Source organism: Aphelocoma coerulescens, chromosome 5 (genome assembly GCF_041296385.1).
Source record: "Aphelocoma coerulescens isolate FSJ_1873_10779 chromosome 5, UR_Acoe_1.0, whole genome shotgun sequence".
Taxonomy (NCBI): Eukaryota; Metazoa; Chordata; class Aves; order Passeriformes; family Corvidae; genus Aphelocoma; species Aphelocoma coerulescens.
Window position 1 is genome coordinate 24,513,310 of NC_091019.1, and position 1,153,433 is coordinate 25,666,742.

The window sequence follows — 1,153,433 nt, forward strand, 5'->3', positions numbered from 1 at the left end:
ATCTCCTTTAAGGTCTTGCTTTGATATTCACTATACTGTTGGTAAAATGCTCCAACAGTAAGTCCTATACATATATATATATATATATATATATATATACATATACGTATACATATACGTATATGTATATAACAGAAAGTTCCTGAAATGGGAACTGCATCAAAAGCTACATGGATTTATAGAATTATTAACTGAGTTAATGAGACCAAAGTCTCAGGGAAAGTTGCTTGCTTTATAATGTTATAATGTTCAAGATTATTTGTTATAGTTTGGCTAGGTTGTGTGAGTTTAATACCAAAATTGGCTGATAACAGGTAAACTCAATGAAGTGCATTCAAGGAAAACACTTTTTGATGGTGATAGTTCCTGTGATTATGGGTTTATTGTTCCTTTGTTGTTTCAAGAATGAAATTGGTATTGTATTTCTGAAGAAAAAAAGGCTGAAACAAAACATAAATACCTACATTTGTCCTAAGCAGTGTCAAAAAGAACACTTTACAATTACTGAATGTCTAGTTAATTCTTTATAGATCAAACTTCCCCCCGCTCCCCACCCCCCTGGCCATGAAATATCTTTGTATTTCACATTTTACATCTTCCAGGAAGGAAGATACCACCATAATTTACTGCCCTTGTGCACAGTCACCCACCAACTACTTTGATCCCTGGAGTAAGCACATTCATTCTAATGGAATTAGACAAAGCATGAATTTGGCCTGCGTTATTTATTCATGCAGTAAATGCTGTGACTGTTCACCCATCAAATCAAACCCAATATTCATGTACCCTCCATTCTCAGTGCAAAGATTACTGAGCAGCTGGTGCAACAGGGGTGACTGAAGGCCAAGAACCTCTGATATAGCATAGTTGATATGCAGTCTCCTGTGACTTGTATAGATTAGCTAGAAAATCTTAGAAAGCAATAATCAGCTACTGAAGATGTTACAAGAATGGGTATCAGTACAGAGGAGAAATTAATGTCTTTTTTTTTCAATCTCTTGGCATATTTTGAATAAATAAAAGAAATCTGATATAATGCAAATGTGGATTGCATACAGCTAGTTGCATTGCTCTATTAGATTTCACAGTATAAGATTTATTGCTTGTATTTTACTATTAAAGATGTTTTGAAAAACTTAATGTCTGTACCACCTTATTTTAAATGGACTTTAATTCTAATAAAGCCCATTTTATGCTGGTAGCAAAGCATACCTTATAATTTACTGTTTGAAGTTAATCTACAATGATGTAAGAAAAAAATTAATCCAAATGAGAAATAGAGGTTTTTTAATTTAACTAAAGCTGTGGGTCACAGTAATGTAAGTTTCCAATGCTGTCTCTTCACTTAAGGTTCAGCATTTTTTTTTCATATCTAAAAAATTGTTGGGCTTTTTAAATAAGATTACATGATTATTAGTGTTGGTTTTAATTGGTATAGTCATCACTCAAAAGAATCTGAAATCAGTCTCATTCTAATGCTAATTTAATCTCTCATGAGTTTAAAATTGGCTGAGGATTTCAGATTTTGTCATCCAAAATTTAAATCTTCTCACAGGATTATATTCAGCAAATATACATTAATGATGCATCACTTTATCAAAACTGACTTACTGCTCATCAGTCTTGCATAAAACTTCAACTTATGTTCTCTGGGCCATCAACCAGCATAATCATTTTGATGCTGTTAGAGAATAAGTGCAATCTGTTGAACAGTTTTAGGGTTTAAATTATTTAATTATATTTTATTTCATTTAGGGATTTTTGTACATGAGTTGGACTGATGCACAGTAATTTTGCTTCCTTTGCATTAAAGCTTTTAGTGACTAAGCAGCGGTTCATTTCCTTGGTAACTTTGATCACATAATCATATACCTGTAAAAGCTCTAACGTAGTTTGCTGGAACTTAAAAAGACAAAAACCAGGCATAATTTTACACAATCCTTTTAAGACTAGATAAAAAAAAAAAAAAAAAGAAAAGAAAGAAATGATTGCTATTTTTTTTCTGCAGACGATCAGAATAGATGATAAAAGTGGCAACTTTCAGGAGCAAAGAGAGTTACATCAGAATTTAACAAAAATTCCCAGAAATGTATAGCAATAGTAAGGAAATTTAAGCTACGTTGCATATGTGTTTCCATTACAAGAGAACTAATTTTTGCAGTAGTACAGCACAGTGTGTTATGGTTATCAGCTGCTACATGTGCCTGGGGAAAGAAAGTTAAACTGTATTGGAACTTAATGGAAAATGTGTTTAAAGACTTGTAATATTGTAGAAAGAGCAACCCTTGGATGGGCTTTTTTTTTTTAAATGAGTCATAGGCAGCTTTTGTTTAAGAAATGTTTTGGATAAGCCATGGAAAATGTTGCTGGAGTTTATTCAATACCAGAGTGATTTAAATGGCTAAATCCAACACAGTGGTCCCTTGAAACCTCTGCTGATGAATGTTCTCTGGGTGGTGAGTCTCCCATGAATTTGCTTTGTGTTTCTTGCCAGCTACCAGAAGTTTTGCGTCTTTCATTAATGCATGGTTATCCAAATTTGTTTGGGTTTGAAACTCAGAGGGGCAATGAGGAATACATTTCTCTTTAATTCCAACAAGCAAACATTGCTCTTTGGGATTATATGATGATGGTCAAGTAGTTATTGAAATTTCAGCAGTGTTCAGTATTTTGAAGATTTTTTTTTTAATTTGTGTGGAGAAAGTTGGTTGTTTATTTTATTTCCATGTTTAGAAACAAAAATTAGTATCAACTGTACTGTTTGATTAGTGTTTGATCTAGTTCAGATTTACACCCATTTCATTCTGGAAAGGAGATCTGCTGAGTCAGAACATACCTGAAGAGATATGTCATTCCGGTTCAATCTATTTTGAAAATGAAGTAAGAGATTACACTCATTTAATAATAATCTAATTATACATTTGGCTTGATTTGTAAAATGCAAGAACAAAAATACATTGTAAATAAATTTACTAAACTTTTAAAATCCTTGAAAGGCTTCAATGTTTATTTCAACTTATTCTTCACACTCAGTTGACTCTGAAGCACTCCACTAACTTTCAGTCTTCTTTTAACTAAAATGCTTCCTAAATATAGAACTGCTGGCAGGAATCTCATGGTAAAATGTCCAGTATGTCTTTAAATATCATGGAGATATTCTTTGCTTAGCCCTGCCAAGTGGCTGATTGCTGGCAGCTGAAACAAGGGACAGATGGCCATCCAGCACTATCTGCACCCTATTGAGATGAATAAGTGACAATCTGCAAAACACTCAGAACTAATGTAAACTGGTTTAACCTCCAGAAACCCAAGGGCCTCTTAGGTTTCTTTGGTGATGTGCAGGCAGATTTTGTGCTTTTTGATGCGATGTTCTTTGACAAAGATCTCAGAGCTCCTCACACAAGTGCAGCCCACTATGGCCCAAGCACAAAGACAGCAAACTGCTATGAAAAACCTGCAAGGGCATTCGGTCAGTGCCATGCAAGTGATGCTGAGCACAGTGCAGTTTGAGAGTGCACCCATTCAAGGGCATTCACCAAACACATTGGTTTAAGATGGCATGGTACTGGTACCTTCTGAGGCCGTATGTGGAACCACTCCCTGAAAGTTTTCAGGCCATTGTCCTAGGCATCTCAGAAGAAGAGATGGAAGTGGAAGACCAAGGGATAACTGAAAGAAAACCCAGTAATATTAATGAGATTAGGTGTATCAAATTTGAACTCAGAATTATTTAACAAAATGCTTCTAACAATGGATTGGCATAATTCCATGCACAAATAAAGGCTGAGCCAATAATAGATTAATAGGAGCCCTGAAGACAAGGATTTGGAGTTTTGGTGGAGGACAAGCTTGACATGACCTGGGAATCTATGCTTAGAGTCCAAAAAGCCAACCACACCCTGGGCTGCATCGAAAAAAGCAGGACTAGCAAGCTGAGGGATGTGATTCTCCTTGTCTACTCCATGCTTGTGAGAACTGACCTGGAGTTTGGTATGATAGAGTGTATGTCCGTATTTATTTGTTTTATTACTCTTAAATCCTGCACCAGTCTGTACTCCTGAAAATGAGGCTTCTTTGCTGGTAAAGTAGGAGTATTAAATTCCTATTGACACTCTCTAAGTAATCCATACTTCTCGAAAGTATTTATCAAGAACTCCAATCCTTTACGTACTTCCAGTCTAATAGGATATTGATTTACCCTCACTGGCTTTACTAGCAGTTTGAGTTTCCTTTTAAGTGAAGTCACATTCTCTGCTTTACCTGGTTTCTTTGAAGCCCATAGCAGGGAATTACCATATTCAACACCGCATCAGGGATATCGTTCTCAGGTTCTTCCAAGGTCTGGCCCATTGGTCAGTAGATTTGAACCTTCCATTGGATTTCTTTTGGGATGTGTAGCTGTACAGAGTTTTCACAAGATATTTGAGAATATCACTTGCATAATAAATTCCATCTTAACAATGGAAGAGGGCATTCTGGCATATATAGAATGTAGAAACTCATAAATCAGTTTAATATCTCCAACGGTACATTCTATAGGTTGTAAGAATGGCTACAAAGTTCTTATTCCCATCCCTGCAAAAATTGGTATTGTGTGGTATTTACTTAGTGCACCCTTACAACTATTTATTACTGGCTCTGCTATCTATATAAAAAAATAAATCTATTGTTTCATTCCCCAGCTTTATTGGAATTAGAGGTTCGACTGGGGATGCCTTCATATTTTCCCTTCGTCAGTCATTGTCAGAATCCTCCAGCACCATAACATTAATTTCCTCTGGTTGATCCTTTCCTTCCCTACTACAGCATTAATTTTTTGAATGTCCTTGCTGCCTACAAAGACCACATTCCTTCAGGTCAAAAGGGTCTTTCAGAACCCAAAATCTCTGTCTATCTTTTCACCTTATCTAATACCATTATTTTTTCTTCTGTGGTAAAAAAGCATTCAATATAGCCTGCATTTCCCCTCAATTAGGGTTATGAGGCAGCATGATAGTTTCCAAAAGTTGATACTTTCCTCCAGGAGTCTCTCCATGTGAACCAACATGTCATTTCCAATTCAACAAGTCTGAAATAGTAAATGGAACATGTACAAAAAGTAGTCAACCCTCTGACCTCACTGCTTGGCTTAAAGGCCCCTGAATTTTTTCTGTATATATACATATATGTATGTATGTATGTATATATATACACTTTGTCTCACTTACACTCAGCTCCAAATTCATCAGCAAAGGTGCATGCTCCCTCAGGACTGAGCATCTAGGAAACAGGTCTTTCACCACTCAGTACACACTCTGCTCTGATGCCTCAACAAAGATACCTTTTCTCCAGATATCAAGCATCTACCTGCAAGAAAATATTTCCTTATACCACTTTTCCTTGTGCACACCATTGATTATTTCCCATGAAAGAAATGAAATATGATACTTACCAGTCAAGGAATTCACAGCTCTTGCTCATATCTCTGGAGCACTGCACTTTTGAGTCACTTACCACCTGGACACTGGAGAGAATGAGGTGGAGTACTGATAAACTGATTGGTGTGCACTGGAATCCTGTCTGGTCCGATTCTCCATTGCTTGGGGCAGCAAGATGATCTGGGCAAGACTTTACAGCTGTACAATCTGGGTCACCAAAACTGTTGTCCCTAAAGCAGGGTTCTTTCACATGATGTGCAAGAACCAGTCAGCACCCTGAGTCCCTGGCAGTCTTAGTCCAGCACGTTATAATATGATTTACACACACAAATTTCCTTTGGAGAATGTTTTTTAACATTATAATAATCTAAGGTAATCCAAGGTGGTATTTTCATCCTATCAGCCACCACCAAGTGATTATCTAACCTTATACTTTATTGGAGTTTCTGCTTGAATATTTTTGAAGAATTAATCGTCAACAAAATAAAAACTTTATGTTATTTTTTTTCTCCTGGGACCTCTTCACTGCTCCATTGCTCTGGCACCCTTTTATCATTACTTCAAGACCAACGATCATTGCTGTGAAACTTTTTAAGTTCTTCTGATATCAATGCCACAGGCAAAACCCACCATTAGCCATACAACTGACCAATTTATCTGTTTATACTTTGGTTTGTCAATAAAGCATTAGTACAGAAAAATCTACTTAATACATGTGGGTTGCACCATGAAAAGTTATTAGCATTGGGAATTTCAGTGAGTATAATTGAACATTTTATAAATATGGCCAAGTACAAGCCCAATTCATCATCATTGCAGAAAAAACACTTAGAATAATAATCGCTTAAAGTTTTCTGAATATATTTTGTCCTTGAACAAACTTGATCACTTGTTGCTGACAACCAACATTAGCACAAATAAAACCACAGGAAAATACACCTGAATGTGAGATAAAACATTTTTACTATAAGGGGGATTGAGCACTGGGAAAGGTCCACAAAGGTTTTAGAATTTACATCCATAGAGATATTCTAAACTTGACTGGACAGTCTTTGGCAACATGCTGTAAATGACCCTGCTTTAGCAGGGGTCTGGAAAAGATGAATTCAAGGCATCCCTTCCAACCTCAATCATTCTGTGTTTAGTAACAAATAATGGCCTTTTCATTGTTAGTTACACAAGCGAAAAGCTGTTTGGCAAAAGAAATCACATTGGTTGTGAACTTTGACTACCAGGCTTACTCCTTAGAACTCCTTGTGCATACGAAGGGAAAAACCAAATCAATCGTGAGTGTATTGCCCAGGATCCATTCATTTTTTTGTAGACACCTGAAATACATGGATAAGTACAAGCATTTCAGAAAGGATTCATGTTCCCAGAGCAGTAAAAGCTAAGGATCTTATATAATTTAGGTAATTAAGTCTCTCTAAAAGCAGTGGGGAATGCTTTTAAAGTGAAATTAATGCCAATATAGATGGGATTGGAAATAGGAATAAAGGTAAATAAGTCTCCAGGTTTTCTGATCTCTGCTTGCTGAGGAAAGAGAAAAGACCAGCATAAAATATATCATCTTTAATGCATTTAGATAACAGATGGTATGTCTAAATTTTCACCCTACTGACCCCCTCTAAAATTCCTAGATGTTGCTAGGGTTTTTTTGTTGTTTGGATTTTTACTGCCTTTTAACAATTAAAAAATCAGAGCAGTCCTGATGATATTCAGGCCCTGTATAAATATAAAATTTTTATCCTAACCCTATGAGTGTGTTTTCTCCTTTAAGACTTCTATTTGTCTTAAAGGGTTTCTCAATATGACAGTCTACTGTTTTTAATGTGTGGAATGCCTGGGAGTATATTCAGCCCAAACTCTTTGAATACACAAATAGCAGGGACAATATTTTTATAATCCTTCAGTACTGAAAACCACCTTTGGACTTTCTGGGAGAGTGAGCGTGCTAGAGTATAATATTAGGGACAGGACTTCTAATGCTGCTCAAAAAATGTTTTAGGTACACAAGTAGATATAAGTAGAAAAAGTATTTTTTGTTAAATAATTTTGATGAAGCAAGAATTCCCAAAATATTTCATGCATTCAGCTTGAATTTATCCAGTCATTAACATGGAAAACTACAATGAAATTATAAAAGCCTTAAGTTGTTCAAGTGTGTCATGTTAAATGGTTAGATTTTGACTAGTGTTCAAATTACTTAAGTATTGTTTTAAAGCTTTCAAGTTTAATTGACACACTTTCTAATTAGAAAGTGTTGGAATTGTAAGCGAAACCTTTGAGAGATTTTTTTTTTCTGTTACTATTGGTATAAACATGTATTTTAATGGTTTAAATAGAAATTTACCTGAAATATACTGTTTATGCAATCTCACCATCCACAACTTTACCGTAATTGTCAGCAAACCTGAAATAAATATTATTTTCATAGCTTTATTATTCTGGGTCTTTAAGAGTCCTCTGGAAAATGCTGTGATGAGTTAATTGATGATTTGCAAGGAAATGACTCATGTTAAGATTTCATTTCACTTATAACAAGAGCGTAAGCGATTACATTGGTATTGCTTCTAAACAATGGATAAATGCCGTGCCTAGCATTGTGTGCAAGCCTATTCAGAGTAATTAACAGGTGTGAATTGTTGTTTGCTGGGATAAGCCTCCCACTGTGCAGCACTTTTTTTGGCTGCAGGCTGCTTGCCTGCTGTATTACTGCTTCTAAACGAGTCAATCTCACTTTAATGTAAGATTTTACATATGTAAATTCTTTGTACACTTGTCTATTTTTATAGTAGTTGAGGCAATAACAGTGAATCTTTTCAAAAAGCCTGTATTTCTGCAAGCTTCTGTTTACTTTGCATATCTCCAACTTGTTTTGTCTCTCTCTTTTCGACAGGCTCTCATTCAATTAAAAGGAATTATTGTAGTTATTTGTAGGAATATCAGTGTGTCTCCTTAACTGTAAGACCAAAGCCTGTTCTGTGGTTTATAGAATCAAAATCTTCTGCACTGGATTCTTAACCATGAGTTATATAAGAAAATTACAGAGATTACATAAAAGCCTACAGACTTCTGTATCTATGGGCTCTCAAATGGAATTTTTAATTTTGGCTTTGAAATTCTCATACTTCTTTGCAGATTCTGATTGGGTTCATCTGTAAAGACATAAAAGTAGTCTTGAGTTGTAAAAAGTTTGATGGTTTAGAAATGGTCTCAACATTTTTGCAGCTTTGACATGAATTAATATTTCTCTATAAATAATCTGTATCTTAATTCTATCCACGATTTCTTTATTTAAAACTCAGATTAAAACTTGTCCATAATGATTTTCCACTGTTTGTGTTCTAAATTTAGTTGAGGAATGGCAGGTCCAGGCATAGAAATCACATGAACTAGTAACTTTCCCCCACGTAGCTCTTTCACACAATAATTGTCACAGAATTGTTTTAAATGGTTTTACATTTTATAATCCCATCAGAAGAAAAATTAAAGTGTCATACTAGTTGAATCTGTTTTTTTCATTTAATACAACCAAGGTGACAACTGATTTAAGTCATTGTAAAAATAACACTTTTACCATATTTTATATTTTTTGTCTTCTTGTTAATGTAGGTCTGAACACTTCTAGAGATTATAGTTCATATGTTTATAACCAAAGAAACAGTTAGACAATCTGATCTCTTTTATACCATCAACCTCAGAACTGGAAAGTCGGCCTAATTAGGAGAAGATGGGTGTAAACTTCTTTTAATGAGACCTTGGGACAACCCCTTTTCCTTGAACTTTGTGACTGGCTCGTTGTGCTGATGACTTTTTCTGCCACTTTGGAAAATACAGTTTGAAACTTAGAAGTACAGATAAGAGATATTATTTGGTTTTGGTTGTTTTTTCCTTCAAGCTAATCTAAGACCAGTAATTTATTGTGGCTGATGTTTTTGCTGATGTGTGGGCAGATCCCAGGGCATCTGTTTTCCACTAGCATCTCTGGAATCCAGGAAATACTGTTTTCATGATTTTAAACCGTATATGGTTTTTCTGTACTCTAGTGTAGTCAAAAGGCTTTTTTCTTTCCCCTTTCTCCACACAAGAACCTTTGTTATCTCTGCATTCTCTGAGAAATGTTGGAACAACTTAAATACATTGTCCATTCTCATATTTTATCTTAGATGTTATTATTTGCCAAGTTTTGGAAAACTAGAGCTGTTTTGTATAAGAAAGAGCAAATCTAAATTACTACTACCCTGAGATTCCTTTTTCTGGAGAGAAAAATATATTTATGACACATTATCTTTTTTCATTTTTAATGAAGTACCATTTATCAGTGGTCATCACACATTTTAGAGATACATTTGCTAGAAGACTTTAATCTGGACAAAACAGCCAAAGCTCCTTAGAACGACAGTTAAAGTGTTGATCTAAATGAGGCCAAAAATGTCCAATTAGGCTGTTTCACTTCACTTAAAAGCGAAAATTCTGCCTGCATAGTAAAAAGATTTTGTTTTCTTTTGTCAGATGAGTGCAATTGTATTGTTGGACTATTTAATAATTTGATAATATAGAAACTAATTTAAAAATGCATAAGATATCTGCTTCCCCATCACCTCCGTTCCAGAGTTCAGCTGAGTAACTAACATTACTCTTTAGTTTTTCCTAGCTACATCTCACAGTGATTTGTCTATTCTTACCTGAATTCTGTGGGCAGTTATTTCGTATATTGTGTTTCGGCATTAGAAAATTAACACAATGTCTCAACAATTTCACACTTGCACTGGTAGCATTGAGTTATGAAAAGAGCTGTTTTTTATTTTACAGGGTTGAGATCTGTAGCAATCCACTAAGTTTGGAAAAGGGAATGCAGCAAATCTCTCTGCAGAAGCTACCAAAACCTCTGCAGGTGTTGATGTTGTCCCATCTGTGGGCTCCAAGTGTGCAGCACCAAGTCACACACCAAGACGAGATATTTCTATTTGTAATTTCAGTTTGCACAAAGTGGGCAGCTGGGTGGGAAAATCCAAGCAGAAAACCTAAGTCAGTCTGCTACATTCTTACATTCAAGGCATCAACCAGCGCTGGAGGCAGAAACTGAAGGGCTAATCAGTTCAGGATTTTTGCTTTTTCTGGCTTCTGTGGTTTTTAATATGTCTGTCAGGTATCATGCTGATGAGTTCATTAAAGAGAGAAGGAGAGGATGAATTATGATCCTATCTACTAAAATCCCTTGACATTAGATGGAAATCTCTACTTTTCATCAAACAGCTTTACTAATATTTTTGGACAGTGAAATATAAAATCCTTATTTGTAACACCAGAAAGAGCTCAACACGTGACTGATGTTACACATGTACTCCTCACCTTTTCAAGTTGCCTGGTTACTTTTTCTAAATAAGAATACCCCATACAATGCAGTCACTGCTGCTGTGTGAATTCTGCATGTTAGTAATCATTTTTGGAGGAAAAAGTCCTCCTTGACACCCACTGAAACGCCTTCATTATAAATTGAGAACATACCTTATGCCTTTTTGGCATCTTTCTATATGGAGAAAGCAAACTTTCATGCATTTCTGTGTCTCTTTTAGCATACATGTACTCCGTAATGAGCTACCTGCATGTTCTTTAAGGCCAAATGTTTTGAACTCCTGAAGGGCTTTTATACTGAATAGATTTTATAATCCCTTGAAAAGTTCTATCTTTTGAAGAACATCGAACAAAGCTTTTGTAAATGTGCCTTTAGTCCACATAGAGATTTTGTATGTAGATTTATTATTATCCTTCATTTAGTGTTAATAACACTTCATATATTTTTTAGAAAATGTACATGTGCTGATAATTTATACAAGCTGGTCAGAAAAAAAATAGGAAAGAAAGTTATCAGAAGTTGTTTCTTCTCTTCTTTTTCACTTACCTTACTCTCTCAGCCCCTTACTTCACCTGTTTATAAATGTGAATATTACATGCCAATTATTGCAGAAGAGATTATCAATATTGGCTGATAGACATTAAAATTATTTAGTCTGTCTTGATCTGTATACTGGTTGGGATCACCATGAGGAAATATTTAGTTAAATTATTTCACTGTCTGAAATATTTTGGAACAAGTCATCTGTAGTCAAAGTCATACTGAATATTCCAAAATATTTAAGTGAACAATAATTCAATCATTAGACTTTTTTTTCCAATGTGCTCTCTCTCTCACTCGCTCTCATCGCAATTCCTTCTTGCTGATGTTAATTACCCAAGAGAAAAACAGAACAAATACCTTTGTTTAGAGAAGAATAGATTGCTTTTGCATTTATTTGTGTATTGATAAACGTTTTGGTGGTTTTGCAGGTTTTGAAAGGGAAAATGTGTGCATTGGGAAATGGATCCTCTTAGTTGTGTGTGCAAAAAATATATGTTGCATAGTAAAATACTGGCACTAAGCAAAAATATCCTGCATTTCATTGTTATCATATTGCATTATCAACATATACTATTTAATTTTAAATCTCATTCTCAATTTTTATTCTCATTTTCTCATCATGTTTTAATCCTACTGCACCCTGAAAGACAAGACAAAAGTTGCTGCCAAGTACAGTCATAAAAAGTGAGAAGGGATTGAGCAATTTTATCTTTCATTAAGAGTATTTTGCCAATACTTAATAATGTCCTTTATATCCATCATAATACATAGCTTCTAAGACTGGACACATCTATTGACAAATAGCTAATAGCTGGATTTAGAATATGATACGGAGGGGGAGTGGGAATAGGCTAGCTGGAACATATCTCTGTAAAGACTGAAAATCCTTTCAAGAATCTCAGTAAGTTACCAGCTTGTTGTCATATTTGTAAATAAACAGAATTATTTTTATAATAATTCAGCAGTGTGTGACATTTATTTTAGCTAGAGATCTGAAGAACAGCTTTAGGGCTGAGCAGTGACTATATAAATATAAACACTGAGACAAGCAGACAGATTTCCTCTCTATATCATAAGAGCACATGTTGTATCAATGCCAAACCAGCAAGCTTTATATACAAGAGAATGTCTTTAAAAAAAAAAAAAAAAAAAAAAAAAAAGCAGCACTGACCTTATGAGCTTCTGGCATTCTCTCTTCTATGATGAAGAGATGTTTCCTATCTGGACTGCACAGAAGAAGGTTTTATGAATAATTGCTTGGCACACCCATTCTTTAAATTTGCCATGTTGTGCTGGGATAATCAAGTGTCCCATTTCAACTTAGTTGGATTTATTGGGATAAGCAGAATTATTGACTGTAGGAAAAAAAAAGCTTATATTTTCCACTATTATGAATGTAAATAAATTTAATTTTAGAATGTGTTTTGAATGAAATTTTGGGTTGGGGGAGTTTTCTGTTTTCTGTATTATGGCAGGGATGTGTTCCCCAACAAATTTGATATTTCAGACCCTGAGACCCGTAATTATTACTCCTGAATACTGTGGAAAAACTCTGAACTCAGTCCTGTTTCTGGATCAGTGTATTGTTTGGGCACTGGCAGAGCTAAAATGAGCTTGAGCAAATCGTAAGGTGCTCGACCCATTTTTACTGTAAGATTGATTTTAATGATTATTGTTTATTAAAATATCAGTGTAAGTTTTAAGAAGCACTCTTGGCTTTTATAACCATGCATAGTCATACCAGTGAAAAGTGTGTATAGTACATTTGATGTAAGTGAGTGGTTATAAGAGTAAGGGGAAAGTCATCTAGGTGCCAAGCCCTTCATGAATAAACCTCAGAGTATACCTCAGACAGAGTGGAAGCACTTAGCAAGTTGTTGAAACTCCTAGTCTGGAACACCCCATATGTGTCTGTTATCTAGCTGTAGAACTGCTCCAGGCACATTCGTTTCCCAGGCTGACTGCTATGACTGCTACCTTGTCAAGGCATGTAGATACCTTTATAAATTATGTCACAAAATGCTACTCCTATAGGAGAACCCTGAGGGCAGCAAAGCTTGAAAATAAAATCAAAATGTAAAGGCAGCCCCAGCTTTGGAAGATCAAAATCAACATTAATGGATTTGTAGAGATCTGAACAGAATTGTTTTATAGCTTTTCTCAATCTGGTGGGGGTTTTTTTTGTTTGTTTGTTTTTGTTTTTTGTTTTTTTTTTTTGTTTTTTTTGGTCTCCCTGAATGTTCACTGGTGGATGTCTAATAAATACCTCTTGTACTCAGTCAAAAATGGGAAACAGTTTGTGACAGGATAGGCCACAATACAGCTTCTTTCTTAGGCAGGTTTATTGGTTTATTGACTCAGGACTTGCTTGATTTTTTTGCACAGGGGCAATTGATTGTTAGAAAGGCTGAAGATCTATGCTCCAGTCATATCTAGATATATTCTCTAACATAAAACCAATCAGATAGGAAAAAAAATATGTTCATCCTGGGCCTAGAGACAAACACTTCTAATCAGTATTCTGTAGCCAATATGCTCCACATAAATCGCAGGATGTCCTGGTTTCAGATGGGACAGACTTCATTTTATTCTTAGTAGCTTGTATAATGTGTTTTTTGGACTTAGTATGAAAGTAATGCTGATTACACACTGGTGTTTTGGTTGCTGCTAAATAGTGCCTATCCTAAGTCAAGGACTATTCAGTGTCTTGTGCTCTGACAGTGAGGAGTTGCACAAAAAGCTGGGAGGCAGCACAGACAGGACAGGCAACACAAACAGGGCAAAGGGATATTCCATAACATAGAATGTCATGCCCAGTATATAGATTGGGGGAGTTACCCAAAAAGGGGAAAATTGCTGCTAGGTGGTGGACTGAGTGTCAGTCAGGGGGTGATGGGCAATTGTATTGTGCATCACTAGTTTCTCTTGGGTTCTGCTACTGTCTCTCTCTTCAGCATTACAATTATTATTGTCATTATTGGTATGATCGTATTATTATTATTATTAATTATTATTATTATTCATGTTATTACATTTTGTTTCAATTATGAAATTGCTCTTCTCTCAAACCATGAGCTTTACCCTTTCTTTCCAATTCTCCTCCCCACCAGGGCAAGGGGAAGTGGAGTGAGTGAGCAGCTGCCTGGTACTTGGTTGCTGTGTGGGGTTAAAGCACGACATAAGGAAAACCCTAAGAGGAATGATTGAGTTGTGATACCAAATAGAAAGATTTAACACATGAGCAAATTTCTGTTCATACCATCTGCTGAAAAGGACCCAACAACCTCAGAATTTGCAGTAGACTCCGAACTGCTGTTCAGGAAACTGCTTTTCCATAGGACTAAGGGAGCTGAGCTAAGAACAGTGAAGCAGGATCTGTACAAAAAATTAATTACAGAGCAGTCTTGCTTTCTCTGCAGACTTATAATTCCTACATACTTATAGTAATAAAAAAAATTAACATAATGTTTCTGGTGCTTTATGATTTAAATTGGTACCTTTTTTTGGTGGGGGGAGGGAAGTATGGCACTGATCAAAAATGTAGTATTGCTACTGCAAGGCAATGAAACTACAGTTTTGCATTTACCATATCCAGGCAACATCTAGTGACACAAATTTTTTCACGACAAAATTATTATTGGCATTAAATCTTCATAATTTAGCTTAGTGACCAGAAAACCAAGTCCTTGCTCCTACCAGAAAATAGAATTTTGAGGAGTCAACTGAACTGATGTTGTACCTCAAAAACTTGGAGTTTTTATTTGCACTGTTTGACTTGCAGTGCAGCCAAGGAGACCTGTGGCATCTATCAATTGTAAGAGTTTCCACTAAGAAGGAAAAAATTACTATTAATGTGCTTTGAACCTAAATATAAGCATACTAAAGTAATTTTAACTAACAACTATATACAAGTACTTCATAAAACTGTCATAACATTACCAGACACAATGGATAAATGTTTTAAGTGAGCATATGAGCAGTGTAAACACCAGCAAGTGTGAATCATCAAGGACCGCACATCTGGTCATATAGCATTCTATACTCACAACTACTTCAGCATATAAATGTTTTCTAATGAATTAACTTGGTAAATTTTATTTTAAAGTATGATATTAATGTGATGTATAAGTCCTCTACACTTCCACCACAGTGATATCTAATTTCCTCATGCATACATTACCAAACATATTTGCTTGTCACCAGACATTTTGTTCCCTGCTTCCTGTTTAAGCTACTTAATACATGAATCAGTTTTCCTTATTTTCACACTGGGAGATTAATGTGAACAGAACTTAGAGTTGTGGCCTTTTGGCCTGGCCTTCCCATTTCTTTATGGCAAATGGATGTTTCCATCCCTTTCAGTAACACAGTTAACTAAAATAATAGGTTTTACCAAAGGCAGAGGAGTGAAGCAAAAATTGTAGTCTCTTATCTATCCTGCAGTGTGATGATAATAAGACAGAAAAAAATTGTTAATTAGTAACGCTTCAGTCACAGGTCATCTGGATCAGGATAGTGTTGCTGCCAGATTTCTTTTAGAAAGGGTACCTTCGAGTAAAGGAAGAGCTTTTATCCCTGCACGTGGTAAAGGAGATGACTGTTTTTTGCATGTCTGTGTTAGCAGCTAAGAATGATCACAGAGCATGAAGGCAAATGAATAGGAAAGTGACTATTTTGTAAACACTAGGGATGTGGAACACTCTCCCTCTAGTGCTGCAATTGTTTGAAAAATGTGTTTAATAAAGCCTCACACATTTTTAAACTGACTAGTATTTTAAGGAACAACTCAACAGCAAGGTCCAGATCACTGAGCTGTATGTTCAGCTTCTTAACTAAGACATCAGTTGCTTTAGAAAAGCTGTTGGAAGGCTGTCTAAAACAAGAATGTACTATTTTTGTGCCTCTTTGTCTTCCTCAAAATATGTGTATGCCTTTGTGTATCTCATTACCTTCTACTGAAGAGCACGGCCATCCTATCAATGGTATCATTTTACCACAGGCTTCCTTATAACCACAGTTTATTGACACTTTAAGCCTAGACTCTGTGGTTTAAGTTTGTTATTTTGCAATATGCAGTAATCCAGTAATCCATGTGTCATAGGTTAGCAAGCATAGTCCCGGAAGGGATATCCTTGCTAAGGGGTGCTTACAGCTTCCTCTGGGACCTGATAGAACCTATCAGCTGGCCAGTTTGAATATGGACAATTCTTTAAGCCACTTAAAGTTGTGACCGCCTCTGTGATACACACTTAAGAATAGACAAACTCCCACCCCAGCTCTCTCTCGTTTCCGGCGCTGGGACAGGTGGCTGCAGGCCCCGTGCAGGGGCCAGCAGGCCCGGCCAGGCCCTGCTTGGGCCAGGCCGGGCCAGGCCACGGCCAGCCTGGAGCCATGGGCCTGTTCCAGCCATGGAACCCCCCCCACTGCCTTGCCGTGGGCAGCCGGAGCGGCTCGGAACCCCCCCCCTCCACTGCGGCCGAGATTCAGCAAAGCGGCACCTCTGTCCGGCAGAGGCCAGGGGACCAACAGCGATAAGCCACATTCCAGCTGCAAGGCCGAGGTGAGATTAACCCTTTTATTGCTGTGAAGAGCTGAAAACCTGAGGGAAGAGAGAGAGGAGATGCTTAAAGCTGAAAGTCTGTTGTGAAGCTATGATATATCAGAGTATCCTGTTGTAATTTCATGAAGATATGGGGGGTGGAGTGTTCAACTCATAAGCAGAAGCACCTGCGCTGAGATAGGCAGATGCTGACGCAGCTGTAATTTCATGAGAAGTTTGGACAGAGAGAGATGAACCAGATGAACCAGATGAGGACTTTTTGCTCCAAAGAGGAAAGGAGAAAAACCTCAATTCCTAGAGATGCTTCCAGAGATAGTTTTAAAGATGAAGATGACCCTTTGCTCCCAGGGAAGGAGAAGGGCCTCTGTTTTTCTTTGTTTCTGAACAGCTCAACCTTAAAATTGTACCCCAGAAAACTTTCAAGAGTGGACCCTCGAAAGCAGTTGCGGGAAAAGCTGCAAGTCGGGGGGAAGGGACTCACATCGCAAGCAGAGAGACTCCTCTTCCTAAATGGACTGAACAATATTTGGAAGTGGGTGGCTGTCTCGGTGTGATACTGTTTTCATAGCATGAGCAAAAAGAGACTTCTCTTTCTAAATGGACTGAACCAGGTTATTATGGAAGTGGTAAACAGACTGAACATCTTAAGGGTTGTCTTTACATTGTCAGTGGGAGACGGGAGGAAGGTGGGGGGAGGAGGAGAGTTCTAAAGGTGGTATAATTTTTTTCTTTTCTTCTTTTAGGTCTGTTAATAAACTTCTTTATATTCATTCAAGTTGGTGCCTGCTTTGCATTTCTCCTAATTCTTATCTCACAGAAGATAAACAGTAATGAGTATTTTAGACCAAACCACTACACCATGTTTCAGAAATGTGGCTTTCCAAGTACCCAATGGTAAAAAAAAAGAAAAGAAAAAAAAAAAAAAAAAAAAAAAAAAGGAAGCGTTCGAGGAAATTTATTCTTTCTCTTGTGATTTTCCTTAGTTAGAAAGGCCTGACATTTTTATGCTATTTGCTCTCTGCTCCCAAAACATGGGTTCTCTTTTTCACCCCATACCACTTATCACTTTCAGTTTTTTCAGGTAGAAGTCCCACCAATTTTTAATTCATTGTCATTATCTTTTCTTTTGGCAACTTTTGTCACTTGCATGCCTTCTGTATACAAATACACCTGTCTGTCTTTGCCCATTTGTTGGTCACATGCTCACAGATAACTGTAACAAAATGCTAATAGATTCTGCATTGCTATGCCATCACAGTGTTGCAAAATATCTTTATAGACTTATTTGCAATCTATATTTATCTTTGTGTTCAAAGTTCAGTAATACCAATATCACCCTACCTAATGCACTTCAAATTTCTATGTGTCACAAGTCAGCTTTGGATGCACTCCTGAGGCCTTGTCACTTCAAAAGGTGTTAAGATGTCTAATATCTGCTGAGAGATGTATTTTAAACACATCTCCTGTACTCAGTTTTTCCAATATGACTTCTTTTTTTCAAGCACTAAATGATACTACATATTTAGGTAGTTATCCTAGGATTCCTCTGGCCTAACTTTAGCTTAGATTAGATGTCTTATTTTTAGATGAATATTCCCTTATGCTTTATCCATAGTCAAGAGAAAGAGTGGCACAACAAGAAGTGATTCATCTCTTCCTAAAATAGATGTTTCAAGTAGGTGGGCTTCATCACAAGCAACCAGCACTTCAGCTGTAAAAAATTAAATCTAAATTTGATTTAAAAAAAAAGACATGGATATCCATAAAAGGGAATTTGTAAGGTTTCTATCCCTTCCCATGCAAACCATAAAAACTATAAAATTAGACTTTGGTTATATCATTCTCAATCATTCAATGTATGCTAATGCTCAATTTTCATTTTTGCACTGAATAAATTAACTGCTATTGCAAGAAGCAGATGAATGATGCTGCTTTTTAGGGCATATAAAATGGATCCATAATTAACCCTTACAGAAGGTACAGACAACTTGCTAGGTAAAAAGGGAATTACTATTGAACTGGTTCAAATTTCACACTAATGCAGAGATTGAAGAAGTTTGATTCATTTGCTGTCTTGCCAGAACCACTGTTGCTACAGCTACTGGTATCTTTGATAATCTGAAATATTTAGAAAAGGTTTCACAGGACATCTTTTTCACTTAATGATTATAATGAAGTCTTGCTAGCATTGCATAGGGGTGACAAAAAAGGAATATATTAATTAATATCCAAAGTAGCTTAGGACAGATGATTCATGCTGTATCAGGATGAAAGTATTTATGCTATTACTGTCTTTTAAAACTTGAATAAGAAAAATTTGTAGGTTCTATTATCCCATCATGCAGTTTTGTAGTTCAGCTACTGCATTATAAAACCTGAATTCTGCACATTTCATATTGTATTCAGCTATCAGCATAACATATCAGAAAGAAAAGCAACTATCTAATTTTCATCTTTGGGGATAATGGCAAAACTTCAGTTATTCAGATTCCCTTTGCACTCCCTGACTACAGTCCTTTCAGATTACAACAGGAATGCTTTCCCACGTGAGAGCAAGTGAAGATTTTTTAGGTGGTAGTCTGAAAGTATTGCAAGCTGCCATTTCCACATTGTGCTTTCAAACAGGAGAGAATTCTTCAGTTCTTCACAACAGTTTGACATTTTTGAGTTTTTGTTCTGTTTTACTTTTTCTAATGACAAATCCTCAGTGCATGAGAGTCTCCATTGAATCTGTTTTGTGTATTGCACAGAACTTAGCAGGCATTTGATGATCAAGTGTGGTGACTTCCCTACCTGGTGATAAAACCCTCTTTGGGAGGTGTTTATTCTTGACTTTGATATGCATTTTATCCTTTTAGCTCATATTGGCATAGAGATTTGTAGTATAACCACTGGGGACAGTATGAACAGAGAACAAATTGGAATAGCAGGGCATAAAAGCACAAGGACAAATGCCAGAAGGCTTTGCTGGAACCCAGGCTAACAGTAGTAGGGGCACAGGATATGCACAGGCAGCTTCTGAGGACCCACAGATCTAAAGAACAGGAGGGAAACCCAAAACAAGGGACAGCCTTTACTGTGCATTTCGTTTCTTTCACCTAAGAGTCTTCTCTCTGAAAGCCTCGTAAAGATTTTGAGATTATTTTTATTTTTTTTATTTTTTTAAGGTGACATTTTTATTTTTCCTTCTGTATGAATTTTTTATAGTCAGATAAGGCTTGCACTAATCCCAGACAAGCAAATTTAAAATCACATTTAAATATGAAATAAAAATAATCTTCTTTTTCTATCAGTATTATTAGCTATATTGCCTATGACTTCTCAGGAATTAATAATGACCAAATTATATATCTTGGGTCTATATAATTACCCAAACTGCCTCAAATTCTGTGGCTTAAATATATGACCAAATTGAAAGTCCTGAAGGCAGTTTTAGAGTAATGTAACTGCATTACAGTTTTTCACAATTTCTTACTGCCATTGTAATTCATGTAGTAAAAGCTGCCTTTTTATCTCCACTGAAAAGAACCAGCAACATGAACACAATGCACACGGAGCTGACAAGTGCAGATTCAGCCTTGTCTTTTTGTTCAGGACAAAAGCATTTAGTAGAATGAATTTGGTGCTGGTTTGAAGTGTATAAACCCTGTTTCATTTTAATTCAGTGTCTGAAATGCCAAATTTCTAATGACCTATTTGATAGTCACAAGAATATTCATTGTATTTAGAAAACAAGGGTAGTGTCCATAGTATTAGGTAGCAGAAGTGGACAAGTCAAGTAGTTTAGTCTTATATAGGTTGTGCACCTCCTACTGTTATAGAACCTGTTGATTCCAATCCAGATTCCTGTTTTATCGAGGCTGCAGAAAATTTGGAACAGTGTATATGAAGAATTCTTGGAAGGCACTGCAAGAGTATAAATGGGTCAGCATGCTGCTAGATGGGTCTGAATAAAACTGGAGAGATCAGCTATCTCTCCCTGCCACCTACTTACCTTTTAGATGCTGAGAACACCTTCCTCAAAGCTCAGAAACTTAATGCAGAGTTTCTAGTCTCCTGTTTGAGTAGGAAGGTATTCCGTGGAAAAGGATAGCATGGAGGGATTGAGAAGAGGTTCACCTACAGGTAATAGAGTGGAGGGATAGACAAATTCACATTACAAAACAAGTTAAGTAGGTATGTGTCAAGTTTTTAAGCTGATGTGTGCACTCATCTTATGAAAGAAGTATGAGAAGCAGAAATGATAAAAAGCTTCTTTTTTCTGACCAGAACATGATCCATATGGTGGCTCTTCCTTTGTCTTTTCTTCCAATGTTTCAGATGACCGAGTATTTTCATCTTATTTTAAAACTTTGACATCTGAACAGTTCAAAACATAAAATAATTTTTAAAAATCACTATTTAGTATTTAAATAAATGTTCTTAAAAAACTTTATGAAAATATTACATCCAGTTACCACAGCAACAAGAGTTGCTCAAACCATAGGAGTTTCTGTTAGAATCTTAAAAATATATAATTTTTAACTCTGGCCAAGGATCATTACATATCAGTTTTGGTACAAAGAGATTATTCTCTCTCCAATATTACAAGAGTAATAAACTGAGATTTACCACTAATGTATACTGAAAAACTGAGCATACTATATAAACTTAAAGAAAAAAAAAAAAGGAAGAAAACAAGCTGCTGTGTCACAACCTCACATAAAGTGTTGGCTATCTTACCTAGTAAATGGTTTTAAATATCCCAGCAACTTTCTATAAAAATAAAAATTGGCATGCTACTAGACAGGTGTTGGAAATTTAGGCCTCATCCCCAAACCACTGACATATATTACATTTCTGAGTCATTGTTTCTAAGATCCATACAGTACTATAGCATAGCACTTAAAAAGTATATTCTAGTAAGCCTGATATTTCATTTGTTTTTGCCAAAACTTTTTCCAAGACTTAGCCAAATCCTATTTTTCAGTAATTCTCTCATAACAAATATCTTTCCTATCAGGCTGAGCAACTCTATTGTCACACAAATATTTTCAATCTAGGAAAATTTGATATCTTTCCACAGTTTATCTCATCCAGTTTGGGACATTGAGAAGAAGATTCTGATTTTGGTTCAGTTCTTACAACAAATATTTATGGTACAAATGAATTTCAGATATGCACACTAAATGCTAAGATTAGGAACATTCATAAAATGATAGGTATCACAGATGAGGATAGGAAGGAAGGAAGGAAGGAAGGAAGGAAGGAAGGAAGGAAGGAAGGAAGGAAGGAAGGAAGGAAGGAAGGAAGGAAGGAAGGAAGGAAGGAAGGAAGGAAGGAAGGAAGGAAGGAAGGAAGGAAGGAAGGAAGGAAGGAAGGAAGGAAGGAAGGAAGGAAGGAAGGAAGGAAGGAAGGAAGGAAGGAAAGAAAGAAAGAAAGAAAGAAAGAAAGAAAGAAAGAAAGAAAGAAAGAAAGAAAGAAAGAAAGAAAGAAAGAAAGAAAGAAAGAAAGAAAGAAAGAAAGAAAGAAAGAAAGAAAGAAAGAAAGAAAGAAAAAGAAAGAAAGTAAGAAAGAAAGAAAGAAAGAAAGAAATACTGCCTTGCAACATCAAAGCAGAGGTAATGTTGTCCTTCATATTTAGATTTCCTATCTGTCAAGTTTAGAGGTAAAAATATGAAGTGAGCTAGATGATCTACTAAAGTTTCTTCTAAACTTATTTTCTGTGATTGATCTGCTTTAAAATTTTCTTTCTGATCTGTTCATCTAACACCTCCCTGTAAGTGTTCTACATACCTTGTTTCTTATTCCCTTGGATGTTCCAAAGGAAAAAATATAGTCTATTCGAACAAGAAGAAAAGTTACCACCCATTCAATTAAAAGTGTGTTTGAATATAAGTTAGGCAACAGGTTTTGCCCTTCTTCAGCTGAGAACAAGACGGAGCTGAAAAGTTCATTACGAAATTGTCATATTAATGATGTCCTTGTTCCGCGTATATTTTAAAAGCTAGAAAGACAAAACCTCTGACAACATAATTCCATCAGAAAATAGCTTAAAAGAATTTTTATCCTCCACCCACACCTCTAAGAGAATGAATCTTTCTTTACCAAAAGGGCTTGTTCTACCCAGTAATATTATCTTTGTCCCCAGGGTAGTCTCTGACTTCAGAGCCTGACAGCTTCATCAAAGTTTTCAAACTGCATTTTTTTCTCTGTTTCAAAGCAGAAGATTTTTGCTAACCTCTAACCGAAATCAGGTCACCAGCAGTTCTCAGCCACTGGGCCCTGGTGCTGATGTAGTCTTTGTGCTAACCCTTCCACATCAGTATTTTGTATTGTCCTCATTTTTAAACCATATTCATTACAATAGATGTAGGTGTTTGAGTCAGAATGACTGTGTAGGCTTGGGTGGGCTAAAAATGAAAACCATGTGGTTAAATAATGGTATTTGGAGAATTCACTGTTGCATATAATGTGCTAGACACAGACAAAGATGCTACTGCTACTTTAAAGAGTATATGTAATAACTTCTGATTGTTTTGTGTCTGTGTGTGTATGGAAATCACACCAGTATGACTAAGCCTTTCAGTGAATTTTTGCTGCTTGTGTTCCACTGCATAGACAAAATATTAAAAGACGTAATTGGAAAAAACCTTCAGTTTTTCGAAGTCACAGAAATTAGACACGCTTGGACATTGTGGCTGTTTTTTCTTGCCCAGGTAACCTGAAAGAGATCTGGTGCAATTAAAGAAAAGTGTTGTGTTTTTCATGGCAAAAGTCATGTGGAACACCTGCAACAGAAATTAACTTGGGTCAGACCAGGATCCATAGTCCAGAACTTGGCTGCTCCTGGAACTTAACATTAGTGAAGTAAAATGGGGCAGGAGCAGAAACACCATGTCAGTCCACTTACAAGACTGTTCACACTTCCTGCCAATATCCATGACAGGTAATTTGTGCTAAACAAGCTACACATCATTAGAAAGGTTCAGAACAAACTATTACAGTACAAACCAGACAGTCTTTCATTCATGAAGAGTGTAGATATTCCTGTCTTTTTTTTTTTTCAAGCCCCGTCCTTTGCAAGTGTTGGAAAGCTATTGTTTTCTGTCACATCTGCAGGCACAGTTAAGAAACACTTTGAATGCACAAGTCGGAACATATGAACTTTTTCTGTATTGGGTATCATAATAATATGCATGTGAAAAATAATGAAAATTACTACACACATTTACAATAAAAAATCTGTATGCTCAAAGTAGGAGGCAAATATTTGAAAATAAAATTTCTTGGTATTTGTAATAATTTTCTTCTCCTATCAATCATTATCTATAAATTCATTCTTGTAATTCCTTTCTTAATTTCCTTCTTTGCCATCATATTAAAGTTCTCATTCTCACCTGCAAAGCTCTGCAGAATAATATGTAACCTTATATCTCAGATCTCAGTATATCCCTCTTCCTTTTGTTTGTGCTGCTGTTATTACTGATGCCAATACTCCTTATTTTCAAGCTTTCTACCATGTATTTCCATGTATAGAAAACAATCAATAAAATTCAGACTTTGCACAGAGACTCAAACTCTATTTCAAAGATGTAGAAACTCTGTTTCTACATGTAGATATTTTATAAGGAAAATGTAATTACTAATAAATCTCAGCTCTCAAATGTCTCAGTGTGTTCACATTTTTTTAATTTATATCTTTTAGGCTGAAATTTTTTTGTGTAAAACGTAATATGTACTTGAGAGCACATGTGTACCAATTGGAAGTTAAATTTCCATAGCTGAAAAATAAGGCCTTTTTACCAAAATGTTAAAGCCAAATTTTTGTGCATTTTAATAATACAGCAACTGGTGTGCTTGGCTTTTTAACACAGACAGAACAGTTCTTACACATTATTGACTTATTCTTGTGGTGACCAATGGTGAAATACAGTTTTAAAAGCAGAGAACATTATGTTGTATTTTAATGTGGGAAAATATGACCACAAGAGTCTGGATGGGTGGCATGTAGAATGGTCACCCTTAGGTCATCAGTTCTAATGTAAGGCAGCAGCTACCAGTGACTAAGGGTAGGTGTTACCAAATGACCACCACATGGACCACGTAAAACTACTTACATCTCAACCTAGATGTTAACTGACAGGTGTCCACTTCCCCCCCCAAAAAAACCCCAGAACTCTGCTGCTGAATTTTCCAATAATTTTCAATTGATATTCTCAGAAGATAGACCAAGGCTGAAAAGAGAAGCCCAGAAAGCATTGCAATTTTTTCATTAGCAGTGCAGTACTTCAGTCAGGACTGAAACACAGTTTGGCATTCCAGTGCCCCTTACACATGTATGTGATGCAGTGGGGTATTACCTTTGTCTCTGGACCTACAGGTTGCTTACCTTTGTCTCTGGACTTACAGGTTGCTCCTGATTGTATAACTGATCTTGATTTAGTGGTGTGGCTGTAGGTAAAAATCACATGCTGTGGAGTATTCTTGTGTTAAACCCAGATTAGGAGATTAATCTACATATGTAATTTCTGTCATGAGTAAAAGGGAGAGCTCAAATCCAGAGTAAATAAATAAGTTTCTGGAGGGATCTAACTTTCTCTTTGCTGCAGAGGGAACATATAGCATTACCAGGCTAAAATAGACTCACTAAGTAAGGAGTTTAATAATAAAACCTTCTAATTTTCCACCAGAATTGCTATTTTAATTAATAAAGTTAACAGCTAACATATTTTCATATTTCTTTTAAACCAGATCCCACAGAATACACAGACATTCCATTCTGATAACAGTGTGTCAAAAAGGCTTTACATTGCTAGATTTAGATTGTGAGTGGTAGCTTGTCTAAAATTAGTGCAACTGTTGCTTATAAATGTTCCAAGATTTTAGGGGAGTGGAAAAGTCAGGATGAAATTGGGTTAAGATTCAATAGGAAGTATCAATTATGTATGTCAATGGTGTCTTTTTATAAGCTGAATAAAGCTGAGTATTTATTTTAGTTCATTTGTGTGCTGCTTAGCTGGTCACAAGTCAGAAGTGGTAGAACAAGAACCACCATTCTTTACTGCAGAGACAGTAACCTCTACTTCTCCATTCTTGGAGAATGTGCATCATAATACAAAACACCAATAAATAGTAAAAGAAACTCTAAGTCACTTTCATTACTTATTCTTCATCCTTTCCAGAAGACCTCAAGTACCAATCCATCATCTGAATCACCAGGTGCCTTTTTCCTTTGTAGCACTAACTCAATAACTTGAAATGGTTCAGTGATCTGTAGCAGTACTTATACTATTCAGCTGCAAACACAAATTACCTCATTAGTAATGATGAAACCAAGACTAAACTGAAGTTTTGTGTGTATTCTGCTGCCAGTCCTTTATGGTATAGCAATTTGGTTGATTTCAGTCATTACAAGTAATGTAGAAGTTGACATACTTTGCCGAGCCGTTGATGTATGAGACTTAGTTGTACCTGACCAGTTTAGCATCAGACTAGAAAGCCTGGACTATCAGAGCACACCCAGAACACAGAGCACAATGCAGCCTGCTGATTCCTACTTCTAGAAGTCCAGTAGAAAGTGGAGGGCACAGGCATTAGAAGGAAATTATGAGGATTATATCTGCATGATGATAGGATCTGTTTCTGGCAATCAAACAGGAAAACACCTGGACCACTAGGTACAAACCCTATGGAAAACTGACAGTTTCTTACACACAGTCTTTCTGTAAGTCCCTGAAGTTATTCCCTGCAAAAAACCCCTACCACCCTAACCCTAAACATTAATGACAAATCTGGGTGCCCCGTGGCCACACTGGCTGCCCTACAACAATTCCAAGTGCCCCATAGCAGCATCCTCTATGCTATGACTATGTTGGATGCCCCACAACCATGCCAGGCAACCCACAGCAGCACTCTCTATCCCATAACCATGTCAGGTGCCCATGACCACAGCCACTCCAGGGATACACCTCTGTATAGGAAAGCAGTCTGGGGTGGGAAAAGAAACTAAACCCTTTCCACACAAATTTTCATGTTGAAATCGTATTTTGACTTCTTCATTCATTACGTGTTGCACCATTTCAGGGTTACCAGGGAAAAAAATACCACCACAGGGTTGTAGTATCTCCTTAATATCCAAAGGGCAATTACACATGGTATCTTTCATGTTTTTCTCACAGATGGCATCAATTGCTGTGGTGTTTTTAAAAAATCCCTGAGGTGAAAATGGGTGACAGCATCATCCTTTTAACCTGTCAGAAGGAGAAAATTCAACACATTTATGATAAGTGGATGAGAACTTTATTATTTGTTGAGCTGTTGAAATTTGGTTTATCTAATTTCAACCATACAGTCATCAGTGGGACCAACTCATGACATTATCTGCATTGTCCTCCTGTGCCCAAAGCTGAACCCAATTAGAGAGTTTTGATTTAAGGGGCTTTTTACAGGACATTTGATTGTAGTTTCTCAGTCTCCATGTTATCAAAAATTTATATTCAGATTAATCTGAAATTACCTCTATAGCTCTAATACTCTGGTCCCAAGAAATCTGGCAACTTTTTAAGTCAGAACTATGTATTTTAAGATTGCTAGCCTGCTACAATCATGAGTGTTGGTGAGATATTAGATTAGACTAGGTGGAATGATAGATTCACTGAATTCACATTAGGTTTATGTTGCAAAAATTTTACATGCCTGCAGTACGACCATCTCATATTTTTTAATTATAAATGGTGCAATCATTCAACTTATATATGTATTAAATTATTTGCTTTTCTTATTTTTTTCTCATTCCCCTCTGCATTCTGTTGAACAAAGATCTTATCAGTCAATTTGCTTTTCTTTCTTTTGTGATTACTGTTAGTGCTGATACTAAAAGACTCAGTTGTTATGACTGACATTGACTCCTTCCTATTGTTCTCAACCAGTTTGTACATAGCTCTACACAATAGGCCTAGAATTGATTGTGACCACTACTATTACTATGATGGGAATATTCAGCATATTTAAGATTTGTAGAGCTATAGAAAAAGTCAGTTTTGAGGGATTTTTTGTTTGGTCTTGTTGATGGTTTTGTGTGTTTGTTTGTTCGTTCGTTTGTTTCTGGATTGCTGACTGAACAAGCCAAACAAAAAAAGAGAAGGGGTGGAGGGGAAATGAGGGGTGTTTCAGGCAAAACAATGCAACCTGAGACTCAAATGCTTAGACTGAGCAACATGTGCTCCATGTACAATCACTGGAAACAGGTTTATTCAAAGGATGATTCATCCTACTTCTGTGAACAGCTATACAAAGATGAAAAATATTTAAGAATAAGTCTCTCACTTTTCAGTTGCTTCAGGGCTAGAAATAAAAAAGAAGTGCTCCCAGAGATGCAGACAGACTAGATATCTGAACATTATTATTTATTTGGCCAAAGCTAAATGCAGTAAATCCCATTTTAAATACCTGCCTTAAAGGGTATGGACATAATCTAAATTTCTAAACAAAATACTGTTTGAGTAGAAAACCATCTTTATTTTTTGGCCAAACTGATTTGATTAAAAAAACCCAAAACCAAAAACAAACCCTGAATTCATATTTTATGCGGATCAGAGGAAAATTTTATCCAACTCTACTGGTTATTATAATTGCTGTCTTATTGCAGGTGTTCAATTTGTTCTAGCTGATTGATTGATTCTTTCAAAATAGGATTCCATTTGCTCGTATATCATTATCCTCACGACATTTACATAATAGAGCCCAAGTATTTATATACGTGTGGCAGACTACTGAAGAAACAAAGGTGGTATGTGGAATGAACAAGGTGTATGTCTGGTATAGTGCTGAATTTTCAAGACAATTTTAACCAGCACTGCTCACAAGTGTGTGAGCTATGTGTTGTTGAAAATCTGGGCTCTTATACGCGTCTTCAAAAACATTTGGAGAAAAGTAGTGCTGGTGGCAGCAGTCCATATATGGCTATTTTGAGCTATCAGAAAGCTAAGTTCTTATTTGAAAGTCCATTTCTACCTATAACAGTAATTGGACTGGGGGAATTTATGCACAGATTGCTAGGGTGGCAATACTTTCAACATAAGGGCTTCCCAAGCTCCAAGTATAATACCCCACAGACCAGGTACAGTTTGCCCTAGATCTCAGATACAAAGTCTCCTGCAAGGCTGCTGATATACGGATGCCCAGGGAAAAAGGAAGAAAGTAAAATCAGCTTTCAACTATAAAGCCCTATTGTCTGCCTGCACAAGAATGATGGAGAGGGTTGACATTATTGCTTTTTCAATAGCATCTACCTCTGCCTTCAAAATAGCATTGCAAAGTCTGGAAGCGAAGCACAAAGGGATCAGCAACAATACAAATGATGGTGCACAGATGACCACATGGTATTTATGCAATTTTCTCTGTACTTTGTAGTTGTTTGAACTGATAGCAGCTACCAAAACTTGGTGTTCAGCTTGGACAATCATCCAGACCAGACACAGCAACTTCGAGGCCAACTTAGTGTTTTTGGTGTTGAAATACAGCAGAGGAATTAGATGATGTCTTGGGGTGACCTTATGGGATGTGTATCCCATATCGCTGCCCTATGCCCAGAAATTAATTCTTGTACCTTTCTGTGCCTTTAAACTGATGGTTTTCTTTAAAAGTATTCAACAAACTGCCTGAGCACTTCAAAGATCCCTTTTTTGTCAGAAAATATTACAGCAATAGAGAGGGAAAAATTGAAAGGGCTTAAGATAAACCTTTAGGATCTGGAAAAAGGCATTTTCCTGTGAGAATGTGCTTGCACATCTCACATTATTTTTCAAAGGAGAAAAAAAGCAACAATTAGATTACAGTGTTCTAGACTGGTCTCTCATGGACGCATCAGCATAGCTTCTGAGCTTTGGGCTCATCTTTCTAGAAAATTATGTCTATTTTAGTATTTAGGTAATTAGGACTATCGTGAGCACTGACTAAGCACTAAAGAACATAATATCTTATGGAAATTAACTTGTGACAGCTTCCTCCTCATTACATTTTTCATTCTGTGTTGTCAGAGCACAAGACAAACTGCACGAATACGTTTAATCACAATCCCTGCTCCTTGCAGTTACTGGTGACCAGGTGGCAATGAACATGAGGACTTTACCAAACAGTTATAAAGAAAGAGCAAACAAGAGTCTTGAGAAAATTCTATATTAAATTATTCATATTTCCTGGACAGTTGATTTACAAGATCCCAACAAAACCAGCACTCATGGTATTTTTATTTTCTTAAAGAGTCTGGGATATACCCTTAACAGTGGCACTATCAATAAAAGCCAGGGAAAGGCATTGACATAGGAGCCAACTTAAGTGGCTTTCTTAAAGGCAGCTCACTAAAGGAGGGTCTCTCATAAGGCCTGAATAACTCTGCCAGCACAATTGCTCTCAGCCATACCAGGGGTCATGATGCAAACCTAAACATTTATTTACTTTTTATTCTTGAAAAAAACTAAAATGGTATTTTTCTAAAGGGAGCAAAAAGCATCACAACATATCTAGCACCTAGTTTACAAGATAGAAATTATCATGTTGATAAAGTATAAAGAAGCTGGAAGAACAATATGATAGAAGTAATTGCATAAGTGTATATGCAGTACAGCAAAAGCATTAAGAGCACTGTTACTGATCACAATCCTGAATAACATGGCTATGAATTATGTAAGCCAGTCCAATGTCATTGCATTTGAACTCTGTCATTGCTCAAGTACCTGCTAGAGCAGAATAGAACAGGCACATTTATCTCACCAGGCCTCAAAAAAACAAAACAACTCACAGCTCTCAAAAGCAAATTTGAACAATTTGGTGATTTTTCTCTTTTTCTTACCAAGGATTTCTCCTTCCAATTTCTTTAGCTGCACAGCCAGATTCCGGAACGCACAATCCAACTTGGTTCCAAAGTAAAAGTTCTATTTTCAAAGAGGTGTATTCCATAGTCTTTAGAAGCTAGTTAAGGAACTGTTCACTCTTATTATATGTAATTTGTGCTAAGTCTTTAGAAGCTACTTAAGGAACTGTTCAGTCTTATTATATGTAATTTGTGCTAAGTAGCAAACTTAAAGCAGATTTCAGCTTTCTCTGAGTAGAGGTCAACATCCTACCTTGGTTAATTTGGTGTGATGCTGAAGACAATTAGAGTTAGGCTAGAGTTTACTTAAATTGGTGTTTCCAAGATAGAAATTTGATCCTAATATATTCTCTATATGAATTGCTTAAGCAGGAAGATTTCATAGTATAAATGAAAATTTCTACACAAAGGAGTCGATCATGTAAATAAGAGGTTTAAGATACAGTCCTCAAACTGTAATCACCTGGTCTCTCAGAAAGAAATACTTTGTAACTGATGACCTTCTAAATTTAGAGGACTTTTTTTATCTTTTAATAATCTCCTAAGCTTTAATGAGTAAAGTATAACAAATGACATTTTGGTTGCTATAGCGACATAATTTTTCTTATATGTTCCCAGGCTGAATGCCTTTTTCTTTTCCTTGTGCTTTGTTTTAGCAGGATAAAGGCTACAGCTATAATAAATTCAGCTTCATTATTCTCTATTACAAATAAATGAAAGAAAAAGGATATATGCTCTAATAATAGAATATGTTCATACTTAATTATTGGGTGCCATTATTTTGAAGGCGTAATGTTGCTGACAAACAGAGTGGCTCACTGCTCCACAGAGTAATTAATAGCGTTGTTTATTGTACTATAAGTTTTTCTCTTTTGTCAGACACAATTTGTTAAGTAAATTAGATACTGAAATTTATGTGGATTTAAAAGATAGTGAATAATAAAGTATTAGCAAGGATTTAATGATACTGAAATAGCTGGAGAGAAAAGTAGTAATCTGATGCAAACAGTTTCCATGGTAATGACTTAAATCTTTCAATACTGAAGGAAAAAAATATCGTCATTTAAAACCTGTGTGCTCATGTATACATTTTTTAAACAGGCATGTATCAAGCATGCATCAGCACTCTATTTCAGAAAAAATCTTTCATCTTAAGAATTACTGCAGTCCAAAGCATCAGTGGACAGACACTTCTGTCACAGAAGATCTGTCACCTCTGCAAGAGCCAACATGTTTTGCTCTTCAGCAGAACTGAGACTGCTTTACTAAAATCTTTTAAATATAAGAAAAAAAAATCCACTATAGGAATTTATTCTGTCTATATTAAGCCTAATTACATGTCACCACCTAGCTATAAACAGATGAATCTTTTCACAGTTTTTGCTGTCTAAATTTGTTAGCCCATCAAACCATAGCTATGAGTCATGTGAAATGCTTCTGCATCACTGACATTTTTTTTCCCTTGGAGTACTTCTCAATACACCAAACTGATAGAGAATAATTAATAATAAAAGAGACAAAAATTATAGACTTCAGCTTCCCAAATTAGGTCTTAAAATGTCTCTTCCAGTTATTAGAAAATCAGCACCTACATTTGTTACTGTTTTTGAGAATAAGTACACCCTTGACAAAATTTCTTTCCCATTTATGGCCGATTAATTTAAAAGTTTAAAAAAATATATAAGTTTTAGTTTATAAATGGTTCTTTCAGTTTGTGAGGACTGTAAACATACTGTTTACATCATTTCTGTTTACACCTTTTCTATCCTAGGTAAAGCTTTGATTTTCATGTCAAAAGAAGTTTGTTGTTTCAGTGTTTGTGTAAAAGGAAACACAACATGTTGATTTAGAAGATATTGATTATAAATACTTATGACCAGGAATATTCTGGCTGAAATTTTGTTTTCAAAGGCTATATGGAAAAGACATTTTTCTTTTGACTAGAGACAGAAAATTCCACCTAATGGCTTAAAAATGTATACATGGTCTCTTGACATTTTACAACTCCTTGTTTTCCTCACACAAAGGGCATGGCAACAATTTATTCCCTTACTTTGTGGCTTTTCTTTCAAGAACAAAGCCATCCAATTATTAAGTTTCTCTGGAAAACCTCTAATTATTCAGTTGAATAAGTGGCAATGCTCATTATACAAATAAGAGAAAGCACATAAAATCCTTAATTATCTATTTTCTTTGGTCAGCAAATGAATTTGTGATCCTTTCTATTAAAAAAAAAAAAAAATATATATATATATATATACATATATATATAAAGTTGTTCTAAGCCTGCCCCAAGATCAACTACCCACCACAGCAGAAACCTCATAATGGACTAGGAACACCAGAAATGAAAAATTTAAGTTGCTGCTAATAGACTAAGATTAGAACAAGGTTTACATTATGAGCTGACTCAAAATCAAAAGCCTGTGAGGTACTATAGACTGGATATCAAGGAAAATTAAATTTCTTTGTAATGTTATCTTTCAAATACTTTAAAATGCTAGAAACATGTAGAACTATGTGATTTTGAACAAATCAATTGTTCATTAATTTTAGTTAATGACAGTGATATCTGTTAGAAACACAACTACAAATACAGAAATGTAAACTGGGGGAGGGAGGCGTTCTAACTAATCTCCAAATCAAAAACAGAGTCAAGTTTGTATTGAAATTATACTTCAGGTAATTGAAGGTGAAGATCAGGAGTCAGAAAGAATTAGACTGAGCTCAGCCATTCTGTAATTAAATTTATCATTTATACAATTTACATTGCAATGCTCTTCAGTGTAAATTATCTAATACTTATATATTACAGAATTGTTATTTCCGTATGAAGAGTTGCTTTTGAAAAAATGAATTATTTCAGTCATGTATGACAGCATTAAAACATCTTCATTAAATAGATGTCTTTATAAAATAAATGAAATGAATAAAAGGGCTTTCTTTTACATACACTGATTTGTAAAAAGGGACTTCAGCATGCCGAGGTTGAAGATCAGAGAGAGATTATGTTATGGGAACCCTCCTTCTCTAGCCTCTACTGTTCAGTTTTACTCCTTTTCAAGCCCTACCTTAATGAACAAGGTTACATAACAGAAAGGGAGGGAAAACAGAGATCTATTGATTCTCTAGGATGGTTTCTACGCCTTGTTTGAAAGTATTTACTGCACGTGCTATATTGGCACAGTACTGAGAGGGTCTACTGCAGATCAGGTCTTTAACGTATCCTATAAGGAAGTCTCACCCACACAGAATTCAGTCATATAGCCAAATTTGTGCAGAAATAATGAAAATAATCAAATCTTGCAGATAAATGCTCTGACAGTTGGCAAGGACAAAAGGATCACAGCAGTTTTGATGCCTATTTGACTTGTGAAATATATGAAAGTATTGAATGTATGAATGTACACTCTTTTTAAAATTCATGCCCTTTTTAGACTTACAAGTTAGACTGGGGCTAGAGAGTTTGTTGGGGATTTAGCTGATTTCTGCCAGGAAATTCACAAGAGAAGATTTTAGCATCTAGATTATTAAAAGCAAACAGATTCTTTTCTTCTTTTACATATTCCTGTAATTCTGTTCATCCATACCACACACGTTTTTTTGCAACAATGAAATGTCTGCCCCTGAGAACTCATCAAATGTCAGATGCTGCATTGTACATCCTCATCTAGAAGCAGAGCAAGCCAATGTTCACATGTGCTGACTTTAGTCAACCACTGCAGCCACTGAGTTAAGTGTGTAAAGCTGGATTGTCTGAGTATTTCCCCGTGATGAGCCTTCAAGGCAGTTTAGTGTAATGACACCTACCAGAAGAAGATGACTCTGTCTTGGTTCATACAGAAAAAAGGCTTTCTCTTGAGGACAGGTTTCTAAATTTGCCTGCATGAAATGAGATGTACTTTTAGCAGAATAAGCCTTGGAAAAGAGAAGGAAATGGACCTGAAATTTTTGATAAATAAATAAAGATGTAAACTTCTTGATGCTATAAGTAGACAAGTTGTTCCGAATTTAGATAGCAAAAAACCAAATACCTTACATGCTTAAAGAATAGGTCTCATGTCTGATATTTATTTATGAGCTGGACCCTGCTGCTGGGTGAAAAGGGAATGAGCTGTTCTTCCCTCATTCAACCAGCATATAAACTTCTGCATTCTATGCACTTAAGTTCAGAAGGAAACATTAGATCTCTTAGTTTCACCATAAATGATCACTTAGTGTATATAATCCAATTTATTAAGTATAAAATTTTTAATCAAGCTAGGTTGTCACTAGACAAAATATGAAGTAAACACCTGGAACACCTGTGACATTATTACCTATATTTGGTTGGTGTTATGTTAAGAAACAAACATACTTATTACCAAAAGTCACACTGATAGCTTATTTCTTTCATTTACTACAATGTTGGTTATATTTCTTATGACTCAGAGGCTTGTGCTTTTGTATTCTTAGTAGGTTTTGAGGGAAAATCAGCAGAAAAAAAGCCTGAGGTGTTCTCAAGAGATGATATCGAAACAATCATAAAAAAATGTGCTATATATTTTACAGAAAGATTGGAAAGTGAAAGCAAAACCAGCATTAGAAATTTATTGGTCTAATCAAGAAGGAAGTTCCTGTCTGACTCTAAATTAAGTGAACAATATAATCCTGAGCATATAAGTAAGGCAAATGAATTGACACTCTAGAGAGATTTTCATATGATATCTAAAAACTCACCTACCGTAGTATCGTATTTCCTTCTCTGACTTACTGAGTAAAGAACTAGCTAATGCTTCACACCATGATACAACAATATAATCAATACAACTTCATTTATTTCATCCTAGTTGCTATCTCATAGCTCATAGCCACCACTCATCGCTCTCTGAGGAAAATCACTAATACAATACATATTTGCTTTGCTCATTCAGGTTTGGCTAAAAAAAAAGAAAAAGATTAAAAAAAATATGACTTTGAACAACAAAACTTTGTGGAGTTTTACTCTCTTTCTTTACTTCCATTCTATCTTTATAGTAAACCGAGACATGACCTATTAAGAAAAAAAAAAAAAAACACCCTGCCAAAGTTCCAGAAACAAACACCTTATTTGGTACTCTGATTTTAAACTCCACAGAAATGCCATTGCATGCCTTTACCCCTGTGGGACTGGGTTTTGATAAACATGACATTATGTCCTTCGCATACACCACACACACACAAACACAGATGTCTGTAGGGACTATACATAGGTCCATTGTGACCTGTATTGCGTGTACCTTACGTGAGTATAGGTTATATAATGGAAATAGCCAAAATAAATTTCATCTTCTTTTCTCAGTGCTCAAACTTAAAGGTCAATTTTTTTGACCCAAAAGCTATAAATTTTTAGGATTCAGATATTTATCTTCCTTAGGGCATATAAAACTGGCCAGAGACTATTTAAAATGCACTGAAAGGCAGACTTAAATCTTGGGTTAATATCCTTTGTTACTTACTGTTTTTTTAAACAATTTTTCATCTTCTCCCTTTTATTTCTTTAGTTTCTCCACTGTCTTCATTGCCTAAAAGAAACAGGAGGTAAAAGGTGCCTGATGTGAATAGAGATTTGTCAATCTAGTAATTTTTCTGTGACTAATCATTGTTTTAATAACATTTAAGTGATTGTTCTTTCTATAGCTACAATTATTTCTCCATTGTATTTAATGCACTGGTTTAATAAAACTGAGATGTCTCTAGGATGAATTTAACATTCTCACTGTTCTAATGATAAATGATGGTTCCTTTTGCTTCAACAGTTACTCATTATGTTGATTCATTCAACGGGAAAGGACAATTGTCAATGGATTCTTTGGTGACAAGCAGTGGTTAAATCACCTTTGATTAGAGATATTTGTTTTAAATATTTATTCCTGTTAAATAATGTATTTCAGGTCAATTATTCAAGCTATTCTTAATGAATAATTTCATGACTGTAACACCCCTGTTTTGATAAATAAATTGTTTTAAAAGCAGCCTTGTTTAGCACCTATTTCTTATATATTTGTATGTAGTCAATAAGTTGATTGAGAGTTGTTAATCAAAAGCTGTGAAATACTTTGCTGAATGCACATTAAGCAATGTAGCATTCAGCACTTCAGATGTGCTTGGTTACTTGGGTTATGCATCTTCATTTTGGATACTTGGAACAAACGAATACTGAATGATGAATCTCAAGTATTACATTACAGAGAGAAATTCTCAGATGAAAGGAGTCATCAAAAACTCAAAGCTCATCGTTTCATTGTATGTATTTTTCTAGACCTTAACCAAACACTTCTCAGTAACAAATTATTATTATAAAATGAAACCAAATATTACTTAATTTAGTAGTTTTCCTAAGAAATATTCACTCAGCAGTACTTTCCCTTCATTGCAACTCAGGATTTGTACCTCTAATGTCAAATTAAAAATGATTAGGTATAAAGTGTAGGTTTATCTCAAACTTGTCCATATTTAGTACTTCTGTCAAACTGAAGAGTTGAACTTTTCTATATTGGAACTCAGCTTCTTTTATGAACATAATATTTCAAATATTTTTCTCCACCTCATCATAAAGTGTATTATGTTCATACATTCTTTATACTGTGTTCATACATGTGCATACACATAAAGTGTGTGTTCATCTATTACGACTTCTGTATTTGAACCACCTGAAGATGCCATAAATCCAGATTACTTTGCTTCAAAGTAATTGTTTTCTCTTTCTTTGTTCAGAAAAAGTTTTAAATAACATTGGGGTCTGGCCAGGTTGCCTTTCTGGCTACTGTAAAAAGGAACTGACTGAAACTAGAACAGCTATGTATGTACCTTTAAGTTGCCTGAATTTCTATGTATTGGAGGAGCATGAAGGGACATTACGACTGTCTTGCAAATTGCACAATTCAGCAAGACAAAAAGTTCTCCATGGCAACTCAAGAAGAGAAAATTAAAAATGTTCAGGTGTGAGTTGTTAGTGCTGCAAAATGGGCATCTTGTTGATTGAAGTTGTATGTCAAACTTTTTGATGGCATCATGCAACAGAGGAAGTCACTTCTTTTAATCTTGGAAAGATTGCTAGGGACTAAATCAAGTAACTTAAAAGTTTCTATCTGTATTTGTCATACTACTACAGTTTTTCCATGACTCACTCTTGCCCTGATGGTGCTGGAGGGCAGATGTTGAAGTAGAACAGGTGTGGGTGGGAGATATGAACTTAGAATAAGTATAATTTACAATTTTATTGCTTCTTTTGCAGCCTTTACATGTTTAGTTCCTTGAAATATGAGTAGAGGCGATAAGAGATTAAAGTGATGCGTTGGAGAAACTAAACTCTGGACAAAAAAATACTCTTGTAATTCTTTCCTACGATATGAATAGCTTTATCTAGGAGGAGGGAGGGAGAGACGGAAGGAAGGAAGGAAGGAAGGAAGGAAGGAAGGAAGGAAGGAAGGAAGGAAGGAAGGAAGGAAGGAAGGAAGGAAGGAAGGAAGGAAGGAAGGAAGGAAGGAAGTTTGGTTATAGTAATTTATTTATATCAGAAATGAGGAGATGAAACAAGAAGAAAAAAAAAATCAAGTATAAACAGATGGTGGTAATGACAGGCAAAGTCAGTGGTTCAAAGCCTGTTTTCCTAGAACACAGTGATACATATATACAACCTCATTAAAGATGACGTAAGAATCAGATTATGGTTTTCAGTGCTGTTGGTAAGCCAATTATTGTTGAAAGAGCTAATAAGTTGCTTCTGTTCCCAGCTCTGACTTTCACTGAGAGCATTGGGAAAAATTACTATGCTGCTTCTTGTCCTGCTAAAAACTGGATCAGTCAGAATTAGATGATAAAGATTTTATTTGCATATTTAAAACAATTAATAGATACTGTGCAAGGTTTAGGCTGAACTAAAGACCCATATTTTAAATGCAAAAGTCATATATTTGTAGCCTGTGGTTGTGCCATGTAGATAGTAGAAAGTCCTCTTAGTTTCAGCTAGTGAACATAATAGCACTGCAGAATGTTTTTATTAAAATATAGATCAATCTTCTCAGTTTAATTTCTCTAGAACTCAGTTAAACTGATTTGACTCTCATCCTTCAGGAATTACCTTAATTGAGTTCGCATTTTCCAAGGAAAACATTTTGTCACACAACCCTTCTTGTCCAAATGTATAATCCAAAAACCCAAGGGTAGTGTACATTGCCAAAGATTCATTTTTTCTAACACCACTATCTTCTTGATTAATCAAGGTAAACAAATCCCCCAAAATATTTTATTCAGCTATCTGCTCTAAAATACTTTAGAGCTACAAAATAAACTGTAGTAAGGAAAAAACCTGACTGATTTTCTGACAGTAATATTAGCTGAAGTCCTATGTCAAGGAATATTTTTGCCTCTCACAGGCACAAAGATTTTTATATAATGAAATAAATATCATTGAAGTATATGCAAAGTTTAAATCACACATTTCTGAAATAGTGGTTGTTTGGTTGTTTTTTGTATGCACACTTAATACAGTCTAGTCTGCATCTCTGCCACTTCTGCTTCCTGTTAGCTCATAAGGCTGTCAGCCGCAGAGACTAAGAGCTAACATGATCTAGCAAAGTATTTTGTGTCATAAACATTGCTCTAAGATTCTTAAATGTCCTTGGTCCAAATCACCTAACCTTGTTGTCCACATTTTCCCTTGACCTTAATAGGACTAGTAATATTTGGGTACTTATGTGACGGAATGGATCACCTGGTTACAATTAGTGTACAATTGATCTGCTTGTCAGCCGCAGCATATGGGCTGGAGCAAAGCTGGCTTCCATGCTTCCTGAGTTAGCACTGCCTGCAGAGGATCCCTGGTTATCTGCAGAGTATACTCTGCACCTCCATAGCACACCACACCATGGATCCCATACGTACCCCTGAGCTACCTTCAACTGAACAGGCCTACCTCTATGGTCCAATACACGTTCAAACAGGAAGAGCTTTCTCCAACTCCATCAAAAAAGCATAGTCTTCATAAGAAGATTATTCCAGTGTGAGGCTACACTGTTGGTTCCAGGGTGAGTTTGCTTGAGGTACTCTGAATGGTGGTCTGCCAAGTAACACAATGCTGTCTTCTGCCAGCTGAAATTTCCTGTTATATTTTACTGTTTATGAGCCCTATGCAGCTCCTGAGAGGGAGAGAAAAATCTTAAATATGGATTTGGTAACATGTCACATAAGATCAAAGATCACAGCTGAATTCAGTGCAAGCTGTCTTTAATTGATAAGAAAAGGAGAGAGGATATGGCTTTGATATGAGGGTGGTGTCAACTAAAATACCTCCTCCTAGTGCACCTCTTCTCTCCTAAGGAATTTCAGATACATAATTAGTGGAAAACATCAATTGTTTAAATTGTTTGTTCCTTTAACACTTTTATTCCCCATGCCTATCTGCCAGATCTTTCCACACATAACAATAATAACAATATCGCATATTTAACACAGAGGACCAGTTGATGGGAATAAAAGTGTCTCTCAGAGGGGGTTGCTGCACCAAATCCCTGTTGACTATTAAATCTTCCAGTTCTCTGAAGCCCTTCAGAACAATAATCAAAGAAAAGCAAGCATGGAGAGGATATGGGGAGTGAGGATCATTTTTTGTTTGTCTTGTCTTGTTTTTCCTTTATAGTGAGAGATTACTGAGCCAGAGAAAGCTATTAGGACCCAAACAGGGAGGTTTCATGTCTCCTACTTACTTGGTGGGGCCATGACTGTATCTCATTCATATTCTAGTGGATTGGCCTTTTGTGGCCTGCTGAAAAGCCATAAAGGCAATGACAGCAAGAATGACTGCATTGCAAGTGCCCCCTTTCTCATTTCCATCTCTCCTCTCCTCTTAGACTGACATTATTAGAAAGTCAAATGCAATGGCTGCAGGTACTCCTGCTTCCTTTTTTCTTCCCTTATTTTCCTTTTAGATTTTACTTCTTTATTTCATGCCACAACCCAGGCTCACTACATTCCTGTTTACAGTCCAACCACTCCCCAGTGGGCACACACACATCAGTGAAGTTTGTCTCTCTTGGTTTTTTTTAAATTTACATATTCAAATCTCAGCTGCTTTTGTTGTATGGCATTTAATCTTGAGAGAGATACTTCTCTAATGATCTCATTCACAAAAATATACCCTCTACGTTTAAAAAAAATAGTTAAAGAAAAAAGTGGAAAAAAGAATCTATAACTATCCATACACTGAATTAACTCTGATGATGACTCTAAAAATGTATTTACACACTAATGCTTTCATTAGGACTGAGGCTTAATAGAATTATAAACTTATCAAAGGACACCACTTGACTCAGGAAGATTATTTAACACTAATTATAGCATGCAACTCAAGAGAGTAATGAGAATAAGTGGACAAAACATGCAAGAAAGATCTAACACTAACAGAAACATATGATTACATGAACAGCTCTCATTTGAAGATTTTGAGACCAATCTTATTTTGAACATGTATATGAAATATTATCCTAGCTCTTTAGGCACAAGACCAATGCTTCCTGACTTGTTTTCTATAATAGGTGTCACAGTAGAAATGGGGGAATAGAGGTAGTGGATAGGCTAGTTAGTGACCTTTGCTGACTGACTGGACACCTTTTATAAGAAAAGAGCTAAAAAGATCTAAAGCTGTATGTGAAAGAAATAGGTAAAAGAATGATCTGGACAATTGACATGCAAATGAAAAAGAAAGTATCTCTGCACTAGAATGGTGAATGAAGAACACTGTTGGAAAGATTGTTTCATGGTAAGCATTTAAACAGTATATAAGGAGCAAATAAATGGAATGCCATGGCATTTACTACGCATTGGTCTTTCTATGCTGCATGGACATTAAATAGCCTACGGCAATTTCACTGTCAGCAGAATTTGTCCCTGAGTCCTTGACCAAAATTTTTCTTTGTTTCTCTTGCTGGGCTGCATGCTGATTTTCCCCGATCTGTCTGTTTGCCAATACCTATTGCAGAGCTAAATTTATTTCAATGATGACTGTGGATACAGAGCTGTAGGACAAAATGTTATAGAGAAATTATGAATGAAAATGTTGTTATGATTATTGTTATTATTATGTTATAAACACAGAATTTGGAATTCCAGCTAGCATTACTTAAGCTTTTATATCCAGTGTCTGAGATTCAGTGTTCTTGTCCTGCTTCCTAAAGTTACCCTCTTAGTAAACAGAATCAAAGCTTTCCTACCTCCAGATGCATGGCCAACTTTCCATTGTGCAACAATTCTGATTTCTCTCCTCATTAGAAGGTAGAACATTAAAAAGAAAAAAAGTAATTTTTAATTATAGGTAATAGAACTGCATTGGACCAATGCTAATTACATAAACTTGTTTAGACAATATAACATAATGGGTAATACACCACCACTGAGCAAAATCTCACTTTGTGAAAGAAGTTCCTGGCACAAAAATTATTGACCTGCAACAAGTCATATCTTCTGTGATGGTCATTAACCATGATCTTTAATAAACACTTATCACCAGGCTTTCACTTCCCAACTCAGAAAGGTGTTTACCAGCAGGTAGTCAAAAGAATTCTTGTCAGTTTCCATGAGATTTGGTGAAACAGAGGACTTTTATTTCCTCTGTATATGTTTAGCTCCTTCCATCAAAAGCCTAAAGTGGGAAAGATTCTGTCTCTGTACACTTGACTTTCAAGGTACATCAGAGCAGAGCATTGGGTGTCTTTGGGGATTTGTAGATTGTTGCTGTAAGTAGTATGACTACTGCCTGGAGACGCTGCAAACCACATCATCCTCAGCAGGGACGTGCCTCTTCTCCCACTTTCAAAAAGAGGACACTCCTGCTTCTAGGGACTCATTATATGGTGCATTTTATGTCTTGAGCTGGTTGCTCCCTGCACAAATGAACCCTCATGCATTTAATCCCTCTGCCTAAGGTACAAAGGTTAAAAAAGCACTTGTCCTTGTCCTCAGCACCTGTCGTCATAAACTACCCACAGCCAAAAGAAATAGCAGCGTACACACAGTACTGCAGCCAAGGGTGTCTAACAGCTGTTGGCTCTTCAGACACAGGGAGAGCTGCTGGTGGGTGATGCTGTAGCATCCAAGCCCCAGGAGGGCTGGGTGAGTGGTTCCCTGGGCAAAGGAAGCATCCAAAATACCACAGTAGTAGCAGCAATATCCCAGAGCTGCTGTTACCGTGGAGACAGCCAGAGAGAGAGAGAGAGAGAGAGAGAGCATGCAAATGTGTGGTGGCGGGGGGGGGGGGGGGTGTGGATCAAGGAAGGAAAATTGGGAAGAACTACAGGAACAAGCATTTTCTGGCCTATTTTACATCTAGAGTAACCAGTTCATTCTTTACCCAGTCTTGCTGCAATTCCCCATCCTTCAAATGGGTAATGGCAACAGTTCCAGCAGTGGCTCTGTACAAAAGGTCATATTTTTACTATTTTTATTGTATTTGCCCCTTTCTAAACAGATCATCATGGGGAGGTTTTAGTGCTGTCTTGCAGAGGTACTAGAAAAAGTGTGATTCAAAAGACTCACTGATTGCAGCTTAATTAGCCATTATAATTTACCAAAAGTAACTTATGATGTATTATTGTTTCACATTATATATTTATGATATAAATATTTCTGAACATTTCTTTAGCAGCTGTATGAACTCTCAGTAAAACTAAGGACTCTGCAAAGGTCATTGTTACTGAAGGAGGCTGAGTAAAAATTCCTCTCTGCACTGTCCTTTCACAGTTCATTTCTGTTCTTTATGTGCTGTATTCTGTCCCTGTGATGTCTTTGCCATTATGTTAAATGGATGATCTTTGTATTCAGACCTTAGAAAAGGTTAATGGTTATTACTGCTATATGGTCCAGGAGGTAGAGTTCAGAATGATAATTCCAATTCATGCCCATGCCTATTTATGTAGACGTTTGTCTGAATAACAGCTGAGTCTCAACTGCCTCCCTTTATCAGCCCAGCTCAGCCCTGATTTTCCCCTGCTTGTTCATACACAGGGCTGTAATGCCACAAGACTTTTGTACCTGCTAAACCTTCCATGCTCTGGGCTTCACTGCTCTTGGTGGAAAGCAGCCAGTACATCTCCAAGGATGGACATTCTATCCCAAATACTTTCCATGTTATGGTTGTCTAATCTGTCAGATGAAATCAGGATTAGTATGAAAATGCCCAAATGAAAAAAAACACATCATTCCCACCCTGTGGTTGACATACTCATTTCCAAATATTCTAACTTTGAAAGAACTTAGATGCATTTTATATTAGAGAACTACATGTGAGACAGGTATACTAGCTGACTTAGAATGGCACGACTGGCCCTATCCAGTTAGAGTTGCTCAGGAATTTATTTAGCAAAAATCCTGTTTTCAGTTGTCAACACTATTGTTGATTTTAATATTTTGGGCTGAGAGTTTCTATTTAACATTCTGTTAACAGGCTAACTCATCTGGAACCTCATTTGAAATAAGATAATCTGGTGCTTTATGAGCATATATTTGTTTTGTTCAGATAAAACACTATTCCATCTTCCCCACTTTGAACTTGTAGTGTCTTGCTGCAGGCTTGAGAAAAACTTTCACTTTGGGGTTGGAAATTTTTTGGCTGTTTTTGCTGTAGTTATGGCTGGGATTTTGTTTTTGTTGCTGGTTTTGTTTTTTATTTCTCAATTAGAAAAGTCTTCTTATTTTTAGAAAAATTACAAAAACCTCTGGAAAAATATTCCTTAGTAAAGCATCAATTTCTCAGAAAAAGCAGTTCTGAAAAGACATATCAAACCATTTTTAGCAACTGTGTTTGTTAGCCAGGAGGGAAAAGGAAAGTGAAAGGGAGGGAGAAACAAAAAAACATAGTGAAGGGAATTCAGAAAGCTAAAATATTTCCCTCAGCTGAGAACACTGAACAACATCTTGAGATGGATTCTCCAGTACAGTCTGGATGTATCATCCAGGGATGCTTAAATAATGAATTTTTCTTATATGACCATCCAGTTTTAGACAGGAATATTTTCCTTTTTGCTGGCTACCTGTGACTGCAGTAATTTAAGAAGTTTTCCTTGATAGCACAGATGGATGGATCTCTTTTATCTACCACTAGATGTCATGCCCTGATACCTGTCCCAACAGCGTAGGCCAGGATTACAGACACAGACACAGAAATGTAGGAAAATCCTTCCCCTTAAGCCTTTTTCACTTTTTGTTGTAATTTAAAATATGAGAAACATGAAAACCCCTGATCAATTGATTGCAGATTTTTTGGTCATATTTTCTGCTTTTCTGATATTTGAAAATTGTCTGCCCAAGTATAAATTGACTATCTGAATTTTTATTATACAATGTCTACAAATGTTCATTGGTGGTTTTCATGCTTCTGTAAGCCAGACATAAATATTATGACAAATTTGCAAGTGAGTAGAGAGAATCTTAGAGATCAGTTGGACCATTAAAACTTTTCTTTCCCTTAGCATTCAACAGTAGCCCAACAGCATTCTAGTTTACATCTAGCATAATTTATCCCATCTCCCACCTGCCCACATTTCACTTTAGGCTGCCTGTTTTGGTAAGATATCTCAGACATTCAGTACCAGAACTGATAAAAAAATTTCCTTCAAAGCATCTTTTCCCTAGCAGAAAATGGTTTATCCAATACCTTTTTTTCCCTAGAAGTACCTTTTTACTGTGAAATAAGGATTTTTTTCAGTTTCAAGCCAACTTTTTGGCAGTAAAAGGCATTTTGATTTTGCTTTTACCAAACAAAGGAAAACCAACTATTTTCAAAGAACAATTTCTACAAGAAAAGAAAATAATTCACCATATACATGAAATCTGCATGAAGAAATAGTGTTTTGCTGGTGGCTCTGTAAAAGCCTTTTGAGATAAATTTTACTGTGCCATTTTTTAATGAAGTGGAGTGATTTGCCTCAGTTCATAGAATGCCTTGGTGACAGAAGCAAAAATCGACTCCTAGCATCCAGATTCCCAGTCTCTTAGCTGATTATTCCAGGTTAAACAGGTAGCAATATAATCTTAAGGCCCCAGCTCTCTCAGTTTCTGTTTGCGATTGCCTGATAATTCCTCCTCCTAAAGATATGTGTAACACCCGATTTAAAAACAGACTAGATGTGTGGAGAACAAGAGAAAACCATGGAAACAAGATGAGGTTAGTGGCATAAGTCCATGCACTATATATATTGAATGTTGCAGTTACTTCGCTAAGCAACAGCTTAATGCAGGGTATAAAAATAAATGTTAGAACATTTTAAAATTCTAGATTAAGCCAAAAATGACATATAAAAGCACAAAATCTTACTGGCAGTAACAGTACTACATTGATAAAAATCTTTGCTGCTGACAGAGTGGGACCTGATGCTGTTTGTTAGATTCTCAAGTGGCTTTAAAGGTCGTGAAAGCCTCTCTATATAACATGATTATGGCATAATAGAAAAAGGTAACAGACTCAATCCCCCAGTTACTGCTTGCTTTTATTGAATTTCTGTACTCATTTCTGCTTAATTAGAAACAAAATTAAATTTATTTCAATGCCAAGTTGTCACTGCTGTTTTTTCAAGCAACATTAAAAAACAAGACGAATATTTGCAGATAATATTTATATTTCTCTAGAAAATATGTCTGCCTGGGTTTTGCTGTCTGAGAAAATTCAATGATTGGGATTGATGTCCCAATCTACTCCTGGTGAGTAATGGTGAAAATTAAATGATGTACACTTAAACTGAACAGAGGTACGCTGTGAGTTAGAGCAGAATGCGATTTTAAATGCTGTGCTACCATCTCTCACTATAAAGGAACAAATTTCTTGCGAGTAAAAATTAAGCACATCATGACACTGAGTTGAGCCATATGTGTCAGAACTAGTAGGAGAGCTGCTGAGAGGTCAAATATGCCAAGAACAGGAAAGTTTGTCAGAACTTGACAGAAATTTTTCAGTTGAAAAATCATCTGTTGGAGAATGTAGATTCCTCAAAATCAAATATTTAACAAAACACATTTCAACATTACCAAAGTCCTGACAGAAAGTCAGGAAAGCTCTGAATAAATCCAGCTTGCCAAAAACCTGTCAATTCCTGGCTGCTATGCATTCACCCATTTCCTTGGGAGCTACTTTGGCCAGGGTGGATGGGGCTGAAGGCCTCTTTTAACCAAGCTTTAGGTTTAAAACCTGGTGCCAAAAGACTGCCTTTCTGTCTAACTTCTGCACTCAAGAGGATTGTGGTCCCTGGCTTCTCTTGCTGAAGTCTTCAGGTTCAGCAATCCTTCCAATCAGGATTTTTGCTGCTTTTGAGGTCCTGAGCTGGGGCTATGCTGTGCTCTGCTCTGCCATGCCATGCTACCCCCAAAATGCTACAGGAAGATGCTGTTTTCAAGTGCACAAGCTGGTGAACACCCGACTGGTTTGGCACAGGAAGCACTGCCAAAACACTGCTGCCTTTGCTCTGCTGCATTGAGCCCATGCACTCGCAATGCTCTGAAGATACACCTTGGTCTGTCAGAGACACTGAAGTGATTCACTCCTTGATGAGCTTGGCTAAGACAACACAGCTGTGACACATTATATGATATTTAACTTGTCAGTGTTGCCTTAAATGTGCTTAACCAGGCACTTTGTATGGAAAAGAGAGAAAGTCTTCCTGAGAAAGATAATTGAAGATCCTATAGCTATGTTCTTTTGAAACCTTTGAAGAGGTTTATACAAACTGAGTGATATCTAATAGATAGCTTGAAGCTGTTATCTGTAATTTAACATTCATCATCCCTGCACTTACCACAGTAGCTTCATTGCATATGTAGAATAAAATAAGCCTGTTTCTAAAAAGAGAGAAAATATTTTGGTCTTGGCCTCTGACTATCTTGAAACTCTTTATTATGCACCCCCCTCCTATCTCTGATCACCTTTCTATTAGACTCCATGAGGTCCTAAGTGTGTCCCCAAACAAGAACAGTCTCACAGGCAGAAAAACATCTGCTGTAGAGAGCAAGTAATAATTTAACATGAGATGACAGGGAAGATTTTTGGTTATGTTTCTGCAACAAATGTATTTCATTAAAGTTAATATTTATAGCTACACTTTTGTTGATAATGGTAAAAGGAAATAAAATGCTGTAGGCTAAGATTTATGCTTATGCAAAAGAGCAAGGCATGCCAGTAGGTTCTCAGCATGCTATGGAGAAACAGAACTGGAGCATCTTAGGCATAATAATATTCTGGCAAAGCCACAATTATCTCCTATTAGCATTTTTAAATTTTATTAATCCAAAAATAGTCTGTATATATTGAATTATGAGCATTATGAATGCTGAAAATTAGTTTTGATCTTAATCATTTTAGGTAGAAACAAGGAATGCTATCCCTCTTGCCTTTCATCAAATGAAACTGTTTATAAAGCCACTCTTTAAAAATTACTCTCAATCATTAGATGTTGTATGATACCAAGGAAAGTATTAAAAAGTTATGAGGTAGAGTGCTTAGGCCACTGGCACTTCTTGGTGAAAAGTATTTGGACAGCAAGCAAAAGTGAAAATGTCATGCTTTGAAAAATAACAGTTTCTATTTTTATTGTAAAGCATTCCATCAATCTCCTCAAGTGCTAAATATTACTGTGGAGAAAAGACATATTTACTGATTACTGTTTCTAGACGTCTCACATTGTTCTTCTGAACTTTGTGAAAATACACTGTTTTGTTATACCTTGGTGAAGATATTGGCTAAAAGCCAAAGGAATCACGTGAAATGGGTTAAGTGAGCATAGACAATTATGGGAATAGGATATTCCAGTAAGCACTGCAGCCCTACTTAACAGGTGCCAGAGTTAAGGAAACTGCATACAAAGGCTTCTTTATTGATTGAATGACATAATCTATAGGCATAGATAGTGCAATGGCCTCTGAACTGCAGAAGTACTGTCAACAAGCATGAGAAGCTTTCATGATGTTTTTAGAAGTCACAAAGAAGCAGTGAGTGGATTCCTACATCTCAAATTACACATGGATATGTACCTAATTACTTGTCTTATTCTGCCAGAAATTGCAGGTGTGCTAAATTATCCATGCCTTGTACGATTCAAGGAAGAGCCCTGACATCTACTTTCTTGCTATCGCCCCCTGGGTTTGTTGTTTTTTTCTTTTTACCTTTCTAAATTTCTCCCTTAAAGGGATTGACAGCTTTGAACTATCTTCCCAAAGATCTAAAGAATCCAAAGAACAGCGGTTTCTCTAATAAATAATGTCACAGATCCCTATTGGTTTAAAGCACTGCAGAAAGCAACCACAGAGGACTGGGGCAACTAGAATCAAAGTCACCCTGATAGCAAAGCTGTTTTTAACAGCATGAGAGCATATGGTCTTTGAAAACACATGAAGAGACAAAAGTTAATAGCTCTATCCATTTCTCTAACTTCCCTTCCTCCTAACAATTGCAGCAATGCATACTATAACTGGGCACTTTAACCTCAATTTTCAGATGTTATTGCTGTCCTTTACATTCAGCTCACATCAGGTGAAGTCACCTCTGGTCTCTGTGCTTCACAGTCTGGCTATGCTACCTGGACAACATCTTAAGATGGTGATTAACCTACATGCTCTCCAGAATGCAAGAGAATTCAAAAATTTCCCTCTCATGCTGAGTTCTGACTGTCAATCTCTTTCTCATAAGAACTGCTAGAGGAAACATTTTCCAGATGGAGTGAATGCACCAAAATCATCTTGAACTCTGTTTAGTCTCTGCTAGGAAACACCTCATGTGTAATGCTTATATTATTTTGGTTATTTGACTATAACCTTTAAAAAAAAAAGAGGCCAGATTATGAACAGAAATTATCATCATAGCTCTACAGAAAATACAGATTTCCACTACAACCTAAAAATAGTCATCTATGATGACAGTATGTTGCTTAGAAGTACAACTTACACTTTTTTTCAAGGATAAAAATCCCAACACCATTATCATGGTCTGGATACATACATTAGATGTGTTCTTTACTCATGTTGTGATGTGCTAGCTAAGTGACAAGACCTAAGAATTCAGCTCTATGTCCCTAAAAGGCCTTCTGTCTGTGACTTTTCCTCACAGCTGCTTTATCTGAGATTAGTCTCTATGCTTGAGTAATTCCCATTGGCACAGTTGCAGGCAAAGTGCTACTGTCTGCCAAGCTTCTGAACTAATCATTGGTGAGTGTAGTACCCCAGGAGTGAGAACCTGGAGGCTGAAAATTTACATGAATCAATTTTTACTTTTCGTAGCTCTGGCACTGAGCAAAGTGCATTAGAACATGATCTGTTGCATCAGCTTTGCTTTTTAAAAAAATGGAAAAAATAAAACATTTATTGTTTTCATTTCTTTCCTATAGTGTATGAGCATTTTGGTTTTTTTCCTTTTGTAGTTTAGTTGCTCCAATTGTTATTTTTCACCATTTTGTATGAAGTCTGCTATTTCATGTGAGCACTTTTGTCTGTCAATAGCTGTCTAAAAATAGATATCCCTAAATGAGTTCTGAAGTTCTCTCTCACTTCTATAGACAAACAGAACAACAGAAGAAAATGTTGCAGGTGAGTGCTGATGGTTTCGGTGAAAGACATGGAGACTGAGCAAAGCCAGATACGCCTTTCTTCACTTGATATAGTGACTATTAAGGCAGAAGTTTAATTTGTGTAAACCTTAGGTTTAAGAAATTGTTTATCTTACAAAAAGAATAAGCATCTTAGAATTGCTGATAGCCTGGGCTGGAGGGAGGGTTTAGGGCATCTGCCAGGGATGATTTGAAACACAGGCTGTGACTATTAGCTGAGTCAGGAAGAAGTGGGGTGAGGCAAAGGATAGCTTTAAATTCAATTGACTGCTATAATCACCAATCCATTCTGAAGCAGACCTGATTTCCAGCTCAGTTCTAGAAAATATTCCCATGAACACTTTGGTTCCTTTGCTGAACCTATTCTTTTCTTAGAAAAAATATTCTGAAGACAAATTTCCAGTGAGGTCTATCTAGTGTGCTTTTGCATTAGTCACTGAGTCTTAGAGAGATACCTGAGTAGTTTAGGGAAAGAAAACCCCACCTTTCATCCTTTTCATGGATGGAAAATAAATCGAATCTTGTAGCAGTATTAAGGAACAATGCTGAGGCATCTAGTGTCTTATATTTTTAATATGTAATTGGAATAAGAGGACTTGATCTGCATAGTAAGGCTATACAGCATCCAATATATAATGGATATTCTTAATTTCTGTCAGATGAAGACAGATAGATTTTATCTCTCCAGCTTCTCAGCACCTCAGATTCTGTTGACTTTACTGTATTTAATTTTGCCCCAGACCTGTCCAGCATCTTGCAGAAAATGAGCTTTATTTCTTCTTTGTGCTCCCTAGCACTTTCTCCACAAGGTGATTTTTTTCAATTATTGATTTATTCTAGTTAGCTTTTCTGGAATGCCTTCTATTTTATTGTCATTTATGTAAAGAGTGGACCATTATTTTTATGAGAATTACAATAATCTGTCTTATTAAAAATCATTCATGTACATATATTCAATTTCCTGTAAGTATCAATGAAGCTTTTGACTATCCCAGCCTTCATTGCTGAAAACAACATTTCATATTAAAAATGTTCCAAATTTCCCTCCTTATGTATTCCCAACCACTCTTCTTTATTCTGTCTAGTGGACTTCCTAAACAACTCTATTGAATATTAGCAGTACCTGTTAGAAAGATTTGATATACTTCTATCAAGTTGTGTACCTGGGAGTTTGTCATGTTGCATGGACTTCCTAATTACTTTCAAAGATGATTGATTACTTTCAAATTATTCTCCAATAATCTATGTTTAAAAGTTTCCACTTTCTAAAACATGTAAAACAGCATGCCAGTTGTTATAGCATGTAAAAAATATAACAAACTGAGCTGCTGAGGAGTTCCACTGAAATTGATATTGCATCTGTAGCTCAAAGTCCCAAATTTAAAAGCATGCACCTACATTGTAATATGTAAAATGTTTTGGTGTACTTTTTAAAATAAAATTATTGTATATGAGAAGAATGTCACATTTCTAAGAACAATATTGGCAGTATTAGTCAGAAATAACCTTTTGAAACGTGAAGCTTTTTCCTATGCTGTTATTCTTGATTGGAGCACTGATACCAAACTTTAACATGACTTATTTAAAAAACAAATCCTTGTATCACTGTAAGTATAGAGACAGACATATTGTGTGTGCAAATGGAAAAATTGCAAGATCTTTTTGTCCAAAGGCAGGTAGAAAACTGTCTTTTGACAAAATGTTTTTTAAAATCAGACAATAAGGTAGCAAATGAACCACAAGTAACATGCAGGGTATTTCAATAGCATGTTCTCACCTTTAAGCACGTCTTGCTTTTGATCTCTTTTGCCAGGTTTAGTTTATATTCTGCAGAAAGAAATGTTACCTTTGTTCCATTAGCACCTTGTACTTTCTTAATTGATCCTAGTGCTCTTTGACCTTCTTTTTGAGAATTTATTTTCAGTGAAAAGAACACTTGACCTTGAGATCATTGTTTCGAATTCTAGCTTCTGGTAAAGTTATCAAAACACTCAGAAGAGGAAAAGTTTTATGATAATATGCTAAGTACCATATTATTAGGCTAATTTTGTTACCATCTAATAGGGCTTAGTTGTTTATAAACCAATGGATTCATTTCAGTGGTAAGAAATAGGTAAAGTAACAAGAACTATCATGGCAGTCCTGATAGTGGTGTCAGCAGCTGAGCAAACATTGCACACTTGAGTGCAACTCTTGCTCTTTGGTGTTGATCTGGTATGGATTGCAGGCTACCTGGCAAAATTTCAGTGTGCACACACTCCGTTTCCCTTTTGAAGAGACACTGTAAAGAACACAGCTTACAGCTTTGAGATCTTAATCATTCCTACAAGAATGATATTGGCTGGAATTTTTGTGTATGGATGGAGTTTTGAGTTTTAAAAAAGCAAAAGGTAATGCTGAAGCTTTTTCAGCTTTGCCTTACATTGAAGAAAATCCATCAAAGCCTTGGCCATAAAAAAAAGGAAGTTATTAATAAGAAAAAAATGCAATTAGTATTTTAGATAGATACTATAAAGTCAGAGTCATGAGTTTGAAGTTTAATTGTCTAAAATCAATGAAAAACAAAATCCTTACCATTTGGTCCAACCCAAAGAAACATCTTTATGCAAAATACTAATATTTAATATTTTAAATATGATATTTTTGGTGGGGATGGATTTTAAGATCTTAATTCTTCACTCATAGAGGTTTACATAGGTGCTAAATTAAGCGAGATCTACATGTCTTTTTGTGCCTCAGTAAATCAAAGGAAACAATGCTTCTATTGTAACTCAGATGATCTGAGTATAAATCCACTGCTGATTATAAGAACTCAGACGCTAATATGATTAACACCTCTCATAAGCTGTTAAATACAGAAATTAATTTACAATTAATGAGTTGCCAGCTCACTCCCACAACAGTTATTGCTCCTCTTCCTTCAATTTCAGGCCCTGTCATGAAACTGTCTCAACTACCTATACAGCCTAAGGTTTAAACTTTAGATTTCTCATAAGTTCCAGTGACATTTGTTCTGTTATTGACATCCCTACCATCTCCTATTTATATTTATGTATGATTACCACCAGTAGACAAAGCAAACAGCAGTCAGGGCTATCTGTTAGGCTGACTGTGAGAGGCATTATTATGGTTGCTTAGCAGCCAAGAAGACAAGATAATACATAACTTTCCTACAGGGAATTAAAGAGAAAGCAAATTTAGGCAGTTAGAATATTAATAACCAGTTAAGGCCCTAGTATGAAAAGTCTGAATCATTAATTATCCTGAGAGATCAGAATCAAAACTTTGTTTCAGGTTAAAAATATCTATACACTCTGTATGAATTTTATTTCCTGCAACTATGGCTTAATTTCACAGAGGGCTTTAGCATCACGACACCATGCTTTTAAGCTCTGTCTTTCCCTGGCCTCCTAGGCTCCTTAATTTATCTGCAGATGCGTAAATCTGATATCTTTACCATGTAAATTGATATAATGCTTTCTAAAAATGAAATTGAGGAGCCACATGGATTAAAAATTATATATTGGTAAAGAATGGGCATGATTCATGTCACAAAAATCCAGTGAAATTCATTGAACAAGTTGATAATCATACTGGCAAGAGACATTTAGCTGGTGTAGTCTGCTTTGATTTTCAAATAACATTTTGCAAAGTCTTTCATCAAAGCCTCTTAAAGAAATTAGGCTGTCAGAATAAAAAGAAATGTTTCACATGGATAAAAATTCTGTAACATATAGGAAGTATGGTGAGAGTAGTCAGATTTTAAAGTAGAGGAACGTCTCACGTGCAGCTCTGCACTGGTATCTGTGATGTTTCACATAACCACAAATTAATCAGAAAAGGAGACGAAATGAGGGAGGTGGCCAAATTATGGTAACAAATAAATCACTAAAGGAAAGAAATATGACTGTCTGCAGCAAAGTAGGACTTCATAATACTGAGCAACTTCATAATAAAAGGGCAGAGAAAATTAAATATTAATAAATATTAAGCAATGCATAAAGAGAAAACCATATTCTTAGTTTACTTGTGTATAAGTGGGATCTAAACAAATTATTACTATTCATAATTGTGATATGGATTTATAATCATGAATTCCAGAAAGTATAAAGCTGTGAATAATTATTGAGAAAGCAAATAGAAAGCCAGGAACTATTTCAAAAGGAACAGAAATCAAAAGAGGAAGCCTTGGCATGCCATAGTTAAATCCATGGTACGTCTGAATCTTGGATACCTATTCAGCTCTATCCTTTCTATTTCAGAAGAATATGGTAAAATGGAAAAGATGCAGAGAAATCTGGAAGTGATGTCAAAGATATGGTATGGCTTTTGTACGATGAAAAAATAGATAATTTATAGCTTTCAGCCTGGATGAGAAGGATGAGCAGGAAACATGATGAAGGTGTGTAAAACTGGAGGTGGCATGGAAAAAATAAATAGGAGTCATCTCCTAAAGAAAAAAAAAGATCATCATAGAAGGTTCAAAATGAATGAATGGAAATACTCCTTGATACAACAGCTTTTTAATCTGTGCAATAGTTTAACAGTAATATTTTGAGTGCTGAAACTCTTCAAAGGCTTTTTTAAAAAGTCTGGAAGAAAAACATGTACATCAGGAGCTATTTAATACAAGACAAAATTAAATTCAGGAAGTCTCTGAACCTAAATTGCTGAAGAACTGGTGAGTGTTCCTGGAAAGTAGGTGGCAATGCCCACTTCTCTAAAGTGTAGAGGCTCTCCTAGGCAGTCATAGCTGAAGACAGACTGGGTGATCCCCACATAAGGCAGAAGAATTCTTTTCCTACCCAAGAAAATGCGCAAGCATGAATTCATCCTTAGATGGTTAGCATGGTACAGACTGAGTTACTCTTGGGAGCGTTCAGGAGCAGATTTTTAGGTTTTTAGGAACTTTACTAAAAGGAAAAGGGGATACTGTTGGAATATTGGAATACAGGCATTTGCCAGGGCCACATAGCAGCTAAACTGGGAACTGACCAATATCTCAGGTTTAGGAGCCTAAATCTTTTTGTGAGCATAGCTCAGAATATTTAATTGATATATTATTTTAAGACATTAAATGCCTTGAATACTGAAGGTATCCATATCAAAGCAAATATTTTAATCCACCTCAATTCAATTTAAATTCTAGCATAGTAGAATGTGCCTCTTCCCCCTCCCTCCTCTGCCACCTACCCCCAATCTGGTCATGTAAGAATTTCCAAAGCAAAGCAAGCATTAGGGAAAAAAAAGTATTTTTAATTTTAGTTGCTGAAATCCTTACTATGTTTATGCATTCCTTTTTGGTAAATATGCAGCAAAATATATAGTAGCACAACCCTTAACAGCTTCATTGCTCCTTAATACTTTAATAAATGTTCACCATAAATCTTAGCAGCAGACTATGCACTTGTCAAATACCTACTTATAGTGGTTGAGTAGATTTAAAGTCCAAAGATATTATGTTGATAGCATCACTTTGCTGGTTGTAAACAAATATAAAGAAAGGTGGGATCCATTATGAGTCTTTTCTTACTTTCCAAATCTCACCAAAAAACCCCTAAAAAAACCTCACCCCCCTACCCCCAAAAAACAAAACCAAAAAAACATTTATTTCTGATAAGACTTAACTGCAATCAGGATGTGACTAAAAGCTATTTCTCCTTTTTTTTTCTTTTTTATATTCATGGTCAGTTTGATCTGTTAGTCCACATCCATCCCCCCACCCCCATTTCTGGTATTATTTTTTGTGATTTCACAACAAAAAAATATAGGAATATACAGAAATATTAAATTACAGAGCTGTTTACTTCACAACACAAACATATTAACTTCCATAAAACCTGAATTTTTTTTGAACTACTATAGCTCTCAAGACACACTTTAGACCTTAAGGATTCACCCTTCTCGAGAAAGAATTCAGTAGATAGATAATACCATGAATACTATTAGAAGCAGATGAAAGACCCTAGAATTTAGAGGTTTAAGAGAGTTTTCCTCACTACAATTCAATGTTAAAATTTGAGTTGATTTTAAGGAGAGATGATTTTGCTCCAAACCTTCGAAGAAAAAAGTGCATTATTGTCACGTTTTACTAGTGATAGCCCTGACAAAGAAGCCATGCTATATATAAAACTGAAATTCAGCTTTCATTCTTCACATTAAGAGGCAACTTGAAAATAAAACGAAGTAATCTGGGAACTGGGCATTTGCGTACATGGTATGAAACTCCTGGAAAAGCATATTGTGAAAGTGTTGGTTTTAAGTCTATTGCAGAACTTGTTTCTTATGTAAATTTAAAAAAAAAAAAAATAGTTAGGACTTATATGGGGAAATATACCATTATAATTAGATTGGTATCATTATACCAGTGTAATTCCCTGCTAGGATTATTTTTAAACTTAATTCATTTGCATTTTTAATTGCACTAATACTGCATTAGTTATATATTACAGGGGTTAGGGGTTAGATTAAAACCTATTCCATGCATGTGAACCCTTAAACACAGCCAGAGCCTGTTTTTGATTTCTTTTACATCAGAAAACTGGTGTTCAACATCTGAGATTCTATCATGTGAAATGACAGATAAATGTGACAAAGTTGGACTCCAAGATCAGATAGCTATGTATCTCTCTGTAGCATGCAGCATCTGAAACAGAGGCCTTGCTGACATGCATAATTTGGGTCTGATACTTGCACTCTGATCCTGGAGTCCTGGCCCTACTTTGTTGGGATTAGGGCATGAATAGTGTCTTGAAGGAGAGGTGAAGGGCACTAAGATAGTCTCCCTGTGGGACACCTGGTCCTCTGTGTTCCAGAGCAATCAGCCAGATCAATGTAAATCACAGATGATTAGGTTAAAATTCTTGATTCCAAAGGGAAACAGAGCAGAATTTGTATGTGAACACTTTCCCACTTCTCTTTACCCATAGTTTAATCTGACCTGTTTGTCTTTATTCTGGAGCAGAAAGTGTTAATAAGGATGCACCAACACAGTATCACTTCATTCCTGCTTGAGACCAGGATTCTTATGCCTGCACCCACATCCCAGCCTTTCACTGACCCAAGCACTACAGAAGTCACAACAGTGAGACAGGATTAGCGCATTGGCTGTGCGAACAGGGAGTAAATTCAGGCACAAACCCAATCTCAACCCGGGTCTGAAAAAACACACTAGAAATATACAGATATCGTATGCCAATAAACACAATAAATACAATAAACACAACAAATACAATCAGTCCAAGTGAAAGCTACACAATTTTTTGGTTTCTGCTTTGCAGCACAGCAGTTTCAGATGAATTCTGATTGAGCTCTTGCTCTAAATAAAACCTGAAATTCAAGTTAGCAGTACAAAAAATGAGATTGAAACAAATAACCCCAACTCTACTTACGTGAATTATTTTGCCTGCTGAACTAATTTCTGCCATGAGTATCATCAGGAGTGTCTTCCATGCTGCCTAGTGGGAAAGATGCTTAAGAATCTCTTGGTGGCCATGTAAAACACTAACTTGGGAAAACAAAACCTCTACCATTAATGTCCATATGTCTCTTCTGGCACTGATGTCATCAGACCTCAATGTGCTTTTACATCATCACAGATGCATCTTATTATTAGTTTTAATTGAACAAATACTGTATCATGGCTCAGCAATTCAGTCTTCCAGAGCAATTAAAAAAAACGATTTGGGGTGCTGGTGCCAGAGGATGACATTTTTATTGGTTGTCCTCTGCCAGCTTCAGCAATGTGCCTGATGTTCCTTCATTCCACATCTAGGTTGTGCTTCCTTTCTTTATGCTCCTTTTCCCTTCCCTTATCCTAGGGGACACAAAGCTCTATCCAACAATGTTCTCTGACAATCCCTCTTTTGTCTAAGCCTTAGTACTTTCAAGGAGGGGAGGGGAGGGGAGGGGAGGGGAGGGGAGGGGAGGGGAGGGGAGGGGAGGGGAGGGGAGGGGAGGGGAGGGGAGGGGAGGGGAGGGGAGGGGAGGGGAGGGGAGGGGAGGGGAGGGGAGGGGAGGGGAGGGGAGGGGAGGGGAGGGGAGAGGAGAGGAGAGGAGAGGAGAGGAGAGGAGAGGAGAGGAGAGGAGAGGAGAGGAGAGGAGAGGAGAGGAGAGGAGAGGAGAGGAGAGGAGAGGAGAGGAGAGGAGAGGAGAGGAGAGGAGAGGAGAGGAGAGGAGAGGAGAGGAGAGGAGAGGAGAGGAGAGGAGAGGAGAGGAGAGGAGAGGAGAGGAGAGGAGAGGAGAGGAGAGGAGAGGAGAGGAGAGGAGAGGAGAGGAGAGGAGAGGAGAGGAGAGGAGAGGAGAGGAGAGGGGCACAAATCTCAGCAAAGTTTAAGGTATTTCCCTGACTTCTGAAATAGCATTTTTTTGTAATTTTATATTTGACTGAAGATATTCTGATGCAATGTAATAATTTGGCAGTTCTACTTTCCCATGGCTCTGTCTGGGAGAAAAACACTGCTATAAAAATACACATTCAAGAGTAACAATTTACTTATCAGTTCATTTATTCATTTTTAAGAGCCAAAAATTTTAGAACAGTTTGCATTTCAGAGATACTGAAAGTTCAAATCAAATCAAGTCTTTAATTTAAAAAAAATGTCATCAATCAACTCAAAAGGTATCTGTAGGTAGGGAAAATGAAATATTATAGGTTTGTATTTGCTTGTTTTGTTTGGTTGGTTTTGTTTTTGTTCTTTCCCTGAAAGTGACGCATTCAGTAACAATACACAAAATTTAATATTACAACTGGCAGCCTGTCACCTGATGGAACATGGGTGGAAAATAGTGAATTCCCTTCCAGCAACTTGCAAAAATGCTTCTGTATATTTATTCAAAACATTTCTGATAGCAAAGTCAGATTTACAAATTCCCAATAATCTCACCCCCAACTGTTCAATCCTATCCCAGTATCACTTTATTGCCTCTTCAGCTGTTTCAAGATAACAGTTTTAAGAGCCTTTACGTAAACCAGATGATTCAAATCATGATCAGAATTAAATAAACAAACACTTCTGGAGGCTTCTTTTAAACCTGGATCATTTTGTGAATCTGCTTTTCCACACAGTCCCACAAACAGTTATGCTGACACAAGTGTACAGGCTGCAAATTGTGCTGCAGAACCAGAAATAATCAACCAAGCATGAGAACTTCCGTTCCCAAAGCACTTTTTAAAAACAGGCAATTAAATTTCACGTGCTAAGACTCACAGAAAATAAGTTGGCCTCCCACTGGTAGATCTACCAATGAAGCTCTGGAGTCCAAAGTTCCACTTTCCTACCCAACTAAACAATACCTCTGAAAAGAAGTGCCTCAAAATATTTGCTAAAGGGTTTTGCATCAGTATGTAAAACTGAGCTCTCCTTTCCACCCTGAGGATCTAAATCTGAATTTAAGTACACCTTACAGTGATACTCTCTCTACTAAATAAAGTCTGTAATAAATCCTTGTCACAATAATTTCCCTTGCAGGGAATGCATCAAAAAAGAAAAATCCATATTTATATTTGTTTAAATATGTATCCCAAGCTCAGCAAAAACATTGCTCTTGGTTGCATAGTTGGTCCACATTACCATTGCGAGATCCAGCCTTCAAGCTCACAGAAAGTGTAAATGTGATCTCACCATTTGCATGTTCTGATTGGCATTAGCTACACTCAGCCTAAAATTTGGATTATTGTAGGGATGTTTGTTTCTATTTTCCATAGTGTCTTTCTCCTGATTTATTTTCACATTGGCCTAATTTTTAATATTTTTTTTCTCAATTGCTTCTAATTAAGTTGCTGCTACATCTTATGAGCTTTATTAAATTAAATTAATTAAGGAATTAATTTATATAAAAAAAGATAACCGACCTACCAAGCTTGCTTTCCCAAATGCCCACCGCTCTAATAGAAAGAAAATTAAAGGCACCTATTTTAAAATTAAATACCTGCAGGACCGTAGCATTGTGATAAAAGTATTAGAAATGCTTTACAGATTTTAGGGGGTTTTAACACTTTTTTGTCCCCTCAATGTTTAGAGTATGACTTTAGCAATGATGGTGTAATAGAAAGTCACCTGCTCTAAAATGAAAGGTCTTATACACAAAAGGTGGAGGAACTATTTTTCACCTTCTGGGTTCATAATGTGTGAGTGAGCATTTTTGTTAGAATTACCTAAGATTCATACAGGAAGAGAAATCACATAATAGTAAGGGGTGTAGAAATAATTTAATTTTCTAATATAATTAAGACAGTACTTAAATTACAGTGATGTAAACTCTGATCTCTGCGTGTTCTGTTCAGCGAAAGATTCTCAGTTTTAGCACTGTGCAGTATCCCAGTGTTGGCAAACATCAATTCTATGCCAAAACTGGAGAACTTTTATTTCACTGTACTTTCAAGTTCTATTTCTTTGCAGTCAGGAGATAATCAACTGGTTTGGAGACAAAAAGGCACTTCCTAAATATGCCTTTCTTGGTAACAGACAGGCAGATCTGTATAAATAATTTCCATCATAACTGCAAAAAGTTATTAAATGTTTGCCAGACAAGCAAGATTTAATTCTTCCAGCTGGATGCTGCCAACCTCTTTACAGCACATTGCTCTTGTCACAGTGGTTGGGCATAGTTTTAAAATACATTTACTTCAGGCTCAGGCTGGTGTGGAGCCCTTTTGCTTGTTTGCTTTTCTTTCACCTTTTTTCTCCCGATACAGTGAAAGGAAGACCTTGATAAGCCATGTAAAGCCAGCATGGTTTAAGGGTATTGATAATAATTTATTCATCTTTCTGATTTATTTTTGAGAAATAAGGTTGGGGTTTTTTTTGGAGGGGGGAAGGGTGGGTGGTGGGGTAGTGCAATAAGAGGTCATTGCCTGCACTTAGATCATTGCAGTGGACATGCACTGGGACATTAAATACCTCTGCAAACCAAACCTGGATTTCCATGCAACCCTCTCCCCAAAGCCTCTCTTAATCCCCTTCCAACAAAACTACTACCTGCCTCATAATGTCATGTGGACCAAATTGTAGTTACCTATTCTGGATCATAAATGTGTAGCAACACATAATGTTATTAGAGAATTATAAAATTATAAAATGTCCTGAGCTGGATAAGGATCACAAAATCCAACTCTGACAACGGTGGTAAATTTAAGACATTACATTAAAAATATTTATATGAAAAGGAAAGACAAGGGAGTTAAAGTAAAATTTCCAACAAGTGAATAACAGGAAGGCTATCTCAAAAATTATGCAATATAATAGTTTCTGATATATGTACCATAACAGTTCTAACAGTTCTGATATGTGATTCCCTGCCATAGGTACAATCTCATGGAAATCAGTAGCACTATTTTCAGAATAAGGGAACAAATAAGGATTTTTGGAATATTACATTGTGCTGCAATTAAAGGCAGAAGTAAACTGGTCAGAAAATCTATTAAGCTCAGAGACATGATAAGCAGCTGCAAGCATTCTCTCACTTCAGAGACTAATTAAAGACTGATCTATTCATTCTTCTTTTTCTGATCAAGTTCATCTGTACTTGTTTGTTTGCATTAAATATAATTTTAATCACAAATCATGGGCAACCTCATCTGTTCACTGTGCATTCAGCCATACACCCTGGGCAGTGTTTTCATGAGATATTAAAAATTAAGTCGGGTTGAACTAGGTCACCCCCTAGGTGTAATGAAACCCCAAATGAGAAAGAGACTGAATTATTTCTTCAGCCTACATGTCTGCTTGGAAAATAGCACTTACCTTCAGTAGAATATCTTGACATAAATAATGTAATAAAAATAAATACATAGAAAAGAAAACTTTAAAAAATCAATTACAATTTTTTATAATGACTCCATGCAACATGTACCTCAAGTTTCCTGGAAGTACACTAAAGTACACCATTTGGTTCAGATGTAAAATTGACTGTATGTATTTCTTTCCCCTAATAGATTACTTTTCTATATTTTTCATAAGTGAGCAAGTGATTTCTTTAACAACCAGATTAAAAAACAGATGGAGCATGCATAATTTGTCCCTGAGATTGTAGCTGTATACTCATTTCAAGAGTCTCTTTCCTATTTTTCCACTATGTAAAGCTGCAAAACTTTAGTCCCAAGTAACCACAAGCCTGTAAGTATGGGATTAGTAGTGTAAAAGTGAGAATATATCTGCAGTGACAAAAAAAACAGAGCCAGGCATTATTTCCCAAAGTCCAAGTGGCACAAGCTGTATCTGTCCATGACAGAAGTTATCCCTGGGTCTGCTGTGGCTTTATTTATTATTTATTGTTAGCCTTATTTTACTCTTTTAGTCTTGTAGGTGTAGTGATATAAGGACACTGCCATTGTGCATTAACATATTTTGGAACAGCATGAGCCTAAGGGTAAGTGCTGCTTGCCACTGGTTGTGGTGTGAAGGCTTACAGTGTTAGCTGGGGGAAAATTTCCAATAATATTGAATAAAATGTAAGCAAATTAATAACAAAGTAAAAAACTTGCAATAGTCCTGTTCATACTGCCTGTTCAGAATGCTTTGTCCTCTCAGCCATACAAAGATCCTGCTTTGAAGAGCACCACTTCACACACAGCAAAGCTAAATAGAGAAGGCACTAACAAACAGTAAATAGGCACTAATAAATACTAAAGAGCTTGCTAGTACTATGCCCTAGTCTCACTTATATTTCCCATTTATATAAAGTATGTCTATATTTATTTGAAATGAACTTTTTCCCATAAAGACCCTTTAAAATGTGACTACTCTGAAGAATTTCCAGAACAATTTGCGTGAAGTGTCATATGTCTTTTCTAAATATCTGGATTCAAACTACCAAATATTTTAATGAAGATATTGCTTATCTAGTTGTACATTTGGATTTATGACTACAATTTTTTTTCCATCAAATATCTCCTTAAAATAAATGCAAACAAGTATCTTTTACTGTCTTTACCAAATAATTTTCATGTAAATAATTGCTCAAGTGAATAACAGTTGTGGATATGGATAATAATTAACATGTCTCTAAAAAAATGAATGTGCCTTCAACTACATCATAGAGCAATGCTTCAATATAAAGCGGAGACAAAACCCAAAGAATTAAAACATTTTATAGAAATTAGCCAAAATTATACTTCTTATTTAATTATGGTGTTTTACTAATACAAGGACATAAATAATATTGGAATTTCTTCTCCGAATATACAAATGTTTTTACAAACATGTTTTGCCCACTTTGATAACAATTTGCTTACATTTTTATTCAATGTCTGTAACCCCTACCTGGTTTATTACCTGAAGGTGAGAGCCTTTGTTGCAGAATGCAGGGTTGCAGAGTTGCAGCACTCAGAGACAATTCAAGGCTCCTTTAACTGGCATCAGGGAATCAATAGATGTCACAGGATCACAATAGCGGGTGTGATGGCATCTCCTTCAAGATGGCATTTCAGATGGTTGTCAGATAAAAAGAAGACCCTGCATACTGATGATCCTAAAATCCCTTGGAATGATAAAAACTATGGCTGTACTATGGAAATTGTAGGGATTCAGATTGAAACTGAACTGAGGCTAGGTGGGAATCAGTAAAGCTTCAGAATGGGACTGCTTGAGGACGCTTAAAGCCAGTCAATGCAATTTTTTCATATCAAAGAACATTTTGGCTAAAGCCAAGAGTCTGAGCCTGTCAAAATCTCCCACCAGTAAAACAGGAATGGATGTTTATATGTCTGATCCTCTATATACAAAAGACAATAGCTCCTGTAAACACGTGTTGACGTACCAAATTAAAAATGTTCCATGTAAGTGTATTTTGAGAAAGACACCCTCTGATGATGCTTCAACAGCAATCACTAAACAGTCCTAGCACACTGGCACAAACAGTGCTGACCAAACCTCTGCAACAGCCATGGAAGGAAGAGACACAGAGATTATTCCAGCCTCTAGTCCTTAGGCTGTTAATCTAAGAGTTACAGAACAAATGCAAGACATTATTTTAAAAAAATCTCAAGTTTGGAAACTGCTATTATATCTCTCTGAGATTAAAACATCAAAAGCAATGATGACACTCACTTTCCTCATAAGATTGTTATAAAATATAACTCTGCTTCTAAAGACTACAAAAACATTAACACTTTAAACACTGTAACACCATTTTGACAGATGTCCTGTGTACATCCATCTGCCTGTAGCAGAAAAACCAATATGCAGGCTTTGCAGAATGATCTGAAATTTTATTACAGTAATACCCAAATTTATGTTCCTCTATTTTTATTTATGCATAAATGATGTTCTAGGACAATGCAAAAATTAGACACAAAGAAATGGATTCGCCAGTTCTCTCAATGACTTTTTTTCTTAAACATGATATGTATTTCACTGTCAGTATCTGCCTCAGGAATCAAACAAAGAAAAAAAAAAAAAACTTGGTGGCTAATACCAGGAAGGAAATCCAACAGCTCTGGAAAGAGTAAAATCTGATAGTAAATGGTCCCAAGATGCCCATTTGTGGTTATGCAACATGACTTTTTTATTACAAAGGTTCTCAGAGTCCATATTTTTGCCAGCTACTGCATATACTGCTACTTGGACTTAATAGCCAGGAAAGGTCATGCTGCCCTGACAAGACTTTGCACTTGTTATCCACCTGTGTAGATGGATGGAGAAGCACAGGCATCAGCTGCCATGCCAGGGTGTATTGCCTGCTGCAGCACAGCTCTGCTTCATCTGCAGGTTCCAAAGATTTTCAAATCTTACTTAAGCTACCAGTTCTTTAAACTCCCTAAAAGCCAAGGGTGTAGGTATTGCAGGATCCAGACCTTTGAGCATTTGAGCTTGAAAGTGAAAATGAATGAAACATCAACAAACCCAAAAGCTCAGTAAATCAGGCAGGGCACAAGGAGTCCCAGAAGCCCAAGACTGTTAACACAAAGATATCTACTGAGGAGGAACCCAGGCTTCACTCATATCCCAGGAAGGCTGCAGTAAATTAGGAATTAATGTTCTGAAGTTAATTAATTTAATTGATTTCAAGCTGAGTAAGGGAGTTAAGGCTGGCATTTAAACAGGGAGAGAGTATTTAAATGTAGCTGTCATTAGCAGGCACGTGCTGCATTCACCAAGTATCGGGAATTTTTGCTCTCATAGTATGCATTGATGCCACTTGAAGTCTTTTACACTTTTGTTTCCTTCAACAGAATGGATAATAGACTCATTATTTTCAGACAAGATAACAAACTGGTAACACAAGATGTGCAATTTTAGGAAATAGATGAGACTATTTGATTGCTCTCCATGGAAGCTTATGGTATTCGTTGGGGTCAGGGAGCTGAACCATGTTTTATGGAAGATCTCACTCTTTTCAAAACAGGTCCCAGTCCTGAAATTTTTTTTTCTGATACATAACTATCTTCTTTAGGAGATGCATTGCTTACTGGCAGCTATGTAGGTACGATTAAACTGAATAAGAAAAGCAAAATATTTTAAATGTATAAAACACAAACAAACAGAAATGAAAAGTCAGAAGAAAAGTCCTACGATAAGCAGGTGCTATTTCATATTCTTTCACTGAAACTATTTTAATGGTTGAAAGTGATTCTGTTTTTCATCTTAGACATAAAAGACTTGATAACCATATTGATTTTCTAATACAGTAATCAAACTCAAGGGCTTTTTTTCTCAACACCACTCGAAGTTTCCTACTACTGTCTTTAAATGAAAATGTCATGTGGCAGAATCTGTATCTAAAAAGCCTTCTTGATATTCTTTAACAACAAACAAAAAAGGAAATTAAATAAGATTGAAGCTCTACAGAAACATGCAACTATAGGAACTGTTAAAAATCAATGCAGTGACTAGGAAATCTCTCTTTCCAAAAGAGAGTTAATATTAATGCATTAATTTGCTTCACATTCTTCATTACATAAATTATGATTAAAAGTATAGTAAAGACAGATGTAATATTATTGATACTAGTAAAAACTTACATTTTATTGAAGAGAATTTAGGACTAACAGTTTACATCATTAGATTCCAGTCTTCATATGTTACAGGTTTTCCGTGAAAACTGTACCATTATAAAATAAGTAAGTGGAATCATTGAAATAACAGTTATTCTCAGCCTCAGACAGCTCCTTAGAGATTCAGTGCTTTTGTGTCTGTAGAGCATTTAAAGATGTATGAGAAAAATGTACTATGTAAACTCAGACCATTCTTCTTGATGCCCAAGCACCATGTGACAGGTATAAGACAGACAGATTTTCAAATATCAAACAGAAGTCCTAAAAATTTAAGGATCACAAAGATATTCTCTGAAATCTCCTTGCCTATTGTTTCTGTCTTTACTGACCTTTGAGTTCTTGTGTGAATGATGTTTCTTTAGTTAAACTTTTGGGAACAATTTTTCTCACTTCAGTCTGTAGCATTCAAATGCACATATCATGGTATACATGTGGCATCTGTTATTTCGTCAGGAAATGCCACAATTAATTTAAAAAATGTTCAACATGCAGTCATAGAGTAGAATTACATTTTAATCAGTCTGGTTATTTTATTGTGATTACTACTATTTTTTTTTTTTTTCATATTTCTAAAATGGAGTCTTGGATACAAGACCACAATAAGATCTAATTTCTCACATATAAACATATAATTAATGTTGTTCCCATTCCATGGGCCTTAAAATTAAAGCATAAATTCAAAGAGAGAAGATAAATACCAAGACCTAGATGAGAACTGAAGGGAAATATTATAGAACTACAGCTGAAGATACAGCTGTAGTGTAGTTTAGCTACAACTCTGTACAAGATTTTGTGGCACTATTCAGCAAGTGCTGCAAGGATAAGGATCATTCAAAAACCATGCTGAAGTCATAAGAGTAGTGCAACATAGTGAGGGCAGACCTGACTTAACCTTTACATATCTGTTCTGTCTGTAGAGCCCGTGGCTTCACAACTCTTACCATAAATCAGAATAGCTCAAATGCACTCAGACAGGTTTGCTGGCAGTTGAAAGCTTTCCAATAAGGAAAACTGCATATTTTATCCTACTTGAAGTTTTTGGTTCAGGATTCTATCTTTATTTGAACACCAAAAGGATTAACAGTTGCTACATATCCACTTTTGTTGCCGTATTTTTCTGCAAAATAGTTGGAATCTGCTTTACTTTTAGTTGCAAAACTAATGTTATATCAAAGAACTGATCTGAATATGTTGTATACTATGATAAATTTAGAGCTTGGAAACTTTGAAAGAAAAGCATTAAAAGTATCAGAGAAACACAGAAGTCACACCTCCAGTCAGGGTGCTAGAGGAAAGGAGAGGACCTTGTAATGTCTGATCAGTTTCACTGAAGTATTTACCAACCCCCAGTTTTTCACATCCATGAAATAAAGGAAGAAAAATAACCAAAGTTATCATTTCAGTATAGGTATACTGTACTGAGACAAAAGATACATTAACATCAGCCAAATGAAACCAGCAGGAGGGAAAGTACTGAATAAAAAAAAAATGTCAAACTCAACGGAATGAAAAGCAATGGAAATAGTGTCAAAGTTATAGATGAGGAATACGTATGATCCATATTCAAGTTGTCTCTTTTCAGTTTTATTGAAGGCATAAATCCTTAGAATAAGTGATAAATCAATATTAATTCCTTTGATGGAATCATGTGAAGGAGAAACAAATGTTTTTTGGAGCTTGTAGAACTGTCATGCATAATTCCATAAGCATTATATCCCATAGTATATACGGCATGGTCGGATGAGGCAAAAATCATAACTCACTTATCAACATCACTACTCTGATACCACAAGAGCAACTAAGCACGGTGTCTTTTTGTAAAATAAAGCTTTAATTTTCCACATTTAATATGCATTTCTGTTTGCTAGGGCTTCTGTACTGGTAGGGTGCACTTCATTTGATTTTTTAAATTAATGACTTGTAATAGCAATTGTAAATTGATATCCATAAACTAACTGTAATTTTATGTACCTTATTTTGAAAACAACCTGCAGGGATTTGTATCAAGCTAATAGATTATTTTTTTACCTAAACAATAGTGTTTCTAATATATTATTCCTAGTGCAGCCTTTCAAGGTTCTGTGTTAGGAAAAAGTTGATTCATAGTTTATGCCTAGCACAGATTTGTTAAGGCAGATTATACTGGATAAACCATGGCAATGTCTAAACATGGTCTTGGATATGGATGTTAAAATGGGAGATGAAGATTCTCATGGAATTGGGGTGTGTGTGTGGGGGGGGGAAGGTGTTACTGAAAACTCACCAGGATAACAGTTTTATCATATTTGATCCCTGGCCAGCACTATGTCAATATTTTCCTCTAGCAAGAAATTCTCCAACAGGAATGACAAAGGCACTTCATTCTCTGATTTGGTATTGTTTGGGGGATTTTACATCCATATAGATCATATGTAGGCCAGTTAAACACTGAAAAATTTTATCATGGGTATAAATAAAAACTTACAAGTCTTTTCCCATGTTTAATTAAAGAGAAACTTTACTTCTTGCATGGCATTAATAAAGCACAGTTTTGATTTTACATTAATTAGTAAAATCCTCAGTGAAGTTCTGCAATTATGGAATTGTGTACAAATATATTTGTGCCTAATGTGCTGGAAAGAATTACAATGACCCTCTCAGAATAATGGGATCTTGAATTTTCCCTCTGTCTTGAGTGCCTGGTGAAAGGGAATGAACTGATCACACCACCAGCATGCAAAAGGAAATAGACTGGAAACACCTTTCTAAAGGCACATTAAACATCTTAAAAGAGTCTTCTCAGTCCAGATGTTTCCAAATGAAACAAGTAGTAGTGGAACATGATATCTGATTTTCCTCTTCCACTTCCTGTTCTATTATCACTTTCAGCTCTCAGAAATCCATACTTATTTAATAATCTGTATTTGGTTTAGTTTCTGTTCTTCCTTTCACCATGGACTAGAGCACAAGTCAGGACTAAGCCTCCTTCCTCCCCATGTGACAGGACAGGGACGCTCAGCAGCATTAGTGTGCAGGGTGGGGATGCACTCCTGGAATGCAACTCCCCACTGTGTCTGCCTCCAGCCCTCCTGACAACAGTAACTCCTTGCCTTCTCTACTTGCCCCTTTGGTTAGTCTTCCTTGTTTTCCCAGCATTACTGATGGAAATGATATCTTTCTCTAGTGCTGGTCCATTCCTTACCTTTTGCTCAGGTAGGTTTAGTGCATTTGAGTGGGAACAGATCTGTACATAAATCCCTAATATCAATTTACACAATTTTATTCTGAATGAACTTTATTTTTATCACTGAAGTTCAGGGCAGTTAGTCACCATTTCATCATTCTTTCCATCCACATGCTTCTCTTAATGAAGGGGAAGGAAGACTAAAATTATTCATTTCTTTAATTATTTCATACATTTTAATTCTTTACTATTTTACCATTATTTTTTTGATTAGGAGACTGAGTAATTGGTTTGAAAAAAACTTTTTAGACTACTTGTATTTTCCTGGATACTTTCTGGGGAATTTCACATTTTTCCTATAGGAAACATGAGAGAAGAATTAATTTGTCTTATTTGCAATTAGATTGTTTTTCCCTCTAGATGTTTTGTGATTTTAATTTCTTTCTTTTTGAGCTCTCTCAGCTAGTAGCTCCAATAACATAGATAAAAATCCTACAGAACTGGAACTTAGCTGTAAAAGTTAGAAAGTGCCCTGGCAAAAATAAACCTGCAGCTACTTTAGGAAAATATAAAAAACTTTTAACAGACATTTCCTTGTTTTCAATGCATGGAACATCACTCATATTTGGAGTTGCTTTTATAGGGCACGAATGATCAGCATTTCAAGATACTCAAAACCCTCCAAGTATGTAAAGCTCCAGCTGGGAAAAAAAAAGGAAAAAAACTGAAAAGCTGGTGTGACGGGCTTGTGCTGCTGCTTATCCTGCTGTCATTGTTGTCTTAAGAATCTACTGACAGTCTTCCTTTACTTATTACTCCCCCTGTCAATGTTTCAGTAGCATCCTCCTGCTCATATTTCCCTTTACTGCATTTACTCCTATAGTCAGACAGAGGGACAGCACAATGGCTCTTTGCAGTATTTGTTTTCATGTATTCCTTCATTATGAAACTCATTTCAGCTGAACCTTTAAATAACTTCTAAGCCACAAGAAAGAGGCAGTACATCCATCACACAGTGAATACAAAGCATTTAATGCAGATCTCAAATCGATTCTTTTGTTCAAATGCTAATTTTTATTTATTTCCCTTCCCCAGGAGGCTTAGCAAGTAAAAATTATATTCGTGCCAGTGTGGATTTATAACACAAGGAGGGAGATGAAATAAGAAAGCTGAGCATACTGTATTAGCTATTATTCATGTACTATTTCTACTTGTCAGATGTTTGCTAGGAGGCTGAGAATGCAGTACTTCACCTCTCTCTCAGTTTGACCATAGCTGATAAGTTGCTTCAAGTTCACACATCACTACAACTCAGAATAAATTCCATGACTAAAGAGACTCGTTCCTGTTTCCTGGCATACTCTGTGCCTTCCTCCTAAACAAAGTTTAGTTAGTATTCTAATGGCAGAAACCCAGACAATGTCTTCATAAACATAGAAATTTTAAAAGGAAAAAAAATTACTCTCTTCTGGGATTTTGATCTTGATAGTCCTTTTTTGACATTGTTGCTATTGAGAATAAAGCAAAATGGGGCCTAGGGAGACTTCAATCTCAGTTTAGATTTCTCTGTTCCTTTTCTAAGTGAAGTCCTTTTATATTACCAAATTGATTTAATGTCAATATGCTGCCTAAAGTTAAAGTTGGGAAAAAGTGATGTCATATTTTAGAACATTCTAGGTATACTTTCATCTTTTCAAATAACAGACTTTCTCCACCACACCCTCTTTCTTATCTTCCTCCAAGCCCTCTATCCCCATAAAACCTCACCAAAAAATTTTGGCTCATGACAGTTTTCAGCTTTTGCCCACGAATAGACCTACACATGGTCCTATGTGTTATTTTTTGCAGACATAATTGTTTTAAAATATCAAGGCATCATAGCTTTTGGCAGTCTCATATGCTTTTTTCTTTCTGCTAGTCATTCTACATATTTAAGCATCTAAAATATATAGATGAAATTTACATATGACACAGTCTGAAGAAGGGAAAGAGTTTTAATTTGGTTTTAGAGTAATGGTAAAAAAATGTGGGTTTTTATTGACCATTTGATAATTATCAATCTGTGAATGTGTAAGAAGATAATATTTTGAGCTGAAAATTAGGGGAGATGTATTCCTATGTTTTCATTACTCCTCCATGGGGGTTATTGGCATTTCCAGTAAGTATTCATACCAGCTGAATCTTGAAAATATCTATGCAATAACATCCAGAGATGCTCTGATTTTTTTTTAAAAAGAAAAACCTTAACAGATGCCACAATTAAAATGAGATATCAGGAAATTTGCCAATGGTAAGAATCCCTTATGTCAGTGGTTTGGCTCGAAATGTTATAGAATGTCTTTAGTCAGTGGCAGCTGAGTATCAGCTAAGCAGGTTCCAAAATGCTAATCTGTGGATGTATTTTGACCCATTCATCTTCCACTTTCAGGATTTCCACAGAGTATAAGTGACCTGAGGACAACATATGATTTGGGGAAAAGTGTATGCCAGAAGTGTGTATTATTAACAATCAAAATCCAAAATATAGCTGTTTATATATTGCTGCTTATTGCTGTGTTTTTCTACATGTGCTTTGGAATACCTGACTTCAGCTTCGGGATTAAAAACACAGAGATTAATCTCTTTAACTGCTCTACTGTTTTTACCTAATAGTTGCAAGAGAATATTCTACAAACCACTCCAATACTCCTAATACTTCTGAGAGAAAAAAATAAGTGCAATTTTTTTATGTTTATAGATATAAGCAAGCTGGAAAAACCTGCTGGCGATTACAGGTGAATATCACTGGAAAACTGAAGGAGATCCTCCCAGCTTTTTATGGAAACTGGCCTGTTTGGGAAGGACAGTGGATAAAGTTGAGGATTAGGAAGCAAAACATACTTCTCACAAAATTGGCAGCCATGCTTCCGAAAGTGTCAGATTGAATTCCTCTTGTCACCCAAAAATCTGCTGGCAACTGACAGTCAGAAGTGGATTCAGCCATCATGGTTTGCCACTTAATGTTACTGTCCAGCTCCTGCAAGCCAGGATTTCATCAGGAAGATAACATCTCCACTGAAAATTTCTCAAAGTTGGATTTTCTTCCTTTCATTTTTTCTGTTTGTGTCAGGAGACTCAGGCATAAAACTTTGAGCACGTATTTTTACCAAAAAAACTGGCAACCCAGAAACCTGTCAGAGGTACTTTATTTGATGGCATGGTCTCAAAAGCCTCTGGGGATGTATGTCCTGGTTATTACTGTGTGTGTAACAGACCCCTCTAAGGGGTCAGTGTGCACCAGTTCTATTGCTTAACTCAGCCTTTTCCTTTTTTCTCTCCTGAATGTGTAGAGACTTACACTCACAGCAGGCTAATAGATATTCCCTTGGGACTGACCTGCTCAGAGAATAGCTCAGGTTTTGTGAGTGAGGGCTTCATTTACCTTTCTGAAATTCAGCACGGCTAATTGTTATTGCCACTTTGGCATCTAGTACTTGTTTGCTAGAGGCAAAAGCCTAAAGCCATTTATTTTGTTGGTTTAGGGTTTGTGGGTTTTTTGGGGTTTTGTTTCGGGTTTTTTGTTTGTTTGTTTTTTGGTTTGGTTTGGTTTTGGTGTTTAATTAATTAATCAGAAAGAAGAATAAGTGTTTTGAATTGAAATAGTTTACACTCTGTGAAAGAGCTTTTTCTCCAGGTCATGTTCTATGCAAAACAGAATCTATTCTGACTTTGTAGTGGGAAAATTTATTCCCTTGAGATGGAACAAGGACCCTACCTTTTATGAAGAGGCTATTTGCTGTACTCTCACATTGAAGGCTGGAGAGCTGTGGTTTGGGATGCTCGATGAAATAGGGCCAGTGGAACTTGTACAGTAGTTTCTGGCTGAACATTTTGGAAAAACAAAGAAACCAACAAACTCCACAATACCACTTGTTTCAAGCCTTTGTAAGTTCTCAAAGTTTCTCTTGCTTTCTGAATAGGTTACCTCACCATCATGAAGGTGGCTTGTTCTGTCTATTCTGCAAAATCATCCCTTCCCTGCGTGGCTGGCAATCTCCCAGCAAAAATCTCAAGCTGTTTTTTTCTTGGCACTGGATGAAGATTGAAAACATGTCTCTGTGATTGGTCCTATCACAGTAAGACAGGATCTATTAAGTGCTAGAAGGGATGAAATGCATATATCTACCATTTTGACATCTTTCATAATTCTCCCTTCCTAGATAAGAAAATGCTGCATTTTCATACCCACCAAAAAAGCACAGAAACAAACAAACAAAAACAAACAAAAAAACAAAACCAGCCAACGAAAAAAAAAACACATACCAAAAAACCAAAACCAAACAAACAAACGAAACAAAAACCCAAAACCAAAACAACGAGGCCCTGGGAAAAAGAAGCAACTTTCACTCTTCTTAAGCCTGTGTTTGTTTTCTCTCAGTTTAGAGCCAGACTACAAGGTGGGGTTAATCAACTATAAAACTTCACTATTCTTAATGATAATGATCACTTATCTTCCACTATCTAGAATCCACTACTTCTTTTTGACACAGACAATTTGGTTTGTTCCTTTTTTTTCCCCTTTCCAAAAAACTGCTGTCTCATCCTTATAAACAGAGATAAATTAATGAGGAGAAAAGTGGTAGATTTACCCCAAATGATGGAGCTTTGCCTCTGTGTTTCACGATTCATTAACACTCCTGCTTCCAAGACTGCTTGTAACACTTCACCCAGTGAATGCATCAGCTGACAAGAGGGTAGCTGTTGCAAGTTTGGAAGGAAATAATATTTTTTAAGATCAGAAATTATTTTATTATACAACCACTATTTGATAAAAAATAGTTCCCATTTGATGATCTGCCTCTGAAAACTAGCTTTAATTTTCATGCTTTCAGGCCTGGACTTCTAGGAAGCATGGGATTCTGCCATCTTTTAGGACAGTAACATTAAGAGGGTTACCAGGGACTAGATGATCTTTAACAGCTGCTTGAGCATGAACTAGTTCACAACAGGAGCCTTTTTACTTGGAGACAGACAAGAGAACATGCATTTTTTTGCATCTGTGTGTCTGACCAGGTGCTTTTGAAGGCTTGTGATGCTCCTGCTCCTCCAACTCAGGAAGACAGTCTCAAAGCTTCAAGAATTCCTTTCCCTCACAGAAATTCACTCAGCTTTCTAGGACTTCCCGATCTGGATTTCCAGAATTGTTACCTTATTTTGTTCTTCATTTTTATGGATATCCTAAAAGTATTCTGAAGACTTGTGCACCCCAGGAGGTTTGTGTAGCTCACTATAATGCAGCAAAAGATTAGAAATGATACCAGCTGTGATGGGGCTTATTTCTTATTGAAAAAAATCAAACATGAACAATATAGTTTTTTTCCTCTGCAACACTGTATCAGCTATGTTTGTAAAATAGGTGCCTATTGGTATTAGAGATGGTGGAGAGAAGAAATAGGAGAAAAATCCATATAACTGTATTCATCCATTCACATAATATGGATCCCCAGTACTGGAAACTGATCACAGTCTCTCAGTGCTCACATATGTTTTAAGTCCATTCTCTCCTTATCATGTAAAGAAGGGATAACAAAAAAAAAAAAAAGGAAAAATCAGCATGACTTCTCTAAAGTTAACTCAAATGTTTATGCAGAGTTTTACTCTATTCCCAGACTGGTAATTTCAATCACCATAGATGATTCGCTCATTTGAGAGGAGGGTTGCAATCAAGGGATGAAGTGAACTGAGGAGTTGAAGGTAAATGTGTGCATCTAAACAACAGCTCTGCTGAATACGTTGGAATGACACATTTTGAAAAGAAATTGGGGTTAATGGATGACCTTGTAAAAGCACTGGAAATATGGGACCACATAATCTGGCAGTGGTTGTACAACACCTAAATAGGTTATGCTCATCCAAGTAATATTTTTAGCTTGTTTTTCCTCTTATTCCAAATGTGCTTTTATGTATTTTTAGTCAAGCTCTCTGTCTCTTCATGCTGAAAAATTGCTGATGTTTTCACTCTGCAGAAATTGAGGACATTTCTGCTCTCTATGCCATATGAATCAGCAAATCTTCCTCTTAAAAAAATTGAACACTTTTGGAACAAAGGAGGAATAAATAGTGATCTTTCAATTATTTTTTTTCTTCTACTTTTGACTTAGCAAAAGAGAAGGGAAATTAATTCAAAAATTGTATCTATAACTTCTTTCCAGATATTTCCAAAATTTTCCTTCTAAAGCTTATTCTCCCTCAATTGTTTGCATTTTTGGATTTTGTCCTATTATTATTTTTGACTTGATTATTTATATAGGGGATCAGTACAGAAAACTAAATCTTAGCTTTTGAAGGAAAAAAGCAAGCATTTCAGATCCAAAGTTGTTCTGTTAGAAAAGCTTAGGAGTTTATTTTGAGCATACTTTTTCACATGCTTTCAGCATGATTTTTTTTCAGCTCACTTTTCTTCACAGCAAACACTTTGGTACTCTGCCTAGCTTGGTTTAGTGTGCCATACACATAAAAGCTCCTTTTCATTTCTTGGCGTTACTTGTAACTATATAGAATGAAAGCAATTAATATTTTCCAGTTTTTAGTATAACTTTTTTGCTAGTTTTAGTTGTTTTGTTAAGCCAGTAACTACCAAAAAATTGTTCAATTCTTGTTTTTTCACATATATATGTCACTATTTATTTGCCAGTAATTACATAAAGCACACCAATGTATAATCTGCAAGCGAACAGGGCACTAAGACAAGCAGGGAGCAACAACTTCAACAAGAAAAAAACCTATTTTTGTCATGCCTTCCTCAATATTTGGTAAAATGTCTAACAGCTCATGGACTTCTGGGGGGCTGCTGATGAGTATTTTTCTCAAATGGTCACTCAAAACATGAGTCAATAAAATTTCATTATTTCATTTGAAAGGAAGGAATCCTGAAATTTCAGTAGTATTCAAACACAATTAGATAAAAGTCTTGGAAACGACTAAATCCCAAACTTGTAGAAAACTGCTTTTCACCTTAGTGGAAAGTGGCATTTTGACTTTAAAACTTCAGTGACTTACAGAAGGGAAGGTGGCAGCTGGGTACTGAACAAGGAGTAAGGCTGTACAAGAGCATTATTTCATCCTGAAATTTACAAAGCTTTAACACAAAATTCGCATCTCCATTGTGAATTCTCTGCTCTTTTGACCCATCTTCTGCTTGCCCAAGCAGGAAGAAGTTAGTAAGTAGGATATGTTTATATTTTTACATACGTGAACTACTAATTGATGAACATCATAACACATTTCACAGAATAGGGAGGGGTTTTTTTGCTTTGTTTTTTGGTTTTTCTTTTTTTTTTTTTTTTTAAGGATGGCATGGTGATATCACTCTGTGATGGCCTGTGAGAGAAGGCCAGTAATTTCTGGGTACCACTTCTACTTTGTGTCCACCTCTGCTTCTGTTTCATAGAAGGAAATACTGTACAGGCCCTATAGTTTCCACTGCTATAAGGTCAAATCAGTAATTTGCTGAACATCCCTTGTACCTCCTAGAGTTTTAGTGCAGCCATTTCTATCAGAGGTACATCATTTTAAGGATCAGCAAAAGAACCAGGGCTTGTATTGTATCCAAACAGGCGAATGAAAACTACATCTCACTTGGAAAGTGAGATGCTAAATAGTCTGTGATCCTTCCTCCCTGTCAGTGGGTTGTGTTTCCTTCTATGCTCCTTGAGCACAAGACAGAACACAGCACTGATGATGCCTGAAAGCAAGTAAGATAACAGCTAGATAGCATCCTCACCAATAGCTCATCAGTCCCTAATTCTGGTAATTTCTCCTTATTAGATTCTTCCTTCATCTACACCATTTAAATCTGCAATTCAATTGGCAGTGGAACCATTACACTGCTGCTCTGTGTGGTAAAGGAATGAAGAATATGGCCTTTTGCAGCAACAAACTATAAAATGTGCCTCCAAGTCATTGACTAAAGTGTTGTCTCTTTTTTAGGCAACAACAATGATACAAGCTGTGGCTAAGGAAGTACAAATGCAAATATAGTCTTCTGCTTATAAAATACTACAAATAAAAATAGACATAAAAGGATGGATGTAACAGGAAAGCGAATATTTGAAATTCTTTTATGCTTCTTTGACATGCCTCTTTTTCTCTTCTGTCAAAACACCATGGGAGAGAAGATATTAGGACTGCATTTGCTGGAATTGAAGAAAAAGTGATCTCTGAAAGAATTTCAATAACAACTATAGAAACTGCATTTGAGAACTCACTAAATACATTCCAGACAAAGGGGAATAAGCAGTGAGGAGAGAGTGGGTAGAGGACAAGCAGCAGACAGCAGGAAGTATTCACAGGTGGCGTGATTAAGGCACATAAAAGGAACTTGTATATTTACAATGTTAGTTATACTAACAAATGTTTTCAAGAATTTGTGTTAGGGACACATGAACTCAAGGTGCTCATATCTTTAGTCTCACTCTGAACAGTTCACAGAATCACAGAATATCCTGAACTGGAAGGGATGCACAAGGATCACCAAGTCCAAATTCTGGCCCTGCACCAGACAACCCCAATAGTCACCCAATGTACCTGAGAGTATTATCTCAACATTTCTTGAACTCTGGCAGGCCTGGTGCTGTGACTACTTCCCTGGAGAGCTCTTTTCTGTGTCCAAAGCTTTGTAGTGGTGAGTGTCTGGCATAATTTATTTTCTACAGGAATATACTTGTAATATGTATTTGCAATGTATAAAACAGAAGAAGTCTCTGATTCAACTTATCACTCAGCACTCAGTTTTACTCAATTTTTGCATCAGACTGCTATTTTGTTTTTAGATTGTGCTGTTTAATCTACTCCCTTCTCCTTTTCAGTTTAAGCATTTCAGAGATTTATGATTTTTCCACCCATCTTTCTACTGTAGAAGAAAGTTTAAGCTCCTAAGATTGTTCTCATTTAACAGTCATCTTTGAGAAACAAAGAATAATTTCACACAAAACCTCTTTCACTGTAAGTCATCCTGCACACAACATTATCTTGCTCCTGCAAAGGGTCACTCATAGTGTTTTATCACATTATTGTCACAGAATATTCTGAGTTGGAAGAGACCCACAAGAATCATCGAGTACAACTCCTAAGTGAATGGCCCATACAGGGATCAAACCCACAACCTTGGCATTAGTAGCACTGTTCTCTAACCAACTGAACTAATCTCAGTGGCATATTTTCTCTTTGGCCTTTTTCTACTATTCACCAGAATTTAGAGTCTCTTTGTTTTTATCATTTGGTGTTTACATAGTCAGGTAGTCTTCTTTTAAAAGTCATGTCAAAAATATGCTAACCAGTGACAATCCCAAAGCCAATCAATTGCTACCTTTTTTTTGTAATGTGTGCGCCTTATTCACCAAATGGCTTTTTTTTTTTTTTTTGAGAGCATTAGAATGTGGTTACCCTGGGATTAGAGTTTTGTGTTTAGATTTCTACCTTTCTAAAAAAACATATAAATGCAAAAAATTGAATTATGATTGATTGTCTACCATTGTTATAGCTGTTTTTCCACAGTTCTTATATCTGAGACATATCCTGGAACTTAATTTTTTAATAGTGCTTCTTCTGTCTAGCGTGATAATAATACAGATCAAGCACACTTTTGGTTTTGCTTCACTAGCTACTCTAGTTATTTTAAAACTTACTGTTTCTTAGGCTTAAGTTCTTCATTATCATCTTTTTCTCAAAAAAGATTCATTATCTGATATGCCAACTTTAGCTGACATTCTTTACTTTCTAAAACAATAACAAACTTTTAAAATGTTATTTTACTTAAACACACAGTCTGGGTAATATAGTAAAAAATTATTTGCCCAATACATAATCTGTTCTCTTTTTTTATGTTCTATTTCTATTTTCTCCTCATTATTTTAACTCAGGTATTTATCATGCTGTCTCATGCCTGGTGTCCTGCTCATATGTCCCATTCAGTGAGGTCTGATTCCACTCAAACTGGCCCTTGAACAGTTTCTAGTAGTTACATATTCCCGAAAATATTTCCTCTTGCTCTTCTCTCGTGTACTCTTCTGCTGTTTTTTTTTCTTTCCTTTATATGTTGTAAAAGGTTTCTCTTTCTAAGAAGCACACCTGCTTTGTACAGAGGCAGAACGTTATTGTTTAGGGCTTCATGAAGAGACAAAAATCTTGTTTCACCATCTTCCATTGCTTCCCACACTTCTAGGAAGTTCAACCTGTATAACTGAGTACTGTATTCGCCTCTTACTCTTTTTCTTCCCATATTGAATTTCAAAGTGTACTTTCACCTCATCTTGTTAATTACAGTGTAAGTCCTTCTCTACAAAACAGCTGCCCAGTCTCTCACTGGAGTCAATGCTGACCTAATACAGTCAGTGTAATCTAAAAACAATTCACCCAGTCCTCAGGAAGACACCAGAACTTGACGTGATTAACCTCCCTCCAAGTTATATGACTGTTCTGTTTTTCTCATCTTTTGTAACATTTTAAAATTGCTAAGGGAATATCTTCATAAACAGGAACCGTTATTAATTTGTTAATATTGTTCAATTCTCCATCCAAAATGTTCCAGCAGCTTGGAAAAATTTAATTGTCATTTTAACTTTGAGACAGTAAATTCCATTAACTCTTATGGCAGTTTCAGACTTTCAATCATAATCTAGATTTAAATTAGGAATCCTCCAGATTAATGGTTTCAAAAAATTATGAAAAACATTTCCACAAGCCTTCTTCTTCCTTGTTACCTATGAAGATGGTATTTTAAAAAGGAGAATCTTTCTGGCAGCACAGTGTTTTCCAAACTTCTGTGTATCATTTTGATAACTGGCCTGTTCTTTCTCCTTGGCCATTAAAAATACTAGAGTTTTCATCACACAAATATTAAAAAAATGGAATGACACAGTTCATTTTTTTCAGAAGTTCACTTAATTTCACCAAGTGATAAAATTCTCATTATTTTGTTAATATCTTTGCTTTTTTTTAGCAATTTAAACCTTATTAGAGACCAACATACTTCATTCTGGAAGCTTTCTTTTTGTCTGACATGAAACCCTTCTGCCTTTTTGCATTTTTCCGACATATAAGCCTGTAGCTTTGGCTGAAACTTTTTTCCATACAGACAAGATGACATCAGGAAGAACACAAATGAGTACCCAAATCAACAGGTAGAACTGGAGTTTTCAGGACCAACCGATGAAAGCAAAGTAAGAGACAGCTTACTGTCAGGTTATATTGTAAGTTATACACAAATATATTTTCAGATCCAGACACTGAAGTGTAACTGTCTCAAGAGTCTTATTGACTTGGATCCATTCTTACAGCCAAAGATTCCTGCCACAGCTGTGACAGCTTACTGCTAAAGCACAGGCCAGTAGATAAATGTTTTCCTGCTTACCAGATTTCAGCTCGCAGCACAGGTAAAAGCCAGATTCATAAAATTGATATTGTTCTCTTCTCAAAATTGATGTGCTAGTCCAGTTTGTTACTTCTATGGAGATTTATACAAAAGTAACATAGAGGGAGTATTTTAAAAGTTTGAGAATGTCCCAGGAAAAAACTAAAGAGGACCACAGCTAGTAGTTTAGGCTATCTTTAGTTGGGTCTAAAAAATAAAAAAAATATTACCTTTGGAACTGCACAGCTATGGGATGCAGAAGGTTTTTCTATAATTCTTTCTCTTTTTAAACTCTCAATGTTCAAAAAACTGCAGCCATTAAAGATTGCAATTTCTCTGCTTCCTTGCAAACTGAACTTGGGGGCAAGGTTTCCATTTCATCTGTAGACCATAAAATCTCCCAACCATTTCTTCCTTTGCTAGCATAAAACTACTTCCAGCATTAAAGTGGAGTTATTTTAAACTTTAAACTATGACTTAAAAAAAGTCATAAAACCAAATCATACTTTCTGGCAAACTGCTGTAAGAATTTCTTTTGAAACTGCAGAGGAAGAAAAGCCAGAAACTGTTTTGATTTTAAGAGGTTTATTTTTAATCAAGCATTTTGCTGTTCATCACTGGTCTGAAATTCTCTTGAACCTAGAGCATTGTAAATATAAAACATTGAACACTGGAGAATCTTTAAATGCCCATAAACACAGTCATTGAAATTCTTTATAAAAAAACTCCACTCTCAAAAGTATAGACCTCCTTTCTATATACCAATAACCAGATGCTGGAATATCTCTTCTGTGGCAATAATAACTTTGCATGGTACTGAATTATTTGCATGTTCAGCAAATGAAAAAAAATAAATAGACTTTGGCAGATCATTGTTTTTTACCTTTCAATTTCTGTGCAGCAGGTTTTTGAGTGCTGCACTGCTGGTGCCAGTTTTGCAAACTTAAAAAATGGCAGGGGTGCATGTTCATCATGAAATGGAATGCATTCTGAAGATAGGAAGTCAAAGGTGTTTCTTATGTTGTACAGGTATGATGGACACAGGGTAGCCCTGCCAGAATTCTGATGTTGCTAGGATAGCACACTGAAGCCCACACATCCCAGGCACAGGTTCACAGATTATTCTGAGTTGGAAGGCACCCATGAGGATCATTGAGTCCAACTCTTAAGTAAATGGCCTGTATGGGGATTGAAGCCATAACATTGATGTTATTAGCACCATAACCAATTGAGCTAATTGCAGGGAAGAGTTAGGCCTTCTGTACGGAACATCTCTGCCAGTAGGTACTCTCAGGTGTTTCAGGGCAAAATTTGAAATTGCAGAATCACATGTTGACTATTGCTTGAAACTTTTACAATAACATAAAAAGTAAATTAGCCAGAATTGTAAAAAGAACTTCATTCTCATCAACTTTTATAAATTAAGTTATGCTAGGTAAGCACTTAGAAAGAATAGACAGGGGCTTGAGGAAAAAAACACCTGAAAAAGATTCAGTTCTCAGCATGACACAGTTTTTTGTGGGTTTTTTTTGTCTTTCTTTTTCTTTTTTTTTTTCTTTTTGTCCTTAGGCATAAAGAATTTTGAAAGGTAAAGGTAGATCCTGGTAGCTTTTTGAGAACTTCTCACTCCCTCCCACATTAGTCTCCAATTTCTCTGAAGTGGAGCACAGAAAGCTATGTTAGGCATGTACTTCTCCCTGCATTATGCAAAACATCTCATAACAAAATCAAAAGGCAATTGGATACTGAAAAGAGACATGTTTAGAACTAGCTGAGTAAAAACTGAGCCGTGACCACTTTGGAAAACAAAACCCACCTGACATTCCTCCCCAGACAATTGCCTTCTAAAGCTAAAAGCTTTCAAAGATATATGAAAATGATTCTTGATATTTTAAGCATACAGCATAGGCTGAGAGAAAAGCAGAGAGAAGACAATCAAGTCCTGATATCTAGAGCTCATTCCTAGACTTGATTCTGTATTTCACATCCATGTAAAACTGCTTTTATGCAAAACTTTGCTGAGTAGTTATTAAGAGCAAAATCTTCCCCAGTTTGAGATAAATTTGTCAGCCACAGGAATCCGACAACTTTATTTTGTGTATTGTTTGCCCAACACTGACACCACTTCAGCAAGAGAGGAGATATTTTCACTCTTTTAATAACAGCCTGCCATTGCTGAGCAGGGCTTGATTGAATGTTGCTTTGGTTCGGTTAGCACAACACAGAGTCTAGAGTGGCTAAACTAGAATTATTCTAAACTTCCACAAGGGAAGAATAGCAGCAAGCTAACACTGACTAACTTGGGAAAGATCTGTGGGATTAAGAGAACTGACCAAATCACTGTTGGCACAGGAAAGTCTTATTAATATGCCTCTTGTTCTACTTTAATAGAATATTCAGAAATCAAGCAAACAAAAAATCCAACAAAGAGAGCTACAGGCACAGACTACTTACTACAAGAATGTATTTCCTTAAATTCCTCATTGTAAGCTGGCCCCACACAGGTTTATCAGATGAATGAAGCTGTAACGCTAATGTAGCTAAGAAAGAATTATTTAAAGCCTATGCATTTAATTGCTGAGAAAAATCAACTAAATGCTGCAGATAATTTCTAAATGAGGAAGGAATAAGAAATGCCAGTGCTAAGCATATTGTCTTCATGACAGCATCTAATTGCTGACCCTATAATCCTATTGTGCCAAATGACAGTGGATCTTACTGATGAACTTCCTGACTCTGGAGAGAAGAAATTAAATTAAAACCTTGGATCAGACTGCACTTGGATCAGCGTGCTTACTGATCTTGATGGGCTTCATCCTGGAAGATACTGAGTGCTGCTATGAAGCACAAATTTAGTGCATCTTCCAGCAGAGGGCTGAGCATCTTTCCATAGACCCCCCAGGACCGTACTGAATGAAGCTTCCTATCCAGGACTTAGAAAATAGCCTTGGGACTAATTACTGTGTATTGTCTCCTTCCTCAGTACTTAGCATTGATGTCATCTGTCTATAAACAGATCAGATCCGTTTCAAACCAAGATCCTGACAAAAACAAGCTCTAAGTGATTGCTTTTGACTGCTGCCTGAAATCTTTCATGTATATAAGACCTGCATGTCATCTGTCTTATATGCAGTGTGATGCCAACGCACGTGTGGGTTAAATCAGCCTCTGCTCACCTGCTCATATCTGCTGCTTCTGAATGCACTGTGCAATGGCACTCAATCGTGGTAATATATATGAATTTATTAAAAACACAAAAACAATATCTACAGGGCCAGTAAGTCAACTCATTAATGTTAAATGTACCCGAACCTTAATTTTGCCAATGAAAATTAGAGATTCCCACATTCTTAGCCTAAAAATCATTAAAGGTATTAATTGGTGCGAGACAACGTCAGCTATAGTTTAGAACAGCAAGAAAAAACCAGAAAAGTGAATGTTGCTGTTGGGATTGCCTGCTTTTGCTTACTGTAGTGTGCTCCTGTGAATAGTCAGAAAAACAATGATATCTGTAAGTGAACTGAGATTTTACCATTTATACATTAGGCATACATTAGATTATGTAAATTCTCTTTTCTCCTGGCATTTTTTTTTAAGGACAAAATTTGGTATCTAATGCAACACAGTTCAGTGACTTTTTCATGTGCTTCAATTCCCTTTTGCATTTCTTTCCTTGATCTCAAATAGGAGACTGAACTGAAATTTTGCAAATATTTCAAAACTAAACACTTGATCAATTCACACCTTACCTATTTTTTTTATTATTATTATTGTTATTATGCTTTTTAGATGCTTCATTTGGCTTCACTTTTTTTCAATTATTAATTTTCATTCAAATGAAAAACTATTTCCAAGATATGTGAAACTCTTGTTGAAATATGCAGGCTTTGCCTGCTTCAGAACTCTGTCAGAATGTTTTCTAAATGGAAAATTTATCAAAACACATTCCTGGTTTTTGATGAATATGTGTGTTCCATGAAAAAGGTGATCAAAATATTGAGCAGCTCCACTGTGAAGCTTTATTAATGTTTGATCAGCACTTTGAGAGCTTAGCTATAGAAGTGCAAATCACTCTGAATATGATAATTACAATCTCATAGCAAAATAAGAAGACAGGAAAAGTTAAAAAAAAGCAGGAAGGTGAAAGTAAAGATGAGTAACTTAGAATAATTTCAGGAGTCTTGAAGAAGGTTTGTTCACAGGGTAGAATTTTGGCCTATCAGGCTCAGCAGGAGAGAAGGAAAATACGGTCAGAATTACTATAAATATAAAAATTAGATTTTAACTGTACTTCTACAAATAACTCTGGTTAACATATGTAATGCAATTTTAAAAAAATCAACCAGGTGTTATTAAATCCATTGTTCCCAATATCAAATAACCAAATGTCTGAAAGAACTGTTAATGGCACATGTGGATTTCCCATACGTGAAATATTAGTTCCAACTTAACTAGAACATGTCAGGAAATTTCATATAGACCAGTCATTTCTTACTCCACAGAAATTCATTGTGCTAGGTACTTGAGCTGAGTAAAGGATTCCTCATATCATAGGCACCTAACTAAGCCAGTACAGACAGAAAACATGATGCCAAAAACTACGAAGTGTTCCCTTATGCAATCAGGTTGCAGAGATGTTGCACTTAAAAACAGGTTTGGCTGAAATTGCTGCTTTACAGGTGTGCAAAACACCAGCAGCACAAGAAATCGAGCACAGGTTCCTTTTGTTCATTGAAGTGACCTGGTGGTAAGAGCTACCAGCATCTCCAGACTAGCAATTCAGTTCTCCAAGCACCAAAGGCAATTGGTCTTTCGTATTTGACACCAGTGAGAAAAGGCTCAAGTTTTGGTCCTAGCTACAAGTGTTTGCCATCTCAATGCCAACTTTAATCCACAGCAGAGAGACACTGTCTTCAAACAACCCCAGCTCCTCTAAGGATTAAACTGTGCAGTATCTAAATGAAGAGCAGGCAGTAATCTCAGCAATCTCAGACATGCAGCTTTTTCAGGAGCACTGTGGTGCCTATCCTAGCAGTAGCCATGCAAGCAGTGTTTTGCAGTATATCCCATTACAGAATACTGGCTGGGTGTATATGGATTGCCAGGGAGATACTGCAGACTGATTTACCTTTCTGCTTGTCCAAATATTTGGAAACTTTTTAATAACCAAAGCAGTCTTTTTTTTATCTACTATCTGTGTTTTTATCCAGCATTTTTTTTATACATACAGCAAACATCTTCCCTCTGAGCTCTGGTGTTCCACTAACAACACATTTAAAGCTAAATTGGAAACTCATCTCCTGAAAATAACTAGATTAAAGAATTCCCAGTTCAGTTCACTTTTTCTTCGTTTTCTACTTTGCCGAAAAAGAACCACAGCAGACAAAATGCTGGAGCATTTACTAGCTGACTTTCCAGTAAGAATGACACAGTTTGTCCAGAAATGGCAAGTGCCCCAGTTTGTACTGTAGCTGCAAACCCTCTTTAATATTCAGAGTCTAGTGTCTGCACAGTTATCAAAGGCAGACACTTGTTTCTGTTCACTCAGGCGAAGAAATATTCCAGCTAAAAGTACAGCCTCCTTCCCCTGAGTTTTTAGAAATTCTTCCAAATAAATACATGTTATTTAAGAAATAAATAAAGAAAAAAAAAAAATCCCTTAAAAGCTTTTCTCTCTTCTATCAGACAATGCTAGATAAACGGGATGCTTTATCTTTTTGACATGACCAAAAACATCGAAAGCCATCCTCTAACATTAATTTCTTTTTTGTGAAAAATAGAAATCTCCTCCTGATCAAACACCTGACACTTTGACTAGTGGAGGAAGAAATAAGTGAATATAGATGTCCACAAGAACAAGCAAAATAAATTTGTTATCATCCCCATGCACCAATAGGATTAAAATTGCCTTATTTTATTTAAATAATATGAAGGTCAAATTTGAAAAAAGGTCATTTCCTGACCAAAAGAAAGAAGAAAAATCTAAAAATCTGACCTCTGCTGAACACCGTATGTGATTCTTTAACTTCAGTTTCTACAGCATAAGAGGCAATGATTGTTACTGACCTCAGTGTTTCACCACATATTTATCCAGAGAATTATACTGTAGCTCCCCTGAAAATGTCTCCACGCAATAAGAATTCCTCAGTTGGTTCCCACTGCCTGTAATTTTATGCTAGCAGTGCATCATTGATTTTGATTGGACAGAAATGTGAATTTGAAAAATGCAGGTATTCCAGCACAGCCTTTGTACATCTATTTAAAAATGGGTAAAATTAAATTATTTAAAATCTGAATACAAAACACTACATTTGTTTCAGAGACAGCTGAGGTAAAAGAATGCATTTTTGTTAATTCATGAGATATTTGATGAGAAGGAATAACAAAAAAATCTTTTGAGATTCCACTAAGACAGTCAATTAGCTAGATGCTAAAATTCTATCCTGAGAACACTCTAAAATGTCCAGCTTTAAAGTTTTTACTGAATTGGAGGACAGTGCCTTACTGAATCAAACCCACCTGTGTTCTCTGGAACTCAAGGGGGTTCAATGCTCCAAGGACCCGTAAGACCCAGTACATTAATTAAAAATTCTGGAGCATAAATAAAGTCCATTCATACTTGAAGAAAATAAGAAAATGTGGTCCTGTACATTTTGTCTAAGCACTTCCATGATGCATTATGCTTCTTTCTAGAACTGCATGCATCCCTATCTTCATTTTGCTGTTCTTTTAGTGCCAGAAATTTGAAGAAAAACTAAGGCTAAAGAATGATCAGGTTCCAATACCTATAGTTAATCCTTTTTCCCTCTACTCACATTTCCCTGTGGGTTAACAGCTAGGATTTAAGTAAGCCTTACATATAGAAAAATGCTATTCCTTTTCAAGATACTAGATTCTAGCCTCAATAAAAAAGAGAATAATTGAAGATTTAGCCTATAAATATGATGCCTGTAAGCTTTCTCTTTGAGGAGTAAATTTATTTTTTCATTCATTAAAAACAAAAACAAAAACAAAAACAACCAAGTAGTTTTAAGTTAAGAAGAGAACCCCAAGGATTTTTAAATGGTTTTTGTACTACAATTCAAGCTGGAAGTTCCCAAATTTAGGAGAAACAGGTTTCTTGGGAAGTTTCTTCTAATTAAGAGATGAATTACTGAATCCTTTCGGTGTTTTTCAGAGGCATTCATGTAAAATGTTGGTTTTTTGCAAAACTGCAGAAAACTAGGGGTTGATTGGGCCTATTTCAACCCAAGCTGCAAATACCTGTAGCTGCCAGGAGGCATTTTCCCAACCCTTTCATATTTGGAAATTACAAAATCAACTCCTTGTGGGGATGTATTTATGCTTAAAAAGCACACAATAATCATATTTCTCTCCCTTTTGTACTCAAACCACAGGAATACACTCTGCCAGACAAAGCCAATCCAAGCAGAGGAATGTAAAACTGAGCAGAGCTGCATGGTGCACCACACAGCCATCACAAAAGCCATCAGACTTTCCTGTGTGGCATCTGAGCTGCATTACTGAATATTAATAACTACTTTTTTACTGTTTGATTTGAAATATGGTTTTTGTTTTCCAAAAAGTTGATCCTCTTTATGTTCTTTACATACAGCAAGAAAAAGTGGGTCTGACTCTGATACCAGCTACATGGAAATAAGGTAAGAAAGTAAGTTAAGCAATGTAAGCTTGTAAGTTAAGCAATTCTCTTCAGGCTTGCACAGATTTAAGTCATGTAAGTCCTTGCAAGTTTAACTTGATCTTCCATATCTACACAGATACCTTGCACAAATAAGTTTTCTGGTGGCAAACACTTGAAAAGTGTTTGTGTGAATACTTGAATACACTTGAAAAAATTGTGTGAATAAGAATTTGTATAAGGAATTTATTAAACTATTTGCCACTCAGCTAAGGACTAGACCTTCTTAAAGAAGACTTTTTTTAAGGGATGCTGTGTATTTTGTTTTGACTAACATCATGGCTCTAGCTTTGTATTATCTGGAAAAAATAACCTCTGAGCCTGAAACAAAAAACACAGAAAAACACAGAATCTGCCTCTTTTTCCGTAAAATTAAAACACCTTGGTGATACCCATTTCAGCTTCCCTCCTGCTCATCTTTAAAATTAAACAAAGAAAACAAAAATTATATATTATTAAAAAAAAAAAAAAAAATGGAGCGGATTTAGAGTTCTCTCAATGCATGAGTTTCAACTAACTATATAAAATACCTACACTGAACTGGTAACCTTTGAAAATGGAGGGAAAGTAAATACTAGTACTGTACTTGATTTTAGGAACTGTTCTTGATTTCATGTCATGAATACCTACTGCTCAGTAAAAATTCCCAAAGACTTCTGTTGCCATTAAGTTTATAAATTATTGGGGTTGGGCCTTATGGGGCAGTTTTAGAGTTTCATTCTGTTTTACATTGATACATGCCAGCCTGAAGAATTCCTAAACATTCAAGTTTAAATTTTCCCTCAATGGAAATAAAGGCTGATGTAAGGTGAAAAACAGTAATTCCTTTAATTGGGTTGAATCAATTTTAGGGGGAAAAAAATAAGTAAACAAAAGCAAGGAGAAACCCACAATAACCAACCAAAGATATAAAGTTTATCCATTTATAACACTGGGGCTAAATCTGTTACCTTTTAAAAATATACAAATAATTTTGGGGGACAATTCAGATGCTCGCAGCTTCAAAATTCTTTCACTAATGACCTTTAAAGTATAAGAAAAATCCTCCATAAAAATTATTAAGTCTTTAAAAAGCTTCCTTTGCTTTCAGACTCTCATTTCACTACTAAGTGGAAAAGCAAAGAAAAAAAAAACAGTCAAGGTGAAAAAAACCCCAAGATTGCTATTTCTTCTTCCAAAACATACTTAAATGGTCTTTTTCCTCTGCTTGTCAAGCCCTTTTGACACAAAGAGTGTAAGCTTTTATTGTTTTCTCTGCTGATTGTTTATGAAATCCTTAACATTAAGGGGAGATGCATGAGGTAGGGGTTGCGCTTTGTTCCTACAGCACAATAAACAGCAACACAAGTGGCTCAACTCCTTTTCTTTTTTTCCAAAGGGTCCAGTTGGTAGCATTTAGAGTAGAACACAAAGTCTGCAGACTTTTTTGCTTTATCTCAGGCTCTTATTCAACAAGCCCACGGACTAAATCATTGGCATTGCTTCCTGAAGTTTCTTGATTTTTTTGTGGGTGTTGCAGTCAAATGCCAACAAAGTCCAGACTTTAGTGTTCTGAGTGAATAGCCTTATGTAAATTGACTGATTATTCCGCCAGGAGAGATCTGCTTCTATAGCTGAAATTTTCAATTTTTTCCTAAGGATGACTATTGCAGAACTTTATTAGTTCTCTCTGCTATACTTGTTAGAGAAGAAAAAAAATATTTAAGGCCTCAAGAATTCTTGCTATTTATTCTGAGAGATTTTTTACTTTCTTCAGCCTCAGATAAAGACAGACATCTGTTTGTCTTGGTATACTGCAGTAGTATTCACCCTGAAAATGTTGATCTCCTTTTGCAAATTTATGATTGAGCTTTTGTTATTTCAGTGGTGGCTCAGCTATAATATTGAGCTGACTGGAATAAAAAGTTATAAAAATGATTTACTACAAAATACTTCTGTTGCAGGCAATGTCATCACTTTTCCTTTCTTTTCACCTACATTTACTAGACTAATTCAAAGCTTGTTTCAGTTTTAAGTCTTCTGAGCTAGTGATAAAAAAATATGTGAATCTGGAAATACTAACAGGATGAAGTGAAAAAGCTAACAATGCCAAAAGAAACTTTTCTTCCCAATGACAGAATAAAAAATTTAAAAAAAAAAAAGTAAGCAAAATGTCCTATTTTCAAAAAACAGAATCTGGTTTTAAGTAACACATTGTTGATGTGACCCTAAAAAATAACCTATGCCAATCAACAAAGCCAGATTATTTAATAAAACTTCACAGCTGTCCACGCGGGCGACAAAAGCCCACAGATATTTACAGTAGTTACAAACACCTACACTTCCTGAATATTGTACCACCTCCGTGAGGAGAAGGTATGAATAATAATGAGAAGGATGACTTAATATTTTCCTGAGATCTTGGCTATTTCCATTTGATAAATTAATCTAGATCTTGGTGACTAAATTTGATGGCATTTATGTTTAGTGAAGAATAGAAGGAGTTGCATCTTAGCCTCTAGTATTAAGATATCCACCTTACAAAAAAACCCACTTGGCTTTACCACTATTACTAAATCCTCTGCCACTGACTGATGGAATATTTGGCAAGAAATTTGTCTTTTCTGCATAATTTCTCCCTTTAAAATAAATAGGAATAATCCTTCTAAGAGAACAGCCGTGAAATGCCCAAACAGTTCCTTCAAGGAAATATTTTATTTTTGCCAACTCCACAGAAGGAATCCTGCTTTAATATCTAGGTGGTATTAATATCTTCCTTTACACAGTACAGCCATTCATTCATTCTCAGCACTAACATTTCTTAACTGATATTCTAGGATGATACAGAATAATTCTGGATCTGTTTTCTCATAACCTTTTCATGATTCCTCTTCTTGTCCAGAGGTAGCTCTTACAGGCCTTTCCAAATGCTTTAGTACTGTCTATGGCAGAAATATTTACCTGTTCAACATATATCAGGATTCAGTGGTGAAAAGAATTTATATTTAAGCTGTATAGCTTCTTTGGGTTGGAATTAAATTTTGGGATAAATATCTACTCTACATGTAGTGGTAAATTACTCATGTGCAGGCCTTTGATGAAAGGATGCAAAGAGCTTATCTGCTGCCCTGCCTAGGATTGAACTAAGCTTGACAGTGCCTGTGTCTTCATTTTGCATGATTGTAAAGTCAGTTTTGGGACCCTCCAGCCAGCAAGATAATGAAATAAATTTACTCTGCTCTTTCAGTGGTTTTTTTGTTCGCCCTCGGTCACCTGCGTGTGTTGATTCACACAGTACAATTTTATATTTTACAAGACTCATGAGTTCTTGAAAAGAGAAATCCAAGTTTCAGTGTAATTGCTTGCTCCTTTGTACCAATTGTTTGGGAATTTGCACCTCTTATCCAAGGGCTCTACTTGTTATAATAATAGATAAGCAATACATGCAGAGAGCACCTCCTTGAATACCAGCTATTTCAGATTTTCTTAAAACGTGTAACAACAGATGACTCTTGAAAGCTGGAAGTCCAAATTCTTTCAGAGAGAGAGCAGAATATGGGTTTCTTGGCCTCTGCATAAGTATTCCACCCACACAGCTTCTGCTTTCTTCCATAAAAGAAAGGAGGCAATCTCAATACAGAAGTTCGTTAGTGGAATTAGCAATTGACTTGCAAACCAAAATTAAATCCTATATCCCAGAGAAAGACAAATTTTTAGGAAACAAGATTCATTTTTGGTATTTCCTTATTTTAGTGTCTACTATTTTTTGTGATTCTTATGCTTAGATATGTCCCACAACACATGTGGCTTCATTATTATGAATGTGTACTGAAAAGTATGCTGTATAGAATTTAATGTTTTGAAACACTTCCATAGAATTAATTTTTGAGGTATCAGAAATTATTATTGTCTACAGAATTATCAGATATTTCTTGTCATTCTCACTGTTTGAACATCAAGATGTACAATGTACTGCATATATAACTCATAAAGAAAATCTGAACATTTATGGACTGACTATACATGATTTAGATCAGAATTGAGCAAAACATTAATAATAAATTGCAGCTGCTATCAAAGATGCCATGGAAGTGTTCTAATTCTCAATAATATGAATGAAATATATTATGCAACACATAATGCAATCACAAATGCCCCTTTACAATGGTTTTTATGTGGTCCCAACACATACACTCCTTATTTTCCAGAGAATCATCTATCTCAAAGTGAAATTCACATTTGTGTAGACAGGCAGCATAAGGCCTGTGAACTACTTATTTTAACTCAGTTACAAACCTAAATTAAAATATAATTGGAATGTAAGCATTGCATTGGTCTTGTGTTGTTTTAAAGAACAATAGTAAGTCTCGCACCTTTAACTCTTTAGTAAGTGTACAGAAAGATTTTTCATGTAATTTGGCTTAGACTTGTCCCCAGTTTCTGTCTTACTATCTGCTACATTTAGGGATCAACTGAAGAAGAAATCATGAGCTGTTGAAGACAGCAATTCAGAAGACAGAAATAAGTTTTTGTTTAGTATCCTGCCAATGCTGCCATTGTGAACACTAGCAATCAGGAATCATCAGTGCCAGAGTCTGCAGTGGATTCAGTCCAGGGCTCCAGATCCAAAATCAGTCTGTCATTGACTCTTTGTTAATATATAAATCATTTACTGAAGCATAGCCAGTCAAAACAGAATACCACTTGTGTGCACGTGAAGGTCTGGCTGTTCTTGCCAAGAGTGACTCATGTTTAAGGGGCACAAAGAAAATGAAGGCTCAAAATGCATATTTAAGGTCTGATTTTTTGTTGCTTGGAACTTGCACCAGCATTTCTACCTGTGCAAAATGCTGCTTGATTGTTCAGAAAATAAAACACTTACTTACATTGAGGTAGGAATAGTACAAATTGTTAAGAAATCCTCAAGTTCACAGATTATACCGTGCATGGATTAAAAAAAACCCAAAAAACAACCTTATTAAAATTATTAGGATATATGGATGAGGTAAAAATGAATTATTTTTCATTATATTTTCAGTATATCATTGCAGAAAAAACAGATTTTATAAATTGACTCATATACTCATTGTTTTTCCTAGATGCTGTACTAACAGAAATGGAACAGAGCAGAACAGAACTGCATTCTGTGATCACCACTTACACATTGGTAAATGCAACCCTTAGCTGTTTATTACATATAGTACTGTAATAGGCAAAAATACCTCTCAAGATCAGAGGTGTATTTGTTACAGCAGCTGTACATGCATAACAAAGACATGACCTCTCTCTGAAGGTTCATCAGCACTTTGGATGCCGATAGTTACAAACAATCTTCATTTATGTTTGTAAATCATTAGTATGGCTGCAGCACTGAGAATATTCTGGGTGCTGAAGATGATTGTAAGGTTTCTGTGAATACTCCAATAACATTAAAAAGTCACAAAGTAAAAGTGCACTCTTTTCAGCTATAACACTGCATAACAAAAAAAAAAAAAAAAAAAAAATCAGTTCTGGTGTTCTGGCAGCAAAGGAGTGGCTGTGCTCCACTGCAGCCTCAGTGGCATTTCGTTAGCACACAGCAGCACAGACGACAGACTAGAGATGCAGCAGAGAGCAGTCAGTAAAACCACCACTGTATGTCAAGATGCCACCAGTAAATGCCCTCAGGATGATTCTGTCTGGGCTGTGCTTTAGGTTAAGCCAGAGAAAATCTAGTTTGGAGTTGTAAAGAGCAAAATCAAATATAAAACCTTACATGACTCCCTACGTTACAGTGACATTAAGTCTTCCCCACCCCATCAAGTAACAGTACTGTGGCTGTTCAGGAAACCTGAAATATGAATGAGACCTGCTGGTCTTGTCAACAACTACAATGACTCAAACTGATGTTGAGTCTTAGTCTGTTCCAAGCACTAAGGAGGCAGGCAGAGCACTTTTGCAATTAGGTGGCTACAATATTTACAGTATAGTTTTTTTGTTTATCTTGAATCAAACCCTCTGTTAAATTTTAAAGTCAAAACTGGGAAGCTTTCCACAAACATTATCCTTCTTTTTGGGAAGAACAATTTATAAGATCAGTATTCTTTATCCACCTAACCTTGAGCAAATATTTTATCACACTTCAATAAAGTTCATGAGGTAAACATGGAGATACAAACACTGACAGAGAGGAATCTAAGAAAATTAATACACAATCAGTGAAAACTAGTAGTATTTTACTACAGTTTGGGCAGTGCAAGGAGGATAACCAGTAGAAACCAGTAAGATACAGTAAAAGAATTGAGTGAAAATTACTTCAAAATTTTGTGAAGTCAAATCAAAAGGTACAATCTATTAATTCACAGTCTTAATTTTGAGAATAAAAAGACTAACAAACAAAAAAGAGAAGATGATAATTTGCAAAGATGCCCCAAGAAAGGCAGACAACTGCTACTCTATTCAAGGTTCAGTTCTGATTCTATGCTCTGTCATTAGAATTAAGACTCCCTCTTTAATCCAGAAAGACCTAATGCAAAACAAGACATGGTTTACTTTAAGATTTGTGGTAGAGAAACACCTCTTGAAACCATATAATTATTTTTCTGTCAAGTATCCTCAAACACTCAAACAGAATTCAATTTAGTTTTTATGACTGATTATATATCAAGTCAATTGAAACATTTTAATAATTTTTTTTTTGTTTATCACTTAAGTGAACTTAATATGAAATTCAGGGAAGTGAAAAACTAAACGTGCAAATTTTCTATAATGTATCCATATCTGATTACATGCAAAAGAAAATATACATATTTGTAGTATTTCCATGGTTTTAGGGTAAAAAGTAATGCAATATATTCCATGAACTCTGAAAAACTGAAACAACCTGTATTGGACTATAAAACACTGGACCTTAACACAACACAGAACTTCCAAAGAATTATAGAATTGTAGAATGGTTTGAGTTGGAAGGGACTTTAAAGATCATTCAATTCCAACCCTCTTGCCATGGGCACAGACATCTTTCACTAGACCAGGTTGCTCAGAGCTCCACCCAACCTGGCCCTGAACACTTCCAGGAATTTACATATTGCATTAACTGATTAAACAGTTCTTTATGCAAATAACTCACATTATCCAATCTTTATCAAAATTTAATCTCTGAATAAAACAAAATGTTCCTGAAAAAATACTTTTTCTTTTTTCCTTTATTCCATAAAAAGAAGTGCATCATTCAATTCAGGCATTTAACACCAGAAAAGACTGGTTTGCTTTGTTCAGTGTTACTATCTTAAACATTAATTTAATAAGAAAGAATTTGCCATATCCTGCTTTTAAAAAGTAGCCTTCAATTAATGCATTTTATGCTCAAGCATATCATTAAGTGTAACTCATGCACAGCTGGGTTGGTTTAGTTAAAGGTATATTAAAAGACATTTTTTGGATATTGCGAAATAACTTTTAGACAGATGAAAATATTTGAGAATGTTAGCTAAGCAGCCATGAGAGTCATAATTATATGTACTATGCTTTATTGTGTTGTACTACTGGACATTTAGGTAGGTGAAAACATTCCTTTTCCTTCCTCCTTGCAATACAAAGGGTGTCATTGCTAAATTCAGAAATACCATTAACAGCTTCATATGGTGATTCACTGTCAATTTTCAAACATTTGACAGCAATTCATGTTTTTAATGCAGTTTCATTTCTGACTCAAAACTACATGAACAGACAATGGGTTATTTCTTTTTCATAACTTGTAAGAAGCAGCTATTGAAAATATTTTGCTATTTCTATGACTTGAAGGAGGAGTGCTTGGAGACAAAATACATTTCCTTATAGAATAAGAAACCATTTCAAAAATAAAAAAAAAAAAACAAAACAAAACCACACAACCCCTCCCCCAAGCAAACCATTAATGGTTTTCCTTACTAAAGGATATACTTATGTTATATGGGAAATTCACAGAATTGTTGGATTAACGACTAGTACCAAGATGCTAGAAAAATGGAAAACAAGAGATCTAAATGGATGAGGGCTGATGAAATTGGAATAAGTTTTTGCTGTTTTTTATTGGCCATCACATATTCTATATTTCTAAATTGTCTCATTTTTAATGATTAATATTTTTGAAGAATCCTATTCCTACAATCTACACCAGAATATTTTAAGATAATTGCATTTTCAGCCTTTAGGTAAATGACAACTTCTAAAACTTCTTTAACCTCTTCCCAGTTCTTTTACTAATTGTGCTTCTCCAGGATTGTGTCAGTGGCAATATCTGATTGCAATGCTACTCAGATTTTATAAGAACAATTTTAAAGTTTGTTTCTTTCTCCAAATTCCTCACCTAGGCAAGAAGAAACTCACAGCTTTTTCCAACTCCACCAGAAGTTCCAAGGCTGCACTCTGAACTCTCACTGACAGCTCAGAACAGATCAGCACTGCAATATAGCCAAGTCCCCTGCACAATGTCCTCACCATCAATAAAGATTTCCAGGTGCTCCTGGTAAGGTACTGAGTTCATATCAAAATGAACTGATTTGCATTATTTTTTTAAGGTATTCCCTGGTTTATTGATGTTTTTTTTTCCCCCAGCTGAAAATATTATTATCTCCATTTTGAAGGACATGATAATTACTTTTGGTTTTTAATGCTTTGGTTTTTAAGCATTTTCTCTGTTTTTTCCTTTTATATATATATATATGGAAATATAAAATTCTAAATTTCAGTATAATATTTTTAACAACTGAGTGCAGATTTAACTCTTTCAAAGCTCTAAGATTAACATTGTTTTAGTACTGTGTTTCTTTAACTTGACAGTGAAGCAAAACTTACCTCTTAGAGCTGTGCTATATTCTCAGCAGTTATGCTATTCCTCTGTAAAGATGTACTCAGTGCATTCAGTCTTCACTTTATTCACACAACAAATAAATTAAATGAGTAATGTATCTTAAATAAGGGGGAGGTTTTCAGCCTGTTTGGACCAGAGTGAGGGTAGCTGGTGCTCAATCACGACCTATGATGAATGCAATTTGACACACATGGGATAGTCCTCTTGTCCTTTGACTCTGCCTGCTGGTATGTTTCCTTTTCTCTGTGAGTTCCTTTCCTGAGGGGAGAACAACCAAAGAATAAAAAAGACCTAAACAAACCATGAAGCAGTCATTTCTAAAAAAAAAAAAAAAAAGCAGTGAGCCTAAATTTAGTCTGTTCTGCAGTTCAGAGCTTCTATCTAGGGTTTATTAGCATATCATAAGATCAGGAATTCTGTTTTCATCCTTGTTTTGTTTGAACCTTGACCTTATTTTCTGCATTGAACACTAACAGGATTGCATAAACATCTATGACCCTTTGGTCCAATTCCGTCCAATTAAATTTACATAGTGCTAAAAAATTCTTATTTAGATTTCAGTTGTCTATCTAAATTTAACAGCACACTTTACCATCTTTTATGATATAAACATGTATCTACTGCCTGCATGTTGGTAATACTTATTACAGCTGGAGATGAGGGTCAGCGGCTCTGACCCAGGAAGAGGTGACCGGTCCGGGGAGATGGTCCCAAAAGGAATCGCCTTCCCGAGGCCCAGTGTCTTCCCTCAGCTGCTGGCAGGAGGGGCCCTTGCAGAGGTTATCAGCTCTTTAGTGATGCAGCTCGTGATTTCAGCTCAGCTCTGCAGGGCAGCCTCCAGGCCAAGCCAGACCAGAGAGAGAGACAAGAGGCTCGTGTGGCTGGTTCCGCACAGAGGTAGCTTTATTGTTGGTCCCCTCTGGCAAAGGGGGGAGCCAGGGACGAGGACCCTCTCCCTGAGGGGCCCCAGAGAGCTCGCTTTTATAGGGATACAGGGGATCAGTAAGGGACCAATGGATTACAGAGGGTCTGGGATGGGAACAGACCAATGGGTTACAGAATGATCTGCATAGGGTCTCCCAAAGGATTGTGTGTCTGCCTTTCCTCGCCGTGACCAAAGTGGTTGCCTTTCCAGGGAGTCCTGCTGGGAGATTGCTCAATCTCCTTATCTCAGGAGACGTCCCTCCAGGGCAGTGGCTGGGCATACCCCACAAATACTAACATAGCAAACTCCACAATTATGTGATGCATTACCTTTTTAACATCTGCAGACATTTGTGCATATATTCCACGTGACTTTAAATATGTCTGCCATTTTTTAAAAGCACTTTAAAAACTCTTGTCTCTGTTGCCATGTATTAGGTTCCAAATGTCCATGGTTCCTTACAAACATTAAATACATAACCAGTGATACAGGTAATGTATTTATTTATTTATACATACATATACATATACATATACATATACATATACATATACATACACACATTGTTATGTATTGTCTAAAACATGAAAATTCAGTAGATTATGACTCATCAAGAGTTAAAACAGAAGGTCTATTGCAGTGGAAAACAAAAGCTCCTTCTCAAGGACAGAAAGAACAGGCACACAGTCTGTAAGCCAGTGAAGTATGCGGCACATTTTGTGATTCAAAGGTTTTAAAAGAGCCTTTAGAATATGAAAGATCATTATCATCATTCATGTTCACCTACAAGAAGGGCCAGAAGGAAGATCTGGGGAACTATAGGTCTGTCAGTCTGACTTTGGTGCTGAGAAGGCTCATGGAGCAGATCATCCTGAATGCCATCACGTGGCATGTGCAGGACAGCAAGGAGGGAGGCCCAGCCAGGATGGGCTTATGAAAGGCAGGTCCTGCTTGACCAACCTGATATCCTTCTATGACAAGGTGACCTGCTTAGTGGGTGAAGGAAAGGCTGTGGGTGTTTTGGAAGTTGTAGAGAGGTGGGTCTCTTTTCCCAAGTAACAAGTGATAGTACAAAAGGAAACATCCTCAAGCTGAGCCACAGAGAGTTTAAACTGGATATTAGGAAAGAATTCTTCACCAAAAGGATTGTTAAGCATTGGAATAGGTTTTCCAGGGAAGTGGTTGAGTCACCATCCCTGGAGGAACTTAAAAGACACGTAGACATGGTGCTTAAGGACACGGTTTATACTTGTTGGACTTGATGATCTTAAGGTTGTTTTCCAACCTAGATGATTCCATGTTTTTCTCCTTCATTCAGATAATCCATGCTGTAACTGTGTAGGACTTCAAGACCCAGAAACTAATGCTGTATTCACAGAGAGAGAGAGAAGCACCCTGAAAAGATCATTTTTTTACCATAGCTTTCGCTACGTTTTTGCCTGTAACAAGTGAAATATTGTAACAATGAAAGCCACAGCAAATGACAGTGTTGGGTTTCAAACCCTCCCCCACAACCCTAGAAAAACACAACCCCCTCACAAAACTACTCTCTTTGCATTCCTAGGTCATGCACCATCCATGTTTTAGTCCAATAGTAATTAATAATGGAAGTATATACCATCTAAATGTGTTCATACAAGTATTTATGTAATGTTTATGTCTCCCTTAATTTTTTCAGGATTAACATTTGGTAGATTGGAGTTTATTCTGAATAAATGCAAACCATATAATTTCTTATCTCTCAATGCACTTTAGGCACTTAATAGGAACATTTAACCATGGAAGAAAATTGCGCTGTTCCATATTGTAAGGGAAGTCAGGGGCAGGGGGCAACAGGGTGGGGAATGTAAACCTCTATTACATTTTCATGCTTTCAGCAGATTTAACTAAATTTTTGCAGATTTTAAGCTATATCTCTATGGCTGAGAAAATCTCTGGTAGAGATAAAATTCTACAAATGTATCTGTTTCTTAAGCAAGATATTTATCTAAACACTCAGTGCAAATATCTGTGAAATGCTAAGCTGTCTCAGGTCCCTTCCATGAAAATGAAGATACTCAGCACCTCAGAGAATGAGCCTCAAGCTAGTACAATTGATCACCCATTTCTGCTTACATTTCAATGCAATCCTTTAGATAAAATAGAAAGAAAATCTTTAAGAAAACGTTTAGTTGATGGTTTACTGCAAATATTTATATCAAGTTCTTCATTTATCCAAAGATATCTGTACCTCACCTGCTCTTATTTGAAAAGACTAGAGTTAATTAATGATACCTCATATAGATTTCCTAATTACATTCATGTTTATGAAAACAAGAATTACCTGGAAAAAGTGGGAAAGCTGAGCATCAAGCTTAAGCCTTTTCATATTCAATTATGTATTCATCCAAGAGTCAGATTTTCTAGTTTCATTATAAAAAACAAGCAAGGAAACCACAGAAACAAGTATAGGATATAATTATGCAGAAAAGAAGTCTTGACAGAAATTTCTAAATCAATAGCTCAAATCTAGGGAGAGCAGAGAGTAATATTTAAAATGAGCTCAAAGTAGTCACAGAATTATTGATTTGATTCCGCTACAGCACATTTCCCGCACTTCTATTCTCTGCGAGTCTTATGGGTATAATTATTCTGTCCTTCAGGAACTATACTGGTTCAAGCAAAAATGACAATACAGAATAAATTTTGTATTATTTTTTTTAGTACCATATTGCCCTTTAATACTGTGTAGGAAGGATTTTTTATCTGTCATTTTTGCATACTTAAGAAAGAAGGAATGATTGAAAGTGGGCAGCTCTTGACAATTTTCAGGTAGGCTTATTCTTTCATAAGCTCTGCATCCAATATTCTTACATAAACCTAGTATGCTTTCTGTTGTCAGGGCATCCCCAAAAATAAAGACAACAATGACTTCATTTTCTCTTGTCAGTTTCTCTACTTATAAGAGAGGATAAAAATTATATCTACTAGCTAACAAACCAACCACACAAGATGTATGGGAGGATGAACTTGTTGACAAGCTACGTTCTGGAAGCCTAGTAAAGATCAAACATCTATTTAAGTTTGCAATGCATGTGGATTTCTATAAAATTGTATACATGTCAGTCCTCAGTTATAATTTGGAATTAAATAGTTGCTCAAAGTTGAAATTTTCTGTCTTTGCTAAACACAAAACTAGAGGCTTGCATTTCAGAGCTATTGAACAGCTGTGAAAATCAGGACACCCTGGGAGTGTGCAAGTCTGCTGCTCTATGCATCACTAACACACATTCACAGGATGCACAGTAGCTGTCAGGACATTGCTGATTATACTGCTGATTGGGTGTGATGGAAATTACATTACTTTATGTGTGGTATACTCATCCAAGGATAGGAAGAATGGGTTTCATTCTTTCCTTAGGCCAAACAGCACCCAGCTCACAGATTTTGTTTGCAGATGCTCTAACCACGAAACTATGCAAGATGCTCTCCTCCTGCTTTAGTTAATACACTTTCGTATAGGGACATAAGATTTATCAGGCCAGTGACAGAAAATGGAAGACAGCTAATGACTATGTTTCCTCCTTAAGGCCAACACAGGAGCCCTTAAAAATGTTGCAGTGTTACTCCGTGTTTCTGAGGGAGCTGTGGATTCCCTTGAGCTACACCACATGTATAAGAAGCACAAAGCAGAAACATGAAGCAAATATACAGTACAACATCAGCAATTTTATACATTGGAAGTTCTCTGGGTTTTAATGGCTTATCCCTTGTTGTACCCCCTGGTGCTGCTTATGGAATTTTCTGCACTGTATGATGCACTGTATGCTGTAAGATTTAAAGTGCACAATACACCAGATTAAGGCAAAAAACTTGGATATGTCCTCTGAAATTTTCACCAGGACCTAAGTAAACTGAAATCTCTATGTGAACCGTCTTTAACAACCTAGTCAGGAATTTTATTCTTCTTGTCTGAATGAAATTTAAAAGGATTTTCAAAGCAATGTAGTGAAAGTGCAGCATTCATGCTCCTTAAAAATAAATTCTCCACCAAAGTAGATCAATAAGACATAAATACTCTGTAAGATTAACTTTCATAGAAAAATTTTCAGTAATTTTCTATGTATGTGCCAAAAAGACTTCATGCATCTTGATATGCCCATATTCATAAACACACAGACATATATATATATTACAATACCTAAAAATCTCACAAAGACTATATGAAACAGAATACCATCAGGCAGGGAGCTAAAAGAGAGACTGAGATACATCCAGTTACTATTTCATCCACATTTAAATATATTCCAGTTTCCAGATTGCATTGTTTCTTATCAGCATGCTATGATTTTGTATTCTGATTGGCTCAGTCTGTGCAATGTGTTAAATGCATTTTAGTTTCACATTTGTAATTATACATGTAAGTATATGATAATAAGACTGTTCAAGCTGGCTCTGCCAATTGAGATCGTTTATGCCAAACATCCCCACTATTCTAGTCCTCAATAATGAAAATGTTTGGCTTTGATTTGCTATTTATATTTTCTACCAATAAAAATCATTCATCTGTCTTGGGAAATACTGATATTTTAGATGTTCTCATTTGTTCAGAAGACAGCATTTTTTATTATAGTATCTTCATATTATCTCCACTGTCCAAACCCAATTCCTCCTTAACTAACTTCAAGGATAATTAATCGATATTTCAAATAGGTTTTATTGAGAGTCATCTACCAGCTGGAAAATCACAGTTTCTATATGTTGCAAATACCCACACATTTGCATCTCCTCATTAGGAAAGATCCCAATTCTGCTCTACCTCATAAGGACATATAAAATTATTCTTCTAGCAGCTCAAATCAGTTTTAATTTAATGATTCTAGAGACCTCGTTTTCTCCTGAACAGTTTAAACTACCATAGATCACAGGAATCACGTGCCCTTTCTCATTTATCCCACTAGATTACAAAGTTAGTAAATTATAGTAGCCTGAAATGAGAATTTGGCATGGCTTTATAAAGATGGTTGAAAAAGGGGGAAAATCCAATTCGTTTAGGCCCTAATGTAAGCTTTATGAATATACAGAGATCTTCAGAAGAAATAAAAATCTTACACTGCTCATAGTCAATCCTGTAATATTTATGTATTTTCAGATTTTGTTGAAGGTGTCCGTACTTGCATCTTAGATGTAAGGGTTCAAGATAAATGAGGGTTTCTTCTTTGAATTCAGCATGGAAAACAAACTTGTTTGTAGACATATCCTTTCAAAATTAATAAGAATATTATATTCCAAAAAATGTATTTGTATAATAGGTAAAGACTTGAAACCTAGTATTTTACATTCCTATTGGCAGTATTCCCTTAGCAAGGTGCTAAGAATCACAAAATTCTTTTATTAATAAATGCTCTAAAATTTAGTATGCGTATAAACTTTTAACAGAAATTACATATCGTTGTAAAGAAATTAAAGTCTTTATCCAACATCTCATGAAGCCAATACAGTATTTACATTCATAATGTGCTTGTGGTGGCTATTTGAATATTAAAGACTGAAGAAAACTCTCTTCCTAAATTGGTTTAGATTTTCTACAATTAAATAGACAGTAGCTAATGGAGATGATTTTGAAAGAGAATGTAATCAACATGTTTTATCAAACTTTGGCTCTTTTAGCAGTTAAAAAAGTTGGATAAACAGATTTTGTCTGAAGTCAGTAACAATGTATATGAGACAAAAAAAGAATAATGAAGGAAACTTTGAAGAAATTATAGTTCAGAACTGGAAAATTAAACATTAAGAATTTGGGGACTGCTTTCATTTTAAGAAAAAAAGTTCTTTTGTATGTTTATTCCAATATAAGCCTCTGAACTGGACATTAAGGGTCTATAGCCTCTTCTCAGGCTAGTAGGAAACAATAGCATACAAACATAGTTAAACTGACAGCATGTTTTAACCTTTGCCTCTGTGTGTGTCTCCATCTCTGTGCCTCTCCTTGTTTTTCTTATGTCTAGAACCAATAAAAACACCAGCGTAGTTATTCCTATACCTATGAGCACTATAATGGTTGAATACATCCTTTACAATTTCCACCTGTGTCAGTTTTGTCCTTTATTTACTAGCTTCTTTAATTGGACTCAAATAAAACTGTCTGCATAAAGCTTTCTAGTGAAACCTCTGCATACCACTGCAGTAGTCTTGACCTCCATTTAGTTCCCATTCTTTTTCCTTTCCTAATTCTGCCTGTTCCCTTCTCTTGACAGCTGCTGGATATTCTGCCCTGGCTGCTGTATACTCTTACCTTCTCTCTAATTCTGCTGGAAGGCATAAATGATCACCATCTCCTTCCTACCTGTGCAAAAGAGAGCATCATGCTGGGATGAAGTTATGAAATCCACTTTCTTCCTGGCAGCCTGTGTGGTTCTGTGACCTGCATTGATGGCTTGAACAGAGTTGATAACACACATGGTTGACAACACACCTCTGAGCAGTGCTGGCACAGCAGTGATGCCTCCTGTTTTGCTCTCCACCACTTCTGCCTCACCAAGGTGAGTACGGGGTGGGCAAGAAGTTGGGAGGGAAGAGTCAGCTCAGCTGACCCCTCCTGACCAAAGGGATATTCCACTCCATTTGATATTGTGCTCAGCAGTAATCACTGGGGGAAAGATGGAGAAAGGAAGGGATATTCATGGTTATGGAATTTGTCTTCCCAAGCAGTCATTAGATGTGCTGAGGCCCTCATTCCCAGAAAGCAGATGGAGATCTGCCTGCTGATGGCGAGTAGTGAATCAATTCCTTATTTTGCTTCACTTCCACACACAGTTTTTGCTTTCTTTATTAAAATGTCATTGTCTCAACCTACAATTCCTTTTTCCCTCCATTTTTTTTTTCTTTCCCATCTCCTGGGGTAGATGAGTGACCTAAAGGCAGGGTGGGAGTTTAGCTGTTGGCAAAGGTCAACTAGCTCCATGGTCTATTGTTTATCCAGTCTGGATTTGTGCCACTTATTGACACAAGTTTATCTTCTCTTTCTAGATGAGTTACCCCCCAGAGTTCAAGTCTTTTTTTCCCGTCCAGAAAAAATCTCCAGACTTTAGTCATAAGTTTTCCTCATGGATGTCTATTTGAATATAGCTGAGGTAAGTCTCTGACTCCTCCCTTCCATTAAACATTTCTTGTTCCCATCTTCCTTGAAAACTCCGAACACCTGAAATATCTGCCCTTCAGGTCCATAAAAAGAACATTGACTACAGTGCTTCATGAATAAGCTATGCCAAAATCCTGATCCTTTGCTGTCCATTATAACATCCACCTAAGTTGTTATTATTATGCTTCAGTTACCATCACATCCTTTCTTCAGACCAATTCTGTCTTGACCCAGTTGTATCCATGCTGATGCAAGGACGATTTTCCAAGAAAATTTAGTGTGCACTGTTTAAACACATATAGTCTAATCTACCCAAAATACGTAATTAGGCAGATTACCACAATTATAACAGACATGCATTTAAGCCTTCATTCAGCAAGGTACGTATCGTCAGAGAGATATTTAAGCATGTGCTTAGACAGACGGCAAGACGGCAATTAATGAACTACTGAACAATAAACAGCACAATGAGAGAATATTTGCCTGTTATTTCTTCAACTGCCTTGAATGCACACTTTCATAAATAATGAATCAGAGCTATTAACTGATTTTCTGAAGAGATTGCAATATTTTAAAAAATGTCTTGCATCTCCTTCATAGTTCATTTTGCTATGGGAGCACTAAGTACAAATCTAGAACCAGTAAGTTATGTGTTATGTGCAGTAAGATAAATGAAGCAGCATGTTCAGCATGAAGAGAACCTGAGAGTGCAGCAGATAACTCTGAACACTGGACTTGGAACACTGTAAAACATAGTGTATGGATGTTTATTTAATACTGATTTGCTGGCTCAACCATATGACTTCTTGTCAAGTCTTATTCATGCACATTTGTGGAGGGTAGTTTTAATTCTCATAAATTTTGAAGAAAGGTTGTCTAATATGTAGGGTCTTATGTTCACAGGTGACCAAAAGCATCTGTGGCACAAAAATTCTTCCCTTTATTAAAAATACTATTATTGTACAGTCAACAACCATAATATAACAATGATTTAGAAGATGTAGGAAAGAGCCCACAATCTTTAAATAGGATTTCTAGAGAAGAGCATATGTCACACATCTAGGTTCCAGATAACAGATGATCTCAATGTCCACCTACTTATAGTTTGAAAATACTTCTAGACATATAGAAGTTCCAGGAAACAGCTTACTATGGAAATAGCTTACACCTTAAATTTGTCTTCCTTTTTGTACAAGTGTAAATTGCTATATCAACAAAAATTAGTGAAGTATGTTCTCAAAGAAGGTTTTTAAAAAGAGCTCAAATCATGTTGAAAATTCACTATGACTATTTAGTTATCTCATGTCTACAATACAATATTCTGACCCATTTTCAGTATCAACCACTTTCTCTTGTCTGTTGCCAGTCCTTGATAGAAACACAACCCAAACATTAATGGAAAAAGAAAGCTCATATATAATATGACACACATAGTCAACACTAGGTATCTTTCCTGACACAAATGAATTTCCATTGCTTTTAAATACCATTCATACACAGTAAGTTGGAAGACACTTAACATTTTTATGAATCAAAGGAATGGAAAAAGGAAAGGAATGGACTACCTTTAAGAGACCTACTTAATTTTTTTACATTATCTCTGCTTTAGATATGTAAATGACTTATGATTTGAAAAATTGTTTAGAGTCAGCAGAAATTACATCTGTGCCTTGAGAGAAGAATAGACTCCTACTGTTTATAATTGATTCATTAACCATGTGCACAATACTGTGGCCAAATGTTTAATTGCATTAGGTTGTGATGAGAGCCTGTGTCACCATTCCTTACAGTGTTTACATTTTCTTCACCCTGTACAATTAACGATGTGCTTATGTGTGCATTATGCACTTGTGGAAGGACATTTCAGGTTCAGAAGGGATTCTCTCCTGTCACATCAAACTAGAATATCAACAGCTTTCACTTCCTATTTCTCACCTGCCACACTGCTGGGCTGTTCACACTTCCAAGGTCAACCCTCAGGATCCCCATATAATGCATGGAGTGACTTAACTAAAAAAACACAAACCAAACAAAACCAAACCAAACCAACAAACTTCCCTCCCTCCCCTCTACCCCCAAAAATGGATTTCTACAAGCCAGGAAGTCACAGGAATAGTTCCCTAGCACAAAATACCAAGAAAAATAACAGTTCTTTGCCTCCCTTTCTCAACCACCGAGACACTTTCTACCAGTTATTACTCATGGCCATGTCTTTACTGGAGTTAGACATCCAAGCTATACATAGCCTATAAAAAGACAGCAATACTGCTGCTTCCTAAATGCTCAACTAGGTCAGAACATTAGCAGTTATACACTTTTACTGAGAAGTGTCACTTCCATTGAAATTCTTCTACTTTCTAGAAAATATTTGAATATTCATTGAACCAAGGAGAATGGGGAAATGACTCTGTAGCCAATGAAGCAGCATACTTGGAAGACTTTCAGTCTGCTCCCTGCAAGTGAGTATCTACCTCACTATAACATAATCCCTGTGCTCTTTGCAAATTGTTTTTTTCACAGCTGAACTTTTATTAGAATTAGGCAACTTTCTTTTTCTCATTTACAACCTAAATGGACCATCCCAGGCCTTTTCCAATCATTTCTGGTAAGCACAAAACTCAGCAGGATTGCTTGTGCTACTCAGCAGCTTTCCAGGATAATAAACACAGAACAAGGTGTTTCTAAGACAAAAGTAAATTTTTCAGCTTTTTTTTCAGAATAATTTTCCAAATGTTAAGAAGGCCACAATCCTATACTAAACTCCTACTGAAGAACATTCAAAGGTCCATCTCAGTCCCAAATCAGATATGTATCATTAATATACATTTGTTTTCTAAATTGCACCCCATCTATTTTCTAAATTGTGTCACATGCAGCTACCATGGACCTGAAGGAAGAGTACACAGAGATACAAAATGTCCACATTTTAATTTCAGAAACTCAGTCGAGCTAGCAACTAGAAATAAATCCTTGGAAAATCTTTTACACAATTCTTCCTTACTATGAACACCCATTTTACCAAATAAATGGTTTTATGTGACCAAAAAGGAGAAAAGACAGGAATCTGGCTACATGTTTTCACCTACTGTATAAAACCCAGAAATATTACCAAATAAAAATATATGGGAGAATGTTACCTCTGTGTGGTCACACACCATTTTGGTGTCTGAGACAAGTAAGTAACCTGTACTTTCCGAAATCTAGTGAATCAATCTTCTAAATTCATTCAGGAATGCATTTTCTTGTACAAATACAGAATTAAAACACGTCACTAAAATTTGAGGCTGAGAGACACTTTTTTTTCTGGAAAACAATAAAAGTAAAATGCAATGTGTAACCAAGTGATTTGGTGTAACAATGGTTTGATCTCAGTGGTTTTTATCTAAGAAGTATGTAATATTGTGGTTTGTATCTGTTAATCTCCTATCATATATTTTAATTTTGGGGATTGATATTCCTTGTCTCTTTTATTATCTTTTTCTTTCTCAAAACTTTTCATATGTCTATAAAATCAAATACTTGTGTTTGTCATTTCACATATCCATCAACACCTGAAAGAAGCAGAAACTTTTGTGCATCTTGTGCAGACATATATCATAAAGGAGGAAAAGAGGAACGGTCCTGACAATTCAGTGCCTTCAAAATTCAATGTTTGTCCTCTCTGAAGAAACTCATGATTCTTTGACTTCCTGTGAGATGTTTTTGGGGACTGAAACAGCAGTAATACAGATTGCTACACTCTGGGCTTCAGACCCAAGAGGATTATTGTTAGCTGAGACCTGAAGATGTTCTTCTCTGCAAAATACTCCAAAAGGGATCACTGTTGGCAAAGATAAACCTGGAGATGCTCTCTACAAAAGACTTCACCAACATGACTTGACAAATGTCTTGAGGTTTCAGATACTAATAGTCTAGAAATATTTAAAAGAATTATTACTGAAGCAAGAAATTTAATTATTTGTGTCATTGACAGGTTTTTGTGACATCTGAGTCACTCAAGAGCATTGATTTTACAGAAAAAAATCTGATAACAGGAATATAAAATAATAGTCCTGCTGAGAAAGTATAAAATAGCCTTGACAGGAAGATGCATTCAATTGAACAGTGTGTATGACTGATGTTATTTCTTAACATGCACACAGTTTCTGAAACACAAATTCCTGGTAGAATATACATACACAAAAAAATAAAATAAATAAATTTTTAAAAAATTGAACTGCTTCTCTGCTTCTGAAGAATAAATATTCTGTAAAATAATATTAAAGTTGTCAGATTTAAAGGTCTTTAATTGTTTTGAGTGTTTTAAAGAAGAGATAAAAAGATTGTGTATAATGTCTAGTCCACTTGCAGCAGTCAATCCCAAAAGATATCATTCAGGCCAAAATTCAGGCTTTAAACAAAAATTAAAAATTGAAGGCTTATATAGTTGGTAATACAAATTTTAAAAGGATGGGGGGAGGGTGAAAGTGTGAGAGATTGATTTTCAAGGGAATATATAGAAGTTAAGTGTTTAATTCTCCCTAAAATCTGAGCTCCAGGTTTATATATATTTTATACAGATAGAGTTTAAAACTATGAAAACCCTTACAAAATTGGAAATTAAACACTCTAGAAATTAAGTGACATTTTGGAATGGTGTACTATGCATAGATAATCTACAGTGTAAAGACCACTTCAAGCATGAGTGAAAAAAGAATTAATCTGAATCAGAGTTGTCACCTCTGAAAAACCAAGAAAACCAAGTAGGGTGAAATGATTTCCATTATTTTTTCCTTATTTCTTATCATCTCTATTCCCAAATAATAATTTTAAATGATCTAGAGGATAGATTAATCTATTTTTATGTTTGTGTATAAGATTTACAAAGATTCATAAGAAAAAAATTCCTTTGAGGAGGCAGGAAAAAATGGAGCTAAGTTTTTTGCTAAACTGATCATATTTGTGAATAGTAAACAGCTCACATTAAACCTTTGAGGTGTAAATATGTACTCATAATTACATTTTTAATAATTCATTAACATTCAGATCTGAAACATTGGTATACGATAAAAAGGGAGGGCAGGATGGAGGAGACGGAGTGGAAAGTCTGGGAATCATAGCTGTATGGCTGCTTTTTGACTGTGGGGAAGGTGAATACTAATGTGCAGCAAATTTTTGTGTCCTAGGACCTTTAGTTAACAAGTCACTCCAACATCAGTTTGTAGAACAGGTACATTACCTGCTTTGTGGTTTTCTTGCAGTGAAGTTACCATCCATGACTTGGAATCAAATAGGCAAATCATGACTGACAAATCAAATTCTATCCTACTCCCCTTCTAAAACTTATTCTTTGTTTCAAAGAAACAAGTGGCATGATTAGAATTTTTCAGCTGTTTTCTAAGATCACAAAAAGAAGGTAAATTCATCCTAATATTGCTCAATATATTTGGTATATCTTGGGTAAGATTTGTGACCTCCATCTTGTATTCATAGCCACTGTGAATATCCAAAAACCCACCCACTGACCCAGTTAGATGGTTAGAGCCTATATGAGGATCATCCATGGCAATTTCCAGAGGCCTGAAGAAGAGGTGTTCAGTTCTAGTGACCATAAACTTCAGCTGAAAAATGATCAGTTTCAATGTCTTACACTGATCCAGTAACATCCCTCTTTCACTTGCTTCATGGTAGTTAAAAATGATATGTGTTTTCATGAAAACCACACTCTCTGTAGGCAAATCTTTTAGGTCTGCTTTCAGTATAAGATTTTTTTTTTTTTTTTTTGCATATACTCATTTCAATTTGTGAGAGATAATCACATTCTTATGACCCTGAAAAATACAAATAAAAAGGATGCAAAAGTTCAGGAAGGATCACCTCCAGTTACAGAGATTACCCCTTTGAACACTTTAAAATGAAGTGTAACTAGGTTTTAAATCATCCTGTCGTCCCTCTGGTATTAATACAGGTTTAGCTACTCAGGGTGCCTTTTTTATTAATGCTTTCCAATTTCTCTTTGATTTGAGGAGCAACACAAATATTTCCTCATTATTCACTATTTTTTCCATTCCTTAGATGTTGAAAAGTTTATTCTTGTCTTAAGTATCTTTGAAGACAGATTCTCTTGAACATCAGAAATGAAGCAGCCTAGAAGAGAGAGCAAGCATTGACAAATAAAGGAAATTTTCCTTTTTACTACCTATTTGATAAGTGTTTATTGCAACTTCCATGTGTTTCAGGTTTTTTTACCCTACCGTGTCAGCGTTACTCCCCCAGTTAAAAACAACATAATGCTCTTTTGGCTTACCACTCCTGTGTTACGTGTGGCTCGTACCATCATTCAAACACAAAAGGGAACAAAAACTGTGCCAGCTTGGGAAAGAATGCTCACTGCTCTTGTCATACATGAAATCCCTATTTGTGCTTGGTCTTTGCATATTAAGTGCTTTAATTAATTTTGAGCTTAACATTTTTAAATTGAATGTTAAAATTAACCCATCAGCCCCGGTACACTAATCAAGTTTTTATGGTCTTCCTGTGTTTACTGTATACTTTTACAAGTGTTTTAAGATGTGTTGGATGTATTTTTTTTATGTTTTACTTGTATCTTGGTTTCAAGGCAGATTTTAAAAAAAAACCCAGTTGCAACAAACAGCCCAGCCCCCGTAAGCACCTGACCCTTATCTCAACTAATATCACCCCTCTGACCAGGAGGAGCCATTGGTGGACGGAGATGGTCTGTCAGAGGGAGAGCACCAATCACCTTGAACCAAAGGGGTGGGCTGTGGGCAGACTGTGGGCGGAGCAAAAGCTATAAAAGGGAGAAAAACAGACACGCCTTCCTCAGTCTCCCTTCCTCTCCGGCTTGCTAAGGCAGTGCTGGAGAAACCTACCCCTTTCTAGGGGCTTTTAGAAATAGATTTCTTTTTGACCAGCCTAGACTGCAAGTTTTTTTTTTTTCTCTACCTGAGGTTCAGAGCTGCCTTAAGCCTAAAGTTCCTGAATCCCTGCGCTCCTGGGGCATACTTCCTGAGCCACTAGGATCCCAAATTTTTATATTTTGTTAGTTTTTGCAATTTTTCAATTTTTCTGTTTTAATAAATTGTTTTAATTTCTACAAAGAGTTGTCTCATTCCTCACAGCTCTTGAGCAGACTGAGAGCACTGTCTTGAAATGATAGATCTGAGCCTGAGGAAGAAAAAAGCAGTACACTGAAGCCTGGGTTTTACACATATGAGTAGTCTAAATGACTTGTGAGGTTCTGGTGGATTGGGTGACCCTTTTATTGCTTCTATGATCAGAGATCTACTGCCACAATGCATACCACAAAGTCAATGAGACTCAACCAATAATTCCTACGTGAGGCATGAAATACCAAGCCTTGAGTGAAGAATGCAATTTTGCATCCTTTACTGCAACAGTTAGAAAATACAGACCTCACTTCGAGTCTAAACTTAATGTTTAGACATCACTCTCCAGTGACTCCATTTCTTGGTAAATGAGAAAGCCATGAATTATTAGACAGTCCTTTCCATCACTTTGACTTTATTTTAGATGAAAAGATCTTCTTAACTCTTTCTAGAATTCAAAACTTTCTGTAACTACTCATGTGCACACCAAAACTGATGCTATGTTTTCATCACAGATAGAGCAGGTCATGACAAAATCACAGAAGTCCATAGAAATTAACATTTTAGCAAGTGCCTGAAGATTTTTAAGAAGTGTTGAACCAATTAATGAGGGCCATAATGTCTCAAGATGTGTTTTCCTTCACCATGAGAAATTGTAACGTGATCTGGCAAGTTTTATGAAAAATGAATCTGCACATGATTCAAATACAAATATAAACTGATATGTATACTTGTAGAATGATAAACTTGGCTTACAGAAATGACCATGAAATTAAAGAGAGGTTTGCAAAGTAAATTCATTCTTTAACTGAAAGTGAATATTCCCAAATACTACTCTGTTATATGTGTCCAGAACTACTCATTATTGCCCAATGTTGATTCAGCAGTAGATTGCATCTTGATGCGATGCTATCCTGTTCAACTCAAATTTTATCTAAGAAGTTTTGCTTTTCTGTTTTCTTGCAAAGAAGTTTTTGATTATGTCACATAAACTGGAGAAATTTGTTCTATTTTAAATATTGGAGAAGAAAGAACCTCTTCAATTACATTATTGCAGATGTCCTAGGTGCACTTGCGTTGTCTTTTGTTTTGCTCTCCACTTCTACCTTTTAGTTAACAATGCTTCATTTGGAAAAAGCTTCTCTCCTTTTTATTTGTGTCATTGCAGTGGAATGTGCCATCGAAACTAAATGTGTGAGGCTCGCTTTTGGGATTTACATCAAAGCAGCCTATATCAGGCTCACTTTGGGGATTCATTTCTATTTATCAAAGTATTTGTTATTTTAATATACAGTTTAGTATTTTAAGCATCAGTCATTTTTTTACATGTTCATAATAAAATAAAGACAGCTCAAAAATGCTAGCAGCACCAAGAGCAAAATTTAATTTTCCAACAAGCTGAAAATTTTGGGTTGTAAAATTTTGTGGTGAAGACAGAGTAGGAGGAGAGCTGAGAGAGGTGAGCAAAGTGTGAGGGAACAGGGGGAGGACATGGGGAAAACATATGGGAAGGGCTTTTCTCTCTTTTAACATATTTCTTGTCTCATTCTATCACCACAGTTCCTGACAAAGTAAAATCTGCTGTTGTCACTGTTGGAGGAAGAACAGTGGGCTAGATAGACCTTCAGTCCCGCCCAATACAGCATTTATCATGCTCTCACTTTTTTCTCACCAGAAATCTAGAAAAAGGAAAATTTTCTGGTAAACATGGTAAAACAGTGAGAAGTGCATACACTTAAACACACAGGTATTGCTTAGACAACTGTCATGCTCAAAGAAAAAGAGCAAATCACAATTAAGTAAAATTATCAATCAAAGCCAATGATTTATTCAAATGCCAACCTATTGCCACCATCATATTTTAACCACACAATCTATGTTCCCACAACTGTCTGTAGTCATCTCTGGTCTCCAGCACAGGACTGTCATGACTTAGGAAACAGACTAAGTAAGATATGAAGGAAGTCAAAAACAAATGCTAAACTGGAATTAGCATAACCCAGGGCATCAGTCTCTAACAGAACATTCTCTAACCAGCAAAACAGGTATGTTTGATTTGAACCTTTTCCAATTTTCATTATTGTTCCCAGCCAGAGCACAAGAATTGGATAAAGTATACCAATAGTCATCATGGCAGCAATATACATAAATATAAACTTCTTGTATGTGCTTTATCTAAACATACTGATATGCATTAGTCCTCCCAAGTGTAGTTTTGGAGGAAGGCCCGTGAGTCTCAGTTTAGGGTCCCCTGCCTAGAAAACACTGCTTACATTCCTGTTCTTTACAAACTCCTTTAGATTTGGTAACAATAAAATATTTCATTTAGTTATGCTAATAAAGAAAGGATCCAGATCGGTTTGTGCCTGGGACATGTCTTTCTTATTACTACTTCACAAACTTCTGTATAACTTTCAAACTTTGCCACCTATGATTTGGTGTGCCTCTTCCAAGCCATGGATATTAAATGCCACATAGGCAATGAGCAATTACTTTGTGTTCTCTCTGAAAATACAGCAACTCAGTTGGTGGTATATTTTTCAGACTTATTACCTTGCTCTTTGATGTGTGCTACATCAATTTTTTGTTATTTTTCCCTCTAAATTAAAAAGTAGTATTATACTATACTAGTACAACTGAGAAAATTCTTTACTCTTAACGAGTTTCTCAAAGATCTGTCATTGAGAGGGGATTTTTCCTTCCTTTAATGCATTTTCTGTGAAGCAGTTCTATTACATTAAATGCTGTAATTTTCCTTTTTTCTTGGTCATCCCTTTCCTTCCATTTCTACTCTTAACCAATATACAGTTTAAAAATTCTGAGTGTTGTCAACGTTTTTCTTTTATATAGTAAAATGGTCTTATCCCAGAGGCCTTTTGCATTTTCCTTTCTGGTACTTTTTCTCTATATTCTTTAGCTCACAGTTCTTTACCATAATGAAATCATACCTAATGAAAACTTTTCCTACACTTCGGACAACCTCTTTTGACTGATGAATACATAACCTATAATTTTTAGAAATTCTAGCAATACTAACTATTGGTAAATATCTTAGCAAGCCTCTCAGATTAAAGTGCCCTATGACAACAGAGGTGTGTCATTTTCTTTCTTTCTAAAATAACAAATATGTCCTTAGGGAGAGAGTCATCATCTTTCAGCCTCACACAGAAAGAGGCCTTTTGCATAAAATGTCTCCTGATTCTTTTCATCCACTAACGCAGCGCATCACCACTGATGCTGTCATTCTAATCATATGAATCACACCATCGAGCTTCATTAACGTCAGATTTCTCATCTCAGAGATGAGTAACTTCTCAGGTTTTGGATTACAGTCACCCCAAGAACTCCACCAGTGAATTACGGTTCCATTCCATATAATATCTGTGTCAAAATTTTGAACTAAACTTTTCATCCTTCACTTTTGCATTTTGTTTCAATGTCTTCTATCTCTACAAAGCACTTCAATATGAAACCACCGCTGGTAAAAAGAAGGCCCTGTGAAGCAGTACTGTGCCACTCCTTTTTAATGCTGTTTAAGCAATGTTTTGTAGTCTTCCTGTGTGATAATGGACTTCTCACTGGGCTTGCCCAGCACACTAAGTCCAGACTCCCCTTTCTCTCTGTTGCCCTGAACCCATGTGTCATTTCAAGATTGCCAGTTATATTAATCGTGTTTGGTTCCTATTGGAATTTTTTTTTTTTGCTAGGATGCCTACACAGAGCAATACTAAAAGTGTGAAAAGCATCAGAAACTGTGCTAATGTAAGTAGACTCTTAAAACCATATTTTCTTCAGTTCATTTTCTCCAAAAGTACCTTTCCTTGCTTTCATATTTGTTTTGAAGCTTAAAGTTTAACCTTTTCACACCATGGCCAAGTCAGTCTTTTTGCAGCCTATTTTTACCTTTGTGAATTTATCCAACCAAAAGGACACTTGCACTCTATCCTGTAAAGTTTATGCAATCAGAGTGACAGTTTCCAACCAAAGCAGAAGAGAATTCAATTAACCAATTATATCATCCTGATCATGGCTATTCATTTGATAAACTGTTCACTATGACGGTAAGGGGGAACAATGACCATTTTTATGTACCTGGCCAAACTACCTTATGATCTTAATGATAAAGCCTCTAATAATGACACAGTATGTCCTTTTCTTTTTATCTATCCATTTATATTTGGTGTAATAATTATCAATGTACTTCTATAAAAATTAAGTCAAATGCAAATTTGCCACTCTTATTAAATTTATAACTAGTGATATTCCCTAGGATGATGATAAAAACTCTGCTGATTGCCCCATTGCTCAGTGCTGGATTCAATCACCTCTTTTAGCTAAGTAATATTACACGGGATTTGTTCATGCTTAAGGCATGGAGAATACTGCTGGAGCAATATCACCATTTAAAATATCAAATGTCTTTGGTGATAATACAGTTCTAACATCTGTCCTCTGTAGCTACAAGGATACTTGAAAAGCATGATTTGATGTCATGACATACTGGGAAAAGTGGGATCTAGATTATTAAGTCAACAACTTTTTTTTTTTTTTTTACCAGAATTTTTCAATTTTTCAATCAATGTCCGCATTTAATAAAAAATTCTGGCTCTTAAAAGTTTTTACCAAATTAAGGAAACAGTTTGTGGAGGACAAAGAAAAAAGCCTCCAAATCTGGAAAGAAAGAAAATTTACTGAATAGTTATTAAAGTATAGACAAAATGTACATTGAAGTTTGACATTGCAATAATATAGATCAGTATAGAAAATGGTCTTCAGGATCATGGGAAGCTTCCAACCATCATTGTCAGAGAAGATATGTACATCTCCTGATGCCTGCAAAAAGAAACATAGATTTGCAATAACCCATAGTAAATTAATCACAAAACACAAAATGTAATTCACTGCTCTTCTTAGTGACAAGCATCGCACCAAACTTTAACAAGTCAGTCCTTGATCCAACAAGATCCTTTCAAATTTTGATTAAACACACCCAATGTTTAATGGGTATTATCTCTGACTACATTTTTTTAATGTTGGAGAACATGGTTGCGTGAACTTAATTGGATTTTTGTGGCTAAAAAGAAATTTCATGTAATGGTGAAAAATATTTACTTTTCATATCATTCTGTCAAATGCTTTTATTTGGAGATGTAAAAAGGTGAAATAGAACAAACTCATCCAATCAGTAAGTCAGGTTATGTGACGTCAGAGATCACACACTTCTTCATAATATAAAAATAGAGAATTGTCTGTCTTCATCAGACTAAAAGGAAATTCCTACTGTCCCATTCCTAACAGAATTGTACTTATTTTGCTAAGACAAGGGAATTTTAAGCACCCCTGGAGGAGAAATCAGAGAAGCTTTTTCTAAGTACCCATCATCAATATAAAACCATATTATCTTCACACTGTTTTCCCTCGCTCCTAAACAAAACCACAATGAATAGCTACCAAATTCCCAATCCTTCTAGACAGCTAGATTGCAGTAACTGAAGTTCACATCCAATCAATGTAAATGTTATTAGGTTGTGTGTTCCATTTTGCCTGTTCTAGCTGACTGGCTTGTTGAGTTAGTGCACAGAAGAGCAGTATAATTTGGTTTGCTTTCAAGGACCATGGATTTCCAAGTGACAGAGTCATTAAAACAATTCCTAAAGAGAAAAAAATACAATTGACACTAACATTAATCTTGGAAAAAAAACCCCATCAAATTAAGTTGTCCAGAGGCACTGACTACACGTATTTTTAAAAATCATTATGAATAGTTCTTGGACTATTTAAAAATCATCCAGGCAGCAGAGAAGCCAACAAGCAAAAGTATATGTATGAATGATGGAATGCAGAAGAACACATAGTGTATTTGGCAGAAGGTAAATCTACTGTGAAATAGTAATGCTATCCATATGGGGGCCAAACATAAAGGGAAGGGAAAGAGCAGAGATTTCAACTCTTGAGAGAGGAACAGAAGACATTTGATAGAACAAGATTACAGGATTGAAAAAGAGCCCCCAATTCTACTGTGTATGAAGGAAGGAAATACAGGACAGGTTTGTATCAGACTGTGCATGGTCCAGGCTTACTTTATACCAGAGTCCAGCACATGTGGGTTCAATGACCCATTTCAGATTTCAAGTCTATCATTTGCCCATCAGTTTTGTTTGATCCTGTGAAGTTCCATACAGTTTCCCTATGGGCCTTCCTGATGAGTTTACTGTAGTCCCTTATTTAAGACCATCACCACTAATAGTAGGTGCAGGGTCCAAAAAATAAAGAGACAATCCTTATATCAACCCCTATGGGATCCTGACAGTACAACCGTCACAACGAAATAGAAACAATTGCTATTTAAAATTAAAATGAGACTTGTGGACAGCTGCTAAAAAGAATATTTGTAAATGGTACTTCCTCTTCTAGTAACTTAATATCCAAGATCACACAGGGGATAATCCAAGATTTGAAGACAATTTTCTTTTGAATAAAAAGATAAGAATGAAATATAACATTTGACCAGATAGAAAAAATGTCCCTGAAACAAATTATCCACCAATAATCCAATTACATGTTGCTTGCAGAACTTCAATCTGTTAATTATCTCCATTCATTCTGAGCAACTTCTTCATTAATGAGATTCACTACAGGTCTATTCAGGTCCCTGAAATTATTTAACACCTTTTGTGTTCAAAAAAATAAAGCATCATCAAGCTTTCAAACCTCAAAGGTAGGGTTTTGTCCTTGGATAAATTTATGCATTTCCTATTAGAGTCAAATAAATTGGAACACAATAACTGTTCTGAGAGGGCTTTACTAGTTTTTCACAGTTTAAAAGATTCTTCATGCATTTTTATTATTTCTAATATCATCTGGAGATTAGAGACAGTTTGATGCCTGTCTACCTGAATACCTGAAAAAACCTCAAATCTAATATCCACATACAATCAGACCTTTTTGATTTCATTACATTGGCTCCTCAATGTGGTTCAGTACATATCCAGAACAGTTAAGTTTACACATAAGATTTTTTTTTTGAGAATGTGTATCCATGTAACTATGTAAAGATTCAGATTTGAGTGGAGGTATTCTAACAGACCCTCAGTATGAAAACTGCACTCAAAGACTACTATCACCATTAGAACTTAAACAAAATGCAAATTAGCCATTGAATGTCTAGAAGAGCAGTAGGATATTTCTTGCAACACAACAATTAGGAGCAACAATCAGGCATAAAATAAATAAAATATCTATTCCCACAAAATAGCAAACTGAACTTTTCAGGAAATATTAAGGTTTGGGAGATGCCCAGGTCTATCTTGTCAAAATCAATGAGAACCCACAACTGCGTCTAGAAGAAGATGCTGGCTTGGGATTCACAGGAACTGAAACAAATGTAATCATTTTGACTTTGATTAGAGAAGTGAAAACATATGGCCTTCATTTTTTATTATTTAACACAGTCATCAGGGATGAGGAAAATCAGGGTATTTATTTTGTAAAATGGCAAGTCAATGGTCTATGGGAAGCTGGATATGAGTCAGCAGTGCCCTGGCAGCCAGGAGTGCCAGCTGTGTCCTGGGGAGGATCAGGCACAGCATCACCAGCCAGGCAAGGGAGGGGATTGTCCTGCTCTACTTGTTCAGTCTGGAGAAGAGGATGCTAAGGGGAGACCTCACAGCAGCCTACAGCTTCCTCACTGGTGAGGTGACCAGCAACAGGACCTGAGGAAATGGCCTGAAGTTGTGTCAGGGCAGGTTTAGGTTGGATATTAGAAAAAAGTTCTGCACCCAGAGGGTGGCTGGGCGCTTGAATGGGGTCCCCAGGGCAGTGGTCACAGCACCAAGCCTTACAGAGCTCAAGAAGTGTTTGGACATCACTCTCAGACACATGGTGTGACTCTTGGGGTTTCCCTGTGCAGGGACAGGCATTGACCTTTGATGATCCTTCTGGGTCCTTCTAACTCAGAATATTCTATGATTCTATGATTTATGTGTATATTATATATGCATTTTGCTATCAAAGCACATCTTAATCCTTAATCCCTGTGTTTCTGGAGCACATGCAAATCAACATACCCTTCAAGGGTAGCTCTAGATAATAAATACTTTGAAATATGTGTGGAAATGTCACCAGTGGAAGCATATTAACTCAAAATTTTTCATCTTAAACAACTAAGCACTGAGAAGAACCCATCATCACCCAATTATTGGCATGGTTTTCTGAGAAGTCTAATGTTATAATCAAATTTGTCTCAGTACAAAAAAGACAGATCTGAAAGCCATTTGTTCATAACACAGATTTACTCTAACCGTGGGGATGGATGTTGCATGGAAAGGTAGATGCTGTCTCCTTCACCCACGTGTTGTAAGAACACTCTTCTTTTGAGAAAGTAGACTCAGTAAAATCCCTGTGGTATCTTAGGTTCTCACTAAAGCCAAAAAAACTTTATTCATAAAGCACTCTGCAATCATCAAAATATCTCTGTACATTTTAATAATTAACCTCTTCATACACTCTATCATCTATACATCTGGAATTGTTTAGGCAGTATAACGTACTCTCCAGTGAGATACTAACAACAATAGGGATACTGTTATTTTCTAACAAAGCAACTTGAAAAAAATTATGCATGCAAAACAGGCTTCTTTAGTACTATAATTCTCTTACCTCCCAGCTTTTAAAAGCACTGACCCTGCTATTCCATGTATGCCTGGATTTTTTTTTAGCTAACTTATTTCACCTATTCTAGGCCACTTTTGAAATAAAGAAAGCTGAATTGCAGTACTCTGTATCTTACTAACACCTATCACAGTGTGTTACAGGTTAAATGAAGCCAAAATGGCTAAGACAAGTTTTGCTTTTAGAAATGCACTGCAGAAAAGGGACATTTCTCTTTTTTACCAGTTTGTCTGCTTTATCTTAACTGACATCAGTTAAGTGGCTTTGCAATGCCCTCTGTGTATTTCAGTGCAAACCTTCTCTTACAGTCCTGTTCACAATCCTTTTTTGCCATGTGGTTTTTAAGAGGTTAATAGATGGGAAAATTCATCAAAACTTTCACTACATTTCAGGAGCTCAAAAGAGAAACATTTCTGTGGGAATTTTAACTTCATTAACAAAAAGACATTTTAGAAGGTTTCCAGCTATGCATTCAGTACTACATTGCCTGATTCTTCCAAGATCACAATTGAAGGTTTTAGAATTAGCACCTTAGATTTCTCAAACATTAATTCTACTAGAGAAATATTATTTTTCCCCTATTTTCATGTGAATTTAACTGTTGCGAAAAATATGTTTTTGCTGTTTAGAGATCAAAGCCTTTTTTTTTTCCAATATGCAAAAATAATTATATAAGTAATAGCCGCTGAAGCATATCTTCCTTAATACTCCTCATCAATATTACTGTAGTCTATAAGAGGACATTTTTGACTTCCCCCCACTTCCAGGAGAATAAGAAGATTTGTGTAGACATCATGGAAACAGAATTTGGCCACCTAATCTTTGTAATCAATGAGTGTGAAGCAAAACACCCAGTATGAGTAGCTGATCACAAATTACATTTGTAGACTTAAGACTCTTGAAAAAGAAACCCAACTATAATTACTCAAGAAATAAGCTAAAAAACCAGTAGATCCCATCTTCCCTAGATATTCTCCTAGCCTACAAATTGAAGACATTTGATCTGCAAGCTTTGGAACATATTAAAAAACCTTATATGACTTCCATAGCTGTTTTTATATTTTAGAATAATTACTCTCCCTTAGTGTGCAAAGCTACTGATTACTTCTGGCACTGATTTCCACAAGAACCTCAGAAAACATCCAACCCAATATGGACTCAGTCTTTCCTGCAATACTGTCACATAAAAAGCCAGAGAGTTATAAGAGAATTTAAGTGCACCAGAGATACATTCACGCTGCGTTGACAGCCACAAAGATGCCTTTCCAGGACTCTCTTGTTACAGTAGGTTAGGAGGCAGAGCTTACATTTTTCACTTACACTATGGTTTGACAGATATGATAATGGATCCTATTCCAGTGTTTATGAAAAACCTGCAACATGCCAAGGGTGTCTTACAGCTTTGGTTGCATAACAGGCAGCTATGAGCTATTAGTGTGAGCTATACAGAGTACCTTCCTGGAGTTAGATAGCTTACTTTAAGAATTATTTATGTGAAAGAAATACTTCTTTAAGATTGAGGAACTGCTAATATCAAGATAGAAAAATGTTTACTGGAGCAAATGCATTATATTGATATGAGAACAAGCTTCTAAACTTAGGTCCTTGAAAAGGATGTAATTTCCAATAGCTGATCAAATAAAATCTATTTCAAGATATATTAGTCAGCCTTCTTGGAAGTCTGTAATTACTGAATCATTAGCTGGGTTGTCATATGCAAAATCTGATGCTAAATAGTTTGTATTTCTTACATTTAATTTTTTTTTTCTAAGTCATGCTAGGGAACACAAAATGAAATAAAGCAGTGTATGTGAAATAAAAGACTCACTAAAGTTTCAGCCCATTATTTTCAGTGCCAAGAGACAGAAACACAGAGGGTGTAATTTCCAAATGGACATGTCTATATCTATTTAGGAAGAAGGTTATGAATTCACAGGGTGGCAGTGTCAGCCAATAAAACATAGGAAGAAAACCCTATTTATCATCTTCCAATTTTACCACAGTCCCAAATTCTTTAAGCCATCTACTTCAACGTGCACAACTGATAGCTGCAGCACAGAGATTTGATGTTTAAGTCACTGCGGGTTAAAAGGTGGTAATTAGTCTGAGGGGAACATAAAAAAGAGGGCAATGCAAGGTGTGTAAGGAGAGTTATTGTTGAAAAAGGGACAATGTGAATTTGTTTAAACTGTATAACCTCAGAGAATGTCAGTCTGAACTTTCTTCATTTGTATGGCTGCCTTTGATAAATCCAGAGAGGAAGCCTGACAGCCTCATACCAAGTTACTGGACTGAAGCTGTTCACTGAAGACAATGAAAAAGAGAAAGCAAATGAAAAGAGAAAGCAAAGTAATACATCCAAATAAAAAATGAATAATTTCTCAACTATGTGTTAAAAAAACATTTCTGGGAATCAATAAAAAGTTGAATGTTCAGTGCTAAATCCCTGCCAGAGCATGTTATCCTTGTCAATTTATTAACAGAAGAGCACCAAAGGCATGCACACGTCTACTAGTAAATATTACAAAATATTTAAGGACTTTGCTATTATAATTATAAATTCTAAGCTTAGGGGGAAATGGCATTGGCTGGGAATTTTATCAACTGTTAGGTCAGTATCAGTGAGAATCATTCATATAGGTGTTCCTAACCTTGTGTGTATCAGCAGCCTCTGGCTGTGCTCAGTTTCAAAGGTCCATTGTCCTTCAAGTTACACTTCTAAGCATGCAAAGAAAGGCTCCAGGCTCACAAGTTCCATAGCTGACACCTGAATCTAGCATGGTCACATCTACTTATCTGTTAGCAAATCCTCTCCCCGATTATTCCCAAGAAATGCTTGACCTTGCTGGCATAGATCAAACCCCGCTCAGAGAATGTGTTAAGAGCTGTTTCCAGTTGTCACTTTGCATAGCAGAAACGTCATTTTGGGAACAACAAGACAGTTTAGGAATGTAGACAAGAAAAGCCATGCCATTCGACTCAGAGCCAGCAAACCCTTTCTGGACTAAGTTCAAGAAACATCTTCAAATCTGGAGCCTAGTGATTAAGATTGTCTTCTAGGAGACAGATTTTAGCTCCATCAGCTAACCGAATTTTCATCTTGTTTAACAATTGTTACAATTACTGTTACAATAAGAAAGGTAAGAGAACATCAACTACAACTAGAAAGATTAGCTTGTATCTATGCATAAATGTTTCCTAGTGCCAGAAGCAGACTAGCATTTTCTTGCAAATTCCTGAGCTCTGGGGCACAAGGAAAAGGGGTGGTTGAATAAGATCATAGGGTTCTGAGCATCTTGCTTAAATTTGGGGTTTACTGTTAGTTTATACAGAAGCACTTAAATCTCTTCATGTACTGTGCTTCACTCTAAGCCTTGTCCTCTCATTGTGTTACCTCTGGTGCTACAATAAAATGGAAATGATACATAAGATCTACAAGATATATCGAATGTAAGGATTAACACAGTCTTCCTTAGACCAACTAGAAAAGCTAATTCCAGCATTAGGGACTCTAAAGCAGGACACTTACAAATTATGCATACTTTCTCAGGATTAACTCATAGATTCATTTTGTTAGCATTCAGTAAAGATACAAATAAATTATGCTTCAGTGAAATTGGGCTGGCAAAAGCAAAATATGTGCAAGAGCCAGAGCATACCTTGTTTTCCACTTGTAATTCAAGACTACAAGCCCTTAAACTTTGCAGTCTATGGAATATCTTTCTGCATTATCCATATCTCTGTACTACCTGTCTCTAGAGATGCTTATAAATGTGATATATGAGCTCATAAGGTGGCTGCTTCAGATCCTGTGCAGTTTAGGATCAGTCTAAATGTTGTATAAAGCAGACAGCAAGAATTTGGCGGTCACCTGCATGTGAATAATTTTTAAAATGAGGGTCAAAGGTGTAAAGTAGAAAAAAAGTTATTAGATCATAGTCCCCAACTTAGTGAGTTCTCTGTCCCTGTAACCTTCAGTCCTCAGATTGCTGAGCTGCATGAACAACAACAGCAAAACAAAATCTTCTAATTCAAATACAATATATGCAGGATATTTCAGCATAACTAAATTTAACATAACAGGGCATGTTGGCAAACACAGCACCAGCTGTCATCACCCAGAGCTGACATGGTTATTCTTTGTTCAGTTAATTATCTAGGTGGGTTCATTGCTGTATTGCAGCCTAATTAGAGTGGAAGCTATATGATCACTTCTTTCATGAATCCGCTGGCTGTTTGGGTCAAATCTTAGTTTCAGAAGAAAAATTCTCTCATTTGTATAAATTTTGAGCTCTAGGTTACATGGACAAGAACTGAGACTAATTTTCTCATTCTTGTTCATAATCGTAATGACAGAATTTTTTGGGTTTGACACTCTTTAAGACTACCACATCATTTAAGGTCAACAAAGATATATGTGGTAGAAGTGAAGATTACACCTTAGACTGCCTTCTAGAGATCCAAATGCTCTGAAATACTTAGGTCTCAGGAAAGGAGAGATCTTTTGCTTTTTTGAATGTAGGGTTTTGAATGTAGCTCTCGACAGCAATCACAGATGGGACAGCCTCAAACATTTCTTTAAGAGTTTGTTCACAACTGGAATAGTATGCAACAGGCTCTTGAAATTTGACAGGGATTGGAAAGTTTTGACTCAATAGGATTAAATGAGGTTTTGGGTTATCAAAATCCAGCCCAACCCACACAGCCCATTTTTCTCTTCCTACTGAGAAGCAGTGGAAATTTCACAAGAGACTCTACTAATGAAGCAGGATAATAGTGAATATTGTTTTGGAATTAAAACCAAGTTCTCATAAAAGCAAATTACATCCATACACTCTATATGAAGAATGCCATCATACATGTTGGTCATGTGGAACTATTACAGCAAAAGACGCAGATTTTTCTTAGATTTGGGCTGTAAGTAACCATTTCTCACCTTCAGATTTCTGTCATTTTGTATGGCTTTCAACACAGTACTGACTGTGTTATTTGGTCTGGAAAGCACTGGGAAGAAAAATGAATGTGATAGATGGTGAAACCACTTTTAAGAAAAGTATTTGCAAGGCACTTTCTAAAAAATATTATGAAAATTTGAATGTTCAACAGAAAGGTCATCACTTGCACCTAGTTTTGCACATGCAAAGAAATGTTACTGCGGCACCTTGGAAACTTGTGTTTGTCCTTAATGAACTAAGAAAAGGCTTTGCTACAGACACTTGTACTGAACTTCTCTCTAATGTGGCAATGCACCACACATCAAGTTGTTATCTCTTCAATTTATAATATAAAAGTCCATTTATAGCACAGAATAATGGGCATATTTTATTTCCAATTAAGATTACTCATCTGTTCACACCCACTAAGATTTCTACTGTGCTTTTAATTTATCATTGCTTACTTTAATGCACCCAGTTTAATCACACTAGCATCAGGAATCAGATCATTATAACCAGAGTTGTACTGAACTAATTTAATCTTCTTGGGGGTGAAAAAAGAGAGAATGAGAGAACATTTTGGATTCAAAGTACATGGACTTTTCTTTTTGTAACATTGCTTACCATCTCACTTCTTATTTCAAAATTGCTTAAAATGATGAGGCTGATATACCAGTTTGACAATGCTGACCCCAAAAAAGTGTAAGCTCTCCATCCAGAACCATACAACAGGAGGTAGATATTACAAAGAAAAAGAGTTGATTTGACCTAGCGCTCATCAGCAGCAGCAGTAACAAGAATGTAAAGACAGGAATAAAGTTTGTTAAAATTCCTTAGAATGTTCATGTTTTCTTTCACACTTTCACATATTTCAAAAGCACCACAGAATATTTTTCAATATCTATGCATTTCTGTGCAAGAGAGATCCAGATCAAGGCATTGTAGAAGATTGGGACTGAGGTGTTCTGACAAAGCTGCCTCAGGAGTATAAGAAAGTTACTTTAGGAACTTGCTCAAGCCAAGATCAAAATTATATGTTGAAAGAGTAGAGAGCTGCAGATAAGAATTACTGCTGTTTGTGACACACAGGAGAGGTGAAGGAGTATGAGTCCTGACATTGCAAACACATGAGGGGTTTAGGGCAGTGGTAAATCACAGTAACAGCTGAAGGATTCCCTCTCACAATTTTCTGCTACAAAGGCATTTCCAGGACTTAAGTGTCATGGTTGAAAGATACCATTTTAGAAGTAAACACAATTTAGGGTTAAAACTTTGCTGCTTGCTCATTTGACTCCACATCTTTCACTCAAGGAAACAGAGGACTCAGGCTTGTTTTCTTGGTAAGAGTTATTTTGCACTGTGCAGTAGGCATTTATTCACTATAGCAGTTAGTCAGCAAGAATTTCAATCAGCAGAGAAGAAAGAAAGGTTGTTTTCCAAGGTGAATGTTTTAGGCTGTGAATACCCCCTGGCCTAAGAGATGCACTGTTTATTGTAATGAAAAACCTCTTTGCCTCCAGTGTTTCAGGTAAGTCCCAGGCAAGGAGCTCAGAGCAAGGAAATATTAATATAGTTACACTTGCCTCTCTATCCACTTTGAACAGCAGGCAGCATAAGCACAGCCTTCAGGAGACTAACCTGTGTAAAAATAACCACTGAAGAACAGAAAAATTGTAAACTGGCATGCGATGATGTGCTGATCTCCATCAGCAGTGAAACTGTGAAACCTTAATACAAGTACCAGATTTACTTATATGCATCTCTGTTGAAAAGTCCTAGCAAAGAAAGAAAGAATGTGAAGAAGCCACATGCATCAGCAATGTGTCTCAAAGGCACAGAAACAAAATTTCAGAAAGTGTTTCGAGTCAACAACAAAATGTGGTGTTAGAAGTGGAGATCAATACAAAAAAACCCCAAACAATTAAGGCATGCCACAAAATGTAGAAATGCCTATTCTTAAATACTTTCAAGGGCCAGAGATAAAGCAATGTGCACAGCACTGCATCTCATGTCAGGAAATAAGGAAAAAGTACACATAAACAATTTTCATGAGTAGAAATTGTAGTCTGTTCTCACAGGCTTTGTGGCACTAGTTGCTTGCTATATATCAGCTTGTTGCTGTATGGGCAATGAAGCTTTTCCTGTCAAACCCCATCAGCCTTCATTACTTATGGTAATGAATGACATTGTTTTATCATTTGTCTCTTCTTAATTTCAAATGCTACCGTATAGGATGTGATATACCTCTTTCTGTAAAGCCCCTGTAATTTTCATGCCAGCTTGAAATACTTTTTCTTGTTCATCTGAAGCAGAGGAAACTAATCTTAATTTTTTCTTGCAGGTGATTTACAAATAGCATTTTCTTTATGGGTAAAAGGTTGTAGGAATATGGATACACATCTGTCACTCCTACAAACAGTTATCACTAGCAATAAGCAAAATATCCCTAAAAATCCTCAGATTATTTCTGTACAGTTTATGGAAGATTCCAATGAACCATACACCGGATATGCAAGTGAATGCACTTTCAAATATTTTCTAAAAATATGTCTACCTTCTTAGCAAATGCACATTAGGAGAGATTTTTTTAGTCTTCTTTCCTACAAAGAAGGTAGAGTCATCATGATCTTTTCTATGTTAAATACACTGCAAGCATTGAATAGTATCTTCCTGCACTCCAAACCCATCATTATTGTAACAAAAGAGTTGAGACTTGAAGTTTCCAGAGATATTGTGGAAAGGAAAATCCTATCCAAACACGACAGGAAAGGACTTTGGAAGACAGAGAAAAGAATTAGAAAATAAGAAGAATTTAAATAATGAAATTCAAGACAAATCAGCATTCTGCAATAATCTGATCCTTCTACATTAATTCTGCTTGAGGTTGGAGCACACTGGTAAGCATAAGGGAGATATGGGTACCAGGTGGGGGGTCAGTTCAGGGTTGAATAGTGCTATGAATAAAGAGACTTTGATTCTGCAGAATTGCCAATCTGGCCTTTTCACAGAACATGAAATTAATTAAATAACAAGACCAAAGTATTTCTCAGCCTCAATTACTCCATTTTCCCCTGAAAATGATATAATATAATTATGCTCACATATGTAAGAAGATCCTGTAAGAAGCAAAATCTATTAATCAGTTAATCAGGCTACTCTTCAATGGAAGATTTAATGCTGTGCATCCAGGGGTGCTTTACCAAAAGGCAAATTAGAAACTCAATTAATTATGAATTATTTTAATAAATTACATGAAAGCCTGGATTTAAAGGAAATATACATATGTTGATGCATCAAATTATCATGGGTATGGGAACCCCAAATCTAGCATGAGCTGCAGCTGGAAACATCATAAATAGAGGATGATAAGGATTGGTTTAATCTGAATCTAGAACAAATCTGAAAACTACTGAATTTTGAGGATCCCTATAGAAATCTAACCCTGAAAGTCAAAGAGGAGGAAGAAAGTATAACATAATAACCATGCAAACTTCCTAGTGATTACCAGCATGCCAGGTACTTTCAAAGTTCCAAAACTTAGAATAAAAGAAAAAAAATTGGGATTTAATGGCTATGAAAAAGAAAATCTTACTACAGGACTGTAGCTAAGTAGGTCACTTCATCTATGCTCTGATATGTACATGAGTGAACATCAAAAACCCCTGCATCCTCCTTTCCAGCTATGTAATAACTGTGGCACACGGGCATACCCAAAATGTGAAGCTGTTGCAGTACCACATTCCTGAGCAGGACTAATGCAGAGATTTGAATGGTGCCCACAGATTTAATATCAATTTGTTTTTATGTAAGCATACTGTGTTGTTGTCAATGAAATTTAAAAAACTTGGTTTAGACTTTCTATTGCTTGAATACTTATAATTTACTAGAAGCTTTGTTCATTTTACATGAGAAAAAAAAGAAAATTTCTAAACAGCAGTCTTCATAATTCCCTGAAGTACTCAAGAGAGCTATACAGTCAAGGCAATAAAATGTTGTACAATATCATTACTTATATGAGAAAGAAAATAATTTACTATCTGTGGTACTTGGATAATGTCTTTTGGTTAAATTGGCATCCTCAGCACCATACAGTCTCACTCCTCTCAGCCCTGCTTCTAGCCCTCAGTGTCCCTTAATGACTCTGACACTTTCCCAGTGCTCTACTTTGTCTGATAAGGTGGTGAAAGCAGCCCTAGGCTTGTGACCAGACTTTCAGAACATAGGAAAGGATGACTCAGGAGATGTAACACCATCTTTGATGGGAAAAAAATGTAGAATGGAGAACAGGAAGCTGAGCAAAATCTGTGACAGCTTCATATTTAGTTGGATGTCACAGAGCCATAGAGCCCTCTGTGAGTATTTCGCATCTGAAAGATTTTCAAGGGGAAAATTCTTACAGCAGCTTACATTAAAATATCAATCTGTCATCTCTGTAGACTGTAGACTCAAGTGAAAAATCATACATTGTCCCACAGTTGTTCCATTGTTTTTGGAAATTTTTTTTTCCCAAATGCTTTTTTTTTTTTTTTGTCTAGGTAGTTTCACAACATGATATACTACTGTGCTCAACTGAAAGATTTCAAATAATGACCAAAGTAATTGTTTTATCGTTGTAAGTCTGCTAGCCCTGGGTTGCACGTGAAACACATTTTCCTTTTCTACTTTCATTCATGTAATATGTTTTGGTTTTTACTAAGTACCTTACCAAAGGTACTTAAATTCCACTTTTCTCATTCTTTAGATTTTTATCACCGAAATTGCCCATACAAAGTGGAAAAGATGAGTGAATTTTGATCAAAAATCAGAAATAACTAGCAGGCTTTGTGAAAACAAACAGCAGTAGTCATGGTATATTGGTGCCAGCCCAGGAGAGAATTGTTACACTATTGGAACAATTCAAGGACTCAAGGGTAGGAGGAGGAAATGAAAACTGCTAGAGGGGTGTAGAAAGAAAACACTTTGGGCATATCAGAAAGCAAGTTAAGTTTGGAATTTATTATACCCAGCTAGGAAAGGCTAAAGAAGAACTTGTCTAAGTCCTGAAGATTTCCACAGCTTCATTTACAGGGCCATTAAAAGTTTAATTTACCTCAGGCAATGGTTTTTAAATTGCAAATTAGAACAAGACACTGATATTTCAAATTTGTCTCATTGCTTTGCACTCATCAAAGGTGGTGTTAAATCTCCTGAGTCCTTTGCATGGTACAAATACCACCATTTTCATAGAGTATTTTTCAGAAACTTACATGTACTTCTGGTTTGTACCTGACAACATGAAAGATATGAGGATGCATAACACAAAATGTAAACACAAACCTGGATTTCATGTAGATGTCAGTCTAGCCCCAAAATCTGAAGTAAGAGTGGTTATCCACTTGAGGCATTCATACCTGGAGATAAAACTTATAGTAAGAACCAGACTTAATAGCATATACATTATGTCAAAGCACAAAGACATTCAACAGTATGGCTTAAAATCAGCAGCTAGCCAAGCTTGCTCTTTCAAAGGCCATTTCTGCCAGTTCCAACACCTGATAATCTATGGTGAACAAAGCACCATGTTAATGGAGCATGTTAAAACACTCTGAATTCTCACCAATCTACTGTGAATTCTCTAATCTACTGTTCTTAGTCTGTTCTAGTTCATAAATGATGTAAATCAGCAGCTGCTAAACTGCAGTTCTAATAAGTCACTAGTGCTTGCAGCAAACTTTGTGCCAGGGTTTACATAATTTTGTGACATTTAGTAGTTTTATTATTTATCATTAATATTCATTTATTTGTAACTGTTTATTCTACCTTAACTATGGAGTCAGGAGATACTGTTTAAGTCAAAGACAATTATAGGAGAACAGTTACTAGTTTTATACAGCTCTGTCTACAAACAGATGCCTTTCCAGCTCTACGTTGATCTTGAAGGCCTAGAAGCACTCGCAATCCTTCAGCCTTCTAACCTCCCATCACTGAGGTCCCCAGACACTGTGGTTTGTGCTAGAAAGATCAACATACACAGGACACTGGAACCTGATCAGCTGGTAAAATGTTTTCTGAGAATGTTTTCTCAAGCACCTTTTAGCCTGACTAGCAGTCTCCCAAACAGCAAATTGTTGTCAAGTTCTTCTAGTCCCTGTAATGAATGGAGTGATGTACTTCACCCATAAGACAGAAACAACAATATAAACTTATTGATCCTTATTGATACCAAACAGTGTCAACAAAAATCAGTGGTAAAAGTGGCAGTGGTTTAAAAAGGTACACTTGAGTATTTACTGCACAGAGGACAGGGTCAGATAAAGGTGTCAGGGAGATCAGCCCATTGAGTCACAATGTTCAGAAAGGAATCCCTTGCTTTCTAACCTCCTTCTCGGAGAGGAGCCTGGGTACAGCTGGATCCAGTCTTAGCCGCAAACTTAGTTTATGTCTAAAGACTCATATATGCACAATCAATTCTTTGTATCACCTGGATATGATTTCAAAATCTAGTGTGCTACCAATCATGTACTGACCATGAGTTGCAGCAAGGAGTCTCTCAGTCTCAAGGAGTGACCTTGCAAGGTACTCCTGCTCAAGGGAGATGCTGGCATGCATCCTGCTGATGTTCAGGGGAGGTCAACAGGCCCTGGGCTGCCTGCTCCTTATAAAGTAAGATGATTCACTCGTATTTGCATAATGGCAAGGCATCTGGGTCACTCATCCAGACAGCCCCTGCCTACCGTGTTGCCATCCATCCTCCAAAGTCCAGAGAAAGCTGGATGCAGCAATCACCACCCCAACTAGTGGTTATGGCTTGAGCACAGTGGAAGGCAGGGAAGGCACACCATTACTGTCCCTCTTCCTGAAGCTGTTCCAAGGATGAATGGGGTAATTACAATTTCAATATCCCACAGAGACTCAGCAAATGAGAGATGATGAATGCGTGGGCCTACATCTGAGGAGCAAGGAACTCTCAAGAGAGTGGGAAGCTCTGAACTTCTTACTGTAATCAATATTTCTTATGAAACAGTTTGATAGCTGGAAATGGCAGGAATTTGTCTGCTGTTGAGACCAACACATTAATAGTCCAGGGAAAAAAGGCAGTACAGATTCACCATGCTGCCATGGTTTAGCCCCAGCTGGCAATGGAGCCCGACACAGGCGCTTCCCCATTCCTGTCCCACTCCAGTCCAGTGAAGGAGAGAATTGCAAGAGCAAAAGTGAGGAAACTCATGGATTTAGATAAAAAACAGTTTAATAGGTAAAGGCAAGCAAAGCAAAACAAGGAATTCACTCACCACTTCCTGTGGGCAGTCAGGTTTTCAGCCATTCCCAGGAAAGGGGGATCGCATGTAACAGTTCCTGGAATACAGAGTACTATTGCTCTCTGTTGATCCAAGTCCATGGACTCACGTCACAAAATTGACCACAGTATTAAAAAATGAGATTAGTTTCTTTGGTTTTGATATGGTTTATGTTTTTATCTTGTACTATGACTGTTAATATCATAAATACATTTTCTTCACACCAAAACTTGTAAATTAAAAAAAAAAAAAAGAAGCCATTTGAGAATTAGGAGGTAATGAAAAAGTTCAGAAATTATATACAGTGCAAATAATACTTCTAAATACAGGAACAAACAAGCAGCTCAGTTCTGAAATGCATTTCTACTAAATCCAGTAATCTGAAGGATCCCTTTGGCACCTATTGAAATCAGTATGCATTGGCAAAATTCACATAATGAAAGAAAGCTTAAGTAGTCTAAGATCATACTTGCTTTTACTTTACTATAGGATTAAACAGAATAATTTTATATAGTATGAATATTTACCCAAGCAAACTGGAAATGTTTTTTTTTTCTACCATTTACCTTAACTATCGTACAGTTTGGAAAATTGTCACATGTTCTTATCTCTGCAGAAAATGGGAAATCAAAGTTGAAAAACACCTTAAAAAACCCAATTTTTTTTTTCTTATTTCAATACCACAGGATTAAGCTGTGTTACTCACTGAAAATGGGAAACTTATATTCTGTTAAGAATATAAGACAGGCTGAATATTTTTTAAGAAGTCAATGTTATCCTGAACTGTAAGAATCAACTTCTAAAAATGTGGAAAGAAAATTATACTTCAAAATAATCTGTGATTTATGATGCATCCAAACCCTCAAAACAAAGACAAGAAAGGATGTAGAAGTCTTACTCTTTGTCTGAAACATTAGCTATAGGATGCTATTTTATTTTTTTGACATATTACACAAAAACACTCACACAAACAGGGCTTGGGTCTGGTTCAGCACAGAAAAAAAACCCTTGGTTTCTTTTTATTTAAAATGAAAAATGTTTTTTACATTCAGTTTTTATAGTAGTTGTAGAGAATTTGAGACTATATATAAGAAAAATAGGAATAGAATGAATAGGACTATTGTATAAAATGTATTTTTTAATTTTCTGTAGTTCTATTTTTCCTACACTTTGTGAGATACATATTCCTGCTACAAGCATGGGAATTTTAATTACTTATATTTAAAAAAATACATACTTAAAATAGCTTTTGGAAGGGAAAAAGCTATTAAAAAAGTAGATATGCAAGATTATTAAAGCAAAGTAAATGGATTCAGGCTTAACTCTTTTTAATTAATTTCTTTCTAATTGGGTGCAATCTACTTGTATTCTCTTCAGGACTGTGATTTAAGATGCATCATTACAGCCTTGCTTAAAAATAAGCACCTGTGTTACCTTCTGATGGACAGTACAACTTGTTTTTAAAATTTCAGCTTAACTGTATATAATGAGCAATGATCATTGATACGATGATTTCTGGATGCCCATCCATTTTGAAAGCACTTGGATTTCAGAGTTCTGAAATGTCTGTTTAGCTCTTCTCTAACTTCTGAAGCCAGAAACTGGAGAACACTATTTACTTTAGAAAACTGTCTGCCCTCAATAATGACTTCCACATCAGTGCTCCTCTGTAAAGCACAAAGATTTCTCATTGAAATTCATTACGTTAAAAATGCTGTTTAACATCAGGTAATAATAAAATAAATTCACAACCCACAACTTATGTAAAATGAAAAAGATATGATTGTTAGATACAGAAGCACAAGTGCAAAATTGAACACAAAACTTAAGATAATTTTCTCAGATTCCTTGTACTTTCTGTGAGTTTTTAAGCAGAGCAGTTTTAAATTCTTGACTGATATTAAGGTGTTAAAGATATCAAATAATTCACTAATGACTTAATATTCTTTATTGCTGTATTTCTGGAAAAAAAATGAATAGGTAGCAATGAATAGAAAATCATGCTTGAAGCCATCTACTGTGTGCTCATCAAAAGATCATTGTTCTAGGAAAATAATGGGAAAAAAAATTTTGCTCCCCATAGTGGCAAAATTAAAGCCTTTTTGATTTTTTTTTTTTAACTTCCAAGGCACTACTTATAAGCAAAGTAAAAAAAGATTAGTAGAACACAGTCAGTAGGTACTTGCTTACTCAGAAACAACAGATACCTTAAAGTGTACTGTGGCTACAATCATTGCTGTCATTTCCTTCATGTGTTTCAAGAATTTTATTTCCTCTCATTCAGCTGTGGAAATTGTTCATCTTGCCTATCAAGAAATTCAATGAGTTAAGTGCTTGGCCTTAAATGTGCTTGGAATTGCAAAGACAAACTGAAATTGTGTGTATACTCTAGCAGTTATACATGAAATACAGAATCACATTTCCTTCATTCTGCCTTGTCCACAATATGTTCAAAACAGATACCTTTCCCTAAAGGCAAAAATTAATACTTGCAAGGAACTGTGTCTATAATTCCATGAAAATAGTAATTCTTTTTTTATTCTACCCCCACTTTATGTGCGTGGAAAAAAAATTTTTTCAGAAGGGCATAACTAGTATAAAATCAATGAACTATAAAGCTGGATTTTTTTTGTAGTTTATTTTGTAGAATGTGAGAACACAGGTTCAGAGTCTATTTTTTATTTGGCAGACATAAAGTTCTTGACAATCAACAAGAAATTATTGGAAATTACTCAACTATTAAGAAATATATCAGTTTGTAAGACTAAACCAATTTCAATATTCACTAAACATGAAAGGCAAGTATTTGATTTTTTTAAAATTACTATTACCCACTAAATTTCTAATGGAAAATAATTCAATCCATACAAAACTCCCTTACCATTTCAGGGCAAACCATACCTAATCCTCTGGCTTACTAATATTTTTCTAATTTTCAACTAACTGGTCATTCCAACGTGTATTCTGCCCCACTATAACCAAAACAAGGAAATTTTCACAAGTAATCTTAATAGAGTGTTAAAAATGAAAGGACAAAGAAACCTGGAATGTACTTTAACTATCTTGGCAAAAAAGTGATGTAAGGGTGAGAAAGGATCTCTCCAACCATGGATATTAGATATCTTGTTTTTCAGAAGCTTAATCTTATAATGCAGAATTTCCAGGAGGAAAAAAAAAGAAAAACAAAAACCCCAAGCAACTGCATATGCACAAATACAAAAACAAACAAAAAAGGCATTTGACCATGAAAATTTATGAAAACTAGATCTTTCAAAAATCATTAGTAAAAAAATCATTTGAGTTGAACTCCCATCTAGGTCTGAGTAAATCTATATTAGTACAATCTTGATTACTTAATGTCATTTAATTCAATGAACTTTATGTAATTTTTTCACTGAACTAAGATGCAGGAACTTATGTAAATGACTCTGAAACACATATTGCTTTTGATTATACTGGTATAAATCAAGATCAGCTTCAGACAATTCAACACCAGGATCAACTTTAGAGAAGTCAGCATCAAATTTATGAAGCTGTTGTTAAGAGCAAATTCCTTTACATTTGTTGCCCTCATTCTCCATTTAATGTTTTGATGTCATTTACATGCAGAGCTGAGATGCAAGGAAGATGTTCATCACCCTCTTTTTATTATTATGTATTTAATTACCTTTGCTGACAGTTCCAGATGGATATCATAGTTGAATTAAATTTCTTTATAACGATATGGAAATGTTTAGGCCTCTAAAAAGTTTAATGTCATCTGTAATTTATTGTCAAAATACATGACACATATAAGTTCAATCATTTTGTTTTTCAGGTTATAGATAGATTTCAGAATCTGTCAAACCTCGATAAATCCTTTACTGCTCTATTAGGCCGTAAGCAACTTGGTACCAAATTTTATAGAAAAAAAAAAAGAAAACATATTTACAATGAAAATTCTGGAAAATTCTGTGAAGATCAATATTTTCCTTATCCTCTTAAGTATAAAGGATGTAAAATTGAAGGTCTCTGAGGGGTCATTTCACTTTGGCTCATCCTTTGAGTAGTGACATCCTTGTGGGTTCTCATTCATAAATAATTTAAGTTGAATCTTTAAATCACTTTTATAACAAGAGAAAGCCTCATTCCAACCTCCTTACGGGCTACGTTCACTCCTAGTCAGTTTATCTCCATTTATTCTAGTGCTTAAATTGTCCTTCAGCTTAAGCAGTTTTTTTTCATCTCCAATGTTTATCTTGTGAGACATTCATAGTGAACAATCATCTCGCCTCTCAGTCTTAGTTTTACTCGGTTAAACATCACATTATTCTAGTTCATAAAACAGGTTCTCTCGTCCCTTGATTATTTTATTTGCTCTTGTCTTACCTTCTCTTCTTTGAATCCAGTAGCCATGGACACGCTCTGGATGCATTCTTACTAGTGATCTGTATGGTGGTATCAATGCTTGTTTGCTGGTTCTGAAACTTTTGCCTGTTACAGTCTGAAACCGTATTTGATTTTTGAAGGCAGCTTGTTCTTGACAGATTTTAGTCTTTTCTAGCTGCATTCCCTCATGTTGGAATACACATTGTGGAACAATCTAATCTGACTATGATTAAAAAGTAATAAGTCTGAAACTGTATTAGCACGTGTTTAAATTTATGTAGTATATGAAGTTGCTAAACAGATTCTTTTAGCAGAAAAATAATGTACCCAAATTAAGGTGTTTAATATCACTGAGACAAAATTTTCTCAACAAACTTGGCACAGCATGTGTCCAGCCTCAGACAAAACTTTGAGTGGACCTGTTTTTTTATTTTTGAACAAATATTTTATGGCATTGCTCTTTCCCATAAGGTTTCAACACTTGTGTTAGCTGCAGTGCTTTGGATCAAAGTACTGCAACATTTTTTAATGATTAACTGCTAACTTTAAAGGAAGCTTGAGCAATCATGATGATTTTCATTGCCTCAAATATTGTTCATGTGTAGAACATTTTTATCCCTCTGCTTAAATCTATTTAAAACTGTATTAGTTCTCTACTCTGTGTGATCTCATCAGGGCTCTCTGGATAAGCTGGCAGAGCAAAACACTTGGTGCCAATGGGGTTAACTTTGGGCTGGAAACATGGCAGGATGGCTTGCACAACTGGAGTGCTGCAATGGGTGGCTATAAATAGGGTTGAGGGTTTACGGGTAAGAATTGGGGGAAAGGCCAGCAAGGCAGGAGTCCTGGGGGGAGTCTGTTATAGACTGCCCAACCAGGATGAAAAGACAGATGAAATACTCTATAGGAAACTGGGAAAAGTCTCACAAATCATTAGCTCTTGCTCTCATGGGGGACTTCAACTTACCAAATGTCTGCTGAAAGTACAAGACAGCAGAGAGAAAGCTGTCTAGGAGGCTCCTGGTGTGTGTGGCAGACAACTTCATGTCAGCTGTTGAGTGAACTAATTCGGGAAGGTGTCCCACTGGACCTGTTGTTTGTGAGCAGGGAAGGACTGCTGGGTGATGTGACAGCTGGAGGCCATCTTGGCCACAGTGTTCATTAAATTATAGACTTTTTCCAGACAGCAGACCTTGGCCTGTTTATCAGACTGGCTGAGACAGTCCTTTGGGAGGCAGTCTTGAAGGGCAAAGGAGTCCAGGAAGACTGGACATGCTTCAAGAAGGATATCTTAAAGGTAAGGAGCAGGCTGTCCACACATTCCAAAAGATGAGCCAGTGGGCAAGAAGACAAACCTGTCTGAACAAAACTTTGGCTAGAACTCAGGGGAAAAAAAAAGAAGGTTTATAACAGTTGGAAGAAGGGACAGGCAACTCAGGAAGAGTACAAGGATGTTGTGAGGTTGTGGTGGGCCAAAATCCATCTAGAATTTATTTTGGCGGATTCTGTAAAGGAAAACAATTTTTTTTTTTTTTTAATGAATACATCAGCAGCAAAAGGAAGTCTAGGGAGAACATCCATCCTTTATTGGATGAAGGGAAAAACATAGTGATGAAGGATGGGGAAAAGGCTGAGGTACTTAATGCCTTCTTTGCATCAGTTTTGAATAGCAAAACCTATTGTCTTCAGGTTCCCAGCCTCCTGAGCTGACAACAGGGAACAGAATGAAACCCCCATAGTCCAGGAGAAAGTGATCAGCAACCTGCTGCTCCACTTATACATGTACAAGTTTATGGGGTATTGAGGAAGCTGGGGCCAGAGCTCACCAAGCCACTTGCAATCATTTACCAGCAGTTCTGGCTCATCAGAGAGATCCCAATTGACTGGAAGTCAGCAAATGTGACACACATTTACGGGAGATGTTGGAAGGAGGATCCAGGGAACTACGAGCATGTCAGTCTGATTGTGGTGCCAGGGAAGGTCATGGAGCAGATCATCCTGAGCGCCATCACATGGCATGTGCAGGACAGCCAGGGGATCAGGCCCAGCCAGCGCAGGTTTGTGACACAGGCCCTACTTGAGCAGCCTGATCTCTTTCTTGTGAGAGGGTGACCCATTTAGTGGATGAGGGAAGGCTGTGGATGTTGTCTACTTGGATATTAGCAAAGCCTTTGACACCATTTCCTGGAGGAAATGGCCTCTAGTTATGCCAGGGGAAAGTTAGATCGGATATTATGAAAAAATTGCTTCACTGAAAGAGTGTCAAGGCAGTGGAACAGGCTGCCCAGGGAAGTGGTGGAATCACCATTCCTGGAAAGGTGTTTAAAAGACATGTAGATATGGCACTTAGGGACATGGTTTAGTGGTGAGTATGACAGTGCTTGGTTAATGGTTGGACTTGATGATATTAGAGGTCTTTTCTAAAATTAACTATTCTATCATTCTGTGACCTCAACGAGCTGTATAGGAAAACCTGCAGTTTCTTCTCCACAGCACAAGCCCCAGCAAAGTTTTGATGATCAATAGTGATTGATTTCAATAACTGTTAGTTAAAGCACCTACTCTGTGTGCTGCAGAAACACTTGCATGGCCTTCTTTGAATTGATTAAATATGCCACTGACTCAAACAGATCAGGATCCATATCCTTTTGCCTAAGAGTTGCAGAAGAAAATAGACCTTCCTAGGGAGCCACAAAGCAGGTGAGCCAGGAGACAGGCTTTCCCTTACAAAGCATTTACTTAATTTAAACCTGGGGTGAAAGTAAGGCTAATTATCACTATGCCAGCATTTTGTTTATGTGTACCTACACAAACAGATTGTGGTGTTTAATTGCACTGTACGTAATTTATTAAAAGCTTATATAATAGAGGAACCTGGAAGGTTTTTTTTTCAGAGAATGGTTCTTATCTCAGGAAATACTGTCTTATATAGAGATTTATGTATAGCTATGTGTATATACTTTTAGTATTTAGGTGTAATATATACTTTTGGTGAAGATATATATTTGCAGACACACACATCTGTATTGACCCTTGATGAACTTACCATAATCTTTTACCTTATTTCAGCTTAAACTAAGAACATGTGTAGTCTAAGTCACTGACTTACAGTTCTTTTCACCTCCCAAATCTCAGTTTGTCTGTCTCTAAAACTGCATTGCAGGTAGACATGGTCTTTTCATAATAACTTATGGGGCACTTGAGATCTATTTTAGAATCTGTGTATTACTACCTATAAAACTTAAAGGTACATACATTTGAAGACATGCTTTTGGGGGAGAAAAGATTTACAAAATTGGACTGATGCATCAACCATAATAAAAACTTAGCTGAGTAGTGAAATGGCAGATTGTTACAGCCTCCTAGTTTTAACACCTATTAAGAACAATCTCTGATGAATGACAGAAAATACAGTGCAAAATACTAAGCAGTCTCCTGCCACATGAAGCTTGAGTACAAGGACGCTGTTTATTAGTGGGGTCAAGCAGCAAAAGGCAAAGATTTTTTAATAGTGTTGGTAAAACCAAAGCACATTAAGCCACTGTGTTAACACAGAATGAGTTTGCAGACTCCAATTGCAGTGCAAATTATCACTGCTGGTACCCCTGTGACAACTGACTGAAAGATGCCGGCTAGAAAAGGAATTCCAGCACTTTTTCCAAGGCTTCATTCCCTCACAGATAGAAAGGGAAATTACTGTAAAACCTTAGAGCCCAATTAAGTTAACAGACTCTTGCTTGGAGTACGGGAAGCAGAATAAGGTGGCAGGGTTTGTTCAGGTTGCAGTATCTCCATAGGGTACCATCAGTGGTTGCCACTGCCACGTGGGTCCTTCTGTGCTACACTGTGCCACTGCCTCTATCACCACAGTGAAGCCTGAACATGAGAAAACGGGCTAGCTAATTAATCACAAATCTTACTAAAACATTAACAAGAAAGAAAAGTCCTGGTGCCACTTCTCAAAAGTATTAGGCTCTGCCCATTTTATTCTACTTTTTCCCATCAATTATGAAGCAGTCATTATATAAAGGTTTGGAATGAACTAACTCTCATTTACCTCTTCCTACTTCACATTTATCTCAGCGTGATGCATTTACTTTGGAAATGGTTGATTACAAATAGATAATCCTGAAACTATAAAATAAACTATTGTGGCTTTATTTTAAACACACATTTTACTTTTTCATGTTTCTAGGTACTTACTTCATAATAATTTCCTCCCTCCTTGTGTATGAATTTCCTTATGCAATTTAGAAGTCTGTTTGGTATAATAAACCCTATTAATCTAAGATAAGTTCAGATAATATCAAATCTATTGAAACAGTGAAATTGCAAGAGAAAAGAAAGAGACAGAGGATTTTTATCAGTCAAAGATGCTGAAGATTACAAGTCCACTCCCTACACAGTCAGATCTCTGAATTCACCCAAAGGAGCCTTTGGGCTTTACAGAAATCATTCATAATTAAAAGACAACCTATCACTTACAGAGGAGGCTGCAAGACTGAACTACTTTCTTGATCTAGTCTTTACCATTTTTCTATAGTAAAGGTATAAAGTTACCAATTCTGATCTCATTGTCAGCTCCAATTTACATTAACTCACCTCAGCTTCGGTGAGAATGTTGACTGTCGCTTAAGGTTTCAGCTTCTGACTGAAGGATGTCTGGCCAGTAAGACCAAGTTTGTTGATCCATCTTGTGCTTTACTGGGATGTGCATGGTCTTTCTTAGCTTTCAGCCAGGGCTGGAGGACAGTCATCCCACAGCGGTGATTTCAGCAGCTTTGGGCAGTCACAGCAGCAGTCTGAGGCCACAGTTTATGTTTCTTGGCATTTTATACTGCTTCACAATAACATTTGTGAAGTGAAAGAAGATAATAAGTCCCTGCCACAGACATTATTTAGGTGCTGTGATATGTCTGGTTCTATAATGATTACCACCAGAAGGATAGATAATTTGACACCAAGAAGCAGGCAACAGAGTTATTTTTGTTACAGGGTGAACTCAGTACTCTGGAGAATGGTGTCTAATGCAGAAGAACTTCAGAATTCTGACATGAGTGCTTTAAAAGCAGATAAAGGAGCAAATGCCTAATGCATTTTAATAGGTACTTACATGTTAAATAGTGGCAGTATATTATTCTGAGACATAGCTTTGAATTTATAAATTCTTTGGTTTTATATTTTTTTAAAGCTTTTTGATTCTACTTTTTAAAATTAAAGCAATGAAGCCCAAATGCATCTAATAGAAAGTGGGAGAACATGTCAACACACCTTTAGGAACATGATTGTGTGCTACTTTTTGAAGCTTTGTTTAGCCTCAGAAAATTAATGCTAACGCTGATAAGCAACACTCAAAAATTCAGGTTGGATAGTGCTGCTTTGTCTCATTTGGAGAAAAAAAAAATTTCAAAGACTTACTCAGCTGTGCTTAGGAGCTTGAATAACACCCAGGGCACTCAGACAATGGCCAACAGGGTTTCATCAATGAGCCATCAAATTAAGCTTTATTTTAATGCTAATCTACATGTGCACATGAAGTTGTGGTGAGAAATGAGTACAGTTTAATTTGACACTTTGGTATCTGTAAATAACAAATGGATTTGTTTCTTGATAGCAGGATTGGTGACTTTTTAAAAAATATATTTATCTTTAGAACTCACAGTGAAAAATGTATAAATCTCTTATTTGTTTTCAGGCCTATAAGGAGCAGAGCACATGTTTTAAGATAAATAAATTTTGAATCACGAATGAATCTGACTGGGTAAACTCCAGAGACTTCTAACAAGATACAGAGCATTTCACTCCTATGACACTGGTTTGAAATTAGCCCAGGTGAACAGAGAGCTGGAGTCATTTTCATCTAATGTCTGTTCAGCAGCCTACACAAAATGAGTTGCTGGGGTTTAATGTATGCATCTCCTTGGGGTCACACAGCTGCTTTTTAGAAACCAACATTAATCAGAAGTCAGCCTGAATTATGAATATGCACAGACAAACTAGCAGTAGTATGCAAAGTAATCCACATGGGAAAAGGACTACTCTAACTAAACATGCACAGCAGTAGACTCCAAAGGATCTGCTGCTATTCAAGAGAAAAATCTTGATATCAGCACTGGTAATTCTTTGAAATTATCAGCTCAAAGCATGAAGGTCAACAGCAATCAGAAAGGCAAACAGATGTTTAAAGTTACTTGGAAATACACAGAGAGAACAGGAAGGACCATTGTTCCAATGACTAACATCACCACGCCCAGAATATTACTTTCTTTTTTCATTGCCCCATCTCAAAAATACTGGAGATCTAGAAGGCTTCCTAAAAATATTCCAAGAAAATACAAGACAGCAATGATAATCTGAAGCTTGGCACTGACTGAAAATAGAGAAAGATTAATTAGACAATTCCACAGTTTGGAGGATCGTCAATGAACAGGATATATGTTAAAAAAAGTGGTATCATGGATGACATGAACAGAGAGAATAGGCATGTTTATTCATTTTTTCCACATAAGAGAAAAAAACAGGAGGCATTAAATGAAACCACTAGGCAGCAGGTATAAAATAAACCAATGCACTTTTTCATGCCATATGTAACTAAATTATGGAACACATTGCCACAGGGTGTTACAAAACCCAAATGTGTTTAGAAAGTGGCTAGAGAGGTTCATGGAAGCGAAGGTCATCAAGGATAATTAACACAATGCCATTGCAACCTCTTGTACTGGAATGCTCAAGCTGCTGATTACAAGTACCTTAAAATATAAGCTTGGGGAAGTGCATTTCTATGCTGCCATTTCGTTTTTGTGGTTTCCAACAAGATATTTCTCCCAGGTATCTACCATTAGCTCTGCCAAGAGAGGCTTCTAGGTTGAATGGTGTGGCTGTTTCTACAACAGTCTAAAAAGTACTACTTGCCTATTATTTTTGTAAATATACCCAAAGAAAACAACCAATTGTTTATTGTGGCAAATGTATTTAAAAACTGTCCAGCATCTGATAAAAATGAGCATAGGAAGCAAATTATTCTTCAAGAGCAAAATACCTCTTAGAGGGTTTTTTTATTGGTTGGGGTGTGGGTGCTAAATGCAGCTGTTTTTTTCATCATTAATTCAAAAGTGCTATGATAGTTGAATCTCTAAATATGCAAACTGAAAAATATTTGGTGAATTTACTAGAGCAATAACATTGAGTCCAGGGGAAAATCTGTTTAATAATTCAGGTAAAAAGGAAAATTATCTTCAGCATCTTTGTAGTTCATAGGAAAAATATTTGTTTCAAATCTAACTCTACTAATGCTGATATTTTATAGACTCCGAAAGAATGAAAGGACTCATTTCAGATTATCTCTTGTAGCATCCAGTATATTGTAATTTAGAGATGGCTATGAAGTTCTATTCACACTGAAATTATTATGTTCTTGATATAAATTGGAATTGTGTATTATAACATTTTTTTTTACACTGCATTTTCAAAATGAGAGTTGTAGTCAACACAATATTTGTTATAGATGAAGGTGCCATTTTCTGAATCTGTGGAACCAGCTATGTACATATATGATATATATTCCTTCTGTAGGTACTTTCCCTGGACTTTTTAGTTTCTCAGTATTAAAAAACCCAACAATTATTTTTATTTCTTTGTGTGCTCTTTTACATAAGTCTATCATATATAAAATGCAACCATCTAGCATTTTCTTCTTTTAGCTCAATAGGTTGTGTTTTAAAATAATTTTCAAGCATCTGGCATAAAAATGTCTGCATTTTGCTTCCACAAAAAGGACACTGCAGTAAGAGTTGCATAGGGGTCAAAACAATGGCTGGAGAAACAGGACCAGTTTTGTAATTCAATCCATTCTCCAGCACCCTTCTGCATGAGGGCTGCCAACATTCATATATATATTACATATATATATTACATATATATATTCATATATATATTACAGTTTTTCTCAAAATCTTAAAAAATGTAGAATAACAGCTCTTGTTGAACTCTCATATCCAGAGGAATATTTAACTTAGGAATGTTTAACTTTCTATAGCCAAAATTTTCAAAAGAAAAGAAGAAAAAACTATAGCAGTTTCACGCGTTGGTACTAGTTACATCAGGAGAACCTGACGTTGTTGCAGTAATCAAATTTGAATGTCTGGATCATTATCACACATAATGGATGGAAAATTTTTTTAAATGTTATTTCTTTCTATTTGATCTGAAGTACTGTTATGCCTCATGCGAAAGGGTTTTTGAACCTGAAATCTGAACTCATAAGTCACTGGGAGCTGCTTATCCAGGCCATTAAAATAATTTTTTTAAGTGCACGTCTGGTTAAATTCAAAGACAAAATGGAGATTTTAAATCTTCTAGCTGTCGAGAAACAAGGGAGCTTAACCATATTTATGAAAACCCCCCAAAAAATAGAGTCTCAGAACCAAACTGAAGGCTCTTCCTATAACAATGGGTAGTCATTGACAACTGACAAAACCAATATAAGGCTTCCACACCGGGTAATGAAGTCCTAGCTCAAGGGGAGGAATAGAGACCTTATGCTGACCCCAAATAGCTTAATGAGCAAATACCAACACGATAGAGAATATTTAAACAGCACTGTTCCTTCTAAAATTTAGAGAGAGTTTCAGTTATCTTCCCAAACTGCTTCCGAGATTAAATCGTTTTAGAAAATGATAAGATGTACTTGAAAATTTTGTGCAATCTTCAAGGAAAAAGATCCAGTCTGCTTGACTACAGTGTGAGAAATGCTTTTTAGAAGTCTGGTTACCAGAGTCTGCAGATCTTAAAAAAGAGAATGCAGATATTAATGATATTAAGATGACAGATAATTTTAACCAACAGATATTGAGTACTGAAACTATGAAGACTGTACAAGAAAAGACCCCAATAAAGCAAATTTCTGTGTGGAATGGTTTTTTACTAAACAATATTCTACAATCACTGCCTCTCCTTTGTGACCACGCTCTCTCCAGCAAATACACCTATATTTGAAAACAAATCCCACTCTGTAATTACTTGTGTTCAATTAAATTGTATTTTCACTTGTGATAGGATAAACTTTCCTGGGTCTTCTATTATGATCATATTTATCTAGCAGACTAGCTGAATAATTAATATAAATAATGCAGTTTATCTTCTGTCTTTGTCTTTTTAAAGACAGAAAATCTCACCTCATAAATTTCAAGAAATCATGAAGATAGCGAAATGAAATAAATAAAAACATCAGCGTTCCACTCAATATATCCCTCTTGCTGGGGTGCAGGGGCACTCAGTGGAGAGGGACATATAGTGACAGGACAAGGGGGAATGGCTTCAAACTGAAAGATTAGATGCTGGATTTAAATTAGAAGTGTCCAAGGCTAGGTTGGATGGGGCTTTGAGCAACCTGGTGTAGTGCAAGGTGTCTCTGTCAGTGGCAGGGGGGTTGGAACTGCGTGATCTTTAAGGTCCCTTCTAACCCAACCCATGCTCTGATTCTATGATGACTGTACAGCTCTGGTTTTGAGACCTGCTTCTGAAAATGAACAATGCAGCCCAACATCTGCATGTGTGACTGTGGAACAGGCTGCATCAGTATGCAAGTCTTTCTATATTTCCATATTTTTTTGCCTTCAGTTAATTAAGTTCTCCCTTGAATGTCTGACTACAGCAAGATAATCTCTACTTTGCAAAGATTAACCCCATTAATACCAATTAACACATAACAAAGAAGGCTTTTAATGTTTTACAGCAGCAGGATAAGGAGGATGGTTCTGAGGAGGATTAGAGGGGATCACTTGTATCTGCAGTTTATGACATCTCATTAAATAATTTATAATAACCGTCAAACATTTTATATCAAAGAAGTTGTAAATGTTTAAGCAGTAGGATCCATTACTGCAGTGAAGAAGAGGAATTTCTCTCATACAGATTAATATGTGGGAAAAGAGGAGAAAGACAGGTCCTAAAGATGGTATCATCAGCATGTGGAGATGCTGGTCACTCTCTTACTCCTGTGACAGACAGTAACAACAAGTCAGGACCATATTCAGACAGCAGCTGCATCACCTGGGACAGGCACCAACTGCATAAGCTGGGACAGGCACTGGCCTTGGCCATTTTCCCAAGGATTTTCCAGGAACTCTCATCTTCCGCTGATGACACGGGCACGTGATACCATGCCAGCTCCCTGCTGGTCACACTGCCCTATGCTAAAGATGCTTATAAAACAGTTACTCTTGAGAACTGGCGAAGAAGTCATTCTGATACAACTTTGTAGACATCAGATTACAAAATTTTAGAAATCCACACTTGTCATCACAGGTGTTCAGAATGAAATCTAGGTTTGTTTCCATGTTATAGAAAAAAAACCAACCCAACAACCCACAAAAAAACCACCCCCAGACAAACAGCCTGCACCCACTTTAATGTACTCCAAGTTCAATGACAATATTGGCTTTTTCCTGATTATGGATAATGACTAAACTGGCTCAGTTTCTTCTTTGCATTTAATCCTAAGAACATCTCTGACCATTGTCAGTGAATTTATACATCTTTCAGAATTAGAACATCAAGCACGTTGTATTTTTTCACTGAAAATCTTAAGAGTATATTTTTAAATACAAATAATTACATTCTTCCTAACACTCAATTCTTACAAATTTTACTTATTTGCCAATAGGATTCTTCTGTACTAGGGATCTCTACAACAATAATAAGGAAGAACCCCTGCTCAGAGGCCTTTACAAGGGACATACAAAAAGCAGATGTTAAAATGAGATCTTATCCTACGTTTACTGAATGGATTTGTGAACAGGAAAATTTCATATATTTTTTCCTCAAACTCTACTGTAATTGTTTCTCTCTTCACTTTCTCATCGATATGCTCAAACTCACATTGGTAAATAACGTGATTGGACATGCTAACATCAGAATTTATTTTATAAACACTAACTGAATCAGTAGTTTGTGGGGGGTTTTTTTTGTTGTTTTCTTCCCTTTCAGACACAGAAGTTAAAAATATTTCAATGGATGAATGCATGCTAAAATCCTCGGGAAATACTCTTGATATTTTTAGTGCAGACAGAAACTGTAAAAGGATTTTTTTTCCTCTGTACAAGACAGTACCTTTATAGACCATGAGAAAAATAGAACCTTGCATATTTGATAAGAGCCAATTAATCTTCAGTCTAATGCTCTGTTCTGTTCTGCTTTGCTACCCTCCTCTTGTACTGATATTTTATTCTTCTTCCAAAAATCTGAGAATATATTGGATACAGAAACTGCCACTGTGGCAGGTTCATGTGAGGAGATGCTACTGTCAGACCATGTCACACTCGCAGTTATTGCATTTCAATAACCATATTAATTTAACAGAGACACCTATATAAACACAGCAACCTATATAAAGTCTGCTTTGTTGAACCGACACTGATGCTGTCGTGTATCGCCTCAGAGCCCTCCTGCTCCCCCACATCCTTCCTGCTTGTTGCTAGGTAACCAGAAGGCTTTCCTAAGCCAGCCCAAAGTGGGTTTTTGGGTTTGGGCATCAACTTCAGTAATTTGCTAACTAGCAAATACAGAAATCAGAATTTGCCATCAGAACCTGCTGGCAAAATTGCATCTGGAGATTGTGTGTGTTCGTGTGCCCATTACTGGCCACCAAGGCAGCCTTTTTGTCAGAACAGAGCCATGGTGCCTTTTCCACATATTCCACAGGGATATCAAATGTAGCCATCTGCTAAAAAATTGCATTATCTCCTATCTGAACATGATGTACCTTCTCAGAATTTCAAGGGGCCATTATGAACAGTGTGCTATTCAATAACTGATATGTCAAACATGCTTTAAAACTTCAGATGTAGCAACAGAACTCTCAAGTAAGTGCATATGTTTGTGTATAGATCTTATTCATACTTTCATTTAAGCATATCTCAGATTATTGTGGAAATGCAGAAATCATGCATGTGAATGTAGCTTTTCACTTCTAGCAGGATTCAGAAGCATCTTTGAGAAAAGGAAAAAAGACGTACATGTGTACATCAACCTCCCACAACAAATCTGGTTACAGCATATTTTTGCCTTCATGGTATAGCCACAAAGAGTTATAATGGAAATGTCGGAGTTTATTAATCTCTCTGCCACTACAGACAGGGACAATTTGACTACTCAGTTGGACAAGGTATACTTGTATCATGTTCATTATCTTCTGCCTTTTCACAGAAGCACTCCCTTCAAAAGTAATTTCTGACTTTTCTTCTACAGTACTTGCCATTGAACTTTCTAATTGACAGCAGTTGAAAGCCTGGAGAGTTTTGTGACTGCTCCAGTCTTCCATGATCTACTTCAGGCATTTCCTTTAAAAGATAAATTTTCTAATAGACTAATATCCCAAGGTTACCCTCTTGCTCTTTCAGAGAGATATGTTAGAAAATCATATGATAGTGCAAATTAGACAGCTGCCTGCAAATCAAAGATTTTCTAAGAGGTGATAAAATAACACTGTTCACCCGGTCACCTGGCTTTTGCTACATCCAATCACTTTAACATCACATCTCTTTAAAAGAAATTGCCTTTGACTCCATTAGACCTCTTTCCTCTGTTCACTGAGAAGACTAGCAGTGACAGAATTCTTCCAAGACACAAACCAGCACTCAAAACATGACACAAAAAATCAGGAACTGGGAAAAAAAAAAATAATAAATGATGCTCCACCTCAGTCTTCCGCATTGTTTGTATCATATAAATAGTAATTATGCCAAACAATAAGCAAGTGCTCTGCAAGTCCTGTGCTCAGGATGACATGCTTGCTTCCTAGCTGTTGAAATTGCTATAAGTGGCTAAAAAAACCTTCCTGTACAACTGAAAACAGGAAATATTTTCAACCCCTAGACATCTGATCACCATGATTTAGCATGACAACTTACTATTCAACATACTGCATTTTAAATATCCCATGGCATGTATGATTTTATTGACCCTACCATCTTGAAGTCCTCAGTGTCTTTGAACTAAAATCAGGAACAGAATTCTCTGTTTACCTAAGAAAACAACCAACAAACAAAGAACAATTCCTCCCCACACACTATATTTTTTTGTCCTTGAATATCATTTGAATTCTCTGTGTTGCAGATATGACCCTGAGTAGTAAATGCTGGTCTGGGAATAATGTAAACTATGCACTGTCTAGATGACTGCAGTTGCCAAGGGGATTGTCATGCAGAGTTCTCTTACCCTGGAGGTGTATAATTGCAGGTACTCAGAATAGACATGAATGCCTATCCAGCTTTTGATGATGCTGCATGATCTGCTTTATTATTTCATAGAAGAATAGAGCAAAATTTAAAACAAAAATGTACAGTGGGGAGAGTGGCTAGTAATTTATCTGGCATCACACATGAGATATTTGGATTAGATCCTGAAGTGCAGCTCCTGCAAGGTAGGTAGACATACTGAAATCTGATTTTCTGAGAATCTGCACACAAAAATCTGGATCACCATCAAAATATCAGAGAGCAACAGCATAACATTTAGAAACTCCTTGTGCCAAGAACACAAGTACCCATTGCTTCATTGTGAGCAGACTTGGTCATCTTTTGGTATTGCCTGTCTCACTCAGCACAGACAAACCACCAAGCACCAAACACAGCACGTTATCCCCAGGGGAAGGTTTTGCTCAAATGACAACGTGAAGAGCAACACAAATATGGAAAGGATTATTCTTGTATGTAACAAAGTGCTCTCATGTTTGGGACTCACATCAGCACAGGTGTTTCTAACTCTAATGCAGAAACCACAGAAATCGGTCAAGAGAATATGAAAAGCACTGTGTCAACATGGTAATTTCATCATAACCTGAGTTTCCATTTAAAATCATTTAAAATTTTCTTTCAAACAAAGAAAACTTGATCTAAACAACATCACTGATTCTTTTTTCCAGAAAATCCACAAAGTAATGTGAATGATTGTACACCTCAGCCCAGGGTACTTCCAAAAGACATGATCAAAAAGACTCTGAATATTACATATTTGATCATCTGAAAAAAAACCTACATCTCTTTGGGCACAAATCCCAAGTTATCCCATAATTTTATCTTTAAAACACCACATCTGTATGCTATTTCCCATAGCAGATTTCTGAAGAAAAAGCACTAATAATTATATTTAAATCATACATCATGTGTGATGCATGAAAACTGCTATGTCCATGTACTTACATGTATATGTATACAGGAGGTGAAATTAATGACTAAATACTGGAACATATTTAAGGGATAAATTGCATATAAATTACTGAAAAAAGTAACTGCTTTTAAATTAATACATAGTTCTTAGATAATAGAATTAACCTTGAAGATTAAGATCATTAAATCAAAAGAGAGGAGCATTTTGTTTGCATGGTAAAGAACTGGAAAACCTATAAAATGGTCAAACCTTACTACAGTCAACAAAAGACTTCTAGCAAGTTCCACTAAAACACTTGATAGTACCTTTCATAGCTAGGAGTCAAATTTGATAAATACTGCATGCTCAAGTACATTTTCTGAAAATGCATTTATATGAGAGAAAATATTTTGCATTTCACATTAAGGGTTAAGCCCAAATAATAGGTTCCTTTAAACTGAAGCCATTGACTAGTAGAACTGTACAGAAGAAAATAATGGGATTTGATTTAACAACTCGTGATAGAAAAAGCTTGAAAACTGTTCAGTGGATTGTCCAAAGATGAATACTTATTTGTAGCTCAGTGAAAGTGACATTAAATAGTATCAGAATTTGCCATCGAAAGCAAATATTCTGGGAGACAATTTCATATGCCTCTGTTTACTTTTTTCTGGTGTTGGATCCACTGAACTGTAAGAAAAACCTGTAAGAAAAACTGCTTTCCATTGACAACAAAGAAATTAAACCAAAGCAAATTAAAAACAAATAAAGCAAGCATACCACTAAAAATTCCTGATAAGCTTTAAAAGAGTCAACATGGGATGAATTTTGCATGGGGCTTAATGTTTTCCTTTATGATGTATGAAAGGGTTAGCACATCCTTCAGCATGATTCAGCTCTCATCAGGCCATTAAGATATATAAATATTACATCTATTTCATTGCTTCTCTAAGGATATTTGAAGGTACTTGCTTTCTCCCAAGAGTATGTTTTCAAAAAAGAACAAATAAATAAGCCCAAGCTTTTTTTTTTTATTTATTTACACTTAAAAGTTTGAGCTCACTTAGTGATAAAGGACTACAGATTTTCCCCAAGAGCTTTATAAGCTTATTAAAAGAAAAATGTTGTTCAGTGCACATGCTGCATATGAGAGAGAAGAATGTTCATAAGACTGTTTTTGGTTTCGTTGAAGGCATTTATGAATGCAGTTTGTCACACACATGTATGTACACCCAGCCTCCTCCCAAAGAGACTCAATCATCAACTTCAAATCAAATAAACATATATTACAAGAAATGAAATCTGTGTGAATGCTCTTAATAGAAGTACTCTTCATTGAAATACTCTAAAATTAATAATTTTACTCAAACTGACAACTGAAATCAAACACTTTGAAAAGGTTTTTAAAGTCCAGTATTGTGAAAGGTAAATTTACGTTGGCAATGAAAATCATGCCATCATTTATCTTCATTATGAAGCCAAACTTCCTAATAACTTGTTAATCTTATGTTAAACCAAAAAGTAATGTTTTTAAATTACTTTTTTTACAACCCACTCTTCCAGTTTTAATCAGTTATGTAAAAGATACCTCACTCCTCTGGAGATTGTTGGCTTCCATGTCCCTTTTATGCATCTCCAAGTTTTGGTTACTTGCTTCCTGGAAGAAGTGGAACACCTGACATGATTTCATGCTGTTGGATCTCATCACCTTCTGTAGAATTCTATCTATCCTCTCCCATATTATTACTTCATACTGCAGAAAATGGAGTTAAATTGCATACCTTTAAGAATTTTTGCTCAAGTATATTTTTATCCCAGCTCCTTTTCAAAGTTAGGTTAACAATCTGTCCACATTAACCAGCTGAATGCAGCAGTCCTGGCAGGGCTTCTTTCAATTTGGCTGCTGTTTCCTGTTCTATTTAGTTGTTACTTCCCAATATTATGCTGTTGTTCTATTTAATACATCATATCCATATTTGTTCTCATGTGCATATGGAAACTGTGCTCTGCAGTCGACTTTCTAATTTGGGCAGCTCTAATCATAAACACTTCAAACTATTTTAGCTTCAGGAAACTAAATATGCACAAAGGCATGTATAAATGTACACGAATCCATCCATATATATATATATATATTCTTGTATATATACATATTCTTGTATATATATGTTCTTGTATGAATATGTAGTTAAACTGGAATTTGAGAGTGGGATGCATGGGAAACAAAACAACAGACACCCTAGCACCAGTAACTTAAGGAACCAGAATCTCTGTTGCACATCAAAGGTGTATGCTGTGTGGAACAACTTTCTTTCTCTTCTGTAATTCCTTATTTGCAGGGAGAACTTTAAAATCAACAAATCAAACTATTAGAGAACAAACTGTAACCTATTTTCTGAAAAGGGTGGCAATTTTCATATCTAGCTTTGAAAAGTCCACACTCCTCAATACAATTTATTATATGCCCGTAAAGATAATTTTTCTAAATTCTTTGTAGGTAACATTCCCATGCCAAGTTGAATACTGGTAACCTTCCTGTAGACTACACAGCACCTGTGGAATTTCAGAACAGCCTTCATCACAGACCTGGTCTGGCACTACTTTCCTTCAAATTTCAATTGCAAACTGCTCCCAGCACAAGGACGAAAAGTAAATTGAAGACTCAGAAAGATGAAGAAGAACCATTTCCAATATACAAGGCATGCATCTTGCTGTCTGAACTTGAAAGTCACCCTGGTTTTATTACTGGAAATTACTGTACAGCCATTATAAAAGAAAAGGTATAACACTCTTCTGTATTCAAATAAAGGTACAGATTTAATTTACAGGATTTCAATGAGAAGTGAAAGTGGCTCTTTGCTACACATTCAGGAACAGAATAATTCAGCTCTTTTTGGTTACAAACATTCTCTGATGGGTGAGTTACACTCTTTCTTCCACATTGCAGTGGAATTGATTCATTGGAAAATGAGTGCAATTTAATCGCTTCTAGTCTACGTGGCCTACAGCACAAAAGAGGGTTAACAATCTTAGAAGCTTGAACACATTTTAAATACTGTTTATTCAGAAGTGAGATTTCTAGTCTCTTGGGTATTTCCTCACAATTCCTGTCTGTATCCTCAAATAATTACTGTCCAAAATATACTTGAAACTAGCTCAGTCTATTTCTTTATCTACTCCTTTTGACAGCTATTGCATTGAGGGATGCAACATAATTGTGTTATTTCAGGCAATAAAACGGTCATCCCCCACAGACAAATAATCAAGCAATTTAAAATGTGGTCATGGTTGCCTGAGCAGCCAGATTCTGATTTCAAAAGGTCTAGCTACACAGCCCTGAGTACGTTGTGCTTTTTAAGGGAAAATACTTTCACAAAATAAATATTGCCTGGGGGCATGAGGGGGGGAGGTATACAGAATTTATTGTTTTTGCAAACATCATGTCTGCTCTCTGGATATAACAGCATGAGAAACTCCTTAAACTTCAGTGTTTTTCTTCTGTCACACACACAGAGTTTTCTGTCTGCTTTTCACATACCCACACACAGGTTTGGAGTATTCTGGGGCATTTTTTTGTTTTGTTTTAGTCTAAGACTTTGAGCTGTGGACATTTTGTTAATTTATAATGATACTGTGAAAACTATGCAAAGCAGTTAATAAATCCTACAGACAAGAAAGTCTTTGGAGAAGTCTGGAAGACAGATGATAGTTACAGTAAGAGGAACATGTTCTTTATAGCATAAAACTTATTTATTCAGCTTTTACAGCCATTCCTGAGGCACTGAATCCTAATGAAATTAACTGCTGTCATAGGTACCAGTCACCAAGTTAGAACCTGCAACTTAATCTACCAAGTATTTGAGGTTCTTTGGTTAAGACTTTGTCTTCTTGAAGAGTTTAAGCCAGAGCCAGTTGTAGCAGTTAACAGGTAATAACATTTTGATTTGGACTCTTTTAAATGAAGTATCAATATCGTATCAGGTAGCACAATTCTATTGAGTGTTTTAGAACATAAGACCCATAAGACAAAGGAAGAAGGGGCAGATCTCCTCCTACTCCTTTACTGTTTTCCTTTTGACCATCAAGTCTGATTTCTTGCAGGCCTTTTCTCTGTGGAGAGACATATTTTCCAGCTTTCTAAGATGTGCATCCCACTAGATTCCAGGACTTGCTCCTTGTGTCTTGCCCTTAGCCACCAGATCTGCCCTCTCAGTATTCACCCCAGCGTCATTTATGCCTCAGGATATGCAGACCTTCATTTGAAGGCAAAACCAGTGTGACCCAGTATCACAGGACTGGGCAACCACCAACAAAAGGGAAAAAAAGCAGGACCTCAGACATTCACTGAACAGCTTTGGTATTGTTACCTATCACGAACCTCAAACTGTGATTCTATTAAGGTATGAATACACTGTCCAGCACCAAGCAGTAAAAACCAGCATGAACAGCATGATTATATCAGACTGGTGCTTAATGACATCACCTATCCCAGTAGCCTACAGCCTGCAGCCCGTGACAGCTCTCTCCTCTGCATCAGACCAGCTGCACCACTTGCTCTCAAACCCTTTTATAACCTATTCTCTGCAGCTTGCTCCAAGCTAAGGCTTTCCCCTCATATTTTACAGTTGTAAGGAAGGCCCCTTTTCTCACAGTTCAGTAACCACAGACAACTGACAACTGCTCGGTCTTCTTCATGGACGGTTTTTCATTAAAATGTTTTTTTAATTAAAAAAATATATTACATCTGAATGCTCTTAAGTCAGCAAAATCCCCAGAAAATCATAACTATAATGAAAATAAGTCCACTCAGATATTCTGTAAAATCACATGAAACTTTTCATTTATCTTTAAAAAGAAAGTCCTATTCTTACCCACATTTGTCATTGACATTTCTCTTAACTCACACAGCCATAGACAACAACAAAACTGTACTTGCTTACACGTTATTTTTCTGGACAATCATTCATGGGGGCAAAAAATAGTATTTTTAACCATACATCATATTTTTCCTAAATTAAGAGGCAAAACACCAATGCAAATATTTTGTTAATGACTTTTGATCTGTTCCAAAATTATTTTTCTTCTATGACATTGCCCAGAAATTTTTATACTTTGCCTTGGGAAAATAACTTTAGAGCCAGAAAAACTTGTGGCACCTTGGAGAACATCATTATCCCCCAGATTTTTCTCTGGGTTAAACTTTTTGGTTTATTTTTGGGGTTTTTTTTGTTTGTTTTTTTTTTTTTTTTAGTGAAATAAGGAGCTACAGAATATAACTTCCCCTTCCCCTGCTCCTGGAAATGAACAATATTAGAAGACAATAAGTCAAATTTCCCCCTAATATCCATGTTAGATTTCTATCATGTGCTGGTCTGAGAGAATAAATCATTTATTGTTTTCATGCACAAGTTTGCCTCATTATATCTTCTTGATATTAGAACAATTTGCTAATAGTAGCAATGAGACAAGGTTAGTCACCAGGTAAAGAAATACACTGAAAATGTTTAATCTATGCTGGTTATGCAAGATTTACTCAGTGACTCTACTGTTGATAATTATTTCTTATTAAATTAGGCTTTAAAAATATTTTAAATACAAATACTGTTCATAATCATTCATACTCTTCAGTGTTTATACCGCGCTTTTATACTTAGCCATTCTATTTTGGAAAAAAAAGAAAATATAGAGTTTCTTTTTAGCTTTGCTCTTCAGGTTTCATAAACTGGAGGAATGGAGCAATGTTTGAGTTCCTGACATTGGAAAAAGAATTCACCTTTGCCTTTGAATGCTGGAGCTAGAAAATATTTGTTTTGCTTCTGAACTCTTTATAAATTGAAAGACAGCACTGAGTTTTAAAAATAATCATTCTACAGCCTTCTGCTGATATGCACTATGTTACTACTCATTGGCAAGGAAGCAGGCTGCTTAAATAAATTTATTATAGAAATGTATTCAAACCTGATTAAAGGAGTTGAACATCAGGCATTCAAAGAATTATGTTCAGCCTTGAAAAGTAAAATAGAATAATAAATAAACAATAAAAGCATCTTTTTGGTGACATAATTTATCAATGTTGAGAGCATGAAGATTTAGTGTCAAGAATAAAGACACAAGCTTGTCCTTCTAAGTATTGATCCTTCTAACTAGTTCTTAGAGAAAATGTTAATGTTAATGCAACAATAATCATACATTGTAGGACACTTATATCACATATACTACAGCCCAGAAGGAAGTACAGCATTCACACAGTGAGAGGGAAAAGAAGAAAGATAACTTTCTGCCTGTGACACACTGTGAGTTAACCTATCTCTGTCCCAGATTGCTCTAATATCTATTACAAAATATGTATCATGTTTCATGAACGGGAACCAGAGGCAGCCAGAAGAACATAACAAGGCCACTCCCCACACTGAGCTTAAAGATCTTAAAACATTATTTTAAATACAAAAGCCAGAGTATGTATTTAAAAATATTCATATAAACTAAAATAATTTGTTTTCTAAACAGATAAAAGGAAACAGAATTGGTAGTAGAATTATTTATAAATCAGTATTCTTCCCCTTGCTTACTGTGCCCTTCACTCAACTCACTGCTAGCTGCAAACTCTGCAACACCTCTGAACTCCTAGCAAATCTGGTTTTCCATCACAGAAGGGCACATCTCAGTGCAACATCCCTGCAGGGGCTCAGCAGGCTTGTTTCTCTTCCCATCCACGGGCTGCAAAACCCTTCCCTCACCAGGTGTACCCAAATATGTCCTGGGGAAAAGCCCTGGCAGAGGAACTCCTCCGCACCCCAGTCATTCAGTGCACTCACTTCACATTGGGAGGAAACAACACAGACTTTATCCAACTCCCTCTAACAGCTGAGGAGGAGGGAAATTGGGAATAAGTATTTGTAAACTGCATGAAAGACTCCTATGGAAAGGTTTAGTGAAGCAGTAAATGACAGCAATTCCTCCTTACCCTGTCAGCATGAATATCCACTCTGTTTACAACACAGAGTTAAGTTCTAGTTTAATGTGTTGTTTCCTTTCCATAAAGGCTTTCTGCCATTTAGTTGAATCAATCTTCCTGAAGATGGAACACTTCATAGTCCATATTTAAGATAAGATTGAAACAGATAAGGCTGAATGCACTCTTAAAGGGCAAAAGATACCCATGACAATCTGCAAAAGCTTACTTACTCAAGAGAAGCCTTATTCTGTGAGCAAGAGGGAAGATAATTCCTACAACTTTTCCCGAATCAAGTACATCCCCCCAGCTCTGTGTCTCTTCTCATTGTTTCATGCATCTGTGCCTGTACCTTTCTTTCATCCCTTCACTTCCTTCCTAGAGGATGGAATTGCTGATTGCTTTGCCCTTTCTCTCAAAGATAATGTTTGAGAGAGCTACAAGAGAAACAAGGGTGTTGAATTATTTGGTCACATGTCACTCCATATGAATGTACTGTCACTGCCTTTGGCAGTGCTGTCACAGGTGCACAACAGGCACAAATGATGCCATATCCGTTAAATAATACCAGAAAATTGTGTATTAGTTTTACTTGGAGACAGTGACTCATTGACTCTTCCATTTGAAATTCCCAGAGAGAAGCACTGAATGCTTGGGAAACACAAAAGAAAAGAAAAATAGCCCAACCTCAGCAAAAAGAGCAACAGCAGTAATGAACCAACATTCACACTGCTTTTTGTGTCTGTTTCCCAACACATTTTGCAAATGGGGAAACTGCTACAAAAAGTGAAATGAATAGTTTTTACACGTTGATTACAAAGACCAGTGGCAAAACTAGAATTACTACAGAAAGAGATATCCACTTCTCTCACTTTCAGATACATACACGTGAGTACCCTTTTCCACTGTTTACACATAAGGAACCATAGTGTCCTGCAATAGAGCAGATCCTACAGACTCACTGCTCTGTATCCATGGGGTCAACTCTTACCTCAGGGATAGAGGGGTCTGTCCACACCAGAACTTTTGCCTTTGGTGAAAGCCTCTTTGTCTCACTTTCCTCCTCTGCCACAGATGCCAGTGGGCAGCTTAACTACCCAAAGAGAAGTGCACTGCATCTCCACTTCATCTGCATTGCTTTCCAGAGCAGACCTTCTGGAAAGCATCAAAAGTGGACTCGTGCATATATATATGTGTGTGTGTGTGTCTACAATAGAGGAAAGAATGGATATTTGTTTCTAATCTTTTTTATCTTGACTGATTTATTTCTTGTAGTATTTTTTTTCATGGGCACTTTACTCAAACATTGTCCCTGCCATAGGCAGGGGGTTTGGAACTAGATGATCTATAGATCTAGATGATCTATAAGTTCCCTTCCAACCCAGGCCATTCTGGGATTCTGTGATTATCTGGATGCACATATGTTCTTGAAGTAAAATCACCAACTTCTTTCTTCTTGCCATTACTTGTGCTATTCCTTGGAAACACCCTGAGAAATGAAATGGAATAAAAATAATTAATCGTGTCAATTAGGATTGCGGAGAAACAAGATTATTGGAAGTTTCCATAAGGGATGGAGAGAGAGCAGCTTGTATCTGAACAACAGACATAGAGTGATGACACTTCTAATGTTTCATAACTTACCCTGCAAAGACAGGCTCTTAGCTATCAAACACTTTGCAGCTGCACTAAGATAGAGCACTTGATGGAAACTTAAATGAAGATATAGAAATTTAACCCAAGGCCAAACTCAGAAGCAAGAGGTATCAATATTTATTACCTCATGATGAACATACTGCAGTTTATTAGCAATGTGTCTGGTATATTTCTGATAGAGTTTATATCTCAGAGAAAATGTCCAGACAGAGAACTGCATTTGTCACAGAAGACTGGTTGGAAGAGATGAACACTTCTCATATGCTTCTGGTATACCCTTAAAATCAAAGCTTCAACACTGTCACAGCAAAGCAGTGTGAAAGACGTGGTTCTCAGCTCATCAATTCTCTTAGGACTTAATTAACATTTTAAAAGAACAAAATAATTTCCCCAACTGAACCAATATAGCAACACATGTCAGATCACAACTTTAAAATTAAACTAAAGCAACAGACCACTACCAGTGGGTTAAATGTGATGAATTTGCACAACTGTAAAATTCTGGCATCATTTCTAGCAATGTGCTTCCATAGTTGTGCTATCAGTATTTAAAAGGCATTTAAAAAAAGACCTATAATTGTCTGTGACCAGCACAAGGAAAAATCCATTTAGAAATAAGGTGATCCATTTCTTCCGTGTTGTCGACTAAATGACAAGTCTTGTGGCACCTCCACCAACCACACGTGAAATATGGTTTCAGAAATCTAAACTTCCAATAGCTTTCTGATATTTAAAATAAAAAAACACCAATAAAAAAAAAAAAAAAAACACAAACAAAAAAACAAACCAAAACAAAGAAAAACCAGCTTTTTTTTTCACTCAGGTTGTAAAACATACTTTAGGAGACAGAGTATTTTTTTTCCCTTCAGTTGGTAACATCTTCCTGTGTTAAGATATGCACAAGAGCTTGATTGCCTCACTCCAGTCAGGCTGTTCTGCTGACATTCTGCAGCCAAACCACAACTGCCACAGAAACCTGGAAACTTTGAATTTACCATGTTTTGCTGCTAAGCCCCGAAACAAGTGCTGGGCAGTCATACTGTTCTGCACTTCCATTTAGTATCAACACTTGGAGTTGTGTGGAGGAAAAATTCTTGGTGACTGTAGAGACTGACTCTAAATTAGAGACAAAGAGTGAAATAACCAAATAATGGTGTGAGAGTACTGAATGAGACCAGATACTACCAGGAAGTTTGGGATGAAACACAGTATCCTACAACCCTGCATCATGGAGAAAATATATAATTAAAAAGACTCAGTTTTTAATTAAAAAAAATATGTTGAGTGAAAACTGAAGGTACAGAAAACCACTGAAATTGTAAATAGAGACAAAGGAAAAGGCTCTTAATCTGAAACATAAAAAAATCCATTGAATATTCATTTGACTAGTGAAGGAAAACAGCATATTCAAAACCTAAAGAATCATGAAAAAAATTATAAGAAAGACTTATTTGGGCTTCCTACCCTTTTGTGCCAGCAAATTACAATGAAATTAAGAAAATCTTGCATGAAAATAATGAGGATATCTTGCACCTTCCCAAATTTCATCATAGAGATAATTTTTCTATCTTATAATTTCATCCTCTTATTTTGTAAATGCAAGAAAAAGCAATTTAAACAAAACAAAACCAAAAAAGCATGTTACAAAATTACCAGGTGTTTCACAACGCATCTTTCCTTTTAATCCCCAAAATTATAACACCATTTTTATTAGAGTCTAAAATGCTAAACCCCACTTGAGGAGATAAAGGGGAAAAAATCTACAAAAGGCTTCTTCTTAGTTCCTAATGAAAAATATTGTATCACTGAACATAACTTCAAAGGATAAAAATGGAAGGTTCTACTAAATGAATTATTTCATTACTGCCATCTTTGTCCATTCTATGCATTCTAGTGCTTCTTTCAGGTTGATTTTTAGAAATCCAATTTTAAAATCAGCAGAAGTTAATGTTAAAATGATACATGGAGAAATTGCCAGTTGGATTCTCCCAGAATGCAAATTTCTACTTTTTCTTTTGGGAAACAATTTTCTACTTTTAAAGTATGAACAGTTTATTTTTCAGAATTCCAGCTTAAATCTTTTGCTACAGTAATCTCTTAGTGTCCTAGCAGAACATCATAACAACCTAAATAGTTCCCTATGGCTTTTTTGACCCATACAAGTTTAAGGAATGTTGCTTTTATTACTTTTAAAATAATCCCTCAAAGAGTTTCCAGTGTGATTTATTTAAAATGAATTCATCAATGAGTTCGCCTATGGTCCAGCTATACCAGGAAACACAATGCACAAAATGAGAAGGAAATAATAGCTTCACAATTTTTTTTCAACTTCCTTCATCTTTTCAATATATTTTTTCTCCTCCTGTAATGTTTGTTTTCTCAGGACTCTTCCCTCACCATTACCACTGCATTTTATTCTTTGTTGCCTGGTTCAGCCCTTTATTATTTTATTGTTGAGTTAGGTGGACAAAAGCTTTTTTTACAGTACAGAATTGATTGCTTCCCCACAGGAGTGTCAGAAATCAGCAGAGAGGTGAAAAAATAAACAACCAGAGCCAGTGTTTCTCCAGATAGAAACAGGAGGGAACAATATTTCCAACAATAATTACTCATGTCTATCTTGATGGAAACACTGCTGACATAGGAAATAGAATTTATTTAAAAAATAAAAATAGGAGAACAGAACAATCTCTGTCAAGGAAGTTTTAGCAAAAGCCATGGAAGTTGTTAATTCCTCTGTTTTATTCAGTTTGTTAAGGTCATGATGACTGTTTGTTTAGGCATTTACTTTCTAGGAATTTTAGAGCATTGCTATTTACTCTCTTTTTTTTTTTTTTTTAAAAGCAGTTTTATACAATTTGTAATCCTTTTATAGTCTTAATATTCAAAGACCTTGATATTTTTCCCCAAGTCTTTATAATTTGATCAAATTCTTGATTTTGACCTTTCTTCATCACAAAGAAAGGTCTATTCCAAAAGGGAAAAGAAGAAATGAAAAGACCCTTTCAATGTGGAAGACAGTTAATTAACGCCTAGCATGTGATCAACAACCTCAATCTTATATACGATGTTCCAAACATATACATTATTCATGGCACTACTTTGCTTTATCAAATAGGAATGAGCTTAGGAGTTAGTGAACTTAAAACACCAAGTACTGCAGAGGCTCTGCTCGGAACACAACACTGACCTTTGTCTCACTGACCACTGGAATTCGCTGCCAGCACAGGCTGCACGGGTGGGTGCCCCAGGAAGGCAGTTTCAGAAAATGATAACTGGACAGCCAAACTGAAGTGGCAAGCCCAGGAGGACAAGGAAAAGGAAAACCTGATTTATATTTACCACATGGGTACTGCCAAAAACAGAACTCAGCTTTCCACCTCCTTTTTTAGACAACTAACTGTCCTTTTAGGAATTAAATGAGCAAATTGAATCAAATTGAATTACATCTTACGGAATTAAATTAGTTATAGGGATTGGATTAATTCTGTGGTCCACTAACTCCAGTTCTGTTTTAGTAGATTCTCTCTTGGCTCATTTATTCTCTCTTTTTTTTTCTTTTTTGTACATTTCTTCCTTTATTCCTTTAATCTCACCTGTAGAATCACTTTTAAAATAATACACATATACAGACCCATCTGCATGGAGATAATTTCAAGATAGTTTCTCTTTTTTAATTTTTTTTTTTTTTTTGTAATTTAGTTGCACTGAACTGAGCTACTGTGAAAGGAACAGAAGTACTTTTTCAATTCAACAGAGTTCAAAATTTTTTACTAAAATAAAATACAATTTCAGTTTATATTTTAAATTTGATGAAAATATAACCCATGCAAAGACTTCTCCAAACTAGGATGTTAATCACATATTGCTATAGCAGCAGAGAATAGAAGAAATTAAGGCATCTCTCACTGCACAAGTCATTTCAAGTAGATTGAAAAAAGCCTCAGAGAGTACCTGACATGCACCTCCAATAAGTGGAGTTTGGATGTCTTAAGAGAATCTCCTTGCATACTCTGTGTGGGCAATAGTTACAGACCTGAAAGCCCAGATTATATAATATACATGTACCACAAAATACAAGAAGAAAACAGAAAACTCTGGATAAGGCATTTAGAATCCTTGCAGAAGCTGCATGATACACAAAAAAAGTAACTATTTTTTGAGCAAATTGTGCTGTTAGAAAACATATAAAGATTATCTGGGATATGTAACTCCCACTTCTTGCTTTAAATGTTACATCTTACTGTTCCTTTGAAGTCCAATAATACTCTAATTTATTCTGGCTCAGTTTTTTTTTTTTCTGCTAAGAATTTCTATCTTAACGTAAGATTTACTTTTCAAAGTTCTCAAAAATAATATATTATTTGTCTTTTTTATCTTACAAAAGATGACCATAAAATAATCTGATGATGTAATCATTTCAGTGTCTCCCCCTCATTCTTAAATTTCATACCTCAGTGGAGTTACACTACATGAAATATTTGTCTCTTCTGAAAGTCAGTCAGAGTTCACTGATTTAGCCCTTTGGAGAGCAACTCTGATTAACAGACAATCTGGATGTACATTTTAAACATGAGAGCAAGGAGTAAAACCAAGACTAAATATAAAACTAAACTAAACTAAATATTTTGTTACATATTTCTCACCAAAGAAAATCATGGTTTATTCTTATTGAAATAAATAGCATGTAACTATTAAAGTACAGATGTTGTTTGTCTCAATAGAGTTAATACTGAAAAAACTATCCTAGAGTCAATCAAACCAGCATTCATATTTTTTTCAAAGCATGACTTTGCCATTTGTGTAAAACTTGTATCATAAATCTGTGATTTTTTTTTAGTCTTCAAGTTTTCCATTGTTTAGCATACATTAAGCCTTACAACCTACTTGTGATTAAATGTGATAAACAACAAAATTTCCTCATTTCTAATAGTATATTGCACATCTGGACCTGAGGTATTAGCTATTATGCTGATTATGCTAATTACTTCTGCATCTATGCTCTTAAGTGGGAAGCAGTCAATGAAGTCATTCCCAACCCAACACTCTTCTGCCCTGCTATGCTTTTCCAGACCCAGAGACACACCCACAGTGTTTTCATGGGGCACTACCATGAGTGAGGTTGCAGGGCCAACAGGAATAATAGATTTACCTGGTAGGTTTCCCAGAATCTCCCCAAGCCCATCCCCTGCTCCTGAACCTGTGCTGTGTCAGTAGGGGTGGCTTCATGTGTTCTTTATAATACTAATATATAACATCACCTCTGTAATAAAGTATCCACCACCACCTTCAGTGGTGTTAACTGTAGATCAAATTTTAGAAATGAGATTTTTCTTGGCAACACCTGCACAAATGAGAAAAAGATAAATTACATGGTTCTACTAAGAAAAATTAAATAGTTCTACTAAGAAAAACAGAAACCCAGGCACTAAAATCTAACAGCTTTTATTACATCTAGAAGATAAGGATAAATTATTTCTTCATTTACTTCTCTTGTTATGAAATTGCATGGTAGCTCCTAACATTTCTTAGACCTTCACCTCCTGGACTTAAAAAAAAAAAAAAAGTGAGAATTTCAAAAATTATGTACTTAGCTCAGGTAAAAAATGGAGTATAACCTTTAGAGAGGGGTGAAAAAATTGAAGAGATCGTCTGTGGTCCTTGTTGAAAAGATACACTAATGGTCATATCTAACATATAAAAGCTTGTAACAGCTGTTATGAAACATTTTCATAAGACTATGAAGCTGGTATAACAAGGTATAATATTAATTTACTTGTCTTTTCTTTAATTCTGGGATCAACCTGTGATCATTGGGGACAGGGAATCTTGCAATGATTAAATATAATTTTTAATGTGTTAGAATATTTTAGCAAAAAATACAATTAATCTATTACTTTTCATACATTTAGCCCTTTTGAAGGAAAATAAAATGTCCATCTTCTATGATGAATTGAATGGAACTCACTCGCTTTGCTTTTCACATGTTATTTCTGCATATGGCAAGATTCACAAGACTTGATGAAAATTCCAGAAAGAAAATGCTTTGCAGTTTCTATTTGTACAGGACAGCAGATAAACATCTTCAAACTCCATCAAATGAACTGAAGAATCATTCATCACTTCTCACGAGCCCACTAGAAAGCGATGGATCATAATCAAGAACACAATTTTTTTTGCACAATTTTTTTTACGTCACACACAATGTGGTCACCTGCAAGAGAAATTTCATTAGAACTTTCTGTCAGTCACGTTCTGTCATACAGGAGATACAAGTTTCTTTCTTAACACTGTTGTCTCTGGATCAGTAACAGGAGGCATTGGCATGTGATTTGAGCATCAAAACAAGAGAGAACAACACTCCTTCCACTTTACTACAGAGCTCAGTTCATAATTTAAACTGTGATCTTCTCCAACTCTAGTATTTAATTAACCTGCAAAAGTACTGAGTGCTTTGTAGAAGTAAGAATGAATCAGAAATAATATCTGTGGTTTCAAGAAGGATAGGGAACATGATGGGGAAATCATAACTAATATGGTTGACATGTAACACATATATACTTACCCAACCAAACACACCCAAATGCTTTTCCTTTATGCTTATTATGAGAAAGCAGGAATATCTGCTTTTTTGATCAGCCAATACAACTGGATTAACACTCAATAAGAATGAATATATTGTTTAAAACAGTCACTGATAATATTTTGTATTACTGTAAAGATCAAAGATTGTCAGTGATTCAGTGTTGCACTTGACAACTATACCTATTTTCTTATGGGCCTCCTCCTAACCTACTTTAGGGGTTAGTAAAAAACTGCATGTTTATAAAACCATGTTGACCATAATTGCTTTCACAAGTATTGGTTACAGTAGCCATAATTTGTTAACATAAACCCATTAATTACAGATGGCAAATAGTCCAGATTTAGGTTTCCTAAAAGGATTTTTTTTTTCAATTTTCAGACAAGCATTGGCCATGGACAGAATGTTACTAGCTAGATGGGCAAAGACCTCATAGGAATGTGTAACTGCAGTAGTTTTGTACAGAATCTATCACAATGCTTAAAAAAAATCCTTGATGAAACACTCTATTGCTCTTTGAAGAAATAGGCAAACCCAGGAGTCACAGCTGCAATATTTTACATTCAGGTCCATCTTTGCCCTCTATTAAAATTCCCTTTGAGTAGATATTATTTTTCATGTAGCACATCAAAGGATAATGCTTTGCCAAATGTTTCTTAGAGATTGCTATAGAACTTTGGGTTTCATTCTGTATTAGACTTATCAGACTCCTTGCAGGGTGTGATTCATTGTCACCTATCTCCACTGTGTCCTCTTTAAATCAGGCCTTCATACTACAATATTCACTTGCAACCTTGAAAACTGTGCATCCAACAGGAGATGTCTACCCCCTCAACCTATCGGAATTCCATCTTAAACTTACAGAATAGAAGTATATTTTTCACTGGGGTCTTCATCCTACATGCTGTTGCATACTAGAAAGCTCCAAAGAGATTTTGGTAAGAATATTATTCACCTGGCACAAGACCCTAAAAACTCTCAGTAAGTGTGGTTAAAAAGTAAAATAGGTGAAAAGACATTCAGGAATTATATATAAGATATTTTTTTCCCTAATTTAAATAATCTTAAAATGCTTTTTTTCAGCTGCCAATGCACAAAGAAGTTTAATTTGGCAGAACTTTTACTTGGAAGAACACAGTGTCCTGAAGCAGGTTTTCTTATGGAAAGCCTTCCTTTTAGCTTTCAGCATGCACAGTATACACCAGTCCTATACCAATAAGCTAAATCCAGAGAATGTATATTAACAGAAAGGCAAAGGGTCTGCATTTCCCATTGGTAAATGAGTCTGAGTTTAAATCAATGTAAACAGGGTACTCTACAGGGAATCTAATTGTCATGCAAATTACAGTAACTTATAATATCCTCTGATTTGTCTGACTTTGTTCTTTCTATTTTTTAAACCAAAATCCTCAGACTTCTTCCTTGATTTACTCCACGAACAGCATTTTGATTTGATTTTGCACATAGGGATACAGCTCTTATTACAAGTATTATAGACAGCTAAACTTCTTTCATATTTGTGCCTAGAAGTCCCAGGACTGAACTAGAAAGCACTAGCTTTGGTATAAAGGCAAATTTTCTTATTGACAATTATAAATAATAAAAAAAAACCAGAACAGAGTTTTCAGCTTTGTCTAATAAGTTCAGTGATAACAGAAGCGCCTTGCAAAAGTTTTCTGCCATTGTGAAAAGCATCTTGTGATATAACAGCGATAATTGCAAACACCATTAGAAGGAATGATCTCAATCCTGCATTAGAAATCAAACACCCTTGTTTGCCTGTACGTTGTTTTCATAAACTAAAATAAAAACTGTGCTATTCTTCCGGAATGATCCAAAATGGTTTAATTATTCTCTTTAAAGTGATTGTGTTTTGGACCATCAGAGCAGATTATCATAGGAATTTTAACAAACTTTTGATGTTTAAAGCCACACTAAGAATGAGCTATATCCAAGTACAGAAAAAAACCAATATTTTATTTATAATCTTAGTTTAGTGTTTGAACTACAAATTCTGGTTCTAGAATTGCTTAAAAGATCATGGGTTTTATAGGCTTTCACAAGTAAATTAATTTTTTGGCTGGTTTTTTTTTTACTTTTTTTTCCATTTTTTTCCACAGAATGGTGCTTTCGGTAAATACAGAGCAAATCATTACATGGAGAAAAAAAAGGTTTACTTGTTTGTTTTTCTCACTCGCAAAGTTACTGTTATTATTCCATTCTCTGTTGAATGATTTCAAAAAGGGCATGAGAAAACAAAAGAAAAAAGAGAAAATGACAAAATAGACCGAATCTCACCACTAGAATTCACCATAAAAATTCCCAAAGTGTAACAGAATTCTTACAAAATTTCCTAGATCAGTTCTTTTAGGGAATCAAGATCTCCTATGAAAAATATGGCAAATGGGAGTCAGGGTAGGTTGGGCAGGAAAACGGGAACGAGGAGGGTAAATAACTGCAGCAAAAACAGGTTCTGAGGAATACACATAATTTTGTCTGCTTTAGATCACAATAGAATTTTTAATAAATAAATTTCTTTTTCTTTGTAAAGACACTTTTGAAACAGTAGATTTAGCCCAGTCATTTGTGTCATTTGTTTTATAAACCATCTTTTGTTGTCCCCCCACCCCACCCCTTAATGTCATAAATGTTTTAGATTTGAGTCTCTTGAACATTGTCTTTCGAGTTCATTCGGATCAATAACGGTTCATGCACTGAACTGTGTATTGAATTTATTGTGTTAACTGTTGTTGTGTGGTTGAAAGGAGATTTATAAGAGTTATAGTGATTTAGGTGCTCATGCTCTATTGCTGGCATGGGCAAATGACTCTCTATGGGTGTGTCACCTGTAAGCTCATCATCCACATTAATGATCTCTACAGTCCGTGTTGGAGCATGATGGTTCTGCCGATGATGCTGTTTCCTCATTTTGTAGAAAATTACCAGCATCACAGCAGCCATGAGAGTGATAGCCACAAAACAACCAATTATGATTTTGGTAGTCTTCATAACCTCGTCTATTCCCGGGATCCCGTTGTTTGCGTCCGTCACAGGAATGGTGAACGTTTTTTCTGTGGATCTTGTGCTCTGTGGAGTGAGTGAGGTTGTCATGTTAATGGTTTCCCAGTTGGTAACTGGTGTGGGCCCAACCTGCTCTGTGGTCTGTGCCTCATCCTGAGAAGGTTCCACAGTCTCTACCGTGACGGTTGAAAAGTACGTGTAACCAGGGTTATCCAGGGCAGTCACATTCAGCGTGGCAGAAGCTGTGGTATTCCCAACAGAGTTACTCACCATGCATGTGTACAAACCCGTGTCTTGCACAGTTACCTTTGTAAAATTTAATGTGCCATCACTGAGCACAGCAATCCGAACTCTGTATGCCCCATGCGTCATTACAGATCCATTTGGAGTAATCCAAGATACAGAGGTCAGGGAGGTTGATGCCCGGCATTTCATCTCTGCAGCCATGCCTTCCGTGACGTTGAGGTCTGCTGGCGGCTCCACTATGACTGGAGCATAACATGTGAAGTAATTCAGGTCCAGCTCACCAATGTACCTTCCTTTTAAACTGGGAGGCGTGTGGCAACGGGCACAGCATGCAGTATTGGAGGGTGCCTTGTCTTTAATCCACCAGCTGAGCCAAAGGATATCACAGTTGCAGTTCCAAGGATTGTGATGCAAGTGGATCCTTTCTAGGCGGAGTGGTGTGAACAGGTCATGAGGCAGTAGTGTTAAATTGTTGTGTGCCAGGTTGATCTCTACAAGTGACTGAAGGTTATCAAAAGCATTCCTTTCTATCACTTGAATCTGGGACTGTATCATCCACAATTTCTGGAGATGCATTAACCCTTGGAAAGAACCTGGCCGGATAGCAGTCAGGTGATTCCCAGAAAGATCTAACTCATCCAGTTTTACAAGCGGAGTAAGGTTAGGAATCTCTCGAAGATTGCACATGGCAAGGTTCAAATACCTCAAGTTGGACAGACCTTCAAAGGCACCTTCTGAGATGTATGAAAGCCTTTTCAATTCCCCCAAATCCAACCTCCGGAGAGAAGGGATTCTGTTAAAAGCATAAGAAGGGATGCTCTCAATGGGGTTGTTTCTCAACCACAGTTCCTTCAGTTTTGACAGGTATACAAAAGCCCCATTTGGGATAGTGGTCAGACGATTGTCAAAGAGTTCCAAAGTGTTGAGATTGGCCAGACCATTGAAAGCCCCTATTTCAATTGTTCTGATGTGATTCCTACTGAGCTGCAGGATTTCTAGGTGCCTCAGATGCTTGAAGCTATTAACTTTAATGATTTGGATCTGGTTCTCATGGAGATTGAGTAGCCGGGTGTTGGTGGAGATGCCGTCTGGCACGTCTCTCAGATTTTTCCGTACACAAATCACTTTACTGAACTGGTTGCTGCAGGAGCAGACAGATGGGCAAGTTTGAGCCCTCACTAGACCAGCCACCACAAGAAGCTGAAGAGCCAACAGCACCACAAGCAGGGGGTCAAATAGGGCCCTGTTAAACCTAGGACCTATCATTATCTGCTGTGGATGTAAGGTCATCTTGTTCAACATTCATAATTTATTTGGTGTTGGTCCTTCTGGAGTTTGAATCGTCTGAAAGAAAGGAAGAAGGGAGAAGGAGAACATTAAATAAATCTCAAATAAAAGGCTTCTCAAAGCCTTTCAGTCAGCTCTACCAATTTCTTGAAATTCGATAGTGAGAATAGCTACAGGATTTCTAATATTATTTTTCTGTACAGATATGTATATCAGCTGCAACTGGCAGTGAGATAAGAAATAACAAGACATTAACTCTTCCTGAACATTCCAATGTAATGCACATAGGTGGATGGCAGATAAGAAGTTCAACCACAGTGAATACCTAAAAGAAATATTGTAACTCAAGGGAGAGGTAGAAGAAATGACAAGCATGTCAAAAGGCAAAAGTTAGTAACATAGGAATCTACTAAGATAGGATATCGGAGTATTCAAGGCATTAACCTTTTTTATACATTGCAAGACAAGACAACAGATAATATGAAAACGAGTGGAGACTCCTGTCTGGTGTGGGTAAAAATCTTTGTCTATACAAACAGGATTCCTGAATCAGCGTTAAACTAGAAGTAAGTCTCTAATACTGAATGTCATGCAGATGACAGTGCAAGATCTTGCCTATAAGAATTTAAAAAAAAAAAAAAAAAAAAAAAAAAGAAAAGCATGCAGAGCATCAACCAATTTAATGATATTTCCTCTTCAATTCTTTTGTTTGGCACCAGCATCAGAGAAATACTCATTAGCAAATGTGTATGAACACAGAAATAAGAATAGCCATTTAAGTGCTGAAAAATATCCCTGTAGCTTCAGGGTTGGCAGTTTCACCAGCATCTTGAAAAAAACCTCAAAAAATTCTTACTGCAAGGGGAAAAAAGACCTTTACACTACAAATGATCATTACCATTTTAAGAACTTCAGTACTGATTCATTTGTGGCAGTTTTTATAGTCCCAAGCCTTTGGTTCATTTTCAATTTGCTGCTCAGTTCAAGATTCCTCTGTTGCTGAGATTATTGAAATTTCTTATAAATCAGCCAAAAGTGAAATCTTAGAAATTACAGCAAGGTTTAAACACATTTATAACCTAGAGCACCCAGATGGATAGTACATATATATTCAGTAAAACAAAATACCGTAAGGCAACGGTTTTCCACTCCAGGTTCCAAATGGATTCATTATGTGTAGAAAAAGATCTTTCTTAAAAAAAATAAATAAATAAAAAACGAACCAGGAAAAATATATTAACTTTCATCTCACAACAATTCATTTAATGAAAGACTTTTTTTCTAATTATATATTCAGACAATGTGGTTTTGAGAATTCATTCCTGCATTTTTAAAAAACCTGCTATAAGGGTTCCGAGCTAGCAAGTGTTCTCATCTCACTTTTAATAATTTACTGCAGAGAAAGCCAATATAATGGTTAAAAAACTGTGAAGGGAACTAGAAAGTCTGGGCTGTATCTGTATGTTTGATCTCTCTGCATATTTATAAAACATCATTCTTGTTATGAAAGATTCATGAAACTAATATGTTTTGCAACCTTGAGCAAGTCACTCAGCTTCTCTCTCTGCAGCTTACATTTCTGTCCCCTGGCTCTGGAGAACCCTGTGGCTGTAGTGTTAGATGTTACTGTTCCCACCCCTCCATCCCTTCCCTCTGCCAAAAACTGTACTCCGGAATATCAGCTTCATGGATTTAGGATAATGTACTAGACGATGAAGGGTAGCTGCTCTCCACACCTTCCTTTTTACTGCAGGCTCACAAGGTCACTTATCTCTTCAGATGTGCTGAATAGAATGCATGGAGAAACACTCTAATCACTAACATTCAAGTTTGCTTGTATCAAAAATCCAACTGTAGTAAAACTATCTTCAAAAAGCAGGTGAAAAGGCCATAGCTCCCATCTTTCTTAAACAGTTATGAAGAAAAATCTGCCATTGTGGTCAAAAGAATTATATTAGAGCCTAATATCAATTTTAGGGTCCTTAGTAAAGATCTGTCACCCATTAATTTTGCTGTTGAATAGTAATTAACCATCATCTGTGATAGTTAATGTGATTGTCTTAGCATTTTTGTCACCTTTTTTTTTTTTTTTTTTATTTTGGTGCTGTAATTTGTTTTTCCTTTCTCACTTTAAAATTTCTTCTAAAACTTATCCCCTAAGGACTTGGACTGAATAATGAATTCCATTAACAAGTAATAAAACAGACACAGAAACACATCAAACCAATTATTTTACCACTGCACTGGTGCAATGTTTTTGTCTTCACTGGAACGGGGATGAGAACTCAGCTTGCTATGTCTGCCTTCAGAGCTGCCAGCTATCCTTGTACAAGGCTGGTGTGGCACAGGCAGCATGTGGGGCTTGCAGAGATGCAGGAATCTTCTTCTCAGACCCATTCACTATTAGAGGCCAGCTTTGGAGGATGTCATATTGTTTCTCTACCTTTCTTTTTGTGACTTTCTGCTCTCAGTCCTGTATCCTGGATACCCCGAAGGATCAGGAAAACGATGGCATTTGAAGGACAAAAAAGTGCAGAGAAATAAGAGAGGTCATGGGAGAGCAAGCACCCTCAACATCAGACAGTGTATGCACCAAGTCCCTTCAGCTACTCTTTTCTAGCCTCCATAAAGCTGATGATCCCAAGCCATGCTGCAAGCACTCCCAGGCACTTTCCTCCTGTTCCAAGTACTTGAACCTGATGGTATCTCCCACAATTTCCTTTACCTAGTTCTTTATGCAGCAAATCTTCCCTTTTTCATCACTACACATACACTCCATGGGGGAAAAAACTATAATTTTACTCGAATACAGTACATCATTATAACAAATAAATTATCCAGTTATGAGACTGATCAAATATTGTCTGATCCAGACCAAAATGTTTCCATTGTCTCAGTTGCAAAAAGATTTTTGAAAGAAATGCTTTTACCTTCTTAAAATAAATTCCCTATACCCTTCCTATTTTAGGTTATTGACTGAAACAATGAATCATTCACGTAGAACAGCTTTTTCCTTGTGCTGAAGGCCAAAATCGCCTGTGTCTGTTTCATTTACTGTTCTCCCTAGTCCTGAGCTAGGGATGTCTCAATCAAACATATGCCTCAGTACAACAACCTATCAACGACCTCCAGGGAAATCTGACACTGTCAGGTTTCTGTAAAATTCAAATCTGCACATTCTTCAAATATAAGTTTGGTTACTGACCAATTGATAGCTTCTCTGAGTCTGTAAGTTTGAAAACAGGATCACCATTTTGTGATATGTGAATACAAAGTCCTAGATATGTTTTCACATATATTGGTATGTTTGATCTTTCTGTGTCTAACCCATCTCTTGCTTAATATTTAAGTACAAAATATCTATATTGCCATCCCTCTGCAACATTTTCCAGGAGACAGTGAGAGAAAATCTTAGCTTCTGCAGCCACCATTTGATTTCAATTTTGATTTATTTATATTACTCAATTTTTTTCCCTCTTCTTTGGCAATGCAGGAAGAAAAATGCAGTTTTTAGGACAAGACCACAGTAACTGTACTTGGTGCTGCTAAAGTACAGGGGAGCTGATGATCTGAAAAAATGACCATGACCAGCAGAAAATATACTAGGCAATACCTTGTTAGTCCTCACTTCCAACCAATGAGCTTTGCATGAGGCTGACATATGGCAGTAAGATTCCTAGTGGAAGGAAGAATGTAGTAAAAAAGGTCCTCTCTATTATACTGGTGGTTTTTCAGAGCTCAGAGCTTAAATATTCAGGAAGTCTTAGTGCAGGTATTTCATATCAGGTTAATTTTAAATCATAAATATCTTGGAAACACCCTGGAAAAAAAACTAGCCAGCACAAAATCAAAGTGCAAAATTAATTCAAAGCCTCGAAGAATGTTATGGAAATATTTTAATGGGCTTTACATAAAGATCCATCTGGAGCTCTGTACTAGAGTAATTTGCTATTCAATACCTATTTATGCTAGACACACATGAAGGTTTAGCTTAACAAACCTGCACATGGAACACAGACCATCAACCAGCTTCTTTAGTCTTTGTTGACACCTCTTTGTCTTCTAAGCAATTTTTTTTTCATTTTTATAGTACCAAAATAGCAACTCTATGGTCAATTCAAAAACACTAGTGCCCTCTGCTGTATAGACTAAAAATTTAGTTTAAAATGCTAAGAATTTCCTTACTGCACAGTCAGTTCCCCAGACACAGTACAATTATCAAATGTGTTTCCAAACATGACCTTAAGTCTGTCTGTGGCACAGCTCTAATTACCAAAGCATATATCATCTGTTATTTTAGCACAGTAATGTATATTCTTTTTATGGCCATGGACACATTCCCAGACATATATGGAGAGTAGTTTGTTTTGTTTTCTATTTGCACAGAAATAAAAAATCTTTTTTTTTGAAGTTGACATTTGATACGCATGTTCTCCTCTCTATAGCTTATCTGACTCTTTGTTACTCCCGATGTACTACACATTTTCCTCTGAGCAAAAAAACATTGCCCTCTTAAGATCCAGTGCAGAAGATGAAGCAAGGAATGACAGAGCTAATCTACCTCTGCAGCTATGCACAGCACAGCTCTCCTTAGGGACAGCTTGAAGGATGCTGTAGTTACGCTACTGAAATGTAACTTTGCCAAATGTGTGTGCAGAGACGCCTTCCTTATGGGCATTCTAACAGTACCCCCAATTCCATTTTTTTTTCTTTTTTTTTGGTAATTAGGTCTTGGGCCTGATGTGCTTTGTTCTCCCTTTGCTATACTACCAGGAGAAAGTGACTATGTTCACTCTGATTGCTGAAGGATTTTTCTGTAATGGGGGGCTTGGATTACAAAAGAGAATTTCCACACCATCTCCAAAGATCTGCCTAATGAGATATGGCAGGTGGCAAAGATATTTCCCCAAGCTCCAATGACCCTTAGCTGGATCACTGGCAGTTTCGTTGCTGTTGGCAGCTCAGACTTTGCTTTCTGTCTTGTCTGTGGGTCTATGAATAACTGTCTCAGCAGCAGAGCTGTGCAGTGCAAAGGCCATGGCTTTGTCCCAATATATAATTTAAGATACCGTATGATCTAGCACACTTTGGTTCATGCTGTACAGCTGCCATGAAAAAAATTGGCATGTGGTGTTACATGTACTGCATTGAAAATAAAGACAGAATTTATCAAGTATTGGGTGTTTAAACCATCACAGTAAAATTAAATCATCACAAATGCATCACAGTTAAGTCTCAGCTGAAAAACACTTAAATCACCAAAACTCTCCCTCAGCCATGTCCCAGAAAATTTCAGGATGAGAAGCATTCAAATCACTTTTTATAATTTTTTCAAGTTGACAAATATGTGGATGCATTCAGAAAATGCATCTTTGCTTCACTCTATATAGCACAGTTATGTATGCTGTACCTCACACGCTTTTAAAGAGGTTTTTTGAGAGAAAAACCCCTTGCAATGATATCTGCATTTTTTCAGAAAACAAGCCACTCTGCAGTTGCAAATTAAATAGCAGATTTCCAAACATGTGAAGAGCAGCTAGGTGCATCAAGCAGCTAATTATGCTGGGAAGTCTCTTCTGGTAGCATCAGCACCGGAGAATTGAAAATAGTCTCTGTATGGAACAGAGCTTGGAGTACAGCAATAAAAATAGGTCCAAATCCCAGGATGACCTTATACAGAAGTGACTCTTTTGACTCTCTTTTCAGGAACTCTGAATGCTCCAAGGGCCTGAGACTGATCCCCTTTTGGCAGCAATGCCAGCAGAAGCAGCCAAGGGAATTTCAGTGTAAAGACAAGCACACAATATGCTTTAGCTCCACAAAGTACCGAAGCACACAAGGGTTAATCTTTGTCCCAGAGCAGAGACTGAACTGTGGGCAGGGAGTTCCACTGGGGTCAGAAATCCTCTACCAACATCTGCTCTGCAAATGCTCCAGCAGCCTCACATGTGTGTCCCCATATGGCTGTGCAGGGTTGGGCCGATGGAACCACATTGCCAGGGATTCACTCACCATAACCTCCTGCCCACCTCGCCTCCCCCCTTTTCTCTCCTGAAATACCTTTCCACCTGGCTGAACCCTCGAGGACTAGAGCTCTCAGTTCAAGAGCAGTGCAAACAGTTTGCGTGCTGTTCCTTGCCCCTGCACAGTACAATGACACTGTTCCCTTTCTCAACAGGATGCTTTTGTCAATAACAAAAGAACACATGCAATGGTCTTAACAGAGCACTACAATGCATCATCATGCAAAAACAGTGAAATGGTTTACAGTAGATCTCATATCTTCCTCTTCCTAATCTTATTTTGTATTTCTTCATGGACTGACTCCTGTCTGAGGTGTTTGGGTTTTTTAAAACAGGCTAGTTTACAATGAAACCCCATGACTGCGACTGTAGAACTGTGTAACTTTATCTACATTCTTAAAAATCAGTTTTCCCTTTTCATTGCTATAGGACTTTAAAAGTCTCAACAACAGTTAAGGGAGCCAATAATCTCTAAACACCTGGGTGGTTTCAAAGCCCAGCAGTTTTTATCCATTTTTTATTTTGTTTTTAGTTAAATACAATGGAGGCCAAATAGGGCTAGACAGACAGCCCTGCAATGCAAACTGACTACTCATGAGACCAGACAAATCAAAACACAATGCAAAATATTCTTGTCTTTGCATGTTTCACTGTTTTGCTCTGGGACATAGTTCTGTGGGCCCTTAAAGCATTTAAGTGTAGGAGGCAGAGTGTATATTGCTGTACCCCAGATACTTCCCAGTTCTCTCCTGCAAGCCTTTTAAGACTCAGCTGAATCACTAAGACACTGATCTGAAAGACCTAAATGTGATTGGACACATTCAATCCTCCTGAATCACCATTGATTTCAGGGGAGTTCAATCAAGGATGAGTTTGACCCAGTCTGCCTTTTTCTTCTTTTCTTTCATTTTGTTATACAGAAAACAGCTTTATTTCACACACCTCATTTTCCAGCATGATTTCATGTTTTCTCTCTCATTTCTTCCTAAGGTTTAAAATTTTCTCTTTAACATCAGATAACAGATATGAACATGAAATAGATGTCTTAAAAATGAGAATTTGAGTGTACATGGGTCCAAGCAAAAATATTTGCATTTTAGCTAGAACTTAAGATATTTTACAGTGTTTGAATCTCAATCAGTCTGGTATTTGTCTTTATTTTTAAACATTATTTTACTCTTAAGCATCATTCGCAGTTTGTATCCTCAGTAAAACTAATTTCACAGGAAAATCATAGAAAACACCAGATGATATGTAAAGAATATTTCTTTAGGACAAACTTAGTTTTCTTAAGAGGAATTTTATGACTTTGTTGTCCTCTCCCTAGATGTCATTGGGAGAGGGTCAAGGGTGATGAGGACAAGACAATCCTAACTTCCCTATTCAGACTGTTCACAGTGGTATGAATAGGAGCAATCTATGAACTATTCACAATGAACTAAAATTCTTTCATAAAAACCACCACAATACAGCTTGGTTCTAGTGCACCCAGAAACATTTTAGAATTTTAATTGGAATTAACTTTTAAGTGGGTTAATTCTATTGCATTAAATCTTAGTGTGGACATTCTTATTTAGAATTTAATTTAAGCTAAATTGAATCAAGGCCACTGTAACTTCAATTAAGAGTGTCCATAAAAGGATGTAATGTAGTTTAGCTAGTCCCTTTTCAAAGTTAATTTGAATTCATTTTCTCGAGACCCCATGTAGACATTAGGAACTTTTGTTCTGTATTGACTTTGGCTTGATTCAAACCAATTACATAAAGGTAAAAAGGTTTTTTACCTCATCACTGATCCCCCTGGGTTACTGGAGTTCCATTTTGCTTCACTAATTCAGTTGATAAAATACATTTTCTCTGACATTTTGTTGTTTGTTTCATCTTTTATCTCTTTCTGGACAGATATTTATGTAGGGGAAAAATGTGGAACAATAGAAATTTTGCAATAGCCTGATAATAAAATTCTCTTAATTACAGAAGTCTGTCATGGTATCTCATGTGCCATCCATGATATAAGGGGCTATATACATACATACATATATATATATATATACAAGCACCTTCAAGATTTCTCTCTCTTATGGCAAAAATACCTCAATGAGCAATAATTAAACTGCACTATTTCTATAACTATGCTTTCTTAATTCTTTTTTCATTTATTATCAAACTAAAATCACAGATCTATGTTAGGAAGGCATCTGAGAACCACAACAAAATTAGCATAAAAACAACCTTTAATAGAAAATTATATGCTGTTCTAAAATACTGGTCCAAAACATTGCAGCTTTTATTCCTGTCATTCTGGGGTCATTTTTTAAAATACTATAGTATTTTTTTTTTTGGGTTTAGCAGTGATTTAACAACATCTATTTAGACATAGTACAGTCTACTTTATTTCAAAAATACTAGTTTTGGTCCAGTAGAATATTATCAATTTTTACACATGGAAACATTAAATCATAAATTTACATCCTTTTCAAAAAATGTATTAGAACATTTCAAACTGGTAGGGAAAATTCTGCACTTTAAGTATATGTAAGATTAAAGTTGGTATCTGTTCAAAAGTGGAAAGGCAAAAATGTGCAAGGCTCATGGAATCCAAGATGTTAGCTCTGATTCCTTCCAGAGTTTTCTCACTACTCACAAACTATAAAAACAGATGTGGGAAATGTCAGGTCAGAACAGCCTAAGAATGCATATATGAACATAGCCAGTATAATGAAGAGAAACAAACAAACAAACAAAATAAATTAGAGTATACACCTGAACTTAAGAAAGTTTCATCCTAATCTTAGAAAATTGGAATCTCACTTTTAAAGCCCAGAACATCATTTCCTAAATTACAATATTTGCATTTGTCTACTGAATGTGCTAATGCTGAATATTCTTGTACCCATACACATCATCCTCCGAGCTCTTGACCTCAGTAGATGATATAAACTAGAAGACAAAATATTTTACTTTGATAAACATATAATGCAGTAGCAGTTTACTACACTTCTCTACAGTTTGGCAACAGACATGCTCTGGTGAAATCTGAAGTAACTTTGAAAGATTTTACGATTATTTTGATATTTGCAAATCTGAGAATTGTCCATTTCAGTGGCATGAAAAGATTGAGTTTGTACCATAACAAGTGCTGGTTTTCCAAATGCATTTTGTATTATGTAAAACAGAGGAGACTGAGGGATGAAAGGAAATTATATTAAAGCAGCCATGGTAAACCTGCATCAATGTTTTTTGGGGTATGATTTGAAATAGATATCTGCCTAAATACTTCTATGCCACAGTGATGCATCAAGAAGTATGTTTTCCTGTTTTCCTTTTTTAAGTGCTGAACTATTTGATGCTGAGTTGGAGAAGTGCTTGGTAGGTATTTCATAACCTTGATAACTATAGGCTATATTGTTAGTATGTATTATTTCAAAATACCTTCTGGGTAAAACAGACCCAGCTAACAACACACTAAAGCACCAGAGTCCATTTTGCATCATTGCATTTGTAGTGGCGAACTGAGTCCAAATTACTCCCTCATTCTGTTAATAAATAAAGCAACAAAGAGAAAGAGACATGAGTTAAAAAGTTAAGGCTGCAAATAGCCTCGAGTCTGGCAAATGATGGTTAAACTTCTTGTCCTTGTAACTATGGAAACCCCTTAAGGTAAGAGTGGAACACAGGCACTTTGTGGTCTGCAATTTACAAGCTGTTTAATTATGAAGGAATATGAAACTGTTAGGGGCAATGCAATTATCATACTGTGATAGTGTTTTGAAAGAAAAAATAGGTACAGAGAAATATAAGAAGTTAATTTTTTGGAAAATTACTTGTTTTAGGACTTCTATGAAACTGCAGCACATTGTTTTTTACTGAAATCTGTGATTTTTTTTTTCCCCAAAGAGAGTGAGGAGCCAAAATTAGTAATACGACATTTTTCCATAATATCCCTCAGTAGATTCATAGTAATTATGTCCATTCTATGCTTCATGAACAAAACCAAGGTCAGGGTGTATTTCAATTAAACTCTAGGTGTTACTAAAGTGCAGTACAGCCAGAATAGCAAGCACATTATTACGAGATCTATCACTGCTGGGCAATGAACAGGTCACAGGTGCTCTTGCGTACGGCATTTGTACACCTTTAAATATTACAAGTGGGAGAATGCTTCAATTCAATTTAGGAGGCAGGTAGTGAAATAAAATTAAGAGTGAAACTATGTGATGACTCAGGGGGACTATAACAACTACTTACAAGTATTTTCCTGGATCTGAACAACAAACTTGGACCTGATAGTTCTGTTATTGGGAATTGCATGAATGTAGTGACCCCAGGGCCCTTTGCATACAATGGGAGTTTTTGGCATCAATCGATCACTCATTGGATTGCCTTAATTAGATGTCAGATATAAACACACCCTCACAAGCCCTCTGGAAAAGAGACAGGTAATATTATTCTCGTTTACAGCTGAAGAAACTGAGGCAATAATGGATAAAATCAGTTGCCAAAATTTAGCATGTGTATGTAAGACACTTTACAAACACGATCTTCACACTCCACACTGGCCAGATGCAACGCATATATTATCAAGTATCTGCTGCAAGTTGGTGACACTATAGATGGCAAGTCTGAAGAAATACTTTGGGAGTTTGAAACTAAAATTTATAATGCTATTCCTACTTGAAACTCATTGGACATCTCTTCTACCCAGAGAACAGACCACAGACATCAGTGTGGATCACTCGAGACCCAGTCCAATCCTTCTAACAACGATAATGATAAAATTACTGCAACGATAAAAACTGAAAGAAAATTCCTTCCATAGGATTGTGTATCTGGCAAAATGTGACATTCATTATAATTTGGGGTCATCCAACTAAGGAGATGTAAAGCCCTTGAAAAAGAACAACAGCTCACCTTCAGGGAACTAGCCTCAGTAGCTGAAGAAGGAAAGGGAAAACCAGCTGGATTTAACTCCATACAGCACCACTCTCTGTGCCCAGCCATCCAGCCAGGTTTTTACCCAATGAAGTGTTCACCTGTCCACACCATGGGAAGGTAGTTTCTCCAGGAAAATGCTGTGGAAGACGGTGTCAAAGGCTTTACTAAAGTCCAGGAGGACAACACCCACAGCCTTTCCCTCACCCACTAAGCAGGTCACCTTGTCATAGGAGATCAGGTTGGTCAAGCAAGACCCGCCTTTCCTAAACCCATTCTGGCTGGGCCTGACCCCCTGGTTGTCCTGTACATGCTGTGTGATGACACTCAAGGTAATCTGCTCCATGACCTTCCCTGGCATGAGGTCAGACTGATCTAAACTCCACAAATCAGCATTACGTATATTCTCTTATGTGTCAATTCTTCTCCAACAAACATATGTTTCTGACCTGGTAAAGGACTGATGTTGTTTCATGTACCACAGTACTGTTCAAAGACAACATTTCAGAAACAGTTCCACTCTACCGTGATTAATTACTACTGTTTTAATTTCTAGATTCCAATAGTAAGTTCATTAACCCCCAAATATCTTTGTATAAGGCACAAATCATAGGGTCAAACATGCACATATAAGATGACATTCGGATTTTACCTTAACAGGGAATAAACATCCTTCCCCTTTAGCTAGCTTAGTCAGGCTCTGGAAGAAAAATTAAAGGTCCAGTTTTATAACTGTGTCAGCTACTTTAATGTGGCAAAATAAAATAATTATGTATTTTTATATATTGGAGCATTGTTTTTCTATGCATGCCAAAATATGACACGAGCAAAATCCCATATCATCCATCCCAATGTTTTTTCTTGAGGTATCCAAGACATAATGCATATCATTTCAAAATATGTCATCTAATTCAAGAATTGATAATATAGATCTGCCTAGAAAGTTATCATTAACAAAGAGAGCTCTGAATGCAGCTTACTGAAAATCCAAGGCTTTAAAAGAATTTGTGAGAAAATTTGGCAAATTATATGAGTTATTTCTGTCCAGACCACCTATAAATCCAAGAAACATAAAATATAAACATAGAATAGATGCTATCTCTCTGGAACTTTATGCTACAATAAGTCTTACAGAGAAAAATAATAGACATGGTTTTAAAATTGATGAATACACATTTATTTAATGGAATATCTTCTCCATGTAGGCTGCTTATATCCTGCTTGTCAAGATCACCAACCAAATTCAAAGTATTATTACACCAATGTGAAATTCATATCAGAGCCAGGAAATCTAGCTTATAATACTTTAGCAGAGGATAATTTACACCATAGTGCTGTATATCTGCTTCAAGTTACCAACAGGCTCTAATGCCTAGTATCAGCAGTGCTGCCTGCTTGTTCAGCTGTTCAGACTCTTAAATGCTGATACACTATTCTATATTCATCAGCTCACTACACACTTGCATTTTTACTTAGTTCCATGAGAGAAAATCATAGGTAAAAATTTACTCCTACAGAAACCAAAAGGAAATTTGCATTTGGTTTCAGTGGAGTCATGAGTCCATGATGTGTATCAATAAGAATTTGTTATATAATGCCAATTGCAGATTATTGCTGATGTAAGCACTAGGGCTTTGATGACATTCTTTTAGGACAGTTTTCAGGGAGATGGAAATGTAATTTTCATTTAATTAAAAGTGTCACAGAACATAAAAGGAAAAAATAGTAACTGAGACAGCTAAAAAAGAGTTCCTATATATAAAAGTGTGCTATAAAAAGCCAGTAATATAATATTTTATAACATCAATATATTAATGCAGCTGATTTAAAGCAGCTGTCATACCTTATGGTAACAAATAGCTTCCAGAAAAGGAGAACTTTCCTGATAAAGGCCCGAGTACTGAATTCAGGTTATTTTTTTCATTCTGTACACTGAAAGACACAGAGTTACTACAGGAAAAAATACTATCTGGTCAATAGTTAAAGATAGTAATAAAGCACAACACAGCTGGTGAAGCTTTCATTCAAATACATGCATTTCTACATGCATAGCTATATCTAATACACCTAAATATACCTCAACACTATTTTAAAAAAGCTACTTATTTGTTTCCTATCAAGAAAATACTTTCTGAATTTCTGAATTCTAACTGTTGCTCTAGTCTGAGCACATAAAAACTACAGCTGAAGAACAAAATTGCTAATGTGTCTAGCTCTCTGCTCAAAACTCTTTCCTGGATTCTTGTCTATACTTCCTCCTCCAGAAAGATGCATGAGGACAAGGACATGAAATATTTTCAAGGAGTCATTAGCAGGCACACATGTAAGCACTTATAGTGGACATGGATAGTGCAGTCATCCTGTGAAGTATCTGAAGAATTTTGGCATCATCAGGCACTCTCTTCCCAGAGTATTTCACACCAGTTCCATGGGGTTGTGAGCTACTAAAGAAGTGCTAATATTGCATTTAAATATCAATGATACGCAGCATGTATATCCCCAACACTGCGATGCCTTGCAGACCTGCATTATGTAGTGGACTTTTTAGGCTGGAAGATTACATAATTAATTGCAGAGTGGATTTTGCTATTTGCCTATAGGCAAATATAGTTATTTGCCTATTTCCAGATGTATCCACTTCTGCAAGAATGGCTAATGGCAGCTATTACCAAGTAACTGGCTGTCAATGTCTGCCTTTGATCTGCAAGAATGGTTTTAAAACTTGGGTTCAAGCATTTTCAGAAAAGCACCTTAATTTCTTTATTCATATTGCTGTTCATATGCTCAGTACTTAAGAAAGCTCAGAAAGTGACAAGATGTAATCACAGCAACTAGAACCAGCAAAGACTACAAGGAGTTCCGTCTCACATTATTCACATAGCAGCACAGAGATTTCCTTTATTAGACCTGATTTCTGAACTGGGACCTAAATCTCAGAAGAATTTCATGGAAGACAGGACAGCTGCTGTGTATCAGAGATAAGGAATATGCACAGATTTAAGAATTTCCTCTAACACTGAAGTCATAGATCTAAATCTAAGCTATCACTAGCTGGGGGTGGGGGATGGTGGAAAAAAAAATTTACAGGGAAAAGAAAGTGATATATATAACACTTTCCTGCGGCTGCTCTTTATAATTCTTTTCCCTTTCCAGTAGAGTGAAGGCAATATTTTTCTCTGTAATTCTAGGAAATTGTCTGAATTTAGTCCAATTTCCCAGATGGGATAAACTGGAGTTGTTTCATTCAAGTCACTGAAACCAGATGATTTTTATTCCAGTTGAAGTTTGTGATCCTTGGAACCCTCTAAACTAAACTTATCCATTCTTGAAAAATAAGGTCTCTTGGAAGACCTTACAGCACCCTTCCAATACTTAAAGGGGCATACAAGAAAGCTGAAGAGGGACTTTTTACAAGGGCATGCAGTAATAGAACTTGAGAAAATAGCTTTTAAATGAAAGAAGGCAGATATAGATTAGATATTAGGAAGAAATTCTTTACTGTGATGGTGTTGAGGCACTGGAAAAGGTTGCTCAGAGAAGCTGTGGATGCGCCATCTCTGGAGCTGTTCAAGGCCAGGCTGGATAGGGCTTTGAGCAACCTGGTCTAGTAGATGTCCCTGCCCATGGCAGAGGGGGCTGGACTGGATGATCTTTAAGGTCCCATCCAACCCAAACCATTCTATAATTTCATGGGTTTATGAATATCAAGAGGTTTAGACAGCCAACTGCTATGAAAATGGAGGTTTTATAAAATAGGCCTAAAATGGTAAAGATAAGACTAACAGTTTTAACTATGTAATAAAGAATTCTGATTGCTGAATGATGAAAGGATAGTAATCACACCTTAAGAGTGGATCTAGTTTTGGTTCTTAAGAAACAAACTTCCCTTTTTCTGAATAATGAGTTATTTCCTTTCTTTTTATCTTTTTAAATCCTTAGTGACATAAAGTATAGGGTTACAATGGTAGTTATGAAATAAAAACAGCAGACATAATCCACATTAAAGGAAGACAGGTCCTTATCACCTCCTTTATAATGTGCTGTGTCTGGTGTACATGGAATTTAAGAGGTTTTACATTGACTAATAGATGACAATAGCTTAGAGTTATATATTGAATTTCATTTAGGTGTTTCCTTGTGAGTTTTAAATCCTACATCAACAAACAACATACAAACATATATATATATATATATATATATATATATATATATATATATCACAGTTACTTTATTCTCCACTGAAATCTAAGCATTTCTGGAGAGAATCATAGCAGGTTTTTTATAGTTTAACATGTTATATCAAGAAATACTGAAGACTTCTATCTTCAACTGAAATCAAAGGCAAATTTTAGACATGTGGGCTATATATCTATGCTCAAATTTGACAAAAAACAATTAGGGTAAACTTCCCTAGTGTTTTGGAAAATACATATTTGGAAAAGGATTCAAATACAAGTAGAGTGGATTTCTCATTCATTTCTCTATCATGTTAGAGAACAGTTATTTCTGCCAGAATAGCACTAGAGCACTGCTGCAGAATTAGCTTGGGAGAACAATCTGCTTTTATGAATTTGATAAAATAGCTTCTTGCAACTTTCCACTTTGTTCAGCAGATGCAATGGATCATTTTTGGGAGAGACAGAAAGCTAGGTATCCAATGGGAAGAGACTGGTACCTTACATCCTTTAGATAACAGAAAACTAAGCATATTGATAATCTTTCTATCAGTATTTGCAGAAGCATGTGCCAGACTCTTTTCCCTCACATTTGGTCTGAGTGAGACAGGGCATGAGAGATTACTTGGGAAACAGACATGAATTACCTTACCTCTTCCTCAGATAGTAAACCATCATTTGGTGGGATCTATTAACATCCAGTATCTGCTGTCCAGACTGCCCTGAGCAACATTTCTCACTTAGAACAGTAACAAATTAATGTTCAGTGGCAAATACTGGGATTTAAAGTCCACTCTATAGGTAGCCACAAGAAGAGAGAAAAGCTGTATTACAATCTTTTCATAATACTTTACAACTGTTTAAAGAGGGAAAGTTTTCTGCAGCTCCACAAAGCAGCCCAGCAAGACTTCAGTATATCAAAGTCAGAAAAACAGCTTAATAGTCTCCCCTTAATGTATAAAAGTGGCATAGTAAGTCACCTTTCCGTTTAATTAAGGGTCTTATAAGAACTGAAAAAATTCATTTTTCCTTCTTAAAGAATACTAAATCCTTCTGTTAAAATTTCATTTACCTGCAGCCTGGTGTCCAAGTTGCCAGCAATTTCTTTTTTTCCTTAAGTGTAGTACAAATTGCTAAGTACGTTCAAAATTATATAGCAGCAAAAATAAAAGATTTTTTTTCTTTTAATGGTTTGGGGTGCTTTTATTCTCACCAGGATCCCTCACATTTATACTAAATAACAGATTCATTTTTCAAAATGAAATTTAACAAGCCGTACTTAAGAGTGGGAAATGCACTTACTAGACCATATTCAATTGCTCTTCGATGTTATTCTTTATCTCCCAATTTTTACTAAAAGGTAAAGTAAGAACATACTAGGGAATGAGAGGAATCATTTTATTAGTCACTGCTGAACAATACGAACAGACAATGCAGGAACAGCAGACAGTATACCTGGAAGCTGGTACAGAGCTACTGCTGTCTTTGTGAAATTCTGATTTTCAGACTGTTGGTCCAAGGATTCTGAACTGGGATTTGCTTCACCTTCCTTGCAGACTACAAGGAGTAATGATCAACTCCATTTTCCGTGCAATGATCCTTGGCCATGCCACTCTGCCCATTGTATGGTGGCACAATCATCAAAAACATGAATAAAATTCAAAGATCCATACTTCAGCTAAAATGACCTGACTTTATTCCCCTAAGAAAAAGGTTCTTTTTTTTCTGAACACATGCTGAATTTTGCTATTTTTGGAATATTCTCTCAATGGGAAATTTCAATATCAATTCAGTGCATAGCGATCACTTCACTCAACACCAAATTAGTTATGGATGCTGAGCCAGTGCTCTATGTCATGAAGAATGCCTGTAGAAAGCCCTGACTGTGCTGTAATAGTGGTTACTGTCAAAAATAAAATTCACAGGCCAGATCCACAGCTTGTATAAATCAGTGTAGCTTCACTGGCACAGGCTCTGTCTCACTGCATCCATTTAAATAGTTTCTCAAACTCCTGATCCAATATTTTAATCCAAGTGCTGGTTCAGATAACTGGGAGCCAATGTACATACACTTAAGGGAAACAACAACAGCAACAAAGGATACCATCTCTCTTTGTTCACTCTTAATGAGCAAGAATGAAGATTAGTCTTTTAATATTTGTCTGGTAATTAGTTAATTACATTCTTATGGAAATTATATTTAATGCAGTATTTCTCAAATATGTTTCAAACTTATCGAAAGCAGGGTCATAAATATCCTCTACAACAATTTGTGTCTCTGTCCTTTACAATGACAATTGGATTTCTGTCACAAGGAATAAACAAGGGGAAGCTCCTAGTAGATGGGGATGATGGCTAGGAGGAATTCAGTGTTTGATATGCATGAGTCTTTACTCTGGAATGAAGACATTAAAAGGTTTAGATTATAAGTACTTAAATACAAATTTAATTTTCACTCCTCTCCTGATCAATTATGCCTTGCCAAAGCCATGCCAAAATTAACAAACAAATTCAGAATCAAAAATCCCAAGTTCAAGCTTTCTTTTTTAGTCTAAACAATGTCATTTTCACAATAGTATCAAATCCACCTTAGATATACTTTCATCAACAGCTACTAAATAATCAGCTATTTTGAACTGCAGAAACTGAACTAACCACTTTATCTCCCCTATTTTCCCAGTCACCTCACTCAAGGGTAACTCCTGTGCCATTGACCAATCAAGTGATTAAGAGGACTTCAGAAGAGAAGTTGGAATGTTTCTATGACATTGCTGTTTCCCACTTGTCCCTTCAGGCAAACGTCATACCCCTTAATTGTATCACATTCTCTTATGCAATATGCAAAAATATCACCTTTCTATTTAAAGTTACAGATCTCTGTTAAATATGAGTTAACAATTGGACAAGATAACAGCCTTCCATTATTTTGAAAGTTTGATCTTAGTGAGGCCTCACAGCACTTCCGTTGAATTAGAAAAAAAATGCATAAAACTATCAGGACTGCATTAGACAAAAGTACCTATAATCTTTGATGCTGATTCCTTTCTTACAGGTATGAGCTACTATTTTTTTCCTGTTACTTAAAGCAGCTGGCTGCAAAATCTGGAAAATGCAAAAGGAGCTTGCCAAGAGAATGCACTTCAAAAATTGTTCTGTAGTTTAAGATCAGTAGTTTATTGTCCAAAATGCATCCAAAAGTGCACTTTTGATATACTTTACAGTATCACTCCACATGTTGGTATAGGAAAAAAAAAATTATTCATACTCACTTTGTAGGGTAGAACTCTAGGTTTGCTGGAAATGAAAGTAGCATTTGTCCAAACAAGTCAGGCTTTCAGGGATTTCCCCCCCTATACTGCCTAGCCTACATGTAGTATCAGATTCCTGATGTAGATCAGTCTTCACAAGTTAATCTTAAACCTGTTACAGAAAACCAGAATTAAAACTTGGCTTTTGTAAGCAGTTTAGGGTTTTTTTACCCTGTCCCCTGCTCACTCACAGTAAAGCTGAATGGTGTATCTCACATTTGTCATTAGTTGCAACTCTAAGTTGAAGAAAACTATGTCCTGTGCCACATATAATGGGGTAATTCCTGCAATACATGTAGCAGAACTTTTGTGTTGCAGTACTAAAGATTATAAATTTACACCCTGCTGCTAAAAGATGCTGTTGGGGTCACTACTCAGTCTGAGCTAAAGCTGATTTGATCTTGAAACTCAGCAGAGTAGCTTCCTGACTCAAGATCATAGAGTTACATAGTCTTTCTCAATAAAGGGTCAGATTAAAAAAAAAAATAAATGAAAAGAAATCACAGGGGGGGAAAAAAACAAGAAGCTCATTTCAGCTAATTACTACCACCATATCTGGCTCATTAGTGCCACTGACTCATGTGGTGTGAAAAACCAACTGAAAAGGTTGCACACCAGCAAACTAAACATGAAAAATACTCTTTTGTAATTATAAATGAAATAGAATAATTGATTTATGGTCAATTAGTCCTCTGACCATCTGATATAACTTAACTGATAAATAGGTAAATAATGCAAAAAAATAGGACTTTTGAGGAAAAAAATAATTAGAAAACATATCTTCTTAATAAGCTGATTTTTTTTTTTAATTTTTTACTTCATCTCCTCCCTCCATGCAAAACTACTGCCAACAGAACTTACTGAACAATAGCCTGTTATGCAATACCATGAAATGTACACAGTGGTTTTGATGATAATAAACTATTCAAAAGCCTAGAAATATTTTTTGCAGAGCCTGGGGATAAAAATCTAAAGAATTTAATTTCTACTGACTTTACAAGAGAGTTTTATCCATTCTACAAGATAACCCCCAACCACTATCTAAAAGAAATAATTTTAATTAGGTTCTGGGGAGGAAATGCTGGCCCCAGTAAAATAATTAGAAAAACACTTTCTTTCCACAAGAGGTTCATTACACTCCATATGTTTTTAGAAGAAAAGGAATGCAGTCCTGTTCAATTTTTAGAAGATCTCTATTCTTTTCATGCCTGTTAAATGCTACATCGAATCCTCTCTCACTCATATGTATTTTCTTGTGAGTCATTTAGAGATAAGCACAAATACATGGAGATTTAAAGGACTGAAGTCAGCATGCTTCATGATAATTAAATCATTAATTCCTAAAGTAGGAGTAAGGTATCTACTAATTTTGAGGCTCTGAGCCAGAGCTATTCTTTGCAGCTTGTTTTTGCATTGCTCATTGTAATTTTCCTGGAGTTTTAAAAGCCGCCTTCTCTTGGGTTCACTTGACTAATATATAGATCACCTAAGTTAGAAAGAGAGACATATTGTGATGTCCTCTATCCTTAATTTAGTGACATCCACCCCTTATTATGTTCTTACTAGTGCCTGCACTCCAGATAGAGATAAGAAAAAATGGATGGATCTGAGAAAGTGCAAAATTATAGTATGCAGTGGATGTTTATGCAGAGAATATGAAACCATTACCAGTCCTTTGAGACAGTCCTGAGAAACTAGGATTCAACAACCAGAATATTGTGCCATGCAAATGAAACTGAATTGCTTCTGGGGAGAGGTAATGAAATGGGAAGATGAGTGTCTTCGTTACCATTTTCTATTTCATAGAATAATCATGCCTTAAAGCTGCTAAGACCAGTTCCTCACATACTTGTTTGCAGTGTGGGGTTCCAGACAAATCACGACATTTACAAGTGCTGTTTCATCCTGCCCAGGATGTTAACCCAGCTGACTGTCTATTCTGTTGTTAGTTGAGAGGTGAATACATAAACATACAAAAACATATATATTTCATAGAGACGCATACGTAAAAAAGAGATAGGGACTGGAATTAAGGTCTCAAAAGAGGAAATTAACTCACTTGCCTACTGACTCACCCTAGCCTAGCCTTGTTTGAGGATAGTCACGTGATCCATTAATTTGAAATCTAATTATGGTCTACTACTAAGCACAAATGCAGGGAACTGCATGTACCCAAGGAGACATTTCAAAGAGCTTTCCTCTGTGGAATGTCTACAATACCTATTTTTAAATCAGGACCCAAGATTTTGCCTTCACTGAAATGAAGATAATCTCTGCACAGTGAACCAAAAGAGCATTCCCTTAATTAGTGGTGTCTGTATTGGGCCAGACACAAACATGAGAGAATTACATTCCAGTCCCCAGAATTACTCAAAATCTCCTTCAAATGTGTTTTGTTGAATTGGCAAATATATGTTCTTATGTGACTAAAAACCTCATTTTTAAAAAAAAAACGTTGATGGCTCAGTATTTTAATTACATTAAATTTTCATTTCTAGTTTAGCCTTTGGACTTGACGGCATAGGGAAGCAATTCTACCAACAGAGGAACAGATCTTTGTAGTCCATCTAAAATTCACCCCAACTTTTTCTAAGATGGATTCACTTGGGAAATCTTTCTTTGTTGAAGACCTGTTTCTTTTAAAAAACCAGTTCTTATGGTGCAATTGGTACCCTTATATCCTTATAAAATACTATAGGTGCTGGATTAGGTGTTTCATTTGAAAACACATGCAGCAGCATAACAGAGATATACAGCTTACTGCAGCTGGGATTCAGCACGCACTAAAATGACCTCCTAAAACTCTCCATCATCAAAGATTTCATCTAAACATTTGTCACCCAATGTTTTAGTCCTCCTGAAACCTTGAAAATCAAATGACATTAAACAGAACATTTTAGTTATATTATCACTGTCAGCACAAACAATTCAGTCAAAATTATCACAGCCAATAAAAATCAACAAAGATCACAGGTTTTAAAAATTATCTGATCACTAGAACAGGGAAATCACTATCAGTTTCTAAAAACAGCTGTGGATGGACTGTGCTTTTATAATCCATTAAAGGGATCTTAATTTGCACAGTTATCAGGGTTCCACTATTTCACATTGGTGCTTCAGAGGAGCTTTATCTGAACACAGTGTTCCATACCAGCAGCCCTGCAATCAGCAATAAAATATAATGAACCAGTGTTAACAGCACGGTGTGCTAGCCTTAGCAGTACGTCAGTCAATGGTTTTTTTAGTTTGGCCAGGAAAATTCCAACTTGCCTGTAAATTCAGATAGAAAATACCTTTTTCACGAAGTCTGTGCTGCAGGTGTCATCTCTGGCTCTCACTACGGTTTTTTTCCCAGACCAATTAAAGACAGCTTGCCATTACTATTAAAGTGTTCCTAAGTCCAGCTCCAGACACAGAAGGGACTCATGGCTTTATAGTTTATTATAGACGTAGCTGGGTTTTCATTCCATAGGCACCCAGAGCCAGTAAAATGAACTTTTCCCTTCTGCTGCACACAATTCTCCAGTTACATTGTTAGGTGCTTTCAGCTTCATTTGAAACATCAGGTACTGGTCATTGCTTAAAGCAAGATGCTGGATGCCGTGGTTGTGTGACCTGATCGAATATAGTCAAATCTCTCCCTGCAGGAAGCAGACATCTCTCTAGATAACTGCGGCTGCTGCCGTGGTGATCACGCTGCATGCAGTGCTGTGTCTGCAGGGGGAATTTATGGGCATACACTGCAGGCAAAGGAGGCTGGAAAGCTGGGGGCAGAGCAGCCAGGGTGCAGAAACATCGTGGATGGCCAGCAGTCCCCATCGGGCTGTACCGCAGCAGAAAATGAGAGTGCGAGGGAGCTGTTGACAGCCCACACACTGAATGATGGGTTTCTTTCTGAAATGAGGAAAGTAAAACAACACTCAGCAGTGATGAAAAGAAGTAAAAGAGCAGCCCTGAACTATCACTTCTTTCAGCGTTGCAGGGACTGGCTCTGTGCCCAAAGCAAAATTACATCTAGACTCTCACACGCAGCTGAGCAGCTGAGAGAGAAATGTTGGTGTGTGCAGGGACAATCTGAGTTAAGTTCCCATTTCTAATTGATCCTAAAAGAAGCTGAAGATTCCAACCTCAGGATTCAGCCTAAATGTTATGCATGTCTATTTTTTGCCGTCTTGTGCAGCCAAATGTAGTGTTGTTAAGTGATACTAGAGTGTCCCTATAGGACACATAAAAGTCCTTATTCAGGAAAGTTGCAGCTCACAGAAACACTTTCTCAGTGCTGTGCTCTCACATCTGCACTCCGCTAAAGCCAAGGAACCTCTACAAACACCAATATCCTCCCCAAAAAAGCAGCTGGTCTCTGCTATTCACTAAGAGGTACCACCGGGGTAGAGGTTTATCTAGATTTAAATGTGGGGTTGAGGGGTGTTTGTTGGTATTGCGAATATCTCAAGAGGATTTAAACCCACAACTTTACTGAACTGAATAAAAGAGCTACAAAGCACTGCAATTCAGAGCAGGTATTGATATATTTATTGAGATGAATTTAAAAGGAAACTTACACACAAGTTATTTTATAACTGCCATCTGTCAAGGAATTCTATATTTTCCACTAGAGCACTTGTACTGCTCACTCTCAGGGATGGGAAAAATGGATGAAAATAATCTCTAGGTTGAGCCAGTAAGGCAGTTCCTCAACTGTCTCCCTGCATATGAGGGGACATATGAGTGAAGCCACAGATGGGCCAGCTCCAAGACAGACGGCTATTTCATTTTTTAAATGACCAGCAACAGATAAAATTGCCAGCCATCTAAAGCCATGTTGTTAGCTGTTCTTTATGCTGAGTTAGGGTCACTGCCTGTGAAATCAGCTTGTCTGAGAATAATCAACATACTGTTCTCAACTATTTCCAGGGAAAACAGAGCTGGTTTTGTTTCCTGTCATTTCAAGTTTAATTTTCTCTTCTTAATCCGAGTTTTAAAGGATCTCACAGAAGCGTCAACTCTGTGTTGCTTGATGAGGGAATTTCATTAGTCTAAGGTGACATTTTAGGTTTTGTTTAAATCATTTCTAGTGTTATTGCTTCCTGCAGAGAAGGATTCTTTTGAATTACCAACACATTGCTGTGCACAGTAGAGACCTCCTTTGGCAGGATATGAAAGAAAAATCACGTACTGATAGCTTTTCATACTCTAAAAGTGGGCAGAGAGTAATAAGGAAAAAGGCAGTCAGAGAAACTCTGAGCATGGACAATTTTTACAAAAAGAATAATTAGAGGACAAGGCATGTTCCGAAGTTGTTGACGAAAAGCTTTTCACATAAAGATGCAATTAAAACTCCCGTGACCACAGCTCAGAAATAAATCTATGGCATTTCCTTCTGCACCAGACTTAAAACCAAGTATGTATATGCATAATGATAAAATGTGTGTGAATGCCTCTTCATTTGCATCAGCAATATCCTTTAAAAAGAATTAGAAATATTCAGCAAAATATGATATACAAAAATGCAGAAAACTATCATAAAATTCTTTAGACCACAGCTGTCAAAGTCTGTCTCTATATTTTCCAACTTACCTAGCATTTCTACAAATTTACACTTACCCCAGCCAGCTTGACTTCATTAAAATCAATACCCAGTTCCCAAATACTAAGCTATTAATTGTTCTAAAGTCGACTCTTAGAAACCAAACTCAAATACCTCAACATGCCCAAAATGTATTTTAAAGCTGTTTTATTGATGGTGGCTACAAATAAGATTTAAACATTCAAAAACGTAGCAAAGTATAGAAATTATTGACAAAATTATTTTTTTTATATCTGCTAGTTCCCTTTCTTCTGAGTGCAAAGACAAAGCATTTTTTAAAATTACTTGTATTCATAAATCTCTTTAACGCTTAAGATCTGTATAAAATATAGGGGTTTTCCCACAAACAAACAAAAATTAAATTTTGTTTATTAGAAAGTTCTTGAAGAGCAATGCCAATCTTAATAATGAGATTATCAAAGCCACTTGACACATATTTAAATGTGCATTTTTTAGTTATTTATCTTTTCCAGTAAAGAACGAACTATGACAGGAATGTACTGTCAACAGAAAATTTAATTTAAACACAAGGGATTATTTGCCTCTTTTTCACCTTTTTTTTCTTTGTATTTTAACATTTTCCTGCAGAGCTATGATCACAAATAACAGCATTATGTTGTCACATGAACTGCAGAAACAAAACTTTATTGGAGCTTATTCCTTGTCCAAGCTGAAGAAAGTGCAGAGTGCAAAGCGCACATGCATTAGCTGTAAAAATTATGTCAGCTTTAATAATTTAAGCTATTATTAGTAACACTGTGTGAGCAGGCATGTTTCCCAGGATTCTCTATACACAAGGCAGAGTTCAAAATTCATGTGTTTCCTGTGGTTAGGCTTTATTATTGCACAAAATGTAATGAATTTGCTTAGCACTTAAAAATATGAATGTTTCTATATAGACCTCCTCAAACTTAGCTGATGGTGTTTGTCCTTTCTCAGGATGCCTTAATCTTTTCTTTTTAATAGAGCCACTCCTACTTCTGTTCTATTTAGGTCATGATAATGAGTTACCTGCTTTGGTGAGTCCTGGTGCTGCTATTGACAATTCTTATGATTTATAATGAAGTATTATTTTTAAGAGTCAAATTATTTTACAATCCTGCAGTCAGGTATGATACTTTTTGCTCTTTAAAATCACTACCGGCCACATGTATATATACTGGAATTTGCTGCAGAAATTGCTACAGTCCATGTGTAAATATTCACTGTTTTTTTCTGTTTTTTAATAAAATAAAGACAGACTTCCCTGAGAGTTAATGGCCACCTCCAAGATTTGATTTTATGCTTAGTGGGCTGAATAATAAGACTGGTCAGGAATTTTACAAGACATTATTTTTTTCACAAAATCCTTGGCAATAAGACAAATTTGCCAGAGCTTCCAGTGGAGTGGCAAGTCCAGAAAGCATGTCAGCCCTGTTTAGAGACATTACCTAAGACCATCTCTCTCTGCCTGCTGCAGAGTGAGGGACCTAGTGGTCATGGAGCATGTTCCTTTGAAGTTCTGTAAGTCTGGCTAAAGCTGATTCTCCAAAATACTTGTTGCTCATCTTTGCACTTAAGCTTATGCAAGAAGGAATGCAGGTTTCCAGAGCAGCTCGGGAGTCTTAATGTTTTAGTTATTTTTCTCACTTTAGTTAGCTTGAAATAGTATCTTAGACTTCCTAGTGAACATGGAATTTGTGAAGTTTACTCTGCAATTCATTTCTTTTCTCTTATTATTTATTTTTGAGGCAATGACTTTCATCATCCAGACAGTTTTACTGCAGAAAGGGATAGGCACATGTAGGAAGAATGGGATGGTCAGCGGGATTGGCAAGGACAATTCAGATAAATGCATTCTGCAATGCAGGGAAACAGCTGTGCAGAGGAAGATTGTGACATAACAGTGGATAACTCTACAAAAACAATTTTATAGCAGTCAAAAAAGTGTATTAATATCAGGAATTATTAGGGAAAGAATGGAAAACAAAAGCTTTGCCATTCCCTCTTTAAATCCATTACTTCCACAAGGCTTTTGACACTGTGATATTTTCATAGGCAAGCTCAGGAAGTGTGAACTGGATGAGTGGATGGTGAGATGGTTTGAGAACTGACTGAATAGCAGATCTCAGAGGGCTGTGATCAGCAGCACAGGGTCGGGTTGGAGCCCTATCACTGGTGGTGTCCCTCAGGGTTTAATACTGGGCTCAGTGTTAACTTCATCACTGACTTGGATGAAGGGGAGACGCCTCCTCAGCGAGTTCCCTGCAGACACAAAGCCGGGAGGAGCGGCCCATACCCCAGAGGGCTGTGCAGCCCTTCGGCAGGCCTCAATGGCTGGAGAGATGGGCAGAGAGGGACCTTCTGAAATCCAGCCAAGGCAAGCGCAGGCTCCTGCTCCTGGCCACCAGGACAGGCTGGGGGCTGAGCTCTTGGAAAGCAGCTCTGTGGAGAAGGACCTAGGGGTCCTGGTGGAAAACAAGCTGTCCATGACCAGGAGTAGGCAAAAAGGCCAATAGTTTCCTGAGGCACATTAGGAATAGCACTGCCAGCACACTGGGAGAGGTGATCCTGCTCCTCTACTCTGCCCTGGTGAGGCCTCACTTGGAACACTGTGCCAAGGTTTTGCTTCATCTCTCTATATAAGCATTAGAAAATAAAAAGTGTATGCATCAAGACACAAAAAATGAATACTTTTTCAGAAAGCATGTAGTTATACAAATGGATGCTAGACAAGTGTTTGGAAGAGTAAACCAGTATGATTTATTAAATATAAATCTACTTCAGGCTCAGAAATGAATCTGAACTGAAAAGAGTCAGAGACTGACAAATACCTAGCCAGGGAGGATGCATAAACAGTTGACACGCTCTAAGACTCGGGTGTGTTCATATAATTCCTTATAGAAGAAAGAATACCTGAGCCAGTATCACCACCCTTATGTTGGGGCACTCATCATGATAAAAGGAGTTACCTGGATGACCTTGCATCAAAAACTGAGGACACAAGCTAGCAGAATGACAAACTATCAAGAGTATCATAAAAATAGCATCCCAACAAAGTTTTAAGTTGAAAATACTAGAGAGTAAAGAAATACATTAATAATAATAATAATCTTATGTTCTTTTCCTATAAACTTTCCTATATATCTGCTGTGTGCTACTACAGGAAAAATATACTGAAGTACATGGACCTTTGGTCTGACTTGGAAAGATCATTCTTTTGTTCCTGTTAGGTAGCTGGAGACCAGGAATATTAACAATATCATACATTATAAGAAATACGTTGACCAGAATTTCCAAAGGACTAATTGTCCTACTGGAATGAAAAGGGGGTAGCATATTGATAGGAGAAGAAAAATGGAAAGAACCAATACAGACCAGACTTTGTTAGACATGGGGATTTGCCATTTTGCTTTTCTGCAAGAATTTGGGACTTAAATATGAAAATAAGTGTGTGACTAAAGCACAAAAAAAAAATGGAGAACACATCCCACAAAGTGTGAGCAACGTTCAAGAACAAACCTCTTGAAGCCTCAATCATCCATTGATGGCAGTGGAGTCAAGAGAATACAGTTAATCTTGTTCTTATTGGATTGATAGCTGCATTGGAGTGGGATGTTTTAATGCTAATGGTACCAGCTAGTTACATTTATAATTTCCTTTAAGTCCAATATTTGAAAAAATAAGAACCACAAACTTCAAGAAATCTCTCTTAATTCAAGCAGTGTATAAATTTGTTGAGTCAGTGGAGGTGTTTTCCAATAAAAGAGCAAAATACTAAACAATTATACAGATTGTCTAGGAGTCTGAAAGAAAAATTCTATCAAGTATTTCCAGTGGAACTCTACCAGACAATACACCATGTTCTACCACAGTACAAGCAAAATACCTAAGTAATAACAGGATTCCTCACTATTCACCAGTAATGCAGACAGAAACACTTCATTTTTCTGGTTTTGAAGAGCTTACATACTGCCAATGCTACATGGTAAAATTAGATGAATAGAAAAGAGCGAATACCATTTCCTACTAAGCGTGCTTCAAAGTTAACATTCATGACAAGAAAACACAAGAAACAGAAATATTTGACACAAAAATGCTATAAACAAATCTATTCCAACATGTGCACACATTTGTATGCACACATACAAATTCTTGTTTGTCATTCCCACACCTTCTAGATTGTTTCCACCTCTTAAATAACTTTGAACAGCTGAAAAAAAAAAAAAAAATTGTCCTTTGTTCCTTGTTTATGTATTTGGCCAAAATTTTGGTGCCAGCACTGGAATTTGATCCATGCTTGAATCCTTGATATAGTCACTATGGCTCTTAAAAAATTGACATATTAATTGCCACTGCAACTTCTTTTGCATTAAATACTATTTCTCTACTTATAGCCCAAGATTCAATATAGTAGAACATCTTCCAGATGGAGAAGCTGAAGTTGCAAAGCAAAATTACAGAAGCAAAGCAAAACCTAGAGAGAGAAGCCAATCCCTGAAAAAACTCACCTTTTTCCCCCTAGCGTTTATTTTCATTACATGGCATAATGTGGCCTTCTCATAATCTCACAAGCCAAGATGAACCTTGATCCATTCTTATTCCAAATTCCACAAATTCAACAAAATTGAGGCAATTTCTGATTGTCTGAAGGGGAACTTCCATCTCTTTCCATCCCACTGTGTCAGAATTTTGCTAGTAAGGGTTTTCTAGTAACTAGTCATGGGTTTTTCAGTTTCGGTTGGGTTGTATTTTTTTCTCATTTTTGTTTTTTTACCTACTACTATTCATTGCAAACTCAGAAGGATTTTATGACAGTGCTACATAAGCACAAAACTACATAAAATTTTGACTCAGTATTAGCCTAAATCTGGCGTTAGAAAAATCAATGAAGTGGGAGCAAAGACACTTTCAAATATCTTTCTCTTATTCATCATAGACATAATCAAATGATAAGTCAATTGAAAACCCTGGAGTTTACATTCATTGAACTCAATGTCTTCTATGTTTTAGAGTTCAAAGTATTTTTAGTTTCGTGCTCCAGAGTCATATAGGTATTTGTGTTTGCTCACATCTTAATTACATTGGTTTCTCCTCTTTCCTTTCTCGAGGATCTGTCACTAAGATTAAAATTGTTGTTCAAAGCACATCTAAGCAAGAAGGTGACTTTAAGGTTCATTATCTAATTGATCAAACAACCTGCTAATTAAATGTATCTGGGCCTAATCAAAGTAGAGACATAATGCAACAACACAGTGAAATGTCAGCGAGGTGCGTGAGACTTGCACCATCAAGGCGAATGGAGCTCACTATGCTGCTTAATTACATTAAAGCTATGATTTTCCAAGGAGTCTAGCAGAGACTTGGCTGTGTATCTTAAGTTGCTCTGGGTATGTAAGACTGTAATTTGGAAGTGCTTGAGTCTTAGCAATAAGCTCTGCTTCACATGACTGCTCTCGCCAAGGTTGCTCAGCTCCTACAGTCTTGACTCAGCACATTTGAGGCTGGTGTAAAATCTGGGCTGAATGATCCAAATGAATGGCCGCCTTCATGGTTCCATAGTCAAAGCCAGACATATAGAGCTGGTATATCTCTAGTGTTCTATAAATCCCCCTTGTTTCTATTGTTTAACAGTAATGAGCTGCAAAGAGATTTACACAAACTGTCGTGTCTCTCCCTTAACTCTAAAGCCAGTAAAATTTTCTTTTTCATTAAGGCCTACCTCCCTTCTGAAAATACAAACAAATACATGACTAATCTCTATAACTCTGGTAATGACTCATCTAACAAGACAAGAAGATCAGGGAAAACTATTCTCCACAATTCTTACAGTTATAAGAAAAAACAGCAACTGTATCCATTGAGGAAAGATTTAACAGTCTAGATTGATAACATGGGTTGGAGACAGATGAAATATATTCTTAGATCTAGCTGAACAATAATACATAGGTCTTACTGACTGAAGACTAGTCTCTTCAATCAAGGCTAATGTATATTTTACACTCAATGTTTCTTATGCAATGGTTAACTATGATATTTTTCATCATAGGCACTGCATATATTGCAGTAATATCTGGAAGTCCAAATCATGGTGGTAATGATGAAAGAATCTTACCCCAAAATTGACCTTAAAAGTGAGGACAGAGGCAGGATGATTTGTTTAATCCCATTTAAAAAATCAGGAGCACATCCATGACCCAAGCTCTCCAGCATGTTTTCTGCTCTAACTTGTGGGCAAAACTCCAGTTGTTTAATGATGTGGATAAAAACTCTAAGGCATGGCTCTGCCTGGTGTCACTCCTAGTTAGTGACCAGTTATACACTGCTGCAGTATAGATTGCCCTGGAGTCAGCACAGTTTCCCCATTATTTTATAGAGTGGCATCTTCAAAATGGAAGAAATTAGCCACTAATTATGATCACACACTGCTGCCACATATCCCCTAATTGCTTGACTATTTTCAAACTTCTCACTACTGTGAAAGATACATAGCAATAACCTCCAACAGAGAGAAATATCTTCTGCCAAAGAGGACATTTGCAGCCATTTGCCTGGGTAGAGATCTCCAGTTATAATTCATATGGAAGTATTTCCATAAGTCCAAGTATAATGATTCTCACGCTGTGCCTCTAAAACCAAAACCAGAAACAGAAAATACGGTTTTAAAAACCTGAAATAAATAAAAGTAGGTTCTAAAATAAAGATCTAATGAAATTCACTTCAGTGTGAAGAGAATAGGAGGTAAGACCACAAGAAAAAAGAATAATTAAAAGCTTATATTTTTACACAGTCTTTGCAGCCAAGCCAGTCTTCAGGAGAGCTACCCATAATTATATTCTCAAACATCATAATTGTTCCTGGGAAGCATCAGCTGGTTTTGAACCATCTTTCATCTGAGATTAGTTCAATATGTTTACTACTAGCTCCTCAAACATGACTGACATACTCTGATTTGAATCTTAACCACTGTGGGTATATCTAGCCCCAGTATCTGAGTTTCCTGTCAAATACAGTGTCGTTGCATAAGGTCCAAAGGCTGTCACAGCAACAGAAATCACAACACAATCCTTTTAATTGAAAGCATTTTAGCAATCAACAAAAATTTTGATGGAAAGTTAGTGTGTATGTCAGGAAGAAAGCATGCACAAATAGTAATATATTTGAATACCTATATGAACTAAAATATGAAATTTCAGTTTTGTTATCAAAGAAATTTTATATCTGACTTGCAGTTTTCAGAGGCAGCAGGCCATTAATCATCAGTGCTACTCAATTCCCAGCAGTCCTTTCAGTTCTTTAGTTTTACTTTTGAGTTATTTGTACAAGGGGATGAACTGACGGGTATTGTCTAAATGCAAAAAAAAAAAAAAAAAAAAAAAAAACCCAAACCAACCACCCAAATCCAAAAACCATATCTTAATAAGTATATACAAAAAAACTTCCAAAAAAAAAAAAAGTTGCAGCTTTTCTCTAGATAATAGCCTAACAAAAAGAAGCATTAGTTCAGAGACAGAAGTTGCCTGCTGTTTCAGAAGTTTAGTACAACTAGAAATTTCATTATTGGATGGTGTCAAGGGCACAGATTTGGGGAAGGAGCTTCCTTGGGTAAACCTGTAAATTTTTAAAGCATTTAAACTGGCAGAAGCTGAGGGGCGTGATGCAGATTCAGCCAAAGGACCCTGTGAGAATTTTTCTTTACTTCGCAATTAGGGCAGTCAAGGAAAATTCAAGGAATTGGAAGGACACGTAAAATAGGCAATAGCACCACCATAAAGAGTCAAGCAACAGTCTTCATACCCTAAACCATGTGCTACTTCTTTAGCAAGAGCAATGGCTTAACTTTCCAACGTTTTGCTACATATTAGACAGAGGAAGCATCTCTCTTTTTCTGAATTCTCTAGTGTGCTTCTTTAGGCACTCAGCAACCTGTTCCAGGAACCCCTTCTGCAATGTTTAAAATCTCAGGAGTTCGTTAGAAAGAAGCCAAAGAGAAAAATACATTTACCTCATTTTGATTACAAAGGATTGCCATTTTGGGGTTTCTATCTCCCTACAGGCTTTTAGAATTGAATTTTATAACTTTCCTTCCAGAGATTATTTAAGAGAAAAAACATTTAAATCATCAAGTACTCCATAAATATGCTATTTATAATACTATCTTATATAGAGTGAGAAAGGTTTTTTTTTTTAAAAAAAAGAGTAAATATAGACCCATGGCTGAGAACTAGCAAAGATGAAGTCTGAGCAGTTTCACTGAAGCCAACAACCTACCAAAGTCATTGCCTAATAAAGACTTTTTATTTGACTTTGTCTAGACTTCCTATAACATACATGAAATCAAGAAGGCAAGAACAGGAGATTTGTCTCTTGCTCGTACCCTATGTCTTTGCCAAAACGTCACCTTCCTTCCTGTTATGACAAAAGATATCAAGCACTCAAATTCTGGCTTTATTATATTTTATAGCCTTCAAGTGAGCACAGGTATTTATTGCACTAACATGGCAAATGTCTAGCAGCCTGCAAGTACACAGAAAAAGTACATTTACAGGAGCACAGCAATCCTCTTCATGCCTTTCTACAGAAATGTGGGCACTGCAGCAGAACATTAATAGTCATATTTTAAAACATATTGGGGATGTTACAAAGGAAAATAACAATAGGAGCTCCTGGAGGTTGGAGGGAACACTTAAGTGATGGAAATAACACATTGTGACTTCAAAATTATTTACTTGGATATTCTTTTGAAAGGGGTCATTGCCTCTCCTTTTTCTAGCAAAAGCAGACCTCAAGCAGGGAAAGGTGGGATGCCTTGACATGGGCACATCAGTGGCAAAACAGGCAGAATTCAGATCTCTGACTGACAGCTCGATTTCTTTCCTCCACAGCAGATGCCTTATTTACTAAACGGGGAGTTGATTCATCCAGATCAGTGAGTACTTGGACTCATCTTATTTCAGCAACCTGCATTTTACATTTTTTCACAGTTTTAACAAACACAGTGCAAAATGCCCAGCCAAATGAGAACAGTTTTCTCTCCTTTCGAAGAGCAAATGATGCCTGCATGATTTACAGTTGCTGCATTAATTATGAAAAAATCTATTTACTTACGATTTTTCTAAGCTACTCCAAAAGTAAAACCATTTAAACGTTGATTCAGTTTCAGTGCCCAAGAGAACTGCCCCCAAGGAATCCCAGCCACTGAATCATTTGAAAATGCCCTTGTAAATTAGCAAGAATTGCACAAACACTGCTGGCAAATTCAATCATTTCTGTGTCATGCTGCACTGTTATCTCCTGCTCTTTTAGAGAGCTGAAGTTCATTCTGCCTTGATGCCATGTAGGCTAGTGAGATGATACGAATGATTTTGCTTAAGTAGCACTGACTCTATTAATATTTAAATACAGAGAATAATAAAACCAGAGCAGAAAGACTTAGAAATTAAACTACCAATTGCATGGTGTTTCCTCATGTTCTCTATTTTTTTAATATCTATCATCTCTTTAGCAGTATTTTTCCATTTTAAAAAATCCTTTGTATTTAATGTAGAGCTATTGTAAGAAAGAAATGCAAAAGATCAAGGTTCAAGCTACAGTATCTCTAATGTCTCTCAGTCCCTGAGGGCTTTCACAGAATTAACCAGGGTCAGAATTTTGAAAACAGAAGCTTTTTCCTAGGCCCAGCCATCAGCAGCCGTTAGAGATGTTACTATATAAGCACTTCCAGAAATCTGAGCCTTGATACAATAAAATCAATCTCTTGTTTATTCTTTGATTGATTGCTTCCTAATTTACAGAAAACTGAGAAAAGTATTCAAAACTTTCATATCACATATATTCCTCCAACAACAAATGCAACTGCGTGTGGAACTATCATATGAACCCCATGTCAAAAACAATTATATTCTTGCTATAAAACTGAATTACACCTGCAAGTAGCAATTTGTTAGTTGAGACTATATAGCTAAAGGATAAAAAGCTGAATTTTAGAATTTATTCTAATCTGTTATAAAACACTTCCTAAATTCTAGACTTCATAAATTCATACTTATTTAGATCATGCTATAAACTGATCTCAGTGTTTTACATGGTTACATAAGTAAATGTTTAAAACGCCTGAGGTATTACTGCAAATTAAATATAAATACAGAAAAAAAAAAGACTGTTCTGGTTTTTCTGGGTTTTTTTCCAAGACTAGGAGACAGTTTGAAGTTCTATTAAAAAAATACTGCTACACGACTTTTCATTTCATCAGGGTTAAAAATGTTAACTCTCAGTGGAGCAGTGAGGATATAATTAAAGTTTGCAGATGCTGTGTTTCCAATATTTGTAAAGGCATGTGAAAGACATGCAGAATAATTCTTACTATAGTATTACAAGTGTTATTCTCTGACAGTCTATTAATATTTTCCCCATTTTATTCCCTAAACTCAAGTAATGTTAATATTGTTCTCAGGCATATTAGGAAGGTTCTGCCTATTCTGTTCTTTTAGTTTCATAAGCACACATAAATTGGTGTCAACTATATTTGTATAGATAATTAAATATTATTTAATCCTTTCTTGACTGATAAATAGAAGTGATTAAGCAGTACTTGAGTAAAGAACTATAGCCTCAGTCGTCTGCCCCTCCTACAGCTAATATTTCAGCCTTAATGAAGTTAGTCATCTTACATTAGGTATAACAGTGCCAGGCAAATTGTCAGTGATGCCAATAACTTGGCAATTTTCTGCAAAGCCACTTCAGCTGTTAAATTGTCCTAGTTCTTCATTCTCATGAACTTGCTAATGGAATAATTTGAAATTAAAGCAAGCTAACAGTCTAAATAAGATATAAATAAAATGCAGTATTTTGCTCTAACACAGGATGAGGATGCCACTCTTGGGTCCTGATCTTAAAAGTACTGAGTACAGCCACATTTTTACTTATTTATGAGATGTACTTACATTGTGAGATAAGATTCTTGTCTCATACAAAACTGGAGTAGATTTTAATATAGAAAGGAAATTGAAATGGACAATTTGCTGCAGTACTGCGTCCATGTGAATCTCATGAAGTTTAACAAGGCCAAGTGGAAGCTCCTGCACTTGAGTCAGGGCAACCCCTGGTGTCAATACGTGCTGGGGGATGAAAGGATTGAGAGCAGCCCTGCTGAGAAGGGCTGGGGGCACTGGTGGATGAAAAGCTGAACAAGATCCAGCAATGTGCACGCACAGGCCAGAAAGCCAAACATATCCTGGGCTGCATCCAGAGCACTGTGCTCAGCAGGGCAAGGAAGGGGATTCTGCCCCTCTGCTCTGCTCTGGTGAGACCCCACCTGGAGTGCTGTATGGTAATATTTTATGGTTCCAAACAGTATTAATAACACTCCATGTGTTCAGGCCTCTTTAAGACTCTCAGTGCAGGAAGTATCCCTCACCTGTAAACAGCACATCTTCACTGCATGCTTCTAAACTGCAGACAAGGTTGAAAGGAAAATAGTCTACATTTTTCAAGAGGATTATTTTAGAAGGACTCCAGTGGTTCACATGGAATATGAATAACAAATCTTTAAAATTCTCTTTTGATACATCTATGAACAAGAAACAATCATTGCGTAGAGGTAGATCTGAGATGTGAAAGAACTTAGTTATGACCCACAAAAGGAAGCTCTATGTGCGGGGAGAGTAACACAAACTAGCATTCCCAAATCCATAAAATACTGGGTTGAAACCCAGGAAATAAAATAAATTTATTGCTATGACTATTGCACATTTATAAAGAACCTGATAAATTGTAACTTCAAAGGATTTTTCAAAGGATTAATTAATTAGATCACAATAATCCAGTGAACGAAGTATTATGGTACTCAAACACCATTAAACTTAGGCATGGGCAGCTTAAGTGACATACCCAAGAGTGCATATACAAAACAGTGGTAAAAGAAAAGGTTAGGCCTCTCAGTTCCCTTGAAGACTATGGACTGAGACTTCAACTTTCTTTTATGAATAAGACAATAAGAAAAAATATATGTTCTATCTATGAAAGAGGGATTTGACCATCACAGATTTAAAAGTAAGTGCAATAAAGGATCAAAACTCAGTAAGGAGCAATGAGCATACTGAGCCTGGAAAACATGGAAAATAAATAACAAGTTCTATCTCTGAAGTGTGATTTAGTTATCAACTGAGACAACAGCCTTATGTGAACTGGAGGTGCCATAGAATCATTACAGGAAATTACATGTATTATTTGGATTATTTTCATAGTAGACATTTGCTAGATAGCCACCTGATCACAAGAGGTAAAATGAGGTGGAGATGATAACTGTAATGTAAGACAGGCAGATAAAAAGATGATATAGGCTGCAATCAATGGGAGGCTACAACAGCTGCCCAGACAAATGCTGGAATCCATTAAATTGGATTAAAAAATGTCATCAGTGCAGCAGCCAGTCAGATTCAGTTTCTAGTAGTTTGGCAAAGAGAAGAGATCATGTTTCATTAGGATTATTCCTGTTTCCTTTTAACATCGTTCCCAGAATATCGTGGAAGAAGTGATATAGTGATACAGTTCCAATTTTCACAACTTGTCAGGTTTCTTCTGTGAACGCACCACTGTCATTTTAAACACTTATCTACAGCATATATTTTTGCTGCAGTTTTGCTTGCAGCAATGTAATTGCATCTCCCACACTGCATACATCATTTAAGAAAGCAGCTAAAATTTTAAAATTCCAAATCTCTAAAACCTGATTACCACAGAGCTCTTTAACAAACACTACAAATGCTCATCTTGCTTTCTTCTACTTGCCATCTTTCCCATTCTTTTCAGTTCTAGATATTCACCATTGATCACTTGCTGCTTACTGTCTGTGTAAGTCTGGTCACAGTTTCTCTTCAAAACACGTCACTTTTTGAAGACATGCATTAAAGGAAGCTACCGCTAAGACAGTGATATAAAATCAAAGTTTCCATATCAGTTTGTCTTGTGTCATCCAAAAGAAAAAAACAAGGTAAATCACAGTATTTTTAACACTACCTCTTATTTTTTTCATCATTCATCTTAGAGGCTCTAGATCCCCAACAGCCAGCTTTTTGCATGTGAGGGTCATAAGTAAAGCAGCACTACTGATTAACTTCTCAGTTATGTACATGTCCAGGTAGTTTCTGAGCTCAGAATGAAAGGGGCTCTATAACCAGAGAGAATAAAATGCATTTGGGTAGACTATTTAAGAATAATTTTCTACAATCTTAGTTCCAAAATGCAGCTAGTTTTTCTCGTACATTTATAATATGCCAAATATTTGAGCCTTCAGACATAAAAAGTTACAGCTTGCAACACTAACTTAGAGATCTGAATTTTGGAAAGCACTGATCACCCTAAAGCCTCACAACTTGAAACTGAACCTAACAGTACTTAGACCCTCACAGTATCAGTTATTCTTATTACTTGAAGTGGTACAACAAAACTTCTGTGAATGCTCTGGGGCTCATAAAAAACAGGTATTTAATGGAAAGGCACATGAAGTGTTGTCAAAAATGAGGGATGTGTTGGAGTGGTACAATGCCCTGCAGGAGCTGACTTTGGTCTAAGGTTTAATCTTTCTGTCTGATTTTCTTGAGGTTTACTCCTGTTCCCTCCAAGTTATATTGGAACACTTTTCACATCATATGGACTGTAGTAGCCGAAATTGTCAAATTCATTTGTTATGTGAACATATCATATGAATGAACATAATGACAGAAAATAAACCAGGAACTAAAATAGAAGAAAAATCCCTTGTTTTCTTTAAAACTGAGAAGGTAAATACTGTATGATTAAACTAATTTCAAATTATAGTCTTATCACCTAAGTATCAAATTTTCCCCTACTATAAACTTGAAAATAAATCAGTGAATATACCTCATTTTATTTCACAATACCAAGCCCACAGTCTGATATTGAGGGATGTCTCGCAGCACCTGAAAGAGCTTAAAACTTACTAACAATTTACTTTGATAAGCAATAGCAGTAAGAACATTTGAGATGAAGCCAGATTTGGATCAGCTCCAAAAAGATGCTGATAAAAAAATTAAGCATGCTTTTAAACCTATATCCCTCAGTGTGTAATTTGAGTAAAAACAAAGCAAAGCAAAGAGCTAACCAACAACAACAACAACAACAACAACAACAACAACAACAACAACAACAACAAGGAGAGAGAAACTGCAGTCTTCTTTGTCCACTGATGGGGAGGAGTGCCCATCCTTTGTAAGTAATACGATCACAAACTCTAGATTGGAAACCAAGCCTAACAGTTTTCAGCACCTTACATCATCCCCCCCAAATATAAAATTCCTGACAAGCCACAATCCTTACAGTGGAACAGGAGCCAGCTCCTCCTCCCACAGCAACACAGGTTTGGCACAATTTTATGAAACATGTAGCTCTGTCAGTAAAACCCACTGTAAAGACAGCTAAGAGCAAAAACTAGGTAAGAAGACACCGTCTTTATGTCATCACATGTCATTCCTTACCCTGAGGTTCTGTCCGATTGGATCTCACGTCCTTGGCTTCTGTCTACTTGTGCCTAGTTAACTTGAACTGCTTAACAAGGTCTGTGCATGCATGGCTTCACATTCCTGCCATAAACCTCCTAGTAATACCAATACTCCATGTTGCGTTTCTCCTGATGGTGTTCCAAAGGAACAGAGGCAGAAGAGCAGATGACACATTTTATTCACAGAAAGGTGACACCTGAGACCAAGTAGGGCACTAGATTAGTACTGTTTTCTCTGACTGGGAGTCATAATTCCTTGGAGGTCACAGCAAGGTTAAAAAAGAGAGCTATCAGTGAGCAACAGCTCAGTCCCTGCAGGGCTATGAAATAAGAAACACTATTATTACTTATTCCAATTTTTACACTTCCCAGAAAACTTAAATTACCTTTAATTGCTGGAAACAGTTCGTCTCCAAAATGAAGAAGTCAATAAGCACAGCTGTTTTTCACTCCCCTGTCCTGGGGGGACTTGTTAATACTGACTAGTGGAGATCACTCCAAAACAGATGAGCTGAGAAGGTCTTTAACTTTCAGAAAGTTAGCTAAATGTAATCATTAAAGTAAAAGATCTGAGGAGAGATGGCAAGGGAATAGACCATTGTTCCACAGCCATTTCTCTTGGCAACTGTGTCTTTCTCAGGATGATCCTTCCTCCTGTGTCCCCAGCCATGTCTCCATCCCCTGAACACACATTTGATTGTGCTGGTACGATTCCACTCACTGCAGAGATTTCTGGGAAAACGGGTTATAACTCTCAAGTTAATAACAAGCCTTCCTGTAAAGGCAATACTTTTAAAATAGATCTTTCTATTTCATCATGCAACCCCATAAAACGGCATAGGGGCAAACAACAGGGACAGAATAAACTTAAGCAAAATGTACTACTCTACCAGGATAGAGTGGATATAGAGCTAGAGGACGCAAGGACAAGGACTAATTAATAACTAGAACACCAGTCTGGAAGACAGAATGACAGAGGGCATATGGAAACCACTGTACACATCTGGAGTAGAGAAGGACAGGGTGAGTCAGTAACATAAGAAACAAAAAAAATCATGATTTTAATGAAGACAAAATCAATGACATGATGGCAGAATTGTTTCCAAGAAGAATTGTTTTAAGTGTTTTCCATGAGGTCTTTAAAAGAACTGAACATGATGAGGCTCTTGAAGATTGCAAGGATAAAACTACAAGACAAAATGAATAGAGAAATAGTGATTAAATGCAGACTAAGAGTACATCAAAGGAGACCAAAAACACCTCATCAGAGTTGCAGAAGGAAAAAAATTGTAAAAAGTTAATCAATTTTCCTTTTAGCTTATATAAACAATACCAAGTTAAACCAAATGTCATATTATAAATGCTTACCTCTTTGTTGTGGAGAGAAACTGACAGAGTGTAAAATATGCAAATAGCAGCACAAGTCAGGGCATCTGGAATATTTAGTCCTTGACATCCCTTCTTTTTTGTACTACCTACTGCCAGAGGAAGAAATCAGATCTAGGGAAGAACCCTCCTTTTTCAAATGCACTTCTGAGCTCAGCCCAATAGTCTGCTTCCCCTCTCTGTACAGATTGCCAGCTGTTTATACTGGGAGTTCTAAATATGCACTGGAAGAGTTTTAAATTCCTAATAATAGCAGGAAAAATTGTATTCTATCGAAAACAAAAGAAACGTGCTTTAAATTAAAAAAAAAAAAAAAAAAGTCTTTCTTTCAGTTGCAAGGATAAGAATTCAAAAAATATCCCAAAATGTCTTTGTCTGCAGTTTTCAAGTCATCCTCTGCAAAGAATGAGGCAAGGTCTGAATGGATGGTGAATGTAAGAGAAGGAATGACTAAAACATGACCACGCACTTGAGAATAATATAACAATATTTATATTGATGCATACAGTATAACCATTCTATCCCTCCCACATTTTACTAGAAATATAAAGGATTTTCTACCATAGCAATCCTTACATATGTACTACCTTCTTTTTGAAAAGGGGAATAAAAGAAGGTGAAGTATGGCAAATTTCTGGTTCAGTCTCATAAAATGAAGAAAGTTAAAAGTGGAGGTGTTAATGGATTGTGCATGCACACTTTTATTGCAATTGTCATAGGAGTAACACAGCAAAAATCATAAAAAATGATTAAAATTTGAATAAAATAATAAAGCTAAGAAGTTCCAAATTGACTTACCATTAATAAGTTTTACAGACCTCATAAATTTAGTTTCATTTTAATGCTCAAAATAATTAATAAAGATATATAGAGAGAAGTGTAAGGATCAGCATAGTTGTCTACATATCCAGTTCAATACAATTCCTTACCTGCACTAAATTCAGAGGCATGACTATGTTACACCCCGACATGACTAGGGAATACAGAGCCTTTTCAAGTGAAGAGCATAATGTATAACAATGAGACTGGATTTGTCCTTTTCATCTGCAGGGCACTGGAGATAATAACTGTGATGTCTTTGAAGAGACAGTGTGGCAGGTGTGGTTCTAAGCACCATATGTCAACAGCTCTGAAACTTCCCTCTGAACTGACGTAATTTAATAATTTTTTTCCAAATAAAACTTAACTATTCTAGCAAAACCCCATCTCTTCTGCATTCTAAATGAGTCCTTCCTATATTTCGTTTCACTTGTTTACAACTCTTCTGAAGTTTATGCTTTATCTGAAGGAATGTGGAAATCACCAAAATCCATGCATACAATTTAATCAACACTCAAGCTAGCATAAAAAAAAAAAAAACAAAACCAAAAACCAAAAATTCAAGTATATATATCTTCATATGCCTGAATGGACAGGAAACATATTATAAAGGCAAAGCTCCAACATTCCTCTTGAAAGTCAGAGAGTGTCTTTCCGTCAGAATTAAGAGGTTTCAGTTAAGGCTATATTTACTGAGGTCAATCGTTTTCTAAAAATATTCACTTTTTCCTATTCTCTTGTTTGTTCTGTGGTGACTTCAGAGATCAAAAGTAACAAATTCCTAGAAAACACACTGAAATCTGCTTATGAGACTACAAATGGAGGCTATATCCTTCATTATATTAATAAAAAATTCTCATCTGAGTGATCCCTAAAAAATTAGTTTTAACATGTTCCTTGATTATATTGATAGTTTGAAAATAGAGGGATGAATATCCTGTGAGAACCTACAATACTTTTTTTCAGGAAGTCAGTTCTAAGTTTGATGGAACAAAGTCTCCTTGGTATTCCATTCTGTAGACATCATAGCTTACAGTTTTAACTCTGAAATTCTCACCAAATTCTGCATTAGACTCTACTATAGAAAATTCTCTGTTCACGCTTCACTCAGGAAAATATAAAACTTTGGCAAGCAAGACAAGTAATGTCTAATATTCCATATCTATAAATGCAGGAAGCTGAAGAACACATTTAGCAAAGTGGAATGGAAGATGCATGCCAATCAGTTCAAGAAAAGCACTTCCAAATAGAAGATTAGGTTTACATTTCTCACACATCAGATTAAATCCCGTGAAAATCTGATTTCTCTTTTCATCTTCTAAAACCTTATTCGTATTGTGTTTTTTAATCAAGTAAAAATAGAAAATAAAAAGATAAAAAAAATATGCCTATTGTGAATGGCTGTACATCTGGTTTATTCACATTTTCTTATTAGCCTTCAGCTGTTGTTTGAATCTCATCAGCCTGTTATACTGGGACAGTGGAAAGGTCATTAGAAACACATTTCTGGTGGCATTTTGACTGAACAGAACCATTAGAAGGAAAAAAGCCTGGGAATGTCACAGAAGAAAATAGCAAGGAAGCCGAACTTCCCAAACATGGAGTTAAGAAAGGATGATGCCATCATTTGATCTTGATCTACTATCCAAGAGATTCATTAGCTACATTCACTGATCACCTGACTCTGACACAGCAGAGGTACAGCAATGGTGTCATTGCACAAATACATAAACCCAGTATATACTTTCTACTCTTTTGCTGCTAATCAGTTTCATAAGAATTTTGATGTAAGCAAGTGAATAACCATTGATTTCACTCTGCAACCATCCAGGATGCACAATGTTTATATGCAGTTTGAATTTGTTATTGCTAACACAGATCAATCCAATTCAGTGTGCGAGCCTCATTTCTCATTTTTTTGGACCATGAAATTTTTATTTTTTTGAAACTACATTTTTAAATGATCAGCAATTCAGTATCAAATGACAATTTCTACTTATAAAGCCCTTGTTCTTCATACTGGCAATTTTAAATTTAACTTTTAGCTGCAGTAAAGGAATAGATTATGGTGGCTCCCACATTTGTCACTAGTGGATATTTGCCAACATTAATCATTACTGTGGAACTCAGCAGCTAGTTGCAATGCTTAATGCATACTTCAAATATATACTTAATATATACTTAGAAGAGATCAGGACTGGAAAAATAGGAAGATCTCTTGCTTACAACTCAAAACATAGTGAACCGTGTGGTGCCAAAACTTTAGTATTCCTAGCAAAACTAAATAGGGATACTTATGCAATTGAACAGTATTTTCTAGTTTAGCTATTAATCCCTTGCTGTAAAAAGTGCTACTTTATTTTTAAAGCAGTGTATGGGACTGGAGATAGGACCATCCTTGCCTCTCTGCCCATGACTAAGCTTTTCTCTGTTTAGACATATTAAGGTAATTTTCAATTGTAGTATCTCAGATCTTCAAAGAGCTATAACAATATGCAATAATAAACTCAAATAGACTAAGTGGAGCTTTCTGGGGGGAAAATGGCCCAGGATTCCAGGTCAAAGACAGTAGGGAGAGGTTCTACCTCCCAATTTTCTTAATGTTGCATCTGTGTCTTCTTTGTAAAACTGGAAAAATGATCAAACAGAAGTTGCAAAGATAAACAAATTACCTGCTCTTTTTCACTTCTACTGCTTCTAAACGTGAAATTTTGCTATAGAATCACATTTTTGAATGCAATATTCAGAGAAGTTGAGCACGTCTGTGCAGGGATTACCCTCAAAATAATTTTAGGGTTTTTTTAAGTCAGTTCAAATATCTGCATGACTGAAATGAACAATGACTTAGTGGATTAAAGCAATCTTCAGACTATAGAGGCACAGAATACCCAGGTCTGCCTGGTGATGTGGGCTTCCTCTTTGCCATCTGCTTCTAAGCAGGAGGAACAGAGAACTGTTCTGCCAGAGGGAATTCCTTCCCAAAGGCTGATACTTGGCATCACAGTTTCCATAACGATGCTTAACAGAGCAGTAGGACGCACTCTCAGCACTTGTGTCTCAAGGTGCAGCTCCTTTTCCACATACATATTCTTCTGACCTTTTATCTCTAGCAATGCAGACAGCCCTACTGTCTCACTGGGATGCATCTTGCTCCCCAACACAAGGCAGGCTTACATAGAAAAAAGAGTTATACCCAGCAAAATTTGAGATTAAGACTTTAAGTAATGCAAGCAAACAGAGATTTGTGAGATAAAAATAAACCCCAAAACCCACCATAAAATGCCATTCTAATCAATGCTTACATTTCATTCACAACCCTCATGCACATTCCTTTCAATGTGCTCTGGCTCGAAGGCCATATAGACATGATTTCTGTCCCTTCCCCTTTCCCCTTCCCCTTCTGTCCCCCCCTATTCCACAAGAATAACTTCCATCTGCAGCTACTTTGGTATGGATTTAAATGCCCTGGGAAGTTCTGGCTGCAGTCAGACACCTTGTATACGTAAGGTGTATTCACTTTGCTTTGCTAATAATCATATTGCCTAATCCAGACTGTTCAATCATCAGTTCTTCAGTCTTTCAGATTTCAATAACTTCATGATAAATATTACAACAGACACTGGATATAAACTAAAGATGCTTTGCATTTGATTTCTGGTATGTTAACAATTACAGAGATCTCACCTTCTACAGAAGTTACAAATGTCACCTCAATAAAAAGTGATCTACTGGATGCATTTGAGAAAAAAATCTTTCCTTCCCCTTCACCCTGCTTTCATATGTTCTCTTTTGCAAGAAAAAGTTTAAAGTAGTTTGGAGCTGATTTTTTGTTATCTGTCAGTTTTATGATGCAAAATCAACAACTAATGTTTTCCAAATCCCCAATATGTCAAGGGAATAAGGAATTTTTTTTTTTTTCTATTTGGTATTCAGATCAACTCTTCCACACCCAGTTTTATGCTACTGTAGTCAAAGCAAAATTTCCACTAAAGTTGCAGGACATAATTCTTGAACAGTACAGGAACCAGAATAGTCAGAGGAAGGTGCCTGAACATCCAGTCTTACAAAGAGTAAATACCACAAACTGTTCTCCTTCAGTATCAGGTGACCAGTTTTCTGCCACCTATCACAACAGAACTTGAGAAATGAAATGGGAAATCATAATTTATCAAACTAAGAGGAGCATAATTGGAAAGAAATTAAACAACAACAGAGAAAAAATAATAGAAAAAAATGGCAGATGAACAAAGCCCAGCCCTACAGAGAGAAAGAAGTAAATTGAAAGACTGAATCATTGGCATTCTGACACACTAAGGGGATCAGCTTTTCAACCACTTTTTACTGAAAGAAGAATTTCATTTTTTTAAACAAAAAAAAAAAATGAAACATAAGAAATGTACTTTATACAGTGTTATCAGCTGTGGAGAGAGTAATTTAAATGGCATTCAGTAATGCAGGTGAAGGCTGTCTGGTAACTCATCGCTTTCATATTTGATTTCTCAGATAATTTCAGAGATCCAGTGGTCTCTCCTTGTCATGTCACAGTCTTTAATGTTTTTGAGAAAAACTGAAGGAATTGCTGCTGAGTTGTCCTGTCTCTATTTGAGTCTTAAGGGTTATTGACTTTGGTTTTTTCTAAGGGTTCTTTCTTCTAAGACAAAACCCTCGAGACCTCTTGTTGCCGTCTTGCCTGCTAGCAAGGGGCACTGCCAGTTTTGCATGCTCACACTTTGTGACTGTAGTCTTATTAATCTCCAGCTGTGTAGAGCTAGTTTTGCCCACACAGACATTCAAAAGACAAGCTTTGTTCTAAACATGGTTATGGGAATTGTTGTTAGGTGAAAAGAACTTCTGTTTTGATTTGAATGTCTCATTTCTTCTGTTCTGTTTCAAACTCTGGGACATGCCTCATTTTTTGAATGGAGATTTTCATTATGTTTAATTAATTCTGAAGCTGTATACACTTCAGTTAATTTGAAAGGCTTGGACTTTTCCATAAATCATGGAACACAACTGGTTTCTCAGCTGTTACAAAACAGGAAACAAAACCAAATCCTGCATTGACTACTATGACTTTACTATAAATACCCTTAAAGGGGCACAGCGATTAGAAAATCAGAACCATTCGTCTTAAAATGTACCAAAGGAAAATACTGATCAAACAGACCAGCAAAATGCAGCCACTTGCAAACTGACCAGCCAAAGAAACACACAGAAAAAAGCTCTATTTGCTAGGACAATGTGAAACATTTGTCATTCACACCAGAAGCAGAATCTGGTCAGAATTCAAGGATATATACTTAGTTCTGATATCAGATCAATATCTCTAGAGTCCAATGAAGATGAAAGCCTCTTACTGAAAATATAAATTACCTTTTACCATCAAGATTTCAAGTTCTATTAAAACAGCACTCTTATCTTCCCCTACCTTCAGTCAAAATGGCATTTCAAGAATAGTTCACATGAAACACAATTTAAGCAGGGAATCAGAGACTGAAACATCAATCCATTAGGCTTGCTATTTCTCAGGAAGTGTTAAGAGTGGAGAAGTTCAAACTTCACTTAATATGTTGCAGATGAAGATATCACAATGTCATCCCCTCTAATTTCAGGTTTTTTCCATATCTGTCTTGAGGGGTTGTAACTTCTTTTCCCAGTGTAAAGCCTGAAACCCAAATGATTCTCTGTGGCATTGAGGTTGGATTCTTAGAGCCACAGAATGTCTCAAGCTGGAAGGATCAAGTCCAACTCCCTGTTTTTCACAGGATGACCTAAAACTAAATCACATGACTAACAGCATCATCCAGATGCTCCGTGAACTCTCTCAGGCTTAGGGCCATGACCATTTCCCTGGGGAAGCCTGTGCCAGTGACCAACCCACCCACTGAGTGAGGAACCTCCAGTCTGAAGTTCCACTGGTGCAGCTTTATTCCATTTCCACGTGTCCTGTTGCTGGTCACTAGAGAGAGCAGATCAGCACCTTCCCCTTTACTTCCTTGAGGAAGTTGTAGACTGCAATGGGATCACCCCCAGCCTTCTCTTCTCCAAGCTGAGCAAACCAAGTGACCTTAGATGCTCCTCATAAGTCTTGCCCTCAAGACCTTTCACAACGTTCCCTGCCCTCCTGGGGACACAATATAATAGGTGGATGTACTTCTTTTGAGGGCCCCAAAACTGCACTCAGTACTGGAGGTGGGACTGCAGTGTAGAGCACGACTATAATCTCCCTCAACCAACCAGCCATGCTGTGCCTCATGCACTCCAGGACACAGTTGGCCCTTCTGGTTACCAGGGCACTGCATATTCAATTTGCCAGGGACCCAGTTCCCCAGATCTCATTCTGCAGGGCTGTTTTCCAGACTCTCGTCCTCTGATTTGAATGTACAACCATATTCACCCATCCCCGGTGGAGAATCCTGCACTTGCTCTTGTGACTGAAACTGCAGACTTTTGTGGAGAACTGTTGCCTGTGGGATGGACTCACAATGGAGAAGTTCATAGAGAACTGTCTCCCTTGGGAGGGACCCCGCACTGGAGCAAGGGAAGGACTCCTCTATCTGAGCAGTGGCAGAAACGACCCAGGATAAACTGATCATAACTCCCATTCCCTGCACTGCTGGTTGGGGGGAAGTAGAGCTGGGAACAAGGGAGGGATGGGGGAGGGCGTTTTTAAGATTTATTTTACCTCTCATTATCCTGCTCTGATTTTGTTAGTAATAAGTTAAGTTAATATCCCCAGTGTGAACCTGTTTTGCCTGTTTTGATGGTATTTGGGGAGTGATCTCTCCCAGTCCTTATCTCAACCAATGAAATGTTCTTTATATTTCCTCTCTCCTATCCAGTTGTGGAGGGGATTCACAGAGCCACTTTGCTGGGTGGCTGGCATCTGGCCAGGGTCAACCCCACTACACTGTTCATGCTGTGCATATTAGTATAAAGGCATTTCAAATGAGCTACGGTGTACTCAGCACATTGTTGAGCAGACTGAAGGGTCTGCTAGCACCCCATCCCACAAATATTGGCATGCTACCCCAGGCTTTTCTTTAGTTAGCCTAGCCTTATCCCTTTCCCCCTTCAAACCTAGTATAAAGTTCTTTCAATGACACCTGTTAAATGCTGGGCAAAGATCCTTTTCCCCCTTCAAGAAAAGATTATCACTAAAGTATCAGCAAAGGAATATTACAGAAGTTCCATGAGAGTCTGCCCACATAGCATGTAGAAGAATGCAGCCAAGAAGACACCTGAAACACAGTGAGGGATTGATGCTGGATCCTCTGGATCTCAGACCGGTTCCAACCATAAGCAAGCTATTCCTGTCTTTTGTTTACAGTAAAGTACCTAAGACAAATTGGTGCAATTTTTTTGTGAAGACTCCTGGCCCCTCACTAAAAAAAGCCTTGCAAACTCATTTCTACTAGATAATAGAAAACCAAATTAGGTCTGTAGCAGTTAGGTTGAATTGATTAGCAGCAAGTTTGAGTGGAAAATTGCTGAAAAGCAGACCATAAGCTGAAAACTATCACCACACATATAAATGCAGGAGGTACGGCCTCTCTTTGCTATATCAAACCTTTCTTCTCTCACAAATCTATTTATAACTTCTCCCAAGTAAAAAAGTATTTTCTGTTCTTTTCAGAGGGGAGGGCTGGAGGACTCTCCACCACAGCTACAGGTTACACAAAGATGTAACCTTCAGTAATGTCACAAGAATGCAGATTGGTCTGTCCCCTGGTAGCTGTCAAGCCTGGGGGAACCTGGTGAAGCATAGAAGAAATTTGTGAATTGCAGCAGTGGATTCTGTGAATGGTTTTAATGACTTAATGTCAGGGAGCTGGAGGGAGCTCACCAGCAACAAAAAGAAAGGTATTTCCCAGACACATTTGAAAGCCTAACCTAGTACTCAGCCAGCCAAAACATCTATACTGAGCAAAGAAAAAATGTTTCCCCATTAAATGTTCTATGTTTTTTCGGTGTCTCACGAGGTGTGGGAATAGATCCTTAAGAAAGCTTTTGCATCAAAAATCCATTTTAATTTTATACCAGTGTGATTTTCCATTGTTATTTTTCTTGCACTCTGCATACATTAAGGCACATTAATAAAGAAAGAAGCAAGTCAGCCTGTCAGATATTTCAAAATGTACCATGGAAAATGGTTTAGGATGAGTAAACAAAGCCTGTTTGTTCAGCAAACTTAATTTTAGCTGAGGACCAAGAAATGTGTGCATAGCATGGACATATGAGAAGTTAACTGAGCTCAAAAATACACCATATAGTTGGGCTTCTGGGACAGCAGAGAAACATAATGATTTGATGCTTCATAGCTCAACTCTACCTTTTAACATGAAGGAAGAAGCATTAGTTACTCTGAGGGATGGCAGATCTTTAGTTTGCACATTCCCTTGGACTTCTGAAATGCTAGGAACAAAAACATCCATAGTTAAGGCTTCAGGGTAGGGAGTCTCCACAAACACAGTAGCTAAGCCTGGAAGATGAGATTGAAAGAACCCAATAAAACAAGATTACATACTTTTAAAAATCCAACTATTAGCTCTCCATGTGAAACAACATTTTACTCTTCTAAATTGTTATATGGCTTATAAGCTGGCATTTTCAGGGTTTTAATTCCTATAAGGAATTTCTTGGAAAGTTACTGTGAGCTTGTGATTTGTATTCTCTAACAGATCCACAGGAAAACAAGAAAACCCCTGTAAGATACGGCATCCAAATTCTTTCTCACACAAGGATGGGAACTGAAACTCAGCACAGTTTAAGAAGCTCTGGAAAGATATTCATGAGACTCTGTTTGAACAGACAGACAACAAGAAAGGCTTGTGCTCCCCTTCCCTACCAGTTTTCTGCCATGCATTCCAGCATATCCACGGGACCTGAAAAGCTGACTTGCATAACAATATCCTAACAAGAATTACCATTACCTTTTCAGTAGGTTTACCGTCTTGGGAGGTGATGTTTCTCCTTGTTTCCCAAACTACCCCTGGACCTTCTCATCCTACTAGCCCATTGGAGACTGTTCCACAGAGCTGCCTGGACCCCCCCACAGCATCCACCCTGTGGAAGAAACAGATATTGAGAAACTGTGTTGCAGCAATTAAATCTTCTCAAGATATATATTGAAGACATTGAGAGAGAATAACTCTGGTAGACTAAAATATGATCTAGAGCTGTCATTACACAATCTGAGAAAGGAGGGGAATTGTAGGATTACAGTGCACCCTCAAAGCCCTCAATGTATGTAGATATGACAGAACTGCTGAAGGCACAGTTAATTTCAAGAAGACTTTTAAAGCACTAATATAAACATAGATTTCAAAGGCAGCAATTAGTCAATAATGTGATCACCTAATCCTGCAGATGACAAGCTTGCCTCACCTGTATTTTTGCACACTTAGCAGTATTAGGAAGGGGGTGGTTACTTCTATATTTCTGTAATGAGTAGCTTCATCATATACCATACAAGGCATGGGGGTAGAAATTAGGCGTTTTCGTGTCATTAGCAACAGTGACACGTGTCTGTGGACACCTCTTGAGGGCAAGGCATTCCTTCCAGCCTTGGAAACTTCCTTCTTCTAGAGTCTTACATGCATACCATAGTAAGCATTTAAATTGTAAAAAAGTTTAGAAAAAAATTAATTTGATAAATAATTTTCTATTTATAGCAACTATATACTTCATCAAATTTCTGTATAAGTCAATAAATAAGTAAAGATTAGAAATAATAATCATGCATACAATTTCATAGCTTCAAAATATGGATAGGAACAAGATATAAAACAGGCTTTTTTTTTCAAATATTTTAAAAACATTGTTCATTTATTAAAGAAAAATAAATTCTACTGTCTCTTGTTTATGACAAAAGACAATTGAGTAAATCATGACTTCAGATAACCCATAAGTCACAGATTCTGTTTTTCAAAGATCTGCCTGCTTCCTATTCCTTTGGCCTCGGCTGCCTAGCAACCTCCACAGAGCTTTCTTAGTCTATACTAATTCTGGAGAGTTTTCATTTATATATTTATTTATGAGAACGTCTATAAGGAGGATACAGAAACAAAGAGCTGTTTGTTCCTTCCTTCTAACACTTCCAACATGTCACCTCAGTGTCTCAGTGAAGGACACAGTCCTCGGTTTTGCAGAGAGGTACCTGACTCCTTGATTTTTCTTGGGAACTAAGCAAATCTCAGTTTTTATTAGAAAAAGCTTAGTCTCTTTAGGAAGCTAGTGATGTAATGGGCACTGATATTTCTTGCCCTCCCTGTTGATTTGATTCATTGATAAGTTTTTTCACCCCGAAATCCTAGGTGCTTATGTAAGGTTACTGTGCTCATGCAGCCTGCAGCTTTTACTTAACATGGAGACAGTTTGTGCTACTGTTCTGGGTCACCAACCCTCCAGTATCAACCAAGCTCTAGAGGGAAATGGAGATTAAAGCTGATCTGCTGTGTCTATGACTCAAAGCAGGACAATCTGGAAGGTTTGGATGGGACTGCTTGTTATGATAAGTACTTTGAAACAGGATATGGTCTTTCCCTGAGCCAGCCATCAGCATTGCATGGAAAAGCCTATTTCCTCAGGGGTTTTTTTGCTGGTTGGTTTTTTGTATTTTTTTTTTTTTTCCTTCATTATAAGTGCAAAATTGAGGATGTCACAGAAAATATCCCTATGCTACATCAAGAAAATGCTTATTCTCTTGCCAATTTTATTCGACCAGCACTTTGCAAATACTTTATGCCCTTATCAACACAGCAATCTCCTCCAATCACAAAGAAAGGGGGAAGAAAAAAAAAAAAAAAAAAAAAAAAAAAAGAGAAAGAAAGAGATGGTCAAATATGTGCCATGAAGAGCTTAACAGGCTTTTTCAAATGGTGTGGTAAAGACATGCCAGGTATTCATAGCCTGCAGTCACATGGTGGAGATGTGGGGTTTGTGTCTCACTATTTCCAACCCTGAACTCAGATGGAAGAGTTTGCATTTACTTCTGGATCAAACTGAAGCCGGAAACACAAAAAATCAATATATCTTAAGACATCTCAATATGCCTTAATCACTTCATTCCATTTTTTTCTGATTAAGTTGACCTTTAGCTATGTATTGTCCCTAAAGGACATGCAGGGAATCTGTGACAGAACATAAATCTGCAACCAGATCTTCTAACTTCCACTCAATTTCTTAGCAACAGAGCTATATACATAAAGATTAGGCTGTTGTAATCTTGCAGGATTATGGAAGCATTTTTAAATCTCTATGTTTACATATACTTAGGCATCAAAAACATTTACTCCAAATTCAACAGTAGGAAAAAAATATATTAAAAAAAACATTTCCAATATTGTAACAGGCAATAAAAGATATATGCCGGGTGGGATATCGGTGTCCAATGAAATAAAATAAAAGCAACAACATGAATGATAGAAATTATTTAAAAACAACCTGCTGGTTAAAAGAGTGATATTTTGTAGAGCTACTTAAAACCAGTGAAAATACGCATAGAAAATAAAATGTGCACAATGATTCAATAAACAGAAGGAAGAAATTTACTGGAAGTAAACAGAGATCTGGGATTTCTTTTTTATATTTGTGGGCTAACTATAAAAAATTTTCTTAGTTCTTTCCCTCTGTCATTCTACACAGTAACATAAATTTGTAGTTAGCAGCAAATGTCTTAAGTTTTATTCTTCTGAGTTATCGTAACACAAATAAATTCCAAATACAATCCAAAACTAAGTAGTTGCTTACTGAAAATGAATTTCCATACGTATGTTCATTTTTCACAGAGCATGATTACTATAGTAAAATTGGAGCATGTGGTGTTTCCTCTCCTTACAAAGTATAATCACAATTACATATGTTTTCAAATGTTAAGTCAAACTCTCTGAAAATAAACCTAATGAAGACTACCAGAAACATAGATTTACATGTCTGTTTTCTCACTTACTTTTGTGAGAAGTTTGTGTTTAAGAAGTTCGAGGGCATGTAAATAGACAATAGAGGAAAATACTTTTTAATGAATTTTTATAAAAAAATTATAATAGGGTTTTCTACAGAATGAATAAAATTCCAAAATGCCAAAGCAACTAGCAAAGGAAATTCAACCAGAGAAAATGAAGTTTCTCAAGGTATATGGAAAAATAAGTTGCAAGCAGTACTATCTGAAATTTCAGAGACTATAATTAGGTACTAAATCTACTACATTTATGCTGGAAAACCTCACCTGCCATGCACTTAGCTCACAAAAGAAGAGTATACCAAAAAGGTTTTTTTTTTCAAGAAGAAGAAGAAGGCAAAGAAGATGAAGAAGATACGATGAAGAAGAAAAAGATGAAAAGAAAAAGAAGAAAAAGAAGAAAAAGAAGAAAAAGAAGAAAAAGAAGAAAAAGAAGAAAAAGAAGAAAAAGAAGAAAAAGAAGAAAAAGAAGAAAAAGAAGAAAAAGAAGAAAAAGAAGAAGAAAAAGAAGAAAAAGAAGAAAAAGAAGAAAAAGAAGAAGAAAAAGGAGAAAAAGGAGAAAAAGGAGAAAAAGAAGAAAAAGAAGAAAAAGAAGAAAAAGAAGAAAAAGAAGAAAAAGAAGAAAAAGAAGAAAAAGAAGAAAAAGAAGAAAAAGAAGAAAAAGAAGAAAAAGAAGAAAAAGAAGAAAAAGAAGAAAAAGAAGAAAAAGAAGAAAAAGAAGAAAAGAAAAATGCCTTTGTTTTCTGGATAATGAAACATTAAGGAGGGTTTGGAAAAAGGTCATTACAAAGGAAATGAAGCTTTAGCAGGAAAAAGCAAGAAAATTCTCATCAATACAAAAGTATAATCTTTGGTTGACTAACTAATTCACCACAGAGAATTGAGGGAAACCTTTTGAAAACAATCAATAGTATTATTCCAACACTCAGCTCCTCATTTCAAGTGTACTGATTTTACTTCACGCTTATGCCAGTAACTGACCAAAATTTGGTCTAAAATATTTAAATGCTTTCTAACAATTTATTATGGCAATAAGTAAGAAAAACTCATTGAAGCTATAACCGGGCTTTAGTAACTGTTCTCAAAGCAGCTATATTTTTATAGATTGCAAAGGGATGAAATGAGCTGCAGTAAAAGGAAGATTTATTAAAGAAAGACTAAACATAGTAGCATATGCTACCATGATGACATAGTGAAGAACATAAATAAGCAGAAGAGAAAGAACAGTTACACAGTTCCTGCTATTTTAATAAATATCACTAACAGGGTAACTTTCAACTGCCAAAAGAAAGGAGGTTGTTATATTCTGTTACTACGTCTGGCCCTGAGTTGCCATTCCAGAAGAGCACAAGTTTCTTGTCGATTCAATGCCTTATCTGCCTGCTCCTGAAGTCTTGGATATCCTAGGATGTGTGAAATAGCATTAGATTCTGTTATTTATGAATCTGAATCACTTGCTAGCAGTTAGTAGAAACATGTATGAGCTCTGGGTACTTACATGTCAACTAACAAGAGTAAAATCAATAAAATAGAAAATCGTAGTGTACTATGACCACAAAAGACTTTCAACTGAGGGTACAAAGAGAAAATACTACTCCAAAAAGTTCCTTAAAGAAAGATATCTGTATACAAATTATTTACTAGCAGTAAATATTAAGAACTTAGGGTTAAATCTCACCTCTGACTGCTGACTCACTGTGCAGTAAAACAAGCTACTGGTGTTTTCTTGATGGTTCGAAAAGGTGTTCTTACCAGCTTTCATTCCCTTCACTTTTTGACATATTCTGCTGTTTCAGAGCTCTATTTTATTTTACATGCTTAAGAGAACAGAACTCTTTTTAGACTTCAGAATTGGCCAAACCTCCATAAACCTTGATTATTTATGGCCAAGGTCGTAATTGCATTTTTTCCTGATCTTTTAGCTTAGTTAAACCCTGAGTAAGGATTTTTCTCCTGCATAAAACCTGTAATTTCTGTATATACTGCACTTCTCCTTTTTCTTCTTTCAAGAATGCCAGATGGAAACAAACCAAAGAATAGTTGCATGACTTGTATGCTAATGTTTTTATACCTCTGCATTTGAGTTAAGCAGATGGGGAGTAGGTAATTCTGCATGGCTATCTCTCCAAAACAAGTTCAGATAAGGTATACATTCTAGATTCTAAAATAATTTTCTCAGATTTTCTATGTGATCTGCTGCAGCAAAGATATTCACTCATACACTATTGATTGGAAATATTTTTGTACATCTAATCAATAAATGAGTTAATATGTGTTAAACCAATCTTCTAGACTATTTGCCTTGCTCATCCTAACTAATACAAAGCTGTGAGTGATTCATTTCAGAGCAGCAGTACAGTGTGAAAACCAGACTGGTGTCTTTTTAATGTGAGTGTCTGTGTGTGCTTATAAACACAAAATGTCATTAAAAATATTTTCTCCTGACAATATTTCCCCCATTTTAAGATCAGTTCTATTGACTCGTAATAATGGTCTCCAGATACTCATCTGACAAATGGCTGTTTAATTCATTTTTTACTGTGAAAGATTTAACCTGGTTTGTTCATCTATAAATACACATTTTTTGTGCTGTAGACACAAATATGCATTTGTTTTAGCTTTCATCCCTGCTGTGTTTGTACAACACAGTGTGATATTCACAAACAGAAAGGAGACTGGAGAACATTTGATAGTGTTGTCTAGCATTTTAAATACAGCAAAAAATATAAATTAGTGCCCACTTCATCAAGTGCTAAATTCATTATGTCTGAAATGAAACAGAGAGTGGGCCACAGAGAAAAAAAAGTCTTCATCTTAGGTGGAAAAACGACTCATGTTGTCAACAAAGCAATAAGAGAGTGCTACTGAATTTTACTGAACTCATAATTTTAAACTTATGTTCACCCTCCCTACTAGGGTATCTGATGCAGCTCCAGCTTAGCAATAATTATAAGGAATTTTGCCCTACCATAATGTAATATTGTCAAAGGAGACTGCGAGTATTTTTATCTCTACAAAAAAGGAAGATTATAGTCCTATAAGAGCTAGAGCCCCAGAAAAATTCAGATAGCAGTTTTGAGTTCCAGAGCCCTATTTTAATCACAGTAAGACACAAATAATTGTTTTTGAAAAGCAGCTAAAACCATTATTTTTTCTTTCCAAAATGAAAGCTGTAATTCTCTGTTATTATTATTATTATTATCTTCATTATTAATGTGAATTATTCTATCTTCTATTCCTTTGCTGGTGTATATGTTGCTTATATCAAAATTTTAGGAACCTTTTACCTACTTAATAGCATTTTGTAGAGTTTTCAGTCTTTAATTAGAAGTGAATTTATGTAAACCAGCTTCAAAAACAAAGCATGGAAGACAAGCAGCTCTCACTAAATGACCCTTGACATCTGTTCTGATCCAAACAACTTTATAATTCTGTTACATGAAAGGAATTACAGGATGCTCCTACTCACTGCTTCATGCAGATACTTCCTAGTCAATTCATTTCCCATGTCAGAGAGTTTCCAAATACAGAAAATTTCAATTACATTAATAACATAAAAGAGATACCCCTTTATTTAATCTATTTTCTGCCCTTTGTACCCTCAAGGTATTGCAAAAGAAAGTAACATCATTTGCTCGTGTTGCACATGGGAAAAAACTTATTCCCTGAGTTATCAAAAAGAAAGATTTTGAAAGATTCCTGCTTTGTAACTGAAGAACTACTTTCAGAAGGATTTGAAAAATATGATTTGTCTAATACTAATGAAGAACATGATTTGTTTTAAAGTATATGTGCATAGTCACATGTCATTTTTACTCTCGAGGGAAATGTAAGGTGGACACTGACAAGCACAGCTATTATTCCCTGAAAGATACTGAGTAGAAATAGCTGAGGCTTGCATTGCTGGAAGGTGGTCTGCACTGTTGCCTGCAAAAGAGCAGGGAAAAATCCCCAAATTGTTACTGAAAACTGAAGAAACCCCATCAAACAATCATTGTAGAGCCATTAGAGCTTACAGATCAAAATATTTTCATTGAGTGCTATTTTAAGAGTATAGTCTACTAGTACAGAGCAAAGCAGTTAAAAATATCAGTTGTTTTCCTATCTGCATATTGTTCATTAATTAGTGAGGTATTTCCCTGATTATATTTTCAAAAATTAAAAAAAAAAAAAAAGCTAAAAGCAATTAAAACTTATAAATTAACAGACTGATTATGTGTGATTGGTCATATAATACAATGTTGGTGGTTCAGACTGGATGATCTAACTTTAACAGATGGAAACAGGCAAAAAAAATATTTGAGCATCTTTGGGAAAAGAAACAGAGGCTTTAAACATGAAAAGGATATAAAAATCATGTTCTCTCCTTTAAAAAGAAGATGTTTTGGAAATTACCTAACTAGTTCTCTTCCCTCTGAAGAGTGAAAAGGGAATAATCACCACATCTTTACCAGGAACATTTACTTCCTTCCTGTTACACAGATTACCAAGACGTGAAAAATACTATCAGTTCTAGCTCAATACTCCAGTTTTCCAAAACTGTCAAAACCATATTCATGCAAAAGTATCCACACAAGCATAATGAAACAAACTGATAGAAAATGGCACAAACATAACCACAGGCAGTGGTGCCCAGCTTATGAGTCCTCATTAAGACATACGAACTCAACTTGTAAGTTTTTCTCTCCGAAACATGCAGTGCCCATTTTCAGATTGCAAATTTTGAATCAAGTAAAGTTAGCATCTAGTAGGCCCTATAAAATCTCATAGCAGACATAGAATTTGCAAGCAGGTTATCTGGTTCAGTGTTTTAGAAATATTTGCAAGCAGAATTTTATCAGCTCGCATGTTAATTTATGTAGTCTGGGAATCCCAGCTGTACCTGCATTATCTATACATTAATGCCCCCTTTTTTGATTGCAAATAAAGGACTGTGAAATTTGCAGAAATATTTTTTTTCCCCTTTTTTTTTTTATTCTACACTTAAATTTAGTCTACTTTTTTCTAGATACAGAGCAATGCATGTTTAACATAAATTAAAATTCTGTTTAACATAATTAAAACTGTGGAGTACCCACAAATCCTAGGGAAAAAAAAAAAAAAAAAGGTTGGTTATTTAAAAGTCCAGGAGTGCAAACTTTCTTCTTTTGCATATAATCTAGTAGGTAAAGGACTTTCAAGGAAAGAGGGATACTCAGTTCAATTCCTGCTTCAGCTTGAACTGAAGGTCTTCCAGAAAAAAAGTCTATCTCAGCATTGCTAAGGTTGAAAACTACCTCTATGATCATCAAGTCTAACCATCAACAAGCACCACCAAAATGTTCACCATTAAACCATGGCCTTAGCTGCCATATCCACATGTTTTTTGAATACTTCCAGGGACAGTGACTTAACCACCTCCCTGGGCAGCCTTATCCAATGCTTGACAACCACTTCTTTGAATAATTTTTTCTTAATATCCAATCTAAACCTCCCCTGGAACAACTTGAGGCCATTTCTTCTCTTCCTGCCACTTGTTACCTGCAAGAAATGACAAACTCCCACCTCACTACAACCTCTTTCCAGGTAGTTGTTGAAGTGATAACGTAGACTTCATGCACCTGAAGCAGAGCCATGCCTGCTAGCCATGTAAATTTTCTGGGGACAGAGGGAAAAGAAGGAGCACACAAGGTGGCAGTCCAGACATGGAAAGATAGTATTGGGTTCTGATTCCTTTATTTGGGATTGTGACTATAGCAACCAGACCATATAAAACGTGCCATCAAGATCAGTAATCCAAAGATGGTCTGGAAATCAATTGTTGTCTTTGTAGTCTACCTTAGACATTGTTCACAAGAGTATTACAAAGACCTTAATCTATGGATATTAGATACAATATATTGATTAGTATCTTGGAATACACCCCAGAAAACAAGTTTGTTCTCCTTAACAGCATACTCAAAGCATGATTACCCTTTGAACTGAGCTCAAGAGATTTAAGCTCAATGAAATCAACAGTAGACAAAACTCCTGCATGTATTCTTGGTTGCCTAGTCCTATTTCAAGAAGGATGAAGAGAAGACCTCACTGAGCCCTACCATATGTTCAGCCTCCTGAAAAGACTGTTAAAAGTTTTACCTAAATGATTATAGGCTATAAACTTCGTCCCTTTTCAAATTTTTGTCTTGAACATTCATAACATTTTGTATGAAGAGTTATTTTTAACCAAGATTAGGGAAATTAAAAAAGGAAGAAAAAAATAATCACACCTTGTGTGCCTGCAGTTGTCCAGGGCTGGACTGCACATGAACTTGTGGTGCAGACTCTGCACAGAACAGGGAATTGTGCTGCAGAACTGCTCAACTTGTCAAGCAGCAGCACACATTGACCAGAGGACCAAGTTCAGGACACGAGGTTTAAAATAAAACCTGGACCATCATGTTTTACTCTTGTAGTCAGTAACATGAGGAAACACATAACAACTGTACTGAACTCCTGGGGGGGAGGGATGGAAAAAATAAAGAACACCAAAATGTAAAAGAACAGATCCAGAAACAAATAGTTGCAGAACTTTCCAAACATTTCAAAACACAAATTCAAATGACAATCTACATGCAGCAAAATTTCAGCAGATTTCAGCAGGTATCAAAAATGGAACCTAAGTTTTGCTAAAAGAACAAACTCTATAAATGTGAAATTAGATAACATATTTTCATTATTTTCCCCTTTTCTTCAAATACTCTTCTCAAATAAAATTTAAGCTTTGGTTGAGATCCAGTATAATGAATCCAACCTTCAACTTGAGAAGCAGATATTGTACCCAAGCAACAAAAAACCCCTAAGAAAACCCACAAACCCAGAAAATTATGCTGCTATCAAACTTCAGAAATTGGCACTCAGGGACCGTCATGTTTGTGACACATCTTTGTCTAAGACTGGTTTTAGTGGTTTAGAGAAATATTAAAATCTCTCATGAAGAATTTCAGACCTCCTTTTTACAGATCACTCTCCATATTTTCCCTGATTTCCCCCAGCCTGTGGCCCAAATCTCACAGCAGCTGAGTACAGCACCCAAGCTCCTGACACAATCACATGGAGGGAGTGATTCCAACATATCCAGCTCTCCATCTATTCTCTTGGCAGGGGTTACGTTATTGTCTCCAAAGTCTGCATTTTCTTAAATTCAAATCACACAATACAGTCATGAGGTGAAAACTCACATTATGTTGACATGTTAATTAAGAAAGGAGACGGAATACTTGAAACAAATATTTTTTTTTTTGTTCCTGTCAAGGACTTTAACACAATTTGTGAAAGCTTGGAAATGCTAGCTGTTGCATTTTTACTCATATTTATTCATTAGAAAAATCAAAATTAAGAAAAGAAAATTGGCATATAGTTCTGAAAGCCAGTTCTAGATTTAGATGGAAACTCACAATCCCCTTAATTTCTATGCTTAAAGAATAATCAGCGTAGAGAAAGAATACCTAATTTACAAACATTCATTCAATTCTTTGCTTATCAGCTAAGGTAGTCAACAGAAATGTCATTATACAAAACTGATGTTTGCTTCAGTAGCAGAGGGAATGAGAACAGAACATTTTATAAACACCTCCAAGGAATTGATAAGGGATGACTGCAGTTATTGGCATCAGAGACATAGACAAGAAGCTTCTCACCCGTTGCTAATGCCACAAACTACCAAATCACTCCATCTATAAAGATCTCCACAGGAAAATATCTTGGACCATACTCTTCCTACTTCCAAAAGATCCAGCACTGAGTATTTCTTCCTCTTAAATATATATTGTAAAAGAGTTTCTAAGGAACTATCAAATGAATTTATATACTCATAATTCAGCAGGTTCCTGACTGCTGACTTTTTCAATGGCTTAGAGTTGCTAGTACCTAGAAAATTTATTTTACTTCAGGTGAAAGAGTTCTCTGTCTATGTAAAAGGAGGATGCAAATTCTACTCTGTATCTTATTAAGTTCCAGATGGTCACAGACAACAGCACAGTGACAAACACAACCTTCCTGAGTAATCACAAAGATGCTAATAAGTACAGTATATACAGCATACCTGGATTGCTACCTTGACTGACTGTGTGTGAATTACTTCTTCAGAAATTAAATAATTGTTGAGCTAGCCCATGGGTTCATTGCTTTTCTGAATCACACATACAGCTAATGGTTCTGATTCCCATCCTAAGAAATATGCATAGCACAGGAAGATTTTGCTGTACTGCAGCCACGGCAGGGCTATTTAAGCAAATGAAAATGTCTCCTTAAGAGCTGGTTTCTTTCGGTGCTTGTTCGCAACAGAGAGAAATAGAGCTAATGCTACGCTCCTACGAGTGCTTTATGCATTCTGACAAACCAAACAAGGTTTTTCAGGAGAGGCTCTAGGCAGCATGGAACTGCTGCAATTTTACATCTCATTGATTACTGCAATGGGAATTGAAAATGGTTCTCTGCTTTCGACATGATATTAAAAATACTGCTGCAGACCTCAGAAAAATATGCAGGTCCTTCAGTGGAGGGAAAACTTTGTACAGCATTGTTTCCTCATGAATTTGAGTCAGGCCCATCTGACCTTTACGAAGGCTAATAATAAAGCAATAAGGTGGCACGCAGTAAAGCATGTCATTCTGTGAGTAGTTCTGCAAGAGGATACATGAAACAAAAGGGCAGCTCAATACCCCGAGGCTTTGGGGATCTGCTTGTTTTGTGGCATGTGCATCCTGTATACTGCTGGCATTACACAGAGTATGTGGGAACACACATGTCACAACAAACAATACTAAAAGAACAAGGCTTAAAAACAACTGTAAGAAAATTAAGATTTATTATTACTGTCACACTGCCTTTGTCATTGGCTGGTTTGATGTTCTGGAGAGGTTTTCTATTAAATTTTCAGAAGATTAATTATTTTTATTGCTATTTTTTAAAAATCTCAAATCTTTTCTGTTCGCATGTCTTCAGCTGTTTATTTTTGCTGGATCCAGCAGTCCCCATCCACAGAACGTTACCATTTTATGAGGGATAGACTCACATTCTAAGCACAGCAAAACAACCCTAAAAAGCACAGAGAATAATCTATAGTGACAGCAGTAGAAGTTTGTTCTACTCAGAGATTGCAAATGACATATGTAGTACCATGTGCTAAGCAAGCTGTGATAGTCACTAACCCTTGGAGGTGCCTAGCAACCCTCAGCAGCATTCAGTAGGAAAAGAAGATTTTCAGCACTCAACAGAATTAAATTCCTAATAAAACTGTTTACTCAGAATCAACCTTAGCAGCCCTCAATGGTCCCTAAAATCAGGCAGAGGAAAACACAACACCAAGTCATTAGTTACTGCAATTGCAGCATCAAAGCCAATTTAATTTAAAAAGGAAATCTCTGTATTTAAAAATAATGTCAGTTTTATAGAACTTCCAGTGGACTGGTGAAACAAACAAACTGGGAATCAGAAGATCAAAGCTCTGAATTTCATCATATCTTTCTGATATTTTAACTATATTGTATCTATGGACAAATACCTGTACCAATGCTTTACATGTACATCCAATTCAGATACACTTTTAGCACATCCACCATATAAACAACAATTAGTATAACAGGCAACCTAATCAAAGGAGTTTGAAAAGATACAAAAATTGAAAACCAAGTTTCAGTAAGTTAATGACATGTCTGGTATTTCCACCAGAAGTATCAAGTCATAGGAAGCTGGATGCAAAAATTAAACACAAGCATTTCCAGTGACTCGCATTAGAACATATTGGGATCCATGTATTGGCTAAAACTAAGTCTGCATGATAAAAAAACATGCCAATCAACAAAAAAAAAAAGAAGAAAAAAACTCAAATGGCACTCAACTGCTACCAAGTAACCAATAAGAACGAACCTATATGTGAGGACAACTGGTAGTTTGATCAGTAGCAGAACAGGAATAGAAGATCCCTCTCACAGACCAAAGGTAGGTTTTGAAAATTTACAAATATCTTGTCCCTGCCTTAGAAGGATACAATAAAGGCAACAGTCTGCCTAGAAATCCAGGAAGCAATCTCAGTCATCATCTTAAGGACATAAAAGAGTAAGAATAAATATGTGTAAAAAATACTGTCTTGGATTTCTTGGTCTTTTGATACAGAGCAAGATAAAGACAAATGAAATAAATCCCAGAGAAATTACACAGTGATGGGACAAGCCTCATGATTCCACTTGAAAAAGCTGATTTTTTCAGAACAGAAGTCATCCTGTAGCCAAACCCAGCAAACATTTAATTTTTCTGTGACAAGAAACTCTTTCATGAAAAACTTTGTGATGTGTACACTTGCATCTGTGACAGCTGTTCTCACCTACTGGTTGCTGGCCTGCTGGAAAGGCATTAATTTGAACTTTAACACAAATGGAATCATTACCATCCTTGGGTTACCAATCACGTACTACTTCATATGGTGATGGTGCTTCATAGAACAAAACCCACTACAAACCTTTTAGTATACTGAACACATGCTTTTCTATGTTGTTTGTTTGGGTTTTTTTTGTACATGCCATATATCTATATAAGCTAAACCTTATAATACCAACAGCAAATTAAACGTGAGACACAGAATATTTAAAATTTTAAAAAAACCCCAAACCAGAAATAAAGAAGTACTTTATAAATATCAATTAACTATGACAGATTCTAACACCAATAAAGAGTTTTAGATTGGCTATTCCTCAGTACAACCAGCTTCAGCTGTTCCAGAAGGTCATCAGCTGCTACAAAGGGCCTGATCTGATGGCCATAGTCAGTGAGAGTTCCATAAAGAAAACAGTGAAATAGGAATTTCATTAGTATAGCTCTTACACAGAACAGTGTACTGGAATACCATAGATTCACAGAATGGCTGAGGTTGGAAGGGACCTCTGTAAGTCATCTGGTACAAAACCCATGATCAAGCCAGCAGACTCAGTGGCCTCTGGCCCTGCATTAGTGCAAGGGGTTGTTCCTCCTCAGGTGCAGAACTTTGCATCACTGGGTATAGAATTTCACGAGGTTCCTGTTGGCCCATTTCTCCAGCCTTTGAAAATCCCTCTGGATGGCAGCACAACACTCCAAATATGCATATATAACACATTCTTGGGTCCCTTCTTTAATACACTGCTAATTTTGTGACTTCAGTTTTTTTTTTTTCTTTATTTCCTCCTGTGAAATATAAAAAATATTAACTTTCCCCTTCTTCTTTTGCAATTTACAGAATTGATAATATATGCATTATGTGATTTTTTTTAGCAGAGACTGAATTTTTTTCATACTTTCTGGGAAGTATCTATCACATTGAAAATGCTGCTACAAGAAAAAAAAACACTGCAGCTTGGGCCTATTAGCCTCACAATGAATGTTCTTCATCTGAATGCATTAAATCATGTTTTTTTTAAAAAAATGTGATATAATAAATGAAGCATTTGTAATCTTATCTTGGTGCTCTTTTGAAAGTCTAGGGGTCTAAAGGACTGAATTATACCAAAGGGATTTTATTGTTTGTTTTGGCTGGTAGGGATTATTTTGAAAAAGAAAAGAAATAAACTAAGGCACTAAAGTTCTGATTTCGGGTACTCAGTGCTAGAAACCTTATGGCCTGAACTTCAGGGTTACTGAAGTCCCAGTAAATTCAAAGTTAGGCATCATCAAATTTTTGTAAATTCAGAATGTGCAGGTATTTAAACTTGGTTAATTAGATACCAACACATCCACCACAGAATATTAAAACATGCATGGCAATCCACTTCTTTGAAAAAGGATTATGTAATTTAAACCACCTTTTAAGAAGTGGAATGATCATAATCAGTGAAAATCAATAAAATATTTCATAAATGGAATTCTACATAATGTCTAAGTTTTATTATGCTATTATTATTTAAATAAATGAAAATTAAATAAAGAAGGTATGAAGCTATGAATAACTTTGAAACTTTTAACTTTAAACTACATACGCATTCCTAATACAGATACACTGAATCTCATTTATGCTGCATTAGTGGCAGTCTCAGTGGAAAGAAAATCTCTAGAAGAATGTTTCGAAGTTAATTGACAAAAATACAAATTTTCTCTCGAATTTGCCTTCAGGGAAGAGGAAGATTAACTAACTGTCCTTTGCCCCAGCTCTCTTCCACTGACAAGGAATGATGGCATCTGAGGAGGAGATACTGCCAGTCACCACAGCCTTGATCATGTATATGGTTGGCACCTGAAGGAATATTGGATTCAAAGCATTATTGGATGACAAAGAAATTTCACCAGTATATTTCACATTATCTTAGTCCGTCATCTCCTTCATACACCTTACAGGAGTCTGATGAAATCATGGGTGTAAAGTCGCCCTAAGTCTAGGCAATCTCATAACCAAAATAATAATGACAAGCAGAATATTCAGAGATGAAAGAGTGACCAGAAAAGCTTATTTTAGAAGGACAGATTAGTCCAACATGACTAAATTAAAAAAAAAAAAAAAAAAAAAGTGATTTTATGAATATCTGAAGGTTACAGATCTTGAGGAAGAAAATTTAGCACGGTACAGCGAGAACGAAATGCCAATAAAACAACAATAGTATGAAACGGAGGTAATAAGCTGAATAGTAGCAAAACACTTCACGAGACTGAAATCTATCCAATAGAGACATAATTCTGTAAGGCAGGAACATTTGGAAATAGAGTAGACAAAGCATGAGACAGTATGAAACAATTGTGTACTGATGACACAGAAGGCTAAATAATCTATATTTGCCTTTTTGTCTTTGAGATTACTTCTTCTAGTCAATCATTCTGGAGCACCACTACATTTCAACACCTCTTTCTTTCATTTTCTTTCTCCCTTCCTCTTCCTTTTGAAAGCATCATCAAAATAGATGTGACCTCATTTCCCCTCTTTTTCCTCTGGCTTTAAAGGAACAATCTGTATAATCACTATGTTTACCCAAATGTTTTCACATTTGGTTCTTTATATCTGAAAACCTATTTTAAGTAACATCTGGACACCGTGTTCAACATTCCTCCCTTAAAATGTAGTTTTCTATAGTCACATGATTTTTATAAGGTCACCTAACACGAAGGTCAGTGACCTTATAAAAAAGTAGATGAATGAGTGAGGAAAGATTTGGGCTGGAGAAAATGTTAAGTATCATGACTGTTTACCACAAGTCTACATCCATATACAAAGTTCATTCACAAAGAACAGACTAAGGCTCCTCCAAAGAGAGCAAAAAGCCTAGAAGCCTGCAAGCATTTTAGAGAAAATATTTAATATTAATACAAGTCTAGAAGGTAGTATTCAAAAGTTCTTGATGACAGAAGAAAATAAATGCTTCTCTCTCCTTGTTTAAAAATAAAAAATCAAACCAGTTTTGGCTTCATTGGCAAACTATTTTAAATACAAGAATATCTGTACATGTTTGTTGAAATGCTCTATACTTTTAAAGGGGAAGAGTAATGAATTTCTAGGATGTTTTTAGTAATATTCAATTTTTTCCCAAGAATTTTTTTTCAAACACTTTTAAATGTCAAAGGCAAAAGAAGGAAAAACACAGTTAGTCACTAGTACCCTAATACCATATTTTTTGTCAGTAGCTGCTAATATTTTTCTTTTAAAGAAGTTGTGCCTCTTATGAAATGCTTATATTATCACTTTTTCAATACAAAAATCATTATCTACTTTAAGTCCCTTGTAACAAGTATCTGAAATATAAGATTTTTGTACCTCAATCCCCTCAACATTTTCACTATTACACTCAGTGTTAAGATAAGGAAATTTCATGTCATTCAATAAAATGGCAAAGTTTTTAGTTCCAATGAAAGAAATAAAAAATAAAAAAATATTAAAATTATTTTCACATTTTATTTAGTTTGATTAACTTCATTTTTATGTGTGGTCTGCAACTGGGCAATTATCTAAGAGCTTCTACTGCCTTTTGGTGGAGTACATTCAATAGAAAAATCTTTATCTACAGAGGTGTTTAACTAACTTGATGGTGTTTGGTGTGGAAGAGCAGGATCCTTTAAAGGAAGTAAATCTGTCCCCACTTGTTTCTTCACATACAATAAAAAATGAGGCATAATTTAAACTTTTTTATTTTTTTTTAAATTCTCAGCAGCTCTTATCATCCTTCTCATTTCAACTCAAGGGAAAATAATACTTTTTGCTTGATAGTCTGAAAGTATGATTTAAACTCATATTTCCACACTTTCTATTAAACTAGTCTTAAATGCTGGTGAAATTCACCAGTTGGCAGAGTGCACCGAAGACACACAAGGATGGAATAAAAGGGGTTCTGCATATCTGGGACTGTGTGGGAAAGACGATGTGGTAGAAAAGGTTTACTAAATAAAATATTAAAATGTAAATAAATAAGTAAATACATAAATAAATAATAATGAAGTAAGAATAGAGTAAGATTAAAATAAATAAATAATAACAAAGTAAAACATAAATAACCTGTGCTACTACAATCTCATGGCCCGCTGATACTTTGTATATCATAGGAACTTGAGGAATGCAGGAACTCTAGGCAGAAGAACATACAAAAAGTACTTGAAATAAAATTTACCTGTGTATCCCTGAAAAACTATATGTACTGAGTCAAGTTTGGTAAAAAAACATCACAAAGAATATTACTGAAGTATTGCTAGTTCCCACCAAACACTAATCTGGTTTAAATTCCAAGGAGATCTTAGAGTTTTTGTTCTCTTATTTGTAATACCATGAAAGGAAACTTTGAAATTAAAAGTCATTTCAAGAAGAAAAAAAAAAAAAAAAACAAAAAACCTATAACCCAACCACAATATTTGTATCCATTTCTGATGAACAGGAAAAAATGTTATGGCAGTCTATTGCAGTTAAGTAGAACCTGGTGGGTTACTTGCCTTGGTAATCCTTACCACGTCTTGGGATAGCTATTGTGAATAAGTGAATGATTGACTTGGAAGAACAAATGATTTAGCCTAACTGGACTCAAAGGCTCTGTCATTTGTAAAGGACAGTTCAATAAGAAATTATTCCCTCCATCCAAGCTCATTTTAGGGCAATTATAAGAAGCATAATACATAGTGATATGTTATGTCTACTGTGTATAAATAAGGAGGAGTTTTTCTGAACATTCCATATTTTATTATAGGAAAAGGTTTCTTTGTTATCTTTAAAGAACACTGAGAACAGCTAAAAAACCTGTTTTACAGCAGGTCCAAACCCAAAAGATTTTGGGGTTTTGTTGTTTTTTTGGTTTTTGGTTTTGTTTTGTTTTTTTGGATCAGGTTATTCTCAACATGTTCTGGAAACCAGGAGCCAGTCCTCTGAGCAAAATATGAGTGGCAAAACTGGAGTTATGATTGAAATCTAGCCTTGCCCTAATAGAGCTATGGAGCCAAATAACCACAGCAACACTTGGATCCTTTTGCTGCCATGTACTCAGTTCTGGCTGAAAATGGAAGTGTATCCACAGTATTTGCCTTCGATGCTTGTAGTATGATCAATCATATCAAAATACTGTATATTTATCATACATCTGAAAAACAGAGAAATTATGTGAGTCTACCAAGGAACACAGAGAAAAGAATATATTTTAAAAGACAGTTATTTTTTTTTCTTTAATAAAAAAGTGAAGTGACCTCTAATCTCTGGAATCTAGAAAGAAGCAATCTAAACCCAGAACCATGTTTTCAGATACCATTACAGAGTTAATTTCCTGAAAGGAGGGCATTTTGAGAAACTTAAGGACTGAGTCAACAGAAATATCTGAAAGATCAAGAAGTGCAAATGTCTGCAAGCAGCATGGCTCAATACAGGCATAGTGACTGTTCACGTAGAAACTCTGAGGGATAGAACTGGGAGGTCCTACTGGATGATGCCAGGTCGAGCACAAGCATTTCCACTGAGCACTTTGGGAGTACAAATGGTCATGATGATTTCTAATAGTCCTTTCCATACAATGATTTCCTGATTCTCTGTAATTATAAAAGTGGCAACACTTGCACAGATATATTCACAAATATTTTCTGTTAAATACACAATAAAATTAATTAACAACTTAAAAGATGCAAGAATTAAGTAAGTAGAAGTTTAACAATTTTATGTAGTTTGAAGGGTTATTTTAGGCACTTGAGTTTGAAAACAAGTCCAGAAATCTTAGAAAAAAGTAGAAAAAATAAGCTTTTTGTTATCTAAACTGCCAACTGACAGAAATAGACATAGGGGGAAAAAAACCAATCATGGTTTGTTTTTTGTTACATAATGGATATACTTATATAGGTGTCATAAATTAAATTTTATTAGAGATCAAATCCAATATTATGCACAATAATTAAAATTTTAGAAGAAATAACCACTATTCTGAAGGAACAGAATGCTTAGTTCTAAACCCACCTTCATTTGTTTCCCAAAGGATCTAAAAGGTGCTGAACAACCACAGCCTCTAATGAGTTTGTAATCCTATTTTGCACTTGGCTTATTACAGCAACTTGCATTTCTCTTCTATGGCTCAATCCTGCACGGTAGAGAGATCTAGTCCTGATCCAGTAAAGCATCCTGAGTGCTGCAAGTTGTATCCAGATCCCACAGTCTCCAGATATTTCCTTTTCAGTAAGGACGATAGATGAAGTAGAAGGGAGAGTCTTTGCCAATACAGAAAAAAGCTGAAAAAGGCTTATGTAAAGAAGGTAGTATTGCAATAAATTGTTTTCTTTATGAATCAAGGCATTGTCTGATTTGGAACTGTAACTAATCACAATTCCCTTCCTGGGATTCTTCTTGGATATTCCTTTCCCTACTGGAGGAGTTGAACAACTGTTCAGTCTGGCTTTTCATTTACTCTCATCTGTATTGTCATCTCATGCACTATAAAATAACTTGAATTTTCAAGCTGTGTTTTTCAGATAGGTGTGAGTCTTATGTTCATGAACTAATTATACTTTTTAATATACTTCTTTGCTTTTATATTTGAGTTACCATTATTTAAGTGTTAGGGTTTGCTTTTACTCCATTTGTTATTAATTAATATGTTGCCAACCAAACAATGATCTATAATATTTACATGTAACAGCTGCTAAATTTTGCTGCACTTACTCTGCCCTACACAAAAGCAAGCATAAAATAACTGCCTTTTAGGAAAAGAGCTCCATTTAATGTTAATACCTCTAGGTTACTGTATCTTGATCACTCTGGAATTCCTTCCATCCATTTTACCTCTACTACAACTCAGAACAGTGGTAGAAGCATGGAAAAAAGATTTACAGGAAATGACAATTTCTCTTAAGAATTAACGCTGTATTAAATGTCTTTGGATGAAGGAGGGATGAAAGGGGCAAATGATTCTTTTAATGATTGGGACACTTTATTTGGACTTAGATAGGATCTAATGTATCAATACAAACAATGAGAATAATTACTCAAAGACTTTTGATTTAATTTTCTTGGCCAGCTCTGGAACACTGCAACAGGAACCCAGCTGTGCCTTGATTGCACATTTGATATTAAATGGTGTTATATTTTCCTCAGTGCAATGCAGAGAGTTACTAACACAGTAAGTCAGTTACTATGCATGTTCTCTGTAATACTCTGGTCTTAGCAAAATGAAAATACATTTTATAAAAGAATCAGGTAAGGAATAAAGACAAAGCTCACCAAGGAAATGCCGTACATGTGACTGATATACATACAGCAGGACTGGACTTAGGGTGCCTGTGTTGTATATACGTAGAGACTGGATCTAGCAATAAATGCAATTGCACAGTTAAGCTAAACTACATTTATCAGCCCTATTAAATAAGTGTTTCCATAGCCTGTACCATAGCACTGTGATCATTCATCTTCCAGTCTATTCAAGTATACTGACATAATCTAACAACATAAGCTTTGAAAAGATAAACATAAAACCAAACTACACTAATTCTTTTTTATTTGAAAGACAGGTCTGATTAAAAACATGATTTACTTTATGTTAGAAGTCAACTGTTTTTAATAGTATCATAGGAGCTGAAATCCATGAGAACTGCAGCTTTTGAGGTTGACACGGCAAACTGTGTATGTAAAGTGTTAAGATATAGGTTGTTGTCTTACCCAAAGAACTGATGTTTGAGGGCTTCAGTTTATACCCTCTGCTATCACAGATAATGGTGGTAGCTAATTCCCATCCCTTCTGGAATAGCAGTGGTAAAGAAACTAGAAACACAAAGTATGTAAAATTTAAATTGAGGATTCTTTGTCCCAAGGCATTAGTATTGTGTATGCTTGTTGTTTGACAACAATTCATCCCAGACCATCGCTTCTTGCTTTTTAGTCATGGTGCATAACAACTGTCTCTCATTTACTCTAATCTCATTCACATTTATTCAAGAAGAATGAAACTAACTAGGAAGAGCTATTTACACTGTTTGGGTAAGTTTACTGGTAGCATGAGCCAAAATACAATGATCTTTAAGACGAATTTACATTTTAAAAAATAGGATTTTTTTTTTAATTTCAACTCTCAAAATATTGTAGATTAGTATTTTAAAAATATTTCTACCTTTGTACTTACTGCCTGAAGAATGAGAAATGCTCAGTTTATTTTCCAGCTGTTAAGAGGCATTTACTTCCTTCTAAAGATGACTGATGTGCTGATCACATTTCAATGCAAGAAAGTATCACCAAATAAGGCCAGAATTTTCCATTCGCTTCTGTTGTATTTAGGCAATACTTGTTCAGAAGAATGTTCTAGTTTTTCACCCATATTTAGAAAGCGTATTGTGTACCATGGTGAGATAGTCTGATTCTTGCCAGATTTGAACAAAAAGGCAACACAACGTTAGATAATTTTAGTCATAATGATACCATTCAGTGGAATCACAGTTATGCAATGCTATGTTTTCACAGCATTGTGGAGTTGTGTTAGGATACTAATTTCTTGGCATTGTAGCCCAATTATTTTCATTTATGAACTCAGAGGGTGGAGGGAAATATGCCATGCTAAAATTTGAAGCAGTCCTTTAACTTTCTACTGTGAGTCCATTGCTGCACATACACTATTACCATAACAGTGGAACAACTCTGCCGTTACAGAAGAGGCAAATCAGATGGATTTAAAAAGCAGAGGAACACTGTCAGTAATTTTTTGATGAACAGCAAAGGAGAGGAGTATAATATGTAGAAAAGTCAAATATGAAGCAGGTCTCCTTTGTGCAATGCAAACCAAAGCAAAATGCAAAAAAAAAGTGCCATCTTTTACTCTTCATCAACTGAAGTGTATGCAGACATCTCTTAACCTAACATCCACCATAAAAATAAAGAAAAATACAGTATGTTTGGGAGACAAAAGTGTCAATTATTTTCTTTAAATTCCTAGAAAGTCATGGCTCTGACTCATCCAATTTTCTCAGTTTAATAAAATACGACCCTGTGGGAGTAGCCTGTTGTAAAATTTACCATAACTATCTTCTGTCTCCAATGTGAGAAATGAATTCTGAACATGTGGACAATTTCTCCTTTATTTGGGTAGTTAACTGTTGACGTACCTCTGTGTAACTTCTACCCTGATCATTCTGGCAACATGGAATGTACACAATGCACAAAACTTCGACAAGGACCTCTGAATTAATGTAAACTTTTCCCAGAATTTTTAAAAGAGGATGAAGTTAAGAGGGGGAAAAAAAAGAATAAGACCCAGAAAAATTAGGAAATCAATAAACAATTCAGGAATTCACTAATGCTACTCCAAGTACTCCAGCACCAAAAGAAAAAGACTGTGTTAAACTCAATTCATAAAGGATACTTAATGTGCCAAGCAAAGGCAAGCATGCAGGTGATATCCATTTCAGTGTTTTAATTGTTGTTACCTCCACAGACAGTCATAGTCAAAAATAAAAACAAAACCAAAATTAAAAGTGAAAAAAAAAGGAAGGAACCTAACACTACATTTTTCCCTTTCCCAAAGTCTGTTAAAATTTTATTTTACTGAATTTGCAATTTATAAGCAGTGATTTATATATAGGCACAGTATACTGGAAACCTTACATTCAGCCAAACTTCTGATCTTGAAAACTCCCTCTCAAATGAACAGTTTTTTACTCATCAGAGTATTTCTAATTCAGTAGCAGACATGCCTTCCTGTGCAAACTCATGGCAACTGACAATGTGAGAAATCGAGACACGACCAAGCCCTTTGGCTGTGCTGGGAGTTTCCTGGGGGTAGGTTGGTCACAGTAAATTGTCCTTAGCTGTGAATTTCACTTTCCTCCCAAGACTCTAAATCTCTTGACCTCTGAGTCACATTTCAAAGTCCACGTACTCTCCATCTGTTTATTTGCAGAGAAGGGAGAGGATAAGTGTCTGCAGAACTAGAGAGTAGGTTGAAAGGAGATGATTTAGTATCAGAGATTACGCTACCATTTCAATAACAATGCACAACACCAGTTGCTGACTTTATACCTTTTCATGCATGTTTGCTATGAATCAATAAGCAAATGCTGTCATGACTAAATACCTCTGACAAAAAAAAAGGTTGTTTACATCAGGTCCTAGGCCTTACCACAGCCAAAACTTTTATAGGCTTTTGCAGATATATATTATACTTGGCAATTAGCTGCCTAGATCTTTGTCATTGATTTGGTCCTAACCTTCCAGTAAGACAAAGTAAAGAAATCAGTGTCCTGGGTTCAAGGAAAAAGGGACATCTCTATATTAATAGAGTACTACAGAAACTTGTCATCCATCAGTAGGAAGTGGTTCATCTACTAAATGCATAACAAGCTGACACATCATTTCAAATGGAAGCAACCAACCTTATGAATTATGACAAAAAGAACTTTATATCTTTAGTGCTTATGAAAATTGACAATTGGCAGAGTAGATAAAATTCCACAGTGTCCAGGGAAAAAAGAGTTTGTGTTTTTCAACCATTGTATTGTATGAACTGAAAATAAGTGAATAATAATTTTGGTGTAAAATATGTAGAAATCCAGATAAGGTTTTGCTTGAATACTCCTTATCTACTTATTTAGAGCTAGAATATCAAAGCTATATTTAAATAAGCTTATGTTTGCGATTATCTACTCTTAAGAGTAAGAATTGGTAGGCTTGTGATCTTGCTTAATTTCAGGGAAGGAATTTTTTTGTTTGTTTTTTGTGCAATTCAATTTATGCCCAGAGTACAGTAAGTCAGTAGGAAAAAGGTCACTAAGAGTCTGAATATAAAATAGGGCTGATCAGGAAAAACCTTTCTTAACAATCGAAATACAAGAAAAGAAATTGACCAGTGTCTCCAGAATTATTTAATGAATGGAATATTTATGATAAAAGATGCATATATTTTTTGGTTTAATCTCTTACTCTGCACTGAAACACTGGTTTATATATGGTGATACAGATTTCAATAAAAACTGTGCTTGCAAAATGCCTTTTACTCAAGTACCTTTCACGCAACTTAAATCTTACATTCACAAAATCTCTTCTTAAATCCCACTCCCACTTCTTAAATTATATTAAACTTGTTTTGATGTCTGAACTATTATAAATAGAGAGTGTTGGCTGCATACATTGTGGAAAAATCTGTCCTGCAATATGTGAATGCAATTTCTCTTAAGTTACAGAGAGGTAAAAAGGAGCACATAGAGTCTGTGTGGTTTGTTTCAAACAATGAGTAAGAGGCCACAGAAAGGTCAGAGTCAAGAAGTCTCTAGTGGTGCTCACTGCAGTACACAAGACTGACCATTCCACTATATTGAAATGTATCACCCAACTGCATTTTCCTTTCAAAAGGTATAATTTGAAATGATAGAGGGGAGAAAGATGTGAAACAAGATCTGTTTTCTTGCTTTTGGGAAGGGGGGGGGGGTGATAGTTTCATTACTTGTTTTCGGAAAAAACTCATTCTTAAACCTTTCTGAAAGCAGTTCTTTTTTTTACCTAACTGCCATGTAATCAGTGTTGGAAATCATCTAAGATCTACATGACTAATGTGTGCAGATTTATATCCCACTCCCACAAAAACAAAAATATATATGGAAGCGAGTGCTTTGCTAAAGTTATATAAAAAATACTATTTCCCTGCTACTTTTCTGCAATGCAACCAGAGTTGCAAAGAATCATCACTTTAATGTGTCATAAGGCCAAATACACTCCAAAAGTTTCAAAAGCAATCTATCCACTTAAACACACATACATACACTTACAGAAATATATAGCTTTAGCAGTGAAAGTAGTTCAGCTCATACCAGTGAAATTAAACTGACAGCTCCTCTAGTACATTTTTGCCTCAATATAGAATCTGTTTTAGTTTCAGTGAGGTTTCATTTTGGTCCATAGCTCCATCTGCATAGAAAAGCTGACAAGAACAGTGTTGTATCCTATCCTTGGAGCTTTTAAATTTTCATTAAAAAGAGCTACAGAAATGTTCAAATTCAGGCAACAGTTTGCTTTCCTCCAGTGCCTTTCCTCAGACACCTCTCCCCAGTGCCATGATCATTCAATGATAGTTCTAGTCTTCCAGAGACCTCTGGCAGCAAAGTACTCTTTGGAAGCACATCGTGAGAGAAAGATCTTCGGAACTCTGCTCCCACTGGGAGGAGATGAGCTGTTGACAGACAATATTCATAAGTAACTCTAGCAAGAACTGAGAAGCAGTCCTATCAAAGTTAGATTTCCTAGGAAGTAAACCAAGTCCATGTTGGTCTCTGCAACAATGAGGCTGGTCCCAAGCTAGGTCAATGGTTTGAGAAGCAGTTACAAGAACCTCTGACAAGAGAATTTGGAGAAGGGACTGGGAGGGAGGTAAGAGAAAAGGACCATCCCAAACAGGATTTCAGTAGTAAGGAAATTTACTGTTTCTGTTGTAAGGAAGCAGTAAAGGATATTTAGCTGCCTTCCTTGAAAATCCAGGACTACAATATATGGAACACACATATTGGAATAATGCATAAGGATTAAGATGAGGTATGAATTTTCAAAATGCTGATTACTACACTGGCTACCTAGACAGACATTCTCAGTCATTATTAACAGTGCTTTTGGATAATATAACCTACCATGCACTAGCTATGCCAGCAATCTTAGTGCAAGCTCAATGCAGTTTAGTGTTTTATACCCATGTGATGCACACTGTTTTCTCCTATAAACAAGCACATGAGACCACCTAATTATTGATAATTCCTGCAAAAGTAGTGTTATCTATCCAAAGGCAGGGTACAGTAAAGGGTGCGAAAAAGGAGAACAGTACAGAAAAGAGTATCATGGTTAGAAGTATAACTTTGTCTCTAACCTCACCCAGAGCTTCCTAATATTAGGAATTGCCCTTTGCTACCTCAGAGAATACGTTCCCACATTCCACTACCTTTTGGACTAGCTACGCTCAGCCATAACAATGAAATTGTACACTGCTCCAGGAAGGCTCATGAATGGAGGAAACCCAATTTATATGAAAAAATTGACTTGGACTATAGAATTCTAAACAGAGAATGTGAACACCTATCTCACCAGTAAGTATGAAATATGTATACTGATTTTAGATTTCCATCAGCAATTTTTTTCAGAAGTGTTTAGAACAGTGTCCAAGGAAGGTGAAGAGTAACTAGATATATGAGAAGATAGCCCATTGAGACTGCATGTAATTTCAACCTACACTACCAGAAGCTATTATGCAGAGAGGCAAGGGAAAGTTCACTTAATTCTTTCTTCCTCTCTGTCTTCCCAAACCTAAGACACATATTAGCAAAAGAAATAAGTAAAATCAAGTCCACAAATGGAATTATTTTATGAAGACAGAAAAGCACTTTTCTAGTCTGAAATGCTTAGCAGCTATTCACAGCTAGAAAAGGATGTGTTCAAAGCAATCTTTAGTGTCCTTAAGCAGAGAGCATGTTGAATATACCAGCTTTGACACCTCTATATTTAGTCCATTTCAGACTATTTCTACTGCAAAATAGATACTATCTGACCAACTATTGCAGAAGTTCATGTCTGGATTCATATCAGAAGCCTAAGCTGGATACAAGCTCAGAGACAATAATTTTGGTTGGTTTTGATTTAGATGTTGAACACCTGGTTCAGCCTAAACAAATGGACCTCTTCAGGCTGGAGGCTCAGACAGTGCTTTCAGAAGTACAACACCTAAATACTTGCAAACTTCTAAATTATGAAGAGAACCCTGAAGGAGGTAGAAGCTTGGTCACATAAGTTAGTGGATTGGGTACCAAGTGAACAAGTAAATACACACAGCATTTGTTCACCCTCAGCACAGCCTTCAAAATTCATCATTATGGAACACTTCAGATGTGACAAATTCACAGACTTCAAAGGACATTTTTCCAATCAAGCTAAAGTCTGAGGTACTGAGTCAGAGTACTGTCATAAAGCAGCAGATGACCCAAAACCTTCTTTGGTTTTCTGATAGCAATCTCAGCAGAGGGAATGATGGACTGCAGAGTGAAATCCTTTGGGGTGTTTTGCTCATAGCAAGCTACACATACTTGTAGATGACAGGATTGGAAACCTGGTTATAGATGCCCAGGTTCCTTTTACTGGCAGATCACAGGCTGAGGGTACAGGGACCTCAGAATCATCTACTCTGCCTTTCTGAATTATCAAAATATACAAAACACTATAAGGCATATTTCACTACAACTGTCTTCCACAAAGAACCCCAAGAGATAGAGAAAATAACTCTCTACTAATTTAAAAAATGGTAAATTATTTTCAACATTAAAATTATCCTGTAATTTCTAATATGAATTTATGAGACCTCAGCTTTCATCTATTGTTTCTTCTTAGAATTTTATTTGCTATATTACAAAATATTTAAACATGTATTTTTTTCCTTTTAAACTAATCACATCAGTTCTTGAGTTTCTTAATGAATAGATTAATGTTCAAGTACTAATTATTTTCCTTTTTATTCAGCACTGAATATTTTTGTGGGTCAATTATTTTCAACAAAATTTTCAAAATGGGGACAAATTCAAATGCAAACAGCATTCCAGTTTTCTCACTGACATTGTTAGAATCACTATTCTGTTTCTCTGGCATGTCATAATATTTTTTAACACTATCAGTGTAGGAGCTCATGTGGAAATTCTTGCCTGTTGTGATCTCAAATCCTTTTCAGAGTTCGTTTTACAGATGAGTGTCCCTCACTCAGAATTTGTCCTTCTTATATGTAACATTTTGCATCCAATATCACTCAGTATGTCTGTCTTATTTATCATGCTGCCTCACTTGGTCTCAAGGAAAAACTTCTCAATTCATGTGATTGAAATCACATCACTATAGTCAATGACATTTAATTAACTGGCACTCACTGCCAGCTCAGGATCAACAATACAACAAATAAACCACCATACTAGATACTTATAAAACAGCAATAAATACCAAAAAAAAAATTTAAAAACCTTCATATGATCAATCCCATAAAGCAACATCACTCAGATATCCTCACTGGCTATGCTGGTTATGAGCAGGCTCACTCTGTCTCTTGACACAGGGGTTTCCATCTCTGGGTGGTCCCATACTATCTGCCAAAACCCATGCCATATCCCAGTTCATGCCATCTCCCAGTTCATGCCTGCTCTTACAAGGTGCAGATCACCCTGTGCAGTCACTCCACCAGATGGATGTTGGCTCCTCACAGTGCCCAGAGCAGCTGGGTCAGACCAAACCAAAGGCTGCAATGAAAGGGGTCAATGTCTGGCAGCATCAAAAAAGGGGTTTTTTGCTCCGTTTCTCTAACCTGTCCAGCCATTCATGTTTTAAAAGCCTCATGCTTCTCTTAGACACTTATTCAAGCTTTGTTTTGTGTTTTTTTGTTCGGTTGGTAAGGTTTTTTTATTATTATTATTATTGGAGGGGTATTTGTGCTTTTTCCTACTTTACAGGTTTGGTTTTGTTTTCAATTCTCCTCTTTAGCATCATCAGTTTTGGGAAATGTCACCTCAGCTCAGGTAATCTTATTCACCCAGTTTACCTGACATACCCATCCTAATAGCCGTTCTTATCTAGGCCATCTTGCTAACTGTAGGCTCTACACTTACATTAAGTGATATTTTCTGTCAATGATTTGTCTAGAACATTGGTATAATTATTGTAAAAAGAATCACATCTTTATAATACATTAAAAAATATTTCCTCACAATACTTACTTTTAAACATCTGACAAGTGCTTGTAAGCTACTTAAGAATCGTATGCTTTTTAAAGTCTGAGTGTGCTTTATTTCCGTGGTAACTTTACCAGCCAGCCAGTATAAAAGGGTCAAATGGTTTGCTTGATAGAAAATACTTCCCATAATACCATACTATTGACACTAAACTTTTACCTGCCTTAAGTTTCTAGCAGTTGAATCCTGAATTGGATTTTTAGTTACTTTGCCTAAAATTTATGCCAGGGGAAATGGTAAATGGTTACCAAGTCTGTGCAAGTTTCACGTGTATCATTAGAATGTTTTCTAGATACATACTCGGGACAATTTTTTGAAAAAAGTAAAACAGAACTGTTGATTTAAGAATATTTGTCCCCTAATAAATATTCCTCAAAATCCTTTCATGATAAAATTTTTTAATAGTTTTTTTTTTTTCCAGATACAGAATAGAAATATTAATTGAATTATTCTGACAGTTATGCATCACTACTGCCAATAGCTCTTCACAGGATGTGGCCAACAAAAAAAACAGCAATATTCCCTTATTTCTGGTGTATTCTAAGACTACCACACAATCACAACAATTCTCTCCTATGACATCAATTGTACTCCTCTTATACCTTATTTTTTTATAGAGGTTGTTCTATGATTTCCTCTTTTTTCCCTACTATGTACTAGTTTATTTTGATATTGGTTTTGGTTTAATTATTAAATTTTTACTTCCTTTTCCTTGTATCAGATGGACTCAAAGTTATAATTTGGATTTTTTCTATGACAAAACAATAAATTCCTAGAAACTGACCAGTTTATATTCACAGCCTTCTGTTTAGATAGCCTTTCCAATCACTTTTTCTCATAATTTTCCCCAGGTTTAGAAGATAGGTATTTCTAAAGCAGCAACATTGACTGCTTTTCATCTTTGATTTGCCATAGGCAATCATCAGCTTCATCTTTCTTTGCCACAAAAAAATCTTATCTAGATGATACTTTAAATTAGATGCAATACCTTTTGTGATAGGAATTTATTATCTATACTTCTTTGCAACTTGTAATGACATTCTACTACTTGCTGCATGACATTTTCATATATATCCCCAAACCTGAAATTTCCCATTTAAAAATGCAATTATTTTTTCCACATGTTATGCAAAGTTACCTAAGGACTAAGCCATCCTCCACTATGGTTTGATTCAGTAGTCTTTAACAGATACCTCCAGGCCTTTACTTAATGTATGTAACTCAATCTTCAGGGCCAGACTACTCAGGAAAATGTACATTACAGAAAGAGGGGTATCAACATGAGCATTCATGGAAGGTGAGGCTTTCTGACCTCCTTCTGGTTCAAAGGAGAAATCCATTATGGTTTTAATTCCCTGCACCATATACAGTCAAAATTCACACGGGCGTTAAATGCAATAAAACTCTTATTGAAGTAGTAGACTGTGCACTGCATATGAGCAACCTGAAAGGTTAATGGGGTCACCATCCTTCCCCTCTAGTAGCTGTGTCATCAACAACCTTAGTAAAAAGGAACCTCAGTTCTTTAAAGGATATAACAAATGTAAAAGCTTTCCTCCGGAAAAATAATGTATAACCACTTGTAGAAGAACCTGCCTGTCCAATAAGGGCTCACAAACTGAGTAGGGACAAAGAAAATCCTTGTAAAACCAAACAGCTAAGTGAAGAACCCTTAACACAGCATATATGCCCTTTGGCAAAGAAGCTCATGGAATTCAATATATTTTTGCACACTTACTTTTTACTCCCTCAATGCATGCAAGTTTCAAATTATGATTCCTTAACCCTCTTCTTTCTGTCCATGTAAAGACTCTTCTAGATTTTAAAAGGAAAATGAGCATTTTTGTTAAACTGATTATAACGTGTCACAATATTCAGTTATTGACGTAAATAGTCAATACACAGAGATTACACCATCCTAAGGACTAAGAACTTAGACCTAAAATATGTAATTTTAAAAACAGCTGGTTTTGTTAACATAAGGTGAGGTTTTGCTGTGGCAGTGAGATTAATTCATCAATTATTACATTACACACTGATAAAAAAAATGCACTAACACCTGGAATGTCAGCAGGGGTGGCAAAGGAACATGGAACCTTTGGACATTTGGAAGTTTGCAGCATATTAACTTAAAATGGTATTCAGATCATCTTTTTATTTCTGTAAATATAAATACTTATTCTATTATTTATCTCTGGAAATAAAGAAAAAACAAAACCCCACAGAGCAAGATCAGTCCTGCTGAAGTAATTACTAAATATCCAATTGAGATCACTTGGAGCAAAACTGGGTTTATCTTCTCACCATGACAGAAGAAAAAGGAATGTAAAATGAATTAAACTGGTTGCATGGAAGAGCTGCTACAGAATCAGCTCATAACATTACAATGCTGAATTAAGACCAAAAAAATGAGCATTAGTGAATAAGAAACCTCAATCCTTTTAATTAATTCCTGCAAGATAGAAGTCTCACTTATTATCATCCTCTTGTCTTATATGAATGGTTCACTAATAGCTGCTTTTGGAGATCAACAAGAAACTAAAATGTTAGTATATAGGTGATGAAGATCCAATATGATGAAACTTTCATCTTCTACTCCCTGCCATAAGTTCCAATCAAGACAACAGAATCTGGTGATCTTCAGTAATTTGATGAGTGGGCACAGAGCATGAGAAGTGAGGTGAGTGCCCCCCATCCCAGTCACATATGGCCACCTTTTTCCCATTGCAAAGATTCTGGGGTAAATTCAAAGTACGTGAACAGAGTTAGTGCCTGCTTAAGGTCTTAAGAGAGTCTTTATCTTAAGACCATGTCTAAGGTGCAATGATAAGCAGTGTGAGGAAACCTGCACTGTTATGACTCATGCTGCTACCCCACATTGATAACCCGGCTCTTTATGTGCTTGGCTTTATTTCCCACATAACATGGCAAGCGAGGGAAGAGATTATTGCCATGAAAGTGAAGAAAGGCTTGTAAGCAAAATCAAAATGTGCTGCAGATCTGAAGACCACTAATACTTTCTGAAACTTACTACCACTGTTTTTCAGCATCAGGTCAGATCCTTTGGGCAATCATTCTTATATATGTATGGTGAAGTAAAAGCACCAACTCCTGGGCCTTCTAGAAGTGAGGTCATACAATACTGTCTATACAAATATGAAAGGAAATCACATCCATATTTCTGAGGATTATTTAATGCACAGGACTGTCTGAATCCCATAATCCCGTAGCTGTCAAATAACTGATTCCTCAAACACAAAGAGCATTAATGAATGCTCTGAATTGCTGCTGGTTTGCAGAGAAAACATCATTTATTTAACTTATTTTGCTGCAATACTTCTGAGTAAGCTTTACCTAGTTGCAAGTGAAATAATTGTTGATGGAATCTTTTGCTTTGTTTTGGGGTCGGTTCGTTTCCTTTTTAATTCTTCTGGTTCCTGGTTATATTGCTCCCCCACAGTCCTGACATAACAAGTACAAGCTTGGCAGCAAATCTATGGTAGATTTTATTCAGTGATCTGATGCTGCCTCTCTCCCTTTCACAAGCAGCAAAGGTAAATCTTGTTTTAGCACAGTGGAAACAGAATTTCAAGAATTACAGTGGTGTTACTATTTAAATTTACACAAGCTGTGGTATATACCTGAAATGCTTTTTAATATACCCAAGGAATAGATTCAGTCCCGGAAAATTCATTGTTGTTTCTAATTGTCAGCGACTGCTACACTTTGCTTGCCTGCAGCTATCCAATTAACATATCAACACTACAGAAAGTATTGTAATACGCTCAATGTCCTAACAACAAGTCTCACACTACACTTCTATCCAACAATTTCCTCCTAATTTGGTTTCTAACATATTAGAAAATATCAGTGAAGAGCATACAGACCGATATGCCATCAGATAATGCAGCCTGCAAACACCTTTTCCTATTGCTGTGCAAAGTTCTGCTGTGGAGGTATTCCTGGTAGTTTAGAATATTGAGATAGAGAGGGAGAGAAGGAAAGCTCAACTCCAGAAGTGGAAAACATGTAACTTGTGCCCTGAGATATCGCTATGGCAACATTTAAACAATGAACAGAAAGCCCTGCAGGATTCTGCTCTCGCTTCCTTGGATACCAAATGTAAATCCTGATCCTCTTTTATTGTGTGCATGCACAAGCGTCTGATTTTTGCCTTTTCCACTAACAGATAGCGAAGTATCCAGACCCCCTACCAGGAACTGCACATTAATTCATTTCCATGCATTGCAGCTTGTGAATATGCAACTAAAACACACCACTGGCATAATCATCTCTCCCCTCTTGTGTCCCCATTTCTACCCCCTAGGAGAAAAAAATGACCATGACAGTACAGCTAAATAACAGGTGCCCTTTTTTTCTGAATGGAATCATTAAATAAACCACTCTAAGGAGTCACAAGTCAATCCCCAATGTCTTCTGCCATGAGAGGAAGTAGAGCCAGGATCCTTTCCAAGGGCAGCTCCTTGTCCAAGCTGCTCGATTCAAGCATGCTGCAAGGCTGCCCTCCAGATCAGCATGGCTGCTGCTGTTCCTAAATCCTTCTCATCTGGGTTGTCCTGTGGGGGCTGAAGGAGGATTGCTTTTCATTATGATTTTCACAGAGCAGCTGGCAATGCTGAAAAGCCCCTGAGAATAGTAACCTGAAATCCAGTCAGCTTGACTACTCTAGAAAATACTTGGTAGGTGCCAATTGCATATCTGCAAAGTAATTTTCATCCCAGACTGAAAACAGTAATTCCAGCACCCTTCCCTCTCCCCTTGTTCCCTCACTAGCCATCAGAAACAAAGGCACATCTTCAAGCCAACACGAAGCCACTGTGGCAAGAGACCGAGATGGAGGCTCTCTCTCTCTTGCAGTGCTGCTGTGCACGGTGCACTCCTTCAGGGAATATACTGCAACTTGGATAGCCTGGCTTGTGATTTTTCACCAGCACCAAGCTCTCTCAAAATGTGCTAAAATCCTGTCCTGAGCCCCATCCAAAATATTCCTGCCTCATATTGCACCAGCAAGAATCTTCATGCCAAATGTGAGACAGCTTTTTAGGTCACAGGCAAATAATTTTAAAGCCTACGTATAGGAAGCCATAGCAACACCTCTGGAATCCCTTTCTTTTTCTCCAGTCCCACACAATTGCTTGTACTGGCTCACATCTACAGCATGTTTTCTTGGGTCTCACCTAATGTAAAAGCCTATTTTTCACTTGTCAGTGGTATCGGGGGGGAGAGATATAGTGACACAAAATTTGCCACTCTGGCAAACTGAACCTGCTTCAACTCTAGATCAGAGTAAATCATTCCTGACATGAGAAAAGATACAGATCAGCCACCCCTTTGCATTAATAACTTACACTTTGACTGAAGTTCGAGGTATGTGATCTCTGACCTTCTGGAAAACAATTAGAACAAACAGAGCAGGACCTTCCAATATAGCTTTATCTTTCCTCCCGTACAAGCATTTAGGGCTTAAATATACACATAATGGTTCCTTGTACAGTTCCAAAATCCCAGCTGCCTGGGGACACTACCAAAAATATCCATGGCTTGAAGAGGAGACAGCCCTCAGGACCAGCATATGCTACTGAATGACACACCTGTGCTCAGACACCTGCAAGGGAAGTAGCAGAGACAGCCAGCTCCAGCCTCTGGTTGAGCAGATATGTTGCTTCTCACTTAGCTGGATGCTTGGATGAACGGTTTTGGCCATGTATTTTATGCCCTTTGGGCTCTGGATAAGCCTCAGCACAAATGCTGAGAAATGCTATACTTATTCCCACTTTGATATTGAATGAGTTAAACTCTGGGCTGTTCCATGTGTCTTTTGGCTACTGTATTAAGTGAATGATTCACTGAAGTGTGAAACTGTTGCCTCTTTGGAAGCAGACACACATCCCTAGCTTTTTAATGTTGACAAGGTTTGCCTATTTCAGCCCAAACTGGTGACTAAATTTTCCCAGTGCTTCCTTATCACATCAAGAAAATACTCCTGCTAGTTATTGTACAAAATGAATGGGGAACCTATGACAGCTTTCTATTGTCGAAAGCTGGAGTTGCTCTATCAAATTTTCTGTTTATGTGTTCACTTGACAGCAATACAGGGAAAAGCTTGGAGATGCCTTTTCCTTAGCCAGCTTCTTTTTCCTTCAGTAATTACTGAGCAGCAGCTTAACATAAATTTAGCTTTTCTGTTACTGCAACTGCTGATGTAAGTGTAGCCCACAATAGGGCACAGACTTATCATGATACATGAAGGAATGAACAAGAGAGAGTTTTGCACTTATTTTCAGATGCTGACAAACTTATTACCCATTTAATGCCCCAGCAGGAAACATGGGCCCAGAGAAAAAAAGGAGGCTAAAGTACTTCATACTAAAACGATTTAGCTATACTGAGAAGGATGAGAGTAATTGGAGCTGGAAGGAACAATTTTTGCTGTGCCTGCTTCCTTCTTTTTCTGAACACAACTACACAAAGGGTCTGATTAGTTCGCGTGGCCAAACAAAAACTCCCAGAGATTTCCTTAGGAGCAGAATTGAACCCTAAATCTTAATCCTTTTCAAGTAGCCAATGTTTAAGAGGCATGACCTCCAAACAGAAGCACATGGGACACATTTGAGAGGGAAAAGTTCTCCTTTCCATTATGCCAAAATATTCAGGACATTTATATGAAGTAACAGTAATGATGTAAGTGAATGGAGAAAGGGGGGGAAAAGGACGAGGCTAATATTAATTTGTGTATTTATCCAGGGAAGTTACAGTTCTGTTTTGTGTTGTTTCATGCAGGCAGCTTGTGAAGTGAGAAATGCTGCTAGAAAATAAAAGAGCTAAAATCTGGATCTATCAACACTTCTTTCCTTTCTGACTGCTTTTCCCTTCTCCAGAGTATTTCTGCTAGAGAAAAGTAAACTGAGTGGCAAAGGTAGTTCTGCACCTTGCCTGCCAAAAAAATAGAAATACCCATTCCTATTCAATGGCTCATTGAATTAGTTGTTTCTCCCTCTCATTCTGCACCAGTTTTGGCCTAACACCTTCAGCTGGAGCCTTAACATGTGAAGGCCAAGGTTGAAGAGGGTAGAGGTGAGGGAGGACAGAAGGGGAAGAAAAAGAAAGAAAACTCCCAACGCACGAGCTATGCAGTCATGCCAGGAGAGGGGACGGAAGTAGCACTATTCCCCACAGGAAAACATGGACCTCTATTTTAAACATCATGTTATCCTCCCTTTATTCCACACTCCCACACGACATGTCTCCAGGAAGGGAGAGATATTTACTGGTCTGTCACACATCATCGCTAATTTGTGAACCCCACCATCTACAAGCCACTTTTTAATTATTTTCATTTATCAGCATAATTAAAAAAAAAAAAAAGTCTCCCAACACCTCAGTATCCTCTCACTGCTTGTCAGTCAAAGTAAATCTCTTTCAACTGCCATGAAAGTCTGAGGGGACTCTGGAGGATTCATCACAAAATCACAAAGAATTTCCGAGGAGACCTGGAGGGCATAGGTAGCTAGTACAGCAGTTTCCTAAACTCCCCTTCAACAGAAGAATGTCCTCTCACTGCCTGTTACTGTCCTTTCTTAGCAAAGGAGAGTAAAACATGCCATTTCTCTCAGAGCTGCATCCTTAAAATCCATTAAAAGCCCCTGCCCCAAACCCCCCCACTCCCACCAAAAGCCACCCTTCACCTCCCTGCTTGATTATAAAATGTTCTGTTAATACACCATATTGATCTGCAGTGTCAGACTGGATACCAGCATTCCAATTAGAGCCTTGAACTATTTTAAACACTTACTAAATAAATAAACCTCCTCTGTGCATCTAATTCTATGCAACTTGCATCTGTTTGTAGAGACTGGGCAATCAGGCAGCACCCCCCACTCACTGCAAAGGCTTTCTCAAAAGATTTCTTTGCTAGTGAACATTTACAAACGCTATAGAGACACACAGGCAGGTGTTTGCAACATCCTACCAAGGCTCGAGTTTTAGGAATTTGAGCTACTGTGAGAATTCAGTTCTATCCTCATTCCTTCTCTTCTCTCTTCCCAACCACCCCCCTCCAGCCATTATCAAAATATAGTCAGGTTCTTTATTCAGGTGGGGGGAAAGACTTAGGAAAGAGGAATAAGGATGAAAGAAGAGAGGCAATGGGGCACATTCCCTTTTCCAAAAAATAGTAAAATGGAAAGTGTACTCACTGTATCCTCAAAGACTATCCAGCTGGAAATCCGAGTGATTATGAAAAACCAGGGTGGGGGAGGGGTTAGAAAACTATTTCATTTCAGCAACCAAACCAAAATTAAAAACAAGAAAGGAAATTAAAAAAAAGGATATCCAATTGTAATTTCAGTCCATACAGGTGCCAATCCAACCCAACACTGCTGAACTCTCCCCCTCTGGCAATTTTGTTTTCTTCTTCTCTGTCCTTTATTTTCTCAGTGGCTTTCAACTTTTCTGCTTAAAATTTCTGTAGTGGTAATGTTGATGGTTGCCTTCACTGAAGGATGGTGGTTTAAAATAACAGGAAAAAAACAAAAATCCTTGCAGAGGATGAATGGTCCTTTTCCTTTCCGAAACTTTTCATTCCACTGTGGATCGTTTGCCTAGTTTCCTTTTTCTGAGGTTTTCTGCCTCTCTGGCTCTACTGCTCCCCATTGCTCTCTATTTGTTTTTTCTCTGGAGAGCAGAAATAACTGTATTTCCTTTTAAGCAATCCTCCATCTGTATTCTTTTAATGTAATTTTGTTGTGACACTTAAGATCCAGGTCTTGCCAGGCAATTTTCTTTTTCCCCCTTCTTTGCTGCACTATCAATTATCCAATCCATGTGTCTCCACATTAGAATGGGGAATCCCATTCTTCTTTTTCTCTATTCCCCCACACTCCTTTAGAAAAGAATCTCCTTTAGCATTTAATTTTTTATTCCTGTCTGTCAAAACAATAAACTTTTAGTCCTTCTCCCCCCTCTCGAAAGATCTGATTAGATTTCCAATCACAACCCAGTGCGCAATTGGATTTTTGATTTCGGCAAGAAGCCAGCAATCCACAGCATCAGCACCCTCTCCTTGTTTCAAACTCCACGTTATATCCTTTTGCCTTCTCTCCAACTCCTCTGCAATTTCATAATTTCACATTAAATGAAATGAAGGAGGGAGGGAGTAGAGAAAAATTCAAGGTTCCCACCAGCTGTCAAGAATAAATCCATCACCTCATTATTTTTTAAACACTTGGGATGGGTATTTTTAACGCCCACTCTCGCCCTTGCCCCCCCCCCCCACGTCTCAAAATCCTTCAGACATTAAAACTCCCCCGATGGGGCACAAAGAAACCCGGGACGATGTGATTTGTCCCCTTAGCTGTAAATTTCAGAAGCACCCTTTGCTTTTCATTTTAGCTTCCTCTCCATCTTTTGTCCAGCAGCTATATGAATCCAGAAGCACCGAGACCAATAAACTTCTATTTCTTTTTTGAAGAGAGAGAGGGAGAGACAGGAAGAAGGATAAAAGCTCTCCCGTCTCTGCCTCCCTTTTCCTCCCTTTCTGTGTTTCAATGCAGGTCTGATCTCATTTCCAAGCTGAGCCCGGTGTATTTCAGATGTACAAGTTGGATTTCCCTTCTGCACAGCAGTGAGTTAGTCTCCCATCTTCTTCCACATGCCAGTTATCTTCCCCCTTTTCTTCCTTCCTTCCTGCCTCCCTCCCTTCCAAGATGACACAGTCCCAGGAGCGCAGCCGCTTCTTTCAGCTTTTAGTTTCATCCCTGACATGCATAGCCCTTTGCACAGCCGAGACGCTTCCTTCCTCCTACGAGCTTCAGCTTGAATTCTCCCTGTGTGTGCATGTAGGGACGCATGGATGTGTATATCCAGCTCCTGACAGCTGCTGTTGTTGCTGGGAGTAGCTCCGCTTTTCAGTCGCTCTGGCTTTCTGTTACTCCCCACCTTTCAGTGGCACCCTAGGATTTGCAATTGTCCCAGGGCCAGTCTCTCTGGCTACACACCTCCTTCTCCCTTTCCGTTCTCTCCCCTCTTCATCTGTTGTCGTTGTTTTGGTTGTTGTTTTTCTTTGTTTTGTTTTTTGGTTTTTTTTCTCTCTTTTCTTTCCCCCCTCCCCTGTTCTTCTTTCCCCCCCTTCCCCTTTTCTCTGCTTGTGATCAGTAAAATACAATTACCCAATTACCTCCCATCATCTTAGCACTGATTGGTCAATTGCATTAACACTTGATGTCAGGGAAAGGGGCCGGGAGCTGCTCCGACGTGGCATTGCTGCCACCTGCTTGACAGACTGGGAACAAACTCAGGGTAACCTTAAGAAATCTCCAAGTCAGAAAGCAGTAATTGAAAAACAAGGGATCATCTAAAGGAAAGGAATGTCAAAACTCATTTTCTTAAAAGCCTGCCTGATTCTGACAGTTCAACCAGTATTCGTAGGTTCCAGTCTACCCGCTGAGGCAGAGTAAATGACAGCAAAATGAAATGAGGTATAAAGTCGTCTTTGCAAAAGGAGTACAGAGCAACCAGTATTCCCAGGTACCAGCTCCGGCCACAGATGCAAAGGCACGATAGTAATATGAAATAAGGTATAAATTTATCTTTTTAAAAACTGTAATAGTGAAAATAATTTGTTTTGAAAGACAATCTGTTTTCCTATTACAGAAATCAATGTTTGTTTGAAACTTGTATGCACATACAAACTACCTAAAATTCCATTTTGGCAGTTGTTCAAGGGCAAAAACCCTTTGAATGGCTTCAGGGTTTCAGTGAGTTTAAGTTCTGCCTTCAGTGAGCTGTGACAGCCACGCAACAGTGCAGTATCTAGGCTCACCTATCAAATCTGCCACAGTTTGATTAGAATGACTTCTGACATGAATTCTGGAGATTTCTGAACTGGCTCCCTAATTTGGGTTACTGAAGTAGTCACATGGATCTTATGCTCTTACCTGCCTACCCAGGTATGTTAAATGTAGTTATCTATGTTACCTAAAATGCTCAGAACTGGGCTTGTGCCGTGTTTCTCTCGAGGATCTAAGTTCAATGGAAATTTTACAGAATATTTTACATGTATAAGGTCGGATACTCTACTCACTTAATGGAAACAGAATACAGATGATGTATGTGCTGGCATTTATCTCTCTCAAAATCAGAAAGATATTATTTATAGATCTAACTCCTCCACACAACCCCCAAAAAAGAATTAGTCAGGTGCTTTAATGGTAATTATAGCAAACTTCAAATATTAAGCAGTAACTGAGTTATTCCATGCACATAATAATATACCTAGCTCTTTGCTCAGTCCTCTCTCAAATAGTCAAGACATGTTTGGCATCCTTACTCAGGCTTCAGCTTTCATGTGAAATTGACATACTTGAAAATAAAATAAACTAAGTTGTATGTCATATTAGAAGTTTTTCCAGAATTATAAAATCCATACGCTAGCTGATTCAGTCAAGTAACACTTACTGAATAATTAACATTGACTTTCAGATTTATTCTACTGACTCAACAGGCTTTCTGGTGAGAAAGTTCTACTAGATATAAGTTAAGCAACTGAAACCAGGTCCATATAGCATCTGATCTTACTATGCCTGAAATGTCAAACAAAAATTACCTGGAATGGGTGAACGGCTGAGTGTGTAGCAATAATAAATAACCCAAACCTAGAGGTCTTTCAAAAATGCTAACAAAGTCTCTGGGGTTTTTGGGGGAAGGTTATAAGTGTGGTAGGAGATGAAGTTGCTGACAAGTAACAATCTTTTTCTCAGTTGGTGAGCTTATTTTGTTCCTGTCTGATTCACTGATGCTGCTGGTATATTTTGGGTCTACAAACATCTTATAAGAGTCTTTTTCCTTTTACTACACAAAATCCAAAAAACCACAAGGTTGTTCATATTCCCAGAAGGATAAAAACATCACAGCCTAATATGTTTTCTCCACTGTCTTTTTAAAAAGTTCCTGAACAATTTCCTGCTACTATTAAAGAACCAGTGAGTGAAAGTGAAGGTTTCTATAACTGAATTAAACAAATCTATAAGCATCAGGTGCAGAAGATACACAACTTTTGGGCATCCAATCAGAATCTAAGACACAAACATCTGCTACAGCTACAGTACCTCTGTTGATACAAAGTCATACTTATGATAGAAATGTGCACATTTTCAAATTACATCAAAATACCCATTTCCAACAGATAACAGTACTTAAATAGATTACATATCTCTCTATATACAAAGATAGTATATTTGCTGGCATAGATGTGACTGGACAAAAAAAGTATCAAAACTGCAATACTCTCTAGGTTATGATATGATCTCTCAAAGTTTGTTATCTTTAATACATCAATTAGGCTTTATCACCTAATAAACATAGAAGATAGTGTGATTAGCTTCTTAGAACATAACTTTGAAGCAATCTAGTTTGCAATATTTATAAGATGACATTCCACACTGCATGAAAAAGTAAATATCCTTATAATAAACAAAATAAAAAAATATAATTGCATTATCTGTTTTACAGGAATGTATGTCACATATGCCATTTAAAACCTATTTAAACCTGTTTAAAACAAATATTTTGTACCATCACAATTACTCAAATTAATCAAATGTTAAAAGGCTATCATTAGCTCTGGAGAGAGTAGGTATGTTTTTCCTGCATCACATTACATCTTGTTGCTTTCAAACACTATTGGTTTATATTGCCTTTGATCTTGCCCAATCCTGAGTATGGGAGGATAACAAAATTCAGAGGTATGTACTGGCAAATCTTCACATAATAAACACGAACAACAGATTGTTATAAAACACCTTTTCCTTTCTGATGGACAAGGCAAGCTATAGAGCTGTAGTTCTATGCATGACTAACACTGGAAGAGAGCAATGGAAAAGACCAAATATTCACAGTGCTCAGTCATTTGGTAAAAGAGAAACATGGCTAAAGCCTAAGAGAAGAGGATTCTGACCCCAAATGAAGGAGAAGTATTATAATTGAATAAACGTAACCAAATTTTGAGAAGAAAACAGTAAAACCAGACCACTTTACAGACAAAGTGAAAAGCAATGGTAACATTTTCCTAAGTCAGTTGACAGCCCCACCTTCCTTTTAAATAAACATGAAGAAATCATAAAGAAAACTGTGGAACATAATATTCTTTCTATTTTATTTATCTTTGCTGACAGGAATCTGTTTGCATATGGAAAGAGTACTTGAATTCTCTTACAGTTTTCAAAAGTACTTTCAAAAGGAAATAAAAATTGCTGACAAGCATACTTTTGACTGCACAGATCTAGGATCAAGCTCACTCTTCAATTTATGAATTCAATGGAAATCCTAAAAATGTCAGATTATATAAAATATATCACATAATCTCACAGGAAGACTGTGAATTTTCTATTGTAATTGGAGCCCACAATACATAATTTCCCATCTATGTGATTTCACTGATTATTGTTCAATTCCTTTATTAAAACAAGCACTAAAATCACATTCATAACTGGCAGAATTAACAGCTGATGGATACTGCCTCATTTATTAATTTTCATAGGGCGGGGGGTTCTGCTCTTTACAGTTCTACTGAGAAATTTTGTTTTGCAGGTAATTTCTACTGGGTCATAGCAGCTTGGAAGAAATAAGAGAAAATATATCCTCCTTCCAGGAAAATCTTTGTAAAACCACAGCACATGATTTTGGCACAAGGATGTGAACATGACTGTTCAATAAACTCAGCTCTTCATAATATTATAACACCAATTGTTTCTGGTAAAGATGGAGCTGAATGGTGGGCTTTGTTGCTTGCATTTGAAGGGAACCATGTTTTCAAAACTTCTGTATGTTTATTGCATGTTCCTTGTGCAGCTGCGTTAATAGGACAAATTTAGAATTGTACATTTGTGCAAATTTTCATCTTCCATGCTAACCATCCATCAGTGAAAACAGCTTGCTGTTTAGAGAGGCTTTCTAGAATTTCTCCTTATGGAACTGAGTTGTAGATACAAAAATGCTGCTAGCAAGGATTTTCTTGCTATTTTCTAAGTCTGTGAGAGACTTTTCTCTCTCACAGAAGAGGTAGCAGAGTATGTAAACAACCAAACCACCTGCAACCTTGTTTATGGTACAGTAGAAAAATATTTTGACAATGGATGTTTTAGGATTTTAGCCAATCACCCCAAGGGGTGGCTGATCCTTTGTCCAATTAGACTATGAAGAAAAAGTCTATAAAAGTGTTTGTAAAATAATTAAATAAATCAATCTTGCTACACAATTCCTGCCTGCTGGATCTTCTCTCCTCCTCCCTATGGCTGCAGGACATGGTGATATACCCTAGGGCACAGGCCTGCGGTAATACTGAGTCACATATTGTCAAAGTAAGGCAGAAGCAAAACAAATTCCCCAAGCTGATCATGCAACATGCCCTTGCTGCAAAGAGGCCTAATGGTATCCTGGGCTGCACCAGGCAAAGCATTGCCAACAGGTTGATGGAGGTGATGCCTCTGCTCAGCCCCAGAGAGATTATACCTGCAGTCCTGTGTCCATTTTTGGGCTGCTTAGTACAGGAGAGAGGTGGACAGACTGGAGAGAATCCAACAAAGCAGCATGAACAGATCAGAGCGTCTTTCCAATGGGGAAAAGCTAAAAGAAATGAGGCTGCTTAGCCTGGAGAAGAGGAGGCTTGGAGGAATCTTATTAATGTCTACATGTACATGGAGGGAGGGTGCAAAGAGGAAGGAGCTGGTGGTGCCCAGCTGCAGAACCAGAGGCAGTGGGCACACACTGAAACACCACAGGTTCCCTCTGAATATCATGAAATGATTTCTTACTATGACAGCAAGAGCACTGGCACAGGTTTCCCAGGGATGTTGTGGAGTCTTCCCCCCTTGGAGACATTCAGAAGCCATCCAGACATGGTCCTATGCAATTTGCTCAAGGTGAACCTGCTTGAGTAGTGGGGTTGAACTAGGGGACCTTAGAAGGTCCCTTCCACCCTCAGGTGTTCTATGATTCTGCAATTCAACAGTCCGTAGAAGTATTTACATAAAAGGAAAATAGGAAACCTCATACTTAACTGGTAAAAATACTTTTTCTAAAGTGCTCTTAGTTTCTCTTATTCACTGTGGGCTTAGGAGAATTATGTGCTTAGCATTCAACGCAGCAATAGCAGACAGTCTTTCTTTTCTAAATGAATGATGTTTTGAGGAAAAGAAAAATGAGGGAAAAAACCTACTAACAGAAAAAGGCTAAAATTTTCCTAATTTTCCTTTTGAAATTGTTTTGCAATATATATATATGTATGCCCTAGTCAGAATTGCAACACAATATTTTTATTTATATATATATTTTAATATATAAAAATAGCTAATGTTAGAACTTCTATGACATTACGCCCCTACCAAGAGCTTACTCTTTAGGGTTGGTAATAACTTTTAAGTTTATTGCAGCATGACTTTAGGGTACCTAGCATTCAATAGAGTTAGGGTAATAATCCTTTTACACATATTTACAGAAGTAATCACATAGTAAAATAACAGCAAAAGTTTCCTTTGTACTCAGAATTTTGGTTCCACTGAGACCAATGACAAAATTTCTGCTGGTTTAAATAATACCACAATTTTGCAGAGTATCTTTTTCCATGTGACTTCAAACTTTGACTTCGATTCCAAAGTCTGTCTTAGACTTCAACATCTTGAAAACCATCATTAATCTTTACTCTAAGGTTTTTTTTGCTGTAGTTATTCCCAAAATATGGGAGGACAAATATTTTGAGTCCCAAAGCTCCTCACTACATGCAAGCACCAAATGTGTTTGTTCAAAAACAGCTAACTTACGTTCATTTTGTAAGAAATAGGTTGTAGACATGTTCCCTGAAATCAGAGCACATTGCATCTCTACTCTAATAGTAGCCATGTGGCTATTTTTTCACATTCCATTCCAAGTTTTTCTTAAACTAATTTCTCCAGATAAGGAAGAAGTGCATGAGCAACCCCTTATCCTATGACAAAATTTATTATTATTAGTAGTAGTAGTAGTAGTAGTAGTAGTATTAGTATTAGTAGTAGTATTAGTATTATTATTATTGAATAAGGAGAAGCAGCAGCAACAGAAGTATGGCTTTGTATTTTTCTCTTCCAATTTCCAGGTTTTGGAAATGGGCATATTTTTCAACTCCTTAAAAAATGTGAGTGCCTTTGACTGAAATGAACTACTATATTCAAAATTAAAAAATCTGAATCACAAAATGGCTTAGAACAAAATTTCAAGTGTTTTCACTCTACAACCTGACAATAGTATGCAAATCCTGTCATTTTCCTATGCCGCTAATTTCAGGCTTAGAATTCAGATCTAGATGAATTCTCTCCTTTCCAGGACTGAGCGCCATTGACATCAAGCTGTTGTGAATTCACTCCATAGGGAGGAATAACTCCTTTGATTTCAATGGAGCATCTCCAGATTAATGCAGGTGTAGAGCACAGCCCTTCATTTTATATTCATGCCCCATTTAATATGTATTTGGTTTTGTAAATCACAGAATTACAAATTCATTGGGGTTGGAAAATGTTAGTAGTGTGAAAAAGAAGGACTGTTTCTCCTAAACTGATTTTTTAAGAATGTAAAATTTAAGAATACAGACAACTAGACTTGGGCAGGAATGATGCATGAATTTGAAAATAATATCTTTATTGTGTGACAGCCTTTTTTTCCCCTAAATGAATATTAAATAGCAAAAATATGATACTTTGACACAGACATGAATGTATCAGACATCCTAATTTCTTCTCCTGTTGAGTTATTGTGACTGGAAAATACAATTTCCACACATTGAGAATTAAATCTTAACCACATGTGCTTCAAAACATTAATGAGAGACAACCTAACAGCCATATTTTCCTACCTCATCCTCATGTTTAGCATACATTTAAATTCTGATACAGGGAAAAGATTTACAATTTAACTTCTGATCAAAAGAAAAAGTAACATTCAAGACTTCTAAATTTTCATCACAAAAACCATAATGGTTCGTTTTAACCATGCAAAGAAAGTTACAGCTTTCAATAAATTGGGAAGGAAAAGAAATGTTGCATAGAGAGGACAAATTGTCAAAATGGAAAAAAGAAGAAAATTTCATGGCATAAATAACATTTTTCAAGAGGATAACTTTAATTGTCAAGATCTCTTTTCAGGTACATATAAAATAATTTACTTCAACTAAATATCTTCAGTATCTTCTATTTCTATGTCCAACATCATGGAATCACCTTACATAACAAACAAACTTTCAATTCATCCTCGTTTGTCAATATGAAAAGAAACCCTGTTTTTTCAAAGTGATTTTTTTCTACTCATTTCTTTTTAATTTTTTTTCCCTTGAATTGATGCCATGAAGATTTTTTGCCTTTTCTTTTATACCCATTACACCTTTTTACAACTTCTGTATTCCTAGTGCTTTTTCCCTGCATTCTTGGACTTGTCTGTCAAGCTGAAAGACTAAACATCTTAGAAGCTTCGTAGCTAGAGATCAGTGTGCCCCAGACCCCAAGGTCCTCTCCAGAACACATTCTGTAAGCCAAGATAGAACCATCCAGGGGAAGGTTCCTTGGGGAGAGGGGCTCACTTGAGCCTCTCATTGGGGAATCTTTGATAGATATGCTAATTAGTAAAACCTTATAGCTGATCTTTTGGGGCATATATTTGGCGGGGTGCATTTCAGTGCATATGACCTGGACGTGTGCACCTAAGGATCCTTAAAATAAATATAGAGGTAAAATCCCTTTTCCCCTTCTAACTGTGTATGACTCTTGATTTTAAGACCAGGAAAACGCATCAGAATCACTAATGGCTCATCCTTGGCCACCAGAAAAAAAACATAAACTTTTTTTTCAGATTTATCTAAATTCAAATGGATTTAATTTTATACTATAATGCATATAATGTATATAAGGACCTGATTTCTTACCTTTGGTGCTTGTAGGACTGCAGCGAGTGATATGGGCATCAAAAGTGTTATAGCCAGGACTCACTGGAATTGTATTTCCAGAGTCTTTGCATGATCTCAAGATGGACTATTTGATTCTCCGCACGCCTGCCACTCTACCTGTAAAATGGAAATAATACTTACAGCATGTGTTAAACAGGAAAGAGTCACTGTTATTGGGACCAGGAAGAGTAAAGCTTCCCAGTATTGCCAGTGCCTGATGTGACACCGTTATCACCACATGATGTGCACTACACCAGGCAAGGCAATTGGAACATATAAGGTAGCAAATAGGGTAAAAACCCACCCCTCTAAATAATTATAATTCTTTTCTGTACCCTAACAGTCAATATCTGGTATTAAATAATTTAAAATTCTTGAGCATGTTGTAATATAAATGTACGTTGACAGGTGTTGACTTAAACTAGATGGATGAAAAGTCAGGGAACAGTTTAGGACCTAGAAATGAACGAAGGCAAGAAGCACTGTATTTATACTCACAAATGTTCTGAATTATGATACAGGATACTTAAAAAATTACCCTTCAACCTTGATTTCTCTGCGTTTTCTCAACAAGTGCTCAGCTCTCCCTTCTATCTCCACAGACATTCAAACTCTACATAATTTCGAGAGCAGATGAAATACCTATCATCTTTCAGTATCATCTTAAAGAGATGGATGAAAAACTACAAGACAATGATGAGCCTCTTGAAACTCTTTTGGAATTTACTGGGTTACTGCCACTCCAGAACAGACCAATAGTCTGCCTAGTCCACTGTAGTGTCATTTCTAAAAAGAATACAAGATTATTCCATAGCAGGTCATTCCATAACTTCCACTTCAAAAAGCAGTGTAAGTGGGAGAACAGCCAAGACAAATTTTCATTGGATTTGCACTTAAGGCCTGGAAATGTTACAAGTGGAAAAGGTAACTCTATAATTTGGAGACAATGAGAGGACACGGGTTTAATATGAATAAACATCTTTGTTCCCATCAGGACAGGATCTTTTGAAAATTCTAAAAAAGAACTGTGGTTGATAACTTTTCTCATTTTTTACTAACCCCATGTTAGAAATCCTGATAAAAAGTTAAGAAATGCTGTCAGTCACAAGTGGTGAAAATGATGGCAAGAATAATGATTATTTAAGAGTTTTTTGGTTTTGTTTTTGTTGGTTTTTGGTTAGTTTTTTTTTTTAATTCAAAGATACTTTAGGCTAAGTTTTCCTACAAACTCTCTGAACTTTGTTCCCAGGTGGAATGGTGACATATTAAATCAAAACTCACCTTACTAAATCAGATCTGATTTTCAAGGTCTAGGGAAGAGCTTCTTGTTAAAGAGACTATTTCTGGTGATGAACAGGATAAAACACCTGTAAGGGATGAAACATTGTTTTAAGAAGCTGCACATCGTGATTATAATATTGTTTGAGTGCAGGAAAAAAAAACAAACCCAGAAGAGCTGATGCACAAAAGTCTGGATTTTATCCACAGTTGTACTGAATGTTTTTTGGTTTTTCAGATCTTCTATTTCTCTCTCCTTGCACTTTTCTCCTAGCATATATTGAGACTGCATATCTGTTAAATTGTATTTGCTTTACACTCCTTTGTGCATGTAGGTAGAAATATAAAAAATCTATAATTTAAGACATAAGGAGCACTATTGGCTTCAAAAATCACAGTATTGATAGTCTTTGAACAATAAGGGCTAATAAAAAGAAATTTAGAATTAGAGGCTGATGACAACTTTTCCAAAAGTTCTTCAAAACTTAATGGAAAATGTATTTTGTAAAAATCAGATCAAGGGATATGACAGTTCACTTAAATTGTTTCAAGTGGGCCTTATTTTCAAAAGTAGCACAGCAATATTTCCTAATCCAACTCCGTTTATAATGTGCTCTCCAAAGATGAGCCAACTACAATGAGTCATCACTTTTGGAAAACACATTTAATAACTCCATATATGAAGACACAGATCTGGAAGCAGGAATTAACCATCTGTAATCCTAAAGCATACACAGTACATTTTACTAGAATTTCTTTTCTGGAAGAGAAATTTAGAAGAAAATACTAGGTTCAAAGAAAATGTTTAATGTAATCTCCCAAAAATTTAAGGTTGTAAAGCTGTTTCAATTTAATATTAAAAAGTTTCTGCAGAAATATGATTATTAAAGACAAATTAGTTTGGTTTTTTTATTTAATGCTCCTGCCCTCAGTTTTCTTAGGAAAATAAATACAAAGAAAATAAAAATCTATCAATTGATATTTATTGATATTAAAAGAAACAATAAATAAATGGTTCCAAAATGATCTTTTTTACAGAATTATTTTCCCTTAGCATTTCTCTAAGAATTCATATAGATGTTGAAAATTTCAGAATTGTATGAAAATTGCTGTTTCTTTTCCTGCAAGAGTACTGCAGACAGAAGAATCAAAGAGATTGGTTTGTTTCTGCCTTTTATAGAGACAGATAATCTATGTGCATGCATGTTTATCACGACAAATGGTAATGTTTAAATGCAATTGGCATGGGGGTTTTATGGTCATAAATATTTAACAGATAGATATTTATATAAAAGAATATTTCAAAAATCTAGGAAATATTTAACAAAATTTAGATATATATTCTAAAATAAACTAGCTTTTAGATATTGGAAAATATATACTTTTATAGAGATAGAGGCAGATTGGTCCTTGAACTTGATAGTTTAGGATTTTCTACTTGCTTGTAGGCAGAGCAGCATTGGCATTGTTCACATTAAATTAATGTGTTTAAGATCAGATATTCTTATTGTTCACACAAGAATTTGTGCTTGCTGAATTTCTTCAATTTAAACTTTTCTTAACAATCTCAGAACATCACCTGACTTTATTCTACAAACAAAACCTCTAAGAGGGATTTTAAAAGGTGCTTAAACGAGGATTTGGAAAATTCTGTGATTTACAGATTTTATCTAACTGCATTAATCAGCTAACTCCCATATGTTTTCATGTTTAAAAGCCTTCCAGAAAAGAACACTATTTTTTTGCTTGCTATTATAACAGAAATTAAGAGGTGATAAATGTTTAAGGTCCATGTGTAACCTTGCAGGGGCAAGGAGGATGTCTTACAGGTAGTCAGCACCATCCATGTCAGTTTAATCATACTGATATTGATGACTATCCCATTTTTTGAAAGACTTAATTTCTATTCCTTATTTCTTTTGAACAGAAGAAAACGAGCAGCTTGTCACTATGGTATTAGGTGGGAGGCAGTGCATGGCAGGATATGAGTCAGTCATTAAGCCTGCTGGTCAGTTAAAAAAAAAAAAAAAAAAAAACTCAAAACAAACTACAACTTGTCGTAATGACTGGGGCTATTCTATGCAGAGGGAATATGCATTAGACAGTTTATTCACAGATATATTTCCAGAATATTTTAATACTAAGACAGGGAAAACATTTGAGACACCTCTTTCATACCTTGCTGCAGAAAACTTCGAACATCTGCATCGTATACAGTCCTACTTTAACAAACTCATTGATGTTTTCTCTGGGGTAGTTCTGTATTATACCCATGCCCATCTTTGGGATTTGATTTTCTGAGGTATTTAAGTGGATTACTTATAGGGCAACCATGCTGATGAAGACCTTGCATGCTAAGCTCTAGAACGACAAGACTTTCTGCTTTAGTTAAATGAGAGCAAGTATATATCTCAGCCCTTTGTCACAAAACTGTGTGGGAGAGGCACATTAGGCAAGGTGCTAGAAGTGAGGGAAGCTCTAACTACTTGCAGCTATGACACATTATTATTCATTGCATGGTGTGTCACTCAGACTGTCATAATGCACAGCAGAGAGCATGCACATTATCAGTGCTGAACAGCACCGAGAGGGACTGCAGAAGCACAGGTCATTTGGGGAAAACACCTCTGTAACAATCCAGGCAGAGTTTCCTGCTCTTTGTGAAATGGATCTGGCAGCACAAGCAAGAGGATCATCAGCTGGTTACTAACAACCAACAAAATTCATCCTTTACAAATGAAGACATACCTAAAAGGGCTTCCTGAGGTGGAGTCAGAATTCTGTATGTAAAATAGTCACTAAATATTATCCAATGAGATATATCGGTCTTGGAGAAAGTGATCTGAACAAAGAACAGGTCAAATGCTCAAAGAGTTGCATGGGTATGAGTGTCAGCACAGTGCTTTGCACTGAGGAAAAAAGGCCAGTCAAAAGAAGGTAGAATCTGCAGGGTCAGAGTAGGCACAAAGAGAAAAACCTAAAACCACCCAGGAAGACTGAAAATAAATAAGTCATCAAAATAAGGTAATCAGATACAAGCATCAGGTTCAAACATACACACACAAAACAATGTCTAATTTTTGTGAATTAGACAAAAAAGGCAGTCTGAATTTTTTGAATATGAAATTATCAAGTTATAGATATTAAAAAAAACAAACCTAGTTTTTATATATTTTAAAATTAGCTTATATGAACAAAAATGTACGGGTTTTCTCCCACAAAAATTTGCTTCCTTGAGTATTTGCAGACAATGAAATCACAATGGGAAAATTTATTTTCCACCCCCATCTTTAAAATGATTGCATGATTGCAATATTGAGATAACATCTTCAATTTTTCTGCTTCCCTCTGTTTTCTTTTCCCATATACAGCAGCACTCTCTGTTTAAAGTCAAGAGAAACCAAAATCACTTAAGTCAGGCTTTAGCAGAAATTCAGAGAAATTCTCCAACAGATTTATCATGTCAGAAAGCATTACACTAGCACCACTGCAACCAGCCCTGAGTGAGACCTTCAGGCAGCTGCTATCAGCACTTCCAAGCCTTATCTATACCTCACTCATGGTAATATATTTCTTTTGGAGTACACTGGATAATATGATAAAAATCTCACGATAATCCTCCTTGTTAGACCATGACTTTGAGCAGTCATGACTGAGGTGCAGAGCATTTCCTAGGAAACTACTAAGAGGAGCTAATTATCATACCCTATCAAGAATATAAATTTGCTAGTAACATAATATTTATCTATCTATCTGTAAAACCCTGTAAACTTATTACCTTTCAGTTAACAAAACACCCACACATTAAGTTGTGCTTATGCAGGTCTTTCCATCACGGTGTGTCTACAATCAGTGTATAGGAAACATCTTACAGACCCACAAAAAGTACCAGGCTCATAACTTCTGGTAGGTGATCTGCAATAGTGGCACACAGAATTTTCACATCAAGAGCAAGAATTGGGATTTGTGTTCAATTTCTTTTAAAATTTTAGTAGGCAGAAGGCAATAATGTCACTGTTATGTCATCATCATGTTCTATCATTATTCAAAAGACACTGATATCAAAGGACCTGAACAAAACTTTCTAACTTGATTGGGAATTTCATGGTCTAAGCAGTACAAAGCACATTCTTCATTGTGTGATCATTTCTTAACTCACTGAACGATTTGAGAACAACAGTAAGCAAGCAATTTAGAACATCGTGGCTGAGGGCAAAGGTCATATGGGAAGGTCAGGATGAACATAAAAGTGAAAGCTAGAAAGGATTTATATATTCATATCTTGATTGAAAAGTCAATTTCTTTCAATACATGCTGCACCGTGTATGATTAATTTTTCATAAGATTCAGAATTGTTATCTGTCGACTTCCAGCAAAATTTGTTATAAAACCCCCTCATCTTTACACATTTTTTATGGAACAATCAAGCAAGTTAAAGACAAATAAAGGAGAGAGGAAATATACTATTGCAGTATGTGATGCACTTTCTAGAACATTGTTTTGGGTTTTGACAGTGTTTTGTTTCTTTTTCCTTTTCATTAATATTTACAAGGGACAAATTAAATAACAGACTCATAACTTTGGAAGGGAAGGGGTCATCCAGTCCAGTCTCCTGCTCAAAACAGATCTGATCAGAGCAAGCATCTCAAGGCACATCCAGTAGAGACATACAACACCTGCAAGAGCCCACAGTCTCTCTGGCAAAACTTACCTGCTTTTTAACCACCCCAGAGTTTTGGGTTTTTCCCCTTTTATTGACATGAAAGCTGGGAGCTACAGTGAGAGAGGAATGCCTCAGGAATGCTGCCTTTGCTGTCCTGAGCACTGAATTCACCATTGCAATGCTGGCAATCAAAGTCTATTGAATAGGAAGCTACTACAAGATGTCAGAGGTATAAACAGCACCAGCTATGCTAATCTATGAACTAGAAATGTTTCACGAGGAACAAAATGTTATACTTTTAAATGTAGAATGAAAATACTGAAAAGGCAACTTCAAATCAGAAGAGTGGGATCGAGGAATTAAACATGAAGAGAGAACATCTTCATATCCAGTACCTCAACAAGTTTATTAGCTAAAGAAGTGATGGTCTTTACACAAAATTGTAAATTGGGCATTGTGGGATATCTGATTTCATTCTGAGTTTTATTGATATCCTGCTGTTCCTTGTGATTCTCTGGTGTCCTGGACACATTTACTACTGAAAATTAGGTTAGAAGGAATTATCCAACATAGAAATGTTCATCTCAAATCCCAGTCTTTCAAATACACAAAGTATAACTGGTACAGTATAACTATTACACAAATGTGTCAGAAACAGCTGTATTTTCCATTTCAAATTACACTGGATCATTCCAGATGAAACTGGTCTACTTTAGCCCTCATAGATTTATACTGTTATTACATATAGCATATGTTTCTGAATTATTAGAAGTCAGGTTAAAAAGGCATTCCATGAAAGATAAAATGCAGCAAGTTTTAAAATCTTGATAAAAAGTATGTGAGGTTTTTCTAATAAACTGATATGTAAGCTTAAAGTAAAATATTTAATCCAAATAAAATGATACCAAATACAAGACTTAGTCGTAGGTAATTTTAGGACATGAATATACTATGAAAGAATTACTGAGATTATAAAAAGATTCTGCTTTTGAATGGTACTTGAAAAAACTGAGAAAGATTTAGATAGTCTGTGGTCAAACATGGTGCATGTCCATTGAAATGGGAGGCCAAATGTGTACCAAGGATTTATTCTCAGATATTTCTAACTATTACCAGCCAGTTCCTACCGGACCTGTTGAAGCAAGTATACACAATGACTTTGTCAGAATTATCTTCATAAGAAAACTGGAATTGCAGGTCCAGAAGCTGACTTCAATGATCCCTGTGGGCCCCTTCAAACTCAGGATATTCTATGATTTCATATTATTTGTTCACCTATATAAAATGACTGTCAGCTATACTTGTTTTATACATACATATGTATGTGTGTATGCATACACTTTGTCTGCTCCATACAAGCAAAGAAAAAATAATTTTCTGGGCAAATATAGCTCTAAATATTAACCTGGAGAAAATGGAGATACTGATAAAAATTAACAGGTATCATATGAGGAAAGAGAAAACTAAAATATCAGAAGACATGAAAAATCAACTAGGGATCTGCATATAAATTTAGGTATTTCCTGACAACTGTCACTCTTATGCCAAAGTTCAGACAAACAATGGAGGTGTCTTACTCTGACAGTCTCTCTCTGCTGCCTGCCAGCACTATCAAAGCATCAAGGCCTCTAAAACAAACCCAGCAGGTTAAAAAGCTGGAGTGAAAGGAGAACAAATTGTTTCCTTTCTTATTACCCCATTACCTGTTTGCAAAAACAACTCTGTGTTGTGAAGGAGATTTATGTAACACTGTTTCATCAAGGAACTTACTCTGTACATGTTTCAAGAAAGGTGAGACTGATGCAGCAGAATACACTTCTGGCTACAGAAACCCTTTTATTCCATGTATATAAGACATGACCACAGACTTGTGAAAGACTAGCTGGGAGATTGCAGTGGTTTTTTTTTGACTTATGCCTACTGGGTTGCACATGAATGACACTAAATAGCCTATTTAAAGAGTTACGTTGTGTCGTCAATAAATCTTAAAGTATCTGTAAATAATACTAATTCATGTGAAGTCTTAAAAAAAAAAAAAAAAAGAGTGATTTCTAATTATGACCTCCCTCCCCTCAAATGATAATATTTAAAGGCAGTACCTCCTCCAGGACACAGCTGGTGAGAGAAAATAAGCAAGACTAACTTACGTGCTTATTATTATTATAAATCATTCTTGATACCTGCATGAGTTAGAGCAAAAATTCAGCTTAATTCCCAGCAACAGGAGAAAACTGGAGGAGTGGGGGAAAAAAACTTTCTAGCTTTAAGAATATGCAACCACAACCTTCTTCAAACTGCACAGTAACCTTGATTGTAATTATAGCTCCAAAATGTTCAAATCACCTAACAGAAATAACTTGTATGCCCCCCATTCCAGGTAAATTCAGCAATACAGGAGTCAACCATTGATTTTCTCCTTGCCCTCAATAACCACTCTAATGACACTCAAATTTTTGGTATGTAATGCTGCTTTACAGGAAAAAGTGGTTGCACACAGACTTCTCCAAACTTTTTGTATTTGTATGACCTTAAATTACAAAGCCCATGTTTTATGCCTGCATTTTCCAGCCTTATTTTAAACCCTGATACATGCAAATCAATTCATCCTTGAATAATTTTCAAGTTACTAGAAAAGAACAAGACAAAATGAAGAAATTCTAATGTCACTTGAATTTTCCACAAATAGCCACCTTGCCACTAGAATTGGAGAAAAACCTCTGATTTGCACACATCTACTTGTTGGACTTGCCATGTTTTAATGATGTGTATGAAGCAAGTACCAGGGGGAAAAAGAAATTCATTTTCCTTAGCAAATTCTCAGAATATTTATCTCAGAGTGATTTTGTCATATTCTTGCACTTGATTCTCATCGACCAGCTCCCATATAACCATAAACAGTTTGTTTTCCTCTTGAAAGACATCAACATTGCTTTAAGCCACCAGTTTAATTAATTTATTTTATTATAGTTTCTGTTTGAGAAAAACGACTCATTCCTGAAATCTGTGGGAAAATCACTGCTGCTTTATATTCTGAAAGTCTGAAGAGAGGCTGTAAATAGCAGAAATATATTATTAATATTTTCAAGTGAGAGAGGTGGTACAAACCAGTCTGTTCAGCATTTCAAAACTAAGAAGAGGTTTGTACTTTGAATGCCAATACAAAAGAAACACTAAAATTTAGAAATAAAGTAATTTTATGAGGTTTGAGTGTAAAAATAAACTTTACCTTGAATCTTGAAACCATCTATCCCATTTTATATTTAGAAAATTAGTACCTTTAAGCAGGTAATTTTTTCACTACTCTACCTCTCTCACAAGGTAGACTATCATACTTTTTGATAAGCACTCTACATTTTTCAGGAGGAATTTAGTAATATATATTCTACTACCTTATGGTCCAATATTTCAATGTCTATATTAGAATGTGATTTCCAATAACAACATGGAAAAATGTGCTACAGTATAAACCCATATCCTACATAAACCATATCCTATATTAACAAATATATCCTGCCCACACTCATCATGGACTGCCCTTGTTTCCAACAACTTTTCATGTGCTGAAAACTTTTATTGTTCCCCCTCTTCCATACCTCATTCTTCTCTTCTTTTCAATGCTACTTGTTTCAGTTCTTTCTGAAATGCCAGTTTTCTAAGACTTCTTTCTCCTCATTTCCAAGATATGTAAGAGTTCATTTTTGAAACTGAATTTCAAATTTCATTAAAACCCTCGGAAATCCAAAGCAAAATACAACACTGTGTACAAGATAAAAAAATGTGACTTTTGTTCTGAAATTACTTTTTAAAAATTGGTTTTAGTAGAAAGAAAACAAGAGAAAATTTTATTTTGACACCAGTATACTTTTTGATTTTGTATTTAAAAGGAATAGCTGGAAGAACATAACACATGCCAGCATTCATAATTTTTGTCTTTCAAAATGAAGACATTTTACACAAACTCAAAAGTTAAAATGCAAAGTCTTTCAATAAAATCCTCATTTTTAACAGATACACAATCTGCCCTTACGAAATAACTTATTCATAAAAAATTGTTTTGCCAAGATTGCCATGTACACATTTAAAAACTACTTATGAAAATGTCATTCAGTTTATATTCTGCATTGCTTTGTGAGATTCAGTGTTAAGTGACTCCCAAATCATTCTAGTAACACAGCTATTATTTTGTTATTCAGATGGTTCTGTCTGTACTTAACATTATGATTTTTCATCCAGCTTTTCTTTGTTTGTCTTCATTTTTCCCATTTGAAGCTTCTATATTAAACACAGTACTGTGTCTTACAAGGATGAAAGACCCCATACCACCACTGTAATCACACTTGCTTAAATTCACATCTGAGCAATGCATTCCAGATACCCATATTTCTAGATATTTGTAATTTAGATCAGGAATATAAGACAGAGATAAATAAACAATAAATATTATAGAAAAAAGTGAAGATGGAAAAATGTCACTGTATGTGACTCAGCGTGAGGATTTTCAACTGTTCGTTCTACATTTGAAATGAGACAACGTTGATGCATGACGAGGTACAAACAATCCTTGCATGCAACGATATCCCTGTCATTCCCACAAAAATGCCTGTGTGGGTTTTATTAGGAGAGAAAAACGACCTTCTGAAAATATCTTTAAGTATATTGCTGGGTTTAATAAGAGCATTAGTGCTGAGTATCATCCTACAGTGCTTTCTTAGCACTTACAATACATGGCTTTTTTAATCTTAAATAGAATGAAGACCACACACTCTCTATAACTGAATTTTAATGACTAAAATGTCTGTGGAGAAAAAGTAAAAAATAAAAATACTGTTACTCAACTCATCATATCATCATTGATCATAAAACAACTCAAAAGCCGGAGTTTATCATTTAGCCCATATTATCTGAATAGGCATGGATAAAAAAATTCTGTCCCATTCAACTGGCACCACACTTACACTCTAATATTATTAATTAAGGAAGCCAGATCTCTACTTATACAGGACTGAACTCTAAACTGTTTTCCATTTTTTAGATTTCTTTTAAGAATGAATTAATGAAAACAAGTGTACCCTTGTAAACTTAATTATTTTAGGCTGTTCTGGGAAGTTGCAAAAAGATTCTGACATGGGCACATGCTGAATGCTGAGACATAAGAAAGAAGTAAGGACTACTTCCTGAAAAAGCACAGAGGAAAAGAATTCTGAATATCTTATGTTCTTTGCAATTCTCAAACCCACTAGTTTTTAAACAGTAACTTTTGGTACCTATTATCCTAACCAATAAATTCACTGCAAAACAACTGAATTCATCTCAATGACTTTTTGAATAATATTTATAATCAGTAGTTAAAACTTTGTAAATGGCAGCTCATAAATCAAAGGTCAATCAGGGTACTGAGAGCTGTGATACCCAAAAATACCCCACAACTTTGCATCCAAGGCTTGTGCTTTGATACCCTTCAGTGTCCTACTAAATCCCAGATTTCTTGAACTGCTTGAATGAATCATTTAGCTTTGTAGGGGTTCAGTCCCTTCTCCTGTTGATGGACTTTCAACTGTAAATAAATTCTTCAAAGATTTCTGTTTCGTCAGTTAATGCAGTAATGTTAATATGACAGAATTTTTTAACTAAGAAGGAAAGTTTTTCTTCTGCTGTTAGAAACCTTATTCTAAGTTTTACGTTTTCTTGCATTTTATATACAATTAAACTATTTCACTGCAAAGTTTTAATGCCGTGTGAGTCATACCTAATTGCAAATGTACACTCACTTTTGGAAGATCCAGTCCAAATGCAATAAGACACTTACATTCAGAGCAGCTCTGTTTCATATTGAAGAAGATTTATACAGAAAATATTCACATTAGCTGCATTTCTGCACCAAAAATACCCCATGAAACACCAATAAACCCATCCACCCCTCTCCAAAAAAAAGAAAAACCAAAAAACTCAAAACAAAAAAGCCCAACCAACCAAAAAAAAACAAACCAAAAAGCCCCACAATCCTTAGGAGGATAATTAATAATATCAGTGAAAAGTACTTAGATTCTGAAGCTCTAAAATAATTTATATGAGAATTTGCTAATTCTCTAGTTTTAGCATAATCTGCTTTCTCTCTAATTTGAACACCAGAGTAATGAAGACAACTCTCTGCCAAGTGCTGAAGACAACTGTGTGCTGAACACAGTTTGTATTTCAGTAACCACACCATACTCCTACTATCAAAGATCCTCATTTATAGGGATAAATACAGTACAATATACAGCGGTGTAGAAACCCACCAGAAGGCCTAGCAACCAGGTACAAACCATTTATATTTTACTTGAGAATTGATATAGTCTATAGCTCATGTGAAACTTTGTACAGTGACTACTTCGTCTGCTAAGATAAAGCAGACTTCCTATTGATAAGTTAGCAGCAAGCTGTATGTGGAATAATTCCTGTATCCAAGTGTACATTGACTAATTATACTCTAATACTTATGACCACATCTAAAATATCTCACCAGGCAAGGGATGTTTATGTCTTTCACAATCACCTTTTTGAAGTTCCACATCAGCCAGACCTTCATCAGCTGACTCTCAGGACATTTTTCTGACCTTGCACGTGCATTGCTGTGTATCAGAAGCACTGTGTTTCAGCTTTGCTGGAGTGTGACAAGCATAGCCATGAAAAAACACCAACTAACTCTCACTATGGAACTGTAATCTCCACACAGCCTGCAACATTTCAACAAGTAAGTCAGAAAGCTAAATTTACTATCTTAACATGTAATAATGTCACTCTTCAGCCCCTTGAAAACCACCCCTAAGTAGACAAAATAAGCAGTGATAAGCTTGGGGCACAGAAAAATCAAGTTGTTAATAAAATTTTATTATTTTAACTTAATCCATTAACTGGGCAACTTGAGGCATTTTTATTTTCTTCTTTAATTAAGAAATACTATGTTCTATACAATGAAGAGATTAATATTTAAAGCAGTACTGCTTATGAAAATAATAGGAGAACTGAAATGGCATTGTTTTAAGAGTTTGAGTCAATTTATCTCAAAATTGCTGAAGTATTCCAGAGGCTTTAAATACTGAATTGAAGAATCCAGTTGCCTTCATGAACAGCTACCTGAAATATCTTATGTCCACTAACGTTTTCTTAAGTTAATTATGTTGACATGCTTTCTAAGTTACTAATTAGCTGATGGATAGCAGGGAAAACAGCAAATAGCAGAGGAAGAGAATCAAGAAATTTCTACATTTACAAAGGCAAAAAAAAAGGCATCAAGCTCTGGCAAAAGTTGTTATGAAATGTAGCATCAAGACAAAAATTAAAAGTAAAAGGTATTTTTTCTATTCAGTACTCAAAGAAAAAATGATTCAGCATTAAAACCCAATTCTTGTTGCTGCATCTGCATGCATAAGAGTGAATATTACTCACTCATCATTAAAGTACAGATAAACAGACCATCATGAAGTGATTTTGTTAAACTTTGTGAAATGTATCTCAGCAAACATTAATAATAACTACCAGGAATATTTACTGGGGATCATTGGGTCACACAGGGTATGATGAACATAGGGACACGTTCTTGGCACAACTGAGAAATGAGTTTTGGCCTGGTTGAGGTCTCCCATATGTGTCTTGTAAGCCCAGCTAATGAGGCAGGACAATCATTAAACTTGGACGAATTAATATGACATGAATAGGAGAATCCACAGATGCAGTGACAGAGATGAAAGTAGGTCACATTCTCACAATTTAAATAGAAACAGTCTAGACAGCATTAGCATGAGCCTTGTAAGAGCTGTGCTGAAACCCTCAGCACAAATCTGTACCATCTATTATGACTGACAATAAATATAAGAATAGAACAACTAAGAAAAAAATCATAGATATACATAAAATGAGAAAAAAAGAAAAACTGCTTTGGCTTTAGCTGGCATTCAGGGGATTAAAAATATTTACAGCATACCCAAAAAATAAGATGAAAAAACAACCAATATAACAGATAATTTTCTTCAAATACTGGTGATTGCAACAAAAAAATATACATCTCGCTGTTATTTTACATGAATATTGAAAAGGCTTGTTTTCTCTAAAGCTCTTGGCAGAACACAACTTAAAAAAAGAAAAAAAAGCCTCAAATAGCCCACCAAAAATGCTATTGTATAAAGGAATAAAGATGCAATGACATAATGAAGACAAACAACTGAATGCCTACTGTGAAAAACTGAGATAGGAAAAAGTGTTCTCAATTTAAATAAATGGAAAAAAAAATACACAAAAATAACAACAGATTATCATACAACACTTATATAATATGTGGTCTGACCAGTTCACAGGTGAGGCTTCTATTCAAAATTTTTTGGAACCACAGAAACTTTTTCTTGGTTGTGCAGATCCCTCTACCATGAAATAGAATGATACAACAACCAAATAATTTTCACAGTCATGGATATTTTGTAACGTGTTGTAATCAGAGGATATTTCTGCAGTAACAAGCAGGTTATCTTTTTAGTGCTTGCTTATCTGTGTCCCAGCAGTAGAAGTACTTACTAATAAAAAGGTGTTTTTCAAACTGTAGTACCTTCTACAAGAAAAGGTGTTAAGCTTCATTCTATGGTCATGTTGCCATTTTGGGTAGTTATATGCCACCAAAAACCTGTACTAGGCTACCCCAACTTTTTTTTTTTCTCCCTCCAACATTTTTTATAAAACAAATAAGATAGAGTGTAACGGTTAATATTTACATTTATTAGAATTTGTCCTTGATTTTTTCATCTTCAAGAAACATAAGTCTGTGTACCTTATGTATAGTAGGTGAGTACAGAAGTACCATAGGACTCAAATTTTTGGCATATAAGCAAAAGAATATATTTGGATCATGCAGCATTGTGTAATTTAATCCACACCCACACATATTTCAAATACATTTTAAGCAAACTCACATTATATATATATACACTTGCATGTGTGTGCATTTATATATAAGAAAAAGTATTCATTTACCCACCAATTAAGTTCTATAGTTGCTTTAAGCATCGAATAGATGAATTTTCCTTTCATTCCCGAACAAATAGTTATGCTCTTTTCAAAGAGGTAGAAGTCCCTTTGTAACACAATTAAGAAAACAAAAATTGTTCTAAAATGGCAAAGGGAAATATTTCAGTCTAGAAACAAGGTAAATGTTTCTGCTTTAATGTTTGTTTCTGTTTGTTTGTTTTTCTGAGAACTACCATTAGAAAGGTAACAGTAATACTAGATATTGCCTGGGGTTTTTTCCAATGTTCATATTGCTTCTTATTAGAAATATGTTCAGTGTATTTAGCCAAGTACATGTATATATACACCAGCTTTTTACTACTGCTTTTAACTATCCTTTCAAGACACATTCATAGTTTTGTTTTCCACAACAACAAGTGTTAAAGCAGCAAGACTCAAATGTGAAAAAAAATGATGCTATAAATCTTGTGTCTTGAAGATCTCAAGATGAAACACAGAAATAAGTAATGTCTTCAAACACTTCTTGGGCTCAGGAGAGCCCAAATTACTTGGAGAGTTCTGAGAAGTAGACTGACTTTATTATACACATCAATATCAAATGTTACGCAAGTTGAAAGGCATCTGCCTTGGACATATCTTTATATGATTCTTAGTCATGGATTTAAACCAAGATTCTCCCTGGGAGATTAAACAGCTTAACAGCCAGATGCTGCAGAGCAGTATTTGGCATATGTAGAGCTGATAAAGTTACCAACTCTGAAGTGAACAGAAGAGACTGCAAATGTTCCCAATCCTTACAATCAAAACAGCAGAATGTATAGGTAAAAACTTTTAGCTGAGTAGTGTGTGGCTTAAAGCAGAAGTAAATACCAACTGGTACATGGACATTTACACTATATGGGTTATCTTGATATCCAGCTACTCCACTTCCAATTACTCCAAGTTATACTAGAGTAGACAGAAAAGTAAACTTAAAAGTAAACTTCTGCATTTAGGAAGAGTTGTTACTTCCTGTTCTGAAAGTCCTGAGAGCTCTCTAGATGGGCCACTAATAAAGCTTTCCAATTTTACTGAAAAGTATTCTAAGTATATAGGAAGTTGATTCATCTAGACTCATAGACTGCCTTGATTCAAGAAGCACCATAAGGATGGCCCAAATTGTTACTGGTGTCAATAATTTTTTTTCAAAATTATAATATTGAATGTAAAATATTCTATTTTTATGAATTCTAATTAATATTCTATTCTGGTGAATAATAATGCCTCAGAGAGAAGGATCCTCCCAGATTTCCATGCTGCACAACATGAACAGAGAAATTATTTCTCAGACACTGCTACATTAACTTTGCAGATAACATAACATTGTTTTTGTTTTCATTGTAAACTAACTTTCTGGATGCATCTTTGCTATGGATAAGTGACATGAGTAATGTCCTGATTTCTTCATCAAAATACCTCATTTTGTACTCAACAGTGCAGCCTGTAAAAATGCATCCTTCTTCATTTTCAGGAGCAGAAAATTTCAGCAAAACAAGGCCAGCTATATTTCAAGTCTGCATTTGAAAAACCTCACCTCTAGTAGCTAGTAAATACTGCTGATTATTCTCAGCTCAGCAGTGCAGAATTTAATTAAAAACAAATCCAGAAAAATTATTCCTGGAACACTCCCACTACCTTTAACAAAATTTCAGGGAGCTGAAAGCTGCCTGCAGACAAAGACCTATATGTTATGCTATTATTTTCTTACAAGTCACCTGCAGCAAATAGGACAGCACTCACTTCCCCCCTCAGAATCACATCACTGGTACTTTTTTCCCAAACAAGTTACAGTAGGGACTGGCAGGCCAACAATTATGATTTCATAGATGAGGATATATTATATGCACTGCTGTAGTGACAACACTATAGAAAATCCTCTACTATTAAGCCAGTGGGAGGAAACACTCCATCTATCCCAGCCAGGAGACAGCATTCTTTATTGTCTATATGAAATAGATTAGCATGTTTATCTTACCTCTCAAGGAAAAGATGCCAATGTCATAGCCTACATCAAGTTTAGAGCACTGGCCAGCATTTTTTGCAGCAAGACACAGACTGTGACGCCCATAGAGAAAAAGGTTATGGTTCAACTCCTAGAAGCAATCCCTCTGGAGACCTCTTACAGGGTTTACTGAATGTCAGAAGGTTTTGCTGTTCCTGTCTGCTAGACTAGTGCTGCAGATAGACAGCAGGATTTCAGCATACAGTTTGCCTCTTTCCATCAGCTTCTAAATTCTATTAAAAGTGCCTATGGCACTCCTCTGCTAGGAAACATTTAGCACTGTCACAGACACTCATTCCGAGAAGTCATTTCAAGGCATCAGAGTGCTTTTTAAAACCTCTGCTGTGTGTGCATGAGCACCAGAGTCTACAAGTACCTGCACACAGACACTACCCGAAAAAAGTTACTAATGACCTCCATACACTAACCTAGAGGTGACAACAGAAATGAAACCATAGCCTCAGCTATTTTGGTTACAGTTCTATTATTCTGAGAGAGCACTCCTGGCCATGTTCACATTTTACACAAGACACTTTTTCTCCTAAGTTTGGTTTTTTCTCTATATATGCACTTGGGTCTTTACAAGAGAAGGGAGCAGTCATACATTCTACTCTGGTAGTAAGGTCTCCCATCAACATACAACTAAAACCTACCTGATAGCTATTTCAATTCCAAAGACTCATCTTGTCACTTCATCTACTGATATATAAGCAAATCCATGTTCATACCAAACCAAACAAAATCCATGGATTTTGTTATACAGTAAAGACCTTCAATCACTGGTGCATAACAGTGACATTCTGCTTGCCCCATATCCCCATTGTTTCCCCAGAAGAAAAACAGCATTTTAGGTCATCTAGAGATTCTCCAAACAAGTGAATTACAAGTTTCCTGAGTCAGGGCAAGGCAATGAGACTAAAGGTTTGAAATTTGTGTGAAGCTCAAATCTTTATACTGAGAATATATACATATATATATATATATATATGTGTGTGTGTGTGCATATATATATAAAACACACGAATAATAAGATTCCAATGGGAGAAAAATTATCTTTTGTTGAATATTGTTGTCATTACACCATATCATTTTTATATGAAAATAGTGGCTTCAATTTCTTTCCTAAATTGAATACAAACAATATCTTTCCAGTAGGTCCACTAAGTAGTTATTTGTCAGAGCTCCATGTTGAGATGATAGAAGTAAAATTGCAATTCTGATGTACATGTGGAAGATTTACAAGATTTATTCATATTCTACCTTTATTTCCACTCAGAAAAATTCATAGGGACTAAAGAGTCTTCATATTTTTCCCACTGAAATTATTATTTTAATTGGCAATAGAAGCTACAATTTAGCCTTTAATTAAAGGCAAAGAAATAACAAAAATCTACCATAAACATTTCATCCCTCAAAACTTAATCAAGTAAAGCCAGAGTGGGACTGAACAGTAGATGTGAAAAATATAAACATTCATTTAGTTAACCCATTTGAAGGTGTTTTCCTGGTTTCATTCATAACCACCAGTCAGGCTGGAAGTTAAATTACTACCTGCTGGTGACTGTTGAGTAATTTACATCAAAATAGGTGAAGATCTAGCCGTCATGATTTCCAAATTGTTTTGAGAAGTGTCTACTATTTAGACAATTCAGGAAAGAAGCCAGTGACAGGGATTCCTTCTGACTCAGTTATATCAGTAGAGAAGGAAGTTTTCTTTAGTTTGTAGTTTTCCACTCCAGTAGGTTTTAAAATATCTCCTATGATTCATATAAAGAAAGAGGATGTAGAGAAGAACAATAATGCAAGATGCAGAAATGGTTGAAACCACTGAGATTGTTGAAAGGGAAAACAGTAGTACATAATCCTCTTTTTATTTTTGTTTTTTCTTTCAAGAAGAATGTTCTTATGATTGGAGTGGAATTTAATAAGGTTAAAATAGAAAACTCTGACCAATAGCCATATTCAACTAGCATACTGAAAATCTTGCAGAATTACCCTGACAATCACACAAACATCCTCCAACTATTTTTCTGTAATGGTTATCTGCACAATTCATATTTAAATGTATGATTGAGAGGATTAAGAAGATAAATGCAGTTTCAGACTATGAGAGCATTCTAGTCAATAGATTAATTTTACTTGAAAGACAAATTTGTTCCCAGGTGAAAAATGTTTATATCTTCCAGTAGTTTTAAGTCAATTACATAATGTCTCTTAGAAAAAAACCCCACACTGGTAAAAAAGGAAGTTTATTAGGTAGAGACAAGTTTTTAAAGATAACCTTTTGCACTGTTTCTAATTAGTCTATCCTTCTTACATGATCTAAAAAGCAGGATGTTCAAGTAAATGAAAGCTACTGTATTTACAAGTTCAAGAGGAATCCCAGCACTCCTCCATCCTTTCATGTGTAATCACTGCTTGTGGAAGCAACTATTGAAGGCTGTGGCTATGCTGAAGGCACCTGGCTGCGTTCCTAAATGCACTCAGATGAAATGAGGCAGGGATGAGAATTACTGAAAGTGAAACCTCTACTATGTTCTTCCCGAGTGTTATTTTGCTTTCTCTCATAAATCAAAGCTAAAAAGCTTCTCTGATTTTTTGGTGGTTGCCAATAGAAACTATTAGCCATTCATACCAGGTGGGAGGCCAATATGTAATAGGATGTAACCAAGAATACTATTTTCCTAGAAATAACCTGACATCTAGAAGAGAAAAAATAATTTCTTCCTGTTCCAAACACTCTTTCTAATGTAACTTCATGAAAGAAGAATGGGGGCAAACTTTTAGACCCAGGGCCTGAGAAATGCAATATTCCCGTCCCACTACAATTATGCAGGACGCTCACATTAGCAGTGTGTAGTGACAGCACAGACGCTCACATGCCGGGAGAATGTGGGCCTAAAGAAAAGAGGAATCAGTTAACTCATTTAAATCAATCCCTTTGTGCTCCCCACTCAGCTCCTGAACGCTGCCAGCCGCAGAGCTGAGAGACGGTCTGCTGTTCAGGCTTCCACAACTGCCTGACCTTTCCTCTAAGCATATTAGCCTACAGCAGATCCAGCCTCAGCAGCCCTTTGGGGCCATGGACTTTGCTGAGTTTTATCCGACAATCAGTGTTCTGAGCCCCAGGCAAATCCTTCAGTGCTGCTCTTCTTATCACAAAGTAATTACCTGGCCTTTCTTATGGCCGGTTTGAATTCATGGGTTGAACTCACTGAAAAGGTTACAGAGTCAAAAAAATAAAATTAGAACTTCTTTTCAGTCAGTTTTCCTGACTTCACACCAGATGGAGTCAGCAACTTGAGAAGTCTGACAGGCAACTTGACTGAGTCTATCAGATGGTCAACTGATATCTTTCATGTTTGCCAAAACATTTAGGGATAAAAAACAGAAGCATATTCTATTGACATTCAAAGACATAGACTAGAGACAGATTTCTGAAATGACACAGTAAACCACTCTGGAGTGGGAGGATTTTTTGCATAAGAATTACAGACTTTCTCTCTACAGCAGAGTGACTGTTGTCTAGGAACATTGAACAGTTTCATGTGGAGTTTTAGTCAGGGCAAGTACTTTGTGAAACAAAAGAAGAAATTTCTCTGATGAGCTGATTTATTTGCTTTCCAAAAGACAGTATTTAATTAATTAGCTAGAGAAGCATGGACTAAGTCCTGGAATATCTGTATGCTATGCTTTGTCTTGTTCCAAGCATACTTTTGTTTATAGCAAGCTGGACTAACACTGAAATCTGTGACATTTGCAGATCATAATTGGATTAATTTCAAATAGGTTCATGTTCCTGGACTACCTGAATTTATCCATTTGAGATGCTCTCATACCCAATACAGATCCACTATGATCTTTCAGCAGCTTTTCATTGAGGGCCATCCTGCCCTCGCTTTTCCTCATACTAGACAAGAAACTTAGAAAGATATACTAAGCTAAATACTGCCAATAATCTTTCTGTTAAATATATTGCAACTCGCTAACATTTCCAGTTAATACAGTATGAAGCTACATAGTAAAGATGATAAATATTACTTTGGATGCATTGATATTTATCCCATTTCTCATTAAATGGATTTAAATTTAAAGATCAATGGCAACCCTCCCTGCCCATCTCTTATATATATCTCAAGTTCTAAGATGTAAAAGAAGATCAAAACTTAACCTTTTGTTCTTGGGAAAAAAAAAAACCCTTCATATTAATTGTGAAGGGTGTTTTCCGAAAATGTTAATTTAGTTAAAGTTATAGTAATTCCTATTAGTGGATGAAGAAAACATGTAAATAATTAAAGAAACACTGTGCATTTCATCTCCACCCATATAGTTTTTCTATCCAGAATTAGTCAGGAATATTACTTATAAAGTGTTATAATTTCCATTTTTCATAACGGGCTCTATGTTATCTTAATAGTCTGATTAAGGTTTAAAATTGTGTAACACTACATGTTATATTTACGACTGAGGGAAGCAGATTTACTTCTGAAAGCAAAAGCCCTCAAGAACAAACCATTTAAACATAGGCAGTTATTTTTTTTTAATTCCTCCATCATTACATGTAGCGCATATGTTGCAATTCACACACACAGTCTGTATGTACATATATATATTGACTATATATTGTGATGCTTGTAGTGTTGCCAGCATAATACATTTTCCATTTATACAAAAAGAAGCAGGTATGACCACTTATTTTAGCACACTAATATTAAAGTTTGCCGCTCAGATTTTCCCACTTAAACAATTTTTTTAATAAGCTAATTCAATATCATATTTTTATACATCAAGCCACAGTTTCCTTCCCCCTCCTCTGTAATATGTACTTTTTTGGATGAATTTATGAAGATTTAATACTGTATCTGTGCTATATAAGTAAATTTTAATTTGGCCATTTGCCCTGGAAAATGCTTCTGTATAATACATCTCCAAGGCCATACTCAGGCTCAGAGGCATGAGGGAGGATATCTAATGAAAGTTTATGAGGGCAGCAGATATTCATTTCTACTGTTTGACGTTGGTGAGATCTGGAACTTTACCACGAAGAAATCCAAGAATAGAAGAAGTCACAAGAGCAACATGCAAGCTCACTGAAAACACACTACTGACCAGATCAGTATTAAAACTGGAAGGAATTAATGCTCAGGCAGTTCCAGGAGTTTCTTTAGTAGTTTAGTCCTCTTTGGTATATTCCCTTCTCTTACTTGTGAACAGAACTCAGAACTCACCACCGGTCATGCCCATTTCAGAAAGCTGTGTAAGGCTTTGGAGGCTTTGAGGTCTCAATATAATCAGTCTTCTTACAATGAAGTATCTTCAACTAGAATACAGGAATTTATTTAACTGCTTATGCCTGTTGGACCTAAAATTTACTGTGTAGAATGGTTGTTTCATTCATAAAAAGTGTTTTTAAAAAAAAAAAAATTAAAATTACACATATATCTTTATCACAGATTCAATAAGTGATACCAGAAAATTTTGTGTCTGTTTTTCAGCAATGAAACAGCATAAAAATATTCAAGTGCTTAAATTATTTATAAGCATAAACTTTGCTTTCCATAGCATAAGTGACTCTCACAGACCTAAAACAAATTGGTTTTCAATGGGTTTCTGGTTTCTATTTGTGCAATTAATTAAAGACTGTGAGAATTAGGCTCCTAAGTCACCTAACAACTGTTAACAAATTTCTATTAATGAATAATTAATTTCAAAAATATTAAATGAACAATTACGTGACAGATACACCAAGGGATGAAAAATTATTAGCAAGGATTGCTTGTAGCTGTCTGTTGATACACTTCCATTCTGGTCTCTGAACCATTATTTTCATATGAAATATTCCCAGGTATTAACCTTTCTAGGAATAAATATGAACCTATCATATGAATATCATTTAAGACTATCTACTATCGACCCTATTGTTAGGGCTTTTTCTTTGCAGTGGAGAAAGAAGATACAGGTAGGGCAGTTTCAATGAAGGAAACTAGAGATTTAACTAAGACCCATATAGATCAAAATACACAGCAAGAACCCCTATCAATAGGTAAAATATTTTAGTCACTAGATTTTACCACATGCATAAAAAAGTATCATTGGTTTCCATTACACAAGTGACTGTAACCAGAAAGACAAATGGAAAAAAGACTTTCACACACTTCACTGGGATTTAGATTAAGTTTTTAGTGACCAACAGATCAGAGAAAGAACAGAATTCATTATGTTAAAAATTCAGGCTCCTGCAACAATTATCCAATGTGAAAATATATTCACACAGTATTCTCAAAACTTCCTTTTCCATAGGTCACTTCAAAGGACATGTACATATGTGCATTTTAAAAGGTTGCATTAGATAGGAAACACAGTTGAGAGAGAAAAATTTCCTAACTATATTTTTCAAAGCAAATATGGAGCTTCCTCCACAATCCAAAGCGTTCAGTTGGAGTATCATTCTATGCAAAGAGCAAATGAAACACACAGCAGAATAATGGCATTCCTAGAGGTGACAGTAATAATTACAGAAGTTAAAATTCCCTTCCTTTTACATATTCCCCCTTCTATGCATTTACATCTTATTTTCAAGATAATGTGGTTTCTAGTAAAATACTTCCAGTATTTTCAAGTTTTCATTTTTGTAGTGTTATGACTTATTATGGGCAATGCAGCAGTAAAACAAAGTGAAAAACCAACCTCCAGATAGATATGTGCAAAATCAACCTTATTTCCATGGAGTCTTTTTTTTTTTTTTTTTGTCTTAGAAATTTTCTACCTTATTTGAGCTGTTATGCTTCGTGTTTTGTACAGCATGATTGAATGGGCAAATCACTGCAGACCAGAAATGTTCTTTCCCATACCCAGATCCTAATTAGCCACTTTGAAATGCATTTATTTTTTAAAAAAACAAAAGAAAAAGACTGTGATACTATTAAAAGTAGAATCTCCCCAGAACATTATCTATTATAGTTCTTGTCTATCTGTTCCCTTTAACTTTATTCAGCAATGCATCTTCTGAAAACTGTTTTGCTGTGTTGTGTGAATTAAAAGGGGTACAGACACTGTTAACAAGTCATGCCTCTTAATTTTTCTTGATTAATTGTATTCTGATTCCCTGCCCTGACTTTATTAGAATCCAAATGGACAGAAACAGCCTTATTGCCATAATTAATATCACTGGCTAGATAAATGCAACATTGATAGTGAAAAACTAGCTAAACCAAAAAAATCACTCTTTTAATTCACACATTCAAGTCTTAGTCTTTCAATCTTCTAGAAAAATCCCCACAACTTGCTGGTAAAATCTCCAAATCAACCCATTTGAAATTTTATCTCAGAAATGCTATAATGCAACAGAATTACCTTTTGGCTAAACAGCTGCTAAACATCCCCTAAACAACGGCATCAAAATACCATCTTCCAGGAGAAACCATGTACCTGTGCTCTGGCATTTAGTGACTAAAAGTCAAATGAATACATGGATTAGATAAAACTATGTTAAGGATAAATTAAGTATTGATAAACTTGATAAAACATGATATTACTCTCGTGTGCCACAACACAGAATGACATATGGCAGAACCAAATGTCAATTTAAAATGCTGTAATGTGCTACAGACTTGAATCAGAGTTTTGATATGACAAGAATCTTAAATAACAAAAAAAAAAATTGTAATAGTGAAAACTTTGAGCTTTAATTCTAGTTTAGCCAAATATAAGACTACAGAAAAAAAAGCCCCCAAAACCCAAACCCCACTAAATGTGATTACTATCTTTTCAGTTAATCCTTATACCAATAAAAAGACTTCTATATTTAAATAGTTGAACATTTGCTAGGAATGGGGCTCAGGACAAATTTCAAAGGAAGACTAGTAACCAACATTAAAATTGTTAATTTCACAGTTAAGATCAGTGTCACTGGTTCACTCAGGAAGACCAGTCATTAAGAAATCTCATGTATGAATGTACATATAAACCATAAGGGAAGTTTTCTGCATTGGATACTATACAAGAATAAGAACATTCTACCAAGATTTTAAAATCCTGTACCCATAGTACTGTCTTAGTCCATTTACAAATCCTATTTCCTAATCCACTGGATGTTTGTATATTGACAATTACAACAGTCCTTTAGTCCTATAAAGGGTTTCATTCTACAAACAAACCATGATCCTTTCTTAAATATTTTTTTACCCTAAAAGTGGTAAAATTTAATCAAAATTAAATTCATACTTTTTGAATTATGTGTACAATTTCTCTGCTTCTAGCAGAAAAATAAGACACATCAAAAACATGGTAGAAGCAGATATGACGTATGGTTAACAGAGTAACATAACCATTTCAAAAATCATATGCTGTAGTTGTCATACACATTTTCACTTTCATGAGAACAGAGCTATGCCTTCTACCGTAATCTACAATCTTCACAAATTGTCAGGTTTTGACAAGGGACTCATCTAGGAAAGCATCAGAAAAAGAAAAAAAAATAATTATTTGTTCCATGTAAGCACTTGGAATCTGGATCTGAGTTGAAGCACTGAGAAATGAAGGCATCTGCACTACAGAGGTAGTATGAGTTTCCATTTCACACAGAGCAAAGAGCAAGTAGGTGAAAAAGGATATTTAAAAGAAATTAAAATAAAAAATAAAATAATTAATAAGCCTGACTTCTACAGAAACAAAAAGGTGGTGGTTAGTGTATGTAACGCTATCTCAACTGGCTGCCCTGGAGACTGATACAACTTTCTTTAGCCAGAATGCAGTGTCTCACAAGCTTTCCAGTGAACTAAAACATGTAAGAACCATTTAAAGAGATGACAGGACATTAATTAATTTAAAAGCTCCTGAAAAGCCTGTTAGGAAGAACACTATATGAACAGAATTTTTATTGGAGCTATAACAGATATATAACAGATTTTTCACATTAGTTCCTCTATTTTACACAGTTCTCCCAACAATAACTTACAACCACTTGCAAGCATTTCACTGCGTGACATCAGAGACTGCTCCAGGCTCTAAAATATAGAATGGGACACAAAAAATCAACCAACCAACAAGGTCCTTACTATCCTGATAGTGGGTAAAAATTCACTAACCTCAATCACTAACTAATGATTGCTATAGTCCTGATGCAATTGATCACAGATTTATAGCTATCACAAGCCATACTTTTTCCACACATTTTAGTCCAGCCATTTTTTTTTTAATGCAAAGAAAGGAAAATACACTATGTACTGTGTTCCTCCCACTTAAGACACCAGATTAAAAAGCATGTCTGCAGGGATATAATATTTATAATCTATGCTTAGGACCAAATAAACATAATGAAGACACTCTGAATAGACAACAATCACATCTTCTCAAAGATATCAGCAGATCAAACTTTTATCAACTTAATATGACCTTAGAAGACCAGAAGAAATTAAAAACTATGAAAAAGTTTGGACCAGAAAAAGGCCCAAGCATGTTTTTTTTGAAAAAGAGAATCAGGTTTTGTGAGATTTCATATGACCTACCTATCAGGCAAGGGATGCTGTGAAGTCTAGAAGACGGTTTTTAGAATGGGCTAGAGAAATATATGTCAGGAATTGGTTACTATCTTCATCTTATTTTTGAAGATGCAGGTAGTCTAGATGTCCTGATTAGGTCTCTTTCAATAGAGCCCCACTCATCCTAGAGTGTACCACTCAGAGTAGGTTTTCTTGCTATATAACACAGCAAAAACCTATTGAGAAAGAGTTATTATCTTTTAAAATGCTGATTCAAGAAAAAACTATGAAGTAGCTAAGGGAAGGCATTATTCTGAATCAGTGGAAATAAAGATCTTGGACAACCACTACTGAGTTTCATAACTTAGGTAAGATTAATATTATACTCAGGTTTGGCTACTAGATATGAAATGTAACTGTATTGGCCATTTCCTGGTATGTGCTTCTAGACATGCACTGTGATGGCACAGCAGAAAATAAAATGCTTCACATCCTATTTAACTAACAACTAATATGGAACCTATTTCCACAGCCTTGATGTCAATTTACACTACTGGCATTAGAGCTAATTGAATAAGATTCAGGGCAAAATAAGTGAACTTCTTCATCTTTTTGGAGTCACCTGAAGCTTGAGTTCCAGTAGTCATATGTTAACGTAAATATTAAATTAACGTTTCTACAGTAACAAAATAGCAAATCCTCTTAAACATATTTCCAAAATCTTTGATATTATAGTGAAAATAATTCACCTAGACAAGAAGCAGCATGAGAGACATTATTATTTCTAGCTGAACAAGAGACTGAGTTAGAGGCAAGCAACTGTAGAAAACCTACCAGCTATGCATCTCTTTTCTTTTAAATGGCAGTACAGAAGAATGGATGGGTTCAAAATAGATATTGGACAACTAGAATATAGAAAAACATGGAGATCTGCTACCAGCCATCTGGAATCAGTTTCTTCTTACTTGCCTGAGTATCATGTTTTAAGAATTCAAGCTGCAAACACATTGAAGTAACCCAAAAATCATTTAACAACTTGACATATAGAGAGAGAAAGAGCTGGGGCAGGAGCAATGTATGTGGTTCCCAGGAGTATAATCCACCTGAGTTATAACATTTCCAAATGTGCTGCATAATGTAAGTATTAATAGGACACAGGTGCCTTTGCTGTTGCATAGAAACAGGTGCACTGAGGCGAATCAAGTTATTTTTAATAAAGTAATTTCCATTTTAGACAACATAAGGTGGAGATCCTAGAAACAGCTTCCAAATTCTGAAATGCCTGTTGCTGCCCACTAACACACATGAATCTCCATGCTTTGCAAAAATACATTACCATGTTGGATTAAACATCAGAACTGGAGATAGGATAAAACCTTGGTGCCAAAAATTAATCCAGGAAACACTACCATTCAAGCATCTCTTCCAAGATAAAGGTCTAAAAAAAGCAAAGAAATATGCCACTGGAAGTTTAAGTGGCATGCAGATTAGCCAAACTAAATCAATGTCATAAACAGGAAGAGGGAAAAAAAAAGATAAATAGATATGCTATAGTATTATCCTCAGCTTGCACTGCAGCTTAAAACCTAAATAATTTTGTAAAAACAATATGCTACCTTTACTGCAGATTTCTGTAATAGTATTGTAATGCAGGCTCAGTCTGATTGTAAAACAATGGTAGAGCGGGATTATCTGTACTTGGATAGAAACATCACAAAACACATGGGGCATTTCTGAACACAGTGTCAGCAAGAACTAGCCAGGTTGGAATCCTTTTTGCAAAGAAGCAATCTAAGCCAGCATCAAGCTTGGCATGTAAAACCTCTGATGAGCACAACCCTCTCATCTCAGGTTCTTTACTAGCCCCATGGAGTTATTGAAATGGCACACCTTAGGAGAAAATCTGGCTACCATTGGTTCTAGAGTCTTCAGAACTAATCATAGTCTGAGGAGATTACCTGCATTTGCAGCAGGTTCTTCTCTGTTTCCTCACTTAAACTATTCTGAAACATTGTTCAGTGTTAAGAAACAGCTGTAGTATTCCAACATAGAAATAGTTCCTTTAACTGCTAAGAACATGATAAATAGTTGCAACTATTTACAGTCCAAAGGGGCAATGTTTTATGCTGATTAAGGTTTGGTACCTTAAAAGTCAGAAGTATTTGCCCTAATAGCATTTTGGCTGCAGAATATGGCCACCTTCTTGTACTAGATTTGTACCATACAATCCAATTCCTGGGATGTGCCTCCCTATTTCTTCAGGATCCAGCAGCATGCCCATTTCAGTATATCTCCAGTCCAAATGTATGCAAAGCTTTTTAGGAGACTCAGAAGGTAAAAGATTCCATAAAAGAAATCATAGCCACAGCCTATAAAACAGTATACCCTACAAACAAAGGAGAAATGGAGATGAAAATGAGGATGCAGATGGGTAATTAAATTTATTGTTTTTACATCTGTTATTACAAACCAAGACCTGCATTAACCCTGACCATAGGGAGAAAAAATATAACAATGCTGAAAAGTTTGAGAACCTTCCAGTATATAGTGAAATACTAGATGAAACCTACATCATGCAGTTAAATACTGAAAATGGCTTTCAGAACCAGTGTTAAGAAATAGAAGACTTAGGGGATGGCAAATTTCAGAGTCATTTCTCATTTTCTGATCGAAAAAAATCCATATTTGTGAAAAAAAAAAAAGAAATCAGCTAACATGGTTTTTCTTAGTTAGTAATTATTAAAATAATTTGAAAAGGTAGCTTTAAGAAAACAACAACAACCCTATCCTCAAGAAGGGAACCCTGATAATTATATGAGACCTTCATTTTTCTATGTATCAGCAACTTGTAAAGATTTCTGGAAAGTCTCTGCACAAGTTTCTTACTTCAGATAATGCATCTTTCTTAAAATGAATGGGCAATTTTATATTAAACAAACCAAGAGACTCATTTATGTTTCTAAGTCTGCTATTGACTTCCTGTGTAATTTTGAATTTAATTTCACTCTACATTTCCCCATCTGTTTTGAGGATTCTACAATACTACAATAATGACCACATAAGATACCAGGCATATGTATTGCGGCCTTCCTTAGCAATAGAAAACTCATGATGTTTTTCTCCTTGGGAAGATAATAACGGATGTGCAATCTTAACATCCTGAGAAGAGCTATTTTTATCAGGGACAGTGTATCTTGATTTAATGCATATCTTTAGTATAAAAGTAAATGTCAGGGCCATTAGGTGAGAGTTTGTAGCTTTCTTTAGTTCAAAACTCATAATCCAAAATTGTTAGAGTATTATATATTAAAAAAATTAAATATGCGTGTGTATAGAGAGACTGCACAAATAATTCTCATACATAGAAAAGACTTTTGTAAGAAGTATATTCTCAAATTACATCCATCATACTTTTGTGTACCATCTGCACCTAGCAATGTATGTCCCAATGGGATTAAATTCTTGAGATCACAGAGGTTAATTTGTTGATATTCTTGAAAAAAGACTGATAATGTTAAAACGTTTTGACCAAGATCAATCTAACTTCTTAATTCCATCAGTTTTTGCAATCTTTATCACTAGCCCTTTGCTTAATTCTATTCTGCACCCATCAGCAAGACCTCTAAAACTGCTTTCTCCAAAATTCCTTGAGACTTTTTTTTGCATTTCCTGTAAACACAATATGAAGGAAGGTATTTATACACTCCCTAAGGAAGGAATACAGAATGAAATTAAGAGACTCATAAAAGACAATTGACTGAATGTTGAAAAGTGCAAACTGAGTCAAAAGAAAATCTAAATATTCCCAGAGTTAACTACTTTTCCTTCTACTTCAGGAATTTACAGTGATCAGTTTCTTTACTTTGCTTTCTCAAAAACTGAATAATGAAAGCAGGACAATAAATGTATCCAATTATATATATAAAATATAGTTCTTCCAACAAAAAGACCAAGACCAGTATTTTGTATACTTTTCCATTTGCTTAACTCAACCTGAACTGAATGGCGCTTTCAGCATGTTGAATGGATGTTACTTTAAAGCACTAAGAGCACTTACATTCTCAGAGATCCCAGTGTTAGAAAAAGCAAGTTTAAAGAGGGCAGAGGTCATTCTCTTGGTCATTACCATTCTCAGATGCAAGCCTGTTGCTCAGTAGGATAGCATTCTTCGAAACTACACTCAGCAGTGTCAGCTCTTTGACAGATGGCTCCCTCTGTTCAAGAAGGGCAGGCTTTTTGAGAAAGACTTTTCTCCTCATTTCTTCTGCCTAAGACAGGAACAGATGAAGGTACCTCTCCAAACACAAGAAAGGACTTGAACCTTGGTCTTTGAAACAGTTTTATCCCCTGTATATGAGACTCTGAATGATTTTTTGGCACAGCAAGCAAGATAAACTATAGATTTATACTTTTCTTTAGGGTAGACCAAGGTATTTCAGGGGAAACAATTATATCCTTGTACTCAGCAGTTAATACAACATAATATCGTTACTAATGCTGGGCAAATATTAGTGCCTTAGGACTTTTCAGTGTTCACACCCCAACTTGTTTGTTTTTAACTCAGCTCATTTCAGTTGTTTGGTTTTTTTTCCTCTGGACGTAGTCTCATAAATAAGCTCATTACAAGAGATCTTTCTCAGAAATTACTGGTAGACTAAATATCTGCAGCAGAATATTTTCAATTCATCCTATGTATTTATTCAGAGCAGAAGCTGAAGTTGGAGACTTATAAAATAATTTCTTTCATATTTAAAGATCCAAAACCACACATTAAGTTGCTGCTTATTGAATTACAGAAGAATTATTACTGTAATTTAAACACCAAATATTGGCAAATAACCAATACATTGAAGAAGATACCAATCTGATTTCAGACAAGTGAAAATGTGTTGAAAATAAAGCATTACTTACCTCCTCAGAGTAATCACATTTTATCCCTCTATTATAAGTGTGCAGAGAAAATCACAGAAGCGAAACATAAATAAGTCCTGTATGAAGAGGTTTATTATTGCAGCTTGTGGAAAAAAATATTAGTGTTTATTTCAGCAGGTGAGTCTGGGTCTTCCAATCATGAATTAATTTGGAGGAGAATCTGAGTTACACAGTGAAATATAACCTGACTAATTCTTAATTTCCATAAATTTAAAATTCAACTCTTTTCTTCAAAAGATTAGTAAAAATTTAAGATGAAACTTCATCCAGTACAGTACAAGAAGAAATCATATTTTTAACTAGATGAATTCATTAACTTTTTCTACCTTTTATTTTCCTATGTGGGTCTCATACCCTGTCACTAACTACCTTTCAAAGTGAGCAAAAATACACAGACAGAAAGAAAATTTTTTCTAAGTCTTGTAAGTCACGATACATGATTTTTAAAGACTGTGAGAAAAAAATAAGTGAAGTCAAATGTTTATCTCTTGGCATTATCAGTAAAGGCATTTTAATTAATTTGCATTCTACTCTACTGTAAAACTGGTCCCAGTCAGACAAGGCATGTGAGCAGATGTGCAGTATCAGTACATACAAAAACACTGCTTGTGTTCTTCATGCTAAGCAAGCACCAGTGATTTTTTGGATTGAAGCCAATAGCACAAATATTCTTGTTAATACTTGAGACTAGAAATGCAGAAGGGCAGAAACTCGAGATATTCTACAAGTCATATGCACAAGCAATCACCTGGAATTCACAATCAATTCTTTCAAGCCCAATTACAATACTCAAACATTAGGAAAAAAAAAAATTATTTCAGTCTATTCATCCAAACAAATATTACAGACAAATAAAGTTGACTAATAATTATTTTTTAAAATCCTGAATAAAGAAGAATAATGAAAAATAAGTTTTTGCCATAGAAGTTTTGCAGTCTGTAAACAACTACTTTGTAAATAAACAGGAATTACTTATGTTCTTAGAGTATGTGGTCTTGCGGGAAATGAATATGCAAGGTGAATATAGAGTGATGCAAGTTTTATCATCAGCATCCCTAGACTTCAGAAATTTGGGAAGATAGTCTCCACCTTTCCAGGGAAAGCAGGAAAGAAGATTATGAGACAAGATTAGACATGGTCTTTCAAATAATGTCTTAAAACAGCTTCCTTTAACACCTACAATACTGAATAGCTTACACGCGTACAAGACTGTGATAGGATTACAACATGCATGCTCATGTGGTTCATGGAAGTTTTGTAAGACTTTTCAAACCCAAAATATTTCACAAAGGACAGGGAAAATAAAAACTTACATAAAAAAATAAATCTCTGTCTGAACAGTGATTTAAAAAACTTAGTAAAATCTAATTTTCCCTCCCATCTGGATAGGAGCCATCATTACTACCTAGAAGACAACTACATTGTATTAGTTAATCCAGATATTGTCCTAATGCTGGCAACATTGTGACATAAAATATTGCAAATTATAAATTTCAGACTCCTGCCTCTGGACAGATGAAGGGATCAATATCAGTTGTTTATTCCTTATTCCTGGAAAGGTGGAATTAAAGACACATGGAATTAAAGACACACTTAAGATGATGGATTTTGATAGTTTTATACTTTTGCCACTTCTTTGCAAATGGTCTTTTATCCCACCAATCATCTCAGATTATGACTTGATGCGTGTACAACTTTGATACAGCTACTTTCAAAACAGAAACATCTGCTATAGATAGAAAAACAGACATTGTCACAGAGTTTTCAGGTGCTGTGAAGATGCTGAGACCAACCATGCACTTAATCAAGAGTAAAAAACAACAAAACCAAACCACAATCACCACCTCATAATCCACAATGCACACAATTAGATAGAGTGATTGCTGAAAATGCTGCAACACAAGATAAACTTGGGGATTTTAGTGGTGGCAAACCCCCAGCCTATCGTATTGATTTTCCTGTTTGTCAGCATTTGGAAACAGCCCATATATTTTCATTTCAACTTTCCCTTGAGGTATTTAAATTCCTTTGTTTGATTGAGGTGTGCAGTATTTATTTCTTGATTTCTTAACGGCTAAACTAATTCTTCAGGAATGAACCATTTCAGCGTGTTAGATCTAAGGAAGCCACTACAACTCTTCAATTTAAGGAAAACTGGTCTTTCATTTTTATTAGACTTCTTCTCTTTCTACCAAAATAAATACGAGTAGTAGAGATTGACTGCAAAAAGTATTTCTGCACACTCTCACTAGTGTGGAGGGAAAAAGGAGAAAAAAACAGGTGGAGAGACAGAGGAGTGTAAGAAAATAATTCCAACTTGTTAACAACTAAAATTACATAGATTATTAATGATTATTTAAGATTATTTTTATTTTAAGAATAAAATTAAAACAGAACTGTTAGTAAACGCTACTTTTATAGCTTTACTTTAACACATGGGAACAATTCCATTGTGTAAACCCAATTATTACAGAGAATACAGTAATAAAAAAAGCCAATTAATTAGCCAGACAAAATAAAAATGATGGTTGTCTTACAATTCAACAGGGATTAAAAAGATTGGACTGTCAAATTAATGTTTAAAGAAGATACACCAAAGTTTATTCAGCTCTTGGAATTAAAAAGAAATTTCTTTAAAAATCATTTTCAAGCTAAGGTTCCAAAGGATTTCTTGAAATCAATGTTCTTTAAAAAAAATATATACTGTAAAACATGACATAAGTTTCTAGTCATTATTCAGTTAGGGAAGCCAAAGTTCAGATAAACACAAAGTACTTGAAGGTGGAAGAGGCCTCTGGAGATCATCTCATCTAAGCTCTCTGCTTAAAGTAGGGTCAACCAGAGCAATTTGCCCAGGATAATACTCCACAACCTCTCCAACCAATGTGTTTCACTGTGTAACTATCCTGACAGTGTTGTTGGTTTTTTTTTCTTTCGAATGTATAAATGATATTTTGCAGAGGTAAAAACATGCTGTAGGGCAAAAGAAGAAGAAAATGGGCCTTTATGGCTTTCAAGGGCTTCAGAAAATGTGAAGAAAGATGAAATGTTCAGCTCAAATAGTAGCCAAATTCAAGATGAAAAACTGACAGTTTTGGGGGATATTTAGGAAAACGGTGTTTGAATAGTTTTATAGCAGGTATGGAAAAGGCTTTGAACCCGAAAGTTGACATAAAACTTCTACACAAAAAATCTGGAATACTGAATTGAGATTTGGTCCTTGACTCAGTAATGCCCAGTTCTAAAGGATGTAATAAATAGTTCATCACAATTATGTTCCACTGTCAGGCTATTTGGCAGTGATACTTACCCACAATTTTCAGAGTTAAATTGTTCTGGTATTTGGGCCTGATTGTGCCTGCTTCATAATACAGAACAGCAGAAGAGTTGTCTATATTCAAGGAAGCCAGTGCAAGTAAATCAAAAAATTACTTGTTGTTCCCCATATCACCATTTGATACCAGGGTGAACAGACCTGCCTTCTTTTGCTAAAAGACAGGATAACTTTTTTTCTTTCTATACCCTGAGCTCTGAAAATCTCTGCACTGTCCACATTGAGTCTGTGACTGATTAGCCTGATTCAGCCACTGCAGTTTATATCCTTTATAGGTGGTTATCTTGCTCTCCCTTTGATGCTTCTTCCAAAATGCAATTCATTTCGCTAAACTATATACTACATATTGGGCTCAGTTAATCTTTACTTGTAAATTAATCCTTTGACCTCTAATCATTCTTGTAGCTCTTATCCACACCTTAAAAATGTTTATTCTTTGATCCTACCACCTCTGTGATTTTAAGGTCAGATACTGATAAAGTTCAACATGGGGAAGTATGTCACCAGTGTGAAAAAGAACACCAAAAAAATTGCATAAATGTAAGGGGAGATTGCCTCTCACCACTGCTACCATCTGCTTTGAGAATGACACCTAATCATAAGGACATAGAAGATCAAACAGAATAACAAGAAGGTAGAATTTAAAAAACCCCAACAAATTATCCCTTTTTGAATTCTCTAATTTGCAGTAGAAAATATGGATTGTCATTTAATTTTTATAGTTGCTATGAAGAAGCCACTTGATACATATCAATAAAATCCACATGAGATCTCCTTCCTCTGCAATCTGGTTTATACCTGCATTCCGTTTGCAATCTAGCTTGTATTTGTATCTCCTTCTGATTAGAAGTTGCAGAGTGTTGTGAGGAGAGACTAATTTAACCTTAACACATGACCTTTCGAGATGTTTTAAAAACCTTAGCAGATCTACGTCTATTAGATCTCACAAGAGTTGATATATTTAAATACATATCTTGTAGAATTATTGTTAGTAACACACTAGAAGCAAAAAATAATGATTAGCATACCTTGCCATTATCTACTTTTTAAAAATAGATAAGCTGAGTCACAAAGTGCCAAGTGTATTTTTACATTACCAAAGTAATTTGTAAGAACAGATTTGTTCCTATGTACCATGTGGGTACTTTACACTCAGATTCTACACAAATGAGATTTACCAAAGAGATGAAGAGGCATGAAGATATGATAGGCCCTACAAAAACTGTCCTCAATGTCATCTGGCTGAGTGCAGGCTGTAACTTTTACAAAATAAAGCAACATTGTAAAGATAAAAGAGCTGATTTTTCAAAATACGTGAGCTATTAAGAGGCAATCAAGCTTGCCTAATTTCAGTAGGCCCAATTCCATCACAGAGGCCATACAGTGTAGTTATTAAAGACAAACATGGTTAATTTAGACTAATACAGACAGAAAGTAAATATTTCAAGGAAATTTTGCAAGATATCATTTCCTGGAATAGCTCCTCCCTTCAAAATATGATGAAAGTAACTTTAAAGGTTTTGTTAGCTCTTTTAAGAAAGGTTAATAATTATAAAAGACTACAGGAATTTGCAAAATATCTGGTCTAGAAACTGAGAGCCTCTAGCCACAAGGAAGGATAAAGGAAGATTTGTTCACTTTCACCTGACGTTCCTTAGACAATTTCAGAATAAAATAAACTCAGCTTGAAGGAAAGAGATTGAAAAAGCTGCTCAGCTGCCAGTCATAACAGCAGCTGAAAATCTTTTTCATTGCCCATGAAAAACACTGAGTATGTAAATGTTGGGTTACTAGGAACAGTCACACAAAGGAACAGAAAAATTCTAAAAACAGAAAAACTGTTAAGGACACAAAGAAATTCTTCAGAAGTCAGGGAAGAGAATAACATGAACTCAATTGTCAACCATTTTGACTTGTAAAGAACTTAATGTAAAAGATTATGCTTTGATTTGATAGCAATTATTTTCCTGTAATAGGTGTGATGAACAAGGCATTTTTGGTGTGACTTTCAGAAAATGAGAACTTGGAATTCTTATTGTATTTGAAGAAACAAATTCAAAGGGTAAGGATGTTTTATGATACAGCATTTTGATACGATATTTTAAACATACTTCAGTTATTTTATTTTTTAATCTTTTTCCAAACTTCTTGCTGATGTCTTAAATCAATTTTTAACATACAGCCTTTTGCAAAATAAATTTATACATTTCCATAACAGCTTAAGAAAGTTGCTACAAAATATGTCGGGATTAATTTCAAAGAGAAAAAACCACAGCTTTTGTAATAAAAAATCCTGTTAAAATAACTTTTAATCTATCTGTTGCTTTAATTTCAGGAAAACTTCCTTCAAAGGCATAAAAAACTCATCCATTTTCTGTATTTTCTCCCTCAAACATGTTTTTTCCTGACAAAAGAACACAAGATTAGAAATTGTCTGTGTTCCGATTAGTTGTTTTTGTTTGTTTCTTCAATCTTGTACATACCTACCCATAGTAATGAAAGGGCTAAAACCCAGCACAGGCAGCAAATCCATTTTCATAGTGTACAGAGATAATAATAAATCATCTTAAGGTCCAATTTTATTAGAAATGACTGAAATACATTACAGGGCAGCAATAACTTCAATGGTTGGTTTGCCAACCAGTGGTGTGGAATTAAAAATGCATTAAAATTTATAGAAAGGAAAGTAAATAGCAGAGACTTTAGATTGGTTTTGACATAGTTAAATGAAGCATTATTTCTCTTTGTGTGGTTAATAAAATAAAACTCTACAGAATGCGAGAAACATTCTCTTTTCAAAGCCGAAAGGTGAAAAAAAATCCATTATTAATTAAATTTAATGCTTATTCCCTCCACTGCATGTCAATGGTGCATTTCAGAAGAGAAATGCAATGAAAGGTTCTTCTCTTCTCTCCCCTAGAAGCCACTTCTACAGATTTTAACAAATGTGTTCTGTTCAAACATTTTAGGTACAAGTGTAAACACACATATTTGCACAGGAAGACCTACTGTGCTACTACGAATAATAATAATATTTCACAACTATACAGTTAACCTGGCTCCTACAAGTTTCACAAAGCTTGCCAGACCATTGCCCAAACTTTTCCAGAGGTGCAGGAAACAATAAGAATGGAGACATAGGAAGTACACCTGCTTAAGATATCCTTCCTGTATAAGAAAAATTTTTAGGGAGCCCTGGGGATGGTACTTAATTTTCTAAGGGCTCAGTTGCCCCAGTGAAACAGAGACTGGCAGTGAGGCTGAACAGCTGTGCAGCTGTTGAGCACAACACAGGATTTTCAGAGCTCATAGAACCACACATTTTTTCAGTTTCTATAGGAACAGGTAAAAACACCACTGAAAGTCTGTTTTGTCCCATGCTAATGCTTTAGGAAGACACTAAACTCTTTCTATACAGTCTGGCCTACATCCTAGAGGTGACATAAGCCAACACAGCACGTGCCTAAGTTAAGTAAGAGGCACTGATGAGAACAAGCTATCAAAATGTACCCTTTTTTCAACTAAGGCTCCAAACATGGCAAAAGCATGTAAATCCCTTTAATTTTCAGGACAAGGTCACCTATTTCTGATTACAGCTATCTTCATTATCTTTTAAACTACAAAGATATTTCTATCAGATAGGGCAAAACAAGGGAAAAAATCTACTGGTCTAACTGGGAATCTTTTACACTGGCTTTGAGTTGACAAAGCAGACTGCTTGGAAGGAAAGAATGCAAAGGAAGAAAGGTCTCTCATTGTAACCAACAGAGAGAGAAGAATAAAATTTCAGGGGTGAAATATAATTAACCAAATTGTATTTGATTATCACAAAAAGGTTATCAACCTGACATTCATAGTGTCAGAGTTTTATTTCATAGCTTTAACACTGAGCATGGTCAAGACCTTCTCTATCTGTATGTCTAGAAGCGCTAAACAAAACATCCTGGAAACATTCCAGAAATATCCTCAGAAATATTCTGAGAAATATCCTTACAACTTTCCCACCCCACCTCGTTGTTGACACGTTTTTTTCACCTATTTTCCAGGTTCTTCCTGCTCAGCTTCATGTTCTCATTAGTCCATTCATACTATAGAAAAATGATTGTAGTTGACTCTGTAGAAGCCACACCAACAAAGATCAGCTTTTGCTATTCTATAGACTGGCTTCTATCCCAGCTTACTGTGGGAAAGTAAGATCTGTGTCTTTTTCTTCTTTTATTGCACAACGTGCAACTGAAATTCTTGGCAATATCTCTGATTTCAAGTGAGAGAACTTGTATAAATAATTAACTTTTTTACCAGTTCCAGTGCTTTCTTTTGGCAAGTAAGTCATTTGGAAAAAAATCCCTCATGGAACAAGTTCCTAACTCTACTCTTACTGAAATAAAGAAAATAACATTTACAGGTACAACAAATATGTGAACGCAGGACTGAAAGACAAGTGGTTTTTATCTAAATAAAAGAAAATAAAAGCCTTTTCTCAATTATAAAAGCACATATATCTATGAACAGACGTCAGATACATCAGATACATTATCATTAATATGTAATGAGAAATGCCCCATGCATCTTTAGAATAAATCCAGATATCGTCTACAAAAATATAAAAAGCATTATAAAACTATCATCATAGTTGCACCAAAATTTTACAGATTTGTTAAAGATTTGAAAATGTAAGGGTTTTTTTAAATTTTACTGCATACACTGCAGTAATAATACTCTAAGAGAGCTGGAAATACTTAAATATGCAACGTGTAGTCAACCTATGTGAGTTGGAGTACTGATCTCTCATGATTCAGGAATTCAAATTACTAATTTCTGCTTGTCATAAAGAAGACTCTTAGAACAGGAGTAGGTATTAGAAGTACACATCCTGCAGTGATAGATGCTGGATTGCTTGAATCTTATCTTCATCTGAAAAAAAAAAAAACCAAACCCAAACTCCCAAACCCCCCCCCACCCCCCAAAAAAAAACCAAAACACAAACCCCAAGAAAATGCCAAAACACTTTGGATTTTTAAGATGTGATGTTGGTCATTAGATTGGTGAGAAATCTAAGGATGAAGAAATCTAAGGATGGTTTAGATTATATCAGGTTATATCATCAATTTCCACCCAGGCAAATGTCATGATTTTTCTTTCATTTTTTCTTAATTGTTACAGTATTTCATAGATATATAGGAACTATGGATAGGCATCCATAGCACAATGTTATGTATAATGACCACAAACAAAGCAGGATGTATCTGTCCTCATTTTTTTAAAAGACAAGGTGAAATGTGAGACGTGCAGATTTACTGTACCAATATTCTAGTACGTCTAAGCAAGATCAGATTCTCACTTGCCTCTGTATTCCCTCAGTTTCTCAAGGTTTCCAAGAAAAATGAACATTTACCCTTTGATATTAAATACAAGGTCAGACAGAAAAAGTGGTTGCAAATGTCCATTACTTTCCTGTCATCTGCTCAATTAAGGTTTCCAGCTGTCAGTATCTAACGTTGCCGCACCATTAAAAATAAAGGGACATTCAGATGCATTGATCTGTATCAAAAGCACTTTAACAGGAAAGAAAAAAAAAAAAAAAAAAGCCAGAAATGATAATTTTCTTAAAGAGTCAAACTATTAGATGAAAATGTCAGAAGGAAGAAAGGAACAGAAAACTCCTTCAGAATTACCCAGATGTCAATTGGTGCAAATAAGTTAATTGTTGCTGCACTCACCATTACTCCTCACCTTTGACCAGGCACCTCTTATTTGTTCAGAAAGGTAGGAGATTTCAGAATACAGAAAGGGTGTGTATATATAGATTTTCCAGGAAAATATGTTTTCATTTTTATTTGACACTTCTGAAATAAAATTGACAAGGTGTGTATTGAGGAATAAAAATATGTCAAATATACCAGAACCAAGGGCCATAGCACAGAATCAAATATTGTGATGGTAAAATACTCTGGACATAATGGCATTTGATTAACATTTTATTCTCTTCTATTTTGGAAATTTTCCAATCAATTGCAAAAAAATTACTTTTTTATTTTCTTTGATCACATCTGAAAAGTCTATTATTTACCAGGTACTAATATAATCAGTCTTAAATAAAAATATTACCTCTTTGCAAACAACTTACTCTTTTCCATTTTCCTATATCACTTTTGATGGGTTTTTTTGTTCTGCTTCCTATTTTTTAGTCTTTTAAAGTCTTTTTACAATTTTATTTATAAATTACTAACTTTTTCTATATTAAGAAAATGTTTAATATAAGTCTGTCTTTGAGAAATAAATTGTGTTTGAAAGGCAATAGCCAACATAAAAATGTAAACCATAACTTCTTGTACCTGAAACATAGCTATAAAAGAGAGAATAATGAACAACAGATTCATATGTTAGACACCATTGTAAGTGCTAAGCCAATAGAAATTATATGTTCAATATATTTTTTGCAAACTCAATGTCGCTATAACTTCTTGTTTCCTTAAAGCTGTTTCCTTAAACTCATACTAGTTGAAGTTCATGGCAGGTTTATAGAAGATACAAAACAACTAACACCTCTAAGACCTTGATGAAAGAAATAAGATTGATTCTTGACTAATACTCTTTTCCTGGATGCCAAAAAATATGTGCATATCTTCTGTGTTGTTTTTAAAAACTGGAAACCTTTGGAAACTGAAATATTATTTCATTTGTCACCTCCAAAGAAGGAGCAGCTACACAAGAGGAGAGTCTGCTTGCATTATGTAGTGAGGTGTGTGCACCCTTCATGCCCAGTTCAGAGCAGAGGAATAATACCTGCAGTAAGTTATGCAAACCAAGAGAACAGCCTTTGGGTTTCTCGACTATTGAATCAGATATTCACCCTGATGACAAGCCCTAAATATTTGATTTTGCTCTTAAATGACAGATACAGTGGAAATCTGCTTTTATACAGTCACTGAAAGTTTCTGTTGGGATTTTTTTCAAGGTGAGATGAGGGTATTTGGGATAAAATCACTTTTAGATAATGGTTTAGAGACTTTTAAATCATGTTGAAAGTGTGTATATGTATACATATATATAAAATATTTATAAAGATACTTAAAGCAATATTGTATTCACTGTGATAATCACTACCTCCTGCATTAGGAGATTTTCTTTAAACATGTCTGGTTTTTAAACTGAATATAGTGTTTTCAAAAACACAAGTAAGACAATTTTGAGTACAAAAACATCTTGTGAGTAGGACATACCATTTATATATTTCATTTAGGCAACTCATCTAATACTGAACAACTCAGTTCTTCTTGCCAGATAATTAAAGGCTTGGAAACCATTCAGATGAAGCTGTAAGACATTATTAGTGATAGTAAAATGCATAAAGATAGTGAAATGCTACTGATAAAACCAAGAGTAGTAAAATGTTAAAGGAAGCTGCAGCGTTAACACCAAATTTTCTATTAGTCCCAAGTTTAGATGCATGACATCTAAGGAATGAAAGATTTCCTAGACACCTGAACTCCACTTTCTGCTTCTGTGGTGTGGTGGGGGCTTTTTTGTGACACAGTCTGGTGATATCCCTTCTGGTATGGGAGGTAGTCCTTATAGAAGGAACACAAAAAAAAAAGACTAATACTTGTTGATACAGTTCCAGAAAAAAATGTCAAACAAGACCTGTCTCAAACTAGAGACAGGAACTGAACCTCACTCTGTTGCAGAGACAGGAACTGAACTGAAGCCATCCAAGCCTCACAATGCTGCTGGTCCTGTCCTATGGTTCCAGACCTCAGGCAGCACCCTTAGCCACTGGATAGATATTTACATGGATCACCTTGGATCAATGGTGCTCCACGAATGCAAATTAGCATGAACATATAGCCCAGAAAGCACTCTGCTGTGTAATGAGTACACCTGGTATTGCTGCTGTTTGTCTTCTGTTCTCTATTCACTCAGAGGCAAAGCTGGCTCATTGTTCTCACCTAATGCACAACATGCTCAACCTGCCATTTCAGTTCTCTTGTTTTCCAAGGTGCAATGGAAACAACAGACAACTGTATTACTGTATTGTAGTGCATTGTTTTGTATTCCCTTCCCCTCTGCTGAAGACAAATGGATAGTTAGAACAGCTGACATGACACTGGCTGTCTCAGCAGCAGTATTTCCCCCAAGTTAATTCAAAGAATCAATTGCATGATGCAGATATCTCACTTTTAATCAATGTACTGACCATAAAGATTTCTCATTATTTAATGAAGATTTACTGTCCTGTGGGTAGTAGAAGGAGTAGTGCTACCTTTCCATTGGAGGCAAAAAATACTCTGATTTAAACACTACTTTAAAGGAGGCAGGAAAACGATGTTTCTAAGGTTATCTGTAAAGGTCATTTCAAAATAGCAATTTGGTGGCATAACAATTAAGTTTGATGTATATTGTACCCAGTACAAAATACATTCTGCTTTTACTATCTACAGGGAAATACATGGATACTCAGGAAGTCAGAAACTAAAGCCAGAATTAGCTCAGTACAGACACAAAGAGACAAGAAATACTTTTAATAGTTTAAACTTTGGTGTCTTTAGGGAGAAATTCACTCCTATTTGAGGGCAGGTATAGAAAAACTACCCTCTTAAATCCTGACTGATTTCTTAGTTGGTGCACTAATTTTGTACTAATGCTGTGTTTAAGAATGACTGTGGGCTTCTGTACCTCATTTTATCAACAAAGCAGGTACAACAATGGCTCTCAGGAGTACTATGAGATGTACTTTGCTAAGTGTTAATGATCTGGATATCCATATACAGTAATATCTGTCTAAATGTCAAGTATAATCCTTTAAAATGAAGGCTTTACTATTGGTGTCCCTCAAGCCTGGAGTCTGGATACGCTATCCCACTGGGAAAGGGGCTGAGAACTGGAATCACAAAAAACCCTCTTCCCTTTCCTCTTGGATTGGGAGCAAACGTCACTCCATCTGAACAGCAGAACCAACATTTTCAAAGCTCTATCCTAAAATATACAGCTGTGTGGTGAGGTAGCAAGGGGGTTTGTAGTGACTGATGGTGATTGTGCTCTCAGTACACAAATACTGATGGTGTAAATGGCAAAGCAGAGGAACAGATTAACTACATGAAGGGGGATGGCTGGGTACAGAATAAACAGAGTTGAACCACAAACTGTTGCTGATTTATTCATTGTTTTATTATTTTCAGTAAATACCCAACCTTCTATTATTGTGCAGAAACTGCATATTTTCTGCTTTGCAAAAGAAAACCCTACACACTGACAATAACCACTTTGAACCCCTTAAGGCTTGAAGCTAGCAGGAGAATCCATTCTCCTTATAATAGGCTGGTACTGGGTTATTAGTTCGTGTTATCACTGCTCAAGCAAGGGTCACTATATTTTAGCATCACTGTGGCCTTCTATGGCCTTTTTAAAATTGACAGTGAGATGAGCCTGAGTGCTCAGTGCAGCATTATGAGAGTCTGATTCTTTTCCCATTTTTATAAAAAGCAGAGGTAGATACTTGAAGCAGGAAGCTCTGTTTGTTGGCATGATGAGAAAGTTGATTAATTTAGTTGCTCATTCACTACAGTGATTTTCTACCAGACTTTTCTTTCCCCAGCATGGGCATGAATACTAAACTACAGAGCTCTGCAGTACTTTGGAAAAAATTCAGAGTTTAGAAGGGGCTGATCTGACATAGTCACCACAACCAGAAAGATAGTGCAGACAGATCACACAGGCAATTGAAAGAGCTAGAGTAATGGAATCTGGCTTCTAGCTATGCCTTATAGATACCGGCTTGAAACTGTAGCATCCATAAAAATAATCCATATTCTATTAAGGGGGCTAAGCATTGCTAGGCAGCCTAGTTTTGTCCCTGTCAGAGACTGAACCATTGGTCTTCCACATGACCATTAATTTAGAAGAAATGATCATTAAGAGTTTCTAATCAGCATACACTCCAGGCAGTAAGATAAACTTTAGTTATAGTCAATATATAAATTTCCAGCCATTCAAATAGCATTTTATAATTTAAGTAAATGGCTTTTGTCACGGTTGACTGCATACTTGACCCTGATGCTCCTACTGTCCCACATTTTTCCTGATTGCTGTACAGTGACCTCTCATGATTTTTACAGTTCTGCAAGGTGGTGAAGAAAAGATGAAAACTCATTTACACTGTCAAAGACAGAGCTTGTCAGGGTCATATGGCATATATCATCCTCGCTTCTCTGGGACCCTCACAACTTAAGTCTGCCCTCACAGACAGCTAGAAAAGTGAATATTTCAAAATGAGACAGTGCTATCATTCAACAATTATTCATGATAGAATACAAGCTAAATGAATCAGCGTAGATATAAAATACTATCAAATTGTATTATATTACTGTAGATCACATCCAGATTTTCTTTGTTAAAGTTTTCATTTCAACTTGCTTCAAATGACTTAATAAAGTACAGAACAAGACATCAAAGATTGTTGTATTGGTCATGAAATAAAGACAAAATTTTAGTACACAAAGAAACATTGCAAAGCAATTACAAGTCAAAAAAAAAAAAAAAGAAGAAACACTCTGATTTGAAAAAATATAGTGAAAAGTACTTAAAAATTAGAATACAGTTATAAGCTTCATTTGAATTTGAACAGAATTTACCATAATTTATAACAAAAAACACTACATAAATTTTGTGGAAATATCAATGAACACAAGTAACTCCTACTCCTTACAAAACCTTGGTTTTAAATTTCATCTAGAATTAATATAATACTTTCTATTAGTTTTAAAAGCAATCTCAGAAAAACACCAGACAGGTATTTTCTCAGTAATATGGTATATCAGGTATCAAAATAGTTTAACCCTACAGAAGACTATGAATCTTTCACAGCATCTCCTGCAGTAACCGGATGAATTGAATCAGAAATAGATTAACTGTCTCAACTTCCCAAAACAAAACCCAACCAAAAACAAAACATAAAAAATACCTGGAAATCCACAGCCATATGTTGTAAGAAAACATCCAGCCCCATCAATCACCACTGAGCTCTATTTACACACGATTTTAATGGGCAAATTCAGTGTAACCATGCAGCAGACTAGCAGCATATGCTACCCAACTGCTACCACCTTCATGCCATTATAGGAAGCAGCATGTGTACACACATGCAAGCTGTGCCTGATCTACAGATCAATATGGGCATCAAATGATCCTCTGATTAAAGCCACAGGATATCCCAAAGAACAAGCTCATCAGTTTTATGGAAACTGGATCTAAATACTTTTAACTACTTTTCACTACCTTCCAAAAAAAAAAAAAAAAAAAAAAAAAAAAAAGGAGAAAGGAACGAAAAAAATCCTCTTAATTTATGCTTTAACCCTCAATATATAAAGGAGTGTAGAAGATGCATTTTCATGAAAAGAAAGATCTATTCCTTTAATAGATTCAGTCTTTTGATATGAGAAAACACAGTACTTTGGAACCTGGTTTTATAGTCAACTTACATCATTATTAACGAACCTAAAATTTTCTGAACACTCTTATTTCTATAGAAATGTATTCTCCTGGCCAAATAATCTATTTTCTGCTTCTTTGGCACTGTGAAAATATCTGATTCAAGGACAACACAGAATCAATAACAAGTTCAGCAACAACTATATCTTACATGTCACCATATTAAAATGAAAAGATATGGGAAGTCTGCATTGTCCGATTTTGAAGCATAGATTTTCAGTGGAAATCTAAGTGAACAGAAACCTCCTGGCTAATCACCCATGCAAAAGGAAAAAAACGCAGGAGAGTCACATTGTTGCACCCCACATCCATTAAAGTGGATTAATCCAATCTTTAATTTACAGGAAATCTTTAGGTATGGAACAAGAATATTCTACGTGATGTCAAACAGGCTGTCTCAACTGCATTTTCCTATGCTCCTCCAGCAAGAAATGCCTTCACAGGTGAACAATATTTCCTTAAAACTTGCTGTATTGGAAAAATGAGATGGAGACATACGGTGTCCCTCAAGCAGAGCGATAGATAAAGTAAAACTGAAGCATTGCCTACAGTGTCCCACAAACCAAATTACAATCCTAGAAAAAAAGCAATTTAATTTAATTCTAAATAAAGCGATTTTCAGGTGTAGGAATGGAAGAGTGGAGCACCTTTCTAAAGAGCCACAAAATCTGAGGCTTTGAATTCAGGGTAACTACATTTCAGAAGGATCTTACTTCTTATATGATGTTCACAATGACTCCAAGACTTACCAAGTAGCTGGTGAGCTTTGGGAGCAGTTTATAAGCAGGATATATTAATGGTCCACCTATTTTATTACAAGATGTCATTGGGCTGAGAATGTATTGGAAGAGCACCAAGGGAATGTTCATCACTAGCATCCTCTGGCTGGTATCTTGGTTTTCTACCCTGTAGCTGAAATTGCTCAAAAGTTGTCTCTCTTGTGCATCCATAAACTCATTATCTCATGTAATAGAAGGCTTTAGTCTTCATGAGTTTTGCAGGAAATCTTTTGGTTCCAGTCTGATGGCACCGGCAAAAAGGAAAGTAAACTGTTGTCTAATCACTGTTCCCTACCATTCACTCCTCAGGCAATAAATGCTATGTTTAAAAATCCACCCAAAGTTTCCATTATCTGTATGTAGAACTTACTTTCAAAAGCTCTTCTTTGCACAATACCAGGGCCTTCTTCAAAATCTGTAATTGAAATATGAAGAGCACATCTGTACTTGTGGGGTGCTTTTGGTCTGTGCTGGAAAATTCATTTTATCTGCAAATTTAAAGCAATGAAGTGATAAATATTAATAGCACTGTTACTATGTAAAGGCAGCACTGATACTGATGGATGGCAAAAAGCACAGAAAAAAAAGAAGGGATATTCCCTCTCTTCAGCTGATACCATATCTCCACTCCCTGATTCCCTTGTCCCACTCTACCTCTAATAATGTGAGACTATTTTTATAAATTTCTGAAGAAGTAGGTACTTATTTATTCTTCATAAAAGTTTCCAGTAGTAGAGCCAATGTTTAAGCCCATTTTTTGTCTTCTTTCACAGGGCAGGTAGAACTTAAGGAGGAAGATGAGCAATTAAGATCATGTGTTGTATCCTGTAGCAGATGTCACAAATAACTGGAGTGGTGTGTTTCCCCACACCCTCAGGCTGCTCTAAAGTCTCAGGAATTCTCTTTACTCCTCAGCTTTGAGTAATGAGTTAGGCAGTGTCTCTTCCCTTGACCTGATCAGAAACTCATGGGATATCTAGTAAGTAATAGAGTGAACTTTGCCATCAAACTTTGTCCTGCTATTGCAAATTTGTATTAAACTGACTTTTGCTGATACCTTTGCTGCTGCTTCTTTGAGCAACCTGAACCAATCATTCATGACATTTATGTAAGAATCTACTATGAAGTAATGATTACAAAAATATAACACTGTATTATTTAAGGAATTTCCTAACAGGAAAGATTAAATGCATTTTGGTAAAAAGCACTTTTCCTTTAAAAGAAAATATGATCTATATCTATCCTCCAGACTGTCATTTCATATAATCACCAAAATTTCGGTAAATAAAAATGCATGATCACCTGCCATTCCCCATCTATCTGAGAAAATATACCATGTTTTGTTAAGTATGTTTCTATTAACTCTGCATTACAAGTTTTTCCTTTAGAAGCAGAGAAAAAGATAAACATGTCAAGTTCTTATAGTTCCAGACATTCCAGGATCTTCCTAATCCACATAAACCATAACGATGTGCTCTGGAATAATTTCAAGCAGATGCAGACGATAGCTTCATATTTCAATGTCTGCAAAGAATCACTAACTGAATCTGGTTTGTTATTAGTCATAAGGTAAATGATGAAAATGAATGTGAGAAATTAATAGCAAGCCCAGACAGATATCATCCTAAAACTGTCATAGCTATGACATACCAATATGACTTTTTCAGCTGCCATGTAACTTCTCTCCTGGGAAATGTGCAAATATATCTAAAATCTAACAGGCACAGAGCCTGGTGTCCTTTATCTGAATTGAATATCTTAAAATTGAATATCCATCAGTACCTTGAAAGGCCATGGCTGCATTACCTCCTCCCACAGCCATGTTTTGAAAAGGCAACAGCTGTAGCTGATCCAGATTGCAACCCCATCCTATAGATTCAGAAAGTTTCATTAACCTGGCTTTAACTTGAACAAGCTGGTTACAAGTTTCTTTTTACTGAGGCACAGGCAAAGCAAGTGTAACTGTCCTGAAACATACCTGAAATAAATATAAAAAGACCCAAAGACAACAGTGAACTTTTATGGTCATAAATGTCAACACTTTAAAGTTGGCAATCAAATCCATACCAATCATAAAAGATGCCCATAGTTTCTAATGACTAAGTCTTCCCAGGCACACATAATAAGGAAGGCAAAATTCCTCTTACAATGTCTTCAGTACGTTCAAAGTGATATCCAGAATCTGAATATTGGAAATGCCATGTGAACCCAGAAGTAGCTAGTCTATATTTATCTTTAAAAGAAAAAGCAACCAATAATTTGATCAAATTTTCTAGCCTGTAATTTAACATCTATTTTTATGGCAAACTAATTTCCCATCCAAAATTAAGATCTTTTTCAGATCTTAAAAGAGCTAGTTATGTCCCTTGGAAATTTATTTAGAATATATCTTGCTTTCATCAACACAAGTTTGCAGTAAAATTTACACAAATCCCTGTTGCCATTTCTGCCAGTCTTGTTCAATTTCCCACACTCTGTCAACATGTGCCAGGAAGAAAGCATTATGCCTTGTTAAATTACATTACAAATAGAACCTTCATCCCAAACTGAAAGGGAAATTAATTTTAAAATAGCACTGGCTAATAACTTCCTGTGGCTCTTCAAAATCCTGTCTGTTCTACAGAATCTAAAGTTCATTGCTTTTACAGGTACTCAGGGAGAGAGTAACTAAATTTCTGAATTCTCAGGCACAGGAATATGGTCTAAAAGGCTGTTGGTGTAAAAGAGACTCTGGATAGCACAACATCTCTGCTTATGTGTATCCTAATTAAAAATAGTCAGGATACTGTCAGATACAACAGTGGACTTGAGTGTTTGTTTTATAGTCATGCCTTAAGTGAACAAGGCTTTCAAGCAGCTGATAGCACACCAAGATACAACTTAAGGAGGAGAAATTCATTAAAAATACCTCAAAAAGCATATCGAGATTCCCATTACAAAACACACTGTATGTGATGATTTAAAAAAACAGCTGGGAATTAAACTCCAATTAAACTGCAGGTGCTGCTTTTATGGCTCATACACTCCAATGGGGAGTTGTGCTTTTAAGGGCATTATCTAAGTGCAAAAACTTTTGAGCAAGCTTTAAACAGCTGGTAAAATGGGATTTACTGGAGAATCCTAAGGACCTTCCCTACCTTAAGTCTCAAAGGTATATAGACTACTATCACGCTAATCAAGTAAGCAAAATCTCAGCTAGGGAGGTAAATTTAGGTGCAGATCCTCAGCCACACAGACACATCTACTTAGATTCTTGAACTGAGTATTAACCTAGTTTTGCCTGAGGCACATTCTTGCTCATTAAGGCTTTAGGAAAATGAACCTCTTTCCATTTTGTTGCCCATCTTGTATATATTGCCCTGTACGTTAAAAAGAAAACAAGCATATGGCATTAATCTCCTCTGAGAAGTATAGGGACAAAAGGTGAAAGCAATAAATACAGCACCTTTTAACTTTTTGTGTGTTAAGCAAATTAATATTTTAAACTGATTTCAGTTAGTATATCTGACAGAGAAGACTAGAGTGGAAATGTAACTCAAGCAGCTGAAAAAACTTCTTTAAAATGGTTATTTTAAAAGAAAGGAAGAAGTTGATTTGTCATCTCTCCAAGCTTTTTATTTTTTTCTTAGGTAAGAATAGTACTTTTTTTTGTTTGGGTTGGGTTTTTTTATTACCTCCCAGAGACAAATTCCTCTAGAGTTTGTGAAATTGCTTTGCATTTACATTTTTTCTACAACTGTTTTTGCCAGCATTTCTGTGGTTATACTTCTGTGTAACAGTTCAGAAAACAAACTGTAGATCTGAAATCATAAGCAAAGTTTTCTAAATAAATTTTGGATAGTCTTTATGCTTACTCTCCCATTAGGTGGAGCATCATTTACAACAATTTTTTTCTCTGAGGAGGCAGACATGGTTCTAATAGATTTGGGAAGTCACCTACCTTCTATGTCATATAAGGTTATTTTATTTCTGTGTAGAGCATTTCTTGCTTTTCTCCCACTAACTTACTTCACATCTATCTCATCTCCATTGTAGCTCTTTCAAGCTACAGCCCTGAAGGTGTCATGTTTAATTTACTTAATGAATATATGATAATTTATGTCTGTTCTGCTGCTTGATGGTGCATAAATGTTCAGCTAGATTCTTTATCTTCACTTTGCTTTCAAGGAAAAGGTATCCTAAACTTGCTCGGGTTGATGTAAATGACAGCACTTTGAAGAGCAAAGATCGTCCAAAGGGTGGAGACACACATCATCTGCTTTGTGACCTAATTCTCTAGTTTACTTGAACAAATAGCTTCATAAAAAGGAAATATTCTCTCTTCTAACTACTAAATTGTTTGTAGCATTTTAGTAGCATTTTGAAGAGTCGTTTTGTTTGTAGTATTTTACTGGACAATGATAAAAAAACCCTCAAATTTAACTCAAGACTGATTTTCTTAATTTTTCTGTTCTAAGAAATTCTGTAAATAGTAACAATTTAAAATTTCTGTTATTGGTTATAGAGAAGGGGAATCTATTATGGACATCATCCAGAGCTTGCTCTGGAGCTCAAAGTGTGAAAATAAATAATTTCTTTTTTTATTATTACTTTTTTTTTTTTTTTTTTTTTTTTTTTTTTTTTTTTTTTTTTAGGGCAAGCCCTGCTGTCATTTGCACTGATAAGAACCTTAAAGAACCTTAATATTTGGAACAAGTCTTTCTGTCTCCTTGGTGCCAAACATTCTATATCTTTTCCCTCACTCTCCATCTTTAACTAAAGAGTTAAAACAAGATTTTCACAATATCTCATAAAGGTATATTCTAGAAACATCCAAGCTGGTAGACTTCCTAAAGCAGAAAGTCACTGAAAGATGAGACATCACGTAGAGGACCATAAAACTCATCTTACTGGCAAAAAAATTTCCACAAAGGTGGTGTGAATTTATCTTGGACATAAAAATTATACTAATGGACCAGTGACAAAAATGGATATGTAACTACTGCTAATACTGTGGCTTGGTCTGTGAAGAAGCCAGGATCAGTAGTGCACAGCTGAAGGGTTTTCTGGCAACTCATCTGCAGAAAGTTCTGCTCTCTGAGCAGCTGTTACAGCCCTGACAATCAACATGCTCTGCTGAGGATGGCTGCTATGCAAATACTCACAACATACACATACACAATATACTCCACTGGCTGTTAAGTGGCAAACAAACCAGTTTGGGAATTCCTATGCAAAGAGTTGTCCTGCTAATACTGGAGAAAGCTGGTTCTAATCCCAGTTTTACAAGCCACACTTCATAATTAAAAATCAACACAAAGTGCTGTGGGGAAGATTTTAATTTTTTATATGGACTCATTTACTTGGCTCCAAATGTATAGTAAATGACAGAGAACTGCATAAGGTATAATCTTCTGTGCAAAGTCCTTTAAAGATCTCTACTCAGAGGAAAGTAATCAGAACTTACTGCATTAGCATATGGAAAAGCTGATAGCTTTGCAAACACATATCTCCAAAAAGATAAGCAAGTCAGGAAGCAAAAAGCAAAGTATGTTCCCAATGACAGTGGCAGGTCCCACAACAAATGGGCATGCTAGACACATAAAGATCAGAAACATGCATGAGTGATTCTTTGGGTTCAAGACATGTTCTCTTCCTGAAGCTATGGCAGATGGGCCATAATGAACAGATTCCTCAAGTGGGAAAAACAGAAGCTGGAGGTGGGCAAACGAAGTACAGAATAAAAGACTTGAATATTATTTGAATGTAAAGGTGGTAAAGGCCTAAACCTATATTTATACAGTTTTTTTCTACCTTCAAGAACCAAGAGGAACTTTATAATAAATGTACCCCAGTTATGTGTATAGAAAAGTAGTTTTATGGAAAGCCAAAGTATATATCTCTAAAAGAGAGAACAATTAAGATTTTGATGTTTTGGGGTTGTTTTGGGGTTTTTGGCAGAGGAGAGGGTGGTGGAAGAGTTAGGTGTTTTGTTGTGGTTTTTTGCCATTTTAGTGTAACAATAGAGAGGTGTCAGACATAGGATACAAAATACAATCATCAGTATTCAGAAGGAGGCTAAAATCTGAGGTTAATACTAGATTTCTTGAAAATCTGCTGGTCAAATCTATCAGGATTGTAAACAATCATTTTCCAGCTGCTAAATCCTCAAAATGATAAGCAACAGGTATTGAGTCTCAACTTCTTAAAGTATCTGAAATCAATGTTCCTTTTGAAATATCCTTAATGATAAAAAATAACTGTCCCTCTAATACGACAGGACACATTATAATACTGTTCTTACAAAAAGGATTTTTTTTTGTCAAGGATTTTTTTTTCAAGGATTTTTTTTTTCCAAGGATTTTTTTTAAGTACTAAGACCTAAACATCCAAATTATTATATTCAAAGTGAGCTCTCTTCTGCTTACGGGTTGATCGTATCAAATATCTCGTAGTTACAGTCAATGGTTGATGTCCAAGTGGAGATAAGTGATGGTCTCCAAATGTTCCTGAAGTGTTCCCCTGGGCTTGGCATTGGGACCAGCACTGTTTACCATTTTTGTTGGTGACATGGACAGTGGAACTGAGCACATCCTCAGCAGGTTTGACGATGACACCAAGCTGTGTGGTGCAGTTGACACCCTGGAGGGAAGGGATGCCATCCATAGGGACATTAACAGGCTTGAGAGGTGGGCCCATATGAACCTCAACAAGGCCAAGTGGGAGGTCCCACACCTAGATCAGGACAATCCCAATACAGGTACCAGAAGGGATTGAGAGCAGCCCTGAGGACTTGGAGTGTTGATGAATGAGAGGCTGGACATGACCCAGCAATGTGCACTCACAGCTCAAAAAGCCAAACGTATCCTGGGCTGCATCAAAAGCAGTGTGGCCAACAGATTAGAGGAGGTGAATCTCCCCTTCTACTCTGCTCTTGTGAGACCTCACCTGGAGTAACTCATCCAGTTCTGATGTTCCCAACATAAGAAGGACCTATTGGATGGAGTGTGTCCAGCAGACACACTGATGTTGACCAGAGGGATGGAGCACCTCTCCTACAAAGACAAGCAAAGAGAGTTGAGTTGTTTAGCCTGAAGAAGAGAAGGCTCTTGGGAGGCCTCAGTGTGGCCTTCCTGTAACTAAAGAGGGCCTAAAAGAAAGATGGAGGGAGACTTTTCATAAGGGTGTGTAGTGATAGGACAAGGAGGAATGGCTTTAAACTGAAAGAAAATAGGACTAGATGAGATAGTAGGAAGAAATTCTTTACTGTGAGGGTGGTGAGGCACTGGAACAGGTTGTCCAGAGAAGCTGTAGATGTCCCATTCCTGAAAGTGTTCAAAGTCAGGTTGGATGAGACTTTGAACAACCAGGGGTAGGGGAAACTGTCCCTGTCCATGGCAGGGGCATTTATAACTAGATGATTTTTAAGGTCCTTGTCAACCCAAACCATTTTATGATTATATGGTTCTATAATTTCTAAGTTAAAAAATGAAACATTATGATTCTTAAATGTTAGATTAAAAGAAAAATAATTTATCTTCAACTGTTCCATATAGTTTCTCATTAGAACAACACTAAGTTCAATATTAGGTACAAAGTATCTTGTGAGAGCACGGTGGTCATAGTTCAAACCTTCCATTCAGAAAGTTAATTTAAATAATGAGCTTCTGTAGAATGTCAGCAGTCTTAAGAACACCCACATAAATTCCCCAAGATTATGTGTTATTATATAGAATGTAAAAAAGTATTATCACACCTAATTAAATATTGCAAATACAAAGAGCTTTGTTTTGACCTTATGGCAGCCTTTGAGTTTTGAAGCTTATCTTCAAACTAGCTATTTATATCAATAAACAAATAAGGTCTGATTCTTCACCATAGAAATTTCAGACCTTTTTTTTCAAACTGTTGTAATCATCACAGACAGAAAGAACAAAATGTATGTGCAAGCTCAGCTACAAATGCAAGGTAGTAAAGAATTTGATTTTTGCAGTATTAAATACTCTATTTGCATTTGTTTTCCTTATATATACTGTAACACAATATTTAGGGGAAAGCAAATTTGGATCAAATGTGATCTAAATCCAGCTCCCAAAAATACCAAAACTTCCAGGTCCAGAAAATTTTTAAACATCAAAATTACTGAGCACATATACATTCTTTCTGTTCTGTTTTTATCATATCATTTAACTGGCATCCTAGACTTCTCAGTATGACCTGTGATTTGCTGTTTGCTAGTTTCACCCTTGCATTAGAGCCCAATACTACACTGAAACAATTATTTTTAATCAAAATAAGAGGCACAGACTCAAATACCTAAGGGGGACAAGTTTGGTGTTTTAGCCAGCTGTGTGCAATTGAATGATTTATGTCATTCACAGAGGAGGTGTTGTCTGTCACTGCCTACCTTGGTTTATATTCAAACCACCTGTAGCTATCTCACTGAATAGATACTTTTGTTAACTACTCATTTCAGAGCACTACATCTACTCTAGAAAGAATTTCTTCCAGACTCTTTCTGCCAGATCTTCATTTCTTGAGAACTTTCTAGTAATAAGCACCACAGGTATTCTGTAAACATGTGTTTCTAGGACAGCTATACACTGATATTTATATAATCTTACTAGATACACCAGATGGCTTAATTATAAAAACAAGATTTGCCAAATAAACATTACTGCTTGTTTTATACATGCATTTTCTTGTCAATAACTTGTCTTTCCAAGTAAAACACTTTTGTGTAAAAGCTTATTATATTCCCTGAGAAACAAGTAATCCTTTAACCCTGTGGCATTTGGGCCATCATTATTTATCAACCACATATACTAAAACAGACCAAATACCCTTCTGGAAAACCAAAAGAGAAAAATATACTTTTAAACTACAGAAAAGCAGATGTGGTATACACATTATTTGTTATTAATGAAGATCTTCCATTATTAAGTCACACAAAGTGACTGAAAGCAGTGAATGTTATGCATGACACAATTTAGGCTGTGAATTCTGCCCCCATGCAATTCATGGAAAAGGAGCAATTAATTTCTTATTATCTAGTGACCTCCCACAGTGTGTGGCTGCAGAATTTATTAATTTTAGCTTTGAATAGCCTTTTACTCCTTGATATGTTTTTCTAGGTATAACTTTTAATCTCCAGTGTATATACAGTACAAGATAAACTGGAAAAAATACTATTCAAAAGCATTAGAGAAGGCTTTTCACTATGAAAAAAAGGACCCTACCCTGAAATGTTTCCTGTCCACAAAACACAGATATATTGGTCACACAAAAAATGTACCATCTCATCTGTTTTACCTAAAGGACTAGAAGCTGGATCTGACCTGGGTGGGATTTCAGTCTACAGATATATTTGCATTGACTCTGCTGATATTCACATCTCTTTACACACATCTGACCTCTGACATCCACACAGTAAAGGGAAACTAGCTACCAGATTTACAATAATGAAACTGAACATTTACTTTTTTTTTTTTTCCTTCATATTATCCACAGTCTTTAAAATATGGAGCTTAAACAAAATACAAATCCATTACTACAGAAGAGACACGTGCTTTGCAAGTCACAAATTTAGTCCAGAGCTGGAGAAGGTGTCCAAAACTGGATTTAGTATCTTCATTCCCTTTAAGTACCTTCACACAGCCTTTAAGCCCACAGCATCACAACTTTTATCTATGTTTTTACATACCTACTCAGCTATTCCTTTTGTTTTTCCTTTTTACTTTCTTCTTAGGAAAAAGATAACCATTAATCAGAAAACACTAAATATATTTTTTCTGAATTTGGATAGTGAGATATGATGCAGCTAACTTCAAACACCTCATTGCTTAGAGGACTTTTATAGGCAAGAAACAAATAAATGGAGAAACAGTCAGCCCAGAAGAGATATGCATTCTCAAAATATTTGGGGGAACTTTGCTTTCTCAGACACTCTCCCTGTGCCATACATCTCATTGCATTCACTGGAGCATGGAAGCTGCCACAAAGGTGTTTTTATCTAGTAAAGCTGTTTTTAAACCACCCTCCCCTTCCTTTCAGTTTTTATCTGGCTATTACATGAACATAAGCCTTTCTGCATCACTTGCCTTAAACATATATTTCATCCTAGGTGCAAAGCAATCTTTAGAACTCCCCTACTGAGGCTTACTTAGGTTGTACCCAACAAATACCACAACCAAAGATACAGTCTTCATCAGAATCATGATGTGTCTTACTGTCTGAAGGCAGCAAAGGGTGTGAGTTAATCACAGCCAGCTGAATTACCTGGATGATACATACAGAGAAGTTTTGTTCTGCTTGTGGGGAAAAAAAAAATCAACACAAACAGCAAACCCTGTTAACATATTACTTCTCCCCACCTCCCTTCCCATCTTAACTACTTTTAAAAGAAATTTGTACCCTGCCTCATACATATAATTTTGATGGAATCTGGAACATGAATGAGAAAGGAATGGAATACAACCACACAAGGAACATAACAAAGACAATATGCAAATTTTGAATCAACAATTAAAATTCCTGAACTCCCAAACAACATTTTCACAGTGTTACAACACATCTAAATATAGTCTAATCATGATTTGGACTTTGGTAACAAGCTTGTGCCTGCTTCCCAGGAGGGCACACAGGTGTACTGCTACCAAGTCATTCAGGACAGGTGAGGTTTCACCTGGTAAACAGAATCAAAGAGTAATATGTTACTGTGTTCACCAGACCTCTCTTGCTCTCAGCATGCTCTACAGCAGAGCATTTCACTGTGCTCTGCTGCACAGAGTGCTGGCACTGCACTGTAGCTCTGACCCAGCATCATGCTTAAACATGTTCTTATTCTTAAGTAGCAGAGACATCACAGAATGCATGAATGGATTGTGAAGGGAGGCCCAGAGTGCAGCCTGAAGGGCAAAGCAGTCACCTGCCAGCATTGCTCACTCAAGAAAAATCTACAGGGCTGACCTGGCATATACATATTCGTATTTAAAGGAAGAAACAGTAGCTAGTCCAAATTCTCACCCCAAAGTACACAAACCAAATGCTGTGCACCCGCTAGCAAAGCTCTCTGCTTTTGCAGCAGTAAGTTCAGGACAAAAAACAGACCGTTTCTACTCATCAAAGGTCTTTCTTACACGGGTTTCTAAAAGAATTCTTAGGACCCCAAATACAATTAATGATCAGGTTTGAAGTAATATCATTTCAGTATGAGGCATAGGCTGCTTGAAAAGACAGATTTTGGTACTAAAAAGTGTCTGGAACACGGATTATGCAGTCATGTTGATTTTAGTAGTATTATTCCTGTATACATGGTACATATATCCTGTATATGTTCACAAATTGTATTGTATAATGTTTTTAAAGTCACGCTGCTGAGGTTCTGTAGGAAATATACTCCCCCACCCCCTCCCTGAACACACTGAACCAAGTGGAATCAGTGTCGTGGTTCTTAGTCGTGTAACAGTTTCATGTGTGCACTGGGAGCAAACATATTGTGGGAATGACATCAACACTGCAGAAAGGTTAACAAAATATTACCAAAGACAGACACTTCTTCAAAACCCTTAAAGATTCACACAGACTTCCAATGAATCTATTCATATCTTTGAAAAATTCACACATTGATAAAACATTCAGCCTACCCTAAATAATTCCTGCCATTTCATCTGCAGGTAGGATTCTTCTGCCTTTTCTCTGTATTCTTTGTAGTAATTTCTCACTAAATAACAGTTTCTGTCTCAGCCTCATATGGTCTTCAACATTTTTGCGCAGTTTTGCTTAAAAAACCAAAATTATTTCACCTGCATGTTTCTTAGCCAGTCTGTTTCCTTCCAAATAACCTCCTTCCAAACACAGATTTTGCAGAAAAAGAAGCCGTTCAAACCAGAGCAAAGAAACAAACAAAAAAAATCTCTAAATCATGAATTGAGACTCTTTCTCAATCCACACAATTACTTCACTAATTGATTTAGCTATCAACAAGGGGGTGGGGATGGGACAAGTCTTACTTGAGATCTTGTGAGCCCTTCCCTGACAAGACCTACCAACAAAGGTTAAACATGCAGATATGAAAGCACTGGCCACATGAGCAAAGACTTTATGAGGAGTTGTTAGTGTTATCATTATGTACCATGACATCTTAAGACAAAATATCTCACCCGGTGGTTTTGGGCTACAGTCCTATTTCAGCTCTAGTTTGTACTTTAACAGAATATTTTCATTTTAGAAGTTGTTGATAGTCACCACATCTGTAGGTACCTCTCAGTGTTGTTTACCACTTCAGATTAAAAAGATTGTCCAACCTCTACCTAGAGTACCTCTACCTAGAATATCTAAACACTCGGGTACCTACATGTGTGTAGTCTTGATTTCCAGAGCTGTTAAGCCTTTTTATTTAAGGAAACTATGACAGTTCAGTACCGAACACTTAAAATCTAAATCAAGACATCCAAAGATTCTTGATTTCACTACAAACCGTCAAGCAAATGTAAGTGGAAGCTTGTGAAGAAGTCATGGAATCTTAGATCATTCTGTTTAGTGACTCAGCTGGAGGCTGACAAGGTGGTAGGTAAGCATCTCAGACTATATTAAAACATGCTAGAAGAGTCAGGATTATTATCATTTTCCAGTGCGTTATGGTCAAAAAGTGTTGCCAAGTCTCACAATCACCATTTTAGGAAGAAGTGCAACTAGAGACTAAGGTTAAAAACCCATCAAATATGAATGATTCACAGACATAGCTGTGGGCAAAAGAGGTTTTTTCCTTTATATACTGAGAATATGAATTTGATTGATGAGCAGCACTCAATCATAACTCCTCCATCTCAAAAAACAAACCCAAAAATTGTTTTGAGTATGATCATATGAACTTACTAAATGACAAGACATTTCTTCTCTCCCTGAGGGAACTCTGGGGTAGGTTAGACGAGGTGTGCTGTCTGACCCAGAGTATCCTGCCTTCTTAGAGAGGCTACATCATCTGTGAGACATCAGACCCAAGAGCATAACACTGTTCACACTTCTTTCACTTCAACCCCCTTCCTCCCACTTACAGCCCTGTTCTAGGCATTGTTTTTCACACATGAATGTCAGAAGCATTATAAAACTCTTTCTAGAAACACCAACGATTATAAAAAAGTGTCTCATTCTTCCCACATAGGAGGTATGAAAATGGAATTAATGTGATACTCATTCTAAGACAGCAAGCCTTCCTGAGAGCCAACGTACACTGACAGCAGTTTGGGCTCAACATCACACTGAGTTCACTTGTTTCCAATTAGTACAAATACAACGAGCTTTCTTTTGTCAGCCTGCAATGTCACACATACTTATTTGATTTTAAGTGTTGCAATGGATTCTGAAACCAGAATTTTGTCACTGCCACTTTCTGTCAAAATTTCCAATGTATTTTAGGCTACTTTACCTTAGGTTCAAAGCAAGAATAACAGTAATTTTTTTCATTCTCAGTACTAATTCAATACTTCATGTCAGAGGGTACAATTATGATGACATTAACACTGACGTTCCCCTGGTATCGATCCATATATTAAAATTTCCAAGTAGAGATGAGATGAAATTGAGAAACACATCCAAAATAAAACTATTTACAAAAATATGCTATTTACAAAAACTATTTGCAAGAAAACTCCAGATTTCATGAATGTATTTGTTATTCAAATAATTATGGTTTTATTCCTGCTACATTAGCTCACTGCAAATTATTTTCACAGTGCTTGGTTATCATACAATTGATTATGCAATTGTGAAGTGTTTTCTTGGAGGGATTTTTTTTATCAGTTTGTGTTATTTACACACTCTGTTTCCTTCCATCACAAGATGGTTTTGTTTTCTGTCACCTACTGGGAAGTATGAAGTGTCAAAAAATGACTGTTAGCTAGAATATACATATTTTTTCATCATATAATAATAATAAATATTTTTATCATTGTTATCATGCTTTCACTTATCCACTCGTGTTTTCTCATATGGATTTTGAAACCATTAATATAGAATTCAAAGAATATTACAAAAAAAGGTTTTATTTTTTATCTCTCTCCAATTTAAACATAGTCAGAAGTGCAAAATATTTTCAACTGGGGAATACTTTTCTTTAAGCTCCTTCAGGCCTTTATACTTCAGTGAAACATGATGGTTATTAAGTGTTCTGCAAAAGGTATTGGCAACTACCTAAATCCTTTTTCCTCTTAATAACATAACTCTCAACCAGGATAAAAAGGTTCTTTTTTTTCTTGGGTTGTTTTTTTAGTTTTTTTTTTTATGTAGTTGTATTTAGTAGATGTTATTTTAGAAACTAACATACTTGGATTAACACTGTATTTTTGCTTTTTAAAAAACTTGCTAGTGCATCATATATTAGCAAACTCTTACTGTAGATGAAATGTAGGAATGTAAAAATCAAGATGATATAAAACTTTCAAAATACAAAAAAAACCTTATTTAAAAGTAAATAGTTTTATTTGCTGTGAAAACTGCTTGTTTATTGGATTCTCAGACTTAAAGAACAGAATCACTTCTTCATAATACAATGTGTTTGGTTGCTTAAGACTGGCATTAAGGATTGGCTTAAGAATATAAGTAAAATATTACCGAGTTTTAAAGTAGATCTTAATATAAAATTACTTCTTATCTTATGCAAGTCAGATATTATGGGTTTTTTTCTTCTGACATAATTTAAATGCTCTAAATCAACTTTTGGATACACTTAACTGACTCCAGGGACTACATTAGGACTTAAATTTTAATACTTTGAGTCACATTAGAGTCTATTAATTAGATGCCTGAGTAACCTAAAATTGATGGCAAGGATATACCCCTGAATATCAATTCGCCTCAATATGAAGAAATGAAAGCAACTTTTTTTTTTTTCTAAGTTTGCTGAATTAGGAAAAAAATGGAAAAAAAGTTCAAACTTGAGAATCTGAAAAATATTATCACACATTAAGGACAATTATCAGTGTATTACATAGGCATTAAGCAAAAATGCATATTCATGCAATGAGGACATTACACTAATAAAATGAAGCAATAACGTATTTAATCAAGCTTAAAACTAACTCTCTAGACCACAAATTTGAGTAATTCTGTAGGCAAAGGTATGCAGCATGTAGTGACAAAAAGCATGCCTACCTAGCTCCCATTATTCCACACTGAAGTTAATAGCATTGCCTCTCTACCTTACTGAGGCCAAAAACTCCCGAAAATCACTCAAACTACTCTTCAGCAAAGCCTTCTGATATCCAATACAAAGGCAATATCAGACAAAAACTCCTATGAGTAAATATAAATCTTAATGAAGTTCACGCTTAATTCATCTGCTATTGGAAGAATAACACTAGGGTGTCATTAACGTGAATAAGACAAGAATCATAATCATGGAATGACTTGGATTGTAAGGGACCTTAAAGTCCATCTTGTTCCAACCCCTTTCCTCCCGTGAGCAAGGCCACTTTTCACTAGACCAGATTTCTCAGAGCCCCATCCAGTTGGCCTTGAACAATTCCAGGAGTGGGGCATTCACAACTTCTTTGTGCAACCTGTTCCAGTGCCTCACCACCCTCAATAAAGAATTTCTTCCTAATACCTAATCTAAACCGACTCTCTTTCAGCTTAAAACCATTCCTCCTTGCCATCACTTCATGCTCTTGTAAATAGTTCCTCTCCACCTTTGCTGTATGTGAATATTTACCCTATTATGTTATTCTGCAAATTATTTCAAGGTCATCTTTACTATGAAGACTCCTCATTGTTAAAGTGACCTCTACTGAAGTGTTGTTGATAGTCTTCATTCCTGTATCACAAAGTGAAGAGCAGGATAACTTACAACATTCCAAGTGCCTGCAAGGGCTCTTTTCTGAGAGAACTTTCAGAAACTCCACTGATAGGAGGTCACTTGTAAACATACCATGACTGTGGTATGCATCTCATGCTTCTGTTTTATACATGTCTGTACAGGACTTAGAAGTAGAGGAAGACAGGGTCTTAGTGGGTGTTAGTTTTTCTACCCTCTCACCCTCAGTTTCCAGTGACCATGAGGGAATCACTCTTATCTTGGTACAATATGGTGCAGTCTTCTGTCCAGCTCTCAGGAAGTCTGAGAAACTTACAGAGAAGTGATGGTGCAGCATTGGAAACCCAAATGGTAACCAGGCTCCAGCAGGTTAGGTAGGGAGCAATAATCTTTCCCAAGATGAAGCCACATTTTTAGTTCTATGATCATTCTTCAGCTCTTTAGTCAATGATGTATTTACTACAGTGATCCAACTCAAATCAATTTAGATCAAATATATGAACTGTTATTAGCTAGGACTAAAATAGAACCACAACAGCTTCACATACAGCTGAATTTAAACTAGAACTGATTAATCTGCTTTGTTTGATTTCCTAAAAATGAGTTATTTCATAATCTACCTCTAATTTAGATCATGAAACTCACATGGAGAAATTTGGTAGCAAGCAGGTGCGAATAAAGGATGTAGAAAATTATCCATCATCTAGTCTCACAGTCTGGATGTCATCTCTACCTGAGCCTTTATAGCAGCAAACTGCTTTAATGCTTTTATAATGAATGCTAGGGCTTTTAAAACACTTCCACACAAATGGAGAAGGGAGGTTATCAAGATTTTGTGGTTTTCTTTTGAGAACACAGGCATGACATGTCAGAAAACTATGGTCAAGTCCAGCTCCACCTGAATTGGGGCATACACCACTCCAGATCACTTCAAATCAGGCAGGACAGCATCTTTATCTCATCCCCACTTTAAATCCCTAGGTTTTTTACTATATATTTTTGCCTTCTATATGAAAGTTTCATTAAAACCAATTTTGTTCCAATGCAGATTTTGGCTGCAGTGATATAGCACTTAGGCATAAATTCTATGGACAGAAACGTGCTGACCTGACAAAGCACTTCATCAGGAATCAGTCTACTTTTCCCTTTGCAGTTTACTGAAGATGTGGTCATTTGTGCCTGTACAGAGCAGTAAAGCTCTTATTGAAGCTCTTTTGTTTCATCTCTCTTGATCACTGAATTCTTCCATCCTGGTCCCTTGACCTTATGGAACTTAAATATGGACATTCTTTCAAATCTCACTCACACAGCCTTTTGTCATGCTTACCTTTCTATTTTACCTTCAATCCCATCATTACACAGAATTAAACAAACTTTTCTTTCTCACATTAGAGCACCTAATGATCTTTCAACATCTGAAGTTTTCTTTCTATATTCCCCTGATCTTTGCCCAGTGATGCTTTGTACATTCATGCTTCCCACAGATAACTTCCAGAGCATTTTAAAATTGTATCTATGCACACATATATTTAGTGCCATCTTATAAATTTAAAAACCATTTATAACCTCTCTTACCCATAGTCCTGAGAGGCCACTAACCTCTGGCATCAGTCAGGTGAGTAGTACCTGTTGCCACAGAGACCACTGCTACCAGTAATCATTAATTCCTCGTGTGCTACTAATGTAACCTCAACTTTTGCCTCTTTCCTATTTAGTCTCTTAAATTTTTTTATTTAAAGCTCTGACTGGGAGTTCTTTTGGGGAGAGAACACCTTTGTTCTCTATCTATCTACCCAGTACATAGTATAATGAAACCTTTTTTTGAATTGTAGTCTTCCACCAGTGAAATAGTAATAATGATGCTCCTAATTTCATGTTGCTGATAGATGACTGCCTCATTCCAAATCATACGCAGGCACTTGTGAAGGTGCCTGTTCACAAGGGCCCATAATATGGTCTCAGGTGTGATACAACAATTCTGCCTGACCACCAGCACCAGAGACTCAAAAATGACTATTCAAGACTGTTCTTTGAAGAAGCTTTAGAATGCACTCACACCTAACACATCCACTTATTTCCTGTTTCAGTAGGAACTGTAGAGAAACAGTGAATTATCTTGCTTTAGTTTTTCATAAAAGTAGCTGAGCATCAAACGTGGAACCATACTGAAGACCTTCCTTTAGGGCTAGTCTATAATTCTTGTTTACAGAAATGATTTTCTATTTCTATTGCAACATTTTTCCAAGTAAAATTCAAAGAATTTCTTGTGTTTGCCCAGGAGTTTTACATGTTCAATTTTGTAGCAGAAACTGCTGAGACTTCTGGACATCCTGGAAACATCAGCTGTAGTTATCTAATCCACAGTTCATTCATAAGGATTTCAATGTTAATTGGCAAATCAGATTATTAGGTTTCTTTCTGTCCTGGACCTATCCAAGAAAACAATATTTTTTTAAACAATCTGGAGTAGCTAAATCCCACAAGCCAATGAAAAAAAAGTACTATGTGTCAAATTACATGTTAGCACAGTGGTTGTGCTGTGTCCAGTGATACAGACTACAAATGAATTTTGCTGAAACAGACACAGAAAGAATCTTTGGATTGGAAACAACAGTTGTAAACCTACGCATTTCTGTTATAATAAGATATAGGCAAAGAGAAAGAAACTAAATTAAATCTTCACATAGAAAAGCACTGCTCAATAAAACAACATTGTAGATGCATTTTTCTCCATTCCTTTCATCAGTGTTTTGCCAAACTCCCACAGGTCTCCCAGTAGTTATTAGATAAAACATTCATCTGCCTTTTCAGCACTCTTACAGCCAGAGGCATCACCTTAAATAAGCTGGAATTGAACATGACGTTTAATGTCAAGCTCAGAGCTGCTAATGCGATCACGATTGTCTCTAGAACAACCTGTAGCGTGACCCCTTTCTGACATATGCAAGCGGTGTATCCTTCCTTCTGTCCTATTCAAAATTCCTCGCCCAGACTTTCTACACAGCTGATACTGAGTATCTTTTTTTGCTCCATTTCATCTCCGAAGTAAATTGTTAAGAGCCATTTCCTCAACACTACTATCTCTTCCTCCAGTACTTAACATACCCACACCTGCAATCTCACATGAGAACATAACAGCCAGTCAAAGGGTTTTTTTTTGTGGTCAATGAGTGGTGTTGTTTGGGTTTTTTTATTTTATGAGGGGAAATAAAGAAATTTTATGCCCTTCTGCATGAATGCTTAAGAAAGTATGACCACGCTTTGTCAGGCAATAGCAAAAAGGGTCCACATGGAAGATGAGTTACATCAAGGCAGGGAAAAGCAAGGAGAAGACAATCAATTGCAACAACTCTACAATTTCTGTTTCATCAGGACAAAAAAAAAAAAAAGCCTTTTTGAAAGGTTTATTGGCATAAGATGTATTTCTGTCAAATTATGAATTTATAACCTACTGCATTGCAGATGATAACAAAGGGACTGCACAGCACTCTGTTGAAAGCCTGTCACAGAAAATCTGCTTTTGGGTTACCTGGTTTAGTCATAGCTCACCATCCTTAAATACTGATGTCCTGGAAAAATTTTTTACTATTTATAGATCTGCAGTAATGATCAAGTTCAAAGAAACCCATTAGAGTTCATTAAAAATAACACTGATTTTGCAGAGAAGGAATAGAATTCTATTCCCATTTCCAAGAAACAAATGCAAGACAGAAAACAAAAAAGACAACTTGAAACTTTTTACAAACTGTGCACAGAAGGATAAGGTAGAGTCCAGGCAGGTAAGATACCTGTCAATAATGTTGCCTCATAGGTGGTGGAAATCTCTCTTGGGATAACAGTTTGGCTTGTTGTGACAAGGACAATATTCATCATGGGGACATGATCATAACAGTTGGGCTGTCTGGTTTTCATTTCTCCAGGTGAAGGGACACTTCAGATGGTTCTGTCAAAATAAGTATAAAAACTTCAAGAAATGTGGGTAGCCATTGTAAATAGTCCTTTGTGTGATTTGCTGTTTTCTAGGGATGAGTGTCTTGGTAAACATAGTTTAGAGACAGAAAACAAGTTGCTAAAAATATACAAATGCTTTGGCCAATAGCAAAATATACTCAGAAACCTGATGAAACAATTCTCACTTACAGATGACAGCAAACTAGTAGCCAGCACTTTCTACAATAACTTAGACCTTTACAGGGGGATTATTTCTTCACTCTATTTAAATATCATTTGGTGATTAACCTCTGATTTAGCACTTCACATGCCAGTGGAATTAAACAGATTTCACACTATTCGCTCATGTTCTGACGTCCCATGAAACAACATAAAGAAATTTGATTAATCAAGATAATGAATTAATTCCACCAAGGACAAAACCTTACTCTTATGCAACTATTTTGGTATTTTATATTGTCACCATTAACCACCAAGGTCTTTAAACAGAAAAATCAATACCTACAGCAAAATCCCAACATAGCTATAATGCTGTTTATCCTGCCATAGGTTAAAACTCAGTTTGAAGGGATAATGCAGTGAGGTTAAGACAGAAATGGTGGCTCATTTTTTTTTCTTTTTCTTGTCTTTATCAGCAGTGTTGGATGGATAACTTAGAATAGAAAGGACAAGAATTGGTTTTTTTCCAAAATATAATGGCAGACTGAATTTGTCTGGACTTCAGTGGAAGCCAAACCTCTGACTACAAACATCTCTTGCATAGTGGTTCACAGGGGCACCAAAGAGAAACCTAGAGGGCCAAATCTGGGCTTTGATGCAATGAATATTGATTACTCTTAGGAACAAAGGATACAATGGATATGACTTAGTAGAGTTTGTATCTTAACCTGGAGGGAGTGTCAAAACTTTTTAAAAGCCTAAAATAAAGCATAAAAGTTACCATAATTGATGACGTACCAAAGCTTTCATCTAAGCTTACCAAGGAATAAAATGGGAAGCTTGAATTTCAATACCTTCAGTTAAGGGGGACTCTGACTTTTGTGAAAGCTAGGGACAACAGTTTGTTTTCTTATTTGTGTTTTCTGTTTTTATCAGCATCTTACATGTTTCCTCAATTTAAGCCAACTGCTATTCTTCAAGAAACTCACTTCTCGTAAGCATTCTGTTTTGCCCTTAGTCACGACAAGTTATTGAATATATTTGTTGGATAATTTGGTCCAGTTCAGTGAACTACAGCATATTCCCAATGGCCACTGGTTTGAAGCAATTCTTTTCTTACTTTCCCCAATTCTTTATTTATTTTGTCTCATAAACTTTTCTTCAAGTCAGTCTGTTCTGTTTTTAAAACAACTGCCCTTTTTCCTACATCCCTTATCTACAATCCTTTTAACAACATTGCTAAATGTACCACCAGTAATTGCATTAATTACCAGATTGGGTTTTTTTTAACCTTAGCTTCCAGGTACTTTATAATATTATTTTATTTACAAGCTCTGGTGGGAGTAGCCTACAAGAAAGCTGGAGAGGGCCTATTCACAAGGGCATGTAGTTTTAAGACAAGAAGGAATGGCTTTAAAATGAAAGAGGGTAGGTTTAGATTAGACATGAGGAAGAAACACTTTACTGTGAGGGTGGTGAAGCACTGGACAGGTTGCCCAGAGAAGTTGTGGATGCTCCATCCCAAGAAATATTCAAGGACAGTTTGGATGAGGCTTTAAACAACCAGGTACAGTGGAAGGTATCCCCACCCATGGCAGGGAGGGTGGAACTAGATTCTTTAAAGGTCCCTTCCAACGGAAACCATTCTAAGATTCTACGACTCTAAGATCCTAAATCAAGCAGCAGTGCATAACTGTGATATATATGATTTCTGAATGCCAGCATATGAAGCATCCAGTATTAGATAAGTGGTCGCACTGGAACTTAGCAACAGCAAACTATGACACCTGCCAGAAAAGTTGGGCTGCAAAATGATCATTTCAGAAGCTATTTTTAAGCAGGCTCAACACTCAAGACAACACCACTTCCCCTCCACCCCCGAGAGATGGAGAAAATGAGATGTCAGCAATCAACAGAGTCAACACAGATTCAGTGCAGCATCTGACAACATTTATGTTAATAGCACTTTCTTATCCCATGGTCCAAAGAAACATGCTGTCAAAGTTCCACATGCAACTGGGACATCTCACTATGGTTGTCTCATCATCAGATGAGAATCTCCTGACAAAAATTTGAACATATAGTTAAGCTTCCTTGTTTACCAGTGACTTCAATGTTTGAGGAATCTATGATCCAAACTTAAGTCAGAGGAAAGAATAGTTTCCTTCAACTTTTTTGAGCCAGTTGGACATATGATGTTCTATTAAAATTTCCTAACAGCTGATCATGAGGCGTTTAAGGAGGTTTGATCCCATTCTGTTTCACTGAGCATTAAACATTATATTTCTAGCCTCCTCAAAAGAAGTTTGTATTTCATGAAAGATATTTTAAGCCAACATCAAAAGATGAACAGACAAAAAAAATATTTCCACTTACTTCAAAGTCTTTCACTAAAATGCCATAATTAGATGTCCAAATTATTGCAGAATTATTTCTGCTTACCTTGTACAATGGTATCAATTTTTTTAGCCAGGGAGCAAATTTCTGTGGAGTTAATCAACACACAAATGTTTCCATTATATTAAATATAGGAAGCATGGTGAGTTATGTTAAGCAATTCCTCTTCAATGTGTGACTTTATATATCACAGTACATTCTTTTTAAGAGAAGGAAAGAGAATGAGAAGATCTGTCATTTAATTATTTTTTTAATTGGACACTATATTAATTTGGGAGGAGAGAAAAGGTATATTCATGTGAAAGTCAGTTGCTAACTTTTATTTAAAAATATAAAAGAAATGCTTGGAAAACAGGTATTTTTCAGGTTCAGGTTACAAATAGTTCTTATTTTGAAATTATTTTCTATAGGAATTAGCCTACATTTAAGTACTAAAAAGACAAGAAACATCTGGAAAGCAAAGTGAAAAAAATCAAGGTATTTTTTATTCTGATTTTCAGTTTGTCAAGAAGGACAAAATCAGGAGTAATTCAGATTTGCAATTTTATTTAGATGCTATATGATAGAAAGTGCAGACCCTTTCACTGTCAGAATCTCCTACAAGAACGTTGTGTCAAGCACTTGAAACACCAAATCAGTGTTTACACTAACACTTGGAAGTTGTTTTAAATGTGTACTTCAGGATATCAGTATGCCTAAATTACATCATATAATTTTTATATAATCTATACCTAAATGAATGTATTAATGTTTGCCACCCCTGTAATAGGCAGCTGCTTCACTTTCCAGGTCTAGGGGGCCATTTTCTTCCCATGGATCTTAGTCCACCTCCTTCAACAGTACTGGATCACCTTGTTAAGGAGGAACTGCAAGAACTGAATGGGATTTTTTTTTTTTTCCCTACTAATATATTACTTTTCTTACTTCAAAAGAAATTTAAACACACAGTCAGGAACTTCTCAACAGGCTCAGCTGGGGACAGCTAAAATATTTCATTTTGCAACCTTGATCTTATTTTTTTTATTTTTTTGAGCTAAATTTGCCAGTTTTTCAAACTGAAAATCTGCTATTTAGAAAGAAAATAATTTTGAAACAAGACATTTCAACACTTTTAGAAATCTTCTCCTTTCCATTATTTATATTATTTTGTGTTGATTGGTCAATCAAAACTATTTCTGGTGTAAAGAATTTAGTTTCAGCAAAACAAAAAACAAAAACAATTTTGGCAAAGATGTAAAATGAGAGTAATTTTCTGCTTTTAAGAATAAACTTCTCACCTCTAAGAAAATTAATCATAAAACCTACTTGTCCATATGAAACAAGCAGTATCAGGGGCTGTTTCTACAGAAATTTCTATGTACCATGTGAAGTACCAAGATTAGCCTCTTACACTTATCCATATTGCAGATAGCCACAACCAATAACTGTTCTATAGTTTTAAGTGATTTTGAAACTTAGAATGGCTACACACAGGATTATGAGGGAGCATTTAACATTTGGGAATACAGACACCATGCTTAACAATAGAAGTAGTGCTGCATCTGCAAAATTGCTGCACACCATCTGCATTTTGAGAAGATCAGACCTTGGGTTTAGAAACTAAAGCATTTATTAAAGTCTTTATTTAATGCCCTTTTGCATCTTCCAGATGACATGGCCACCTGACATGGCCATGGCAACTGATGACAGACAATATCCACGATGTGTCTACTGGGCAAACAGACTGAGACAGCCTGCTAGAATATATACCATTAGTTATTCATCTAGAAAGGATTTATTCCAGTGACTAAAAAAAATAGCCACTTCTACAATTCCCCAAGACACCAGTCCCAATTATTATGCTATTCTGGAGCTGTCTCACAGTAGGATTCTAACTAAATAGAGTAGTATTCCTTGCCAGATCAATATTTTCAGGAGGAGTCAAACTGCTGGAAGCATGAAGGTTTTGTGTATGTCTGTCTTTCATCTGAGTTTTGCCTTAAAACATAAGAGGGCAGGAGGTAGGCTAAAGGATTTTCTCTCAGGTTTATGTAACTACATTAGCACACCTCACTCCATGCAAATTCCCAGTGACTGCTGAACCACTCACTAATGAATACAAGTAATTACATGACAAGTTGTTTGAGTCTAGACTGTCTGCTTCAGCACAGCCAGCGTGAACATTAACCACTGTTTTACTCTTCCATCCTAAGAGGAAAGGTCTTTCAAAAATGCCATGTCCTTTCACACTTTAATGACTTCTTACACTGCATATATTTACAAACTATGATAGCTTGTGATATAGCAAAAGAGCAGTAGAGATGTTGTGTGTAGTAGTGTGGAATCTGTTTCTCAAGTAAACAGTCTATATGTAATACTAAATAAAGTGGCAATAAGTTTATAAACACACCATATATGGTTGGAACAGGGAGTAAAAGATACTGTAAAATTATATATATTTGTTTCTTTTGTCTTTGCACCTTAGATTTAATAGGGTTTGGAGGGAAAAAGAGGAACAGATTGACTTCCTATACAAGAACACACAACCTTGGAAGTTATTTAAAAATAAGAAAGCTATTAGATTTTAAAATCATTAGCACACAGAATAAAAAATCTGTCTTTTACCAGAAGAGAGCAAAGCACGAAAATACTTGAAATGTTACTTCATTTCCAGTAAGCAAGATTTGCCAGTATCTGTGAGGTCTCACTGAGCTCTGATAGGAAGACAAGCAGAGAGAGAGGGAAGCCTGGAACTGAATTCTTTGGAAGGTTAGTCTAATATCCTTATACAAGTGGTCAGATACCTATAGGCAAATAAGGTATAAGAGTTCAAAATACACCTTTTTATAAATACTTTCACATTAAAAAAACATAGCTTTTCCATGGTGAAATTATTTTATTATAGACTATCACAGTCATAATTCAAGGGGGAGAAGAATTGCAAATAGAATAATCTAAGATGAAAAACACAACTACATTCTGTGAACAGTTTCCACCACACACACCACATATTATCAGAGTGCTGAACTTGAGACTTTACAGATGTAATGAAAATATCTATTCTAAGACTGCATACAGTTTATGAACTTAGCAACACCAGGAAAACTAAGTAAAACAATTCTGTATTATTCTATGAACTCATTCCATGGCTGCAGAACCCATGAATGAAATGAAGGCAAAAAATGCAAAGGTCTCAAAACTATAACTCACTCCCTTAAAGAATTTTCTTATTTTTCTCTTGCGTAAACTGCCCTTTGTTTTGGGTTTGGTTGTTCTGTTGGCTTTGAGCAGCCAATAGGACAGCTCATGTAAGACAATAAAAGAAGGAACCAAGCACATCTGTATTCATTTCCCTGGAGTAGATTAAAGCAGTTTAATTTCTGTTGGTTTTTTTTCCCTCAACTCAGTATATTTATAAGGCAACACAGAAATGGTCTCTGACAGTTTACCCTGCTTTTTCAGGGAGAATAAGATACAAGAGGCCACTGTCTCAGTAGAGCACTCAGATTTCATTAGTGAAAAGGACAGGCATGTACAAAGAGCTGCCCTTACATAAACTTCAGCCATTTGAAATTATGGTTTATGTTGGGAACAGTAACTTTCCAAACCCAGAGACTAGATTACAAGTGTACCAGCAGTGATCTGGGTTCAGTGGAGAGTGTTTACTGTTTACATTTCAGTTTCCCTGCACCAGAGGCACAAGACAGATACAGGGAAAAACAGCAGCTTTGCCATCCCACGTGTCTTTGCAATCAGCCTCATCATTGATTTACTTGTAATTTCCTTGTAAACTTCTTCAGAAATCATTTATTCATTTTGCAAGCATGCCTTCCAGTGTAACATATACAACCTGAATATCAAAGAGCATTTTAATTCTAAAACTATGGCAAGAATTTTCTACTTACCCTACTATTAATATAGATCAGAAACACATAGACCTTGAAGCCAGTACTGAGATTATACATTTTGCACAAAGCTTTAATGAAAGCATGAACCATAAATATATTGTTTAGGTAAGTTTGATGCCACAAAAGTGCATGATGACAGGTGTTTTATACTTTCTTTAGGTGACACAAGATTTATTTGCAAATTATTGTAATCTCAGTGCTGCACTGATCTTTACGTTGGGTTTAATTGAATATTTGGTAAATAAAGCTGGTCAGTAAAGATATTTTTGATAACAATTTGGAAAAACTCCAAGTGCATCAGACCACAGTATTTTTCTTTAGTACTGATTAAATCAATACCAGCTAAATCATTTGGATATGAAGGAAGATGTTGAGTGTGTAGCCTTGTATTGAAAAGTATCACACAGGATTAGCTATCTTAATTTCAACTAAGTCAAAAACAAAAGGGAGAGAAAAACATAAGAAAAATGCTTCAAAAAAACAATGAATAAAAAATTTAAATATTAGTTTTTCTTTGGACGAGTAAAAAAGTAACAGTTAAAAATTAAATTTCTTATTAGGATACTAATGATATCCTGTGAAATCTGGTTTTCTTCCTATAAACAAAAAACACTGAATCTTAAACAAAACCACTGAGTACTGCACACAAATAAGTCTCCCAGGATAGTCAGTACTTCAGATTGATTTGCTGATAATTTTTATGGAGTCCATCACAGTCATTAATATAGTTTTATCCCTCTATATTTTGAAAAGATTGCTACTGTTAATTTCCATGTGGTACTTCGGTTTTATCCAAGCTCTGCAGTGCACAGTCCTGTCTTCTAAGACTCAATTACTATGACAAAACAAAGCTTTAACTTGCTTGTTTTGCCCTTGCTTAAAAAAAAAAGTAAAAAATTGCTCTTACATGCTATTTATTCTTACCAATGAACATGACATTTAAAAAGAAAACCCAGACCCATAAAACTAAATGGATACCGACTACCTGTTATGCCCTATACTATGATAAAAATTTCTACTGTCTACTAAAAATTAGAGAACACAAGAAAAATAAGTAGAGCATAGTGTAAGAACACACATATACAGACCTCTTAGGAACTTATTTGCAGATAAAACAGTACCAACATCACATTCAGGGTCGCTCAGCCTCTGTAACTGAGTACTCAGCACCACAAAATTGGAATTCTAGAAACACCAATGGGGTTTCTAGAAACAGCCTGTCCCGGTGAGGTTCTCCAGTCAGTGTAAAATAGAAGAACTCGCTACTCTCATGAGAGTGGAAGGAGCTCCCAATGCTTAAGGAGAAGTCGAATAATATTTTGCATAGAAATGCAGCCTATTTTTGTATGAAGAGACTGTTGGATTCCCAGTAAAGAACTGAGTTTACAAAAAAAAATAGCCAAAAATTCCAGAATTATCAAACTATTACACCATCGTTTGACGCACTACACTCCAATGTGCTACCTACCTTCAGCAAATGTTCTCTCATTTTCAATTTGTTATTGCGAAGGACTCTGGAAACCTCCAGTAAAACACCCTTGTGTTTGACTCTATCTATATATACAGATATAGAAATACACATACACAAACACATGAAGGTTTACACATGCGTGTACATTATATATATATATATAAAGATTTCTACAGTTTCTAGTTGCGTACCTCAGAAAAAAATATCAGTTTTTACTTGGTTGTAGAGAGAAAGTTCTAACCATCCTTTTCTCTTAAGACAACACAAGGAAGGTTGAGGAAACAATCACATCACCTTTTTTCAGGAAAATCTCAGCAAGGCTGTGCAATTGTCCATTAACAGCTGAGCTATTTCAGAGTAATAGCTATATCTCTGAAATCTTTTCTCAGCTTCTCACCCACCTTTAAAAGGCATTACACTTGAAATCCATATCGCTCCACTCTGATTCAGAACAGCTCTGCAGCCAATAAAGTTATTTTTGTTTCAATATTTCTGCAGTGGAAATATGATACCTACTCTGTAACAGTTATTCAGCTTAGTTACTCATGGAATATTTGAATGGCAATTTAATGACAAACCATTATCCCTCACAAATAATTTGACTATTTCTTTGATTGCAAGTGCTTACTTAACATCCAGATTTCTTATAAGGAGATACTCTGCTATGTTTTAGTTTTCAAAGAAAGTGTAGAAACTGCTCTAGGATAAGCAGGTACAGCTACACATAACTACCAATCTTTATTCTTACTATCTTTCCTTCTTCTACCTTAGTTTAGGTTTTTCAGAACCTTACAGATACTTTTTCTTATATATGCAGGTTTTTCCCAGGATTTTGAGAAAACACTATGCAAGAGAAGAATAGCTGGCATTAAAACTACCTGAGACCCATGCCTGACCCATATGGATATAGATAATCTCTTTGTCATAAGTTATACACTGTAGCAGGTCCACCTTATAAAACCATTAAAATGTTCCCCAGGCAATATTAATTTTAATGCAAGTGTACTCACAAACACACACAGCTTCTTTTGCTGTCTTGGAGATGTCTGAACATCTTACACCCACAGCTTTGTCAGTATCCTGTATCACATCATCCATCACAGACACATAAAGCTACTGAGACAACTAACGAAAAAGGCACCAGGAGCATTGCTGGAGGCTGTGCATTTACTAGCTCAAGCTTTTTGGTTGTTCACTGAACTCATATACCTTTCATGGTTGATTTGTTCGGACAACTACCTATGGAAATTAAAAGAAAATGTAGGAAAAAAAAATGGGCTTTGTAGGAGATGAATAGATAAAACACCTACTGTGTCTCCAGCCACTCACTACACCTCAACAGTTTAAGGTTTACCCTCTTCTTCCTTTCCCTGCATTTCAATATACTCAGTTCCACTCTCAATAATATATCATCTATTAGGCAAGCTCCCCTGATACTCACACTTTTTGGAAGGTCTGTGCATCATCTAGGGTGCAATTTCTCATTTTCAGAGCAGAATCCAGTATATGGCTATACTGTTCTATTTTCTCTTTCTGAAATACTTATTTGACTATGGTATGATACAGTCTTTAAAAGACAGATTATTGCTCCTGCTATGATAATGGATCAATATTTTGCCTTAATTGTACTGATTCCAATGGAGTCCTGGGTGTTCTTGGTTGAGAAGTCAGACTGTTGAGACCTCATTAAATAAAATTGATACCTCAAAAAGGGCTTCAGTAGTGTCAGTCACTTCATTATTACCTCCATTTGCTCTAGCTCAGTTAGATTTAGATAACCTCAAAATTACAAGGTGTTAAGCTATGTATAAACTTAAAATGCAATAGAAGTCCTGACATGGAATAACTTAACACCACGGACAACAGACTAATGTTAAAACCTTTTTTTACAAGCATGGAGAATGGAAAGCACATAAATTAGATTACTTCTTCATGAGGAAAACCACAGATCTGTGGCAGAGATACACCATTACTTGGTTACTTGACAAGGGCACTAATCACCCTGTACACATCTTCTGTCAGTAAAGGATGTAACCCATTTTTCCCACTTATTACGCTTCATCTAGTAATCAAAAATTCACACACTGTAACATCCACTCTTTTGCTAATTAGACTCAGGTCCTGCTGATGGGAGCTGGAATTACCGTTTCCAAAATTAATTTCTATGCTACTGCATGATAAAGTCAAAGAAATACATTTTCTGAGCTTTCTGCCCCACAGCCCTAGGTTTCATCCAGAAAAAGTTCTGTCTGAGCTACATCGATTACTGATTTAGTCAATTCAGTGTTGACAACTTTAATTTTATATCTAACTGGAATAAGAAAACTTAGGCTATGGTACAGAAACCTCATACATGAAATCAACAGAAACACTCTTTTAATGTTGAATATCTTACAACGATTTCATATTTACAGCTGGCAGTGCTAATGTCATTCCCTGAGGAGAAAAGAGACATGGCACAAAGCCATGGGATAAAAGTTTTTTCCCCCGTCATCTTTCTTTTTTTTTCTTTTCACTTTATATGTACAACAGGTGCTTGTAGGAAAACCACTATTCTAACCTAATCATGCTCACTGAGATAAAATGCTAAGAGACAACTCTGGGGGGAGAATGACAAAACACATTTGCATAGTTTGCACTACAGATTTTATTTAATTTAGAAAGAATGGCCTGTGAGGCTTACTGCAGTGTCAAAAACTGTAAATAGAAAGTGCCTTCGGTATTTCCTAAAGTGCTAAGTAAAAGATCCTTTGGATTCAGAGTCTAAGTTGGACTGATGCAATCAGTCTTCATAGTCTTTTGAGCTGATCTTTGGAGGGTAAATATGGTATGGGTAAACTAAATTACCTTGAAAAGATTATGAGTACATTCATTAGAAGTAAATCTCTTTCAGCTCTGCACTTCCCAACTACAACCACAAAAGACTTGTTTGTAAATTCCAAAGTAAATACGCACACAAAATAATAATAATTTTTGCCCTTCAATGAAAAGTCCTAAGTGTTAACAAAAAGCACTAGATTACCACAAATGCCTTCTTCCAAATCTCTAATGTATTACAATGTATTACAGCCATATAACATACCTGTGAAATAGTTCATTCAGTGTTTTCTCATAGTGTTTGAGAAAACACCATGCAAGGAAGGAATTGTTGGCATTAAAACTACCTGAGACCCATGTCTTACCCATAGGAATATAGATAATCTCTTTGTCATAAGTAAAGTTAAACTCATGGTTGATCCCAGTATCTCACTTCAATATGTATTTAAAGAGCTTTCTAGAATATGCACATGATTTAATCATCAAATTATCTAAATGCTTTCTAGAACAAACAGATTAACATGGATACTATCCAGAGCTGACACGATTCCTAGACTCACTAAAAATAATTATTCATCAAAGAAGAAATGGAAAAAACCAGCTTCAGAAGGGAGGCTAAAAAGTGTGAAGGGTGTTTACCTCATATGGGAAAGGATGGATTACAGCCTCCTTTTCTTGTACATACTCCCAGAGTATACTTACACAAAGGCAGAGACGAAAAATGAAGTGAAACAAATTGTGCCTGCTAGCTCTCTACTAGCAACACAAAACATCTTCATCTGTGCAGCAAAGAAAAGCGCCCTTTGGTGAAACTGTCAGGTGGGTCTAGATCCTGTGTTAAAATATAAAATCTGTCTTGGAATATAGTCCTTCAGGAGCAAAAATGCTTATTTACGAGATGAAACTTCTTTTAGAGGCATTTCTGTATACAATAAGATTTTCAGCTACGCAATGAATAAACTTGACTTCATAAAATTTTCTTCTGTTTCAAATAGATTTCAAAAACCTAGTCTAGAGATTTATCCTTTGTTTTGGCAACTCAATTTAAGAGAAATTTCAATTTTACCAGAAATATTTTGTAAAGGACCCATTTCTTTATCTGCATACTTGAAGTAGTTTTTTGTGCTAACAGAAAATCCATTACTTTTTTTTTCATTTGAGACTTGGAGAGGTTTCATTTTGAATGTAATAGACAATGAAAAGCTGAAGTCTTTTTCTTTTTAAATCTGTGAGAAACAGACATAGATGCATGAACTATAAACCATGAAGATAAGTGGCTCTATAGCTCAGAAACTAGAGATCCAAGACCCAAAATGTGCTGCATCATTTTACAACTCATGTTCTAATCTCAATATTCTCATTTGTCTTCTTATGATATTTTCGAAGGGGATATTTCAGCTACTAGAAAATAAATGTAATAAACAGAAGTGTAAAAAACTGATAAAATTGTACCCTTGAGCTTTGGAATTTTTTGCCCTAAAAACATACAGTCAACACTTCCAGCTAATATGTTACGCAATATGATTTGATCAGCTTACTGTACCTGCTCTCTCAAACACAGTATAGGCATGATACCGTTCTGATGAGCAATGCTATACCTGAGTGATTAATGCACATGCATTCACAAGCTGCTTTTAGATGTCTTTACTTATTTAAATGTGTAGCTATCTAATGAAAACCAGTATCTACACTACTCAGTTGTTAATTTCCAACAGAATATTTTGCTGATTTCATTATTAAGCATTTTAACATGGTCTTATTTAGACATTGGCTGTATCAGAGGATCTTCAGAAGCATTTAGGACAAATTATTTGAAAGAGGAAAGGAAGGAATAAAAAACATTGTCCTTCTTCTTCTAAAGACATTTTAAAATCCAAACCATACTGAACTGACACAACATGAAATCTAAAAAAACACCATTACTGCCTCTTCTACAATATTTCAACTTCAGGACACATCATACCCTAGCTTTTGGTGATGGACAGCCTTCAATCTATGCTTCCAAACTTAGCATAGAACATAACAGAAAATACAACTATCTTAATTGTACCAAGTTAGAAAGGATTGTCAGTGATAATCTCACCAGTAAGAGTCTTATCGCTTTTGTAAAGGGAAAATAACTAAACACCAAAAACTTAGAATATGAAAATACTATAAATAGTTTTGAGACATACTTGTCTGACCAAGTGGATAAAGCAATTGTGTGCCAGCCAGAACAACTACTGGACAACTGAGAAATTTTATGGTCTTCTCTGATTTAGGAAGGTGTATATCTTTAACATATATTTTACCACAGATACTGTGCCATGAATATAGGTGACATGCATATTTTCAACCAAAGTCTGTTTTTCTAGAACCAGAGAATTGGTGGTTGACAGATACTGTGAGGTCAACGACTACAGTAGCCATTAGCAAGAGCAGTAAGGGAGAGCAAGATAAGTCCTGTCTGCAGAATACCCAAAAGGGCCTTGCCATGAGATCCACTCTGACAAGAGCAAGAAAATCCCAGCAAGTGCTTCCACCAACAAGTGACTACAATTTCAAGAACTCTTCTCCCCAAATTCATAATCATTCTACCAGACAGGTAAACAAAGTTTTAGAATTTCTTTTACCCACCGGATTCCCATTTTCCTATCTACATTCCAGAGCAGGACTTGGCACTAGCTAATACAGGTCTTATAAATAGTAGTGAGGATGATGGGATTCTTTCCAGTAACTAGATCCAGGAACTACTCCCGGTGACATTCTCCAAATCTGAATAAAACAATTGCCTAGCTGGCTTGGATACACTTGTGCAAGCCCAACAATTTGTGGAAATGGTATTTGGTACTGGCTGGTCTCATGTCTGGCGTGGTAAGCCAAAATTATCTCCATAGTAAAGCATTCCTGAGGATAGTCAGACTCAACACACAGAGAACAGATTCAACACAACAGCCAAGAGAATGACAGCAATTGATGATCTCCCTTTAGTCCATACTTGTCTCTTTTTCTAGTAACTGCAATTTGTCTCCTGGTGGTGACCGGGTGGTCACAAAAAAATACTATATGAAAATTTTGTTCCACAAGACAGGCCACTATTTATGGGTATTTTAAAAAACTATTTACAAGTCAGCTGCCAATTTGCAGCCCAGCTTCCAAAATTAGAATGTCTTCCAAGACCAGTTTTGTTTTCAATCAAATTCTAAGCATCCTAATACTGCCCCACTTAATTTCTGTGGCTACTTTCAGAACTGAACTTTTCTTTTCTGCTTATGTATTATGCCTGGCATGGTGGAGAGGACACCACTTAAACATAAAGGATGGTTTCCCAATATTCTAAGGAGGGTTCCAAAAGATGCCTGTATTTTAAACTCTTTGCTTTCTCACTCTGTATTTGACCATCATGTCACAAAGCATGATGAGCCAGCTTTCAGAGATAGTATTTCTCCTATCATTCCTCACCACAGATCTGAACCCAGAATGATCATCTAACAAGGATTAGCTGCTCCTTAAGAGATGAGAAGACAGAAGCCAAATGAGATAAAAAGGTTTGCAAGGCAGATCCCCCCACTGAGAAGTAGCAGAGATTATGGCGAGATTCAACCAAGAGTGCAAATCAGCAGCAGGGTTCATAGCCATTAGGCAGGACCCAGACCAAACCAGGAAAATAATCTGTAGGTCAGAAGCAATTAAGGGTAATCAGGGTGAGACATTATCCAGAGATCAGTGAGCAGGTTCAGAGGCACAGAACAGGTCAAGCTAGGAGGTCAGTCCACAGGCTAGGACCCAGGACAACAGGACTTGTGTCTAGGCACACAAATGGCTGAGTCAGCCAGCAACCAACACTGCCAGCACAGCTCAGACAGAGGCTGAAGACTCGAGAGTGAGCCAACACAGAGCTCTTTGACTTATGGGCAGAGATGTGGATGGAGTCCACGAGTGAGGCTGGTCTTGGCCACCAGAGCTATTAGAGCACTCAAGGCCCTGACATGGATGATCTTGGCCACCTGCTCATGATTTTGAAATAACCTAACAATCTGTGGCGATTACAGTTATATGGACAATGCAAAAGAGATACTCTTTTCCATACTCTGGCAACTCACACTGGGAGAATTTCCCTGGAGATTCTTATATTTACCACTCAAAGAAGAGGACAATACTCAATTTAAGCCAAAAGTAGGATATTTTTTTAGATTTTTTTTTTTTTTTAGTTTAAAACAAAGCACCTTTAATGTATAGTTTTAGCTGTGCTAAGATAGCACAGAAAATGAGATTAATAGAATTCAGATAAGCATTAGACTTAAGAGGCTTAATGAGAACATGTGAAATGGAATAATTTTAGAGAGAGAGAAACCCTCAAGCACCAAGGCATATTTCAACCAGGAAACGAGAGAAGGTAAAAAGTTCATTCCATTATGATTCACCTTTCAGAATAGGCATGATTGGAAACGAGCACTTGAAAAACAAAGAAAACAAACAGCCCTCTTCAGTTTGTAAAAGGAGCAACTTGTATGCAATACAAGCTGTTCTCACACTGGAGAGCTTTTATAGTTCCCCTCTCCTACTTACTGTTATAACTATGGATGCTTTTCAGATAGTGCAAATATGTAAACCCTACTGTGCAGATGCCTAATTTCATAGATAGTCCAAGAGTCAGGAACTTCTCTTTGTGGATCTAGCATTCAGCCTGTCTTATTTCCCCATTTGTGCAACAGCACTAATAACATCTTTCTAGTTCACAGTATAATGAATATTTTAACAATTGCAATAGATGAAGATATTAAAAAATTTAGGGTAGATGATAAATAAGGCTTGGATTAGGATTCACCAAAACACATGCAGACCACCAATGATCAACTTTTAACCATTATCTTACTCTCCCCTGTCCACCTACAAAACAGAAAATCTCATAATTTTCAACAAGGGTTTAAGATTGGGGAATCATGAAATATTCAACCTTAGGAAGATACAAGGGATGACACTAAGCTGAGTGGGAGCACTGATCTGCTGGAGGTGGGAAGATTCTGCAGAGGGATGTGGAAAGGCTGGATAAATGGGTCAAGACCAATTGTATGAGGTTCTACATGGTGAAGTTCTCTGTCCTGCACTTCAGTCACAACAATCCCAGGCACTGCTACAGGCTTGCAGAAGAGTGGCTGAAAAGATGCCTAGCAGAAACGGACCTGGGGGTGCTGATCAACAGCAGCTGAACAAGAGCTAGTAGTGCCCAGGTGGACAAGAAGGTCCATGGAATCCTGGCTTCTAGGAAGAATATTGTGGCCAGCAGGACCAGGCTGTACTGGGCACTGGTGATGCTGCACCTCAATTCCTGTGTTCAGTTTCAGGCCCCTCACTACAAGAAAGATACTGAGGTGCTGGCGTGTATTCAGAGAAGGGCAACTGAGTTGGGGAAGGGTTTGGAGCACAAGCCTCATGAGGAGCAGCTGAGGGAGCTGGGGTTGTTTAGCCTGGAGAAAAGGAGGCTCAGGGGAGACCTTATAACTCTCTACAGTCCCTGAAAGGAGCTTGTAGTCAGGTAGGGATTGGTCTCTTTTGCCAGGCAACTAATGACAGGAGAGAAGTCATAGCCTCGAGTTGCACCAGGGGGGGCTTAGGCTGGACATCAGGAATAATTTCTTCACAGAAGGGGTTAAACATTGGAATGGACAGGCCAGGGAGATGGGGGAGTCCCCATCACTGGAGGTGTTCAAGAAATGACTGGATATGGCACTTAGTGCTATTATCTAGTTAGCAAGGTGGTTGGACTGTTGATTCCAGAGATCTTTTTCATCATAAAAGATTCATGGGATTGATTTTGTGTGTGATTGGACTGCAAAATGCCTTAAGAAATTGGTCTTGATCCTGTGTTGACTTCATCAACATCCTACATGGATAGCCTTTTCATCAGTTCCTTGACTTATTTCATGATGCAAACTCCTGCAGGAATACATCTCACTCTTTCCTGGCACACTTCTTATAAGCTGTTGAAATAGATAGTTCCAATGATTAGATTCTATCTTGCATTAGATTTAATTTATGCTTCCATACTTGGAGGTATGCTTTCTTAAAACCAGCCTCTTAGCTGTAAGAAGCAAGAAGATTCTTTCATTGCAATGCATTTGCACAAAGCGCCCCTTAATGGCCTGACAGCCTCCACACTAAACTGATAGTCTTATTTGCATAAGGAGAGAAGCAGGAAGTGCATGGAGACAGATGGGTGAATATTAATTAATGCTTATAAGGCTGAGGAAAATAAGTAATTTGAAATTTGTAATACCCTCTTCCCAAATGACCTTGTCTTATTTACATTATAATATAATACTTGAAGACAGAATGTACTAAATGCATAAGGAGCTACAAGCTTTAAGTTAAGTATTTCTTGAAATATAAGGACAGGAAGATGCACAGCTAAGACTATTCCAGCTCAGCTCCTCCAGACACTGGCAGAGAGCAAAAGTAATTTCTTACATGCTAGAAATATCGTATAAACAGAAAACTATGTTATTTAAACTTGCTGTTAGGTGGAGATCCCAACCAAAATTCACCATATAATAGAATTGTAATACTGAAAATCAGATCTGATTGCTGATGAGATATCACAGATGGAGCTATGAATAGTAAAGCCCAGGATGTCAATATAAAGTCTTATTGTCCATGGCTTCCACATATACTATCTTTCTGGCAAACAGTTACCATTACAGTGAAGCTCTTTCTCACTGTCAAATTAAGCACAGTACAGCAGCTGTGATGCTGAACGTGTGCCATATGTTATCTCAGAACCGAGCTGATCAGGTACAACCAAACATCACGTCTACTTCAGCTCTGAAAACTGGGCCGTGTGTCCCCTGCACATAACCAGCACGTTATCGAATGCATCGTGCAAGGAATGTGGCTGCACTTCCCCTACAAAGCCAGTGCATATGCTGAAAGGCTACACTCATTCTGTCCATAAAGAGCATCTACTGTGCTAGTGTATGCACTAGGTACTCGCACACTAATGTTTTGCTGATATTACTGCATTCTTGTACAATTTTTTTGATAAGCCTTCATCAAATACCTATTCATCGTACTTCAGTATGAAAAGGGCAGCTTTTGCATGATTTGAAGATGATGGCAGTATAATAAGTTAGATGAAAGAACAGCCTTGAAATGAGAATAATTTTTTCATAATTTTGAGGCTTCATTTCTTTTTCGGCAGGAAGAACAGAATCTAAAACTGTATAACTGTATAAAAAAAGCTATATCACTAACATACAATAGGATGTTATTTTATTCACACTCAATAGCAACTCAATGGACCTGTTCACATGTAGATGAGTAAAGTCTAAAGTGCTATAAATTTTGCTGTGAATTAATTCACGATGTGCCTGCAATAAGTCTAAAAAGTTGAAAAATTGGAATTGTCCCTTCCAACTCAGCATATTCTATGATCCTCAGATTAAGTGTCCACACCATTTCTACTGCACAGACCTGCCATTGCTACTAAAAATGTAAAATTAAGCCTTAGAAAAGAAATGGAGGGGAAAAAAAAATAATAAGAGGGAAAAATAAGGAAAAAAGCTTAAATGGATTAAAAAAACCAAGACAGGGAAGAAGGAGAATAAAAGTTTGCATAATATTTTAGTCAGGTGGATCCTTAACCTCAAGGAAATCAAGATATTTCTATTGAATATTCAGCAACCATTTTAAAAATTGGAATTCTATCTGTATGTCATGTTTACTGCTCTTGACAAAATAATGACACACAATTTTTTTTAGAAATACATTATTTCTTTCCTTTTAATTGTGATCATTAGTTTTTTTCATTACACTAAAACTGTTGTTCCCCTTAAAAAGAATAAAGGATTGTTTTTTCTGGCAAGAATGTATAGAGACATAAAAAATTATATATTTGTGTGTGTGTGTGCCTGGTATAAGCAAACAACCTATAGGCTTATACTCAAGGTTCAATTAGAAATAAATCAAGAAAAAATATTTAGACAGGAAGCACAATAGATTACCTGACATCTCATGAAAGTCTTTGTCAAAGTGGAAAACTTTATCAAGCTTCATCCTCCACTTTAGTCAAGAAGCAGATGAGGTAGAGCTCCTAGAAAACTGCACAGCTTCCCATTCTACACAACAGTCTGTTCCCCACACTCCTGGGAAAATGAGGAGAACTGGTTACCCAGAACTATTCACCAAGGAAACAAGGCCCCTGAGAAATGGCACAAAAGTTGTTGGCTGTGATCTCTTGAAAGTTCATTGACCTGAAGGTGATTTCATGACACACTTTCAATTTCAATCTACAGAGGTTCCCAACAGAAAATGGTGACAGAAGATTGGATGGTGCAACAACAAATGCCACTAGTTTAAACACCCAGATTTTCCTGAGTTCTAGGTCCATGGGTGCTGGTTCACAGTATAAAATTTCAGATCAAAATGTTAGTTTGAGGAAAGACAAATAGATTTTTTGAAGATTTTCTAACACTAAGAATCTTTAAGCTTTAAAAGACATAGAGCTTTTACTTGACCAAATGAAATACTAACTTATGTATCATTTCTTGTCTTGGACTCCCTAGTGCCATTTAGCTATGTACAGTATTATGGTAGTCATCCTTACTTCATTCACACATTCTCAGGCTGAGAATTTGTAAAATTCTTTCTAAAATTCATAGGCTTAATTTTTAGCTGTATTTAATCCTTCTTTAAATACATCTCCTTCCCTCCCTTTTTTTATTTTTTTTTTTTTCCTCTGGCCTACCTCAGAAAACTTTCTCTATTGGACTTTTAGGGCCTTACATCAACAACTCATCTCTCCACTTTTTGAAAGACTCTTTTACTCCCTTAAAACAGTAATTCTCTGCACCTAGAAAATTAGTCTGAATAAAAAGAGGTGACATATAGCCATGTTATTTTTCAATTTAGACAACAGTCTTCCAAACTCCAGATCACATAACCTGTTTAATGTCTTCTGAATACAAGACATAAGGAGCAAAAATATGACAAAATAATAATACAGGATTGACATATAATCACAGCAATAATTCACAGACTGTTCACAGATTGACTCCCAAACCTATGCCTCAATATAGAAACAGAGTAATGCAGACAAAAACATTAGTATATTTTAGTATATTTTTGTACTTTTGCTTTATATGGAGAATAAATTAAAAAAAACAAGAAAATTTCAGACTGTTGAAAGCTGTTGTACTTATTGTAAAGGTTACATGCAAGACTCATTTAGACTTCATCCAACTTTACGACCCTCAGAAGATAACAGCTAAGCTATATACCCTCCTCAGAATAGCTGGTTAGTGTTAAAATGGACTCAAATAACAATCACCCAAAAAGTACTAGCAATCAGGTTTTTATGTGAACTGTTTCTAATACTATAGAAAAGACAGAGATTTTACATAGTGGGCAGAAAAACTAGAGACAAGAGTGGAGGTGGCAAAGGAAAAGCATAAGCGATAGGAATAAATTCCAAGTTGTTATGTAGTCACTGGAGGACAAATGCAGCTCACCTAATATCAGGAAGATTATCAGGCATTTATCTGTCTTAAATGTCATAAATTATACATAAAATAATGTTTTGATTTGCCTCGGAAGACGCTGCAGTCGAATGGATCCCCTAGCAGCTGTAGCTCATGTGAGTATAAACCACAAGATGCCCAGTAAAATTAGGATTTTAAATGAAGCTGGAACAGTTCAGAAAAGAAGTCGAGTCAGCTCTCAGCTGTTTTAATGTGCATGAGTAGCATGCAGGAAGAGGAGGGAGGAGGAATAAAAAAGATTTATCCAAACCACACAGAGAGGAGCTGCTTTTCCCTCTATATTCCTTGATAATAAGCTTAGAAGAAGATTTTGTTTAAAAGTACTGCTGTACCTTTATAACCATTGAATGTGGGTACCTATTTTAAGCCTTCATTCAGATTGCTCCCTGTATGATTAACAGAGAAGCTGGAGAATTTGAGCTCATCAGTTGACAAAATAGCTTGAAATGAGAACTACTGGATCATGTTTCAATATTTATCACAAGTGCTAGACAAACACATATATAAATTTCAAAAATTTGAGAGTGTTCAGACTTATACTACAGCCAGGTACATTTTAATGGTTTGATATCTCTAAGAGGCATCTGTTAAACAAACACAGGTAATGTTGAGAAAAAAGAACATGCACTGCTAACAGGGTTTTGAAGACAAGCTTATTAACATATAGAAAATATGAGAATGTCCTGAGATGAAAGCTGCAACAGGAAAACAGAAATTTATATTCTATAAAATTCCCCATTATATGCTGAGTCTGCAGATTCTGGTGCTGGCATAACTTGCACATGGCTTTAAGAACAGCTTGCACCATTTGCTTTCTCCAAAGAGAGGCAATCTAAAGAACTGTCATGCTGAAAGAGCAGAAAAATTTGAGTCTTTAAGCATTCCTCTTTGTTCCAGTCTAGAGCTGAATGCATATTTAAAGGTAAAATAATACATGTACACAACAGCCCTACAGTACCCCCGAGGAATAAAAGGTTGTATGTAAAAGTAAAGGATTGTTTTGCTTGTTTGAAATGAGCTAAGAAAGATAATGACTGGTCCCATTTAGACAATGAGATGAGAAACACTTGAGAGAGACTTTGGATCATGAGAGTTCTAATGCTTCTACTATTACATTCTGTTATTATTGAATCACTACTGTTTGATGAAGCATTTACTCCTAAATGATGCTGTTGAAGACACTAATGAAGCAGGAGACCTAGTGAGTTAAATTAGCATTTTTAACTTTACAAAGCTATCATCATTAATATTGACACAGAAACTATAATACCTAACACAAAACTATCTAGAATAGCACAAAATTTCATGGTTGTCCATTTAAATGACAGCGAGGCAAAGAAACACTGTGAAAAAATCTCTTTTTCTCTGCCCAGGCAATTTGCATGATAGCAAATTTTAGTCACTCATCCATTCCAAAATCAGCCGTCGCAGCTTGCTCAACCTGATTGAAAGGGTTGGTCCTGACAAAGCTCTTGTTTATGTAAAATTGTTAAAATGAAAGGTTTTTGAATCCTCTGTTCACACGCATACACAAATTGTTATTAAGTTTAACGATAAAAATAAACACAGGATTATATTAAAATCCAAAATTATTATGAACTCCTGATTAAATTCCTACACAGATAAGTTATAATTAACTTTCATTCTCCTAATGGCCACTTGTTTATTTCATGGATTAAATAGAAATTCATCTCCTTTTTTGCCAACACTTGCTTTTACATGTATCCTGTGTTGCATCTCATCCAAAGTACCTCTAAAGAATGAAAATGCATATGAATTTTTGAAAGAATTGACAGAAGTCATTGTCCTTGCATTCTAAATCCAATCTAGACAATTGTCATTTCAAAACTATGAATGAAAATATTCACTAATAATAAACAACTGAAATCAGTATTTATTTGTCCAACTACTTTAACACCTTATCCCATTTAATAAATGATACCACAAAACTACAAACACCTGGGAAATCATGCCTGTTACACAGCATTAGCAATTTGAGACCACAGTAGATCAGAATTGGAGGACAGGTTGCTACACTCATATTTGCTTATATAATTTTTACACTTCTATCACATGCTATGTGTTAAATACATAGGACAGAACTGTTGCCATTAATTATAAAAGTTTTGCATGCCTGGAAAATTAAAATAATCTGATATTCTAAGTCAGAGATTATAGTGAGTCAATGAAAATCTATTTTAATACAGAGATATCTTTGCTATATTTAAAAATGTTCTCACATTATACTTTGAAGATGTATAAACTAAAGACGGAATATATTATTTGATTGCTTCTAAATTTTGAAGAGGATCCCATACAGAGTTCAAGCTAAACCCAAAAAATTATTTTACCCGTAAAAGATTCTAGACCAGTTCGATATAATAAATGTCAGTCATACAAATGTGAGAAATTTTAGAAACTATCAGTATATTTGATTCATTGTGTCATGATAAGATTTTTTTTCTGCTTTTCTCTGAACTTTAGATTTCATTTGGCATACTCTGCCTATTCCATTCTACAGTCCTAATTATTAGATATTTTTAGCATATAGGAGACTTGAATTCACTCCCATGACTGTGATACTAAGGAAAATCAATAAATACCCCAAGATTTTCAAGATGAGAAATTTCACAAGATACAGTATGACCACCACAAAGCAAATCCTTATCCTGACCACACTAGATTTTCTGCAGCCTTATGTCCCTGAAGTAGTCAAAAGCAAGCAAAAGCACATACAAGGCCAAAAAACTGCTGTAAAGCTGATGCTGCCACACTGTCCCCAAACTTGCTGTGCCCCATACACTGATGTTATCCATTCACATTGCAGTACCTACACACACACTGCTCATGACATCCTTTACAAACCTAAACTTTTCTGCTTTAAATGGGGTGGAGATCAAGGCTCTCCAACTTTTAAGCGAGCAATGAAATTATAAATTGATGGTAAAATCCAAAAGCATTGCAGTCAAAATGATCACCATCCATGCCCAAAGGCCCTCACTCCCACTACATCTACTCATCTTGACAAATTGCTTTCTCTGCTTAAGTAAACCACAGATTTCATTTTTGTTGGAACATTCAGTTAACATTCAAATCCTTTATTCATCTCCCCATCCCCTCCTGATTACAAGATTACCATTTTTAGTTTCAAGACTACTCATTTGTGTGAGCATACTAAAATGTTAACTTCATGACCCCTTCAGGTTACTTCAACTCTATCAAAACTCCAGCACACCTTCCAGTTGGGGTACAGTACAAGGATCTCATACACAGCTTTTACCCCAGACCATTCTCACTCCTTTTACGTCCCTACCATTGCCTCTTGGAGACATTTCTAAGTCAAACCAACTGCTGCCTACCAGACTACAAAACCCTAAGTAATCCCCTTCCATTTGAGCAGGAAGAATTCTCAGGGAGAAGTGAAATTCAGTTCTGATACACAAATAATATTGAAAACCAAGAATATCTAGACTATGCAATTATAGAAGCACAAAACTTTGCACATACAAGCAGCTGTTACTCTTTGTATATACAGATTATAAAGAAGAGCTCCATAAAGTGTAGTATCCAAAAGAAGCCCATGAAAATTATGAGAGCCTATAGGGGAAGTCATAGGAAGAATGGCTGAGGTCCCCTGAGGCCACTCCTTCAGCCTAGAGGAGACTGACAGAAGACCTCATCACAGTCTACCATTTCCTCATGAGGGAATAGGAGGGACAGACACTGCTCTCTTTGTGGTGACTGGTTTTGATAAGAACCAAGGGAGTGGCACGAAGCTGTGTCATGGGGAGGTTTAAGTTGGGTACTAGGAAAAGCTTCTTCATCCAGACAGCAGTTGGGCACTGGAACAGGTTCCCCAAGGAAGTGCATCAGCATCAAATCTATCAGAATTTAAGAAGCATTTGGACAATGCACTCAAGCACATGGTGAAGTTCTTGGGGCTGTTGTGTGTAAGACTAGGAGTAGGACTTGATCCTTGTAGGTTCCTTGCGACTCAGGATATTCAAGCACAACCGTTATCTGCTTTGTCTACTGGCATGAGTTGGTCCTGAGAACCAACCAACCATGAAGAGCCACAGATATGCTGAAAGTGAAATAGTTTCTCTGAGCTTTACTCTTTTTCATCTTTCTTTGAGGTTCTTGAAAGAACATTTCTCACAGAGTTCTTCATTTCATGCTGGCCCTTCACATGGTCTCATACAACTGCCATTTTACTTTGTAGACAAAAGGGAGAGAACCTATTTTGTCTTCATCCAATTACATTTCTCCCAGTGAAGAATTAATACTGTAGAAAATTCCTCCAGCAGCTTTTAAATCCACATACACTAAAAAATCAATGCTATATTTTAAAAAAGGGGGCGGTTTTGTCAAAATTATTTCTCAGTGATTTCTGTAATTCTTTGCTAAGGTTGTTTGGCCATCCATGTGTAACACAGCAAGAGATCAAATTCCACAACTATAATGAGCCACAGAAAGAGAACAGAAGACATCAAAGACAATTGTAATAGCATATCCTATGATGAATGATAGCAAGGAATTCCTTTCATGCAATTTCCAGATCACCCCAGAAAATGGAACTATACATCCCTGGAAATGAGAAGAAAAGAAATCCTCAAAATACCATCACAATTTCAAAAAGGACGGAACAAAGAAAAGACAGCTATACCAACATACTACCCTGATAGCCATACTAACTTGAACAGATGAGACTAAATTTCATCCTGATCCTAAAAATGGAGAATAACTTAAACCTAAATATATTAGAAGGATACACCAACAAAAACGAGAATTCAACTCCATTGTAACTTGTTACCTTATCACCTCCCCTTGAGTTTTAGTTCTAGACATTTAAAAACGGAATTCTGTAGAAGAGAAAGAAGGAAAAAAACCCACCTTTTTGACCTCAATAAATGACCAGGAAAGCTTTGAAGTATAAAATTAACACAAATAAAAGTACAAATTAGAGGCTGCCAAGACTTCTTTCAACATCCTTTAGATAAAATAGAACATCCGATATCAATATGTTCCTACTTCTTATGGCAGGAATTTTTGGATGTATTTACATAACCCTTATTTCAAACCTCACCTTAAAACCATATATTTCTCTGACTCTACTCAGAAATCATTTTAGAACCTTGCTTCATGTCTTATTGCAGACTTTCTTCAATTTATGATTGGTTAATAATAATTTATACAGTTTAAATATTATCTTTTAACATAGTTATTCTCCCTCTCCAATATGCTTAGAGAAAAGAATCTTCTCTAAACTTCAGCTGGACTACACTGACCATGTTGTCTCATGGTTTCTAAACTGTAATATAACTCTCTCTCCTCTGAACATATTCGAAATCACATTATTTCTTCTTAGTATAAGCATCTGATATGTCACCCTACATATTGCTTATTAAAAAAATGACACTAGTGTTCCTCTAAGGCTGATAATACTTCCCTATGAATGCCTTCTAAAACCTGCTTTGTCATTCCCCTGTTACTTAACAGTGTCAGCAGATAGTCATTCTCTGACCAATATATTCAGACTCCGTCCTTCTCCCACCACCTCCAACTGGTAAATCCCCAGATTATACCTTAATTCCTAGCAGAGGTGTCCTCATGCCAGACTTTATTATTGGATTTCAATCTAGAGCAATTATTCAGAACAAGATCTCTCCCTGGTTTTCACTGTTGAATGATACCATCCATCTGTCTCTAATTACAGCTCTCACACTTTTGAATACAGCCTTGTCTACGAAATAATTTATTGTAATAAAAAAAGATATTCAGTCATATTTTTACCTTTACTTCTGAATCAGAAAAAAAAATGCAAGTTTTATGTTTATTGCTGTTATTTATCTGCCCTTTACTAACAAATAATGGTTCTTTCTTACTAGAACTACTTGCACATCCATATATATGTATTTGTCTATACTTCTATATATTTTGAAATATCCATCACATTAAAAAATACAGAGCTTACAACTTGAAAGCAGAACACAGGTGTTTAACACCTTCCTATAAAACTTTAAAAAAGTGTCTCCAAATGATATTTTAAAATCAAAATTACTGGAGAGGAACGCATGCTTTCTAGCATTAAAATGCATTAGAAATTTAAACAATGAAAAAATGCATAAAGTATTTTTAAGCAGTATAAAATATTATTTTCACCTTAATGTGTTTGTAATCAATGTCTTTTTTGTTCATTTAAGTATCTGGGGAATTATTAGGGAGTCATCAAAATTTTCTGTATCATTCGCCAAATACCAGATCAGCCTCAAGCTAGAAAATTCAATAAACATTTTCATAACATTTCCAATAAAAATTAATGCAAATAGTATATCTACGGAAAATGGTGAAACAAAAATAAAAGGCCAAAAGCAGCAGTTCTTTTCAAAAGTGTTATTTGGATTAATGACCTTTTTTCTATGAAAAAAAATCCTTTCAAAAGCAATCAGCTCTACAAACTATTTAACAGAAATGCATTTAGAATGACTGGGATCTAATCAATCAGTCTGAGCGCACAGAAAAATGACATGCTACATGATTTTGACAGAGATGACATCACTTTGTGAACAAAAACATTCAATGGGCTTAGTCCAGCCAATGAAATTGGGAGACTGGTTGCTTTTCTATCTGGCACATGTCCAAAGAAGGACTATATTCCTATGACATTTACTGAAGAGCCACTGCAAGTTCTTTATTCAGAAGTACACAGGAATAAAAACTAAATTTCCAGAACTGTTATATGCATGATCTGAAAATCCTATGGTTATTTTGTACCAGATTTCCTGTGCACTTCTCCTCTCCTAACAAATCAGGTTCATAATACATAATTTATTATTACTCTCAAGCGTCTTACCAAATAGGGTATGATGTTTGAATCAAAGTGGGGTGCTGAACATGTGCCAAGGAAGGCAGCAAAAGAACTACTTCATCATTTCAGCACTTCAGCCTTCTATTATGATTGCATTGGCACCTTTCCTAATGTATAAGTGAATTTAATCTGCAGCAATGCTATACGAAAGGTGTGCTGTACGAACCTTGAATTTTAATGTACAACATTCTGGATAATTTTCCACATACTATATGGAAATTAGTGAAGTTCACACACTTGGTTGCCTCTAAATCTGAAAATGTCACAGATCTGCACGAAGACTTGAGCAATTCTGAAAATTAATGACTGTCACATATGGCCATAAGATATTCCTAGTGAGTTACTGACTTCAGGTTAGTGATTTCAGCTATAGGAGATATTTAACTCTGCAGTAAACTTGCATTTTTTCTTTTCAATGTTACCTAACACCCAGTGCTCAATAGAAGAAATACAGCATAAATACAAATGCAAGATTATTCCACCTTCTCTTACTTAATCCACTGTTTTTCAACAAAATGACCAATGGAACATTAAGTCTTGAGGCCACTGGCTTAACTCTGACTTGCCTCTGTTAGACTCTGTATGACCTGTTTCAGCTTTGCCCTGCCTTCTTATGGAGACTAGGAGAGCCTCTAAGGGTAAGGGAAAATTAGCACTTCAAAAGATGTAATATAATTACATGGTTGTAATCACTCTCATTTTACAATTTCCATAATTTTCTTTCTAGACCTCTGCCCCCGTCACATTCCTCCTTATTTTCTCTGCTAGACTGTCTCACTCCTCTGTATCACAGTTAGGTTGTCATCTATGTTACAAGACACATGATAGCTCTATGAATAGAAAATATTTAAAAATACTTTAGATGACACTTAAAATGCATAGAGGTCCCAACTTTCTATCCCAGCACCCTAGCTCACATCATCCTAAAGCTAATAAGTGTTATTAACTGGTAAGTTGATGTAATAACAAATAAATAGAAAGCCATGTAAAACTAAATCTTGTAGGCTTCCGTAATTAAATGGTTTCACTACACCCCAGACCAACAACTTCACTGCTGTTTCAGTCTCCAGTTGCCCTGCCACCACAGCCCCTCTGCCCATGCCACATAGCTGAGCGATTCACATTCCTTTCAAACTGCCACACGACCAGTTTTGCAAGAGTTCATCACAATTTGCAGTGGGCTGCAGCACTTAGGAACCCTCTCCTGGCTGGAGGCTCAGCGGGTGTCTCAGACCACAGTTATATCTCCATGGAAGATCAGAGGAGTAGCTTGTTTAACAGTCTTAGTTCCCAAGGCAAATCTTTCACTAGCCACTCCCCAAAACAGAACAACATACACAGCAGAGGTACATCCCTCCGGTAATTCTTCTCACCCTAAACAAAATTCAGTCCTGATATGACTCAACTTGCATAGAAGAAAGCGAGTATAATGCTTGAGCTACCTTATGGCCTGTTAGGATCCAGCCTGATGGGTCAGCTGTATCATTTCACAAGCACATCATTAAATATTTCATCAGCAAAGGAAAAGAAAAATTAAAAATGGGAAGATTTTTGTTGTTTAGGTAGATCTCTTTTTTATTTTTCCCTACATTGAAGAACCAGTATTTTAACAAAAGAAGCCAGTACTGAAATGTGTGTATGTGTCTGTACATAAAGAAAGCAAATCATAGGTTATCAGCTTGGATATGCCACGCTTCATCTGATCATTGCTAGATGTGAGCAATGAAAACAGAGTTAATGTTCCATAGAGAAAGCAGAAGTGACAGTAATGCCCAGGAATGGACTTTTACACAAAGAACTCACTGGAAAAGCTCAAATGTCAAGTGCAACAGAAGTTTACATTACTTCAGGTTTTTGACTTATAGCCCATGCTTCCTCTTTTTCTATCCATACAAATGTACACAGTAACACAACTTAAAATCTGGTTTTAGCGTGGCACTTTGTTTTTAATCATTATCCACAGTGAATAATCAGGACTCCCAAAGTGTGTGAAAATTCCTTGGAGCAAATAACTCTCATTCTCCCACCTTCACAGGCAGAATGTGCCTCGAGGATGGACAGATCATAGCACAGGCAAAATTCAATTGGACCTGATATTGTTAATGCTACTTGCCTGAACTAGAAAGGGGATAAATTCCAAAGTAGTTTTCTAGCCTTTGCCTACTCCCTACTGGAAAAGAATTTGTATTTGAAGCTTCAGCAGATCCCTGCAGCAAAGCTGTACTCAGTTTCCCCAAACACTTCATACATATTACCCAGCCTGTCCCATCTGCCCTATTGCACCACTTCTTTATGAAATGCATTAATTAAAATACTGGGATCTGTCAACAACATGGTGGATCATAACACAGAAAATATATCTGGAAGCAAATATGTTTTCATAATTAAACTAGAATGAGAAAAGAGAAAAGAAAAACAAAAAAAACCCCAAACCACCAAAAAAATCACGAAAACCAAAACCAGGATTCTCCATAAGCTGAATTATATCTCTTTACCACACACAACTCTGTAACTATGGCTAAGGTGGAGGGCTCAAAGGCTGTAACATACAGCAGAATTGAATCCTTCTTTCATAAATTCCTATGACCTATTAGAAATCACAGGCCTGATTTTCAGAGATACTGAGCCTGTCTCTTTCATTTACTTTATCCTGAGATGTGTGTGCTCAGTCAACTCTCCTGGAAATCAAAATCCAGTAACTTTACATGATATTAATGGGCAGATTCTCGGCCTTCAAAGGAAGTACACTGATATATATTGGCTGAGGCTGTTTCTCATACTGTGTTTTTGGATATTACAGCCTCTCTGCTTACAGTAAAACAGTTAGAAGATAAACAAAAAATACAGAGATAAGATAGAAAAATAAGATAAATTAAAAAATATATTAAAATAGACATATTAGACTATCACAGGACTGCTCCCTCCCACAGACTCCTCTCCATCCTCTCCTGAAGCTCATGCTGCTGCCTTCTTCATTTGCCTTTGGCAAGCTGCCACTGCCAACTCCTTCTTTCTCCCTAGTTTCCAAATGCAGTCAGCCTGACTGGACACAAGCTGACTGCAGGACATTCAAAGCCTTTGCACTGAAATTCTCAGTTCCTTGATCTAGACACACATACACAGACTGGCAGTAAACAGAATCAGCTAAATCAGCTATACTGTATCACAAAATTTATTACTTGAGTTCATGATACTAAAACACCAGATTTTCGAAGGTCACTGTTCATGTAAATCTTCCTAATGTTCAGCCAATTTACACGAGAAGAATGTTTCCCTGTCTCACATGGTTTGAATATAAACAGCAATTTTTCCTTTTGGAGTTACACACCCTATTGGTACTTAGTAGTTTTACCTCTTGACCTATGAAAATTTTCCTCAAAACAATATAGCATGATGTGGAAACAATTAAGATTGTCCACTCAATATTTACAAAGGTTTTCTAGCATCTGATAATGAGCTGACATGATTGAATGATTGCAAGAGATATTAAGGACATGCAATTTTGATGCGATATACTTGAATCTGAGACTGAAAGTGTGAAAAATTCCCCACAGTACCAGAAAGGACACTATGCTGTACACGTGACCCCTTGCAAAACTCATTTCTCTATTTGTATGAACTTTATAAGTCAAGAAAATATAGCATTGAATTCTGGAAAGAAGTTTCAGTTGTGTAGGTAGGAATTCTTAATCCTAGTTCAACTGTATTGTATTGAAGTGAGATAGATGCAGACACAAACTCCTGCAAAGCTATGCCAGGAAAAGCAGTTTCTCCTGCAATTCAGGATATGAGTGTACTTGCGCACTAGTGTGAGATTTGTTTTTATTGGTCAGGCATTCACTTATTCCACTAGATTGGTTCTGCAAGGGCACAGAGGAGTTGTGTGTGGCACATGAAGCTCCTCTGTACAGAGAATGCTTTTAGACTGCATATCTATATTTCAATGAAGGAAAAAGAGAAGATGTAGTGTTTTCTGTTTTCCCTTACTTTACATTACTTGTCAAAAAAAAAAAAAAAATCTCACTTTATCAAGTCTGTAAACTGTTTTCCCTTCAACTGTAAAGAAGATACAGAATTAGAAGAGTTCCATGTCCAACAAACAAAGTCCAGATTCTGTGTCTCTTGTCTTCTTAGACTTATCTCTCTCATCCATGAAGAGGGAGAGTCCAGCTTTCAGACAGGTTCCTGCCTCAACTTGCTGACACACTCATATTGCCCAGCTCCTCTAGAAATGCCTGCTGGTTGTTACAGATTTTAGTTTCCAGTCACCACTTCCCACTTGAGCTGCTAAAATGATCTTCAAATAGTATTAGTAACCAGTAGCTGGACATCAGAACAGTTTTAATTTTTCACTGTGCAGATCTTATACCTGCTATCATCCACCTCCAGTATACCCACCTCGTTTATTTAACACCTAGCTTCTATCTATGTCCAATTTCTCTTCATTTTCTCATTTAACAGGATTTCACTCCCCTACACAATGAATGCTTTTATACATTAGGATTTAAATTGGCTGAATTAACTCAGGTAATTTCTGTTTGGTACCACCTATTTAATTTACCTCACACAGCTGTAAAATGAATTTATTCTGTATTTCAACTACATAAATAAGAACAAAGCAAAAAAAAAAAAAATTAAAACAGAATTTTGGTTTGGTTCCTTCAGTGATATATAAGCAGACAAGGTTATTACTTATATGCTATATGAAATTATAAAACTAATTGTTAATGGATTTAATGATTTTATTTCCATGTTAAAGACTTTAGCCCCAAATTCATCTCAAAAAATGACTTAACCCTTTTTTAGGTCGGCAGACCTAGAAATTTTAACAACTTGTATCTACAGACTTGAGAAGATATCTCTTTTCAGCATGGATATACTTATAGACATGTGAGTTTTAGCAGTTGGTCTTTAGTGCTGTTTCAGTTGATGATTCATTTATTCTGTAGGTAGAAATAAGTATAGCTAATGAGATCACAGAAACATTCTGACAGCTTTGATGTGAATACAATCCCTATATTAAGAGCAGTGTGTGGAGGAGTAAAGGGTGGGATGTTCTCACTTGTAATTTGAAATAAGTTTGGTGGATCTCAGCACAGTGCATAGCAGACTGATGTTCAGAAAAATCACCAGTCAAACTAAAATTGGCACCATTCTTAGCAACAGCAGCAAAAAATAATGATTAAAGGGGCACAGTAAGATCAAAACAGAGTTGCCGGGTATTTGATGAAGGGAAAGTGTCTTGGGAAATTTGATGCCAATCCCATCTGTACAATGAAACTATGGTCAAGCCAACATCCTTAAGAAGAAATCATTTTAGTTTTTAAAATATAAGTAATAAATGTTCAGATGGCTTAAATCTGTCCTTCTCCATTGACTTCAGGAAAGCTGTGCTATTTTCCAGAAAGTTTTGGAAAAATATTAGCAGCTACCTACCACCTTAATATTTTATTTCTTCCTGTATGGCTATGCTAATTGAATGGGTTTTTTTCCCCTCAGAGGAAAACCCCTAAGAAGCTGTTATGGTCCTCCACCACCTATTAACTCCTTTGCTAATGCCAGTTTTCTAAGGGATGCAGCTAAGGGATGTATCTCAAGGATACATCTTGCAGCTCTCAGACAGAGGAAGATTTTGGCACTGGTGGTACCAGGATCAGAAATTTTGTGATCCTTTTTATAGAATAAAATAAAACATACATTTTATGTAACCACTATCATCCACCATGACATAAGTGAGCAGCACAGTGGCTGTATGAAAGGTTCTTCTCATATCTGAAGGCAAGGGAGACTAAAGGTAGAAAAATGTATCACAGTTTTGCTCTCCACACTCTTCAAAAAACCCAGTAACAACATGAAAATTTTAATGTGATGCAAACATTTCATAAATTAATTAGTATTAAAGGCAATTTCCTTCTCTAATCTTATCATGCTTCCACCTTTCTACAGAGCAGCATTGGAGAGAGGAGAGATACTATATTTTCTTGTGTGCAGAATCTAGGGGCTTCTAAAATCATAGTTCATTTTTCTTTATCTGTACACAGGAACAATGAGTCTAAAATACTGTACATCTTCAGCACAAAGCTAGGAGGAAAACACCTTCTAAGCTCTCTCTGGAATGACAGAAATGGGAATAGGACTGAAGACACTTTGGGGAAATGAAACAAAGAAACTGATCAGCCCCAGAGAAGATGCAACTACCCTTGTCTCTCTCCTCCTTGCATTTGTATCCACTTTGCTAGTATGACATCTATAAGCCATTACCACAGTCCACACCATGACAAAACTTGCAGTTTTGTTATCTTCCTCTCATGCTTTGTCTTTTCCTGTAGAAAACCCTGTTTCCCTATTATTCTACATATAGGAACCTTTCAACTGCCACGAATTGCATAAAACTCCAGTGACACTGGTCTAAACTCACCCTGGATAGGAGATCTAACCTGCATTTGTGATCAAAAAAAAAAAAAAAAAAAAAAAAAAAAAAAAAAAAAAAAAAAAAAAAAAAAAAGAGATAAAAGGAAAAAGATAAAGCCTTCAGTTTTAGGGAAGTGTAATGAACCTAAATCATTGTAAAATCATTTAGGAAGCTGTTGGGGTTTCAGTTTAGTCCTAGTTTTTTTTCTGTTAAAGGAATTTTTTCCCATAGCATGTTGCTAGGAGATAAATAGCCATACTTAAGAAAGACAAAAGGGCCCGGCCAGGCTTTTGTTCTCACCTGGCGGGCAGTTCAGTTCGCTCTCAGCGTCTGGAGAGAGAAGCCGCGGAGAGAAGAGCTGCTGGTTCCCGTTTTCGGCGTCTTTCCTTTCTGCTGGGAACAACACCGGGGATCCCAAAGCTGTTTTTCCCTGCCCTGCTGGAGGCTGGGCTGTGGCCGCCCGCCCCGCTGCTGCTTCGAGCCTTCGCTACGCTGTAGCCGTGCTTACCCTGCCTGCCTGGAGCCCCGGGGGGTTCCCCTTTTGGATACATCTCGTCTGCCACCCGGGATTTGTGTTTGTGCCTGCCGCTCCAGCCTACCAGTCCAGCCTGCTGTTTCCGAGAACCCGGGACCAGCTGCCCACCGGTTTCTGAAGCTCCTTTGTTCCATCCTTCCCCGGGATCCCAGGGCATCAGAGCAGCCGCGTGCTTCCCGAGCTCGCTCCGGAGCGCCCCCTGCAGCCGCGGGGGAGCCATCGCACCTGCCCTGCTCACCGGGAGCCGCCAGCGATCCCTGTCGGCTGCGAGCGGAACTGCACCCGAGGGGAAACGGCCTGACAGCCGAAAAGGCCGGGACTGGGTTTGTGTTTGCTGTTACTGTCATAGTTGTTGTTGTTTTGTTTGACTAGTTATATATATATATATATATATATATATATATATAGTAAAGAACTGTTATTCCTATTTTCCCACATCTCTGCCTAAAGACCCTTGATTTCAAAATTATAATAACTCAGAGGGAAAGGGGTTACATCTGCCACTCTAAGGGAGGCTTCTGCCTTCCTTAGCAGACACCTGTCTTTCAAACCGAGACAGATCTTGGCGCCCAACGTGGGGCCTGAGGGCATTAAGAGAGAGAGGTGAAAAAGGAATAACAGTTCCTGAATAACTTAAGTTTGTGTGTTGGATATAGGAACCTTGGTAGGCAGCACTATGTGGTCTACTTTGCCCTGGTTCGGGTGGCATGTGGCCGTGGCTATATTCTTCCCCTTTGCAGCTCCCTACTTGAATATGGGTCCTCTCACTAAGGCTACCATTGCTGTTATCCAGCTTGTGCTATGGGTCGAGAAGGTGAGGAATTCATGGGTTTTTAACTTCCTCCGGAATGTGGGCACGTGGATAAACGGCTATCACACACTGAGCTCATGTTTTTGGGGTTATGTTAACAATGGTACCTTCTGTGAGGAAATGACACCAGGGGAAGTTTTCCCCCAACCCCTCAACCAGTTATTTGGACCCACCCCATCAATTTTTGAAGGGTTTAGATTCCCTCTGAATACTAACCACCTGCTGCTGGTAGGCCTACTCTATTTAGCATTCAAGGATAAGTTGAGATTGGCTTGGATAACTACCCAGACACCAGCCCCAGAGACTAGAGATCCTGCCCCGGAGCCTGACCCTGCCCCAGAACCTGACATGGCCCCAGAGAGTAGAGTTCCTACCCCAGAGCCTGATCCTGCCCCGGAACCTGACACAGCCCCAGACACTAGAGATCCTACCCCAGAGCCTGATTCAGCCCCAGAGCCTGACACAGCCCCAGACACTAGAGACCCTGCCCCACAGCCTGATACCGCCCAACAGCCCACCTCAGAAATGGACTACCCGAAATGGGTGGGGGTACTGGCGAAAGGGATGCAGGAGATGTGCCAGGAGATGGGCCAGGTGCGCAAGGAGATATGCCAGGAGATGGGCCAGGTGCGCCAGGAGATGGGCCAGGTGCACCAGGGGATATGCCAATTGCTAAGGGAATACACCTCCTCAGCTAGTGAAAAAACCTCTCCCTGCCCCAAAGAGGGTGAGTCCGATGGTGCAGCAGTGGAACCCACAGATGTTACAACCGCCCAGGTTTCAGCTGAACCCCAAGGACAAGTACAGCCAGCAGCAGTCGCCCCTGTGCAAAGGAGGAAGTGTAAGACCAAATCAGTACGACCAGTTAATGATGATGGGGAACCAGGGCCCTCACAACCAGCAGGGGAGCCAGAGCCAGAAATCATCATTGAGTCCCTCTCGTACGACAGTCTCCGTGGTATGCGAGACGACATTGTGCGAAGGGGGCGTGAGCCTTATACCACCTGGCTGCTTCGGGTTTGGGACCTTATGGGCACAAGTGTGCAACTGGATAGTGGTGAGGCAAGGTATCTGGGATCGTTGACCCAGGACCCAGGTGTGAACCAGGTATTTGTGAGGGAGGCAGGACCCCTTTCTCTCTGGGACCGGCTCTTAATGAGTGTGAGAGAAAGGTTCATTCACAAAGAGAGAATGCAGGAGTACCATCATAGAATGCAGTGGAAGACACTTGAGGAAGGGATCCAACAGCTAAGAGAGGTGGCAGTATTAGAGGTACTCTTTGGGAGGGATGGACAGCACGGTAATGACCCCGATAAGGTCAGGTGCACAGGACAGATGATGTGGAACCTGGCAAGACTAGGGCCATCGCAATACACCACCTTCATTGCAACCATTGATGCTGACAATAACCGAGAAACAGTGGGCTCTGTTGCCAACAAGCTCAGGAATTATGACAGTATGGTCAATGGTCCACTGAAAACTCATGTCTCTGCTGTGGTCCAGGACCTCAAAGAGGAGATAAAGGAGATAAGGGAGGAGATGAGGAAGGTCAGTGTGGCACCAGTGCGAGTCACAGGCCCCCAGGTCAGAGCCCGTCGTCCCCCTGCTAGAGAGAGAGGGTACACCCCACGAGCTGAGCTGTGGTTTTTCCTGTGTGAGCATGGGGAAGACATGAGAAGGTGGGATGGGAAACCTACCTCTGTCCTGGCAGCGCGGGTGCGTGAACTCAAGGAGGGAGGCACTAACCGAGGGGGTTCCGCTAAGGTGAAAGTAGCCTCAGCCTCCCGTGACCGAGCTGCCAGGTATTACAGACAGGAGGATGATATGTCAGATCCCCTCGAAGGTACCTCTAGTATGTATGCCCAGGGAAAGAATGATAACCAGGGCTAGAGGGGCCCTGCCTCTAGCCAGGAAGAGGCACGGGAGAACCGGGTTTTCTGGACAGTGTGGATCCGATGGCCTGGCACATCAGAGCCACAAAAATATGACGCATTGGTTGATACTGGGGCACAGTGTACTTTAATGCCATCGGGACATGTGGGGGCAGAACCTGTATCCATTGCTGGGGTGACCGGGGGATCACAGCAGTTGACCCTTTTGGAAGCTGAGGTGAGCCTGACTGGGAAGGAGTGGCAAAAGCATCCGATTGTGACCGGCCCAGAGGCCCCGTGTATTCTGGGCATAGACTTCCTCCGGAATGGCTATTACAAAGACCCAAAGGGACTCAGGTGGGCGTTTGGGATTGCTGCTGTGGAGGCAGAGGGCATTAGGCAGTTGAACACCCTGTCCGGACTGTCTGAGAATCCTTCTGCAGTTGGGCTCCTGAAAGTGGAAGAGCAACGAGTGCCAATTGCCACCTCGACAGTGCACCGCCGGCAGTATCGGACGAATCGAGATGCTGTGATTCCCATCCACAAGATGATTCGTGAGCTGGAGAGCCAAGGGGTGGTCAGCAAGACCCACTCACCCTTCAACAGCCCCATTTGGCCTGTGCGCAAGTCTGATGGGGAATGGAGATTGACTGTGGACTATCGTGGCTTGAATGAAGTGACTCCACCGCTGAGCGCTGCTGTGCCCGACATGTTGGAGCTCCAGTATGAGCTGGAGTCCAAAGCAGCAAAGTGGTATGCCACTATTGACATTGCCAATGCATTTTTCTCCATTCCTCTGGCAGCAGAGTGCAGGCCTCAGTTTGCTTTCACCTGGAGGGGTGTGCAGTACACCTGGAACCGACTGCCCCAGGGGTGGAAGCACAGTCCCACCATCTGCCATGGACTGATCCAGGCTGCACTGGAAAAGGGTGAGGCCCCAGAACATCTGCAGTACATTGATGACATCATTGTGTGGGGGAACACCGCAACAGAAGTGTTTGAGAAAGGAGAGAGAATAATCCAAATTCTCCTAAAAGCTGGTTTCGCCATCAAGAAGAGCAAAGTCAAGGGGCCTGCCCGAGAGATCCAGTTCCTGGGAGTGAAGTGGCAAGATGGACGGCGTCAGATTCCCACTGAGGTCATCAATAAGATCACTGCGATGTCTCCACCAACCAACAAGAAGGAAACACAAGCTTTCCTAGGCGCCATAGGTTTCTGGAGGATGCACATTCCCGAGTACAGCCAGATTGTGAGTCCTCTTTACCTGGTTACCCGCAAGAAGAACGATTTCCACTGGGGCCCTGAACAGCAGCAAGCCTTTGCCCAGATCAAGCAGGAAATCGCTCACGCCGTAGCCCTTGGCCCAGTCAGGACAGGACCAGAGGTGAAGAACGTGCTCTACTCTGCAGCCGGGAACAATGGTCTGTCCTGGAGCCTCTGGCAGAAGGTGCCTGGTGAGACTCGTGGCCGACCGCTGGGATTCTGGAGCCGAAGCTACAGAGGGTCCGAAGCCAACTACACTCCCACAGAGAAAGAAATCTTGGCAGCCTATGAAGGAGTCCAAGCTGCCTCAGAGGTAATTGGAACTGAGGCACAACTCCTCCTGGCACCCCGACTACCGGTGCTGGGGTGGATGTTCAAAGGAAAGGTTCCCTCCACGCATCACGCCACCGATGCTACTTGGAGCAAATGGATCGCCCTCATCACGCAGCGCGCCCGAATTGGAAACCCAAGTCGCCCTGGGATCTTGGAAATAATTACGAACTGGCCAGAAGGTGAGACTTTTGGGTTATCTTCTGAAGAAGAAGAGGAGCAGGTGACGCGTGCCGAAGAAGCCCCACCATACAACGAGCTACCAGAGAGTGAAAGACAATATGCCCTCTTCACTGATGGTTCCTGCCGAATTGTAGGCGCTAGCCGGAAATGGAAAGCCGCTGTATGGAGCCCCACACGACAAGTTGCACAGGCTACGGAAGGAGAAGGTGGATCGAGCCAATTTGCTGAACTCAAAGCCGTTCAATTAGCTCTGGACATTGCTGAAAGAGAGAAGTGGCCAAAGCTCTACCTTTACACTGATTCATGGATGGTAGCCAATGCTCTGTGGGGTTGGCTGGAAAGGTGGAATAAGGCAAAATGGCAGCGCAGAGGAAAACCAATCTGGGCTGCTGAGGAGTGGAAAGACATTGCCGCTCGAGTAGAGAAGCTATCTGTGAAGGTCCGTCATGTAGATGCTCACATTCCCAAGAGCCGGGCTAATGAAGAACATCGTAATAACAAGCAGGTAGATCAGGCTGCGAAAATAGAGGTGTCCCAGATAGACCTGGATTGGCAACATAAAGGAGAGTTGTTCTTAGCTCGATGGGCCCATGATGCCTCAGGCCATCAGGGCAGAGATGCCACCTATAAGTGGGCACGAGACCGAGGGGTGGATCTGACCATGGACAGTATCTCCCAGGTCATCCATGACTGTGAGACATGCGCTGCGATCAAGCAGGCCAAGCGGGTGAAGCCCCTGTGGTATGGTGGGCGGTGGTCCAAATACAAGTATGGGGAGGCCTGGCAGGTTGATTACATCACACTGCCTCAAACCCGCCAAGGCAAGCGCCATGTGCTCACAATGGTAGAAGCCACCACAGGATGGCTGGAGACCTACCCTGTGCCTCACGCTACTGCCCGGAACACCATCCTGGGCCTTGAAAAGCAAGTCCTTTGGAGGCATGGTACCCCTGAGAGGATTGAATCTGACAATGGGACTCACTTCAAGAACAGCCTTATAAACACCTGGGCTAGAGAACATGGCATTGAGTGGGTGTACCACATCCCTTACCATGCACCAGCAGCTGGGAAGGTTGAGCGGCGTAATGGACTGCTTAAAACCACCTTGAAGGCACTGGGTGGGGGGAGTTTCAAAAACTGGGAGGTGCATTTAGCAAAAGCCACCTGGTTAGTTAACACCCGAGGCTCCACCAGCCGAGCCGGCCCTGCCCAATCCGAACCCCTACAAACAACAGATGGGGATAAGGTTCCAGTGGTGCACATGAGAGGTATGCTTGGAAAAACTGTTTGGGTAAAGTCTGCCTTGAGCAAAGACAAACCCATCCGTGGGGTTGTTTTTGCTCAGGGACCAGGTTGTACCTGGTGGGTGATGCAAAGGGATGGAGAGACCCGATGCATACCTCAAGGGGACCTTGTTTTAGGGTGAACTACCCATGGCTCTGTACTTGTATCAGTATCAGCATGTACATATGTATATAATTTAGGTGATGCTTGTATTTATATGGTTAAAAAGTTAAGTTTCATGTAACATGTTAGTATGGAAAAAAATTCGGGGTGGATAATGTTGGGGTTTCAGTTTAGTCCTAGTTTTTTTTCTGTTAAAGGAATTTTTTCCCATAGCATGTTGCTAGGAGATAAATAGCCATACTTAAGAAAGACAAAAGGGCCCGGCCAGGCTTTTGTTCTCACCTGGCGGGCAGTTCAGTTCGCTCTCAGCGTCTGGAGAGAGAAGCCGCGGAGAGAAGAGCTGCTGGTTCCCGTTTTCGGCGTCTTTCCTTTCTGCTGGGAACAACACCGGGGATCCCAAAGCTGTTTTTCCCTGCCCTGCTGGAGGCTGGGCTGTGGCCGCCCGCCCCGCTGCTGCTTCGAGCCTTCGCTACGCTGTAGCCGTGCTTACCCTGCCTGCCTGGAGCCCCGGGGGGTTCCCCTTTTGGATACATCTCGTCTGCCACCCGGGATTTGTGTTTGTGCCTGCCGCTCCAGCCTACCAGTCCAGCCTGCTGTTTCCGAGAACCCGGGACCAGCTGCCCACCGGTTTCTGAAGCTCCTTTGTTCCATCCTTCCCCGGGATCCCAGGGCATCAGAGCAGCCGCGTGCTTCCCGAGCTCGCTCCGGAGCGCCCCCTGCAGCCGCGGGGGAGCCATCGCACCTGCCCTGCTCACCGGGAGCCGCCAGCGATCCCTGTCGGCTGCGAGCGGAACTGCACCCGAGGGGAAACGGCCTGACAGCCGAAAAGGCCGGGACTGGGTTTGTGTTTGCTGTTACTGTCATAGTTGTTGTTGTTTTGTTTGACTAGTTATATATATATATATATATATATATATATATATATATAGTAAAGAACTGTTATTCCTATTTTCCCACATCTCTGCCTAAAGACCCTTGATTTCAAAATTATAATAACTCAGAGGGAAAGGGGTTACATCTGCCACTCCAAGGGAGGCTTCTGCCTTCCTTAGCAGACACCTGTCTTTCAAACCGAGACAGAAGCAGAGGTTGTTTATTAAGCTAAGGTTCCATAAAGCCAATCCTTAATTTACATCTACAAAATATTTACATATCTAACACAGAAGAGCATGCAAATGCAAAAGCTGAACAAAAGCATTCATTTCTTCCCCGTGATCCCACCTGCTTGTTACTCTGAAAGGAGTTCTAATGTTAAAAAGCTGCACACAGCCTCCCAGTAATTAGACTCAGTTTCGCAGTCAGTCTTAATTTCCTTGTATCACTAGAGGCTAAAGGATTGAAGGTAGTCTAATTCAATGAGAGGGCAATTCCTCAAAGCACTAAAAAGATAATAATTAAAGACTACTGGCTTGAACTAAGTCCACACACTATCTTTATACGCCTCATACATCTGTTATGAAGGACAGACAGAGAGCAAGGAGCTGGTTGCCATATGATCAAATGTGAGTGAATACAGTGCTGCATTTGACAAAACCACAGTGAAACTACTTTCCTTCACTCTTCTCTCCCCTCTGCTATTTTAGATTTTTATTGTTTTGTTATATAAGGTATGCACTTTACTAGATCTATAGCTCTGTATAATTGCTGGAATAATCTCATGAGTGATTTTCCAAGTCATACTGGCAGTAATCCAGAAAAAGCACTACAGCAAACATTATGGTTTTAGCTTCCCTATTTATTTTTACAAACATTTTTACAAAAGCAAAGTTCTTATGGCCAAATCTGTAAGGCTACAAGAATCTGAGAATTTCCTGTTAATGCAATTGGTAGAGAAACATACTTATCTAATGCCATCAACTATTGCTAACATAGAATCCTAACCATACTGAGCAAGCTATTTGTCACAAAATAGGAGGAACCAGATTAATAATAATACTAAAATATAATAGAGTACTGTATTTTGATATTAGCATGAAATAAAATACCATATTCTAAGGATTTCTCAAGTAATCTGGTACAGATTGTTTAGACATAAAAAAGTGTAGTGGATTAAAACCTTATATCTGGAAACAGGACAAATATATTAGTAAAAAAAATAAAATATTTCTATAGAATTCAGTACTTTTACAGGCATACAGATGTCACTGAATTAATCAGTAATTTGTTATTTTTTAATTCAATTTGTTGTTGTTATCCATATGTCTAAAAAAAAAAAAAACCCTGGAATTTTCATGTATGAGTCCCATAGTGCAAAAATTCATCATAAAGCCTGATGGACAGGTGAGTTATAGTGGATAGTTAAACTGTTCAGTGAATTAAAATTAGTTAAACCATGTAGAGTTTTGAATGAAAGCATTGACAAACTTATCTATCATAAGTCATCAAATTTCCCAAATCAATGCAGTTCATATAAAAATTAGAAATACAAAAATCTCTACCAGCAGTGAACAATGAACAATGACACTAATTCTGGTGACAGCCATGGTAAGAAGTTGTTCCTGTAGTGCAGGTGCAGATAAGAGCTGCATCATGCTAACTTTTTACAAATACAGATGAAGTGGACAGTAAATGCTGAGGAACAAGAACACAGCAATATGGCAGACAAAGTACAGGAAGTTACCAATCTAAAGAACAATTGATCTCTATACACCAGCAGTTTGCACATGAAAGAAAACCATTCCATGTAACGTGAAAAGAAAAGCTGTAAAGAGACCTTTTGAAGAAGTCAGCTATAAAGACATTTGTGACAAATTCATTGAAAACATAAAGGTTGGTCTGGGAGGAAAATCTGTGTGGGACAAAAAAACCCCAAGAAGCAACTTCATGCTAACAAAAAAACCTTGTATTTTCAAATGCAGTCCACTGTGTTTGGTAAGGTAGGGGTAAATTTTTTCAAGAACAGACAAGCAGATGTCTGATAGAGATACACAATACAGACACAATAACTGAATTCCAAACAAAGGTTAGTATGGCAAATCAAATATTTTGCCAGCATTATTATTACATTCAGTCTTCAAACTGTTTTTTTCTGGAAATCTCTGCATACCACAAACATTCTCATATTTCTCTATACAGTTGCATGTGTTACACATCAATTAATACATGCTTCTGACGTCAATTACAACAGAGAGATAAGTTAGTGGGTCAATAACTGTTAGATTGGCAAAGACATAATTGAAAATCTGAATTCCTCCATGTGCAAAATAGTTAATAGTCACGCTAGCTCTACTATACTTTCTTCTGCTTACATGCCTTAACACATATCCAGTTGCATCCCTCTTTCTGAACATAGTCCTAAAAAGTTAAGTACATACCAGCTGCACTTATAGCTAACTTGTTGACAAAAATATCTTTTGCCATATGAATATCCATCATTCAGAAGCTGGAGTAATCACCACTACCTTTAAAAAAAATTATATATATATATATATATATATATATATATATATAATTATTTTTCATAATTCTTTATCTGACATGAACAGAATAATCTAGAAGGAAAAAAGTAAGCTTCTGGTTACTTCAATCATTCACTTCTTAATACAGAACTTTCTTAAATATATGTTAATTTGAAATATACTTTTATATAGTATGTGAAATATACAGAAATACATATTATTTATCCATAACACTATCCATATATAAAAATATAGGAACTGATGCCCTGAAACGCTTACTGCCTTAGCTTCTACTGACTGGATTTTCAGGAAATCAACAGAGCTGGAAGTCAGGTCAATGGCTCCAATGCATAACCTCCTAAAACTAATATATCCTCCTGGAAGAAACAGCCATTGGCTCAGGGTACGAAGGAGTATTTTCTCTACTTCACTCACAAGCCCTTATACTCCCTGATCCAAATTGAATTGGTTTTTTTTACAGTTAAAGAAATACATGAGCCTACTGAGGTTTTATTGACCCAGTAGGCTCTAAGAAAAAAATCCCTGATGCTTTCTTGGCACTTGCTATCACTTGTGACCTTTATTTTCTAAGAGGGATTATTATTACCTCCTTGCACTCTACATTTCCCTACAGGATATCACCAGCCATATGTCAGCCATGCTCAGGGGGTTCTCATATACAACTCAAACAATTTTACACGTTTTTTCTAGTGTTCACTAAAAATTATGCCCATTTCTTTCTGTATTAATTACTATTGTTTCAACTGAATGTGAACTTCTAACACAAAATAACTTATATAAAATACAGAGACCTGCTGGTATCAGTAATTTAAGAGTACTTAATTTTCATTAAATCACACACATGAAGCCAGATGTGTGAATCAAGACAGTAGAAGATATTTTTTTTAAAGAACCTTTCTAGCCTTGCAACTAATATTTTGATTATATACCATTTTGTGTGATATTCCTATGATTATGCACTTAACCATGTAGCTTTGATCTTCACTCATACCCTCCACTTTGCTCATTAATTCACCTTCACAGTCTATAATACTGTCTCATAAGCCATGACAGTGACTCATATTCTTTATATTTATTTCAGTAATCTTCAGTCCTATGGGAAATTTCCTGTGGGAAATTTTCACTCCTGAATCTCTAAGTTTTGGTATCCCATAATTTTGCAGCATTGGAAATATGAGGGTTTGTGGGGCAAAAAAGAGAGAAGAAATAAAAGAGATGTACATATGAAAGAGAAAGAAGTTATCCATTCAAATGTTTTGATATCATGGATCTCAAATTTCAAAACATCTATATGCAGACCAGAAAGAGAAACAATAGACATAAGATTATTCTGCTACTTATTTATGTTACACTCCAAGATGGTGCCTGTTATCATAACTAGGTGGATCACATGGCTATCTTTTTATTGGCTTGTTTTGGTTTGTTTTTTAAACTGTGGTGAGGGAGTTGTGAATTAAAGAAATGGGGTATTATTAAGAACTGTAAATGTTCTTAACTTATTTTAGTATATTCAAGAGCTTTAGCAGTACTGATCATTTTCCTAAGCAATGTTATTTTTTTCCTGGCAAATGCAAACTTGAGAGGAGTCTTCCATAATAACAGTGTTATGTCCTTCCACAAAGAATTTAGATAGTAGGAGATTCTAAGTGCAATGTTTGATCAGCAACATAATACGTAGCTTCACATAAAAACTACCTGGGATGACAACAGGAAGAGTGAAGAGGAACAGTCATTTGAGTCACAAAGTTATTGTCACAACTTAGGCAATGTAGTGCACAGTACAGTCCACACCTTGAATCAGAAGTAGAGCTGGCCACAAACTTCCTATGCCTTAGGGAAGGCACAATACCCACAGATTTATGCTAAATATTTTAGACACTGTGAGAAATGAGAAATGTGATTCTTGTGTATTTCAACTGGGATTGTTCTCAAATTTTCACTTGTGAAAATTTCCTCTTTGAGTACATTAAAAATACAATATAAAGAAAATAAGATGGATGAAAAATACTGATGCTTGCAATATTTCCATTGCACTAGTTTTCTTTCAAATTAATTAATTTTAGTACTTATATCTTTTAATCCAACATAATTTTATATATTGAGAAGCATTTCTGTCATCTTTTAAATACAACTATTACAGCCCCATTTTTAATTTAAAATGATATGAAGTTAAAAATTCAAATACCCTGGAACATTTCAGGATTCCTCTGCTTTCACATTTCATTACAATTCAAATACAGTCCAAGCTTTCTAGAGATTTTCAAACCATACTGAGAGACATGGATTCAGTGGCAAACGATATCTCTGAAAGGGAGATAAGTTTGTATGGCAAAAGTTTTAACCAGAAATAAGGAATGTTTTTGTGGACCAGAATGAAGTTTTACTGTTCTCAAGTATCACTAAGAAAGTGAGAGTTCAAGAGAACACAATCCCATCAGTGAAATGTGCCAGCAGAAGCAGTGAGCCACCCCCCAAGCAGAAAGCAGATTCACCTTTCTGCAGATGAACAGTAAGAAGCAGGTGTCATCAGCTACTGGCTGCAAGAATTTATATTATGTTCCAAAATACCTTTACCTGTTGATGGCAGGTCAGTTCCTTGAGGACTAACTGAGCATTTTCAGCCAGTTCTTCACATTCTGGAATAACTACTGGAATAATATTCCTCTTGAATGTCACATAAGGTGACACAAAAGTGTTTCACATATTTTAAAATATATTTGCTTTAGCTTTTTGCTTTTGACATTTGGACTTCTGTCCTTTGCTACTTTTTGCCCTCCTGCTTTGGTCACACAGCAATTAATTTCTTCCCACTTCTAAGTAAGAGAAGCTGAAGAGTAGCAGTAACCACTAAAACTGAAGTTTTTAACATTTCTCACCTAAGAATAGACTCTGTTGCTAAAATAGCTGTTGCTTTGAAATTTAGCCAGTCAGAAAACCTTATGCAGGAAGGACTCTTTCCCAAGAAGTTGAGAATATATGGATTTATGATTGCAAGGCTACCATTGCACAGATTTTTCAAGCATCAGTCTTTAAGCATAGTACATTCGTGGTCAATCTGATCCTTCTGGAGCACATAAAAGCCTAAATATTGACAATACTTTTCATTATTTTATAGCAGAGGATTTGAGGCCTATACAATCTGGATTACAAGGTCACAAAGTATTGAGCCATTATTTTGAATTGCTGTTTTGTACATAAAGCCTGCTGAAACTTCAAGCATAATATTGGTTCTCATCCTTTTCCTTGGGAAAACCTCCAAGGAAATTTTGCTGATGCAGATGACAAACTGTGAGAGGACAAAGGTACAGCAGGTCCAATTCACTACCCACTGTGAGTACGAAATTTTGAAAATAAATGCTATTGATACGTCATCTGTTGATGGTTTATGACAGCCATTATTTGGAATGTTTGCCTTCTTCCCCCAAAAAAGGTTAGTTGTCTAGACTTTGAGATGCAATGTAGAATTTGACCCATAACAGTAAAATTATTAAGGCACTTCTATTTATCTCCTTAAGTGATGGAAGGTATTGCTCAGCCTAAGGGCTTTCTGAAACGTATTTGAAAAGATCTGCTCCATTGTAAATAAATTTTACATGGGCCAAGTCATTCAGAAAGGAGATTAGTTTTACATAAGTCCATTGCTGTTCAAAAGATAGGAAAATTTTTCAACCTTGGGATTCCTCAAGTTACACCAGCTGAAGAAGATAAAGTTATTTTTTGCTGTTAAGACTTTTATAAAGGAATTGTTTCTAAAGCACAACATACCTGAAATTTTTTGCATTAAAATCTGTCATAAATTCCAATTTTTTGTGTCCATCACAACAAAATATGTTTAAACACTGACATTATTTAAAGTTAAGACACCCATGAAAAAAATGGCAATACCATAACAAGTGTATTTAGTGCACAGTACTTTAAATACTACAGGCTTGTGCAATTTATGTTCAGTATTAGGTAACAGGTTTTGTTGATCCGGAAAAGCCTACAAACCTACCATTTGAGATGGAGAGGGGAAAAAAAAAGATTACTGCTGTAATACAACCCTGCATTATCATGACAAGCTGTGGTGGGTTGGATACCAGCTGTCTCTGAAGCCTTTCTATCCCTCCTCAGCTGGACAGGTGGATCTGCTGCACCATGGGCCGCAGCAGCACAGCTGCCTCCACCACAGGCTGCACCATGGGCTGGAGGGAAATCTCTGCTCTGGGGCCTGAACACCTCCTCCTTCTCATTCTTTACTGACCTTGGTGTCTGCTGAGCTGTTTCCTTCACGTATTCTTTCTTGTCACTGTTGCTGCCTGCTGTGCAGGTGGGTTTTTTCATCCCTTTCTTAAAGATGTTATCTCAGAGGCACGACCACCATCACTGATGGGTCAGTGGCACGTCTGTCCTGGAGCCTGATGGCATCAGCTCCATCAGACACAGCGGGAGCTTCTGGCAGGTTCCCACAGAAGCTCCCCCTCTAGCCCTTCCGCTACCAAAACCTTACTGTGCAAACCCGAAACACAAGGCTGTGAATTTCTAAGTGTATTCAGAAGATAATAGGATGGGTAATTAACATATAAACACCATACATGCTATTTGTGCTTTCTTAAGCATAAAAACCAATACATTTCAAGTAGAGGTCTGTGGAATGTTAATTTTATTCTATACACAACAGTTCTCTTCTACAGTACAACAAAGCAATCCCAAAATGTATTTAAAAAATATTTCTATAAGACTGACAGTGGTACTTCCTATCCAGACATATGATTTGAGTAATTTTATATATTAACCAAAAAAGTTGCTGGTAGGACTGCTCAGCAAATAGTATTCAAAAAAAAAAAAAAAAAAAAACAAATACAAAAACAAAACAACAACAACAACAAAAAAACAAAAAAAACCCAAAAACAAAAAAAAAAACCAAAACACAAAAACAACAAGCAAAACCCAAAAAAAACCCTCCCCAAAAATAATCCAACCAACCTCAAAACAAAAAAACAAAACCCAACCAACAAATCAAAAATACCCACCAAACAACAAATATCTGAAGCTCTAAAACATATATAAATAAATAAGCAGAATTCCACCCTGCAGGTGGTAAACAGATTGGAGATAGGAATTCTCACAGACAAGTGGCAAAAATAGAACAAATATCTAGAGTGATACGATAGTTTTAACTCTTTTTTTTTTTCTACAGGGAAGAGAAAGAAGGACTAAATATCTATTCAGACAGGTCTACATCCATCATGCTTTCACATTTATTTTGAAAATTTAGAGTTTCTTTTTTTTTTTTCTAGTTTGCCCCTAAATGAATACCAACCAATGCAGATATATTCTAATTTAGGTCATCACCAGCATTACAATTTCTTCAATTATATTGCATCAACATATCCAAAACTTTCTCAAAACACTTCTCAGAAGTCTCCAAAACATGACAACTATCATTGCCCATTAATTTCTACTAATGTTATGACAAAATATAGTAACATTCTACTATAAGGCATACTAAAAACTGCTCTTAGGTGAAGTGATTTTCTACACATTTGAAAATACCAAAAAGAAAATAAGTTATTCTTTAGAAGAAAAGAGTGTTCTTTCTTGATTATACAGATTGTCTTTGGAGGGGGAAAAAAAAAAAATGAAAAAAATCCTGATATTTTTATAATATCATTATTTCTTATTTTGTTCGGTTTGGGGTTTTTTTAATCTTGAAAGCTTTTTTAAGACCTGGATGGTTATGGAACTCAAAACACAAAATAATTCTCACTTAATAGCATACTTGCTTGTAGGACAAAGTCTCAAAAAACTGCTAATACAAGAAAAAAAGAAAAATCAAAACTGATTCTTAACCTCCAAAAGGATTCACAATCTATTTAACTATATGAAAAACGAAAAGGTAAAATTCCCATTCCAGTGCTGGTAGCCATCAGAATTCCCTTTTCACAATAATGACTATACAAAAAAAGGCAACAAAGTGAAAAATCAGACTGAAAGGTCTTCTGTACCCTAGATTTTTCTCATGATTCAGTATTCCTCTGTACAAATACAAAATACAAGACTCTGCTCCCATCAACACACACTGATGTTCTAAAAAAAGGCTCCATGCTTATTGTAGCCCACATTCCTTAGACTGCACGCAGACTTTTCTGACTATTAAAGATTAATACTTAGCTTGCTTTATGCATTAAGCACAAACAAACTTGACTACAAGACTGACACAGATGAGTCACAGTAAATTCATTCCCTAAGATTTGTGTCTGCTATCAGTGAAGAGCCTAAAGTTACAAATGTAAAAGCCATTTTGAGTTCTGTCGTAAACATTGATCACCAATCACCCATTTATCCACTTTTTTCTTATAAAACCTTGTGTGAATATAAGAAAAGTTATAAATGAACAGGCAAGAACAAAGTTTGGAAAGAAGGTAATAGCAGGCCTTAGTAGACACATTATATTAATGAATGAAAGAATAGAAGGAAAGTAAATTTTAGTTTACCTGTCTTCAGTAATTCATGGCACTATTAATTGTCCTTCATGTCAGTCTAGTGTATTTATTTTATCAAAAGGTATACTGTGTCTTAGGATATGTCCATATTAACAATCTCCATTGCACATTCCTTTTTTCTGGCAACCTGTGTGCATTGAGGGGAAAAAAGAAAACATTTAATGGTGTGGTGTGTCTCATACTGACAGAGCATGAGATTATCATGTGCTTTAGAATAAACATAAAAATCTTGTAATTAATTATGAAACAGAAACAGCTCTAAAGTGCAAGCAGTTGAAATTTCTTAGGCAGACCACCTAAAACATACAATTTATAAACAAAGAAAATGAAAGACAATTCATCTGGTTTTGACTAGAGGTTATATTCTGTTCTGCTTCTCTTAAGTAACAATAATTTTAATAATAATGTGGAACTTGTTCTTGAGACACCACAAAGTGGATAGGCTATGCTACAGTCATCCCATTTACCAGACAAAATATTTGCCAATTCACACCAGAACGCAACAACAAAGAAAAATCATTATCCTTTTCTGAACTGCATTTATTGAAATTCAGCTAGTAATTTTATTGTGGATTGGGTTTTTCCAACGTTTGTAGCATTTTATAGCATTTGGCAGGAGCTGTACATTCAACAAGGCCAAGTGTACAATGCTGGGGAGCACCTGGGAACTTGGGTATTCTCTGTGCACAGACTGTCTCTGACAGTAGAGCCACTTCCTGACAGGAACTAAAGGCTGGGTATCATCACCATGACAGACACACATCTTCCCTACTAGCTGCAGATCTGAACAGTATTTATTTTTTTTATTCCCTAGGCCAAGCTTTTCATCATTCTGATTCCATTCCAATTTTATATATGTATGACAGTCATTAATGGTTACTTACATGTTTTATTAATCTGGAGCTACATTACGTTACTCTGCCGAGGAAAATTAAATTCTAAGGCAGGTGTGTATCATGCTTATTTTGCACAATGTAGCTATTAAAATACTTGGAAATGTAATTTCCCCTTTGAAGTAAAAAACATCTGGTAGTAAACAGGGTGATCCCTAATTAATCAACAGATCTCAGACATATGATATCTGACAAGTTCATGCCAAACATCAAATACTTCCACAGAAAAGATGTGAAATCACTTGAATTCCAGAAGACTGGAATTCTGTGTTCCAAGGCAATGTGTGAAGGAAAACTCAGGGGCAAAAATACAGTAACATTCCTTTATAACTAATACTTATTAGTTATTAAGCTTATACTAAGCCTAATTTGAGATATTGCAATATTGGCAGTTTCTGTTACGTACCATAATATCAGCTACATGTATAACACTTCGGAATTACTGAAAAGGAGGTATCTAGTTAATAGGTGGTGTGGAAATAAATGTTTTGAACATTTTCATCTTGTTTTCTCCTAAGAGTGATTTTCTATCCCAAAGACACATTATCACTTGTCTTTATTAGCTTATTTTGATCCAGTGGGTTTATTAATTAACTGTAATTAAATTACTCTATGGTCAGCTTCCTGTCTCGGCTGAATGCTTTCTATGTGCATAAGAAAAATTAGCTTCAGTATCTAGAAAAGCAAAATCATTATTTAAAATTTAACTGGAGGGGTCTAATAGTTTCTTATCATCTGAAAGAATTTCTATTTGGGCACAGATGTTAAAAATACATTCTTCCTCAAATTTATGAGATATAAAAATAGAAATAGAAGCATACTGAATCTTATACAAAAATATATTAATACAATATATAGGAAATAGAATGTAAAAGTTAAAAAGTGTTATTCTTTAAAGCATGAAAAAAATGTTTTATGCAAACACCTACACCACTGATATATTATTCATCTTCCATAATAAATGAGAATAATCAGGGGACAAAAATAGATACAAGAGAGAAAAACCCATCAGACACATTCACAGTCACAGATTAAACCATAGCTTAATTTACGATTATATAAGGGAAAACTAAAAAGATTACAACTGTTCTGAAACTTAATCACCAGGACCACTTGAAAACTTTCCTGCAGAAAGTGATTTTTCTTCTGTGCTGCATGAAGACCAGAATTTGGCCTAATTGTACCATTAAAACTATGAGAACCACTCTGCCAAAAAACAGGAGGTACATATATGTCATCTTACAAATTACTCTTACAAATTACTAGATTTTAAATTAACCTCAAATATTTTGCCTCCCATCAGAAGCTTATCCTTCCCAAGGATGACATGAACCACCTTTGGCAACAGTAGATCAGATGACATTCCAGTCTGAAAACTAAATCACTGACTTTTCTTTGTACAGAGACAGTGAATATTATTCTATAACTACAGAAGTAACGAACACTTCATAGTGAACTGTTAAGGTATTTTTCAATTTAAAAAATTTTCTTAATCTCTTTTGTCTTAATATATGACAGAATCAGTTAGCACCTAATATTAATCCAATTTTATCAGTAGTTGAGGTATTTTAACAAGCACTCAGAGTTCACACCCACGTATGCACTGTGTGTGCTGGTGACTATCATCAGTCAGCTCCTCTTCTGCTTTCAAACACAGTTCAGGGGAATGGATGTTGGAACAGGCACCTGGTGACAGAGGGACTCCGACTGCAGAGGTTCAGTTTCTAATTCCCATATGTTTAAAACAGGTCACCAAGGGTGGTAATAGGCATTATGCTTAGAAAAGCACTGAGTATAAGGATTTTATCTTTTGGCCTATGTTTCCAATCCGTAAAATGACAGTAGTAACTCACTGTATACTTTATATGTGTAAAAAATAGACAGAACTATTTATAAAATGCATGTAGCAATGATAGCAACCTCATACAGATGTTTTCATAGTAAAAGTAATAACAGCACTAATCAATAATCCTATTGTTAAACAAGTATTATATTATAACTGCCATTGAGGAACTGCCTGGAGTATAAATAAAATTACATATTATGATTAATTACAGAATTATTTTCATTCTGTGTTTGGGAATCACTGAGAATCTCTGAAGTTGGAAGGGATCTATGAAGACCATCTAATCCAAGGTTTCAAAGACATCTATGTTTTGAGGATTTGCTAAAATGAGCATTAGTTTGTTTATTTCTCATCCTGCCTGTAACATCACAGAATCCTATTTCCTGATCATGTTCCTACAATACAATGGCCACTGAAGAAAAGGCTGATTTTCATCCACTAGCAGCACAGTATTTTGTTGTTAAAATACTGTGCTGCTAGTGGATGAAAACTTCAGCAACCTGCTAGTGTCTCTAAATTCATTTTCAACCCTTTAATTTCAAATTCTGATTAGGTTTTGCTTTCTGGTAGTTTGACAGTGTACATGTCACTACATTCCATTTTCTCTTTTAAAAATACTATTTCTCAGTCAGACGTAAATTCTCTGTTTCCACAGCAAAGACTACATGGTTGCGGAAGGACAAATTCTCTCATCTGTCACCATATTGTATTTAAATAAAGCCTTACATTCACAGTCCTTCTTGCCCCCCACAGAAATTGCAAGGTCAAATTATTTCACATTAAAAACATGGAAATTAGAAAAATCCATGGTATTACTGTCCCCTGATGAGTGATGACTAAGACTGAATTATTTGGATTCTCTTTCCCATTGCATAATGCTATGAAACAAAATGCATTCTGCAGGCTCATACAATTACCCTGAGTTTCCTAAAGGATGTAAATTTTCAGTACCTCGTTCAGGGCAATTTCCTTGTTTTATGATGGTTCCATGTTGAAAAGAATCTCACTCCCAAATAGATTAAGTCAACATACCACATTTTAGGAGTCTTGGTTGGATTTATACTTGGGATTTTATGGAAGTGACTTAATTGCTCCTACTAAGCCAATAAATCCTACTATGCCTTGTTGGCATAGTCAGAACGTGACGTAAAATATGCACATCCATTTCCCTTACTTATCACCTAGGGAAAACAAATTAAAATGTTTTCTATACTCTAATTCTGAGAGAGACTTCTAGGACACTCAGTGAAGTAAGCTGACTGAGAACTCAACCGTAATGTTTTAAATGAAGATTATTGTTTTCTTTCTTAAAAAAAATTCATGTATCACACAGAAAAATTCCTTGTATGCATGAACCACCATGCAGATTTTGGAGATATAGTTTCCAGCCATGTAAAATGGATTAATTAAAGACAGGTTGATAAACCATTTCTTTACCACTGCATAGGAATAAGCCACACTTCAAGCACTTTTTATAAAGATGTTTTCTTATTCTGTCATTGCTTTAAACTGCCTGTTTTCTTTTGTCGGGGTATTTCCCCCTTCCCAATGATAATTTCATTTCCTTCCTCTGTAAAATCATCTCTACTTCTCCATTCCTAACAAAATAAAAAGTTCGATCAGCACAATGACAAATAACTGCTACTGCCATGAACCACCTTTTGAAACCCATTCCCTGGTGTCTGGCTCTGGATGGAGTCAGTAACACCTGTGCAGAATTAATACTACACAAGGCACATGGCAAGCAAATCAGAGTACAAAAGTTTTATCCCCATCTCACGCAGGTATGGAAGATTACATGTGCTGCAAAGCAGAGTGAAAATAGCTGTACTTAATTGTGGGGATATTCAATCACAGCCCAGGATGCATTTGCTTCCAAAATATAACAGGAGGAGAGCCTCCTCCTCATCCTTGCAAAGGAAGCTGCATGGTCCAAAAAAACCAGGAAGGAGCACCACCAGCTGATTCAGAGTGCCCTCTCCCAGGTACAAAAGGTTCCCTGAGAGGAAAGTCTTCTCACATCGTGTTCAAATGTGTCCCTTCAACTCCTAAATGCAACAGAAACAGCTTGAGGTGTGATAGATTTGAGATAGACTAGGAAATGGGACAGTGCAGTGGAAGTTTTTACTGGTTGTAAAGCTTTTAAATGATGTCTTATGTATACAGTTTGCATGAAATTTCAGTGTAAATACTACTGATATTTTAAGCCTCTGTGTAAACATTCCTAACTTTAACAATGCATTATATTGATTTAAGTCATTTTTAGCTGTCTTAAACTAAATCAAGACATGACACATTCTGGAACATGAATGTCAACACCGGGGCTTACACTGAAAGAACTGAAGCTATGAGTCATTACAGGGTTTCAGCACAAATAATATCTGGACTTAAGTCATCTTCATATACTCTGTGACAGATGCTATTCAGTTAGGAAAGTCAATATAGAATTTCCTCACCACAAAGAGGAAAAGAAACTTCTGGACACAGTGAATAGCCATATTTATGTAGGCAGATACTGAAACTATTTCCACACCATGATTGGCAAATTCCAACGATTTAATTTATCAAGATAGGACAATATTTAGCTTCAATCAGAAAAGTAAAGGTTGCTAAACCAGAAACACTTTATATTTATGTTGCTTTTTTAAAAAAACTTCATGTTTATTAATCAGCAATTGAAAAATTTAAATCATAGACTTTATTTGTATACACCTAGAATTCACAGATATCTAAACAGATATCCAAAAACCTTAGTCCATACCTAATTAATGTCAAAAAAGGGCTATCCTCATAAATACATGGATATAGACAATTGCTATATAAATAAGCAGCATCCTACAATCAGATTAGCATGAGTTTATGAAATTGGTATTACATTTTACAAATACCTTGGAAACAGAATTTGAGCCTCACAGTAGGATGATACTGTAAAAAGTATCTTATTATCCCTTCCTTACTGTGTGCTCAGAATTAAAGACAAGCTGATGCACATTCTGCAATTTATGAATGTAAGACAGTTTCTTATCCCTAAGAAAGTAAAAATAAACCATGCCATCATTTACTACTTAAATATGAATGAAATGAAAAATGAAACAAGCAGCAATCAAATAGAAAAATACCTGAAAACCTGTAACCTAAACTTTTACAGAAACATATATTTCTTATTGTCCTTTGCAGGTTAACAGATTTAGTTCTTGGTATTGTCTAGTGAAATTAATCCACATGTACTAGAAATAGCATAGATCAAGCAAACACCAGTCTAAATACTAATTTTCTCAAAAACCTTTGATCCAAACAGAGGTCTCTAACTGGATAGAGTCAATATATCATCTTCTCTATGATCCTTTTATGGGCAGCATTATATGGAGAGTTGCCATGTGGTTCTGTTTATGTTCAGTAAAGTTTGATTTATTTAATAATATGAAGTTCAGAATGTAATGTCATTTACATTCTTGCAAATACTTATTTAGGTCATTTCACCCTCCAGAGATTAATTTCAATTAAAAGACAATTTTCACACCATAAAATGATAGCAAACACTTTTGCTGAAAGACCCAAGTTGGGGTTTTGTTAGTAGTATTTATTTATTTCAGTATAAGGCATGCCTGGGGGCTACATACTAAGGTAAACTGAAGACAAAAGCTTGCTTTTTTTCCCCAAAAACTGGTAAACCTACTGATTTACTGTTTCTTCCATCTCTGCCCAGATCCATCTAGGAACAGAACCTGCCCTCTAAATGCATGAAAACACATACATGACCTACTTTAATAAATTAAAAAAGAAAACCAAACAAAAAACCAGACCAATAAAAATAAAACAAAAATTAGCATACAAACCATAACATCTATTACAATAGTTTCATAAGGGAGAGATGGAAGTTTTTACCACTCCTTTGTCCGTGATTTTCCCCATGTGTGAATTATTATTTCAACACTTGCAAGGTATTAATCATAAGTTATGACCTATTATTATGACACAGATGAAATGAAGTGTGCTGGTTTTCACTGGAATAGGGTTAATTTTTTTCACAGTGCCTCTATGGGGCTGGGTTTGGATTTGTGTGGGAATGTTTTGATAACACAGGGATGTTTTTGTTACTGCTGAGCAGTACTTACAGTCAAGGGCTTTTCTGCTCCTCATCCCACCTCACCAGTGAGGAGCTGGGTGTACACAAGAAGCTAGGAGGAGGCACAGCCAGGACAGCTGTCCCCAACTGATCAGAGGGACATTCCACACCATATGGCATGTGCTCAGTTTAAAAGGGTAGAAGAAGGAAGGGGGCTGGGTGGGGAACATGATCAGAGTGACAGTGTTTGTTTTCCCAAGTAAGGTTTATGCATGATAGAATCCCAGGAAGTGGTGAATGAATTCCTTACTTTGGTTTCCTTGAATGCATGGTTTTTGCTTTATCTATTAAACTGTCTATGTCAACCCAAAAGTCACTGTTGAGATTCTCTTCCCATCCCACTGCAGCCTGGTGGGTGAGGGAGTGTGTGAGCAGTGCCATGCTGCTTGACTGCTGGCTGGGGTTAAACCACTCTATGAGGATTACACATAACCACCCTTGGAAAAGTGAACCTGAGAAAAAGATCAGCACACACTGCATTGATCCCTGCAGCAATCAGCAGAAAATGAACACACATTGACCAATGAGTGGAATAATGACTTTGTTGACAACCTCAGTGAGGTTCAACTTCTGCAACTAAGTGGATAGAGAGATAAAAAGAAAGACTTGATAAAAAATATCTCTCTATCTTCCCTGTTTTCTGCTTTATATGATCATCCCACATCAGTCACACACATGTCCAGACGGCCACAGATCAAGGATCATATGTCACTTCTGATCACAGTAGTTTCTTTGCCCTTCTGTCCACAAATAATATAAAAATATTCCACTCATCAGAAAAATATTTCTAATTTTAAAATGTTAAAATAGCTTATTGCAATAATTAACATTATTCACCCTTCTTCACATCTTAATTAAATTCAGGAGAAGTCAGCAACTCCACAGTGGACTTATGGTCCCAATTTATACTTGCAAATATTGTAAGGTCCCATGAGTATTATATAACCGATGATACACCACTTGCACATGACTTCTCTAAATGCATACATTGCATAAGAAGGAAAACAAAAGAAGAATAAATCACTATCTGAGAAGGATGCAAAGATGCAAATCAAGAAAGTATTACATATCCATCCAGAGACTAGATGGAAAAAGAGAAAAACATTATTTTTTCCTGTTTAAGTAAAATTGAATTAACCATAAAGTTAGCCTTGGTAGGGCATTAGAAATTTTATGAACTGTATTAAAACATAGCAACTCTGAAAGAAAATAAAATCAGCCACTTTTATTCTTTTTAAAAATCTATAACAAACAATCAATAATGCAGCAAAATGATCTTTAAATCACTGTAGTATTGAAAAAATAAGTGTGAAGATGTGTTTACAACAGTGGAAAGCAAAATAGTCCCATAGAGGGATAAAAATTTTAACTATACATTGCTTCTTTGCATAGAGTCCATTAATCAGACATGTAGATGTTAGGGATATTTGGCATTGAAGTGGCTGGGCTGTGCAGCCTGGATATCCAGCATTATCATTTGATGCCAAGAAATAAGATTATTCTATTCTCTTCATTCAGAATTTTTAGGAATTTAAGTAGATTCAGGTGGAAAACAATAACTTTCTTTTGTGATAATTGCTATGATTTCTGATTTGAACATAGCAAAAGCCAAAGTCTCAGAAAAATAAAGAGGAAAAGATGAAAGATCAAAGATCTTTATACAATTTATTAGCAAAGATATATACACACATATGTGTATACACATTTACATATATATACATAGACACATAACACACATATATAAATATATATATGCACACATATATACATACTACGTATGTATGATTATATTTGATTATAGATGAATAAATATTAAAGTTACTCAAAAGCAGTGGGAGCAATGCTCCAAAGAACTGCAGATCTGGGAAATTTCAGAGAAAAATCATAAGATAAAAGTAATCCAAGCTTCAGCTGCATGTACAATGTAATGCAATGCAATGTAGTTTGACTGAAGGTACATTATCTATCTCTAACCTGACAAATATTTTTAACAAGAAAACACTTGTGTTTTTTTCATGCTTATAAAATCTGATTATTTTATCTGTCTTTAATCAAGCCTCTGAAAATGGAGAAATGAAATTGGATGACATTTACTGGTACATTCAAGGTCTCTCACTGAGTTAAAAGGATTTACATTAAACAGTGCAATCTTATAAACTGTATATGGAAGGACTAAGGTGAAAAGTTTAATGCTACTAGAAGTTACTGGACAACCAAGAGAACATGACCATGGTGAATCAGCTGGTATTGTTCCACTTTTAATGTAACTGTACAAAACCTAATCTGGACTTCAGTAGATCACAATGCATGTGCAAGGAGTATTAATTCAAGCTGTAGAAGATAACAGGATCATCATCAAAAGAACAGAATCCAATCTTATAAGAGGAATTGGAAAATGCTTAGCTCATTCACTCTAGAAAAATGAAGGTTAAGAGAAGATACGATTACAGTCTATAAATGTATTGGCTTGTTAAAATTAGAAAGACACAGGGAAATTTCAATGTAAAGGGCAGTGTCATAAAATCAAATGTGCATACCCTAATGCATTTCTTAATAAAAACAGAAGAACACTTCTGAACATTAAGATGGTGCATTTTCTGTAATAGTCTTACACTCCGAGAAGTGGGAACAATTATCCTTTCTAATCTACAGCCCACTAAATTCAGGGAATTTAATTTCTTAAGACAGGCTGAATTGATTTTAAGAAAGGAAATGCATGATCTGGTGGTCTTGTAGAAGAGAGACACAGTCTCAGTAAGGTGTATTACAACAACAAAATCAGTTTTAATTGGTTTTAGTCTCTGGTCAGCTGTATTCTCACACAGGAATTATCTTGACCATATTCACATACTTGGTGTCCATAAACAATTTCAAAAAATACACATTTCTTCAGTTTGAAAATCAGTCAGTGACATAAGCTACTTAGCATATTCTGATGCCCACATGATTACCCTTAAAATACAGTATTTGTTTTGGAAATCAAAAATCTTTATGACACCTACCTTTCAGAAGAAAAACAATGGTGGTACTTTAGGCATATTTAGGCACATATAAAATATAACAGGTCTCAAAACCAGCCAGAAATCCATGCAAAAATTGAGTTCTACAATTATTCCTACTTGTATGACTGTTTACTTCAGTAGCTCCTACCATTAATCATTCCTCATCACCCCGGCTTTACTGACGGATTTGTTATGGGTGGATGCAATGATATGCATGCACATTGAGTAGGTGTTGCAATATTCCAGACATTTTCTTTTACTGATTACATGGCAAACAGTGCAAGTTGAACACAGAAACAAATTCTTACTAGAATTTGTTTATTGAGGCTTTGTTTTCTCCTTTTTCTTATAAATGTTTCTAAATAGCGGTGCAGCTGAAATATATGAGCAATTCCAACAAAAAGTGAAAAGGACACCAATATTAGCATTCTCCAGAACAACAAATGGGTTGAGGGGAAAAACAAATGGGGTTTGGAAACCTAATCGGATCTGCAGTCAAACCTTGGTGAGCACTAGATATAGACAAGCTACAGTGTCAACATTCAAAGACGGTGTTTACTGATTTATCCAGCTAAATACTTCTGCTCAGATAAAATTGTAAAGGCTGTATTAGTAATTTCTCAGAGACAACGTACAAATAGAAATAAGAGTCCTATTCCCCTTCCTCCCATGGAAGTATTTTATATTCCATATCAGGACTTCATCTTATTGATTTTGCAAAAGTAAATACCTGCTCCTGTCTGAATCGAATACCCAAAGGAGAGAGAACTTTTGATTCATATAATTGGGAAGAGAATACAAAAACTTTGTTTTGGGAAAAGATACCCCAGGTTAAATGAAAATACATATATTCAACTAAATGAGGAATAACTCACTTTTAAGCATTAATGAGATTTGACACCGAAGCACAGCAACACTGTCAAATGCCTCTATTTCTTAAGCCTTGATTTCTTCAGCTGTATAGGGCCTGTATCTTGGTTAAATCCTACATTGGAAAGAGTTGTTTGGAGCAGATTACTCAAAAATACAGTATATTCACTTTCTGAATCTTTATATTGATTGCTGTTGACAAAAGAAGAGAGGTGATAAAGTGTCTCAAGACTCTTCATGTCATGGAAGACTACGTAAACAAGAATGTGAACTAGAATGGTAGGATGGCAGAGTCTGTAGACCTCTGAGGAATGAAACACGCTGAGGTGTCAAAAAGTCCTGCTGTGTCAAGGATAGCTGAATTAAAGTTTTGTCACTGCCCCAACAAATACTGAAACAACAGTCTCTGGAAACAGTTGCATTACAAGACCACAATTTCCAGTTATTTGACAACAAAAAGCCAACAGCAATAAGAAAAATCTCTCTTTGCCAGTACAGAAATAAAAGGTAAAAATAACCGAGATCAGATCTGTTGTTTATAATTTATAACCCTGTTTGGGGAAAACTAAAACAGCTTATAGATAACAATTCCAGAAATTCAAATGACAAAATATAATTGCATGTTTGTTTTTCCTCCTAAAGATAGCAAAACTGGGAAAAGAAAGTGTGTCAGCTTTTTTACCATGCGAGTTTCTCACCCATTTTTCTGAAATGCTATTGCAGGAAAGTATGGATATTATCATAAAGAAAGAGTATGCTATAAACACCTGTGTAACAGATAAACCATTCATTTGATCCATTTCCCTAGTACAGGTAGAAATATTCATTCCCATTAAATACTTCTACTAAGTTTCTGAAGTATACATTCATGAAACGATATTAACATCAGATACCTTTCTTTGACAGCTAATTCTTAGACCTCTTCACTAGCAGAAATATGCTCATTATTTTGATGGGCTTTTACTATGTTAACCTTAAATCAGAAGTCTGTCCTCTTGGTCTCAGAATTTCTGAAATGACCATGTACCCTGCCCTTAACAAGATTTATCTATGGAGTGAAGTGAAAGTCAAATCAATTTTATATTCAAAACTTACTCTGCCTACCAAGTCAGCTCAGAGATATGATAGGAACAGTTTGGAACATGAGTTTTGTGATATTGATGCCTGACACACACAGTGGGACAGGTCATGCCAACTCAATATGGTTTTTAATATTTAATTAATAACAAGTTGTTGTAGGTATATTATGATTTTTTGTTAAAAAGACAGAAATACACTATCAAGAGGAAGTTTAAATTATCATCAACATAGTAAAGAAAGATAAGTACTAAATGGATTAGTATGGTAAATGGATGTTACAATTCTTATTCAAAAATAACCTCCTAAATTTGTAGCGGAATCCAAATCTAAAATCTAAGTATGTCAGATTGTATATGCTCAGATTTTAATTCATCTGTAGGTATCATGTACTTCTGTATGCTGATGTACAATGGACAAAAAACTTTGAAACTTAAAAAAGATGTGTAGGACTTCTACAAGATTTCAAGACTTGCACGCAAAGAAGGTTTGTGAGATACAATTTTCTGATTTCAAGAAATACACACAATGTGCTAAACAGTAAGAGAGAAGCATCTAATATTGTTTATTCTCCCTTATTGCTTTCTAACATATTCCACTGGGGGAAAAAAAACCAAACAAACAACAAACAACTGATAACAAGCTTTTCCACATACTACTGAGTACACTCATCAGTGTTTAGCATTTTAAATTCTCAGCATCAATGCTGACAATATCACTGAGTCAAATATTATGGCTAGATATATAAATGCTGAATAACTGCATGACTAAATACATCTGTGTTCATTAAGGCTAAATCAATGATAATCAAAATTCTTGTTTGTGCAGCAAACAAACTGCTACTAGAATTATGGAGAATTTTAGATCTTCCCAAGTTCTTCTGTTTTCATACAGCATTATGTGTTAGTTCTGTTGCAGGACTTGTTTTGAGACATTAGATATGATGAGTGGAACTGACTCAGACTGAGACATGAATCTGTGTCTGAAATGGCAACCACACACTCTTGCTATATTTTCTTTGTGGGATTTTTTTTTTTTTTTTTTTAATATGAAGATAATGAACAGAATTTAAAGTCTAATTACCTAAACTTGAATCACTAATTTTACATATCTAGTAATATTGTTACAAAAAGACACAAAGACAAAAAAGCATAACAAGTGCATCTCCAGTGTCACACTGAAACACTTTGGCTAGATCTAACCTATTATCTATTTATTGCACATATCCTTATGTATCACAGAATGACTCACAGAGCTAAAATAATAATTTTAAAAATATCTGAATTTCATCCCGGATTGACAGCCCTGGAGACTTACATTTTCTCCTCATCCACAGTGTAGAAACAGTGTCAGTAACTGTACTACTAGCTCGTTCTCTAGCTCGTTCTCATCACCACCCACTTGGAAGAGACTATTGTTAAAGGTAAAAAGATTTCTTAACTTTACATGATAATGCCTACAGCTTTGAGTCATATATGTCCTCTTTTGAAGGGTTGATAAGCACCTGCATTTCAAACTGACTTTCAAAGAAATTAAGGGCAACTTGAATCTATGGAAAGCGGATAGACAAAGTGTACTGAAGTGATGCACCTCAGATTCTAAGATCCTAAATTAGCAGTCATCTTGCAAATAAAAATAAATCCCTTATTTCTTAAATAAGATCACAAAACAAATTCAGTCAAGTATTGCTATTAAATACATTATACTCCAAACTTGGAGGAAAATATTGTAAGATTTTTTAAAGTATATTTCAATAAGAAGAAACTGATTATATAAACTTTGTAATTATGTGAAAGGAGACTTAAATACTAGAATATATATTTTATCAGTTAGTTCAACTAATGAATCACCTAGATTGATTATTTAACGTGTGGGCAATTTCTTGCTCACTGTTAAGTGAATAGGACACTGTGGATCAAAACTTTACTGAGGATTTTAGTGAGACCAAGAGAAGCATAAGAAAATAATACAGTGAAAGCAAGTTGAAGCCCAACTTCAATCATCTAAAACAAAGACTCATAAGTTTTCTGTAATTTTAACCATACAGATTGAAGCTTCCTCTCTTTTGCAACTGTGCTAAAGTCAACACACCATTCAGTTAAGCAAATGATCTGGTAGCACTTAAAATTGTGGACAAAAAATAATTTGAAGAAAAATATCTTTCCTTTATCTCAAGAACAGGAATTGCATTGCTACTAAAATTTCCATAGAGAAAATACTGCAGTATTTATCAATTTTAAAATTAAACTTTGATTAATAGAAGTATTTCAAAAGTATACACATATATAAATGCAAAGATATATGGCATTATTGTTCTGTGACAAGGTCTTATTAAGATGGTAATTACTCCTGTGTAAATGTGAAATGATTTAATTATAATACAAATAATCTAAATTGAATAGTTTCTGTTTCAAAGACTCACTTGCATGGTGCTAAGAATTTCAGTAATTTCAATTAGAAATAATACACAGCTGTCATGTTCTTTTTCTGAAACACACTATTATAATGAAGTTCTTAGATTATTTTCCTGTAGGGCATTATTAGCATTATATATCATACAAAAGAAAAGCTTAGAACAGTCTTGAAGATCTACTTACCTTTTACCATGTTTTTAGACCTTTAGTCTCAAATAAAAGAATCATTAATGGAAGCATGATAATGCCTTAACTATATTCAAAACAAAAGAACTTATGATAAAAAAGAAGAAACAAGCAATAATTATTAAAAATCAAAAACTGTCAGCAGATACATAAATGCCAACAATCCAGAGGAATGTTCCTACAAAACAAAAATTGAATCTATAATGATTTTCTGGCAAGAGTTGACATTTTTATGATGACCACTGTACATAAACAGGATTCATTTAATGTCAAAGCACTTTAGCAGCCTAAATTCATTGTGCATTATTTATATAAGACTTTAAGCTAGACTCATGCCTCACAGAAAAAAAATTCAGTCTTCCTGTAACAATTATGTCTATATTAGCTCATTCACATGCCTACAGAAATGTGGGTTTGTGTATACAAGTTTGCATTACACTGACAGAGAAGTCTGTGAGATCTTGATCACCTCTAGTGGCTAAGCCTCTGAAGCAGAAGTGAAAAAGACATGAGAATGTTAACTCACCAAATATTGCCATATGTTTGTATTTAAAGTTGCACCTTGACTCAGAAAAACTCAAGTCAATTTTATGTGTTGATACACAGCTTAGTAAGGTCAAAGAAGATCTGACAACTCAATGGTACCTGTTTGGCACCTCTAAGTTGTAAGTTGGAAGTGCAAGATCATTCCTTTTAGACTCCAGATGCCAAGTGCAGCTGACTGGTTGCTTTGTGATAGCACCCAAAACAGTGCCAATAGGAACGCACAGAATTCCCATGAGCAGCTTTGCACAATCATCTTCTGAGGGGACAGAGGGGAAGGGAAATGGGGCAAGGGCAGGGATATTTGTTAGCAACAGAAGGGCTTATCATCCAGGGAAGAAAATAGAAAATATAAAAATTATGATAAAGAAACTTGCTAGGCAAATGAGACAGAAACACATCAACATAGTTACTTGAGTCAGAGATGTTCAGAACTGCTTTGGGGCACAGGACTAAGAGAATATTCAGGCCCTAGTCCATGCTAACACTTCAGGGGAAGGAGCAAGAGGCAGGGAAAGATATGCACACATAGGCAAAAGCAAACTTCATCTGCAACATGCTGTTAATCTTTATTGACATTATTGTTGTGACATGGTCTATTGAATAACCAAATAACCACAGCCATCTGGAGTCAAGGTGTATGAGGCATTGTTCTATCACAGCCTCAAAGTTTGATTCATAAATGATATGTAGAGGGAAGAGCACCACTTACTGAATCACGTGTTACTAGCAAATAAATTTTAGCTCTCTGTAAAGTTTCATCATCCAATGGGGTTCAGTTTTTTGCAAAAGCTACCAATACACAATTTATTTTGTTCCAAAACAGACATGAAATTTGATCTTGTTCAGGTCAGGCAACTGAATCCACTGCATTTTCTTTATAGTCCTTTCACTTCCTGTTTGTGTCCCTGTTGTTCCTGCATTCTGTTAACCATTTTTGCATGGAGGAAAATTCAGATACCATGGATGCTGGTATGACTTTTATTTCATTTTAAAAGTCGATACGATGATTCTATAAACTTCTCAGCAAAATTAATCTGACATGTAAGTCTAGGGAGTGGGCTTGTCCAGACATGAGTTTACAACAGAGCAGTAAAGCTCTGGATGTGCAAACAAACCTCTCAATATATTAAGAAGAAAGACAGGTGATACGGGAGATACCTACAACATATATTCCACTTTCACAACGGTTCAGTTGAACCAGCTGTGAAAATGAAGCATGAAACAAAGACTTTTTCTTTTGGCAGGAAGTAGAGCAATGTCACTCAAGTCCTGGTTTCCTCTCCTTACATCCTTGGATCAGTCCTCTGTGAAACTGTTGACCAAGCACTTTATTAATGCAATGTTTATGAGGAGGACATTTAGGGACTCATGGAGTCCTGCAGCTGTTTGTAACAAGCTTAGGGAAAAATATTTCTGGATGGATTCCAAAAGGGGGGGGGGGGGGGGGTGGTCCTTCCCCCCCCCCCCCCCCCCCCCCCCCATGCAGACACATTAGAGTCAACACATTAGAAGGAAGAGCTTTACACTGTGACAAAGCAGGTCATGGCTGGATGAGAGACTGAACAGTTTTGCATCCTCCTACAAACTCAGTGGTTAATCTCCCAATCCCCTCTCTTCAACCAATTCTTTCAGTTCCTGGTACTGGTTCAAAGTTGAGGGGGAAGGGTATGATAAGAAATTTTGAAAAAAACACTCAATGGATGAGATGTGTAGAGTTGAAAATGAAAGACAAGGAAAAGATTGATCTGTTTGGCAACCTTATCACTGCACAGGTTAAAGCACTCTGGAAATCAGAAGGGAAACATGCAAAACAGAAGTCTTACGTTTCATCCTGGTCAGCCCAACTGCAAACCTCTGTTTATAAATGTACCAACTCATTTCTACTATAACTTAAATTTATGCCCATGTTATTTTCCTCTGACTCCTCAAGAATCTAAAATGTTTGTGGAATCCTGCCTCTAAAAATTGGGTTAGCTTTTGGGAAAAAAGGTCACCTTTTTTCTTGGTTAAAAAAGTTACAAAATGTACATCTAAAAAAAAAATACCCACATCATCTTTGAACAAGCAGTGTTACATATTAAATATGTATCAAAATAAAACCACTATTATTAATTTAAAATGCAGTTAGGCAGAGTAATTGCTGAAAAGTCTCAGGATTGAGCATTTAGAGACTGAAGAGGAAACTTTACGCCTCCTTAATTCAACAGTAACACCAATATTGACTTAATAGAATCAAGACCACTTCAGGTTTGAGCTGCAGATCAGCCCCTGAAGTTAAAAAATAGATCTGTATTTCTCTCTGGAGGGGTCAATTTTTTCTGTAACTCCATACCAGTTTTGACTAGTGCATAACATTGGCTAAGATTTTTAAGAAACCCACTAGCTTACAGGATGGAGCTCTGACAAACTACAGAGCCTGTAGTCAAGTGAGACATGAAAGGTAAAACAGCAGATGTAAAACAGAGAAGAAAAGAACTGTGAGGCAGCTCAGGAATCAAGAGAAAAAACACAGACGTTACAAAATGTATGAATATCTAAAGGAGAAAACAGAGCTAGACCATGGCAATAGAGGAACATCACAGACCATCCCATTCCAAAGAGCAGCAGCAGCTGACCCTTCCCCATCCCTAAGTGCCTCATTGAGGGTGATGAAGCATGCTAGTGGTTAGCCTAAGCTCATTGCTAGTTCTAGTTACTTCTTTCATGTCTCAGTCAACAAATTATTGATTTTTACTTTTAAATGGAGCATATCCTGCTTGCCTTCTCTTTGTGTAGAGCAAAAACCATCCAGACTGGTCCAGAGAGCGAGAAACTATCTTCAATGGACCTTTACCTGTTCTTGTGTCACAAATTATAACAACCTCTCTATGACATGTCTCACATAGCAAACATTTTAATCACTCATCATTCCACCGTAACTCCATCATAATTCTGTCCCAATTTTTTACAGTAACTGTTCTATGAAAATTGTAGCATAATTTTTGCAGAATAATTAAGTTGTTGTAGGATAAATACCTAATGAAACTGATTTTCGTTATTTGAGCCAATACAAGCTCAGTGGTGCAACACTAAACTTACAAATATAAAAATGTAAAAATCTAAGACATTCATCTACAACTACATTGTTTATTTTCTTTTTGGCTTGAATTACTAAAGGAACACTTGGAAAGGAGTAACAAAGATGGATGTTTGCTTTTACTCCAAAACATAGAATTCAAAAATATTTTTTAAAGTTTGCGTCTCTACACTTTGCATGCTATTCTTCTTTTTCACTGAAGCTAACAAAAGACATTATGAAAACCCAAATATGAATCACTTATTTGGATAAAGCACATATTTAAATGGTCAGTAATTCTCTTCCACTGTCAGAAGACAAAGGTTTACAATTTTCTTCCGTGTAATACCTTTTGAATTGTGAGAATGTCATCATGCTCTTTAAAGGGCAGGAGAGAAAGGGCTGGGGAGAAGCACATAATTCCAGTGCTATATCACAGTACTAAAATGGATTGCTGACAACTGTAAACATACCTAATTCATGTCTTATTATAAGAGAAGATGAAGGCCAGTTGTTAGATACATTTATGGTACCACACAAATGTTGGCAGCATTTCATAATGCTGTCATATTCAGAAAAGTGGTAACAGAAAATATGACATTTAATACAATTGCTCCCCTTCCTATCTACAGAGAAATATCTCAATCACTTTTAACAGTAATTTTCTGATTCTGTGAACTTTGCATAGCAAATATCAGTACTGAAGAGTAAAGTCTGTTGTACTAAGCTTCCTCTCCTGAAATCATCCACACTATTGTCAACTAAGTTCTGAAAACAGTTCTGTGCAGAATAGTGGGATGGGGGCTCGCAGGGAGAAGTGAACATTAAGGAAACATGATCTGATAACTCCAACTGATGAAACATTAGTACTTCCACAATACATGGAACAGAAACAAGAATTAGACAATGATTCATGAGTTTGAACACTCATTTTAAACTTCAATCAAAATATATGAAAAAGTCTAATGGTATTTTGTAGAGATTCTAGCTAAGTATAAACAATCTCCTTTTTTTTTTTTTTTTTCTTTCCTCAACTTCAAATTATAACCTAAATTAACACTGCATAGGAATCTTCACAGGAGTTTGATCAATTCTACAAATGACAGAAACCCACCCAATTCATCTATGTAGCTCTTGGTCACCATTTAAGGCCAATACACAAAAAAACCTGTGCTGGTTTTGGCTGGGGCGGAGGTAATTTTCCTCCTGGTGGCTGGTATGGGGTTTTGGATCTGTACTGAACAGAGGGTTGGTAATACAGAGATGATTTTGTTATTGCTGAGCAGGGCCCACACAGTTTCAAGGCCTTTTCTTCTTCTCCCCAGCAAGAAGGCTGGGGCTGCATAAGAAGCTGGGAGGGGACAGAGCTGGAAGAGCTGATTCCAACTGATGACAGGGATATTCCAGATCATTTGGTGTCATGCTCAGCACATAAATCTGGGGAAAGAGGAAGGTAGTAGAAGGATGTTTGGAATGATGTTCCTTGTTTTCCCCAGTAGCCATTTCACGTAATGGGGCCCTGCTTTCCTGGGTACGGCTGAACACCTGCCTGCCCATGGGAAACAGTGAATTAATTCCTTGCTTTGCTTTGTTTGTGAGAACAGTTTCTGCTATATCTACTAAACTGTCTTTATCTCAACCCACAAGCTTATTCTTTTACTCTTCTAAATCTCTCCTACATCTCCTTGCGTAGGGCTTAGTTGCCAGCTGGACCTGAACAACCACCCAAACAAGCAAAAAACCCCAAATAACAACAACAATAAAAACCAAACCAAGAAAAAACAAACAAGCACTAATGAATTGCCATTGTCTGCTGTTAATAACCATTGGCCACAACTACTCACTTCTAAATGAATCTGCTATTCAAGGAATGCGTATTTTTTGTGCTGGAGCCTTCAGGTTTTATTAAATGCAACAACAGAAAAATCAGCAGCATCCCTGATAACGTCACTGAAATCACAAGTAAAATATGTATTATAAAGTACTTAGTACCTTCACAGACCAACACACTTCACGATGATCTGAAAAGTCCCTACTGACATTTTTACTGAAATCAGTGTTTCTTTTTTTCAGCCTATATAAATTGTTAATCATATTTTGGAAACTGCAAATATACTTCCTTTGTTCCAGGATCAAGTCATTTCCTCTAATTTTGCTCCAGGAACAATAATTATGTTATGATATCTATATATAATGTGTAGCCCGGACTGTATTCTAATGGACAACCTCTCTTTAATGGGAAAAAACAAAATACTGCATCAGTCAAAGGAAGAGATAGACTCTAACTTGCCTGTCCCATGTAATACTGGAAAAAATTTCTCCATAAGAAAAATTCTATACTCCATAGGGATTTATTTGGTTTTTTTTTTAATCTCGAGTGACTTAGAGGTCAATACTGTATAGAAAGGACATTCCACCAACAAAAAAACCTTAATCTTGACATGAACTTAGATTATGAAAATTCAATAAAATAATTTGGAATTTTTGGCAGATTGGCACTTTTCAGGATCAAATACTCTGCTAAAAAAGACTAGAAAATTATTCATCAATGTGAACAAATGCATTTCTTTGAATAATAACATGACTATGTTTTTATAAGAATAAGCAAAGTGATGATTTCCCTATAACACAATGATTTAATTAAACTAGGATTAATTTTAATTTAATGCTTTTAACCTGAGAGTTGCAGTACTTTCTGCTGGCCACATAAACACTTCAAGGAGATGAGATCCTACACAGATTTTCTTGTCTTTCTTCCAAGGTAAGAATGAATTCAGTTGCAATAAGCAAGACCATACCACATATGGTCAGAATTCTGCCATTTCTTTCTTAACTCATATTCTCAGAAATGTTGTGATGGTGGGCTACTCCCTTCACTGTGCAATGTGGAGTTTCATTTCAATGCAAACTTGCATCTCACATCAAATGTCTCATTAAGCATATATGATTCACAATTTTGCTTACCATTTTAATAAGCACCAGCTCTCTGTACAAATTAGTGTGCCAACAGCAGGATAAACCAGCAGTTAGCTATACTAAAAATTTTACTCACTATTTTGAAATCTGTTTCATCATCCTGCTTCTGACTCATCAGTTTATACCATCAGATGGTAATTCACTAACATTAACAGACATGAAGATCTTACAAGCTTCAATTTTTCATTTGGATCTTTCCATGTCCTTTCTGTGAAATAAGTTTGGATACATTGTATCCTCTCTTCCATTTATGTTCTCCTTTTTTTCTTCCATTCATACTTCCCAAATCTCTTTTTCAGTTTGAATAGAGTGATTTTTGCAGCTTTTTTCAGTAGAGCTCAAATATAGCCCCTTGAACTTGAGCACAAGTTCAATATCTTACAACTTTGGGAAGCTGGCAGTCTAACTCTGCACAAAGGTTATTGTGTTTATGAAAACTGCACTGCATCTCTTGCTTAATAACACCCCAACAAAAAACATCCCTAGGAAGACATAATAAAATATTGTACATCAAAATAATGTTTAGCAGCAGAAAAGTGACTTTTCCTTAATGGACAATGTGTAACTAAAATACATCATTTCATTATCTTTGAACGAAAGGGACTTTTTGACTTTTTCATTAGCACTGTTTTAGCAAATGCAACTCACTGCAAAGTACTTTCAGAAACCTGCTAATCTTGACAAGTCATCTTTTATATAATTTGCTTTAAAATCAATCAAATACCTTGCTGAAAAAAATCCTTTTTTTAATATAGGCAGGCAGGTAAAAGGGAAAGGAAAAAAAAAAAAAAGCAAGCCACACACATGATACATACAACTTAGCAATGAACAATATTCTTATTGGTGTGGCAATTAAAAATACTCATTTGGAAGCAAACACTGATAAAAGACTGCGGGACATAAACTGTGCCGAACTATTCATATATTGTATTTGACATGATAGTCACCAGTTTAACATATGATTGGCAATAGGAAGAAAAAAAAGGCAAGTGGAAAGAAGGAAAGGAACAACTAACACATTTTTATGAAGGTTGATTATTTTAATAAGAAGACACAAATTGATGATCAGAGAGGGATTTTAAAACTGTACCGGAAAAGCCAGTGGAGAAATGTGGTTACTAAAGGGTGTTTTCCATATTTGAAGAAAAAGCCAAACCACAAATTCAATGTCTGACTTAAAAAATATCTTTTTCACAGCTGACTTCAGTTTCCCAGTTTGAATAAAGTGCAAAGAAGTATTTAGATTTAAGAGATTGAACCCCGACTCCATTTCAGTCCAAGGCAGAGTTTCTACTGAGAATAATATTTCTGTCAAGTTTAAGTATTCTGAAAGACCTTAATCAAGCTTTCTTCTACTTCAGAGCATTTACAATATGGTTTGTTTTTTTTTTTTACACAGAGACTAAGAACTGTCTTCTAAAGTCTAGCTTGCAAAACATAAGACCATTAAAATGTTTCAATGTTTGTCTAAGTAGGTAAGAAGCATGTTCAGGATCAAAATTGTCAGTTGTTAAAAGTCTTATTTTGTGAGTAGACACTTTAACTTCCAGATTAAATACTCTGCATGACATGAATGTACTCTTTATCTCATTATGTACCTAAATTCATGAAAACATTAGGTTTGCTGGGGATGAATCACTTCTATTCAGCTGTGACATCAATTAAGTTAGGCTGAGTGGGGCAACAGCTTCTTTGCTTGAGGTTAAAATGGTTGCAAAACATCCATTCAAAATAAAACTGGCAACATTAATGCAATCAGAGACTCCTTTTATTTAGGGCTTCTTTTGTTTCAACATGTAAAACCAATAAATGCAAAAGAAGACACTGAAGTACTAATGAAAAACATATGGTATAGTATTTGTTTGTGGCAGAAGGGATGCTTATTAATCTCCTATTAGTCACTATCACCAGTATAACACATCTGTAAAATGACTTGGATTTTGATGAAAAAGCATACCCTTAGAAATGAAAGAGCATGATAATTAATCTAGATCAGAAAAAGTCACTGATCTAGTGAGATCAGTCTGCAAATATTCACCTCAGGACTCAATCTTCACAGTGCAAATAGTTTTAGAGATACCTAAAATTACAGATACAATTACCTAAACATGTCATGGTACTTAGGTGTGGACCTACTTTTTAATTTAAATCAGAAGAGGTTGAAATCTGGCTTCGGTCTAATAATTGCAAAAAGTCCTATGACTGTGTATCTTTCTGTTTTCTACCCTAACAACCTCCCTGCTAGAGCTTTTCACGTCACAACAGAAGTAACGTGTAGGTACTGCTCCTCCACTGTCAGTGCAAACTGCTGCATGGAAGCATATAGTGTTTTAACTCAAACCCACACAAACTACATTACACTGCTTCTGAGATTAATTGAATAATCTGTCCTGTGGCCCAAGAGATGAGAAGGCACAGAATGGTTAAAAATACAGTTTAAAGCAGGAGCACCTTAAGTCCCTGTCAGTTTCTGCAGCAATCACTAGGCCATCATCCACTTGTCTTTATGATCTAGTAATAACTTTGGTCAACCATTATACACCATATGATAACTACATACAGCAAAACGATTAAAAATGTATTAGATTTTACTATCAGATATATTCTTTACATATTCACTTACTATTTATGTTACCTAAATAACAATGTACAAAATAATATGATTTACATGAAAATGTTAAACAATCAATTATACAATTGATATTATTTATCACAATTAATATTAGTTGATAATATTTATAGAAAATTATTTACACATGATGGAGAGATCCATAGAAAAACCTGAGTCAAAAGGGACTCACAAGGATCATCAGGTCCAACTCCTGGCCCTGCACAGTACACCCCCCAAGAGTCACACCATGTGCCTGTGAGTATTACCCAAATGCTTCTTGAACTCTGTCAGGCTGGTGCTATGGCCACTTCCCTGGGGAGCCTCTTCCAGCACTCAAACACCCTCTGGGTGGAAAACCATTTCCTGGTATCCAAACTAAACCTCCCCTGGCACAGCCTATCGTGACATTTCCTCCCTCACCCTGGTCACCAGAGAGAACAGATCAGTGTCTGCCCCTCCGATTTCCCTTGTGAGGAAGATTCAGGCTACAATGAAGTCTCCCCTTAATCTCTTTTTCTCCAGGCTGAACAGACCAAGTGATCTCAACCTCCTCATATGTTTTGTCCTCCAGGCCCTTCTCCATCATTCAAGTTACCAGACACTAAAAATTATCTCTGATACGTAAGGCAAGGACATCAGTTAGTTGACACCACGTCACCTATTGTTAATACTACTTTGCATATCTTTTTCTCTTCAAATCTCTTTTGGCATTATGCAAAATGTTTGATTAATGGTTGAGGGATTCAGCCCTGCAAGCAAATATACTAGCAAGGTTTGTTGCATGACAAGTTCTCTAATTCAGATACAATAAAAGTAATATATTAGACATTGTGTGCAGTAAATAAGTTTCATTCTTCAAGGTGAGGCATTGTAGTTGTCCTAAGGTTTGATATGTAATAATGCAGTTACCAAATCAAGTGCACATTATAATTTTCATACGGGTACACTTCAACAAAGTGCTATAATGCCACATGACACAACGTTTTTAGTCCCACTTAAAAACAATGCATTAATTAATTACAATACATTTTAAAAACAGCAAAAAATATAACATCAGTCAAGAGTAAAATCACTACAGTCAATAAGCAAGAATTATTTCCACCAGCTTTAAAAAATATCTATTATCTCATGAAACACAGTGCATAGAGATACAAAATTCAATACAGTTATATACCAATGTGACATATATTTTCAGTATATAGAGGAAATTATAATGCACAAGAGAGGTAGCCAGGAGTGAGTTATAAGTCTCTTGATAAACAAAGATTAATGTCACAGAGCTAAGCTAACATGTAGTATAATGATATAAAAATAACAATAGTTCCTACTGCTATGCTGTCTTTTATCTGTGAAGCTCAGAGCACTTCACAAGCACTAATTGAAACAACATCCCTGCAAGGTGGGTACATTTTATTTTCTGGGTTCTACAAATTGGAAAATGAAGGCACAAATAATTAAAACAGCTTGCCCCAGGTCGCAGACAAGCCATCAGCTAAACCAGAAACACAACTTTTAAATTGAAGCTCCCAGTTTTAATTCTTCTTTAATCCTGTGTGCATAACAGTAATACAAATTAAAACTCCTAAAAAAGCACATATTCTGTCATTGAAATAAATAGCAATACTGCTGCTTTCATTGGTGGAAGTTCAACTGCATCAGCAAACAACACCAAAGCTATGCTAACATCTTAACACGTAAGATGGACAATCTCCAGATGACTCCTGAAAATCTCCTAAGAGGGAGACTCCATGACCTCCTTTTCCACTGCTTCAACTTATTCCAGTACTTCAACCTATCCCAGTGCTGTTTCTGGTGTTCTATGGGGACTTCCTGTGTTCCAGTTTGTGCCCCTTGACTCTGGTCCTCTTACTGGGCAATGCTGAAAAGAGAATGTCTTTGTCTCTTTTACAGTCTCCTTTAAGGTATTAATAGGCATTAATGAATTTCCCTCCCAAAGCTTGTGTTCTCCAGGCTAAACAGTCCCAACTCTTGCAGCCTTGGATCATTTTAACCATTTTTTTCCTGGGGAAATGGGTGCATGAATAATCTAAAACTCAAAATTGCAGAGGCAAAGGACTAGACCCTAAATCCAAGGATAAAGGAATTAGGCATATAATATATTCTAGAAATAATTAAATGTCCAAACAATTCCAATTATCTGAATGCAAACTATTTAGACAATATCAAAGTACCCCCACTATTTCCACCCATCATTAGATAATCCAGTCTAACTTCTTCCAAAATTTTACATGACAGCAGAGTAGCTGTCTACCACATACTAAGCAGAAGATTTATTCTCTTTGGAGTATGGAATGGATTATTACTATTTTACAGCCACTTTGAAAAAATGCTCATAGAAATATTTATTTCAAAGGCTTCTAGTGTTTTACTAACACAAGCTTGGTTTTGCCTTCTCACAACCATATTTTCTTCACATGTTCACTGCAAAAATGATAGAACGTCTAAGAATATTTTCAATAAAGTTAAAAAGGAAGCCTTGTGTAAATTTTGGCTGAGTCATCCTTTATTTATCCTGAGAAACAAAACTAATTATTCATACAACCCAGCTGCTGTCTTGAAGCACGTGTTAATTTACCAGTAAACATAGGGTACTTCGGATTTTTTTTCTAAATAAAATATTTTAGAAGTGGTTAAGAGGAAAAACTATCAGAAATGTTTTACAGAAAATGATCATTGTAGCATAAAGGAAATTAGGGGAACAGGGAAGACTAAGGCACCTCTGCCTACAGAATCTTTCCCTATGGTCTAATATTGAGCTATTTCATCCTGATTATTCCAATCACTTCTGATTATTTCAACTCCTACATGTCAAGCATCAGCAGTCCAGAGTATAACAGGAATAGCATACAGCTAAAAGCAAGAGACAGGACTGAAAAAACCACCGAGCTATTTCTTTGCTACAAGGAAAAGCATTTACTGTACTGGAAAACACAGAAGTGCCTGTGAACAGATATGCCCATTAAATCAGTTAGTCAGCAAGGTACCTTTCGAAAGAGCAACATGGAAAACATCTTCTCAGGTTTTACTTAACTTTCTGTTCAAAGGATGGATGTTGAGCCTCAGGGATCAGCTGGTGACATGAAAATCTATCTTCCAAATCACTCGGGTGTTTTTCAGTAATGAGTTCCCACTTCCCTATCCCTGAAAGGCATGGCAAATAGAGTCATAGATCAAAGCAGCACATAGCCGAGTGAGTACAGCTATGGAAGCTGAAATGGCAAGGGCTGCTGTGTGGTAATGAAAAAGGCCATCACTAAAGATTTACTCTAGAATTCAAAACTGTCACTTTCAATTTGAAACAAGGGATCCATTAGCTTAGTGCACTTTTTATTGTTATTGATTTGCAATCTTTTACTTTCTTTTAATTTCAAACTGTCATTGAATGCACAACTGTTTTTTACTTCACGGAATAAGCCTTGATGATTTTGCTTTCAAATTATTATTCTCAAACCACATTTTTTTCCTGCATCAGTTTCTTAATGAGTTTCATTAATATAGGTTTCCATTTACCTTAATTATATTTTTGGCAGATTTGCTTTTAGCCATGTCTCACCTTACCACGGTGGTGTCTTGTCAAATCCTCTGGTTAAGCCAGAGTGGCCCTGAACAATTACTTCTACTGAAGTGTGTGTGTGTGGGCAGGGGACTAAAGTGCATGGACACTTTTATTCATATCTGATTAAAAAAGCCAAATAACCTGCCATTCTCTCATCTAACTTAAGTAAGTTGCAAGGAAATCATCTACTTTCCCTCTTGGTAAAGAGAAGCCATTCAAAACAATACAACTAAAAACAGCAGAAGAATTCCAGAACTGCAAGCCCCAAATATCAAAACTATGACAATAATCTGAGCCAAATGTCATACTGAATTATATTTACACAGGACCCTACCAAACAGCAATAACACTGATATTTGATTGACACCTTTGCCCCGGTGCACTCAGCTCAGCAAAACAATACATATTTTTATCCCAATCCAGTGAAGGTCTCACATATACACCTACATTTCAATTAAAAACTAATATAAGAAGGTTATTCATATAAATTAAATACATCCTTACAGACTTCACTGGATCAGGATCATAGCTCCCTGCAAGACTGAAGCCAATGACACTAAACCTTAATCTGAGAAATCAACTCAGCATTGCTGGAGATAAAAATACAGATATCTTAAATGGATTATGACCATTCACTAGCATTAATAATAGTAGAATGATACTGATATAATCACAGAATCACAGAAGGTGTCAGATTGGAAGTGATTACAGTGGCTCATCTGGTCCAACCTCCCCGCTCAGGCAGGGCTATCCTAGAGCACATGGCACAGTATTGTGTCGAGATGGTTCTAGACTATCTTCATTGAGAGGGACTCCATACCCTCTCTGGGCAATCTGTTCCAGTGCTCAGTCACCCACACAGTAAAGACATTCTTCCTCATTTTCACTTGGAACTTCCTGTACATCAGTTTCTGCCCATTGTCTCTTGTCCTGTCGTTTGGCATCACCGAGAACGGCCTCATTCCACTCTCTTGACACCCTCCCTTCAGATACTGATAGACACTGATGAGGTCTGCTCTCAGTCTTTTCTTCTTGAGGCTGAATGGGCCCATTTCTCTCAGTCTTTCCTTGTAAGAGAGATGCTCCAGTCCCTTAATCATCTTTGTTGTCCTCCACTGGACCTGTTCCAGGAGCTCCATGTCTCTCTTGTCCTGAGGAGCCCAGAACTGGACACAGAACTCCAGATGTGCCTCACTCACCAGGGCTGGGTAGAGGGGCAGGATCACCTCCCATGACCTGCTAGCAATGCTCTTCCTAATGCAGCCCACTATCCCACTGGCCTTCTTGGCCACGGCTGGCACATGGACAGCTTGTTTTCCACCAGGACCCCCAGGTCCTTCTCTGCAGAGCTGCTTTCCAAGAGCTCAGCCCCCAGCCTGTGGTGGTGCCTGGGGTTATTCCCCACCAGGTGTAGGACCCTGCACTTGCCTTTGTTGAATTTCAGATGGTTCTTTGCCCATCTCTCCAGCCTGTAAAGGTCCTTCTGAAGGGCTGTAGAGCCCTCTGGGACATCAGTCACTCCTCCCAGCTCTGTGTCAGCAGGGAACTCTGCCCCTTCTTCCAAGTCAGTGATCAATTAGTTAAACAGTGGGCCCAGTATTGAACCCTGGGGGCCACCACCAGTGACAGGGCTCCCACCATACCCTGTGCTGTTGATTACATCCTTCTGGGATCTGCCACTCAGCCAGTTCTCAATCCATCTCATTGTCCACTCATGCAGTCCACACTTCCTGAGTTTGCCTACAAGGATGTTGTGAGAGACAGTGTCAATAGCCCTGCTGAAGCTGAGACCAACAATAACCACTGCTCTCCCCTCATCCATCCAGGTAGTTGTTTCATTGTAGAAGGCAATCAGATTGGTCAAGCATGATTTAGCTTTAATAAATCCATGCTGACTACTCTCGATCACCTTCTTGTCATCCATGTGGTTAGAGATGGCCTCTGGGATGAGCTGATCCATCATTTGGTCCAGGGATTGAAGTCAGACTGACTGGCCAGTAGTTCCCTGAGTCCTCCTTCTTGCCAGTTTTGAAGACTGGGGCAACATATGCTCATTTGCTTTCTTCCAGTCGTCAGACACCTCTCTTGATCACCATGATCTCTCAAAGATGACCGTAAGTGTCCTCATTACTGTTTTCTCTGCACTAATGGATGCCTCCCCACAAGGCCCATGGACTTGGGAATGACAAATTTGCCTAGGTGTCCTCTAACCCAATCCTCTTTTACCAAGGGAAAGTCTTCTAACATTCCTTTACCCTTCTAGGTCAGAAATTCCCGAGGGCTGATCTTGTCAATGAAGACCAATGCAAAGAAAGCATTCAGTAATTGTCCCTTCTCTGCATCCTTTGTCAGCAGTCCCCTCCTCCATTTAGCAATGGGTCCACATTATCCCTAGTTTTCCTTTTGTTATTGATGTATTTGAAGCAGCCCCTCTTACTGTCCTTGACATCCTTGGCCTGATTTAATTCCATATGGGCCTTGGCCTTATCTCATTTATGCCTTCTCTGAAAACCTTTCTATATTCATCCTAGTGGCCCCACCATGTTTCCAACTCCTGTGCACTTCCTGCTCCTACTTGAGGAGTGACAGAAGTTCTTTATTCATCCATGCAGGTCTCTTGCCCTTTGCCCAATTTCTTGCTTGTTAGGATGCATTGTTCTTGAGCCTGGAGGAAGTGATCCTTGAATGTCCACCAACTCTCTTGGACCCTCCACAACCTGTTTTCATGTGATTCTTCCAAGAAGATCCCTGAAGAGGCTAAAATTAGCTCTCCTGAAGTCCATGGTTGCAATCTTCCTTGTTGCCCTACTTCCTCCTCGCTCTATAGTGAAGTCCACAATGTCACGATCACTACAGCTGAAGCTCTTCCCAACCTTTTTAATATTAAATTCTGTTTACTTGACTTGTAAATACATTTTATGCTGTAGTGATGCATGAATCTTTTCCTTTTAAAGCTAAACTAACAAACCAAACCCAAAAGTGTTTTGCAATATTGTAGCTCTTTCTGTATCATCACAATATGCCTGCAGCACCAGTTAATTTGTCGTGGCCAAACATCCAAACAATTAAGCAGAACAGTTTGGTTTTGCTTCCTAAGTTCTCTTGTACTGGGTTTCCACAGCTGAAAGTACTTGGATACAGAAATTCCTGTCAAAAAATGCAAAATACTTTATCTGCAGATAACTTTGTTGTTCTGCAAATTCTGAAGTCCATGTACTTCCAATGCACAACTTTTATGTTGATAAGACAGATGCAACCTGAAACCTGTAAAATTACCTTAAACCTGGTGCTGATCACAAACAAAAGTTCTAGTTCAGACAGAATTTCTGGTTCCTGACCTTGAACAACCATAAAAGTTCCCATCCCTGGAATTGTTCAAGGTCAGGTTGGATGGGGATCTGAGCAACATGATCATGTTGAAGATAGTCCTGCTCGTTACAGCAAGGTTGGACCAGATGTTCTTAGAAGTCCCTTCAAACCCAAACCATTCTAGGATTCTATGAAACTCACTGACACCTTTAGACTTTAAATATTTCACTGTGTTCCTATCTTTTACCTTATTTAGACACTTAACTGAAACATGAATATTCAGGTTCACTTTATAATCCACAAAAGATAGATACTTCAGCAGATCTCAAAAAATGATTTTATAAAATTAATTCTCCCAAAGAAACATACTATTTAAATGTTCCCCTCAAAAAAAGGTAACAGTTATTTTTCTAAAGATTGTGATTCTGTAAGAAAAAAAAATAAACAAAATCCAAGAAAGTACTATAGAGGTACCTAGTTTTGTCAAATAAGTAACATTTCTCTGTTGTAATATAACTCTTATTCAATAGTATACTTTTTAATTTCGAGTTGTGACCAATTTTCCATTATATTTTCAACTCAGGATGACTGCATTATTTCTATTTCTCTAGCATGAGAGCTACCTCTGTAAAAACTCTAGCCAATTTTATGTCTTTGGACCATACCAAACTATCTTCTCCTTATGTTTACTTTTTTCATGCTCTCTCTCTCCCTTCACTGTAATCGGTATTTTTAGATGAGGAACTGTATTTGAGTACAGATATTGCAATGACAGCAGATCAAACACAATCAGCCACATAAGTTTTCTTTTTATTTGTTCTCTGGTAAACTAGAATAATTGAGGTAGACAATCTTTCATGAAAATATTCCAATTAGGAGTTAAATGAGGACTGCTGAATTTTTGCACAGAGTTTTCTCATATGATTCATTTGATAAATTATTTTTTCTGTCTTTCATTTTCAGCCCTTCCTTTAAACATATCTAAACCCAAACAAAAGGAATCCTAGATTAAAAACAATCATTAGGAATGCACATTTTATAAATAACTGAGCCAATGAGATGAAATGCATTATACAAATAATTACTTTACAAAAATATGCATATTACCCTCTGATTTACCAGAAACCATAAAAAGAGTAAAATAAAAAAATCCTGTCTCAAAGCATTTCTGTGTTTTCTTCAAAGCTGAAAATTGAATTCACTTATGTGAAAAATTACAGAAGTACAACAAAGCAAGCAAGATGCCTCAAATTCTTCCAAATTAACATTTTCTCTCTCAAGTATTAGTTTAAAACCCCAGACAGGAAATGTCTGGGATCATACTTTATCAGAAAATTGAAGATGAATCAGCTGACAAAGTTGGCAAAAATCTCAGGCCTTGATACTTCAGTTCTAATCCAACAAAGTCTAAAAAAAAAAAAAACCAAACCAAAACAAAAACCAAGTAAGTATTAACTGAGTAATTTATGCTTCTGCACCTAAGGATGTTCAGGTATCTTTTCTTTTGTATGCCAAAGATATTTTAATGCACACTCCAGAACATAAGACATAGTTTTAAGAGATTACCTATCTACGTAAAATGGTACAGTTCAAAAACTCATATGCATTCACTGCTTAGTAAATATAGCCCTCATGATTCTCTCCAGTGATTTCCAGTGCCCAAATGTTCTTCTGAATCTCCTCACACTTTCTGCCTTTAATTATCACAAATATATTTTCCAGACATACATCCTCTGCCAGTTAGTAAACAGTAGTCAGCAAGCTCCAACATACTCTAGTAAATTAAAAATATTCTTTCAAAACCCTCAGATACTTGGCTAGTCTTGGACTTACACAACATTAAATTTGGCATGGATTGGAGACATGGATCCTTCCCCCAAAATATGAGAGACTCATGTACCAGAACTTTTGATTCTACAGTCAGGGCAAACCTGTGAAACACCTTCAAAGACATAGAACAGGAACTAAAATTCATACAGACTCATTAGAGTAGCTTAATTTTATGGAACATTATAGTTTCTGCCCACTCAGGAACCCCTTTTTGTGCCCTAGGTTTTTCTCCTACACAGATAACCACATTTTCCTAGCAGATGGCCTAAAATGAAGTTAAACTTGGACTACTTGTTTTTGATTTGTATTTAAATTTCTTGCTTTTAATGGCCAGGATACTGTGCATTTCACTTCATTTACACTTGAACCTGTGAAGCAGTTGACACCAGGTGCTTCCATGCACAGAAAAGATTTTTAGAAAACATGTCAACAGTTGACAAGTCTGCTTTCTACAAACATTTTACAAATTTCTAAATGCCACCAGTACATAAACAGATTTTATAGTATAGCTATAGTCAACTGTACTGCATTCCTTTTTGGCAGATGATCTGTTTCATGTGCATAAGTGGGCCTTTGTCGACTGTATTTGACCATCATGAATCTGATTTCTAGAGCTGCAATTATTTGTCCTCCCAACTTACACTAAAATTCATCCATACAATCTTATCTGAATTCACTGGAATTCACAGCTCACAACAAATATTTTATGAAAGTTTGTTTGTGGGGGAAAAGCTCCTAAAACAAGAAATGACACCAAACTGACAAATACTCTTTTCATCATTCAAGAAATGTGCACTACAAGGACATTTTTTGTTGCACAGAGGAATAACAGAACGAATACAGACATACAAGATAACCATTTTGGCAACTGTTTATGTTTTCTAGTTCCTTATTAAATGAAGAATTTCTACATCAGCAATAAACCAAGAAGTTTACAGTTTCTTTGCCTTCCCTTTCTGGCAATAATTCCAGCACTGGAAGAGAAACTCTTCTTCATGACACTGTAACTCTTGTGCTGACAAACACAGAGAAGGCAAGCACTGGCTCAAAGTCATAGCTCCCAAGCCTGCTTTACAAAGATATAGTTAGGTCTGAACTTAGCATTCTAGGAAGGACAGTGCATGTTAGGTAAAAGAAATGCACTAGTTTCATAGGTTCATCTTATTTTCTCACAGGTCTTCTCAATTACCTCAGCTCTATACAATCTTACTCCTTAGGTACAGATCTGAGAGAGAAAAGAGTTCTTTTAAAAAGCAGCAATGCTAATGAGATGGACTCTTAGCAGCTATTACCACCTGCTCTTATGTGGTTTGCACATAAAAGAGGCTGGAATATATTTTAGGATCATAAAGCTCTACTGTATATCTAATTCCTGTTCCTACCTTGGTCTAGATTGTTCTTAAAAGTGTATTTTCTATTACTATATACAAAATGTTTTAACTAAACCTAGATATTAGGCTTTGTCTACTTTCTTTAATGCATATATGCTGAAAATTGATTTGTTTCAGTTTCAGGAAGCTGTTTAGAAGTCTCCTTAGTGTTTATAATATAAAATGTTAACATAATGTGTATGTGTTTCTCTCATTACAGGGCGTACAATTAAGGCATAAGCAAAATCACTAGACCTTAATATTTAACCAAGAGTCATGCTTTCACTTCATCCTCTGCAGTAGTTCTTTTAAATAAATATACTGGATATAGGAAGGTATATGAGCAGCAACTGGCTCTAGGTAAAGATATTAATATAAATCTTTGGTAGTGATAGCCAAAAGTTTCATTTAAAGGAAAATCTTGCTTAGAAGTATTTAGTGTTTAAATTATTGTTACAAAAAATACAAAAATAGCTAGTCATATACAACATATTACAACAAAACCAATTTTTTATCTTTGAATTGAAATTATTTTAAAGTCTATTTAGTAACAGTTAACTTTATTATTCAAAATTATTAATGTGTAAAACATATCTACAGCAGTTAAGTTTTAGAGTAACTTAACTATCCATCAACTTGGATAAGTACCATGTCCTGCAAGGCAAAGAGTGCTGTTTGCAGAAGAAGAATACCCATATAAAAACACTCCAAGAGATAGAAGGTTAAATCATAATTTCACCTGTCAGAGAGCTTTCTAAATATCATTTTATCATTTTCTGGGAGCATAATAGATGTGTCATTAGCACAACCATTACTTCTTGCTCTGTTTCAAGTTTTCATGCAATTTAGGAATTAATTTCAAAAACTCCCCTGATTTAAAAAAAAAAAAAAAAAAAAAAAAAAAAAAAAAAAAAAAAAACCTCTGAAATTAAGCATTTCTCATGCATCCATTAAAGCTGATATGACAAATGAAAAGTTTTTTTGTTGGAAAAACCCAAACCTATTTAATGTATGTTTAATTTCAGTTTGGCTACTGAACAAAGAATTAAATTATGTGAATAAATTATCTGCAAAGCTCAACATGTTATTGAGTCAAAATGTGAGCAAATGTAAAGCAATCCTCAATTGGGTGCAGTCAATCTGTGCAAACAGTTGAATACCATAACATAAAATACTATTGCATAAAAAATATTTTAGAGCTGAGGATCATTTCAACTGAGCTGAATAAACCAGTAGTTTATTTTTCAAGAGCAAGAAATAGCTACTTAATAATATATAATCAAATTTGTTAGTAACTAATCAAAATGAACAAACAAGATAGTTTGCTGCTTGGCAGCAAACAAAGCAGGTTTAAATTCTGTTAAGCTTTCCCTTTAGGATCTCACAAGCTTACAAGTGCTGTAAGTATTTGGAAGAAAAGTAAGTCCATTTCTAATTTTGACTGATAAACTAACAGATTAACAAGTTAAATGTTTGTTGCACTTGCTACCTTTTGAAAGTAATTCCATGAGAACAAGAACTGAAAAAGTAAAAAGTCATTTTTGGTTGATTCCAACCAAATGTATGAGTCTGTGAAGTACTGAGTCTGTAACTTAAGCATAAGAAGAAGTCAAGAAAATATTGCTGGACCTCATGATTTTGAAAACAATTTTTTATATGCAAACTTGAGATAAGGTCGCGCTGCAAAGAACAGCCTGAAAAGATGGCAAATATGCCTCAGAGAAAAGATGTTTATCCATTCATCTCAATGGAGCTGTTCACTTTAACAATCAGTTAGAGTCAGTTTTAGTAAGTTACTGGAGAAATATGATATGGAAGTCACAAGCCTATCTTCACAGTTCATTGATGGTAAGAATAAGAACCTTGCAGAATGCACAGAAGCTCGTTTGCACTTAAAGTATTGCATTATCTGCAACTTCAAATGGTGAGAGTTGTAAAGGCAGCTTAACTCGAGTAGAATAAATTTTGTGTAGGGAAGTCCTGAGGGAACATAACTTAGTGCAGCTCTATTTCAATAACTGCTTCAGAGAGCAGATTAACTATCTTCAGAAACTTGCCTAGTCTGGCTTACCAGAAAACACTACATCCACTCAGAATCTGGCATACTGTCTAAACATCTGTATTTTTCTGATGTCATAAGGGTATTGGTTGTTACTGAAATGTCAGCCCTTAAAATGTGATTTTCTCTTCATTGTTTTTAGCTACTCAGAGCCCCTAAAACATTGAATTCAATCACCAAAAAATGAAATATAAGCATCATGATAGCTTATAAACTTGCTATCAAACAAGGGCAATGCATGTATTTTAGTTCTTTTCATTTGAGCACATAAGTCTTCTTTATTAGTAGATGTTCAATATGTCAAATAAAAAAGTTTTATTTTTCTATGTGGAGTAATTATAGATTTATACATTTGACCATTAAGTAAAAAATATGACTAAGTCAATAGGAAACTTCAAAAGTATATAGAAGAATCTCAGTTGAGTTAACCAAGGCATGTGCAGTGGGGTTTTTTTTTTATGTGAATAGGACAGTGAAGAAGTAGTTGAGGAATACTTCAGAATATTCTGTCCTCCAAAGAACAGAAGTAGTAAGGAGTATCAGGTTCTTTATTTTTCATGTTTCTATGCTCTTCCCTCTTTATTTTGATTTCAATGTTAAATTAGTACATTTACAAAAGTGTATAAAATAATCAGGCATTGAAAGAAAACATAGGGGAAAAGCTCAGAAAAGTTTGGGGAAGTTTACCTTCTTCCAGCAAACCTGTTGGTTTCCTGCCAAACAATTAAAAGTCACTGTTCAGTTGTAAAGAAAACTTTTCAGAGTAGACAGGAAGTGATCATTCTCTAGGCTCTTTGCTAGTCAGAGGAAAACTCAGAAATATACAGCTTCATAGCTCACTGATCCTAACACTGAGGTTATCGTCTCTGAAAAACGATCAGCAAAAAGAGTAAAACATCACAATCTGGATATATAAATACAATCATATATCCTGTGCTTTCTTGAGGGGACGTACGTCTCTCTTGAAAAAGGAGGGGGTTTATCTCTGTGGACATCTGTGTTGTCAGCCAGAAGAAAAGTCAAGACATTCTGATATATTTTAAGTAGAACAGAAGAGCAGTCCGAAAGGAAGTATTCAGTTGTCTAAGGGAGGTCTGCAGTCTTGGAGCCCTAAGAACCTGGTTCATGCCATTCCTGATTGTGCTTTCACTCTGTACAAGTTTTATAAGAAAACTGCTTTGAGATGGCTTTCTCAGAATTCGTGCTAGCACAGAAAGACTCACAAATGCTATCTAATATATCATTTATCTTTCATTAAAATGAAAGTCAATTAGATATAATGACCAAATTCACCAATCATTTTGGAGAAGATAGATTGTTTGACAAGAGCTTTACATCATTAGTAATGCTACAAGTCCTGTTGTTCTAGCACATTTTGTTATGCTGGGTTTATCTTTAAAGCACTACTCCAATAATGAACCTATTTTGCAAAACCTTAATTTTCATGGTTTTTCTCAGGCACCAGATTTTAATGCTGCACATATAAAAAGGTGAAAGAAAACAAAAAACACCAATCCCCTACAAAGCATGCCCCCTATAAAAACAAAAAGTTAAACAACCAAAGCAACCATAAAACTTCTACTATCCAAATACTTAGAGATTCAGAAAACAAGGGAACAGAGGTTTAGTAACTGATTCAGGGTTATAAATGCTTTGAATTGTGAGAATGTTCAACTGTGCCAATTAAGTTGAGCACAGACTGTAACGTTCTGCATACTCAAATAACATCTAAAGAATGTTATCTTATGCCAGGAAGGAGTACTTGCAACAGTTTAATATATATTCTGACATGTTTAATTACTGAAATACTTTGCCACTGTATCTCTAGAATCAACAGTGGTTTTTTGCATAAATTATCACAAAGAACGTAGTTTATAATAGCTTATTTTTCAGCAGTGACTTAATTCCTATTACTCTAAGTAAGCTTCATTAAACTAATTGACTTAGCTGGAACCACTCACAGTAGTTAAGGTTTGCAGAATTGCAAGAATTAGCTGTACTGCAAAAGTTGAGAATAACACAAGTATTTCTGCCTACAGTGAATAAAACTCCTGAGTTATTTGAGTTATGATGTATCAAACAAATAAATTAGCTGAAAGACTCTAACTGGCATAGCTTTTATAATGACAGCTCATACAGAATAAGAATATCAAGATTTATATTTTCTGAGCTTTCTAAAGAAAAACTGATGAGGAGCTGCGTGGTAGCCTAAAAGGGGCCCAGAGATCCAGCCATGGTCCCGTCCATGCTACAGCAGTCACACATCCACAGGTAAAGGAGGCTGACGGAGCTGAGCTCCTCACCCGAGGGAGCTTCCCTCTAAGCTGGTCAAGTAAGCACACAGTAGCAGAGACAAAGAAGTAAAGAGAGGGGACTCTCCGTATGTGCTCCACACAGGTTTATTCTGGTGAAAAGGCAGGGATGAAGAGCCAAATGGGTAGGAGTATCCAGGGTTCTTATACTGGGTACAAGATAGGCAGGGAGAGGGATCACAACCAATGGGATAGGGACAGGTAGGCGGGGTTGACAGCAAGGGAACCAATGGGAACAACACATGGGGGGACTTAGGGAAGGATCCAATGGGGCGTCAAGGAACAAAGAACTTTCTAGAACTGATGCATATTAAAGAAGGGAAATGAATATACATAACCTCATACGTAAAACAGGGAGGGGAAAACATTAACCAGTTGGGAGAAAACATGCAAAAGGTAGAACAAGGGAATCATGGGTTCTCACCAGGGCTGCAAAGTGCTAAATTTGGGTTGCTGACCACCACAGCTGGTTGTCTGAGTTCTCCTCAGGAGACAGAGTGGCTGGAGCCACTTGCACCGCAACAAAAAAAAGCAGTAAGTGTATTTGTGACAATTCCATTTTCTTATCTAAAACCAGCAACAAAACAGGTATGTTTCTACCCAGGACCATTACCTGCAAGGAAGAGGGATGGTCTTGTGCTTGTGGTCCAGTCATAAAACTCTTCCACATCTGTATTTCAGACTACTCATGCAAACTTAGGCAAGTGTCTTCATTATATGAGGCCTCAGTTTCCTCAAATCCTCTCCATGTGAAAACGGGAACTTGCCTCTGCAAGAATTTCACTGGGTTTGTGTGGTTGAACATTATAGAGCAACATCAATACGGCACAGCTGCTCAATATATGTAGGCTAAATACACAGTTGGGTTTTCAAAAGGTCTGTGAAACTAGTAGTTGAAATATAATAAATTATCATAAATAATAAAATAAAAGAAATATACAGCCATTAAGGCCTGTCTACTCAAGTTTCATCTCAATTATTTCTGAGTAAACAGATGTAACAGTATTTTATTAAATCCTAACTTCATTTTGAGGATAAATTTACTAACTTTGAGTGACAGACTCCAGTACGAAGTAGGAAAGAAATCACAGAAATGTCAGCCCTTTCACTGATAAGACAGCTTCTCTGAATAGATTTTCTTTCAAGGTTTAATTTTAATTACCATTAAACCAAGCTTCAGATTTTCCATCAAAATTCACTACTTTGACATCATCATTTGCTCATGTAGTTGTAAACACAAAATGGATATCACAGTTATGGGATGAGACAAACCCTGAATGCGTTCAAAGTGGTCTGCCTTGCATGAGGATAAATAGGATGTCAACCAAAATTCAGAAAAGCCCATCTCTGATTCTTCATCGGAGGAGTATCCTTGACAATAATTAGGTTCTAAAGAAATGTCATCCAAACTTAGTGACAATGCCCCGCCATCTGCTACTTTCATTTTGAAGGACTTGTGAGTGCCATCAGCAGGAAATCACCTTTCTTTCTTTGCCAAAACTGCTTTATACCCTCTGTATGTCCCTTTAGGTCTCCTTTTTCTTGTATGACTAATTCATGATCTATCTCCTTCAGAGGCAGCTCCAGCCTCATTAAAACTGACTCCTGTTGCCTTGGCTGATTGTGGCTTCAATGGGGAAGCAACATCTGAGTACACTGGTTGACCTGAAACTTACTCTTTAACTCCAGCCCAATCAGCTGTCAGAATTTTATCAAAAATGAAACACGTTGTAAAAAGGGAAAGCTTTATCCACACTTAATTAGATATGTTTTAATAAAGACATGACCTACTGCGTCTCTTCCCACCTGCAAGCATTACAATTAAAGTTTCTCTAACAGAATGGCAAGCTATTTTTGTTCTCTTGCCATTTTTAAAAATTCAGTACAATTCTGCAGGAACGTGAGGAGTGAAAAATGAAAATATGTCAATCCTAGTACTATGATAAATCTCTATTTTTTTTGTGGATGCACTGTTAAATACTTAAAACAGTAAACAAACAAAGGTAGCAGGTATTCTAGAAATTCTGGTTGGCACCTTGGCCATTTCCTCTAGTTAGTAGGAACATTTATTGTGTAGAAGCACTGAAAATCAACACACATTTGTTTATTTACTACATACGGGTACTCAAGGTCCTTAGCATCAAAACCATCTGGACTTTTGCAAGGTGTAAACACCCAATGCCTCTTATTTATGTCAATGCATGTGTAAAAAAAAATAATCATACACATGATTCAGTGATGGTTTTAGGTATTAATTTGTGTGTATGGATCTGTTTGAACTGACAAAACAACTAACATGAAAAATCCCCAAACCTCTAAATGAATGTGAATTTTATTTAAATGGAGGCAAACCCAACTACCACATTTTGTAGTGTTTCTATTCCGGGAAATAACTACCAATGAATAACATTTAGAAAATTTAAAATGCTACAAAACTCATATTACAACTTTGGAAGTGATAGAAGAAATAAATTCTCAAAATTGATTTTGTTTACCAAATTCCACACAGCTTGATAAATCCTTAAAAAACGATGTTGGGAGAATAATCCATTCACAAACACAGACAAAACAAAATGAATGAGCAACCTTATTCTAAAACTGAGAATCTCTGCTGTTGTTTATAGTTGACATGAAAGGGACATGAATTATGTATATGAGAGTTCACAAGCATAAGTTAGTGAAATCCAAATGAGTATATATACAGGGATTACATTTCATGTTTCCTTTTCCACAGGCTTGCTGACAGAGTAAAACAAAAACTAATGTCTCTAGGAGGCTGATAAGTTTAATTCCAGACAGGCTTTAGTTTTAGTCTTCGTGTTATTTGAGAAGACTAAAAGTCAATGGGTTTCAAAGAATGAGTTTGAACTTCATATCCATTTACTGACACACTACATGAAAGACAATGATGAGATCAAGACAACCAAAAAAGACATGTTATGAAAAGCCACGGGCAGGTTGATACTCTCAGCACGTTCATGGAAAAACATCCGTAAGTCAGTGAGTGAAGGTGTTTCAAATGAAGTGCTGTAAGACAGTGTGTCTTAGCAGACTGCCTCAAAAGGCTCAGCACAAAGCCAGCATTCATAGCAGCAGCCAATGTGCCACTAAGTCAAACAGTTCCTGGTAACTGAAATACTTGATGGATAGTAAGCTTAAAATCTCACATGCAGAAGAACTGTTGAGACTTTCATCACACTTCTAAGTCTAAAACCTAACCTTATCCAGATGTACCAACAGATTTTAAAAAGTATTTCCTATAGTTAAATAATTGCAACTGAACTTACTGACCTGTAAAGATCACTGGAAAATGGAATATTGCAGGTCAGAAAGTGACCTCAACTCAGAATAAGCAGGCTTAATGAAAAAAGTAATTATGAAACCTTAAAGCATAGACCAGAAATTGTCTGTGAGACAAAGGAAATTGTATTTTTAGTCTACTCTGCCCTGGAAAAGGTTTCAAATCAAAATTATCTCCGTAATGGGAAGTCACACTTCTAGACAGCAAACATTGGTCTAGAATCTGTACTCTGTGAAAGCAAATGAAACAAATAGCTGTTATCCAGTTTAGAGAAGACATGACTGAGGGATGTAAAAGACCATAGCAAAGAGATTAAACTACTCTCCATTAAGCATTCTGGGTAGCTCAACAAGAAATATTATGTAATTACCACAAAGACAACGCATTTTAGGGTAATTTCTACAAGCAAGTGCTAGAACACATACCACACTCTGGATCACTAGTGTTTTAAAATTCAGCTAGATTATGCTTCAGGAAGTGCAGGTGTTGTCTTCTAGAGGAGGACGATAGAGAGATGCCCAAAGATGGGCTGGAGAACCTTCTGGTATTCTTCTGAACTTTTTTTGTACAACAGAGAGAACTTTCTGATGGTTAAAATCTTATTTAAATGGTAATTTTTTTGGACTATATATCACTTTCAGCAGTCTCAGACAGAAAGCAAAATTTGAAACAATCATCAGTGCAATTTTTTCCTCTGTCTCCTTTGTTACTCTACTATCTTATAAAAGGCCCCTCTTTTGATGAAATTATACTATTAATTCTGAAAAGTATACATTTCTTTTAATAAACTTGTCCCTTGAAAAAAAAAATTAGGGCTTTTAAGTAATGTTTTCACTTCTTCAATCTCTGAAAAATGTGTAAGAAATTCAGGCTTTCTTACTGCATTAAAGCTTTATTTCATCTTTAGATTTATTTAGTCCAACTATAACAACAAATGGGCAGAAGCATTAAGTGCAGAGCTTGTATATGAGATCTGTACAAGGTGTAGCTGCCTTTATCCTTCCCTTCTAACCTTGCTGTTCTCCATTTCTCAGGAAAGAGAAGCACTTGCATTAGTGCACTATTGCTATTGATTTATATTCAGTAATATCCCTTCTAAGTATTTGACAGCATTACAAGAGGAAAGAAGCACAGCTTCTCTTACAAGTAATGAAAACAGTGATACATCCCTAGTAATGAAGAGAAGTAACACTACCTTTCAAAAGTAGCCAGGGGAAGCCTATCCAAAGCAATGAACTATCCCTGCAAACGATTTTGTCCCATGAAACAGCTGGATACTCATATGCCTCTATCTCAGAATAATGCTTTACAATGGAAAAAATATAAGACAGAGCAAAACCAGCACCATTTCAAAGGGTTCTCCCATTCCAAGAGCAACATAACACTGGCCTCTCTACAGCGAAACGCACAATAGGAAAGGTCACAGTCAATCCCTCAAGGGGTAGCACAATTTACTATGTTAAACAGAGATACTAGTTCAGACTCTGAATGAGTGAATCAGTTTTAGAACAGGGAGGTAAAAAGTTATGTGAATTCATATTTATATATTGGATTATTTTAGACCTCCAGACATATCCAGAAGACAATAATCATATTGGCTGTAAAAATCGAAATCAAATCCAAATCCAATATCAACCTTCAGCAAAGCTAGTAATTGCTGTGTTACACAGCTAGTATAGTCATTTGTCTTGATAAAATGTTTGGTGTTGTCAGTATCACAGGTCAAAATAGGCATTCTTTTACTGAGCTGCCTCCTGTGCTTCCTGCTACAGCTGGTCCCTTGCAAAGCAAAAAACAGCAATCTTCCCAAATAACTGCAGTTAGAATTCTCGCCAAATGAAAATGTCAAATTTTTTCCTTGCAATTATCCACTTTTTCACTCAACGTCTTTCTTGAACATTAGGTTGTCAGCTACAGGTCCCTGAAATATTTCAATTGCTGTTTGAGTAGCAACTTGTGGAAACTCACATTTTGGTGTTTAGTCTAGCCTCCTAGCTATGATTTGTTGTGAGGGGCCATCCTTCATCACCAAGGTTTAGTTTCGTGTCATGAGTTAGGATGTATGAGTGAAATAACTACAAACCAGTAAGTCTTTAAAGCAACCTTGAGAATTCACACCTAAGTACCGTAATAGGAAGACATTGGCATCAAGGTGGTCTCATCTTCTTTACTATTTGTAAACTCTAAATGACAGTGGTGGGGTGACCCTGACTGCATGACAGGTGCCCAGCAGGCGGTTCTATCACTCCCCCCTCCTCATGGACAGGAGACAGTAAATGTAACAAAGGACTCATGATTCAAGCTAAGGACAGGGGGAGATCACTCATGGTTACCATCACAGGCAAGGCAGACTCAACTCTGAGAAGTAATTCAATTTATTCCCAATGAAATCAATGCAGGATAATGAGAAATAAAAACTAAACCTTCAAGCATCTTCCTCTCGCTCCCTCCTTGTTCATGGGCTCAGTCTCACTCCCACAATTTTCTCTACCTTCTCCCATGATGCCACAGAGGGACAGAGAATGGGGATTATAAAGGTTCAGCACACATCTCCCCTGATCCTTCCTCCTCACAGGGAGGACTCCTTACACTCTTCCCTTGCTTCAGCATGGGGTACCTCCCACAGGAGGTGCTCCTGTGGAGTCAAGTCCTGCAGGAGCCTGCTCCAATGTAGGTCTCCCACAGGTCCCCAGGTCCTGCCAGGAGACTGCACAAGTGTGGGCTTCCCACAGGGTCCCGGCCTCCTTTGGACATCCATGGGCTGAAAGTAGATATTTCCCCCACCATGGACCTCCACGGGCCGCAGGGGCACAGCTGCCTCACCATGGGCAGCATCACGGGCTGCCGGGGAATCTCCGCTCTGGCACCTGGAGCACCTCCTCCCTCTCCTTCTGCACTGACTGGTGCCTGCTCCTCTCACATATTCTCACTCTAGCTCCTCTTCTGCAACAAGGATTTCTCCCCTTATTTTTTAATAAGATATTACAGGGGTACTACCACTATTGCTGGTGGGCTCAGCTTTGGTCAGTGTCTCTAAAGGACATATGGGAAGGCTCCAGCAGCTTCTTACAGAAGCTACCCCTGTACTCTCCCGGGGTAATCTCAAAAACCTTGCCACTGTAACCCAATACAATGATTCTCATCATTAATTTCTATCAGATTATCCATTGAGACCATGAAGGAGGTAGCATTTATTTTCCCTAGTGTACACTATTGTTTAGCACATTCACTGAAAGACACAAGAACAGCAAATAGTTCAACTTGCGAGACCTTCAGGCAAAGCACGAGCTCTCTTTGTACCATGATTAGTTCTGATAACAGGCCATAGGCCTGGTACTGTATCATTGTTAATAGTGTTGAGCAACCTTTAAACATTACTACAAAGCAAACAGTTTCATCTAGAGGGCACAAAAGGTACTCTGTTGGTATCATTCTCTTATGATTTTGTATTTTCTAAGCAGATTCATTTGCTATTTAAAGTAATGGGTTGCTTTCATTTATGGGACACATTCAATAGGAAAGTATCAGCTTCTATCACAGAAAATGATATCTTCTATCCATGAAAATGTCTAACCATAGAGTATTTTCATTATACTTAGAAAACCCTCCTTCCTTAACACTCATATTGCCATAGAGAAACATTAGAACAACAGTGATGTGTCAGGGCATATTTTTCAGCACCACACCAAAACCACTGTCACTCCTAACTGAAAGCCAGCTATGGAAAAGAGGGCTTCCTTAGCCACCATGAAAATGTGTTGTGTCTTTATAATATACAGTCAGGTTCTTGCTGATGGGTTGTCCTATCCAGGTATTCTCAGGAGAGTAAAACTTGCTTTTCTTTCACTGTATTTGAATGAAGATACAATAACACTTATTTTTAGCATACAGCAAGAAGCAGCAACTTTTATCCACTACTATTATCCATGGTTTTGTCTTTGAAACTAAATACACTTGAAAATAGACAAGTTTCATAGAACAAGTTGAGCACATTGTACTACATTCCCATGCATTGTTTTTTTTAACCGTGCATATTTTACCCAGGTCTTTCGTTTTTAACTCTGAATAGTATTATTTACTAATTTTTGGTGAATAGCATATATATATCATGGCATCATTACTGATAACATCTTAATACATTTCGAAACATTGCAAAACTTCCTGCTGTCATACTTCTAAAGAAGAAAACTTTATAAGAATAGCAGCAAAACTGAAGATTTCCGTGTCTGAGCTAGACTCCACAGAGCACATAACATCCCTTTAAAAGACACAGTGAAAACTACCAGCATTTCTTGACAATTTTTGGTAAACACAAGAAAGACAAGATACTGCAGTGGACAGAGGAGTAGAAATTCTACTGCTAAGGATGACACACACTGTGATGAATGGGAGAGCAGAAATTATTACAAAAGACATGAAAAAATAAGCAATATCTAAAAAGGTATTACCAAAAACATTAGAAAAGTTTATTAGATTAGATTTTATTATAGCACAAAGACCTGTAATGCAACTAAAAATAGCAATTTCAGCACTATTAAAAAAATATATATGGGGATTGAATATTTATTGAAGGATTTTTTCAAAGGAAAGTGACAATTAGGAAATATAGCAATCTATATTTTATTTTTAATATATCATTTAGTAAACATAAAGGGGTTGAAGATAACAGCTCATAACTAGAGGATTCTCAACAGTTTAAAAACAGATCAATGGCATCTATGCTGTAATGTTTTATATATCTCAGACAGAAGGGACTTTTTAGTGCAAATTATCTTTTTCAAATACTCAAGGAGACAAAAAATAAAGATTTTCTGGTGATGTACTCATAAAAATTTCTGTATTTTTGCTTGAAATGGCTTAAAACCTGTCTCTAAAATCTCTTCTTTCTCCAAGTGGAACCACATCAATTTCTCCACAAATCTCTCCCACATCTAAATTCTGAGGCAGGATATGTCCTATCTGGGCTTCTGAACATAGTTTGGCAATTGAGAATATCAAGTATACAAAGTTATTATCTTCATAAATACATTTAGTCTGTGCTGACTAGCCAGCTTTTAACTTTCTGTTGAACTGTGTGTGACTCTACACAAACTGTAAATACATCATTTCTCACGTGCTTGTGTAAGTGAAACAACAGGCAGCCTCAGAAATTATCACTGGCAGTGATATGAAACGTATGAAAATTGACATCCTTAAGCAGTAAGATACATGGAAAAATAGAGGAAGTAGAAAGCTCAGTGATTTGGCCAAGGCCAGATATGATGCAGCAGTAAAGTGAGTTTGATTTATAGCCGTCAAAAAAAGCTTTGTCATGTATTTAAGCTGGATGTTCAATACCTTTATCTTTTTACTCATCTTTCATTGATTGGGTAAACTGGAGATAAGATTTTTTTTACAAATTACTCTATTACTATATGCCACATGCTATTATACTACCAAAAATCATCTCAAAATAAGCAATTAGACCAAGTAAAACCCTTGCCTTAAATTTTCTCATCACCATCTTTCTCTCACAGTCCCATCTTCAACAATTGTTTCAAATGTAAACAAAGTCCTAAAGTCAAGATGTACTTGAGTTGCTGTCTCGTTTTGCAGATTCAGTAAAGCTAAAGAGATCAGCAGGTATTCTGTCTCCGTAGGATTTATGTAACTAAACTCCAACCCTTTAGAGCTGTTTCAAGCTCTTTCTGCTCTTTTCCAGAGCAGAATAATCTCAAATGGTTTACCCAGGGTAAGTGAGGAGAAGTAGATTATTGAAGCCACTTAGAGACATTATCACCTTCATCCCAAACAGGGCAATTCAACAGGGGGATAGGCCTGTATTCCATTGCACCTCTAGTGTGTCCTTTGAGAAAGAAGAAGAGATTGCATTTTCTGTCAAATACACTTTATTGCAAGAGATAAGTGAGGGGAGCTGTTAGGACATTTGGAGGGTTCTGAAAGCAGTATAACACATTCAGTTAAAGAAAGAAAACTTGACCCTGCAATGACCCTAATACTTACTCTAGTCAGTGCAATAGTATTTGCAACAATTCACCTGCTAAATCATCAGGCAAAGTAATGAAAAGAACAGATTTTCTTAATGTCACTCAAGTGATTGGTCTATCTTTTAATTCCTTTCGACACTAAAACGAACCGATTAAACAGCAGGAAATGACACAGCAGCCAAATTCCAAACACCTGCTGCCCATTTCAGCTGGATTGCTGAACCCCTCCAGGATCACATCTGCAATATGTGCAATGTCCAAAGAATCCCTGGTTAAAATTTCTGTTTTACCTGATATGCTACTATGAGTTTGGGGCTTTTTTCCCTAAAGGAAAAACTAAATCTTTAGCAAAATAAAGAATCAGATACACACTCATGCAGGAATTTTAGGGCCAATGTGCAAACAGATCTCAGATCCCTTTTCTCTACAAAATTATCTCTAAGGAAAGTCCTCCCTAATTCTAGCAGTACAAGGCCTATAAGGTGCCGCCAAGCAGTGTCAATTTAGCTTGATAAATTTATGATATATATATACCATTTAACTCAAAAGGAAGCAGAAAGAAAACACTCATATTATTGTTGTTTTTTCCACAGTGGTTAACTTGTGGCTAAAACAAGAATTTAACTCTCTGTAAAGCTTTATTTATAAGTTTATTAGAAAAATAACTTTCAGATAATAAGCTAGAAGAGCTCCATTGGAAATGATAGTACTTGAGTATAAAGAAGGCAAACCAATCACCAAGTTATGATACACCTGCATATCTACTGGTGAAAAAAATAGATATGATTTTTACAAAGTTCTTTTACATGTATTTCAGGTTCTATAATTGAATTTTTTTTAAAAAAAACGATTATATCAAACACATAAGATAGAAAGATCTTTTTCAACAACAGATAGTCTATTTCTAGATATTCTTTGCACTATCTGCTAAGTTTAAAATGGAGTTTGCATCTCTAAGTCATATTCTATGATGCATTCACATTTAGCATGCCTCTTGGCAGGCTGGCCAGACTTCTCCTTGTACAGCACTTCCTATACTTCAGCTTGAAATCTCATGACCTATATTTTACACAATTCCAGTACACACTGCATGCTTTGAGTTTATACACAATGTACCATCTTCCCTGGTGTCTTAGATTTCCAGGCTGAATGATAGAAGAACAGTACTTATTAGAGGAGACTGCAAAAATCAGTGGAGATGATGTTCAGTGAAAGAAATACCAGAGTCACAGGTTTTTTACTGCTGAAACCTTTTAACTTTCCACTCCCTCCACACAACCCAAGGATTTCCGCTGAGCTTTGCTCACTACAGTTTCTGTCACTCCTAGCATCACACAGAAGATTGTTACTGAAATGTCAGAGAAGCTGGTAGTAAAAACAGTAGTGACAGCATAGGAGGCAGTAAGATTTTCACTGCTTCAAACTCATATTCTATGTCCTATAGTAAAATCATGAAGAAAACCTGAGGCAAAGGGATAGTTTGTGTGCAATTAAATAGAGGAAATGAAATTTAGAGGCAATAGGTATGCATTTTTCATAGAAAGCACAGGGTTTGAAATAAAGGCTATTTCTTATAATTTTTGTTTAAAAGCCATAGAAAATAGATTAAGGGAGAGGAAATTCTTGCATTTCTTAGTATTTTTAATCTGTCAAACTACCTGTTTGGAAGATTAACACTACCCTAGATTACACACAGGGAAGGCATAATAGTATTTTATCTTGGTGACTAAACTGCCCAAGTCTACCCATGTGCTCCTCTTCACCTTCTAAAGATCGTCCTTCCTAAATGACCTTTAAGGTCCCTTCCAACCCAAACCATTCCATGATGTTCATGAGGGTTTTTTGGTGGTTTTTTTGGGTTTTTTTGAGATGGATACAATGATATTTAGATTCCATAATTCAATTCACAGAGCACTTCTAGAGAATATGCTCACCAGGATAAAGAAAATGTCATCACCAAGTTTTATCATTCCTGATGGCTGATCTCACAGATCTTAAATCGCATTGAAGGAAGACTGTGAATCTTCAAACTTCTTTCCAGAAGCTCAGGGTGTGGTGGAGTAGGGCATGTCTTTCCTTTGACATTTTAAGACATAGCAACAGATTACTCTCCTCAAAACCCTATAAAAATTGATTTACTTAAGCAATTTATGACCACCAAACTCCACAAAGAAAGAAAACCCAAGGGCAACAAGCTTCCAAGTACATGTGAACATAACTATACATTTGAGTGGCACTATTAAAACCAGCAGTCCTAGAACTAAGTATAAAAGTGAAGGATGAGGGGACATTTGCAGTGCACAGAGTGAGAATTCATAAGGGTGTTCCTATACTTTCTGTATGTGGGTGTATATGGGGGAAGTGTGTTTTATTTAAATGCATACTGACAGTGAAAATGTAGCAAAAACATTTACATGTGCTTTTGGAAACATTTTATAATTTCTAATTATTTTCAAAGAAAGCAAATGCATAGGACCATATTAAATCCCAAGGGAGTAATGTAAGCATTACCTCCTGGTTATCCCTCACATGAAAAGCCAATTATGTGAGAGAGTATTTATCCCTGCATGAGGCAGGTAGTAGAAACAATCTAACACTTTACCAGAAATGTGTTGCTTGCAAATATTTGCTTTCCCAGGCTGAAAAGCTAAAATACAGATGTTCTAAGAAAACAGTTGGTGCCTAACATCAGGCTTAGTTTTAGAAATTAAGCTGTTCAGATTTTCAGTCACTGTTGGTTTATTTTAGTGCTAGGTATACAATCTCCTTTTTCAGCCTTATGTGTATATGCAACAAACAACAGTCTCAAATTGGGAAATTTCTACTTGATTTAATTTACTGCTAATTAATGCTTACTATTGATCACCAAGTGAGGCATGGGGCAGAAAAAGAATGCAATCAAGCAAACACTTGGACGTCAGGGTCATGTGCACAACATTTTCTCTCAAATGCTTTTTGCTTCTTCCTGCTTTACTCTCCCACACTTTGCTTCTTGCCCCTTTTCTCAGATGTCCTTTGCTCCTTAAGGTTTTCCTGCAGCTCTCTTTCTCAGCATCCTTGCTGCAGCCACAGCCCTTCAAGGCTGTTCCTGCTCAATGTGCTGCCTCCTTCCAAGATCATGTTTCCAGTCAGATGCTCCCACACCCTCAGCTGCCTCTTTCTTTCTTAAACATTTTTCTGCATGATGCCAGCACAACAGATAACACTGTGGTCACTTTTGTGTCACCAAAGCAACATTTATATGTTGTTATTTACTTAAAGGAGCAGGAGAAATCATGTATTCTGTTTTCTCTCTGGTGCATTGCAACTGTTGCTACCACTAGGAATGATGAGAGACTGCTGGAATGACCAGTCCACATTTCTTGTGATGCTTTGCACAGAAGAACCGCAAGAAAAGGGATCTCAACATATTGTTGTGGGATTTACTGAAATAAGTGCAAAATAGATTTCTACAAGTAAAGCCAGAGTGGTGACAGAAAGACACTTTTCAGAGCTATAGGGAACCTAAAGTCCATATGGCTTAGCAAGAAGATTGAGAGAATGGAATATGATCCCACTCTAGTTTTCACTCAGTAGGGTTATTGCCAACTTCAAGCAGAATTTAAGTCCAAATTTACAGGAAAAAAAATAACTTTCAGACATTCAAAACTATTCATTTGGTGCAAATTGTCAGTCTAAAAAGACACTGTGTACCTAGTCATTTCCAGACTGGGGGGAACAAAATCAATAAAAACGCCTATTGAATGCTGTAGGTGCATTTTGTAATCAAAAATGTGCATAGTTATGACAAACCAGTGATGACACTTGTGGGCTTTGTAGCTAGTGGTGCCTTTAGGGTTTTTTTTCATTAATCTCAGGATTCCAGCTAAACTGTGACCCATACTATACATGCTATTAAAATCTTTTCATAACCAGCAGTTCTCAGGATTTTAACTTGGAATCAGGGAAGAGGGGACCTATTCAAAATTCACACACACATGTTTTCCTTTATGTTTGTCAAGAGATTTTGAAATGGCTTTTTCTAACTGAAAGAACAGCTAGAAATATACTTGACATTTCACTTATTTTTGAGTATTTTTAACCTTGGTGCAAATGTTTCATCTCTTATCTTGTATACTGGGATGCAGTTCATGAAAAATTTATCTTCCATGTGGCATCCAATATTTGGAGATTATACCACCTGGAATCTATTTATTCAAACACACCTGGTGCTGTCTTCTCTTTTTAGACTGTATTACAACTTACCCTTGCCGCTACCATGAATCATAATTTCTGGGCTGTAAAGAAGCCTGTTTACTTCTTTCCCAATAAGTTACATACATTTTGGAAAATGGCTGAAAATTCATGAATTCCCAGTGCCATTCTACTGGAGTTTCTCTACCAGTTTGTTTTTACTTTGTAATTTTTTATGTTCATTTAATAAATGCCAACAATGGAGAAAAGGACTAGGCACTTTCAGTATCAGAAGCCAAACTTTTGTTACCCCTGAGCGTATTTATTGCTTTGTTTTCTGTTTAGCTTCACTGTTCTCCAAACAACTCCGCATCACTGCATTCCCTGAAGAAACCACAAGCCCGGAAATAAGAAGGATTTTTTTCTGCAATTACGTGACAGAAGGTACTCAAAACCCTGTGCACCTTAATGCAAGTCTTACTTTGGCAGTTCATAAAAATTCCCTCTGCTAGGGCCTGAACATCAAAAGAAATATTTCAAATTAGTTCACAGTAGATTCTTCACATGAATTAAATTATCTTTTGAAAGCCAAATACCATAAAAATTGCAAACCTCATAGAGCTAACTATAATGTAAATCATTAAAAGCAACATTAATCCATTTCATCTTTATCCTTCATTTTACAATGGAAAACAATCTGTGATTCTTTTCCAATATTCTGGCTTTGTAAAGATGACGCTACAATATTTTATCAGCCCACTTTTGCCTAGCCAATTTATTTTTCAGATCACTGGGTAAAGAAGCAAGTTTATTGCAAAACTGTCAGATATTTATATAAAATAAGAGGCCAAGGAATAAAAATACCCTCACTGCTACTGTCCAAAAATAAACCTTTTACACGCTATTTTTTAATCAATCTCTCTGTAACTTGCTTCTAATTGTTATGCTGTCTCTCTGCCTCTCTATTGGTTTGTCTTGAAAAGAAATTTAAAATCCTGAAAATGTTGTCCTTTTTTTGGTTCATGAAGAATTAAAAAAAAAAAAAAAAGTAATAGGTGTTTCTTGATCATCTGCCTTGAAGCAAGTACAGGATATTTTTGGCCTGGCATATTCCATTAATGGTTTGGGTGGGGGGTTTTCTTTCTCCCCTCTATATAAATAATGGGGTTCCAAAGCAATTTGTGGGAACATCTCAATGTTAGTTATTTGGGGCTAGCCTTCCCAAAATACCTCTGTTCTCATTTATCCTATATTTTTACATCTTTTGGTAAAACCAACAAAAAAGCCCAAAAAAAGTTTAGTAAATAAATAGTTAGTGACAATCAAGACTCTAGCAGAACACACACTACACCAATCTCCAGCACTCACCTAGAGTATCATCAAACTCCCTATGTAAAGTCTCAGTACCAACCTACAGTGTTTTAGCATCTGTTTTCTCAGTGTGTGTGACTGCCACACAATACAAGCATGGTGAGTTATCATAATTTAACACCCAGAATTCCATGGTTACTTCTCCCATCAGACTTTACAAGTCTGACCATTTCTTCCTTATTTGCCCTAGCAGGTCTACTGGATCATCTTCTTTGGTCAGCTTCCTTATGGCCTGGATCAAGAGCTGCCCTTGATGCTCACAAGAGACCTGGACTGTAAAGGTGTCTTTGCAGAAGATGTTCAAGTGCCTACTAAAGATTAATGCCTCTGATACTGACACTTTCCCTAGTTCTCCAGAAAGAGGCTTGATCTACTTTTTCTTCTTGACCAGGTTTTCTATAGCAAATGCCCACCAAAATGTCACACTTGCTGATCTGGTCCTTGCTCTTAAGTTCCCAAATGACTCCTCCTCTTTGGAGGAGGAGTTGGAGCTGCTCATTGGACAAAGCACATCTCCTCTTCTTTACTGTCCTGATCCTTTCAGCAGCATGTACCTATCCAAAGAAGCCTACTAATTATGTAACCTATCCTTACCACTCTGTGATTCCAATGAGATCATATCTCTGTGACTGCACGCTGACTTCTCATTCCTGCTTTGAGATTCCTGTGCTGCAGGCATTCATGCACAGCATAAATGAAGCTTAATAAATGAAAATGCAAACTCTTTGCATTTTTTTATTTACAATAAAACAACCTGTGCAACAGGACAGGCTAGGCTTTTTTTTTTGAAAGAAAGAAGCGTAACAGCAATATATCCTTGTGGTAAAGATGACTTAAACCATACTGGGCTATATGCAGTAATAGAGCTTGTGGTCAGCAAGTTAACACAAGGGATTATTGCCTGCTGTTCTGTATCTTTGGGACTGCATCTTCAATACTGTGCTTTAATTTTGAGATTCGAGTATAAGAAAGATAGGGCCATACCAGAATGGGCAACCATCTCTGTAAATTCAGCAAAATGTCTGGGGTACTGGAGAACCCAGTGTGCCAGAAGATGCTGAGATAACTGGTTTTGTTTAATCCGTCAAATAAAGAAATTTGATGTGGGATCTTATTGCCACAATGAGCTACTCAGTGATTAGGTAAAGACAGATCAGGAATTATCTTGGGGGTGCACAGTGCCAGGGTGAGAGGCAACAGACATAAGATGCTTGAAGGGAAATTCTTAGATATAAGGAAAAAACCCTTTTTGGAGTGAGAGTGATAAAATACTGAAACAGGTGCCCAGAGAAATGGAGGAATTTACATCCTTAGAGATGTTTAGAATTTAACTGAACAAGCTTTGAGAACAGCTTCATCTAGCTGAGCTGGTTCTGCTTCAAGTGTGCAGCCAGACAAAACAACCTCCAGAGGCCCCTTCCAACCTAAATTATTCTTGGATGATATCACTACTGAGGTCACTAAAACATGTCAGATAGAAAGACTATTTTTTTCTCATTTTTTGTTTTGCGAAAAGCGTTGAATTTATTTCCTGCAAAAGAGTGAAAAAGGCACCCAAATTTCCTGCAAGTTCCTATGCAAAGACATACAATGCTGCATTAATTCTTCATTTGCCTAAATATTAAAAGTAACAAAATTAGGAGCTGAAACCTAAAAAAAAAATTCAAGTGAATATATTTCCTTGCTATTGAAATACCTATTGTGTATTTCTAAAAAAAAGGTGACTGGATAATTCTCAGTGTAACACTTTCTCCTCAGGATTTCTGTTACCTGTAAAGCTAAAAAGTGGTAATAATGAAAATGGAAATGACAACATATAGTTTCATTTTATTTTTCCTTTTTTTAAGAGTGTAAAATGGTTGGGATATTTACCTATTTGGCAAGCAGTCACAAAATATTATACGTCCTGACAGACCTCAAAGCACTTCACAACTCTATAATAATAGACTAATTCCATTTACTACTGAAGTGCAGCCAACTATGAGACAGAACACAGCAGTGGTTTAACAGCACAGATGAACGCTGTCAGCCCTTTAGATTAGTAGGTAGATGTAAATATCTTATCCATTTAAAAACCATAGGGTGCTTTGAGACAGACAGAGTAGAATTAGCCAAACTTCTAAATAGCAAAGAGAAGTAATATCACTGTTCTTCTGTTTTTTGGAGGTGTATTACTTTTTTTTCTTTTTGTATTTCCATTCTGTTTTTCTTGTTTGGTAGTTTTGGTTTTTGGGGGGTTATGATGGGGTTTTTTTTGTTTGTTTGTTTTGTTTTTTAATGTACAATCATTAGAAAGCCTTATTTGGGATATGTAAAAAGCCTTACTCCAAATGAACACTGAATTTGACCTTAGTCTAGAAAAAAATAATTTCATCTATGGAAATCATACTGATGTCTCGTTTGATGGCCTGCAGTTAAATCCTGACTCACAAAGAACTAAACCACTGAATTTGTTCTGATCCCAGCTCAGAAATACTTTACTTTTCCACAGTGCTCCTTGAAGTCCCTCGGTAAAGCTTAATGACATATACTCTTGATATTTAAACATACAGGGCTCAATCTGTTGCTTAAATATAAATGTCTAATGCTATTTGTCATGCTCCAGAATTATGTGAGACATTGTCAGGAGTCTGGCAGATGTAACAGGATCTATGGGAGACTCATGCCCATCTGGAAAGGCAGCTGGAGGCTAGATTTAGGCAACTAAATCAAGACTCCATTGCAAATTTAAAAAGCAGCAAGCTGGTGCTACATACACCACTCTTTCTACAGTTTCTGCCTATTTTATCTGGTGATAGCAATTACTGTGGAAGTACCAGAATGAAAATTTCTTTTGTTTTTAGCAACCGTAATGGCATTCTACAAGTGTATCAGTTAAAAATTACAGATTTCACTGGCAAAGAAAGTGTGTCTGGTTCTGATTAGAAAGTGTGTCCTTAACAAATTAAATCGCCAGAATTTGAGGTTGCATTATTATTATTAGCAAGACAGAGTTCTATAATTAGTAGGAGTAGTTTAATATTGTACCTACATTTCTCATGTAACAGAGGTTACAAGCTTTAGTTGGTTAGCTAATCTGGCCAGTCTATTGGGAATTTGGAATTATTTGGAATTGAGTGCAACGAGACTGAAGACATGTTTGACTGTAGCCATAAGGACCAATATTTCAATGTTTCAACTTTTTCATTCTGCAAAGATAGCTGAAAATTAATTTTAACAAATAGAAGAAATACAATTAATATTCTCTTATTTCGGACAGTTTAACATGTTCAAGAGTTAAATGTTTCTAATCTGAAGACAATATGTACTGGAGAAGTATTAGCAGTCAGTTGTTCAGCCATATACCTATGTCCTTAGGTTAAATATGGTGCGAAGAAGGAAAGAAAAAGTAGTTTAAGTTTAATATTGCTTGCTATGAAAGATTTTTTTTTGCTTCCTTTTCATCATCTTAGAAGAGCCAATTTGTCTGAGTCATTCAGCCCTATTTCTCTCTGATTTCTTCCTTTCTATCTCTCCATATTTTCCCTAATTTCAGCAAGTATTTAATGAACCCTGACATATTGATAAGAAGGTCAAGAGGTCTGCCTCCAGCTCCTGTTTAAATATGTAAAAGAAAATACTGTTACAGAAAGTCCAAATGACACAATAAAAACTTCTTGCCATGAACTCTATCTATAAAAACTACTTTCAGTAAGTCAGACTTTAGATGTGACTTTTTTTTAATGGGGGTATAAAATAATTTCATACTTTTTTAATGTGCCATCTTTGAGGCAGTTTGACCTGAGAAAGTTACCTGAGATTTTGGGCTTGATTTTTACCTTACTCTTAGGCAGACATACAAACAAAAATCCCAAAGTATATTTTCATTCATATACATGAGTGTATCTGGTAATTTTATACAGGGTATTAGCAACCAAAGATGATATCCATTCTCTATGTAACTCTTATCAAGTACCTCAGCATCACAGCATCTCAACTGTGCTATTTGAAAATTAAAGGAACAATGATGTTAAACTACTTTATCAACTTTAGATATTATTTTAAGTGCAAAATGTTTCAAATTGACCACAAATGTAATGCAGCAACTATTCATGTTTCCTATCTTATTGTTCAATATCTCCTATTCTTGTTTCTAGTGAAAACATGTACAACCATGTTATCTGGGCTGCCTTTTGTAGAAGGCAACACATCACAAACACATTGCATTTTTAGGATGCAACACAGCACTAACTCAAAAACTCAGAGCAGATTTTTTCCATTTCAGACATGAATATTGTATCATGCTGTTTAATACTGAGCACAGAAACTTCGGCTAAATTTAATGTGGTGCAGACACTAAAACACCAGCTAAGCAAGTAAACCCAAACAACAACCTACCATCATAGAAAAATTTTCTGGTGTGGGTAAATTTTTAATTGGGAGAGATTCAGAGAGATCTCAGTGCTGGAGCTGGACACCAGCAGAGTGCACAATACGGAGCACTATAAAAATTTCCCAATAAACTGCAAATTTTTCAGTAAAGACCTGCTGTGGTAGAGCAGCAGGAGAGTTGATTCATCCATTCACTGATTCCCCTCAAAGCAGTGTGCACTGTTTAGTGGAGCCACAAAACCTCTTGTTCACTAAGAATTGCATCTGTGTTTCTGATTTTATCCTTCTGCACACAGACACACAGAGTAAATCTTCCTATAATCTGTCCCTGTTCTAGAAGGGTTAATTAGTTTCTAAATAAAACTTAGTGTTACTTTTTTAAATTGCTTGTTGCACCTTGTCTTCAGATAAACATAAAATCACTAAAAATATTTACCATTTAGAAACTTATTCTTCTCCAGAAATAGTGTATTGACTATTAGGTTATTTGCTCTACAAACTATTTATGCTGCGCTGCTTTTTCTTTTCGTAAAGGAATTGAATGTTGTGGTTTTATTAGTAATAATTTGTAAGGCCTTTCCCTCTTGCTACAGCATTAATGCAGAAAAGAAAGTGCTGCTTTGTGTATAAACTGTTTTCAAGGTCTAAAGTACATTTCAGAATTAGATGAAAAAATGTGATCTTTTCACTTTAAAACAAAAAAGCTGGCTAAAATATCTTTAAGCATAATTCTTTCTGCACTGGGCCATGACTGGCTTTTTAATCATTAACTTTTATAATTTTGTGAGCATTCAAAATAATGAAAACATTACTTGAAATGCAGCAGTCAGCCATTATGAGTGACGTTATAACACTGCTTTACCAGTGATATTTTGGTATCTGAATTTTCCTGTTTGAACTCAGATAACATAAGATATAAATTCAACTACAATGCAAACCAGTACAATAGATATATAAATGTTGTATACCAGCATGAGATGCATTTTTAATTTGAATCAGTTCCAGCATTTTGAATAGCTGGATATAGCACAAATTTACTAGGGTCAAGGATGTGTGTGCATGTGTGTACGTTGTTTAAACCAACAAAGTCCACAACAAAATCAGATTTGCTGAAAGGCCAAAAGCTAAAATTAGTTCAACCCTCAAAAGAACAGTGCAAATTGTCAAGAACAGTAAAGTAGTGTTAAAAGAATATAATCAATTCACTGAAGAGCTCTAGGCAGTCTATCAACTGTTTACCTCTTGGTTTCCTCATTTATATGGAACAAGCCAATGCAACCATATGGTGATGGCAGTGCTGCTTTAATAGAAGAATCAAAAGGATGAAGAATGTCTATAAACTCTTCAGTGAATAGCTTGTGGAAGCAGAGCTTCTCCAGTTTATAAACAAGGTTTCAATGGGTGAGGCTTGAGGTGCACTGACAGTTTCAAAATCTGCACTGCATTTGTATACTTTATACCTAATCTCCAGTAAAGGAGATCATAATCTTCAGGGCTGTCGATTGATACCCTTCACCACCACAGAAGTCATCATAAAAGAAAGGAAGGACAATTACAGAACTACTGAACCTAACAAAAGAGAGAAAACTGGAAAGAACACCCATCTGTGGCTGTGACTAAAGCATGAACAGAGGCCATGTTGTGATGTGTGTTGTGAGCATGAACAGAGGCCATCTCCTTCCTCTGCACCAAGCAGCGTTCTGCATGCTCCAGTATTTCAAGAGCCTAAACAGAGGATTTTCTTCTTTGGCAATCACAGAGAAACTACTATGGAAAGACCTTTGTTTGATATATGACATCTGTTTGGTGTATCTTTCTTTCTGCCTTCCCAAATTAGATAAAAACAGTAAAAATTTTCATTTTTGGGTACTGCTGAATTCAAACAATTTTTTAGCACATTTCAAATTAGCTGAATTTTGCTAAACATAAGCAAGGGAGAAGAGGAAATCTTCTCCATATAGAATCTGCTCTTACACTTCTAATATTCCAGCATTCCAAGGGAAATACCAACAAGGATAGCCATAATACACACCGCTGACACTCAAAATGTCCTTTTCCTCTTCAAAATTCCAACAATTCAATAGCTCTCAAAAGAGTTATCGACAAAGACTAAAATTAGCTGTAAAAGTTCATCCCATCACAGGCCTTTTCAAGTGTATTCTAAACGGAATTATAGCAGAATTTGAATGTCACCATTTGTAAAATAATTTGGCCCTGTGAACAATGGGGTTCTCTGAGGATTTCTTCAGTTTTTCTTATTAACCTCTGCCAGTAGAAGTAAAGAAAAAAATTATTGCATCATCTGAAAGTTTTTCCCTTTTATACACTTACTGCAGTGGTGACCATATGGTTACAATCCTGTCCTTTTAATCTCCTTTCACTCTCCAGTGTTTGTGTGTTATTGAACAGCTGCCATACTTCATCCCAGAGGAAGGCTTGTGTCTCAGTTTTGGATAATGGATTTGCTGTAGCATAATAGTTTTTTACAGTGATTTACCTTATCAGCAAAGCCCTTAAAGACTGACCTCTTCTGAAATTCAATACTTTTACATGGTATCAGCTTGTTACATCCATTTCTCTTCAATTTAATAGTTTCACTTAACGTAAGTTGAACATCAAGAATAAAAGAAAGCTATTAAAATGTGATACTCACTAGATAGTGCCTATATGGAATAGAGATCCAGTGTTCCACAAGCTTCACCATATTCCTTTTTCAAACCATTCCCTGTTGGCCAAACCCACAGAGGTCTTTACATAAAGACCTTTTACTTTTGCATACAGCCTGACTACCAAGACCTTCTCCTGGAATCAGGAGACACATTTTGAAGTTGGTCCCAACTGCTCTGCTATTTTCAATGGGACCACTCAGCAGAACAGCTGGTTTTACTCATGATTTTAATCTTTTGCAGTTTTCCTAGGCAAGACACACTGACTGAAAGAAATGAAAAAAAATCTTTTCTCTCAGAAAAGTATATAGATATCCAAAGACAGAAGAGAAGATTTTGCATACTGAGATGCCAGGGGTTGGAGGAAGGGATAAAAATTGACAACAAAAATACACCTGAGAATTCAGAGGTCACTGTATCCAACTTCTTGCTGCCAAGCAAACAGTCATAATTATCAGAAGCTGTCAAGCACTGTGATAAGAATTCTCCCTTTTCCCAGAAAGTTAGCTCTTTTCTAGCTAGACTACACAACTCCTTTTTAAAATACTCCACCAAAATGTATTCATGGCTAATTTCTCTATTTATCTCTCTGCTAGCAGTGGATTTTAATAGATTCTTTCTGCTCTGCCACTTACTTGTATCTTCATGCATTTAGAGAAAATAAACACAATCCTCTCTTATTTCTCATTTTTCTACACTAATTATGTCATCTTCTTCCAGGTCTCCCTCATAAAGGAAGCGACTATTCCTCTGAGTATTGTAGATGCTATTGTTTACTGTAATTTGAAATCATCACCTGAATATGGAACACATAAAAGAGACCTTTGCAGTATAAATTTACTACAGAATTTTTATTTTTTCTACCTCTACTGGAAATTCCTCCTTCACTGCCCAGAATATTTTAAGATTCAATTTTTCTCTGGTGATCTTGTAATTATTGAGTCCCACTCAAGGAAGTGACAATTTTCAAAGCTGCCACCCTATTATACATGCTGACATTAGCCATGAAAAAAGGGAGCAATAAAAAAAAACAAACAAAAAAAAGTAACAAATAAGACTGTAAGAAAACAGTAGAATTTCAAAACATTTATACCCTTATAAACCATAAATAGCCATACTCAAGTATATAACTTTAATGCTGATTCCTGGAAAAGTATGTCTGGACTTTTCTGTATATCAAGCAATGTATTCATACTTCAGATGGCAATGTAATCTCTGGCTACCTCTACAATAAGTGAAGAATAATCTGATAAATGAAAAAGAAATATTGGATAACAATTACCTGGCATAGCTAATATTCAAAAGATGACTCTTTCTAAGAATATTAAGAATATCCCTAAATGAGGAGTCTTTAAAATTGCATAATAAAAATTGTATTGTATTATGAAGTAGAAGTTCTATTCAGCAAAGAGAGGAAAGCCGGTCAGCTACTGTAACCTACAGCCAATATAAGTTGCAAAAGAAAAAGCACATGACTGAGGAATTAGGAAGAGAGATGTGAGTCACTAGACCACTGCTCTTTAGATCTATTTTGGCTAAAGGAAGATATTTTTATGCATTTTTAGCTGCTTTTGTGTAATGTCTTCTAGGGCAGCATGAACTTTCCTAATGGACAGATATTTGAGTAAGATGACCACCAAAAAGCGTATCACAAACAACAAAGGTTCAATTTCTTGTCTGTGCAGACATAACAAAAAGCAAAAACCAGAAATGCATTTATGTAAAATTTCTCCAATTACAAAACCTCCACCACAGTTAAGCACCTCTGACATAAAATGGTTGGGAAAGCATGAAGCCATGCTTTGCATGTCTCCAGGGCTCCTCCCCAAACAACCTTAAATGCAAACAAACAAAAGTAGCCCCTTGGAGGAAAAAGGAGGTACAATCTCAGGTAAGTAATGCAATCATGATGAAAGTAGAGAATATTTATGAGCTATCTCAGAAATTCCTTCCTCATTTTTTTTAATTGTGTAAGGTTTTTTGATTCCTGTACTTCATAAGTTCATAGTTTGTTGACAAAACGAAGCCAAATGTTACACAGAACCATGTGAGTAGCACCAACAGATGATACTGAAAGCAGATTCAAACCCAACCTGACAAGAATTTAAATAAAACTTAAATCTGATCATGCCATCATTCAAGTGTTCTTTGCACACCTCACAAGTGTTGCACCATGGACAAGGGCAGTCTCCCCTCTCTAGTCTGCATGGGAGACAGCAAGAAACAAGGTGCAGGAAGGCACTGGGAAGCTGCCAGATCTCTGCCTTTGTAGCAGCAGTTTTCCTTTGAATCAACATAAGGTTTTTGTATGTTCCAGTTTTTCTTGGAAAAGGGGAGATGGAATGAGTATTTCTCTGATCAAGTCTTTCAAGTGAAAGACAAAGTGGGTTGGTCAAAGATCTGAAAATGAAAGTAAGAGGAATATACTTCCGTAACCTGTAAATGGCATACAAATAACCCTTATATTGTTTTCTGGTTAAAACCAAAGGAACTGAACTATCAGTGGCTCCATTTTTTCTATCTTATGCATCCACATGGTTTTACAACTGTAGTTCTTGTTTTCAGAGCCACAAAAAACTATGTGAAACACAACAAAGATATTTCAAAGAACATACAATTAATATTATATGACTTCTCATTTTCCCTGCACTTTTTGTCCTCCTCCAGTAGAAAGAAGTATCAGCAAACCATATATTTACTAAAACTGCAACTCGTCATCAGATTCTATATCACTGATATGCTTCTTTGCCTAATGTTTGACAAATTAAGGAGTCCTGATTCCAGAAAGAAACCTTTTCTGAGAAATAATAGTCAGAAGAATGATCTGGAACTACATTACCAGCTTTGACAGAGAGCAATATACTCCGTGATATATTCCTGCTTGTTCAGAAGCAAAACCATGTCTCATTTAAATTCTGAAAGTAAGATATACTGCTTTTCCTTTTGTAAGTCATTTCCAGTTGTGTAATCAAGTACCTTCACAGCACTGAATAGTTTCAACATGGTCCACCAGGCACAGAGAAGTTTCTTTCCCTCAGGGAGCGGCAAATCTACATTGGAGTATTTTGCAGGCACATTTCCAGACTTCTTGCTATCCAAAGTCTGTTTTAGATCTCTCAAGTGCTAACAGTATTTCCTTCCTGACCTTGAAACTACTCAGTCACTCCTGAGAAGCACCCATGGTAAATTTTGTGTGACAGAGGGCCACCATTCCCCAGCAGTACTTGGCTGGTGCCTCAGATCATCTGGAGAGTGAAACACCAATACATTTACAGCCTCATCATCTTCCTGCTGCTGTTCTACAACTTTGCTTTGCCAGCTACTGACACAAAGCAAGATATTTCTTCAAAGCTGTTTAATGAGTGATGAAAGTTGATAATAGAAATAATTGTTATGTATACTGCTCCAAAACTGACAGAAGAAACACCTACGAGTATTATAATCCTATACTCTTTTCCAGAAAATAAAGAGATATAGAAGAAGGTTGTTTGACTGTGCACAACTATCATCTTCCTTTCAGCATAATAATGGTTGTGTCTCTATAATTAAAGATAATTATAGACCATAAAATTTGTACAGTGATTAACCAAAAACAAGATGATGCTCTGTGCTGCCAAGACAAAGACATCCATCATTTAAGTTTCTCCCTCTCATATTTGGAATTTCCCCCCATTCTATTTCTGCTCCCTTCAGCATTACAGTATATCTGTAACTTCAAAAAAAATCCCTGATTTTGAAAGTGCCATATTAAATCTGAATTGGTCCATTATTTTAACCTTAATAGAACAGTGAAATGAGACTTTTACAATTATACTTTAACCAAAGAAGCACATTTATCTCTAATACCTAGAATGTGTTCAATGTACATCCTGTAATAATAAATACTATAATCCTTACAGATATGCTCTTCACTAATGCCATTGCAGGTACTCTCATTATTAACTCTACATGCTTAATCCCTTTCTGAATACCTGATTTCTGTAATTTCTATAATTATATAGATTACTCAGGCTATCTATGCACCAAACATAATGGTATTTCCTTCTTTATGTTATTTCTCCATTCACTTTAACAACCATTACTAATATGGCACATTTATTTCTTCTGAGATTTTTGAGATTTTGGACATATTCCTTTGAAGAAAAGAACCCCAGACTTACTATCAAGGTTTTCCATGTAGTGACAAGGACATGTACAAATTAGCTTACTATTTAACAAGGAATAACTTGGAACCCTGAATATCTGCTCTGTGTTAAATACCTGTACCTATACATACTTTACATCTGTAAAGAGATAAAATATAAAGCCCAAGGTACCAAAAGAAAGATTTCAGAAAGCAACAAAAGATGCAAGCACATTTAAACTGTATTTCTACTCTAATTCCTATGCATTTTTGTTGAATGAAATTCAATGCAGTTTGTCTTTTTCTTTTTTTGATAAATAAAATGTGTCTTTCAAGTACACCTGGATGAAAAGTAAAAGCAGCATATCATGAAGTGAGGCTAGAAGATCAATAGTTCCCCTATCTTCTGTTTGTGTTGAGGGTTAAAATCCATGACCTACAATTGGTTTGCATGTAATCAAACAACAAACAACACTTCCACTGCATAACATAACCACAGATATGCAACTGTCTTCATGGGTTTCAGTTTGGAATCATATTTGTTTTTCTTTGGCAGGAAGCATTAGGAATTTCTCATTTTCTCTAGAGCTGTTTGGCCTAAATTCAAAGGATTTTTTGGATGCGCTGTCATCATGAAAGTGCTTTATTTATATTTAAATTTCCAGCCCCTCCATGGAGAATGCTACTGAACATTTCATTGCCTTTCATTCATTCCATTTTCACTGGAAAAGTGCACACTGCTTGTTTTTCTTCTCTATGACTGGAATAGAAAAAGGACACTTTTTAGTGATTTATCTGTTTTCTTTACAGATTTGTTGAACTTTTATCTAATGGGTCAGACAGCATTTTCTATTCTTGGTATTTTGTGGGTTCCTCCTTACGTACACATGACTGACTCCATAGGTCTTATGGCACTGCATCCTCATTGAAATAATAAGAGCAGAAAGAATTCTAATTTCAGCGCAGGAACTATTTATTAACATCCCGTGGCTACTTTGTTAAAACGAACTTTGTTTTGAATTTTTCAGCAGTACTTCTTTGAAGGGATCAGAAATACCAGTGAAACACATGAGCAAACTGCATGTGCAAGAATAAATACTTTTTGTGACATGGTTACCCATTTTGACTACCAGAAAAAAAATCAGTGGATTAAGTTACTCAAAACACTTTTAATGGAATAAAATTCCATTTACTTTCACTTTGTCTGAAAAAAGGAAGAGAAAATGTTAAGTTTATGCTGAAATGGAGCAACCTGGTCATTTTCATGGTTTTTTTCAAGATGAAGGATGAAAAGGGTCACTCATTTCACACTGCTATCTCTTGAACGTCTCAAAAATAAAACAAATGTGGCTGCAGTCCAAGAAGCTCAAGCAGTCATCCAAGAAACTGACAGTATCTTTCGAGAATGAAAAATGACTGTCAGCATGAGAGACAGTTCTTAGTTTGCCTGTCATTATTTACTTCTAAGGTCTGACTAGTTTGGGGAGATGTCAAGGGAGCAGCTGTCAGACTGAAGGCAACAGAACTGGGAAAACAACCTAAACTTATACTTGAATCATGATTGATCATAACCTGTACTATGCAATCAGATAAGTACAATAAGAAGAAAAAACAAAAAAGAAGTAGTTGCTCTCTCTCAGTTAAAATATTAGCAGTAGCATAAACTAATAGTTTAATTTATAGTTGCTTGGAAATATTCCACAGAAATGAAGTCTCACTGAAAAATAATAATTTGCTGAATTCCAGGTCTCTTAAAGCATATAACAAAAAAATAAAAAAAAAAAAACTTACTTATATTCATAACTGGTTTGGTTTTTTGCACTTTTTGCCAAAGAGAAACAAAGCTCAAGAATTACTTGAAACATACGTGTCAAATTTTCATTCTTCTCCACAATTCTTCATCTCAAAGCATCTAACAAATAATCATTTTTAAAGCTGAGGGAAGGAAGGGACTTGTGTAACAAATACCACAAACCCACTAACAAAATCCACAGGTGAGCTGAAAAAGTGTTAAGCTTTTCTAGCTCAGTCTAGGGGTGGACTATGCCTTTGTCCTGGGCTGACTGTATGACACTGTATTCCCTATCATCTACCCTATGCCCAGACCTGAATCCTGTGCCTTTCGGTCCCTTTAAGAGAGAGTGGGGAGAGCCAGTGGAATTCCTTTGGTGCTGTGTTCAAGAGCAGAGAGAAACTTGCTGGCTGCTTCTGCCCAGCTGCTCTGCTTCTGCAGCAGGGAAGAGTTACATTCGTTTTGCTTTTAGCTAGTTTCTCATTCATTAGCTGAGGAAACAGATTTTCCTGGGACTTTGGTTTCTTCTTCTTCTCTTCTGGACTGATCAACAACAGCAGAGAGCTTACACCTCGGCCAGGAGAGCTTACACCTCGTCCCACGCCAAACCCCAGCTCCAGAGAGGAGAAAGCCACACCCAAAAAGGACTCTGAAATCTCTCCACAGCAAGAGGTTTCATTATTTAGCATTATTCTTTTTTTCTCCCGTGCCTGTGTGCACTTTGCTTGTTAAATAAATAGGGGCATTTTTTTTTTCACTTTCCTCTGAGGAAAATTCTTTCCACACCTGGTGGTGAAGGGGTGGCTGTAACCTGCCTTCTATCAGAGAACATTCCTTTCCAACGTTCCTCCGAATTTGTCTCAAACCAGGACGGCCTTTTATTCAGGTTATTTGTGCCTGAGCTATCAGTTAATGATGTATCACTTCCTTCAGAGTGGAGCTGAATTCAGTATATCAACTTAGTTGATTTCTGCCATCTAAAGCTGATCAGTTTATTTATTTTTTTTTTTTAAAGGGATGGCTAATTCAAATAGTGCACAGATCAAGAATTTTGTATTCCTAAAATGTGTGGCATATTAAAAACTTGTTTTTTGAACATGCACAAAAGACATGTAGGCTTTTTAAAAGAGAAGATCTTTAGAGCCATGATACAACTGTTGAATGATGTTTTTCTTTTCAGCACTATAATCTTGAAGCATTTGTATTTGACAACTTTTTGCACCACTGAAGAAATTTAAGTAAAGTAGAATTATTCATTTGCAAACATCATGATTTCTTTTTTCATTGCCTTAGCAAAACATTTCATCTTTGAAATGTTCATGAAAATGTCTTCTGAAATTAAGTGTCAATATCTCAAAGCTTTGCAAAAAAATCTAAATTAAGAAACAAAAAAAAAAAAAAAAGGAAAGAAATTATAAAAATGCGCATCATGATTTACCTGTTCCTGTGTCTTATCACCTACCACTATTCTAACTGCTACTTTTTGCTGCAATAGGCCCCTCTCTCTGTCTCTAAAGGAGTATACACCCCTTTCTTTTTCTTGTTTCACAAGAATATATGCAGGCTACATTGCCAGAATGTCAGACAATTTTTCACCTTTATAAATGCTCAATGTAAGGGTGATGCAGCTTTATTGATACACTGCAAATGTTACTGAGTATGTACAAACAGGTTTACTAGTCACAAATTTTTTAACAAAATTGCTGTTATATATAGTAAGTTCTGCTGGTTTTGGCTGGGGTAGAGTCAATTTTTAGCAGCATGTTTGGATAATATGGGGCTGCTTTAGATTTCTACAAAAAAAGTACAGCTTGTTATTACCAGACCCAGCTCGTTATTGATAGAACTGTTCTGATCTTTCACCATTTCACTGCAATAAGCCAGTAGCCACCAGTTTTCAGTTCCTTCAGACATTATTTTTGAAATCACAAGGTATATATAAGCATTGAAAAGTTTATCCTATCAGTAGAAAAAGCAGTATTATTGTTTTCACTTAGTTTCTACAGCAGGTTTTGGTGTAATTTTGAAGGTTGTCTTACAATTGACCTATAACATTGTTGAAGATAACTTGTCTACAACTACCAAATAAGGAAAATAAATATTTAATATTCAAACAGTTTATCAATGAAACAACCAACAAACAGCAGCTTTCAGTATTGTTCTAACCATTAAATACTGTCATCTCTATCAGATTAGTCTTGATAGCATAATCAACATTAAGGCAAGTAATTCATCTAGCAAATGCATTAGGATAAATCACTTGGAACGTATCAGACATGAAAAATGATCTCAGAAAATCTAGCTGAATGTTCCCAGGGATTAAAATTTATTAGAAAACATCCTAAATCTTTGGTATTAACACTGATGTTATACTTCCTGTGTGTTTCAGGCTCCAGTTTAAAAGGAATCATTCCTATCACTGTAAGCTTTCAGCAATAACAAATGAGAAGTTACTTTAATATTTTTTTGCTTTAAAACCTTAGAGTGCAAAGCATTGCACATACAGAGTTCACCAGCAGGACTGGGAAGAATCTTTCTCCCCAGAATCTGCCAGCCACTCAAAAATCTATACTATGCTGAAGCTGTTCTCTTCTTTATTTATTTATTCTACTTAATTTTACAGTGAAACAACTCTGATTTGCCAATGGTACCTAGTTTTTACTTTTATTCTGTTCAGATTACTTTGCCTTAATCTCTATGATCTTTCAGTGAGGCTTTGACTGACATTACCCCTTTTCATTTTACTCTCCTTGACCTAAAAAGCAGCATTATTGAAGTTTACTAGAATGTCTGTATTCAGTAAAATAGTTGTTCTTATTTGATCAGAAGCTACACACAAGGCAGCACAGGAGAAAAGTTCTCAAGAGGGGAAAAATGAATTTTATGGATTTTTCCCTGCAGTAGCAAACAAGCCTTACACCTGTCCTGTGAAAAATCCGGCTCCCCTTCAATTGCCTCTGTCTGAGAAACAAAAGTTCTCCTAAGGGTAGGACTCTGGAGCTCAGCAAGTCTTATCAGGGAAGAAACACTACTGTCAGCTCTTCCTTCAATTTTTCATTTCAAAAGTCGTATTATCCCTCTCAGTAAAAACAAAACACAAGGAAAAACTGCAAAGCATTTGTCATACACTATTTCTTCAGAGCCAGATAACACGTTCTACAAAAAAATCTTTGTTACTATTTCCTTTCTTGTTGTATTCTTCAAGCTTTCATTTGACGTTTTATTTCTGCAATCTCCTGTAAGCATATTTCTGTAAGTTTATTTTTTGGTGAAGGTCCTCTGCATGCATCCAGATCCAAAAAATTCAAGAGATGAAATAGTCTAATCTGTTAGTACATATAATGATCTTTGTATTGCTGTAGTATTTAATCCATGAATTTGCCAATTTGTCAATATGTTGACAGATAGCAATTGTTGCCCTTAAATATATTTAATTGCTTCTATCATCCTGTTCATCAGAATTCTTTGAACCTTTCTGTTCATGTGGCAGACTTCTCTGAGTTTGCAGCCTCCTTCAACTTTGACTTTCTATATTCACTGCTTTTTTCTTTTTTTAATCTAGGAAAGAATGTCCATGTCTCAGTTCACTATGTTATCTTGATGCAGTATATTTAAGCAGGTATGAAGATTTCCTTTAATAAAGGAATATTGTACATATGATTGATGGTGCATCTCTTGCCCTATGTTGTATACAAGCAAATGCTTGAGGCAGTTTTCTGCCAGCAGAAGTCAAAACATTTGAGGAATGGAATTTTGACTGTGTTCTGGAGAACAGGAGTGATCCCTTTTCATGATCAGGTTCATGATGTGCAACAGCAGGAACATTTAAAGCTACTCTGCTGCTCTGATTCATCTCAAAAGTGTTTAGAGTGACAGTAGCTGTATTTTTCACATTGCCCAGTAGAGAATCAGGGTGTTCCGTCTGCAGTCCTTCTTTGCCTTAAACCACCACCTAACTCTAACAGAATTGCCAACTGTGAGCTGAACAATCATAGAATCATTTAGATTAGAAAAGTCCAACTGCAACAAGACCAACGAGCCACATTTACACTCAACAAGTACTAATTCTGATTATAGAGAAACACACGTCATCTATTTCATGTTCAAAAAGAACATCTGAATGCTTTTAAAGGTGTTTTTTGGGGTTTTATTCTATGTAAAGGAATCGCTTTCTGTGTTTTAGCAGCAATAGAATACACAGAACAAAACAGCAAAAGATAAATCCTGTAATGCCATCATGGCAAGAAGCAGAATGGTTCCTTTGGATAATATCAAGCATCTGATAATGTTTAACAAATAATTATCATCTGGGTAGTATTACACAAAACAGGAATAATTATCAGTAAAGATATGGAGCTAACACTCTATAAAGCGTGTCAATTTGTTCTACAAAGCTTAAATATTTTTCAGGAATGTGTTTTTGGGTTTTGTTTTCTAAAGAGAGCAAATATAGCACAGATCTAAACATCAGTTACTCCATTCAAACAGAAAAAAAGGTTACAAAGTTTACTTTCCATTAGTGAAAACACAACACATACTATGAACGGAGGTGACAATATATTTATCCAGAATGAAATCTGTTTATCTCCATATATATTGTGTATATATGTATAATACATCTCCATCATCACTGTAATAACAATTTTGTCTTTCTGAGTGGTCTACCACCACTTAGTGTCACTGGATAGACTTTTTCAGTCTATTTTATATGTCTGACGTGCCTTCTGGCTATACGTATCAGGAAGAGGGACTTTTGCACTTTGTTGGTCATTCAAACAGCTGCTTATGAAAATGAAAGAGAATTGAAAAAAGGAATGTTCAGAATACCATAAGAGAATTTCTATGAGATGGAGGAGGAGTTAATGACATTGAAATTGAGTCAGTATGGTACCAAAGCTGCTTTGTACTGTTCTTTAAAGTAGCTTTAGGGCCTAGGAGGACAATAACGTAAGGAAAATAGAAGGCATAACGGAAGAATTACAAAAACTATGACTCTGTCTCACCCTGAATGACATCCTTCTATATCTGTCCTCCTTTTGCTGCTGATTCATAACATGCACTGAGGAGTAACAAATATACATTTGCTTTGGCTTGGCAGAAAGGGCACAGAAAGTGCAGGAAGTCAGAGCTTGCTGCTCATATTTCAGATCTCGCTTCCATGTCTCTGGATAAATGCTTCCATGGAAGCTTGAAAAGTGGCTCAAAATCGACTAATACAGTGAAAGGGAAAAAAAAAAAGGTGTTTTCTTTCATATTTTCTATTTTTCATATAGGAAATATAAATTAAGTATTCACCATTTTTATGCCAGTATTTTTACCAATTGTTTTACTAAGGTAGTAGCACTAAAGGACATGTACAGTAATTGGAGCATGAAACACGGGCATTTTTCCAAGTTAACAGCATTTGAAATAGAAAATCCTCTAATTACTTTCTAATAGAGATGCGCTGGGAGTATGAATCTTGTGTAAAATCCCATCTTTTGGTAAGTTGTAGCTTTGTCTCATAGAACTCTGAAACAGAACTATTCCCTTAGGAAAAATCACAGCATCTTCAAATAGATTTCTTTGGCACCAATTTTTCTGAAGTTACTTAAAATTTTTGACCTTGTTTTTCTGAAATCAAACCACCCAAAACTCACAGAAACACAGTTGTCTCAAGTTGCAAAAAAACAAGGGAGGGATATAAGAATATCTAATACCTATCATCTAGGATTATACCTGCATTCAGATGTCTAGGTCCCATAATTCAGGTCAGGACAGTAGAACAGACTACTCTGTATCTCCAGAACTGTTAAAATAATAGTTTTGATCAGCTCTTCCACTTGATGCAGCTCTCCACACCCAAAAGGGTGTCCCTACCAACTATGTCCTAAGATGAAAATGTGTAGTCTGTCCTTGCATTATTACTGATTCACTCAAAGCTTACAGGCTGATTGAAAAGGGCTGCTGCAGACCCTTACAGCAAGTGCTACCAAGGTTTACTACTCTGGGCTCAGCCAAGGAGCTTTCCAAGAATTACACAGTCAGAGCCGTGAGACAGCTTGTGGAAGCACTCCTGTTCTGTTGGTGAGACATTTTGACTGCATTCTGGAGAACAAGAGTGATCCATTTTCAGGTTCATGATGTGCAACAGCAGGAACATTTAAAGCTATTCTGCTGGTCTGATTCATCTCAGATGTGTTTAGGGTGACAGTAGCTGTATTTTTCACACTGCCTGATAGCATTCATAGATTACTCTAGCCACAGGTCCCCCCATGACTTAAGACCTGCAACCCAGAGCTGGGGTGACTGTTTAATAAAATTTCTGCTTAATAAAAAAATTCATAGCACTTAATTCTTTTGTACTGATCACCTTGTGAAATTTCAGGTACTTCCTATTTTAATGAACCTTTGCCTTTCTCTCATAGTGTATTTACACTATGTATTTATGGAGATAAGTGCAAGAAGATAAGCTAGAGAAATATGTGCTTTATTTATCAATCATACTCATTATTCATACTCGTATTCATCTGCCAACTGTTGGTGATTTACTGTGTATTTTCAGTTTATTACCTAGTAAAGAAAATTTCTTCACCAGAACTTATTTTACTGTTTCAAGTGACATTAAGTAGCTGATATTTCTCATAACATGCATTTTCACTAGTTCTTATTTTCCTCTCCTACTATCCTCATTACAGTGGGAGCCAATGAAAGGAAACTGTGTGGCTTCTTTAGGTAGAAGTATGTGGTCATACCTATAGCATAATTAACAGCATTGTTTTCTCAAATCAAAAGGCATGTTGCCTTAAAAAAAATACAATATAGACATACACAGACCACCAGCATGAACGAGAATGAAAAGAACAAAATAGAAGTAGCAAACAGGAGTGAGTGACTATGTGTATGGTGGATAGGATATTGGTAAATTAATATTGCAGAACTTTGAATAGATTTGGAATTGAATTTAGTGAAGAAATTAGCTTAGTTTTATTTTAGCAAAACAGCATTATCCAAACTTAATTACTCTTTCACAATGCTTGAAGTATTTCCACTTACAGAAGTGACAATTCTCTAACAAAACTGGCAATGAATACCAGAACTGAAGTGATACATCTTCTCTATGACATCGATATTTAGATTATTTAGACAGACATATAGATAAATCACAGCTTGATATCTCATCTTTGAGGGAAGCAGACCTGTTAGAAAAACAAGTGTGCATAGCAAGTGTAAAACTACACTACCATATATTAGCCTTAATTTTATATGAGGTAAATATTAGGAATACATACTATAACACAAATGCATACAACTACAACATAAATGCATACAAAGAGTTGGAATTTATTCTCAGGTATAATGCAGTTCCCAGAGGAAAAAAAAAGAGTTTACATTCTTGGTATCCATTTTTCACACCATGGATACAGCTTTAACATATCAATTCTGCTACTTTTCTCAACAACAAATTCAGGATATACTTCATAAGGATCACTAGAGTATCTGGCTTTTCTTTTAATAAAGCAGTTTGGAGCATTTATCAAACAGAAGAATTGTACTTCAACAAAGACAAGGACTGTCAAGATGCCAGTAAAACAGCAGCAACAAAGAAGCACCCAACAGTGGTTTTGATTTCAATACCTCAAAACTAGGGAATTTCAAACACCACTTTTTAGTACTGGGGAGAAGTTCGACTCTTACATCTCTTTGGTGTACAAAGTTCAAAGTACTGTAAGACTTCTATCAAATTTTTCCTTCAAAACAAGATCATTTCATCACATATCTGGTCTTGGCACACACCTCGCTTCCAAACCCGACTGCAACCTTTCAGCTAGCACATGGTGCATGGACAGCTGCTCCCTCTGTTAGGGCCAAGCTGCCAGCTGTGTGACAGCAGCCCTGCACCTCTGCAGCAGCCAGAGCAAATAACTCTGGAAGCAAGGGAAAACTCTCTAGCAAAGCAGCATCCCTGAGTCTGCACCAAGGAAACTTCTCTCAGTTTAGCAGAAAAAGAATCCATAACAAGTATCTACAAAACCATAGTATTTTCCTATTATTCAGTCACCTATGAGAGCTTTCAATTCTTTGGCCTAAAAGATCACAGGGCCCTGTAACAAAAAGGGTTACGAGCTAAATAGTCCTTCAAGCCTTTCTGCAAAACCAAGAACACTCCTGTTTGGGAAAATTCAAATCTAGAATTGTTGTTCTGGCATTTAAAAGGACAGTCATGGAGAATAACAGCAGATAACATGTTTGTTTAATTTTTTTCATCTCGAAAGCTGTTTATATGTAACTATATCAAGGCTCTAAGGACACTAGGGGGAAAAAAACCAAACATTTGTTGACATTTAGGGTATAACTTAAGAAGCTTCAGCTAACTGATCAGTATCAACCATGCCACATTTACCAGAAATATTTTAAATGCCAAGACCATAAACTGGTGATGCACAGGACATAATCTTATTTCTATTCCAAAGGGACTTTCAAGTTGGTGACAAAAGAAATTTTGTAGTAATTTCACTGTCAGCCTGTAGCATGATGACTGAAACCCTTCAAGTGAGTCAGCAGAGCTTTCATTTTGGAGAATAAGGTTGTATTTAACATGTAATGTATGGTATAAATAACACTCACTGTACTAAGTTGCAAAGGATGACAGTATCTAAGAAATGCAAATATGTTTAATTAATAGAAATGAAGTAAATGTAATTTAAACACATAAACAACTGTGTTTAATATACATAAAAATTTATGAAAACTAGCTTGAACTGCATGTGGTCTTGATGTACTCTAATCAAAGCCTTCTTTTTATTCTTTCACTTTCTGCCCTGGGTGTGTGGAAGCGGCTCAGATACCTAATAATATTAGCTATACTTCCTTGCAGACATTAATGCTTGAAACGTTTCAAATCCATTTTTCATAAGCCCAGTACATTCACAGTCTGAAAGAGACTGAAAAAACAATGACTGTCTCAAAACAACTAAGGTGTGTGCGGGAGGGAGCCGACCATAGTCAGCAAAGGTGGAATGGTGCTCTGCCCCACAGCCCATCCCCTTTGCAGCCTCTAGTGCAGCTGTCAGTCACTGGCTCACTGGAAGCAATTTCCCACCCCTGCCCTGGAGACCCTGTACAGCCCCAGAGTGGCTATCAGAGCAGAAGCCCCACATGGGGGGGGGGGGGGGGGGGGGGGGGTGGGGCCACAGGAGGCCAGAGCAGATAAAAACCACTGCACAAAGACACACTTTGTCATGTCCTTTATTCTTGGGGCTTTGGAGGAAGAATTTTCCTGGTTTTTCCATCATAACCTGGCCTTTGTGTGATTTAACCAGAAAAAGAGCTTCTTGGGGCTGGACACTGGTCCATGTGGAGGCCCTAAAGCTGCTGGGTTTTGAGGGAGGAATATATCAAGCTCTTGGCCCCATTCATCCAGAGGACCCTTTGCAGGTTGAGTGGGGGGTTTGTGTCCATGGGCTGTCAATTCATGTGTAACAGCATGAACCAGAGGATCCCACTCATCCAATCCAATTTTACTCAAGCAGCTTTAAGGACGTAGAAAAGCAAGACACTGTATGGGAAAAGGGTTTGTTTGCAGTGAAATCAGCCCTACAAGAAGCAGCAAGATTTTAAGACGACAGACAATAACTGAGAGACCCCTTTAAGGTCCTTAAGATAAGAATTTTGGGTGCAACACTCCCTGTCAGGGTGGCACAAAGGGAGAGTGTCAGGAAGCAGTATGCACTGATAGAGCATTATAGCCACATTCACAGAGGGGAGTTGCTTACTCTCCCCTCCTCAAAAGGGTATTTTTAAAAGGGGATATTATGTAACTAAGAATTTCTAGACTAAAAGCAGCAGAAGAAACTAAGAAATGATACTAAATTAGCAGTAATTTCTCAACATCTTTGACAGTAAGTCTTTTGTTCTTCAAGCTGGCCCTAGAAACCAAAAAGATAACCACAGTCGCCAATCAAAAGCCTTCCTATACCAGTGTCTTTTTCTATATCACAAAAAATGTCTGCTGGAATGTAGCTGCATAAAGATGTACCATTGAGACTCTAATAGCAGCCTAACCTATATGAGAGTTCTGCTATGAAAAATGCACACAGAAACGTTTGCTTGGGTGCACACACTCTAAATTCCTCACCCTCAGACAGTAGTTGAAACTGATGAAACATCAAAGATTTATAACTCCTTCAAACATCACCTCTTTTGCCCCAAAGGAAAAAGTTAACCTCAGGCCTCCAACCCTCCAAATTAATAACCAGTACTTAGAACTTAAGGTCTTTATTAGGTCTTCAAATTTAGTCTTCTTACTGTAGCTCCTACAGTTCCCTCACAAATTTGCTTAAATATGAGTAATTCCTTAATCCCTAACAATAAATTTAGGCCAAAAATGAAAGAACAACATTGTGCACATTTGCAAGTATGCGTCAATACATTAGCAGCAAGGAAACATACTATTATTACAAAATGCATGCCTGAAATCACAAGGCTTCAAAAGCATTTTTATTTCAAATCAGTTTTTAAAGAGTATGATTTGTCTAAAGTGTTATTAGGACCTCTTCAGATGAAAGGAGAAAAATGGATTAATAACAAAGGGCATACTGATTGAAATCTAATTTCTATTATCACAGCTAAATGATGTTTTTGCATGCAAGCTGAAGCTGTGTATTTTGTGATACACAGTCCCCTAACACAATGCCACTCATTTCTCTGCTCTTAGAGCCATTTTCTGTTGAATTGAAAATAACAGCGCCTCATATAACTACACAGTATAAAATGCTTCCAGTTAGAAGCCAAGTCTCTAACCAGAAAAAAGAATTAAATCAATCATTCCCAAACAGTGTTTTCAGCTGAAGAATAATATCCACATAAAACCCTTTTAAAATAATGTGTACCTGGATTATTATCAACAGTACTCAGATGATTAATTTTTCACCCCCAAATCACACAGCAATAAAATTCCTAACAGAATTTCTATTCCATGAAATAATGATACTTTGTAAAAACACAGAACAAACTAAATCATGAAAAGCTCTAGTAAATGAAAGATATTAAAGACAGCACAGAAACAAAAGAAAGATATCATGAGATGCCCCAGATTCACAGATCCTCAGTGTACTGTCAAGTACTCAAAAATTCCATATACCTATCCAGAGGGTGGGGAGTTAATTTAACCCCAGAAGTGAAGCCCCCTAAGCCAGACAAGAGTTTTCAAAGCACAGAGAGCTCCAGCTCTAGCCCCAACCCCATCCTCCAGGGTTCCTAAGAGCTACTTCTAGCACCAAGACACCCCAGCTAGGAGCACAGCCCGACTTCTACCTTCCAGGCTTTGTGGCAGACTACTTCTGTAAGAGAACTATGTTTAATTAGCTTCTACTGGAACAGCACTGTTATTCCTGAACATTATCAGCTGGGATGAAAGACTGAGGACGCACATTTTAGTTTCCACTAATCTGCATTTTCTGATCTGAAAAAAAATTCTTGCAAAATGTAGATCAGTTCTCACCAGTACTGACACCACCCTGTGGCTGCTAGAATACTTTTGATTGCTGAATGTGCTGAAAATCAAACACCTGCAGCATGTGTGTTTAGTTGTCTTGTTAGCTGCTAGACTGAGGGATGTGTAAATAAATCAGTATTGTGTGCAGCGCATCTTTTGCTAACCTTTTACAACAGCAAGGACTAGGAGTCTCTTCCAAAGAGCAGGGAGAACAACTGGGCATCGTAAAATTGTAAGTGCTGTAATAGCAAAAAATGTAAATTATGGGATGTCATATATAGAAAGCTGAGGCTTCTGGATCAGCTACAGCCAATAGCTACATTCATTTTAGGCCAACTGCAACCTAACTTTTAGTCTAGATAATAAAATGGTACTAAGACATTTCACTTTTTGTTTCAAATTGATGGCTTCTATCAGAAAATCTAATGAGCATCTCAAAGAAAAGAATTCATCTTCACAATGCGAAAATGGAAAAACAATTTTCTTTCCCTAACAATGAAAAACTTGATCTTAAGCCCTCTGATCATGACACTGAAAATATTTATGAACCAGAAAAAAATAACTATCTAGATGTTTATAAAGGGATGCCCAGTGATTTTATTTTTCCATCAGTCTAATTCTGCAGGAAGCTACAAACATCTGTGCCAACTGTCCAGCTAAAACAATAATTTTGACACCACACCTCCAATCTTTTTGTCCATAGGACTCATTTTGCAGTTTCTTGTTGTCAGTCTTTCAGCAGAGAGCACAGACACGCTGCAGTTTCCACTTCATAACTTTTATTTCCCAGTTTGAGAATCCCCATCTACAGTTGAACAGATTCAAACTACTCTTTCCTTCAACTGATAATTTATTTGCAAAAATACGATTTCTTATCAGGTAATTTATGTTTTAGACTTGTTGGAAAATTCACCTGACCAAAGACAAGGTGACTGGCTGTGTGTCAAACCTCACATTTAAGTTCTGGCTAGTCACTATATACGGCACATCTCCTCAGCCAGTGACATCACTTCTACCCGTGGACTAGAGCTCTTCTAAAAACAGTGATAGAAATCATGCTGAAAACACTGAAAACCAGGATGCTCAAAATCCTCTTTCTGTGTGAGTGCATGACTGCTTGGATGACAGATATTCAGTCTTGGAACACTGGAGCCCATGAATTGTCCCAACAAATGTCTGTGCACAGACAAGACCGAAACAACACCATGAACAAAGATGAATCAATTAGCCTTTCAAAAGTCAAATGAATAACAGAGATCCAACCTCAAGAACTGTGTATTTTTCAAGCAGGAAATGCTCATGGCAATGAAATCAAACATCAACAGAAGAAAAGTTACTGTTGTTCCACTAGCAATACCAGAAACAATGCTGCTACTGAGCAGCAACAATGCTCTGCACACATTGCCATGGGAAAGAACAAATGGCCTTTTTAGCCTCCCTTTCTGTACTAGCACATTAAGTCAGAAAAGGTAATTAATATTATTGTCTCCTCCAAACTGAAAATTTTAATCAGAGTTTACACTTCTGTCGGGCACTGCATAGTTGTGTTTTTGCAGTTTCTACCATAAAAAAATACTGCTATTTTTGGGGGAAGTTAACTAATAAAGGCATTTATCAAGTGCCAGGTCATTTTCCTGACCAAGTAGGCTCCATATAAATTTTTTTTCTGAGCTTCGCTTATCAGTTAGGATTGATTTTAAGTTGTGCTGCTATGAACCTTCCTATCTGAAGCGTACGAATGCTTAGTAGAACCTGATGAATATTAATGTGAAAAGTAAAACAAGGGGATAAAAATATCTTCCAAAAAGTGTTACCTCAGACAATCTGCCACTGTACCTTATCTGCTGCTGTGGAAAAAAAAATAAATTAAGAAACATCTCTAACCAAAGGTTTCTTTGTTAAAATCAAATCATAATCACTACCTAAACAGAAGACAGGACAACTTACATGTTGTTCAGAACACCCAAGATAATATCAGTCCGTTTTCCTTCTGAATCAATAAATAACCATGATTTCTTGCAATAAAGGAATTCATTTCTGAAAGACAAAAGAAAAACCAAACAAAAAACCCCCATGAGGTTAAATTATACACAGATTTTTTTTTAGTACCTGCATTGTGATAACACATGAAAATACATAACCATAGCTGAGAAATTTACAGGAACCTGCTACAATTTCATTTAAAAACCTGCATAATTAAATCTTTACTTGTAAGTGTACACATACTATTAATATATTGTAATACTCAAAATATGTTTCATGTATAGGTTAACGTTACTTGAGCTGCAAGGAGTTTAATATTTCTGGTTTATTTTGTACCGCCAGGAACAAAGGTTTTATTTTCAGGAAGCAAGCATTCTCAATTTCAACCAAAAATGCCTTTCACAAAGAGTCTAACAGAAAACAGAATCTTGTCCAAAAAAACCCTAACATTGTTCTTATTTAAAAAAAAATCAGATTTTCCTTGCATATTAATGGTAAAAGATTTGAAGAAAATCCTGCTTATTATACCCCAGAGTACCTCCCTTTATCCCTTTTCAATATGTATTAATGAGAACCCATGAAGAAAAGAACAGGTAGGCTGAATAATAGACTCTTGTAGTGAAGTCAGTTTAAGAGGGGAATAGGCTGGCAAGAAAATGAAGACTACTCTATACATACACATGTATATATATGGTCTATATACAGTTTATTTCTACTGGTCTGACAGAAGTTTAATAGAGCATAACATTCCCTCTAGTAGGAAATTAAACTGATTTTAAAAATTTTGCCTCGTGCACCTGTAAACAAATCCTAGTTAGCAAGTCTTATCTCTTATCCTTAAAAAAAAAAAAAAAAAAAAAAAAAAAAAAAAAAAAAAAGGTAAAATTGCCATCAGTATTGTGGAATGTTCCTTGCTGTCAACAGGGAATTTCAAGCAGTTTTGATTAGTGACTGTATTTCTGCAAATGCCTGAATATTTTTTTTAAATTGTTAGCTAAATTATTCATTTTTTTCCTCACTGTTTGTGACCTCTGTGAACCAGTTTTCAGCCATCCTACAGACAGGGAAGCTAAGCACTGAGAAAAAAATTATTTAGAAGCTTTTAGTAATGTTTAACCTTTCAAGACTGAGGGAAAATATAACTGAGGGTGAGCTGCAGTGAGAGAATATGTTAGGTTATGCCTAATAAGTCCACTCATCTGAAGCTTCATCAAATTCTTACAAAGAAACAAGTGATGGCATGCAGGTGCTCACAGAATGAGTGCTGGTAGCATGATACACCTTTCCAGTTTTGTCAGCCTTTCATGGAACTGTGATTCTGACATCCTGCATTTATCTAGCCATAAAGAAATACAGACTGGATACCAGCAACTTGATTAAGTGGAAGGTGTCCCTGCCCAAAGCAGAGTGGTTGAACCAGATGACCTTTAAAAGGGTCCTTCCGACTCAACCTATTCTATGATTCTTTAATTCCCAATAACCTCTTGCCTGGTTCGATGCCTTCCAGTTGTTCAAAAGTTATATGGGTTCACAGAGATTAGAAAAATGCATAAAACATGGTAAAATGATCTTTACATTTCTAAGTTAAGTATCTGCAGCCTTTCCCTCACCAAACTATGTCTCTTACAAGAAAGATTTCCAAGGATTCATTCATATGCAGCTCACCTGCTCTGACTCTCACAGAAGTGTCTCCACAGGAGCAGTTAAAAGACAACTGATTCCTGCCTAAGAATGCAGCAGTTCAATGCAGCCTCTGTGCTTTGGATAACAGTGAAGTTTGTTTCACACCCACATACGTGGCCACATAATATTAAGACTGCCACCTAAGCATATAGGTGGGTTTAGGGCCTGCAGTGACTACATCGAAATATCTAGCCCCTGGTATCATCTGCTTATTGTGAATATACAGGGTATGGAAGCAAAGATCATTAGAGTAAAAATATTACAAATTTGAGTGAGAAAAAATAAAATGAAACCAGAGAAATATAAAATCTGGGGGAAAAGTCCATTTACTGACATTTAAGAAGTCATCCATATGGCACATCACAGAAACGAGTTCAGGGAAGAAGAGTATAATGGCTTTATGAAAAATTAGGACTATGAAGTCCTTCAAAATATTTTGTCTCACAGCCCATTATCACATAGTGACCAAAAGTGTCACTACTAAACATAAAGACCTGAAACCAATTATCTTCTCATGTACAAACATTTTATATTTTAATAAGCACTACTGAAAGTTTAGCATTATGAGTTTAAGGGAGGAAAAGTAATAAGAGAAGAAAGTAAATTAAGGTGAGATAATCTAAATATGAAAACACATTTAATCAGCATGATGCAATTTTGATGTAATTACAAAATTTTACACAAACATTAGTCAAGGCTGTTATAATTAGTGTCGTCTAGACCACAGAGGGTCCCGAGCTTGAAAAGCTGTAGCTAAGAGAATGATAATGATTACACATGGCAAGTTTAAAGACAGCAAAATGTGTAAGATGTTTTCAACATCCACTTCCCTAGAGTAGTGTCACTTACTTTTATTTAATATCCTCCAAATGCAGGACTTCAGAAGAATTCAACTAATCAGCTAGCACACACACTAATTTACAGAAATAGAATCAAGGATCTTCAGACAGACTTCTGCCTACTTGCCCTTTAGTTACTTCGAGAAACTATCAGCAAAAAACATCCATGACAGTATTTTTCCATTGTTCTGTTATTCTTAATATCATATTCCCTGTGTTTAAAACTAGGAAATAAAAAACACAACTCCTTGTCTCACCTGCAGTGAGAATGAAAACAACTGATCTCAGTCTTCAGTGTAAAAACCCATGCTACAAACCTTTGGGAATTTCACCAGCTTTTTTTTCCCTACTATCAGAATTTTTGAATTTATCAAAACTTCTCCAGATGCAAACAAAATGCCCCATCTACAGTTAAGTGAAGTGGAAATATCACTATGTCATACATACATTTCTATTGCATTTGTACTTTTGTTTATTTTAACTTGCCACTTCAGCAGCAGGATAATGTGATAAATGTAATTACTATATAGTCCTCTATAAGCCTCAGCTAGGGGCAATGCTGACCCTTTTCAAGCTGTCTGTCCTGCAAGTTCTCCCACATTAACAGTTTCCAGTTACTTAACTACTTCCAGGATATCAGGATAACAATAAATAAACAATTTATATTCATCTGTGTTAACTTGGTTGTTATATGCTCACCTACCCCAATAATATCATGCAACACCTTTAATATTTTCTTAAATCTAATGTTTTTTATAAAGCGTTCCCCTTATAAAGTCTTATAACCCCTTCTGTAGTTATAAGTCACATTTTGAACCAACCTTTCCAAATTTATCCTTATACAGACATTTCTTCTCCATGTAATTGCATCTGTGTTACTTTCCTACCATACATTTTGGTTTGGTTTGATTTTGGTTTTTGGGGGGTTTTTCCACAAAGGCAACCCATAGCACTACCATGAAAAGTAAATGAAGTTTTCTGGAAGATGGAAAGAACAGCAGAGTTGACGCAAGGCCAACCAATTAGCCCACAACAAAATGTATTCAGTGCTAGTCAGTCTCTTTAAATTAACTTAGAGGAACATAAAGTAATAGCGTAGAGGGGACTAAAACAGTGCTTATAATGAGCAAAATGGGGAGAAAATGTAACAACAGAACTTTTTTTTGGAAAAGAAAAAAAAAAAAGACTGAATTGTGCCTAATTTCAGTAGTGTTGGGTAAACAGAAGGGCCAATTAAGGACTTTGCTTCAGGTTCAATTTTCATCTTGAAAATGGGTTAGCACACCTAAAGTTTATATAACATTGCTCTTACATTTCAAATTATTTCTTTCCCTTAAAAATATTAGAATGCAAATGCAGTGGTGTCACAAACAACTACTCAATCAAAATCCCTCTGAGACTTCAGAACACAACTGTCTAAGAGCCAACACAAGTGCAGTACAAAACAATTCAAGTCAGCGCTGGTGTTAATAAAACAGAAGTTTCAGAAGTTATACAGCTACACAGAATTAACTGTAAGAGCTCAGGTTTTGGTCAACGTTTCTACTGCTCAAAAGCTAAGCAGCAGATAATATAACTACTACAGGAAAGCTTGGGTTTAGTTTTATACTTTGTCCATAAGGAAAGGTAATAGCTTCAAGCTATCTTTCTAAGGCACTGGTTCAATACAGAGCCATTAAGGTACAGTAGTGCCTACAATTCAACAAGTTTCTCTCCTTACTGCTTTGTTTGTTTGTTTTACAGCTGTGGCACAAGGAACAGTCAGTGAAGGCTGCTCATAGGAAGTGAATTATTTTGAGCTTCCAGGAGTGATACAGAGCTTGTCAGAAATTACTCAATTTATTGCAAGAAGTTCTGTGGCTGCAGGAACCTTCACAACATCAGGTGATGTTGCTTTGGGGTTTAACAGTTACCCTACATCTCACAACTAAATTACAAAGACTTTGAAATTTTTCTTTTGCAACACCACTAGAGAGACTTACTCTTTCCTAGTATAACATCCTGCCCTCTTTCCTTCCTAAAATAAATGCATTGAACAATGCCAAGTACTGCCCAGACGAGACATTATTGCAATCAACCTGTTTTCCCAATTTATTATTATGAAAAAATGCAGAATTTTTCAGAACCCAGAACAAGTTTATTGCCTCCCAGGAAGAAAGAAGAAAGAAGAAATATGCTGTAGGCATTAGATTAGCTAGTGTTTTCTCTGTTTTAGCTAAATGCTTTACAATTCTATTTTGAAAATTATTCCTCTATTTCCCATATAGTGCAGGATCAAATCTCTGGAGGAAGAAAGAATTCACAGAAAGCAAATTCTACTTCATTTCTGGCAGTCCGTGTGTTACTGGGGGGAAAACATCCACAAAGAATCAGGCATGGTATTTGTGAATCCTGGTCATTCACAGAACTGAGCCATTTGAAATCAATGGATTTTAAGGTGTCCTGATAAGGAGCACTCAAAATTTACAGGTTACTACATGCAAGACTCACTTCATTTTCCATATCTCCCTGGTGAACTTTGCCATATTACTTCATCTTCAAATGTAGTGAGGGGGAAGGAAAAGTTTCTTGAGATTACTAATGGAAATGAGGTAGACAGCTCAGAAAGAATAAGGTATGAGCATAAGTTTAAACAGGATTTACATGCTTTCAGGCCTGAACTTGAAGCTCTGCACGTAAAGAAGCTAAAGTCAGTCAGGTTGCTGTATTTTTACACGCTCAAAAGCAAGTAGAAAAGGGACCATATCTGTTAAAACAGAACTGAGAAAACAATTCATGTTACATTTGAATTCTGAGACTGTCTCATAATTAAAATGTAAGATGTACTTAACCTCCTTTATTGTGTTTATAAACATGTAACCCACTTATTGGCAATTTCTTAGCATTTTTTGAATGTGGCAAAGTGCCTCTTTTCCAACAGGTGTTCAAACATGGATTGCCTGCTTAAAATCAAAACTCTTCCATGAAGCCACAAACATCATCAAAACATTAGGCAACCTAAAAGCAGTCCAGACAATGCCATGGGAACCCAATGCCATTCATGTAAATTTGATGGGAGTATTTAGAAAAACAGAAACATAATGCAGGAACTGCAATAAAGTCATAATGAACTGTCAGTCATAATAAAAACAGAAATCATAAGAGAGACAGCAGGTCATGACACTGATTTCTTACCAGACCTCATGGGGTGGTGGCTCCCATGTGACTACTGTTAAACACATAGTTAAGAAAAATACAGAATATTTTCAAAAGTTCCTTCCAGTTGCTAACACAGATGCTTCTCAATATAATATCTAAAAGGCTATAACATTCATGAAAACAATTAGCAAACAGTGATTATGTTCTATTATACAATATTTACAACCATTTGACTTATTTATACTCATGTCCCTGCCTGTACATATGACAATTTTTTTCATAATGGAACATAAACATTTGCTAAAGTCAAAATTTATCCTAAGATATAAGGGAAATGTTGCTTATAATCACTGCTTTTAAACAGAATTAAAATCTTCATGTTCTGTTCAGAATATAAATGGTCTTATGATAAGGCATAAGAGCTTTCTGTATCAGTTATGTAAAAAGAACCAGAGGAAAAGCACATTGTTGTACTGAAACAGGAATCCTAGGTGGCTTCCCAAAGCAGAGAAGGGTTACATATGAGAATAAATGCTTTCTGAAGATTGTCATATTTATTTTCAGATGTTGATTTGCCTTCATTTAAATATTTCCTTAGTCTTTTTATTTAAATTGGTATGGGCCAAATTATACCTTATTTTTGAGGGGGTTTTAAATCAATATTATCAGGAAAGAAACTAGTCACTATGAATAAATCCAAAAGCAAATATTATAATATGTACTGACGTAAATTGAAAATCACATGAAAAATATAAAGAATTTAAGTGACATCAACACACCTCCAATAATACAAAGTTCAAAATCTTCAGTGGCATTGACTAGTTGTATAACCTTTCAGTAGAAAAATAAAACTACGGAGATAATTGAAACTAACCAACATTTAACAAGTGTTAGCTATAAGCTTGAAAGTAGTTGTGAATTGTCTATAGATGAACTGTTAAGAACATGAAATAAATTCATATTAATAATACTATCATTAGGAGATTATCAACTTAGCAATCAAAAATGAGTTCACTTTTTTTGACTTACATATTTAAATAGCTAATTATTCATCTGTAGTTTCAGAAAACTACACTGTTCATTACAAAACACTGCATAAAACCTTGTAGCACCATGTAAGCAGAATCCTGATTAATCCAGTCCAACAGCCAAACAAATAAAACAAATAAAATAACACTTATTATCATACTTTTGTCATGATCTTTTAATTTAGAGTTTAAACAAGAATCAGTTTATTGCTAACTGAAGTCGCAACAGCTGGAGAGCAACCCACACTGTAAGTCTCTGAAAAAGAGTCTGTAAGGAAAGCTTAGAAGATAAACAGAAGAAAGGAAACTTAATGCAAGATAGAGGTCATTCCAAGTGCTAAAAGAAGCAGGAGAGAAGGTATGGAGCTGAAAGTGAAAAAATGAAGGAAGGAAATTACGTGTAGGATTGAATGAATATTGCTTTTTTAACTCAGTAAGCAGCTAAACACAACTGCCTGCTTACTTTTCGCCCGGCTGTGTGAGAAAGAATTTCAATGCTAAAACTGTGAAAATTCATGTGTTGAAATAGTTTAATAAGACAAAAATAAAAAGATAGATGCCTTTTCTACCCCCTACAAAAAATAAATAAAACAAACTCAGGAACAAGTGATTAAAAAATCCAACAAAACTCATTGCTCACCACCAACTGATCAGTGTTCAGCCAGTCCCCAGGCAAGGGCAGTCCTGCAGATTTTCTCCCCTTCACAGTTTTCATTGCTGAGCATGACACATTATGATCTGTAATATCCCTTTGGATGGTTGGCCTCAGCTGTCCTGGCTGTGTCCCCTCCCAACTCCTTGTGCAGCCCCAGCCTATTCACTGGTGGGGCAGCAGGGGATGAAGAGCAAGTTTTAATTTTATGTAAGCACTGCTCAGCAATAACAAAAACATCCGTCGTCGTGTTACCAACACTGTTTTCTGCACAAATCCACACAAGCTACTCTGAAGAAAATTAATGCCATTCCATCCAAAATGGGTACAAAAGCTTCAGAGGGCAAGACCTAAAAGACCTCGGCATGGAAACAAAAAGGAAGTTAAGAACTGCAAAGGACTCTGAAGGTGAACTTCAGGTTGTACAATGCTAGATATCAGAGGGGATTGGAGACAGATGTGTGAGGTGAATTTAGTAAAACAATAAGGGAAGTGATTCCAGTATATACCCTGGAGAGATCTATTAGTTATGAAGGGAATTGGCTAGCAATACACTAGGAGAACATCAATTAGTATTATTATTTTTATAGAATGCAGTTAATATGTCAGGAAGACACCTTGCTTTTTGTTCTGATTTCTGTCCATAATTCTTGCACATCAAACAGTCTTTTTGCAAATCTCAGATTCACTTAGAAGTGCTCCCACCCTTCTCTCTTGCTCTGCTACTAAGGCATCATGGCCATTCTCTTTTTGTATTATCTTTTCTGAGTCATGATCCCATGCTGAATAACATAGTCCATTCCCCCTTCCACTTAAGATGATGTTAAAAGTAGTTTTAGGAATATATCTATGTGAAATTACAGAGAATTCTATATAAAATGACATTCTCTCAGGTTTGAAATCTCATTCTGTTTGAAGCAGGTTGCTCTTGTTGCAGAGAAGTGTAAGCCCTTAGAGCAAGATTTACTTAGAGAAATACTCAATTATTTTCTGCATTTACACTTTCTAAGAAGCAACTTATTGTGTCAAAGTAATTTAATGATCATGACTTCATATATTTGTTCTCCTTTGCTAATATTGACAAATACTGGCCACCTTTCTCTTTTCTGCTTAAACATTCTTATGAAAATATTTATTAACTCTGGTCTCACAACTGGGATTATGACTTTTCAGGCCAGCTTCCTTAGACAAAGAGAACACCTGAAGGTAAAGGTGAGAGATAAAAAGACTGTGTCATGAGTAAGGGAGCACCTTTCTCCTGGTTCTCAGTTCCCAGGCAACATCCATCTCAAGATGAGACCTTAAAAGTGATAGAAACACAGACCCAGAAAACTATTTCACATCAATACCTAAGACTCACTTACATTTTATTTTCCTCTGTCCTTTGAAGGAGCTGAGACAAGCTTTCAGACAAATAAGATACTTTTAAAATACATATAATAGGCATATTTTGAAAGGGGAAAGTGTGATATAGATTCCAGAATTATAATGATGATGATCATTAAATGAAGGAACAACTCAAATGAACGACTCAAATAATGCTGATCACTTAAGGCAGGAAAATAGAAATGAGCAAGTATTTTTTAAATAATTGGTTTAAAATTAAAGAAACACTTAAAAGTTTTTATGGTCATTAGTGTTGATTAATTTCTTATGGTGGGTGATAAGGGGAACCCTGAAAATTAAGTAATTTTGACATCCTGAAAATTAAAGGAAAAAACAAAGCCGTAAAACAGAGCTCCGATCTCCCCATACCCATAGCATTCTATACTGAACACCTGAAAGATGAGAGAGGCATTAAGAATACTTTTAGGAAATAATTGTATCTCCCCAACATATATCAATTTCTCTGCCCTATTTCTTTTCCTTCTTACTTCCTCAAGGGGATAGACTGGAGCAAAATGAGTGAAAATAATGGGAATTTCCAGCATATTTTGAGACTGTAAATTAGTGTCAGTTGTGTTTTCTCAGGAGTCAGACACTGAACCAATTCAGGTTTGCATATTACTTTCTTACAACCATGGTTGTTATGATGACAACAAATGTCAGGCCATGAATCTACTAACAGTGCAATAACTGTAGCATGAGGACTCAGACAAATGTTTTAAATTCTGCACAGCTTCAAGGTTATAGTATGTTGGTAATTCTCAGTGCCAGCACTGCAAGGGTAGGAATTGTCTATTCTTAGGAACGTTTTTACAGTGACTAACCTGTATTCCTAACAGTAGCAACCCACAAAGGAAAACTGTGATTTCCTAAGCCATACTCAGTCAAACTCCTTGAGTAGAAATAGTCAGCAAGAAGACCTTGATCAGGAGCATCCTAATTCAAAGTTCAGGTACCATGGCACGGCACAAAGGCTTTAAACACATTTGTGACTAAATTCCCATGCACACTAGAGCTCCAAATGTGCCATAAGCAGTTGGTATTACAACATGGTCAATCCCAACACTTTCCTTTCCTTTCCTCCCTCATCCTTGGAGCTAGTCTTTTAAAAGCTTACCCGGAAGATCAATGCTCTACTGTTGTCTCTCCCTGATCACTACAAAAGCACTCTCTCTTCCAGTATGAAGTCTGAGAGTTTTAGGTACTGAGAAGAGACAGCCAGATGTGCATGGCCGATAGGTGCTGTGTGGTCCCAAACACGACAGCTGCACACTTGCCCCATCAGGCTGTCATCAGCGCTGTTCTTACAAATTTGCTGGAGCATAGATGCAAACCCAGCCAAGATCAAGCCATCAGCTCCTGAGTCTCTGGTTTGGGAAGGCTAGTCTTTTGCTAAATTCTCCCTATTTATGTTTGATTCCAGCTTTGCATATGTTTTACTGCCATCTCATTCTGTTGGTTTCCTATATCCACATTTATATGTTTACTTTTTCTTTTTTTGTAGATTATAGACAGAATATACAAATCACACAGAGAAAATACATTGCATAACAACTACCTCAAGTTTCCAGTGTTTTTAATTTCTAAATTCTCATGTTACTCTAAATTTTAGGGCAGAAGACCATATTGGAGTCGTCTGGTCTGAGTACATCACAGGGTGCCTTCATAGTCAGACTTTTGCTAGGAATACTTTTTATCAGAATGTCTTTCTTTTGAAGGAAAATGAAAAAGTTCAGGATCTCATTTATTCCTGCAAAGACAGAAAATATAACTTTTATACCTGTGTACTAAGACCTGAAAACAGCAAAGTATGTAAAAAGCTCCTTCCTAAAAATATAGAATTTGCAACTTCAGGCAACCACACAGAACATTGATGAATGCTTAGTCAAACGACCAAAGACTACATTGAGCAGGCATTTAAATATAGCAGTGATTAGAGGAGCATAACTTCCTTTCCTCCTCATGCCTGACACATGACTTATTTCAGCAATTGAAAGCATAAAACATTGAGAAGAAAACGCTCTCCACAACAGCCAGTGGAAGATGGCCACTAGATGCTTTGGAAGCAAATAAGGGCCAAATAATGTGCCCACACTTTCAGTAGAAATGTGTTTATTTGCTTGCACTAAGAATCACGATATAAAGAGAGACCAGACATTTCTAAAAATAGATCTTTGTAAGGTTATAATAGAAGCTTGTGGCAAGTATCAAAGAATTTAATAAGAGACCGAAAGCTTCATGTTTCAAGACTGATCTAATATTTAATTTCTAAGGGCAAGGGAGACAGCTAAGATCTCTGGGAAAGAGCACATCATTAACAGCCTTTCTTGAATTCTAGTTTCAAGAACCTTTACCTGACCACTTTCAAACTTCTGATGGATTCTGTACCGAATAAATGACCAGGCAATATTCTGAAGAATCAATTTGGGGCATCATAAATATGCATTAGTCAAAATAAAAAGTTTCTGTGATTTGCTAGATAAATATTAAAAATAACTGCAATTTTATATCAAAATACCTCATTTACCAGGATTTCAATTTAAATCATCATAATAAACTCCTTAAGCAAAATCAAAACAAAAACACCTAAAAGCAAAAATATTCCACATTCTCTTTAGTCAACACAACTGGGAACAGAAGCAGGAAATGGAGATGTTTCATTTTGGGAGGGATTATTTACATGCTGCAGCACAGCTGGATGGCACAGTTGGGAGGTTATTACTCCAGCAAATTGACTGAACTTTTCCAGTATTCAGAGACCCCATATATAAGATGGCTTACAGTGCTGGCATGAGCAATGCAGCAACAGGCAATTCATTACAGAAGATTAGGACATAGATACACAAGGTCAACAGACTAATTCAACCTCTGTACTTCTACTTTATTTTTGGTCAATGTTGTCTCTAAGAATATATTTTCTTGTCTATTGACCAGTGCAGTGTTATGATAAATATGAAAGTTATGAGAAATTTCAATGTCCTGTAACCTAATAACTCTCACCATTGCTAAGATTGTTCTTGAGTCTACCTAAATTTATCATTTTTTAATTTATTTCTACAAAATACATCAACTGCATTTTTACTGGAAGCTAGCCTGTTTGAAGGTCAGGAAAAAAGATTCTTTCAGTTTAATTTTATATGTCCTAGAAGCAGTTTCTTAGCCAGCTACAATGCTGATGGAAATTGGCAATTTTCAGAAAGATGAATTTTCACTTCTGCAGCACTTTGTGAAACACCTTCTAATGTAAAGATTAATTGGAGCAGAAATAGCTCTGACTATACCGTTTTAGCTCCTGTCAAAACTATTTTGTCAGAGAATTTGAAAGAATCCCCCCAAAATGCATATGATTCAGAATTAATATAGTGGTATGGGAACAGGATATATTATTAAGAACATTTCTGAACATGCCACATCTCTAAGGGAATCCATAAAAAGGATTTTAAGAAGGGAAAAAAGATGAGGGCTTCTCTGAAAGTGAAAAGGGGGAAAAAAGGCATAGCATGAGAAGCAGGAGAGAAAATACTTCCAGGATGCTGGTAAATTTTGATGCTTTGAAGATGTCCTGAACAACAAAGACATGGTATGTGGCATACAGAGAGCCAGAGAGGGGAGTGTCTGGATGAGGGTCAGTTTGCTCTTGGGTCAGCAAAGAAGAGCAGACAGTCACTGCTGTAAACAAAATCTTAATACAAAAACAGAGGGAAAAAATCTAAGTAATCTGGAATGTGGAGTTTGTCAAAGACAATGCAAAAGAAGCTTAATCCAAGAAAGAGAGTAGCAGCTGCTGAAAGTTGTTTTATCTCTTATACACTGAAGAGTGATTATGTCACCTCCATGTTGTACACTAAATGCTAAATCTCTACTGTCGAAACCCGTGTTTTTCATTCCACAGCACAGGTCCAAACTATACAATTCAAGGCAATAAATATGCAGAGGAAAAGTTTCTACTTATTTTCCTATAATTAGCATAGATAAATAATTTTATTTTGTTTAAACCTTAGAAGTTAAGTAAAAATTGCTCATGAAATTACAGAGCAGAAGCTGTTGAAAATGTATGACAGTTTCTGAGTAGGGGAGAAAAAGCAGTTAAAGAAAGAAGTAGTGGAAGAAAACAGCACCCTGTGTATCCTGGGTCTGTGGAACACAGTAACACAGTCATTTTTCAACACAGAGGTACATTTATTTAAAAACTACAGTTGTGCCACTGAACTGCATTTTCACTCACTTGATATAAGCAGCTCAGCAGATCCACTCCATGTCTTTTCCACCTGCTAGGTAATTACAACAGTGCAGTTATAGGAAGAAAAAAAATTCCTTTATTAGACATTTTTCTGTGCAGCTTTAAGAAAGGCTGAGTTTTTTCACTAACATAAACATGGTTATATAACCCCAAGTCATACCCCAAGGTATGGAGGGGGGAAATAAACTCTAGCAGAGGTTGCCACTCAAGCACAGCCTATTTCCTTGAATGAGGGTAGAAAACTACAGTAAAGATTTGAGGTAGATATCACAATGTCAGCCTACTGAAAGTGGAACAGAAACAGTATTCAGAAGTATACCATTAGCAATTAAATACCAATACAGGAAAATGATCAGTAAATTCTGCTCTAAGACTGGATTTTTAAATACAGAAACTGTTTAAAGGTGAATACTGTGGCACATCACAATGCACAATAATTAAGATGCAAGTCTGATATTTCAAAATGCTTTATTCTTGGCTGTAGTATGTATTCACCATGCACAGTAATTCTCTGTCATCAAAAGTTAAAGAGAACACTAGAAAGATTTACCCTTTTTTTTTTTTTTTTAGCACTCAAGGGAATTAGGAACTTCAGTGGCTTTTAATGCAAAATATCCTGAAGTCATATAAGTACATTATTAAATTTAAAACAGAGAAAAAGAAAAATAAACAGAAACTTCATTTTGATGCTTCTAAAACTATTTTTCTAGAAAAAAATTAACAAAATTGACTCAATTTTATTTGAATGTCACTTTGTATTTCAAGAGAAAATTGCTCTGCCAAGGGAATGTACGGACAAAGAGAAAAGTTTGATTTGGGAAGGAAAAAAACAAAAACCAAAACAAACACCTTCTTTTGTGAGTTGTTCAATTTATATTGTCTCAGTTTGACTGACTATAAGGCACTTTGTATTACATGAATTACATGCAAGACAGGAATAAAATTAAATTCTTCTCCTGAAGACTCTATAAAGCAATGCAGCAGCCTGCTGAACTCAAAATACCTATTGCTAAGACTATCATCAGATGTGCTGGAAGTATTGAAGTAGGTGGCTGGATGTGAAATCTTTAAGGAGTGGGCAATCAAACTCTCTCCCTGAAGTCACAGCAGCTAAAAGAACTTTATCTAAAAGGATGCACCACTTTATCATTACCCACCCCACAGCATATTTCACAATATAGTGGAGCAAATTTGAAACAGATAGTACAAATCTGCAAAAAAAAAAATCAGCTATGAGGACAAAAGCATAAAAGACCAAATTCAAAAGCAGTACTGTCTGTAATAATGAGTTGGTCACTTTGACAACTGACATCTCTCAGTGGGAAGCTAAGTAACACCATACCAATGGTGACTTTAGCTCAGCTTTGGAAAAACTTGTCCATACTATGTTTTCTGGAACAGAACAGGGACAAAAAATACAGCAGACTACAATGCACAGTTCAGCTTTTCATCATGTTTTTATGTATAAAACATTGTTAATTAAATTCAATTATGAGAAACTTCCAGTAAAAACTAAGTAGAGTTTTGTGATATCCTTACATGAATACAATGATTTCTCAGGGGTAGAGGTCTCAGTTTAATAAACCAATGAACTTTTCAGTTCAATGTAGAATATCCCACAGATATTCTTAATTTCTTAACAGTTTAGGAGGAGAAGATAGAGAGACATTTATCATCAAAGCTGTTGGAGGAAGAGTTTTATTGTTGCTATGGTAATAAGTATGTATTTTTTACTTTATTTTGTCATACCATACAATTAACAGGCTTTAAGCATTCAGACTGGACAACCAAGCTTCCTCTTCTGTGCATCAACAACTTGCCATAAAGAAGGGGGGGAAAAAAGGGCTGTAATCACATAAAAATAAATTTGCATGAAACTAAGAAAGTTTTAAGCTTTCACAGGGCAAACCACAGTAGCTGATTAGATCACAGAAGGATGTGTTCCTGCAGTCTCGAGTAAATAAAAATTGTGATCCAAATAGTCTCTAAAGAAAAATTTCCTTACCCTAAGGAAAAAAAGTAGCACATAGTGGGATTTCCAGTGGAGAGAAGGGTGAAATTTTTCTGTGTTGCCCCTTTTTATATTCCATTCTGATATCTCCCATTAAATCTGACAAGAGGCAAACTGTCAAGTCTGGCAGGAAGCCTTATAACTCTACTGAGAAGCAGTGCATCCCCAAAGAATTGGGAGACAAAACTCAAAATATAGTTAAAAGAGGACTTTTACACAAAATTTGATTTTTAGCTTTTAATTACTGAAAAAAAACCACATTCTTTTCTTTATCAATGCAAAAAAAGACAATAAACAGAAGCAAGTCCAATGAAGGGCCACTGAAATGGCCAGGGTCATATTCACTTTTCCTGTGAGGAGAAAGTGAGGGAGCCAGAATTGTTCAGAACAAATAACTTGGGGGGCTGGGAGGTGGCAGGGACAGTTTCTACAGCAGGATATCTTCACAGTGGTGTAAGGGAGAAAGTCAAGAAAGAATGAACAAGTTGAAACGAGAGGTTCTGGCTCCTCTGTCATGAGAAAAATCAAGCTTCAAATGAGGCTGCCCACAGAAACTCCTGTCTTGGTGTCCCTGGAGGTTTTCAAGACTCCTCTGGGTAAGGTCATGACCAACCTTGTCTGCGCCCAAGCTGTCCTGGCTTTGAGCAGGAGGCTTGCCTAGCAGTGGTCCCTTTCAACTTCAACTACCCTATAATGCTTTATACATATGGAAAAATTCCATATTAAGTACATTATATTAATACATGAGTATTATAAGTTATAAAAATCCATTCCCTTAATGGTTTAGCTGAAGCAATCTGAGAGATTTCAATGTCCCCTTTCTGTGATTAGAAGTAGGCAGATTTTAAGCTAGGATGAAGGATTCTTTAGTTTTTGGAGACAGATTCACTACTTACAGGGTTTTTTTTCTTCTCTCTTAAAGAGTGGGTTCTGCTCTAAAACTTTATCCAGTAACAATTGCATTACCCATGCTTACTGTGTGTGAGATCACATTCTATTTCAGACTTGAAGACCTGTTAGTTTTCTCTAGGTGCAAGCACCCCACCTTCAACTTACAGCTACAAGCCAACGTGATTTTTTTTTCCTAGGAAATCTCTTTCACTTTCATATTAAAATAATATGAATAATCCTTTGTAGTAGATTCTACCAATTCTTTCAAGCCTAGCTTACTTCTGAGAAGCTGGAATCTTCCCAACTAGTAGCAATCCTACTTCAGTTGATTTAAAAAATTTCTGAAAACACTCTTTTTTTAAACTTTGTAGTTTGTGGTAATAATTAGAATATCCTGCATATTACACTGATGTCTTCTCTTAATGAGTTCTGCTATATTATCTCCTGAATACTTCTTAAACATTGTCTTAAATGAAAATTTAAGCTGCTGGCAAAGACTGAAATCTTGCTACTGAAGTACTCTTTCATCTGCATTGCAAATTAGCAGCTAAGAACATGTCTACCTGGAAGTTATGCAGCATAGGTATGGAAATCTTACAAGATCTAGGATGAGGTTATTCTTCCATAAAATCCATGAACCTGAGGCGTAAGCATAGCTCTAGTCCACAATAATATTCTCATTACTTTCATAGGCTTACTAAATATTATATGACATTAAAAGAATATATTTCAAGGCCTGAGTCTCATTCCATTTTTGAAACTGTGTCCATGGTGCTTTACAACTGCAAATTAAATAAGATTTCAGTGATAAAATGGGCCTAAGTATCAAGGGGCTATTAGAATTCACATGCAGAAATACGGGACCAAGCTCAGAAACCACCTTAGTTACATCACAGGTCATCTCTATTGTTTCTCTTTCTGGACAAAAAAACCCTGTAACAGCTTGTTTGAATCAGATTCAAATACCTATTTTTGAATTAAGAATACATTTTTAAAAATATGCTTAAAATTGACTATAACTGCTTTTGTTAAACACTATTTTCAAAAAAAAAAAAAAAATCAATAATATATTTAGACAAAAATTGGCCTCAACCAATTAAACAAACTACAAAAAAATTCTAGGAAGAAAATCTTTATTTCCCTACACTTAGTGCTAGCTTGACTAAATCAGTCACTAAACTGCCTAAACAAAGTTACTATTCTGTTCTAGCTACTGAAATTAGTTTGGCATTTGTGCTGCAGTTTCTGTTGTGTTGTGGTAATCAGTCTGGATGACAGCTCTGCCATTGGTAAGGTGGACAAGTAATGATGACAAATAACTATTTTTTCCACTACCATGTAGGATTCACAAAATACAACATGATCATGTCTTGTATTGGCTGCATGCACCATGCTTCTAAATGTCATCAAGCCAAACCAGCCACCCCCCTGGATATTTGCATTTTTCACCTTCTCACAGCAGTAATGGCTGAACAGAGCAGTAAGACTGCCAGCATATCCCCATCCAATTTTGAGGTTTTTATTTGTTAAAGAAGGCTGGAGCTTCAAATCTGACAAAACAAATTAGTTTGGTGGCTGCAATTCAGACCTCATTCACGTAGCAACAGAGTCAATAAAACCACCCAAATTCAGAAAGGTGGTGTTTTCCTTAGAAGACTGCATTAAGTAAACAGAAAAAGAAGGTCCTTGCTCTCCTGCAGCAGTTTCTTCACTTCACATCATTATAACACATCAATAAATCTGTCTGAGCACCTGCCTGTTGTTACTGGTTATAAATCCCACAGTATTACCAAACACTCCAATTTCATTTTAGCAAATGTCTGTTACTGATTTAATGTTCTATGTTTCAAAGAGTTGCATCTTCAGCTGAAGATGTATAGAAACAGTAAGGCTAACAAATCAGGTTCTGAAAAGGATTAGAGAGTTGTCATCTTGAAAGTGCTACTTTACATTCAGTAAGGTTATTGATAACCTCAAAACATAATAATTGTCCTAACTGGGAGACTGGAATCAGTGGGTCTTCCTCCCATGCAAAGTCTTGAGACTTAGTGAACAGCACTAGTAAAGAAAGATGTTCTACTGTGCTGTGTTATATTACATGTTTTTTTCAGTTTTTATTTCTAGCCTCATTTTGTTTCATGTATGAACAGTGAGGCCACATTTGCAACTTTGATAAAGAACAATCTATGTGCAATCTCTTCCTTAAGAACATAATTGAAAGCTATTACAAGATCATCTCTCAATCAACACTTTGATAAATTTAGCAGACTGAATTTCTCAAGTCTTTCAGCGGTAATGGTTCCTAGATTACAGGCCTTTCTTGAATCTCTTCTCTGAATTCATCTCAGTAATTTACATTTGCATAACAGGACAGCCAAATTGGACATTAATGTATGGAGCAGTTCCGTTGATGTACAGAAAAACAGTATCACCCTTTACAACCTTGCTTGATGTTTGCCTTCTAACTCAACATTATTTTTGGGATAGAGGATATTTAAATGCTCCTGAGAAACCAGCACAAGATCCCATGAAGTAAAACATGAGGCAAAATACTTTTAACTACTTATATATTTCTAGCTAAATTCAAGAGTTCAGACATTAACATGCTTTATATTTTCTGCTTCATCTAATGCTGGAACATACAAAACTCATTTAACTATTCACTGCAGCACTTTGTGACTGTTTCTACCAGGGATCTTCTAACTCTACTTATATTGTCAATTAACAAAAGTACTTGATGTACATTATCATCTTCACTATTATCTTTTTGTTTAAATTTGGCAGACTTAAAAATGTCGTGTCAGATTTTTGCTATTAGAGTAAAATTGTGATCAAGTACAATATTGTTGCCTGCCTTATTTCAATATATTAAATATGAAGAGTGGAAGACTGGCCATACACTAAGTGAAGATAGTCTCACAAATACTGTTATTAGGTGACTTGCATTAAATTCTAGTATTTCCTCAGCAATTACTGCATTCAATTGTACACAGGGTGTACATTTTATCTAAACAGAGTTTTATCTTGACCCTATTTTTCAAAGGTATGAGTCTTTCTTCTCTTCAATTATTTTTGCTCTTTGGGGTTTATATTTCACCTATGAGGTTCCACTTAAATGCCATTCACTTTACTGCTTTCCTCCACCTCCCCCCTGCATCTCTCTGGTAAATTTTTTTTAATTTCCTATGGAGTATCTGACACATGTAGTGTTAATTACCTCTACCTTCACAGAATGTACATTGATGTCTTGATTACAATTGGATGCTTCTGTTTCCTCCTTTAAGGCTTTTATCTGACAAGGTCCCTTATGTAAAACTGTATTCAATTAACAAATGTCTCTGCAATACAAATATCTACTGAATTTCAAGTCTGACTTAGCTTGACTTGCCACATTAATTGAATTAAAGTGGTTTCCTGGAAGGACATTGCTTATTGATGAGATGACCTAATCAAAATTATCTTGGCAGGTGTCCACAGTCAATATGGAGCCATATAGAATCTGGGGTGGAAAAGCAATCAGATTGAAATTTGCCTTCCAGTTTCTTTTGAAATTAGGGCATTTCAAGTCTTGAAGCATCCCTAATACAATTACATGAAGTTCTGGGAGATACTGTGTCATTTAGAAGCTGTATCTGAAAAATTTCCTCTAAAACTACTGACTTGTTTTGTGAATATAAAAAAAAAAAACAAACATGCAGATACTGTTATTGCCTGAGACTTCTCTAAGAAAACAAAATATGTCTATAAAGGACATATATATATATATATATATATATATATATATATATAAATAAAGTGGTTTAAGGGTTGACATAATCAGATTTTGGGTTTTCAGTACTTTCAGGCAAGTGTACACGGCTCAGGGAGAAAGCAGATGCAAAGACAATGTGTGCTTGGGCAGAGGAAGGTCCAGAAGGGCTCATCTTTTGACCACAGGATGTATTTCATGGCAACATAATACAGCCCCGAGAGATTAAAAAGTATTTTGCTTACTGAATTACAGGTCTCTTCATTATTGAGGGGAGACAGTAACAGAAACTCATAGAGGAGCAGAAAAATTATGGCTAACCCTAAAAATTTATGAAGTAGAAGAATCACAGCAAGGAACAAAAGAGGGTCTCTGAATATGCATGACAAGCATGTAAACTGACCACATGATAATCTAAGTATTGTAAAGGTGTACACATCTATAGCAGGACCTAGTCACATCATATAAATATGAAAATTAGGTAAACTGAAAGAATTTGTCATCATGATAATTAAGAAATTTAACTAAATAGCTGTCTATTGGGAAAAGAATATTGTATGATGTAGACTGCTCAGCAGCATATACAGTGTCCTATGACAATTTTCTGACACTTGGCATGTTATTTTATAACAGTATTTCTACACAGCACAGTGGTGGAACCAGAGGACAGAAACTTTCTACCCTTGGGAACAAAACACAGCTGACGAGTTTCGAGGGTTTTAACTAAATTTAAGTTCTCGGGAAAATAGTGGGAGGAAAAAAAATGCCATCAAAACAATCAAATGAGTAACCACTAATAATTTCTTCCTACAACAACATAAAAGTCTTTATGAAGGTTTCCTATACTAGCGCATGAATTCAAAGTTTTGACACTGCCCCATTTGATATAAACAGGAGGAAATAAACATAGAGGAAAACAGATTATCACAGAGGCAAAGTGGCTCAGAGAAAATTCTCAAAAAGTATTATCAATGCCATTTCGTCAAATGAAACAAATACATCTGTTGAAGAGTCCTCTTGATTCAGGCCCACTCAAAGTTTTCATTAATGATGAGGATACTGAAAGATAAAACATAACGTTAAATTCTAGGCTTCCAACTGGTTGTCATCTTGACAATGTGTAACTATGATTTAAAAAATTGAACCAAGCAAAATCATCCTTAAATATGGATAATATTTTGAATCTAGGGTCATCACCCTCCTACAAAAATATTGTGGAAGTGTGGAAAAATGGTTTCACAGAAAAGGATTTGGAGGTTTTTATGGTTCAGGAGCTAAACATAATTTTATGCTGTTGTAAAAGCAGTAAATTGTATTTGGGATGTACCTGCTAATACACAGCCTTGAAAATACTGGAAATTATCCTCTACCATACTTATCAAGGATAAAGACTTACACAGACTATCATGTCAAATTTCAGGCATTTCAATGAAGATTAGGGTCAACTGCAGATAGTCCAGAGGAAACAAGAAAAATTACAAAGAGATTAAGAGCTGTGAAAAAAGGAGGAGGAGAGAAAACTATAAAGGAGTAATAGAAGGTTATGATAAGTTCCCAAATACCTAAAGAGCTGCTGCAAAGAGGATAGCATAAATTCATTTTCCATGCCTAGGGATTACATGACCAAGAGGAACAGATTTAAACAGCATCAAAAGGAAGAACCAAGTTAGTCCTAAGGAAAAAAAACCAACCTATCCATGCGGAAGATAATACAATAAAACATAATATGGAAATTGTGATGCCTCTGTCCCTGCAAACAGTCCCTTCAGAGGCACTTTGGCCTTCCACAGACATGGGCTGACAGAGACCTAATGAAGTCTGACAAGGGCAACTGCAAAGTCCTGCCGCTGGGATGGAGTAACCCATGCCAGCTGCACACAGGGCTACATCAGCAAAGTGACAGCCAGCAGATTGAGGAAAATTATTATTTCCCTCTACAGCACTTGTGAGACTCAACTGCTGTCCATGGGTACTTCTTGTATAAAACACAGATTACAAGACATGTTGACATACTGAACTGCAGCCAGCATGAGTTAGAGCCTGGTGAACATGATGGATAAGGAGGACTGAAAAATGAGGCTGGTTAGTATTCAGAAGAGAAAGTTCATGGGCCATCTTACCGTAATGTCTAATGGGAAGCTGTCAAGAATAGAGAGTGAGCATAAGACCCTCCTCAACAGTGACAGTGACACATGAAAGGAGATTAACACAAAGTGCAACAAGGGTAATCTGCTTAAATGCAAATAAGAACAAAAATCACCATGAAGATTGTCAAATATTCAGCTGGCTTCTCAGAAAGATGTGTATGTCCATCTTTGGAAATACTAAAAACCTGGGTATGCAAAGTTCTCCACTACCTGATCTCATCTGGCCATACACTAAGTAGCAGCTGCACCAAATGATCTCCACAGCTACTGTCCATGAAATCAAATCCTCCTCAAAAAGAAGTATCAGGAATGACATAAGCATACTTGATGGTATCCTATGTGGCAAAGATGACTGCATCACCTTGAGCTATTCTGTCAGTTCTATAACCCTAGAATTTTCCATCTTGTGGGGGTATTTTGAGGACATGTCAGTTGACAACAGAGGATCTATCAGCAGACAATTTCACAGAATGACAGAATAGTTGAAGCTGGAAGGGACCTCTGAAGATCACCCAATTCCAATCTTTGTCTCAAAACCCAGTCAATTAAAGCAGTTGGCTCAGGACCAGGTGTATCTGGATAGAGGTAATATCAAGAAAAGAAGACTGCTGGTGACCAGTTTAGCTTCCTGTTTTGAAAGTTTGGGTCTCACACACTAAGTCAAGTTTGCATGGCACATATTCCTGTCAGACCCACAGACATTTGAAGATGCCATATAAAAGTGTCACTGGAAAAATGAACCCACCCGTAAATCAGAAAAATACTTGCAACAACCTTCATACATTTTTTTTGCCTTATTTTTACCATCATCAGCATCACTTACAAGAATAGTTCAGGGAATCTGCTATCTTTCCTCAACACAGCTGGAAAATTTAACTCAATTTTGCCTTACACCACCCCTTTCCCCTGTACTCTGCATGCAGTTATTTGTCATGAACAAATAAATTAGCCTTAACTGTTATGAGCAAGCAGAATGCTCTCAATTAGAGGTAGCACCTTCAGACTCTGTTCACTCAGCAGCAGGAGGACAGGAAAATGTTTCTGTTATTGAACTCCTTGGCACTGTCTTGCTCGAGGATATTTATTTTAATAAACACAAGGTCGTTATGCTGGCATGAGGACACCACAGGTTCTCCCTAAGTGTTACTCTCTGATTACATGCTATCTATCTTGCTGTTGTATCTATAGCTGAGTTCTGTCAGCTTCATCTGAGCAGCTCCTGTTAAAATTAGAAAAAACCTCAAGGGAGGGCAGTCTCATAAACAGGGGGCTCTACTTCTGGACAGTTAGCAGACAGCTCCATATGCAGGAACAGCTCCAGCTCCTTTGCGCTGCTTGCTCTATCGAGCACCTGTCACTTCACAGTATTGCATCTATCTCTGCATACTAAGGACAAGCTTGTTGATGTCTCATTCACCTGGTTTATTTTGTATACAGAATGGAATGTAGCAATGGAGGTGCTGATCATTAAGAAGCTTTTTTAAAAGTTAGAGATGTTAGACTATTATCCTGACCAGATCTAGAACAAGCAATTGCATACTCTGTTTGACACTTCTCTGTTGTAGACTAATTATACTGTCAGACCAGCTAATGCCACTAGTTTTATGGATGTTTTAGTCCACTTCTGCTGCCTCAAAGCACCAATTTGCCACAGTGCAGAACAGCAAAAACAGTGTGATGAAAACTCACTCATGGCCCTAAAAAATCTTTTAAAAAAGATCAGTGTGCCTCCAGTGAGAACAGTCTCATTGTTACTTCTTGTCTGTAACAAGGAATGGAGAAATAAATGCTCTTACAAAATATTTGAGAGATGTAGTACTGTTCTCTGTCAGTGGTGAAATGACCAAATAGCCTTATCTAATATTTGGAATGAAGAAGGAAAAGAATTAAAAGATCATTGAAGGAGGAGGGACCAAAAAACCCAAACTCTCAAGCATTCACTTCCAGTAACACATCACTTGTCAGAGATTGAGCTTTTCCTGAATCAAAATATAGAGACCACACTCTACCCTCTGTCATTCTATACTTTGAAAAATACAAGGAAACACCTTGTTGGGATTCTGTTGACCTAACAGATACAGCAGTGACTGGGGATTGTTTGAATGAGGGAGGGGGGCAGAGGGAATTTCTTTTTTTACTTATCCTAACCCAAGGAAAGTTTGGAAAAGAAATTATTTCAAGCAAAAAAAAAAAAAAATCATGCACCATAGGTCTCAATTGCAATAATAGAAAAGGATGCCTTTTTTAAGACTTCAGTTATTAATGGGAGTATTTTTTTCCAACATCAGAATGAAACTTCAAATGTTCATAGCAAACATAGAAAGTTGCATCTATGGCTTACTATTGCATTTGAAAATCATGTATACACTGTGTGTCCATTTTCTCAGGCTCAGAGAGTGGTAAAACCTTCTCAACAGTCATAGTAATGTATAAGAGAGGAAATACTTCTGTTCTTCCTTCAAAAATGGATAAAAATTTGGCAGCTGCTAAGAGCAATTAATCTTCCTGCTAACTCTGCCATTTATAACAAAATCTGTAATTTGAGAAGCATTTTTAATTATCTTACACTTTCAGGCTGTCAGCCACTATGGTGATACAATATATATTCTTTGTTAGCAATGATCTCCAGGATATCTGATTTCTTAAACACTTTCTAGCAGTTGAATTCTCTCAAGATAAATAACTTGCTCTGTATTTTGGTAAAGAGAAGCAACCAAGTTCCCATTTTCAAATCCCATCATTTTTCCTACACACACTCTTCAAAAAAAAACATAGTCTTTTACACTTGGAAGACAATGGACAATTCAGCCACAGAAAGAATTTCTCAGAGCTCTGTGTTCAAAAGATGCTTATAAAAAAGGTTCAGTGCATTTCTTTCAGTACTGAGCATGACCATTTAACTATGCTTGCCGGAATACTTTGCAGTGCCCAAAGCATCAGCCAGAGCAAATGCAATCTTGTGTCATGTTTGCCATCAACTATTACTTCCACCTGGTACATCGATTTAGCTCCCTTTCTAAACTTTAGGTACCCTAGGTACAAACTGTCTTCTCAGTAACCCTAACCACACAAATTGTTTTACAGTTTGCCTTTTTAAAATTTACTGTGTTGTGAATATTCTTCTTTCTGATATTATTCATTATTAAACATCTCTTCTGACTCACTGCACATGGTAAAGCACAATTGCCTTAGCTTTCTGTGTCTTTTTGTGCCTATTTTGCATGCACTCTATCTCTACTACATATTACTATGCACATCCAGATCCATTCAATCCATTATCGTCCTTGCAGTTCCCACAGGTGATTCAATGTTTGTAAAACAGATGCTAGAACCACATAATCATAACTGTTATTATTGTTATTATTGTTGCTGCTGTTATGATTATTATTACAGTAATAATGAAGGGAAGGAAGCATTGATGTAAAAGCTGAGTTTTTAGATGCAAACATATCTCTTCCTTGGTTTCTTGTAGGCTTTACTGTAAACCATTTGCTACACAGATGCTGAACCTGTCTGGAATCAAACATCCTTCTTGCAGACCTGCTGCTTGGCAGCTGAAATTTCCCCCAATGCATTTGTCCTTCAACAAGTAAGCATCCTGCTTTGAGTTCTGATTACTCTTTGTGGGGAGGGGAGTAGGGAATGGAAGATCTGAATAGTAACTCTTAACATACTGGTGTACTACACAAAGATAATAAGAAATATAATCAGGATTATGAATTAGAAGAAAGTGTTAAACTGTTCAATGTCTATTCAGGAAGACATTGTAAATTTTTTTCAACTCATTAATAACCTATAAGAAATTACTTAATATTTGCAAAAGAGATAAAAACTTCTTGTTTGATTTAAGACCACAAGATTCAAATGTGGGATTCAGACCTGACAATGCCATTGTTGAAGTGCATCTCTCTTTGCACTGAAATTCTCCTTCTCAAAATTAACTATTCTTCTTTTGTCCACCCTCCTATTGTACAGCATCGCTCAGTCTTAAATAATGTCCATGCTTAGTCACTGATATCACACCTTTGCTTTGAGCAGATTTGCCCCAGGGATTAATTTAACTGAATTTGGAGAATACTTTAGCATCCTCTAACACAAGATGTTGCATAAAGGGAGGAAGGGGGACACCTATTGTTTAATACAAGTTAGAGATTTAATAAAGAAATCCTCTGAGTAATCACGTATTCCTGAATACTGCTGTGCGTTTTCATTTAGTAGCTCCAAAACTAATTATTATGTAGCTACCTCAGTGTTTTGAAAAACATAACATGCAGTTATTTTGTGATTGCATGTTATTTTTTCATATCAACCTTGTCACTTCAAGAGGCCTTAAAACATAATTAAAATATCAGAGATCCTATGATTAAGCTGAAGAGAGGCTTGTGCTTTGAAAATTCATCATTCAGCTACACTGTTTAATGGCTCTTCAGGAAATTCTAGCCTAAAAGACGTTTAATAATATGTATTTAATCAAGCAGCAAAAAGAACAGTTCCCATTTCTTTTAGAAGGTATGTCATTACATTCAGCCATCAAGAACCACCTCTTTTTGGGCTGCTCTATAAGCTGCAGTAAAGGGTAATTCAATAAACATTAAAAAAAAAAAAAAAACCACAAAAAAAAAACCACCACCAACAAAATGAACCAAAAAAAGGCAAAAAAACCAAAACAAAACACCAAGCTGGACATTTCCTGCAAGCTGGGCAACCAAGTACCAACCCATTCACAAAAACAAGGAAGAGGACTCGAGCAAACTGTCTATTCCTCAGGCCATTCATTGTTCTCCCACAGAAAGGACTTGCAGACACAATGCATACAGCAAGAAGCAGCTCAAAATTAGGATTTCACCGAAAAGTCTAGATGATACATATATGCTCACATAAACATAAAAGAGATTTATTCTGTGATTCTAACCCATACACTTTTTCTTAGTTATATATTCCAATGTACAATGATAACAAAGTCCACATTAAAGTAGTAGAACAACTACACTAATTTTGAATTACACTGGCCAGGATAAGAAAATATTATGTCAAAATAAATGTGGCCTAGAGCTGGAATCCGCTTCTTTTTTTCCCAGACATACAAATCTCCAGTAAAATCCACCCTAAGCTTCTCTAATGTAATCCAATATCAAATCAGTAACCAAAAAATAAGGTGTTTTCAACCCAGAGTAGTATTTTTTCATTAATTATCAGCAGTGTTGAAAAGTAAGAATTTCAGGACTGAACTACAAGCCTTTGGAAAACACTAAATAAATTATTCATCTCAGCACTTCTCCATCAAGATGTTGTTGTCTAATATTCAAGTTCAGATGTTTATGGGAGCATCTTTTCAAGCTATTGAATTTTTATAACCTTAAAGCTCACTTGATAGGACAATAAGGAGGTCTTCAAGCTGCATGTCAATAAGGACATCCCTATCATCTAAGAACATGTAATCATAGAATATCCTCAGCTGGAAGGGACCCACAAGGGTCATCAAGTCCAACTCCTGGCTCGGCACAGGACAGCCCCAGAAAATCAAACCATGTGCCTGAGAACATTGTCCAAGCACTTCTTAAGGCTTCGTGCTGTGACCACTTCCCTGGGGAGCCTGTTCCAGTGCCCAAACACCTTCTGGGTGAAAAACCACTTCCTGATATCCAGCCTAAACCTTCCCTGATAGAGCTTTGTGCCACTGCCTCAGGTCCTGTCACTGGTTACCAGGGAGAAGAGATCAGTGTCTGCCCCTCCACTTTCCCTCATAAGGATGCTGTAGACTCCAAGGAGGTCTCCCCTCAGTAATAATTATGTGTGAATTATATTAGAGAATCCCACCAAAACAATCCAACACAAACATGGTCAGATTTCTAATATTTAGGGAGTCTTAATATCATATTATGCGTTGAAATCTAACATTCTCAACAAGAGAGAAGAAAGGCAACAATCCACTTTAAAGATCAAACAGTGAGAGAAAATGCACATCTAATGACCTGAAGTTTTACATTAATAACTTTAGTCTGTTTTACACCTATGAATAACCAGCATCTTCTATTCCAAAGTAATTTCCCTTCCTAGAATCACATTATAGACATTCTCACATATGATTTTAAATATTTGAACTTTTCAGTGGGATAGGATCATCCTAAGCAGTTAGAAACTCACAGCTGAATTGCGAAGATACTGCTAATTACCATAGAGAGAAAATATAATCTTGATGCTCAAGATTCAAGCTGCTTGTAGGTTTAAAAAATAATAAATACTGTAACAAAAAGAATGGATTATACAGCTTTAGATTTACTATGTTCTTACCACAGCTGCTGGCTGAAAACTGCCAAGAGTAAAACTTAGAAAGTGAGAATTTACTGGATACCAAGTAGCCTATAACTATGGACCCATTCAACTTGTGCTATTCAGCTTCTGAAGGTTAATTTTCTATCTATCTTTTTATTTTTTAGTTATCTGTAATGGAAAGGAAAACACACAGCAATTAGATCTTTTAAAATATCTCAGATTATGGAGGATATTGCAGAATCAGTACAGGAATGTAAAAAAAGACTGTAAAACAAACATATTCATTGGTCTCACTGGGAACTGTAGATTGTTTATTTCTCTTAAAAATCCAGCAGCTATATAAGACAACTAGCACATAGCATTCTCAGTCTGAAGACTTGTTTGTGATTGGAGACATGGAGAACTTCTGGTAAGCTTGCTCAAGACATTTTTTCAGATCTAATATTTGCTAAAATGAACACTAATTCATGAACCAAAACTCAAATAGCAACATCTTTAGGTGGCCAAAACAATAGCTGTCAGAGGAAGGGGAGAGTTGTTTCTTAAGATTTCTGCCAAATGCATGGAGACATGAGTGGGGATTTCCAACTGCATGCTACAGAATCCATGGATTTCAGAAATTGTTTTCATTATTTCCATATGCCCCATTTGATACACCATCATAACTTTTGTCTTCCTACACTCAAAGGCTAGGTCAGAATTTAGACCTGTTTTCCCTATCGATGAAAATATTTCTATTTCCTTGACTTGACTGAGTTTTACTTTCCTGACTGCTTCCACAAATGCCTAATTTAACTCAAATAGAGGAAAAAATATTACAAATTTGTCTAATTCAAGCATTTAGAAGTTAAGGGAGACCTTAAAATGACTTGAAATTAATTTGCTGAAGCAAAAGAAGAGTTAAGGTACAGGAACTCTTTGGTCAGTTTCACCTTCATTTTGTGAAACAAGAATTTCACACATCTGAAAACTGTATTGGTAGAAAATGTCAAATCTACCACCCAAACTGAACTGACGTTAATCAGAAGTGGGATGATAGTGCTCATAACCTTCTTATCAGCCTCCTCTAACAGGAAACAGATAATGAGCTTGAAGTTAGAATGCCATATAACAGTGGGAGAGGACAATTAACTGTGGATGCAAAATCCAGTGAATCAGTGTGGACATGTAAAATGCACAATATAAAATCAGAAAGATATTATTCATGGACAACCTTGAGCTGTAACTCTTGCTGTCAGAAACTGACCCTCACTATGTGAAATGTTACTGATGTTAACTAGCAAGGCTACAAAAGTCTTTATGCTGTAAAGAATCACCATTCTCACTTTAAACTTGTAAAACTGAGCAACAGCAGATTAGAATCTGGGTATAGCAATATCAGTATGTATGCACTACAGAAATCAAGTGAAAAATTAATACACGCTCTTAAAGTCAAGAGAGCTACTAAGGAGAGTTCTGGCTGTCTGCAGAAGAGAAAAGATCATACATTCAAAAGATGCCATGTAAAAAGTGACCTGTTTCATTTGACTTATTTACAAGGTCTGAGGTAAAGAGAAGAGCAGAGATCTTCTGTAGTGTGAGGTATGAATCACTGCAAGGACAAGAGAACACCTGTGGTGCTACAGACAACTTGAATGAAGGGAGCCCAGATGTCTTTGAAGTAAATACAAGTTCATTTCTGGCTACCCCAGCTTACTTATCAATAAGGCATAAAGGAGTGAGCAAGCCTACTGCACATCCATCATTAACATTTCTCCATTTCATTATAGACAGAAAATGCACTTGCAGCATGTCAAGCTGAAATAGCTCTTGGCATGAGTCAGAGAAGAAAAACCATAAAAGATCAGCCAGGAGGAAATGCAAAATTGTTTAAAAATGGTGAAGTGTTTGTTTCTCCCAGTGTCTGGAAAAGGAAACTGCTCTATTTTTCAGAAAACCTACTCAATAAAAAAGAACAATACAGAATTTCTTATTTCCTGATTATTGTTAAAAAATAATTTTTTCAATTCCATTCCTCCCTATTAGGTGTTCAAGAGAAGGACAGAAACACAGACAAAATAGCTATTTTCTAGAATATATCCTCTCCTTTTTCCTTCCATGCCTTTATTTTTTTTTCCAGGATTACCATGGTTTACTGACACCAAAGACATTAAGGATAAGACAGTATTTTAAAAATACCATTTAATAGTTTTACTGGGTTTAGTCATCCTTTACTATGTGTAGAGGCTGAGGCACGTAAAGGCTTTGCCTACACTGCCTACTAAAAGTGCTCTAATATCCTGAATTCTGCTCCCCTAGCTGTTTTGAGCACCAGTGAAGAATTCTAGTGCTCTTTTTCTGCCTACACACTACTACCTCCTTCTGATGGAAAATCAATGCACTAGTCTCCTTTCACAATCCAGATAGAGGCAAATTCAGTCACCTTCCCATTGCTGAAACCATGTTCTGTAGTCATCAGATGATAAAATGAACTTGAGAAATCTCAATGCAATAATTTTATTCTCTCTTTATCACTTCATCTCTGCTTTAATCAAAGGACTGTCAAATAATGTTATCAAGGACAAGCAAAGCATTCAGTAGTTAATAACCATGAGCATTTAATAGATAGCATAAATCAAAAGCCAGAAAAAAACACAGAATCAAGAAATTAACCATTTTGAGGGTAATGAGGGAATGTAAAAAAGTTGAAAAATAAAATTTTCTGTGCAATACAACTACAACATGGACAACAGCAGTTCATATTTTCTCTAATGTTGCTGCTCACAGTAAGTGCCTGTCTCACAGGCACCAACTCTAACTACTCACAAATACACTCACTGCTTTGGGTATCAGATCAAATGATCACAGAACTGATCCACTCTTAAAAGGTATATAAACAATATACATATAGTGCTACACATTATTATAATAACATATAAAGAAATAATAAATTGACACCCTACTGAACATGAGCCAGCAGTGGGCCCAAGTGACCAAGAAGGCCAGTGGCATCCTGGCCTACATCAGGAATAGTGTGACCAGCAGGACTTGAATCCTAAGGAAACCTGGTGTGACTGTGTGAGTGTTGGGTGTGCAGATATGAAAGCACCTTAGCCCCAGCTCAGGTGGGGCAAGTGTGACTGCCAGAGTGGCCCCTCGATGATCAGGCAGAGAAGTTTCCTTGACAGAGACCTTATCACTCTCTACAACTGCCTGAAAGGAGGTTGTTGCGAGGTGGAGCTTGGTCTCTTCTCCCAGGTGACAAGTAGCAGGACAAGAGGAAATAGCCTCAAGTTGTGCTAAAAGAGGCTTAGATTGGATATTAATAAAAAAATTCTTCACTGAAAGGGTTATTAAGCATTAAGACAGGCTTCCCAGGGAAGTGGTGGAACCACTGTCCTTGGAAGAGTGGAAAAATATGTAGATATGGTGCTTAGGGGCGTGGTTTAGTAGTAGAGCTGGCAGTGGCAGGTTAGAGGTTGGATGATGTGGTTAATGGCTGATGGATGATCGTAGAGGGATTTTTCAACCTTAGCGATTCTATGAAATTTAATTTAAAAAATATACCTGACTCAATAACAGTTTTGTTATCTATTTCATTCTATTGCCATATTTTATGCATACCATGTATAGTGTCCCACATGCTTTTTTTAGGTGTCATCCTTGGTTTTAAGACACATCAAATAATTCAAAGATCTCATCAGTACAAACATTTTTAATCCAATGAATTAAGCAACCACTACTCTAACAGTCAAATGCTGATTTCTACTACCTGTCAGGAGGGTACCTGCACCCAGCCCTTCCATATCCTTCCCATATAAAAAGGAAGGGAGAATAGGCAATAATCCAGTGACTAAAGTACTACTAAAAATATGAGTACAACATTGGTAGGCTTCTCTTAGGCTTTTTCCATGGAAAGGCCCATTACTCATTCGGTGTGTTAAAAATTAAAAAAAAAAAAATTAAAAATGTCCAAAGTAAGCCATGAAGTATGTAGCACCCTATGTCCACAAAATATTAGTTCAAAGTTCACAAGCTATGAAACATCCCAGCTCATAGGTGTATCCTGAATTCCACTTACATACAAAACCAGATAGATAAGCAACAACCCACAAAAATGTTTTTCATCTTTCTCTGTCTGAAGAAGTGTGTGCCAGGCAGGTGTCAGATGTTAGTCACTACTGCTTAAGGCACGTGTATATAGACTATGCAAATGAGGAGAGAATATTCCATCAGACTGAAAAAGTCAAGTTTCTGGATTGGTCAACATATCCCCAAACTCTCAAACTGAATTCAGATAAAATAAAACCTTAGGAAACAAACCAAAAAAAATTGTTTCTGCATGCTTTGGAATTTTACATTAAGGTTTTTTTTTTAGAAAGCTCATGGTCATACCCTTTCTCACAAGCAGAAGCTTGTACCCGTGGTGAATCAACATACAACTGTTGCATATATTGTAACACAGAATTATTAATCTTCTTCCTCCTTTCCTTACAGAAAAAAAAAATAATTTTTGTATTTTATCTTAATATTGATATTTTCATTTCTTAATACAATGTTTGTTACTGCTAAGCTCTTATAAGATTTTTCCTTCCTATTCCAGATGAGCGGACACAGGAAGACAATAGTAACACGATTGGAAAAAACCCCAGATATCTGTTATTTGGTTGTTTCTCACACACAGAATCAATCAAGTGAGAAAACTACATCTCTGAAGAATGCAAACCAAAGGAAGAAACAGCATGATTTACATGCAGAAAGACAGCTCTGCAAAAATATTTTCTTATCCCAAGGACTTGATCCCATGCTCAGTAAAACTGAATGTTCAGTCACAACCATTCTGGAGGGATTAAGAATTCTGACTGGTAGTTGCAGTCACAAGGAGCAGACCCAGAAGAGGAAAAATAAATTAGGAAGGTCGAGTAAATCTGGTACTGACCGTATGGGACACAAGGACTCAGTCATCTGTTGTTTGTTTTGAGAGAGTTTAAAAGGACTGGCAAGAGCCCACGGTGAACCTGTGGCACACACAGGCCAGGTTCAGACACAAGACACAGTGCTTAAAGTGTGTTGCAGTTCAATAAATGACCCACTTACAATCCATCTTATCACAGTGAAAAGTAATTTTACTTAATGAGAGGAGCACTATTTTAATATTTTAGATTAATCTGAGGAAATGAGAAATCATCCCATTTTCCCTACTTTTTTTTCCTAACCTCAGCCACATTTGACCAAGTATGTTTTTTATGCAGGGGGCAAAAAAATTAAGATTGCAACCAATTACACATTTTAATATGCAATGCTCCATGTGTTCATGTAAAAGTTAAGTAGTCCAAATTATGGATGCATATGGGAATAATACTTTCCTATAAGAATTAGTGAAAACTAAGAAAACAGTTTTCCATCAGAAAATGCATCATTTTACAGGAAGGTTATAGACAGAATTTCATAGAGAACAATGTCAAAATTAATCACTATACATTCCCATTTAATTTCAGTAATGCTAAAATATTGCTTTGATGACGCAAATATTAATCCCTAATATATCCTTTGTTTTGAACTAGAACATAATCAATATTATTGGAACGGTACGCACTAACATCTTTTGAAATTATCAAAACAAATTCTTTAAGAAACAAGAAATTCAGTTTTTCATTTCAATTTAAAAGTGAAATAAAGAAATGCCAATTTTTTGAGATTTCCCATTGGAAAGATTGTTTGTAACTTCAAGGGTCAATTGTTGCCAAATACATTCCACATTAAGAGACCTAAGAAAATTACTACTTTGAGCATGTATGAACACAAAACATGGATGTTTCACTACTTTTGTGGTCACTAATAAAACCTTTGCAGTTTCAGTGGTGGTCAGTATCCAAAGAATTTAAGATCACGATCTGATCACTAAGAAATGTTATCAACTGTAGTGCAAGATAACTTATTGTCGTGGGTTGGGTTTGTAACCGGGCGGAAACACCAATTTAATGTAGTGGTTTGGTCTAAAATACTCATTACTGTTTATCTTCTGTGAGATAAGAATTAGGAGAAATGCAAAGCAGGCACCAACTTGAATGAATATAAAGAAGTTTATTAACAGACCTAAAAGAAGAAAAGAAAAAAAAAAATTATACCACCTTTAGAACTCTCCTCCTCCCCCCACCTTCCTCCCTTCTCCCACTGACAACGTAAAGACAACCCTTAAGATGTTCAGTCTGTTTACCGCTTCCATAATAACCTTGTTCAGTCCATTAGAAAGAGAAGTCTCTTTTTGCTCATGCTATGAAAACAGTATCACACCGAGACAGCCACCCACTTCCAAATATTGTTCAGTCCATTTAGGAAGAGGAGTCTCTCTGCTTACGATGTGAGTCCCTTCCCCCGACTTGCAGCTTTTCCCGCAACTGCTTTCGAGGGTCCACTCTTGAAGTTTTTCGGGGTACAATTTTAAGGTTGAGCTGTTCAGAAAAAAAAACAGAGGCCCTTCTCCTTCCCTGGGAGCAAAGGGTCATCTTCATCTTTAAGACTATCTCTGGAAGCATCTCTAGGAATTGAGGTTTTTCTCCTTTCCTCTTTGGAGCAAAAGTCCTCATCTGGTTCATCTGGTTCATCTCTCTCTGTCCAAACTTCTCATGAAATTACAGCTGCGGCAGCATCTGCCTATTGCTTACGAGTTGAACACTCCACCCCCCATATCTTCATGAAATTACAACAGGATACTCTGATATATCATAGCTCCACAACAGACTTTCAGCTTTAAGCATCTCCTCTCTCTCTTCCCTCAGGTTTTCAGCTCTTCACAGCAATAAAAGGGTTAATCTCACCTCGGCCTTGCAGCTGGAATGTGGCTTATCGCAGTTGGTCCCCTGACCTCTGCCGGACAGAGGTGCCGCTTTGCTGAAATCTTGGCCGCAGTGGAGGGGGGGGTTCCGAGCCTCTCCGGCTGCCCACGGCAAGGCAGTGGGGGGGGGGGGTTCCATGGCTGGAACAGGTCCATCGGCTCCAGGCTGGCCGTGGCCCGGCCCGGCCTGGCCCAAGCAGGGCCTGGCCGGGCCCGCTGGCCCCTGCACGGGGCCTGCAGCCACCTGTCCCAGCGCCGGAAACGAGAGAGAGCTGGGGTGGGAGTTTGTCTATTCTTAAGTGTGGATCACAGAGGCGGTCACAACTTTAAGTGGCTTAAAGAATTGTCCATGTTCAAACTGGCCACTGATAGGTTCTATCAGGTCCCAGAGGAAGCTGTAAGCACCCCTTAGCAAGGATATCCCTTCTGGGACTATGCTTGCTAACCTATGACACTTATTTTTTTAGATATGCTGTTTATATGTTCTTGGCATATGTAGCTCACTATTTTCCTATTCCAAAGTCCCAGTCTTTTATGTATATAGGTGTTCATTGCCAAAGCTCTTTCTTATAAGAAACTCACAACTGGATTTTCAGGAGGACAGAAGAGCATATTAACATTGCCTAATATTAGATAATGACATTGGGAGACTTGTCTCCCTTGGGCCCTGAATAATCCACAGTGAGCAAGAGAATTCTTCAGAGAACAATTCAGACCTCTTCTGTCAGATTTCTGCTCACAGTCACCTGATAAAAGATCCTCTTTGTTCTCTTTAGATATAGAAGACTCCTTAGACATTAAACTGACATACCTTTAAGAAATGAACATTCTCTCCTAAAACAAAAGGAGTTTGTTTCCTCCCAGTTTAAACAATGTTCAAATTCATACTTGTAAAAGACAAAGATCAGTACAAGAATTGGAAGCCAAGACTCAGTCATCAGAATTAGACTTAAGAAGCCCTCATCTAGTACAAAAGTATCAGGAGTTCACTACCAAGTCGTATTTCTAAATTGGCCATTGATTTGCTATCACGTGGAAAACAACTCCTTTGAATTCTTCAAACATGATTTCAAACATACCAAAAGACCTCATTTTGTTTTTTTTCTCCATGTGTAAGTGGACATCTTCGGGTTTAGGTTATATCTGTCACTACAACATCTATATAAAGGCATAGAAGTACACCCTAGTGGCGTTCACGCTAATTGCTTAATAATGGAAAAGCACCTTCAGGATATGAAGTATTAAGTGTTGCAAGCTCCAACCTCTTTTCAAAAGAAAGTTACTAGTGCTTGCAAAAGCAAAAATGACTCCATGTAATTAAACAACCAAGACCCCTGCTAACTCTGCAGTGTAGAACCCTGTACCCCAGTCAGAAGCCAGCACACTCAGGACCAATCCTGCTGAGCTGTCCTCATTACAACAGGGCGAACAAAGATGTTTTCTTTATGTTCTCTCAATAATTACATTTGATCTGCCTCACTGAGGATCTCCTGCTAGCAATGAAATGTATGAAGTGTTTCAATGGGTCAGTCTCTAGCTGTTTTATTTTCATTTCAAACATAGCAGAGACTACCTATTTATAATTTCCAAGGCAATAACCAGTGTACTTTCCCATCTTAAGCCTTTCCAGTGACAATGAGCCAATTACACATCAACTGCAAGCTCAGCTAGCATTTTATCCTAATTTGCCAATGAGCACAAAGTAAAATGGGCTTTTTCTAGGACTTCAGATGTTCTGTAACCATTATACCCAGAAACACTTTGAAGGTTCATCAAAGTTACTTCAATGATTTATAGGTTTTTTTTCTTCCTGCTCAATTTCCAATATACCTTTGCTTCAGAAACTGGTTGATTGAAAATATTAAGGCCTATCTCTTAACATGGATGCAAAAATAAATCCTTAACATGAGCTCATATGGACTTAACATACAATAACTTTACCAAGCACCGTGTCCAGTTACTTGCTCTGAAAAATCAGAATAAATTGTCACTGAATGGAAAATACTTTCAAATACAGAATTTATCTAAGCAATTTTTGATACAGTAAAAGCTCTACAGATTAAAGAACAAATCATCCCTCTTAGGTTCACACAGAGGGTCTGGATAGGAGAAAAGCAATCCAGGTTTGTCAAGACCTGGAACTTGTTCCACATGTGATTTCTGATATAATTATGCAACTCTGCTGCAAAACAAACTACAAATACTATAAAAAGAAAAACATAAATTAGGACAGAAATCTATTTCTGAAACAAAAAGCTTTTGCTACAATTTATTACATTCTAATTCCTCAGATAAGGAGGGTACTGACATTTCAAAACAGAACATTTTTAGTAAAAAAACATAAAAACTATTGAGAAGACTTCTAAATTTCATTGCCTGGTATCGCATAAGGACATATAATACAGTTTATGAAGACTCTGATACCCAAATCCTCTTCAAAAAGAAGGAGCAAAATAGAAATTTGAGGAAATTATGTGGAAAAAAAAAAAAGACATTAACAGAATTTTATTTTTTCACACACCGAATTTTAGACCATACAACAATAATCACTGTTGCCTTTGTACAAGTGGGAAGGCAAAATAATAATAATACATCACATCAGTTATTTGAAACTATAGATTTAAAGTGAAAACAGATAAATCTCAGATTTCAGTATTGTTTCTGAGCTCCCTGTTGGCAATCTGCTGAGTCCTCCCGGCAGGGATCTCTAGCTGAAGAAGGTTAAGTTCATTGCAAGATAAAACATTAAACTTGAGGCCAGAAGACAGCAAACAGGGTTTTCCAAAGCACATTCAAAGTAAGGTAGAACAAACTGATTAGGGAGGTAATTTCATTGCTTCCTGTAAGAATTAGTGAAGACTCATAGAGCTTGTTTAAACTACATCTAAACAATCATTTCATAGCCTTTTAGTACAGCTTCCAGCTTAATATGACCCAGCATACTTGAATCCTTGCCTGTTCAATGTCTTCCCTAGACAGTTCCAGGAACTGAGCCTTAGCTTAGATTCCAGTGATCATATTTCAGCAATGGGATGAGCACCCCTGAGTGCACACACTGTCCAAGAGTACTGTCATAAATGAAACTTTCCCTACCAGCATTAATCACTTAAGGCTCATCCGGTATGCTTACAGCCAATGAAGGCTGGCTTTGAGAAGCGATAAGGCAATACATCTCAGAGCAAATGTTGCCTAAGCAGAAATGCACAGAATAATACCTCTTTCTTCCCCCACCACAGGCAGAGACAGATTGCAAGGCATGGTAAAAACATCTCTACCCACCAAGCCTTTGGCATCGTGTCAGCAAAGAAAGTTACCACCACCACAAGTGTGCATTTGACCTTGAGAAAAGCATAGTGTTAACTGGTACCAAAGGGATTAGTAAATGAACAATTTTTCCAACACAGTTTTCAATTACTTTGATGAGCAATTAAAATGTTAATTAAAAAACAATCCAAAACTCAGTACTCAGAAGGTTATGAAATAATAAGCTCTTGTACACTTGCTGCATTGGAAGCACTAAGAAGGTCACAATGCAGCTGGAGCAGAGGTGTAAAAGAGAGGGACTGCACTATACTTGTGGTTGTTTGCTTATTTAAAGAGAAAAGGATACTTTAGATACATCTGGCAATGTTTTTTCTAAGTGCTGAGTTAGACCAAAGATTTATATAAACTGTAACTAGGCAGATAGTGGCTTCAGGCAGAAATTATCACTCACCTAGGACAGGAAAAGAAGCATCTGCCCACTACTGTCACATCAAGAAGTTCAGAGTTTCTGAGTCAAATTCTAAAATAATCATGAGTTGTTTAAATAATTAGGAGATTTTTTTAAAATCGCTAAAATTTGGGCTTACTTCCTTTCAGCTATTATGTTCTGCCATCAAAAGAATTAGAAACTTGCTTCTATTTCAACTTCCTGCTGTGATTCTCATACAACTGTAGAAATTTAGAACTTGGCATATGAGGAAACTTGATTACCGTGAGTCACAAAAAAAAAGATTTTGAAACCTAGTAATACTGTCTCCTTCAGTATGTAGCAGTTAAGACCTGTTCAGGAGGAGGAAGTAGCTCACCTGTTCCTCCAAAGGTACTGAGATCTTGTGCATTTACCAAGTCACGTTTTCCATCATATCTATAAATATTTGCTAGAAAAAAAAACCCAACAACAACAACAAAACAATAACCCAAACCAACCAACAAACCTCAAAGTTTTGTTGGTTTCGGTTTTTTTTAATGCTGCCAAGTTGCATTTAATGCAAGGCAGGAAACCAACCTCCTTGTCACTGTGCACTGACTCTATCACAGATGCTGTAATAAAGTGATTTTCCCTTAAATAGTCTCAATGACAAAGTGCATTATCATTAAAATTAAAACAAAACAGCAAGGTAACCTCAGCCTTCTAGCATCCTCAAAAGTCACTGTGATTCACTAAAAGCAAACAAAAACATCTCTTAAAAACAGAGGTTCTTGCCATCTATTCAATAGCTGTTTTGCCGTGTGACTGATATCTAATATTTGAGGTTAGAGATGGAGATCTTTTGCATTCTTGGAAACAACTGTATGGGTTCTCCTCTGAAACACTATTAATTTGCTTTTCTATTCTATAAAAGCATACTTATGGAACCACGCAGAACAAATTGCCCATATCTTACACATCAGTTTATCCATAGGTATTTAAAAACAAATAACATAAAAAAATACTATCAGGGAGTCAAACAGCGGAAGGCACAAGAAAAGTATTTATACCACAAAATATAACTCAGATCTTATCTCAGAAGTTAAGTTCTTGTTCTAGTGATATAGGTTCTGAAACTGCATTGGAGTGCATGGTTACACAGACCCAGACACAAGACCAGAAAAAATAATTGCATAAGTAGTCTCACTGAAGTAATCCATATACTAGATTGCAAAAGAAGTTTAATCTAACCCCACTGCCTAGAGCATGTTGGTAAAAAAAAAAAAAAAAAAAAAAAAGCAGAAATTCTTTGCCTTACAGACTGAAAGCCATAATAAGTTATTACTGAAAGGTTTATTTTTTCCTATTAATAACATTAATCTACAAAATAACCTGAAAATTAAAATTTAAATCCTTGAATTACACCTTCCACTTCAGTGTATTACTAATATTCTTTCTGATTAATAAATCTCCAGGGCTGTACATGACAGCTGTTAAGAGAATCTAGTAATGCTGCAGGAAATAAATAAAACAATTATTTTTATTGGAAACTGCCAGGTGAAACTTGATCTGCTCACTGTAATTAACATGAGTGGATTTTGGCCAAGACCTTGTAAAGATTAATACCTCAAATAATGATATAGATCAAATTAACATTTCAAAGAAACATTACTATAACAATACCATTAATTTTATTTGGATTAATCTTCTGAAAAAAAGTCTACTTTTCAATATTATTAAAAATGTTTTACTAAACAGTGAAATGTTCAAATGAGTGGTATCAACAAAAAGAAAACATGGCTGCAATGATTTTTAGGGTGAAAAAAGTCCCTAAGCTGTTAGCTTTCCGTTTATTTCATTATAAATCCCCTTAAGTCTGCTAATCCAACTTCATTTCTCCAGCACCATTTACATTTTGCATGTGAATTGCCCAGCAGGTTCTGGCAGTTCCAGGTTTTTGACTTAGTAGAGAGTCAGAGGATCCTCACATTTTTTTATATGCCACAAAATCCTTGTAATGCCACCTAATTAGTATTGTGGTATATGCTAGAAAGAACACATTTCTTAGGTGACAAAGTGGACACAGTCTTACCCTAATGCAAGAGAATCAAATATAAAATATTATATTATTACCATATTTAAGGAAAGTTAGTGGTTTCACCAATGTTGACAGAGTGTGACTTCCTAATACTAGTGCCAATAAAGAGCATAGAAGAAAGTCACTGAAGGAGCTGACCAATACTCACATTTTTAATATATGTTTTCATTACATATATTAAGGAATGAGAGCCCTGAAGATGAACAGGGGAGTGGAGCATCTCCCCTTTCTTACGAGGAAAGTCTTAGAGAAATGGGGTTGTTTGGCCTGGAGAAGAGAATACTCAGAGGAGAACTTAGAGAACCTTCTGGTACCTAAAGGGGACTCACAGGAAGGCTGGGGAGGGTCTTTTTACAAGTGACAGGACAAGGAGGAATGGCTTTAAACTGAAAGATGTTTAGATTAGATATTAGGAAGAATTTCTTTACTGTGAGGGTTGTGAGGCACTGGAACAGGTTTCCCAGAGAAGCTGTGGATGCCCCATCCCTGTAAGTGTTCAAGGCCACGTTGGATAGGCCTTTGAGCAACCTGGTCTAGTGAAAGGCTCCCTGCCCAAGGCAGGGGGGTTTGAAACTTGATAATGTTTAAGGGTCCTTCTGATGCAAACCATTCTTTTTCTATCACATTATTCAAGACAGCAGTCATTTGTGGCATTGAGGAAAAATACGGAATATAAACTGCTTGACAGTACTAAGACTCGAACTGATTAAAGTTCAACTGATTCAATTTGTCTACAGAAGCCAAATTCCATAAAACTTAAGCTAAACAAGGAACTGTATCAATAGCTTTCAGTAGTTTAATACCAAAAAAACAACAATGAACAGTTTGTGTTTCTACAGAGCCAGGAGCAGTTTCTGTCTAAATACAGTTATTTTGTTAACCATAGTTTATTTAGGTTTCCATTAAATATAAAAACACCAAGCTATTTCTCTTAAGATCTACAGCTAGTTTAAAGGTGCTGCAAATGTGTTCACCTTTTCTCTAGTTTTCTCTACCGTTTCTTTGTACTAACATGGAATTAGTCATCCGTTTCAATTATCATCACAAAACCATATCAAATTGTTGATATGTAGATTCTTATGAATCGCATCTCTCAACCTAGGCCTGCAGTTTCAAAGGCACTTCATCTGAAAGAGGACAAGAATAATTCATGGAAGGGGAGAGGAACAATCACAAAACAAATAAAAAGAGTAGTTATGGAACCCATAAATCTGACAGAACTGAAAGGTTTTCAGAACAGACTATAAAACAGCAGATATCAGAGAAGAGGAACGGACAGGGGTTTCCCCTTTCAAAATGTTAAACTGAGTAACTCTTTACTCTTAGAGATGGGTTCAAATTGACTTTTCTACAGACTGCTGCTAATATTTTTTTAGTTGTTTTGTGTTACCATAAACGTTTCTGGTATTGTTGCTATTTAAGCTTGATTTTAGATATACACCACAATTCATACTGCAAACCATATGATCTATATCGTCGAAATTCAGAGGCCTGATGCTGGGGTTTGAAGCCTACAGTTATCATGTGGATTAGTGTTACACTATGTTCATTATGTACATTAATGTTACATAATTATTTTTTTTTTTTCCCCTACTATCAATATCCCAAAGGTTCTGCTGAGATATCCTGAACACAAAATGACAGTTTGGTTGGGGTTCTTTGAATAAAAAAGCAGAAGGAGAGGAGTCACAGCAGAGAAGTAAATGACCCACTTACCTCCAGAAAAGAGATAAGAAGAGGAAAAACTAGTTGGAGGTGGGAAAAAAAAGAAGGAAGCATGACAGTATGGTTTCAGTAATTCACTTTTCCTGCTTCTTTTTTACTATAGAAAAATAACTCTAGCAAATAAAATACAGGAATTTCTATCTGCTGGGGCAGATTTACTTTCCTGCTCTATTTACTTCAGCTGATTGCTGTTCTCATTCAAAATTGCTTCGTTCTGGGAATACATAACTTGACTCCTTTCCTCCATGTGCCATTTTAACTTGTATTCCTTTAGTTTTCTCTTCTCCCCTCCCAAGAAATATCTTTTTCTTTCCCTCCTAACATTCTCCTCAGTATAATTCTGTTTCATTTGCTGTTATTTTTATATTGGATTCTGAGAGCCAGACTGTAGTTTTACAGCCAAAATATTTCAGAAAACAGTATAAAAGACAGATGGCAGAATTTGCAGTGTTTTAGTAGTGATGGTCTTTTACTGACAGTCAGTACAAGGAGAAAAAAAAAGGTTGCCGAAACTTTTTCCCATAAACTCTTGGAAGTATGTGGAAACACTGGGAAATAATGGAAAGTGTTTGGAAACTCCCTTGTTGAAAAGCTCAAAGATGCAGATAGAGTACTCGAAATTGCACATTCATGAAAGGAGGCAACAGGTCTCCTTTAGGCCAGGGGGCAATACCTGCCTCCGTTACACCCATTGGCAGTAACTCCAGAACCCACTACTTCTTTTCTACAAGAGAATGTCCTGGTAAAAAGCTGCTCTTTTTTTAAAACTTGAAGGCCATTCCCACATGTTTTTACTACTTTACTACCATTTCCGATTAAGTGGACAAAGAAGGGATATAAAATTTAGCTGTGTTTTGTAGGACATAAATAAAAAGATGCAATACTTAAGGGCAGAGAGATTTGAAAGTTAACCGAATCAAAGTGTTTGCAGGAACTACAGCTTGCAGAGGACAGCCTGACAAATTGTTTTTCTTACAGCTCCATCCTCCCAAATACTCCTCCTCTCAGGAGTTTGAAAGTATGAAGGCAGGAAAAACTGAGGATAAGAACCACATGGTATCACCATAAGGAGAGTAGGTGGAAATATTAAAATGGGGACATTTATTTTATAATGTGTATTTCCCCACTGCACCTCCCAGATTCACCCACCTTTTCATTATAATATTTCTGTGCAGCCACCCACCTAATTTATTGTTGTGTTTTTCAGTGCATAAATGAAGCCTCCAATTTTGAAATGAAGAGCACAATTGTACCAGAAATTGCATGCTGACCCATAATTTAATGTGAACCTTCACATGAATAGTAAACTTCGCTGCTGCTACTGCCTCTTTTGGAGCTTCCCAAGCTTTAAAAAGAAAAAACGTAAGATTAAAAAAAAATAGTAATAAAAACCAATCTTGTGCTAATTTGGCATGGGTTAGTAATTTTCAGGGAACTTGACACAATTACTTATAAACTGGATGTAGTGGGGTTTGAACCTTTTGCACTGCAATGAGCTTCTGCCACCTGTCTCAGACTCCTTGCTACAGGGACACAGGAAGTCAGCAGCACAGCAGTTTCAATGAAAACAGACAAAAAAAAATTAAAAAGAAAGAATAAAGGAAAGCATTAGCACTGAATTTTCTGTTTTATCCAGCAGCCTTCTTCCCTCCTACTTCCCAGGACTGAGCATCGTGCAAACACGCAGCCAAAGATGTGAGGGGGGTCACAGTTCCTTTTGTGAGTAAACACATGGCTGCAGGTCCAGCAGGGGGAAGGAGCTCCCTCACTCGGCATTTTGGTAGAAAAGTGGAAGCTCACTTCCCAGCTAATCCCAGCTTCACAGTTACAACATGGAACACGTCAGGAGCAGTAGCAGCAGATCCTGTCACATCTCTGCATATGGTTTCCTCTCCAGAAGGCAATGGTCTGTACAACTCTCCAGAGAATGTCACTACTCACAAACTCATCTTGTTATCAGAAATATTCTCTCTAAATTAGACCTATTTTAATTTTAACAATAGCCTTCTGCTATTCAGTCACATTTGCCAGTTTCAATTAACATCTGAAAATCTTCTCTATTCACATTCCAGAGCTTTAAAACGGCTTAATATCCCATTAGCTTTTGCACACATAAATTTAACATTAAAGTAAAAAAAAAAAAAAAAAAAAAATTAAATTGCTGGGATGCTGGAAAGGAGACAAAAGTGCAAGACTGCTTCAAATGCAAATGAAATCTCACTAAGACATTCACCTTTAACATTGCTATCTATCAAAATAATAGAAATATGGATGAAAGATGCAGATCAAAGCAACCTTTCAAAATTGTCGATTAACAGGGCTACTGCAGAACATCATTTTTTATGCTTCTTTGTGCTGTCTATAAATTATGTATAGTTACTACTTGCATAGTGGTAATTTTATTTAGATCTTATTTCCCTAGTTTGCCTCTGAATGTCATGGGGTTTTGTTCCTTTAATTTCTTGCTCAACTACTGTTTTTTTCTGAAAAGGCATCTGATGATGCAATACTGATCTCTATTTCCTATCTTTCCTCCACAGGGGCGAAGGAATCATTTATCATTTTGCCTTTAACATAATGTCTCTCGAATCACCAGAAAGCTGTTATGTTTTAAGTTAGAATTCCAGGAGGCCTATAGAAGTGGTGCTCTCTGTTCTACATCTTAGTGCCAGCAGAAGAAAAGAAAAAAAATCTCTTCCCATTTCTAAATCCAAGACATATATTACCAAATCTTGCATTTATCATATTCCAGATAAAGTAAATTAACAGACTTAGTAAACAAGGAACTGGTAAGTCCAGCCCTCATTTTCTTAACAAATATATAGTAAATGATAGCATCAGGGAAAAGAAAACATAAGAGAGGGAAGGTAGACGATCAATCACAGCATTTTATATATTCTTGATATGATTTAGCAGCACTGCATGAACTAGTGCAAATCCACTAGACATAAAATGCAAACTCAGATGTTAAAGTAAATCTCCATAGTCCAAAACATGAGTTCTTGTCACTATGTAGGACTCCCTTGGTGGAAAGGATGCCCTGCACACACTTCTCCCAATCATAACTCGTCTCCTCCTCAGAAGTGATTTTCCCTACCACTTATCTGCCACTGCAGAGCTATGCACCTCCAGGTTTTTTACATTTGCATTTAAACTGGATTACTTAAAGAATTTTATGTTAATAAAAATTAAGAGAAAAATGCTAGAAATCAGAATCAGACTTAGCTCTATATCACCATTCTCAAAATTAAAAATTCATCATTATAGACACTACAAATTTTCAGTATTCTATTATAAAATAATAATGTATTATGTACAGACCAGCTATACCCCAAGCAGTGAATAACAAGTAACTGAAGCAAATAAATTGCTCATTTTCAATGGTTCATTTCATGTCATTAGTTGTTGAAAATCGTTTGCTAAAAATAGCAGATATTTATGAATGACTATGACAATCACAGAAATTGGGAGGTATTAAAAGGTAAGAAGAAGCGACTGCATTTGTAATTAATAGCACTGATAATTAATACTTTACCTAGTCTCATCTGTCATGCATTTTATTCCAAGTGACCAGACTTGCTGAGTCTGAAATTATCTGAAATTATGATTTCATGCCTTACAGTACAAAATGAAAACAGATCAGGAAACAGCAGCTTTTACAGGGCATACAGAAGATTCTAGTGTTTTCAACCATCTAATATGAAAGGTGTGTAGAGGTGACAGACGGGTCCCAGTCCTCTTGTTATTCATGTTCCACTTGACTTCTTCATTCCTTTGTTCACACAGGAAGTACAGCTAAAGAAAAGTGTTGTTGCTCTAAACCTGATGTTACTGCTACATGTTGTTTTCTTGATGCCTATTAGCAAACCAGCTGCACACTGGATCAAAAACTCCTTCTGGAAAAGCATCAGTTTTTTTGGTCAGTATTCTGCAGTTTCTAAACAGGCAGATCTCAGCAGATACCTGGTGAAACTTCTGACCTTCCCTTCTGCCCTGCTTTCAAAGTGCTGAGCACTTCAAAGGATGTTTTCTCTTAGTGCAATGGAGACATCAAAAGCATGATGCTAAAAACAACGAAAAAATAACAAAATGGGGAATAAAAATAGCTTTTTAAACTATCTGCATGGCCACAAACTAGAATAAAACTCTTCTAGATCTGAGGCAAAATTTGATGAGTAAAAAATACTAATTTTTTAGACATGGCCATTTGTTAGAAAAGTCCCCAAATCCAAGATACTAAATGCTATTGTGTGTGAATGTGAAGAGCTAAAGAATGGACAAAGCACATATGCTAAAGAGAAACTAATTTTCTTGTGGACAGCAGAAATAAAAGTCAGATGATATGATATTTTATTTTACTGTACCATAAGAGAAAATTGTAAGACTTGTCATATTGTTTCATCCCAAATTCTCCATCTGAGTTCAGGCAGTAGCCAAAAGTTGCTCTCATCGTAATGCAAGTGATGAGCAATCATGTTATATCTCCTAACCTCTAGGCATTCATATCTATATGTGAAGATATTATTTAATTAATATGAGGATAAAATACCCAAAATAAGGGTAAACCTTGGATTTACACAGTGACCCAAGTTATCGGTTTTCTAATAACTTCTTTTAGTCAGGGGGTTTTTGTTTTGGTTTTTTTTTTTTCTATTTCTTTTGATTTTCTACCAGGTACTAAATCAATACCTTTATGGACTTTTTGCTGTATAACCTCACAAATCTTCCTTCTGACCACTAAAACTCATCTCAGCTTTCTTCATTTCATATATTACATCAAAATTTACATTATTTGTGTGGAAAATTTAACCTTTACCTACACCAAATTTCATTTGCCACTTTATTATGCAGCTGCTGGATTGTGTAAGATCCTCCTTCAGTTCTTCAATTTAACTTTAGTATTTCCATTTACAGCCATCAATAAGCTTTCTTACTCTACCAGGTGCACATTATTCCATCTGCTAGATAGCACTTGTCCCAGCACAAATATCTTTCAGCTCCACTGGTGATTTAGGAAGCTGATCATTTGTTCCTTCCCTGTGTTTCCCATGTTTAAATCACTGGTTCACCCATTCAAGGACTTCCCTTCTTATTCCCCTGCTCATTGCTTTGTACAGAGGGATTCACTTTACAGAAGTTATGCTGACCTTTCCTCCATGTATTTATCCACAAGGCCTTTTGCTTTTTGTACAGGTTTTAGCAATTTGCCAAGTACAGTTCTCCAAATCTTCCTGAAGCCCTCCTTGGAACTTATATTTTTCACCTTGCAGCCTTGAAGTATCTGGGCAGCAGGAAGCAAGAGGACACAAACTACATTTATTGGTTATGTGTAGTGTAGTTTTACTAATTCATCCTCACTTTCCTTCGGAATTCTTTTCTGGTCCTGGCCTATTCATCTCATCTCTTGGTTGCACAGCCTCTACTGCTGACAATGTTTAGTCTCTGAAATGACATTGATCCAGTGTAAGACCTTAAAAGCTGTCATTAATGTGGGCAAACCAAGCAAGGAAACATTGCCTGCCCTCTGTAACCCCATTTTTATATTGCTTTATTGTAAGCATTTTAAACTGATCACATCATGCCCTGAAATATGAACAAAAGTTTCTCCACAGGGACAGAGTGTCAGTAATTGGTGTTTCTCTTTTCAGATTCACACATCAAAAGTTCTTCAATTATGTTTTGTATAGACTATAGAGTTGCTAATGAAACCAGGAAGATCCAGAAGGACACTCATTCTCGGCAAATTTTTTATGGACAGGACAGGAAAAAAGAAAACCAAAAACAACAGAAATCAATCTTATTCATCTGTACTTCTTCCATAAAATTTTTAACTACTTCTTTTAATATTCAGTATAATAATTTTGTTTCATGTACTTTAGTTTTAGCATTTCATATATTTGCATATGTGTGACTCAGATATGCATTGCTCAGAACTGAAAAAAATCCCCAACCTAAAAAAAGAGAAGCCTCAAACACTCAAGATAATATTTCATTGGTCTGAATAGTTTTCTGGATAGCTGTTGTATCTCTGTTCTGATCTATGGGAAATTCAGGCACAGAATATAAAACTGATCTGGAATTCAAATTCCTTTGAGGTGGATGCAAGAGGGTGTTCTAACATGCACTGAACAGCCTGCTTTAAAGGACTGATAAAAATTCAGATTCATAATTATACCCATTCCTTTATAGACCACCTTTCCAGAGCTGAAATAGAATAGACCTTACTGAAAAAAAAAGCTAAGCTGAATCATTAGCAGAACTAGCAAAACAACTTTGCAGATATGAAAAGCCAAGAATTTACATGGACAAAATCACTCACAGAGAGGCAGTTTCCTGTTCCTACTCCAATGCTCTCAGGTCTGTTGGATGTCAGCTGCTTAATCTACATGTTTCTTCTCACATCTACCCCTCCTGATTTTCTGTTGTCTCTTGAAATTCAAAGTACAGCACAGAATAAATGCAATCTTACACATTATTACCCTGTCCCTTTCACGTAAAAGAACATATTGTGGCAAATATTACTAGACCTTCCAGTATTCCGCTCCTCCTACTCAGTGGTAGAATAAATACTTCGCATTAATCCTTAATATAATAGAAGCTGTTTGAATGGTTTATGGCCTTGGAGCCAGGACATACATTTCACATTGAAAATAAAATGCTGACCCAAGAGCGAAGACTACAGATTTCACATTGTGGGAAAGGAGGAAATCAAGGAAGAGAAAGGGACATAATTTAACAAGCTAGATGACTAAATCCATCCCTAAAATAGCTCTGCTGAAAGCAAAGGGGCTATTTCCAGCAAGGATGAATTCATGCCAGAAATATCAGTTATTGGATTGCATTAGCAAACAGAGTTTTATAGCAGTGAAAATTCCTTGGATCCATAGCAGTGAACAGAAATAAAGCAAATGTCTTTCAAGGCCACTGCCTCAGCCTTCTCTGATGAACTTGGGGTATATTATGCCTACAGTGTTTCTGCTGGAGTCACTCTCATCACCCATCTGGGTAAACAAAGCAAGGGAAAGGACAAAGTGTATTATAAAGAAATTAAGTGATAGAATTAGGAGACACATGGGAAAAAATTGAGAACTCCTAGCTAGGCAATCCAAAATACAGCAGATCAGTTCAAAACTCAGGTAAACACATTGCCCTTCTCCCCAGTTACACCAGGATGTGGTGAGAACACAGACGAGTTGCCACATTCAAGGAATAATAAAGAAAGTGCTCCAAAAAATCACAAAAATTCAGTATATGTTACGTAACTCCTCACTGCAATGTCCCAGTAAGTCCAACAGTAATTGTATCAACTGCATGAACGTATGAAGTTCAACTCCATAGGAGGAATATATCTCCAGTAAATGCCCTGGTAAAACTACATTGAAAAGTATGATTTATCATTACCATTTTTAAGGATCTAAAAACACTTGTTGCACAGAACAATGATGAATACATGCTCTAAACTGACAACCTTGAAAGCATATAGACATTAAACAGTAATTAGAGTGGAATAAAATCTCAAAGAAATATTACATACAGGAACAGTAACCCAATAGCCACCAAATCCTACATAAAGTCAAATTAGAATAATATCTAATTATTTTGGAAAATAGCTCTTCAATTAAGAACCAGAGATCAAAATAGATAACTACTCTTTTATACAAATCTAAAAACTCACAAATTAAAATTTTGTCACTAAAAGATAAACCCCTAAAAGACAGAAGATAACTGCTGCTAATAACACTTACTATTAGTTAGAAGCAGCAGGCAGTAAGAAGTCCTAGGTAGCACTGAAAGTATTATACTTTTATTTAGTATCAAAAGTTATGTCCTTTTTGACTGCACCAGGATGTGTGCAGAAACACTGTAAAAACAAAACAATTAGCAGTTTAAATATTTGATGTTTCCTAGGCATTCACTGATACCCATGGCCTTATGCTGCATAATCTGTGCATAATTTGTAAACCCAATGTGAAATATACTACCAATATACATATACAATAGAAACATAACAGCTACTCAGTGGAATGACAAAAAGCAGGTATTGAGCATAAAAGTGGTTTTACATACAATTCAGTACACAACTATCATTCTCCAGTGTGTTCCAGGTTTTTTTTGTTCCATAATTCTTGTAATAGATACTTGCAAATCCATGCATCTTGCTACATCTCTCTGTTTTGCTTTCATTGAAACCTCTGGAAAGTATCTCTAAGAACTCTCAATTGTTAAATTGAGTCAACCCCACTACATTTACACAAGGTAACACTTGTAAATGAGAAAACAAGGAACACAATGCCTTTTAAATTTAGACAACACTTTAGTGCCCTTTAGGCATCTTACAGGCTAGAGCACAGAAATGCAGCTGCATGGTTTTATTTAAAAATCAGCTTTCCTGTTGTATACTTGCACACCTTACATCATGCTGCAGCCAGTAGTGTCCTCTTTTGAACCTGGCCAGGTTGCATATTGTGACTGAATGAATTGCTCAAGGACAAGGCTGAGGACAAACTCATGAAAGGGACTGGACTGTACCCACCCCAGTTCAGTCTTCTCACCAAACCTCAGCCACATTTTATACAGGCAGGCTCAGCTAATCATTCTCTTGTGCATATTTATTGCAAGCAGACAACTTAATGTGGGTCTCCACCAAGTATGTGATCTAGGGAGGGGTTTCAGCTCCTGCTGCATGGTGGGGTGTCCTGGCCACAGGGAATCAGGACATGGATGCAGTGTTGTACCCAACAGAGTTAAGCATTACTGGGTTCAGCCACTTAGACCACCGGGTAATTGAAGGGACTCTGATTAAGGAGGAAGAGTAAAATGAACCCTTGTAGCTAGTACTCTGAGCACATTGTAGGACTTTACCCTAGAAAAGCAGGCTGCTTATTTAGTGTCTAAACCAGAGTAATAAGCCAACACTAATGGTTGTTACTAATTAGACTTTTAAAGACCTCACTGGGAATTTGTAGCTAAATATTACTCTGCCAAACCCCAAAGAACTGGCCATATTTTAACTGCTTGACTGTGGCTGAAGCAGACAGAAATAGTCTTAAAAGGTGGCATAGTTATTCAGCTGCATTACCAGCTAGTAGTCAATGTTAATTATGCATTAAAAGCTAAGACTGTTATTTATGACTGTCCAGGGTAATATTTATTTATGATGTGTACTCAGGCTTTTTGACAGAAGGCTGTCTTACATTTGCTCCATAATTCAGGAGCAGGAAAGAAGTTCCCAGACTTCATTTTATATATGTGGCACTAATCTCTTCCTGCAGCCACACAAACTCATTTTTTGATTTAAAATATAATCAACAACCAATTAAAAGAGCAAGTTGACATATAAATCTGCTATGCAACTGACACCAACTTTAAACACTCCTAACTAAGAAAAGAGTATGTATGAAATATCTCCAACACCTTCCCCCTCACTGAGTTTCACAAAAGTTACATGATGCTCCACAATGAATTCAATGCAACAATCAATCAGCACATCTTCTCACAAGGTGATTTCACAAAAGACAGGGCTTTAACAAACCAAAACAGTTAAGAAAAAAGAAAAAATCAAACTCATCTAAGAATTATTCCAGATCACTGTAAGCCATAGCTAACCAATAGCTAAATTTCTTTTTCCTGGATTTAGGAAACTCCCTTGAATGTAAATCACATAGGTTTTGCTACAATGAAAACCTGCTAAGACCTGCTTTCCAGCCCACACTAACACAGTAACAGACAGCAATACCAATTAAGTAGCACAAATTCTATATGATGCTTGCTCTGGTGAACTAAGGTCAGAAGGAAGAATAATGGCTTAACATGTGGCAAAGTCTATTGGCTAATTTTGAAATTAGATTTAACACAATGGTATTCCAGGGGGCTCTTTGGGAGAAACAGCAGAGAAGGAGAGAACCTAAAGATTACAAAGACTAACAAATGTGAACATTTGAGACCAAATATGTTCAATGCCATATTCAAGGGCATGGCATCAAAATTATTAACACATAGTAACCTGGAAGCAGAAAAGTTTGGGCAGGAAGTATGAAGGCTGGAATCATATAAAATACAATTGTAAATTAGCCAAATTGTACTCACTACTAAATTTCTATACATCCTTTCAAGACCAGATAGCTTATAAATAATTTAGAATAAATGCAAATTAACTAAAAATAGATCATTAGATTTGTTCTGCACAGGAAAGGAACAGATTTAAATCAGAATTCAAATGGTTTCAGATTTATGCAGGCCACTACTTTTGAACTTAGGAAATACAAGAGATAGGCTTTCAAAAGATAACAACAAACCCCTGTTTCTTTTTGTTTTGCCATAAATGGACCGAATGTAGAATTGAGAGAAATACTCCTGATTTTCAACCAGTTCTCAGTTACAAGTGTTCCTGATCATTCCTCCATTATTCAGCCATGCTTATCCTTGTCTACTCCTACAGGACACATACACTGGAGGAATAACTACTGCTATTTGTGAAGTTCCTGATACAAAATCAGTAAAGGGCAGCACATCCTTCCTTTTCTTCAACACAAAACTCTGCACTTTAACATTCTTAAAATCTGTTCTCATCTTAGTGCCTCTACCTCTGGATACCTTCCACTGTGAGGATGGATCAATGACCTGTCAAAGAGCAATGAACTACTGCAGTGCACTGCACTGTTCTAGTGCTCCAGACTTTGCTGAAAGAATACCCAGATTTGGGTTTGCTAAGGCTATTCTGAAAGGATAGGGAAAAGTTTATACTCTATCCTTTTTTTTTTCCTCATGTTGCTGTTTTCATGATTAATATAACCTTTGCCTCTATCTTATTGAGAAACCTTCTTAGCAGACCTCTCTAACCTCTATTTTTTTTTTCATGGACAGGCAAAGTGACTGTGATGGGACAGCTGAGACAGTGTTCTCCTATTTTTTCATGCCAAAATATAAATTGTAAGGACTCAAACTGAGCAGCTTGCAATACAGAAGGAAATATATTATTGCATCAAACCCTATCATGAAGTAAGCAGATTAGGAATGCTGGAAAATAAGCCAACTTGAAATTCTTGCTGGCTATTTCATTTCCCACAGGATTTTAAAGGCAGTTCAGATGAAGCTGCCATCCTTGCAGTCTGGAAAACCAATCCCTGTAATAATTTTCTTCTCATGAAGATTAGCAAGTTCTTGTTAATAATAATTTAAACCTCCCTGAAGAATCACAGCCTCTCATCTATCCCACCCCAGCCTGCATTCACTGCATGTATGCTCTCTTTTTCATGTTTAAATGAAATACTCCTTTACTCCATGCACAGATTCACAGGAAAGATTTCAGTGTCATTTGCATACTACAAAAAGGGAGTGATACCATCTCCAAATGAGATATTGTGAACTTACAAAAATAAGGATGTAAAAAATTTGAATCTGAATATGAAATGGTATGATAAATGCAACCTGCATACCCAGTTAAGAACTCGGCTTTGAATAGAGCCTGCAAATGAAATACTCATTAGATACAGCTGGAACTTTGAATGGTCAGCCTCATAAGCCAAACTCAAAGATGTTTAAAAGAAAAGTCACTAAAATGTCAATAGAACTGTGCTATCCAACATGTGTGCTGACACTAACAGAGATGGGTAACTCTCAGTACCACACACATCATTGACATCAGGTAATGTATGAATATAAAGTCATTCAAAAAGCCTTCCAAATGTACTCTTTTAAAAGCAGGCTTCCAAACCCAAAGCATCTGCCATAGGGAACTGAATTATTTTTCCACTTTGAAAGATGTAAAAGATGCAAAACATTAAGATTAAAATACTCTTGCACTTGGATTTTCTCTCCCCACTCTTTTGGATTGCAAATGTGGTCAAAAAGCGCAAAACATTACTCCACCACTGGCCCTATAAAACTTTTATGTTAGCAATAATATACAAATCACTGCATTAATATTACCACATATTTATGCAAGTTACAACTGTGCTTCACCAGACATTCAAATTCTAATTCACAAACACTAGTAGATTTAATTCTAACGCTTGGCTAATCCTCCTGCTCACACTAAGTGGAAACAACTGTTCCTATATTTCCAGAGGTCTCCTTGAATTTTTCCAAGGCTGGACATGATCAAAAATCTTTCGGTCCTACAAATAGGACAGCAAACATACACAAGTGTAAGACAAATGACATCTTTGCATCAAAACAGTGGTGAAGCATACCAGTTGTGCATCACTGAGCACAAACCCATTATTGGTTTGAGAGATGCTCAAAAATTATATACTTGACAAACACTTTCAGAGAAATTAAACATTCGCCATTTCTGAAAGCCAAGTTTATTTAACACAGTGGTCCCTGGACATGCTCCCTACATCCTGGCACTTCAGCTCTCTGTTCTGGTATTTTCCATGTACAAAGCCACAGAACCTCCCTTCCCAAATGATACAAGATAAGCAAAATGGGTCCATATGGAAAAAATGAAAGGGCCTTAACTTTGTCCGTACAATTATTGGTTTCCTTTTCCTGTGTTCTGTGTGTGTCCTTATACCACCTGTGTAAACAAAAGATATCATAACTTTCTAGTCTTTTGTTCATGATGGAGGAAGCCCCCAATTTCTGTAAGCCCTCCATATTTCTCTGCAGATATCCTGTTCTCCACTCTCTCCAGAGCCTGTTTATTTTTACCCTTAGCCATCACAGCACTGATGATCCCACTAATGTCCCTTTTTCGCAAAACAGGAATAACCTTCATCCCCAAAACACAAGCAGATGCACCAGTTTCTCAGTTTGTCCACTGGTGCACTTCTCACTTCCCTTTTTCATTCCCCACCACACAATCTTCACACTGTTCATTTCTGAATCATCACAGTCTTCATCTCAGTTTTCCCATTAACTGACTCCCAGTCCCTAATAGGAGTCTCTGTGGTTTCCTTTTCCCTTCCCTACCATTACGGTCCCTTAAATATCAGAACAGCAGAGTCTCTATTCCCCATGGTAGATTCTGCACTGTTCTGCAAGGCTTTCTGAGCACAATGCCAGTCCTCTCTTTCCTAATTCTTATTATTAGCTGTCAGGAAACTAAAACATTCAGCTGTCAAATTAAAGTTTTAGAGAATAAGCAGAAAAAATTAATGAGAATCTTGTAATGGTCACCGAGAACTGCTTAACTCCAACTGCAAGCAAACACTAAAGTGATTTAGCAGATAACTGCTTTGATGAACGTAATTTCTCTCCTATTTTCTGTGACTTAATTTTCTAAGTTTTTAGTTATTTTAAGTTTTGGATATGAGGAAATGTGAAATTTTTAGTTTTCTGACATGAGGAAATATAATTCATGGTTAAAAGGATATGAAAATATCTGATAATGCTCTAAAAAATCAACCTATATATAAATACTCAAGGAACTAAACAGAGGAAGAGTGGGTAAGGTAACTTTCTATGAAAGAGACAAAGGTTTATTTTACAATTATCTCCAAAGGACATGATAAAAATTAACATCAAGATGCTGAGGTAACCTGGAAAGTTTCTCAAGGGTTAAAAACAGGTTGTGGCAGGGGGCCATAGCTTGACTGAAGCTCCACTGACCTAACCACTACCATCATCACTACCCTAATCCTAAGCCTAACCTCATCACCAGGGGTGGTCCAGATCAGATAAAATGTAGGAGCAGCAATACTGGGGCCTTGCTGGGATTGCCTTGGCATGCCTTTTCCAGCCCTAGTGCTCCTGGAGCTGTAGGCTCTTTGACTCTCTCAACCCTAACCACAAACAACATTTACAATACAAACAGGTCACTCAGAAACAGAGGGAAAAGCGACAGTCCATTGACAATCTAGAGGTGTATTTCCTCTTCCTTCACAGAAGGAAAGCAACTGTTACTAAGCACATCCTCTTGTAAAGGAAAGTTAGTCAAGAGAGCAGCAACAAGGGGACTAGGGTTGACAGCAGAGCAACACAGTTTATAGCACAGGGCTTACACCAGCTGTTCTTCCTGTTATAATTCAGAAATATATTAACCAACTGTATTTTAATGTTAAGTAGACAAGCTTTATAGAGCTGGCTTGCTAAACGTTCTCTCCCAATGTCTCACCATCAGCTGTCTTCACTTGTTATATTAAACCTGTTCAAAACTATTAAATTAACAGTCATACAGAAATATAAATATTTTTCATCTAATGCATGACTCTTCAAATCCAATTTTAACAGAATAGCCTTCTTATTCATACTGGGATTCTATTCCTCATTGCAACATGTCGTGTCTCTATAAAACTCAAACTCTAACTTGCAAAATGCTGATTTCAATGAGCAGAAGCTCTGAAGGCCCTATCCCAGACCTCTTAAGCCCTAGATCCAGGAGGGACAGACACCATTTCCACCAAATCTGTCCTAGAAAACTTGCAGATTCTAGTCCTGGCCTTGAAACTTTGTGAATTATCACAAAGGGATATCCCCTTTGTCATATATATGGGGATTTATAATGTATGAGGATTTGTTTTGCTCAATTACATCCTTTAAATTCAGGCAAACTGATGAACTTAGCAAGGCAGTACCAAAAAAAAAACCCCAAAGTCATTTGAATTAAATTTCTACAGGGACAGTGAGAGAAGAATATATTGGGGCACTCAGCCAGGTCATCCTCAATTTTTTTTTTCCTTCAGAATTTCAGTACTTATCTAAACAATATTATTTCTGTACAACAGGATATTTTGTATTCTCCAAAGTCCTCCTGAAGGTCTTTCCACTCAGAGGTTTGGGGTTTTTTAAGCACAAAGTTGGTCATTACCTCTTGATCAGTTTTCCAAAACTAATACACAGATTAAATGGACTACAGAAATATAAAAAGCAAAAACAAGCTGATTTTTTTTATCGTAACAGTGGTGCCTATGATTCTAACAGGAATAGCCTTTTCCCTAAACACAGGCATTACCATATTAATGACAGGCTAGATAGGACACAAAGGATTGTGGTTTGTCCTACCTAGGGAATTAACTAACAATCCAGTCATTAATTCCTGGTAACTACCATGTTACTGAGGATTACTGCTGTACAAATCTTTTGTCATAAACCATATAGCAGTTAGACATAGCACTACACTTTTGCTACCATGAGATGTTCATATCATGACACTAATAACATCTTGCATTTATGAAGCCTTGCACAGAAAGAGCCCAGACCCCATGGTATATGATGCCATTGGCATCTCCTCACTCACATGCTGACTTTTTGGTTCCATTCACATGCATACGTTCATCACCTCGGGACAAAACAAACTTCTGCCAACACAAGTAAGTGGTTATGCTTAGGTATCTGAGAAAACCAGTGGAAACCAATTATTATTATTTAAAATAAGCAAAGGTTGTTTACAGAAGAAGAACAAAAACGTTTAGGAATTTTTTAGGGCTCAATGTGAGTCAATAAATAGAAAAATAATTTTTCCAAGGGCACAAAATAAATCACAGAGATTGAAACTCACATACCACATTCACTGTAGCTTTTCTGTCCTTGACCTTTGTTATTTAACATTAAAAATGTTAAGCACTGTTTCTAGAAAAAGACACATTACAAGAGCAATCAAAAGTACTTATAGGTCCTTTATGACAGGACAGGATACTGAGTCACAGCTTTCATCAAACTGCCTGGGTCAAAAAATCCAATAATTTTGGATGTTCAGAAGCTGTTATATGGAATTTTCTACGTTGTTTCTTCCCACACCCTTAAAAGAACTAATGAGTGTTTTGGGGTTGGCTGTTTTATAAAAAATTTATTGAGAAAGGGAAGGAAAAAACGATGAAGCCAACCTATAGTGTCTTGCATCAAAGTCTGACTTGCAACAACAAAGAAACTGAAGTGCTGAAAATTCTTCAGAAAATAATGACAAAAGAGTTTATTCTGAAGATCGATCCCTAAATGTAACCCAAATAAACAAAATGAAAACAACAGGCCACATACTACAGACAAAATACAATCCAAATCAGATAGGCTGTGCGAGACATTGAGCTTTCCATGAGAGCTAAAAAAGCAGTACATACCTTCTGGGAGCACAGCTAAGCAGTCAGAGAGCTCATGTATTTTGGCCAGCAAATAGATAGGTGCTGACAGGGAAGCCAGATGGCATCCACCTAGTCCAAGTGGCTGGCTGCCTCTTGGCTGGCCACCTCATGGTGCTTCTATCCCTACAGCAGATATGCTGGCCTGCAGGTTAGTTGCAAGATTCTGTCTTGGAGCTTTGATTCATTTAGTGGGGAGGCAATGGCAGACAACAATGTCGAGGGAAAAGGAAAAAACTGGAAGTCTGGGGAGATACAATTTGATTTAGGGAACAAGGTAGGACAAATGGAGAGGGGAATGAGCTACAGGAGAAAGGTAAAGCCTGTCACCTAGATCGGCTGGAGTATTTAGCAGCTCACCTCAGTGTTTGAGATGGAAACTTTGACAACAGAGGCTACATTGACATTACAGCTCTTAATGGCTCTACCAAGTGCATTTAGACTATGACACTTGACAAGGAAACAGGTAATTCTCTCTCCTGTCCATTCCCTGAAACTACCAGAACTAAAGCTGTCATTCCTAAGCAGTCAGTAAAACAAGACCTTTTTAAAAGGTTTTCTAGTATCAGATCAGGACACAAATCCTTTTTTTTTTCAGTTCACAGTTGTAGCTCTTTTCCAGTTCTCAGTGGGGAATCAAACAACTACATAATCTTGGAGACTAATTTAAAGACCTGTGATTGGTACAAAATGTACTCTGGTGGCTTGCAAAAGAACTGTGATAAATGGACACTGGGTAGGAAAATCTCATCCTGTCTACTACTACACCTCTCACAAGGTGATCACAAGAAACCGTAGCCATTGCATTCTTGTTTTGAATATGATGATGATTAATTGCTTAAAATATTCTTTGCTTTAATTTTTAGGATTAGTGATATTAAGTATTACTTCTTACTCTTAAAAAGCTACACCACTTTCCAATACCCAGTAAGAGCAAGCTGGTCGCACTGCTTCCTGCTCTCCCATGAGGGTAAGCCGACAGAGATCACCTCACCACCACCACCACCACTTGAGCTAAAAATACACACCTCTGGTAGACTATATTCTGTAAGGACCACCAGCCCTACTGCCTCTAAATGAAGCTTTCTGGTTTGACTTAGATCATTCAACACCATACAACAGAGACCATCAAAAAACAGTTCTGTCAACTCAGCTGAGAAACTACTGAGCAACCGCTAGAGAAAACACAACTACACTGAGAAATAATACTGGCATTTGCTTCATGGAGTGACTATCACAAGAGTAAAGAGCAAAGTAAGACCAAGAATATAGTTCTTCCTTTCTTCCCTCAAATGGTAATGTCAGGCAGTTTTGGAGTTCAAATCTAGCTAAACTCTCACACAGATATATACAGAGTACCCTGACAATGGTGAGTTTGAAAATGTCACTTCCTGCCCTGACCTCAGCAGACTCGTATTCGTCCTGCAGCCTGGATATCTTTTCTTTTCTACTTTCTGGCAAGACACAGCCTGTGTTTCAACTGTTTTTCATGCGTAAAAACGTGAACCAAGAGTACATTAAAATTTCTGTTCATTATAGCTCCTTTCCCAAATTGGTTATTTCATACTGACGGGGTTTTTCTCTCTCAGTTGAGGAGACCAGGAGTTTCACAGTACTTTTAGCATTTTACCCATCTCAGTTCATACTGTGAATATTGACTCAATGGTGGTCTTATACTTCATTGTTCTAAATTTCTCAAGAAATGTTTTTGATCACAGCTGATGAGAACCTGCAAAGTTCTCCCACTCAGGATTTGCCTCAGCACTATGCTCTCTGTGACTCAGTTTATTGGCTTCTCATCCGAGTTGTTCTGGTTTAACCGTACTGGTCAGGCTCCCAAATGAAGTATCTTCCATTGACCTAGTGTAGCACCCCTAATATTCTTTTCTGTTCCTATAATAACTCTATAAATGCACAGTTTAATACTCAGGTTTATTTTTTCCTTAAAGCAAACCTATTAAAAATTCTTTACCTTCTTATGCTGTGCACACAAAACAAAAACTTAGCTTCTGTTACATATTTGATCAAGATTTAATCACTTGGACAGTAATGGGAAAACACAGAAAATACTTCCACAATATTAAAATTTACCCGTGAATACTCATTTGAAACACTGTGATTCTGCTTTTAAAAGTTTGTCTTTGTACTAAATTCCTGTCAAACCCTCTCTCTCTGGCAAAGCTTCTATGACTCCAGTTTCATTAAAGCCAAACCCTATATGGTTGTAGGAGGTGTCAGGATGGGATAAAAAAAAAAGGAGCGAAGTACTTTAGTGGCATATGTGACAACCACTTCAAAGCCATAAATCCTACAAAAGTACCTCAGAGAATAATGATCAGTCAAGACTTTAATCATTGGCAAAAGTGAGTTGAGAGAATAAGGAGGGCCCTAAGGGTAATAGCTGTAAAATGAAAGTGTCCATCGAGCGCATTTTTTTCATTACAGACAATTGAGCCATTTCTCAACCTTGTTTATCTTTAGCTTTTCCTGTTAGACCAGAGGGAGAGAAAGGGATATTATACCCAGCTTCTTCCAGTGAAGTAGAAAGAAAAATGCCAGAAATGTTTTAAGACAAACAATGCTACTTTCACAGATCTGGTTATGTGCCCTTTTGGGGGCAGGCTTTCAGGCTGAGTTCCAGCCCCTGGTCCCTTGAGTATCCAGCATCTGGTTGAAATCCAGACTCTGTTCTTGGCCCAGGATACACAGCATACTTTGGGTATCCTAGCATGAATTTCTGAGTACTGAGACACATAATTCCATTATTCACATTACCCTAAACAATCCTATTGTCCCCTGAGCCTTCATCTGATCCTTCACGCAGTCTTTTGACTTAAATTCACCCAGTCCCAGAAGACCTGGGAGATGTGACAGACATGTAAATTTCTGTAATATGGATAATTTTTGCCCCAGCTTTGAAAAATCTTATCACTCTTTACTTGGTACTAGGTAGAGCTAGAAAGCTGAAAAAGATCATCTGGAGATTTACTTTTCACTGGAGCCTGAAATTCTACCTGAAACAACTGAGCAGCCTTTGGTTTGCTTTCTTTTTCCTGACAGTTTTTGCATCATAAATGCCCTTGAATTTTTTCTTTAAGTTATGCAAAAGTCAAACAGCTAACATTACAATATCCACATCTTTAGCAAAATAATCAGAACCACAAATACAAGGAAGAGCTTTTATAAACCAATAGACTAAAATTTTCATTTAAGTTGCTTGACTATTAGTTTATATTTACAAGTTGAATTAATGTCTAGAAAACCAATTCAATTCATTTAAACTCTGTCCATTTATTGATTGCAAACATAAAAGACCAAAACTGATCAACAACCCGGAAGCATATATTACCAACATTGCATGGAATCTCAGAATATTCTGAATTGGAAAGGACCCACAAGGATCATTTGGTGTGTTAGAGTTTAATAGCAGCTGAAAAGATCAGTATACAGCATACAGTCTATGGTTACACCATAGTTGTATTTGTGGGATGTGTTTTAATGCCATTTACTTATCTTCAAGATAAAGACATGCAAAGCACAAAGCAAAATTATATTATTATAGCTGCCTAATACTCAAGAAGAAAAAAAAACCCAAAACATTATAAACTCTTTCTGAATGAATACAAGACTTCTTTTTGTGGTTTAAGTAAATTGCAAAGCCAAAGGCCAGTATAATTTTAAGCTACTCTTCTGACAGAAGAACCCAAACACAAGAAGTGACTGAAACATTCCTAAAGAGCTAAGATTAAAATAGATACCTAATTAAGCATCCCTGGCTAATGTAAAATAGCCTGGGAATAGCTATAATTTTTCAATCATCTTGCTGTACTACTGCTATGTGAAGTTGTTGGGAAGTGCACACTTACATCAGATTCCAGGTTAAGTTAATTTTCCACACTTCTGTAAGTTCGGATACAAATGGAGTTGGTACTCAATCTGTAAGGAATTGAATTCATTGTAGAAACTCCTGTCCTACTCTCTATCAAACTTCACCAGAACAACCCAGCTCTGACGTGGAAAAACGTGGAATCTAATTGTAACTTCCATTTCACCCCAAAATAATCAAAGAAAAAATTGGTGCTTTTTTCCCCCTTAAGGAATCATATTCAGATCTTGCAGGTACCCCATAAGATGAACTATGTCACTTCCACCCATAAGGAAAAGCTGAGGTAAACTTCTTCTATATACTGAATTTCTTAAAGACAAAAGAAATCACCTTATTCTGTGGGGAAAGAAAACCCACAAACAAAAGATTAGCTATTAACAATTGACCAAAAAAGCCAGTTGGAAAACAAAAGCAAACTGGTATAATTTCTACATTTTATTTTTATTTTCTTTCCCTCATATTTCAGAGGGTTTTAAGTACAAATTTATTTAAACTACGGAATATAAAATCATGCATTTTAAAAGGTATGAAAGGAAGAGAATAGGATACTTGCATAACAAACCGTTTCATTATTATTTTTTTCAGTAAAATAAGTATTGCTTGAAAAAACTAGTAAGAGTTGATTATAATCCTATGCCTTCTGAAAATATTGTTTGCAATACTAGAAAATGTACATTTACTGCTACAGCACACACTTAGCAGTTAGCTTTGGAGCAATGAAGGGTCTCAGTGGAGTTATAAACTTCCCAGCATCACTGAAAAATAAGACAGGAAGGAGAAAAAAACAAACTAAAATATTAATACAGGTTTTTTTAACCACAACTTTCTAGTCCATCCACAACAGGACACTGTGGGAAGCTCCTCCTTCTCCTACCAGTTGCATATCCCTGTTATGAATAACCCTGCAAAGCTTTCCATTTCTTCAGGTGTGAGAAATGATCAGTTTACAAAATTGTGACCTATTAATACATGGAAAACCATGTTGTGGAAACATCACCTGCATCAGGATATGAGCGAGTTGCTGAAAAAGAAGCAAGGGAGCTATAGGACTATTTAAATTATAAACCAGTTATATTTGGTAAAAATGGCGGATCACAAGCACTCTGCCACTTAACATCCCATTCAAAATTAGCCCCTGGGAAATCATCTTGCCCAAGAGAACTCTTTCCAGATTTAGAAAATCCAAAGAGTTACATCTTCCAAGAAGAGAGAAAAATTGGTAATTTTTTTAAAGCCTCAATTCTCTCATAGGTTTTCCACTTCCTTTTGCTGTCTTCCCTTGAACAACATACAGAAAACTCAACTCTCTAAGTGACAAACTATTGCTGTTTATAGAACATTAGGTAAAATGCAACAGAAACATAAGAGCATTCAAAGTAATTTAGATGTAGGAAAAAAATTGAGACGGGCTTGAGAAGTGTTTTTTCAGGTGTGAAGATCTCAGAAACATTTTGCAACCATCCTGGTTTTGACATGTGCTAGAAGTCTTCAGGGATCACGCCTCTCAGATCATATTCTGCCATCTAGCCAGGCTTCAGATATATCTAGGTCACATACAACACTCCATCCAACCCCCCATACACCTCGGCTGGCCTGGCAGCTGTAAATATTTTATCACAGAGCTTTAAGTCCTGGCCTATTTCTTCAGGATATTTAGAACATTAAATAATCATTTGGCAGTAAACAACTTGTAATAAACATTTTTCCCCCCTCACTCTAGCACTGTTGGCTGTTTCAGGGCAGAATATTGAATCTTCTTCCTGTCTCTGGGCCAAATAGAGGATTTCCTAATTTTAAAAGGTCTGTTTCCTCCCTGCTACTAAGCAAGCTATCAAAAGTAATTGACAAATCCCACTGGCTACCAAATATTCTCTTAGCAGCATTCATTTACTTTTTTCATTCACAGTATGTTTACCTTTGATTTCAAAGATTCAATTCCTGACAAAGCATTCAGTTCAAAGTACCTACAACCACTGGTCCACCAGGTTGCTCAGCTGGCCAAATGTCCCACTAGAGAGCTCAGCCTAGAGCAGTGCACTTGCAGCACATCATTCCCTTTTATGTGCCAGGCAGGGAAGCTGCAGGTGACCCTGCCACAGCAGAACCACGCAGGGAAAAGACACTGTCAACTAGAGTGTGGAGGAGAAGAGTGCAAATCCAAACTTTCTCCTCTAGCCATTAGTCACAGAAAGAGCAAATCAAATACTTCAGGTGTATGTATTCTCAAGATATTTGATTTGAATATGATTTTTAGCCAGTGATCCTTGTGGGTGTGAGAATTCACCTTCATGAGAGTAGGAAAAGCACTCAGCTCAGAGAACTCAATGGAAACATTTAAGATACACCCCATTCACACAGCAGATGGAGGATTTCCTATAAATGATGAAGTGACCTTCAGATTATTCATATTATTATTCATATACAAATTGCAGCAGAAAATTTCCTTCCAAGACGTTGGTGTACACATAATGGCTATTTAAAGAACAGTACAAAATTCCTATGCAACTATTTACATATCCAACACATTCCCTTGTGTCTCAGCTGATGGGTACACCTTAAACCAAGAGGATGGATTTATTTCCTTCTGTAGTGCAAGGCACCTATCAAACATTGAAGATGACAAGATCCACAAATCATTCCCTATGCAGGAAAAAAAAAAAAACAAACTGAAGTGTAAGGAAAAAAAAGCTCATCATTATGAGGGATGTTTTATTCCTTATTTCTTGTTTATTTTTTCTTTTCTTTCTCTTTTCATGTCCAAAGAAAGTACCAGATGCAAATGATGTAGCAAATTATGATCATGAAGAAGCTGCATAAAAAGAAATTTGAAGAAAGAGGTTTTTTCTCCCTTCATGAGCTGGTTGATATTTTAGGCAAGACAAAAAAATCCATAAGGTTGTGCGCAAAATAAAGGAATAAAACGTGTTGCTGGTGTAACCAGAGGGTCACATCACTGTCTTGCAGCAAGAAGAGACTGAAATGCTTGTCTCCATCTACTACTTCATCATACAGATGGCTAATAAACTCAAGGGGCAGTCGTTACAAGCAGCACCCTGGGTAGAGCCTGTCTGTCACCTGAACAGGCATGAAAGCAGGCAGAACCTCCCTTTCTAATGCCCCAGATTTCTTTTGCCTGCAGGGCAAAGCTGAGAGAAAACTGAGAAATCTCAGTGTTGTGATACTCACAGAATAGAGATGAGCTCAGAAACAGAACTTCAGTTTTTGTAAGCGTTCACTTAACTTGAAGCACAATAGAACACAGAACCATCAAGAAATAGGAAATTTTCTGTCAACATGGCTATATAGTTGAGTTTTAAAATAAAGGGAACCTGAACCTCAAAAGAAAGAGAAACTCATTGCCATATTGAAGGCTGGCAAGAAGCCCCTCTTTGCCCCCCTTAAGGTGCCCTCTTCTCTCACCACAAGGTGGTGTCAGTGAAAGCTGCAGAAACTTTGAAACTACAGATGAGGTTCACGTTAGGGCTGAAAAATGCTGCCTTATACTTCCTCACAGCCTGGAATAGCTTTCTACAGGAAACTTAATTATCTGCATGGCTGCTATGGCAATGCTTCCCTAACACACAAACATACATAGAAGAAGAAATTGTTAGAGGCTGAGAAATATTTAGTCAGTGAGTCTTTGATTATACTCCTAGTTTATAAATAAAAGACCAAATAAAAGGCAGGTTCACTTCTTCTTATAAAATCAGATACAGACGCACAGCATTATAATAGCATACGTTTCATTCCTAACATCTATATTCCAGAGATTCTCCTATACTTCTTAAGATGGCCTGTTTTGAAAGAAAACAAATTTTCCCCTCAAAGGAAAAATAATATGATGTCACATTATTCACTAGATTACATGTAGTCCAAATAGAACTGGCCTTCCTTGGTGATACAAGGGAAACAAGATTAAATAAAAAAGAACCCGTTAAAGGAAGAAAAACCTTGATCAACCTTGATATCACTTGGCAGATATGAATACACTTTTACTGCTATCAGGATGAATGGGGTGGGAAGGAGAGAAGAGTATTTCGATTTTTTTGTGAGTTTGTGGGTTTTATTGGGGTTTTTGGTGGTGGGGGAGGGGAGGGTTATGTTGCTGTTTTGGTTTCTTTTAATTCCACTGCTGTTACTCAGAGAGATTGACAATCTAATAAGATCTGCCTAAAACTGGATTGTAAGTTTACATTACACAGCATGTGTTCTGTCATTATTACACTGTATGGTAGGATAATGGTCTTAATACATACTGCCAGAGGCAGAAGAGGCTTCTGAAAATCACTTAGGAATCAACACTGCAGAAAATAATCTGATTTTTTTTACTATTATGACTTACAAAAATACAAATTCAAAATTATTATTATATAATGAGGGAAGCTATAACCATCAGCATCCTGATCCAGGAACATCTGGAAATGAGTCAGAGCAACAAGCTGCTGCTTCAAAAATACAGCATATCAATCCATTAAGAAGGCATTAAATTCAAGGCAAATAAAAAATATGAGTCAAAGCTCATACCCATTATCTAGAGGTGGTGACATAATACTCCTCAAAGGTGAAGGTCTCAAAGTGAAGCCATTTTCACTTATGATGAGAAAACTGTGTGAAATAAATTCCAACACAAAGACTAGAATGAGTGAAACCAGGATTCATAAAGGATAAACAAAAAAAGTACCTGAAACTAGGAGGAAAAAAAAGACTCACTTGCTTTTAGGAAGGAAATCTGTTCTAACAGGGCCAAACTTTTAGAATACATGAGACACTAATAAAAATTTGTTTTATATTAAAGATCTGATTTCTGCTAATGAAAAAAATAGCATTCAAAAGGGAGGGAATATGGAAGGTATATCCACAAAATTGTTTATCTTTGATTCTTTAACTAAAAGCCATACTCAGCACCACAGAAACAAGTGATTAAACATACCCCACCAATTTTAAGTATTGGTCACCTAAAAGAAAAGAATGTATTTGTTCATTCAAAAAGTATATTGGTGCCATAGTTTCAACATTACTCTAGCTTTAGGGAACATTTACCAGGCATTGATATGCCTAGGAACAGAAGTCTAGCTCTCTACACTCCAGCACCCCAAATTCTAAATGAGGGGGCATGTACAGGAGAAGGGGCCACTGAAAGCATCCAGGTTTGAGGGTGCTCTTCCTGTAACTCCCCCCCTCTCCAGGGCTCTCATGAACCATTTCAGAGACAGAATATTAGGCCACATTGACCACTGCTCTTCTGGCCCAGAAGACAATTACTGTGATTCTCCCATCCCATAACTAGCTTTTACTTTGTTTTTAGGCAACTGCAGTAAAGCCTCCCAGCCACAAGAACAAGAGAATACGTAACTTACTGAAAACTTGCCTGGTTTCTGTGATACAGAGCAGCTTGTCTTGTCTGACTGTTGGCTTTGAGCTAACAAGGTGCCTTCTGTAGCTACTGTATTTCCCTCATGCACTTCCACATCAGAAACATTGGTGCTTATAGAAGCAGGAAGAAAGAAATAATTCCTCTAACCTTCCCCAGGTGTGCTGTAAATTTAATTTCAACTGCCTACCCACTCAATCTGCTTGAAAACCTAATGCAGCTGGAAACTACTCAGTCACTGAGGGAGATAACGACATTGACCTCTCAACAGAGCATCATTATAAAATCTAGTGTAAGATTCATATCAAATTCCAGTCAAATCTTCAAAAATAAGTTTACATGTCTTCCTAATGTTCAACCACAGAGTGAGTTTTCAATACTGTATTTGATAGTGCTTTTCATAAATTTCTTAGCTTGATTTCATTAAACAAATCCACTTCATTTGAACAGTTTACTCTCAAGAAAACATAAAATAAAGTTGACTAGCAAAATTACACTAATTGGTTTTATTGGGCTCTGCCAGTAAGAACATTCCTTGCCATTCCCTTTTCCGAAATAATCACTGTTAGAAAACCTCAGACAGCAACTCTCATTTAATTTATAATATCCGGCTTGATCCTAGACATTATATTGTTTAAAGGGCACATACTGGAAATTACATGTAATTGATTACGGCTGACTGTAATCAACTTAAATGTTTCAATAAAACCAAAGATGTCATCATTGTTGTGCACCAAACATGGCATTGCATTTTTCTCCCTCTAATATCAGAATAATAAAAAGAACTAATCATTCAGGAGAAAATTCATCCAAAACTTCTGAAAAGAAAGCAACAGTTATCAATGTTGTTCTGAAGATGGAAATATTTAGCATCTGTTGGCTCTGGAATTTAGATCATTTCAAAACAAGCCAGCATGGTGAGGAGTATAATGCATCTAATACTACATAGAAGTGGCATGTGCAAGGTGTGTTAGAATTACTGTGAATTAATGTTGCAATTTTCAAGGTAAGACCTAATTATATCAGAAATGTATCACAGAATACAAAATGCAACACTGCTAACTAATTTCCCTAATTAATGTTTTGCCTGCTTGCCTTAGCTATCTTCCTTGTTTTTTCCACAGGTAGTAAAGCAAAAAGTTTTAAAATTTTCATTAGAAAAAACATGTTAAAAAGTAGCTATATGTGGCTCAGTTCACTTGTCTTGTAAGAATGAAAGGTTAAGCTTACAAGGACTTCAAATTTATCTAATACAAAAAAGCCCTACAACTTCAGCCAAGTATTCAATTATAACCAATACGGATACACTGATGCATGCCAGTGAATTACTAATCACTGAGAACTCGGTATATGTGGTTCAAAGCTTTTGGATTTAGAACATTAAACAGCTGAACAGTTTATCAAAGTAACACACACGAGCTCTTCTTGTCTAAGAAAAGGGTGGGTAGTGCAGGGATAGCATAGTACTAAGCTTCTGGAAAGAGATGTGCATATTATGTTACCATCATCCTTTCCTTAGATCCTGTTAGCTTCAGGGCTTCCTGAATCACTAATTCCTGTTAATAGTCAGTCTGCTGTCACTGTACTGAAATGGTACTGCCATCAAATCCACCAGTTTTACTTCAAGATAATATCATGTTCTCACACTCAGTACTATTGATCTGTGCTTTAGACACAACCCAGAGCAGAAACCAGTTCTGCCCTGCTCAAGTAGCACATGGTAGAGTTGGGTTAAGATTTCCACAATCTCACAGTTGACTAACACGGTTTTAGGATATTTCAACTCAACTGCAGCGTAAACTCTTAAACAAATATTCATTTCTGAAAATACTTAAAAGTAAAAATATGCAAAATTTTGGGGAAGGGGAATGAGAGACTGCACGACAGCAAAATTCAACTGAATTTGCCAACACAGAAACAAATTCTGTAATTCCAGTGTACTACTACTATTCTAATAAAAAATAAACCAGGAAAATTCCAAGTGCAGTAGAACTCTTTGCCAGCAGATAAAGCAAATAATGTCAATTACAAACAAGGCCTCACTCTAATTCAAAAATGTCAAACCCAAGGTGCATATTCCATATATTTCTTACCAGCTATGTATTCTGCTGAATGAGTTTATTCCTGAAAACATTTGCCAAGATTATGTTTGAACTCTTTTAATTAAAGTTTGCAAAGTGCTCTATGATCTATCAGCAGAGTCTTGCTACAGCAATAAAGTGTTATTTCAGGTCTAGAAAACTAGGAACTTACACATTCATCAACTGAATGAGGTTTCTCTCACTGATTTCAATAGGCTTTGAATAAGATCTAATTTCCCACAAGTATTATATTTTGCTTAGAAACCACATAAGTAAACACTACTCCACCCTATATCTACCACTAACTTAATTACAATGCCAGCTTAGGAATCTCTCCTTTTGTACATGGATTTAAAGATCTCTGTTGTTTTCATATGCAAGTCAAAGATCGCCTTCAAAGTATTAAGACTTCATACTAGTGTAAGACTCTTTCTGTTATCTTAGCAGAGATAATTGATTTTCTTACTTCCTTTTACAGAAAGAATTCAGTATGATAATGAATTCTCAAGGAATGGCCCTGCCAAAGTTAGAATTATTGAAAAATAATTGGAGAGATGGCTTATTTTTCTGAAACACAGTGTTATAATTTAGAGTTCAGTGGGCCTTTCTAAATGCATACAGAAAATGTGACATGGCCTAAATTGAAAGCATCAAAGCCTAATAGAAAGAGCTACTAGTCCAAAAAAGAGCATGCAGTTACACTCCGAAGATAGGTGGACTCAGTTCTCTGGAATTACAGATCTCAGCTGGTACTAGATTGGTAAGTACTAAAGAAGCCACGAGCTGGGACTGATCCTCCTGCTGTCCATTTGGATTTGAACCTCATGGTATTTGAAGAGCATAGCCTGCTTAAGGAATAAGGAGGGTCGTTGTTTCTTTTTCTTTCCTTGTTTCTTAGGAGGCAAGGAGCCTTTCAAACAGCTGTGTTTATACCTGCTGGATAGAATCCTCATAAATAAATCTCTACTTTTATCCTGAATTTCTGCCTCATACAGGACTTTCTTATCCTCCTATTTCAAACCTAATGCCTTTGTTTCTCAGCCCTCATTATCATTATTCCCTGTCCTTTCTGCCAATCTCTCTGTGAATGCACACAAAATTTTCATTTTCTTCTCATATCCTTCCTAGTAAATTCTCCTCCAATTTAACATTTTACAAACTCTACCTCTGTACTGTATTTAATACCACCTCATTTCTGCACTTCATTTGCTTACCACCACATTTAATATAGGACTAAATATATAATAAACCATCTTCATAGCTATAAAATCCATCCTTTGAAATAGATTCTCAACAATGAGGCAAAAAGAAAAAATTGGCAAATACTTTTTAGAAGAAAGAAGAGAGGGACTGACTGCAAAACAGAGCTACAATACAGATAGCTTTAAAAGTCTAAGAATGTTTAGATATTTTTAAGCTACTTCCACTAATTCAACATGAAATTTTGACAAACGTGAAAGGTACGCAATATTTCGTAAATGCATTACTACCTGTCCCCTATGTACACTAAAATTGTGTTCTCTTTTCCATTCCTGAATATATGTAAAACATACATGTAAATCCATCTACAGAATTTACCTTTTCCAGCTTCAACTATTCTGTGATTCTGTGAAATATTATTTAAAAGTTATTTAAAAGCCATATTTTACACAGTAAGCAATATTAAAAATAGATGTGATTTGCCTTCATACCAAATGATTTAAACCCCCACCACACACATAATGTTTCATGGAATCATGGAATATCCTGAGTTGGAAGGGACCCATCAGGATCATCAAGGCTCTTCACAAGACACCCTAAGAGTGTCACCATGTGCCTGAGAGCATTGCCCAAACACTTCTAGGACTCTGTCAGGCTTGGTGCTGTGACAACTTCTCTGGGGAGCCTGTTCCAGTGCCTTATCACCCTCTGAATAAAACACCTTTTCCTGATGCCCAGCCTAAACCTCCCCTGATTTGGTTTCATGCCCTTTCCTCAAGTCCTGTCACTGGTCACTCCAGAGAAGAGATCAATGTCTACCACTCTGCTTCCCCTCATGAGGAAGTTGCAACTGCAATGAGGTCTCCCCTCAGTCTCCTCTTCTCCAGGCTGAACAGACCAAGTGACCTCAGCCACTCCTCATACAGCTTCCCCTCCAGATCCTTCAGCATCCTTATGGCCTTTCCTAATAGCTTTATGTCTTTTTTATATTGTGGCACCCAAAACTGCCCCCAGCACTCGAGGTGAGGCCACCTCAGTGCAGAGCAGAGCGGGACAATCCCCTCCCTTGCCCGGCTGGCCATGCTGTGCCTGATGCCCCTCAGAGTACGCTCGGCTGTCCTGGCTGCCAGGGCCCTGCTGACTCAGATTCAAATCCCATAGACCAGGACCCCCAGGTCCCTTTCCACCGCACTGCTCAGCTTCTCATTCCCTAGTCTACACACACAACCACATCTGATCTTAATTTGGTAATTTGTTTTATGCTCTTAAGCAGTCACTAGGGAGATTTGAAAACATATGAGGTTTAGTTCTCAGTACTCAAGGTTCTTTTTCAAAAGGGTTTACCTTCTTATAATTGGACATTTTATTATAAGACTCAATAGAGAATATTACCTTAAAATGCAAATCCTACTCTCTGGGAACTGAGATCATGTTTATACACCTGGATCAGAGAGTAATGGTATTCTGTGTGGGAGAGAAGTTGGAATGTTTAAAAAAATACAAGGTAATTCTTCACTGAAAATTAAACAGAGTAAATTACTCTTTTAATTGGAAATTGCACAAATAGAAAATTGCAGGGTAGTGGCATTTTTTTGTTTCCTGGGCTTCAGAGACATGCTCATATCTGTCTTTACCCAGATAAAACCATTACTATGTAGCCTATGGCATTAAACAGACAAAATTGTTTCACCAACAGTACTAGATTAGTATATTACTTTTTTGTGATACCCAAGTTACTAGTGAGGAGACCTTGTTTCAGAAACGCAAGGTAAACTCACTACGTTTCAGAAACAGGGAGTTATAACAAAGTTTACTTTCTCCACATGTGTACACACAATTTCTAATCGTCCACAGAAATTCCAATCAAGATTTCAAATCCTTTTGTACAACCTTCAGGAACTGCATGATTTATTATAAACATCAAAGACCGTTCACCTTAAACACTCAAAGGAAAAGTACAAAAGCCTCAACTTTTTTTTTTTTATTATCTTGCAATGTATTTTCCTTGTGAAGAAATCATAATTATATAATCACTTATCCATTTAATGATCCAAAATGATTTTTCACTTGGTATGTGTAGTACCCATAAACAGATGTCTGCAAAAAATCCTCCAGTTAAAAGTATAACCTACTAGGCAGGCCAAAATACACAGTTCTTCAGATAATGTTGAATTAGGATACAGGAGGTCGTCTTTGTGTCCTTAAGCAGCCATTTATACATACTAATGTGAGAATTAACACATTATTTTTAATAGGTAAATTACACTGAGAACATAGTTTAGTAGACTCCTTTAAACCAACATTTCATTGTCAAAAAACTGATAAAGTGTTAGACATTTTTGAAGCACTTCTGGCAAGTGGCAAAAAAACATGGACTCCATTCATAATGTTTAATAGGACCTTACAGAACTACAGAATAGTCATTCAAAAAATGAATCCAAAAATAAAAATAAGCTTTCATTTTTTCATAAGTACAACCATTTACATATTTTCAGGGGTGCAGTATGACCTTACCTTACAGAATAAGACCAGGAAAATTGAGAAAAGGTAATTTCTATTAGAAAAAGGAAGGACCTTCTCAAAATCATAATCAGTTTCTCCTGAAAACTTGAATATCTGTTGTGATTACCCTTTCATTTATCTTCTAGGTCAGACAAGAAAAGCAAAATACACAATAACATAACAAGTATATTGCATTCTTCAAAGATGTTGTTCACATTCTGGCAAGAGTTGTGGTTACCATTTTATTTCAATGAAAAGTGCCATGGTATCCACTCTGAACTACTTTAGCATTTAGCTGGTTTTCAGAGATCAGATTCCTCTGAAGGTTGAAGCTAAGTATCAAGTGATGATCAACAGATCCACCATTCAATTTTTGATCTGTACGTTGTTTTCCAGAGCACGGGTGATTAGGAATGCACTAAAGTATTGACTGCTTTGTTAAATCTTTCAGATTCTTTTTTAGCATTATTGATCCAAGGCTGAGAATAGTACATAGACCTTGGCAACATGGCCAAAAACAGGGACTAAAGTCTACTGAGCACAAGATGAACACCTACTGCCTGAACTGCTTCTAGTGGTGAATTAATACAAGGTTTCACCATGAGAATAACTGATGTCTCCAAGTGGTTCTGAAAATAGTATTATTTCCAATTTTCTGAAGTTTAATGTACAATACATGGAAGCTCTGCCTTTCCAGAGGAGTACAGATACTACTCAGTATGGAACAGATAACAGTTGGTGTAAGTGTTACCAAGTGCAAGAAATACTGAAACAAAAATATGAAGGGTAACTACTAAACTCCCATTCTTTACATTTTTAATGGATGCAAGAATTCTGAAGACAGCAAAACAATAACTACTAACAATATATTTGTAACATGCTAATCAACTACACATGTACAAAGAAAGGGAAAAGCAGTCCTCTCTGTTATCTCTTGAGAGCTATCAAGGGAAGACAAAATGTAAATATCCAATTCTAACAGATGCCAGACATCATAAATACATCAATTTTCATCCCTGAACAGATATTTTTAACAGCCCAGTGGGAGTGTACACATTTCAATAAACATCCACGTTCCAAAACTAGGAACATTTCTTATTTGTAAGAGGACCACTACATTAGAAAGATTATGACAAGAGAATACTCATGGGCCAAGTCAAGCTTTCCTTTGTAATTAAACTTTATTTGAAACTGAAACAAAAGACTTCCTAAAAGAAAGGCTTCTAAAATTCTCAGAACAGTTTTCACTCCTAACAGTCATGCAAGATTTAGCAAACATTTATAATATTTGACTTTGTTCAAAAGCAGAGAACTATCTTGGTTTCTCCTTTCCAGAAAAAAAAAAAAAATCAGTGTAATAAGGCAAAAAATAGCAAAAACACTCCCCATATTAGAAATGGGGTGGGTTTTTGCTCTCACTCATGTGAGCTACCATCTTTCCTCCATTCTGTCCACAAAGAAGTTCTTAAAGAAAAGGTTAAAATTCTTCTTTGTGTATTATCAATGAGGTTTATAGCCAAAAAAACAGCGATACAATGCATCAAATTTCTCTTTGTTCTGTACGGCAGTTTTCATGAACCTCTTCTCAAAAGATATTGCTTCTAATAATACTCTTTCTATGAACTCACAATTGTTTGTGTGCAACATGCAAATTCAGAAAATTCTCAAACAGTTCTAACACTCCAAATTCTTTTTCCTAAATTTATCACAACTCCCTCTGAACTTGTTTTGCAGGGGTAAAAAGTATTTCTAGAATTTCTGATTTTTTCCCTGTTTTCAGCCCACAAATATTTGAAAGTTTGTTCCAAAGCAAGACTTAAGAATTCTTTTCATGGATAGAGTAACTTGCTGCTCAAGGGAAAACTGACAGAGGAAGAATAATCAAATGAAACAGATGAAAAGAAAGCTCCAACCCAGTGGGAAAAAAGGTAGAGAAGATCTTTTTCAAACTCATAGAGAAAATCCAAAAAAGAAAAAAGATTAATCTAAAGGAGAGAAAGCAACACAATTTCAGTCTCAGTACTTGAACTTGAGCCAGCTGTGAGAGACAGTAAAATGCCAAAAGCCCGCAAAAAGAAAGCACTTGCTATAGTTACCATTTCACTTCTGAAGACCTCATTAGGGAATCAGAAGTGCTTTAAATGAGAAATGATTGTAAGAAGAAAGATTTGTGGATCTCTCTGCCTGTTGTAATATCATGACCTAGTTAAGAAGAAATATGAAAAATGTGATACCAAGGACTTCTGTTCTAATCTCCTGTTAAGGTCTAGCCAAAGTGAAAGAACTTTTTTTTTATTCACGCTATAAAGTCAGCAGAAAAAAAGTTATCTAAGAAACAAAGGAAAAGCAGTGAGAGACAAAATAATTTCTCATTAGCAGATGAAAACTCAATTAAACAAAATTAACATTATAAAGCAAGAAAATTATTCATATAATACAATTCTCAAGGAGAAAAGAGAAAATGCTTAAACCCAAATATTTTGTGTTTAAACAGACTCAACATCAGCACAAAACTTGGAACAAAAATGTCAATTGTAAAATTAAGATGGTATATGAATAATGGTCTGGAGACCTACCTGGATATGTAATAAGGATTAGATTCAGTTTGGTCATGATATGAAAAGAAAAAAAAAGAAAAACATCATCTGACACATAGTGCAATATTGCAAGTCCTTTCTGGATTCATCTGTCACCTTTGAAAATTTCACCCTAAATCTCCCATTCCCTGCTAAGTGAGAATTCATTCATTCTATCTGAGCAACATTTACATGCACAGAAATATCCCACAGGTACACACATGAGAAATCATAGGCCAGATATATTCAGCTGCCATCCCAAAGAAGGCTCTCCAAGAACCACGCAAATATCCAAATTTCCACTTTATATGCTCAATTGGAAATCTGAAATTTAGCAACTCGAGTAAAATACAGCTGGCAGGCAAAGAGTAATAGACAAAGGTAATTTCTACTAACATAACAACAAGTGAAATGAAAACTTTCAAAGTCAAAAATTAGACAAAATATTCAATGAATTCTAAATTTATATATGGAATTCAAACACTTAGAATTTCATTTCATGTGGCAAATATTGACCATACAGAATCTAGAACAGCTCCTACAGGAACCAAGACCTAATTTACATCCTTTAAAAGCTGTAAGATACTAAAGGAGCAAAACTTTCCTTATAACTTACCATTTACTCCCACATGTGAAACATGATTACTGCAAGCAAAAACATTATCAGTTTCCAGTACAATTTAAAGTAAGTGTAAGAATTCCTAAAGAAGAAAAATTACCTCACACAGGAAAAATATTTTGGGAAATGAACTTCACTGCAGAAAGGGACAGTGTGCAAACTAAAGAGAGACTAGTGAGGACTTTGGAATTTGACTTGAAATTGCTTGCAGCTGAAATAAATGAACAAGCCTATTAGGAGACAAATTTTTTCAGAATCTGAAGAAACAGTAGAGAATAGAAAATGAAGAAAGGAAGAATAAGGATATTAAAGATATACTGGAACCTTTCTTTTGTTATTCTACTCTCTCCTTCCAGCCACACACAAAAAGAACTGACCATTTCAGCAGAAGAAACTAAAGCAAAACAAAATTTTCCCTCATAGTTTTCAGAAACACTCAAAAATTGGCAGATTCAGTGAATCTTCTTTACTGCTTCTCTACCTGCAAAAAGGAGGGGCAAAAGGGAAGAAACTGCTCTGAAAACAATGGCATTTCTTTTTTTTTTCTGATGGAGGAATATAGACAAAACTACATCCTCTCAAAACCTAACTTCAAGTTATAAATGTTTCCTAAAATTTGCACTTTTTTGCCCCAGCCAAAAAAAACTCCATAATTAGCATTTTAAATGGGTCACTTTGATTTACTGCAAAGCTCATTAGACCTTTGGCTTAATTAGTGCCCACATACACACATCCCTTTTGAGTTCACTTGGTTTTTGTTAACATAATTCTAAGCCTCATGAACACTGCAAATGGCTTTAAATTTTAAACCAATCTGACTGATGCAGAAATATATGCTAAAAGTTTGAAGTAAATGTCAGACATCAGGATTTATTCTTCTCAGGGACTTAAAAAAAATCCTGAATTGGTTTTGACATTTCCAATTTAATTTCAATTTCAATATTTAACTTCATTTTTCTTAATGCCATTCAATACTGATTCAACTGCTATTAATTACAGAAAAACAAAAGAAAAGCTAACCTTGCACTAGTCACAGATGTGAGAGCAGTGGATAACAGATGTGTGTACCACTTTTCTTATCAAGATATGACTCCCTTTACAGCAGCATTTTCTTACAGTGATATACGAAGTCTGTTAACCAGAATGCGTGAATGGCTCGGTGATTTTTTTTTTTTTAATCATATACCAACATACATCTACCCAAATGTGCAGGTGCAGAAATGCACACATGTATGAATTTAAACACACTGAGAATCTTTGTATTCTTCAGAACAGCATTTCTTGCATATGAAGGCAAAAAATAAACATAATCAAAAAGCATCTTTTCCATATATGTGGGAAGAAAAGCAAAAGTAAGAATTAAACTTACTCTGTAAACATCAAAACAAAAGCCAAGATTAAAATGTAGATATCTACCATCTCACAACAGTCCAATACATTAATTTTTCTGTGCTGCTCTGACTTCTGAGCTTTCTTTTGTTTCCCCTGTTTTCCCATGCACCTGTACAAGAGATGGCAAAGCCGTGGGCCACTGCGTGAAAGACTCAGCACAGGGACCTGCAGCCTTCTCCAGACATCTGTATAATTAGCAAGGGAATTTCCACCAAAAACCTAGGAACCAATTGTCTAACTGTCTGAAAAGGGGCATTTTTTTAGTATTTTTTCAGTGGAAGATGAAGAAAAAATTGTAGTTTCATTGATCATCTTAGAAAATTGGGACACTTAACAGTGATGCATTTTCTGTGGGTACTTTGGCAAGAATAACTTCACAAAGGAAAACAATTAGAAGCAAGTGATACAAGATGAACACATGGCAAGTCCAGATCACACAAGGGATAAAAAAAGAATCTAGTAAAGAAAAACTGTAAATCTTATACTGGTCTCATGTCACTTTTTAATGCATTTATTTGAATTTTCTTATAATTCATAAAACTTTGAATTATTCTGATTCACTTCGAAGAGAAACCAGAAATTTATATACCATTTTCCATTTTTATAAGGTTTTCCACAGAATAGACCTACCCCTTTACTGGGTCTCACTTGACAAGTAGCCATATTTCAGCAGCAGCTCAATCCAAACCTGCTATGATACCAGCTAGTGATTCTGTGGCACATTTTGTCTCCAAGTGAAAAAATGCTTACAGGCTGACAACTTTGTGCTTCTATACTTACAACAGGTGAAAAGGCAGAACAATAAAAAGCTGTTCAAAGATGAAGACACATAGACAGGGATTTGCTTACATATGGTATTTACCAGGAGATCTCTCAGTAAAATGTAATAAACAAAACATGTCCATTTTTAGTTCTACAACTTGTGAGGTTAAAAGATTGCTGACTCCTTTACATCCTCTAATGTCTTTTCAAAGGTTCAGTGTTTGTGGGAACCCAGATCTGTTCTGAGAAGAACATAGCAGTGCTATTAGAAAGCCAAAATCTATGATACTGAGCATTTTAAACCTATGTTTTCTAGCATTAAAAATAAACATTTATCCCAAAATTCCATTGACCATTTCTCATTGGAAAAACATAACATTTTTGCCTATTTTAATTTTCTTTCATATGTTTCTTCTTTCTTTGCTTACTGCTCTACATTACATGAAAAAATGTGAAAAGAGAAGCCAGATGAAAAGAAACTGCAACAGTAGAAAAAGGAGCAAACACACCAAAAAATATCTCTATTTTTTAAAATTTCCTTCTCATTAAGAGAAAAATCTATGGAAAATTGGAGCAAAACAAAATTCAGTTCATATTTTGTAGCTAAAAATAGTATTTCTATAAGCATTACTACAGGCCATAGTAACAAGTTAAATCAGTTCAAACTGTGCTGAAGCACCAGTAGAGAATTAAACAAGGCTCAGAAAAACTATACAATGATTATCATTATTTCAAGACTTAATACTCAAAAGAAGACTTACCTTTTTCTCAGTGTTGCTTACAATTAGAGAGAGAACACCAGACAAAGCTTGTAACATTATTAATGACTAAATACCTTAAAGGGGAACTTTTGAAATCAGTGACACCGACCTCCAAAAAGGTCTATAAAAAAGAAACTTCAAATTAATTGATCAATATGTTAAATCATTTTTCTAGACACTCTCAGGATTCATGACTTTGCATAACAACACGATAACACCCAGGCAAGAAGGAAGAAAAACTGAAATGAAGCATACAAAGAAGCTTCTTTTATATCAGACATTAGGTACAGACAGAAAAAATCAAATACTGCAAAAATGAGTACAGAAAAGATACAGGCTTTCTCCTACAGACAGTATTTCCTCACATAACCAGATGCTCTGAAGTCCCCAAAACTGAGCACCAGTAAGGTTTTTCTTTATTATTTGTACAAATAATTATCTAACTATTAAGTAACTCCACCTACATTCTAGAAATACAGTATTTTGACATCACCTCCAAAATAAAACGTTCTACAGGAATGTACCACCTATATCCCATATCCAACCCATACTGTCTACAATCAAGGCTATCCAAATAAATTTGGTATTAAAAAGCAATCTGCTTAGTGACTCAACAAGCTGGGGGAAGGTGAAGTTGTCTGAGTCACAGAAAAGATTCAACACTGTGCAGGCAGATTTTGTTTTATTAACTAGAACTGTGTAGGACTTAATGATCTGAATGAGCCCTCTCTTTATGAAATGAACTCAAAAATCTTCCCAAAGTGAGAAGATACACACATCTGTCAATAGATTATCAGGAGAGGACATGTACTGCATATATGCACATATGCTTAAGGTGCCTGTATTCTGACAAGTAACAAAAAAATCCAAAAGCTATGAACACGGATCCATAGGGTGGAGGATCCAGTGGTGTACTCGTCCTGGCTTGAGATATAACAAGCCAGAAGAAATAGTATAAAGAGAGCATACAAAAAAATAGAGGGGATGTGCACAACAAGGTGCTTGCTATCACTTTAGCATCACTGGATTGAAGTAGGTTGAGAGGAAGAAAGATGTTCCATTTCACTGAAGAGACACAATTCAAGACATTTTAAAAAGAGTAATGCTGTATTCTTCATGGATACAATTTCTGTGACCTTGGGGGCTTGGGAAATCCTAAGGCTAAGTGCCAGAATTATTTCTCTGTGCTAATTGCAAAGATGTTAAAAACAAGTCTGCTTATTTCTAAACTGGACAAAGTCCACACAGCTACATGCAGGGTCTTTCCCCCTCCCCAAAGCATCTCTCTTTCAGAGAAAGTAATAATTAAAATAATTTGGTGGGTTTAATCAACTAAACAGTTACAACAGTCATTTGAAAATTACAGTTCTAAACTTGGTGTCAAATTCATGATTCATTGATGAAAGTATATAGAGGACGGCTGTGGGTTTCTCATCAAATCTTAATGATAAACTGCACCTCTTGCCCAAAAATACATTTTCAGTATAGCAGTTACTCATAATACAAAAACACCAAGGATACTATGGTTTGACATGGAAAGCTGGAGGAGCAGGGCAAGAAAACCCATTGCAGCAAAAAAGAAATTCTTCCAATTACAGTGCTGGACTGTCTCAAAACTTACTCCACACAGGATTTGTTCCCTACGCCCCTGCCCACTGTCCTCAACAGTTGTTCTGTGCTTGTTCCTAACCATGGAGAAAGAATAATACTTCTCTCATTAGTTGTCTCCAGCTCATAAGATCTTGGAAAGAGTGATCAAAAATAAAATTGATTTCTTCAGTACAGTCATAACCTTCTCTAGTGGCCCAATGCATCAGAGAAATGATACTTCTTTTCACATAGTGTAGCCTAGAACCACACAAAACATTCTCTCAGTTCTTTTCACAAAAAAATAAAGGATTAAAACCTATCAATAGTTCACATTTAATTGCACAGCAGTTCCCACAATGAGGGACAGAGAATAACCATAATAAAGCCTACATCCGCTGGGACATGCAAGACTACCTACATTTCTCCAGATTCCCTAATAGGCTGAATTTGACTCTGGTAACTTCAACCGTATTACAGCCACTCAGAGTTTGTTACTATTTGACTTTTGCCTAAAATGCCAACAGCTTTTGACATAAAACTTCTGTCACTTCTGAGAGACCTATCTGGAAATAAACACCTTTGCTCCACCCATGTAAAACAAAGGATGCAAGAATAAACAGCTAAAAAGTTTATGTTAAATACATTACCAATGATTACTTACACTGTCATAATGTTCAGTAACTTAACATTTCAAAAGAAAATTAATATAAAATCAATAGAAGTCAAGAGATAGATACAAAATATTAAAGATATGGCAAAACTCTTATAAGAAAATATAATTTAAAAGTATGGATGAAAGAGATTACTATTCTACTTCCAGTAGAAGATTAATAATGAGCAGTTACACTAGCAGCCTTCCTCCTTCCTTCCTCCAAATCACTCTTGCACTGGCAAGAGATCTAGTGCACGTTGATTAGGCCATTTAAACAAGGCAGGTACTACCCTGAACAGTCCTGCCACTCTGAGTGGAGTTGTATCAATTTCAGCAAGCAGGGAAAATGGGCCAGGAAACATGTAAATGGCTACTCTTCTACTTACTGTGTGACAATAGCAATAAGCATACAAACCAACACACACTATAGATTTATCTGATGTATCTGATGATATCATTTTCTTTCTTAGTGCAGATGGATGATCCAAGTCACACAAAACCATAGCACTCATTAGCATTTCATGGTGGCATGTTCTTTTTAAATTATGTGTGTGGAACAATAATAGCAGTGAAAGCATTTTTCTTAGCAGAGTAAAAAAATGTAATGTGAGTATGCACCCATCTTTCTTTAGTGAAAAAGTTACTATTTATGTGGGAGAAGTATAACAGCCTTATGGTTCTTTTGCACCTCAAAGAAAGAGAAACACATTGTAAGAAAAGCTTCACTGTAGCTTCTCTGCAGAATGATCAAACCAATCCTTCGTGCTCCATAGGTAGCATGTTAATCACCTGCTGCAAGCTAAGGCTGAGCAGCTCTGGTCAATGCCTCTGGAGAGCACACTCCCAAGCAAGGACAGCACTAGAAGATGTGCTATAGCATTGCTCATGGGTTGCTCCAAGGCACATTTTCAAGACTCGAAATCCCAACTATTTCTCTTTATGAGACTGGTTTACAAGAAGGGAAATAGAAAAACAATAAAGGCAGAACAGAGGATGAATGAGAGCAATTATTACTGAGCAAAAAACGATGACTCAGATTAGCTTGTTGATGAATGACAAAAGCTTGATAACTAAACTCATTGTGTCTTTACTTTGTTCAGTGAATTTGTAGCAGTTCAGGGGCTGTTCAGCCCAAATCAATTTGTTAGGAAATGAACTTTAATTATTTGTTTAAAATCAATGCAACTTCAAAGCTGATTCTAACAGCTTTTCAGTATACTACTGAGAAAAAGATGGAAATCTCTATATTGCTAATAGGCCTACTAACTCTCAAATCACAAATATACAGAGAGATTTAAAAAAAATATGTATTTCTGGAAGTCCCCAGATAATTTCTCTGTGAGACACTGGGATATGTGAGAGAATTACATAAGCATCCACAAACTCAAGGTAACATTAATAGAAACAGATACCTTTTCAAGTCCAGGATCAAGCATAAGTTGTCAAAGCCCATATCTGCCAATAAAAGGGCTCAGTTGGAAAGTTCTGGAGAAGCAGACCTTAAAAGTGTAACAACAGGTTAAAAGTCAACGAACAGGTCAACTAAGATACAAGGTAGAATCCATTTCCAAAAGCATCAGTAACCCACTGAAAATGTCCCTTGAAAACAATGAGACTTGCAACAGGTACTGAGAGGAAGTTGTAGCTGCCCCAAAACCACACCAAGTCCAGAAGTAGCTTGCCATAAAATATTGGGGGCTTTTCCCTGGTTCCTCTGAGTACAAGGATTAAGAACTTCTGCCTATTTATGCTTGTTAGACAAGGAGACTCTTAAAACTCCGTTTGTAAACCCATTATATTTCTGTACTCTGGATCCAGTTATATCCACCAATGTTGTGTCCTCACAACATTCATCTTTCATTTTGTCCTCTGTTTCACCAAAAAAACTTCTGCTTGTAATAACTCTAAACTTCATCTCTGAAGTAATACTTAGTTTGCTAAAGGACAGCAGCTTTGGAAATGAATACCGCAGTGCTTGCAAATAAGTTCAGCTGAAACATAAAAGACTAAGGATCTTTTTCTTGTGCTTCTTGGCACCAATGAAAAATTAATTCATAGTTCTCTTCCTGGGAATATGAATAATCAAAGTTAAAGGACAGAAAATCTTTGACAAAGCATCCCCTCAATTTAACCTCTGTTCAAGTTTGTAATGAAAATAAGTTTGCTTAAAAAACTACTAGAGTTTTCATGAAGCCTCCACACATCACACTGAAGGAGAAAAATGTCATTGCAAAGGAAGTAGTAAAAATATATTTTTTACCTTCTTTCCAAATTCAACTTCCAATAATTTCTTCATTACTAAACCTTTTCTAAATAGCAACTGAAAAATATCCTTCCTCCTCTCCCATCCTGCCTCCATCATTTTCTCCATCTCATAATGCAGTTATTCTACTGTGATTATTTTAACATCTAAGAGAACTGAGTTGCACTGAGAAGCAGTCCACTTAAAAGAGATATGTTTTTTGCTGTCCACTATTTCCTGTGTAATTTTCTCTTTCACAGAATTAGGACTGCCCAAGCAGAACATGAACCTATAAGTAGGTTTGAAAAAAGTAGTTGATATCTTAACTCTATCCATGCACAGTCATTGCTCTTTTTACATAACTCCTTTTCCTGTACATATAAAGGAAAAAGTGTTTTGAAAGATTTACTACTGTCGGATATCATTGTCCTCTGCTGAATTTTGGCTATAAAGCTCCTCCTCTGTCCCAGATTGGTAGGTAGCACATAACACATCAGTGGGCAAGAGGTTTGTGCCTAAGAAACTAATAGTATTTTAAAAGTATTCATCAGATTTTATGCTACCCTGGAGAAGAATTTCACATTTCACAGATGGGGAAATCAAGAATGACTGATTGAGTCACTTGTCCAAAGTAACTCAGTGGCAAATTCAAGAACAGAATGCAAATTCTTTACTATACCATTAGGCAGTATGTTTCATATCAACAGTCAGTATCAACAGAAACTCCTTTTGCTACCTTTCCTGTTTAATGAATCTTTCTGATCAAGCCTGATATTAAGATGTCCCATCACAGAAAGAACAGATTATTTCTTCTGTGCTAATCAACTGCACAGAAATGACAGTACTTCATGAATAGTCAGGGTTTGGATTGTTTGCCATCTGTTCATTTGTGCATTATTTCAAAGGGAAAATCAAAAACTAATGTAAATGAACAATTTTGTGATTTGAGCTCTGTAGGTGATTTACCTCTAAAGATTTAAGATACTTTGGCTATAGTAACTACCACATTTTTATTATCAAATGCACAATATAAGGAAATTTCATCTTCAATACAAAGATTCAAATACTAAGAACCACAGTCACTTCTAGATGCTAAATATCTGCTGCTCCCACTGATTTTACAGGAGCGATGAATAGTAAAATTCTTTTGACTTTTTAGAAAGACAAAAATAACAGCAACAAATCAAGTAACTGTCTGGAAAGCCAATGATCTGCTCAGGAATTTGTGAAGTCACTGCTATGTATTTTTTGGAATTTTACTTGCCCACTTGCTTATTCCATTTATTATCTGGTTCTAGGATGTTGTATTTTTGCTATAGGCACTATTCAGAGAGGTTTAAAAATAAGAAAAGAAGTGATAAATAAATTCTATTTGCTCTACTCTGATATTCTGGTTTTTTCTGTGGGAACTCATGCCTTCTGATCAGTGGATCAATATGATTATGCAGAAGCATCTTTTTGGTTAAAATACCCGTGTTCACACATCTCACAATTTTAACATAATACCTTACTTATACACTTTGCTTACTTATGCATTCTATCTACTTATACATTTCACTTGCTTATCTTATACTACATATGACTCATACATTTTACAACTTATCCATAATATACTACTTATGCATTTTGCAACTGCTGTGCATGAGATCTCACATTGATTTATTGGTTTCTCTATTTTGTCCATGAGCTCCACACGCATTTTTCTGATCGTATGATTGGTTTTAATCTAGTGCAGCACAGCCCTTTTTTATCTATTCCTTGCTGTCTTGGTATTTAGTTTTTCAGCTTCTTCTTTCCCAATTTAGCACAGTTTACCTTTCAGTCCTTGATGAATTCCTGAGGGTTCTAACAGGTGGGGTTCCTGATCCAGGCAAGCAGCATCGAGATGATAACAGCAACAAAACCCATCCAAGTTAGTCCAGGAAATACAAACAACAAGACAGCAAAGGACAGGGAGCAGATATAAGCCTGTCCTGCTTCTCCCCTTGAACCTTCAGATTGGAGCTTAAAAACCCTCTTGGGACTGATGTGCTGCAGCTGAAGGCGGAAAGGCCAGGTAAAGACAGTGAGGGTAATTCCATCCTGGTCCCACTCTGAGGGCTCTGGTAAAAATAACTAAAAATGGTTTGGCTGGGGCACACTATCAAGGTTCAAATACTTTACAACATTTTTCACTCTTGTTTCATGAGTTACAAGAGTAACTTTTTTGAAGGCAAGACATGAAACAGCTACTATTTGAAAAAGTTTCCTGAAAAAGGACACTTCTTGTCAGTGTTCAGATAGTATAGGCAGTCCAACACATATTGATTCTGACTATACTAATGGAAGCCCTAAAACATAATTGCAATAGTTAGAGAACAGTAGGATAGTGTTATTCTCCTGGAACCTGCCACCATTAGTAGGTCGTGATTCTAACAGGAAAAGGCTCAGGCAGTATGAAATATTACACATTTATTGATACCTTTTGGTTTATCAATCCACTTTGAATAAGAGATGTCAAAGTGGCACTTATTCAGCAACCACTAAAATCTAAAACAAAGTTACTGACCAAAGGGAAATTTAGTCTTGGGAGAAGAATCCTGTAGCTTTCAGTTCTAAATCTCTAGAACCAAGTATTCTTTAGATTAAAAGGCCCAAAGAAAGATAGCAACATGGTAAGAGTAAATCTAGCACTAATATTTCGATCTGCCTATAGGAAATTAAAATACAGGAGTCTTAAACCAAGGATTCAATCTCGAACTGATCAGCACAGCAGCAGTTAGGATGCTTCACTATGTTCTGTTTCAAAATTAAGTTCCAGAAAATTAAGTGGCAGTCAAGAATTTAGTAGAGCCAGAGAAATCTAATTACTGTGTTGGAAAAAGAGGGAAGATATTAAGTAAAAGTATTTGGAATTCCAATTGATCAAGGAATTCATTGTAGCTTCCTGGACTGGTGTAAAATGGTGGGAATTTGTACTTCTAACAAGTTTGACAATTAGCTCACCTCTGTGAAACTGTGCTTTTGTATCTGAATGTCAGGACCTTGCTTAGTGACTCTGGATAGTGAGCTAAGCTTTCTATTCTGAAAAAGGTAGCCACATAAAAAATCACAATGGAAATGGCTTCCTTAGTCAGCATATTAGTATGCTAAGGCTGAAGCATGCCACAGAGTAAACAACCAGTCTTTCACAAAGGTTTTGGATTTAGCCTAGGCTGTTCAGAGTTCAATCATGCTGCCCAGAAGCTGAAATTCAGACATACCTACATCTGGTGGTTTAATTCAGAACTAACTCAGCTCACAAAATCAGAGATAATATAGAAATAAAGTCTGGAAATCAATTGGCAATCAAGGTAAAATGGAAAGGGCATGTAGGCAGTTTCATTTCATGGAGAGAATGAAGGGATATCTTGTTTAATAGGGTTTCTGTTTTCTCTTTACCCTAGGAGTCCTAACCTAGAAGCTTACTGAAAAATTCATTATATTTTCACTTTATTATTATAGCCTGACATCTTTGACCATTAAAAGCATTTATCGTTATGAATTGTGAAATGATGCAAAATGAAGCAATAGATCCATTTCCAACTTGATAACCAGAACAGCTGAAAGAAATAATGATGGTCAGACTGCGGTTCAAATGCCTGAGTCTTTCATGATCAAAGGAGAATGTTACTCCCTTTAAATGGGCTGTCTATTCTTTTCTTTGGGTAGTTCTATTAACTACTCTTATGAGCACTCAAGAATATATTGGATTCACTTATAAAATGTAAAGCAGCCAACACACAAATTTGCTACTTAACCTCACTCTTCAAAACACACTCTGTTACCTCCCTGCTTTTCTTTGAGAAACAAGACAAAAGCAAAAGCATAGTTCTTTCAGTGCTTTAATACTTAAGCTTATTTATAAAACTGAAATGCATGTTTCAGAGTTCATACATCCAAATGGAGGAAAGCAGAGGAAGTTTCCTTCTTCAGAGAAAGAAATATGTTCAAGCATACATTCAAATTCTGACACACCTCCCTGAATTGAAAGTACTGTGGAGAAACTGCTCATTCTCTCATACACTATAATGTTTTTTAACGTGAGCTTTTCCTCATCCTCACCTATCTCTGCTTTCTGCTTTCACCCTCCCAAATCTGTAAACAGATCCATGTTAATAAGAAAACCATTATGTAACTATTTTAATTACTTTTTAAATTAAACACTCTGGATATATTATAATGGACAATGAGAACAAACTGAAATAAGCATTCACTTTCCATACTTATGTATGTACAAGTCTAGGTTATTTTCCTCATACTTATTCTAATTCTAATTAAGTCCTCTCAAAATTCCTGCTTCCTAATCATTCATTTCCTTTCTTTCCAAGCTTTCTAAGCAGAACACTTAATTCAAGTGACACCCATGTATCTCAGTTCTTTTAATTTTTATTGTTTTTTGACACAAGCAGTACTGGATTCTAAATAAAGCTACATAAAGGCATGGAACATCATATTACTGTTGTTTGCATATTTTATCTGCATTTCATTTAAAGCTATGGAGCATTAGCATCTACATTAATTTTCAATGGATATAAAGCTGTTGCTAAGAAAGCAGGATTTTTGGCAACTCAACAGGACATAATTTTCTCAATATCCAAACACTTTCTACTGAGGGAAACATATTTTAGCTTTTATCAGTATACTGGAGGTTTTTCCTCTGTGTATTTCTTTTAAGACCACATTGCACCCATTACCACCTGTGACATATTTCCTTAGAGTATGAATCGCTACTGAAATCCAAGTAACATTTTAAAGAGTGAACAAAAACTTCCAAAGCATGTTCCTTGCACAGGCATCTACCTAATATATCTTTTACAGGGTGTCATCCTGCAGGAAGGCAGCCACTGGCAATTTTGCCAATAAACGAGAAATGTAGTGTCTATAGTTCACAGAGAGAGAAAGATGTACATGCCTTCATGCTGCTTCTTAGCATTATACAATACAATACACCAGGGAAGGATAGGATTTTTTTGTCAGGGACACACCATAACTCATCCTTTCTCTTCACAAACTTCCAACATTATGTTCCAGATCAGCCAGTAGCATTTTCAGGCTAGGGTTAGGAAATTCTTCCAAGAATGAGACTTCTAGAACTACCAAGCAATCCAAACAGGATTGCCTGTCTCGACTAGAGACTACCTCTTTGCCAGCATAGACGGTAGTCTTGGTAAAAGGAATCATTATACAATTCCTTGGTCTCTGACAGGAGACCACAACTGGGATACTCTAAAGGGAACCTTCCTGAAATTAATCAGATTTAAGGAACTGATAAAAACAGTTCTTTCTTTGGATACAGTACCCTCTTCTGATGTCAAGGGCATCATATAGTAAGTTTAGACTAGTCTTAACTTGGGAAAATGAGGTATAAGATATCAAACGACAAGATTTACAGAAATTACTTTAGAAAATGCTTATTCCACCTACTCAAAGATCACGATGTGGAGACTGCATACTGTGGGTGTAGTATTTGCTTACTTGATTATTAATTTACTTCTAAGCTAGTAATAGTTTTCACATTTCACCTTCTACCTCCTCAAAAAAATACCCCACATTTTAATAACTATGCTATAGCCAAGTAGCTTCCAGAATGCTTTACCCAATAGAATTTTTTTTTTTTTGTCAAGTCATGAGTGCTATTCAGGACAGATTATCATAGAATCACAGAAACACTGAGGTTGGTAAGCACTTCCAGGGATGGTAACTCAACCACTAACCCTGGGCAGCCTGTTCTTGGGCAGCCTCAGCTCTCAGCCAGGCTTGGCACTCCATGAGGGTTTCCCAGCTCAGGAAACCTCTCCATAGGCTGTGATCCCCCCACTCCATTGCAGGACACACTGGCACTGGAGGAGTTCAACTGGGTGAGTGAAGGTATTGACAAAGGATCTTCCTGAACCAGCAAATACTTAGGCATCTTCTGGTTTTTAATGTAAGATGTCATGACAATGCACTAATGAACATACGATGAGAATATGATTTGCTTGACTTAAAGAATTTCAAAATAGTTTAAAAACTCCAGTCATTAAGGCAAGTCGAAAAGAAAAGGTCAACTTTTTAACTTTCTGTATGTGATACTTGTCTTCCTCATTTCTGGGGGAAAGAACTCACCCAAAACTAGAATCCAGATACTCAAGTTCTGTCACTTATTAGAATTAGAGCAGACATTTCACTTGCTGGCAAAGAAAGTCTTTCAACTTTCATGGCAGAGACACAAAATATTGGACTGTTGTCACTTTATGTTATTTCTTCCCAATGATTTAAGCTAGTTTATAAGCTCCTTAGATCAGGATTTGTAGCTTTAGTATCAAATGTCACACAGAATTATAGTCTGACATACAAATGTTAATATAACAACAATTGACCCTGTAGGCATCTACAAATTCTGATCTATCAATGGCTGTCAACATGAGTCAGTACTAACAGCACACTTGGCATAAGAAATATTTTACAATTTTTTGAACAGGTTGAAAAATATTGCTTTTCCCCTTTCTCTTCTTTTTAATGGCTCTATGTTCCCTCATCCTATTTACACCTAATTTTAGAAAGGGTCTACAGAGATTTCTTCTAGAATTTCTAAGCCTCCTTATTCCCATGGGTAAGTTTCATCCAGTTTTGTACTGAAGTAAGTCTGTATTAATTGTTGTATACTGAGGTCTTATGTAGCCACACATCTCTATGGCAATGCTCACAAGCAGAAAGCAAATTCTTCTCAACAAGTCCAGGTGATAGTTTTAGCAAACAGCAAATACTTGCCAAACTAAAGTACCAACCTTGCTATATTAAAACCAGGAAAAATTAATAGTAATGAATTTGCCAGACAGAGTTTAAAAGGTCTTGCTTATGAGCACATAAGCTTTCTGCAGGTCTGTTCCAATTGTTTAAACTGTGTATTACCCCCTCCATCCAAAAAGCCAGAAGGAATTCCACATCAAGTTGAAAAATCAGCTTGGGGCTTTCCTGTGTGAAAAACAAAATACTTTCGAAAATGACCAGAGAGTGCTTCAATCAAAATAAACTCTTCAAAAGCCAGGCTAGCAGATATGGTTGATATACCCCCTATATTTCAGTAGAAGAAAACCTTTGATGTGAGAATTTCAGGCCAAAAAGTGCAATTATTCTTGGAGGTGGTTTTGCATTAGTTATATATTTAAGAAAAAAACTTTAGAGGACCAGTAGCATCAGAAAAACAAAGCTATTTCAATTACAAAGTTTTTATAGGATATTTCTCCTGCACTTTACACTGTATTTATTCTACTTTCTGGATGTGTAGAAAAGTTTATACTTTTTTCATTAAATACATTCTCAGTGACAAAGTGTTAGGAATGGAGAATGAATTTTTCATGAGAAAACACTGCTGAGGCTGTGACAGGGTCAAACTCTTTCCCTTGAGCTCTGCCAATGTACCTTAAAATTTTCCTTGAAGCTCTATCCCTTGGAGTCAAATCGTGCAGAAATATTCAAACTGTTCCTCAAACGTTCTTCCCTGATGAATGTTGAGAAAGTTCTAGTTACGTGTGCAGGAACAGAACCAAACATCTTTAAATGCTCTACAATATCTATCAAACAATCTCCTTTTTTTGTCATTATTTCTTTACTGATATGTTCTGAAAGCCTCAAAAAAAGTTCAACTATCCCAACAAGTACTTAATTCTCTTAAAATCATCTGAAGGGAAAAAATCATAAACCTTTTATCTAAATCGCTGGGGCTTTTTCAGTGCCAAAGATCCAGAGGAGATATTTAGATATGTCAGAAGCAAAGAGATAAACATATCTTGCTTCAGGCTTTTGGACAGCTTACAAATTTTTACTCTCTAATATATACTTTTTAAATAGATTTGAAGTCAAGCCTGCCTTCTAGCAGGAACTATTCAAGATTTATATTGCTTATTAAAGACATTGCAATTACTAAAGACTGTCTAAGAGGTAAATGATGGCCTTTAGACCATTTCATAACATGCAAATACATTCCCCACTGGTGATTTCAGCAGTGAGCCCAAGGACTCCATTTACCACTAACGTGGGTACCAGTTCTTTTCCAGGTCAGCACAAAATATCTCATTGTGGCATACATGAAGGAATTTTTTCAGCTATGTTTCTGGGCAATCTTTTCCTGCTCAGATTTCAGAATGATTAAGAGATAACCTCATCCTGCTTGGTCTGCCAGCCCCTTAAAGCTTTTTTGTCCAAACTTTTGCATCCTTCTTTCTTTTAGCCCTATTGATTTAGAATGCCTGTTCTCCTTTCATAGTATTCTATTTCTTCAGCAAGTTGTCATTCACCTACACAATGTTCACTACGATATTTGTAGACACTTTATCCATAAGTAAAAACTGTTGTCTACCTCTATTTCAATTTGACTTCTCTCCAAGATTAAATCTTGGCCGGTCTGCATAATGTGTGAAAGTATGACTAACAAATGGAAGTCAACACAACTAAAGCAGTTAATTTTCTTTCCCCACATTACCTGAAGTCTCTCCTCTGGGCCCTTCAGATTACCAGACCTCTCTCCAAAGCTGGAAGCAGACATTATGATAACACAACTGTTATGCAGACATGAGGCCAGTGATTTGTCATATAACCAGTAGCACATATGGCCACATGGTTAATGTTCATCATCTTTCCTCTCTGGTTTCATGTGCCATGAAGAGGCTGTCACCCTACTAGAACTGACGAAATTTATCACTTTTCTAACTGTGCCTATTGATAATTTTTCCCATGTTGTCCTCCCTATTGGAGAATATGCATCAGAAACATTCCCTACATCCCTGTGAGTGTTCAAGGCCAGGCTGGATATAGATCTGAGCAACCTGTTCTAGTGGAAGGTCTCCCTGCCCATGGCAGATGGGTTGGAACTAGATGATCTTTAAGGTCACTTCCAACCCAGGCCATTCTATGAGTCTATGATAGCAGACAAGAGTATGCTTATATATAAGGGACAGCACAACAGCAATCAGTACTTTCTCTGTTTTTCACCACAAGCAATAACATTTGTAGTATAAAATCTTCATGCCAAGGACAAACCAACTTTGTAATGGGCTGTTTTGTAAAGGGGCTATGAATGTGGCTCCTTTAGACATATATGGAAGACAGATTAGCTATTTCATATAAGAAAATATTTTAAAGATGGTAGTAGCAGTAGTAGCACTTGTAGTAGTAGTAGTAGTAGTAGTAAAAGATTTCCTGCACCTGATAAAAATAATTGTATGCCATTATTTCATCTCTAACACAAGAGACTGGGCTCTACATAACCAAAATGTTCAGTTTCAATTTGTTTTTTAAACTTTTTGAGTTTACATCTCCCCTGAATTTACTCAAGTAAGCACTGAGCTGTAAGAGGTGGCACTGTTAAATTATTTCTTTCTGCCTGCTTGCTGGCTATAAATACATAGCCCTGCAACTTACACACCAAATGCAACTTCAGCTTTTGACCCCAATGGTCAAGTAGCTTAAACCCTGCTACAGTCTTGTCATTATGGCATTTCCTTTAATCTTAATTATGCTATAAGCTAGAGATTTGCTGATAAGCAGCACATCTATTAATGAGTTTAGAAACTGAAACTCTGATCCAGATGTAAAGAATTTTTTTGCTAAGCTACTTTTATAAGTAAAAATAAAATGTAACTCAACATAAATTATGGTTTTCAGTCATTCGTCTTTTAAACACTCCATCATTACACATTCAAATTAGAAAGCTAATCAGACTGACCACCTCCCATTAAAGCTGTTCCTGGATATACTGAGTCTGGCTGAGAAGGAGTCCATTTTCCCCATTTCAGCCCCCACAGTGTTGTGCTGTGCCTTGGTAGCTGGAAAGCTCTTGGTAACACCCCACTGTTTTGACTATTTCTGGGCAGTGCTGGCTCAGCATCAGTGCTGTTCTCCAACACTCTGCCCCCCCATCAGGAGGCTTGGGGCTGAGCAAGGTCTTGGGAGGAGACAAAATGAGGACAGCTGAGCCAAACTGACCAGGAGATTCCATACCATATGGTGTCAGCTCAAAAAAAGCTAAGAAAAGAAGGAAGAGGGGGCATTTATCAGTTTATTTGCCTTCCAGAGCAACCACTACATGTGCTTCCCGGGAAGTGGACAGACACTGCTTGCTGATTGCAAATAGAGAATAAAATCTTTGGGTTCTTCTTTCGCCTTTGCTTGTGCATGCACATAGTCTTTCACTTTTGCTTTAGTAAACTGCCTTAACTCAACTCAGGATTTGTTCTATGTCTTATTTTCTCTCCCCTATCCAGATGAGGAATGAGAGTGATAGGGCAGCTTGGTGGGCACACATCATCCAGTCAAGGTTTGCCAACCACACTGGATCCCGCTATTTGAAGAGAAAGTAGATAAAAATCCAACTGTAACTCTAGTTTTATCAGTTTATTAAATATCAAGAATATAATCTGAACTCTGCATCTTCTGTCTCCTTTTCACAGCAGATGTTTTGCACATCTTGCCCATGATTTATACTCTAGGAAGCCCACACCACATTTAAATTGGTGGTTTATTGTCCTTCCTATCTCAAAATATCAAACTGTCTTTGCTTTCTTGCAAAAATGAGTAAAATTCACATCTATACAGTTACTTCTGTTGAGTGGTAGTTTTTTCCTCAAGTAATTTCATTTATAATTAGAACATCATTATTATCTGTAGCACTTTCTTATCTTCAGTTTTTTGGTGAAATTCTTGAAGGATAAGGCAAGAGCAACGCTACTGTAGGTAAAGGTAAATAGCACAACATGAACAAAGACTCAGGAAAGGCACTCAAATAAGTCACCATATTTACAAGATGGCTTAGACCCATTATAATCCTGCTCAGGTCTCGTGACTCCTCATTTTACCCTGAGTGAAAGCAGCCATTCAGGCAATAAGACAAGTTTGCTTGACTGCAGCCTCCACTGCATGTTTCACATTGCCTTCCCAGCTCTCAAGGCAGATCCTAAAATGGTCCTGTGAAAGTCCATCCTGTGAGTACAACAATGATGAAAGAGCCAAGAACATAGTTCTCAAAGCTGTGTGTTACTTTATCATCAACAGTGCATCACAAAGTGGACAGAATTGAAGTTTTGTGGAGCTGTTGGGAAGTACTTAACTATTCTGGCTCAGCACCATCATTTCAGCATCTATTTTCTCTCTTGAGCATTTTGTATTCTTTTGCTTCTAGCTTCAGCCCCAGAAAAAGCAAACTCATTTCAGACTCCCCAGAGCCAAGTGAAAGGCTTTTGTAGCTTAATCCCTTTCCAACCAGTAAAGACAAATGGTACTGGCTTGTTTGTCATACATACATTCACATTTTGGAGTTATCAGGTAATAATACAAACCTCAGAAAACACAGAGAAGGGGAAACAAGGAAAAAAATTAATTAGAAAATTATTAATAGCTTTCTTTCAGGTGCCAGGGCATTTCATGGTTCAATTAACATCAGCAGAACTTTTGAAAATTCAGCACTTTAAAAAGGCAATAAAATATTTAATGGTAATTGAAAACTTGTCTGCCTCTATGTGGCCAGCATAGATGGATTCCTAATCAGTTTACTGAATTCAATCTTTTTTAATGGAAAGTGCAAAGACCTTTTTACACTTTTTGTAAATTTATGTAAGGAAAGGAAGCTTTGCAGAAAGAAATGTAAGGACATATCAAATATTTTTGATTATGCTTCTGTCTATGCTGTGGATTGAGTGCACAACAATTGGTAACATGTATAAACATAAATTTTTAAAGCTTTGGCATGAGAGTACAAAGCAGCTCCAGTTGTATACAATAAAAATTATGATGCTCAAGAAATCTGAATCCCTGACTCCTTTTTGTTCTTAATAAGATATGATATAGTCCAGTGAGAAATGCCATAGGAAAGTCTGTACCTAGAAGAGGCAAAAAAGAATGACAATTTTAGGACCTTTAGGAGACAATTCTCTGAGTTGTAAATTCAACCTATGGGAACAAAGTTAGTCTTGAGCAAAGATGAAGCAAAAAAGAGAAACAGCAAAAAGAAAATAAGGACAAAGAGGATGACTTTTGGAAGTAAGATAATTGCAGAATTGAATATATTAACTTCTGTCATTAATACACAAAAGGTCCATACAGAAAACTTAATTCCTTTTATTGGGTTGGAAGGGGTGTTAATGTGCAAATGAAATCACTCAGTAAGCACATACAGCACAAGCTGCAGCAATTTTTAACACCAGCTGTAAATAAATAAGAGTTTTCCTATTAATTTAATGACAATTATAGGTACTAGGTTGGCAGCATTAAGATAACCTATGGTAGGCACAGCCTGGCTAATGGCAGGATAATCTGAAATGTCAGAAAACAATATGTTACATATTCCAGCAATTTAAACCACTGTGAGGTACCCTGCTCACTGCTGTTAAAAGTAATTTTCATAGATGTGATTCCTCTGTCTTCCACTTGATTTGTAAAGAAATTCTGACATGAAAAATTGGGGTTTTTAGTACACTCCACAGCAGAGATTCCCTTCCTAACCTCTTTTTTTTGATTCTCATTATCACCCTGTATGCTAGAGATTTGCTGATAAGCAGCATATCTATTTTAAAAAGTCTTGGAGAAAAAAGGTTAATCTGAATTCAATTTATAAGTATGTAATTCAAAACTCAGTATTTTGAGATAAAAAGGAACATTTCAAATACCGATTAATGTCTTCTTTACAAAAAACTGTCAGATGCCATACTATTTTGCATTAAGAATTTTTTTGAGTTTTTAAATAATGTATTTCATTCAAAACATAACTTTTTTGAAAATTATCCAATTTAAAACGAAAAATAGTTAAATTGAGTAGTTAAAAATATTTTTGAGAATGACTTGACACAATATGTCTCAATTCAGGTGTTAGGGCACAACAGCTTTGGCTGATCCTGAAATGATCTTTTCCTTTTCATTATTTTTCAGTTCTGCCTTCAAATTGAAGACATTTTTTTCTTCCTCTTCCACTATATTAGCTGATTTTTCAAACTGCAACAGGGGAGCTACCCAGAGAATATTTATTTCAGCAAGCTATTAGGCAAAGAGAAGAAAATTGTAAAAAGCTGAAATAACTCCAGACTCAACAAAATTATGTTGTTATTCCTGCCCATGGATTTTTAAATTTCATATCAATACTTTCTTAAAAGTAGTAATTATCTCTCTCAGATAACAATGGCAATGCTATACATAAATAAATTTTAAAATCTGCTTCTGTTGTATCTAAGCATGGTAGCAGATACCCCTTATTTCAGCCATCAGATTTCCTGATCAGAAAAAGAGTGGTTCCACCACATTTCCCATGCACGTTTCCTGTATAGAAGAGTTTTAATGGGACTGACATATCTTGAGTGCACTGAAATCACTGTGCACACATGGTAGAGTTGATTTGCGTACATACACAATCAGAAATTATTTTCAGAAAAAGTAGCAGACTATTATATATGAAAGCTGGGGAGCTGATATTGTTGCTTGTGAGGAATCACACTTTAAGCAGGACTTGTTAAGAGTCATCCAGAATGATTGTGGTAGACACGCTCTACAGCACAGTTAATTAGAACCAAAATCATACCCTTTGGCTGTTCTCATTACTGAATACCAAGAGCAAAGGACTGCCTGAAAGAAGGGCTGGATGGGGTAAGTAGTCCTGACAGACAATAACGCTTCTATATGGCCCAGGCAGCTGAAGAGCATTAAACAGTGTTAAAGCCAGGCAGTAAGGACTGTAAAACCAACTGTGAGTTGTGCACTTATCATAAAAAGCAGGAAAGGGAATGTGAAGTTTATGTGAAAGAATCAAAAATATGGCAGTTTGTAAATTATATAAGCATAAGGACCAACATTACTATTTTCAAAAACTGAGATTATCTTAACATACTAGATTGTAACTGCAATCTGAGAATAAAAAATCAGGAAGAAACTGTCGAAAAAGTACTTAATAAGCCATCAGGAAGCCAATAGGAATCTGCCAAGTAGAGAAAGTTGCCCAGTAGCAACTGTAATTTACACAGGATAGATTACAATCTGTCATGATAGAGAAATCAAAACGATGCTAGAATAACACCTAGACAGAAAATTTGTGAAGCCCAGAAGTCAAAGTCCATACAAATAGCACATGGAACTACACATGCTATGGCAATGCCAACAAAACCAATGCTTTTCTGTGCAAAAGCAGACAACCCACTCACCTTGTGCTTGATAAACATTATTCCCACCCCCATCACTCAGACATAAGAGCCCTAAACCAGCATGTGTCATCAAACCCCTTTTCATTGATCTTCCAAGGAATATCTACCTCCTCCTCTAAATCTGTTTTCTCATCTCTGTCTTGCCAACAACCACACAAAAAATATTTCTTATCTACTTCATGAATCTCAATCGTTTTATGGTAAATGCACTGTTTTAATTTTCTCTTAAAATTGCATCCTTTCAGTAAGTTCAACTCACACAATTCCCCACAAATGGAACATTTTTTGTATTGTGGTTATCTTGGTAATTGTAACTGCACAAGGACCAACAGCCTGTCAGCCAAATACACAGGAGAAAACTTTATTGTGCTTATGGTTAAAACTATGAAATCAAGATTTATTTTGTAGTAAGTCATTACTATGCCTATCACTTTTATAAATGAATTGAGACTCAGCTCCAGTGTACACTCAAAAACATTAAGTCATGGAAACCAGTCAGCTTGAGAGAGCAAGAAGAAATTCACAATTTGCAAAACACTGTGCTCCAGTTTGTACACAAGGAAAAGTCCACTTGAATAACTGACTATGTTTTTAAGGAAAAAAATCCCAATGATATTGTACAGATGTCTGTCATAAAGGTGACATAAAACTTGGAGGGTGGGATACATGATGGAAAGAGCTCTTGCCCCAAGGGTACAACACATCACTGAATGCTTTCTGGACATGGAGAAAAATCCTTTTCAGGAGCCCTCCACAAATAGCTTATCCACTTGATCCCACAGAAAATGAAAGTCCTAAAGTTAAATATTTTTCCTTTAAATTTCTTTATATAAATGCATTGTTTCAAAAAATTCTACCAGTCTGTGGTTCTTCATGGTGTTTACTTTCATGATAAAACAACCTTGCCGTCTCAGGGAATAGAGCAAAATGTCCTAAAATCCATATTTTTCTACACAGCAATCTACTGAACAGGGCATACATTTTGGTGATGTTTGTAAGCTTCTCTTAAGCATCCCTTGTGTCCAACACCAAAACAGTTTTAATTCCTAGGGATACTTGAGATAATATGAAGCACTCCCATTTTATTTTATTTGAAATTCTTTACTTAAAAAGAGGAAAAGTAGAAAACTTTTAAAATTATTTACTTCCTTTTCCATCAGGAATACATTCAGCTTTTTAGGCCACTATCAAAGTATTAAAGCAAACAGTATCCTCCAAAAGAATTGTAAGGTCATGAGTGGAATGGGGGTAATATTAGAGATGACAATCTGTTCCCTCAGTCCCCACAGCAACTTTTACTGCAATATCCTGGCAAAAGTATCACATTCCATGTCACTTTAGTTTCTAGGAAGCGCACTAGGGAAAATTGCAATGATAGACATAAATTTATATCAATCAGTCTAATCACGTTAAAAAATAGAACTCTAAGCACACACAAGCATATAAACCCACAAATTCTCATAAATACAATTCATGTGAAATCATTCTCAAAATACATCTGTAATCAAAATTCTTCAAAATAGTCTAATGTCTCCTATGGTACACCTACAGAAATTTAAAAAAAAAAAAAAAGAGAGAAGCCATGTATGAGAATCTTTAAAATAGATTTCCCTCTTTGAGAGGGGGAAACATAATTAAGGCATACTTCCTACATGCCAGAATCAAAAACTGATGTACAATTTCTTTACTTGTATTCAGGTTTCATGCCTTAGCATTCCCAGGTGTACTAAATTTTAGGTTACAGAAATCACTATTTCTCCACTTTTCCTACTGCTAATCTGTTATTCTTGCCCTGGTCCAGCAGCTCATAAAAGCAGCTGTCACTTTCCAGGTTGAGATTGTACTTCTACCATTTTTCTTCCTAAAGTCCATTAGAAAATCACAAATATACTAACTCTGTTCAACAGGTTGACTTCTAAACCAAAACTGAGGATAGGCAGGAAATTTTCTAGTAGGTACTAACACCCTGAGAAGGAATGTTACTTCTGTTTCTCCAGACTTGGTGAAACAATTCAGTCCATAACTGAAATCCTGACAGTCTCACTGAGGACCATGTGATTACAGGCAACTCCCCTGGCCACAAAGGGTTTAGCAAGGAAAACACAAAACCCCTGGTTCTAAACACACTATATGATACACAAATGTATGCCATACATTGAGTGTGACACATATGTGACACTAGTGGTGTTTTGTAGCTTATAGTACAAACAATATTATGATCATTCAGCCTACTCCAGATCAACCAAATGCAGACAGAGAAGCAAACTCCTAATAACTAGCTTTGCAGGTAATCATCCTTAGCTGTTTACAGTGCATAGCCTATGATAAAACTCATTAATTCCATTCAGTGAAGACATGCTCTGTGAAACAAGGACACAACAATGTCAGAAAATCCCCAAGAAAAAGACTGTTAAAATACCAGTTCTAACACTTTTCTGAGTAAACAGCTAGCAGAAGATAAGCCTCTGTAGATGAGCACTGTGACAAGACTCAGAGAAATGTGACATTTGAATGTCTTCTCAAAGTTCATTCAGACTAGGCAAACCCCTTCTATTTAAACAGTTTGTTCCAAAGTGAACCTCACCACAGACAAGGTGTCTGGCAAACGAGACCTTCCATTTTCTTTGCCCGCAATTAATTAGATTTTAGTAACAAATAAATTGCAGTGAGTGCTTTCAAAATTTAGAGGACTTGCACTAACCATGGAATCCTAAATAAAAGATAGAAAAGATAAAAGAAAATTTCTCTCTTAAAAGATTTCTGGGCTATTTTTTTTAGTTTAGGCTACAGGTCTAAAAGCAGTTGCATCGCACAGTTGAGTAAAACAACCTGTAGTTGTTGGTAAAGAGAATTAAGACCTTGAGGCACGTCAGGATTATATATTTGTATCAGGAAAAGATAGCTAAAAAACTTTTCTAAATGAATGGTGAATCTGGTAGCAATAAATTCAATAAATTCTTCCCAAGCCATTTTTACCAGCTGCTGGAGAGCTACCCAAATCAGAACTGTGAAATAATCTGTCTTGTTGGGGTTTTTATTTTTTAATAAAGGATCATACCTGTCCTGGTTACAGCTAGGATAGAGTAAATTTGCTTCCTAGTGGCAGGTAGAGTGCTGGGTTTTTTGCATTCAGTATGAGAATAATGCTGAAAACACACTGATATTTTAGTTGTTGCTAAAGAGTGCTCACCTTAAGTCAAGGACTTTTCAGACTCCTAATGAAAAAAACTGGGAGGGATAACAGTGAGGCAGCTGACTCAAATTACCCAAAGGAATAGTCCATAACACAGAATATCATGCTCAGTATATCAGCTTGGAGGAACTGGCTGGGAGTCTGTATGTTTTAGAAATATTATGATAGAATCATAGAATGGTTTGTATTGGAAAGGAACTTCAATGCTCATCTATCTAGTACATTCCCCTGGAAGCCCAATAGCAGGGAATATTTGGTACTGCCTTTTTCTAAAGAGAGAAGACCATGGTCAAAACCAGGCCTTTAATCAGTATTATGGAAAATAAATCCATGAAAATATAAATAATTGGTTATGTTTTTCCATTTCCTGAGTTGTTTGTCTTTCTTTCAAAAGGCTGAAGCTGGATCTACATACATCCTTTACCTCCTATAAAACTTGCTTCCATTTTGTTAGGATAAATCACAAACAGCCGGCATATGAGATAATAAGACCTTTCCAATGACTGACAGCTAAAAAATTAGTTAATAGAAAACTAGTTACACGAATCATTATTCAGTGTGTCTCTTCATTTTCTTTAAGCTAAGACAGAACATGCCGATAAGCAGCTTTTCTTCTCTCCTATTAATATGGATAGTGGTACAATATTTAACTTTTCATTAGCCCAATACTGTATTTCTGTAATAGGATCTACAGCATAAATCAGATTTAACATGCTACATGTTTATAGTTTGGTTTGGGTTTTTTTTTCTTTAAGCAAGTTAAATTCTATGTTGAAAAAAATCCACACAGGAGCTTTTAAGGCAGAAAAGAAAATTAACCTTAAATCTGGCTCTGAAATCCACAATTAAGGTACCTAAAAAACCCTTGAGTTTCATAACAGTGAGGAGTATTAAGTTACTATGGTAGCAGCTATTAAGTTTCAAATGCTAGACCAAATACTCACCTGTCCAAAAAGGGATGTTAGGCAACTATTTTTAAAATCTTTGTCACGTTGCAATACCATTAATTACCATCCACTTGCATAGATATTCTTCATGAAATTAGAAAACTGATTACCCATACTTTCTCAACAGTAGTCATCTGTCCAAAGGAAAATGAATACAGATCCCATGTTAGCATCTTACTGAACACAAACTGTATGCTGTCAACACCCATCCTCACTAAAGATATGAGAGGCAACAAACAAATAACAGTTTAAGGTGTTATCAATCATACAATCCCATATATGCACTCTTGGGGATAGGGAAAATAAATTTTTACTCTAAGGTGAAATTTCAAAAATGGAACAGTCCTTACCAATTATTAATCAGGCAGTGTAAAAATAGTCTAGGTGAAACAAACATTATTCATATCACCATGTTAAATTTCAAATTTAAGAATAGTAATATCTAAGAGATATTTATTTTTATTAATAAGAACTCTCTACAACAGGCAAGATTGACAGAAACTGAAGCCCAGACTGGCAGACACCTGGTGATCCAGAAAACCATCCAGTCACCAAACTGCTCAAGGAGCTGTTCTTTTATCTCAATATTTTGAGATGTTGTTGGAACTAAAAATAGTCATGAGTGGTAGTAATGGCAGATTTTTAGAGAATTTTGTTTTCATTATTATATCTCAGTGTTTTCATATAGCCAGAATTAAAATGTACTGTATGACACTGTTTTTGCAGCCCCATTCTTGTCCTATATCAAGAAAGTACTGTGCAGATCTCTGTTTTAAATCATTAACTTTATTTGAATGAAAATATCTTAAAACTCTAATCTCTCCCCTATTTTCTATTCCATCCAGGTCTAACCCTTCTTTATTTCCAAGATACCATTAATATGCTTTGCTATAAGTTCTTCATATTCCAAACACATTCCTCTACAAGTTGCCTGCATCTCTCCACTGCACTGCCAACAAGGGGATTTTATGAGGCCCCATTCCCATCAGTGCCAGATGAAGCCCAACTGCCCCATAACTCTTCCATAAACACCAACAGGTTTGACTATCCTGCAACAGCAAAATAATTCTTGTTTTTCTATAGAATCTTGTCTCCTGAAACTCCCTATATGCTTCTAAATGCTGCACTGCCTAATCACTTATATATATTTTTATCTATGTGTGTGTTTTCCTTTACTTGTAGCACTTTCAATTTATCTTCACACAATTTTGTATGTTTACTTCTTAGGTCATTTCTCCCTAGGAGTCATGAAGATGTTACATTCAAATACCATCTTCCCAAGCATCCAACAGTCCTCCCAAGGTGTTGTCATGTACAAATATATTCATTATAACTTCACACACATTCTTAATGAAAACACCAAGTCAAAGGAACAAGAAATCCTTCTGCTTCTTTAATTGCCAGTAATAAACTTTTTACCATGTTGACTAGGCACAAAGAACACAAATTAGTGTCTCACTGTGGTAAACACTATGCAACAAACCAGCAGCCCTTGGAAGAAAGCATTTGTTGATAGATATACACCAAGAGAACAAATGGATACAGATCATCAGGCAAAAAAGATATTTGAAAGTATAATTACATTTTTTTGTATCTCAGCACATCTGAGATAACAGAATTCACACAGAACAGAAAACCAGGAGAACCCATTGTGTGAACTTGCAGCATAAGTGCTGCCAAAGTGCATTGGCCTATATATACTACCCCTTTTTTGTGGAAAAACTTCTAAGGAAATCTGATTTATATTCATAAGTGGAGAATTCAGGTGGGAGACTGAGACCCAGTAGTTATGTAACAGAAATAAAAACATATTTTGTGTGACAGAGGGCACATCTCTGCTGACGCAGATACACCTGAGTCTGTGAGGCACAAACATCACACTGATGGACAGATATTGCATAATATGTTATCCTGTAGGTGGCTATACACTCTTTTGCCTCTGGTCAATTCGAATTTACCATAGTAAGGCTGCTGTTCATGACACCTGAAACGTCATAGGAAAGTCTGTGCACATGGTGATGTTTATATATACACCCAAGTTACACTTCCGTTTCCAGCACAGAAACTGCTGCTGGAGAGAGAAGTACATAAATCAAATTCAGAACAGTGAGAAATTATTCCCAGTACCTGAGTGTACATATTTCAGCCACATACAAGCTCAGAACAACACAGTAAGTTTCATAGATTCAAAAGATAGAATCTTTATAACCTGCTAGACTTACAGCATATATTGCAAAGAAAGAGGGATTTTTTTCCCCTTTGTGGGAGCAGAAAACACAAACCAAAAAAACCTATTCAAAGTTCTTTACTATCTGACAATATGATCACATTTAACATAGCGTATTATGGTTTTGTTTCTTATGGTTTTGTTTGTTGGTGGTTTTCTGTGGGTGTTTGTGTTTTTTGCTTGGTGTTTTTTTCCTCTTGGTTTGTGGGGTTGGGGTTTTTTGCTTGCTTTTTAAGTATTCCTAGTGATGACTCAACAGGCAGACTGAAAACACTCAGAAGCACAAAATGGTTGAGGCTGGAAGTCACCTCTGGAAATCATCTAAATTCAACTGCCCTGCTCAAGGGGGATCATATCCAGGTGGTTTTCCAGGATCTCCAAGAATATTATGCAACCTCTCTGAGCAACATGTTGGGGAATCAATCACCACATAGTTAGAAGCTTTTCCTTTTGCAAAAATAGAAATTCCAGTTTTTAAAATTTGTGCCCTTTTCACCTAGTCCTTTCACTGGGCACCACTTGCAAGATTTTGATTAGTCTGTTTTCCCTCCCATCAAGTATGTACATGTATTGGTAAGATGCTGCTGTCTAGGAACTGCTGAAAAATGTGACAATTTTGAGTGCAGGAGGGATGTACAGAAAAAAACACAGCACAGCAGGCTTATTAAAAAATAACAAAACCAAGCATTGCCCCTGTAATGATTTCCTATTCTCAATTACATATTATAAAACTAATTTCAATAAATAAAAAGTTCAGTGTTTGACATTGTGTTCATTGCTTATAAAACCAGACTCTTCCTGCAAGGGCCCTTCTTTATAAAAAGCTGTATTATGTTCAGGTGGCTGGTTGTTTGGGTGTTGTTTTGGGGGTTTTTTGGCTCATTTGAGCTTTATATGATAGAAACACTGGAGGAGTATTAAAAAAAAAAAATCATATGTTTTTTTCTCCACATTACCAAGTACACCCACATGAAGCAATTTTAACACATTTTCCTAAGCAGGTCTGTGTGACTTGAGGATCTCTGTGAGAGATCTGATCAGATGAAAGAGGAAATGTCCAGCACCTGTGTTGGCTTTAGGCTGTGTAGCACTGACCCTTCTCACACAATGAGATGTGTGAACGGCACAGATACACGAGGTAGGTACAGGGCTATTACAGCCCGCAAAATTAGCCGGTTTAGATACTAAAATACATACAGGAGATCCCGTTCCTTCATCCAGCACCTCTGATAATCTCATGTTTCAAGAGATGATCCCAGCATGACACCTAGTGGCAGCAGCATTTTTAACCCTGTCAGTGCCTTTTCAGAAGGTTCCTTACTGCTTCCAAAAGATAAAATACCTATTTTTTAAGTTTGTTCTAATGTACCTAAAACATCTTCAATTCACAAAAGAAGCGAAAGCCAGAGTATTCTCAAAATCATGAGTTTGCTTTGTTTTCTCCCTTCCAAGCCAGAGTTTACTGAGACATATCGGGACCCCTTGTATACTACTGGTAACTAGAGACCACCAAGTATCCAGTCACTATTTATTTCTTCATAACTTTTTTTTAATTCTGCTTCTGATAAAACTCTCAGGAACAGGAATTGCTCAACTAAATGGTCTTAATAAGGCTGTAAGACTCTTTTCATGTTGAGGTTTAATAGTAAAAAGTTACTGGTTTTCTTCCATAACATGAGGCCTATGAAAATATTTAAGCAACTTATTCCTGCTGTCTCAGTCAGGAGATGCTGACATGCAGCCTGAAATATATCACACTGCTGTAGGTATATAAGCTATAATTTATAGAGATGGGTGTTACAGGTGTTATATCTAGCAAAATATGTGTTAGAGAGATTAATGATAATGGCCAGATTACACACACACACTCAAGACTGAGTGTGTGTGACCTTTTAAACAACAGTAATAATATTGCCTCGTATGGTCCAATATCTGCTCTGTTCCCCAACTAGTATTTTGATATTAATTTTTAATCCTGTCATTGAAAAATAATTTATAGAACAAATATGACAGTGGTCATCTCTAAGATTAGTATAAATTCAGCCACAAATGATAAGAAGGGAAATAAAGTTTTACCCAAAAATGGTAGACCACTATTATTTGACATAAAGTAAGAGCTGTGCTGCCTAATTGTACTGCTGCTTGTATTGGATTTACATAGCAAGGTTTTGGTAGAGAGGGAACTACAGGAATGGCTTCTGTGGGAAGCTGCCAGCAGCTTCCCCAATGCCTGACAGAGTCGACTCCAGCCAGATCCAAGAACACGCTGCTGGCCAAGGCTGAGCCCATCAGCTACAGTGGTAGCATCACTGTGATAACACATTTCAAGAAGGAGGAGAAAAAAAACAGAGCAGAGAGAGAAGTGAACCTATGACAAAGAGCTCTGCAAACACCCAGAGCAGTGAATAAGGAGAGAAAGAAGGTGCTCCAGGCACCAGAACAGAGACTCCTGTGCAGTCCATGGAGGTCCAAGGTGGAGTACATGGATGCCCAAAGGAGGCTGGGACCTCATAGGAAGCTCGTGCTCAAGCAAGCTCCTGGCAGGACTTGTGACCTGCGGGGAACCCATGCTGGAACAGCAGGATGCACCCCTTGGAAGGGATCCAAACAGGAGCACCTGCAGCCTGTGGGAAGGACTCTTGTTGGAGACATTCATGGAGGACTGCCTTCTGGGGGAGGGAACCGAGGCTGGAGCAGGGAAGTGTGAGGAGTCCTCCCCTTGAGGAGTAAGGGGAAGGAGAGACAACAAGTGATGAACTGACCTCTGCCCCCATTCCCTGTCTCCCTGCACTGCAGGAGGGGAGAAGGCAAACCATTTAAGAAAAATGTTAAGCCCATGAAAAAGGGATAGGTAGGGGGAAGGTGTTTTAAGATTTTATTTTATTTCTCATTACCCCACTCTGAATTTGATTGGCAACAAATTCAGTTAATGTCTGTTCTGCTTATGACAGTAATTTTTAAGTGATCTCTCCCTGTCCTTAACTCAGCTCATGAGCCTTTCATTATATTTTCTCTCCCCCGTACAGCTGAAGAGGGGAGTGACAGAGTGACTTTGAGAACACTCCTGGTCAGAGTCAATGCCCCCACACCTATGATCAGAGCAATGTTGCTCCCCTCAGTTATATGAACAAGCAAAAGACTATTACAGAAATAATTTCCTTGTCCTTCAAATAAAATTTTTAAAAAATAATGTTTAAAAGGACAACAGTAACAACAAAAACAACAAAAAAACCCACAAAAAACTCAAACAAACCACAGCAGCACTAAAGCAAGACTCTTTAATTTCATTAAATTTCCAGGTGAGAAGAGGATCTCATAATATCACTCTCTCTACAGCACGCCAGGACTTAATATAGAAAAACAATTTAAAGTAACACATTTTCAAATTTGGGGAAATGCACTTTCAGATTGCAGTTTTATCCTTGAGGCTTAGTGTTCCTTATTAATATATGCAAATAGGCTTACAGAGTAAAAGAAAAAATAAACTAAAAATATTTCTTAAAAAAACAGCACTTTGGTATATTCTTTATTATTCTTTATCAAGCCCCCAAACACCAAATCACTAAATCCACAAAATAAACCTTTTTTTGCTGGGATTTTTTTGTTTTGTTTTTGTTTGGAGGTAATGGGGGAGCAGAATGTGGGTATGTGGAGGTGGTGGTATTTTTTTTTTTTTTTTAGAACATTAGAATTACAAATCTCTTACAAATATCAGCACACAAATGCCTGTAACAGCTTTATTTATCCTAATTTGTGACATGTAGGAGTAACAGGTTCAGAGGAACCCTGTGCCTCATCAGACTGGTTGGATTCTGGAGTTAATGTGGCTTCAATGTCTAGGTAGTGAAGGAGAGTGTTGCCTTCCCGGGCATCTCATCCACAGATAGACACCTTTCTACATTCTTTGAGAAAAGCAGGAACATAGTTTGGTAATGGTTTTGTGATGCACAAAACCAGAAAACACTTGGTATTATAAAAACTTTTCAGTCTAATAAAGAAAGGCACAAAAAACCTCAACAGCTGGAAGTAGTAGTCAGAAAAATTCTAACATTAAAAAAAGTAACAATGCAAATTGGTGGTAGCAGCAATTTGTAGTAGTGAAACTACACTGAGATGAATTACTGGGGAAAAAACAAATCCTTCCCAACGAGTCTTTAAGGGAAGATAGGCTGTCCTTCTAAATAAGTTGCTGCAATGTTAGGCATAAAATATACAATCATTAAAAAATTCTATAAACTGCAAAAAGGATGGGATATCAAAAATCTGTTTTAATCATGAGAGAAATGTATTGTAGAACGGACCTGCAGCAGGAAGACTGAAGTCTCATCTTTTTATTTGATACAGATATAAAAATTATTTTCAAGCAAGCTGATTATCCAAGACCAAGACCTGATCTTCCTGACTCAAAAGATCCCTTTCTTGTCATATACCAATCATTTTAAATTTATTAATTTCCTTTTCTTGAGAAATTACAGAAAACAGTAATTATTAGGAATGTTTCATTTTGCTGTTGTTACAAATATTGAAAACATTCCTTGAGGCTTAAACAAGTATCAAAACCCCCAGTGTGAACTACTCTTCACAAGCAGCATCTGCTTTGAAAGCATACAGACTACCTAAACAAATAATAATTAGCAGGAACTGAGAGAAGAAGCACATAAATCAGGAGTACAAAACAGCAATAAAAATCTTTTGCTTTAGGTCACAGATTAAGAATATAAGAACAGCTATATGTACTCTTTGTCCTATCTCTTAACAGTGACCGATAACCAACGTCTAAAGAAAAAAACCAAGAACTTGAATGATTGCTCCCCTGTATGTTCATTGCCTCCAACAGAGAAAATGGAAAGAACAAGCAGACCCCAAATATTTTCATTTTTGATCCAGCACTATAAAGAACAAGATCTGCATGGTGCACAATGGGTTTTGGCTCTTTTTTGAAAAGATCAAGTATGTATCTGTAGAAAAAGTCATATATAGAGTATTTTAATTTTGGCAAGACAAAAATGCTAAAATGGGATAATTAATGAAAAAATAATTTTCAAGAAATTGGCTATTACCACCATTTAAGACTATTTTTAGTTCCGTACTTGAGCTGGTTAACTCTCTAATAAGATCACCTAATTTCTTTAACTATCTATTTTTAAATTATCATTTTAGCAAACTACTGAGCTGGCAAAGAGATACCTATTCAGATCAATTCCTTTTACTTCAAGTTAATGCCAAGTCATTTTACCATTTGAACATTTACCTCTAACAAATGAGTCACCACCACCAAAATACTTAATTGGTGTCACATGAAGAATTGCTTGAAGAGCAAAATAAATGTCAGTTTTTCACAAGTCTCTAAGCACGATATGAGCAGGAAGTACCATTTTCAGAAGGCACTGTTCACCTCAGTTAATTGAAGCTTAAAAGCATAGGCACAATATCTTAAGTATGATAAGCTTAATGAACTACCACTTTTGAGCTGTCACAGTAACTAATAAAACTCACGTTCTTAAAACCAGCCAAGAGACTTCTCTCCAACCTATCTGGACTCATAATAGACTTTCAGAAGATTCCATTAATGTCCCTTACCATCAGCCAGCAATTAGCAGCTTCACAACTCAGCCAGTTAAATACAACAGGACAACATTTTAACTGCTTCAGATCCCTAACACTCCAAACCATATTACTTGACTGTTTCAGCTAAAATGACCAATTTTCAGTTCAGTGGATAAGGACCCCTCCCCTAAATTATGTTCTGCTGACTGTGATTTTGGGGTGCAGCACCCACCAGAATTTCAGAACAGAGAGTGTGAGGCTCTACTAGTACCTGCTCCAGCCATGGAAGAGTGAACTTACTTCAAAAGCCCATCAGCACTGACAAAACTTCTTCAATTAAGTAACATATCAAAATGTATTTTAGGTGCCAAAGAATATGATCTTTGATTTCAAACCTAAGAACTGAGTAAAAAGAAAATCAATTTTATTTGCTTCCATATACTTTACAGATACTATCAACGGGAAGGTGTAAAAAAAGTTTGAGACAATCAAATTAATTATTTCAGTATACTTAATACAGGCACAATGCAGTTGAATTTTCATGCTTCACAGCAGAAACTAAACATGAGCTTCAGAAAGAATTTTTTCCAAGATGAATAATTCCCTGTCTTGGAGTGGTCTGTACATTTTGCAAAACACCAAATACAGTTTGGCCTCAAGAAAAGATGGTAGATATGTCACTTGTCTCACAAAATAGGGCAGTTCCTAGATATGATCCTAACTTAAATCTGGTTGAGTGACCATAAACAGGAGAGGACTTGCCATTGTTTCTTTCTCTCACTTGCCTTGGGCAGCATGATGAGATTTTTTTGAGGTAAGCTTGTTTCAATCAAATTTCACTGTTGTTACCTTATAGAGCTTCAGTAGACAGAATTTGCTGATCTCATTTATGAGTGACTTTTCAGATCATGGAGGATGCCATTGTTGGCACAGTGATAAAGGAAGATTGAATTGTTATAGCCACGTTAAGATGCCATTGTTGGCACAGTGATAAAGGAAGATTGAATTGTTATAGCCACGTTAAATCTGGCTTCAAGATAAAAGGGTCATCACCAAATCCCACTGAGGTGACTTTGTACATGTTACTGCACCGTAAATGCAGGCCTGGATCATTTGGATGTGACATTGTATAAGCCATCCATTACAGTTCTGCATGTTCTACAATATATGGCTGTTAACAGTAAGAGCCAAGCTTTGCAAACACTCTTAAAAGCCAGACTGGTATTTTCTATCTTTATAGACAGCAACAATGAAATTACCATTTTCTTAAAGTGTTTTCATTGCTCATGTAAGGCACTGAGGCAACATTAAAGACAAAACCTTAATAGAAGTAATTATTAATAATGAGATATAAACATTTTAAAGTCAGCATTTTGATCCATGTAATATAGTAGTCATTAATAGATAGGAATGAAATAATTAGCTTAATTTATTAGCATCTTTAATGAGATTATTTTTCTGACTTGAAATAGCAGATACACATTAAAACACTTCAAAGGTGAATTGTTTTGCTACGATCATTTGCTCAGAGTAGGAGGTTTATTAAGTTGGAATAGCATATGCTGTGAAGATAGAGTAGTGTACAAACTCTGTTAAAAAGTTCAGATATGACAAAGTGGAGAATTAGAGTGAGTGTGAATTGGAACAATTTTGGCCAGTTGTGACATTTAATCTGAAATTTCAATATTATCCTCCTCTTTGGGTTTAATATCTACTGAAACTAGAGAATATTTTATATTTTAAACTCAGAATTGGGATAACCTCAGAGCTATAAAGAGATTAAAATCCCAGAGCTCATGAAAAAGATGCTGGAACCACTGGGGTATCACAACTTTGCCACTTCTTACTAAGGACCTGAGACCCTGGGCTATGGGGAATCTCTCCATGCTTCTAGTCCTGCCAGATGACAGGACCATGAGGACTCAGACTCTGGACTGCCAGAGAACATGCTGCAGAAGCAAGATCCAGGATTCCTGCTCGCAGCTGAATTCTGAGGCCATTGGGTGCGCCTGCCAGTGCAACAGGTCCCAGACCAGAAAAGGTTTGATAATAAGAAATGAGAAAGCACATAATACTACATTAAGGGACCTAGCTTTATGGTTTTCTCACCACCAGTGTCCTAAATATCCTAGTGTCCATCTGAGACCTTAAAAGCCTTGAAGGACCATACATGGATTTCCAGGCTAAAGAGTCCTGACATCTCAACAGACTAATTCTTTGTTTTAGTCCTTCCCTCAACCAAGAAATACTGAAGTCTGGCAAGTTCCAGAGCTGGAATCAGTCCAGGCAGCAGAACTGTCTGCACTTTCTGATCCTGCTCTTTACCAGGTGGGAGGCAAACCAAACAGATCTCATGGCATTATTTAAATCATAAATTCAACAAACTCCGTATTTCTATGAAATACAAGAATCTGTAGCTTCTTTCTAAAAGCCTTAACAGTGGAAAATTCTTAAATTCAACAACAACCCTATTAAAAATCAGCATTCAGAAAAGATCAACAAAACGACAATGCAAATTGGAGTGAAATTCCCAATTCAACTGAATAGGAATAAAAACAATTCAGACAGGATACTTTTGGAGGAGAAGCTAAAGGAACATCCAGTTCCTGTCACTGCCTCAGGAAGGACAAAATGATCTGGGGACAAGTTGCAGGAAACCTCACAGCTTGAAGAGGGTCTGGAAATACTCCAGGCCTACAGATGGGGACCTAGAAGCTACAGGGTTAACTCTAGAAGCAAAAGCCAGCCTCACAGCCTACAGAAGCTACATTGAGAGAGTGACCTAATTTTACTAGAAAGAAAAGGAAACCAAAGATCCAAGATAGATGTCTAGAACTTTTGAAGACACAGGGGTCGTCTCTTGTAAAAATAATTGTTATGTCCCTACATTTGGATAAAGGACATATAAGAGAAATGATTGAATACCAAAGATGTCGTCCTCCCTGGAAATGTCAGCCAGGACTGTACTCTGAGTTTAATTTTAGACTACCTGCACCATGCCCCACCAAGTATTCATGCTTTCTGTGCTTACAGTCTGAAAGAACTCTTTAACATTTGTGTTCAGAACAATGAGATCCAGATTAAAATTCAGGTAAATAATTTCATCCAAATAGATTTTTTTTCACATCACCATTCAATATTCTACTACTGAATTTATTCTTTCTTTGTTTTCTTTTCTGACAAGTATCTGCATGTCTGGATTTCAGTCAGAACTGTGTGGGTTTTCATACAGGATTCATCACTATAGTAACCAAGAACAAATCACCAAGTGTGAGGGGTTTTCTGTTTCTCTCTTTTTTCTGTTTTTGGGGTTTTTTTACCTTTTAAGCTGACAGTGAAGTGGGACACAGTGAGATGGTTGAGATTCTCAGAAGCTTCCACAGATTTCCAGTGACATTTGGGTTTATAAGCCCTCTAGAATTCACCTGAAATCCCTGCATAAATAAAACTATGTGGGAACTTTCTGCAGTGTTTTAAACCCATGACTACAATAAGAGTAAATGTTGTTCCTAATAATTTTATTAATAGGAAGCACAGGGTAGATGAAAGATTGCACTCGTGAGTTTTCTAGCCTCATCTTCCAGACGAAAATGTGGATGATTTTGAGGTAAGTCAAAAAGCATATCAAGTACCATTGATCACTGATTAAACAGATTATAAAAAGCCTGAGCCAAACAATTTGAATAAAATCCTGGGATAAATATTGCCTGTCCTTTGTAAACATTTCAAGAAAGCATTTTAAACAAAACAAGAGCTCTTTTTTCCACAGAAATATTCCTAAATGCAATGTTCCTCAAAGCATATGCATAACTAAGCCACTGAAAACAGTATTCAAGAAAAGGTATTAACTGAAAGATCCTATTTTGTATGTGCATGTACATCTATAAATAAATTTGTAATAAGATTCATTAAGATCTCAGGTTCCTCTGCAAATATCAGCTGAAAGCAACTGCCTAAGTTTCTCTCAGTGTTACCACAGAAAACTTTTATTTAGCATTTGTATTTATCTGCCAGGAGTGTTCCTTTTTTTGATTCTGTTGTTCTAAAAGAGAACTATGAACATGAAAATGCTGTAAAATTATTGTAGAATGTACAATATAATGAACAGAGCTCTTATTTCACTTCCTTGATAATCTCCTAATAACATACATAATACATTGCACTGAAGTGTTGGAGCAGGTATCAGGAGTTTGCTGCAATCAGATACAGATTTCTAACTGTGGAATGCAGCTTTAGGAACATTTGATATAATGCAGTCCAAGAACTGAATGACCAAAACTATGCTTAACAAACAACCCCGAGACTGACTCATTGAAATTAATTCCAAAAATTAAAAACAGCATAGATGAAATGGGTGTCTGATGATCAAGTTTCAGTCAGCAACTATTATCAGCTAACACTGCATATACACAGGTGTAGGGAAACAACATTTGAACAGTCATAATGACTACGTTTCATCCTGAATGAAAGTTAAATTGAACCCACCCATTTAGTCATTAAACATAGCAGTTTAAAAGGCAAGCATCACAAACTGCTTAATCCCATTATACAATTTCCACCCTTTACAAATTAGAATGCTTTCCTCCTGCAACCTTAACAGCACAGGAAAAATGTAGCAGTGTAGGAAGACTTGTACATTTACTTGTGCAGGCAAGTAAATCCTAAACAAGATGACTGCATTAGTACAAAATATCATAAATATAGAGCAGTTCAGGTTCAGCTAATCTAGTCCAGTACTTTACCAAGCAACAAAATATTTTACAAATTTCACTATTAGCTCACTCATAATGAAACTACTTTCCATATCTGGTTGCTTGAAGAAAGCAGCTATTTGCATCCTGAAAAAAATCATCACATGCAACACCAGCTCCTGCTTGCAGGAATGAGATCTCAAGTGGAATGACAGGATTCAGGAAAAACAGGGCCCTAATGAAGTGACAGCATAGCAGTAAAGCTACCATGCTGCTTGTTCACAGCCTACAGGTGTGCATTAAGGAGTTGCTATAGAAATGTGGAGATAGAGTCCTACATTCAGCTCCAGCACTTTACTCTCATTTGTCATGAATTTTTACACAAGCTACCAATGAAAACTATTATACAAAAATACTATTTATGGTCAGTTTCATTTGGTGAATTATGTAATAAATAGAAGGGAAAAGGAGGGAAAGCTGCACTGTTATTAATTCATTAAAGCTGAGGATGAAGTTAGCATTCTGCATAATCCAACTTCTGCCTGTCAGTACTTTGCCTTTACACTGAACTCATTAATTTGTTTTTAGTGAAAGTTTAACTTGTATTTGGCTAAGGCATATTTTTTAAAAGTGATAGAAATGAATCAAAAGATAAGAAAATATACCTGCCATAACAGTTTATTTTAGCGGTTCATCATGTTCATTCATGTTAAAAAGTACTCATTTCTAGTTTAAATTTGGCTGGCCTCAACCTTCTAGGGTAATTATCTCTTTTTATTTCCATATAAAATGAGAAAGCAGTTGTTCTCTTTGCCAGCTTGCTTAGAAAGCCCTACAGTATTTTGCAACAAGACATTTCTAACTAAAGGATAGTTCAGGATTAGTTTTTCCCCTTGTAATGAATATTTCTGACTATCAACATGCTGATTCTACTAACCAAAAAAGAGATACAAAAGACTGAAATATAACAAAATTACAAAAAGAATGAAGAATGATGAGGAACTCAAAATACACCCAAATATCAACACTTGTCCAGCTGGCCAAGATAATTAACTAGTAGCCAAATAAACTCTTCTTGGAATGAGCAGATAAAGGGGAAACTTAGCATCTAGAGGTTCCATGAGATGGGCTCAGTCCTAAAAATGTCCCTTGAGTGTTTGAGAAGTAAAAAATAAGCAGCATATGAATAAGTTTCAGAGCACATGAGGACATGAAGATAGAATAACCACTACTTCCCTACTAAAAAATCTGTACACTTGTTGAAATGCCTTGCAAAGAACTGCTGAAAAAAGCAGAGTTAGGAGTCTGCATTCAGTTCCCCAAAGGCAACAATTGGCTAAGATGACACTGGCTGATTAAAATGGATTCTCTACTTTATGCATAGTGGAGCTACAGAAAGAGGAGATTAGGGTGTAAGACTAATGGCGCAGAACAGCTAGAGTTATGAAAAAACTGAACAGCTGAATTATCACCCCACCCCAAGGACCAACCCATAAGGATGAAGAGTCTGGGCACATAAAAAGTCTGTACTCTGTTGTACGACTTTACCACCTTGTATTTGTGGAAAATATACTATCAGTATTTGTGGAATTAGAAACAAAAAAACAACTTATTTTCCTTAGTAGCGTCATGGGGAAAAAAAAAAAAATCTTTACTTAGCATTAGAATATATAACAAGAAGAAGTTAATGAAAACATTGACTCCATTAACAGCCATCCTATTCTCGTAAATAAGAATTGCACAAGAAAATCTCTCAAATATGGAAAATGTCAGATTAATAACCACCACCTCCTGAAAGAAAGCACCTAACTAATGAGGATAGATCTAATTTATGTCCACATTGACATCTCTTAGATTCATGGATTCCCGTTAACATTCTTTCAAACCAGTTTCCGTAGCAACTGCCACCCCATACTCCTTTCCCTAAGGCACAAAACATCTAATATAATAATAATAATAATAATAATAATAATAGCAACAATAATAACAATACTATCTACTTCCACAATGTCTATCAGGAGAATAGGTTAGATTTCTGCTAAGAAACAGAGTTGACTCTTACAGTGGAGATTCAATCTATAGCAAACACATTATAACGTATTTTTTATTATTTATTTTGTTTTGTGAAATGGAAAACACAAATATACTACTCTCTAGAATCAGAGTGAACTGTCCTTTCATTCAAACCATTTGCTGCTGGTGGTAATGAATTTCAGGAGGGAAAGCAGAGAAACATATAAAAGAGAAAAAGGAAACACAGCAAGAACAATCAAATAAGCTATAATTTTAACTTATTGGTCAGGTTCTGTCCATTATGAATTGATTTAGGTGGTCTTCCTGACAGGTGCTGAAAGAAGTGGGAAAACCTGTTAACTTTTCAAGTAAGTGATGCCCACTATCAAGATCAGTGACATCTATTTCTTTCTTTGCTAGCAGTGATAAAGGAGAGTAGTATTTTCTGGCTCTCAGAAAATTCCAGGAGAGTTGTAAAAGCAGATTTTTTGCTACAACTATTCCAACAGAGCATGAGAATTTAACCAAGTAGTGCATCTGGTATAAAGCCAAGCAGAAATACTAGTGTATGATACCATAATAGTACCTTGTATATCCTCTCTCTATTCCCTCATGGATTGTGCATGACTCATATATGCTTCATGATGACTATAAAATTGCTGAAAATCTATGCAATTATTCTTTCACAGTAGATAGATTAAACAGATTTACACATCTTATAACATACCTGTTAGTGAGCAGATATTCTTGAGTTATTCCAGAATTTTGATTATTGAACCTATTACAAAAAGGTATTTTCAAATATATTCTCAGGACAACATGCAGGTGAACTGAATAGCAGTAATGAGAACAGATACATTTACACAGAAATCTAAATGTCAAAATTCAGTAAACAACCTCCGCACACACCCATACTTTTTAATACAACTTAGCATGAGACAATGGGTTCAAATTTCTGATGAGCAGTGTAGTTTGCCTTGAAGCAAACTTGAGCTGTAGACTCATATTTAGGGTCACCATATCTTGAGTGTGCAAAAGAAGCCTAGTAAGTGTGGAAGTGATCTTAGTACTACACGGTACTGCTGGTTTGGCCAGCACTGCTTGTATTCAATCCATTTAATCCAAAGGCAGGCTGAGTAGTTTCAGATCTCTGTAGAAAGATTTATACATTGAAAACATACACTGACATAGAGGTTTTCTGTTTTTATTAGCAAAGCATAACTGAAAAAAAAATGAAGTCTTGAAACAAATGTCAATTTCCTACAAATAAGGGAACCAACAGTGAAATGGTCTAAAAGGTGAAGGAAAAGAGTCCCACCATTTCCTGTCCCCAAAATGCAGGTACTTAACCATCATGCTGTGAAAGATGCTTTCTGGAAAGAGTTTGCAGTTTGTTTTTGAGAGAGAAAAATGCATATGCAGAGTAGTCTCTTCCATGCTTGTGATCAGTGAATTAGTTCTTGACTATCTCCAGTAAGGGAGACTCCACAACCCCTCTGGACAGCCTGTTCTGGTGATTGGTCATATGCACAGTGAAAGTTCTTCTTCTGGTTCAGGTAGAACTTCCTGTGCATCAGTTTCTGCCCATTGCCTCTTGTCCTATTGTTGGCACCACTAAAAGAGCCTGGATCCTACTTCTTGAAACTATCCCTTTAGATACTGATAGACATTTGTGAGGTCCCCTCTCAGTCTTTTGTTCTTGAGACCGAACAGGCACAGCTCCCTCAATCTTTCTTCATAAGAGAGATGTTCCGGTCCCTTAATCATTTTTGTCACCCTCCACTGGACCTGTTCTAGGAGCTCCATGTCTCTCTTGTCCTGAGGAGCCCAGAACTGGACACAGCATTCCAGCTGAGGCCTCACCAGGGCTGAATAGAGGAGCAGGATCACATCCTGTGACCTGCTGGCAATGCTCTTCTCAGTGCACCCCAGGATACCTTCGGCCTTCTTAATCAGACACTCTGATCCTAATCCCTTCCTACTTTAAACCATTCAACTTCTTTGAAATACCACACAGTTAAAGCAGTACAACATGTGATGCAAACCCTTAAGTAACTTTCCACGGAGGCAGCCCAGATAACACTAAGGCTAAAATATAACATTGTAAATTTTCTACTTAATCAGGTGCAGAGAAGAAAATTAAAGAGAGCAGTGATAGAGTAGCAGTGAGGGAGATGCAGTGTGAGGGAGTAAACTGGCAAGCCCAAAACAGCACCCCTCTATGTGATTCCCTGCACACTGTGACCATTTAAAAATTCAGAGGACCAAACTTGCATGTATAGCCAAGGAAGCAACAATAAATGAGTATTACAGTGATCCTGTTCCTTAGGAAAAGTATGAGCATGTCTAAAGCAGAATGCTTCAGCTGGCAGACCGACTGCATCAGTCTTACTTGCTTTGAGGGCACAGTTAACATTTTGTTTTAAAAGGATGCAGCTATGGGTTTCTGACACTCAGTGCCACTCCAGGAGGGTAAGTGTAGGCTAGACATCTACAGCACAACTGCTTTTAGAGAGCAGTAGATGCTGTGCTGAGGTTCTGCTTATCCCTTTCCTTCTCCATCACTAACAACAGCACATATGCATGATTACACACAGACAAATACAATAAACATGAGCTGCACTTTAACCTACACTTCCGATGGTATTGAGGCTTCTCATGATGTTACAGTTTTTCTCCCTGAAACTGCACTGGTTCCTCATGTTACATCTATGCAAACTTAACACTGATATCTGTGCAGCCTGAGTAAGTTTTGAAGTTACTAATCCTCTCTCTTTCTCCCCAGTCTCCCTCCCCTAATTACTGTGCAAAAAAAGAAGAGGCTGAGATTACAAGAAACAGGTTGTTTAAGGATTCACTTTCCAGACATTCGCCAGCCTCTCTATACAAAAACACTAACGGTGCCTGGATGCTCGCCTGTTCTTTCTCTACCACTGATTTATTATAAAACCCTGGGTAATTTACATCCCTGTGACTTCTGCTGTCTCCAAGATGCAATGCTAAATTTTATATTAATGTTAATATTAAATGTTAATCCTCAATTCATACTAATATTAGTGCTTATATTAAAATTAAGACTTACACTTTTCTAATAAAAATTTACTTATCTGCTTTGAAGATATTTTAGTTAATAATGATTAAGACACAGCAAAACTTCGCTCTAAAATAGACAAAATTTGCAACAAATGATAATATAGACCGCTTCTGTAATCTGTCTTGCACTTGAACATCTTATTAAGAAAATAAGATAAAGTTCACGGTGTCTTTTTTATAGTTCAGATACAATAAGAGAACAATAAAATTAACAACAGGCAGTAGTGCCATTTTACTCCATTTTAACACCAAAGCAATAATCTGTTCCAAGATCATTGTTATTTCTTCTTGAATAGATTCATTATCTCAGTTGTCCCATCAGCTATGGCAGAAGTTTATTGCTTTTAAAGAAAGAAAGGCAAGAAAAAATTTCCCTGCGCGGTTCATGGAAGACACTGGATTTTATTTTAAAGCGCGTGCAAAAGGAAATGCAAGTGAGAGGACAAACTCATGGCTGCTCCGTGTGCCATTTCAGCTAGAAAAGATGCATGGCAGCTCTGTGCAGCTCCAGCCCCGTGTGGTGCATGTTCTCCTAATTGAAGGGAGCATCTCTCCAAGCTCCCGTGGCAGGCTGCCTAGCCGGGCGCGAGGCTGGCTCCTGGCAGGTGACAAAGTGCTCTCACTCCCCGGCTCACCAGGCTGCGAGGGCACTGCTGCTGCCGAGGGAGCCAGGGAAAAGCGGGGGGAGCACCGAAGAGAGCAGGAGGAAGAGCAAAATTCCAGCTGCACTTGCTCACATAAGAGCTCCCTGTTAACAGCCTTGGAAACAGCCACGGCACCAAGTTCAGAGGAAGCCTGCGCGGTGCCAAGTTGGCACCTGCTGGGGAGGGAAGGAAGCTGCTGGGGAAAAATAACTAGAAAGATAAAAGAGTGAGGAGTCACTACAAAGATGTTAAATATTTAAAAGAAGTACGGAAAATGGGTATTAGGTGCTGCTTTTGCCCTAAAACTACAGTTTGGTAGGAAAACCTAGGTTATATAAAAAAGCTGAGAAAAATACAGCCACTACTGTCTCAGGTGTTTGTCTTGCTGAAGTAAGAGAGCTGGGCAAAGCACAATTTGGTGGGCTGCTATGCAAGGCAGATGGAAGGTTAAATTAAATTTCAGGAAACCATGCAAAGATGAACATGGTGTACTCCACTTCATAAAAGAAAGTAATTTCACTGGGAAATTTATCTTTTGGTATAGGTATAAGACAGAATTAAAACTCTTCCTATTTATTAAAATGTTTAAGATGTCTTCCCTAGTGCCCTAAGCCAATTTAAGCACTGCTACTGCAATTTGCCTACTGAAAATTCACCAGTGATTACATGAGTGTAGAGTACTTCTGGTTCTGCAATCTCAGAGGTAACTCACATTACAAGAACTATATCACAATGGTTTTTACTCTGGTACCCAAAAGCTTTATAACCATTAAAATGAAATACTAACATGCTACCACACACAAAAAAAGTTGCTTTAAAAAATGTTTTTCTACAATTATTTGGGCTAAGTAAATACTACCTACTTTTTAAATAATGTAAAACACACACCACAATTATCAAGACTTGCCACCTGCAACAAACCCACTGTAGGACAGAACAGGAGAAAAGGTTATACTAATGGGATCAGCAGAAAATTACAGTGTCAAGCTATGCCTCTAAACCTTAGGAGCCCCTTGTTTAAGAAGTTGAAGCTGTATTCTAAGTATTACACAATCACCATAATTTAGCCACCATGATCATTTGGACATTTTGCTAATTTGATCTGTGGGGTTTTATAGCCAACCTTGAAACAGAGGAAACTTCTGATCTTTGGTGGATACAGCCACAAAATTCTGATTTTAAATAGAAAATAAAACATGTTCTTTTTGGTCATTTTATTCTGTCCCCCAGGATGCCTTTTCAATTATCTTGCTGGAGTTTCCTAAATATTCTCCCTGCTTGGAGGCTTCTATCTGCTTGTTACCACTATGAACAAAATCGCTAATATAGATTAATGTAAGTATGAACCGATGGTAATAGAAAATTTCTCTGAGGAGTTATTTAAAAATAGTGTTACTATGCAGCCAAGACATGCAATTTTGCTTGCATAAAGGGACAGTAAAGAATAGAGAAAAGGAGGGACTGGGAGTTACAAAGGGACCACAAATGCAGACATAAGCATCAAGTAAGTTTCAGGTAAGTGTTGTCTGAGTACACAGAAATCAATCAGCTAGGTATTGACTACTTTTGAGAATTCAACCTCATTTTCTCTTTACCTGAAAGATGTTATAACAGTGAAACAGGGACACTTGGTAAAACACCTAATGAATCATAAGATTAATCAAGTTCGGAAAAAATTTTGCCTTAGTGAAAAAAAATCCACACAATTTTTCATGCAAAAATGGTCTATATCACCGCAGAAATTAAGGGAATATAAATAGAGTGGTGAAATGGCTGCTGCTGAGATGGAGGAACTGGTGGGAGAGGAGAAAGCACAAGAGGAATTTGGCATTGTTCTCATCGCCCAAGCTATCTGGTAATTTCATAGCAACAACAAAAACCACTAGAAATGGTGGGAGGAAAGGTCCCTTAGTTTTGTAGAAGGAAAGGAGGTGGGAAGAAAGGGACACTTCCTTCATTCAGGATCTCAGAATTGCTTTGTAGGAAATGCACAATTCAAATTACTTGCAATTGAAGGTCAGACTTGGTGCCATGCATAAGCACAGTGTTCATGAAAACCTTTCATTACTTTCAACAATGAAAAAATTCAAAATTAATATATCTACTGAATTAAACCTGATGTGGTTTAAAAAATGGGATCCAATCTGTTTTCAATATAATCATTCATTGCTCCTATTTTATTACACCAAAAGACAGAACAAGCTTAAAATGAATTAACTTAGTTAAACAAAGCCTGATTTTATGATGCAAATGTCAGTTTCACAGTTCAGTAAGTTCTTTTACGTGTTATATGACTTGTCTACATTACCTCAGCTGACAGGTTTTTTTATAGCTCTTTTTTCAGTATGTATCAGGGTCCCTGATTCTACCACCCACAGTCATGCTGATCCAAACATTATCTGAAGTTATGCATGGTTATTTCACAAGCAGCTTCTACTCCGCAGGATGACACATGGTAGCTTTCATGTTCAGAGCAGTTCACAGGAGAAATCCTGTCCAGCCCTCATGGAGAGCACATATACACCCTAAGCAGCTACAGCCAAGTATACCTACATTCTAAGTTGTTATATTATGTCAACAGCTCCATGTGTTTGTTTCCTGTTTGGGAAGTAAGGCACCATGAATTAGATCACCTCTTCCTTTCTTTACTAGCTGAGGTTAAAAAAATAGCTTCATATGTAGATTAATTTGCCTGGTTTTTCACTGGCTCAAAAAAAGCAAGCTAATGAATTAATCAATGTTAGAAAAAAAATCTTTTTAAATTACTGGGAGAATATATTTAAACAATGAAGAAATGAATTATTCAAAGGTAGTGAGTCATATGACCCAAATACTGTATGTTAGAGACACTGTCACAGGAACTAAGAGTCATAAACATTTCAGGCAGATATACAAAACCAGGTATTGGTAAGGGAACCGAAAAAACTGTCCCATTGAAATCCTGATAATCCCTGTGAGAATGTATTTAAAGTAGCTCCTAATTAAGAGAATTCATCCACTTTCAGCCACACCAGACCAGTTTAACCCTTTGACATAGAGAAATCTTATTCAGTAACAGAATCGTTAAATTAATTTTTCTTTTGCTGCAAGAAAAGCAGAGGGATTTAACTTTGCTATAACACAAGTAATAAAAGAGGAGAATATACTAAATTATGTCAGCATGAAGCAAGACTCAATGCCTTAGCTATGCCACAGTCCAGCATAAGCAACCAGCAAATAGATTATTTTAAATCACAGCACACAAATAAAAAATTTCTTTAAAGATGCAGTGTATGAAAACTAGGAATGTCTGATGTCCATCTTGGATATCAGTCAAGAAGAACAATTAATATTGGACACATGAAGCAAAAAGTAATGTCTTGTTTTCAAGCTATGGGTGGAAGTGTATGGTAAATGGCTAACAATGATAGTACAGTTGTGAAATGGAAAAACAAGATATGCATAAGCAACAATAAGGGAGCTTCTTGCCAAGGAGAGGAAAGAAGCTTCCTAGGCTATGCTCCTGGGGAAGTGCTGCTTCTAGGTGACTGGGGGATGGGGAATCCGGTGTGCCACAACCTTCTCAGAAAGAGTGTTCTGCAAGGAACAACTCGTCCAGGAGCGGTGGCCGGCTTCCTTGGGCAGCAAGGGATTTCAGCAAGTGTAGCGATTTCTCAGCTACAAGTGATCCCAGCTCTTGTGATTCAGCCCTTTGTGAAATCACCCAAGGTGAACTCGGGGACAGAGAGACAGTAGCCTTGGATAGCAGTTCCACAGTCCTGTGAAGGGGTGGCCAAGGACAAGGCTCCCTACATCAGGGCTAGGGGGCAGAGGTTATATGGGGTAGGCAGGGGGTGGGGTAGAAACCAACTAGCCAGCTGGGTACTGGGTATTACCCTACAGAAACATGGCATGCTGGGGGTGGTTCACTTTCTCATCATGACCCAAAGGAAGGTTGCTTATCTCTGGGGAAGATCATCTTGCCCTCAGGCCTCTCTTCTCCAAGGGAGAGCAGAAGGCTCTTGTGCCAAGGACTCCCAGCCCTCCCACAGGGAAAGATTCCCTTTTTTCTCTAAGTCTACCTTCTCTTGCTCAAGTCCCCTCAGAAAGGCTGTGTAAATCATAGAGTACTAATAGTAATACAAACATAATTAGGATACAATACACATTAGACTAAGCTGTACATAAATGACACATGTGCATAGTTTTTCCACCAGAAATTGAAGAAAATCATGTAAGAAATTGTTTTGCTAGAATTCAGAGACTAGTTTGAAGATAAAACTTTCAGATTGCAGTTCCCTCCTGGCCTATTTATTCAATCTGAGTTTGACAGCTTTGGAAAATTGTTTGTAACAATCACCTCCATCAACACTGTGGAGTGGAGCTATCTGTCACTACATGCAACTAAAGATGGAGTCCAGATGGGCAATAACTTTATTATGATGGGAAATAAATATTAAGTAAATTCCATAATAACATCATTAAATAAGCTTACAAGTATTTTAAACCAGAACACAGAGAGAAAATAAAAATTATATGACTTCCAAGAAAGCATAAAACTTCCATCACTCCTTCCCATTTGAGTGGCCTTTCCTTGAGTTCAGAGAGCATAATTACCATTAACACTTTTCACAAGGCAAATCGCTACAAAACCAGTACTGACCAGGGATGCTTGTTACCAGAGGGACAGGTAGGTTTACTTCCACCATAACTTCAATGCCTTCAGCCTTTGTTCTATTTCCCTCCTGCACTGAGTGTGGACAATATGGACCTTAGCACCAAGCAGAGCCCCGCAGCAATGCCAGAGGAGGAAGCACAGCGCGGGGCTGGATGCGCGCTGCATCTGTGGCGCAGCACTCGCACAGGGATCCCCTCCAGCAACACTGCATTGCAGCTGCCACTGCCAATTATGTCTGCTTCCCATACAGAAAAATTCTTGTCCTGGGCGAAATTAATCCTAGGTTTACCAAGTCTTTACATTTCAAACACATGATGTGGCCACGTTTCTTAAAAAATTGCTCCAATCTCATTCTTTCTTTTTCTAACTTACAGCCACCATCCCATCATTAAAAGAAATGAATCTAAAGTGTTACATTTAATCTGAAAGTTTCTCATCTCAAAACATCAGCTAAGATTTTCAAATAGCTATAAGTAGATGTTTATCGCTTTTGGAGGTTCAAAACTATACAAATATTATGTATAATTAGCATGGTGCTAATTACTCGTTCTCAGTTCTGACTTTCTTGGTACAGTAATGCCCTAAATTATCCAGAAAGCCTACTAACTGATAAAAATCCAAAACAAAACCCCCAAAAAACCCTCAAAGCAGATTAAAAGTAATAATTTCTATTCTCTGAGAAAATCCAACATTTCAAATTACATTTTCATTTTCCATCAGGATTACTATTAATATACAGACATAATGTTTAAGAATTCCAGGACAAAGATTCTTTGATGAAAACAAAGGTTTTCCCATTCCCAAGCAGCACCACTTTGTCAGCCTGATTTTGGACTGCAGGGAGTCTACCTGAGTCTCTGTAGTGCCCTATAATTTGTTCCCCTCTGCTGGCCATCCTGCCTTTGAGTTGTTTGTCCTCAAATACAACAAACTTGTTCATTCAAAGGTTTAACTGGCACAAATAAATCTGGATGTCAGAAAGTCTAGTCCATGCACATATTCCTTTAAGGCATCATAGCAGTTTAGAGGAAAAAAATCAGCAAACCAACCCAGTTAATTCCAATTCAATTAAATTAAAATGTTGTGATTCAGGTCTACTATACCCATAATTGCTTTCACTTTTTCTCAGTGGAGGAGAGGAGGAAAGGAAGTGTACTAAGTTATTTCTATCACACATGGAAACAATACATCAAATCACCTACTAAAGCTTTCATCTAGAAAAGCTAAGCAGCAATTCAACAACTTAGTATTTTCATTCAATACTTGTGGAACCACAGATATTATAACAGGAACCTTGTGCAGCATTTGACACTCAAGTATGTTGTAATCAAAGCCCTATCCTTCCTGAAATATAACTTTTCATCAAATAATGTATTTTGGTTAAAATATATGTGATCAGACTTACAGAAGCAAGAGGGTAAATTGAATAACGTAGACATTCACATTAGGTGAAGCACTGCATAGGTTTTTGCACATTGTGTTTTTAACTCCTGAAGAATATGATAATTTTTGTGTTCCTTAAGTAGATCTTTTATCTAATGCATACAAAGGGATATTTTTTGGAAGCAGAGTGGAGGCTAGCCGCAGCTCTTCACCTCAATAGTGTCATTGGAAAGCATCCCCATCTTCAACATGGAAAGCTGATCAATTATATTTAAACACTAAGCAATTATCTATATTACTGTCATCAACCTTGAAATTTTGAAGCCATGGTTTTTAACTTTCTCAAATCACTCTAAGCAGATAAAGCAGCCTGAATATCTTATCATGAAAGAAACAGATTAAAAACTACATAGAAAAATTTTATTCATATATATATATAGTAGCTAAAAATCTCCTCAAAATGCAGGAAGTTACCTCAATGATACCCTACTAGAAGGGCATTAGGATGGATAATACAATGAATGTTGCAATGAAGCAAAAAGCACAGACTGTTTTTCAAGCTAAATCTACTACTAAGCAGCCTGGCATGTTTAAAGTAGTCTTCCTTATGCTGTGGCTAACTGAAATTGCCAGTCTTCTTACACTAGTGATTAAAAAAAAATTACAGCATTACAGCAGGAGAAGATAATGCGGAAGCCCAAAATTAACTGTATTTCTGTAGAACTGTAGCAATTCATTTCAACATGGAGTTCTATAAAATAAGCAAAGTAGTAACAGAAATGCAAGGTTTATCAGAGTAGTATATGGCTTTTTAACACTTACTATGTTTCCCTTAAAAGGTTTTACTCTAGATATTCATCACTCAGACCTAACAGAAACAGCAAAGAAATGTCAGACATTTGCACTGGAAAAACACACTGTGATTCTGAAGAACCTCAGATATTCCCTCTGGGATGTGCCCAGCACACATAGTCCATCACCAGCTTTCTGCATTGACTGTTTTTTATTCCTTTCTCTTAGCATAAAGATACTACTCTTCAGGGCCCCTTTTCAAACTCGTTGCTAATGATGTGTACTGGCTTCATATTGCACAGGTAGTGGGAGACACTGAGGTCAGACAATTCTTTCTATGCCATCACCTAATGAGTACCAAACAGTTTGAGTGGCACTGAGAATTCCTAATCACTGCCATTGAGTTTGTAAACATATTCGTTGCAGACAAAATGAGCTCTTGTTACTTAGGAGCCTGTGAAAAAGGGAGTCCTTATGAGCTCATTTGCTGTATATTCTGAGTTCCACTGATATACCCCTTCTTTCCTTAAGTGGCATCTTGCATAAATAAAATTGTTATATTCATATTTATGCCACAGAACTAGAGGTCAGCTCAAACACAGTTCCATCATCACTATCTGAAGCATAGGCTAGAGAATTTTATGTGGCAATTTTTCACTGTATTATCTCATAGGAAACACAAAAGGGACAAAAGAGATATTTCTTTAAAAAAATTTTATCTCCCAAGAAAGCTCATGCTCAAATAGTGAAAAGTAAGTGTTGGAAGAAAGCAATCTGACAGCCACTGACTCTGCGTAACAAATATGCCAGTGCACTTGAGACACTACTGTGAAAATCTTTATGACGTTTGTAAGGAAGGTTTCTAAATACACACTGAAAAACACTGAGCTGCTGTTTATCTGCCAATTTATTAGATGTGCTCATTAGTAGCAAACTATCATAACTTAAACGATCCAAAATAGCTCACTTAAAAATATTTTCCACAAGCCACTAAATATTCTGTATTAGGATCTACCCATGAAGGTAACATTATGGACAAAACACCTATCTGTCAAAAGGATGGTTTATAGTTCATAAAGACTACTGTAAGAATTATCTACCTAAAGATTACAACCAATTTTCAAAGGCATGGGAGATAGAATTATAGAAGTACGGGTCCAACTGTGTCTGAAAAGGTTGACAAAGGAAGAAGGAAGAGACTCATGAGCCTGTAAAAACAAAGAAAACAAAATGAGGTATAGTAGAAGAACAAGAATATTCATTTGCAGAAGACACATCTTAAAATAGCTTAAATGCTTTGGGCATAAAACCCAAGCGGAACTTGTTTGGCCAGGCTAAAGGGAAGCTGAGCAGAAATTTAACAGCAGCCTACAACTATTTGAATGGGAGTTAAAATTTATGTCAGTCAGAGACGCTTCTCTCCATACTGAGTAATGCTACAACTATAACCTGTTGTCATTGCTCTCAGGTAGAAAGGGTCTGATTAGAGAAAAGTTAATCAGGAAGGTGGAGCAGCTAAGGGACAGCTGATGAAACCTCCACCCTCAGGTTTTCAGCAGGGCAGCAGCACTGATTTAGAAGATTGAAAGAGATCCCTTTTAAACCAAGTTTTCAACAATCTACAAAACACAGGAAGAACAGGAATGATAGAAAGCAAATACAGCTTTATGTGTATATGTGCAATAATGCTAAGATATCAATGTAAAAGTATAAAAACGTTATTTCCATATATCAATGACTTGACAAATTACAGAAAGGTTTACAATAAGTCTAGTATATACCTTCTGTCACAAGCAAAATGTTAGAAATTCTTAAAATTAATAAATTCAGTGTTCTTGAACTAATTTCTAGTTTCAGTACTTCATTTACTGACATTTGGGAAAAAAAATGTGTTTAAAGAAACCAAAACCTTACTTGGAGTTTCTTCTTTATCATGTATATGAAACTAAATAACTTTCCCATCCCATTTCCATAACTGGATTCTTTCCCCTCTGACACTAAAATGCCAATCTAAAGAAGAATTTCCAAAAAAAAAAGCATGAACTGAAGAAAGCTATGAAATATTATGACAAGCATGTTCCTTCTCATCAGTAAAGAAATGGAGGTGGGAAAACACCAGTGAAAGTGTTTTAATTTTAAAGGACGCCATGAAATATTTGCTGTTACAAATAATATGAATGGCCTAACATCAGTATTGACCTAAGAGACTTGATTTCATTGGGTTTAATGACCCATTACACACGGTAGCCCAGAGCTTTGCCCTATGCAATCAAATCTAATAGAAGCATTCTATCCATCATTTAGTGTTCAGAACCTATTTGCTGTTGACTTTCTGAAGTTTATTCTTAAAATTCAGCTTTACATACTAAGTATCCTTCATGAGACATCCCTAATCCCAGAATACATGCTAGCTGAACAGGGAAGGTTGGTTCCAGAGCACATTGTCTCACTGGCACACCAGTGCACTACTAAGGTGTGACCTTGGCTCATTCTTGCTGAAAATGTTATTTTGAGATGTGAGGAAGTGCATGAGCCAAGACCACGAAAGACTTCAAAAAGTCAAAGCAAAGATAATAGAATATTGGCCTGTTTCAAGGAAAAATAAAGGCTAGCTTCTTCATATCCCTGAGGGTTGCTGACCAGAAAAGGCTTATCAGCTGTCCCATCAGGGTCAGTAAATCCAATAATGCTGCCTATTGATTGTTCCTGTTAACCAATACATATTTGCTGACATTTTATATGTCCTGTCTCTTTCCCAGTGACAAAAAGGATATTACGAAGAGTGACATGAACAGGAAGGGGGTTACATCAGAATACACTGACATTTTGAAGGCCACATGGATGTGCCCATAGGAGCTGCAGTTGCTTGTTGCCCTCCACAAGACATACGTGAGGACCAGTCTCAGTACAAAACAACTTTACAAAATTTGTCTATTAGGCATCCAAACAAAAGACTCTGTGAGATAACAAAAAAAAAAAAAAAAAAATAACAGTAGGAAAATGATTTAATCTGATTTAGACTATTCAACAGTTAAATGATAAAGTCCTTGAGTTCAAAGCATGAGCTTTCTTATTTCGTATTTTCTCACTTAAAGTGTGATTAACAAGATCCGAGCATTTCACCTCTGAAAGACAGAGGACACGTCTTCACTCTCAGTATTCATGCAAAGAATAAAGGCTGTAACACCTGAGTGCATGTACACAAATCAGAAAAGTTATCATGTTTAGAGTGAAATTCAAATACAATTAAGGCATAAAAGCAAGTAAGGTCCTAGTATGAGTAGCTTTATACTTAGAATAGTTAACATCTAATTCCAGATATGTCTGATAATTCCCATTTCATACAGCAGTATTTAGAAGGATTTGGTACAAAGAGAAAAGAAATGGGCCTAGGTAAGGAGGCTGGAGGTCTGCCTCAGTGCTCCAGGTCTTTGCACATTTGCAAGCAACAGTCAGGAACAGCTTATTCAGAAGGGTTTCAGAAGCTCCCAGTGATTAAACCTTGCCTCAAGCAAACCTTTCAGGGCCACATCTTCCCACTCTCTGAGAACTAGGCCACTCAGAAAGCCAGTTTCCTATAGATCAGAGAAAATTAAATTATGTTTTAAGTACTTGTTCCACAAAATAGGCACATTGTCAATTCTGAACTCTTTCCACCTAAGCCTAGATGCCCATTCACAGGTGTCCCACACTAATCTTTAATGATGATTGTTTATAACTATCATCACCTTTTTGTCAAGCCTGCATATACAATATTAGTTTGATGTTCTTGAAAACTCCTGAAGATACAGAGTTCAGGCTTTCTCTTCATGGAGTTTGAGCTGACACACAAAATGCTGTAATCACAATCCACTTTTAAATTGACATCCCACCATTGCATTGGCAGTCTTATTTACCTCTGGCACTTCAGTAGTTCTTTCATTTAATAAAAATTCTTTACCATAGACTCTCTAATTCAGAAATCTAAGAGTAACATAGGAATATCAATTAGACCTTAAAACATGAATAAAGTATAATTGCTCCAAGTCATTATTCCTGCCACAGGTCAGCTTGTGATGTAAGAAATATAGATCTATCAGAATTAACTGAGCTCCTTATAAGCATATGACAAAGTCAACATTCACTGAGTGCTTATAGCTTTTTGAGAACATGCTGAGAGCAGTTTAGTTCTTTAAATTCATACAAGTAAGTCAGTACAGCTGCTGCTTCTCAGCTGCAGCAATCATAGGCAACTGCTTTTGTAAGATTTTCAAACCTAAAATCTTTCTTTATACTCTGCTTGTTTAATTTAATGCTAGCATTCTCAATTTACAGATGCTAATTTGGTCTTTGACTTCTCTCAGCAAAAGTATGACTTAGACAGGAGGGAGAAAAATAAAGTCTCTGGCTCCTGGTAATGGAATAGTTGTGCATGTAAGCTGACTTGCACCTTATATAGCCTTGGACTGATTAATCAATTGCTAAGCAGGAGTTCAGGTACCATGTCCTTGAAATTATATATAGCAAACCATTCATCTGTGAAAATTAAAGGTTAGGGATAATGGTTATATTCAGGGGTAATGGTTATATCTAGAGAAAGGGAAAAGCTAAATTCCCCAAAAGTACTTCTTACTGTACTAGAAGGATATTTGCTGAATAGAGCCAGGGACAGAAAGAAAGAAATCTTCCATATTCTGCTGTTAGAAACAGGCGAATTCTTGCCTACCAAATATGAAACCTGCCATACCCCAACATGAACATTTTATTAAGTGTCATTCATTGGATTAATCAATCATCTATAAATCTAAGCATGTATTTATCCCAGATTATTAAACTGTAAAAACAACCATGGGAGACAAAAAATAAAATGCTGAAAAAGAGGAATGGACATTTCAAATAGAGAGAATTAAATGAACATTCTGAAAAGGTGGGATATTCTGGATAATCATTCCAGTCTTGCAGTTCTGTTATCAGGGCTCTCAACTTCAGACTTACTTTAATCTTCATACCTATTTTTCTTCTACAGACACTCTCCTTATTTATAAATTCATAGATTCAGCCCATATTATTCTTCTATGCAAAAGTAGCTATATATTACAAAATTCTATGTTAAGAGAAAAGTTGTTTGCTATTTTATCCCATTACCAATATTAATAACTAAAATTAGAGCCTACCTTTAAAATTCAAAAATAACATTAAGATCATATTCAAACACACATTCAAAGTACAAAAAAGCTGGCACCTATCACATCAGGAATATACTAATGTTCTTTATCAACTTATGAAAATTCTGCCTATTTTTGAAAATGGGAGTATTTTCCTTTCTCATTGAAATTGAGAATTTACATGTGGCTGACATCAGGAGCCTTTTTTCCTTGCAACACAAGCAATACATTGTCTAAGAACAACCTTCATAGTCTGCTCATTCAAACCAATCACTTTTGTCAGCAGTAGTAGTGATGTGTACTAAATTACCTGGCAGAGCAAAGAATCAGTGCTGAACATTAAATTGCAAACATCACTGACAATGGGAATTTGAAAGGGTAAAATGAGCATTTATTTCTGTGAAATGGAAGAGACAGAAAACAGCAATTTCTGTCTGATGCAGGACCAGGGTGTGCGATGACAGCAACCGCTGCATTCAAACTCCACAAAGAAAACAAGATGATGTTGGTGTCCCACTCCATCTCCATGGCTGTACCAAGCAATCCTGAAGCAGTACCAGACTCCAGTTCACCTCACCAAGCCTGATTCTAAACCTCACCCAAGGGCCAGCATCGTGGCCCAACCTTGGCCTGTCCCATGAAGCTGCTTGATGCCCTCGGGCTGGGGTTGCCCCCAGCCAGTGCCGCCCCCAGCCAGTGCCCCAGTCCCACTCCCTGGACAGGAAGGCCCCACAGACTGCAGAAATTTCCTCATAAGAGGAACCGGGTGATCTGGCTGATACTCAGATACACTAGAAATTTCACAACTCATTCTTTCATTAGGAATACTAAACAAGTTCCTCCAACATTTAACTCAAATACAGGCTTTTTAGAGAAGTTTTTCTCAAGTAGTAAAAGGGTTTTGATAAAAATCATCCTCAGCTTTTTCTCACCAAGTACCCTCAAAACATTAGCTGTTTTCATCACCTATTACTCTGCTGAAAACAAAATAAACACAAAAAAACATAAGTCCATTGGCCTTAAGTAGCTTGTGAGGATGTTTTTCTTTCACATTAATAAATTTAATTAGTGCTGTGGGTGGCAGACTCCACAGTCTTTATTGTGGAGAGTTTTTACTCTCTACCTTCTTCCTTTTTTAAAAATTACTCAACTGCAATACAAACTGTACCTTTAAGAAGTGCTCTACTCTTCAGAAAAGACAGACATATGGTCCAAGGCAGTCATTCAAAAATGGGTAAAGCCCTGTGACCATGTAAGTCAGCCTATGTAATTGTAATGCACAAAAAGTCGGAAGTCAACTGTAGTACCCCATCAGATATCTTGGGAACACTATGCTGTTCGTTCCTGCTTTAAAGTTAAAAAGAGTTACTAACAGTTGAGAACATTATTAGAGAAATAAAAAAAGACTTCTTTTGGCACAGTGCTTTTCATTTTATATCAGCATGAAAAGTCATTGTCTTCTCTATTTGATTTTCTCTAAGCAGCTGCATTCACTGCAGAAGCATTAACCAAGGTTATGCTACCCAAAAAGGCAAAAAACTAGTCTACAGTAGGACTGCTTACACTTGTATTGACTGTGTGGCACCTTTTATTCCTCCCATGATTTCATACAGAACCTCCCTAGATGATTTATATTGTTAATTATTCTAACTATAGATAAAAAATTAGTTCTCTATTCATAGTTCACAAGGAAAAGAGCTCTTTTTCTCTGATATTTTAGCCACAACACATCTGGAGATTTTTTAACCAGATGTAACGTGGACCTAAACTTGATCTCAAAAGCCACTACACATGCCTTGTGCTGACTTGTACATAAAAGTCAGTCTAGAAGTACAGTCGTGCTTCTCTGAGATTGTGCCACATGAACATGTAATTTAAACATTCCTAGAAAAGTTGCAGTATCTTTTAAGGGAAAAGATAGTTCTATAAAATTGGAGCAATAGGTGTATTCATATGCATCTCTTGTGCTATATAAAAAAATAATCTAAATAGAAAGTGAACCTACCACTTCCAATCCTACTGACAAATCCTTGGCCAGTCAAAGAACAGAAGCTGTAAGTGGGGGTGAAAAGTGCTACAGGATTTCAGGCAGAAAAGGCTTTAATAGGAATGATCAACTGACTATTGCAAAGAACACAGAGGAACATATCTCCATAAGACAGCCCTCTGGTGAGATACAGATCTTGATTTATATTTTATCCTCTTTGGAATAAACAGTAGAGTTGTTTGGGGTTTTGTTTGTATACATCTATATATACACGTGTGTATTTCTAAAGTCAGCGTAACAAATTAGGCCAAAGACCAAAGCCCATTCAAGACACCCCCAAAAGCCATAAATTCAGTTATAATTTCAATCTTCAACTTTTGTGTGTCTAATGCATACATTTCTTGACTGCTACATGAAAACCAAGTTTGGGCTTCCTGAATTTACAATGCTTGGATTGCCTGCCTTTGTTTGATCAGAATTGATTTTGCCATTAAGTTTTCCTTTCTCCTTTCCTTACTGACATGAACATAAGAACATAAAAATAAATGACAAAGTCTTAAGCAAGACAAAAGGCCTTGCAACGTCAGTCATTAGTGAATTGATTCCTCTGTAGTTATTCCCTGACTGGGGTGGGTAAAGTCCCTTCCAACCCAATCCATTTTATGATTCTATAATGACAAATATTTTCTGTAACAGTTAATATTGCAGGCATTTCCAATAATGTCTCACAATCTGAGCAGCACTGAAGCTAGCTCCACAGATTATGCCACTTTTAAATAACTAACAGATTGGTCAGCCCAGGAATTGAAATTGCAAGATACGCAAAAATATCTGCTCAGAATGCCGCTTTGTTTGTAGGGCTTTAGTCATACCTTAAGTGCAACATGGACATTTAATGGACAGCAGAAGTTTTTCAAGACAATAGCAATTAAGATCTCATTAAATTTATTCACTCAGTCTTAACAGCTATGATTTCACATCATGATTTCAAAGCTTTTTGTCTACTTGACTATCTTGAGAAACAGCTCTCCCATGTCCTGAAAAACTGACCACAGTGAGAGCATACTACACCAACAAGGTTTTGCTCAACTGGATGCAGTGACCTCCAGCAGTGGCTGCACACTTGCCTGGGGAAAAAAGTTCGATGACAGTGTAGAACATATTTCCACTCAATATGCTCCCAACTCTGTGCTAATTTCACCTCAGACAGTTCCTGAAATGAATATGCTGCCAATATATTAAATAGTCTTCATTTAACTATCTTCCATGAACTCATTCAAGCTACAACTAAATTTCATTATATTATTATATAATCACAAACCAGGCAGAGCTGACCCCAAATGAGACCAATGAGCCAATTTGACAGCAACCATGCAGAGTGTGTTTGCCTTGGAACGGAAATGCAGATGTTGGAAACTCATCAAATCCTTGACTTTTTTTCAGATTTTAAAGACGCCTCTTTTCACGGAAGTCAAGTGAGGATTTAAAATTGGTCCTAGGACCTCTGCCTTCCAGACTGAAAATATCTGTAGTATTGTTTCCCCCTTAGGGATCATAAGCTTTGTGATAGCAGAAAACATACAAGTGTCTATAGATAAACAAAATCTGACTCAACTCTCCACAGATTTGAGTAGTAAGAATCACCATAGATTATTTACCAGATAAGCCATTAACATTTTGCAGACTTTTTTTCTGCATGCTAATAAACACACCCTGCTAAATCCACAACATTTGAAAGCTACAAATGAGGGCAATACAAAACAAGGAGAAAAGTTACACTTGCAGTAACATTTGAATATAGTTTGGAAATTTTTTTTTGAGACAGATCTTTTTAAATAAATACCTCCTTCTCAAAAGTAACGACTGCCCCAGGAGACAGCACATAAGTTGTTGCGGTGGCTAAGTCCACTTTACACCCCTCAAGTTACCCTAAAACTGGTCTCTCCTTACAACACTGTGCTAGAAAGTCCTCCCTTGGTCTAGATTCTGCTGGTCACTGGCCCTCTCCCCCTCCCATCCCTTTTCCCATTGGCCCCTGTTATGTCACTCAACCTTGCCTCTGCCCCCTAGCCCTCAGACTATTGGTTTTGGATGCTCTGCCCGCCTTTGGGAGCTTTCGGGATAAAACTGGCGTGGGCTTTCGGCTCTGGGTTCTTCTTGCCTCTGCCACCCTTGGGGTGTGTTGCCATTAAACACCTCGGAATTGCCTGCAGAGAGCCCCTCTCGCCTCTCTGTCTCCGTGCACAGACTGCGTGTGTGAGCGGCTGTTCGCGACTGCCTGCGAAGGTGAGCTGTGTGCATGTGTGGGTGCTGGCAGAGCGCCCCCTGAGCGTGTCCACGAGGGACCCTGTGGAATAAACGCGGCATCGATCCACCAGAGCTCTCATTCAATAATAAGTCTTGCTTCCACAGAGAGTAAAAAGTGTATTCTGTAACTGTAGACTATACTCCTGGTTTACCATAATTCCGCAGTCCTTCCCTCTGCTTTCCAAGCCCACTCCATAAAGAAAATTGGTAGATTATAAAATCTTAGGATACTCAACCTCAAAAGAGGGATCCAGTAGGAAAGGAAGCACTGCTGAGCAACTACGGAATCCACTAGTCCAGCTAGATATAAAGAGGCTAGAGGCAACAATGTACATGATGCTGCCCAAGGCCTTTGCCTTCTCAGAATAACCCAGTTTGTCTCCAAGTGAATCCAGAAGAGGTACAAGAAATCTGTGAATAGGTTTTCCAAAAACAATCCAAATCAATAATAAAAATCTTCAACCTGATACAATGATTAGAAAATGATGGGGTGTTTCAGTCCATTCAAATAACTAAGGATTACATTAAGACTAAAGACATGCGAACTAACTGTTCTTCAGTATATTATCTGGACATAACATATATTGCGCAATAAAGTAATACCCAAGGTAAATATAATGCTATTGTTGAGCAAATTAAGCTGTTAAAAAAAATTCAATCATGGAGCTGGAGAGGAAGAAATCTATTCAATGCTCTTGTTTCTGATCTGTTAATGGTTAGGTCATGGTTGACTTTACTTCTAAAATTCAGTTTTTCATTCACAAGATCAATATAAAACATTAAAAGAGGGTTTTTTTCTCATGCAGCTGTGTATCTCTGTTTTGTCATTTCACATCATGTAGAAGTGCTAAACGCTGTTTGTTTTTTACATGTAACATTACCTTCAAAACGTTTTATTTGTTGTATATTAAAGTAAGTACCAACATTATCAGAGTAGCTTTCCTACACCTATGGGATCGCCATACATTTTTATGTAAGCTGTTCATCAGCACTTTTATGCTTAGGCAAAATGCTCCATGTAACTAATAAGAGAAAAAAATACATTATCACATATCTTGATTTTACATTTCTTAATGATGCTCTGTTGTGTAAAGAGAAAAAAAGAAATGGGGAGAGAAATCAAAGTGATAATACCAAGATGATTCTCAAAGAGCAATGGTCACACAAAACTGTTCTCATTTGTTAATGTTTTCTCTTTAGCTTTCCTTCTATTGACTAACCAGCAGAACCAAGTTTTTAGAAATGCATGATTGTAATAAATCAACTTGGCATCAAATTTTAAGCTTCAGGGTGCACTAGGCAGAACACAATGAGTCACTACAGAAAAGCAAAAGCAGAGAAAAAATTGTAAGATGGAATCTGAGCTCAGACAGGGAGGAGAGAATAAGGATAAGAGTTTGAAATCATTATAATAATGTAATTTCTAACCTAGATATGTAGCTTGGTCTTTATTGTACTATAGTCTAGAAATTTCTTTACAAAGCTGAAGGATTCCAGACATACCTGAAAGAAAAACACAAGTTCTGGGAATAGTGCAATTTATTGGCAGAGAGGCACTACTGCAACAAAACAAGTGAAAGATCAAAATTAAAGTGGTGTATTTCTAAGTATTCTCACAGGTTTTTATACACTGGTCTGGGAATAAACCAAAAGGCCTCCACAAAGTGATAAAACTTAAGCCTCCAGCATTACTGAGTATTATAGATCTGACTGAAGTGAATGTCGATTGCCTCCTTTAAGTCATCAGGTCTTAAGAAGAAACTGAATAGTAAATTTCTGCTAGTATCACACACACTGTCCTCTCTGATTCACTGCTTTCATTCATCTCACTGTTGTCAAATTTATAAAGATGCAGAGAAAGTATAAATATTCATGTCATATATGAAAACAAACCATGCAGCTTTCCTTCTTAGTTAGGACAGTATCAAATGTGAAATACTGCTACAGACAAGTTCTGAAAATGATACACTTGACATGTCAGTGAAAGCTAAAATAACAAATGGTGCATTTAAATCCTGGAAATGAACCTCATGACTTATACAGAAACAAAACATGATAAAACCACTTCAATTAATTCCCTGAAAATTCTTACACTTGGGAGAGGTAAATAACATTACTGATCTTAAGAGCAGCTAAACATTTCACAGGATCAGGTCCTAGGAAGCTGCAAATTCATATGTCATAAGGCAGTAGGAGATATATAGAATTTTCTGTAAAATAACAATGAATAATCAAGAACTCTGACTATGTTTCTTAACAACTACCATTAAGCTGTGATGAATTAGATAGCTGATAAATATCTGCCTTTAGAAAACATCATTAAAAGGCCTGTAAAACTAGGGGAAGAAGTATTGTAAAAACCTAAAGATGCATCTTGAGCTTGTCAACAGAGGCCTCACTTACATGGATCCTTGAAATGAAAGTATAGCAGAAATATAGTGATCAAAATGCAGTGTTTACATGCTAATCTGGATTTGATAGTGTTTAAAACTGCTCAAAAATTTCCAACACAAACTCTTAATTCTAGCTTTGCCTAAGAATTTGAAGAGAGGAAGAGAGTCTCATTCAAATCATAACTACAGTTATTGTCCACTCTAAATAAAATTAGATTGACATGCCTAAGCTTAACTTTACTTGAAAATTCTCTTTGTCTGAACTCTAGAACTTCCAACTTTCAGGATTCTCTTTGGGTCTCTGTCTCACACTAGCGACCAGCACTCAAGGTCATGACTGGTGCAGCCCATTTCACTGACTAATTTTAAAAAATACTTTGTTTGGGGTTTCTTCAGCTGGTTAGTTGTGGGGTTGGTTTGGGATTTTTTTGTTGTATTGTTGGGGAGAAGTTGGGGGTTTTTTTGGGTTTTTGTTGTTGAGGTTTTTTAAATATAGGAAGAAAAAATATCAAAACTTGTCTAAATAAAACTTTCTAGATATTTTTCTTGAAGATACTACATAGCTTTGGCAAATTCACCACTGAGTCTGGCAGAAAAGGAATTAAACCCAAGACTGACCCAAGAAGGTTGCATCACATGTATAAAATCAAAGAACCTGTTCTGAGTAGGAAGACTTGATTAAATGCATTACAACTCAATTTATAGTCTTCAAAGTCAGACACAGAAATATCTAGTAAATAAATTACATGAGAAGCAACCTTGCACCTGGCTTATCCAAACAGTCTAAAAAACATTCTTGACACCTTATCAAACATAATCACCTCCACTGAGAAACATATATAAAAACTCAAATCTCTCTATTGCAAGGCAAACAATTTCTTAAAATCATGTAAACTAAGAAGTATTGTAGAAGAATGTGTCTGAAGATGCATTACACATTAGACTAGCTCCCAGTAAAGAAGTATTTGGAAGAAATCAGGATTTTGGAAGTGAAAACTCAGATTAAACTTTCTGGCTTCCTTATATTACCTCCCATCACTAAGACATCAGTTAAAGCCACTTGGAAATCTTTCCAAAATTAACACTCAAATGTTTATTTCATTCTGTAGTTTAAAACATTGAGAAAACAAGTGCATACAACAAATAGCAGGATTGGTTTTGATAATGCTTTACTTCTGTTTGTTCATTACACAAAAATATTTCCCCCTTCCCTTTCACATCTACTGAGACACTTACCTTTTCTGTTCCCCTCCACTCAGTTTCATTGCTCAACAGATCGTTCTTCATTTCCTCTCTCATTCTGGTTACATGATTTTCAGACTGCTTCCTTTTTGCAATTACTGTTCCAAGCCTTTAACTGGTGGCTTAAGAACTCACATATCTTTTAATTCTATAAATATTTCTTACTACAGAATTATTTAAATTATAACCAAAAGCACAACAGGCTTTATATAAATGTATTAAAGGCAGGGTTTCTCATACCAGCATATCGTAATCTGCATTACAAAAAATACATTTGAGATCTTCTGGGAACTTTCCATTAGGCTTTTTAGATCTAAGTGTGTCCAAGTGTGACTCCTTTCACTCAGTGAGATATATATATATATATATATATATATATATATATATATGAGATCAGCATTTGGTATGATAGTCCCCTCTGCAAAACTGATTTTCTCGTGGTTTGTATAAAATTTCCTGCCTTTCTTTTCCTAGTTTAATATAAAGATAGATGTGTGTGCAGGAATATAAATATATATGTACATAACAGATGCCTATTTAGGAAGTGGGCAGACTGACTTCCTTTGCTCTGTCACATATACTCCCTATATGTTTTTAAGTACACACTGCTGTTAGCAGAGACAAATAAGTTAAATTGATTACATTACTGGGACTCAAGTATTTCTACCTGCATACTCTGTTACTCCTCAGTTATACTATTTCCCTTCTGCATTAATTACATATTCAGTGCTTATATGCCTTTTATTTTACTTTCCCCAGATAAAATATATATAAAATATAATAAACCTTTTTTTTCCACTGTACAATAGCGATTCAATTCCTTTTCCAAAGCCTGCAAAGTGATTTTGCTAAGGACCCCTAGGAAGGAAGAACAAATCATCTCTGTGCCTTCTGGTGTTTTTTACCATCTTTACAAGCAACCCAGGGAATGAGATCTACCAGTATCCTAAGATAAGAATGACATGGAAGACAGACCAAGGAGGTGCCAGTGCCCTGAGCTGGAGGACCATGACTGTGAGACTGATCAACTCCCAGTTGACCCTGAACTTGTATAGGATCTACTACTCCAGCTGGATCCCTAGAAATCTATGGGGCCTGATGGGAATCATCTAAGAATCCTCAAGGCACTAGCTAATATCATCACAAAGTCTCTCTCAGTGATTCCCGTCTTGGGAATCTGCAGTGGTCCCAGCTGACTGGAAGCTGGCCAATATTGTCCTGGTTCTTGAGAAGAGCAATATGGAGGTCCACAGAAAATACAAGCCTGTAAGTTTCACTTCAGTGCCTGGTAAAAGTGTGGAAAATACTATTCTGGGAGGTATTGAAAAACACCTTGAGGACAACACAGTCATTGGGTACAGCCAGCACAGCTTCATGAGAGGAAAGTCCTACTTGTTGAACCTGATTTTCTTTAGGACAGGATAACTCACCTAGCTGATCTAGGAAAGCCAGTAGATGTAATCTCTTTGGACTTCAGCAGAGCTTTTGGTACTGTCTCTCACAGTATCCTTCTGGACAAAACATCCAGCACACAGCTGGATAAACACATCATGGGATGGGTGAGCAACTGGCTCTCACAGGTCAGGCAAAAAGACTTATAGGGAATAAGATGACATCAGACTGGCATTTGGTCACCAGTGGGGTTCCACAGGCCTCCATCCCTGGCCCAGTTCTCCTCAACATCCATTAAGACCTGGATTGAGGGACTCAAAGAAATACTAAGTTTGCTGACAACACTAAATTAGGAGGAGCTGTCAACTCCCTTGAAGGCAGAGAGGCCCTGCAGAGAAACCTGACAGATTAGAAAGATGGGCATTCACCAGCCATATGAAGTTTCACAACACAAAGTGCCCGATTCTGCACCTGGGATGGGGCAGCCCTGGGTGTGTGGACAGACTGGGGAACAAGAGGCTGGAGAGCAGAGCCACTGGAAAGGGACATGGGGGTCCTGGTTGACAGAAAGTGGATTCTGAGTCAGCAGTGCCCTGGCAGCCAGGAGGGCCAAGCGTGTCCTGGGGGGCATCAGGCACAGCATCGCCAGCCGGGCAAGGGAGGGGATTTTCCCGCTCTGCTCTGCACTGGGGCAGCCCCACCTCGAGTGCTGGGGCAGTTTTGGGAGCCACAATATAAAAAAGACATAAAGCTATTAGAGAGTATCCAAAGGAGGGCCATGAGGATGGTGAAAGGTCTGGAGGGGGAGCCATATGAGGAGTGGCTGAGGTCACTTGGTCTATCCACCCTGCAGAAGGGGAGACTGAAGAGAGACCTCACTGGGGTCCTCAACATGCTCACAAGGGGAAGCAGAGGGGCAGATACTGATCTTTTCTCTCTCATGCCCAGTGACAGGACTCAAGGAAATGGCATGATATTTAGGTTGGATATCAGGAAAAGGTTCTTCACCCAGAGAGTGTTTGGGCACTGGAACAGGCTCCCCATGGAAGTCACAGCACCAAGCCTATGTGAGTTCAAGAAGTATTTGTATAATGCTCTCAAGGGCATGGTGGAATTCTTGGGAAAGTCCTGGGCAGAGCTAGGGGTTGGACTCAATCATCCTGATGGGTCCCTTCCAATACAGCATATTCTATGATCCTAGGATTTTAAGACAGGAAAACAAGATTGGTTGTCACAGAAGAACGGAACATCTGAGAAGCTGGTAAGGACCAGCAACAAGTTTACCTGTAGTCCAGGCTGAAGTCCAACATTTGGATATCCCTGTAAGGAGTGCTCAGTGAGTTTATATTTCTGAAATACATATCATAGCATCCTCTCAGTAAAGCAAAAACAACTGAAATGCAAAGTGCCTCAGAACTATTATTAGAATCCAATATACTTTTCAATTAAAATCAATTTATAATTGCCAGATTAGATAACAAGTTCTTTAAATCTTTGAGTTATCCTCCTGTTCCTGGGGAGTTTAAAGATTCACCCAGTGAATCTTTTAGCCTTGTCATCATTTTATTTAGATTAATAGCTGCGTTTGTTTTGGTTTTAGTACCAAGTATTATTCAGAAAACAACAGAAAAACAAGGAGAGGGACACCTACCACAGGGATTTCTTATTTGTGCCAAACAAGGAAAAATCCACAGCATTCCTGCTCAATTTTCATTTTAACACATATTCCCCTCTCACAAGTGCAGATACCCACAGGCCCCTACTCTTGGGTAAACTGCCACCTGGCCAATTTAAATCTGCCTTGCCTTAGAGTCAGCAAGAAGGAAGCAGCAGAAGGACAATAGTTATATACATGTTCTGGTAGCAGCCTGCTGCCCATCCAGATCACACAGGATGTTCTTTAGGGAAGGTCAAACAGACTTCAGGTGTTCAGATCCATTACATTTCACATAAGCAATAGCTCAGTCACAGGGGTCATTCTTTCCCTTACACTGGAGCAATCTCAGTGGTGTGTACTGAAAAAGAGATTGAGTTCCAATGCCAAATTAAAGTTATAAGCCTAAAACTCACTATTTATGGTATTATCACTGCAGCCTGCTTTCTCACTTTTGACAAGTCAGGAAAAATTTATCTGTTCAGTCAATTAACCATTTGAAGCAGCTATTTCTACTTCCACACATGGCAGTATAAGATTGTGTTGCAAAAAGACATTAACTTTTCCAAATTACAAAAGATAGTTTAATAACACAAATTAGACTAGATCAATACCCCATCAGATCACTTGTTCATGAAAGTCACATGAGGCCACCTTCAGTCAGGTGGAAAAACAATAAAACACTACATGATATAAAAAGAACACACAAAAAACCAAAAACAAACAGAAAAAAAAACCCAAAACACCCACCCACAAAGAAGATATGTTCATATGGGAATGATTAAGTTTGGACAAAGAAAAACTAACACTCTTTCCCTTTTAATATCAATACTTTTTTCTGTTATATGTAATATATTTTGTCAAATGCTTCTGCTGTTAATCATATGAATGCTATTTCCCAACACACCTCTCCTCCGCCTTTTTTAGTAGTAGAGGCTACAGTGTTTCATTTTTCATTTGCACCTCTGTGTGTCCAAGGCAACCAAACACAACACACAAAAGCACAGCATGATCCATGGGTATTTACTGTGGTGCATGCTCTGTTATTTATTCTAATATAATTACTACAGCACAGAATAGAATCAACAAGGTTGAAGGTAATTGAGCTGATATGTCATTGTGTACTAATTTTTAAAGGGTATTTGTAGTGGTGAATAGTTCATTCAAGAGGCTCATATCTGAATCTTCTACAAGAGACTAATAATTGAAGATCTTCGGTTGGGTTGTTTTGGAAGTTGTTGCACTTGGGATAGATGGGGGGGTGTCTCCACCAATTTTTAAAGAGAGGCTGATTCATGAGATAGGTTTATTTTTCTGGCCACAGAAGTCCAAACTGCTACTTGTTCCAAAACAAGATCTCTCAAGATTTAGACTAATGGCTTAACCTTTGACACAGTCTACTCCTCAGTAAACCAGAGACAAAACTGAGCATCACCTAGTTATGAAGAATCAGTAACCAGCACATATTGCTAAACACTATGAATATAAAAAATGTAGTTACCTAATTACTTGTCATGATTTAACCCCAGTCAGCAGTCAAGTACCACATAGCCACTCACTCACTCCCCCACTCCCAGTGAGATCATGGAGAGAATCAGAAGGATAAAAGCTGGAAAACGCTTCAGTTGAGAAAAAAGACAGTTTAATAGGGAAAGCAAAAACCACACACACAAGCAAAGCAAACCAACGAATTTATTAATTAATTCACTGCTTCCCATGGGCAGGCAGGTGTTCAGCCATCCCCGAGAGAGCAGGGCCCCATCACATGTAACTGTTACTTGGGAAGACAAACACCATTATTCCAAACATCCCCTACTTCCTCTTTCTTCCCCCCACTGTACTTACTGAACATGATGCTGTATGGTCTGGAATATCCCTTTGGTCAGTTGGGGTCACCTGTCCTGGCTGTGTCTCCTCACAACCTCCCATGCACCCCCAACTCCCTCACCACTGTGGCAGCATGGAAAGCAGAAAAGGCCTTGGCTCTGTGTGAGCTCTGCTCAGCAATAACAAAAACATCTTAATATTATCAACATTGTGTTCAGCACAAATCCAAAACACAGCCCCATACCAGTCACTTTGAAAGACACTAATTCTATCCCAGCTGAAACCAGCACCTTACCATGTATTATGATACTAAGAAATATTCCTAGTTAAATGAACCTACAATATTGTGGGTTTTGTGATTTTAAGAACAGCTCTATAAGGAATGAGTTGTCAGAGACGGACCGGAAACTTGATAACACTATGTACACTAGAAACATCACTTTGTTTTCTTCCCTCTTCTCCTCTTTTCTAGACTATTCAGTTCTAAATTCACTTTTCCAATCTGATTTCCTTGCACTTGGAGGAGCTACTGCCAAAATGAGGGGCTTGTGTCTAATATTGATCAGCAGGGACAGGAAAATGTGAAGTATGGCACTTGTGTGGCATAGTCCATTACTGTTTTGAGGATATCCATCAAATCCAAAACATAAGTTAAATACTGCTTTTAAAAATCATATTAAAACAGAAAACCATTCAAAATATTTTGATACCATTTGTGGAACACTAATGTGCAAGTGGAGGAAGCAACTCAAGTTAATATTATACTGGAATAATTTGTGCAACACTAGGAATGGTGGTCAAAAATGAAATGAGAAATTTATGCTCTTGCCTCATAGAAGTCTGTCACATAAAAGACATCCCACTGCTATATTCATAATCTTGGTCAAACAACCTACAGAAAAGGCAGTTACTCTCTTGATTCCCAACATGATTATTTTTAATAAATTATCATAGTTTGTGTAAACCCCATTTGTTCTACCCCTGCTCAGCTCCTCAAAGCTTTCCAGTAACACTAATGTGGGGTTTTAAACAGAAAATAAAGTCAGTAATTTGTTTTACATCATCAATGCTGCAACCACTGTCTTCAAATTCTGTTCCAAAGATACACATGCTGCCTAGAGAGATCCACTATTTTGTTATCATAACTTTGGTCTCTTCTTTCTGTGAGAAAATCCAGTAAATAAATTATTTAGAGATGAGAATTAAGAAGAATACATGTCCCGAGACCAAGCCACAATGCAGGCTTTTAAAACAGACTAAATGTGTTTGTTCTTTGGCTTTAACAAGAGTAACTACACTTGTAATTTCCCAATAATTTGATATTTAAACATGTTCAGAAAGAGCCAATCAAACAATGGTTTATCCTCAAGGAGAACTGCTGCCCTGCCAAGGAAATGAAGCAAATCAAACCTTTCAAAAGCAGGTGCATTTTAGAGGGCACAGAGCAAGGGCAACTGGCACCCTCACATACAAGCAGAGGTGTGGAAGGTTGACATTGCAGAAAAATCCTGAGATTTTATTTAACCAAAAACTAAAGCCATCAGATTCTGTTTGCAAACTGAAAGCATCTTGTTAAAAAACACAACACGTCCAAGGCTCTATGAAAACATTTTCTTGTATTTGCAGCAAGGACAAGTCAAGTTATCTCAGATTCCCCTCTGTTGAATGAACCAAGTCATTAAACTGGCATTTGCATTGAAAGGCTTTTCACAGGGTTTTCTGTCAGGCCTTTCAAACAGGAATGAAATGAATGAGGGCCAGCTTACAAATGATGCATTGTTGAATGTATGTGGGAGCAAACAGCCACCATTGTGAGTGCAGGTGGGAAAGAAAAATGAATAGACAAGGAAGTTCATGGAGACGAAGACTCATTATTGATGGGCTGTGTGCATGTCTTTAATGAACCTTACCCAATAAAAGATAGATTTTCCCCTTATCCACCTCTTTAAAAATTAATTCCCCTGAAAATATACAATGGTGAAACATCTCAGATTATACATGCTTTTCTTTTGTCATTACACTACTAATTTACATCTAGAAATATCTTCCTGAAAGTATCTCACAGGATTTAGGTATTTCAAAACTCAATTTTTTCAGAAATATGCTCACAGCCTTATATTCAGATAAGGAAACTGAGGCAGGTTACCACAGGATGCAAGAATGACAACTTAAAATGTAGCACTTTTTAACTCCTATCCTTTAGCTAAGGAAGTAAACATCAGCTTTCATTTTATCCTTTATCAAGCAGGATGCAACCACATTCCCTAATGCCAAACAAGAACAAAACCAGAAGCACAGATGCTTCAATGACACTGCATAGAAAATATTATCTTCCTGTCACAACCTTTTTCTCTGTAAATAGTCTCAAATAGTCTTCTGCCATATTTTTAACAGCTGCTTTATTAGTTTTCTCTCCTGTTTCCTGGTGGCAGCTTTCATCCACGTTTTCCTCACTGAAAAGACACTTCAAGTCTTATTTGAAAAGATTTCTTTGCCATTCTGTTGTCTTCCTCCAGCTTTTATTTTACAGTAGAAGATGCTTAGGCAGTACTTCTGCGCTGTCATTTCTGGATCATTACAGTCTCTCAACACTTAATTTTGCAAGTTGTTTCTATTTACAGTGAAGTGCTTAATTCTACTAATTTTCAACTCACAAACTGTATCTTGGTTTCTTAAGAATATTGTTACCTTCACGAGATCCTTGAAAACTGCTTATTTTATTTTACTCCATGTCACCAGAGATCTTAACTGCTGTATAGTTTTCCTCCATGTTAATAACATTAAACAGTGTGGGGCCAGGACCAGATCCCCAAGGGACTTTAGTAGAAATACATCTGTAATATCAAGACCCCTGAGCAACTGCCATCAGAGAACCAAAAGTACCATCTTTACTACATCAACTACATCCTGCAAGGGGAAATAAACACTTTACAGAACTTTTACTTCCAATATAAGAACGTACTGATCCTTGAACTTAAAGGTCTAACCCAAAACTGAAGTCAAGAAGGGAGCACAGGTTGTGAATCCCAGCCTCACTCCCCCAGGGTCTCTAAAATGCTAGGATTCAGGCACAGCTCTGCATACCTTGCACAGCTCTTAACTTTGTGTTAATTGCAAATCTCACTTGCTGCAGATCATCATGCATTCCAGAGAGATTATGCAAGTCTCATCTGGGACTAATGAGTGAGTATGAGATTTTGAACTGAAAAGGTTCTAACTTAAAGTAATATCAAATACACTTGGAATTTAATTAAAAATAGAAAGCTAGCCTGATTATGCTTTTTAAAAAATATTTTACTGATTAGAAGTAATTATATTATTTTTTTACACTTAAAATGCAGGTCTTAAATTGAACATTCATTCATTCTTTGTTCTTTTTAATTATTGATACCACACTATCAACTGTCTTCTGGAATTTCCCTAATGCTCCAATATTTAGGCTATACCAATATTACAGATGACTTGTCCAGATAAGTCTTAAAGTATCTCCCAGAAGTTCAATCCAAATATCTTGATAGAAATCAAAGATTTAAAATATTTTGCTTCAATAAATACTACTAGCAAAATAGAAAAGAATTACTGGTTAGCTAGATAAGTTAGTACTTTTCCAAAACAAAAAAATTAATCTTCCTGAATTATTAGTAGTATCACTGGTTCTATGTTGTTAGATTTATATCTTCTTATATACCCTTTTTTCCCCAAGACATACATGCTTGTTTATAAAAATATGAAATGTATTTTATTAATATAATACCCATATTTTAAACACAATTTCTATACATCATCCTTTTGTCTATTACCCTGAGGTACCTCACTGTGTCATTTTATGTTTCCATTTGTAGTTACTTAAAGTACAAGTACTTTAAGATAAATTTTACCTTTTTAAAGTTTCATTTTCTCTACAAACTTTGTTTTGACCCATGAAGCACACTTTTTAAGATCATAAGCATAAAACATTCTGAAAACATTTCCCAAGCATCAGTTATTCTTCTCTCCAAATCCCCTCTCCTAGTTCAGGAATCTCATCTGTTTTCAACTGTACCTGGCTGCATCGAGAATCCAGCATGTTTTCTATTGGTTTGGAGCTTTCCTTTTGCACATAATTCAAAATCCCATTATAACACATACTTTTTGGTTCAGTCATGTTTTATTCTGTCTGATTTATGCTCACTATAAAACTCTTTACATTGTATGTAAGGGTTTTGAACGTGGAATTTGTAGTCTATACAAGTGCTAAAGTTATTTGAGCTGGGAGGGCAGGGGACACCACACCACCACTGGCAATGTTACATCTCTAACATATGACATGGAAGTTGAAACCCCATCTATGGCAAAGCATTTTCCCCCCATCAGTTTATAGATGGCAAATAATTGAATAGTCCATTTTCTTGTCTGATTTGGCAACTAATAGGAAATAGTAATTATGTTTACATTTTTATTGTGAACATGCAAGTATTCTAGATCATTTGCTCCTACTTATCAGGAATCTGGAAAGTACCATCATTTTACGTGACTGCAACTTCATTTCTTTTTCACCTAACTTAGTCTTTCTTAATGAGATCATAAATATTTATTTTAACATTTCAAATCCAGGGACTGAAATAGCCATATTTTAGTTACCACTTAGTCAAGTTTAAATTTAGAAATGAGCAATTCCAATTAATCTTAAAAATAGGAAGAAGAATAATTGGGCTTCTAACACTGAGTTTAGCAGTTACATGATTTCTTTTCATATTCTGTCAGGCTGATGATTGCCTTTCTTGCTTTTGACTCTGTGCTCTAGCCCAATCCATACATCTTCAGCACTTTAGTCATAATTTTAAAGAGGTTCTGATGTATCTAGAAGACTCATTCTTTGAACACAATTTCCCTCTATGCTTGATAAAAATCACAAGTTGTACAGCACCATTCTTCCACAAAAGAGGAACCAAAATACATTAGCACCCTGTGTGCACCTGCTTTGTCAGTGATTCACATCAAGTGTCATCCTCTATTCATTGAGCAGAAAAGAAATTCAGACTATTTGGGACAATTTTCACATTTCCTCTGGGGTCTCTTGAGTGATCCATTTGTCTATAAATGTTGGGGGTGGGGGACTGTTGAATTTTTTGAGGGTTATTTAGCTTTTTACCACTGTTCATTAACTCTCACCCTACAAGTCACAGGCAGTCTCTGTTCTCTGAGAAAGCTGTGCTTCACATCCATCGGAACAATTTCTCCTATCACCACTCTCTTGGAAAAGACTTATTTTATCTACTTAAATATAAAAATTCAAGTATTATGAGTCTTCTGGACATATATCCTGGCATGGTAGGTCTGAAATTGGAAGCCTGTATACAATACCACTATACAGTACATCAATTATTAGACTAGCCTCTATTCCTGAAAAAAAAAAAAAAATTCAAAACCAAAACCTGTCACAACTACCCACGTTTCCCCACAAAACAACAAGAAATATTGCACAAATTGCAAACAGAAGTCATTCCTTTAATTTATGCTGCAACTCTACTGAGCACAAGCCTGCATTCAAACAAGCCTCTCAGACCTTCCAAACATTCTTCAATCTTCTTCCCTGCAAATCCTGTTGGCTAGCTACATTCACCTAGAAGCTGCACTCAAAAACAACCACTTCAGTACACCTAGTTTCAGCCAACACTGTTGGCACCAAGATGAAAACAGTACTGTTTTGTCTGTACTTTTTAAGGTCAGTAAGTCTTCAGCAAGGTCCAGCTTCAAAAACTGAACATTTAACACTTTGTAAATCAGAGGCAATATTTTAATATCCAAATCAGTATCTGATAAAAGTTTGCTGAAAAAATAATGAAGTTCATTTTCATGAAAACACATCAGAACTTCTAAGCTCTTCAGTTCCAAGCTCATAAATAGCCCTGTTTTCTTGCCATTGAAATATTATGCATTTCAGAAAGACATGACTCACAGGTTGTATTATACTCCTTCAGATCATGTACACACACTCATCCCCTTTATCTACAACCTCTGTGGTCAGGAATTCACTAAGAATTATTTGTTTGATACTACAGCTTAAATGAAAAGTATTATTTCATTTCTATTCACAGTCCAGATTGTAAAAAAAAAAATAATCTTAAAATCTTTAATATGCATATCATAAGATCTTTAATGTATGCCTCCCACCTCAGAATCACAGGGAGAAGCTCAGAAAAAGCAAGATTGAATTACTAAATGAAATGTTGAGCACTCTTGTCAGATTAACAAGCAGCTAAACTAAACTGTGAAGATCCAACAGCACAAGAATGTGGAGCTCCTCTTCAACACAAGTTAACAAGAAGTATATGGAAGTGACACTCAGGAACCCATAAACTTGGCAGTAGGTGACAAAAAATAGAAAGGACTTTGTTATCAAGTCTGCCATCTGTTTTTATAGCTTCCTATGTCATTTACATAAGAAGTAGATAAGAGATTTAAATGAGAAATTCATTAGACTGCATGTTAGTGATATACCAGGCACTCATCATATTGGTGATATCAGTCACTCACTGAGATGAAGTACCTGGCATTAGGTGAGGGTAGTAAGGCAGCAGTTGAACAACAGCTCTTTGTCAGCCCTAGGACCAAAAGCTATTACCTCTGCCTAGGTGTAGCCATCACTTACAAAGCCTGCATCTCAAAATTAAAACAGAAGTGAGACACAAGCTGTCTTTAAAAATGGGTTTATGATTACCTTAGATCAACAAATCATATATTTAGTAGGTTAGTACTTAGGTGCAAGGTAAACGTTAACAATGCAGAGACATGTCAAGTTCAGTTTGCTGCAAAGTAATCCACTACTGGATTAGCAAATAATTTGATTATTTTGTGCTGCTACATGAACTAAAACCCAAACATCACCCCTCCACACACACAAACATACACAAAAGACCAACAGTAGAAACAAGTAGAAGCAAAGGAAAAAGCAGGCCTCCCCTTCAGCTGCATGTCAGTCTTAACTCAAGTGTGCAAGCACTGTAGTTCATTGCTTCAAGGTGACATAAAACCTGTCAAGTAGCAATCAACCCATTGCTTCTACCCTACCAGTTCCTGCGCATCTTTCAGATGCTGGAACAAATCCATCTGAGTTAACCAAGCAAAACAAAATATTTTACGTGCCACGTGTGTTCCCTAATCTTGTTCAACAAGTAGACACACAGCTCCCCTTCCTTGCAGGCTGAGGGGCTCACAAGGATTCATTAATTTTCTACTCACTTATTCTCCTTCCATTTTTTTTACCACGTCAACACAAAAAATTTCAGACAGCACTGAAGAACTCCAGCATCAAGCCATCCTGGTGGATCTTATGGGGAGCCACTATATCGAGTTTGCCATAAATACAGCACAATAGTTTGGAAAAAAAACAAAACAAAACAAAACAACAAAAAACCCTACCATAACATCAACAAAAAAGAACACTTCTTTTATGACCTTCCTTCCTGAACATTTTGAATATATTTGTCTTCTGAATGGGATGTTTTTAGTGTTATAAACACTATGGTTCATTAGAGTTTCCATGATCCCCGCCCCATAATTAACCTCAGTTACATTTCCACTATGCATGATTGATCATTGTTTTTGGTAAAGAAGCCTGTTGTTATTCAGGATAATATAAGGCTACCGTAGTAACTGAAAAACAGTAATGTCTCTGTATAACATTTTTCCATCACATCTATGTCATTTGTTTCAAAGGTTGTTTCAGAATTTGTCCTTGTCAGTATACAAAGTGAGATAAGGATCATATAAGGATCATTCCAGCTAATGTAACAAAGCATTTCAGAGGGTGAAAATAGAGCCAGACACCAATAATGCACATGGAAGCACAAAGTAAGCTGAGTTGTGCTAAACATTTTTTATCATCATTATTATCTACTTAGACTTTAGAAAAAGTTATCCAGCCTTTTGTTTTGTATTTTTTCTATTCTGAACCAAAAAAAAAATTCATAAGAACATACAACATATTTCTTTATACCAGACTGACAAAATTCAACACAGTTTAGCAGCAAAAGTAATAATTAAAAAAAACCCACACCTTTTAAAATATAAGGCATTTGCTCTGAACTTTGCTTTGAATTCCTATTTTTCAGTGATTCAATGCAGCTAATTCTCCAAGTTCTTCAACTTAAATTCACTACCATAAGTACACCACTTGATATCACTGGGACCAATCAATTGCAAATTCAGTCACAGCAATTTTGTGGAGAATGAAGTTATCTGCAACATTACACTGTTATGCTACAAGTGCTAAGTTTCTTGCTGATGGAAATGGCCACTTCACTAGCACTCACATAGAACAGTAGTTCTGAGACTCATTTGCATGTACTAAAAGATAGCAAAGCAGTCACTGGTTTTTGACCTGCTTAGGTTTGTAAGATTTTTTTTTTGTATTTAAACATACATCTTAAGCTGAGCAATTTGTCACACATTCTGAAATACCTAAACATCAGCATCATGCTCCAACTATTCCTTTTCTGCTTAAATTACTATATTTAAAAGAGCAGTTCTGTGTTCCAAGGAAGATGGAGATTAGAATAATTTCACAGTTTTCTATGATTCTTTGCAGCATTTACTCTTGAATAAGCAGAAGAGGCAACAAACAGAAGGACCTGGAAATGACTACATTACACCACTTTCACCGAGTGGAAGAGAAAGTAAATTCATCACATGGGGTCATCTGCCTCATTAGCACTACAGTTTTTCTGGGTTTATTCCATCTGGAGTACAGCAATTCCTGCTCCTTTCCTATTCTGCAACGCATTACCAATGTCTATATTATGTTGTTAGACATATGCAGGTGGCTGTCATTGCTATCAGCAGACACAAGTTTTCATCCAAGGGAAACACTGATTTTGATGAACAGCAAATAAACTACATTCTTTGTTCTTAATTGAGCAGACAGGTGTGGCTTTCATCAGCATTCAGTAAGACCTACCTTGCAAAATATAAGCAGATTAAATTTCATAAAAAGAACACATACAAGCTTACACTTCATTTATGTACAGGAACAAGTGGAAAAAGCAAAGCAATCACCAGAACTGCTGCTTCCAGCTTCAGTGAGATTCTCAATTGATGCAAACTGCAGTAAGTCCAGCTAAGTCAAAGCAATTATTTGCTCGGTGCAGCAACAGAAGCTTACTGCAGCTGTTAATATGACCATTTATCATGTCCTTTGAAGTTGGTTAATAGTACTTTCAAAAAAATATCTAAAGTACAATTAAAGGAGTGTGTTTGGGTTTTTTTTGTATGTTACACTGGCATTGGCAAAAATTCAGATCCACCAGCATGGCTGAGAAAGAAAGATGAGTCAAAATGAAGAAGCAGTATATCAGGACTTGCAGAGCTGTAAATACACAGCTGTGGGGTAGACAGGTGAGTTACAGGGTAAATGACCTGGCAAAGCCTGAAGTTACTGCTGCCTTTTAGAAATCAACTGTTGATCTGAAAGCACTTTAACTTTTTGAATCCCCCAAAATGTCTACTAAATAAGGCTTCCTGTATCTCTCCAACTACTGTGTCACAGACACACAAGCCTGAACACAGAACAGAGCCTGACACAAAGAAGAATTCCATAAAAACTCTCAATACTAGACCAACATATGACTTGCCCATCTATCACAGCTGGCTAGGACAGGCACTGGACTACAGAAGAGCACTGCCCTCTGGGAAGGAGAGATCAAGCAGGTTGTCAAGGTGGGAGGTACATTATAGCAAAGACTTTCTAAAATAATATTAATCTAGGTTAGGAACATTTGCCATCATTAAGTGCTTGAGAGGAACTCAATTTGCCAATATGAATTTTGCCCTGTAAAAATCTAATCTGCAAAAAGCACACAAATTCCATGTCTTCTCCGCTTCTGAGGGTGGAGGCTTGCATTTGTTAGCAGAAGACCAGAGTTCAGTCACTTCTGTATTACAACTGCAACTGCACAAGGATTTGTAAATACAGGGTTTAAATACAGCTTAAAAAACACAGAAACAAGAATTTGCCCTTTTTATGTGCTGATCAAGTTATTTACTAAATCTTGCTTAAGCTCTCATAGAGATAACACTCAAGACTTGCAAAGCGTAAACTGAAAATCTGACTAGTCTGCTTATGTTTTGCATATCAAAAGTTAGTAATCTGTACTCAAATTTCATACATATCTACACACATACCAGCAGAATGGCATCACACGCTCAGATTATAGCAAGGGCATGAAATCCATTGCATACAGCAACCTTGTCAGCATGCAGATCCCAAGGATTATTTATGACTGCAGAGGCCAAGAGTAGAAGAAGCTAAAGTGGACTATTTAATCAGGTCAAAAGCAAGACCTCATTCAACTATACAGATACACATACACAGCCACCTTTTCCTCTCCCTACACCTTGCTTATTCTTTTTCATGAAATCATATTCTGGGAGAATACAGTGTGCTCACTCCATGATATATGCACCAATTGCATTTTATTTTTTAGAAGTTTGGATAATCTTTATGGATTTTCCAATAAGTCAGCAGTTGCATTGCAGAAGATGCCTGTATTCAGCATGTCTCAAAACAAAACAGAGCCTCACCAAACCACAGGCTACACTCCCGTCCAACTCTTGCTGCCACCAGATATACTCAGAAGTCATGGGCAGATGCACTCCATTGCTATATCATAGATTAGAGAAGATAATCTGTTGCTAATTCCTTCACTAAACCATAATGGCAACAAAACCACAATCCATCTAGATTGCTACATTGAAATTCAGGGAATTTCTTGCCTTGACAATTGGAACATCAGCGCTTTGTTAATGTTTTTTAGTTTTTTCCTTCTCCTACGTGTAAATTTTGTGGTCAAAAAATTGTAATCTGAACATATATTCAGCTAAGAATGGGCCATAATAAAGGCAAAGACCATCTAATGTAACCTTAACCTCTTCACAGTTCTTTTAACATATACAAAAATGCAATCTGATATTCCAACCTTGACTAGATTTAGCAATTTTATTGCCACAGTGTAGTCCCAGCATGAAGTTTGTCCATGTAAATTTCCCTTTCCTCATACTTCCACTATCCTTACTTTTGGTACTCCTTAACAGTAGACCCAGCAAGTCCTGCCCATCCCAAGTCTAACATACAAATATTTTAAATGCAAAATGCAGCATATACCTGATACCTGCTTTGTTATCTGCACTCCATTCTTAATAGCGGATGCAAGAAAATGTCAATATGAATCCAGATAAAAAGTGATGCACACCATTTCCCCTCCCCAGACCCACAAATTATTCCTCATTTTCCAAGGAAAACGAGGGAAGGAGGGAAGGCTACAATAACAGCTTATAGAATTAAAACAGTTTACACGTTGCTCTTGGTACTACCATCACAAGCAAGCAGACTTCTCACTGATTCGTAGAAAGAGGGAGGAAGATGATAAGTTTACAGCAAGTTTAGCATTGCAGGAACAAGGAACATACTCCTTTTTTTCAAGGCAGAAGATTTTATTTTTGGACTAGAGGTTTTCTGCCTCCTTTGAATTATCTTGTTTGGTTTTCCACACCATTGCTGCCCATACCACTAAAAAATGCAGAACTCCATTCTGCAAAGCTTCCTCATCAAATTTTTTTACAGGGAAGTCCCTTGCTCTTCTCCCCCTCTCCTAAATACTCATGTCATTGATTTGGCCTCATCTATTTTAATGTCTCTAGTAGATACCAACAGAGTAGTGGGTTTATACTTTGCATTAACCATCTAGGAGAAAAAAAAAAAAAAAAAAGTCAGACTTTTAAAATTACCCATTCCAATTGCTTAACACTACCTCCTCTAGAACCACCACAGTAAAGAACCAGCCTCCCAATTAGGCTGGCAAAAGGAAAAAAAAAAAAGTAAGTTAAAAAGGGAAACAAAAGAGAAAGAAAAAAATCTTTGATAAAATTGAACACTCAGTAAAATTAACTACTGTGTAGTATGAAGTAGGGCTAAAACACCAACAACCTTTAGAGGTTGGCCTACACACACAGAACAGAGTAGCAAATACCAAAGTCCTTCCTGTTTTGACTGCCATATTCAGGAGCCATCCTTCTAATCAAACTTGCATTGGTTATCTTCTTTATACTTAATGCAAAATAGGGAAATCAGACCTTGTATCCTATTCATCCAGCTGCTGAGATAATTGAGCAAAGACAGTCAAGTGATGAACAGGAAGCAGTGTCAACAGTTACATTTTGTCCTGTGCTATTTATGTAAGGAATAGATATTAGCAAAATGAGTATTTTTCTGTCCTCACTGGAGGAACAAAAGTGATGTGATGAGAAGTCAATGAGCAACTCATTAGGGTTCATAATATGCTTTAAGCAGCACCGCATCGAGCATTATGATCCATTCTTTGGATTAATTCAAAGTCCAAGAGAAGGTTTGAATATAAAAGGAAAAAAACTACTAAAAAATGGGTGTTCTTAGCCAGCACAGTCTCCACTAATGAATTTGTTGACAAAAGCATCTATCGGTTTCATTGCTGTTAGTTCTATAGTCAAGTGAGCCAGCTGGACTGTTCTGACTCATGCAGCTTCATATCTAATTAAGTTTCATTTACAGAATCAAACTCCTCCAGTGGTTATAACCTTGCCGGAGACAGAGGGTCATTAACTTGCAAAAAAACTTTTTATGTGTATGTGTGATAAAGAAAAATACCTACCTTTTCAAAGCAAATATGCAATACTAGGTTATTCAACACAGTCATTCTGTGATCCGAATTATTCCTTAATGTTTATATATCTCCTATATAGCTCTTTCCCAGATATTTATTTTGGCACTATTGCTGGCCCTTGCTTTATATATTCAGCAGCTGCTATTCAGATAATTGAAGAGCTAATGGAAGCCTTTCATGAGAGAGGTAGAGGTGCATTCATTTTCTGAAATCCTGTGAAAAGGTCCTAGTTCTCAATTCAACAGAAATAAAAAGGCAAAAATTTATACATATTAGCACTATAATCTGTAGAAATTAGCTTTCACTTACATTTCTGGAGTCATTATTGGAAAAGTTTTAAATTCTAACTGGAAACTTTTATTTGTCCATTTGTGACCACAAGCAAACTAATATATTTCTAATGAAAACAGTCTTTTATTTTTTTTCAAATAAGTGAGTGATAATCACAATAATAACACAACATTTGATAACTTTTTAATTCTCATTCCTGAATTTCTTAGCCAGGAAACAGTAGAAAAATAATTGATGGCTAAATTTGCACAAAATCTTCTGTAGAAATAAATTAGTTCTGGTATCTCTCAAAAGGAAGAAAAAGAGGCAGGTGATAAGAAATGGTAAAAAGTCAGTGAGATCTCATATTTTTAAATAAATTTTATCAAGTTATCCACAATCTCTGGTGTGCTGCCATTTTCAATACTGCATTGTGAAAATTAAATGATGAAAAACTGCAGATTTTCTAGAATTATCAATTAAGGAAGATGGAGAGGAAAAAAAAGAGGAAAAGAGAGAAAAGGACAGAAAGAAAAAAAGGAGAAGAATACCATAAAAAACAAGTTCACCATGGCTTTAACTTAAAGCCTGCTCTAAAGTTTTTTGTCCTCAAGATCATTAACTAAGTCAACTATCAAATATTTTGATTTTTAATAAATTTCAGTATTTTAAAAAATGCTAAGAATAATTGCTAAATTTTGATCCTTCCAATGCCCTTGCTGATGAAGTTTTTCACAAGTAAAATATTTCACTTTTCATTTCACCAGCTTCAAAATTAAGGTGCCTACCCTAAAGCACAACTGTTAGGAAGCCATATTAATCTACAAAGAACTTCAGAGATCTGATGTTCACATTCCTCTTGAAACATCTTGCTAGGTTATTTTACCATCCTAAGTATGTGTCAAATTTAAAAAAAAAGATAGATACTAGAAGAAATTTTGATAAACGATAGGTTTCTTTATTATTATTAATTCCTTCCAGAGTATTAGCTGAAGATCAAATATAATTTGTGGCAATAAGAGGACTTAATCTCAAAACCATATACTTTACATTTTATCAGTATAATCCTTTTATATCCCAGGCTATACATAGACATTAAAGTCATCTACTAATTAATCACAGATTAATGACAACATGCATCTCTGAGCCGAAAAACAGCCAATATAGTCACACATTCTTTATCACCTTTTCATAGTCAGTTCCAAGTAACACAGACTCTTGCTAAGATACAGAGAAATTTAATATAAAAGCTACATCTTATGACTGACAAGTGAAAATACTACACCCAAATGTATAAATTTCTTTTTGATAAGATTTAGATGAGTCATAGCATGATATGTCTTCATGCAAGAAGTATGAACTGAATCAGGAATGCAAGAAGTATAAACTGAATCAGGAATCTGGAGTACAGCTGGGTTGTATGTATTTTTATTTTAATTAATATTATTATCACCATTACACATCATTTCCTCTGAAGGTAACATGTCCCTCTTTGGTCTTAATAAATTCCTACTGTTTGATGCAGGCTAATTAGACCAAGTACCCACTTCAATCTTCAAATAAGCAGCTACATCTTAAGGTTTAGTGATAAGAAATATCCAGAGGCACTAAAAATGTTCTTACAATCACAAAAGAGCTGTTTGTACAAGCGCCAATTTACCTTGCTTCTCTCATGTCTCTGAACAAGCCTCTCCTTTTTGTTTCACAATTTTTCACTTTTACTTTTATTGCAGGGTCTTCATTCTCTACAAGGTACGACATTAGAAAAATACCTTTTTTTAATGTGTATTTAAACTATGAGTACTATCAGCAGTTTACTTCCTTTAAAATACAATGTTGAACAAACTTTGTCTTAAATCGTATACTATGACGGCAGAAATTAGAAAGCATACCACAGTACAGGTATTAGGGTGAGAAATACATCTACCAGGAAATGTTAGCAATAGATTAGCTACAGAAAGAGATGATCTAACTAGAGATAGGGACTACAAAGATCTGTATTTAATGGCACAGCTGCTTTGAAGATAATTTAGCCATGAACTGACACAGTTTGAACTTTGAGAAATTGCTTTTAGATAGAATCACTGACACCAAGAATAGTCCAAAAATACTCTTGGTACACAGGGCTCTCAGGAGACGACTGTGTTCAGTCCAGACTGCTGTGAAAGCTGCATGGGCTCCTTCTAACTGTCCAGGAACCAAGTGGCTGAAGAGTCCAACAGCTGCAGCTTGGGGATTTGGCTTAGCTAGATGAGAAGCTACAAGTACAGAGGATTCTGCATTTGGGAAGGGACCTGAGCATTATCACCAGCAGAACACCGAGGGCTCCGGTGTGTACATGTTTCAAGAGACCTGTAGGCTGACAAGGAGGGAAGCATTGCTCAAGTTACTGCTAGAAGAGGGCCCATCAAAAGCACCAGCCGTGAGGATTGCTGGGTGAGGCCAGGTTCTTCACTAGCTCATTATGTTACAATTGTCAGAAAACACTGGCACTCAGTTTTAGTCTTTAGTATAAAAAAGTTTATTCCTACTTAACCAAGAGAACAAAGTAGCTGACATGGTGAGGCTGAAGCAATTCCTCCAAATTAATTACAGGCCAAGGCACAGAATTGCCAATAGTAGATATATTTCAAGAAGGGACCAACTGTTGATGTTGCAGTCCTGTAGTGTTGAAAGTCAGGTTTTACCCAGACCTTCTACATTGGCACTGCTGTTGGAGATTCTGCGTTCCAGAAACTGTAGAATGGTATCATTCATATTTCCATATTTCCCATCATTTCAGATGGTAACAAGTTAGTTACCCATATGGTAGCAGCAGTAACCACTTAGATAACCTACTGATAAGAGAAGGGATGGTGAGTTATTGACTAAGTCATCATACACTAAAAATCATCAGATAAGGTTTTTTTTAGAAAGGCAATAGTGTTTCCCTAATTAAGGCATCTTAACTTATTTCTGATAGTCAGAGGCAATATTCCAAATGAGGAATCCCACAACACTCTGTCTGATCTGTTTACACCACCAAATGAGACAGAAGAATAAATAAGCAACATTGACATCTGTGTCACAAATGTAAACACTTCAAAAGACTGTTTTTGCCAGCACCAGCAGAGAGCCATTGGTGCTTCTCAAGCAGAAGCAGAAACCTGTTGCACTCAAAGTAAAATCAAACTCAGCAAGACATAATTAATATTCAAATGCCTTGAGCACAAGCATAAGCAAACTAAAACAGCACAACCAGCAAGAACTGATAAGTACCGTGTGACATTGTTACACCACTAATTACATAACCAGCAGCCAGCATCTCTAACCAAGCTAAACATAAATAGAATTAATTGCAAAGGGGCAAACAGAGACTTATTATGGAGTTACACAAACAAGATAGAGTAAGATGTGCAAGTAGCAAAATCTGCAAGGTAACAAAAGATGTCAGACAGGAAAGACGTTCTGCTGAACTATTTTGGATTTCCTATACAAATGGCAAAGATGTTTAGTGAAGCGAGCCAATGAGACCATATTCTCATTTTGGAAACGGTGTTAAAACTGATCTACTTGTTTTTCTAGCCATTCCCACTGTGGCATTGTGACATACACATTCTCAACACCAGAACTGTTTTAATGCAGAAATTCCTGCTAAAGTGTGAACTTCTTCATGAAGAAGCACAGCAACAAAAAGCATGAAACTGAATGGAAAAGAGGCAGTTAAAGAGAGTTAAGAAATCACTTATTCTGGACTGGAAAACATCCATCTTTATTTGTGCCTCCAAGTGATCCAGCATAAAAGAAAAATACACATTCCATTGCCTGACAGATGCTAAAGTCTGTGATCAGGCTGTGGCAGATCCATATTCAAAGTGCTGCTTTGTCTCAATCAGATCAGAGATTGCCTGGATATTCTGAGATATCCCAAGCCAATAAACTACTCAATAGACTATGAAAACACAGACTTTGTACAAAGTGAAAAAAAAAAAACAAAACACTCCATCAGAACATTTTACTTAACCAAAAAGTTTCATAGGAAAAGTTCATGCAATTTCTAAATGAAGGCAGAAGTGTGAAGTACTCTTCAATAAAGAGAAAGGTAACAGATTTAGAGTGGTTACTCAGTGCAAATTGGTAGAGAGAAAAAGCTTCACACCACTTACAGTATGAGTTTTCCTAAACTGAAGCTTTTCTCATCCAAAGTCTGTGCAGTATATTTAGCATGCTTGATACTTAGTGTACATCCTATAAATAGCTATATACTGAGAGATAATTAGGTAGATAGTTTACTCTGATTTTTTAAATTCAGAAGCAATCAGAATTTAACAATCTCTCATGACAACCACACAAATTAACTTAAATGTAAAAAGCCCTTTCTCATTGTTTCCATATACAGTACTTTCAATTAGCCCAAAACAGAATCAATATTGAAAAGGAATAAAGTGAGAATTAGTACTGAAAGTGGAAAAAGTTTTCTTATAAAAGATGAAACTGTATTGAAATGTGCAAAAAAACCTTTTTTCCTTTGCTATGAACTGAATTTTATGAACTGACCTTGCCTAAACCTTGAGTAATAGGACTTGACAAAACATATCAAGCAGATCGTCAAACCACACCTCTCACTCGAGTGAGAGAAATTGTCCTGAATCCCAACACAGGATAACTAAGGCAGTGAAGCTGCATCCATATACAAGGATAACTTATGATTTTAAAATTATTAACCCACATTAAACAGACTGGAACACTAAGCAGTTGGTTATTTTCTCCTATAAATTTTGCAAGGACAAGAGACTTTAGGGCCCTTGTTTAGAATATGTTTTTTTAAGGCAAAAACATCACACAGTGAACATATCAAGCCACTGGGGCTGCCGACATCCATGCTCATCTCTCATCAGGTATAGTTTGGAGGGAAACCAATAAGCAGACATTGGTGAAGAAAACCCTTGTGCGCTTCAATGAATATTCATTACATCCTCTAATTTATTATCATGTTTACAGCCAAAACTGCAGAGCAAATTACATTCTACATAAGGTCCCGAGGGGGTTTTCATTTCCACAGCTTGGACTGGTACCAAAATAAAGCACATTAGAGAGAAATTGCAAAGAGAGTCATTAATATTTAATGGACTACTAACAGCAGTGCTCCTCATGACAAAGTCACAGGGCAGAGGAGGAAAGGATCATTCAGAACTTTGCTCCACAAAAGTCTTCTCATTAAGCAAACTGAATTCAAACAGACAAACAGGTGGTTTTCTAAACAAAAAAAAAAAACAAACAAAAAAGCAAACTACAAGAAATTTCCTCCACCCCCAATAACAAAAAAAAAAAAAACACCACAGAACAAAAAAATGAAAGAAAAACCACTCAACATTAAGTAGAAATAAACAGCAAAAATTGGACCCATGAGATAACAGACAGCGCAAAGGAGTAATTAGCTTATTACAAGAGCAGAGCAAGTTTTGAAACTGCCTATGCACAGAGAGGAAGTATCATATGGAGAAAACCCAAAATAATCAGTGGCTGGAAAATGTAAACAAGTCAATGAACATGACAACTCTGAAATTTCCATTTCCTAGCACAGAAAAAGCTGCCCATCCAAGAGAATGGAATTAAAACACAGGGAAAAGCAAGTGTCCAGCAGCCAGCAGAACTTTTACAGCACTAGCACAGATGGTATAAACTTGTAACACCTCTCTAGTGATTCAAGGAGGATGGCTGCAGCAGCACAGTCACTGCAGATGGCATGACAGATAGGGATACTCAGACTGGTCTAATTTAATTTTCAAAACTGAAAGCAGGTACAGTAAGGTGACTTAATCCAGCTGTTTGTTCTCTCCTGCACATCACAGCCAATGAGGAAATCCCAATTACTGTTCCTCTAACACCTGGTAAAGTAGTAGTCATGCAAATACAGTTGTGCTTTCAGATTTCAGCTAAAGCTCCGATGTAGCCTCTGAGCACTGATCAACGACTACTGTTTATCACCTACTGGACAACCTCCATTTCCATAGAAAAATTCTTTGTCCCTATTCCATTACTCCTGCACTGGGTAATTTAAATAGCTTGATCCTTCTGACTGCCTGACCCTGCAAAAACAGACTCAGGCATGTTTTTTTCAAACCTGATTAATTCAATCTCCCAATTGTTCTATTCAAATGGCTTTTAAGATATAATTACCAGTTTTTGTCAACAGTTCCTTATCTCTTTCCATCTACTTTTTACCTTTCTGTGGAAAGAACGAGACTGGGAACAACAGAAAGCATTCTAAATTGAGTCAGTCTAAATAGCAATTAATTTAAGTGAAAATATCTTCTAGGCACAGATCAGAATTCACACCATGTTTCTGTCTTAGATTTTGAATATTTTCTCTAGGATGCAGTTTTCCAATCTACATTTGGTTTAGGTACCAACTGGTACAGCTGCCAGGGGAACTAACAAAGATAGCTACAAAAAAAAGACACAGAGGTCACTACCACTTAAGCAATGTAAGTCTTTGTCTTTTTTGTCATACCTTCTTCTGATCATACAATAAAACCATAACTTGTATGAAAGAGCATTAACTATGAGGGCATTTGTTACATTAACTTTTTCATTGAATCTTCCAGAGCATCATTATGCTATTTTGTGCCTGAATTGTTCTTCCAGAAGGAATTTAATTTCATAAATGTATTTAAATTCTGATCTATGTTTGGTAAAAATAACAGAATAAATCCCAAAACACGTTGAGGCTTTTTAGTCACATTAAAAAAGTGTGTTTTATTCTGGAAAATAATTGCTCTTAAAAGAAAATGACATAAATAGCAAAATAAATGTTGTAAAATCAAGTGAATTCAGTTTTAGATTTACAAAAAACACTGGGTGGATTCAGAAGTAGAAGTCCTATCAACCTTCATCACTGAGGTACTAACAGAGACTTTATCAGGTCCCCAAAATTCTGGCTTTCAATTTTTATATTTCAGTGGCCTTGCATTGAACCCTACCCTTTATTATCAACTTTGGGGCCATAAGGGCGTTTTACTGAGGCTACTTTTATAGCAATTTCTCAGTTGGACCTGTCTTTTTTCACCCAAGCCCCAGAAGTCAAAGAATGTTTCTCTGGCCAGAGGAACTAACACAGACCAGAGTCTGAAGAGCTGCTAACTCAAGCAGAAACAAGAAAAAACCCAGTTCAAGATACAAAGAAAGGTGTTTTACTTCAGAAGAGCTGGGAGAAAATGAGCAATTTTGCCAAGCAGGAATGCTTTAGCATTAACAGACCAGAGGTGACAGACAAAATTAGTTCATCCCTAGGCAGAGGAGATTAAACTCCCCAAGTTCCCTGGGGTTTATAGACACCAGGCAGCAGAGCTGCCTGTGTTCACTCCAATTCAGAAAACTTCTTTGCTCCACAGACTTTAAAAGCACATGGTATGGAGCCAATTAAAAGATACAAGAGACTCAAAGTTGCAAGTCCCCTAAATCATGAGCTGGAGAATAGGTGCACACCTAAGATACTCTCCTGGAAAGAAACAGGTGGCAGTGGACAGACAGCAGCCAGCATGGGAATCAGCATTCAGCTTGTGCTTCCTCCACCCAGCCAAAAAATATGAATAATGCAGGAAAATGAGAAAATTCAAGACAGTGGATTAGACCATTTATCTTCAACCTTGTAATTATCTTTCCTTCTGAATAATAATTTTTGGAAGGGGAAAGAAAGAGCTAGTGAATAAGTACACCGAGCTCCTCACCCAGCCTCACATAAGTGAGATGCAAGTAACTAACTTAAATCTTGGAGAATGATCTTTGTGTAAATGCAAAGTTGTGATGAAGATAAGCTGGTGTCAGTAGAAGAGGTATCAGATGTCATCATTGGATCCGATTTGAACTGATTATTAGAGCAAGTTACAAGGAACATGACGACTTTTAGAAATAAACTGGTTTCCCATTAAAATACTAGTATGTCAAATTCTCAGATTATAGCTGATCAGCAGTAAGTTAATATATAGAAATATAAACCTTCAGGGAGAATCTCATTTGCCATTCACTTTAGATAAGCATAGCACACATGAGGAATGTTCGTGTATAAGGTATTGTTCTTGGATGAAAAACAAATTCTTGGGAGAGCTACACAAATCTAGGTCAAGGTTAAGAGTTGGAAAAGTGAAAAAAAGATACAGAATAGAGATGTTTTCTAGCTCCACATTTCACTGTGATTGAAAACAGTCTGATGTAGCCTGACTGCTGATACAGAGGGGGACACACTGAGTAGAATTTGATATTGAATCACAGATAGCTGTACAGGGAAAGCTCAGGGTGCTCAACCCCAGCTGAGTACATGTGGAGGACAAACTCTGATTAATGTCCAAAGTCAAAGATGACAGCAGCTATTACAGAGTGGATTACACAGCAACCTAACGTAATATTGCCAGACATCACCCTCAATCAAGCCTCTCTCCTGAACAAAGTGATCAACACTAATCCCATTGCCATGCTATTATATTAGTAGACTCATAAGCTTTCCATTCCCCCACACCACGTACAAAGATGATGGCTTCTGGCCATTTGGAACTCCAAAAGTTCAGACTTGCCTGAACATTGCTAAAGATTCTAAAGATTCATTCTCTTGGAAAAATCTTAGCTAACAATATAACCCTCAACACCTACAGCTGAGAAACCATATAGATGTCAGCAATGGACACCCTGAGCTAGCACACCCTTGTGCATCAATGTGACAACTGCATTATAAACACTATTTTTTATATCACACATGCTTAAGCAAGCAAAATGATTACAGATTACAGACACATCACTCAATTGGCTAAATCTAAAGGAGAATTAATGCAAATGAGCTTTGGCAAAGAGATTTTATTCTGAACTCCCAAATGGAAGTTTTATTATTTTGTCTGGTCATATGCCAAAACACGTCACAAAATTTATATAAAACACATGGAAAATGTTCTGTAGCTAATACTGCCTAATGAGAACTTGAATCAAATGTACCCACTCTCCAAATGCAGAACATCTATAGCTCATAGACTTGTTTTGCTGATGTTTTTCTCTTTTGAGCTGTTTTTAACCATAAGATTACCATTTCAATTATATTTAAGTATACGAGAGAAGCAGCATTTACTAAGATCAAAATCTTTTCCTTGTTTTTCTTCAGTTGTTTAAGCCACAATCAAGCCTGGAATTCTTTAATTTTTTTTTCAACTTTTCAGATTTGTTTTGGCTTTTAAAATCACCCAGTAAAAATTAGAAAATTAAATTAAGAATTATTTTTGTGATGCATTTCAGAAAGAAAAGGGGAGAAGTTAATACCAAACAGTTAATAGGTGCCATACTAGACATTTATGTTCATATCTTTACGAAACCAACTGCAAGACACCAGTTGGCCCGCATATAAAGATCAATTTAGAATCATTTAACTTTATTAGGTTAGACAACTAAATTTTCCAATGTACTTTAACTAATCAATTTAAGGAAATATCTGCTGCCACAAATATGATTCACCATACTCTAAATTTAGATGTGTAAAAGATCTAAATAGTATAAATTATTTGAGAGAATCAATCTTTTCCTTGCCTTGACTCTATAGGAATAGGAGAAGGGCTAGCAATATGGTTTAGGCCAGATACTAAACTTTGAGCTAGACACGTTAAATGGTACAAATTACATCGTGTACAGTAATGATTTCAATACTGATTGGCATCTTCAGATCTTGTGCATCACACCCACCACGTCATATGTGTGTAATATTATCCGCAGGGTTAAAGTAGTTCAGTCACATAAGCAAGGTACAGCAAGTTTGAAATGAACCTAACCGAAGTAAACAGCTTAAGTAACTGGCACTTATTTCAAAGATTTATCCCTAACTGCATTAAGGAAAACAGTGAGAGGCATTAACACATTCTCTGCCATAAGTACTTCAGAAAAACTCTTGTGATGTATCAGCTGTGCTGAATATGCACTTAAATCAGTCCTTTACAGTGTAGTTACTCCATAACAACATCACCAGGCACAAGAACTTCTTTGTCACAGTAATTTATCAGCTTCCAGCAGACCCCTCCTTCCCAAGACAGCAAAGCCCAGAGCCCAAACTGCTGCCAAGTGCACAAGCACCTGCCTCAGCTGGGCTCTCCATGCCAGGCTCAGCCCTCGTTCAGGCTGAGCGTCAGTTTGCCAAATGGATCCTGACATCTTGCCAGAGGGGAGGGCTCCTACATGCTCACTTACATGCGTCTCTTCTCCTGCATCTGCAGAAGCTGCAGCTAGCCTAATGTCTCCAGACGCTCCTACCTTTACTCCTCTCACCACCGCTCGAGCACCCAGAGGGCACCTGCTACGTCTGAACATATTTAATCAGAGCAAGTTCAGTTCAAGCTGCTGCAACAGAAATGCATTCAAAACTCATTGACTTTCAACAGATATTGGATAGTCATTATGAAATGGAAAAAGAGGTAGAAGTAACAGCGGTCTGCTATCCATATTCTCACACTACCACATCTCCTTGGAGTAAAAGTCCTTGGGGCTTTTATACCACGTCTACCACTATTTTTAGAGCCTACAATAACTGGATATCCTTAAAATCCTAATAAAGGCTAGATATCCCTCTAACACAATCCTGCAAGTGTGCTGTATGCTATCCAAAATTAAGTTGTCCTGTTAGTTTCCCTTAATTTATTACAAGGCAGCTTCTACTGTTTTGGGACCCTTACAGTTCATGGTTTCCTAACCATTCACTATGTTCCCCAAAGCAGTTTCCATAAGCACTCCCATATTGTCACCAACAATATAGCATGGGTAAAAAGTAGAAGTTACTGTTCCACAGACAAGGAGGAGTGAATACAGTAAAGATCTGCTATTCCAACTCATTATATTGGTGCATCTTTACAGTTTTAAATCCTTACAATTTTAACAATGAATGGCAGGACACATATCAAAGTAGTGTTTTGTACTGTGAGAATGTAGTTCATTCAGACTATGAGGAATGTTGACCCACACTCTCACTTCACATTTCACAAGAGAGTGCTCGCTGCTCACATGTGGCTAGGATTGAGACCTCCACAGCAACACTCCAGTTATTTTCTCTACTTTCAGCACTGCAGAAACGAATTTGTATAAAGTTGCATTGATTAGGCCAAAGGGTATGTTTGGACAAACTTTCCTCAGCTGTCAAGAATGGATGGGTATAAATATTTATGAGGGCAGAAAAGCATATCCAAACCTAGTGGAGCTTTGGGACAAGCTTAAACAATGCCATTTACAAACCATTAACATAGGTTGTGCTTTCTCAACTCAGTAGGCACAAAAAGCTACAAGAACTAGTATAATTTCACTGTGGTGAAACAAAAGTGTCAGAAAAAGTTAATATTAGTTACATAAGCATCCTTACTGGAAGGTTTAAAATACATGTAAGTAGAGACATTGCCCCAGGGCATTTCATTTTGTTTCAGTATAGATGAAAATGGTACTGCAACTATATCTGTGTTCTTTATACTCAGATCCACCAGCTGGTGCTAGAAAGTTATACAAAAGCTGTATATAACAAGAACTATGTTCAAGGGGGATTCTGTTATTTCATGGTGGCATGAATAACTTGCTAAGGAATACACTTAGCATTCTGGTTTTCCTCCAGAAATTGCCCAGACTTGGCAAAATATTTAAACAGGACCACAAACAAGTTTCACCCATACTCTAAATATGATAAATTTCAAAAATAAAATCTGAAAATATTTAGGGCATACAAGTACTCAAGATTACAAGTAAATTTTTAAAAAATCATTCATAGGTACTATATGAAAAAATTCAAGGTGAAAGGATCAAGTCATTCAAGATTCTAATTTGACCATATGCTGACTATCTAAATTAAAAGGGAATATCAGAGCAGATAGAGCCCTTTTTAGTAATTGCAAGAAGCAAGCAAACAGTTTCAGATCAAATTAATTTTTTCTCAACATGAGATGAAACCTAGTTAAACCTTTAAAAATTTTAAGATCTTCCCAGTGTTTCTAAGAAGGGTTAAAAGAAATCAGGTTGTTTCATATAAAAAAAGAGCACTTATGCATATGTGAGAGCACTGGACCAACATCTTCAAAATAGTCTTAAGTGTGTTTGCTTTCTACTTTAGAAAGTAGAGCAAACATGATAAAACAGTGTGCTGCTGCTGAACATCCCTTCTAATACATAAAGGTTGTGGCTGGTTTTGTTAAATTGATACTTTAAAACAACAAAAATTTTCAAATCATCTTCTTTTCACATCACATTCACAAAAAATTTTAGTGCCAGAGTAACACCACATTGTTCAACCCTGAAGAATTCTGGCAAAAAGGCCTCGTATGAAAAATACTTTGCACAGTATGTTACACTAACTTGACTGGTTCCTGCTTAGCTTACAAGAATTTATGGAAATAGTGCTCAGTACTGTGGCTGCTGAAGTCAAAGTATTCTTTCAAAAAAAAAAAAAATTATTCCATTTGATTGCCTCACCCTAAATGTTTTTGATTCTCCAGCAGTCTCACTTCTATGGGATTACTACAGAGATGCAGAGTAGCTGCTTCCTTAACCTTCCTAGCTCAGCTGGTTTTATGACTTTCTGGTGCTGATACCCTAACAAAATGCAGAAACCATCAGAGATTATCCACCTGCAAATTATAAGTAAACCCAGTTCTATTTTCACTCAAATATTAGAAGCAGATGGGCTTGGGGGATTAGTCTCCCCATTGACCAAAGTATTAGAGAATATACCAGAAAAAAAATTGCTATCCTAAATTCACCTAAGTAAGCTAGGCTAATATTAAGGTTCTCTGCTATGGTTTAATAGCATTGTATCAACATTGAAAATACTCAAAACACATATTTGAAGAGGGAAATCAATTGCCAGGATTTTTCCCTCAAAGTTGCAGCCACATATCTAATTAAGAGGGAAGTAGTCAATTAAAATCGCATGAAAGCAACACTGAAGAAAAACAGGAAAACCGTTGGCATCAGTGGGACAAAAGAAAACGTGAGTGGCAATTCAGCAATCAGGAATTAACAGTAAAAATAAAATAGAAGTGAAAATCAGATCTTTACTAATTAAAAAAGCAAATCCAAAGCATTACACAGCTTGGAGAAAAACACCTTCCATCCACACATTACAAAAACAGATGTGAAGTGATCATTAGGTCAAGCACTCGAGTCAGCCAGACACACTATTAAAATTGTCTGTTCAAATCTAACTCACCCCTAGTGATCATCATATTTTTTGCTACAGGAGTCAGTAATCTACAGCTTTTGTGCCAAAAGCTACGGCTGTGCTGGCAAATAGTTGTGTGTAGGAGCTACAGTCCAGCAGGAGCAACTCAGGATTCAAATTGTACATGCGCCGAGGATGTACTTCTGACTGTCCTCAGTCTGAGCCCATGAACTGAGCACTCATTCAGTGCTGGAACACAGGAGATGCCCTTGCCTTGGATAGACTCATCTAAAAGTCAGGTTTTGTACTCCACGACCAATTTATGAGATAAGCCAAAGCAAGGCAAGCACAAAGACTGGGGCAACAATATCAAAATCACAGTCCTGATGTAAATCAGCTCAATGGTGTAAACCCATCCCTTGCAGAAAGCATGGATGCAGCTTCTGACTGATATCTGGCCAGTTTATGCAGGCCTAGATGTCAGAGCATCACGAAAGGGATGCTTTCCAGAGCCAATGGCCTGCACATGCAAGTTACCAGCAGTATCTTAGATTCCTCATCCACTGGAATATCAAATTACACAGGTATGGTCTGCTTCAGGAATAAATGACTAAATAAATCTGACTTAGCAGTGCTCATACATGTAGTGACCACATCCATTGTGTAACTGCCTTTATAAGGTTAGTTTTCTATGGGTTCCCCCCTACCCCAGAAAAAAAGCCTCATTAAGTCAACAATATGACCAGAAAACTTTTTATTAGCTAAGTATTTTTTCTATTAAGCTATGTCCAAATTTTCTATTCTGGACTTCTCAATTACACACCTTAAGTTCCATTATTCCATTTTCCAGAAGACATCTGCACTACTCAGTGCACACAGTCCTATGGCTTATCAGTGAATGTCACAGATTACAGTCTTTCAAATTTGTCATTCGTCATGTCTCACAGAAGCTGGAATTTTACATTTATACAGTGCTGACCTTCAGAGCTACTGCAACCACCAACACCACCTCTGATTTTATAACCACAAAACTGCTTCCTCTCCCCTTCCTCATACTTCCTCCACTGCTTCTTACTTTTTACTATTTTTTACCATTCAGAAGGTAGTATCTATCACATGCCACAAGGCTGTTAAAATTCAAAATATAAGGGAAGAGGATCAATGAAAGGGTACTCAAAATCATCCGAAAAGAAGGAATAATATTCTCAGTATTTCTGTTATTGTGTTCAAGCAGTCAAATGTGAAGTTATCTAGGTCAAGGAGAAATGTTTTATTGAAGAGGCAATAGAAAAGCTGGAAAAGGATATGAGCAATAACTTAGGTAACAATCTAAATGTTTTCTCTGATTGCCTAGAACCTGGTGTTATTTACGGAAACCAGGAACAGAGCAGTTGCAATGAAATTACTACAATAGTGCCTAGCAATAATGATATTAAATCCATGTTGTTCTAATTATTCGCAGTGTGTAATTTGGTTCTCTCCTCAGTCTTACTGTCTAAAAGCAGCTGGGCTTCCTTCATTCCAGCAGAGCAGAGCATGAAGACAGAAGTCCCCTGTCATTTCTCTTTGTCATTCACTAGGTCACTGAACAGGAGGATACCTTTGGGCACAAAGGGAGAAGGAGTCACAAGGCAAGTACTTTGCCTGTGTGAGTCTAAAAAACAATTTTGAAGCATTACCTGCAGCATCGTGCCACAATGAGCACAGCAACGACACACAGGAAAAGCTTAGCAAGAAAACAAGGCAGCTTAACTAGTGAAAAGAGAAGGCTGAAGTCACCAAGGCAAGCAAACTGACACATTAATGGATTTTACAAAATATTCTGTGACAGAGCACTCTTACAGATTCAAAACAGTTCAATACACACAAAAAACCCTCCCAGAATATCAGGATGCCTATCTCTAATAACTCCCAAGCTTTGATCAAAACTTCCCCTCCCAGAAATACAGAAATGGTTATACATTTTGTGGTTAGATTACTTTTACATAATATGTTATATGTCCGTCAATACTCAAGTTTTTTTCAGTTTGAATTTACTTGTACATCTATCCACTCATTTCAATTAAAAAAATTATATTAACTAATACCTTTGATTTTCCTTGCCTTCTATAGTCAATTAATACCAGTGGTGATCAACTGAATGACTAAAAAGTAGAAACGTGCAGGCAGGGGAAGGAAAAGTGTGCTTGCCCTAGGAAACCATGCTTAAGAAAAATTGCAATTAATTCCCTTTTAAGAAGTTCATTGAGACAAAGTTGAACCACTTTGTTTTAGCTCTGACTAGTGGCAGAAAATGTCCAAGTAACCACAGGGAGAAAACAGAGCAATGGATTCCATGCTCCATTTTCCTCATAAAGCAAGACAACATGCAGCAGGGTTGGAGGAGAAATGGACCCAAAACTCACATACAGGAAACAAATGTTGAGGAATGGTAGTGGAACTGAGAATGGAACTCAGAAATACATATATGGAAGAGAAAAAAAAAAATCAGGGGAACATGATTTTAAAAAAAAGAAATGGCTATTGTTAGCTCATAAATCAATGCTGTGCTTAGCATGTTCTTGATGGTGCAAGAAATATGACTTCCACAAAAAAACCCTATATGGAAACTCCAATTAGCTATACCATAAATAGAAAGAAATTTGATAAAAATAATAAGGAAGGCTACCGGTCCAAAAAGAGAGTTCCTTACTTCAACATATGGCCATATATTACAATGTAAATGACCCCCCCTCCCCATTCTGTAAGTAGGCTGCATTTATTTTATCATTACAAGTTTCCTCTAAAACACAACACTTTCCAATTCGTACATTAATTTGCACTACTTGCCCTCTTCACAAAAAAAATTCCATAGAAACTTCAAAAATAGAAGGAATTATAGGTGCTGAGCTGAGCACCTCTATCTTGCATGCTTTCCAACTTTCATTAATTTATTTCTCTGAGGTTAACTTCTTCATTAATACAAATATTTGAAGTGAAAGGCACTTTTTTATGAGTTTCAGTATATATTCCCTAAAAAAAACCCCCATGGTTTATCACTTAACTTTACAATTTTACTTGGTTCTGCCAGGAGACTATTGGGGCTAAATACTCTCCCTGAACTAGAAAGTGTTAAGGAACAGACCTTCAATAATTTAAACTTTATCATAAGCAAGTAAATACAGAATATGAAGGATGTATACAGCATTCTATGCTGCCCAATGTAACAGACTGTTCAAGATTATAGCAACTCTTCCAACAGTAAGGATCCATTTCTATTCCATTTTGATACAATTATTTAGTGACTTGAACATTCTGAAAGGATTGCCTTCAGCTTCCAGGCAGAGACCCCCCAGGTGCTTAACTTCTTAGGCACTTTTTAAAAAGCAGTCAGTGTTTAATTCCTATAAAGCAGAGATAGCATTTCAAGAGACAAAACAGTAAATGTATCCTCTTCCTTTAAGCATGATGTGTTTAGTAATTGCCATCTCCCTGATGGCTACCCATGGATCTTTCTTGCAAACTAACTTCAAGCATTACTCTAAACAAAGAAATAAATCTGAGGAATAAAAGTCACCATAAATCAATTTGGTAGCCTAGAGATCCAGTCTCATCCATTGTTTCGTACATTGATCAGCTTCAGATCAGAGATGGTGCTTCAGGAAAAGTATTTCAGACAAGATGTCTTAACAGCATACAAAAACATCTATCAAACCTCACACCATTAAGTTTAAATTTCTAGCATCTGAGCTTTATAAGCCTAATGTTTTAATCAAACAAATTGAACAAGACTTGGAAGGATTACTGGTGTCACTTTTCAGGCTGAACCCGTCTTTCCTGAACAAGAACTGGAGCAGAAGTTGACTGTGGGAGAGGTACCATTGAAGCAACCAGCACTAATATCTGTGAATATCATCTAGAAAAACACACTGTACTTGTAGAAAATTTCAACTTGCCAGATGTCTATTGGAAATACAACACAGCACAGAGGAAGCAGTCTAGGAGGTTCTCAGAGTATGCGGAAGACAACTTCCTAACACAACTGATAAATGAGCTACAAGGGTCCCTTGCTAGATCTGTTGTAGGACATTGATTGGCAGAGTCCCTTGGGAGTCAGTCCTGAAGGGCAAAGGAGTCCAGGAAAGCTGGATGTGCTTTAAAAAAGAATTGTTAAATATTCAGGAGCAGGCTGTCCCCAGGTATAGAAAGACAAGTTGTCAGGGTAACAAAGACCAGCCTGGTTAAACAGAGAACTTAGATTAGAGATTAAGGAAAAAAAAAGAACCCCTCACCCCTGGAAGGAAGGTCAGGTAATTTGGTAGGAATATAAGGATGTCATAAGACCAGTTCAAATTGCAGGTACTACAAAGGGTCACCCACATCAGGTAGCTGCAGATATCTCCCATTGCAGACAACCTCATGGTACCCCCAATTAAAGAGCATAACTGGGGTCTCTTAAGCCTGAATGGGCAGGAAAGTTACTTCTCAGCAGGACGTACATCATCATCCTAACACAAACATTTTAAATAGACTCCACAAAATTTTTCTGGCTATGGTCAAGAATAAATTCTAAATTCATCCTATTCCTATGGATATACTTGTACTTTTCTTTCAGGTAAGATACCAGGATAATTCAGGGGAGCAGAATAAGGCCACAACAGTTCTGACTCGATAATGGCTATTGTCTAACATTAATCTTTCAACTAAATGATCATGAACATAGCTAAAGAGACTCACACTGGTTTTTGTCAAAGTTGATGCTTTCAACAATGCATGCCAGATAAATGGTTGTTCTCTAAGTTAAAAATTATGACTTTAGAGGTCATCTTACCATTTGGTTCAGTTAGACCAAGTATGATTTAGAAAAAGCACATACAAAGAACCTGCCATCACATGTACCAGTGAATTTTGTGTGCCAGCTTCAAGAAGGTTAAAGAAACATTATTTTAAAAATCGAACACCTACTGTACTCTGATCTTTGCTTCTTAAGCTCTAAAATCGCCTTCACATAACTCATTTATGGACTGTAAGCATAAATAATTCATTAAGTGTAAATACTATTTGCCTTCACCTGGGTTAATCTCTATGCTAATTTTTATTCATGAAATCATATGCAGAATATATGCATCTAGCAACTACAATGAGCAAAAAATATTCTAAAATCTCAAGTGACTGTATATATTATTGTATTTTCACAATGATCAACACACAGCATTTTCTCATTGACAGACATGGCAAGTAGGTTTCAGAAAACCATGTAATTGTGAGTCCAAAGAAAAGATCTAGATATAGGTAAATTGATTTCAAAAGCTGATAGGATTCACAGAAAGTTCTCTTTATAAATCATTCAGTGGAAAGAGTATGTCTTTCTAGCCTATTTAGGTGCAGTAATAAAAATATTGGGAGGATCATGTGCCTGTGAACAAATGCTTTTATGAATGACTTCACCAAGACCTTTAAAAAAGTAAAAGTCCAAAGAATTACCATCTTAGTAGGAAAAATAAAAATAAATAAAAACTTTGTGACAGGTTACTGGGGCAGGGGAAACACAGTAAAACAATTAGCACCCAAAAATATGCTGGAAAGTTTAAGTAATTATTTCTCTCTAGCTACCACCCACAATGTTGAACCCTGAGCAGGCATATTCATATCACACATGCAGAGGGACAATTAATTGGAAACACTAATTTGCTAGAATACAACAGTGAACACTGAGTGTTATTTTGAACATCTCTAATTGTGCTAAGTACCAACACAAATACTTCAGTCAACTAAAATATATTTTTTAAATTAGCATGTGTCATATGTTATATTGTGTTCATAACCAGAAACATTTTAATGTAGGCTTATGAACTACTGAGTTATGCAAATGTGCACCAATAATAAACAGCAGAACTTGTTTGCTTTTCTAGTGTTTTCTTGCATTTTGAAGTTGCATTTTTCTAAACATGTTATTAGGGATCTATACAGAATTTCTGGTTCCATCTTATTCCATCAGACCTCCTTTAGAACTCTGATCTGTTGTGTTCTCTCTGAATTCCCCAGTCCATCCCAGATGTGGAAAAAAAAAAAAAAGTGAAAATTCCTTCTAAATATTCAGGGGTAATAAAAAATACTTGGCAATGATGGCAGAAAAAGTCATATAGCAGGAAAGAATTCAAAAATTTTATAGCTATCCTGCAGAGAATTCCTTTTTCTCCATGGCTTTTTTTTTTTTTTTTTTTTTTTTTTTTTTTTTTTTTTTTTTTTTGCTTTGCACATTCATGTTCTTTCACAGTTTAGGATTTTTCTTTGAGTGGGGTGTATGTGTGAGTACTACTTCTGTAGTACTGAAGTACAGAGACTGGTAAAATTCATGTATAAAAGCACCAAAAACATATTGCCATTCTTTGTCATGGATGTATCATTGGACAAAAAAAAAAAAAATTATATACAGCCCCCCATGGGGATCAACAAGTGAAAAGTGACACCCAAAACCAAATTGTAATTTGCCATTATAATGTTTGACATACAAATATCAACAAATATATACTGAAACTCATAAAAAATTGAATAAAATATCAATTTTATTCAAAATAAAAGAAAATTCTAACTAACAAAATATTTCTGATTAATCTAACCATTAGCACATCCCTACTAAGATTATTACATCATCTTTGCCATTCTTATTTGGGAAGGGAATACTCTCCCAGAAGCTGAGAAAAAAAACATTGGTGGAGTAGAGAGAATCAAAGTTATCAGTTATTCTGATGAAACAACAGTCTTCTTGCAAATGTAATCCATTCTAATGACCTTTCCTTCAACTGTTTAGTGCTTTTCTTCTACATAGTTTGTGCCAAGTACTAAATACCAAGGAAGATTAAAACCTGTTCCTACCTAAAGATCTACTATCCTATTCAACAATCTTAACACAGAAATCTATAATATTTTTTTCATCCCAGCACTGAACTAATTAGTTAAATCAGTCCCAAAGAGCCTTTACAGGACAACCTGTAGATATACCAGGTGAATTCAGAAGCTTGAACTACCGTTGCTTTTGCAGATCAGGTTCTGCAAAAAGAGAGAAGAATTCAAGATTCAGGGTTTTCAACATTTTCAGGACAACTTAACTTTTTTTCAAAGAGAAAGGAGAGGGGCAAAAAAAATCCCAAAGACAAATGAGAATATTTTATCTAAAAAATCATAAGGATATAAATACCTGCAACAGTTACAGTGCCCATAAGTGAAAGAAACTCTGCCACTATCAAAACAAAAAGACAGCAAAACACACAACACAAAAAAACCCCACTATATTTGCTATCTGGCTGAAATCATACTGCTAACACTGGAAAGAAAATAAATGTTCTCACACTTCATATTCAAGAAAATTTTAACAGAGATTGATACTGCTGACATAGTCCATTTTCAGTCATTTCAACACCTATAATACACACAGCAGAAACTCACAGTTACCCAGTTCCCTGAAGACCACAATCCTTAGGCAAACAGCCAGTGCACACTCCTGCAGTGTGCTATACTCATTATAGAGAATAATGGAGCACATGATTTCCTAAATTCTGTTGCCTCAGGCCACTCGTATCATAAACCATAGGAGTTGTGTCACCAATGCCTGAAAGAGAAATGAAGCCATAATTTATGCATATTTTAAGACACAGGAGCCCCTCTTTTCACTTTACAATCTTTTAAAAAGCACTGCAGTTCTAAGATACCCCATTATGTTCTGTAGTATGTTTTCTTCAGTATTTTATATACAGGGCTGTCCCTTTTTTTTAGGTCATGACACAACAGTTAAAGATATATAAATGAGGCAAATTATATTAAGCAAAAATTATATATGTAATATAAGTAATCATCACCACAATCACTGATGTGTATGATGTGGCTTCACCTGTTCCAAGAACAAGGCCCTTTAGATTAAAGCACAGGTAGGTTGCAGACCTTCAGGTGCCTTCCTTTAAGAAAGGTATCTTCCTACATTCAATGGTCAGCAGTTAGCACATATTTGAAAGCACAAAAATTGGTATGGCACTGCTTTCTTATAATAAGGACTGAGGAAGTCCTATCTTCATTATAAAAAACCTCTTGATTTTCTCTAGTTCTCCAATTTCAAGAAAGTTGACTTAGTCTCATTTATTCTGTTTGAGAAGAGTGGCAAGTGAGAAAGAAACAAGATATTTCTTTCCCACCCATTTTCTTTATTTTCTTTTTATTGTTCACAGGAAAAGGTTCAGAGAGAAAACATGAGATCCCCTATTTATGCACCAAGAGCAAATAAAACTAATTTTTCCACAAGTGCTGCTTGAAAAGGCTATTTTTTCCACTGTCCTCATTTAATAAACATGTTATCCCTACTTGTCCAAAAGCAGAAATCAATACATCCAGATGACACAGTCTTTATTATCTAACTTCTCTTAATTTTGTAATATCTTAAGGACTCTCACAAGCCTAGTGTTCTTGTCATCTTTATTCTTCCCTATTTAAAAGGTTCATCACAGTTCCCCCACAAAAGCCCTGCTGGTATACTCTTGCAGTCAATGAAAACTTTTCCACTAAGACCAGAGAAAAACCCACTTTTTTATTTCTTTGTAATATTTTATTCCTAGCCCTGCCCCTCTCTGTTCTTTCTTCTCCAAAATGAAGAAAAAGGACAAAAAAAAAACACTTCACATATCGTCTGCTAAAACAGCAACACCATATTTCTAGTATATTCTCATCCCTTTCTTATTCAAAAACTATTAAGTGTAATTTTTAATCCTTTTGACCGTAGCTGAGCGCAAAGCAGCTATTTTCAGTAATCCAATAACAAAGCCAACTGTGTGAAAGAAGAGCAGCATTTAACTTAGAACCCATCAATGGGTTTGAACATTTCAAACTGCTTTCTAGAATTTGTTACCTTGCACTTCACTGTATTGAATTAGCTTTGTAACAACTTCATAAGCTCTTTAAAAGTCGCTTTGAACTTAAAAAAATACTCAAATGTAACAATTGTTCTATCCTTTAAATCTTTGCCAATTTAGATGCCTTTTGTCACCCTATGTATGTCCTTTTGTCCATTTTCCTCATTCAGAATATCTCAACAACATAGCAAGAAAAGTGTTTGGCTTTGCTTTCTTGAGTTCTGTAAGTTCTTTCTGAAAATTAAAGTCTCCATTTTAATTTTTTTTCTATTTTACAACATTCAGGAGTGAGAGAAGTAATTAGAAATAACTATTAATGCATCCATGGCAGCTTGTTGGCAACTAGGGGTATGATTCTCACATAGGGTAAATGAAGTCTCAGGTTCCAATCCTGGATGAGCCGCCCAAGTTTAAGGCCTGTCAGGCTGACTTCAATGCCAGGAAAAGTCACAGAGCAGATCATCTTGAATGCAGCACAGCTAGGGAATAAGGCCCAGACAGCATGAGCCTGGGAAAGACACATCCTGCATGACTGACTTGATCTCCTATGACAAGGCAACCCATTCAACAGATAAGGCTGTGGATATTTTCTACCTGCACTTCAGTAAAGCCTTTGAAACAGCATCCCACACTATTCTCCTGGAGAACTTGGCTTCCCATGGTGTGGTGGTGGTGTGTACTCTTCACTGGGTAAAATCTGGCTGGATTGCTGGGCACAGAGCATGGAGGTGAATGTCCTTAAATTCAGCTGGTGGCCAGTCACAGGTGGTGTTTCCCTGGGGCTCAGTACTGGGGCCAGTCCTGCTTTATATCTTTATCAATTACCTGGACAAGGGGATTGAGTGCACCTTCTGTCACATTCACAGACAACACCAAGCTGGATGGGAGTGCTGATCTGCTGGAGGGCAGGAAGGCTCTGCAGAGGGATCTGGACAGTCTGGATTGTTGGGCTGAAGCCAATTGTGTGAAGTTCAACAAGGCCAAGTGCCAGGTCCTGCCCTTGGGTCACAACAATGCCGTGCAGCACTACAGGCTGGGGAAGAGTGGCTGAGAAACTGCCTGGCACAAAAAGGACCTGGGGGTGCTCGTTGACAGTGGCTGAACATGAGCCAGCATGTGGCCAGGTGGCCAAGAAGACCAGTGGCATCCCAGCCAGAAATAGTGTGGCCAGCAGGACCAGAGCAGTGATTGTCCTCCAGTACTCAGCACTGGTGAGGCCGCACCTCAAGTCTTGTGTCCAGTTTTGGGCCCATCATGACAAGAAGGACTTTGAGGTGCTGGAGCATGTCCAGAGAAGTGCAGTGGAGCTGGGGAAGGGGTCTGGAGCACAAGTCCTGTGAGAAATGCTTGAGGGAGCTAGGGGTGTTTAGCCTAGAGAAAAGGAGGTTCAAGGCAAAGCTTATCACTTCTACAACTACCTGAAAGGAGGGTGTAGCCAGGTGGGGCTTAGTTTCTTCTCCCAGGTAACAAGTGACAGGATAAGAGGAAAAGGCCTTGAGTTGTGCCAGGGGAGGTTCAGATGGAATATTAGGAAAAATTTATTCACCAAAAGGGTTATCAAGTACTGGAACACACTGGCCAGGGAAGTGGTTGAGTCACCATCCCTGGAAGTGTTCAAAGAGAACGTGTGGCTGAGGCACTTGATTACATCATTTAGTGAACACAGTGTTGCTGAGTTAATGGTTGGATTCAATGATCTTAGAATTCTTTTCAAAACTTAATGATTCTGACTTAAGTAACATGCCTCATTATATTACATGATTCAGAGACAAGATTATGCCAGCTGCTTTTTCTTGGTTTATGGAAAATTCATTAATTGCAAACATTCTCTCAATCAGCTCTGATCAACATACTTTCCATATGTAAGTAATTTACTTCCCCTAATAAGCCTTTATAGAAAACATATTGTAAAGAAATGTAGTCCAAAATATAACACCCAATTCTGCTTTCATTAGTGTATTGTTTCTGATAGAAACAATATAATGAGCGTTCTAAAATATTTTCTTAACACAAACCATACCAGTTGATTAGGATCAGGTTCAACTAATACAACACCTTTACATCCCCCAAAGGTTTATAAAAGGTGTTGGTGGTCAACAAAGTTATCAGTGCTCTCTGAGAAATAAAGAAATTGTGCTTTGTTCTTCTGTTGTACTACAGGAGACTTTTACAAACTTTGCTGACCTTAAGCACACAAATTCAGTTGTGCACAAGAAGTCACCTTTTAATATTTAGAAATAAGTCATCACAGCAACAAAAAGAAAGATTAAGAGACAAAAAAAATCAGTTAGAACTCTGAAATCTTTACAAAGGTAAGAAAATAACAGTCTGAAATTGTCCATAGCAACTTTAACCAATAGCTTCTACAAATTCTTCAGCATACTGAAGGAACAGGCAGCAGAGCCTAATAAACTAACACCTTTGTAACACCTAGTTAGGATATATAATGCCATGAACACATGTTATTTTTTGAGGTTTGTGTAGCTTTAACTTGATTGAAACTTCTGTGCATTTCAACTTTCCAATGCAATGAAACAGAACCCAATGGAGCGAGCCAGCATCAAGCCTACCTTAAGCTCACTTAAGGTCTTAATCAGAAGACTTCCCTGCAAACATGTGCTCGTACATACACACATGTAAAGTACTTAAGTGGGATTAAATTTACCATATACAAAAGTACATTTCTCTATCAGTGTTAGAAGGGAAACAGCAGAAGTGAAGCTCTTTATATTATTCTTGTGATGCCTAGAAGGAGGAAAAGAAAATTTCAATATGCACTCTGACCTCCTGCAATTTCAGACAAAATTACATTTGAGAAGTGTTAGATAAACTTTGGGAGGCAATTCTGTTTGCTGGGAAAAAGAAAACAAAAAGGTACAGCCATCTCAGCAAGAGGCCACTGGTGAGATTTGTGGCACAATGTTCAGGTCTGAGTCCTTGTTTTGCCTAATTGAGGCCAGCAGCTTTCATCTGCCAAATTACTTTGCAGGAGTCAAAACAGGAACCCGCATCCCAAACTCCTACACTCTATAGCAATACACACATGGACAGCAAGAAAAAGGTACAAACATTTCATGGTAGGCTTTGCTTTTATTGTAAAATGCTGTGTCTTAGATTTTCTCTTGGTCAGCTCTACGCAATACCTTCAGTTATCAACACAAAAGCTTAGATTGGATTCTTTGTTGAGGTACCAACATCAATGTATGTAGGAAAGTAACACATTGCATATGGGGGCGTGTACTGGAACAAGAACATGAAAGTTATAGTACACTGTAAATGAAAAAAAATTGCCTTTAGGGTGACAAGCTATCCTTCAAGAGGAAAAACCAGGTAATTTGTGTCTGCAGAGGTACTGTAAGGCTCATATTTTAGCAGACAATTTCTCACCATAATATAGCTGAAGCCCAACAGGAAGGATCTATTCATCCTTTGTGTACTCCACTATTGTTTATTCACCCAAAAAAAAGTGGAATAAAACATTAATGCAATTTTCTCACTCAAGGTTTTTTCATTCGAAAAATTAAGGAGCTCTACTGATAAGATAGAGCATTGAGAGACTGGGAGAACAGATGGTGGACATGCAGTGAATAATTTTTGCATCAAGCAAACCTTCACTGTTCAAGACAATCTATGCAGAAGAACATGCTCCTTTTCAAGCATCCCACTGGGCAGGTAAGAGCAAAGGATCAGAGTCAATTAGACAAATGTGCTTTCTATTGGCATCCAAGAAGTTATGTCTACTCCATCACCAGTCATAAAGGCTGAGCTAAGTGTATATCGCTGAATACAAAAGGCCCATTTCCATCTCTGAACTGGGTCAGTGTAACACAGGTGAGCACCAACTGGAGGAAACAGACCACAATATGCTATTTTTGAAAAATCCTCTTGTTTCCATGTGTTGATATCCTTAGAGCTGGAAAGGTTAAAGGAGGTCACACAGCCTGCTCAAAACAAGGCAAGTCTCCATTGTCAAATTAAGGAATGACTGTTTTGCTCCAGCTCTTTACACAACTAAAGGTCTGCAAAATGCTATGGGATTCACGTTAACCTCAGAAGTGTTGCATTTACATCAGCCTTCCTAAGTTGTAAGAAATCACTTCAGTACTGAAGCTTAAGACTAAAAACATTGTGCAAGATGACTTGTTAAAATTCCTCTTCCAAAAGTTATTATTATGTCTTTCTCCAAAACTTCTTTAAGACTCTGTTTATTGCTTTTGGGAGTGTTTAGAAAAAGCCAACCATTCACAAATGGCTTATTTTGCTGAAATTAGAACAGCATTTTCATAAAACAAAACCCTTGGAGCTACCTAACTTGCCTTCCAAGCTCTCTAAATGCCATGGGACCTTTCTACAAGGACACTGGTATGACACAGCCTGTAGGAAACTGTTCAGCAGTTTGAATCCAGATTTGTCTCCATCATAAGACGTGAAGGTGGCTGTGAGTTTTAGAACCAACCAAGTGAGCCATTTTTGAATACTTTCCCATTTTTCAGTCACACTGCAGTAAGGTCATAGGAAACAGCGCACTAACAGCACAATCCATAATAAAGGTAGCTCTAGATTTAAAAGCAGCTACCACCAGGATATCCTCTGTCTGCCACAAGTTAAAAACAACTGCTGACAGTTGTTCCAAGTATTTAACTACAGAAAACATATTCTTGAAATGAGAAAAAATACATGAGTTGACTACAGCCCTGGATGACTAGAAAGCAATCTTCTTTCCTGAGGTAAGAAACTGACTTCATAATCACTCTGCTCTATTGAGTGTCTGGCCCTTACAGCAGGGCACTCTAGAGTGGTCAGTGACTGAATGGAGTTTTTAAAAAGAAGCATATCTATACATACACACACATATATATGTAAGTTCTAGCCGTTTTGCAGTCTCAAAAATAATAACCCCAATCCCCTATAAAACCCCATATACCTATTTCTAAAACTTAAAATCAGGTCTTCTATTCACCATGCAACAGGAACAGAGTACTTTTAAACAAAATCTATTTTACATCAATTTTACATTCACTTGTTTCAGGTTGTGAAGGATTAAATATCATACTACTGTTTGTGTTTTTCAAAGGAAGAAGTCTGAGATTATACCTAACCATTGAGAAGCAGCAGAAGAGGAAAACAACAACCAACCAGTCTAATTTCCTAGACACACAAATTTACTATGACAAAGACAAGGAAACATGTTTGAATGATTCTCAGATTTTTTTTTTTTTTCTGCAAGACTAATGTCTCCACACTATTATTACCCCAGTAAAACATGGGAGGGAAACAAACAAAAAAAAAGTAAAATAACTACTCAGACAAAATATGCTAGACAGTGACAAATAACTGATAAAATTTAAATTGGACAGCTCTGGTTGTTGGCAGAAACTTGAAGGCACTTTTGTTTTTAAACACAGAACCAGTGGCAGCATTGTCAGAATTCAAGTTTAACTAACATGGACTACTAGGCTGTGTCAGTCAGTGTTTGGGTTTGTTACACTGCTCACTTCCCTTGACCTCCAGTGTGCTTATTTGATGTGTAAAAGAGGATCAAACAGAGCATTGCCAAAAGGGACATTATGGTTGCCTGAGCTCTTAACCTATTGTAAGCACCTCTCCTTCAAAGCCAAGCTATGAATACATATACAGCACTTCTGTAGCACTGATAAAAGATTCCTGGTGCATCATAAAGATGAAAAATTATTCTCAGTCAAGAGGGAAATTGCCAGAGGTGTCAGAAGACATGTTGCAGTGACGCAAACAGTGACACAGACATTAATTTCAATAATTTGACGGTGAAACAGTGCATACCTGAGCTGCCTAATTCTTTACAATCTTCCTTTTTTCACAACAAGATTTGATCATTTAGGTTCTTCAAAACTGTATCTCTCTATCTTTCCCTAAGTTCCTTTCCCCATCCCCCCCATCAAAAAAAAAAAAAAAAAAAGCACATAGACATTTCACTTCAGCAGGAAGATTTTCATTACTTATACTAAATAGAGCAGTGAAAGGTCATACCAGCCTTTCAGCATGCCCTCTCTCCCAGCTAAGTACTTCTCAGCTTCAAGTGATTACCTTGTCTTTTGGGCTTGCATCATTCCATCAACAGCAGCAGGTGTGGCATCAATAGCATTATTGATATTGTGATGAGCCACATCCCAGCCTGAAATGGCCTCCATCACACATTCAAGGTGCTAATTCTAGTAGAGGTTGAAGCCTTTAGAATGACACCCTCGAAGGGAAGAGGTGGTACTGAGGAGAACTAGCACAATAGTGGGTATTCCCATGACTCGATGTGGCATAACAAAGAGTACCGAGGGCTAATTGCTCCCTCACCGAGTTTCTTTTATTATGTGCTTTAAATCCTTGTTGATGTATGCCATCTTACATCCATTAAAAAAAAAAAAATACAACAAAACAAACTAAGTTACTAAAATGTAGTAGTCAACAGCATTTCTTGGGAGTGTCCTTTGCTCATCTACTTTAAGAGGAAGGAGCCCCACGTGAAAGATTCATGTGCTGATCTGTGAAGAAAGCCACATGCTTGCTTTAGCATACATGCTCACTCTCTCATTCAACAATAGTGAGAGCTTTCAAACTGCTGGAGCTATCCCAACACATATTCTATGCATTTTATCAGATCTCCAACTACTAGAAACTGGTTCTTGTACAGGCTACTTGTATGCTATTACCTGTAACAACAGTTCCCTACCTGGTACCACCCCAAAACCTCCCTGTTGTATATCTGCCCAAAACAGTAGCCCATTTGTCCATGACTATTTCCCATATCAAACATGCGGTAAAGTACTGACTTCGAGGAGGAGGAAAAAAAAAAGGAAGGCATGTGGGTGTCTGTATACAGTAGACAGCCAAAGGTTTAGCTCTCCCTCACTGCTGGGTTAGCAGGGGACACAGACAGATGGTCACCTTGTGCTGAGACAGCTCAGAAAATGCTTTTTCAAGTGTAAATATAAATGGGTCTTGTCACCTTTAAAGTCTGAAGTATTCCACTGGCACCAGTTCAGCTGCCTCTTCGTTGAGAGATTTTTGTACAATAAATGAATCTGCAAAAGTGCTAGGTCAAAAAAAACCAAACCCAGTCAGCTCCTTCTGCCCCTATTTCTCTCATCATTACAATGCGCTCTTGGAACTTTCAACTTCAGGGAAATGCAAATTCTTCAACGATGAATTATGCAAGAGGAACGAATACATGTGGGTATAGATATGACAGAAAAATCTTTTGCAGCACATACGCGTTGACAAGGTACAGAGACAGTGCTCCTCACTCTTCTGCAACTGAAGAGAGAATAGTTAAACTATACCTGTAGTGAGGTTTTATACACAGCCTTGAGCAACTCCACTTACAGCATCAACACTGCAGAAAGGGACACGTGACTCCCGAGACCTTGGTTACAGGATGACAGAAAGCAACCTGGATACACGGATACAAATCCCACTTAAGGTTACATTTGTCCTTTGCTGCAGACCCTACCAGTCTGCTATGTCCTACTTCACACTTGGTGAAACACATACACTTGTACCCTGCCTGTTCAGTACCCAACATAAATCAAGTCACTAATTGTCACCAGAGCTGTTTGTTTCGACCAGGCTTTGTACCACTGGCACACACCAGATTGCAAAATTGTTCTTTGCTCTGCAGAGTGTAAAGTCATGAGCAAGGGGCAAGAGGTGGTGGATATTGAAATAGCAGAAAATATTGCCGACCAAAATAATAATCAAACACCTATAGAAATGCAAAATATTACATAAAAGCATAAGCATAAAATGCAAAGTACATAAGAGACAAGGTACTTCAGCTGAAAGGTGTAAAACCAGAAGAGATGCAGTACCTGGCAACATCCTATAGTACTGCTGGCATTAGAGATTCACATCCTCATCTTTATTGGGAATATTCCAGCACACCCACAACATTTCACAAGCATTTTTCACAGAAGGTACACAGGTTGATAGTAACAACTCAAGTTTTATCCTGGGTCACACTAATATGATAAAAATTAGCATTAAAAAAGAGTGCTCACAGATTCTGCCAGAGTATAGAGGAAAACTTTCTTTTGCACTATTAAGAACTTGGCCTGAAGATAAAAGGAAAACAAGCAAGCCACGCAAAACAACTTATTTACTCCCACTACTCTTCAGTTGCAGCAGCTCCCTCAGGATGAAGACACTGCAATACAGTTATACAAGAAAATTGGAAGGACAGAGAAGCCCTGCTGAGAATTTATTGCAAGTGTGACACAAAACAGCAGCCACACGGCTAAGGTACATACAGCACGCCAAAAGAAAACGAGGTCAGAAAGTGGCACCGAGTAAAGCCGCCGGTTAGCGCTCACCGCGGTGCAGCTGCGGTGCCGGTCTCATTCTTTGCCGAGAATACAGAGGGAAAAAGGAGCTGCTTGTTTCCCTGCCGTTACCACTAGGGACTCCAGAGCTCCGCTCCGGCTGCCGGCAGCGCCCGGGAAGCTGCCGAGCCGCGAGTGCCGCAGCGCCCGGGAGCGTGGCCGCGGGGCAGCCGCGGCGGGAGCGCCGAGCGGCATCCCCAGGGCGGCCGGCACCGCTCTGCTCCTGCAGGCGAGCGGAGAGGCAGGAAAGGGCTTTGTGGCAGGTAATTTGCACAATAAGGGCCACTAAGGAACCTGCTCTTTGATCTCCCGTATCCTCTCCATCCCTTTTCGTTCAAAGAGCACCTTCTCAGGGAACTGATTGCTAGATCACGTCAGGTGCTGCAGTTTTAATGTATCTCTTAGAAAGGTGTGCAAAGAACTATAAATAGATAACCTGACTCCAAAAATAGATTTTTTTTTTTTGCCTACATCATATTTAATATACTAAGAACCTTTCACACACTATAATTTCTTCTCTGTGTCTGAACAATCCTTGACCCCCAGCTCACACATGAAAACACAGAATCTTGCAGGGAGAAATCACCTCTCTCTTCATTTGCACAGCGTGTAGCACAATAGAAACATTCTGGAGAGCCTAAGAACCAATGTAACAAAATAGCAAGTTAAAAATCAGTTAACACATGATATGTCAAACAGCCAACTCAACAGTCCTTATAAAAATAAGGATTCAGGAGAGGGGAAAGGAATACTTTCGATTATATTTTTAAAAATCCAAACAAAAAAGTCGGGGGAAAACGTTTGTATTAACTAGAATTCACATCACAAAAAACCCACAGCTGGATGATAAGAAATAAAATTTAAAACTTTAATAGCGACACACAAAGTAAACATGACAATGTTTTGTACTATAACTGCATACCTATGTCTCGAACCACTTTAAAACCAACAAACATATCTCCAGACAGACAGACTGGTGAATGTTTTATTTCCAGAGCCAGCTTTACAGAAATTTGTTTCAGGTTTCGATTTTTTTTCCTGTTGCTGGGTGGTGACTTTGTGACAAAAACCTACTCACAAATCAGTAACACACCAAAGTTTCCATTTCTAGCCCCAGACTAAGACCACTGGACTGCATTTCTCCCCACAGGCAAAGTTTCAACACTGACTTGGTTCATCTTAGAGGCAATCACACCAACTCAGTGCTCTAAAAAGGAAAGCTGATCTACATGCAGTCACATTATGCAGACTTCATAAATCTTAGCAAGCAAGCACCACAAGCAGCTAAACACATATGGGAGATAAAACTGGACAGAGCACTTGGAGAAATAAACAAGGAGACTGCTTAGCTCCAGATGCTTGAGCAAGGCTTGTTTTTCACAACTGGCATGATTCCCACCTTGTCCCATCTCTGTTTCTCCTCCTGGTCACTCAGTACTCTGGGACTGACTCTAGCCATAGGAGACCAGATTTTTACTACATCCTCCCACCCAGCTGCTTCCTAGGTCAACAGCTCTGCCATGGTTTTTTTTGTCTTTAGAGCAGAGGGAGGACTTGCCTGCAGCTGAAAGCAAAGTAGCAAAAGCAGCATGAGAAGGTATGAGCTGAATCTGAAATGCTAAGTATGCAAAGAGAGCTGAGAGCATGCTTATGCACAGTATTCTTTGATTCACTTCCCCCTCTCAAGCAACTTCTTTAGCTGTTTTCCTCTGATAATGACAGTGCCATCTGCTCTAACCATTTATCTGGTATCCTTACCTTTAAGGTATGGAAACATCCCTACTCGTATAAAGCATTATCAAATCAATTATGTTCTGTTTATGAAAACATACTCAGTCGCTGCAGGGAAGATCACATAGTTATAAGCAAAGTGACTCCAGATAGAAAACCACAAGGTACTAGGAAGAAAAAAAACCCTACATTTTTCTTCACATGACTGCCCTTAGCAGCTGTCTCTTTACTCAGCCAGGTTCCAGAACAAATGCCTGCCATCTCCCCAGAACCAGTCCCAAGTAAAACCAAACCCCCAGGTTACCAGGAATAGTCTGGCAGAATACACAAAGTACACTGGGCCTGGAAAAGTTAATCTCTGGCAGAATTTGCCATGCTCTAGTTAGAGGACTATAATCTGTGAAGTCATCCAGCACATGCTAATGGGAATAAGGAAAAATATACTGGTGCACAGATGAGGGCCCTGACTGCATTAATATTAACAGCTGTATTTATAATATTGAAACTCTACAGCCAGCTTCTCAATGGCAGCTCACTACCTTCATGTAAAGGACAAATGTGCCTAGGGAGCCTATATAGTCTTCATCATTGGAGGTCTTTAAAAAGAAATTAGACATCTGCCAAAAATTATACAAGTACAGATGATCATTCTGTGGACAGACACCAATGACATCCTTCCAAACTCACACCTACAGAAGCTTATCCTTTAATCTATCCTAATTTGTAGCCTCAAAGTGCATTGATCTCTCCCTTCATGAACTCCATTTTACCAGAAATCATTCCCAAAGTGAATATAACATCTAATAATATGAGACATCACAAAAAAAGGTAAGTAGACAAATTCTAAAAAGCACACCCAGAAGTTTTGTGTATTTAAGGATTGTGAATCACCCCAACAATGCTAATTAGCCAAAAATGCTAATCAGGGTCAGTTTGGACAATTTCATCAAAAGAGAGGCTGTAAAGCAGGGACTTAGGCTCACAGGAAGTTAGCAAACCAACAGAAAGATGAATGATCTTCTCTATAACCATTTATCAGTACCTCAGGACTTGAAAGAAAAACACCTGGCCAGCTAAAAACTCAGCCCAGAGAGACAGGGACTATGATTTTCCAGCAATGTCAGTGATCAACCAGAGTCTTGTGATCATCAGCAGTGTTTTGTCCAGAACTGTGGATATATAAAATGGGGAGTGAGACTGTGTAAAGCTCAAATATGATAATTGAATCTAAACAGCACCAGAAGGAACAAAGGCCTGCATTTTTAAAAGCTCAATTCTGATTCATATGTCCAAATAAGTGTCAGATTATGAAGAGTCAACTACTACACATGCAAGCCTTCTGAAACAAATATGGATATTAATGCCACAATAAGAATTAGTAACCGTGGAGAACTTTTCAAAGTGAATTCTGCTTGTTTATGCAGAAGGGACACAAGACCTAAGAAAATCCATTTTTGAGATCTCTTGATAACTGCTCTCAAGTTTAAAAGGCTCAAATGTGTCACATGCTTTCAAGCAAAGTACAGCTGTTCTGAGCATACTTCAGTTAACTAGGAATAATAATCAGCTAAACATTATTTCATAATTCTTTCCAATGATGTATATAAATGCCCAAACAGCAAATTACATGGTTTATGATGCTTTGAAATTGATGCATTGAAATTCACTTGCTATCACCTTCCTCCAACCCATAAGAGGAATTTATGTAGATATTTCTTTCTACCACAAACTAGCAGGATGACCAATACAAAATACTTCCATAGACACAATGTTCTCTCAAAAACTTTGGGAAAAGAGCTTTGCATTTCCAGTATCTATTTAGCTACATTATGATTGCTAGTTTCATGTGTCATGCAGGTGAAATACACAGGTAAGATATTGTCTCCTTCTGCCAGGTACCTTCAACACAGAGTCAGCTGGCAAAATGTGTGCTTTCTTTTCCTAACATATGGCCCAATTACCACTTAGGCTACTATGCAGCAATCTTTTTATCAATTAGCACAAATAGTCAAGAGAGCCTGGCCTCAAGAACTTATCCATTTAAATATCTGCCGAGAATAAAGTACAATATACTCAATGTAGTACACGAATCTCATGTTTATTTCACATCCCATGCTTGGCTAGCTAAGAAACATTTGAAGACACATGGCAATTCTGTTAAGCCCAAGTAATCTGCTTTGTTTCATTTTCCTTTGCAGAACAACCATCGCCTTGTGTGGAAAAAAAGAGATCCCAGATAAAAATGAAAGGACTATAAGATTCAGTAGTGCAACTTGTGGATCATGTTGCTTGAGTTGGAAATATTGCACATTTGTAACTCCAAAACTCAGTTTATTTCATTTTCCCAAGATTCCTGGAAGTTCTTACCTGTAGCAGCTTCCAGCACCTTCAGTATGGAGGTCCACTACTGCCTCACCTTGATTTCAGAGCCACATCTGTGCTGTCCTGTCTTACCAGAGAAGAAAAGTTTTATATGGTTTAACTCAATGATAGTTGAGGTCTTTTCCAACCTTAATGGTAGTTACTGAATGCCCATAGGGTATATGGAAATGTGAAGCCATCTCCAGAAGTCCCAAGCAAAACTTCAGCAAAAGTCATACCTCAACTACAAGGGCCATGTCTCTATCTCTTGCCTGTTAGCATGAACCCAAACACTCACAAATTGTACACCATAAACAAAGAAGCAGTTGTTAACTTCACCTCCACCAAGGGACCTACAGATAGCCTCTGATGCACTTAATTAGTCCATATCTGTAAGCACTTTGATGATAAAAAGCAACATAATGCGCCCAGTATTCCTATTGAGTAACCAGCAGCTCAAAAGCATCTTGCCAAAGAACAGGAATAAGCTTGTCCTTTTAAACCTGTTCATAATAATTATAGCTGTTAACAACAGATATTGTTCAGCTGAATGAACATGGTGAGACTTCAGCAAACAGCTCTCATCAATCTGACATTCTTACAAACATCCCTTGCTAAATGTCAAGTGCGATTTCCAGAGGGAAAGAAAAGTGTCTTTCTTCCCAGAAAAGGATGAAGTTTACACAGATAAGAACAGAAAGTGAGACAGAAGTGGAAGCAAATAACTGTTTTCAAAAGAGCTCTAAAATTACTGGCAACTATATAAAGTATTAATAAAGGTCTGGTTCTAAGCAGGAGGAAGAATCATTTACAGGGCAAAAAACTGCTTCTTTTGGACACTGGTATTACTCTTCATACCTAAAGAAGAAACCAAAAAAACAGTGATTTTTTTTGTTTGTTTGTTTTTTTTTACTTCACATGTCTGTTCCAGTCCTTTGAAGAGTTATTTGGAAGTAGCTTGCCATGTGTTAAACTGTTCACTCATTAACATCCTAAACAGAAAGATTAATACCTTAACTTGTGGCACAGAATAAACCATGGCATATTTCATTATAATTTTATAGTATTTGCACAATTTCAATATGCAAGTGGATTTTTCTGAAGGAACATTTATAATATCTTGCTGGTTGGAATAGCCAGTGTTGCACTGGACTTCCACCAACAGAATACCCCAATATGCTGACCCATATGAAACATAATGAATGAGTGAGCATTAGCTAAGTAGCAAGATGCTCCTAAAGTGCTACCCCAAGACAAGTACACCAAAATTACCAATACTTCCATATAATTTTCTGTTTGGAAAATTGCCCTTTTACTGGTTTGGTTTTTTTAATCCAAAGGATGCTGAAACATTTTTAAATGGTTATAAAGTGCTTTAAACAGATAAATCTCTAGCATGCCTTACTATGAGCACCTGATTTCCCCATGTGTATATTAGAATTAGAATAATTTCCATCATGTGAATGTACCTTATTACCAGTAACATATGTATTATAGTCATCTACAAGTGTTTGATTTGTGCTATAGCTTTTCACATATACATGTAAAGTCCTAGCATCAGCTGTCATTTAACAAGCTGCCACAAGGAATAATGTTTTCAGAAATACAAAGGCTGGTGATTCTCAAGATTTTGATAGTTGAAAGAAACACAGAAGAAGAATAGCCCTACTTTCACAATGTTTTTCAAGGACTGGTCTCTCTCCAGGCTTACAAAACTTCATGGACAATTCCATTTAACAGATGCAGATTTTTTTTTTTTTTTAATGGGGAAAGAAAAAAAAAAAAAGAGACCACTTTGTATTTCCAGGTTGAATCTAAAATTAATCATGCTTACACACTTAGAATAAGTAGAATTAAAAGATTTTTTTCCAACTGATGGATTCATAAGTATTAATGACGTATGAAATCACTTAGCCCATCTGTAAATCAAGCCACTAAATTTCCTACTGCAAGACTAGTTCTACACAGCAAGCAAGAAAAAGGTATTATACTTCAAGAGCCAAGTGGATGAACAAAAATTGAAATAACACTTATTTGAATTCAGTCACATACTCTGCTATACTGGTAGTGAGGTTGACTATAGATATGGGATCACTTTCCAAGTCATTAGAGCCTGAACATGACTAGTTTTCCGACAGTCATACGTTTAATTTTTATAGTCATAACTTCTATTAAAGCCAATTTCAAATTGAGATAATTAAAGGAAACTTCAGTATTTTGCAGCTTTGGATTTTGCACAAATTTTAGCCCTTGGCCATAGCACTTTGCTGAAAAGCTTTCATCTAGGGTAGAACTGATGATCTCACATATTCCAAATTCAGTACCTTGTGACTTAAAAACTACCTTAAAAGCATGACTCAGGTAAAAGTAATGTGATTATGCACACCTACACCTACATGAATCATTAAACAAGAGTTCTGAACACTTTATATTTGTCTGAATGGGATTTTACTCTGATTCCTAAAGACAATTCTAACCCTACCAGCTATTCTAGCACATAAGCAGCCAGATAGTCTCTTTCTTTCAAGGGAAAATATTAATTGTTCATTTAGGAACTAAATAGATCCAAAGTACTGTCATTTACTTTCTGACACTCCACACTACCAAATCCAATCTGGCAAAAGGACTCTGTGGCAGACAAATAAAAAATTAAAAATATAAAGGGGAGGAGTATGGAGCATTTGTGTTCTTTCAGCTAGGAAACAATTGGGTTTTATAAAATTTTTGTTGTTCCAAGGTGCAAACAACCATTATTAATTATAGTTACAAGATTGTTTTAGTCTCCTTCATCAAACCAAGTACCTTATACAGCAACCTCCACATCCCTGCCCAGGCAGAGATGTCTCAATGACTAGTGGTCACACTAGCCAGTCCAGTTCCATACAAAAAAACCCGAAAGGATCAGAGGGAGTGATCAAAACTCATACACCACAAACAAAAGCCACCCATTTCTTACTCTAAACATAAAGGTGTTTTTTTTTTTTTTTAACTGAGCAGCTGAAGTAAGCTTAGGTCATTGTTCTATTGCTCAATTCCTTCTCGTCTCAGTGAACTGATTCAGAAAAGTTACTGTCATCAACATCTCTTCTTAACACAGTACTTAATGCCCTGAACCTTAGCTAGCTTTTCAGGTCAAAAGCAGGTAACAAATAAATTATATACCTGTATCAGAGAAGATACTGTTATGAGAAAAGGGAGGGGGGAGATTGGGAGAGGTAATAAGGCCATTTCACCTCATTTTTATTGGATTTACATGCTTGCTGGTAAGCATATTAAGCCACAACCATACCCGCAGCTAATGCACTAATGAGTTGTTAGCACCACCTCCGCCTGTTCGCTGAGCTGCACGATGCTTTAACGTGGTCTGCCCTGCTGTCTCCCCACTCCGCTCTTTCCCTTCTCGGAGCAATTAGGCAGGAAAAGCAGCTGGAGAGGTGCTCCACGAGCCCTGCTGGTGGCTGCCCCAAGTCTTGAGCTGCACCATAACACACTGAATTTAGAAGAGGCGCTTCTTTAAGCGCTACGTATAAAGCAGCTCCAGGTCACCAAGAAAACCAACCGATTTTTAAACTACTTTCAATCGTGATAAAACTCAGTAAGGAGTTCGGAAAAAAAACAGCAAAGAGAAAAGATTAAAAGATTTAATGTAGAGATAGGGCTCACTTAAATGGTCTTTTAATGCTGGATACAGTCTTTCTAAAGGCTTGCGGAGGAAGCACTATGGAGAAGCTACTACGGGGGAGGAGGCAAATGGCTGTGGTTAGCAAAACATGCAGCTAATGTTTGGAGGCAAGGCGGGGGGGATACTAGTTCCAACTCCAGCTGAAACTTAATCTTCTTTCCACAGGCTGAAACAAAAACAAAAAGGTCATCTAAAAAGTTTCTGATAGTTGTTCACCTCACAAGTACAGGAAGTGTTGGTGTTTTGGACAGAAAATCAGCTTCTGTTGTAGCAGAAGTGATTATGACAGAAGCACTTGAAACTTCTAAAATAATAGATGTGTGTATATGCTCATACACACTATTTCTAGCTGTATAAACAAGAATCGGAATGGATTTCTCAATAGATACAGTGTTACTCTCTAAACAAAGCCTAAAAATGCTAGTGTCATGCAGTGTTAAGAGAACAATGAAGGCAGCAGAGACAAGAGGAGTATCTGTATTTATGGAGATTTGAAGTCAAAAGGCAAGGTCAATTCAAGTTATTTCATAACAGAAATTAGCCCAAAGTATTTTGATACAGACACAACCTTGTTGACGGTGACAGAACATCATAAAGCTAAAGTGTTACTAAATGTATTCTTTAAATCATAGTTGTATTTATGCAGAGGATGGTAGGGACTGTCTCAAAGGACTCAGTGCTTTTTCTTGTTCAGATTTGGAATTTTAAATTATTTTTAAGCTTTCTAGGGGAAGACTATACATACATAGTAATGAATGTAAACATTGTTTAAATTTTGTCTCTGTCATATCCAAGAGCTGAAAACGTCAAACCCCACATAGTTTCATCACCTCTTATGAATTTGCAAGTTCTTAATGCATTAATTTCTGAAACCAGGACTCAAAGCCACCATCTTTATGAACCATTTTAAACAAATCTTCTGTACCACAACAGATGAGAAAGGATCAAATGTTACAGTGCTGTTCTGTGCTTCAACAGTAAATAAAAGCCTAAACTTAAATATATTTGCTCTGTAAAGAAATACATACCAAGGTGGGTAAGGGTGAAAATCTGCTTTTTATTAATAATTTTCTATTTTTGGATCTTCCAATCAAGTTCAATAGAAAATAACAACCCAAACCTTAAATGCTACAGGATAATTCAACAAGTGCAACAGGAATATGTTGTATTAATGTTTTATTATAGTTCATAAATGTAAGAGTAATCACCATAGTCATATTACTTTTTGATGGAAACCTATAATCTTCATCATATTCATTAAATGCCATATGGATCATCTTCAGGGAGCAGAGATTCCTCTAAATTTGTGACTATAAGCTTCAAGGCACCATAATCTTAACTTTGTTAAAATTCTTGCTACAGGTGTTATTCTACCAAACACTGCAATCAGAGCCTTTGTTGGGATCAGCTGGCTGGACTGCTGTAGGGTCTCTAAGCCCCAGAGCTGCTGCAAAGTCCAACTCTTCTGAGTTCTAGCAGTCAGTGTCCTCAGAGCTATATCTGTCCTCAAGTTTCCCTATGTAGCTACAAAGCAATTAAAGCAGCTCAACACCTGTATGGGTTTTGTAATATTCATCTCTATTATTCAAACTGATCTCATAGTCCTAACTTTGTTTCCCCCAAGGGTAGAAACAACAATCAACCTTCAACCTCTACAATTCCAGAGCAAGGTTTGTAACACGATGTATTAGCATAAGCTGCTGTACAGACTGTGGCTGGATCTTCACACCCACTGTGAGCAGGGGCTATGCAAAACAATGGAAAGCAAGACACAGCCTCCAATACAGCAAGTCAGAACTTCATGGTTGATTTAGTGACTCAACTCGTGCTTAATCCTTCTCAAATTATTCTTGAACCGGTGTGAAAGAGAATGAGTCAGAAGCTGCTTGCATATTTCATGTCCATCCTTACCGGCAAAGGGCAAGCAAAGCACAAGAATGAATTAACAATGGCAGTATTTACAAACAAAGCCAAAACTAACCTTGCTAATGACACAAAAGCTGCCCACTCTCCTGACATGGTGATCCACTTTTATTGCCCTCATCCAATGTGAATAGCAGTTGCATCAGTTCTAGTTAGAGCTTGTTGCAGGTAGTTCAGATGCAGGCATCTCCAGGGTGATCCCTTTCTCCATCTGTCCTACACTACTGCAGTGCAGTTTTAAACTTATTTAGCCAATGAAGGTAATGCAAAAGGCAGTAAAAAGGTAACACTAGTGTACTGATCCTCACTCCTGCCTGGGGAGCAGCAGCTTAATAGAATAATTTTATCTTTAAAGGTCACAGGTAGCAAAAGACCAAATATCTGAACCACAGCCTTTATCCTTACGGTAATGCATTGGCTGGGCATCCCATTTTGTTCCAGTTCTGCCAATTTAAATAGTATGATCTCTAAGGGGAAGTATTGCTTTATCTCACAAAACAACTGCATTTTAACAGCCATTCAACAACAAATTCAAAAAAATTACTGCTTGCTGAGTGCCTGCAAGTAGAAATTGAAAGCCCAAGCCAGTAAAAGCATTTCCTCATTTTATGAAACTTGGGGCATCATATGTATAATGAAATGCCATTAAAGATATTTGTTACTGTAATACAGAGAAAGCAAGTTATTCAGAAAAAGCACAAGCATCAGAAGTACACAAGGTGGTGGCAGGGAAGCTTCTCATTTTTGTCCTGAGGGGTAGTAGCCATGCACTGGGGGAACAATTTACCAGCATAATGCAATAGCTCAATAACAGTTTTAGTAGTCTATACAGTACATAAATCTATACACTCTTTACCCTACAGGAAAACTGGTCACAGAAAAAGCAAAAGCAAGTAAGACAGATCACAAAGTAGCTGCATATGCCTATAGTACATCAAATATAAGACTATTCTTTTTGACCACACCTACCTGGACTTTGTTAATGTCAACAAGCAGAAGAAAAAAGCCTGCTCCCTCCAAAAGGGCCAGAGCACTACTCTAGATTTAAAGGCAGTGCATATTTCCAGTACTATTGGGGATTGTCATGTCTAATGGATAGATCATGTATAATGAGATAACTGATTAGGTGTATTATTTTCTTTTATCTACTAAAAGAACAGAATTCAACAGACTTCCAATCTGAGATGAAAGCAAGGACAAAACACATTAGTTTCATCTCATATCATGCACACATCAACTCCTTCTCAATAATAACATCAAATCATAAAAATAAAATTGAGGCTCTAGAGAACTGAAAAAAAAAATCAACAGCTCAAGTAGGAGCCTTTAAGATGTGATGTTAAAAGAAAAACCAAAATGCCATAGTATTACACTAGTAGTCTTGCTCAAAACATTTTTAGTGTAGCAGCATGTTCATGATTTGTTTTAGAAAAGGAAACAATTAAAACATTTCTTTAGCTTTGTAATATTAAAAATTCAAACAGTATTACACTAACAAAAGGCAATTTCCAGTCCTATTACTAACAATGGTAAAAAACCCATGTAACCTTAAATTCTTAATGTTTTCTAGTGTCTGTGTTATCCTACTAAAATCAAATGGAACATCAAGGCCTTTTGTAGAAGACAAGCTCTTCTTGCTCCAGTGACCTTTTCTCCACTGCTTCTTGTAGTGCTCACCGCTAGGCTTAAATAATTAAGCACTGAAGTGACTTCAGAAATGCACCTACATTTGAAAAGTACTATTTAGACAACAATTTGTAGAACAACTGGAGGTCAAATGTTTATTCTCATAAACTGATATCCTTATTGGATATACCTACTCATTTACATTGCCCAAGGGCCTGGACAAGATCATGAAAGCAGCCTTCTAGTACACCAATTACAGTTAAACAATATGGAAAGAAAGAAAGACAATTATCAGCAACATTCAGAAATAAAAGAATTTAAGTGTTAAAAGCTCAGGCATGGTTTCTGCTTAAAAAAGGAGGCCACTCTCATTGTATAATAGACATTAAAACTAGGACAAAATAACCTTAGGAAATAATTACTCATGTTACATTTAGAAATTAATGTTATTTTTCCAAATATTCATAGATTTAGAAAGCACATTTTGTCAAGTCATGACTTTTCTCCTCCCTCAATAAAAAAAGAATTCATTTCTACCAGCAAAGTAATCATTTATGAATATCAGAGCAGTAACTTTATCCATCTCTACTTCCTCTGTATCCTCAAGGCCATGACTTTATATGGTTTCCTATATTCTCCTACATTTTCCTACAGTTTCCCCTCCCATATCCAAAAGCATAAAGAGAAGGGTGATTTTGGGGAAGCTTGTTTCCTGCTGACACCAACAACCATTCAAGTTGGCTCATTCCAAGACAGAGACAAAGAAGTAGGTTTATGTCACAGAGATAAGAGATGATGAAGTAAGCTGATCTTCTCCACTCCTAGACCTCAGAATCTTCCATTACATTCCAGATGGAAAAATCATTGAAATCTTCATGATTCAAAAAAAGCTTTGATTTCAAATAGGAAATTACATTACATAAATATACATTTTTTGGACAGACAATTTACGAATATTTTCCTGCCTTTCTACATTCTGTAAACATGTCTAGTAGAACCTATAAGTCATAAAATATCACATAAAAATATAATGTTCAATAAGACAGGTGTGGAACTTCTCTATTCATGTAAATTAAAAGAAAGATTTTGCATCTCCGCCTACTTCAGAAAAAGAATATAATAACAAGAATTAAGGCAGATTAAGAGACTCTTTTAGGCATCTTAAGACCCTTAAGCACACACTCCCAAGCCAAGTATTTATAATACAAGAAGTCCCCTAGTTACCTCTCTCAACTGTCACTGTTGTACGTATTTCATAAAGCTGCTTAACTATAAAGCTGATTGTCAAGGGAATCCCAGTCTGAGGGGATCTTTTGTGGTCTGAAAGGGTTGAGACTTCTGTAAAAGGAGGGCATCGGGTTACTGCAGCAAGCCTTGAGTATCAATGACAAAGGAGGAAAAGGAAAGCTCACAAGTCAGGCTATACTCTTTCTGCCTTACCGCTCATCTAAATCACATGGTAATTGCAGGGCAGGACAGAGCCAAGGAGGACCAGGGCAATCCTTGTTCCCCGAGGCCACTTTGCTCTCCAGTAAAGAGCAGACATCTCCTGCAGGTCACCGGAAAACAAGAAGTGCCTCTGAGCAATGCTACCCTACACAGCCCACTCCACTGCAAGCACCCACCGCAATTTCAGAGGCAAAAAACCATGGGGAACTGGTGTGATATGAAACATGAAGAGGAGAAAGAAAACTGTTTACTTCCTGATGGCACAGGTTACATTAATCCAGCCATACGTTAACTCAGCCAAATCCCTCTACATATTCTACAGCTGATAATATAAATATATTCATAATTTTTTAGTTGCTGAAGGTGGTCAAAAGTTACACAATTTTGGCTTATATTTTTCATGGAAGATATGCCTGATTACATAAAAACTGCCATTGTCAAATATTCTGAGATCTAGTTCATGATCTCCAGAAATCATAACATTTTCTCTTCCAGTAATGAAAATACCTACCCATTCAGTTCTATTACATGATACAAATTTTCAATGTATCACTTGATTTGAACCTCTGTCTACTTAGGCTCTTGCATACCTACATAGTAAATTACCTCTTCTGCATGCCTCAGTTTGCTTCAGGCTTTCTGAATTCAACTGATCCTAACATTACCTATTTTTAGTTAATGAGAGGAATGATTGCATAGCTGAACAGACAAAGAACATGACTTTAATATTTACAACCCAATTTAAATACAATAACTGAAGAGTCTTTAGTGGAGCAGTACATCCACAAAGTTCTGCTCTGACTTATTTTATTTTTACTTTATATTCCTTTATTTAAGGAACTGTAGTTTAGATTTCCTAGACAATCCAAGCGTTAAGTTTTCAAAGCTTTTTTCAAGAGAGTTCCAAATCCCTTATGGAGTTTTCATAATGCCACTCCTGTTATTAACCTCATTCAAAATAAAAATGGAGACTTGAGACCTGACTTATTTCTGAGGCATATGCTCGAGATGCTTAAAAGAACACTCTACAACCCATTTTCTCCCAGCCAAACTACCCTTTCCATGCAAAATTAAAACTTTCCTCCACGTGCAATCTAAACAATGCAATTCCTATTTGTACTCTTGCAAGAATAGAAAACAGTTTTTTCCTTTGGGGTAATCTCTGAGTTCACCTTATTCCACCCTTTTCTCTCCAGTTTTTCCTATTGAACTTTCTGCTTTCCAGAAGGCAGGTACTCCTGCAGGTTTTAAGTAGGTAGATCATTTAGTTTCAAAGTGCATAATTTTCTTCCTGAAATAACCAAAGGTATAGTGAAAATTTATAGGTTTTCATGAAATGCAGAGTTATCGTGAGTGGCTGCAGAGAAAATGAAAAATAGGTTGAAAAAAATGCAGCCCTAAATGAAGCCTTTGGAAAAAGACCTAACCCTCAGAACACTCACCTTTGCTTTGTCTCTTCAGCTAGAAGCTACTACTGATGCTTTCAGCAATGCTTAACTGATGAACAATAAGTGGTGAGGGAGAAATCACACAGACAAAGAAGTGCCATCCCTTTGTTTACATAATTATACCAAAATTATGTCTTTAATGTGTTTAATAAGCTAGTGGTGCACCACTTCTAGTATAGAAGCATTGCTTTTCTTTCTCATTTGCCAATTTATTGCTGGGACACCGGAAAATACAGTAAAGTTCATATAATGGTTGCCATATTTGAAAAAGCAAGACAAGATTCTACAAAAAGTATACCCACTTCTTGATGGCCCCATGTTGCACTGACAGCATTTTCTCCTACAACTAAACAAGAGAAAGGGGAGGCCCTCTATTGCTCCCACGGGAAGTTAAATGAAATTAAGCAAACATTTCCAAAAAAAGAGTTTCTGCCCTCCCACCTCACTTGCCATCTTTCCTTCACACCAAATCAGCTGTTTCAGAGAAGCTAAACAGACTGTTAAAAGTCTGTTCTTACTCTTGTAAACAGGACAAACAACAGGACTGGAACTTATTCTGTAGTTACTAGTACATGGTGGACTTCACGATTCCTTGACATAAATTTAACCTACCTAAACAACATCTAAAATTACCATAGAGGTTAGAATGGGCCCTCATGGAAAATTCTGTTGGCCAAGGGTTGCAAGTTGAAAGATACACAAAAAATGCAGGAAGAGAAGCCCTTCATGTCTCATTTATGAGCTTCATTTAAGCATGCTTTTGTTTTACACCTTTCTGTTAGCCTCTGCAAGGCACAGAATACAAAGAATACTTACCACTGATGGCCAGTTGAGTAAAGAAATTTTGGCAAATTACAAAATGATTGTCTGCAAAAAGCTTCAATACACACTGGGAAGAGACCTAGATTTCTTGCTACAGTTCTGCCTCTGCAGTATCTGTTCTGAGAAAGAAAGTCTCCAGTTTCTGAAGAAATCTCTGCCCACCACCCTCCCCCAGGATCAATAGGATTCTACCTTATGTAACCACTCTAAGTTTGGCAGCAAGAGCTCTTGCATGGCAGCATCTTGCAGATTCTGAGAACACCAAAACACTAAGTTTCCTGCTTAGCAATATGAAATGGCTGTAGAAAACTCAGCATACGACTGGGTCATTTGATCTTAACTTTGCAAATTTCACCACCACTATCTTAGCAATCTGAAAAGTAACAGCCTCTAGATATGGGCAGATACCCACCTATACATACACCATGCTCTCAACACTACTCTTTTGGACCACTCCTGAAAGCTACAATATCTAAATAAACATATTCTCCCATTTTTTAAATTTTTCTTATACAACTCAAAAGTACATGAACTTCTGCACTAACTTGATAAAAATATAAGGAACTCTTACTATTAAAGGATGCCTTCTTAGCTACCTCAATCTGTGAAAAGCCAAATAATAAGTAGCACCACAATTGGTGTCTTCCCTAAACAACCCAATTAACTGTCTTTTTGACAAGCTAAGAAATTAGGCAAATCTCCCAAAAAAACTCCACTTTCACACTTCCAACTAGGAATACTGAAATTGGTTTTAGAAATTAAAGTTAACTGGGTTTAGATTCAAGACTCTTAAGCAGCATATTATCTACCACGTTTGCTTGTTAGCCCAGGAACAGGAATTTGGAGTCTCCTTCACTCCTAAACTTTATCTTTTGACACAGAATGAAAAGAAATGGGAAGGTGAGTAATCCAGAAAGAGAGGGGGGAATGCAATTTACTTCATTCACCTAACTTGTCATTTCAAAGGATGTATTTTTGTAATTTCATTTTCCTTTAAGTGGCAAAAAGTAAGTTTTACTTACTATTAATTCTTTTAAAGAGTTAAGAACCTTAAGTCCACCTGCATGAATTTCCAGTGATCAGACCATTTGTCAAAGTAGTACATGTTTGTAAGCAATGTGTTCCTGATAAACTACTCTTTCCTTCTTCCTTATTTCAAAACCAGGCCAGTGTCACCACATTAGTGTAAGATAACATTGCAGACCAACACAATGAGTCAGCAATCAAAATGACGTATTCTGCCATCCCACGGAGCTTGTTCTTTTGGTTTAAGTCCTGGAACTGCTGGTACATCTCCTCTTTCCCAGCCTCCCCTTACTTCTATTCCACTGCACTGCTTCAAGATTGCCTTACCAGTTGTCAGCCCAGCTTGTTTCAGAAGAAAGAAAGAAAGAATTCATGTGTAAAGTACCCTGGGTCTTAGAAACACAGAAACATGTGCTGGAGAAGGTTAGTGCCTGGTTGGCTGACTTCAGCAACAAGAAAAGGAAGCTGCTCAATTAACTGGAACTAAGTGAAAAAGAAATTTCAGTTATCTTCCACTTATTCTTCAAACAATGTTTAGACAATTCAGCTCATGAGAATCTCATTGTACCCATATTCCTACTGAGACACTTTACCTATGACACACTTACTGCAGGACCCATGCAGGCCTTCCTGTCATATTCCAGCAAGATGCACAAAGCATAGTGGATTGAGCTCACACAAGCAGCCAAAGAGCACAGAGTAGAATGAATTTTACACATTATGTGAGACTGAAGCCATATGGGGCATTACATTATGAGATGCAATTGAAATTCTAAGGGTCACTAAAATGAAATACTTAATATTCTTTTTACAGATTAACTACTGGTTTGGGTTTTTTTAAAAACAAAAAACCCCCACACAGTCCAACTGGTGCTAAAGTCTGTTCCCACATAAAACCTGCTAACTGAGTATTATTCATTTCCATTCTTACCATTAGAATAGCAATGGTATTAAAAAACAAAATCGATCCTGTGATAACATGTTACGTTACATACCATATAATGTGTAAGAGATACAAAAAAAACCCCCAAAATAGCAAGTGTGACAGTATAATTAAGAAATCTGAATCAAAATCCCAGGAAAGTTCTAATGAAAACCTACTAAACCAACACAACTGGGGGAACATGAGAAGAGAAGCACAAGGTTTCCTCTTCAGTGAGCCTGTTAAAATACCAAATAACCACCATTTGCTTTAGTCTGCAATATAAGAAGATAATGAAAAAACAGGACTACATGAAAAAACAGATGATTAGTAACATCTAGACACCATAAGGAGTGATGATATGCTTCTTTTCCAGCATACAGGTGACTGCTCTTCCACTCAGTTTAAGGCAACACTACTAAATTTACATTCCATACATCAGAATACACAGAAACGGAAGTGAAGAAAAATGTGTTGTCTTTTTCGCTGGAACATGAAAGTTTCATCTCCAGACAGAACATTTGTCCCCTGCTTTCATCCAGTCAACATCTCTGCTTTGACAGTCTCATTCTATATTTCAATTCTAAAATCAGGGTAAAGCTCTAAAAACCATCAGTTGTCATTTCTTCATTTCTTCTCACACACACTTTTTTTTTTTAGCCCTCATTACACAGAGACTGTTCCCCATAGTTAAAAGAGAACATAGCTCATTGCCTGGTGAAATAAGATTGCTGTGCTACATGCAATCAGGGCTTGAGGAAAGTACAATGAGGGAAAACTATGGCAAACTGCATCCTGCCCAGAAAGAGATCTGTTTGTCATAATCATATACAGTAAATGCACATGCAGTACAGAAGCATCACTTCCAGAAAATGAGGGGAAACACACCTATAACCAGTTCTCCTTTCTTCCTTAATCCATCTTTAAAGCTGTTATGCAAAACCAGTGGGAAATAGAGGGACTGACTGACAGGATGCAATAATATAAAGTGATTTGATTACTCTGAAGCAGAGCCTTTTCATTAAGTTTTTAGCTTTACAACACAGGATCTATTACAAGAAGGGTCATTATACTTCTTTGTACCAAATAGATCACCCTATTTGATGTGTCCTTGTATTTACAAATCTGATGTAATTCCCCTTTTCTTTGCATACATTACATATGTATACATACTTATAGAAGCCCCTCAGCATCTGGTTATTCAGTAGAACTATATTTTGATCCTTGTCTATTTACACTATGCATCCAGCTATGCAGTATTTCAAAGAGATACCACATTCTTCAATATTAGTCATTCACATTCATATAATTGAAAAGGCATGAGTACCTAGCAATTGCACTTGGAGAACGAAGCATCTTTGAAATGTATTTACAGATGGTTTGCTTGCCTCCTTGGGAATGCTAAGTACTAAAAGTGCAGCAATAAAAAAAAAAAAAAAAAAAAGCTCAACTACAAGACCTCTGATTCTATTGTAGTGCCATGGTATTTTATTTCTATTATTTAACAGAACGATAGGAAAGGCTACAGCAGTCATACTGTTACAGTAGAAACTGCATTGGTGGAAGGGGGTGCGGGGGGAGGAAAAGTGCCAGGTTGAAATACTGAGTAGCACCAGAGCAGTACAACTGATAGATCTCCAGAAATTCTGGAGTGCCATGAGCCATGCTGGATGAGGCATTTACTCTGTTCACCTGAGTGCTTAGTAGCACCCCCATACCAAAAATTAATGGCCCACAAGACCCCATTTGTGATTGGCACTTTATAGCATAAGAGTTCTTACTGTTAGGTCCTACATATTGTATAAAGTCTGTAGCCAAAAAAAAAAAAAACAAAAAAATGAAAGCAGCATTCAAAAGGTTAATTAGAAGCAAACAGATAAACTTCATGTAAGTGGATGCACAAATCCACAAATTTCTATTCTGCTACCTTCTCCTTTGGCAGCAGAAACAGCTTTGTACTTACATATTCATCATTCCAGAGCTGACTGAAATGCAGAGAAAAAAACTAGACAAGATTTATGAAAATATGGAGGCTTCTATTGAAGATACTGTATGAACTATATTTCTTGCCAATTCTAGATACTTTCCAAATATTTTAGCTTGTTTAATAAAAAAATTTCTCTTCCTGGAAATTCTACTATCTTTGAAATAAAAGGAGCTTTATAGTGCTATTTAACTAACATTTTCCAGAAGCCCTATAGATTATTATTTTGCAAGCATCTTTACTGTGCAAATGGCAGGAGAAGGAGGAAAAAAAAAAAAAAAAAGCAGAAAAGGAAGTAAAAAGGGGATGCAAATTACAAGCACAGACTTCACAAACACCACACTCCGTATGCACCCAGTACCAATGTTTTAGCCTTTTCCCCCTACTTTAAGCAAGCAAGCAGGAAACAAACAAGGAAACCGAAGGGGTAGACAATCCCCTGGACTTACCTTTAGAACACTCCCTCTATAAACTTCTCACAAAGAAATTTAAATTCCTCCAAGTGGATTTAATTCTTTTAGCTTTTTTCTTTCTCGAGTCACACAGAAGCAAAACAATTAGTTTTCAGAGGTTCCATTTACTGCTCTTCCATCCCCAGCAAAATGCGTCCAGGAGTCTATGCCAAAAGTAAGCCCAGAACTCAAAGGCAATTGGAAAGGGAGCGCAGGGGGCTGCTGAAGGACCAGATTGTGAAATTCGGTAGCTCGAGCACAGAAATATCCTACTGTACAATATACCTGGCTTCTTGCTCACCAAAAAACTGTAGTGCAAACTGTCAGTAGTAGCCTCCAATAGCTGCTGTGTGTGCTGCAGATGGTATGTCTCACTGTTACCTTCCCAGATGGGTAGAGGATTCAGAGAGCAGAAAACCAGGGGGTCGCCTCCAAACCAGGTGGATTGCCAGCCACTCATTCACTCAGTCCAATTAATCAAGACAAGAACAGCTCAGTCACCGGAGGTATCTCCTTCCAGGGTGCACAGGATTATGGCAAGGTTATTAATCTTGCTTTGCTGCATCCCCCCCACCCCCTACATTCAGCAGCCTGCACCGAGATGATTGCCAGCTCTGTCTCTGTCCCTGTTCTACTGCATTTTGCTCAGCCCTCTGTTGCTGCAAGTGAAACACAGAGGAGGGAGGAATACTAATAAGGTGGTTAGCTACAGTTTCTTTAAGGCATTCTACATATTGTGTGTGTGTGTATATGTACGTGCATGTGTGTGTGCATTTTCCGTGGGGCGATCTGGATTTCATGGCAGCTGAAATAGGACTTGTTTCTACATCAAAGTCTGAATTAATCTGGATTATCACCTAATGAATATCAGAGCCAGCAGTTGTATTTTACTTAGGATAAGAGGAGGGTACTAAATGGTCTAGAAGATTAGGACAGCAGCAGTGGTTATAGGGAGAGGGAGTGGGGAGGGGGGGGTGTTGGTAGTGTAGAAACCACACTATACCCAAAAGAGCATAATCAGTTAAAAAAATTGTTCCAAAGGGATCATTTTAGCAATGTTTTAAAAGTCATTCTTATGTCCTGTACCAGTTGGGATTTTAAAACCAGCACTATATTATCCATCTTTAGATTAGGCAGCAATATGCAGAGTCAAGTAAATATTTTTAGAAAAGAAAAGATTTCTGGCAGGAAAAGAAAAAATTAGAATGTCAGTGGAGGCAGACATCCAGCACTGCATTTATGAAGGTGCCTGAAATTCCCTCCTTTACTGAGAATTGCTCTGCCAAAACCTTTCACTTATGAAATGAGTTCAGAGTTCTCAGTCCAAGAGCCAAAACAGATTTTCCATGTACCACCTAAATAGCTGACCGGCACTGGTTCACGAACCTGAGCATTCTGCTGTGGTAAGTACAAGTCCTAGCTGTAATTCACTCATAAAATATGAAAACAGTCATATTGCCTTTGGTTTCCCACAGGTAATTCAGACCCTCTGCATCAGGTTCAGGATGCAAACACTGCTGTCTCACTTGTCATCCACAATTTCAGCTTTTTGCAGCAGATGACACTTCAGACTCCTTCAGAAGACTGAGACTCCTTCAAAAACATGAAAGCAAAAATAAACCATTCCTCAGAAGCAGTTCTGGGATTACTACAGTAAATTATAACTATGTGGGGCTGTTAAGGATCCAGTTCATAGGTCTGAGCAACCAAACACACTTGACAGAGCTCCCTAAAGAATGAACTACATTAAATGAGTCTGGTGCTTCATATCACAGAAAGAGCTACCACCACAAGTTTCAGCAACCAAACTGTGACTGAACACGGTGGAAATGCTTTGGGGAGCTTTAGATACACGAACCATAGGATAGCTGTCAAGGAAGCCTGGATGCACTGACCCTGGCAGTTGTTACTGCTACTGTAGCACAAAGGACTGCAATGTACCATGGCACTGTCCATAAGTACTGTGGCCACAATATTTAATACTGACATGGAGTAAAACTCTTCTACTGTTAAGTAAACCCTGCAGTTTTAACAGCCAGTGAACTTGCAAAGCCACACAGCATGAGAAGGAGGGTGTGGTATCTTGAAAGAGAAATGTAGGATGCAGTTTCAGAAGATGGAACACCTGCACTGTTTCACAAATCACACATTGCCACTTGGGCTTTTGTTCACTTTTTCAGCTAAAATTGCTGTATAATTTAAATCTAAAATGATTTATTTATATAAAAGTCCACTGAACCAATAGAAGAATTTGTAAATGGTAACTGTTTTCTTTACTGCAATTATTTTGCTTCTTTACACTATCCTTTCTTCACCCTCCATCCTATTCTCAAACACTGCATGACATCTTATGTTGCTGTTTTCTTCACTTGTGGATCTTAGAGAGGGTTCTCGCTCATCCACAAATAGAAACATGCCTATCCACATAGGAACATGAATAGCCGCAGTAGTTTGGACTGAAAATCCATCTAGCCAAAGTTTTGCCTGTGTTGGTCACTGTCACAGGCAACCATCAGATCAAGGGAAGCAAATAGTGGTATTTCCCAAGTACACTGTGCCAGCCTTTAATTATCTGTGCCACAAGGAGTTGCAAAGTCAGAGACAGGAATGCTCTGCATGCTTTAGTATGACACTCACAGATTCATAGTCTTCTGTCATAAGCAGCCGGGACTCATTTCCTCATGCTTAGAAGCCCTGATGCCTTTACCTGCCCTTCATATTGACTTTGCTCTGTTCAGTCAAACACTCTTGTCACTAACCTTTTCCACCTCATGCAGTGACCAAAATCCCATGGCCATGCCCCAAGAGTATAGCACTACATTGTCACTTTCTACTTTGAGAACATATCCTCCCAGAGCTTTCTAAGACAGTGGCATAAGTTATTTTGCTACTCTCAGATTAACAACTTCATCAGTGATATAACATTTATAGTTCTAACTAGTCAGCTAAGTTTTTATAAAGAAGACCTCCTGTCTAGATCAAGTCCACTGTGGACAGCTTTTTCCACAACCTTTTTCTAGGTGCAGCCAAAATTGCTTGAGTATATTAAAAAAAGAGACTCCAAAGCTAATTAAATCTATTCATAAATCTAATATTTACAATCCATGGGACTGGAACAACAGCAAAAGTAATTAAACTGACTTGCATTCTAATTTCAAAGATTAAATGTTGTGCAAGCATAAGTTACTGTTGGTATTTTCCAAATATTCTTCTTCATAATCCCAAAGGTGCAGGCAAGGACTTTTGTCCTACCTCACCTGTCCTTACATGATTTTTAGAACCATACTGCCTGCTAATTACTTTAATATTAATCAAAAGGAAAAAATATTCTTTGCACTTCCAGGGTTTTTTGCTTTTTGAATTTGGTGTTTTCTCCAAAACAGCTGCACTTTGGCAATCTCATCACTCCCCTGATTACTAGAGTCTTACAAGCATCTTTGTTCATGTTCCCATATTATGGTTAAACAAAGGCAGTTTACAATGCAATATAAACCAGGCAGATATATCACTCCCTTCCCCCATCCCACCCCCCAAGGGGGGGGGAAGAAACTTAACTTCAACTCTCTCTCACTCTGGCCCTCACCTCATTCAGCTGAATTTGATGACCTGTCAGTTGATATCAATATCACTCCTCTGAAAACTTCAGAAATTCAGCACAAGTGAAGCACACAAGCTTATTGCTCAGCAAAGCCCTCAGCAGAGAAAGTACTGACCCAGCACACATGCTCCCACACAAGAAACCTCCAAAAGTCCCTCAAATATTTTTGAAATGTTTCACTTTTTTTGTTATATTGACATCATTTGATTTAGTGAACCCCAAATTCCATATGCTATTTGCAACCAGTTCCCTTGTTTCCTCTTAACTTTCAGTTTATTTATGAAGTAATAGTCACATTTCTGAGTATGATTTCCACACTGAGAAAGCATTAGCAAGACCATAGCAGAGGTGAACAATGACCCAAGAGGCGCCTGTAGACAGACTGAGGCTGTCAGCCAGTATGACCAGACACCTCTGGCTGATGAAGTTTGATGAGTTACAGCTGCTGGAGTGTATACTACCCACGATGAGCACCCTGGTGACAATCATCAGAAGAAAACATACACCGGTTTCTCATCCACCACTTTGCTTAGTGCAGTCCTAACTTGAAGCCAGGATCGGTGGATGCTCTAAATTTATACACTGGCCTCAAAACCGCAGGGACTATGAAGCAGCACATGCAGCTTCTCCTGCCTCTGCTAGAGGGCAGTGGCAGCTGTTCCCAGGGAAGCCCAGCCCCGCTGCCGCTGTTGGACTTGAGACAACCTCCGAGCTGAACTGAACAATACTTAGGTTTTTGGAAAAGTGATCACAATGATCTTTCTCCTGGGAGTTGTGAAGCCTATTATTAACCACAAAGATTTTCAGGAGACAAACAGTGAAAGAAAGCAGAAGAGCAAACAAACAAAAGAACATATTATCTGGAGACATGAAAAATTAATTGCCACCTAACTTGTGAAATATTTGCAAAGTTTATATTCAAGACCAGGGGTAAACAGATTTCTACTGTTACAAGAATTTTGTAAAAAGTATTCTGTCAGGGTGTATGCATTACTGTTGCAATAGATATATAAGTAATGGTAATAACACTTTCATCCTAAACCTCTCCTCCAGGGAAAAAGCACAATAGCAAAACTGCAGCAAACAGATTCTTCATGTTCTTTATATCTTAAAACTCATAGTCGTAGTCTAGGAGCAACACAAGTGAGTTCCTCAGAATTTGAGGACCATACTAGGTACTATCTTTCACTATTTACTGCCCTAAAGACAGGCTTTTCATATAGCAGCAGTTTGTTTTTTAACCAACTACTTTGAAAAATTGAGTAGTTTATATTGAGGGTATTTTTAGTTCCAACAGAGACTTACCATCAGATTCCAACCTTCTGCCTAAAAAACTTTAATTCAGTGCCTCAAGCCCATAATTTCAAATTAATTCTGCAATGCTGAAATTCAAATCATAATCACCTTGATTTTGTGCTATTTGGATGCTATTATTTGAAGAAAGATTTTCCAACCCTAATATCTTAGGCAAAAAAACAATTTGATAAAAAGTCCGAAGTAAAAAATAAGTACATGTTTGCTTACCTTTCTTCCTTCAGAGAAAAGAAAGAAGTTTAAAGCCTTGTTTGAAAGCATGAAAAAAAAAGGCTGTTTTAGAAGTTCAGCTCATGACCATTACATATATATTTCTCAAAAACCTGTGCCCCCAGACTCCAAACCCTAAAATCGTACATAGCTGTTATATTCTGATACATACCTGTTCCCCCACAACACTCCCACCCCACCCCCTTTCTAAAGGAAATTACATTTTTCCCCCTTTCTGGTCAACAGAACAGATAAGTACTTTTTTTTCTCCTCCTTTCTGCCTTTCAGCAGCTACTGCTGCCAGGAGAATACTCCAATACACAGACCCTCAGCCAGAGCTAAAATGAGCATTCTTTTTACATTTGTTTGCATTTCTCTGTGACCATTATGTCTCTTCCTCCCTCTAGAGAGACAGGTTGCAAGAATTAAAGTGCACAGTATATCTTTTACTGAAAAGAGACTTAAAGTAATTGTCTAGATTTTATTCTCACATCATTTAGCACTTGGCAAAAACATCTGGATTGTTGGCATATACACATAGCCTTAAATACTGATCGCTGTTTAAGAAACAAGATGAAAGTTACTAAGCTAAACACCTTGGATTTATTTATCCTGTACTAAAGAAACACTGATATCAAAAAGATCGGGGTATTGGACTAATATATTTCAGTTCCCTAGAAGATTTTTCTTTTCTAAACAGGAAGAATATTTTAATTTGATTTTTTGAGTTGGTCATAAATCTTTTCACAACCTTTAACTTCACATATATTCAGGTTAAAAAAAATTAAAACAGAAAAAATTGGAAGCTGTATATCTTGAACCAGTATTTCAATTCTCAAATGCTTTAATTGTCCAGGAGTTTTAACTAACTTCTCTATGCCACTTGTGCCCATCAGCAGTTTTTTATTTACACTGACTCAAGTTATCTAACTTCAATTAAGAATGCTTGAGGTATGGTTTCATCAATATTCCTGCTCTCCAGGGACTGCCATTTTCCCTCTAGCCCCAACTTCAAGTTTCTTTTCAAGGTACTCACTTGTCTGCACAGGAACTCAGCAAACCAGCTTGAGCAGTAGTGGGACTAGCATTGCTAAACAAGGCAAAAGATCAGGATGAGCGTAAAATTTGTTCTCTTTGGTCACAAAGGTGTTCTTTCTATGTTTATCAGAACACTATAGCAGATTACCAAGATGATTGCGAGAGTTCAAAATGTCTTCTGGTAGGTTTCTGGCTGTGCAGTATTTTGGAAAGTTGCTTTAGAATATTTACAAAGTTGCAAGCTGACACTTCAGTCATTAAAATTTGTTTGCATGCAGAAGCAACCTATAGTGAATCAAAACAAACAAAAGCCACCAAGCAATTTCAGGATTCAAAGAAAGGACAAAGATCTCAGCCTTTGGGAGTTTTACTTATATTCAGAAGAGTTTTGTGACAACAAGCCTGCTTTTTCAAAATAGGGTATTTTAGCCCTTTCTACCTTAACCCAAGCTGGGCCTGAAATAAGACATTTCACTTCACAATGGAGACAAAGGTTCTTGAGCACGTAGGAGATCTACAGCTACTGCAAAATTTGCAAAATAAAAGCTACTTTCACTTCAAAACAGAGAGGCTAAAACTATTGATATAGAAATTAATAAAACCTTGTACACAACTGTGCTTGTAAGACTTTAAGGGTTAGTACTGTGCTCCATGACAAATGAAGCTGGCACATTCATGTGGAAAACCTAAAGAAGAAAATTGTGTTTAGGCTGATCAAGGAATTGGATCTATTATATCCTTCTCTCTCAACCAAGTTAACCTCTGAGTTACTGCTCTCTAACATACATTCACCAGCTTGCAGTCTAATTTTAAAGTTTGAACAATGGGGTCTCCATTACTTTTCAAGCAAGACTGTTCCAAAGCCTAACAGATCTCAGAGTTAATGCTGCATAGAGCCACTGCATGAGCACTGAGTTCTATTCCCTCAAAAATGCATATGCTGGTATGGGCTGTTAGACTTAGATGACTCATTTTCCCATTAATCAATTTTCATCAGCCATTACAACCATGTCCCTCGTGTGCAGGGAAACATTTTTTGCACAAGATTTTCCTTTCCTCTCCTTTCTAACACCTACATATCACCATGGGCAACAGACAGCAAAAGATAGCTTTTCTTTGCTAAATTTTAAGCTTACAGATAGCAGATAAGAGCAGATCATTTTGGACTTAAGGCTAGCTTGTTTTTTTTCTTTCTTATTGGTCTCAGAAAAAATAGCATTTAACTACCCTTAAAGACAGCAGTTGTTTCACTTGTGGTTTTACACCTACACGCAACTTTGTTCTCTCAAACTGCCTTTATAGTCACCCTTAGTAAGAGTTCATACCTCAGGGCACTATAATTTCTTTTGGTTTAGGTAACTCTGTTTGGGAGTAGAAGACCAAACCCTCCTAGGCACAGAAGTGCTTGAGTGAGTAGTTCAGACAGATTAATTTCATGCAGGTGCTTGTGTTTGGGGTTAGCAGATTGTTAACAATGATTAAACTGCAATCACATTACACAAAGTACCCTGCCACACATTGTCATGTAAATAGATAAGCTCCATATAAAATCTGAAGTGTTCAATGACCTGTCAGTGACTACCACGAGAAAAAAAATATCTTTGAAGTTCAACCTTAGAGAAAAGTGTTGTAAAATGTTAATTGCCTGTTCTTGTTAATGCTACCTCCGTGTTCTTTGCAAGTCTTAGAGCAGGAACATGATGTGTTCTGCTGGACAATTTTTATTCTGTACCTACTTGGCCTGGATAATACGGAGATAAAGGTTTCCCTGTGCTGCAGTCAACACAAAGACTCATATCCCATTTCTGCCTGGATCTCCAGCTTGCCCTAGAGTCAGCTGCAAATACTGAAAACATAACTAAGAGAGCCTGAAAGAGTCCATCAAATATATTTTGGAGATGTAGTGCAAACTGATGGAATTGGTATGAGCTACCTCCTAGATGCCGTTTTGGTGAGCCTGTTCTCTCTGCCATGGGTGAGAGAGACAATGAAAAGAGCAAGGGGTGGGGAAAAAAGAGGCTTTTACAGAAAAACTTCTCCCCAGTTTCTGTGAAATAAAAGGAATGGTATCTTTGAATGAACACAGAAAACAGCAGAAGGTATTGACCAGAGTGGTAGTGTAGGACAGAAAAACAAAAGAAAAAAGACAGAAAATGTTGGGGCAGGGGAGAGGAGAGAAGAGGAATAAGGGGGGGAGGGGGGTAGTGTAGGGAAAGATTGGACAAGCCTGAAAATTTGTGACTAAAAGTGAAACCTGTATAAAACTAACACAAATACTGCTTTCACATGAATAGAATGCTGAAGGGTTAAGCAAGAGATAAAGTACAATTAAAGACTTCACAAGTTACAAAACAAGAGAGGAAGTAAACATCTTAGAGAAAACTTTTAGCAATAACCTTGTTTAGAATATCGCAAAACACTCCAATGAAAGCTCACGTCCTTCAATAGTACACTACTCCATTTAGTAACATTCATCTAAAACAACTCACAGTCATTCTAAGACTCAGTAGAGTCCAGTGGTTGCCACTGGCAGTTTGTTACAGGACTTGGCTCAAGAACAAATATATACAATCTAGTCACAATTTAATCCAAACTGCAAATAATATTTGTCAGACAAAACATGTGCTACATTTCCTGAACTAAGAGTAAGAAGAGAAACCTTCTTAAATTTTAACTTGATTTGTGTCGTTTGGATGGAAACAAAAGACTAGCAGGAAACATAGCTCTTAGAAGCATATGTAAACATATAGAAAGAAAATAAACACTCTGACTTCTAACCAGGAGCTGAAAATTATTTTACATAATAAAGAAACTTTCACTAAGAAATGTTAGATGAAATTGAAGCAAATAAAAGTTTAGATTGTAAAACAGAAAACCATGCATGATTAGCAGATCATTTTCAACTTTGGAAATGTCATTCAGAGGAAACAGCAGAAGTCCTAGCATAGGTCTTACTTTAAAAGAAATCAGACAAAGTAAGAGCACAATAATGAATAATTTGACACAGAGAGTGAGGGGCACTAGGTGATCTAATGAATGAACTCTTTTCCATTGCTAGCTTCCATGAACCAATGGAGTAAACCCGAACAGCTGATGGGTTTTTTTCTAAAGACATGAATAAAGAAGATAAATAAGGATTTTGTTGCCACATGGAGTATTAAAAAGACTCCAACAAGAAAGCCTTCATTTTTATTTTCCTTTTCAAAAGGACTAGGCACAAAACTATTAAAAAGGTGCTGATTTTGCCATGCATAATAAAGGTTGATTATGATATCCACTCTAAGCAAAAGTAAAAAAACCTTAAATATACTTTCTCATTGACAGTTGAGAACTTTACAGAACTATAACACTTCTGGATTATACATCTCCTGTCAGGTACCTTCTTCAGGCTAAACATTTCAGAAAAGTTAAGTCAAAAACTTCAGAAAGCAAAAATTACAGTAAAAATACTTTGATTTGCTAAGCACAGTATAACAGCTAATCAACTGAATTTTTCTAGCATACTTGGACTTCAGAATAAGATTTTTTATTTAGCAAGCAGCTCTCTCCAGCATCAAAAAATTTCTGTCCACATTTTGAAAGCGCTGAGAACTTGTAAGACAAACATGCAAAACCTAAATGCCCCCCGTTCACACCCATTCAGCAGAGCGTTACTGCGAGCTGGCAGCCGGGCCACCAAAGGGTGTAGGTCAAAATGGTTGAAATACAGGGAGGTGAGAAGAACCAAAGATTGCAGGAACATAAAGCTGAATTTGCACTAAGCCATAAAAAGGAAAGAAATTGTAAACGTCAGAAAAATCCAAGGGACCAGAATACGCCTCAAAGAATTACAGAAATCAGACAACTCACAGCTAGGAAGAGCCCAGCTTCCCCGCTGCCCAAATGATTAACCCAGACAGTGTCTTCATACAGAAAATAGCACCTGTTTTCTCGTGTGGCATTTCCACACGGTCATTTCGGGTAGCCCATTGTAGCAAAGCAAGTACCTTCTCCAGAAGCAGAAGTCTTTCCTCAGAAATATAACCCACTAGTAGGGGTCCAAACGGGACAGAACTCCACAGATGCAAAAGAAAAAAAAAAACAAAAACATTCTATACTACCTCAAGCCCCTTTTATCACTGCAAGCTCCTAAGGCTCCTCCCAGGCTGCACCTGAAAAGTTGCACCTACCCCCACCCAGTTGGGCAGTGATTGCTGCAAGTACCGTCAAAGTTGTGTTCCACCAGCCTAGCACTGAACCCTCACAGCTGCTGGTAGTTAGGATGTGCCAAAGAGCATTAAATTCAAAATCCTGGTCTCCTTGAATCGTGGCTCTGATTTCTTAATCTGAAATGTTCTGAACTTCTGTTCCATGTGTAAAATGGGGATCATATTACCTCCTTATAAGAGAAGAACAGTGGAATATTAATATTCATTAAGCTCTCAGATAGTTTAAGGATAAACCCTATAGAAAAGTCTATTGCTTAATAACTCTGTTCCCAGGAAGTCCCTTGAAACAGTTGCAGTGAATAAGGCGCAAGGTCAGACACAGCAAAACCACAAATCTAGCAGCATTTAGAATAAAAACGAATCATGTAGTCACCAGCATAAAAACACTCAAAGGTTATTCCTTCAGCTCCAGCTAAACCACAAGGAAATATGTAAAGGCCTGAAGCACTAGAGCTACTCATCACTTGTGGCTTAATGGGCAAGCTTTTTGTGCTCGTTCTTTCCACCATTATGTGGCATTAAGAAGTCATCAAAACTTTTATGTGCTTCAGTTATGCAGATGTTACCTGGCACTAATGAGGTATTCTTAGAAGTTGTATTTCTGTTCGTTTAGGAAATCAGCGTTTGAATGATCTCACTACCGAGTTTAGGGAATTTCCCAGTGAAACTTTTTTGTTTCTGCTATTTGTGCACACACAAACCTGCACTGGTTCCCTGTATGAGACATATGATGCTGTAAGAAAGCCATATTGGTAAGCTGGTGTAAGCTTTTATTTGTCTCTAATATTTAGTGACATAAAATTATATTTATCAGCTGTTTCTGTGAACCTACATATAAACACATTAATTCCTACACATCTGGAGCCATGTAAGATTAAACTACATTGGCTTGATTGTTGTCCTATAATTATGAGCACCTGGACTGAGGTGCTCATAGCAGGCAGCCACAGAGGGCTTAGGCTTGTGGGGGTTTTGCCACATTTTAATGACTCCCTCAGTGCAGCTGAGCAGAAATATCTTAGCCCCTTGCAAATGAAAGGTAAAATACTTCAGCCCAAGTAACTTCTACCGACAATTATGCCAAAAGAATTTATTTTTGCATCCACTGTCTTCTGCTAAGCCACAATACAGTTGTGCATACCTAAGTCCAGTACAGCACTGAGGGCAAATTGTCTTTGAAAAAAATGCAGTCTCAGTTCAAGAATTCTCTTCAGAAAAACTTTCATAATCAAAATGTCACTGTAGAAATCAGTGTAATCTATAAAATCTTAGGACTGTTGGAGGGTTTTATACAGATAGTGAGGGAAGGAATGTACTTTCACACATCAAAGGATTTAATTGAAGAATATTTCTGAATACAAAAGTATTAGTGTAACTTTTTTTGGTCTGTAATCCAAGAAAGGGTATTTATTCATTGCCACATATTGCAAAATGAAAAGAAAATCTTTGCATAAATTCTAAAAGTAGGATAGCAACTGGGAAGAAGGGGAACCCTATACATCCAGTTAAAAAGTTCAAGTTCCAAAAGATTGTGTTTCTCATTAACAAGAGAAATATGCTTATCATTTCACAGAAGAAAAATATTGGTTATATATGTTTCACTCAGGCTTTTAAAATAGCCATTTCAGCAAGCTGTTGTCTTGTACATAATGACCTTGATCCTGATCCTAGCATCTCCTTTGTCTTCATTAGGATGTTAGGCTTTATGTCCAAATTTACTTTTGTGATGGGCAATGCAACTCAAGTAGCAGTTTTGAAAAAGAAATGAGAAAGAACAAAAAGGAACCAAATCTTCTGAGTAAACATTGCCACCTGAGCTGCAGCTATGACTTCCACCATTCTTACTCTCAAAAAAACCAAAATGAGATCTTTAACAAGATATTATCTTACTGTCACAACCTATATCCATCCGGGAAGCTGGACCTCCCATTGCACACCTAAACTCCTTTCCATGCACTGATGCAAAAAGAATCTCACTATTAGCAAGTGACTGAAACTTTTTGCTGCTGTACCCACATGTTGTTTGAAGAGCTCTCATACCAACTCAGAATCACTCACCCTCCTTCTCATATATGACAGAGTAATCTTTTAGGACATTTCATGATCCCTTCTCAGTGTTTTGCTCTTGTTTAGCTAAGCAGGGATTTAATTTCCTGATTAAATTTTCTGCAATTCTACCAGATGACTGTAAAAAAACCCAAAACCAAAACCACCTGCAAAAAAAAGGTGTCAGTTCCTGTTAAGTCTAGAAGAGCATGTTGTGCCTGAACTGGTTTAAGTAGTAGGAGCTGCAGCCCTGCCCAGAGGAGGACATGAACTGCCCCAGGCCACTCAACCAATTCCAGATGGCTTCAGTGCTGGTGTAAGCAACTTACTGACCCCAAAACCTCAGCAGTAGGCAACCCACCCTGGGGCAGAAACAGCCCTGAGGGACCTCAGCTGTGGATCACAAGAGGAGAAGCAGACAGGAATGGTTCTGTGCTAACCCTGGACCCTGTGCCTCCCATCTGCTCTCCAAAGGAATGGGGGAGGACTGGGTGCTACAGGCGATCAAAACTGAGGGAAGTTGAGTGTAGGAAGTGGGGTGGAGAGGTGTTTGACTTACTTAAGCTGAACATGGGGAAAGCAAGGGCCAAGTTTTTTCCTCAGAGTCTGGTTTGTTGTGCACATTTTCCTTCTCTCTGAATACTCAAATCAACAGCTAGAAAATTTTTTTAGTTGGCAACAAGATGCAGCAAAAATTCTTCAAGTTGATTCTGTTTTGCTCATGAGAGAATCTATAACACTGTATATACCTCACTATTAGCTAAACTAACCCATCTGCACCTTGCTAGTAGTTGGCCACTGGGATCACAGCTCACATAGTGCATCAACTACATTAATTGTATAGACAATATATTCTTGGAAAAAGAAACATGGAGGCAGTTCTTTCTGAGAAAGCTCATGATTTGCATTTTTTAAACCTGCATTTACTGGATTTTTACTGGATTTACTAAAATTAAGCAATCACTGGCATTTCTGAAATTAGTGAACACCTACAGTTCAATGGCTTCATTGAGCTAGTCCAGGTTTAGAAGAGGGAGCTGATTTCTCATCTGTCACTCATCATCACCATTAAATTCTATTTGAGCACCTTCATTGATTCCATATCTGCAATTTTGCATACTAAGTAAATTTTATTATACAATCAGGTTCTGCTCCCCAGTGTAACCATGAGAAAATAGCACAAAAGAGGCAAGGAAACCATTTTAGCTGTATACTCACTTCTGTAATAAAATTCAAAATCTTACAGACTTCTTGGGGAATTACTGTTTAGGCCAAGTGTGTTTTGGCAGCCTTGTACATCTAAACACCCCCAAAAGAACTGAAATCTCCATTCAAATACCCTTCTCCTCACTATCTGGAGCCAGAAATAGGAGACAAAAAGAAAATTTCAAAGATTCATTTTCAGTCTGGACTTGTGGAATACAGTATAGAGGATATTTGTATTACTGAGACAAAGACATTTGGACAGTCATGAAAGCAAATCTTTACTATACCTTATCCCAAGAAACTGTTTTGCTTCCCTTCCTAATCAAGCAGAATGTATGTGTGCACTGTATAGAAATTAAATGGAGATCTATAAAACACATTGTTATCTGCACCTATTTTTCACCTTTCTTTTAATTTGTAGTTATCTGGTCCTCTATTTCCACAAACATCTTGAAAATGTTGCCCTTATTTTGTCTTGAAAAGAGACAGGTGTTGGTAACTGAAAGTGGCTAGAGAAGAACTGAGATCTGCTGAGCTTGAGTAACTTCACTAAGTTGCAGAGTACTTTGTAGGGCATTTAAAAAGAAAAAGTCTTGGACTATCTAAGGTCCGATTCCTTGCATATGTACAAAACCATCCACGTTGTAACTTCACTCTGCTGCAGTACTATCAGCAGCACAGCATCTGTTCACAGAAACAAGGGCCTACCTTATCAAAGGTTTTCAGGCGTATACCTTCTAATTAGTTGTCTAACTCTCAATGAAATTAATAGGATATAAACACCTAAAGAATATAAGGTACTTTACCTACAGCCAACTCCCTAAAGAATCCGAGTACAAAGAACAGTCATTATAATTACCAGTCAAATGATGAATGCCCAGGTAAGAAACACGGAGTAAATTAATTCCTTGAAGTACACTTTATGGGAGTGAAGAAAATGCACATATGTTGCAGTAAAGTGTGGCCACAGCTATAAAAACTTTCCTCTTTAACGTATGGTTGAAGGCAACCTGATTTAACACTGTAATAGCAAACAGTGTCTAGGCTCTCCTATGCCTGCCAGCCACCTTGCCCCTATCTTCATTCATTAGGGACACAGTACTGTATTAGGAGGATTCTTTGGCCTGAACAAGCACATCATTCTTGGGTTCTGTGTTTTGTTTTGGTATTTGACACTCCAATCTACATGGACATTCCTATCCACTTCAGAGTCTATACCTAAGGTCCAAAGGAGAGTTTGCTTAATGCAGATTTCAGCAGTGACAGGCATTAAGGGCATGAGATTTCCAGAAGAAGTTGACTGAAAGACTCTAAGGTACATTGCAGTATTTATTATTACTATTACAGCTAACACTGAACTGTTGTGGTTAACTTTGATTAAGTTCCAAGTCATCTTATAAAAGATCACAGCATTCAGCCTTACACTGCATTTTTTGCCAATGTTTTTCATGAATCTCTGCAATACCTGCCTTTGCAGACACCAAATTGTATTTTTGCCTCTATATTTCTCCCCTGTTGAAAGCTTCTCATTTACAAATGGCAAGCTCTCTACAAGGCAGCAGGCTCAAGCTTGGCAAATTGTCATCATTTAGGTTATCCTCCACTTTTTGACACTAAGTTCTTACCTTCATCAGAGAGCTTTCAGTTCCCTCCTTACTTATGGGAGATAAAAGCCCTAATATTCCTCCCAACAACAGGTTTTCATCTTCTTTATGTTCACAATAGATTTCAGCTTTCTTCACCCCAGCCCTCCCAGTTTCCCTAATTATCTGTAAGTGGTGCCAAGAGCTCCCACATCTATCAATCCATAGCATCACTCCATAGTCACTGTCACAGTTTAGCATCACTGCATCAGCTATCTGCACTCCAAACAGTTTTACAGCACTAACATGGGGAACTGCCTCTCACGGCCAAGTGTATCACTAAATAACCCTCTTTCTTCTATTTCTAAGCAGCTCCTGCTTGTCACTTCCAGCTGTCCTCTGCTGTTGTCATAGTCCTGGTACTACAGAATTGATTTCTACACTCCCCATACTGTTGGTATGAAATATCATTCACACAGTTTAACAAATCTTGATAACTTCAAGGTATGTTTCTCCATTCTTTTCTTCAGTGTTACTTTCTACTTGCTGCACAAATTCTGTTGCATCTTGTAATCAGTATGATTATAAAAAGTCACAGTACCTATATAAAAGCTACAGGTGAATTTGAAACACCCTCCTACCCCTAGCCTATTAATTTGATGTATTATTCAGACAAGCATTTACCTGTATGCCTTTAGTGTACACACTCTGTGAATGATGGAGGGAGGAGGTGTAAAGAGTCCCTGCAAATCCCTGGAATAACTCTTGTACATAAAGTTACTCATGGATGTAATGATTTGTGGAAAGAAGACCATATTTTATAGATTAGGACTGTTCCATAGAATGCCTGGAACTGTTTTGAACCACGGGATATTAAACTATATCAATATGCTGTTGTTTTTTAAGGAGTTGAAAAGAGAAGAAAATTACTGCAAATCAAATAAAATGTTTCTGAAGGCCATTATTTTAAACTCATTTGACCACTGAATCAGATAATTCTGCCAGGATGTTGAGTAGGAAGCTTTCATTTTCAGGCTGTCCTTAATGTTTCACAGCTATTTCTAAGTAAATTGTTTTAAATAACCAAATGTAGTTTCCCCAAGATAAACAGTGATTTTTATTCTTCAAGATGGTCAATAAAAAATGGTGAGTTACATTTAGTGAAAGAGCTAGAGTCTTTGCTACTTCTCTTATTCTCTTCTGCAAACAGAACTCCAACTTTGTTCTATCCTGCTGCATTTAGTTCTCTCAGTACTCTTCTAATACTAGAAGTGTTTACTGATTTCTGTATAGTGCCTCAAGGTCTTAAAATGGATGTGATTTATGACTGGTGACGTGTCTGAGGTACATGACATAAGATTGAAGATATTTTTCAGTTCTATTCACAGTATTATTAAATCAGAGTGTATAACTTAAGTATCTCTTCTACTTTTGACTTTTCCCACTCATATTTTACTTCAGTGGGTTGATAATAGAGTTAATTCTTTAAGCCTTAATCCAAAGCCCAGGGAATTCTGTGGAAAGACTTCATTCAACTTCAGTGTGTATTCAGTGGATACAATACTTTCTTAAAAGTGTTTTGCCATCCTTTAGTTGACAAATGATATTTAAACAAAAAGTGTTTTAATTTATTTGTTTTCCCTTACTTTGTTATTGATGTTTCATGCTATATATCAAAGAATGAACTCACATAGCAAAGGAATTTTTTTTAAAAAAAAAAGCAAGGACAAGACTAGAATCTATTGCTTTCTCTATACATGTCAGCATTAAATCAGAGGAAATACAGCAATTATATTAGCAAAGGACAGATCCTGGTTTTTTACTCACCAAACGTCTTGATAGTTTGACAGTTAGCTTTGCATTGTCCATGGACCATTCCAATATTTACTTAAGTATTAAGTAAATATTTAGCTAGCTCAGAATAATTTTTATTATATCAGAATCAGAAAACACTGAGAAAATATTTAGGCAAAAGAATTCTGTATTGTATGCTAAGAAGTAGTCTGACATCAATAACTCTCAAAACAGTCATCCTTCTTGGGACTTTCATAATGCAGCATTTGCAATGGGGAAACTGACACATGGATAAATGTAACTAGGACTAATTTAAATGCATGAGTTTTTTAAATAGTATCATCAAACACAGCCAAGTGTCAGAGTTAGGGTTAGGGGCAAGAGGCCAGGTCGCAGGAGGCTCATTCAAAGGGAACTGAGTTCAATCCCCACCTGCAGCTTTATACACACAGTATGGGAATAAACAGGAATAATTAGAGATCTGTGTGAGGTCGCAGGGCCACGATCTCATTGCAGTTACAGAGGCATGGTGGGATAGCTCACGTGACTGGAATGCTGCCATGGATGGTTTTATACTTTTTAGGAAAGACAGACTAGAAATGTGAGGTGGTGGAACTGCTCTTTATGTGAGAACAACTGGGATGTATCGAGCTCTGCCTAAGGGTAGATGAAGAAGGAGTCAAGAGCTGATGGGTAAGAATTCAGGGACAGGCAACATGTGTGACACTGCTGTGGGTGTTTGCTACAGGCCACCTCGTCAGGAAGAGGAAACTGGACTTCTACAGTCAGCTGGAAGAAGTTGATGATAACTTTTTTGCATAGTTAGTGGAGCAGCCAGAGTGCAGAGGTGTGCTGCTGAGCCTTGTACTGACAAACAAGGAAGGACTGGTTGGAGATGTAAAGGTTGGGGTCAGCCTTGGCTGCAGTGACAATGAGATGATGGAGTTCAGGATCCTGCATGGAGGAAGCTGGGCAATAAGTAGGATCACAAGCCTGGACTTCAGCTGAGATAACTCTGGCCTCTTCAAGGACATACATAGAGGAATCCCAGACGTTAGGGCTCTAGATGGTAGGGGCCCTCAAGAGCACTGGTTATTATTCAAGCATCACTTTCTCCAGGCCTGAGATCAGTGCAACTGTACAAGGAAGATACTTGCATGGATGAGCAAGAAGCTTCTGACAAAACTCAAACAGAAGAAGTAAGTTCACAAAATGTGGAAAAATTAATGTAAACTGGCTTCTGCAGCAGAGCAGGCCTAGCAACATGCATCTTAGCTTGGGCTAAGCACCCAAACATTAAGCCAGTTTGGATAATTTTAAAGCGCTGATTTCTCTGCTTGCACAGCTAAAGTGGCCATCAGTACCAAAGCAAGTGTCCTCAATTCTAACACAGGTTTGTTATTGCTGGGTGGCATTTACAGGACTACACAGCCATTTGTGATTCTTTCTTAATGCAGGACTAGGAGGTAGTTCTTACAGTTTATTTTGTTGGCTCAGATTATCCCTCAGTCTGTAATGTTTTGGGGCTTCTTGGTCATTTCATTGCCACCTTCTCCTTGACTAGCCTAAAAACGAAATTCATGACCTGTCACAGATGAGTGCCAAACATGTTCTTAGGCCCCATAGCTGTGAGCCACAGCAATTCAGAATGTTCCTGAAGAGTCCTCTCATCCCTGGTTTCTGCCTCTAAAATTCCACTGCACATGCATTTGGGTATTTCTTGAAATAGAAATAGCTGCACAGCTTCATAGCCACGCCCATCTGTATTTGGATTAGGACAGCACTCCCTTCTGGACACCATCCAGACGGGTCTCGGCAGACTTGAGAGTTGGGCCTGTGCAAACCTCAAGAAGTTCAACTAGACCAAGTGCAAGGTCCTGCACCTGAGTCAGGGCAATTCTAAACATGGATACATGAAAGAAACCCTGAGAAGAAAGACTGACTGGGGGGTCAATGGTTCATGTGAAGCTCAACATGACCCAGTAATGTCAGCCCAGAAACAACCATGTCCTTGGCTGCATCAAAGCAGCACGGCCAGCAGGGCAAGGAGAGGGGTTGTCCCCCCGTTCACTGCTCTCCTGAGACCCCATGTGGAGTGATGCATCCAGCTCTGGGGTCCCCAACATAAGAAGGATGGGGGCCTGCTGAAGTGAGCCCAAAGGAGGCCACAAAGGTGATCAGAGGGCTGGAGCACGTCTGCTGTGAAGACAGGACAGGCTGAGAGATGTTGTTGGGGTTGTTCAACCTGGATACAAGAAAGCTCCAGGGAGGCCATACAGAGTCTTCCAGTACCTAAAGGGGACCTAAAAGAAAGCTGGAGAGGGACTTTTCACAAGGGCATTTAGTGATAGGACAAGGGGGAATGGCTTTAAGATGAAGGAGGGTAGAGTTAAATTAGATATTAGGAAGAAATCCTTTACTGTGAGGATGGTGAGACGCTGGAACAGGTTGCCCAGAGATGTGATGGATACCCCATTCCTGGAACTGTTGAAGGCCAGGCTCGATGGAACCTCGTCTGGTGGAAAGTTCCCTGCCCATGGCAACTGGGTTGGAATGGGTGATCTTTAAGGCTCCTTCCAACCCAAACCATTCTATGACTCTATAATTCTGTTATTTCTTCCTGTCATACAGCTTTCAAAGTGCCTTCAGACTTTTCTCTCTGACTGTGAAATTTCTGCAGTTGGGAAATAATCTTTTTATTTCTGGAGAAACTGCTACTTTAGGTTTTATAAACACCAGAGTCCCATATATTCTCTGTGGTGAATATTTCTTCTAAAAGCAGAAGCTTTTGACACGACAGCTGCACTTAAAAAAAAAAAAAAAGTAGCTACTTGAATTCTATTGCTCCATGAGAAAAATATTGTTATTGCTTGATAGACAAAACTGTAAAAATTCAGATTTTGTGGTCTTTTACCTTTGGAGAAAACACTTATTTAGCGTTGTATATTTCATTGATGCCGTCCTTTTTATTTGCAGAGGCCATGAACTGATCATAGATAGAATCAAACAACAGACAATATATTTGCTCCCTTTTTCAAAGCAAGAGCTTTCAGAAGTTCTTTTACTTTATCACTTGACCTTTTCTGGGCCAGAATACAATCCTTCTATTACTCTGTCCATGGCTCTTTGCTGCGTTTTCTGTTTGCTTCACCCTATGACTGTTACAGCTTCACCAAAGGGCATCAAAAGTCTCCTTTTATGTGCAGTTTATTATACAGAAAAGAAGAACAGATATTCTCTATATTCTCATATAAACTTTTAGTACTTTGTCTATGTGTAAATGACATAAAACCCTTGGGTTTTCAGTTTTCAAGAGTTTTCACTAAACTTGTGTTCAACTCAACTTATTGTTCATTAAATCTACATAGGAGGCAGGTGCTTTTATAGCTCTTAAAATATTCTACCTCTTGTGTAGGCTCTTGATGGGGTTACAGACCTGGGCCTATTCCAAAGACCTAGATGCTAAAGGAAAAATTAAGTTTGCACTGTTACTTAATTCTATCTACTAGAATTTCTACTCACTATGATTTATTTCCCTGATGTAGCTTTTCCAGTTATTCAGTGTCTTGTGACATTAGAGCATTTTTACAAAATGTTTCCTGATATATTATTCAAGCCTTAACCATATAATGACTGGGGTTTTTTAGCCTTCTTTTAATTTCACTTACTGTTTTTATACCTAGCACCTTTTGTTTCATTTTCTCTGAAATATATCTTTTATTTACCCTCCTGACAAAATTATGTTCTGCTGCCAGTTTCCTGAAAATGTGGTGTTAATATAATTTTTCAATGTTTCTCTAGCCATGGAACAAATCCCGTTGGAAGTTTTTTGTTGTTTTGTTTTTGTTTTTTTTTAACTACTATGTCAATTTTTAAGATCAGTTTTAAATAACTATAGGTGCAGTGCTACAGAGATAGGCAAAGGAAGACAGAAACATTTTTGGGATTTAACACTAGTCAGATATTTTTCTCAAAGTGATGTTGTAAGTTTAGAACATTAAAAAGTCATTTTAGAAGTAGAAAAGGTATTAAGCTTGAATTTGGGAGGATGGGTTTGTTTTTCCATAGATTTGTCTCTGTCATTGAGTTTCACAAGTCTACAATATGATTAGGGCATTCATGGAGCATTATTCACTGTCAAGACTCTGGATTAGAGCTCTGCTCCAATTTTCAGAAAAAAAGAAGATGAAATTTCAACCTTAGTTTCACATGAGATTAGAATGTTTACTTCTAGACACAGGGAAGATATAGTACTTTGAAAATTCAAGAATGAGGTAAACATTAATTTCAGTAAAACCTCTACATAATAAAGAAATTGAAAATTCTCTTTGCATGTAAATGTTTCTCTTGTATTACATATCATTTTCTATTAAGGAATATGGGGCCTGTAAAGGAGGATGTGCAAAATCAAGTGATATTATTGCAGTATTGTTCTGTATGATCTCCATGATACAAACCATACATATGAGCTGAACAAATGTTTCTGATGTTCGGTCTATATCCTAATTCTTTAAAATCTTGATTGACACAAAGTAAGGACAGAATTTTCTCTGCTCTTTTCTGGAACATCTTTAATAATTTGCAAATTTTAGCTGGGTCTTATCACATTCCTCTTATTGTACCTCTTTGTGAAAACTTATAAAATGAAAAAGAGTTTGCTGTGTTTTTAAAATGGATCCATATGTGCACTTACTACAGCCAAATACATAAATTTCTACCAGTCTTTTTAAGGTAAAGGCAAGGAATATTATCTTATACATGGAGATGATAATGGAAACTCCTATTAAAACAACCTGAGTGTTCATTCTTGCCCATTACTATGACTCATGAAACCATAAGATGTCTAGTTCATATCGGTGGTCAATTAGAGGAGAAAGAGTTCTTTACTACTTTCCATGGGTCATTGGAATAACAACGTCGAATACAACTGCTCTGTCACTGTTACATACCATAGGCTCTTATTTTTTTGGTGTCCCTATTTTTCAGAGCAACTTTATATCACTGGGAATAACAAAATGCACAGCTAGCACAAAAAAAAAAAAAAAAAAAAAAAAAAAAAAAAAAAAAAAAAAAAAAAAAAAGAGGCAAGGGCTCAGAAAAGGAACAAAAGGGTTTGTTTCCAGGGTTGTTGATCTGACCATTATCTACAAAACTTCTACATTGTAGTATCTGCAGTTCTGCTCATTCCCACCAGAGGGGGGACTGAAGCTGCACCGTTTCAATATATTTGCATGTAAAATCTTGTGTGATGTGCTGTGAAGGGGGAAGAGAGAGTTGGCTAGAATAAAAATTCAGGCCTGGGGCATGAAATTCCTGTATTTGCATTTTTCCATATATAATTTGTCTTAGCTGAAAGGAAAATATTATAACTTTGGTCAAGTGTGCACAGAACAGAAGAGCTGGCATATACATCTAGGAACATGAAATAAGCATTTTAAAGCTACTAGCAGAAATTAATTGCTTGTGAATACTGAACAGTCACGAAGTTCTACTGAGCTATGCACAAGTACTTTATCCATGTATGTGTTTTTTTCTGACAATATGGTTCCAAATTTTTTCTTTTCCCCTTTTCAAATATAAATTCTCTTGCATCACACGTATGAAGTCTTTAGTCTTAGGCTAAAGTCTTTCTGTAATCCAATCAAATCATAACATCCATTTCTTTCATATTTTCTTCCTTTCAAATCCATTAGCCCTTCAACAGCCCTCCTTTACTTCCTCCCAGGCCCAGGATACCTCAAGGTATTAATCACAAAATGTGTCAGGTTGGAAGTGACCACAGTGGGTCATTTGGTCCAACCTCCCTTCTCAAACAAGGTCGCGCTAGGCCTCATTGCACAGGACTGTGCCCAGATGGTTTCTGAATATTTCCAGTGAGGACGACTCCACACCCTCTCTGGGCAACCATCACCGTGTGCATGGTCATCCACACAGTAAATAAGTTTTTCTTCATATTCAGGTGGAATTTTCCTGTGTATCAGTTACTGTCCATTGCCTCTTGTCCTATTGCTTGGCACCACTGAGAAGAGCCTGGCTCCATCCTCTGACATCCTCCCTCCATACAGACATTGATGAGGTCCCCTCTCAGTTGTCTCTTCTGGAGGCTGAACAAGCACAGCTCCCTCAGGCTGTCCCCCTAAGTGAGATGCTCTAGGCCCCTCATCATCTTCATAGCCCTCCACTGGACCCATTCCAGGATCTCCATGTCTGTCTTGTCCTGAGGAGCCCAGAACTGGACATAGCACTCCAGCTGAGGCCTCACCAGGGCTGAGTAGAGGGACAGGATCACCTCCCTTGTACTGCTTGCAATGTTCTTCCCAAGGCACCCCAGGATCCCACTGGCCTTGGCCACAGGGGCACTGCCGGTCATGGACAGCTTGTTGTCACCAGGATGCCCAGATCCTTCTCCACAGAGCTGCATTCAGCATGTTCCCCCCAGCCTGTGCGGGTGCTTGGGGTTATTCCTCCTCAGGTGCAGGACTCTGAGCTTGCCTTTGTTGAGTTTCAGAAGGTCCCTCTCTGCCCACCTCTCCAGCCTGTTGGGGTCATTCTGAAGGGCTTCACAGCCCTCTGGGATATTGGCCACTTACCCTGGCTTTGTGTGATTAGCAATATTCATTCCAAGTGGGCCGACCCTACTTTCATCCCCTGTGTATTTCCTGCTTATGCTTGAGTAATGACAAGAGTGGTGAGGATCTCCTCTCTCCCTACCAACTGTCACTAAACAGGGTCCCATGGTTAAAGAAACCAACCCTCTGTTGCCAACACCAGAAATGTAGCCAGTCATTTATTTGGGAAATCAGTTTTCCTCTCAACATTCACCCTAACTGGCAGTAACAAGGAGAAAACTACCACAGACCTATGACCAGTGTCCCCTGAGTTCTGCAACCATGTATGATTTTCAAATTTACACTTGTTACCATCAATACCTACATGAAGGACCTATGGGGGTAATAGCCAGATGTGTTGAGAAGCCTTGGCAGTCTTTCTGTGACTTCTCTGATTCGAGTCCCTGGCAGGCAACAAACTTATCAGGACAGCTGATTAGGTGGGCAGATGGGTACCCCTGTCCCCTGCAGTGGGAAGTCACCCGCTGCTATTGATTGCTACTTCTTCCAGATGATCCTGTGTGGCTCAGTCTGGTGGTTCAGGTCTCTTAGATGGTGCTCATCTTCCCTGCCTCTAGGAACTCCCTGCCCAGCTAATTCTAGTGCTCAGAACTTACTATAGTCACTGCTGTAGTTGTTCCTGTTGCCCTTGTCACCGCTTGCCTCACTGACTGACTCTAATTCTTCAAATCCTTTTACCAAGCATTGTTATTTAGGTTTTTAATTCCCAAAGTCTATACTCAGCACATAGCGGGACCTGTGCAAAAGCTTCCAGAAGAATTATTCAAGGAGGTTCCCTGAGCTATATATAATTTTTGAATAGAAGAAGAAAAGTATGTCTCTGATTCCAGGTCTGTAATAACTTTAATGTTCAAGACAAATAAATTGGTCTTATATGTTCACCTTTTTTTTGCTCAATCACAATTATGTTCTGTGTTTTCTCTGTGCCATGATTTAATTCTAAATATGAAATACTGTAGCAAAATTTCCACTGTTCCATTCCCACTCCCTGAGCAAGCACAAAAGGTTATTCCAAACAAAATACATGATGCAACATTTGTGTTTTGGCAACCAGAGTCTGATAAGACTGTCTTTAGAGAGCCATGAACCATGTATGTTCACTTAAGCTCTCCTAAACACACCTGGGTTAATGCATTGAAATCCTGACCTGTGACAAGGTCAATGCATTGAATTCCTGACCTGTAACAAGATTAAATATATCATATTCACGTTCAATTTGAAGACTTAGATGACTAAAGAGAAAATGTGCCATGATTTTTAATGTTTCTTAGGTATAGAGACATTTTGTATTCTCTAAACTAAGGGAAATATTTCATTTTTGATAACCAGGTGATACCCATCTGAGCACATAAATAAATTCATATTTCTGTTTCTGGTCTCCCGGCAAACCTTAAATGCATACTTGCACATGACACCACACAGCCTGAAAAGTCAGCCACTTTTAATGTTTTCAGCAGGGTTCACTCCAGGGACCCTGAAAGGTAAATTGGCTCCCCATTCCCTTCCAGAACTCCTGCTAGTCTTCAAGCAAGTTCAAGGCCTCATACTGACAAAAGGCAATTGTCACATATGGTAACACCTATTATCTCTCCAACATCCATATGAGGATACTCACCTTTTACAAGGTGAAGTAAGTGTCTGAAACAGAATGAGAGAAAAACATATACCCTCTTCTAAGCTAAAGAAAAATGAAAATATATGTGACAGCAACAGTTTGGTCTTAAAAATACTGATCATTTAAGCAGGTAACAGCTTTGTCTCCCTCCTAGTCTCTCTAACAAAACCTCTTCTAATTTTTTGATGGAGTATTTTTCTTCAGTTTCTAATTAGTACCTGTATCTGGGGGTTTAATCACAAGATTCTTCCTTTCTTAGCTGAGTCTTTGGGTTACAGTCCTGAGATACCTGTTTGTGTCAAGCTCAGCAGGTCTGAGTTTATTTGTCCTCTGAAAACCTGTTCCCTTCAGGACCATGCAATAGTAATCAATGGCTAAATGGTCAGGTAAAATATTTTTTGTAGGTAAAATATTTTTTGCTTAGAACAAAAGCATTTCTGGGGATAAAAAATGAAAACCTCTACAATATACTGTCTAGACAATGAAGAGTACCATCCTTTGGATACAGGAGTCTGAAATTCTTTAGATTTTCTCTGCAACATTTGTCTTGGTCAGCATGTTTTTCAGACAGTATCTAACATCTCACCTCATTTCATACAGCTTGTGGCTCTTTAGCATTCAACAGAGAGCTGTCCTCAGGTTGGAAAGCAAACCATCAATGGCATTTTCACTGAAAGTTGGAAGGTATGATTGTGGCCATTTTGACTTCTCACAGCCTCTCAAAATGACAGGTCAATAAACAGTCACAGAATATACTATATACAGTAAATTCCTTCTCTGATGCAGTTACACAAAGCCAAAAATGCTCATAAAAATTGCTGCCTCTCAGTATTCTTAATGTTATTACATATATCTCTGACAAGTGTATGTGTATATTCCATTGCCTCGAGGCAGAAGCTTTGGTGTGCACCAGGTGGCTCCTTTAACTTCAGATAGTTTGAATCACTCAGTAGAGTAAAGATCATAAGGAACAAATATTAATATTTTTTAGTAGTATCTAAAATAAGCAAGCAAACAGAAAAGCTTCTGGGTTTTCTAATCTTCTTGCAAATGGTAAGTTATCACTGTCCTTTCTAAGGAACTCATTTTACCATTCATTTTCATGGTATGGATATAGCAGGGTAAGTCTAGCATCCCACAGAATCACACTGGAAATCTCTCTAGGTTTGCATCCCTCTATGCTTTCTCATATCCTTAAGCGCTAAGATACCTTATGCCAATCTGCTCACTGAACATTTGGCATATGAAATCATCCCAACTTTTTCCTGGATAACTTCTCTGTCATCAGGCTGGGTTACTTGAGAAAAGAGTAATCTAAGTTCTTACTTGCAAGGGGTATGGAGCAGGTCTGAATTCATAATCTATATGAATTATATATTTCCTTCCTAAATTTATATTTCCTTCCTAAATTTGTATTTGCTTCCTAAAGGCTGTATCCATTATGAGGAATACTACGCACGCAGAGTTAATATGATCCCATCAGCAGCTTTTGTCTCTGTCCTAGAAAAACAACAAACTAGCAGCTCTGTTCACCTTCCAGTGGCTCTTAGAATAAATATTATAGTTGGGAGGTATCCCCTCCTTACCCTCCTTAAGGCTGTACATTTCCACCTCCTAGTATCTGTGGTTTCACCACAGAAAACCATGAAGTGCCTCCCTGATTGTGTTGCTGAGACTGTGCAGCCTGGTAGTGGGAACATCACCAAACAGCATCGTGTGAACATCAATGCGGATGCTCAGGTAGTTATTTCTTCATGTAATGATGAACGTCTTGTGAGACTGGTGAGGAAGGGCACTGTGTTCGTGCCAAAAAACTCCTTGCAATGGGGCCCAAAGGCAAGTCATACCGTTTGTTAAAATTTGTTTGCCCTCAGGTGCAGTGCAGACATGCTAAAGGCAAAATAAAATCTATGGTGTGGCCACGCCTTACACATGACACTCAGTAAACTGAATTTGGAAAGAATTTTCAGACAGGCAGCTGTATTGCCCAAATTTAGCTGCTTAGCTTCAAACTCCTGAACATGCTCAATGTTATCATACTTTTGTAATACTTTGATACAACTAGAACTGGAGAAAGACAGGCAGAATCTGACCCAGTGCATGCATTGAACAGATCTCAGGAAGATAATAACCAGACTTGGTCTATGAGGGTTTGAAAATTGAAACAGCTTTCATTTTCATTGACATCTGGCCTGTCTGGTTCTTTTTGGGAAGAGGTGATGAGCTAATACGGATGAAACCTAATTTCTTCCCTCTCAGAACTTCCAACATAAACCACACATATAGAATTGCACTAGAATTTATTATTTTTCACATAATCTTTTAAGAAAGAGGCTATTTTGCAGTTTTTAATTTCAAGAAAGTTAAGATTCTGAAAGCTGTTTTCTTATTACAGTTGAGTTACATTATTTAAACCCTTCCAAAAAATTAAAGGCACACAATACTATACTGAATTGTAGAAATAAAGGTGCTTTCCCCATTGGATCACTGCAAGGTCAAGGATGGCTCTCACCTTTTGAGACAATGCAACTCCCTGCTGTATTGAGGTCAAAGATGATCTTAATAACCCAACATGGCTCTCTAGGGATCCAAAGTCCACCAGTGTCCATGGAGGACAACTGATGTTCAATAAAAGCACATAATCTCTAACATCTTTAGAGATTTTCATCTCAGTCTTCCGAAAAATATGAAAAACAGTTTAACTGAAACATAATGAAACAGACTGGAACAGTCCGAAATGTAAGCAATCTTTGCAATGGATCAGTGGTCCCTGTCTTTCAGCACATAATCTCTACTGTAAATGGGACCAGCTACCAACCAAGAGCAATTAGTGGAATACAGGATGCAAATATTGGTAATACCCGTTTCTTGGAATAAAGCATCTAGCAAATGTACAATTTTTCTCTAGCTAAACCCTGCAAGCAAAACAAATGTTATTATGCCAGTGTTTATACAACAGTTCCAAATAGTATTAGCTTAGAATTGTAATAAAACACATTACCCTTCACAATAATCTTTAAAGAAATAGGTTTTTAAATGAAAGTATTTAATAATAGAACATTAAATTTTGAAATGTGTTTTCTTTGGTGGAATTAAGGAGAATGTTTTCATCCTTTAAAATTAAATGCACAAAAAAAATCTTAATTTTAGGACCACCAACTGGGATCATGTTAACAGCAATGGAAATGATGAAATAAGTTATATAATTTTAATTCATGAGCCTACCTTTTGTTCTTCAATTTCCCTGCTGCACTCTTAAGTGGGTAAAACCTTTTACAGATACTTCCATGACATTTGTTTCCTGGATAACCAACCCTACAGTGTCCTTTTATGACACTTGTAAGTACACCACTGCTGGCAAAAACCTGCAAAGAGATTTAATAAAATATGCAGCATAACTAGCTACTGGGGAGAATTTCAAATTGTATTTCTGTGCATTTTTAGAATTGTTTATCAAGTTTGTATACCTACAGAAAGACCAATTAACTTAGACACTCCAAGTCCATGAGAATACCCTATGCAAATATAATGAATGAATTCTGTAAGCAAATGCCTCTGTGAAATAAATTATTCAACTGTTTTGGCAGACAGATTGTCCTTTATCCAACGCTTCAGTGGAAAGCAGAAGAAAATGCAACTGGAATAGCCTTGTAACATAACACATGTAAATCTTTTCTGAGCTATTTGGTGGCAATTTAAATGCCCTTAAGCATGCAGGCTGATGGTCTTGGTAATTGTTTTCCCAGTCATTTGGGAATCTTCTAATCATTCCTTAAATTTTGCATCAGTTACACCTGTACTCTTCCATCAGCTCACACTTCTGTGCTGCTTCTGGGACTGTGGGCAAAACTAGCTGCTGCTGTAACTCCAAATTTCACTGCAAAAAACATGTACGCAGACAGTCCTTGATCCAGTGGAGATGTTATCTATGTGTGAACAATGAATATTAACAAGTCTCTTCCTGCTGTGCAGATTTAGGTCGAGTTGCTTTGTAGTGCTAAAGAAATGTCAGTGCTTTCTGTCCCTCGTTTATATATCCATTGAGTAAATCTGGATGGTACTTAGGGAATACACATTTGGATGAAAGGAGCTATAGAAATTGAGCTAATGCAGTGAAACTAAGTACAAATTAATTCATTTATCATGATGCAGGTATTTGAAGAGGTATTTTCCTACATCCTACTCAGCCTCCTTTCACATATTGCTATTGTTATAAGAGACAAGATAAATCCCAGAAACTTTATCAGTTGGCAAACTTTCTTTTCTCCATGTGAGTGACAAAGAGAGAATCAATTGTTCTTTGTAAAGTTCTTTTGAACAGTCTGCAGCCTTCCAGCTGTTTTATTCATGTGTATGAGCATCAGCCAACTATGGCCCTTTTGTTATTAATACGATTTAATTACATTTCAGTGTGTGTTTTTTCAATTTATACATGCAAAACGATAGAAATGACCACCACTACACACTCACCCATTTCCTCACAGATTAGCCACACTCATACAACTAGTATCTTCAACACAGTCAGATCTGGAATCAGCTTAGAAGGAATGGCCCCAGTGGCTCGTTGACTACAGCAAAGCTGTCACTGACTACATAGAAACAGATCTAACCTTCCATTAGGGAAAGTTTTATTGGCTTTTGTCTGTGGGATACATTCAAGATGTTGCAGTCTGCACACTTTGGATAAGTGGCTGCAGCAGATCAGCACAAAAGTTCATCTACCCCGGCACCCTGCTGTGGGAGATGGCCGTGTGTGAGTGCCTGCCTAGAGGTCACACAGTGGTGACTCTCTGATATCCTTTCCCAGCTGCAGGGGTTTGTGGCTTAGTGATTTCCTGAACCAAAAATGTTATCCCTGTACTTAATAACACCCTCATGGATCTATTTTCCATTCTAATTTGTCTAATTGCTTTTTGACACTATGTAAATGTTTAAGCATCCACAGTGCCCTGTTGTGAGCAATGCTTCAGCTTAATTACACATTGTGGGAACACAGAACGTCTGATCTGCAAAGGGCAGACTTAGCTCCTGAAAGACTGCGCAGTTAGACTGGCCATTGGAGAGGATTTAGGATGAATTTACTGTAATGGGCTCTTAATGATTAGAAATGGTGTCTTGTATGTTATCTGGGGCTAGATATCTGCAAACTTTCTGAAATGAGAGCTGTGGAGCATAAATATGCTCCTGCATTGGATTTAGGTTCTACCTTAATGGACAGTCTAGGTGAAGGGAAGAACCACCAAGAGCAAGGGATGCCTGGGGCTGAACAGAGGGCAAAGTATGGGAAGCAGAACCTGAGCTGGCAATGTTATCTGTGAAAACTGAAACTGAACTTGGCTTCAGACTGTGGACAAGTATTAACCATCTATGAGGTGTGGTAAAAGTACCAGCATGCAAACTGTAATGGGAACAAACCTTGTATTTGTTGTTATTCATGGAAGTTTGACACCTTTTTCTCTTCTTCTTTTTTTTTTTTTTTTTCACATTGAAAAGACTATGTTAGGTAATGAGTGTCTGCCTCACAGTAGAGCCAGAAATAATGATCTCATATAAATGGATTCATGTAATGTATGTAAAAATGAAAAGGATTAAGCTCTTACTAAATTATATGTCTTCTTATGAATATACAAGCAAGAATAGACAGAGTTTTTCCTTTTATTTTTTACTTGAAGATTGATTGTCTTTTAAGAAAAAGAAAGAAAAAAAGCCATATCAAATAAGTATGAAATTGAAATCCTTCTCCTTTATTTAACTAAACCTTCATTCTGTAAACAAATTCTACCCTTGTTTTGCATGGACTGCATTAAAGATGTTGATTTCTGCATTCAGCCACAGACATGTTTTCACCTGGGTTACAAGAAATGAGACTGGAACTTGTCCTCGGATAAAAATCTGAGGAGATTCAAATTGCAATTCAAACACACTGTAAGGATGCCTGGATTTTCACACAGACACAACTGTGTGCCACCATTAGATCACCAGTGCTTCTATAAAGGCCACTCACGCTGAGAAAGTGACAGGTGCATATATTAACACATCCCAAGCTCATAGTTAAGATCTGAGTCTGAAGAATTTCAGACCGAGTGATGCATAAATATATCACAAGAAAAACAGGAGGGCAGTGACAACCAAAATTATGTTTGGAAAGGGTTTCTTTCTAACTCCATGCTTCAACCACTCAAACCCCTCAAATACTAAATCCACTGATTGAAATATTCCTAATTTTAGCAGCTTTAACGTAACAGTCGAAATATCCACATGGGACCTAGTCAGCCTGTTAGGATATAGGATGAATAGGAAAGTGAAAAGAAATTTCATGCAATTTAGCCATGATAAAAGGATTACTTCATTGTTCTTCTGACCCGTTTAAATGTTGAAACACCAGTATTTATAAAGGTGAAATACACAGACATAACCTTCACTGAATATTCATTCATATGTGTTCTAATTTAAATCCATACAACAGAAAACAGGCCAAAAATTTTCTTAAATGGCACACACACAAAAAATCAATATGGTACAACCTGACATCTTCTAACAAAAATGTTCCATTTTAACCAGCATTTTATATGTTGATTTTCTCTATCATAAATTGCAACACTTCTGGGCAATATTATTTTGGTAGCAGATAAAGATGTCAAAGAACCCCCTACACTGGCATTCCTATATGTTATTTCAGAAATATAACTTACAAGTCATACTACATCTGACACAGAGCAAGAGAAATTCTGAGATATTTACTCTATACTCCAAGAGATGAGAAGTCTTAGGTTCTCTTGCTGCAACCAATCAACCCTCCATGCAGTCTTACCTGAAGACAGCTAAGATACTGAGCTAGACAGAAAACAACTTCAGCTCCATTCATTGACAACAGACGGAAAACAAGTGGTCCAGAAGCAAGTGACCCAAATACTCAGTGTTTGTTTTGACACATAAATTGTGTCAATTTTTTGATCAGCAAGACATGAAAATTACAAATATTTTCAGGTAGTGACTGAAAATAAAAAGCAACTATCATTGTGTAACAAATACTATCCAAACTCCAGCAGGTAGAGTTTTAGAAACCCTAAGTCTTGCAAGAAATTTTGTAAAGTCTCAAAGCCTAAGGCCTTTTCAGTTTTCCTCATCTCATTTTCCCTGTCAATTAGTGGAAATGTAAACTTCAAACCTCAATGAAACTATCAAAATTTGACCAGTTATTCTAGTCCAGCTCCAGTGTGTGGTATTTCTGATCTAAATCCTACTCCTCATGAAACTAAATTTATGCTGGAATATTTTGGTTTACCACTGCATCATACTGTGGTATGTAAAAAGGGAATGCTTCAGCATATCAGCCAGCCAAATAGAATACATATTGTCCTGTATAGCTGTTTCAGGAAAATAAATCATTGTGAGGATATAATACAATCTCCATCCTGGAGGTCTCCCAGAGCTAAATGAACAAAACCTTAAGGAACAGGGTTTATGCCCAGTGTTAAACTGCTCTGAACAGAAGGCTTGACTTGAGACCTCAGGAAGTCCCTTCCAACTCAAAGGAGTGCCTGATTCTGAGAACTTGTTTGAGGCTCATAATTTTGAATATAGAAAAAAAAAGGGATTCACTTAACTTTGTCTTTTAAATACTACATAAACATACATAACAGAAGCTGATTTGAACTCAGAATTGAAATTTTTTCTTTTCAATGGATGAAGAAAGTAGTGTCAAGACCAGCTTTCTTGAAATCAATGGCATGAATTCCTATGAGTAATATCAGAGTTAAGACTTCAGTGTATCTGTGGCTTTGATAAGCAATCACCATAGAAGTGCAAGCTGTTCCTATTCAAATACTAAACATCATGGTGCATCAAAAGATTGTTAGAACTAAGCTACCAAGATGAAAAGGAAATATGTTCTCATCCATAGCACTGACTTTGGAGCTATGGGGAAACCAAGAAACTCTGTTTACCCACCAGAACTTTAGATGCCTCAATTCAGAAATATTTTTCCTATGCTGAGATTCAATTTATGGATCTGCAAAATAACTATATTATGAAGGCTACAGAAATAATTGTCAGACACAGATGTTATATAACATTGTAAGACTCATCTTTACAACATTTCTAGTCTTCACATTGTATATGGAAGGTCAGAGTGCAATTTCTTAATAAGGATGATGCTGGAAAAAGAGAGGAGTATTGACCTTTTTCTAACTTCTCCTATTAGAGTCCACCATGGGCATAAGTTTGTGTTTTTTCTGGAAAACTGAATACAGGAATTCAGTCTGAAATTACTACACAGTTATATGATTTTTGATGGTCACCTATTCTAAAATAAAATACCTTCAGATTTTCCCTAGAATGTATATCAGCAAATTGTCATCAGATTAGAAACTGACCTTCAAATTTTTCAAGCTGAAACTAGGAATTTTTCTGCAATTATGTTTGCTGTTGTCTTAGTATAAATTTCAGTTTGACTGCATTTGAAATGCCTTCAAATATTCTCTGTGTTTCAGGTCCTCATGCTCTGCTATCACAAATGTTATGAAAAGACATTTGAAGTCTGAATAATTATATTGTGTTTAAAAGAAAATGTAAATGAGATTTTGATAAACTCATTTTAAAAGCAACAGTTCACATACATTAAATCAGTCTGACTCATTCAACAGAGAAATAACATCTTGTATGAATTTTTGAATGGGATACCCAACAAGAGATATGCCATCCTTTGTTTCTAATTCAGTTTACAATTTTCACTGATATTTTCAATTATTATTGTTTACCTATATTTGAAAAATCATCTGGTGAATATTATTCGCAGAACATCAATGAGCAAATTATTTTCCAGCATGAAAAATGTGTAAAACCTTATTCAGATAAACATAATTAAGCATTTTGCTCTCTTTTAAAACAACCCATTAAAAGATAGCAACCATTCTTTATTTAGCTATTACATTATTTTGATTGTACAGCTGTTTTTAGGGAAATTATATAAAGAGGCTACAAAAAAAAAATAGTATTCTCTTTGGACAATGCTGTTTCATATGAAAAACTATTTTGCAATAATATGAACATGCTGGAAAAGTTTCAAAACATTTTCTTAAAAAATTCAAAGTTATGATGCAGGATTGAATTCAGTATCGTTTCATCCTGTGCTGACTTCTCATCTGTTTATATTAATTGCTGTGTTTTGTCTACACAATTGAAACAAAGTACTTCAATTTTTGGGTTGTTTTTTTTTTCTTTCTTTGAAAAAGCCCAAAAATCTGTCTATTAAATGTTTTGAAATCTCAGCTGTTCCACTTGGTTGAAGATGAAAATTATTTTCAAAATGTGAGAACTTTCAGACAAGTAGAACTTCTGGTTTCCTGCCAAAGCGAGCTATGAAATCTAGTGTTCACAGCAGTTTAAGATGCTAATGTTGGGGAGTTTTCTGCTCGTTCTTCTATGCTCTCATGACCAGGAGCTGATCAGTAATCACTTTAGCTGACAGTAAATGTCTCCAAATGAGCAGAAGCCGTCCAAGGGTGGGCAAAGGAGGTTTCTAGACATCATCTTTTCTACAGGTCCAAATGGTTAGAACTTCCTTGAAATAAATTTTGTATCACTAAGTTCCCCCCCCACCACTGCCCCAGCATTTCTAGTTTTACCTCACCAAACTCTTTAAACATATTTTTTCCTCCTTTTTTTTTTTCCTGGAATTTATCTAATATTTTTTTTTCCTGGAACTTCTCTAATAATTTTTTTAATGTATTCCATTCCTATTTCTGCCACCAGGTTACTACATATCAGCTGTCAAGTCTCTTTTCCTTGAAAGTGTTTGCACTGTGTCTTATTGGCAATGCCAGGAACATTATTTAAAAACAGAAGAAAGTAATAAATTCAGTGAAATAATTAATTTGCTGCTTTTTCTATTAGAAAATATTCCCTAACAGAACTTGATTCCTGAAATAACATCTCTTATTTTATTGGTTTGCTCACATACCCTATGGATGTTGGCATTCTATAGTCTTAGTCTAATGATTGTTCCCTAGTTGCTTGTATGCAATTTTTGATCCCATGTTATGTACAAGATATATAAAAAAAGGGACTATGAAGGACTTGTTTCTTAAATTCTGGCAGCATTGCACAAAACAGAAAAAGTGGCTAACAGCTCAAGGCAGTTTCTCACAATCTATAGGCGTTTCTGTGAATCCTGTACTTTCCCTGATGCTTTCACCTCCTGGTGACATTTAAGAGACAAGGTAACAATGACTCCTGGCTCCATTCATGTTCAAAGCTCATACTTAGTAAAAACATGCATTATTTGGTAAATTTCAGGCCTTTTGTGATACTTAGAAGGCATTTCTTAGAACAGGAATGAATAATTTGGCTTGCAGCATTTAATAGCAAAATTTATTCCTTGTTTGTAAAAATAACACAGTTACGGAAAAAAATAACGGCACATACAGTTAATTTTTTTTTCCACTTTCTTACTTCTTTTTCCTAAATTTCTTCCCTTTCTCCTAACTTTTAGGTACCACAATAGTCCAAGCTCATTCTAAATCAAACACAAATATTACGCTCTTTTTCTCCAGCCCATGGGTTCAGTTATGTGTCCTTTCTTGTTTCAGCAATGCTGCCTGTCTAATCATGAATGTTTTTTAATAGACTGGCAGAAGTCTGCAAAGAGAAAGCAGGAATGCTCTTCTATGTGAGACACAGAAGGATGGTGCTGCCAGGCCAGCTTTTCTCAGAAAAGGCTGCTGTGGAAACATCACACAAGGTTGGACATATTTTCATTAATATATACAAACACTTTAAAAGAATTGTAGTCTGTAGAGAGAAGACTTGACTATTTCATTTATTAAAAAAAATAAGCTCTATCCAGATTTTATCCCAAATAAAAGAGGAGATTTAAAAGTTGTGCTTCATTTCAAACTCATATATTTCACTTGCACATTTTTGGGTTTTACTCATCATGAGTAAATAATCCATGCAGAAGTTATAATAGAAAGTTCTGAGAAGCTTTTTGAAAAATTAATAGCAATCTATTGAATTAGCAAGAGCTTAAAGTGCTTACAAAATGGAGTACACTGAGACTTTATTTAGAGAAGTTTACTCTTCTTTTTCCAAGTTCTCTCAGTGGTTACCCAGTGTTGTTATTGGATATTTCAGAGGGAAGAAAAAATCTAAACCCAACTAGATATGTTGCTTAAACACAGAGCATTCATTGTACAGGCTAACCACCTAGAAGCTGTGAAAAATTATTTTTTCCTCATTTCATATGGACGAATAACTGACATGGAGGATTGTTATAATGCAGTTAAAATTGAAGTTAGGTGTTATCTCAACCAAGCCAACAAAGCCAGCCAAAATACATAGGAGGACCTCATCTCAAGAATCAGATAAACATAGAAAGAGTCAGAGCAGTCTAGCAACTCAAGACAAGCTTCCAGTATGCAGTTTTGTCAGATTGGATATTAAGATCCTTGGAAAAATGAACAGGTTGTAGTGAAGATACACAGTGATGATACATAGAGAAAAAGTATGTTTGCATGTGACTGATAAAATGAAAACCAGAACATTGCATGTATTCAGATTCTCACATATTTAGAGGATCTTAAAAAAAGTGTAAAGGGTGGAGAAAATACCCTTAGAAATTACACAAGGATAACAGAAATGTTTTACATTGACTATGTTAAAAAATTCAATCTCTTTATCTTATCAAACAAAGGTGAGGACATGACTCAATGACAATGTACTATCATATATAGATAGAAGTACTTTTTGATTAGTGACAGAATATAAGTATCTTTTTAACCATCTTTTTCATTCAGTCACTAATACATATCTTCCACAAAATTACAATTCTTCCACAGATTTACAAATACAAATTCCACATTTGTAGCCATTTGCACAGCCCTGCTAGTAGTCTACAGGCCAGATATAAAAAATTCAGAAGAGATGTTTTCCATTTGGATATTTCTTTACCACTAGACTGTTAATGATGCTGTTCCTTGGCCTCTGAAAAAAAACTCAGACTGACAGTTTGAGGAAGACAGGGACAGTTTCAATGACAGCCTGGAAAGGGTAAGGAATTAATGACATGGGTAAACCTAATTTGTATTTCTATTTTTAAAGTTTTCCATTAGACTATCTCGGGGAAATGTGTAATTAACAGCAGCACAGTGATCAGGATTTGAAATCACTTATAGCAAATGACTAAAAAGACCAATTTCTCACCATAGCAAGCAGTCATTTCAGAACTACTGTAAACTGTTCTGCCTCAGATTGATTTATATTTTAACTGCACACGCCTAATAGGCTGCACTCATGCTGATGCTAGTAACTGTAATACATGCTGATGTAGTAACTGTAACTCAGTGGTTCTAATGTGGAAGCTTTTTTTTGAGGCCTTCTTTGTGATTTCTTTGCATTGCTGATAAATAAAAAAAAAAAAATTATTAATTAATATCCTGTCAAGGATTGTTGGACAGACATATATTCATATTTGACAGACTTCACCTTCATTTCTCCAAAACCTGCCTGTAAATCTGATGCATTTTTTTAGGAGACTTTATCTAGATTTTGCAAGCACCATCTATCTCATATTCAGCTTGAAACAGTTTTGTGAAATGTGCAGGCTAAATTATCTGCTGTTTTGCCATTTGTAATCTCCCTCTATACAGACTATATATGATTTTTCCAGAGGCAGAACAGCTGTATTTCATATCTACTTCTCACTTGCTCATTGCAAATAAAGGTGTAAAGTAATAGAGGATTAAACTCTACGTGATCCAAGTAAGAATCCTAGCAGAATTTGTGTAACTCACTGTTTCCTCCAGTACTCCCCCAAGATGTACTTCTGTGGTGAAAACTTGCACAGCTGAACTGTTTCAAAGAATGGAACTGTTGTGATATCCTAGTGTCTGGCTTGCCTGCGTTTTCAGTGCAGTTATTCTGCAATTCTTTCATTGCAGCAACGTTTCCACTAATTTGCCTGAAACAAAGAAAGCATGAGTGAGCAGATTGAATAAGTTTTCCATGTAGGAAAAAGCTCTGACCCCAAGGTGAAGCAGTGCCATGTTTCAGAGTAACATTCAAGACACCTTGGAAGAAGCAGATATTAAATTTGTGCTCATTCATGTTGACTTACATCCCAAAGCATTAAAAAAACTATAAACATGTCAACAACATTTTATTCCAAACCTCTGCCTCTTTAATTTTGGAACATGTCATTTTTTTCAGTATAGGAAGAAAAATGAGTATCACCCACAAGATCAGAGGAACTGACCGTAGCCTTTTAAAAACAAATGCAGAACATGCCTGTTGCATTCCAATTTCATTCAGCAATATGCAATACACAAAATGTAAGCTTTCAATAAGATCTTTAGTACAAGACTGGGTACAGATGGGCAGTAATAAGAAAGTAGCTCCCAAGTCGGTAGTGAAATCACCTCAGCATAAAGTAGGCCATGATGTGACAAGTACCTTTTAGACATATTTTAAACAGGAGCTGGGTGAGACCCAGAAATGCCAGGCAGAGGTCGTTTATGACTCGAATCAAAGTGCTTGTGAGAGAGAAATTAGTTTTCTTCACTTCAATAGACCACAGCTTCACTTCCTAAAAACCAAAATACAAAAAAGGAAAGGTAAAAGCCCTCAAACTCCCTCAGATTTGGACCATACTCCTTTACATCACTTCATCCAGCTAACATGCTTGAAGCAGAGGGGTTGTGTGGAGCACCAGTTAGGGATTTCACTGATAGAGGTAGCACTTTGTGAAAGAAATACGGCTGTTGGTACTTAGCCAATGCATTCACTGGACTTTGGCAGCATTAGCAAAATTGTAAAGAGGAGTTGTCAACTGAAATGTTGTCAGTGGTGATAAGACAAAAAAGGAAAGGAAGCAAAAAAAAACCCTGATACCAAAAGAGATATTTCAACTGCAATATTTACCTACTATTCTTTTATTAGAAAAATATGGGAACAGTAAAATAACAGTGATTCAAATCTCTCTTAAAAAAATGCTATTTAAATTTAAGGGTGAATCAGCAATGAGCAGAGAGTCACGAGACAATCCACAAGAGCTTGATTTAGATAAGTATCTCAAACTTTGTCTGAATGTCTCAGCAGCTTCATTAAATTGGCATGGGATTCTCCTAACTGCAGGTTTTCTGCTAAGGCATGTGTAGTATTCACAGCAGCCCTTCAGAGATAATTTTAATAGGGCTCTTGTACATGTTTTGAGAAGTAAAGATACAATTCTTATTTCATACAGTGGGAAATGACAAGTAACCTTCTTGAGTCTCCATGAATTCTACTGATGTCAAACTTGCAGTAGAACAGACTGGATGTCTATAAAGAAAATTTAATACACAATAAAAAAGAATAGGTGTTTGGCAACATCAGAATGTCTGTTGCTGATCCAGAGTCAAATCAGATATAGTTCTCAAAGTACTTCTGTTAAAGAAGTTTTTTTTAGTGATGTTTAACATTTAGTAAGCAGATTTTCTGTCAACTAATGCCACTTTATGAAGATTTATTTCTAAATGTATATTTTGATTTATTTAAAAAAAAGTCCCTAAAGGTGAGTTTATTTTGCAATTAGATTACAGTCAACATCATACTGCCAGCAACTGCCTGCAAAGGAAAGGAATGTAAATTTATAACTGCAAGCCCATGCTATAACAACATAAACACAAGGATAACATCCAACATATTATATTAGGAAGGCTATAAACAAAACGTCCTCACAGCTAATGTGCAATCATCAAAAAGCTGAATGAACAGATGGGCTTTCCATAGCCCCACAGAGGTTAGCACAGTATGAAGCTCTTGTTGGGATTTGGAAAGGCCAGACACTGGCAACATCTTACCACAAAATCTCCTGTGGAAAGCATTCAGGCAGAGAAGAGAAACGTAATTTACCCCAAGATCACCTAAACACTGGTATATAATAACTGAGGTGGTCCTACACAGAGGTAGCCTTGGTATGTAACTGGACATCAAGGCTTGTTGCTGAAATACAGCTTCTGTTAAGATATTCTGTTAAGAATATCTTCTGTTGTAATATTTCCTGTTTGTCCATCCAACAGTTGCAATTATGAAATGTGAAATTTAATTATCAGTCTTCCCACGGTTTTTATTCACAAACTTTGGAAAACAGAGAACTATCTCTTTAAGGGAGACTTCATCCCTCAGATTCCATGTGTGAAGATGGGCACAACTGTAATATTGAAAGTCAATTTTCTCTTTGCCAGTACTGCCTATAACTGGATGAGGCATGGTATTTTCTGGAAAGTCTTATCACAAAACTAAGAGTTTTGGCATTTGACCCCAAGTCATTGCCCCACATGCCTGAATGCTCCAGTAGCAACCTGCTGAAGAAGTGTTCATTTGAACTGTTCATTAGGCATGATTTCTACTGGGACCATAGCTGAGCAAAATTACTTTAATGCTATGTGTTGGGGGAGAATCAAGTGACACGAATTCAAATAATGAAGCCTTTAGAGGTTAAAATACAAATTCAATGCCAGAAATTTTATATATATATATATATGTGTGTGTGTGTATGTATATATGTGTGTGTGTATATATATGTGTGTGTGTATGTATATATGTGTGTATATATATATATGCACATATATGTGTATGTATGTATATATGTGTGTATATATATATGCACATATATATATGTGTATATATATATATGCATATATATATGTGTGTGTGTGTGTGTATATATATATGTATATAAAATATAGGATCATGTCTTTCCTAGTTAAGCCCTTCTGTGGTCTCAGGGACTGTCCTGGGTTGCAGTGTATTCTATTACCATCCTCATGAGGTGTTGAAACCAGGTGGGGCAGTGTTTGCTTGCTTCATCCCTCAGGACTATCTTTCTGATTGATGAGCCATCAATGCCATGCCGCATGACTCAGAGATAACTCCCTGCAGACTGTCTTCTGTTAATGAGCCCATTAACACCTTGCCTCATGACTAATCATCCCATTGTGAGATGCTCCACCCAGAAGGAGGAACCAAGCATCCCATCGTGGATATAATCTGAGACTCCGAGCACCACAGACACCCTTTCCACTGGATTCCCAGAGGACAGGAGCTACATAGCCACCACTGGACCTCCCGGGGAAGAGCAGCTCCTTTCTACAGGATCACTGCTTCAACAGAACCATCCCGCCTGCCCTGCTCACCGGGAGCCGCCAGCGCCCCTGCTGGCTGCGACAGTAACTGCGCCAAAAGGGAAAGGGCCTGGCAGCCGAGAAGGCTGGCACTGGGTTTGTGGCTCTGTTACCGCCGCAGTTATTGTTGCTTGTTTGCCTTGTTATACAGATGCATATATATATAAGTAAAGAACTGATATTCCTATTCCTATCTTTGCCTGAAAGCCCCTTAATTTCAAAATTATAATAATTTGGAGGGAAGGGGGTTGCATTTTCCATTTCAAGGGAGGCTCCTGCCTTCCTTGACAGACACCTGTCTTTCAAACCAAGACAGGGACAGAAAACAGCCAGCTCGTTATTCCCCACTGAAGTATAGCCTCCCAGTAATTTGGTTACTGTGTAAGAGTGTGTGATCAAATTTAGAAGAAGAAAACAAACAAATTACTATTTTTTTAAAATGAATTTTTAAAAGGTCTTAATTACCCAGCTTTCAAAAGATTACAGTCTGACCCTTTCATACTGTGGTCAAGTATTTCTGATGGATTATAACACTTTAATTAATAAGCAGCTTGCATTAGGCAGAATTGTGAAACTCTGCATGCTCTATTGTCTTTTGGCTTCTTACAGATTCCCAACAAATAAAGCTGGAAGGTGGTCCATTTTGTCCATTATCAGTCATAAAGAACACACCCTGCAAACTATTTTTCACAGGTCATGATGGGAGTTATAAACCATTCACTACGTTTGAATAGACTGGACATCTAAAACCTTGTCTCCTTTAGGAGAGTAAAACTCCTGCCTCAGAGTTGAAAAATACCTTCTAGTAGCAAACAATAATTCTTTAGGCAAACAATAATCTCCATTTTCTTTAGTCTTTGCTTCATTGTACTGCTGTGTCTATAGAAGTTTCCTTGCCAGGATAGAGTCAAATAAAAGAAACCTACCAAATATCAAGACCTCAAACCTCGCATTCCTCCTGATCATTTATCTTGATTTTATAGGAAGGAAGTGCTGGAAGACTCTAGTGTTTTTGTCATGGAATTTATAACTATAATTCCTAAGGCTTTGAAGTACACAGGGATCGATACGGTTATAGGGACAAAAAATGTTCAGTCTCCAAACCTGAAATCCCACATAGTTAATGGAAGATGCTTTTTACAACCAAAACAAAGGCAGGGAGGAAATCCATTTGTATTGCACACATTCCCATACCATAGCTATGAGTAAGATGTCATATAGAAATGCAGGGAGGGGGGCAGGGAAAGACTGCCGTATTTTAATGCTGCCTTTTAATTTATTTGTACTATATTGAAATATTTAAATATATATAGACCATTCCGATATTTTTCAGCATTTTACAACAAAGTGTAAGGTTCAAAGACTAATGCTAATTATTAAAAAATGACAAACTTTTAACATTGCAGATTCATAAATTAAACATTCTAACCCAGCAAAAATATTCCCTAGACTCAGTAGGACCAGTGAGAATGTAAGTACTGTGCCCAAAACCAACAGTTTACAGATCTGGGTGAAGTCAAAATAGATGTTTGACACCAAAACTAAATTAGTCCCATAATGTATTCTGAGCATCTTTAAGATATACATATAAATCATAATATGTTCAGTTCTGCTGTACCCACAAACTGAAACCAGAGCATTTGAACAGTTCATCATATTAAGAGAAAGATGTATTCATTGTTTTACTTTCTTGTTTCCAAGAATTTAAAAAATGCATTTTTATTCTTTTTTTTTTTTTTTTTTTCTGTTAATGGAATTACACTCCTCTCAATATACGTAAAGGCAAAATAAATACCAAAGAACACAGAGCCCTAAAGTCTTCATGCCAATGATCTGATTATTTAAAAACTCATAGAAACACATCTCTCTAAAACAACATTAAAAAAAATTCCTGCTATAACATGCAAAAGACTTCAAATGAATTTCAGGTCCTATACTGGCTCCGAGTCCCACTGAAAATCTCATTAACTATATTTTCAATGAATTTGATCCATGAAGTCTGTCATAAATAGGCCCAGCAAAGTCATTTTCAGATGAAAGTGTTTCTCTTGATGTGATTAATTTTTAAGATGGGTCTCTGTAAGTGCAAAGCTTTCAAGTTACCAGAATCTTCTACAGCACACAATCCACTCCACATTTCCAAAGATTTATTTATTTTAAATTCTTTTTCCTTTCTTCCTAGCTGGTTATATTTTCTTCACTAAAAGCTACTTTAAAGTCATACTTAAAAGTGCCAAATTCCTGTCTTTTTAGAGACTTTTTCTTTCTAACATACTGTATTAAGCAACACACTGGGAACACCTCAAATTGTTTTGGAACACAGAAATAATTTTGTCATTGAGGAGTTAACACTGTTTAAGTCATTACTAGAAATTAAAAAAGAGTCAAAATTCTTTACCTAACCCCAAAATTTTTCCTGAAGTACTCAAAAGTGCCTTTCTTATGTCTTTTCTAATGATTGTTTATGTTAATTATATCGTAATCACTCAATTTTCTTCTGGTTTCTATAATTACAATATGAATAAATTAATTCTAGAGTTTGACACACATAATCTAATCTTAATTACAATGTGTTTAGAAATATGCCGACAGATATTTTGCATTTATAACAATTAGCAAATTTGTCTTTATCCAAGACCTCCCCAGACCAATATTTCCATCCTCTGCTCACCATTAAATTACATTTCTTTCTGAATTTTACCCTGCTCTATTCAGTCCCACAGTGTCTCACAGCAATACCAAGCAGCCTTTCTCAGCCTGGACACACTCTCTTTCCAGCCATCTGAATCTAAAGAAAAGGAGGGCTTTGACTCAATAAAACCAACATCAGGTAGAACTACAGAAAAGTGGTGATATTTACACTCTGTCTCTACCCTTCACTTTTAATGAGGAAATGCTCTCAGGGTAAAGCCTGTGACAAGCCTTTGTGGACACATACAGAGCAGGATTTATTTTAACTTGTCTCTTGTATGACAGATGAGAAGATGTTGCTCCTTCCCATGGCAGGACACTCACTGTTAATTGTCTAGCTTGTTACAATGCAGCCAAAGGCTACATAGAAAACTTACTTTTCCTCAAGCCTCTCTTCTCCACCAAGTCTTTCCATAATGAAGCAGCCTCCCTCACTCCTGCCAGCTCTGGTGCTCTGCTACAACCGCCTCTGGACTGAACACAGGGGACCCTTGCTTTGCTGCACAAACAACTTTGGTGCTTTTTCAACAAGTACTTTAAAACCTTTCTGCCTGTTCTGTCTGACATTTACATTCACTCTTCATGAAATAGGAGTGAACCTGTGCAGAAAATGTGCAGAGAAATATCCTCCTTCTCTGAAAAGTACATGCATGGAAAATGTGCATGCCTGTAATCTCAGCAATGTGTACACTCAGGAAAAAGGAAGATCTGCTTTAGAGAGAAGGAAATCTACCAAGAAGATGCATAGGTGCTCCCTATTCTTCTTGAGTACAGATAAGCCAGAATGGGAGAGAATACCTCTAAATTTTAGTAAATACTGTCTCCACTGTACTGCTATACCTTCTCTGAGGGGGTTGAAGGGGATAGCTATGATTTATCAAGGTTCTCTCCTCTGCTGCCAGCTTTGGCATCCAACACCAATGTCTGCATGTGCCTAATTGAGAAACATGAGGAAACAAAGGGACTTCATGGTACATATGGTTTTCTGTAGGCAGAAAGAAACCATATGGCAGCCACTTCAATGGCCCTTACAGTCTGTAAGTCTATACAATACATGTTTTTGGGTAGCTGAACTCTTTCAAGCTGTTTCAAGCTGCTTCTCTCTGAGAAGAAAATGACCAGAAAAATTGCTTTTAGTGAGGCTGGGAAGGCCTGCATTATTTGAAAGAAGGAAAAAGAGCTCCAAACCTTGAATAATAAGCTTGAAAAGTAAATAGTACAGAAAAACCTTCAGGTTTTATATTACTACCTCAAGGGGTTTTCTGTTTATTTATGACAAACTAATAAATGGATCTATTTCCTTTGTTCCACAGTTTTTGCTCAACATACGTAGCCAGAGATCTCTAATCTGAAGGTATAAACAATAGATAGGTGTTATTTGATCCACTCAGGTATGACTTATTCTCTACTTTGTCTCTTCAAGTAAATTCAGTTTCTTGACCTGGGCTGCAGTCTCCAGGTTTGCCCCAGCAATTAAGGAGTTATAAAAATCAAAGACTTTTCAATTTGGAGACTGGTTTCACTAAGCAGTTAGTCACTATGAGTCAAGTCAGAAACCCTTTTAGAGAGAGATAGCAGACTTTTGCTGCTAGGCTGACTGTCCACTTGCAGAGAAGAAAGAAGTGTCTCATCTCCTTATACTCCTCAGGTGGTAAGTTACCACTGAGAGGATGTGTAGAGATCAAAATCTACTTTCCTGATCTTTGGCTTTATTCAGGATACAGATGAAGAAGAAGAGCTACAGCAAAACTTCATAAATCATACATAAGTCCCTTCATAAAGGTCAAGGAACAAAATATGAAGGGGGTAAAAGTGAGGGGATTGAGTGGAGTTTCTAATGTTTCCTCAGAAGACTGAACTCAGTGGTGGCAAGATTATGGCACAGCATGTACTGTTGTACTTTTACATTAAAAATAGAAGGAAGTCATTCTGGATGTGTGAGGAAGGTCTGATATTAGTGATGTGTTTCTCTCCAAAACAATCTCAGTTTAACTATTAAACTCAGGTCTGAGAGTTTCTTTTTTCACCATCACTGCTTGTGTTCACATAACCAATCTTTAAATAAAACTTACTATTAACTTTAAAAATTTGAAAGGTTATTTAAATCATTAAATTCTGTACAAAAGTTTAATCGATTTCTAAATAATAAATCAACTCTGGGTGCTCTTAATAATCTTGGTGTAACACATTTCAATCTGAAGCACTACACACTATTTATTTTTAATGAATAATAAATGAGACGTTGGTATTGACTGAACAAATGATTAAATATTCAATCAGTAAGAGAACATGGGAATAATTTTTAATTATTAATAAACTACAGATTTTGCTTGTCAAGTGCTATCATCTTTTTACATGAATGACTTCTCTTAGCTGTCATCATAGGGCAGATGAATACAGGAGCTCTTATTGGACACCATCTCTCTCTTGAGAAAGAAGAGTTGTTTCACAAGATACTGGGGGTCTTAAAAACTCTTCTTTTTTCAGTGGAGTCTTTGGTTCTGAAATCCTGCTCTACTACCTATTCATATTTGTTAGCAAAAGACAGTCACTGGGAGCCATGAAAACTGATGGTCAGCTGGCCAGCCTGACAGAAATTTTCATCTGCTAGGTTTCTTCTGCAGCTTTTTCACTGGCTGAAGTTCTTATGGTTCCCTAGAGAGTTTTTCACAGTAAGATTTCATGAGAAGTTCTGAAATTGCCTGAAAAATGACTATCACCAAAAATGTCCCTGAATAAGGTTTTTTTCTCCTCTACTGGCTACCCTGAGGCCTATAAAGTCACTCATGAGCTACTTGAGTAGAGCACTGTGGTCTTTGTCTATATTTAAACCAATGGACCTTTTGCAATAGCCTACCTTCCTGTTCTCCCAAAGCTATACTGTGGCACCACTAAGTCCAAAATCCACACTGGCATTAGTGTCCGCCCAAATAAAAGGGTTTTGTATTTAGGCAAGAAAAAAAAACCTCTGCATGCCCTAGCCAGGACCGACACTTTCAGCTGTGGATGAGCAAAGGCCCAGCACTATGACCTGTGCCATAACACATAGCTGTCCCTCGATGCACATGGGTCCCTAATGGGCCATGGAAAATCTCTGCTTATTGCAAAAAGAGTTTGTATGTGCCTGCTCATAACTTGCTGTCACTTTCACTCAGTTATAGCAAGTAATGAATACTTTATATTTGTTCCTTTATATCATGGTGCAGAGTGTCATGTAGCACAATCTGAGAATTGTATAAAAATCACCATCTGAAATGAGATTGTTCTGACACCCCCAGTCTACAGCAACCTTTTGTGCTCAGCTAGAACTGATAAGAGTGCTGTAACAGGTAGCTGTCCTGGAGAGTAGTTTGAAAGTATATTTATGGTCAAAAACAAGCCTTAAAAAGCAGCTGTTCCTTATCTATGTACATACTTTCTAGGGTACATTTGAATGATCTTCTGACTTTGTGGCTGAAAAAGTTTCCTTCTGATAGATTTGAAGGGCACTGCCACTAAGCTACAATTAACTGGGTCTTATTTTACCTCATGAATTATTGAATTTTCTACCCATGTCTCAAACACAAAACCTTCATTAGAACTGGTGAAACCATTTTTTTTTTCTTCTAGAAAATATTTTCTTTGTTAAAAAACCCCAACCTTTAACACGAATATGCCAATTTGATTGGCACTTTCTTAAAGAAAAGTGAAAAAACATTCTTCATAAGGGAAATTGTTTCATTCTAATCTTTTTGGAACAAGAGTTTTCTCTTTTTTTTTTTTTTTAATATTGAAGTGACCTTTCATTTTAAAGTTTAATGTTAAGAGAAGTAAAAAGAAAACAAACTTCATAATGAAAAATGTCTTTCAAAATGATTTTTTTTTCTGTTTCTTACAATTAGTAATGGAAGACAGATTACCAAAAGAGAAAAAAAGTGTATCACATACTTCTAGCACTCTATTCTACTTATAATTACAATCTGAAAGGTCTCACCCACTGTTGTTTGAACACTAAAAGCCTGAGAACACTACAGAGAATGCAAGGGAAGGCAATATTGTCACAGGGATCACACATGGGAAAATTTGGTTCTGTTCCCAGGCCTGTCATTGTCTCTGAGCCTGACTATAGGAAGGACAGATGACTTCCTGCATTTCCACAAATCCAGCACAGAATTACTGTGAGAGAATTCTGTAGAGAATTACTCTACTTTTAAGAAATATTTTTACTTTATACATATGACAGACTTCTAATAAGTCTGCTGTGAATTTTATCAAATGAGATGCATTAAAATTCGTATTACTTACCAAGTGTGATTTAGTTAAGTATCCACAATTAAGCACTGCACCAAGAGGCATGATACATAGTATCTTTGAGGATTTGTGCTGAAATAATTATGAGTTATGGGGCTGATGACATTCTGGAATTCACTTGTAGTTATACAGAATAGAGGTAAAAGGAAGAAGGTCATCACATCTCAGAAACCCTAAGAATTGTTTGGGATTTTCATGCCGACACTACAGAGACTGGGAAAAGCTACACAGAAAGATGCATTAAAAATGAACCTTCACCTCCATTTTCATTCTTCTAGGAGTTTTCATAAAACTCACTCCATTGAACTTGTGCCAGAAAAATGGATTCATGAAACTAGAGTCTCATTTTAAATCCTCATTTTTAAGGATTTATTTTTCTATACTTGTGTAAATGTAGAACCAACAAGGGTGAAGAACTGAACTTAAACTCTTCTTTGAAGTGTCAATCACAGAAGATGTGGGCCAGTGAGCTTCCAAGCTGATTCTTCCCACAGCTTCAGATCAATGGGACCAGTTCAAAAGTCCAGAGCTATTCCTTTACGTATGTAGAAGATGAAGGCCACAAGAGCTACCTCTCCTTGCTTGTCTCTCTTTATCTCTTCAAATTTACAGAGTACCCCAAAGACATTGGGGTGGACTTGATGGGGGGAAGTGTCAGCCTGACAACACACTTCAAATCATTCAGCAAATGTGGTTGTTTTCCTTGGTAAAGTGAAATTCTACAAGCCCTTTTACAGAGTTCTGTTCTAAGAAGGAACTCAGTCAAACAAAATGGAGCTTCCTTTATCTGCTCAGGGCAAATAAAGCAAAGAGGAGCTTAATATTTTTTGTGCAGCCATGTTGGATCTGCGTGTCTGATATGTATTTAAAACTTCCTTGGTGTATCTACAGGAACTACATATGACCTCAAAAAGCAAAAGGAATGATTCTGTTGTAGACAATGTTTTGGTAGCCAATCTCCTGATGATCTATCATAATCTTTCTGCAACAGTAACATACTGGAATTAATATGGGAATACTGAGAGGAAAAAAAATTGAATGCATTAATCAGGAAAAATTAAGTTCAATCCTTAAATACGTCATAATGTTGCCTTTGATAAGCTTTCTGAAAATTAAAATTAGGAAACAGAGGTCTAGAAATGTAGTAATATTTTGCCAACATTGATTTCTCATATATATATTTCCAATCAACTGAGTATATCAGTCAATGACTGCAAAAGACAACAGGTTATATATACAGCTATATGTAACACTTAAAAAGCTAGAAAAGACACTACCTCCATAAACTTTATCTCCACGGATTTTATCTTTGCTCATACTGTGTTTCTATATTTGAAAAATATAACCTGAGAAATACATTTCCATGGCTGAACTAAATGTTTGTAGCAGTCCAGTTCTTTCCTAATAATATCCATGGTCTTTTGGTTTGGTTAGGCTTTAGAGAAACAAGGTGGCTTAGTTATTTTATTCATGACTTGCAATTTCAGCTTGAAAAAATTAATTAACAGAATATCAAGTTTTCTAACAAACACAATAGTTTGAGCGAAGAGCAATTTTTTCTACACAAAGTGTCTGCTTCAGAAATTGCATTTTATTCATGATAACTTTCTGGATTAGTTCTATTTATCAAATAAAATATTAGAAGGTGTTCTGTCAGATGATCCTGAGGTTAAAGAAAAAATTTTGACACCAGTCTCACGTATTTTAATTATTTTAAAATTTTATATTATTTTAAAATAATAATAAAAGGTAAACTGTCAAACTTTTCAGCACTTGAGAAAAGAAAAAAAAAACCCTAAACCAGAGCTGGAGTACAAGAAAGACAAATTCTAGGAAATTACATAAATTGTAATAGGGTCATAAAGAAAGGATTGCTAAAAGATAAATATAAAGTTGATGAAAGGAGAAATTTTTTAAACATGATACGTCATTAACCTTTGGAACTTGCTGCCACAGGATATAATTGAGGTTAAGAGCTTAAATGGAATTAATAAAGAATTATACATTTACATGGATAATGAGAACTTAGACATGATAAAAATATACTAGAATATAAACCTTCATACCTCAGGGCAGAAGTTAACTGCTAAAAGGTAACAGCCTGAATGCTTCTTACAATGTTTTATAACAAATATATTCTGATTAAAACCTAGGTTTTTGTCTTGTTAATTCTACTGGCATACTACACTGACTTTCCTTTGTATTTGTCTGCACTTTTATTCTGCTGCTTGTGCCATTGATTTCCAGGGAGTGGTAAACCTTCAGTTATCCTAGTTTCTCCTAATATCCCTCTTGGTATGCAGGGAAAGAGAGAGCTCATTATAATAGACGCTTTCAAATCTAATTTGTGGCACTTTTGGAGTCCCAGCTGTATCATTATAGTGATATCTAAATCTAATGCACACTTGAGAAAGGAGGTGTAAGGAGCTGATAACAGCAGTGGGCAAGGTGGAACCGTGACATGGCCAGACAAAAGACAGAACTGGAAAGTGACGAAAATGGCACAGAAATGCTATTTTTGGACAAGGGGAGCTAAAAGAGTGGGGACAAAATTGAATGGATACTGGCAAAAAAGGAAACCTATGTGAAGTTTTGGAGTCATGGATGTCTCAAAAGCTATCAGACTAAATGAAAGAAGATGGGAATAACTGCAGACAAAAACCTGAACAGTGAAAAGATGAAAAATTTTAAAGCTGTTAGTTCCCCCCCCCAAAATATTTGTATGAAAGCATTAGTAAAGCTGCACAGACCAGATACTACCCTTGTTTAGTCAAAAGATATAGTCTGCAAGATGCATTCCCTGACAGGCTTTGGGCTGTTGGTATTGCTAAAATAAAGTAGCAAATCAATACATTTGTTTGCCCAGACAAAAACTGAGAACCTACATGATATAAAAAAAAGAGGTCCTTTGCCAAGACCTCGATGGATCTGGAGAAGCAGATCCTAGAATATGTCTGTGCTCTGTGAAAGAGACAGAATTGTATGTCACGTAGTGATGGTTCCTGGAAGCCTTGTAGATGAAAATTTACATTAGTGTTCTCTGGAGACATGGCAAATATTAGGAGCTACATTGTTAAAGTTCTCATTGCTAGCATGACAACTACATGTGGTCACCTAGCAAACTTACTTTGTAGAGAATTTTCTAAATAAACTCAAATCTGCTTCATCTCTATGCAACATATTAAAGACAGTTCAATGAGAGGAGGATTAAGACCTCACTGATAGACCTGTGACCAGAAATACTGCATGTTTATAAAGCGAAGGAGTTGGGAAGAAAGGAGGACTCTGAACACCTTACTGGAGAATTAAGGACTCCAACCATGGTGAATCCAATACAGCTCAGCCATGGCTGCTGGACAGGGGTGTGTCCAGAGGGAGTTAGCTGGTGCCTGGAACATCTGGCTGGGAGAGTACTTCATTACAAAGGGGAAGACATCCTGTGGAGGTTTGGGAACTGAGTATTGAAAAAATGTCTGCAATGCAGAATATTAGTATTTAAAGATGTTATCGGCATTTATCACGTTTGTCACTTGCCATTAATTTAAATTCCCTTTATACATCTGTTCAGGAAATAATTAGGATTTTATGCTGTAGTAAATATGCTTGTTCATCCATTAGTGCAAAACAGAAGATTAATTGCAGTACAATGGGAATCAGGACTGCCGTATTCGGAGCAATAGCAACAAGGGTGACAGCTGTGCTGCCCACATACTTTGCCTCAGTAAGGTTCAAAGCTTCAAACCCAAGTATGGATGAGAAAATAATTTAATTCCTGACAAGGCAGGGCTATCCCTGTACCTGTGTGCGTAACCAGACAGACAACCAGCAGAACAACAGAAGATCACACAGAAACTAACGAAATAACGCTGTTAAAAGTCCTGTTAATCAGTTATTCAGCTATTTTTATACACATAGCTTTATATACAGAGATTTATAGTTTGTATGAATCATTACATTTTATAGAAAACTAACCTGAACTCTCTTTAAATACCTGTGGTAAAACTCAAAAATGTACTAAGATATCGTAAGGCTATATTAATTTGGCAATAAAACTCTAGAAGGCTGAAAAAAATTTTAACTGCCACTAGCTGAAAATGACACTGTAAAATTAGAGCCAAGAACAAAGATAATGAGTTGGAGAAAAGAGATGTAGGCAGCAGAAAAACACCATAAAATTTGCCCTGCCTCACTGTGTCTGGCTCAAGACAAAGGAACAGTGTGGTGATGGACCAACCCCCACACCACTCTTCAGTCCTAAGCCGTTTATGAACATTGTCCTTGGTATACAAACCAAAGAAACATGAGATTACTTCTCTCCCCAAAGAAAACATCAATCACTTACCAAAAACATCCCCTAAATGAGGATCTTTGTAGTGGCATTTGTTTGTGGGGATTGACTAAACCCACTGATAAATGCAGGAAAAATGTTTAATCCCAACAAGCCAATCTCATATGTGATTAGGCAGGGGAAATTGTACAATTAAAAACCCAGTTTTGTAACTGGATGATTCATATCATTCTAGTGCATTATATCAAATAAGCTACTGATGAGGTGAGTTTTGGCTTATTAAAAGTTAGGAATTTTAGGGATACTTTGTGATATTCATAATGAGTAAAAATCAAATATAAATTGGCAAGATTCTTACAAGCTTGGCAACTATAAATCAGCTGTTAGATTCAAAGTACATTTAGTCTTTTGTCGCTGCTCAGTGGCCCCATTGCCCTGACTAAAGATAAAGCATTTTTACTGCCACAACTTGCTTGAATAATTTTTTGCAGACAGTGCAAAATTCTCTTTATTTAAATTTGTTGGTTGACTCACTTTGTGGCATGTAGATGAGGACAAGAGCAAAGAAGGTACTGCACAAATTCAAAACCAGGCATTTGCCTTGCTTTTAGAGTGGATGAATGTTTCAGAGATGGATGAAACTGTCAATAGGATATTCAAGTTATTTCATGCCTAAAATTTCTCTGGTTTATTTTTATTTAAGGATGGTATATACTTGAAACATTTGTGTATGCTACTAATTTAGTGCAATTATCAGAGACAAAAAACAAACAAAGAAATATATAAAAAGATCACTGAAATTACCTAATCCAATTAACTTTGGTGTGGTAAATTCAAATCTAAACAAGAATTTACTTTATGTGAATCAAAGACCCTAGATTTGGATTGGTATGAAGAACACGCACAACAGAATGTGAAAAACGTGATCCTAACAAAAGTATTTCATGCCTAGAACAGCAAAACAATTTACAAATGAAATCACAGAAGAATAAGTCATTGGCTATCAGGGCACATAGGCTGGAAACCAAACTTGACTCTCATGATGAGGACTGGTATTACAGATACCTGCTGAACTTATGGGTAACAAGATCTGGGTAACAAAAGGACATCTGGCCTTTCCAGATTGTACACTAAGGTATTTTTTATTCCTGTCCTGTAGTTGCTCATCCATTCTGTGAACTATGCTTTGCCATAGCTCATCTTCAATAACTGCTATCAGAAAAATGGATTTTCTTTTCCAGGGTGTGTTGCAGTGTTTAAATCTTTTTGGTCAATCTCTGTATTATTATTCAGGATGTTAATACTGGCTGGTCTTTCTCTATTTGATTATCTTTATAAGTCATCTCTCTCCCCCTCTTCCGAGGGATGAAATTAGGAATGCCTTTTTTCTCCTATAACCATTTATGAGCATCATAGATAGATTTCTGTGGGGCTTAAGTAGAAGCAATCTTTTGCACCCATATGCAGCACCTCCCACCCCAGATTTGTGTTACCATGTGTAACTTCTTATACTGTTTCTAAAGTAGCCATGCAAAAAGAAGGGTGAGGAGACAAGAGTACATCCATTTAAAACAGAGAGTTCTTTTGTATTGCAAATAGAGTTCTCTAACAGATCCGTTGGCATGAAAATGCACCACAATTCCATGTGTTTTGTGGGAAGATGCAGCCTGGAGGAATGTTATTAGAAGCAAATATTGCGGTTTCACACATGAAGTGAAGTACTCAGCACTTTACCCTTCCCACAACTCCCTCCCCACTAATGTTGCCAGAGTAAAGCTGTGAACTAATAAGGACTGCCCACAAACTGTGGATCTAGGGACTGAAAACACTGCACTTAATTCCAGTACACTAGGTTTGACTGCAAATAACTATTTCCAGGAGCAATCCAGAACTGTTATGTGTAATGATGAAATGGATATGATGACAAGTCCCAAAGTTGTGACCATATGGAGACAGGCAGAAGAAGCAGCAGAAGAGAATGTTCCTTTTGCACTACATTATTCTGACACTCCTTCTTGCTATGAAGATTCATTATAACACAGAAAAATCAGATTTGCATGATTAGTTTTCTTTGTGATACTTAGGGCTTAAAATTACAACCCTTTTATTGATTTTTAAGGTCAGTAAAATACAGTTTTATCATCTGAATTCTACCTCCTGTCTAATAGACCATAGAATTCCATCCAGTCAGTCTTGATCACAGGACCATAATTTGTGCCTTCATCGAAAAGGTGAAGAATGGGCAATTTTCCTAAGTAATATTTTGCAATGGTTAATTACCCTCAGAGCTGAAGATGCAGGCTATATCTCCAATTTTAATTCTTAAAATTATAGACATAATTTCTTGCTATATATGTCTGCACTACTATACTGTAGATCTTCTTCAATATCTAATATTTTTCTGTTAGTGAAGGTGCTATATAATTTTTTTCTCTCATTTTTTCCCTAATAAGATATACAAATGAACACATTATCTCTATTCCTTTCATTCTTTAACTTCTGTATTTCCTTCACTCTTTATAACTACCTTTCATTTTAAAATATATATTTAATATTACTTTCATGAGCTATAAGCACTTCTAAGTAGCAAAAGAATTAATTTTCCCCAATTAATTACTCTTTCTTACATATCCAAAATTTATGTTTTCCCTTTTGTGCAATAACCTTACAGTAAGAAACATTCTAAAAGCCAAAACAAATTTAAATTGCTGATTTTGGTCACTATTTGTACGAACAGTTTTAGATATTGTCACATATTGTCACAACCTCCATCACATATTAAACTCTTTTGATTGTGCAGAAAAGGACCAAAAATAATTAGAGAGAGAGTATTGGCTAAAATACCATAATAGCACTAAACTGTGCTTTTTATGAGTAACCAGCAGGATATCTGGCACTGTTCAAAGCATCTTTGATGATTTTTACTGCAGAAATTGAGAAAAAAAAAATAATAAATTATTGCATAACAGTATTTTTGCTGGAAATTATTCTTGTTTCACAAATTTACATGTGACCCTGATAGGAATGTTCTCTACAAAATTGTTTTCTGAAAAGCTGACTGATAAAGCTGATTTGTTTTCTTTGATTTCATTTTCACCACAGGGAGTATTGGCTACTAATGGAAAGAAAATATGTATGTCCAGTCACGGGCTGTGATTCCCATGGGAAAATTGTTGTATGGAAGAATTGTTAGCATCCCTAAAATAAAATACATACAGACTGCTAGAAGAGTAGGTTGTGGTTTTATTTTAATGTTTTGTTCATTTGTTTGAGCAAAGTTATTAAGAAATACGTCTCAAACCTGTGGGACTTCACTGTATTATGGAAGAGGGCCTGAGCTTGCTGAAGTGTTCTGAACAACCCAGTTCTCTGCAACTCACAAATATGTCATCTGACCAGTGTTATAAATAAAGTATGTAATTCGTGCTATTATGTATAAAACTGGAATGTAATCAGACCATGTAGAGACAGAGTTTCAAAATCCCTCCACCAGCCTGGCTGAGAGAAAAATTTCACAACGCTAAAAGAAGTTCTCTCACAATAAGTGAGGATTCCACCTAGGTGGGGTTGGATCTTATCACTGGGACATTTGCACCATGACGACTTGATCACCACACTCTGATATCTACATCACATCTGATAAGGAATCGGACATTCCGGGAACTAAAAAAAACTGTTCCAGGAACCAGAGATGGCCCATCCATTACCAGAAATGGCCCACTCATCACCCAGGATGGACGATTCATCAGACCCAGGAAAGGCTTTGTGCAGCCCAACTCCGGGACAAGAAAACTTCATGAATATGCCAAAATTACGAGAAGAATAGAATTAATTCGGACTCTACCCAAAAACTGTATAAGAAGGAACCAGCTGAAGCAGCATTCGTGAACTTGGGAGGTCTGGTGCGATAGAGATCAGATCTATGCGTGTTCACCCAGCTCCGACCCCGGGCTCGGAGCTGCTTTTCTCCATCGTGGCTTTTGGAACCGATATTTCGGTCGCATAATAAATGTTATTGGGCAATTTTGTTTATCTTACCAGGAATATATTTTATTATGCTTTCCTCTTCTCTTGCTTTTTCTTTATTTTTTGCTCCCTACTTACTGTTCAGCATTCTTCCTGCCTTCATGATGTGGGGGTTTTTGTCACTATGTATGGGAAATTCACCGGCCAAGCCCACTCCTGTCTCTGAACTACATGGAGAAATGCCTCCAGTCGCTCTTCTAGCCAGCTCTCATGAATGAGTCATTCCTAGTTCCAAAGTAGCCTGAACTGACACGAGGAAATTATAATTTATTGACTGATAGAACTAAAATGCAGCATCTAGTCTGTGAGTCTTTCCTTGTCTCCATCTTCTATCTCATTCCTTCCATAGGTGCAGTTCAGCACCTTGTCTAACGGGTTGACTTTTGCCTTGTTCAATTCAAGATCAGATTAAGATGACCGTTCTCTACTGCTGCTGCCTGCCTCGACGTGCAGCACCATCCCGGGACTGGCCAGACAAGTCCAGACTTCCTTTAACCATGTGCTTGGAATCCCCTTTGTTTTAAGCGCGGCTAAAACTTCAAGTAACACGGACTCCCCTGAAAGGCTGATTGGCTGGTTATCCCGGGTCCACCCCTAGCTCTCTCCTTTCCCTTCCCCCGAGTAAAAGGCGACCAAAGCGGGCTCCGCCTCCTCTTGCCCTGGCCCCCCTTCTGTGAAGGGCTGTTCCTGTCTCTCTCTCAGGACAGGAGGAATAAACAAACAGGACTGAGGCACAGAGTTTGAGCTGTATTTCTACCTCTATGCTTCTGCTATTGACATTGGCTTTACAGCTATCACTTGCTGCATTTCGGAGCCACCGAGTCGCTGGATTGCCCATGCCGTCTCTCGAGGCAGCTCGGGGCTTTCTAAGGCACAGACCAGTGAGCTGAATGACTGAGCAAGCAGAGAACATCTCCACACTCTACATAGGGAAACACCTATTAATGTTATACAAAGCCTAAATGATTGTGAAAGAGTTTCAGGATCTGCACAGCTCATGCACTAAATTGTTCTTAGGTATTCAGTTTTGGTTAACATGATGCCATAGAGTTGCCATTTACATCAGGCCTCAAAGTCCATAATTACAAATCCCACATTATAGCACTGCTTTTATCTGGTGCCTTATATACACTGCAGCAGGAAGGTCTACCATTAAATATCACTGTAGCAGTTTTGAAAAAAGAATTCTGAGGTAGATGCAAAATCATTTTTATAATTGACTGCTCAGTAACACAGTATTACAGTTAATGTGTTTGCAATCCTCCTTATTAAAGGCAGGAGTTCTCCCCTTCTATAGATTGGTATTATATCTTCTGTTTCAGAGGCTCTCAGTGCCAAGAAGAGAGAAGAATGGGATTAGGGGATATTTATCTCCTGTCTCTGTTGCCTTGTGTTCTGGCATAGTGCTTCAGCCCCAGTCAAGGCCAAGACAGTTTCCAATCTCACATGTAATTCTGATGGATTGTAATGCTGCAGGAAATATTACATTACCAATAATGGTTCCTGTAAAAGTTTATTTGAGGATTTTTAATTTCAAACATTAAAACGGGTTACGATAAAGTTAAGTGTCATTCTCCATACTATATTTAGAGCCACTAGATGGTGGTATGCACTAGACCTAAGAAAGAGTACACAAAGGGACTGATTAATGTGTTCTTCCACTGTCTGAACAGGAGATTTTTCATGCCTCACTTTCCAGTTTTTTTCCGGCCAACCTTTTTCCTATCAGTTATTACTTTAGAAGGGTGATTGTGACAATTATAAATCTCAGTTGAAGTTTTTCGCCAGCTTATTGACTGAGTTTGCATGACAATAAGATCTCGTTTTGAGATAAATCTAAAAAGCCAAGAAGATGATGATGGATCAGAGACAGCTCACATGCATGCAGTGAAAAAAAAAAGAAATAATTATGTGCAGCTTGGCTTATGAAAACTTTAGTAAGTGTTATTAGATGTAAATGTTTTCTACAGTTTTCATGATAAAAACTGTATATTAAGTACAGATGATCCAGTGACCCATCTTGTTTAATTAATAGGGTAGGACCAATATATTTAACATTTCAAGAATTTATGTTTACAACCTTCTTCAAATTTGGCTTGTATGTTTCTTCATGCTAAGTTAAGATAAGCAAAACTATCTACAGCTGGCTAATACAGCTTTCATGTGGGACATGGATTTTGGTCACCTCTCCTCCAGTCTGAATTGTAAGGGAGATATATAAAATTAAAATCTAGGATTCTTTTTCACCACCACCAGTTGGAGTTTAGGACATTTACACAGCAAATCAATGGTAGAATAAGAAATTTCAGGACTGAATCCCCAGCTACTGCAGCTACATGGTGATGTTATGTTTCTCAGTCCTTATTTGTCTTTTCCTGCTGTCTATTTTTCCTTGTTCCATCTTTGTTTCTGTCAGCCTTCATCTAGGTGTCTTGGATCTGCTATTTTGCTCTGCCAACCTGTGTAACATTTCTATGCAGCTTAGCAGAAGACCCCAAGTTAGAAGTCTGAGCTGCAGAGGAAAGCTGTATGCTACCACAGCAGTATAAGAAAATACAGAGATCCACAGTATAATTCACTTTCAATTTCAGACAACCATAACACAAGATAAGATGCTGAGAAAAATGAAATAAATCATCATTCTATTTTTAGAAAATACAATGATAGAAAGTCAATAATACATTGAAGCCCATTTAGACAAATGTCTTGTAATAGTAATCCTGTTAAAGAATGTGTCATTTATGCAACTATTTTTAATTATTATTTTCAATCTCAGATGAACTATTTCAAATTAGCAAGATACAAATCAATTGTTGTAAACGACATTTGAAAAATGAGGAGCAAGTCTTAATGGTAACAAAAAGCTTTTATATTAATATAATGATGATTAAGGCTCTTAACTTATTCCACACTATTTGTAGGAGAAAAAGCATGTTTGGCATTCAGCCGCAAACTATAACTTGTGTGTGACACCTCTTCGAGAAAATGGAAGATAGAAGAAAGCTCAGCATGGGAAGAAAGAAAACAGTTTTTGTGATGTTGTTGTAGCATAAGCGATGAACTTTCTTGAACCTTTGCTACCTGTATATTCTTTAATTCTATGGAATAGATTTCTTTTCCCAGCTCTCCATTTTAATGATGAGCGCTGCCTGGCTGTATAACTGTATTTTGACAGCTATTGATTTGTGGGAAACTGATGGAGGGTTGTAGCAACAAGGTAGCAAAGTTCAATAAGCAACATCATAGCAGGAGAGGATAATTTCATTTTTGTATCAAAACTGATTTCACTAACTACCATAGACATATTTATACTTGCATATTTCCAGCACTACACATGTGTATCCAAGTAGCTTTACCAGCAATCATGAAACCAAGATTTTATCCAAGTGATCTTTACAGAATTACTTGCGGTAGTACAGGTGGCAGTGGATGTCTACTAGTAAAACAATCTCTGCTGCTCTTTTTTAGGTTAGTTTTTCCCTCATTAAGGGGTCATTAATCTCACTGCTGCTATGAGTCATCATCATTCTCCACCTGCCTTTCCCCAACCCTCTCCAACCCCTTCCTGTGCTGGCATCCTGATGACTGCTAATGTTAGGACCATCAACACTTGCTACTCCTGTTAGCTTCTCCCTGCCATTGTTTCCTTCAGCACCTTCCACAGTCACCCATTCTTCATACTTATTCAATGCTTCTGTTACAGTTGTCCTTAGAACAGGCTGCCAGGACGCTGACAGAAAGGAGTGACAGAGCAGCAATAACACACACAGATGTGTTAAGGCTGATGGAAAGTTCTTAATGGACATCAGTTCATCCTAATCTTCATGGAGAACAACTGTTTTCCTCAGGTGAATCAGAGGCCTAGGAGAATTGTGGCAGAGCTACAAGGCTTGGTGCAACCTCTTGCAATATCAAGAGTGCAAACTCTCACAAATCTCAAAATGTGAGTTGATTGAGCTTTTACCATTCCTAGGAAAGAGTCATGGGTATAATTAACTACAGTGGAATGGTGTATAAAAGCTATCTTTTTAAAAATAAATGCATTTGTACAGTTTCAGTGTATAATCCCTTTGACACAAACCCTCTGTAGTTTTATACTGAATGCCACATATAATGATTCACATTTCTTTTCAGTGTTCCTTAATGGGAAGAAGGAGTTGGCCTGTCATTGGACCCCAATGAGTAGTTGTATAACCCTCATTGCTCCTCTGTAAGAAACCTTATTCCACACTAAATATAACAAGCATTCACTGTTTTCCTGTCCTGGAAATCCCTACTGAATTCACAGTTATTTCAAATGCCATAAAAATATAGGTTTGGATTAGGTTTTCTCCTTCAAGTGTCAGAATATGCCATGAGTAGCAAAAATGAATCTATCTACCCTTCTTCTCCTGCACCATGCTTAACATCACATAATTAAACCACTATATAATGAGGAACAAAGGGTCAGCCAGGACACATCAATGAGCTCTATTTACAGCACCAGGATACTATACACGGTAGAGTAGTAATCTCAGACCTTTAACCAGCTACCATGCTTCCCTTGTTCAAAACAAATTATGAAACATCTGTAATGCCAGTTACAGCATGACAATGAGTATTTAATTCTAAAGGACAAGTAGTGTTGTTCAGTAGTCAAACTAGGGAGATTGGGACTGGATTTAGCAAGATTTGTCACCTGAAATATTTCTTCTGCACCTATGAAATAGAGAGAGAGATCTTTCAGGTTTTATTATGGGAGAACATGGATGAAGTAGTGTGTATATTTTGCATATTGCTGATGATTAGACTCAGATGACAGGTGGTTTCACACTCTCTCTTTGTTTTTATGAGCATACAAAAATAAATAAAGGCTTAAGGAAACCAAAAAGGTAATTTTCTTCAACAGTGTGAATTAAGAATAAAATTTTCAAGTAGGTACTCGGGCAAATCATGGAAAAAATTAAGTTCCAATGAATTACAGTAGTTACAATTAGGAGTTAGCGTGAACGGTTAATAAATCAAATTATAATCTCTAGGATGAGGATGCACTTCTCCTCAAGGAACTGGTTCTGTTGACCCATACAGAAAGCTGAAATATTCAGAAAGCTCGAAGTGTACATTTACAAGTCCTTTTGGAACCCTTTGTCACTGTCCCCACTTCCTCATCTCAACTAATGGCATGGAGGAATGGCATGAATTATTAAATTGGAATTTGGCTTGCTAAGTAATTGTGTTGTGCTTTTTTTGTTTTTATCTCATTTTGTGAATGTTTCCCTAGAGTCCTTATTTGAGGGATGTATTTTTGAAAGACTTTTATGCTCAGTCAAGCTGTGGAAGGCATTTTAATTAAACATAAATCACTTTTACTTGGATGTATATGTATCAGCTGTGTAGACAAAGATCTGTGTGTGTCAAAACAAGTACAGAAAAAGCATCATAAAGTAGGGAGGCTTATCCACTTAGCATTGTCTGACAAGGTGCTACTCCACTACCTCTTCAGGGGAAATCTGATTAGCTCCTCAAAATTGTTCACTCATTGCCAAGGTCACCAAGGTTGGAGGGCAATTGCAGTAGCAAAAGGGCAGCAGTTGAAAACAACACAACAACAATTCAGGAACAATAGGAAGGAAATGAGCTGCTAGGGTCAGGATTAATATGAAATACTGAAGTCAACCAGTACTACATGTGCAGTGCAGAGTGGATAGGACAAAATTTTTTGTAAACTCAAGCACCAAGACACCTTGAAAACACTTGTAGAAATGAGAAATCAACACTAATAACAATCACATAATCTGATACATTGAGAATTGTTTCCTATAACTTTATAGCTGCTAATTTGTCCTGGCTACTTGTGAATGTCCAGCCCAGGTCCACGAGTGCCCCCCCGGACTATAGACTTTCTTACAGTCTAAGAAAACTAAGAGTGTAATTTTTTTATTAAATACATCAATTTTTTACTCCCTTTATTTTCAACCCAGTAGTTCAAGCTAATATTCCTGTGTTGATCTCTATTGATAGTCAGGGTTTGTCTTTATCCAATTTATAGATCAATTTTTGTTCTTTTGCGTTGAAAATTTTTCAGGCAGCTGGCTGTTTCTGCTTTTATGAAGATATGGACACTAAAAGCTGCAATCTATCAGCAAGCATCTGTCAGAAACAAACACCTTTGTAACACAGACCAATAGTAATGGTTCAGGTTTCACAGCAAAAAGATTTTCTCTCCTTGAGTGTGCACATTCTTTTCAGCCGACTAAATGCTACCTATTCTAGCTTAACAACATAACATCAGCTTTTAATTTTACATTCAGTTTTCAGATAAAACATAGATTTTGCAACCACAGCATTTAAATCCTATTTCATGTGATATGGACGGCTTACAGAAAGTCAAGAGGTAAAACACTGGAACAAAATCAAACTTTCTTGACAGTAGGACTTTCAAACCTCTTTGTCCTTCCTAGAATTTTTGCAGAAGTTACAAAACTCAGCCATCTATCTAAATTGCAATCATTAGTCCCAAATAATTGAGGTTCAAAGAGATATTAAAAAGGTGTTGGTTAAATGTTACATGTGTTTTCAAATTTTATCACCCCATAAGAAAGAAAGATGTAATACAATCATATCTGCTACCTGCACCACAGCCTGTCAATAGCAGTAATTCAGGTAATTTAGATAGCAGGTTGACTGTATTTCTATTACTAATACATGTTCATATCTCACCTGTAAATGGTAAAAGACTGCTTAACTAATTCATATTATTTTACTAATTTACACGAAAGAAAAAAATATTGTTTTCACCTCCTTCAGAGATTTGCTTTCTTCTGATTTTATTTCTCAACATTTTATTTAGGCACAGTCAGGTTCCCTCTTCCCTTAAAAACCCTTAAAATCATGCTAATCTGTCCTTGTGTTTTCTTTATTTCTCTCTCATTTTTCACAAAGGATCTATACTATGACTCAGAACTTAGGGGTTCATCTTCCATTCTGCTTTTCAGGGAATAGACAGCATTTGACAGTGGGACATGTTTCTATGTCTAAAGCCCTTCTCTTTAAACTTCACCTTCTCATTATAACTCCCAAATTCTGCTGATTTGAGATACACAGGAGAAATTTCAGAAGCATTAAAGATCTATTCCTACAATTTAAAAATAAAGTAATCTCTGCTGTATCTTTCTGTGATACCGAAAGGAAGAGTAAGAAAGAAGTTTCCTTAAAAGACTGATGAGAGAGGGGTAAGAATGGAAAAAAAGAGAAGCAAATCTGTTAACAATTTATGTAAGATCTCTAGTAATCAAATTCAGTGAAGTCACCCTACATATAGTTGCATGCAAATTTTCATTAAATAAAGATGTTATTCATTATGTTTGGCTTCTTAAACAACATTTCCCTGTAATTTACTGCTACTTAGTTTAATTAAACTGTAAACCTTTTATAAAGATACTTGAAAAAGTGAGATCTAGCCGACAACTGCTCTGGTTTTCCAGCAAATTAGTTGGTGACTTTGTTTGGTCAAAGTTTTTTGATGCCTGTCAAGAAGACCAGAGTTACCTCACTGAAAAGAAAATTAAGAATATAAAATGAGAAGGTGAGAGCCATTAGTTAGACAGTTTTTTTGATGACTGAAGCATAGATAAAGGGGTAAGGAGATCTGGTTTTATGCTTGGCTGAGCTAACAGTTTCCCATAAGCCCTAGAAAATATTATTTAAAGAAGCTTTCTATTTCTTGGGCATTATGAGATTAAGTTCATCAGGGATTGCAGTGCCTTTTGAGATCATACGATTTAGAACTTTATAAAAGTTATATAATAATAATTAGAACTTCCAATGATTTTTGAAGTGAAAATAAAACACCTTTCCTCATGCTAAGCCTTTTGACTATGAGTTTGAAATGTTCAGTGTTATGGATGCAGCTTCACCAGGTACTTGCAGGATTAGATCCAACCTCATTGTACTTTAATGGGGATACCTCTTTTTTCCTGTGGTTTACATTTCTATAAGGTTATATATGCTGACATTTCTAACCAGCTAACAGAGACTGCTTGAACTGAGGTTGTTCATCCAATGTTTCCATTTTATCTAGTAAACCATGAGAAAAATAATGTTTGTTACAATTATGACAATATTCACATAGCTTTCTCTCAGGCAAACATAGACGTGCCTCTCCCTACTCTAAAATATCCAGCTCATACTTCTGTCTCCAAACAGAAGATTTTTAACACAAATTTATATAGCATTTCTGTGGCTTCTGTAAATATACTGGGCTTCTATTAAAAGAAAAATCACCTTGATCTACAACTACAGGTCCAGTTCAGAATCAGTCTTGCTTAAAGCATTCCCCCCTGTAAAAGGCAGTGCACTGAGTAATTATGCTGGGAAAAATTACTGGAAAGGGTTTACTTAAGCTTTTAATCATACAGTCAATTGCTGCCAAGTTCTCCAGTTTTTCTAATCCCTCCAGTTCTGCTTGCATAGTGCATTCATATGCTTGGGATATTGCCTCTGTGATCTGAAAGTATGCCATCCCTTGTGTGTGCATGCATGCAAGCGTGTTCTGGCTTCTTGTTATAAACATTTTGGCAAGATCATAAATGTTAATATTGCATGAGTAGTAGTAGGCTTGGAGGCTGATGACTATTGCAGGGCAAAAGCAGGTGGAGTAGGAAAAAGCCTTTATGTACATAGCAGGTGATAAATAATAAAATACAACAAAAATTGTAGGAATACTTCATACAACATTAATGCTTCTTCCTCTTCCTTCTCCCAAATCCGCAAGTCCCTATGGGCAAAACCAGTCAAGTAAGCTTGGCATTGCCATCGAAGTCCCCTCTGACCTCTCCCACAAGTAAAGAAGTATCCTAATTACAATAATTTGTACAGCTGAAGAAAATCTCTGCTATGTGCAGCTCTCTTAAAACATTATCTCCATTTGAACTACTGAAAGCCAGGACAACTGATGCTGTCCCAGAGTCAAATGGGTACCTCTTCTTAATCACTGGGTGATATATTAATTGTTTTATTTACCATTTTTTCAATTTTTTCCCCATATGTATATTCCCTAAAAAAAATAACCTGAACTTCTCTGGAAATCATAATATTTGAAAATTTCTTGGGTTTATATACATTAAAATAAAAGCACTGTTTAGTAATTGTTGACATTGAGAATGTCAATGTTGACTTTCGGAATCCTTCCCGATATTTGAATGAAGTGTAGAGCAGTTCCCACAAATAATTTCAGCAGCTAATTGCCCTAGAGGATGACTTCTGAGAGGAAGAATGGATTAAAACAGTGCTTCGCATTCTTCATTTAGAGCTTTCACCTAGATCCAAATGACCACTCAGAAACTGAGTGAGGAAATAACCTGAGGTAAACACCTTTCCAGAAATAACTGAACACCTACCTGCCTTGTGCTGCAGATCAGATTAATCATATGAAACACAGCTTTTGATAGAAACTGCAGGAGAGTCAGAGAGGGAGAGGAAGGCAGACACCAGCACCAGAGAAAAGAGATTTAGGAAAGTACTGCAGTAAATGTGCTGTGCGGCTGCCAGGAGTCTGGCAAAATGGCATTTTTGCTCAGCACTGTTGCTTCTCTGTCCAGATGACCAATAAATGCCACTTTGTATAAGAATATATAATGCCCAGATGATATCCAAATGTCTGTGAATGCTTCTGTTTTCTTTGGAGAGCTTGGAGGGATCACCAAATTCAGGAGCTCAGGTCTAGGAGCTCCATAAAGTTATAGTTGAACCAGGGTAACTCAGGGAGATGTTGAACAGTTTGTGACTAGAACTAAACACAGAGAGGTGCAAGTCTGTGACAGTCCATGATGGGCAGGAGAAAACAGTCATCTCATATCTAGCCTTTGGCTTCATGATCATTCTTGGATTCTATGGGTGAGTTCCTCAGGAAGCCTGATAATAAATCTAGGACAGCTTCACTTTAGGGCTTTTTTTCTGGACGCACTGACCTTTTACAGAATGAACCTGCACATTAATTTCATCATTACGACACAGTGAAGAGAGTCATAAGGGAAATCAGTGCCAGTCAGGAAAAAATGCATTATTACTTAGCATTATTACTTAGTTCTATTCCTCTGTTGCTTCTTGCCAATTTCTGAAATGTAAATCCAATTTAACTGTTTTTCCAGTTAGAGAAAGAAACTAGTACTTTAACCTTTAAGCTAAATATTTTTTTCTTCAGAAAATTCCAGACCAACAATATCAAAAACTGAACGCGCCTGAGCACCTAGAACTCAGTGTCAAACCTAGGGGGGGACTGATCATCAAGTAGAATAGTACAGCAAGTCTTACTTTTCTTATGATTGATTATACACCTTTCTCAGTAATAATATTCTAGTCATAGACCAGGTGCAGTCTGCCAGAGAACACATGGATTTTATAAATTAAGTGGTCAGTCTTGAACAAATGAAAGCAAAGCATGATTTAAAGAAAATTAAAATCAGGGTAAGAGGTAAGATTTATTTCTCATCACACACTGAAACCCAAATGTGTATTGAGAAATGCAATGCACTCTCATAGTAGTACACAAAACTATGCAGACTGATAATTTCATTGTAGATATCTATGATTTGTAACTTTTGGGTTTAAGGGTGGGCAGCCACAAAATTGCACATCACAGTTTTTCTTCCACCTCTGTCAGGAATACTAACAAATTACACCTTTCTATCTACGAGTTTTAGTTAGGTCTACAAGGAGCAGATATGTGAACACAAAATGGGAAAGAAGATGGGATGAAGGATTTCCCATCTGTTTAGCCCCTTCATTTCTTCCATTTTTAATGTGTTGTTATTGTGGGAATTCAAATCCTGAGGTCCAAGGAGAGATGATCTTACGTTGAGGGTATTCCTGACTGGGTTGTTGGTGGACCAATTGACCTCTAGAGGCCCCTTTTAACAAGTATTTCCCCTATCCTGTGATGCAATTCTGTCATTGACTTTCCAGGATATATTTTCTTATCAAAATTGCAAGTAAGCAGGCATTGCTTACAGTAAGTCCCATTTAAAAGGACTAAATACTACAATTATTCCATAAACAAGAAACTTAGGAATGTATTTTTTTTTCACACTTCTTGAAATAATTCACCTTCTGTTTAAAGTTGTTTTGGATGAGAAGTCCTGGGCAAAAGAACTAAGAGAAACAGATCATCAGTGTCAGTTAATCATTGCCACATGACTGACCGCCAGCAGAAAGAGTGCTAGCAAGTGGCCACTTAGAAGATGAAAAGAGAAAATAAGGGAACTTCAGCTGAGATGCAGAATTGCATCAGTGGATAACTTGAAATACCTAGTGAGACATAGTTGTAGCAAAACTACTGTAAATATTTTTAAAAGAATACATATAGTCCAAATATTTTCTAAAAGCTTTTAGAAAGTTGGGGTTAAGTGTTTATTCTGGAGCCCAGAAAGAGCAGGGTGGGTATACACCTGTTTAGTTTGCTCTTCCACTGAGCTCCCTGATGGTGGGCTGAATCAGAGGCCATCCTTGATGGATCAGTTAGCTGAAGGTGTGTTAGAGAATAAATCATCATCTAATCTGCTGCAGGGCATGAAAATAGGGGTTGAGAGGGCTCACAGAGAGGGACCAGCAGTTTGCTCAGAGGGCTGCGTAAGAAGGGCTGTGCATCTTGTAGATCCACAGCCCAGGGAAGTGCTCTATTCTCTGCCAGGATGGTGGGCACTTGTGTCAGAGGGAAAAACAGTGTTTCTACAGAGAAAGCCCCTGAGATGTCTGATGTGTCCACCCACACTGAACTGGTGAGGAAGGATAATTCAGTACAGATGGTAGGTTGCAATGAATCTTTGGTCCCTTTTCCTGGAGAAAATATCAGTACTTGGGAAGGATGTGCACAGGTTGATGATCTGTTTCAGGATCTGTTTAAATGCTGCCCAGCATTAGAGCAGCTAAGGATATGGATCAGTGGTTACAGAACTTTGCTCCTGTGGCAGACACCACAGAAAATGAGGCACTTTAGACCCTGTGACCCACAAAATCAGGACTGTTCTTCACTCTTCACCCTCCAGCATCACAACCAAAACCGTATCTGAAGCTTTAACAGCCACAGACACCCACAAACAAGGACTGCAAGGACAAACTGTACCAGCAGCTCTCAGAGGATACAGCAGGAAGAAACAAGGAGTGCTGGCAGTGGCTGACTCTGTTAAGGGACACTGAGGTGCCCATGTACCACCCTGATGGCATTGGGAAAGGTGCTGTCCTTGGGGAGCTGAGGCTGTGGTGTTGCTGAGAGGGTGTCACACATTGCCAAGATCACAGACTGCTCTCCACTGCTACTCCTTGCTGTGGGCAGGAATGACACTGCAAGCCAGAATCTGGGCAGAATCAAGGAAGGTTACAAAGCCCCGGGGGTTCAAGTGAAAGATGCTGGTGTCCAAGTTATTTTTTCTTTCATTTTATCAGTCAGAGGAAAGGGTGCAGCCAGAAACTGATGTATAATGTAAATCAACTTCTGGCTTTGTGGCTTGTGCCATCATGAGAGTTTTGTATTCCATGTTTCTATTAAAATGACTGGGATCAGAATATTCCCTTTTCTTGCATAATAGAGTTCTACAGCCTCAAAGATAGGTGTTAGAATAGGCCTGATTTTGTCCTAAGCCGCTGTTTTTTGCTCTTGTCTTATCTGGACAATTTACATTTAGAACACCTTTAGTTCTCACACAAAAGAATTTATTTGTTCATTTAAGTGTATCCTTCATGTTTTGGACTTAATGATTCTGAGTTTAAAATATGATAGGCCCATTCATGAAGTTTAGCTGTCATGAGCATAGTTCATGTTTGTTCTCAGAATCATTACAGGTGCTTCCTGTATAGATCATTGCATTTGTCCTTTAAATGGCACATGGGGAAAAGTAATCCCTGTAGTCCATTCTATGTATGTAGACCCTTTCTAAGTTTCTGTTGTATTTCATCGAGATAGAGGAACAGAAGAAAGCAGAGCAAGATGAAACTTCCTACTCGTGTTTAGTCATTTAATGTATTATCTCCCATTCTGTTATTAATATACTAATTCAGAGTATACTGAGGAAGTTAAATGGAAAAAAAAAAAACCACAAAAAGTTCAAGTTGGAGAAGGAGCATGCATTATTAAAATTAATAGCAATTTTTCTATTTCTTTTGATACTTAATCTTCAGTTTCTTTTTGAGATTGTTCTTTTTGTTCACCAGATAACACCTGGAAAAAAGCTTCATGGTGTTGTCTTTTTGCTTAAATAAGAAAATTAACAGTTACAGTACCTGATTGATGAGACTACAGTAATTATTAATACATTTTAAATGCTCTTGAAAACATCAGGTAGAAGAAAAAAGTGTTTTGAACAGCCATAAAGAAAACTCAACAAATTTGCAGAGGTTTTCCTTGTTGCCCTGTAACTAACTCTGCATTTGAGTGTACAGATGTGCTACTGCAGGGGAGATGTTCATTCTATTATTTCATTAAAGGATCAGGCAGAGGGAGAGAACTTCAAACATAGCAAGAGTTTCAACATTTCAAATTTTAGATATTTTGTTTCAGACATCTTATGCCCAGTTTTACTATTATTCTAATTTCCCTAATACTTTAAATCTTCTTTTAGCTATTTCTTGGCATTTTCCTGTAAGCCAGGTTATGTGAACTGAAGTGCTGGAAAAATCTCCCAAGTACCTCTTCTGGGGGAAGACTTATACCAAATAATGATTTTATGTATGAATCTCTGAGTCAGGTCTCTTTCCACCCTTGCAAAATGCCTTTTGGTATTTTCCAAGAAGATTTAGATTGTCCTTAGATCACAGCCTGTGGTCATGATTTAGTGAGATAGAATCTCACAATCACTTATTCTCAAAGATGCTAAAGACAATGAAGATCAAGGTGAAGGTTAACTACACTATTTTTTAAAAAAACAATATTACAAAGGATGCAGGGAAGTGGAGTCACCTATACACCTTTCCCTTCATTAGAAACAGTCTATAATATCTCTGAAGCAGCCTAATACAGAAGTCTTAGCTACAATGCAGTGCCATATGCCATGAAAAGAAAGAACAAAAATAAATTGCAAGTATGGGAACATGCTGCAGTTTAAAGGGTTTCTTGCCTAGGCATTTATGGACTTACAAGGCTCTCTTCATATTCCTACACAGAGCACAAAAGTGGAAAGCAATTGAGTTATCTATTAAGTTATTTAAATTTGTACAAGAAATGAAGAGTTTCCAAGTTAGCCTTTCATACCTTTTCCTCTACTCTGGTAGACAACTTACTGTGCATGGTGCCTTGTGATCAGTCCCTGGAGAGGTTCTGAAAGCCCTGGTGTGACAGTGCCCAGGAAGCAGCACAGTGCACTGTGGTGAAGTGAGTGCCACAGCTGTGAGCAGCAGTGGTGAGGCAACTGGTGAAAACTCTGTCCTGCTTCCTTTTGAGAAGAGGTCTCTGCAAATTCACTGTCTGACTGGAAATGTTTCCCTGTCTGTTGCATGTCAAGGAAGTGACAATGCTATTGAATAAAGGGTAAGATGAGTGTCCTGAGCATGTTGTTCTTAGGAGAAATAGCTCAAGTCTTTTGTCCCTCTATCCCACAGGGTTTAACTAGAAGGTTTTTATACGGCTTCACAAACATGATTGAATTTTTTTCTGTATGAAAAATATCCAAACTGAGCAAAAACCAAGGGAATACAAATATCTTTTTTTTAAACTATAAAGCAAAGCTAGATCCTGAAACTTTTGTATTCATGCATATATATATATATACACACACATATGTATATATATGCATTAATATATGTGTATATATGTACATATACACACACATATATATATATGTGTATATATATATATTCACACTTGTACACACATGAAAAAAGCTCAAAATAGCCCTAGGTTTATAATGAATTTTAGGAGGTTGTGTCCTCTAATCACTTAACTAATTGCTGTGCAACTCTACAGTAAGAAAGATTTTTAATATATTAAGAAGGTAAAGCAAGAGCTATAGGAGTCTTACAGGGAAGACCAGGCACCTCCATGGATCTGACCTTCAACTAAATTGTAGAAATGCACATTCCAGTTTGGAAAAATAATTCTGTAACTTGGTTTGCAGCTGTGCAAAGGCAAATTTAATTTTTTTCTCTATTTTTTCCAAGCAGAGGTTTCAGCTGAGATCAAAGAGCTGCCAGATTAACACCCAGTTTCAGAGCACTCTGAAAGTTTATTATCCAACTTTGCAATTTTGCACCAAAGCTTGCTACACATAGGAATTTGTAGATGCTTATCCAACTCCATAGCATCCATCAACTTATATAACTGTTATGAATGTTTTGGATGTCTTAAAAGTGGCAGACCAATCTTTTGCATAACCATATCTTGCATAAAATTAATTATATAATTTGGTTTGTGGCAATTTTTAAATTGCAAATTAATTAGCTCCATCTGGTCTGTAATTTTCCACTTAGCAGGTAATAACTTTTAAAGCATCTGTTGCTCCTGAAACAGATAAGACAGTATTGAGTATAGCAATTCTTATCTGTCAAAGTTATCTGGTTAGACAGTGGTGATCTTGATTTTTTGAGAGTTTTTTTTTATATGAGATCTTCACTCTACCGAATTCTAAATGTCTTCATTTTCTGTAAGTGCTTCTGGCTCATTACTTGCTGCTCTACTTGCTGTTGATTAATGCAGGACATTTTTGAAGCTGGAAATGTGTGATTATTACATCTTTAATCTAAAATTGACTGACTGATAAACCTGCTTAATACGTGTATTTCCTGTTGATGAAGAATCACGACTACTGTACCTGATGTTGAGGCACAGTTCAAGGGGAATAAGACCCTGTATTTCCTAAATACAAAGGTATTCATTCACAAACAGGAAAGTTAAACTTTACAGCCAGGCCTCATGAAGGACTTGGTAGAGCTCCTGAAGAAAAGGCAAAGTTTTGTGGAAATGTAGAGAAAGCAGGCTTCTCCTTTGACTTTAGTAACGTACGTATCTTCAAGGCTCTGACACAAATTCCGATTTTCAGTGATCAAGTTTGTCAATTCTTTCCAAAACCACGTCTTGATTTCCTGTGGTTTAGATGTAGCTTGCTTTTACATCTCTTTTGTAACTGTATTGAAAACTACACCCTAATAAAATAGTTAATGTTGTTATATATGACTGTTGTGGTTTAGGAATGGTACTCCTCAATTTAGTGCTCCCATTGAGATGCTCTAAGCTACACTCCCTCCCCTCCCTCCCCCTGTGAGTGGCCTAAGAGGAGAATTGGAGGCACAAAAGGTAGAGATCATGAGTTGAGATAAGAACAGTTTATTGGAAACAGCAGTGAGATAAGAAAATGAACCGCAACCATAATGACAGGGTACAAGAGAGAGGTGGGTGAATCACAGGGAACACCCCTGACAATAGACAACACCTGAGTGCTTCCTCCTTCACACCATGCTGAAGAGACCCCTTCCCTTCAGAGGAGACTCCCTTCCCGCTGCCCTTAGCAGTGATGTCAGGCAGTACAGAATAACCTCTGTCCTGGCTGTGCCCCCTCCTGGCTATTGCAAAAATTAACTATGCCCTGGCCAGAACCAGAACAAGGGCAGCACATCCTTTGGCTGGAAATTCTGCAAAATGTTATGGCTCCATATTTGTTGTAGGCTAATCTGGGTGTAGATTAATTTTATAATTTTAAATGTAGATTTTTGAACAGATGTTTTGCAGTTCTTCCCAAGGCATACTAAAACTTGAATTTATGGAGGTATATCTTCTACAAGTCTGGTGAATATCCCTAATTTCTGTTGCTGTCACATGTATTTCTTAACACTTATTTGATCATATTTTCAAATACACCGCAAATTAGTTCATTCTAACAACTGTTCCTATTCACAAAGATGGTTTATTTTTTCTTGAGGTTTGAGACACTAGAAACAATTGGTTTACCTGATGGCTTCTCTCTTGCAAAGAAAATAACTTTCTCAAATTGCCATTTCTACCAAGATGAAAGTGTTCTTTCTGTTTTTTGAATATCAGTGGCTGGCATTATCCTGGCCCTAATGAAATGTCTCATAAAACTCCAGTGCTTTGACATATAACAACGGAGGGATTAATTTATGTCTGGTATTAAGCTACAGCTCACTGTCTGGTATTAAGAACCTTGGGAATACAGACTGACAATTTAGGTGTCAAATAACCAAGTTTCCTATTTACACGTGTACAACACTTAGTTAGAGATGCACACTTGGTGCACTGCAATAGAAGGTGCCACCAGGGAAATTGAGATTTTATTTTTCTGACAAATTCCTTCACAGGTGGCTTGATTTCCACCTTTACCATAGAGTTCTTTTCTGATGCCTTATCAGAAGTTTAGTCAGAAGCAAAACTGTATTTAAATATTTAAATATTTGAACTGGATCCCCAATACAGAGCATGTTTTTGCCACAAGGAAGTCCTTAGTAGGCACTGACCCTTGTGGTCACTCTTATCACTCAATTTTCATCTCACAAATCTAAACAAAAGTGTGCTGGATCCAAATACTCATGCTAGGGACACCTTTGTCTTAACTAGCATTACTTGTTTTCTCTAACATAATTAATTAATATAATTTAGAATTAAATTCACATTCGATTCCTTTCACATCTTGTGAAATAGTTTCTACCTCCACAGGGCAAAGCATTTTGGAGAAACTCATGCTTTAGTTTCTCATGCTGTTTGCTTTGACCTTATTAATACTCCTGAAGCAGTTACAGTTCAGCACAGCGAGAATGTAGCCCATGTCAGATCTTCAGTTTAGCAGCATTTTAAAGACAGTCTGGACATTTTTCTCTAATATGCGTCACTGCTCTTTCCATCAAAAACCTTTAGCTCACATAAGATTCTTAGAGCTAGTTTGTAGTGAGCTGGATGATGTTGGTATCCAATACTGCCACCTTAAGCATGGATAAAGCTCAGCTTAGCTATTTGTGATTCTCTCTTAGAGCAGTCTGACTCTTGCAAAGATGATGCAGAATTTTACCAGTACTGAGAGCTGATGAAAATCTACTTTTCCCCATTTGGTGAAAACCCTGGAGCACAAAAACCAATACTGCTTCCTGTCTCATACGTATTTAATGAACTGTTGGTTAAAATACATCGCACGTGTGAGAAATCATGCTTTATGAAAAAGTCTACATGAATGTCACAGAACAAATTATTTCCATTAATACAGTAATACATTAATTCCAGTAATACAATTTATGTTGTCAATACTATGTGCAGCTGAGCAACTGATTTTTAGAAAAAAGTACATGTGAAATCAGAATCCAGACAGAATCACGATATGAGCGATTCATGCAAAAACTGTAAGGGTGGGGTTTTTCGCATTGGAAAAAAAATCACAACCACCCAACCCACTCAAAAACAAGCAAACAAACAAACAAACAAAAACAACAGCAACAAAAAAATCACACAAATGAAAAAACCAAACCAAACCAAAAAAACCTCAACCCAACAAAAACGCACAGGAAATATTACATTATGGGTTTGAATGCAAACATTTCAGTTAGGAACTTTCCCGCCCAGGTAATTGCTCTGAATGTATAGGATTCTCAGAGCTCAAAACTCAGATTGCATATCTTACCAAATAGCTGTAGGAGTCCCTTAGTTTTAGTGAAAGTAATACATGGAGTAATATTCACTCAGCTAATTCAAAAATGCTCTCCAAACCACTTCTATTTCCATGCTGTCTAGGCAGGTAGAAAGTGGATCTGTTAAAGACCATTTCCTAACCGTAAGAATTATCTACCTGAAATATGGTGGAAGTGTCCACAGAAAACATTTACTCAATGCATTTAGACAAAATGTTTCTAGACTTGCTAAAAGCTGAAAAATAACTTCAAATATTTCCAGAAGGACTTTTTTTCAATTCAACTACTTGTACAGGAAGAAAAACTTCTATTTGTGAATCATTTGCAGATAACAATAGGAAATGGGAAAAGCAACATTTTTGCAAAGGCAAGAAAAAGTTTAGTTCCTTTAGAAATACTCATAAATCAGCCTTTGTCAGGGGAAAACCAATAATCATAATTTCTATGTTAATGTACATGTGGGAAGTACCTGAAATGAAAGGAAATTTGTATCTTGCCTCTCAAGAGATAATTGACTAATGTGTGGGGGGGAAAAAAAAAAAACAAAAACCACTTTTTTTTTCTGGGGAATGTTGTTTATAAAGACAATGTGTCAGACATTCAGTTATTATGTTTTGGTTTTTTTTAAATTTTTTAAGATGACTCTGTTTTTCACATGTCTTCTTGGATAAATCACATTATCTCACGCTTGTAAACCTTGCTCTTCCTCCTCCGTTTGGCTGCTTTATTGACTTCTATTATTTTTGTTGTATGATATGTGAAAACATGTCCCTGGAAGCACAACCAGTTCCTTGGGATTCAGTTGGATTCACCCTTTAGGACAAAAACACATCCTTCCAGCTACACTTTCAAATATGTTTTGGGTGCTGTTTTGTTGACTGAAAGTATACAGTTGGCTCTAAAGAAATAAGAGCATGTAGGAGTGAATAAAGCAAGACTCCTTAAACAGCAATGTTATTTTCTTTCTGTAGAAGCAAGAGGCCTGTTTTTTCACCAGACTGAATTAGGAAAGTAGGATCTCATTTTCCGCTGATGAACTCAACTACCAGGGAAGTTACCAGTAAACTTGACTGCTGGATCTTCTTTTTATTCAATTTAAATCTCCCCTTATATTCCCAGTTAATATTTTTACTGCCTTTACCAATGTTCTTTTCCTTTACCTTCGGACCCTGCAAAGGCTCCAGTCTCTCATTTGGAGGGTTTTTTTGTTAAAAGAGAGATAGCCTTAGCCACTCTAGGATTTTAGCTCCTTTTGAAGTACACTATCTTCAGCTCTCTTAATACCTCTGGCTGAATGACTGAGAAATTTGTCATGTCTCATGTAATGATTGCTCATACTGAACACATGGTAACACTGCACTGTGCTCTTAAACAAAAATTCAACTAGCAGGCATATCCTGCATTTCAAGCTGTGATATTCAGAAGACCCTGAGGCTAATGTATTCATAACTGATTATTTTCTGGTGTATACTGGATGTCAAAAATGTCCTGAGCAAGCCTGGAGGCTGCCAGATTGGAAGGTGAGGTAGCTGGATGACATGTTCAGGGTGCAGTTCAGCATGCACTCCTGAGATGAAGGCAAGGGACTCCAGTTATTACACAAAGAAGCTGTTACTGTTGGGAATGAATATCTCTTCAAGTCACAGGTAATGGTTAGAAACCTGAACATTTACATTCAATCCATTAGATCAGGATTTCTTTAAAGAACAATTATATCTTAGATAGAACTGACCACCATGGCTGGTAGATTTTCTGCTGTGAACCAGTCCACAAAATAGTACAAACCCTAAGGTAGGTTGTAAGACTGCATTCCATAAATACTGAAAAGGTTTATCATGTAAGCTTTGAAGTTCAATAAAGTAACTGCAGTTCTTGTAGCTCTGCTTAAAGGCCGAATTCTTACAGAATCTGAGGCCATCTCAGCAGAGGCACACGGTACTATGCAAGTCTATTTAAAGCCCATGGTAAAATCCTGAGTTCCTTCTCTGAGTGTGTAAAAACATTGTAATCTGAGGTCTGTCTCAAAACAGTACATCCTTTTGAAGACAAAGACACCTTGAAACAGTCTGAGATGCTTATCCTTCCAAACCATTTCTCTGAGCACTGAAATGCTTTGCTTCAGGAAAACTGGCAGAGGTGACAAAACTGTCTCTTATGCCAGTTTCCCTCTCAGATTAGATGAGATGATGAACAGAATGCTTCTCTATTTTGATTTTCTGCATGAAAAGGTCTTTTTTCCTCTGGAATTTAGCAGAACACAAATGCTGGACGCCTGGCCCTCAAGGTATTTGGCACTAGGATTAGCTCACAACTATCACCATTCTGCCTCCTGTCCAGTTAGAGCAAAGGCTCAAGGAGCATTAGCTTCAGAGGTCAATTCAGATGGAATAGGCAAGGGGCATGAGGTGTAGGATTAAGCCGTAGACATGAGAAGCAGCTTTTTGAACATCATGGATAAAGCAGCTGTGGTAGCCCAAAGAGACAGAATAGAACAGGAAAAGATCTCATGAGTGAAGGCAAAACAAAACTGACTCACTCATAAGCAGGGGAAATAAAAAAAAAAAAAAAGAAAGGAGAAGAGTTTGATGCAAAGGGGAAGGAGTTAAGGGAAGATTACAAAGAGACTAAAAAAATTAGCCTAGAAACTGTGTATTAGAAAGATTATCACTAGTATTTATGTCAAGGAAACAGGTGAGAAGTTGAAAGTAAGCTGGGATAAAAGATGAAGGTGATCTGGCAAGACAGTGGAACTTCATCATCACAAAAATAAAATTAATCTATACACATTCTTCTTTCTGAGGTCTTCCACATAAGAATCCTAAATTTGCTTCACTTCTGAGGAGAATGCTTTTTGCTGTCAACAAAGGCAGTTTCACACTTCTCTTTAAACAAATGCGGAGAAAATTTATTGACTCCACAGTACACAACAGAACATGTCATTGAAAAGAGGCACCATTGTTTCCAAGATGAAAATTTCTTCCATTTAGTTAGCATACTGGAGATGGGGAAGGAGAGCACATTTCAAGAACTAAAGAAAACTTTGGGTTTCTTTCAAATCTGCTTCCCTCCAACATTAAGACTGTGTGCAAGTCAGTCACAAATAAAAAGCTGCTCTGAAAATCCCCAGAACCCAAAGGTGACTTAAAGAAACCGACATTCAGCAAAAACAAAACAACTCAGTTGTCCCCTTTGATCACTCCAGCCAGCTGCCCTAGGCGAGTCTGGAGCTGTATGAAGCTGCCTGGAGACCTCAGCCAATACACCAGATGTCACCCAGAGACAGAAGAGAGAAGACAGATGGGGGAGGAGAGAAATTTTCAAGCTGAATTTTTGAGGCTGACATTCTACAGAGGAACATCGAAGGGTATAAAACTCATCATCTTTGCCTATAGGAACAGAAAGTGAAGGAAGGAGAAAGGGACAAAGCATTCACAGAGACAGCTGAGAGCCTCAAGAGAAAGACAATTTCTGCAAATAGCCCCTTAATGTTTGGTTTATGTCTAGGTCAGGAGAGTAACCATAAAATGTCACCTTGTCAGCATCTACCGTCATCACAGAAGTTGTAAGGGAGTATTTGGACCCATTCACAATTGCCCTGCTCCCCTCCTATGCAAGATTTACTGTTCTTTTTACTCACATTTTATTTTCTCTTTCCTGCATTAGTTTAATTTCAGTGTCACTACATTTGTTCTCTACCATCCGCTTTCCTCACTAATTAATTCCTCATATCCCACTGCCTTGTAGCTACAGCCACAGCCATTTGGTTGGGAAACAAAATCAGGTAATTATGAAAAACACAACATTGCCTATGAAAAATAAAAGAACAAATACTTCTAATATAAATGCCTGGGAGACAGATAGACTCAGAACTGTTATTTTCCCACTCTCTTCCTATATCTCTTTCTTCAGAAAAAGTTTTCATAGCATGTGTCATGATCTAAAAGCAAAAGCAAACTTAAATGTCATGGCTGTAAATGACATTTCAAAGAACTAACACTTGCACTGGAACAATTTCTACCATCTCTAATGTGTTTGATTTAAAGTTTAGGATAATCTATATCTAGAAACTGATGTCTAAGATTGTTAAGTGTATTTACAGATGACAGCTGTATAGAGTATACTATAACTTCCTATGCTTTGTGGCTGAGATGATGTGAAATACATGATGTCTCCCCTCCCTACCAAGACCAAACAGAAGGTCCAGAAATTGCTTTGGTAGGTGGCTTAGAAAGGGACTAAAAGGGGCAAATCAGGGCAAGGAGTCTTCATGCAGGGAGTTCTAGAATTCAGCACTACAAACATCTCCTGCCAATTTAGATGCTACCATCACATCATCAAAATGGTCCTTGGCTGCCCTAGAATTGGAGGGAAGCAAGATTATCTCTTTCTTTCCCATGTCTCTACAATAGAATATCCACTTGATTCTTCCTGTATTCAGCCTTGAAACTGCAGCAAACCTGGGCTCTTAAAGCTATTTATTAGTTTTACAGTCAAGAAAGTGACAGTTGTGAAATACCTCTAATGCTTCTTCAATCCAAAAAAAAGAGACTAAATAAAATTCAGCTTTTGATAAGTCACACTTAGATATGTGGAAAAATATTAGATCATCACCAGTCATAAATGACATCTCTGTTATCTGATTATCAAAATTCCCACCAGTATGGCTTGGCCAAGCCAAAGCTTCTGTTTTCTAATTATAAGATATTTCACAGGAGATATATTTTTCTATCTGGATAAAGCTTTTACCAGTGAAGAAGTTCCAGAAAACTTTTGTTAAAGGTATAAACTCATGCCCTACTTCATTGCTGTGCATGTTGGATTATTTGATCTTGCTTGTCCTTATATGTTATTTTAACCAGATAGCAGCCACAGCAGCAGCCACAGCAATGTGATTTCAGGAGCAGACTCTTGCTGGTATGTCACCTCAGTGAGTGGGCTATTAGACTGGCTCGTTGAGAAGTGCTGGTACTGTCTATGAGTATGTGTTGCTTTCTAATTCCCCCCTATGGGACTCCAGCAATGAGCAACCACTTAGATTTCCCTCTCTGATCCCCAAAGGCACTGTGTGGATGATGCAGTGTTTAAAAGTACCCTGATGGTGCTAATTGCTAATCCCACTAGATTTTCTTATTGAACTTGTGACAAAGGATTTTCTACTTATGCTTCATAATTAAAGACAGCACGGGAGAAATAATCTTTTGTTTCCAGACTCTGTCTGACTCTGTTCCATCCCCCAAATTGTCATTTTGGTTTAATGGCTTTAGATTTGTGTTTCCATGCTAGCCTAAATCAGAGTGTTGCTTGGGTTACATTTTTTAAAAAGTGATGCAACCTATAAAACAGGTCCAATTTCTTCTTACAAAGGATTACAACAATAGCCTGATGTGACTGGCAATTCGTATTGCCAGCCTTATTGCTAAGTGGCTTGAGCAAAAATGAGTCTGTTGCTGCTGAAGTTTCTGTTCCTGTTCACTGGAGTCTGCAAGAAGGGATTTATAGAGGGCAGAGTAAAAGGAGGGGAAGAAAATCCAAGAGGGAGAGTAAACTCCTCATTTCTGCAATTTTATGAGTTTTCTTTAAAAATTTCGATTTTAATTGTTCTGATGGTCACTTTGTCTCCTCCCATATCTCTGCCCCTAAGTTCCTTCTACTGCTCTCTGTTGGGGTCTCCTCCCCCTGCCATGTAGCCCTGGGAGAGGGGCCCTGAGGGCACAGACACACGGCGTTTCCCTGGCCCTGGTCAGCCTCGCTCCCCATTGGTTGGTTTGTGTTTCCCTGCGTGGGCAAGGACCCTTAGCCCAGACTGTGAGAGTTCCTCGGCAGAGCCCCGGCCATGCGGCTGGGGAAATAAACATCTCTCAAACATCTGCCAAGAATCTGTCCATATATATTTCTTTTCCACCGCTCTCCTGGTTTGATATAGGCGTGATACAGTAATCCCCGCTGTAACAAATGGTAGACAATTGCGGGCAGAACGATCCCCAATCCCTAAGCGACTGATTTGTGTGAGTAAACCCTAGAAACTTTGGATTCCTCTTCTTGGTTTTATTTTGCTATTCCATATCTAAACTATGGAGGAACCGTGGGAAGACTCTTGGCTTTCAGCGCCGCATATGGACATTTATCTTAAGCTTAAAAAGATTCTTGAACAACAATTTGTAAATTTTAGCTTGATTCAAGCTCAAAAAGAACTGAAACACTTCCTGGCATGGTTGTTTAAGAACTTTTTCTATGTTTCTTGGGATTTAATTCTTACCAAGGAGTTTTGGAACACCGCTTGGACACAGTTAATTTCTGAGTCAAAATACATGCATGGAAGAATATTTTCATGAATATTATTTAATTACCGAGACTGTTGAGCAATGTCAACTGTGTCCTGGTGAAGGGAAGCCTGGCTCAGGGACGGTGCAACCCAGGCCACGTGCACCGAGCGTTCTGCGAGCAGCAGCGAGACGGTTCCCGTGCGCGGGCGGAGCCACATGAGCTGCAGTGTCGGTGGCGGAGCGAGGTGCGGCAGGAGCGGCGCGGCCCGGCAGTGCCCGCCCGGCCCCGCGCAGCGCGTGGTGGAGCGAGCCCCGTGAGCGCCCGAACGAGAGGGGCGGCGCGCGGGCGGCGCGCGGGCGGCGGCGGCGGAGCGGAGCCGCACCCACCCGGAACGCGCGCTAGAGCAGGGCGTGGGGGGGTCATCGCTCGGGGGCCCGGCCGAGATGCAGCGCCTGGCAGTGGCAGCAAAGCTGCGACCAGAGGAGGCAACGCACGGAGAACTGAGCAGCGCAGCCTGGCCTGGCCCGGCCTGCGCAGCCCCGAACGCGACCGTGGGAAGAGCACGCAGGCACCAGCAGCTCCGGCAGCCCCAGCAGCTCCGACAATTCCAACACGGGAGCAACCGAAAGAGAGAGCAAAGACGCAGCGAGACAGAAAACAGCAGCCACTCAGAAAAAGGAAAAGATCATAGTAGCTAAGATCTTAGGGATAGTGAAATGGTATAATGTTAAGCAAAATTACGGTTTTATAACAAGGTGTGACAACCAGCAAGATATATTCGTGCATAGAACTGCTATTAAAAAGAATACCCTGAAAAATGCATCCCAAGCTTGGGAGATGGAGAGGTGGTAGAATTCAAAATTATACAAGGTAGGAAAGGGTTACAAGCATTGCAGGTCACTGGGCCTGATGGTGTTCCTGTAAAAGGCAGTATACATGCTAAAAATCATAGTCATGTTAGACAATATCTCCATTGTAAGACCCCCCTACAGTCTCCCTTTCCTAATCCCACCTTTCCCTTTTACCCTATGTCCTGTTACCCCCAGTGTATTCCCAATCCATTTTTTCATCCATGGTTTCTCTCACAAAACCCTACCTTTGCCAATTGTTTCCCCAAAAATCCCTTTCCAATGCTGATAGCGGGATGAAAAGGGGGAGGGAAGAAATTAAACCCTCTCCTGCCTCAGTTTCCCCACAAAGCATGCTCAGAGAGTTCTGTCTCCCTTCTGTCAGCCCTAAGATGTTCCGGAGAATCTGTTTGGACATTTAAAGACTCAGGAGGGAGGCTTGTTTTGTTTTGAAACTGTTCTTGTTATGTTTATCCAGTTGTTTTCAATGTTAAGTTTTACATCTTTTTTGTTAAAAATAAATGGGTGAAATGTTGGGGTCCCTCCCCCTGCCATGTAGCCCTGGGAGAGGGGCCCTGAGGGGAGACACGGGGTTTCCTGAGCCCCTGGTCAGCCTCGCTCCCCATTGGTTGGTTTGTGTTTCCCTGCGTGGGCAAGGACCCTGAGTCCGGACTGTGAGAGTTCCTCAGCAGATCCCGGCCATGCAGCTGGAGAAATAAACATCTCTGAAACATCTACCAAGAATCTGTCCACATATATATTTCCTTTCCACGGGACTCCTGGTTTGATATAGGCATGTTACAGTATCCCCACTGTAACAGCTGTCAGCTTTTTGCTCTTCTCTAGCTTCTCACTTAGCAGTGCTTCCACAGTCTCTGGAAACTCTTGAGTCTAAAACACATGTAAGCTTCAACAGAGCCTTTAATTTCTGATATAGAAAGCAGAGCTCACTGTAGACCATGTGTGCCCAAACAGGCCACTTTATTTAAATACTGCTTTCAGGTCACAGACATAGCCTTTCAACAGTCCCAACTTATCTGAGTTCCCAAGTTATCAGCTCCTACCCACAGCAAAGGCATATAAGTCCTGAAAGTATTGATGCCTGGGTGGAAAAAGAGAGAAAGTTAGAAATGTAGTCGTAACGGTTCTGTCCTGGAGTCATTGAATCTTGTTAAAATAGGCTTTCTGGGATTCACTGTGTCAATTTGAATTGAGAAGTGCCCTCTTTCACTTCTTTATTATGCCATCCATCTTACAGGCAGTGATGTGTAGTCACATCACATAATAGATACTTCCAGCAAGATTTCACTGTTGTGAGCATGGCTTTGCTTTTCCCACAAAGAACCACAGCAGCTGTACCAGCCTGTGTCATGTGTAACATAATTTAACAGAATGATCTTCATGGAGGAAAATTCATTTTCATACAGAGGAAAGCTGTCCTGGGCATGACCATAGAACAGACAACACAAAACTGATGATTGTGATTGGCCAAGTTCACCTGTCTTGGCATGAGCCACATTTGTGTTTGTTCTTTACTTTTAACTACACTTATATCAAGAGGGTGTGTGTAGACAGTAGAAGCCATTTAGCTGCTGTTCCCTGTAAGGAAGTTCACCTCAGTCTCTTGATTTTGGAGGAATGGTGATGGAATATGCTTTGAGCTATAATGTTCATTAGAGGCAATCACATGTAGAACAAATGTGTCTGTATGCCATGGCTTCTGTGAAGCTCTTTTGTGTGAAATGGATAGAATGACAATGCACATAATAGCTTTCAGCTATTTTCTAATCTAAACTGTTCCTTACAGACACTTCACATTTCTTAATTTTTCATTCTACCTAACTACCTTCTATGGTTATTTCCTACCACTGTCAAAAAACAGGTGTTCTTAGCAAATTTAAGAGTAGCACAGCATTATGTCTTCTTTTTCTCTCACTTTTTCTCGGTAATCACTCCCTTCATGGTGGTTTTCCAGTGCCAGGTGGCAAATCAGCTGAGCATTTTGGAGTGAGGTATATGTGAAAGACTCTTTCAATGATACACTCCACCAAGCCAGCACCATTTCATCACAAATGATGTACAAGCTCATACAAGAAAACGAACAGTCAGTTTAAACTTTTTTATTGAATCTGCAGTTTTCTTTCTAAGAAGTAATTTTAAACTAAGAGAAATTAAAAACTCCCCTGTATCTTACACTGCCTCCTTTCAGCTGCCAGGACTATGTCCCAGACCATCTGAGAAATATTTGCTTTATTGCTGTAAGAAATGTGATACTAAATTAACCTCTCACATTTATACACAATCTTGTTAGGAGGCACTTAAAAAAATATAGGGACTTCATTTTGGACTTGTGGGAGCCTGGCACTTCAGAATATTAAAGTTACACTCTCCCTCTTGTTCTCAGAGAAAACCTCCCTGTAGCAGACAATGAAAAAGGGATCTGGAGAGAGTGAGTAGGTGGAACATGTGACTGCATTCACTAATGCAATGCAGCCTTTTAATATGGCAGGCAGAAAACAGCTGCTGTTTAATTTCTTGCAACTACTCTGAGCAGCTGATTAGAATGGGAAGTGACTGAGTCTCATGTATCTGGCCAAATGAAGGTTTATGTAAAAAGAATACAACTGCCCAGTGGTTTGCCTGGATGAGGGTTTGACACTGCTACTTGTGTACAAAATCACTTATTGTCTTTAAAGTTTTTGTATAGGATATAGTCTATAAAATACAAATGATATATTATATGCTGATGCTTGAGGCTCTACTTTCAGTGAAAAATTGATCATTGCTAAAAATGGGAAATAGTGATAGCTGAGGCAATTGGAGGAATTTACTGAAAAGTTGTCTGCATTACACAGATGTTACCAGCTTGACATATTGCTATTTCAGCCATGATATGCATAATAAGGTAACTAGTATACAGCTTAATTTACAAGGCCGGTATTTAATAGGTCATATATGCTACTGGTAACTACTAGCATTTGTAATGGTTAGCATAATTTCAGGTGACACAGTTTCTTTTGAACTGTTCTACTCTTCTGTAAGAGGAATGGCATAAGAGAGTTTGAGTCTTCTCTTGGGGAATTTTGTACTACTGGGATTGTCTGTTTGATAATTCAAGGCCATTTTTGATACAGAGCCAGGAGCACCAGTAGCTAGACAAATATGTGAGTCTAAACTCTCAATTGAAATGACAGTTGCAAAAATTAAACTGTCACCATCATTTATATAAATTTCCCACTTAGTTTCTTATCTTGCGTCTTTGCTAATGACACTATTAACTGAAAAAAAAAAAAAACAACCCAAACCCAAAAACTCAATGTCTGACATATGTAGAAGTTTTTAAACTCCTTAGAGTCTTAAATTTACCAAAATGTCACATCCTATCTACCTGGTTCTTTGCAAGGTCTGCTTCATTTTTCGATCATGTGTTCACACACATACACTGTATAAATTGTTGTATATATAATGCCATCTTTTGAAAGATATTGTTGACACTAAGAAACCCATAAACTCAAGATAATTTTGTGCTATAGTTGGTAATTAAGATTTAGAATGACATTGAGCATTGCAAATAGGAATAAGGCACAAAATACACAATTACAGCTAAATTACCTTAAGGTTTTGATCACAGATCACTCCTTTTCAATATTAAGAGAATTCACAGTTGCAGTTAGAATTAATAGAATGAAAATTTTCATACTTATCAACTGTGAGACTTGATGTCAGATCAGGGACATTAAAAGATCATTTTTACTTTCTTCTTCTGGTCTAGAGGCAGCTTCTAGCTCAGGAAATGGGGCTGGAAACTGTGTTTTGATGGATGGCTCATACAGCTGTGCTATGTGTTACTCCCTAAATACTCTGAAATAAATGTTCTGCCGGTCTTTCTCTGAGATAAGACCCTGGTATAGGCCCAGTATGGCAACCTATGCCCTTCTGAAGGATTTGGCATTAGGAGGTGCAGAGAATGAAATAGCAGGAACCATTCGTTTGTTTGACAATACTTTTGTTATTATCGTGGAGGGTATGAGAGCAAAACAAAATAAACTGGTTTTGTATGGAAGACTATAATATGTTTACAACACTGTTTGTAAATAAAAAACATCCTGAAATTACATATGGAAAACACTACTAAATAATTCTATTTGTTATTCTACCAATATAGTGTTTATCTCCAAAGTGTTTCCTCATTGAAATAACCTTATGAAACACATCTGCTTTTCACAAAAAAATATATTTCGGAATATTTTTTCTGCTCTGGTGTGCAATTAAAGTCCCAAGGGATGAGGCTTCTGCTTCTTCCCCTCACAGTCAAGAATGTTTCCCTTTCAGGAAAATTCTGCAATTATTCAGCTTAGATTTTTCTTTTCTCAATCTATTATCTGCACTTAGACACCTAAACATTTATAACTCTTTTTCTTTGTTGCTCTTTATACTATTGAAATACTTTCAGCTGGCTCCCTCCAGAAGGAACCTGGAAGCAGACTTGTGTATGTGCAGAAGAGAATACAGGCAACAAGGCTCTGGACTGAGAAGGGAGCAGAAATACACTGACAGCACAAACACATTTTCTGCTTAACACTGGGCTCATCACTGTACCATCTGAGCTAAACATTAATTCTAAAGCAAACTAAAGGCCAGCAGCCCGTTGCCTATACCCAGCTTGTAGCTTCATTTATTCTGTTTATAAGCTATAGTCTCATGGTTCACAAGCAGACAATGTGTTAAATAAGCCTGATCTGATTTCCATTTTTCTACCACTCAGAAAAGCTTTTTATTAAAACAAAGAAGCAAACTACTCACTTCACTTTGGATTATATTTTCAAATAAATACAATAGTCATGCAGAAGTATCTTTAAAAGAAACGATTTAGCATCACTATGGCCAGATTGTAAGTCAACAGTGATATGTTTGTGTTTCTCAGGATAAAGAACTTTCCTGCTAACCTGGTGTCTGATTGAATTTGTCATGAGACACTGAAGAAGAATCATTAATGATCAGTGCAGCAAAAAGGAAACCGTTTGTGGTTACAAAACAAAAAACCTTTTTCTAATGAACTCAAATCCTGAACACCTCCAGAGTGCCCCAAGCAGTTCCTGGAAGAAATGAGTGTCACCTGAAAAGCCAGGGTATATGGCCACTTAGCTAGACTGAACTCTGAGACACTTCAGCTGAGCAGTCTGAGAATACTTTGCTATCTTTTTTCACTACCTTGAGGCTTCTTTCAATAAAAAATTGATTTAAGTTTTTAAGTCTGTCAGCACATAGTTCTTTTAGTTAGCAATGAAATGCACATAGTGATCTTTAAACTATTCTCATAACGAGTTGGGGATCTCACAGGCCTAAGTGTCTCTCTGTTAAAGAAAAAGAGAATCCTGAAGTTATAAATTGTATTTTTACAGTGTCAGATGGAATCTTTATTATTACTAGAAACAGTAATTATTACAAACCAGCTGGAAATCACTTATCTCCACAGTTTACTGCTGGTAAAACAGCAAAAAAAGCAGTTAATTTATGTCTTGTAACTGTACAACATAAATACAGAGTATATTTACATACTAAATATTTTTTTTCCTTGGTGTTAAGTATCCTTTTTCTTTCTTTAATCTGTTGTTCCTCATTACACAAAATAATTCCTCAGAAGGAAGGTTCCAATTTTTATGTGTATTTGGAGAGATGATGATTACAGTTAAAAAAAGTTGATAGCAATAGCTGGAGGTAATACTTCTGAAGTGAGAAATTCAGAGTGCTATCCTGGAGCCAAGTACAGCTCTGCTGAAACCCTTTATGCTAAACAAGGCTATGCAGTGTCTTACTTTATATTTCAACAATGATTAAACCTTGTGCATTTCAGTAAAGAATTCTCTGACTAAAATAACCATTCCAGGTATTAGAAGACTTTGATTTTCTTTCTTTTACTAATGCTCCATTAACCTCCAACATCTGTTCTCTCTGTGCACAGTCAGCAGGTCCACTAATATCTGCCTTTTCTTCTCTTCTAGCAGGAGTAGTCATTTTTAATAAAGTTGTTGTCCTCTCTCTCCGTCTCTCCCCTCTACAACACTATCCTGGTGTATGAGTGCATGCCATGCCACAGGGAATCAGTAGGGCTGCCTAGGCATTGCTTTCACTTTGTTTCAGCACTTCTTGACACTGAATTAGTGCATTACAGGTCCATTACAAACTTTCAGTGTGAACTGATGCCTCCAGCACTGCATGTGAAAAGCTTTGGTGCAGCCTAACGCCATGGTCGTGGATATCTGGCCGAATTTGTCACTAAGTGGTAGTAGAAGCCAGAGAATTAGAAGCTCTGAAAAGTACTTTGTCTCATAAGTGGCATATTTTTTTCCTGATGGTTCCTAGGCTGCTGACAAAGCCATGCAAAAGTATTACATCATCTGCTACCTAAGTAGTTTTTCCTTGAAGCTTAAGGCAACAGTTAACAGTTCACAGCACCACAGCAACACTGCAAGAGAAACTGAAGGACATAATGCGGTCTTTGTGCTGGCAAATCCCAGATCTTTTGCATTCTGTGTGAGAAACAAGAGGCCTGGCTATGCTATTTTTCATGCTATGTTGTTGCTATTTCTAGATCTGTATACTCTATTGATGGTTTTAATTGCCTGTACTACTGTAATGATGAGTGCACTACAAATACAATAGATTATTTCTATTAATGAAACTACACAGCATCCATGGAAAGCATACTTGTAAAAGTTGCATTTTCCTAAGTTCAGAGGTAGGTCATTCCCCAGGGATAGAAGCACAAACCACTCAGAAGAAGAATTTCATTATTTCTGGTAAAATTTAACTTCATGTTCTTGCTGTCCTGCCATCATGACCTGCCATAAACCACATTTCCTTAATACCTGTGAGAAGTTAGGACTATTTTTAACAACTCATCTGATATCATCAAGGGGAATACAGACCTAAAAAGACTTTCCTGCGACTATTCTTTCCAATGTCTTTTTCCTCACGGTCTTATACAAACATCTTCAGTTATTTTTTTGGGATGGTTGTCTATTAGCTATAAACTAGATTTCAGCAACTGTTGACCGCAGGTATATCCAATTCCCTGTACTCTCTGGATGATTTAGAGAGAAGATGAGATACCAGTGTAGGATTTTCTGAAGAGGTAATAAAAGAGAAATTAATCTGCCAGATGAAAATTCTTTGTTGTCAGCATTCCTCTGAACTGAAGGATTAAACGTATGCTGAATTCTAAATGGAAAATATGTTTACACAGTGCTGTGATTAACAGCCACAGCAGTGCTCCGTGCTGTGTACAGCTATGTGCAGTAGGCTATTTCTAAATGATTTCAATAACCCTAGGCAACCCAGAGTTCAAATCTGACATCCAAACTTTGGGGTCCTTTGAGATCCATATATAAAACAAATCTATATTCTTTAAAGGTCTTCTCTTTTTATAAGAGATTGAAAAATGTGTGTGTGTTTTTGTAGGCAAAGCACAGTACTCTGAGTCCAGTCACTTGGAATTTATTTCTGTTTCCTCTACAAAATTTCTGGATTACCTAAGGCAAATAATTTCTGTGTTCCAGCTTCCTAATGGTTCAAACAAGAAGATAACAGCTCTGTTTAATAGATGCCTTCTGAGATACTGTATCAATACACAGGCTGTATGCTGTTATCCAGGGCAGCAGTGACTGCCGTTGGATTCAGCCACACTCCAGGTGCACACGGAGAAGGCAGCTTTGGCCAGTCAGCCAGCACCCAGTTGTTGGGCAAGGCAGGCTGCGTGCTGTGCTGCTGGAGACCACTTCAGGGAGGGCTGTTGCCTGGAAACACCCACGTGCCTGGACTACTGTTCGAGATCAACATGCTGATCCTGCTTAGAGCACACCGTGGAACAGCCATAATTGCTACATGGATAATCCACCTAGAACTAGCTCCTAACACAAAAACAAGGACCAGTTCCAAATATACCTTGTAGTTTTAATATAACCTTAGTGTTAAATAGGCAGATTCACAAACTGAAGGTACATTGACTGCGAGACTTCTTTAAGTAAAAGACAGGAAGGTGAACAACATCCATACATGTGAAGATTGGCAATGAGTCAGTGTTTAGCAGCTGATGAACCAGTCCAGGTATAACCTCTGGCATGGATGGAGGATGATTAGGATTTTTGATGTGTCTTCAGTATTTGATACAGTATTCCCACAAAAATTCAACTGTCTTTGAACTTGTTCCTTCTAAAGCCATGGAAGTATTTCTCTGGGAAAATGTTCCTGTAACTCAAAATAGTTTTAATGTGGGCATGTTCTTTTGCCAGATGGGGCACTGATACAGCTCTGACTGATCCTGCTGAGGTCCTCAACAGATCTGCACCACACATAGCCAGCTGACAGCATCAATGTAAATCTGGATCATGCTTTCTGCAAGAAGTGCTGTAGTGGTTTTGTTGATTGCCACAGTCTTCATGCATCCTGCACTGAAGGAGCAAGAGGAAAAAAGCTCCCAACCATGCAGTGCACACTGGAAAACAGTAAGACTATGAGAAGTTTCTAAATTAATTTTGTAACAATTTCCAAATAAGTAAAAATTATTGTAAATTCTGCATAGTTTTTCACTATTTACTTAATGTTCAGTCACCATCTTTTTAGGTATAAGTGAAGTGCATGGTGAAGCACACTTGATACAACCAGCTGATTATTGCTAACTGCTGGTCACTGACCAAATAGACCAAATAAAGCTCGCTGCACAAATTGAATCACTTCTCTTTTTCCTCTCCTTGCCAGTCTCCCTACAATTATAACTAGCTGTTCTGAGACCAGGCATTCTCGTCTTGTCACCCCCATTCCTGAAATACAGATCTATAAGCAGCACTAGCTTATACATGGCTTGTAGCTCCTCATGTAGATGAAACAGCCAATAGCCATAGCCAAAGCACAGGTTGGAAAAGACAGTTTGTTCCTTAGTCCTAAACTGTGACCTAGATGATGAGAGTCCAAGAGACAGTGAGCAGCTTCCCCTTACACGTCAGAGGGCTGCCTGTGCATCCTGAGCACAGGGCTGCTCTCACCTTTCACTCCCTGCACCACCACTGACCCACCCTTGGGCATGTGACTGTCTTAGAGCTCTGCCAGGAAATCCTTTCACTTTCAGCTGAAAAATTGTGATGCCCACAGTTTGTCTTTGGGCTTTGAGAGAGCACACAGGGAACTGTGTTTCACAGCCTTGTCAAAAAACCTGCAGGGATCGTCTTGAAGTTATGCTGAACCACCACTTTTTTTAGGATTTATTAAGGATTTTACATGGTGGGAAAATTTCAGAAAGAAAACTACTATTTTTTAGGAGGAGCTGTGAAAATAATTGATTTTTTAATTCAGTAGCTAAACTTAAAAAACTCCACAACTTTTGATCTGAACCAAATGTGGCGTGTTTACTTTTTCTTATTTTCACTTAGACACCTCCTGCCCTCTCTGCTGTTAGGAATTCCAGTCAATTTAGAATAAAAATATTTTATCTTTACTGTTGGCAAAACAACCAAAATCCAAACACTTCCAATTTCATTACTATATCCTCCATTAGCATTACTTAGTAATCAGATCAAATGACACGGGGGAACTCATTTTGACATTGCAAATAGTCTGGGGATGCTGAGTCCAGAAAGTTTACTATTTCCAAAAAAAGAGAAAAAAAAAACAAGAAAAAAAACAACCCCCCAAATCACTTAGCTCTTTTTAGAGTAAAATCTGTGAAATGCCTTTGCTGTACAGAGGAGGAAAAGAAAGAAGCTGCAAATAAGTCTCAGGGATGAGCCTGTATGTCTGTCCTGTATGCCCTCATCAAAATGCTGATGGTATGCTCCAGATATGAATCCTTTTCCTTCAAAAGAATGCAAGTTCTGAAGACAGAGAATAGATCTGACTCATCAGGGGATACGTGTGGTGGGAAAACTGGGAATAAACCAACTTTTTTAAGTTTTCTCTATCTCATCTCAGTAGCATTTTTAAGTCAGAATAGTCAGAAGAAAATTTCATATTGTTTTTAATAAAGCTTCCCCCAGAAACCTGCTTGTTTTCAAGGAACTAAGCAAAGCAATAGCAGTGATGAAAATTGGGTCCAGTAGTCTGATACATCATAGCTCCTTTTATTTGTTCAGAATGAAGAAATTAAGGCACTAACAGGAAATTCCTGCTTTCCACTCCCAATTCCTGGAAGTGGTTCAGCTCTTCCATCTGTAACAGTAGGTGTTTTCTGCTTGTTACTTATGGAGAGTACCTGACACAGGGCTCTTGGCAGCACTGCCTGGGGAATGGAGTTGACCAAGAGTCTCTGTAGCTGCTGAGGGATTGGAGTGCACCATGCAGATCAGAGGCAATGGTGAGCTACAATCAGCAAAATAACTGTGCACCAGGGGTCTAATTCTGCCTTTGCACATCTCTTATGCTTTTCTCCAATGCTGCCTGTGGTGTAAATTTTTAATTTAGAAAGCCTGGCAAATCCATGTACTAGATTCTTCAGAATCTTTTTTCCTTGAGAAAGAGGAGTTTTCCAGAAAATGAAAATTAGTCTGTTAATCAGCATCCTTTACTCAAAAATATGCTTTTATTACTAAGTTACCTCAAAACTCATTACTTACTCTGGTATTGTAAAAAAAAATTCAACAAAAAATTATTTCCAGTAATCAAGATCTTTCCTCATGCCCTGAAAGCACCTGTCATAACCAAGTAAGACACAAGTGATAGGTGAAGCAGCAGAATTCAGAAAGAAAGGGTGTTTCATCATTTTCCGTAAGAGATTTCTGTTCCTTTTTTTTAAGTTTCTCAGAAACAAAGTGAGCGGTTGGACTCTAGGAAATTATAAATACCTTCCAGGAAGAACTGCTTATTCGAGTAAATAGCTAATATTCTTCAGCATAAACAGCTGAATTGGTTACTGAATGTGCATTTCTTAGGAGAACAACATAGGAAATATTTATTGCCCAACCCAGAAACATTCTGTGGCACACAGCATGGAAAAACCACTGTCCTGCAAACATGGTGATCCAACATAATGTAACACAGAAATTAGAGAATGAATGAGTCTGTAATTCAACTATACATAGATCCAAAGGCAAATCACTTCAGTCACTTGCCTTCTCCTTCTTTTGTCACTGTATGACTAATTGCTATTGCTTATAAGAGGATTACCATTTGTAGACATTGCTACTAGTAATCATTAACAAAAAAACACTAAAACTTTCCAGCAACATTGCCATTATCATTCTCAAAGTCAAGCAAAACAGGGAAACAACATTTACAAGAGGTTTTTAAAGAAACTTCAAAACCTCAGGATTAAAAACATATATAAAAATTAAAAGGAAGGGGAGGGGAGAACCTGTTCCTATTTTTATTGTTCATCTGATTTCAGGGCTTCACTGCCTTTACAGGGCATCTGAACTTTGTCCTATAAGTTTCTAGGAGCACTCTAATATTATGATTCCTCTTCTGCTTGAAAAAATGTAGATATTTTTGGGTTTTTTCCCCTAAATATAGATATAAAAAAATAAATATAAATAAAATAGTATCAGAAATTCCTCCTGGAAAGGCCCAAGTTGAATTTTTGATTCAGTATAGTTGATAAAATTTTTCACATTCCACATTCTGTTTTGAAACTACTAAACTTAAGAGTTGGACTGTTGGACACAAGGATCTTTGTGGGTCCCTTCCAACTCATAATATTCTGTGATTCTGTGGATTGGCCAAAACATAAGTTTCTAAAAAGTTGCTGATTAATTTTTTTTTTTTTTTTTGTTATAGAAATAATATAGATTTTTCTTACCAGTTTTCCACTTGAAAAATCTCTTTATGATGAATTAGTATTTAGATAAATACACTATTCATTTCCTTTCCCTGATCTTCAGCTGGCAAAAAATTACCTAATTAGAGTAAGGTCAGATTAAACTTGCAGAGGATGCTGCTCTTGTCTGTAAACAGTTTAGCCCACAGATCTCTCCTCAGTCCTGTTGGATGTAGGTACAAGTATGCCTGTGATGCAAACAGCAGGAGGGAGATACAAGCACTTCAGCTGCACAAAGCATGAGAAGAATTCTCAAAGTGGTCTGCACTACTTCTTTTAGAGAGAGAGGAGAAACAGGGAACAGAAAAATGTTTAGTTATTTCACATTTAATTAAAAACAATGTGATTTAACTTTTGATTGACTGTTCAGACAAGTTCCTGTTTCCCAACCACTCTCACCTATTCAGCTTCTGGCCTCTGTCCACATGAGGCCCCTCTGAAGTCAGTGTCAGGCTCTCTGTTGACTGTGCTGGATTTTCTCATATATACCTGAAAGGAGCTGGTTTGTTTGAATCTTTGAAGGTTGCCATTCTTTGCAAGACAAAATATGACTGTCATAATGGGACAACCTCCCTCATTTCTAAAATGAGAGACTGATAATATATGCTTCCAGAGTTGACTGCTGGTAAGGCATCTAAAACCAGGAATAAAGTCAGGGAAGATTTTGTTTTCATTCCTTTTATTTATTCTTGAGTGACAGAAAGAAATCCTTCAGCCTTTGAAAAGATCAGGGCAGAGTGACGGAATAGGACTGAGGTAATACTTCCTGAATATGAAAAACAATGTTTGAACTATTCTCTGGAGGATATATTGTAAATGCTTAAAAATTAAGCACTTTTTTGAAGAGTGATCTTAAAAGTTTATCTTCATCTTTCTTTCTTCTCATAATCTACTGTCTATTTTTCATGCTTAGACTGAATCCCAAGGGCTTACTATACATATTCAGCTCACAGGAAATCTCATTATCTTTCAATGCTAGGCATCCCATCCCATCGTTGTGCCAGCAATGCAGGCTACTTCTGTAAGATTCTATACAGTATGTTATTTCCTACTGCTGGATGTACATGAATCATTCAAACAGGAGAATATAGCAGTTCCTCCTGCGGCTCATTTATTTACAGAAGTCAAAGTTTTGTATACCAGCAATACAGTGTATTATGTGCCTGGGAAAAAATCTTGGCAGAAGCAAATTACAAACCAGGGAAGTTTCTGTTCAGCATTTTGAAATGTGAACTCTCTGTGATCTACTCAGTTTGTTCCAAGACTGAAATGCTTTCAAATGAAAAAAACTGCAAATGGAGCTCCAATCACTGTAAGTGGCAGCAGAGAATCATTAAGAATGACAAGTGGTGAATTTTACACTATACTTAGAGAGTTCTTGAACACATACAATACTTCTCAACCTTCTTTATCTCCCATACAACTGCCAAGTCTTGCTGATGAGATTGAATGCTTTGCTATTCCTTCCCTAGTGGCACTTTGAATGAAACAGCTTGAAACCCTTTCTTCAACTCTAAATGTTGCCTGGGTCATGAATGGAGCAGCAGCAGAGCTGTGACTACTGGGCAAACACTAAAAGGCACTTAGCTGGACACTGGAGTTTCTCATCTGCTCACATTGGTCACATATGTCAGTACTGTATTACCATGATTAAGCTAAAGTGAGCTTCCTTGGGATCTTCATGGAATAACTAACTGGAGAGGCAGCAGTGAGTGAGCTCCTGTGATCCCTGGGATTGTGCACTGAACTACAGTACTGGGCAATAGACCTAACAGACTATTTGTTAAGGTAGCACACTGTGACAGGATGTCACACAAGAAGACTGAGAAAGTTGCAGTAAAATGCACACCAGCCACAAAACAGACATTAATAAGATGATATGACCTGTAGGACTGCTAGACAGTAACACTTGAAAAGGTGTTCATGGTACAGCACAGTAGTTTACCATTGTAAATCCATGTAAAAAGCAAATACGCAAGCGAGCTATATGCACTTACAAAAAAAAATTTTAAAAAGAGAACGAAAAAAGGGAGAATCTGTTAATATAGTATTTCACATAATTTGATCTGTGTAACATTCTGTAGATGGCAGTGTTGGTAAACCATCTCTGAATTTGTAACATTGCAGTGCTTTGCTTCTGTGCATATATGACAGCAATAGCTAAGCCAGCACAGACAGACTTTGTCAGTAAGAAAACACAGGGCATTTTTGGAAACAGAAATCAATGCAGCATTCATATGGGAAAGACCTCCTGGGACATATATGCTTTTTAAACTCCAGCTAGTTTAGATCCCCATTCTCACTTTCCCTTTTACGAATCATGACAAACCCAATTTTGAGATTTCTGGGATACACCTAAAATTAATACTTGTACTTCTATAATGGCTTACAGTGTTGCACAATGCTTTAATTGTAGAATGGTTACTGATAGCAGCTACTCCATTCCCATTGCTTGGGATAAAATTCAAGGCATAGCTCCTGAACTAAAAGCCTCTTTCCATTTCTGATCTTGGGAATTTTCAGCCCCAGCTCATGGCCAGACAGCAGATCCTCTCTTAGCAGCTGATTTCCAGACATATCCAGGGGATTCCTAGCCATACAGTTGGTGGGTCAGCCTAGACTCGACCAGTTCCAGTACAAAAAACCCTAGTTTTTGTTGGGTTTCTTTTCAGAACTATTCCAAGATCCTAAAGTATTGCCCTGCACTGCTTTCATTGCTGTACTAGGTTTAAAACTGACTTGACAAAATGAAGAAGCCTGGTGCACGCCATATATACAGACAGACATCAGGAGTCTGAAGTGTATGCTTTAAAACCCCTTTTTGTAATGCATCTGTATGTTTCGATAAACATAGGTGTTTTGAAAAGGCTAGAGACATTTAAGCCTATCATCAAAATACATATTTGAGACAGAGAACAAGGGCTTATTCTTAATTTCTTTCATCTGCCAAGTACGAACACTCATATATTTTGAGAGCAGTTCTGCTGGTCCTAACCTTTAAAGATTATGAACATCTCTGATATATTTGGGGTCCAGACCAGGAGTCCAGGACCAGGCAGTGGCCCAGCTGTGAGGGCCATGGGATCTTCAGTGGGCTTTAGCACTAGACCCTCATCCTCGGTGAGCTACCATGGGATCGGGGTCAGCTCTGTGCCAGGCCTCATTACAGTGCTGCTGTGGAGCCTCACCCCAAAACCTCAAGCAGCAAGGGAGCAGCTCTAGGCTGTGTTGGCCTGGGCCCTGTTGCCAGGCCCCCAGGAGCAGGTGGATGGCTCAGGGCCCTGCCCCTCAGGTACATTTCTGGAAGAAGTCAATCCTATATAAGGTGGTCCTTATTTTAAATTAGTGCTGACCTGATGTTGACTTATCAATGAGAGCAATAATTCTGATCCACCAAGCCATCATTGATGGAATTCAGACAGTGTAAAACATCCTCTCTTGCAATATAAACACAGACCATCAAATCCTTTTAAAGGAGAACCCATTCATAACATGCAGTATGTGTGCCTGAAATGATCTATAATATTTAGCGATGATGATTAATTTCTACCCAGAGGCAAGAGACAATTCATCAGTTTTTTTATCACCTTATGTAGCATCTCCATCCTATTCATGTCAAATTGTCGGACAGAATAAAAATGAGAACTTTTGGTGCTTGAAAGATAGAAATACTTTTCATTACCAGGATACCATTTTCTTTACAGATTATTTTTTAAAATGGGCAAGTTCATATATTTAAAATGAAAAGGTGAGCTGAGCATTTTGAACTTTAGCAAATGGAATAGCTACTAGAACTAGCATATGCTACCTACAAAAGTAGGATGCAGGTTCCCCAAGAGTCTTAACCTGAGACATGGGGTTTATGCTCTTATCTCATCTTGTGAAAAACATTAAGGTGACAGCACAACCCAGACTTCAACTTTCCATTTTGATTTAAAGTTGGCATATTCATCGACCCAATGTACCTTCTGCATTTATCCCTCACTGACATTCATTTCATTCTAAGGAAATTATACATTTCACAAAACTCAAACCAGATCCACCAACACTTCACATAGTATTTGCCTTTACTACACAAAATCTGCATCCAAAGTCGACCTCAGTTACAAAGGATTCTTGGGAGGTCAAACTTACTTGTTTCATGGGGAATGAACATAGCTTTCCCCTGTAGTTCTACTGTATTTGAATTTAGCTGCTAGATTTCTAGTGTTTATTGAATTAAAACTCACAAATATCACAGGCATTTTTTTTATTGTTGGTGGTATTTAATTTTTGTGGTAAGTAATCATCTAATAAAAAATATCAACCTAGAAAAAAATGAAGTGCAGAGGAGAAAAAGGTTATAACTTTGTCTCAAGTTATTTATTAATCTTTAATATCCAGCAGCAAATATTTCCAAGTATGTTTAACTCAGAACATAAGCCTACTCAATGGGATATTTTAAAATAAAGAAATGTGGATCTATACATGTAGCAACCCTTTCCTGCTAGGAATCCATTATATGAAATGTTTATCAGAACATCCATTCCTTCTCCTGTATGATTTACCCACAATTCATCTACCCACTATTCTTCCTTCCGCAAACTTCCTAGCCCTATTCTACAAAATTTTTATACTTCTTCTTTAATAAAATTCTCTGATTTAGCTAGGTGTTTATTTGGTTGCTAGATATCTAATCTCTCACCCCTTCATATCTCCCTGACCACAGGGAGTTTTGCGTAGGGGAAGTACCAAAGCAGCTGGAGGGAGGGTCTGCTGACCACCTTGTATTGGTTATGTCATGCAGAGGTGTCCCCTCCTCTCACTTCAGCTCATGTCAGATTGGTCAGAGGCATACTTGTACTTTCCCTGCTTTAATAAAGGTAGGGTTGCCTCAGAGAGCTAATGACAGACTAAATTCAAAGTAGGTTTGCTCTTCAGCACACATCTGTTCAGAGGGAAGATGTGTAATGGTATGAATCCCTAACACTAGGAGAAGGCTTAGGTCAAACATGTTTGTCATGCCTCTGTTCATTTAAAAATAAGTAGAAATTAGGAATACAATTAATTTTGCAAGACTATGCTCAGAACTTAACTCAGCAGAAAAATATTGTAGATATCTTAGTAAAGTCTTTTTGTCATTCCTTCTGACCATCAAGATCTGTATCTCCATACTTAAGCACACTGTTTGTGTTTCCTTGGCTGTAACTGACACTCAGCTCATAGACCCTGAAGCTGGCTCCTGGTAAGCATTGAAAAAAAAAAAAACAAAACAATTTTTTCTATATTCAGATTAGATTTTAGTCTTGGTGTCTTTAATTTTCTAATAGCCATCTGCTCATATTACTTGTTGCTGAAATTGTTGGGCCAATCATAAATGCAACAAAACAGGTGGGTTTTTTTAAAGACAGAAAAGAAATCTGTAAACTGCCAGTGGAATAAGATTTGCACTGACCTTCTCTTTATTTTCTGTAAAGAAAGGAATTTTAATGACACCTGCTAAGGCTCTATGCCAGAGTTAATCAATACTAAATATACAAGTAGAAAATAGAAGCAGGTCCTAAAATTTTCAGTTAACATTATGTGACTGTGTAAAGTGAACAGAAGACTTATTTCCTTATTTTAAAGCTGAAAGTTAATGATGTCTGACTATACTGATTTTTAAAGACTGGGTAATATTCCATGAGTTCTCCAGATTCCCAGTGAAAATATCAAATTAATTAGTTAGTTTTGATGTGATAAATAATGACTTTGGAAAGTAGTGCTGTAGAGTTTTTTCCCAAATTAAACAACAGAATTTATCTGAACAAATCTTGCTGTCACCTAGTGGCATTCCTTTTATATTCAAATATTTATGCCAACTGCCTTGAAGTTTCTACTGACTTTGAGAAGGAGTGGGGATGTGGTCTCACCATCCTTTATCTAGTCTAACTGTATTTAATGGTGTTTTTTTAGCACAATTACTGAAAGAGTGGGTGTAATTAAAATAATTATACATACACAGAATGTGTATATTTTAAAAACAGATTTTGTTTTTCTTTACAGTAACGATTTTATTGGTTTTTGAAACATGGTAATGATATGATATATAAAACTGTTATGAATGAGTATTTGGGATTGCTTAAAAAAATCACCAGTGAGGGCATCAGTAAAAACCAGACGTAATATAAAGAAACAGCATGACAAATTTCATTGGCAAGGTTCACTCTACTGCTTACTAGGTGGTTAAGGCACACCAAGGCAAAAAAAACCTACAAAATCCAGTCAATCAATCCAAACTGAAATATATCAAGAACTATCTATGTGTGTGTGTGTAACAGGATAGAAACGGCAAGGATAGAAAGGAATATATCCTAAAGGCTTAAAAGCACTCAAATATAACAGTACTTAAACTTATATCTTAACAATTTAGCAAAGGAACAAGACTTACCAGCATTTTGCTTAGCTTATAACTTAAATTAAATTTACTTACAGGCCCAACTTACTTAGATATCTGAAGTACTTAAACGTCTAAGAGAGCAGCATTTCTCCCATATTTGCCATAGCATTTGCACACTTTTATGCACACAGACATAAAGAATCAGTGCAAGGTACCTGTGAAAAGCTCCCCTGGAAGGCAGTGAAATGCTCACCTTGGATGCCTTTGTGTCTCCTCAAGCGGTGAAGGTTGAGCCTCGAGCAATGGGGGTGTTGGCCCAGGATCCATCGTCATTCAGTGACCTCCGAGTGGAGCAAACTCGAGAGCTCGCTGGCTCTGGGAGGTGCCCCCCTCAGAGGGAGGGTGCTGGTCACACTCACTGCAGTCCAGGAGAGCTCCAGGGGTCTCATTTTGGATCACAGCTTATTGGCCACAAGCGATTGGGCCTTAATCACAACAATGTTTCATCCTGGCCACAGTTTGGGCAACTTTCTTTGAAAGTGTGAGAACAAGGATGTTATGCCATTCAGGCAAGAAAAGTAGTTTCCAAGGCTGTTCATAAAAAAAAGCAGGAGCTCGTTAGGCAGCAGCAGTTTCTGGGAGCAGATGGTGTTTCTGAGGAGCTCCAGAGGAGCTGAGCCCAGGTGCTGCTCATCAAGGCCGAGGCCTAACGAGCATTTCTGAGATCATGGTGCGGCCTGGAAGGGGGGGGGGAGAAATGCACCACCATAAAAGCTAAACCTTCAGTCGTTATGCCTTTTTCTGATCTTAAAATCAAGAATCAAACACGGTTAGAAGGGAAAAAGGGATTTTACCTCTATATTTATTTTAAGGATCCTTAGGTGCACTATGTCCAGGTCGAATGCACTGAAATGCACACCACAATGCACCCCCACAAAAGATCTGGTATAACATTATAGGTTTTACTAATTAGCATATCTATCAAAGATTCCCCAATGAGAGGCTCAAGTGAGCCCCTCTCCCCAAGGAACCTTCCCCTGGATGGTTCTATCTTGGCTTACAGAATGTGTTCTGGAGAGGACCTTGGGGTCTGGGGCATTCTGATCCCTAGCTACGAAGCTTCTAAGATGTTTAGTCTCCTAGCTTGACAAATAAGTCTAAGAATGTAGGCTAAAAAACGCTAAGAATACAAAAACTATAAAAAGGTATATAAAAGGGGTATAAAAGAAAAGGCAAAAAATCGTCATGGCAGCAGTAGCAAGTTGCAAATATGTTTGACTGAAGTTTATTTCTAGTTATTTACACTAAGTTTTGTGTTAGTTTAGCTGCCTTTTACTATTTACATTTGAAGAAAACAAGTCTAGATTGTTGGGGGGGGGGGGGGGGTATGTGATTGAAAGTACCTGGAAAATTATATATTAAATTTTTACGACTGTAGTAAAAATTTGAATTCTACTTATATTTCTCCTGATTGATTTACAGGAAAAATAGTTCAGAGATGCATGTTTATGTTACTTAGACATCTGCATGCTCTGTTTTAAATTTTTAAATTAATACATGAATACTCTCCCCAGCTAGGCTGAAATCCATTCTAAAATGACTTCTATTAACAAATAGTTCCTCTTCTTTCTTTTGTTCTCTGTAAATAGTTCTTTCATAATGGCAAAGACTATATGATTGATTTTGATAAACCATTAAATCCAGAGCCTACATAGAGGGTAGCCCTGTGATAAAATCTGTGGATTTACTCAGCAGGGCTTCAGATTTTTAATCAGGATACAGGTTCTCTATAAACTTGTAAACAAGTGAAAAATCAGCACATCAGACTTGCATACAAACTGGAAATTGGTTCTAAAATAATTGCTTCTCACTTGTCTTGTAGAGTCATGCATTTTTTTTGGAAGAAGTCTGGAAATCCATCTAAGTACTACTAGTGACCAGAAAAGTCAAGGCTTAGGACCAGCCTGACCCTACTTTCATACATCAAAGAGGCAATAGATAATTAAGTTTCAAACATGCCAACAAATGATTGAATAACTTGCCCTTCTGTGGTAAAGCTGGGATAAACTCCACAGTACTTCTCACACAGTAAAAAATATTTTTCTTCCAAGATTATATCATTAAGCCTTATTGAACAATTTAATTTCTCATTCACAGCAAGTTGTATTTGGTAAGTACAGTACAAGACATATTCCAAACAGCCATTTCCTCTGGTTCAATCTTCTGCTATCTTTTAGTCCAGAATGATAGCAATTGTTTTACATCAACTAAAAGAAATACACCTCTTATGCATATCCAATATACATATTACGCATGTAGGGCTGGCCCTTCCTGAGTTAGTCTTGCAATTTATATCATGTTTTGTTTCACAAATAACATCTTCCATCAAGCTGACAAGTTCTTTTCTTTAACTTTCTTCCATAATAAATATTCCACCTCTTGAATCTGTTTTCATTAGCAAAGACATGGGTGAGACAGAAAAGGCTTCTATGTGGGAAGAAGACACTTTCATTTTCTTTAGCTATTATTCAATGTTTTTATTTGTGTTTTTACATCACTTCAGCATAATGCATCTTATTATGACTGACAGGACTGTAATGGGATTTTTGCTGCTGTCATCAGGTTTCAGATAAAAGAGAAGTTTTACTTGTTTTGACCTGTAAGCATTTGTCAACATTGGACTTAGAAATTATTGTATATCTTTCAGCTACCAGTTTCTTGCCAAACATAAGTAATAATTGTCTACCTTGTAACTGATCCACTTTGGATTGTTCACTTTTCTGAAATTATTCTATCTGTTTAGCTCTTTAGTGAAATTCCTACTCATCTACCTGGAAATTTCCACTTACACAGGGAGTATGGTGCAAGGCTTGTTTTAACTAACTCCAGGCTTTACTTTCTGTTAAATTACATAGTAATGTTCTGCCTTCTAGCTTTTAATGTCTTCAAGCAGAAAACAATGTATTAAGTATTAGACGAAGGTATTTTAAAATTTTATATTGAATTAATAGAGCTGACAAAATAGTGAAAAAACCAAGACCTTTTGCTTTAAACAGTGTAATTAAAAGTTAATTACCTGACAAATAGTAAGTGATATCAAAGAATAATAATACATTAAATGTGAAAGCACAATATCCAATTATTAGGAAGCTGTTAAACCCCTTACATAAAAATCCTAATCAAATAAACATACAAGTGGTCAATCAACCAATTAAAAAAACAAATGAAAAAATCCCACACAGAGGCTAATTTCAAATACTTTCTCAAAAGACTACATTTTGCAGACTGGAGTGAAAAAGCCAGTTGACATACACTGCACTGAAAGGTGTCATGGTAAATACACAAGCAGCAGGCTTTATTACCATACAGAACATTTCAAGTGAGTAGATGTGAAATCAGCTGGGAAAGAGACGAGTATACAGTGCATTTCCAAAAAGATAAAAATATCAGAATTCTTGCATTTTTGTCAAAAGTGAAAAAAAAAAAAAAAACCCACACTTTTCTTTTACTGTAGAAAGATAAAGCAGAGAACAGGTACACTTAATACTACTTTATTTAGTTTCTTCAATATGAGCTAAAACCCTTCAAATTGGTTTTGGATTAGATTTTGCCAGAAAAAGAAGAATGCACAAGTATTTGAGCAGCTTTTCATGCAAAAGAAACAGGATTCCTTAGCATCAACTATTTGGTCAATATTTTATAAGTCAGGCTACTCTAATGCTTCAAAAAAAAGCAAATCTCTGCCTGTCATCAAGACCTGATATCAGGCTGAGAAACTGTCCAGACCCTCTTAGAGAGCCACTGCTAATGGCAGTGGGATTACAACTGCAACCCGCTTCCACTTTCTCTCCCTAGAAATCTACATTTACTGTTGTGTATGAGTCTGCATGTTCATTTTCAGGCACTAATGACTTCTGAAACAAAGCTAAGATTTTGCATACAGTTGATATTTGTAGTTTTGTTCAAGAGGAGAAAAAATATTTACAAAGAAACCTTGACCCACCTAAAAATTCACAAGGTGATTGTTTGGATGGGTAAATTCACCCAAGAACGTAAGGGTTTGAAAAGAAATTCAATTTTTTAGGCATATGATATAATGTAAATGCTTTGTAATGTAAATGGTTTGTATATGGTTGTTCTATAAAAATATGCTCATATAAATGTTTCTTCCTTACTTTTGACAACGGTTAGTTTCATAATCCCCACAAAGGCTTTTTTAAGGCAACTTTGTATGCACAGGACAGACTTCAATGAGGCTGACATGCAGAGTGGAAGACTCCTGCAGCTTACAGGTAACAGGTATAATCATGAGATTGAAAAGCTTTCTGTTATAGCCCTTAGATTAGAAAAGGTTTCAAATTAAAGTAGAATATTAAGGTTACTTGTTTCCACCAAAAAAACACAAACAAACAAATAAACAAAAAACCCACCAGTACATGTGTCTTTTGCATACCATCTCATTCCCAGTTCATTCCAGTAAAAATTTATTTCTGGATAAACTTACTGAACTGGTAGCTTCAGCTGACTGCAATTAAAACATCAAAGATGAATACAGATGCTAGGAACTAATTTAATAAATGATTATAGAAGATAAAACCTTACTTCATGGTACATGTTTAGTATTTTGAAAATAACAGTTAAACAAGCAGGATGTGGGATTATCTGAGGGAAGCCACTATTAACATTCCATGTTAACATTGTTAAATGAGAAGTGTTTGTCTCCTCCATCTTTCCTACAACTCAAAAGCTTTTATAGCTCATGTAACATTCAATTAAACATCAAAACACAACAGTTTGTGCTGTATTTTGAAATCACTTACTTCAAATACTTTGATAATGTATTATGTCATATGGGTGCAAAGAGTCTGAAATTATTTTTGTCAGGAGCAAAGAATTGTAAATTTTTATTTTATTTTATTACAGAAAATTTTGAAATTATTTAACTTTCACACATGTTCAAGTATGACTTCTTCCGTGGAATGGAGTTCCACCCCCTCACAGCTTTTATCCCCTGACTGATGAACCTTAGGGATGTTATTTTAGCATGTGTTGTTCCATCTGACTGGTTAGTTTTTAACTAAGTTCAGAACAGTTTTGCTCATACCAGCTGCCTACCTATCATTGCTGAATAAATAAACACTAGAAAGACATATATAATCCAAAAGTGGCTGGCTGATTACCACTTTAAGCTCCTTGTTTAGAAAGACAAATCCATTTCCACCTGGATGTGCTGACTGACATAAAGCTGGCTTCTTTTAACAAACTTAATTATTATTTCTGATCAGTGTTGCAGTTGTGACCAAATCTTACAAGTATCTTGCAACTCATGACAAAACTGCATGAATTACAACTTAGACTTTAACCTAGGACTACAAAATCAGATGTATAAAATCTTCTGTCAATTCAGATTATTTTTCTTCATATAGCATAAAACCTCCCTTTCCCAGGGAATTCTGTCAAACCAGGAATGTGAAAAACTATTTTGTACTGTTTAATTATAGATTTGATCCTTCACTAAGTTATTCCTTAATTAAAATGGATAAAATCCTTTTATGTAGGTTTCTGTAAAATTTACATGACAAGCTTGACAAAACTCAAGATGAATTTGCAAGCTATTTCAGTGTTGTTAAAGCTCTCCTGAGGGAGCTGCCAGGAGCTGGCAGCTCATGCAACAGTGGCTGATGAGACCTGGGCAGAACCAAGAATGGTAGCAACCATGTCCTCTCACAGAGCTAAAAGGAGCCTGTAGGCAGCATTAGTGATGGGTATTAAATCCAGCTGGCAGATGGCCACAATGGTGTTCCCTGGGGCTCAGTACTGGGGCCAGTCCTGTTTAACATCTTTATCAATTACCTGGACAAAAGGATTGTGTGCACCATCAGTCAGTTCACAGAAGACACCAAGTGGGGCAGGAGTGCTGATCTGCTGGAGGGCAGGAAGGCTCTGCAGAGGGATCTGGACAGGCTGGATTTTTGGGCTGAGGCCAAGGGTGTGAGGTTCAACAAGGTCAAGTGCCAGGTCCTGCACTTGGGACACAACAATGCCGTGCAGCACTACAGGTTGGGGAAGAGTGGCTGGAAAAGGACCTGGGGGTACTGGTCCACAGTCAGCTGAACATGAGCCAGCATGTGGCCAGGTGGCCAAGAAGGCCAGTGGCATCCTGGCCAGAAGTAGTGTGGCCAGCAGGACCAGGGCAGGGATTGTCCCCCAGTACTCAGCACTGGTGAGGCTGCACCTAAAGTCTTGTGTCCAGTTTTGGGCCCCTTATGACAGCAAGGACACTGAAGTGGTGAAGCATGTCCAGAGAAGCGCAGTGGAGCTGGGGAAGGGTCTGGAGCACAAGTCTTGGGAGAAGCAGCTGAAGCTAAGGGTGTTTAAACCAGGAAAAAGGAGGCTGAGGGGAGACCTTATCACTCTATAACTGCCTGAAAGGATGTTGTGGTGAGGTTGTGTGTGAGGGGATTGGTCTCTTTTCCCAGGTAAAAAATTATAGGACAAAAGAAAATGGTCTCAAGTTGCACCAGGGGAGATTCAGATTGGACAGTAGGAAAAAAATCTTCAAGGAAAGGATTGTCAAGTATTGGCACAGGCTGCTCAGGGAACTGGTTGAGTCACCATTCCTGGAGATATTCAAAAGACTTGCAGATCTGGCACTTAGAGACACGATTTAGTGGTGGACTTGTCAGTGTTGGGCTAATGGTTGCACTTGATTATTTTACAGGTATTTTCCAACCTAAATGATAAGATTTGTTCAGGAATACATTTAATGCAGGTTGACTTCAGTGTGCTTAGACTGTATACATTACAAGAGGTTATACAATCCCAGGGATTCCTTTTTTCGAGGCCCCTCCTCAGAAGTGTCAGCTCAAGCTGTTTCTGTGTTACTGCACTGTGAATAAAATGCTTTAAGGAATGGGATGTCTGAGACTCTATTATGGGAAACGAAAGGTCGAGCTGGTAAGGAAATCTTGTCTGACTGCATGAGCATGTGGTGTGCAGGGAGGGAAGCAAGTGGGGCTCCTGTCAGGTCATTGGAGTCACTTGCTGCGAAGGGTCTTTAGTCCCAGCAGTGAATGTGTCTGGTGGTGGGAGTGTGACTGCCAGAGTGCTCCTGAATGGTCAGATGGGGGAAATTCCTTCATAGATTCTATGATGTAGGTCCAATACCTCGCTTAATTCTATTCTTAGAGTGATTCTCATAAGCATATATGGCCTATGTAACCTAGTACAGTTTTGATCTTATGAAACTGCCTGCTCTGTTCCAAAGCTGAAGGTTATTTTAAATTCAGGAATGCTTCACACTCCTCCAGGAGCAACACAAGAGTGTTGCATTTTCTCACAGAGGTTTTACTTTCACCACTGTCACACTTGTAGTGCTTAAGCTGAAATAAATATGATCTGTTTGAAAACACAGGTGGAAATCATGGCAATCTACCGAGGTAGATTAGGATAAAACATAATAAAAGGGAGCTAGGAGCATATATCTGTCATTCATTGGAGCACTGAACATTGAAACACCCATTAAATTCACACTGCATCATGACAGCAGGTGGCCTTCCTTGGTAAATCTTGGTCTTCCTTCTTTTCTCAGTTAGCATGCTTTTTGTTTCTCCTACTTCATTAAGTCATTCAGGAAGACAGGGGAAGTAAAATTCTAACTGGTTTCATTCAAGACATACAAAACTCAATCAGAAAACTTAGAAACTATTTGCAGTTTAAATAAATTGTCTTGTATATATTTTTTTAGAAAGCCACTTTTTTAGAAACCACCTTTACCATTTCTAGAATTTGGAAGTCTCTACCTTTTCTTGTATTTAACCTGAGATATCTTTAAGAGAATTTTTTTGGAACATGCCTGAGTTTTCTTCCAGTTGCCAATGTTCCCCTGCCTCCAAAATTAACAGCCACATAACCTCCACATAGGTTTTCTTTAACCATTGTTTTCTGGATTTGTCAATCAATAAATGAATAAACATCCATAAAACTTTTATGTGGGAGGTGTTCTATAAAAATGTAGCAATACATATCTGTTTTCTTCAGTGGCTAGGGAAGGGTATGATCATAAACATTAATATTCAGCTAAGATGCAGATAAACTAATAGAACATCCTAATTTTGTACACAAAAATGGAACAGTTCTGGAAAATTTTCCTGGCATTGGGTTATTAACTTAATATAGAAATTATTCACACTTTAATAAGATGGTAATTATTTTCAAGCAGAATCAGGTTGCTACGTAACAATTGTTCATACAAACAATCTTGCAAAAAAATACATTATTATTTCTGTCTACTCTTCTGCAGAACAAGGGTAGTAATTACTTTTTATCTATAGTGATCCACAGAAACATGAAAATTAATGACTTTTAATTTTGATATTTACTTTGAAAACTCTGTAAAATTGCAAAGATTACAGGACATTTTTGCTCTGCAACAGAATCTGAAATCTGCTTTTCCCAATGACCACTTACTGTTTCTCTTTAATACAGGATGGGAAGAACAAAACATGACAAAGAATTTTTTGTTCTTTTTTTTTTTTTCAAAAGCATTTGACTCATGTTCTTGATGTAAATTGACACTTTTAACTTGCTTCATGTTGCAATTATGTCAGCACTTTCATCATAACAAATGCTTACCAGTGTATTGGAAATAGCTCTCCAGGTTTTAGCAAACCAGCTGGCAGCTGCTGCATGTGTGGTTCTGACTGATTACCAGGTCCCTGCATTCGCCCAAGCCAGATGCAAGCAACAATAAACAGGCGGAGTAGGTGGCCACCAGAGAGAGGGAAATATGGGACTTGTTTTGATATTTCTGCTGGAATTCTGCTGTTAAATTCTTCTGGGGCACCTAACAGAAAGGCTCTGTTTTTCAGTCCCCAGAAGTTGTGTGCACACATGCATTCACATATCTGAGGTGGAACAGTGAAGTGCAAGAAGGGAATTTCACTGACGTTCCCCTTGGGAAAGCTAACATGTTCTATGATAGCTGTCAGGCTTTGAGAACTCCAGGATGTCACTCACGGAGTGTCATTACAAGAGTAATTGCAATTACTGGCACACAAAATAAAGTCTTCAGAAAAGAAGCACAAAAATTTAAGTGCTTGTCTGAAAGATGATGGTAGGTCTTGCACATCTGTGGAGAAATTTGCTACAGATGAACATGGTTACACCACCTTTTTTGTGTGTGTGATGCCATGGTGATTTTTTGCCTTTTCTTTTATCCCCCTTTTATACCTTTTGATAACTTCTGTATTCTTAGTGCTTTTTAGCCTACAATCTTAGACTTATTTGTCAAATAAGACTAAACATTTTAGAAGCTTTGTAGTTAGGGATCAGAAAGCCCCAGACACCAAGGTCCTCTCCAGAACACATTTTGTAAACGGAGATAGAACCATCCAGGGGAAGGTTCCTTGCGGAGGGGGTTCATTCAAGCCTCTCATTGGGGAATCTTTGATAGATATGCTAATTAGTAAAACCTATAATGTTATACCAGATCTTTTAGGGGTGTGGATTGTGGTGTGCATTTCAGCGCATTCGACCTGGACGTAGTGCACCTAAGGATCCTTAAAATAAATATAGAGGTAAAATCCCTTTTTCCCTTCTAACCGTGTTTGATTCTTGATTTTAAGACCAGGAAAAGGCATCATGTGCTTTCTAACATTGCTTTTTATTTACATAAATTCTTCATTAATAGATAAAAAAAAACAGTTAACAAAAGCATAAGATGTACTATTGCGTTTTCACCTTTTCTGTTTTACTGACATGCAACTTGCAGCACAAGGGGTTAAAAATAAAATTCTCAAAGATCCTAGCAGGAATGTCCTACAACATGAACTGGGCATCAAACAGAGGCTCTAAATTGGTGCCAAATGAACTTGTCTGAGAACACTAACTAGTAACAGAGGCCTCAAAAACTCCTCTCTAAGACACAGAGCTAATTAACATGGAGTTACACTGCTTCAAGGCTGCAGGGGAGTTTCTCTGTATGATTGTGGTTTGCTTCATGTTGACTGTACCACAGATAACTCAGGTGCATACAGACCATAGTACTGCATTGTGCTATGTGGGCATATTTTAAGATATATCTTTTGAGACTAAGTTCATCAACAATAGAAACAAATAAACAGGAGCCCCCTGTGCAAGAGGAAGTGAGGCTTTCAGTTCTCTATGAAAATTTGGCCTTTGGTGTTTGTAGTGGGTTGAACCAGAGTTGATGGACAGTCTTTTAGACTAATGATACTTCTCACAATTTACATATTCAAACAGCATGGAAAGATGGGAATTGCCTTTTGTCCTAGCTCACCTGCTGGAAGGTGGAGGGGGCCTCGCAGCCTCCGGGCTCTGCCGGGCAGGGGCGGGCTGGGGCCCCTACCCCCCCCACCCCCCCTTTTTCCCAACGCCACAGCACAGACCCTGGGCCGCTGGGGGGGGCAAACTATTCCAGAGCCACAGGCAGCTAAAACCAGCCATGGACTGCTACACAGCTAAACCCATCTGGCACAGTTTCCTGGGACTGGCGGGTCCTTCTCCATGCAGAGCTGGCGGAGCCAACAGGAGCCGGCATAGCCTCCTGTCTGCAGGCAGCACACTTCTCACTGAACTGAAGAAGACAGCAGCACAAAGGGAGCGAGGCTTTCTCCACTGTAAAGCCTGAACAAGAACACTCTTCAACATGGCAGCTTCAGAGCCAGAGAGAAAGTGAGTCACATGAAATGAAGCTGAACATGGCAACAGGAGAAAAGAGGGCGGTGCTGCGATTCTCGCACGTAGCTTAAAAACCTTCTTGCATGCCGTGGTAAGAAACTGTAATATCACTAACTGTTTGTCTCTTTAATCCATTTGGAGTACATGGGGGGATGGATAATTCACGTGTGGCCCATGAAGATTGTGAAGAGTGCCTATGCCAGGCTACATAGAAGCATTGAAAGGCTTTTTAGAGACTTGTGGCGAAGAAAGCCTTTGTGTTCAGGCCAAAATAACTCATCCTTAAAAAGATTAATAACCCCATGTGATAGCCTATGTTTGGCAGTGTGAAGGAACTGTGAGATTTTCATGGCAGAGAGTTTTACACGACAGCAGATTGTTTCTTTCCGGGCAGGTCTGCTGTTGGTGGCAGTTTGGGAACCATGTGCAGCTGAAGAAAACCCTTTTTTCCTTAAGCATATGAAAGACTTTCCAAGAACTGCAACACTGACTAAAATCCCATGTTCTGTTACCCTTTGTGTGAGTTGGGTAAAAGGAGGAAAGTGCTGGAAAGGGGGAGGGGGTTTGCTTTAATTTCTTGTTATTTCTCTTTACTTTTAATTCTATTAGTAATACAACTCTTTCTTTGTACTGCAACTGTTTAAGTTTTGTGCCTGCTTTGCTTTCTCCTAATTTTTATCTCGCAGAAGGAAAATAAGTAAGTAATAGATATTTTGAACCAAACCACTACACTTAATTAGTGTTTCTGCCCAGTTTCTAAACTAAACCCACTACAGTGTTTTTACAGTATCCCTTTAAATGTTTAAATGTTATTTGAAATGCACTGGATTTTAAGCCTAAAACCTTAAGAAACTTTAAATTGTTTAACACTCATCAAAAATTCTTACCCAGATGACAAAAGAAACCCCATAATTTTACTCCCTCACAAAGTTAAATGGTAAATGAAAAAGCCTTTAATGTTCAGAAATAATGAAAATTAGCACTTTCCTGACCAAACCCTTACATGCAAACCTTTATACTTATATATAGCTCCCTCAGTACACACTTACAAGTTCAGTCACATGACTCAGTAGCCTCTGAAAAACATCAGTACTAAGCATGTAATCATAATGTGCACATTCTGTCTGTGACACAGCTTATCGGAGGTTTTGCTTTACTACACCTGACTGCCTGTATACATCTAGATGTACATACATTTGCATGAACACTATTATACTTAGAGCTTCCAGGTGTATGAAAAAAGATGTTTGACAAATAGTGCAAAAAAGAATAGGAGGGAGCATATGTTCTCTTGTAAATAATTCATGGATTTTCTTGCTCCTGTTCTTCAACTAATTTGGAGTGGTTTGGAGGATTTTCCTTCCTACTGAAAATGTACAAATGCCTTGCAAATCATCTCAGATATTGCAGTACCCAGTACCATGCCAAAGGATCACAAAGTAAAGTTCATCTGCCTGCTGATTCAATACTCTTGGGAATTGAATGATAGGAAATCAAGGATTACACATAATAGTCTTTTGGCATCTTGTCTTGCTCAGGGATATCAGCTAATGGGCTGAGATTCTTAATTCCACAGATCACAGAGTCTGTGATTGGTGGATAAAGTTAGAAATGGTTAATTACTACAGAACATCTTATTGAGAGCTCACAACCACAGAATTTTCATGGCATGAGCCCAAGGGATCTACCACATTGCTTCCTGCACTTGCTTCTCAGCACATAAATTTATCAGTTCCTATCAAGTACTAAAAGCCTCAGTGCTTTCAGGACTGTTTGGATAGTGCTACATAAGAGGCAGGATGCAAGCAGTTCTCCTGTTTGTTGTGAGTGTAGTAACAGCAGAGGATACCTACACTTTTCAGTTGTGGTTACCACCCTTTAACACTGTAAAATAAAATGTTAAGCTCAGAAAAACAGGAAAGTGTGGAAGAGAGCATGGAAGAGGCTCCTTTCTGTGCTCCTGCAAAGTGAAGACAATTCGATTGATTTAGAGAACTCAAATTTAACTATAAATCATTTATGCAGCAAAGGAGAAGTGGCTAAACCCCAGAACCAGGCCCAACTATTACCAGGGCCTGTCATTACCCAGATTAAAGGAGCTGCAGAGAGAGCACTTTTGTTAATGCCTTCCAAAGCCCCAAAAATTAATTACACAACTATTAAGCAATCTCCCCAAGAACCTTTTATAGATTTTGTGGAGAGGCTCCGGCAAGCTATTGGGAAGCAAGTGACCAACCAGGAAACACAGAAAGAACAATTAACAGAGGTAGCCCAAACTAATGCAAACGACATCTACAAGAGGATTATTCTTGGGCTTCCCTTCAATCTGCCTCCCGCATTGGACTTGATGGTTAAGGCCTGTACAAAGCTTGCAATTTTGGAGCCCGAGGTAAAAAACAAACAGGGAGTTACAGGGGCGGCTGAGACTGTGGTGGTGGCAGGGGACACAAGACCTAAAAGAGAACTCATTTGTCACCACTGTGGGAAGAAAGGCCATTGGGCCAGGGACTGTAGGGCACCAGCCCCAGTTAATAACAAACAAATGGAGATTGTTTCCCCAGGACCATCCCAGCAGGGAAACTGCAGAGGCAGTGCAGAACAGCCCCACACATGGACACGAATGAGGTTGTTCCTACACCGGACATTTGGACTTCTGGACAAAGCTTGGAGGTGACCAGCAACCACGCACCGCACTTTGAAACAACCAGCTGGCAAGTAGTTGTGGTTACCCTCCAACACAAAAATACCAACCCGGATATGGACACTTACATTCTTGTTTTAGGGGACACTAAAAGAACACCTCCAGAAATTGAAGTCTCTCCCAAGATTACTAAGACTGATCCGGAGGGAGGCTTCAGTTTGCTGGCGTGATGTGTCCACCCCCGTTCTTCCTACTAACAGGGCAGTGCCATCGCCCAGGCTGTTCCAATGCCTTGTGCCCTGCCCAGAGACAGGAAAACACCTGCCGTCTACTGGACAGAGGTGATAGGAAGAGGAAAGCCCCTGATGGAGTGCGAACTCCATCAGGGCGAAGATAACGTCTGTATCACAGGGATGGTGGACACAGGGTCAGACATCACCGTCATTCCCAGCACCAAATGGCCGTCACAATGGGAGCTGCAGCCTGTTAAGGGCATCGTCACCAAGATCGGAGGGCCCATATTGGCTAAACAAAGTAAGAGAGTCATTCAGATTGAGGGACCAGATGGGCAATTGGCCTCAGTATGCCCATTTGTGTTAGACACTGGCTTCACCCGATAGGGAAGGGATCTCATGTCCCAGTGGGGAGCTAGGGTTGAAATTCCCCAAAAGCCCCAGGTTTTTAACTGCAGCCACTGTGGAGAGCCCGACTCAGGCACTAAATTGGAAAACTGATTCACAAGTTTGGGTGGATCCATGGCCGCTATATAGGGAGAAATTAAAGGCGCTCAATGCACTTGTGGAGGAGCAATTGGCAAAAGGGAACATTGTGCCAACCAACAGCCCTTGGAATTCCCCAGGGAAGGACAGGTGGTGCCTCCTCCATGACCTGCAGAAAATAAATGATGTGATAGAGGACATGGGACCTCTTCAACCAGGGATGCCTTCCCCATCGATGCTCCCCCAAAATTGGAATCTGGCTGTCATTGATATAAAGGACTGTTTTTTTCCAAATTCCCCTACACCCAGACAACGCCCCGCGGTTTGCGTTCTCAGTTCCCTCCATCAACCAGGAAGCTCCCATGCGGCGTTACCATTGGCAGGTGTTGCCACAAGGCATGAAGAACAGCTCAACCATCTGCCAGTGGTACGTCACCAGTATTCTGTCCCACATCCGCAAACAGGCCAGCAAAGCCATCATCCCAAACAAGGACTATCTGGACTGGACATTGCACATCACTGTCAAGGCCCTAGGAAATCAAGGCTTTGAACTGCAACCAGAAAAGGTACAAAGAGTGAGCCGTGGAGATACCTTGGCCTTAAGATTACAGAGCACTCCATCACACCCCAGCCACTGGCCATCAGTAATAACCCCAAGACCCTACAGGAGCTACACCAACTGTGTGGGTCTCTCAGCTGGGTAAGGCTATGGCTGGGCATCACAACGGAAGACCTCACCCCTCTTTTTAATCTTTTGAGGGGGAGTGACGAACTGACCTCCCCGAGGATCCTCACAGATGAGGCCAAAGTATCAATCAGAAAAGCACAGGATGCTTTATCTTCCATACAGGCTCACCGGTGTTCACTGAGTCTTTCTTTCCAGCTCGCCATCCTGGGAAAGGTGCCACACCTACATGGCCTCACGTTCCAGTGGGACAAAGGGCAGAAGGACTCCCTCATAATCATTGAGTGGGTGTTCCTTCCACACCAACTGTCCAAGAGTATCACCACACCACAAGAACTAATGGTGCAGCTTATTATGAAGCTCGGCTCCACACTCTGGCAGGGTGTAATCTTACATGCATTTACTTACCAATCACAAATGAATCGTTGGAATACCTAGTACATAATAATACAAATTTGCAATTCACATTGGACAGTTACCCTGGACAAATTTTGGTCCATTACCCTAAATACAAATTGTTCAATTCAACATTCAATTTAATTCCAAAAGAAATCCAAAGCCACAAACCTCTCAATACTATGACTATTTTTACAGATGGTTCAGGGAGACCCCATCAGTCAGTTGTGACTTGGAGGGATCCCCAGACACAGAAGCGGGAGTCTGATGTCGAGGTGGTTCATGGATCACCACAAGTTGCTGAGCTAGCAGCCGTTGTCAGGGCATTTGAGAGATTTAAGGGACCTTTCAATCTGGTTACTGATTCGGCCTATGTTGCCAGGGTAACTGCAAGAGCTGAGAATGCTCTTCTAAAAGAAGTATCCAATAAAAAAAATTGCCAAAATCTGTTCTGTTCCAGAAAACCCATCAGCCATCCAGTAAATGGAATTCACAGGACCTCAAAAGTATACATCCTGGCTTGTTAAAGCAATAGTGTGGCCAGCAGGACCAGGGCAGTGATCATCCCCTTGTACCTGGCACTGGTAAGGCCACACCTCAACTGATGTGTCCAGTTTTAGACCCGACAAGATGGACACTGAGGTGTTGGAGCAACAAGATGATGAAGGATCTAGAGCACAAGTCTTATGAGGAGTGCTTGAGGGAGGTGGAACTGTTTCACCTAAAGAAAAGGAATATCAGTGGAAACCTGAAAGGAAGTTGTGTCCAGGTGGGAGTTGGTCTTTCTCCCAAGTAACAAGTGACAGGAGAGAGGAAATGTCCTCAAGTTGCACCAGGGAAGGTTTAGATTGGATATTAAGAAAAAATGCATCACTGGAAAGGTTATCAAGTGTTGGAACAGGCTGCCCAGGGAAGTGGCTGAGTCCTCATTCCTGAAGGTATTTAAAAACATGTAGGTGTGGCACTTTGGGGACACGGTTTAGTAGTGGACTTGGCAGTGCTAGGTAAACAGTTGACTTATGATGATCTTAGAGGTCTTTTCCAACCTAAACAATTCCATGATTTGCTGGATTTTTTTTTTTTGGTTTTTTAAGAAAAACTTGAAAGCAATGCAAATTTAATAATAAAAATGTGAAGCAATAGAATAGAAGAAATAGCTACAGAGAAGTGAAAGGAATAAAAAAGCATAGTATATTTTAATTGGGAAGAACAGGAGTGAAGCTGTCTGCTTCTATCTACCAGCAGCAAACAAATTGGTAGAGTCCCCAAAGCTCACAGGGGCATGTAAGGAAGAGCCTTCTCTTCCCAGAAAAGAAAATTTCAGGCCATGCAATTGAATTAAGCAAATAATGAGAAAGTGAATAAGTGCTCAGGAGTTCAACACAGCTCCAACAGGAGGAAATACTTAATTGAACAAAGGATGCCTCTGCATCACAACTCCTTAAGTGGTTACTGTGTTCAGCTCACCATCAGCTAGTACTGTCTGAGCTGGCCCCAGGGTGTGTGAAGGCACTGCAAACTGGCAAGATGAGCTGCACTTGGCATAGCAAAAAGACAGGTCTTCAACAGATGGGGAAAAAATTGTGAGAGATAGAAAACCCAAAGTATAAATATTAATAGCACAACACTGGCTCTTTTTCTGCATAGCCTGCAAGAATTTCACTACTAAACTTGGATCTGAAGTGTAGCTGCTGACCAAGTCTTCATGACACAGGAGCTGGAAAAATTTTGCATCTACTGGGAAAACAGGCAAGATGTGTCCTATTTGAATAGCGTTGTCAGCATGGCATCAATGTCACCATGGTGCTGTCATTTTACTACAGCAGAAAGAACACAAGATATATGGGTCGTTATGAGTCACAACAGTAAGCCTGAATGCTGATCCCTTCAAAACACATAACCCTGCATAATCTGTATACTTTGGTTTTACCTATTTGATTAATGAGGAAAACAATATTTATTTGCTTGACACATAGGGCCACTGAGACTAAATGTTAGATTTGAGATACTTTATTTCATTAAAGTCACTCCCAAGGGGAGACTGTTTCAACCAATTAATCTTTCACTCCCTGAACTCTGGTGAAAATGGGCCTGCCTTGTCTCATTACCTCTACTTCAGCCCTCAGAGCCACCCAAAGGTGGATTTCACAACTCCACTCTACAGCACAAGAAAGGGTTCCCTGTCCTCATGGGGCTCTGAATGATGGTGATAAAAGACATGTTAGAACAGGCAGTCATACATTGGGATACCTAAGCTAGCTGTCCCTGCTGTAACAAAAGGAAAGTGAAAAAGCAGGCTAACAACTACCAGAGAGTTTTCTCTCTTTGATGTTCAGCAGCTTTAGGACACATTAATTGTTGCCTTTTATTTCCCCAGATGCTGGCTTAGCATTCCAATTAACCTGCCTCAAGTTTTAATGATTGTGTCATATGACAGAATGTAAACTCCAGTCATGTTGTTTTGAGCTGTCTCAAAACCTTGGGGATGGGTGTAAAATCTCGAGCTTTTTTGTCCCTTTATGACTTTATTTCTCTCTGTAGCAAGATGGTTTAGATTACAGTCCATTATTTCATAAGCAGCACTGTTTCAGGGCTCAAATACCTTTCCTGGAGCACTGGTGAGAAAGGCTTGTGGCACTCAGAGTCATTTCTCTTTCAGATATTAGAAACTGCACCATTCTCTGGCTCCTGTTGGACTGAATGTCATTGATTTTGTTCAGTTTCTGTCTCTAATCTTTGTACATCCACATATTTTAGTGATATGCCAAAAAAGTTCCCAGCAGGATATGGAACTGTGCCTCCTTACAGAGCTTTCAATAAACTTTTCATCTGTAAAGAAACTCCAAGATAAATGTAGAAAGAGAAGACAGTAAGGACAAAATTTAGGCTCTACAAGATAAATACACAATAAAGCTGTTTATCGCTGGTATCCACTAGGCATCTTATCAACTCAATTGGCTTCTATCCTTGCTAATCTTTTACTCTGAAATTATAGGATTTTTCAAAGCTAAATAGTAAAAAAATCCTGGCTGTTTCTGTCCTTGACATTTCTGGTAAAGGACTTCCTTTATAGATAGATGCTTCTGTGCTCCAGATCTATTCACTTATGCTCTGTGGAAGAGGAAGGAAGAAAGAGGCCAGTTGTTTGTCTGAATTGCTGTAACATTCAATTTTACTGTGCATATTAGGATTCTTTCAAGATGCTGGTATTCTGGATCGGAGTCTGTGCAGCAGGGAGGACACAAGCTGTTGTCTTGGCACCTGTGCTCAGATACTCTTTAGTGAGAGCATAGAAGACAATTTCTTTAAGCTATGCATGAATCCTATTATCATGGTCAGTTGACTATACTGATGTTAAATCAGCAATTAAGTCTGACAAACAGTGACAGTATCTGTATTGTCAAGGCAGTCCTCCTAATGGAAGAAAGATGCTATTTTTTGTCAAAGTGGAATGGTATTTGTGAAGGACAACCTAACATAAACTAGAATATCCAAAGCAACTCTGCTACTCTTTTGTTGGCTTCTTGTAAAGCCAGTAGAAATGGGTGCAAAGCCACATAAGCCTTTAATTGATGTAAATAAAATATAGGTTATAATTGAAATAAATGTGTAAATGCCTAGAATAACTGCACATGTTAACCCATTCAGAGGGGCTAACTTTATGTTTATAGAACTAAGTAAGAACTTGCCAGGTATTTCACACCCAGCTGATGCATATTCATTCCTATGACCAAGGCAGTCCCCGGGTTTCAATAATAGTTATACTCTGGCACAGAGGAGCACTGGAATTGGAGCTGTGAAGAAGTGCTAAAAGCACCTATTTACACATCTTAGTTTACCGTACTCCCAAATTCTGGCCCCTTCTGTAGGGAAATGGGGTTAACTTTTAGTGTAAGAAAATTTCTCATGTTTTTTAACTTTCAAAAGCAATATACTGAAAAGGGCTGCAACTGAGAAGATGATCTATCAGTTCGTGAACTGTGCTGTGTTTAAACCATCCACATTTGGAAGCCTTCTTTTTGTCATGTTTGCATAGATATGACAGAATTTACAAAATCCATTTATACACCATTTGTCCTGCAGTGTGGTCTTTACACTTTGTTTTGACTGACAGTTAAAAAAAAAAGTATATCGTTGTGGAGCAAAAGAGAAGGAAAATCTTTTCATGAAATGAATGAATAACATGACATACTTCCTAAGTGTACAAAAATGGGGAGATTAACATTTTCCCACCTTTCTGAGGTGTTCTCAGGTTTTATAAATCAAGAATGTGCTATGGAAATATAAAATATTATGTGGGATTCTGCAACCTAGAGAAAGCTACCCTGCCAGTTATAGGTATCTGTGGACTCTTATGTTTCTTTATCTGAGAGTTTCTGAGATTTTTGTATCTGAAGCAAAAATCTGTCCACATATGACTTCTACAAAGCCAGTGAGACCTTTGAGAAGTGAATGAACTATTCTTGAAGATTTTTTCTTTTACAAATGCAAGGCTTTGTTACTTAAAAAAACACAGGTGTTGTTGTTTTTTTTTTTTAACCTCTGGAACTGACATATGTGAGGTAAAAACACACTAAAGACAATACACTTTAGTTTTCCCAGAAAGTAAAATCACCATGGTCTACGGATAGAAGTAAAAAACAAATCTATATTAACAGAAAAGATAAGCTCTAAGCCTCCTATTTGAGAAAATTTTACACTGGAGTAAAATGCCATTGAAAGTACCTTCATCATAACCTTGAAGAGTCAATATTTTTATTATTTAGAGATGTTGACTAACTGTTCAGCTATGTACATCCAGAGGCTAATGCCCATAAATCATGGGTGAATACAAAACATCTATTTAAAAATCAAATTTGAGTTACAGAATATCCAGAAAGACCAACACAACTATTAGTTTTTAAAACCATTATTTAAATGGCTTGAGATCAACTTAGTTGTAGTAGGACACAACTTGAGGAATAACGACTTTGAGCTTATTACTGTTCTTATCATTAAATTTTCTGAGGAAATATTGATAGATTTGAGTAGTCTTAACATACCTGTAAATTGAGGTTCTTTACTTACATGTGTTTTTTCCATGAAAGGGCTCACTTGGAAGCCCTGCAGAAAAAGAAAATTAATCTTGCCACTTTCCCAGTTCTTCAGTAGGATACTATTTACTTTGGAGTGCAAGAGAAAAGATCTTATTTAAAAACTTCTAATTATGAGCTCTCGTTTGTCAAACCATGTTAGTTCGTGTTTAATGCTGGAGTCAAAGACAAGCCCAAGAATGCTTTGCTGACTAGGAGTTTGCACTCAGACCTCAGTCATACCATCTGCTGACCAGTTACTCTTGTGGCAAATATGTACATTCCATCTAGCTGTGTAGATATGTGTATTCCTACTTTCTATTAGGAAAAAAAAAAAAAACTCAGGTAGAAACTCTTAAGTTGTGCAACAGGAAAATTAGGCATACACTCAAATCTCAGACTGAAATAGCTCATTGAGGACATTTGACTGTTCTGCAAAAAAGTCAGTTTATTCACTTGGCTTGTTATTGAAATAGACTGATAGAATCTGTGCAGTCAATAGTTTCCTTTCCAGGTAATTGATTACCTGCATCAAGCTTCCTGAATTCCTCATAGACCAAAGGCCTTGGAGAATCCATTTAACTGTTGTGCATATTTTAGTTTCCTGGTCTATTGACCAGTACAGTAGCATTAATTTGCCTCTGCAGTTTTCTCTTGACTTGATCCACACCTGCCTTGTAACCCCTGAAAAAAAGTCTTTTTTTAATGAAGATAAGACATCATCAATTTTCTAAAGAGCAGAGTTAAATTCTTCCAAGATTCACGTCTTTATTTTCTGTATCAGCACCCATTTAGAGAACTATTTTTAACTCTTCCAGGATTGATCTATAGTAATCTCCTTAGTACACCTTAACTCAGAGAACTTTCTGACTGTGTCCAAAAGGCTAAATCAAAACTAAAGGCTTTCAGATGTGTCTTACCATTATAGAAGTACAAACAAACCCAAATCCTACCTTTAGTCCTCAGTCCATTTAGGATATTTTCCTTTCCCTCCCCTTTAAACCTTCCAGGCCTTGCAAAGTCAGCTAGGAATACTGCTAGAAGAAAAGGAAGAAAGGAGAAAAGCTTTGTTACATCCCTCTTTTCCCTAAGACTTATAATGTAATTATTTGGGTTGGAATGTACCTTAAGGATCATCTAGTTTCAACTCCTCTGCCATGGGCAGGGACATTTTCTACTAGAGTTTGATCATTTTAAAATAATGAATAATAAAACCTCCCCAATTCTTGCTGTCACTCTTGGTAGTGGCTCTAAAGCTTTTTTCACCTAATACTGTAGTGTTAGCTATCAGGCTTTAGTGGTATCAGTCTTTAGTGTGGCACCTCAAAGGGTGACTCTAATAGTTCCTATTTATAGCATCCTTTCAACGACTGAAAGGCTAGTGACTCAGGCATTTTATGAAGACTTATTAGGCAACCTACAACAGATAACAGCAGTAGAACAATTAGCTACATTCATCAAGATCACCTGAACAAGGAACAGCATGTCAGACACATTTGCATCCACTTCAAAAGAGAATATAAATCTCAATGTGTAAGTTTAGAAGACATATTAGACTTTCATGCCTTGACAAGTGTTTCATTTTCATTTTATTCTACACAGCAATGAGTTACTGACATGCAGTTATTTCTTTCAGTCATGGAAACGAGCCAGGTTTTTTTCAGTCATGTGTCTCCTGGCCTAGTGTTAGAAAAGAGGATTCATATAACAGTGTTTAGAAAGGGGTAAAAAATGCAGGTACACTGAAAAGAAACAGTTGCATACAGGACCTGACAGAGATCAGTTCAGAAAGTCTGTTATTCATTAATGTTGTGAGTCTCCAGATTTTCCTCCCTTTCTGAAAAACAGGGTTAGGAAGACAAGATTAGCATCAGCATTTCCAAGCTACAGTTCATCCTATAGGATTAAAAAAATTAACCACTTTTGCATCACACCCAATTAAACGTAGATTAATAAATTGGAATGCACTAAATGCTAGAGGCAATTTTTTAAGGACACCTGCGCATACTGAAGTGAGACACTGAGATAAAGAAGTATTATGCAACCAATGTTGAGGTTCTTGTTCATCACAAATTACCTGTAAGACTGAGGAAATCACTTTGAACAGGCATTGTTTCCAAGAGCATTTATTCTGTAAGGTAGCTGAGCAAGCTTGAAGTAGGATGCTCAACTATTCCAGTGGGTTTAGTATGATTTGTAGTAATAATGTAAACATCTCAAAGCTCAGTCTCAGTAGGCTTTTTTAGCAATGTTGAATATCCAAAGCTACCAATTCAAGTAGCAGTTACTTGTCATAAACTTGCACAGATCACTTACCAAAGCAGTGTCAGAAATGAGAAAATAGTTCAAAGATCACTGATCTTACTACAGTCTAGTAATATTTCATAAAAAAGACTAAACATTGCGAAGCTACACAAGCAAATAAAGGGCACAGATATCTTCCTTATCAAAAGGGAGAAACAGGTGACAAGAAACATCAATCTGAAATGAAGAAAGCACCACAGAGACATTTATGTGTGCCATTTACTTTAATTAGTAAGCGGCTATCTGCTGCTCTAACAAAAAAGACACTTCAACAAAACAGAATAAACCTGCATGACTCCCTTGGGAAATGCAGAGCAAAATAACTTTCCTATTAAAAGGATATAAAATTCAGCAGAAAAAAAAGACAAAGACAGAAAGGATAAGAAATGCACCCTCAACAAAATATTCAAGTAAACTACAAGATTAATACTGTACAAATGTAATAATTTGAGAATACAAACACTTTCTCCACATCATCATCACAATCACACCTGGAAAGTGCTTGTTAATGTTGCAGCAGATGACATAACTTCCATTAAAAATTTTAAAATAGTTTTAAATATTTTAAACAGCAAAGAAATCTATTAAAAGAAAAACTGTTTTGCTTGCTAAGAACATCAAGTAATTTTACTGGACATCTAATTTAATTATCTGAAAATTATTAATTTTTCTTTATTCTCAGTATCTTTCCTTATGATTTTGTCAGATGGGAATAATCATACTGCTGTGGGAATTACTGCTCTACCTATGTACTGAACAGCACCAATTCCAGTGTAGCCACAGCTCACTGACTTCCTTTTAGTATGGAACCTGCACCTGCCAGTGCAAGACACACCAATTTTAAGACTTTGGCCTTGCTTTTTCCAGCACCGCATCAAGAGAAGTGCTAACTCACTTGCTTTTGAACTTCTGACTTACACATTTCTGTTTTTAGTCTTTGCTTTTCTCAGTCTTGGAGTCAAGTAAGAACGCCAGCACTTCAGTTCATATTTCTGTAGGGAATGTTAAGATCCTTTTACCTTTTTTCTTGATTGGTTATCTTTTAAACCATAAACATGTACTACAATACAAATTACTCTCTCGTTACCCACAGTAGATTCTGTTTGTGCTTGGATAGAACAACAAAATCAGGGCTGTTATCTCCCTAGAGAGTGTAGTCCAAATGTTCAAATTTCAATGAGGTGTCTGTAGTCATCCGTTTGATGTAAGCCCTCAAACTTCATCCAGGAGTTACAAAGGGGAGAGATGAGCAGAGAAGTTGAGGGGAGCAGTCACTGGGGACTGGGGATACTCTTTACTGAGTTACATGATTTACTTATATACACATAGGTCCCTGTCAGTAGGATCAGAGACCTCTGAGGCAGCACTTGGGAAGAACCGGTCAGGAAAACCTGAAAAAACCCCAAGCCAGCCACATCAAAAAAAGAAAAAAAGAAAAAAAACAAAACAAACCAAACCAAAAAAAAAAAAAAAAAAAAAAAAAAAAACACCAAGGAAAAAGTTGACTCCAGACTGACTCATGCAATTTTCCAAATTTTAAGCAAAACTGAAGTACTGAGTAGGTCTAATGAAACTGAAAACATAGTTACAATTGCACTCCTTCTTTTAGGATGAGGAAGAAGTTCCTCCCTCATTCCAGAGGAAATAAGAGACTGTAATAATGCCTTAGTGGCAAAAGTCCCCCCAAAGCCTTATCACAGCAGAGATGGTGGTGAGGAATCAATTGTCTTAATCTGGCTTGAATTAATTCTATAATGAGCATATAATTTCACCCTCCTGCAGTACAAAATATATTAATTATGAGTACAAGAACACAAAAAATAAAATGAAAGCAAAATTACAATGTAATTTCTTTTCCTTCAAGTGCTAAATAGAGAAGTGAAAATAAGGCAGGAGCTCATAGCTCTCTAACTGGTGCCTGATTAAAAAGAAGCCATACAAACATCCCGGCATAATTAGCTAAGCACACACCACATTAATTTTTCTAAATCAGGCCTTTTCTAGTTCCTTGTGTTGTTTTTTTTCTAGGTACAGATTTCATTATCTCAAAAATCTCACATTTCACCCCTTGCAGAAAATGTCAGTCATTCTTCAAGGCAAACAAAGTAATGAGAGGCAAAGGGCTGTATACATACAGAGACATTGGAGAGGAGATATTGCAGGATTAAAATATTTTATAAGGGTTTCTTATTTTGCCACAGTTTAAAAGGAGACAGTAGACTTGGCTTGAATGAGTCTTCCAGATGTAGAGAAAAGAACCTTGAAGCATATTCTTACTGAATTTCTTAAGCCCAGATTGCTAGCAAAGATCAAATATAGGTACTTTATCCAGATGACTGGTATGACCAGTAACATCAGTCTCTTGAATTAAGATTAACATCTGTCCAGATGCTATAGTATACTTCCTTCTTCACCCACCCATTGTCTATGCCCAAGAAAATACTGTTTTCCTCTTCCTCTTCCCTTTTAGATATAAACAAGGATGCCTAATTTCTGGACAATGTAGTAAGCATAGGTTCTGTTGGAATGGATCACTGATTCTCCTGTGCAGCTCTATGAATAATTTCCTACAAATTATGTATATATATATATATATATATATATATATATATATATATATATAAAAATGCATTGTATTATTACTAACTAATAAATGTCACCTAAAATACCACCCAGGAAGCGGAACACCTTTCTTGCACAGCCATTTGTCAGCCTGCACAATACTGTGATAAAGCTCTGGTCACCTAAGTAGCAATTCAAATCTCTGCAGTAACAACTGCAACAGAAATTAACCTTTCCCAAACCAGTTTACCCATGGCAATGCTAACACCTGTCACATCATAGCTATTTTTTGACCAGCACAATTCTCCTCCTTCACTGTGCTCCAAAAGTGAAGAGACTGTGCTAATTTTCAGTGAAACAGATTTATGATAGGCAGCACCATATTTCAGTTCAGCAAAAAAAGCAGAATACACAAACTTGCCAGTTTGTCCCAACTTGCTGTTTATTCTAGCAATAGTGCTGAAAAATATTGAAAAAACACTGACATAAGTTAAATCAAAATATATATAATCTTATATAAACACTCATCACAAGTTTTTTATTTCCTGAAAGCAACAAATCTCTTTGGAACATTCACTTTGCCATTATGAAAAGAAAAATAATACTCCTTTCCTCACAATTACGCTGCTTTACTTTTGACCTAGGGACATTATGCTGTCAAGAATTGCAGAGGATGACGTGACAGCACTTTGCCTCTTTTGTATCTGGAGAGTGGAAAAGGGAAAGGCGGAAAGAAGAGAATGTATGCATGAAAGCAAAAATGCAGATGTAGCTAGGAAAGCACTTACAAATGGCTTATTGCATCTGCAAGGCTTGTGTTGCTACTGTCCGAAAATTTGATTCTGTTTGTTGGGTTGTGGTAAGGGAAGAGGTGAGTGCTATGCTTGTTTTTTCAGAACATTCACCACACAATAGCAGACATTCCTGTCACCTAGTATGGGATATATTGAATCCAAATGACACAGCTGACAAAAAGAGTTATGTAGCTCCATGAGCTTGTGTACTTTATTGCTTACATTAGCTCCTGGAAGAGAAAAAGGGATCTCAATGGGCTGTAAATCTTCACTGTAGCTCCTCATGACATTGTCTCCTTGCATTAGGGAAAGTGAAGGTGACATGTGGTACCTGCCTATCATGAGTATGGCCAGCATGAGATGTTTCTGATGCTCAGCTGTCTGACACATTTCACAGCAAACAGCCAGAATCCAAGCATGGACTGAAGGGAATGAAATTGCCAATATATGTTCTTAGAGACAAGTTTCACTTCTCATTATCCACATGGCTGTAGGAAGTCTTCAGAGAAAGATTTAAAATTCTTTGCAGATTCATATAAAACCCAAAAGATTTGTACTGAAAAAAACATCAAAATACTTCCCTTATTGTTCTTCTCTTTGATAAAGCAATCTGTAAAGGTTGCTGACAAAACCTTACAATATTTAATTTGCTGTGCAGTTGCAGACCTAACAGCTGCCAAGTCACAGCACTGCCTCCTACCAGCTGTCTTGCTGTCAATGAGTGAGAAGGTGTAACTTAGGGTAGTTTAGTCACAATGGGGACATCAGGGAAGCATCCAGCTACCAGTATGATAAGACTTGTGGCTAGACTGGGCAAGTTAGCAGAAAGAAAAACACTGCTGGTTTTTAGCCCACTGAGTCACAATTAATAGTCTGCATCTGGATGGTTTTCATGTTTTCTGATTTCCTTTCGTACTCCTGCAGTCTGATGCCATCAATCCCAGCTGACTGAAAAACTTAGGCAAATTGAAAAAACCAACAAGAATTGAATACAAAAAGCACACTTCACCATCAGTAAGTTCTGACCATTATCTGTCACGGGCCACTCTGATGGCACAGAAGATAATTTTGCCTCTGTATCCACATCTGACAGATCATCATAGCTCTATTTGTGGTCTCTGGTGTCCTGACTTACAGCGTGTTAGCTTAGAATCACTCAGACCGAGTAACTGTGGTATTACTCAAACCCCTTTTCACAGCTACCAATGTCAGCATCCTCCTGTTATCTTGTAGGTCTGAGGGGAATAAGGCTTTTTCTTCCTTGCTAAAGAAAAGACATCAAGACATCTTTCTTCTTATGAAGATGCGTGCTTTTACTGGTAAGACTTAGATAAACAGGAAATTAAGAGGGCTAAAACTGTGTAGCCCTGTTCTGTCATGTGAGATGGGATTGATTTAAAACGATTGGCCTCTTGCACATTCCTCTTACCAATTTTGTTATTTCCACTTTATGATGTCTGACTGCTGTGTTACTAATGGCATTAGTTCTGCTGCTGGAGCATGCTGCCATGCATGTCATAAACTTTCATACATGTATGGCACTACAAGCATGACAATTTGACATCTGCTCAGTTTAAAGCATATTTACAAGAGATTACACAAACAAGGAGAGTTTATCCATCTTTCTTTCAGAGATTAGCTTTGGTAGGCAAATGCAAAAATAAACGTATCCTATGGATAGGGAAAGACTGTCACTTGTTTCAGCAAGTCAGCATAAGAGTTGTTTCCTGACAGCACTCTCTGTTTAAGCTGTGGCTGTATAAAGCTGCTGAAGACAAACCAGCTGGCTGATATCTGTGTGCAGTGCAGTGTTCTCTTCTAGAACATACACTGTCAAAGTAAGAGCAACTCTGTATTTACTTAACTAAGTTTTGGCATGATAATGAAGCCAAGGTGAACAGTGCACAATATTCCTTTGCTCCATTCATACTCATAAAATAATCTTTCCCCAAGAGACAGTCACATACATTATGTTGTCTAACTCTCACCACAGCTTGGAGTACTTGGTAGTTTTCAGGAAAGTCCTTGCTGTAGATTACACAGAGCTAAGTATGTTTTGAGCTTGATCTGAGATTTGAAATATGACAGACCATATCGAAGGCATCCTTTCAACAGACTCATCCAAGCTCTGCTTTGTACACTTACTGTATGTATATTTTATGTACATATATAGATATGTAGTGGTGAATAGTTCAAAGAGAAAGGTACATTTAGTACACAGGAGACATGATGTGCTCATTTGATCTGCTTTAGTAAAGTTGTTTTCCATCACAAAATTTGCAGGAATGATGTTCACTTAAACATTTAGCAGTATGCAGAGACATCAGCATGTATTTTCCTTTGAAAAATATTTAATTATATTAGTTTTAAATGATGACACTAAAGCTAAAATTATTTAAATTAGTTTTAACATGGGTAAGGAAGTTTTTGCAAAAGTTAATGTTTTTTCATCATCCTGAAAACACTATGCATTATTTGCACTTTTAAGTTCAAAGCTCCATTATAAAACCCAGTCCATAAAAATAACATCATGAAGCTTTGTTTCGCCAAAGAGCCCATGTACAATTTAGTTGAATTTAGAAGTCAGAAGATTTGGATAGACATGCACACATACACAGATACTATAACTAACTTCATTGCAAAGGGCTTGTAAGGTGTGTGCACGTGTGAATTCTTTCTATTTGCATTTCCAGTTGGCTAATGTGAGTCAACTCTGGTCCAGAAGCCACATACAGCCATATTATCAGAACACTGTGGCCAGAATATGCATTTCCTCTGCTGCGTTCTAATAGGGTCCTTAAAGATTGTAAATAAAATATTTGCTCAGACACTTTACTACATAAAACTCCTTCATGAGAGTTAGGTTACACCTATTCACTTTGGTGTTTGAGCAGAAGAAAATAATGTAAGTGTATTTGTCAACCTAAATCTGCATGGAATTTCATATGACCAAATCAAAAGAATCATTATATTGCTTTAATATGACTGCATTAACACAGGAAACAGAGTTTTAGAAAGTGTTTGCTACTTCATTCATATAGCTTTTGGGTGTGTGATAAGGAATCTTTCTGGGATGCTACCCAGTTTTGGTCTAAAAAAAGGGAAAAAATGAGTCTGTACCAGAAATCAAAAGAAAAATCTCCTCCCTAAGTTACAAGTGCTTTTGAGAGAAGTTATCATACAAGGCACTCTTCTTGATCAGATTCTCCACCATCACAGTAAATACCAGATCGATGCACCTGGTACTTGATAGAATTTGACAAGCAATCCTGACTGTTCACACAATCCCTGGCATCTACAAGACTTCCACTGTACCTTTTACGTCTTAACCTGTGCTATGTATGCACAAACCCTTCCTTTCTTCCCAGCTATTGCAACCCCAGTAAAATTGTGTATCAGAACACATGAAATCTTAGAATACAGTGCAGTTGAGTGAAATGGCTGCAGACTCACGGCAGCAGTCCAGTAAACTCATGAACAGCCCTCTAGCACATTGGGTTACCAACACTCCAGTACCCCTAGCCCAGGACACTCATGAACAGTGCCCCTGAAAATTACCACACACTTGGAAATAACCTGAAATGAAACACAAAACATGTTGTTAAAGAATGTATCATTTTTTCCTAAGCATAAAAAGAAGTTGTTCAAAAGTTGTCTATTGTTAACTGATTTTAAAAGGGCACAAAGACCTTAAAGTTTTCAACAGCCAAAAAATTTCTATGATTAGGAAGGTTACTTGATACAACAGCTAGATCTTTATCCTAAGTATCTATTACTGCTAGCAAAACCTCATTAAACCACAATAGATAATTCTTCATCTACTTCGGTGTACAAAGTATTTGTACATAGCTTATCTTTTAAACAGTCCATTTGTTATAGTGTCCTTTTATCTTTCTTCCTCAATCTCATGCTACCATTCCCCATTTTCTATACAACTACAACAGAACAGGCCACAATTGAAAAGTATTTCTATTGATGTAACTGGCATGAGGTTCAGGTGCATGATTTTCCTCAGCAAATATAAAACAACTACACTTTTCTGACACTCTAATCCATTTTCCAGCTGAGAGCTCCAAAATGATTGTTCTTTACTGAAGAACGTGTGGGAAAGGTCATCAAAAAAACAAGTCCTCTATGGGATGCTTCCACTTTGCCTCATAATTAAATCCATTGAGTTCTGATACTTCACTGAAATTAATGTTCAAAAAAAATTAGACCTTTATGCTTAGCTTAAAAAAAATAAAAAAATCAGTATCTTACTTTGTTATTCAAGAAGTGCAGACAACACACTTTTGCAAATTGACACTCACTGTCAAACACTATTCTCCTGAGGCAAGATCAAAACAATACAGCTAGGTATATGTACCTGAGCTGCAAATGGAGTTTGCGTATCCAGGCACTGTATAGATAAAGAAAGCAATCACTAAGTAGCAGAATGTCATATGAAACCTTGGAAATCATTACAGTTTATCCCTTCCCTCCAGGAAAAAAAAATTGTTTCTGAAACAATAAAGTACCAAGTTGGAATACATTTGTCTCTAGGAGAGGAGCGCTGTAAAACCTACATTGCCCAAGTGTTTGGTTAAGGAATCCAGAGGAGCTGGCAACGAACATAGCTGCCCAAAGCCAGGGTTCTTCCCTGCTCCCCTTGGCCTCTGCACTGCCCTGGACCCCATGCAGCCCCAGCGAGGCAGCGACCCAGGCCTGGCCCCGCTCCCCACTGGCCCTCACCCACCCTGGTCCCTGCTGGGAGCAGCACAGCCTGTGACCCACTGAGGTGACTGGGCACAGCTCTGGTGCAGTCACGGGGCTGGTAGTGACAGTGTCCAAGGCCCTGAAAAACCTTCCACTCTTTGTTCCTACCCCAGTTAATGCTGGGCCTCAGCTGGCCTCAGAACCTTGGGCAAGTTGCTATCATTAATTAGCAAACCAAAAATTGCCCGTACTCTGTTGTATGCTAATAAACTCGTGGGTAAAAGTCCTTTCTTCAGGATACTGTCTTTTTATTACAGTATCAGACATTTTAATTTCATTTCTCTCTCCATGCATATATAATTCAGCCACTTCTGGTGGGAGAGGCTGGAAATCATCCAGCAAAGAGCAGAATGATTCCACAAGTAGTGAAAAACCAATTAGGTTAAAAGCAGTTGGAGAGGACCCTACTAGCTCTAGGCCAAAAAGGAAAAAAAAAAAGGGCTAAGAAAAGGTTTCAAAATCCAGACCCTAATTTTCCTGTTATAATCTGACAGAGCTGATACTTTAGTCTTTCATCATCATTCTGGTGGGCTGAGAACCTTGAATCTCTTCTTATCTCTACACTTAACATTATAGGTGAAAATAATCAAGTAAGTGTATGAGTAAAAATATTACTGAACAAAGTTAATTAACATCTCTTCTACCATTAAAACTCTCTCTGTGTGAATGAAAAATATGGCAGAAAGTTATTTCATATGATTTCTGTTGCCTGAGTCTTCTAATGACCACATAGGACATAGTCAACTACTCCCTCAGTACATCTGTGGGATAAAATATATCCATTATTTCTGCCTCATAAAACTGCACAGAATTTATTTTGTAGAAATTGGGGTAATTATGTTTGGTGATTCCTGGTTGTGAGGTCATTCCTTTCACAATTTCATAATGCATGCCCTGGGCAACAGCCTGCATCTCCACAGCACAACCTATGTTAGCAGCTGGAAAGCTGGTCAAAAATCTACACTTCCTTTCCAGGTCATTAATGAGGCCTCTGTCCTGGCCTTGCATAATATTGCTGGAAAAATAGCAATTTCAAAAGCCTCAAATTGTGCAGAACCATTGGAAAGATTCCAGTCAGCTAGAATAACAAATTTCATGGGAGTGAAAGATGCTGCATCAGACCCTCACAACATGACAGGGTCAATTTTCATATTTCATTTTTCATTTATGCAGGTAAAGAAAGCATTATCCTGAGGGAAATGTGTAGTTAATAAGGTACATTCAGTAAAAATTTTAGAAGCACCAGATGGAGAAGAACCAGAAGGTACCAGTCACTCAACAGTATTACAGAATAGGACATATCTTGTTCTAAACTGCCCCACCAGCGGTTTTATTCCTAAGATGATTGAGGCAAGTCCACAAGAAATGAGATGATGGAAGCTTTTTACTAACATGGTTTTGGCAGATGAAAGAGTGCCACTTTAAATTTCAAGAAAAATGTAGTGTGGGTTTTTTGTATTATTTTAGCAGAGTGTTAAGAAGAAATAAGGCAGCCAAGAAGGAGAGAAGAATTTGATGCCCAATGAAAGAAACAGTTGAGGGAGAACACTGGGGGTCAGAAAACCATTACATAACCGAGGCTTCCATCCCTGTAAGTGAAAAATCAGGCATCAAACATAAATACATCAACTGAAAAACAGACATGGGGAGTGTAAGATTAATTTTTTTCCTAGGCTCCATCACCAAATTTGCACATCTGTGAAGAAGAGAGAAGCTCTTGAGAGTATGGAGGAAAAAAAAGGAAAGAGGAACTATTCATTTCTAAAGAGCTATTTACCACTGGCAAGAAAAAAGCAACAAGTACAGGTATCTTGGTCATGGAAGAACTCAGAGCTACAGTACATTTTTTTTTTTTGGTGACAGGTAACCAAGAAGGATAATTAAACCTCAGAGGCATTTTTTTGTCTTGTGCAATTTTTCTTTGAGTAGAAAACAAGCTTTGAGCCTGCCCCAAGACACTCTTAGGTTTGCTATAGCCACAAATGCAGACAACAAATGAAGACGTTGCATTGATTTGCTCCTCTGTTTCATGAGAGAAGGCACTTTAATATTCACTAGGGACAAAGCACTAACAAAAAAAGGAAAGAAAAATGAAAGAAAATCCTGCCAATTCTATACTTAATGGAGTAAGAAAGAATATTTTCAGGAAATGCAGGGGTTTATTTTAAGTCATCAGCTGAAACAGCCTGTCCTGCCCACGAACAAGTGCATTTGCATGAATAGCAGCTGCTTGCTAGCTTTCATATGAGGAAAAAAATAGAAGAAAGGTATGTTATGTGTAATTTTTTTTTTAAATGCTGTAAATGCTTGATTCTGAAATCAGCAGCAGTACATCAGAAGTGTTTTCTTGTTAATGCTGGTATAGAGTTAATTTGTGTGTATTTGGGGTGGTCATGGCACCTCACAGTTTACAAGGCCTTCCAAGAACCTACAGAAAAGTGACTTTCACATACTTAAGTCTCACATTGTAAAGCCTTTATTGTTACACAGACATCCTTCTATATCCAAGAATTATAAAGCTAGTTAGGGAGGCACACACCATGTCTCTCGTGGAGGGTAGCAACTGCTAAGCTGTTTTTAACCACACAATGTTTCAGTTTAGCAGGTGCCTTCTGCAGCCAGAATAAAACATTGGCCCCATTTAGGCCAGTGCTGTGTTGTAGCACTGTGGCCTTTAGGGGCTGGGATTTCACACTCTGAGTCCCTCCAAGGACACTACAGTCTTTCCAGCCTCAGAGTTTCTGTGGGTGCTTCATGGCAAGGCAGTCTGGGATCATGTCTCAACCACTTCCCAAATCTTTGTTAGAAGGGGCCTGTGGTGGTTTAAACCAGTACAAAATTAAACTCCAAATAAACCACTCCCCACCACCCCCGCCAGCAAGAGAGGGACAAAGGCAGAGACTCTGAGTTGGGATAACAATTTATTGAAAACAAACACCAATGGAATGATGAATGCACAGTAACAGCAACAGTATTAAGAACAAAAGCATACAGAAAGAAAAGGTGCTTTCCCCACAAAAAGTTGGTCATCACTTCAACTTAGTTCCATGTGGTGACCAGGACAAAGAAAAGATGGCAGCCATTCCTGCCACTAGTGTTTCCCATCCCCGAGCCTGACACACCGAAAAACAACAATGGACAAACCCCCAAAACTTGGTTGCCTGTGTTGCACCGTCTGCTTTCCCAGACAGATGTGGTCAGCAATGTTCAGCTTGGCTTGGCTCCTCATGGCTCATTCCACCACTGCTTCATTTCCTGCACCTGCTCCTGGTCTGCCTCTTCTCCATTCCCAGTCCTTTTTCTTAGAGCACCTTTGGACATGAATCCTGCCCTTTTTCTTTTAGCAGCTGTTTGAACGTTTCTGGAAATGGTGATAAATAGTATCAGTTTTGAAGTCAAGACAAATGGCAGATTTGAAAAGGTCTCTGTCTTTGCAACACTAAAAGGGATTTTATACAAAATATTTTTGATTTTCAAAGATGTCAAGCAAATCAAAACCTGTCTTCAGAAAGAGCCATGTGGATTCAGAATTTCAGGAAAGCAGACTTTATATTATTTGAATAATAAGTCCTGGATTTTTAAGTGTTTCATGGTTATCTTCAGGGCTTTAGTGTAATTATACACAGCTAGAAGAGAATCTGTGGGCCAATATTCTCCATTTGTTAATCTCTTGTAACATTTAAGCTATCTTTTATGCTTTTGTTACAGCCAAATGAATGCAGTAATTAAGGTTACTCTTGGTTTTGGTGCATGTTTTGTTTATTAATTCTTAGTTAGTTAGTTAGTTTTCTCCAGGAAGCAGTATACCAACTTTGCGAAGTACAGAGGTAGCCTGGGGGTTCTTTCAGCTGTGCACAACCCCAGCATCAAAAGGATGTTATCATAGAATAAAGTTGCCAGGAGGCAAATACTATTTATGAATCCTCTGGTCCTATAGTGCTGTAATGATAAGAAATGTCACTGTGGCATATTGTGCTGAATAATAAACATTCCTTACCTACCCACTTTAAGAGTGCAGGGACCTGAGGCTGCTGTTATCATTAGAAAGGGAAAATATATTTTGGTTTTCTTCTTGAAAATGCACTGAAAACTTTCCTATTAATTATGTCTGTGGTGGAGCAAAGAGTGGGAAGTTCTGAAAATATCTACATTAGACACATGAAATATTTTTAATTAAGTCCTGAATATAACTAACTTTAATGTCAGAGAATAATTAAAAATATAATTAGTTAACATTGCTGTGTGATATCATTCACTAAATTGTTCATCTAAAAGTGTATGAGGATACTTGGTGTGTTTACTGGGATCTTTGTATAATGTTAATGATGAAGAATACAATGTTGTTCTGTGTGCAAATAAACATACTCACTGGAAAACTTTTGGATATTTTGAGAGTTGTATTGCTTATGCAAAAGGTTACAAAAACATAAAGTATGGGGGTAATAAAGTCCTTGAGCTAACTTGATAAAACTCTTGCTTCTTCTAGTATGTCTTTTTTTTTTTTCCAGTTTGACTTGCCTTACTTTGAGAAAATCCTTAGCTGAACTGACATGAAGTGCCTGTACAGAGGGCAAAACCAGCTGTGAGTGACCCACTGATACTACAGTGGGGTCACAGTTCTGGGTCTATAAAATGTGAAATTAGGCCATATTAAATAGCTGCTGATATCATCACACCAGTCACTGCATCACACATTCAAGCCTTGTGTCTGTAATAGAAGTCCTGTGCTATCATCTCATGAGTGTTTTATGATTTTGCTAATTCTGTTCCTTTTCATTGGTCTGAATTGTGACTTCACCCGTCCCTTACATGTGTTTCTGCACTGAGCTAGGATCTGCCTAATACCTCTACTCTAGCAGTGCTTCTCTCCCTGCCCAGGAAACAGCTGGTGGATTTGAAGAGGGTAATGGATTTTAGGACGTCACATGGAGAATGGAGAAGAGACATTTCAAAGCTGCCTCACAATGGGGTTGGATGCAGTTCAATTATGTCAGTTTAACATCTCCTAAATACAAACTCTGGATTCAGTTACAGAACCACAGAGTATTCTGAGTGGAAGAGGCCCACAAGGAACATTTGTTCCCATTCTTAACTGAATGTCCCAGTACAGGGATCAAACCCAACCCTGTGGCATTACTAGCACCATGTTCTAACCCCCTGAGCAAATCTCAGTTGCTACCAGTATCCATCTTTTTCTATTGTTTTTTTTTCTCGTTTGCCTTTTTACATTTGTCCAAAGACAGCACCATAGAGCAAGGACTCCTTATTAAGTTTAGTCATACTGATGACTTTTCCTGGTCTTAAAATCAAGAGCAAAACACGGTTAGAAGGGAAAAAGGGATTTTACCTTGCTATTTATTTTAAGGACCCTTAGGTGTACTACGTCCAGGTCGAATGCACCTCAATGCCCACCCCCTAAAGATCGGGTATAACATTATAGGTCTTACTAATTAGCATATCTATCAAAGATTCCCCAATGAGAGGCTTGAATGAGCCCACCTCCCCAAGGAACCTTCCCCTGGGTGGTTCTGTCATAGTTTACAGAATGTGTTCTGGAGAGGACCTTGGGGTCTGGGGCTTTCTGATCCCTAACTACAAAGCTTCTAAAATGTTTAGTCTTATTTGACAAATAAGTCTAAGATTGTAGGCTAAAAAGCACTAAGAATACAGAAGTTATCAAAAGGTATAAAAGGGGTATAAAGAAAAGGCAAAAAAATCACCATGGCATCATACAAATTCATTTTTCTACAAGCATGATATGAAAGCTACAGAACACAGAGAAAAAATAATCAACGGTGTATATATGTAAAATGAAGATACGTTCATTGCTCTTTGCAATATGCTAGCTTATTCTGCTCAGAGATTATACAAGCATTTGTACAAGAAGTACCTCCACAGTCAATGCAATCCTCTGCTTCTATATATTGTTGTATGCACAACTTGGAAATTTAACATTTCTTCAGTTTAATTACACAAATGTATGCAGAAGTGAGTTCAAGAGGAGAAAGCACATGAATATATTAATACATATGAAAATATGAATGAAAATTTGTGGGAAATTTTTATGCATTATTATTGAGAAAATCATCATAACTCTGTGAGGAAGTGTACTATCCCAGTGGATGGATGGTTCATTATCTGAGTGCCTAGCATAGGTGAAAAAAACTTTGGAATTCTTTTAATTGGTCAGGGAACATATTAAAACTAAGAACAGAAGTAAAAGTAGAGAAAACTAAGAACCTTGCAAAGGCAAAAATATAACCAAGAAACTGGTATTCCTAGAGAAAAACACAATTGATTAGAATTATTCTGTCCAAAAGCAAATTTAGGATATTTGAATGGACATGAACAGATGATCTCAAGAGGTTCCTTTTAAACTAAACAATTCTTTGATTCTGCAGCTTTAATCCTTCTCTGTGGACATGCATTTCGCTTGCCAGATTCAGTAGGACACACCACTGTATCATGGAGAATGAGTTACATTATAATCATTTAGTTACAGGGAGAATTAAACACTGACATATATCTCTATCTAACTGCTCATGCATGAAAGAAGACTACAGCCACCAAAGAATTAAAGTCAGAACTTAGGTGAATCTTAAGCAATACTTAAATTTATGATAGAAATAAAAGTCACAGTAGCTCATTTTATTTTCCTTTGTTCCTAGGGGTAAATATATGCATGAAGCATAGGAAGTTGCTGATTTGGGTTTATTGCCCATCTTTTTAAGCACTCAAACTACATTTTGACGTACATTTGAGATATCGAAGCACTGGGTCCACCGATAGGGTCTAATTTCCCTGACCAGCCTGTATGCACCTTCCTTTTCAGTTCTCTTGTGCAACCTCTCCCCTCTTCCATCACAGTCCTTGTGGTCTGCTCTGCTACAGTGCACCTTGAGCCAGGCTTCTGTGAAAGCAGCTAAACTGTGAGAAAAAGCTGAGAGATGCCCCACCCTGAGCCTCCATGTGTGCACCCTACCCTCTTTGGCTCCAGAGCCACACCTGAGCTCATGTCCTCGCCCCTGGTCCTTGACTGAGCTGCACTATGGGTGTGCCATGCCTGCCTTGTACCTTGCCAGTCCTGACCTTTCTTTCTTGACTCCCTGGCTTGACTCTGGACCCCTGTGGGATGGAGCCCTTGTCAGAAAGATCCCTGTACTGGCTTGCTGTCAGCTCACCTTCCCTTAAGGGGCAGCCCCCTTGCTGCTCACTTGGTAGTTTTGTACTGAAAACATAGAAGGCAAAAGAAATCTAGGACCATGTGGAAGGTATCTTTTCAGCTTTTTACCGGCTAGGCTAGTGATTTAATGCCTTAGAAAGCCTCAAGCAGCCTAGAGAGGTAGCACGGGCAATCTAGCACTTTAGTAGCTCTGAAATCGGCACCTGTATCAGCTGCAAAGCAAATGCCATCAGCAGAAGCAAAGAGGGAGAAATACAGCTCCCTGCTCGCTCAATTTCCTGCAGTTACAAGCTTTCAAAAGAAACAGACAACAAGAGATGTTCACAAGAAGGTAGCTGAGCCAAGAGAGGGTGGGACCTCCCTTGATCGTCTCTTTTATTAGGAGAAGGGGAAAGGGGCGGACTGGGGGCGGACCCGGGGTGAGCGGCCAATGAGACACTGCTGAAGAGTCTGAGTTGCATTTGGTTTTTCCAGCGCTTGGAACAAAGGAGCTCAGAGCACATGGCAGAGGCAAGTGTCTTGGGGAGGGGGAAGTTCAGAACAGGCAGCAACAGGACCTAGGCACCCGTGTATTGAAAAACATGCATTTCCCTAACAGTTAAGGTTCATTGAACAGTTAAGGTTCACTGCTCTTAATAATGTTGTCCAAAGTCAGGTGCTTCAATTCCAAATTTTTAGCCAATGACTTCAAAATAGGGAGATATTTTCTTCCATTCCTGTTCCATGCTATAACCCATATTCTTTTTAGCTAAACAGATGGTGCTTTTATGTTTTTGCAAATTCTAGTCGGGGCCTAAAATAACTTATCATAGCATCACAGGATCACAGAATATTTGGCATTGGAAGGTACCTTTAAAATTCCTCTGGCCCATCCCCCCTGCAAAGAACAGGGACATCTTCAACTAGAACAGGTTGTTCAGAGCCCTGTCCAACCTGACACTGAATGTTCCCAGAGATGGGACATCCACCACCTCTCTGAGCAACCTGTGCCAATGTTTCACCACTCTTGTTGTAAAAAACTAATATCTAAACTAAATCTTTTTTAATTTAAAACCATTTTTCCTTGTCCTATTGCAGCAGGTCCTGCTAAAAGGTTTTTCCCCGTTTTTCTTATAGGGTCCCTTTAAGTACTGAATAACTGCAATAAATTATCCTCAGAGCCTTCTTTCCTCCAGGGTGAACAATCCCAACTCTCTCAGTCTATCTTTGTAAGAGGGGTGCTCCAGCTTTCTGACTATCTTCATGGGCATCCTCTGGACTGCTCTAGGAGGTCCAGTTCTTATATTGGGGATACCAGAGCTGGATGCAGCACTTCAGGTGGGGTCTCACCAGAGCAGAATAGAGAAGCAGAATCACCTCCCTCAACCTGCTGGCCATGCTGCTTTTGACGTGTCTGGCTTTCTGGCCTGCAAGTGCACATGACCAGGTCATGTCCAGCCTCTCATCCACCAACACCCCCAAATCCTTCACAGCAGGGCTGCTCTTGATCTGTTCATCCCCCAGCCCGTATTGATATGTGGGGTTGCCCTGGACCAGGTGCAGCACTTTGCACCTGGTGTTGTTAAACCTCATGATGGTCCCACTTCTTGTTCAGGTTCCTCTGGATGGCATCGTATCCCTCAGGTGTGCCAACAGCACCACTCAGCTTGGCGTCATCTTCATGGAAAGTAAGTAAACGTCTTCAATGTCCATAGAGTCAAAAAGAAATCATATAAGTGGAATGTACATCATTATCACAGCCACTAAAGAGCTATGTAGAAGGTTCACAGATTCATCTGCTTTTTCAAGAAACCTGAAGACATTCCTTCTAAACTTGACTGACTATTTTAATTATGTATTACTCTGAGAGGTTTTATTATTTCTGATATATTTTAACTGCACAGTTGTGAGGTAATTAGAAGGTTTTGTTGAACAACAACATAAAAATTAAATTAGTTTTTATTAAACTGTTACCTCTAGTGCTATCTACTAAAAGCTTGATTGGATCTTTTCATGAATCTCCCTGTAGGCTTCTAATTGAAAATGAATCACAGTGCTGTTTCTTCTGTTAAAAGATGCCTGAAAACTTCTATTGCTTTGTAGCAGATATTGTTGTGGTCATCACACTCCTATGAATAAACCGCCAGCTTTAGAAAATAGTAATGCTTTGTTGTATCATACCTTTCATGGTGGTATGGAAACTCGTGGAGTCTCTTACTACTCAGTTCTGAAGTTTAATTATTCTAAGGGTTTTGGGGATTTTTACTGTAAAATAAGTCACAAACAGGATGTAGGCATACTGTAGGGAGAATGAGGAACTGAGTTTAATGACCGTCATCCCTACAGAGTTTAAAAGCATTAAAAACCACTGCTCCCACATTGAGTTATATCATTTTTTCTGACACTTCTTTAAATAGAAAACTTAATGCATGAAACATACACACATATATATCAGTATTTAGAAATATTCCTCGAATATGAGCAACTTCCAATTTTATTTGCTGAGACACAAAAGAGAAGCTGTTTATAAGAATGGTAAATAAAAGTCCTTTGAGATGACTGTCTTCCGGGAAGAAAATATTCACATCATTTCTCTCTTGGTGTTTCTTCCTGTCATCCTGTCAGCAAGGCAAAATTTTCTTTCTCCCAAGGAAATGTACATGGTATCAATCCACCACACAACCTGCAGGTCCTTACAGGTAGATCCTGTCATTTTATGTGCAGGTCTCTTGCCTTTTGTGTTCTCTGTTTCCACAGCTGCCTATGTTTGCTGCCTTTGAAGGCTTTGGTCTGTTCTCTATCTTTCTTCACATTGATTCTTCTCACATTGCAAAAGACCACAAGATCAGGGTGAAATACAGAACATTTGGTGCTCATTTTGGTTCAAACCAGCATATGAAAGAAAGGTTTTCCTTCAATGTCTTGCCTACATGTCATTACAATGCAGACAACTACTACAGCCTCCTGGCACCTGTGGGCCAAATAAACTGTATCCATAAGCAACTCATAAATAAAATTGCACACTTGGCTAAAGAGCAAAGTATATTTTGTGTGTTTATTTACCCACAATTAAGATAGCAAATGCAAATGCACTGACTTGTGATACTAGAAAAAGACAACATAAGAACATGCTGTATGAAATTATCTGTTCTGTTTCTGGCAGAGTTTTAATCAACTTGGTTCTATAGAGAAAGTGCATCCGTATATGCACGTGTACTGTCTGTTTTCCTACAATCACCTTCTGGGGAAGAGCTAGATTTGTCCTCTGAATCTCTCTTGGAGCAAAGGTAGAAGGTATTTGGACCTGATATGCCTTCTGTGTGGTGCATAATACACCATGTAGATAAAGAAATACCATTTGAGTAATAAAAATAAAATAGATTCATGGCAAGAGAAATAGAACTACTAGAAAAGAAGTTGATTCAAATTTTCCAGACTAGGTAGCAAGGTCTCTCAAACCTGGTAAATCATAGCCTTGAATGTTTATTGATGGGCAAAGGGTAACTATACAACTATTCATTAAATTTTAATGTTTTCAGATCTAATAATTCCTCCTAATCTGTTATCCTCTCCCCTCTGCTGTCTGTAAAGGTCTTGTTACTATGCCTGTTCTGAAAGAGCAAGTCTCTAGATATTAGCATATGAAATCACACTCTGATTGATACTACCTGTTGCATGGAAATGAAATTGCTTGATTAAGGAAATTTATGGATTTGGCCAAATTTAGCTGCTCTGCTGTATGTACCTGACACAGAGGTGATCACCCTCATTCTCCCCTTCCTTCCCATGTTTCAATGCAAGATGGATGGAAATTATATAGAAAAAGAGTGCTAATCCCTCACATGAAAGTAAAGAGATTCCAGGGGACCACTGAAAAATTAAACTTGTACCTACAAGGATTCACTCTGCTCCTTGCTCCTTCCAACAGTGCTAGAAGTGATTCAATGAGATTTAGTTTTTATAATAAGAAACCTCGTCATTCAGTAAACCATCATTAGTTGTGCTCACTAGAATATAGAGATATTTTCATACCCTTGATATAATCTGTATGATACCTCTGAATCCTCTATTTTTTGGTCTGAACCTTTCTGATGCATTGTAAGCAAACATTATGCTTAACATAACCAAGAACAGGGTTTTTGTTTGTTTCTCTTCTGAGAGGACCAAAACCCTGAAAATTATCTGTATGGAGGAAATCAAATCCCCCTGTTCTCAGACTAAATCTGAACCTCATGTCGTCTTCAAATATTCATGCATGTAATGCAATGGGCTCACTCATGATGTTGTACAAGCAGCATTATCTCTAAGATATTACATACAAAAGTTAAATAGAAGAAGGATTATCATAGACATAGTTTTAGAAATAAAGAAACTGAAACAGAGGTGGGATCATCTAACCAGGTGGTAAAAGTAGAATTCAGGTTTCCTGAGCAGAGGTGGTTGAATGGTTGCCTGCCTTCAAACAAAAGTCTATTTTCTAGGAAAAAAAAAGCTGTCTTAGTTTTGAAAAAAATAGAAAAACATGTAAGAGTTTCTAAATATGGAGAAATAAAATTCAAAACAAAATTATAGAAATGTTGCACTTTGCTTAAACAAAGGAATGAAGGAATCCAAAGCCTAAGGCCTCCAATCTCAACTAAAACTCCCAGTTCTTCTAATTTCCAAGCTACTCCTCATACCTAATGGTAGACAAAAGGAACAAAAGCCCTGCAACAAGTCTTGAGATGGTAGTTGAGTTACAAATGAGCTAAAATATTTTAAAATCTTGAGTTACCAGATCCAGAGCGAGACACATGCTAGCTGCCCATGCCAAGATACAGCTCAGGTCACAAAGGCAGAAAGCCTGGAAAAAAACTACATAACCTGCAGAGCCTCACCTTAGGCAGATCTCTGACCACTTCTAGATGCTTTGTCAAGGACTCTGGACCCCTAGCCCATACCTACAGCTTAAATTTTGCAGATGGACATGTGAGCCACAGGCTACAGAATCCCAGATGCAGCAGCAACCAGGGAATCATGTAAATATGCAGGAACCAAGCAGTGTTTTTTCAACTGACCTTTTTATTTTTTCAAATAAAAATTTCTAATTAAGATGTAGTTGGTCATAAAAGAACTAGCTATATTTATGCTTGATTTGTAGTTCTTTAGATACTGGAGCACCATTTACATGGTCTTAAATGTGAAGACTAACAGTGTTTGGTGGTTTTTGATATAGAGTTCATTGAGGAGGGTCTAAATTTACTAACTTGTACTTGCGTAGTATCATTTAAACTGCCTTGGTGGCAAAATCCTCACTACATATGAAAAAGTCTCTCTCCTCACCTACCCCATTTCCTTCCTTCATGTAACACTACTTTGGGATCATACTAAGTATGACAGAAAAACAGTTGGGGGTAGAGGACAACACTGTCAGGGCTTTGTCCATCTTATAGGGTTCTACAAGCAATATCTGATTTTACTGAAGGAGAACTATATAAAGACAAAGGGATCTACAAAGACACAAGAGACCTCCCGGAGCAGAAACTTTCTTTGTGAAGGCTGCTTTAAACAGAGTTTTAATACACCATTAAAATGGTGAGTCATGTTCAGAAATCATGGGATAAGCTTAAAAGTTAAAACTAAAACTTATTTTGATACCTTGTCACTTAATTTCAAGTGTTTTGAAGTCAACTATGATATCCTATCCACCTGTGCCTCTCAAACTAATCTTTAAAATCAAGGGAATGAGTAAGCTCTTTTTGCTTTAACAAGTAATAAGTCTTCTTTTTAAATGGTTAATTACTCATGTATTCAGTTGACTGGACTTCCTAGAGGCAAAATATTAATATAATAAACAACAAAGATCATAATAAAATGGCAAGAGTTGAGAGTATAGAAATTATTTTGACTCAGAAGTCTCTGTTCTTAATTGATTGGAAGATTATGGAATTGGGAGAGAAGTTCTTGATTTTAATTATTTTTTTCTTTTCTCAACTGATAGAAGTCCACTGAAAAAACATCCTGTCACTGATAGCTTTCCAGAGGAGAAATATAACAGTTCATACTTACTTTTCTTTCATAGTATATAGGAATGGTGCCTAAAGTTGATGTACAATAAATGAAAAATTAAGAAAAAATTTCTCTTCATCTACATCCTTTTCAATATTAACAGTAATCACCTTTCTTGATGCTTTGGTTTTTTGTGGGAGCTTTTTCTTTGTTTTTTGTTTGTTTGCTTGTTTGTTTAGCTAAGCAGAAGGCTTTCTATTTTTATTGCGTATATCCAGTTTCAAGCTCATTCTGCACTTGGCCCACAGAGGCCTTAGGCAAAAATCTTTGTACCAGCTAATAAGGGAATAGGAGCCTTGGCTTTCTGCTGTATATGCCAGTGTCCTAGCTAGTGGATAACATAAATATCTACCTATTTTTGACAATATAACACTAAAGCTTTGGTTCTGAATAGATATTTTAGCATAATCCTGCTTTTTGCAAACATTTTCAAAATCTTTCTTCACAGTTCTGCTATGGAACAAAGGAAATAAAATTGAAGACATTGTCACAAAATGGAATTGTCAGCTTTGGTTAACAGATGTATGTTTCATCTCCTTTTTCCCGTCATTAGTAGCTCTTTGTAGGAGTAGAAAATGAGCCTCTATTCACGTGGCACTTTGGAAATTTGTAAATGTTATCTTTTATGGGAATAAAAAGAGTTTCTGAGTCCAGTTTAAAATGAACACACTATTGTTATGAAAAAAAAAACTTCAGTAGTGGGGACATAATGACTGTAAGTCCAGAGCAAATTTATCATTATGAAAAAATGCACCCACTTTTCCCAATAATTCTCTTTCATTAAAGCAATCTTTGGCTGCTTTACCATTGTGAATCTACCTAGGTTTCCCACTTTCACAAATCTTGCTTCCCCAAGACATCTCTGTAATGAGAGTGAAATGTTTTTATTATTGCTTTTGTTAATCATGCTTCCTGCATCCTGCAAAGTGCTTCTTATTCTAAACTGTGCCAGAATTATTGGGGAATTAATCAATACTTGTTACCAGTCATGATCACAGCTGTTAATCACAGCTGTAATTACCAATTGATTAATTAGTGCAGCCCTGTTCAAAGTCAGGAGTCATTAAATTTCCAGTACACATAACTTTAAATTCAGCCCAATCTCCACAAAGCGCCACAAATTACATTTGAACACACCATAATTTATTAAAAAATTCTTTTTATTAATAACTTTTAATTATTATAGTATTTTCCCATAATCCAAACTGAATTCTTAATCTATATATAGTTTCTCATTGCATACCTACTCTAAATATAATAATTCAATAAAACCCCAACCTGCACATGTTTAGAGACCTTGTTTTGAATTACTCTTTCCTTCTGACAAATGCGTTAGCTAAAGAACAACATTTGGGCATATTCCGGAGGCTGGTACACTGAAATTATTTACTTTCTTCTTCTAGTGAATGCAATTTATATTAGCAAAACAGCATTTCATTGTGTTAACTTAAGTACTGGCTGATTTTTACTGGACACTGTATATCATCTAACTCATAATTCATTGACCCTTTTTCTCTGTAACACCAGGTAGAAGAATCTCATTCCATTGCTTGAAGTTTTAACAGAGCAAAATCAGGTAAATTACCTGTTACAAGATAAACATATTTCCTTATGCTTTCTTGTTACTTAGAAAATTTATAATATTTTCTGGTAAAATCACCAGTCTGCCTTTGCTCTCAATACTCCATTAAAATAACTTTGATTAAAATTCAAAGGTCAGTCCTAGATTTAAAACACACGCTGTTCTTCATTTGAAAGAGTACAAACCCCAGGCAGCTGTAAGAATACTAAACATAATCTACTTCACTTGTCTCATAACTTGTGTTTGTATTTGAATTTTGGAATGCAGTTTTGTTTGGCAGCATGTGCTCACCCCACTGCTTTTCTGCCAATGACATCTATCTACTCCTCAGTCAGTTTTTCTTTCTCCTATTTCCTCTTCCTGTCCTCTCTCCTTTATAATCAGCAACTGCTTACTGTCATCAGATACAATTAGTGATCTTTTACCTGGTTGCCATATTCTGGTAAGGTTTAGACATGAGAAACTGATGTACCACTGGTAATGATAATCTTTTTCTGAAAGAATGTAGTATTTGAACATACCATCACCTGTTACACATCTCATATTTTATTATTCTCAAGAAAAGCACAAGGATTTTTCCTATCAACTCTTATGATTTTTCAGTGACAGACAAGAATATTGGGGGAAAATTAGACCCCAATAAATTAGTGCCACCAATCATACCCAGTGATCAAGTGAAAATAATACCCTGCATATAGACATATCTGCCTGCCTTAATCACCCCAAGAAATCAAAAAGGGTTCAGCTAATAAGTAAGTACAAAACATTTTCATGGAATATATTGCTGTAAAAAATTTTAAAATTTCTTAAATGGCACCAAGAAAAAAGAATTTAAGTTTTATTTCATATGCTGTACATTTCTAATATGTTAAATACTATTTCACCATCTAATGAACACCAATATGAAATAAATTTGCTTTAAGAATATTAGTAATACCTAAGTATTTTAGCTAGAGAAAAACACTTATATATTTTAGCTTGATTTAGATATATTTAACTGTAGCTAGACTTTATCTTTCTATATGCATCTGCTTGTATGAATATATACCTACTGACTGACATGCTGTACCACTGTGCCAGGAGGTAGTGATATTTTTGTTCCAGATGTAGTTACATTATCACACAGCATAGCTTTCTCTTACCTCTCAACTAGATAAAGCATAGTAGCAAAAATAGAAAGTACTGAAAACATAATGGCTGGATCCCTTGGATTTCTTGATAGTGTTACACATTATATCCATATTAAAAGCAAACAGCTTTAGCAAGGATAATGATGTCTTACAAAGAATATCCAAGGAATTAGAGGCTATTACCCAGTGACTGAACAGCTCTGTAATATCTCTACAAGTTCTGAAGCTGGGCTGTGTCTACCCTTCTCACTGGATGTCTATTGCTGCTACTGATGTCCGTCCTAAGTGCTGTCATTACAGCTTGCAACTTGCTAAGCCACGCAAATTCAGTGCTCCTGGGAGCAGAATAATAAAGGTTATGCATTGTTAAACGCATCGCTGATTCAACTCCCATTTCCCTCAGCACAATTTTATAGTGGATGCCCATTCAGCCTCACAGGGACAAATAAAAGGGGGTGTTTTCAAGCAATATCCATCTAAAGGATGAGGTGCCATGATCCCTTGGCAAGTGACTACTTTGATGGCAGAGCAGTTTGATTTGCAACAGTTATAAAACAGCTATTTCTGACCCTAGAGCGTAGCAGAGTTAATTACGGTAGTAAGCTGTTTGGAGCAACTAATTTATATTGTGATGCCTTGGCTGGCACAAGAAAGAAGAGATTTGTCAAAATATACTAAGACAGCTCCCCCAAACCCTACTTTGTTTTGTAACTAAACAGTAAAAATCTTGTTTTGTTATGACAGAGACAGAATATAACCAAGGGAAGATGCGTCTTCCTTGTCTTTAAGGCCATATTTTCAGTTCCAAAGAGTGTTAGCTGACAGGCCAAACATCTTGTGCAGAGTCTTTCAAAAAAAGAAAAATGTTGGGGTTTTTCTTGTTTTCTCAAGAATTACAAGTTACAGAATGACAGCCTTTTGGCTAATCTAGAGAAAACTTCCAAGGCTAACTGTGTAACAAATGAGGCACCCAGTCTTTTACCTGCTGCTTACTTCATCTCTTGTCATCCCTCTGTAGAGGTACTAGTGACTTAAGACAGCTTTTTCCATCATTCTCAGGCTGGTAACCCTCTTGAATAGTTAAATAAGAAGGAAATGTCATTGACAAGAATGCACAATTCGTGTGTTTATGCTTTAAAATGGATTATTAGCGAAAATTGAATCTTGAAGAGCAGAGAAGAACAACAAATACTGGGTTTTAGCAAAATTTTCAGCAACTCACTTTCTCCAGCCCTGTTTCCACTTCACAGTTCCCACAGGAGCTGTTATCCACAAGCTGAGAAAAGTAACCTGAGCTGTATTAAGACATCATCAGGCTGAATCTGTGTGGGTTTTTTTAGGACTTTGCCTGGATTTTTCCACTCTGCATCTTCAATTAACTCCTTCAAATTTGGATGGATCATTATCTGTTGTCTGTGTCTTCATTTGGTACCTCTCTGACAGATAAGCAAAGAAAAAGAGTCTTGGGGACTGTGAACTAAATATGTTTCTATCAGGCCACAACTATAAGATTAAATAACTTAATATGGGAGATGGGAAACTAATTCTCTTTTTGTTCTCTATTTGTTAACTCTTCTTCTTCCCTCTCTTCTGTGCCACAAGTCTACAGGCACTGTTCTTCTGGACCTCACCTACTCCTCACAGTACCATGTTGTGCATGATCTCAGCTCTAAGAAGCAGAGTGATGATTTCTGCCCATACATTATCAAGAGGTCTCAAGGCACCGTGCAATTTTTACCAGTGAATAAAGCATCATAAACTTCAGTTTATGAACCAAGCTTCCCTGTTGGTCTTGTTTGATGTCTGCCTAGTGGAGTAAGTTATGGGAGAGAAAAACAACCTTTCTCACTTTCCTGTTTAATAGCTTTTTTTTCCAGAACTGTGGAATATCAATAAAAAGTAAAGTTATTTTATCACTGTTATTTACCAGAGCATGGCACTTTATGCTTTGCTAATCTCTAAGACTCAGTTTTGATACAGCTTGTCATCTCTCTTTTATAAGCAAGGTGGAGAATCTCACAGATTTCACCATAGAGAATAAAGGATCAAGATGCCAAATTCTTAACCCCAATTAGTGGAAAAAAAGTCATTTTAATAAACAAAAATTAGGGCACAGACTTTGCCTCCATCTGAGTCTAAGCAATGTATGTATAGATTTAACATAACTCTGATCATCTTCCTTTTGCATCAATTCCAAATGATTAATTGGATCTGTGAAAATGAGGCAAAAGGTCACCCCTCTTACAACTAAGCTGTCAAAGTCACTAACTACTTTGATAAATATGGGCTCTGATGACTTCCTGAGGCTGTCTTCAGCCCATCAGATATTCTTATACATATTTAAAAATTTAACTTCTAATATACTTTATTTTTAGTCTTGTCTGTTCTTACAAACAGGAGGCTGTAAACAGAGTCAGAAAGGAGTATTTTAGAATTAAAGTCACAAAATTTAATATCAGAGAAGATTTTTCATGTCACGGTTTTAAAAAATCAGAGAGGTTGAGGAGGATTTGCATGAAAGAATCTGAAATTTTAGAACATGTGGTTTGATTTCCTGTCCTGGTTTTGGTTGGGAGAGAGTTAATTTTCTTTTTAGTAGCTGGTATTTTATATTATGTTATATTATATTATATTATATTATATTATATTATATTATATTATATTATATTATATTATATTTTAGTGCTATATTTTGGATTTAGTATGACAATAATATTGACAACATATTGAGGTTTCGGTTGTAAGTAGTGCTTATTCTAAGTCAAGAACTTTTCCATTTCTCAGGCTCTGAAGAAGTTGCACAAGAAGCTAGGAGGGAGCATAGCCAGGACATCTGAGTTGAACTGGCCAAAGGGATTTTCCATACCATAGAACATCATGCCCAGTATGTAAGCTGGGGAAGTTGTCTGGAAGGTGCTGCTCAGGGACACTCAGCAGGTGATGAGCAACTGCATTGTGCACCACTTGTTTCTCTCAGGTGTTATTTCTCTCTTTGTCTCATTTCCATTAAAAATTGCTATTATTATTGTAATTGTAATATTTAACTTTGTTTCAATTACTAAACTATTCTTATCTCAATGCACAAGACTTCCATTCTTCCATTTCTTCTCCGTGCCAGGGGACAGTGTCATTGTCTCAGCCGACAACTAAGTGCCTGTGTTGCATTTAGCTGTCAGCTGAGACAATGACACTGTCCTAAGGTGAGAAAAGGAAATTTTATTAAGTCTGTTGCAGTTTCACAGACCCACAGAAGTAAAAGACATATAGTGGTTAGATTTGGAATAAGTGATGGAACACATAATTAATATAATTTTGCTCTGATAAATGTTGCAATATCTGTACTGTCAGATCTCTTTCATCTGCAAGGATGTGCTTTGCATTCACACTATTGAGATTTATCTCACAGGAATAAAAATTGTACTGCTTGATTCCTGGAAAATTATTTCAGTGATCTTTAGAAGCAGAATACTCAGACATATGCAATCAGTGTACTGTAAGCATAACTTAGAGGCTGACTAAAGAAATAAACAAAATCACTCCCATAAAACCTTCACAAGGATTAAATCATGACCAGGTAAGCAAACCAGGTCATAATTATGTAATCCTTTTCCCTTAGTAGGGTTTCTAAGACACTCTAATGCATGAAAGGCTCAGTGGATGTGCTTTTTTCTCAATCTGATGGTAAAAATGGTTTCCAAGCCACAGGCATGGAAAACTGAGCATTATGTGTGCCTTGGTATGCTATCATACTATCCTCCAGAATGATCTCCCATAACATGGCTTTGTTCAGCTGCTTTCTGACAGAAGACATTTGAGCAAAGAGGACAAATAGTCTGTATGGGTTTTAACTTACAGAAGGCAAAAAAATATTATGGTGGAATGACTATAACCATCTTACTAAACTACACCAAAACTGTAAAATTTGTGAGTACAAAACACAACGTTTATTTCCTGTGAGAAACTGGAGTTATTTGTGCAAGGTGTGCTTGCCTCTCAGCAGCTTCTGCTCTCTTCTCCGTGCACATGCTGTCATGCCAAAGCCTGGCCAATTAATGATGTCTCTGGGACAGGGAGAGTGGTCTTCTCTGTAAAAAAGAGCCTTTTCTGTAAAAAATTTGGAAAGTACATCCCTCCTAGGAGAGCCCCATCTGGCACCTAAAGGCTTGTAGTAAGTATCAAAGCAGGCTGTTGCAAATTTCTAAGGGATATGACATTATTAAATGAGACTGCAGAACCCAATGTCCTATGAACTTCTATGCATGACATAGCTGTCAAGAGCTTCCTTAGAAATGTTCTTATATATTCTGCAAAACTCCCCATGGAAGAACTGAGTGCTGTGTCTGCCACAGAGATTCTACTTGTGAAAAAAAAGCGGCAATATAGAATGCAGGAAGCATGTTTATTGCTAAAAAGTTTTGCTTTAAAATCCAAAAAGCACCAGAAAGCTAGTTTCTGCAACAGATGCAATCAAAACTTATAATGAAGTGAAGTCTGAACTCTATAAACTCCCATGAGGAATCAATACCTCCTGGGGAAAAAAAAAGTATTGGCAATATATCACTATATCAGTGCAGAAAATGGATTATTGGCCAAATATTTAATACCCACTAGCTGAGACAAGAGTTTCCCATGTCTCTGTGCAGCTGTACCAACAAGAGGAATCTGATCTTCTTGTATTCATTTTTACAGTTTTGGTAGAGGTAGCAACTTCCATTTCCTGTTGTGTCTTGGTTGTGTCTTCTCTAAGTGCTGGCCACTGGAAATGGGGAGGCCTGAATAGGCGAATATGTTATATCTGATAAAATAAATTGGAGTAAGGTAAGGAATGAGAGCCTCTCATCCTTCACTCTCTTTCTGAAGTACAATTGACTTGCCGACAGTGTAGGGAACTAAGGGAACTGCAACCTCCCTCACCTGTATTTTCCACAATAAGCTGCTGTTGAAAAGTAATTTATGACCTTTGTGGTTCATAGTCTCTCTTGTGACAAGTCCATGAAATTTCCTGGATAAGGCTGAGCAATGCTGTCTCTACAGGTCAGTACTGTACGGTTCTTAGAACAGCCTGTGCCATCCAGTTCAACTGCATTTTGCAGCTCTTTGGGTACTCCAGGGAAATGTATTAGGATGACAGTCTGCTAACATTGAAAAATGACACTTAGAAGAGAGAAGTGACTTGATTTCAGTCATGGAACTTGAAATGATCTCTTTCTCATGCAAAATGAAATTAAAGACTGCAACAGAATTTATTGGGAAAAAAATAATAGGCAGTATATTACAAGACTTTATCAGGATGTGGACATCAGAAAAGTATAAAAGACATTTTTAATCTTCTTCAAAGCTGAAGTATAAAATGTGCCTTCCTCTTTCTGGGTAGGCAGTTGGCAAGCTATAGCTGAAATATCTTGCAGAGCCTGTCCTCAGGAAAAAAGAGATAGCTGTAGAAACATGGCAGCCCATGAACTTTCACTCTTGTCTGATATCTGCTGGTTCAGTCTTTCAGAATCAGAAATTATGATGAATATGTGTGACTGACTTGCCATCTGCTTTTGATCCAGCATGTGACATATTGTTTCATCAGAGACTCATGAGAAGCCTTCTTCCTCTGCATGCTTCCCAGCAAGCACTACAATCCGATCCCCTAGAAAAGCCCATCACACTTGCAGCTTGCTTATCATATGAACACATGTTCTAAAGCTTCACTGTTTAGTGCTGCCCAAGTCACTTCCTGAGATATGGCCATTCTATACAAAGAAAGCAGCTATCTCTGATAATAAGAGGCAAAGTATTAATGCTTCTTTTATTATTCACTATCCCATCATTAATCACAATGAAAAGTCCTTAGACATCATTCATGTTCCGTTACTAGTATTAAGCCTATAGGAGAAAGATTGGTGACACTTAGTATATGTGTATTTTTTAAGGTCCCCCCCCAAAATGCGTATCAGACACAATCTGCCTAGTTAAGGAAAGAGGAAGAGATGATAGTACAGAAAATCCTAGGGCAAGTGCTAATCCAATATTCAAAAGCAACCTCTCATTCTTGCTTGTCCATCATAAAAATCCTCCAGTCAAATGAACTGTTCAACACGCAGAGATACTACAAGTTTTACTCTATTAATATCACCCTCATTTCTCAGTTTGCTCACCTGTAGAGCAACCATAATAAGTTTCCAAGTGTCCTGCAGTCAGTGGGATTGTTGAGCTCTCTGAATGATAGTGGGTTTCTTGTGCCATCACACTATCCCATCCTCTTTGAAAGAAATGACAAGCCCTTAGGGCTAAACAAGTCACCTAGGGCATATTCTACATCTTTACATAATCCTTTGTATCTGAATGCACATATACTTAGCAGTTAGGTGTTCTGCTGCTTAAAGATGAAAGTACATGGCTCTTTTTATATACAGGGCTCCCTGCAATTCCACATTAGTCAATGGAAAGGATATAACTGAATGATAAAGGAGCAGCAGTCACTGCTCAAATTATTTATAAGCCATTCATTCATCTTTATGTATAGAGCTGTCAGGTTTTTTCCACTCATGTAGAAGAAAAAAATAAAAAAGACCAAGGAACTCTGCAAATATTAACTAAAACCAGGTGGAAAATAATGATAGAAAGAAAAGGCCACACAAAACTTAAGTTTTAATGCAGCTTTAAATACAGCTTGTTAAAAAGGAAGTGTAAGAACATTAGAAAGAAATTTGCACCACAATCCTCAACATGTTATCATTTACTCTCCTACAAAGTGAGTGTAAATGTATATGAGGAACACTCATTTGATCCGGTGGAATTATGCTCAGCATTTCCATTGGTGTAAAGTAGCAAAGGATTAGAAAATATTGAGACCAGGTTATTAAAGACAACATTCTGAGAGATATGGTGAGTGGAAACACCATTTTTAAGAGAGATAAAATTGAGCTGGATAACTTTCTAGTGCCTAATACCTAAAAAAAAGTAGGAATCCATAAAAGAAAAGGTAGTTACTACCTTCGTTTCCTCTTGTTTACAAACTCAAGCTGTAGCAGAAGAGCTTGTAAGCAGCATTTTTTAAAATAAAAAGCCCAAGATACATGAAAGAACCACTGACTATTAAGAAACACAAATAAAGTCGCCATCTTCAAAGACAAGTCAGAGAACAGGAGGAATATGCAGGATGCCATAATTCTCTGTTGTATTTCTATATTTTCTTTAATTATTTTGGTGAAAGCACATCTGGAACCAACTTGGACCTGGTGGAATCATTATAATAATTCCAAAATCTAACATCAAGGCTAACCCTAAAAAAAAAACCTAAACAACACTAACCCAAAAACAAACAATAAACCTAAAACTAGACATAAAACCAAAACTAAAAGTAGCCCTAAACTAAACCATAACCCTAAATCCTAAACTGAAATCAAACCCTAATCCTAACAATAAATCAAAATTAAAACCTAAATGTGACCCTAACAAAAAACCAAAACCTACCTATAACGCTAAACTTAACACTAACACTTAACCTAACCGTAACGCTAAACTTAAAAAAAACTAACTATAAAATAAGACATAGAAAAAAACATGCCCTAAACATACCTCTAACCATAAACTTAATCTAACCCAAACCCTAACCCTAACATAAATATAAATGTAATCTGAAACTAAACCTAACCGTGACGCTAACTCTAACATAAAAATTAACCACTATCCCAGAAAAAACCCTACTAATTACCCTAACTCAAAAAAACCCAAGGTTAAATAGACCGTAAACCAAACAGGAAACCCTAAAACCAATAAAACACCTAAGCACAACCCTAAACCCAATATTAAACCCTAACACTAAACCTAGCCGTAACACTAATCCCAAAAGCGAATCCTAACCCTAACGCAACAGTGATAAAACTAATCCAAAACCTCAAACTAAACGTAAACCTAAACCAAGCCCTAAACCTAATCCCAACCCTAACCCAAAACCTAATCCTAACACTAATCTTTACCCTAACTTTAACCCGAACCCTAAACCAACAGTAACACGAAACATAATCCATAACCTAACATTAAACCAAACTGTAAAACTAAAACTATCCTAAAACTGAAGATAAATTAATTGTAATCGAACTCCCAACCCTAAACCTAAATTAAACTCTAACCCTAAGTGTGATCCAAGCCCTAACCAAAACCTAACACTAACCGTAATGATAACCCTAATCCTAACCCTAATATTAATCCTCATAATAATGATAACCAAACCATAAACCTATACCTAAACCTGACCGTAAACCTAGACCTAGCCCTAACCCTAGCCCTAACCCTAACCCTAGGAAGAGCCGGAAATCAGTCACTGGGTTAAGGCAAGGGTCAAAAGAAAGAGAAGAGATGGGAGCAAGGTTGGGGCACTGCTGTGCTTCCCTTGGCATGCCTTTGGCCTGGTCAGTATTTCTGGAGCTCTGAGCTTTGTGGTTTTCTGAACCCTAACCCTAGGGATAACCCTAACCCTAGGTGGAGCCGGAAATCAAGCATTGGGCCGAGGCGAGTTCCAAGTGGAAAGGTGTCCTTGGTTGCAGTGTATTCTATTACCATCCTCATGAGCTGTGGAAATCAGGTGGGGCAGTGTTTCCTTGCCTCCTCCCCCCAGACTATCTTGCTGTTAATGGCCCATCATTGTCCTGCTGCATGACTCAGAGATAACTCCCTCCGGACTATCTTCTGTTAATGAGCCTAATCAACACTTGGCCTTATGACTCATCACCCCATTGTGAGATGCTCCACCCAGAGGGGGGAACCAAGAATTCCATCCTGGATATAATCTGAGATTCTGAGCACCAGAGACAACCTTTCCACTGGATTTCCAGAGGACAGGAGCTACATAGCCACCACTGGACCTCCCGAGGAAAAGCAGCTGCTTTTTCTACAGGATCACTGCTTCAGGAGGACTGCAGACACCATTCTATCAGACTGCTACCACCACCCTGATTAACAGGGAGGCAGGTTGCATCCTGACTCTGTCAGTTTAACCCAGTGTTTTCTGCCTTTATTTTTGTTTTTTTTCCCCTTATTTTATTTTCCTATTAAATTGTTATTCTGACTTGTTGTCTCCCACTAGTTTGTTTTCAAACTCGTACATATTTTGGTGCCCAAAGTGGGGCTTGTTCTGAGAGAAAGTCAGAATTACAATTTTGTATCAACAAAAACCTATTCACCATGGTGCTCAGCTTGTCTATATGGGTACTTTATCTTGCTCTCTATACTTTCCTCACATGGGGAACTACCTGCCTGTTGTATTGCTCCTGTTAAAACCAGGGAATGGTATGAGAATTGCTTTATTGGTTTATTATGTCTATAACATAATAACCTGTGAGGCAATGAATACTGATGCCTTTTCCTGGCCTTAAAATCAAGAATCAAACACGGTTAGAAGGGGAAAAGGGATTTTACCTCTATATTTATTTTAAGGATCCTTAGGTGCACACGTCCAGGTCATATGCGCTGAAATGCACCCCGCCGAATATATGCCCCAAAAGATCAGGTATAAGGTTTTACTAATTAGCATATCTATCAAAGATTCCCCAATGAGAGGCTCAAGTGAGCCCCTCTCCCCAAGGAGCCTTCCCCTGGATGGTTCTATCTTGGCTTACAGAATGTGTTCTGGAGAGGACCTTGGGGTCTGGGGCACACTGATCCCTAGCTACGAAGCTTCTAAAATGTTTAGTCTTTCAGCTTGACAGACAAGTCCAAGAATGTAGGGGAAAAGCACTAGGAATACAGAAGTTGTAAAAAGGTATAACGGGTATAAAAGAAAAGGCAAAAATCTTCATGGCATCAAAGGGAACAAGAAAGAGGGAGCAACAAACGAGTGAAGGGAAAAAGGGTGAAGAAGGGAACGAGAAAGAGCAATGAAGGTGAGAAGCAACAAGGGGGAAGAAGGGAAGGAGAAAACGAGAGCAACGAAAGAGTGAAGGGAACAAGGGGGAAGAAGGGAAAGAGAAAGAGAGAGCAACGAACGTGTGAAGGGAAAAAGGGGGAAGAAGGGAACGAGAAAGAGCAACAAACGAGTGAAAGGAAAAAGGGGAAAGAAGGGAAGGAGAAAGAGAGGGAGATGAAAGAATTAATGGAAAAAAGGGGAAGAAGGGAACAAGAAAGAGAGGGAGAAGAACGAGTGAAGGGAAAAAGGAGGAAGATGGGAACGAGAAAGAAAGAGCAACCAACGAGTGAAGGGAAAAAGGGGGAAGAAGGGAAACATCCATGCCAAATTTGGCCTGCCTTTCGCATGGTCAGTGTCCCTGGAGCTTTGTGGTTTTCTCAACCCTAAACCCAGGCATAACCCTAACCCTAAACCTAATCCTAACCTTAGTTTAAGACAGAAATCGGGTATGGAGCTGTGGTGAGTTCCAAGCAGAAAGACAAAGAGGGAGCAAGGTTTTGTCTGTGCCGCGTTCCCCTTGGCATGCCTTTCACATGGTCAGTGTCCCTGGAGCTCCTGGTTTTGTGGTTTTCTCAACCCTAACCCTAGGCGTAACCCTAACCCTAACACGAGATCGAGGCAGAAATCACGCATTGGGCTGTGCTGAGTTCAGAACAGAAAGACGAAGAGGGAGCAAGGTTTGGGCTGTGCTGTGCTCACATTGGCATGCCTTTCGCATGGTGAGTTTCCCTGGAGCTCCTGGCTTTGTGGTTTTCTCAACCCTAACCCTAGGCATAACCCTAATCCTAACCCTAGTTTGAGTCAGAAATCACGCATTGGGCTGTGGTGAGTTCAAAGCAGAAAGAAGAAGAGGGAGCAAGGTTTTGGCTGTGCCGTGTTCAACTTGGCCTGCCTTTCACATGGTGAGTGTCCCTGCAGCTCCTGGCTTTGTGATTTTCTCAACCCGAAGCCTAGGCATAACCCTAATCCTAACCCTAGTTTGAGTCAGAAATCACACATTGGGCTGTGGTGAGTTCCAAGCAGAAAGAAGAAGAGGGAGAAAGGTTTTGGCTGTGCTGTGCTCCCCTTGGCATGCCTTTTGCATGGTCAGTGTCCCAGGAGCTCTGGGCTTTGTGGCTTTCTCAACCACGACCCTAGGCATAACCCTAACCCTAAGCCTAAGCCTAGCTGGAGCCGAAAATCAAGCATTGGGCTGAGGCGAGTTCCAAGTGGAAAATAAAGGAGGAAGTAAGGTTGAGGCAGTGCCGCGCTCCCCTTGGCATGCCTTTGGCATGGTCAGTGTCCTTGTAGCTCTGGGCTTTGTGGTTTTCTGAAACTTAACCCTAGACATAACTCTAATCCTAACACTAGATGGAGCCTAAAATCAAGCATTGGGCGGAAGCGAGTTCCAAGTGGAATGTAGAGGAGGGAGCAAGGTTGGGGAAGTGTCGCCCTCTGCTTGGCATGCCTTTGGCTTGGTCAGTGTCCCTGTAGGTCTGGGATTTGTGGTTTTTACATCCTTAACCCTAGGCATAACCCTAACCATAACCTTTACCCTAATCCTAGGTGCAGCTGAAAATCAAGGATTAGTCTGAGGCGAGTTCCAAGTGGAATGTAGAGGAGGGAGTAAGGTTGGGGCAGTGCCGCACTCCCCTTGGCAAGCCTTTGGCATGGTCAGTGTCCCTGGAGCTCTGGGCTTTGTGGTTTTCTCACCCCTAACCATGCGCATAACCCTAACCGTAGGTGGAGCCGAAAATCAAGCATTGGGTTAAGGCCAGTTCCAAGTGGAAAGTAGAGGAGGGAGCAAGGTTGGGGCAGTGCCGCACTCCTCTAGGCAAGCCTTTGGCATGGTCAGTGTCACTGGAGCTCTGGGCTTTGTGGTTTTCTCAACCCTTAACCCTAGGAGTAACTCTAATCCTAGCAGTAGGTGGAGCCAAAAATCAAGCATTGGGCAGAGGCGAGTTCCAAGTGGAAAGTAGAGGAGGCAGAGACGCGCTCCCCTTGGCAAGCCTTTGGCATGGTCAGTGTCCCTGGAGCTCTGGGCTTTGTGGTTTTCTCAACCCTAACCCTATGCATAACCCTAAGCCTAAACCTAAGCCTAGGTGGAGCCGAAAACAGAGCATTGGGCTGAGCCGTGTTCCAATTAGAAAGTAGAAGCAGGAGCAATGTTGGGGCAGTGCTGCGCTCTGCTTGGCATGCCTTTGGCATGGTCAGTGTCCCTGGAGCTCTGGGCTTTGTGGTTTTCTGAACCTTAACCCTAGACGTAACTCTAATCCTAACACTAGGTGGAGCCTAAAATCAAGCATTGGGTGAGGCGAGTTCCAAGTGGAATGTAGAGGGAGCAAGGTTGGGGCAGTGCCGCGCTCCCCTTGGCAAGCCTTTGGCATGGTCAGTGTCCCTGGAGCTCTGGGCTTTGTGGTTTTCTCAACCATAACCCTAGGCGTCACTCTAAGCCTAACCCTCACTTTTCCCTGTAGGAACCCAGAGTGCTGAGAATATTTCTCCACCTGTTTTGAAGGGTTTTTATTCCCCTGAACAGCACTGTTTTGACCTCCAACCTTGGAAAAAATTACCAACGATCAGACAAGAGCTCAAAAATACAATGCTGTGAATTAGGTGATAGACTACTATGTAAAATTGTGACAGGTTGAAAAATTTAGAGGTTTTAGGCTTCTCTTTGTAGTAAATAGGTAAGAGCAAAATACATCAAAATGGAGGATTGCTGTTGTTCTCCAAACCTCCTCCTCCTCCTACTCCTCCTACTCCTCCTACTCCTACTCCTCCTACTCCTCCTACTCCTCCTCCTACTCCATCTCCTACTCCATCTCCTACTCCTACTCCATCTCCTACTCCATATTCTGCAGTAAAAGAAATTTGGGATGATTGGAGAAAAAATTCCACAGTTCCTGGCCATGCTACTGAATAATTGGTAGGAAAGTGAAAATAATATATGTTTTTAGTAACCATTGGATAAATTATCTTTAAAAGGCTTGTAAATCTTGATAATTAGACTTTTCTCCTGCATTCTCTGCTCTGTAATATGCTTGGGTCATGCTAGTGACTATGTTTCTCTGATAAGACTTAATAAAAAAACTATCTGGCAGCAGTGAAACTCACGGAAAAGCCTCCCTTTGTCTCTTGCAATAACTCTTTGCAATAATTTTAAAAAGCTCTCCCATCAGAAGAGATTTGATTTATGGCACAATTAGGTGTAAATTCCCCAACCCTAAAAGCATCCGAAACCTTAACAACATCCTAAAGGTAATTTTAAACAAAATCCTAAACCAGGCCCTAGCCCTTACCAGAACTGTAACACAAACCCAACACTTAACTTGACCCTAAATAAAATCCTCACCATAGCAGCAACCTTAATCCTAAACATTACACCAATTTTAATGAAACCCTTGCACTACCCCAAACCCTAACCTAACCCCAAAATTTATATTAACCCAAAACCAAGATCTAATGCTAAACCTAACACAAACCTAATCACAATCTTAACCCTAATCATAACCCTAACCCTAAGCCTAATCCTAACCCTAACCAAATGCTAACCCTAACCCTAACCAAACGCTAACCCTAACCCTAATCCAAACACAAAACCTAAACCTAACCCTAACCCTAGCCAGAACCCTAACCCTAACCCCTAACCTTAATAATAAACCCTAACCCTAACGGTAACCCTAAACCTAACCCTTATATTAGTCCTAACCCTAACTCTAACCATAACCCTTACCCTAACCCTAACCATTAGCCTATCTGTAACCCCTAACGCTAACCGCTATTTTGCAATGTGTTCAAATTTTCTATGATTTTTTTTCTTTGGACCAAGAGAAGGTGGAATCTATCTCTGAAGCATCTGGAGCATCTTCTCATCAATAAAACTGTTTCGATAACATGCCATAATTTATCTTCAGATTCTTGAATTTTAAAAGTGTGATTCTGGCTTTAAGTCCACTTGGCTGCTCGGGACATCATTTGTTAGAAAAAAAATATCTAGAGACAGAACCTTGGCTGTCAGGGAGACTTTCTCTGCTGTATGCTTAGCAGTACTGGGAAAAATTTACAGCTTTGCACAGCTTCTCAGTACCAGATAGACTCTCAAGGTACCCCAGGGAATCTGTTGAGTTTATTAATATTGCATCATTGACAAAGACATATAAACCTCTTTCATTCTTTTCTATTTTTGGCAACTAATTTAGAGTACCATCTTCCAACACTATGAATCAAGCCTTCAAATATATTTCAAATATACATCCACCTGTATAGAAGAGGATAGGGGATCTCTGGCAGCAGGCTGGCTAACTTGGTGAAGCAGGCTTTAAACTGAAGGACTCTGGGTAGGGCATCCAAAGAGACAGTGTTCACTGCATCACATCTAAATGGGGAATAAGCCAGGCCAACCAGAGCAGTGTTCCTTATCTGCCTCCCAAGATGAGATCCAGAAGGCAAACCACTTCGAGGGTGTGTATGGCTGTGGAGCCTATTGCACCCTTGCTGGGAAATCTGCACACTTGATTACCCCTCTGAAATGCCTGTACACCAACACACAGCATGGGGAATAAACAGGAATAATTAGAGATCTGTGTGAGGTCACAGGGCCACGATCTCATTGCAGTTACAGAGGCATGGTGGGATAGCTCACGTGAGTGGAATGCTGCCATGGATGGTTTTATACTTTTTAGGAAAGACAGACCAGAAATGTGAGGTGGTGGAACTGCTCTTTATGTGAGACCAACTGGGATGTATCGAGCTCTGCCTAAGGGTAGATGAAGAAGGAGTCAAGAGCTGATGGGTAAGAATTCAGGGACAGGCAACATGTGTGACACTGCTGTGGGTGTTTGCTACAGGCCACCTCGTCAGGAAGAGGAAGTCAGATTTTTACAGTCAGCTGGAAGGAGCCTCTCTCACAGGCCCTGGTGTTCATGGGGATCTTCACTGTTTTCTACTGGAAAGACAGCCAGGCACACACTGCCCAGGAGGTTCGTGCAGAGCATGGATGATAAATGACTTGGATGCAGGACTTGAAGGTATACTAAGTAAATGTACCAACAAAAATAAATTGGGATGAGATGTTGACTCCCTTGAAGGCAGAGAGACCTTGACGAATTAGAGACCTGGGCAATCAAAAACCATGTAAAATTTAACAAGGCCAAGTGCCAGATTCTGCACCTGGGACAGGGCAACCCTGTATGTATGGACAGACTGGGAAACTAGAGGGTGGAGAGTAGCCCTGTAGAAAGGGACATAGGGTTCCTGGTCAATGGCAAATTAAGTATAAATTAGCAGTGCCCTCGCAGCCAGGAGGGCCAATTATGTCCTGGGGGCATCAGGCACAGAATTTCCAGCCAGGCAAAGGAGGGAGGGGATTGTCGTTCCCTACTTTCTGCTGGTGTGGCCTCACCTCAAGTCCTGGGGGCAGTTTTGGGCACTACGATATAAAAGGGACATAAAACTATTGGAGAGTGTCTGAAGAAGGGCAATGAAGATGGTGAAGGGCCTTGAGGGAAAGCCATACAAGGAGCAGCTGAGATCACTTGGTCTGTCCAGCCTGGAGAAAAGGAGACTGAGGGGAGACTTCATCACAGTCTACAATTCCTCACAGGGGGGAAGCAAGGGGATAGGCATTGATCACTTTTCTCTGGTAACCAGTGACAGGGCCTGAGGGAATGGCATGAGGCTGTGTCAGGGGAGGTTTGGGTTGGATGTTAGAAAAAGATTTTTCACCCAAAGGATATTTGGGCAATATAACAGGCTCCCCAGGGAAGGGGTCACAGCACAGCAACAAGCCTGACGGAATTCAAGAAGCGTTTGGACAATGCTCTCAGGCACATGGTGATTCTTGGGCTCAATCTTTGACAGGGTCAGGAGCTGGACTTCAATGACTCCTTGTGGATCCCTTCCAACTCAGGATATCATATGATTCTGTGATGAGTATTCTTTTTAAAGTAAAGTATTTCAAATAATTTTATTTCTGAACGTTAAATAAAACAGTGCAGAGGATGCCATAGAACTGAGAAGCTAAAAATGCTGTTTTCAGAAATGCGGCTACTGGGTGCATGTTCTCTGTTCAAAAGAAAACTGTCACTGTTTAATGCAACTGTTTAAATAGCCTGTCCTAAATAGAGCAGAAGAGTCAGCAAACTTACAGTTTCACAAGGCTCAGTCAGGCAAACGTCTGCAGCACATCTTTTATTTAACAAGGAAAGGTAGAACCATTCTACCATGTTCTGACTGTACAGATACGTGCCACAAGTGTTACAAGGCCCATTGCAAATTACTATTTCCACATTCATATCATCTTCTATTATATCTGCTCAGTCACTGTGAGGCAGCCTAATCTATTCCTCACCATTCAGACAATTTTTTTTCTAACCACTAAATAGCATTTCCCATTTGGATTCTGATACCCAGCAATGGGCTCATTTGTTTAAAGACAGTTTCTACATACCCTACTAAAAAATGTCATTTTGCAGCCAGGAAGTTGAAATGCTTTGCCAACCTGGAAGTTTAACCCATTGGTTGTGTGTGTAGGGGCTTACGTATACATAAAATTGTTATATAAGTCAACGGCGTAAATGACAATTACAAAGTATTGCAGAGACTGTATGATGAATTGTCATAATAATGACTTTAAGATTCTTTTTACTGCTGAACTACTAGTAAAAATCCATTTATGAGGCCTAAGTTGGAAAGCACTTACACAGCTGCTTAACACCAAGCAGTAGGTACTCAGTGGGAATGATCAAGAACCAACCTACTTTTACATTAGTATTAGATAGTGGCGAGGCAGTGATGGCTACCATGGTTTTCCCTCATATGAGGCCATAAGAATTATGTGAGAACACCTGGAAAATTGTCTGTAAAAGAAAAAGTCCAACTATCACTTGTAGTAATGAGTTGAATGAATAAAGGGACTGTCTTATTTCTTATAATATACACTGAGGCTTTTTGATAATTTGTACTTGCAGGTGTTAGTTAATTTGTCTTGTGCATCATCTCTCATTGACATCTGACTTTGCACCTCATTTTCAAACATGTCTGCAGCCTGTTTGGTTGCTTCTAAATCAACATGTAGTACCTTGCATGGATATACAAATGTAAACATAGAAACAAGCTTGTAAGGAGATCATATAGAATGATTACTTCCTCAGATCAGAACAGATACTTACTATAAATATAAGGAATGGCCAGTTTTCCCTAACAACAATGATTTCATGGAAAATGTAGGCCTCCACAAGATGATAACATTTACTGCAAAATTTGGAAACTGATCACTTCTTGATCAGGAAAAGCAAACCATATTTGTTTTGGGGATGGTCTACCTTCAGACTGTTTATTGATCTAAGTAGCCACAGCACCCCTGGGAAATCTCTCTATTTCTGATCCCATTTCCATACCTCTCTGAAGAAGGATTTCCAGTTAGACTAACACGGCCACTCAGCTTAATGTTGTGGGAAAAGGGATATATTAATACTATCAATTCAAAAGATAAATTCTATAATTCCATGTAATTCTATGTTTCACAAGAAACTCTGGTATTTCAGCTAGATTTTTGATGAAAACAAATGTGAAAAATCAAAATTTCCCATGGGAGAGAGAGAATTTAAAATTTTGTTTCTTACCTGTCCTTAGCTGACTTAAACACGAAGGGAACATTTGAAGACGTGATTTAGATTTAAGTCCTGTGCTGGCCACAAAATGAGAACCTACTCTTAACACTGGGCATGATCAGCCTACAACTCATAGGTTATATGAATTATATGATGTTACAGAAGGTCAGCTAGGTCTACTTACCTCACCTGCCACCTGCTCTTGAACACCATTTTTCTTGAGATGGCCTTCTGGCAAAAGTCTTTTGGCAAGATAAATTATTCTGGTGGTGAGAGGCTGCTCCTGGTTGCCTTCTTCATCATTCTGAGCTGTGTTGGTTGCTCATGTGCTACACACTTTAAAGTTTTTTGATAAGTCTCTAGGAAAAATGGTGGTGAAGAACAGGCCGATTATCACTGTCAGAACCAGGAATCCATGAATCCTTTTGCCTGACTTTCAAATTGCCTGTGGGCCAGGGAATAGCTGGAAGTGCAAACCATCCCTGTTGGAGGAAAACACTAGTTTCCTTTTTCCTAGGACAGTTATGGCTATTTATGTTCCAGCATTTAGGTATAGGAGGTTCTTAAGCCTAACCTGAAAGGAGGTTGTAACAAAGTGAGGATTGGTCTCTTCTCCCAGATAACAAGTGACAGGAAATGGACTCAAGTTGTGCCAGGGGATGTTTAAATTAGACATGGGGAAAAAATTCTTCTCTGAAAGGGCAGTTAGGCATTGGAACAGGCTGCCCAGGGCAGTGGTTGAGTCACCATCTCTGGAAGTGTTCAAAAACCAAGTAGATGTGGCACTTGGGGGACATAGTTTAGTGGTGGACTTGATTTGAATTTACTCAAAAACTTTACTGCACATATTGCATAATGAGACTTTTGCAGCTAAAATGAGTAGTAGAAGATTGGAATGTTAAGGCTTCATCAATGGAGCTGTACAGTATTTTTCAACAAATAAATCTATTTCCATTAACTGAAGCCTAAACAAAAGCTATTTATGAGTTTCCAGTTTTGCCTTGTAATTTTGTACAACGAATTAAAAGTCAAATTAATTGCATTTCAAAGACAGTATTGGCAAAATGTGTGTGTCTTGCATATGTCACCTTGCTAACAGATAAGTCCCTAAATCCAGGACTGAAAACCTTTTCAAGCAAGGCATCAGCCAATGTAGAAAAGTGACATCTGATTCTAGACGACTCTGGAGCTCGGGACATGGCAATACTTCTCTCATATTACAGCAGTGGCTTTCCTGGCAACAATATTAACACCAGGAAGTGACGAGATACACCTTTTCACTTTTTTTAGCATAATATCTTCCTTAGATGTTATTAAATGTATGGTAAGTTCACCACCATAATCGAAATCATTAATTTCAAGGTGTTATTTGGTCTTTCTTGGTGGATCATACATTAGAAAAGACTGTTTAGTTTGAAAGATAGGTTTTTAGTAACAGGTATATGTTTTCAATCACATTGTCCATAAATCATTTTATAGTAATAATTGAGCAAACAGAAACTCCATCTTGCTTTTTTAATTAAAATTTCTTTGAAGACTGTAGTAGTAGATCACCTGCCCAAGGTTGCAGTGACTGATTTTGATTCCTTTTCGATGAGTTGAGAGTGAAAGAACTGACATACTCTCCCAAGAAACAAGACTTTCTGAGCAAATGTTCTTGTATAGGGAAGATGATTTGCAAAAACCAATGATCCACCTAAAACTCCTCCAGTTTGAAATTACTTTTAAAATATTTATCATCACAGAAAGCTTTTTTTTAAACTGTATTTCAGTCTCCCATTAGTTTTCCAGCTTTACATGATACTGTGTCAATAGTATCTCCCACATGTCAAAATACTCCCCCTGAAAGGACTTTTCTTCTGATATTTTATGCCTTGTTTGTAAAGTCAAGTACAAAAGAGAAGTAGACCTGATAAAATAATCAAAATAAACAATGACAATGCTCAAAAGGACGCCTGCAGGACATCAGAGTTACAAATTCTTGGAGATGAAGGGAGCAAGTACGTGCCACTGCACAGGTCAGATTGGGCATGGTCAGCTGTGCTTTCTGAGGCTTTGGCATGCAACCCAGAAGCCCACTGGCCTTGACCTTTAGTAACAAATAAAAGGAAACACAATCTGCTAAAACATGGCATGGAATTGTATTTTTAAAAATTGCAAGTTACTGTTTTAAAAACAGGGAAAGGGAAGCCTGATAGGAGACAGATGAAATTGTGCATCAGTTTAGGGGTGAACTGCTGAATTGGTTATGTGAAGGGGAAAAGAAGACCTATCTTCCCTTTTCACAAAATTGTCTTTCTCTAGGAAGATGAAATTATTTTTGAAAGCCCTGAATGTTGATAGCCCCTTTTTGGAGTGCTGTGGTGATAAGCTCATTGGAATACATGTTCTTGTGAGCACTGGACAGAGACAGAGCTGATTTGGTTTTTTCAGAGCAGTGCAAAGTCACAAAGTGTTAATGAAGCATTGCGACAGGCATCTCCTTTTTATTTGGCATGTGCTACAATGTGAATCACAGTATTCATATTGGGTTCCTCAAAGTAGAACATGAGGGTTTCAGGCACTGATTCATGCTCATACCTGAAAGCATTGAAATAACAACTTCATGTCAGCTTGAGTCCCAAGAGGGCTGGAGGTTCAGCAAAAGCACGGAAGCCCCAGTCAAAAAGCTGTAGAAAGAAATAGGAAAGAAATAAGAAACAGTTGGAAAAAGGCAAGCAGCACTTCTGCCTTAAAAAGGGCTTAAAAAGATAGTCGAGGACTTCTGTGCTTCTCAAAATATCTCTTTCATTCAAGTGACAAAAATTGAAGCAATCAAAGAGAAAGTTAGCAGTGTAAAAATCATTCCATGACATATTTAAAAAAAAATAACCTGTTGCATTTCCTTTGGTAAATGCTGTGTTCAGAAATAGCTTGAAACAACTGGTACAAGTAGAAATGAATAATTTTGCCTAGGCCACAGTAAATGCGTGTTGTATGAGTACATAAAGAAAAGATTAGAGACAAATTTTATAATGTAGCAGAACAATTTATCTGCCTTGTAGACTCATGACTATGAATTGAGCTTTTGTGACTGAGGAAGCAGTCTGTAATCTCAATCTCCTGTTATTTCTTTCAGGAACTGCTGAGTTTTCATGCTTGCTTCCATAAGGAAGTAAATCTGTTAAGAATTTTATTCTTATATGAAAAATAGATACATTTAATGAGCAAAAGACATGAAGCAGAATTTGGATTTTATCCTGAGACAGAACTGTGAGACAAGATCTCCAAATGTGGAGTGCTCTTGTATCTGAATTACCATTGGGTTTCTCTTACATGCCATGAATACTTTAAGCTGCTTACCTGTTGCCATAACAAAAGTGAAAGGAAGAGAGACAGAAAGAGAGAAAGAGGAAAGGCAGGCAGGAGGGCACCCGACCCTATATATAGTAATGGCAATGGAAAGTGATCCAACATTTGGGGTGCTTACTTGAATGAGCTGTCAGTGCTCTGAATTAAATAGATCATTGAATTCCCTGAAAAACTGAGAGTTGTAGTCTTTGGCACAATGATTTACAACATATTCAGGCTAAAAAATTGAATTCTATCATATGCATAATGCAACCTATGAAGTTATAAATACATCTGCATAAATACTGTGTAGTTGGAGAAGGTGGGAGGTTCTCAACAGGGAAAAATAGCTGCTACAGCTAGAGCAATCTGATTCTGAGTTAGAAGTTAATTTTGAGGGTGAGGTGCTAGGTTTGTATTTTCTTAAATGAAAATGAGAGGAGGTGAACTACAGAAATACATAAACAAATGTCCTTATGGAGTCCATTTTTCCTATACAGCTATTTAGAAAATATAAAAGGAAATAAGTCTAGTCTGATGTTTTCTGTTATCACGGGATTAAATTTTTCCTTTATCTGAAAATAAGATCCTTCAGCATTTTAACCTCATCCTCTTACTTTTAATCCACATTTTTCAAAGTTTTAACATGGAGGTAATTGCCTGTCACTGCTGAGTAGAGTAACATACAGAAAGAAAAAATAGGTTCCCCTTTTGGCCAGAAAGTACCAGTGTTGGGAATGGACAATTTAACAATTATTTTTTAGGCTTAAAGTTAACACCCTGCTGAGGCATATTTCTCTGGGCACTTGAACAGAAAGACATTGCTGCAGCAGGTTATAACTGGCTTACAAAATAAAGGTTTTCTTTTGCAGTCTGCGGCCTTGAGATTTCACTGTTGTAATCAAACAACCAAAAGCAACTCTGACTACTCGACTCTGCACCACAGGACAGCCTCCAAAAACAACCAGTTCCCCAGACTGCCTTTCACCAGCCTATTTTGATGAACACAGACAGACTAAAAAAAAAAAAACAACCATGGAAAAAGAGGAAGGTGCTTTTATTTTTCACAGATTGTAAGCCAGTGGAGAAATCAAAGTGTACTCAACATAAATATTTACTGCAGCCAATATTTTGCTAGAAATTAACAACTTTATGAGAGGTGACAGCACTGGTATTACAATAATACGAGTTGCCAGATCATGTGATTTAGGTCACAAAATAATACATTTTTATTGAAACATCTTTACAATAACCACACTGCCTATAAAATCTGAACTGTATACCATAGAAGGCTTCAGCAAAACCTTTGAAAATGCTGGAAACTTCTGTCCAGACCTTCAGTTATTCATAGCATCATGTTAATTAATGCTTTGAGCAGGACAAATCTATGCCACACAGGAACATGGCTGCTGAAATCTTTGACTGCAGAAGTCCTCATATTTCTCCTATTCGAAGTGATAATTTTCTTACCACATTCTACAGAAGGCAAATTCATGCACTGTTGTGCTTGAAAAGCCATTAATATGGTTCTTCTGGAGTGTAATTAGAAAGTGCTAATACCGATGAGAATACTCCCAGATGTTCAGAAGGCCATTTTTTCTTTATATTCATATATAGAGAAATATGCATAAATTTATACATCATAATAAAGAATTCAAAGAAACAGATGAGTTTCTCTTTATTTTTCCTTTTTTTGACTTACACATTTTGAAATTATGCTAAAATATAGCAAGAATCAAGAAGGTGAAAATAATAATCTCTTTATCTATCCAGAAAACCTGTGATTTGGGGTTCTAATCATACAATTGAAAGTTGACTTTCATTATGATTAATTTTAGAATGGATATTTTGATAAAAGAATTAGCAATGAATTAAGTGGAAGATTTGTTCCATCTCCAAACAAAATTTTCAGGTGAGTTACCCCTAGATGTGTTATAATTTCAAATTGAGTTTTGGAAATCTATATTTGCAAGTATTTTTCACTATCCTCTTCTTCCTACCCCATTTGGATGCATTTGGATCACACTTGAAATGTCAAACTACAAAGATTACAATTTTTAATATTTGTGTACATCACTGAAGTTTTCAGACAAATGCTAAACATATTCCTTTTCAATGAGCTAATATTTGGTATGGCAGAGATAAATGCACTTTATCACAGAAACCCTGATCAAATCCTCACTGTAACACTAATGCAAGGCTGTCTGAATGGGCTGACAAGAGTTACCTATGTCACACTGCTGTTGCTTTCAGCAGTAGAACAGATTCTTCTAGGGATGGATTAGAAACGGAAAGAGACCAATCTGTCCCAAGCAGATCCCTTCTGTTTTAGTGTGTATTCAGACATGGAAATACAGTCAGTCCTCTCTATCCTCTCTCTCAGGCTTCTTTTCCAGTGTTTTTGGAACAGCGTCTTTATGTTTATGGATCTTTAAGAATCCAATAACCCAAGGAAGTACAGTAACTTCCTCTTAGTGGGAAGGGAACTTCAGCATGATCTCACAATGGGCCTATCTGCACAGGCCCTCTATGACAGACCACTGTCAGCCTCTTTTATAATGCCTCTTTAAAAGCAAAATCTTCTAAAAAATTAGTATTGGTAGGTGATACCAATGATGAATCAATGCATAAAAATTGTCAGAGAAAAATATAGGGTTTGTTGTTTAATGATAATTGAATAACATTAACTGATTAAAAGAGCAGATTCATAGTGGACAGCATTAAATTTGAATAGCATAAGTGAGGCTTACTTGTACTGACAGCAGTTAGGTTTTGCTAATAAAGACTACTTGTTTTCTCCCCGTTTGAAATATATCTCAGAAGTTTTACTCTGGTTTTCTTTTTCAGTTTAGAAAGCTCCAAACAGTGAGGGTATTTATTGGATACTATCAGCTTGCTCTCAAGAGAGCTGGTCAGTCTTCCCCTATTTGCATATTCCATTTACATCCATGTTGGCATATTTTAACACAACAGAGAGAAAAAACCCCAGCATTTTGTTTTAAAGCAGAGCTACAAGAGAAAATCATTGCCTATTATTTTACCTATAATATTTCTAGCTGGGATTTTTTTCGTTTTTTTTTTATTTTTAATGAGAGAAAATAAACAAAAGATAATGCCACATATTGCCACATATTTCAAACTGTAAGCTTTTAAAAGGCATCATTACCTTTTTTTTTTCTCCAGTTACAGGAGCAGAACAGCCCACAGGTGCTGTGTAGGGTATTTTGTAGCCTCATTTATTTAGAAATTAATCTCACCTGGCAAAGTAAAAACTATTTGCTATTCCCAGCAGTGATGACCTAAAAAGTCAGCATTAAACATTATTTGTTAGACATTTTATAATGTAATCAGGCCTCTTTATTGATGCTTGCTGCTGAGAAGGGCATAAAGGTTCTCCCAGAGAAAGTAGTGGAAACTCAGTTTCAGCAAATCACTTAAGCAGGTGCTTATTTAAATATGTGTTTCAATTTAAGCAGGTGCTTACATTCCATCAAAGTAAACTAGTCTCAAAAATGTACTTCAGTGCTCTGCTAAAGCTGGGCTAGCACCTCGATTAAAGCCTAAATTTGCAGACACATTTCTGGATTTCTCTAAAGTTCTTTGAGAATTTCAGAGCCCCAGCTTAGGTGTTATGCATCTGCAATGAACAAGATATGAAATCTCACTGGCTGATGAAGAAAACATAGTTTAACATTAAAACAAAGATAAATCAGAAGTAAAATCTTACCTTTTCCGTATTAAAAAATGCTAGGTCAAAATGAGCTTTCATTCCTCTAGCAAGGTGAATAACCATGCTTGTGAGGAAGAACAGTTGTCTAGAAATGCAGCATTCTTACCACTGAGTCACAACTGAGCCTGAAAACAGATTCCCCACTTCTTGGGATCTGTAAAGGCCCCTCAACCTTTCCATAGGAGCCTGTGTGTCAGTCACATACCTTGCCCAGGTGTCACTGTCAGTAGCCACATTTGCCCTGATAAAACAGCCCATTTCTTCAGTCATTTCAATCTAGAAAAATAGCTTGTTTATATAGTTTCTTAACCTCTGTGCTGGCTCAGGGTTACCATATTTCATAACATGAAGAAAGTGTGTTCAATAAATTCCCATTTCTGAATGTTTCAGATAAAGTGATGGGAGTTATCCCTGCATGGTAATGGTAGCATTAATACTGGTAAAAGCATACAACAAATATATATACTGAGCCATGTGTCTGCTACAAGGAGTTTTGTATATTTGCATGTGAGTAACTGGGTAAAGGAAAATCATATTTATGAAAGAAATGCAAAGAGGGAGGAAGGAAAAGAACTGTCACTACAAAGTATAATTCTTTGAACATTTTTGTTCCAATAAAGCAGTGTTTGAGGGTTTGGACATATGGTTTGCACACTTGGTTTTCTTCCTGATGTCTAAATGTTTTTTTCCATTTGAGTAATTTAACTTCCAAAGATCAATGTGTGCTTCTGGATAAAGTCTGCAGGGTCATCAGACTCACAGATGTTAAAAAAGCAATACTCTTTCTGTCTCAGACCTCCTTCATCAAGGATTTGCATATACCCAGAAAGACCAAATTTCTAATTTGTAGAGTATTTGGGGATTTTTGGAGATGAAAGGCACCATTCAAATGTTAGCTATTACCATTGCAGGAGGCAATCTTTACCATCACAGTAGGGGTAACTGCTAAAATTAGTGCCAGATAGCATTGCTACTGTTTTTCATTTATATTACTGACAGTTCTGAAATTATCTTGTGGGAAAAGCAGAAATTATTTGAGAACCTATTCCTGACTCTGATCCCTAATTAATTGAATGTATTATCCCTTAGAGATATACTCTTTTACCTGAAATATTACAGTAGTTAATGTTAGCATGAATGACAGTATATTGCTCTTTATGTGCCATGGAACACTGAATATGATATCATACAATTTTAAACTTTTACTTTCCTTTGAGCTTACAGGTTCAAGCTGCTAATCATCCACAACTATGTTTCTGATCTTCTGAGCAAGGTGTGTTGATTTATGTAGCAGTCATTATTAGTGAAACATAATTGAGAGGCTTGAAAATATTTAATGTCATTTCATAAACTCAGTTTGGTCTTTCATGTCTTTTTTTTTTTTCAAAGTAGTGGTGTTTATGACTTTTTCACCTGTATATTAAACTTGGCATTACCGTGTTTCTTTACCTGCACTTTACAATATACAATTTATTTTAATACCAGAAATACTCACCATGCTGAAGGAAAATTTCCTTCACTAAATCACTGAAAAAAACTCAGTATGACATAGACAACCAGTAACAGAATGGCAGTAAAATTAGTGTAACTGGCAGCTTAAGGTTTTCTCATGTTTGTAGAGAACGTTCAACACATTCAGTAAATACATTATTTACTGTGAAAAACAATAACAGGCTCTTACAGTCAATTGTTTTTGATAACTTGTAAGAATAAAATCCTGTGGGCACCTTCCCATCTCTTGGAACTATAGCACTAGAAGCAGTTGAATTATTTTGGCAGCAGCCCAGCACCAGGTACTTATGATCTGTAAGAAACATCTGTTTTTCATTGAATCATAGAATGGCCTGGGTTAGGAGGAACCTTAAAGATCATTTAGTTCCAAACTCCCTACCATGGACAGGGACATCTTTCTGTAGACCAGGGTGCTCAGACTCCCATCCAACCTGGCCTTGAACACTTCTGTATTAACATTCCTGAGCAGCATGTGGATCAGTGTTAGGCTTAGTATGCACTGCACTGTAATGACAGCACAGATCCAAGCCAAAGGAATATCTCAGGTGAAGCTTTCCTATGAAATATGTGACTATTTCCTATTGAATTTCTGACAAATCATTTAAACTGCTCTGATACTTGCCACACAGTATTTTAAGATACAACTTTTTTCAATTTTATGAAAATTGAAAATACCAGTGTGTGTGTGTGGCTTGTTTCAGAGAAGTTTGAAAAACCCATACTTTAATATGTTTAACATACCAGATACTGGTAGGAACTTGATATTGATGGTTATAAATATTGATAATATTTATGGAAGCTGGGGAAGTTCTTTCTGTAAGTCCATGTTAATCCACAGAGCTATCTTTACATCTTGAAGGACTGTTGCTTTCTCACCATTATTTGTCAAATTTAGCTTTCACTATGCCAAATAATATAACTGTCCTATTTTCTCATAAAAGGTATTTTCCCATGTAAATAAACTTTTTTGTCAAGGCCTTAGACCATATATTCATACAGAACACCCAAGTTAACCATCACTTCCAATACTTCTGTGACTGAGACGGAGACTGGCCATTTCTCATTCAAAAGCACTAATGTAAATTTACCCATTTACTCATTTACTTTTCATATTTCAGACATAGATAAGACAATCCTGGGTCTGTGATCTTTTTGTATGGTTGCTTGATTTTTCACTTCTGCAGATTCCCTAGAACAATTTGCTTAACTTTTAGCTTTGTATTCAGGCTATGACTTAACATGCAAGTATCATATCCATTTTTCCAAATCATTTACTCCACCATGACTCTGATGGTGTGCACATATTGAAGGTAGGGGTCTTATGACACCATAGACTTGTAGATAGAAATGTTTCTGTGGTTGGATACATAGATACATGTAGGATACATATATACTGAGTTGTAGGATACATATATACATGTAGCCAAAATACATCAGAAATCTACCCATATTGCATGGTAAAGTAATTTTCAACAGGCTCTTCTGTCACACTCTACTGTTTAAGGGTTATGATTGTCAAGCTTTTCTCTCCAACTGCAGCCACGTTTTTGGATCTCTTTCATATGCATGCTATATTTACGTATGTCTCAGGAATTTTTAAACTTCATTATGCAGTGAAGATAGCAAAATTGTAGCACATGCATTTCACAGACTGATTCTAAATTAAACTTTCATTCCTATTCCGAGGCTTTCCAGGTGTCTTAATATACTTTGAGAGGGCTTGCAACTTCACAAAGTCATCAGTAGCAGAGAATTTCATTAATAATGTTACCCTTTGGTTCAGGTTATTAATGAGGATGTTTAATAAGAACAGGCACAAGATCCTGCACTACCTTGTTATTAATGACAATAATATATTCAATACTTGGAAGCCACTCTGCTTTTTTTTATGACACACTATATCTTCTCCATTAGACTGCTGTACTTCTGTTGTGTAGCAAGCAATTGAATTTGGTACTGCATATTTTGATTTGTGCTAACACCCCTATACACTAATTTTACTAATATGCCTTACATTTATTTATGTCATAAATCAAGTTGCATATGCATCTTTACTTTTTTGCAAAATATATTCATATGTCCTTGCTTCTGTATCATGAGTGGAGATTCATTTTGGGTTGATTTTTCTGCTGGCCTGGCAAAATTATGTTTTTTGCAAGGTACTGTAAACATCTTCTTTCATGACATATCCCTTATGAAAAATGTTAAAAACACTTTGCTATGAAGTTTACCTAATTTTTAATGCAATTTTATTATGTACACTGTTCTCTGGAACTCTCTAACACTTAAAAGTATCTGGTAAGTTCTTAACAGCCAGTCTAACACCCACATGGACAGCCAAACATACTTTCTTTCGCATTTAATATTGCAACTGCAGTTTAAATCGGAGCTCTGTATAATTCTGAGAACAGTTAAATATGCCTGATTTCCATCATTAGCATGGGAGTAAACCAAAACTCAAAGTGATTGAGAGCAGCCCAGCAGAGTAGTACTTGGACTTTGTGGTGGTTGATGAAAAACTCACCAGGAGCCAGCACTGGGCACTCACAGCCCAGAAAGCCGAACCAATCCTGGGCTGCATCCGAAGCAGCATGGCCAACAGGACAAAGGAGGTGATTGTCCTCTATTCTGCTCTTGTGAGTCTCCACTTGGAGTCTGCATCTAGTGCTGGTGTCCCCAACGTAAGAAGGACATGGAACTGTTGGAGCAATTCCAGAGGAGGCCACGAAGTTGGTAAGAGGACTGGAGCACCTCCCCTATGAAAACAGGCTGAGAAAGTTTGGGCTGTTCAGCCTAGAGAAGAAAAGATTGCAGGGAGACCTCATAGCAACTTTCCAGTATCTGAAGGGAGCCTACAGGGAAACCAAAGCGGGACTCTTTGTCAGGAAATGTAGTGATAGAGCAAGGTGTAATGTGTATGAACTGAAAGAGGGAAAATTTAAGTTAGATAGTCAGAAGGCATTCTTTACTGTGAGAGTGGTGAGACACTGGAACTGGTTGCCCAGGGAGGTTGTGGATGCCCCAACCCTGGCAGGGTTCAAAGTCAGATTGGATAAGGCCTTGAATGACCTGGTCTAGTGGGAGGTGTTCCTTCCCATTGTGGGGGTGATTGGGACTGTATGAACTTTATGAACCATTCCAGCCCTTTACATCCTATGATTCTATGATACTGGGTAATGTGCCAAGAGTCCTGTAGTGAGCTAGTAGTAAATCTGCTAAACTGAGAAATCCCCTCAGGTACACATTTGCATCTTCTGATCTTAGCTGCTTAATCTGTTACAATGTTACTCCAGCTATTAACATTCATCCAACAAAACTTGTCTGTATATGACGCATTTAAGCATGTTATACTAATATACTCTAATTATTCATTATGATTAAATGTTTTAAATTTTACAAGTATTTCTTTTGTGCAGTTATTTTAACCACTTGCTCAGTGACCAAAAGTTCTTAGTATTTACCTTTGTAGGCTATGATTTTCCAGAAAGTACAGCAATAGTTGACTTCTGTGTAGCCATATGATTTGTACTGTAGCACTGGTATGAGCAAAAAGGAAGTAAGAAAGGCCAAAAGAATACATTTATTTGTGCCATTCTTTGTAGATGATTTAAGCCACTGCTTGAATGAAGTTTATTCTCTCTCTGTATTAATGCTGCAGAGCTAGCTGTGCATGTGGTGGTGTTGTTTGCATGATGCAGCAAAGGTCACAGGATTGCTTCCACTCTTGAGTTTCTAGACTGTCAGCTAATCCAAAAAGGCTCAGAAACAGGTAAAAAAATGCCATTGGGTAGCAGAGATGCTGGAAATGTTTCCAAAAGTAGCTAGCAAGCCATGAGTATGAGCATGCTGTGCAATGACTTCTACCTCTCTGCTAGGAGCTCTGTCTGTCATGGGAGGCTCTGCCAGCTCACCCAGTGGGTGGTTCAGGACCAATGGTTGTCTCTTGTTGGGGGTTGGTCTGCAATTCTCTGCCATTTTAGGTATCGGCAACTGATTTCCGTCTTACCAGAGCTAAAGAGTCCCATCAGCTGAAGGATTTCATGCTGGTAGCTATTTACTTGCAGAGTACTGAGACATTTGGAGCTGACTGTGAGAATATTTCTCTCCTTTAATGCTCTGAAGAGTCTGACTGTCACACACTGCAAATCCAGAATACTCATGCAAGCTGAGAGGCCACCTTGGCATGAATGTAGCACAGGCTCACTTGTCGATGCTATGGAATAAAATTAAACATTTTGTTTCAATTTTGTATATGAAAAACTGTAATGATGACAAAGTGAAAATATGTTTAAGTAATGCCATTAAACTCATACCTACTACATCTGGAGTAAAATCTATCAAAAAAATCAGTATTTTAAATTATAAAGCCTTTTGCTATTTGGTGTTATATGTTTACAAGTCCAGTATTAATTTTACTAAGGAAATGGATGGCATTTTTCTTAATGACTGTGCAATACCTGAAATATCTCTGCTTCTCAGAGATTCAAAAGGTAATAACCCTCTATATTAGTCTCTGAAAAAATCAACACCCTACATTTAAGAAACCTTCAGCTCACATACAACAAAAAAACATATGGAAGCGATTTTTAGGAATAATATTGATTGTATATTCCCTTGTCTTTTTATAGCACATTAAGGTTAAAAGTGATTAGTTTAACTTCTATCTACTGAATATTAATTAAGTAGTTCTAATGCATATGGGAAATACAGAATTCAGTCGGACAACTGGGTTATCCAATGGAAACCTCATCTGCAAACAAGTAAAAAATCAGAGTAGCTAAAAAGAGCTGTATTATAGAATAAGAAACTTGGGGGAAAGAGGTCTAAGATTATACGTTCCAGTAGAAGAGATTTCCTCCCTTATTACTCCTCTTCAACCAAACTCAGTTAATTCCCTATTGTTTCCTCATCACAAAAACTGAAAATTACTAAGTACCTTTTTTCATAGTCGTGAATCTCGATCTTTTGAAAATAAAAACAAGATACAATATTCTGAAAACAAAATCTGTCTGATTTCAAAACATGTTAAGCCTTCCTCTAAAGCAACTCAAAACAGATAAAAAGATAACATTTTAAATGTTGTTATAAAGGCCCACCATTCCATAGTGTGGATAGGAATCATTAACATCAACAAAGTTTTTGTTCTTTTCAGGATCAAGGCTTTACTTTGCCTGACATTTTCAAATATTTTTGTGACATGACTACAGAGAGAAGTTCTCTCCCAATTTCTTTTTCTGGGGTTGTTTTGTTGGTGTGTGCTACAGGTTCAGTTTCATGGCTGACTGGGATTAATGAACACCAGCCTTCTGAGAGGGGCTTTAGGAACATCCTGCAAACTGAGTGGCAGATGGGGAAACATTTTTTGGCAGCACTGGCTTTCTAATTACTGCAAGAAGAACCCAGCATCATGTCTCTGCCCCGAGCAGCTGTACTTTAATTTGCAATGGAAAAAATCCAATCAGATCTGGTTTTCCCCCTCTCTTGACTCAATCCTGTCTTGTTTTATTTTTTAAAGTGATCATGGTATTTATTTGGTTTAATATTTTAAACTCAGTTTCCCTGGGTTTTTTTCAAGGAATGACTGCCAAGAATTTCCCTGTGATGGGATTAGATAGACATTAGCCACTGCCAAGAACTTTCCTTTAGTATGACAGGATTATTTAGGGAACAAACTGTTGTCATGTTCCATCATCAAGAATTGGGATTCCAGGGGCAGACCAAACCGTTCAAGCTGTAAAGTTACAAGTGTTCCAGGGAAGACTCAACGTGAGGGCAACAAGCGAGAAACTGGTATTTCAGGGTAGTCAGTATGTAAAAGTATCTACTGTCTAGGCAGAAAGCTGTCATCAAACTCTCCAGTTTATCATTTCAGATGTAAGTTAATGTACATATAAAAGGAATCAGAAAGCTTAGGTCTGTGGCAAGTAGACAGGCTGATGATTCCATTTCCCAGCTCTAGCAACCACCAGAGTTCCCATGATCTTAATTTGGTTTCTTTTAGACATATCATGCAGTCAGACAGCAGTTACACTCATAGCATCCTCATGCATCCAAAAACATCACTTACAATTAAAAATGGCTCTTGACATTTTCATATTAACCATGTGTGCTACTACCTCCTTCTCCTGGGTCCAGCCAGGACAGGCTTAATTTTTTGCAGTAGCCAGGAGAAGGCATGGTCAGGACATGGAGGTTACTCTGTACTACCTCAGGTCACTGCCAGTGCTGGGCTTCCCATGATGACCAAATTGTGTATATGTGTATTTTTGGGAAAGAACCACAAGAGTTTTATTTAGGTACAGCAGCAGTTGCAGTTGTTATGTGTAAAGGGCCAATCAGAACAACACGTTAAGTGCCAATTTTCTTAGTATACTACATTGCAGAAGTAGAATTTATTGTATAGACTCGATGTCTTTACCACTTGTTATATCCACATCAATTCACAAAAGGCCAGATTCTAAGCTCCCATCAGCTGTGTAAACAAGCCCAGCAGACTTGTGATGTAAATGCTCACATTAAACTGAAGTTAAAACTCATTTTCTCTTAGACGTTAAGAATTTTAGAATTTTCTCTTAGATTTAATATTATGAGTTCTCAATTATTATTTCACAATTTATTATTACTTCATAAGGAGGCATATGCCCTCACAAAAGCTATTTTCTACTGGAAAAGTTGGCTGCAAACCAAAGAGAATGTGGTGAATAAATTTTGTGTGCCCTACAAAACGGCATACAGTTTAACTTTTAATTAGATGAAATTTATGTATTTCTATTGCCTTTTCTTTTTCAAAGAATTATGGAAATACAACACTTTTAAGACATTAGAGAAAGAAGATGGATGAATCCTGCTATCCATTCTGGGTTCCATTCTACTTTCCTAGCTCTTTCACCAAACTGATTTAATGCTGTCCACGTCATTAATTGTTGTCTTCCCTGATGGGGGAGTCGTGTAGATTTTTGCCAGGAGAAAAAAGGAGGCAAATGGGACTTCATGCTTCTCAGTCTCCAGACAGGTGTTTATTAATTCTTATCTAAGGAGTACAAGCCACTGGCATGGCCTAGACATAGCACAGAGCAGAGAATGCAGCAAGAAGACAACTTATCAAGATCTCACAGCCTTTTTAAAGGTAAGTTACCCAATGAAAGCTTAAAACGCAAGGTATTTTCACTTTTTTACCAATGTCCAACAAGTTCCTAAATCATGTAGACAGGAACTGCAGAATTCTGTATCCAATCATCCCAAACTACTTCTACTGCAGAATATGGAGTAGTAGAAGAAGAAGAAGAAGGTTTAGAGAACAACAATCCTCCATTTTGATGTTTTTTCTTTTATCTATTTACTATGCAAATAGACCTAAAAACTCTAAATTTTTCACCCTGTGATAATCTCACATAGTATTCTATAATCTAATTCACACCATTGTAGATTCAAATTCTTCCCAGAGACTAGGCAAATTTTCCCATGGACAAAGGCCAAAAACAGTACTGTCCAGGGGGGCAAAACCTTTTAAAACAGGCATTCTGGGTTCCCACACTGATTTTTATTAAAATACAATATTTCATCAAAAGCAGTTTCTCTATACTGTTTTTTGACTTAGAAGGACAGCAAGAACTGTCATTGTTTAAGATATATTAATATATCTAAGGCTTGAATAGCTTTGTTATTGCAATACCCAGGTAGTTCTGAAGCAAAGGTTCACCCATTCTGACCTACATATTAAATAAACCTATACAAGCACTGATTGAAAGATAACAAGTATTTCACATATTAATTCTCTAGTAAGAAGTTTATATTAACTGAAGAAAAAGCATTTTTAGGGCTTATGTCTTAAAAGGTTGTTTGGTTGGTTTTTTACTAAAATGTTAGACTAGAGATTTTATTTAAACTTATCATTAGTTTTGGACCACCTCATTCACTATTATTGTCCTGTTTTACTAAATGAAAAATTACTTCATTAAAGACAAAGCCAGGATACAAGTAATCTACAAAGAAGCTGAAATTTGAAGTCCTGAAATACAGACTCAAGCATAGGCTAAAAAAAACTTAAAGTGTCCAAACCAATCTTGTGCAAAGTCACAGCTAATGGGCTAATATCTTCTCAGTAGAAACAATAAGAGTGTCTAATTTTCACGACCATTCCTAAATCCATATGTCTTCTTCCCTAAATCAGGGAAGAAATTGCTAATAGGAATGTCTAATAGGTAGATTATATTTTTTCACACAAGAAGTGTGTTTACTAATAGGGAGCATCATAAACATCATGGGAAAAACATTATGAGTAACTGAAAGTTAAGACAACTCATATTCTCTCATAAACAGAATTTTGCTGTTTAAGAACCCATTAGGAAATAATTTTTTTAAAATATGAATTCTTTTTCACAAATCATGTGGTTGATGTCAATAACATTGCCTCTGTTGTTACCACTAAAATCAATGTATTATCAAAGCACATTCTGACAAGACAGTAAAAATAATTACTGTTATTTATTGTACCATAACACCCTTCCAGCTGTAAGAGATTAGGCCTAAAACTGCATTATACTTTGTTTTAAACCCTTGCTTGATAAACTTTCAAACAGTGTCGCAATGCATCCCAAGGCAATGATTTGCCTATGTGAGGCAGCAGTTTTTCTGTTTCCTACTCAAATTTGGTATTTTACTTTATTTGAAAGTTCTCAGCAGTAGTAAATGGGAGCAGGTGTGTGCTCATCTTACTAGTTCTCTAAATATTTGGGATGTGTGATGACTGTTTAGCTTCATAGAGAGTGAAACAAATTTAAATATTAAAGAAAATAAAAAATCCGTTTTAGCTCTGGCTTTTATGGTCTCTTTATGGTCTAAATATAAATATATACTGACCCTGAATCTAAGATTCCTGAGTGATGGAATAGTATTTTCCTGAGAGCACACACAACACTCCGTTCCATTCTCATGACATTGACTACTCATCACTGGTGAGGAAAAGGTTAAAGTATGTTGATGTTTATCTGTTAACATCTGTTATATCTAAGTTATATGGAAGAATAAAAGATACAGCCTATATCAATTCTGCCCAATCTTTTATGAGATCACTCCATCACTCATTCAGCATATGTTGGATGCAGCATATAGTGCACATAATGTGTTATAGCTGTGTAACAGGTGAAAAGCACATTTAGAGTCTGACTAACAGAAGAATCATATGCTGCCCTCCTAGAAAACTAAGATTAACCAGGATTATACAGGATCAGGTGCAATATGCCCCTAGGAACATATAGCATAATAAATGGCAGCCTCTGAGGTACCTGAAACTCATATTTGACAAGCATTGATTTACACAGAACTGTGAACCACATAGATTTCCATCTGACAATTACTGACTGTTATCTCTCCCTCTGTGCCAGAGATATCTATCAAAAAACCTGATAAAACAGTCGGAAGACTAAGGAAAAAAATGGTGTTGAATCCACAAATGATACTATGGACCACAGATAATTGTACTAAAAATCTCAAACCAAAGGAATAGTCTAAACCAAGTATTACCCACACTACAGTAATTCTAAATTTGCACTGCAGTACTCATGGATTAAACTCAATGGGAAGAGTCCCTGATCTCTAAATCAGCATGTTTGTGTGAGTGTGATTGCACCTGCTTCAAGACCAACATGTGATCACTCTACAAAGTCACCAAGCCAAAGTGCAATTGAAACTGTCACACAGCCAGGCATGTATTATGTATACGAAATGCTACATGGAACTTCAAATTTGCAAATCGCTAACAACTTAAGAAAAACAAAAAGCAGCCAAACAAAAAAGGTAAACCTAAGTACTGGTCAAAATCATTATTCATATCCACATCACTGGAAAGACATTTTGTGATAAGAAATGCTTTTCTTGCAGGCAGTGAGCACATTATCACAGTCACGATGCAATGAAAGATCCTAAATTAGAAAAGAACTAGCTTAAATAAGTTTTGAAGCTTCACCTATAAGAAGTATCAATTAAAACATTCATCCTTCCTCCACCCCCTGCTGAGTGGCACACAGGCATAGGCACACTCCAAGAGATCTGTGACAATAGTGACACATACAGAAGGCCATTCTTAGAAGGTGAACATCCACGCAGAAGAGTGTGGCATCAATTAAACAAGTCTCAAAAAATTCTGAAGTTCAACAGCTGGAAAGAGACTGATGGAAAAGAAGTAATTGTAGCATTTGGAGAGTTGTCTTCTGACAATTTTGTTTCCAGTGCTATCAACTAGAAGATAACTCATTGCTTTTCTGTAGTTACAATTTTTTCATTAATTAAATTCTTCATTATGAGTGGTTTCAAATCAATCAGACAGACGTAGGTTTTGCAAGTATCAATGAATCTACCCTTTGGTGTGCAAGTTAGTCCTGTCCTCTTCTAGGAATAATGAACATTGATAGGAAGAGATGGAGAATAAGGAATTTACCTTTTTTTAAGTGTGTGTGCAGGAAAAAGGAAAAGTTACAAGGAATAAAGGATATTTCTTAACTCAGAATAAAAATATGACATAAGATGCCTTCCATGAGAGACGCTTGAAAAGGCATGAAAGTATTTTTATTCAGCAATCATTTCCCAGTGATTTTAAAGTTTTCATTGGGTTTTTAATACACCATATTAAGTCTTAGATTGCCAAAGGTACTGAAATGGAGTCTTTCCTTAAAATCTCTTACATATTTAACCTACTTCTGAAGTTACATGTATTATTAAAAGTTCAGAGCCTGGGAAGAAAAATACATTCTTTCTTCTCTAGGCATTTTTCCATCTTTCATTATGCTGCTTCTTTTCCATTTTATATAAGATAGTAATTTGTGACTAACTGCTTTGGGATCTATTTCTTGATTCAAATCTCTGCTTTGTAATGTTATTCTAATTAGGAAACATTTGTGGCTAGGAAAGAGTAGCTGAGAGTAACTTTAGATTGAATATAAGCCAATGATATAAAAATAAATTACACTCAAGCCAAACTGTAGTAAGTCTGTAGGAAATATAATAAGTACATTAATGTTATTACTTAGTAGAAGCAGGAAACATGTCAGACATATGTGCATGTACAAGTGTCTATCATTCTAAATAATTTGAATTGCATACTATATATTAGAAGTCAGAATAACAAAAAAGGAAATACAAAACTCTAAAATCAGCCTTATAGAAATATTACTTACTAAGCACAGTATCCAGAACTTCATAAATAACTCAGATAATGTTTCCTATATAATATTAAATCGATATTTGTAAAGGTCTTCAGTGAATATTAGTTACAGACAAACAGGAATAGAATAATCTCTTGGAAAGGGAATCCTTTATGATTACCCAAGATTTGCAGATGATAATTTATAGCGACATCCTCCTGGGCACTTTGATGAAGTTTCCCTTGAGGCTGATGTAACATGAGGTTGCTTAATGAATGTAAAACTTTTACTTTCTATCCCATAAGAAAATCAATTTCTCCACCTGTAAATTGTAGTGCATCTGTGCTGCAGCTGTTTATTGCATCACAATATATATTGAAATTTAGAGTCAAATATGATGACAGAAGTCGTTTCAAATGAAATTAAAGAAAAGCAATACTACTTAGAATTAACTTTTTGTTTTCCAAAGACTTACTTGTCTGCACTATTCATGAAAATGCAGCCAAAGTACTTTTATGATCACATGGGTTGAGCTTGTGGCTGTTCATCAGATGGTTTTGTTACTGACTGCACATTATTTATCTAGTTAATGCTCACTGAGAAAGCAGATCACTGTATTTACCAGAATAAGGTAAATCCTCTGGATTTTTCTATCAGCTGTTGACTACACTATGTTCTTCAGCTCTGTACTACTTTTTCTAATTAGAATACATTCATATAGTCCTATGTAAAATGCTAAGCAGACTGCTTGATGATTGATCAAAAGCTATACTCTCTTATACTCACCTATAATGAAGCAGCCTGTACAATTTGAAATGCAAGAATTTCCAAATGTAGTTATGATTCATTTTGAGAGATAATAGAAACTCTACCAGGATCTTTACTGTGCCATCCTCTTACTCTTTTCTTTGTGTCTGCTGAATTCCTATAATAATACTCACTTCTACAATATTTATTTTTAGGTATAAATAAAAACCCTGTCCAAATTCAAAAGAGATCTGTTTAGAATTAAACAATATTTGACTGTAGGAAAGAAAGGTTGGAGGTCCACTATTAATAACTCTAAAGTGCTTTAAATCTTACCTGTCTCAGCATGAATGGTTCAATAGGTTAAACCTTTCTTTTTTTATTATCTCTAAAAACAAATTGTAATCAACATCATGACTGATATTGATCATATTTTATGCCTGCCTGAAAGCTACTTCATGGGCATTTGCCTGTAGGGATGAGAGTAGCAGAAAGGAGTTTTCCATGTACATTTCTCTTTGTAACAGTCATTATTAAGCTGACATTGTTTCTGTTTCCTATATCTTGGTGCTACATCACTGCAAAAAAGAAACATTAAACCTGCACTCTTTTTTCAGAGGAATAAATTGCCAAGCAGTCAGAAACCTTTTTCTATTTAGTTTTAAAATTATTTTGTAAATACATCAAAATTAAGAGGAAAAAACTGTAGAGATTTTGGGCACTAGCTAGGCCACAAAGACTGGCTATCAAAGCCAATGCATGGCAATGCATCATTCTGGAGTGTGAGCACTGATAAATGGCACTGCTAGGAGAGGATATGATTCATAGCACAGTATTAATACTGTTGACATCATTCTACAGTTAGGTATTCATTTGCAAAGGCTGATATTTATCCCTCAAACCTGTCCAAATTCTCTGATCAAAACTCTTTGAACTCCATTTTCCCAGCACTGTCTGCGGGACACTACAGTTTTTACCAAGCAAAACATGGAAGATTGCACAAGAATCAGAAAAAGTGAGAGCTATTGCTCCTCCTAACATCTGATAATAAAATTAAAAGTAGAGAGCAATGTTCAAGGGTCCTCTAACTCTTTCACTGGTGGAATAATCAGTGTGCTTTTATTATTCTTGCTCAGTGCTTTTCTAATCTGTTCCTAATAATATCTCTCAAGGAAGACTCCATGATCTCTCCAGCCTGTTTATTGCAGGTATTGCTTCCCACAGAGTTAGAAAAAAAACATTCTTCTACCTTGAAATACTGCCTACAGTTTAAGGGCAGATGGTTCTTTTCTCCTAGAACATTGCCTGACCACAATATCTCCACTCTCTTTTTTCCTTCTAGACCATTTAAGGACTTGCACTTTACATGTGGTATTCTTTTCTTTCAGACAAAACCAATATTTAGAGTCTCTAATTGGACTAAAACTACTACTAAATGGTAACTGTTCTGGAAAAATGAAGATTGGGAAATAACAGAACTGAACAAAAGAGTAGAAAAAAGATTGACCGACACAAAATGTACACAGGAAAATAGAATTGTGTGGTAACAAACCTAGAACTTGTTCCTTAATAGAGTTGGACAACTGCCTTCACCTTCCTTTAAATCTTTTCTAAAAATCAACTTGGTCAAACCCCCATATTTGCTAAATAGATGTTATTTAATTATAACTAGATGATGATGTTTTCAGATTCCATTTTGATTTGGAAATTAATTTGATATTAATTTTAGATAGGAACCTAGTAGACATGATTTAGAGATAAATTATTACATTCAAAATAATTTCCTGTCTTTCCTAACAAAGAGTTTCTGATTTCAAATAACACTGTGCCTAATTATATTATATATATATAATATTAAGGATAGAAAACAACATTTAATCTTTTAGCTGAGTTAATCATTATTTAATGATTTAACTCCAGTATCCCCTAATATTATAGTACTTATTTTGTATAGGAATTTTTCACAAGCAATTTTACAGCTATATACTTCAAGCATCTGCAACAAACAGAAAAGGAAAATATTTTTGGACTCTTTTCATAGAGAGATTATTTTTGACTGCTGTGACCTAAAATAATTTGTAAGATTATGTTAGTATGTAAAATTTGTCAAATTTAAACATGATTTAATTTTCACAGCATGAAGAAAACAGTAAATATCTAGATATAATTACTTACTACAATTAGAGATGTCTTGGACGTTTCTCTGAGATAATGGAAAGAAAGTCACAGTTTATCATCCCCCTTCAACTAAGTTGAAGAGAAATTCCTGCCAATTTATTTGTCACTCATATTCCACCAATCTGCAGATTGGAATCTCTAATTTTCAGAATATTTTCATCCCATACATACAACTGCATTGGTAGCAAACCCTGCTATTGTACAGGACTATGTACAAATATTGGTTCATACAGAAAATGGTTTAAGATGAGGCACTTAGATCTTCTACCTCTGCATGCATTTTGTAATTACTTTTTTAAAGTTACTCCTTAATATGTAACTATAAAAAAAGGTTTTCTTCTGATTTGGGGTGGATACTGTTGCAAGAAAACAAAGTTATCACTTCTCACCTCCCTGAAAGCTCTGTGTAAACAGTTATGCACGCCACAGCTTGTTTCTGAATATGAAAAGCTTGAAATAAAAGGAATCTTACCCACAGAAGCTGAGAAAGAGAAACTTTGTGAACTGCAATTTCATGGTTCTTGCAACATGAAACTGCATGACTGGAGTATTTGAACTCCAAATTTTATTGAAATAAATAATCTTTTGAATCCATTTCTATAAAATGATGGGTGTTCACAACAGATAATTTGTTTATCTACCTCATCACTTTCTTAACTGTGAGATGTGCAACAGACACTGTAGTTCTGCAAAGAATTCTATACAATTGAGGTCTCGATGTTCTCTTAGCAGACAACTAGTGGGTGATTTAAGCATAAGATAATGCAGTTCCTGTGGGTTTCAGACATTCTTCAGAATTAGCCTGGTGCCTTACTTCAGTTGTTTTGTTCAGGATTCTACTTACCCATTAGGTAATGAAGGGGCTCAAATACTGCAGAGAGTTTTAAATTTAGATATTTCTTATCTTTTGAAATAGAAACACTCTGTTTCTATCCTTATTCAAACATAATCAAGGATACAAAAAATATAGACAGAAGGACTTGACTTGAACACTTGGTAAAAGGTGAATGTGACTGAGACATTATCTCTGGATGAGAAAACGAGCACATAGAAACAAAGAATATTTCAATCCAGCCTGAACTATGTATATGACTTTGTAAGACCCAACCAACCCACCAAAAAAAACCACAAAAAAACCCAAACCAAAGCAAAAAACAACCCATCAAAACCAAGCAAACAATAAGAACAACAACATAAAACACAAACTAAAACAAAGCAAACAAACAAAAACAACGGCAACAACATTTCCCCCCAAAACACCAACCAACCAACCAACCAAACCAACCAAAAATAAAATAAAAATGCCAAGCCCTGGAAATGGATTTTGGGACAAAGTGCCAACTCACATTTTGGTGCTGTAAGCCCAGTGAACTTTTTCATTCCTCTTCTGATAAATAGCACTTGAATCCAAGTGCCCAGCTGTGAATTTTTCTCTAAAATGGAAAGGTCAAGAATATCCCATGACAACTATCTCAGTCTAAGATTAGCTAAAGACCACTTCATAAATCAATTTCACTGGATTTCATTATAAGCACACATTAAAAATGCACAGCAATTCCGTTATGCAGAGTAGGATGAGAAGAAAGGCAAAACACCAGAGGTGAAGGATTACTCCTAGACACTAGAAGCATATGAGAAATAAAAGGGGAGGAAAGGTTCAATGTTAGGAATACTTTGGTAGTGAGACAGCAGGCAATCTGCTGAGGTCAGACAAACATGTTGGCCTAGACTGACAGTAGAGACAAGGATGGCATAAGTTTGGAATTATGAATGAAGATGATCTAATGCAGCTTAAGGAATCTTTTCTGTCCAAGCTTGAGTCTTCCGCCAGTGCCCATCTTCATTTATTGAAGTGAGACACCACTGACAGGGGCATTACTGGATGGAATTTAACACAGCTATACGGCTCACTTTTGATCTTAACAAATAGAGGGAAACTCCAAGTTATAGAATCTTTTTATATCAAAGGTAACATATACAATCAAGGACTGTTGTTTTTATGTGAGCCAGTTGATTACATTTCAATAGAGATACACAGCTGTCCTGCTAAATTGTCTCAGAAGCTGTTCAATTTACTTGCTACAACACACATGTCAAATACTTAATGTTCATGATAATAGTTCTAAGTAAATTGCAGCTAAAAAAGTTTTTTGCAGCAGCCTACTGCCTGAAATTAATTGGTAAAATTATTTCCACTGAAAAGATAAAAGTTTGTTTGGAATATCAGCTTGGCATTTTACTTTATTCTGCTGAAAAACATATATTTAACATTACATGAACACAGTCAGCTGAATCATATCTGACAGACCACACTGGGTCTACAGACAATGCAATACGAAATAAGTTGATGGGTTTCAGTGCACTTTGGCAGCCATGGTGGCATAAAAAATCCATTGGCATTGCCACTGTCTCTGTGAAATGGCCTTTCAGTATGTTTTCATCAGAGACCACATTCTCGCTGCTCAGTGTTGTGATGCTGATAGCTGCTTTCCCTTCTATTCCTCTCTGACACAAACTGCTATGTCACAGATGCTTGAAATTAGATGTAGGGATTACAAAATGAACAAGAGAAAAATCAGAACAATATGCATATACTTTAATAGTACATATTAATAACTTAGCTACTAGGTAACAGAAGATATTGTTACCCAAGACCTTATTATAAAATAGATCAAATCTCAACACACTTCTTACATATCACTGTTGTATCACTGATGTCCATGGCATGTGTGAAGTAATGCCACTGATGTTGTTTTTTATACTTTGTTTTGTTTTATCAGAAAGACCTTAGTAATGAACATTTTCATTTACAATACTTATGAAAAGCAGAGGTTTCTATACAGATATTAAAACATACACTCAGAGAAACAGCAAGCAAAATGCTAGCAAATGTCAAAAGATTAACTGAAGCAGGATGCCTGTGTAACCTATCAAAAATAAATCACACAATTTCTTAAACAGATATTTTAAATGGAATATAAAACACTGCAGTGGAGCCTTTTAAAATCTTATGCTTACAATGGATTTGTGTACTTGTCAGCATTTTCGTCGACAAACGGGACAGGGAGCATGGACAAGCATTCCAGGAGCCTTTTATTATTTTATTCTGTTATCAGTCTCACATAACGAGTTGAGACAGAGATGGTACAAAGCTCAGGCTGTCCTAGACATTCAGAGATTTCCTAGTTACAGAGCATTTTTAAAAGCTTCTCAGCCAATAGCATGCTTCTAAAAGTTCCATACAACTGTTTTAACCCAGTTAAAACAGTTGCTGTTTAAACAGCACATGTACATCTGCTGTACACAATACTCACTTGTTATACCTTACATTATAATACACAATATTCCATTATTAAGCTTAAACTTATCTATCTTGCTAAGCATATTTTTTGCAACTTCTAAACCTATCTCAGCCAAACCTAGAAACTCTAACCATTGTTTTAATGTCCTTGCTTACTATATAACTGAATCTTCTTCTGTATAATTGTATCTTCTAGTTTTCACAACCAAAGCTGATCTCTAAACTCTTCTGCTTTATTCCTTAATCCTGCTTTTTTCTCACACCTAAAGCTCTTCTACTTCTGTGTTTCCCCACATGTACTATTTTCTTTCATATTAGCAAAGGATGTCAGTATTTCTGCTAAAATGACATACTGTGAGTAGTATAAAAATTTTACTTATGTTGTCATTAGGCTTCAGACTTAAGATCTCAATTAAATCACAGCAGCCATTCACAGTCTCAAAGTCCATAAGCTATTTGCACAAACTCAGGAGGTCAATGAAATAAAAGAAAGGATAAATTTTCGCAATGGTAAGTCTTTGCTTTTTAAATTCCCATGTGGCTAGCAAAGTGACTAGTTTTAAAATAAGTGATCAAACGTAACATCAGTTTATATGTAGCTTTTATTCTGAAAAAAGGCAGCGCTCTGATTTTTCAAGTCATAGTATTTTTAAGAAGAAATCTCTAACAAAGCAGAACATTGGACTAGATATGCTTTTACATGATTTTTCCATATGCTGAGCATTCATTCAGTTCTTGTACGTCATCTTAAAAACTATTGTAAAATCAAAGATGACAGAGGTGAGGATAATAAGAATAACTTTGATAGGAAAGAGATACCGTACAAGGAATGACTAAATAAAGCTTTTCAATTTGGAAAAGAAACAGCTGGAATGGGCTGTATCCTAGATGTCTACAAATCATAAAAGGAAAGCAGAAAATACAGACAGCAGCACAGGAACTAGAGGGCCGTCTGTGAAATTGGAAACTGTCCAGATATACAAGGGTAATGATCTTTCTTTGTAGGTCCTGATCAAAGTATTTGAATAAGAGTCAGCCTAATCAGTATGGCATTTCTCTGGTTCCATGGCACATGAAGTGAGGGGATTGCTCATTTTGTCATGTAAAGCTGGTTGCTTTTTAGTAGTTCAGATTTTCTCCACGGACTATCTGCAAATAAGGCAACTTCATCATCTCTTACCATTTTTCAAACAATAAGTTCATACTTTTTTTTTCCTTTTAATAGTCATATAAATAGAACCTTAATGACTCCACCTATATCTTCGCTGGAGAAAGGCATTTTCACATACTTAATTCTCTGATCAGAAGAGCATTTAAAAATACCTTTTTACAATATGTCTGTATTTAAAATTAACCCGGCATGATCATCTTGAAAATTTAGTGTGCGTGCTGGCTTTTTTAAACACATTCTTTTTGTTGTGATACTTCAAGTAGGATAGCATCATATAGGGTTTCTGTCTTCAACATAATAAAATCCTTAATTAATTCAGAGGATATCTCGGTTTAACTGTCAATTTGGTGCCTTTTTTTTTGGTCATACTTATATCTTCTGTAACATATTTTTCCCAAATGTATCCATATTCTTGCAGGCCCACTGCAGTGCTTCCACTTGTATTGTGTAGAAACAGAAGTGTTCCATGTCAGCTTGTTAACAGCCTTCATATCTGGAGGCTATTGTCATATACATGTTCCTAAAATACGAGTTTGCAGCTTAGCTAAGGATAGAAAAATAACTGGTATCATGCTTTTATTTTCTTCAAATAAAAATTACTTAATTAACTAACTGAACAGCAGGGTTGAAGGCAAAATATGATTAAAATGTGATTATTCTATCCTTTCCTCACTTCTTGTTAAGACTCTAAAATTTACAGTGTTCCTTGGGACAAGAGCCATGTCTCTATTTATTCTGTAAAATGCTTAGGAGGAACCTAAAAAAAAATTACAGCTTACAATTCTTCTCAAGCATTTCCTTCATTGTGTTTATACTGACATTTTAAGAATATTTAATTCTCTCACTTGGAGGTTTTCAGCAATTCACTTAGGAAAGAAACAGATGTACACAAATGCAGTGAGTGGCTGGGAGAGGCCCGTGAACATATGAAAAAAAAGTGCCTAGAATTTTCAGAAGCCTGACCTTTCCCAGTATGGTTAGTCAACCACATAACATTAATGCAGAAACAACTTTAGATATTAAGCAAATGAAAACACATGCTTAGCATGGCAAATAACAAGAATGCAAAATCATATCCTACAGGATGCTCCTGTGTTGCAGGAGCCCAAAAGCTCGATGGAGCCTGGGGAAAGTTTTCAAAACTCCATCTCTGTCTGAGTCTTTACTTTGGCATGTACTGCTGGGATGTGTTGTCCTCAATTTGCGTAAGAAACAAATGATGTTACAGACCTGCATATTCGCAGTTTCCCTTGACAGCAATCTTGCATAAACTCATGGAGTGCGTGCAATGTGGAACATGGTGAATTTCTTTAGAATCACTTGTCTTAGAGAACTGGAATGATTTATCTCCTAACTTCAACAATACCCTTTTTTAACAATCTCAGCAGACTTTTTTCTCTATCAATATTATTCACACAAACAGTTGTTCCATTGATGCTTTGCAAAACGTGGTGTCAGTTTTAGAAGTCCAGCAGAGGAAAAAAAATTTTGGTGCATGCGTCTGTCTGTGTTTTTTATCTTCTTTCAAAGGCAACAAGACTCACATTACAGGAATCGTTAAAAATAACTATCAAATAAGTAAGTCCTTTCTATATTTGTTTACAGTGCTCGAGGGTAAGTTTTACATGTTTTATAGACTTGACCTGTCCTGCCAACACTGTTTCTTGCCTTGTGGTTCAGTATCTGCTTCCTTAAACTTGGGGTGGCACACAGTGTTTATGTCATTCAGGCAGAAGAAATTAAGAACCCAGTAGCATTTGGTTTGTATTTTTTTTATCCTTTTGAAGCAAATGAAAGGAAAAAGGGATCAAAAAAGGTTCAATTATATACTTTTTGAAAAGCAAAAACCCCTAAGCAGTAATATTCATTGAAAGGCCTGCTTTTATTGCTTGTGTTGTCCATATCTCAAGTGGAAAAATATTAAATGAGTAGAAATTTTGCCTGTAGCAAACAATTTTTGCAATATTTTACTTGAAATGGTTCTTATAAACAGAGTATAGATAGCAATACAATTTGAGAGGTGTTTTAAATAAAAAGGTTTAAGTCCCATAACAATTTATCTGCAGTCACCAGGAAAATAAGTCATCTTCCCTTTTAGACCCTGTGTTGTAAAAGTAACTTGTTTCTTCTTGGTTAGTATATGGACATCTACTTCCTAGTTCCATAAATATCTTAAAAAGCACAGATGTAGTTTTAATATCAATTCAGTAAGAACCAAAGTATAAGAACTTTTTCAATATTATATTTGATTTATGTGGTAAGACTTTGGTAGGAGGGGTGCAGTGGGGCTGCCAGGGTGCCTTCAGTGCTTTCTGTGTCAGTCAGGATCAGTTCCCCCGTTTAGGTCTCCAAAGGTGAACCTATCTGTGATGCTGGTGGCCCCTCTGTGATAACTTATTTAAGAAAGGGTAAAAAATGCTGCCCAGCAGCTGTGGGAGAAAGGTGTGAGGAAAAAATATGAGAGAAACAGCCCTGCAGACACCAAGTCAGCGAAGGAGAAGAAGGAGGAGGTGCTTCAGATGCCAGAGCAGAGATTCCCCTTGCAGCCTGTGGAGAAGACCATGGTGAGGCAGCTGTGCCCCTGCAGCCCACAGAGGTCCACAGTGGAGCAGACAAGCATGCTGCAGTACATGGAGGATCCACACTGCAGCAGGTGGGCATGACTGACTGAAGCTGAAGCCCACATCAAAACAGGCTTCTGGAATCAGCTGCAGCCCATGGAGAGGAGCCCACATAGCTCTCTGAGAGAGCCCAGAGAGCAACCATGCTGGAACAGGGCATTGCTCATAAACAGTGCTTTGTGGAAAAGACTCATGCTGGTACAGTTCTTGAAGACAGATCCACACTGGAGCACTTTGTGAAAGACTGCATCCTGTGGGAGGGAACCCACGCTGAAGCAGGGAAGGGCATGTGGAAGAAAGAATGGCAAAGAATGTTATGAAATGACTCTAGCCCCTATTCCCCATGCCACTGAGCCACTTGGGGCTTGAGCAAATAGAAGAGTTGGGAATAAGGGAGTGAAGTTGAGCCTAGGGAGAAGAAGAGAAAAAAGTGGGTTTAGTTTGGTCTCTAAATTGAACTGATTTTTCCCAAGTCAAGTCAAGTCTGTTTAACCTGGATTAGGGGTAACTGATCTCACTGTCCCTATAATGAACAATGAGCTTTTCCTTATTTTACTCCCCCTCTCCCCCCTTCCCCCCCCCCCCCCCCCCATTGAGGGGGAGTGATAGAGTGGCTTGAGGGGGTGTCTGGCACCCAACCAAGATTAACCCACTACAAAGAAAAGAAAAATTAACTTTTTTTTCCTAAAGTAGAGTTTGGTGCCATAAAAACTGGTCCTGCTATAATTTTTATTTAGGCTAATACATTCCTCATCTGCCTCCCACTGTTTACATTTATTTAGTCTAAACAGACTATGCCCAGACTATGAATTGATTCCATCCATCCCATACCTCTTCTGCCATAGCCTCAGGGAAGACAGAGAACAACTATTAAAGCAACACTTTACATTGACAGCCAAATAAATACTTGTCATTGCAAAAGTGCACAGCCTTTGCACTGCTGTTCCCTTTGACTCAATCCCCATTTTATCTACACTGCTCATGAGAAAGATCTAAAATATTGTGTCTAGACTCAGCCATGAGAAAGATTTAGCAGGAAGAAAATTTCTGCTTGCAAGAATCTTCTCTGTCAATGACTTGTCATTCTCAGTAGGCTGCGGCAGAAAATCAAGGGAGGAATTACTAAACCTCTGTATTTAGAAAATCACCTTTACTTTTAAGCTCAGGAACGTTTGGAACATGATAACATTAAAAATACAAAGATGAGCAGCAGCTATAATAAGCTGCTGCAATGACCAGCACAAGTGTTGACAAATCTCACATTTCTATCAGAAGTCTTTAAGACAGACTTTGCAGTAAAGTGATCAAAGTATCCTAGTTTTCTTTTTATGATCTAGAGTAATGATCTTGCTCAAGAAATAAAAGGAAAACTGTGATTTTACTTTTGTATTTTCAAATTGAAAGCACTAGATCTGGGATAAGGAAACAGTGAAAAAATTAGCTATTTGATTTGACAAGACATTGAAGGAAATTCAAATCAACATTTAATTTGAAACTCATTGTTTATAAGAAAAGAGCAAGTCATAAGCTGGATACAGTCAATGACACCCAGTTCAAACCTCTTAAGGAGAAAAGCCCAGCAACAGTGTTATCTGTTATCTAACACAAGTGGAATGCTGCATTCTTGGCAAAAATTTAACTTGATAGTTTTTTTCCCTCCAATATGCTTCATATCTCATCCGGTCACTGGATAACCTTCCTCTTTCTTATTTCTTTATTTCTATGTTCTACACAAAACTTCCTTAAAATCAGCTACTGTTAAATGAGCTGCTAGTTTTTTCCTCAATATAGTATTTTCATTTGTACTGCCACCTTAATTTATGTTTCAGTTAATCTGTTCTGAGTACTTAAATTCCTTCCTGTCACATGTATTTACTATCTCTTTGGCAGCTAACTGCAACCACAATCATGTCCATTGACTATGTTACCACATGTTATTGTCTGTAAGTGATTGACAATCACAGAATCAAGTCAGCACAGGGAAAGAGTCCCAAACTCCTGACTGGGACACAGCATGTAAGAAAGCTGACCTCCCACACAGAGTATGCAACACTGAAAAAAGTTTGTTCTCTAATTATATCTTTCTCTTCCAGGAAGAACACTATATATAAGTAGGAAGTGGTCAGAATAGCTCATCAAAGGAGGGTCTGAGTCCCTCCTGTCATTTGTATACATAGGAGATACCTCTCAGTTCTTGATCTAGCAACTTGAAAACTCAATGCCTCTATTTCAAACTTTTTTAAAGTACAGCCTTATTAGTTCTGCATTTCTCCTAGTTTTACAGTGCTTCTCTACAGAGAATGCAGAAGATTTTCTTTATATCTCCACCATTTCTGTACAGAAATCATGGTCAGAGTAAAATTTGAAGAAACTAGTTGATTCCCAAAGCTAAATATTTTTTGAAAGTCAAATTATTCCTTTGAAATGGATCAGGAAGAAGGATTTCGGCATAAAATCTTGATTAGTTTTCATAAAGAGACCAATTTGATGTTTGTTCCTCCCATAAACATTACCGAGATAGTCACTAAAGGGCAAGAAGGTAATGTTCTTTTTGCAGCCTGGCAATGCACTCTGAAAACAGAAGTGTATGATGCAAAGTATAGGGTGTTTCAACTAATGCTATTGCAGGGACTAGGTGGGCAGCAATTCCATAGAAAACAATCTATTGATTATAGTGGTTCAGATGTGGACCATGGGCCAACAGTATCATGATACTGCAAAGCCTAATAATACTACTACGAAGTTTAAACAGACACAATATGTTACACATATGAAGTAATGATTTGAACCCTATCTTTATAAAGCTGTCCTTTCCAAGAGCCCTGTCTAATTCTGCATAATAGATTTTAAGAAGAAAGTAGATATGGGGAGAAGACAAAGGCCATTGAAAATAATCATAAGTACAGTAGCTGAATCTGTGACGAGAGAAATGGAATATGAGCCCATCCCTGAGTGTGAGGTGACTGTACATAAAGAGTTAACAAGGGAGACTATGCTGGTGATAGATGTTCCAAAGATAAGGACAGTGAGCATAGTTTAGTCTGCTTGCAGACCATGAGAGGCTTCAAAGAACAAGAAGAAGAACATGTCTCATGAGTGATTTAGGCCCTGCCTTCTGACAGTAAGGAGAGACAATGTTCTCCAAGGTGCTTACAACCTCTTTCCTATGTTTTCTCTAATTTTCACAGAATGAGTTCTTTGTTTATAAATGCATTCCATTATTAACTTATTTACTACATCACTTTCTCCTGAATTCTAAAGAGTATATTGGGCCATTGCAGCAGTGCCTATTTTGTACCCAATGCACACTAGGTATTTCTCTTTCTTAGACACGTAAACTGAGCCTTTAAGAAGAGCTGATCTCGTTCTGCTTCAAGTTCTGCCTCTTGTAAAATCAATAAGTGGTATGTTAACAAGCCACTTTTAATGGAGAATTAGACTTTAGTCTCTACACATGTCCACTAATGTTCCATTTTTCATTTGTACGTTTTGATGATTCAGTGCTTAAATATGTTACCATTTCTTTAGCCAAAGTGGCTTTTTATGCCACACAAGTGTTGGTATATTCATACTCTTCTGATAGATGTTAAGCCACACTCTGCTGAACCTCCTAATTGATTTGGTGAAGCAACTGAAGTGCAGCTGCTGACTTTGAAAAAACATGTATTCAGCTTCTAAGAATACCCAGGAGAGGGCAATTCTATTACCAATCTGACTGCAATTAAAACTCTTTGATGTATCTCTCTGTACTTTTGACATTATAGTTTGGGTTTTCAGAAGTATATCAGCAGTACTAAAAAGCTTTGACACCTCAACCAGTTTGCATCCTCAGTCCATTGATCCTTTCATTATCGACAAATCTATCTGCTAGTGTGAGATATTAATGTTCTGTCAGCTACCACATTAATAAACAAAACTGCTGGAATAATGAAGAAAGAAATTCAAATAAGGAAATAAATAAAACCTGGATTTTCTGTGAAGCTGGATAGCTCAAGATTTTATTACTTTGCAGAGACCTTACAGATCAAGATTAGCAGGCAGAACAACGTCAATGAAGTTGAAGTGGGTATCTGCTAGAGACTTTCTAGTCGGGAAAAAATGAAGAAATTAAAAAATAAATACCTTCTTAAAAGTTCTTCAGCTGTGAATTCATTTGTGAGTCATCAAAATATTGACTGTTTCTCCTGGCAATTCCCACTGGAAATATGGTCAGTAGACCAGCTGGATCAAAAATTAAATTTAGTCAATTTAATTTTTATGCAGTCAGCATGGGCATATGAAAGGGAAATCATACTTAACCAAATGCAGTAAAGAAGTGTTCTACATCAGATTACTCCCTAAATACACTAAATCTCTTCAGTTTGATCAAACCATAATCTGTGTTTTTAAGTTATGGTGTTTCTAAATTATATCATCGACCCTTTGCCAGTGCCATCAATAGTGTAGAAAGTTAATGTTGGAGTATATCAAATATGTCCATTGAACTTTTAAAAAAAAATCCGCATTATACCTTCTTGAAATTTTAGTTACAGGAAAAGCTTAGATTATCTCTTCTGTGTTACACTCAATTGGTCTTTGAATCTCAGCTGGATCACTTAAGTTTTGTATCAATCTGCCTGAAAAACCTGTGACAAATATGCAAAACAATAATTGTAGGTAGAGCAGAAGCTTCTATTTCAATTTTCTTGATTTAAATTATACTAATTTTATCAATAGAAGATCTGATGTGTTTAAAAAAGCACTGATAAAAATATTTCTTGAAAGAAAAATAGTTTAAAAATGGTTATTCATATTTTATTATTTATATCAGGCCAGAATGAGTAAAGTAGATGTTCAGTGAGATGGAGCTAGCCAAATACACTATGTATATTCAGTTTCACTTTCAGACAAGTTTGTAAGATTACTAAAATTTGATTCAAAGTGAAGCAGGAAGTTAAAAATCTCCGTATTTTTATTCATGGTTCAAGCAAAATGGGAAGCATTTCAATTTATAATAGATTTTGTGAGCAATGGCCCACATCTTCATTTATTTTTTAACATGAGTCAAAATTTTGGTGGTTATATATTTTGACAGAATTCTTTTAAAGATTCATGGACTTTAGTGTGCTAAGAATTCTTCAGCTAAATCATCTCCTGCCTTGAATACCCAAAAATTAGTCAATGGATTATATATTACAAGAATGCATTGGTAATTTTTAGAGAGGAGTAATCTGTATTCTGTGCTATGTGATGTCCTTCTAAGTAACATGACTCTGGCTCTGCTAATATATTCAAATCCATAAAAGTAGTCAGAGATCCTTTGAAAAGATCTGTCAGAGATCTTTTTAGTAGTTTACATGAAATGAACTAGTTCCTCAGGCATTCTCATAAAAATTGCTACCAAAAGTGACATCCTTATGAATGTGCACCACCGCTACTTAGAGCAGATCCCTGGAGGCTGAAAGTTCAGACAAATGGTGCTGCAGTTCAAATGAAGCCTTCAGTAATTCTGTCTGTTCTGTGGTGTTCAGCAAAGCAATGCTTAGAGCTCAGAGTTTTCAAGGTCATCAGTTTGGCACCATTAGGACACAACTGAAAAACATCATCCTATATACATAAGAAGGCACAATTGTAATGTCCTGTAGGTATGACAAATGTTCTCAGTACTCTTCAGACTTTTAAAACCTTTATATAATCTGTATTAAAATTTTTGCTTGTATTATTTCAGACAAAGAGATCAATATCACCTAGTGTACACAAGGTTATTTCATAACCTCTCAGTGTGTTTGAGGTTTATGGAATGCCCAAGAACAGGCATATACGTACATGATCTGCTAACATCAACTGATGAATGTTAATATCCTCTTGCTGAAAACGTCATCTTACTTTAGATTGTAATAGCTGTAGATTTACTCTTGTCTCCTATCTGGCAGAGACTTTTTTTCCCTGGTAAGAGGAAATCAGATTATCAGATCGTTATTTGATCTCATTGACAGTGTTTTTTGCAAAGACTGATAAAAATTTAACACAAGTGACACATGATGTTATTGACTGGCCTTCTAAGAGATTGTTTATTTTACTTAGAATTACTCAGAATCTAAAATTTACTTAGAATTTTACTCAGAATTACAGCTTCAGGCACACATTGTGTAGGCAAAGGCGACACATTTTTTTCTTGAGAGCACTGGCAGTGAATTATCATGGGCTCTATTAGAACCACCTCACAGAAAACATGGTATAAAAGTCATCTTACTGCATCTTGGCTTCATCCTGCAACCTTATCTATTGTTTCTGGTTCTGCATTCCCTTCACAGCTGACTACTGCTCTTTAGAATCAGTAGTCATTGTGCCTTGACATATCACTGCTGTTTCTGAGAGAGGGGCAGTCATTCGCTTGATTAGTATTGGTAACAGATAACAGGCATTTGAAAGGATGGATCAAAGATAATTTTCAGTGAAAGAAGGGAAAGGACTGGCAGCATTTCACTCACTAGTTGTAGTGGTTGTGGTTATAAGACCTTCAGGCTCAGCCTTAGAAAATACCATACCACAGAAATACCTATGAAACAATGAACAGAAATTATTTCAGCATCTTCATCCAGCACCTTCTTTCAGCATAAAAAGAAAGACTGTGTGTGCATGTATACAACGGAGTAGACTGCAAGGAATTGCACTTGGGAAGCAAAAAGGAAATCCAACATTTTTAAAGCAAAAGAAGAGTAGTGTTGTTTGCTTCCAAGCAAAGATGTTGGAGGCATGAGTAAAGAAAGATCTATCATTTAGAGTGATATTCTTTCAGTATTAAATTAATCTTTATCTCCTTCTTTCAAAGCTAAATTAATCCCTATGTGGTTGATGATGTTCTACCTGGGATGCAAGTTTACAGTGAAATAAAGAATCACAGACCTACCTATCCACTCATACTTAGTAAAGGTGATCTGCCCTTTTCTTCACTACATGAATTTTACTACGTGTATATTTACTAATGTAGGACATTCAAAAAAACTAAAGTAAATTTCTCTGCAATTTCTGTCCTTGTCTGAAATTACAATGCAACACTGCTGTTCTATTTAAGCTACTAAATAACAGTTATATACTACAAATGGCTAAACTTTCATGAGAACTAATATGTTATTCACACCATGTGGTTTCCTAAGATTATCTTCTTGGGTTTTAGCAGACACTATACAACAAAGATTAGTAGCAATCTAATCTAGTAATGAAAGCCTCATGATTGTTTACGAACAGTTTCTTTCAAAACATTTTTTACTCCTTGATTAACACTTATTCACATAAACACAGCAGCACTATTACTCGTGCAAAGAAATTGTTGTAAAAAGTGTCTAATCTGTGTCTAGAATTCAGCCTGTTGGATTTCCAAGCATCATTTTTAAAAGCTTCATATAAAATCTTTTGGGTTTTGGTATTTTTTTCATTTTAATAGCAGATTAAATCAGAGTGGAGTGATAATACCTCTAAATTTTTTCCCAAATTGGAAATCTTAATGTGTCCCATAGTTTTAAAAACAATAATAGTAAAATTATTTTTAAAATCACCAAAAAATACACCTCTAGGCCTATCGCCAAGCATCATTCTGCTCTATAATTGGCCTCTAATAATTTTGCAGTTACTTCAGACCAAATTAAAAGTAGCTGGCCACAAAGGGAAAATCACAGGGAGACCTGGTGCCATTAATAATCAGAGGTGATGATTAGTGAGAATGGCAGAGACACTAAGTGCTAAGTGATTAAAGAGAAACACGCAGACACTGAAATGTGGGCAGTGCACAAAAGAAAAAAACAAGTAGAGCCCAAATGATGCTAAAAATATTTTAAGCTTTAACATCTGTATGTGAAGACCACCTTGTGATTAAAACCCTGTCAGGTAAGAATAAGTGTATTGGAATTACTCTCACTATTTCAAGTGCTTTCTTCTCTTATCCTCATTATTTTCCAAAATGTTTTCTTTTTACCTGCTTATTTTACTTACTTCCTTTCTTTTGACTTGTGAACCAGTGGGAAGTGTGAGATTGACAGATACAGTGGCCAAAGTCTATATTAGTCTTTCCAACAGGTACAAAAGGAGCAGTAACTGAACAAACTTTGTCCTTGCTACTGCCTGCCAGCCTGTTCCATCTCTGTTGCAGACCAAGTCAAATCTCTCAGAGAGTGAGAAAGTTCCACTTGATTGGTCTAGCTCATTCTTTCACCCACTGCTAAGGAAGGCAGAGTGTCTACTGTAAATATGGTAATAACCTGTGTTTTCTGGATCCTTGTCATAGAAGAAGATCAGGCTGGTCAAGCAGGACCTGCCTTTTATAAACCCGTGCTGGCTGGGCCTGATCCCCTGGTTGTTCTGCCTGTGCCAAGAGATGGCACTTAAGATAATCTGTTCCCAAATCTTCCTGGCCACCAAGGTGAGGCTGACAGGCCTGGAGTTCCCTGTATCCTCCTTTCAGCCCTGCCTCTAGATGAGTGTCAGATTTGCAGGTAGCTGGGACCTCATCAGTTAGCCAGGACTGTGGACACATGATTGAATATTGGTAGACTGCTCATCCTGTAATGTTTTGGTGCAGGTAGGTAAATGTGAAATTGAGATCCCTCTGTTTTACGGGTTTCTTTTATTGTGTGGGGTTTTATTCCTTATAGAAGATTCCACGAGTGGCTATTACCTGAGTACATTAAAAGATGATATAACAATAGCAGTTTAGTATAAAAATCTAGATTATATGAAAATCTATATGTGATCTGTGATGTACACAAACTATAATAACATGAACACTTCCGGAGAATCTCTTGGACCTCTTCTGGGAAAAAAAGTTGCTTCTCTAAAGCAGAATACCCAGATTTATAGTTTTTCCCAATAAACAAAGTGTAAAATAATTTGTATCAGCATGGTGCTCACCTAAGTTATGGATAACTGGAAAGACTGAGCCAACATATTCACAACACACAGATTTCTTGCCTTCTTCATGAACCTTAAAAACTGTGAAATACACAATTTTTGAAGACTATGTGCACAGCTGATAGTTTTTAAGTCATGAAGATAAATACCAAGAAGATAAAATATACTGTAAGATTTAGATAAATATATTTTTCCATGGCTAGGCCTTTAGAAGATACACAAACAAGAAAAGAATCATGATATATGATACTTCAGGGATGAATGTTGTCTTGGGAATTTTCTAGGAGAAACTGTTTCATCCACCGGAATCTTGATTTCAAAAACCTTTCATACTCAGTGGATAGACAGACATAGTCTGTTCTGGCTTGTTTTACAGATTATCTCCTTCTCTTCACTTCTTTTAGTTTTTCTTCTCTCCATTCTCTCCAACTTTAGTTCCCCTAACTAAAAGCAAAAACTTTTTCTTTGACCTGATATTGAGCTGCCTCTCCCACACACCAACCTTTGCACTAACCAGTGTAGACACACGGGATGAAATATGTCCAAACAAGCCTTCTCCCAGGTGACACAGAAAGCCCAAAATAGCACCTCCCATTCTAGGTAAGATTATTAGATACAAGTTGTATGCATCTTTTAAAATCATAAGCATAAAATCAATAGCTCTAGGAAATAATGACAGTTTGCACCACGACCTTGTCCCTCATGGTACTTCATCCTTAAGGATTATTTAATTAAGGCACAAGAAGGATAGCTTTCCTTAGTGATTATGCATGAAATTTAACTGACATAGAGATATGGAAAGAATCCCTCTCCTCCATTCTCAAAAGCCCTTCACTTCCTTATTTTCAATTCCAGTGAAGAAGTAGAATGAAAAACCTTGCCAGAAGGACTAGAAAGGATGTTAATTTCCTTTGCTAACTACCTTTAAGAATAAACTTGACAGTTTATTATGTAGTGCAGTTTTATCTATTTTGCATTGTTCAAGATGGGTGAACTGAATGACATCCTGAAGTCCATTCCAACCCTGTCTTTGAATCATTTATCTTTAATAAATAAATAGCTTTCCATAATCACCTAATTCAACTCTACTTTAGTTCTCTCCCTGTGATTGCAATGTGCATCCAAAATATGTGAAAATCGAATCTGTTCTTCTCTAGCTTCCAGATTTATAAATTTCCCTTATGATCAAAAATGCAGGCATTTTCCTTTTTTTCCTACACACCAAAATTTGCAATAAAACCTCTGGATTTGGATCTTAGCTGAGACTTGATGATCATTTATTTACTGTTTGAGTTCAAAAGTTCTCACTGATAAAGCTTTCTAAGGCCCTTTTCTCAGAACAGATAGACTGTAACTGAGGTTTAATTCAGAGAATTAAGACATGCATGTTTATTTCTAGTCCTAAAACTAGGACAGACTCATTTCGTGCCCTTGAAAAGTCTCTTAAGCTTTCTTAGATTCTCAGTTTCCCCAGAAAATAAAACTGACATTTACAATTTAATGGACATAATATAGTACACTGTTGAGAGAAAGAACAAAACTTTTTCAGCAGTATATTTGCTGTCACTGAGGATTTGTTGTTACCAGATTTCTAGCCAAATTTTATCAATTAATGACAATTGAAAAGTTTAAGGAACTCAAGAGTTTTCCAAAAGAGGAGCTACTATGATACATACAGAATTTTAGAGCAAAATTAACAAAATTATTAAAAAATTTCAAGAGGAAATATTTGAATACCATTGGAAATTTGAAGCTAGAGAAACACAATGAAATTTTGAACAACTGCTGAAAACAGGCAGTTAAAAAAAGTGACAGTTGAAACAGCTGAAACTGTAGGCAGTACTGGATTCAAAAGAAGGACTTTTTAAAGACCACAACTGGCCCTCTCCATATGCAATAGTGAATCAATTGAGGTGGGATGAAGCAGCTTGAACTGAGAGAACTTAAGGAAATAAGAGCTGTTTTGTTAATGGTACATCATAGCATTTTTACAGAAGCATCATCTAAGATTTAGCCACTGATAGATAAAACTTGCTCAAGGGAATAGTCTTAGAAAGAAGGAAGATAGGAACCCTCAGTGCAGAGGCAAAAAGAAAAAAAGTCCTATAGATCAGTTCTGGTTCTTGTGGTTCTCCTAAGATAGGAGCTCCGGAGGCAGAGCACTGCTTCCCAAGAGCATAAGCCTGTGGCTGCAGTAGGCAATGACTGCAGAAATGTTTTCCAGAAGAAAATCTCATTCTTCTCTTAAATGGCCATTTTGTCTTTTATCAGTATGGTCGATTCTCAGAGGGAAGAGGTAGAAGCTGAACTATGAGGTTCAAATTAGAGTAATATAACAAAATATACAAAATTCTGGACCACATTTCAATTTTCAGCAGCTATGTTTCCATTGTTTTAGAGATCATCAAAATTGTTCAGCAGCATTTAAATTAAAACCTAGTCCTAAGTGAGAAATATAGCATAAAGCTGGCTACTACCTTTTTCTATTTAATTCAGGCTGTCACCAGTGAGGCTGATTCCCCTGCCCTGCTCTGTTTTTGCAATGAGGTTTAATAAATATTGACAGCAATTACACAGAAATAAGACTTTAAACAGGCCCTATCCAATCCTCAGAATGGACAAGATGCATAATGAATATGCTACACCCATTAGAGAGGAGGCTGATTCTGAAAGATGGCCTGTCTCAGCTGAAATTTAGGACACTTTAGATATTTTCAATATTGTGACACAAGAAGTTCTTCTCTGAAATTCTCACCCTTGCCTGTACCCTAATTGTAGCCTTTACATTCTGGTTCATGACAACAACAATATGAGCTGGTATGTGCTGTACTGGGAGCAGCAGACTCTTTACACTTCCTGCGGACTCCTTCATTTCCAGGAAATTCACAGTCAGCCATCTATCTTTCTAGACATTTTTTACCACCAGAGACAGTGGTGTCATATAGGATCTCAGCAGGGGAAACTTCATGGGAAAGAGGGAAAGTACTGCAGTTCACCAGAAGCACTGATTTCAGGCATTTTTTGTAGCTGCTTACCTTTTTTGAAAAATAGCTACACCTGTACATGTGAATGAGGTAATTGTGCATGTACAATAGAGAATTACATATGTGTTGGGTAATTTTCATAAACATTTCTATTGAATTCCTCTTTGCTACATCTTAGGGCATTTAAATTAGGTACACAATTGTACACTTATTCTCTGAATTATCATATCTTTCGTTTATATAGAATATTATCAGTAATACAGAAATGAACTTTAATTACTAATCCTTAAGAATATTTCATGGCTATCAAGAAACATACAAATTGAGTCAAGTGGGATGGACTGAAGCCTGGGGAACTGCTGAAGACTAAGTATCACTAAGCAGCATACATGATAATGTAAATATAAAGTAATAACCCCAGGTGACCTTCAATTAACTGAAAAGTCAGTCTGACAGGAATTTTCTGGTATGGCTGGCAAGGTAACTGATTAACTTTAGGGACAAAACCTGAACTCATGATTTAGGGCTGCATTGAATTTAGACTTTTATTATTAAATAAAGGGAGCAGGGATGAGTAAGAACTCACTTTTATAGTTAACTGAGACATGGTTGATATTGCCTAAATCCATGAATTATAGAAGTCATTAAGAAAAAAAACCAGTAGGAGGCTTATTACTTGAATGCTCAAGCAACACAAGTAACAAAAATTCATACCAAAGATGAAATAGCAAGTAAACAAAGAAACTGAAAGCGATGAGGAATGTCAAAAATAGGAGACATTTTTCACAGGAAAGGCTGAAATAAAGAAATCCTCATATAGGAAAGCAGAAAAGTAAGAAATGACAGTACTAAATCTGAACAAATATCTACAAAAGTTAATGGCAAACTTTTTGAAGTCTATGTCTGTTAGTATATAAATTGCTTTCCTTATAATTACAATGTTTGAGTGACAAATTTTGCTGAGTATTTCTCAAATGAATTAGATTTCCTAGAAGGTAGACAAATTTCCCTGAAGAAAAAAAGCAATTCCTCATGTAGCGTACATCAAAACAAGAAAGAAAATCCAGTCAAAATTGTTCAGTGGAAATATTTTCAAGGAGAAATTATCTGTCTGAAATAATTCTTATAATAAGTTTAATATTTTTAATCTATATTTTCTGAAAACTATTCTATTCTTAGAATAATTTTCACTTGTAACAAAGTATTTCTTATACTAGAATTTTTTAATCTAAAGAATGAGAGGGAGAAGTTCTGATGTATGACTACATCTATTTTTCAGGGTCTGATTTTCATACTCTCAATTTAGTTGAATCCCTCAGTAACTTTTCATTTCAGTGGCGTTTTTCCATTTTTACATCAGTTAACAGGGAGGAAAGTATAGTTCTGTATGGGACTCACACTGTGTGTCAATGTAAACAGGTCTCATAAAATTTAGGTAATATTCACACAGATACATGCATATGTGTATGTACATATATAGATATAGATATATATACATATATATGCACATGCACGTATGTAACAATCACTACCTCACATCATCATGCATTTATATATCTTTGTATATTATTTTAATACTTTAAAATTAAATTAGTAATAAATTGATTAGTTAATTTAAACTAATTACTAGTATTGTTAACTATTAATATAGTAATTTAATATACTTTCAAATATTGGTTTAATGTACATTTCACTGTTCCATCCTCTGCCTTTACTGCCTAAACAAGAGTTAGGCATATGCATACCCCTGTATTTTCCTAGGGTTATTTGCCCTGTCCAAACAGAGCAAAGCACCTCAGTTTGCAAGCTTTATTATGGCACCAGTAGACACCTCACTAGCATGCATTTTGGGACAGTCTCTAACCACAGCCTCTTCTAATGATCTAAAAGCCACAGGGATTTGTGTAGAATGCTAAATCTTTAACACAAGCCAAATGCTGTGTCAGCACCAATTCTAGTTACTCTCTTTGGTGTCATTAGATACACATAGAGAGATTTCATTCCCATCATGTGTATAGCTTCAGTATTGCCTAAGGGGATTATAAAAACTAGTCGTGTCTGTGTGAGTCTTGTGGCATAGCTCAAAGAATATCCCTGAACTCAGGGCAATAATGGGTTATTTTTTTTTTCACACTCTGGATATATTAAATAACACTTTGGTATTTAAACATAACTTAGAGTATATAGATATTGTCTGAGAGGGAAAGAGAGAATTTCACTCGGTGCAATTGCAAATACAAACACAAATATAAGAATAAAAATATTACCATGCTACACCTTGCTCCTCCCTGATCTGAAATTCATGAAAATTGTTAAACCTCAAGGACTACAGAGCTTCTCTCAGTGATGGTAGCCCCTGAGAGGGAAGCAGATTAATTTCTGAGCATGAAGGTATCTTGTATTCTTTGCTGTGTTAAGAAGGGAAGATTGAACGAGAATTTAGGATGACCTGGAAGTGGCAAAGTGGTACAAGACAGGATTTTATACTACTTCTTCAGTTTTACAGTGCAGCTCTTGACATAGATACTATTAGGCATGAATAATGTTATCACTGTAAGCATAGAAACACCATTAGGTGGCATTTAAACAATCCAGCTGGCCACTCAATTTTTTGTCACAAGAGATTGAGCATAATGTTAGCAAAATAGCAAGAGGCACAGACGGGTAACTGGAGTAGATATCTTTTGACTTTGACAACACCTTCTTCAGACTTTACCAAAGTCTTCGTGGTTGTATCTATTAAAACCTAGAAAGTGTTTTGGCATCTCTTTCTATTTCATCTACTGGAAAACAGTAATTACAGAGATTATTTTTAAATCTGTGCAATATGACAGGGAAAATTAGAGGGGACTTTATCTCACTCTCTTGCGTGAGAAAAATCAGGAGTACATGCCAACATTTTTTTATTAATATATAAATTTGCTATATGGGCTAAATACACATTTACACAATACCTATTGATTTACAACCTTAGCCATTATATTGATAACTAAATGTTGCCAAAGGGTAAACATCTTGATATATTTATTTCACACCAGTGTAAAACTTGAGCACTTTTCACACATAGGACATCCAAGGTAATTGTTTTTACTTCTGTTTAACACTTGTGATTTAAAATAAAAAGATTTCTTTTTAAACAAAACTGAAATAACTGTCAGTGGATCTTCAAAATGACAGTAGTCTGTTTTTAGATATCCCATATTTGCATTTCTTGATACTGTAGATGAAAGAGTTGTGTCTAGATCTAGTATCTTTTAAGAGAAAAAGGATCATTTTCACTAAGTGCCACATTTCTGAGAATTTTGCATTCTAACAAACCTGTGGCCATCAAGGATTTTACTGCTGTCACTCTGCAGCACTTCCTGGTCACCTGGAGTTTCATTAACAGGAACAAAAACCAGATACTTGTGCTCTAAAATCACAAATCATCATGACTGCATATAAAGAAACAATGCTACTAATGTTACAAGTAAAGGAGCAAGAAAACAATGAGTAGTTCTGTCTGCATCTAATCATGGCTAGTATCTACATTATCTAGACTCATTATTGAATGAAATAGAATTTTATATACTAATCATAATATTGTAACAGAACTTGAGACCTTAAGATGTCATTTAAGAGGAGGATTTGTCTTGCTTTTAGTAATCCTGAGGCCTACAAAAAGGATTTGAATTGATTTTATTAAACACATTTACATCTTTCAGCCCAAAGCTATATTGTTCCATCATCAGGACATGTGATTTAAATCCTTTGACAGAGGGAATCAACCGCGGCAAAGAATCTTGATTAAACATTTTTGTGGCTAGGTAGGACACCCCACAATATAACTGATAGTCAGAAACCTTCAAATTATGTCAAACATGATTGTGTTTTGCAAATCAATTTTATAATGCTTAATCAGCCCTCTGGTAAGCAACTATTGATTTAAATTAAATCAGAAAAGTTTACATACAAATCAAAACTAAATTAGTTGGCTGTTCAGATATAACTTTCTTCTCTACTCACAAAAATGATTATAAGAAAGTGAGAAAGAACAAATAATGAGAAAAAGATGCAAGACACATTTTACTTGCTTGGAAAGTAACAAACACGTTGCTGTATTTGTTGATATAAATTCCTGCCTTCTTTTATAACCTGTGACATATTTTCTGTACCAGCCACTTCTATATAGCTTAACAAGACCCTCAGACTGGAGGAGTGGTGCCCAGTCCGATGACTGTGTGTATGAAACAGACATGAAAAGGCAAAACTGATTACAGAAGAATAGAGGAGGACTTTGGATGGCTGAAAGGATGGATGGATGGATGGATGGATGGATGGATGGATGGATGGATGGATGGATGGATGGATGGATGGATACTCTAAGTTCATTTGAAAAAAAACCCCAAAGCTAGTCTCTTTGTGGCTATGCATGAATTCATATTTCATACATGTAGGTGAAAGAGAATAAAACAGGAATTCCTTTGTCTTGTCAGAACTATCCTCCAATTTCTACTTCATTTATTTAGGGAACAATAAAACCCATTCATTTGTTTTTCTTGAACACTCTTATCCAGTCTGATCCTGAACAGTGCTCTTTATTTTCTGCACAATACACATGGTGAAACTTGACCTAGTCCCAGTGCATCTAAAACCGGAGTCTAAACGAACACTATCACATTCTCACACACTAACCCACCTCACAGATTCTAAATTTTTCGGTTTAAATTCTTTTTTAATAAGGTAGTTGTCCCAAAAGGGAGCATTTCATCTTCTGCCTACAGCTCAACTTGTAAATTCTTAACATGGTTTCTTGTGCTTCTGAACTCACAGTCCTAAATGATGGATTCTCTGTACAAAATCCAGAATCACTACAAGTTTTTTTCCCAAGTAGCTACTTAGCAAGTACCACGGTCTAAAAATAGGATCTTTGCAGGTTTTGTATAGGATCACTTGATTTTATAAGCTATTCCCCTTCCCAGTATTTTCTCTGACAATGCTAAAGTGGGTAACAATCAGTTTTAGTTGCCCTAGTGTACATTTTCCTTAGAAACTGGTTTCAAAACTATCCAATCCTGCCCTAAAGCAACCATCCAGGGGCATCTTTCTGATTCTTTCTGATCTGAGCTGATTTAAATTGATGATCGAGCTGAAATCTGCTTCACAGTCCTGACTGCAGATATAAAGGAACAGGATTCATTTATTTTATTGATTTTTTTATTTCTGGGGTATGTCAAATTTTCACACACATGATAAATTAATGCTGCATCTAATCACAAGTATAACAGAACCTAAATACATGCAAATCCAACCTAAACTTTCCTATGATTCTATAGAATAAGTTAAAAGATAGTCTATCTATCTGTCTTCTCTATTTTCCTACTGCTTATATCACTAATTGATAACATATGCAAGGTTTGGTACCCACAGAGGAGATACTAAAAAGCAGATAACCAGTTTTATCAAACACAAATTGTAATGCTACATCTTGCACTGACCTCATATGCTGTTGTGTTAATTACATCACAAAGCAGCACATCTGAGTCAAGCTTTTTATACTTTGAGGAGTTTTACTTTGACACATACTACCTTTGGTTCTTTGGGTTTTTTCTCAGGTAAAAAGTAATTATCTGTTCTCTAGCCTGTGCTGATATTCAAAGAATCAGTATTAAAAAAGAAGTCCCTAAAAATGGTTCCTAATGCATGTCTCATTTCTTGCAAGAAAAACCACAAGCAAACAAAGAATATGATGAAAAATTGACCAGATAAAATTTGAATCTATCAACTTATTTTAAAAAAACACATTTAAAACTTTAATTATTTATCCAGATATTTATTTATCCAGTTTGCATTTTGTCATGTAGTATATTTTTTACAACATAAAAATTTGAAATTGTTCTATACCACTTGTTTTTTAACACACACATCATCATAGAGCCTTAATTAAACCCTCCTTCTTATTTTTGTTACACTGAAAGGTATTAAATACAAATTCAGGTCCCAATGAGCTTTGTTTTGGCTATAGATTTCAATTTAGCCAATTCGTACTGTCTATAAACACATCAAATCACTGTGCCACAACAAGAAATGAGAGATGAGAGGATTCCTTTAGAGCTTTTTCAAACCAAAGCATTATCCAGATGAGACAAATGTATGTATTTGCACTTACAGACTAGGAGATGCATGAAAGAATAATAATACAACATAATTATACCTTTGTCCATAGTAGCTTTGCAAAGGCATTTCATTCCTGACAGTCATTGTCATCTGGTTTTCTGCACCATGGCACCCAGGCAGCTGGGTACCCTAATGCTGACTTACTGAATATGCCTTCAAAGCAAAAACCACCATTCATACTGAATGCTGCACAACAAAGGATAGTAGTAGGAAAGGTCACAAAATTCATTTTCTCTAACGACGTAAGTATTCATACAAATATGAAAGAATACTGCATTTGATTTGCTCCTCAGGTATTTTTAGCTGTTTTTTTCTTCCACCTAAAAGGCTAAATAATCACATCTCTAAACCATTCATGCTGACACATCTTTAATAAATGCATACAGATGAGGGGACAAATGGCAGATAAGAGATTTAGGAAAATACTTTTTGAAGAAACACAATTTATTTTAGAGTCTTTGAAAAGCAACTGACAGCAATCCACAATGCCTGGCAAGCCTAAACAGCAGCGTAAAGAGACCAAAGTGGTCCTGCAAATATGACTGGAACTGTAAACCTATAAAGCTTAACCTTTAGCTTGTAGCTTCAGTCCCGGTGCCAAAACAGTTAATTACAGACCTTTGGAAGAACTTGAGTAAAAATGGTTCATTCATTTCTTCACAAAATAGAAAACATATTTGCAATTACAGGTGTAGAAACCTGAGACATTTGATTATCCAACAATGATGGAACAAAAATAAGGCATTTCTTCATAAAGAAAAAGGAGCGTAGATGTGTGTATCTGTTTCTCCTTATATTAGGTTATAAATCAAATATGATTCCTGTCTCCCAGAATTTTAGAATTCTTCTTGTTCTATCAAAGAACTTTTGGGTTTTTGGTTTTGTTTTGGTTTTTTTTTTTTTTAATATAGAGGCACAACATTCTATAATAGCTTTCTGGACAGTAATAACTCTAGAAATTTGTATAAGGATTTATTATCACTACACTGAAGATTCTGTGTATTACCTGAGAAAGAATAGAAGGTACAACAATTGAATTCTGCTTAGAATTCATAAAACAGAATATAGGCTGGATTCAAAAGCAAAAAGCAATCAGTCAGTTTCCCATTGCCACCTTGACCCTTTCAGTCAAAAGTTTTAGTACTGCAAAATGGCTCAGCTCTGCATTGCTGTCAACAATCAGCTCCTTAAAAGGAGGCAGGGACATTTAAAAAAACCCACATTTTAAAAGAAATCAGGAGCCGCTTATTCCTGTAACCAGTAATTCATTGTCTTCCAATTTGCATTTACATACACGTGGATACACCCTGCGGGCAAGGGGCAGGCAGTAGCTGTCAGTTGGTGACAGACTGTGATTTGGGAGCATATTGTTTGCCAACCTTTGAGTTTAAGTCCCTAATAACAACAGCTTTTAATTCCTCTCTTATTACAAGTGGCAGTGTCTTGTAATGGTCATTGGGTTTACACCCCTCAGCAATGCTGCGAGATTTGATGAGTGAGTTGGGGTTTTATTCTGCTTACTAGGTGTCTCTCAAGTCGTCAGCCAGATACTTCCTGGCACTGTTCCCTCAATAGGGATAATGAATCATGACAGTTCATCTCAAATTGCCCAACTCAAACATTTAAATGTCTTCCACAATCTACCAATGAACCCGTCTGAGTGCCATTGGGGATCAGTGGGAGAAACTTATTAATACACATGGGGTTTGGCAGCACGTCAGGCTTAATACATCACAACAGCTAAGTTAATACAGTTGTGCCTTCCCCTCCCCTGTGGTGAGAGAAGTGAATACCAGCAGTGTGATATCACCAGGGAGTGCAGTGGTGCCATCCTGCACCATTTGCAGCATCTCACTTTGTATTCATCCTCTTCCTTATGAAGCATTTTGAAGTGCACTCATTTTTTTTCAGTAGAGAAGTTTTAAGCTTTGCAAGAAGTGAAACGAACTTTTAAAAAGTATCTTTCAGAGGTATGTAGGAAATTGGTAGCATTCTGATTAATAAACTTCATACTCATCTGATTCCCTCTTCTATACTAGAACCATGATAGAACATGAGCTCATAACAAGCCTATAGCTCAATTTGCTAATGCAATTTTTTTATTCAGTCAAAGAATCTTAAGTATTACCAACATGAAGTAGTTGAAGGACAAACAGAAATGTCTTAATATGTAGCTCTGACTGGCTACATATTTTCTCCCAAAAGCATTGAGAAGTAATTTGAGATAAAGACCTTTTCATTTTGGAAGAGCATTACTGTGTCTCTGCTGCTGCCTATATATGCTATGCTATGAACTATTACGAATAACTGAAGACACATGCTTTATTTCCAATCCCAATGAAAAAAAAATCCAAACAACAAAAACCAGTTTTCTCAGAACAAGCTACTGTGACCAAACAGAATTTTTTCCCTTATGGTAAGGGTAATACCCAGTAGAGAGAAACTTTTTGATAACAATAATGTCTCTGGACACACATAATGGGAAAGAAGGCATGTGACAGCTCATTTACTTATAGTAGTTATGTGTTAAATTGCAGGTGAACTGAAATAGAATATAATTCTTTGGAAGAGATGGCAGTGAAGGGATTTGGAAATCTATCCCAACAGAACCGCTCTTTGAGTTAATATTTTATGGCTCAGTATTAAAATAATTATCCCCATTATTGATCCTGCCTATGTGGTATGGGCATCCAAACAGATCCTAGTAATGTCCTGAGTTTTCTCCAGAAGACTAAAACTTGGAGTGGATTTCTTTAACATGTTATTCACAGAAGGTTATGAAGAGGATTTCTTCAACCAGTTTGCAATTAATTTTCTCCTATCTCAGCAACTGCACAAAAGGTGCAAAAACATTGTCAAATGAGAAAACATTTGTGTAAGATTTGTTTGCCATTATCAGTCCCTTCTTTCAGTCATTCCTTCAACAAAAAGTTATAATTTTTATATTCAGAGACAGAGCAGAAAAGTGTCTTAGTGCAGTGATAGTGTGCTTTTGAAATAAAACTCTCACTTCATCCAGTTTAACTTGTGTTGGTCTCTTTGCAGAGAAATTCTTATACATGCTAGGTAGATTCTTTTGGGAGGGAGCTAAACAAGATTCTCTGGTTTGAGTACGCACTACATTTTCCAGCCCTTCCCAGGGAGAGAAGAGTTGCAACCAAAGACTTGTGTGTTTGGATAGTTGCAACTCTTTTGCATAGTGAGGATGACTGATCCAGCAGAAAAAGTAAATCTAGTCCCAAGTAAGAATCCCAAACTGCCTGTAATGTTGGTGTGGGGGCCTCAACACCTTTTTTTGTCTACTGACTTACTTCTACTGCAGTAAATTGCTAGTTACTATAGATCTCACCACCAGGAGTTACTTTTTTACCACTCATAATAAAGTATAGTGAAGTGCTGCTGTCATCTCAAAAGATATCAGAAAAGCACTCCTTTTCAGCCACAGTTCCAGCTCTTCTTAATGAACTTTATCTTTCTCACAAGGAAGAAGGGTAGCTCTACTAGGAGGGCAAAGGGAACAGTAATGAAAGGATTCCCAACCTAGACTTGTATTTGAAAGCATTTGAAAGTTTTTTCAACATATGGGAAACTCCACTGCCTTACTGAACTTTAGAATTAATTTATTTCCTTTTACTTTACTTTTTTTCCCTCTAATTTCTCTTATCTCCAGACTGTCTTGTTTTCTCAAAGAGCAGGACGTTTCTGCCTGTTTCTCCTTTTCCCCCTTACCCTAAGTGTGATCTCACAGAATGCTCATTACGGTTGAATCACTGTATTAACAGAAATATTTACACATTGCCTTGAAGCGTCAATGATCCAACAGTTTTTGTTCCTAACCTAGTCCAAGAGTAACGAAGTTCTCGTGCTCGAGGCACGAGCTCTGGCGAGCCCCAGGTCAGAGACAGTCCAGCTGCGTTACTTCTGTGCATCGCTGAAGCGACTTCAGCATCAGGAAAGGAGCTGCTGGCTGGGCTCGCTGGCTTCTTTGCAGAGGGAACACGGCAGGAGCCGATGGGATCGGCTCACGTTAGCTTGGAGACAAAGGAAGAGAGAGGCTGTTCTGGTCTGGCTCTTAACAGGTTTATTGTTAGAAGTTTTGCAACCCCAACAAGCTCGGAAGGGATGGAATGCGATGGGATCCCCCGCCGAGGCTTGTCCTCACTTTTATGGAGAGTTTGAAAACCAGGGGGAAAGGGGAAAACAACCAATGAGTTACAAGCCAGGGGAGGATACAATGTAACAAGAACCACGGGGTGGGGGGGTAACCGAGCGGTGGGGGTTATAACAGAACCAATGAACAACCGAGGAACCGGGAATTTTCCCGAACGGGGGAGGCGGCTTGTACCCAGGCACCGCCCAGGGGGTGCAGCTCAGGCTGCTGAGCCGCCCATCAACCCGCCCTCTGAGTCTGCCCCTTCGGGAAACTCCATCCAGGGGATGGGCTGGGATTGATTGGCATCTCGCTGCCCCAGCCCCGCAGTGGGCTGGGTCACTGCAACACGAGGGACTGCGTATTTCTGAATATGCATTAATTTATTTCCTTGTAAGCACTGCAAATAATCTGAGGCTAGTGCCAGGGGGCTCATTTACAATAATAAGACCCTAACATAAGCAAGCATATATTGAAATTCCTTTAAAGCCAACAGAATTATTTTTTAAACAAAGAATTAGTGCACTTTCATCAACATGACTCCTAGCTAAACCCAACTAAATAGGTATACATTTTTAAAGAAGACAGGTTTTGTTCTCAATCACTGTTAAGAACAAAGGAAGGGAATATATGAAAAGTAATTGGTAGTTAAGTTTACATGCAAATAGCAGTGAATCAGAGAAGATATTTGTCTCAGCACAATCAAAACATAAAGAAACAAATCAATAGAGATTACTGTGTGAGAATAAACTAATTAAATTTTGTGTAAAGAAAGATGAAAGTGCATGTAACTCCATGGATAAAGGGCAAAGACATGAGCAGAGACAAAGCTGGGATTCTCCTCAACAGGTAAACTGATAAAAGGTCAAAATCCACATATAAAGCAGTTATACAGAAAGCTGACCTATTCAGCTACAAGACAGGGACAACACACTGGCTTTAGTGCATAAGCTATTATGAATAAAGTAGCTTACAAGCTGGAAAAATCTGAAGCAGGCAAATATATTATATAATATGCACCATACACATGCATGTATATGCACACATTTGTATGCATATATATCCTTCCCAACTGAAGTAATTATTTTGTTTTCAGAATAGGATCCCATGGTATTTGCTTCCTGCTATTATAAATAAATTTGCATTTTCTCAACTCTTGATTGTATATAGAGTATTGTTTCAAAACCCTTCAAATTGGTGGTAGCTCAATTTTTTCCCACATCTTGTCAGCAGCACAGTCATTTATATAGCTCCTTTGCAAATCTCGTGCTCTACTTCATGTGAGTTAGCTTGCATTTTAGTAAAGCTATTATAATACATAGAGATATCAACAAGATTTTTAATGTCTGATTATTTCTCTATCTGCAATTACTTGCTGTAAAATCTGTGGTACCACTTGTCCTTTCTGGGTACCAGGCCCAGCATGGGTTCTGATTCCTCTCACTTCTATGGGGCTCCTGTGTTCACTCTGAAACTGCCACTCTTTTCCAGATCCACATGGAAGCCTTTGTACAGCTCATTGCAGCTGCAATTCCAGCACCACATCAGAACGGCTACACACACTGGTGAAAGTTATGAGCCATAACTACTCATCTATACATACCTACAGAACAGAGACATGATTTTCAGAAACCTGAATGATAAATGTTCTTTCAAAAAAAAAAAAAAAAAAAGGCTTTCTATGGTCCCAGCTTGTTTATGTATCCAGTTATAAGGAGATCAAGTTCATGTTGGTATTCACTTAATTCCAGTACTTATATACCTCGCTCATAATGGCTGGCTACCATTCTGACAAGACACTCTTGCCTCTCCAGGAAGGAAGAACTTAGTTTCTTATCGCAGCAATGAAAGCTCAAAAACGTTTAATTCAATTCTCCACTGAAGCCAGACAAAAGTTTGAATAATGTATGTGCCTTTAATCCATGGCCCCATTGTTCCTCCAGTTCTGTCTCTGTCTTGCTCTTATTTTCCTGTAGCATTTTGAATCAGAATGGATTATGCACAAGGGACCTTCATGCACTGCAAGCTATTTGGGAATTTAAACAAAGTCCTCTAGCTTAATTAGCCTCTCCTAAGGTGATAAATGCCACTCTTTGATGTTGCAAAGGGGGTTTATGACTAAGTTAATAACTGACACTTAACCATACTTTTCCTGAGCTGCAGTGGTAAACATATCATTTCCCTGGCTTCACTAATATAACCAAGTGTTAACTCACAGTACAGACCCTGAAGGAAATGTTAAGAGAGGAATAACAGCTTTGCTGCATTTGCATACTCAGGATGCACAGTAATGACTGTGAGTATTAAAGCTTGTTACGTCTTCTTCAAGACTGTAAACAGGGAACATCCTTAACTGATAGAACATCTAAGAAATTCTTAACACTGCTACTCTCCTTGGAATGAAAATCTATCATGGGAAAGCAATTTTAAAAGCAGGGGACAGATGAATAATTCAGTAAAAAAGATGTCAGTCATTGAATAGACAATAGAAAAACTACTGCTTTTTTGTTATCGTTATAGAGGAATGAACAGAGGTTACACCAGCCTTAAACAAAATAATAAACAGTTTTAGATAAATTAAAATGGGAACCCTTTTGACATAGTATCAGAATGCAAAGACAATATATTTTATAATGACAAAATAAAAATCTTTTTTAGATAACTTCAAAGTTACCCTGTGAAGTTTCAGGCTACAAAATTTGCTGAGACAAAAGGTTTACAGGCCTAAAAATATGCACTAATCAGATTTACACCACAATTGTTATGTTGCCTTTCCTTGGTCTTAAAATTAAGAACCAAACATGGTTTAAGGGGAAAGGGGTTTTTACCTCAGTATTTATTTAAGGATCTTTAAAGACGCATCACTTTGTCCGGGTGGAATGTGCCGCAATGCACACGGAAATGCACCCGAAATGCACACACACGATAGATCATGTGTACAATTTATAGGCCTTGCAAATTAGCATATCTATCAAAGATTCCCCAATGAGAAGCTCAAATTACCCCCCCCCCTCCCATCCTGAGGAATCCCCCCTGGATGGGCCTATCTTAGTTTACAGCATGTTCTAGGGAAGACCTTGGTTTCTCAGGATAGCATAGGGGTTTCTGGCTTCCAACTGCAAGGCCTCCAGGGTGTCTGGTCTCCTGGTTTAGCAGAATACTGGGTCTAAGCTAAGTTATCAGACTTAAGGAATTATAAGTATGCATGCTAAAAGCACTGGGGATACATAAAAGCTATATAAAAGGGTATATAAAAAGTATATATAAAAAAGGCAAAAAAATCATCATGGCATCAGTTAAATACAGGATTTTGTTAGGAAAGCTTCACTTTACGTATCTACACTAAACTAGTCAGTCTAAGTGTCTATGTGTGCATGTGCATGCATGCACAGACCTACACACATGCATAGTGGGATGAGGGAAAGGGAAGAGAATTGAATTAATGGTATTTCCTTGATTTTGACCACTTATTTATGTTCTTTTATCTCATCTTTCAAATACTCTGCAGTCTGGAGAAAGGGGTTGATTTATTTAGGCACTTCAGCTCTTTGGAATACAGAATACATTTTCTTAAATTGATGTCTCACAACATATTTCTCTTATAGAAGAAATCAGAGAGAAATACATCCCATGATTCCTCTCTTGTAGCTTTACTTCTGATTCTGCTCCTTCTGACCTTTTCTAGACTGTTTTTCCTCCATCTTTGTGAATTTATCTTTCTAATATTAAGAGTGAGAGGGACCTGCAGAAAGTGGATGTATTACTAATTCTAGAAGTGAAAAGGATTCTAGCTATATTACTGCTGCCAAAATATTTTAATAAATGTGTTATTTTTACTTTTCCATGGAATATTTAATGAGCATCAAATATTCATAGAGGATAGATAATATTTAAACAACATCTTTAAAGGATTAAAAATGTGCAACACTCTCACAGTGATTACTACATTAAGGCCTACAATATATTTTCATTAGGCACAAATGGTCTCCAAGGTGATAGCAAGAAAAAAAGATTTCAGAACTTTCAGTACTATTTGTATGGAAGTTCATATCCAAACCTCCATCTTGGATAGCCGTCATGTCAGCCTTTCTCCCTTCAATCAGACAGCAGCTATCCTCATTGTCACTCATGATTTTGTTCCAACAGTCTGAACACCATTTGGAAATGAGAACACAGGTAATGGTACAGGAGACCTAATGCAGACTGTGTGATTATATAATATTTTAAGATGTTAAGATAATACAACTGTGTTTAAGATATCTTCCAGTAAAACATAATCTTGTGGGATGTTTTGAAGAAAAGCATGTCGCCAACCACTCCAGCAAGACAAATAGTAATCTTTCTCTTCTTTTTCTGTTTCTTCTTTCTGTCAAGCAGGTGCTTTGAATACCTCAGGAATGTTATTGTGCACACTGGGAAAGAACTGCCATGCTTCCAAGCACACAAAGTGCTTAAAGGTACAACTACAAAAATCAGAAGTCATGGGGATGTAAGATGAAGTACAGAAAAATACAAACACACTTGTTTACAGAATTTAAATCTCAATAATTCATATCAGCTACTGAAGGATGCCATTCTCTCAATTTATATTTCTTCCTGTCTCACCAGGTTTACTACTGTTTTTGTGAAAAAAGAAAGGAACAAGAAATTCCAATTTGGTAAAACTGTCTACACTAGTTATGATGGTTGAGAAGTAAGAAAAAAATTAGATACTTAAAATAATAGATTATTAAAACTAAAGCAGATGTACAAAATACCAACTTCCCAGATACCCAATAAATATCTTCTCTAAGCTGAAGTTTCTAAAAAAGCTTCTTACAAAGTTCATATTTCTTTTTCCTGTTTCTTTCTTAAAAATCTGAACTAGAGGAAGCACTGAGCTTCATGACAGCTAATCCTTACTTTGTCTTAACCAGTGCTCAGTCAAATTATTTTATCATGTCTGTGTGTTGCTAAAGTAAGGATAGCAATCTTTGATGCTTGTAAACATTTATTTTTAATGGGAGAAGGGAATGTTTGGACTACTCAACTAATTTTATCTGCTTCACTTAGAAGTTCTGAATGAAATAAGACTGGAAGATTTAGTCAACAGGTTTTTTAATTGTTGGAGCATAGGATAGATGTACCCTAGCTATCCTGGAAGTGTTTACTTTCATTTGCTCAGGAAACCAAAATTCATAAACAATGAGGAAGAAGGTATAGTCTCCAAAATGGTCTGCCAAAGAGTTGATTTTGCTATTACTGGAGATGCTGAGAAAATTCCTCATAAGATTGAGCCATGGTAGAGCATTTAGTCAGCCTTTTTGTTTTGATCTGTTTTTATCTCCAGCTGTCAGGGACACAGAGGGAGACAACACACAGCAAGGCCAGAGTTCTTGCCAAAGAATATTCTGTCTTCCTTCTAACATTTTGAAAGACAAGAGTAGGAGTCCTGAAAGCACCTTTAGTAAATACTTGTTTTCTACAAGTGTGAGAGACTGAGAGTGGAAACAGAACAGGTTTCTGAACAAAATTCCCCAGAGTAGACTCTAAGTACACACTTCACTGACAAATTTTATTTTACAAAACACAGGCAAGTCATTTTACAACACTTCTCTTTTCACCTGCTGCTAGTAACTTACCTGAGATGATACAGAGATTGCAATCACTTTGGAGAATCAACAGTGGTTTTTTCCTCCCATGAGGGACAGAAATGTGAGAGGGGAGAAGGGAAAGGTGAAGTAGCAAATAGAAAGAGAAAAGTTGATGGTTTCAAGCGACCACAATAAGGATCTTCCTGTTTGAGCACACTATAGAAAATGAAATTATTCTTCAGTTTCTCTACTTGGCTATGGTTCTTGTTCTGTCTTTCCAATCTATTCCTAATGGGGCAAAAACTTCAGGAACTAAACATTATCCCGAGCAATAATGACAAAGAGATTTACCTTAATATCAGGAGGGTTAGCTATGGAATACTAAATGTTACAATTTGTCTAGTCTATCTGAAATATCCTACATTTACAGAGCCACTTGGATGTATAGTAGTGATACATGGTATTTTCCAAGCCTGAGTATTAAGGACATTGTCATTTTTATTGAAGAGGTTCTTGTCTACCCTCTTGCACTCCACACCACAGGACAATCTTGGAAAGAGGAAAACAGATATATGGTTGTCACATTCAATGAAACATAGTCAAGGGGTCTGTTACTGTAACGACTTTGGTCAGAACTACCACTCACGCATAAATGAAACAGAGGTTTCTGCTCCCCAAATAAAGTTGTTTCTCATCCACATGTGTATACATATAATTCTTAATTCAGCTGTAAATATACAGTGTCAGCCTTCTAACAAGCACAATGGATGAAGCTTAGTTGGGCACATGCTGAGATATCCATGATTTTCCACCTGGGCAAGAGGAAGTTTCAAATTTTAGAGCCCAGCTATTACCAGCTGCAACAACTGTGTGGGTTTTTTTGAGATGCTCTAGGCAAATTATAGAGTATATTGACTTTCACAGGATGCACTGTCAGTCCTGCCATGTGCTGAGATTGTTGTGAGACTTTGATTATGTGGACTTAAAACTTCAACCCCACAAAGACAATAAATTGACAAATGTTGAGGTTTTCTTTAACAAGCTTTAAGTGTCTTTAAATCAATAATTTACTTGCTAAATTGCCAGGAGGCTTGTAAATTCCCACAATGGTCTACCCAGAATAGTCTGGTGTTTTATCTGGAGAGATTTGTAATGCAAAGAGAGGGAAAAGGGAAGGGCAAATGCATTCCTAGATAGGGAAACAGTATACTGAATGTTTATAGCTTAAGATAGAATATAGATAATCAGGGAAAAGCAATTTTAAATTTCCCTATCAACCTTCTACTAAAAGCAGCTAATAAAAAACTACACTAATCAGACTGATCCATGAAATGGGACAGAAACCTCTTTATGTCTGGAATAATCATGAAAAGTACTGTCCCCTTTGTGCTAGAAGTAGGATTATTGTTCTGCCATTAACCTCCTATAGAGGTAGCTGAAGAGCTGCCAGTTACAGAGACTTACTCGTCACCAGGTGTTAAGTCATCATTCTGTAGACTGTGGGAATTAGACCAAGAGCCACAGATTTCTTGAACAGGCATTCAAAGCTTAAGTTACACAGCTCCCTCATCATATGGCTGCTTTACTCCCTCATTCTTCTGCAGGATATGTTGGACTTGTAGCAGAATAAAATCACCCTGGTGACACCCCAGGGACAGAAGATCTCCTAGAAAAGGAAGATGCGGAAATACTGGCTGTTCATAATGTCCAAACCACATGGGTACTAGAGCCAGCTGGCACAGACAAGAAGATGGAGCAAGCCTGCCAAAAAAGCAATTCTTCTGCAGCTAGAATGCTAAAAGGCATTTGATGGGAGGCATCTAGTGAAAAGAAGCTTGCTTTTTGCCCTGCTTATCAAGCAGAGCTAATCATGCTGAAAGTGTTACTTTGTACTTTTGCAGATATTTTCCCTCTTACCTAAGCCATGAACCTGTTCTAACTACAGAGAAGAGCTGGAAAGCAACATTTGCCTCTGTCAGTTTGCTTCCTTCTTTGGAGAATATCTGTGACAGGGGTGCTATTTTAGCTTGGATAGTTCTGAAGAATGTATTTCATTACCCTTGGGTTATGGCGATTTCTAGTTCAAAAAATCCCAGATTCCACTGCAGCAATCTTACCTTTAAATTGTGCTATTTAGCTCAAGTTGGAAATTGGGCAAATTCGATATTGCTACATGGTGCTCAAACGCAGGTGAAAAAGGAGGCTTTTGCTGTTTTACTGGTGTGGCAAATGCTTTTGACCTGTAAATTATTGCAGAGAAAAATGTTACCTAAAAATGACTGCATAACTTTTGCGTATAATGGAGACATGGAAAGGATTTCTCAAATTCTTCTGGACATACCCAAGGGTCTAAACAAATCACTTGAACAGCTCCCTCAGGCATAATATGAAGGCCAGTGGTTTTACTCTGCTAACCTCCACTCCTCTGTTTTGGATTCCTGTTCATACTGGTATTACTGTCAAGTCGCTAAAGCCAGAATCATCTTAGGACACCAGACAAAGTGTATGCCTCTGACATGGACATTATAGACTCTTATGATATAATACAGATCCCAGAAGATCTCAACACCTTCAGCAGCTTAGTTCAGAGTGAAAACATTGATGTTTATCACCCAGCCTATTACTGTCAAACTCTGCTTCCAGTTATGCAAGTACGAGGACATTAGCAGCACCATTTACATCAGGCAGTTGTGAGAGGTCTTTGTGTGTGTCCTCAAGCGGTTTGGAATATAAGGAAATGTTGATCATGCCAGGGGATTCTGTGCTGAGATACAAGATCATACAACATGAAACAAATAAGGACAAGTACACACACTGACATTTTCTGAAATAAAATCTTATTAAGGAAACTTTCCAAAAATAAGGGATCTACATCAGGTTTTAGTTCAGACATATCTTTACTCATTTTGAAGCTCTTAGCTCTTCAATACTTGTTACTTTCATTGATTAATTTTCATTAATGCTGCACAAACACTAAAAAATTATGCCCTTTACACAGACAGCTTACAACTTATATATGATACTAGATATCATTACAAAATTGTCATCTCCTGCTGAGTGGAAGCCCGAGTAGGGAGACTCGTACTTTACCTACCTGCATCGATTTCTCTCCCTTATTCTCCTACTCTCAGTAAACAAAGATTCAGTGAGAGAGAGAAGTACTTCCATCAGGCATGTAGTAAAATTATTTGGCAAGGCTCCTAACCTAGATGTTAAAAGTTCTCTGCCCTTTACGAAGTACCTTTCATTGAAAACAGATAGCTCTTACATTCCATTGCCTTTGGATTTGGCACTTGGTGGAAAGCTAAGAGATCACCACTGTCAGAGGCAAAAAAAGCAGTTCTTCTGTACAGCAGTCCTAAAAGCATGTAGTTACCTGCCAGGGAAGAAACACTCAAATAAGCAGCAGGAATTAGTGTACACTTTAAATAAAAGGAAAGGTTTGATTTCTTGTCCTGCAGAAAAGCAATCTTTTTCATACTCCCATCAGCAGTGTAGGAATTCAATGAGAAAATTTAATTGTTGATGATATTAATATTATCCCTTTATCCAGATTCCTAGTTGTGCATCAAATATCTGATAGAAACATATCTGCAGATGCTCTGCTGTTCCAGCTTTGTCATTTCTTGATGAACAGAGAAAACTTGCCTAGAGATTTGGTGGCTCTGAGACACAGGACCACACCCCTATGTTAATCCTGACATGTGACTTTTAGCTTAATATTTCACTAGAAAATATTTTGCTCCCTGATAACAGAAATTGTTTTTCACAGGTCACACTGTTAATTTTGAGTAAAGTATACATTCTGTGCTCATATCTGAGACATGTAACAAACAGACTTGCATTCTGTGAGGGGCAAGGTCACAGGGATGTTTAGTTGATAAATGCTCTGTTTTGAAGCTTTGAGTTCTTAACTCTGCTGCTTTGTCTCTAATCCACTTTTGAATCTGGGCTGCTGGGGGAGAAAACTGCTATTTCTGTGCTAGGAAGGTCAGACAAGTGGATTAACATGAGAAAAAACATCAGTAATCTCTTGATTTTTCCATTTCCCAATTTATCGTGTAACAGGGGAAATATTGCAACTAATCTTTTAACCTTTTTATGGGACTAAAGATGCAAGTAGCTCAGATGCAACACTGCTCAGAGTGGCTATCACATACTCTTGTTTTTGGTTTTTTTAGCCAGGAAATGCTTACATTTGGTGCAACTTTGCTTTTGGTGGATCAAGTCCTGCATATTTGAACAAATGCATTGGTTAAGAAATCTTTACAGCCAAGTTCCAAGACTGACAGTTTCCTACTCTCTCTCTTTTAAAGTACTTTGGTGCCGTAGTTCTTCTGACGGGTTCTGTGTGCTGGCAATTACCCTGATTAAAAACCCATTTGAGACTTTCTAAGGTGACAGATTAAAGTTTTAATGCTCCCTGTGATTTGTGAGAAGGAATGCACACTGTTCTGAAAGCACATGAGCAGTTATTTAAGATGTGGCAAGCCCAAGCATTAAAATACAAGAATGCCAAAGAAGGAATTTGTCCTCTCCAAATATTTTTGGCAAAAAGAGAATACTTAATGTCGGTAAAGAACATTCACTTCTGTCACATTCACAATAACAAAATGATTACTAGGAACATATTCAATACATTGGATTATATTTGTGTAGCTCAAATTCTTGGAGGTCTAGACCTGCAGGAGCCACTTCTGTACATTAGAACAGACCAAAGGTTTGTCATAATTTTTTGGTAGATGTATGGTCATTTAGAGGCTGTCTGGAAGGCAATATTTTGATAGAGCACATACTGTGAAAATGCTCCCTCCCAATCTCTGTCATTTCTGAACCCAATCTCAGTCTTGGCTCTAAGCAGGCCTCACTCTGGGGTGCTTGAATTCTCCTGTAGTAAGGAAATCTCTAATGCCCTTGTTTGTCTCGTGATTTTCTGGAGGCCTAAAATCAGCATATGCTGCTAAGATGATGAAAAGAAAACATTTTTGCTTGCTTAACATGTTCCTGAGAACATGCTGAGGTTATTTATTTATACTAAATGCTGAAAATCAAGCTGGGAAACCTGAGAGAAAGACTGACAACCAAGTAGTTTATCTGAAGTGGGATGAAGTGCATCTTGGGAGACACTTGTTTCTGGTGTGTTTTCAATTGGATTATAATAGTTAGAGAAGAGTGTTATACTGATTAGGAAATTGCCTGCATAATAAAAAGAGATTTTATTAAAGGAAGAAAAAAAAAAAATTTGTAATGTTATAGCACCATAGTGGAACTGGAAAATTAAGATGGCAACTCATCAACCCGATTTTATTCCTTACCTATCTCCTATGTCTTTTTCTTTTTTTCAGAACAAGAGATAGAAATGAATCAGGTTATCTATCCAAACAAGTACACTGGCTACCTTTGAAAAAACTCTTTTGCACCACATAGCCAACCTTAATTTGCAGACAGTAAAGACCAATCAACAAGACAAGAATAAGCATTTTTTCTAAAGCTAAGCTGGTAGAGATTCTTATCTTACTGTAATTCTTCTTATCTCTGTCTCATTTGAAGAAAGCAGAACAAATGGCATCCTTAAATTTCTCTGCCTATTTTGGCCAAAGAAACTTAATATTTATGGAGGTTTTGTTTTCCCCCACTACTTCCTTTCATTATTTTCCTTCTTTTTTCTGCCTGCTATGATAAACACTTGTCACATGAGACTAAGGGTGTCATTAACTGAAAAAAAGAGAAATCCAAAACATCCTAAATATTGGATGCACCTTTTTCTGCTTTTATAAAATCAGAACTGTCCAAGCACTTTTACTGCTGTCAAACTCTATCTAAAATTAATTTTAAAAGTCAAAACCTTCTGACAAAAGCTCTTTTCTAGTCACGAGGAAGACTGCTATTGCACTTAAAGATAATTATGTAAATTTGTTCTCTCTACATTCCAACAGGAAAAATAAATAAATAGCCTTCTAAAAAAGGGAAGGGAGTAGGAAGGAACAGCAAGTCACCAAACCAATGAATAATAACAAACATGGCAGCAAGACTTTAGAAGACTGATGTCTTTTCTAAATAATATTCTAAAAATGAATTTGTCAGAAAGGTGTACTTCAGGAAAGGAAACACTCCTTTTGCTTTGTTCATAGAAAGGGAACATGTTACCTTTCATATGTTTATATCACAATTATCAGTCCAAACAATATAAACTTCTGCTACTTGTACTACCTGCAGTCCTATAAAAATTAATTGCTAGTTAAACTAACTATTCAAATTTAAAGTACTGGAGGTTTATTATACATTCAATATAGTTTGTGTTAGCATGGAATTCTATCTTACCCAACTATACTATATATATATATATATATAAAATAATACTCTATATAAACACACTATATATATATAAAAAATACTATTAAGCAAATTTCTTGCATTACTGGAAAAAAAACATTTGAACCTTAATAAATGTTGTCTACATGCTGAAGAGCAATAGGAAAGACAACGTTCCCTTCCAGTTTACTGTGGCCATCTACAACATAATATTTAACAATATCCATATAAACTTACAGTCAACAAAATTTAAAAAGGAACTATGGAAATTTCAAGTCAAGTTTCGACAAATCTTATTTCTGACCTTGAAAAAGAATTTTGCATGGCAAAATTGAGAAAATTTCATTCTTACCTGCTGGTAAGAGAAAATGAGTATTAATTTTTTTCATTTGGGAAGCAGTCACATGCAAATAAATCGAATTTCAGACACATTCTCTAGGTTTTTCCATATTTATTCAGATTGTCTCTCTCTCTCTCAAATACTCAGATAAACACACAGATGAAGCTGTAAACTGTATCCAGAAAAGCCACAAGCACAAAGGAAGACAGGAAACAGAGGGTAAAAGAATGAAAGACATGATCCAGTTAGATGTGCAACTAACCAGCTGACCTTACAGAGTTTAGGTCACCTCTTCAAAGATACTACTAAACCACCATGTACTTCTGTCTTTATGCACTCTGTGTCCCTCAAAACCCTAACTATAAATGACAGCATGAACAATAGTCCTAAAGGACAGGTAGGTTTGGGAAGACAATCACCATACTCAAAACGTCCCCTCTTCTTCCTTCTTCTCTATATACTGAGCATGATGTCATTTGGTCTGGAATAGCCCTTTAGTCATTTTGGTCAAGCATGTAGCCAGGTTCAGATTCAAGGCTACTGCTAATTATGTTGGTAGAAAGCTTTATTCAATTTACATGCATTCAATAAACAAGCCTTTTTCTACTCCACAGACCACGCCTATTTTTACAAACAACTTATTAGACATCCAAAAACACATGCATTTTCTTTCTTTTAATCTCTTTATCCATTCTATTATCGGATATTTAGTCTTTGTACCTAAATCAATATTGTTGTGGTAGCATGAGAAATTTTTGCTACATTGATTTCCCATAGCACTGAATGGCATATTAGCTCAAGGTGAAGAAGATAGCAGGATGAGAGCAATAATCAGAAAAATAATGGAGAAATTAAAAGCCAGATTGCATGTAAGAAATTGAAATGTTTTGTTTGGGCTCTTGGGCCATTATAAACTTGGAGATCAAAACAAAAATGGTTGTTAACATCAAAGGCATTATATCAAATCATCCGTTTTTGACAAAATCAACATCCTTAAACATGATAGTGTATGAAGTGTTGGAACCAAACAAACTATTGTTTACTGGCATCAGCTGAATCCTCTAATGCCCTGTATGATATTTTTCTTCCAGTGTTCTTATTTTTTCCTCTTAGATACTATTGTATGTGGGTGGTTGTGTGTCATAGGTTAGCAAGCATAGTCCCGGAAGGGATATCCTTGCTAAGGGGTGCTTACAGCTTCCTCTGGGACCTGATAGAACCTATCAGCTGGCCAGTTTGAATATGGACAATTCTTTAAGCCACTTAAAGTTGTGACCGCCTCTGTGATACACACTTAAGAATAGACAAACTCCCCCCCAAGCTCTCTCTCGTTTCCGGCGCTGGGACAGGTGGCTGCACCCCCCGTGCAGGGGCCAGCGGGCCCAGCCAGGCCCTGCTTGGGCCAGGCCGGGCCGGGCCACGGCCAGCCTGGAGCCATGGGCCTGTTCCAGCCATGGAACCCCCCCCCCACTGCCTTGCAGTGGGCAGCCGGAGAGGCTCGGAACCCCCCCCCCTCCACTGCGGCCGAGATTCAGCAAAGCGGCACCTCTGTCCGGCAGAGGCCAGGTGACCAACTGCGATAAGCCACATTCCAGCTGCAAGGCCGAGGTGAGATTAACCCTTTTATTGCTGTGAAGAGCTGAAAACCTGAGGGAAGAGAGAGAGGAGATGCTTAAAGCTGAAAGTCTGTTGTGAAGCTATGATATATCAGAGTATCCCGTTGTAATTTCATGAAGATATGGGGGGTGGAGTGTTCAACTCATAAGCAATAGGCAGATGCTGCCGCAGCTGTAATTTCATGAGAAGCTTGGACAGAGAGAGAGATGAACCAGATGAACCAGATGAGGACTTTTGCTCCAAAGAGGAAAGGAGAAAAACCTCAATTCCTAGAGATGCTCCCAGAGATAGTCCTAACAATGAAGATGAGGAAGACCCTTTGCTCCCAGGGAAGGAGAAGGGCCTCTGTTTTTTTTGTTTCTGAACAGCTCAACCTTAAAATTGTACCCCAAAAAACTTTCAAGAGTGGACCCTCGAAAGCAGTTGCGGGAAAAGCTGCAAGTCGGGGGAAGGGACTCACATGCGAGCAGAGAGACTCCTCTTCCTAAATGGACTGAACAATATTTGGAAGTGGGTGGCTGTCTCGGTGTGATACTGTTTTCATAGCACAAGCAAAAAGAGACTTCTCTTTCTAAATGGACTGAACAAGGTTATTATGGAAGTGGGAAACAGACTGAACATCTTAAGGGTTGTCTTTACATTGTCAGTGGGAGAAGGGAGGAAGGTGGGGGGAGGAGGAGAGTTCTGAAGATGGTATAATTTTTTTTTCTTTTCTTCTTTTAGGTCTGTTAATAAAGTTCTTTATATTCATTCAAGTTGGTGCTTGCTTTGCATTTCTCCTAATTCTTATCTCACAGAAGATAAACAGTAATGAGTATTTTAGACCAAACCACTATACTAAATTGGTGTTTCCGCCCGGTTACAAACCCAACCCGCGACAAAATGTATGTAGAGAAGGAGTGTGCCTAAATATTTCACAGAGAAGAATAACCTGAATCAGACCATATGTCTGACAGTGTCTAAACTGTAAGGTAAAAGCTTCCATTATTAATAAACAAGTGCTTTGGGATATAACTCCAGGTTTGTATCTATGGTTTAAACCATGAGTTCGTCAAAGTAAAAGCAATATTGTTACTGGTGATAAAGAATGTAGCTTTGCTTTCATGTTAACTCACAGTCAGTCTTGCACAAAAGTCTTTATATATCTGATTATTCGCACTGCAATATTAGCTTGAAAACTGGCTTTAAGTTAGAAGAGCCTGGACACTGGTAAAGAGCTGTCAAAATGCAAGCTCGTGGAACCTACAAGGCAAAGTCTAGATAGCAACCTCCATCTTCACCAGTGCAGTGCTGGTCATGTGCTGCTGTTCCTGTCATGAGGGCAACATTTTGCAGAGGTGGATGTTCCAACACTAACATTTTTCAACAGTTGTGTCAATGTGGACAATCACAAGAATCAGTCAGGTAGTTAAAACACCTGAACTCATCTGTTCAAAAAGTCTCAGAGAGCAGTTGCATTATATTTTCAGAGGGCCTAGTTTGGCATAAGACTGATGAACTTAAGGTCAAAGTAACATTAATTAGACAGCATGCACATGGCCAAAATTTCTATTGACTATCTTAAAATGAGGTTCAGTATTTCTTGATTACATTAATGACTACAATGGTGACTTGTGCTTATGCTTTTCTTGATTGCTCTTTGAAGTTAATCTAAATAATTCTGCAAGTGAATTAATCTAAATACCCAAAGATAACATTATAAATGTGGGGAAGTACTGGGAAAAATCAAAGCATTGTCTAATGATATGTCCTGTCCTCCATGATGGTACAAGAACAAGTCAATCCAAGTTTCGTTTCCTGTGTTATACACTCAGTATCCAAGAAGTTGTTAAACTACGTTTTGTTATCTTTTTCTTTACTAATGATTTCTAACACTGTATCACTTCTTCACAGTCACTAGATATTAAACTGATGCTTTTAAAGAGCTGTGAGTCATAACCCCATGATCTCACTCCTGAGTAGTAATAGCCAGCTCTGAAACCATCATTTTACATATGACAATGTCTTATTTTTGTTTTATGGTATTTGATATCTATCTACCCTAAACATAATTTTTTACTTTATATCCCACTGAGATTTATAAAGTATATCATTCCGTGACAATGGTCCTCATCTATATTGTTGTGAAAGTGTCACGAGAAAATTCAATCACCTTAAAATTCATACTCCTTTCCAGGTAGTTTGCCAGAAAATAGAGTCAAGCCCATTTAAATCAGCATTTTTGAACAAAATAATCTACAGTATTCTAGAGAGAGCATAAAAGTTAAAGCAACAAAGAGAATAAATGCTTTGAATATTCCTCCAGAACCCAGCAGTTTTCCATTTGAGGACTTTTGCAATCTGAAGCAAAGATTTTGTAATTAGAACTTCAAGATGAATTTTTCTGCCATTAATTTGTTTGCTTTCCAAATCCATCTAAATTTTCACCATCCACAGACTTCCTCAAAAAGTCCAGAGTGCAATCACTTCTCCATATTTGAAAAAAAAATTTCTAAAATTTTTTTAATTGCTCAAACTTTATCTTTCTGTCTGTGGTCAAAGAATATTTGCCTTAGTTTTTCTTTTGTCCGTGCCACTTCAAATTATTCACTGATATAACAAACCCTTTGCAGTTTTCCCTAGTGCAAAATCAAACTGTTTTTTGGAGAGTTAAATTAAAAAATCTGTGCTATCTTGTTCCAGTGGAAAGCATTTATTTCAATGCTTTTTGTTTTGATAGGATCTCTATATATTTCAGGGTAAGGATAATGGTCTTTATAATAGTATAATTTGACATCATACTGACATTCAGTTATTGTAAGAAACTTAGTAAGCATTAAACTCCAATATATATGTTAGGTAATATAAAAGAGCATGGCACGTGGGCATACATGTGAGTATAACGAATTTGATTTCAATAAGCTAGCCCCAGAAATTCACAAAAAAGCAGACTAAACCCCAGCATTTTTCTTTGAGTTCCTAGCATATTCAGGACTAATGAAAACATGCAGATGGCTGTAAGTAATAGGGTGACACTGTTGGGGCTGCCCAAGGCAGCACAGTGTCCAGCTGCAGATGTCCTTGGCTTCTGCAGCTGCAGGCAGGGGTCAGCTGCAGGTAGCAGGGAAAGCTGTCAGCTGCAACAGGCAGGGGTTGGCTACAGCAAGCAAGGAAAGCTGGCTCCTTCGAAAGGAGCAAGCCCCAAACAAAGCATCGCTGTAATAGCATCGGCAGAGACAAAGGATGAGAGAGGGGTCTCTGTGTAGCTTCCAGCTGGTTTACACCCGGTGGAAGATCCAGGGACAAAGACCAGGAAAAAGGGGAAAGCACATTTTATACAGGGGTGGAACAAAGGGAAACAGTCAATGGGGATAGACTGAGGAGGAGGAGATAAACAGGGTAATAACCAATGGGGATAACTTAGGGGAGGGAATTACATGAGTAGACCAATGGGGCATCAAAGAACGGAGAACTTTCCGTAACTAATACATAAGCAACTAGGGGAAATACATAAACGTGAACTTATACATAAAACTGGGTGGAGAAGTCCTGAACCAATAAACTTAAAACATGAAAACTAAGAACCACTGGGAACATGGGAAGTTGCTGTAACCACAGGGTGAGAATCAGACCTCTGTGTTCTGGAGGTCTGTCCACCAGTCCTCTGAATGCTCTGGTGCAGTAGCCACGGCCCCCTGCACTGCAACAAATAGGGTAAACAGAAAGTAAAATAATTGCACATGACTTAAGAAACTAAAGAAAAGTTAAACAACCCACATGAGTTCACAGTATTTAACACTGCAGCTGAATTCTACTTTCTGACTCTATGATCAAGTGATTCTCTCATGCTTTCTGTAATTATTATTTATTGCCACTGTGTCAGCAAAAAGCATTGAACACTGAAAATTTTGCAACTTTGTTGGGTGATATCTAAATATAAAAGCTTCCAAAGTAAAAGAATTGGGTATGATTATCTTGAAATTGTCTCCTATAGAGAGTAGAGAGAAAATGGGGCCTTGATATGTGCTCTGTTCTTTGGCGTCCTGGAGTACTCACTTCTTAAGAGGGAAATAGATGAGAAATAGTTCTGAAATGAACTCAATTGACCTTGGCAACAGGCACACTAATGGCTCTGGAAGTGGAGAGCAGGGCAGGCTGCTTAATCCTCAGTGTCAGAAAGCAATTAAATCCACTAATTACCAAATTATGTGTTCAAATGCTCAAAGGCAAGCACAAGCAGTAATGATTAACCATTTTGCAAAGAAATTCTTCCCTCTCTCTCTCCAACTGTTCCTGGGTATTCCCAAAAGATAACATTTTCACACAGGAGCAACTTCAGCTAACTTAATGTCACGCTAAATGACAATGATAGCCTTTGCTTTCTCCTTGGAGATGGTACATTTATGATCCCAAAGTGTCAGGCTGTGAGACTGGACACTGTGTTTAACACAGTCATAACCACTATAATAATGAAATTTAGATAAGTGAGTTTATCATCAGAACTACCACTGGGTAATGAAGAGATAGGGCAATTCCTAGAGTCTTGCTTTTCAAAGGTGAAGAGGTGAAAGAAAAAAAAAGAAAAAGGAAAAAGAAAAAAAAAAAGAAAAAAGAAAAAGAAAAAAGAAAAAAGTTGAAAAATATTTCCTGGTCTAACTGTTAAAATACACTAGTAAATCTTGGGATATTGCAAAAGCGCAAGACCTATAGTGTCAGAATAAATGTTTGTGGGTTTTCACCTTCAAAGAGGAAGTCATTTTTGCCAGAGAGTTTTTGCCATATCCTATACAAAGACAACTAAAGAAGTATTCCCTAGATGTCTTTTCTGACATCTTTCTCTAAGCTCTAAGAACTCAGAATGCTGAATTGAGCACATGAAGAGGTTATTGTAAAAGTCCAGTGCACAAGAATAAAACTGGGTTGTTTATACGAAAGTTAATCTCTAAATGTCAAGAACTGGTCAATGCAACATTACCAGAACAAATTCAGCTGCATTCTTTCCAAGAAATGCTGTTCCCTAGAAGATTTATTGTCCTCTAATACATCACACCAGCAGGCTGCTGGAAACAGGAAGAGAAAGGGCTGCCCTAGAAACATTTGATTAGCCTTTAATTAACTTCTACTTTTCTGTGGAGCATCCATGTAGTCAGTGAGATGGCATACAGGAAAAGCACAAAGGAACACCACTGAGGAATAGCCCCTGCATGTGCGTCAGCCTGCCACTTGGCTTTCAGATTCCTTTGAACCCTATGCTTCTGGGGTTAAGATGAAGAAAAATTAAATTTCCTGATTTTTACCAAGTTTCTTCTTTTTTTTTTTTTTTTTTTTTTGCAACTAGAAGCATAATAAATTGTTCAATAATAAAGGGTCAAAACAGTTGAAATAATTTTGCAAGTAAAGAGTGCTGAACTACTGTGGTTTGACTACTGCATTGAAATTCACCTCTTGTATCCCTTGTGTCTGTTAGTTCAGAAAGTGTTGACAGTTTAGAGTCTGCAGGACTTGGTATGCAGGTGAGTGAAACTTCACTGTATGAAGCATAATTTTAAAAGAAAACCTTCATTATTTCTACTGTGAAATATCCTGCCAGTTTGAACACTTATTTTTTCTTAGCTTCAAGATTTTTGGACCAGTGTTTTTCAACACTCTCTGCAAGATTTACTGTATGAAGAATAAGACTACAGAGAAATATCATTTTTTATTACACTTAAACCTCTATCACTCTATCACCTCTATCACTCCTCTCCACACAGCACACATCTATTCCCTGCAGCCCGTCTTTGCACTGCAGTTCAAAACACACAGTAAGTTCAAGTGGGTCTGTTGTGTTATCTCCAGTTTTCAAAGATATCTAGGTATGTATTACACTTATAAATAGGTGTCATTAATCCTTTGAGACAAAACTGTAAAAACTAGAATATCTTTTATATGAATTTGTGCATCCTCTTCTTCTGCCTAGAGTATGCTGAATCTAAAATTTAAGTGTCACAGGGGCTTGCGATCATAATGATTGAATGCAAAACATAACTTCATCATATTGTTTCTTGATTTTTAATGTAAGTGCTTGATTGATTTTTCAAAAAGATGGCAAAATCGTCAGTTCTAGGAGCACATCTCATAGAAACACAGAATCAGAGAATGGCCTGGGTTGAAAGGGACTTTAAAGACCATCTAGTTCCAACCCCCTTCCATGGACACCTTTCCCTAGACCAGTTTCCTCAGAGCTTCATCCAGCCTGACCTTAAACACTTCTAGGGATGAGGCCTCCACAACATCTATATGCAATAAATCATGCATGTAGTATGAAATACTAGAATGCAATGCATTGCAGAGTCGTATGAAAAACTCATTGTGTTTCATTTTTACGTCACAACCAGCTTTCTGCCAACTCCAAGTTTCTGTAGGACTTACTCTTCCAACATTCAAGTCTTGAGTAACTTCCGTCAGCTCAGCGACACAACACAGCATCTTATTCCTCTTCTTCATATCCATGATGGAGCTTCCTACAATAGTAACAGATGGGAAAGCTCAAGATTCATTAATATTATCTGTACTTAAAAATTATGCAGCTTTATTGACTATTTCATAACCTTGATAGTTTGAGGGAATTTCTTCTGTGCCAAAAAGTGATCCCTTATTACACAATTAAATGAAATTTTAAAGAAGGCTGGGAAAATCTGGAAAACAAGATTGCTATAAAAAATAATTGTTGAAACCCAAATTTTAAACTAGCATTTTAAAAGTAACATGCCTTGATGATTTAATGGGTTTTTTTAAGTAGACAAATTTATTATGAGAGATACACAATTTGTAAGTGGGTCATCTAAGAAAATATCCCTTCAGAATATTTAATAAGTCCTAACACCTTTTATCTTTATATATCAGTGATCTTTGGTTTTAAGTTCCATTAAGACTATCAAGACACATGCAGGTAATTTTGAGACAGCCTTACTTGTTTACTTATTTTTCTAAATTTATATTATAAAAAGCAAATTTTGAAGTTCTTGACTTCCTCAAGTTCTCACCTGGTAAATAACTGTTTTTACTAATTCATATGGACTACTGTTATAGCAAGACAATATTCAGTGACAGGAGTTAATAAGTGTCCCTACATAAGAAATTATAAATGCAATATCTAAGTAAAAAATGAAGGGTCATCGCTAACAGCTTAAAGAGTTCATATGTTCCTTTACCATTTTTGTGTAATAAAATTCATATTTGTGCATCTTTCATGTATTCATCCACATATATGTGACAGGGCCTTCTTTTCTGCCCTCACTGAACCATTTCCAGAATTCCCTCCCTAGTTTCCCCATTTTTTAAAACGTAATTTAAAATATCTCTAGATTTAACAGACAATAGGAGAATTATCTAGTATTTGAGAAGTATCTAGGCATAAAATTCTTGGGTACAATGATGGACTTTCTTTTTTCTGCACTAAAACAGAGAGCTGCATTGACACAGTTCTCTGTAGCATTTTTAAATATCCAAAATACAAGGAGCAAAAGTACTTTTCCAAGAAACATCCAACCCTCCCACTTCTGCAACTCTAGCCTCACTCATTTATGATGTTACTGCAAAAAGTGTTAGCATGATCAGTGCATTGTAAACTTCTAAAATTGGCTGGAAATACCATATAACCCTGTTCCCAGTTTAATGGAAAAGGGAAGCACTGCAGAGATTGTCCAGACTGAATTCAATGAAGGTCTTTCACAGTTAGAGAGCGGACCCTTGGCAACAGACTGCACTTCTCAAACAGAGAGAAAGAAAATGGATTTTCATTCTCTAAATGCTTAGATGATAAAGATACTCAGTGTATTTGAAATTAGCTCCTGAAAGTATTTTGCGCTATGAGTCAGTAGAACTCCGCAGAAGTTTTTGTTGCTGCACAGTGAGGTGCCATAACAATGTATATTGTCTTCCAGTTTAGTAAGCGTTCTTTCTCTCAATGTGAAATATTATGAGACAGCAGTGGGCTCATTTTATCTGGGCTGTCCTGCAGTTGCCTTTCGATTCTCATTTTATTGGCTATGCAGAGAACATGCCATTTAAAACTTTAATTGCCAGAGAGGGTTGTGAAATATTCACTGAGATTTACTGCTTTTCCTTTGTGATGTACCTTCACAGCAAAGTGACCCTGGTGGTTAGGAAGCATATTGTATAAATGGCAATTTAATGAGGGCTTGGAGACTATGAGGTCCCCAAAGAACACTTCATTTTTAAATTTTCTTGTTATGGAGTATTTTATGAAGAAATCCTGGCAGGAATACCAATAAAGATAACCTGGGTCTTTAGCCAGAGACTTATAAAAAAGGGAAAAAAATTCTTAGTTAATATTTTAAACACTGGTAAATTGTGTATCCATGAAGTCCAATCTTACTGTTTAAACTGATGAAGAGAAGCACTGACATTAATAAATAGTTGAATTTTTAAGATGTAAACAACCTGCATATTTTTTGAATTATTGGCAAGACATCTAATCACAGTATTCATGATTCACAGTAAGAATAATCCTTCAGAACATAACAAGTATGTTGATAGCTTTTCTGTTTTCAAGAATGGCATAATGCATAGTAGATGTATTACATACTTTAATACATAGATTTTCTTCTTAAATTTGAATTCTGTTGCTAATCTACTGCATTTTCTGAAAGACAGCTAAACTGCTTCATTCCTTATATTGCTTGTTAACTTTGAAACATAAAAATGACCATTTATATGTTAATATTGAGTATTTCACTGCTGATCATTTTTAGGAAGAAATTAGCATCCTTTAGCATGCTCAGGTCCAATTCTGTATTGATTCCACTGTTTACTGAGATGTTAAACTCCTGTGCTCCTTTTAAAACAACTTCTGTTGTGAGTTAAGCCCAGGAGGCAGCTTAGCCCCGTGCAGCCGCTCCCTCCCTCCCTACAGTGGGAAGATGAAGAGAAGCATAAGGGTAAAAGTAAAAAAAAACTTGTGTAATAAACAAAGCGAAAGCTACACAAAAAAGCAAAGCAAAATAAGGGATTCATTCACTACATCTCCTCAGCAAGCAGATGTTTAGCCATTTCCAAAGAAAGCAGGGCTTCAGCCATGGGTAATGGTTACTGATGAAGACAAAAACGCTAACTCCAAAAGTCTCTTATTTCCTCTTTCTTTTCCCTGGCTTTTATTGCTGAGCATGAAATCATATGATAAGGAATAATCCTTTGGTCAGCTGGGGTTATATATCCTGCCTGTATCTCCTTGCAGATTCTTGTGCACCCCCAGCCTACTCTCTGGCAAGCTTTTATAAACTGACCACTTGTATTTACTAGTACAGAAGAAATCTGCTTCTGAAGTGAGGGCCACGTGAGGTTGTTCAAAGAAAGGGAATGATGTTAAAGTAAGTGACAATATATGCCACATACCCTGAATTTATTAAAGCTTGTAACAGACTGTCTCCCATAGCATTTGATCATTAGTGTCTCAGAAACTACCTTGAAAACTCTGTGAGAGAATGAAATGCTCAACATAATTTGAAAGGTTAAATGACAAAGCTGTATCCAGAAAGGAATATACTGTATATGAAAACCAAATAGTTGTTTCATAAAGATTTTTAGCCTTTGACACTGTGAGTGACCAAGGCCTGAGAGAACAGGTGTCCCTTTCAGCTGCTGACAAATCCTCAGGCTGTCAGGTCACTTCAATAGTCCTTTCACTTTGTTCTTGAGATGGTGATGATTGAAGATTCAAGCAGGCACTACCAGAGGTGAGAACATAACTGGGCCCAGAAGGCTGGAATTCTGGCAGAAAAATGAAAGTATGCAATGACCAAAAACACCCACACCATCCTACAAAAACCCAACCAAATTAAAATAGCTGCTGTCCTTGTCTCTGTAGGACACAGAACAATAAACATACACAAGTAAGACCAGTGAGTGCATAGACATTTCTACTGAAAAATTAAATTCTTTGCTGGACGGGATGCACAAAATTCAAACTGGTCAGATCCAACAACAGAATAATCATCATATTTGATGGCACCTACAAGTGAAGTAAATAAATGACTTGTCAAAATTTCAATGCAGGGAGTGACAAAAACCTTCATTTACCCCTACTCCCTCTCAGAATCCTCAAGCATACACACCAGCAAAAATGGTGCTGCTGCTCTTGCACATTGTTTCCTCAGGAGGTTAGGAGCTCCTGCCTGTCACAGCAGCAGTGTGACAGGCTCACAGGGTAGCTGGAGGCAATCTCAGATGGCTGGCCCACAGCCTGCTCATATTCAGCAGGCCCATGAGGGGCAGGAACTGGGACCAGCTGTCCCTCACAAGCCCCGTAGCAGCATGCCTTCCCCAGCCCTCTCTCACCTCTTTCACCTCTTTCTCCACATGGTATGATGCTGGCTCCCAAGGTATTCTCATATTACCGCAGGCCTGGACCCTAGGGTATATCACCGTGTCCTGCAGCCATAGGGAGGAGGAGGAGAGAAGATCCAGCAGGCAGGAATTGTGCAGCAAGATTGATTTATTTAATTATTTTACAAACTCTTTTATAGACTTTTGTCTTCACAGTCTAATTGGACCAAGGATCAGCCATCCCTTGGGGGTAATTGGCTAAAATCCTAAAACATCCATAGTGAAAATATTTTCTACTCTACCATAAACAAGACTTTTCAAGGTTGCAGGTGGCTTGGTTGTTTACATCCCTGCTACTTCTTCTGTGTGAGAAAAAAGTCTCTCACGGACTTAGAAAATAGCAAGAAAACCCTCGCTAACAGCATTTTTGTATCTACAATTCGCCCTTTTTGTTTGATAAGAGAACAACTCTACTATTAATCCAAAATAGACATTTACATCAGTTATTAATTCTAAATATGTCCTTAAGGCTTTAACTGTCTGACTCCATAATAAGAAATTTAAAGTTCAGTCTCTGCTTGTGGAAGGACCATCCCAGTCTCTGCTTGCAGAAGGACCATCTGCCTGATGGTTGACATCCTGGTCATCATCAGAAAAGTCATTAGGCTGATGCTCTACATTCTGGTCACCATTTGGATGGTTGGCGTTCTGGTCATCATTTGGAGGTTGCCTGTGCTGCCTCTGGTGCCGTAGGTCAGGGCAAACACATTTTGCAGGTAGCCACCATACCCCAGTATCTGTGGAAACACAAGCATACCCACGACCCCAAACGATGAGCTCATGTGGGCCTTCCCACTGGTTAGTGAGTAAATACTGCACCCAGACTTTTGCCCGGGGCAGTTGTGTTTCACCTGCAGATTGCAATTAGAGAAAGTGATTCAGAATAACAGGATTATTTGAATTTTGTGGTACTGTAATGTGATTAATTGTATACAAGCTTTTGCTAGTCGTCCTCAGTAACCAAATTCAAAGGTTTCTGTGAGAATCGTTGAAAAGCCATGGTAACAGCCCTTAATTCAACTAACTAAGCAGAGTCTGACTGGGATTGGTGTGTTAGTCAACCACCGCAAAGGAAGTGTGGGGTACTGTGCGCCCTTACGCACAGTGACCCCTGCTAAAACTTTGTCCCAATCCGTACCCCCCAAGCTGCCAATATGTCCCGTCCCCAAAGGTTAAGGGAAGTGGTAGTAACATAAGGCCTAATTGTAGCTGTGTGCCCCTCTGGGTCCCTCACCATCACAGGCTGTTTGCTTAAATAGCTCTGTGTGGTTCCTCCTAATCCTGCGATGGCCGATCCCACCGGGGCTAAAGGCATGAGGGAGGCCACGCAGAGAAGGAGATGACAGTTACGTCAGCACCCGTATCAATCAAACCTCGAAGCTGAGTCCGGGGTGGACGGGCATTCGGCAGGATCAGGGTACATGTCATCTGTGGCCTTTGGTCAGAGATGTCTGCAGTCCAGAAGGCCTGCGGAAGTCCTGTAGATCCACTGCCGCTATCTGCGTGAGTTTGTTGTTCTATCCTGGGGACACAAGACTTAAAAGGCACTAATTTAGCAAGGCAGGTCTTTTCAGGAATAGTGACGGGGGTTTTTACGTGGAGACCATAGTGCAAATCTGGCCTTTAAAGTCAGCATCAATAACTCTTGAGTGCGCTAAGATTCCTTGATGGGCAACGTCAGGTTTTCCCACCAGCATCGCACTGGAGCCCTGGGCTTAGGGTCCATATGCATCCAAGGGAACCTTATAAATACCTCTAGAGTCTAAGATGACTGCAGCTGAGGTATGGATGTCAAAACCGTCTGATCCCTGGGTGCTGTCTCTAGGGTGGCTGGGTAGGCCTGTGCCTGTATCTGTGCCACTCTCTGGGGGAGCGACTGCATCGGAGAGCAATTCCCCCTCCTTGCACCCCAGCGGAAGTTTCCCAACAAAGGCCAACCATCAGCATGAGTCTGGGATCTACAGTAGCCCGTACAGTGGCCTGGCCTGCCACACCTCTTGCACTGGGGGATTGGTGTGTTCTCTTTTTGGCTTGGCTTAGGCCACTTCCGTTTTTTTCACCTGTTTTGGTTGCTTTGGTTCATGACCAGAAGATGTGTGAACAGGCCGCAGGAACGCAGCCAAAGCAGGCCTTTTCTGGTTCCCAGATCCCACCTTAGCACAGGCCTCGACCATGTCTGTTACCTCAGGATCCTCTGGTAAGGCATCTATGATTTTTCTGCACTCCTCGTTTGTGTTATCTCTCACTAACTGCCTTAACAACATCCGTCTTAACCCGTCATCCTCAACCTGCTTCTCGAGAGAAGCAACGACTTTCTCTACAAAAGAGAGGAATGACTCTGATTTGCCTTGAACTATTTCAGTATATCGCTTTCTGGGCGCAGACAACTCTATGGTTTTCAACAGGGTTGAACAGGGTTCAACAGCGATGCTGACCTGTTGAGCTTGCTGCAGGACGCTAGAGGACAAAGTACCTTGGAGACTGGGATCAGAGAAGGGACCAGTCCCCATCAAAGCATCCATTCCCGCTGTCCGTCTAGGATCGGCAGCAGGGAGCTGCATATTCCCTAATGCAGCCTTGTCGCCCAGCTTTCTCCAGGTTTTCTCAAAAACTGTAAATTGTACAGGTTGAAATAGAATTTGACCTAAGTGTCTGATATCAAATGGAGCAAGTAAATCTGTATTTATCACCCTTATTATTTGCATAACCTCAGCAGAACCTAGCCCATATTGTGCTACCTTGGATTGCAGGTCCTGGGCAACCTTCCAAGCAATTAACTCATGCTTATCACACTTGCCTGAATTTGGGAGAGCCTTATACACTGGGAAAGCTTGGATCTCCCCTTTAGGGGAAGCACTACCATCCTGAACTTCTGGCACAGCCTGTGGATGGAGTGTAACAGCTCCCCGGTTACCTCCAGAATCCTCAAATCTGTTTGGCATTCCGAGTGCTTCCAATAACCTCCAGTCACCCTCCTCCAATGCTCACATCTTAACTGACTCTAAGAAGCGACTGTAATAGGTCAGATGCACTGTTACCGTGCAGTCCTGAAAGGTCCAGGGGCGAGACCGGCGCAGCCTTTTTCTTCACCGTGCGGCTACAGCCGCCCGACGACCTGGGGCCAGAACCTCATCTGCCTCACTTCCTGATGATGAGTCATCAGGCAAAGGCAACTCAGAGATGCTGGGAGCGAGCAGAGGTGGACGGAGAGGGGCACTTTGGCTAAGTTCGCTAGAGGCAGAACAGACAGGACAGACTGCAGCTGGCTGTGCTGCAGTTTGAACAGCAGCTTCTTTACGGGAGGCCATCTTGGCCAGTCCCGAGCGAACCGGTACTGGAGCTGCTTCCGCCATCTCTGGGGCTACAGCAGCGCCCGGCGCCACGCTCATCTCTTGCTCCACGGCAGCGTTCGGCGCCATCGCTGGCCCATGCGCTGCAGCCACGCCTGGCGCTGCCGCTGGCCCTTGCCCTGTGGCCGCGCTCGGCGCCGCTGCCAAAACCGCTGCTGTTTCTCGCTCCCTGGCCGCGTTCGATGCTGCTGCCCCCGGCCGCCGCTCTGCAGCCACCGCCGCTTCCGGGTTTTCCCGCTGGCCGCGCCGCTTCCTGGTTTGGAGCTGCAGCTCCCGTGGCACACGGCAGGGTGCCTCTGTTATCTGCAGCAGCTGCTCTTGCAGGCTGAGCAATTCTCCCAGCTGCCGGGATATGTTCGGTAACTCTATCAGCAAAGGCAGATGCTGTATTAAAAGGTCGATGGCTCGGTTCTTCAGCGGTGCAGGACAGTCCAGCGCCAAGGAGGGCAGCGGACCACACCCAGGGAGTCTCGGTGCAGGCACGCCTGGCGTTACGCCGGCTGAGAAGTTAGATCCAGGCGATTTTGGCTTTGTTGGTGCATACACAACTGGGCTAGGAGCCGCTCTGGGGGTCCAATTCACTAAGCCACTAATTTGCGACCCTGGATAAGCCGTGGCCACCACCAAGCTGAGCGGCAAGGCATACTGCATGCCCTCCTGCTGCCCCGACATCCCTGCCTCTGCCAGCGTGGGATCCCTGGGGGCTGCGGAGTCCTGCGATTGTGCAGGATGAGGTGGCGCAGGCTCTGCCTGTGGAGCCAGGGAGGTTTTCCAGATCCACCATCATTTGCCCCAGAAGCCCGGTCCGCGGGGTCCTCCTCCGACATTCCTCCATCACTCATCACCAAAGTAGGCGAGCCAGTTCTGCTGCTACAGTCAAGGTCTGCCAGCAGCATAAATAATGAACACCAGGTCTGGTATAATTCTAACACTGATGGGTCCCCAAACGGGAGTTTGTGTTGGACAGCAAAGCCAAGGTTCTGCCATAAGGCAAATTCCAGGGCAGTATCTCTGTCCATGGAAATCCCTTTCAAGGTAGCCCAATCTAATAATTCCCGAACTGAGTTTTCAGAAATGGAGGTTCGCAATATGCTAAACACACCTTTTCAGATCAGTACCACCGCGTCGGTTTGTGAGCCGCTGTTCGCCATTTCTCAGTCCTGTCGGACTTCCCGGTCCCGGGGGGGGAAGGGGAACAGCGTACCTCTAGAAAAATCCGGCTTGACTCACAGCAGCAAGACACATCAGAGAGTGCAGATCACGTCGGGCAGCACCAAATATTACCACAGGCCTGGACCCTAGGGTATATCACCATGTCCTGCAGCCATAGGGAGGAGGAGGAGAGAAGATCCAGCAGGCAGGAATTGTGCAGCAAGATTGATTTATTTAATTATTTTACAAACTCTTTTATAGACTTTTGTCTTCACAGTCTAATTGGACCAAGGATCAGCCACCCCTCGGGGGTGATTGGCTAAAATCCTAAAACATCCATAGTGAAAATATTTTCTACTCTACCATAAACAAGACTTTTCAAGGTTGCAGGTGGCTTGGTTGTTTACATCCCTGCTACTTCTTCTGTGTGAGAGAAAAGTCTCTCACGGACTTAGAAAATAGCAAGAAAATCCTCGCTAGCAGCATTTTTGTATCTACATTCTCATATCCATTACTGGAGTCAACACCCCTCAGTACTGCTGGAGGTTCCCTCATGAGGCTCCTACATGCTGCTCACAGGCTGCAGCCCCTCAGGAACTGGCCAAGTGGGGAGGGGGTGGACCCAGCAGGAGAGCTGCTGCTGGCTGCTGCTGGCAGGTTATGTGGTGTTGGTGTTTTTGGAGAGCAAACGGGACGGGGAGCCCAGGAAGACGTTCCAGGAGCCTTTTATTATTTTATTCCGGCATCAGTCTCATATACAGAGTTGAGACACAAGAGCTGGTACAAGGCTCACGTCATCACAGGCAGCTAAAGATTTCCCTGTTACAGAGCATTCTTAAAGGCTTTTTTTGCTTTATTTCTGAAACCTGATTTTTTCTCACACCTAAGAGCCTTTCCACCTTTTGTGTTTCCCACACGTGGAAGATGTGTCTGGGTGCAAAACACAGTACATGAGGGAGGCAGGCAGTGCACCAGTCAGCAAAAAATAACCCTGCCCAACTGTGCCTTTGGGAACTGTCTGTTCGAAACAGCTCTGGAGAAAAGGACACAAGTGTCCCAGGAGGCAGCAAACTGTATGCGAGCCAGCAGTTCACCCTGGCAGCAAGTCCAGGGAAGTGATTCTTCTACTCCGCAATTGAGAAGACCAGGCCTGTGTCCTGTTTTGGGCTCCTTGAGCCACAGTGCAACATTGTGAGTCTCAACATGTAACCAGCAACTCCATTCATCATTTCTTCCTCAAAGACATTTTTTGATCATTGATATCCTATCCCAAGACTGACCTTGGTTATGGGCAGACAAGGGTCTGCAGTGGCAGACCTGACAGGAGGGTAACACATCACACTGGGAATGCAGCAGTGGCAGCTGCAGGTGCAGCCTGTTGTCTCCAGGAGCTCGGAAAAGAGTTTGGCTTCTTGTGGCTGTTTTCAAAACTTGCTGGTGCAGGCATGTGGCACATGAGGGCAGGCAGATGGTCAGTGTGCCATGGTGAAGGGTGCTTGCACTAAGTAGGCACAGCAGATTATGGAATATGTTTGCATCCTGCGATGCTCCAAGTGCTATGCACAGTAGATATAGCAAATGCATTTTAGAAAGGGCTAGCCATGAGTGGGGAGGATGTACACTGCTCCAGATTAATTGGACCAGTAACTCAGCAATTATTCCCTGAAGCAGATCACAAGAACTGTAATAGATGTAGACTAAAGGATGCAAAACCGATTCATCTAGCTATGGCCTAGCTGACTGAGATTGATTGATCCTTCATTTGTGTTATGTCTTCTAAAATATCTTTAGACAGTCTTCTAAAAATGTCTTGAGATGTTTTGGAAGAGCATATTTTGATTCAAACTCCAGATTCTATCTAAATATTTTTCATCCCTTTTTTCAGTTCGGGTAAAAATAAATTAGAGTCAATGTTAAAAACATCAGCCTGTCTCAAATGTCTTCTTTCCCAGTATATCAACAGTTGTCAAAATGATGATCAAGTCTTTTAATAATCTCACATTGAATTTCAGTGATATATCTAATCCAGATTGAAATTAAAATTAATTTTGGATTATATACTATCATTTTCAGAAATAAATCAATTTTATTTGAGGGCTATATTTCATATCCCTGAATATCACATGGAGAAGCAAAAAGCATGACCTGTATAAAAAATTATTTTATTCATTGAGACCAATTACATATTTAATACTCTTGTCAATATTTAGTAAAGGCACTAAAGTGAGCATCAGTGCCAAGAAGTGAAGGGAAAGGTAGAATTGGAGGTTTGCCCTGACCAATGATAATATCTTGAGATTATTCTCTTAAGAATGTATCATTAGAGCGGTCATAAGTGATCAGCTCAAATTCAATGAAAGGAGTCCTGAATTTTTTTTTTTCTTTTTTTTTCTTTTTTTTTTTTTTTATATCTTTTGGAATTATTTATGTTCATTTAGACATGTTCAGGCCTTTTTGGTCCTGTGAAAATCTCCTCAAGAGAGACAGACTCGCACTGAAGAGGCTTCTTACTGAAAACTTTTCATTTAATTGCCGGAGCTTTAGAGATCAATGCAGCAGCTCCTGGGTGCACAGCTGTAGTTAAAGAAGAAAGATGTTGAATATCAATGCCGTTGTTCTATTTTCCTTGAAATTATTTTAATAAAATGTACTAGTTTGAAAGCAAGCTAGTGAGAGACTTGAAATCAGAACTACAATTTAATAGGAAAATTAAAAATAAATGCAATAGTACAAAACCACTGACAGAGTCAGGATACAACCTGATACCCTGTCAGTCAGGGTGGTAGTAGTAGTCCAATTAAATGGTGGCTGCAGTCCTCTTGAGGTGATAGATACGGTTCTCTTGAAGCAGTGATCCTGTAAAAGGGTGTGGTCTTCCTCCGAAGGCCCAGTGGTGGTTATGTAGCTCTTGTCCTCTGGGAATCCAGTAGGTAAGGTCTGCCTGTGGTGTTCCAAACCTCAGATTATATCCAGGTAGGAATGCTTGGTTCCTTCCCCTGGGCGGAGCATCTCACAATGGGATGATGTAATTCTATGAGTCATGCTGTGAGGCTAGATGGCCCATTAGCAGAAGATATCCTCTCCAGGGGGGAGTTATCAGGGATGTGTCATGGAAGAGATAAAGAACATTGCCCCACCTGGTTTTAACAGATGGTGATAGAATAAGTACTTTTGGTTACATCTGACATTGTAACAGAAGACATAAACTCAGTGCACCTGTCAAGTGTAGGGTAAGAGACGTGGAGAATATCCTGTTCTTATTTTGGCTGACAAATTTCTGCTAAAGACTTGTTTCAATAGTAGAATCTGTTTTTTCAACTGGTTGAAAATTACTTCTTTTGTAAAAAAAAAAAGAAAAAAAGGTTTTTTAAAAAATTTACTATGAAAACATTAAAAAAATCAAAAGGCTGCATGGGAAAAAAAGATTTTTAATTTTTAACAGTGTGAGTCAAAACACTATTGTTTTTCCCAGAAAATTCTAAATATGGTATTTCTTTCAGATTTCCAGGTTTTGTAGACTATTAAAAATACAGATATTATCATGAAAATTAAAAAGATATATGTTTTTTCCATTTTGAGGAAGAGGACAGAGTACGTTTGGCTAGATATTGGAACTTCCAATTGGAAAGTGCTATTGGAAACCTTATATTTTTAAAGATATTTAGCTTAATTTAAACTTCAAATCCTGTGTGTCACATACATTGAAATCTCTAAAAACAATTCTTTTTCAAAATCCAATCACTGAAGTAAAGCATCAGAATTAAGAGATACAAATGAGGCAAAGGTCACCCAGAATTGGCTCAGCAGATTAGTTTTGTCGTTCTGGATAAATAATCTGTATACCTTTATCTGAGAGTGAAGAATAATTCTATTCAAGTGTTGTTTGAGGTCTTTGAATTACAAGAGAAATTTAGCTTTGTGAGTGTGCATCAGATTATTACTCAATATGTAGATTTTTTTGTTCCAGTTAGAAACAACGCTCAAGTATTTATATATTATTAGCAGTGTCAAAGCAATTAGCTTTTTTCTTATATATTGAAAAATAGGAGGATATATAAATCAACCTGGTCACATATTACTAAATGTTGTCAGCAATATCTCACCTTAGCTGGAAAACATACTTCATTCAACCAGAAACATGAATGAAGCAAGAATAAATCACATGAATTTAAGGTATTTTGACTTAAGGACTGGGAAGACTAGGTATTTTGAACACAATGAATCAAGCTCAGAACCACAGAATTTCACTATAAAGAGTTTTGGTGACCATGGTAGATTTTAATTAATTAAATCATAGAATAAAAGTAATGCATAAAAACTTGTCTACTATGTATATATGGAAGATGAGAACTAGTTGAAATTATCAAAACTGTGGCCTTCCAGTACCTGAAGGAAGCCTACAAGAAAGATGGAGAGGGACGTTCTACAAGGGCGTGGAGTGACAGGACAAGGGAGAATGGCTTCAAACTGAAAGAGGGCAGGTTTAGATATTAGGGAGAAATCCTTTACTGTTAGGGGGGTGAGGTACTGAAACAGGTTGTCCAGAGAAGTTGTGGAACCCCATCCTTGTGAGTGTTCAAGGCCAGGCTGGATGTAGCTCTGACCAACCTGGTCTAGTGAAAGGTGTCCCTGACCATGGCTGGAGGGTTATTACTAGATCATCTTTAAGGTCCCTTCTAACCCAAGCCATTCTATGATTCTGTGATTCTGTGATTCTATGACTCTATGATTCTATGATTTTGAGTCTTTTCATACATTTGTCATGTTGAATTTCAAAGTAAGATGTAAATTCATTAGGTAAAATATTTTTAGCATAATTTCTTGAAATGAGTGACGTTTTTTTCATATCTGAAAATACAGAACTGAAATTTGTGCCCATTCTTGGGGTTTGGATTGAGAAGCAAATACTACTGAAGAACCTGATTTTAATTTCAAGAATCTTAAAGGCTCAGTTCACCATTAACCACACAAAGCAGGTTATGATTTAAGATTAGATTCCTAGCAACTGTTAGTTTATTCTAAACTTTAAAATTGTCCTTTGGTCTACAATAGACATAGTACATCCAGTTGATTGAGAACTAATATTGTGGCATGCCCTTTGAAATATGAGTATATCAGCAGATGAGAATATCTCTTGTAACGCACTGAGCTTTAGGATGGTTAGTCTGAGCACTTCAAAACAAAGATCTTGCTTATTAAAAGTCTTTAATGTTAAGGAAGTTTCTTATTATAGAGCTTTTGAATTATAGAGATAGTACCTGTTTTGGCTTGTTTTGTTAAGATTTTTTGTAGGTTCTATTTTAGAATTTTAAATACTCATGCTTTATGCTGCTTGTATGTAAAGACTTCCTTTTTCTTCTTTCATTTTTTTCATCCATGCAGTGTATAAGAGTGCAGGTATCACAGATTTTCTGACAGAGATAATACTCAGCCCACTAAGCAGCTCTTCTATTCAAAACTAGAAGAAATAAAGTTTCAGGATAAAAAGATGCTTTGCAACTTGATTTTGTTCCCTGCTTCAGTTTGTTCTCTAACCTTGGAATGTCTTGATCTCTCTCTGTTCCTGTAAAATGCCACACAGAAAAGCTAATACAAACTGTTACTGTAGCTCTTCTTGAGTTCTTCTGTGATGTACATCGTAATGCTTCACCTCCATCAGGATTTTAGATAGCAGTTTGTCTGTGAAGTCTCTTGTGATTTAGTAACTACCATATCGATTTCTATTCCACTTCAAAAATTGCATCTGTGTAGAAAAATATGGGAGTAATAAACATGTGTATATATGCACCCAAGCATGGATACATTCTGGCAAATAAACCCCTGAGACTTTAATGATGCTTAGTTCAATCCTAGTTTCTTCCTATCTCTCTGGAGAATGGATTAAACATATATATATTCTGAGTTTTGTGAGAAGGTTGGAATTCTATTTCCTTTTTATTAATGTATAAGCACTTCTAGTATGCCCAGAACTACTTGCAAAAATATAGAGACCACTCTTCTGAAACTCTTGTGATCTGAAAATAGACAGTGGACATAACCTACAGAAAAAGAGGAGAAGAAAGAGAACAAAACTGGAATGACTTTATTTAATTTAATATGTAAAGAATTGGATGGGAAAGCAGGTTATCTAATAAAGAGCCCATGTAGCTGACAGACAAACTGAAATAATTCCCCAGTCTGACTCAGGTATGATCAAAGGTGAAGAGTTTTTACAAAGTGTTTTCAAAGTGTAAAAGATGAGGGAAGGCCTAGGGAAATACGGCAATTCTGTAGATGGAATTACATGGAAGAACTGTCATCGAAGAAAAAGCATTAAATGATGTAGTGTCTTCTTTTTTGGAAGTGTGAAGATATGAGCAGAACGCACAGTAGAGGTAGGGACACTAGATCTTGATACTGTTACTAATGGAGAGTCCATGGAGGTGTTGGCCTAGAGAACGCATGGCATTGCAAGTGGTGGGAGGAAAATCAGTAAAGAGAGATTTTAAACGTTGTACTTTTGCTGTACTTTTACCACAGTAAGTCCTATAAAGCTTTCATCAAAAAATACATCTATGGTTCTCATAGTTTAGCTACAGATACAAATAAAATACTTGAAAATGTTTTCTAAAAATACCCACACAATACCTTTCTGCTATTATAGTTTTCTTAAAATCTCCCTGATTTTAACAATTGTTTTGCTACATTTTACAAACTTTTACTACAGTTTTTTATGCATTTAGCATTAAAAAAAACCTCTTTGTCACAATGCAAATATACTTCACAATAAGAAAACAGTTCCAACACAAACAATTTTGGTGACATTTGTTCCCCAAAGTTTAACTCTATTGCCTCTCAGCATGAAACATGTATTGATTCTGGCCACAAGAGTTGCATTCCATTCTTCCTCCATTTTAGGAGGTGATAAATCAAAGGTGACAAAGTAAAAGTGAACAGTGGGACTCTAGGGAGAGGGCTAAGGTAGTCCCTTCCAGCTGGCTGGAAAAAAATAGCTTCCAAACAACTAAATATCAGACTTAAGAAAGTTATTTGGTGTTAAGGAGAAATTACAAGAAGATTTGGTGCTTTCCAGTTGTCATGTTTCCTCAAGTAAAGAGTTTCTTTATCAATAGTTTGAATTTTTTTCCTCTGATTTACTTACCTCTGTTTGATATTCTTTCCATTTGGTCTTTGAAGAGCTTCTATCCAGTATCTGCATCTTTTTATCACAGAACGTTAATAAAGACATGAAAATTACTTCTTATCTTATTCTAACTTTTCCTCCTACTGGACTTCTAAGAACATCAGAGAACTGTCTGAAGTTGCCTTTTTAATTCCTGGGAAAACAGAAGAAGAGGTAAATAAGTGCTATACATTTTCTGACTTTGCATTCAACAGAAATTGTTCCACAGAATCCCTCCTGGCGAGGTTTCTTCTTTGCATTTATTCTTTTAAATCTTTGGCTTTCAATGCAGTAGTTTCTTGCTACTTCTTAGCAATTTGTTTCTGGGGCTGTGCTCCCTCTGACATAATTCCCACAGTATTATTTTAATCACCTATGCAGCTTAAAAGTTTGTGATGTACCTTTCCCTTTTACTTTCTCTCTAATAATTCTGGAGCTAAAATTCCTACTGATTTTTTTTTTTTTTTTTTTTTTTTTTTTTGCCTATTAACTTTAATCTCCAGGGAAATATGTATACCTCATGACAACAGTTATATTTTCAAATTCACCACTCTTTGATTCTATCTGTGCTTAATCCTCATGGGCTTCCTGCCATTACCAGTTATTTATTGTAAAATGGACTGATGTGGTTTTTATTTAAATATTTTAAAAGACCTTAACATGAAAAAGTCCATAACATGAAAAGACTAAATACCTCGGTTAAAGGTTGTTTCCAGACACCTGTTTTGTGATTGCACAGATTAGTAGAAAAAGTTTAATTATAAGATTGAGTTGCTCTTGTCTGTGAGAAACAGGAGATTCTTCCTGCTCTGATCTTAACTGTGAAGAAAAGAAACTACATTAATCATTCATTTCCTTCAGGTTCCTAGATTATTAAGGGATTAAACCTCTTTCAAATAAATTTCACTGTCAAAAGCACAGAGTAATTGAAGTAAAGTGAGTCTTTGCATGTTGCTACAATCAGTGACTATGGGCAAGAGAGGGAGAATTCAGGACTTGGCAAGGTTCTATTTTTCTTAAATATTTTATATTTCCTAAGTTTCCTATTGCATAAGGAATATGAATATTCCTGCTTTTGAACAGAGTATTTTAAATTGTACCTTTATAATGAACACTAGTAAAATTAGCATTGCTCTTGAGCGTAAGAGAGAGGTTTTCTCTTCTCTGATATTACCATTCTTGAAAATCTTGGAAATTGATTTCACAAGTCTGTGCCTCTGTTTCCTCAAGAGAAAAACAGGATATTTCTTCTAGAAAATAGTTTGAGTTCTACTGTTTAAGAGTACTTGGTGTTGTGTGTTATTTTAAAAGGATATATTACTTCTATCATACAAAACAAAGTTTTACTTGTAACTAGAATGGAGCTGCTAATACAGTGAATGATGAAACTGTGCAACAACACAGTAACTTCATGAATACTTCAATCTAGGAATTGAGAAACTAAAACTATTAAGGGAATTTAGAGAGAAAAAATAGAATTACATGTTTGCAGTTTATCTTTCTAATTATGACTAACAAATTGAACCCAGCTCCCTAGTCTATGAGATTTTAATTTGGGAACAGGAGGAGAAATGACAACAGCTGCAGTTGTGGTGTATTAGTATTGGTAGTTCTAGTCAAGCAGTGGAGAGGGATTTTTTAAGCAAAGAATCACATAGAGTTTACAGATAATAACAGAACATTATTCTGCAATGGGTAGGCCAGATTTCTTGCAGAAGCTTTTGACACTTTTGTACTGTTACTTCTCAAACCTTGCACATGACCAGGGGGCTCATATCCAACTGTAAGCTTCAAGATCTAACTTCTCTGCAACAGAAGAAATTCTTTCAGCTTTCTGTGTTGCTTTTTGGCATGAAATAAGAGAGAAAATTAATACAGAAATAATAAAATTGTTATCTCCTGAAGTATATAATTTAGCCAGGGTTTAGTAGCTAACTCTTTTTGTACTACTATCCATCTGGAATTTCCACACACATACATTCTTTCTGCTTTGAATTTTTGTGAAAGGAGGAAGAGAAAATTCATCATTTCTCTGAGATGTTTCCATGTCAGGCAGCTAAACCAAGGCAGAGCTTTGACTAAGCTACCTGTCCTTCAGAAATCAGAGTACAGGTCTACGCTGCTTGCACTGAACCAACAATCACCACACTGAGATCTGGGCTAAAGGTCTTACTGTGTAAATAGTATACATTGTCCACTTATTTGTCTGCACTGAAATTTTAGGAAAAAAATGTAGACCTGTAATCTTCAAAACTGTGGCAAGGTCTTAAAAATGTTCTTGAAAGGGAATTCTTTCTCTCTTGCCTGTAGAATGAGATTATTTGGCTTTACTAGATAAATCAGGTTGCAGGTGTGTCCCTGATATGAGATATTATTTTTCTTAAACTGCAGTGCAATTATATAATGGATGATTTGTTTTATATTGGTAATTGCAGCTAATTCATGTAACAGGGAGGTTAACTACAGAAGTGAATTCATCATCATCTCATGAGTTTCACACTCAGTACATGGCAGTGTCATTATTCTGAACTAACATGTTTTGCTACTTGTACTGAATGCACACTTCTGTAGTCATAAGGTTAATTGCCTGGTTTACAGTTTTTAACATCACTGTAATTGCAGAGTAATTACACTGTGTTCAGTAGACTAACAATAAATTATAAAGGTAACAAAAATAAAAGTTTAGTATAATGGAAGTCTCATAAAGTTGGCTGTTCTAAAGAAATAACTACAATCTTAGAATAGTAGTTTAGGACTTGGGATGGAGTATTTCTCAAATCCAGCCCACTCCCTTATTTTTGCTTAAAGACTCAATCCTGTCACGTATATATCCTTCTCAAGCCATATTTAGAGCTCCTTTTCCAAGATAGGGTTGACTTTTTTGGAGTGTCTCTTGTAAAGTAACAGGGGAAGAATCCCACCCAGTCTCTCTCTAGCAGCTGTTGCTGGGGGAGCCTTGTTTGCTTCAGACTAAACGAGACAAGCGTACAGAATGAAATACAGATGGCACAGTTTCTTCCTTGACAGAAGTAAAACCAAGCTGACCTAGAAATGTTCCTGACTTAGGAGATGTATCCAGCTCTTCTTATGTAAAGGGAGGCAAATTTAGTATAAAGAACTTTCCCTAAGGAAGAGGAAACACATATAATAGTGGAATAAGTAGTGAAATGTAACGGGGACATTAGTATCCCTCACAAAACTATCAATATGTATCAGCTATTAATTTCTTTTTAAAAATAACAGAAATATCAATTTGTTGAAGAGAGATTCCCAAACTCCCAGACCCTCATATTATGCCCTCGATCTGCATCTTCTTAAGTGAATTCCCAGTATTCCAGTATCATTGACCAGAGCATTTATTTGTTCTCTGTGTGTTTGTGCATATTTGGCAGCTGCTAAATGCATTTGGCACTTTTACCCACAAGCACCAGAGGAAAGTTGAACCCTCGGTTAATTGGCATGGTGACAATTATAAAAGTGCTGTTCTTGTGGAGGAAAGAGATAGTTTGATTTAAAGACAATTAAAGCCCTGATCGAGCTGGGACCCATCCTCCTTTATATTCATTATTTAGATAGTAAGTTGGCAATGATTATTGTCTTTAGCAGAGGAAGGAAAAAGAGAAAAGAAACCACCTGTGCAGAAGAGAGGACGTTTGTTAATGGAGCTTGAGGAAGTAGTAGAACAATCTGGACAGTAGAATCACTAGTGATTACAGGAACAAATGATGTCAATTCAAGTGGCATGTCAGCCTTCATTAATTCCAATGCACTATCAATATGCTAACTACCAAATTCTTTATCCTGTGGAATGACCCTGATGGATCATAAAGCTTTTGTCTTCCTGGCATTATGTTTCTATAAAAAACCCTCCAGCTACAGATCCACACATACTCACAGATGGGCAAGGCACACATTAACAGAGAGAGAGATTTCATCTGTCACTGAGTGAATTGCCTTTCCAAAGCTGGTTGTAACTGTGTGGTGTGTGATTGTTTATTTACTATTCATAAAAGCAACATCTACAGATTTTGTAGCTCTTTTTGGGAACAACAATTTTTCAGGAGAATCAGGAAGAATATCAATAGTTCTTTCACACTCAGAAAACAGATTGATTAGTTTTATTTAATTCTGAAAGTACTTGAACATGGTAGCTGGGGTAGCTTGATTTCAAACTGCCACGTTTGTGTTCCATCTAGTAGAATTAGGTGACGGATGAGAACTGAACACAGTGGAGAAAATTAAAAGGTAAAAACTAAGCATCTAAGGAAATAAAAAGTAAAAAATTAATTTGATCTAGGAGATAATTTTAAAAAGAAATTTAAATAATAAATAGAGTGGATGGTATGCATAAATCAGTCTCTATTTTTAGGTGTAATACAACAATGTCAAAGTCAGGACAAAACTGTTTATGTAAGTTTAATATATAATCAGCCCATTCCGGCTCTACCTTTTCTGTGGGGATTAAAAAGTTCTAATAGTTCTTTCACCAGGACAATGCAGTGATAGAAGGACCCTCTAACACTAAATTAGTTCAGAAACCTATTTAAATATGCTCATTTACAGTACCCTGGACTGCTGTGCAGTCTTTCTGCTTCCCACAGAATCCTGCAGGTATGTATGAAACACTCTAGGTCAACTTCTCACCTCTCTTCCAATGACTGCAGGAAAGTCAGGTAGGCATCTGCCATAAATGGAAGAACATCCCTTGATAGAGGGACATTATTTCATGCCTTAAAGCCAAACTAACCAAAATAAACCCAGAAGAAGGCAGGGAAACCTATTGTTTTTAACATATGTCAGGTCATATGGCTTCTACAGGGATCAGACCCAATTCAGGCATAAAAATAGATGTCAGAGTTTTCTTCACTTTTCTTTCTTCACTTTTCTTTTGGTATAACTGAAATTTCTGATCAACTATTACTTAAGGTAGCCTAAATGACATTTTAAATTGATGGCAAGACATCGAAGAGCAGATTTCCAACTGTGGAACCAAGGAACTACAGGATTAGGGAGATTTAAAAAAATAAAATATTGCAAATAAACAATAAAGAGATAATTCGTGTAAAAAGGGCTCACATCTAAAATGAGAACAGCACAAGGCTGTGATGGCAGAGTTAGGGAGCCCTGCAGATTAGACCCTTTTCCTTCCACTCTGTTCCCTACCTAAAGATACACTGAAGAAATGTCTAAGAAGGAAAATGGGTCAAGGGTTGCATAAAGGAGGCATGGAATCTGAGAGATGGAAAAAATCCATAGAGTTTTGACCAAAGCAAATGAACAAAAGCCTATAAAAGCATAGTGAAAAGTAGATCACTAGCAGTAACATTTGCAGATTAATTTTTGAAAATGAAAACAATCTAGCTGGCAAAGAAAAAATGAATATAAATTCTTAGAATAAATTATTTTCTGTGCTTGCCATTACTTTGGTTGTACAGCTTCAAAAATTGTAAGAATCTTCTGAAAACATCCATTATTTATGTTTAGAAGTCATGTTAAAATAAACACACTTCAACTTGACAGGCACTCCCATTCTTTCCTCACCCTGTTTTGTCCTGTTCTGCCATTCCTTTACTGCAACCCATCTGTGAGAAAAAAAAGCCCTTTTTTGTGGTAATTTGTCTTTTTCTTGTGTCAGAGACACTTACCACACTGCTCTTTTTTTGGGTATATTTATTAAGAAATTACAGTGTTTCGCTGAGTAAACATAAGATAAAGAGATAAAGATAAGAGAAAGTTAAGATAAAAATCAAGATCAAGATAAGATAAATACAGCAAATATACTTTACTCTGGTGTTTCAAACCCTATTTTCATTTTTTAATTTAAAACCAGAAAACAGTGACCACTGCAGTTTCCTTAATGTGATTATTTTGTGCTGAATGCAGTGGAGTTGAATCTTCATTTTTGAGCCATTTTTAACACTCCTGTGAGGACAGTCAGAACCAGATTTTCAGCTGTTTTGTCTTTCCACAATCCTACAATCAGTTTTAATTTTCTTAACACAATTTAGTATACATTGAGATGACAGTATGCTTTTAGTACAGTTGATTGCAGTTTTGACTAAGGTCATATATTTCCGTATTTTAAGAGAAACTGGTTTAAAGCTTCTTACATAATATTTAGTGGGACAGAAAGAAGGCCAACCCTGTTAAACAACATCTTCATTGTTCAGGTATTCAGTCAAATTATGAGACCTTTTAAAATCTCAGTTTGTAAATCCTGAACTTGCATTCCCTCTCGTGTATGACTCAGAGTAGTGAGTCAGTTTTGTACCCCAGTAAGTGCTGAATTATTTAGCACTGCTGAAATAGCCCCATCAGAGAGACTGAGAAAAATAAAATGTTTGTCTCCTTAAACCATATGGTCTGAGCTGGACTTGCAGCGCTTGAGTTTCAAGCTCCTTCTTTGGATTTCTTAAACAGCATTCCTGTAGTGCTGCAGCCATTGTTGGTAACTAGTCTTTCTCTGTTAGCCCACTTTCTTTTGTATACAGATGAGGTTGGTTTTTTGTATTAGAACTACACAATTTGTTTTCTCAGTCCCATAATATACTATCGTTAGGCACATCCAGCAGGAAGTCCTATGAAGGTTTGTGGGATACACTAGGTAGGGTATGGGCTTCACACGTTCCCTGAGCCAGCTGACTGCTCACACTAGAGGGTGTCAAATATGCTGCATATTCTACCAGTATGTCCTTTTATCATTGGGAAGGGTAATTCTGCAGACACACCTTACTACACCTTACTTTCAGAGATGAATGCTTGCTTGTTTAATGCACTTGGTGGATATATGGCTCAAGTGTTTCCTTTTACTGGATCCTATATAAAAAGGACCATTTCATGCCACGTGTTCTGCTTAGATGGCAACTTGTTTTGCACTGGACATAGTTAGGTCCCCTTGAAAGTAACAATTTTACTTACTCATTTTCAAGACTGACTTTGAATCAAGATCTAGATGTGGCCCTATAACCCTACTAATATCTCTCTAAGCCAGTGGGTTAACATCATTGCATTAAGATTGATAAATATGTCCATTCTAAGCCATCTCTGATTAATACCTTCATATTACTTCCAATGATATCATTTCCCTCTGTGGACCATAGAAAATGAGCCACCACAAAAAGCTGATTTAAACCCCCCCCCCTATTCCTTCAGTTGAAAACCTTAAAGACTTCCAGCAGCAGTGCTGTAGTTTCCCTAAAATCCTAATTACAGTGAATTAAATTACTAAAATGCTACTAATTACTTTTTAATTTCAAGAGAGATGTTTACAAAGCACAGTATAATGAGTAATACAGTACTTCAAATGATTACTAATGTTGCCATTTTGTCTGACTTAATCTCAATTAGTACAAATCACAATGTCATCATTGCTAATTGCTATTCCTTTTGAGCAAAATGCTAATTTCTCTTTACAATCATACAATTGCTGTTTGTTTTTCCCTTAAATTATTCCATTTAAGAGGCCCTGATAAAACGAGTGTTCAGAATATTTATTTTCTAGAGCTCAAGAAGAGGAAAGCATGAACTGAGGCTTTTAGAGTTTATTTTTCAGTAGTTTTGTCTTTTAAGTTCATTTCTTTCCTGTAATAAAAAAGCTTTCATCTCTCAAATGAATCATCAAGCAAGATGTAAATTCCTATCAAACTGTATTTTCAAGGGTTTTTGCTTGGTTTACTGTCAGAAATTGACTTTATTATCCATCTCTGAAAGGAGGATTTGAATCTTTTTTCCATGAGTGAAATGCTGTACGCTTAACTGTAGCTGTGTTCTTACAAGGTTCTCACTGTACCTGCGAAAAGCTGAATATCAACGGAGAAAGTTAAAATTATTTGTCTAAGGTCAGATAAGGTAAAAAGGGAGTGGCAAGCTGAAACCACCAGCTCATTATCCTACTTGTGCACTAAGTAGTAGTTGGTGCTCCTGCCCTCTGTAAGTCTCACAGAATTGGATGTCAAATGTTTGCATCCCCTGAACAGGTGTTGCACTACAATGCCAATGGATTCCTATTCTGGTGCAGTATAAGTGAATGGGGACAGGACACAGGACTTTGGTCCTGTTATCTTCACCATTGTTAAGTGAGGTCAACTCCCAGCCTTGAGCCATCAGATATTATTAAAGCTCCACTTGTGTGCTTATGGCATTGGTCTCTCTTCTGGTGGGATCAGATTCAGTCATGTCATGGCATTTCCTCATCTTTCTCTCTCTGTATCATTATGGGAATAATTTGATCAACAGTGCCCATTAAACTGAAAGGAGCTGGAAAGAGGTGCTGGAGAGTGCCAGACTATGCTATTGCTTACTGTAACTTCTTGCCTTTAGATGAAAATTAATACTCAAAGATCTAATCCGCTTTGCTATACTGATTACTGGAAATGTGTGTGAAAGATTCACCTCTCTGTCCTGAGACATGCTGGAGCAGAATACATCTAATAAGCTTGTACACCTTTCAGCAGCCTTTTATTGAGAAATCTATGAAAGGAGTCCTCTGGACTGTGCCCTTTCACTCCTGGCATAGACACACACAAGTCCTTCGAAAAGCTGGATGTTGTATAGGGCCCAGTATTTCTCTTTCATTAAGTCTTTTTTTTTTTTCCCTACAGCAGTCATGATATTTCTGCTGCTTGGAATGGATGCTTAGAGGTAAGCAATTGTCATCATTGTTAAGGCACAGTTCAGGTCACAACTTCTGTAACTCTGTCTCCCAGTAATGAGCAAAGGATTCATTTCTTATTTCCTCCATACTTATGCTTTAGGTAGAAAACATACCACTGAAAGTACAAGTAGTATATTTTCCCTACGGTTTGCTTCTAGACTCTGCATCATATATATTATTAATACTGAAATTTCTGTCTTGAGAGGAGTGACAGGTCTGGAAAGCAGATTGTCCTCATGGCATTTTTAAGAATTCATTTCCCAGTTAGCCCAAAGAAGAAACAAATGGGATGAAAAGCACTTTGGTCATCTCTCTGTTTACCAACTGCTGATCCTAAATCACCAGTGTTGGTAGGACTTCCAAGGAAGGCAGTTGATGGGAATTTTAATATCGTTTCCAGATAGGAGTGCATTTGTTTGATTTATTATTCTGGATACAGAATAGCAGTGTCCAGAAATTTGCTAGCTGCTGTCACAAACACGGTCATACAGGAGTCCTACTTTTACAAAAAAGCTCTTCAGAGTCAAAACCCAGTAGAGACAGCTGATCCTTAGGTGTGAAGGGAAAACAGAACTCCAGATTACATGAACATAAGTACTCCTGCACCTGTGAAACTCAAAATTGGCAAAATTTAAGGCAGTCCCCACTATCTTAAGTAATTACTGCAGAGAAATTCCAGTCTCAGATACAGAGTTTACAGATACAGTTTTGTCACTCTCTTCAATCTGCGCAGGCTGGGGAGCAAAGGGCATTGCAGTTGATCTACATAGCAACATTCTGTGCATTAAGCAGCCTTTTTTCCCTTCATGTAAAACTTTCCTTGTAAACTTAGTGAGTCACTGTAAAGGTAGAAAGCTTTATTTTTTTCCCAGCCCTCATTATAATGCAGTCAAATTGCCCTTCAAGATATTCTTCCATGCTGGTGGCTGAACTTCAACTTTCACACAAGCATAGGCAATACCAGAAGGACTACAGCATTGTTGATGTAAAGAGTGGGATTTAAAAAAATTGCTGTGTCTAATCATTTTGCATTTTTCAAGTTTGCACAATAAATAGACTAATCAATCTTCTAAGAAAACATGCCCCAGAAAGAACTGCACTGCAGAATAAATAACAGAGGTTTTATTCGCCTTGTATTTTACTTACTAATCACCTAGCTGTAACGAGTATCTGAAGGACACAGCAGAGATGACTAGTCACTCTCTTGAGATTCTTTACCTGTATTTTGATAGATATTTTTTCTCAGGTATTTTCAAAGTTTTTTTTGGGGGGGAGGGGGGTGAGAGAACATCAAGAGATTGGAGAGAAAACTGCATATTATTTTTACTTTATTTTTCAAAAATGCTTCCTCCTCTTCCTGTTTTGTTTTGCGCTTAAACCAAGTATGTAAACCTGGTATTCTTATGACAAGACTGTCTGTGTAATTGTTGGCAGAATAATCTTTTTTGTCTTTCTGTTTTCCCTATTGTATCTGTGGCTGGAAAACCTAAGTGTCATACAAAACTCAAATTTTATGTTGTATTTCTGTTTTCATATAAATGAGGAACTGGAATTGTTGGATTGCTGTGTGGTAAATATATACTCTTTGATTCATGCAGTAAAAACCCTGTCACATTTGTATACAGATGAACTTTTTACATTGACCTACTTTGTAGCATTAAGTCATTTAACTAAGTCACTAGATTTTCGTGTAAAATGAGATATCAAAACACTGAACCTCACATAAAAATATAGAACTTAAATAGTCTCCAAGTAAATGCTATTCAGCACAGGGACTCTGTTGCTGTTGAATACTGTTGAATACTTGAATATTTGTGAAGGTCAAATCAGGACTAAGATCTGTATTCTATTCTATTCTATTCTATTCTATTCTATTCTATTCTATTCTGATCTCGGGATATTGCTCATATTCAGCTCTAGCAGAAGATGTTCACTTATGAGACTTTGCTTCCAGAAATGCCTGAAGATGCTGGAAGTACTAATGGATTTACAAGATACTGAAACATCTCTTTGGGAAGTAAAGAAAGAGCAAGTAACCACTGTATAATTGCAAAAGGAATCTGTTTTCCTGGGGAAACCTTTGTTTGAAACCAAACTCACAATGAATTAACCAAATGCAACTATCCCAAAAGTCTTTAATTTGAATGCTTTCTATCTGGGTAGGAGTAAAAAGCAAACCCATCAGATTTAGGAGGCAGGCAGATTCTTAAGAACAGAGTATTACTTTCTGTGAACTGTGCTCCCATCTCAGTGATCCTAAAGACCTCAATATTGCACCTGTGAGAATTTCAGTGTAGACAGTATCTTCAGTTCATAAAGGCAGCAAAACTGTCAAATATAGTCATTACATGGTTGCCCATGATAACAAGGATTAGATGAAATGAGCAAAGAAGTCTGCCTTTTTCTTAAGAAGCAGATATTGCATTGACAATTTTGAGGATTCCCTGAAGGTTGGTGCAGTCTTGTCCTAGTTTCGGCTGGGATAGAGTAAATTTTCTTATTAATTTTCTTCTTATTTGCAGTGTACGCTCCCTGTTGGAATTTACCCCCAGTGGGAACAGGGCTAAGGTTATCACATTGTTGGACTTTGTAACACTGGCTTATGATATGATAGAATTGCTGGTAACGAAACAGCCTGGTATTTGTACTCAGCATTGCTGTGGTCTCTGTACTTTGGGAGTCATCAATCTGAAATCATTAATATTTACAATGTTTAACCTTTTCTCCTCAGGGGCCCAGCCTATGGAGGAGACATCTTACTACACCCTCCCCCTTTCCCACCAGTTTAGTGGAAAGGGGAAGCACCATCTGAGAACTTGGAAATTTTTGAATACTGAGATATTGAAACCAGAATGATTCTATTGCTAGGAACCAAGATGTTCTGCTGAATGAGTTCCAGAGCTTTTCTAAGGTTTAACAACTATTTAAGAATATCACCTAGGTTGGGTAACTATGAGTGGTAGTGTGCAAGGGATAGAATAGGCAAGTACCTAGGACTGGATGCCTTCAATTTTTTGTAACTCTACCCCTGAAAAGGTGCAGGATCTGAAAAAAACTAATAAAATATTTGGAAAAAAATGCTGTCATGCTGGCAATTCCAGAGAGACATAAATCACTGCAAGGTGCTGGGACCTGACCCATGCCCACCAAGCCCTGCTCAGCACTATTCAGTACCCTCAAGGGGAAAAGAAGATCTCTGGATCTGAAAACATGGTGACAGACACTGCAATGACTCCATCTCCTGTGACACTGTGGCTGCTCCAGCCCTGCTGACAGGCACTGTGCTAAACCAGAGAACCAACCCATGCCAGTACCAATTGCCCTGATACACAAGAAAAAATGGCAGTAAAACTCAGCTTGTTTAGTAGATGTGGATGAAGCAGGACTGTCAGGGGAAAAGGAGGATGAGGCAGAACAAGAGGTAGCCACTTGATCTCTATTCCCGAGTGAGTTGTAAAAAAGATTTCAGTTATCATCCAGGTGGGCCCATTATTTATATATTCTATTTCCATTATTATGGAATTATAACCATTATTAATAATTATTTATATTATATATTAATAATTATTAATAATGATTAACATAATAATATAATATTAATATAAAATATTAATAGTAATTAATATAATAACCATTATTAAATGGTTCTTATCAAAACCCACAGGCTTTACCTTCTTTCTGATCATCCTCCCAGGGTGGTGGGTGTGTGTGTGTCTACCAGAGAGTGAGTGGCTGTATGGTACTTAGCTGCCATCTGAGGTTAAACAATGATGCCCTGCAAAATTCTAAAACTAGTATGAGATCAAGAAAGTCCTATTAGAACCCTACGATTTACTGATTTTATGGCGATGAACCTTAAGAACAAAAGTATACTTTCATAATTAAGGAATTATGAAGACTAAATGCTTGCAGAAATTCTGTTTCAAAGTGACTTCTGAGAGGTTATAAAGTCCAACTACTCATGTAAAGCCCTAGATCAGGTTAGCAATGACTTTGTTCAGCAGCATCTTGAAAATCTCAAGGATGGAATTATGCATCCTCTCTGGGTAGTTTCTCCCCATGCAATCAAGCTTCCTAATGGCTTCTTTTCCCCCAGCATCCATTCTAATCACGCGTAAATGATTTGTGGCTTTTGCACCTCCTTATACTGGCTGTAGTGAGAAGAGTCTCACTCTTCTCTGTCTTCACTGTCTTTGGAACTAACCCCTCCGTATCTCCACATCCTTCCTGAAGTGGAGAGCCGAAAGTAGCCACAGTATTTCAGGTATGGCATTACCAATGTTAAGCAGAGAAAGCTAACACTTTCCCCTGGTCTGCCTGCCATGCTGTCCCTATATGTTATAGGCATATAGTCCATAGTAGTTCCAAACAGTCCCCTGAAGTCCCCTAATCACGTAAGGTCCCCTTGTGTGTGGTTTCTTTTACTCAAACAAGACTGCTGTGCTGATTGATATTTAACCCTGTGTCTACCATCAGCCCCATGTTCTTTTACAGCAGGGCTGATACTCAGCCGGTTGGTTCTCAGCCCACAGTGATGCAGAGGGTTACCCTGAAAACATAATTTTCCACTTTTCCTTCTTGAACTTCAAGAGATTTCTATTGGCACAATCCCTGTTTTACAAGGAATTATGGATTGATTCTCCGCTTGTTATGCCAGCTACTTCCCCTACCAGCTGGTAGCTCATTACTATTGGCATTCCTCAGGGGTCAGTATTGGAATTGAGAGTATTTTTCATCTTTTTTACTCATCTTGGTGATGAGATGGATGTACTGTCAGCATGTCTATGAATTGTGGGCAGTTGTTAATGCACTGGAGCATACAGCAGCTATTTGGAGACCTCAACAGACTGGATCATGGGCTGACAGGAGCCACATAAAGTCCATAAAAAGCAAATGCAGAATCCTGTACATGAGGTGTAAGCAATAGGCTATATAACAAGTTGTTATAAAGCAGCTGTGCAGAAATGGGCAGAGGGCTGCTCATGAAGAACAGGCTGAGTGTGAGTGTGAGTTAGGAGTGACTTAGACTAAGAAGGCCAGCCACATACGAAGTAGGTTTAGCAAGACTGTAGTTTGAGGGAAGGAGTTATTCCCTTCTATTCAGCACATGTGGGACCACACTTGCATTACTATGTCCAAATTTTCCCTATATTTAATGGATATCATGTGCACAGGGATTTTCCACATCACATGAGAGTAACTGTTCCAGTCTGTTGAAGCAAGGGGAGAATTAACAAGGCAGAACATCCAGATGGGCCTGCTAAACACATTTACACCCACTTTAACCCTGACTCTCTCTCCGGTGCTGATTTCCCAAAACAGCAGAAAGATCCCTCTAGACAGAGCCAAGGGCATGTTTTTGACATTGAATAACATGTTGTCAAGATGAATCTATTACTGTTACTGGAAATTGCTCCTCAGTCAATATTAGGAGACATTAGTGTCATATCTCATCAGATAATGTAGTTTCAGAAGTAGAGGGAGACAGATGTTACATTTTAAGTCTTTACTTTAGTTTTTATTTTCGTTCTGTCCCTCAGTGGGTGCAAGTGTTGATATCTAAAAAGACACATGTTTTGCATTCTGCTTTCTAGCCTACATAATAGTTGAGTCTTGAATAGTATTTTGCAATCCATTCTGACAAAATAAGACAGATGACAATATAAGTTCCCATGACTTGTGGGGACTGGGGGAACGTAACAGCAGTACCATTATTTCAATTACCACAACTGAAAATTCATCCATAGGAAACAGGAAAAATGGTCACTTGCACTCTTTTGCACCAGAATTCCTCTACTCTGGAGTGCTTCAGTATTTTAAGACAGGTGCTTAAATTGGAAGGAGTAGCACAATCACAAACACTACATACTTACAGGGTGACTCCTATTATTCTTATTGGCTTTTTTTGCTCATTTGTTTCTTTACTTGTTGTGATAAAGGGATGGTAGAAATGTTATGCAGGTACAACTGAATGGATAGAAAAGGCTTTTGATTTGCTTCTTCATTTTCCCAGTCACTAGAACGTAACATTGACTAAAACTGTCATTATATTAGAAATAAGTTCTTGTATGGCATCATTATCACTGAACTGTCAAATCTTAGGTTTCTTTCATTGCCACTGGCAATAGTTGCTGTCTTATGTTCTAATGAGAGGTCATTTTTCTTTGACTGACCGCTCTTCACCTGTAAATATACACTGATACATGAGATTTTATCACCTTCTTTTAGGTGTTCTGGTTATAAATGACAGAATTATTAATGTCTATAAAATCAGTAAGTACCCTTTAAAATATAACCAGAGTAGAAGAATTAAAGGATTTAAAGCAAGTAGTTGTAGACAGAGATAAGGTCTCCCCTGAGCCTCCTTTTCTCCAACCTGAGCTCCTTCAGCTGTTAACACTTGTGCTCTGGCCCCATCACCATCTCAATTGCCCTTCTCTGGACACGCTCTAGCACCTCAATGTCTTTCTTGTTGTGAGGGCACAGCACTCAAGGTGTGGCCTCACCAGTGCCAAGTACAGAAGGACAATCACTGCCCCGGTCCTGCTGGCCACAATATTCCTGACAAAAGCCAGGTTGCCATTGGCCTTCTTGGCCACCTTGGGCACACTGCTGGCTTATGTTCAGCCGGCTGTCAACCAACATTCATAAACACACTTAAAACCATGAAATTGCTTTCTTTCCAAAAATCTTTCTTAGTAACAGAGTTCGGGGGACCATAGATGTTCTGACCAGTGGTAAAACTGTGTGTCACTCTTGCATGTACCATTAATACTTCTAAAGGTCTGTACATAACTGAATGAAAAAAATCTTTGTTATCTAAAGGTAAGTACTGTAGTGTATGAGATACACTTAGAGAACAGGACCTTTGCAACATATTTCTCTGTGCTAGAGTTTTATGGCTGTCACTAAAATGTCAACCATTGATCCAGTGGCTATATTATCTGTGATTCAATTACAGTGGATCAATGTTGGCTTTTTAACAATAACCTTTGTACCACGCTGAACAGCACTGGAAATGTATCTTGCTCCACATACCCAGTACTAACTGACAGTGGTGGTACTGCTAACATATACAAATGAGAAAAAAATAAAACATGAAAGAATAAACTTCTAAATGGCTAAGAAACTTTGAGCACTAAACTCTGTCCCAAGGAAATAGAGGGAAAAAAGTAGAGTTTGAAAAGTTCTTAAACACTTTCCTATTATTTTCCTTTCCATGCATATATTTAATCACCCAGAAAAAGATCCTGATTTTAAATGGAAAGCAACTTTGTTTATTCAGACAGACCTTGATTGTACACTGAAATTTTTTCTTCTGGTAGTTCCCTCAGAAGTCTGAATACTCCAAGGAACAATTCAGTATTTGCACACTTTTAGTTGCAAGTTTCTTTCTTTCTTTATCTGACTGGAAAAATGAATCACAATGTTAAGACCTGCCTTCAGTTTTTGCTACAGGGTTTGATGACTGATGTCAGAAAAATGAATTATTTTCTTTCAAAGAAGAATAGTACCAAGGTTTTACACTGGTCAATTTTGTCCACTTGTGATTTTGGGCACAGGCTGTATGTTATCAACAGCCAACACTGGAAGCAAAGTCCTTATTTCAAGTCCCAGGCATTTAAGTATCATTGTGATGAGAAATTGAAAATTCTCATGGTTCCAGAGAGAACTTCACTCAGGTTTTAAAGAGTAATGCCAGAGCATATTGTTTTTTCCTGATTTGTGGTTTTTACAAAGCCTTTATGGATATATTAGTTTCTGTGTCTATTTTTATATATGAAAGTTTTCTACAATACACAAATAGGGTGTACTGTTCTTTCCTATTCTCATTTCCTGCTATGTTCATCCCTGAATAGCTAAGGAAGATAAGAAATAGGAAAATTAGAAGAAAGAGAAGCATTTGTCATGAGAACCTCCCATATATTTTGGATTGTTTAATTTTGGAATGAAAAGGTGTGATTGTTATAGTGTCGTGACTTATTTGTATGTATGTATTTATATATGCCTTACTACACCATTCAAGGCAAGGCTGCAATTTTTGCGCACTCAGAGCCTTCTTCCTCTTGACTCTTACTACTCTTTGTGACTCATACTGACATAACATTGTTATACAAATAATAACTCTGCAGTCCCTTTTTACAATAATGATTAGATCCCTCAGAGGAAGATGATTAAAAGTTTTCCAAAGCTTTTATAATCAGGGCTCACTCTTCCTTTCTATCCCCTCCTATGGTTGTTAAAACAAAGCCATCAAAACTATGCTGTTCTCTTTGTCTTAAATTACTCAAAAATAAAAAAATAGCATTTCATTATATGCCTCAAGCTGTACAGCTGTACCTGAGCACCTCTATAATACCTGAGACATATTAAAGATAATATAAAATGAGGACTAGGTTAATACTGATGGTGGTGGGCAGGTGTCATCAGAAACAAAACGCAATAGGATTTATGGATAGTACATCAGCCCTTGTGCTTAGGCAGAAATGTCTCCACCTTTTCTCAGTGGTCAATTATATGTCATCAGATTAAGATACTACCCTCTGACTGTAGGCATCTCCACAAATCAGGACTCACTGGTCAGTAAGTGCTTGTACACACTTTCCCACAGAGTTGCAGAGTGACAGCAACTGCAGGTGAACACATTAATGCAGGCTCAGGTTAAGGCTCTGTATTTACACAGAGGGGCTGTGCCAGTGTATCGTGTGGAAATAATACTCTCTCTCTCTCTCTCTCTGAAATGTGCAGTAAATAAAAAATGTAAAAGTGAACAGTCCAGTGAATACAAGGATTTTCAAGGAATGCTTATTATATAAATTAAGAGGTAGACTGAGACAAACTAGGGCAAATTACCCCTAGTCTTCCATTCAAGTTTGCTTTCACTTCCAGTGAAAAGGTGTGAAAGGCTTTTGTTCTTATGCTGGTGCAGTATCTAGCCTTTGTGGATGTAGTCATCAGTACAACTTTAAAATTGTTTTATTTGCCAGAGGAATATCCAAGGGCTACAAATCAAGGATAAATTCATATTTTCGCATTTCACCCAATTAAAGGGGATAAAAAAGATGGAGCAGAGAGTTTTCAAAAGCCTCCTTTGGGGTCTGTTCATCTCTGTGAGCATAACCTGGATTCCAGGATGATTTAAAGGTGCTTTCAGCTCCCCAGCCACAGAAGTCATAACTGAAAGGTCATGCAAGCCTCGACTGCAGAGCCAGGTCTGTTATAGCTGGCATTCTTGAAGAGTGGGAAGTTTGAGCATCTTCTCCTCAGGCTTCAGAGAGTTCCACCTCTTCTTTCCCCACAGACTCTTAGACTATTGGGAAAACAGCTCTGGGTAAGAAAATACTGCAGAGCTAAATGAGCTTGTTTGAGCTTTCTCCTGTCAAAAGAAAGAAAGATACACCTCTGAATTCAAGGGGCAGGATCTCCTAGGGATCTTTGTCTTAAATCATGCAGAACACTCTCAGGAAGGAATAAATTAACCTCTTCCCTCCTTCAAGCACTCAAGTGAAGAGAAAACCTTTAATCTGGTTGGAAATCCACATGATAACAACGATGTGTTTGAGAATACAGTCTTGGTAGAAGTAAATACTAAATAACTAATGTGTACACAGAGACAGTTCTCTCACTAAATTCTGACAGCTGAAATTCCACAAACAGACTTTAGTGGTATAAATTTGGAATTGAGCCCAACATCTTTCTTCTCACCATACAAGTTACAAATTTGACAATAATGACCAGGATAATCAGCATTCACATTTTAACATTAATCTGTCATTTATGTCTATGTAGATATCTTCTTTTTTTTACTGTACAAGCGAATGGGAGACTTACATCTCTGAATTTCTAGTCTGAGACATATGGCCTCAGCCAAAGTGACATTTAATTCAAGCATCATGCATCACTGACACTGCTCACAGAATGCAATGGTACTCAGTTTATGAAAAAGACTAACAGAACAAGTCTTCTCATATTAGCTAATTCCCTAAACTGAGCTCATCTTAAAAAAAAAAAAAAAAAGATGAGCTGTGCCTGGGAGATTCCTGCAACCTTTAACAAATACACTAAAGACAAGTAAATGACTTCAAAGTAGTCACACTTAAGGCTGTTTTTTGCTTTCAGGTTCTAGCTATCTGCAAGAATGTTAATCTAATTAACAATTTGATTTCCTTTCTTACTTCCTGTCTCTCTTCCTCCCTCTCACCACCACCTTCACCACTCCCCAGGAAAGTGTTTATTTGGAAGAACAATCATTCTAAATTTTTCATTTCTGGGTAAAATTTGTACTTGTGCTACTTACAGATGGAGTACTCTCGTGCTTCAAGAAGCCAACCTTGACATGGAAAAATCAAAGTTTGCTGCCAGAAAGCTCTTAGGTTAACTTGGTCAAATCATTAAGCTTTTCTTCTAGAGAACATTGAGACAGAGATATCTTCTTTACTAAGCTCATCTTAGTAGGTATTGGTTTCAAAATTTCATAAGATCAAATGGATCTCAGTGACTGCTCTGCCGCAAATGTACAAGGGAAACCTACTTAGTTTTTACTGTAGATACAAAAATGCTGCTAGCAAGGATTTTCTTGCTATTTTCTAAGTCTGTGAGAGACTTTTCTCTCTCACAGAAGAGGTAGCAGGGAATTTAAACAACCAAGCCACCTGCAACCTTGAAAAGTCTTGTTTATGGTAGAGTAGAAAAATATTTTGACAATGGATGTTTTAGGATTTTAGCCAGTCACCCCCAAGGGGTGGCTGGTCCTTTGTCCAATTAGACTATGAAGAAAAAAGTCTATAAAAGAGTTTGTAAAATAATTAAATAAATCAATCTTGCTGCACAATTCCTGCCTGATGGATCTTCTCTCCTCCTCCTCCCTATGGCTTCGGGACACGGTGATATACCCTAGGAACCAGGCCTGCAGTAATATTTTACTCATAAGTCTGTCCAAACTAGTTCTTACCTGTTGGGCTGTGGAATGTTTCTTTTCTAAATCATTAATTCATTAGGTATAGGAAGATACCAGTTAAAAAAGTATTGTCATAAAAAAGGCGCTGTAAATACTTAGTGGGAATTTCTACATCAATCTTGTAGAAAAACTACAAAGAATATTAAGAGGAAAAGAAACACATGCACCCACATATAAAACTAATATGCACTGTTCTGAAAAGATATATTTAGAAGAGGTTTCTCTGGCATCTGAGACACCACTTTCATTTTCACAGTGGAAGGAGAATTATGCTCTCTGCAGGCTCAGTGGAAAAGGGTGATGTCACTTGTAAGAGGCAGCATAAATCCAACAGTAATTAATCATTTTTGTGCAATGATTCAGCCTTCTTCCCAAATACACTCTGTTTTAAAACAAAGACACAAACAATGCTGTATATACATCCTAAATCAGAGCTTCTTTATCCAAAACATACACAGCTTCTGGCCATTGGTAGGAAATCTCATGGATTTTCAAAAGCAGTAAAACAGAAATTGCATGCATACTTAATTTTATTCACAGTACTTAATCAGAAGCTTTATTAAGTGAGGTATACATTTTTTGTAGTTCCCTTGGGCACAGTAGTGCATTTCTGGGGATACTAATAAGGGTCAGAATGTATTTTCTTCATCAGGTATTCATAAATTACTCTCTCCTGCTTAGTTAAAACTGTGCATTCTTTATTATAGGAAAAACACAGAGATTTTAAGCTTACTATGCTGAATGACAGGATCCTAACTTTTTACTTGGAATGAACCATTAGGAGAACTGATCTTCAGCCACTACTGTCACACATACTTGCTGTAACTTGAGAGATAAGAGATTTCATTCAAAAAAATCATCTTGCCAATCAAAATATAATCACTGGGGTCAAGCACAAAAAGAGAAGGAATTGATGTGAGAGCTCAGAGTTCATCAGAAGTTATGTTTATAGCTGGATTCTTTTGACCTTGTTTGCTTATTCTATAAAATGTGTATATACTTATTGCCCTTATGGAATGTTGAAAACTTCTACATTTGAAGAAGCTGTGATATACTACATCTGACTTCTAATTAATTTTAAAATTTAAATATGAATATCCAGCTCCTTGTAGAATGTGCAAGCAAATATAGTTTGGTTATTCTTATCTACAGACCTTATGTGTAGTTGCTAACAAATTATCTAACAAAGTTTACTTGCAAATGAGCATTGAGATACTTGTATTTAAATTTCAAGACATGTTTCTGCTATTGAATGAGATTTTTTTAATGTCTGATTTAATGGAAATGAATCAGTCAGATACATTCAGGATAATAGGAGCAATGCAATTACAAAGGCTGTGCAGAAATGTGGGGATTTTCAACATAATCTAGATATTCCTTCCTCAGCATGTATTTCCAATTAAAATATATTGTCGGGAATATATGCCATGTTTTTAAGCTTTATTGCAGTTAATTTTTGGCAAAGAAACTTGGCTGCTAGTAATTGCCAGTTTTGCTATTAAAGGAGCAGTATTTTTACCAACATTTTCTACAAAATTTGGTGGAAGTTTGGTCTTGCACTTGCAAGCACAGGCTGCAAGTTCGAGATGGACACTTTTATGAGGCTTTAGAAAGGCCTGAAGTTCAGTAAGATTTGTGATTATAAGGAGAAGGGTTGAGGATTAGCAGGCAGGATTTCATACCATTTATTTACTAGAACTGAATGTAGAAAAACAAGAACATATTTGCAAAAATTTACCTGATAGTTCTTTTCCCAGTAGATTTAATTGAAATTTTGATGCATTTTCAATGTGGAAAAAAAATCAGCCAATGGTATTGCACTAGTTGATTGTCGGTGATTGTAAGCCTCTACAGGTAATTAGACATACATTGTACTTACAGACATCAAACTGGGAAGAAAGTGCTAAGAAAACTCTAACAGAAGCAATGACATTTACCTCAGAAACACACACTGGAGTAGTTCTAGACACAATTCAGCCCCTTTTAGTTGCATCTTCCAAATGAAGCAAAACACTGCTCATTTATTTATTCCTGTTGTTCTTGTTTTCAGTAAATAGCCTTTCTTTAATCCTAGGAAGTTGCAAGTAGCAAATTCAGTAATTTTTGCTTTCCTTTGCTTTGATATGAGACTCTATGCCAGGCTTTGCTGGCAGAGGACACACTGCAACCACTTTTAAAATGCAAGCTTAAGACCAGGGTTTGATGACATTTTTTCCCAAGCAGTTAAATGAAGTCCCGAGCTCCCAGAAACCACAGAATTCAGGTAAAGTTCTGTGAATATTTTCAGCTGAAATAGAAGGGGAAATTATATTAAAAATATGGAAGTATTAATTTCTCTCTAGATTGCTGAAATGCTTTGATGGTCATTCGACAATAAAACTTTTCAACAATTCTTTTCTTGCAAAAGTAATTTTCAAAATTACAAGCTACTTCCCATTGAATAAGAAAAATGTCAGAAAGGTGACCTGAAGAAAACGGTCTGCTTTATTTGGTAGATAGATTTTCTGAAAATATTTCTACTCTATGCTGGGGTTTTTTTGATTCAACATGAAGTGAGTATTTTCCTGAGCTTTTCTATTTGTCTCTCGCACCAAGTGCCATTATTTTCTGGCCACCACAGTATTCTCCTCCTGTGTTTAGAGAGCCTGTAAGAACACAGCCAAAGATGTTTCAAGGACAAACACAGTACTGTTTCACCCAGAGGTACTTTTTAACATATCTGAGACAAAGCCCACAGCATCTGGATTTCAGTTTCAGCTGCCCTCGGATTCTGTTCTCAAAATTTTCTTCACACAATCACAAAAACTCATCAGAATGCTGCACTGTGTTTTATACAGAAGAGACAGTTAAGCATTTTTGTGATGCAAAGTAGGGAAATTCGTAACGTGATGAAAAATCCTAAATACACAAATATAACACAAATTAAAAAAAGGATTGCTCTTAAATCTTTTAATATTAAGAAACATACAATGAATATTTTCCAAACTGTTAGGCTTCAACTGGTTTCTCTTTATTGGTGTTTCCTCTTGCAATTCTGGCATATTGGTATATTTTCAGACACCTCTATATTTACCATAGTCATGTTTGTTTTGCTAGGCTAAAAGTTATGTTGATTGTTTTGCTGCTTTCAACAATTCTCAAAAATTTAAAATTTTCCTCATTTTAGAATTAAGAAAAGTCTGGCTTATGACTACTAATATTAATAATAATGTTAAATATTTTGAATGGCTAAACAACCCTTTATAAGGGGAGTTGATATAGTGGAATTTCCTCTTGTTTAAGAGGAGATAATCTGAAACTATTTCCTCTTATGTATTCTGAAAGTGTTTTTGCTAACTTTTTGACAACAAAATACCATAGTCAGACTAATTTTCAGTTGAAAATTGCTGTAAAATAAAAACATTTTAGACATTAAATCACCAGGTTCTGGAGTTGGATGTTTTGGTTTCGGTTTTTTAACCTTTTTTTAAAACGAACATAGGAGGCAGGTATCATTCAAAAATACAATTTTTAAAGTAAAAGTTTTACCAGCAAGTCTTTAACCATGTGTAACTTTAATGGGCACTCTGTTGATAAACTGTATTTTTGAGAGCAAAACATGAATATATTCTTTCAAAAAAAGGCAAGCCCTGAAGGCAGATTTCCCTCATTGTGTCCTTTTGTCATACCAGAGCACTAATAATCAGTAATAAACCTCCTGAAGAAGAATTCCCCATGCATTTAAGGGAAATTGTGTGAAAACAGAAAGAACCTAAATTTGTGTCTCACCTCTGAAACTCCTAAACTGCCTTCAATCAGGAATTTCGTGGCTGTTCTTACCTCTCCTCAGAACCATCCCCGAATCTGAAGTGCAACACTAATAAACACTAGGAGCTCCTGAGACAGAACTTCTTCTATCCTTACATATGCCAGAAAGGAAAACATTGTATGTAATTAAGACAAGAAATCATGGAGAGAAAGAGAAACATAAGCACATACAACCCCAGTGCATAACTTCTCAAGAGCACATGGGGACTGTTTACTTCATCTGCAGGAATCTACAGATTTTGAATCTGAGCTGTAAAATATAATAATACTAGCTCAAATTTTCATTTTGTGTTCCTCTCCACTCACGTTTGCAATGTATTTTTTATTTTCTTTGATTATAGTGCTTTATAATACTATATATTTCATTAAGATTCTTTCCTCTTTCAAGAATTTCTATACAATTTAATGTGGAACAACATGGGGAATGTGATTTAGATGCCCTAATATAACCACTTCTGTTCTTCTAATAGTAAAGTTCCAAGGGCCAATGTAGAACTTCAGAAGAGAAAACTACTGGAGTGAACAGCTTTGCCTTTGAGTGAATCTTTTCATTTGTGTGAGCTGTTAGATGTTGTTCCAAGCCCCTTTCCCTGCAGGATACAAGGCTAAGAAGGATTACTCAATCTTCAAAACCTCACTGGCTCAGCTTATGACACAGAATCCTCTAAATTCACTGAGAAAGCAGATGCTTCTGGGGGGCTTCAGGCCCAGTTTTAGTCTCTCTTGGCATTTCAGGTGGCAAAAATGCTATCAAAGGTGAGCTCTACAACCAAAGAGGTGGTGGAAATGTGAAATATTGCCAGAAGCTGATTGACCCAGAAGTCAGAAGTTATAGTTAGGATAATTTAATGATGAAATATAAATTCCACAGTTTTCTTTTCTCACATAGGAATCTCTGTGCTACTGAGACTTTTTTCAGAGTCAAGTAGCAGAATGATGAATTTCTCTCTGCATAAAAAGTAGCATTGTTCTGTGATTTCAGTGAAAGTCAAGATTTTTGTTTCTTCATTTGTAAAATCAGAGATAATCATACTCAATCAAAAGGAGTCATTGACCATTAATGTTTTCAAAGTGATACTTTTCAAAAGAGGAAAAAAGTATCATTACTTTAAAAACTGCTGATTTCATAGATGTTGATTTCTTCTTTACTGAGATTTCTAGTAATTTCAACTTCTTTCTTTATTCTTGGAGAAAATGCTAGATCTGCCACAGAATTAGAATTGCTTTTAAAGAGGCAGTCTCCTCATTCTCTTTACTGGGAAAATACAGCTTTCTGATGTGCTCTTATGATTACTATTGTCAGGCCAAAAATTACCCCTAAACAATGTTACAGGGCTTTTATAGCTGCTTTATGTATTGAATCACTCAGCACTCACACTGGGACTTCAAGCTACTAGAACATGTACAGACTAGTGAAAAACGAAGTCTGCTCTAGTATATCTAAGCACTGATTAGAAGGAAATAAACTTTGGGAAAAGCACATCTCATTCAGTGTGTGTAAGGTAAAAGACAAACTCATATAATTTGCCCACAAAGTTTGGGATCAAGCCAAAAATTGCACTTGCAAACCTGAATCATAGTTCCATTAGTACATTTGCTCTCACCTTTCACCTCACAACACTTGTCCATAAAGAGACAGATAGTGGAATGTAAGACTAGACACAATAGAATACAATATAGAACACACAATAGAAACAGGCATTTTTTAGTGGTGATATCAACTGATTGCATTGTAAGATTGAGTGCAAAGGTTTCTTTCGTGTTCAAACAAATTTCAGGTTTCTTTTATCTTCCTGCAGTAACTGTTATCCAATAACTGTACCCTCTAATATTACCATAATTAATACAAATAAAGAAAGAAAGGAAATGTTTAGTAGTTCCAGTTTAGGTGTTGGCTATGTTCCCCTACAATATTTGTGAATTTCATAGAAGCACCACACAATCGCTGTGCCTCACTGAGATTCCCTTTAGCATCTCCAAACAAGATTTGATTGCTTAAGTTTTGTTCTGATCCTCTGTGTATGGCTGAATTTCATCCTAGTGCAGGACTGTTGCTGACAAAACAATCTCCTCTGCTTTGTCCAATTTGGCTGCAAATGACTAAATCAATGTGACCTTCAGAAAAATCTCCTAGATGATTATTCTGTAGCCTTGACTGCCAATATGAAGCACTTCCCATTTACCAGAACTCTTCACAAAAAAGCAATTCACTAATTGAACAACATTTCACTGTTGGGGAAACTGAGATAGTTCCTGATACAAGACAACACAGAAGGCAATATTCCAGAAGTTGCTATGAAATTTAATATCCTGTTACAGTCATGCTCAGGCTGCCTGGTCCTGCCAGAACCCAGACTGTGCAAAATCTCATTTTTCTTCTTGGTTGCTATGCCACTCTGCAACTTTATATCCATTTAATTATTATTAGCCTCTAACTCAGTTATGGCAGAAAGCTTTCCAAAGCTCTGAACTCTCAAAGACCTCAGGCCCAGCCTACAAACATACACATTTGATTATTTTTTAATGAATATCCCCACTGCAAGTATAGAGAATCAGGGCATATTCAACATTACATTTCAAAAAATTATTGGAGTAAAAATGGATTAATATCTTAGTGCTGTTATTAATTTAATAAATTTCAAGCTGCAGGCTTTGGGGCATAAACATATTTTTAGCTAGACCCAGATTAGATTAGAATTTTGCACTATATACATGTACTACAGTATGCAGTGCTTGAACGAGTATCCTTTGCTATGAGGGTGTTGAGGAACTAGAATAGGTTGCCCAGAGAAGTTGTGGATGTTCCATCCCTGGAAGTGTTCAAGGCCGGGTTGGATGGGGCTTTGAGCAACCTGGTGCCCCTCCCCATGGCAGTGGGATTGGAGCAAGATGATTTTTAAGGTCCCTTCCAATCCAAACCATTCTATGATCCTGTGTCTCTGATGCATCAGTTATTGATCATTGCTGAAAAGGAGACAGAAAAAACTGGAATGTAACACTGAAACAAGTACTGCAGCTCCTATGCTCCTGCTGACTTCAGTGGTAAAGGATATTTTGAGTAGGTTTTACTGTCAAAATAACCACTCTGGCCATGAAGAATGGCAAAAGTTTTTTCAGAGAGACCCACTGCCCTGCAGGACTTAAATGGGCAGGCTTTTTAGGGCAATGGAAAAAAGAAATATTTCCTAGTTTTCCTAAAGAACTCTCGGACATTTGACTTCATATTCCAATTTCTTCTTTCATTTTCTTTGGTGCATCAATAAATATAATTTCTAAAGACAACTCAGTAGATCAGACATTAGATACGCTTTACTAATTTAATCATTTTTCTGAATATTTTTTTGTTTTCATTCATCTTCTTTTCTTTCCTAGGACACTCACCAAAAGTCACTAACTTCTACACAGAGACACAATGCTTTGGTCATTATCTTTTGATGTGCTTTACCCAACAAGCTGACTGGCTCCATAATGCTATCCTTTCCCTCTTTTCTTCCCTTTCCCAAACATTTCTAGTCATTCTTTTATCAAGCCACATTGGTATATTTTCATCCCAGGATTAAGAGGTGAGCAAGTAATTTTCAATAACTCATACACTCAAACAAAGGCTTTATTTTTCCCTTCTTGGGGATTACCTGCAAGAAGATCTTGGTATGAATTTGTTAGATATCAGAACACTTTTGATATTATTTAAATTTTGTTAATCTCTGCTTGATCACATATGTTTATGCTGCCTACTTTGTGACAAATTGAAAAAAGTCATGTAGCACTGATTGTTTCACATGATTTTATGTGGCAAAAATGGAGGTCTCAGATGCAGAAAAAGTGGGCTAAAATATGAGTGAAAATACTAATTTGCGAATCTCAATAAATTCACAGGTATATATGTATATTTCTCTCAGTCACTCTAATCCTTCCACACTCATCTTAATCAGAACTTTAGCCTATGGTACCTTTCATCACAATGCTTACTTGTAATACCTTAAGTCTCTCTCCACAGTCATGCATTTGACTTTTTTTACCCGTCCTCTTTGTTCAACCTATTTCTAGTTGATTTGGAGATCAATAACATTGCAGGACCCAGACAACATTTTTCACAGGCTACATATCAAGGCAATTTACAAATGGACTGTTACAGTGTGCTGTTATATTTCCTCTGTTCTCCAGGAGTGAGACCAGTGCACAAAGTCAAGAAAGAAATAACAATGGCAGCAAAATTACCACTGTACAATTATTGCATTCTTGATAAACTGAAAAATATTTGGTTAATCTCTTTTTGATTAAAATTCTTTCATTTTGCCAGCTTTCCAAAATACTGAGAGCCTAAAGCCTTGGAAGTTTTGGTATGACTATTCTGTTTCAAGAATCTGAACTGCCTCCATATTACATTAACGAAGCTTCTTTATCTACAGCATTGTTATTTGGAAGTGAAAGTAATGTTTGAAAGTGAAATAAGTATCAGGAAAGACAGTAAGAATGCAAAGAAATCATTGAGGTCTACCCATAGACTTTCTTATACAGGGAGAAATTTTGATGAGGGAAATGCAGTCTTTCCATCTGGGAAATGTAGTAGATCAGCATTGCTCAATGAGTGTTTTTATCACTGGGACTTGAAAGAGCATTCTGCCTGCAGATTTTAAGATTTAACTGTACTTGAAAATTAGTCTTTCTAGTGCAGTCTGGTGACTAAATCTGGGTAAAGGAGAAGAAACAAAATGGAGAGGTGATGATTCTGTGTCCTAGTCCCTGTTCTGCTACTGAGCAGCAGTGTGACCTTGGACAAGACATTTAAAATCCATGACTTACTGCTTCAACTGCCAAATTAAGTAAGGCTGACCTGCCTTAGAGGGGCTGTGAGCTTCAATTTTTAACATCTTGGTACAGAACCACTCAAAACTGCAAAATAAAGGCTTTCATTGTTGTAGCTAAAAAAATTGAGACTTCAGCTCAGCAGAAATTAAAAATCAGCGCTTTCTTCTTGTAACCCTGGGGATGATGACATAGATCCACTTGAGTAAGCACAGAAAGATTCTGAGAGATGGGCAGAATAACAAATCAAGAATAAATGAATGAACAGAAACATCCGGCACAAGTTTTCCTAGCTGTCCTCACCTCTGCTGCTTTGATTAATAGGGAACAATGAAGTAAACAGTGCTGGAGGACAAACTAAGCAGCAAAGAATTGTAACTGACAATTTGCTGCTAAAATACATAGTCCCTTGTAAAACCTATTGATTAATGAAGTCTCTCTACCAGCATAAAAAAACACACACACAAGAGAGGGAAGCAAACTCAAGTAAATACTCTCATTTAGAAAACTCAGCATCATGCAGCATTTAATCTGTCTGCTATTCAATAACAGCAGCACACACAAGTAACTTTTCTCCTTTGTTATTACTCACCTGGAGCTATTAATCACTAGACTACAAACAAAAGATCAAAAGGAGAGAGGAGAAGTGATGAGCCTATTTCTCTATTGATGCAGCTCTGAGGAACCGCGGGAGGGGTGCGGAGCAGCCTCCTTGCAGCCCTGGCAGAGGGGGACCACAGCGGGGGTGTGCACTCAACAGAGAAGAGGTTCACTCTTCTTGCAGCAGAGATATAGGGTGCCATCAGCAGGACCCTGAAGTCACCTTCCTTGCCAGCTCAAGTTTTTAGTACAACACTGCCATCTATTGCCTTAAATTCCAGATTTGAAGCAGGCTGGATATTACAAAGCGGTCTGTCCTGTGAGATGGTCCCAGATCTGAAAACGTGTGCGGCACCTCACTAGCCAAACACTACAGAAGTTATAACCTAGACACATCCTTTGACTTTCCAGCCCAACCTTACTGTCCTGTCAAGGCTGTGTAATGGAAGAGAAGCTGAGCAGGCTGGACGTTTGCAGATAAGGCAATACAAAAAAGGAGAGGTGCTCTAACTGTTCTGTTACGACTAAACCCTTCTGAACCATACTGCATTAACCTTTTGATTACCACACTGAACTGGAGATTTATCCAGAAGATGTACAATGGAGAACCCAGAAGAGCTCACTTCAACTGGCTGTCTTGTCAGAGCAATACCAAATAATCCAAAGGTCAAAGGATGAAGAGGACTTCTTGTACAAATTGTCTGATTAGTAGAATATTAAATCTCACTAAAGCAATACTTCAGCTGAGTGTAAATGCAGGCAAGTGCTTTAGCCTCTTTTCAAAAAGCCCATTTGCAAAGTTCATTCGCTGCTTTCTGTTCAGACTGGAATGCACATTTCTAAATTCGTTCTTGCATGCCATTATACAGCTGATAAACATAAATATGCAGAAATAAAACAGTGTTGCTTCCAGACTGAGAGAAGATTCTGGGGCTGGTCAAGAAACACAGACCTAGATGCAATTTGATGAATCCTTCAAGTTTCACTTTTGAAAAAAAAAGAATAAATTGTGTACTTCAGTCTCCTGAGGAAACAGATTTAATTAGGCCCATATGAGGAAAGGACAAAGAGAATTAGACTTTTGTATTGGCAAGGAGTAGACCACAACACAAAAATGTGTAACATTAACAATATTAAATCTTTTATACTCAGGAAGGCCAGTTCCAGAAAGTGTAAAAAATTCAGTTGAAATGTACTCATTTTTTTCCTTTCACAAACTACAGGCAGTGCTGTACTATCAATGTTATTAAAAGTCTTACATTAGATTTAACTACTTTATAAGGTTTTGCTTTTTAAAATGGGCTTGTTTAAATCTTTCTTCTCACCTGCACTAGCTACCCACATTATCTCAGTTCTATGAGAAAACACATTAACTCTGGGTCAAAGGTCCTAGAATTAGAGAGAATGGATAGGAAGGATATTCTAGGCCACATGAAATCATATTTCATCTCTCTGGGAATTCTGGAGATACACTAGACAATTGTCAATAGGATAATTTGCAAAAAATGTCACCCAAATATTTTTATGGAGGTAGCCAGCTCCACATCTCCTGTCGGCTCCCTCAGCTCACCTGTCTCTTGGTCATTCTGTTTCATATTTGAATTTTTCCTCTATATTTTCTATAAGAGCATTCTTTTATGATCCATCTTCCTCACAAACAATTATTTTGTTTCTTTGATTTTCATTCTGCTATGAGGGCCTTCCCCAGTTTATGTTGCTTACCTACAATTTTTTGTGTTTTGATTTTATTATTTTTAAAAATTGAGGAGGAGTGTAGAGGACCAATGAAAGGGAAAAATAGCAATGAAAAAGTGAGAAGAATAGGAAGAGGTACTTGGTAGTGGTACTAAATAATTTTTAAAAATTTAGGATATAGATGAAATATTAAAACAGCTCCAATTCTTATGCCTGATAAACTCTTTTGTATCCTAGGCCAATAAAACTTAGTGTGAGTTCAAACTTCTTCAGCCCAGGATATTAACAAAATTACTCTCTATGGGCTCCATTACTATACTAGCACAGTGAGGATTTATCTGCTTTTATGTGTGTTCATGAGTGAAACTTCTGTATTCTGTTTTACATGGTGATTTACTTAATCAATGACGCTATCATGCCCTTGCTTGGATTTATTAAGATTTGATCTTAAGTATTCATCCAGAACTCTTAAAGGCCCAGCTGATGTTTGGGGTGTAGGACCCAGCTGGCTACAAATGAGTTGCCTTTTTTAAGACATCACTGCTCTCCCACATGACTTCCCCAAAGGAAAAATTCTAACAGAGCTTCCACTAACCATCCTCCATTAACTATGTCATCTCTAGCACTGCTGGTAAGAAGAAGAGTACATCCAAGTAAAATAAGATTTGACAATCTAAGCCAACCAGTATTTTCCTAAATAGAGAGGTTTATTGGTAAACATTTCAACCATAAATTTACTCATCGACTTGCCTTGTCAGAAAAGCCTTTTCAGTCTTGCCTGTGTGTGTCTTACTGTTTCCAGGTATTCAATCCAGCAGCTTCACACTACCTGAAAGTGAAGGAAGGAAAAAGAAAAGGGACCAAAAAGTTTAGGCAGTGCAAAGCACAAAGAAAGACCCCTTGTAGCAATTTTTAAGGTTAGAATGCTTACATGGTTAATCCATATGGGGGAAAAAGGGGAGGTTCTAGATGCTTTCAGTAGTTGTTGATTTTGTGAAGGGGATACTTATCTAAATGCTGCTTTCTGTCATCTAAGAGGATAATTCCCTTCCTCCTTTCTTCCACTATCCACAAAAAAGAAGCCTTGATTATCACCAAGTCATGGATCTTCCACAAACCATAACAATTTTTGCCTGTTGTTCCAGGTGTCTGTGTGTGAGACAGACTGATTTTCCTTCAGTCTGAATCATCTTTGAAGGGCAGTCAGTTTTGACTTTAGCATTAACTGAAAGAGAACATAACCTGTCACATACCTGCTCCTTCACTTTTGTTTGGTTACATTATAGGAATATTGAAAGCTAAACTAACAGCGCAGCTGGTGCAATAGGCTGTTCCTGACCATGGCAGGGGTAGGGGAGGCCAGGACCTGACCCAGGCTGGTGATCACCATGCCAGTCAAGAAGTCAGGCCACAGGTCAGAAACATCAGGACACTTTTCCTGACAGAACTCTACTGTAGTAGAGACCAACAACCTTCGACCATAGCTTGTGCAAGGTCTAAGAGCCCCAAGCTGAGCTTATGTACAGCCCTGGGTCTGTGGGTAGGAGGGGGAGACCCTGGGTGAGGCTGGCCTCTCCAATTAAGGCCCTCAGGGGCCCTCACAGTTGCCTTTAATATGACTTTAGCCAAAGGAAGAGACTTTATTTTTATAAGCCCTAGGGAATTTTTCCTCCACAGAGTTGTTCAGTTGTTTTCTTTGCAAGATTAGATGGGTGTAATTCATAGTATCACCTTTGACTGGAAAAACTAGATAAGCACCACCTGATTTAAGACCAAATCTTGGCTTGTTCATCTCTGAAAAAAATCAAATTCAGGTTCATTTTTGTCATGTAGGTACAGGAAAAAATAATTAGAGCATTGATATTCAGGTTTTCAGTATTGTGTTAATTTGTCAATTTTAAGTTGATATTTTTTATTAAAATTTATTTCTACTCCTAAAGAGCTTTTTTTTTTTTCCCCTAATGATTTGGAAGCTCAAACCCAAATATACTCAAATATTCAGGTAAATATGCTCGGCATGTTGACCAAAGGTATAACTTCCTAACTTTTAACAACCAAAGGGAGTAATTTAGTTACAGAGATTCAGCTGTTTGCAACACTTCATGTGTTTCTGTAGGAACTTTGGAATCCGGTTAACTGCAGCTGTAACCTTTGCAAGAGCAGATATTGTCCAAAAGCCACCCACATCTTGGGCAATCTCTTAACATTAGGTGCAGTAAGCCCTGGGATGAAGATGGATACTCTTTCCCTCTGGCATTGAGGTAATGCCAGACACTATTGGTTTCAGAGAGAGGGAAAGCTGAGCTTTGCAGCCCAGGTGACAATAATATCCACTGGCTCCAAGTGTTACCTGGACTCTAGGGAGGATGTCAAAGGCTTTTTACCTCACCAATATCCAGGTTCTGTCAAACCCCACAGTGGTGCCTTTCAGAGCCTGTAGTCCTAGTCTGTACCGTAAGCCCCTCAGTCAGTTTGTAAACAAAACACAATGAGAAAAAAGAATACTAAAGTGGTTAGACACGAATGAACATGACTAACTCTGTGACAGTTTCTGTCTCGTGAGAAAAAAAAAATCAGATGGGGCATATTCATAGCCTCAATTCCCAATGTTTCTATGGCAATTTTGGCAGCTGGTCTGGTACAATTCATTTCTTCCAAGTCAGCTCGATCTCACACTCTGGCAGTTTTGATCTGTAGCCTCCTAGATTAATACAGCATAAACAACTCCAATTATCACAGCTCACATCAAAAGCTTTTAGAGTAAGGATAATTGAGTCAAACTGTGCCACTGAGAGAGACATGTACAGTGGCATCAGGGTGGTATTTGAAAGCCTCCTAAAAATCACAACATATGACTAGAAAACACAATAAATTAATTTTAAAGGTATTCAGCCTCTTTTGATTCTTCTAAATACTCTAGCTGTCAGTCAATAGAAAGACTGTAGGTTTTTGTGGTAGATTCAAATGGAAAAGAAGATTTGGTGGTCTGGGTATTTTAAAAATACATGTGGAACATAGTTCTATTCCAGTAAAAATACATTTTCTGTGAAATAGAAAAGCGCATTTTGCAAAGATAAGAACTTCAAAGTTCATCCAAAGCAAGTAGTGAGAAAAGATCTGAACCCAGAGGATAAATATCTGCAGAATAATATGTCTCCTTTTATGATATAATTTTAAAGATCTGCTTGAAATGATAATATCTCTGGAAACCTTAAGAATATTTCTCATTATGGAAATTTTTTAGTATGTAGAACAGCAAAATAACAAAACATTATATAGATAATCTTAGGGAATTCATCACATTCTGTGATATGTTTGGTTTTCTCATTGAGTAGCTCCACATATGTTGCCAAATGTGTGATATGACTAACATGATAAGGGCCAAAGCCAGCAGTATAACAAAGAAAACTGACAAAGGAGTGGATCCCTGAACGTGAAATGTCAAAAATGAACAAAAGTTTTTTATCTGGGATTCTGTAAGGATACTAATCTACTTGAAGAACATCCTTTTTTTTTACCAGAAAAATACTCCTTGCTGGGATGTCCACTCGAAATGCAGCCGGCACTGTCTTAACTGTTTCTGTCTTTCCTTTGGCTAATGAGCTTTTCCACTCCTGAAGGAAAAGAAACCAAGCTGGGATTCCCTTTAGGAACCTGAAAGTTCAAGTAGGTAGAGAACAGTAGCCACTGTGTGACAGTGATGCAATATGTTATGATAGTATATAGAAGGACATCCACCTAGTTTATCAGAGTAATCTATATAGTTCTCAACAGGAGTAACATGGAATACAGTATGTTTATACATTGGAATTTTATGAGCTAAGACACTTAGTAATTTAGAAGTTATTGTTTTCTACTGCATCCATGAAAACAGCATCATGATGGGATAATTAAGAGGCATTTTCAATGCAGTTTACAAAAATCAAATCTCTAGTGTCAAAGTTGAAAGAAAAGGGAACTGCACTTTAACCTGCCTTCAGTGGAAATGCTACAGAGAGAGGTCATCAGCAATCTAGCTTGTCTATTATATACAGCACATTTCAAAGGTCTGTACAATAGCCTGGATTGCAGTTTGTTTTCATTTTACAGCAAAAGACAATTAGAATTTCTTACTAAAGACTCAGGGGCAAAATTATGTCCAAATAAAGGACCCTAGCACACCTGGTTCTGGGACATTCCAGTTCCCCATACTTGTGCACATTCACCACTGGTACTACTGGCATACATGGTAAAGTTTGTACCTTTTCAAGCACTCTGATAAAGTTCTTGGTAACATTTGGTGTACTACTATAATTGCTATGCTAAGCCAGAAACTAAAAAGCGTAACAATGAATGTGTAACCAGAAATGCCAGTGTGCCTCCAGGGGATCATGGCAGATCTGAAATGTGTCCCTTCAGAAGCACTAGACTTAAAGAGAAGCATCAGATCTCCTCTGTCTACCTGATCATTATGCAGCAGACGGGCTTTTTTTCTGTCTCATTCTATTTCTTTCTCAGATATATGGCAAAAGGTCCACAGCCATCAATACATTAGGTCATCTCCTGTCACTCAGCAGCAAGAGCTGTGTCAGACAGGAGAAGCTTTAAGAGTTTTCTTACTTCTCATGTGCTTTCTAGAATCTATTACTGGGTCACACTTCCTTATGTAAATTCTGGGGTTTGATAAATAATTGTGTCTCTGCTCCTTTAACAAAACTCTAATCTCTTCAGCGTTTGTTATGCTGTCTCTAATGTTCCTCTGCTGAGCATGGTTTGCAGCAGAACTGGGAATTACAGGGTCTAATTCAATGCTGCTGTGCAGTACAGCATTTATTATTTCTTCAGGCTTTTCTTTTCTTCTCCATTAAGTAGAGGCAATCTTAAATCACAAGGTATATGACTATGAAGCATTTTCAGATTCAAACTTCTTCTTATGTTCCTTTTCAGAAAAGAATCTTTAGGCAGGAAAGCATCTTCAAAATGGTAAGAGAATACCTCACATCAGTGAGTGACAAACTGTATAAGAAAGCTAGAAATATACTGTATAGCCTTTCTTCCACCATACCATACAAACTCTGGCATCCTTCATTTTGCCATTCATTTCAGGAAGTTTTTCTCCTTGAAGAGAAGCCAGGTCACACTTCAGCTCCTAGCTGGTGGAAGGGAGCTGGATGATTGTTGAGATCAAGAATTGAAAGTGTAGCTTCTACTTAGAGAAATGCAACAACATTAGAATGTGAACTGCTTTATAACCTCAGATTACCAGCCATCTGTCTGCTAGTTAAAGGATACAGGTACTTGGGAAAAGTGAGAACTGGAAACCCTTTCAGGGGGCTTTACCTTGACCCCATTGGCCAGCTGTAATTTTCAGCTCTGAAGGATATGTCAAAAAATAGATTAGGGGGTTCTCTCCTGTCTACCTATGCTACAAAGGAACTTTTCTGCTTGTGCTACATATTAAACAAGAAATTAAATTATTTTTCTTCTTTCATCTCAGTAATAGGGTTTGAACTGGGACATAGTCATGCTACACCAATGTCTTGGATCTCTCCTCAGTGAATACTAGAACTATTCGTTTTCTTTTGGGCTAAATTCCCTCGGTCTAGCAACAAATGGCACTGGGACCATTCATCCATGTTGGATTTATTATCTATGGTTACCTGGTTGGATCATTTTTCTGCATGCTGAAATGGAGCATAATTGGGCTATTTCTCATAACAAATGGAGTGTGCCTGTACAGAAGGAGGTTGGTCTAGATCAGGTTTTGCCTCACTATTTTCTCAAGCAGAGAATGGGTTTCACTTCTCTGTTGGGTTCTTTCCAGACTAATGTTTTTCTGTTTGTTTAGTGTCACAGAAGGTGGTCTCTGTCATATTTTTATGAGTGGCAAAATATGAGTCCTGGTCATTTTTGCATTGCTTCACAAAGTGAACAAGAAATATTCTTGCAAGAATATCTGGGTTTATTTTATTTTAACACAAAATCGGAACACAACTCCTGGGAGACATTCCAGCCTGACAATTCTTTATTACTATTATAATAAATAATATAACATAATATTATATGATATAATATAATAATAATATTATACAGTTCTGCAATATATTAATGTCTGATTTAAAATGGATATCCTAACAAAAAGAGAATTAATGTATCTTGGTGGATGAATAAATTCAGCATAACGAGACTACTGTTTCAGTGTCCTGTGATGCCTGAGTTTTTTCTTTGCTTATTATGCAGTATAGGTCACAGGCATGCTCCAGCAGAAGAGAAACATTTAGAACTTTTCATTAGAATCAATCAAAATCTCTCTCTTTGAGCATCTGCTTTTGTTTGGGTTATATTTTCCTGGTGGTTCTTTGATTCACAGCTAAGGAAGGGTCAGACACACAGGGAGACAGGCACTGTCTTTATTCCTTTAAGCCATTACTCTCAAGTAAGCTACTGGGTAGATATGAGAGACAGAGCACCATAGTAGCAAGCAAATCTGCTTTCTAGAATATTCCTGAGCTAGGCATCTGTTGAGGAACACAGATGTTCACTTTACATACTGTCTGTGTTGGATGTTTGGCTGAGGTGTATGTCTTCATGAAAAATTAGTGTTTATTATAACACAGAATGAGACCTGCAGAGGTCCAACACAACCCCTTACCAGGCCCTGTGAAGACAATTAATTCTACCCCAGCCAAAAGCAGCACAAAGAGATACTAACATCTACTGTGCTTTTCTTTCTAAGTGAATAGTGGAAGCTGAAAGCAGGAATGCTTTCAAAAAGGGATCACAGAACTGCATTGAGTGTAAGTCAAATAGCAAAAAACACAGAACCATCTCAGTACAGACTCTGGCACTTGGATTCTCCCCCTCCACTCCACCTCACCTGAAGTAGGGTTCCACCCTTTGGGCCTCCAGCACAAGAAGGATGTAGACCTGTTGGAATGAGACCAGAAGAGGGCCACAACAATGATCAGAGGGCTGGAACACCTCCCATGTCAAGGCAGGCTGAAAGAGTTGGCGTTCAGCCTGGAGAAGAAAAGTGTCTGGGGAGACCATAGAGCAGCCTTTGGCTTTCGTGTAGGATCTAAACAGATCCTACACAAAAGCCAAAAAGGGACATTTTATGGGATAGGACAAAGGCAAATGGCTTTAAACTGAAAGAGGAAAGGTTTAAATTATATATGAGAAAGAAATTCTTCACTGTGAGGGTGGTGAGGCACTGGAACAGGTTGTCCAGAAAACTTGTTGGAGCTCCATCCGTGGAGGTGTTAAAGACAGGGTTCAATGGGGCTTTGAGAAACCTGGTCTAGTGGGTGGCATCCCTGCCCACGGCAGAGGGCTTGGAACTGCACAATCTTTAAAGTCTCTTCCAACCCAAACCATTGTATGATTATTTGGATTATTGACTGTCAAAAGCTGGGAGAATGTACCAAAGAAAGTGCATCAGACTAGTTGTTCCTTGGAATAGTCCAATAAGGATATCAAAGTTTATAAAGTCAATGTGTAACCCAGTTCCCCTCTTGCTGTATCAGCTTTATAGTTGGAGGAGGATGTAATTCAAGGAAAAGATATTGGGGCAAGAGAGCATCAACGTTCAGTCAATGAATGACAACTCTGAGGATTGTCTGTATATGTTCCCCTCTATCTGTTCTTGTTGTAGCCAATCTAAAAGTAAAAATAACAGTTGTAGATGTTCACATGGCTTTTTTTATCTGCACAGATAAATGATAGAAGGAAAATAGAGACACAAGGAAGGAAAGTGGCTTCTCCCTTTATGTAAGTAGCAGAACTAGACAAATACTTCCACTTCCTAGTCTATTACTGCTTTTTAGCTTCTCCATTTGCTATACCCTAGTGACATCTATTGTAGGCAAAAAAGATGGCTTGCCGTTTATCCTGAAGATCAATGGATTGGTAACTGATTGTCAGGATGAATCCCTGAGGACTCATTGATGGAAGATCCTTTAAAACCAGGGTACTTTAACATGGTCACTCATTACACCTGTGACATTATTGCGAATTCCTGCCAGTCTTCAGATTTGAAGTCCAAGAGTCTTTATAGGTAAACACCAATCATTTGTATTGCACATGAAAAACAGCAACCATGTTTCAGCTTAGTGCCTCCTGCATCAGCTTTCCTTCTAATATCATTTATGTTTTATTTCCATGTACAGTGTATTGCAGTAATCCAATTCCCAAGTAAGTCAGGCATGGGTGGTAGCAGCAGTGTACTCACATCTGCAAATACACAAGCAAGTAATTTTGGCATAGGAAGGTATAGCCACGGCTAAAAGTCTTACAGCCCTTCATCTTCATTCCTATGTCAGATAAAGAAAATATAGAGCACTACACTGGTGATCTGAAGGATCACTAAAAGCAAAGAAATGCATTACTACATTGAACATTTTTCCCCAACAATACAGTGAATGCAGGATTGAGAGATGCTGCCCTTTAATTAGGTTTAAAAATGCATATTACAAATGCTAAGCTTGATTTTTGATATTTTCTCCCTTACTCATAAAAATTAAAGTTGTAATTAGTTGCACCGAGAACAAACTTAAACGTCTAACTTCCCTGAGATGTAGCCAAGCTATATTTCCTCTTTGCATTAATGCTGTCTAATAGGTAGGTTTCAGGACCACACATTAGTTAACATTAGAAATGCTTTCAAAAATTAATCTAGCTCCAAATTTGCTTGTTCCAGCTGATATGGTTTATAATACTTAAATATGCACAGCATGCTTATTTCTGTCCAGCATTTCTTTTAGTGGAAACAGTTGTCTTGGGGTGACTTTATGATGTGTATCCCTTATCACCTGCTCTATGCCCAGACATGAATCCTGTGCCTTTTCTGTAGCTTTAAGGCAGACCTTTAAGAGAGGGGAGGGGGAGAGCCGGTGGAATTCCTTTGGGCGCTGTGTTCAAAAACAGAGATAATCTTGCAGGCTGTTTCTGCCCAGCTGCTCCGCTTCTTCAGCGGGGAAGAGAGTTACATTCCTTTTGATTGTTAGTATTTTTGTTTGTTAGCTAAAGTACAGAGCCCTGGGACTTCTTCTTCTTCTTCTTCTTCTTCTTCTTCTTCTCTTCTGGACTGATCAACAGCAGAACATCGGCTGGGGGAGCTTACACCTCGGCCCACACCGAAGCCCAGCTCCAGAGAGGAGAAAGCCACACCCACAAAGGACTCTGAAATCTACCTAGGTTATCTCCACAGCAAGAGGTTTCATTATTTAACATTATTCTTTTCCCGTGCCTGCATGCATTATGTTTGTTAAATAAATAACTTTTTTTCCTTTTTTCACTTTCCTCTGAGGAATTTTCTTTCCGAACCTGGTGGGGGAGGGACGGCCAAAACCTGCCTTCTTTGGAGGGGACGTTCCTCCCAGAGTGTTTCCCTTAATTTGTCTCAAAGTGGGAAAACAGTTCATAGAAATAATTTTTAAAAATTATTCTTTTACAGAAGAATCCTCACAACTCTGCATTCTTAAGGATGAGATCCATTCTTACTTTACATCAGTTTACATTTCACTGACTTTAACAATGCTTCTCCTTATTTTCACCAGTCTAAGGGAGTTCTGAAACAAGCCTTAAATTTGTATTAACTTGTATAAATGCATACCTAATTACGATGTAGACTAACAGAATATGGCACACAACTCATCATGTATTTCTCACAGACAATTCTTTGCTCTTGTATATTTATTACAAGCCCTGCAATTTTGGTTGGATTTTTTCCCCTTGAAATCACAGTTTACAGAGTTATATTATTTTACAAGACATCCAGCTTTCAGTTTTCTTTTCAGAAAATAAGCTTCAAGTTCTCATGGCTGCTAGGAGACATTTGGAAAGGTTAATCTGAGAGGATCAAACACTAGAAGGCAAATAATATAAAGATCCCAAGGGATATTACTATTAAAATCTCATGATTTTTAAACCAGTTTTATGGGATTAAAATTGCAGCAGGGGAGATTGAGGTTAAACATTAAGAAACCCTTCTGCTGTAAGCATAGCTAAGTAGTAGGACAGTTTGTCTAGAAAGCCTGTGATTTTCCACCAGTGAAGGTTTTTAAGAGCAAACTGGACAGGTTGCTACCCAGGAATGTTTAAGCTTTCGCTGATTCTGCTTTAAGTGTAATAATAATGAGGTCATATAGTAAGTTCATCTCTTGCCCCATTTTTCGTAGTAATGATTTATGTAGCCTAATTTACCATTTTTAACATGTTGGGTTAACAATGACAAGTGCAAAATTGCTTCATCTAAACCACCAACAATCACTGCTTGTAATGCATTTCTTACCAATATTGTTAAAAAAATCTTTTTAAAAAATCAACTTCAGTAGGAAAAAAGGAACGGATCATTTGAAATAGGCTGGAGTTTTCCCACAAAGTCCCTTCTGTATATTCTAAGGGATTTCTACTCAGGATATTTTATCAGTCCCAACGGACAAGTTTGTTTTTCTTTTCATTTTTTCTATTCTCATCTAATTTTCTTACTTTGTTATTATACTAGTTTGACTTTATTTCTAGGACGTTCATTTTTTAAAAAATTCATTCAATTGTGGCCTTTACAAGTTCTGTTGGACAGTGGCCCAGCTGACACTTAAGGTGGTAGCTTTCTCATATAAGTTTACCTTATTAGCAACTGAAAAAACCCAGGTCAATAAATACTTTGGTGATGATTTTTGAGGTAATTTGCTCTGTGTGGACTCTCAGCTGTTAGCACAGAATGAACGCAGTGCACAGCATGTATAATATGTGCCTTTGGTATAACAAATCCTCAGAAATTTTCCAGCTCTGTAAGAGAGAAGGGCCTAGAGGATTCAAGATATTGTTTCCTGCCCCACAGCCTGAGGTCAGAGCACACAGCTGAAAGCCTTTGGAATGCAGGAGATACTCCAGTAGACACCCCAGTAACTGGACATCTATCTCACATACCTAATATGAAATGCAGAAAAATTACATGAGGAGCATTTTTTTCCAGTAGGTAAATCAAGAATTTTTATGGAAGAAAACCTCAGAAGCATGTGTAATGCTGAATCTGTAATGTTCTGCACTCATTCTGGATATTGAATGAGGCAAAGGTCCTATACAGAAAAAAACATATATCAAAGCTGCCAATATAATACATATTTATAACACAAAGGAATGTTGAAGTAACATTTCCCCAAGCAAATCAAGTACTAGTTTGCCATCAAGCACAGCTTTGCTTCATGTTATTAGCCTAAATAAATTACTCTGAAGACTTCTCTAGAAACAAAAAATACACACAACTCTTAAAATGCCCTCCCAATAGGATGCCAGTAGGATTCTGCTATCAGTCTTCAAAATAGACCTTTGTCCTCGGAGCTTATTTATGGTTTATTTGATCTGAAGGAGACTTTTTATTTTTGTGGTTACTTTTATTGTTTCTGAATTGGCAGAAAGTTATTTGCACTTATCTACCATACATAAGGGAGTGCAGCAAACCAAATTATGTTTCTGCATCTCAAAAGCTGAGGGATTCCTAATATACTGTGTGCTCTGTAGGCAGAGGAAACCATCTGCCATGACCCAAGAAGTGGTTAGAAGGACTCCTAGAGAGGACCTTCTGAGGCTCTCTGCTGACTCCCAGCAATTCTGTTCTTTCTATGCCTGCCAATAAAATTGCCTCAGCAAATCCTATGCATTTCTAATGCAGTGCTGTGCTGCTGATGCTTTGGGTAGGGCACAAGTTTATGGTATAAAAAAATACACAAGAAAGGCAAAGCCTTAAACTGCAAATGCAACATATTTTGTCTCAGCCTTACTTATTAGAGAAGTTGAGTGTCTCAGCTTTTAAATAAAAGGAATGCTGTACTCAATCTCTGGCAGTTGTCCTCCTCTTACCTTAGGAGACCAAAACCAGGGACTGAAGAATCCAAATATAATGCGGTCGTACTATTAATTCAATTTCAATTTGTCAGTTCCTGGTGCTCCATTCACCAGAGTGGAGCCAGGTCCAGGGACCCATTTATTACTACCCATAAAATATGGTTTTTGTTTTAGTTAGTTATATTTTTTTTTCCCAGAGGGTGAAAAAGTTACTGAGAATCAATAGAACTACTTTTTCTTTTGCAATAACAAAGTTAATGCTTTTCAATGGCAAAAGATGCAGCCTTTCAGAAATGTCTTTCTCAACATCACTCTTCTGAAACTTCTCACTCTCTTGAGATTTGCAAAAAGTCAGCCTAAGAATAAATAAAGAAATATATATTGTTCTTAGGAAGGGTTATAAAAGTGAATCAAAGCAATATGCTTTTTGTTCCTACAGCAAATAGACCAAAAGTGCAGTAGGTATCTTCCTCGTAAAAGTATAATTTGTTAGATACACAAAAGAAACAAAGATACAAAACCTACCTGCTGCCAGTTAAGCCTATTCTAAATCTGAGTAGCCATTTTGTCATTCAAAGCTCTTAGCCTCTGATGGTGGAATTGAGAGAAGATATTGAATGAAAACAAAGTCTGTAGTTTAAAATTCTCCATCTCTCTACAATGTAAATCCCTATTGGTGCCATTAAGTCAATGGATTTCCTGTGAATATAGTGTAATGTAATTTCCCTTCCTTATCTCTGAATACATTTAACATAAGAATAAAACCTAAATTCTTTTGGAGGAGAGGAGGTGAATCCATTTCTGAGCATTTTGTTTAGTTTTAAGGTAAAATAGAAGAATTGGGTCACTTTCACTAAATATTTGTAACATTTTTATTCTGAATAAGCCTTCATGAGGATGGATTAAGAGTATGAAGAGTAGAAAAGCTAAGAGTTGGTGCAGATCTTAAATAAGGCATCAAGGCAAAAGCAGGCCTTAAGTAGAGACTAGAGCAAGGAAGAAACTTCAGGAAAACCAAGAACAGAAAGAAGCCTTGAGAAGGCATCTTGCAGCACCCAGAGCTGAAAGATATGACAAGATGATGCATCCAAGAAAGGTGAAACAGGCCCCTTTCAGAGCCATGACGCTGATGCAATGATACTGTGGGAGTGACAACGGCCATTGCTCATAGACTTTGCTCATCCTGGTGGCATTAAGTGCCACCATGACCCCCATTTCTCACCATGAGTTCTGATGATGATGTCATTGGTCAACTCCAGGCAGACAAGCATGCAATAGTGCCTTTTCTTAAAAATAGATCTTAATGTCATGTACTGTTGCTGGCCTGATTCCAGCCCATGACTCTACAAAAATGCTGAATTATCAATAATCTGTGTTTTGTATTGCTGGTGGTGTGCATGTTCAGACACACTGGAATGCAAGCTCAAGTCCACAATCTGGTTCAGTTATAGAATTGTCTGAAGGTGACAGAATAGAATTAACATCTTCTTTGCTAAAGTGATTAATAGATTAATAATGGTAGCTGAGTGCTCACAGTGATTTATTTGACAAGCCAGTTAATCATCCAGGTATAATAGTACAGAATTAGGAGCATACACTTCAGAGTAGGGTCAAAATTAGAGATCAGGAAGTCATTTAGCAACCGTAAGAGAAGATGAAGAATACAAAAGGTGTAAGGAAAAGAACATCATGAAATATGTGAACACTGGGAAATAGCTTCTCATATTTTTCTTCTAAATTCTAATTTAATTTTGAGAGCTTTGAGAGCTTGGAGGAGCATGAGGACTCTGCATAATAAAAGTCTCTAATAATTTATTTTTGTTTAGAAGAACACCTTGTGTCCACTTCTCCCTCCTTGCACAACAGTATAATTTGTATAATATTGTGAATAATATGCATAAATTGTTTAGCCCCAAATACTAATATTTGGAGAATGTCTGTTGGAACCCAAGTACTTCTATGCAAAAACATTTAAAGCTTGTATCTTTCAGGCTATTTTGTACTAAACACTACATTGTGTTTGAAGCAAATAAATTGTTAAGAGAATTATACTGAGTAGAAACACAGAGCTATTGGAATTTTTAGAGCTGAATTTGTCTGGAATACAGTGACAAGAGCTTTGCACCTGTATCAACAAGCAATGGGTTTGTAGAAGACCTTTAGTAGATTGTATGATTTCTGTCACTAACAAGATCACTTAGTGTGTGTGAAACTTTTTCTTGTTGCTCCAGAGAAGAAGCTCTTCTCATGATGAGTATTTAAGGAGTATTTATTTCAGTATAAAAGCAAGAAGTATTTATTTACTTCTTTATTTAGAATAGAATAGAATAGAATAGAACACCTTCAGGTGGAAGGGACCTACAAAAATTATTTAGTCCAACTGCCTGGCCAAATGTTAAAGAATATTGTTAAGGACATTTTCCAAACACCAACAGGTTTGGGGCAGCACTCACCTCTCTGGGAAGCCTGTTGTAGGGTTTGACCACCCTCTCAGTAAAAAAAAATGCTTGCTAATACCTAAACCTTCCATGGTGCAACTTTGAACCATTCACACATATCCATCACTGGATACCAGGGAGAAATGTCACAAAAATTAAGTTTTTAAGAGGTTTTGACCCTAAAGACATGCACACTATGTAGCCAGAAACAAGATGGTGCTGAAAGAACCAGGCAGTAGGAAAATAAAAGTAAAAACTTAGGTCATACAGGGGCCATCTTACCCCTGTTAAGCAATAAGCACAGTGTAGAGTTTAGTTGTGTACAATTGCGGACAAGCTGGAGGCCAGCTTCCAGAGAATAGGGATGCTCTTAACAGAATAAAAGAGCAAAGCCAGAAAAACACACCCAGTATTCCATTTCTGTCCTGAGTTTTCTTTGACTGGAAGTTGAGGGTTAAGAGAAACTAAAGAGGTTTTTTGACTTCGAAGTAGAGGAACCAGAAGAGAAATAATTAATGCACAGGAAGAAACTGATAGAATGCTCTGATTGTACAGAGACCCAAGTATTGATAAAGATGTAAAAAGGAAAACATGTTTCAATAACCAACCAAGGAACAAAATTTAGGCCATATGGCTGATGCCAAACATCTATCTAAAATAGACATATCAGCCTCTGCCCTTATACCATCAGTGTACATGTTCAGAATAGTTAATACTCCTTTAGGAGCTTACTGAAGACTGTTATTTTGATTTGCTTTGGGATGTGAGCTTTTTTTCTGTAGAATATAAAATATTTTTTATGCTATTGAGATTAATAAGATTTAGTGATATTTCTATCTGGGAGAAAGCCAGCATCTAGAGAATCCTGGCAAGGCTTGAGGGAGAGGAAGAGGGGTTGGGTTAAAGAGTAAAAAAAACCCAAACAACTCCAAAGCAGAAGTAAGTCCAGGAAAAAGTATACCCTCAAGTTAATGCAGAAAGATGTACAGAAAAATCCTAATAATTTTGAGGTCATCATCAATACCATCCTTACAAACAAGAAAAAGAAACAGGTGAGAAATTCATACTTAACAGAAAATAACCACGTGGAAAGATGCCAGTTTGCACTGTGACTCAAAAACAACGGGTCAGGCTGCAAACCTTCAGGAGATAATGTAAGCTACTGGCATAGATTGGTTGGTCATTTCTGAAATCAAAGTTCCAGCCCTATATGATATGTTACTTTGATCATGCTACACTACTTAACTGAAGCAAACTAATGAAAAAGGATCTTGTAAGTCATTAAAGGACTAAAAATCTAAAACAAAATGGTAAAAACTTTTAATGAAGAATAATAATACTACAGATACTGGCTTGGCATATTAAAAATGTCAAAAATACAGCAGAAAAGCTACATTGATCTCACATGAAAAAAGTGCCTCCTGAAACAAAGCAGGCATCAATTTTTTTGTGTCAGCTACAAAACTTGGTACTTATTCTAGATAATTTTTCTTGCTTCCCTGAGAATTTGCTATTGGGAGACCTTTAGAAGCATATATAATAAAGTTTTCAATTAAGTTTTGGACAACGGACTGGAAATAAAATAAGTGGAAAAAAAATGAGAGAAGTTCAGATTCCATTAGGTACATTCAGAGTAGAAGTGGTGAGACCTGGTTTATCATTCATAAAACTGATAGGTTTGTAATCTTAGAAACTCATGACTAAAAATCTCCAGGTTTTTGGAAGTAGCCAATTCAGGAAGAACAAAAAAAGACAAAAAATCAGTTTGGATTTAATATGGAAGCAACTAACCAACTACATATACATTAGATACAAAAATCCAGTTCAGTGAACAAAAGGCTACTGCAAGCTTGCAGACAGAATTACTGTGTTTTATTCCTTGTTCTTTTGTACTTTTCTAGCTCTTTACTTCTGGATGCTTTCAGAGAAAAGACAAATGGGGATGATGAGGACAGACTAGATATAAGGAAGGATCTTCCTTGATATAAGGAAGAATTTTTTTACAATGAGGGTGGTGGAACACTGAGAATAGGTTGCCCAGAGAGGTGGTAGATGGCCCATCCCTGAGAACACTTAAGGTCAGGTTGCATGGGGCTCTGAGCAACCTGATCTATTAAGTTTTGATTGAGAAGAGAGAACATGGTTAGACTTCACCACAGAAGTAAACCCCTGACTATCCACATTAAAAGAAGAATTAAGAGGCATCCCCTTTTCAGCCCTTACAGATACTGCATCCCCAATGTCTTCTGAGTGGTCAGGTTAAATTACAGGCTGGGGTCTCCCTGACCACACCACTGCTCCTGGCTCAGACTGTTGGTGTGTGCACTCCAGAAGGGCATTCTGAACTGACCCAGGCAAGACATGATCTCTGCAGGTGACTGAAGTGGCTGTCAGTCACATGCTACTGTCACTAAGCCAGTCTGTGACTGAAGTGGCTTTGGCTGCAACAGCCCATGCAGACTGATGCAGGCTGCATTGTAGATCAAAGCTTTTCTTACCAGCCCCTGTCATCAGCAGGACCTGGAGTTTGTCCTCTGCCCATGTGGGGAGAGGCAGAGGAACACCCATTTCTGTAAATGTGACAGCTCTGAACAGTTGCTTGAGTGTTCTGAAATATACCTTGTCTTGAACTCCAGCTGGGATTAAACTTGTTTCCAGCAGACAGCAACTTAACATAAAACTAGCAAGAATAAAGTGAGGATTTTGACAAGGTGTCATCCGAAAGATTTTTCCAGCACACAGGGAGGCTGTTGGAGATTTTTCAGTATAATTTCTAATATGACAGGGACTAAAGCTGAACCCTTGGTCACTCATTTTAAATTTAAACCTTCCTGGGTCACCATGCTAAAACCGCTCAAGATCATTTTTAACACAGAAGCCAAGGAAGGGATTGATGTAATTGAACTTGAAAACCCAGGCTACAAAATAAAGCATCAATTCTGAGAGGTGGATAGTATCAAACTGTCCTCTGATGAACACTGAAGATAAGGCCATAACAGAGAAGACATAGCAAAGACTGGTCAGTGGGATTTTCTTTTACAAAAAGCAGAACATGTTATAATTTCTCACCCTACTTTTCCAAGTATTTGGAGATGGATTTGTTGTGTTGAAATCATAAAATGATGCTGTAAAAATTGTTTTAATAAACTAGTGCACACTTCACAAACTATGAATTTTCAATTCTTCTTACACATGACATGGAACAATTTTCAGATGGAAATTATCTTTCACTTAGCAGAGACAGAGATACAAAAAAAGAGTAGTAAGGGGGTAATTCTTCTGATAAGAGTGTTGACCTAAGTTAAATACTTCATAATTATAGAGAAATCAAATTAAAAATAATAGTCTCAGTAGTCTTCCAGAATATGATCTTCTGTCTTCAGCTCTTGGAAAAATACAGGAGATTCCCAATTACAAACTCAGTGAACCAAAACTGAGCACCAAAATGACACAGAAATAATGTAGTATTTGAGAGTCAATGTGTGATATTATGCATAATGAAGCATCTAAAGTGAGAAAGGGAATAATGTTTTATAGTAAAGAAATTGAAAACTATATAAAATCAAAAAGACAATTATGAAAGTCATCAACAATTTAAATTCTATTAGAAATAATCTTTAGTGTGAAGGTCATTGTATCTTCAAGGTACTAATTTTCATTATCTTTCTTACAAGAAGAAGAAAAGTAAGCAGAATGAGACCTGGGAGCTTCCAAGAGAAAATTGATTGCCCAGAAATAGAATTTTTATAGAACTATGAAACATGATGTTCCTGTAATCTCATTTATGCCCAACTACACTTTCATCCAAGTCAAATACCTTGATTTGAGTCTTGTTTTATGCAACCAGTCAGTTCTGACACTGTTGTAATGGGTAAAATGATCCATTGAAGGTTCTTCAAATGTCTGTTTTCTCTAGAAAAAAAGGAAATATCATTTGGAATTTTTAAAATTACAATGCATTGACCCATCTTGTGGGGATTTTTTAGAAATTCTTTTTAGCCCCTGCTTTCCATAAAACATAGAAGGCTCTGAGTGTATCATACACATCAAAATAAACATGTAGTTCAGAAATGCACAGCACTATGATGAATGAATGAATGAATGAATGAATGAATGAATGAATGAATGAATGAATACATGCTTGCAGACTTTCAGTCACAATGACCAAGTATCCAATACTCTCAAGGAAGGTGGAAAAAAGTCCATGAGGAGAAGCTTGTTATATCAGGTGCACAGATGAGCCTAATCTCCACATTTTCAAATGGAGTAGACTGGTATAATTAATATGACATATTTAATTATTCATCTAAATAATACATGCACCCACACATGACTCTTTCAGATCCAGTGTGGATTATTACCTGCCACTGAAATTGTTGTTCATTAAAACAATAACATCCAAAATATGTAAGCATTAAATCACATGTATTTAATGCAAAAAAAGACATCTGAACCAATTCAAGATGTCACTAATTTGCTCAAAGTATCTGTTGGCCATGCATCCAGCTTTGGTAATGCCATTTAGCAGTGTCATTTTGACTGCAGCTTGAAACATTAACAATCTGCATACAGTGATACCAGGGGTCTATTTGTGGACCTATGTCCAAACTGCATCACTGAATCTGCATTGTAGCATCTGAGATGTACTCACTGTCTGTCACTCTATGCTCAACTAAATGGATGAATTGAAGCCAGTGGTGAAGAATATTTCCTGTTCTTTTCAAGGCTGGGTTATTACCTGGGAATTACAGGTTGGGACTCTGTGATGCAGCCTGTTGAGATTCAGTTTGTTGAGGGACAAAACAAATCTGAGGGAAGTATATGTAGAGCATAAATACTACCTACACTGAAATTTTTCCTGACGAATTCTCCTTCTTCTGGTGTGGGAGAAGAAAGAGAGCTTCCTGTGGTTTTTCCTTTCCTAAATATGTCATCACAGAGGCATTACCAATTTGTCTAATTGGGCTAGTTACCTGCCCATCATCAGAGCCTTCAGCAATTGGCTCTGTGCCGGACATAGAAATTTAGAGCAGCTTTTCTCCCACCTCCACTAAAAACCAGGCTGTGTTAAACCAACACAGGTTTTTAATTTGTTCTTATGAATTGGACTCAATTATACTTCTGAAAAAGCAAGACCCTTCAAAACCTGGAAATGTTCTACTATTGCTTGAGATGTTCATTCATCTTGTTGAGCCATGACTGTCATAAGCCAAACTGTAGGTATGCAACACAAGGATGAGTCTAGTTCCAGTGCTAACTGATGAGTCTTTAGCCTACTGACCAGATGATGTCCCAGCATCGGTTGAATACTGTGGACATATTCCCTTATGGTGGCACCTCACTAGGCTATGGTTAAATGAGGGTTCCAGAGCCAGTCAGTAGGCCCCTGATATTAATGTGCAACATGCACACCTCTTCAGCCCTCCCACCTTTCACTGGTGTATCTAAGCATGCATTATGTACAAACAGCATAGCCAGGAAAATACTAGAAATACATCATTTTTGCAGCCACAAATAAGTATCCAGTCTTGTCAGCAGAGACTGTAACTGAAGGTAAACAGCAGTTCTATTGAATATTCAATTTGTCCCATAACATGTCAGTAAAAATAACAAAGATCCCTTTTGCTATAAATAATACAGATTACTCTTTCAGAATTTCATCACTTCAGCACTGCTGTCAGAAGTATGTAAGGCAAAATGCCCTGTAATATCAGTATTTCATACGTCACATTGACACTCTCTGCAGTTTTTTCTTTAGGCTTCAGTGGTTAGAGTGAAGATGGCTGAGGTGGCATTAACTAACTCAAGTGCTTTACTGCCAGCTTTCATTTCAGATGAACTTATTCAGGGACAGCCTCTTCCTCTGGCATAAAATTGTATGGTAGCCAGCTCTTATCTGTTAGCTGTTAGAAGTACCAGAGGGAACAAAATAATTCATATTTGATTTTGAAAAATTCATTTTTGGAGCAACTATTAATTAGCAACTAATCATTGGTCTCTGGAACAAAAGGGCTCATATCTACTAAACAGATTTCAAATAGTCACATTAGAATGGGTGAGAAATGCGATTTCCATGTCTTCATTGCATGACAGGATGGCCAAGGCACAATGCCTTTGTTCACTTGGATTCCTAAAAATGTATTATAACACGTCTCCCTAGCAACACAGGCTACTGAAAGCACATCATATTTGTCCTCTGCTCACTAAAATTTCTTACTATAAAATACTGAATTGAGTTCAAAGTCACAGCTTCACCTAGAAACATTCAATTGTCTGGACCTGGCATATCTGAAATTTGAGCAGGAATGACAGCTTGGACCTTGAAACCTTTTCAGTGATAAGAAATGATGAAACCACCTTAGAAATCAGTGTAAAGCTGTCATTGAACTCTCCCAGGAGCTAATGGCCATCACAAATCTCATTTGTCTCAGCCAAAATGCAAGGTTTAATTCTTTGATTTGTCTTTTCTAATGTATTTAACTTCTCTAACAGATATTGAAAAAAAGTAATACACTATTTAAAATAAGGCATTCTGGGCTTCCTTCTACAGAAGAAGGGCAAGACTACAAGATATATTGCAAAGGGCAATGTATTGCCTAATCTTCCTAATTTATTAGCACAAGTGAGGTCAAAGGCCACTTCTAGGGCAGCTGATCCACATGAATTTCCCCACTCTTCTCAGGCCCTTAGGGGTAATCTTGGATTGCACAGAAAGAGGTAGAAGGCACAAGATAAAGCAAAAGTGTGGAAAAAATGGATGAGACAGAAAAATAATGAATCAATGAACAGTTAATCAGGAGAGCAGACTGTCAACACAGCTCCTGCATGCTCTAACTGCATGCAGCAGCAGCAGCAGCTGTTTGCTCTGTGCTTAAAAGCATCAGGTCTTCTGACAACATAAATTCCATTAAAGAATTTTAGTTATTTAAAAGGTGATTAGATTGTAGTAATTTATTCTAGTTTTATTACAATATTTTTTTCCTTAGGGATCCTAAAAAGTTGTTATCATTTCTCATAAAGGACTTTTACTCCTAATAATCAATTCGATTTTACCATACCATATTATTGTGTAGATTTATATTCTTGTTTTGTGGGGGATTTAGGTATTAATATAATTAAAAAGAAATGAGATAGAGTGCTTTGCTTGGAAGTTTCACATTAAAAATAATTAGCTTTTCCTTTCATTTCCAGATAGTACAGAGACATTTACACAGAACTATTTATATTGAATATGTTTCTTCTGTTCTTCTGAGTTAAAGAGCTTTAATAAATAAAGGATAACATGGCCTTTCTTTTGAGAATGTCCAGGTAACAATAACGGTTCCTCATCTAGCTGAGGTGAGAATTAGGCCCTTCAGAAATTTGAGGAGATACCAAGTTCATTTCCAATCTGCTATCACATTTTAATTGAAACCAGTTAAATAATTCAAACAATAAATCTTTGACCAAAGCCATTTTGTTTGTGAGAACCTTTATGCTAACCTTTTGTGATAACCCCTCTCTCCCATATAATTAAGTAACCTGTTTTTCTTTGTCGCACCTAAATGTTTGCTAACTCAGTTATGTCCCATAGCTCCCACTTAGATTTATATGCCCCAGACAGGTTTTACCACAGTCTGCACAAACCCCCCCAAACCCTCAGCCCAGAGTCTCCTACAGAATACTTTGCAGGCTCTTCTGTTCTGTGCCCTGTGGGGATATATTTTACATATCAGAAATGTGAGGGCAAAGAAAGAGAAGCATTTTTCAAAAAGAAATTCAACCTTCTACTTTCCATGCATTTGAGGGCAAGTAATATTTCAGCAGAAGGTTTCCTTTTAAAATAAGAATTAAAGGAAATTTCATACCCTATCCTCTGCAACTAGCTGATCTGATCTGTATTTACCACAGAAGCAATCAGAATCAGACTGAAAGAAGCAGAAATTTGTTTTTCTCTCTTGGAAGAATTGGTATGTGCTTTAATGTGATGTGCATTTTGGGTTTTTTTAAAAGCTGTGTACTGGATCAAAATTAACTTACTTCCATGCTGTGAATGGGTAGGTACACCAGCTATAACCCAACATAGCAATTAAAACCACTTTGCACCTTTATTTTATAAATTATCTGGAAGGCATCTCAAAAATCAATAAATTACATTGTCTTTATCATTTGCGATTTATACAGTGCCATCTATACAATGAATTCATACAGATTTCCAAAGCACTTTCAAATTATACATTTAAAAGTATTAGGATGCTTTTAAAAGTATACTTTTAAAAGTATTAGGAAACAGGCATTTCAATTATGGTATATGGAGGACATTAAAGGGTGAACATAGTACTAGATGTCAAGACAAGGAGTGCAAAATAATACTCAGTCCTTTTACACTGCATAAAGCAATGGGGTCTAGATCTGAGGTGAAGCATCTAAGACACTCTAAGAGTCACAATAAATAGCAATAAAGTTATAACATTCTGTCATGGTATAACCTCAACTGGCAATTAAGTACCACACAGCTACTCTCTCACTTCCCCATGCCTGGTGGGATGGCAAGGAGAACCAGAAAAAGGTAAAACACATGGGCTGAGATAAGAACAGTCTAAGAACTGAAATAAATTAAAATTTAATAATAATAGTAATAATGAAAAGGAAAAAGAGAGAGAGGAAACAAACCCAAGCAAGATAAGTGAAGCACAAGACAAATGCTCACCAACCATTGACCAATGCCCAGCCCAACCCCAAACAGTGGTTGGTACCTCCTGGCCAGCTGTCCCAAGTTTACAGGCTGAAAACTGCAGTTCCAGCCAGAACCAGGACACATCCTCTTTCAGAATTGTAAGAAAAGGAAAAAAATGTATAGTAACTTTCTCTTCATGAAATTATATTGTATATTTTACAAGAGTTCCATTTTAATCACACATCATTATGTAACAAAGGCACCAAATAATACAAGCAGGCTGATGTTCTTGAAAAAACTCCTGACTATAAGCCAAAATGTTAATGAAACACCAAAGTACTTGGAAACATGATCTTCCAGGTCATTTCCAATCTGAGCACTAAAAGGCCTGATCCTTCTTCACAGAGAACTCAAGTACAGAATGCATGCCTTCTTCATTGCTCTGTCAAGGGAAAGAAGGATGTGTTAACAAAAGGACTTCGCTAATTAAGGAGAGATTAAATCAGAGTCCTATCAGTCTGGCCATATACTGAACTTTACAGGAAACAGGAGGACCTCATCCAATTTATTTTTTTTTAATATAGTAAAAATATATCCAATCACTTCACTGAGGCTTAGATAATGCCTTAAGTAGGTGGGAGTAGATTGTACATAACTCAACTGCACACTTTGCCTGATGACAGCAAATTACCTTCTCAGAATAGACTTCCAAACCACGAATGAACATCAAATGCCAAATTGCCATGGATTTATCACATAAATTCCTATATATTCTACAGGAAAGCATGACAGAGGAATATAATAAGGGAATCATAACTCAGCACGCATTACTCTTGGTAGCCTTGTATCCAAGCTTTGCTCTGGTATCTCTGGGTGTTCTTTCCAGGGGAGACAATAGTATAGAGGCTACACTTGCAGTTCTTGGTAAATGACCCTTAATAAAAAAAGTCCCTGAACAGTCCAAATCACCTCTTTACTGTATTCTCACTCAGGTTTATGGACCGAAATGTATTGTTTCCCTTGTAAGTCATTACAAAGTATACAGAAAGTTACCAAAGCAAAACTCCAGTGCTTTAGGAAACAGGATGTTTTTTCAGTTGATCCAAAGCCAGGCAGTAAACTCACTGCTTGGAACTATGGTTTATGATAATCTGGTTTGTTTCCAACTGGAAATCGACAGCTCTGATAATCCTCTCTACGATGTAGTTTTGGTATCTATCAATAATTTATTAATTGTTCAGTAATTGTTAAAAGATGTATCTTCAATACAGAATTTGGACTCCTATTTAAAATACTATTTTGTACAGTCCCCTTAATAGCCAAATAATTAAATTCTACCTATTTAGCTAATCTAGCCAGCTAATTACTAATGTGACAGTATCTCAAGGAAATGAATGGTACCAATCTGCACTGTTTCTCTTCTGGTTACCTTACACTGGGATTCTGCAACATAATCAGTTGTCTTTTCAACTCTAACCTCATTGTACCAAGTGCTGTCACTTCATCTATGTTCTGTAATGTTCCAACTGTGTTATTGATTTGCAGTAAATAATGGTTGCAGGAGCACACCTCATGGGACCGCTATATGCCCTGATTCACGGCACATTCTTTACCAGACCCCTTGTGGTGCCATTTTCTACGGCTTGTGTGGGTCATCACATAATTCCCTGTGTGACCAGGGTGTTTCGTAGATCATACTCTGAAATTATCTGTCAGTCACATAGAAATTAATGACGATATTCCACCATTAAAAAAAAAAAAAAAAAAAAAAAAAAAAAAAAAAAAAAAGAGAGATAATAAACCTTTGTTCAAAAACCTTTATTCATCCATCCAAGGAGAACTGTTCTCATTTACAGAAGACCCAGGACATTCAGCAATAACACCTTTCTAGAATATTAGTCTTTCTTAGTTTAGACTGCAGTAATGGCAAAACTAGAAGGGAATGTGATAATGGAAGCTGACTGTAAACACTAGCCAAGTCCCCAGTGGGTGTCATGGTGTACTTCATCTGCTATAATCTACAGTTCTAGTTAGCAGAGGAAGAGAACTCGAAACCTATTTCCTCTTCTAACAAGGTAGGGTTGTCTTCCTACGGTTGTATATCCTCAATGTTTCTAAACATAAAAACCCTGTACTTAGGTCAAGTACCCAGATTAGACAGGATATTTTTTTCTTTCAAAGGCCACCATAGCATTCATCAACACAAAGGGATATGTACCTTATAGAAAATGAACCCTTCCCTAAGATGCTTGTATTTGAAGTTAGAAACCTCACTGTAGATGGTATTTCCCGTCTAATAATTGAATTGATCTAATTTTATTTTGTGCCAAATTAGATATTGAATCAAAAAGTTTTGTTTTCTTAGTGGTGAGGGAATTTCTATTTAAAATTTAATAAAGATTTCTGCTTTCACTATACCTACACATTGACCAAAACACTCATCCATGTGAATTGCACATCTTCTCAAAAACATTTACCTTCGGAATACTCACTTTTTGTAGGTTTTGGTGAAACTCATGATGAATGACATGCAATGGCACAAGACCTGGAGAAATTGCTCATAAAATCATAATGCTTTCGGGATGCACGAAAACTTTTGCTAGTGAAATGCAATTTGAATGATGATGTTTAAGATATAATCTAACCCAAAAGAGAGCAGCTGAGTTAACTCACATTTATCTTGGACAATGATTCTTCTTACCTGTTGAGGCACCATGAAGACACTGCTAACCAGCCATACAGCTATGCCTAACTTGCTCCTACTGATCTGTTTTGGGCTGCTTTTCTTGTATGTTGTGACAAATGTGGTGTGCTATTCTCCCAAAGCCTAAAAAATGGTCTACACTTACGTAAAGCAGTGCTTGCTACTCACTAGAACTGGTGGTTGGAGATTCCAGGCCTTAAAATGCAATGTGAAAGGCACAAAGAAGCTACAAGTGTTGCTCCCATCAAGCACCTCCCTCTGTAGTAATTTGTAACATGATTCCTTATTTTCTTGTCTCCAAGTGCAATTATAAATTTGAAAGTAAACGTATAGCAGACTATACCCAGAAACTGAATAAAAAGGAAGGAATAGATTCTGTTTTCACAGTTAATTTGAGAGACCATTATGTTCTACCAACTCTTCTCTAATAGGCAGGGAAAAGCACAGTTTTTATTGCACAAATGTATTAGTATGAATAAAACAAATGATATCTCAGATACATTAGCTGGTTGGTTATTCTTTAACCCTTCTCATCATAGCCTAAACTCTGACAGAATAAAATTACCAGATTTTCCTTTTACTTTTTAAAAAAGGAGACCGAAAAGGAGAAAGAATGAACTTCAGAGAATTAGATTATAAAAAGCAATGATAAGGTCATAAATCTTTGTTTCAATTTAAACCATTCATAGATGTTTTTTAATGTCATTTTTTTCTACGTAGGTTGAGTTAAGCCTCAATGAAGGAAGAGGAATGCAAAACAAAATGAAAGATACAGCAGAGTAGGGCCTTTGTTAGCCTTGCAACAGAGACATGCTGCTCTTTTAATGTGTTAGCAATTGCTATTTTTCCCACAGACTGGAACACTTGTGGGTTAACCAAGATATTGAGCAGTGGAATTGACTTTAGAAAGGTAACAAGAGCCTTTTGCTCAGTAGATGGATTTTTTTAAAATCATGCCTATGCTGTCTGTAGCCAGAGTGGTCACAATCTGACAACTTTATAGATGAACACCAGCAAACAGGCTGGTGATACGACCATGCCACAAATTTAGTGTGATGCATCTGTCATTCACTGGCTTCCTTTATGTGGATTACAACTAGACCCTGTGCCTAAATTATGATTGGAAATGAAATAGTTGCAATTCTCCTTCAAAGTGACAGAGGGAAATATGAGGAAAAGAGTTTGATCTTGATTTAATGGAATAAATCCAGGTTGATAGAAGGGTGTTTTATAATAAGCCTCCACATTGTACAAAGAGGAGTTAATGGTTGTCTGGTAGCAGATGAAAAATTCCATGCAGCAGTGGTCTGGTGCTGGCTTTGCTTTCCATTAAGGACATGACTGAGGAGTATAGTGTTCATCTCAGTAGAGGTGTACTTATACTGGAACAAAATAACTCCATCTGCCTCCATTTTACAAACCACATACCCCATCTCTTCAAAAAGAATTTTATATTTTTATTTTCTAAATGTCCAAATTTTTATTAGCGTTCTTATGGACAACCTAGCAAATTGAAGTTTGAATAAAATCTACACCAAAACACAAAGATATTTTTTTTAAATAATTTTAATAGATTTTTTTATTTACTGAGAAACAAACTACTATCAGGTTACACTCTCCTTTTATTTAACCCTCTAATAAAATTAATTTGGGGAAAATGCACTGTTCCCGCTTTAGAACTTAGATGAAGTTGCTACTCTATGGTAATATTTACATCTTTCTTCCATTAGAACTCACTTCTGTTGCCTGGGAAGCAGAAGTGGATGAGCAGATGCAAATTACAGCAGGAATTACAAACTATTTCCAGTAGAGTCTTGGAAGAATTTCTCTGTTTCTTTCCTTGATGAACAGTCCAGCCTTTGTGAGAGCTGTAGATGTATGCAGAAGGCACCCATTTAAAAATGGTGCATGCGTGGCAGCTTAATAAATACCTGATATCAGAACTGGTGCAATATCTGAGGAATAGGCACAATTCATTTTGTTTAAGACAGATCCCAAAAAATATAATGTGGGTAACTATAGGTAACTCTCACCATAAGATCATGGACAGCTACAGTGGAAATAGTGAAGGAAAATTAATTAAAACCATTAAAAGGAAATGGAATAAAATGCAACATTGGTAGACTAAAGCCAGCTCATTTCCAACTATTTCCATATTTCTTTTTTGGTAAAACCTCTGATCAATGCAATCTCTTAGTAAGCTTGCAATTTGTGCGTTCATTACAGTTCACCTCCCACAAAAAAAAAAAAAAAAAAAAAAAACACGCCAGATTTCTGTGTTACAAAGAAGAGACATTCACATTCATTTCCCATTCAGATAAAACTTCCCACATCGTTTTGCATTTCATATGCTGTCATCATGTTTTCTCCACACTTTCCTTTTAAATCTGACTGTGTAGGATTTTGTCTGAGTTTAAAACACCATTTTCTCTGTTAACAGAGGTAGCAATGGTTGGTAAATGTTGAAATGTAAAGAATTCTTCTCCAGGTTTTAGGATATTTAAAGAAAAGGTTAGTTATACTGTGAATCCAGTATATGTTAAATAGATCATTGGAATAGTAGAAGCGATGCATTGCCAGTCAGAAGAAATAATATTCAAGTAAATGTGCAAATTTCTTCCTAAAATAGTGAGGAACATGGAATGACTGACTGAGTAGTTTACAGGAATCTGCTCCCGTGGGTATCTTTCAATTAAAAGAAAGATACAGTGGTGGTTATTTTCAAGTTCTGTATAAGCTCACTTAAAACCTATGGTGGCTGACAGCAAAACAAACTAGTTTAAACAAATCTTTTTGTATCAATAACTAATTACATCCTTGTTCTGCCTCAGTAACACAGATTGATAGTTCCATTATAGTGTTTAATTAGAATTGTTTTTAATTTATCCTTTAGAAGTGGCCTAATTGGAGAAGGAACAGATGTTACAGGTCACATGGCACCAGCATGACAGTGCTGGTGCAGAATGGCCAACTGGGCTGTGAATGCTTCCACAAGCTCTTTCAAACACAGGGGTGGAGGGGAGTTTGCAGAGTGTCTGGTTTCATTTGCAGATATTACCTGAAAAACCCGTGAATCTCAATCTTCTGCTGGGATGAACTCAAAACTTACTGACTGGGAGGAAGAGTCAGTAACTATTTTTCATTATCATTTCTTTGGCAGCTGGTAAATACAACAGATTCAGAACAGCAGACAAACAGGACTCTACTTAGACCTCTCTCTATGCAGCTTTGCTTTTTGTGCTAAGCATCTGAAGGAAAGAGAATTTCGGGTTTTTTTGAACCATGCTCTATTAAAACTGACTCACAAGAGAGACATAGCATTAGGCATTTGACATAACTAATGGGTTGCAAGTACGATTTGAGGGAGATGGAGTGACATTTATGTTTGGAGGAGCTTTTACACCAAAGCCCCAACCTTCTGAATGCTGAGGCTGAATGCCGAATAGCTCAAAAGGGTCTTGAGCCTGTCTCGAAATTGAACTAAACAGGAAGAGGAGCTCTCCCTTTTTTAATTTCAAATCAGAAAGATCTAGAATTTCAAAGCAACATACAACTCATCCATGTTCCCACAGAGGAAGAAATTATGAAAAGGTTTAGCATGTAGGAAAAACAGTCATTTGGCAGGGATAATTTCAATCTATTTTATAGTCTTTTTTTTTTTTTTAATGTAATTAGTAAAGTATCGGTTGATAATTATAGGAGAAGCAGCAAAAAATGTGTTCAAAAGGCAGGACATCTCTCACTCAAATATGCCTGTAGCGAAAGCTCAGATTTATCATGTCACCATCATCCCAAGAGATACCAATTGCTCACAAGAAAGTAAATGACGTATATAAGTTTCAAGTAACTACTGAACAGACACTGTTGAAAAGCAGCTACTTCAGGGTGCAGTGCAGCAGCTATTGAGCCCTGTCTGCCAATCAACCATTCTGAAAAGAGGAAAAAACAGAATCCTGAATGCAGCAGACATATGGGGAGAGTTTATGTGAAATAGTGTGATTACTCTGGTGATTGCAGACAACAGCATTACACTATGATTTCAAAGGCAGAAGAGGTACGTCTCATTCAAAAGAATGCCAGGCTGCTATTAGTTAGAATGGGTCTTTGATCTAATAAATTACAGGTTTTTTCTCTGCATCACTGTGCTATTCCACCAACCTCCTGACTGTTGAATTTGTTGGTGGCAAAGTGGGAAACTAAGTGTCCTGGATACCTGTTCACTGCTGCCTAAGACCCCAGTGGCCAGAGATGCTCTCTCACATGGTGTGAGCAAGTCTCTCCCAGGACCCTTAACCTGACTGGAAAGCATATACTTAATGTCAGGTTTTTATCAAAATGTGAGTTTATTTGCAGGAATCCTTTCTCAGTCCTGGAGAGCATGTGAGGCATTTTAAATCCCTGAACCTAATGTGCAAATGTTGTTGTTATCACAAATCATCCTTCATGAATTGGAATGACTTATCAATATCCCTCTAACTATGAAGTTCTCATATATTAATAATCCTTCCATAGTTAACTGGAGAATGACACTGAACATCAAGAAATGAAGCAGAAATCAAACACATAAGCTGATTCTCTGGCACCTATCTTACAAATACTTTTGAGACTATCCATTTGCTGTATACTTGCAATTAGATTGTATTTTGAGAAGTGGGGTTTTAATCTCCCGGAGACCTCAGTCAAAGTTTAGCCTAATTAACACCCAAACAATATCTGAAGCAGTAGTTCAGTATTTAGTTCAATGATCTGTGTGAAACAGAAAAGCATTGTAATTTTTTTCTCATTGTGTTTACATGAAGCTGGACCTAAAATTATCATTTTCAACTAGGAAATACAAAATTTACCTACCAGGACAACTATTTTTTTTAGAAGCATTTGAATGTATTTTGAGAGTACCGAAAGCAAAGGTATATGACATCCACTAAGCAATGTATGCCATCTCAGAGAGATTTCACAAAATAAGATTTTCAGTAGAGAACAGAACAATGTCTATCCTTGTCTCAATGCATATAAACCTTCCACTTTATACCTGCAGCTGATTCTCACTTGCAGTATATAATGACATGTATGCTTCCTCATTAAAAAGTGATACACTTCAATTTTTTAAGACATTTCACTCAACCTCTGTTTAGCATGACCATAATACCACAATCTTCTATTAGCAGGGAAAATGTAACTGTCATTTAATAACTCCAGATTTGTGGAAGCTGCCATGGTTCAAGAGGTGGAAATAGTAGATAAATGCTTTTCTTTCTAGGAAAGAAAGTAAACTAGATGAGTGGGTTGTGGCATCCACCATAGCAGCTACACAATAATCAAGGACTTCAGTGATTAATGGAGAGTGCTGCTAGAATTTTCTGCATTTTTTGCTTGTCATTGTGAGCCAATTGTAGTGGAGAAACAGACAAGATAAGAGCACTGAGCATTTGACAGACATATGAAACAATACAAGATGGTAGAAACTCAGCCTGAAAGAGCTATTTCTTGACACCTTTAACTCAGAAAAATATATATTGTCTCAGTAAGTAGTACCAAACAGATACCAATAACGCCACACGGACTAATGCAAGTGCAGAGGCTTTTGCAGTGTCTATTGCAGCATTTATCCATAAGTACCTGAGTGCCTTAGTTGAAGAAGAACATGTCTGGCTGGCACTCTGATGGACAGAGAAAAGTGAAATTAAAATGCTGTTTTGACACACAAAGAATTGTCACAATTAACTAGCAAATAGTTTTTTACTGAAGTACTCCGAGTTTTGATCTCAAATGCTCATACACTATTTCTGCAACTGGAAGTAATCCTGACAGCTGACGATGTTCTTTATCTATATTATTTACATCAAATAATGCATAGAAGTAATTCCTATCAAATTTTATATCTATGCAATATAGGGAGGGTCCCTCTCACTACTCCCTTAACAAGTTTGCCTCTTTTGCCTGTGAATTCTACAGCAAACCTGAGATGTCCTGTCCTTTCTCTGCAGTTGATTTCATTGCAGTGAAAACTATTTCAAACCTTTATAGCTCCACAGAAGAAAAATAAGATGGTAATGAATATTCCTTTCATTTTAACTGTCACTTAGAAAGTATCATGTAATTGCTTCCAGATCAGTAAGGCAGTAGCAAGCTCATTGGCACATAGCATCTGTGGGACTTGTGATCTTGTTCAACAATTAAAAGCTTGGACAGCACCAAGCTTTTTGTAAAACACCCTTATTTGCAAAATCTCTCATTTTTACAGATTTTGTCACTCAGTGTTACAGAACCATGAAGAAGCAGGAGCTAAAAAACCCCTCAAGATATGGGGAGAAATACTCCAATGATTTTCTTCCCTGCCTTCTCCCTCTACTGTGCCCTCAAAATCAAATAAAAAATTATTTGACCCTTTCAGCACAAACTTAAATTCTGGAGAAATGTTTTCATATCAGTTGATTATAAACACAATTAATAAAGTTGTCTCCATTTTATTGTCTGCCAGATAAGACATTCTTCATTTTGGAGAGGATAAAATTAGATTATAAAATTCAGACAGCGTTTGGGCATCACCTTTCGGCATGATTTATGGCACATCTATCACAGTACAACCCTCCCATAAGGGACTGATTGAGTTACATTTTCTTTGGAATCTGGATTAATAGCTCACCTGTGTTATAGAGAAGAGTAAGTTTAAACAGTAATTAAACTTGTTTCATTAATTTAAGGGCAGGGGCACAGACAACTCTTTTTACAAACACCAATAGTCAGAATTGGCTGAGTCTTGTTACCGTCACTAAAATATTTCCTTCTAGTGGATTTCAGTCACTTCTCAAAGAGCTCTTAAACTACTCCTGTTAACTGTCTATTTTGCTGTGGCAATGGGCTGTATCTCTAATTCTTTCTCTGATCATTAGACAGTGGGTTCACACCCCCACACATACACACATACCTGTGCATGTTATTGGAAAAACACATTTCTCCTCATGGCTGTGCTACGGAGAACTGTGATGGTGCAATGAAGAAGTTGTCTGTTAAGGTGGTTCGTGCATGAATGACTGTCCTTTCCCAGCTGTCTAGCTTCCACAGCAGTTTGAGAGGCACAGAACAGTGTTTGTGCGCATATCTGAGCGTAGGGGAGTGTATATCTTGGCGGTAATTAGTTTCCCAGAAACAATGCTTCCTGCTTCATCTGCAGAGTATCAGGCAGGTAGATTGCAGTTTAGTGAATTACACCCAAGGGCTCTCTCTAACCTTCAAATGTACTACCATATTATTTCATTTTCAGACAGTTTAATACAGTTCCTGATCGTTAATATGATTTTAATATCTGACAGTGCAAAAGGGTAATAATGTTGTGGGGCTTAGAAAGTAGAAAGAATAAAACAGTCGTCATCATCAGTGATTCACTGCTGGCATGTGATGTCTAGAAAATATATTTTATTGCCCTGGTATGTCTGCACAGCTCAGGGAAAGGATCGGTCATTCAGCTCTCAGACCCGTAAAAATTATTTTAATTCTGTTTCTATTTGTTCCCACTCTTACCTCTTCTCCAAGCACTGTGCCAGATGCTATCTGTGATGAGCAGGTCCAACTCAACCTCACATTTCCAGGCAACTCTCACTGGCTGCAAGCGTTTCTCAGGAACGTGATTGACAGCTATAACATGTTCCTGGGGAATTTGGGGCTGAGGGACAGTGATCGATAACAAACTAACTCCATGTTTTGTTCAGGAGTTTCAAAAGCATGACTCTATACTATCTTTCTGGGGATATTTTTTGTTTGCTTCATAGTTTTCCTCCTAATTTACCCTGTGTTTCCTTTTACATTTTAGATTTTTACTGAGATCTAAATACATACTAGTGGTTCTTAGGCGGTCACACTGGTTCCCAGAGATGAGCATCTCTGCCTTCTGTTCTCTCAAGATTTGTCTGGTTTAAGTGTAGTGGGAATTGGTACAGGGGCCCTGTGGCTTCCACAGATCACCATCTAATGCTATATAACCATGCTACCATGGCATTGCACCTTCACGAATAAATTTTGGCAAATGAGCAGGACAGGTTGGTCTACAAGCAAAGCCACATTGACACAGCAAAGTTGTTTTTGGGATTTCAGATAACATCTGTATGGGATTGTAATAGTCTCCACATGCAGTTCAATCCACTTGAGAGTCAGTTCAGGAAGCTCTGTCTTGGACAATAAAGGCTCAACATCAGGCTTGCCAGCTCTCTGAGGGAAAATCTGCCTTTTCTCCTGTGTTTTAATTGCCAAAGAGTACAAGACATAGAAAAGACTCAATTGGTGACCTCATTCTACTATCAAAACTGACCATTCCTTCCCACTTTTTTTATATTTGAACTAGTTAATTAACTCAGTGGTGACCTTTGCTTCTACCTATACCTTGTTAATTTAAGAACCCATGAAAAAGGAACTTATTCACTTACTTTGAAAAAACAGGTATACCAGAAAAATCAGTTTCCCAAATTATTCTTTTACATCCACAGCCAGTGACTCCTTCAGAGAATGCAAATCAGTATGTAAGCTCTGAGTTAATTTGGTGTGGTTTTGAAAAGCAATGTACCATATTTAATTAGGGGCTAGTGATGTACTTAAAATAGTTTCTACCAGTTTGCTTGATAGAATAACCTGGTTTATTTGTCTTCCCTGAAAGCCTTAAACTCAGAATAGCTAGGAAACCCATGATTTTAAACTAGGAGGTCTTCTGAGAAGAACCTCATGAATATCTGCTGTGTAACAGCAACTCACAGCTCTATCTAAGATGCAGCCTCTGCCTTCTGACAGATTCTGCCTCAGTCTAAACTGTCTTGGCACAAATCAATATGGAAAATCACTGTTCCACAGCCCTGGTTCCTGCATACAGCCTGCAGTTAGGCCTACAAACTCTGACTCACTTGACTGCCTCAGTTGTTTCACCTCACATGCCTTTCCTGTTTGGTGGTAATAAATTAGATGATCATTACAAGCAAGAGGATTATAAACATAATTAACAAATGAGGTTGTTGAAGTATTTATTGCTCTGGCCTGATTCTTCACTAGTTTCCCTAAGAAAAAGCATCATCCAGCTCATATTTCCCAGCAATTAGCTTTGTCTTTATTGCATTGTAAATACTGCTTTAATTACTTCACTATTTAGCTTAGATGAGATTCAATTGCAGTAACTTAAATGGGATTCTTGTGCTATCAATCTTTTTTCTTCCCTTAATTCATTTTATTCTTAACTCATTTTAAGATAAACACACAGCAAAGATTGGCAAAGACATCTGGATGTGTTTTCATGATTAAAACCTTGCATAGGGCTCCTCTAAGAAGGAATGAACTCTGTTACTAGACAAAACCTACTCCCACAAGAAGCTGCCATAATGGACCTGGGCTACTTTCTATCATTTCACAAGCATAAAGAGGCAGGCACTCAGCCACAGAACTCCAGCAGAAAATTTTCTTTGGCTTACAGGAGCTCCTACCACTGTATATGCTTTGGACCATCCCCTGTGTCTCTATCCATCCATACTCAATGACAAAATGTAATTTCAGTCTAGTAGATGTCATCAACCTGAAATTCAGATGAGCTTTTGAAGTTTCACACATAGACAAGGTTAAGCAAAGGAAAGCAGCATGGGAGAGAAATGCTGATGTTCCTCACTCTTAACTCAGGCTTTTGTTAATGCAGAATTCACATGGGAACACCATTCAATGGAGCAATTAAAAGTGTCAGAAAATGTGCTCTTCTGATTTGGGAATATAAATTCACCAACAGTTCTTACTCCCTGTATCATACGAAATCCAGTGACAGATATGATCTGCCCAAATTAATTTTTTCCTGCCTCTGAACAAGCTTACCAAAAGTTGTCTGTTTGACTGAAAGAGAATGGTTGTACGCCCACCGTAAGAACTTCTGGGAGCCTTTTCTGTTGTAGAGTAAATGCTGCTTTCTCCTGAAACATTGCAAGGCATTGTGATAACTTTAGCAGTGCAAGAAAGCACTATTTGTCTGATGTTTGGAGAGACAGGTAAAAGCACTCCACTTCTCTTTTTCTCTGTTTGAACAGATGGTAGCTATGCAGTTTTGTGCTGGACTAAAAGATACTTCCTATCAGAGATATCTATTAGGTTCAGATTGTCTTAAAGAAGAAATGTGTGCAATCTCTTTTCTTTTAACAGTTGTTTAAAAATGGACTAGACAAAGCCCTGAATTTGCCATCATGGAAGACAACAGCAGGAAAAGTTGTTCTTTAGCTCCTACTGGCATTTGTATTGTTAAGTCATGAGAGACCAAGTTTGTTGAGTGTTTATAGTGGCTCAGAAGTATTAATCAGCAATTTTTTTTTGCAGAGCCTAGAGGAACATGAAGAAGTAACTGAAACTGGATTGGAATTGTAACCAGGTTTTGTACAACACAATAAATAATTACACTGCTTATTTTCCTAAATGAAGCCTTTTTTCGGGTATTACTCTCAGACACAGCATGGCATGCCAACTCCGTTCTCTTAAAAGATCAAAGTTTACTAATTAAGTAGGACCAGTTAACAGAAAATTTGAAAACATTAGGAAGAATGAAAGAGAATAATTTATAGTTGCATTTTCATATTATGTCAACATTGCCTATGAAACTATGCAGGCTACTTGATACTTCTCCTTTAAAAAGAAAGAGAAGACTGTTACAAAACTGTGCCAATTAAATTCATTAACTAATTGCATTTTTCCCATTTGCTCCTGCAGCTGACAGTATGCCTTCACTTCCAGTCCTAAACTGCTGCAACTTTTGTTCTTTACACAACAATCTGAAGAAACCACTCTAGTCAATGCCAATTCAATTTACTAAAAGTATGTGCAAATGAGACCTGAAAAGTAATATTTTCACTCTAATGGCACTTACAGTGAGGTGTACCCTTTGAAGTACACCACTGAAGTGCCCCCAGATTCCTCACTGTTGAGCATACCCCTGTGTCCCTACATACTCCACCACAAAGCCTTTGAAGATTTCTTTCTTGGCTATGCTCCAGCTATGACAGGAGCAGCATTCATTTATAGAAAATCTATTTTGTTATTTTGAGAATTCCAGATCAAAGCCTCTATATAAAATTGTGGCTCTACCATGAAAGATAAAGGAGCCTTCTTGTAAAGCAGGCCTGAAAAATTGAATATATTTGACTGAATGCTTCATACAGGATACCATGCCGTAGTTCAGGTAGGAAACATTGAGGATTTAATCCTCCTAGCCTCCATCAGAGACTTTGTGCCGCATGTTCTATATTATCCCCATGCCCTTTTCCTCTTCCATCAAATGCATTTACCTTCCCAGCAACAGAAGGCTGGAGGTGGATAAAAAATGTGCCTGCACAGCCAGGAGTGCTCCGATGCCATTGTAATGTGGGCATAAAAATCAAGGAACATATGTAGAGGCAGCTGCTCACAGTCGTGAAAGCATGTTAAAAATATGGGACTGTTGAAAAACTTCAATAGATTTTATAACTGGGGAAATATGGTTTTTATTGTATACTGTATGAACCCACAAAAAGTGATGCTTTCCTTTAGCACATCTATTCATAGCTCATTTACAATAGAGTAATTCTTTCATGCAACAAACTTGAAGGTTTATGCCTAGTCTTTTGTCAAAGAACTGTAAGTTTGTTGCACTAAATCTCTCTGACAGAGAAGCCAGACAATGACAAGGACTGGATCATTACAGAGAAGGAGCTCTTTCTTATGGTGAATCACTGGCCATATTTCAGTTCCCCATGCACAGCTTCTTAAAGGAAAGAGGGGAAACTGTTGGTGTCTGGAGTTGGAATCCCAGAGTGGATTGTTTAAAGAAAGGAGAGAAACAAAGTTTGAGGTTCTCCTCTGAAACAGTGAGTACACATCCAGTCCTCCTGGATTATCTTTCAACTACCTGGTTTTTACCTTCATTCAGAGAAGGTGCATATATCCTACAGACCTTCAGATAAGTGTCCTCCTAATTTAGTGGATGAGATTGCTGTCTTTAAATAAGACTTAGTTTAAACAAAGTGAGTGTTACAACAGAGAAGACAAGAGAGAGATTATTGCTGACTTTACCACACTTTGAATCCTTCCATTTCAAAGCAATCCAGGAGTTTTAACAGAAGAAATGCTAGAAGAGCCAAAGACTAGGAATGGAGAAACTACACATCCAGTAAGAAACTTGATAAAGAAACAGTGCAAAACTTTATTGAAAGGGAAAAAAGTACTTATTTTTGAGTCAGCCTTACATTGTAATGCCACTGGCTTAGGAAACTTAACTATTAATTTTAGCATGGCCCCCAATACATACCCTCATCTTGTGTGAAGCCTTGGAAAAGGCATCCAATTTTGTCAGCCTCTTGATGTACAAAATGAGTAAACAAAGTTAAGTCGGTACCTTGTAGACATACTGAAGGGATCACCTATCTAACATGATCAAAGCACTTTTAAAGTGTATGCACTTTCATTACAAACTAATTGAGCCCTTCCAGGGACAGGGAAAATAGAATGTAATTATTATTTCTATGCCTTTTGCTCATGTTCTAGCTTGTTAATTGACATAAAATATGAGATGGAGAAACTGAACCACTGTCTAACAGTGGGAAGGATTAACTTTGCAGTGGCTGTATGCAATAATTGTATGATTTTAGTGATAAAGCAGATGAGATTCATGGCAGAAAAAGATATGAGAGTAGGAATCCTAGGAGTTTCTGGAAATGGTTCTACATCAGATTGTGACAGTATTTGCATGGTAAGCATGTGCTCCACTTAAAATCAGTGGTGCAATTAGTATTGATTCAATTGACCTACTGGTACTAGAACCTGTTAAGAAAGAGCTTCTTCATACAGAGCTGTAAATCTCTGCTTTTGACACAAAATTCATCTTATTGAAAAGTTTATGGGTGCATGAAAATACAGATAATTGTCTTAAAACAGAAGGAATAGTCACTAAGAGAAGGCATATACATGGGTAAACAGCTAGCAAGTAAACCTTCCCTACTAATACTTAACTCCTCCCACCTGTAACAATATAGAACAGTAGAAATAGATGTACACAAAATTTTACCTCCTGATAATTGATTTGGAATTTAGACCAGATGAAGCAGATGTTATCTTGATGAACTATGCAGATCATTTAGACAGTCTCAGTCTAATCCCAAGCCACTGTCATAGGCAGTTTCATAAGAAAGTGAATAAGCAATATATATGACTTCTAAGAAAAAAAACAAAAAGAAAAGTAATTGTTATTTTATTAGAAAACTAATTTGATTTTATGCTATATTCTTCTGTGGGCAATTTGGGGTCTTCAGTCACCAAGGATAAAATCACTTTTATAAATGTTGAAATTCCTTTGCCTTCTTTTTCAAGAGTACTCTATAAGAGCATGGTAGAAATTTTATTATATTTCCTTCTCACCCTTATTTCTTCAGATCCTATCAGCAAGAACTAACCTGAAAAACTGACAGACTTTTCTTATCAGTGTTATGTCTTACCTGGTCTTTGAGGCTAAATCAGAAAAACATGCAGCACAGTCATACACTGCTGCTGATATAATTCTGATCTTTCTAATCATTCTCTCTTCATCTTTCTTGCTATCAAAATTATATCAGTTAATTTGTGTCCAAAAAGCACCTTGAAGATGTAAAACTCAGTACAAGTACTAAGTATTTAGAACACAGCAAAATCAGCCCAGTTAAGCATTCAACAGTATCATGGAACGTCTGCTGCTGAAATGGAGATGGCAAGTACCTTATCTCCATACACTCTAAGCAGGCTAATGCCCCTGTCCACCAGTAGCCTCATAATTCAACATCTACTACTTTTGGTGAAATCTCTACTTGTCTCCTAAGTCAGGAGGCTGTTGCTGTCTTCTTCACCACATTAGTCAGTCTCTCAAATGCCCCGCATTTCTGACTACATGAAGGAGTAATTCTGGCTTTTCAGAAAACTGACAATATGAATAAGGGCATTAACTTCTAATTCAGTGACATCAAGATCTGGGAGTTAGAATCAATCAGATTCAACCTCCCAGTGTCATTCATGTTAACCCCTTTCTTAGCCATTCAGAGTTCCCAAATGGCAGCACAAGGCTGCTGGTCAAAATTGGGCAGAAGCAGCCAATTGTGAGCAATGCAGCACAGTTGTGCTTGGCACCAGATGAGGCTATGTCCTGTCCTGGTCCCAAAAGACAGCAGGAGGGACAGGGTTTCTCCAGTTTAGTACTTGCCATGGAGCAGCAAGGGCTAGCTGTCTGTGATCAGGGGGGCAGAACAGGAGCCAAGGTGAGCCCTGCACAGACTGTGTGCTCACCAGCTCACACTGTCCTGCAGGGGCTGACCCAGGCACGGCCAGACTTTGCTTCCTCTGGGCAGTGCTGGCAAATATGCAGGAGACAGCTGTGCTGTGAGGGATCAAGGCAGAACTGGAAACAGGCACCTCCACAGCACAACCCAAGGAAGGGAAGTCCTGGCCTGAATGAGAGCCCCTGGTCCTGACAGCAGCAGAGGAGGAGGGTGGATAGAGGTCCCACCTGACAGTGTTCATGGATGTTAAGACTTTTGAGTGCCCTCAGGGATGTGACACCTGTGCTGACCTTACCTCACCTTAGAACAAAAGAAAAATCAGTGATACTTTCAAAAATATCCACTAACTCTGAAGAAACAAATGTAAGGATTGTGCAGTTTTGCATGAGTGCTCAAACATCTGCATTATTCATCTGGCCCTCATCACTACACTGAGCTCTAGGGAAACTTTACAATACTGTCAAAATGCATTATTTACTGTATCTGTATGTTTTATAGGTCAAACCATTGTCCCTGTTTTACAGGTAGGATTTCAAGGTTCAGGCAGACTGCTGCCATGTCTGCACAATGCAGTGGAGTGTGAAGCATACCTCCTTGAGACAGCAATGCTCATGGCTGCTTCCAAACCAGAAGCAGCACAGTTTCAGCACAGCCTCTGAACAAATACACTGCAGTGATGAAAGACTGAACTTACGAGGTCTGGCATAGCAATGTCAAATGTGGCCAGACTGCTTTCAGATCTCATGATTCTCCTCCTTACTAAGCAATGCCATGTGAATGCTTCAGTTTCCAATCTCCATGCTGTACTTGACTGTATGCTGCAGGCATACCCCAAGGGATTCCCCCACAAGCGTTAAGGGAGTTGATGGCAGGCAGGAAATTGCTTTTGGAGGTTTCCAGCTACATTAGCCCTGGCTAATTCTGGATAGAGACCTCTCCTGAAGTCACTGAGAGACCATGGGAATAGCTGCAGGAAAGTGAAGGTGTTGGAGGTGAACAAGAGGTGAGGCAAATTTTATGAGCAATTGTATAAATCTTCCTGTTTTGTTTGAAACAGAAACTTCTCTTAGGTCTCATTCAGATAAGTAAAGTAAGGAGAGCTGGAGATGTGCAAGTTTTACTTGTGCTGGCTTTACAGTGGTGTTTTTGAGACTTACTGAGTACACTCCTTTATTTACCATAACATACTTTGTATATAGCACCAAGCCATCTTGGAAAGGAATAAAATGAGCTAATTATCTCATTTTTCATGGGTTTTGTTGTTTTGTTTTGTTTTGTTTTGTTTTTTCCGTGGGGCAGTGAAATACACAGCACTCATAGCATAGCATTTCAGTAGTTATTTTGTCCTGGAAAAAATAAACAAAGAAAAACCTATGGGTAAGGTTTAGCCTTTCATTTGAGGACTCTGTTCTTGTTGGGTAAATTACAAACCTAAGAACCCTAAGGCCTTGAGCATAAAACAACAGTCTTCCATTTCTAGAAAAATTCTTCATTAGCATCTTTCCCCAGTATTTGAATCTATTAGTAGACTTCAGAGTAGTGTGAAGTAATGAATAAGTTTGTAATAGAATGCATGACTGACTTTCTTTGATTTGTATTGGAAGACTGTCAGTGTTAGCATAAAATGCCCAGGTCAATAAATTGCTATAAATCAGCATTGATTGTCAATGACAATGATGACAGTCAATTCATTTACACCAGCAGGAAAAAAATCAGTGGTTACCCCCCATATTATCAAATCAAATGCTACTTATAATAGATATTATCTGTATGTTATATATTTATGCAAAGTGGACATCTCAATTTTCACTCACCTTGCATTTTTTTGTGCCTAAATTGGATTGTCCTTGGGGAATTGATAAAATCAAAATAATAGAAAGGCAAAAAGATTCTAAAGTGTTCATTGCTCAGATTTTGATTTTGAACACAAGACACAAAAATCTGGTTTTGTAGCCAAAATCACTTGCAAGATCCAGATGGTGTGACATTTAGCCTTGCTGTGTTCTCCAACCATGCTCACTGACACTGAAGGTATGGATCTAGAAAGAACACTGTTTATTGCCCAGTACAATAGCAAAAATAGAAATAAATGTAATTTAGTTTTAAATAGTGTAGGTATTTTTTACCAGAACTTTACTCAGCTCATAATCTGTTTCATGCTTTTTTCTGAAAAGTAGTCTGGGCATGAATTAAATTGTTGCAATGAAAGTTATGTCACTTTTCATACCACTGAAGGTTTGTTTTTACCATAAGAATCCCTAGAACTCATTCTCTGAGCTTTTTAAAATGTATTTTTATATGTCCTCAGAGCAAAACATTGCAAATGAAATGACATAGTTATGATTAATATCCTGTGTATAGGGGTGTCTGAAATTGAACCTTAGGAGTTTTCAGATTTGCCTCTGCAAAAGAATCCAAAATGCTGGTCACTAGTTTGTGACTGTAGAGGTATTTTAAGATCAGACAGGGTTTGTTTTCGGGGTATGTTATTTTTTTTTTTAAGAAAAACAGAGAAAATTTCCTGCGTACTTAAAATAGTTAGACCAGCTTGGATAACATAAATTCATCTGAGAGCATATAGGGTACTAGCTGTTCATTACAGGATATAAGAATCCTTCTTCCACCAATAGCTTATTGTAACTAGTCCTGTGTTGTCTTTGTATCATTATGTCTTGGCATATTCTAAAAACAGGAGCAGTGTCAAAAATAAAAATGTGCATCTTCCATGTAACTAACCCAGCAAATTATGTCTACTCCTGCTAATATTGAGCATAAAATTCATGCAAGGCTGTCCCATGTATAAAAAATGCCTACTACAGGCTCCTGCTATTTCACACAGCCAGAATACTGGCATAGAAAAATACCACCTATATATGCCTGTGCCTGGGATATGGAAGCACTGTGGAAAATTCTGCACTATGAAAAATACAGAACAGTGGCAGGTAAAAGACCAATGAAATGGAATTTAAATGTTTGCACTTCTTTTAAGCACAGTACTGATGGGGAGGTAAAGAGATAGCAGTGTTGGTCTCAGTGGTTTTGTTTAGAGGAATATTTCAGTCAACAGAAAAAAAGCTGAAATTGTGGCAGACTAGAATTAAGCACACTCTGTATTTCTGTTACTTGCAAGTCACCAGCCACTAGACTACAAATGCAGGCTTATCTATTTACTACCTGATTGCAAATTATCCGATTTTTTAAAACATTTCTCTAAAAGCCACAAGAGGAATCTGAGTTTAGGGTTTTGTGGACACATAGGTATATTAAATAGCCATTACATGAACTAATTTGAAGGAGCTAACCTTCCTAGAAGATGCACCTCAGGGTGACATCTCTTCATTACACCAAGTAGCCACATGTCCTGCTGTTTTATGCATTGTCCTATGGTGATGATTTCCCACTGACCTCACCTAGAGCTTAGGATTGTTGGTTAATGTAACAATTTGCACTTGGCTTTGGTAAACTGCATTCTGTTATTTCAGACCATTCCCCCAGTATGTCAGGAAGGTTTTGGACCCTCATCTGATCACTGTCACAATGCAGTACTATGTACAAACTGAAATAAGGATTTTCTTTAGTCACTCGTTCAGGTAAAATATACCAGACAAGACAAAATACAATCACACACTGCTTCCTAACACTGAAGTCTAGTTGTGCAAATTCTGGTAGTTTTCACTTACTCTTAAATCCTACTGTCTTATGACATTGTGCATAAGTGTGATTTAATGTATTAATTGCATGCTTACTTGCTGTCATTCACCTCCTGACTAAAATTCCAATGTTCATAAATACTATTTTTTGATTATTCATTCAAGTACTTCATGAACTTGAGAGTAAGCTGCTGGCTGTATCACCGACCTTCCCTTTTTCTTGCTTAAAGATGTGTCCTTTCTAGGCTTCTGATGCCTTATCTGCCTTGCATGAGTTATCGGATAACAGTTAAAAATTTGAGGCTGTTTCAGCCTCAGGTTATTTATTGTAAAATTCAACAGCATGAGTCAACTTCTGAAGAGAAAATAGAAAAACACCAAACATAAAATTCTATTGCCTATATTTTACCTTTCATTTAGCTTTCACCCTGAAGTGATGCAGACCCATGCAGAGTTTCTTAAAGTTTGCATTTTGTTTTCCATCCTTTCCTTGTGGCTAGAAAATACAATCTTTTTCACTTGGGCTTAATCCTACCTTCACATAGCCCTTTCTTTATGGTCAAAAAATTATTAGAACAGTTTAAAACCTTGTTGAATCGCTTTTATGTGAATTGCTGGACAAAGCAATGATATCCCAAAATGAGGTGTTCGGAATAGCCCAGGGAAATTCTTTAATTTAATTTAGGTAAATAGTCTACCTGTGTCCTCTATCCTGCCTTTTTTTTTTTTTTTCAGGCTATATCTGTGTATTTGAAATTTCTTGTTATCATATGGTCTTTTGCTATAGATAACCTGCTAGGTAACCACAAAAGGCCTCATCTACAATACTGTCTTGGTTTATTGATCTGTAGGATCCCACTGTTGCAAGACCCTTTTTTTAAATCTCCTAAAGACTTTTATTTTGTCTTAAGTAAGCATCCTTGATGTACAAGGATGTACAAATTCCTTCATTTTCTGTATCTACTCCTTATTAATCAGTCATTATCTTTGCATTAATATTGCAGCTTGCGAATTATTCTGTCAAATATCCTCTTCCTAAAGGAAGTGGTAACATTAATCAGATCTTAAGAATACACATTCTTCTTTGTTCCTTATATCTTTTGAAGACATCTTTAAGTCATAATTTCTTCTGCTATTTTATGATCTGTTATCAGCAACTGCATTCCTCTTTCTCTGTCTCCCCAAACAGAGATTTTAAATATCTGTCAAGGTCATTTGTAGGCATCTATCACAAACTTTTTCCCATATTACTTTAGAGTCCTTCTTAGTTGATCAATGTTCCTTTTTTTTTTTTAATCCAGATTGCAGTATAAATATTTCAGATTTTTCTCTATATGTAATGGAATTTAGATTTAAAACATGCCTATGGGGAAGACACCTACTTAACACCATTTATATTCTGAGAAAAAAAAAAGGATGGTTTACACTGGGATCTGACTTCACTCTTGGTTATAGCTGTTGAGTACTAATGAAACCCTATATGGGCATATTTTGACTGTAAATTATGATGATGGTAAATTGTGAATAAGTGTTGAAAAGGAGTTGATTTACACACACAGACTGAAATGCATAAAAGACTACATTGATTTCAATACCGTAATTTCATAACTATGCCAGCAAATAGGAGATCAAATATGGAAGGGAAGGGTGAGTGTTGTGAGAGTGTAGATCTTTTGAGACATAACCCCTTTCTAAATGTAGATGTCCCTTTACCAGAAAGAGGTAAGGTGAGGAGATATTTATGAGTTGGGGTTTTTTTTCAGGGTTTTTTAAAATATATATACATATGTATGCAATGTATGAAATGAGTTTGGGCTCTTGTTTTAATCTTAGTTAGCTCTTCTTTATCTGAATGCACCATCCCTTTTTTCTCAAAGAGTTGCTGCTTATCAGGTCTGATTTACTGTCCTTTTGAAGAGGAGTAGGATAATGGTATCCCAAAGGTGTTACATAAGGAAACTGGGAAGCAACCCTCATATTCGGTAATACTAGTGAGGCAGTTACTCTGATTCATTAAAATCACCTAGAACCACATTGAGATATGCAATAGAAAAGATTTATATTCATGCCAGTGAAAGATGCATAAACTTTGTTAAATGCAAAACTTCTTTTCCTCTGGGTTTTCTTTTTAAAGAAAGCTGCACCTGTCTGATGCACTTTTCCTGCATGATGAAAACAAATGGTTCTTTTTCTTCACTCCAATCTTATTCCTCCTCAAAGATTTCGATTTGGGGCTGTTCTTTCTCTGTAAGAATGGAACAATGACCATGCTCTAGAGATTCTTTAGCCATTGAAGAAACAGCTTGACAATTGTTAAAGGTAGAATTTAAATGGATTTATTTCCATTGTCAAAGAGCCTTATAGAAAAGGAAGGGAACAGTAACATCACATGCTGATCTATTTTGTGGCATTAACTAGGATCTTTTTTCTTTTGGTGTAAGTTCATAATAAATAAGAATCCATTTCCTAACAGTGCTAGTAAGAAAAAGTCAGAGAAAGTTAGGAGCAGGAAACATAGCAAAATTTTGCCCACACAGACTTTTTAAAAGAAATTCTGAAAAAGTCAGCAATATAAAATACAAACTTCTTGCAATAGTTTGAGATATTCAAAGTGCTTTATAAGCTGCTTAGTACCAAAGTAGCAAAAAAAAAAGAAAAAAAAAATCTAGGCTTTATCTTTGAAGAAACAGATTACTCTTAGCTGACAAATGAAATTATTTGGGGAGTCTTAGTATAGTTCAAAGCATGACTTTTGTGGGACTGCCTTCTTGAGAAAAGTTAGTAGACTTTGACCTGTTCCTCCATCTCTACTGGTTTCTTGTCTGTAAAATAACATACAGATCATGTCTATTTATTTAACAGATTTCTATAGGTCTTTGATAATACAGAAAAGGATATACCTCAATTCACTAAATTTCTGGCTTGCATGTCATTAATGCCACTGTCTAAAAGTTGCAACCAATAGCAAATGTGAGTGGAATTAGATATACAAAATCAGTAGAATTGTAGTGAGGGGAAGAGGGCAAGAGTTCTTCACTGTGCGATTTTCTTTAATTCATTTTAATGAAATAAAACAAGAAAACTGCAAGCAAACAAACATACAAAAAAAAAAAATGCAATACCACTTTCAATGATTTACTCAGCGAAGCCAAAGATTAGAGGACAAATGAAAGTAGTAAAGATGCTTCAGTCTTTAGCAGAATCTGATCTGGAATTATAGAGCATTAGTTTTTTTTGCTGTAGATAAGGAAAGAAAACTAGTTTAGTTATTAGAGCCTCTAGACAGTGGTCATGGGGGACAGAAAAGTATTTTGGCTTGCTTTTCTTATGTAGTATCTAAGTTTGAAAGCAGTGGTGACTGGAGCATCTTTCTCAATCTTCACTTGTTAAAGGGCATTCAAACAATTTCTTTGTTTTTCTCTAGACAGCACAAAAAGCATAAACTGATGTCACATCATTTTTCCAGTTTGTCTGGAAAACTTAATTCATAACACTATGGAACTTATTCATTGGAAAATGCTGCTTCATTTAAGGTAGATCATTTGCTTCTGTTAATTCTCAGTTTTAATCTGTAGTTTTAATCTTAAATAGATACCATGTCAAAACTATGATCTGCTCTGAGAAGCCACTAAAATACGTATTTCCACCACATTTAGGATGGTAGTCCTCATTTTGGTGGGAAAGTCACAGCAAAAGGATTGCACTGTTCTTCTGCTGATAAACAATGCTGACATCAAAACACAATTAACTTTTAGTAATTCTTGACTCCTGGATCAGGGCTGATTTTCTTTATCAGGACTGCCCAGTAAACTTCAGCAGATGTTCAAATTAAAATGAATAGCACACTGATAGTGCAAAATTTGCTCTAAATCTTTTAATTAGAAACACAAATGTTGATCCCTCTCTTCCCAGTAAAGGGAAGGAAAAAAGCTTTGATTTCTCCAAATTGTATCTCCCCCCCACTTCAGAACAGTAGTCCCATTAAATCCAAACACTGTCCATGGAGAACCTGGTGTCCAGTGGGTGTAATCTCTATATGATTTTGTTGGAGTATGGACCTTAATCAGGACCCAATGTGATATAGGAAAGAAATGCAGATTAGTGGCAATCCAGTAACATGACAGCAGGGTTAGTTCAGCAATGTTTAGCTATTGCTTAGTTACAGGTGGTGGGAGGTGAATCAGAAAAGCAATTTAGTGAATGCATTGGTAGCAGATTAAGGATATTAAAGCTATAGGAACTTACATAACAGGTTGTGACCTAATAATCAATACAAAAAGCAAAGAGTGAATGCTATGGAAAAAGTCATTATTTTCCTGCTTCTGTGTCATGTGAGATTTATTGCCCCTCTCTACCATCACTGCTGAACTCCTCCATTTTTTTCTTCAGGTGGCTCTCTGAGTTTAAGTCTGTGGACTGTGTTTCAGGTGAACATTTATTGCTGGAAGTTAGCAAATTATGGCAGCTGTTCTGACAATCTTTCAGCTCATGTTTGTCATCTCAATTTACAGTGAGGATATAGTGTAAGAATTAGGTTTAAATGGAATAAAAAGTGATTACATTTTCCCTGAAGGAAATGTACCCACAGCTTCTCTAACAGCTAGGTTCTCTGCACTGATATAAGCCTTTGGAAGTAATTACATATAGGACACAGTCCACAGCATTTTACTTTCATATGCTATAAATAACCCAGAATCAATAGGGAGTTGTAATAAAAAAGGCAGCATGTATTAATTTTACACTGTATAATATATTTTAGGAGATGTGCAAGCTGATAACAAACTCATTGCTCTGCAGGGGGGAAAAGCTTCTTGCAGTGTTGACTCATGAGTCATACAATATTCTAGGAAGCAGCATTCTCTGTGCATATGTCAAAGGTGCTTCCCTTAACCGTTTCTCTCTTCATGGAAATTGCTGGGTTTAGTTGTGCATCTTTGGAAAGAAATCCTGACCTTCATTTCCAGCAGCCTCGTGAACTAATCCTCCCTCTTACTCAGTTGCCCATTGTATCTCAGTAACCACTCCCGACTGCTGGATGATTGATTCAGTATACAAACGCTCACGCATCTGACACAGAAAGGCGAGGCTCTTTGTTCCTGTCTTTTACAGATAGGGTGCAGAGGCTCAGATAAATGAAATACCTCAGACCTCATCAGCAAGTAATTCAGAAGGACGAATAAATATTCTAAACCTAAGTAAAGGAAGACTGAAATGAGATTTTGTTTTAAACTAGGCAAGTCTTTTGCAGAAAACTGCTGCTTCAGCATGAGAAAGTTGCACTGAAGGCCATGGAGATTCCTAAATATCTGCATGCATGCATGCATACACACAGACACACACAACATTGCTTCTCACTCATACTATGAACTCCAAGTTGGACCATGGTCTATGTTTAAAACAACTGTAAATAGAATGATTAATAACTAAAATGTCAGGGAGAGGGAAGAGAATTCTGGCTCATTTAATCTTGAAGTTTATTCAAGGTCATTTGAAAAAAAATATCGCATAGAAGTAGAAACAGAATCTACCAAAAGTCTATGTCTAGGCAAATTCAAGGCTATGCTTCATTAAGATTGGATAGTAATGTAAGGAAAAGGAAATGTTTGTCAAGGATAAAGGGCCTGAGGTCCAAATCAGAAAAGAGGATTTATCAACAATATGTGTTTCTATTTACACAGGACTTTTCATTGATGTCACATCTGAGAAACACACACCTTTGTCCTTGGATTTAGATTAGTTACCTACAGCTAAGTGCTTTTTCCTTTCTCCAACCCTCTGTTAGCTGCAGTAGATCCCTCCTTGCACATGGGTTTGAAATCACAGACCTTATATGTTCACTAGTCCCACATACTTAGTTATCAAAACAGGACAAAAATCCCGGTCATTGGTTCCACTGGACACAGGAAGAAAAGTTTTCCCCAAAAAACTTCTGTCTTGTCAAATTGCTCTTATAAGGAAGTTACCTCCCCAGATACAGAAAAATCATTTTCCAGTGTATGGGCTAAGACATTCATTCTCAGACAAGATCATGCTGATCACAAATGTTAACCTGATTGCAGGACTGTGGCCTTTCACAAATCATCTTCAGACCTGCTTAGTGGTGGAAAAAGAGGACAGGAAGCAACTGTCTCTATGCCAGTGCACTGTAACTGAAATTGTCACAGGACCAGTGTCCAGTTGCCACTTCAAAAGTTGGTAAGACAGACTCTTTGCAGGTGAAGTAATGCACAGAAGCCTTGCTCGTCTCTTTGTTACCTCTAATATTTAAGCATTTTCTAATCTCAGTTAGAAGGGCATCCTTTCTATTTAAAATATAATGTCTTAATTTTTCCTTCTGCAAATTTTCCATGTTGTGTGGGTTTAGATCACCATTTGGTATCAATTGTACAGGACCAAGTGAAGCTATTGACAAGGTGAATCCAATAAGAAACAGGGTTATGAAGTAGGGAAAGGCAGGAAGATGATCCAGAAAACAGGAAATGTAAGAGTCAATAGTTTCATGCCAGCATGCATGTGAATGTGGAGAAGGTCAGAGAAGACTGTTTTCTGTTTTGAGAAAAAAGGAAATATTATATTCCCAGGAGAGCATTTGTGGGTGTAGTAAAGAGTAAAAATACTTGCACCATATCAGCAGAGGTGTTTATATGTCAAAAAAACCATTATTTTGCTAACACATAGTTATGCTCAGTATTTCCTTCTTATTCTTATTCATATTATGCCCAGATACTCCAAATATAATTGCTGTTTTTTTCTGTAGCTGCTAAAATTTGTATCAAGGTGGGGAAGTGGCTCTCTTCAGTAACAGAGGCTGAAATTTTCAATGAAAAAACAGCACTGGGGCACTGCAGCAGCCTTGGGCACTGCTGGGGAATGGGATAGGCAGGGCTCAGAGACAGGACAGCAGCACGGGGTAGGGGGATGCAGTTGGGAACAGGATTGGGGCCAGGACCTGAGGCTGAGCCATATGAAATCATAGAAACACAGAGTGATTTGGGTTGGAAGGGACCTTAAAGACCATCTGCCACCTCCCACCACGGACAGGGACATCTTCCACTGGGTCAGACTGTTCAAAGCCCCATCCAACCTGGCCTTGAACACTTCCAGAAATGGGACATAAGCAACTCCTCCGTGCAACCTGTTCCAGTGCCTTATCACTCCCACAGTGAAGAATTTCTTCCTAACATCTAATCTAAACCTTCTCTCTTTCAGTTTGAAACCATTAACCCTTGTCCTATCATTACGTGCCCTTGTAAAATGTTCCTCTCCAGATGCAGAGCGGGATGCAACATTCCAGGTGGATCTCATGAGAGCAGAGTAAAGGGGCAGAATCACATCGCTCTAGCTGCTGACCTCACTTTTTTGATGCAGCTCAGGATGGGGTTGGTCTTCTGAGCTACAAATATACATTGATGGTTTACCACACAGCTTGGTGTCCTTGGTAAACTTGCTGAGGGTGCACTCAGTCCTGCAGTCCATGTCACCAACAAAGACGTTAAACAGTGTCAGTCCCAATATTAAACACTGAGAAACATGAAAACTGAAACCTGCAGTCTGGAATAGTGAGCTTGCTGTGAGCCCTCCTTGCTGCCCTTAGGATGTCAAACTCCACCATCCATTCAGCCAGGCAGTCTGGGCAAACATAATTTCAGGTATTTATTCAGTTTGCCTAAATACTACATACATTCAGTTTGTGTATATTCTGTGTTACTTAAGAAGAAATGCAGCCCTTTGTGGAAGGCAAGAAGGAGGTCTGGGACCCTGCTCTGGCAGTGTCACGTGAGTGTGTAGGCTTGATGCCAGTTGCAAACACAAGGCTGAATTTCACCTTCTTGTCCAAAGCTGTGAGAGCAGTATTTTTGTACACTCTTCTTCAGTGACAGGTAAAATTATTCCTTTTAGATAGCACAGAAAGTTGCTTAATACATTTAGTTATTTTTGGGTGTAAGCCATTTTATCTATATAAGATGAACAACAGCTTTCCTTCTCAGATTTCAAGGTATTGTAGCTTTTTGTGGCTATTTCAGAGACTCAGACTATGTTTGAGGAGGTTCATGCTTCTACCTAATTTACCAGGAATAAGAGCATGAGGAATCATTGCTGGTGCAGTTTTTGAATTGGCAGATGATCAGACAACACTGTGTTGCTTCATTGCTGCTATAATAGCATAAATTTTAATGCAGTTATGCTGGTATGAAGCAGGATTAATACATTGGTGGATCAGGTGCAGAAAATGCAGAACTCTTAGCTGTAGGAAAAAGTAATTAAACTTAATAATAGTTATGGTTTTTAAATGGACATATATACCATTTTCAATAAAAATGGTTTGTAGTAGCAAGGCTTTCAACTATACTCAGCTATTGGCTTAGCTATACTGACTTTTTTCAATTTAAAATTTTTTCTCAGTATTTCCTTCTATTTTCTGATTCCCTTGAAAACTTCTCTGTGGCACTGTTATTGAAATTGGATTAACACAGGGAGTTCTTGTTACCTACAGGGAAAAATCAACCTGTTCATTCCATGTTTCCCATTTATCAGAGTTTAAAAAAAACCAAAACCAAACACCAAAATATTAAGAACAACTTTTGTACCAAATGTACTTGTTAATGGAAATGGCAGTACACACTTCAATATGTCAGAGAATTTGTATATGGAAGAGTACTTTGGCTCAGAGGAGTGTTTTTTTAAGCATGAGATTGGCTTTGAACTTCAAAGATCTAAAAAGAAGTTAAGCGTGTCTTTACTTTCCTCTCCTGAGTGGAGAAGCAGGGCCTCAGCAAGAAGCCAATGGTAATGTGCTTCATTTTCGATAAAAAATTAACAACAGATTTTGTATGTGTGTGTGTCCAACATCTCTTGCTCTCTTCTCCTCAATAAACTAAGGAACTCTTTTGGTTTCTTTAAAAAAACAATGAAAAAACTCAAAAAACAAACTAAACCACACAAATGAAAAAAACAGCCACAACCAATGAACAAAACCCAAACGCAAAACCAAAGAAAGTGTGAATATAGTTCACTGAATAATGTCCCTGAGCAGCCAGGCATATAGTGAAAGGTGATGCAGTCTAAGAAGACTGGAGCAAGAAAGTCTGGGCAGAGCTGGAAGAATTAAAAATGAGATGGAGTTCCTTTTGCTATTCAGAAGGAAACTTTGCCTTTGCTGTCTCATGTCAATTGTTAGATTGTCACTGGGTGGCACTCACTTGCAAATTCATTGATTTGTACAAATAAATGAACAGTAACAATTAATTACACACTCCATGAGTACAACTCAGTTGGAAGGCAGAAACTGTGCAGTCTTGCACAGCCCCCCTACCCCCCATCATCCCTGCTGTGTGATCAGGATCCTTATTAACTCACCAGGCAATCTTTGGTGATTCCTCCTAGCTGTTTTTTCTTACTCTTTTGATCCTGAACATAGAGCCTGGCTGAGTTCAATGAAGCCATCCAGCAGCCTGACTGCATGTAGCCTTTGAGAAAAAGAGTTACTAGTGCAATTAGATGTGCCCCATATGAATTTTGTGCATTTTTATATTGTCTGGATAAATGGTTTCTCAACTTCATAAGAGGACCTGATTAATATATATAGATATATAGCTATAGAGATTGTAATATCTAATACAAGTAACTTATGTAATATATTAAGTATACGTATAATATATAATCCATCAGCTATATGGAAAGTTCTGATCTCTAAATTGCAGCTCTCAGCTGCCACATGAAAGAAATTGAAGAGGTTCGTCAGGCTTTTAGACAAGAAATTTCAAAGCTGTTGACATACCTCATCAAAGCTCAGACTCTAAGGACAGGGTCTGCTTTCCATCTACGTAACCTTTAAAGGGAGGCTAGACCTGTGACCTGTATGGTCAAGCCAGAGGGCTTGCAGATATGATGAAAGATATAGGTAACTAGCTGGGAGTTCCTGCAAGATGCTCTGAATTCTTTGAAGCCGTTTGAGAGCTGAAAACTAGACAGAGAAAGCACATGTCCTGTATAACTGTTGGGGGAAAGGCTCGAGGGAGTTTGGCTGCTTTCTTTGCTGCTGACTTCACAGCCAGCAGGAAAAGAGCATCAGAAAGAGTAGATGAGAAGGCGTCAAGGAGAGGTCAAACAACAAAAGCAGGGCATCAGGATAATTTTGTATAATGAAAGTCCAACATTCTTGATGCATAAAAGATCAGAAGCCATGGGTGAACCTACCTTTTCAGCATGGCCACACAACTTGGAAGCTCAGTTAGTCTGACTTTGTGTTCTGGTTTGGCTGGGGCAGAGTTAATTTTCTTCACAGTAGCTGGTCAGAGAGATTATGTTTTGGATTTGTGCTGGAAACAGAGGCGATAATACAGGCATGTTTTTGTTACTGCTGAGCAGCACTTCCACACAGTCAAGGCCTTTCCTTCCTCTCACCTCATCCTATCAGGAAGAGGTGATCATCCTATCACCTCTTCCTATCACTGATCCTATCAGTGAGCAGGCTTGGGTTGCACAAGGAGCTGGGCGGGGACACAGCCAGAACAGGTGAGCCCAAGTGACCAAAAGGATATTACAGACCATATGGTGTCATGCTCAGCATATAAAGCTGAGGGAAGAGCAAAAAGGAAGGGGCTTTCAGGGAAACAACATTTGTTTTCCCCAGTAGCCATTAGGAGTGGTGGAGCCCTGCTGTCCTGGGGATTGCGGAACATCTGTCTGCCCGTGGGAAGCAGTGAATTAATACCTTGTTTCATTTCGCTTGTGTACATGGCTTTTGCTTTACCTATTGAACTGTCTTTATCTCAAATCATGAGTTTTCCTTCTTTTACTCTTCCCATTCTCTCCCGCATCCCATCAGGAGGGAGTGAATGGCTGCGTGGGGCTGAGTTGCCAGCTGGGTTTAAACCACAGCCCTGGGTTATGGAAACTCCAGCTTTATTTAAAGCAGTGATAAACACTCTGATGATCCTTCAAGTATTCCAAGCTGAACACTCAGAACATGAGCTGCAATTTACCTCTTTAATTCTAATTATATTCCTTACCTAAATTTCGAAACTTATAGTACAACAATTTTTCAAGCATTTCACTTCATGATTTAAATTCAGTGACAGAGGTAGATTACTGCAGCATATCTTATTTTTTGCTGGATATTGTATTTATCCTCTATCTGAACCTGTCAAAAGTAGTTTGAAAAAATAAAGTGCAGTAACTGGCTGAAGTCTAAAAAGCTCTCCCTTATGAATTGTGGTATTTTGCCATATGATGAATGATTTTATTTGTATTCAGTTCATTTTTTGTTATCTCTGATATCTTTTACCTGCAGTGTTTCTTATGCTTAAGGCACCAGTAGAACGTTCATGAAAATATTCAGCTATAACTCTATTCATTCAATAGAGGTGTTTTTCCTTCCCATTACCTACCACAGTGCTGACATTTTATTGCTTGCTGAGATAGGAGACAACAAGAGGGAAAATTGAGTCATTTAATTCCCATATCTAAAAATAAAACTCCCAAGAATGCTTTGCAGAAGAACAAGTAATTGCTGCAGAATTCACAGGCTCTATTGTTCATTGAGGGGAGAATATTCTGGAGGTGAAATATGTGGAAATTAATAACTGTTTGTGATGTTACAGGTATGTTGAAATGCTTAAACTTTCCTATGTCCTTTCTATCAAAGGATGTCTTTACCTGATGTCAGTTAAAATGTCACAGTAATTTTATATACCTATCTAAGTGCTTTTATCATTGTAGTTGTAGAAATCTTCATATGCATTAACAAGTCCAGCTCTCCAGCAACCTGAAAGGTAGGGGAGTGTCTCCCATTACAAACAGGAATGAAGGAGTGGTAGATTCAACAGCTTGGTCAAGGTCACATCTGGTATGGTCACAGTAAGACTGTGGCCATACCAGAGGAACCCAGATTTCTTGATCACTCAAAGAACAAAACCAAACTCTTTTCTATACTTTGAGACAAATTACATACTTTGCTAAGTCTAAAGCCATAACTATGCAACACAAAGATCATTGTGCTCTGAAATACAGAGACTTCTACTACACTTCAAGTCAGTCTTACCATATTTTGAAAAGAGAACTGTAAAGCTGGTGTAGCCACCAGTTGCCATGGTGAGTAAGGAACAAAGATTGTCTTACTGCTTCTAAAAATATGTTCACAATGAGCAGGGAGAAATCCAGAAAAGTAGAAAAACAGAGACAAAAATGGATGTTAACTATTATTGATGTAAACCCTAGGTCCTTCTCTGAAATCTTGAGCCATTAGAAGTTAAAAATACTAAAATCCTCTATTATACTCAATCTTTACTGGGAATACAGCATCTGAAAACCAGTTTGGTTTTTTAATTTTAGTCAAAATTATGCTGACTCTGTCAAAGTTAGGAACACTCTTGTGGTGCCTCTGAAGTCTGGGAACTCTCAGAAGCCCTATTCAAAGCCTTGTGGGAATGGGAGGTGGCTGGACAAGAGGTGGATTAAAAGAGCTGTACAGTGAAAACCATTTGAAGTGCACCCTTACAAAACCTAGGATTTTACTGCAGTCTTGAGCACCATCTACTGGACCTCTACTTGCTGACTCGTTGCTTACATGTCAACACAGGACAGCATCAGGGCTACTTCTGTTTGAGACTTTGCTCTGTCATCAAGGTGTCCCTCAAACCAGGCAGGTGAAAAAGTGCAGAAAGCCATTTTTGCTGCACTGGCAAGATGGAAGCAGTATCTTCTCTCTTGAGTTAGTGAGGTGAAACAAATGCAGCATGGTGGAATCCAGGATATGTCCCACAACGTAGTAATGAGCTCTTCAAGGGTTATTAATCCTGAACTTCTGTTGTCTATTTTCTTCCACATACGCAAGATATTAGGCAGAACAGACAGAACAAACTTCGTTCTTTGTCCTGTAAGAGTTTCTGCCAAGGCAAAAGAACTGTTGCAAGAAAAAATTTTTTGCAAGTTTGTAGACTCACATGGATTGGGAATCAGGTTTTGACTGTGATTTGGTTGAAAGTTCTGCTGGGTTTCATGGTTGACTTTGTGTTTTGTTTTTTCTCTTTCCTTTCTCCCCAAGGCATTTTCTGGACAGAAAATAATCTGTTCATCTGTTATTTCTCTAAAACATCATTGAAACTATGACCCTTATTTTGTAGGAAGAAATGACAAATTTTTCATAGACACTGATAAATCCTGAATCTGTGTTTGCTTATGCATCCAGCCATGTGCTAATATAGAAATGGCTTTTTACTTAGTATTTTTCTTATGAGCTCACTAAAATTTTCTCTATCCAAAATTGACTACTGTTTTGGAAAAAGCAGATATCAGTGCAGACATTCAATCTAAGATCTACTTTAACCTCACAAGTTATCTTATAAATATGTGACAACAAACAGCATCCTAGGCTCTGCCTTCCAAAAGCTTTAATCCTTAATAAGAATATTAAGATGCACAGGAAGAGCATTTCTTCTCCCTCCATTTCAAGGGATAGTTCCACAAAATGAAAAGTGCAAGCAGAATTCATTCCTCAGGGAGAACTTAAAAAGCGGGGCATTGGGCTCCTCTTTCAAATGTACTGGCTTCGTTATTGCTTCAGTCAACTGAAGTGCTCTTAAAAATGTGGTTTTCCGGAGGAAATGGGAAATGACAAAGTAGGAGATTAATAGGTCTGTCCCAAATGAATACAGCTCCTTTGTCCCAGGAACATCATCATTCATGTGCATTTTAATTCTTGGTCCTGGATCACTGTGACATTTTCTCCTGTAGTTAAAACAACTATTTGCTTATTTGCTGCTCCACATACCCACCCCCACCCCCCTCCACACCCCCATCAAAGGAGAAACCCAGCACCCAAAAAAGAAACAAATGGAAATAGTCTATACAGAGAAGGGGCATCAGTTCCCTGTGTTTGAATTTTATTGTTGCTTATACATACGAATCACACATGGTAGCAGTAAGCCCTGACACTTCAAGATCTATCCTATATCGTCTCCATTTACTTGTTGCTTTAAAACAGGGATAAGAGGAGTTGTTATCTTGCCAAATGGGAGGTACAGACTGCAATTTAGCAGAGATAACCAAAATTAAAACATCAAAGAGAAATAAGGAGATTTCTGTGTTTCCCATTAATCCCTAATCACTTTGCCTCTTATCGGTTATTTAACCAATGAATTTATGTTCCAGGTTTGAGCAGCTGCAGGGAGCAAGGGCTGGGAAAGGAGAGTGCTTGAAAGTGGCATCTGTCTGTTAGTGGTAATTAAGCCGATATATGCAAAGTTTTAGAGTTCTTACTGCTCCCGTTAAGCTGTTGATGAGCAGTAAAATCTCTGATTAAATTTTAAGCATAGGGAAGTGGGCCAGGCTCCTGACATGGGGAGGCTGCCAGAGTGGAGTGTTGGCAATTTCACGTGCTGCCTGCCTGTGCTAGAGCAGAGACAGTGCACTGGGGGGCTGACTGTCCCAGCCAGCATCACCTCAGTACTGCTCCAGGGCTCCATTCTGTGTGACTGACAGCCCCCAAAACAACAGCCGTTTACAGCATGGTGAAGACATACACCATGGGGTTTAATGATTTTTGCACAGCTTTATTTTTCCAAAATACATGCATATCACGACCGGGGATTTTTTTTTTCTTTCTTGCTGTCTCAAATCATGCGGATTTCTTGGGCAAATACAGCATACTGGTGGATATTTACCCATCTCAGAATGTTAATTGTGAAGGTTAATTACTGTTTTCATAGAACTCTGAAAGCCCTAAAATACTGCTTAAAGTCAGTTAATTGTCATCCCAGTTTGTATCAGTATTAATTGTCATTATCTAACTTAGCCCTCCTCCTCCAGGACTCCTGTCTGGCTCCCATCCCTTCTGTCCTAACCATTCACCTCCTAGAATAAACCAAAGGCATCATTCCCTAACATGTGAAGTGTCATGAAGCTCTATGAGTAATGAATGAGCTCATTACAACTTTACAGTAGAGGAAACAGGTTAATCCTTTGTCAAATCTGTGCACACAGTGTCCTCCTTCCTTGTTACAATTACTCAAGGGGAAATGGCAGTTTCTCATCCACAGCCTTTCAGGTAACCACTGATGCATGTTTAGGACAGAGATAGGTACGACTCTGCACACAGGCCTCCAGATCCTGTCACAGGGGAACAAAGATGACAGAAGGTGACAGCAGTGACTAATGCTCTGACCTAACTTTCTTTGAAACAAACCTTTGGAAAAACACAAACCAAAACAAACAACAAGGAAAAAGATACCTGTTTCCAGTACTAAAGAATTCATTTAATTAAGTGTAAAAACCTAAAGCATCCAAAGCTCATTGCTTCTTCAGACAGCTCTCTGCACTGAGACTGATGTACATTTGTACCATTCATCATCCTGTGGATTCCCAGAGTTCATTACATGATATTGATATGAAGAGTAGCCACTATAAAAGTCAAAAATTATGGCTTTTTATTACATCAAGGAGCACATAGACACCACACCATAGAAAAGGGTGGGAAACAGAGTACTGTCTTGAACAGACACTGCAAGGGGAAAGCCTTTTCAAGAGAGCATTTCTAGAGGAGGTCAGAGCATCATCAGCTCTGTGTATGTTAACGGAGGAGCCATAACTGAATAAGACACTGGATGCCATCTTACAGAATGCTTGTATTATGGTCTTTGAGACACTCTGCTTGTCAGAGGAGAGAAGGAAACCCAAATTTTAATGCTGCCTTGGTAGTCTTCACTACCAGCAAGGGGAGAGGAAAAATGAACAGTTTTAAGAGGGAGACGAGAACAGGCCTATTTAGAAGGTGAGTTTCCTGCAGAAGTCTCAGCAAGCAGGATTGGTTTGAACCGTGCTACGGAGACGGTGACCAGCTGGAATAATTTCTAGGTAGCCATTTTTAACAGGATCTGTAGTTCAAGCAAATGCAGGCTGTGCCAGCTCCCCTAGCTCTAGATTTACCTAGCTCCACAACAGTCAGAGTTTTCACAAAAACAGACAGACCCTCCACATCTTATGTGAAATCAGTATTTTCATCCTTTCATGTACAATAGCAGTTAAGAAGTCCTTACAATGCCCAGAATTTAGCCTACATGTCATTGTAAAGGTTTCTCTAAGCATAAAATGACACTGCCTACTTCCTTGGATCGCTTCAAGTGGATGGATCAAACTGTATTTTCTTAACTATAGGGTGCTATGGGGTAGGCTATGAGCCTTATATGAGCTTTCTAGTAGTGTATCTGTGCAGAAAGAGACAATATTCCTATAAGGGTGAATAGTAGTGAGCAGAAGACAAGTTCTTTACGTGAAGACGGCTGAAAAGCAGGAACCCTACTATGAGGAAGGAGAACTAGGTCAGTGAAAAGCGCCCTTCACTGAAACTTAATGATTGCTATGGGCATAGAAACCTTCTTTAGCAGATACATGTTGTCACTATATCCATTCTTCTGGAATTGCTGTGGCTATGAAATCACCCAGGTTGTGCAGACAGGATTTCATGTTCTCAGCTCACAGTGGGTGGATGATAAACATCAGCAGTCTTTGAGGACAGTAGAGAAGAATCCAGATTTGGGGGTTGTTCTTATGAAAAAGGCTTTTGTCTGGATGTTAATTAAAGATTTAGTAGAGCTCATTATCATAATAAAGTGAAGGTAGGCTTAGCTAATTGTCATGATCTTAGCTGCAGCTTATGTTTTGGTGGTCCAGTAATATGTCTTCCAAGAGGAATGCTTGGATGCTGTCTCTCTGAGAGGTAGTAGCTAGGTGTAGCTGTAGCAGCACTAGCCTGAAGAGCATGGGATTTTTAGACTGGTGTCAGATTCCAATCATCTGAGTTATGCTGGATTTGGAAGACAATTTCTGCCCTCTGGCTTGACTACATTTGGGCCCAAGAACTCACCAGCTTTTAAAGGGATAAACACAAACAGTGGCGAACACTCTTCTTGCTGCTCTCCTTTTAGTTTTTCCTCACTTGTTTCTCCTTTTTGCACTGGAATACCCTTTGAAGCCCAGTTGCATGTTAGAATCCTGGTCACCTTCCCAAACACCATGCCAGCAAACCAAATGATCTGGCACTGATATTTGCCACAAGTGTGTGGAAAGAATACACTACAGTATGTTTGTAGCTGTAACAGAATTAAAATGTACACAGAGTTCTAGAAAATCTGGAGTGGGACTACTAATCAGATTCCTATCAGAATTCCTTCCAAAGGACTTTACAGAAATTCTTTATTTCTCCCATAGGAAAATATATAGCTTTCAAGTCACCTGACTCAGTCTTCAAATAGTGATTGAAAAGAATTCTTGTGAGCTGGAAGTGAAATGCACTGCTTAGGCATAGATGAGTGAATGCTCTGCAGGATGAAGCTGAAGAGCTTCTTTTCTAAATAAGAGAAAATGAAATAGATTGATTTTGTATGGGACTAGTGTTGTCAGGAGAATTCTGCACTCTTGGCTCTCAAGTGTATTTATTCAGGGACTTAAGACTGACAAAACTGGGACACTGACTGGAAAGAATAGTGCTTATTTTGGAAGTGGATCATTTGCTTTTTTTATTATAAAGTGTATTTTCCTAGATATGCTGTAGCATAGCATGAGAAAGACATCATCTGTTAGTTCTGTTAGACCAGACCTCAGAGAGTTAGGAAGAGAGAAGATCAAGCAGAGGAAGAAGGGGTCTCCTCAGCTTTGGGATTTGCTCTTTGGCTGTCCCAGGCTAAAAACTTTTATCAGACTAAATATTCTGTGCAGTAAAGTAGCATGCCAGTCTTATTTGTTTCCTAGTCTTTGTAATTAACATGAATTTTCAGATCTACAGTTTGGTGAATAAGGTTTGTTATCTGCTCAGATACTTTGCATTTTGGCCATTGAGTTGATCTGTTGGACAAGTTGCCACATTTCTGAGCCTTTGTTTTTGTGTAATGAAAAGCTTTCCAAAAGACCCTGAAGCTCTTTGGTACAGAAGATTTAGGATAATAATAACTTTAAAAAAGGTGCATCTGAAACTTTTCTCTCTATTGTTACAAAGCAAAACTAAAATAAAAACAAAACAACAGGCTGAAAGGATAGGATCTGCTTTTATAAAAATGAAATATCATCAAGAAAAGAACCAGCCAAACACCAGAAGGAAAGACAAATTCTACATACCCATTCTGACACAGGTGTTCTGCTCCAACATGCTATCCTGGTCTCTTCTGGACATATTTTAACATACCTGATTTCTAGAGACGAATGCACTTAATTTTATGGAAAAGAATGTTGAAGTTGAGGCTGAAATACAAAAAAAATTAATTGTAAAAATGGAACCAAACAAGTAATCATCAGTTTCTTTTGTAAATAATCAAGTAACAGTACAATAACATATTAAAGAGAATCTGTAAATGGTTTAAGCTACTTTTAATAAATAAATAAGTGGCTGCCCCAGGCACCATTGTTTAAAGGCCTGATGAATCTTTGAGTTCTAGCCCCGCATCTGACACTTATTTGATACATTGCCTTGGAGAAGTCATGTCCACACATTATGTTTCATCCCCTTAATCTGTAAAATCAGTATGAAAATATTTACTCCCAAGGCTGTTGTGGAAATTAATTAACATATCCATAGTTTTTTAAAGATGTAAATTGTCAAGTAACATTATTATTATGTTGCCTCAGTCTATGATTTTTTCAGATGTCACAACATGGGTCAGTAGTTAGATGCAAACTTCCAGTGAAATTTAAGGGGTTTGCATTATGTAGTTCTGCAGCATTAAATAATTACAATTTCCAGTCCAAGTTAATAATAAAAAAGGTCTCCAATATTTTATATGAGGCGTTGTGCTACCAGGTGTCATTTTTCAATTTGAAAGTAAAATCAAGAAAACCCCTTAATATTCTGTGGTTATTAAATACTAACGGAGCTTTTCCCATAGATATACAGAGGCTAGAAATGGTGTTTTAAATGTTTTTCATGATGGGATGCTGTATTTAATTTCTATTATTTCTGCTTTTCATGGCAGAAAGCATTCTCATTTGCCATCATTCTTCTTTTTGCCACTGGACAGCTTGAGTGCTTGTCCTCAGAAATGGCAGCATTTTGGTGAAAGGTGATGTAATTTTCTCTCCCTGCTTTCTTAGGTGGCTTCAATGTCCTCATGATGAGAGGCACTGTAGCAGAATAACCCATTACTAGAAATTACTCAAAGCCTTGATAAGGTGAGGTTTGAAACTGCTGGTTCTCTTTCTTCTCACACATTCCATAACATATGCACTAAGGAGTATTATCTTGCAAAATGGAATGGACTTGTTGAAAATGTGCTTAATTGAAAGTGGTCCAGGAAAAACATAATTTAGTAAGATAGTGGCTGTGCTGCTCCTTATTCTTGCAAATAGAGGAAGTTTTAAATTCTTATCTGCTGAGTCAGTTGATGGTCTACCCAGGGAAATACTTTATTGACACAATTGCAGCTTACAAGTGTCTAGCAGCTCTCCTTAACCTTGAGGATAGGTTGCAAGTAACACATTTTCAGCCTCTTCCTCTCATCCAGAAGTCATTTGTTGAACTTCATTTTTATGTCTGACTGATTGCGGCTTCAGTTCACTGTGCCAGGTGACTCAACTTGCTTGCCTGGGTTGGAGTTCAAGCCTCCAGGTTGGAGTTCAATCTTTGCCTCATCTTCAGCCTGCCAACCATATAACTTCCTCCAGACATGAGCTGGCATGGGAGCCCTGGGGAGTCTGGACTAGACACAGCTCCCATGCCTAAGACAGTGCAGCTGTGCTACGAGAAATTTACGCTTCCAACACACTTCCAACTGCAGAGCTTGTTTGCTCTTGAGAACTGGTTAGCAAGGAACACTATGTTGGCAAACCTAGATCTGTAGTTTGCTTTGATTTATTAATTAGCTAGATTTCCATGCTATCATTCCCTCTAGGTAAGATAAAAGCTTGCTAAAAGTTCATTATCTCCCATCAATATGCCTGCCATTTTTGATAAAGTAGTAAATACAAAAATTAAGAATAAATTAAGGAAAAAAAAAAGGATCATTCAAAGGATTTCCATCAGCAGTGGTTTGGAGTTGTGGAATACTTTTCTTACAAAACTAGACACCCAAAAAGATAGATTATTTAAAATTCACAATTGAACATAATACTGTTGAGCATGCAATGGAAAATTATCCTACAGTACCAAGGGAATTAATTAGACACAGCTTCCATCCTGATATGACAATGTTTTGAACTCACTCTGCACTTGTTTTGCACAGAACTAGATAGAGAAAAAACTTGTCTTTGCCTATAAACCCATAACAAAACTACAGCCAAGCCCAAACCCAGGCCTGAAACTCTATAGGTATCTACAGTTTCTGAATTTCCCTGGCATCTTTTGTTTTCAATTCCAGTGTACAATCTCTGTTTTATATTTAAATGCAGACATTTCTAACCAAAAGCAGATGTAAGTTAGCATTGTCCTTAGTCCCAGATCTGTGTTCTTGTCTCCACACAATGACTCTTGCTTCAGCTCTTGGGCTAGCCCAAGTGCTCAGTTCATATTGCAAAATTGTCCAGTACAGGGAATAAAATTTATGGAAAGCTACTTTTTGGGTTGCTTTTATTTTTTTTCTCTCTAAGGATAGTTTTCTCCCAGTTTCACTCATTGAACAGGTTCACCACAGGGGCACATGAGCCTCATAGCTGGAACACAGGAGGAGAAGGAAATACTTTAGCAGGGATTTCAATTTATCTCAATTTAAATCATCATGGAATTAAAGCCTGGCAAAAACCTTGATAGCCAGAGATTTCTTCTATAATTAGTGAAAAGGTAAAAGTAGCCTAATCTACTTTATATATCCCCCTATAGATTACTCGATTTTTCTTTATTCTTTATGGAGAGATCTCAAAGATATAATTCTCCTAACATAGCCACTACAGATGTGTTCTGGACTATGTTAAAGGAGAAAATTTTGGAATAATTTAGAGCTTTAAGTCCAGCTTTTATAAGTGCAGATGTTATGACATTGCTTCTTCCCAGATCCAATATTCCTGGAACAGAAACATAACTGTTCTCAGGGATGCATGTGGCAATGTCTATGTTTCTCATATACAAAAGTGCCCAATATTTCCACTTGCATTCCATTTGGACTCTGATAGTATGACAACTAAATATATATATTATCATATCTTCTATGTATAACCAAATATTAATATAGACCTACCTGTGATTCATTCGTTGTACAGAGAAAAGGCCAAGAAACTTATTAATCTCATGTTATCTTGGACATGAGTATGCCATTATATGCGGGAAATTACCATTTATTTAAAGATTTCTAGTGCTTTGCAAAGGGAAATACAACACAGTCACATAAGGGGAAGCTGAGATTTATTAAATAACTTCTCCATTTGCCACTATGTAATGTAGCATCAAAGAAAGGCGTAATTCAGGTATTCTTTATTCCACTCACTCTGACTGCTGATCTTGGATGGGATTGAGTGACTTTGCACTTAGGATAGCACAGTGTGTATCCAGAATAGTGTTATGGATACTGTGATGGTACTGAAATAGTCTGTCCTGTCTGTCATTTGCAGTCCTCTGGCCAGACTGCACCAGTTTAAACCCTACAGTGGGTAGGCTTGAAAACCAGTGGGGTTTTTTTCAGAAGTGCCAATAAGCACTGTACCCACTTGATTTCTCTCTTGTGGTTCTGTAGACAGCAGTAGGATTCACTGAGAGAATCACAGGCAAATTGATGCTGCCTAAATGCAACACAGGACTTAAAGGCATAGATTTCAAACTATCAGGAAGACTGGTATGTGTGCTGTGTTACCCACATCCAGGGGGTTGAAACCTGATACTTCAGCTGTGGCATGCCTGTACCAGCCTCACCAGCTTGCTCTTCTGCCTCTTCTGCTCTGTCAGTCTGATCTGAGGAAAACAGAACACAGATTTCTCTAGCACCCTGTAACACAGACATGGTACAATATCAGATCTCAGATTTTCAGTAGTATGAAAAGGTAAACAGAGGCTAAAGAGCCCATTTGTCAATGTGGAGTAGCATTTCTGCCCCCCCCTTCCAGGCCGCACCATGATCTCAGAAATGCTCGTTAGGCCTCGGCCTTGATGAGCAGCACCTGGGCTCAGCTCCTCTGGAGCTCCTCAGAAACACCATCTGCTCCCAGAAACTGCTGCTGCCTAACGAGCTCCTGCTTTTTTTTATGAACAGCCTTGGAAACTACTTTTCTTGCCTGAACGGCATAACATCCTTGTTCTCACACTTTCAAAGAAAGTTGCCCAAACTGTGGCCAGGATGAAACATTGTTGTGATTAAGGCCCAATCGCTTGTGGCCAATAAGCTGTGATCCAAAATGAGACCCCTGGAGCTCTCCTGGACTGCAGTGAGTGTGACCAGCACCCTCCCTCTGAGGGGGGCACCTCCCAGAGCCAGCGAGCTCTCGAGTTTGCTCCACTCGGAGGTCACTGAACGACGATGGATCCTGGGCCAACACCCCCAGTGCTCGAGGCTCAACCTTCACCGCTTGAGGAGACACAAAGGCATCCAAGGTGAGCATTTCACTGCCTTCCAGGGGAGCTTTTCACAGGTACCTTGCACTGATTCTTTATGTCTGTGTGCATAAAAGTGTGCAAATGCTATGGCAAATATGGGAGAAATGCTGCTCTCTTAGATGTTTAATTACTTCAGATATCTAAATAAGTTAGGCCTGAAAATAAGTTATCAGCTAAGCGAAATGCTGGTAAGTCTTGTTCCTTTGCTAAATTGTTAAGATATAAGTTTAAGTACTGTTAAGTTTGAGTGTTGTTAAGCCTTTAGGCCCTATTCCTTCTTATCCTTGCCATTCTTATCCCTTTTTAACACACACACACACACACAGATGCACATGCATGCACACAGTTATACGCGACAGTTCTCGTATTTTGATTTGGATTGATTGACTCGCGTTTTTTGCTTTTTTTTTATCTTGGTGTACCTTAACCACCTATTAAGCAGTACAGTGAACAATGTCAATGAACTTTGTTGTGCTGTTGCTCAATATTAAATATGGTTTTTACTGATACCCTTGCTGGTGATTCTTTAAGCAATCTCAAACACTCGTTTGTAACAGTCAAGGCTAGAACACACCCAACCAGGTGATGTTTGAGGGATTTCCTTATCTAGGACATTGCCTTACTCTCCTGAAAGCACCTCTCCAACAATCAGTTTTGTGTTACCCTCACAAGAAAGAAAGACAGAAAGAACACAGAGACCTGCGCATAATCTTCATATAAATTACTTATACATAGTCTTGATACAAATTAGTACTTCCAACACTCCATCAGAAACATGCTTTACAAATATCCCTGTATGCTTAATACCAGCTGCTGTTTTGATCAGAATTTTTAATTTATCCTGATTTCTTACATGCCACTAAGATAGCTTTTACACCAGAGGTACTATTAGCTTCTGACGTTTTATAGGAGAACCATGGTGATTTGTGCACAAGTAGCTCAAAGTGATAAAATCTCCACTTAAATCAATGTTTTCTCATTTTTCTATCACATGTAAATTGTGGTCTTGCAAACTACTTAAGAGAAAGCATCCTAATGACAATATTTTATCAATTTTTTTCTCTTGGGAATTAATAGAACTATGTCAATTCTAATGTTTAAGTCTATGGAAACAATGCTTTTTAATCCCCTGGAAATACATCATAGACTCACCCCAGGTCTAAGCACATCTTGCCCAGTGGTTATCGTCAAGTGGTCTCATATTACCAAGTCTTCATAATTTTTGTAAAGCATTGCTCTACAGTTCATTGATGTCGCTGCGGGTGTCATAAGTAACTGCAGCTCTGAAATGGAGACATTCTATACCATTTACTTCATGTGTTTGCTTTCCCAGTAATGCATTTCATTCCCAGATTCCTATCTCAGAGTTTCTACTGTGATAGGGGAGGGGATGAAGCTATGGTATGACCAAAGTGGTGCTTCATTGTCATATTCAAGAAAATGCTCTTAACCACAGTCTGATTACGTCAAAGTGGCAGAGAATTGGGATCTCTGTGCCACAATGCTGATAAAGATTAGGCCTAAACAACGTATGACTGAATTTGACATTTTGGGAATGCAGTCTGGATGTTCTCAGGATGTTCTAAACAGGCACAGTCAGGCTGGTGGTCTGTAGGCCAAATCTCACCTTGGTGTACTCCATCCAGCGTCTTGTCTTTTCCTCAGAGGAAGGAGGGAAAAGCTGTGTGTCTAATATTTCTCCTGTGATAACCACCATTTCTGCATCACTCTGAATTGATATTGAGTTTCCAATGTCAAGCACCAGTCCCTGTGTCTGTCAGACTTAGGGTCACCTTGTCAGTAGGTGATATTTTAGAGATCAGCAGTTGTCCAGTACGGGGAGGACATAAGCGATACTTTCCTCCTTTCCCTGCCTGGCTGTAGCTAAGGAGGTGGGCACAGCCTTTAGCACTGGCACACAATTTCACAGCCCAATTACATGATGACTCAAGGGAATATGACTAGTGAGTGTGATGTTTGCTATTTGGCATATCTGTCAAAATCCTATAGATATTTCTTGGCATTTGTCCAGTTGCCTCCTTTATGTCTTATGACATGTGTTCCCAAAGAGGCTGGATTTTATGTTTACATCTCTCTTGCCAGAAAATGAGCACCAAAGCAGATATTCCAAAACTGAGTTTATTAAGCAGTCCAAGCCAAATAGTTTAGAAATAATTTCATTTCCATGCCCTGTTTTCTTTACAGTTTCTCTTTTATGAAGCACAGTGCTTTCTTTAAACAGGTGCAGAACTGCCAAGGGTCCAGGAGGACTGCAGTCCCTCATTAACACACCCAATGCATCAGGCATTCTAGCTACATCTTATGGTAGTAAATGTAATGGGAGCAGGAACATTCCCAGATCCTGATGCCAACTGGCAAAGGATGTCCCATGTCTATGCTGGTTTATTCTGTGAGCTTCTGAAACAGGGTGCTGCATACAAACTGCTTATTGAGAATAAGTGAAGCCCAGGAATAATTTGGGAAACTGCTATTTGCCATGGGCCAAATGCCAGGTGCCACTCTAACAATCAAGTTTCAACGCCCTTGGAATTTACCAGGATTTATTAGCAGAGACAGTTTTCAAGACGAGCTTGGAACATTTCATAGTTCCTTCACCATACCAAAAGTTTTGCCTCCAGCTCTACCAGTGAAAGGTGATCTCAGTTAAAGGCCAGGGTGATGTAGCCATGTAAATCCATAGATCTGCACAGCAGAAATCCCTTTGCATTTCTGTATTACCTCTCTTCTTCAGCATCTCAGAAAAGTATCAGTATAGAACAGGAAGAGGCTGCATGTTGTTTGTCCTACATTACGTAATGGATAGGTGTTCTTAGTGCACATGTGAAAGCACTATCAGCATTGAGTTTCAGTTTGCCATAATGTACTCATAGCCACAGCCCTCTTCCATGAGAAAAAAATATATTAAGCAAATATAACTTGGTCATAAGAGTCAGTCTGGTTTGCGTATTTTGAACATGCATGTATGTAAAGAGCATGTGTTGAAAACATGAAAAGTAATTGCTTAGGTGCAAAAAAATAAATTCCCTTGAAGGGACTTTTCAGTCTTTATTTTAGGTGAGCTCAGTGCATAAGGTGTCCATTTAAATTAATAGCTAGATTCAGAATTGCCTCTATTGAGGGCCTTTTCTGAACATGCATTAAGCAGACCTATCTGCTTTCTATTTTGTTTCTAACAGCATAGGTGTGATTTAAGAGGTCTTTGTATAAAGCAAAAGAATTAAAGAGGTTGCAGGACATAACATAGAAATAATTTTATTATTGCATCAAATACAGGAAATAAGCACTTTAGCTTAGTATTGTCTGATTTTTCCCTTTCATGTTGCTGCCAAACGACACTGAAACTCTTCTATGACTTCTGCACCCCAGATCCCGGTGGGTCTAAGACCTGCAAGCCAAAGGTCCTATTCCTGACATAGCTTCTCAAGTCAGATTCATTGTAGCATTGAAGCATTCTTCATACTTTTAAATCACTAGAGCAATGTACTGTCTACCAAGTCAATCAGATGCTGTTACAGGCCACTGCTAATTCACTGGGTAGCTGTGGATTTATCATATGGGGTTCTGTGAGCCCCAGGCCAAAGACATGAGCAAAGCAGGCTGTGAGTGAGGACAGCAGACCATGAGAGCAGCAAATAGTCACATTCCAGCTGTTTACTTTGCAATGCCTTTTGTCAGCCCCAGAATTGGTTCCTGATGCCAGCAGTAGGATTGGATGACATTTAGAGGTAGTGATGTTGCATGGAGTATTCCTTCCCACCAGCACCAGCAACTACTGTATCTCATCTCTAGAGCTCATCTCTGCAGCAGCTCTAAGAGCAATTCACTCACCACAGCTCTTAGCCCTAACTTACCCAGCCCACTCTCCTCTTCCCAAGCCTGCAGCATCCCAGCTGCTCACTGTAGAAGCAGCAAAAATAAATAATGGCATTATTAAGTAATGACAATGGAAGTAATGGCATGGCTGAGAAACTCATCCTCTCTGCCAGCAGGCAGCAATATATGTAATGGAAAAGCAACCACTTGGTAGTTGCTTTCATACCCATTTCACTGTTTCAAACTGTTTTGAATTTCAGTGTTTACAAAACATATTCTTCATAAAACACTCAAGAAGCATGGACATTGTGCCTGTTGCACATTATATATGATGGGTGCTGGGGCCAGTTTTACTATCTGCACAAGGGAAACCAAACCACTGTGCTGACCCCTGCTCCTACATTGAAGGTGACTGGGTTTGAGTTAATCCATTCTCAGCAACTCCATCTATTTGTCTCTTTCTCCCGTAATTGCCAATTTGTTGCCCTCCTAATACGAAAAGAGTAACAGAAAAATTATTAAAAGTGATGCTTTTCCAGATTGCTTAATTAATAACTATGTTTTTATGAAAGAACTCAATGTGACAAAAATTAATACACTGTAGCTTTTTATATCATTTCACTTTGGGGGCAGTTTGGGCTGAGTTTCAGATCTGTGCTCTGGGTGCTGAAATGGTTAAGTAACTAAAAGGATATGAGTAGATTTCAGGCACTTCAGACTGAATTCATTCTGCAGTGATTATTAAGTATGTTTGCCAAAAACCTTGCTTTGCCCTCCAAACTCATGCATCCTATTATACCTGCAGTCAGTAACTACTCTTTCCAAAGCTGTGAATGCAGGAATTACCCCTGACAAATGGTGACAGATCGTCCCCATGAGGCGATCAAGAACTCCGTCTGGAATCGGTCTTTCACAGCCCCATCACTGAGAGACAAAAATTGTTCACAGCTCCTGACTTCTGTCTCAGCTCTCCTGGACAAAAGGAACTGCAGGATGAAGTATGGTTTTTTGCATTTATGTATTGTTTCAATTTACAGAAAAGCCCCATTTCTCTGCTCTGACTACTTCCACAATAACTGAAAATGACACTGTATCAAGATGGATCTGTGAAGCAGAAAAAAATGCAGTGTAATGATGGCAGGCACTACATTTAATTACACAGTCACATCATAATCTGAAGCAGAAATCAAAGCAGCCCAGCGAGGAAGTCTAACTGCTTTGCCTACTAAAGATTGAATATTGTTCATAAGATGTTAAGTAGTATACTGATGGATTTTCTGAAGTAGACTACTGTCCATAGAGAGTAGAATTATAACTACCAGGCTCATTGTACATCAAAATTGAGTGACAATTTGGCAATAGTGGCTGCAATCTGTGGTGAAGTGATGATGACTCAGGTTTATTCCAAATCCTGTCTATCAGATCCTGTCTGCAATCACCTTTTCTTTTAGTTAATAGGAAAAATCTTTCCAATCACTAAGTAGATGGGGGTTTTGGAGCATGGATGATAAACCACTTACAAAGCAGAAAGCTTTCAAGAAAATGGGAAGTCACTATCCAAGGAAGAGGTAGAAAATGAGAGGAAACTATTTTTAATACATGTGAAACCAAGAGGCTTTTATATGCCTGAGTTATTATTGAAATCTGCCTGGATGTGATTACAGGCAGCTGTTGTTTCATGAACAATTTTTAATCCTGTTGGCAGAGTCAGACAGGGTGTAAATTTGCAAGTCGATTTGTATGCAGATCACCCTGCTGCCTTGGTATTGATTTGAAAGATGCACGATGAACATTCCATGCTTTATAAGGAAAATGTCTGAAAAGAAAAAAAAGATGCTCTGAGTCCCAAGAGCTTTTGTTAAAAACTGCTGGAGGAGACACTGCATGTCATTCAGGAGCTGAAAGAAACTGTAACCAAGATGCTTCAGCTTAAATGTAGAGCTGCTGACACCTGGTATGATGGTTATGGATGCAAAGGGCACTAGACTAATCCATTTGGTTTTCACCTTTGAGGGCATTGGTTTGACCCACAGTTCCTGTCACAGTGTAATGATCCAAATGAATCCTCTTTCTGAGATCACTTTTAGCCACTTCATCTAGCAGTTCCTCTTTTAAAATCTCAGCACAGTATCACACAAATGCAGCCTCTCCATGTCTGAGAGTGAAATGACAGAGGCTGAGTTCTCTGGCAAAAAATGAAATCCACTGGCTGATGTCATGGACCCAACAATACTGGAGCAGTAGAGCTGCTAGCTCTCCTAGTTCAGGGCAGGAGTGCAGCTTGCTGAAGTATCAGGGAGATGGTGACTCTCCTGATCCTTTCCCTTAACCAGATTTTCACAAATTTTTACTTTTGTAAACAGTATCATTGTCACAGATGACAATATAAAAAATGAGAACTAAAGAAGATCTGTAATTCTGATAAATTTACTTTGCTCACATCCAGGTTCTGCTGCTTTATTCTCCCCCTCCAAGTGTGCATAGTGTGCATGGTAGAAGGACCTTGGACCACTTTGCGTTCAGTGCTACCCCTTTAAAGCAAATGGAGCTGTACAGGTACACACAATCCAGTATCTGAATTGTGTCTGAACAACAAATTTCCAGACATATATCACTGACTTCAGAATATCTTGATCCCTAGTCCAAACTTAGACAGGTTAATAATATCAGCAGGTTTAATTAAATGATTAAACATAGACACTGGGGATTTTTCCATCTGTGTAAACAGGCCAAAGACACAGTGAATACTAAAATAACACAAAGGACAAAAATAAAATAATAGATACTGCAAGTATATGTTTCATGCAAAGTGCCCATTTCATGCATGAGATGACAAACAAAACTGTAGTGGAGAGGCAAAGATTAAGAGAAAATTCTGATGCAATGAGCTGTGCAAAAGAGGCAATTCCAGTGCTTCTAGTTATTTTTTGTCAGAGATCCACAAAAAAATTAAAAAATAAAAATAAACCTAGCAAAAATTCAGAAGACAATTTTTAAAGAGGTAACAGAGAAATTTTTTTTTAACCCAGAACACAAGGGGAAGTCGCAGGCACTGAAGAGTAGTCCAGTTATGTAGTATTCAAAAAGAACCAGATATTTAGGCAAATAATAAAGATATCTTTTACATTAGATTAGATATTATAATTATGAGGACTACTAAAGATTTCACTACTGAAGATCGGTGCAGATTCAGTGAATTTAAGCTGCTGAGCTCAGAGCACAGCACAGGGATGGTGGTCTGTACCCTATCTGTCCTTTTGGAGCAAAATAGATCATAGTAGAGGTTGCAAGACAGCTGCCAGTAAACAACTGCTTAAACAGTTGAAAAAAAAAATAAGAGCACCTTTTTTAGCACCCTTATCACCAAATCATTTTATTGCTTGAGTTACTCTTTAATGCCAAAGTAAAATCTGATGCAGCTTGCATGTCTACCAGTGGGTCCTGTCAAATATTTGTATATATTGTATGGCTTACTAAAATCAAGGAGATTTCCTTTCCCCAAATTTGCATTTTCACTGTTACCTGTACTGTTGATGGACAGGATCATTCCTTTTTCTCTGTTGCAACGAGAACATGTCCTTTAGCACGCTGCAGCCCAGCCCACATTGTCTACTGATCCCTTGGAAAACACTGGATTCTCAGGTTATCCATGCCCAACGTAAATGCAAGACTTGAAGTATTAATGAACTGTTCAACCTTGCCAGCATATACAGTATTCAAGCAGGAGAATAATGGGTCCTTCTGAACATGGTAGAAACACAAAAAATGGGCTGTTCTCAGAGGTCAGGAAGGAGGAGTTCTGGTTAAACATTTATCAGGAGAGACTGGATAGTTATTAGATCCTTGGCAATCCATCAGATGCACATTATTGTGTTAAGAATAACCTGTTGCTCTTTTCTGCATACTGAATTTCATGTAGTTATTTGTTCAACAGAATTCATTGTTCAGCTAAGATGAGACCTTTAGTTGTGCCTATCCTCAGAAAACTGTCTGCATAAAGCAGCCTGTGGCTCCACGATAATCTCTGGGAGGGCAAGAACTCCTGCTCTATATATAATTTTCAGAATTTTTAATGGCAAGAAATTCTTTGCAAGAGGCTGTGCCTGGTTGTAGAGATTTGTCACAGTCACTGATGCTGATGCATTGATCTTCCATCTTATGTGCAATGCAAATGAAGCAAAGATGTCATTGTAAAAGTTTTTAAACCATTAAAAATATGTGGTGGAGGTGTCTCCACTATCTCTCCCATAACAATTTGCAGAAGTTTTCTGTGGTTTCAGGACCCTGTATATTTCCCAAATTGTTCCTTCTCAGCTGCATATCTGCTTTGAATATTTAACAAACACTGAAGTGGGAACTTCAGGGATATTGGTGGTACCTCTAGAAATTCTCCTTGACTTTCCACATCTTCTCCTTAGAGATACATTGTTTGACATGGATATAGACTGCCATAATTCAGTATGACACACCAAATCATCCAATGTAGCTTTCACAGTCACATTAACTCTTTAATTCTCAACAGTGCCTTACTCTTCACCTTTAGAGATGCAAATTAATTAAACTCTTTTAAACTTCCCCCCTCACTATTTCCATAGGTAAAATTCACACAGTTCTTCCAAGAGATGTTATCTTTCAGATGACCCAAACCATAAGTGACAGTCAGTCTCATTCTCTGTGCAGATTGTACTGAGCCTAGTACAAGAGCTCAGTTTTAATACAGAGACTGGCAGAAAAAGGGTTTGGATTACAACAGCAATGGAAGCAAGAGAGAGAAAGAAGGAAGAAAAATTCCTCTAAAGAAGACCTTGTTTGTTTTCAAATAAATAAATATAATTAAAGAGGATATAGAAAAATACAGAGTCTAACTTAGTAGAATAATACACTATGACAACTATATACTGTATATGTTTAAGGGTCAAGACCTAGTAATCTCACCCATGGTAAATATGTGTGCCTCATATGTGTGCCTTGGAAATCATGGCAACTAAGGGTTCTCAGTTGTTAAATTTTACCAGGGTTCACAGCTCTCGGATTAGACATCACTCTCTTCTAGTCAAATATGGGTAGAGCAATCTCAGGTGATTTTCATAGGTGTTGGCTTAATACCCCCAGAGCCTAAAGCTGCCTATGTGTCCACAGTCAACTATTTCTTTATATGCAGCTTTGTCATAGCTCCTTCACCCATCTGCAGTGAAATAGGATGAAAAGGAGCCAGGTGAATATGACAATAAAGGACACCCTGATCAGATGGAATCCTCTCCCAGTTCCATTTTTCCGGATTTCTTGTTGCCTGTGCAACTGTTTGTATGAGTTTTATATGTAGCCTACCATTCATCTCAATAATTTTGTCTGCCATGCGTCTTTTCCTCCTTTTTGGTCACTAGCACTCGTCTTCTTTCCAAACACAAGCAAATGATACTTTGAGTCCTGGCAACAAATTGAATTTAATCATTTTAGCAGTGTCCTGTAAACCATGATCCAGCAGAATTAAGTCAGTCATTTTCAGGTAGACTATTACACATCTATGGAGTGATAAATAAGCAAAATCTCAGTCACTCAGCCTTGAAAACAGTTACCAAAGCAAAAACTATCCCAGTTGTAAAAAGATGAAGCAATTATTAATTTTATCTGTCCCTAATTTGTTTTAATGACTGCATCACAGCAACATTAAAAACTCAGACTTCAGACTATTATAGCCAGACAATGCAAATAGAAGTTTTGTGATAAATGTCATATGGGTAATTAAGTTTATGCATGAATAATTTCCTATATCATCAGGGGGGAACTGTGGCATTTTTTGGATGACATGTAAAATTAAGTCCTGGACATCTCACAGTTCTATTCACAAATACCTAGCTGTGGTCTTTAGGCAAACTTCTGACAGCTCCTTCCCTCATGGTATCCTAAGCTTTTGTAGCAATTTCAGCTGGGTGCAGAACTGTTTTGCAGATTCCAGCCATCAACTTCCATTACTGTGTGTTGCTAAAAACAGAGCAGAAGATCTTCCTGCAGACAAGTGGGTAATTTTTTTTCAGGATTTTCTGTGGGTATTTTATGTAGGGCTTGTTTTTGATCTCACAAGCTGTATTTGTAACTCTTCTGGTTAGAGTATTTTCTCCTATTCACTTTCCCAAGTGAGCTCATACCAAATTTGTACAGTGTTTAAGTCTTATATTGGTGAATGAAATGTAAATGAAGACGATATGGTTGAGATTGAATGATTCTCCAACTAGTTTTGTCTTAATCAGTGGTGATATGCTTTGTTTAACCTAGTGTGTTGTGGTGGTGGGTTTCATTCAGCATGACTAAAGGCAGCTGAGTCAGTCCCCATCCTGCCTGTTCAGCAAACAGACAGACAGGTCTCTGATACAGTAGCTGTTTGTGATTCCACACCTGTTGTCACTGTGTTAAAATTCCTATTTAACTGAAGGAAAATGGATATCGACCTGTATTAGCCTGATTGCATGGCAGGTTCTGCACTCAGTTTGAATTATTAGGAAACAGCAAAGGAAAACTGATTGTATTTTAAAGGTCCTGTGAAAAGTTTTAGAGCTGTGCATTAGGAAATGGTGCTAAGCAAATGAGAACTAATAGTTCTCAGCAGCATTAGTAATCATCCATTCTGCCTTACCTCTTCAAAGCACACTAATTTTCTCTGAATAGGTACAATAAACAAAAGTTTCAGAGTGCTGTTAGCTGCTATGTAGGATTCACAGCAAGGCACAATAGAGTTTTTTCCAGCACTCAAGAGATTCATCTTGCTATGCTTACAGATCTCAAGACCAAAGATATTGGAAGCTATGTATTACAAAACTGGTCAGGAGCCAGACATGAGTACCAAATTTTTTTTTTAATACTGGAAAAATTGCAGTGGAATGTCAACGTGGTGGTCTCTGACTGTGAATTAAAAAAGAACAAAACCCCTCCTCCAGCACTGAGGCATAGGCGTCCTGGCAGAGCCAAACAAATGCCAAGCCCTGCCACAGCTGTGTCTGCTGGAGGACCTGAGGGCTGCAATGCACCACCATAGTGCCAGGAGCACATTTTCCAGGCTGGTACCAGTGCACTGGGCTAGAGTTGGCATTCCATCACTGAAGGAGAAAAACCACCAGGCAGAGCACCATAGCAGCACCAAGAATGGAAATTTTTAATTTAGCTGAACCTGAAATGTGTTCCTGTCTACATTTGCTGGTATGTCAAAGGAAGTGATTCTGCCCCTCCACTCTGCTCTGGTGAGACCCCACCTGGAGTGCTGCATCCAGTTCTGGGGTCCCCAGCAGAGGAAGGACATGGACCTGTTGGAATGAGTCCAAAGGAGGGCACTAAGTTGATCAGAAGGATGGAACACCTCTCCTACAAGGAAAGGCTTAGAGAATTGGGATTGTTCAGACAAAAATTCTTAAAATGCTGTTACCAGATTGACTAAGTGGTATTTTTGTGTTATAGAAGCTCAATTCCAGAACTGCCACTTTTTAGCAGGGACATGAGCTCATTGGATGTTCAGCTCTGCACTGAAAGGGGTATGAGGAAACATAACCTGTGTGAGGGAGTGCAGACAATCTGCCAGTATGAGGCTGAAATACTTTTTGGAAATGCTCGATGTGAGGAAGATATTTTGTGCTTTGCAGTGCCTCTGTGAGAATACCACACTTGAGCACATAGTGGAGTTGAAGACTACAATCATTTTAATAGGACAGACAGTAGAATTTTGATATTTCTGAGATGTTAAGGCAAAGACAAGGAGAGCTAAAGAACAGTCATCAAAAATAGGCATGTTTCCCCACCTTGTTATGGTTAATCTTTGTCTCTATCTATGAATTTTCATTCTGCCTTTACACAAAAGGTTGGAGTTCCTTTACAAAGGTTGGAGTTCCTTTGTTGCCCCACACAGAAATCTGTGCTGAGACTTGTGCTGCTGAAATTATTCCTAAACAATCTATTAAAGAAGATAGATAGTGATGAGAAAAAGTCTGCAGACGATGCAAAATTTCTGAAGAGAGGATCAGACAATTAAGTTTTGTAGAAGGGTCTTGTGATGCTAAGCAACTGGTTTATAACAGGGCAAATTCAATTAAATGGAAAAAAACCCCAAAGTAATGTGTAAGGAGAAAACAATGCACAATGGCTGTCTCTAAACTATTGTTTTTCATAACACTTAGAGGCACTGGAATTATTGTGGATAGATGTCTGAAAATAGCTTCATGCCCAAGAAGAGTTTAAAATAAGCTATGAAATAGGATTAAATATAAAAAGAAAAAAAATATTATGACTTATGTGTTAAGAAAGCATAAAGGGAAAAAATTAATTTTGTTTCACCATGTGTAAATCCTTTTCTACACATACCTTGAGTGCAGTTTTTGTCTCCATATCTTGAACAGACTGTAACACAGCAGCACAGTAGAAGAGCAAGGATGCCTGGAGTTATTGAAAGGTTTATATATGTTTAATAAAAGAACTCTTCAGTGTAGAGAACAGATGACACAAAAATGGCCAGATACAAAAGGGGAAATATGGTTCTGAACTGGCTATACTCTTATATTCATTCTTCAACTCAACTTTCCCCATTGTCAGGGGCAATAATAATGAGCTTAGTGAGCTTAGGAGACCTTTTCTCTGTCCTGCTAATAAGTTTCTGTGCTCTTTTATTATTTTACACTTTTACATGTCTCAAGATAAGTAAACATGTCTCTAACGACTTAAAGATCCTGGCAAACTGAGGCAGATTCTGGAGTATTCAGAGGCATCCAAATTCTGGATATTTCTGAAAATGCCATCATTTTCTCTCCTGCCATGTATAACAACAACAACAAAAAGTAGCTCTTTGGTATTCATTCTGATGTCTACATTGCTATTCATGCCAGGAGACAAAATCATGTCCGGTCAGCAAAACTGTCCCTCAAAATACAGCCATATGTCTTTCACCAAAAGTTTGGAATGTCTCGTATTCGTTCAGAGGTATTACAGGGGAATGCAAATTTCTGATCACTGTTTCCTAGCATTTGCCAAGAGGCAGCATGTCAAATAAATAATTTAGACTGGCTGAGGCACCTCAGAAAAACAAAGCCATCAGTCACCTCAGCTACATTATTGATCGCCAATAACAAGATACTTGCTAAGACAAATGGTTCTGTTATTATACTAGTGAATTTTAGTCTACCCTGACTAAATAAATCATATTGAACCGTTTGTTGTTTTAAGATGTCTAAACATTTCTTTTAATAATTTTTACCTTTCATTCTATTCAACCATCTATAGCATCTCTCTATATATCTGTTGTTTGTTTGCCTACAGTCTTTTTCTAAATGCAGCTGTGTAATTACCTTATAAAGTTAGGTAAGGAATTTCATGTCTGAACATGTAATTTTTATATCTACAAAATCTTGTTAGCTTGGTTGCAGAGGAAAACATGAACACGGTGATTACGTAAGTCAAGCACTCTATCAACTCTAAATAAAAATGTTTTTCTGCTCTCTTATGTTAATGGAGCTTGTAGGTTCTTGTATTGGGTGCTATGATATAATTATTTTTACTTTACATATGGCTTTTCTCCATTAGTAACATGTAGTTATAATAACAGCAGTGCCCAGGGGTTTTTAGTAGGTCTATTCCACAGAAGTGCTTCAGTATCTCAGAAATATCCTCCTTCCTCTCACTTTCCATCGAGGAAAGCTCAGAAAATTCTGATACCTCAGAATTTGACATACCTGTACAGACTGGTGTGTGCTCCTCTCAGCTGCCCGGATCATGCTCTGGGGGAAAGTGAAGGCTGAGGGTTCACTCTCCACAGAGAATCTAACCACTTCCAAGGATACAGGGAGGAGGACCTGATCCTGAGCCTCTCAAGTGTCAAATGCTGTTTGCAAGATGCTGTTCTGTCACAGCAATCAAGAGAGAGGTTCTGGCACCTTGTGGATGTGTGGAAGCTAAATTTGCTGCCAAGACATGGGCTGAGAATGGCTCTCACAAATCCCAAACCCCTGAGATTTCCATGTCTTCGTTTTTCTACAATTTTATAAACTCTGGGACTAATCTTCACCAGAATTTTTTATTTCATGTTAAATCTTGCCAGTTAAATTTGAATAACTAAGTATTTTAAAGGTTTATTTTAGTCATTCTTAAGACATTTCATCAAAACTAAAGGCATATGTGGGCTAATTTAAAATCATGGGCAGTAAGTTCCAAATATCCCATTCCTAGGAGAAATGTGATCCAAGAATGGAACTGAATACACTTCCAAGTAAGAAAATATGTTGGGCAAAAGAACAACAGAAATATTTCTATAGCTGAAAACATCATCTGTGTTTTGCTGACATTTTATTGAGCAGAAAACTGAAAACAAGACTTCCCTCAATGATAGATATACACGCCAGAGTCTTTGGAGACTTACAGAAGTATAGAGAGACAAACAAAAAACCCTCTCTATTATTTGGGGCCTTGAAAACTACAGTTACCTCAGGGGCCTTCTGTTGTGCCCCTCCCTCATGGGAAATAGTAGTCACAAAGAGTACAGGTGTCACAGGAATCCACACTGTGATCTAATGAGATTGCACCTTGGATGGTTATATATAAACAGCAAAACTAAAGTCATGAAGTCCAAAATCCTTGCAGTGAAAAGCTGAAGTTGACCAGTCAATAGAGATTGAGAACACCAAGCCCCAGGGTGTTCTCAACCACAGTGAAGGCTCTCAGGACTATGTGACACCATAACACTTGCTGTTTTGGGGGACACTCCCTAGGTATTTCTGAGCCTAACTATATCAGGCATGTAGTTAAACCTCTATAGTTATAGGCCATTCCCTGTCATGTTTATAATCACTGTTTTGTTACGTTTGGCTGAAGAAGGAAAATGTAGAGGTCTGCATCTGAAGGCTCTTGCAGAAGCCAATTGTCATTTCATTTAAGAGTTCAACTTAGCAATGCTAATCAGCCACAATTTAGGGTCTTGATAAAGCAGGTAACTGTTCAAAACACCAATTTCCAGGAAGGGAAGCTTATGCTAGGATCTTTTTTTCATTAAATTCCCTGTACAGCAAAACTTAGGTACATGCTGCTCTGAATTGGTAGAACATGGTATAATCAGGAATTTTTTGCCTTCTCAACTGATTATACAGGCATCAGCCTAGTTTCTTACTATTGAGAGTTACATAGTTGTCAATCATGGTGGCTCTGTGGAGGTACAGAGACTTAAAACCAGCTGAAAACATACTTGTCTGAAAGTCGGGAGGTGAGTCCCTGAAACTAGAAATACAAACTGAATAGCAATACAGAGCACATTTTAGATTTTGAAGCACTTCCAGAAGTTAATGAATGCTATTACAATGTTAAAAACCAATGTCTGTAAATTTTAACAGTATTTTGAGTTTTCTTGGGACTCCAAATTCTCTTTTACATATCAAAATGAAAAAGTACAGTTATAGATGATACCTGATTTTTAGTTTGTTTAAAATGGATTGTATGCTCTTATCCTCTAGGTCACCCACGTTGAACAGTTCCTTTTTATTTCTTCTCATTAGAAATCCCTATGGAAATCAGTAAGATTGATACAAACAAAAGAAAACCCCTGCCTGAAAATCCCTCCAGGTTTCCTTTCATTTCTCCATCTAAAACATCCTTGGTGGCCTTTTAGCACTCTTGAAGTCAATGACCCAAATCACACTGATTTCAGTGAACCTAATGCTGCTAATTGATATTACTGAAAGACGTGTCCTATGACTTCTTTTTCCTGATTGTTAACATTCAATTTCTAATAATTTGAAGGAAAAAAAAATCCCTTTAGTGAAACCAGAAACAAATACAGAACTAAAAAGAGGAATTATAAAATTTCTGATTAAAGAAACGTTAAAATGTGACTAACATAAGGAGTTAGACTCCTAAGGAGTTTCAAACTTGATTTTTATCATACTTGTTACTATCCCCATCATGCAGATGACAGTAAAAGAAATAGATTTGGACTGACATCCATCAGGCAGCTCTTTGAAGAAGGCTTGGACTTTCTGGTATTTGTATCACGAGTATTTGCTATCCTGTGCAAAAATCAGGCCCAGATGTTATCCCTAGAACTCCGCAAGTCAATGTACCATTGATCCTGTCTAAAGTTTTCTCTTCTTTGCCATGGCCAAGCCCTTACACTCATCCACCACTCTTTTCAAGCCTTAGAAGAACATTCTTGTCATATTTTTTCTCTTTTTCTTCATCTCCATACACCTCTGCACTTCCAAGAGAATTCAGAGTCAAATTATTTTGATAGTTTCCAGCAAGTACTTTGACCCACCATGATGAAGTAGGTAAAAAAAAAAAGGTGAATAGGTAGATACTATGATCTGTAGCTACCTCAGGCAAACAAACTATGCTACCTGCTCTAATCAAAGCTCAGATGACTAGATGTGGGAGTGAATGCAAGATACAAATCCACAGATTCCCATTTACTACTTAAAAAACCCATACATTTTCTTCTTGGATGAAAAAGTAGTTCCCTCTTTTTAGAACAGTTTATTCATCTACGTGTCATGGTTCAACACCAGCCAGCAACCAAGCACCACACAACTGCTTGCTCAGTTCCCCACCAGAGGGATGGGGGAGAAAATTGGAAGAGTAAAAGCTCGAAAACATTGGTTCAGATAAAGGCAGTTTAATAGGCTAAGAGCCATGCACACAAGCAAAGCAAATAAAGGAATTCGTTCAGTGTTTCCCATGGGCAGGCAGGTGTTCAGCCATCCCCAGGAAAGCAGGGCTCCATCACACAGAATGGTTACCTGGGAAGACAAACACCATCACTCTGAACATCCCCCACTTTCTCCTTCATCCCTCCAGCTTCCTTGCCAGTGTGGCAGTACAGAAAGCAGAAGAGGCCTTAGCTCTGTGTAAGCTCTGCTGAGGCAGTCATAAACACATCTCTGTATTACTAACAGTTTTCAGCACAAATCCAAAACACAGCCCCATACCAGTCACCATCAAGAAAATTAACTCTGTCCCAGCCAAACCTAGCACACTCTGCCATATAGCCTTATGAATTCTCAGGCTGACTAACACGCAACATGTGAAGTATGGACATGGAATATATTCTACTGGCTGCATTTCTCAATGGGATGGGCTTGCTGACAACCTGCTGGCAAATCATCAGCTCAGGTGATTCTGCCTACTAGCTGGCTTCCACCATCTTCCGTAAGCAAACAGCTTCAGTACCATATGGAAACAGGCTTTGATTTGTATTGAGAACTTTCAGGATACAGTTAAGATAACCAGTATTTGAAATTGTATTAAATGGGTTGTGTAACTTAGAGATGATAGACAATGCATAAATCAATCCTAAACACTGGTTCAGGAAAGTGACCAATGTTGTCATTTGAAAGATAAACCTCCAGGGATGAAGGGACACTCTTCAAACCTTACTAGCATAAAAAGAAATACTACTTTTTGTTTCTCAGCATCCTAGAGGAGAGCTGCATTTTGTTCCTACCACTGATCTCCTAAATGACATTAAAATTATCAGCAGGGGTGGCTTATGTCTACAGAAATCAACCATAATAATGCCTATAGAAACACATTCATCTCTATTTCTTTATTTATATTTGCTAGCGCTTTTCAAAAACTGATGGACAAATTGGCTTAGCAATCACTGTCCCTGTTCGGTCTTAATGGAGGCTAACAATTGAAGTGATTTAGCTTTTCTTACAGCGTAAAGGCATTTCCTTGTTTCCTTTCCCTTCAAGGGGATAATAGACATTGTCATAAGCTATTATATCTTTTGATTACAAAAAGAAAAAAATACCACTACCCCTCTCCCTTTTTCTCTGACACAAACACAAACCAATATTTACAGGTCATACATAACTTGGAGGACACTTCTGAGTTTCACAAGTTCATTCAGACAGTACTTCAGCTCTCTGATGCAAATCTAGCACTCTGGAAAAGAAAACAGAAGGTGGTTAGGTGAGATCTTTTCCAGAGATAACCCAACTTGTGGTTGCACTGTTTTCTCCCTGTTTATCACCAAAAAGGCAGGCAAGATAGATTGGTCCTGGATAATTTTTTTATTATTATTTATTTATAACTTCAGGAATTGTGTGTCTCTAGACCAGTCATATTAAGGACTTCCCTTGTCTGAATCACTCTGTTTAATCTACGCCTTTTCTACTTTTTGAGTCAGCCGCCAATTAAGACTCTCATGTACTATGGAAGGAGGGCTTCAGTGGACCGATGCCGCGTTTATTCCACAGGGTCCCTCGTGGACACGCTCAGGGGGCGCTCTGCCAGCACCCACACATGCACACAGCTCACCTTCGCAGGCAGTCGCGAACAGCCGCTCACACACACAGTCTGTGCACGGAGACAGAGAGGCGAGAGGGGCTCTCTGCAGGCAATTCCGAGGTGTTTAATGGCAACACACCCCAAGGGTGGCAGAAGCAAGAAGAACCCAGAGCCGAAAGCCCACGCCAGTTTTATCCTGAAAGCTCCCAAAGGCGGGCAGAGCATCCAAAACCAATAGTCTGAGGGCTAGGGGGCAGAGGCAAGGTTGAGTGACATAACAGGGCCAATGGGAAAAGGGATGGGAGGGGGAGAGGGCCAGTGACCAGCAGAATCTAGACCAAGGGAGGACTTTCTAGCACAGTGTTGTAAGGAGAGACCAGTTTTAGGGTAACTTGAGGGGTGTAAAGTGGACTTAGCCACCGCAACAATGTACTTGTAACTTTTAACTTTTATCTTTGGAATTGAAATTCCCCCTGAGTGAAAGGGAGACCAGATATTTTCTAAGGTTCAGAAACAGTAAACAGTTCTCAGATCATATAGTCCATTACCTTCTCTATACTGTGCCACTGCAATGTATAAAATACTCCTCATGAGACAATTTGGGTTGGCATCTTATGACTCAGTTCAGGAAATTGAAGCTCCTGTGCTGAGACGTCTCCTGGAACTCATGGAAAAGCTGTTGCTACTGCTACAGCTGAGTATTTAAAGACTGTATACTTCCTACTTGTTTTTAACCATACCTGCTCAAATTCTCTGCCCAACATACTCGCCTATCCTGCTTGTTTGGTATGTTTTGCAAGTTTCTCATGTCTTTATTACTAGATGAAGGCAATTACGAGGGGTTCTGGTCTGTACAATATTGACGGTATTTTAAAAGTTTTGTCATTAACAGAATTTTAATGCAATAAATAGAGAATAGTATTCTTAATATGGTATTCTCTCCTCCGGGTCTTATTAAATGGTATGAAGATTCCAATTTTAAATTACAAATTTATCTTGTGAAGGGAAAGGAGTTATAATAATACAATTAAAGAAGACTAACTCCTGAATTAATTTAAAAGAGTGCAACAAAACCTCATTTTTCAAAGTAAAAAGCTGATGTGTGTATATGGATTATTACTTTGTCGTATATTCTGAGATCATAGGTTGCCTTAACAATACCTTTACAGTACTCAGCTAAGGTTGGAGAAATTGTGTTATGTAGGTTCAAAAAGACAACTGAGCTTTATTTGGAACAAGCTTTAATAGCTGTGATGGTGCATTAGTAATTATGTGCATTCTGAGAGTGGCATAGGTAGAGACAAGCTTTACATTGCACTTAGCCTGATGTTGAGCTGTGGTATCGCATCACTAGTCTTTCCTACAGGTAGTCTTTGCTACAGGTGGTCATTAGCTCTCTTTAATGACCCACATCTAATAATGTCATGTGTCTACTTGTCAACTTCAGTCAGAGAAAATAAAAACTCCACGTAGGAATGATCTAATGTGCTCATTTCTCGCTGCAGTCTTGTGATCAGGATGAGTGGACTAACATCTTGCCTTTTGACCCTGTTTAGTCTTGACATGAAAATTTTCTTACAGAATTTTAGTGGAAGATACTTTTTGTCTTCCGAGAGCACAACCACTGTTCTTTGAAAAATCTACTTATAGTTAAAACCTAGCTTTTATGCATGGGCTTTCATGACAAATGGTATAATGAGTAGACAGAAGCTTCAAATTAATATATACCATTGACAATAGTGCTCAGAACTCTTCTTTCTACCTGGTCATGGGAAGAAAATGATTCATGGTCGGCATTTTCTCTCCTTTCTGTTGCCTCTGCTTGTGAGAACTAAAATAAAAAGTAACTCACTGAAATAGTGAATATTGACTTGTTTAATTGCAACACACCCCACTGAAATAGTGAATACTGAATAATGAATAGTGAAATAGATTTTTCCAGATCTTCATATTCCTCAATAAAGTCCCTGAAAAGACTGTTCCTATGGACAAGACCATAAACTGTTTTTCAATGTGTCTTGTGTATATCTGATCAACATGAAGCAAGCATTTGGTGAAGATGCCAGTTAGAGAATTAGATACAGCCATGTTAGCAAATAGTGTGGTACAGTAAGAGTGGCTATTGGAACAGTGCTAAAGACTTGGAGCCCTATTCCCTTACCAGCACTGTTCACTTACCAGCAGTTCCATTTCAGACTAGATGTATCTAGTCTTTTCTGGTAGCTTGAGTACCCATTAGTAGCTGAAACACAGTAGATATTCTGCTAGTGCACATTGTCTGGTTTACCTCAGTCTGACAGGAAGCCATTTAATGAGCCATAAATAAAAATTCAGTAAGTGGGGATACCTAGGAGATATAAACCAAAGCCTTATCCTGACCGGAAGTAAAGAAATAGCTTTGAAACACCCCTGGTTCTTCAGTTAATATTGTCATAGTTTGTACTATTTACAATTATACTGATTTCCTAGGAAAAATCAAAATTATGTCTTTCTAATAGCATGAGAACTGCTTAATTCCTAATGTTGTCCCACTTTTTGGCTTTTGGATAAATGGCATTTTATTCCAAGTAAATGTTCTTATCAGAAATCCACCATGTTGGCAGTTTTCATAAAGTAAGCACAGACAGGCCAAAGCAGTCTTAAAAGACAACTAGTCCATTCAGTAAGCAGTGTCCTTCCTCCAGATTTAATAAAAATGAGATATTTCTTCAAAGGGAAATGCCGTTCATATGTGACAGAAAGCAAATACCTGGAAGCCATAAGTGGAATCTGAAAGTATTTCGCCCAATATTATTTTTCATTTTTTCTTGAATGTCTGACCAGTTCTAGACAGCCTGTTAAAATTAGCTTCATAATTAAGATCAGCATTCGTTGAAGAATACAGAGAGCCACCTCAATTTCTGTATTTGTGTTTTGACACTTTGTCTTAATATGTACCAGAGTAGACTTCAGCTCTTTTTGCAGATGTTTATACAAGTAAGATGTTTTGTGTTCAGAAGCACAAAACTGCTGATTTAAGTAGTGCTTAACATTTTGTTTTCTGTGCTGAAGACATGTCAGCTAAGGCATATTTTCAAAACTTTTAGTGACCTCCAAGTTTTTAATAAAGCAGGCCAACTTTTCTAGAGAGCTGCCTGATTGAAATAGGAGTAACCGAGTCAAGAAATCACACTCCATCTGAACAGCACTGGTGTGTGAGACTATACCTATCCTACAGAATACTCTGCTGAGTGCTGGGTTTGCCATGTCCTGTCTTCCCAGGACAAGAAGTGAAAGCCTCACTTCTCCTTGGCAAACAGCTGCATGCTTGCCAGAGGGGAACTGAGCTACCGAGGATTTTCCTCTGTAACAGTGATACTACATGATCAGTAACTGAAAACAGAGGTGTAAAATTGTTTTGCTGCTACATTAGCTAATGTTGAAGTGGTACCTTGTAGTGTTCTTCTAGTTCAACAGTTACAAATATTTTTGAGTTACCATTCTATAGTTGTAATTGTCTTCAGTGATGGACACGTTGAGAACTCAAACTGAGATAAAGGGAACATCTCTGTGTTGCCTTCACTTTGGACTGTCATTTCCATTTCTCCTCTCTGATTCCTTGAAGTGATTCTTGCTCAGAAAATTTTGTAAATTCACTTCTCTGTGCTTATTTTTCAGAGCATACACATATAGTTTGTGCTTGTTTTATTTGGACCCACACACAAAAATTAGATCAAAAATGATCCCTGGCCTTCTAAACAAATTGCTTATTGATCTATGAATTGTTGTGTATGATTTCAGCTAATCCAACAAGCTTCAAAACAAGTAGAAAGATAGTAAATTTGTGTCAGTGTTGCATAAATTCAGAAAGATGAGTTAAAGTGATTGTATGGATAATGGCCAAAACAGGAATTTAATTTTTTTTAAATGTACCACAAGTTGATGATGAAGGATGAAGTTACCTTGTAAAAGAAAGAGACAAAAGACACAGAACACACAATATTGCTCTGAATAGAAAGACAGTTCCACGCAAAAACCCTGAAACTGTATAACTTACTAGCAGTAAAATTGTCAGAATGTTCTAGATTTCATTGCAGAGCATAGGCTTTAACTCTGTTGGGATTCTATAGGTGAGCAGGAATATTATTTTGTTGGGGTCTGTCTCCTCTGCTTGTCACGACAGCTTTGCATCTTGCACCTTGTCAGTTTACTAGCAATCTCACCTGTATCTGTGTGTTAAAACTCATTCAAATTCTGATTTCATTTTTGCTGTCTCTATGTCATTCTAACATTTGTGGAATTCCTGTTAAAAAATAGGAACACCTGAATAAGCTAAGTGTTTTCAGATTTTTTTAGCTAGAAAATCTGATTCCAAAATAGTCACTTAATTATGGCTGCTGCAAGTCAGCCTTGGAGCTAGATGATCTGCTTTATCTAGAAACAGATGAAATGGATGAAATTCTAGAATGATCTAGAATTTGGATTTATGAGGCAGATCCTCATCTGCAGTCAGTGGAGTTGCAACAATTCATACTGGCTAAAAAGTGTCTGAATTTCTGGTTCTGCCACTAGACATTGACTTTTAAATAATGAACATTCCCATGACATCCCATAAGTCAAGTTTTAATAGAAGCTTTAATGAAAAAAGCTGCCAGGAGTTTAAGTTTTTGATTCAGCTGAAAACTAAAAATATGTTCTATACATATAAATAAACAATAAAAGTGATAGTAGGGTTGTCTGAACACTTTCCCCAGTGGGAGAAACATTGTGCCTAAAAAACAAAGAGAAAAAACAAAAGCAAGCACTCTTGCAAAGATATTTGCATATTGTTATTAAGCAGCCAACCTTTACATAATGAAGGGCATATTTACAGTGCTGCCTAAATCGAATGCTCTAAGGCTGTTTTATGATATTAAAATATTTATAAATAGGCTTTAATTCAGCTTCTCCTCTGTCAGAAATTCAATGGAAATCCTAATTACCATTTCTCCGTGCAGATGAAAGGCAATCATACGTATGTACTGACATTCAGCTAACGCCATTCACTAAAAGGTTCAATAGTTTAGCATGACTGCCAAATCATTAAATAAGGGCATAGGCTGATTTTATAAATAATGCTGACTGTATTCAGAGTGTTATAGGACACACTCGAGTTGTACTATGTAGCGAAATGAAATTGCCTCTACCCTCTCTATAACTGATAGGCTTGAGATCAAATAGCATGATAGAAATTAATTTTTAGGCTTGTCATCCAGGGTATCTTTCACAAGCCTTACCTTGAGCAAATATGAATATATTCATAATTTAAACACAGTAATCCCTGATGCTATTGGTTAATATGCACTCTTGAAACATTGTTCAGGTTCAGGTCTTTCTCTTTAATTCATGTGAATTCTTTCTCTTTAATTCAAATGAATAATCATATTGTGAGACTGACGGGCAATGGGACGCAATGACAAATTTAATTTTCTCGTGCCCAGTCTTTTGTGTCTGCTGGGCATGTTTCATTTTGCCATGTTTGCTGTCAAAAAAACCTTTTCACACTTACTACTAGGCCTGCATTTTATGGAAAGAGAAAGAGGAAAAGGCACAATGGGGAATTATCTTAAACCATCTTTTGGGATCCATACAGCCAGAGAAGAAACAAGAAATGCTCCCATCCCTTGTGTTCTTATAATTGGTTCATCGCCTCAGGCCAATAATCTCTTGGATACTCAAGGCATCCCCAAAATTCACTTGCTAAATTTCTTACAAAGCTAACATGCTATAAGCTGTTAAAAGCCCTTGAGGTGATCTGTACAACAATGCTTTTCTTTGTTTTATTGTGCTTTTTATGCAGACTGAATTAATTCAAAGAGATCGAAATGACATGATTTTGATAATTTTTCAAATCAGTGAGTAGATAATTTGCTTTAAACTTTTTGAATTCTATTGTTACTGTTGCATTCCAGTTTTTCCTATTATATATTTATATATATATATATATATAATTTCTTATTTTCTATAGGGCATTTCTTGTATATGGCATTTGTCTTTACTGATGCAGGAGGACATGGTAAGCATAATGTAGATCATTTAGAAAGCTGAATCTATAGCCAATAAAGTCCTTAACTATCACATTCATTTTTTAGAAAATTATTCTACATTTTTATTTATTATGTAATGATTGTCTTAGAAATTATGGCAAGCTGTATTTGAAAGAAAATTGAAAAAACACCAAAATCTTGGGTTTATTTTTCATTTTCTTCTAAATCTAACCAAAGTTACTTTAGGCCCAACCTCATGCAAGTCTTTCCAAACCACCAAGAAAGGTCTCTAAGTACAAGAAGAAAAAGCACTTATTATTAATATATCAAAGAGACTCTTATCACCAGATCCTGTATCTTTGTAAAACTAGTTCATCTTCTCCTTTTTATACCCAGATTTTCTTCATGGGCTAGAAGAGGAAACACAATTTTTACCTTTTTATCAAGTCTTTCCAAATTTCTCCCCTTAAATAGAATCTGTAATTGAAATAAATTTTTTGAATAATGGCTTATTTTCTGTACCATAGGAGGAGGTTACAGCCAGTTTGATTGACTTCTCAAGTCAATTAACTGAATGTTTGGAATTTGACAATTTACTTCTACCAGCTTGGTAGTTTGATAGCAAGTATACTACATTTTCCATTAATATTTAATACATATGCTTTTAGCACAGCAATAAATTAAGTAATTGTATAGGTTTTCATAACTTCATGATTAAATAGAAAATATTTTTACTTTTTTTTTTTTTAAATCTAAGAGTTTTTTAATAGTTGCATTCCATCTGTCTTGAAGCACTACTGGGGTTTTTGGCAATAAAATACACAGAACTCTGGAAATAGTTCAAAAAAGAATGGCACAGATTTGGTGTCAGAGTCATCAATAAGGTTTAATAGAGGCAAAAACTCCCTTTTCCTTTCCTTTTCAAGACAATACAAATATAGGAGAGGAAATGTTTCTTTCATGTTTCTTCCATTCTCACATATCATCAGTCAGTAATACACAAGATGGAAATAACACACATAGGATTTGGAATCTACTCTGGTTATGAAGACCTGACAGAACAAGTATTTTGTCTCTTGAAGTGAGCCAATTTGTTCTGACCTCCTTGACAGAGATCAGATTTGATACCCCACAATCTCACTGTGGGTGTTACCTTCCAACCGTACCCACCTATAAGTTTACACTGCCGTCAGTTTTGAAATACGGTGCTGTGAGAACAATTTACAGTGTTTGACAAGGTGCCACAAGCCATCGTAGCTGCTTTTCAGATTTGCAGTTTAGAGGAAATGAGTTCTTGCACTGTTACCACACTGTAAAAACCTTGCTTTGAAGGACAAAAGCATGTCATGACTGTGCATGAGTAATGTGGAAGTAATTTGTGAGCTCTACACTGGAGAAAAGAGCTGGGGATCTCAAAGCCAAGAGGGCGGCCTGTGACCCAGACAGCATCTGAGGGCACTTCAGAGAAGCACCTGAAAATTCAGATGATAAAGAGATGCTCTGGAGTCCATATTAAAACACTTGTCTATTTGCTAAAGTTTTTTTTTTTTCTCTTTTTAGGAGTATTAACCTTTTAGAGGAATAAGGAAGAAGAATATTATAGTTTACTAATCAAGAAATTCTTTCAACATTTTCAGAGGAGAGAGTTATTTATTGATTCAAATACTTTGAAGTCTTAAAAGATAAGCTTGAAATCTTGGCGAAATGGCTCACCCCTGCACTTATTGGGTGTTTCTTGCCTGTTTGAAACCCAGAGTTACAGAGTTACAGAGCTCGAAAATAAGCAGTATAGAAAAGAAGGTTCATATACATATTTCACAATATAGAAATCAGATTTGTGCCAAGGATAGGACAAGGACTCAGACAGACCTTTGGTTTTTGAGGGATAGGGGAGTGTTTGCATAGCAGTGCAGCAGCACTGAAAAAAATCTCAGTGGCAGCAGTCTCTGGCTAGAGGAAGAAGAAGCTAGGGGATCCAGAAAAAAGGGAAAATATTTGTCTAAACAGAGGAAGATCTCAACATAAACCAAAGTATTAAAATTCCGTTTGTATTCCTTTCTTTCTCTGCCTTGGTTTCATGAGTTCTTTTACTCAGAGTTCGGATTGAAACACAGGAGACACAGAGTTGTTCTTCGGACTCATGTTGTTTCTTATCTATGGCACAGCTGCACAGAATGTGCATCTAAGTTAACAAGGTGGAAAATGGCCTTGAGTTCTACTTTCCAAGGTCTTTTAAATCCCTGTCAATTATGGAATGCAAACTAATTTATTTTTACTTATAATCCAGTAACTAATCATTCGTGTTCTGCACTGTGGGTTTTTTGAACCAATACCAGATCACCCAGGTTTGTGAAGAAGAAGAAAGAAGAAGAATTAACCTACACTCCAAATCATCCATCTTGTTACATATATATTACTATATCTCATAAACCTAAATTTTCTGATCCCAGGGTTCCAACACCAAAGGTAATCACATTTTGAAGTTATCCCAACAAGTACTTCTGCGTCAGATCATACTTGAAGGGAACAGAAGGTAGCTTTACTTGGTACACAGCAAATATAGGAATTATGAAAATCTGTGAGGGTTTTCTGTTTCTTCCACTGATTCAGTCTGAGATGGTGGAAAAATTATTTATTAAAGTACAGACTGCTTACAGAAAGGGGAAATAGTATTAACTGCTGCATGTGGCTCTCCTGATTAACTCACAGCTTATAAAGCACTTTGAGATAACACTCAGTTTAAAAGTGTTCTAGAAAGAAAAAATGTGTAAAATAATTAAGACTTCAGTGCGTTTGTCCTAGATTTTCAATAATTAAAACTGGCAGTATATTTACTATACAAGCATTGATAGAACTGCTCCTGTGTATAATTGAAAAAGACAGAGAAGCAACTTTGCCTGACAAATGCTGTAATAAGTTGCTTTCAGTCCACACTGTGTCTGATTTGTAATGTCTGTCGTTACAACGTGAGTAACTAATTGGTATCTATGCAGAGATGTCTCTATTGGCACATTAGACCTCTAGAAGAAAATATCCTATTTGCAAAAAACTATAAAAATACCAATGGAAATACTTGTTTTTAATACCATGCTGAATGTAGCCTGAACAAATTAAGAGTCTTGATGTGATTTAGTATTATGCCAACAGTGAACACAACTGTAAATTATTTTTGCAACCTGCTCTCAGAGTCCCAAATTGCCTTTTTACTGTCTGCATTCATAATGATGGTTGATACATCCCAGGGAAAAGAGAATACTGATGTCTTTTATCTTGATTTAGCTACTGGACTGGGTTCTTTATATTTTCAAGAGCAACAAGAACAAAAAATATATGTTCTGCTTTTGAAATGTCAAAATGCAAATACATTCTAGAAAAGTAGAAATCACTGATCATGAGTAGAAAGTTTTTATGGTGGCAATTTAACCTGACTGTTATTTACACTATAAAACTGTCCCTATGTCTGAAGCTGTGTTTACTAGAAAGATCAGACAAGATTTCCTGCCATTTAGTTGGCTTTAAGGAAAGCAAACTGACAAAGTCACAAACTATGCTGTGCATAGAAAAGAAATGCTAAAATTTTTAAAATACTTGTGAATTTGTAATGTTAAGGTATTTCTTTTCATTTCTCAATGTAGAAGTTTGAAGAAATAAATAATATTATTCACAAGGAGACTAGAACAACTGAAGTCTCTCTGTCGATTTGCTGACCTAAAAATGTGTTCATTTACATAATGGTGAACTCTGCAATATGCTGTGCCAGTTGTATCTTGCAGATATATATCATGGTGTTCTAAATGTCTGGCGTGGGAAGAATGTGATGAACACTTAAATTTTGCACATCATAATATACAGGTTTGTAAAATTTGAACTGTTAGCAGTAACAGCTGAGAGACTTATGCATTATAAACAAATTTTCTTTAATTATAACTACTTAAAGGCATATTTTCAGCTGGCTAAGTGACTTTTTGTGATGGAAGGTGCCTCTGACTGCAGACAAAAGCAGTCTGAGCTCCTTGCATGAAGCAAGGAACCATTCTGGAGACAATCCCCTGCTAATTATACTGGTGTGCCCACATAATACAACACACTCCTAAGCAAAGATACTAACTCTGATACACTATTAGTAGATCAATACAGTACTACACTGAAACTAATTCTCCTTTCTTTGTAAAAATAGTGCGATTCCAGCACTGAAACCACATAGGCCTACTGCAATTCAGGGCTCTCTGGAGAATGTTTGAATGGTGATGTGTGATTCTATGATATTCCTTCATGGTAGGTGAATGTTCCAGGAGAAGTGAATGCACTGCACCCTTTGTAGACGAGTCCAGAATATATGGCATTGTATAGCTTTATCTGCATGTAGCTTCATCAATCTAACTGAGATTTTGAGATGAGTTCTTGCTGGCAAGGCCTGACTTCTTGACATGGAAAAGCATAGCTGTCAAACCAATAGGACACAATCCTAAATTATGCTTTTATGTCATGATTCAGTAATAATACTGACCTGATTATTCACATTAGGAATCTACTTCCAGATTATACATAGCAGAAGCCTTTAAAGTCAGCTCTGCAGCTGATCTGAACCTCTGGGTAAAGCTGAACCAGCTTCAGGTTGCCCTCAGACTATGTCACTGTCACCTTCAGAGAACCTCTGGGAGGAACCATGTCAGTGATCCTAAGCAAAGCCTTCTCTGTCTAGTAATCAGAGCCCTTAGTTAAAAGTCTTTCCACATTTCCTTAAGATAAAGTCCAACCCCATAGCAGAGAGAACAGCAATGTGTATAACAATGAGCTACCCCAGGGCAGAAGTGCATTGAAACAATGCTGAGAAGTGATCTAGAAATAGATCTTTCAGATTCTATGAGGCCTTTTCTCCTCTGTCAAAACAAGGTCATTCTCATTCATACATTTTCCAGTGCCTACTCCTAAAATTTGTTGAGTAATGGGGCTTTTTACCAGAAAGAAACTTCTCTAATAACAGCTGCACTTACAGAACGGGCCTCAGCCTTCTTATATCTTATTGTTATTCTGACAATGTTCAGTATGTCTGCTTAGGGTATGTCACTCTCCTTTGTGATTTCAAAGATATTTTACCATTCACTGATGCCCTTGACAATAAAATTCCTCCCCTCAGAAGCTGTGAGTGAAGCACAGTTTAGTATAAAGGACTGAAAATATTGTATATATTACATATCTCCTGAAAATGACATTAAGAAACAAATCAAGTTTGAAAAATCTAACACTCTGAAGTTAGGAAATGCCAGAATTAATGTTTCCAGTGCAACCTTTATTCTGATCCCCTCTGCATATGCCTTTCTGATAGTCTTTAATTACAAGATCAAATGTTTCCCATGGGTCCCCTGCCTCATTTAGTGCACCAATTGGGTAGTACTTACTGAATGGTAGCCATACAATAGTGCCTTTCTTCAGCATTTATTGCACAGTCTCCCATGCTTTATTTATTAAATGCCATCTAATACTTTCACTGAATATGGAATTAAAGGCCAATCTACTCTCTTCATAATGCTGTGTCATAGTTCTTAGCAAAGACATTAATATTTATATTGGCTGTGTGAAGAGTTACAGTTCTGTTTTACACATGGAAAACAAAGGTACAGGAATGCTATTCTGAATTAGCCTTGGGTGTTTAACTCAAGAAACAAAGTGGTATTCCAGAGCATTTAATGATTTGATAGCAATTTATCTCTCACTGACACCTGATGTAGTTGTTAGTAAGCCACACTTCAGCACATGAGAAAGCTCAGTTGGTTAGAGGTGCTAGGAACACCAAGGTTGTGGGTTTGATCCCTGTATAGACTATTCACTTAAGAGTTGGACTTGATGATCCTGATGGATCAGAATATTCTGTGTTCTCTTTGCAAAGAGTCAGAGTATTAAACTAGGTATCCTTAAACTGAGGGTGCATTTGGAAAAGAAGGCAGCTTTGTTACTTAAAGCATAAAGGGTCCAGCTGACCTGTTAATTTCAAGTCTCCTTCCCAGAGGTAATCATCACAGTGAAATGTCAGACAGCCCGTGTCAATAAATTATGCTGAGAGGGAGGGAGGAAGGGAGGGAGGAACAAAGGGAAGGGAGGGAGGAACAAAGAAAGGGCAAAAGAAGGCTCTGCCTGAAGTTCTTCCAGCCTATAAAGAAACAAAAAGAAGAGTTATCATAGGGATTTCAATTTAGGATAAAGAATAGGTAGCTTTGTAAAAGTACATAAAGTTCTTTTCATGTAGTGTGCATACAATAGGAAAAATCATAATATTTTCCTTCTGCTACAAGATAAGGATTTTGTGTCAGCAAAATTGTGAAGCTGCAAGCATAGGTGCATGAGGAACTATTGATTTTCTTTTGAAGTAGCTGGGCAAAATAACATCCTAGAGGCTTCAAAGAGGGAGGGGAAGTGTGGCGGTGCATCACATAGAGGCCGCACTATGACCTCAGATGAGGAGCTAAAAATCTGACACCTCACAAAGGAAATCAGAGTGATAATTGTAGTAGTGAACTGAGGATAATTTTTTAAACATCACTGAAGAGCGTGATTGAGGACAGGGATGAAAATGTTCTTGTTTTACATACAATCGCAGTTGAAAGATGAAGCTTGCCTGAGTTCATGCCTGGCTAGTCTGCCCACCTGCATGACTTCCCTTTTGGACCTTAAATGTGCAGTGAATGGTGTGACCTCAGGAAGCTATTTAGAATTCTTGGCTAATCTTATTAGCAGGTTCAAAGCATAACACGGGATTCAGCACTACAAAAATTTATTCATCTGTCTTGCATGGTACCACCCAATGTTTAGAGATTCTAAAATGAAATTTGACTTCCTAGCAATCTCAGCTTCCCTCTGTCTGTGTTCTTGACACTACTGTAAAATTCTGGTGCTCATTTTTTTATTTGCTGAGTCTCCCTTTCTTTGACTACAAGACAGGTCGTAGATCTCAGTGAGATCAAAGTAAAACTTCGAAGCAGCTGACTCCTGATTTTTTTTCAAAAATTGGTAAATGAGACTGTATGATATTGTTCACTGTGCAGCCTTTTTGCCATAGGTCTAACTGGATTTATAATTCTCTGTGATCATATATAAATCAGTGTGATAGCACTTAAAATGTGACTACACACTACTATAGGCATCTTGTATCCTTTCCATTCCTAGATATATTATGCTTGAGGTTTTGGTCTTAAAAAGCCAAAGACAAAATTAACAGTTAATGTGAACATTCATGCCGTTTTATAGATGGAAAGTTGTGGAAAGTGAGGGCCAGAATATTTTAACTCTCAATTGTAAAATGTTCAATTCAATACTGAGTCCATTGCTCCTGGAGGGAATGTTCTCTTAGCTGCACTGCATGTTTTCCTCTAAAACACTGGTGACACCTACAGAGATCAAAACACAGCTTGCTCTGAAATCAGCTCCTACAGTCAAGTGCCAAACTGAATGTGGTCTGCCCCAGTCCTAGTGTAGGGCTTGCCACTTTCTATATCCTTGGACAACATTTAATCTCTTTGTCAATGATGAGCTTTGAACAAACCATGATAGCCACTGTCAAGGGGAGGGGAAAGCAGTAGAGAGATGTTAATTGAAAGGTGTAGTGAAAGGTGATTAAACACTAACCTTAGGTTCTTCTAATCTCCGATAGCAGGGACTCAGTCACTTGTGTGAACTTAAACAGACACACAAGGTTAAGAACCCTACAGAACCACATCTGTTCACATCTCTAAAATTAATCTAGAAGTGAAGTTTCCTTACTTATTCCAGTTTAAAGGAACACTTTTGTCTTTCAGGGACAGCAAAAAGGTAACATTTTCTACAGTTGTTACTTTTAAAGGCTCAATTTTACCTAATTTCTGATAAAGTTTCCATATTTGCATTGCTGATATACTTTTAAATTACTTTCCCGTGCTTGCCACGTTTCCTTCTTTTACACTATTATAAAGTGTATCTACCTTTAGTGGTTTTAAGTCTCAGTGACTGCACAGGTAAAAACTTGACTTTATAAAACTGAAGTAAAAAAATCAGATATGGATGAAAGGAAATGTAAAGAGCAAAAAGTGCCATCTAGTAGTTAGTTAAAATATGTGTTTGATGCTCAGGCTTCATCAGAATTTCACCAGGTCTTTTATTGTTGAGTCACTTCTGGGTAAATTACAGAAGCTGTGTCTTGCATTTACATGAGCAAAATGGTAGTATTCAATATAAAAGTGCATACACGCCTAATGATTTGATTATCTTTACATTTCAAAACTGAGTGTTTCCATAGAGGTACTTTAAAAAAACCAAACATATTTTGCAGGAGAAAATACCAAATGCTTACTAAAAATCAAACCCCTTGAAAGAATTTCAGATGCACCCCAAAACTTAAAGCAGTGCTAGCACCTATCTACTTTGTAAATGAAGGACAATGTGCATATCTTTCCAATGGAGGCATGAAGTGATTGTTTGTGAAATACTCAGAGAGCATATTTTCGTGTCCTCTTATCTACAAAGCTGATTTTTATCCAAGACTGAAAAAAAGTACATCATTGCACTTCAGTGAACATTGAGTGTACTCCCAAGGCACGAATACATCATTTCAGCAGCATTCCATTTTCATTCAAAAAATGGAATGAGTTTGAATTATGCAGTCAGATCCCAGAGTTCTTGGTAACTTTTCTCTTAGAAATGCTTTCTCTTATTCAAAGTCTTGTCTTTTCATGATTAAATAATACAGTCATTTGTAGCCATAGGATGCCTGTCTTCAGGGACACAGCAGAATAGCTACAATTGTTTCACCAGCTAGCAAACCTAAATACATCTGTGCCAGGGAAAAAAATTGCTGCACACTTGAGCTGTTATAGACAGAACAAATGTTCCCTAATTTTCTGTTGGAGGATTTGCAGTTTTTCCACTTGAGATGATGATGCTGAAATGAGGATTTTCACTTTTTGAATATGACATAATTTATGAGGAAGATATGCAGTAAATATTTCAGCTGGAGTAGGTTTAAAATCAGCCCAACTCAAAAGGTTTAAAAAGTATCTTCTGTCTTTTTGAAAATTGTTTAAACTGTGTGGGCTTGGATGTGTCAATGAAGAATGAATGACCACCTTGAAAAAGGGCTTTGGGAAGGGCTTTGTATGGGAAGAGCATGCTGTTTCCTCTGATCAGAAAGGATCTGATCTATGTTGTTTACCGTGTGACCACCAAAGGGCAGATTTTGTCAGGAACGTGCAGGATTAACAGTCTAGGATCAGCTCTTAGCAACAAAATGTGTACATCCTCTGCAATGTCATTATAGGGTTGGCGGGATTTTTCATAGCAGAAAGTTTTACCAGAAAGAACAGGGACAAGGAATTCACAGTCCCTGAAGCTGTTTACCTAAATTCAGTCTAATGACCTCCAAGATTGTACCTGTTGTACTGAGGACAAGGCTAAAATTACCTCCGTTTCTAGGGAAAAATCGTATCTTTTACAGACAGCAAGTAAAAAAAGGTGAGCTGTTATGGGGTTTTTTGTTTTCCCCTTAGAGATACCCATTGACATTGTGTTATCTCCATCAGATGATCTCCAGCAGTCGGGCAGGGGTGACCTTAACACAGGAGTAGTAACATATCAGAAGTGACTCACTGATTTTATGAAGCATTTCCCTTCCCAGCTGTGACCCATCAGCACAGGAGCTTTTAAAAAAAAGGAGATTAGAATTAATTTTTCAAGACAGTCAGATGACAGAAAGGCCCCTGCCTCTCTTGGTTAAAATGTTGTGTGTTCTACAGCCCATTTAGAATATCACGCAACACTCAGGCAGTGGTTAGTGATTTTTTTATTTTATATGAAATGAAAAGGATTATAAGCTACGTTAAGTGAAATGCAGAGTAGTGAGATACCATGATAATGGTTTTGAAAAACAGAGAAAGGGAGCAGAAGCTTACCAGAAGATTAGGTAGGATCAGTCTCTAAAGAAAATTTTTAATAAAACTACTAGATCATGTTCAGTATATGGAGGCTCTGAAGAACCTCTTAGTAGTTATGGCTTTCATAAGGAATACTACATCTAGCAACCATCATGTGTGATCATATAGCTTTTCTGCACCTGTAAGCACTCCAGATGAGTCACAAACCATGGCTGAGGTTTTTTTCTGGACCATTTTAAATACTGAAAGACTAAAAGCCTGAAAACTTTGAGTTGTCTTCATTAGTGCTAGGGAAGGAGAGCTTACTTTGATCTTCCTTACACAACTAGTATATTGTTAGTATATGTCTATTGGAGTAAACTGGGTATTACTATGTCTCTAAATGTATAATCTGTTGGCTAGTGGCACATATTTTATGGAAACCTGTAAATTAACAGCTATTGAGGCAGACTGTAGGTATAAACAGTAAGTACATTCTATGCATGAATATATACTCTTCAGAACAAAGGTCTATCCCAACAGGACAGAAACCAGAACTGAGAGGATATTGTATATCCTAGGTGATTGTAAAGTCTGTGAAAGATGCTCTGTGAGCATTTTCCCCTTTAGCCAAGTGATTGTCCCACTCTTGGAGAAAGCCCTACCCACAGTTTCCCACATATCAAGTATTTCAACATCTCTCACTTAAGTTTGAGAATGCAATTCTCCTTTCATCTAGCAAAGTGATGGCAGCAACAACCTATCGAAAGTTTGGTATTATTCACTTCTAACACTTCTGTAAACTTGCCTTTAAAATGCTAAACTGACCTGAAGGTTTGCACATCTGCCCCAAAATTTATCATCTCCTAAATCTGAAAAAAGTCTCTCTGTGGGTGAGCCCTATTTCTCCCTGACAGGATGTACCAAATAACTCTCTGATTCTTCCAATAAAGAATTTCATTTGCATTCCTACATAACAGTTTCATAAGCAAAGGTATGGTAACTTCTGCATGCTGGCTGCATCTTTGCTAGCATTCAGAATATCATTATAACCTGGTGTTCTTAAATGAAGAGTTCCTATCTGTCACTGCTTATCCTTGTGCTGTCATAGACAAGTCACACAGTGGCTTTAGAAAGCTGTGACAGATTTGAAAGTACTGATGGGATTCTGCTGTAACACTATATTTTTGAAAGGACTCTGTTCCAAGTCAGTGCTTTCTTCCTCCAGTGTTGCCTAGCATCAGTACAGGAATCCTTCTGCCTCCCTGCTAGGTAGCAGGCAGATTTTTATAATTATTTTTATTATTCTCTTGCATCTGAAACAAACGATAGATGTGTTTTTTCCATTACATGAATTAGAGCACATTTAACTGGTTTATAAACTTCCAGTCTATGTTTAAAAGCTATTTGGATATAATATTTCATTCTTGAAGGCAATGGGCCAACACTCTAAGCTTCACTTATTGCTGTGTGTTTTGTTAGGGAGGGGAGTCCCTTTTTTCTTATGCTAAATATAAAGATACTAAAGTTACTGCACAGTTAAATCTTCGTTATATATGGTATTAATAAACGTGCCACTAGGACAGTCTATTAAGTAACTTTGGTAATCTTAACACATTATGCTGGATTTATTCTGTAGAGGAAAATCTCTGGAGAAAGCAGTGAAATAATCTGATGCAGAGAATACAGATTTATTGTTGTCTCTGATTTTGTGGCACAGAGACAGGGACAAAAAATTGTAAAGGAGGAGAATTTGCATCAGAATGAATGTAGTGAGTTCTGTCATTGGTAATGCACGTGATCTTTTCTGAATTCTTCCAGTGTCCCCTGTTTATAAAGAATCTTTATTTCTTTGTAGTTTCCAAATGAACCCCCCCATTTTCAAAAGGCTCATTTTTAAGTGTCAGTAAATATGCCTTGACATTTGAGGAGTATAAGGAGTATTTTGGTGCTGCAGGTCACACGGTTTCCCTATCATCTTTTAAAGACCCTTGTCACGCCCCTGAACTCCTCCCAGGGCACAGAGAAAGGACTGGTAAAAGGTCTTTTGCAGGGAGATCCTGCAAAATGCAAGGTGGTTCCCACAAGTGGAGGAGAGATGATGTACATGTTGACATTCCTGGGTATACTGAGCCTTTAATTGAGGATCTTGGTATTGAAAGGTGAATTTCGATCGCTTTGAACTGCTGGAAAATGTATTGTTAATGTTTGTCTTTCCCAGGCATTCATGTGCAACACAGACACAAATTTCTTTGTGTACTATCAGCTCTGTACATCCATGTACTCCCCGATCTGATCTGCTTAGATTACATTACAGCTGCAGATTATATTCAGTAGTCACCTGTACAAAACATTATTAGTTGGCTATTTTAGTACACTATCTATCACCAGATCACAAAGCAGGTCTCTACCACTTCAGCCAGGACAAAATTTACTTTACAGTAGTTGTTTCCTGTAGTTAAATCTTCTTTACAGATTTCCAGATATCAGTGAATTCCAATAATGCCAGGACCAGTCAGACAGGCATTAATGCAGCAAAGAACTCATGGCTTCAAATTGCTATATTTCAGTAACTCTTAGAACCCAAAGGCAAACATTTATTCGTATTCTAAGAGAAGAAAGTGCCTTTTGTCTTGCCACCACCTCTTTTTCACTCCATTTCTCCTTTATCCCTCCATTTCATATTTCCAGCTTTGCATCAAACACTGAAGCCTGTTGTGCCACAGATGAAGATATCTCCATAATCCGTAACTCACAGTTCTGTAACCAAGCAGTCTTTTCTCTGCAATCAGCATGACAGTGCTGAAGTTCTCTATAAACCTCTGCATGCCTGTGCACACCTAGGGACTTAAAGACTGAGCACACCACCCATGAAATTTGAAACACTCAACAAACTAGTTCAAGTGAAAAGAAAGGGCAGAAAAAAGGAAAAGAAAAATATTTAAATACATTAGAAGATCAAGAGATACAGATTTGACAGGATGATCTGATTTTTTGCTACATTAGTATCAATAGGTTTTATTTGACACATCTTTCTATTAGAATGATCTGTTATTTTTCAGAATCAGATTTCAGCATCATGTGGAAATTTAAACCAAATATACTTGCTTTGACTTTAGCCAAAATTCTTTTGGAGCAATGAGAGAGAATCTTTCAAGCAAGGCTATAGTTGCTACCTTCATGTAACAAGGAAATACCAGTATATTTGTGTCTCTGCTGCCTCCTTCAAAACAAAAAATAACGCCATTTAAAAATCTGTATCATCCTCCACTGACTCACAAACCTCCAAAGTATTTCGTTTTCTTAACAGGAAAAAAAAATGAGATCATCTGTCAGTTTTGACCTCCAGAAACTAGCTTTTACCCAAAAAGATTACTTCTCCTGTTAAACCTAAATTGTGTTGCTCTAGACAATAGCTAACAATGCACAATAGTAAACTTTGTTGATTCCATTCTTGAGTCTCTTCTTTTGATATTACCTGCTTACTGAAGTACAGGCTGAGGACACTTTGAAATGTCCCCACGGTGACAGATTGGGGAGATTACATGTAGATGGCTAGGGAGACTGCATTAACTACCAAATTAGAGTTGTGCATGAATGGCATAATCCATTCTATTAAAGTGATTTTCTCATTGAGGTTTTAATGTATTTCATACATTTCTAAAGGAAATTACAATATTTGAACTGAATTTTACAATTAATTAGAAATAAAGTACGTACTCCTAGCCATTTACAACTCTAAGTCTCAGAATCTTTCCAATATACATGAACTATCCTGGAGTCACATGCTAGGAAAAAAAGGGAGGATTAAGTATCCCAGGCTTTAATCTTTTGAGATTTTCCTCCTCATACTTATTACCTACTTAATGGATAAGCTCTCTAGGTTACCAGCTCTGTCATTCTATTTGTAAACACAGCTTGAAGCATGCAGCTCACTGTTCACTCTATCCAGTAAGTGCTATTATGATACAAACAGTGATAAGAAGAAAAAAAGATGCAGAAATATCATGTACTTGAAAAGGACTATCCTTGACCATTTTATGGAGACGTCTTATAGTTTTAATCTGATATCAACTCTGCTCCTGTTCCTAGTCTTCTCATTTATGATTACCAGCACTTGCAGACAGTATGAGGAAGCTTAGTAATGAACTTAATGATCTTAACAAGAAGAGACCTTAGGAGACATGTTTAACCTGGTTTAATAGAAACTGAGATTTTAGTTTGGTTTGTTTTATTCATTTAAAATTTTATCAAAGTAGAACAAGATTTCACCAGTGATGTTAGCCAGTCTCATAGCTTCTTTATTAGAAGCACAGATCCCTAAGGGATGATCATTTTTCTCATCTCTAGATTAGCCACAAAGTAAAGGCAATTGTTATTCTCTTAAAAAAAACCGCTATTCTTTGCTCTTCCCGTTACTCCCCTGTGCTGCAGTTGCTTCTACTTTTCTAACTTCTGATACTTTAAAATTTCCCAGCCATTTTTCAGATAATTTCACCATTGCTCCTTCTTTTCCATCACTCTTCAACATCTTAGAAATTTAGAAATCCATCTTTTCCATTTGTAAGGCTTTAGCAAATTGTCTATGACCACAACTCAAGAATTTTGTTTTGACTGAGCAATAAAAACATGCTTTACTGAATCAAGTCAGAAGTCCCCTTATAGACTGTTATTTTACCAGGAACCTGATCCTGATATCCCCTTTCTTATAGCAACAGAAATCTGAAGTACTTAGACTAGCCATATCTTTTCCTTGGGAAAAGCACTGTAGGCTTTGAGAAAAGATAGAAGTAGATACTCCAACTTAACATGAGCATCTCTCCTTACAGTTTTTAAAGTTTTCCCTTTTGTTGTTTCCATGCAGGCTTAGCCATCTCACTTATTACTGAAACTCTGTGGCACCAAAAAGCATTGAAAATATCCTTTGATGTACTCCTTGCTTTCATCCACTTGCTATTAGTCTTCTAGGCTCTGAAGTACACTCTTGAAAAAGAACAATGTCCTACTCTCACACGTTTAGGTCATTTGGAGTCCTGAATTTGCCCGTGTTAAACTCTGCTATCAATCAGTAGTATGTTGTTTTTAAAAGTGAGTTTAATTCCAGCTTGAGTGGTAGGCTGACAGTGGTAGCCCTGGAGACTGATGTCCATTGTTTATGTTCAGAGAAGTCTGAGCAGTGGCACTACTGCACACATTTCTCTCTGTAGGCCTTCCTCATCTCTGATGTGAAGAGAATACCTTCAGGCAGAGAGATACTCTGGTCTCTATGGCCATTCACTGGCTGGCAATGAAGGCGCATGTCGGCAGGACTGTGTGAATGAAGCTTTTTTGAAAAGGAATTCAATATTCAGAGCTGCTGGGCTGGTTTCTTTTGGTTCCTGATAAATACCCTTCTGAATTCAAAAGCCTAAAACTGCCAATAACATGATCTTGTATTTATTGTGTGGTGAGCAGCAATGTACTCAAGAGTAACTTCTTCAGCCCTGTATCAGAACACCAAACTTACATTCTGTTGCTTTCTTGTTGAATTACTAGCATTGCAAACATGTTCAGGTCTTATAGAATAGGCACCTTTTTCATCTTTGAAAGTTATGTCATTCCTTCATCTTGGGAGATCATAGCATGCACTTCAAATATCTGTTTGACTTAGCTAAAGTAACAGGGAACACATATACCAGTGTTTATTACTGACTTCAGACATCACTTACTACTGAAAGTGCCCATGTCATGGGTCAGGTTATGAAAACGCTCTTTTTAATGATTTTGGCCATTCCTAATATAAACTATTGCTTTGTGAATTAATATTGCAACTGCAGTGAATGAAAAGGTGCCCTGTCAGCTGACATCTTGATTAGCAAAGAGCAATCCATTACTCCTTATACAGCCTACCAAAGTATTTCCAACACTGTCTCCTCTGACAGTAAAGGGAACACAACCTAGCATATCTTCACTCACTTTGCATAAATTCCAAGCCTTACAGCCCATGTAAAGAAATACAGAGTGACAGCAAATGCATGGATAAGTCATAGGATGGGAATTCTGAAGATCTGGATTCTTAACTCAGCTCTTCTCAAGATTTCCCGTTTCATACTGGATAAATCAATTTTAGTTCTGTACAGCTCATTGCTACAGCCAAGTTAAATTTGTCAAGTACCTTAAGGTATGTAGGCTAAATCCAAGAGTGCCTATAATTGTAAGATGGAAGGTTCTTTGCATTTATAAAGTACTGTTTTTCTTTTATCCATTTATGTTGAGAGAGCATTTTATATATCTTTTACTATAAGATGAAATAAAAGCTTTCAAATACCTGGGACAGGGAGGTAGTGTTTCACGATGGTCTACTAAAAATTGCATGTATTGTGTTTCTTTGCTGTAAATAACATAATTTATGAGAATTGCACAGATGTAGAACTTCGTTTCACAGACAAGACTTTGAAATGTGATTTGGGGTTTGATTCAGGACAAAAATCCAAGGTGTTTAAATTCTCTGGTAAATGAGCTAGAGATATGACCCCCATGGTCTTAACGGTACAGATTCCCCAGAGTATGCAATCTGTGGAAGTGCTCTGTGGATATGGCTGTTCCAGAAGTTGGGAGCCCAGATTGATAAGCAGCTGAGGGTTGGATGCCAGGTTGTTGGTACTCTCAACTCTGATCAGCCCAGCATATGAGATGCTGAGGTGTTCAGTTCCCAGGGCACCAGACTGAAGATCTGACAGTATCCTGGTCGCATAACAACTCTGTAAAAATCAAATCACTTCTTTTGAATGTTTCAATTTCAGAAAACTGCCAGATTTTTACAGTTACTTCAAGTTTCTGTGAGTGTAGTACATATTAGTCATATCCTTGCTTGCTCTCTTGTGCATAGATATATAGAAGTTACAATGATAAACAAGAGGGAATTGACAGAAGGATACTGTGGAAAGGAGTTTTACAAATACTAATTTATATGTAGGAGCAACTTCCTAGTCATAACGGTGTTACTCAGCAGGGAAATAAAACTGGACAGGAGATAGTTGTGATAGTGGTTAATTTAGTAGAAAAAGTGATTTTTTCTCTGCTCAAGCTGGCTTTAGAAAGGCTTCTGACAATTTGGGTCTGCCATAATTTGTGGACAGTTTTTGTCTGGAAGCTTTTGCTTCTCTTGCTGATGAAACTGTTCCCCCCCCGGCTGCCTGGCAGAGGAGCTGTAGGGCTGTGGGCACCCAGCTCATCTGCTGCAGGAGTTGCAGGATGGCTACAAACATTACCTCACCAGTCTAACAAACTAGCACAGACACTGAAGAATGGAAATTATGAGAGGGTAGAAAAAATGGGGACTGAGCTTCCTGTGAATTAACTTTATGCTAGATATGTAGTGGGATTGTTTTGTTTTGTTTTGTTTTGATTTTTTTTTAAAGCCTTAATCAGGCCTTACCAAAAGGTAAACATTTGTTTGCTAGTCACAAATTTATGAGTGCTGGCTTCTTCCTGGGCTCCTGAGGCTGTTAAAATATCCAGTAATAGACTGAATGGATTCATCTTGAAAAAAATAATTCTAGTTTTTAAATACTGGTGACACTCATTAGATTTCACAGAAATAAAATATAGTGTTAATTCAGTTTTATAATGATTGGACCTCAGCTGGGTGACATTATTGGAGGCTGCACGAAAGTCTAGTTTACGTAATTGGAGTTTCTAAAGGCTAACACTGTAAGATAGAGGTAGAGGGGCATTCCAGAAATTCTTTGTAATGTTTTTATTGATGTGTTTTGCCAGATAGTAGGCTGAAATAACTCAAGAAGTCTGAAGTCTTCTGACTTTTAGCCTTGGTTTACTAACAGTGTGACTTTTTATACTGAAGAACTATTTTAAAACATTTGTGCTTAACTTCTCCATGTAAAAAGAAAATATAATAAAATAGTCACCATACCAGAATGTCATGTGACTGTTTGAAATCAGGACATCTAAAACTGAAATTTCTAGAAACAGGAATTGCCTTTGAAAAGCAAAATATTTTCAGAGGGAAAATAAAATATACTGATTATTTTAGCTGTTAAAAAAATTTAAAAAGCGCAGATATGCTAGAACAGTAGGTAGTAGGACTATAAGAAAAAAATTGGAAGAAGCATATTTTGCTCTTGCAATGTGAGCCCTTTGTTTTATATCATCAAAACAAGGTCAGAACATGACAAAGATTGCTGCTTCAAAGCTCAATGGCATGTCCCGGACTAGACAGGCCAGTGGATGAGCTGGCCCAGGAGTAGCTGAGAGACAGACCTGGGTGAGCTTCACAAGGGAAGTAAACTGCTGAGGGTTTGGAGTTTGTTTTAAATGTGTACACTCCAATCTACACTAAATCTCTGTGCACATTACTCAGCAAATAACTTCTTGGGTTTTTATTCTATTAAGAACAAGACTAGCTCATGTTTAAATTAGGAGATTACCTACAATGTTTTTCAAGGTTTATGGATTTGTCATCAAGATTTCATGGCTGCTGTGATGAATTGCCATTAAGACATTATCCTCAAAGAAGAGCTTTCATACCTGAGTAATTCTGGAAATAAAAGGAGCATTAGACTAAAGTGAAATGACTGGTAGAGGGATATTTCTTACTGTGTCCAGACATATTCTTTTGCTAAACACTTTAAAGCTTTCCTTCCCCTTTGACACAGAAATGAAGACATTACTCTGCACATAATGCACGTGACATTGCAGCCGTTAGTCACAGAGATCTGTGTATTCCTATACATGTCCCAGGCCTGAGGCAATGCTATATTTTTAAAAAAGCACAAGTCTGTAAGGATGACTCTCTCTCTTCCAATCTAGCTTCAGCTTGAGCATTTATTCCTTTTTGTGGTTTTGGTCTGCTCACCACCATTTGTTATGGTGTACTTTCCTCAGCAATAAACTGGGAATTGTATGACTGATGGATATCTAGACCACTATTAGTTAATGTCTGAAAAGACAGTGCTGTTCACACCAGCACTGCACGTTGTTCATACCAATATTGCAGCTTCATAGTAAAAAAGGCAGCAAGATCATGAAGGGGCAGCAGTTATTTATGGAAACTAGTAAGTATGGTGTGAAATATTATTTTAGTCCTGTGAAGGGTGAATAAGCTGGTGTTTAACAGTCAGGACTGTCCAGTACTGACCCAAACAAAGAAGTAATGGCAGCATTCTGTGAGAGATCAGCTGGCTTTATAGCTCCCAGTTATTGTTTTCAACATTTCTTGTTTCATGCCTTTTATTGGAGGAGACAAAAAGACATTTTGAGAGATACAGAATTATACAAAGGGACAAAATGGGATTATACTGCCATGGAAATAGGGGATATTTCATTTTCTGTATTTACTGGATCACTCGGGTTGTTTTCAGCAGTAAATGGACAACATTGCCACTTTAGCTCTGTAGATGAAAGTTATGCAGCAATTCTAGCTGAGCCATACTGACACAGTCTTTTGTTTTCCAAAAATAGTCAGTTTATTAAACTGAATCATATTTGTAATCACCACAAAATCTCATGTAGAAAAACTTCTTGTAGTACAAAAAATTTTGGGAATTGGCTGTTTTGTGTAACATTTATATTGACATCAAAAAATCACTGGCCATTGTTTTTAATCTGATGTATGTTATTCTCACAACCATGGACCACAGTTAAGAAAAAAAAGCTTAGGTGGCAATCATGTGCCTTGACTACTTAATAGAATAGAATATAATGAAGTCTGGGAACATCTCATAAGTTCATTCCCACTGTTATTTACAAATAGCATATGTATATGGAAAAAAATCACAGTAGAGATAATCAGGAATGGTGTAGAACATAAAGTAGTTTGTTATTGGGATGCTGCTTTTAGGCATTTGCATGCGAGTGCCTATCTGGGATACTCAGAACTGCTGAGAAAGGGAGTGCATTGACAATATTATTATTACCATGTAATTCCTGCTGTAGTAATAAGATATATAAATCTGGGTCAGGTTCCTCTGTTCTTGTTGCTATTCAGACTTAGTTTTACAGTTCAGTAAGAGGTATATTTGCTTGTCAGATACAGAATAAGATACATTTAGTGATTTAATGTGTTCATATTGCTTATTAATTCAGAGCTTTACACTAATTATTTGCTAGTTGAAAAGATTGCTGTTGATGGCTCAAATGTGGTCACTGGCTTTTTTTTTTTTAGAAGGATGCTAAATAAAACTTTAAAAAGAGAACACAAAGAATAAAACTAATTCTACAGTTTTCCAGGGATGCAAACTGAAAAATAAGAAGAGAAATGTTGGTCAAACAAGAAGACAAAACCAGTTGTGTTCACAATGTTTTATTACAATGTCCTACAGCTTGACACATTTAATTTAATACTCCTTAACTGGGAAAAGGAAAGATATGCATAACAATATTATGCATGGAAATTGTCTTTGCATTACTTTCAAATAATTAATACTGAGAGGAGAAGGGAGAAAGGAGGGAAGACAGTCCAGACTGTTTACATCATTTGTTTTGTTAATGTAGTACTTCTAAAACAGAAAGAGAAAAGAAGATAAAGAAAACAGACAATTTCTCTGGCTTTCAAGTAAGAAAATCCTGAGACTCTCTGTGCTCTGTCACAACAGCTGTTACACAGAGAGGATAACCAAACCAAAGTCTGTGTCAAGGTGGACAGATTACCTTGACTACCAGCATTGGGAGATAACCATCACCAGGGTGACAGAAACAAAGAGAGAAAGAGAGCAACTGCAAGGACAATAAACTATGTGCATGTAGAGAAATTTCGTCTTTCTGTGCATAGGAAATAAGTTTGCACTTTATCTCCCTGCACATTTCTGTCTTTCGTCCGGAGGAGCAATCCTGCATTTCCAGGTGTCTCCAGCATGTCTTACAGAAAGCATTATGATATCAAAGTATGGGAACAGCCCAGGGCACGGAAAGAGTCCCAGAGGCACACAGACATCAGGCCACTCTGCTCACTGGTACAGTGAATCTCCCCAGCTTTTCACCATAATTCTTGGAAGCATTAGGGCTGCAAAGATCAGTATCATTATCTTTTCTGTTCCAGAAGACCAGTGGTTTCCACTTGGTCTGTATTGCATTTTTTGTGGCAGAAATTTAATAGCAATTAAGATTTTTCAAGTTGACTTGTGTAGTAGATAAATGGAGAATGAGACAGAAGGGGAAATGAACATTGACAACAGGTGGCAGCAGCAGTCTATTATCTGAGTATCTGTAGAGCCAGGAATACTGCTCCATCTATGCAACTTTCCCCTACAATGTTTCCCACCACAGATAGTCCTTGGCAATGGCTGGTGGAAAGCTAGACAGAGTGTAACTCCCAGAATTTTCTTAGTAGGTCTGAAAACTAGGTCTTCAGAACACGGCCCCCTGGTCTATGCTTACAGGAGTCTTTTGCCACTTGGCACTACAGCAGAATTTTAAGGTAGGAATTTTAAACTATAAACACCAAAGTGTTATAAAAGGACATCTAAGAGGAACAGATCAAATCTAGCCTGCTTTCTGGTAGCAAAATCCCTATTGAAAACTGACAATTTCGCCTAGGTAAAGGTCATATAGGTCAGGGAAGAGAATAATAAAGATGCATAGACATACTGACATGGACATATAGGTGAAAAGCTAGTATGCACATCTACTTTTCCAAGAAGAATGACAGGCTGTACAGGAAAAAAATATTCTGTGATGTAGATTTACATTTCTGTCCTGCTAATAAATGGGGCAATGAAACAGCTGAGTGCTCCCCTACTGCAGGTGTGGGAGTTATTTACTTTCTAATCCTCTCCCTTTTAGCTCTGGCTGGACACGAATGAAAATTCCTGGCATTAGGTATTAGAAGAGATGGAAAAAGCACAGGAACCAATTTACAGGGTTTCACTTGACTAGCTTTCTTCATTTGACTCCTATTAGCTCTGATAATGTATCCTCACCATTAATCAGTTAGGGAGAGAAGAGGTGATCCCTGCTTTTTCACGTGCACAGGAGGATGTATGTACACTACAGCAATCTCATTGGAAAAAGTTCAGTGCCTTAAAGTGTCTCCTTCAGGACTTACAAGGCACAAAGGTAGTGACTGAGCATTGGGACAGCTGTCAGCAGGCACAGAAGGTTTGGGAGGAATGTCTGAAATAAATATTTGAGTTAATGGTACTGTCAGCATAAACTCTATGAAACATATTGATGCCTGCCATAATTCCGTTAGAAGCAGTGGGACCAAAGGATTGTAGAGGTAGTTGATATTGTTAGATGTGAACTTCTTCCAAGGAGTGAAATTCCCTGCACAGAATCACAGTGACAGCAGTATAATAGTGCTGTGGTTGTAACAAGAGCTTCTTCTGGAGAACTCCTGTTCTGCCTCTTCCTGGCAGCTTCTGAGGAGAGGAAACAGGCTCTGGGCTGAACAGCCCTAAAGCCTTCACCTCCTGTATCTTCCACTATAAAAACCAAACTGTTTCCCCTGATGGCCCTATGCAGATATCAGAGCTTCATCAGTATGGAGCTTGTAAAATGTTTCTGCATGTTATGCCAGTCACTAGTCAAGCCTGACAGCTCCTCATTGCTGGATCATTACACAGAAGTGTAAAAAAAGTACAAAAGGTGTTGGTTGATTTCTATGAAGTTTGATGCAAATGCATCAGCACTAATGTCTTTTTAAAGTGTAGACAGTAAATTGCAGTAGGTGGTTTCCATAGCAATGCTGTCCATAGTAATGCTAGTGAAATCTGAGATTTTGTCACACAAAAATATGTATGTCCATAATGATTGACAACAATGGTCCAGCCAGATCAGTAACTTCAACAGTGTCCTAGACAGATGCCTAGGGCAGAATATAAGGGCAGGAGAGTGCAAGGTAATGTATACCAGCTGTAGGGGATCAATACCCATGGGTCTGCAGATCAGAAACTCTCTGAATTAGGGATGGTTTCTTTGTTTTCAATGGTCTTTGATGGATTTTTCTTCCATGAGTTTATTCTATTGCTTTCTAAGTCTATTTAATTTTCTTCACCAGCTGCTGCTCTCTCTGCCACATCCCTGCACTTCAGGAATCCTTACCAATATATACATACCAGGAAAGAGAAAGACAAGCCAAAACTCAAGTCTGTTTCAAGGCTTCTAGGACCACACAGCTTTTGCTAGCAGTTAAAACCTGATATAATAGACTTGCCAGAAATTTATCTTTCTGGTTACTAATTAAACTATGATCAATCAGATTTGAACTAGAGCAGCCCAAATACTCCCCAAAAGCTAAAGTAACTCATGGGAATATTCTGTATTTGGATTATTTCCAGCAGCTCTAAGCCCCTTGAGGAGAAACAAATAAAGTTTCATGTTAAAATGAACACTGATGATGAACAGAATTTCTACCTTGGCCCTATCTATCTGATCTTAATAGGACATTTACATCTTCTCTGCTTCATTCTTGCTACCCTGTACACCTGAACCAATTTGAAAGGAGGTTATAGAACAGAATCTGGCCCCTGCATCTAATTCAATATTTGCTTTACATCACTCACTGGACCTGTTTAATTAAGACCCCACATTTGTTCCTGCCTATTTAGAGAAAGCATTGTTTTTTTCAGTCACTGTATTTTAACCAAGGGAAGTACTTAAGAACCATATGGAGCCTATAAGATGGGACAGAAAGATCCTAAATTTAAATAATTCATAGTATGTTAACCAGAAAAAAGAAAAAAAAGGGAAAAAAAGGAACGAAAAGAAAAAAAAAACACACAGAACCACAAACAACAGAAACCCAAAACCAATCTAATTTGCTCTTCTTCCCAATGCAAGAAATATTTCTCACTAAGGGAAAATGTTCCAGCAGATTGTGAGCCTGGTCCTCACTGCTGGAGTAGGCAGCTGAACCTGTGTAGCTTCACTAGATTCTCACTGAAAAGCACACTCTAAAACTGCAGCATGTTTCCCCATCAAACCTGATTTGGGAGTGTGTCCATAGCGAGTCATTGAATGTGTTCTTTCAGTGCTTTGTTCATGGTTGTTTCAAAGCAAGAGCATAGTGTCTGTGAATATCTCTGCTAATGGTGACCATTCAGCAAAGAGCCCACAAATCAAACTGCTATGCCCTGCAAGGATTCACTGCCCAGTGTTTGCAGTGGGTTTTACAATCTAAATAACTTGGAATGTTACCTGTTTCTGAATAAGTGGCTGCAAGTCTTTAATGAGTGAATGAATAATAAATAACAAATATAAACTTATGAAAACACATGGGGTATTCTTATTTCCCTGCACTCATCCTCTGTCCTCTGCCAGTTTGGTCTGCATACAAGGAAGCTTATCCTAAAATATACCTGGAAACAGTCCTGTGCTGATGCATAATATATGAAGAATTTCTGTCTCAGAGAACATTCCAGTAAAGTATTTGTATGACTGCAGTGTGTTAAACCCAAAGCTATTTTACTACTCCAGTAGTTTGATTTCAGAGGAGATCATAGGCATAGATGGGTGGATAGAAATTTTGGAGCATCTGGATAGATGATGTTAGGAAGCAAGCTCACAGAGTTTTGCTCAATTGTTATCCTTTGTTTCAGATAACTCTCAAGATGTGTGTCATGGGTGCAGTGGGAGCTTCAGGCAAAGCTTCCTATCCATGCTATGTGCCTTTCCTGGTTATTGGGAGCTTACTGAGGAAACAGGGCAGACTCTGTAAGATTAGCCACAGTGCCACTGCTTTAATGTGCTCCATCTGAGGTAATTGTGATTATTCATGAGAAAGAAAGGATTATTCAAAGTTACTGCACAAGCCTGGGTCTTCAAGCATCCGCATTTTCACTGTGACTACCTGCAATTCACAGAGCTTTCTGATAGATAAAACTTCTATTTTCAGTAGCACTGGGTGATTAAATGTATTTCAACTGTTGTGTGCTCACATGGTGTAGCAGCAAGGCTACATAAACACCTACTATAAAGAAAGGCAAAGCCTTCTCCATTTTTGCCTCACCACATTCATTCCTTCCATATTACTACAAAGACTACTTTGATGATTTAAGTTGCATTGCCTATAAGAGGTAATGTGGGGGGGGCTCTTCTTTATTTACAGCCCTGGTTTTTATAACTTTGTCCTTTCAGAGATTTTCAGATTTATTTCAGGTTTTGGAGAGATTGACTTACAGCTACAGACAAAGGACATCAGATTAATTTCTCTCAGAAATGTCTGTAGACACTGCAAAACCACAAAGCGTTCTGTAAGGAAATCAGCTATTGTTTTTGTTCCATTCAAAGGCCAACAACTGAATTGAATTAAAAAACAAAACAAAATAAAAACCAAAATTCCCCACCAAAACCAAACACAGAAACATACATGACACATTGTGAAGCCTAAGTATGAAAGTCCTGTGATTAAGAGAAGTAGAAATTGTTCAGCACTTTGGTCTTAGTGTTCTTGTCAGTAAGCAGTAATAAAATCATTCTGCCTTTACGATGCACTGAAGGGCACGCCAAGGTCTAGTGCAAAAGGCTTTGAATTTTTTCTTTTTTTTCCTATTGGATATGAAATTGCTGCTTAGACTGATTTACCCAATTGGAAATGTTGTATGGCTTTACATACATATTTTCTGTAATGTCTTTCTCAGCCCTCAAGTTCCCATAAAACTGTTCAGTGCAGGGAGCTGCTAAAACTGAGCTGTGCAAAAGGTACTAAATGTCTTACCTTTGTATAGCTGGTTTTGCTTTGAGACTGATCACCAACATTAAGGGTTAGGTGATGTCTACATTATTGATTCATGCTGAGAACTAGTTGCACAATCCTAATATCATCCTCAGATCCCTTAGACCCCTAGGAGATGAGAAAGTGAGGATGTTTAGGTAAGGTCAGTAACACTTTGGAAGGTTTAGGCGTGTGGGGAGTATTTGGCTAGCAGTGGAAGCTACAGGTCTGGGGTGAGGTGTATTGTCAAAGTGAATACAACAGCAGCCTCTGTGAGTCCTGAGAGTGAGAACAGCAGTTAGATGGGACACAGCCAATTCCACAACACATAATAAATAATGGCTACAGATCAGAATTTAGTTTCAGAAAACTGCAAATAATTCTTCACGCTGCAGCTATTGCAGTCTGTTTTTTAAAGAGTTGCCAGGAACTCAGGAAATGTATTATCAAATCCCACTTACATTTGGGCAAGCCACTCACAGTCTGGTATTCAAGATCTGTGGTTTGATGCCTGCAGATGCAAATAGGTCTCCCATTGTTCATCCTGTCTATTTAAATTGTAATCTTCTCAGGTTGGAATTATGTCTTGTCATATGTTTTTATACTACCTGGCAGAAGTTTTCTAATTTTGATCGAAATCTCCTGGCATTATTGTAATGAAAATAGCTATAATTATCTCCAATGGGACAAAATCCGAGTGTCAAATTGAAATTGAAATACTAGAATGGACGTAGCAACAGACAGGTGCCTACAGTGCAGTAGAAGCCCTTTGTATCACAGACACTTTAAAACCATTAAATTCTCCAGCATCATTTTCCTGAATTACCCAAAGAAATAATTCCACAGCTAACAGTCAATGCATCCTTGTATCAGGTTTTTATATAGTTTCTAAACTGAACTAGCCAAAATCCATGTAAATCCAGAAGAACTTTCTTGGAGCAGGTTTCTACACCCCTAATTTACAAACCCCCACCCCCAGAAAGAAGCTGATTCTCTAGAGGTAGGAAGAAAATTTCAGTGAAAATCAGGGAGCTGTGACGTGGAACCAAACCAAGGCCGTGAATCCTGGAACCAAAAATGTTCCATTCCATTTATGGTCTTTTCACCACCCAGGCCTAAAAGTTACTAGCAATACTTGTATTTATTGATAAAATGTTACTGAAAATGTTAAAAAGTTTAATTTTCTATAGTTAGTCAAAGTTGTGCAGTAAGCTAACACACAGCAATGCAGCTGTGCATTGATTCCATAACAGTGAGATCCTCAGTGCCTTCTGGAGGTAAAAGAATAATAGGAAAAAAATTTAGAGGGGGGAAAGGGAACAGGAGTTCTCTCCTTGTGTCATTGGGTGGACATATGAAATAAATTCATGTTTAGGAACAGAAATATTAAAAAAACAAACAAACAAACAAACAAACAAACAAAAAAAACCACCAAAACCAAACAACAATTTAGAGGAACAATCAAAGTAAAATAAGAGAACAGTTTTAGCTGATCTGCTCTTTCACACAGGGTTAATTCTGCTTCTAGAAGGAATGATGCCAAGCAGGTCACCAGGATTGATCTGATACTCACAGAAAGTTTCTGAGCCATATCAACAAATTTTCCAGGAATTTTTCCCACTTTTATTTCAACTACCTATTTGTGTCTTTAGTCTATTTCCACCAACTTTGATCACTTTTGCAGATTCCTGTCCTCATCTTCCCATCCTTCCTCTCATGACCTTTTGAAGAGGAATAAGGCTTATTAAGGGTTTACTTTCAATAAAGTATAATGAATATTTGCTTAGTTAGTCACAACTCCTTACCAAAATCACATTTGTTTCTTTTCATAATTTTTTGTTTCTATTCCTATTCTTCAAGGTTCTGTTTGTTTTACAAAAACCAGTCACTCTACCACAACTTTTAGCATTTTAGCACTGCTTTCTCAAGTAGCATAAGTTACTTTATTAGTGAGTATAACACCCAGGTTCTATTATCATGCATTAGAAATTACTTTAATTGTTACAATTCAAAATAGAAACACTTTTTTTAACCAGAGTATATAGCAGTTTTCACTGTGGGATCTTTGGAGGTTTTCAGGATTGTTGGAGCACTTTACAAGATATTTAAGCATTAAGACCCCTATCTAAAAGGCCTGAGAGATGGTAAAAACTTAGAAGAAATACTTTGGGGTGGGAGCTTTGAAGAGCTTGCTGGTTTGAGCACACTAATAACTGGGATAAAACCACTAAATTTACTTTGCGCAAATCTGTTGCCAGCTGGTAAACAGCAGGGGTACACTAGAATGAGGAAAACCATTTTTTACTAGTATGGAGAGCTGTGAGAATGTTCAAAATGAGCATGTAATAATGCACATGTATTTTCTGAGTGACTTAGATACAAGACATTAATTGTACTGTAGTTCTGCCTGAGTAATGTAGACAATAGTCTGCATTATTACTTTTAATAAAAACTGGTTTTAATTGTATTAAACACAATTATGCCTGAGCAATGCAGACAATGAAATTCATTATTACATTTAACTGAAAATGTATTTAATTTTCTAGAAAGCAATCTCATTGAAATTGAAATAGTCTACTAAAATATTTTCAAAAAACAAATTACCTTTGGCTGTAATATTTTTGCAAAATAGAGCTGTCCATATTCAATTAAGTTAATTTCCTTTTAGGCCAAACTGCAGGAAAAAGTGATTTTCCTCTAATTTTATATGGAACTGTTTCTCATTTAATCTAAATATTACCTGTGTTTTATGCTCTAGTTATGAGCTTTCTCTATAGTAAGAAAAAACAGAAGCATCCATGTACATATGGAAATATATTTACAAAAATACTCCATCAACCAGTTCAGTGAGGAAACAACAGAGCTCTATGGTTGGGCTCCTTCCCAGGATAAGAAGGCAACAGAAAAGAATAAAGTGCATCCCAGGTGTCATATGTGTCATATGAGTCTGAATGTGGCCAGAACACTCACCTAGATCCAAAAATGTGGAGGGCTCAGAAACCTGAATGTCTCCCAGATTCTATAGATTCAACAGTAGCTGCTGAGAGCTGTATATATATTTAAGTACATCATGAAACAAAAAGGTGAAAAGGTTGATTTAAAGACAGTTATTTACAGGCAATAACTGTCCATGTGCACAGAGGCAAATATGCTTGCTGTTGTCTAGGCCTGGTCACAGTACCCACATGAATTAACAGGCTAATTTGTGACTAGAAACAGAGCACATCTTAACCCATTTTCTTTCAATTGCTGCTGGGTTACAGAGTCACCCTCTCTGTTCTGGGTGGACAGCCCAGTATTGAAGTAACTCAGGCAAAGAATAGCTTGAAGGTAACATGACCATGGCTGGTTTTCCACTTTTGATCTCAGCAGGAGCTCTGCTGAACCGTTTCTTTTTTTTTTTTTCACTCTCTTTCTACCCATCCCACTTTTCCTCCCACTGTTTCAGATTTTTCTTAGAAAGGAAAGGTAGAGGGAATTAATTTTCAGTTAAGGGTAACAAAAAATGATGAAATCCAAAAATATAAATTCCAATTAAAAATTCAGTAAAAACAGTTGCACTTTCTTTTGGTTGCTCTCACACAGGTACTTTGTGAACAAATTCAGAACATGTTCATTACGCTTGGATAAAAAAACTGGAGAAGGAACAGTTTATAGAAAAGGTTTCTAATTATTTTATTTATAGTTTGGTAGAATCAAGGACTTTCTGATGTGGATCAGGACCTCATCATGCTGGACATTGTAAGCACAGAACAAAAAGCTGATCTGCACCTCATGGAATTTATTACCACTGTCTAATTTTGGCAATAGCAAAATGAACCTAGCTTGGAAAAGCAGCTTTTGCTAACTTATGTGCTACATCCTTATTTTCTTGGGATCTAATAATAATTATCCATTGTGAATCATTACAGCTATTTTTCTTTTTTCCTATTGTCAAAGTAAGCCTATTCGGATTGGCGTGGTTTTTATGGGCAGCAAAGGTTAGTAGTGAGATTTGTTGGGGGCCAGAAAAGTGGGACATTTCTACTTAAAATTCACATCTTGCTTCTGCTTGCACTGCAATTCTCAGGACTTCATGTGCCATCAGATTTATTGTTGGGAATCTGACTCAAATGATCTTAATAAAAAACTATTCTAATTACATATTAAAAAATTCTAAACAGCTCAGCTTGCTTCTTCCTGCCAGGCAACCCATGAAGCAGCAAATTACTTTGGATGGTGCTGCATGTTCATAACTTAGCATTTGTATTTGTCTTAAACCTTAAAAAAATGGTCATGTGTAGCCATCCTTGACTTCAGGACCTAAGGAAATTTCTATTTGTCATGAGATAAAGTCAGGCTGAGATTTTTTGTTTCTTTGAAATCAGAAAAAACTTTGCAAGTGATTCTGGAAGTAATGGAGGAGGAGAGCAGCATCAGTAGCAGACCTCCTCCACAAGTCAGCTGCATAAATCCAGTGCTGAGAGAGAATTTTTCTAATAGGTATGAAGTGACATAATGAAAAATGACGTGTGAAATTTAGGTAGCCACTGCAGTTTTAGTAATGCAACTATTAAAGAACACACTAGAGTTAGTAACACTGGTGCACTTAGAAAATCTTGGGAGGTGCCAGATGGCATTTGTGTCATTTTATGGTAAATTAGTGCCATCTACTCAACAGAAGCAGGGAAGCAAAATCTGAGGTAAGAAAAATTCTGAGATAGCCTTCAGTTCCACTCTTCTCACATACCCTCACCACCATGGTGGAACTTCACAATGGAGATCCACGGACGTACAATTCAGCAATTACCTTCCAGGATCGATGGGCTCTTGGGGCTCCATTCTCCATGTAATCCTGGAGCCTGGGCTGCAACAGTGAAGTCTGAGCTCCATTAGTGTGACCCTGAGGACCTGGATCTTCTTTCTTGCCCAGGAGGGTTTGAAATGGTGAGTTTTACTCTGTTTCTGATCCCTCAGCAGAGATGAGATGCCCAGCAGAGACAAAATCCATGTCCAGTCTATCCTTCCCCAGCCCTCACTTCATTCTGTATGCAGGTCTGTATCTCCAGCTCCTTCATTCCTCCCATCTGCCTGACTGTGAATGTTTCAAAAAGGAGGTAAACACTGGAGTTCAGTCCAAGAGCCTTTGAGGGAAAGATGAAGAGCAGAATACAGCTGCCAGCACTCCCAGGTAAAGGGAATTTGAAAAACAAATATCAGAAACTTGCCTACAGTACCTGAACAGGTTACAGCAGCATGGAAAGAGTCCTGAAGTCAGTGTCAGATAGGAAAAATCCCAGATCTCATTCCCACACACTTGCAGTTATGGTGAGACACTGAAACTGGTGATAGGCACAGTTCCTACCTCCAGCATCACAGTTTCCTGCTGAGAAGAACCAGTCCTTTTTTGAATGAAGGTCAAACTAGTTCCTAAAGTTCTGCAGCAAGGCAGAGATTCTGAAGCAAATCTAACCTCCTCAAAAACTGAGAAACACATTTGGAGCTGATGTGACTCCAGGGTAGTTTCAGAGCTACATAACCCTAATCACATCCAAGAGTACAGAAGAAGAGAGAGCAGAACACGTGATAGACACCATTGGAGTAGGAAGGATTCCAAGCAAGGCACAGGATTCCTGAGCGCCCCATGATATTTCAGTTTCTCTCTTGCTTTGGCAGCACTGTTATCAACAACAGACTATTCTAGAATTTCTCTCTACAAACTTGTCAGTGCACAGTAAAGGTTTTGAAACAGTTTTTTACAACAGAAACTGTCTGCGCTGTTGTCCTTGGCTGTAATTTTTCTCCCTCTGGACACCTTCTGCTAGTGCAGCGTTTTAGTGCTCCAGTTGTATTAACATATTCTGCAAAGCATTTCAGTACCATTCAGGTTGAGAAGAGCTATATTAATGTAAAATATTCTTCGATGAGTAAGTTAAACAGAAAACACTATATTGATTCAATGCCTCACAAGGTCTTACAAGAATTAATTCAGATAGGCTTGGATGTAAGCCTTTGTTGCATGGACTGAAAAGTGGCTGAAGGCTTGTAAACAAATTGCAAAGATTAATGACACTGCAACTTGCTAGGAGCCTTCTCAAACGCATTTTCTGGGTGCCTTGAAACATTAAGTACTTACACTAACAACACTCCAGAAGTCGAGACTTACTGTGGGAGGTGACCCAATTTTGCAGAGAGGAAACAGAGAAACCTGGAGGGTCTTTGCAGTGCATTAGCCAGGATTTTGGTAGAAGTTCAAATCCAATCTAATATTCTGGTTCCAAGATAAATTTTCCCCACGTATCTTTAGAGAGATACCAATACTAAATTGCTTCTATCTGTGTTTGGTTTGAATTAACATACTTCTCAAGATTTAATGTCACTTAAACCAAAAAATAGTGGTAGTCTCTCTCCATAACATTTCCATCACTTACTTTGCTCTTTTGAGTCATACAATATTTAGTATTTTTATATTAAGTGCATCTTATAAAGTTTGTTTTCATATTGACATTTAGAGGAACATGAGAATAGAAGCAGTGGACAGTAACCTCTCTCTAACATTGATCAGAAAATGATGCTTATGGAAAGAACATGAAAAGGAGGCCTATACCAGCCCCCTGTATATAGACTGGAGATTAACTCTGTGTTTAAATACATATTTTGTGGTAATAGCTTGTGGTGTGCCTACACTTTATCAGTTTTCCAATCACTTTTTAAACCTTATAATGATTTTATTTTCTTCATTTCATGACCAGAAGTTCAACTGTTTAATTACACATTGAGTAAACAGTTGTTTTCTTTCATTTCAAGTTTGTTAGGCTATTTCAGTTAATAAGCACAGTTCCTTGAGTTATAAAAGTCAGTGCACAGTCATTCCCTATTTACCTTCTTCAAGTTATTTGTGATCTTTTATGTTTGACAAACTCTCTGTCTCTTTTTATGAGACTATGTTCTTTTAATACCAACAGACTTTTGGACAAGAGCACGATCAAAAGTGTTTTGGAAATCAAAATGCACTATGTCAAAAGGATAAGACATGCCCAAAGATGTCAAGAACAGACTACTGTTTTTTTAAAGAAAAGCTTTACTGAGTCTGCCTGAGAAGGTCACATTTATCCACATCTATTGTTTTTATTCTTTATCACAGTTTCAGTCCATTTGTTTGATAAGTAAATCAGACATTTTTTGTTTGTAGATTTCACAGCCTGCTTATTCCCCACCCGCACAGACCCCAGGGGTACTTTAGAAATGGGCATTCTGCTTGCCACCTGCTCTTTCTCTGGAATAAACACTAATTTATTCAAGAGTTCACTTGGAGCAGTTAGTAGTTCAGCAGCAACTTTGAGAACTCTTGGGTTAATACCATCTGTTTCTTACGGTGGTTGTTATTATACATTTTATTGATCTGCTCTAAAACCCCTTCTGCTGACACTTCACTTTGAGGCAGTTTTCGGACTCATTTCCTGTAAGTAGAGGCAGAAACCTCTCTAAGCTTCCATGTGGACAGTACTAATGTAAGCAGTTCTTTCAGCCTTTCTGCTATGGTCACAGCATCCTCCAGTGCTTCTTCCATGGCTCGGCCATCTGTCAACTCTACAGACTTGGGAAGGATGCTTGGTTTTCATATGTTTTAGAGAGACTGTATTACCAATTTCCATGACTTTAGCAGATTGCTCCTCAGTATCAGTGTTGATATAGGTTATTATGTTTTTTTAATTTTGCATACCAGAATTTTTACACATTTTCTGTTTTGCACCTTTGGATACAAATTCTGCTTTTTGAAGGATGTCATTTTACTTATAAGTGCCTCTTTCCCTCTGTTGTTTAACCATACTCCTTTTTTTTTTTTTTTGTGTCATTCATATTATTTTTATAGGAATAAACATTTATGTTGAGGATGCAATATGGTGCCTTTAAAAGTTCTTGATGGTATTTTACCTTTTTAATTACTCCCCTTCATCCTTTAAAACAGTTTCTAGTGATTTTTTTCACTTCTATAAGGTTGCTGAATCTGAATCTGTGGTTACTGTTCTTCCCTTTGAAGATAGTTGCTTCAAGGGACACTCACCAGTGATTTCTAAGAATGTAACTTTTGCATAGTGCTTTACCTTGACACTTAGCTAACATTCATGGGAAACAATAGGCCTCATTGCAGATGTGTTTTCAAGCCTTGCAGGTTCTCTTTTCAATCACAGTACTGTGTATCCAACATTTCCCTCCTGATCATGAAGACAAGACAAGTCATAATATTCTCCCCATTTAAGCATGAAATTTTAATGTGAAGAATTTCTGTGGTGCAAATTTAGAGATTTTATTTTTTAATGTTAATTTATATTAACCACATACACCAATAATGCAGATTTCTGTCCCTGTGCTTTCCTCAGCATAAAACTTTGGTCTCTAATTTCCTCTTTTAATTTTCTAGAGTTCCACTATTTATTGCCCTTCCACAAAGTACCTGAAACTTATGTCATGCCAACTGTCTCACTCATAGCTGTAGATATTCCCCATAACTCCACTGTTGCTTCTCCCAGTGCTGCTGTTATCCACGTGAACATTCACCTACAGCTCCAGAAAAACATTCTCTAGGTAGTTTTCCAGATGGCTCATGAAATTTGCCACTTCTGCACCTGGCAGAAAAGTCATCATGCATAATGCACTTATGTGCAGGGTTTTTTTATAAAACATATAGTTTTTAAAATAAATAAATTAGGAAACATAACTGGATTTTTTGCTAGATCCTCTTGTTACAGAGTTTCTAAGTTGCTTCCTAAGAAGCACAGAACAAAGAGTATTGACTCAAGAACCCTAGCATGAGCATTTACAAAGCTACTTATTTGCCTTCATACAAGTGTTCCTTCAAAGCTATCATTTGCCATATGTTTATAGTAGTGAACAATTGGTAAGCTGTGAATATGTGATCACTTTATACCAATCTAGTGTGCCAGTGGTTTCTTTGCATTAGATTTGATTTGTCCAGTCTCTTGCCTTTGACCTGATAGCCACATTGCAGGTCTTTGGGACAGAGTAGGAAGGCTTTCATTTTATTCTGTAATGCCTGAGTTACTGTTAAAAGTCCAGTCATAATCCACAGTTACCAATTCTACATAGGCTGCACCTTCATCCTGCCTGCCTGTGCCAGATGGATGTGGATGTGCCCACAGTCAGCACATTCCTGGTCAGAGAGTTGATAGTGCTGGGAGTTCCTGCAATAGACATAGAGTTCCTGTAGTAGGCAGGGAATGTTGTGATTTTACAGACACACACACACATGCCCTTTGCAAGAGTGAACTTTCTGTGTGACAAATGCACAGAACATCATTCATGCACAGAAGTACTGAACTTCCATGATGCAGTGCCAAGCCTCCAGTAGGGACTTCTATAAAAGCTAGTGCAATTCTGCAGTCAGAGAGACTGTAGTCAATAAAAAACTTGCATTATTATCTGGTATGCATGCCTTAGAATAATAAATTCAAATGCCTTCCAAATCTAAGATATAACATTTATATAGAACTTTATATTCTTTAAACGTTCTGATTATTATCAATAATATTATTATGGAGTCTAATGGTTTTATGTACAGTACCTTGGTCTTTTTTTAGGTAGATGAATGTATAATTTAACAAGTGACTTAGAACTTACCCCAGGAAGTATCTCAGCTGTTGCACTGGCATTGATAGATCTTCTGAGTGGGATGGTAACAACCAGAGGCAAATGCTGTCATAAACAGTGATTTTACAGAGCCTATAGAAACTCACAAACCATTCAATCAGTCCTGTAGCATTAGTAAAACCTCTTTCACCAGCAGGAGTAAAATGCACTTTCTCTCATGCATTTGAAGACTTTAACACAGGGTTCCAGTCTAAGATCCTTTAAACTTTCATTCCTCTGATTTCTTGCATCTAGCTCTATGCAGCCTTGGCTTGTGTACCCCTTACTCCATCGTTCTGTTCCTGCAGTCCTTGTATGCATATAGCATCTGAGCAGCCCCCTTGCTTGCTTTCTTTGTGCTGCTTTTTCTATCACAGAAGATAGGAATTCCCTTTTGCTTTGAGTCACTTGCTGAGGGAAAAAGGAATTTTCAGACTTGACTACAGCCTTGCTCCATCCTATAGCATATACCCACATAAAAGGAGGATGACTCATGCCTGGGTAAGTTTATTGCTTTACAGAAACCTACTAATTCTCTCGAAAAAGCTATTGGAAAAGTGGTTGGAAACTCAATTTTAGAGAAAGATGGTTCATAACATGCCAGAAAGAAAAGGACTCCATGGTGACCCAGCATGTTCTGGAAATCATTTCCTGTAAGTTGTCAGAAAACACTGCACTTTAAGGCTATGCTAAAGCCCCTCTTTCATTTTCTCTTAGTGTATCTTTTGGAGTACATACAGTAAGTACATGCAGATTAAGGCATTAGAGATGTTTTTGGGTCTCTGTTGTACTCTTCAAAGGTACAACTGCAGAATTTATAGGCAAAAACAGGCCAGGGTACAATAATGGAGAGGATACTATTGCAAACATATAGGGTCTCAGACATTCCTTCATTTGTCTTCAGCTTGATGGAAGAAGGTCTACAATAAGTGAAGGATGGTCCTGCTGTAATGAAGCTGTCAGCAGTAACGAAAGTCGTTTGTGCATGGCCTACCACACTAAATTACTACTGACTGCCCTCGGCACAGCTCTCATCAATCCCAACACACCTGCTGCGTAGAGCGATGTGGACCATGGGGGAAGATATCATTATTCTCTCAGGGATGCCTCTGCTGGTTCTTCATCATCTCCCATCCCTCCTCTACATAAGTTATCATTGATCAAGTCCTGTTATTTCTTCAGGTATAGAGCCGTGGTACATACAGTAACACCATTACTCTTCCCTGCAATTCACAGACACCTCTAAATTATTTCTTGCCCTTCCAAATGAGTTATTGTCCAGCATCTAAGCATCTAAGCTCTTCTTTTTTTCCACTTGTGCCCTGAATATCAATGCTGAAAATAAAAAATAATACTCCACTTAAATCCATACTTCCTAGAATTAAGTCAGTCACTGTATCTTCTCTAAAACACATCACTGGACCACTTGTAATTAGCTTTCATTAGTGGTGGTTCATATACAAATTTTCTGTAGAGTGTGCCCTGAACAAAAAACACATCCAAATGTTACCAGCCTGAAGGCATGGGCAACATTCCATGTCAAAAAGTAAGAGTGGTCACGTGGGTATCAGAAAAATAAATTTCATCAAGTTATCCCTTGGCTATAAACGCCAGGAAAAATCACTAACAGAGAGAAGCATTTGTTCAAAATTAATTCTGTGCAATTAATTTTTCTGTGCAGGAGAGAAGGATGGTATTTTGTTTACATAATCAGCACTCTCTAATTATATTCTTTCTGATGAACTCATCACACCTTGACATTTATTTTACATCACTTGTGCTGTTATCAGTCTCAAAATTAAACCAACACTGAAATGTTTACCCCTGAATCTGTCTCTCACGGATTTGCCTGGTCCCAGGATTTTTCTTCTGTAAAGCTATAAATGGTATAAATTCTGTTGCACAGCATAGTGAGAGGATTCACATTTCTAGTGTTTGCTAAGTAAACTTATGTTCAGTGCTGTTGGAACATCACCTATCATTTTAATTCGTATATAAAGACTGGCCACTCCGTATCATCTCCAAACTGTCTATCCCTCAACCTGTACTCCCATCCTCAGATTCTGTACAGATGCTACATCCTGCCTGTGAGCCATACAAGGTTATGGATAAAGACCATAGCAAATGGATGCTATGTCTGTGAAATCCCTGTTTCTTGCTTATATATTTTCCACACCTTTCTGTGCATTTGTTCAGAGCTGCATTCAATGGATAACCCCCATTTGTCAAAAGTTAGGCACATCAGTGTACGTTTCGCAGCAAAGTCGCACTTTCTGGTTTTGGTGAAAACCTGAAGAGAACATAAGACATCCTGAAAAGCTGCCCTTTAACAGGAATCAAAACAGATCAGAACAGCAGTGAGGTAATTTTTGTTGCTCATCTTAAAACCAGTCACAAGTCAATGACTTTTTTAAGATATTGTGCCGAGCATGAAGTACCCAGATCTATTTTAAATAAAAACCACATCTTATATATGTATCTCATTTGTATATGCAAAATAAGCACTGTCTTCTTTATGAAAGTGATTCACCCTCAACATTCTATTTTGAATGATGGCAACACAGTTTTACAATATCCATCACTTCTAACTTGTTGCGTTGTTAGCTCTATCTTTAAAATGGCTTTGTTACCTATATCAAATGTGCTTTTAGAGTCCAGCACTAAAAGTTATTAGCATCCTAAAAAAAATAACACTTTTCATTTGCAAATGTAAACCTGGTTCTATCATAAAAAGCAATGAAAGGAATATATCAGAGAGAAATATGGGAAACTGCCAGGTTAATAAGTTGGAATATTGGATGAAAATGTGTCTGGAAAAATGTATTTGGTTATTTACAAGAAGTCAGTCTTTTGTCTATTAATAATTTTAACAGTTTAGCCTTCACATTTATACTCAGGTGTAAGTCATTAGACACAACATCTACATTTACAGTAATGAACCAGGTTGGATGTTGAAATGGCATAAGAAGAGGTGGAAAAACGAAAGGTATAGAAAGGTGTAAAATAGATTGTGCTCTGTGCTTGTGTTTATGAAAGGATGTGTGTATATATTAATATGTGTACATCAAAATGAAATTATTATGTGCACAATTTTAAGAATTTTATCAAATTTTCAAGGGTAAGAATTGACAATTAGGAAATTACAGGACTAAGGGAGCTCCTGCAAAGTTAGTTTAGCCTCTGGTATGTATGCATCATGACACGTCACTGTTGCGGGTTGGGTTTGTAACCGGGCGGAAACACCAATTTAGTGTAGTGGTTTGGTCTAAAATACTCATTACTGTTTATCTTCTGTGAGATAAGAATTAGGAGAAATGCAAAGCAGGCACCAACTTGAATGAATATAAAGAAGTTTATTAACAGACCTAAAAGAAGAAAAGAAAAAAAAATTATACCACCTTTAGAACTCTCCTCCTCCCCCCACCTTCCTCCCTTCTCCCACTGACAATGTAAAGACAACCCTTAAGATGTTCAGTCTGTTTACCACTTCCATAATAACCTTGTTCAGTCCATTTAGAAAGAGAAGTCTCTTTTTGCTCATGCTATGAAAACATTATCACACCGAGACAGCCACCCACTTCCAAATATTGTTCAGTCCATTTAGGAAGAGGAGTCTCTCTGCTTGCAATGTGAGTCCCTTCCCCCGACTTGCAGCTTTTCCCGCAACTGCTTTCGAGGGTCCACTCTTGAAAGTTTTCTGGGGTACAATTTTAAGGTTGAGCTGTTCAGAAACAAAAAAAAAACAGAGGCCCTTCTCCTTCCCTGGGAGCAAAGGGTCATCTTCATCTTTAAAACTATCTCTGGAAGCATCTCTAGGAATTGAGGTTTTTCTCCTTTCCTCTTTGGAGCAAAAGTCCTCATCTGGTTCATCTGGTTCATCTCTCTCTGTCCAAACTTCTCATGAAATTACAGCTGCGTCAGCATCTGCCTATTGCTTACGAGTTGAACACTCCACCCCCCATATCTTCATGAAATTACAACAGGATACTCTGATATATCATAGCTCCACAACAGACTTTCAGCTTTAAGCATCTCCTCTCTCTCTTCCCTCAGGTTTTCAGCTCTTCACAGCAATAACAGAGTTAATCTCACCTCGGCCTTGCAGCTGGAATGTGGCTTATCGCTGTTGGTCACCTGACCTCTGCCAGACAGAGGTGCCGCTTTGCTGAAATCTTGGCCGCAGTGGAGAGGGGGGGTTCCGAGCCTCTCCGGCTGCCCACAGCAAGGCAGTGGGGGGGGGGGGGGGGGTTCCATGGCTGGAACAGGCCCATGGCTCCAGGCTGGCCGTGGCCCGGCCCGGCCTGGCCCAAGCAGGGCCTGGCTGGGCCCGCTGGCCCCCGCACGGGGCCTGCAGCCACCTGTCCCAGCGCCGGAAACGAGAGAGAGCTTGGGGGGGAGTTTGTCTATTCTTAAGTGTGGATCACAGAGGCGGTCACAACTTTAAGTGGCTTAAAGAATTGTCCATATTCAAACTGGCCACTGATAGGTTCTATCAGGTCCCAGAGGAAGCTGTAAGCACCCCTTAGCAAGGATATCCCTTCCGGGACTATGCTTGCTAACCTATGACAGTCACTTAGTTCCATGATCACTCGCTTTTATTTACTGTTGTCTCAGTGCTCAGAATCTCAGAATTCACAGGATGTACTTAATGAACAGCTCTTTAATATTTGATTTTCTTCTTATTGTTCACTGTGTACTCTTAGTTCTTATTTACTGCATTACATTCAAACCCTGCTCTGAATACACAACTGTTCATTTCCTCGTGGACTGTTCTGTGGTGCTGATGACTAATATCTAAGTGCTTTGCAAACATTAATGAGTTTATCTTCTCAAACCCAGGTGAGGTGAAGGCTGTCATTATCCTCTTATTGTAGACCTAAAACTGAGCAACAAAGGAGTTCAAGTCAAACACACCCACTAACACCAAGCACACTATCTGAGATATGTAGTACCTCAGTTTTCAGAGTATTTAGCAGTCGATTTGATTTTGTATGCTGAGAGCACATCCCTGATTGACTGCAGCTATAGTTGCGAGGATTTCACACTCTTGCCAATCAGGACAAAGAGTCTCATGCTGGGCACCCTGGGAACAAGGAACAAACTGTTAATGACCCCATCTGAAAACACCACTTGGATTTGAAGTCACTTGCTAAGCAACACATCAGAATTCATCAGAAAAGACCTAATTTTTGAGTTCAGCATCTGTCTGTTTTAACTGTGAGACTTTATCTTCTTAAAATTCCTGCCTCTAAAAACAAACAACTTCTAAAAATGCACAACAAAAGAAGGAAAATCCCAAGCAAGTTACTGGCACTACACAATGGGGATTTCCTATACTTTATTCTTCAAAAAGACTAGATGTGCTTTATCTTAAATCATAGTTTAAATGGCAGACATCTAGAAGTCAATTTAAGACCGGCCCAGTCAAGTCTTTTGACCTGTCTTTTGACCTGTTTTAGTTTAATTAGAAAATCATTGATGTGGAGGGAAAGACAGGTGTATCATCCTGGACAACAGAAGCTGACTTGAGTCACTTATCTCATGAGCAGTTACAGATATATTTAGTTTTCTGTCGCTTTTGCATCTGTGACCTCAGAAACACATCCTTGTCTCATGTAATAGATGGAAACGTGTAAAGATTCTCTGCCATGTACCATCACCACTTTTATCATAGAATCAAAAAGTAATTGAGGTTAAAAGGGTTATCAACCTTTGCCACTTTAAGAATGTCCTTAACTGGTAGCGATTTAGAACCTTGCTACTACTAAATGTCTCGATTACCTATCTAAAGACAGGCCCACATAAAGAACCTGAACCTACAGCTTTATTGCTCAACACAGAGCACTTGTAAACCTCCAGAGTCAGTGCAAATTCTCAGTAAATAATATGGACAGCTTTTCCAGGGCTCATGATAATGTTAAGTATGCTTAAATATAAAATATGACATAAAACTAGAACAAGTCTTAGTACAGCTTCCAGATGACAAAGGGGGGTTTCAGTGCTACTAATACAAGTTTAATCAAGAACAGTCAACTGAACAAAGCAGCCTTGGAGGACATTTTCCAAATGACTGGTGTAATGTCATTTAGTAGATTAAAAACAAAAAGGCAGCATGCTTAGTTTTGGAAGGAAAGATATAAGCAATTTCTAACACTACATTGATTGCAATTCTTTATGCCAGTGCAAGGAGTAGTCAGAGTGAGCATCTGAATTATTATAAACGATATACAAGATAAATTGATCTATTTCTTTTTTTGTCTTGATCATAATAATACTGGTCAGTAATTTTTGCTGAAGAACAGAACAGAGTAAACATTGTGAACACACCCTAGGAGTGTAGGGAGGAGGGAGCTAGGAGGTAGGGCAGCCTAATGAAATACAGCAGAGACTGAATGATCCTGCCAATAAAATTACCTAAGATGCCAACTCCTGTTTTAAACCTAGGTTTTCTTCACATTTTTTCTCTTGCTCTTTCTTCTCCAATTTTGCCATACTTCATCTACTCTTGCTTTCTTTTATTGCTAAAATACTGCTTGTTTAGAAAATACCCAAGGCAAATACTTCAGAGAAAACTGTTATTTCAGTGAAGAGATAAAGTAGTTTCTAGCCTGAGACAGTCACACAAATGAGTATATAGGTATTTAATGATCATCCTACAGAATCAAAGAGTTCATTATGGACCAGAATGACTTTCTGTATCTCCTACGTCCACTGGATGCATATGCTCTGGGAACAAACGTATTGCAGTGCTCTGAGTTTCTTTGTTTTCCCCATGCATTTTTTTACTCCTTTTATCCTCTTCCTTTCTGTGTAGTGTATTTGTTTCTCCTAAATATTTTCTCCCAAAGTTCATTGCTTTTCTAGTCTTCCTATTTATTCTTCTTTCTTTTCCAGGTCCTTTCTCACCTTCATATTTTTTCTTTTCTTTCTTTCTATCTCTTCTTTTAAAACATTTTTTGTTCTGTACTCAGTTCTACCCTCCTGTAACCTCAGTCTCTCAAGTCCCCATTCCCATCTCTTTTTCAGTATAACCTTCCTTCTAGATTCTTTCGCTCGTAGTTTTTCCTGTCTTTCTTCTCTGTGACCCTACTGACCAGTGTCAGAGAAACAGCTAAATGCCAAGTGTTCACTATACCTTCCTTTCCTGAGTGATCCAGATTCTCTTTATGAGTATTATTTGCATTTCAAAAGAAATGAGACACCCTAAGTGATCCCAAAGGCCTTGAGGGCTAGAAATAGTACATTTAGGATAGTACATCTAGGAACAGTATATTAAGAAACAGTGCTCATGCAAAGCACCTTTCAATCAAGTACACAAGACCTGCAACAAGAGAGGGATTTTAGAAGATTAAATGTAAGTGATTTGAAAATTATTTTTGGAAGCTTAGGGAGGAACTCTTGCCAAATTTTGACTGGACTCAGATGTCCTACCTTGAATAAGGCCGTATCTGTCAGTCTACTATGATTTCCTCTGTCTACTTCTCCTTCAATTTGGATTATCGCCTTTCTAATAGCCTCTGATTGTTACCCTTACAAGGAGGAATAGGATCTGTCTTTCTGTTTTTGCATATGAATCTCCATTCTTTAAAGAAGCAAGGATCAAGAAGTCCCCATGAAGAAGCCTGCACATAGCTCAAAGAAATAAACTGTTTTCCTGTGTTTGCATTTCAATTGAAACCTAAATGCAATGAGAATAAAAGTGGCATGTGTAGGTCATGGTTAAGAATTTACAGCTAACCGAGACAACCGCAGCAAAGCTCAAGAGAGTGAGTGCTCTCCCTAGGAATGCCTGACTTTTCAGGTCAAACATTTTCTTTCTAGTCCTTCCTTTCACAGCAGATGAATACGAACTTTACTGCAGAGACAGTAAAGTTCCATGCACGTAACTGCTGACTAGAGAGAATGGCAATTTGGGATGAGGAACGAAAGACACTTCTGTGCTTACATGGAAACAGTCAATATATTTTTCTTCTATCATCAAATGGCAACAAAGCTGGTTCTCTAGCCACCAATTTTTCAACAGAAATTCACTGGTACAAATATAAAATGAAACAAACATAAAATTAATCAAATACATGTGCAACCATCTTTAAGATCTAATAAGTAATAATTTCTAACCTGCTTTAGAGCCCATCCCTTGTCAACTGTAATTGTCATTATTTAAGGATACAATTGCAACATCACCATAAATTGAGCTTTCAATTGCTCAAGTGTATCTTAAAGAATGTGGTAGACTTAATCATTTCAAAAAGAAGAAAAAGGTAAAAAGATTCATTTTAACATAGTTTTATATTAGCAGAAAATGAAGAACAGCTCACAGACTATATAAGCATCCCTTCTCAAGAAGCTATACCTATTCAAACTAAAGGTCCACACCTTTGCTTTGGGTGCAAATTGCCAAAACTTTCCTTATTTGATGTAATTGTGCCCTGCAGTGTTCTAATGTTAGCTGTACTGTAGCTTTAAATTGTCACATGTGATCCCAGCTGCAGGAGCAGCCACTGTTCTGTGAGAGATTTAATGTAACAATTTAGCCTGTGTTCAGATATTCCCTGCAGTTTCAGCTGAAGAGGTGTAAGACACTACTAAACCTCATCTAGTTTGGTACCATACCTCGGTTGTGGGTTGCCCACTGCATAGCAAGGCCAGCAGAAGGGAAGGAACCTGTTTTGTTAGCGATCCTCATCTACTGCAGCACAAGGAAAACATTTTAGCTGAAAGTACCAGTGAAGGCTGTCTATGCTGTGCCAGCTGACTTTGCACTGGAACAGAAGAATAACAGTAAGTGGCTGGGAGCCTGTAACAGCTCTCATTATGCACTGAGCTGTGCAGAGCAGATGATCGCAGAGGGAAGAGATGTATGCCGACTTCTTGTTTTCTCTTCTGGATTTCATTGTCCCCATGAATAAACTGAGATCTTGTTCACAATGAAAGCACCAACGTGCTTTCCATGCAAGAAAAATATAATGCATAGATGATCTTGAATTTGTGTATATACAGACTGTGGCTTGTAGTTTAGAAATCGCTTTCTTAAGTTTCTTGAATGCATTGTGATCTTGGGTAAAATGTCAGTTAGTCTTCTATACTTTTGAAATGCTCTTGTAAGCCCTTCATTGTATCCCCAAGTAATATACCTGCTTCTAAAAGACAGTAGCAACCTTGACAGGTTTCCAAGATGTCAGCCTGCCCTATATAAGAATGCAAACTAACATACAGTCTGTGTCAAACTTGTCAGTGCCACCTGCACCCAGTCCCAAGATAATTATTAAAAATTAGAAAATGCATAGCTTAACAGTTGTATCTTGTTCTCTCTTATTCCCTTTCCTGCCCTACCTTAACACAGTTTAGTCTGCAAAAACTCTTCCCTGAAATCACATTGTGAGAGGTTTTGATATCATTGTTTTAAGACATCTCTTCAAGGACGATCTGAGGGAAATGTACAAAAGCTTTGCATTAATGTATATGAATTCAGTAATGTATCAAGTTGCCTTTCCCCTAGGATGTGGAAATTCAAACAATGCAGACATGGCTGATGTGACTGGAGCTCACAAATTGTAGCTAAGCTCCCAAAGCCTTGGTAGCTTTCCTTTTCTAATACGTGTTTGGGATTACTTCTGGGATAGAAAGGGGGTTTTTGCCCCTCTCAGTGTTCTTCATCAAACTGGAAGTGCTGACTTCTGGAGATGGCTGTTGAAAGGTGTCAGCGCTGTGATAAAATTTCCAGTTATTAATTTCACTGTTTGCAAATTGTTTCTACATTGAAGGATAGACAGTTCACAGAAAGATGCATTTTTGTGTATTAATAGTAAAGGGCTGTAAGTACCTAGAAGGAATTATTTTAATAAGATTTTCACTCTGTACTGTGCTCAGCTGAAGAGAAAACGTGACTGAGAAATCCATTGTCTGGCCCCTTCTCAAGACTATCCAAAAAAATCACTTGGTTCCATATTTTCTAAGTGCACTCTCTGCAGGGTCAGATTTGGCACTGGATTTTCCTAAGCAGCTGCATACTTGCAACTGCCCATGAAATCAATGTCTGTAGTGTCTTGGAAAAAGTGCCCAAGATTAGAGGATCTTTTGAAAAGTCAGAAAATTACTTAATTTCCTTGTGAGATGGAAAAAGAAAATAAGCATTATGACACAAACACCTCTCAGTTTATTCTAAGATGAACAGCTTACCTCGTAATAAAAGAACCATGAGCATTTCAGATGAAGTGTAATAGTGAAATTCATTAACAGTTCCTGTTTAGGGCCTAGTGTCATACATTGTTGCATTAGCAAATTCACTTCAGGTGCAAAGGACCTGTGTTTTTTCTCATGGAAATTTTGTTGTGACTGGATAATTCTCTAATGATGGGACAAATAACTCTGGATACAGATGACACTGCGCAATCTATTAAGGCCAGTCATTTCCTTCATCTAACATAAATAATTTCATTTGGCATTTATTACACAGATATTGTGTTTCTGGATCCAAATGCTCCTGAGATGCAGGCTCATAGTGTTGATGTTATTTTTTGTAGCCTGAGAATATTTTTCAGAGTGCCTACTTAATGAAAGTGGAGATATTTAGGGACAGTGCTATCTAAAATGCTAAATAAACAGTTTTTTCTTCCTATGTGTAGGAAGAATTAAAAAAAAATGTGCTCATTACATATGTTTATGTCTATCTTATAAATTATAATTGAGGAAATACCCACAAAACTAAGAGCATAGGATGTTATTCCATCTTGCATCTGGCCCCACATACCATGCTCCTGCTTTATGAAGCCATGAGACTAATGAGACTCAGAAGATCATTTCCAAGGAAGAACATTTACTTCAGGAAGAACAGGGCTCAAGCTGCCTCCTTTGTAATTTTGCAGAAGAACCAGGATCAAAGATGGAAGCAGTTGGCTTTGCATGCAGACCTGCAAGAGAGATTGCAGTTTTATGGCGGCACATCAGTATCCATCCCTACACATTACACCTCCTGATGTTAAATCCAGCCTTCAATAGTGTGGCTTTCACATCACTCCTTGTAAGAATAGAGATGTAAAATTATCTGGCCAAAATCCAACATACACAATAATTTTTTAATGAGTAATCTGCACTGGACTTTCAGCATTTTTCATCATTATTTGTCTCAAAGACAAAGAGTATCTTTGAATGGTGTTGAAGCTGCTGTCACATTCAACACTAGAAGTGGCAACTTCGTCGTTTAAAAAAGCAATTTCACTGAGCTAAGTAGTGAAGTGCCAAAACCACCCAAGGGCTTCAATGGAATAAAACCTGTATAAAGCTGAAAAGCAGAGAGTAATTTATAAATTCAGAGCAATTATCAGAGACAGGATTCCATCAAGGGCATAGCGGCACAACAATTTGATCCGTATGGTAAATTGCAAGACTAACTTTAATGACAGCAAAAGGTTGGGACCTTTGTTCTGTATTTCTGGAAATCTGGAACTCTGGCAGAGCAGCAGCTGCTTGGTGCCACAACACTTAGTTAAGATAGATCAGAGTGATTCCTGTGATACAAAGACATTGAAAAGAGGGAGAGAAACCATGCACACAAAAGAGCTTATGCAAATTGCCTCTGGTGAGGCTTCAAAATGCAGCCTAGGTGGATGAATCGGTGTTAAAAGAAATAGCCAGCAAAATAAAAAATGCTGTGATGTGTCTAGACTTGTCTTCAGGGAAAGGATATTTTGGTCCTGAGCCATATCCCTTGATTTGTTTATGGAATTACAGGATCAGCTATCATTAAGCACTGTTAAAAGATGAAAAGCTCAGTTTGGAAGCTAGGAGCTTGGATCTGGAAGGATGAGTAGTGGCATGTTGCTGGATTTCTGGAGCCAGTTTTCAACAGCATCTGGAGTATGTCATTAAATTTATCCCATGTGGACAGCTGTTTGCATCAACCTAATAGTGATGACTATATCCCTGTGGTTTTGTACACCTGACTGAAATATGCTTGCATTAAGTATTATCTGATAGTGATGAGGACTTAATATTCAGGTGATAAGACTACTGGAAGATGATGTCCTTTACCCTACTCCTGTTGTTGCCATATGTTTCATGTAACATTTTGATTAATCGATATGTATGGAACAGCAGCTCTGACATGACTGTAATTAAAACAGCAATATGGGACAGATTCTCATTTGGCACTATTGGGGACTATTCTGTTGACTTCAAAAAAGTCATCCCCTATTCATTCCAGAGAAGCATTCAATCTCACAGTGAGATTGGAGTAAAAAGCCAAAATAGGTTGAGTCAGCCTACTGTGTCTCAATCCAGAGGCCATCTGTGAAATAGTAACAAAACCCTGAGAGCACAAATGTATGGCATCCCTGGATGGTGTTGTATGCTCAGCCAGGTGGCATATGATCCTGCCATCAGCTAAGAAAAGCATATTTGCTACCCAGTTGATATGCCTATTTTTTCAATAGCTAGATTTGATGGAAACAAATATATCCAAATTATATATAATATATATATATCCAATATATCCAAATAGTCATGTTATATTATAACTGTGTTACCTCTGTAGGTAATAATTCCAGTGCATAAACATTGATTTTTTTTGTGCTTGAAAGAAAAGGTAGCTCAGGCCATGGGGAAAATACTTCAAGCCTTTAATCTCATAGTTATGTTATTAGAGCAGCACTGAGGTATGTCAGTTCTTGCCATTTGATAAATTATTTAGAGACTGCAGAGAATCAGTGATCAACTAGTAATCTTGTCAAGTGAAAAGCAGGTTTTCTTGAACCTTCTTATGTTTGATCAGTGTGCCAGCACCCCAGAGATGATGAGACCCTTGTGGCTGATCAGTCTGTCAGTGTCCCATTATGGGGACTCCACTGGACAGTTCACTGTATCGGAGGGCAGTTCAACTGACTGGCTCAGAGACACACACAGCGCATCAGAGACGAATCCTTTATCACAATTTAGGAAGAGAGACCCCCTCCCTGGATCTTCCCACTCCTAGTTGAGTATGTTATCCACTGCCAGGAACTGCTAGCACCATTAAAGGATGGAATAACACACTTTATTAATAAATACATTGACAATACAAAATTGTGCTATCTTGAGATAATCATTTAGTGTACACAGAGTAAGGTTCTTAACAAATAGACATCTCTACGGGGAAAAATATAAATTCAGCCTGTTGACTGATTCCTGAAGTTATCATGAGTCTTCCCTAATTTCTCCCATCCCTACCTTGCTTTTATACTATTTCTTTCCATTAGGGTGGGGCTTGAGTGACTCTCGTCATACATACCTTTGTTACTGACTGGTGTAAAATTCTCTGGTTCCACTCTTAAAGATATAGTCAATAAAATACAGAGTGCAAGCTCAGTGAGGGATGGTTGTACCTTGGAGGCAGGTAACTTCGGCTTTAACTCCAGGGATTCAGGCCTGCATTGATATTGCAATGACATTACAATGAAGCAAGTTAATCCAAGGACGGTGATTTTGCCAAGTTGCTGGTTCAAAAAGATATGTCCCATGTCCCTTGGCTGACAACTGCTATGAGATTTATCAGCTACATGGTACCATCAGATACCCATCCCTGGAAAGATTGCAAGAGAGCCTGGCCACAGTGTCTCCATTCCACTTCACCCTTCATTTCATTCTTCTTAGCATGAACTTAAGGTTGCAGGCCATGTGGGGGGGGGGGAATCATTGTTGAAGAGATTTTCTGCATGTCAGCCACATTCCATCCGGGAAGTAGCAGTTGCATTTTACTATAACTTCTGTGCTCTTATAAATTTTTTTAGAATGTGAATTTAACTTCTCAGTTTTCTCTAATTTTACTCTCAATCATCTTCCCACAGATTTCATTGCATTTCTACAAATCTATAGATCATGTCAGAAAAATGTGTATTAAATAGGTCTCTAACAGGTAGCCTTACAAGGAATGAGATCTGATGCAAAAAAAGCTCTTATGTCACCTTGAGATCTTGGAGTAAATTGGTCATGGCCTGATTTGGAGTAAGTCTGCAGTGTCATATGTATTTGTGCTCTGCTGGGAAACCAGCTTGAGACAAGCCAGATGACAATGACTAAAGCAGTTTGTAGGGGTGATAATTAATTGATCATATCTCTTAAGAAAGTGAAAAGAACTGTTACAAAATTGTAACTATTCCAGATACAGGCAAAATTTCTAAGTGATTAAGCTTAAACAAAAAGTTTGGGAATACTGATTTGAGATTGCAAGTCAAAATATTTTCTCTCTGTCTACAATGATAAAGATGAAGATCTAGATGTAGACTTAGATAGATGTAATTAGGATAAACTGAACTGGGATATCTTGTTCAGTTTGTATTCAGACACATCCACATCTTCATCCTCACTTAAAGTCAGTAAAGCAACTCCAGAAAAATCTGCCAACTTGTGGCTTGTGGTCCTTTGACTTGGCTTTGTTGCATACTGTTCCACATCCTATGGAACAAGCTACATTTGCAGAAAATCAGTTCAATTTCTCTTCAAGAATTTGCTCATTTGTTCTTGTTATTATACAACCCTAGCTTTGTCCATTTTTATGATTTAGTTATGCATCAAGATCATAACAGTAAATTTACATCATGGTAAGCTTCATTTCCTGCTTCCACGTTGTCAAGTAAAAGAAGGTCATCACAGAAGGAAATGAAATGTGGGTGAAGGCAGAATCTCGTTCTTCTTTACCGTGTTACAAAGATGTTATTTTTCATTATTATTTTCTCTATGCAACACTTTTAAATGCAAGCAGTTCTGCTTGATAGCTACAGTGAAGATTCAATATGGCAGCTTGAAAAAGAAATCTCTGTGTCATACACCCTCATAACAAACCTTTTTATTTTTCACTGGTTTTCTTTGATGAAAAGCAAAATTATTTAGACTGAAAGTGCCAGGTACTTTTTGCATGGAAAATGAAACTCAGAAAATGCAGAGTAGGTCCTGTCAAGAAAGTTCAGGTTTTAAAATTATTCCAGACAAGTTTTCAGAGGTATGAAAATCTCTCTTCTGTAAAATTTTTAGATTATGTGTTATATTGTGACCGCAAAATGTTGAAGCTCTTTATATGTTGCCCCCTGCCTACATGCAGGGACATTTAGAAGGATGTTACACAGTTTTTCTGAATTCATTGTTTATCCTTGGATGAATCTGATTTGAGGGAATTGTCTGAGAGTAAAATCCACCTATCCCTGACCTTCCATGGAAGTGTGTCTTTGTTCTAAAAGAAAATCCTAATTAAACAAGACTTGTTACAAAAGCACAGCTTGTAGAACCTACAAATGGGGGGGGGGGGAAGAAGAAATCCTTTTAAGTAGCCTATGAGAAGGCTGATTCAAGGCAGATTATAAACAGAGTCATGGGGTCTCATTTGCTTATCTGCTTATAGAGGTTTTGCATCATTGTTATGGCACCTTACCAATGCTAGACAACACCTGGTGTAAATAATTAAGAACCAAGTTTAGATCGCTTCAAGATGTCACAGCAAAGTGATGTACTTATAGTTATCTTTTACAAGATGAAGGAGGGAGAGTTAATTTTAAGGGTTTAACTGCGAGAGCATCTCTCTATGTGTGGACACACAAACATCTGCCTACATAATTTAAACTGCCAACAGAAAAAGAAACAGCTTCAGAAAAGAGTACCTGGGGTGAGGACTGGTGGATGTTGCCAGGGGAATCCTGTAACCAGCTGTGACACTGCTCTGTAACAGGTTTGCTCTGGAGGCATCAGGTCAGCCCAGGCTGCAAGAAAGGGAAAGGTGCTGATACCCACAGGCCAGGGAGGGAGGGAATCTGCCTTTTGCTCCTGTCCTGAATGAGAAGTCTGTGTGCTGGCACCAGGGAGCACAGAGGCACCCTGTGGGCTGTGCCCCATGCCAGAAGTAGAAGGGGACACAACTGTAGCTAGATTTCTTGAAAAACAGTTAAGGATAAATGTGATTAGGGAGAGAAAGGTGAATGCAGCAGGCTGATTTGCAGTATTTATGAAGTACTCAGAACGGCATCAGAGAGTGAAGGCACCTGCAGATTCTGCGTCCTCAGCCAGGGAGCATGACAAAGTTGCTCCTTGGAGTGCTATTTTCCATGGATCATTATGGTAGGCTAGACTAGATAGAAATACCAAGAAGCCATGGCTAATACCAGAGTCCTCTTATGATGAGAAAGAAAGACCAAGACTTTGATCCAAGGTGGACACTGCCAAAGAAAAAATTGTGGGAAAAGACAGAAATCTTTGAACAGCTCTTGAATATTCTATTAACTTAAGAGAAAAAAACCCAAAGACATTAATTCCAGTGGAAGGAGATAGTAGCAGTCCTTTAGGGATGCTGGACTAAGTGTGTGTAGCTTCTACCTTTTGTTTGCAGGTAAATGTCAATCAATGCAAAGAGCTGAAAACAAGTATTGCTGATGCAGGACTGATTAAACTTTATGACTGAGATCACTGCAGTCAACAGAAAAAAAAAAAGAGCAATTCTACAGAGGAATTTCTATTTTTTTTTTTTCCAGATCACCCAGAGGTCATCCTTTTTATCTCTCCTGTGTTTTGAATGGTGAAAGTGGGATGCTTGTATGAGGGGCTGAACAAGCAGAGTCTTCTCATGTGCCTCTTTCCATTTTAATATTTCTCATTTTCCAGAAGGGACACAAATGTGCTGTGCAAGCAAACTGAAAATGCAAAAGTGTTTGTATTTGACTCTTGAAAAAAACCCTTTAAAAACACTAACAAATACCATGAGACTGGGAAATGGGAGAAGGGAGAGTGAGGAAGTGAAGAAACACCTTATATTGAGATTTTTTATTAAGAAAGGTATAAAAACACTTTCCCTGTAGACAAGATGCTTCAATCATCGGACTCACCAAACTCTTTTTGACCACTGTGTTTTATCAGCTTTGGAAATAATGCCTCAGGAATACCCAGTACAGGTGACATTATCAGAATTAGATAAACTCTCCGAAATACCTTTTGCATTATTAAAAGACTTGCAACAAATGTATAGTAAGAATGTGGCTACAAGCAAGGATTTAGGCAGCAGGGCTTGCTTACTCCTTCTCCAGCCTTGACTCATCCATTCCTGCAGTCTGAGCTGCAGCAGCCAGTGCAACTCAGGCTTATTAACCTTCAGCTGGTGTCCCACTCCAAGGACCAGAAGTATAGGCAGTCTTTTGTCCTTTCTGTGTTAAAGCTACTGACAGAAAGATGCTCCTGCACCTCTCAGTTTCTACCTGCTGTCATAGAAAAATGTCATAAAGGAGACAGACACTTTTACCTTCTCCCTCCTACTTGAGGAAATAGAGGATATTCCCTCTGCTGTTTTTCTGTCTTAAAAAAAACATTTCCCCTGTCTCTCTACATGTAAAAATTGGACTTTTTATCCTCTACTGTATGTAGAAATGTAATATTTCTGTTTGCAATTCCAATTTCACAGTTGAGCAGGATCTGCAGAGACAGAGAATTCTAATAAAATTGCAGAAACATTTAATGCAATGACTGGCAGATGGGGAAAGGGTTTGTGGCAGCTCCATTTTTCTGATTATGTTAACAAAATATGGCATGTGCTTTTCTAATACATGGACAATGATTTCATTTACAGTTTGAATCTGATGGCTGAAACTCATCAGGTGACTTTTTTGAGAATGTGTTTATCACCTGAATGATCTAATAATACAGAGGTAGTTATTTTTCTTCCTTCAAATTAATGTTCCAGATTTGAAGTTTAATGAAGTTACATGAGGTAATTTCAAAAATTGTCTAAGTGCAACAGTGCAATTTCAATAAATTACTTATGCATACTTGATTCAGCAATTAGAAGACAGCAGCCTATAGTGATCCACACTAGAAAGCTGTTTAAATACAGATAGGTTCAGTGCACTGATGAGGTAGGGGGATAGTACTAATGGAAAAGATGGAGAATCTCTGCAAAGTCAACTACATGAGGTAATGTATAAAGTTTTCAACATTTGTTCCAAACTGGTTTTTAATAGGAAACTAGTTTGAAAATCTAAACATCTGCATAAAATCTGCCTAGCTGACATCTCTTTTCAACCTAGTATCACAAATCCTGGATCAAATATTGCAAGTTCTTGCAATGCTTAAACATGGATGTCTCAAGTATCACCTGTCCAATGTGTCAGGTGCTTGTTTACCATGCTTTCATATCTGCTGGAATTGGAAGTATATATATCAGATCCAGTTCTGTTACCCAAAAAAACTACATCTTTTAAGACAAGATTATGATTATTAAGTAGGGAAAGTTATCAAATATCATTGCGAGAGGACCTGGAGAAGGCACTGAAAGTCAGGCTACACTGCGACAGGCAAATGCAGACCTCAGAGAGAACATAGGCGTGTTGGTTTTTGTTTGTTTTCCTTTGTGTTTGTACTAGTTTGAAAACAAACCAGTGGGAGGCACCAAGTCAGAATAACAATTTAATGGGGAAAAAAATCAAAGAAAAGGGAAAAAAAAAAAAAAAGACTAAAAGAAAACACTGGTTCAAACTGACAGAGTCAAGATACAACCTGAGTTCTGGTTAGGCAGGGTGGTGGTTGCAGTCCTCTGAAGCGGTGATCCTGTAGAATAAAAAAGGTCTGCCCTTCCTCAGAAGGTCTGGTGGTGGCTCTGTAGCTCCTGTCCTCTGGAGATCCAGTGGAGAAGGGTTGTCTCTGGTGCTCAGTCTCAGATTATATCCACGATGGGATGCTTGGTTCCTCCCTCTGGGTGGAGCATCTCACAATAGGATAATGAGTCATGAGGCCAAGTGTTGATTAGGCTCATTAACAGAAGATAGTCCGGAGGGAGTTATCTCTGAGTCATGCAGCAGGACAATGATGGGCCATTAACAGCAAGATAGTCTGGGGGGAGGAGGCAAGGAAACACTGCCCCACCTGATTTCCACAGCTCATGAGGATGGTAATAGAATACACCTCAACCCAGGACAGTGTTTTTTTCCTTTGCCTTCTACAGCTGAATCAAAGCTAATTTTTAATACATGTTTAGAAGCCAAGTGAAAATTACTTCAGCTGACTTTAGCTGACCCCAATGAGTCTCAATTATTTGTTACAAGGGAGTTATCACATGATTTGCCATGTGATTTATTAGTATAAATTATTGCGAGGTCTCTAAATGACTGAAAATGTGAAGATAGTCCTTGAGGCACAGTTTAATTGGTGGTGCTGAAAGTCTGTGTTACAATCCCTCTCATTTATAATCTCATCCTTTCTCCCTCTCATTCCCAAGTAACACCACTGCAGCTATGGTGAGGCTGGCTAGTGTAGGAGCATTATTCTCTATCTCTAATTAGTGGCCTTTTCATAATAGCACAGAGGAGTTTAGGGAAATTTGCCTCACCTTTATTCAATCTGGCCCCATCCTAGGCTTACATATCAGACTTCTGTTTCTAGCGCTTCCAAGTCTTAAATGAAAAGCATTTGAAACTATATCTATTCCTGTTACCAAGGAAATGCCTTACTGAAAATAGGTCCTGAAAATACCACAGACCACTAATGCAATCAAAATAAAAGCAAGAATCATCATCAGTGATTCACAGGCCCTCATCATCGCTTTCCTAGACGGGACTTTTTCACCACACCCCCACTCCCTTGGCTTGCCAGCAGGGCCATGCTGAGTCATGGAGAAGTGAGACGTTATCTTCTGATCCCATCCTTAATCCTCCCAGACTTTTTCTTTCCCAGTGTGACACTGTCAGGCAACTCTTCATTTCTCTACTGTAATCATGGTTCTGTTTCCTTTCCATATCTGTCTCCCCTTATTATGAATCAATCCTGCTGTCCTCTCAGCCACCACAGTGCAGCAGCCAGGGCTGACTCCTGTGACATTTTGGTTCCTCACTGAGCACAGATCAAGTTGATGCACTCTTTGTCTTTCCTGGCCTCTGCATGTTATCCAGAAAAGTAGCTATCTAAAGATTGCACCTTCTTATTCAACAAATCTGCTCCCTGTGGAGGAAATTTAGGGGTGTGTTGCAGCAATTTATGCCAATAGCTGAGGAGGTCAGCTAGCAGTGCTGGCATAAACTGGCAGCAAAATAGGCTTGAATGCTCTGAGGCAAAAAGCCAATCCTGACTGATGTGGAAACCGTATAACACCCCTCCCTCGGAGTCATTTGTACAGTGTGACAATCGGGAATTAGCGTGGCTTGGGAGTTTTTACATGCCAAGCAGGCTCAAATTTTAGAAGGGGCACCCCAGGCTGCCTGGAGTCAGAGAGGCATGGTGTCCCCTCCTTCAGGGTCTGCGCTGAGCACAAGCACAAAAGGGATTTCCTGCTGGGCTGTGGAGTCCTGTCACTGCACTTACCTGTGCACATTTTTCCAGTCCCATTGATCATATGACGACAAGGGAGGAAAGTCAGAGAGATTTATGCTGGTGGGTTTTCTGTGATTGTGGGGAATATATGCCTACTAGCAGTCAGAAGCAAGCCAGGAAATCTTTTGGCTTGGGAACAGAATGATTCTGAGAGAAAACACTGATGAAGTGGGGATGTGGTACCAGGGATGCTGCCTCTAGAGTCACTTTCCAGATTAGAAAAAAACCTGACATTTAAAACTGACAAAGCCTGCCTTTAAACTGACATGCAAAGCTTGTAGGTCTGAAAAACTGTTTAGAGCAGCCTGTGAACTGATATTGCAGATTTTCACTGTGCACTGCAAAACAATCAGCTAAATACCAGCAGTACAGCAACTCTGTGGGTGAATGTTGCAGCTCACACATAGGATAGGATATAAGATCCTGTTTCTTTCTGAAAGACAGAGGTTTTGTAGTATCCTTTAGCAAAAAAAAAAGAGGAACTAGGATGCATCTATGCTAAACATGAAGAGTTTTTTTATTGAGGAAAAATCTGCAAATTCTTTATCTTTCAAACTGATGAAAATAGTTTACAGTGTGTGATATAAAATTATATAGGGTTACCATGCATGGGGGAAATTGCATAATACATTCATTACCTAGTCTTTAAAACATTGCAATCGATTTTATAGGGCTTCCAGACAGAAAAAGTCCAATACAAATAAAAATAAATTAAAGTACTTCTGCCGCAAACATTTATTTTCACCTTTTCTGTATGCTGTTTTTCTTTCTGTTTGGGCTTTTGGGTTGGTTTTTTTCATTGTGGGGGTCTTGGGGTTTTTTTGGTTTTTCTTTTTTTTTTACTTTCATAGCATTAACAAGACTACAAATTATCACTGGATTTTGTTTTTACGAAATTTTCATTGTACTCAGGTGGGCAGTTCAGATATCTCTCAGCTCTTCTTAAAATGAACTGAGCTAGACTTTTTGAACTCACCCTATAACTGTGCATGAAATTATACAACTACCTCCTAGTTCCAAAGAACTTTTGAGCCATGGACTGCCCTATTAGTGATTTCCCCATCCTTTCCAAGGTAAGTCTGAAGTAAGAATACTCTTTCTTGATTTGTATTCTTCTTAGGAGTTTACCTTCTTCCTAGACAATCTGTGGCTTCTTATCAGCCTTGCATAAAGGTCTTGATAATCAAGGCTTCTGACCATACCCATTTAAATGTAGCAGTTCTGTAGCATTTACCCTGAGTCAGTGTATATAGATGAGTTTTCTCCGTCTCAGAAATATTTTATGGTTTTTCTAAAAGGGAGAGGGAATATGATTTTGAAATGTATTGTTTTCATCTTATGCAAAGTTCACCCTGACAGTCGGCTGGTAAGGATCAAAGCTTCATATGGCATGTTGAAAGGTCAAAGCGTGTATTAAATTGTGCACTGAAAAATCAAAGCTTTGTAATTTACAGGCAATAGCTCAGAAATTCATACTTGAGGAGCAGGGTCAAAAGAAAGCTCTTATCCCTCTTAATTCACTTGGCAGCACAGTTCCTTTCCGTGTCATAGCAGTGCCTCCTGCTGCTGCTGCCGTGCAGGTCTGTTGATGTTTCTCCTGAAGATTTCAGGGCATGTAAGGTTCTGTGCTCTCGGTCTGCCTCCTGCTATGACACATCTGTTTCAGGACTTGAGAAAAAAGTACTTTTAGAAATATTTGACAGCAATTTTTCTGTATCTCAATACCCTCTTTGTAATATGGATAAAATATTGTCCGTAACATGAATCTTAAAGAATTTGTGTTTGCAAATAAACTGCTGCATTTTTAGAGATGTCTTTGTGAACGATCTCAATTATGTACTTACTTTCTCCTCGTATACAAGAAGTACATCATAAACAATAGAAGTTCTAAGTGTAAAAATTCATCTCAGTAATGCTGATTTGCTTCAAAAATATCTTCCAGCTTGATTGTAAAAATTTGAGAGGATAATGGGTTATTGCATCCTTGCTGACACAGAACAGTTACATTGCTTTGGTTACAACCTAGGCATGGGTATGGATTTAGTTAAATTGCTCCCTATCCTATATGAACAGATTTATATCTAGGTTTATAACTGCATTTATATGGATTTGTCTCCGTTCAGTTATTGAATTAACTGGATCCGTAAAGGATTTGTATTACTTTTAACTACATCAATTAAAAAAATAACCCAAATTAAATTTGGCCAACATGCTTTTGTAGACAAGGCCTAGGAATAAGAAAATTATCTTTGCTTTTATCCTACTTGGGGCTTTGGTCTTACCTCTCTTTCACATACTCTTCTGTCCATGAAGGATGACTTCAAAAAGTTTGTGGGGCCATACAGTTAGAGCTCCGAATCAATTTATTACCTAGATGATCTCTCCTCTACTATTGTTTCTAGTGCTAAAAGTAGTGCTTATTAATGCAAAGCTTTAGTGATGACCTGGTTAGAGACACTCTGAGGGAGTGGACATGCATTGTCTTCCTTGGTCACCCTCAGAAATCCAGAAGTGCTTCATCATGAGTGTTACCTTGCATCCCTGCTCTGTCCCTAGTTACTCAGTGCATATTTTTGTGTCACTGGAGTTCCATTTCTGTCCTGTCACAATATGGAGATATCAGGGTACTCCTGGACAAGTGTAGACTATTGGAGACAAACCAGAGGAAAACTGTAAAAACAGGAGTGAAAAACTGAGAGAGAGTAGGCTCAGATTAGACATAAGGAAAAAAATTCTTCTCTGTGAGAGTAGTGAGGCACTGGCACAGGTTGCCCAGAGAAGCTGTGAATGTCACAAACCCTGGAAGTGTTCAAGGCCAGGTTGGATGTGGCTTTGAGAAACCTGGTTAATTGGAAGGTGTCCCTGTCCATAGCAGGATGTTTGAAAGAAGATAATCTTTAAGGTTCCTTCCAACCCAAACCATTCTATGAATATATTAAAAAAAATGTCTATGAGCAAAGACTGAATGAGCTGGAGTCCTTTAGCCTGAGGAGAAGACTGAACATGACCTGCTAATAGTCTTCAGAGATAGAAATATCTGTTCTCTAAAGGAAAGACAGACCCCATTCCCTTTCTTTCTTGACGGAAGAAGTGATGTCACAGACCTACACTACAGCAAGAAAGATTCTGGTTAGATGACCAGAAAACCTCCCAATCCTAAGAAAAGGCGAGTACCTAAGTAGATATAACTCAGGGACACTGCAGCTTCTCCTTCAACAGAAGTCTAAGAGTATTGTCCCATTGTCAGAAGCATAGAAAATGATGTTAACAAGGTACTCTCTAAGACAATTTTTCTGTAATTGCTGTATGCTCAAAGCACTGCTTCTTCCCTATTTATGTTTCCAATATGCTGCAAAAATGCTTTACTTCATTTCAAAATCACCAACCACTACTTGGCTCCTGCAGCATTAACAGAAGCAATATTTATTTATTCTTGACTAGGAAAAGAAGAAATAAAAGAAAGAAAGACAACTCCCAGCTTGTCTGTACAAATAGTCATTATCTGGCAAGCACTGTGCTTGAGTTTAAATGGACAGTAGTATTATCTAAAACTGAAGTTACTTTAGCTAGGATGAAAGGTTGCAGAGTGCCTGCTGACTTCACAAATCAGGTTCTCATCGTGTCCCTTGAAAATCCGTTCTTAACACATCTCAGTTCAGTGAATCAAAGCCAGTCCAGTGAAATTCTGAACTCAGCACAAGTCCAAACCAGTTCTGTAGTCAGAGAATCATTAATCTAGAAAGCTGTGTGCAGTACAGAGTACTACCTGTTGCCAGTGTGGGGAAGAGTCTTGCCACCACGCTCCTGAAGCAGGACAAAACCACCTATGTCCTGTGCATGGCAGACTGGGACAGGTCTGCACTAAACTCTGCCTCAGCTACATTGGAGTGATTGTGGATTTGAATAATAAAGGAAATAAACTGGAAAAGTCTTTCTTTCAAGGGGTTTTAAGTAATCTTGGACCTCTAATCTAGGTCTGGTATGTTACTTTTTATTACATACTTCCTGGAAGGCATCTGGTATTAGACTTTATCCATGCCACCATTCCTCCAGAAGAAAAAACTGGGCATCAGCCTCTCTAGAGAAAGGGGAGGAGAAAAGGAACTCCAGCTACAAAATTAATAACACATGAAACAATAGCTGTCTAATTTCTGTAATACAAATTCCCCGACTGAAATATCTCAATTTATCAAGGGAATAAACACAGAAAATAAAGCTCCTTGTATATTTAAAAAATCCATAGATCTAGAGTACAAAGGAGCTATCAAGGTGAGCTAGTCAGAGACTGTCAGATCTGACAGCAATTCCTACACATCTTTATAGCAGCCTCCTAATCTCTGTGAGTTGTTTGTGGGAGCTGTGCAGAGGTAGTGTATCATCATGGCCAATTCTTATCCCACTACTGAAGAGAGGAGCTATTAAGCTCACACAGAAAACTGAAACCAACATGGTATTTCAGGCCCAGGCTGCTCTGTCAGAAAGCAGAAATGCCCCCCCAAATCTTTATTTTTTGCCAGCCATGTATTCCACAGGGGTGAAATATTAGTAGGCAGTCGGCTCTGTACAGTCCAACAGCAGATTATCTGATGACTAATCTGCTGCGCCAGGCAGTGCTCAGTCCTCGCTTGAGTGTGTGCAGGACAGGGCAGTGGCTAGATCAAGGTTAGGGTCTTCTCCTCATCTGGTTGCTGCCTCACCACTTGGCTTCGAGCTCAGCCCTTGGTTCGTTTTTTGAGTCCTCTGTAAATAGGAGCCAAAAGGTATTTGTGAGCAGAAAGCACTGGTGGCCTGACATGCTCTCAGGAAAGTTGAAAATGGGCAAAGACAGCATCTCACTCACAGCTTGTTGCACCATTGCAGCCAGCTTCACTGAAGACACAGAAGCTTTGCAGGGCACTGCATTCCAGCCACTGCATGGGCAAATGGATTGATAAGCGTAGTACAGCTAGGGAGTGTGGAAAATGGAATGCTCACTCAGAGAGATAGTAATAAAAAGCTTTTATTAATTTATAACCTTAATAAACTAATCTGTAAGATAACCTTGACAAAATTAATCTTTTGTGGCTACCAGCTGAGGAGATCCTTTTTCTCTCCTCTTTTCCTCTTCTCCAGATACAAGAGAGCAGGAAGGGGCAGAGCAAACAATTACACCCTGCTGGTGTCCATACTGTCTCCTGTCGCAGTGACCGCGCTCTTCAGCCCGGCCAGCACCTGCGGTGTGCGGCAGGAGTGGCGAGCAGCCGAACGCTCCAGGCTTTAAAGCTGCTCCTCTGGAGTTCAGCTCTGCCCAGGGGAGCTGAAGCTCCAGGTGCTGCAGCTGTCAAAAGCCCCGATGAGGGAGAAGACAGAAAGTTGCAGCGAGGCCTGCCTTTGGACACAGTTCCAGAATTTGTGCTTGAAGGGAGTCCAAGCAGTACAAGCACCGACCAGATCTGTGCAACAACTTATAAAGATAGGCGTTACAACGGGGATGGCCTGACAGGGGACCAATAGGGGTCTTTGGGGGAGGGATATGGACAGGGATAGACATTCACATAAACCAATAGCCTCGAGGGGTGAAGGGAAAGGGATCACATGCCCCAATGGGGCGTTGAGCTTTTGGGGATTTCCAGAGGGGAGGTATCAGAAGGGGCAGGGTTTCAGGGGATTGACAAGGACCATATAAGGATAAACAGGGAGGGCTTAGGTGATGGACACCGAACTTTCAGGAATAACGGGAGGGGTTTGGGTGATTGATGGAGAACCGACTGGAACAAGGGGAGGAGAACAACCACGTAGGGAGCACTGGGGAAGCAGCTAGAGTTTGGGGTGTACCGTCTGGGAATGAGGGTAAGGGGGTAACCGGGTTAAACCGTTACAGCATGTGACCCCATTACCGCAGTCTCCCTGCCAGTGAGAGCTGCAGCACTCAGCACACATAAACCAGAACACAAGTACAAATCCTCCTCATCTGTGTTCATATGTTGGGACCAAACCATACTGCTTTTTAGTTCTTAAGGAATAAATCCCTGACCTTTTGCATTGCTTGGAATAGTGGTGTTTTCCTCTATTTTGTGGTGCCAGAAAAATCTTTCAGAATATAATGGCAAACCATCCTGCCACCAGTGTGGCAGAGTGCACTTACTATTCAAGCTCTTGTATAGTCACGCTACAAAATTTCAAAGTGCTTCACTGGATAAAACAGGAAAAACTCTTAGTGATTTTAGGCACAGCAGTATCATTTTAAATTTAATGTCCTGCATGTTAATCCTCACAATGTTCATTGAAATTAATATACCTTTTTTGAGTATTAAATGAATTCTGAAACAAACTACTGTCTGCCAAGGATTTCAGAGTTGTCACTAACCAACTTAACTGAGAGGACAATCAGGAAAATCATTTTATCTCTAAGCTGTGGAGGGCCCACAGGGAGAATTGGAGAGCTTTGACTGAGTTAGGCAGAAGGGAGCTGTGAATGCAAATTCTGATCAATTTGTTATACTGTAAAGCTTACATGGTTCCCATAGTTGTCCTGCTCCTGTAGGGGGAATGTGCTTTGAGTGAAACACTGTAAGACTTGTACTCACCTGTGCTATTTTGGCGTTACAGCAGAGAAGCCAAGCACAACATGGATGCTCAGATTTGAACAACCCCCCTAATCCCTCCTCAACTAGACTTGAAACCTACTGAAGTGAAAGGCAATCCTGCACGCTGCTATCTGTACCCTTCCCATCTATAGTTAAGCAAAGCTTTATGCCACTAAGGTTGTGCCAACACCGTATCATTTCCAGATAAACCTCATTCACAAACACCTTGCAAATTTCTTTCAGAACAAATAGGAGGCATAGCCCCAAAAGCTATGTAATAATACCAAGAATGTTTTCCAGTAACAGACAGAAATAATGGAGCAGAGGATGGAAGGGATTTCTGTATGCAGCAGTCATTTTGAAAATAATTTCAGAGTGCATTCTTCTCAGTGATCTCTGCTTAAGCAAGCTCAGGAGCCAAAGGACTTAGCTCAGAGGTGAGGTTAACAACTATTCCTCAAGATATTGTTCCAGACTACAGTGCCTGCCAATTAACTATTATAAATTGAGAAAAAGAAATAAGCTTCTATTTTGTCTAGTGAATGAAATGAGGGGCTGAAGCAACCATTTTTATTGCTGTACTTATATGAATAATATCAACATCTGGCAGTCAAAGTGAAGACAATTACCTCTTCATTTTCAATCACCAACTGTACAATGTTCCTGAGTTTTAACATCCAACTCAATCCTATTTCACTATTGGAAACATGAAATAGATACCAATTGATTTTTAAAATGAATGTGCTACAATTCAACAATAGCTGCAGGGCAGTGAATCAAAACTACTCACGTGCTTGAGACTCTGTCTCTATAGTGGCTGAATCCCTACAAGGAGGATATCAGTTCTAATAATGCAGAGCTGATCCAGGTTTTATGTAGATGTCTCTGTCTGTGCATCCTAAACTCACCCTCATCATATCTGAATTCACATTCTGGACAAATACTGCAGTTTAGCAGCAGGACAGGACAGGTTGTCTGTTTTGATGAACTGATATATGAGATCTGTGTAAAAAGCATGATAGTATTAAAGCTGTACATCAGAGCAGGAAGATCCTCAAGTCTTCCTAAAGGAGCCAAACATCTTTTGGGACAGAAAAAAACCCCTCCAAACTTACATTTTACCACTAATAAGGCAAAAAACTGTGTTTCTCATGCCAGAAAAGGCTTTCAGAGCAATAAAAGTGGACCTTAAATTACAGGCTTTTCCCTGCATCTCAGCACAGCATGTCCATGTGCAATTTCTTCTCAGCAGCCCTCTGTCACTTCCTTTAAAATAACAATCTGGAGCTGTTCTGTGAAATTGTTCAACTTCTCAGAAATGTGATGGTACAGACAGCTGCTTCTCCCCTGTCCTGTGTGAACCTGCCCTACTCTGCCTCTCCTCATCTCAACAAGCACTGCAGGACCAAGTCTCCCACAATTTCCCTGGAACTGGCCTTAAGTCATTTGTATGCAACATGAAATAAATTGAATGGGAAGACTTTATAGCTGCATTTTCTTTTTCTTTTCCAAAGGAACCAGAAAAAATAGTGTTCCTTTCAATGGACAAAATTCACTTCTGAATTCACCAAAGTTATTTCCCTTGTGACAGGACTCAATTTAGCCCAAAATATACTTTCTTCTTACTTTGCGTTCAGTCAGATCTATTATGACTTAAAACTTGCATATAGAAATGAATGATACCTGCTTGACTTTTTTGTAGATTCACATACTCCACACAATTATAAAGAAAAGAAACCTTACATTCATTTCTGGCTCTTTAGCTCCACTGTCTGGTAGCGATTTAAAATTTTATAAAGACAAGTGAAATCATTTATTTTCTAATCTAAGTAAGATGTCACTGTTATGCTTCACAAGACAAGGGTATTTAAGGTGCCTGAGTGGTATAGCTGGCTGTCAGTTATAGTAGGTGAAAAACACATATTGATGTTAAATGCTTGTTTGCTCTTGAATTAAGCATGTCTAGCATTTTACTTGTTATATTAATTGGAAATTAACTCAAGTTATAGAACTCAGGTATAATTACTTCCAGGGCTTTGTGTATTATGAATCTCTGTTCCATTTAAGAAGAGGAACATTCAGAAGCTTAAGAGATGCCCTTTAAGTATTTCCTTGCCTTGCCTTTCCTTTTCTGTTCTTCTGAGAATTATCATGAGCTCCTAAATAACAGTATGTGAGAAATTAGTTCTATTCCTTTTTCCATCCTCCTACTGTTGAACTTCTTTTGATGACAGTTTGATACTTCTTTACTGCTTGCTCCAAGCAAGTGCCAATCTGTATTCTGGGAGGTGAGGAGAGGCAGCAGAAAAAATAAAGGTTTTAACTTTCTTCTTTAGATCTGGTACTCAGGATGTCATGGTGAGAACCCTGGTACACACAGTTAGTCAGGCAGACAGAAACCGACTGAGTAAGCAGACAGCCAAGTGTCCTGAGAAATACATTTTCTTTCAAACAAGCACTGCTGGCTTTGAAAGAAGTACTAGGCAGCTACGCAGTCTTCACTGTAGAAAAGATGAAGTACATTCAAAGCCAAAGCCTGCCCTATTGACTTTCTTCTATCAGAGGACCTGATGAAAAGGCGTAGTCTGAGTTTGATTCACATGCACCCAGTATAACAGCTTCAACCCACAGACATTGGAAAAACATCACCTGCCTTCTTGCGGAACTTGCTAGTGGTGTCTTCTGCATTTCTCAAGCCAAGACCTCAGTTGATTTAAAATCTGGGGAATGTAGAGTTACATTTTTTGAATGTTTTCTAAAAAGAAAATAAAAAGCAAATATACAAGGTGTGTGATTTCATCCCTTGTAACTTTGTCCACTCCCTACTCCCATACCATATTACCTGTCACGTTGCTCATGAGCTTTTGTTACACCAGGCCTAAATGCATTAGAATGCCTCAGCTGAATGATAACCATACCTTCCTATACCTGTTTATTTGCTATAGTTCAATAAAAAGAGAAATGTTATGCTTTGAGGAAACTAGAGAAACTAAATTAAATGTGACAGAGAGTCCACCACTGGATTAAAATAATTAAAAGAAAGGCCTCTTGTATTTTCACAGACAGTCTTCCTGGACTTATGGGTAGTAAGATAAATACAAGGATTTTGTTTTTTAATTGTGGGCTAAAAGATTCAACAGGAACATTTTTCAAAACCACTCTTCCATAGAAGGACTTAAATGGGGATAATATTTATTTCTTAACAGAGTATTCTTAGAAAAGTAGCCACCTGTTTATGAATAAGAATTTCAGTCTGACATGTTGTACCTATAGGTATGATTGTTCACACACCATTTCATTATATTTTCACAAAATAATTCCATTATTCAGTGCATAACTGCAGGTTTGTGCTAATCTGTAGAATAGCTCCTTACCCTTCACATTGGCCAATTAGTTTTAATTATTTGGTTTGGTGTGGAGTGTGGGATCCTCTGTGCAAGATGCCCAATGTGTCATTACTGCATTTATGGCATGTCTTGGTCTCCAATTCTCAGATCCTTCTGCCATCAACCACCATTTTCTCCTTTGAAGCCCACAGCTGCCTACTGATAAGAGACAGGTTTGATTTTTCAGATGAAGACTTCAGATGCAGCCTACAGGTTCTTCTCCTTCATGCTGCCACATTCCAACACTTCTCCCCAGATCTGGGGCACCTCTGACATTTTGGGCTCTCGCTGTGTGCCCATGCACTGGGCTCACCCGTAAGGCGCTGCTGTGTCCCCAGCATTGGGCTGTGTTTTCATCCATCACCTGCTGAGCAGGGTCTGCACAAAGTAACTGTTGCTCCTGTCTCTCCTGCTTCTCTTCCAGACTTCCCTCCTTATCTTTCAGTTCTAAAGCCCAAAGAGAAGGACTATGCAAACACACCCTGACAAGTGTTCATGAATTTGTTTCTGTGACAGCTCAGGAGATACTCACCTTACCCTACATTTTTCCCAAACAAAAGCACAAACAAGCTAGGAAACCTGAAGACATTTATTTATGCCCATAAAAATAATGCATTGAGCACAGTGTTTACAGGTCATTGTTTGGGCTACCTTCTTATCTCTGCCTGAAGTTAGGACTTCAAGAGTTAAACTGAGGATGAGTTTCAACCTTGTAGTCTGTTCTGTTAGTAGGTCATTTTAAAATGTCAGCACTCATACTGCTAACTTATTAAATCTGATCTTAAACAGTCTAGTGCTTCTCAGTTTTAAAGTGGGCCTTTCAGTTCACCTACAAAATATGCATATTTTTTTCTTGACAGATGAATAATAAGCATACAGGAAAAATAGCTTTTATAACTGACTGGCTGAACTTGAAAGTGCATGTTTTGTATGCATAAAAATGTACACAGGCCAGCGATGTCAAAGCCTTAAAAGGAAAGACCATTATGGCTCCTGCTAAATGCAGCTATGCTGCTAAATTGCCTGTGATCCTAGAGAGCAAATCTTGCAAGAATAATCTATGTTTTCTTACTCAGGGGTAAAAGTCAGGTTCCCTTGAACACAGTCTTCCTACAGAACTCCCATCTCCATTACCTGATATGCAGTTTTTCAAATATTAAAGCACTTTTTCAAACTTTTTGTTGCCTTGTGAAGGACTACTTGAATCTGTGAAAAATACAAGGGAAATTAAAGACAAAGTAAAAGGATATGCAAACCATGAAATATTCTAGCTATGCAGGCCATGTCAAGCAGCATCAGACACACAGAAATTAAGACTTTTTATCTAAGCAAGTTTTAACACATTCCTACTAGACTGTTTTGAGAGTTGTTAGGCTGAACTACAGTGAGGAAGATGTGATCTGTTACCTGATTACAAGCTGAGCTTTCCTTTCAAGTACCTTTATAAGGCAACTTCATTTGAAATGGGGCAAGGAGTCTTCCAGCCCTGTATGAACAAATCATACCTATGGAGGATCATAGATATAAAATCATATCAAATGAATTTTGCTGTCTGATGGTTGCCTGCTGGTTGCCTAAGTTTTGCTTTTCAGCAGGAATTGTTGGGGTTTTGTCCATGATATTAGAAGGCAAATGTCCACCACTCCAAAGCTATTTTGTCAGTCGTTCAGTAGGAATGACACAGAAATTGTTACGACTACAAGAATTAAATTCTCTTTCATCCTGTAGACTATCAAGGCTAATGTTAAGCCAATACCATGCAACACCGAGTCTAACTTTTGGCACCCAGCCATAATCTTTATCCTGTCATTTAATAATCAGTTTAGGCCTTCTTCTAAGTATGAAGACATCTATTCCCTTGATTTACAAACCAGGATATTAAGAACATAGCTGCATGGTATACTAGCATTGGTTGCAAAATGACTCAAGTTTTTAAAACAATCTTTTGCTGGCTTTTATTTAATTCAGAACATTTTAGTGATCAGATTTATGGAGCACCCCAAAATAGCAGTTTTACTATTAGAATGAGGGGTGGAAAAGCAAGACATTGCTGCCACAGGGCAAGAATGACTGGGTAAGGGTAGAAAAACCTAAAAACAGCTTCCTCACGGTAGGAAACAGCTGTTTTGGACCAGATTAACAATTCATGTTTACTGAATTTCCATCTTGTTCTGAAAGGCGTTATTCAAAACCAGTCAAAACCAAATGCTGTTACAAGTTTATTTGATGGACTGGAAAGTAGATGGATTTCACTGACAGGTGCATGATGAATGAACTTGGGAAAAGAAAATTAAAATAACAAAGTCCAATATATTGCTTACTTCTTAGAAAATGGATGCTTGTAGCCATTTATCTTCAAGATTCACAGACAGCAAACATTCTTAACTATTTAAATGAATTTTTGTCTATTTTAAGCTTTCAAGCAAGTTGTATATTAAAAAGTGACCTAAACATTAGATTTAGATAAGAATTTTTACAATACCCAAGGACTCATCTGCACAGGAAAAAAATCCTACTTAGTTAAACAAAAGGCTGCTTCAATGCTTCAATTTTCTTTATCTGTACTTACGAGATTTTCTAAGTCACAAAGTTTTAAACAAAGCTAGAATCTGTTATTTCAGAATTCTAACTCATAATATAAAGTCAATTTACATCACAATCAGAGGAATGAATTCATCACAAACTGTGACTTTATGGAAAATGTTGAGGAAGAACATTGCAGATAAAGGAAGAAAATCTCATTATGCCACTTCGAGAATGTGTGATTGTAATAGTTCTTGACATCAACCAGCTATAGATCTTATGGAAAACCACACAGGGAGTAAACACAGAATCTCTCATCAGAAACAAATTGATACTTAAAACTCTTGCAAGAAGCACTGAGAACATGTGTCCTAAAGATGCTCTTTGAGAAGTTGCGGAAAGGAGCCCACGATATTCTAAAGGCAGGGACCAGACAGGGGACACATTTTCATGTCATCATCTGTTTTCCTGTCAGTCCAAGAGCCACTGGATGTAGACCCTCAGCCTCCTGTGTCCAGTGTAGTTATTCTGCCAAGCATGTTCTTCTTTTCCTCTCTTCTTCACAAAGAGAAGAAGAGCCAAAATAATACAGAGGAGAGATTATACAGTCCCAGAACAATGGGAAAGGTTTTGTGCCCTGACATTCATATACTGTTCCTGGGACCAAAACCACGACCTGAGAGACCAGAAGAGACTTCTGTCCCATGCATGTTACAGATGAGCCCACCGTGCCTCAGTGGGTCACCTCACAGGGACAGAAGGTGACCAGAGCACAAGTTGCATGAGCTGTGCCTGACTTTCCTCTCAAAGTAATTCTCCCATTCAAGAGAAGGAGAGAACATTTCAGCCACGAAACTTGGTGAGGTAAAAGAGCAAACCACAGAGACCAGGAGCCCTCCCAGTCTAATAGGAGAATGCAAGATATTGAAAATTCCAGTTTTGAGGTATCATGTCAGAAGGATCATGGTTAGGGGTGCTGGAGAAGCCCAGAATGATGTTTCATTTGCTGTCAGAATCACTTTGAGTTTTGTTTTATTTTCAATTTTCTTCTTTACAGACTTGTTGAATTGCTTGCTCTTAAAGGATAACAAATTGACTGCTGGAAAGATTTGTATTCAATGAATAGATAAAACCCTAGACTAAGGAAAGATCTATGCTCCTACCTGGGTTGTCTATAAATCCTTCGGCTCTTAAAAAAGGTGTGAGCTTACATATCTAACATTTTCTTCAATATGTCTGCTTGTGTCCCAAAACCAAGGAGATAACACCCTGGTTTATTCTTCCTGTTTTCTCCTCACGTTGTAGAAATCCACCCCCAAATGCTGAGTGGTTCAGGCTGTCTGGATGTTAGAGTATGCTTGGGAGCATTTTCCTCGAGTATCTTCAGATTTCCAGACCACAAATATATTCATCAACTGTTGTGGAATATATGATAGTCATTATATTATACGTAATAATGTTAAAAATAGAAACCCTTGGCCATTGTCTATCCAGCTGTACAGGGGATAACCTGTCCAGTTTATATATAACAAAAAACAATTTCAGATCTGGTTTATTATCTGAGATTTTCCTCCACTGACGACTCTCCTGCACAATTAATTTGAAACAGTCCAAAAATAAAAAAATTTTTAAAAGAAGCTATAGAAAGCTACCAAAACAACAGTGCTAAGGCATTTATAAACATCAAGTAAAAACCAAAATGGGCCATTATAATGTTGAACACCTGGAATTAAAAAATCTCTCAGGCTTCTGCCAAAAATGATTAGCTCCTAAATAAATATTGTTGGGGTGTATTTAAAGACACCATTTGCAATTCAAATATGATTTACTTTCTAATTAAACAGTGCTTACAAATGTAGTAATAATGAAATGCATGTAAATTCATCTGCTACTAATACCCAGAGTGATACAATTTCTTCATATTTTCTACTTATATCCAGAGCATTTATGAAATCCTGAGCTTCCAATTGTGTGTCTCACATTATATTCAATTGGGTGGGGAGGGGTTAAAGAAGGCTAAGGAATTTGTATGCGTGAAACAATAACATTGATTTAAAGGGACCTTGTGAAACTATTTTAGTAAATTTGATTCATTGTTTAGAATAGACAAAGTTCGTGACTAAAGGAAGCTCTATTAGAAAGGTTTGCCTGGAGAGCCATGCAGTAAATTTCTAACATAGAAAATATCTCTTTAAATGTCATATACGCCTGCTGGAAACCCATTCTTAAAACACTTCTCCAGACTTTATCCTGCTGAAACTGCACACAGCATGCAGGATAAACGTACAGTGTTCGTTTTAGGAACAGAGCCTCAGAAAGTTGAAACATATGACCTTGCTGGGATTTGAATGTGCTTTGTAGCAGTTTTATCATCCCTAGGGTCTTTGCACACCAGCTGGTAAAAGTTCAATAGAACTTGGTTATTATTTATACTAATCACATAGCATGTGTTAATAATTAAAAAGGTTGATATTTTAAGCTCAAATCTCTCTTCTGATTTGCAGTGCATATATGAAACAAATACACTGAGAGAACAAGGCAGACACTAAATGTGTTGGGATGCACTGTTTGAATAAAATCTATTATTCCTTTTTATAGGATCTGCAGACTACTTGTGTAGGAATTATTAACCACTTGCATAGCTTTTTTATGCTCCCAAAATTATTTGTAAAAAGGGTCATGGATATACACGTGAACACATTTATATCACATTTATGCAACTGGCTTGAAAACACTGTGCGGGTTTGTGGAAAAAAACAGCCAACATCAGTGACTGACACTTTTGACTAGCCAAGGGACTAAATTTGAGTAGCCAATGGACAAACACTGAATTTGTTTCAAGGCATAGGTAAGCAGAAAGTCCATTCAGAGCTGAAATTATATTGAAAACAACTAGAATTCTGGCTGGATTCACCTATGTTTGTATCTTTTCATATTCATAAAGCTTTGGAGGTAATCTAGGTAGCAAAGTCAAAACACTTATTTCAGCCTGCTGTGAGACAGGGACCTTGTTCATCCAGTCAGGTGAACAGCAGCTAAAGTATTTGATGAGAAGTCAGGCTCAGAATTGAAAATTCATTGGAAAGCCATCTTATTTAATTATTTTCCTTTATATTCCCTTACAATATTAGCTGGATATTTTCAGGCACAAATATATTCCCCAAACCAGGTCAAGGACACTGCTGAGAGAACCTAGGATTTGGCAAATTCTGTTTGACCAGCTCTGCAGATTCGAACAAATCAAAGTCTGTTCATGAATAATCTGCAAATACAGAAGGAGGCTAAATTTGTCAAACAAATTCTTAACTCTACAGTGTTTGCCCAAAGCTACTCCCTTGTTTCAAATGCCCGTTAGTCTCAGCTGATGTTCTTTATGTACTCACTATAGGAAAAATCCATACTGGGAATAATTGAGGTGCTATGAACTTCAGAGTAAAGAAGCTTACTCCCAGCTCCTATGTGTGTATACATGGATTTGACTCTGGTAAAATGCTGGTGCTTCTGTAGTCTATCACCTTTATTTATACCACAGGAACAGTTTAACTTGAACAAAGGAAAGTCACTCTGAAACAAAGAGGACTCAGACCTTGTGGCTTAGCAAGCCTAGGACTATTCCCTTACGTCTGACCCTCAGACCCAAAGGCCAGTCAGCCAAGCCAAGCAGACCCTCGATATCCCAATATGTGCTGCTATGTCCCACATGTGTGCACGTGTGCAGTGAAAGTCACCCATGTTTCAGCTGGCTTCTCCAGGTGCTTTCTTATGATGGAAAGCAAGTATCCATCAGCATATACCCATCTGTCAGCTGAGGAGAGACATAGACCACAAACATCCTTTAAGTTCATCCCTAAAGTGACAGAAACAAAATATATGACACTCACTATTCTTGTTTGGTTTTTTTTTTCCTTTTGCTCATGCTTGACAGGCAGTAGGAAAACTAATATTTTTATTATTTACAGCTACAGAGCTCTCCAATTCAACAGAGCTGCAATTTTAAGTTGGAAATGTATTGCTCCAACTTTAGCAATGAGTATATAATCTATCTCTTCTTTTTCTTACTTTGTTTCTTGTCATTTAGATAGGATGTGTCTCTAATTTGAGGTAGTTTCCTTGCCTTCTGTGATGCCTGGATAATGTCTTTAATTTGGGTATTAGACTGATCTAGTTAATTGATCATAGCATACTCTCAATGCCTCACTAAAGCTTTCATGGACTTCTTACATAGTACTTAGCATAACTGTTCAACTGGCAGAAAGAAAGTCTTATCTTCTCTCCCCAGAGGTAGCTAATCTAGCCTCTAAATCTAGTAAAACTTGCAGCAACTATTGAAAAACTACACAAAATTTCGTTAAGATCCACAAGCAAACTTTTCCCTGCTAGTTTTCAGTTACTGATTAAGCCTTGTTTTCTATTTCTTTTTCTTTTTCAGAAACAAATGGTGACTGATGAAAGCTTTTCACTGCAAATCAAAAGCATTCATCCTGTTTTCTGTAAAAATTGGGGTAGTGACAAATCCACAAATGCTTTGCCTGAATCTGCTCTTTGGAAGAGCTACAGCTTGGCCCAATGTATGTGCTTGAACACGATAATATATTTTACACACTGCGTGACACTAAAAACAATTACAGGAAGAAGTTTAGTCTAGTGCTTAAGCAGAAGACTAGACCCCTGCTTTCTCTGGTTTGGCTCTGCCACTGAGGTTTCAAAGGTAATTTACAATTTTGGAGGCATATTGTTTAAAATGTAAAAAGTCCCTGTGTTTGGAAAGCAGAATATAAAATGCACATGAAGTTAAAGATCAAATTTTAAGGCTGCTCTAGAGCTCCTTCAAAGCACTGCCACTGATTTCAGCTGATTTTCTTTGGGTCAGTTTCTCAGGCTGTTACTTTTGTGCCTATCAGTTGGTAGCAGAAGACAGATGAAACGAATGCTTTGGACAGGCAGCACAGTTAAGTGGAGCTACAGGTCAGAAAATTTATGTTCTGACCCTGCATCTGCCACCGATGTGAGCCCTGACAAATCGCTACATCCCTCTCCCTCTCAGTGGTAAAATGGGATGATACTTACCCACCTTTTAAGGCACTGCACTTTGTGCTCCACCAGCAGTAATCATTCTATGACTAGGAGGCTCAATTATTTGAAATACTTTGAGATGTAAGATGGTCTGAAAGCAGGAATCATCAATCAAGAAAGTTATCATTAATAATAATAATAATAAAACTGCAAAAAAAAAAAATTTCCAGTAAATTAACGCAGAACCACAGATCAGTTCCAATCTTGTGGGTTTTAAGCGGAGCATTTCTCCCAAGGGCTACAGTACAATCTTTCCCCCTTCATTTGTTTCAACCAACAGTTAGGTTCAGATTGCTTTTTAAATATTTAATAACTGCTTGGGACATTTTATTTTACCGTGATTCCACATCATACATCCCTGGGCTTCTTAATTCAGCACCAGATTTTAGAACAAACAAAGCCAGTTAATTCCTCTGTGTGTAGATCAGACAACCAACCCTCCCTTGAAGTTTCCTGAAGGTCAAGTGAAACATCCAAAGGAGATTTTTTTTCATTTTTCACACCCTTCTTTCCACCCACCATCAAATCAAGCAAAGCTTCTCTTAATCATTATCAGGGAGACAAAAAGTTATAGTGCAGAGCAATGGACCGGAATTTCACACTCCATTTGCACAATAACTCTAAGGGCTGCTAATGTGCTGTTTGCTTTTTAGCAGGCATCTCTGCAGTCATCACTGAAATGCATTTTGGCGCTGCTCCCAGGGCAACTTAACTATTTATGACAGCTTGTCTTGAAGTGCCTACATGAACATTAGGATGTCCATGGCAATCTGCAAATTGACCCATCCACATGGCATTTGAGATCAGATGGAAAGAGCTTTAATAATGTAATGAAAGTTAGGGTAGACGTCATTTTTAATTTATCTTTTTTGCTTTCTCTCCAATTTTCCATCCCATCTTTTGGCCAGGATATGTCAAATTATTAAATCCTCCCATATTAACAGATGCTAATGATCTCTCCCTCACTTGGACTGTCTTTTATTACACATTCAGTCAGACAATAAAGGGGAAATATAAACTCTCACCCTATGTAAACCATTTTCCTTCAGAGAGTGAACCTGTTCCACCAGACCCAGCTATTTGAAGTTGAGTGATGCATGAGTAATTTAAAAGGCAGCCATTCTTCCTGACACCTTTCATTTTCATGTTGTTCCACAGTTCAGAGGCGGATTTTATTCTTCAACCTTTATTTCAGCTTTTTATTCTCTCCTAGAAGCAAAGCAGCCTAATAAAACAACATTTTCAGACACACCTAATAACAGGGAAGAAAAGAAAACCCCATTCAACTGAGATCCAACATCAGCCCCCAGCAGGAGTGAGGAGTTATGTCAGGGAGGTTCACCAGGATGAGAAAGGTCATGGCTCCTAACTCTGCTGCTGATTTATTCACAGGGCATCTGGAGTTAAGCTACCTCACCTCATTAGGCCATACTTTGTCTCTTAAAGATTGATGTGTATCAGGAGCTGCGAGAGAGGCAATTTTCTACACAAAGTTATAACAGAGGAAGATAAAGAGTGAGTTACTTCCCATCTTTGCACCTTTGTTTCCCTATATTTTGACTATAAATATTTTGACTATAAATATTTTCTGTAAATATTAGCTTTAAATACATGGCTGTGTAGTGCACATTACAATTTACCCCATGACCCATCTCCTGAGGTGATAATTACCTTCCTCTTTCTCCCCCTCAGGGTTAACAACATTCTCACATCTCTCTTTACTAGGACCTTTCCTTCCATGGATACCAGTCACCTTTTCCCTGCAATTCTCAATCTGATTAGCATAATTAAATTACGTTAGAGTCGCTGATCCCAGCTTGCACTGTGAAGATTGTTACTTTTGTTCTAATGAGCAAAAAGGTTTGTGTATTGCAAACTTGTCCATTTTTCTTGTTATTAGGAGATTCTAACAAAATACAGTCTCTCTCTAATAACAGTCTTTTTTTATAATCATAAACACAAACCCACATGTTTCGGTCTGTATATATATGTTTCTTAAAAGGGTCTATAAACCACCCAGCAAAATGTGATCTCAGCTTTTGTAAGACCCTCATGTCCAACAGTGCTGCAAAAATGTTGATAACCTGAGAAATACAGAGGCCTTCAGAAACAAAGGGAATTGTATTAGGTCACTTTAAAACAATCCCCTGTATATTTCAAGGTGTGACCAGTTTCTGAGTTTGCTGTGAAAGCAAAGTAGAAGAGCAATGTACTCTAAGAAGGTGCCTGTCTAGACAAGTTGCCTTAACTTGTTCTACCATTGCTGTCATTGTTGTAACTCCACCATTGCTAACATCACGTGCAACACAAATGGGCTTCATCTAACTAAGAAGTGTTTGGTTTAGGGAGTGCTGTAGTTAAAATTCTGACTGTAAGTGTGATCTAGTTTTTCCCTTGTTCTTGTGACAAGAAGGCTTGCACCAGCAATCACGGGGACTGGGAGAATTCAAGGAAAGGGTTTACAGTGTGGTCAAGGACAAACACTACTGCAGAGTAGCATGGCAGTTTGCCATGCACAACTAAAAGAAAACTGGCCAGAAAGCCGATTTTTTGGTAACAAAAATGACAACTCAAAAAAAATGCATTGGTTTTGCTCTTCAGAGAGAAACAATTGAATTTTATTTGCTGTGGAAAGCTTAATTTATTCCTGATTGTATGTGCACCATAGAAGGCTAAGCAATAGGCAGCTCCTCATGACTGAAGAAAGATGGCAGAAATTCATGGAGAAAAACCTCAGCTGAAGCTGAGGAGCCTTGGGAGGGCAGGGCCCCTTGCTGCCACCCTCCACTGGGTGTGATCATCTCTCATGAGCACTTTACAGCTTTGTGCAACTAACGATGCTCTTATACAACTGCTAAAATTGGTGGTCCTGTTTTTTGAACAGTAAAATATCAGTCTCTTCAGCCTTGTCTTAAAATGGGCTGTAAACCACAATCATTAATTGGACACAGATTTCTTGCATAAAGTGTCTTTTTGTAAAGTTTCACTGCATTCAATATCCTAGAAAAAGACACTTCTGAAATGCAGTATTGGTCTGGAGAAGATCATCCTGGAAAGGTTTTGTTGTTTTTTTTTTATTTTGCTTCAGTTTTATTTGGTTTTGCTTGCTTGTTTGTTTAAAGACAGATGGACAAAGAACAAGAAACAGAGTTAAGAAAAGGAAATTGTTGTTGCCTTAATCTCAGACTTTTGACAAGAGGCAACGTTTTCTGTGATTTAGTATGGTGGATGGAATTGTATCGTCTGAGAGAGACTATAGATTACAAAACCTTCCTTCCTTGTGGCTGCAGACATTAGTCAGCCCCAGCTTACTCAAGACAGCAGCAGGGATTCATTCCACAACTGTAATAATTCACAAAATAAAATGTTTGTTGGTTTTGGGTTTTTTTCCCAAAGTCCTGATCTAGTATCAGTAGTCTCAGCAATAAAGCTCTCATTGCCTAAGGAGTGGTGTATGAAACAACAGCTACAAAGAATTCATCCCATTCCAGTCTTCCTGGACTGACAAATATGAGATCTATTGTGTCTGAGCAGCATTCTTGAACTTAGCAGCAATGTGAATTGCACTGGCTAGTCAATTCACTTTGGTTGCTTTCAGTCTGTTTTAAAGGGAGGTACGGCCTGACAGATTTTATTCGGGTTAGTTTTGGGGTTTTTTTACTACTGAGTCCTTGCTGCTCCAGAGAAATCACTCCAGCAAGCCAACTGGGAGCTATCATCTCACTGCCTAGTCTTTTATAAAATTTCCAAAGTTACAGAGAAAAAAATGATAGAAAAAATAAGGAACATTGTTTCCCACATCTGAATAGAGTTTCAGTTGCAAAGTTTACATCTCCATCACATGAAGAATCACTTTCATTGGAGAGTTTGGAGCCTGCCAGCTGGTACATCATTAAGACAAGTCTTAGATCATCTCTTGGAAGACAAGGCAAACTGGCCTGTGTTCACCATCTCTGTGACACTCATGGTTTTAAATACCTCAAGTCATCTATTTCCAGGCTCAAAGAATCCCTGGACTCATGGTCACTCATCATGTGAAAACAAATCCCGACCATTTTCTGAATCTGTTTAACTCTACTATATCCTTTTTAAGATGATTAGAATAGGGCTGCTATTGTGCTACCACACAACTTCAGCATGGATGTCTAGAATGGTATAATAATGCTCCCTAGTTCATTCACTCACTCAGCCCTAATGTTTAGATTGTATTTAAAACTTCTGCTCAGCACTGCCATAATTTTCCCAAAATTTCTTATTCAGAGTGAAACATCTCAATCTTGCGTGATCACAATAAGTTTAAAGCCCATTGTTTTGTATAAATCAGTATCAACCATATAAGTAGTTAATTTTATATTATGAAAGGAGCTATATAAATAACAAACTCTGTCATGTCTCTGAAGCATACCCATAGCTTCAGCTCGAACATGCTCCAACATGCTCTCATGTTTTGATCTATTATTTGAAGGTCATTCTCATGGGATGGAAAGTATATGTATGTGTAAATAAATAATCAAAAAATACTTTAAAAATTCTTTTTTTAAGCTCTTGTAGCATTCATGGAGAATAAGGGCTGACAGTTCTGGGTGAAGATGAAGACTACTACTTACAGAAGGAAAGTAGACCAAACCTTCCTTACATAGCCGGCCCTCAATTAGAGCTGAGTGAATATTTCAAAAGAAAGTGTTTTAGGTTCCAGTCTTATCTTCTCATCTATAGAAAAAGGACCTGATACCTGTAAAGAACCTTCATGATATCTTTGGGACACCCAGCTGACTCAAAGGTCTGCTCGTTGGTTGGGCAAACATTTAACAAGCTAAAAATAATATTGTCTCATTTTCCTGTATGCAGATTTTCATTAGAAAGCCATGGTTATCAGCAAGCTCAAATTCCTGTAATTGCCCATGTGAAATTAGAAAAATAAAATCCTTCTGAAGCCAACTCCATTCCATCTTCACATTATCAAAGCTGGAAGTAGCCAGCTGTAATGCTGATTTTCCACCTGTCAGCTTTTGCAAGTCCACCTATACAGATGCATAGTGTTTTGTCTATCTTTCCTGCATCCCTCCTTGCATTTCCCAAAACATGTACTACGCATCAGGCTTCCCTCACATCTAGGTTGGAAGAAAAACACACTCTGATCCTGTGATCCTATTTGTGTGGGAACAATTCCCATGGCTAGCTGATGGTAGTCTCCATCCACTGCTCTGAGTGCCCAAGGGAAGCCAAGAGTGTCCCAGCATCAAGTGGCTGCAGCTCAGCTCTTATTGTCTCCCTTGGACCTCAGTGACTTTTGAGAAGATAGGACTGCTTCCTTCTGCATATTGTTTTTAACTTCTTCTTAATGCTGAAGGCAGAACTGAAAGTAATAAAATTCTCTCAATTTTTCTATAAGTACAGGTAAAACACTTCATTGTGTAGATGTGCACTTACTGTGCACAATTTCACAATTTGAATTTTTTTATAAAAGATGAATGTGTTTTCTGGTTTTCAAAACTGACAATGTCAAACTGTTCATGATGACAAGCATGAAGGCTATATATATATAGCTGGAACTGAATATAAAAACAGCCATGAAAAATATGTGAGTATAAATGTAAAACAAAGCCTTGCAATCCCCAGTTTCACAGTACAATTTTGTCAACACACATTTCATCCTTCCTCAATTCATGCAAAAACCTCCTTGCATTTTATAATCGAAAATCCAAGAGATGATGACACCTCGCTGGAAAAAAGCCAACAAAGAAAAAAGGGGAAAAACAAACAAAGCTAAATTTACACCAAAATGTAAATATGCTACTTAATTTAAACTATTAGAAACTATATTCTTTCAGCTGCTGAAAAGCCTTTGCAGATAAATACTGGGGGAAGGTGAAGAGGGATTAAACACCAGAAGAAACTAAGGATGCCAAAAGAAATGTACAGATTCTGTGGGGATCAGGGACTCTTTTCTCAGCAATGTGTTCATAAATTTTATCCTGAGTGTATATCATGAGCAGAAAGTCAAGGATTTATTATTGCTGGCAGCTATCCAGCAGCATGTTAGGAAGGTTTTATATTAACTCCTGACATACCACTCTGCTGGTGCACCTCAAATTGACCGGCTCAGTGCCTTGCTACCTCCATTCCAGCTCCCCCCCCGCAAAGACCGATTGGCTCAGAAGGGGCTTATACAACACCTTGCTACTCCAGCCCAAAAGGTCACCAGTGACTGCCATCCACACCATAATTCTCACTTTCTTCTGAAACTCCCTGCAGCCTCTTTTGCTAAAACTCTCCTCCTTCATGCCAACTCCTAGTAACTTTTTGACTTTTCATCCCTGTTGCTTTCACAGCAGCCAGTCCTGTTCCTCATTTGTCAAAGGAAGAACTTTGGAAACCACTCACCCAGGCTGAATTTGAATGAGCAGCCAGCTCTACATCCTATTTAGAGTCACTTGAGCCACTCAGCCTGTAAGAACTATTAATCTCACCTGTCTGGAATTCCCATGAATTCTCTAGACCACAAGTTACTTCTTAAGCTTATGCATATTATAGTATGCATATCTCATAGCACCAAAATGCTGAATTGATGAAGGCCATATAAGTAATCTGCAGATTTAGAGGGAATGCTAGCTCATAGGAGTATGAAAACTGAATACCATGATCTATTTCATCAAAGCTGAGCTTGGAAGTTGCCTTGTTGCCTTAAGAATGTATTCTGAATATTTCCTTTACCACAGGAGTATCATTCATGCCATAGTGCCAGATACAGTCACCTAAGGACTGGCAAATATATTACCTTGAAGTCAGTTCCAGTTACTTCAGGGGGGGCATAGATCATGTTTTGGGTTTCTGAGCCACAGTGAATTCTACTGTCTGCTCAGTGAAACATAAGATAGTGCCTAAAAAGAATAGGCATTTCCACTTTAAATAGTTTCTAGCCAGTAACATGGTTCTCCTTGCACTGAGGACTAGCTTTGTTTCATTGAGACATTTAGGCATGGAGATTTGGCAGTATATGTGCTTCCATCAGTCCTGGTTTCTAGGTCACCGAGATTAAGGTGCAGCCTAATTACGCAGGGAATTGTCTAATCAAGATGACTGGGCTAGAGCAACTCGGAGGCATCAAAGCCAGCTCCCTGCCTTAGGACATGGTCTCCAGCCACTAGGTTACTGTGTTAGTTATGTTCAGCAAAGTTGAACAGAGTGAGTCACAGCAGAATTTACAGTATTTGAAGTGAAAGTCCTACTGAGTGATGTTTTGTTAAAAGAAATGCTCAAACATTTTATTTGAGAACTGAAGGAAGCACCTTCTGATTTTGAGAAAAAATGAAAAAACATAGAAAAGGAGAAAAACACTTGTCACAAGACTGCAAAGATTTTCAAGAAGAAAATACGTCAGTAATTTTTTTTTCCCAGTTCAAATCCAAGTAAAGGTTAGTTGCAATACTTTAGCTTGGAAGTAAGCACATATATAAATTATAAAACTATACACATTCTTTATAATACTTTCATATGAAATTTTAATAACAAGCCCATTCTTCCTGCCTTCTTTGTCAGTAAAGCCTGTCTTTGACCAATGCATGTTTTATTATTTTGAGAAAAGCAATTAGCTATTTAGCTGGAAGGGCTGAACTCAAGTGTCACTGAGAGGAGAATGGGAAAATCTTCTATTTTAGGAACAAGCAATCTAGTTTTTAACGAAGACTGAACACTAAAAGTTTAGCTGAAGGCAGCAGAATCTAGCTTATACACACTAATGGTTTTTGTCACCTGGATTTCCATTTTCCAGCCATCAACTCTTCATTCAGCCTCTTTCAAAATAATTTCTTAGTTATATGAAGTACTGGTTCCTGGAATATGAATTTTGTTATTCATCCTCAGGAGGCAGCTCGGCTAATTCTGTCTGAATCAAAGAGTGGAAATGAATCAAACAGGTACCCAATGTTTCTTCTAATTATATGTTAATCATCTGGTGTTAGTGTTTTGTGTGCGTGTATATACAGCAGCGAATACAATGCGCATGTGCCTGTAATCACAGGAGAGCAGTGCCTTTAATGGACACTAGCGGAAAAACACAAGGCTTTTGTCACCTTTCTTATTAGTTGGAGGTTCTCTACCTCACCATTTATATTTAAGCAGTTGTTTCAAAGCTAGGTTTATACCACCAGTGTCTACATAGGACCCAGGTTATGTTTACAAACTTAGTACAATATATAATGATTATTTTGTTTGCCATGGCAAACCCGCTACTAGAGGATATCTGTCGGAGCACAAAGGAAAGCTGGAAAGCTTAATAGAAAAGAAAGCAAAGGAGAACATTGAAAACACCAAATAAAGCTGAATAGACTCAACTGAATTACCTGCAGTGAAATTTTGGCATGGTACAATTATCCACCCACAAATTGAGTGCTCTATTTGTAATGAGAACCCTTGTAGACTTTGCTAAGGTACAGCAACTTTTCTACCACACAACTGATTCTGTGTCAGAAGGAAAATGCCTCCTACGGATTTCTAACATCCATTCAGCTGTAAAGGTTCTTTCTGGGTCTCCTCAGTCAAATACTGCCTGCCTGAGCCTGGTTATCTAACAAGATCTTATGAACGTATGCTGCAAGACAGTACTGCTTAAGAAAAAATGTTCTTGATACTGTTACAAGGCTTCCACCGTTGTGAATATTCCCAAAAGAGAAACTGTCTTTACAGTAACTATTGTAAAAAATCCTGACACATGTTAAGGTTTTCATATCCTATTTATTCCGCAGTATCTTTCAATCTCTTTAAAATTCCCTGCTTGCCTGCTTTGCAATCTATTTTGCAGCCAGCTCCATGAAAGCACTCTCACTTCCCCTTCTGCCTTTCTCCTTAAGGCTGCTGGTAACCCTACTGTGAAGGAGGTGAGTATTAACCTATGTATACATCTGGCTGTGATATGGTTCTCCACAAACACTACCTTGATACACAAGAATTCTCATTAATGTCAAGCAAACACGTTAAGATCAAAGATGCATGCTAATTTCTCCTCATACCATGCAAATTCAATCAAGCATCTTCTTTTAACTACCTCTTATTCTGGAAAAAGAAAAGTAATACTGAATTTTATGAAGTCTTGTTATATATGTCAAGTGTAGGCTGGGAACAAACCTTTTGTAAACTCTATCTTAGGACTTGCAGAGTGCTGTTCCATACCACTTAAAATAGCAGCACCAATAAATCATATAGTTCCTTTCAAAATTATGTAATTCTTCATTCCAGTGATACTGTATATTACCTTTAAGGAGACACCTAGCAGGATAAATTACTTGCTATCTGCAAACAAGGCTTCTCACCTTCTTGGATCCCAAACAAATAATCTTGGATTTGTTGGTTATTTCAAGATCAATCTACATAGCCTCAAAATAGCAGAAAATTTTTTCATCAATAGGAATTGACCAGTGCATAATCCCAAAACTGCATTTAAATAAATTTTAAAAAGGTATTTTGTGTATGTGTCTCTGCATAGGCACAGGGGTGGATGGATAATTATGTGATGGCTTAAGACTTGCTCACTGCTGTGCCTGATCATGAAATTCAGAATTTTTCTTTCCAGTGCAAACTAAATCTAAGATTACTGAATCTGTTAGAATTGAGGAAATCAAAGGCTGAGATGACATGGGCAGAGGCTTGGAAACTATGTCTCCTTTTCTAGATCTCTACTGCACTGAGAAATCAAACTCATGAAAATGGAATTTTCGTGGGATCATTTTCCATTCCTTTAATGTTTGAAAAATACTCCCCTAGAAAGGATCAACCCTTTGTACACAGTGTGTGCATTGCGATGTGGATTAGAGGGAGAAGAAAAGGAAAGAAAGAGAGAACCAGTATAAAGAAGAGAAACTCAGTTTCCCTGAGAAGGTAAACATCACCTGTGAACACCCCTGTGCACCACTGATTGGATAATTACTTATTTCCAGTGTGACTGCTTTAGAGCTTTCCATGAACATGGCATGGGATAGCAAAGAGCAGCAATCCCTAGACAAGATCATGCAGGCTTTTCCTTTTCATGAGCAATTCATTATATACAATTCTTGTCAGTTTTAAACTTCTGTACCCTGTTTTAAACAGAATGAACAGTGCTTTAAAATGTGTGTGAAAAGCTAAAGTATCTTTATTTAATAAAGGATATTCTGAATATCTGTAAAAATTGGGGATAATTTCCATGTCTTCCATAAAGCATTAAACTGTCAGAAAAACAATTATTCAACTTAGCGGCTCAAGTACCATGAAAACCAGGATTTGCATCTGAGTTCTTATTCTAGTTCATCCCAGTAATTTTATTCACTTAAGCTTATTGCAATGGGTCAAGAAATCTCTCGGAAGAAAGGGTTGTGAAATGTCTGGCACTTGCTTCTTCTGCTTGGACACTCTGTGATACAGGAACAGATGTAGAATTTGAGCAGGAAAAAAGGAAGCATGAGAATTTTTAGAATGCTTTCAACATTCATGATTTATCAGAGGTCATGCTTGAGATTGAGTTGTATATGAAAGTTCAAGATAGTTCAACTTTGAACATAAGCAAGATGAAAAAGAAAGTTCAGGTTGATGCAGGAATTCATTGGAGTCTCATTTAAAAAGTTCAAGATAGGTATCTTACTATGGCCAAATCAGAGTATTTCCAGACAAGACTTCTGAACTAAAACATTCAAAGCATCTAAGGACTTTCTGAAAAATTTATCTCTTGGGACCTCAATTTCCCATTCCCTCTAAACACAACTATAATCTAGGAAGTGCTTCAATTCAGAGTAAAATTAATTCTCCGAAATTTTCTCCCCTACCATATGTACAGAAAATATGCTGATTTCTTCAGCAAAAAGCAGAATCACTAACTAAAGCCCCACACAGAGATCGTTCTCCAAATACGGAAGCATCTTCAGTGGCAGCTTTGCAAAATCCAGAAGATGGTAAGGTATTCAGTGGTTTGAAGCTCAGAAGAACTTGCTTTTCTGAAGTTGTTCTATAGTGCTTTTCATAACAGACCATCAGCAGAGAGGCAGCTGCTCAAATCGCTCGATCTGAGGTGCATGTCCTAACCACCCATGCCATGCCCTTTGGTGTCCAGTCAAATCTTTTCTATAGTGTGGAGTACCTCCAAAATGAGGATTTTTTTGTTTGTTTTTAAGCACTATTTGAGGACAATCACCTAAGAAATTATATACTCCTGTTCACTCATTTTGCATTGATCCAGTTGGATCAACAAGTAAGTAAATTGGTTTTCTGTTCTCACTGCTACTGGCCCACCTTTCCACCCTCCCTCACAATTCAGCAAGCAAACCAAGAAGTCAATTATTTGCACAGCCCCATGTGAAGTTGCTCACACCGGGCATAGTGCCTGTGTTTCACTGTCTTACTTGTCCTCAAAGGTCTTCCTTTCAGCAACCAGATTATGGCCTCATAAACCTGTAGGGTGCTACTGAAAGGGCTTAAAACCAGCAGCTACTAAAACAAATTGGAGTATTAATTGAATTGTCTCTCTGATTTTTTCCATTCGGAAAGATAAAAGGTACGGTCTCCTTCTTATAACTGTGTGCCAGTGTATACACAATGGGCTTTTAGCCAAATTCCATGGTCTGTCTTTCTGCATATGCAATTGTTTGTCTTGCATTCCATGTTTATGGACTGGTGTAAAAGATTTTTATGGACTATTGAACAATATCAGTATCCATAGACCTCACTCTCCAAAACTAGGAGTGAATAATAGGTCACTATTCACCAAATATTATTCATCCTACTGCAATGGGAAGCCATGAGCTGGAGCAGCCCTTGTCAGACCAGGCACTGTCATTCCAGCTCTTTCTGGGGCTCATTTGCATTAGCCCTCAGTGACAACAGGAGTAGATGATTTGTGAAGGTGCCTAATCAGTCCAGCCTTGGCTGCACTTTCCCAGGAGCCTGCAGCAGTGCTCTCAGCCCAACACTACACAGTGCCCACCAGCCTCAACAAATCTGTGGCTCCTCCAAGTCTCTGAGTAGTCCCTGATTGTTCTCCAGCCCTCTTTTCAGGAGCAGAAGCCCATAGAGGCACCTAGAAGTCATAAATCCTTCCTGACAAATATGTATCCAGCCCCTGATAAATTATGCCTCTCCATAGTCACACCGGTCTTCTGAATGGATAATTAGTGATATTGAATTTTCTTGGGTCCTGTGTGGGTTCATCAAAGACTTCAGGCTGACATTTTAAGTTCATTCCAGTTTCATAAAAAATAACAGTGTCAGCAATCTCAATCTTGGATTTAATTCACCAAATCTCTTTTGTAGGAGATGTAGAAGAAATGTAAGAGAAAGATTTTTGTGTCAAATTCTTTCTATTTCACAAAGGTCTGTTTTATTGGCTTGGTTTTAGTCTCAAAACAGATGCATGTAGACATGGCAATGAGTATTCTGACCAGTTAATTCACAAACCCTGCTTCTGGCACTGCATGCACTTAAAACTCCACACCATGGAAGTTACTTCTTCCCCTCAAGGAACTGGGAACACACATTGTTTGGAAAGCAAAAAAAGGCAAGCACAGTGCACTGAAGCATAATGAACAAAACCTCATTAGTCACATCTGTCTTCAGGACAACTCCCAATAGTAGGAAGAGGTTAGACTCAATATCAACCTTCTTCATCTGAGTGCTGGAGTAAAATCAGCAGGACCATCTTTCCCCTAAGCAAATTCAGATGTCTTAGACAAAACAACTTCTTGTACATATTCCCTTCTATCCCTGCCTGGCACCCCTACCCTGCAGACAAGGACAGAATTAATTTTCCATTCTCCATTCACAGCAAATAAAGAATACAATGTTCGCTCTGCATCATTTTCATCTTTCATCTTAATTATCACTGCGGAGACTACAGAAATCATTATCTTTATTATGATGAATGTCCAATTAGCATTTCCCATATAAATTTCAGATCATGAAGGAGTCTGTAATGGATAATGCAAATTCCTAATGGTCTTTTTTTTCCTAGCTGAAAAATTGAGGTGCTTAACAAAATGAAATTTAATCTGAGCCATTTTGAAACAAGTCAAGAACTTTAATTACTTGACAGGGAGGAGGAAAAGAAGAGACTGAAACTAAATCTTAAAAATGGGCATATTTTAAAAGACCTTGCTTTTCCAGCCCATTGCTCAAGCTTTCTCCTCCAGATAACTAAACACTTGTCTGGTTGTGCTCAATAAGTTTTAAACTATTGTGAAAGCTGATAGAAGCAATTTCTTTTATTAGTTCTCCCATTTACTAAATCAAAAAAATTATTCCAAGTAAACATCCTGTTGTCTCTAATACAGTGTTTTAATTGATTCCCATCCATCACATGTATAGTTTAAATGGCAATAACTACATCACTGCCATTGCAAGGCAGTAAGAGACACAACGCCTCCGTGGTGCTACTTGAGGCACAGAGGTGTGGGTAGAGATATGAGAGTTGAACTCCCTTAGGATGGTTTTGGGTCGGGGATAACTAATTCAGCTGGCCGTTTTAGAAGCATCTCCAGTATTATTTGCACATTGGAGCAAACAAATCATGGGGTCCGTATAGTCTAGCTTGTCATCTCTAATTATGAATGGTAGCTATTTCCCTGAGCCAGAAAAAGCAGACCTTTGCTGATGCCCTGCTATCTAAGCCAGCAGATAATTGTAGTGACACAAAGGAAAACTATACCTGGTCAAAAAATTAAGTAGGGACCAGCAGTCTAGTCCCTTTTGCCTTTTTATCTCGTCTTTCCTTCTTTTCTTTCAGAAAAATTGTACCCCTTCTTCTAGCCCATGTGACCTGCTAGTAGCTCTTCACACTTTCGAAGAGCCTTACCCCATGGCATGAGCAAACACACACACCTGCACACACACACACATACACACACACATACTCTCTCTCTCCTTTCCTCTTCCATCCACACTTTCTTACTCTTCACCAATAGGTTCCTATATATAGGTTCAATATCTTGTTGATGAGATACACAAGTAGAGGTGCTTCATTGGCTTCATGAATTGCAGTGAAAGAATTTGGCAGCCTTGAGATGGTCTCCTTCAGAAAATGCTACCATTTCAGTCAGCATCCACGGTAAAGTTGCCCCTAGGAAGTAATAACTTACAGCATAAAATTTCTATTTTATAGCAAAATGTTCTGTTAATTACCAAGAAAATTGTCTCTCTAGGAAGGTATTCTTTTCTGAGAAGAAGCTGTTCAATTATTTGTAGTGTGATTTTCTTCAGTCTGTTCAATCTTTGTTCTGCTCAGGACAAGAAACAGAACTCTAAGAATTTTTACTTGGCTTTGATACTGATACAAGCTGTTTGTCCGACAGGGTCTTTTTGCATATAACAGATTTTTATATATGTCTATCATTTATAATTCTTTTTAGGCCTTCTTGGGTCCATTAAGTGAAGGAGTATAACTCATGCTTTCATTACCATATTATAGTATGATACAGATCTAAGTTTAATTCTAGCATATGTGGTAGATGCATGATATCGAATTAGAAGAACCTAATAAGCCCTGGTTATTGTAATTTCATTTTGTGTGTTTATTATTCATATGAATGTGTAATTCATTTCTGAAACCTCCTTTAAGCTTCATCTCAATCATGTCTAATGGCACCAATAATTATTATTCATCTGAAAAAGCACTTCTTCACATCTATTTGCACAATAATTTTTACTAGTTTTCATTTGTTTTTCTCCCTGAGAAAGAATCAGGGAGGATTATCTGACTGACTCCGATTTCATCATTTTATATTACCTTGTTTCTTTTGTTTTCTGCAGCTGTTGAGTAGACACCATGCCTCCTTACTGAGGAGATTTTTGTGTTTCTAATATTTCTTTTATGCTCTTTTCTTGACCCTTTTAATATGCATTTGGGTGTTGAGAAGCAGAGTCCATCTTTTGGGTGATTATGAATTTCTTTAGCGTCATGTCTCCCCAGCAACATAATTACACAGCACAACTGCACCTTTCCTTCACTTATGTATTCTTTACAGGGGGGAGATCTGTGTTATGGATGCACAGTGGCATGTTTACAAAAGTCTCAACTGACTTAGGAGTCACTTAGACCAGAATCATACATATGATGTATGAACTGAGCTTTACAGAAAATAATTGTCATCGTAACAAATTAACCATAGGGAATGCAGGTTAAAATAATGAACTTCTGTGTATCATTTTCACTTTTTTTTAGACTGCTTTCTAATGACACTGTACAACTTTGCTCTATGGGGGTTTTTTGCCCACTATTCCATTTCAATATAGTTGAGAGATAAGTAGAATTATCCAAGATTTAGATTTTGCTAAGTTTCATGACAATAATTAGTGAGGCACCTTATTAGTGCCATTTGAGCGAGCAAAACTAGTCTTCAGTGAACACCAGGGAAAGATGTTATAAATGACTTAAATAGAAAAAAATCTTGTCTGAGTAGTGAATCCCCTGGTGTCTACTTAAGAGCTCCTTCGAGGTGAAACATTATTCACATATTTCACATTTCCTTTTTTTTCAGATTCATTACATTTTCACTTCACTCCATGTCTATACAGATTGTCCAGTGTTAAATATAGGTTATAATATTACTTTGTCTTTAGCCATTGAAATAAATTATTTTTCTGAATAAAGTCTGTCTTTATGGTAATGTTTTATCATCATTGGCCAGGACAACATGGATAGATGGGTATAACAGAAAGGACATGAGATCTACAAACAAGGAAGAATATATAACATTAATTTAGGGTCTTCTTATTAAATAATGAAGGAAGATGGCTTTATAGCTCTATAATTCTAAATTATGGTCTCTTAAATGCCCATCAGAATATATGAGAAGTTGGGACGGTTTTACTGTCCTAGCAGATAAATAACCATACAGTCAAATGTTCCTGATGGAAAGTACAGGAGCAAATTGATGGATGGGCATCTGCAGCACAGCAGTTGATTTTTCAAGTTAAACTCATTAAGAAACCTTGATAGTGAATGGCAAGTTCCTTCAAACAGAACGGCAAATAGGTGAACAGGAGTCTGCTTAAGAAGCTGTCATGACACTGATTAGGACTGAAAGCCATGTCTAATCTGTTTTCTGGTAAATCTGCTTGTTGAGCAAACAAATTTAGCTATTTCACATAGAAAAAAAATGTGTTCCAATGAAGCCAGGTGTTACCTGGAACATTCTCAGCCTAAGCACCCTGGGCACACCTGTGTGTGAGACAGTTTCAAAATGCTTGAAGTCTACAAGTAAAAAAATCTTACAGACTGTGCAGCCTAATGTTTAGAGTTGAGGGAAAGAGCTAAGAATCTTTGGATTACATCTCGTCCCCTCTCTTTTCTTGACATTTTGTTGTTCAAGCTTGTCCCACTGTGAAAAACAGCCTTCATGATCACAACCTGCCTGTATTTCGATGAGAAATTACAAGATTTAATCTGTCAGATCCTGTTTCTGTGCAACTGAAGCTAAAGGAAATTTGTTACTGCCTTTCATGGATACAGGAACAGAACATTAAGGATTTTAAAGTCCTTTTATCCAAAACACTTAAATATACATGTCAGTATAAAGCAGACCACAGTGAAAGCTATTTTGCCGAGAATGTGGGTTCAGTACCATACTCAGTCTTCAGATGCTTGAAGAAATCTTTTCAATGGCTTTATAAGCCATTTTTTCTTACAAGTCATGTTTTAGTAATAGAAAATAGTTGGCCTACTAACAAATATTTTGCTGCTTTTTTCCCCATCAGAATAATAGTATTAAAAATAACAAAATGCCTTTGTATCAACTCTTAGCACCTGCCTTGAGCAACTGTATTCACATAGGCATATTTGCACGAGGCAAGAAAAATTTTAGAGTGGAGACAGGGAAGATAGTATAAACCTGAAAAACTCATAGCAGAGAAAATGTCGGAAGCCTTGTTCTTAACTGTCAGACAATTTTGAAATAAGATGCCTCTGATGCAATTTTCTTCACCAAAGAAAATATTCTACCCAAAGAGGTAGTAGTTCACTTATGTGCTGGAGTGCAAAGGGTTGTGGATAGCTTTTAACTTTTTTTATTCTATTGAATGTACCCATAGATATACCCCCCATCCATATTTTAATTTTAGATAATTTTTATCCCACTGACAAACATTTTACTGCTTTATTCCCATCAGAATAATGAAGTCAAATAGCGTTTCTCTCTTACGGAATGCCAGTAGAATTTAAACATTATACAAAATATGTATTTATAGGATTGCAACATGATAACTGTTTAACCATATTTACCAATAACTTATCACAGAAACACATCTAACAGGTGCCTGCTGTGTCAGTGTAGGAGGGCATGCTCATTAGCAGATGGTGATAAGATTATCTTCCAGTAGTTTGATAATTAGGATACAGTGTTTGATGAACAATACAGTTTGTAGAAACAATTTTTGTTTGTGGAAAGCAGTATGAGCTCTTCAATGAATGCAAGCAGCCTGGTTTTTCATTGTATTTTCCCTCTGAAAGCTCATACTGCACACAGACCTCTCACTCTTTGCTTCCCCACATAAATCACACATTTCTGAGGCACAGGATTTGCCCAGTTTTCTGAAATTCCTGCCAGATGTCATTTTACTTTGTCACTGAAGAAAATAAACAATCTGGTGCAAGCCAGGCAGACTTCTTCCTCTTTTTTTCCTTTCTGACTAAAAAAAACGTATTGCAGAAGTACCCCTGTTTCACAAAACTATATCAGTGAAAACCTATTCTGTGTAAATGAAAAAATGTTCATTTTGTGCAGTAGCACCTAATAATGCTATCTATTAAAAAATAATCTGTTGCCTGTAAGTTAGCCATCATGAGGTAGGTGGTGGAATATTTAGCAGAATATTTTTCTTTCTAGAAAATGCAATTTTCTAAACCTGCAATTTTCTACAACAAATATCAGACAAATTTTCAGGCATAAAACCTATTTAAAACATTTTGTGCCTGTCAGCCTGAATATGAATTTCCTCATGTTCATATTTTTTAGTAAAAGAATGATTTGGGAAGGATTCTACTTTAACAGTCCAAAGCTAGAAATATGTATGACCACATTTAATAAAAAGAGTTCTCTGGTTGTCCCTAGTAAACTTATGTAGTGTTGGAACCCAGAATGCAGAGAATATGTCTCTGCCTCTTTTGAAAGGTTTTACCCCCCTGGACAGTACTGGTTTTGACCTTTGTCCATGGGAAAATTTGCCTAGTCTCTGGAAAGAATTTGAATCTACAGTGGTGTGAATTAGGTGATAGAATACTATGTGAGATTATCACAGGGTGAAAAATTTAGAGTTTTTAGGTCTATTTGCATAGTAAACAGATAGAAGTGGAAAACCTCAAAATGGAGGATTAGTTGTAGTTAAAAGCTTCTTTCTCCTTCTTCACTAACTCCATATTTTTCAGCAATAGTGGTTTGGGATGATTGGATACAGAATTCCGCATTTCCTGTATACGTGATTTAGGAACTTGTTGGACATTGGTAAAAAAGTGAAAATATCTTGCGTTTTAAGCTTTCATTGGGTAACTTACCTTTAAAAAGGCTGTGAGATCTTGATAAGTTGTCTTCTTGCTGCATTCTCTGCTCTGTGCTATGTCTAGGCCATGCCAGTGGCTTGTACTCCTTAGATAAGAATTAATAAACACCTATCTGGAGACTGAGAAGCATGAAGTCCCATTTGCCTCCTTTTTTCTCCTGGCAAAAATCTACACATCTCCCCCGTCAGGGAAGACAACAATTAATGATGTGGACAGCATTAGTGCAGGATGCAGAAGAATGGTTATAATTTTATTCATATGAGAGACATGAAAAGATACAGTGGCATTCTAAATATTAGGTAAACATTAAAAAAAATTAGATAGACACATCATGCAATGGGTGAGCAATTGGCTCATGGGTTGGGTGCAAAGGGTTGTAATAAATGGCTTTATATCAGGCTGGTGACCAGTCACTAGTGGGATTCTTCAGGGTGCCATTCTAGGGCCAGTTTTCCTCAACTTCCTCATAGGAAGTTTAACAAAGACAAGTGCCAGATTCTGCATCTGTGTTGCGACAACCCTGGATGTAGGGACAGACTGGGGTACAAGATGCTGAGGATGACTGAGGTCACTTGGCTTGTTCAGCCCGGAGGAGACTGAGGGGAGACATTGCAGTCTACAACACAAGGGGAAGCAGAGTGGCAGGTAACCAATCTCTTCACTCTCATGACCAGTGGCAGGACTCAAGGACAGGGCGTGAAACTGAGTCAGGGCAGGTTTAGGTTGGATATCAGGAAAAAGTTTGTCACCCAGAGGGTGTTTGGGCACTGGAACAGGCTCCCCAGGGAAGTGGTCACAGCACCAAGCCTGACAGAGTTCAAGAAGCATTTGGACAATGCTCTCAGGCACATGGTGTGACTCTTGGGACTGTCCTGTGCAGGCACAGGAGTTGGATTTTGATGATCTTTGTGGGTCTTTCCAACTCAGGATATTCTATGGTTAGTTGCAGCTTAAATTAGCCATTTATTAATAACTGTAATTTGTTCTCATAAAAACTTAATACCTAGTTGTTACAGATTATGTATCAGCCCTGGTATTACACTCCCCTCTGAAACAGGAAGCTCAAAATATCATGCAAGATGAAATACATTATATGTCCTATCACTGTATTAAAATCAGTAAGTTGCTAAAACCTGATATTTCAATACTAAGCAAATACTACAAAGAAGTCATCAACATGATTAACAGGCTGACAGCTTTTACTTCAGAATGAAATATCATCCCGCCAACACTCACAACCAGCTACCCATTGATTCTTCTTTTGGACTGGGAGCTGTTCTCAGTGAATTCAGGAATGAGTCTGATCCTTTGCCCATCAAGACTTTTGCCCACAGACCTGAATAGCCCACATGAAAAACTTCTAATAACAGAACTCATCATCATGGGTGAGTTAATCAACTGTTAAATTCTTGGTGGATTATGTTGGTTTTAAGACCAACCAGAGCTGTAAAATCACTTCCTAGAAAAAAAAAATATAATTACAATAATAATTACAAAAATGATAACAATATCCACTCTTATATAGTTTTAATCTGTAGAAATCCGGATATTTTACAGCCCTTCATATGGTTTTAATATGTAGAAATCAAAGTACTTTATAGCAAAAAATAATGTTTTGAATACTGTTATTTTGTGTTCTCTAATAGCCTTGCAATGCACCAGCTGAAACAGACTTTTTCATTAAAGGCAACAAAACTGAATTCAGGTTGCAATATTTAATCAATAAATAATATAAATAAATAGTGCCACTGCTGTGCAATAGGGAGACGTCAGAAAACATAAAGCATGGGTAACTTAAAACCCAGTCAACCAAGCAGAATTTCCACTCAGAATGTGATTGCTAAGTGAGTCTGGTTAAGCATCACGTAGTTTTATTCTTTTCTTATATTCAATCTGTTTTGCTCAGTTGATTTTCTGCTGAAGAGAAGAACAAGCAATGTGAAATCACAGCAAGAAAGAATGGCTTTGTGATTTTGCCAAATCCAGGATGTTCAAGGCAGCTCGCAAGGATGTTTAATTTCATTTCAAGGTCAAAGTAGTAAAAATTACGGAAAACAAATTGCACATCTTCTTACAACTCAGAGCTCTGTGAGAAAACTCTTATTTTGCTGATCTACATCAGCTGCATTTCCTGGCTTACAAATACCTCCAAAAAGCACCAAAATTTCACTGAACTTCATCTAGACCTTAGATAGCCAAATTGAATCGTCTTCCTCTTTTTCTTCTATCTTCTTTTCTATCTTCATAAACCACCGTGTAAAGAAACCAATTCAACTATAATCCTAATCAGTACAGAAATAATGAATTTTTAGATATGTATGTTCCTTACAAACCTCTGATCATAAATGGAAACTGGAAACCTTATGTTACCATTAAGTAAATCATGATTACGTGCTTTAAAATCTGGAATGGATTATAGATTTTAGTCATTCACAATAATGTGAGCACCTCCCAAGGATTCTAAGAAAATTTGAAAACATGCCATCCTAGATGGTATCCAGAAACATACAACCTTTGCAGAAAACATATTGTGACCTGTAAAGAAAAACTTGCACTGCATATGGTTAGCATGGAATTCTCAATTTTTTTTTCCTTAGAGAAGCAATGAGGAAGATAGATTTTTCTTTGTCTCATTATTATCAGCTTCAGTGCTGATAAATCACAGAGCTTCAGTGTGCATTGCCATGGAAACCTACAACTAGTACTATACAACTTATCTTTGTTAACATATTACACTGTTTGCAAGGTCCTTGTTCTGTTCAGGGAGTTTAAGGCATAAAAGTGAAATATTTCCAGATCAGTCTCAATATGAAATCATGTTCAGACCTGTTTCTAAGTCAGTCAGATTCTGGTTTTCTGGACACCCACCCAAAATGTATTCTTTGGTTTTGAGCCATATCCATTACTAAGGCCTTAATTTAACCCTGACATTTTATCTGCACATCTTTCAACATGTTTCAAGAGGGAAATAAGTTATTGAATGTGGATTTTGTCTAATTTGTCATCATTTGCTACATCCAAATCTATTCTTGGCTTCATCATCACCTTTAGTTACTGTCCACAGGCATAAGGTTTTTCAGCCCTAGAAGGATCAGATGGAATACAGATGTGATGCTCTACACTCTCATTTCTATGAAATAATATGCACACAGTAGTGCTACACAAATAGAAAACCTGCTGCATCCACAAATTTGCCATGCTTCAGTCTGCTAAAACTTTATTGGTCACAGTATGGAAACTCAAGTGATACTGGAAGTTACACTGCCTAACTTCACCCAAGTTGCATCCAATTATTTTTTCATAACACCTTTTGTTTAATCCCGGGGTAATCTAAGAGAGCGGGGCCAGGGTCCTTCCACTTCCAGCAGCCCCAACAGCCTGGTAGGAGGGCAGGGATCTGTTGGAGAGTCTCAGCATGGAGGCCACTGGCATGGCAACAGCTGTAACCCTTCCACCTTTCCCAAAACAATTCTGTTGCTCTGATGCAAACTCATGAATATTGAAATTTGACTGTTTGATAGATTTTGCTTCATAGCAGCTTCATTCAAATTAATCATCTTTATCTTTAATTTGGTTTTATGTTGGGATTTTCTGTTAATTTTTCCTGGGCTCTGGGTTCTTGATCTCACAAACAGAAAACACCATCATGATAAAATAAGACACCATAGGGAGCATCTGCCTTACACTTTGTTGCTGTGGAGTATGGTGGAATAATATACGAAAGAAGATCCCAAAATGCAAACACAACCCTCTCCCAACCTTACCTTCTTTCAGAGCTTGACTTGACTCATTAATACAATTCTATTCATAAATCTTTGCAGGTCATTAACTCCCAGCTATTGAAGGGAGAGAAAATCCAATACTGCCATCACGTCTGCCTAGGAGGCAGTTAGCAGAGTACCTTTAACACTGAGCTGTCAAACAAATATGCAAAAGGGGTTCATGTCACCTTTTACTATAAGCAGAAGCTTCTGCATAGTGAAAAAAAAAAGTTTAATTGTAGGGAAACTGCAGAACTTTAGCTTCTATTCTGGTTTCAGTTAGGGTAGAGTTGATTTCTTCTCAGTAGCTGTTACAGTGCTGTGTTTTGGATTCAGAATGAGAATGGAGTTGATAACACTCTGATGATTTAGTTTTTGCTAAGTTGTGTTTTTCCTCAGTCATAGATCCTTTTTCCTTGTCTCATGCTCTGCCAGTGAGGAGGTCTGTAAAAGAAACTGTGAGGGAGCACAGTTGGGACAGGTGACCCAAACTGACCAAAGGGATATTCCACACCACAGAACGTAATGCCCAGTATATAAACTGGGGAGGAGCACCTGGAAGGTTGGCTGATCTGATTAGAGAAACTAAAAACAACTTTTTAGACACACTAAAAAAAATTATGTAATACCAGATAAAAAGCTGGTTCTGTGGGATGTGCAGTGCTTCAAGGGAACAAGAGCATAACTGTAGGTTACGTGTCTGACATATGCGTTAGGTCTGAGCTATCTCCAGTGTGGAGAATTTGTCTTTTGCATTGTTATAAAGCTCTCCCTGATTGCTCCCCTACTGGGTTGCTATTGGTTCAGCTTTATGCTACTCATTCCTTACCAATTTATTGATCTCAGCAACAGCAAGTCTCTTCTCAGGCCCTTTGGCTTAAAGCTGATCCCTGTTAATAAAACCTCATAGAAAATGAAAGAGCACCCCAACGTGCAGTTAAAATCTCTGCATTTATTCTGAGATTTTTGATACTTTAGGTAGATTTCTCTGTCTACTTAGAGCTCTAAAATGTCACAAAATAACTCCTTTTTTTGTGCTAATTGATTGCTGCATGTCATAAATTGTGCGATATAGCTGTTAGCAATTTCGATCCTGAGATTCTTCCCAACATATTTTATTCCCATATTCTATTTGTGAACCCTCAGGTTTTGAGAAGTTACTTATCTACCTCAAAAAGTTTAAACATTATTTATTTCCAACATAAAATGATTGTAGGAAATTGCTTTCTGCTGGATCCTTGACTTGTGACTTAATATACCCCTCCGTGTCTTTTTTATGTGATTTATATTTGTGCACACAATTTATATTAAAATGCACACCCCTTAAATACATCCAAACACATTCACAAAGGTTTAGTACAACAGCAGAAGTGAGGTTGCTTACTCTTGATGATTCTAAAAAATTTCAGCCACACTCCTCAGTTTTTAGTACTTTCTCACTCCGATTGATGTTATATGTGTAGGGCTACCCGAAACAAAGCATCAGATAGACAGGCACCTGCCACTGAACCTGCTAGTGCAGTCGTCCAAGCAGATGGGTCCATCCATCTGTGACAGGCTGCTGCTGAGCTGTCTTCAGGCTCTGTCACTCCACTTTTGCACCTGGGTCAGTCTGTTGCACCTCCATCCCTCACATCAGGACTCTGGTCACCCCCTTCCAGCTGGTGGAAGAGGAAGAAGACAGAGAGGGTGTTGTAACAGTGACTCAGAGGAACTTGCAGGCAGGCTTAAGTGCCCAGGAGAGATAACTGTGAGTGTTCAGGCCAAAAATCTGTGTTCAGGCCAAAAATCTATGTGCCAAAGTGACACAGACTCTAATTTCCCAAGGTGATAACTTTGGCTGCAATTGCACTTCCAAGAACTGCTGCTCATTCTCCTCTTTAGCTCTGCATCCTATTGAGCCACTAAGTTACCCTGACACACCTGCTGAGGCACCTGCACTATATCAGGTCGGTAAAACCAGTTGTAAAATAATCCTCTGGGACAGCATCATAAGGTTCCTTATGATGAAGCTCCTGGAAGGCTCCCAAAAGCCTTCCCATAATGATTGTAGTCAAGGCACCATGTACCTGGAAGGCACGATCAGGAAGAAGTAATCAAGCAGCAAGACCTCCTTCTAAAATTTCTAAGCCAGGTTAGAGAGGGTAATTTAGCAATGAAGTTGGTCCAGGAAAATAGTCCCCTGGTTGCCTCACCTTGGGTTTCTGTAAAGAACAAGCTTAGTGGAATTGAAAGGACTTCTTTGCAGCAACACTGAGCCTTAGAATGGGGGGAAAGAAAAGGGGGGTTACAATTTTTTCAAATTATATTCAAGCTAAATGTTCAAATGGTATTATTTTAATCATCTCATAATAAAAAGGAAATCTTACATAAATGATTTGAACAACTATGACATAGGGAACAATGGCTGATGTGTTATGTACATAATGCACATGTCAGACTTGGGCAGCTGCTTAATTCTACTTTCTTTTCTCACCCCTGTAGCCTTTGTTTTGATTTTTACAGTAACATTTGTATTTTTTACCAATTTTGCAATATTTTCTGATAATGTAATGTGTAGTTAATAAAGTGATAGTCAGGAGCTCTTGAGTTATCTGCCCAAGGCATTTAGCAATAATTTGCTTGTTCTGTAACCTAATAACCGTTTTTACCTTCAGGGTACGATAAAACAGAAGTGCTAATTCAGTAGTGTTAAAGAAAGACTAATTATACTGAGGACACATCCTCTTCTGAGCTTAGTCACTTGTGACCCATTGTGAAGCTACCAGAGAAGAGCCAGGCACTCTCCTGTGCTGAATTATTCATGGACTTATCTGCTTCAAGCAGCAGATGGAAGCATTGTTCATATGGTTCTACTCATCATCTGGCTACACCCAGCTCAGCACAATTTAAGAAGTATTCAAGTCATGAACATTCAGATAGGGAAACATAGATTCATGTTCTGTGTGATGTTCATCTGATTTTCAAAAAAGGCAATCCATTTCTGTATAAATGAGACACAACGTGTGAGAAAACAGTGAGAGGGAAAATCTCATGAGCAAATGTGTCAATGAGTTATCATCATAGGGTGCAGTAAGATGAAACTACCCGTTCAGCTAGAAAGGGAGCCCAAAATCCCCCCTAACTGCATCACCTGTAGGTGTGCAAAGGTGCCTTTATTTCAAGAGCTATTTATTGTCATCTTTGCAGGAATCTGAAGACTGTACAAACAAAAAAAAAATCTTCTGAAATGGGATTTCTGTATTAAAAAAACCAAAATGTACATTACCAGAATTCAAGCAGAAAGCCTCTAAGTCATATCAGCAGCAAAACAGGATTCCTTCACATACTATCACCTCCAGTGCATAGCAGGTCTTACTTGAGACACCAGAAGAAAAATCAGTCTCTGTGTACATTCAGTTCTTGACTCAAAAGCTGAACCAGATAAGTATGGCACAATTTTGCTTTACATTAAGAGATGTGAGTGCCCATAAAAATAATTTCAGATGGCACCAAACAGTCATAATATAATAACACACTTTAATGCTATTAGTCTTAGATGAAGCTAAAAGTAATAACGAGGAGGAATGGTCTGTTTTACTGCACTGTGTTTAAGCCACCCAGACTCAATTATGCAACTTTATTCCCTGTGAAAATTGAAGCATAAGAAAGAAATCTTTATTCCCCTTATATATCATAAGTCATTGTGCAGGGCTTTCTGTATTAAACCAACTAAGGTATTTAGGGCTTTGACCATGCAGAGAGATTTAAAACTAGCAAGTTGCTTCACATTTTTATACACACTTTAATTTGAAGAGGATGGAGAGCACTGGGCATATGCAGACCTTACATTCTAAACCTGCTAACACATTGCATACAAGCAGTTTACTGATGCTGCCATCTCATGCATGACACTCTTTAGTTAATCAGTTTTTACCAGAGGCAGCCTGAAATGAGAGCCAGGCAGGAGGAATGGTTTGCTCCTCTCAAACCTCACATGCTGCCTAGAACTGTTATAATGAAGGAGCCATAATTTTAACACAGGCACAATCCCTTTTTTAAATATGAAGTCTGAAGAGAGCTCCAAATCAAATGGAAAACCAGCAAAGTTCACACTACTAGAACTGTCTTCTAGCTCAGATAAATTGAATTGGAAATGTAGAGGCAGAGAAGGAGGACCTAGCCCCAGTGGCTGCATGTATCTGTACAGATATATATAATATTTATATCACAGTACTATATTTACAACACATTGAGCTGATAATGTTCTAAAACAACCCTTATGTTTAAAAATTAGCTAAATTCTTTAGCAGATGCAATCATGTACATGCAACTGTCTGAATGTCACCCTATATCCCAAATATAAGCATTTGTATTTATCATGGTTCAAGGAAAAAAAAAAGAAAAGCTCAAAAAGTAAGGGATTGTTGCTCGGTGTTGATGTGGCCAAATATGCCCCAATCCAGCATGTCAATATCTACCAGTTGTACTTCTCTCTCTGACAGAGACTTGCACTTCACTGTGAAAACATTAAAACACTTTCTCACTGATCTGTTTGTTTATTTTTGAATTTGTCCTATTAAAAGATTCTCTGTTAGCCTCATAATGAAACAAGACACTCACTAAGAGAAACAGTAAGGGTTGCTCTATGAAATTTCAGGGCAATGGAAAGAGTGGTATTGCATAAAAGCTGCTTTCAAATGGTGAGAGAGGAGAGCAGGTGCTTCCTATGCATACAACTCTCATGAGCAAAGGCAAAGGTGTTTTATAGGGAGACCAATAAAGGAGCTTGCAGCAGAGAATAAAGCAAGCAATGGAGACCTCATTGCTCATCTGGTTTTGTCCACCTTGAGTGGCTTATGCCATTCCATTCAGATATTGTCATGTCAGGCTAACAAGTCAGTGTTACGTCTTTGTAACTTGATGGCACACTATTAAAATAAACTTCAGAAACATGGTTACTATTGCATTATATCACATACAATGCTGAGGCTCTGCCACTATCACAAAAGTGGGACTGGGGAATAAAGGGGGTCAAAACAGAAATCCAGAGATACATTGTTCATGGCTCAATGAGGGAATAAATATCCCCTTCTTTTGAAGCATCCGTGTTGGATTTTGCCTGGCACAGGTTTACCTGAGACTGTAGGTTATACAAAGGTTACTCTTCTATCTGTAAAGAGCAGCACAGCAGGTGCTCACATGCCACATAATGCTGCCTCAGCTCTGTAGTCCTCCTCTTAAATCAGAACTCTGTGTGTAGGAAGAGAATATGATGGACAGAAGCCCAAGTGAAGGTAAAGTCTGTCCTAGTTCAACCTCTTTTAGTGCAAAATGTCTTGAATATCTAGTTAGCACCAATATTTGCCCCTACTATGAAAAACCATAAGAAGATTCTTCAGGAAAATATCTATATACAAGGATAATAATAAAGCTTCAGATCAAGTGTTCTTGTGTATGGGAACAGACCCATGAGATCTACCTTGCAATCCAAAGGATACTATGATTAGAAATCTTCTGTAGTCTTATTTGAACTGTATATGAATTTACATTCCTCCCATATTTTCCCCTAGGTGAATGCTCTGATGCTGGAAGCTTATCTATCCATCTGTTTCTGTAAATACAGAATTAACTTTATGACCAGAAAGTGCCAAGCCCTGCACATTTAGTGCAAAGGTGATGGAAGGCACACTAATGCTTCCACTGCCCACACTGATATTTGATTACCACTGCCAAAACTCTTCTGTCATTTTTCACGCTGGCCCCCACGTGCTTACAATTGTGATGTTCCTCCTTCCAGCACTGAACCTCTCTTTAGCTGTCATGGGTACATTCAGCATGGTATTTGTACCTAGGCTGGCGCTTTTTGTCACTGTGTTGCAGTGCTTTATAGCTGGCCCCTTCTGTATATTTGGACAGTCTATCGTGTCCCTACATTCCAGATGTTTCAGTACCTGCTCTATTCCCTTGTATCTTCGTTCTAATGGTTGCATTGGTATTTTAGAATAGGTTGCCATATGGTGTCTGTGTCCAGACAATGGATCTTCTTTGAGTACACTGAAGAGGCTTCCTAGCCTTTCTGTGTGAGTTTCCCTGCCTGGAAGCAAGGGCCCGTGGGTGAGCTGGAGAGGTGCAGTGCATGCTACGGACCAGATCAGGCCGTGCCACAGAGAGCATCTCAGTGTAGGTAACATTTCCCTGTACCATCAAAGCACATATTCAGCTCCCTGTATGCCTCAGTCCCTCTTGGTACATGTGCCTCCTGCAGGACCCTTACAGAGCATCTCTCCGTGATTTTTCTATCTCTTTTCTGTCACAGTCTTCTCACCGCATGTTCAGTCCAGCAAATGCAAACCTAAGTGAGTTGTGAGGACAAGTGGGTTGCTCTGATCATCTTTCCAGCTTCACTTCTGGGAAGAATTGAACAGCTGTATTTAATTTGCTTTGTTAGAAGACTATATTTTTTCCAAATACAGAAATTTTTCATGAATGAAAATTTGTGAAAAGCTGCAGATGCATCAAAATTTATTGTTCTCAACAATTCATAGAAAGTAGAAACCACATCAAATAACACAGCTGACCAGTCAACCAAAGGAAATTGTTAGCTCTCTGTGGTGAGTACTCTAAGGAATGGCTGTTATGAGCAACCTAAGCAGTTCACCAACTAAATTATGTCCATCAACAGAACTCCTCCTCAAAAAAAACAGCTGGAAAAAAAACCAGCTGGAAAAGCCAACCAGTGAAGAAAGAATATCTGGCTGTCTGCAATTAAAAAACCCAAAAAACCTAGCATCTCAGATCTCCATTTCCTTCCTGAGCAGGCTGATCTTCCCTGACTGGAACATTCTGCCAGCCAAAGCCTGTTCAAAACATAGCTAATGGACTTCATTCCTTGAGCTTTGACTTGCTGATTTGAGCTGCAGCTAAGTAGAAGGCATTTGTAAAATACATGCAAATAAACGAGAATTACTATAATTCTTGTTATTGCTACTATTGTTGTTGATGTTTCTGTTGTAATCACCATCATTATCATCACTATTAGCAGCCGTATCATTGCTATTAAACAAATTTCTATTTATTTCTACCTCCATAGTTTTTAAGAGCTACAGGCATGGACTAGGACTATACTGTACCAGCTTTATCCAGTCAAGCAAAGTGTACAGTGATAACCTCCTTAGTTTCTGGCCCTATTTACACCTGTGCCCAGATCTGCAGGAGAGGAATGTAGGTGGATGCCTGACTTTCACACTTGGTTCCCTGAAGAAACAATAATTTTGTATGTGACCTAAAAACCAAAGGGACGGTAAATATTAGTGAATGGATCAAGAATGATTTTCACATGAAAATCTAACTGTAAATACTTCACAGTGATGAACAGACCAGTATTTTTAAATGTCTGCTCTGACAACCCTTAATAAATTACAAAATGGCTGAACTACCCAGAGCTGCCACTACCAACCTGTGTACTTGCAGCAGAAAATGTTTTATTACCGGACAAATGCTTGTGTGGTTGTATTTAGGCAAGAGACCACAGCACCTTGTGAGAAGTAAATCACCCATGTCTATGCCAGTGCCTTCTCCATCTTCCCTGAAAAGAAGTCTTATCAGGTCGCCAGGTGCTGTATCAGCCCCTGCCAAACTATCAAGTGTTTGGAGTTACCCAGCACCAAAGTTAAGCAGAGCGAGTCATATTATATTAGAAAACTGTGATGATGAAACCTCTTCCAAGAGGTACTTCATCTTATGCCATCAGCATGTCCCTGTGGTCTGAAGTTTCACTGTGAAACAAGGGCTGTCACTCACATACCTCCTGGTAGATTATATTTTCACTGCCGATGATTGCCCATCAGACACTGTTGAACTTACAAAGCTCAGTGAAACCTCCTTCAATTTCTTTGTGATTTCAGTGACGTTTCCTGGTGTAAATGCCACATTCTTAAAATGTGAGCTTTTTTGTCCCTGTTTCCCAAAATTGCCTCAGCCATTCTGCCCAATTTTACACTAAAGGACATGAGCAAATAAAGCAGTTGGCACGACAAGTAGTGATACAGACCTGTGGTTAGTAATACACTAAAGGGTAAACAACTTCAAAGTACCTCACATTTACTTAAGACTTAGGCATATGTGTTTCTGAAGAAAAGCTTACAAACTCCTGTAAACTGTGAATCTGTGTCATAGAAATATAGACTGATAGAGTAGTTCATGTTGGAAGGGATGTCTGGAGCTCTCTAGTCCAACCAACTGCTCAGAGGAGGGTTGGCTATGGGGTTGGATCAGACTGCTCGGTCAGGTCTTGAAAACCTCAAGAATTTTTCTCATATTATATATTGGTATGAAATTCTGCCACTGTTGTGAGGCTGCATATTGACAGCATGTGGCAAAGATCTATCATCAAAGAAAGAGTATCAATCAACAGGTAGAATATTATTCTTCTCATCCTGAATCCTGTCACAAGGTGCAACAAATACAGTAAGCGCAGCCAGAAACACACAGCATATTCTTGTTATCTAGAGCAGGAAAATTAAAGGAATTGGGAAAATCATGGTTGTCATGAATGAGAGGTTTAGGTCACTTAGAGAATCACCATCAAAGATATTAGCAAAAGCAGGTTTAATACCAATTTGAGAAAAGTGTGACTTAAAGTCTCATGGCAAGGTTCACTCTATTGCTACAACATGGATGAAACATACAAAGGAAAGAAAGATTACAGTCAACTTTGAATGATTTTACCCAGAGACTGTAGATGCTAAAGGGTAAGGATGCAAAAGGGTAAGGGTTAAGGGTAAGGGTAAAGGAGACCCTCCCATTGAGACACAAGGTTCAGAACCAACCCCCTTGCTTTGTAAACTTATGTTGGAGATTAGGTGTGGCTAGGTCCAATGCCGATTGGACAATGGCATATATTTAAAGGATTTAGCAGAACTTTATCATTTACTAATTTAACATTTACAAAACTATTCTATAGGATTTGCTACAGTTAAACAGGGACTTAGTTATAGTTCAAGAAAGCAACATACACCATACATGTTCTACAGGGTGTTTAAATTGATTCACATGCAAACACACATAGACACATAGATGCACGTATGTAAATGTACAAAGGCATACCTGTTAAAAGTTTCCCACAAGTTCAGAGAAGTACTTATGTTGAATGCCTTTGAATTTCTCCATATTCAAGGATTGAGCCTCAAGGAGTGTGGCATCAACCCACGCCCCATTGTCAGCTTTTGGGTAGTTCTGCGTATTGCAAAATTGAGAGTTTGCGGCATCCCACTCAGAGAAAGATGCTGGAACAGCCTGCTGTGGTCCAGGAGAACTCAAAGGGCCTAACTTAGGACCACTATTTATTGGATCACAAGATGATTTGCTTTAGTCACCTGTCAACCTCCATCCTGGCCATAATTCAAGATGGTAATTACTGTAGATTTTTAAAAAGTCCAGTAACAATGGTATCATTCCTCCTGTGCTATGATTCAGGCAAGTAATGTTCTAAGGCTCTCTGGGGGTGACTGGGTATTTCTTGTCCCCCTCCATAGTCAGGCAACCAAAGTTCCTGGTATGGACACTGCTTTCCCCACCTTAGTCACACAAGACTTTCTGATAAGATTAAGGAAAACTTCAGGAACCATCACTTCACGGCCCCATGATGTCCCCAAGTCTCACTTGCCTCTAATACATCATCATCCTGACACTTTACTATTTCATGTCTTAAGCCATAATAAATGCTTATTGTGTTCATAGCCTTAAAGGACCATGGAAATGCATTACTACCGATACACTTTGGGGCAATGACAGATTTCATTATAAAATTAAAACAGAGCCATAACATCAAGAAAAACCTGAAAGAAAGCACAGAGGGAAACAGACACATCTTCTACCTTAATATCCTGGCCTGTCTTCATTTGCAAGTTCCATTATTTAATAGGTGTGTATTTGTCTCCACCTTATAGGATATGCACTAGCAACAAAATCATTTCTTTATTACATTATGAGAATTTATATTTCTGTCCAAAATGCTTCAATAATATAAACCACCAGCTCAGAGACTTTGTGACCAGGATACGTAACACCCTCCTCTTTCATCTTTACAATAACTTTAAGGCTCTTCCCTGCAGGTCTCAATAAAGTAGAAAAGGATCATATGGCTTTTCCCTAATTTCTTCAGCATTTCTCAGTGGATATTGATTTATGGGAGGCAGCTGCCACATTTGAAACATGCTGGACATTTCCGCCACGAGAGGGAAACAGCCAACATGTACAGAAAAACCTTCCTTTCTCTTTCATCTGTGTTCAGACCATTAGGCAAGTAGTCAGCCTGATATGCATCTTATATGAGAACTGGGCAGCAGTGGGTGTTCAGTTAGCAACTAGTGATAAGGTTCAGAGGTGAAATCACCTACTTTACTCAAGAAAGTCTACCTTTGAGAAGACATTTAATTTCATTCTTTTCAGTGGTCCTGCTTGACATTTTCATTTTCAACTTTAGTTTTTATTATGCCTTTCATCCCAAAAGGTCTTCAAAGACACACCTAGCTGCAACAGTATCTTCATCTTGGTATGAGGTTCTGCAACTATTAAATGATATGTACAAATTACATGACTGCTCAAGGCAGGGAGTGGTATTCTGTAATAATTACTACCAGAATTTTATTGGGCAGTTACATTTTTCTTCAAAAGTTTAGATATTCTCTTTATGGTGTCTTCAAAAGGAGCTTTCACCTGTTGCCTGATTAGCAGAGTACCCTATCAAACTTCTTCTGACTTTAACAGGTTTGATGCAGGTCCTAGAAGGACAGTAAACATGGATGTGAGTCTTCTTACTAGTGTATATTTCTTTAACCCGGTTAAACAGCTAATTGGTCAAAAATGAATCATGTTCAGTGTTTATGAAACCATACAGGCTTCTCTTGTGGGAGATTCCAGGTTTTGTGTGGATCTCAATTCTGGGAGACCAATGACTCTCTAGCCAGGTAGACCAGACAGCACAGAGTGCCCAAGGGATAGCTACTAGACACCTTTTAGCTACATCAACTGTCTCATATCTTATTTTTTGTCTGGTTGATACCCATGTGGTCAAATTTATATTACTGCTTGTGATACAGCATATTCTCCTAGTAATGCAGTAACCAAGTGTTTTACCCATGTAATATATTTGGATTGCATGTACATATGTGTTTTATGTATTTGCTAAAATCATATGTGTAAAATTGTGCTGTTTCTATATATCACAGCCAGTCCTCCTATACATATTTATTTGACTAAACAGCTGGATACTAGCACACTGAGATATCAAAACCAGATAGAAAGGATTTAAGGGTGTTCCTAAATCTTATTCCATGTTGCATTTTTTAGACTTGAATTTTTATAATGAGAACATTTTCCATAATTATTTAAATGCTATGATAAGTATTCATTATACACAAATTAAGTTGGCCATCATTTCCATTAGATTTCTACCTTTCTAACATTAATATGTAGCATTTTACTGATTCTGCAGACTGAAACCATTTGTTTCTGTTTATTCTTGATAATCATGCAGGACTTACAGGTTTGTGAGGAAGCTAGCACATCAATAATACTGCTTTACTCAAAAAGTTGAGTTTTTCTGGTTTGTAGCATGCAGGCAAGCAGCAGCCTTGCAGATTTAGGACTTAGTTTTAAAGAAGAACATTTTTTGTATTTGTCAGATGAGCAGCTTTAATTTAGAAATACAGAAAAGCAATAAATATAGATCTCCAAGACATTTTACGACATTTTTTCAGAAATGTATGTTGAAAGATAATACTTTCCAAGCATCTGATGTGTCATAATATTTCTCATTTTACTGACATAAAAAAATGGGAAATACTTTACTGCTTAGAAAAGTGTTAGACCTGAGCATCCCTAGCAACTTTTTCTTCATTCAATTAAAGCAGATTTCCTACACTCAAAATGTCATTCATAGGTTGTGAGTTGCAATTCCCAAAACAGTAAGAAAAACAGAGTCAGAAATACCAAATGCTCCACTCTGAACCCACAGGTCATCGGTTTTCACTCAAGGGACTCAAAAGTCTAATTTTTCTCTTCTGTTAGGGAGTATGAGGAAAAGAAATAAGTATGCAACAGGGGGCAGAAGTCTTTGCAATACAGTCCCCAAAACATGGGTGATTGTGTTAGGAACATAATTATTCTCTTAAAGGTTATAGTAATTACATCTCTAATTTTGTTTGAACGCAGATTAATTCACTCTGCTAAGATCCATGAGAAGAGAGAGAGATCCCTGGAGTTCATCAAGAAGTGTTGGAAGAATTTTAATTGCAAAAAGGTTATGCAGAAACATTTCTTCCTATAGAATAAATAAAATAATGAAAAGTTACTAGAAATTTCCATGATCATGTAGAAGGATAATAATTGGGTGTCCCATGAGAGTCACTTTGATGTGTATAAGTGCAAAAAAGATACAAGTTTTTCTAAACAGGTTTTACTGGATGAATGGAAAGCCAAAAATACCAGTCTCAAACAGCCTAATAAACAAGATGGACATACTGAAAAAGAAGAAAGACTATTTGCCTGAGCAGCACAGCCCAAAAGCACACACTTGAAAAGTTAAAATGATAATCCATATTATGCAGTCCCATCTTTAAGCTGACTGTAATTCATAATTACAAGTTGTCTCAGTATTTGTGTAAATCAGAATAAGTATTTCATCACAGATACACCTGTCTCTAGGAATGAAGTCTACAATGTTCGACCATGAAAAGTAAGAAGAAATTTTTTTTTAAAATAGTATTTTTTCCAGTGACACAGTTAACCTCCA

The 1,153,433-nt window shown here is 37.2% G+C and overlaps 1 protein-coding gene and 2 long non-coding RNA genes across 32 annotated transcripts; all 3 read right to left on the reverse strand.

Moving 5' to 3' along the window:
- Positions 1 to 6,352: 6,352 nt before the first annotated feature.
- On the reverse strand, positions 6,353 to 97,501 carry LOC138110770 (uncharacterized). Of its 2 annotated transcripts, XR_011151049.1 has the most exons (8): positions 97,365 to 97,501; positions 39,667 to 39,889; positions 36,209 to 36,274; positions 34,542 to 34,613; positions 20,874 to 20,998; positions 12,491 to 12,545; positions 7,771 to 7,830; positions 6,353 to 6,745 (listed from the first exon to the last, which is right to left on the reverse strand). It is a non-coding gene; the product is annotated as an uncharacterized lncRNA (long non-coding RNA). The 2 variants fall into 2 exon arrangements; XR_011151048.1 differs by lacking the exon at positions 39,667 to 39,889.
- Positions 97,502 to 169,121: 71,620 nt separating this feature from the next.
- LRRC4C (leucine rich repeat containing 4C) lies at positions 169,122 to 682,638 on the reverse strand. Of its 29 annotated transcripts, XM_069017146.1 has the most exons (12): positions 531,941 to 532,082; positions 531,108 to 531,188; positions 477,287 to 477,332; positions 464,300 to 464,389; positions 464,167 to 464,199; positions 385,025 to 385,160; positions 317,245 to 317,440; positions 315,433 to 315,877; positions 269,757 to 269,842; positions 268,455 to 268,592; positions 221,334 to 221,466; positions 169,122 to 171,730 (listed from the first exon to the last, which is right to left on the reverse strand). In XM_069017146.1, exon 12 carries the CDS (start codon positions 171,686 to 171,688, stop codon positions 169,772 to 169,774), a length of 1,917 nt encoding a protein of 638 aa, XP_068873247.1. In that variant the 5' UTR covers positions 171,689 to 171,730; positions 221,334 to 221,466; positions 268,455 to 268,592; positions 269,757 to 269,842; positions 315,433 to 315,877; positions 317,245 to 317,440; positions 385,025 to 385,160; positions 464,167 to 464,199; positions 464,300 to 464,389; positions 477,287 to 477,332; positions 531,108 to 531,188; positions 531,941 to 532,082; the 3' UTR covers positions 169,122 to 169,771. The 29 variants fall into 29 exon arrangements, 19 of the variants coding, with proteins under 19 accessions (XP_068873247.1, XP_068873249.1, XP_068873248.1 ...); XM_069017148.1 differs by lacking the exons at positions 477,287 to 477,332; positions 531,108 to 531,188; positions 531,941 to 532,082 and adding exons at positions 547,502 to 547,588; positions 550,147 to 550,299; XM_069017147.1 differs by lacking the exon at positions 477,287 to 477,332 and having other exon boundaries at positions 531,952 to 532,082.
- Positions 682,639 to 1,104,646: 422,008 nt separating this feature from the next.
- Positions 1,104,647 to 1,106,236, reverse strand: LOC138110771 (uncharacterized). The gene is made up of 3 exons (XR_011151050.1): positions 1,105,882 to 1,106,236; positions 1,105,682 to 1,105,786; positions 1,104,647 to 1,105,581 (listed from the first exon to the last, which is right to left on the reverse strand). It is a non-coding gene; the product is annotated as an uncharacterized lncRNA (long non-coding RNA).
- Between the last annotated feature and the right edge of the window lie 47,197 nt (positions 1,106,237 to 1,153,433).

Excerpts from the sequence above, each read along its gene's own strand:
- LRRC4C (XM_069017154.1), bottom strand. The coding sequence starts at position 171,688 with ATGTTGAACAAGATGACCTTACATCCACAGCAGATAATGATAGGTCCT.